Source organism: Podarcis filfolensis (genome assembly GCF_964270895.1).
Source record: "Podarcis filfolensis genome assembly, chromosome: 6".
Classification (NCBI taxonomy): Eukaryota; Metazoa; Chordata; class Lepidosauria; order Squamata; family Lacertidae; genus Podarcis; species Podarcis filfolensis.
In genome coordinates this window covers 27,574,213-28,718,612 of record NC_139609.1, presented here as the reverse complement: position 1 = coordinate 28,718,612, position 1,144,400 = coordinate 27,574,213, and the positions used below count along the sequence as shown (strand labels likewise).

General features: G+C 43.0%; 9 protein-coding genes and 6 long non-coding RNA genes across 63 annotated transcripts; 8 read left to right on the top strand and 7 right to left on the bottom strand.

Moving 5' to 3' along the window:
- The first annotated feature begins 7,414 nt into the window (after positions 1-7,414).
- Positions 7,415-31,497, top strand: ZNF326 (zinc finger protein 326). Of its 4 annotated transcripts, none has more exons than XM_083620699.1 (12): positions 7,415-7,853; positions 10,543-10,663; positions 12,514-12,919; positions 15,149-15,344; positions 17,894-17,928; positions 19,677-19,761; positions 21,872-21,986; positions 23,848-23,995; positions 24,715-24,814; positions 25,584-25,714; positions 28,460-28,555; positions 30,809-31,497. In XM_083620699.1, exons 1-12 carry the CDS (start codon positions 7,838-7,840, stop codon positions 30,977-30,979), a joined length of 1,620 nt encoding a protein of 539 aa, XP_083476825.1. In that variant the 5' UTR covers positions 7,415-7,837; the 3' UTR covers positions 30,980-31,497. The 4 variants fall into 4 exon arrangements, with proteins under 4 accessions (XP_083476825.1, XP_083476826.1, XP_083476828.1 ...); XM_083620700.1 differs by having other exon boundaries at positions 7,654-7,853; positions 21,872-21,968; XM_083620702.1 differs by lacking the exons at positions 17,894-17,928; positions 19,677-19,761 and having other exon boundaries at positions 7,654-7,853; positions 21,872-21,968.
- A 205,016-nt stretch (positions 31,498-236,513) lies between these two features.
- LOC310765615 lies at positions 236,514-738,016 on the top strand. The gene is made up of 4 exons (XR_014549678.1): positions 236,514-236,528; positions 728,624-729,480; positions 733,389-736,397; positions 737,344-738,016. It is a non-coding gene; the product is annotated as an uncharacterized lncRNA (long non-coding RNA).
- Positions 404,298-414,026, bottom strand: BARHL2 (BarH like homeobox 2). Of its 3 annotated transcripts, none has more exons than XM_083620128.1 (4): positions 413,852-414,026; positions 410,115-410,677; positions 407,991-408,216; positions 404,298-405,490 (listed from the first exon to the last, which is right to left on the bottom strand). In XM_083620128.1, exons 2-4 carry the CDS (start codon positions 410,659-410,661, stop codon positions 405,178-405,180), a joined length of 1,086 nt encoding a protein of 361 aa, XP_083476254.1. In that variant the 5' UTR covers positions 410,662-410,677; positions 413,852-414,026; the 3' UTR covers positions 404,298-405,177. The 3 variants fall into 3 exon arrangements, with proteins under 3 accessions (XP_083476254.1, XP_083476253.1, XP_083476252.1); XM_083620127.1 differs by lacking the exon at positions 413,852-414,026 and adding an exon at positions 411,231-411,786; XM_083620126.1 differs by lacking the exon at positions 413,852-414,026 and having other exon boundaries at positions 410,115-411,187.
- On the bottom strand, positions 482,536-494,532 carry LOC310765612. The gene is made up of 3 exons (XR_014549675.1): positions 494,252-494,532; positions 486,760-486,837; positions 482,536-483,571 (listed from the first exon to the last, which is right to left on the bottom strand). It is a non-coding gene; the product is annotated as an uncharacterized lncRNA (long non-coding RNA).
- Positions 496,925-497,977, bottom strand: LOC310765625. The gene is made up of 2 exons (XR_014549688.1): positions 497,916-497,977; positions 496,925-497,865 (listed from the first exon to the last, which is right to left on the bottom strand). It is a non-coding gene; the product is annotated as an uncharacterized lncRNA (long non-coding RNA).
- On the bottom strand, positions 576,939-640,351 carry ZNF644 (zinc finger protein 644). Of its 9 annotated transcripts, none has more exons than XR_014549631.1 (12): positions 639,992-640,350; positions 638,730-639,692; positions 637,479-637,538; positions 624,484-624,540; positions 598,286-600,322; positions 597,313-597,859; positions 596,511-597,113; positions 583,764-583,866; positions 582,230-582,584; positions 580,686-580,826; positions 578,997-579,051; positions 576,939-578,121 (listed from the first exon to the last, which is right to left on the bottom strand). XR_014549631.1 is itself a non-coding variant. In XM_083620569.1 (10 exons), exons 5-10 carry the CDS (start codon positions 600,284-600,286, stop codon positions 582,392-582,394), a joined length of 3,570 nt encoding a protein of 1,189 aa, XP_083476695.1. In that variant the 5' UTR covers positions 600,287-600,322; positions 624,484-624,540; positions 637,479-637,538; positions 638,730-639,692; positions 639,992-640,350; the 3' UTR covers positions 580,902-582,391. The 9 variants fall into 9 exon arrangements, 5 of the variants coding, with proteins under 5 accessions (XP_083476695.1, XP_083476696.1, XP_083476693.1 ...); XR_014549633.1 differs by lacking the exons at positions 638,730-639,692; positions 639,992-640,350 and adding an exon at positions 638,521-638,638 and having other exon boundaries at positions 576,939-577,120; positions 577,981-578,121; XR_014549630.1 differs by having other exon boundaries at positions 578,997-579,165; positions 597,313-600,322; positions 639,992-640,351.
- On the bottom strand, positions 675,209-725,032 carry HFM1 (helicase for meiosis 1). Of its 7 annotated transcripts, none has more exons than XM_083620558.1 (39): positions 724,889-725,032; positions 722,440-722,534; positions 720,895-721,007; positions 719,231-719,273; positions 716,828-717,087; positions 715,177-715,221; positions 714,488-714,558; positions 711,818-711,950; positions 709,877-710,028; positions 709,173-709,250; positions 708,926-709,087; positions 708,012-708,212; positions 707,824-707,912; positions 705,962-706,005; positions 705,773-705,874; positions 704,468-704,613; positions 702,536-702,630; positions 700,444-700,577; positions 696,958-697,005; positions 695,728-695,808; positions 694,858-694,949; positions 693,125-693,231; positions 692,150-692,197; positions 691,467-691,564; positions 691,238-691,369; positions 689,967-690,052; positions 688,167-688,250; positions 686,787-686,944; positions 686,602-686,705; positions 685,258-685,410; positions 683,521-683,616; positions 681,712-681,830; positions 680,631-680,713; positions 680,398-680,495; positions 679,541-679,786; positions 678,578-678,668; positions 676,633-676,744; positions 676,056-676,195; positions 675,209-675,804 (listed from the first exon to the last, which is right to left on the bottom strand). In XM_083620558.1, the coding sequence occupies exons 2-39, from the start codon at positions 722,499-722,501 to the stop codon at positions 675,741-675,743; spliced, it is 4,170 nt and encodes a 1,389-aa protein (XP_083476684.1). In that variant the 5' UTR covers positions 722,502-722,534; positions 724,889-725,032; the 3' UTR covers positions 675,209-675,740. The 7 variants fall into 7 exon arrangements, with proteins under 7 accessions (XP_083476684.1, XP_083476686.1, XP_083476683.1 ...); XM_083620560.1 differs by lacking the exon at positions 724,889-725,032 and adding an exon at positions 723,066-723,446 and having other exon boundaries at positions 719,231-719,270; XM_083620557.1 differs by lacking the exon at positions 724,889-725,032 and adding an exon at positions 723,066-723,445.
- A 3,139-nt stretch (positions 738,017-741,155) lies between the features above and the next one.
- CDC7 (cell division cycle 7) lies at positions 741,156-770,505 on the top strand. Of its 6 annotated transcripts, XM_083620684.1 has the most exons (14): positions 741,199-741,311; positions 742,056-742,147; positions 749,733-749,792; positions 750,615-750,701; positions 754,809-754,892; positions 756,587-756,722; positions 757,478-757,571; positions 757,658-757,800; positions 758,921-759,170; positions 760,874-760,969; positions 762,604-762,776; positions 763,830-763,912; positions 766,590-766,739; positions 769,655-770,505. In XM_083620684.1, exons 4-14 carry the CDS (start codon positions 750,626-750,628, stop codon positions 770,044-770,046), a joined length of 1,677 nt encoding a protein of 558 aa, XP_083476810.1. In that variant the 5' UTR covers positions 741,199-741,311; positions 742,056-742,147; positions 749,733-749,792; positions 750,615-750,625; the 3' UTR covers positions 770,047-770,505. The 6 variants fall into 6 exon arrangements, with proteins under 6 accessions (XP_083476811.1, XP_083476808.1, XP_083476809.1 ...); XM_083620685.1 differs by lacking the exon at positions 742,056-742,147 and having other exon boundaries at positions 741,156-741,278; XM_083620682.1 differs by lacking the exon at positions 742,056-742,147 and having other exon boundaries at positions 741,163-741,311.
- Positions 770,506-833,201: 62,696 nt separating this feature from the next.
- TGFBR3 (transforming growth factor beta receptor 3) lies at positions 833,202-974,572 on the bottom strand. Of its 3 annotated transcripts, none has more exons than XM_083620624.1 (17): positions 974,113-974,572; positions 953,774-953,950; positions 916,211-916,395; positions 892,596-892,733; positions 874,935-875,118; positions 871,138-871,306; positions 869,297-869,444; positions 864,551-864,740; positions 862,439-862,749; positions 861,690-861,839; positions 859,007-859,147; positions 857,566-857,736; positions 852,492-852,788; positions 849,442-849,562; positions 844,193-844,234; positions 841,709-841,816; positions 833,202-838,829 (listed from the first exon to the last, which is right to left on the bottom strand). In XM_083620624.1, exons 2-17 carry the CDS (start codon positions 953,832-953,834, stop codon positions 838,711-838,713), a joined length of 2,535 nt encoding a protein of 844 aa, XP_083476750.1. In that variant the 5' UTR covers positions 953,835-953,950; positions 974,113-974,572; the 3' UTR covers positions 833,202-838,710. The 3 variants fall into 3 exon arrangements, 2 of the variants coding, with proteins under 2 accessions (XP_083476750.1, XP_083476751.1); XM_083620625.1 differs by lacking the exon at positions 974,113-974,572 and adding an exon at positions 960,015-960,165; XR_014549636.1 differs by lacking the exons at positions 833,202-838,829; positions 841,709-841,816; positions 844,193-844,234 and adding an exon at positions 846,830-848,862 and having other exon boundaries at positions 848,977-849,562.
- LOC310765597 lies at positions 839,787-843,067 on the top strand. Its single transcript, XR_014549660.1, has 2 exons — positions 839,787-841,608; positions 842,865-843,067. It is a non-coding gene; the product is annotated as an uncharacterized lncRNA (long non-coding RNA).
- A 7,835-nt stretch (positions 974,573-982,407) lies between the features above and the next one.
- LOC310765591 lies at positions 982,408-986,599 on the top strand. The gene is made up of 2 exons (XR_014549650.1): positions 982,408-985,014; positions 986,400-986,599. It is a non-coding gene; the product is annotated as an uncharacterized lncRNA (long non-coding RNA).
- A 9,880-nt stretch (positions 986,600-996,479) lies between these two features.
- Positions 996,480-998,359, bottom strand: LOC310765595. The gene is made up of 2 exons (XR_014549657.1): positions 998,224-998,359; positions 996,480-996,630 (listed from the first exon to the last, which is right to left on the bottom strand). It is a non-coding gene; the product is annotated as an uncharacterized lncRNA (long non-coding RNA).
- Positions 998,360-998,396: 37 nt separating this feature from the next.
- BRDT (bromodomain testis associated) lies at positions 998,397-1,063,273 on the top strand. Of its 17 annotated transcripts, none has more exons than XM_083620588.1 (21): positions 998,445-998,485; positions 1,005,683-1,005,759; positions 1,025,690-1,025,936; positions 1,031,408-1,031,545; positions 1,033,304-1,033,433; positions 1,035,852-1,036,036; positions 1,038,795-1,039,136; positions 1,040,773-1,040,901; positions 1,041,070-1,041,243; positions 1,042,857-1,043,032; positions 1,043,114-1,043,406; positions 1,043,524-1,043,628; positions 1,044,752-1,044,886; positions 1,045,931-1,045,992; positions 1,047,779-1,047,944; positions 1,050,232-1,050,350; positions 1,051,245-1,051,389; positions 1,057,768-1,057,907; positions 1,059,603-1,059,808; positions 1,061,542-1,061,701; positions 1,062,445-1,063,273. In XM_083620588.1, the coding sequence occupies exons 3-21, from the start codon at positions 1,025,745-1,025,747 to the stop codon at positions 1,062,511-1,062,513; spliced, it is 3,066 nt and encodes a 1,021-aa protein (XP_083476714.1). In that variant the 5' UTR covers positions 998,445-998,485; positions 1,005,683-1,005,759; positions 1,025,690-1,025,744; the 3' UTR covers positions 1,062,514-1,063,273. The 17 variants fall into 17 exon arrangements, with proteins under 17 accessions (XP_083476709.1, XP_083476712.1, XP_083476708.1 ...); XM_083620574.1 differs by lacking the exon at positions 998,445-998,485 and adding an exon at positions 1,004,739-1,004,814 and having other exon boundaries at positions 1,005,706-1,005,759; XM_083620573.1 differs by lacking the exon at positions 998,445-998,485 and adding an exon at positions 1,004,740-1,004,814.
- A 6,252-nt stretch (positions 1,063,274-1,069,525) lies between these two features.
- On the top strand, positions 1,069,526-1,094,271 carry EPHX4 (epoxide hydrolase 4). Its single transcript, XM_083620722.1, has 7 exons — positions 1,069,526-1,070,045; positions 1,075,858-1,075,943; positions 1,086,251-1,086,408; positions 1,088,342-1,088,470; positions 1,090,053-1,090,156; positions 1,090,971-1,091,119; positions 1,093,332-1,094,271. Exons 1-7 carry the CDS (start codon positions 1,069,758-1,069,760, stop codon positions 1,093,561-1,093,563), a joined length of 1,146 nt encoding a protein of 381 aa, XP_083476848.1. The 5' UTR covers positions 1,069,526-1,069,757; the 3' UTR covers positions 1,093,564-1,094,271.
- Positions 1,094,272-1,095,543: 1,272 nt separating this feature from the next.
- BTBD8 (BTB domain containing 8) lies at positions 1,095,544-1,140,043 on the top strand. Of its 7 annotated transcripts, none has more exons than XM_083620531.1 (18): positions 1,095,544-1,095,853; positions 1,099,021-1,099,218; positions 1,112,209-1,112,504; positions 1,113,999-1,114,116; positions 1,114,986-1,115,075; positions 1,119,403-1,119,483; positions 1,121,146-1,121,242; positions 1,122,151-1,122,239; positions 1,122,435-1,122,537; positions 1,122,965-1,123,147; positions 1,125,078-1,125,215; positions 1,128,394-1,128,550; positions 1,130,778-1,130,839; positions 1,132,344-1,132,977; positions 1,133,489-1,133,579; positions 1,134,357-1,134,490; positions 1,135,195-1,137,492; positions 1,138,913-1,140,043. In XM_083620531.1, the coding sequence occupies exons 1-18, from the start codon at positions 1,095,705-1,095,707 to the stop codon at positions 1,139,380-1,139,382; spliced, it is 5,388 nt and encodes a 1,795-aa protein (XP_083476657.1). In that variant the 5' UTR covers positions 1,095,544-1,095,704; the 3' UTR covers positions 1,139,383-1,140,043. The 7 variants fall into 7 exon arrangements, with proteins under 7 accessions (XP_083476657.1, XP_083476658.1, XP_083476663.1 ...); XM_083620532.1 differs by having other exon boundaries at positions 1,095,546-1,095,853; positions 1,128,421-1,128,550; XM_083620537.1 differs by lacking the exon at positions 1,121,146-1,121,242 and having other exon boundaries at positions 1,095,580-1,095,853; positions 1,128,421-1,128,550.
- The last annotated feature ends 4,357 nt before the right edge of the window (positions 1,140,044-1,144,400 follow it).

Below are 1,144,400 nucleotides of genomic sequence, written 5' to 3'. Positions count from 1 at the left end.
GAAGGTTGGCAGTTTGAATCCCCGCTATGGGGTGAGCTCCCGTTGCTCTGTCCCTGCTCCTGTCAACCTAGCAGTTCGAAAGCACCTCAAAGTGCAAGTAGATAAATAGGTACCTCTCCGGCGGGAAGGTAAACGATGTTTCCTTGTGCTGCTCTGGTTCCCCAGAAGCGGCTTAGTCATGCTGGCCCCATGACCCGGAAGCTGTACGCCGGCTCCCTCGGCCAATAAAGTGAGATGAGCGCCGCAACCCCAGAGTCGTCCGTGACTGGACCTAACGGTCAGGGGTCTCTTTACTTTTACCTTTAAAACTCAAATTGGAACACACATCCTCAATTGCTGAAGACTGGTGCCCTCTGGTGAGCCCCATCCTCTGCTTTTGGAGTTACCTGGCAATATTGCTCCAATAGTGCTACCATTTAATATTATTATCATCATCATCATCATCATCATTATAATTGCTGCAGTTCATTCATTTTCAGCTTTGTATTCTCGTTATAAAAAGAGCGCGCCCAGTCATTCTTTTGTTGCGCCTGTAACCTCAGTTAAAGGTGCCATTGAGCTCCAAGCTTTCATATCTCGTTTCTAACACTGGCTGCAGGTCTGGATGTAGAGGAGAGTTTGTGTAGAAATTCACCCTGCTGTACAAGGGCAAAATGTACATTAAGTGGTCCTCCTTTTTTTTGCCTTTGCTCCCACACCCCACCTCTGGGATGTAGTCCACAAAAAGGTTTCCTGAAAAGTGACCGTCAATCTGAAAAATCCCCGATCTCTGCAATTGTCTTGAAAGCACTGGTGGTGATGTTCTTTGTGCTTCTTCCTCATTTATGATGCAATTGCTGACAAGCCCACCATAAGGAAACGTCTGCCTCATTAGGGATATGGCCGTGTAATAACTAGCAAATAATGAGAAGGTTCGCAGCGATAGCAAAGAAAAACCTGTGCTGCAGTAACAAATCTACACGCGCTGCACAGTTCAGGACGAGAGGCCGTTTTATCTCCACAGTAACCTGTGTACAGAATAGCAACCACATATGTGGGCTTTGATATTAAGCGTTGCTATCCTAGATAAGCAGAAAAGTTGGAAGGGGAAGTGACAAGAAACTGGATTTGCAGACATAGTAGGTATGCTGTCGGATATAAACAGGTCAGCAAGAAGGTATTATTTTAGCCGGAGGAACTGTCAGCGGGTTTCTGCTGGTTCGAGTTTGTTTGAAACCAAGCTGCCTTCTTTTCTCCCTGCAGGATTGCAAAAAGAAGTGAAAGGAAAGGGAGGAGAAGGAAAAGCAATGGGGAAGAAAGAAAGAAAGGGGGAGGGACAGAATAGAACAGAGTTCTGTGTTAGCCGGCAAGGGAAAGAATCCAAACCACAAATGACGGAGCCAAGATTCCACTTTTGCTCTTGCAAAAGGTTGAGCTGGATGCCACAGTCTTATGCGTGTTTACTCATAAATATGTCCCATTGTGCACACTTGGACTTACTTCCAGGTAAGGGTGCCTCAGCCTTAGCCATTTCTAGTAATAATTGGGTTTTTATTCCCTGTAGAGTCCTGCCATCTTCTTGTTGTTGTTCTGAACTATATATCCTCTGAACAATTGATCCAAACAGCACAGGGACTATTAATTTGTTGCATCCTGTATCCATGTGCTGTTGCGTTATTCCAGCTGCTTGTCCCTAGGAAAAATGGCTGTGCTTCCTGCTGTACTTCAAAATCCTCCTCCTACCCCTTCCTCTGTATTTCATAGTCCCTCCCCAAATAAAATGATCAATTCACATTTTTAAAATAGCAGTAAATACATTCAAAACCTTTTAAACAAATGCGGTGCTGACTTCTCAAAAGAAGACCTTGTAAAGGACTTAACGAAGCGAAACAAAAGGTAACAATTTGGCAAGGGCCAATTTATATTTCCTTTTCTTCAATCCATCTCCCATGTAGCAGCGGCGGGTTTTAAGCTTTCCAGTCAGGCCTCTACCGCTGGGCAGGCATTTGGCAAGGGCCCTTCTGAGCATAGCTGTCAACTTTTCCCTTTTCTTGTGAGGAATCCTATTCGGAATAAGGGAATTTCCCTTAAAAGGGGGGAAAGTTGACAGCTATGCTTCTGAGCTGCCCTAGCCATTGTTGTTGTTGTTTAGTCGTGTCCAACTCTTCGTGACCCCATGGATCAGAGCATGCCAGGCACTTCTGTCTTCCACTGCCTCCCGCAGTTTGGTTAAACTCATGCTGGTAGCTTTGAGAACACTGTCCAACCATCTTGTCCTCTGTCGTCCCCATCTCCTTGTGCCCTCCATCTTTCCCAGCATCAGGGTCTTTTCCAGGGAGTCTTCTCTTCTCATGAGGTGGCCAAAGTATTGGAGCCTCAGCTTCAGGATCTGCCCTTCCAGTGAGTACTCAGGGCTCATTTCCTTCAGAATGGAGAGGTTTGATCTTCTTGCAGTCCATGGGACTCTCAAGAGTCTCCTCCAGCACCGTAATTCAAAAGCATCAATAAATACATTTAAATAAATACATTTAAAAACCTTTTAAACAAATATGGCGCTGACTTCTCAAAAGACGACCTTGTAAAGGACTTAACGAAGCGAAACAAAAAGTAACAATTTGGCAAGGGCCAATTTATATTTCCTTTTCTTCGATCCATCTCCCGTGTAGCAGTGGCGGGTTTTAAGCTTCCCAGTCAGGCCTCTACCGTTGTGCAGGCATTTGGCAAGGGCCCTTCAGAGCTGCTCTAGCCATTGTATACGCTGCCAACCCCCCCCCAAAACTATATAAATGTTTATTTGACAAGATTTAGTTTCCATTTCTAAGCTATGGGAACAAAATGAAGGAAACTCACTACCATGTGCCATTCCATGCCTCACTATATACGATATTGATGCCATTCGTATGTCGGAAGGAATGCTGCACTCTGATCACCTATTCTGCAGCCTGCTCTACATACCAGTCTGTGATTGGTTGTTATTTGCACTGTATCATTTGCTTGTTGAAAATTTAAGTGAAAACATGTCGCCCCCCCAAACCTTTTAATTGAATAAAAAGATGCCCCCGGTGAATCAGGCGGCAGATGTTTCAGCTCTTTCACACATGCACACACACACATTTTTAAGTTACAGATAGGTAGCCGTGTTGGTCTGCCATAGTCAAAACAAAAAAATTTTTTTCCTTCCAGTAGCACCTTAAAGACCAACTAAGTTAGTTCTTGGTATGAGCTTTCGTGTGCATGCACACTGTGTATCTGAAGAAGTGTGCATGCACACGAAAGCTCATACCAAGAACTAACTTAGTTGGTCTTTAAGGTGCTACTGGAAGGAAAAATTTTTTTTTGTTTTTACACATTTTTAACACAACCATTCGTAAAAGCTGCAGGTGGCAAGTGCGATCCTAACAGTGGAATCCAATGCATAACTTGACTCACACTGAGGTCCGTATTCCAACTACCAACGCCAACAAACAAAAACCCAGGTAACAATATAATTACACTTGTTGGACTTATGCAGTGATGACACAGACGCCATCCAATAGGTACCCGCTTGACTTCCATCCCCTTCTGCAAGATAAAGACTGAATTAGCTTGGGTTCCCAGACAATGACCATCTCTGTACAGCAACAGAAGAATAACTAGCACACAAATACCTAACAATACTGCTTTTTAGATTTCCAGCTTGGTTTGTTGCCCACTCTTTTGATGCCAGCAACAGCTGTTATCTGATCTTACACGTGAATAAAAAGGCTGTTTTTAATGGATGGGAAGCTGGCCAGAATGGCTTGAGAAGAACTTCACCCACTGTTCTCTCAGCATTCTTGCATTGTTCAAACCCAGGAGTGTGTTTTTGCATTTGCTAAGCAAAGAAGTGCCAGTAGGACAATCGCATGCTAGATGTATAGAATATTTTCTTTGTACATTGAACCAGCTGCACATGTCGGAGGATTAATATAAACTCTCCAGGGCTAAAGTTGATCACCCCCCCCTTTCTCTACAAATAAGCAAGCACAGTTCCTTCACGTCCTTCCACAGCAAAGCCACCCTTGCTTCCTACTGTATCTGGGTTAGTTATGCCATCAACTTTGAATCATCCCTTTCATTTCAGCCAAGCCGAAAATGTGATCAGGACACACACTTCCATTGCCTGCAGCGTCTCATTACAACTTAAGAAGCAAAAGCCACCACACATTGGAAGAAGAAAAGATTGCAGTTCTTATTTTCCTCTTCATCAGATTTGATCATCTTCAATAGCCTTTGTCATAGCAATAAATGCAACTCCTTTATATCGGTACCGCACAACATCCAGATTACAAAGCTCTGTTGCCGCAATGGTTTCAGCTATTGTCTGTTTCAAGCAGCAGCGAGGTCCCTCCAGACATCCGATCGATAGCGCATTCTGGGGAGTTTTTGCTCATGATAGTATCGGGGCAGTTACGGTATACACGATCCCACTTGCATCTGTTTGTTTTGTTTTGTTTTTACATTTTTTTTATTCAAAGTTATAACAAGACATATTATCCAAAAACATATCCTTATTTCCCCCCCCCCCCATTTTTCCTCCCTCCACCTTCCCCCCCAGAACCCACCCCCCACCTCTCGACTTCCCTCAGTTCCAGTCTTTGGTTTCTCTAATATTGCTATTTTCTGCATGTTACAAAGTTGTATAGATCCTCAAACTGTTTAGCTGGTTATTATCAGTAAAAAAAAATTGTGGATGTTTATTCAAAACCTGCCAAGGAGTCCAATTCGCTTTGTTGCGTCTTCAGATACTTTGTGAAAGGTTCCCATTCATCCTTAAAGTCACTGTTATCCTTGTCTCGTAGCTTATATGTCAATTTTGCCAGTTCTGCATAGTCCATTAATTTTTTTTGCCATGATTCTTTAGTTGGGGTTTCTCACTTGCAACTGTTTGTACCTGCAAAATTTCCAAGGTGGTCACACTACATTTGAATCCAATCAGCGCACATCCTGCAAACTTTTTGCTGAAATCCAGTAACCTTTGATAGTACAAATGTTCCATTTTTTATTTTAAAATTTTGGTCCTCCTTTCTTGGCTATAGTGCATGACTTCCCCTCCAGATAGCAGTAATGCCATAACACTGGGGAAGCTGCACAAAACAACGAATAAAGCAAAATGATTTGTGGATGGTCCAGTATAAACCCACCACTAATGAACAATTGGGGCACAGGTGGCGCTGTGGTCTAAACCACTGAGCCTAGGGCTTGCTGATCAGAAGGTTGGTGGTTTGAATCCCCACGACGGGGTGAGAGCCCGTTGCTCAGTCCCTGCTCCTGCCAACCTAGTAGTTCAAAAGCACGTCAAAGTGCAAGTAGATAAATAGGTACCGCTCTGGTGGGAAGGTAAACGGCGTTTCCGTGTGCTGCTCTGGTTTGCCAGAAGCGGCTTAGTCATGCTGGCCACATGACCTGGAAAAACTGTCTACGGACAAATGCCAGCTCCCTTGGCCAGTAAAGTGAGATGAGCGCTGCAACCCCAAAGTCGTCCGTGACTGGACCTAACGGTCAGGGGTCCTGTTGAATAGTGGAAAAGATGGACGAAGGACACAGCTCTGTTGGATTCACAGCTCTTTATTACAGCAGTTAGAACTGCTCCTGGAATCAGACTGACTGCAGCCTAGCTGGCTGCTTTATATAATACTAAGTAACTTGAAACAGTAACAACTTACAACTAGCTAACCAATCAGGAGCGACAGTTTTCAATCCTTCATTTACATACTGGTGGTCCTGAGTGAGAACTGCAACTAATCTTAATACATAACAGGTCCCTTTACCTTTTTTAATGAACAATTGTTGTATCAGTGACATGTTGCGGTATACACACACACCCCAACCATGTCCACCCAAAAGCTAGGAAAAAAGAGCAATCAATCAATCTCCTTTATTGGCAGAGAAAAAGTGCATCGTATACATGGATCAGAACACAACACAGTTAAAGAAACATAGGAGATACTTTAGGATAAAACTGCCCAGACATTGTGAGGTACAAATATGGCTCTTAGGACCTAGGGTGACGTAATTTCATAGTGAACAATAGCATCTCTCAAAAATCTTGCCACATTCTCCACAACATCGTTCCTACAATTGTTCAGCAGATAAGACACCCTGAAGAGTCAGTGCAATGAATCCCCTCTTTCAACAGGGAGGCCAAATACTTATCATTTTTTTCTGTGTGTGCATAAAATAGGCAATAGAATAAAACATGCATGAGGGATTCAACCTGTTTTATGCCACAAGGGCTGCATTGTTCAGAGTTTGGGGTTTTTGAGAATCTCTAGGATTCTGTGCTTGATTGTCGGGAATACTCCAGATTGCAGGAGCATAAGCAGCGACTCGAGTGAGAGGCCGCGGGTTCCAATTTTGCTGGAAGAGCAGAAACTAAGTGATGAATACAGTGCTGGCGTCTGGCATCCGAGGGCCCAACATCCCAGCAGGGAACAACAACAAGGCCCAGGCCCCTTCTTTTCCCCCTCTGGGCTGCTGCTCCAAACAGCTACTCTGGCTGGCTTTAGGGTGGCCGTATTTCAAACAGTGAAAATCCGGACAGAAAAGCTGCTGACCTCTGTTGTAAACAAAATCTGCCCTTTCCCCTTATGGGGTATCCAAGAGCCCATATAGAGTTCTTACATAGGTTCCATATTGGTAGAGAAAATAAGAGAGGCCAACCAGAGAATATTGAGAAGCAAAGCAGCTAGTAAGCCTGATCTTTATTGATCTGTTGCAACAGGGTTCTCACTCACCACAACGCAGGAGGGAGGAGGAACCCCTAACAATGGCGTGCAAGGCCTTAATTTTAAATTCCCTGCCCTGGAGCTCAAGACCACGCCCAGAAACATCATACCTACATCACAGAAAAGGCGGTCTAAAACAGAAATTTGAATGTTGTTTTTCCTGTTTGCCAGGTTATCTGATTGCCTTTCCTGATTTGTCTTTCCTGATAGTCTGTCACCCATTAAAATGCTGATTACTCAATTCCTGAGACAATGGGAAGGCTCCCTGACCCCCCCTCCCTCCTTGCAGGGAAAACATTTCAGGTTGGTCTTTCTGTGCTGATTGGTACACGTGCTTGGTTGGTACACGTATGATTGGGTACGTGCTTCGTTGGTACACGTATGATTGGTACGTGCTTGGTTGGTACACGTATGAACATTACCATATATCTAAGACCTCAAAATTCCTATCACACCTCACAACAAATGTAACTGATTTGTAAGAAAGACAACTTGAAAAAAGAGACTTTCGTAAACCAAGAAAATCTTTAATAAAAACATTTTTTAGAAAAAGAAAAGCTGTTGAGCTTTTTCCTTTCTCGGCAAAATCTCAAGGGGAAAAAATGCCGTTTTTGAGCTACTTATGGAAAATCGTGTCGGGTTGCCACGCGCCCGGATTTTCCCGGACGGCCGTATCCCGGAGATGACGTATGGCAACCCTGCTCCGAGCCGACGCTCGGTAAGAGATACCTTGCGGTTGACGCTCGGCGCCGCGCGGCGTACGCACACCCGGCGGTGCCCAGTAGGTGGCGCTCCCCTTTGACTACGCTTCCCCCACCCCCGAGCGGGAGAAGGATCTCGCCGCAACTTCCGCCACCGCCACTCGCCGCTCGAGCCCCTTCCTACGCGGGCCTTCTACCCCTTCACGCTCCTTCTCTATAGCCGGCCACGCCGCGCAGCCAATCGGAGCGCTCCGGGGGCGGTCTCTCAGCCGCGCTCCTCTCAGCCCCGGCGTCACTTGGGCGCCTGCCGTGCGAAGGAAGCGGCAGGCGAAGCGGCGAGGAAGGAGACGCGACCAGGAGGCCGCCGACGTTCCCAGCAGCCCGGTCGCACCGCCGAGGGCTGTCGCCGCCATGGATTACGGGGAAGGTGAGGCGCTCCGGAGAGGCCGCGACGAGGCTGCCGCCTCCGCCGGGCTGGGCGCTGCGGACTCAAGATGGCGGCGGGGTCTGCGGCGGAGGCGGGAAACGGGCCTGGCTGGGCGCGCCATGTTGGTGGGGGAGGGGAGGGGAGGGAAAAGAGCCCCAGAGCCTCGCCCGGGTCTGTGCGGGGGGAGTTAATTTCGCCTGCTTTTTATGTTTTTTGCTCTTCCCACCCCCCTTTTAAATTAATAAATTTCATTTATTGAATGTTTTCAGGCAAGTGAAGACGTTCGCAGGGTTATGGGGGGGCGAAGCTTGCATTTCTTAAAACATCTGATATAGTTGAGGAAAAGAATAAATGGAGTTAATTGGGATACGCAGGAGGGGAAAAAAGAAGATGGGAGAGAGGGGGGGATTCCTGGAACCGCTGAAAGGGGGGGCGGAACTCGAGGTTTGCTAGGCGAGAATTGTTGAATTGTTTGCATTTCGTCTCGTCGAGATGTTTGTTTGTTATAAAGGAAAATCGTGAATACGCTTACACACACAAACACACACACCCCAGCACGATATCCATCATTATCTCCTAACCTGGCCCTTGCGAGGGCGCGCGGGTAGGTAGGGTGGGGCTCCTGCAACAGCCACAGCCGCACGTGGAGAAATCTTTTTCTTAGGTTCACCCCACCCACCCCCAACCCAGGGGCGAGACTAGGCTTTATTTCACCCGGGTCAAAGACCCGGTTTGGCACCCACCCACCCCGTGGGCATTTGCACACACAGGTTGCAAGCCTCACTGGTGCCCCTTTACAGGCTGTGCCTGGGGAAAATAAAACCTGGCTAGCCCCCCCCCCCCCGCCAGCTACGCCACTGCTCAATGTATTATTATTATTATTATTTATTAAACTTCTATACCGCCCTATACACACAGGTCTCAGGGCTGTTCATAGGATAAAATCGCAATATAAAAACCCAAGATACATAATCAAAATACAAACAAGAACAGCCCAATAAACCCCCGCCCCAAATAATCAGTGACGGAAAATACAATTTAAAACACACAATATTTGTAATAAAACATATAAAAGTAAGCACCCATCAGGTATTGTCAAAAGGTAGGTTGAAAGATCAGTTAACTGTCTTTCGAATCAAAACATTTTAGCCAATGGGTTTCCCCCCAATTGTAACCCTTCATAGAAGCTCTCTGATCCGGTGGAGGCTTCCATGAAGGGGCGCTGGGAAGCATTCTCTATTATTCCCCCTTCCTTCTACAGCCCTTGCCCCCATCCCCAAATCTGATCCAAGAGTTGGGGAAACCTTTGGGACAGCATTTGGTGGGAGTATCTTTTTCGGCGCATCCAAAACACTAAATTATCTGGGTAGTTCATAAGTTTGAATTTAGAAAATGAAGGATATTTCCATTTAAACTCTGTTATAGCTGTAATACTTCTTCCTTGGAATGAAGAGCTTTTAATAGTTGTTGCTTTTATGTTGACAACTTATTCTTAACAATGATTGGAAAGCCTACCAGATCTTTTGCCATAAGTTGCATTACTGCTATTCTTATATTTTCTGCAAGAGCGGGACAGGAAAAATGCAAATAGACAATTCACAAAAGCAATTCACATGCCTTCTGCTTCTCAGAGGTTACATCTGGGACCCACTGTACTTTTACTGGGTTCGTATACCTAAGTGCAGTAGGTGGCAGTCCAAAGCAGAGAAGCACAATAATAAATCTGTAGTCTTATGTTTGTATTTTGTTCTGCTATGTTTGGGGTGCCAGCCCTTGATCTGTCAAATGCTGGTATCAGAGAGGTTGATTGATTGCAGTCAAGTAATTCCACAAAGCCAAGAATACTATTGTGTAGGAGAAAATGGCATCTACAAGAGCTGGTGTCTCCGTAAAGAACACATGTTTTTCATTTAGAAGTGGATGACTGCTGGTGGAACCCTGGAGAATAGGAAAGTAACTGAACTAGGCCTTGAATTGGTTTTCCCCTTCCTGTTGGGCAGGTTTTTTAAAAACTGCGTTTTTTGCTTCTGCCAAAAGACAATGTGGGGCATGTGCCAGCTCTTAAAAACTTCAGGCTCCCCCTCCCCTTTACTTGTTCTGGTGGAAGACAGCCCAGAGGGGGCCTCATGCGTTGGGTGAGATCCAGCTATCTTACACTTTGAGAAGACATATTAAAATTGGTGGACTCTCCACGCTGCTCGCAATATATATGATTTCTATTACACGTACAGAGGCACAGAACATAACCCCTGCTTAAATTGGGAGTTGCCTATATAGTTAACTATGGCTAGCAGCTTTGAAACAAGCCAGGAACCTATGGTTTAAAGCAGGGGTCAGCAAAGTTTTTCAGCAGGGGGGTGGTCCACTGTCCCTCAGATCTTGTGGGGGGCCGGACTATATTTTGAAAAATAGATGCATTTTAAATAAAAGGACACATTCTACTCATGTAAAAACATGCTGATTGCTGGACTGTCCGCGGGCCAGATTTAGAAGGCGATTGGACCAGATCAGTCCCTCGGGCCTTAGTTTGCCTACCCATGGTTTAAAGAGTATATTAGTTGCACTTTATTTAATTATTGTTAGGTTTATTTCCAACCTTTTTTCCAAGGTGGCTTACACTGTTATTGCTGATCCACTAGGAGAGGTCACGAGTCTCATTTTAATAAAATCAACTTCCTTCCTTCCTTAGAAATGGACCGTGACTATGGGCATGGTGCCTATGGTGGCCCAAGAGCCATGGACTCTTATATGAACCAGTCATATGGAATGGAAAGTCACGGAGGTGGTGGAGGAGGCGGTGGTGGTGCCAGGTAAAATACTGAATCACTTGCCTTACGTATTAAACGAAAGCATAAATATGTTTGACAATATATCCTTATTGAATTTAAGTGTTCCTTGAACATGCCATGTTGATTCTGTGTGCAAAAAAGCACAGGAAGGTACTGTGTGGTAGATTTTTTTAAAAAAATACTGGGTTTGGATTCTTTTAATGATGTACAGTGCTGTAACAGATTTTAAGATGACTGCATGCATTTGATCTAGAGTCTCTGACATCACCGTTGAAGTAGCAGCATAGAACGTATAGTTGAAGTAGACAATTTTGATTACATTATTTGATTTGATTTTAGCCTTCAATTTTCAAGGAACATTTAAATTTCACTTATTTAGCGCTAATACATTTTGTCAAAATGTTCCCTTGTAGACAAATTGTCATGTCCAGATTATTTTATTGGCAGGTACTAATTACACTAAAATGTGTGTTTGGCTTATTCTACAAATTTTTTGTGCAGTGATCTTACCATTTTGTTCTTAGCGCTGTAATGGGATTCTGATAAGCTTTTGGATTTGCACGGTGCCTGCAGTTCATGTTTACTAACTTAAGGCCATCCTTTTTATGCAAAATTGGTTTTCTTTTAAGATCTGTGCATTTTAAACAAAATAACTGGATGAAACATTAAACTTTGTTGTATTCCCATTTTTATATTTTAATTATTGTATGAGAATGCAAGACTGCAGGTTGGCAACCCTGAATCCACAAGATCTTTTGTGACATTGAAAATCAGGAAACTGCACAGTTTTGTTGAAGAATTGGTTGATATCCAATACTTATGCATAGTTAACTGTCTCAAGATTAATGATTAAGATGTACCTACCGTTTAGTAATCTGCATATGATTGGAGTTCACTGATCAGAATTAATTTAAAATCACTGTTGTAATAGACACTTCTGTAGATGGTATTTTAAATATACAAGTTTGTGTGACTGAAGTTTTAAAAATGAAAATGGGTTATGCTGTTGTAAACGAGGATAGTATACATAGTCACCAGTGTCCAATTTTCAAAGTAAAGGCTTTTTCTGTTTCTACTGAATTAATTATATTTTTATGCTGGGAGAGACTCCCCTTTATAGTGCAGTTGTACCTGACAACTATGTCCCCCTGCACTCTGCCTATTCCTGTACCTCAGTAAATAAGTAAAATACTGTTCTATATGGTTTTTGATGTTTATATGTAATGCATAGCCTTTCCTTCTATCAAGGATACATTGATACTGAAAACTTATACTTGCCTTTTCAGTTCTATACTAAAGTACCTTCTTTAGTCTCTAGAATATGCCAAATGTAATAATAGAATATGGGGTATTCTGGCAGTTGGACTGTATGTTGCAGAAATAAGAAAATTAAATAATTGCACTGTGAACTTTGGAGGGATTAAAAGAAAAAAGTATCAAGTTGTAATTGCCTCTCATTATTGATACTATCACAACTTTCCCGATTGAGAGGAAAGCCTTTTAAATGCTGTTAACTGTTGTTAGGTATGACTTCAAAGATAAAATAGTTTTATTAACCTTTAAGTCTGTGCAGGTGCCTGCATCTGTAAGACTAGGTCTGGGCACAAATAATGAGGTTTAAATACTGCTGATAGACTAAATTTAGTGAAGTTCAGGTATTCTGAACTTTTAATATTACTTTTATGGAAAAATGGCTCAGATAGCTTTCTGTCTGGTCATATCTTGAAATTGCCCAGCCCTAATCAAGGCAAACCCTACCAAAGTAAAATATACATTGATTTGAGTTGATAAATGTCAACTGATGACTTGTCTTTTGAAATGTTTTAACTTTAGTAAGCTTACTTTTTTTTTCCTCACTGCAACTTTTCCAGGTTTGGACCTTATGAGTCTTATGACTCCGGGTCTTCTCTGGGTGGGCGAGATCTGTACAGATCTGGCTATGGTTATAATGAACCCGAACAAAGCCGCTTCGGAGGTAGTTATGGTGGTCGATTTGACAGCAACTACCGGAATAGCCTTGACTCTTTCGGAGGTAGAAACCAGGGCGGGTCTAGCTGGGAAGCACCTTACTCACGCTCAAAGTTGAGGCCTGGGTTTATGGAGGACAGAGGAAGAGAGAGTTACTCTTCCTACAGCAGTTTTTCTTCACCCCATATGAAGCCTGCACCTGTAGGCTCTCGGGGGAGAGGAACGCCTGCTTACCCTGACAGTGGATTTGGAAGCAGAAACTATGATGCTTTTGGAGGACCATCAACAGGCAGAGGCCGTGGCCGAGGAGTAAGTACAGAATCTTTTCAGATTCTTTTCACTAGTCACTCTTTTAAACCCTTTCAAGACCATAGCATTTAAAACAAACGGGCGCTGTCCAAACACAGTGCACTTTTGGCCAAACTGTTAGGGTTGATGACCTCCCAATCCCGTTTGGTATTTACCTAGAACTTAGCACCCAGTGTTTCTTCATTTGCAAGTAAAGCACTAAGAGATTAGTTGCTAAGGCTTTTATCAAATCTCTCCTTTTGTTTGAAAGGTGAAGATTAAGGCAATGGGTTTGGTCTAAAAGGGGTTAAAAGGAATTGCATTTTTCCTTGTTAACACTAGCATCTTGGCTAGTGGGAGAAGTCTTGAATCATTGTAAAGGTTAATTAGAACCTTTCTCCGTTCTGAGTAGCTTAAAGGTGCAATGTATGTATACTGTTGAATTTTAGGGGTTGAATGCCATACAGCTGATTTTGTCCTGATAGGCAGGCAATCAGTTCTACATACTCATTCTTAACTTAATGTAAGGTCACTAGACTTACGTGGAGTAATGGGTATAATAAAGATGTGTAATAAGAAATTAGGTGATTTGAAACCATAGTTAAAGGGGCGCCATCAACTTAACTAATTGTTTCAGAATGAAAACTAACGGTGCACTGAACAGTTTTGTCTAACACTTGCGTGATTTATATATAAAATTGCACACAACACATTCTTGCATGCTGAATGTGATGTTCCAGTGCAGCTTCAAAATTGCAGTTGAAACATTGTGAAAAGAGTAAAAAAACCCTCAAATATCAGCAGGAAAAACTTTTTAACAGCTGCTAGACTCCTGATGGAATACTTCAGGTTTATAAGATGATGATGTCCCATTAACTTACTTTATAATCTTATATTTCATTTTAGTACAAATAGTTAAGTTATAGAAGCTTATCTTGATCTCATATATGCTATCATAAATCTCATAAGCATAATATGTTTCAAGAAACTAGCTCTAAAAAAAACATAGGGTAGTTTATTTATAGCCTAAATGTAGAGATAAAGATCTTTAAAAAAAGAAAAGGTGGTCTGCATCCCTAAACTGTTCTTTCAAAAACGTTTTTACCCATGTGGCATTCTGAAGGGTACAATTGGCATAATAAGATTTAACGTAGAGAGACATAAAAGGAGCTAGGAGCTTTCTTGTAGTTTGGTAATAAAGTACTTTGCATATTTGTGTAGCCCTTGTTGTCAAGACTTTCTTTTTTTTAAGTAGGTTTATGTTACTGAGTGAGTTAAAAGTCTCAGGGAGTATTGACAGTTCACTTTTTAAAACTTAAGTGTGCCTTTCTTGAACTTGAAATACTTCGAGGAATAAGCTACTTACTGTACTTAAAATGCATTGCACCTTTAATGGATCTGGAAATATTTGCTTGTGCAAATGTAAATCGCCTAGAAAGTGTCCTTTTGATTTATGTACATTCAGCGTGGAGATATTGCTAGATTGTTTTTTTGCTAGGGACCAATTTGTAGACAAAGTGAAATTTAGAACGTGTGCATGGACTTTGTTAGCATATTATTTTAATGTTCTCTAACATATTCTGGTGTGCTAGTGCTATTTGTTAGTCAAGTTAGGGAAACTTATTTCTGCTTATATGATTTCACTTATCCGGTCAGATGAGCTTGCTTGATTTAATTAAAGGTATCTGTAGGAAAGCTTGCCTGCCTTTTGGTTGGTTCCTTCTCTTCAGTTTGCTTCTATTTTCAGTGCCTTAAAATGTGTGGAACAAGCCAATTTAAGCATCCTTATGTAGATGTCTGAGAAAGGAAGAGAGGAAATAGTCTTTTCACACCAGTAGATGACAGTTTGATCCTTGTTTTAAAACATTTCATGATACAAAGCAGTCTTGTTTTTCTGCACTCACTGCCGCAAACCCCCTCTTCTTGATATAGGATAGAAATACGTTTTTGGCTTTGTCTTTTGTTAAATGTATCATCTGGAGAATCTGAAGAGAGGGAATATAACTGAAATTAGACTATAACTCAAGATCTGGATTTATGACTTCTCATAAGCAGAAATTCATTTGATATAAACACTTTGTGGTCAATTAACTAAAAAATGAATAAGCTTGCAGTTCTGATGTGTGTTAACTTGCTAGTATTGCGTTCTTTTCCCGGAGTTAAAATATTTGTAGATATGCATTTGTAGGAATTATGTTTCTTGCCACTAGCCATATCATTTTCTAATACTTGCTCTTCACCTGTTTACAGTACATGGGAGACTTTGGAGGCATGCATAGACCTGGAATTGTGGTAGACTATCATAACAAACCCAGTAATGCAGCAGTAGCTGCACGAGGAATAAAGAGAAAAATGATACAGCAGCCGTATAATAAACCAGGTGGGACATTTATCAAGAAACCCAAACTGACAAAACCTAATGTGAAGATGAACCAAAACAAACCTAGTAAGTAATTGAATGAAAGATACAAATAATAGCGCTATTTAACTTTTTCTGGGAGGAGACATTTATGATGATTTGCCATTCTTCATTTTTCAGCCTCAAAGCCCCTTTTGAAACTAGCACATATTAGAAAATTTAATCTGCTACTTAAAATGAAGTCACTTTATCAGATTTGTGCCTATATACTATTCTCCTGTGTGAAATGTTATCTTGGAAAATTAGTCCTTTAATACATGTATGCCTATATTTTGGAACCTCTTCTGGCTTCTTTTATTGTGAAGACTGCTTGCTAGATGCTGTAGGATTATTACCAAGAGAACAATTGCTGCTTAGACGAATTTCAGACCTTAATGTTTGAATGCTTATGGAAATGCAATATTCAGATCAGATTTTTTTTTTGTTCCCTTCTGCAAAGATTGTTGACTTGCTATTTGAAACAACAGAAAGTTAACATTTTTTTTTCTGCACTAACTTCACTAAGCCTGTTTGTATGGATTGCTTTGTATGTGTATTTCACCTTAAATTTCCCCCTCATACTTTTTGGGCGCAGTGTGTGGTTGCTATTAGAATTGACTTGAATTTTGAGAGGACTCCAAATGGCACACATGCCACTTTGCAATATCTCTATTAGTGAAATATTCATAATTGCGATGAATGGAGTATATGTGGATAAGTTCTGTGGCAGAAACCTGAGAGGTTGATAGAATGTAACATATTGCATGGTATCTCTACGTGAATCCCTAGGTCAGGGGTCTCCAACCTCTAAGACAAAAAGAGCCACTTGGACCCGTTTCCGAAGAAGAAAAAACTGGGAGCCGCAAAACCATTGCGACATTTAAAACAAATATAACACTGCATATATTGTTTCTTACCTTAATGTCCGATCTGACAGCGGGCGGGAAGGTGACGTCGGGACTGTGCGTGACTAACGCACGCACCGCCCCCATGCGACGTCACAGCCAGTACAGCGCCCGCCACAGTGGGGAGTGTCGGGGCGCACAATGCGCCTCCTCCCCTCGCTAGTATCCGCCCCGGAGCCGCGGCAAAGGTGTAAAAGAGCCACATGCAGCTCCGGAGCCGCGGGTTGCAGACCCCTGCCCTAGGTGATGGAGACTGGGCCACTTGCCATCAGTGTTGATGGGCAGGTTTGCTGTTCCTGAATGGCTGCATGTGAGAAAGTAAAGCAGATTTTCCCAACCTGATGCCCTCAAGATGTATTGAACTACACCTGTCACCAGCTTTGGCCACTGGCCATGCTGCCTGGGGCTCATGGGATTTGAAGTCCAGTAATATCAGGAGGGCACCAGGTTGGGGAACGCTGGAGTAATGGGTTGTCAGAGGGAATGCTGGTTGGGATGGGGGCATAAGTACTACTAAATTTACTTTCAGAACCTTGAAACCAAAATAAATATTTGCATGTGAATGTAAATGTGCCATCGAATCTAATGCACACCTTAATTTTCGCAACGTAATTTGGCCAAAAATGGTGAGCATTAGATTCGAGTAAATACAGTCACTTGCTGAATTCATCTAATATTGTGCATTTGGGTATTGCTCACTAACATCGCATCAGCTATAGCTTGTGTTGTTCCCGGGTGGCCTGTGCAATAGGTACAAAAGATATTAAATATATATAATGAAAACTGGAAATTATATTTCCTCTTACAGTAGAAGCATACCGGACTAGATTGAGAGATTTCTCATAAGGGTCTCTGCCTTCATCCATCCACCTGTTTCTATTTTGTCTTTATTTTGAGGTAGATTATCCTGTTTCTTGAATGTAAAAATATGTCCTACTGGTGCCCTTAAGCTATGATTTTTGTTTTTAACCAGCACGAAATTGACAGTGGTCTCTGTTTGCTGGAAATATCTTCAAAACCTTGTTTCAGTTGTCTTCATCTCATTTAAGCCAACCTGAGATTTAGGCTTAAGACCTGAGATTTAAAACTTGTTCTTTATATGAATAAGTAACTTTTTAAAAAAGTATTCTACTGTTGCATATGATCTTGTTTCCACAGTGTAGTCAATGAGATGGTCTAAATTTTTGTTTACCATTTCTTGTTAATTCCTCTCACTGGGGTTGGTGGTCTGTTGAAATGCCTCAGGTATGCTATTCTACCTTTGGAGTCTGAGAGTAAATGTAGAAAACACAACTGATTCTTTCATGCGCACAATATGATGACTGATTTTAAGTGTGATATAAACAACGGTGAATTGAATTTAAAAGGTGTGTAACCAATGAATGGAAAACCAATTACACAGTATGATGATGTAATCCTACATGTGCTAGTTCTGCTGCATTCTCCCAGTTTTGCTATAATTTCAGTACCAGTACAAGAGCTTGATTAATTCAAATTATATGTATTTTCTTTGTGGTTTTTTATATAACCTGCAACTGCATGCTATTTTCTTTAACGTATTCTTTCAGTTTTCTATAACCAAGCTTCCTATTTTCCCAGTTTCCCAAGGATTTAAGCAAAATTCTAGGTGAGACAAAATATTACACTGCAGCTTGATTCTCTTTAAATTTCTTCCTCCTTTCATGCTAATAGAACCATGGACACCAAGCAAGAAAGCTACTACAGAGGTAACGATCTCCAGCTTTGCAAAATATTGTACTTTGCAACAAGCATTAGAGTGTGTCTTGATAGTTAACACAAACACCATATATGATCTAGAAGGCCATGGGGCACAGTGATGCTTGTCCCAATGAGATTTTTCAGTCTCTCTCTCCCCCCCCCCCCTTGATAGTGCTGGACTAGAATAAGAACCTGCTGTTAATACAAGAGTGAGGATCTCTGTGGTGCAATCCAGAGATCAGTCTAAAGAGATTAGAATTCAGTGTCACACTATTCCAGTTGCTCCATTCTGGGGGTTCACCTGACCCTCCACAACCCGATTGGGGAAAAGGAAGGGGGAAAGCCCCATTGCAGAAGTGGAAGACGTTGCACTCGGCTTCCACTGATGGGACTGGTTAGGTGAATCCTGCCCATTGAATTTTAAGGGTAGGCAACTGGTGGTTCTTTTATATGTGCCATTGTGGTTTTAGTCTTAATAAGACATAATCGAAAGGCAAGATAAAAGCCATGTACTTGTGACTCTTCACCTACTTCCAGATTTTGGTCATGAAACCTGCATTTCTAAAAAACACATTTAATACATTTATATCCTTCCTTTCCATCATGGAACTCAATGCAATATCAGTAATAGAATGAACACAGCGAAAACATAAAAAATGGCTGCATGAACATGGCACAACACAAAAACCAAAGACCCTCTCATAGCCTGGTAGAATACAAATGTTAAATGACATCCGCTAAAAGCTCAGTGTAACAGTTCTGGTGCTCCTTGTCACATGTGCCACCACAGGAAAGTTCCTGCTTCCATTCTGACTTCAGATGATGGACACCATGTAGGGAACCCCAGGAAATTTGCTGTATATGGGAATGGTCTCATAGCGTACATCCTCCTGAGATTGATGGGGCAACTCATTAAAGTTGAAAGAGCAAAGGTTGAATAATGGAAACTTAATATTAGGAAAGTGGAAATACATGTTGGTAAGATTAAAGGATAAGGAGACTTCCATTTCTGAGTTGGGCAGCTATTAGAAAAGCCAGGAAAATAGAAGCTTTTGTCCCGTCAGAGCCTGAATGTTGAGCAAGATACAAATGCTCTTGTAGCTGACATGCTTGGTTGATCAGAATATTTTATCACGCCATGTGCAAAGTAGATGTTCCAAATCTGATAAAATAATTTTGATCAGTCAAGCATGTCAGCGACGAGGATATTTGCATCCTGCCTAATATTCATTAGCTCTAAGGGTGCAATTCTAATGATAATTACAGTTTTAAATGCATTATGCTATGTAATAGCACAACTCTTCAAAAGGTTTGACTGATGCCAAATAAGTGGAATTTAAAATTATCAGTTTCAGCGGAATCCAATATTTTATCATATAGTGGAAGTTAACCTTCCTCTCCACCCTTTGCCCCGCCCCCACCGCTCAGAAAAAATCTTCTTTAGAGGGCAAGGAGAAGAGAGGAATGTGAAGTCCTGTTCTGTGAATGAGTGGATGCCTGCTCCACTCGCCCACAGACAGTGTTCAGTGCAACCAGATTTACTCATCACCACACTAAAAATGGTCTTGTAGCAACTTAACATACAGAAATACACAACCAGAATTTACTTTTTTAATTCATTCCTCTTAATTCAAGCTGATCACTTCAGCTAATTGAATTGAAATGAATGTTTTCTTCCCGTTCTGGAATTAATGTGCCATGTTTTGTCCGCTCATCTGTTTACTCTGGAAACTTGTGCGTTTTGACCTTTCATTAGGGTAATGAAGCTGAAGCAGGTGGCGCAATTACAGATGAAGACTTTACACAAGATGCCTGTGATGGCATCTGTCAGGAATTTGAAGGTAAGCCTGCTTATTTTATCAGGTAACTCAAGGTACAGTGCATCTACGGTTTCATCTGGTGACATTTTCAAGAAAAACTGTACTTAATGATGTGTTATTTCCTGCAGTTGTGTGTTTCATCTTCAAAACAGAGAATGTTTAGTTCTATGGCTCTTGACTGTGACAAACGTATCATTACTTGCTTGTGATAACGTTTTCTTTTCTACACCCAGATCATGTATACAAAACACTTATTTGACTTTCTGTTTCCTGTAGCATTAATGCTATCACTTAAAATTAGAGCTCTAGTATTGATCATCCTTATCTTTGTAGTTACTTAATATTTCATGGTATTGATTTTAAAGTAGACCAACTGCCAGCTGTTCTTCACCATAAATTGGTTGTGTTTATACATGCTGCTTATTAAAACAGGTAAACTATCTATTTCTAGGAGAAAGATGTTTCAGTTGCTAAACCATATCTTCAAACCCACAAGCAAGAAAATTCTACATTGAGGCTGAAATTCTGTCCTAAACTTCTTTTCCCCCTGATGTGCTTTGCTATTGTATACGTTCTGTATGCTAAATGAGGAATGCTGGGAACTTGCTACAAATTGTGTGGAGTTTCTTGTCTCAAAACCTTGGGTGTATCTCATACTGTGTAATAGGCTTTCCATTGAAATACTGTTCACTGAAATACTGTTTGTGCTGCTATGATTACAAGGTGAAGCGGAATCTTCTTCTTTTTTTTTTACTCTAAAATCGAACCATCTTACCACTTCAGGTTACCACTGAAGCCTGTTTTGAGATTCTAGTGTAGTGTTGTATCTGGATTCATATTGATGGCACCTTAGCAAATTCACAAGTTGTTCCGCTTAAATCCTCAAATAAAGCATCATGCTGGAAAGTAGGTGTCTTGAGTTGGTTTCTGGACTTGAGCCTCCATTCCTCTGGACTTCAGTAAATCTAGAGATTTAGAAGGTGTCTGCTGATCTTGAGAGACAAGGTGCAGACTTTCTCTCTACAGAACCCAATGTCAGATGGCTTATACAGCAGTTAAACAAGGACTCACTTGCGTTTCCTTTGAGGTAAGGTGCCACATTGCAAGTTCATCCCTATGGAGCGCTTCGGAGAGGCCTAGGGATTCTTTGGTGGAATGGATTTCTCTGTGTGTAAAAATGCGAGTGGAGTGCTTTCTCTATGTACTGGGGGAATAGTACTTCATTGTTTGCTCATCACCTCCAAAAGTAATTGTAGGCTGTTCTGATTATTATTCCTACCTTGGGTGTGAATAGCAGTCAGAAATTGACATCATTGGTACCTGTTTTTAATAAGGCAGATGTTTCTTTCAAAGAGACATGCAAAGGAGAGAACAGCTGTTTGGCTGCTTGAAAATCATGTCCAGATTGACATCAAAAACCCCATTTTGCCTGTGAATTGAAAACCTGCCCCCCCCAATAAATGCATGGAATCCGTAACATCTTTGAAACGAAATTTTGAAGTTGCTTTTCTGAATATGCAATCACAAGTTTGGAAGAATGAGGACTGTTCATACATTTTGATATTTGTGTTAAAACCCACCAGATTGTCAATCATTTGGGGGGAATGATTAGGAAACCTGTACTCAATGTTGTGTCATAGTTTAGGGTTAAAGTGTTCCATTTTATTGGGATTTTGAAGATTGCATGCTTTTCCTTTTCAGATAATAGTTTTCCCTATTCAATAAGCTGTCTTCACAATAAAACCAGGAAGCATCTAGCTTAAAACAGCATAAATTTTATGCATCATTAAGTTTGATATCTCCTTGATTGTAGGCTCTACAACTGTTTACTGTTCTCTGCTGGTCCCTTACATAGTAGTGCCTTTAGTATCTAGGCACAATGAGGTTAGGTTGGCTTTATCTTTTGCTAATTCTCAAACCTACACTGAAATGCTTGGATATTCCCTTTAGCTTTAAATTAACTAAGCCCTGCTAGATGCCATTGGCATAGGTGGCTTGACTTTATTCCTCCTTAATGACGCCCTAAGTGTAGTGGTTGAGATGGAGTGGTGTAGGGTAAGTTGGACTTCACATTTCCCTCTTGTTGGAGTCTAGAACGCAATTATTTATTTAGCTCTTTAATTCTTTTTAGGTGTCAAGCCGGAGGTGAAAAATGAAGAGGAAGAAAAACGTCGAATTGAGGCAAGAAGAGAGAAGCAAAGGCGTAGAAGGGAGAAGAACAGTGAAAAGTATGGTGATGGTTACAGGTTTGTGGTGGAAATGTCATGAATTTGTCCCCAGCCAAAATTCACAGGCGTGCAAAGTGGGAATAGCATCTTCCTTATGCTGTCTTTGCTCTGCCTGCTCCATGGTGTCTTATGCCTGAGCCCCCCAATGCCACACAGACAGTATGCTATATTTCCATGTATCTGGAAGGGCAGACACTATGTATTTCATGATAAGCCGTTATTCCTGAACTATCAGGAATACCCAAAGAATTATTCATTGTAAGGAGAGAATGCCTGCACACCATGTTGAGGGATCTCCTAGCGAATTATCATTTAATCCTATTGTGAAGAGTGTGTGCTTAGTTTCAGTGGGAAGGTTCACAAGTTGTAATGAGTTTCTTTGGTTTTGTTACCCGTTTGTTGTTGTTATTGTTGCTGTTATATCTGTACCCCCGCCCATCTGACTGCATTGCTGCAGCCACTCTGGGCAGCTTCCACCTAATAAAACATAAAACATTGAAAACTTAACAATACAGGGCTGGTATCGTGGTTAAAAGTGAGCTGCAAGCCCAAAGGTTCTTGGTTCAAATTTTGCCATGGTCATAAGCTCATTGCAAGTTTCCATGTTCCATATGGAGGCATAGTGCATGAAATAAATGTGTTGTGGCACTTGGAACATTTGCAATGCTATATGAAAATGGTAATTGTGATTTATTGCTGTGGTTAAATGTTTGACAAGTAAAACTTGCTCAGCACTATCTGGCAGGGACATCAAATGATGTCCACCCACTTGCACAATGGGACTTCCTGTCCCTTTTCTCCCTCCACATACCCCCATATGTGTGGAGCAGATTTTGGGAGCGCATGGAGGGCTGAGGAGGGAGGAGAAGTCTGTTGCAGAACTGGGATGTCCATTTGCACTATGTTGGATTCGTCCGGGGTCTTTGATTCTATATAAACATTGAAATACTGGACTGTGTGTTCTGCTAACAAGCAGAAAATATAAAAGTAGCTGCTGTTTTGACTTAATATCACCTGCTTAAACAGGAGCGATAACATATTTCTTTCTCTAGAGTACAGTAACTTTAGGACTGTTGAGTCACTCCTGTTAGAGTAATACTGCGGATTTCTATTATATTGTAGTACTGTGATTAAAATGTGTAACTAGATGTGCCTTTTACTTTTCTGCCACCTCTACCTGGGTAACCATGCGTCTGCAACAAAGAGCCTTGTTGCACATTAAAGACCAATGCCTTGTGGCAGAATCTTTTGTGGGCTAGAGTCCCATCAGAATGAGGATTCATTTGAATTTCTCTCTGGTCCATGAAAGCCTGTGCCACAACACATTTGTTCCAATCTTTAAGGTGCCACGAGATGAAATACTGGTCTTGCCGTTCAACCCAAGGCATGCTTATTCAGAAGATACTGTATTTTTCGCTCTATAAGACACACACGACCATAAGACACACCTAGTTTTTAGAGGAGGAAAACAAGGGGGGAAGAATCTCTCCAGCGAAGTGGGAGGAGAAATGGAAGAGGCTCTGTTTCTCCTCCCGCTTTGCTGAAGGGGCGCTGCGCAGCTCTCCTTCTCTGCGCAGCGCCATTCGCTCCATAAGACGTACACGCATTTCCCCTTACTTTTTAGGAGGAAAAAAGTGTCTCTTATGGAGCGAAAAATATGGTACTCTCACTTATTTCTATTTCAGTTGCCACCTTGTACGAATCACATGCTTAAAGGGTCCAAAAGAAACTCCAAGCTGACTTAGATTATTGTGATGGAACCATCTTTGTGTTTTTAACCGTATATAACATTTGTCAATGAAATGAACTGAGTGTTGCAGTGGCAGGATTTTAACAAATTCTATATCTCTCTGTGCAACATGTCTCTATCTTCTGCCAGAATGGCATTCACCTGCTCATTCTGCAAGTTTCGAACATTTGAAGAAAAAGACATTGAAGCTCATCTGGAAAGTCCTGTTCACCAGGAAACATTAGATCATATTCAGAAGCAAACCAAATTCGATAAGGTTGTGATGGAGTTTCTACACGTAAGTTGTCTAAATGGAGCTATAGATTGGCTTGTGAAATGCACGATTCACAGTGGCGATAACCTTGGGAAAATTGGGAAAATTGAAACAGTATTTCTAACACCATAAGTAAAGTGATACATTTTTCTAAACATAAATAACGTTAAAGAGTTCTTAACACTTATGTTACTTGTTTTTATACATGGAGTGTGTTGCGTGACAAAGCCCACCCCCCTGCTAGGACCAGTACTTTAAAATAACCTTGCACCTTTCAGATACCAATTTCTGTCTTCATTTATACACCCGGGATAAATGCTTCATCTTGCTGCATGGCAGGGATGGCATTGACCAAGAATAGCACAGTGATCAGGTTCGAAAGAGCTTGCTTAGGCATGAGTGCTAGCTCAGGGGAATTCTCAAGATCTCTTCTTTCACTGGTGAACCCCTTTGCCGGATTGCAAAATGCTTTTGAATCTGCTCAGTTACAAAAGCAGTTTGCAACACTGCTGTCTTTATGGGGTAGTGGTGAAAGCCTCTACTGTTTTCAGAAGATATCTCTCTCTCTCTCTCTAAAGCACCAACCCCCTTTGGGCTCATCAAACTAATTTCATAATACTTTGGATCCTGGCCAGTGAGTCTGGTAGCTTCAGTATGTGGGAGGTGAATTTAAAACAAGTGAAGATAATGTTTGATTTCCTGAAAGTGATGTACACTCTCTCCCTCCCCCCCCCCAAATCAAGGAATGTATGGTGAATAAATTCAAGAAGACCGCTATGCGTAAGCAGCAGACTACAAGCCAAATGGAAGCTGCCCAGATGACTGAAAAAGATGTTATGGAAGGCAAGTAGCCTATGAAAGCGTCTGCTGTGTGTCAGCATAGCAAATTTGTCATGTAGGCACAGTCTAGAACTGTACGTTAACAAGGCCAAATCAATTCCTAAATTTGGTCAACAACTCAGAAGTTGGGGGTGCCGGTCTCTGGGATAGGGCCTGTTTTTAGACACCTGCCGAAAACTCCTTTTCCAGCAAGGTACCACAGTGTACAAGTTAGCTGTATTTGTATTATTTATTGATAATTAATTTATATTTCATGTATATTTGTGTTTTAATAGTTTTGCAAATTTTCGCTGCATTTTATGGATAATTACATACACCGCTTAAAGAGTTTGTCGTCAAGAGGCCCTATGAATCTTACTTAATAAATGCATTTTGAAAACGATATTGGACTTGATGGGACTTCCCATTTAACTAGCAAGGGCAAGTGGTTCTGTAAACCTAAGTGATTGTTACTTAAAACAATCAATTTTGGGTTTCGGGAGGAGAAATGTGGTAAATGTTGAAGAATTTTGTGCCACTGCACCAGGCATTTGCAAAACTCCCATCCTTGCTGCCTACTTGTAAATCTCCTCTGTAGAATAACTTATCACTTTTAAATGTGATAGTACCATTAATTGGCATAAATTTGGAAGAAATTCTTGTTCCTCCCTTTTGTCTCATAGTTTTGCAAAATCCGTTTTGTTTGATATGCACACACAGATTCCTTAACCCTTACTACATGTCTTTCTCTTAGCATAATCTGTTACCCTTACCATATTTGTTTCCTTGCCAGGTGTCACGGCTGATGACCACATGATGAAAGTAGAGACTGTTCTCTGCTCTGCATGCAGTGTTTATGTTCCTGCTCTACACAGTTCTGTTCAGCAGCACTTAAAGTCTCCTGAGCATGCAAAGGGAAAAACGGTAAAATTTGACTGTAGAGTTTCCTTTTACCGTATTGATTGACCACTAAAGCGATAAAGATGGTCTAGTGCTGGCAACCCCAACCTTCGGCCCTCCACATGTTTTGGACTACAATTCCCATCATCCCTGACCACTGGTCCTGGGAGTTGTAGACCAAAACATCTGGAGGGCCGCAGGTTGGGGGTGCCTGGTCTAGTGTGTGTCTTGGTCCGTTGCTTCAAAGAGCCCATTCTTTCCCCGCCTTTGTTTGCTTTGCCATGTCATTCAGTCGTCACTATCAGCAATAGTTCATGGTTACACCACACAGTAGTACAAAAATACCAGCTCCCGTGTAAATTAGCAGAAGAAAGGGAGAGTACCTAATGAGATGATAATAAAATTTTTTATTTATACCCCGCCCTCCCCAGCCAAGGCCGGGCTCAGAGCGGCTTATATTTGGTGCTTATATTAAATCTAAACGCAGTTGGAAAAGATCTGGCTGGGTAGTGGTTAAGATTACATACTAGCCCAGAGCTGTTGGTGCCACACAATCATAAACTATGGGATTGGCTTTCCCGGCCAACTGAAGATTTCACTTGGAATCTGATGATTCTGCTTGGCCACAATCTAATCAGTGACCCAGTGGCTTGCTTGCTAGGACTAAGCTGTAGCTGGATACAGAATACTGACAAAAGCTAAGATCACCTTTAGTGCCAATCCTCCTCCTTGAATTTCAACTTTGATTAGATTGTCCCCCCCTAATTCTATGGTTCTCTGCACTTAGAATCATTTGAAAATGAGTAGAAAGCAAAACATAAGCTCAGTGCTCATTTGTGCAGACAGTCGGACGTACACAAACGAAGTACGACAGGCCATTCCAAAAGCAATAAAGAGAGCTCCACCCTGCCACAAATAAATGGTTAGCGTTGCAGTTAATAATGACACCTCTGTAGTTGCTCTTATGATGGACGAAGTCCAATCATAGTTTTGCACTTACTTGGCTTTCCTCGTGTATAGGTTTAGTTTCCAAATAGACTAGTACTAAACTCCAGTGAAGCAACCATGCACACATGGGATCATGAAGCCTTCATGGCTTCTGTGAACAGGAGGAGGAGAGGTTACTCTTGCACCCCAACATTATGTTGAAACACTGACAGGAAAATAAACACTGATATTTTTCCTCTTTGGGGTAATAAGGGATTGTCTTGATATTTTTAGGAAAATAAGAATTTTTCCAGATTATTGAAAGTCCATTGAAAACCAAAATTTAAAAATACAGGTTACTTCCCATTATAAAAACAAGTTTAAAAAATAATAATAGCCTTAATCCAGTTGGTGCCCTTGCGGTCACAGAAATGCATTTGAGAAGCATCCAATAATGGGGATGGGTTTCTTCCACCATTTTCCTTCCTTCCTTCCTTCCTTCCTTCCTTCCTGCCTCCCTCCCTCCCTCCCTCCCTCTCTCTCTCTCTCTCTCTCTCTCTCTGCCTCCCTCTGCCCCCTCAAACTGTCCCAGTATTCTCAACAAATCCATTCTAGAGAGTTGGAGGTTACTCCAGAACAGAGTGGAAAGCGGCATGGGGGGCTGGGGAAGGGTATTGGATAAAAATGACCTTTCCTCCCACCGTTCGAAATTAGCAGGGCACCCGACGCATTTTGCACCTAAAGATTCTCCATTTGCGAGCACCTCCAAAAGTCTGGGTGCCATTTTTTGCACCTGGCTGACACTCAACGATTACTGAAATGTATGTGCTTTGAAGCCTCGAGGTATATGTTAAGGATAGACAATATGTTAAGGAGTTTAACAATAAAGAGTAGGGTGTTTTGAAAACTGAAGTATGGTATCAATATTTTTATTGTCAACACCAAATTAAATATGTATTAAGAATTTTTGCTAAAAATCTGATATTAACAATGTGACACTTACGTGAATTGACTATTAGTTCATGCTTTTCAAAATAATAAATAAATAAAAAACATTCTGTTTTGATGCCCACAACCCAGGTCCCAGAAGTCATTTGGTTCCTAGGTTTTTTATTTCAGTTTCTAACACTGTTGCCTCCTCTTCTGCTACCTTGTTACCTAGTTTTCCATTTATAGCTTGCTCTTATCATTTCGTCTCTTGTGGTTGACTGGAAGATGGATAGAATTTTATGTTGTCACCATTCCCCCCCCCCTGAGAAATCAGTGCTATTAATAGATAACCAATGAAGTAATTCATGTCCTATTTTGTATACAGCTTAAATTTAGTGATTGAATAAGTGTTTGGATGTGGTCACTTGGCAAGCCATACATTATTTTGATGAGATTAAGGGTGTTGCTAGCATGTTTTAAAGACACGGGAACTGCTACAACGCTTTATGAAGCCAACTTTATTTCCAAGTGTTGACAATAGGCCTCAAATAGTATGTGCTTGTATATCATAAAAATTAATGCAGACAAAATGGAATCAAAATCCTGTTCTGCAGTTGATCAAAACCAGTAGGGTTTGAAGATCATTGCAGAATCTCATTTAATGATCCATAATAAATATAAAACCACAGAGTCCTAAACTATCCTTTTATGATTGTACTAAAGCCAGCTGTTTAGTTGGTACATAGCACTCTTAACAGTAATTCAACTTTTTTCTGAATATTTTACTTTTACTTTTCTCTTCAATAACCAGTTCATATGTCTGGCTAATATTGCATTTGTTATAATGGGAATTGGATGTCTCTTTGGAATAGGTTTCTAGTGCTTGTTTTTACAGTATAATCTTGTTTACAGACTTACAAAGAGCAAATTAAAAGAGAGAGTGTACTAACTGCTACCAGCATATTGAATAACCCAATTGTGAAGGCACGATATGAGCGCTATGTCAAGGTAAGCTTGCAGTATGACCTAACTTTTTAGAGGCAGATAAAGAATGCTTCAGATCGGCTCCTGCATGATTTTCTCGATTTGATCATTTATAAGTGAAGTAATCCTATATTTTTAGTTGGGTACCTGCACTTCACATCAGTAGATAAAACAGCTGCAATCAGAATAAATAAAAATTAATTGATTGATCAGAAGGGCTTGTCTATTGATCAATTAAAATGGCAAATATTTGTGTACTAAAATATTTCCAGTGGAAGAAACTTTATTTGTCTAATAATGCACACCATACCTTAGAAAAAGTACTCCTTTGTCAGGTAGTTTGCAGTTTTTTACTTGTTACTACTTCTTAAAAATATGTTTGATAGGAGGGTGTTTTTAGTGAATTGAAATATTTCTGATCAATTAAAAGTTGCAGCTCTTAAGTAGAAACATGATTTCAGCTTGAGTAGTACTCAGTATTAACTGCCCTACATTACCTTAAGACATAATTTAGTCTAAATGGAAGAAAATGGAACGTGTGGCTATCAAGCCATGAAAACTTCAGCAGCCTAATGTGGTTTGAGTTTGCGACTGTAGATTAATTGGTAGGAACAGTTTGGCTTCCAGTCCATTGTCCAGAGGGCCAGGGAGGGGCAGGCAAACCTCCCCTCTTAGAAGAAAGACTCATCAGTGCCTACTGTAAAGCCCTGTTGATTGGTTGCTGGAGGAAAACCAAAAGGCAGTCTTTCTTTGTCTAGTTTCTGGCCTCTTGTTGTTATTTGTAGGCATCTTTCAGGGCACGGCCGTCACAAAGCAGCTTGCATAATCGGGAAAGAAAATACATGGAAGGAAAACTGACATAATGGAACAGAAAATTTTAAAATGCACAGGTCACTTTGCTTAAAAGTTACTGAGTAGTACAACAGGAGACTAGTAATACTTATAACGCTTGCATCTTTTGCGACATTAAAAGATCTCTTTTAGGAAAAGAAGCCGTTTGAAATAAATAGGTAAACAGTAAAACTTGTAGGTTGGAAATGACATGCACATCTGTGGGTGGGGATTCCCTATATGTATTCCATTTAATCACTGGGCAGCTAGAAATGGCGTTGTAGAGGTGGACAGGGAAGGGGGAATGGCATATTGGAAGTGGGACAATTACGTCCAGGGGTCCGGCACACTTCCTCCGCGCAGCTCTGCTCTTCCCCCCTGGAACCTTTGACTCCAGCAGAGTAAACACAGCAGAAGTAGAAGCTTGAACGTTCTGTCGTGTGGTAGCAATAACTCAGGCCGAAACGCAGCTCTCCTTATCTTAAAGTCTTTATTGCTGTACAGATCAACACATCGTAAATCTTCCCGGTGAGAGTTCGCCCATGTTGCTCCTTCTCTCCTTAGAGCAAACACGCAGACTGAAAGCACACACAGAAACCACTCCCTTTCCGTGTTCTGTGCCCGCCCTCAGAATGTGAGGCGTCATCACTCAGAACTCTTAACCCTGTAAGTTCTGAGCCCCCTCAACATGGCAACCACCTTACTCATATCCCTGCCTGGCTTTCACCAGCAGAGCTGAAGTAAGCTTGTGGCAGCAATTCCTCTGTCTGACCTCTGATTCCCCCAGCCTCAAATTATTTCCCTTCCACTGTTCCGAATAGTAGGGAAATTCACTACATTAGGTTTTCTCCCTGGTTTGTAGGTATGTCAGGTACTGGGAAGGCTGTGGATCCTTAAGATCCATGCTTGTCCCTGGCACACATCCAGTCTTATCAATAGCATGCCTGCTTTTCACCCTGACTGACACCAGAGTTGGTCAACAGCTGAATAAATTTATGTGGCATTGGAAGGAAGCACCCAACATTGGATCACCATGATGAGATCAAACAGAGGTCTCTATCCTCAGAGAGAGATCTAATGCTTCCTTTGTTCTCGTGAGATGCCTTCCAGAAATCATAAGATTTTGGTGTTAGTGTGTTACCTGTCTGGTTTCCCCCCCCCCTCCCCAGTTGTGATTTTATTGAACTTTGCAGAATATGTGAGCCAAAAACGTAATACGGAATTAATCCTGCTTGTTCCTGCACGTACATTTTAAATGCAGACTATCGTTTTACTTATTTATATTTGCAGCAGTTTCGTAACACTCATTATTTAAAGATGCCTTCTAAGCATGCCATGGGAATTGTGTATCCGGTTTTATCCCGCTGTTTCCTTGCATTTTCCACTGCGTTCTTCACCCAACATGCTTTGCCCAGTGTTGCTAATATTTATCAATGTTCTTTCTAGGGTGAAAATCCATTTGAAGTTACTGACCAGACTCCTGAGCAGCAAGCGGAAGAAGACAAGGCAGACGAACCTGTGGAGGAGGAGGAAGAGGAAGCAGAAGCCGAGGAAGAAGAGGAAGCCGAGACTGCAGAACAAACCGACTTCACTCTTGACCAAACTGAGGATGCTTAAATGCGTGAAATGTGCACAAGTAGAGGAAAATGCCGCTTTATTTTTATTGTTTCCGTGGCTAAGTGTAAAATTTATAGTAGTTAGAAATAAGGCTTTTTACCATCCCTACGCTATGCATGCATTCCATTTAAATTGAAAATGTGTTTGTTACTTTGCTTTTACCTTTGCTTAAAATGAAGGCAAAGCTGTTTTTAGTTTAGCTTTAATAGTAAGCCGGCGGCTGTTAGATTCGATTAAACATTGTACGGTGTATGTGTTTTTAATGTTGGTTTTCCTCTCTTGGTGTTGAGAATCGGAAATAAAGGAACGAGACCGTTTAATCATTTCAGCACAAAGGTATTTCAAGTGAATGCTACAGCTACTTTGTTTTAGACTGCATAAACTTTAAGAATTATGTTGTGAGTGTGGCCGTCTTTTGGACTGCATCACTCATTGTAAAATACATGTTACAATATATCTTGTAGTCTTTTTGTGATAAAGATGTATGTTTGTAGCAATAAAACATTTTAGAAATCTTAGTGTTTTGTTGTTTTAAGCATTGGGGGGGAACAATAATTGAAAACAGTTAAACATTAAAGTAGAATTAAAACTATATATTAAAAACATACAGATACGCACAACAAAAGCACAAAAGCCTGTTGAAACAAGGTGGTCTTCGCCTGCCAGTCTTAACTTTTTATAGGGAGGGAGCAGACACCAAGAAGGCCCTGTTGATCTATGCTTTATGAATGCTGCTTGGAAAGCAGCCTAGTGGCTCTGCTCCACCTGGAAAGCTTCTGCTGACATGTTGCTACCAAGGCCAAACAAAATTTTGCTTTCCTTTCCCTTGTTTGTCTTGTATATTTCTGAAAGGTGGCAGCCCCCATCCTCGAGACATCCTCAGACTATCTACAATGGACTATGCACCTGCCTTATTATGAAAAGCCACAGTGTTCCCTTGGTCAAAACCTAACTGTTTTCCCCAGACCCTTGAATTCTCCCACCTCACTACTAAAGTGAAAGACCCCGCAGGCCTAATTAGGCTCACTGCTTGTTGTATGGGCGCTATTTTACCCTGAGCTAACCTGTTTGTCTCCACTACTTTTAAAAGTGCATAGATTGTTTGTCAGTCCTTACCACAGAGGTAGGAACTCTGGGCTCTCCAGAATATCTTTGGGTAATGATCATTTGTCCCAGCCAGCATTGTCTTCGGAGAAGTATCGTAGCTCAGCAGAAGAAGACTTCAGTTCCGATTCCCAACATCTTGTGGGACTTGAAGACAGTGCTGTCCAAAATTTTGGAGAGTCAAAGTAGACCAGGAATGGGGAACATTAGTCAGAGATGGTGAAGGGCCACACAATCCTCAACCCTAGTGAAGACAATGATGGACCCCATGGCCCAACATAACTCAGCTTCCTACCACAGAAGTTGGCGTCTGGCCATAGCTGGAAGCCACAAGTGTTCCTCTTCTGTCTTACCGTAATAATACTATGGAATGGAGCTTATAAATATATCAGGCTAACTTCCATAGTTAACAGCAATTTGCCATACCCAAACTGGTTAAAAGCAGAAATTGGAAATGAGTTACAATACCAACCCAAATGTCAATGCTGGGTTTCATTTAAATTACCATCCCTTCATGACATTGTGATGCTGTGTGCCTTGATGCGGTGTGTTGCACCGGGAACTTTAGGAAGACTTTGTGCGCTGGAGTTTTTGTCCTAGCTTCCACGAAGGGGTTAATACATTTCCAGCCCTGGGGTTTTTTTGATTGCCTGTCTGTGCTGAGGTCATTGTCACTCTTAAATGACAGGTGTCTTCCTGAAAATCCCTTGCATCTTCCCTTGTGATGTAAAGTTCAGCAACTGCAATAACAGGGTGTTGTTCTCTAATAACTGTTAAATTTATTCTTTAGAGATTTTGCAAAAATGTCCTCTTGCTCCTACAGGGACTCCCTTGGCACCGAAGTCTGTGTTTTCTTTTTGCATAATGCCTGTAGATTTAGAGTCACCGTACTCCCAGTTGTACAGCTTCTGTAGCCCTGGTTCAGTGCTGCTGAAATGCTCATAAATCTCCTTTCTTCGAGCGGCTTTGTGCAGCAGCTGGGGTACGACAATAAGGTCCCTGATCTGTAATTCCAGACAGCCCCTGCGGGGTGTCGGGAATGACCAATCGCGAGCCTCCGTGTCAGTTTAAATGATGAAGCTCAGAGAAGGATGCAATCCCCAAGACGTAATTATCCAATGCTTCCTATTTGTATTCTCCAGCAAAGTCCTTTCCATACCGGATGGATGTTTGCTGGGAATGCTGTCACGATTGCAAAGCATAAATTCCTGTTTCAGAGACCAGGTTTCTAAATAAAGTGCATTTAAAAGTTGGCCTGGGCAGCAGTTCGACTAAGAAGATTGCACTTTAAAAAAGGGTTTGCTTAAGACTACTAAAATAACTGTATTTGAATAAGGTACCCAGCAGAAGAGCTGCACGATGGAATTTCTTCTTTGCCTGAACTTTTGATTTAATGCACTGTATGTTCATCGAGGGGGGTGCTCCTTGTGTGAAGGAAGTCTCACTGAGTTGAGTGTCAAAACTGATGCTGCCAACCTCACAACTTCTCAATCCAGCATCTGAAACGGCACGCGCAGCCTCTATTGCTGGATACATGGATTCAGCCAGGCTATGTACGCAAGCAATACCGTTCATATGTGGCAGATTTTCCTAACAGAAACATAAATGCCCCATAACCATTTCATCACATTAGAGCTTTACTAAAACGGTGACAAAATAAGTGCATTGCTGTTTCAGAAGCTATTCATTTCTCACAAAAAGAGAGCAAAGGTTACTTTTCTATTTTCTTTGAGTAGCCTTATATTCTTTCCCCGGTGAAATATCTGAAGCTTTATTCAAATTCTCTTGCACTTGCCTTTATATGAAAGTAGGCAGAGTATACTTGGGGAAGTACCAGTTCTTCGCCTCGGTAGAAAATTGGCTTCCAGAATCTAGGACTCTGCCTGTAGCCTGTGCAAGATGCTTTAATGGCCCCCAAGTTATTTCTTTCATCCTGCTGCCTCAAAGGTATTTTGTTGCTTTTCTCCCTCCGCGTGGGACTGTCTTTAGTATTCAAGTTAAGCAATTTGGGCAGCAAGTTTCCCATAATTGCCTCGGGGACCCCCTATTTGCTCCCCACTGAAGTGCTCTGAATATATACATTGTGCAAATGGAGCTGGCTATCTAATCTGTCTTCTGTGTATCTCTGCTGCAGCTTTAACCAAAGGTTTGTTCTCAAATGAGGATTGGTTCCAGATAGGAAGGTGGTACCTTCTGCTCACGTTACATCTCTTCATCATCATCTGGGTTTCCCCCCCCCCTTCCTCCAAGCAACCATTCCAATAGATCAGGCATGTCCAAAGTCTGTTTCGGGGGCCTAATCCGGTCCGCTGGTCAATTTAATCCTGCCCCCATGGCAGTATATGTCCTGGGGTAAAATCCTAAAAAAAGCTCAGCAACTAAAAATCCTAAAAAGAGCTCAACAATTTTGGTTGGCCCTCACACATGCTCACTTCATCAAATGGTCCTCTTTGAAAAAAGTTTGGGCACCCCTGCTTTAGATATTCCGCTTGTATAAGAAGGAGTAGCTGTGAATGTTTTCTTTTTTAAAAAAAGAGGAAAATTGTTTTATTATTTTTATACAGTCTTGCCTTGGAAGTTGAATGGAATCCGTTCCGGAAGTCCGTCCAACTTCCAAAAAAGTTTGGAAACCAAAGCGTGGCTTCTAATTGGTTGCAGGAAGCTTCTGCAGCCAATTGGAAGCCTTGTCGGAACTTCGGCTTCCAAAAATAGTTTGTAAACCGGAACAGTCAACTTCTGGGTTTGCGACGTTTGGGAGCCAAAACGTTCTACTGGCAAGGTGTTCGACTTCCAAGGTACGACTGTATCCTGCCCTCCTGCCAATTGGGAGCACAGGTCAGACAGGGTCATGGAGGGGAGGGCTATTGATGGCTACTAACATCCACAGTTGGGGGCAACAATGCATCTGAATAGCAGTTGCTGGAAACCACCGGAAGGGAGAGGGCTTTTGTGCTTGAGTCCTGCTTGAGAGTTTCTCACAGGCCACCATGAGAACAGGACGTTGGACAAGATGGGCCATTGGCCTTGTCCAGCTGGGGTCTTCTTATGTTCCTAACAACACAGACCAAACAAATATAAAGCTATAAAATCACAATAAATTCAACAGCAACAGATACCGAGTTCCACTCAGCCAAAACCAGATCCAGTTAGTATCCGGGACACACTTCAGCCTTGGTTTTTTAAAAATAAATTTTATTAGTATTTTCCACACAACAACACAAAAAATAACAATACACAAAACACAAAAACCAACATACAAAAAAACAAATCCATATCTTACATGTTAATAATATAAACGCTAAAAAGAAAAACATTGACTTCCACCAATCCCACAGCACCTCCTTTACGTCTCATTGTGTCTTCCTGTTTTCCTTATCATCTCTATCCTAGCATCTAGATATAAATCCCTCTTTCTTATCCTTTCACTTCACAAGGTTATTCCAGACTCAGCCAGATTTCTGTCCTCGAACCTTGGCTTTTAAGGTATTCATTTAGACACTCCCATTCCTTTTTCACTTCACTTTTTGGTTTTTGCCTTCTTATATCTGTCAATTTGGCTAATTGTAAATATTCTGAAAGCTTACATAACCACTCTCCCCTAGTGGGTAACTGATTCCCTTTTCAATACTTGGCCACCAGGATTCTTGCTCTTCAACCTTGGTTTCAATGTTTCTGCTGTGGGGACAAACAGGATGTCAACAGGGAGAGCCTTCTAGAAGTGAGGTGCTGCTCCAGAGAACGGTCTGTTGCAGGGCACCCCTGGTCGAATGTGGCGCACAGGTTGACTGGTAATGGTAGACGTTCCTTTAAGTGCTCCTTTTGCAAGTAGAAGTCTGCTCTCTTCCTATCCACTTGGCTCTTCTTGCCGGCTGCGAGTGCAAACAACGTGCCAGCTAGGTTAATAATCATTTTCCAAGCATAACTAAAATTATTTTTATTTCTTGCCCGAGGGAGGTGCATAAAGAACAGTTGCCTGATTAAATAATTCTAGATTAGCGTTAATAGGATTTCAGTTTCAATAGAAGCGGCTCATTAGTTGTATCGTGTCGCTCCAGGTTTTTCTATTTCTTGTAGTAAACAAATGTACTTTAATCCAATTTGCAGAACTTGTTTTTAGTTTGCTTTTTGAGGATCTGTGGCTATTAAGCATAGTTTAGTACAGTGGTGCCTCGGGTTACATACGCTTCAGGTTACATACGCTTCAGGTTACAGACTCCGCTAACCCAGAAATAGTGCTTCAGGTTAAGAACTTTGCTTCAGGATAAGAACAGAAATCGTGCTCCAGCGGCGCGGCGGCAGCAGGAGGCCCCATTAGCTAAAGTGGTGCTTCAGGTTAAGAACAGTTTGAGGTTAAGTACAGACCTCCGGAACAAATTAAGTACTTAACCTGAGGTACCACTGTATAGGAAGAGCTTGGGATCTGGGTTGTTTTCTCTGGTAAGATGAACATTCAGGGCGCACGGTGCTATTTTTCTAGAAAAAGAGGTACCAGTCCAGAACTCGCCATCAACATCTCCCTTGTTGTCTTAGAATGGCAATGGTGCCCACCTGAGAGGTGCCAGCAAATTCCAGCTGAAAAAAAGTCCTGAGGACACACAAAAGTAAGGCAAGCAGGCAGGCGGGCAGGCAAGGAAGGAAGCATCAAGAATTAATCTTGGTTCTGTGTTTAAGATTGAAATTTCTGAACCAATTCATTGGGGGAGATGCCAACTGGAATCTTGAAGGCTGTGTCCGTCCTTCAGCTCAGCACCATTTCATGCATGGCCTTTCCTGACAGGACTGTGTCTTCTTGGAGGGCAAAAATGTCCCCATTTGCCAGCAACCATACTAGCTGCCCGGTATGCATGTGTGTTTTTTTTAACACGCACCATTACAGTATCTGTACAGTGGTACCTCGGGTTACAGACGCTTCAGGTTACAGATGCTTCAGGTTACAGACTCCGCTAACCCAGAAATAGTACCTCGGGTTAAGAACTTTGCTTCAGGATGAGAACAGAAATCGTGCGGCGGCGGCGCGGCAGCAATGGGAGGCCCCATTAGCTAAAGTGGTGCTTCAGGTTAAGAACAGTTTCAGGTTAAGAACGGAGCTCTGGAATGAATTAAGTTCTTAACCCGAGGTACCACTGTATAGGTAAAATGCGACACCCGAAGCATTTCATCAGTTCCGCTCAATATGTTACACCCCCCACCCATTTCCCACGGAATGTAAAAACATCGGAAAGGTGTACCCAATTCCAGGTTTCTGGCAAGCCGTCATATATCAGGTTTACAGGCGGAGAAGATTTTACGAGTACACCTGAAAAATGCGATGTGTGGAGCAGCCTTCATCACCATAAATTTCATTAGAAGGTGAAGATACAGCTTTGCAGGCGAGGGGTGGGTTTGCTCCTGGCTTCTTTTATAGTTTTTTACATAGTTTTTAAGGGGTGGTGGTGGTAAGAACTGGGTTTCTGTCCACCTGTGGACTTCCTCTTCCTCTCCTCCCCCTGGGGCACCTGTGTGCCACCCAGAATTTGCTCTGGGGAGCTGAGAGACCCCCTGAAGCAGATGTGGGCTGCAGGATGAATGGAAGGAGAAGCCCTGCTTCATGAGTGGAAGTCTTCTCAAGTGACACTGGATGTCACTGTGTTCATCACGGACATTCATAGAGGAGGTGAAATCCATAAAAGTTATTTGCCTGCAGAAACTTTTACCTGTCTGGTTCTCCTTTCTGGTACAGTGAAGGCCTACAAAGAGTGAAAAAGCAACTTCCATATTTATTTATTTATTTATTTGCAATTAATTCTTAACCAGGGCAATTGGACAAGGGACTAAACTGCAAGCCTGACACAGTCTCCTCCACTCCCAATGGTCTTTGAGAGCCAGTGTGGCATAGTGGTTAAGAGCAGTGGGCTCGTAATGTGGTGAACCGGATTCGCTTCCCTGCTCCTCCACATGCAGCTGCTGGGTGACCTTGGGCTAGTCACACTTCTCTGAAGTCTCTCAGCCCTACTCACCTCACAGAGTGTTTGTTGTGGGGGAGGAAGGGAAAGGAGAATGTTAGCTGTTTTGAGACTCCTTCGGGTAGTGATAAAGCAGGATATCAAATCCAAACTCTTCTTCTTCTTACTTGGCACTTCCATGTTTGTGGTACAAAATAGTAACAATTCAACTGCTAAGTGCATAGTCTTAGTCGAATTGGGGAGCATATAGCTATTTTCAAACCACCCAGGAGTCTTCCGCAAACCAGATGTAACAGGTCGGCCATTCAGCCACTTCTCTGTGGTGAAAGACCTGCCAAACTTTAGAGATGTGTCCAATAGGTTGCATTGTGGATTGTGTTATATTTGAAAGTGTTGTGGATCAGGGACAATATGATTCCAGTTGCTGATTCCAGATGGCCAAAAGCACTCCAGGGTCTCTGGGAGAGACCTCTCCCTGCCCCACCCCACATCTGCTTACTACCTTTTAATTATATATTGTTTTAAGCAAGAATCTTACATCATTGGGCTAACAGCAACAGAATTACACATGAGGCTGGTACAATAAAAATAGAAGGCTGGGTATACTTTTAAACACAGAATAAAATGAACCCCACTACAGCATACCCTCCAACATTTCTCCAATGAAGATTGGGATGTCCCATTCCATAATCATAATTTTACTACTTATATCCCGCCCATTTGATTGGGTTGCCGCAGCCACTCTGGGCTACTTCCAACATCTATAGAAACATAATAAAATATTAAACATTTTAAAAACATCCTGCCTTCGGATGGTTTCTAGGTTGTACACTTAACTTACCTATTTGGATCGGGGTCAGATAACTCCAACCTTTCTCCTGTGAAAATTAGGAATGTCCTACCTCCCAAAATTTCTCCGATTAAAATAGGGACGTCCTAAGAAAAAATGGCCACTGGGCCCATCACCTCCTGACAAATAGAAGGGGAAGAAATGGAGGCAGTGAGAGATTTTACTTTCTTGGGCTCCATGATCACTGCAGATGGTGACAGCAGTCACGAAATTAAAAGACGCCTACTTCTTGGGAGAAAAGCAATGACAAACCTAGACAGCATCTTAAAAAGCAGAGACATCACCTTGCCAACAAAGGTCCGTATAGTTAAAGCTATGGTTTTCCCAGTAGTGATGTATGGAAGTGAGAGCTGGACCATAAAGAAGGCTGGTTGCTGAAGAATTGATGCTTTTGAATTATGGTGCTGGAGGGAAACTCTTGAGAGTCCCATGGACTGCAAGAAGATCAAACCTATCCATTCTGAAGGAAATCAGCCCTGAGTGCTCACTGGAAGGACAGATCCTGAAGCTGAGACTCCAATACTTTGGCCACCTCATGAGAAGAGAAGACTCCCTGGAAAAGACCCTGATGTTGGGAAAGATGGAGGGCACAAGGAGAAGGGGACGACAGAGGACAAGATGGTTGGACAGTGTTCTCGAAGCTACCAGCATGAGTTTGACCAAACTGCGGGAGGCAGTGGAAGACAGGAGTGCCTGGCGTGCTCTGGTCCATGGTCGGACACGACTAAACAACTAAACAACACAACAACAACAAAGGAAAAGTGGGACATTTCAGGATGAAATCAGAAACTGGGCTGGCTTCTGTAAATATGAGACTGTCCCTGGAAAATAGGGACACTTGGTGGTGGTGGGGGTCTGCTACAGTTATGGGAGGGATGAATCTTAAAGAGGAGTAATATCATATATTATTGAATTGGCCAAATCCATGGATAGGCAGAGGGGAGATGACAGACCATGCTCTTCCTTATTGACTTGCGTAATACAACCAAACCAAAGCTCTGCAATTCTATCCTTTTTACATATGTCTTACGTTGCACCCAAGAGAAGGCCACCTTCCTACCAATACCAGCAGAGAGAAGTTGCCCCAGGTCACATTTAAACCACTTTAACAGCCTTTGCTTCACACACAGAATGCTGGGAACTGTGGTTTACCCTCACAGAACTACATTTCCCAGCAAATTACACTTCCCAAGATTCTTTGGAAGTCAGCCATGTGCCATGTACTCTGAATGAACCTTGCGGATGTGGCCTAAGTTAGTCAAAGATCCACTCTTGCAATGTTTTCTCAGACTGATCGGCAGAGGGCAGCAAAGCCCCATTAAAAAACACACAACAACAATCCCCCTTTGGTTCAATTAAGAAACTGGCTTTATATTTTAGCTCGGCAAAGCTGCGTCACGACTGAAAAGTGATGCGCTCTTTTATTTACCGATTTAAAAATTCACCAAGAGGGAAGCTCCTGCTGAGAGAACGCTTGTGAAAACATTTCGAAGGCAGAAGCCAAGCAGGTGCAAATATAGGGAAAGAGTTTTCTGAAACAAGTTAGGCATCACCTGTTCAAAACGCCCACGAAGATAACCTAGCATTTTGCAAAAAAAAATATATAAATAAAATCAAGATGTTAGTCATGTATCATGGTTGCATTAATGGAGATAGGCCACAAACACTTACCTGGGAGTGATTCACTTCGAACTCTGTGGGTCTTACTCTTGAGCAGGCATGTACAGGCTTACGCTCACAAAGCGAAAATTGTGAGGGCCATATTTCGAAGCCCTGCACAGCCGAACATCCCAAATTCATTTCAGAGGGGCCTGTCAGCCAGAACTGTGCAACAGCCGGCATTGAACCGAATGGGCCTCTTACCTCAACAGCGCTTGGTGGATTGGACGCAATTTCACAAAACGATTCTGGATGTCTTTCTACCTCCAGCATCCTTTAAAATGAAAGGACAAAGTCTCGCCTCCGGCAGAGGATTGATTTTCGGATATATACCGCATCTCAACGTTACTTTCCTAGCAGTGTGAAATTATTCATATTATTCAGTGGCCGAACTCTCTCTCTCTCTCTCTCTCTCTCTCTCTCTCTCTCTCTCTCCTCCCTCCCACCCCCGTGTTTAATCTGAAACCTCTTTCTGAAATAAATGCACCAAACCTAAACGAAATAAAATAAAACAAACGCCTACAGCATCGTTGCATGTCTGCATGGTAAGCATCCCCAAAAAAAATTAAGGGGGGAAAAAGCACACACAATAGAAACAAAAGTTTAAGTGGAGTCTCATTTTTACGATTCAACCCAAAAGGGAATATCCTTTGCAGTACCCTAGCCATTAACAACAAATGTTAAAGCAAAGTAGAGTTTGCTTCATTAAATGCAAGATTCAGGCTGGATCTAGACACATCGAATAAGTGTTTCAGTTAAACGTGTCGTTAACTTTGTATGAGAAATCAGGTCGGCAAAAAACGGAACTCCGCAGCGCCATCTGGTGTCACAGTGTTATACTGCAAATACAACACATATAAGACGTTTTTCCTTTGCCAATGTAGCTGAGTCCTCAGCCGAGTTATTTTGCTAACTAAGCAGTCGGGGAAGGGTTGTGGCTTAGTGCTAGAACATATGTCTTGCATGCATAAAGTCCCAGGTTCAAATATCACTTTCTCCAGGTATTGCTGGAAGAGAGCCGATGGACCAGGGGTTTGATTTGGTATATGGAAGCTTTCTGTGCTCTTATATTACTTTGTTATTTAAGTTGCCTGTATTACCGCCAAACTGCCATACTCCTTCCTTTGAAGGAAATGTGAATTTTTTTCTCTGGCTTCCGTGTATTCTGCATCCAGAATACAAATGCTAGCCACGATCCGTATCTATCCTGTCATTTCTTACAAAGTACTACATTTTGATACTTCTCCCGCCCAAAGCAGCTTCCATCCAAAGTGAGAAAAAAGAATGACCTACCTGTGTTTTCGGCTGATGAAGTGCAGACAGTCTCTTTGTAGGCAGAGGGGAATTGAGCCATGAACCCTGGAATTTTAAAGTTGGCATGCAATTGTATCACTTTGGGTGCAGAGCTAGTGTGCAGCCAAGAAATGGAACCCCCATGACGGGTGTTGAAGTAAGAATAGCGAAAACGCAGCAAAGAAGCGCATACCATATATATGACTGACACTTTTCTTTGGAAATTAAATCAATGTCCAGACTTTAACATTCCAAAACTTTACTTGCAGAAAACTTATAGGTGAATTAAAACATAATATTTACAGTCACATGCTTGGGTTTAATGTCTCTTCTTCTAACTTCCAAACAACTGTGTTTTCCTCTTTTTCCAGAGCCTTCTGTATCTCAGTTAGGCCATGCCTTGCAGCTCCTAGGAGAGATTTCCACTTTTACCTTCTCCTGCATCTTTGCTCTCTTTCTTTCATGCAGAGAAGAAGCACTCCAACACTCTATTCAACTTAGCAGTGTTCACAGTGGATTCTAAAACACCGCCATGTTGTCTGACAAAAGCGGAGCCGGGCTCAGAGTGGCTAACATCATATAAGTAATACAATATGCATAAAAACAATCAATCGATTAAAATGCATCCCAAAATTAATTCAAATAACTTAAAATTAAAAATTAAAACTGAACAAATGACAATCCTCAGGTTAAAATTGAAATTGAAATTGAAAGCGGTTAATACTCTCCAGGACCAACAGTTTCCACTGATATTATAAGGACCTGTGAGCGGGCTGGGAAACCTCCTTTGCACTTGTTCATACAAAAAGAAAATGAGTCAGACAGCTTGATGCATTAAAAGGAGCTAAGAACATCTTAAAACACATGGCAACATTCCACGTATCTGCGTAGATTTGTCTGAACGAAAATGTTTTCAGTAGGCGCTAAAAAAGTATAGTGGAGGTACCTGCCTGATGTCAATAGGCAGGGAGTTCCAAAGTAGTAGTAGTAGTAGTAGTAGTAGTAGTAGTAATAATAATAATAATAATATATTTATACCCCACCCTTCAGGCTGGGTTTCCCCAGTGTAAGACTTGCCACATGAAAGGATTGATTTCTTACAAACGCTGAACTTTGTTTTGCATCTATCTTTCTGAGCAGATTTCATCTCCCTCTCTCTATATATATTCATTCATTCCCTGTTCCCGTATCATCCAATTAATGTGGTTTTAAATGCACCAAATCCCATTTGGCTTCAGATACGTGCCACTGGCTTTCATGGTAGTCAACAGGAATCCCTAGTGGGTACAGTGACAATCAGACTGCTATCCCCTCGTCTTTTTTGCTAATCTTCCTGAGTATTTGTAAATGATTCATTTACTCCTGAGACAACGTTGGCTCTTGGGTAAATACGTATATAGTATTTATATATATGATTCAGTTGCCAGGAATAGGAGCTGCCTTGTTCCACTTATTTTTGGGGATGTTTTGCGTGTCTCAGTAGGCAACCCTCATTGCAGAATCCCTGCATAATGAACGAGCCTTCTTTTCCTCAAGTGACTTTGATTCTCCTCTTGTGCCAGCGAATGGGTCTGTAGAGTCCTTTAGAACACCCGTGATTTTTTAAAATCCATGATCAATGCTAATGGAAAGAATGGTACGCATTTGTAGTTTACTTTGCTCAAATACGCTCATCTATTCGCTGACCTTTGTAGGTTAATATTAGCATGTGGATATTTAAAGATATATTAATATAATGCACGGCTTGCATATTTAGGGCATCCGATGGCCTTTCGAAAAGTCACTGGTGACTGATCCTTTGTGTGTTTAATCAAAAGCGGGTCCTGCTGAGTTCATTGGAAATCTGAAGTAAGACCGCATAGGATTGCAACCTTGGCTTTTTGTGCTCAGATGCAATGCCTTGAACGAAAAACATCAGAAGGAAGTGGACTCTGCGGTAATGTTGCTGGTTTCTGAGCTGACATCTATGCAGCTAGAAAACATCTTGCTAAATGTGTGTTTCCTATTTCTGAATTTTCCTCCCTGGTTTTATTTTTCCTTAAGGATAAATGGGCCATGGAACGGCAGCTTAAAGTCTCTCTTCTTCTTCCTCTTCTTCTTCTTCTTCTTCTTCTTCTTCTTCTTCTTCTTCTTCTTCTTCTTCACGACAGTGAGCTTCGGATTGTGTTATATAACGCCTAAAAAGCAACCCCACAAGCTGAATGGAAGCAATGATGCAATCTGAGCCACACCATCTTTAAAAAGCATGGCTGCCATAATGGGCAGAAATATTGCATTTTTCATTGGCCGGCCAAGCCTATAGTGCCGCCAGTGAATAACAGATTGACGTTTGGTCATTATTTCTCATCAAGGGTGTTTTACTTGTAATGCTATTTGACAGCTATATTCTAGGTCTGACAGCGTTGAACCAGCCTAATTCCCACTGAACTGCTCTAAATACGTGGTATTGCAATCAGTTTAACAACCCCTGGAGGCAATGAAATCTCTCCTTTGAACACACTCAAGGGGAAGAAATCTAAGATTTATAAAGGGCAGCAAGTATTCAAGGAAGGGGCAAAGTTTATGTGTGAGCCTATAATTGATGTTTCCTTTGTTGGAAAAGAAAGCTTGAGTATGCTTTAAGAATTAATCTTTAACAAGTTCTAATCTGCACTAACAAGATCTGTTCAAGATGACTGAGAGAGATATGTGATACTCGGAGTTTTGTCAGTTTCAGTCTACTAAGGTAGTGGAGTTCAGGCAAGCACACACCGCGGAGACGAGAGAAGAGGTAGCTGCAGCAGCAGTAGCAGTAGCAGCAGCAGCACTGTGTTACTTGCGGAAAAAGGAGGACAGGCAGAAGTCTGTAGACTTCCTGCTACGGGTCTGTGTCACCAGCCCTGTGGAGATGCCATGGAGGGGATGGTCAGATCCAGAGCAGGACTGGAGGAGCACAGGGAGTTGGAGCTGATCGATCCTGGGGAGGATCATAGCAGGATGGGGGAGATGGAATCAGGATCCCGAGCAATGCCTGAATCCAGCGAGGGGGTCCAGTAGCTTAGGAAGTGGAGAGCAGGATCCAGGGGAGGGACCAAAGAGCTTGACAGAGGAGAGTTCTGCCACTGTGATGTTGGACTAGTCAGCAGTAGCATAGCGTGGGTTGCCATCTCCCAGGGCTGCATGGAGGCAGGGTGGGAGGGAGGGAGGGGAATGGACAGAGTGCACATGCATATTCAACTGCCTAAGGCGTCTGTGTCACCCAGGAGATCACAGCCACAGAGCTAAGAAAAGGAGAGTTGTTCCGTTGTCTGGAGAGGTCACTTCCTGGTTTGCATGGAGATGCTGTTTTCAATAGAGCCCAGCGACGGCAGAAATGGGTGTTGACATTTTGGGCCACAAACAAATTTTGCACCCGGGGCAATCGGGTGCCCCATGTTACGCCACTGCTAGTCAGATACCTCCTGTTGTCAAGGCAGCCCCAGTGCCTTCTCCTTTAAGTGATGAAGCTCCTCTTTTAAGCAAACTGTCCTTAGTTGCATCTCCTGGACAAATGAGTAAGTTTTCTAAGGTAATCCTTCTATCTTTATTATATCTTTTGTGAGCTTACTGTACGTTGCTTAGGCACTACGACATTAAGAGGTATATAAATGGCTGAAATAAAATAAACTAAATAATACAATGCAGATACAAATGTAATTATCCGTCAGATTTTGCACTTCTCCTAATATTGTACTACTTGGCTCCAAAAAGTTCCAAGACGTGTTTAAAAATAAAGAGATTTGCTTTTTGATCATTTAAAATATATATATTTAATGTGTTGTTGGCACATTGTCTTCTCACAGAGCTCTGGATCCCAGGGTTTCCTGTGAAGAGAGATTGATTGTTAAGCCACTCTGGAAATTGTCCCTCTGTGATGGGAATAGGGGCTTCGGATGCAGGTGGCATTGGGACGCAGGTGGCACTGTGGGTTAAACCACAGAGCCTAGGACTTGCCGATCAGAAGGTTGGCAGTTTGAATCCCCGCGATGGGGTGAGCTTCCGTTGCTCAGTCCCTGCTCCTGCCAACCTAGCAGTTCGAAAGCACATCCAAGTGCAAGTAAATAAATAGGTACCACTCCTGCGGGAAGGTAAACGGCGTTTCCGTGTGCTGCTCTGGTTCGCCAGAAGTGGCTTAGTCATGCTGGCCACATGACTTGGAAGCTGTACGCCGGCTCCCTCAGCCAATAAAGCGAGATGAGTGCTGCAACCCCAGAGTCGGTCACAACTGGACCTAATGGCCAGGGGTCCCTTTACCTTTACTAAGATCTCTCAACTCCCAGAATTCTTTGGGGGAAGCCATGACTGCTTCAAGTGGTCTCCTTGTAATTTCAATTTATGGTAGGGTTGGAGCGAGTTCTTCCTGCTGTTGATTCTCCTTCATGTCCAACCACTAAATTTTACCTCTGGCCCTAGTAGCAAAATGGGAGGTTGCGCAAATTTCAAGCGAAAGGAAGGCTTGCCCCTCCCTGTTGGTTTGTGTGTGCGGTTGCTATGACGCTGTAAATCGGAGTGTGAGATACTCTCAATATCCTCATTAGTTGCTGCTATCAAAGAGATTCCACAATGCGCAAGCACTTTGATTTGTCACAGCGGAACTTGGGTTCAGTTCGCGACAGAGGTGCAGTGCTCAGTTATGCAACACAGTGAATTACTTAGCAGCTTCCTCAACCTCCTCTCACGGCCCTGAATATTTTTCGCCACAACACCCATGTTATAAGGGCTGCAGCATTTAGCTGATTAATCAATTAGATCAGTGGTTTTCAACCAGTGTGCTGTGGCACCCTGGGGTGCCTTGAATGATGGTCAGGGGTGCTGCTGGCAACCATGGCCTCTGTCCCTCTTTCTTTCCCTCCCTCCTCTGATGCCCTCGCACATCTCTGCCTCCCAAAGGCTTGTGCATCTGTTTGTTGCAGCAGCCCTGGCTACAAGTTCCCCACGTGAATGGTGCCTCTGGAGCTGGCCAGGGGCTGCTTCCCAGGCCCCTGTGGGGCAGTGGGAGGAGACACCACTTTTTGGGGGTGGGGGTAGGGGCAGCTCAGAGACCAGGGGCTGCCCAGAGGATTCCCAGTGAGAGGGGAGAGGAAAGGAGGCTGAGGGAACACTCCACAAGGGACTGAGATTCTGCCAGCTCTGCAGGCATGGGGTGACATAACTGGACTCCTGAGCCCCACAGGGCTGCCACAGAAAGAAGTTGGTCAAGGGAGTTGGTTAAGGGAGCCGTGGACCCAGAAAGGTTGAAAACCTCTGGATTAAATGAATGTTTAAGGAGATGTATTCTCTCCAATGTGGCAGAGAAGTGGGAATGGCTATTCAAAGACAATGCCTGATGAAACATATACAGTGGTACCTCAGGTTACAGATGCTTCAGGTTACAGACTCCACTAACCCAGAAATAGTACCTTGGGTTAAGAACTTTGCTTCAGAAAACCAGAGGCTTTTCTCTTGGGTATAGTCGGCCATTTGGTGCCAAAGAAGGACAGAATCTTTTTCATGTATGCTACAACGGCAGCAAGAATACTTATTGCAAAGCACTGGAAGACTCAAGATTTACCCACTCTGGAAGAATGGCAGATGAAGTTGATTGACTGTATGGGACTGGCAGAAATGACCGGCAGAATCCGCGACCAGGGAGAAAAGTCAGCAGAAGAAGATTGGAAGAAATTTAAGGAATATCTACAGAAATATTATAAAATTAATGAACTTTGAAAAGATGTTGGTTTGAACTTTGGTGGTCTCCAGCTGTTATGATAAAGATAATGGGGATCATAATTGTTTCTGTTACTAAATTTAAAAAAAGTTGAGTGGAAAATAAGGTGATATTTTAAAAGGAATGTTAAGAGATTAGGATTTGCTGAATTAACAAATTGAACTAGAGAACAAGAAGGGGAGGTATGAGGAAGTCAAAGAAACATGTGACTGAAAATTGTTACTGAAACTGAATTGTTTTTAATATTTTTCTTTTTCTTTTTCTTTTTGTCTTTATATAAAATTGGAAAATTTAATAAATATTCATTTAAAAAAAAAAAAAGAACTTTGCTTCAGGATGAGAACAGAAATCGCATGATGGCAGCGGGAGGCCCCATTAGCTAAAGTGGTGTTTCAGGTTAAGAACAGACCTCCAGAATGAATTAAGTTCTTAACCTGAGGTACCACTGTACACACATCTTTTAATAACACACAAAGTGTGTTCCCCTCCCGTCCCCCGCTTTCCTTTCTCTTGGTTTTTCTCCCTCATATGAGGATTTGCGGAGGTTTGATCCATTAATCGGCTGAGAGTCATTTAATGGTTAATATCTTTTTTGGTGGGCGGCAGCTCTACAAATTAATACTCTAGAGAAGATCCACACAATGGCTTTGCAAGTGTCTTGGGCTAATAATAGTAATAGTAATAATAGTAATAGTAATAGTAATAATAATAATAATAATAATAATAATAATAATAATAATAATAATACCTTGCCCATCCATCCTGGGTGACAGCAGGTTACTGACTGCATGTCTGCCCATAGTCCTGATTTGATCAGGACATTACAGAATTACAGAAGCCACCTCAGCTATCCTGTTTTTGGTGCTGAGCTCTCGTGCGAGTCGAATGGCTCCCGTGAGAGCTTGGCACCAAAAGACGTGTGTCTTCGCATGAAAGAAGGTGCCTGATTCAGAGCCTTCGGAGGTGTAGGAAGGGGAGTAGCTGGTGCTGCAGGCCAGGCCATCCATGCCAAGCCCAGAGGTCGTGTCTCCTCCACCTGACGCTGCACCTGCTGGAAGAGGAGAAGAAGTCAATGAAGATGAGGACAATGAAGATGGGAAGAGAGGAGAAGCTGGAGGTACCGGTTCTTTCCTGAGTAAAGCATTTAAAGGATCAGACTGCCAGTCAGTTACGAGGTTCTGAATTCAAACTAGCTTACCGTATTTTTCGCACCATAGGACGCACTTTTTCCCCTCCAAAAATGAAGGGGAAATGTGTGTGCGTCCTATGGTGCGAATGCAGGCTTTCGCTGAAGCCTGGAGAGTGAGAGGGGTCGGTGCGCACCGACCCCTCACGCTCTCCAGGCTTCGCACACCTCTCTGCAAGCAGCGGGAGCCCAGCGCTGGGCTCCCGCTGCTTGCGGAGACTTGCCTGCATGCCGAAGCCTGCGCGCGCTGATCTCAGCGCGCTCAGGCTTCGGCATGCTGGCAACTCTCCGCAAACAGCGGGAGCGCTCCCGCTGCTTGCGGAGAGTTGCCAGCATGCTGAAGCCTGCGCGCGCTGAGATCAGCGCGCCCAGGCTTCGCGGACCTCTCCGCAAACAGCGGGAGCGCTCCCGCTGCTTGCGGAGAGTTGCCAGCATGCCGAAGCCTGAGCGCGCTGAGATCAGCGCGCCCAGGCTTCGCGGACCTCTCCGCAAGCAGTGGGAGCGCTCCCACGGCTTGCAGAGAGCTGCCTGTTTGGGGGCTGGGGTCGGGGGAAGCTCGAGCTTCCCCCGCCCCAGCCCCGCGCCTGGGGGGGAAATAATTTTTCCCCTTTATTTCCCCCCCAAAAAACTGGGTGCGCCCTATGGTCCGGTGCGCCCTATGGTGCGAAAAATACGGTTTTTCTTTTTTATCAGTTCATTTGTGCTAATTCTATCAGGGCTCTTTCCAGATTTGTGGGGGTTCTCAGTTTTGGGAGTTGCAAAGTGCCCTCTGTTGGGTCACGTCTTACCATGGAGGTCACAGCAACAAGTACAGTGGTACCTTGGTTCTCAAACGCCTTGGTACTCAAACACCTTGGTTCCCAAACAACAAAAACCTGGAAGTGTGTGTTCCGGTTTTTGAACCTTTTTCGGAAGCCGAACGTCCGATGCAGCTGTAGGCTATTGTTTCCAGGACGCATGCACCAAACAGAAGCTGCGCCTTGGTTTTCAAACATTTTGGAATTCAAAGGGACTTCTGGAACGGATTAAGTTTGGCGCTTTTGTTTTTGCTATTTATTTTGCGTTTTTGAGGCTTTTTCGGTTAATTTGTTTTTGTGACTGTGTGGAACCCAGCTCAGCTACTGATTGATTGATTGTGGGACTGCAGAAACGGATAAAAGACCCCCAGCCAAATAATGACTATCATCAGTGCAGGTAAGAAAAAAAATAATTTTAATTTTTATCATCTACAATACTGTCTTATTCATTTTATAGTACAGTACATTGATTATTGCTTTCATTTTGTGGATCAATGATCTCGTTAGATAGTAAAATTCATGTTAAATTGCTGTTTTAGGGATTGTTTTAAAAGTCTGGAATGGATTATTCCATTTTGCATTACTTTCTATGGGAAAGTGCGCATTGGTTTTGGAACGCTTTGGTTTTGGAACAGACTTCCGGAACGGGTTAAGTTTGAGAACCAAGGTACCACTGTATAGTGTTTCCAATCAATTGCTCTTTGTAAAAATCCTGGCACCTGGTGCTCTGATCAGCACAGTGAACCAAGCAAATGTCCCACAATTTCAAAAAGTGATGCTACATCAGGGACACAATGGAAAATTTAGATGGTGGGGGCAAGCACTATTTGGACCCCTAGCATTGTGTGGGGGGGGGGCGGGGAGGAAGCAAGGAGCCCACTGAGAGCAAGTGTTAGCCCTGGCACTTGCCCGAGGAAACCCAAGTCCTGCTTTCTGGGCCTGACTTCTCTATCTACAAGGCAGAGTTAAGATGTTCAGTTAAACTCATTGGGTCATTTTCTATTACTAATCTCAGCCAGGTAAGCAAGACCAAGTATAAATTGGATTAATTACTGTAGCTCGAGATTTAGCTCAACAGCTCTTAATTTCAACTTCCAAAGGCTACACAAACCAATTTTGTACTCTTAGATTATAATGAGGACTCTTTATTCTTTAATCAGTTCATCCAGTATCTCGCTGTCTAATGTAACGTTCCTTTGAAGTCTAGAAAGATCTAAAATAATTGAAGAAATGTCGAACTACTTGACTCTCCTTTTAAATATATATATATAATGGTATTAAACATTAATCAGACTTGTGCATCTCAATTAAACCAATTAAAATTATCACAGAATGAACTACAGACTGCAATAGGTAGCTTTTAATGTTTGAATACATAATCAACTTTTACCTAATTTCTTTTAAGATGTTTGTTATACAGAACGGAACTAAACCACCCTGGCTTGTAACAGTTGAAGATTTCACACCATCAATTCAACGGACTTTTCTTCCTTAGATGTTCAAGACAGGTTAGATATGAGTTCAGTGCACCCCCATAGACTAGTTGAAATCCTTCAGCAAGAAATCTTTCACTTTTCTTTTTTGATGGTGAATAAGTGGGTGGGCACAAGATTTTTTTAAAAAATAAGTAATATAAATAGCACAATAAGCATTTGAATCCACTGCTATCAAAGGCTGACCCATGTAGGGAAAGTCCATATAATTACTAATAATTTGTAACAAGTGTTAATTGATAAATAGCTCCCTCTGGTAGCTTAATTAAAGCAGTAAGATATCTAGGCAATTTACGACTGGGATTGATCTCAATTAGTCAACAAAAATCTACAAAAGTAGATGAAGGATATTCAGGCTTTGGGGATTTTTTTTCTCTTCTCCGTTCCACTTTTTTCCCCTCCCCCAAACCAAGAGGAAGAAATCCACAAGTCTACTAATGTTGAACACAGGGATGTATTTACACATTCTTTCCTTTCCCATTTCCTCACCCCCCCATCTCTTACCCATTTTTCTTCCGTGGATTTGCTCATAGATAGATTACAGAACTGTAAAAAGGTGTTGTTGTTTTGAAATGGAAAGAGAAGCCTCTCAGTCAAATAAACACATAAAACCCCCCCCACTCCCTAAAAATGAGGGGGGTGGGAGAACAGAAAACATGTTAAATATGAAGCAGAAGACTATAAATTAGAAGTCTGCTACCGGGGGTAGATGTTGGTAATATGGCTCCCTGAGTGAGGACAAGAATTGACCCCCCACTAAATATTTCTTGTTTTCGTCATAATTCCTTTTGGTACAGTTGCTTTTGAAATGGATCTTATCAGTAGGTCCCTGTATGAATACAGGATGATGATGATAATCATTTGCCCCCTCGGCTGGGTGCCCTGTGGGGTAGAACTACCCACACCACCCTAAATCTGGCACTGGTGCTGCTTAATTAAAAGGTAATACAAGAAAAGTGATACAGTGGTACCTCAGTTTTCGAACGTAATCCATTCTGGAAGACCATTTGAGTTCCAAAATGTTCAAAAACTCAAAACTCAAAACGGAAGCCTCAATATGGAATATCAATATGGAAAACTCAATACGGAAGTCGCATGGCATGTTTGACTTCCGAAAAGTGTTCAAAAACTGAAGTATTTACTTTTGGGTTTACGGCGTTTGAGTTCCAAACCGTTCGTCAACGGAGATGTTTGAAAACCGAGGTGCCACTGTATTAGGAGGAATAGCTAAATAGGTATGGAAAGGAATCTATAAATGTTTTTTTTTAAATAAAAACCAAAACAAAAACCACACACCATAAAAATAAAGCCAGTTCCACTATAGCAGGATTGTTTGCTTTTTTCTCATTTGAACTGAGAGCAGGAAACAAAATCTAAGAATGCAATAAATGGTCTCCATGGAATATAATTAAAAATGGAGTCATCTAAAAGTTACACCACAGACGAGTGGCTTGCGGTTGCCAAAACATTAATTAACGACTTTGTTTGCAAATAAAGCTGGGAGATATACTTGCTGGAATTGCTGATAAACACACGGGTGTAAAAACGATGACTATTTGGTTTTCTTCTGTTTTGGAAGAAAGTATCCTCTAACAATATAGCACATACCAGATAGGCCAGACAATAGGGCAGGTGCTGTTTCCTAAAGCAGAGACCTTGTTTATATTTATATTTACATGACCAGGAGACATTTTGATGCACCTCCCCAAATGCAAATCAAATCAAGGAAACTGCACTGGCCTGCCTGCCTTTAGAACTTCAAGTGGTGGTGAACCTAAATTCACACTAAAATAGGCGCATTGAGTGTATGTGTTTATGAAGCACCAAAATGATGGGCAATGCCAAGGAGAGCATGCAAACAAAATTATATAAAGATAGAATATGTTTGGTTTTCATCCTTAAACAGCCCAAATCATATTAACCCACCTTCTTCTTAACCTTTGGGCAGGTAACACCTCAGCACATCAGTCCCCTTGTTTGCAGTGGTGTATTTATGGTTCATGGAGCCCTGCAATAGCCCTCTTGAGGCCCTATTCATTCCCCTAAAGAATTGTGACTGTGCCCAAAGATATGATGGAGTTTAATGATGGGGTTTAATAACGAGGATGTATGGGACAGGAGAGAGAGAGAATGACTTTGAGATTTTTTTTTAAAAATAATCATTTTTATTAAATCTTCCAAATTATTGTTGTTGTTTAGTCGTTTAGTCTTGTCCGACTTTTCGTGACCCCATGGACCAGAGCACACCAGGCACTCCTGTCTTCCACTGCCTCCCGCAGTTTGGTCAGACTCATGTTGGTAGCTTCGAGAACACTGTCCAACCATCTCGTCCTCTGTCGTCCCCTTCTCCTTGTGCCCTCCATCTTTCCCAACATCAGGGTCTTTTCCAGGGAGTCTTCTCTTCTCACGAGGTGGCCAAAGTATTGGAGCGTAAGTGCCGGGATCTGTCCAATCATATATATCTTTTTTGTTTGTTACACATTTGCTTCTAGACTTCCCATCCCTCCTTCCTTGATGTTTTCTCTCCCCCCCAACACTTAATTAAAATACATCTACATTTATATTCTAAGCCCCAAAGTCCGTTCTCTACATTCTTCCATTGTTCATATCTCAAATCCTGCATGTGACTTCATATAAGAATGATAGTTCAATAGGCAATCCATCGATGGACTCCATTTTTCTGTGAAAATACCATCATTTTGTCCTGTTATTTTAGCAGTCAGTTTCGCCATTTCTGTATAGTCCATCAGTTTTATAAGCCATTCTTCCTTAGTTGGAGTCTTGTCATCTTTCCATGTCTGTGTATATAAAGTTCTAGCTGTAGTTGCTGCATACATAAAAAGGTTAGTCAGCTTTTTGGGAATCTCTGTCCCTATTACCCCCAATGAAAAGGCTTCGGGTTTTTCTTGAGAATGGTCCATTTAAATGTCTTGTTCAATTCATTGTTTTTTTTGGGGGGGAAACTTTTTTTAAAAAGCTTGACAGTTCAATTCGCAGGGCTAAGCCCTGGCTGCACAGAGCGTCCCCCACAGACCATAAATCCACCACTGATCAGTGTTCCTTTAAAAAATGGCAGTGATGAATAGATTTAATTTTTTAAAAAATGAGAACCCAGCTAAATGGGTGGATAGTGGAATAATCCTACAAAACGTTGTCAGTCGAAATGACTGTTTCCGTACTTTTCACAGTTGAAGCCTCTCTGTGCCGGTGGTGCTATCAGTCAACTCCTTCCCCCCTAGTAAATTCCTGCCACACATACAGTAGGACTCTTTCATCACCACCTTGCTCTCGGTAGGTATTCCTTTAAAGCAGAGGCTGGCTCATCTTTTACTAAAATAATATCTTCTTGGAGTTGCTCCCCAGCTCTTGCCATCTTTGGGTTGTGCTGTTGGCTTCACTTCTTTTAAGTCGAGTTCAGTCGGACTGGAAGGAAAATTTGTAAACGAAAAGGCATTTGCAATTCAGTATGTGCAAGTTCAATTCTTTGAGGACGTTATTGTGATACTTGTCTTTCTTCAAACGATCCTTATTTTTTTTCCTGAGCAACTTCCTTCTAACTCAGCGAGTGTTAATACCACTGCTTTTTCCTGGTGGGCTAATTCCTGCTATTTTCACCGACTGTCTGACCACGTTGCGGTGAAACACCCATTTTATACCGAGGTGTGTAGGACGAGGCAACAAACTGGGGGATTCCACCCAATTCTCCCCAAATTCACTGAGCAGGTAGAAACTGCCTGTCACAAAACTTTCAATTGGTCTGGCCGGCAGGCCCTGTCTGATATCTCCTCAGCAACAGATCTTGACTCCTTCCTGTTCCTACTAGCTACATTGACCATGTTATACTCTGCTGCTGGAGGCAATAGGCTTCTGAAAGCTCTTGCTGGATACTGCCAGGTGGCGGGGAGGGAGGACTCCTCTTGCACCCAGGTTCTGCTGGGGTGTGTGTGTGCTTCCCATAGGGGCATCTGAGAAGACCCTGCACTAGATGAACCACTGCCTGATTCAGTATATTCATCCCATATTCCATATTTAATGTTACGCTTGTCAGAAGGCTGCTGTCGAAACCGTGCCAAGTCCTCTCATTCTGCAGAAAGACTCATTGTGGGATGTGACACCACTATAGGACAGGATTCCTCATCCCCTCTAAGAACATCCAATGATCCAAGTGCATTTTCTCTGTTAATTCAATTCTATTAAATCTCTGATAAAACCATGGTCCAACGTTTAACAACAGTGGTACCTCTAGTTACGAACTTAATTCATTCCAGAGGTCCATCTTAACCTGAAACTGTTCTTAACCTGAGGTACCATTTTAGCTAATGGGCCTCCCGCTGCCGCCGAGCTGCCACCGCGCGATTTCTGTTCTAATCCTGAGGTAAAGTTCTTAACTCGAGGTACTACTTCCGGGTTAGCGGAATCTGTAATCCGAAGTGTTTGTAACCTGTACAAGGGTAACCTGTACCACGGTACAAGCGTCATTCCAATCCTACTAATCATTTTAATTGTTTACAATTATTTTTTTGGTAGGTAAATTATATATTTCCCCGCATTCCTTATTGACATTTTGGTCTTCCTGATTCCTAATTCTTCCAGTCCGTTTTGCTATGTCTGCATAGTCCATCAGTTCCACCTGCCATTCTTCTCTGGTAGGGACTGTTTCTTCTTTCCCTCTCTAGGCTAATAGTGTCTAGGCTGCAATAGTCGCATACATGAAAAGTCTCCTCTGGTTACCTGGAATTCTGTCATGTGATCAGTTAGGTGGGGCAGGGCTTACCTGCCCCCCCTATTTTATTCAAGTTGGCACCCTTGCCTGATACATGCAAAGGACAAGATGGTGCTCTTCCATTTCTGGAGATGAGATAGCATCATCCATTGCACCTGAATCTAGTTTAGGAGGTTCAGGGCAAGCCACATAGCACTACACACGGCCCTGTCCTCCTACACCTCACTGATGCTCCCCATCACCTGACTACACCTAATGATAGAGCTGGCCCTTGGTGCATCTTCTACATGATATTGGTAAAAGGATACAGACTTGACACAAGGATGCTATCTTTGGGTTGCCGCCCTGCGCTTTGTAGTTCTGAGCTAGGCTTTTACTTGTTACACTTCTTTTCCACCAACATGGAATTTGTGGTGGCCAACTTGGGTTTCCCAAGTGGTCCCTCCTCTAGGTATTGATTACACCCAGCAGTATAAGGTTAGGAAGAGTTTAGCAGAGCATGGGACTCTTAATCTCAAGGTTGTGGGTTCGAGCCCCACGTTGGGCAAAAGATTCCTGCATTGCTGGGGGCTGGACCAGATGACTCCCGTGGTCCCTTAGTTGGCATTTGCTGGTCAAGAACGTAACATGAGTTTAAATATTTCTGAGAGTTTCAGGTTTTGGATTTGTTTGGGTTTTTATTTTTTTATTTTTTGCAGATTGTTACCTGCCCTAAGCCTTTGGGTTGGGGTAGGTTACAAATCAAACAAGCCCACAAATAAATGCAAAATAAATTAATAATTATAATCTTGCTCCTGGGGCATGGAGGACTCCCTCTGGGCTTGGCAGCAGGCAGTTCATTGTAATTGTAAATTTGTCCTTTTCATCTAATTCTGTGTAAAGAGCAACTTTTGCCCGCAGGGCAGCCTTGTAAGAGAAAAATACTTATCTAAAAAGCTGTTTACTTGGCTTGTGATTTTTCTCTAATTCCTTTGTTATTATTTAAAGTATTTGTATAGGGATAAGAAAGAGCCTTGCTTTCCGTTTCATCCTGATTCTTTTCTGTGTTTGATCGCAATGTGGAGCTGGAATACTCCATTTAGATTAGGCATCTTCTCAGTGTTTGGTGGAGTCAGGAGAGCCTCAGCACTAGGTGACTGAGGAGCCCCAGAGAAAGACAGACAGCACCCCAAATTGTTGAGATGAAACCTTTTATTGGGCTGAATCTACATGATTGTGCACACAAGCTCACATGGCATTAAGTACCATTTCCTTGTAAACATGCGCCAGACTAGGCTGTATTTGTGTCAAGTGAGTAGGATACCTGCATGCTAGAATAAATATGGCTTAGTTTAATAATAATAATAATAATAATAATAATAATAATAATAATAATAATTGTACCCTGCCCACCTGACTGGGTTGCCCCAGCCACTTTGGGCAGCTTCCAACATATATAGAAACAGCAAAACATTAAACCTTAAAAAGCTTCCCTATGCAGGGCTGCCTTCAGATGTTTCCTAAATGTTATATAATTACTCAACTCCTTAACATCTGATGGGAGGGCATTCCACAGGATGGGTGCCACTACTGAGAAGGTCGCCAAGCAGGAATGCACAGGTATTATGTTTCTCAATTGCTCTGGTAGCCAACCTTCCTTTTCATTAATCTCATCCATACCTGGAAATCACGAGATCAATGCTGCCACACCCCACCATCGACTACTGGTCCTTTCCTAGCCTTCTCCATGATGCATTAGCTTTTAAAAATATATACATAAGCAGTACTATTTTTCTAGAATCAGAGGTACTGGAACTCACCATGAACGCCACCCTTGTTCTCTTAGAATCACAATGGCGCCCATCTGAGAGGTGCTGGAACTGAGTTCTGGCTGGGGGGAAAACCCCATGTATATATGCAGAGTATTTATTGTGGTGGGGAATCATTAAAGCAGGAAAACTTTCAGTTCGTTTTAAGTTCTATCCCACTTGAGAGCTGTGATAATGAAGAGAGGATCTCTTAGACCAATAAATAAAAACAAATTATTCCCCAGCCCATCCCATTTGAAGTGCTGTAGCCTAAGTATGTTTTACCATGTGGTGAGCTTTCTTTCTAGATCGGGCCTGACTATGTGGAGTAAATGTGAGGAGCTATCTGTATGCTCACAGACACTTTTCTTTGTTTCATATTTCACCTGATATTATGGGGTGGTGGGAAGAGCCAGCTCGGGAACCCCCTGAAGGAACCCCAAAAGGAAGAAGGCTCAGAGCCCAGGGACTGGTGGTGGGATGACTATGAGTTGTCAGAGAGAGAAGCAGGAAAAGACTGGGAGGAGGAGGTCTCAGAAGCTGAAAAGGCAACAGGGTTTAGTGAGCAGGAAGAGGCTGTGGCAGAGAGCAGTCCAGAATCAGAGGCAGAAGCTGAAACAGGGGAGGATATCAACACTCAACAGGAAGATTCTCCCTGGCATCTGATCGGCATCCTGGCTTCTGTTTACAAAATAATTTACAGCTTGGCTGAAATTTCTCAGAAAATAATTTTTGAGATAACATCTCAGAAGATTTCTCCCTCACACACTGAAGTCTCAGGGTCCTTCTTCACAGATGGAGAAATCCCATTCTTCCCCAAAGACCACTTATCAAATCTTGACAACAGTGGCAGTTGTGGGCCAGTTCAGCCACAGGCAGCCTGGTGGCGAGGTTGGGACAGAAACCTACCGCATGACTGACTGGTGTCATCAATGACAACTAGCTGCAGGGAGTAATGAGACTCCCCTACCTGCAAAGAATATTTGGCAAAATGACCATGGCAATTTCACCACCCATAAATGAGGTGGAGAATTTCAGACACAAACATGGAGCCCGTTTTCATATTGCTTAATGTTTCCAATCATCCTCTTGTAGTCCATTGCCCTCTTCCTCAACCAGTATAATCTAGCAAGATAGTTTCATTCGGAATTAACTGGTCCAACATTTATGAGAAGAGAATTCCTGAAGATTTATTTCCTGCGAATTTTCTTTTTCACATTTCAACAGTTGGAAACTGTGGAAATGAGAGGAAGTCTGACCTGCTGGGAGCCTGAGGGCCCTGTTCCTGCCTCTCTCAACCTGGCCCAGGGCGGGGCCTGACAGGCTTCATAAGAACTGCTGCTGCCCAGTAAGGACTGGGGTATTTTGGGGAAAGTTTTGTAGGGAGATTTTGCTGTTATTGATATTACTTTTTTTTTGTATCTTCATTTTTATGTGGAAATTGTTCAGTTTGGTTATGTAGTTTTTGAGGTGATTTATTTATTTTTATGACTACTTTGCTATGTTTGTAACTATGTAAATCTTTTCATATTGTACGCCACCTTGAGCACTGTTTTAACTGTGGAAAGGCGTCTTACAAATAAAATGATGATGATGATGATGAAACCCACCCTCCCCTGGAATACTTATCACAATGCCCCATTAGGTTTGCTACCTGCAAACAATGTTTGAATTTTTTGGGGGGTGGGAATGGGAGGCCATTTTTGTTCTGCGAATGCCACTGAATTCTTAGGGTTTAACATATATGCTTTTTTCCAACGGGCCACCTAGTTGTGTATGCTTAATAGATCTTTATGTGATGAGGAACTCTCCTTCAACAAAAATATAATCAAAATATTATTGTCGTGGAGGCAGAAGCCCACAGGACACTGTTTAAGGGCAAACTAAACTATACCCATAAATTGCATCAGAAACAACAAAGGATATTACTGAAGCAAAACTAATTTCTCTTCCCTTATAACATTCCCGCTAGTGCAGTGGAACGGTGAAGGACACCACAAATCCATTCATTTATTTCAAAATTTGCAAAACAAATCCCTTCTTACACATAGTATTTGTACAACACGAAATTATTATTCAATAAGTTGACATTTTAAACCTATTACTGCCTAAACCCATCTATTACGAAGCTGTTCAGAGCACTAAGTTAACATTTACCGGAACATACATCCACACATCACGGGGAGATCAAGCTCAAATCCTTTATTTCATATTCAGATCTTGTTGGGTCAGGATTGAAAACTGCTACCTTTCTGATACTTTACAGAAAAGCCACTGTGAAATCCACAAAAGAATTATTATCAAGTAACTGCAGTTATTCAGCTAGATGTTGACTTTGATATGTCAACTCTCTGATCTTTAATAGAAAATTGATGGTCTTGCCCCGAGGGTCAGTCATATGTACGACCGGGCTGGGGCAAGGTTTGCATTAAATTACAGCAAGCTTCGCCTCCTCGTTCTCTGGCAAAGTCAAACAAAGCCAAATGGATCCCTTGTTAGTTTGGTTTTCTTCGTTTTGTGTTGGCATATGGATTTAATTCCATAACGGGGGACCGCCGGGTGCAATCTGATTTATTGATTTTCTGGGGAGAGCTTTTTTAGCATAGGGCACCCGGAAGTGTAATAAAACAAACAGCCAACTGGTACAAACATTTCCTACTTTTTTCCTTTTTTTTTTTGGCAGTAGCTTTTAATTACTGCAGACTGGATTTGTCCCAAGAAATCGTGCAACTGTATTCAATTTAGATCTCCAATTAATTTGTCCCCTGCAATGTTTGTTACTCGCCAGAGATGGTTAAAACCACCAGTCTTTTATTTGTGCTTTTATGTGTGCATTTGACATGTGCACAGGCTGTGGTCCTGTGCATTTGGGGATATATCCCACTCGTCACGGGAAGAGACTACGCACTAGAAGAAGCACGGGGCTGCTGCAGAAAATGGCAGCCATGAGATGAGTTTCCCCGTCTTCTCTGCCATGTTAGTAAAAGCTTGCTGTGTGCCCTGATGTCATTATGTGATGTGCTTACCTGCCTTTGCGCCACATCATTGGTACCAGAGGGGCAGGGAAATGCTCAGCGTAAAACCACCAGGAGCAATGGGGCAGGTTGTACAATAATTTAGGTAGCACGTCACCCAACATTTCACACAGTATGTTGGTTCTGTGCTCAGTTGGAATTATGCCTGGGTAGACATTTATTTACTTTTGTATTTATTGATTGAATATTATATCAAACATAAGTTGCTTATTTTAAAGTTACTGTGACCTTTTTGTTATTATTAATGTTTGATGTTTTATTATGTTTTTACATGTGTTGGAAGCTGCCCAGAGTGGCTGGGGTGACAAAAAATAAATAAATAAATAAATTAGGGTTGCCATATTTTGAAAAGCCCCAAAGAGGACACTATGATGACTCTCCTTTTAAATATCCCTACCATATGTAGGCTATAGAAGCTGTGATATATTGCTGAGCGGGGCAGGAGAAGAGAAGAGGAAAGCAAATCTTCAACCACCAGTTATGTCTATGTCTATGTCTCATCCAGAAAGTATAGCCAGAGACACGTTGGCATATTTAAAAAATCCAGCTGTACAGGAATTTTACCCCTGAAGAAGGACATGTCCTGGAAAAAGACAACACATGGAAACTTCTTCTTCTTCTTCTTCTTCTTCTTCTTCTTCTTCTTCTTCTTCTTCTTCTTCCTCCTCCTCCTCCTCCTCCTCCTCCTCCTCCTCCTCCTCCTCCTCCTCTGGAGTATGGCCCATCTTTTGATCCCAAAATGACGTCCCCGAGGTGGCTACGAATAATCAAAGTTGAAACAAACCAAGCATGCATAGGATTGGACAGCAAGTCAAGTCAATGGTACCATATTCTCTCTCTCTCTGAGTTTTGAGCAGCCCGTTACTTCCTGCAAAGTTGTTTTTAAACTTCTCTAAGGTAGGAGTGCTGTATGGAAAAAACTAGGACACCCATGTTTTGGGACTGCCGTCAGGATCCAGCTTCTAAGTGTCAGCAGAAGCCGCTGGGGGTTGGGTGAGGGGGTACCACTCTATGCATAATTTCTTTGATGGCTACAGAGAGAGATGTGGTGTGGCAGGAGCTAAAGGAAATGGAAGGGAGGGAATACGCTTTAAACAAGAAAAGGAAAGGAAAGAAAACTTCAACTTCTGTTTCCTACAAGTGCTATTACACAAACATCGCATCAAACATGCCTAGGGAGCCTCAGATGCCATAAAGACCCCCCCACCCCCTGCTTCCCACCAGGTACTTGCGTTTACGGGTTTAATTCGCACAGTACCTGATAAAGAGAAAAGGGGGTGGGAAAGAATCGGCTGTTTTTAAAGACTCGTTGACTCTTTCATAGTATGCCACCTTTGGAAACCACAGACTTTGGATTTTGAATGTCTGCTTCTGTGGATCATTCTTCTAAAGCGAAGACTGATCCTGCTTCAGAAATCCCTTAGTGGGATCTCTGTCAAATCCCTCAATGTCTTTGTACTGCTGTATGAAGTAAGTGCACTGCACTAAGTAGAAAATATGTTTTAAAACACCATTCGCTGCTGAACTGGAAGAGCGTGTGTGCAGTTTGAGAGCAACGTGCACAAACTTTACTTGATTTAGAGAATCTGTTTATTATTATTATTATTTAACCCTGGACTATCCAAAGGATTTTAGCAACGTACTTTTCATATTCTATGAAAAGTCAATGATCTCTAGTGCCTGACTTCAATTATCTATTTGAAATACCCTTAAAAAGAGTTTCACATCAATGAAAAGATAGGTGAATTCTGCTAAATAGGGCGTTTCCTGATAGGGCAGCTGGGATGTGGCTGGTCAGGGCAGTTTAGATCTACTTATTTTAGGGTTGCCATATCCTGAAGAGCAAAAAAGAGGACCGCCTGAGCCGCTGCCAGCCTGAGCCAGGGACAGAGGCATGCAGGCATGGCCCCCCAAAAGAGGACATGTCTGGGTTTTCCCAGAGATATGGCAACCCTAAATCTGAGCAGATAAATCAGGGACAACTTTTTTGTTGACTACTCACGACACAGAATTCTATAGCCAACCAGAGGAGCAGCTTGTGGCAGAGTAACTATGGACCATTCTCCAGTGACCCATCCACTTCTGCATCATTGTGAATGTATACATGGGCATCTTGTATGCATGGGCCAGTGGAACGCCAGACTTCCAAATTAAAGCTCAGCACTCATTGTTTCATCCCTGTGCCAATGTCAGCCAAGAGGTCTTCAGGAAGTGAAAAAGCAAGAAGCAAACATGCTTCTTCTTCCTTATGTTCCTAGGTCTTGCCTGAAAAGGGATGATGTGCATTCATTCTCACAGTGTGGGGACAGCAAGCTTGTTTCTCTCTGGGGTTGTACCTGGAAGCATGAGGGACAGGAAGAGCAGTCACTCAGACATCCCAGCACTGCTTCTTTGAGGGCTTCCAGTGGGATATTACTAGGACCATAGTCAGCTGCCTTTTACCAGTTTGTACCAACGTTGGTGGGGGTGCGGGTGGCGCTGTGGGTTAAACCACAGAGCCTAGGTCTTGCCAATCAGAAGGCCGCGGTTCAAATCCCCGTGATGGAGTGAGCTCCCGTTGCTCAGTCCCCGCTCCTGCCAACCTAGCAGTTCGAAAGCATGTCAAAGTGCAAGTAGATAAATAGGTACCACTCCGGCGGGAAGGTAAACGGCGTTTCCGTGCGCTGCTCTGATTCGCCAGAAGCGGCTTGGTCATGCTGGCTACATGACCTGGAAGCTGTATGCTGGCTCCCTCAGCCAATAAAGCGAGATGAGCGCCGCAACCCCAGAGTCGGTCACGACTGGGCCTAATGGTCAGGGGTCCCTTTACCTTTACCTTTACCAACGTTGATAGTGGTGATGCAGGTTAGAAGTTCTCATTCCTTCCTGAAACGTTTTCTCATGTTAAAAACAGATGGAAGACAAATGCTAAGGTCCTCAGGCAGTGGAATGAGATACAATAGCAACATTTTGCCAGTTCCTCCAGGCCTCGGTTATGGCCCTATATGGAAGTCCATTGATTCATTTAAACCCCACAATTTCTACAACCTTTAAATTATGCAGAATAAGAGCAGGGATAAGCAAGGTCAAGAGAGCGCATTATAATTCTTATTTCAGACTCATTAGGCCAGCAACAGATTTCATTTTATTTGTTAATGAAACCTATATTATAGGTATTTGGGGCCACTAAAGCCTGAAGTGGGTTGCGGGTCCAGTATTTCAGTCAGGATAAATTTGGCTGTTACATGGGTGACAGAAGCACAAATCACATATGCCAGTTTTGTAATATACAAGGTTGGGAATCCACAAATTGCAACTGTAGCAAAAACCAGGTGCTTCATGTCCACCACTGTATGTAAGACCCGACTGTGGCCATTATTATAAAATGCTGCAGATATTCAAACTAAAGATTAAAAAAATACAAGTGATTCACTTGAGCGGGACTTTTGTGTGTGGAAAAAGTGTGTAAAGACCATAGTAACTCAACCTGCGGTCCACCTTGCATTCCATCCACTTCTTTTGCTTTTATTTTTTAGGAATTCCCCTAAGATTATTGAAGGGTACGGTTGCCAAGCCCTGATGGCTCCATCCAATGCTGCTACAATATCAGTGTGAACAGGGCTTTTTCTTCAGCCGGAACTCGCCAGAACTCAGTTCCGGCACCTCTCAGGTGGGCGCCATTGCCATTAGTAGAGAACAAGGGAGGTGTTTGTGGTGATTCCCGGCACCCCTTTTTCTAGGGAAATAGCCCACCTCAAATAGAGGATTGCACATACAAGTGGGGGAACTGTCATTAATTGAATGTTATTTCAATGATTACCACCACAGTTTGGATACTTTGCCTCAGGCTACCTCTTCAGCAGGAAGTCATGTGGAATATGTTTGCAACTGTCCTCTCTAGGGGAACTAACCACTTCAGCTACCTTGAATGCAATTTATGAGGAAAAGTTGAGGCATGCATCTTTTAATCATTAAATATAACCAGGTCATTGATGCTTCCAGTGGGATTTCCTCTCCGACATAGGTAGGATGGTTCTATGGCAGGGATGGAGAACCAGCAACCCTTTTGATGCTGCTGGACTACAACTCCCATGTTATCTGGGGCTGATGGGAGCTGGAGTCCAACATTTGGAGTGTCCCAGAGTCCTCATCCTTGAGTGGGAGTGGGAGTACGATAACACCTGGAGGGTCACAGGTCCCCCAGTCCTGATGTATTCTCATCACATGGAAAGGCTTACCTCTGAAGTACGTCGCAAGTATTGCCCATGCAGGAAAGTGTGTAAGATGGTACTCACAGCAATTTACAACTCAGATTTGTAGATCCTGAGAAATTCCCTGCTTATAAAGCATACGGGACCTTTGAGAAGTGCAGCGTGTATAAATCAGCAACTTAATGATGCCCCTCACCTTTCTTATAGGTCACAAAAACTTCTGTTCAAAGCTGGAGGGAACGTTGGTAACACTCACTATCTTTCAGGGCCGACTCCGTAATTACCCTCTGGAAATGGGCATTTTGCCAAGGAGGGGGAATACATGTTTCTAATATTAATATTTAACAAAACTTCCTGTTTATACAGGGCATTTCCCCTCTTAATCCCAAAGCATTTGCCGAGGTTTAAAAAAACCACCTCATTTTTGTTCCATTTTCTCCTTGTTCCATTTCACTTGCAGGGGTTGTTTTATGGTGTGGGATTGTGGTATCTTAGGTATAGTAAGGAATTTGCACTGGCATAGTCCCTCAGAATTCCAAGCTTCTGGAAATTCTGAAACAACTTAGGTTCTTGTGTGGGTTCACAATGAGGATTAATTCTCAGTGAATTGTCCACCATCTCATGGCTTCCAGCAGTACATGTGAACCACCTTAATTATAAAAAGGTGATATGAAATGTCTAATTGTGGTATTTGATCAGTGATGACTTTTTCACACATGCAAGTCATCCCTTGGTGTTGGGTTGATCAAGCAATAATGAGAGTGCATTTGTGAACAGAGGGATCTGTGAACGTCTCCCAATATGTTCTGACATTCATTTACACGAATTAGTTTTGCATTTCACAGTAGGAAGTGGATTAGGGCTGCGATCCTAGCCCCACTTACCTGAGAGTAAGCCCCATTGACTTCATTGGGACTTCTAAATAAACATGGCTGGGATTGCAGCCTTAGTTCATATAGTCTGCCTCTAGCAACAAACGACTTGAACGAACACTTCAGAAAAATGTATTGATGCACCTATAGGCACAGCGACAGTTGCACATCCATGAGTATGCAATTAACAGGCATTGCAAAGCCATTTATGGATGTATTTATGTATAATTTTATGTACTGATTGATTTAACGAGATTTATATACCGCTTAATTAAAAAAACCCTCTGAGCAGTCTAAATAAGACAATATAAAATATTCATAAGAAAATGCAAATTAATCAATAGATGTAATAAAACCACCCAAATATAGAGAGAATGAACTGTTTTAAATACATATACAAATGCAAAGAAGCCAATATGTCTTGTTTGCTGAGATGAATGCTCACACGTCATCTTTTGCTTTTTCCATAGGCGATGGCACAGATTCCTCTGACATCCCTATATGGACCATTAATCAATGAATCATTAAATCATATCCCAATCTGCACAATCCAAAAATTATAGGATGTTATTGAATTACAGATGAGGAAGAAGGGCCTCAGTCCTATTGCGTTTGGGGGAGAGGGGGAGTTCTGGGAGTGGCACTTGCCAATTCTGTTACCTTTCTCACTGTATTTCATATTCTGTTCCTGGGACTGTACCTCCTTGAAAAAGAGGTGGATAATTACATGTTTTGATTATTCCCTCTTCTAAACAACCCTCTATCTGTGGTAAGGTAGCAGGCCAAAGATAGGGATTTTACACTTCTCCCCCCAAAAAACATGGTAGTTCCCTAAATACTGGGGAAATTTGACATGAAGGAACAGTCATATGTATGATTTCCCCCCTCCCATCACCTGCATTTTGAAGTGGTTTAGTCCAAAGAAGGCTGATTGCCGAAGAATTGATGCTTTTGAATTATGGTGCTGGAGGAGACTCTTGAGAGTCCCATGGACTGCAAGAAGATCAAACCTCTCCATTCTTAAGGAAATCAGCCCTGAGTGCTCACTGGAAGGACAGATCCTGAAGCTGAGGCTCCAATACTTTGGCCACCTCATGAGAAGAGAAGACTCCCTGGAAAAGACCCTGATGTTGGGAAAGATGGAGGGCAGAAGGAGAAGGGGACGACAGAGGACGAGATGGTTGGACAGTGTTCTCGAAGCTACCAGCATGAGTTTGACCAAACTGCGGGAGGCAGTGGAAGACTGCCTGGTCCATGGGGTCATGAAGAGTCGGAGACGACTAAATGACTAAACAACAACAAGTCCAAGGCAGATTGTACCGTACACGTTTCCTGAACACGTTAGTCCGCTCTAAGACAATGGTCGGCGTGGCTTGGTTCCAGAACTACTGACTTCATCCTGGAAACCTTTTCTCAACCCTGATAGCAAAGGAAAGAGGGTCTATTGAACATGGGCACTGTGGATCTCCTTCATCACTGAATAATCAGAGTCCACTCCAAAGAAATATGGCAGTTGGGCAGTGGTGGAGAACCTGTGACACACCTACCCCCCTATATACTGATGGATGACAACTTCCATCAGCTAATGGCCAGGGATAATGGGATCTGCAGTCCAACAACATCTGGAAGGCTACAAGATAGGACTTTCTGGCCAAGATAGGACTTTTTAGACCCCCCTGGCCTAAAAAGGACCACTGACCATTAGGACCAGTCGTGACCGACTCTGGGGTTGCAGCACTCATCTCGCTTTACTGGCCGAGGGAGCCGGAGTACAGCTTCCGGGTCATGTGGCCAGCATGACTAAGCCGCTTCTGGCGAACCAGAGCAGCGCACGGAAACGCCGTTTACCTTCCCGCCGGAGCGGTACCTATTTATCTACTTGCACTTGGACGTGCTTTTGAACTGCTTGGTTGGCAGGAGCAGGGACTGAGCAACGGGAGCTCACCCCATTGCGGGGATTCGAACCGCCGACCATCTGATCGGCAAGTCCTAGGCTCTGTGGTTTAACCCACAGCACCACCCACGTCCCGCCCCCCTGGCCTGCTTTGCTTCAAAATGGAAGCATGTCCTAAGTTTCAGTAGATGCCCCCAATCTGGGATTCTTCCTTCTAGCTGTCATGCTCCTTCTCTGGGAAATGTTTGGTCTTCCTCCACTTGAAATACCCTTCTCCGAAAGTGCTCCCAATAGGTAGGGAGCAGATGTGGGCACTGGATTCCCCCAACTCTACTTAGAGAAGGTTTACTATTTGTCCCTCGAGGGGAAAAAAAGGGAATATGGCATTCAGCTTCAGAGAAAGAAAGAAAGAAGGAAGCAGGGGAGAAGGAGGAGGAGGAGGAAGGGGGGGGGAACAAAATAAAACTCCAAACCCTAGCTCCGTGCTGAATACTTTTGCTCACATTTCCTATGTAATTAGGAAATGACATTCATCTGACAATGTAAACTCATTAAATCCTCTCGACGGAAGCCACAGGCATTGTCGAAAAACCTAGTGTCAACATAAACTGCTTAAAATATTTTTCTCCAACACCCCTTGCTTTCCCTTCTCTCTGCCCCCCCCAACCCCAATCCCCCACTTTTTTTGCAAGCTGGCTTCATCGTAGCCACTAAGTGTGTGTTAATGGAACAGGAGCACTAAATGCCTCTTCTGCATTTCGAAGGCACCGAACTCTCTCGGAGTGCGAGTTCTGCCTCACAGCCAGATCTGGCCCTGCCTTCACCCTGGCGCCTTTCATCTCCCTTTGTTCCGTGTCTGTGCTGAGGCAGAGACTTTCCCCACCTCTCGCTGTCTTACTGTGGCTCTGAAAGATGATTGCCTTCTGGTGGAGCCCTTTCCCCCTTCTTCTGTACCCAAGCTCCATGTTCAATGAACATCAAAAAGGCCTTCTCATACCCTGATGGTTTAAATCTTTAAACAGAGTGTAACAGCCTGAGCACATCCAGACCCCCTCACACCCCATAGTCTTGTCACTATATGTTCCTGCAACAATTACCAGGAGAGGGAGGCTGCCGAGCGAAATCAAGTAGTGTGTGTTGTCTCTCTGGACTCCATGCTGGTGCTCTGATCAGGACTTCAGCAAAATTCTGTTTGAAATGAGAATAGACTAATTTTCATCAGCCTCTTCGCAGAGGAATCCCATGTGGACTACTATGCCAAGGGTCATCATTAGAAAACCGCCTTCAAAAGAACGAGGGGAGAAAGGGGGGGTTTCCTGTGGCATCGCTCTCTCTCTCTCTCTCTCTCTCTCTCTCTCTCTCTGCCTCTCTCTCTTTCACTCCCCTCTCCCTTTGTTAAATTGATAAACATTTATGTAAAATGCATACATTTAATTGTTCTATATCTCCATGTTTCCTCGGAAAGCCCGCAAAAGCAATGCCCTGGAAAATGTGCTTGGACAGAAACAGGCTCATAAAAATAGCCCGTGTAAGACTGACAAATAAAGGGGAAACGAGAGAGGGAGAGAGTCCGCCTTTGAGTGAAAAATTCACAAGAATTCCATGATCAAAGGATGCTCCAACTCCCAGCTGTTCAAAGGGACTTTAAATATATATATATATATATATATATATATATATATATATATATATATCAGATGTGACCAAGAATAGAAAAGAACTCATTAAGAGCTTAACAAGATGATGACAGGTGAAGACATTGGTTGCTTAAATCGTGTAACATTTTCTTTCTTTCTTTCCTAAGCAGTTCCTTGTTTGTTTTCTGGGAATCAATTGAGATTTCCTCGGGATCGTTACAGGATCAACTCAGGTTTTTGTCCACTACGGATAATAAACATGCAGGCCAAGTACTGAAGAGCAGAGTAATTAAGACATCACATTGTTCTCCCCCAGCCTTTCCAACTTCCCCTCCCCACCCACCGTTAGATAATTGTCGAGCATGTTGGAGGAATTAGTAAATTATATATCCCCCCCCACTTATCAATTTCCCTCTGAAGCCAGGCTGGCTGTTAAAAAGCAAACGAAGGGCGTTGCAGAGTATGTAAGCAAGTGAAATGGATCTCCGGAAGTTTAACTCTAAGCCTTGAGACATAAGGAAGAGGTTAGTTTTCTGTGTCTTTTGAGACTCACTAGGAACGAGCGCTGGATGGATAGGACTCGCACTTCATTTTTATAGCTATTGTTTAGCTGCTACCGTGTTTGCAAAGCGCAGGGAGGGGGGAAATCTTTATAATTCTCTAAATCCCTTTCCGCTTTCCCCAGGCAGAACCTTGATTCTCTTGCATGTTTGTGGGCTCTGACCTTCACAACGCACATCCCTCCCAACAGCAGTAGCCAGTTTCTTATTCTTTAAGTGCTGGAGGAGTCATGAAAAATTCAAGCACCGGGTTTCCCTGAGACCAATCTGGTGGCTTTGTCTTTGTGCGAACTGCTGCTTTCTATGCATCATTCAGAAGGTACATACTGTTGTCGGCCCCTGAACTGCTACTTGGTGTTAAACATGAATATTTGTAGCTTAGCAAGGGACCAAATTTTTAAAAATTAATATTTGACAACCTTTGAGAGGCTGCGCCGGCGTGGAAATCTGCATATGAAAGACAAGATTTGCAAAAAAGTCAACCCCCCCTTCCTTCCTCTTAATTCGGGGTGGAGTGGGGGGCCGAGGAAAGAAAGTGGACAAGCCTCTCTTCTCCTAGTGAGGACCATCGAAAGACAACAGAAGAGTCATTGTCAACCTGTTCTGATTCCTGGTTTGTCATCTGGATAAATACACTAAGATGGTGCTACCTCAAAGAGCCAGCCAGGGTGATGGAGTGGACTGGTTTCTTTCCTCCACTCCTAGACTTCAGGGGGAAATTCATTCTGCGCATGAACCACTAATCCTATCTGACCCAGACAGCTTATTCCTGGTTACCCGTCAGAGATCTATCCAGTGGCAAAACTGCCTTTCCCCACATTTCTTAATTAGAATTTTAGTCCGCTTAGAACTAATAGATTCTCTTATTAGCAACAGGAAGAATTGCTAGCTCTCTACTTCAAGTGGCATATCTGTATAACTTATACCCTTAAGATCTTAGCCCCTCACAATCCTGGCGGAATGCCTTTGACTCTCCCATATTAATGAGTTGTTCTAAATTTAGTCTACTGTGACAAACTAATATTAATACAGTATTTTATGGCCCAGGGCTTTGTTAATGCATAGGAATGAAACACTGAATCAAAGGAAAGGGGAGGAAGAAGCCAACTGACTTGGTGTGTGATTGTCGAGATAGACGATAATCCAAGTATGTAGATATTAAGACTTAGAATGTAATACACTGCTTATGGATTTCTATTATGTGAAACATTTTCTATTATTTTAAATCCTCACCGTCTTAGTTTCCTATTTTCAGGGGTTTATAACTCGGCCATAAAGATTTGCTCTGGGCTGTAACTTGGCATACAGGTCTTAACCTGGGAGCAATTGTTTTTAGAAAATAATGTTTCAAACAAATTGGTGTTGTCATTTTTTTCATTTTTTTTTGGGGGGGGGAGCACAACACATTACACCTAAGTCAGCAGAAGACCACAGTTGCACATAGCTTAGATTGTATGATGTTTAAGCACTGAACAAAATCCAGGATGTGATTCGTTTGTCGTGGCATCTAATTAATGTACAAGCATGCAATCTTCTTAAAATCAAAATAAAAAACCCCTGCTTATTGTTCAATTTTAGCTCATTGAAGTTAATGGGCATTAGTCGCTATGAGCAGAATTAGGACCACCAAGTGCTTTTCAGTTTGCATTCCCCCTCTCTGACTTCCCAAAGTGGAGAGTATAATGTCAATTATTTTATTTTTATTTCATTTATTAATTAAATTTGTATACTGCCCTATACCCGCAGGTCTCAATGCAGTTCACAGGATTAAATTATGATATAAAAACACAGAATACATAATCAAAATAAAAACAAGAACAAGCCAACAACCCCCGTCCACACAGACATTTTAAAAGGGCATTAAATGCCAGTCAGCCAAAGGCCTGGTTAAAGAGGAATGCTTTTGCCTGGTGCCTAAAGTTGTATAATGAAGGCACCAGACGAACCTCCCCGGGGAAAGCATTCTATAAATGGGGAGCCACTGCAGCAAGGGCAACTCTAACAATATAGAATGCTCAGAGTTGCACATTTTGTTTTATTTAGTTTCATTTTAGTTTGAAAAAATATATTTAATGGGCTTATATACTGCTCCTCATCACTCAGTGACCTTGAAGTGGTTTACAGTGGTACCTCTGGTTGCGAACCGGATCTGTTCTGGAGGGACATAACCTGCAAACATAACATGAGGTATGACTGTATATAAATTGATATTTGATATTTATATGGCGATTTTCCAACAGCAAAGTTGTGCTGAAAGCAGCTCAGAGCAATAAAACATTCCCATATCAAAACGCACAAGGGAATCCCAGGATTTCAAAAATGAGCCACTCCACAGAATATAAATGCAATTTGATGCAAATGCATCACAATTAAAAAATAAATGGCTGCTGAGCACCATCCCAGCAACAGTTCACTGGGAAGCGGTGAACACCCACTGCAGCAGCACAATCCCAGCCAGCCACTTGTTTTAAAAGGGATGGGGCTGGTCAGTTGGTCTCACTCAGCCCCGGATCACAGAATCATAAAATTGTAAAGTCAGAAGGGACCACAAGGTTCATCTAGTCCAACCTCCTGCAATGCTGGTCTTGAACCCACAAGTCCTGAGACTTAAGAGTCTCATGCTCTACTGACGGATGTATCTGAAATATGCCCAGTCCTTAGTCACCAAATAAAATAAAAGATATTCTGAGTCAGGGTGTGGCAAATGCCCAGGGGAAGGGAGTTCTATAATTCTAGTGCAGATTCTAAGAAAGTGCCTCAGGGAACTTTAAATGCTTACTGGCCCCAGACACTTTGCTGCTTGACGTGGAGCAGAAATGGACCCCCCCCCATCGTAAAGGTGCATATAGTATAGGTGTACATTGACTCCTCCCTCTTGACTCCAAATGTGATGGCAAATGGACTCCCACAAGCCCCATGAGCTAAGTTGCTCTGTTCTAGACTTTTTTGAAATGTATAGGTCTATGTTTCTCTTTCTCTCTTTAGGTTCCCAGGCTTTGCAAGATGTGAGGCTGTCCAAAATGTTGCCTGCAGAGTGCTAAAGAGCCCTGGATTGTTAGAGCGCAGCAGCAGAGGATTAAAAAACCCCCAACGTTTAAAACTTCATTTAACTAGAAAAAAACAAAAACGCTACATTGCTGTGCTCTAACAAAAAAATAAATACATGCAAGTCCTGCTATCTGAACACAATGCATTCTCAAGAAATCACTTGTTGGGTGAGTGTTTGCATAACGAGTCAACAATTTCCATTTATTCCTTTGGGGAAATTTCTAATGCATTCCCGACCACGGAATTTTGACCCCCAAATGATGAAAAGAACCAGGAAAGCCCTCTGAAACCTTGCAAAAGCAACCAAGGAAGGGAAAAATGCTTTCTTATTTGTCCAATCTCCCTCCATGCTTTCTGGTGAAACAGCTGCCATGCATCAGCAAAACACAAAGTAGTAAGGCTCGTATAAGGTTATTTATTTGCTTACAGTACTACATGCAGGTCCAGCTTTTTGGATATCTGAATCTGTGGTGCATATAGCGAGGTTTGGGTACTAATTCCTCATGTTTGGATAAGTGAATTTTCGTATAACAAGCATTTGGGTAGCGGGACCTGCATGTAAATCTCATAGCTCTTCAGAACTATGTAAGGACAATTGGCGCCCTTTGAAGGTCTCTTGAACAGAGGCCTACAAGTCCTGTTATCCATAGACAACCACAGAAAGAAAGGCTGATATGAAGCTACAAATTTTTTAACACCATGTGGCTGTCTCTTAATTATTTTAAGGTAAAAAAGAGACAAACTCCACTCTCTTTCTCATGAGGGATTTTGGGGGGGAAATCCCTTTTACTCCCCCCCCCCCAAAGTCAATGGGCCTATTTGCGTGCAATTTGACAGGCTGGAGGTACGCGGGTGCCTGCAAATTTCCTCAACTTTGGCCAAAAGGGGGAAAAGTTATAGCTGTTTTTACATTCCCCATTGCTGTGAATGAGGAATACAAGGCTTTGTTTTATTCAGCTTGAAATCCACAACATGGATCAAAGTGAAGAGAGCACGGAATAACTCAGAAACAGATCTGAGTTTTTGCACCGCTACTAGGCAAATCTTGGTGCTAGTGTGCACCCATAGTCTACAGCACTCAATGACATTTTTGGCACCTGAAGCAGAAAACCCCACAAGTACCTCTCCGTCACTCCCCGGGCCAGTTGAAACATAAAAGTAATAAATTCAATTGCTATCCATTTGTTGCCTTTTCATGCCACCAGAATCAGATAACTAAGGCAGCTGCCTCATTCTGCCTAATGATAGGGTCTGTCCAGCATCTTAACAGAGAAGAGCCAATGGAAAAAGTGCAGATATCCTTCTGCATTCACACTTCTAGTTCACCACCAGTGGAGAATTCTAGAGTGATGCATGAGAGGAGCGCCTTCATATATTAAATGTCAATTATGATCATTGAATGTATGAGTCACTTGTGCTGTGTTTGCTATGATTTATGCGAAATAGACAAAGCTGCTTCCAAGTACCTCTGCCTTCTTAGTTTAGGCTGACGGCTGTGAGGAGCGAGGCCTTTTAAGCTGTGGTTTCCTCCTTATAGACTTCCTCACCTGAGTAAGTGAGTTCCTGATGATTGGTCAGGATTGATTGATTTCAGGTGGCCAGTTGGTTAAATGGCACTGTTTTCTGTTAAACCTGTTGCTTTATCTTTGCTTTTAATGTTGGTTGGCATAGAGCAGGCCTGGCCAAACTTGGCCCTCCAGCTGTTTTGGGACTACAACTCCCATCATCCCTAGCTAACAGGACCAGTGGTCAGGCATAGAGATTGCTGGTTTTAAGGGCTGCCCCCAACCCAACCCCCCACAAAATTGTTGTGCTGTAGTTTTATACATGGCAAATCCATCAGTCAAATTGTCTGAATTAAGTAAACTTTCAGAGGAATCCTATGCCTGTCTACTCAGGGGAAAGTCCCAGTGTGTTCAGTGGAAGCTACTCCCAAACAGTGCTTTTTTCTGGGGGTATGCAGGGGTGTGAATCTAATGGGAGAAGAAATATATATATATATATATATATATATATATATATATATATATATAATGTATATGTGTGTGTATATATATATATATATATATATATATATATATAAAAGTTTCTTCTCTAGCACGGTGAATCATCAGTTCCGTTGCTACCCGCAATGGCAGGCTCATTTCCTTTCCCGGTGTTTCCTGAGTCTCAGACGGAAGCGAACGTTTAATGTGTGAAGCAGTGCAGAATGTGTACTGATGAAAGTTGGGAAGATGTTAGTGTACACAACTTCATGCCAATGTGGAAGTTACTGTCAGCTGTCAGCGGTGTAATATGAGGTAATGCATGTTTTTTGTGCGTTTGTCCATTTACTGTATTTATTTCCCCCGATTTGAACTATAAAATGGTGATTTTCTTGAGTCAAAATGAGAGTACCCCTAAACATTTTTTAAGAAAAAAAGCACTGCTCCCAAATAAATGTGCGTTGGTGTGTTGTTGCCTGTGTGGAGAAAATTAATGGGCCTGAGCACCCCAGGTCAGCTCTCTATTTGTGTGTACCTAGTTACTTACTCATGCATTGACCTAGGTCAGGCATAGGCAAACTCGGCCCTCCAGATATTTTGGGACTACAACTCCCATCATCCATGACCTCTGGTCCTGTTAGCTAAGGATGATGGGAGTTGTAGTCCCAAAACTTCTGGAGTACCGAGTTTGCCTATGCTTAACATAGGTTGAGGCTGCACCACTTGTGAAGCCAAATGCACTATGGCTCAGTAGAAATATAGCATCCTTGTACTGGGACCAGCAAGTTGCTTGACTACTCCTTGATTTTTCAAAACCAGAAGGTTCATGCACGGCTGGGGTGCATGCCAAGGTGGGGCACAAGTTGTGCAGGGTGACTGCTTCAAGTATTCTCTGTGGTATTTCCCAACTCCCTAAGATTTCCTTGAGTACAGTGTGCATGTGAACTCAAGAACTGAAACTTAATCCACTTGGATTAAATTTCTAAGCAAGCTACTTCCCTACACTATGACAGTCCTGAGCACAAAAGAAGCTACTTGTTTCTGTCCTAAAAGTCAAGGCCTCACTCACCTGTTGGACCCATTTGCTTGATGCTCCACCCTCAAAAGGGAAGGGAAGGGTAGACATTACACAAATCGGTCAAGAGGCCAGAGGGTCATTTTCAGATGCCAACCATGAAAATCCCCCATTTCTAAGTTTGTTTTGATGGAGCAGTGACACAAGGTACAATCTGGAGATATTGCCAACAACTTGCTTATCCATGCATCTCAGTCTATTTGGCAGTGTTGCTGCAATCCAGCTCCCATAAGACCTAGTTAACATGGCCAATGGGCAGAGATTACAAGGAGGATGACAGATTCCTTATCACTGCTTTCAGAAAAGTTGCGCGTAAAGCCTAGCCCATTATGGTGCAAGAAGGCTTTGAAAGTAGAGGGGCATACTTAATGCTGCAGACGGTGATTTTTCTAAAACTGCATTTGTTAGTTCCTTTATAGAAAAAGAACTTAACAAAATAAAACACAAAAGCTAAAATCAGTTAAAAGCCACATTTAAGGTGACATACAAAAATGCACCATTTGCCTTGTGCTGTGGACTGCCAGGGTTTTTGCTACCCTTCTGACTTTGCCATCTCAGGAAGGCTGAAAAAATGGCAAGTTTATCGAATCCATCATTAGCTACCATATTTGGTTTGCAGCCGCAGTTTGACTAGGCACTTTGCGAGTTGCATAGGCAGAGAAGGAAGAGAGGGAGGGAGGGAGGGAGCGAGAGCTGTCCCATTTGTCTAGGAAAATGTTTATGTCCTATCTGGGATGACTCCTCATCCTTATTCCCATTGCGTCTAGCTGCTATCTTGCTGTAGCCTGCTTAGTGACACTGTCCCTTTTCAGAGAAAACGGTGAAATATTACCCGCAATAATAATCAAATCATCCAAAGGCAATCTTCCTCTCCCCCACCTTAGATAGTTATTGTTGCGGTTGGAGAAATGGCTCTGTTTGCTGTTTGGATCCTTCTTGCGTGTTATCATTTGGGTTAACTTGGTGCAAGTGCTTGATATTACCTTTTGCAAGGAGACAATCTAGACGCATAATGGTGATGTATCCCTGGGAGGGTAAGAACACATCATTGAAATTATAGCACAGGCAATGGCACACAATTCTCTTGTAGATTTATAGAAGTGAGCAAGCCAGCAAGCCTACCAGCTTCAAATCATCATAATCAATCACAAGAGTTTTATCCTTCTTTTTTCGTTAGACTGTATTAGGAAATATAGTAGCAACAAGGGTGATACAAAAAAGCAAATGCACGAATTATTTCAGCAGGTTTGTTTTTAGTGTACAAGCATCTACTTTTCTCTGACAGCCTCCCTGCCACCTGATTTTATTATTTTTTATTAAAACCTTTCACTTAATCCTCCGGGTAACTATGTTCCGTGATCCCAGGCTTTGGACATGACTTTGCTCACTAGAGGGCAGCATTTGATTAAATGTCTAAAATAAAAGACATTTGGGTTCTCTCTCTCTCTCCCCTCTCCCCACTCGCAAGTTATGCAAAATAAAGTCAAATAAAATAAATGGAAATCATTTTAGTAACAGTTGTTAGCAGTTCTTGAACATGGGTATCTGAATTCTATTTGTTGGAATGGGAGGCTACTTAGTTTGACAAGACTTTTGGAAGGAAGGTTAACGCTTGATCTCACTAATAAAAGAATACCTATCTAGTTTGTGGCAATCGAATTTAAGATTATAGCCTCCGCTTCGTTCTCTTAAATGCATTCAAATTAATATCTCAAATCTCTTTATAACTGTAGCAAAACAAAATGTAAACAGATGTCATGGCTTGTTTAACCGGCCAGATTATTGCATTGGGCACAGTCCGGTCCAAATTGCCACCCTATTCTTTCACCTTATTCCTCTGCCCCTCAGATGCTGATTTGCACCTGATGTTCTGTCATTTGCACCCTATGGAGTTCATTCATTCATGTGGCTGCATCCTATGTGTGAGTGAGGACCAGTCTTTCCAATGTTTGTAGGATCAGTTGATAGGATGGTATCTGGATTTGAAACCTGATCGCGACCCATCATCCGCATGCCTCTAAAGAGGTTTCACTTCGGCAATGTACAAAGGTCTCAACTGTGCTTTATTGTGAACAATATTACGCTGTGAGAGGGTTCACGGAGGCTAAGCACTATGATGAAGACCAACTGTGGACAGGAGCTCTTAAAGTCAAGCACATTTCTGTCTTCCTAGCTCGGATGAGCAGATCCCCTCCCCTTTCTCTCGTTTTCCACCACTAGTGAGCGATTGCCTTCACTCTGCCACCCCAGGTGGGTTTTGCTCTTGAAAGATAACTTTAAATACCAATAAAGCATTTGCAATGGCAAACCAACCTGCAGCAACAACAATAACTTAGAAAAGAAACCCATAGACACACAGACACAAATGGAGCAGATAAGTTTAGCTGAATGAATTTGCATATGCAAATAAGTGTTCACATGTGACTCCTTCTCTGAATCGCCTTCTAGGGATGATAGTAGCCCTGTTTGGAAAATCAGTGATGGCACCAGTTGCCTGTTGGAAGAAAAGGAGGGCTGGATTTAGTCTCCTGGTTTTCCCTTCCTGCCTGTGCATCTCCTTCCTGCCAAATAGCCTTCATTATAGAAATCACATTTCTAAGTCTGTTTAAGCTAAATTTAAGAACAGTCATCCATTTTGTTGAGTAAGGTTCCCAATGAAAGTATCTACAGCAGGGTTTCCCAGACTTGGGTCTCCAGCTGTTTTTGGACTACTACTCCCACCATCCCTAGTTTGCAGGACCAGTGGTCAAAGATGATGGGAATTGTAGTCCAAAAACAGCTGGAGGCCCAAGTGTGGGAAACCCTGATCTATGGCATAGTTTAGTGCAGTTAGTGATGGAAGGATGTGTCCATTTCACAGTTTCACATTCTTCCAATCTTACATTTAGCCCTCCACATTTCCACCTGCCCTTAAAAAAACAAAAACCTCCTGAAAAAGTGGCAGCATTTTAGCGTTACTTTCCTCTAATAGACATGTTTTTGTATATAGCTTTGATTATACATGTTTTTGCAAGCAATTTTCCAAATAAATGCACTTTTGTGCATATTGTTCGGATGGAGAAATGCATCACAAAATTCAGAGAAGTACAAATTTCGAAGGATTGCCGAGTTTCCGTTTGAGCTGCATGATTTGGGTAGTTTCTCCTGAAAATGCTAACAAAATCAAATTTCTCCTCTATCCCACTCTCCAGCTGCTTTTGGGTCCTGGTTTCCAGAACACCTGAGCATTGTGCAAAACTTGGTCTGGAGCTGGTGAACTAGAACACACTTGAAACATGGTCTGGATTCACCAGAGGCAGCAGCCCAAGCATCTTCATGTAAGAAAGAGAAATGGTCAGAGTCATTTGCAGGGGTTTAGGTCAACATCAAAGAGCATGCAATGTGTGTGACTGAGTAATCAAAGAACATGGACCACAGTGAGGCCCTTCAGGTGCAATGGACGAGTTAATGCATGCATAGGCATCACCTCTCTTCTCACTCTTTGATTACCCAACTGTTGATGTGTGGCAGCGTACAGGTGAACTGACACCTTGGAAAAAGTATTGCATTTGGGCTGACACTGAGTGGAATGAAAGTTCCAGCTGTGGTTTTGATTCTGTGATGGGCCATTCACACATGCACTCACTCTCAGCCTAGCCCACCTCAAGTGATTTCTGTGGGAGGAGCAGAATGAGGTGCACCACATTGAGCTCCTAGCAGGAATAGTGCGATGTGAATGTAATAAATAATAAGTGAAGAAAGTTTAAACACACATACTGGTAGTTATTTTCCTGGTTATTCTCACTTTAGCATTGAGTCTCACTCCCAAACCTGGTCTATGGAATCTAAATCAATGCTTAAAAATGCATCAATTCTTTGCAAACAATGCACTAACCTGTCACTGACATGCAAGCTCAATTACCCTAAATTATAATTTGGATTTTTTTTGCATAGCTTTCTGGATGGGAAATAATTTGGACTCTCGTCCCCATAAGTCTAGGACAGTATTTCTTGAGTCTGATGTTTCTATCTGCTGCCTTCAAAATATTCAGCCCTGAGTCAGATTAATGAGACTTCTGGGCAGATGGGTTAATGTGCCAATGTTTGTCAACAGATGTGATCCCTTGTAATGAAGCATGTGTTCTTAATTTGGCACTGCTTGACACCGGGAGGGAGCTTCTCGCAAATAAAGTGTCATTTCATGCATTCTGAAAGCTTCCCTCCTCGTCCTGTCTTTAGCTGGTGTCCATGCGCTGCTTGAAAACTGGCACGGTACCTGTGCGATTGGGCATGGTGCCACCTTGACAGATGGGCATGTGTGTGTGTGTGTGGAGGATCTGCCAGTGAAACGTCGCATTTGGATCGGTTGACTTTTGGGGACTGAAAAAGTCTATCCAAAAATGTGAGGACAGAGAACGCTTCTTTTTTTGACCAGATGCATTTTTTGCTCTGTCGTTACCCGAGCTCCTCAAGAGATGAACTATTGAAAGTTGCAAGCGGCTGCAGTCTTTGCTCAGGGTTCGCCTTGAGAGAATTAAGACTGGTCTATGGTAAGATCTAGGGCATGGCAAGCTGTGCACACCTTTTCCTGCATGTTCTCCACAAAGCCCAAATCAGCAATCAGCAATACCTTGTTATTCATACCATCTCCCTATATTAAGAAAGGCTATTCAAAAGGGTTTAATAATAAGCACCTTATAAAAATACTTCTATATCGCAATAAACCACTCACAAACCCTCCAAGTGTCCCAATTTTCCTGGGACAGTTCCAGATTTACAGAAGCCATCCTGGTTTCTGATTTGATCCCGGAATGCCCTGATTTTCCTTAGGATGTCCCTATTTTCATTAGAGAAATGTTGGAGGGTTATGCAACCCCACCCCAGGGAGATAAGTAACTATACAACCTTTAGAAAACATCTGAAGGCAGACCTGTAAAGTGAAGGTTTTTTAAAAAATGTTTAATGTTTTATTGTGTTTTTTTATGTATGTTGGAAGCCACGCAGAGTGGTTTGGACAATCCAGTCAGATGGGTGGGGTATAAATAATAAAATTGCTATTATTATTATTATGGAATAGGATGTCCCTATTTTCATCGGAGAAATGCTGGAAGGTATGCACTCATTCAGAATTCATGGCTGACAGGAAGGAAGACAGTAAACATGCTCTCCAACCTCAAGTATGATGGCAGTTGAATGAGCCCCTTTAAAGGTCTTCAAAGGCAGGTAGGGCCAGTCCTCAGGCCCAGATGTTGCAGGAACAGACTGAATCCCTGTCTCGTCCAAATGGTAAATGGCAAAAGCCCTCCTCTCTGGCATGGTCTTACAATCCCTACACCAGGAATGGGCAATGTGTGGCCCTTCAGGTGTTGTTCGCCTCCATCTCCCATCAGCCCCAGCCAGCAATGCTAAGTCAGGAATGATGGGAGCTGTTGTCCTTCAACATCTGGAGGGCCAAAGTTTCTCCACCCCTGCCTTACAGCAGCATTGGCTGGGATCTGAAGAATGCTTTCCTTCACCTGCCAAAGGATGCTCTTTTCTTTGGGCTTAGGGATTTTGAACAATACCCCACCCCACAAGACCATATTCCCAACTGCTTCTTTATTTTTTTATTTTTTTTTAAGATTTCCTTTAGGCATAAGACTTACAGCAGTTACATCAAACAAGAATAGAAATAAAAAACAGTAGATGTTCAAGTAAACGTTTCTGAATATATTGACCAAGTTGTGTTCAAGTATATATATCATAATTATTACAGATGTGAAATGATGTATTAATAATAATGTGTATGCTTAGATTGTTGACCATTAGTAAAAGGTATTTTGTTTCAATAACAATTTTAATTTATGGAGCTTTATAGGAATTTATAGGGAGTAAGGGAGAAAAGGGAAAATTAAAATATATACTTCATGCACGCCAAAGTGTGCTGTAAACTATTAGCACTGCCATATGCCTCATTATTCGTATAATCAATTGTGTATTGAGGTCCGGTGACCACCCTGCACCCTAAAGTGTAAATAATAAGACAACACACAGGATATTGGTTTGGGATCAAATAAGGCCACAACTTTATTGGTTACAGATGTGAAGTTTGGCCATAGGCATTGGGGGAAGCAACTGCATATGTCACTCCCATCCATCTGCTGGGAGTGTTTCTAAGGGCGAAGCCGGTGGAGGGGGGATACCCTATGACCTATGTCAAATCAGGGCATCCCTCAAGCAGTCCCCATTGGCAGAGTGCTATGGCCCTAGTCCCAGTCTTGGCATTGGACAGGAGCCACTCCTCACAAATCCTTTTAACAGGATACCCTTACCACTGGAGGGGGCAGGTGGAGGCTACAACCTCCCCTCCAAGCAAGCCTAGGCTTACACAATGCCCATCTGCCTTACAAAGTTGCTACGAGGTAGGCGAAACCCCAAATGGCGGTGCCAATTAGCCAAATGGAAAATATTCCTGCCCGGTCCCTGAAAAATTAGGCTACTGACATTGTCCATAGCTAGGTTGTACCATCTATGAAAAAACCCTTAATGTGAGGGAGGGAGGGTGGGAGAACAGGTGTAGCAAACGAGAAGCTGAAAGGTCATACTGACCAGGCATTTAAACTTCCCCTGGGCACGGCCCCAAGGGCCGCAATTGGTTGTTTGCTCCCACGCCCACTACTTCTCGCCACCATAGGCCAATTGGGTGGAGGGAATACGATCTGGCTGGCGATAGGCCGGTTTACCAGGGAGGCCCAGGACTCTCCCACAAAACTGCCTAGCTGCAAAGGGGGCGAATGGCCTAAAGTCACCCCAAACTACATACAAATTGTGTTTCTTTTGGCCCCTTGCTTGACAGTTTTTCCCAATAACGCTGTTTCCAATAATGCCCAATTACTTCTGAAACTTGAGAGGATACCAAAACTAGTTTGCAATAAGACAGAGGTATCTTAAAGTCAAACAGGAAAAAAGGCAACGGTTTCACTTGCACATGCCAAAATCTTCGGGCCTCCTTACAAGATTTCTGGATCTTGACCCCTATCAGGTAATCCCAGCATCGTTGGTCCCACTTTAAATGTGTGCATGTTTGCGAAAGCTGAGACGGAGAGTAGCTTGTCCCAGGCCACCCTGGGTGAGTTCAGAGCAAAGGCAACATTTGAAACAGTCTTACAGCGCATGTCTACTCAGAAGCAAGTTCCATTGAGTTCAGCGGGACTTTCTCCCACTCCAGATGTGTGCCCGGTTACCATGCCACACTTGAAGCTTGACTGTTTTAAAATGTATGGAGTATGGATTGTATCTCAGGTATATTTCCTTCATGGTTTTAGATGTCATTTTTAAGAACATGCAGATAGGAACTATAAACATTTTGAAGACAACCTTCTGAGACCTCATGTATTTGTGGGCAGGTGTTATTAATGTATTCTTTTAGATGCCTACTGAAAACATTTATGTTTCATCGTGCCTACTCAGACACGGTATTGATTACATGTCTTGTTGTGTTTCTTTGTTTTTAGATGTTTCCCACAGTTTTAAAATACATTTCTATTTTATTAGGAATTGAATTTTTATTACAGATTGCTACCGCAGACCCTCCAAGTGTCTCTATTTTCCAGGGATGGTACAGAAGCTGTCCCGGTTTCTGATGTGATCCCAGGATGTCCTGCTTTTCCTAAGGACACCTCATTTTCATCAGAGAAATGTTGGAGGGTATGGAGTTATCTGACCCCTGAGCCAGAAGACAGCTAAGATAAGGGAATCATGATGAGAAATGGGTGAGAGAAGAGTGGAAATACTTTGGAGAATATTTAAAGAGGTACAACAACCAGATAAATTTCAAAGCAGGGATACATACACGAGCAGCAGGAAATAACACTTAGAATATTGTATAGAATCAAAATGGGTGGTATAAACAGATAGGCAGCACAAATACCAAGTAGAAAGTCATGAAACGGTAGATGGGGAAGTCTGGAGAAATGAGAGGAATGAAGAGAATTGAAAGATGTACGTATTAAATTTTGGGTAATGCATAAATATTTTTTTTTTTTTTAAGAATGAAGGCAACCCTGTATAGGGATTTTTTTAAAAAAATGTTTAATGTTTTATAATGTTTTTATATATGTTGGAGTGCTCAGAGTGGCTGGGACAACTCAGCCAGATGGACAGGGTATAAATAGTATAATAATAATAATAATAATAATAATAATAATAATAATAATAATAATAGGTAAAGGGACCCCTGACCGTTAGGTCCAGTCATGGACGACTCTGGGGTTGCGGTGCTCATCTCGCTTTATTGGCCAAGGGAGCACCAGCGTACAGCATGTGGCCAGCATGACTAAGCCTCTTCTGGCGAACCAGAGCAGCGCACAGAAACACCGTTTACCTTCCCGCCGGAGTGGCACCTATTTATCTACTTGCACTTTGTGCTTTCGAACTGCTAGGTTGGCAGGAGCAGGGACCGAGCAATGGGAGCTCACCCCGTTGCGGGGATTCGAACCGTCAACCTTCTGATTAGCAAGCCCTAGGCTCTGTGGTTTAACCCACAGCGCCACCCGCGTCCCTTAATAATAATAATAATAATAGGACACCCCTATTTTTATCAGAGAAATGTTGGAGGGTATGCTACCATGAGTTCCTCTGGGAGGAAGGATGAGATATACATGTGATAGAATAAATCAATGGTGTTCTACAGAGTCCACACGTTTCCTCCAGGCCTTCTGCCATGTTTCTGCTGCCCACAAGCTGCTGCTCTTATTTTTCTTACACGTCCCCTTCCAGGGACCACATCTCTCATTGTCCCCCTCCCCCCAGACTCTGCTGAATATTAGTTTCAAAATAATGCATGCAAATTGAGCACACTTCTGCAAGATAAGCAACTATGTGCACATACAATTTGCATAAGTTGTCAGAATGCAAAATTTGGCATTGGGGTTTTTCTTGGTGTAGATTTACTTTTGTTTTGCTTTGTGTATAAATATGCAACGTATAAACTGCTCCAAGTGTGTTCCTTTATTGAAGCTTTCTTCGTATATTCAATGGGATAATGTTAGTTACCAATCAATTTTCTTGCTAGGTGAGTTAAAGGGGAACTGTTTAAAGCTGCCAGTGTATTAAGTCATTGAAGTAAGAGATTAAATAGTATGAGATAGCAAGAGAGAGAGATGCATTATAAGGTTTGTATGAACCTACTGTAATTGACTGGGTCTTTTGATGGATGTGAGTGGAGTGGCACATCTGTATTGGGGACCACTAGTATTTCATCTTTTAATTTTATTTGGCATGTGACTAGCTGTTTGTGGCACCAACCCTTCACCTAATTGTGAAGATGTTCTATTAGTTGTGCACAAATCAACAGGCAGGATCAGACCAAGCCCTTTTAATGCAGAAACCGCCCCACTGAAAAGCCTTTCTTCATTGTTTTAGGGAGAACAAAGTGTTTCCCCAATAAAAATCATAGGAAGGAAACATTTCAGCAAGCACTTAACTATTCTGATGTTAGAAGGCAGCAAAAATGAATTTTGACAACAACAACAGCAACGTATAAATGATTCTTGTAGAAATTTTCAGAAGATATTTAAAAACCACTAGAGTTCAGTGCGGAATTGTACTGTTTAATCCTCATGCACTTTAACGATTGTTTGACTTGGGTTTTTCCATGGCACTATCAAAGTCCTGATAATAAATGGATCAACTGTGAAGACTGTCCACTGAAATAGATGGCTGAAAAGATTATCTCCACCTAGTCGGAAGGCAAGATTTCACAGAGAAGGAGTGAAAGCCTTTGAGGCTCGCCATGCTCATGATCGTGGCTGTAGCGAAATCCCCAAAGGCTGGGAGGTAGCAAGGGTCGCAGGGATAACACACACATGCAAAAAGCTTTTGTCACCCAAACTCTGAAGTCTGGACACATCCCTCCACCACAGGAGAATTCGCGTGCCTGTGTATCCATTTGAGCTACGGAGATGGTAACTTGTTGCCAATTTGGTGCAATTAAGGTGTACAAAGTGGTCTCTCTGCTAGGAGTATTGCCTCTGCCATTACACTAATTAGGGGGCTGTCTCTCCTCCATGTGCATGCCTGACTCCCATTAATATTAATGGCAGTAATGCCCAAGCATCAAGGGAAGAAAAGACCCTTGTAACGGTGACTTATGCATTTCTATCGCTAAATTCCCTGTATAGTAATTTCAAGGATGTGTTTGCTTGCAAATTAAGGACTTTTACTCGGAAGAAACTGGTCTGCAAGCTTTCCCTTTTCTGCTGCGCATGCGCACGCCGTACATCTACCGCTCACGAGGCAACTTTATGTAAAAAGTGTTAATGGCCCAATAAATCACCGCAGGGCATAAGACAGTAGGTTGGACCCAACCAGTTTCACAGACCATCTTGTTACAAACTGAGCAATGTACGCTTCTCAAGAGTGCATTTTTCTCCTCTTGTGCAAAGGAGTCGGAAATGAGGTGCTGAAAATGTGCACCTTCATCATGTACAGCAAAAGGGGACTTTTTATCACAGCACCAGACAAAACTATTTGAAAAGTGGTAGTGTATTCCTGTGTTTTGACATGCTGTAGACCTAGAACAGAAAGATCCTCCTTGTATCACAATTGTTCTCCTTTAAAATGTATTTATTCTTTAGAAGGATCTCTCAACAGGGGTGCCAACTTGAATAAAATATGGGGGGGCAGGTAAGCCCTGCCCCACATAGTTGATTGCATGACCCAGTGCACACAGCATCTGAATGGTAATATCCATCAACTTTGCCCCCCTCAGCCCCCTCAAATATTTTATTGGGGGGGGGCTAAGGGACCTTGGCCCCTAAGAGTGGGCTGCTGTGCCTCTCAAGCATGTATGTCATTTAGGAACCCAAAAGGCTATACTGTGAAAATTCTACAACACAAATAAGAATGAAATCTTATGTTGACTCAGGAGCTCCTTTAAGGTGACTCATTAATAATTTCATAATTAAATCAATAAGGAACAACACCGAGTATTAAGCGTTGATATACAGTGGTACCTCGGGTTACATACGCTTCAGGTTACAAACGCTTCAGGTTACAGACTCCACTAACTCAGAAATAGTACCTTGGGTTAAGAACTTTGCTTCAGGATGAGAACAGAAATCGTGCTCCGGTGGTGCGGCGGCAGCAGGAGCCCCATTAGCTAAAGTGGTGCTTCAGGTTAAGAACAGTTTCAGGTTAAGAACGGACCTCCAGAACCAATTAAGTACTCGGGTACTTAACCCGAGGTACCACTGTAGTTGTGTCTACTTCCCCAGTCATGGTAATTTCGTCAAAGCTAGTTGGTGAAAGAAAGCAGCCAATGGCAGTATTTAACAATTAAGTTAAATATTTTTAAGAGCTGAAGTGTAATTGACCATAAATGGCCACATGGAGGAAAGCTGGGAAGAGTCTGGCTGTCCATGATGGCAGCTTGCAGCAGAACTGTGCAATCCCTGTTATGGAAACGGCTGTCAACTTTAAATGCATACAGCCAAGTTCAGGAGAGGAACTTTTTTGGCCTGAGGGAGGAAAGGTGGTTATCTGTCCCCACCCCTTAAGCCAAAGGGGTATGGGACAATCCACTTGCCATTTCAGACACCTGCATATCTCAGAAATTTGTCTATACCAACATATCCATATTCACCAAAGCCAGATTAAATGTATTCCCATTAGAAGTGTTAAATGGCAGACTGAGAAGTATCCCTTATTAAAATAGGATCTGTGTATGCTCTCAGGTTTTGAATTATGGTGCTGGAGGAGACTCTTGAGAGTCCCATGGACTGCAAGAAGATCAAACCTCTCCATTCTGAAGGAAATCAGCCCTGATTGCTCACTGGAAGGACAGATCCTGAAGCTGAGGCTCCAATACTTTGGCCACCTCATGAGAAGAGAAGACTCCCTGGAAAAGACCCTGATGTTGGGAAAAATTGAGGGCACAAGGAGAAGGGGACGGCAGAGGATGAGATGGTTGGACAGTGTTCTTGAAGCTACCAGCATGAGTTTGACCAAACTGCGGGAGGCAGAGGAAGACAGGAGTGCCTGGCGTGCTTTGGTCCATGGGGTCACGAAGAGTCGGACACGACTAAACGTCTAAACAACAACAACATGCTCTCTGGACGTCGACTGCATGAGGCATATTTTATTGCATTGCGGACAATATGATTAAGCTAGGGAACTATTGATTAAACCACTACTGGCAAATCGGCCAGGTCAATCTGAAGCCTATTATACCAAATATCTTCTGGACAACAAGTCCAATGATATCACAGTGGCCATGGCAAAGTTTCTTTCAGTAGTCATACGGATTAAAGATCAACATACCCATGACTAAACAAATAACGCTTCAGTCTACCTTCCCTGGGGGGTTGTCTGTATGAATCTGTATTTTATTCTGAATCCATGTTATGGGTCGTTGGTCCGCAATAAAGATTATTATTAATCCACTTGCCATTTACCTGAGGTCATGTTGATGGACATGTGGATGCACACCCACTTGGCAATGTTCCTTGAGGAGAGCTTCACAAGCACCTGACAGCCAGTGCAAGTATCTCCACCTGTCTTAGACTGGATTTGGCACAAAGTGTGGGTCAGGTGAGTATGGCTTGGGGGAAATGGCCTCATCTGCCAAACTGGGACCTTTGCTGGGCCAGAGGTTCTCCACCATTGGCATGATGATGATGATGATGATGATAATAATAATAATAATAATAATAATAATAATAATAATAATAATAAAAAACTACTTATACTCCTCCCATCTGGCTGGGTTTCCCCAGCCACTCTGGGCAGCTTCCAACAGGAGATTAAAAATACATTAAATTCACACTGGCTTTCTCCATTTGGTTGCTTACCCCCATACACAGTTCTCTTCTTCAGACCTGAGACCTACCTTTAGCGCAAACATGCGTTTGTGGCCTCATTTATTCATTTATATATTCTGCTACAATATGTTTGCATGGTGATAGTGCTGCTGTTGTGACTCAATCCATGAGCAGAAGATCAGTGGGATGGAGCAATCAAGCACTGCTAAATGCAGAAGAATAAAAGTGTGAAGTGACCTCGATGGAGGCATAAGAAAGTTTTATGTATACACATTTTGTTAGTACATTTTATATAGATTGCTCCTAAGTAATCTCCTAGGATGCGGGTGGTGCTGTGGGTTAAACCACAGAGCCTAGGACTTGCCAATCAGAAGGTCGGAGGTTCGAATCCCCGCAACAGGGTGAGCTCCCGTTGCTCGGTCCCTGCTCCTGCCAACCTAGCAGTTTGAAAGCACATCAAAGTGCAAGTAGATAAATAGGTACCACTCTGGCAGGAAGGTAAACAGCGTTTCCGTGCACTGCTCTGGTTCGCCAGAAGCGGCTTGGTCATGCTGGCCACATGACCCGGAAGCTGTATGCTGGCTCCCTCGGCCAATAAAGCGAGATGAGCACCGCAACCCCAGAGTCGGTCACGACTGGACCTAATGTCAGGGGTCCCTTTACCTTTACTTTAAGTAATCTCCTACCATCTAAGCATTGACCAGACATGGAGCTGCTCAGCTTCAGCAAGGTGACTTTATCATGTACCCTCAGTCCATGACCTGGCCATCAAATTATGACTTGGATATGTGAGAGAGGCACCACAGGTCAAATTTAAGCCTGTCACCAAACTACATGCTCTTCACTGGAGTCATTTCATGCTAGCCCAGTTATGAGGTATCGGGGGCTGCATAATCAAGCATTACACAACAATAAGGAATACTATCTATTGTAAGTGTTGTGTTCAAATAATATCACCAGTTAATTTCTGGACACTGAGAGTAACTCAGCATGAGACTCTTAATCTCAGGGTCTGGGTTTGAGCCCCACATTGGGCAAAATATACCTGCACTGCAGGGAGTTGGACTTGATGACCTTTGTGGCCCCTTCCAACTCTAAATTCTACGGTTCTAGGATTTGCTAGAGTGTACTCGTTTTTAGTTCAAAATATTGGGTCTTCCTTCCAACCTGAAAAAAACCCCATTATATTATCTCAAATAACTGGAAGATGCTCACATCCAATAAACAAATTAATAATTCCATTCAGCTGATCTTCAGTGATTGTACCAAACCTGGGTTCCATCAGAGAATTGTTAGTTCAGACCCTCCTGTGGAGAAGAGAACAAGGGACTCCACCTTCTGTGGGATATTGTACTGTACAGAATTTCATGAGGAGAGGAGCACAGTTCAATAAGGGGTGGAGCAACAGAATGGCATCAGAGCAGTGGCTCAACTGCCCTGCTTTTTATGGTTTTCTTCTTTCTTTGCAGGGGGAATCCAAGATCCAAAGACTGCATAATAGGCATGGTTTCCAAAGTTGTATATTACAAATTTCAGACGTTAATAACATCATAGAATACCATTGTCGGACTCACCTTCAGGGACATATTACCACCCCTTCTTGCTGAAATTTAATTGTTTACAACATTTATATACTGCCAAATAACTTACTTTTCTCTGGGTGGTGAGCAATGTTCGTAGTACAGTGGTACCTTTGATTACGAACTTACTTTGTTCAGGAGGTCCATTCTTAACCTGAAACTGTTCTTAACCTGAGGTACCACTTTAGCTAATGGGGCCTCCCGCTGCCACTGCGCCGCCGCTGCGCGATTTCTCTTCTAATCCTGAGGTAAAGTTCTTAACCAGAGGTACTACTTCTGGGTTAGCGGGGTCTGTAACCCAAAGTGTTTGTAACCCGAGGTACCACTGTATAGTGAACAATCTATCTTGGTACCAGTGCATATGTGGTAGTGATGTCTCAGATACCCTAGTATGTATGTTGTGCCTATAGATCTTTGGATGAGGTGCACAGTGGGAGATACAACAAGCAGCCACTTGTCATCTCTACAATAGTCTCTCCATTTCCACAGAAAACTGGCTGTGAAAAAAGCCGACCCGAGTTAAAGATGGATGGAGAAACGAGCTGCTTTTTTTTTGAAAAAAAGAAAACAACAACCCAAAGTTGTTTATTACTAGAAGACTGAGCAAAAACCAGCCACAAAACCTCAGCTTAAACAGTTTACTAATTAAAACAACCGTAACAACAACAACAAATATCTGAAACAGCCTGAAAAGGGTGGTGGTGGTTGTGGTGGTGGGGGAGTGGGATGCTAGTGAGCGATAAAATCCCACATCAAAATGTATAGACATCCCCCCTCTTTAAATTCATAGAGAATGCTCTTTACTTAGCTATCAAGGTTTAATGTAACTTGGCAGATCTGAGTTACTTCAGGAAAGCTTTAATGCTTGGCAGGTCTCTACATTTTATTTATGATATCAAAGCAGCGACTCGGATTTTTTACTCAGTGGAAGACATAAAAGAGATTCAGAAGTCGTCCAAATCATCTTGTAATTAATGTTACCATGCACGCCCAAGACATTAAAATGTTAACAGTGTTAGAGTCGTGTGCTTTGGAATACAGAGTGAGGGCTTTATTAGAGAGAAATGCTCCGCAGATGTCATCCGCCCTAATTGAGGACATCGGGGCTCCCGCTGCTTGTTCTTATCAGTGGTTGAGGTTTTTTTTTTTAATTTATTCATTTTCCTTACTGCTAGAATCTGCTCTCATTATTAGTCTATCTTGTCACTCATTTGCATTTCAAGTGTCGGGACTGTGGGGTACCAGCTAGCAGCCTTAGAAGAACACTTCAAGGGGTTATTCTATCAAATAGCAGCACACTATCACAGCGAATTTGACATCTGGGTTATCTTATTCCCAGATGCTCTGTGGTGTCATTAGCAGGATTAATCTTAGCTTTAATTTCATAATGATTCTTATTCTAATATATGTGAATGAACACAAAGTCTCTTGACTCATTATCACCAATTTACCCAAGATATGTAATCAGGCTCTTATATTCGCCAACATTTATTTTTGCTAATACATCTAAAATTGTAGATTAAGCAAATACAGTTAGTTCCAGCTGAGTGAATGCCTAGTGAGGTAACAATGCAGTATTTATGTTTTAATTAAACTGCAATGATGATGTTGTCTTTTAAACAGGAATCGCTCAAAATCGGAGAGCCGGATATTCCTCCCCAGCCAGTGTCCTGCAGTGACAGCCATCAAAACTTTACCTTATAGCGTTATTATATGAACATTTTGCTCATATACCAACATACAAAGCAACTTGTAACTTTTATAATCAACACAAGCCTTGAGCCTTCAAATGAAACAAAGGAAATGTTATTTCTATTCACAATGCTTTTCTTAAAAGAATAATAATAATAATTATTTTTTTAAAAGTATTGTGGCGACATCTTAGTTTTTCCTCATGATGATGCAGATTGTTGTCTGCCTTGTATTCAGTTGCCAAAGAAAATAGTACACTGTGCCCACGTTAGAAATTAGCATATACAGTAAAATGCCCATACTCTGTTACTGCGCCAGCTCCCAAAGTTTCTAATTTCCCAGCTGTTGTAGAAGAGCATGCAAGGAGTGGTTTATGATTGATGGACAAAATGTTCAAACATTTAAAGAAATGAAAGTCAGCTTTGCATTTTTAATTAATTAATTAAAAGGACTGTAAATGCCAACTTGTTAATTGCTTTGCACCTGCAAGCCGACACAGGTTTGGTGCGTCCTTTCTTTGAATATTAATTCCCCGCCCCCCACCCGCGTATCTTCCTAATGCTCGGGAAGTCTCCCCTGCAAACATATTAGTAAAGAGTAAATATTGAATCTAAGACAAAACTCATGGCTTCATCTTTCACTGTACACAGAGTAAGATTTAAAGGAGGATTTAGATTTCTAAGGCTTCTAATTAAGTAGTGATAATCAGGCTTTCTGCTGAGGGTCACTTCCTGAGAGTAATTTGAGTTATTAAAATGCATGTTTTTATTTGTTCTGCTTTGCGAGCTAAAACTGATCCCTTTTAATATAGCAGCTAATATGCAAATTGGTGTTTCATTATATTATGCAATTTATGGCAATCTTCTCTAATTTACTGAAAGGGCAAGAGACTGACCTTGTCATTCAACTCCCCCCCGCACTCCCTCACCCGCAGTAAGCTAATCTAATTATATGGATCTTCTTATGAAACTTGGGTGCGCAGCACGCTGAAGAATGTGACAAATTTGCCTTGTGCTTAGCTCTTTGTTTCATCAAGGCAGCCTTCGGTTTGGGTTGAATCCCAAAGGTGGAGGAGATATTTCAGGAGCTATTTGGCTCCATACACAGGAACTTTTTGGAATAGATTTGTTTGTTTAATTACGGCAGCAAACACGGAAGCACATCCAAAATCCATGAACGGAACATTGGGTTAAATCGTTTAAAGAGCATCATTAAAGGCATCCATTGAGGATTGTTGATCCTATGAAGCATATGTTCCCTGTTATTCTGAATGTCATTTGATAATTTGATGGAGATAATTTCATTGAAGACACTTTGGGACACCTTTATCTGGAGGCACTGGTTCCCCCCCTTTTCTTTTCCCGACCTCTGCCACGTCCAAGAATATATTAGTAAGGAATGGGCGCTTCAATCTATCGGGAGTTTATGGGATTAAGGCTCCAATTATATCTGTTTCACTTCCTTGGTTATTGAGGTTCACATCCACACCTTAAAAAAGCACGGAATCCAATTGGCGACCTTGAACTCCTGGAAGGGCTGTTGAGCCAGTGAATGAACTGCTAATGGAAGAAGAGAAGAGGCAATATCTTTGCCAATTTCTCTTCCTTCCTTGTAGCCCCGGGGCCTCCTGAAAATCACCTGCAGATTGCTGGCAAGCCCTTCAAAATAGACATCACAGTGGCATGTGCTTGGGGGTACACCTACCGCTTGCCAGTGGTAGGGGTGCCATATTTAAGAAAGCAAAAAATTTTAGGCCAAAGTTATTGAATTTTTTTTTTAAAAAAATTTAAAAGCCAAAATCTACACTTCTGACATGGGCAGCCATACGTCCAGATTTCCCTGAACATTTAAATGGTTTCCCCCCGAATACCAGCTCTGTCTGGGAAATTCTGTTTTTATAACAAAACTAAACAACACAAACAGAAAAACAAACAATACAAACAAATTCTTGTCTTATCCTCATTTTTTCTAAACATTGTTAGGTGAGCTTCCCCAAGTCCCCCCCATCTGATTTACATTTTACCTCATCTTTAGCAGTTTACATATATCATAATTTTTTAACCATTTTTTATCACACTTACTTTTACCATAAAAATCTTCACATTTTAACACTTACAAATAATACTATTTTAAAATAGACTATCTTCTACTTCTAACCCTACAGCCTCTATCCACTTCCAAAGCTATTCTAAAATTTAAATATTAACATATTTTTTCAAATATTCTTTACATTTCTTCCAGTCTTCTTCCAACGTCTCTTCTCTCTGGTCTCAGAGTCTCCCAGTCAGTTTGGCAAGTTCCATATAGTCCATCATCTTCATGTGCCATTCTTCGATAGTTGGTAAATCTTGTTTCTTCCCTGTCCAGGAAATTCTGGGTGTGTGGCAACCCTACAAGTGGTAGGTCCAGAGGCTATGTGGGTGGTGAAACAGGAATGGCTTATTTTCATACAATAAAAGTCAGAGGTTCTATGTTACAGCCACGCCACAACCACATTGTTCTATTTTGGCAAACAGGAGTGCAAAGACATCTTCTAGCCGAGGGTGTGTGTTATCGTGGGGGGTGTAACTGGGTTGTTTTTATTTTGATTATCTATACAGTGTTGTTGTTGTTTAGTCGTTTAGTCGTGTCCGACTCTTTGTGACCCCATGGACCAGGGCACACCAGGCACTCCTGTCTTCCACTGCCTCCCGCAGTTTGGTTAAACTCATGCTGGTAGCTTCGAGAACACTATCCAACCATCTCTTCCTCTGTCGTCCCCTTCTCCTTGTGCCCTCCATCTTTCCCAACATCAGGGTCTTTTCCAGGGAGTCTTCTCTTCTCATGAGGTGGCCAAAGTATTGAAGCCTCAGCTTCAGGAACTGTCCTTCCAGTGAGCACTCAGGGCTGCTTTCCTTAAGAATGGATAGGTTTGATCTTCTTGCAGTCCATGGGACTCTCAAGAGGTATACTATACTATACAGTGGTACCTTGGGTTAAGTACTTAATTCATTCCGGAGGTCCATTCTTAACCTGAAACTGTTCTTAACCTGAAGCACCACTTTAGCTAATGGGGCCTCCTGCTGCCTCCGTGCCGCCGGAGCACGATTTCTGTTCTTATCCCGAAGCAAAGTTCTTAACCTGAAGCACTATTTCTGTTTAAGAAATATTTATTAAGATTTTACAAAGACAAATATACAAAAACACATAATAAAAAATAAAAAAATAAGTAAACATACAGAAAAAATAAGAAAAATTAAAAACAATTATTTTTCATAACTTAAAACTCATTTGCTTGTTTCTTTGACTTCCTCACACCTCCCCTTCTTGTATTCCCATTTAAATAATCAAATCAGCAAATCCTTACCCTCTTTCATTTATCTTATCTCTATAACTTAACATTTTATAACTCAGTATTTTCATCCATTATCAATTCATTTTTGCATATTCTTATTAACTTTGTTACTAATACCACTTATTTCCAATCCAACACCATTTTAGTTTTTTTTTTTTTACCTATTTGTACTCTTCTTCCATATTCTTAAAGCATTACAGCTGGAAACCACTTAAATTCTATCCAACATCATTCTAACATTCATTAATTTTACAATATTTCTGTAAATAGTCTTTAAATTTCTTCCAATCTTCTTCCACCGTCTCTTCTTCCTGGTCTTGGATTCTGCCAGTCATTTCTGCCAATCCCATATAGTCCATCACACTATTTCTGGGTTAGCGGAGTCTGTAACCTGAAGCGTATGTAACCAGAGGTACCACTGTATTGTGGATTTTATGTTAATCTTGTTCTGTGAACTGCCCTGAGACCTCCGGGTATAGGGTAGTATATGAAGAAGAAGAAGAAGAAGAAGAAGAAGAAGAAGAAGAAGAAGAAGAAGAAGAGGTGCAGAAGGGCTGTTGAGGTTTGTAGCCTGGGATAAAGTGTGTGACCTGGGAAGAGTCCTAAGGGATAGACTGATAAGCCTAGATTTGGCTGCTGGGGCCAGAGGTCTCTCCCCCCCCCCTGTTTTAAGATGCTTCCTATTGCATCCAGAGGGTTTGTTTTGTACCTTCCAAATTGCTTGAACACCTCTAAAATTATTCACTTTAGCATGTGCATATGCTAAATTCAGAATTCAACAGCACGAAGGCTTTCAAAATAACTCACTGGTGTTTTTTTGTTTTGTTTTTTGTATTTTGTGTCCCCCCCCCCGCCCTTCTCCCCATGGCACATTTATCATAATACAAATCAAAGAGCAATATTCACGAGCTTCCTAATGCAGTATGTTAAACCTCTATAACTGTCAGAAAGAGGATGTTGGTAAGGGGGAAAGCAGCTAGTATTACAGAATCGCAAACTGAAATAAAATAAAAAAAACATGCTGGCAGGAAAGAACAAAGAACCGGCTAAGCGAAGAGGCTGTGGAAAACTCTTGCAACACCTTTGTCACGTTGCTGTGTGAGCATGTTGCTGAAATTGTGTATATTTCTTAGAAACCACCTTTGTGGCTGGTAATTACAACCACTTTTAGCATAGAGCCACACACAACCAGGCACCTGGTGGTCTTAGGCCTGAATGGGAATAGTCATGTACATAATATTTGCATGATACAAAAGCTACCACCATAATTGGCACACCTTAAAAGTTTCAAAAACAACTTTCAGGATTGTGTTTTCAGAAGGCTTACCTGGAAGGTAAGGTGCAGAACTGAATCATTGAAAAATGAAGAGGTACCAGGCCTCAGGTTTCTGTGGGAGCTGAACTGGGCAACTTGTGAACAGGGCTGTTTTATGAAGCACCAAATGCGGATTTAAAATGATTTTGAAACTGCTGCCACAATAACCCATGCAAACGATGACATTGATCCTGAATCAATGCAATAAAAACAACTGGGTGGCCACTTCATCCCTGTTGTCACAAGGCCAATAGATCTGCTTTAGAAAATGCTTCTGAAATTTTGATTGCGATATATAATTTATGAGTGGTTTTACAATCACTCCCCTGTAAGTCATTTCTATTTACACTTTTGTCAGTGGACTCAGCTACAGAGCTGCAAATAAGACGTTTTAAATGTGCTGTAATGTGCAATATACAGATGTGACACTAGATGGCGACAGTGAGCTATGCAAAATTCAATGTATTTTTCAAAACTTTTTTTAAAAAAGCATTTTTTATATGTGTGTAGATTCCACCTTGCTTTCCTTGGTGGTGTTTTTCTTTTCTTTTCTTTCTTTCTTTCTTTCTTTCTTTCTTTCTTTCTTTCTTAAATAATCCTGAATCTTTCAAAGTGACTTATTTTCTGAACATGAATACTTTATTTTTTCTCATGTTATGCAATCTGCTACATACCTCATGCAGTATCTTTGCAAGAGATATAGTCTCAAGACTGTTGGAATGTGCAAGTGAAATAATGCGTTTAGATGGTTCTTTCTTCCTTAAAATGTGTGTAAAATATGTGGACTTAAATATTCTTTTCCTGCTCAAAAACACAGGAGGGATTTCACTTAAACTTTTCTCAAAAGAACAAATATTCACAGTTGGGTTTGACCAACTTATCCCCCCAAGTGAATGTGAATGTTTTGTATTGCTTAGGCGTGTGCTAAAGCCTCATTGAAAATGGTTTTGCAAGGTTAAATGTAGCAGGGGCTACTGAGCCATAGTGGAATGGAGCAGAGATGTATCCCCAGTTGTGCCATGCTCAGGAGACGCTTAGTGTGGTATCTTCTCAGCTGATTATCAGTTTACTTGTTAGGTTCACTCTTTATGTGAGTCTAAAACAGGGGTCAGCAACCTTTTTCAGCCGTGGGCCGGTCCACCGTCCCTCAGACCATGTGGTGGGCCGGACTATATTTTGAAAAAAATGAATGAATTCTTATGCCCCACAAATAACCCAGAGATGCATTTTAAATAAAAGCACACATTCTACTCATGTAAGAACGCGCTGATTCCCGGACCGTCCGCAGGCTGGATTTAGAAGGCAATTGGGCTGCATCCGGCCCACGGGCCTTAGGTTGCCTACCCCTGGTCTAAAAAGACAGAATATAAGTCTTACTACAGCAAAACAAAATGTGCATTGAAAAACACAACGAGTAGAAAATCAGGTTCTTTTATATAAAATAATAGGAGTTAACCTGACATTATGTTGAATGAGTTCATATTAGAAACTAGAATTACAATGGGGTGGAAATTGTGCATATAGTCATTCTTTTCCCTCAACCTTGTTTGGTGTTGCTCTGCCATTTTTAACCTGATGATTCTTATCATTGGCATCCATAATACTGAGGTGGCTTACAACATCACTTGAAATCTGTATTTTCTATAATAACAAGAAAAAAAAATTATACTAAAATCCAAGAGCGGAATCCTATGCATGTCTGCTGTGAAGTCCCACAGAGTGCAATGAAGTGTAGTCGCAGGTAGGGAGGGAAGGCTCTCTTAACTTCAGTTCTCTAAGTTTCTCATTTTCCCCACCTGAAATTCAGTTCTCCTCATTGTTCAGCAATTTCCTTAAAAAAAGAATCCTCATGAAAATCACCGATATTTTAGTGCAAGTTTCCCCGGAGGAGGGATTGATTATTAAACCACTCTGTGCACATGATCCATATACATAATCTCTGACGGGCCATAGGGAAAGTGCAAAACATGGTTGCATTTTGTATATTCTTCAAGCAATATGCACATTCTCTAGTTATTGTGCATGGAGAATGTACAAAATGTAGATTTCCCAATGCCTGTTGGATATGACATCTATTGAGTGGGGATTGTGCAAACCCAGCCAGCTGGGCGGGGTATAAATTATTATTATCATCGTCATGATTGTCATCATCATCATCATCATTATTATTCTTAATTCATGGCAGAAATATGTGCACATTCAACAGGCCTCCTGGAGAATGGTCGGTTGTTATGGACATTAACTAGGGCCACCATACATCCAGGATTTCCTGAACATACCCAGGATTCATCTGTTGGAAATAGCATCTGGGCGGAATTTCTGAAATCAGTAAAAATGTCTGGGAAAAGCCGGGTGTATGACAACCCATGTCGGATGTGTTGGTTTTTTGGCGAATTTCCTTAAAAATAGCTCAAAGACAACTTTTGTGTTTTCACTTTTTGTAATACAGTGGTACTTTGGTTCCTGAACTTTATCCGTTCCAGAAGTCCGTTCGACTGCCAAAAGATTTGCAAACCGAGGCGGTGCTTCTGATATCCTGCCTCATGTTCGGGTGAGATATGCAGCAATTCATAACGTAGTAAATTTCCTCAATCGATACTAAGACTTTCCCAACTATGTGGAAGACGTCCTGATCCATACGCGTTGGTCCTAATTACCCGACATTACCATAACATTTCTTGTTGTCTACAGTATGCTCCCTGTTTTCCGAAAGTTTATTTCAGAGAACTTTTCGGCTTATTCATCAGTAGGTAATAATGTTATAGCTCACAGACATGGGCTCCCACAGAGCGCTGTGGCTCCCACAGATTTCTTCACAAAAATGACAAGGCGAAGCCTGCCGCATCTCCCACTGTTTGCTCCGGTCAAATGATATTCCCCTCACAGTTCTTGCTGCAATCACTCCTACTAATCTTTCCTTCTCTCCTCACTCAGTCCTTCCCACTTATCCACTTGCCAGATCATTACTCCGGTTAAAACCTCCCGCAGCCAACCCCGCCGCTCGTAGGATTTAAACAAAGATTCCTTTAAAGATATGCAGAGAATAAATGCAGATAAACAGCAAGCCCAAGGAGACAGTTAAGATGGTCGCCTTGAAGAACAGCCAGTCTGCATATTGGTGAGTGACAAGCAGGGAAAGTGGCGCCGGAAGGCAAGCGACCCTTTTTTTGCAGGCCAGCGGCTATGTTTGGGTCGCACTTGACCTTCGTCTCAGCTTCCCCCTGTTGTTGCTGTAATTTCTCCATCAAATCCTCTTCCTCGGCTGCAGTTCAGACCATTTTCACAGTCACACCCACACCTGACAGTTAAAGCACATGGCTTCCCCCCAAGGAATCCTGGGAACTGTACTTTGCTAAGGGAGCTTGGACTTGCAGTTTTGTGGAAGGGGTAAACTACAGTTTCTGGGATTCTTTGGGGGAAGTGTGCTTTAAATACATGGCGTGGATGTGTCCATAGTGTGTCATCTGAGGCATACATTGCAACTCCTCACTCCCCTTTCTGGTTTATTTTCAAATATGCAGCCTGCTCTGAGATTAAACAGGGAGATGCTGATTTATTCCTAGTCTGCAAAATGGCTGGCTGGGTCTTCTGTTGTCGTTTTAAGCATGGCAACAGAGATAAGGAAGGGAAGAAGGGAGGGAAAGCTGAGTGTTTTGTGCCAAATTAGTCTGGATGGCAGTTAGGGAGAGATGAATCCATTGACGTCCCTGCTCTGGTTCCCAGAGGAAACAGGACTAAGGTTTGTATACACAGTACGGTGGTATCTTGGTTTAAGAACAGTTTAGTTTATGAATAACTTGGATTAAGAACACAGCAAACAAACCTGGAAGTAAGTGTTTTGGTTTGTGAACTTTGCCTTGGAATAAGAACATGTTTTGCTTCCTGTTGAGTGTGTTCCATTTGTAAATTGAGTCCCCCGCTGCTATGGGAAAGCACACTTTGGTTTAAGAACGCTTTGGTTTAAGAACGGACTTCTGGAATGGATTAAGTTTGTAAACCAAGGTACCACTGTATACCTTTAAAGCATAATCTTTTTCTCAAAGGAAACTTTTAACAAACTGCAATACCCATAATTCTTTGAGGGGAAATTATTATTATTATTATTAAATAAATTATATTTTTCAGTTTTTTTAAAAAAAGTTTTACAATCATACAAATCCAATATTTTCCCAGTAAACATATATGTTTTTACTTCCTTCCACCCCTTCTGCGGATATATATATATATATATATATATATATAACACTGCATTTCCCTAATTAATCCAATTATTAATTACTCCCTAGTTTTCCTTTAACCTCAATTTTAACTATTTGGTTTTAAGTCGATCCTGCTAAGGAACTTAGATGTGCACAAAAACTTTTCAAATAGTCCACAAATTTTCCCCCAGTCTTTGATCAAGTTCTTCTCCTCTTGCTTTCTTATTGCTCCAGTAAGTTTTGCCATTTCGGTAGGGTTGCCATATTTCAAAAATCAGGACACAAAAAGAAAACTCAGAAACCTGCATTGCCATATATTTAATTCAATTTATGAGGTGATCTGAAGGTTTTTGAGCTTTCTCTCTTTTTAAGAAAGTATATATATATATATATATATATATATATATATATATATATATGTAGATATATGGGGACAGACCCCTCGATACAATTCCCTCAGAACTGGTGGCATATAATGTGCTATTTTCATTATACATTTCATTTCTATACTGCTTTATATTTTTAAGAAGAGAACATCTCAAAGCGGTTTACAACATCAAAACATCAAATGAAACAACCCAGAGCAAAACATTACAGAAGGAAGTCAAATATAAAGTATAAGTCCAAAGCAACATAATTAACAGTGTGGCTGCTTCCAGGGGATTTTTTTTGGGTTTTTTACTCAACATTTTTCTAGCAAGCATGGCAAGTCCTGTGCTTTGCAGCTGTTCCAAACAGCCAGAAATTGTAGTAAGAAGAAAGAAGGACTGTCGGAAAGCCATCGGACCACCTCATTAAAAAAGCGCATAGGAGCAGACCACACTCGAAAAAGTCCAAAGATGTGCGGTCTTTGGTTCGGGCACGGTTGGTTAGATGCAGACTGGGATGATTCATTTTAAATTGTGATGATAAACCAAAATCCTGTCCTGTCCGTCATGACAGTATACACAACTGCACTGAGGGGGGAAGTTGATCGCAGAACTTCCACAGCCCCTGGGACCTGGTGAAGGCAAAGGACGTGCTCTACCAATGAGCCATAGCTCCTATCCATGAAGGACAGCATGGCATGGAGGCAGGAATTACCCAGAATGTAGGGCCAGCCCTGCTATTAGGCCAAGTGATGTGGTCACCTCAGGCAGCTGATTTTGGCTACCATGAAAGAATACCAAATTGTTAGTTGTTTCCTTTTGAATTATTGTATTTCTCTCCAAGGCGCCTGTTGGGTTTTCTGCCTTGGCTAACAAAATATCATGCCTAGTTTCAAGTACTAAGCACTTTGATGTGTGTGTGCGCCACTCTTGCTGCTCTGCCTCAGGTTGTAAAAATGCCTGTACAAACGAGATAAACATTAACATGGGCAATTGTGAAGTTTCTGGAGAAGTTGCTACAGCTGACAGAGCCTCGTGGAAAATGGCGTCAACTCTTTAGGCTATTCGCACCGCTCTTCGTTGTATAAGGAACTGGGAACCGACTTCAGCATCACACAAAAGAATAAGGCAGTGATAACTGCAAGGCCGCCGCCGATTCTTTAACTACTGAGGCATAGATCTTGCAGAAATCACAGTCAAACTTATTCCGTACCCTCTGACTTTCCTCAGACGAAAATGGGGACATTTCTCATTCCCCTGCAACTGACCCTCCTCAACAGCTCCATTTTTTGCCCTTCCCCCTGCAGAGCATTTCCTATTTGAATATATATATATATATATATATATATATATATATATATGTACACACACACACACGCACACACACACACACACACTTCTTGCATTCCCCTTTCCTTTCCTTTTCTCTCTGTCTAGGTTGGCTCTGCCCTCTGCCTGCCCCTTAGAGCTGCTGTGTCATGCACAGGCTGGCTCCAGCAGTGACAGACTCTCCTCTTCCTCCAGCAGCCGTTATGAGCTACCCAAGGGAAGTGGCTGGCAACAGCAGCCATGGAGAGATCATAGGATGCTTCCTCACAGCTTCAGCCCCTGGTATCACACTGCTTGGGACAATCACTGGCTCATCCTCCATCTTGAGCTTGGCAGCAGTTGCACTACCAGGAGAACATTCTGGGATGAAATCAGAAGCCAGGATGGCTTTTGTAATTCTGGGGTTGTCCTTGGAAAATCGGGACACTTGGAGGGTATACAGTGGTACCTCGGGTTACAGACCCTTCAGGTTACAGACTCTTCAGGTTACAGACTCCGCTAACCCAGAAATAGTACCTCAGGTTAAGAACTTTGCTTCAGGATGAGAACAGAAATCGCACAGCGGTGGCGCAGCGGTGGCAGGAGGCCCCATTAGCTAAAGTGGTACCTCAGGTTAAGAACAGTTTCAGGTTAAGAACAGACCTCTAGAATGAATTAAGTTCTTAACCCGAGGTACCACTGTATTACCGTATTTGCCCGAATATAAGCCGAGTGAATATTCCCCCCCAAATTCCGACTGTGAAAAGTTACAGTGCGGCTTATATTTACGACCTTACGGTATGCAGCCAGGAGCGGGGGGCAAACAGCGGCAGTAGTGTGGCGAAGTGGCGCCCGCCCTGTGTGTAGTCCCCTTTCCTCTCCCGCAAGGCCAGGAAGGGAGAGAGCGAGGAAGGGGATAGGCCGCTGGCAACGCAGTGCGCCCCCCCCCATGTACACAGCCAGGAGCAGTGAGGAATGGATAGCCTTATATTCAGGTATTTCTTCTTTTTCTCTCTCTCTCTCTCCCCCTCCAATTTTAACAGTGTGGCTTATATTCTGGCCAATACGGTATTCAGAATACTTGGTACCAATGCAGGTCCTGGTTTGTGTACTCAAAGGCTTTCCTGGACCTCTGAAACCCTCCCTAATCCAGTGAGGAGAGGCAAAGATGGAAGGTTAACAACAGGAAGATTTAAAGGAACTATTGGAAACTCAAGGCAGTAGAGATATATGTGATCAGAGCCCCCCCGAACTTGAAGCATGGGAAGTCCCAATAAAAATTTATAATTTGGCAGAATATTCGGATTATATGATATGTATTTGTATAATTTGGAATATTTAATGTGATTTGATTGGATTGTTAAAATGGAAAATTTAATTAAAAATATTTAAAAAATAAAAAAGGAGAGGCAAAGATGGGCAAAACAGGATTGTACTTCCAACCACAAGGGATTATAGAAATATTGACAGGTCAGGAAACATCATATAGGATTTTTGAAGCTAAGAAGGTGTGGGCCTGATCGATAATCCGGAGGGGAGACTGATAGTAATATGGTGTATATTTAGGTCAACAACTTTCAGTTTTGTTTTTCTGGTCCTTGACCACTTTTTCAGAAGCCAACTATGACTTTTATAAGTACAGTGGTACCTCAGGTTAAGTACTTAATTCGTTCTGGAGGTCCATTCTTAACCTGAAACTGTTCTTAACCTGAAGCACCACTTTAGCTAATGGGGCCTCCCGCTGCCGTCGCGCCACCGGAGCACGATTTCTGTTCTCATCCTGAAGCAAAGTTCTTAACCTGAAGCACTATTTCTGGGTTAGTGGAGTCTGTAACCTGAAGCATATGTAACCCGAGGTACCACTGTAAAGGTCTTTAAGAATAAGAATGCCCATTCTGTGGGGCGAGCAACTTTGTGTGTCAAAGACGACTGTCCGAATATATTTCTCGGGGTTTATTTAACCAAGGCCAAAAGGAAGCCTGTAAAAACATCTCCTGTGCGTTGTGGTGTCATGGAGGAAGCAGCGTTTGGTTCAAGAGCATTGACAGCTGCCATTTCTCGGGGGCCAATTGTTCAGGTGTGCATGGGGACATTTTCAACCCACTGCACTCATGTGAATTGTCCTCACTGGAAGAAGCAGCTGTCAAAATGGCCTCTGACTGAATCAGACACGCCTGCTGCCGTGTCCACGAGGACGCTAGGCACACTGGAGCAGGACCAGGCTTATATCAGCTTGAGAAGAAATCTCACTCTCATTCAGCAACAAAGGGGAAAAGCCATATTTATGTCTGTGGCTAAGCAATTTGTACGAGACAATGGCATGACGTGTTGTGCAATAACCTTCTTACTTTGGCAAATGATGCAGAAAATATACTGCAAGGCTTAAACTTTTAATGCCATTTAATCCTACCCCCCCATTTTTAGTCTTCCAGGGAAACTCATCAACAGTAGGGACAGGAGCTGTTTGCAGTGTTCTCTGCCCAGAATATATGTATATTATCTTCACCTACTGTGGCATATCTGCAGCCATGCTTGTTATCCGGCTCCAGCTTCCCATTAACTGAATCCCTGGTGGAAAGCCGTTTCCCTACATTATATTGTAATGCTCTTGTTAATGATAAATTGATGAAGAGCTGCTTTTTTAGATTAGGTGAGTGGTCCTTTGATAATGGGGTTGGAATCAGGCCAGGGGTTTTATAGTACTTTGCCTGGAGGGTAAGAATCAACTAAAATATTCCTTTCTTATGTTCCGTTAGAAAGAGAAGAGAGAGAGAGAGAGTCAAAGAATTTTCCAGCTTTTTAATTTTAACAGAGCCGTTTCAAACCCAGTTTACGTGGTTGGTATTTTTAGATGCCTGCCTTTATCCTGTCCTGCGCATCTAATGAATTATTAATGGCAGGTGTTTCTCACTTAATTAGCGAAGCCCGTATCCTTTTAAGTGAAATGGCTCTCATAAGGTGCCTGAATCGCTTGGTTTTGTTACAAATGTCGCGAGATGGTAAGCAAAATGCATTCTTTTTGAACCGTCTCGAAATTACGAGCAATTGGTTATACTTTTCCTGCTTATGTGCAGGGACTGTCATGTCTGCTTATAAACCTGTGATACTCAAAGGTGCCAGAATATCTGAAATTAGCAGTGGATCACAAACTGCTTCCTTTCGTTTTATCTTTCGGATAATTTAACCTTTAAAGCTTCACCCCTGTACACAGCAATGGATGTGCTGGGTTCCATGGAAGGGGACACACATACACAGATGCTGTTGCTGTCTAATAGCAACTGGGAGTATTCCTCAGTCCTAGGAAACATATACTTGGCAGCAGACACATCACAGAATTGTAAAGTTGGAAGGGACCCTGAGGATCATCTAGTCCAACCCCCTGCAATGCAGGACTGTGCAGCTATCCCATACAGGGATTGAACCTGCAACCTTTGTATTATTGGCACCATGCTCTAAGCAACTGTGCTATACAGGCTCATGCTCACCCTCATTTCACAAAAAAACTTTTAGAGGTTACCTGCACCTTTTGCTTCATAACTTTCTTTCTAGGAGGAAAGTTACTTTTTTAAAAAACAAAAAAACTTCAGAGTCTGGGGTACCAGGCCAAAGGTACCAGTGGAAGCCTTAATGGGCACTAAAACTCCCAAGCTTCTTTGCTTTGTATCTTTAAGAGTGAAAGTTGAGGAGGCAGTTTGCCAGTGTGGTGCAGTTGTTAAGAGCGGCAGTCTCGTAATCTGGTGAACCGGGTTCGATTCCCCGCTCCTCCACATGCAGCTGCTAGGTGACCCTGGGCTAGTCACACTTCTCTGAAGTCTCTCAGCCCCACTCACCTCACAGAGTGTTTGTTGTGGGGGAGGAAGGGAAAGGAGAATGTTAGCCGTTTTGAGACTCCTTAGGGTAGTGATAAAGTGGGAAATCAAATCCAAATCCCCCCCCCTCCTCCTCTTCTTCTTCGATGTACATTAGTTGAAAATAGTGCAGCCTATGTAGCTCAGAATCACACCCTGAATTTTGTAACACCTTCCTGCCAGGCCACCCCAGTCTTTCTATGAGTGCATTACTTCAGATAAACATGTATGGAATTGCATTCTTTTCAGTAGGCAAAGGTAAAGGGACCCCTGACCGTTAAGTCCAGTCACGGACAACTCTGGGGTTGTGGCGCTCAACTCGCTTTACTGGCCGAGGGAGCTGGCATTTGTCTGCAGACAGCTTCCGGGTCATGTGGCCAGCATGACTAAGCCGCTTCTGGCGAACCAGAGCAGCACATGGAAACGCCGTTTACCTTCCCACCGGAGTGGTACCTATTTATCTACTTGCACTTTGATGTGCTTTCGAACTGCTAGGTTGGCAGGAGCAGGGACTGAGCAATGGGAGCTCACCCCGTCGCGGGGATTCGAACTGCTGACCTTCTGATCGGCAAGCCCTAGGCTCTGTGGTTTAGACCACAGCGCCACACACGTCCCTTCTTTTCGGTAACCGTTGCATAAAAGCTAGCTGCATGTAGGGAACCAAAGTGGCTTGTTAGGTGTGGTGGAGCTCCTACTCTGGCTTTCTGGCACATGGGCCGCTGTTATTTGCCAGGACAGGGCGGGGTGCAAGGAGAGAGGAGTTTGGCAAATGCTCTGCCAGTGCATTTGCGCCAAGCTGACCTCTCTGCCACATTGCCCCTCACCTCTCAGTAAGCAACAGCAACCCTTCTGCCCCACAAAGTGATTGACTTGTGGTAGTGAACTATTACTTAAGGCTGAGAGCTAGTCTAGAACTTTCCCCCCTAATGTGCACATTTTCTACAGTATGAATACAGACCTGCCTGTCTGTGGATGGAAACTTTGCTTTGGTCTAAACATTGTTCAATCTTCCAAAGAGAGAGAGAGAGAGAGAAAACATGTGCTACTGTGGGATATATTTTAGACCTGTGTTTGGAGGACACAGGGCATATTCAGACTTCAAATTTCAATCAGGAGGGCTTTGTTTCACTCTCCGATTAACCTCCAAGGAACCATAGCTATCTCATTCTTTGCTTAGGAGCAAAGCATTTCCACAGAACTACAATTCCCAAGTTTCTTTGCTTTGTATCTTTAAGAGTGAAAGTCGAGGAGGCAAAGATGTGCATTAGTTGAAAATGGTGTAGCTTAGCTCAAAAACGCAACTCTTTTAAGCCAAAGAGGATCAAGAGTTCTCATACTGCTTGTCTAGCCTTATAAACATTAACTGCCATTACAAGGGTTCAAAAATATAAATATTAGATTTAGGCCTTACAGAAAGCTGGGACCCAAAGGCCTAAGAGACATATTCCTTGAGCTGATATTTGTTTCAGTCCATGGAAAAAGCCGCTCCTGACTCCGAGTGCTTGTTAAAGGTATATCTCTTTCAAGTTATAGGGAGAGAGATGTCAACTGTTTACCATAAATGTATCTCTGCATTTGAATATATAAATGATACTGTTACTTTACCTTGAGTAAGTTTCTCACTGACAGGTATGTTCGGGGAAACATCTTTCACGAAAGCTGAAATGTTGATATAAATATCTGAGGAAAAATACTAATCACAGAATACATTGAACAGACTTACTGATCTTGTATACCTGGAAAAAGATTTTCAAACAGACTTTGTCAGTTCAGCCTTGGCATTCCTTGTCAAACAAAAGCATGCCTAAAGACACATTTCAAAAGCAGACAATGCTGCACTTGCTAACCTGCAGAAAATCGAAATGGATCAGGGAGCCAGAGAACAAACAGAATAGGTAAGCAATAAGAAATGGAACACAGTTCTAAAGGGCTGTTTCTGAGAGCCAAAGATGTTTAAAGAAGCCCGCATCAATAATTAAACGTGAGTAAGTAAAATTCCAGTATACTTTCTGCCGGTATTGTCTTAAGATTTGTAATAGAGAAATGAAATTATTGATTCAGTATCAGCAAGATTTTATTTTTTTAAAAAAACCACACACACTCCACAAAAACCTCTAGTTACTGTGGAAAAAACTGAGAGGTGGGGGGGGGAGTGTTTTTTTGTTTTGTTTTTTTGCTCCAAGTGTTAGCCTGGAATGTTAAACTTTTGCAATGCGGGAAGAGGTCCTCCCTTCTGAATCCATCCACCTCCGTTGCCTGAAAATCCAGGTCAGGGAGCTGTTAACAGGATTGACAGCAACGATCTGATTAAAAGTAAAATGCTCTCTTAAGAAGACGGGAAGGAATTCGTTTTTTTCTCAGCCATGTCACATTTGCGCCACTCACGTAGCTGACGTCGTGTCACACCCCACTATGATTTGATGCTACATAACACAACATGACATAACTTACAGTTCATAACTTAGAGTGTACCCACTTTAACGTGGGTTTTTTGTGCGTTTTTTCTCTCTCTTTTTTTGCCCAGCGCCAATTTCCTATTCCGTGTGCTCCACTTAAAGCTGATGGTTAATTGGCATGGCACTCAAAATCAGAGTTCAGCTTCTGAATGCATTTTTCATAGACCTTTATGATGTAAAATGGAGGTCATTTGAGATCTCTTTTACACCTGTAAAAGGGGTGGTTTCATTGCTCATCCAGAGCAAGGTGACAAGAGGAACGTTGCATCAGAGAGGGAGAAATGAAGTGATTGTGATGAAATAGTTCGAAACTCAGAGCACAGTTTGATTGTCTTCCTCAGTCTAGACTTGGAGCTGGACTTCAACCCCATGCAAACCAACTGCCTAGACCAGGCATAGGCAAACTCAGCCCTCCAGATGTTTTGGGACTACAACTCCCATCATCCCTAGCTAACAGGACCAGTGGTCAGGGATGATGGGAATTGTAGTCCCAAAACATCTGGAGGGCCGAGTTTGCCTGTGCCTGGCCTAGACCAACCTTTCCCAATCTTGAGTCCCCGTATGTTGTTGGAATACAGCTCCCATCATCCCTAGACAGCAGGACTACTAGTCAGGTATGATGGGAGTTGTAGTCTTACAACATCTGGTCTAGCTCATGTATACAGGTTGAAAATAAAATGTATGTCCAATTAAAACATTAGAAATATAAATGAATCGTTGCTTTATTAGATGATGATGATTTGCTGTATCTACAATTAGCTACAATTCTCATGCTCATCATCACCACCAACTTCATAAACATAATGACTGTTGCCACATATATTCCCATTACAGTACATCAGCCTTGGCCAGGCTGGTTCTCTCCAGATGTTTTAAGCTACAACTCACTGAACTCTATGGTTCTGCATGTTGTGTCTGTGTCCCACTGTTTTGTTTTGAGGTTTTAATTACAAAAGCTCTTGCTTTTCTTTTCCCTTTAGTTAAATGGCGTGTGTGTGTGTGGCAGATAGTATTTTACAAATCTGCACCAAATCTGATACAACAAATTTGATAATAATCACCTTTTAATGACTAGGTTTCTTTTATCCCTTACCTGTTTTAAGCCTTATGTGTTCAGTTTATTGGTATGTTTTATCATATGCTGGTCTGTGAATGAAATAAAGTTTGATACTGAACAAATGTGAGTAAAGGCCCAAGAAATTGTCATATACTGATCTATATGATGGCTCATCTAGCCTAGTACACTCACCACGAGCACTCTGCTGGCATCCTACCTGATTATCTATCATCTATCTATCTATATCTGTCTATCTATCTATCTATCTATCTATCTATCTATCTATATCTATCTATCTATCTATCTATCTATCTATCATCTATCTATCATCTATCTATCTATCTATCTATCTATCTATCTATCTATCTATCATCTATCTATCATCTATCTATCTATCTATCTATCTATCTATCTATCTAATCTATCTATCTATCTATATCTATCATCTATCTATCATCATCTATCTATATCATCTATCTATATCATCTATCTATCTATCTATCTATTTATCTATCTATCATCTATCTATCTATCTATCTATCATCTATCTATCTATCTATCTATCTATCTATCTATCTATATCTATCTATATCTATCATCTATCTATCTATCATCTATCTATATATCATCTATCTATCTATCATCTATCTATATCTATCATCTATCTATACCTATCATCTATCTATATATCATCTATCTATATCTATCTATCATCTATCTATAATCTATCTATCTATCATCTATCTATATATCATCTATCTATCTATCTATCTATCTATCTATATCTATCTATCATCTATCTAATTTTTGAGATGGAGTTTCAGGCAGGGCATAAGAGATGCTCTACCTCTTAACAGCATCTCCTTCTTAGGCACATTTATAACTTAATCAACCATTGTTAAAAAGTTATAAAGTTCATTTAGTCTGTCTTTAAAAGGTGCTAAATGATTCTAGTATCTGAGGGCAAATCTGTTTTATTCCCCACATTCAACCCCAAGCAACTAATTAACCACGCATTTTACGACTCACTGCCACACATGGTTCTTGGCAGTATCCCAAACAACACATTTGTACTCAAATGTTCCTCTAGCAGGAAGATGTATTTATTAATGGAGCACCATATGCAGCAGTTAGTAGGATATTTCCGCCCCCCCCCACAACCGCAACAAAGCCATTGATGGCAAGTATCCAGACTTTCAAGGGTTAAACCTATTTTAACGTGCTAAAACCTGAGACACCACAGCAATCAGCCTATCATTCAGCTTTCAGCCTTTTTCTCCCTTCATCCTTTTGCATCTTTCTGGCAGTCAGTGCCTGAACAGAGGATTTCTTTTCCTCCTGCGTTTAAGGTGAAAACAAGTGAAGGGAAAGAGGCAACAGCTTGCACCTGTCTCTGTTGCCGAATCTCTTGTTGTCTCCTCAGAGTGCGGCAGTCCCTTCTCAGTTTGCTTTTCAGAGGTTTGTCCCAAGAGGGCCTCTGTAGAAAGAAGGAGGGGAGAAAGGGAAAATGGAAGGAAGAGAAGAAGATGCAAACTGTAAAAAAACGAAAAGCAAACTGTTTGTATTCAAGCCTTGCCTGCTGGTACAAAGATACAAGATACAAAATCCATAATTTGGTTTTTCTTTGCCAGCTTACAGAACTGCAGAGGAATCTGAAATGTATCTATTTCCACACTTGGGGTGGTACCCAACCCGCATGTGCAGCGTTTTGCTTGTGCAGTGTGACTTTCCCTTCTTCTCCCCACATACTCTCAAAGTCTGCTCTGGAGGATCTACAGCAGCGGTTCTCAACCTGAGGGTCCCCAGATGTTGTTGGACTACAACTCCCATCATCCTCTGGCCTTGCTAGCTAGGGGTGATGGAAGCTGTAGTTCAACAACATCTGGGGACCCACAGGTTGAGAAAGGCTGATCTACAGGGTCCCCTGGAACAGATTTTGAGGGTACATAATGGTGAAGGAAAGTTCCACTGTGCTAACAGAAATCCATAGAAGTCCAAGATCCTGTAGAAAACCACAGAATCATAGAAAGGTAGAGTTGGAAGGGACCCCAAGGGTCATCTAGTCCAACACTCTGCAATGCAGGACTCTCAACTAAAGCATCCATGACAGATGGCCATCCAACCTCTGCTTAAAAACCTCCAAGGAAGGAGACTCCACAATCTCCCAAGAGAATCTGTTCCACTGTCAAACACCTCGTACTGTCAGAAAGTTCTTCCTGATGTTTAGTTGGAATCTCCCTTCTTGTAAATTGATGCCATTGACACCGTTGGTTCGAGTCCTACCTTCCAGAGCAGGAGAAAACAAACTTGCTCCATCTTCCATAGGACAGCCCTTTAGATATTGGACGATGGCTAGAATATCTCCTCTCAGCCTCCCTTTTCTGAAGGCTAAACATACCCAGGTCCTTAAACCAATCCTCATAAGGTTTGGTTTCCAGACCCTTGATCATCTTGGTATAATAATAATAATAATAATAATAATAATAATAATAATAATAATTTATTTATACCCCGCCAATCTGGCTGGGTTTCCCCAGCCACTCTGGGCGGCTTCCAACTGAATATTAAAAACAATACAGCATCAGACATTAAAAACTTCCCTAAACAGCTGTCTTTAAAAAGTAAAATGGTTGTTTATTGCCTTGACATCTGCTGGGAGGGCGTTCCACAGGGCAGGCGCCACTACCGAGAAGGCCCTCTGCCTGGTTCCCTGTAACCTCACTTCTCGCAGTGAGGGAACCTCCAGAAGGCCCTCGGCACTGGATCTCAGTGTCCGGGCTGAACAATGGGGGTGGAGACGCTCCTTCAGGTATACAGGACCGAGTTGCCTTCCTCTGCACACATTCCAGCCTGTCAATATCCTTATTGTGGCACTCAGACCTGGACACAATATTCCAGGTGTGGTCTGACCAAGGCAGAATAGAGTGGTACTATTAATTCCTTTTCCCTTCATGGATCACTGCCTTGTCGTGGTGAATGGGCTTGAATAACTCCAAAAAGCTCTGAGCTATGCCGTTCAGGTCCACCCAAGATGGACAGGTCATAGCCGAGAGTTTAGACTAAATGTGATCCACCTGGAGAAGGAACTGGCAAACCACTCCAGTATTTTGCTAAGAAAACTCCATGGACATAAAAAAGGAGAAGCTTTGAGAAGAAAGTGAGAGCTTCCAAGGCATGCTCTGGTTCATGGGGTCACAGAGAGTCGAATGCAACTAAGACGACTAAACAACAACAACAACAACAACAACAACAACAACAACAACAACAACAAAATTACTTCCTTTGATCAAAACACTATACTTCTGTTGATGCAGCCTAGAATAGCATAAGTATTGTGGTGGACACCATAGCTGATGTTTTTTACAGACTTGCAAACACAAAATGTTGTGACAGAAGCAATGTTGATGATTTTGTGGTAGAGACAGGAAAGGCTTCAAATGCGTAGCAGAAAACAGTTTATCGCGCCCGTGAAATTTTGCTTTGAAAAATATTTGCAAGTTGGGCTGTTCAATAATTTGTCATGTGTTAATTACCCAATGAATGTAACACTTTTTATCTAGCTGTGAATTATTCCCACATGATTTCTAATTTCTCCAGATGGATTTTGCATTCAGAGGTTTTCATCAAATGGTTTGTTGAAGTAATTTTCAGGCTGAAAGTTGTTTGCCAGTTTACTCTTTGTATTTTATCATCTCACATTCCAGTACTCTAAACTGAAATATTGGAATATTTCCCCAGGCTGTTCCCCATTCCCATCTTCATATACACCTGACCAGAAGGCTGATAGCTATTAATTGCGTTTTCTGGTACAGCAAGCTGAAGTTTTTCACTACATAAATGATTCATTCAGAAAAGTGAAGTTATTGAGCAAAAGTTAAATTGGGCTTTAATTTGCCTCAGGTCTTTTTTTTTTTAAAGCCACATCTTGGCTTGTTACTCAGTGTTGAAATGTTCCTTTTATCTATATGGTTTTTAAAATGTTGTTTTCATTTTATTTTTTTAAAAAAGGAAAAGAAACTGGAGCAAAGTGAGTGGTTTGTTAAACATGAGATTTAGGGCCAGGAAGGACACAAATCTTTAGTATGTATGTAGAAAAAGAAAGTATTTCCCTTTACAGCAGATGCATGAAAGATTGATTTTTTTTTAAAAAATGTAATTTTAAATGGAATAATAACATGATGCCAATACCACCTACCCAGGAAATGCAACCAAACATTTTTTAAAAAATGCTTGGCAAAATAACAAGGTATTTGTGCCTAAGCCAGAAGTTTTTTGGTGGGCCTCTCTGTGGCAGAGGTTAGGGGACCTGTATCCTGCATGTTGTTGAACACCAACTCACATTGTACTTGATCATTGGGAGGTCTGGTGGGAACTGTTCTTCAAGGCATCTAAATGGCACCAGGTTGGGTGAGACTGCTAGAGAAGGAAGAGGAACTAGTTTCTCTACCCCTTCCCGAAGGCAAAGGTCTTTTTCCAGCCTTGCTACCTGAAGTCCTTTAAGGAGAAATGCCATCCCAGAGGGACCTGGACAAGTACTGCACCACTAAGCTATTGTCCAGTAGGGTGCTGTTCTCCGCTTCATCTTCCCACCCTGTTAAATCTCACTACCAGTAGCTTAGGATGGATGCCTGTGATTTCCCCCCAAAGGCAACAGAAATGAGTGAAAATTTCTGCAGTGACCTACAAGGAAGGTCATAACGGCTGTGCGAATCTGCACCTCCATGAGCAGACATTCCCAACCTGCGGCCCTCCAGATGTTTTGGCCTACAACTCCCATGATCCGTAGCTAACAGGACCAGTGGTCAGGGATGATGGGAATTGTAGTCCAAAACATCTGGAGGGCCGTAGGTTGGGGATGCCTGTCTGTGAGTATAAAAGCCACCGAGTCAAGGGAAAGATGAGCATGTCACAGCAGAGGGAAAGGACACAAGTTTTTGGCACCACGTGGAAATCCATATAAATTGGTAGATCTGCCATGCCAAGTGTTGGCTGGATTCTGCAGTGAAGCTCAGGGTGGCAGGAAAGCTAGGGCGTTAAGACCTCTGGCAGGAAAGCACTTTGGATGTGGACTTCCCCCCCAACAGCCTGAGGAAGAACTCCAGCTTGTAGGAAGAAGAGGGCATAAACCCCATCACAGCGAATCATGCAGCCATCATACCATAAACTGAGATGAAGTACATTGTATGTGTGTGTGTGAAGAATCATTTCAGGAAGGGATGAATCACATAAAAGGTTGTGAGGTCTCTTTGAAGTGGCACTGCAATTTTAAGGGGCTGCTCTCGGCTTGCCAGGTGTCACAGTTTGATCTCTACAGTAGAGGCCCATGACAATTTTCACATTATGGAAGTCTGTGGACTGTAAATACTGTCGGTTTCAGCTTAGCCTCTCCTGGCCGTTATGTGGTGAGCAAGTGGTGGTGTGAGAGGGAATTAAGTCCAAGAAAATAAGTTTTAGATGTGCACATCCAATTCAAGAAGGTTGCTTATGCAGAATGCTCCCTCTTTACCAAGGGAGAATGAAACCCACTGGAGCCATCTTCTGAATTATCCATTCCCCACAATAGTTATGATGGATTTATCCAGAATTTATCCTTCCCATAATCTCTGAATTTTACCCTGAACTTCCGTGAGTGGATACCCTAATTTGTATGCAAATTAATCCAATGAATTTTGGAGCTGTTTTGTGAGTGAATGATGCCTATGCATAACGTTTATGACCCTGGCTTCAGATGGTTTGTGACAGTTTTCCTCAGCCCTGGGTCTCCAGAAGTTGTTAGAGTATACCTTCCATCTTCCCAAGAGAGCTTAGCCAATGTTGGGAGTTGCAGTGTAAAATCTGGGGACTGAAGGTCGAAAAGCAGTGGTTTAGGACATATGTATTTCACCCAGGACCAAACGAGGTGTAATTATTTACATGTAGATGCCTCTGAAAATGGAAACTGAATTACTTGGATCTGTTGTTCTTCTTGTTGTTGTCATCATTATTGGATCCTAAGTTCACATCAGTGTATGCCTTTCCCCAGAAAAAGAGGTGTTAGATGAATGCTTTCCTTGTTCTCTTATATTGGCAATGGCAATAGCACCCACCTTAGAGGTGCTAGAACTGAGTTCCAGTGAGTTCCGGCTGAAAAAAGCCTTGCCTTTCCCACTCTCCACTACATTTCCCTGTGCCACCTAAAAATCTGGTTCAGAGGCTTGGGAGACAGCTAGAACAGTATATAGGATGCTGCTGAGAACTGCAGGAGAGCTTGACAAAAATCACCTCCTCGCCTTCTGCCAACAGAAAACTACTTTGTAGACAAAATGGCTCTCATCTGTTCATGCAGCCTTGGCATGAAATCCCCTTTGGAAGTGCCAACCTAGAAATCTCCATGGCCAAGACCATGGCCACCAACTCAGAAAGAAAAGCTGTTAAGGCAGTCAGATCGGAGGAGTTCCAAAAGAATCACGATCTTCTCTTGGGCATTCAACAGCAGGTGCCTACCACTGAAACTGGCTGTTTGCTGAGAAGAGTACCAGGAAAGGTATCACTCACTGGGCCTCCACTGCTCCATAGGACAAACTGGCAGCACAGCCAGTTTCCATAAGCTCTTTCAAGTATAATTTCTGACTAGGACAAAATCTCCTGTCTTACTGCTTGCAGATATGATTTGTGCTGTCTATTTCTTTGGTTCATGATTGTATGGTGTATTCATAATACACATTGCAGTTTGATGTGTTTTCTTCTCCTTGTTAGCCACCTAGAGCAATATTATGTTGCATAGGCAGGGGGGAAATATTAACAAACAAACCCTCCTTGCCCCCAGGCTCCTTCTTCTTTGCCTCCAGCAGCACAATATCTTGGGCTGGCCCTGCTCTGAGGGCAAGGCATTTCATTGACCCAGACATAGTCTTTGCAATCACTTCAGCTGTGCTGGGTGCAGGTGTGTCATTCTCCATCAATTAATAAGGAAAGACAATGCACTGGGAAATTAGCAATGGGGAAAGGAAATTTCAGCGAATTTATTGTGGGTGGGGTGCTTGGTTTTGTTGCATTCTTTCCCTTTAAGGTGGTTGTCGGGTTTAGAGAGTGCCTTTCCCTTGACTCAGCAAATTTGTCGGCATTCTGCAGCCTTCCTGGGTGCCTACGTTTTCTGAAAACCAAGCAGGTAGGGTTACCTGTATGGGAAGACAGGGAGATGTTCTGTAGTGTTTCATGCACGGTGACTTGCCGTTATTATTATTGATTATAGTTCCGTACTTTTTATTGCAATTGTTAAGTGTGAACAGTTTAATTATTATTTGCTGGTATTTAATTTTACTGTTTACTATTATTTTCCAATGGATTATTGAACATTGCTTTGTTTGATATAAATTGTGTATTTTAAAGTTATTGGGACTTTTTTTGTATTGGATCAGATTGTGTGTGATCCTTGCTGTCTTATTTTGCTGTTTCTTCTGCTTGTAAACTGCCATGTGTATAGAAAGGCGGTGTACAAATTAAAATTGGGGTTGGGGGGGGGATGAAACGAAATGGCACTGAATAGAGTTCTTAATGCTGAATTCTGGTTCAAGTTAAGCGTGGGTAATTCATTATCTAGCCTTGGTACGGGATCCAATATTTTATTTACTTCCCGCATGCCATCCCTTTAAAATTACAATTTCACACTTTTCAAGGAAGGAAAGGAGATTTCACATAAAAGAAGTTGTTTAGGAAGAGGTGGCACTTTAGGCAAAATATATATAAAAAAATAAATTAGAATAGTGCAGCACTTGATTTCAAACTGTTATAAAGCCCCACTGTTATTAGCAGTGAAGTGACTGAAATGTGCAGTTGTGTGATGGAAGTCATGGCAATGACATAGACTTACTTAGCATTTTAAAAACTTTTACAAGGCAGCCTTAAAGACATTGACAGGAAATATATTCAAGCTGTCAAATACCAGGGAAGGAAAAAGGCACCCGGTCAGAAGTAAGATAAACTGACACATGTAATGTGTGGTAAAATTAGAAATTCCACAGCAGAGCACTAGCAAACCTGCCCAATAGAACATATAAAATACTGTATACATTCATAGTGCAGCATCTACAACAAACAGTTATTTTGACACACACACACTCAAAACAAAATTACCATACCTCAATTTTATTTGTTTATTTGTCACTAATCTTTTAATGAACTTTTTAAAAAAATACAGTCCATTTACTAAAATGTTCAACCCATGCCTGTCCTGAGCTAATTTCAGTCTAATGCAGAAACAGCACAAGAACCATATCTTCCAACACTCAGCTTCACTGGAGCCATGTTGGAAGACTCAGGACAGACAAAAGAAAGTACTTTGCACAGTGCGTTGTTAAGTTATGGGATTCATCACCCTGGATAGCTCAGTTGGTTAGAGGGTGCTGCTGATAACGTCAAGATTGCAGGTTTGATTCCTGAATTGCAGGGAGTTGGGCAACTCTATGATTCTGTGTTCCAGCTCTATGGTTCTATGATCTATGATGTAATGATGGCTGCCAACCTGGGTGGCTTTAAAAGAGGATTAGACAAATTCATAGTTTGAAATAGCATGAGACTCTTCATCTCAGGGTTGCGGGTTCAAGCCCCATGTCGGGCAAAAGATTGGACTGGCAAAAGGTGGGATGGCCATCTGTCATGGATGCTTTAGTTGACATTCCTGCATGATCCCTACCAACTATACAGTTCTGAATCTAATATTCTATTATCTGGCTACTAGCCACAATGGCAATGTCCTTCTTCCACAGTCTGGGGCAGTATGCCTCTGAATACCAGTCGCTGAGAATGATTTATTTAGCGAGATTTATATACCACTTCATCAAATAACATCTGTACATGGTTGACATTTCACCTTGAAGAATTCAACAACCCACTCCTCCCCCAGTTCGCCATGCTACTCTTGGAAGAAGCAGGAAATATATAAGGTATATAAGGTATAGCAGGTATATAAGGTAAAGGTAAAGGGACCCCTGACCATTAGGTCCAGTCGTGGATGACTCTGGGGTTGCGGCGCTCATCTCGCTTTATTGGCCGAGGGAGCTGGCGTACAGCTTCCGGGTCATGTGGCCAGCATGACTAAGCCGCTTCTGGCAAACCAGAGCAGTGCACGGAAACGCCGTTTACCTTCCCGCCAGAGCGGTACCTATTTATCTACTTGCACTTTGACGTGCTTTCGAACTGCTAGGTTGGCAGGAGCAGGGACCGAGCAACGGGAGCTCACCCCCTCGTGGGGATTCGAACCGCCGACCTTCTGATCGGCAAGTCCTAGGCTCTGTGGTTTAAGCCACAGCGCCACCCGCGTCCCTCCACTTCATCAAATAACATCTGTACACAGTTGTCATTTCACCTTGAAGAATTCAACAACCCACTCTTCCCCCAGTTTGCCATGCTACTCTTGGAAGAAGCAGGAAAAATTCTGTGCATGTGAATGGGAAGAATGCACATAAAGGGTAAGGCTATGTTGATGTATATTGCCTCAGCAGTTGGAGGGAGCTACTTGCTGATCATCAGTTGTTGGGGAACAACAGCAGGAGAGGGCTAGTCCCCTCATAGACTCATAGAGCTGGAAGGGACCCTGAGGATAATTTGGTCCAATCCCCTGCAGTTCAGGAATATGCAGCTGTCCTGTACAGGGATAGAACCTGAAACCTTGGCATTATGAGCACCACGCTCTAAGCAACTGAGCTATTTCCTCTGGTCAGTGCTATTTTTCTAGAAAAAGAGGTGCCAAAGCTCACCATGAACATCTCCCTTGTTCTCTTAGAATGGCAATGGAAGCTACCTGAGAGGTGCCGGAACTGAGTTCCGGCTGGAAAAAAAAAAGCCCTGCCTCTGGTCAGGAGCACCAACTCCAGGGGGACAAGGGGTCTTCAGACCCACCAAAATCCTTGGCCAAAGGGCTGGGCCCTTTCAATGTTGAGGGGGTGGAGGAGGCTCCCAACAGTTAGCTATCCCGACTGTTGACTTCCAGTCGCACGTGCGATGAGCATCTGCATGTGCCTGTTGTTATGACCCTCTGACAAACCTGGAGTGACAGTGCTACACAGGAAGGCACTCTGGACCTCTGGCACTATGGCGAGACCAACACAGCTTCCCATGCTTGCCAAAGGGTTGCACCAAAGTGCTGACAGGCTCAGTGCACCAGTGCAAGACTGGCACCAGCACATGATCTCTGAGGAGTGTAGCTTGCCAGTGTTGTGTGTATGTTTGTGTCAATAGGGTTGACATCCTATTCTTCTATTGTCATTGTTATTGTTATTGCTATTTTTATTGTTATTAGTATTCCCTGCCTATCTGACTGGGTTGCCCCAGCCACTCTGGGCAGCTTCCAACATATACAAAAACATAATAAAACATTAAACATTAAAAAAAAATCCTTATACACGGATGCCTTCAGATGTCTTCTAAAGGTTATATAATTACTTATCTCACTGGCTCGGGAGTCGCATAACTCCATACCCTCCAACATTTCTCCTTTGAAAATAGGGACATCCTAAGGAAAAGCGGGACATTCCAGGATCAAATCAGAAACCGGAAGGGCTTCTGTAAATCCAGGACTGTCCCTGGAAAACAGGGACACTTGGAGGGTCTATATGAATATCCTGGTCATTGCTATAGCTATCTTTACATGTATGTAGTAGTCTTCACGTATGTAGCAGCATAGACTGAACCTAATGGCTAGCGAGAGAGGAGGCACTGGGCCTTAAGTTGTGAGAACAGGTTTCAGTGTCCCAAAGTACTTCATGGATCAACGCTGTTAATGTCACCATTAACACAAGAACTCTCTTGGGTGTGCCAAACAGAATACACCCTTAACGTCTTCACCGGAACCAACAACACCATTTCCAAGCTACCAGCGGTGCGGACTCGGGAAAAACACCAGTTTTAATTATAAACTTTATAGATACATATATATATATATTTTCAGCAGCATTTCACACTTGGCACATGGTGAAAACTGTTCCTCACCCTATGAAGTCTGAGGCCGTTGTGCTGAGGGAAAAGAAGTGCCACTGAAGTTAGAGTGGACCAAATTCATCCTTGGCGTAACTCCATGGACATGGCTGTCCATCCCACCAGTCGTGCCTTTGGCCTGTTGTGCCTTTGCTGCTGTGGGTTAGAAATTCTGCTTCGCACTGCCTTCGCCCTTCCTTTTCACACAGGAGGACTTCACAAAAGCTCTACTTGCAACTAATTTGTACATTTAGTGCCCTGTTAGGGGAGGACAATGTGTGCACAGAGAAACGACAACCCCCCCCCCTCTCTCTGCATGTGTGTCTCTCTATCCCTAATTGTGCGCACACACAAAATTGGCTTGGCAAATTACTCTCAGCTTTATAAATCCTGACAGTTTTCCTTACAGAGCCCTAACCTTTTTAAAAAGATCCATCCTGAAGTCCCGTGAAATAAACTGACTTTGACTAGAAAAAGATGTAAAGCAGCCTTATGGTTACATTGGTATTCTTCTTCAGAGATCAGGGAAAATATGACAAGTCTGACTCCTATTATATTATATAGCATATCCCATTTAACAGCGCTAGAGCCGAACTGTGAAGGCATATCCTAAGATATTTTCACTTCACGCATTTGACATTGGCATTAGTTATTGCATTTAAGAGACAGTCAGCTGTTTATTGCTATTTCCTCCTCGCTGTGAATGTTAACCACAGAAGGGGAATATTTGATGTTGCAAATTACTTAGCTTCCCTGTCTTCATTTCCCTTTTAGTATGCAATTATTTGTTTGGTTTCACTGAGCAAATGAAATTTCAAGGGCATTTCAAGGAAAATAAACAAAGTACAGCCCTAAAAGCGGGGGGCAGTCGGGGGGTGGGGGAGAGGGAAGAGGAGAGAGGCTGGACTTTGTATTCAGGAAGAGCACTCCAGTCATGCATATGTATGAATCAACAAAATCAGGTTAGAAATTGGAAATTGCACTCCACACACTAGAGCATTTTTCTTGCTCTAGAGATCTTTGCTACAGATTTGAAGGACCCATATATATATATATATACACACAGCAGCATGACTGGAACAGATGTTTTTTATGGACTCAGCTTGTTAATAGTCTTTTTAGCTTCTCCTTAGGACTTAAAGCAGGCACCTCGCTTGTCCTGAATATTTGAAATCCTGTTAACATTGTCCAAAATGTGCACTAACAAGCTGCAGTGAAAATGCTGGTGCCTTCTACATGGCTCAGAAGGGGGAGGGGGTTGCTCCACTTCTTCTGCAAGCTTGCCTAGCCTGCTCCCATACAGAAGGCGAGGTTTCAAAGCTGGAAGCATGGAGTGGAAAGCTAGCTAACAAGTCAATCTGATGAATGGCAGACTGCTTCAGAATCGAGCACCACACAAACTATGGGAACAGACACACGATTCCTTCTATGCACACTTACGTGGGAACACATCCAAATGAAAATAGTAAGCTGAGAAAAAAATGGATAGGACCAGCCGACATCATAGATTGTCTGTCTCACATTTAGTGGATGGCAAACCACTTGGACGCCATTGGCCACTAGTTGGGTGAGTTTTAAAAGGAATACAGCACATTCATAGAGCATTGGACCTATCTGTCATTAGCTATTGGATACGACATTGAAAAAGAACCTCTTGAGGCAGATATGTGGTATAATGGTTAGAGCATCAGATTAGGGCTGGTTAAAGAAGCTCCCAAGCTGATCATGGAAGCCTTGGTGAAGGAGGGCAGGAATGAGGGACCGGTGATGGAAAACGCCAGCTCCCAGCTCTCACAGAGGTCTGGAGCCTGGGAAAGAAGGGTGACCAGAGACCACCTTGTCTGGCCCCACCACCCAGAGCCCAAGCCAGCAATCACCCTTGTGGTGGTGTTGCACCTCCCAGAACTGTTTACGTCCAAGGCTCTTCTAGCTCGCCCAACCCCCCACTCACCCTTTGTGGTAGAGACAGATGCCTCTGATAGAACAATGGGAGCTGTGCTGTTGCAAGCTGGGAAGGGAGGGGAGTTCATTCCATTCTAAGAAGCTGCTCCCAGCAGAAGAGAACTACACGGTGTGGGAGAAGGATCTTTTGGCTATCAAGGGTTATCTTGGGGTCTGGCAGCACTTCTTGGAAGAGGCTGAACATACGGTGGAGGAGTGCACACAGATCATTGGAACCTAGAGTGCTGGCAGATGAGCAGACATCCTAACCAGCACCAGATCTGCTGGCTGCAGTTCCTCCAAATAACATACATTCCCAACAGCCAGAATCGATGAGTGGATGTGCTCTCAAGAAAGCCAGAGTATGGTGGGCAGTCCCATGCATCTGGGCCAGAGCAAATCCTATGGTTAGAGCAGTTGGAGCTGACTGGATCAATGGTACCATGGGAAACAGAGCTCAAGGAACAGATACAGGCAGACGATATGCCCCAGTGAAGCTGGCCAGGCTGGGAGGAGGAGACTGGTGAGACAGAGGGGTTCTCAGAAAGGGTTGGCTAGCTTTACTATGAATTGAACTACCTGTTGGGGAGCTCCTGGGTGAAAGTTCCACATCATTGTCATGACAATCCAACCACTGGCCACTTGGGGCAGTGCAAGACTGTGACCCAATAGTTCTGGTGGCCATGGGTATGGAAAGATGTTAAGAAGTATGTCCATGTATGTGAGACATACCAGAAAGCTAAGCTCTCCAGTGAGTTTTCAGCTTGTTTGCTGCAGCCAATATCCGCCCCCCTCAGGGGTTGTGGGAAGCCATAGCCATGGACTTTATCACTGACTTGCCTTACTCCCAGATGTAAACTGTGATCTGGCTGGTGGTGGATCTGTTTACGAAGATGGCACATTCCATCCCCTGTAAGGGGTTTCCTAATGCCAGGGAGACTGTACAGACGTTTGTGGACCATATCTTCAACCTACATGGGCTCCCGTGGTGGATTGTCTCTGACCAAGGAACCCAGTTCAGTGCCCAGTTCTGGAAGGCACTCATGGAGGTGGAGCTGTGCTTGTCTTCCACCTGCCACCCAGCTACAAATGACGAGGCAGATTAAATGAACACAACTGTACTTTTGCCTGTTGGCAACTTGCCTGGTAAGGCTTTCAACTTGCCTGCTAAGACTTCTTGCTTGCCTGGAAGAATGACAGAAATCGGTGCACAGCTGTGTGTATCAACTACATAGTGTACAATGGTAAAGTTCATATTTGTTGCTCTATCCACTTATTTTTCTGAGCATGCCCACTTTTGCCTCTGACCTGGACCCCACTGATATGTTGCCCCTGGAAGGTAGTCCAGGAGAGAATGTGGCCTTCAGCTATGAAGGGTTCTATGCACACCTTCCTTGTGTATATCCCATTGAACTTCCAGGTAGACATGTATAGGATTGCTCTATGGATCTTGTTGAAGTCAATGGAGGCCTTCCAATGGTTTCAGGACATGTGATATGAAACTGTGTTAAAAGGAACCAGATGCCCCATTTTATATTCTTCTTTTTATAGCAGGAACGGGAGGGCTATACAGTTCAATAAAGCTGACAGTGAAGCACGAATTGGGATTTTCTCCCTGTTCTTGGCAGCTCACTGTGGTGGCAACTGCATGGTGTTATTAATTAATAGGCAAGGCAGAATCTGGTTCCACAATAGTGCATGAGAGTGTTACTTTCTTAAAGACAGTTTTATGAGGTATGATTTATATGAAAGTGAAATTGTATTGGTAAGCAATTAAGATAGACTTAGTGTAAATCTCTTCCCAAAGGAACTGTGCAGAACACTTGTCATATTCCAAATTATTTCTTTCTAGCATTATCTACATCTAGCCCAGATAGGTGACCAGGTGAGGATTTCACCGATAATTGTGCAATTTCTTGTCTTATTAATGCTGAACTTTGCACAGCAGTAAGACCTGGGTTGACGTGAGCACATGATAAAAATGGATGATAAACAATCTCAAACTCATTACCTAATTTACCTAAAAGAAAGAAACATAGCATCTCTTTGGATTCTTTAAAGTGGATCATCAGAAGTCTTGGTGTACATATCTTTTCTAGAATTATGCTGAAATTATACACTGGTAAGAAGAAGCTGTCTAATCCAACCAGGACTCTATTAATTTGTGTCCAGACTCATTAATCTTGCCTAATTCATGTCAGTTGATTACATTTGAACCATGACCTCTGGCTGCATGGGGGGTTTTGCACAAAAATCTCCCAGGATCAGTATAAAATCATGGTTTGGCATGAGTCCACAGGCTCCTGGCATTGTCTGTGCAACTGACTCACCAATATCATCAGCAACAGCAGCTGCCGTATTTGTGTGCACATGCCTGAATGATAGGTTCACAGCTCTTTTAAGGCAGATTTTGAAAGAAGTTTATCAAAAGAAAGACTGAATCCTATTAGGATTACAGCTGTGTCCCTCTCTGAATCAAGCGATTGCAAATCTCAACCTTTCCGTTCCGTTTCATAAGCAAGTGTGGTGCAGGGTGTTGGAATAACCTATGCAAATACTTAAAACGGCACAAGGAGATTGCACAGTGATATTTGCTATTGCTTTCTCTTATATAATTCTGTGAGATGCATTCGTGTCTTTTAGGTTTTGTTTCTATAGTTGTAATTTGTTATTTGAGAGCTTTTAATATTATACATAGGGACGCGGGTGGAGCTGTGGGTAAATCCTCAGTGCCTAGGACTTGCCGATCGTATGGTCGGCAGTTCGAATCCCCGCGGCGGGGTGAGCTCCCATCTTTCGGTCCCAGCTCCTGCCCACCTAGCAGTTCGAAAGCACCCCTAAATGCAAGTAGATAAATAGGTACCGCTTTATAGCGGGAAGGTAAATGGTGTTTCCGTGTGCTACGCTGGTGCTGGCTCGCCAGAGCAGCTTCGTCACGCTGGCCACGTGACCCGGAAGTGTCTCCGGACAGCGCTGGCTCCCGGCCTCTTAAGTGAGATGAGCGCACAACCCTAGAGTCGGACACGACTGGCCCGTATGGGCAGGGGTACCTTTACCTTTTTAATATTATACATAACATGGGGAAGGGTAACCCTGAAAGGCAGCCTGACAGTATTACTGATACTATTATTATTATTAATCCACAAATACACTGTCGTCATCATTTTGTATCTTTAAGTACATTATTATTATTATTATTATTATTATTATTATTATTATTATTATTATTTCTGTTCTCCCCTTCTTGGGCTGGCGGCTTTGCAGGCGGGCTCCAGGCCTCCTCTGTGAACCAGCCTATTGCAGGTCAGATCATCCTCCTGCCGCCAAATTGGCCAATGGTGGCAGGAATTAGAGGGCGTTCCCCTGTGCACGGGGCCAACTGACCAATAGCAGCACTTGGCCCCGCACCCAGGGCAAGGGTAAATTCCTGGCCTGCTGGGGCCTTCGGCTTCTCTCTCGCCATGCTGGTTCTGGACCAGTTTCCTTCGTGGGATTATGATGATTTTAGCTAACTTTCAACAGGTCTGTTTCAGAAGGGTTAGGAAATAGAAGAAAATCACTTGTCTGTAGTAGACACTTCCTTTAAAGAAGTGCAGTGTCTTGTAACATGGAGATTTCATCTTGCTGAATAGGATCATAGATTGAGTCCAGGTCTACCCAGGCAACAAAATTTGGTGGTATGAAGCTGTGGTGATGGCACTGACTGCCACTTCACGCTGTAGCTGCGGAATGCTATTTTTAAAATGCTCCTGAGGTATAACACTGACTGCACCATTTCGAGTTGTAGGTGGGGGATGAATTTGCTGCTGTTGTTCAAATTTTCGCAACTCCCCCTTTTTTATATACAAACCATCCCTAGTTCCCTATTCCACCCCCAAATACACATAGACATCCCATACATTTTCAATTTTTCGAAGAGTTGTACAGAAATGGGTTGCCATTTACGAATACACCTGATATGATACCATACGATACGATACAATAATCTTTATTGTCATTATCCCATACAGAACAACAAAATTGAAAAAATCTACATCAAACATTCAAAAACCAACAATCCTGCTATCCCAGCTATCCCAGCCCGGTTAGCTCCCTAAAAACTCTGATATCCCATAATTAAATAAAATATACTCCTGTAGAGGCTACCTTACACTGTGTTTAAAACCAAAATCGCATTTGGATAGAAACTGTTTCTCAGGCGGCTAGTCCTAGTCTTTATGGAGAGCCAGTGTGGTGTAGTGGTTAAGAGCGGTAGACTCATAATCTGGTGAACCGGGTTCGCGTCTCCGCTCCTCCACATTCAGCTGCTGGGTGACCTTGGGCTAGTCACACTTCTTTGAAGTCTCTCAGCCCCACTCACCTCACAGAGTGTTTGTTGTGGGGGAGGAAGGGAAAGGAGAATGTTAGCTGCTTTGAGACTCCTTTGGGTAGTGATAAAGTGGGATATCAAATCCAAACTCTTCTTTATAACCCCGTACCTTCTTCCAGAAGGCAGAAGCTGAAAGAGATCATTTCCGGGGTGCGCACTATCCTGCACTATCTCTGCAGCTTTCTTATGACACCTGGAAGCATAGATTTGATCCAAGGTGGGAAGAGTGCACCCAGTTATTCTCTCCGCTGTCTTTACAACCCTGGGCAGCATTGTTTTTCCCCTGACCGTGCAGCTCCCAAACCACACACACAGACCATAAGTTGAGGTGGTGGTATGGACTGTTCCACTGCAAGTTTTAGGCGCAGGTCACATTTTTGAGCATTCCTCCATGCAAAAAGCAAAACCCTCCTTGCAAGTTGCAAAACAAGCATGCACTAAGCACAACAAGGAGGAAGCCTAGTCCAATTCCATCCTTATTCTCATCTTCTATTGATGGGGTTTCTTTTACAGGCAAGAAGGTATTAAAAAATGCAGTCTCCCAGCAGCAGCCCGAAGTGGAACAGTTCATTCCACCATCTAAGGTTTCTACCACCTCATTCCCACCTCATTGTGCTGCATGTATAGACCAGGCTTGAGACTCATCATTACACATACTTTTCTTGGGAAAATAAATAAGACATGTCCAAGCAGCCTTCTGACATCTCATTACATTACTGCTAGCTTTCACCATTACTGCTGAAAATGAGTCCCCATATCATCATCACTCCCCAAGTATACGTGTTCGGGTATTCAGCCTAAGTTCACACTCGAGGCCATTTTAATGGCTCAAGATCATAATGGATTTTAACAAGTTTACTGCAGCATTTGCAAGGCGGGGGGCAGTTCAGAGAGAAATTCTCTTTTTTCCTTTTCTTTTTCATAATGCAGCTTTCTGAATTAGAGACTGGAGTGTCATAACCATGGAATTGCTAAGGACTTGTCTTGCTGATTTCGCTGCATTTGTGACAATCCTTATAATGATTTGAGAGCTCTTTTAGAAACAAGAGCCGCCGTGTCCTTTGAGAAGATCCCAATTTATAGTTGGCCAACAACGGCAGCAGAAGATCATCATCATCAAAACGTAATCATGTCTTTTTGGGCTCCTTTCGCCCGGAAAAGAGCCTTTTAAGATGTACCGTGAAGTTGCTGTGCTCTGTTTACGCCATGTTTTTCAACTGCACATAAACAGTGAAGCAAACTGTAGCCCTTAAGTGCCAATGGAGAAGCAAGAAAGGGGACATTAGACAGATTTATGCACACAGAAGCAACCAGGCATTATAATCAAGCATATTTTCTCCATAAACAAATCATATTATTTAAGGACGTAGGTTTCTGGAACTGCTGCTGCTCTGGACCAGAACTCGAAAATAAACTCTGTTTGGTCTCCTTCTCTTTCATCTCTCCTCCCCCAAGAGAAACCGAGTGAGGCAGCTGGCAAACGGCTGGGTTGTGTCCCACCAGAATGATCCCATCAGGCACACTAACTCCTTGCCAGCCTTACCTTCTCCTTCACGGCACGAATGAATGGATTCTCTGCGCAGTAATTCTACTCTATAGCATGGCCACTTTGATAAGATTAGGGCCATTTTAATATGAATAAAGGAGGCAGTTGCTCAGTAGGGTGTAATACGGAAACATCGCTGTCAGGGGCTAACCAGTATGGAATGGGCATTCACAACCAGATTTCCACGTCAACATGTTTGTGAGTGTGTGTACACACCATCTATTCTCTCACTACCCAACAAGTGGAGTGCACATAATATATAGGGTTGGTTTTTTTTAAAAAAAAGTAATCATTTTTTTGATACAAACAACCACAAAAGACACATAAAACAAAAATATAATAACAATAATAACACAATTTGACAATTCAGATTTGAATACACTGATATACCTATGACTACACCTTTTTAAACAATATTTTCCCACCTCTCTCTCCTCCCTCTACTTCCCACCACTATCCGCCTTACCGCTTAAATATTCGTTCCAGATTTCTTCATATTTATCCATTCTTATTTTGCGTTGACATGCAATTCCTTCATATGTAGCTTTTCTGTCCATATTATCAATCCATGCGCTCAGTGGAATCTTTTTGTGGCTCTTCCAATTCATCAAAACAAGTTGCTGTATCTCAACAAGTAAAGATCCGGACACCCCCAAAGTTGTTGAGCTATTTTTAGGAAAACTCCAAAATTGTTGAGTTTTTTTTAAGACAAAGCTCATTTTTTTTTACGGAAATGCCCCAAACCCGCAATTTCTCTGTTTACTTGCTGAAGATCCAGGAATTCTCCCCAGATGTCACTTCTGACTTTGAAATCCTGGTCATGCCCAGATGTATGGGAGCCCTAATATTACATATATAACTTTCTATTTGCAATCATCCAAAGAAGAAAGGTCAAACAAACATACAGTTTTTCAAGACAAATGGTGCAAAGCACGAAGTTAGGTAGGTTATATTTCTTAGCCTTCTTTGGTACTGGAGATATCAGCAGTTGGAAGTGGATGTGCTGTGCTTTGCTGGCTCACTGTCCTTCCATAGCACATAGACAATGGAGCAAAGGAAATATATTGCTTATGAACGACCCAGATTTTGTGACATGAAATTACAGCGCAAAATTCCCACTATTTTCCAAGCTGATGGGGTTGCAAATGGATTTTCCCCTGAAAACAATTAACACTGAAATGAGCGCTAAACTTCCACTCCTTTCCCTAGCTTTCCAGGAGTGGCTTTTACATTGTGTGAAAGATAAAACACATAAATTAGCTGGTAAGGAAATGTCAGGAAAATGGAACAAAGTGCTCTCTGAATGCAGCCTGAGTTATCTAAAAAGTGGAATTCCTCTTACTCTCTTCAATCATGTATTTTTTAAATAAAAAACCTGACAACTTGTCTCTTGTTCTTGCAAATTCTTCTTGCTGTTTCCTTTGTTATTGATACTGGGTCGATTGAGCCTTGTTTTAATTTGGATTTAATGAAATTAAATGACACCACACATATACATGTGGCGAGGCTTGATCTTTTCTTCATTCCACAGCAATCTAGGTATTCAGCCACCTAATGACTGCACAGAAAACATCATGTCAGCCATACATGGCCTTTGACTGTCATTCCGAAACTCATTTTCGCCACCAGGAAGATGAACTCTTATTAGTGTGAATATGGAATTCAAGTACTATTTGCAAGTTTTAAATGTACGTAGCGCTTTACATTATGTGGCAGCATGGCACCAATTATAGAACAACTGTTACCTCAAAGATCTAATAGACAGGAGGTGAAGCTAAGAATTTGGATACCAGATGAAATGTTCCCCTTAAAAAATGCAAAAGGATTTGGTTATAGGCACCAGATATGATATCCTTCTCCACCATTTTTTAAATTACATTTTTATCCCTTCCTTCCTCTAGTTCAAGGTGGCATTCGTAATTCATTCATTTCCTATTTTATCCTCACAGAAATTCTGCATGGCAGGATAGGCTGAGAGATGGTGAAAGAGCAGGGATTTGAACCTCCGTCTCCCCAACACTTGAACCATTGAAAAAAATGGCATAATTTGAATACAGTGGTACCTCGGGTTACATACGCTTCAGGTTACATACGCCTCAGGTTACAGACTCCACTAACCCAGAAATATTACCTCGGGTTAAGAACTTTGCTTCAGGATGAGAACAGAAATCGTGTAGCAGCGGTGGGCGACAGCGGGAGGCCCCATTAGCTAAAGTAGTGCTTCAGGTTATGAACAGTTTCAGGTTAAGAACGGACCTCCAGAACGAATTAAGTTCTTAACCTGAGGTACCACTGTGCAAATCATTCCCCAAGGCCACCAGTGATTTCTTATCTATCCCCTCTCCCTGGCTAACAAACATGGCCAAGTCCTTTTAGCTTGGTTGGCATCTCACTGCCTAATTTATTAAACGTATCTCAAATATTATGGGAAAAATACTACATTTACGCACAGATTATATAATGCACAAATTGCTATTATTTATTCAATTTATTTACCACCTTTATCAGAAGATCCCAGGGCATTATACAACATTAAAAACACATTACAGAACATAATGATAAAAACGTAATTAAAAAACACCACATAATGACAGACAGCCTAATAATAAAATAGTCATCATAATAACAATCCTCTCCCCACACTTTTGCACGTCATAGACTACTTAATGGCTAAAGGCCTGGATAAAGAAGAATGTTTTGCCTGGTGTTTAAAGACATATAATGATGGTGCCAGGCAAGCTTTTCTGGGGAGCACATTCCACAATTGGGGAGCCACCACAGAAAAGGCCCTCTTGCATGAGGGGAGGTGGGACGGGTGTTCTGTACTATCCGTGCTGGCAGTGGCAGGATGGGTTTGCGACAAGGTGAACTGATAGCAAGGGTGAGGTGTCAGCACTGCCCTGATCTTGCTTCAGCCTCACCCCAACCCACCCACCAGTGGTGGGAGAGGGGTCCTTGTGCTCTGCCTCACCTCACATGCTAGTGCTGCTGCTGCTTACATATATAAGTGACAATACATGGAATGTAGAAAGCCACTTTATACTGAAACAAAATAGAAAAATTCCTTCCAGTGGCACCTTAGAGACCAACTATGTTTGTTATTGGTATGAGCTTTCGTGTGCATGCACACTTCTTCAAATAAAAGTGTGCATGCACATGAAAGCTCATACTAATAACAAGCTTGTTGTTGTTGTTTAGTCGTTCAGTCATGTCCGACTCTTTGTGACCCCATGGACCAGAGCACGCCAGGCACTCCTGTCTTCCACTGCCTCCTGCAGTTTGGTCAAACTCATGCTGGTAGCTTCGAGAACACTGTCCAACCATCTTGCCCTCTGTCATCCCCTTCTCCTTGTGCCCTCAATCTTTCCCAACATCAGGGTCTTTTCCAGGGAGTCTTCTCTTCTCATGAGGTGGCCAAAGTATTGGAGTCTCAACTTCATGATCTGTCCTTCCAGTGAGCACTCAGGGCTGATTTCCTTCAGAATGGAGAGGTTTGATCTTCTTGCAGTCCATGGGACTCTCAAGAGTCTCCTCCAGCACCATAATTCAAAAGCAATTCTTTGGCGATCAGCCTTCTTTATGGTCCAACTCTCATACATCACCAGTGGGAAAACCATAGCTTTACCTATACTATACAATAACAAGCTTAGTTGGTCTCTAAGGTGCCACTGGAAGGATTTTTTTTTATTTTGTTTCGACTACAGCAGACCAACACGGCTACCTACCTGTAACAAGAACTTTATACTGAGTCAGACCACTGGTCCAACTAGTTCAGTATTATCTACCAGAGGTGCCAACTTGAATAAAATTTTGTGGGGGCCCAGGTAAGCCCTGCTGCACAAAATCGATCACACGACATGGCACATACACACTCTATTTGAATGGCAATGCCCATCAACATTGGGGCCCCCACCCCCCTCAAGTATTTTATTGGGACAGGCCGAAGGGACCTCGGCCCCTAGGAGTTGGCTCCTCTGTTATCTACACAGACAGACAGCTGCTCTGCAAGATTTCAGGCACGGGTCTCTTCCATCACGATGTGCTCCCTTACGAAAAGGAAGAAGGTATAAAAGGAAATGAAGAAAAATGATGGGGGAAAGGTGGAGGAAGTTCAGTATAAATGCTGTATAAATAACTTATCAAATAAAATAATACCTAATCATGCTTAGTAATGGTAATAATAATAATAATAATAATAATAATAATAATAATAATAATACCCTGCCCATCTGACTCGGCCTCCCCAGGCACTCTGGGCAGCTCCCAAAAGAATATTAAAAACACAATAAAGCATCAAACATTAAAACTTCCCTAAACAGGACTGCCTTCAGGTGTCTTTTAAAAGTCAGATAGTTGTTTATTTCTTGACATCTTCAGATATCTATCTATCTTCAGATAGTTGTTTATTTCTTGGGAGGATGTTCCATAGGGTGGGCATCACTACCGAGAAGGCCCTCTGCCTGGTTCCCTGAAACCTCACTTCTCTCAGGGAGGGAACAGCCAGAAGGCCCTCGGAGCTGGACCTCAGTGTCCGGGATGAACAATGGGGGTGGAGATGCTCCTTCAGGTATACTGGGCCAAAGCCATTTAGGGCTTTAAAGGTCAGCACCAACACTTTGAGTTGTGCTCGGAAACATACTGGGAGCCAATGTAGGTCTTTCAGGACCGGTGTTATATGGTCTCGGTACCTTAATGGTGCCTTAGTACACTGGTAATAATGATAAAAAGGCATCTCTTTAGCCTTCTCTGTGGCCCATTGTTTATTCTTGAACAGCTACTCCAGAAACAATGTCCGAGCCATTTCCACATAAAGCAGGCCTTAAGGTGAACCTCCTAACTTGGCAATATGGGATTCCTACTTAACAGTGCAAGTTGGGAAATGGAGAGTTGTGTTGTTAAAAATAAGAGCGGGAAGAAATAGCACAAGAAAGGGGCCCTGGGCTAACCTTCAGATGAATCTTTGATAGAATGACATAGACAATTATAACTTGGTACAGTTCTTTGAGCCATATGTTGGCATTTCACAGGAAATAATATCCCCGATAGATAATTCTATAAGATGGTAAAATAAAATAAAAACAACAAAACCAGAAGGCAGCATTCTTGATTGAATAAGACAGATGTTTTAGCCATTCCTTCAGGAGAAAATGGGGCAAAGGGCATGACCCTGGTGTCACTGCAGTCAGTAGAAAAGATCCCATTGGAAGGAGTATGTTTTGGCTCAATTATAAGGTAGAAAATGCTTTTCATTGGTGCTGCCATCCGCTTTCCTTTCTCTAGACCTTATGCTGCTTCTTGCTCTGCATATTGACTCCCCTATTCCACTCTGGCTAAACATGTTATCAAATCAGCAAACTAACAAATATTGTGTTCTTTTCTTATTTGAATAAAGGAGCCCCAGACGAAACCTTACTAGCAGAGTGTGGGTGTTTCCCAATTGAGCATTTATCCTGATTTGCTTGCAGGGAGGTTAGATGACATTGGCTATTTCATGAAGTCATTCACACAATGTACAATGAAACAGGAAATAATGGCAAAGAATCAACACATTACAAAGAGTTGAGATATAGTTTCGAGTTTCCACAAGTATACAGATAAATTAATTTAATTTCAGTATTTTGTTTGGCCTTTTGGCACAATGAATAAACAATGATTGCTAAGGTGGAAAACTGTTATTCCTCCTTGCCAGTTGGACAGAATAGAAAGGATAAGCGTTCATAAACTACAGTCCCACTGCCCACTGTCAAGAGGAATGCCATTAACATTAACCATCACTTCCCATAATGTATAAGGTAATTTAATTTATAGCCACAGATTAAATATAATCATGGGTGGCTAAACTCAGGAATATCCATATCACGTTATTTTCCAAGTGCAAATTGGCTGAGACTTACCTTTTGTATTTGATTATAACCCCTAGCTTCCTTTCAAAATGCTAAAACAATTGCCAAAGACATAGTTATCCACAGCAGTCACATATGACCTTTCTTTGAGTTTTTAAAATCTGATCGTATGGAAAAGATAATAAAATAGCACAATGATTCAGAAAAAGAAGCTGGCCTCTTATAGGTGGAGTCTGCATTCTTGCAATCTGCAACCCCACCTCACCCAATAAAATAATATTATTAACTACAGTAAATGTTTAGAAGCACCAACAGGACTGGGAGGTCCACAAAGCCTCTTGACTGCTAACCATCTGTATTGTCACAATATTTGTGTGCAATGATGCTTCTAAAATGTTGGGCCCCACATCTTCAATTCTTGTCACTGAAGGCCAAACGAAACCCGATGTGAAACATATACCGTATTTTTCGCTCTATAAGATGCACCAGACCATAGGACGCACCTAGTTTTTGGAGGAGGAAAACAAGAAAAAAAATATTCTGAATCTCATAAGCCAGAACAGCAAGAGGGATTGCTATGCAGTGAAAGCAGCAATCCCTCTTGCTGTTCTGGCTTCTGGGATAGCTGCGCAGCCTGCATTCGCTCCATAAGACGCACACACATTTCCCCTTACTTTTTAGGAGGGAAAAAGTGAGTCTTACAGAGCAAAAAATATGGTAATTGGAAACAGTTTTGTTATAAATAAATAAATAAATCCACAAGTTTGGGGGGCAATTTTCTTTTGAGGCTGCAGCACACAGGAAGAGAGGAAGAGAATCTAACAGAGTAATCCAAACTTGTAGCTGGTGAGGCTCTGAGGAACAGCAGAGCTACCGCTATATTCATGTCCTGGCCATTCATGGTGGCAGCTGGGGAGCAGGCAGCCCAGGTCCTAAACCTGCCATGAGAGCAGCTTGAAGATCAGAAGACCCCAGGCCAGCTCATCCCTGCCCCACCCTCAGAATGCTCCATTTCTGCCTGTCCAACAGGGAGGAGGGGACCCCCACATGTGTTATTCCATTGACACTGGACAGTGGATGGCTGGCTGAGCCAGCAGAAGTGGAAGAATGCCTTTGCTCATTTTGAAACCCCCACAACTTGGTATAAAGTGGTGTGTGGACTGAACCCTCAATCCTTTCCACTTCTGCTGTAGTCCCGATGAAAACCATACACCTGCTTGCTCTTATTTGCCCTAGGGGAAAAAACTCCATTTGACACCAACATTCAAATGAAGCTCAAGGCTGCTAAAAATGCCCCCAAACGCCACAGAAATGTTAAATACATAACATCCTATTCCAGCCCTGATCATTTATGTCTATCCAACAATCCCTGTACGTCAAGCAATCTTAAAAACATGGGGGTTGTTGCAAATGTGGTGTATTCTAAATATGTATTTGGTCGAAATTTAGGGTTGGACTGTTAGCTAATTTGCACCAACCAGCCAATTTCTGCCGAGAGGTCTGTTAGCATCTTTAAAATGCAGGAATGGTTTATCATGTCCAAATAGACTGCAAAGGCAGAAGGGAAAATTCTGTCCTTTGCTGAGGTTAATCACCTCATCTCTCACTTCCTGTTTCCTTCCAGCCTTTGGGAGCAGCTGCCTCCCAGCACCTCCCTCTGCAAATATTAGTAAACATGCTAGAAGACAATTCATGTTGTCATCTACCTAGGCACCCTAGGATTAATATGCAAATAAGGCAGCCGAAGAACAGGCCGCAGCAGCAGCGCTAATGCTCTAAGTGATCTTTCAGTGTAATTAGAATTTGTTTCATCACACTAATTTGACATGGCAAATTAGTGTAGCTAAGAGAAGGGTCTTTTTTTGCAGAGCTGGGGTTCCAGTGTGTACACAGAAACTTGCCAGCAAGTCCACCTGCTCGGGGGAGTTGTGTAACATGTTCAGGAAGCGACAATTAGCAAAAGCCCTAGAAAATATCAGTTTGTTTTATTTTTAATCTGGTAACTTGATAGGTTAGATTTCTTCCTGCCACCAATTTATATGACGGCTCAGAAAGCTTAGCACGCAGGAGAAATCCTTCATTGCTGAGGGTAAGGTACGGTGTTCTGCAATTATACACATTTTAAATTAAACCTGCTCCAACTCTTGGGTGCCAGAGCATTAGTGCTGCCTCAGAGAAGACAGCTCCATGTCCTCATGTCTTCATGGTCTCAGACAGGTACAAAATTCGCTGTAGCCCAGTGAGCGGCATTGGTTTAGCAAGACAAAGGGATCATGGGTTTGGTCTGCCTTTTGGTGTGACGTCTTTATTTGTCCTGTTCAACCAGTTCTTGAAAATTAGACTGCAGATCTAGAAACCTTTCTAAGGATGGGTTCTTGCACTGTGGATAGAGGATTCCTTCCTTCCTTCCTTCCTTCCTTCCTTCCTTCCTTCCTTCCTTCCTTCCTTCCTTCCTATAAAGCTGCTTGTGACCCCTCCATTGCACCAGGTTTTTTTTTTTAACAATGGGTTCAGGAAGCTACTACATATCAATTCCTTTAGCTTTACAGTGGTCCATTATATGCCTCCACAGGAGTTCTGGAGGGTGGCAACATGAGAACGGGCCTTTTTAGTGGTGGCTCCCCACTTGTGGAATGCTCTCCTCAGGGAGGCTTGCCTGGCACCATCGGTACATATCGTTACCAAGTAAAAACATTCATTTTTCACCAGGCCCTTGGCTTTTAACCATATATGACCTTTTTGTGGGATGTTTTAATGTCATTTTTCTTCTTTATTTATGGTTTTAATTCAGATATCCTTATCAGAATTGGCCTCATGGGCTCAATTTGACAGGTTGTGTACCTGTCAATCTCTGGGCATCTCTGGGCATCATATTTACAGTGGTGTGTGAACTGGGACAAAGGCACACCAAAATTCCCAGTTTGGACATAATGCTAAGAAAGGGACTGTAGTTTATTGCTCTCACTTACAGTAGGAGAGGAGCACAGCAGGTAAACAATCTCTGTGTTCACAGTAAATCATTAATTATAGTTTACCAAGATGTGCAAATTGTGTTTTCAAAAGTCTTACGTTCAGAAGCTGAATGCAACTTCGTTGCCTTATTCTTGGCTTATTGTAAGAAAGTCTCTCTAACTTTGTTGACTTTGGTTTTCTTCACTTTCTATCTCTGTTAATAATAATGTTTGAAAGTGACACATTCTAAATAGCTCCATTTGTTGCTATGAGCCATATGGCATGGCCAAAAAAACGGCATAGTCAAAACAAATCAAATTCTAAAGGCAACTGCAGACATTCAAGATTCGAAGACACTTTTGGCATCGTGTGTGTGTGTGTGTGTGTGTGTGTGTGTGTGTGTGTGTGTTTTAAAAAAGACCAGGGAAAGCTTGGGCTGGTATGATCAACTCACTGAAAATACATTTCTCCAAAATCTCCAGGATTTCATTTAGCAGTCTCACAATGAACAGAACTGAAACAAGAATGAGACCCCACAAGATTCCAGAAGGTGGATCCTGAGGAGTTTCTGTCAGTTGTTACCACCATCTCTTCCTGCAATGCAAACATCTTGGGCATATCTTATTGGGCATTGCCTTTCATCTGAAAGAAGTCCCGAGAGGAGCAGGGGACAAGCTGCAGCCAGTCAAACTTGGCTAAGCGGTGCGGTGCTCATCTCTGCTTTCAGGCTGAGGGAGGTGGCGTTTGTCCACAGACAGCTTTCCAGGTCATGTGGCCAGCATGACTAAACCACTTTTAGCACAACGGAACACCATGACGAGTGCCAGAGCACACAGAAACACCATTTACCTTCTCGCCACAGTGGTACCTATTTATCTACTTACACTGGTGTGCTTTCGAACTGCTAGGTTGGCAGGAGCTGGGACAGAGCAACACGAGCTCACCCCGTTGCGTGGATTCGAACCGCCAGCCTTCCAATGGGCAAGCCCAAGAGGCTCAGTGGTTTAGACCACAGCACCACCTGCTCCCTTACCAAAGAGAGGATAAGGCTATCATTGGCTACTGGCAGTGATGCCTATGCTGTCCCTCTGCAGTTGGGGGCAGTATGCTTCTGAATATCAGTTGCTGGAGACTGCAGGAGAGTAGAGTGATGTTGTGCTCAGGAGTTCTGCTTGCAGGCTTCTAAGAGGGAGTGCTTTTTAAAAGGAAAAAAGGTGCTGGTACTCACAGTACAGTAAGTGCCACATTTTTAGCATTTTTTTGGGGGGGGGGAGTGCTGGTACTGTGTACCCAGAAAAAAGCACTGCTCAGAGGCATCTGCCTGGCAGTACATTCTGCCCCAAAGAATCCTGGGATCTCTTGTTTGTTAAATGTGCTGTGAATTTTGGTTGCATGTCTGCTTTAAAGGTATGGTGTGTACACAGTCTAGAAAGCACAATACCACTACAACATGATGCAAACATAAGCCCCCCCCCCCGATTTTCTCTAACATACAGTGGTACCTCGGGTTACATACGCTTCAGGTTACAGGTGCTTCAGGTTACAGACTCCGCTAACCCAGAAATAGTACCTCGGGTTAAGAACTTAAGAACAGAAATTGTGTGGTGGTGGCGCGGCGATGGCAGGAGGCCCCATTAGCTAAAGTGGTACCTCAGGTTAAGAACACTTTCAGGTTAAGAATGGACCTCCGGAACGAATTAAGTTCTTAACCCGAGGTACCACTGTACATCAGAATTTACATGAGCATATGGTCAAGTAAAAATTGCCAATGGCTTCAAATTCAAAAGTAGTCCCAAAGATGATAACATGATCCCCATTAACCCATCCCACCCCCATTTTTAATGCTTCAGTCCAAAAGGCCAGTCAAAGTTCTTCCGAAAGCAGTGGCAGAACTTGGACCTCAAATTTCAGTGGTGCCCTGTGTGATGCATAAATTCGGTGCCACTTTACTACTCCAACTCCGAAATAATCATCGTGGCGTTCCCTGCAGCACCCCAAGGCTCTGCTCCCAGTGTGACCAAACCAGCCGAGCTCCTCTGAATTCTCCTCTTCTGGAAGCAGCTCCTGAGGGTTGGAGGGTAGGGCAAGTCAGTCACCTGATGGCAAACAGCCCCACCCCCAATGACTTCTAAAACCAGATTCACCAAGTGCAATTTCTATTCCTGATGAGAACATAACAAGTATGATATATTGGGGTTAGTGCTGAGAGACTTGGGTTCTCTTGTTGGCCTGCTAAGTTCACGGGCTGACCTTGGCCTAGTCGCTATATCATAACCAAACCTACTTCTCAGGGCTGTTGTGAGAATAGAATGGCATCGCTCAAATATATTTCACCTTGACTTTTAGAGGAGATGGGTAGGTAAAAAGTTTTTTTTAAAAAAAAAAAACCCACCCACATGCTTGCATTAAAATGGATTTTTCTCCTCTGCTTTTGAATAGGAATATACAATAAAAGCCAAGAGATCCTGCCTTTTATGCTTTCAGTGATAGCAGTACTAGGCCACTCCTTGTTTCCATTTAAACCAATTAATGCCAGCCTTTCTGCCAAAGCAAAGCTATGGACAGCCCTCGCCCAAGAGAAGATCAATTGCTTTTCAAAACACCCCTAAAAGCTGCTTCAGCCTGACAAAGGAAGCTGATGGGCTCTCAGAAGATAAGGCTGCCATATTTTGAAGAGCAAAAAAGAGGACTCTTTGCAGACTCTCCTTTTAAATACCCCTACTAAAGAGGCTGGGATGCAGGTGGCTCTGTGGGTTAAACCACAGAGCCTAGGACTTGCCAATCAGAAGCTCGGCGGTTCGAATCCCCGCAACGGGGTGAGCTCCCGTTGCTCAGTCCCTGCACCTGCCAACCTAGCAATTCGAAAGCACAACAGTGCAAGTAGATAAATAGGTACTGCTCTGGTGGGAAGGTAAATGGCGTTTCCGTGCGCTGCTCTGGTTCGCCAGAAGCGGCTTAGTCATGCCGGCCACATGACCCAGAAGCTGTACGCTGGCTCCCTCGGCCAGTAAAGCAAGATGAGCGCCACAACCCCAGAGTCGGTCGCAACTGGACCTAATGGTCAGGGGTCTCTTTACCTTTTACTAAAGAGGCTATAGAGGCTGTGATATATTGCCGAGGGGGGCAAGAGATGAGAAGTTATGCCTATGTGCCATCCCAAAAGTATAGCCAGAGACATTTGGGCAAATTTAAAAATCTACCCGGACAGAAATTCTACCACTGAAAAAGAGGACATGTCCTGGAAAAAGAGGACGCATGGCAACCCTATCAGAAGATTGACGTGTTATTGCAGCTAATGCTGCATGCTATATAAACCCTTTTCTTTCTTTTTTTGGAGAAAATAAAAAGGACGTGCAGTTCCGAAGCTGTTTTGCTGAGAGAGTTAAATAAACATATGATAACAACACCAATCAAACCACTTTGCTTAAAGCCTGCAGAGTCAATCTGCTTCTGACTGAGGAGCTACCAGCCAGCAAAGGCAAGCTAATTAGACACAGTCAAACACTTAGGCAATCACACCTTGCGAATGTAAGCGTCTTCCTGTCATTTGGCAAGTCTCTCGGCTGCCTCGGAGCGTGAGACAACAAATCCCCTGCAAACCAGTTCCTCACTCTCCCCGTTAGTGCGATCTAACAGAGCACAATGGCTGGAGGTGAAAGGTGGCCGTCTAGTCAGGTAATGACAGCGGTCTCGAGCAGCCCACACGGGGGAAAAAAGAGAGTGGCACTTGTTTAGACTAGCCTATTTGCACCTACCTACAGAGGGCCTTTTTAATGTAATTATTAGCCTCTGCGGCCCTGCTTAGGGTTTGAAAATAGCATTCATTTTCATCTCTCCTCGGCGACTGCCGCTCGCTCCTTCTCCTATGCCGTCTCAGTCACCCCGTCTCCAAAGCAGAGGCGGAGGAGGAGAAGAGGCTGAATTAACAAGAACAAGTTGGCAGGTGAGTTATGTGACAACAACAACAGCTAAAATGGAAAAAGGAAAAAAAGAAAAGAAAACATAACCCAAAGCCTACAAGATTTGACAATCTATATTTTAATCACTCTGCCAGCATCGAAATTGTTTTCTTGGCTACGGAGAAGAGAGGCCACGGGAATAATTCAGCAGCATAGGGGGAAGAAAGCATCATAGGTTGTGTGTCTTAATATATTTAACCATCTTCAGAATAATCCACAAGCTCCCCCCCCCCAGTATTTGTAGGTGGTTTGACACACTGTCCAGATGGTTCTTATCCTGCTATAGAGTGTTAGGGGAGGGGTAGTACCTCTAGTGGGGAACGCCTCTTGCTCCTTCTGGGGTAGTTTGTCCTCACCCTGCGCTCAGCTCTCACCGGTGGTTCCTAGAAGCTGTCAGCATGCGACAGCGGCCATACCCCAGAAACAGCTTCGACTGGCTGGCTATACCAGGAGAGGGAGCCAATGGGTCTCAAACCCTTGGTGAGCTAGGGAATTCCGCTGCATGCGAAAACAGGCTCTGGCAGATTGAGTGGACAAGATCAATAGTGGGTGCAAGAGTCAATAAGGCGATTTCTGTGCATGCTGCAAAGGGAAGTGAGGGGCAGATGGGGCTCATCAACCTGGGACAAGAAGAAGAAGAAGAGTTTGGATTTGATATCCCGCTTTATCACTACCCAAAGGAGTCTCAAAGCGGCTAACATTCTCCTTTCCCTTCCTCCCCCACAACAAACACTCTGTGGGGTGAGTGGGGCTGAGAGACTTCAGAGAAGTGTGACTAGCCCAAGGTCACCCAGCAGCTGCATGTGGAGGAGCAGGTTCACCAGATTATGAGTCTATCGCTCTTAACCACTACACCACACTGGCTCTTAACCACCACACCACAAGGAAAACTCTGATACTAAACCTCCACTACCTTGTGGGATATCTTCAGGAGAAGAAAAGGCTAAGGAGTGAATCCCACGCAAATTTGGAGTGGAGTCCCTATGACGGTTGGATGGCATCTTGTACGCCTCCTTCCAGCAACTCCTGCAGCCAAGCTGGTGCTGAATGTATTATTCTGCCTTCCTTTGTAGCTCATCAGCGAGGCTGAGAGTGGGGTCTTGGGCAGCCCAGGACCTCCACACACACTGCCCAGGCTTATACCCCAGGGAAGTCACTTCAGTGGTGCTAACACAGAGGTTTGACTTCATTCCTGGAGGTGCACTTCATTCTCTCTTGAGACAGACAGATCCAACAACAGAGCTGCCATTCTGACCTTGCCCACTTTCTGTTCATTTCAATAAGGAATGTGTAGCAAAAGGCCATCGTGGCTTGTGCTTGGATGTAGCCTCCAGCCATGGACCTTTGCACTGATTTTCATAAAATCATAGAAAGGTAGAGTTGGAAGGGACCCCAAAGGCCATCTACTCCAACCTTGGCAATGTAGGAATTGCTAAAGCATCCATGATAGATGGCTACCCAACTGCTGCTTAAAAACCTCAAAGAAAGGAGAGTATACCACCTTCCGAGGGAGACTGTTCCACTGTTGAACAGCTCTAACTGTCAGAAAGTTCTTCCTGATGTTTAGTTGGAATCTCCCTTTTTGTAACTTGAAGCCATTGCTTTGGGTCTTAGCCTCTGGAGCAGGAGAAATAAAGCTTGCCCCATCTTCCATAGGACAACCCTTTAGGCATTTGAAGATGGCTATCATCTCTCTCCTCTCAGTCTCCTCTTTTCCAGGCTGAACATACCCAACACCCTCAACCGTTCCTCGTAAGGCTTGGCTTCCAGACTCTTGGTCATCTTGATCACCCTCCTCTGCACATGTTCCAGCTTGTCAATAGCCTTAAACTGTGGTGCCTAGAACTGGACACTGTATTCCAGGTGTGGTCTGACCAAGGCAGAACAGAGCTGTACTATTTCTATTGCTATTCTAGCTGTTCCTGTGCCAACATCAATTGGGCTGTGTATCTGTTGCCTGTAGCCTGCTTTGAATGTGCATCATGACAAAGCCTTGCTAAAACTAACCTCATCTGGGACAGCTTCAGGGGTGGGTTTTTTTAAAAAAATAAGAGGCACTTTGGAGGCCTCTGTATGCACACTGGCTTGAGTTCCACAGCAGAAGAAAATGGGTTATATAATAAATTAACAAGATGATCAGTATGATTTGCTCTGCAGTCTGTCCCATGTTCAGCTCCCAACCTCTCCAGGTGGGGCTGGGAGAGAACCCTGCCTGAAACCCTAGAATGTCATGTAGACATTACTGAGTTAAATGGACCAGTGATCTGACTTGCTATAAGGCAACTTCCTACATTTCTGTCTGAATTGTGAATAGATGGTTTTGCTTCATAGGAGATTGATGAAAGTCTTGTTTCCTTCTAAATCTGCTGGAAAAGATAGACCACACTCTACACCCTTGCTTAGCAAGGGGGTCACACATAGCTTGCTCTGCCCTACTTAACTTCAAAATCCTATGCAGCTAGAAGCAATATTAACTCAGTCATTTCCAGGGCTGATTCAGCAATGGTGGCTACTGGACTCATCAAGGAGTGCATCCCTAAGACACAACAGTCTTTTGATTTTTACTCATCACAAAGAAGCGAAAGAAAGTTTTCCATGTGCAGAAGGTGACTAGACTATCAGTTTAAACTTTCTTCAGCAATGGGGGCAGTGTCCTCCTCTGCTGGACCTGAGGATAGCAGGCTTACCTAGGGGAAGCCATGTGGCACACATAGTTTTGTCTCCCAATAGTTCATTGCCATCACTCTGCCTGGCACCTTCTTGCTGTCCGCTCAGTCAAGTGCTGAAATGCAGCATCAGCGGTAGTGGTGTGCAACACACGAACAGAACAGAGCAACACCTGAATATGCACGATACCTGCTGAAGTGTGGGTAGCGCCCCTTTGCCTGCTCACCCAGCAAGCAGCCTTCCTCATCAGTGCTGCTTGTGATGCATTGGGACAAGGCAACGAGGTGAGATAGCCAGTAGCAAGCAAGCATCACTGCTGCCACAAGTCCTGGCGCTGGAGGATAAAAACCTATTGGTTAGGAGGAATACCACTGCTGTCCCTAGCATCTGCTACCAGAGGTGGTCATGATAGGACCAGCCCATCCTCAGAGGAGAGAACATCTCCAGAGCAATGAGCTACACAGAAACATGGGTGGCAGTGGTCTTCTGATTGTGGGCAGTTCTTTCTTGCCCTTAGATATTCTAAAAGAAATTTTATATCTATATATAATAGCAAAAGGTGCTTCTACTTTTAATTCTGGTGGAGAAGAAAAAAGATAGATTCAACTTTCTGATTTTGGGGCACACTGATTTAGACCCTCTTTCTTAGCAAAGAAGAATTGATGCTAATCTGCAAATGATAATGCTGTTCATAACAGCAGGGGAGTGTTAAGACCAGTAGCTGATGTGCTCCTGACTGCTCTGTATCCAAGGCACACCAGTTATGTAGCGACCGAAGAGAAGATTCATTCTGCAGTGGTGCACCAGCTATGGAATGCTCCCGCCATTGATATCTGCTTGCTGCGATGACTTTTCAGCGCTAACGGAAAACCTACCTATTTCACCAGGCTTTTTGTGTGGCATTGATAACATTTTGATGATGATGGTTGTTATTGCTACATGTGCTATGATTTTACCAGCTCATTTTATTTTCCTGTTTATATTTGCGTTGGTTGGTTTAAATGTAAAGTAATTTACTCCACACGGTGATGAAGGGCAAGTTTTTTTTAAAAAAGGAAATAAATAAACAAGACATTCACTTTTAAGGCTGCCATAACCCGGGATTTCCCAGACATTACCGGGATAGTCTGGAGGGTTTTTCTGAAAGACAATGGTTTGTCCTGGATCTTTGGCAAGGAAACTGAAAAATCATGACTTTTTTGGCATTTTTGTAAATAAAAGGGAAGCCCTATTCACTTCATCTCCCTATCTAATGGAGATTTATTTTCTTTGATGTGCTAACAGATTGAGATAGAAAGATGGAGTATCCATCGACAGCGGGCTTCATCAATGGGGTCTCGAGGAAGCAGGATGGATGTCATATGTATTGGAGCCCATAATGGTTAACTCATGCATAGCGATACCATAATCAGGCATTATCTCCTCAGAATGTATAACTCACAACGCCAGGAGACACTAATGGCTATATCAATCCTAAATTATGATTCTTGGTGTGTGTTTTTTAAAACTTGGCCCATAGAGCTTCAGAAAATAAATATTTTTGCCACGTGGCAGTGGTTGTGAAGTAAATATGTCCCGCTGCTCTGATCTTACATCCTGTCACATTAATGTTTCAGAGCACTCAATATAAATATTAAAACTAATAGCTTCTCTCTGCAGCGATTACTCCATCATTCCTTGAAATCATCATAAAACATTCAAAGCCTTTTAGAACATTTACACACTCGAATCTTATGGTGGAGAAAGGAGACTAACAGAGCACAGCTCGCAAGCTTAAATAATAGTGAAAAGCTGTTTATGGAATATGCTTTATTTATTCATCATTTTGAGTAAAGTTTCAGTTGTGATGGGGGGGGCTCAAAGTATAGCTGTCAAGGGAAGAAGGCTGAAGTATTGCTTTTCTATAGACTGAGGAGTTGTTTAAAAAGAAGTGGGGGTGGTGGGAATGGAGAGGAGAATAAAAAAAACCTAAAAGTCCACAAGACTCTTAGTCCAAGGTCAATCAATCTTAGGACTGTAGGTACGTAAACAGCTAATGGATTGTAAAGACACATACTAGTGTTATGAATTTTTAACAAGCGGCTCTTCAGGACAGACCCCTATAAATCAATGATGACTTATTGGCTGGATCAATTATGCAAACTTTAAAGCATTTAATGACAGGTAATGAACAAGTCTCAAGAGGGTCTGCCAGCCAACAGTATTTTGCAGTTGTAGTTACAACTCTGTAAGTGAAAAGGCTAGGTGGGAATCTGTTCCCCAGAATTAATGAAGATGATGACTTGCACTTCTTTTTGTAGACAATCCTTGCAAAGGTATAAAAAGAGGCTACTTCAGGGCCATATATAGAATTTGCTTTACATACCGTGAATGATTATTAATCTCAGCAGGTCCCTTCAACTTCTCTTTTCTAGAAGGGGCTACTAAAATAACAAAATGTCTCTCAGAAAATGACATGCGTGCAGGCTGCTTTGATACATGTAGTGGGAAACAGCTACTGGAAAAGAAGTTTGACTTCTTAGTGAGAATCCATTGCAGCAGACCCTAAAATTAAACACAACAAATAAGATTTTGACAACCCAATGGCAAATGCAAGTCAAATTCACTTATAGCATTCACTGAAACAAGATGTGGCAATAGTCACTGTCTTAGATGGTTTTAAAAGGGGATTAGGAAAATAAATAATAATAATAATAATAATAGAAGGAAGCTTGGCTATAAGGTAGGGCGGCCAACATTGTGCGCTCCAGATTTTTCTAGACTACAACTCCCATCAGTCTCAGCCAGGATGACCACATAGGCTATCCTTGCTGAAAGCCAAGACTTGATGGCTAAATTGCGCCCTCGTGTTCTGGGGAAGGTTGAACTAAATTGAACTCTCTAACTTGCAGCTGTTGGGGGTGGGCAAGCAATGGAAGAGGGAGGTTGCCTTCATGCACTGCTTGTGGACTTCCCAGAGGCACATCTGGCTTGTTAACGTTGAAAACATGATGCTAGACTCTTCTTATGTAATGAGCTGACCGGCTCGATAAAACTCTGGGCTTTGCTGCCTGCCAAGGACTGCAAAAACAGTCCTACGGGGTTATTAAGTGGGTTGCATTCATCTGGGTGGGACACAATTTGTGTATGCCTGCCAAGACCTCTGAAAGACAGCATGTTCCTTTCCCTTCTTGATCTGTTCGCCATTCCCTCTCTTACAAAAATGAGCACCCCCAATGATGTCCTTTTGTCTTTCTTTGTGCAGGGCAGCTTGAGCTATTTTCCCCTTCATGTTGGCTTTCTTATTGACCTCTTGACATTGACTTTGATGTTGTTCGCAAGGACAAAGTTGGAGAAGCCCCGAGCTTAATGAGCTGACAAAGTGTTCTGCTTCAGCATTGCATAAAGTAGGTTGAATGCTATTATTATAGAAACATTAGGGCAAAGCTAGTGGCATTACTGTACTTAAGTTTCTTATTACAGTGATTATTCAGCAAAAAGATAGAACCTTTTTTTGTAAATTGTTGAACTTAATTTGTACGTCATTCCCAACATTAACCTCCCATGCTGATGCAATTTGAGGATAATTCTCTAGATTATCAGAAGGCGCAAGTTAAACAAAGGGTTTAGGAGCAAGAAGTGGTCCCTAAGACAGAAGCAGAGATGCCGTCTTGCTAGAGTCTAGGCTAAGGATCAGACCTGTTGGCTGAATCACTAAAGTGAAGTATCTGAACGCTCCCACTGTTTGCTCTTGTTTCCAGGAGAAGACAACAAAATGAAAGAAGATTGGATTTGAGGAATCAAAGTATAAAGGTTCCCGCAGTGGAGCAGAATTACTTTAAAACAGGGTATTTCTATCCCCTGGCTATAATTCTCGTAGAAAGAAATAGAGTTCAATAAATAAATAAATCTTGAAATATCCTAAAGTGTTCGTAATGAATCTTGGCTGTGCAAATGTGTGAGCGAAGGGGTGGGGGAATGCATTGCGATCTACTGCCGGCAAAAAACAAATTATTGTAAAGTTTTCTTAGGGACCGATTGCAAGGGAGAACTTTGCTCATGTTGAGTAGTACTGTTGCTCTGCCAGTAGCCCATTGATTGTAGGCTGGTGTGTCTTGTTCTTACCATGTGCAGAGACGGCGGGATCAAGCTGCTAGTAAGGGAAGCGTTTGCTTTTGATGTGCAGCCCTCAAAGTTCTACAAAGGCATCCAAGGGGAAACCACCAGAGAAATTTACAAGAGTAGGGAAAGAGCCGAGAGATCTGTACTGATTAAAAACAACAGCAACTTTTTATTTATTGATCCGTCTGCAGATTAGGCTTCCTTGGTCAGTGTTTATTAGCGTTTCATCTGACTTGATACAGCCACTCCAGAAGCTCGGATCCATACGTTCAAAGTTTATCCAGTTCCACTGTGCTCCATAAATGCCCCCCATGTGCTCTTTGAATATTGTTTGCTGTAGTTGTCTGCAGTAGGTCTCAGCAAATGTTGCAAGCTGCTTTCTCTTCTGGCAGGGAAGGAGCAAACGGTCCGGCACCAACGGCTGCGGTTGTCCTTTTGCCACCGACAAAAAAAAAGGACCTTCCATTTCAAATGTTTGATGGTCCACTTGCCTAGCCCCCGTTCCCTTTCGTGAAGCTCGGATGGGACCATGGATTAATGGTGCTATTCCCTAAATGAACACTGGGAAATAAAACTACTGGATAAATAGAAATGTCAATATTAGCAGAGGTTCTGGAGCTGCTGGAGGGATGGTTGCAAGAGGAAGCAGTAATGGCCGTCAACTTGGATGGCTTTAATAATAATGATAATGATAATGATAATAATAATAATAATAATAATAATAATAATAATAATAATATATTTTTATTTATACCCCGCCCTCCCCAGCCAAGGCCGGGCTCAGAGCGGCTTACAAGCAATAATAAAACAAGATTAATGATTACAACTTAAAAACAAAAATAAAATACAACATTAAAATAATGGAACATTAAAATATTAAAATGTAGCCTCATCGCAGGAGGAGAAGGAAAAGAAAAAAGAAAGAGAGGGAGGGAGGGAATCAAATTGGCTCCAAGCCAAAGGCCAGGCGGAACAACTCTGTCTTACAGGCCCTGCGGAAAGAAATCAGATCCTGCAGGGCCCTGGTCTCATGAGGCAGAGCATTCCACCAGGCCGGAGCCAAAGTTGAAAAGGCCCTGGCTCTGGTTGAGGCCAATCTAACTTCCTTAGGGCCTGGGACCACTAGGGTGTTGTTATTTATGGACCTTGAGGCTCTCCGTGGGGCATACCAGGAGAGGCGGTCCCGTAGGTATGAGGGTCCTAGGCCATGAAGGGCTTTAAAGGTCAAAAGCAGCACCTTAAATCTGACCCTGTACTCCACCGGGAGCCAGTGCAGCTTGAAAAGCACTGGGTGAATATGCTCCCATGGCAGAGACCCCATGAGGAGCCTCGCTGCAGCATTCTGTACCCGCTGGAGTTTCTGGGACAGCTTCAAGGGCAGCCCCGCGTAGAGTGAATTACAGTAGTCAAGCCTGGAGATGACCGTCGCATGGATCACTGTGGCCAGGTCGGGGTGGGAAAGGTAAGGGACCAACTGCTTGATGCGGCGAAGGTGGAAAAATGTCGCCTTGGCTGTTGCTGTAACTTGCGCCTCCATGGAAAGGGAGGCGTCAAGGATTATACCCAAACTCTTAACGGAAGGCAATGGCACTAATTGGGCCCCCGCAAGAGAACGGAGTTGGTCCCTCATCCCCATGCCATCCCGACCTAGGCATAGGACCTCTGTCTTCGAAGGATTTAGTTTCAATCGGCTCCCACGAAACCATCCAGCCACAGCTTCCAAGCATCTGGTCAGTGTGTTCGGGGCCGAGTCGGTGTGGCCATCCATCAGCAGATAGAGCTGAGTGTCATCAGCATATTGGTGACAGCCCAGCCCAAAGCTCCGGATAATCTGGGCAGGGGGGCGCATAAAGATGTTAAAAAGCATCGGGGAGAGAATTGCGCCCTGCGGCACTCCACACACCAAGGAGTGGCGCGACGACATTTCCCTCCCTAGTGCCACCCTCTGTCCCCGACCAGAGATAAAAGAGCACAGCCAGTTATGGGCTATGCCCTGTATCCCCATGTCTGCGAGGCGGTGGTCCAGAAGATCATGATCGACCATGTCAAAGGCTGCTGACAAATCTAAAAGGATCAGCAGTGCTGACCCGCCTCGATCCAGTTGTCTACGGAGATCATCTGTTAGGGCAACCAGAGCTGTCTCCGTCCCAAAACCAGGACGGAAACCGGACTGAAATGGATCTAATGCTGATGTTTCCTCCAGAAACCTACCAAGCTGTTCAGCAACCGCTCTCTCAATTACTTTACCCAGGTATGGAAGATTTGAAACTGGGCGGTAATTGGATAGGTCTAAGGGATCTAATGAAGTTTTCTTTAAGAGTGGACACACCACTGCTTCCTTCAGTTCCCCTGGGAATGTCCCTTTAAAAGAGGATTAGGCAAATTCATGGAGGACAAATCCATGGCTACTAACCACGATGGCTATGCTCTGCAGTTGGAGACATCAATGCTTCTGAATATCAGTTGCTGGAAACCGCAGGAAGGGAGAGTGATCTTTTGCTCAAATCCTGCTTACTGGTTGCCTGCTATGAGAACAGGATGCTGGATGAGATGGGCCACTGGTCTGATCAAGCAGGCTCATCTTATGTTATCATGTTCTTAATCTTTATACTGGTTCAGGAGGATGCCCTACAGATCATTAATTAAATTCATAGACTCACAAGGAAGGAGCCATAGCTCAAGGATAGAGCACAGGGTTTGCAAGTGGAAGGTTCCTGCTCAATGCCTGGCATCTTTGCTTGAAGACCAAGGTTTCCAGTAGGATCTATCTCTAGAAACCCTGGCAAGCTACAATCGATCAGGATAGAAGCAGGACCAGGCTAGATGGACTGACTTGTTTTGATGTGAACACCTCAAGTGTAGAAAACATGGGAGATTAGGGAAGGCGTTGGCAGAGCTCAGCAGCAGTAGCAGTTGAAGCACTAGTGGGAAACAGCAGCCAATCCTGCAGGGAAGTTGAGAAGAGAGGAGGACTCCTTCACTTGCCAGTAACTCTTGAGAATGGCAGTGGAGGCACAAGATGCTTTATGGAGCACCACGCAAAACTGTGGTTGCTGAATGGCTAGTTGTCCTTGATGACAGCAGCAGAACATGTGTAGACACTCAGCAACCATGCACAGTGCTGAGGTGACCCCTGCCTCCACCTCTGCCTCTCAATGGTTATTAGTCAGGTTATTAGTCATTACCCCCACCTAGATGAAGCCAGTTTGTAGGAGCTGTAGCATTGCCAGTGTGCTGCTCCTCATAAGTTGTTCTACTCCAGCTCCCATCATCCCTAAACATGCTAGCTGGGAATGATGGGAGTTGGAGTCCAGCAACAACTGAAGGGTATCACTTTCGCTACCCTTGCAATAGTGAAACTAGGCTACTGATTCATTTGACTCCAGCTGCAATAATATATTAAAGGTAAAGGTAAAGGGACCCCTGACCATTAGGTCCAGTCGTGGCTGACTCTGGGGTTGCAGCGCTCATCTCGCTTTATTGGCCAAGGGAGCCGGCGTACAGCTTCAGGTCATGTGGCCAGCATGACTAAGCCGCCTCTGGCGAACCAGAGCAGTGCAAGGAAACGCCATTTACCTTCCCGCCGGAGTGGTACCTATTTATCTACTTGCACTTTGACGTGCTTTTGAACTGCTAGGTTGGCAGGAGCAGGGTCCAAACAATGGGAGCTCACCCCGTCGCGGGGATTTGAACCACTGACCTTCTGATCAGCAAGCCCTAGGCTCTGTGGTTTAACCCACAGCACCACCCGCGTCCCTAATAATATATCACCAGTGTCTTTTTAATTAAAATAATCTGCACATTTTTTTTCCATTAAGGAAAACCTTTAAGTCCCATAAAGAATGCCATTTCCCCCCCCACCCTCTGCTGCTAGAAAGGACAAAGCAGAACAGTGTTTTAAAATGTGACGAGGCAAGAAGAGGTAATATTTTCCGATTGCTTTATACTTTTTTCCCTCTTATCTAGATTGACATTACATACCACTCATAATTGTCTGTGTCAGAAGTTAGATCCATTCTCTGTGGTTGTCTTCTGGATGAAAGTTCTCCATCCTTCACCTGTCATGATTATCTCTTTGCAGCACTTGCAGCTGCACTCAAAATATGGTTGAATGGTTGCTAGGAGGGAAATATTAAAAATTGATCCACAGTTGGAATAAAAAAAATGTAATGTATGAAGACTAGGACCAAATAGTGTAGCTTGTAATCTGTTGCTACCCAACTTGGTTTCTATTACTTCAAAATAAAACTATTGCATTTAAGGCTGTTGCTGCATACAGTTGATAATGCCAGGATTATTGGGGCGGGGTGGGGAGGTTGCTTGTATTTAGCTGATCTGAAAGGAATGTTAACTTCTGCTGTTAGAATAACTACCAAGCCTGCTCTAAACTTGATTAGTTTACATATAAGAAAATAAATATTTTAGATTAGGGTCAGCATTGCATCAAGGAAACAGCTCCTTGTCTTCCTATACAATCGTCAGAAACCTGGTGCACTCTAGATGCTTTGAACTTCAACTTACTCAGTCCCAGTCAGTGAGACCAATTGTTCAATATTAAGGGACTTGACCAACGACACTGTGGGGTGGAGGAACCAGTTTGGAGAAGGCTGTCCTACAAAAACAAAATATTTCCTAATCTTGGTTGATATCTCCTTCAATTTCTAGGAGGACACTGTTGTAAAGGAAAACAATGTTGGGCTATTTTGCCAACCCAGAGTGTGCGCAGCGACTGGGGCATTGAAATAAAAAGCTGTCCGCAATATCTTTGCTTATTTTTATTTTCGAACATATAACAATCAAAAACTACAAGTCACCACTCCTCCTCACCAGCTAGCATACAAAACATTTGATCAACTTAAATTCAGTTTTCAAATAACCTGCATTCAGTGCAGAAAGTAAACTCCCCCTTTAATTAGTCAAATTGTGAAGAGACCACAGATGTGCTGCCAAGCAGGTCAAAACTGCAATCATGAAACTCTGAGTAGCACCATTGGCCACCTCAAGATAAAGAAATACCCAACAAACAATACCAGCTGTTCTGGGTACTACAACAATATGTAAATGACTCAGCCCCAAGTCTGATTCTTGAATTCTTAAGTGCACCCACTCTGAGACACAAAAAGTTGGCTCCACTGTTTTAGATGATATGGGAATTAACTTAGAGTGTCTCCCAAGCAAATTGTTCCATCAGATTTCTGTTCCTCAGTTGTTCCATTTCTCCTGGCCTCTGATCACTTTAGCAAAGGCTACTTTCTCACCCTTCTGTCCATAACAGTTAGTTTACAACTATTTTAGTTAGTTATCTACTTATCTATCCATCAGGCAAGGTACAACTAAAAGCAAGTCCAAATAATTGCAACAGAGTTAACTGCAAGGAAAACATGCTCAGCACTGTGGCCTTCATTCAACAATGGAAGTTCCAAATGGACAAGAATGATGAATTTATTGCAAACAGCCTCCTCCTGCATATACAGTTGTAATGTTCCTTGAAACCGCATTGGCTTTGCAAAACACATTGCACAATGTGAACCTTTAGAGCAGCTACAAAGCTTTGGATCAGCATTGTACAGCAGCTGGGTTTGAGTTTTCTTTGCAATAGAGAAGTATTTGTGACCATTTTTAAATTTTTTTTTAAATACACATACAACAGCAATTTTAAAACAACCAGGAATTTTAATCCAACCACAGCTGAGCCACAGGTTCTCTAGCCATGACCCAAACAAAACTGATTAGAAATTAATCTTAGAGATCTTATTGACATTTCCAGCTGTAGTTGCCTGAGAAACCACAATTGCTCGAACTACGCTGGAAAGCTTTCTGTCACCTGGTAATAATAATAACTTCATTTTTAAAATATATTTTCAATGTGCATTCTGAATATTAAGAAATTCTATTCTGTTGCAAGCACACACACACAGAGATGCAAGAAATACCTTTTGAAGGCAGTTGGTGAATGATTCAGGGGCAGGTCTTGCCACTTGTGATGCAAAAGGAAGTGGAATAGCAGTGCAGATGGCAACAGTGCAGATGGCAAAAATGAGAACTGTAAAAATTAGCATTCAGTGCAAAGAGATACTTTTGAAAAAGAAATCATACTGAGCATAAGGAAAGCATGTATTGAGATGAAACAAACAGAGGTGGAAGCAACTAGTGATGGGGACTCTATATGCCTAGTGAAAAATATCTGGTAGCAAACTGCAATCAAATGGCTGGCTGATAATCATCCAGAAATGTGATTGTGTGGATTGTATGTTAATACCTTTGATAGAGCTATAGTGAAAGGTTTCTTTCATGCTGGAATTTTTTTTGTCAGGTTTGGTATACAAAACATGCCCTTATTTCACAGTAGAAATAGCACCATCTTTTTTCAACATGACGTTTTAAGCTTTTCAGAATATTTTCTTCAAAGACTGATGGACAAAGTAATTTGACTGACACCAGCCTAGATTTCCCTGAGATTTAAAACTTGACAGTATCTATCTCTAGCTTGCAGTGGAAGTCTCCAGTGTGTTTCTTCTGACATGCTGAATCAGAAGGGCTTGCTCCTTTTCTTATAGCACTTGCAAAATAAAAATATAAAAAATCCGTCCAGGTGGCATTTTTTTCCTGACTACTCTAACTCAACCCTCTGATGACTTGCTGAGTGAGTCAGATTGGGCAGTAATGGGTAGAATGGCCTGGGTATCCTGCAAGCCTCCTCCATATACAGTGGTACCTCAGGTTACAGATGCTTCAGGTTACAGACGCTTCAGGTTACAGACTCAGCTAACCCAGAAATAGTACCTCGGGTTAAGAACTTTGCTTCAGGATGAGAACAGAAATCCTGCTCCGGTGGTGCAGTGGCAGTGGGAGGCCCCATTAGCTAAAGTGGTACCTCAGGTTAAGAACAGTTTCAGGTTAAGAACAGACCTCCAGAACAAATTAAGTTCTTAACCTGAGGAACCACTGTACTAACTGCTGATGGGCAGCTTCAAGGCCCCTGTCTTCCCTCCTCTTATTCTGTACCATTTAAACCAGACTTGAACCGGACAGACCTTCAGATAGACAGCACTTTCCAGTGCTGGTCTATCATCTGACAGCTCTTCGAACAGAGCAACACTTTCAAAGAGAGGTCTGTCCCATGACAATCTTTTACAGCTATAAAGAAAGACAAAAGGATGTCCTTGAATTCTTCTTCCAGATTTCAACACAACTGGAATTAACTTGTTTATTTTAAAGGAATTCTCAAAACTAGTTCAAAAATCTCTGAACTACACCTGAAACAAGTTCTCATAACTACAGGGTGACCTGAACATGAATTAAGCTTCAGAGTAGAATTTTGACTGATTTCGTCTTCACATTCAGTTCCTCACACCTGTGTATGGGGCCAGTGAGCCTTAGTGGAGAATTGGTTGGAACTGAGGCGCACCCACTGCCTCAACTGACCCAGCTCTGGACCTTGGAGGAACATCTGGCAGCAGCAATACTAGCAAAACAACTCAAGGTGCCCATTGAGCGCTGGGCCTATCCCTCACTGATCCCTTCAGCATCGAGAGAGAGAGAGAGGAGATTTAAAGATACCTGTGGGGATTCAAACCTGTAACACACAGTACCCCAGGCAGGTGGGGACATAGGGCTAAAGCAGCTTGACAGATCAGGTCCTGGTTTGTTTCTTTTCTTTCCAACAGCTTGACATCTGCTCCCATACAAATCATACTAGCATCACTCCTCTGGCCTATCCACTGCTGGTTTTCTATCTCTTGCTGTTCCTTAAATTGCTTATAGGTACTAGAGCCTTTTCTGAAAATCCCAGGGCAAGAGAGGAGGAGGGCTAGCTGGTGTGATTGTGTCAAATTATTTACTTTGATGCAGGGAGGGGAAGAGAGCAGCTGGAGAGAAAAGGGGTGTTTGGATCATGGTGTCTCTTATCTACCCAAGGTAATGTAATAACACATTGTGAGTTTTACCCTTGTTTAATTTGCTGCGCCACCCTGCAGAAGAGGGCCAGCAAAAGAAATAAGTCCTATTTATTTACCTTGGTTCCTGTTCCATTCAAGCAACAGGTGGGAACTGACCCCCAGAACTGTGTTGTGAAATACCTTCCATTTAGGTTCCTGAGCAGAGAAGTGAACCACGAACATAAATTAGGCAAAACGCAAAATGAATGATGCACATTCACAAGGGGAAGGAACAACTGGTCCTTCTTAAATTTAATCTACATTCTGCTCTGTTGGCTCTTGATTGGTCCCTTGGATTCTGACTCTCATATCTGGTCATCTTAAAAGATAGTTTGTCCAGGGTTATACAAGCAAGTAAACACACCTACATAACTTGGGAGAGCTAATCAGGCATCCAATTGGATATATATCTCCTGTGAGGAAAATGTATCTTCTACGAGTAGCGGGAAGGATCCCGATTTTGTTCTTCATCTGAGAGGTCTCTGACTCCTATGATTCCTTGATTCCTCCGTGGCCCATGAGTAATACATTTTCGCATGTGTTCCATCTTTGCCTTTCGCAATTTGCTTATACAGCTGTTCCTGCCTATGCTGGGGAACAATAATTCCATATGTAGCCTGTTGAGACACTCAGGTAGCTGCCGGTATCTCTATTCTGTCTTTACTTTGGGCACCCAACTGGAACCGTCTCTTCTCAGGGGGAGCAGACAAGGTTTAAAAGCTTCCCCCTGCCATTACAGTTGGATGACTTCCTGCCAGCAAAGGTTTTCAGAATGCCCTCACATCCACATATCATCCTTTTTCTACCTGCCACTCTGTGCTGGTTCTCAGACACAGCAGCCTAGGAACACCAGCATGGAATACGGTTTCAAAAATTTCAACAAATTAAACTTCTCTGGATTTATTATTATTTCCTCTGCCTTCCTCTCATTTTAACCTGTGCCCTTCAAATCCAGGTCTATTTAAATAAACACTTGTGCACATAAACATTCCCTGCTTAAGGGAGCTGGTTCAGAGCATCTTGAGTTATTAATGAACCCCCTTTCTCAAGGATTTTCTGTTTTCAAAGGTCCATTTTCAAGGTGGTGCATGGGGAGTTAGCTCTGTGACTCCCATTAACATCAGTAGGAATCAGACAACTAAATTTCTACTCAGCACTGTTTCTTTTCTTTTCTTTTCTTTTCTTTTCTTTTCTTTTCTTTTCTTTTCTTTTCTTTTCTTTTCTTTTCTTTTCTTTTCTTTTCTTTTCAGATGTAGCCTACATTGTCCCGGGGGGCAGGGGGATGGGACACAATCCTTTAGAAAAGGGAAAAACAGCAGCCATACATACGCCCCTATATTTAATTATTATACCTGCAGTCCGATACCAGCTTACCTGGCAGTAGATATGGAAGAGAAATTTAAAAGCAAATCTATCAGATCCACACTTTTCAAAACAATGTGCTGACTGAAAAACAGCCATCCGTTGAAATTTGCAGTCAACTGAATTTTGTGATGCAGTTCTGCAACCAAACAGTGTTTATAGAATTGCATGTACTGGGGGTGTGTGTGCATAAAATACATGCATTAGTGAAAATAACATGCAAAAATGCGTTATATTAGGAGAAATTGTTTGCAAAAATGTGTACATTCGTAAAAACTACATAAAGAAATGTGAGAATTTAGGAGAATTTCGCGCCCAAATGCTGATGAATTTGCTGCAGAAATCTGGAAAACCGAATTTAATATTGAAAAAAATGAGAAGTGAAATTGACAGACCCTTCCGTACGTTGGAGTGAAATTTGTTGAATTAACAGGGGCTTAATTCTGAATAGCCATATGTAGGATTGTGCTGCTAGGCTGGCAAATTTGTAGGACTTAATAAGGTAGGTTTGCCTTTAAATGTGAAATGAATTGGATTTCTTCCCCCATCTTTAAACTGAAGAGTGCTATAGGCAAAAACAAATTGTATGATTAATATTCAGCTGTGTCAAGACAGACTGGGCAATTTCTGATAGAAATAAATACCCACTCTAGTCTTCTAGCTTCTTGGTTGTTATAAATTTAATAGCTCTTTGTGGAGTATATATATATATACATATATATATGTATATACATATACATATATCGGACAATAACTGCTAAAAACTTATCAGCAGAAGACATGTCAGGTGTGGAATCAATGCTGATAGAAGAATATTTCGTCTGTTTACCTTTATGAAGGATCACTGATAAAACCTTTGATCCCATTAAGGATATAAACTCTTCACATACAGTCAATGACAAGTATGATGAGTGAGCTGAGTTTCCACCAGCCTGGCTGTTCTTAGTGAGTGTTCAGCTAAAAAGGGATCAATTTGACTCAACAATTTCAGGATTCCACGAAAATTACCTTTGCTAGGTGACCCATTTTTTTATTTTATTAGTGTCACAGGAAGACAGGTCTCACTGAGAAATAAACGAGCGAGTGTCACCCATACGCTTAAGTTCCTCTTGCCATTAGATGCATTCGCTTTCAAATTGGTTTGTCATTTTAGCATAAACTGTATCACTTGCTTTCATCTGCAGAACACAAGCTTAGCATAGTTCAGTGCAAAAATCAAAGATGAACAGAGAAGAAGTCCCCCTCATTGCCTACTGAATCATTGATCATACAAGCATAGAGGGTATTTGCATGGAGTCTTGCTAGAAAGCTTCTGAGATGCTTCCCAAGATATTTAGACAACTATCATATTTAGATATTCACCCAACAAAGCCACCGCAATCCCCAATCCCCATCTGTTTTAAATACTACAAATAGTCCATTTTTCTTTGTGCAGTCAAATGAGGTCTGCATTGTGAGGTCAGCGTGGTGTGTAGTGGTTAGGGTGTCGGTCTAGGACCTGGGACCCCAGGTGTCAGGCGTGGAGAGTCCTCCCCTCCCTTCGGTAACTTCACAGATAAGACAAAACAAAAAATTTTTTTTCCTTCCAGTAGCACCTTAAAGACCAACTAAGTTAGTTCTTGGTATGAGCTTTCGTGTGCATGCACACTTCTTCAGATGCACACGAAAGCTCATACCAAGAACTAACTTAGTTGGTCTTTAAGGTGCTACTGGAAGGAAAAATTTTTTTTTGTTTTGACTATGGCAGACCAACACGGCTACCTATCTGTAACTGTTTCACAGATAAGACTTAACAAGCAGTTGATATATTTATAGTCCTTTTATTACAGCATCATGTTGTAAGCACAAATACACAGCTCCCCAAAAGGAAGGCTGTTGGCTACCGTAAATCCTCCTTCTGACTTCCGCAGCATTTTAGGCGCCAGTGGGAAGTTCCTCCCTCCCTCTGACTCCTCTGATACGTTTGGACCTCCGAATCCGTGGTGGTGTCCCCCACACTCTCAAGTGACATCTCGACTAGCTGCCCCTCCCTTCTGATTCCCTTGTCATTATCTCGAAACTGGGTAACTTTTCCCTCAGCTGTTCAGCTTCTGTCTCTCTCTCTACTTCTGAACACGCTGTGGACAAGGGGGACGATGACGACTCTTTCCCCTCCAGCTCTCCATTGGAGTGAAGCTGGTCTGCCATAGAGTGCATTCCCCAGTCCTCGTCTTCAGACCATTCCCTGACACCAGGGTTCAAATCCTCACTTGCTCATGAAGCTCAATGGTTGACGTTGGACCCATCACTTCTTCTCAGCCTAACCCACCTAACAGGTTTGTTGTGAGGATTAAATGGCAGGCGGACCATGCACATCACCCTGAGCTCCTTGAAAAAGAAGGTAGAATATAAATGCAGCAAATGAATGAATGGGCAAATGAATGAATGAATATGAACACCAGGAAGTTGGTTCATTAAGGGGAATGGGGCACTGCTCCACCAATCTGCTTGCTCTTCCCACCTGCTTGCTTTCTTACATCCAATCAAAGAGTGGCTCTGCCTGTCATCGGCTCTGGCTGACCATTGAATGGCCTTCCACCCTAACAGCCCCAATGGGCACCAGCCTTCGCTGAGCGCCAGTATTAAAAGACATTCTCGGTGGCTGCCTACTGTGGCGCTTTGTCTTCTGCAAGGATTCTGCTTCCATGTTTGTGGTATTACTATTACTATTACTATTATTATTATAATTTGCCCAAACTGGGAATAGTTCCAGCCCAGATCTTAGCACTTGCATACCCTCCAACACTTCTCTGATGAAAATAGGGACGCCCCATTCCATAAGGATAATGTTAATATTTATACCCCAAATATCTGACTGGGTTGCCCCATCCACTCTGGACAGCTCAAAACATATATAAAAGACATAATAAAACCCATGTGTCTATGGAACCCTTTATTGGGGTTTATATTTTATGAATACTTCTCTCTACCCCTCTGCTACGTTATGCTTTGGTGTAAAGATCATTCGTGAATAGGAAATGGACAGCAGAATCCAAATGCCAAAAACCACCTGAATGAGCGAGTTTGGAATAGGTGGATCTTGGGCTGTCCTGGCTGAGCTGACATTAACTCCCTCATCCCAGCTCAGCTGGGGATACGCAGGCAAAAGCCCCTCAAACCAGTGGAGCTGGAAAGTTTGACCTCCTGCATTATTCAACCTTATTAGAATCATAGAGTTGGAAGGGACTCAAGCCCAACCCCCTGCAATGCTGGAATCTCAGCTAAAGCATCAAGGCTCAACCAGCAGAACTTAAGCCTGAAGAACTTATACCAGTATAAGACCCCAAAAGGGCAGGGGTGTAGGAAGGGGGGGGCGGACCGCCCTGGGTGCCCTCACTGAGGGGGGTGACATTCAGTGTGCTGCCTGCCCGTGACTCCCAAGCCTACCCCAAACCGGCAAGGGGGTAAGGGCACCGCTTTGCCGGCAGCATTCCCCTCTTCCCCCTTCATTTTGACAGCTTGGGGGAGGCTTGGCAGTCACGGGCAGGCAGCGTGCTGAATGTTCATCATGGACAGCTCGCTCCACCCCCATGGACAACTCGCTCTGCCCCCAGCTGCATGGCGTGCACGCCGCTCCGGGCACCCAAGCGGCTATCCTGCACCTGGGAGGGCATCCTCTGCACCACGTCCCCCTCGGGAGCACGCCATGCCCCCTTGGGAGCACGCCTGCCCTGGGCAGCGTAGGCATATGCTCCACTTCTGCAAAGGGGGGCATTCCGGAGGCATCCCCTTTCTGCTCAGTCACATGACCTTGCAACCTGGCAGAATTTACGGTGGCAAAAAGTCGAACTCTATCGTATAAGCTTGTTTTTCCCTCCGCCCATTTCAACCCTGCTTCTGAACAGAATTAGCAATACAGTGGTATCTCGGGTTACATATGCTTCAGGTTACAGACTCCACTAACCCAGAAATAGTACCTTGAGTTAAGAACTTTGCTTCAGGATGAGAACAGAAATCACGCGGTGGCAGTGCGGCAGCAGCGTGAGGCCCCATTAGCTAAAGTGGTGCTTCAGGTTAAGAATAGTTTCAGGTTAAGAACGGACCTCCGGAACGAATTCAGTACGTAACCCGAGGTACCACTGTAGGGGTAACTTATGCCTGCTTAACTTTGGCTTGTGTTAAATTCCACTGGCTTCCTCATCGTAGGATTGCTTTCCCCACCTCTTTTCCTCTCCCTGTCCCATATAGTTGATCAGAGTCTTTACCTGTGCACAGGCCTAGCTGATGGAGCAGGTAGGTGATTTCTGCATACAGCAGTTATTTGTATGCTCGATTCCCCAACCAGCCACCCAGTTACTGATACATGTGTGAAAGCTTGCTTCCACATGTGTTTGGCGCCTAGCTGGATTGGGGCAATCAGCTCTTTACTTAATACACCTTTGGTTCATGGTGTGAAAATCGAGAGAGAAGTGATATTTTTGTTAATGTGTTTGAAAAGAAAAGATCTCTCTTCAGAAGGGGGTGATAAATTCTTTCCTCCCTCTTTGTCTTCTTTCCTTTTCCTCATATTTTTTTTTTTTTTTTGGTCTTTCTTTCCATTTTGTGAATTGGTACTATTATTAGAGATGGGGAAGAAATTTGATTCTGTGTGCATTTTAAAGAGGAGCTGTCTAACAGGCAGTTCACAAACAGAAGCGCTGCTAAATCCTGTACTTCTCTGAATTGAACGATGCAGTTCCCCAACCAAATAATGTATCCAAAAAGGCACCTATTAGGAGCATGGGTGCCTAAAATGTATATAGGAATGGTTGAAAATAGCATACCAAAGGTAATTTGGGGGTAATTGCTTGCCAAAAAAATGTGTTCATTGCTCAAAATGTGTACATTAGGGGAAATTTGCACTAAAATGCTGACAAATTATCACGAGGTTTGTTTTTTAACTGAATGAAAATATCGAGAACTAATTTTAAGAATGGAAAAATGAGAAACAAAATTGATCAATCTGCCCATCCCTAGTTATTCATCAACCTTGCTTACCTCTGATTTTCTCATGTTAGGGTTGTCATATTTCAAAAAGTGAAAATCCAGAGTTTTTTCTTTTTCTTTTAAGTTTTGCCAAAAGTTGTTGAGCTTTTCTCTCCAAAATTTTCACTTATGACATTTCAGTGATTCCCCCCTCCCCCAACACTGTTTAAGAGGGCCGAATATCAGGTATGTCTGGGAAATTCTGGATGTATCGCAACCCTATCTTATGTGCCCGTAACAAACAAGAAAGGGTATGTGGAGTTAAATGAGAAGTGTGTATGTGTGCATTCGTGAGTATGAGAGAGAGAGAGAGAGAGAGAGAGAGAGAGGGAGAGGGAGAGAGATGGGGATGATTCCATTTTATTATGTATATATATTAGCTCTGTATTGCATGATCCATTTCTATATTTTTTTAAAATTTGGATTGATAAACCCATAAACATTTACTGTTTGGGAGCAAAATAGAGAGAGAAAGTAATAAAAGCAGAGAGAAAACTCAGGCGGTGACGCAGTTCTTACTCAGTGTGGCAGCAGAGTATACCCCCCAAAACTGGCTGTGAACCTTAAGCCCTCAGCTCAGCTTCAGAAACTGATTGCATCACAGAGGTGATGCCTTCAATCTGCCGGGATGAAAGTTGTGCATTATATGCTGAAGTACTTGTATCTGGGGACCAGGGTTCCTTCCCCTCACCCATCCCATTTCGGCGTGCGGAGTACCATATTGACATTCAAATAATAGCATTCAATCCTTTGAGCTCTCTGGTATCTTTGACCCATATTAGCAGCCGCCTGGCAAGCGGCCGCGGTAGTGAGCGCAGCGAGGGGGGTGAGAGCACAGAGCGGGATGAAGAAACATAAATACAAATGCGTATTCTCTCTCTTCTGAGTTGCACAACGCACACTGGTTGCTACAAGGGCTGTTCACAAGACACGCATGCAGAGGAAGGAATCCACGTAGTTTTCCACCACACACTCCTCCCCACCACTTCTGTGCTCACAATAAAGCAAGGAAATCTATACATATTTATGAAGCTCCGTTGCCTGGGTCTTTTTTCCCCCTTCTTGATCTGCAGGCTTTTCAATTTTGGACAGAGGGTTTCATGGCAGTAGTGGCATGGTGACAAGAAGAGGAGGATGGATGCGAGATGGGAAGCGACAGAGATCCCCTCCTTTCATTTCTGCACTCAGCCCTCCACCTCTGCCCAGAACTCTGCTAACAAAACATTTCACCTCCTTGGTATTCCAACGCTATAGTGCCTTTCCTTAGCCTGCTTTTCAAGTGGTGGCAGCTGGTGCCCATTGGGATTGACTGGAGGAAGGCAGGGAGGCCCACAGTAGGTGGCGCTAGAGCGAATGGCAGGCAGAGCCAACTCATGATCGTTGTATGGAGTTTGACAAGGGAAACACTGAGATTAAGGAAGAAGCAGCTGACAAGCCATGGCACCCTCTGGACTGATTGTAAGTTGGAAGGAAGACAGTTGGAGACAACTGAAGCTAGTGGGGCAGAGCTCCATTCACCCTTAAGAACCAGCGCCCCCTGCTTCCCATTATAGTTGTCCCATCACCTTTGTTCTTCCATGTTCTCCTCAGCTGAATAACCATCTGCTGCTGCCATGGGACACGGGACACGGGTGGTGCTGTAGTCTAAACCAATGAGCCTCTTGGGCTTGCTGATCAGAAGGTCGGTGGTTCGAATCCCCGTGATGGGGTAAGCTCCCGTTGCTCTGTCTCGGCTTCTGCCAACCTAGCAGTTCGAAAGCACGCAGAGTGCGAGTAGATAAATAGGTACCGCTCTGGCGAGAAGGTAAACGGCGTTTCTGTGCTCTCTGGTTTCTGTCACGGTGTTCCGTTGCACCAGAAGCGGTTTAGTCATGCTGGCCACATGACCCAGAAAGCTGTCTGTGGACAAACGCCAGCTCCCTTGGCCTGAAAGCAAGATGAGCACCGCAACCCCATAGTCGCCTTTGACTGGACTTAACCGTCCAGTGGTCCTTTATCTTTTTTTTTACCTGTTGCTGCCATTGCCACCAGCCAAGTCCTCCAGAGCTCATCCACCTAGGAGAATCCATCTTCTATAACTGATCTAGAAAACTGATCCTCAACCTAGAGCAGGGATAAACAAGAGTTTCCCACAGCGAATGTGAATAAGTTTTAATAGTGTTGACTAGTTTGACTAGTTGGTCAATAACAAAATGGAAAATCCCGCCCTTTGCATCCCCCCGCTCCGTTACACAGTTATAGCCTATTACGACACATTTTCCATGTCTTCCCCCATCATTTACATTTTAGAGAACTCTCTCTCCCCAGCCCACCCCAACGAGGCACACATTAACATTCACAAACCATTTCGATGTTTGGAGGAGGGCAAAAGGGACTGGAAGGAGACACCAAAGGAAACAAGCACTCCATTCATAATTAAACTCCTCAACACATAGGAACAGTTTATCAGTGGTGTCAAGCATCTCCATAGGCGAGACAGCGTCAATATTTTTCATAAGTAAACAGCTAAATAACCTAGTAAGAAACCCCATTCCCCTGACATGGTGGATTCATTACAGTTCAGTTTGAAAATGTTCTGAATCTTTTGCAGGCATTTCTTGGAAATTTCCATTCTGTGATCCCCGCAGAGAGTCTCGCTCACTCGCTATGGACTAATAAACATTTAGCCAACTTAAATAACTTAGATAGATTTAAGTATTTTACAAATATGGGCAGAGTGGATGAATGCTTACCCAGCACAGAAGAAACATTCCACAAAGCCCTTTTGTCTCCCTGGTTGCATTCCTATTTTTCCAGTTTTATGGGAGATTTCCCCCTCCTGACCCACCCCCCTGTCTTTTAACATTTCACATTTTGGATAGAACACCAGCTGCCTCAGATCAAAAGAGGAAAAAGGAATTGCCTAATACCAAAATGGTTTAATAAAAGTGCATTTCATGCATCTCAAGTGGTTGGTCCATGGCATGCCTTTAAACCCATTATTATTTTATTATGTTATCTACCTCCTCAAAGGCTCAAGGATTTTCAGTTGATTAACTCCCTAACTTTCAACCCATCAGTCAGCTAACTGACCAATTAATATACATGTTGCTGCAAAGGAGACAAAGACTCTGGAAAGTCTTACTAATTTATTGTGCCACAAGCTTTTCCAGGCAAGAGCCCATATTACAATAACTCACCAGATATTATAGCAAATCATTTCAGACGTTACTGTGAGACAACTTTGGCTTGGAATGATGAAATAGTCTCAGAATAACACCTGAAATGAGTTACTCAGGCCAGTGGTCCATCTAGTCCAGTATCCTGTTTTCACAGTGGCCAACCAGATACCGATGGGAAGCTCAGAAGCAGAACCTGAATGCAAGAGCAGTTTCCAGCAATTGGTATTGAGAAAGCCTCTCCTCCTCCCGGAGGGGAGGGATTGTGATCGGGAACCGTTCCTGTGCTTTGCAGGGGGCGTTCTAGCCCCTGCTTGCCATCATCACTGACGCGCCGCGCTCCCCGGTCAGTCTTCCAATCGGTGGGAAGCTCGGGGGCAGGGTTTAGCTGCTCAAATGCGGCCGCGGCAGCTCTTCCCCTCATTGCGCTGCCGGATTTCTTCGGGTCACCCACCCACCCTTCCCTTTAGTTCATCGCTTCACGCTTGACCTTGCTATGGACCTATGGTTGTTCGCCTTGGTTGCCCAAGGGGCCTGGTTTTTACCCAGTTGGCAAATTGGCACTGGGCTCTTGGCCTCGTAGCAAATCGTCACAACTTTTCTGGTATTGGCGGTTAGGCATTGGAATGTGTTGTTGGTGTATGGAAGGGCAGGGTGTGGTCATCGCCTACGCCTTCACTTATGGGTATTCCGTTAAAGGAATCTGGCGGTCATGGATCCTGTCTGATGCCTGTGTGGTGGGGGGCCCTGGCACGACCCCCGGTGACATCAGGGGAGAGCTTACAGTTGTATTTGCATCAACAGGCTCACCCTACTGGTGGTAAACCCTTGTTAGACTCACCCCTCCCTGAGTGGGTGGAGTCAAGATTTGCTGTTTTCCAATGCCTAAGCAGGTGGCGCTGTGGGTAAAACCTCAGTGCCTAGGACTTGCCGATCGTATGGTCGGCGGTTCGAATCCCCGCGGCGGGGTGAGCTCCCGTCTTTTGGTCCCAGCTCCTGCCCACCTAGCAGTTCGAAAGCACCCCTAAGTGCAAGTAGATAAATAGGTACCGCTTTATAGCGGGAAGGTAAACGGCATTTCCGTGTGCTGCGCTGGTGCTGGCTCGCCAGAGCAGCTTCGTCACGCTGGCCACGTGACCCGGAAGTGTCTCCGGACAGCGCTGGCCCCCGGCCTCTTAAGTGAGATGGGCGCACAACCCTAGAGTCGGACATGACTGGCCCATACGGGCAGGGGTAGCTTTACCTTTAATGCCTAAGCCAATACCTCTCACATGCTGTAATCAATAAAGTTGTGGCCTTTTCTAGCCCATTAACCTAACATACTGTGTCCATGTGTCTTTATTATCCGCAAGTGGGGGGAGGGTCCTCGAATCACAAGCATACTGTTTCTGACAATGGAGATAGAACATAGCCATCAGGGTTAGCAGCTACTGAGAGCCTCATCCACCACAAATTGGTCTAATCCTCTTTTAAAGGATTTTCCCAGAGAGAAAATGGGATTCGTCATTGGCACGGCAGCATTCAGATACGCCACTGCAGATATGGAAAGGGCTTCTTGCTCTGGCTAAATTCCTGGCCTCTGTTAGCCGTTGGAGATGATGGTGCAGGAGGCCAATTGTGGGGGACTTCACCTGGCAAGCAGACTGGCAAGCAGGCAAAGGCCCTGTCCAGGGCCAAGTTGCTAGTACAGGCAGACATCCTTTCCCTGGAGGGCAGCCGTTTACTCAAAGAAGGCATTGTTTGCCGTTCAGCATGACTGTGACTGTGCAAGTTAATTCACTTGACTTTGTGGTGTCAGTCCCAAAATAGAAAGGGAGCCCTCTTTTGCCACCCCACCGATTCTCGTCCAGAAAAAGTCATGTGTGACTAGAAGCCAAACAGTGATTCTTGAGATGCTCCAGAGTCTCTGCCCAGGGCTGTAGGTTTACCTTGGTTTGGAAGAAGACATAATAAACGCAGAATGGGATGGTAGCTGAATTCCGCTACTCAATGATTTCATCCCGCCTTCCACCATTGGAAGCTATTTTGGCATAGAGTGGTACCTCGGGTTACAGACGCTTCAGGTTACAGACGCTTCAGGTTACAGACTCCGCTAACCCAGAAATAGTACCTCGGGTTAAGAACTTTGCTTCAGGATGAGAACAGAAATCGCTCAACGGTGGCACAGCGGCAGTGGGAAGCCCCATTAGCTAAAGTGGTACCTCAGGTTAAGAACAGTTTCAGGTTAAGAATGGACCTCTGGAAAGAATTAAGTTCTTAACCTGAGGTACCACTGTATAAATCACTACTGCTACTATTACTACTACTACTAAATGCCTTCCAATTCTGCAGTGGTCTGGGATGAACATGAAACTCCATGTGATCTGGGGCTGCCCCTTTCTTTTAGTTGTTGAAGGATCCATGTGCACAGTGTTGGTTGAACAACGTTGACTTGATCCAGTGAGCATAATCCTTGCCTGATTTCCTATACTCACTGTGTATCATGACAAAGGACCACACCAGCAATAGATGCAAAATTACAGGACTACCTCAATTAAGCTCCAGTCCAGCAGCTTAATGAAAGCTGCAATTCTAACCCCATTTACCTTGGAGTGATCCCCACTAGATTCAGTTGGATTCACTTCAGAGTAGCCATGGTTAGGAGTGTGTTATTAGTCACACTAGGAGAAAACCGATGAAAATAATGGACAACTACTTATGACTATGCTTATGCTGGCCACATGACCCGGAAGCTGTATGCCGGCTCCCTCGGCCAATAAAGCGAGATGAGCGCCGCAACCCCAGAGTCGGTCACGACTGGACCTAATGGTCAGGGGTCCCTTTACCTTTACTTATGACTAACTTAATTTCATTTATTCCAGTGGGTCTACTCTGAGTATTCTTGTTCAGATACAGCCCTGTGACTTGAGTTGGTCATAACTAACTTGTTCTAATGGAATTTACTTGGAACTAACTTCTGTGCTAATCTGACACAAACAATCCTGGAAGCCTCATTAGCACTTCATTCCCTTGTCTGGTCCATTACGCTGGCACTTTGTTGAATGACATCACTCTTGTTCTGGGAAAAACTACGCTCTAGATCAGGCATGTCCAAAGTCCATTTTGGGGGCCTAATCCGGCCCGCTGATCGGTTTAATCCGGCCCCTGTGGCAGTTTATTTACTGGGTAAAAAAAATAAAATAAAGCTCATCAACTTCAATCCTTAAAAAAGGTCAACAACTTTGGTTGGCCGATGTTAGTTTCTGTTCTTATCACTGTGCAGCTGCTTGGAGTCACAGGACTCTGTTTACATTCCAGAGACCTTCCAGACTGTGGGAAGTCTCATGGAAGGGGAGACGGGATGTGACGTTAGTGGTTTCCTGTTTCCTTTGTTCCTTTGTTCAGTTGCTCTCTGCTTTCATAGAGAGAGGATGTCTTTTCTGTCTGCGTAGCTTAGAAATAAAGCATAGCAATGTAGCCCAAACCTCTCGTCTCTTTCCTGTGCTGGAAACTCTGCTCAAGAATTTGCCTGAGGCCTCATCAAAGGCTCAGGTCGTTATTCGTCAGGAGGCGATTCCAAAGACTCGGGGGAAGAAAATGAGCTTTATCAGCTTGGCCGAGTGGAGATCCTGACAGCCCTTTGGTTGGCCCCCACGGCCCTTCACTTCATCAAATCTGGCCCTCTTTGGAAAAAGTTTGGACACCACTGCTCTAGATGCTTGGAAAGTTCCGATCCAGGTGCCACATACAAGCCTCCAGGACATATGTACCTATTATGCATTTATGTTTCTTCTTATCCTTGCACACTGAAACATTCAAAGGTGCTCTTAGTTATCTGTATTCATAGAATCATAGAATTGTAAATTTGGAAGGGACCCTGAGGATCATCTAGTTCATTCCCCAGCAATGGAGGAATTTCAACACACGGCCCCCTATCCAATTTGAAACCATATCGGACCCTGCTTAGCTTTGCAAGTGTGCTTGCAGTTTTCAGGGTTTTTGTAAAAAAAATAATAATAATAAATCCTACCTTCTGATTGTCATCCTAGGAATAGACAGTGGTGGAAGAACATGCTTTATCTTTCATTCGTGTTTGCTTCCTATGTTTGCAAAGTAGCCGACCCACATCATAAAAAGAAGAAGAAAAAAATCCGAACGGAAAGCCGCTGAGGTACCTCTCTAAAAAATGTAATGGACTGTACTGAAAGCCTAACTTTGACTGATGTGAGGTTTGGGACTTTATCCAGGTAAGAATTCATGCAGCAATGAGCACAGATAAGGCAGATGACCCAGAGTAGGGCCAAACTGTTTACCAGCAGATGTGTTTTTGAAAATCTTCCTTAACTGGTCATGGCAGCGGAAAATACCCTGCTGTTAAACGCATCTGCAATCCACTGCTCTCCCAATCCACCTACAAAAATCCTGACCTTTAAAGAAATGATGGAGAAGCTGGTGATTTTTTTTTATTATTTTTTTTGCGTGGCATTGAAGCTAAGTCTATTTCAGGCTCCAAGGCAATTGCAGCCCTTTTTGCTCCCTATTTCACATCACTTTTAAGTCTTGTTCTGGCCACTGTGAACCCTTCAGCACTTCTCCCTGTGCAATCACTCGAGTCAAGATCTGTGATTTGTGATTTGCAGATGACATGTACATTTCTTGGCTGATGGCTGTTCAAGCAGTTTGCAAACCTAAGGCAATAAACTGCAGGGATGGAGCTGAAACATTCTGGGGTTTGTACTAAATTGCTATTCCCATGCAAACGAGGAACTGCTTTCCTATTGTTTTCAGGGGGAAAGGAACGCTTTCATATTTATAAGGTTGTGAGATATTTAAAATAAATACATCTTAGGAGCGGGTTCCCTGTATATCATAATTCAAAACATGCTGTGCTTGGAATTAAACACCATCAATTTCAACTGAACACACACCCTAGCTCTTAGGATTTCCCCTTCATGTCAACTACTAGCAGTGGAGTGGGCACTGCTTTAAGGAAGTTCATTTGGTTGTATAATTTATCCTATCTGAAAAGAGTCAATGAAGTTAACTGTATTTGGTAACAAGCCACAAAACCCCCAATGTGTTGGTCCATAGAATCATAGAATTGTAGAGTTGGAAGGGATCCCAATGATCATTTAGTCCAACCCCCTGCAATGCAGGAATCTCAACTAAAACATCCATGACAGATGGACATCTAACCTCTTCTTAACAACCTCCAAGGAAGGAGTCCACAACTTCCCAAGGGAGACCATTCCACTGTCGAACGGCTCTTACTGCCAGAAAGTTCTTCCTGAATCTCCTTTCTTGTAACTTGTAGTCATTGTTTTGAGTCGTACCCTCCAGAGCAGGAGAAAATAAGCTTGTTCCTCCTTCCACGTGACAGCCCTTGAGATATTTGAAGATGGTATCATATCTCCTCTCAGTCTCTTCTTTACCCAGGCTAAACATACCATGCTCCTTCAACCATTCCATTTCTTTTAATGGAAGAGCAGATCCACCAGGTATGTTCCCTTCCATTGAACTAAATGAAGAAGGTGCTTCATGGTCAGAAAAATGATCCAAACTATATAAGCTCTTCCGGTGACCAGTGACCGCAATAAGAGCCAGTGTGGTGTAGTGGTTAAGAGCGGTAGTCACATAATCTGGGGAACCGGGTTCGCGTCTCCGCTCCTCCACATGCAGCTGCTGGGTGACCTTGGGCTAGTCACACTTCTTTGAAGTCTCTCAGCCCCACTCACCTCACAGAGTGTTTGTTGTGGGGGAGGAAGGGAAAGGAGAATGTTAGCCGCTTTGAGACTCCTGAAGGGGAGTGAAAGGCGGGATATCAAATCCAAACTCTTCTTCTTCTAAGTAAAAAATAAAAATATTTTACAGGATCATATGTCTCGGATGTTATTCAAACTAAGTGTTTGTTGGTCCTCTGAAGAAATGTCATTTCAAAACTGGAGATCAACCACTGAGAATTCCCCAATGTGTGGCCTCAGTAAAGATGAGGGATAAACTTGATTCAGTTCACCATTAAAGGCAAACAGTCCTAATTTGTACTTTCTGGAACAATATGTAAACCGAAACGTAGCCATCCTTCAAAATTCACACTTGCCTGATTTTTCTCCGGCCATGTAATGTGTACAAAAATGCATATACTAGGGTAAAGAATGCATAGAAATGCATGTATGCACACAAAGATACATCACATTAGAGGAAATGACTTGCCAAAATGTATATATTAGCAGGAATGTGTGCTAAAAATGTGTATATTAGTAGACATTTTGTACTGAAATGCTGGTGAATTTTCAGAAGGACTTTTAAAATAGCAATAATTGCGAATTAATGTGGAAAGGCAGAGAACTGAACTTACGGGGGGGGGGGGGTTAAGAAATTGGGAGAAACCAAAACCTTGCAGATTTGCCCATCCCTAAACCTCCGCATTTCTCCTTGGCACAGGATAGTGTCAATAAGAGGCACCCCATAGCTAACCATAGAGATAAGAATGTGATATTGAGAAAGGAAAGACTTGGCATAGATGTGATGGCTTTATAGAGCAAAACAAAACACAATATACGGACAGCCTAATTTTTGTATTCAAAAAATGTAAATCCCTTAATCCTCTCGCAAGGGAAATCTGTTGCAGATGTATCATTTCTTAAGCATTAAACACAATTATTTGTGTTCATTTTCACACAAAAAATCTTTAGAAAATATGGAATAGAAATAGTATATATTTGAACAAATGGCCAGTGTTGAACCATTCTTATTTCTTAACAAAAACCGACTGTTTAGGTGTGTGTTTTTTTAATGTAGCACCATAAACATCCAAATCTAATCTTCAGCTGATTTTATCACCATATACAGGATTATTACTGAAATTCAGATTCTGGAGCACTAGAATAAAGCAACACAGAGAGAAAGGTATTTCTAATAACACATACAGTTGGGGGGTGGAGAAAAATAAGGCACCAAATGAAGCGTCTCAATTTTATGGTGTGCCTGTAAATTAATGTATTGTACAAATTCCTACCCTAACTCTGAGAAAATGCAAGTCTCAGGATTAACAGAATATATAAGGAATGCTTGTCTGTCATTACACATCAGAATAGTATTGTTAAATCAAGTGTACCTTTCATAAATCCCGACTTAGGAAGAAATGTGCTTTGCCTTTCTGTAGGAAAAAATCTAAGATAGACTAAAATAAGGTTTGTCAGTTCCCTGATTTAAATTGAGTTGCCTGAACAAAAAAGCCACTGGGTATACTGGGCTGTTGTTGTTTTTAAAGCAAAGAACTTAATATTTATTGAGATTTCATGTCCATTTAATTATTAATACCAGCAGTGTTATAGTATTTCTACAAAGTTGCTCCTCTTGACCTTTTACCTGTTGTTGTTTCCCCCCACAAACTATTTTCTGTGCAAGCATGAAAGCCCACACTTGCCATTTATTCTGTGTGACAGAGTTAAAAAAGACTTGTGGTTTAGCTACCCACCACAAGGATTCCGATGACTGACATTCAAAGAACCAGCGATTTTAAGTTTCAGCTACTAGAGCCAGAAAATGTCGCATGATATCACAGCAGTTTAAAGAGAAAGATGATGAGGTGGTTTGGAGAAAAGACAGGAGAAATATAAAGGTGGAAGAAAGGTACCTTTTCCAGGTAACAATTCAGGGTGGAGGTGAGGGAGGCAAAATGGGTCTGAAGAGCTGATCACCTTCTCTCTCTTTTAATAAATTTTATTTTCAGTTGTCAGTTTAACAACAATAGTCTTCTTTTACATTTGTATCCCTAGTTTTGACTTCCCTCCCCACCCTTCTCTGGTTCCACAGGTGACCATCCTGTAGAACACCCTCCCTTCAGATGTCAAGGAAATAAACAACTATCTGACATTTAGAAGACATCTCAAGGCAGCCCTGTATTGGGAAAATTTGAATGTCTGATGTTTTACAATTTAATATATATGCTGTAAGCCGCCCGGAGTGGCTGGGGAAACCCAGCCAGATGGATGGAGAACAACAACAACAACAACAAATCATTTAGCTAAACTACAACTCCCCCTTGACTTCTTTTTAAAAGATTCTATCTACCTTTCCCCTCAAATCACAATTGCTTGATTTTATATTAATCCTGCTAAGGTATTTCCTTACAATAGTTCTTTAAATAACTTTATATAACTTCCCCATTCTTTATTAAAGACTCTTTCTTCTTGATTTCCTATTCTTCCCGTAGGTTTTGCCATTTCTGCATAGTCCATTAATTTTGCTTGCCACTCATTCTTGGTTGGTATGGTATCTTCCTTCCATCTCTGCGCATAAGGCATCCTGGCAGCTGTGGTTGCATACATAAACAATTTCTTCTGGTCTTTCTTTCTTTTTTATTTTTTATTAACATATAAAACACATACATATACATAATACACAAACATAACACACAACCTTATTTTCATAACATAAAACATACCTATATTACTCTATATAATACCTACCTATACTGTACTGTGTAGGTATGAGGTATGTTGATATAATTTCTTCTGGTCTGTAGGTATATCCTGTCCTATTCTTCTAAGCCATGGGTAGGCAAACTAAGGCCTGGGGGCCAGATCCAGCCCAATCGCCTTCTAAATCCAGCCCATGGATGGTCCAGGAATCAGCGTGTTTTTACATGAGTATAATGTGTGCTTTCATTTAAAATGCATCTCTGGGTTATTTGTGGGGCCTGAGTAGAATGTGTGCTTTTATTTAAAATGCATCTCTGGGTTATTTGTGGGGCATAGGAATTCGTTCACCCCCCCAAAAAAATATAGTCCAGCCCTGCACAAGGTCTGTGGGACAGTGGACAGGCCCCCTGCTGAAAAAGTTTGCTGACCCCTGTTCTAAGCAGTGGGGCAATAATCTTTGTATGAACAGCTTGGCAATAGGGGCAAAGTAAAAGGACATGTTCTGTCGGTTTCTATCCTCTCCATCATGACAAGAGCAAAGCCTTTCGACAAAGGAGATTTTTCTGTAGCTCTCATCTAAAATCGCAGGTGGGAAGGCAGTGTAGAGGCCCTTCTATGACCATGTATCTCTAATTGTGACAGATAGGCAGCCGGTTTTACTATGTATCTTGCATTAGCAGTGGACAAAAATGGGGCGCCCTCTGAATGTCAAACTGTTGCTCAGTATCCAGGATCCACGGTAACCAAAAAGGGCCTGCATCTGAAGGTTAGGCTCCCCACCTCACCTGCCTAGCCCAGGGGATACTCCTGAATGTAGCCGAGCACTGTATATATTTATGGGATCAGAATAGTCCTGCTGTATTTTCCTAACATTTTCTAAACCCGTGTGTGTGTCTCTGTGTGTGTGTGCAATGTAAGTGATGAGGAAACTGGGTGAAGTTTGCTTTGTGTTACTCCAGGGCCATCGCTGCTGCTTGCCTTCTTCAGATGTGGTCTATTTAATCTCCTGTAGTGTGGGAAATTATGTTCAAAGTCCCTGTGATCCTGTGTCCGCGGTAAGTTATGCAAGTAGTGACAAGTACATGCCATAAGGTCTCGAGATTATATCTGTAATGTGTTACTGGAGGCTGCTGATCAAGAGAGTCTGAAAGAAAAACATTATTTTCAGGTGTGAAAAACCGTCACCTTTATCAAATAATTTCTCTTGCATTTCTCCCAAGACATTGTAGCCTTCCCATACAAAGACACAGACACACACAGACACACACACAGTGCAAAAACTTGGGAGGTTAAAGTTCTGGCACTCAAGAGGATGGAAATTTTGGATCAAGCAATTATGATGCTCTTTATTAAGTTTTACTGCTAAAATTAATAATCACATTGTGGCTGGCCTTTTTGGCTCGTAGGGATTTTAAAAGATGTTTCCTGATTGCTCTATTTTGGGTCTTTTTATAAAGCATTGCACCACCACCACCCCAAGTTCATGGTAAGCATGTTGGCACTGCAGCTGTGCAATTTATTTGGCACATATAGTAAGATTTGTAGTATTATGCAAGGCAATTTGCATGGAAAACTGGTGCATACAACAAAAATGGTAGTGATCGAAGATAAACCATGAGTAACTTTGAGAACAAAGGGGTGGTTTCATCTTTCAGCTGGCTGGAGGGATGGAGGAAAAAAATGATTGGAGTTCTCAATTCAAGGTGAGTCTATCAATTTTCTGCTTTCTGAAATAATATGAGCACCAAAACAAGGCAATATGAGCACCAAAACAAGGCAAAACTTTGACATTCACACCGAACTTGAATTTTGCAATGCAGCTCTCCAGCCAACCAGTATTTACAAAAATGACCTATTAGGTTAAAGTATGCACTAAAACAAACGTATTAGTGAAAATAACACACAATATTGCTTACAAAAAATATGTACCTTAGTCAAAGTTGCGTATGAAAAGGAGTTTATTGGGAGAAATTCACACTCTAGGTGGAGGCAACTTAAAAAGGGTATCCATAGGAGGAGATGGTTCATTTTTACAGTGTTACTGCTCTTTTTCCATAACATGAATATGATTTCTTGGGATCAGGAGCAGTAGATTGGCTGGAAGACTTCCTAATATTGTCATAGCTGTCAAGTGTCCCTTATTTGAAGGGACAGTCCCTTATTCCAGCGCCATGTCCCACTGCTGTCCCTTATTGATAGATGTCCCTTAAATGATGTCCCTTAAATTTCAAAGGAAGCAGCTCCTCTCCCTCCTTCCCTGCCGGCCAGGGCGGAGGGAGGCTCCAACTGTGTTGCTTGGCTGTGTTGCTCACCCAATAAGAAGTCTAAGAACGACTGGGGGGTGGAGCTTGCATGCCTTGTGTGTGGCTAGTTAATGCAAGCTGAGGGGGGTTTTGAACGCTGGACGCCATTTTGTTGCACGTGCTGCTGCAAACTTTGCAGTGCAAAGCCAGGCTGGGGAGCCATCTTAAGTTGAGGCTGCATAGGCCTTGTGGTGCATGTGATTCAGATTCTATTCAGTTGAACCTCTGGTTACAAAGTTGGTTGGGCAGTGTTCTCGAAGCTACCAGCATGAGTTTGACCAGACTGCAGGAGGACTCATACTGGAGTGCCTGGAACAGGTGAGGCTGCAGGTCCCTTATTTTGGCTGCTGGTCCCTTATTTTCAAGGCTGCTGGTCCCTTATTTTCAAATCTGTAAGTTGACAGCTATGAATATTGTATTCTGTCTTGAAAAATTGGCCCTGCTGCGTCAAGCCACTGCTTGATATGGTGGCAAGACTCGAAGTGCTAGCAATGCTTTCCCCCCACAAAAAACCCGAAATGAAATGAAATGAAACAAAAATCACCAGTGTGTATTAAGGTAAAACAGCCCTCACCCAAGGCCTTAGAACCACCACCATCAACCAATAAACTTTGATTTGATCTGTCCTATTCTCACAAAATGCTGAAAAAAGCTTGGCCGAATACTTCAACCCAGCACTATTCCACGTATACATTCTTCTGCAGAATTCAAGACCCAGCCACCCCCAACTTAGCTATATAGTTCATTAAATGGTTGATGCTGTGGACTACAATTCCCATCTGCCACAGCCAGCATGGCCAGTGATCAGGGGTGGTAGGAGTTTCAGTTGAAAATAAAATATCTTGAGCGCACCATGTTGGCTACTCCTGACGTTAATTGACTCTATCTTTCATTGGTGCACTACAGTGAATATATGTGGAGGAGTTCTGAGAGTTTATAGAGCCTTGCCAATGATGTTGACTACAGTGCAGACAGAGGTCCCTAAGAGTCAGATGAATTTGCTTCTGTATGTGACTACGACAGCTTGGATGTTATTCTCCCCAAAATGGAGAACGGACTAAGTACTGGAGAAGGAGGAATGGCGTATTAAGATGTTGGAACATACAGTTAGCTCAGGCTTCCTCAAACTCGGCCCTCCAGATGTTTTTGGCCTACAACTCCCATGATCCCTAGCTAGCAGGACCAGTGGTCACGGATGATGGGAATGGTAGTCTCAAAACATCTGAAGGAACAAGGTTGAGGAAGCCTGAGTTAGCAGGTCTGACCAGCAGAATAAATGATCAAAATGATAGAATTTATAAGAAAGATTGGAAAATATTTGTAGATTATTTTATACACTAGCAGGATTAGAGTAGATTGAGCAGTATAAGGTAACGAAGAGGGAGGAAAGTATGGAATATTTAGAATATGCAGAGTAGATGGGAAACTGAAGAAACCATGGAAGGAAGGGAAGAAAAGGGAAGTTGAGATTATTGAATTGTTTGCATGGTTACTGTATAAACATGAAATATGTAATAGAAAAGCAAATAAAAAAATATTTTTTAAAAAATGATGTTGACTATAGTCTTCATGAGGTTTACAGAACAAATTTCTTCTTTGAGCTGATCCGAATAAGTGACCTCAGTGCACAGCGACCACATGGGAAATGAATGCACATTATTCTGTTGAATGAAGTGCGATTTGATCACTCTGTTGCATGCTCAGCTTGCAGTGCTATGTGTAGTGAAGTGAACAGACAAATGTACTCCCCAGTTGTGTATTGCACCATGATCTGTACATGTGGCAGAGCAATCAAACAATCATTTCACCATGCAGCCTGCTGTTGCTCATGTTCACCTGCTGTGGCTGCCCACTAATCATGTGTATTGATCTTAAGACTACAATCCTATACCCTGTTTACAAGTAGACATGTATAAAGTTGTGTTTTAAGTCTCTTAACATATCAAGGCCTTGTGCTATCAATGTATGCCACTTGCTAAAAATGAGCATTTTGCATTATGGAAATCCTGCTTCTAAAACTGCATTGTTTTTACTTGAGGAACTTCAAAAACCTGAAATTTTAAAAGGTGAGCTGAGCCCTATCCATCATGCATTTAAAATTTGATTAATTTCCCTGAAACCAGCTATTCCGAATGCAAGATTATCTAAACATGAATGTGTCTTTTAATGGGGTGCAAGTTTCATTTGGGAAACTTTCAGCTCAATCCTATGCATGCATATTTGATTTGGCATGTGTGGGTTGTTACGTTGATTTTTTGCCATTTTTAGAAAACTAATAAAATTTCACTCTATAGAACTGATGTTTGGAACTGAGGAGACAGGTTGCAGGTTTTTGTAAGTTCATTTGTGACTTTTGCTCCCTAGTCACTTTTGCTTTGGAATAAGACTGCACTTTTGAATGGCACACTGCTGGCTCCATAGTTTAGGTGATCCTTGGGCAAAATCCCCTCAGTGGTTGTCTCCCAAAATGGGACCACCTCCTGCTCACTTCTGTCACCATTCCCCTTTTGCTTTTCCTCTTCCTCTGGGTCTAGCCCACTGCTCAAAGAGTGAGCAGGCAAGTGGAGGTGGTTGGCCCATTTCCTTGCTCCTGCCACTGCTCAGAAGAAGAAGAAGAGGAAGAGGAAGAAGAGTTTGGACTTGATATCCCACCTTTCACTCCCCTTAAGGAGTCTCAAAGCGGCTAACAATCTCCTTTCCCTTCTTCCCCCACAACAAACACTCTGTGAGGTGAGTGAGGCTGAGAGACTTCAGAGAAGTGTGACTAGCCCAAGGTCACCCAGCAGCTGCATGTGGAGGAGCGGGGATGCGAACCTGGTTCACCAGATAATGAGTCTACCGCTCTTAACCACTACACCACACTGGCATAGAAGACTCACGTGACACCAAGGACAACCAGGTATTCTGGGGAGTCCAGAGGTTGGCAGGTGACCAATGATGCCAACCCTTCACCCCAGCCTGGAATAAGGACTGAACATATTGATAGTAGTAGTAGTAGTAGTAGTAGTAGCAATAATAATAATAATAATAATAATAATAATAATAAAATGTTATTTATATCCTGCCCTCCCCCGCCGAAGCCAGGCTCAGAGCGGCTAACAACAATTAAAGGAACACAGTTTATATAAAATCACAATCAATTAATTGAAATGCATTCTAAAACCAATTCATTCTAAAATCAATTCAAAATCAAATTAATGGCAACCATTGAGCTACAGTTCTGTGAGGATTACCAAAGGAGGGGGTCAGACTGTGCCTTGGCCAAAGGCCTGGTGGAACAGCTCTGTCTTGCAGGCCCTGTGGGAAGATGTCAAGTTCCGCAGGGCCCTAGTCTCTTGTGACAGAGTGTTCCACCAGATCGGGGCCACGGCTGAAAAAGCCCTGGCTCTGGTTGAGGCCAGCCTAACCTCCCTGTGGCCCAGGGTCTCCAAGATGTTTTTATTTGACTTCCGGGTTAGTGCCAACGACGATTGGCGGAGTTCCTCCGACCGGAGGAACGGGCTCTGTGGAAATTGGGTCTTCCCGTTGCGGCGAAGACGGGGACCCGCTAGAAATCCCAGGCGGAGAAGCCTGGGAACGTGGGGTTCGGCAGAGCACCAAGAGCGCCTCCCCTACTCGCGAGGAAACCCCTTTTCGGGGCTCCGGAGTGAAGTGGGGTGAGCAGTGCGGTGCTGCGAACCGATTGCTATTTCCATGGAGGGAAGCCGCACAGCCATCGCCGGAGAGCTCTGACTTTTTCCTGATGACAATTGGACTCTAAATCAAGTACCCGTGAGTAAAAATGGAAAATTGGATTAAGAAATCTGTAAAATTTGTGAATTAGGCAACGAAGCGGGAAGGTTTAAACAGGAAGTCCGCCTTCCGCTTTTTGTATATAGACTCAAGCAAAGACCTTGCAATCTAATAGCCTGGAAAACTGTTTTAAAGTTGGAAATCCCCTGCATCCACAACCAATAAAACCCCCTTGGAAGCAGGAGAAAAGGGGGGGGGGAATTTGACTGTTTAATCCTGCAGGAGGAGAGTAAAGGAATTTAAGTTTCCATCGTCCCAAACCTGGGGACGGGGTGTCTGGACAGAAATTGTTTGAGACGTCTATTGATTGAAAGTGGAGCATTCTGACAGATAGTTTAAAAAAAAGAGAGAGAAACAAATTAACTTCAACGCTACTTTCTGCATTTCTGCATTTTAAAGAAACAAAGTATTTGAAAACCGAAAGTAATCTCCTTTGTTGGATACATTTTAAAAATGGATACAAATAGAAATTGTGTCCCCTAGAGGGAGCCTGTCAGTTTGTTGTTGCAGCTTACTTGGAGACCTTACCGCTGCGAGATTGGGATCGTGGGACCAGCTGTTTGACCTTGAACAGAAATGTGTTGGAAGGAAGGTTTGGTATCTACCCTTGGCATGACAAATGCTTTGCTGGAGCAGCTGCATGAGAAAATGAACTTGATGAATGAAAAGTTGGACCTGATGAATGCTGTAGCCAGTGAATATGATTTAACAGGAAATAAGGATAAAGAAGCTATACAGCGACCAATTCAGGAATCTGGTTTGACAGGGCAAGTCCAAGGGCAGATGAGGAAGGAAGAGGCTGTGATTACACCTCAAACAACACAAATGGAGAGATCCAAAGTCCTGCAGGAGCAAAAGCCACTGCACTGGAAGATTGAACTTGGAGAGTGTCTGGAAGTTCTTGGAGTCAAGGAAGCTCTTAACTCTAGTGGGACTATGAAACAGGTGGACAACTATTTCCTGGATAACTATTTTTTGGATTACAAAGATGATGACGGGGAGTGGGACTGTGGGGAATGGGCTAGTCTGATGAAGGAAAATGGAAATTATTACCGGATGGAATCCTCCGGAGACCCACTCCCCAAGGAGAAAGGGGAGAAATTATGAAAGAAACCAACAAAAGACAAAGAAGTGCGCAAGCACAAACAAGAACAAGAAAATCTGCAGAAGGGGCCTAGAAGAGACTTAAGGGTCTCGGACATAAGATCACCAGATTGATGGACTGGATGTAATGATCAGAAAGGACTGACATAACCCGAGACCAGGAAGAAGAGACGTTGGATAAAAATTAGAGATATCAAGGAAAATTTCTTTTTATTTTTGGAATTAGTGCAACATTAATGAAATATCAGGGATCATGCTGGAAAGGAACTAAATTGGCTTTAGTAAAAAAGATTTAAGGAGTTATGTATGAATATGGTTTAAATTTTGAAATTTTAAGGTTTTTAAGACAAGATAAGGTTAAAGAAATTAAGGAAAATTGAATAACAGAATATATTAAAAGATGGAAAAGATATGTTGAATTAATAAATAAGATAGATTGTTAAGATAAATTATTTAAATTAAAATTGAGAAATATGGGAAGAATTTGCTGGAATAATGAATTAAATTAGAATACAAAAAGGGAGGTGTGAGGAGGTTCAAGAAATAAGCAAATGAAAAGATGTAATTTGAGATTTGTATTTTTCTTCTTTTTTGGTTTTTCTTTTTATCCTATTTTTTTGCTGTATTTTTCTGGTTTTTTTCTTTTTTCATACTCATGTATTCATGAAACTTTGAATAAATATCATTTTAAAAAAAAACACAAGATGTTTTTATTTGAAGACCGTAAGGTCCTCCGTGGGACATACCAGGAGAGGCAGTCCTGTAGGTACAAGGGTCCTAGGCCGTATAGGGCTTTAAAGGTTAAAACCCGCACCTTGAACCTGATCCTGTACTCCACCGGGAGCCAGTTCAGCTGGTATAGCACCGGCTGAATGTGATCCCATGGTGAGGACCCCATAAGGAGTCTCGCCATGGCATTCTGCACCCGCTGGAGTTTCTGGGTCAGTCTCAAGGGCAGCCCCACGTAGAGTGAGTTACAATAATCAAGTCTGGAGGTGACCGTCACATGGATCATAGTGGCTAGGTCAGGGCGAGAGAGGTAAGGAGCCAACTGCTTAGCTTGGCGGAGATGAAAAAAGGATGGTTTTAATAGCGTTGATCAGATTTCAATGCAAGGATGTCCCACAGTTCATTGCTAACCAAAAACCCTGTTTGGGCATGGAAAGAACACATAGGGGATGAAGGGACTAGGGGGTGTAGGACCCCACATACCAGCCCCAGAAGCTCCACTGTAACTTCCCTGCATTGAGTAGGGAGGCCTGAAAGGGGGGTCTAAGCATGTCAGAACTTCCACCTGCTGCTTCATGATCTGAGGCTGAAACCATCTGATACATTACAGGGTACGACTTGCATGCAAATACTTGAATACTGTGCTTGTGGGATAGAATTAATTTCCTGTTCAGTAGGCTTAGGATTTGTAGCTTGCCTCAGGATTGTGACTGTGTGCGCAAGCTACTGTTACCCTATACCGTAGACTGGGGTTGAGAACGTGTGGTCCTTCAGATGTTGTTGGATTACAGCTCCCATCATCCTTGATCATTGCCCATGCTGGCAGGGGCTGATGGGAACTGATGTCCAACAACAAATGGAGAGCTACATATTCCTAATCCTTGTTGTAGAAAATAAGAGGAAATGCATTAATTAAGTAGTTTTAGTGGGGAGTAAAAATGATCAGAGGTATTCTAAAATGGGGATCAATTGTGCTTCAGAATATCGCTGGAGAACCAACGAGAAAACAATGAGCAAATTCCAAAATGTGCAGTTCTTTTGGTGAAAGAAACTGAAGGAATTGCTTTGGGCAGCAAATTCACATCTTTGCCTTCAATCTCCATCTTGTGTGCACCTTCTCAGAAATGAAGAACAGCTTGATGGAGGTGGGTTCAATTAACTCTTTTCTTCAAATGTGAAAATTGCCAGCATCTCTTATTTTAGAAATTAACCTGAGCCCAGTGATCTGTGGCTTCTGGAACACAAAAGGCCTTGCATGTGAAAATGATTTAAATATACCTGTATCCATCCATAGCTGTCCGATGAGCCACTAGCTCCTGTTGGCTGGCAGTTGACAAGTGGACAGAAAGAAGCCAGGGCAATTCGGCAGCAGATGACAAGCCAAGTAAATGAAAGGAACTGAAATATGGCAGTGGTGGCCTACCGTTTACTGCCAACAAGAGGCAGCGACAGGAAAGGAATCTAAAATAGGCTCTGCAATGCCCATGAAATGCATAAAGTCTCACAATGACCAATTTATTATTTTTACCCTGTCCAGTGACATGGAAGGGTTCATTGGGGAACCACCAGCCTTGTTTCTGAATACAGTCTGGCTGCAACATATGAAATAATTGAGCTGGCCACAATTTACGGCACTTGCTGGATTTTCCTTTCTTTTTTGGGGGGGAGGTGTGTGTGTCATGAAATGTGGGGATGTGAAGTATCACAGGGGCATGAGGCTGTTCTTACTTTCTCATTTCTTTTATTTTTTTAAAAGTATTTTCAAATCATAGTGGTTTATGGCTTTCTTCAGAATGATCTTTGGGCGCATGTACTGCTTTTGTTTGTTTTCCTCCAGGATGTCATCTCTTGTGATCAGCCACAGCCCTGAAAAATGAAAAGTGCAGAACCACTAAGCCCATAGCTGTCAACTTTTCCCTTTTCTTGAGAGGAATCCTATTCGGAATACAGTGGTACCTCGGGTTAAGTACTTAATTCATTCCAGAGGTCCGTTCTTAACCTGAAACTGTTCTTAACCTGAAGCACCACTTTAGCTAATGGGGCCTCCTGCTGCTGCCACTCTGCCAGAGCACGATTTCTGTTCTCATCCTGAAGCAAAGTTCTTAAACTGAAGCACTACTTCTGGGTTAGCAGAGTCTGTAACCTGAAGCGTATGTAACCTGAAGTGTATGTAACCCGAGGTACCACTGTAAGGGAATTTAAAAAAGGGAAAACGTTGACAGCTATGATCAAGCCGCCAGTCCAGTTCCTTGGCTTCTCTTTATTATGGTTCCTTCCCTTTCCAGACAGAGTCTCCTTTGGCTTTTCAGCTGGACCTGTCTCATCGAGTGGTGATGGTGTTGGGTAGTAATTTCCTTTCCTTCATTATTTATGGATATATTATGTATATTAGCTGCACTTGACTAGAGAAGAAAAGGGTTGCAATCAGAAAACCATGCGCTTTCCTTCTTAGGAGCCATCCTCTCTTGGTTAAAGGTAGCCTTTGCCAATCAGGTGCCATAGCCATTCTGACAGGGCATTGCAGTCCAAAGTATCTGGAGGGCATCAGGTTGGCAAAGGCTGCCTTCAGGTGTCAAGGAGCTGTCAAGGAGCCAGGTCAGCCACAGGGCAGGCACACACACGGAAAGCACAGAATGCAATTAGCCCTTTATTAACAGAGAATAACAACGCAGCAGAGTCCTCCGGTTCACCTTAATCCAGCTAAGATGTTGTTGAAACTGACCATTAGCTCTGCCCTTCCCCCTCGAACCTTTCACTCTGGATCCCTCCCAAGCAGATGAAGGCAGCATTGATGGGGTAAGCACCTCCTCTGGGCCTGTCTGGCCCATGCAGGACTCTTCTCGAGAGGGGTGTCAGAGGGGGTGTCCTGGGACTGTCCTGCTGCTGTGTAGCAGGGCCAACCCTCTGACACTTCTTCAGCGGAGTCTGCGTTCATACTGTGACTCAGCCTCTAACCCTGTCCTGGAAGACCCACCTTTTCCTGACCCCTCTTGACCACTCAAACCCCCCGCTTCTAGCACCTCCCATCTCGTCCCTTCTGCAGACTACTCTTCATTGTCCCACCACCAGGATCTGGGATCTAAGTCATCATCTTCTGTGTCCTCCCTGGAGGGGTTTGGGCGGACAGCTCCCACCGCTCTTCCTCATCCAGCCAGTCCCTGACACCAGGATGGACTTTGTCATTTTGTGACTCGGACTCATGCCCTAATTTGGTGGTGCTGGGCAGGATTTTGGGGCTGAGGTGCAGAGCCCTACTCTGCAGAATGAGTAGGAGGGCTCCCTATACAGTAGCACTGTGTAGTAAGTGAAGAAATACATCTTGCTATCTAATGGGGCTTGTAAGACTAGCGACCTCTAATTACCTAACTGTACTACAGCCCTGCGCCGAAGAATTGATGCTTTTGAATTATGGTGCTGGAGGAGACTCTTGAGAATCCCATGGACTGCAAGAAGATCAAACGTATCCATTCTTAAGGAAATCAGCCCTGAGTGCTCACTGGAAGGACACATCCTGAAGCTAAGGCTCCAATACTTTGGCCACCTCCTGAGAAGAGAAGACTCCCTGGAAAAGACCCTGATGTTGGGAAAGATTGAGGGCACAAGGAGAAGGGGACAACAGAGGACGAGATGGTTGGACAGTGTTCTCAAAGCTACCAGCATGAGTTTGACCAAACTGCGGGAGGCAGTGGAAGACAGGAGTGCCTGGCGTGCTCTGGTCCATGGGGTCACGAAGAGTCGGACACGACTAAACAACAACAACTACAGCCCTGATTGGACAAAAGCAGGGGGTTGGCAATCTGGGGACTTCCAAATGTTCTGAACGACAACTCCCAACATCTTTGATGATTCTGGCTAAAATGGATGGGATTGGTCTGACTGATAGTTTCCTTATAAACATGAAATCTCCACTGTGAACTGTTTTCCGATACACCAAGCTGGGGTCAATTCTATGGTTTCATTCCAGGAATTAAGATTCTGATCCTTATCTCTACTTCAACTTTTCTGTGTTCCTAATCAGATCAAGTCTGTGTGTTCAAAACTGTCTCCTTCCTGGGACTACCACTTCATATATCAGGTGGGAGTAGTATGTTTGATTGCCTATATCTACTGTATATCTAAGCACACAAATACACACCTTTCTTCAAACTAACTAGCATTCTTCCTGCACATTTGTTCCCTATATATACACAGAGTATTTCTTATATTTTGAGGAACATCCAGACTTATGATGCTCCACTTCCTCTCTGGGTTGGTACAGTCCAGTAAGAGCTGCAGAGTTCTGACTTGCTTCTGGCTGTCTATTCCACTATTACTTTTGTTTAGAATATCTTCTTGAATTCTGAAACTGAATAGTCTGTGTCCCACCCTTTGGAAGAAGAGGCTAAGAAGGAGGAAGTCATGATTTCTTCATTGACAAACTCTTTTTCTATTCTGCTTATATCTGTACTACCCAAGAGGGCACAACAGACAGGTTGCAGCCCAGCTGCTGGTTAAATATTTTAATATTCACTGATGGGCAAAGTAGCATGAAGAAATTTAATATATCCTAGAATGTAAGGGCATTAATGGCTCCATAAAATGTAAATGCATTCTTAATTATCTCAAGTCACTGCACGCACAAGTGGCTCTTTTTCGAGAAACACATCTTGCCTATAATGAGCATGAAAATGACTAAAGGACTGGATGGGGGCAGATCTCATTCCTTCCTTTCCTAGGGCATCAGTATCATTTTCTTAATTTAGTCCAGTTCTATGTCCCATTCCTCCGACTGGAGATCACTTCTGCCAGAAAACTCTTTCAAGGCTTTTCGTGTCACCGAGTGCCACACATACATTACTGATGGGTTTTGCAAACCTCTTTCCTGATAACTTTTTGCTAAGAAGAATCTTTCCAACTGAGGATATACTTTGTGAACACAGCAAGCAATCGCCTCATCTGTTGGCGATGCCCTACATTTGCAATGCTATGTAGAGCTCTCTCCCCACCCCTTGCCACACCCCCACCCCCAAACATGCCTTATGTAGAATCCGTAGTCCATTTAGTCCAGTGATTTCTCCTGAGGTTGGGAGTGGCTTTCCAGGATCTTCAGTGGTTGGGATCGGGCATTTTTCCAACTCCACTTCCTCAGAACACTTCAGCTGGAAAGGCAAAGGATTCTAGGGCCTTCTTCATGTGGAGCATGTACTTTGATACAGATGTGCAATACACTTCACTCCTCCCCAGAATCCTAAACCAAGAGGTGTGCCTTCCCCTACTGATGAAATGACATGAACATCATGGTGAGGTGAACCTTGGATGGGAGGGTCATGCCAAAGAGAGCCAGTGTGGCGAAGTGGTTAAGAGCAGTAGACTCGTAATCTGGTGAACCGGGTTCGATTCCCCGTTCCTCCACATGCAACTGCTGGGTGACCTTGGGCCAGTCACACTTCTTGGAAGTCTCTCAGCCCCACTCACCTCACAGAGTGTTTGTTGTGGGGGAGGAAGGGAAAGGAGATTGTTAGCTGCTTTGAGGCTCCTTCGGGTAGTGATAAAGCGGGATATCAAATCCAAATCCAAAAGGTGAGGGGCCACCTCAGAGAAAGTTACCAGTTCTTCGTGCAACCATTCAGCTGAAGGTAGAAAATGAACACTTCTCCATTGTGTTCCAATACGACTTATATTCAACTTGTATCCAGTGACTAAGAGAATGTCTAATAAGTATGTTTTGAGATTTGTCAGTGTTGCTTTAGAGGGGGTCTGATGCAATTTGAGGCGCACCGTGCTGAATTCATCATAGGAATGTAAGAAACCCTCTTTACGTTGAGTCATTCTGTTGGTCCTTCTATCTCAGAATTATCTACATTGACTAGCTCTCCAGAATTCCAGGCAGGAGTCTTCTCCAGCCCTTCCTAGCAGGCCCATGCAGAGGGAGTGGGCAGCGAGGTATACAATGGAACCTCTACACACGACCACAATCCATTCCGGAGGCCCATCCGGAAGTCGAAACGGGTCGCTGGGAGAGGCGCCGTTGTGCAAAGGCGTGGGCAGCGATTCCCCACTTCTGTGTATGTGTGAACAGTGATCGCATGCACAAATGGCGATCACCGCTCCTGCACATGAGTGAACAGCGGCAAACCCGCCGGTTACTTCTGGGTTTGCTGCAGACATTGGGCAAAATGGACGCAAGTGGAGGCGGAAGTAAGAAGAGGTTTGACTGTACTTGCCCTGGCCCTCGGAGAGCTAAGCTTGCCAGGGGGGCCCCCCAACAGGGACCGGCTACTTTTTTGTTTGAGTTTATAATTTTATTCTAACAAGACTCCCACTCTGGGCCTTAGACAAGCTCTGCATGGGCCTGCTTCATGGGAGATACCTAGAATTTAACTGACCCCTTTGCCAAGCAAATCCTGTGTGCTAACCAGAAGTGGGGCAGGGCAGCAGCAATAGCATCCTAGCAGCAATAAGCACTGCCTCTTACAGGGAGGGGTGAGCCTACAGTGAGGTCTAGGCTGCTCAGGTAAACCAGTGGGCTTTTGCTGGTGCACCCAGCCCTGAGCTCACCACCAGCAGCAATAACATGGCTGATGGGAGGCTATTGCTGCAGTTCCAGCCCACTGGATGAGCCACTTGTGGCTTTTTCACTGAGCTATGGCCCAACAGCTGTGTATGACAGCCCTCCAGGGTCCTAGGAATCCTTTTATTTTATTTCGTTGCTGCCTGCTTAGAACTACAACGGCCAGACGATGATGAAGCCACCACAGATGACAGGTGGGCTGGGCTTGACTTGGTGTCTCACAAGCTGTGGAAGTCTGTTTTAAAGTTGGGTGTGTATCAAATTTATTTTGGTAATCCATATCCAGCTTCCCCCTCTTTTCTTTTCTTTTCTTTTCTTTCTCTTTCCTTCTTTTCTTTCTCTTTTCTTCCTTCCTTCCTTTTGGAAGTTAAACTGATATGAAATTCTAAGCAATGGCTAGTATCCCATGCAGTACTAAGTAATTGCTCTTGTGCAACTGGACTTTCCCCCTCTCCTTCTCCCCCCATGTGACCCCTAAATCTTTTCTGAGGAGGTCCCCCAACTGTATAAAGATGATTTGTGGAGAATGAAGGGTGTCCACAGGAAGGGGGGGGGAGCCCCGCTGCAGAAGCAGGAATCCTGTGCTGATGGAACACTTACTTCGTACTGTATTGGATGCAAGCCACTGCCTTCTTAAAATCACTGTGATGCAGGAGTCAAGATCTTTCTCAATGTATCTCAAGTCAGAAGCAGTTCTGATTTGTGTGGCTGTGGAATTTTTTTTAATTTTTTTAATTTTATGGGTTATGTGCATCCAAAAGAGCCCCCGAAAAGTGGCTATATGTAGGCATGGGAGAGGAATCTGGTTTGCTCTTCCAAATACACACACATACACACACACACACCAAAATGCAGTCACCCTGCAACACAGCTCTCTAGCCACATAATGTGTACAAAAATGCATGTATTAGGGTAAAGGGCACAAAGAAATACATACATCAGTGAAAATATTGCATTATGGAATACTGCTGGCAAAAATGTGTAGGTTAGGCAAATGTAGGAAATTATGAGAAATTTGCACTAAACCACTGGTGAATTTTCACGAGGACTTATTTTTAAGAATAAACATCATTGCCACAAATTGATGTGGAAATATAGAGGACTGAACGAGACTAGAACGATGAGAAACAGAGAGAAACCTCAATCAACCATTTCATCCATCCTATAAGATATGCATGAGACCAAAGATCTGAGAATTGTGGAGTAGCATAAACTTCCTGGTCAGAATAAAATCCCTGAACAAGGGTGCAGGGACGGGAACCTGATGGAGATGAATAATAGTAGGAAGAGGGGGGGAAGAAGCCATTGAAACACATCCGAGAAAGCAGAGGTGACTGGGGCACCCATTTGGAAGAAATGATGTACCCAGAGAAGGGTGGAGGTGTTGAGGAAAAGAAGCACCTACTGACACAGAGATAGGCAGTTAAATGTCACGGATGTGCACTGACATTTTTCGATACTGCAGAGTTACTTTTAAAAACTGCTTGACCTCAAACAAACAAACAAACTGGTCGAAATCCATTTCTCCATCACTGTCTCTCTTGCACCCTTTGCTTGGCAAGGCACTGACACAGACATGTTAGTAGGGAACATTTCCCTGGGTCTTCCACATGCCACCTTATTGTGCAGTCCATGGGATTATCCTGTTTCTTGCAGGGCAAAGATGAATGTGCTACATTTTCTGAGCCCTTGTAATTCAGCCAATTATGCAAAGGGAACTTTCAAGGGACCTAGATGTCCTCTAGGGAGCTATCCACTTCAGAACTTTAGTTCCCTTCAGGAAGTGTCAAGGATGCACCATGAGGCATGCGAGTTTTTAAGGCAGTTTTTCTCCATGTTATGTGAGGGCTAGGCTAGTGGAGATTACTAGAGCGTCCCTGTCCCATGCATGGTATATGGGGCATCCTTGCGCCAGCCTGTGCCTGAATTGCAGCACCAGGTGGACAGTCAGGAGGCAGGTTGAAATGGTGGCTTGGAGACCCATCCACCCAAACTTGGCAAGAGCTTATTGACTTTTGTGAGGGAGGTCTTGGCATTTCCTGACTAATGGTGGTGTCACCTTTCTTCACCTGCTCTACACAGCTGAGTGTTTGGGGATAGTGGTGTTCGTTTATTTGCCTTGCAACCTGTTCATAGATCACAATAGGTAGGTGCAGTGCAGAGTAAGAGGCGAATTCTGGTGGGGGTTATGCTGGCAAGTTGTAGCCTTAGGCACCCTAATGGTGAAGTGAGGCTTATGCACTCAACCTCTTATGGTTTCCCATCTTGAAGGGATATGAGCAGAAAGTGACCTTTGAGTGGTCTTCTCACCAGCTGTGAAGTCATTGCCTGGAACCGCCTTGTAACACTTGTAAGATAAGTTGATTATGAGTACTAATACATCCACACACTGATCAAATGCTTGGAGCCCATGTGGAGACACCCATGTAAGGAAGACAGTGGGAATCTTGCTTAAGAGGGGGAGAAATATCACACTGCCGATCCTTTTGAGTTATCAGTAAGGTTATGGCCCTTAGCTAATTTCACGCAATGATGTCTTCAGTCTGATGTCCAATTGGCCCAAAGTTGCTTTGCAAATCTGCCTGAGGATTGGCATGACTAGTGGGACTGTTCCCCACTCTCCTTTGAGGATCAGGCACACAGTGAGTTGGAGAGGCCTATTGGTCTCCAAAGAAGTTTGCCAGAAGTGTTAAACACACCTATAAGCCAGCATACGGCAACTTGGTGCCATCCAGATGCTCTTAGACTCCAACTTCCATCAGCCGCAGCCCAGTGGCCAATAGAGCCAGCGTGGTGTGGTGGTTAAGAGCGGTGGACTCGTAATCTGGTGAACCGGGTTCGCTTCCCCGCTCCTCCACATGCAGCTGTTGGGTGACCTTGGGCAAATCACACTTCTCTGAAGTCTCTCAGCCTCACACACCTCATAGAGTGTTTGTTGTGGGGGAAGAAGGGAAAGGAGATTGTTAGCCCCTTTGAGACTCCTTAAGGGGAGTGAAAGGTGGGATATCAAGTCCAAACTCCTCCTCCTCCTATTCTTCTAGTTTAACAACATCTGGAAAGTGCCATTAAGGTGAACAAAGGCTTTAGTTATGACTAAAGGTAAAGGTAAAGGTACCCCTGCTCGTACGGGCCAGTCGTGACCGACTCTGGGGTTGCGCGCCCATCTTGCTTAAGGGGCTGGGGGCCAGTGCTGTCCGAAGACACTTCCGGGTCACGTGGCAAGCGTGACGAAGCTGCAGCTGGTGAGCCAGCACCAGCGCAGCACACGGAAACGCCGTTTACCTTCCCGCTATAAAGCGGTACCTATTTATCTACTTGCACTTAAGGGCGCTTTCGAACTGCTAGGTGGGCAGGAGTTGGGACAGAATGATGGGAGCTCACCCCGCCACGGGGATTCGAACCACCAACCATACGATCGGCAAGTCCTAGGCGCTGAGATTTTACCCACAGCGCCACCCGCGTCCCTTTAGTTATGACTACATAGTACTAATTCCTATACTTAGGGCATTTTGGATGGAAAGGAAAAACCAGTGAGCCTTCTGAGGAAGGAAATTCCAGCATGGTGTTGTCGTACCCCTCACCATAGCCCCGTCTGAGTCCCATTGCCGAGCAAGCAGGGCCTAGGTGTCTCTCAGGAACACTGGCCTGAGAGCAGACTCCACATCCAAAGCCAAGCCAATTCCGAGGGTCGGGCAGGCAGCAATCTGCATAGTCAGACAGTCCAGAGGTCAGGGAATCCACATGATTACAGAGCCAAGGGTCTTGATGGACAGCAGGAAGCAGCATTGTAGGGCCAGGAACCACAGGCATTGTTTCCAGCATCTGATTGCTGATGAGAGCTCTGTTTAAGAAGGCTGAAGCCAGCTGGTTCTCATCAGTGCTTTCTCCTCCTGTCCTTGAAGGCTGATCAGCTGCAGGTGGAGTCATTCCGCCTTCCCCCCTTCAGGCTGCTGTTCAGCAGGTGAATGACTCCTGTCCCATGAGATTCTGTGACAGCCACCCAGACCCCTCTCTCAGTAACAGGGACTTCATTGGTATAACCAGTAGGGAATTCTGGGCTGATCTCACAGCATAAAGAGGGATCGCCTCCCCAGTATGGAAGGCCCAAGCCACATGGACTGGCTTTGTATCTTTCACTTCTCTTGGAACGATTCAAAGCCGTGGCCTTTTATAAAATTACCTTGGGTCCCACTGCACTATAGAAAAGGATTGGTTACGACCTAGTTCTTTGTGATCCATGAAGCTGATAAAAGTAACTCAAGGCTAAGTTATTTCCTCTTGAGTGTTATACAGTAGAGTGGCCCACAGCAATAAGTGCTTAAGTGACATAAGGGACTCGAGAAAGCATATATAATGACAGATGATAGCTTTTCTAATAGCTTCTTTTAAAGAATTAAAGAATAGTACTTAGGAAATAGGATAACTGAGACACAATGAGCTAGAAAATAAGAACCCTCTCATTAGGGAACCATCTAAGTCTGACTGCTTTGCTGTTATTTTTTAAAAATGGGTTATTGGACGCTTTTCTTGAGACTTTTTTTTTTCCAACAAAGGCTTCTCGCTCTTCCCAACCCACAAACTGTCCTAATGTATAAGTATGGCTGAATTCACATTTATAAGATCTGCTGTGAATGGGGAGAAAGGTGATACACAATGTACACACACTGATAAAAACATATGGGACAATTATTCTCTTTTTGATTTAAAATCTGGAGAAGATATAAAACTACTTTACCTTATATTTAAATGACTGGAGGCATCATGTTAGAAAAACAACAGCGAAGGAGCGTTTGAGTTGTTATGCAAACTTGTATTTCTAAACACAGCAGAGTTGGAGGGTCTGGGATTTTGGGGGTGGGGGTGGGGGTAATTCTGAAAGTGTGCATTAGCACACAGGATTATTGTTGTAGGAAAATTCAATCTGTTGATTTGACTTCATGGTGGACTCTTTACAGTCTCTATCGTTTCCACTCCACTTCACTGATGGTGGAAAAGCTTTTTTCATGGTTTATTTAGCAGAAAGTCATTTTGATTAGCAAGATGAGTAATACTTTACAGCTGTTTGCAATTACGGCATCTGTTCTATCAGTGGGTCCAGCTATTGGAGACTATATTGACAGAAATGCAAAATACAATGGAAGTGGGTACAAGAGAGGACATGCAGACATGCTTCATAGATCTTGTCATGTCAAGAGAAAAAAACCCAACATCGTGTTTCTGCTCAAATCTGTGCCGCAGATTCCAAGTCAGAAACTGAATATATTTGAGGAGTAGCTGTTTCAACTAACATGAGCCATTTTTATTCCACAAAGTGCCTTTTGCCAAGTCCTCCTCGTGCTCTAATTGTAGTTAAGTAGTTTTTATTTTCCTTCAGTCTGAAGAGGGTGTAGGCCAGACAAGGTGCAAATGCAAATCTCAGACCATAGGTGGAAATGGTAAGGAAATTGAGGTGGGTAGGTGAGTCCTATCTGCTGACCTTGACACAGCCCTGGGTTGGATGGAGAGAATCTTGATGATAATGAGGATGGAAACTGCCCTTTTAGTGGTCATCAGGTCATGTATTTTCCTGTTGTGAACTGCCCTGCGATCTTTCAATGGAGAGCAGTATAAAAATTTGAGAAATAACAGCAACAACAATTAAGTCAATAATTTGATGAGTGGGGAGGACCTTCCTCACTTGACCTGCACAGATCATCTAAGGAGATTAACCTCTCTGTGTGTTGGTTGAGAGTTTGGTTCTGGAAGTCCATTCAACAACCAAGGCATGGCTTCCAATTGGCTGCAGGAGCTTCCTGCACACAATCAAAAACTAAAAAAGCCACGTCGGATGTTTGGCTTCCAGAGAACATTCGCAAACTGGAACACTCACTTCTGGGTTTGCGGCGTTCAGGAGCCGAAACATTCGACTCCCAATGCGTTTGACTTCCAAGGTACGACTGTATTTAACACCAAACAGACTAGTGGAGATGTTTAAATTGGAAACAGGTAAATGTGGGAAGTGTAAAGAGGTTGAAGGGTCATCCTTCCACATGGGTGGTCTTGCAGCGTAATTGAAGATTATTGGGAAATAATATATAATGAACTAAAAAAAAATGTTTAAAGGGACATTTCCCCAAAACCCAGAAGCTTTCCTCCTGGGCATAATAACATCAGAAGTCCCCCAAAATCAGAAGAACCTATTCATGTATGCGACTACGAGCGCAAGGATGCTACTAGCAGAAAAATGGAGAAGAGATGCAGTACCAACAAAAGAAGAGTGGCGCCTTAAAATGTTGGAAGAAGTGGAATTAGCAGGAATGACCAATAGAATTAGAAATCAAGATGGAAAAAATGGTTTAAGGAGGACTGGATAATATATGTATAGATCACGTGATTAACTATTATAAACGGACAATTAACTTAGCAGAATGTTAGTAATTTCAGCAGTGTAAGTAAAAACAAGAGATAAAGAGAGTAAAAGAGAAAGGATTGGAAGGCTAAGAAGACGCGGGAGGGAGCAGATTATAAAAGGAGCCATGGAAGGAGAGAAATGAAGTCCACTAATGTTTTTATCTTTGAAAGTAATAGAAGATGTAACAATTTTGAATTGTGTTTGAAATGCAAATAATATGAAAAAAGAACCTCTGTTGTGTGTGCAGGAGAGTTTGGGCCACACAGACTGCTGGCATGTGGACACCAGAGGGCTGGCCAAGGTGGAAGGCAGTCCTTGGGCCAAGACAGGTTTAGTCATCACTGGGCTATAGGTAATGCTAGAGAAGAATCATTGTCACCCAATGTGCCAGGGGCAGGCTGGATGAGGAAGAGTGGTGGAAGCCTGCTTCCCAAGAGCCCTCCAGGGAGGGCTCCGAAGATGACACCTTAGAGCCCAGAGCAGTGGCGTAGCGTGGGTTGTCAGCACCTGGGGCAAGGCAAGTAATTTGCGCCCCCTAACCCGTGGATTTGCGCCCCCTAACCCATGGATTTGCGCCCCCTAACCCCCAGATGTTGCGCCCGGTGCGGCCGGCCCCCCCTGCACCCCCCACGCTACGCCACTGGCCCAGAGCCTGGTGGTGGGACACCAAGGAATGGACAGCAGAAAGAATGAGCTGGGAGCTCATAGAAACAGGAGACTTGAGTGATCAAGAAGGGGTCAGGAGAAGGAGGGGCCCTCCAGGACAGGAATAGAAGCTGGGAGACACAGTGTGTGCACAGACAATCCCAGTCCTGCTGACTCTCCTCCCCCTCTGACTTCCCACTCGAGGAGGGTAAGCATTGCTGAGCAACACACCAACAGGCCCAGAGAAGAAGCCCACGCCTTTGATGCAGGCTTGATCTGCTTGGGAGGGACCCAGAGTGAGAGGCTAGAGGGGAAGGACATGCCCATCGTTCCAGCAATGCCTTTGTTCCAGCATGCTTCGTTCCAGCAATGCCTTTGTTGAGTGAAGATGAACTAGGGACATTGCTATACAGTGGTACCTCTGGTTGTGAATGGGATCTGTTCCGGAGACCCGTTCGCAACCTGAAAGGAACGCAACCCGCGTCTGCGCACGTGCGGGTCACAATTAGCCACTTCTGTGCATGTGCGTGATGTCATTTTGCGCGTCTGTGCATGCGTGAGCGGTGAAACCCGGAAGTAACCCTTTCCAGTACTTCTGGGTCGCCGCGGGACGCAACTTGAAAAAACGTATCATGAAGCAAACGTAACATGAGGTATGACTGTATTGTTGTTTTTCCTACTAATAAAAAACTAATTGCCTTCTGTGTGTGTGCCTGCCCAGTGGATGACCTGGTTTGTTGAGAGTTCCGTGATGCAATGGTGCAAATTTGACTTCAGCAGGTGCATTGTGTGAAGGGTCCCTTAGCATTGCCATAACCTCAGAGGCCAGCAGCAATCAAGACACAGTCAGAGCCTGCAGTTTCTGTCTAAGGAGCTGGGCTCAGTATCTGACTCCAAGTCTGGTGTTGGTGACCAGGGCAGGGACAACAATGCAACAAACTACTGTGATGTGGAGTGTCTCAACTTCAGGATACTCTATCCTATTATCCTTTCCACCCAATTTTCAACCCTCCTCCAGCAGTTAGTTGGCATTTTATAGTCACAGAACCTGATAAGTCCTTCCTGGGCTGTTTTGAAGCACCACCACCCCATAGGATTTTGAAAAAGAATACTCCTACAAAGTTTGGGGTTCCCTCAAACCTGCTGATATCTGCCTCTTGTGTATGAGTGGTGCCATTTCGTCTACAAAAGGACAGGAACTTAAAGCTTTTAGTATATGTGATGGTTGAAACCTAGGCAATTATGTATTTACATATTGTACATAAAGAAATAATTTTCCGGCTGAGTCTGGCATGGCTAGAAGACAGCAACACAAGGTTGTTTCACATTCACATCCACCCACAAAAAACACCCCACTTCACATTACAGCACACTGTTAACAATTCTTATTTCAGCTCGGCTTGGTGGGCAAGTTGATGCAAGTTTGTCTAAGAAAACGTAATTTACTTCTGTCGGTGGCAGCATTTCCGACACTTACTAGAAATAGCTGATAATCTGACACCAGAGAGTTAACGGATTACTGTGCAGTATTTTGTTTGGCTAACAAGACAAACTGTTTTAAAACGATATCGGAATGATGCTTAATATATATTGATGGAGCGAGACTTTAATTTATTCCATGTCATCCTTTGAATAATGGTCTCCCTCCTTAATATGCTGCCTTTTATTCACTATAACATACAGCCAAATAGATGTTCTTTTAAAACAGATTCCAGCTCTGTCTGCAAAAGAGGGTCAGCCTGATTTCTATATAGGTGGGAACAGCTTAAAGAAAGGATTCATTTCGAAGCTTCGCTATGCACGAAGTCTAAGGTGATTTACAGGATTATTAAAAGTGCAATTATATTTGGAAATAAAAAGAAATAAAGTGCCACTGAGCTAAAACCCACAGATGTTTATTTGTTGTGAAGTTTTTATATTTCCATACATAGCCACCTCCTCCAGCACTTGCAATGTTAGTTCACATGGTTAGGACACATTACACAAGGCCCTTGCAGATGCTTGTTTAAGAAACACTCATCCCGATTTGTTTCTGGATAGATTAAGCAACGTTGGCTCCTCAGTGAACATTTATTCTGGATTGTTTGCCTCAGTATGGTGACTGTTCTCATGTAATAAACTGTTTGAAAGCAGTAGGCGTCTACATAAAATTTTGGGTGGCAATCATACATGTGGACCCTTATTGCCTAATGATACAATACTTGTGGGTGGTGAGGGAAAGGGGTTATTGGTTTGTGTGGGAGGGGTGCTCTTGTTTCTGTTAGGTATTTTGTGTTTTGATATTGTATTTTTATGTTGTGAACCACCCTGCAATCTGCAGGGTGGTATAAAAATTTAATAAATAATAAACAAATAAAAATACTTGATCCACATTAGGCTTGTGGATGTCAAGGAGGGTTTCTAAGGCGTTTGAGCTGTGAAGCTTCTTAATACGAGGCTATTGGCAACGATAGAAAGAATTAACATTCTGGTGTGTTGCCTCTGTTCATGGAACAAGAAGGAAGTTTTCTGAAGTATCCTCTCTTCAGGAATAACCCTACGGAGGAGTCAGAGGCGGCTAATTAACTGTCTGCAAAACCTAAAGATCCCAGGTGTTGTCAGCTGTCATTGAATTAGTTGTCATCATTGTTCTCCTGTGTTTGGCCATTAAATATCGGGATAGACATTCTGCGCTGTTAGGAGTCGTGGCAGCTGCCTATCAACACATGGGTTTAGTGCAACGGAAAAACACTGGAGGTAATTAAGGTCTGCTGCTGAGCCGGAATGACTGCGTTTTGTGAACATTTTTGTCCCATGTGAGATGTACATGGCACTGTGGCAATTTCTCCCACCCCTTTGCGAAAGGGAGCAAAGCCACCTTTCAGGATTTGGGTCTTGGGAGAAGAGCTGCCAGTGACAGCAGCTATGGTGCCACATGACTGAGGTCTTCTTAGGATTGTAATACACATGGTGGTCTGAGTGCCAGTCCACCTAAAAGGGATGTGGGTGGCGCTGTGGTCTAAACCACTGAAACTCTTGGGCTTGCCGATTGGAAGATTGGAGGTTTGAATCCGCGCGATGGGGTGAGCTCCTGTTGTTCTATCCCAACTCCTGCCAGCCTAGCAGTTTGAAAGCACACCAGTGGAAGTAGATAAATCGGTACCTCTGTGGTAGGAAGGTGAACAGTGATTCCATGTGCTCTGGTTTCTGTCATGGTGTCCCATTGTGCCAGAAGCAGTTTAGTCATGCTGGCCACATAACCCAGAAAGCTGTCTGTGAACAAACGCCGGCTCCCTTGGCCTGAAAGAGAGATGAACACCACACCCCACAGTCGCCTTAGACTGGACTTAACCATCTAGGGGTCCTTTACCTCTACCTTTTTACCACCTACAACCCATTTGCTGAATGATTCAGGCGCTACATCACCATGGCATGTAAACTCTCTAGTGGGTCTACCTCCAGTTGCATAGCTGTGCTGGTAAAGAGAGAATGTGGCCTGCTTCTTGGGTTGCATCTCCACCCTGTCAGCCTTCCTGCTTCCCAATGGATGTCAAGGGCTTGCAGTTTTTAAAATCCTTTGCATGCTGTGATGACAACAGGTGCACCAACATTGATCTACTGTGTTGTTCACCCCCCAGTTGGACGAGCAAATCAACTCACTGCTTGGTTGTCTGCATGGAGGTCATACTAATGTATACCCCCTGGAGGTCCCATGTTCCTTGGGGATTTAAGTAGGCCTAAGCCTCTCACAGACTCTAAATCCGGTTTATACACCAGGTACTTTGCTGCCCATACATTTTGGAAATTAGAAAAGGTTCACAAACCCTTGAATTTCTCCCCCTGCATATTTTTATTTGCAGTCTAGACCTGTGCGCCATTTCAGAGACTAGCAGGACAATTAGGAAATATCAATTAACTTTCTCCTCAGTTTTCTCCTCCCTACTCCGTTTGCTTTGCTATACCTCTTTTATAAAAGCTCGTAAAACAATAGTTGACCCTCTCATCTAGAGTAAACGTTGACTAATTAGTGCATAATTAAAGCCGAAAATCCCCTCTTGTCAGTTTGAGGCTAATGTGTCTTAGCACTTTTTGCCTGACACTTGAAATTTCCTAGTGGATTGACAAGGCTCAGTTTCCTCTGGAGCTGATCTGAAGGATGCTCTCTATGTGGCCAGTGGCTGGTTCACCCTTGCCAGAGGCTGCTATGCAGTGCTATTTGCAGAGGGCTTTTTTGAGTGGGGGAAGGGAAAGGTTGAGCAAGATATTCTCTTTGTGTGTGCCCTCTGCCCTCTGTTGCATCCATCCAGTTGTTTGCAGCACTCCAGAAGTGCCTTGCTGTCAGATAGCTTCCTGATAGGTGGGTCATTGCTGCTTACTGGGACAGAGAATGGCAAGGCAGCAGGGAGTTTGGTGTGGTATAAACTTACTGGCAGGAGTGCTGAACTGGCAGTGCTGGTGCATTTGCACTAGATGATCCTCAGGGTCCCTTTCAACTCTGAAATTCTACAGTTCTATGGCAAGACCAATCTCTCCAAAGTAGGGACAACTGTGACCATGTGAACTCTGTGCCTGCTCAGTCTGTTGTCCAGGTACTAACTCTTGATGAACCAACTCCAAGGGCCATAGACTGAGGGTTCGAATAGGAGGTCTCCAAGGACCCTTCCAGTTTCTAAAATTTCATGGGTTGGATCCAGACTAAGCCAGTCTCATTATTTTCAATGGGAGCTAAGGGTAGTGAACTAACTACCCCACGATTCTAAAGGGTTTCAGCCTGGGAACAAGTCACACATGGCAGCCTCTCACACACATCACACAAAGAACTTTAATAATTATTTATGAATGGGATTGGCCTGTTATGAATGGGATCTGTTACAAGGGCTTTGAACAGTTAGTGAGACACTTTTGCAGTTCAAGATTTTCTGTGCCGTCAAAGCTGTCCTTTTTCTTTCTTTCTTTTTGCATCAGTCTCGAAGTGAAAACTTTTGAGCTGCGCACCACAGGGCATATGCAATTCCGGAAAAGGGCAAAAGCAGATGGAAACGTGGAGTTTCAGCCTTTAAAGATGAGACTGTATCCCCACCCATTTTAAAAACAAACAAACAAGCCCCCAACATCCAACTAACCAGATATTGATATAGAAACCTTTGGAAGTTTTGAAACCAAGAATGGGATGTGTTTACTGCAGCTCAAGGGCATCAGAAAATTACACCATGACCTGTGGCAAAAGAGTGGTACCCAAATTGATGGTGACGTTGAACAGCAGCTGTGCCAGGAGTGCTATGGCAGCTCTTATGCTTGCCATACAATGGTCTACTGGATTATGATAAGATAAATATGACCTTGAGAACAAGGATGGTGGTGGTGGGGATAAAGTAATGTGATATGTGGAGAGAAAAGGAAAATACTCAGGAGAGGTGACAAAGCATTTCTCAGTCATTAAGATTCCTTAACTCACAAAAAATACACTTCTAAAAGAATTCTGTCCTCTGGAAAATATACATTGGTGCAACTATTCTGGGTATTATATCTTCATCTGAATTCAGAGACATGATTCACCTTGATCCAACAAGGCTGATCAATGAGCAGAAGCTGGTTTGCATGCATAGATTGTTCTTCATCCTTAGCCACACTGGCCATGCTGGTTAACAGTGATGGGAGTTGAAATCCAACAGCAATTGGAGAGCAGCAAATTCCGTACCTCTGAGATAGCATTCACATCACTTTAGAGCTTCCGTAATTATGTGTGTGTGAGAAACCTTCCAATAACATCTTGTTCCACATATTTTCATCTGAACCAGGCTTGTGTATGACATCTGCCTGCCTGCCTTTTTATCTCATCCTTACCCTAAGGAGCTCAGAGCTGCAAATGTATCCCCACCCCTTTTAGTCTCATGACATAGTGGGAGGCAGGCTAGACCGAGAGCTAGTAATCAGTTCCTGGTCATCCAGTAAGTTTATGAACCCTAATGAAACATATGCAGGGTGAATTGGTGGGTGGTGTCTGGGCCTCAAGCTCAAGGGGGGCTTCCAATTTAGACAATAGCGTTGACATTTGGTAAGTTTCAAGGAGGTGAATGTGCTCCTGAGGATGGACTCCTAGGGTCATTCTGGAGTAGGTGTGCAGGAAGTTTGCAGGGGAGGTGTTGTTCCGTATGCTCCAAAGCTAAGTATTTAGGAACACTGAAAACACAAGGTGCCTCAGGTGCCTCAGTTCAGGTGCAAGTTCTGTCAGGCACACTACTTAAGTCAGTCCTAAGGAAGACATTAAAAGGTAAAGGGACCCCTGACTATTAGGTCAAGTCATGACCGACTCTGGGGTAGCGGTGCTCATCTCACTTTATTGGCCAAGGGATCCGGCGTACAGCTTCCGGGTCATGTGGCCAGCATGACTAAGCCACTTCTGGTGAACCAGAGCAGTGCATGGAAACGCCGTTTACCTTCCTGCCGGAGAGGTACCTATTTATCTACTTGCACTTTGATGTGCTTTCGAACTGCTAGATTGGCAGGAGCTGGGACTGAGCAACGGGAGTTCACCCTGTTGTGGGGATTCGAACCACCGACCTTCTGATCAGCAAGCCCTAGGCTCTGTGGTTTAGACCACAGAGCCACCCGCGTCACCCCAAGGAAGACATTGGAGCACTCCAAACCATTTGCCCAGAAAACACCTGGAGATCTGCACCGACGATTGTATTGCATCCCTAATTATTATCTTAGAAGGGGACATAGCTGCGAAGAGATGTGGCTGTGACTATGATGGATCCTGAACTTCTGAATTTGCCACTACACAGCTGAGGAGGAGGTGATATTTAACCAGGCTTAGTCTTCCTTCCTGCAACATGGGCAAAGGCATGGACTATAGGTCTCATAGGAAATCCATACAGAACACCACAAGTTCAATCCCTGGCATCTTCAGGTAGAGCCACTGCCAATCAGCATAGTCATTACTAAGTTAAATGAACCAATTGTCTGATTCAGTATAAGGCAGCTTCCTATGTTCCTACTTCTGCGCTCAATGGAGAGACCACTGTCTTCCAGTCACAGAAGTTATTCTGTTGGTTAAAAGTACCCTTGTCTCTCTGTTTAGCCATGCAAAATGAAAGGTAAAGAAACACATGTATTTTATATTAGAAAAAAAAGAGTTGTTCCAAACTTGAAAACAACACAGTTGTGACAAGAGAAAAGGGCAACAAAGAGAAAGGCCAGCCCTGATTTGATGGACTTATAAAAGTGTGAAAAGATTTACTTTGGCTGCCCAATATCTGTCATTCATTGAATCAATTCATTTATTTCTCACAGCCAAAACACTGCCATTAAAAAGGCTTACTCATATGCTTTGCCCTGCTCCTATTGATTCGTTTTGAGTGAAAATATCAATAATTTTGTATAGATCTAGCCCTTAAAGTTACTTAATTATTGATTGAGAAACAGTTGCTCAGACTGAGCAGGCAGGTTTCTGGTGTGTTCAACAATAACAAGAAACAGAGTTTTGTGCATGGCTAGCAATTGAATGGTGGAACACGGCTGCTCATCACATTTGACTAGTCGATGGTGAAAAGCAACATTTTCATGATGCACTTTCTTTGATCCAGTGTAGCTGAGGTTTGTTTACTTCCTTTGTTGGCTATGGAAAGCTAAATGAGAAGACCGGCCTCTGCAGTAATTAATGTCACTACAGGGAGTACCATTAAATGTTGATAATAACCATAAGCACACAGTTGATTCTAGCAATTGATTATCCAGGCTTTTCGTAAAGGGAGGTCTAAATTACACATTTAGTATCTACTTCATACAGCTATTTCGCTTGGCGGATCATCTTATGACTGCAGGCAAGAGTTGAATTTGCCATCTCAGTGAAACTGATGCAACAAGAATTTCAAGTCTGAGGGCCAAACAAGACAATATGTGATCTGTTCCCTTGTATTTAGTAGGTTTTCCCTCCACCTTCCAAGCAAGAGCTGTGGTGTGTTTGCGATCCGGACCAGAATCATGGCACACATGATGAGTCTCTCCTCACCATGGTTCCAACAAAAGTCCCTTTCCATGTGCTATTCAAATGGTGCCAATGGCGATTTCCATTCTAGGATGGGTAATGGCCTCAGGGAGCTATTTTGAAGCCCCTGTGGTATGGTGGAAGGTTTATGCTATGGTCCTGCTCCCTGCTCTGTGATACATATTTTAATTTTTTTTAAAGACGCGAGTCACAAAAAAAGCTTCCAATTTATTTGAGTTACGCTAGTTACGCTTCAGACTGTAGACCTGTGCAACTTGTGTAAACCAAATTCAACCACTGAGACTCCTTTGTTCACATCAGGAGTCCTTGTGCCCATTCATGCAAGTATTTCTCCCTCTAGAGGTTTTAATGTGAAAGGATCTTGGTTTCCCGAAGTTCTACCTGATGACTCCATGCTGGCACCTCAGCAGGTTTGGACCAATTCATGTTTCAGCTTCACTGTCTAGACACAAACACTGCTCATGCCAGAGAGCAGCACACATTTTGATGAAGACTGCATGCTTTTCCTTTCCTCTGTGCTTGCATCAAAAAGGATATCTCCATGCGCATGTAGCGTGCAGGAAGTAATTGGTTTTAGGGAGCAGTGGAAGTGAACTGCCTCAGCAAAATCTCCCTATACCAGCATTCCTGATGTTGCCATTTTGAGATGCCTTCAAAGGCTTCCTCTATTTTTTGTTCTATCGGTGTCTCCAGAGAAAGCCTTTCATATCCTTGCATGCTAAGATAAGAAGAAGAAAAACCTGATTGCAGTATTCAAGAGAAAGAACATCTGGTATTCGGTGAACACCATCAGTTACTCAGACAATAGTGGGATCCAAAACATCTTAGCTAGTTCCTGATTGTTGTAACATTTCCTCTAATACTCTAAGGGCCACCATACTGATACTGCCGAGTTAGCATGTAACAGTAGGAAGGGCAGGTGTTAGAAAAGGTGAAGTGATGAACTCAGGTGGTAGAGTCTAAAGGGAGCATTGAAAGCCCCCCTGGGTGAGCCTCCCAAGACTTCCTGGATTGTCCCCAGCTGGAAAAAGCCTATGCAGCCTTTTCCTGGCCACTCTGGGCTGCATCAATAGGAGTATAGCATCTAGATCAAGGGAAGTAATAGTGCCACTGTATTCTGCTCTGGTCAGACCTCACCTGGAGTACTGTGTCCAGTTCTGGGCACCACAGTTCAAGAAGGACACTGACAAACTGGAACGTGTCCAGAGGAGGGCAACCAAAATGGTCAAAGGCCTGGAAACGATGCCTTATGAGGAACGGCTAAGGGAGCTGGGCATGTTTAGCCTGGAGAAGAGGAGGTTAAGGGGTGATATGATAGCCATGTTCAAATATATAAAAGGATGTCACATAGAGGAGGGAGAAAGGTTGTTTTCTGCTGCTCCAGAGAAGCGGACACGGAGCAATGGATCCAAACTACAAGAAAGAAGATTCCACCTAAACATTAGGAAGAACTTCCTGACAGTAAGAGCTGTTCGACAGTGGAATTTGCTGCCAAGGAGTGTGGTGGAGTCTCCTTCTTTGGAGGTCTTTAAGCAGAGGCTTGACAACCATATGTCAGGAGTGCTCTGATGGTGTTTCCTGCTTGGCAGGGGGTTGGACTCGATGGCCCTTGTGGTCTCTTCCAACTCTATGATTCTATGATTCTACCCTAAACCAGCCAACTGCCTCTTTCTTGCTTAGATGGAGAATAGAGACATGTGTGTGTAGAATTGAACCTTCTAGCGTATATCTCTCTCCCCCCCCCCCGACATGCTCAGCTCTAATTCCCACTGATCTCCAAGGAATATAAGTATGTCTCATTGCATGCTGGACTTTAGATAAATTACCGGGAGACAAATCCCTATGGCTCTTGACTATGTTCTCACTCAGATTTTCTGTTGCACCATGAGAAGCAGAAAAGCTGTCCCTTTATAAGAGACCTGTGAACTCATACTAAGAAATCAACTGTGCAGGCTATTGGTTGCAGAGCTGGCATCAAAGGTTGACATCATTGGATACCCGCCAAGGCCCACACATCTGCCAGGAGCCACTGTCTATGCCAGATCCTCTTGGGGTTATTGCTACTCCTCTTTGCTTTTCCTTCCTGTTTACTTGCCCTCTGTGGGCATGCAAGCAATGTAAGGAATAAAGAGATGGAGCAGCATTCTTCACTTATATAGATTATGCAGATTGGGCCCAGGAAGATGGGCAACAATGAATAATGGTGAGAGTGGTAAGGAGGATTTGGGCCCACAGCCAAGGGGAACCCATTGCCAAAGGTTTGTCAAAACCTGGAGCCAGCACTGATTGGTCACACAAGGGTGTCCTCATCATATATGAAGGACCAGTGGATTAACTTCTGGCACATGCGAGGTTTTGGGAATTTGTTGCCCTACATGAGTAATTATACTAAGAAAGAAGACATAGGATATCATCTCCAATTGTTATCTCTGTTGGTGCTCTAAGATGTGGGATTTTGATGGTATTTTTTTGTTTCTATTTGGTATATTTTTTCAGATACACTGGTACCTTGGGTTAAGAACTCAATTTGTTCTGGAGGTCCGTTCTTAACCTGAAACTGTTCTTAACCTGAAGCCTCCCACTGCCGCCATGCAATTTCTGTTCTCATCCTGAAGCAAAGTTCTTAATAGTCCCGAGGTACTATTTCTGGGTTAGCGGAGTCTGTAACCTGAAGCGCCTGTAACCTGAAGCATCTGTAACCCGAGTTACCACTGTATTGTAAACCACATAGAGATTTTCTTTCAAAAGATGAAGCAGCATATAGATTGCCAAAATAAATACACGCAAAAGGGGATTTCTCGTTGAGAAAACCCTCCCATTTTGTACCCTTAAACCAGTTGACTGCCACCATTTGAACAACCTGTGCAGAAAACTAGTGTGTGCTCAAACTAAATATAACAAAGCCCAGCAACAAATGGCTTATTATCACTATAATACTGTTCTGCTTCAATCGTTTGAAGATTATCCTGTTATATTGCACAATTTGCATTCAAAATGTACAATACTTCTTCTCCCAGTACTGCTGTGCTCATAGTATAATGATTATATGTGAAACATTAAATTGGACACTTGACTTCATTGATCTTTTTTTATGGACTAATAGAATAGGGAGTAATTATCTGCCCAGACTAATTCATTGATTAGGTTCTCCATATGACAGCTAGAATGGTCAAATATTGGCTCATTCTCATGCAGTGGTATTAGTTTGCACCAATTACTTCAACTGTTTCAGTTAAGCAATTATGATGACTCAAATGCACTTGGACGTAGCCTCCATGACTGTATCCAAAACAGCAGCAAAGCTTGTGGCAAATTAAAGACTAACAAATGTAGCGTGGTTGCAGGCAAGAGCCCACAGATGTACAGGGAAGATACTGGAGTTGATAGATAGATACAAAAATTCATGACAGAAAGACAGACAGACAAAAAGCATAGAATCATAGGATTGAAGGGGGCTCGGTAGGCCATTTATTCCAACCACTTCTCATTTTACGAAATCCAGAATTTAGAGCAGGGTTGTTCAACCTGTGGTCCATGGTAGGGATGGGCTTCAGGGAGTCTATGAACTGGGAGCAAAAGGAAATGAATTTTCCAATGCAATAGAATAAGTTGTATGCAAAAATAAAAATGTGTGCACACACATTTTTCTGGAGAGGAGGTCCATAGCTTTCGTCAGATTATCAAATGGTTAAAAACCTCTGGCTTACAGCAGCCCCAACAGATGGGGAAAGTCCACCATGCCCAAAGTAATGGTAATGGTACCAGTTACCTTTCTATTGTTTTTCAGCGGTGGTGGCAAAACTGCCTTTTTCAAGGGGATTTCCTTTACAGATGCGGCAGCTGAAAGTAAGTTTCTTCTCTTTTTGTAAAGTTTAAAGCAGCATCTTTTTTAAATTCGAACCAGTGGCTTCAAGTAACGAGAAAGGAGATTTCGACTAAACGTTAGGAAGAACTTTCTTTCAGGAAGAGATGTTCGACAGTGGAACGCTCTCCCTCAGAAGCTTGTGGACTCTCCTTCCTTGGAGGTTTTTAAGCAGAGGTTGGATGGCCATCTGGCATGGATGCTTTAGCTGAGATTCCTGCATCGCACAGGGTTGGACTAGATGCACCTCAGGGTCCCTTCCAACTCTACGATTCTATGATTGTATGTATCTACGAGTCAGTTGATACTGCCATAATTTAAATATCATCCATAGTACCAATTTAGCATGCAAACAGAGAAGACTACTCCATCAGAACGCATTAACGCTTTAACAAGGCATCCCCAGCAGGAACAACAGGAGCAGAATTACTGGTGCTAAAAAAATGGGGTTTGTTATGGAATCAGAATTCGATTGCTGTGAATTGTGATGCAAACGGAGGGCTCGTCCAGACTTCCTGTTGTGCCACACTTTCCAGATCTGCACTTTAAGCTTCATGTCCGAGTTTATTTGGGGTTTTTTCCCCTTTCTCAGGGAAAACCCAGATTTTACCACTGAATTGGAGCAAGTGGTAATCTACTGAAAAGTGGATGCCATCTATCATGGATGCTTTAGCTGAGATTCCTGCATTGTGGGAGGTTGGAATTGTAGTGTTTATAGTGTCCTTCCAACACTACAATTCTACGATTCTATGATTCTAGAAACTGAATGCTCCATCATCATGGTCCTCAGAGGCGTTGTAAGGTGGGATGTGGGGGTGGTTTCTCCCAAATGGAGCCACAAAGCTTTCCCCCAATACAGTGGTACCTTGGGTTAAGAACTTGATTCGTTCCGGCGGCCTGTTCTTAACCTGAAACTGTTCTTCTTCTTTTTTTTAAATAATTTTTATTGAATGATTTTATGTTACAAAAAACAATACAGCCATACTACAACTAAATATAATTAAGAAATAAAAATTACATACATCGATATTTAGTTCGTTATTTGTTATTTACCATCTTATTTCCTCCCAAACATTGCATACAACAACACGCATATGTGCAGACACCCACACACCCACACCCGCACACAAAATGATAATAATGAAAGTAAATATTTTTCCCCTTTTATCTTCCAAAATATTTTCTTCAACACTGACTTCCTGTCAAGTCCCTTTGCATATATTTTATCTTACATTTGAATGAAACTGTTCTTAACCTGAGGTACCACTTTAGCTAATGGGGCCTCCTGCTGCCACTGCGCCACCGGACCACGATTTCTGTTCTCATCCTGAAGCAAAGTTCTTAACCCAAGGTACTATTTCTGGGTTAGTGGAGTCTGTAACCTGAAGCCAGTGGCGTAGCGTGGGGGGTGCAGGGGGGGCCGGCCACACCGGGTGCAACATCTGGGGGTTAGGGTTAGGGGGCGCAAATCCACGGGTTAGGGGGCGCAAATCCACGGGTTAGGGGTGCAAATTACTTGCCTTGCCCCGGGTTCTGACAACCCACGCTACGCCACTGCCTGAAGCGTCTGTAACCCGAGGTACCACCGGATGCCTCATTTATAAATATAACCCCACTGGAAAAAAATGGAGAATTCCACATGTCTCATATCCACTGGCGGAGGAAGAGGGGGCGGGGGGAGCGCACCGTCCCTGGTAGTGCAATCCCAGTGGGGTTCCATCGTGGCTGCCCCCCTGCCCGCACCAGCCCCGCCTGCTCTCCGCCCCCAGTGCCGGAGCATGAAGCTCCGCCACTGCCCATATCTCCAGGGTTATTTTTCTTGAACCCTGTGAATCACTTGGGGGGGGGGCAGGGAATTGAGCATTGAAAAAGCGCAAGTAAAGAATTTTATCCCAATGTCGTTCCTATCGTTAAACCAAAAGCTTCCATCACAAAATCACACAAGTGGAGAGTGTTGCACCAGGTTACACTCAAAAATGAGCAAATGCTGAAAACAGTGGCAACATAAATGGGTTGGTGGATCAAATGCAGTCTGGGAATATAGCCAGTGCTTGTGCCAGAAGTCTGCATAACGTAAAACAATTCTATCCAGGAATTCATATGAAAGAACAAAAGCTGTTTGGAAATAAATTCACACATGCACAAATGATATCTCGGTGTCTTATGTTCTCACACGCAAAAGTCTCATGTGTTAGCTGAATAGACTGCAATCGACGAACTCCGTCTTAAACACAAAAATAGGTAAAGGGATGTTAAAACTTCAGATATATGCAGAGATTGCATTTTGTCAACCTTAGCAGTATATTTTTTTAGCTAAAATAAAAATATAAAATAGTATCATAATAGAAAGGGAAAGGGAAAAAGTTAGATAATCTTAAACAGTAGGGATCCCCCCTCTATTTATCAAAAGCACATTTCTTTAAATGATGACTATACATAGGCTGCCTCTCACTCCTTTTTCACTCACAATGAATGCTAACTTTGCAGCAGATAACAAAATAAGCAAGTCTATAATTCCTGAACCACTGTTCCTGTAGGATGAATGGGGCTTTGGTGAATGCCTACATTACTTTTAATGTTGGACATAACCTTTTAAGTTTTTCTGTCCATTCCTGGGCTGGAATAATGTTCTTTAAAAGCTCAGTCATCTACAGAACAATAATGTGTGACTTCATGTTTCATATTCCTGTATCAATTTTTCTATTAAAAATAGATTAAATTTTAAGTAACCAGTGATATGTTCAGTTAAGAGCTAGCTAGATGAAAAATTAATGTCCACAGTCTTTCCGGTTTGCAGGGACTGATTGAACTAGTCAGAACAAAAATTCAAATGCACCTGATTTTCATGTTTAGACAAACCCTGCCTAAAGCTGCTGATTCTTAAAGGGCCTAGCACAAAATACCGGATGCAGGGGACTGTCAACAAACAGCCACAAAGAGGTAGAAATATTCTTACTCCCGAATGAATGGGGAGGGCAATATTTACATGGGCTGATTAATTGCTTACTTTGTATATTATCTTAGTCTGATCTGCTCCTAGATAAGGACAATTTTGATTTCTTTCAGGCTGTATTCAGACATGGTGTTTATCGTATTAGCTTTACTGGTTACAATGTAGCACTTCTGTCCCAATTTCTAACACCCCTTTTACACTGTGGTACCTGCTGTGTTATAAAACTGTGGCTTTTTGAGTGATATACTGCCATGTCATGCTAAATTTTGAACAGCGGGAAAGAACTGTATTTGAGGATATCACCTCAATTTCCCCCCCACGTGAAATTACAATGCAAAACCCATGATTTTCCAAATTAATGGGAAACATTTTTTGGTGGGGGGGGACATTTAACACAGAAATGAGCACTAAACTTCCACTCTATTTCCAGAAAACACAGAAATTGTCAGGGGTTTTTTTAAAAAAAGAGAGGAAAATGGAATGAAGTTTTGTATGACTGCAACCTCAGTTTCTCATTTCTCCAGTCTTAACTCTCTATTCCCACACCAGTAGGAATATTTTTTTAAAAAAATCATCATGAAAATTCATTACAGTTTTTGCTGTTGTTTAGTCATTTAGTCGTGTCCGACTCTTCGTGACCCCATGGACCAGAGCATGCCAGGCACTCCTGTCTTCCACTGCCTCCTGCAGTTTGGTCAAACTCATGCTGGTAGCTTTGAGAACACTGTCCAGCCATCTCGTTCTCTGTCGTCCCCTTCTCCTTGTGCCTTATCTTCTCATGAGGTGGTCAAAGTATTGGAGCCTCAGCTTCAGGATCTGTCCTTCCAGCGAGCACTCAGGGCTGATTTCCTTCAGAATGGATAAGTTTGATCTTCTTGCAGTCCATGGGACTCTCAAGAGTCTCCTCCAGCACCATACTGTTTTAGTGGGAAATTTATCTAAATATGCTTAGGAAGGTGGTGAAAATCCTGAAAAGATGCTTCCTAGCTTTGGGATGGTACAAGCTGAAGCATAACCTAGAGATGAGAAAAATGCTGTTGGCAGGTGAACCGTCTGATTCAGCTTGGATGTCCAGCTGTCTTGGATTGGGATGCAATACTCCTAAAATCTTAGGTCCATGACCCAACACTCCTGTTCGATGTCAGCAGGAGCATCAGGGCCAATGAGTGGCACTTCTTCTTATGCTAGATTGCAGTATTTGACAAAGGCCCTGAGTGCTTGGCTTTTCACAAAAAGGCTCCAGGTCTGTCAAATCCAAGCCCCTCATTTCTGCCATGCAGAAGAAAATCGAAAACTTCCAAAGGATGAAAAGTTTGCTCATAATGGATATATAAATATATCCACTTAAAAACTGTGCTTAGTGACTCATGCAAAAGAGTCTTGAAGAGTCAATTAGACATGCACAAGTTAACGAACTGCAAAAAAAAGGCTTTCCCTCCATTAAATGCCTCTCCACAATGGTCAATATTCTTAAAAAGTGTAATGATTTCTTATCAGTGCTTGAATGAACCGTAAAACTACCTTTTGAAATATTGACATTTCCACAATTTTGAGCACAAGAATGTTTTTTCTTCTATATGCAAGCTGACGGGCCATTGTCTTGGAGGGTGTTTCCCCCTCAAGGTGGTCGTGCAGACTGCCATTAATAATACCATAATTAAATGGGCTAAATCTACCTGTATACTTTTTTCTTCTGAAAGGTTGTGCTTCCTATTTCAAATTACAGTTTTGTGAGGGCAATCTCCATGTGGAGATTGCGGAAGAATGCCTACGACAGGAAATAGACGTTTTCCCCCAGCTATTTACCTTCTGACTCAATCCAATGCATGCCTACTCAGAAGTAAGTATGGTTTTCGGCTTTTATTTGATATTTGTAAAATCAAAAAAATCATTTAAAAATTCCTAAAAAATAAATAAAAGAAGTAAGTGCCATTGAGTTCAGTGGGACTCACTTCCATGCAAGCTTATCCTTTTTTAATGTAATATTTTTTATTTGTTTTTACAAGTACAAATTTATAACAAAATTGTTTAGGTAACCATACTCTGAGATTCTTTGAATCTCTAGACTTCCCTCCATCCCTTACATGGGTCCCTGTACCAAAATTTACAACTACGTATCAGACTATTCTCCATAGTTTTTGTATTCCCGAATTGTCCATAATTTCTGTTACATTAAAGTGAGTCTTAAAGTCCAGCTTAAAGTTTTAATTTGTTTACAATGGTCTCCTAGGTAAATTATATTTTCCCCCTTTTCTCGCCATTTCAATGTAGTCCAGCAATTTGGCTTGCCATTCTTCCCTAGTCAGGATTTTTTCTTCTTTCCATCTTTGGGCTAATAACATCTGTGCAGCTGTTGCCGCACACATGAAAAGTCTTTTCTGATCTTTTGGAATCTCGGCACCTATAATTCTTAATAGAAATGCTTCTGGAAGAAGAAATTCCGACAAAAGAAGAATGGCAGACGAAATTAATGGACTATGCAGGATTGGACAAAATGACAGGAAGGATTTGAAACCTGCGGGACCAGAGATTTACAGATGATTGGAAGAAGTATATGAATTATTTGAAGAGCAACTGTAATCAATAAATTATGCTAGTAGGACTACAAGAAGTTTTGTAAGGAGAAATATATGAAGTGTTACAAAGTAGGAAAAGATAGAGATATTGGTTATGAGTTTGAAATGTAATAGGGAAAATAAGAAATGCATACTAAGAGACTAGATTGGAAAATTTTCAGACAGGATTGATGGAAGTCAAAAAAATTGAATAAGATGTAAAAGTATGTTTAATTACTGTTGAAAATGATATGTTAAAACACACACACACACACACACACACACACACACATCTATCTATCTATCATCTATCTATCTATCTATCTATACACACTCTTCTGGGTTTTTTAAACAAAAGTTATTTTGAACTTTCCCCCCTCCAATTCATTATACCATGTAAACTTATCTATAGGCGTGAAGCCATGATTTTCACAAGAGTTATTACATAGGTTAGGAGTGGGGAACCTGCAGCTCTCTGTCAGGAATGAGCCAGCTCCCAGCAAAGGTTTGCAGAAAGCAAACCAGGAACAGGGAGACTTAGATATTAGTCGAGCAGAGGAGAGCCGGCAGCTGCAGACTTCGACTCTTCCTGACCTTGACGAACAAGCTGATAAGGCACTAGCTGAGAGCAGGCTAGAACACAGCCAAAGCTCACAATAAGCACAAAAAGCCATGAACAGTCTCAGAGGCAGTCTCTTAGATCAGGGAGAGGGTGGGGCTGATCCACTTAATCCAAAGAGTCTGCGAATGGGAGGGCTGTTAGATAGGAAGCAAAACAAGAGGTGTAAGAGTTGTAAGTTCAATATCTTCTGTAGAACCCGGAAGGAGTCTTCAAGAAGGGTCATCATGAGTAATGATGCCAGAGGCTTTGTTAGAGCTGTCCAGAGTTATCTGTTTGTTTTTGCAATAAATCCTCCTTTTTAATTACCTATGCTTACTGTGTTATCAAGCTGGGAACCTGGACTCCTGACACTCTCCAAACATTCTCATGCTCCAACTCACATCAGCCCCAGCCAAATGGTTGGTCTCCTTAAATACGTAAGGTTGTATCCAACACTACCGTTCCATTCATACAGCAGATGTCTGTTTGTGCAATGGACCTTTCAACCTCCTCTCCCCTGCACCATGCATCCTGAAAACGTTCTCAAAGAGTTTGGAGACCCTCCAGAGCAAATGTTGAGTGTGCATGGGGAGTGGAGAGAGAGGCAGTCACATGTGCCAGTGGAACAGCATTAGGTACAACCCAAAAGCTACAGTAGATAGTAGAAACAATGGAGGTGTACCAGATTGAGTGGGGAGGGGGGCAACTACAGTAGTGCTCCCAGAATATGGTCTACCTTGCTGGGGTGAGGTGGGACTGGATCTGATAATGCCTGGATGGGAGACTGCTTGGAAACAGCATGCACACTAACAACAACAACAACAACCCATCTGGCTGGGTTTCCCCAGTCACTCTGGGCAGCTTACAGCATATAAAAAACATCAAAAAATGAAACATAAAAAACTTCCCGTTAGAGGGCTGCCTTCAGTTGTCTTCTAAAAGTTGCTTAGTTCTTTATCTCCCTGACATCTGAAGGGAGGGCGTTCCACAGGGAGGGCGCCACTACCAAGAAGGCCCTCTGCCTGGTTCGCTGTAACTTCAGTGAGGGAACCAGCAGAAGACCCTGGGAGGAGGACCTCAGTGTACCAGCTGAGCGATAGGGAGTGGAGACGCTCCCTCAGGTATACTGGGCTGAGAATGGAAGAAAGACTGGATATAAATGTGCTAAATACTCAAAGTCAAAAGATTATAAATGATTTTTTGTATACTTCCTCCCCATAATCTGAAAGCATGATGTCAACCTGAAGATCAACAGGGGAGAATATTCAGGATAGATGCTCTCCTTCAAGAAAAACCTATCACAAAAGCACATGGAATTCACAGAGTACCAGTTAATTATGACTCCAGCTGCATATTTATCATGCACTCTGCTTTGCTTTGTCAGTTAGTGTGACTGCAAGGTAGGCGTTCGGATGTGCCCCTACACAAACACATCACATAGGTGTGCTGATTTCCCTCCCAAATGAATGAAGATGCGCTCCCTTGCCCATCGCGGAACACATAATCCCATGTCAACTGGTAGAAAATAAAAGTCAATGGCACCAAATTTAATTATCCAGTACCGCTATTGTTATTATGTAGCAGAGCTGGCTTATTGATTAATGAGTCGGTGAAGTGTTTGCTCACAGGAATATTAATATCTTGCACACAAGAGGAGTCATTAAAATGGCCAAGGCAGTCCTTGACGTTAAACTCACTGTGAGTCATGGCTCTGGCTACCTGAGCGACTGTGTCAGACACAGGATCAGACTTATACATTTTTTAAAACCCAATAGCTGAGGCAGAGATGGCTTAAAATAATCCTCATTTGAATTAAAGTCAATACATTCCCCCCCTCTCCCCTCATTATATCTGACAGATAATTCATAGGTAACAAGGGGAGGGGGATATGACAGAGGTCAGATTGGTCAAAAGCCTTATTCTCCAAACCCTCTTGCATGCCTAAAATCAACGGAAGCTGTTACAAAATGGGGAAAGTTCACGGATTATCTGAAAACTATCTGTGATGAACAGACAACGCTAGTGGGTTTTAAGGAGGCTTTGTGATAGTATAAGGTATATTGTAAAAAAGAAATAGAGATGGAAAGATAATATTAAATTGGCAATATCATATAGAAAATGCGTGAAGATAAGAAAAATGGATGATTGAGGGAGGTGCTGGTGGAAGTTCAAAAACAGGAAATTTGTAAACATGGTTGTACGGATTTATTTGTAAAGGAAAAGTTTAATAAAAATTTATAAAACCACAAAATGTGGAAGAACAACAATAGCAGCAGCTGATTGAAGCTGCAGTACAGTCATGGAGAAGGTGAGCTACACAAGCTGGATAGCCCTTGCTTGAAATATCAACTCAACCATCTCTCTTCGTCAGCCATGCAACTGTAATCTGGGCTCGCCTGATACATCACTGTAAGGATCACTGCAGGACTGCATTTGAGGCACTCTGAAGACACCGGTGGGACTCTCCAGGCACTATTTAAGTTGAGCACTTTTTAAAGTTTGATTTCAGTGAGGAAATGTGCTGAAGGCTCCAATCCTGTGCACGCTTCTCCATGAGCAGAGATGGGAGAAAACTGGTGTTTACTGGCATCTGGCGAATTTTGGTTTAACACAATGGAGCTTACATTCATGGAGGCTGGGTGGTAGAACCGTGTGTTTGAGAGAGCACATAATGGCTTCCGATGGGGATGGGGTAGAAATGAACGAAGATCCCCTCACGATACACCAACACTGTTGCTTTGTGAAGGCTCAAGTTGTCTGACCTTATTAGGTACAAACTGTGGTGACATTAAAGAAACAAACAAAAAGTATTATGCTTACACTGATATGGGAGACACGCGAAGGACATGCAGTATGTTCCGATGAGGCCCGCTAGATAACTGAGATCTGCACAGCATAAATTTCAGCGCCTCTATGTGCTCCATCTGTTCCTCATTAGATGTTTTATGGAGTCCCTGGTAAAATCCTGACAAGCATCTGAGGAGGCTCACTGCTTTAATCCATCTAGATTACTGTTATCATTTTGGCTGAACAATCCATGGAACAGGGCCGCTGAGCACGCACTTTTCTCCCATTGCTCTTTCAGCAGCTCAGTTTGATTTGCTTTTACTGTCACCGCACATCTGTGTAGGTAAGACAGGCATCAAAACAATCACCAAATAAATGCTTCTCTGCCACTCACAAAGCTGCAAAGAGAAGAAGAGAAATCTTAGCCATTTGGAAGATGAGACTAATGTTCTGGAACTATAGCTCAGCCATTATTTTTGTAGTGTAGCCTAGGGCTCACTTGCAAAAATGTGTGGCCCAAAATTAGCATCGAGGAGGCTCAAAATACCCCCTGAACCATGTGAAGTACAATAATTGAATTCACTGAAATTGTAAATGCTTGTATGCGTTTATATGTTTAAATTTGATTGGTTGGTAACTGAATTCTAGAGAGTTCTCTAATAGTTCTCATGTGACTGGCCAATGTTGATTACATGGGAGGTATCTAGTGAAGGAGAGACTCCATTTTATGTGAAGCAAGATGGCAGCATTTTAGACTCCACTTTGAACACCACTGAGTAGAATAGTGTGTTGGAGTGTTTCTTCTCTGCTTGAAATGAGAGCAAAGCTTCAGGAGAATGACCGCTCTCCACATCAGAAGGAGGGTGCTATCTGTGTGGCTGCACGCAGCACCCCCGATCCTACGCAACTCCCAGGTAAGCAGTCCTGGACTGTCTCCCCAAGTTGCAAACCTGAGGTTCCTGCCTAACTCACCTCAATGAACCAATCGCAATTGGGGAGTGTGTAGCCAGGGAAGTAGACCAGGTAAGGGTAGGGACCACCCTCTTGGCACAATAGAAATCTCTCCTAGGAGCTGCAAGGTATTGCCTAATTGAGATACAAAAGGCTGGTTGCAAAATTAAGGAATGTTAGAGGGATGCTGGAATGAAGTTATGTGGTTTTAGCAATAATGTCATAAAGGAGTATGTAAAAATGGATTGATAACAGGTGAAAATGTAAGGTTATAATATATTAAGATAAACTATTAAGATAAAAGTAAAAAGGGTAAGGACTTGCTAAAACAACTATTGAACTAGAATACAAAAAAGGGAGGTATGAGGAGGTCAAGGAAATAAGCAAATGAAAGATAAGAGATGGAAAGACTGATTTGTTTTTAATTGTTTTTTATTGTTCTGTATTTTGTATTTTTTTTGTTTCTTTTTATTTTTTATTTTCCTTTTTTCTATTTTTGTAATCTCTTTGAAACTTTAATAAAGATTATTTTAAAAAAAAGAGATACAAAAGGCTGAGTGCTGAGTTCTGTAAAGAAAGAAAAATACAGTTGTTTGGAAGTTAGAAGAAGAGACTGCAAGCCCATGTTTGGAAAAGCATGTGAATGTAAATGTTATATTTTAATTCCTCTATAAGTTTCTGCAAGTAAAGTTTTTGAATGTTAAAGTCTGGACGTTGGTTTAATTTCCAAAGAAGGGTGTCAGTCATAGATATTATTTGAGATTCTTAGCTGCGATTTTGCTACTCTTACTTCAACAAACTATCCACCCAGGCCAGGGGTCAGCAACCTTTTTCAGCCATGGGCCGGTCCACCATCCCTCAGACCATGTGGTGGGCCGGAACGTAGTTTGAAAAAAATAATGAATGAATTCCTGTGCCCCACAAATAACCCAGAGATGCATTTTAAATAAAAGCACACATTCTACTCATGTAAAAACACCAGGCAGGCCGCACAAAATAACCCAGAGATGCATTTTAAATAAAAGGACACATTCTAATAATGTAAAAACAAGCTGATTCCCGGACCGTCTGCAGGCCGGATTGAGAAGGCGATTGGGCCGCATCCGGCCCACGGGCCTTAGGTTGCCTACCCCTGACCCAGGCACTTTGTTTTAACCCTGTTTGTGTTCCCTCTCTTTTCCGCCACTTCACGCTATCTCCTACACTGCACAATTCCAGCAATCAAGGGTCGGTTGTGAGTGTGATAGCATCATGTCACTACATAGCCAATCAGATTTGGTTATGTGAAAAGCTGACAAAGTCAAGTCAGAGTGAGAGCAGGAAGCAGCATTGTTCTCACTCTCAAATCCTCAGGGCATATATTGGGGGTCACCCAGAAGACTCAATAAAGATCACCTAAAGGACGGTGCTTTTTGTGTGGTGCTAGAATGTTTACAGAACAACTCAGCCCTCAATCTTTTTAGCAAGTATCAATTGAAAAAAAAGTCTTCAGCTATAATCTCATGCATCTTCATTATGATAATCTACTGGCAGGAAAGACAATCAATGCATTCTATTGACTTTAACTGATGAATATCTTAAATTCTGCCCATTGCATTTATCCATCACACTGGCAGAGAGAGGTGTTTTTTTAAGGTTAATAGATTACATCTGAGCCCTGAGGAAACGATGTTTCCTGTGCCTGCCTGTCATTTACTAGAATGGTTACTTATCTGTCAATATTTCTTCTTCTTTTCAAGTCCCAGGCCTACTTGATCTTGTCCATTTGGCACTACTTGAGGAATAACAAGTTTCTTCCCATCATGCAATGTTCTGGGATACATCATGACAGAGAATTCTCAAAGCCCAGGTCAATTATAACAGAAGATGTGTAGCACCTCTGCCCCAGCAGTGTCTATTGGGGCCTCACTTGGCAAAATGATATAAAACTATTTAAGAAATGAATGCCTCCTCATCATCCGAACTGGCTTAGAACTAAGACACCTGGAAAATAATTTGGAGGGGAACCCCCCCCCCCCCCGGAAGAAATGGAAATATTATATGCTGTCTGCCTTTTGATTTTCTTTTTTGCAATATGCAAAAGCAGTCAGCTAATTCTGTGTTTGGGAACGAAGCTGGCAGAAACATCATTGTGCAATAATTACTTTTTAATTAGAATTCATTGAATACAGATGGATTCTCCCTGTACTTTCTCCAGCTGATGTTTTAATATTCCCATGTCAGGTATTATGAGGCTGTAACTGGCAGTGAGCTACATCGAATAACTCTGTACCGGTAGTGACTTACATCAAGTAACCAACTTTATCATTTTTCTTAGATGAAATATGATCTCACTCCTTGTTCTCTTTTTGTAGAATATGTCACCAGCTTGTTGATATAGTGTTTGTTTATTCTTGCTCCTGCAGGAGGAAATATTATAGTTCATGCATCAAATTACTGTAACTGACTGGAACATCTTTATTTAAAATAATGTACAGCGCTATTTTCTCCTGGTGACATTGACCAGTTTGCAGGGATTTCTAATATTTTCGCAAACAAATAAGCTGGGTGTCCTTTCTAGGAAAGTGCACATCTAAAATGAACCATAATATCTGATCTCATTAAAGCAATCAAGTCTAAAACTGACTGGATATTTGCAGCACTTTGATAGAAATGAGGAAGAATTTCAGTGTGAGTGTGTGTGTGTCTTATTGCTCCAGGGCCTCTAAACAGGAGCTGACATGTGATATATTTTTGAAGTCAAAGTTAATAATTCTCTTTATATAAGAAATAAATACCCCCCGCTGAATACAGAATAAGGTCTAAAATTAGAATAGGATTTCTCCAAGTAACATACCTTTGGAAAAAAGTGATTTATTCTAATGCAATAATGGCATAGGTTTACAAAGCTTGAGTGATACAATGTTCCTCGTTATGGTTGTAAAATATTTGTTGCCACTAAGGGATTTTCTAGATCATTATTTTTAAAAAAGGAAAAACTCATTTTGACAGATGAACTGGGGCCATTCCGAGCAAATCACAGATACTTCATATAACAAGGCCTCCAAAGAGGGGAGCACAGACTTATTACTATGGCAACCCAGATCAAAACACTATTTTAGTGGAGACTTTCCAGTTTTACAATGCAATGATGATTGTTTATAGCGCCACTGAAACCAGATTCAGCAAAGGTTCAAGAAATGAGCTGACAAGAGGAAAATCATTATAGATAAACTGGGGATACCTGAATGACATATTGTGGAAATCTGCTGTTATTTGATCAAATGATGAAACTGTGACACAAAGAGAGATAAATAAAAGGCGGGCGATACAGACCGATGCCCCCCACGCTATATGCTAGTTTGCATTATATTGCCTGCACCAGACGGTCATGATTGATTCTAGGCATACGGAGTGCAGAAGTAGAGCTGGTAGCAGTAGACTATACATTATCTCTGGGATGTAGTTTCCTGCTCATTCAAGAGGTCTAGGCTACATAGTAATTATCTGCAATTTGGCATTTCTGAGCCGGTTCATCCTGCCAAACGTTAAATGCCAGAGTGCTAACCAACTAACTTCCAGAAGAGTGCTGTGTTAACACTTTCCACACATTTATTTACTTTTTAATCAAAAACAAAAACTTAACCATTTATATGCACTTGGGATCACCACCAATTCTCAAGGGAGCATTTAATGCATGTAAAGCTTTTCTCTTTAAAACTGTGCCACTTCATGCGCCATGTGCCCCTCAACAACACAAAGGTCAAGTTCTTTGTGATGTTTTTCAACCCCCCTTCACTCCATTGTGGTTTTTGTTTGTTCAGTGTGAAAATTTCACTAAGAGGACCACTGGGACTGTTTGGAGCCCAATTCATGTGATAGGGAGGAGAATGGAATGCTTTTTTTGGTAGGGGAGATGGGGCTCTGCCATTGGGCAATGACAGAACTACTTTATGTTGAGAGCAGTTGACATGAGGAAGTGTTAGCCCTTTCATTTTTTAAAAAAAGTCCAAAAGCTTTGAGTTCACTGGAAAACTGTGTGAATCAGGTAGCAGAGGTCTGTGATACCTCCAAATGAATGGATGGTCACAGAGCCCTTTCATCCTCACCATCATTATTTCAGCCATATTTGCACTACTTAATCAAGTTTCCCAGTGGATTTATATACAAATTGCAAAAGAGCATCCTTAAAAGCCCTGCTGAACTTGAAAGGCCAAGCACCTGAAGTTTAACAGGAAGGAGCCATTCTGATGTTAGCTGGAAGGGAGTTGCACAGAATTAGGCCCACAGTACTAAATGCGCAACTCCAGGTGCATTCCAGCTATGAGTCTGAGCTCTCATCCTCTTGTGCCGTCACTAATTATCCTTAATGCCATTTCTCTTCTGAAAAGAGGAGACTGAGAGGAGATGTGATAGCCATCTTCAAATATCTTAAGGGCTGTCACATGGAAGATGGAGCAAGCTTGTTTTCTCCTGCTCAGGAGGGTAGGATTCGATCCAATGACTTCAAGTTAGAAGAAAGGAGGTTAAGACATAGGGAAAAACTTTCTGACTGGCCATCACTCATAGCCGTATAAGGTTGTCTTCAATGAACAGTCTTAACAGTGAGTCCATAAGTGACTGTGGAAGCTAATTCTGGATCTGCATGTCCTTCCACATAGGTTTCCAGGAGGGAGTTGATCATGGTGAGGGTTTGCCAAACATGCCTTCCTCTTAGCACGTTTCTCGTTTTCGTCCTGAGTTTGAGCGTCTTCAAAGTCCAGACACCTTTGGCAAAGGCTGTTCTCCAACTGGAGCACTCTGGAGGATAGGACTCAATCCAACGACTTCAAGTTACAAGAAAGGAGATTAAGATATAAGGAAAGAGCTGTTCGACAGTGGAACAGTCTCCCTTGGGAGGTTGTGGACTCTCCTTCCTTGGAGGATTTTAAGCAGAGGTTGGATGGTCATCTGTCAGGGATGCTTTAGCTGAGATTCCTGCTCTGCAGAGGGTTGGACTAGATGATCATTGGGATCCCTTCCAACTCTACAATTCTATGATTCTTCTGTTGCCAAATATACTTCATTGTTGCTGTTTAAAATTATGAGTCTGTCTGATCCCCGTGTCCAGTTTGTCAAGGACTTTTACAAGCACAGGAAGCTAAAAAGATACAAAAAAAAAAGATACTCTTCAAATCTTCAAACTCCATGCAATCCCTTTTAGCTCCTATTACTTTACACAATCCAGTCAACCGGTGCAGAGAGAAAGAGGCTTCTGTAGCCCCCATTTACTTATTCTCATGCAGAGCGGAGTCAAAGGTTGGCCCTGCTACACAGCAGCAGGACAGCCCCAGTCCTGCTGGCTTGTCTCCCCCTCTGACACCCCCCTCGAGAAGAGTCCTGCACGTTGCTGAGCAATGGGCCAGAAAGGCCCAGAGGAGGAGCTCACCCTCATCAACACAGCCTTCATCTCCTTGGGCGGGATGCAGAGTGAGAGGCCAGAGGGGGAAAGGCAGAGCTACTGGTCAGTTTCAGCAACATCTCAAGCTGGATTAAGGCAAACCAGAGGACTCTCCTGTGTTGCTATTTTCTGTTAATAAAAAGCTAGTTTCATTCTGTGCCTCCCTTGGGTATGCCTGCCCTGTGGTGGACCTGGGTTGCTGACATCTCCTTGACACACACACCCTCCCTGGCCTCCGTTTAAGCTATGAATAGGGAACCTCAGGCCTGAGGGCCAAATGTGGCTCTCCCAAGGCCACCCCCCTAGCCAGCCCTGCTTTGCGCATTCTTTGCCTGGCTGGCATGTGTCCTTGAGCCCTGACAACGCCTCTTGCTTGTGTGGATGGAGGATACAGAGACGTGTGGGAGCAAATTAACTTTGGTTGCTCCACTTGCTTTTGCTTCTAGCCCCACCCACCCACCACTGGTTGCCTAGAAGGGAAGGTGGTGCTCAGCCAGAAAAAGGTCCCACAATCCTGGTTGAAGCCCTAATACGTTGCTGTGGTTTTTGTTGCTTTCAGTTACTAAACAATGATACTGTCATATTCAGTGCTATGTATTCAGTGCTCTGTGTTCGCCTGAGCTTGAGTCTAGACTAAGGGTTCTGAGCCCCTGTGTTCTGATTCGATACATGATATCCAATCACGTAGCATTATCAGGGTTTGGGCTACTGGCATTGGCTCTTAAACTCTGAGTTACGATTCGCAGCTTGGGAGTTTAGACAGCCAATCATGTTGAGAGTGGGAGTGGCCCATGCCTTCAGAAATACATAGAAGCAGCTGCTTTGCCCCTGTTGTTCAGTTCCGTTAGCTCCATAAACTCTCTTGCTGTTGTCACAGTATCTTGCCTCATAGAAACCCATGTATGCATCATTCAGCATGACTCCATTATTCAATGCAGTGATTGTTTTGGCAAGTTCCTTTAAGAGAGTGCAGGCAACCTTCCCGTCATGCTCCCCACCAAGTCCCTGAGAATGCTGACCCATCTGCTAGCCTGTGGCTCCTTCTCCTGGCCACAGCCAACACTATGATGTTGGATTTAATGGACGGGCAAATTAATCAAATGGAAGTTCTTTAATCAGTTGACATCCCTGATCAAATTCCTTGTTACGGGTAAATGTAAATATGCTGCGGTATAATTCCATATCAGGTAAGTCTTTCTCTGCATCTCATGCAAGCCGCTAAGTGACCATGTGGTGGGACCTCTCTGCGTTGTAAATGGCCCTGGCATTGATTAGCTGGGCTGCAGAATTGCAGTTGGCTAATCAGGATATGAAAATAGGTAATCTAAGCAGGGAAGGTCAAGGCACTTAAGAAGTGGATCAATTCCTCACACTTTCAAGGTCCAGTCATTCTCCTGGGAAAATGTGGAAGAGGGTGATAGAATTTAAAACCAATTTCTCTGCCACAAATGCATGCTTGCCCTGCATTTAGAGGGGAAAGGTCTAATGGTGGTAAAATCATTGTATAAACCAGCACTTTCTAGCTGAAAAACAGTTTGTTTTGAAGCAGTGCTATATCCTGTATTATCTATACTTTCAAACTGCCTTGCAACTTCCAGGAACCATTTTTTACATGCAGTTTTCTTGTTTTGTTTTTAATCATACTGAGTTTTTGTTATTAACTGAAAGGGGAGGAAAACCAGATGCCCTGAAATTTATTGTAGTGTGCTTCTTTAAAAAAAGAAACAGACAACACCTAAAAAAAATTAGGGTGTTCCACATGACCTGGGGTTTCTGCTGGTACATTCATGGTGCAGGATAAAGCAGCTTCCACATTGCGAAGGTAACATAACAGCTGCAACTCTAGCATCATAGAATCATAGAGTTGTAGAATAATCTAGTCCAACCCCCTGCAATGCAAGAATCTCAGCTAGGCCATACGTGACAGAGGGGCACCCAACCTCTGCTTAAAAGCCTTCAGGGAAGGAGAGTCCACCACCTCCCATGGGAGTCTGCTCCACAGCCAAACACAGTACACCACACTTTCACATGGGAGTGTGATACAAGCAGTAGTTCTTTGTTGTTTGAATTCCTGGTCTCCAAAATAGCTTTTGCCCATCAGGATTAGCTGTGAGCTGCTACAGTGAAGTACTACAAGGAAAGACTATGGCTTAGTGGCAGAGAATCTGGTTTGCATGCAGAAGGTTCCAGGTTCAATCCCTGGCACCGCCAGGTAGGACTTGGGCAGACTCAGTGTGGAACCATGGAGTGCCACTTGCGCATCAGTATACACAATAATGAGTAAACCAATGGTCTGACTTGGTATAAGGCGGCTTCCTTTGTTCACCAGGGGTGAAGTCAAACCACTGTGCAAGCAGTACTAAAGTGACCTCCTTGGGCAGAGTGTATGGAGGTCCTGGGCTGCCCAGACAACAAGACCTCCCTTTGGCCTCCCTGATGTGGTCCAAAGAAAAGCAGAGCAATATGTCTGTCGCCAGCTTGGCTGCAGGAATTGCCATAAGAAGGCCATCCAACTGTCTTAGGAACTTCACTCCGGGCATGTGTAGGGTTTACTCCTTAGCCCTTTCTTCTCCCAAAGATATCCCACAAGGCAGTGGAAGTTTAGCATCAGAGTTTACCTTCTCCTAGATGGGCTACCTTCCTAGGTTGACAAGCCCCATCTGCCCCTCACTTCCCTCTACAGCACATGCAGAAACCACCTTCTTGGCCAATGGACCCACTATTGGTCTTATCTACTCAATCCACTGGAGCCTGTCTTCACATGCAGGGAAGTCCTTAACTCACTGAGGGTTTGAGACCTATTGGCTATCCTCACCTGGTTTAGTCAGCCAGTCGAAGTTGTTCCCAGGTTGTAGCCACTGTTACATACTGACAGCTTCTAAGAGCTACAGGTGAGAGCAGAGTGCAGGATGGGGACTAAAGGTGGACAAAGTATCCAGAAGATGCACGACATGTGCTCCACCAGAGGGACTACCCCTCCCGTATACCCCACTATGTACTGTTGTTGTTATTCTGCAGTAGCAAATTTCAATTTGTTGTCTTTATTTCCTTCCATCTTAATTAATTTTTTATATTTAAACCCTTAAGTTGTCTAGCTGCAGACCATGCAAGTCAATTTATGATGCATTTTCAATGTAGCGGAAGATGTTATTTGTTGTGGATTCAAATATAGACCTGGTGGTTTTGCAAATAAAAGAAAATGACCTAAGAATCTGCCCACATACCGTATTTTTCCGTGTATAGGTTTCTTCCTAAAAAATAATGTCAAAAATTAGGGGGTATTATACACAGATACATCTTCCCCCATTTTCTTAAATCTGAGTCCCCCAAAATAGGGGGAGTCTTATACATGGGGGAGTCTTATAGATGGAAAAATACAGTACATTCTTTAAGTAATAACATGAGCACATGTGCATTTCACAAAGAACTTGGTTGGCTTTTCCACGAACCTTGCACTTTCATGCTGTCACAAAGGAAGACGGAGGATAAAAGGTCTGGGGGTTGGAGCAAAGGACCGGAAGCAAGTTGGAACTCAAATGAGCAACCAGTTCATAGTTTGCCCTTGAGAAAATGGCATAGATAGACCTGCATGTTCCTTTGGGTGACCCTGAACAAGTCTCTTAAATCTTGTTCCTCTTCAAGCCTGCTGGCAAATATGTATGGCTGGGTTGTGCTGGAGGAGGAGGAGGAGGAGGAGGAGGAGGAGGAGGAGGAGGAGGAGGAGAATCACTAGCATGTCATAAATGAACCACTCTTCTCGGCTAAATATACCATACCCCCTTGGTCACGCACACACCCTCCACTTCACTGTAGAATCACGGTTCTTAAACTGCAATCTTGATGGAAGATCATCAGTACTGATGCAGCTGAATTAAGTTCTCTTTTCACCTGTCAAGCATATGATGAAGGCCTGTGAGGCGGTCTGTCCTCCCACTCTTTGTCATTGTGCAATTTTCAAATTTGGATTGTTTTGAATTTGGATTTGAGAGATCAGTATGATCAGGGCTTTCTTTTCCAGAATGACCTCACAGGAACTCAGTTCTGACACCTCTCAGGTGTGTGCCAGCACCTCTCTGGTGGGCGCCATTGCCATTCTAAGAGAACGGGGAAGGTGTTCATGGTGAATTCTGGCCCCTCTTCTTGTAGAAAAATAGCACTGAGTGCGATCCTACGTTGCACGTAAAGGGAATATTTAAATGACCTTCTCAGAGATGGTCCTGTTTTTTGTTTTGTTTTTTATAACTAGTCAAGGAAGGAGGTACACACACACACACACACACACACACACACACACACACACATTAACAAAGAGCATTAGGATTGCACTTAAGGACAGAAATTGTCATTGTTCTGTTTGCAGTCTCTTCTAAAAAGAGTGCCTCTCTTTTCCATACCTAGAGGTAAGTTTTTACCCTATCTCTTTGAATTACATGGGTGGTCATCAGAGTGGTGGTAGAACATGAACGCGATGCTGGAGGAACACTTTGGTTACTTAACTTGCTCAGAGCACTGCCACTACAATTCAAGAAGAAGAGAATAAACGCTAAAGTGGGCATTCCAGGGTGGAAGACACCAGGGTCTTTGTTTACTGTCCTCTCCCCTCTACCCTTTGGGCAACGTCCAGCATCTTTGACATCTATGTTACTAGGTACACTCAAGTTACTGCACCAATTAGGCCTGTTGGATCATACAAGCCAAATTAAACACACAGCATGAATAGCAAGGGATGGCGAGGATGTGACAATGGGTGAGTGGGGGGGGGGAGGGAATGTCCCCAAGGACCTTTATCTCCTTATACCACTAGAGCAATTTTGATTCTGAATAGGTAGAGCAGCTGCAAGCTACCTACTGCTAGGACAATATTTCTGTTGATGGAGGACAAATTGTATTTAAAGTTGCAAGTAATATAGGAATAATAGAAGGGAATCAGAAGACATAAAAAATTAGAAATGATTTGATTGGACGTTAAAATTAGACTCCAGCTTCCTAGTTTGGGCTCTGCATTGGAACAACCAGTGGTCGTCTTAATTTACCTATATACATAAACAACTCATTGGTTACTGTACATATGGTGCTATTATGACATTGTCCCTCAGTTCTAAAGATTCCAAATGCAATTTAGAAAAATGAAACTTGACACAATGATCACTTGGGGGTACATCATGCCTTTACAACATGTGACATCCGCCCGCCCCCAGCAAATGCATGCCACTATGTGTGGGCACCTGTTCCCTTGCATAGGACTGCTAAAACAGGGGTGATTGTCGATGCAGGTCCTATTCATCTTGGTGGGCCACAAGTTGCAGAGTTATTCAAGAAGGCATGTTGTGAGATCAATGTGATGCAAATCTGAACATGTGATTCAAGCACCATACTGGAAAGACATAGATGAACACACCCATGTCTTAGTATAGCATACAAACATGATGGGTTGGATACAGACTAAATTAGTTGCACTTAATTCCGGTTATTGAAAGTATGGAGGGGGGAGAAATTTGTTTCAGCTTGCATTTTATGCCAAATCTAAAATAAAATGTGACCTGAATTTTTGGATGCAGTTCTTCAACCAAGCAATATTTACAACAACAACAAAAGTAAAAAGAATATATTGGGGGAGCATGTATACAAATGAATATATTACTGAAAATATACTAAAATGCAGTATATTAGCAGAGATTGCTTACAAATTGTATACGATAATCAAAACTTCATGCAAAAATGTGTTTGCAAGGAGAAATTCATACATAAGCGCTAAAAAATTTTTCATGATGATTAATTTTTTAAAAAAATTGCAAATGTCTGCAGAAGTGTGGGAAACTCAATTTAAGACTGGATGAATGAGAGACAGAAAAATGAAAATAATAGATCTTTCCATCCCACCACATTTCAGATTTCAGATTTCAGCCAGTGTTCCATTAAGGGGAAATAAGTTTAACTTACTTAGTCTAGATCCAACTCACTATGACGAAAACATTTGCCATTCCACACTTCCTCTGTTGAATTCTCTGACTATTGCAACTTCTACCATTCTCTTACTTTTTTATTGCTGCACCAACTTGGTGTATCATCCACCATCTCCCTGCCCCCCAAGTTATCATGCGATAACCTACAAACACAAAAGTTTTATTTTCCAGGCAACCTCCTCACCAACACTCAAACCTTGCCTTAATTGCCTGCAAAATTGGTGGCTCCCTTTTGGTAGAGAAAGAAATAAGATCATGCTCACCTTTGGTACAAAAACAAACCAATGGAAGCAGAATGGCAACGCATAAACATGAAAGTGCCGCTTATCATAGGAGGTAGCAGGAACATAGTGTTCTGCCACTGCTAGTCTTGAGAAAGGGCTGGAGCTCGAACGCTGGGAGAGTCGCACAGTTAAATTACTCACTATTAGCCCCTATAGTGTGCTTCCGACCTGACGAGAGAGGGACACACATATATATGCTGAGAGATGGAGCGATAGAATGTCACAGTTAAAAAAAAACCACATTTTTTTTTACTAGTATAATGAGGAAAGAGACCAGCAGAAGAAGTTCCCTTGGCTAATTTTCCAGCCGGCAGCTACTGCAATGTTCCCACTAGGAGAGACTGAAGAAGTGATAGAGTGATGTAATAAATAATGACTGGGTCTGCTGGTAAGGAAGGAATTATCACTATGCTTGGGGGATCTAAGTATATGTTCACCCAGGATGTGGGGGGAAATGTGGAGGGGGTGGGGAAGCCAGCCTGAACCCCTCTGATGTGTTTCTGTTGCTACACCCAAACCTATTTAAATTAAAACACAACAAAAAGGTATTGGTTGTTCGATCATAAATTGATAAAAGGGAGAGAAGTTCTAGACATAGAAAAGTGTTGTACGAAAACAGTGTCGGCCAAGGGGGTTTTAAACCCACCGAGACACATTGCTGTTTGGAGAAACTACAGGAAAATGTACTGAATGCACTTGTGGTATCAGGCAAATGTAGCTGATCACAGCAAAAGGTACGAAGTCCTGTCAAATGCCTTCCAGAGGGAAAATGATACACTGGATCCAATTGGAAACGACCAAACATGGGAACATCGAAAGCTGGCTGATACCAAGTCAGACCAGAGACCCAACTAGGCCAATATTATCCATGCTGATTGGCATTTGCTCTCCAGGGTTTCTGACAGCTCTGCCTGCTGGTGTCAGGGACTGGACTTGGGGAAATGAATAAGCTGTACTGCTGAAAGGAGTCTATTATCAAAGTACTGGCCAGAAAGAAACCTGCTTCACAAATAGGTGATAGCATCCTCCAGCTCAGTCCATACCACAATCAATTATGAGGATAATATTAAAAATACTTCTCCTTTTCTTAACAGCTCTTGCATATGGCAGGAAGACTGAAGGGATCAATTATACAGAAGTAGAGCTCAGCCACATATGCATTTGTGGGCACACAGAAAGTGAATATTTATGTTCCAGCAAATGTCTGGAATTTGGGGGATGCGAATGATCATATGTGAACATTCACAATGCCAGTCGAGGGTTGCAAAGTTTGAAAATTCATAGAAACAGAGCAGACTGTTGGCAGTTATTGTAATACCATTGTCGGCCTTCACTGAAAAGTTCAAGTTTTTCATAGTTGGCGTAACGTATATCGCGCTTGTGAAGTGAAACCATAAATATTGTGGAATCACTTGTGTACTGACGGCTTCTACTGTTTAGCACAAATGTTTTTCAGCTCTTTGAGATTGGAAGTCTCCCTAGGGAGGTTCTCCTTCATGGTTGGTTTTTAAGCAGAAGTTGGATGGCCATCTCTCAGGGATGCTTTAGCTGAGATTCCTGCATTCTAGGGGGTTGGACTAGATGGCCCTTTGGGTCTCTTCCAACTCTATGATTCTATGCTAGAAGATGGTCATATGCTGGCTATGGCTGATGGGAGTTGTAGTCAAAACATTTGGAGGGCACCAGGTTGGAAATGGCTGGTCTACCTAATGCCCTGTTAACAACCCATTTGCCAGTTTACACTCACATTTTTCAATAACCTTTATTCCATTTCTCTCTCTCTCTCTCTCTCTATATATATATATATATGCTGCAGAAAGAAATAATATGGGATTCAGTAACAGATTTTTAAATTACGCTGTTGTCATACATAAATATTATTATCTTCTCTGCTGAGGTTATGAGTCAGGTAAGGAAAGGTGCACTCATTTTATTCACCAGAATAGCAGCAGCATTAGGGAAATGGTGAGATATATTTTTCAACAGGTGCACATTTCAAATCACATTCAAAAAAAGAAATATTAATTAAATGGGCTTCACTGGGTGGCTTGCTGGCAGCCAGCACTGACAGCAATTGCAATAGTAACTCACATTCCATATACAGGAACGTATTAATTCCAGGCTGATTTTATCGATCTATTGATTCATTCATAGTAAGGCTGTGTACACATTGCCAATTTAAAAACTGGATAGGTAGTTCTTTTTCTCAGTTTGGATCAAAACTGGTTTGTGGGGGTGAAACACATCAAAATTTGCTCTGGAGTATAGGGGGAACCCCAGGAACAGATGTAGCTGTCTCGGGGGGGGGGGGATGGGGAAATTCCACCACACAGCTAAAATTCTAGCACCATAGTAGATTGAATGAGGGCCTTAAGAATAGTATTTTGTTTTCTTCTTTTCTTGTTTTTAACTGTTTTGTGCTTGATGCTGTTGTAAGTCACTTTGAGGCTTTTTTTTGGTATAAAATGGTGACTCGATGCAATTATTATTAATAAGGATAATACTGTGCTGAGGGTGTTGTTGTTTTGAAGAGGGTTAGCCCTGTATCCTGAAAGTAGTGATGTTGTTTGTCTGTTGAACATGATGGCAACAGCATTCTGCTGAGGATGGAAAGCCTCAAGAAAGCTCGAATTTCTACTTCCTTTCAGTCGATTCCCTCTCGCTCTACTTTCGGCTGCTTTCCTCATGCCTCATGTTCTTATATTTGCTTTCCGTTTGTAAACGTAATTTCATATAAGCCTCAGACACATACTAGTGAGTGTCTGTAATCACATGCAGAACACACGCAATCTAACTCCGGTGAAATCGAGAGGAAAGCATGACCTGGGTTTTCCTTTTTATTGTTATTAAGAGAGAAAGCGGCTGCATATTTAATATGAGGTGCTTGCCCAGTCATCCTTCCTGTGTTACAAAGGTTAACAGTGTAAGAAGGACCTGAAAAGGAAACAAATCACAGTGTAACTTTTGTTGTCTTTAAATTATTATCTGTTTTGATCTTAGGAAATGATCAGGCAGAATTCATTCTTCTTTACGTCTGAAGGATATCGGGTGGACTTGAATGTTGCGTGAGAGGACTTTTGCTTGTGCAATGGGATTTTACCTTTCTTTCCTCCCCTGTGTAACAACTCGTACCCTCTCCCAAGTATCAGGAGTGCTTAGGAGTGCTGGCTAGTGCACATTGGGACTGGTTGGGCAGAAGGCAGGGAGACCACCAGTAGGTGGCAGCAGAGCCAGTTAGAACTACCCCCTAACTGGTTGTAAGTAAGAAGGCAGGCAGGACCAGTCTCTACATCAGGTGTGAGATAATTTGAAAATTTGAAAATTCTGTTTTGGAAGACTATTTGCCCACACAAACATTTCTCTATTTCTATGAAAAAAAGGGGGGTGATGACTTGTTATGCTGTTTTATTGAGGTGTGATGGAGGAGGATGCTAGTCACACAATATGGGTGAATCTAATGATGATGATGATGATGATAATTGTACCCTGCCATTTTTTTGTACTCCGACAATTCTGGCAGCTTCTAACGTAATACAGTGGTACCTCGGGTTAAGAACTTAATTCGTTCTGGAGGTCCATTCTTAACCTGAAACTGTTCTTAACCTGAGGTACCACTTTAGCTAATGGGGCCTCCCACTGCAGCTGTGCCTCCGCCACACAATTTCTGTACTCATCCTGAAGCAAAGTTCTTAACCCAAGGTACTATTTCTGGGTTAGCGGAGTCAGTAACATGAAGCGTCTGTAACCTGAAACGTATGTAACCCAAGGTACCACTGTATAAAGAAACACATATGATATGATATGATATGATATGATATGATAATATAATATAAAATATAATATAATATAATATAATATAATATAATATAATATAATAATATAATATAATAATATAATATAATAATATAATACAAGAAGAACAAGAACAACAGGACATCACACATCAAAAGTGTCTCTGTACAGTGTTACCCTCAGATGTCCATGGAAGCTCTTATAATTATTGATCTCTTTGACATCTCATGGGAAGGTGTTCTACGGGGTGGGCATGACTACGGAGAAGGCCCTCTGCCTGGTTTCCTGGTGGCCAGATTGAGCCGCTGAATGGGGCATTTGGAAGGCAGGGAAAGGGGCAGGCAGAGCCCCCATGGGATCTGCTGGATCCCCAGCCTCTTTCACAGATATTGGTGGCTGGCATCGGGGCAGAGCTGAACAGTGTGCCAGCCTGGAACTGGCACAGGAATCAGTCCTTCTGCTTCCCCCTCCAGCATCTGCTGTAGCCACTGAGAACAGCTGGGCTGTAGATGGAGTAGTGGCTCAACCACTCTGCAAATGATTGGAAAGGCTGGTACAGAGTCTGGATTGCACCATTAACCATGGGTAAGCCTACTGGTTTTCATATATATATAGAGATAGATGATAGATAGATAGATGATATAGATAGATGATAGATAGATAGATAGATAGATAGATAGATATAGATAGATAGATATATGATAGATATAGATATAGATATAGATATAGATATAGATATAGATATAGATATAGATATAGATATAGATATTCAATTTTACATTTCAAAATAAACATTTTACAAACTTTAAAATATCCAGTGACACCTCTTCTCCTTCCATGGTTCACTTGACATATCATCATACATCCCTGCATATTTTACTATAACCATTCAAATCAGTTTCCATGTTTACATCCATCAAAAATTATTTACTCTGTTGATTCAGGTAGGTAGCCATGTTGGTCTGATGCAGTCGAAATATATAATTAAATTTAAAAAAATTGTCCAGTAACACCTTAGAGACCAACTAAGTTTGTTCTTGGTATAAGCTTTTGTTTCTGAAGAAGTGTGCATGCACACAAAAGCTTATACCAAGAACAAACTTAGTTGGTCTCTAAGGTGCTACTGGACATTTTTTTAATTTTTTAAAATATTTGACTGTTGAATTTATCTTAGTGCTGCCAGCGTTTCAGTTGTTTACAGTTATTTTCTACATATTCAATAAATGTTTTCCACTCCACTCTTCTTTAAACATATGTTCTTCTTGCTCTCTTATTCTATGCGTTAAATCTGCAAGTTCTGCATGTTCTGTGTCAACTTACCTTGCCAGTCCTCCCTAGTTGGGACAAGCCCAGTGGTTTTCAATGGGCCTAGGCACTGAGAAATCCACACAAGATCAAGCGGCTAGGCTGAAATCCCAAGCAGCTTTAACAAGGAAACAATCTCTTCAGTTTGACTTTCTTCTGAGTAAGCATACTTAGGAATGTGTCGTCAGACTATGACTCTAAATGCTTGCCTGAAAGTAAGTTCCACCAACATTAACAGGACGTACTTCCAAATGAAGTTTTTATTTATTTATTAAAGATAGTTTATTATCATTAGTTATTATTATATAGTTTGCTTATTTAGCATGTACAGAGAGGGAGAACTTCCATCATAGCTAGCATTAGTGGGATGCCATAAGGTTCACAGCGAAGCCTCCCTGCACAAGCGCCACCTAGTGGCTCATTGTGTGTATAGGCAGCAAATACCACTTTTTTCTCTCTTAGGCTGGGTGAGAACAAAAAAAGAAAAGGCATGTAGGAATACTGAAATGTTTTAGTATGTCAGCCTACAGGTGCCAGGATAAACTACTGAACCAGCCTCCTCACATCAGTAAAGTGGTCACTTATACATCCCCAAAGAAGGGGACGGAAAGAGGACACCGATTTGCATGAAATTTGCATATGCAAATTTGCATGCACAGGGCAAATGCAAAAGTAATTGCCATAAGTTAAGTGGAGTCACGGTTCATCTCATCATAGCAGGAGGAGGCTGTGACTGAGTGACCTGTGTGCCTGCACAGTCAGCTGCCATTATTATTATTATTATTATTATTATTATTATTATTATTATTAAATTTGTATACCTGCAGGTCTCAGGGCGGTTCACAAGATGAAATCACAATATAAAAACACAAAATGCATAATCAATATAAAAACAAAAACAGCCCAATAAAAGCCCCAACACATTTTAAAAGGGCATATGATGCTGATGGACAATATCTTTTCCCTGTATCTTTAAACCAGACTTGGGACTCAGCTGTACAGCTGCAAATAAAACGTTTTAAGTGTGTTTAAAGTGCCATATACAATGTGACACTAGATGGCAGTGGTGAGCCTTATGGAAACTTCAATGTATTTTTAAAAATGCTTTAAAAAAAACATTTTCAGAATGGTTTTTATATGTGTGCAGATTCCACCTTGGAATGGGCTGCTCTTCAGAGGCCTTTCCTCTGACAACCCTTCAAAATCAAAATGGGACATTTGGCCACCTTACATGTCAGGAATTACCATACTTTTCTGTGTATAAGACGAGGTCATCTTATACATGGATAGTGCAGAGGGGGGGCAGGTGATTGGTTGCAGCCACGACTGGGCGGGTGATTGGTGGCTGCGGCAAGGGCTGCTTTGGATTGGCTACTGCTGCAGCAATTGGGCGTGCATTCCATTCGTGTGAGTAATTTTTGGCAAGACCCCCCCAAAAAAGCTCAACAACTCTGGGCAATCCTCCCCCCATTTTCTTAAATTTGAGTCCCCCAAAACAGGGGTAGTCTTATAAATGGGTGTGTGTTATACACAGAAAAATATGGTACAGTGGTACCTCAGGTTACAAACACCTCGGGTTATAAAGACTTTGGGTTACAGACTCCGCTAACCCGGAAGTAGTACCTTGGGTTAAGAACTTTACCTCAGTATGAGAACAGAAATCGTGTGGCAGCAGTGAGAGGCCCCATTAGCTAAAGTGGTACCTCAGGTTAAGAATGGTTTCAGGTTAAGAATGGACCTCCGGAACGAATTAAGTTCGTAACCAGAGGTGCCACTGTATGCTGTTTACCATTCATTCACAAAGAACATGAACTCCAGGATGAGATGAAATGAGTGACTTCACTCTCCTACTCAAATTGTCAAGATCCCCAGCAATGTGCATATGCAGCTCACTCCACAAAAGACGGCTTGGAACCCTCTCAGGCCCTGGACGTTGAAGCGAATCTCATTGGCCTTCTTCCCATGCCCAGTCTTACATCTCCACTTGCTTCCAAATCCTGGTCTAGCCTTTGCTAACCTTGTTGACTCCAGCTCCAGTTTTGTCTCATCAGCATGGCCAGTCATCACTGATGATGGGAGCTGTAGCCCCAAACATCAGGACGGGCACCAGACAAAGGAAAGATGGCCTCGTAGGCGACTTGATTTTATCCTCTGGCATTTCAGCTTACCTGCTGGATAGGTAAGAGCGACACATTTTGCCAAAGCAGGGGGAGCAGAGCATACATTGAGAAGAAAGGAGATGCTCTCAGAACACCTAAAAGTCCAGACCAGGCCTACTTGTGGCACTTGGGAAACAACACAAGGCTACGCTGCTTTTTCCTTCATCACCTGGGTTCTTTACTGTATATTATCAGATCAGTCAGGGCCGGCTCTACTGTTAGACAGAGTTAGCCATTCCACAACTGGTTTTGTGGTCCATGAAAGAAAAGGAAATTGTTATTTGACTTATTGCAGTCTTGTTTTTACTGCCAGTGTCCAGGAGAGGTGCTAGTGGGGTTTTCAAAGGCCTCCCTTGTTTCAAACACCTCCCTTGTTCTCTCATAATGCCAAGGGCGCCCATCTGAGAGGTGCCGGAACTGAGTTCCAGTGAGGTCCAGGCTGGGGGAAAAAGCCCTGGGCGTGGCTAAACCACGAGAGGTGGATTCCCAAGTTGGAGACTAACAGAACACTACCCACAAGAGACTTGCACCAAGACTCATACACAATTAAACCTGTTTCCAACAGCTTCTCAGGGTTGCCAGATCCTCTAGAGCAGATGGGGGGGGGCATGTGGGAAGGACTGGAAACAGAAGTCACACGGCACCGGTGGAACTATATATATGGCGCATTGGTACAAAGTCACCTCTTTTCTTTTGCTTCCCATAGTAGCCTTTTTGCGTGGGCACTTTAATCCAGATACCTGCGCTTCCTTTCCACCCCTGCAAAAGCTCTGGATACAACCCTTGTAGGCTATGTTATCTGGTGCATAAAATGCGCCACCAGTGGCACTGAGTGCCATTTTTTATGTACTGTGTGATAAGCAATCGCTGGTGTGAACAAATAGACTGCAGGACTGATCTGACAGCCTGTGCTCGAGTTTTGCATGTGTAACACATCTCTGTTTATGTTGAGTAGGGTCCTGAGTGGATAGTAAAAATTAACATCAGGTTCTGCTGTAAGGAAGGAATGTTTAAACAGTCTGGTAGTACACACATTGCTACTTCCCTGTATTAAGAGTTAATCACTTTTTCTTTTCTTTTTTTACTGAGGGTGGGGCACTTAGATTGCAGCCCATTCCCTGAGAATAATTACAGCTATTTAATTGTATTCATAATTTAGCATACACCTGGAAAATATGCTGTAAAGTATCAGGGGGGTTTCCTTTTAATACTTGGCATGCCATTTACAAACTGTCACATTTAGAATGCATCTTTAATCTTCTATGGTCTGCTAGAATTTTATATTAAAAGTCTGCTTTGTGCTTTAAATATTAAAGATTCCACAATACTTCAAAAGGTGATAATGCCTGATGCTCTGCTGGTGCTGAAATCTCAACAGCTAAATATATTGAGGAAGGTTCAGTGGCCCTAGCTTAATTAAACATGCATGCGTATTTTCAAATGCAATCTTTTTCTGCTTGTTAGGTTTTTGACAAACCTCCAAACAGGTCCAGGTGGAACAGCGCATGTAAACAAGCTTGTGATTGCAAGCTTAAAACACTGAAATTAACACCTTCCACCAATTAATATGCAAACTCTGGGACTCTGCTATTGATAATGTCATTTAATATTATTTGCAGTTTAGTGACGTATTTTAGCCTTTCCCTGTGCCCCCCCCCAAAAAAAACCTCTGTCCACTTTAATTATAGGGGAAACATCACACTGGAGATTTGCTATCTGATGGGATGCTTTTGACGGTTTAAAAACCCTGGATAAAAGGCAATACATATTGCAAGGCTGTGATGAATGTTTCAATATGTCATTAGCTTTAAAGTGATGAAAGAGGAGCTTTGCTCTGATTTTTTCCCTGTCTCAAGTTGAATTTGGAACCATAAACTTGAGCTGAAACAGAAACGTATATGAATATCAAATCCTGCTTATTTGAACAAATGCACAAGTATGGTATCTCCAGGATTTTTGTTCCCTGACTTTGTGTGAGGATTCTGAGGTCCCTCAGACACGGCACCCTAAGTGGGTCCCCCACATTTGGAAGAGTATGGCATAAAAACTGTGGATTCTCGTAGGATCCCATCTCTTTGGGCACTCTGCAAAATGGAAGTGGTCTTCGTTGGTCTCAAGGCCAACCTGACCTATGTGCAACCATGCCACCTTCTGGACCTGGTCCTGGTATGTGCACAAAAATTCTGGTTGTGATACTAATGCTGCCGTGTGAATTCTGACCCCTGATTCTCATTTTGCTGAAAGGGCATCATGCAGAAAACCACTGCAAAACATTCCGCTGTTCTTTGGGGGAGCAAAAGAGGAGTCGTAGACTGATCTAACTACAAGGTATCAGATTAAAGAGAATTTCATGCCATGGACCTTTTGATTTAACACAGAAACTCAAAGGCCACAATGCATATGCTTTGGATATCCCAAGGGCTTGTGAGTGCCCAGTGGGACTTTTGACAGCTCTCACCTCTCTCACACTTGCACGCACACAAACTCTGGGTGTATCAAAACCTGTCGTGGGAACTCCCCTGAGTTTCAAGGGAAGTTTGCCGCAGGAAGCATTGTTGTCATTTGAGAGACCCAAGTCCGAGTCCCAGTAGGGGCATTCCCTAGATCCCTGCAAAGCTGCCTCATGTTGAATCATACCATTGATCTATCTGAGCCACTATTGTCTACTCTGACTAGCATCTCCCCAGCATCTAAAGCAGGCATTTCCTTCATTTCCTACAACCTGATGGTTTAATTGAAGATGCTAGGGATTGAACTCTGGGACTTTTCAAATGCAAAGCATGTGCTCTACCTACCACTCAGCTATGGTATTTAACCACTGCCATCCTTTGCTCTACTTCACACTCTGAATTATGAGACTAACAGTGCATGGTGTTTACTCAGAAGCTAGTCCCAGGATCTAAGGCTGTCATCCAAAACACCTTTCCGAGTTACAAAGTCCAATTGAACTTACGTAATAAACCTTGTACAGTTGTACCTTGGTTCTTGAACAGAATCCGTTCCACAAGTCCGTTCGACTTCCAAAAATGTTCAGAAACCAAGGCGCAGCTTTCAATTGGCTGCAAGAGCTTCCTGCACTCAATCAGAAGCTGCAGAAGCCACGTCCGACGTTCAGCTTCCAAAAAACTTTTGCAAACCGGAACACTCACTTCTGGGTTTGCGGCATTTGGGAGCCAAAACGTTCGAGTCACAAGGCGTTCGAGAACCAAGGTACGACTGTAATAAACTCCACAAAATTATTTCTGGGTAAACATGGAGAAGATTGTGTTGTTAGACGAACTGACTTCTGAGTAAACAGGTTTGGAATTTTGCTGCATAAGTTGCACAGGACTAAAGATCATTATACATGTATTAGATTGGGCGCCTACTAAATGTGTGGAAGGCTTATGACTACCTTACCGAATCAGTCCACAGCCCAGTGAAGCTAAAGTGCAGGTTTGGGGAACCTTTGGTCCTCCAGAGGTTGCTAAACTACAACTCCCATCAGCCCCAGCAAGCATGGCCAATGGCTAGGGATGATGGGAGTTGTCGTTCAGCAGCATCTGAAGGAACAAAGGTTCGCCTCACCTCATTGCCAAGACCAATGCTAGTGCTGACCGATAGTTACCAACTTCTTCAGACCCAAGAGCATTTTTTAATGCAAACATGCATTTCTTAACTTTTTCCTATCTATTTGTATGATGATAACGCTGTCGTCGTGTCCCATCTTAGCCCAGGTCCCACTGGGTTCCAGTGCATCAGTTGAAGACACTTTGACTCAGGTAGGAATATATCCACTACTGTTACTTAAGTGAACTGTGGATCAGGCAGACCTGAAAGTTGTCTGAAAAGACCGTAGGCAGCTACCCTGCATATTCATACAAGGATACATGCACATGAAATATTTCGTATCTATATCTAGGCCTGAATGTATTTCTCAGACATTCAAGAAGACAAATGATAGCATGTGGGGGGGGAGCATTTTGTCCTTTGAAAAATATAATGTGAGGAGCCCTTTGCTTCTTGTAAGGAATGGCTTCTGCAGGAGGCAATTGTAGATCATGAGAAGACACTCTGCCCTCAATCCAGAAATGTTCCCTTGTAACAGTGGGCTGTGCAGCAACTACAGTGGTACCTCTGGTTAAGAACTTAATTTATTCTGGAGGTCCATTCTTAACCTGAAACTGTTCTTAACCTGAGGTGCCACTTTAGCTAATGGGGCCTCCCGCTGCCGCCGCGCGATTTCTGTTCTCATCCTGAAGCAAAGTTCTTAACCCGAGGTACTATTTCTGGGTTAGTGGATTCTGTAACCTGAAGTGTCTGTAACCTGAAGCGTCTGTAACCCGAGGTACCACTGTACTGCAGTCCTCTCAATATCTAAACAATCCACCAAGGTTATCCAACCAGTGTCCTTTGGGTACAGGATATGGGACAGGAGCATCGAACACACACGACATGCGTTTCATTGCACCTTTCACCAGTCCGGATCTCAATTCATGCACCTACGTGTCCTCATTGGATCAGGGCCATAGCATCTCTGCCCTTTGAAGCTTGCTGTGATAAACATGTATGCAGCTTGCTTTAAATCAACTCCTCTTTATGAAGAAGGCAATTAAATATCATAAAAGATACATATGGAAAATGAAATCCTGGTGAAACCGTGCAAGACAAGGGCGTTTCTTAAAGCATTTAAGAATTTGCAACTTGCATTTCTTAACTACACACAAGTACACAGACATGTAATATGATGTAAGTCATCTGCCTGTCTTGGAGCAATACGTTTCAAACAGGAATCATGTTTAAGAGGTGCAAAAGCTGTCTCCTGCCTGACAAAATATAGTAGACCGTGCAATGATTCCATTTGCTTTTAATGCAAATGGATGATTATTGCTCAGATGCATGTAACAAAAATGTGTGTGTGTGTGTGTGTACACAAACACAGGCAAAAAAAATTAACAGGTATTGGTGGGGGGAGAGAATTGTTGCAGGAACATTAAAACAGAGAAGTGGTTCAATGTTAGCAGGAAATGACAGGTAAGCTATAGTTCTAATACCTGAGGCAAAGCAGTAACCATGCAAAAATGATGGACAAATTTGAATTAATGTGATATGATGGGTGAGGTGGCATTTTAATGCAAGCTGAATTGCAAGAGAAAGTTGTGTGAATTCTACAGTGCTTGGTTCAGGGGAAGCATACAGGGCAAGAAGCTGATTTGGAATAAAAAGAAATAAGGATGATGAGTATATTGGTATTTATATTTGAGCTATTAGTAGGTCAGTAATCCTATGGTCATTGAGCAAATTAGGGGGTTATTATATTATTTTAACTGAGTGGCTAGGCTAGCCAGCATTTAACCCTGGCCATTTTACTTTAGATGTATGAGCCAAAATAACATGAGGTATTTTAAAAAATAAAAATAAAAACCTATTTTCAGATGTTTACTTCATCCTTTTTTATTTTTGCTATTTCTGGATCATGGTCTTTCTTTCTTTCTTTCTTTCTTTCTTTCTTTCTTTCTTTCTTTCTTTCTTTCTTTCTTTCTTTCTTTTTGTCTTCACAACTGGGAACGCCAATACGACGATCATAAACTTCGTGGGAGGGAAATTTGCTCCGTGTCCCTGCTGGATTCGCCCTGGCTTTCTCGAGCGGCGGCCACCTTGCCTAATTAAAATGTCGGCTGAGCTGCAGCACAGTGCTGCGAGGGACTCCAGTCAGATCACCTCAGAAAGTGAACACTTTATTAGGCCAATTCAAACCCTTGTAAATGGAAGCCGGTGGAAGCTGCCTCCGCAATCTTTAATGGATTTTTAAAGATGACAAGAAAGGAAATGGGAAACTTAAGCAACGGAGGACATAAATTCCCTGAAGGTGCAGTCTGAAGTAAATCAGAGCAACTGAAAAAGTGAGCCCTGGGATATCTCCTAGAGGGGTGTGTGTGTGTGTGTGTGTGTGTGCTTTTTTTTCTTTTCTTCAGCTGGACACTTACAGCATGTGGATTCCCTGAACACCTCAGCTCTGGGCTTTGACATAGCAAGTCAGGAAAAGATGAACAACATCACCTGAAGTAATGTCGGAGGGGCAGAAAATTGCTCCCTTTGCATGCTGCGTTGCCTTTGCTTTAAATCACATCACACACACACGCACACACGCACACACACGCACACATACACACACACCAGTTATGTGTGTTAACTTTTCCAGCTGTAACAGGCCTCTCCTTGCCCACACTCTTTTTCTTCGCTATGGCTAACCAGCAGTCAGAGGAAATAAAAAAACAAAACCAAGGAAGGCATGAGCATTTTCTATGCAATCTGAATTCTCCTCCTCTATTGTCATTATTATTATCACGGCAAATTTTAATGTGAAATAGTGAAACAAAATAATGGAACGGAAATAAAATGCTAGCTGCGTATGATAAAAATCCTCGTTGTTTTCATTCTCCTTTCCTCGCCCAAATAATCCAAATGGAAATGCCAGCAAGTAATACATATCATAATAATAAACAAAGAAACTGGGGGTTGGGTTGTAGGGTTATCTCTCTTTCAAGGCAACACGGAAAATATTGCAGGAGGTTAGCCTTTTAATGCAAGATTGTTTTTCAACTGCTGGTGTGTGTGTGTGTGTGTCATTAAAAGTGATGTAATATATCCAAATAAGGTAGCCAAGGGTTTATGCATACAAGAGTCCCTTCTGGTTTTTAAATTAAAAACAGCCTTTACCTTTTATCATTCTGTGTTGGCAGGTATTTTTCTTTTTATTGTTGCAACACCATAGACTCAACATTATTATTAAGATATAGGAAGGTGGTAGCACTGCATTATTTTGTACGGGTCTCTGTTTGAAAATGACAAAAAGAATAAGGATAGCAATTCCCAATATCCAGCTCAAGTAGGACAGAAGGTCATTTAGTTCCCATTTACTCACATCTATTCAAAGCCTATGGAAAAGTGAAATGCTATATTTGGGGAAGGAGCAGCCAGCTTCATCACTATTTTAACTACCTAGTATGCAAAAGAAATCTTGCTCTGAGATTCCTCTCTCACCTCAAGGTTCTCTACATCTGTGGTGCATTCAAACTTCAATTGATGCTTATGGACCATTGGGGACCCAAATGGCCCTATCATCCCTGCTGTGCGAAAGGCATCTAAATGTTGATGCAATGCAGTAGAAAGCAATGGTCCTTGCTAAACCACATTCTAAATGGACTGCATTTATCTACAGCTTCTAGAAAGTTTTTGCCTATCCGAAGTTGGATGCAAAAGGTGCCCCATTATTTTGAAGCCAAATCAAGGTTTTGCTTCCCCTTGTATTCAACCAGGGTTCACAGAGTCTAGGTTAGTTTGGAGAACTCACCCAGAACCACTCACCAAGGCAAGACACAGCAAATTCTGTCCCAACCTGAATTCCAGAATTGTACCAATTCACCGCATGGCTATGCCAACTACCAGTGTAAAGTATTTGGTGCTCTGCGCTCATATATTACTCATGCTGGCTGGGGCTGATAGAAGTTGTAGTCGAAAACACTTGGAAGACACCAGGTTGAGGAAGGTTGGTCTAGTTGCTCCCCCCCCCAAAAAAAAACCATAAAAGGAACTGACCTCTGCCTTAGGAGTGGGTGAATCTCTCTATTTCAGTTTGTCATTTTTCCACTCTTAACTTCAGGTTGCGCCATTTCCACATCGGTTTGTGGGTTAAAGAAAAAAAAAATCTTCATGAAAATTCACCAGCGTTTTAGTGAGAATTTCTCCTAATGGGCACATTTTCAACACCATTTTTCCATAATATAATGCATTTTTCTAAGCAATTTCCTCCAGTATTTTGCATTTTTATGTGCCCCTTACCCTAGTGTACGCCTTTGTGTACATATTACTTGACTGGAGGACCACATTGCAAAATTCAGAAAATGTGAATTTCAGAGGGTGGCTGCGTTTCAATTCATGTATTGTTTTAGAAGCTGTGAATTAGGTAGGCTCCTCTTTAAATGTGAAGTGGATCAAACTCCTCCAGCAATTGCACTCTGTTTTCACCCTTTTCGTTCTAGCTATAGTTTACTATCCTCTGAAAATAAAATGGAAAACCCCCAAACAGATTCTGATTGCTATAGCCTATGGAATAAGGCCACTGGAAGGAAAGAAGCTATGGTATGACTTCAGATGGGAGCCCTTCCTCAGCCATGAAAAGTCAAAAGGATAGAAGTCTGTTTTAAAAATTGCAGATACTTCGCATCCCTCCTACTGTCTCTTTTTAACCCTGTTCCCAGTTTCATTGCAGCTGGCTTTTGACAGCATTTCCTTTTAGGAGATAGTTGGGTCACATTACTTTGAGGATGATATACATGGACTCCTAGATATTTGAAAAAGAAACGACTGGTTCCACCAAGGTTATGGTTTACTGCGGATACAGCATAGTTTTAGTGGACAATTTTCATCTCACTTTCCAGGTGGTTTTTTAATATATCTTGAATATTTGACTAAATACACTGGTCAGTTACTCTTTAGGAGACCCCCTCTTTCGTGCTAGATACCTCTTCAGCCTGCCAAATGGCACACAGCCTGTGGGACCAGATTCTGAGGTGTGACACCTGGGATTCACCTATAAACAAGCTGTGCCTGTTGCCCATCACATTATTATTATTATTAAAAATAGAATTGTATCTACTAAGGTTCAAAAAGCATAAGAAATCCAGGCCTGTCTAAATTAACCGGCACCCGAAACTGCAGCTTTAAAGGCTCATGTGTATATGCTTATTTGGGTCTTTAAAATACAAGTGAGTAGCAAGTCACCAGACTCAAGCTAATGTTCGGCTAGGAGGAAAAAGAGAGTGTATTACTATGCATTACCCAGCTACCGCTGCCTATTGAGCATGCAGTACTTAATTGCATCTACAATTTCCTTAAAAATCCAAAAGTATTTCTGTCAGGTTTGCTTTTCAGTCACCACAGATTGTGCACTGACTGTGCAGCAACCTCACTCGGAGTTGAAATATGTAATCACTACCCACGGATAAACGTTTCCTTACTTTATTCTGTGTTGTTTAGAAGTGAGCAGTATGGGAAGAACAAAAAAACCTGTCACTGTTCATTTTCCATTGGAATGGTGCATAGGTTTTTAATTGGGAAATGGGGTTTTAAAGGTGATCACGAGCTGAGGGTGGCGCAAAGTGAGGTTTCCATGTGATCCCCCCCTCCCCCATTTCTTAACTTAATGAACCTTTTTGTGTCTGTCATGGAAAACATGGAAATTTCATTCTCTTCTCTGTAAAACTATAGTCACTTAAATGTTTTAGGTTGAAGTAGCTTAGCAAGGAACCTGAAGGGCTGTGTTAATATTAGCCTGCAGTGAGCATGTAACCGGTACTTTGTTGCTGTTTGGCGAAATGACCAGTTTACTTGGTTATATTGACAGCTCTACTGTAAAATTTGCTGGCATTAAAGGTCAAAAAGACCCAGTTTCCCTCTCATTGCATCTATCCATGAGAGAATAAATCTCAGAGCAGAATCACTTCTCTGACAATAATTTATGAATTATGCACTGGCTGTGTTTGAATTGAGAATGGCTTTCATATCCTTTCCATTAGCTCAGATTAAGTTTTCATATAGATGCTGGGAAGCATGCTAGCAATATCCTCAGCTCATTTTTATGAAAATTTTATCAGTCCTCTCTCTCTCTCTCTCTTTTCTCTCCTGTACTACACTCCAATTGGGATGTCTCAGAATCTAAAGCTCAGCTTTGGACATGAACTTCTCTCAACCTGGCTGGCTGCTGCTCTAAAGGTTTCAATATTTTATGGGCTCTGGCTAACTCAGCCGTGAGATTCAAGCTGCAGAGATTTAGCTCTAATGTAAAATCATGAACGGATGAAAACTGGGATGTCATAAGTAATACATCTACAAGAGCAGGATGCAGTTACCATTTTTAAAAGGGTTTTTAAAGGAAAACAGCATTCTCTGCTCCCTCTTTGTATCCCAAAATGAAAAGCCTCTGAGCTATTGTACTAATACATCGCTGTGATTCCTTGCCTGCTTTTCTTCAATTGCTGCTTAATTGTTGAGAGGGGTTTTTCTGTTGTTGTTGTTGTTGTTCTGTATAACCCCCCCCCCCGTTCCTTGGGGGGGCACGCCATCAACAAGAAAGCTCCTAATGTCGGCTTTCTAAAGAAATGGGCATCGCGTTGCCTAATGTTTATAGGCCAAATCCATTTCTTAGCATCTTCTCTTTTTGTCTCAAAACTGATTTAAAACATTTGGAAAATCTGTCTATTCAGCTGGAGTGTTCTGGTGCATTCTTCCTGAGACACAGTGGGGTCATACGCGATCTGTCTGATGGACTCTTCCGCTGCAATCTATAGCCATTTCCCCAGAGTCCGGTGGAGTGTAGCAAAGCAGAACAGCTTTATAATGGGCCCGATAACAATATGTTCTTTGTGTGAAAGAATCCAGGGGGAAGTGCTGGAAGGTGCACTGGTCAGTTAAAACGCGTGCGCACACCCACCCAAACCCAACAACTCGTTCTGGTGGCGGTAGTAGTTTTAGTGCGCTCTGGCTGTTATTTATTTATTTGTTTGCTTTCCTCGTTACGTGCGCTCGCATTATTTATTTATTTGTTGCATTATGTACTCTGCATCCACTGGAAAACATTTTCTTGACAGGGGATAAGCGTCGCCCTAAAAGTGTTAAGAAGCATAAAAGCACACAGATAACGCAGGGTGCTTCCCCCACCCCCAGTGTTTTAAAGGGCTTTTGATTATTAAATGTCCATTATTTAGCACGTTTTCGTGCAGGGGCGCCACACAGGAGGGCCTTATTGCTTTTTATCTTTTGTACTTGCAATCGAAGGCACAAATCTTTTTCAGGCCTTCTTCCCCTTGGAAGCACCATCTCCTCCACTGAATATTGCAGTGGCTGGAATATAATATATAATTGTCCTGTGAATCTGCCCTATTGGACTTTAAGAATCAGTGCTAATTCGAAAGATGTGCCTCCTTTTCATATTTTTGCTTTAAAATCACCGCAGGCAGCACACAGTTACCCAGCTGAATGAAATCTCCATCACCCCAATCCAGCGAGAGAGATGCACAAGTATTGCCAACCTTCTGTGCATTGTCCAATGTGCATTGCTCACTCAGAACTGGATTGGCTGGCTTTGTCCCCTGGTATCCTGATATACATTGATATGCATGGAGTTGCCCATTTGCACCCAGAGCCACCAGTAGAACTGGTTATTCATGACTAGAATTGAATGATAGCAACGTTCTACTTTGCAGTAGAAGGCTACATTAAAAGGCTAGATTATCTTGAACCAGGATGCTTCCTACCACTTCAATGGGTCGGAGCCCAATTAAGTTAGTTGGACTTTTAGTTAAATCATGACTAAGTTGTTCCATTGACTGCAATGGCACCTAAATTCCACCAACAATGAAACCCTAATCATGTGTACGCAGAGGTCAGTTCCACTGACTTCAATGGGCTTTACTTCCAGGTAAGTGAGGTTACGATTGCAGCCTTAATCTGAATCCATAACAATGAGGAGATAGATCCTTCAGGTACAATGGAAGGCCACTAATTCTCCAATAGTTGTCCTGGCTCAGAAGTAAAACTCACGTGCTCTTCTTTCACATTTCCTATTTATGAAATGAGACTTGAAAGACACAGAGAAAGAGGTTATAAATGGTATAAATGGGGCCGTTTTAACAACCATCTTGCTGATTCTAAAACACCCCTTGTAAAACTGTCATAAAAATGTACATTTTGTTGTGAGGGAGCACCAGCTATCTGTTGTGGCAGGACAGGAGAGAGGCATTTTTAAAAGGTCAGTAATGCACCAGGTTTTACCATTTAAGTTACATTACCTGCTTCCAGGAAAAGCAGAACATTTATTGGGTCTGGTGGTGCCTAGCGGTGCTTTCCTTCAGCACCATTATGGGTTGTGCAATACTTGCAAAGCCACTGGTGCAAAACAGATAGGGAGACCCACTTATTCTTCAGTGCTGAAGTTCCTGAAACAAATCCCACAACAGATTTCATCTGGAAGGCCTTAGGAGAACAGGGCCATCTAACATGTCTGGATCCATGGACTTTCAAATAGATACACTCACAACACAGGGGAAACTTAACTTTAGACAACCAAGGGTATAACACTCCCTTTTAAATGTAGTATATGCTTTGTGATATGATTTCCGCCCAACTTAGTAGCCTGGAGAGTGTATCTTCTGAATGATCCACCACATGGTAGGTTCTGAGATTTAACACAACCTGGAAAATTAGCTTCCAGTGGATCTCCATACGCTGCATGGAGGACTCATTCAAAAGACATATTAAAAAAGAATGTGATGCATAGAAGCATGCTTGTTTTTACAATATATATATAGCATGGATGCAATAATCTATCAAGGTTTCAAAATGGGGGTTGGGTTGGGTTGGAAAGGGATTGCTTTAATCTCACGGAATCATTTCACTAGCCAGTGCTGGCCTCTGGTGGAGCATCCAGCATAATGTAGCACCTATATGTGGCAGACAACATGCAGCAAACTATTTTGGAAAAACCCGTCTAGTAACCATTTTATTTTGCAATGGCTGAAGGCAGTTGCTTAGGAATAACTACAATGGAACTTGCCTTCAAGTTAAGGCAGTAGCATTCAGTTTGGAGAAGGGTTTTAAGCAAGAGAAAAGTGATGGTGGATGATGGCCCTTTTATAAGGGTAGGCAACCTTTTTCTCCTATTGAAGACTCCATTCCCTCAGGCATCATCTGTCATGGCAACGGTGGACAGGCTGGAGCCATTAATGGGTGGAGTCAGAGCCAAAGATGGGTGGGACCTCACCGTATGCCTGTCTGTCTCTCCTTCTCCTCACTGAGCAGACTTCTGAGAGAAAAGCATAATGGTCTTTTCAGAAGTCTGAACTGACTGTTTGGAATCCACACCACAGGTCCCCTGACATAACTTCCGGTGTCTCATGAAGCACCAGAAGTCACGTCTGAGGCCTTGCAAGATCTCGGAGATGCAGTCTGAGGCCTTGTGAGACCTCCAGAGCCTCCAGAAGTCAGGTTCTGAGGCCGCGGGGTGCGTGATGTCATAACGTCACATCGTGCGTGCTGGGCACCCATAAACTGTGGTGCACGTATAGATTTACACCACTGCAGTCTCCTCAGTAGTATCTTGACAGAGGCCCCATTATGATGGCCACATTAAATACTGCTATATCAATGAGCTGTGGAAATCAGAGCTGAGCTGCTTCCCCATGGTTCATTGGCTTGCACAAAATAAGGGTGGGAGGGCAAAAGGCAGGTGTAAATTCACACAAGACTTGATGAGTTTGTATGTGCTTAGAGCACTTTTGCTATTTCCTTTTCACAGCACACAAAAGAACTCATTTAGAATAATCAGAACTATGATCTGCAATCCCATGCCCATTTCAACACAACTGAAGTAATGAAAAAAGCAGAAATGAAAGAATCAGATTTTAACAGACAGAATCTACAAACCTAACAGCTAATATACCAAGCGATAGCATTCCCCATCATCCACAAAGTTAGAGAACAGGTATCTACACATGTATATTAGTCACATGCCCACCTTTTGCATGCATGACCAGCTGGTTATAATCCTGAATATATATGTGTGTGTTTGGCAAGCAATTATTGTTTGGTGGAACAGGATGTGGGTTCAGAAATGCCATCCTTAAAAAAAAAAAAATACTTTACCAGTCATGTTGGTTTTCAGGCAGTAAAAAAAAATGCATTTAGCATAGGCTTTGTGGCAAGAGCATCCTTGCTGCTCTTCTCTGCTTGTATATCCACCCAATGCCATTAGAGCATGCAAAATTTAATTTCCATTTCATCAGCATCAAATGCTTATCAGAGCCTTCTATACCAAAACCATTGCACTGCTGGGCAAATCAAGAGCATATGGGGGAAAACGTTAGTCACCGTAGCTCAGCCTCCACAGATCCTCCAGCAATTATCATTAAGGAGAAGATGTGTGTCGTATATTTTAAAGGATGAAGCACATTTTGTCAAGCATCTTCTTTTGTGCATCTCAACTGAAGCCCGGTAAGACACATTTGGGAGGGGGTGAGGGGGAGTAGAGCTTAAGCAACCCATCACATGGCTTTAGAAACAGACCCAGTCATCACTGTAAAACTATAAAGCCCAAGGGATGTGCTGAGGTCTCTTTCATAACCATTTAGTTCAGGCCAGTCCTACCGTACAGACAGACCATTCATGTGCCCAAGGCTACAAGATGGGTAGGGTGGCAAAAAGAAGAAAAGCCTAGATTCCTCTCTTATTTGAACCAGATTCCCTTTTCTCCCTTGATGTCATTAAGTGATGACACATCCCTCATCCCCCTTCTGTTCCCGTGGGGCATTTTCTCTTGGCTAAACAAAGTAAAATATGCCATTTTATTGAGACCTCTTCATATAATTGAAACAGGAAGCTGCCGTGCCAAATTGGTCTGGCCCCATTCCTATTCTGAACATTTATTCTTTCTTTGTAATGAAATGTAGCCATTATACCATTTAGCTGACATAGGTGAGTGAAGTACATTAAGAAGAGTTAGGTAAGTGAATCCCTGCATGTGTCTACTTGGAAGTAAGTCTGACTGGGCTTTACATCCTTGGAGCAGAGTAGGGATGGCATATTACAAAAAGTGAAAATCCAGACACAAAAGTTGTTGAGCTCTTTTTGTGTGTGTGTGTGCAAAATCTCAAGAAAAAATGTTGTTTTAAACCTATTTTTTAGGGAAATCGCCAAAAATTGAACTCTTCTAATATGGGCTGCCATATGCCCGGGTTTTCCCAGATGTTTTTAGCCACTTTTCAAAAATTCCTCGCAGACGCCATTTTCGATAGACGAATCCCAGCTATGTCCCAGAAATCCCCAACGTACGGCAGCCCTAGACCAGAGGAATGCATGTTTGTTCATTTCAAATATAAAAGCCTAGCGTATCTGTTCTATCAACACGTGCCCAGAAGATGGGCAATGTTTTGCAGGTGATGGACACTGGCTCAGCGGACAACCTTGATGAAAGTGATGGGATTTGGAGACATGGCACTGGAGTGAGGACCCATCAACTCAACAGGCTGCCATAGTTGCTAACCCACTTGCATCCCAGCTCCAATTGATGAGCCATGTTAAACAAGATAAATGTATAGGTGTCTCTTAATGACTAGGGTGTGTCTGCAGCAGACATCTGTTGTTCAATTTGCAATTGACCCTACCCTGAAAAGCCTGGGTAGCCTGCATCTTGTACCATGTGCTATCCATTTTCCATTTTGTTTCAGGAGTTTGAATGGAATTTAGCACTCATTAAATGTAAAGTAATCATCACACAATGTTTCTTATGCCTTACTGTTATACTTAGGGAGGCAACTGCATCAGGTAGCAAATGCTGGGAGGGTGGGGCAAAAAGGGCAGTTCCCCATCTGATTTCCTGTACTGAAGAAAGACCTACATTGGCTCCCACTACATTTCTGAGCACAGTTCAAAGTGTTGGTGCTGACCATTAAAGCCCTAAACAGCCTCGGCCCTATATACTTGAAGGAGCGTCTCCAACTCCATCGTTCAGCCTAGACACGGATGTCCAGCTCTGAGGGCCTTCTGGCGGTTCCCTCACCACAAGAAGTGAAGTTCCTGGGAACGAGGCAGAGGACCTTCTTGGTAGTGGAGCCCACCCTGTGGAACGCCCTCCCATCAGATGTCAAGGAGATAAGTAACTATACGACCTTTAGAAGACATCTGAAGGCAACCCCGTATCGGGGAGTTTTTATGTTTAATGCTTTATTATGTTTTTGTATATGCTGAAAGCCACCCAGAGTGGCTGGGCAACCCAGTCAGATGGGCAGGGTACTAATGCTGTTGTTTTTGCTGCTGCTGCTGCTGCTGCTGTCGTTGTTCAGTTGCCACTCTGGTCATCTTTAGCATGTAGAAATGAGGTCTTCACAAGAAAACCACAAAGACAGCTTCATGGTGAGATAATGTGGTTCAGCAAATCATCCCTTTCATATCATTAGCTTACCACCATGTGAAGAATGTTGCTTACTTCTCAAATCCCTTGAAGTCAGTTCCAGTTGCTCATGTCATCTGATGAGCTGTTGACATTGGTTTTTTATGTTTTGATTTAAGATTATGCCGTGCCATTTCTTTGCTCACCCGCCCAGATACTTCTTTTAATCTCTTGTAGGCAGATTTGGGCCCTGTGCTATCCAATCAGATAGCAAGCAATACTGGAGGCATCCTCACTTTGCACCCCCTTGCTGTCTCACTTCCCACCAGCTTGTTTGCCCTGCCACAACTTTTTCCATTTGACATAAGAGCACAGGAAGAATCCTGCTGTATCAGACTGAAGGCCCATCTAGTCTAGCAACTTGTTCTCACAGCAGCCAACCAGATGCCAGTGTTAAGCCCTCAAATAGAACCTGCATGCAACATCGCTCTCCCCACTTCCGATCCCCAATAACTTACATTCACAAAACACTTGATTTCTATTTCGAAGAGACAGTTCCTGGAATAATTGTTGCAGTCACCCAGTTAGCATAATGAATGCCCTGATTCAGTTCGTTGCAAATTCTAGATACACAATAAAACTTGATTCCCGTAGTATCCCAACGACAGTCTCGGCAGTGATCAATTGCAAATGATCTGATTAGCAGTCAGCTGCTGATTCCCAGTTTAATTAATCCTGATGGGCTATTGATGCACTGCAACAGTTTGTCCTAATAATGAGTTTTGATATTAGACTGCAGCGAGCCATTTAGACAGCTGCCAAGAAAAATAATCATTTCGCTACAGGACCAATGAAGACAACAGAGAAGGAATGGCTGCAAATTTGACAGAAAATTCACATGGCTGCGTCACATGTGCTTTATTTTTACATTTGGAACACATTAAATGTACCAGCAGTAAGTGGTGATTTGCAAGGCGCGTAACTAGCTTTACAATTAAGAATGTAACTTCTCATCAGTATACAAAAGGCAAACATGAAACATGAAGTGTGTTAATAGCAGAATATATGTAGCAGCAGACCAATGCACAATTTAGGTCAGTTCCTTGCAATGTTTAATTAGACTAATATATCTGTTTGCAATTAATAGCAGATGTGACAAGCTAATGTGTCCATGTACTGACAAATTAACCTTTGCCCATCAGCTGCTTGGATCTGTGAGAAAAGTGCCATGTTTTGCCTATGTTCAAATGAACTCAGCTAAAACTGCAGGATAATTATATACATAAATGTTAATACAACGGGCATTTCATGGGAACCACAATCCGGGGAAGTATCTCTCGGCCATGCCATTGTTCTGTAATATGAGGGGTGGGGGTGGGGGTAAAGGGTGATTTTAAAATAATTTTGCATTTTTCATTTGTGAAAGGGCAATGGATGTGGCAGATGAATGGCCCCTTGGTTGTCTGTGGGTAGAAGGCCAACCAACTGAAGCTTGCAAGCCCTGCCAAGGCAGCTGAAAGAAAACACATATAATTTAAAGCTGACATTCATTTCACCTCCAGAATTCCTGCTCTGAACATGCTGGTGCCCCATATTCTAATTCACCAAATATTTATCAAATATTTGATATCTGTATCTAGCTCACACACACACCCCACCTCCCAGTGTTAGATATCAGACTGTTGATACATGGAAGAATCACCCACCCAAGAGATGATATTTTGTGTTTGACAGGAATATGCCTGGATTTGTCATCATGGTTGCCATACTTTCTGTTTTCAGGAAACCCTTTTTGGACTGACTTGCCTGATACAGAACAATTGCATTGCTGACAATCCTGGGGCATTTTCTAAGGTGCACACTGAATTCAGGCCATTGTCTGTGAGCTGAGAATGTACCTGACTCCACCAACATTCTACTTTGACTCAGCATTGCAGAGGAGGTTCAGTAATAGTGGTCAAACTACTTCCCCCGACCAAGTTTGCCTGACGTTTCTTATCTTCTCATTGAGATACCCCCCAAACACCACTGGCATATCAGATTTATTTTATTAAACTCATTTCATCATTGTTTAAGCATTTCCAGCTCTCAAAGCAATTTTTAAAAAACTACCAAAAATTACAGCAAAAGTTTGATAGAATTTGATCATATTTGATTTCAAATGGGCCAAAATCACAACAATCAAGGGGAGCCAGCTACAGAGAGATTCCCATTTAGTCTCTGTAAATAATAAATTTGGCTAACTAGACTATTGCCGGGGTGGGTGGATTATAACTACTTTTTCTTAAGACAGATATGAGCAAATAAAAGAACAGCGTTGACTGTCTAAGGTTGCGATCCATTGCCAAGTTTCCTGGGACTGAATTCAATGGGACTTACTTCTGAGTAGACATTATAGGAGTGTGCTGCAAGATACTTGGGAGGGGGGGAAGACTCCCAATAACTTGACTGAATCCACTCAGTCATGAGCAAGTGATTTTTGGGTTTCAGGGTTCACCAGAAGTTTAGTTCTACTTTCACAACAGGTCTTTATCTTCCCCTCCACTCCTTGTGTTCCCCCAAAATCAGCTTGTAAGGATTCCTCAAATGCTTTGTAGCAGATTTTGAGGATGATTGTGGTGGATGCAAGTCAAAGGACAGGCGAGGGGAGCCCCATTTCACAAGTCTGCAAGATTTGATGGAACCCATTATCTAGCCTAGAATGCAATAATTATGCAGGTTATATATAGCTCTCCTTTTCAGGGGACTCTCTTCTCTTCTGTCCAAGTATCCCATTTTGCACATGGTAGGGATTTTGAAAAATTCAAATAGTCTTCAACAGTCCTCTGGATTCCAGAGCCCAGACCCACCTCCTTATCAGACAGGTTCTGATGGGAGCTCCCTGAATTTATTATCTAAAAGCTCCCGCCTGGGGTTGCATGCACCAACATGTCATCAGCATTCAGCACCACAAGAATCGAATAAAGGGAAAACAGTCAGCCACATAAAAAGGAGAGTTAAAAAGGGAACAGCAAGCAGAAAAGAAAATGCCCTAAGTCTGTGCTGCAGACTCTCCCTCCTCCCTGTCCCATTTATCGATCATCTCCCCCATCATTCTCAATCAAGCAATTGGCATCTAGAGAAATCTGTAGATAGACACAAATGGCACAGCAGCTTCAAATGCAGAGTCAAGTATGGAGAGGGAACACTGGGAGGAGTTCAACCCAGAAAAAGGTGATGCTGCGTGAAGTTGGGCCTGCACATTGAAGTCAACTCGGGCTGATTTCACCACTTGAAATGACATTCGTAAGATTCCTTCCATATCTTGAGAAAGGTTCCAAAACCAAAGCTAAGGTGAGTATGAAGAACTCCACTTGAAAGAAGTCTTGATCTTGGTTGGTCAACAATGCAACCGTGTTTTGACACTGCCAAAACAACAACACACCTGTGAATGGTCTGGAGCTGAGCAATTACTAGAATGCATACAAATCAGAAGAGCCCTGGTTGCGGAGTCTATGGAATTCTGCACCCAAATCCCAACGTAAAACGAATGCTTTTCATCCTAGGACCTGGAAAGTGGAGCAGGTCAGAAATCTCTACCTACCCAGAGACTTTGTGATGGATGTGCACATATTGCACCTGTGCTGAGGGAGCTGCACTGGCTCCCATCACCCACCAAGCTATGTTCAAGGTCTTGTTGTTAACATATAAAGCCTTGGAATTCCAAGATGCATCAGGTGGCATCACTGTGTTGGCTTCTTCTATTCTCTGATAATGTAGATTCACTATCTAACAGGCCATCCCTCCTCCTTTCCCACAGCCCAGAGAAACACCCAAGCATCTTCACTTCACTAAACAATAATGCTGGACGCAACCCTCTATTGATATTTGTAGGTTATCTTGGGGAGCTCAGAAACTGCCATATATCATGCCATATCATTAGACCTTCTAGCTCAGAGTTGTCCATATGGACTGGTTTTGTCCGGCACTCTTTTCCAGCACTAAAGGTAAAGGTAAAGGACCCCTGGATGGTTAAGTTCAGTGAAAGGCGACTGACTATGGGGTTGCGGTGCTCATTCTCTTTCAGGCCGAGGGAGCTGGTGTTTGTCCACAGACAGCTTTCCAGGTCATGTGGCCAGTATGACTAAACCGCTTCTGGTGCAACAGAACACCGTGACAGACACCAGAGTGCACGGAAACACCTTTTACCTTGCTGCAACAGCAGTACCTATTTATCTACTTGCACTGGCATGCTTTCAAACTGCTAGGTTGGCAGGAGCTGGGACAGAGCAACGGGAGCTCACTCTGTTGTGGGGATTTGAACTGCTGACCTTCCGATTGGCAAGCCCAAGGGGTTCAGTGGTTTAGACCACAGTGCCACCCGCATTTTCCAGCACTATCTAGAGATGACTCAGGGATGGAGCTCAGACCTACTGCCTGCAAAGTGTATATTCTGTCACTGAGCTACAGTTCTTCCCTTTTTTTAAAAGGCAACAATTCCATGGCATTGTATTAGAGTTCAAGGATTTATTTATTTCTGCTTCAACTTTCGCTTGCACTTTGCAGGAGCCTCTCAAAACCACCCATTTTCTCTGTGGAGTCACAATCAAAGGCTACAAACAGAAGATGGCTGGTAATTTTCGGAGACTTTATTTGAGACCATTAAAAAGAAGAAAGAAAAACATCATTCCCTTTCGAAAGCTCTCAGGAAAATAAGCAGATGAAAGCTCTTGTTCTTGTTCTTCTGCTGAACAAATAACATATAATAAGATTCATTTGAAAGGTAGTTATTTTGCCCTTAGTACCTTAAAACAGTATCAACAGATGCACTGCAGATCAGCCATTCAAAGTTGCTTTCACGTTAATTTGCAGTGCCGGCCGAGTTACATTATGGAGAGAAAAGCTTGCTTCAGGATGCATTATCATACGCGATGACGGTCTCCTATCAAAAACCAAATTTTAGTCCGACGAAATTATGATTCTGTATGTGGCCCTCATGCTCTAGTATCAACATTGATGCAAAATTGATGAAACTTCCAAGTGAAATTGCATTGTTTGATCTTCACAGTCCTGGAATAACATAGCCTAAAGCTACAGTTTCTGTAAACTTACTTTGCACAAATGACTTAGCCAGGACTGATGTATTGACACAGTGTGGCCATGAATGACATTAGGGCTATTTAGAAAAGACACAAAAGAACAGCAAAAAAGAATGCGGCAATTGGTTCTGAAATTACCTTTTTCCAGTGAACCTCTCTGAAAAATTACCTTTCCCTGCTGAATCTCCCTCCAAAATTACCTTTCCCAACTGCAGCTTGCTCAAAGTGCCTTGATGTTAAGCAATATAGTTTTAAGTTGAAAATGTCAGGAGGCCGTGAAAAGAAATTGATAGAAAATTTCAGGGTTCCTTGTTGATATTTGAAGCAGCCTGTGGATTTTTGTTCTTTAACACAGATCTTCAGCGCTGCGCTAGCACTTTGATTCCTCTGTTGCCAAAACCAGCATGCCTCTAGACTTAATGGCTTCACGGACAAGAAGGTGAAGGTGATTTTAGTTATTGCGCTTTGCTGAGGTCTTGCTACTAGTGCAAAAATTGGTAAACAGACGTCTCCCGAATCCGTCTCTATTCACTGGTGGACGGTCATTTGCTTTTCATGCTAAGCGGGACAGAAAATTAACTTCAAGTTTTGTCTCAGTTTTATTTCATCTAAACAGCAGCATCTAGAGTGTCTGGATAGCCCCTTATTCAACACTGTATCTGTTTGAATATTTGATAGGAACGCCCCAAGTGTCCCACGGAGTCCTTTCATATATTTTGTGCCTTTCCCTATTGCAAAATGTTCTGGTGGTGTTCTTACTCACTTGTTTGTTTGCTTATTTATTTATTTAAGATACTTGTGACCTGAAGGTCACTGGGTGGGAAGCACATTTAGATTAAAACCATTCTAATCATATCGCAGCTAAGAGCAGAGTAAATTGGTCGCCAATATAATCTCAATGAAAAATGCATGGCAGCAGGAAACAGCTAGCACACACCCACAGACACTGTTACCTTTCATCCTACCCAAAGAACTGGGACAAGAGGAACATTTATACCTGTTGGCACTCCATGAAACACACTTGGGGGCAGCACTGCAAATTCTTAATTCACAAACAGGCTGGTATGGGTGGAATTGCCTGCAGAAAGCCCCAGGTAGGGCTGAGGGTAGGTCTGGGAGGGAACCTTGCCTGAAACCCTAGCAAGCCACAGTCAGTGTGGACCACACAGAAATAGATGGATCAACTGCAGTTTTCTATGTTTCTTCTTCAGGCATTCTCTCAGATAATTGGGCCCAAGTCTTCTGGGGTTGCGTTGTGACTTTGCTTTGCTTGGGTTATCTTTCTATGGAAGTATTTTTTGTATATGTAACTGTATAACCAATTTGGTGTATGCACCAATTTGGTGCATTGGAGTCTGATCTATGGAGCATAAGTTAGGGACTTGGGTATGGTCTGTAGGATGCTAGGGGCAATCACTAAGCCTAAGGGCCCATGAAGTTAGATAAGAAGCCTTTTGGTCATCATCAAACCATCCATTCATTCCAGAAATTCCAGTTGCAAATCAGGACTTGGAAACTGGGCGTTAGAATTTGGTCACAACCATTTACATAAAATCCAGTGATTTCAAGGTAGAGCAAGATCAGGAAAGTCAATCTAACTTGCTTCTTCTATAACCACCTTGTTGGGTTTTTCTCCTCTTGAAATTTGTGTCTCTCTTCTTAGAAAAAAGCCTCAGAAGTGACCTTCAAAAGTAGCTTAGAAATGCAACAGCCACAGAAATCAGTGGCTTTTAAAGTACAATTCATAAGGGAGAATGGACTAGGAAAGGACAACACTGGGAAGTATATCACATCAGTCTGGAGATGCATGCAAGCCCCTGATATTGTCAGTTTCAGCTGGCATGGCCAATAGTCTGGTATGATGGGAGTTGTGATTCAGCAACATGCAAAGGGTCACAGGTTCCCCACCTCTGATTTAGGGAACTGTGGGTTGCAAGACAATCACGCAAGGTTCTGGATTATGGGAGGTCCTAAATGCATTATTCAGCAACCTTCCCCATTGCAGGCAATCCCCCAACTTGTGGATAGTGTTGGGTTTTCAGAGGATGGAGTTAGTGCGAGAAGGGGACACCTGGAGCAGGCTTAAGTGGTATTTAAATAAGCCTAAATTATTAGTGTTTGTTGGCTCACACAGTCTTTAGTGATTCTGAGCAATTTCTTCATGCATTGTGCAGATTTCATCCCCTTAATTTGTGTGGACACTTACAGACCAAAGTCTTTCCCCGAAGTATCTGATTGTTAACATGGAGGAACAGATGGGGGTGGGTTGAAGCAGTAATTAATAAGGTGAGCCCATGTAATCTGGCATGTGAAGATTTCCTCTTAACACTCAACTTCATTTCATGCTGAAGCAAATCCTATTGCACTGAGTCTGTGATAACCTATGGCATCTCTCTCATTATTACCTAGTTAATGTGATAATGTAGCCATGAATGGTCTCATGGCTGTAATTACCTCAGATGCGTTGCTTTAAAGAAGTGAAAGGAATGTGGACATGATTAAAGATGACATTTTTTTCCTGAGCTTTGCTTTTTTAAAGAGAATGCTCTTTGCATTGGCTTCTAATTTGCCATGTAAACATATACTGCAGATTCCAGATTAGCTTTGAGATGCATCACGAATCTTGGATAGAAGGCTAGCAATGCATACCTCTCTACTCAGAAATCAGTCCCCATGAGTTCATCTGGAACTTACTCACAGGTAAGTGGTCATACGATTGCAGCCTAAACATATTTGGGTGTTTTTATACACCGAGAAACAAAATTGCTGAAGTGGAAGTCTTTAATAGTCCAAATTCCCACCAAAGAACAATTTTATTACTTGTTTATGTATTATTGCCTACAAAAACTAGGTGATTTACATAAAAAAGACAAAGACACTGAGCTGGATTAAATTAAGTTGTTGTGCTAGTGGAATCCAACACAAATCCCACTAACACAATGGGATTTCCCCCCTTCTCCTCTATCACATGCCCTCCATGTGCTCCTCAGATCTGCTCAGGGGGGTCAGGTGAACCACCAGAACAGCATGGAGGGAGAGAAAGGAGATTGTTCCATCTGGTGAGCAAAAATGCTTGCACCGATGCAACAATCTCCTTAGCACAATGTTCAATTTCACCTCCTCCTCTGTAGGGCTGGAAATTGGCAAAATGTGCCAGGAAACCCAGGTGTAGGGCAACCCATGTTGGAAGTGTATGTTTCTTGTCAAATTTCATAAAAAATAGCTCAAAAACTATGGTGGGTTTTTTATTTTTGTTTTTTTTTTTTGGAGATTTTGCAAGAAGAAGGAGAAGGAGAAGAAGAAGGAGAAGGAGAAGGAGAAGAAGAAGGTGAAGAAGGTGAAGAAGAAGAAGAAGAAGAAGAAGAAGAAGAAGAAGAAGAAGAAGAAGAAGAAGAAGAAGCAGCTCAGCAACTGACTACAAATTATTTTGACCTACAAAGTTGTAAGCTGCTCAGGACCCCAATACCTCAAGGACCACCTCTCTCCTCATAAACCAACCCAGACCCTGCATTTGCCTCCATCTTCATTTAGGGCTGCCCCACACGTCCGGATTTTCCCATACATTACCGGGATTTCAAAGGTGGAGTTGATGTCCACAGGGAATTTCTGAAAGGTGGCGCTTTGGCCTGGATCTTAGGCAAAAAAAGAAAGAAAAAAAGCTCAACAACTTTTGGGGTGTCCTGGTTTTTACTTTTTTGAAATTTGGCAACCCTACTTCACCCAAAAGAAAAGCAGTGGCCAACCTGCTGATAATAGAATATATAGAATATATAATGCAAGGACAATAGAATATATAATGCTGCAGCTCACCATAGGGGAAAATGTGGTAAGGGAACACCTAGCTACTTTAAATGAATTCAGATCTCTGGGGCCTGATGAGCTGCATGCAAGGGTGCTAAAGGAACTTGCGGATGTAGTCACAGAGCCTCTGTCTTCAAGCTTCACCACGAATGGTGTCCCTTATCTGCCATCAAGTGATGCAGCATAGAATTCTAATACTTATGATATGATATGATATGATATGATATGATACGATAATCTTTAGTGTCATTGTCCCATGTAAAGGTAAAGGGACCCCTGACCATTAGGTCCAGTCGTGACCGACTCTGGGGTTGTGGCGCTCATCTCGCTTTATTGGCCGAGGGAGCCGGCGTACAGCTTCCGGGTCATGTGGCCAGCATGACTAAGCCGCTTCTGGCGAACCAGAGCAGCGCACAGAAACGCCGTTTACCTTCCCGCCGGAGTGGTACCTATTTATCTACTTGCACTTTGATGTGCTTTCAAACTGCTAGGTTGGCAGGAGCAGGGACCGAGCAATGGGAGCTCACCCCGTCGCGGGGATTCGAGCCACCAACCTTCTGATCAGCAAGTCCTAGGCTCTGTAGTTTAACCCACAGCGCCACCCACGTCCCTCATTGTCCCATACAGAACAACAAAATTGAAATTGTGTGTGTGTGTGTTAGATTAGCCCCAGATTAATTGTGGTTTTATTTTGTGAACATCCCGGAGACCTGTGGGTATACAAATTTAATATAATAATAATAATAATAATAATAATAATAATAATAATAATACCCCACCCTGGTCAGGTTAGCCTCACCCCTGCTGTGTGTGTTCCTGGGTACACCACTGAGGACCAGTCTAATGTCCACAATTCATTCTTACACATTCTTTCACTCCATGGGTGCTCATTGCCCGAACCCCTTCATGTGTGGAACAACTTGTACAGCAAGACTTTTGGTGCTAGGGTTTCGCCGGAATGTGCAATGACTATTCCCCACGCCCCCCCAAAAAAGATCAAAGCAGCCATGAATCAAACCTCCATGAGTGATACTGACCACCAATTCACCACCGATTTAAATGGAAATATTGGGATTTAAGGCAACGTAAATACAAGCAATTTGAACTTCAACGGATTGTGAATGAAAGTGCAATTGGAAACTTCGCCACTAGATGTCCTGTGGAGTAAGCCAGAAAATCTGAATGAATACATTTGCATTTCAGTATGAGCCCAGAAATGTTTTCCAGCTACAGCATACAGACTCACACTTAGCAAGCACTGGTGCAAAACATTAGGATAAATTCCATATTATCAAAGATAAAGGCACACGGTAATCATATCTGTATAGTATGATCAAACAGATATTTGAACATGCCTCCTAAATAGGCTGCCATACGTCCGTAAATAGTGTCTGGGAAAAGTGTCTTCTTTTTTTTTAGTGAATTTTTCATAAAAACTAGCTCAGAAACTTCATTTTGGGGGGAAGATGGGAGATTTATTTTTTTAAAAAAAAAATTGTGTCCAGATTTTTGACATATGGCAACCCTACTCCAAAGGAACTCTTTAAATAAGCATATACTGTAGCTGATAGTTCTTTAATTAAATATTTTTGTGAAACAAGCATTCGTTAAATAGGACAACAAAAATGAAGCCATCTAAATTCCATCTCTCTTTAGGAAGAGCAGAACCTTTGCCTCTTGGTCAGGGCAAAGTGTGTTTTCACGTGTGTGTCCATGTTCCGGTGCTGACCTTTGACAATTCTGACACGGATAGAGGTTGATAGAACCAAAATGTCTTCTCTAAAGGATACCAATGGTGGTTTTGTTGTGGGAGGTAATGCCAGGAATCTATCCCTTAGGGGCAGGCAGATCAGTCTACTGGCTATTTTGCATGCACTCATTCATAATAAGTGCATTCCATCCCATTTTTGCATTGACCCGTGCATTTTTTGGAAAAAAAATATGGGAATTCATATATAGAAGTCATAGAATCATAGAATCATAGAATCATAGAGTTGGAAGAGACCACAAGGGCCATCGAGTCCAACCCCCTGCCAAGCAGGAAACACCATCAGAGCACTCCTGACATATGGTTGTCAAGCCTCTGCTTAAAGACCTCCAAAGAAGGAGACTCCACCACACTCCTTGGCAGCAAATTCCACTGTCGAACAGCTCTTACTGTCAGGAAGTTCTTCCTAATGTTTAGGTGGAATCTTCTTTTTAAATACATTTAAACAGTATGTTATTGAAAAATATGTGTATTGAAATGTACATTTTATATACAAATGTATTTTAATCCCAACATATTTAAAAATGGACCTGGATTCTTGTAAAATATGGAGAAATGTACAATCCAGAGGATAGTAATGTTTTGATTTGTTTATTAGTCAAGCAGCTTTGAATTAAATTTACGGTACCTGAATATGTGGATTGTATCAAACTATATTTCACCCCTACTAGGTGCTAGTGTCCTTTCCATTAGAGTAGGACAGAGAAAATTGGAATATGCCGGGGGGGGCACTTTATCCCTCCAGCCCCACCCAGGTGAAATAAAAGAGTGATGTGGAAGGGAATATAGCCTACAAAGACTAAAGGCCTCCGCAATTTCTTAGTGGAACCCTACTGAAAATAGATAAAATATACCTGCTGCCCCAAGCTTTGTGAGTACAATGACAAATCACAATTGACTTTTACTTAAGTGTCTCAAGTTGCAGAATCCAGCATGAATCCTGCACTTAAAAAATAAAAAAGTACGATGCAAGCGTCTTCTTGAAATTTTTGCCTTTCAGAAAAAAAGCTGCACCTTGGGATTCCTGAATTCGTTTTTTGACGGCGATGTCCCTGAAGAGAAACAACAACTTAAATTTTGAGAGTGCTTCTTCCGCTGAAGTGTCTCCAAGCACTTTTCACAAAGTCAGAAGAAGAAAAAGGAACAAGGAGAAAACGCTTGACATCTGTTGATGCAAAAAGAAAGCATTCAGGTTTCGGTTTAGAATGAAAATAGAAGATGCTACGAGCGCTCTCGGTGGCATTGAACCATTATCCCATGGAGGAGGGAGCGCTGACTGCTGGAACAATGGAAAATGGCAAGCCAAGGGCAGCTTTTTGGCTTACAAACGGAGCATTTTCTCCCATCTCTTGGGGTCCAACAAGGAGGGCAGCCATGCAATATGTGCCTATCCTGTTTGTATGTAAAGGGAAGGTCGCAAATAAGGCGGGTGTGCAGGACAAAAACACAATTTTCCAATTGCCTTGCCTTAGATCCAGGACAAAGCACCCCATTGCGGCAATCCCCCATGCCTTTGAAATCCCGGTAATATCCAGATACATATATCCAGCCCTATTCAGCCCTGCTCTGCTACCAAAGTGAACTGGACAGGAGGAGGGAAATTGCTTTAACCAACAGAACACAGTAAAAAAATGTGTGTGTGAGTTGGTGGGTGGGTGTTCCCAGTTTGTAGCTCAGGTCTCCACATTTCACAATCAATTTGTGATTTATTTATTTAAAGTCCGCATGAAAAATGCATTGTGTGAATGTTTTATATGTCATTATGTCTCTCCATTTTGATTTTGCATCGATTGAGAAAATTTGTGTGTCTCCCTAGCTGGGTTGCATTTTATTGTGTAGTGCGTACATATTATTATTATTATTATTATTATTATTATTATTATTATCATCATCATCATCATCATCATCACCACCACCACCACCACCACCACCAACATCATTATTATCATATCACCATCAGTGTAAATTTCTTCTAATAAACACAGTTTTGTTTGCAATTTTGCCTAATATACACGCAAGGGGCTGCCCATCACAGCTAAGTTGCTTTTAATGCCACATTTAAAACTTCCTTTTGTCCTGAGGAATTCAAACACACTCATTTCCAAATGTACGGCGTGGCCATTTTAACAAATGATGAAAACGTCACACTAGTTATCCTCTCTTGAGATGCTTCAGAATTAACAAGGAAGGAGTTTTTTTTTACAACAACAACAAAATCCTCCCTAGTGGCGTAGCAATAAAACTGCTAGCACATTTGAAAATCTAAGCTGGGTCTGGTTTGGTTTCAAATTGGATGGGAGACCATGTATTGAAATTTCTGCATTGCAGGGAATTGGACGAGATGACCCTGGAGGTATTCTCCAACTCTACAATTCTAAGGTGAATGGTCTCTGAGTCCGCATGGATGAGCTAGTTAAAGTCATCCAGGACATAAATGTGTAGCTAGGGAGCCCTTTAAAAAAACAACAAACTCCCTTCTCTCTCTGCTGACCCTAAATTTGGGGTACAGAATCGCTTCTAATATTCAGCACAGACATTGCTGAAACCTAGGGCTGATCAGTTCTGCAACTTCTGCTTTGTGGGCTGCAGGAAAACAAATCAATTCATCTGATTCCAGAGAAAATGTTCCCTCCGTGAAAAAAAAGTTTGTGTGAACACAGCCGGTTGCTTATATTCCAAATAACAAAATAGTACATTGTATAGTAAGTGGAGATCACATACGCGCAAAAGGGGGGGAGAACCCTTCAACATGAGCAACTATGTTAAGATATCACAAATGCACCCCTTAAGTCCTTAAGCATAAAATAATCTCTTTCTACTCTTTGAGATAGCATGCTTCATATGTGATCAAATATTGTGGGAGGAGAGGGGAGAAATCACCCCCGTTAAAATAACCATTAGTTTATATGAGGCCAGGGATTAAGGATATCTCCAATGTCATTTGCCATCTTGGTTTGCTGAGTTAAGGCACCCTTGAATATCTCTGCAATAGCTACAGGCAGTGTCATATACCAAGAAGGGCAGAAATGATCAAGTGTAAGCTTTTCACATTGCTTCTAAACTTAACTGATAAGTATCTCAAGAAATGCTGCTTCTTTAGCAAAAGACTAACCCTCAGGCTGCCATGGGCACTTGTGGGCAATCTCCTACCATGATTCTTTAACCAGCAAAGCAGAAGAAAAGGCAATGGTGGCACCTGAAGAGTTAACTTTTTTTTTTCCAAGAGGACTTTGCAGATCTACTGTTACTTTTAATCAGACTTGATGCTCTTCGCTTCCTCCTGTCCTCAAGGAGAGAAAAGTAGGGCTAAAAATTGGACATATTTAAAATGCTTCTACACTGCAAGAATAAAAGAAGGGGAAAGAAAAACTCAACCCAAACGTCTTAAGGATATGCCTTAAACTATGGGAAAATGCAACAGAGTGGAAGGGAGAAAGGCCCCAACTGTATTTGTATGATAAATTTCAGGACTGGGTAAGTCTATTAAAGAATCATAGATCAATAGAGTTGGCAGGCACCTTACAAGTCATCTAGTCGAACCCTCTGCCTATGCATAAAATTCAACCATTTAAATGCTTTTAGCCGAAGAATTGATGCTTTTGAATTATGGTGCTGGAGGAGACTCTTGAGAGTCCCATGGACTGCAAGAAGATCAAACCTATCCATTCTGAAGGAAATCAGCCCTGAGTGCTCACTGGAAGGACAGATCGTGAAGCTGAGGCTCTAATACTTTGGCCACCTCATGAGAAGAGAAGACTCCCTGGAAAAGACCCTTTTACCTTCTCGACGCAGCGCTACCTATTTGTCTACTTGTACTGGCATGGTTTCAAACTGCTAGGGTGGCAGGAGCTGGGACAGAGCAACGGGACCTCACCCCGTCACGCAGATTCGAACCGTCAACCTTCCGATCAGCAAGCCCAAGAGGCTCAGTGGTTTAGACCACAGCACCACCCGTGATGACACCCCTGATTGCCCTTACATATGCTGGTGCTACCCTTCAAGACTTCAACTGGAGTGGTTTATATTCATGCACGTATAATCCAATGGATCCACAGCTCTGCCAAAATGACTGCTCAGTTTGCCTGCATGTAGTAACATGCAGCAGTGGCTTCACTAATAATAATAATAATAATAATAATAATAATAATAATAATAATAATAATTTACACCCCTCCCATCTGGCTGGGTTTTCCCAGCCACTCTGGGCAGCTTCCAACAGAACACTAAAATACAATAACCTGAGAGCAGGTCTTCGTTTTTAACTCCAGGGACAGGACACAGTGCAGGTTGGTCTACGCATGCAAAGCCCTTCATCTAGCTATAAATACCTCGCCCTTTCAGCCAGGGAGTAACTAGATGTTGTGGAAGCACAGAATTCAGCCCTTTCTCCAAGTTATCTTCTGTTATGGTCCCCTTAGCTACTGTATTTAGAAGAATATGGACTGGGAGCATTATTTTGAGAGAGTCACAGGTGGCACTTGTGGAATTAATTAAGGGCCCCCTATATTTTCCCATATCAGTCCTGGAGCAGCAATATTTGTTGTTAGTCCCATTCAAGTATAAAACAGAGGAAGGGAGCCTAACATCTACAAGAAAATGTGTGCGTGGCTGAGGGGAGCTGAACACACACACCCCGCCAGCTCTAGCCCTTATTGTGTGCGGTCATTTTTCTCACAAGCCAGTCCTGAGACCAGAAGTGAAACAACCTGGGAGTAAAGTGGCTAAACAACAGAACTCGTGAGGTAAATCCTCATTCGCATTTTGCTATAAAAAGGAAGACCCTGGCCCACTTGGTTTTCACTTGAATGTGGCAGATGTGAATAAACAAAAATAGCTGACTACCAGCATCGCCACAAATTTGATTCCCAGTTGTAGTGTTAACAATAACAACAACAACAACAACAACAACAACAACAACAACAACAACAACAACAACAACAGAAAGATCGTGATTCATCCAAGATCACCCAGTGAACTTTATCAGAGCAACCATTTGAAGAGAAGTTCTCCAGATCCATAGGTAACACTCTTTCTTTTCCCCATCTAGCTATACCTTGTGAATAGGTATCACATCCAATTTATCACTATGTGTACCGGTTGCTAACATGTACTAAATCCGTACCAAATAAAACATCACATCCTCAAATGGCACAACTGGGCTGCTAGATTGCCAGCTATCTTTCAATGAGTACCGACTGAACAATATTGTTAGTGCATATCGGGCTTGTTCACACAACAGATGTGAACTCTCTCGGGGCAAGTACTTGCAGGGCAAAAAGTATTGTGTGAATTGGCCAATCATAGATATGGCCAGGTGTGATTCTCAAAATTGGGATGTCAGTAAAAAGCAGCTCTGTGATGGCTAGAAATTGTTATCAGCCATATCTGCTGGATATCACAATATGTTTTTCTACACTGATATGTGCCCAAGAATAGGTTAGGGTGGTTGGTTTGTTACATAACAACAATTGTGTGAACCGGCTCATGAAGTTCTGGAATTCTGAAACCTGTAATAGCTGAAACTAGATAATGATAAATTAGATTTTGGGTCTAAGTGTTCTGTTGGACGAATGTAGAGTGGACTTTTTGAAATGAACTTGAATACCCTATGAAATGAGTTTGCTCATACCAGTTGTTCACTACTCCAATAACAAAAGCTCACTGACATTTCTTTCTTTTTCTTTTAAAAATATATTATTTATTTAAATTTTACATAACATATTTCCATTTAAATATATCAATCACCTTTACATTTAGGATTCTCAGAACCCCTTGACTTCCCTCCACCCTTCTCTGGTTTCCAATGTCCATCCCTTTTTACTCAGCTTATCCTCCCCTGCCCTCCGAAATTGTTATATCTGTTATTTACTTTTCCATTATATTTTGTCTTTTACAAGTATTATTCTAATCCTGCCAAAGTTTGTAACTGTTTACAATGTTCTCTTAAGTGAACTATAATTTTTTCCCATTCTCTTCTAAACTTCTTGTCATCCTGGTCTCTGATTCTCCCGGTCAATTTTGCCATTTCGGCATAGTCCATCATTTTCATCAGCCATTCTTCTCTGGTTGGAACTTTGTCTTCTTTCTATTGCTGGGCCAGTAATATTCTTGCTGCTGTATTCGCATATAAATAATCTTTTCTGCTCTTTTGTCATCTCTATACTTATAATGCCTAACGAAAAAGCTTCTGGTTTTTTCACAAATGTTATTTTAAACATTTTTTTCAGCTCATTATATATCATTTCCCAGAATGCTTTTGTTACCTTGCACGTCCACTACATGTGGTAGAACGTGCCTTCTTTTTGTTTACATTTCCAACATACATTAAAAGCAGTTCTATACATCATTTCCAATTTTACTGGTGTTAAATACCATCTATACATCATTTTCATACAATTTTCTTTCAACAAACAGCACGCTGTAAATTTTAGATCAGTGACATTTTTTTCAACAGAGATATTGGTAGAAAGGTACGCTCTCCACTTCACCAACTTCCTTCCCCTCCAATGATCTCATTTTCCTGGCATTCTGTGGTTCATATGTTGTGCATATAGAACATTTGCACAACATTTAAGAAGTAAAACATTCAGACAAACATTTCAGGAAAACAAGTCAGAATAGAAACTTAAATACTAGGGGCATTTTCCAGCTTTCCCCAAGAGATGCAAATGTGAGCTTTCTAAAATATCTCTAGAGACACCAAGAGACAATAGAGTCAAGTTACTTTAGGGCTGCCATATTTTGAAGAGCAAAAAAGAGGACACATTTGCCAACTTCTACTTTTAACTATGGATCGCTATGACGACACTACCCATGAAAAAGAGGACGTGTCCTGGAAAAAGAGGACATATGGCAACCCTACTTTATGTCCCAAGCCGAACTGCAACTGCTCCCCCAAGTCTGCAAGTTTTGGCAAATTCCATTCAAAATTCTGGAAGAATTTGAGTTGTTTATATGTACAAGTTGATAGCAGCTGTTTTTGTACTTTAGAAGGTGTGGCAAATCCCATGTTGACACTCTTTTAAAAGACTTGGAGTAAGTTTTTTAGAAACCAGATATTTACAACTGTGGTTTCATGGATATCTCACTGCCAATGTACTGCATCTGCAAACTTATTTTCAGCACAGTGTCCACACTTAGTGAGACCACGAGTGCAATTCTGGGGGATTTCAGCTCAAGATTCCATCTTGTTCTCCCATATTCTTTTACATGAAACCACCAGGAGGGGAGATCTGGAGATTTGCAGAAGACAGACCCAACTTGGTGTCTAGAGGTAGTGATTTGCCTGCCAATGTAAACCAAATCTTGACAAGAACAGAAAAATGAAGGTTGGTCTCCTAAAGGACATTAGAACGTAAGAACAGAAGACAAGCCCTGCTAGAACAGGACAAAGGCTTATCTAGTCTCAACCAGATGCCACCATCTTCTGAGGTATATTGGGTGGCAAATGAAGAGAGGGTCTTTCAGGTGGTAGTTCTCCATTTATGGAATCGGCTCCCACATGAATGGAATTCCCTCCTTTTACAGAATTCCTGGTGCCAACATTGCAAAGGTTTTTGATGCCAGGAAAAGAACTTCCAAAGTTCTTTTGGGTTTTAATTGTTTCACTTTGATGTTTGAGTTTACCTTTCCTTTATGTTTGATCTTGACTTGATTTACTGGTACAAATTGTTATTTTATCTTGTGAAATATCCTGGAAACTGTGGCATCTATATGCATATCTGTACCCATATATATATATATATATATATATATATATATATATGCATGCTCAGAATCAGAATGACAAATTAACAAACAACAATGAAAAGAGAATCCATCAAGAAGACATCCTCTGTAAGCCCTATAGAAAATGAAACCAAGCAGCCACACCCATTGAATTAAGTGGTGCTTTTCTGGGGGGGAAATCTTGTTGCCTATGCCCTAGATTTCAGATTTGAGTATTTAAATTCAAATGGCATGAAATATTCAATTAATTAGCTGAAAATTAGACCAGAATGTGCATCTAACCTGCCACTGCTAAAGGGGAAATATTCTGAAGTGAATAGTGCTCAGTTATAAAACGGTGGTAGCCAATCTAGCAAAGTCTTCCTACAAAATAAAAACCTATCAGAAGTCTTTTCAAGGCACCTTCTTTAGAGAATGCAGGTATTTTATTTTATTTCTGCTTTTCTTTCCTTTCCTTCTGCTCCGTTTGGGGAAAGGAAACGCAAGCATTAAAAAAAAGCAAGTGTTGGTTAGAATGATGTTCGGCTCCCCATTATCTTTTGATACTTCCTTGATTTCTAATTGTGTTTTGCACATTTTTAGCAAAAGAAATACCAAAAAAATCAGATATATAACCTATATTATTATACTTTAATGCGATGTTCTACTTTTCTGTTTGTAGTTCTTGAAGTTTTTGTCTTACTTCATTAAACATTTAATAAATCACTGCCAGTTTTGTGACAGATTTTAACCATAACACAAACAGCAGGAGGTGTAAACTCAGTTCAGTTCGGAAAGGCATATAATATCCATGTCGACATCATCCTCCCCTCCAGGCATATTGGCAAAACGACCAATGGAAGCTAAGCTTTTTCCGACAAAGCTTCGAAAATAAAGTTTTCTTCTTTTATCTTACTACAAATCAATTGGAGCCCTTACAGCAAAATCCTATAAAATAACTTCAAACACCACTTCTTAGTCTAAAAATTTGTATTATGGCTAAAACTCTTTGAAGATTTTATGACTGAAGTTTGGAGAAAAATGATTTAAGTACTATCTGCTAGACATCAGAGTGTCAAAATTTCGCTCAGTTTTTCTTGACATATAAACTGCTACCTACTGTATGTTTTTAGGATTTTTTTTGTACTCGCTTTTAACCATCTAACCCAGTTTGCTTGATAAAAGTTACTTAACTGCAGTTTATCCCACTGAATTAATCCCCTTTAAAGGTTCAGCAGCCTATAACTGATTATTTTGCATGTTTGGGTTAAAAAAAAAAAGGCACCTTGCACGATCCAGAGAATTTTTTTAAAAAACCAGCTTCTTTGTCATGTTGATTTTAAAGATAGGGAACAAAGCAAGTAGAAGTATCAGTGTCTTCACAGAACTGCAGCAAAGCTAGTCCTGGACTCCTAGGGCAAGGGGAGGAGTAGGGACATCATAGAAGATCTACAGTCCTAAGTGGATTCTTGAGGAAGGTGAGACACTCCTTGGGATATTTTTCTACAATGGGACTCTGAGGAAAAACAGAAGTGCTGGCAGGAAGTTCAGGTCACTGGGGTTTCATAATGCTGATTTTGAAACAAGCCAATGAAATGTGTTTGTCTTATATACCTTTCAACATCTGAAATAAATACTGGAGTCATCATGTTTTTTGTTGACAGTTGAGTAGCAGAGGCTATACTATATTTTGCCGTTATCTGTCACTATCTAGACTTCCCATTGTAGGACTCTTACAAGTTGAGAAGGCCACCTCCAGAAACCATGAAAGGTGCCTTGGTAGGGCTATGGATCTTGTCTGGTGATTATTATATAGTGGTACCTCGGGTTAAGTACTTAATTTGTTCCGGAGGTCCGTTCGTAATCTGAAACTGTTCTTAACCTGAAGCACCACTTTAGCTAATGGGGCCTCCTCCTGCTGCCGTGCCTCCTGAGCCCGATTTCTGTTCTTATCCTGAAGCAAAGTTCTTAACCTGAAGCACTATTTCTGGGTTAGCGGAGTGTGTAACCTGAAGTGTATGTAACCCGAGGTACCACTGTATTGGGTTTAGCTTCAGAAAACTGGAGGCATTGCTCTTCCCAGGATTCTACCTGATGCCCTAATCTTCATTTTAAAAGAGCTACAATAGCTTACGTTGTGAAGTGAAAAATGACCTGAGTTTTGGCCCTGGCATTGACAATTAAGAGTTGCCTCCATTATTATTGTCAAGTCTTTCATGGGAGCTCCTAGGTATAATGGGAGCTCCTAGGTATAATGACTTCAGAGCCTCATTGTGAGGCACACGTCACATTGACTGTCTCATTTTAGAGGTGTTTTCACTTTTCTGCACGGGTTCTGCCAAGTTCTGTCACTTGCTAACATGCAGGATTTAGAGAACAGTCGGGACACTTTCAGCTAGGCCAGGTGGATCATAATGTAAAACTGGAAGTGCAACTGAAAACAAGAGTTTATAGCAAATTAATTTGACTCACGGAATACACCTGTGCATCAAATCTAGCTCCTGTGTAGGGTTTCCATTAAAAACCACCAGCAAGACCCAGCGTGCGGTATGTGGGCTAGATTTCTCCATACAGATGAATAAGAAAACAGTTGCAAATAGGGAGGCTCCACAGCAAATGAATGGATGGTGTTATGAACCAGCATTGTCATGTTCATGTGTGTGGTCAGGGTGCATGGGAGCACAAACTTCTGCCACGAAGTCTAGTGTGCTTCTACTTTGGACAGTGCACCAGAAGCACCAAACAGGCTGAACTTGATGGGTGGGTCTGGATGTCAAGGGGGCTTTTAAATCCAACACATTGCCTGTGTATGCTCTCAAGCAAATATTTGTGCAACTAAATGTTCAGGGGATGTATAGGGAACTCAGCAACATAATAACTTGGGAACCGCTGAAGACAGAGCAGGGCAAGTGAAACGAAAACTACAGTTCCCAAGAGGAAGTTCAATAATGAGTATGTTTGCAGTAGCATCAATGTTCTTGCATGGCATTGTGCCCGGAGAAAATGGTAAGAAAACTGAAGCTTCCCTTGAATTTTCTCTGAGAAAAGTCAAAAGCCAAGTGGTGTTTGCCCATCACTTACCTTTCAAGGGTGATTGTCCTTAAACATGTCAGGGGTAAAAGCTGGCTGCAATATCTGCAGTGATAGAGAGCAAGGAAGGAACATGCATCTAAAAGACTTCCTCGATAGTGCTCTCCAACTGTGATATTTTGGATCTGAAAGTACTCTCAGGTGGGATGATGTAATCAAAAAGTAACTGCTCTGGGAAGCATCTTGGATATACTCGCTCTGCCTTCCTAGCACCCTAAGCTCTGTCAGTTAAAAAAGCTTTTTTTTGTGTGTGTGTGGCAGTGATAGAAGGAATATAGTCTCTTGTCCACCAGGAGCAATTTTTCCACAGAATTTGGAAGGTTCCTCTGTGGCATCTTTTCAAAGGACCCTCTTGCTACTTCACTCCACAAATCCAGCTGTGTATCCTCCCAACTTTACACCGCTCTTGGGGAAGATTTTGATAGCAAGCCAGTTTAAGGCAATATTGTCATTCTTTATGTTTCTAACCTCAGATAAGATTTCAAAGTTATCAACGGTATGACAAATAGATGGATTATGGGTAACATGCAACAGACCGCAGCAAGGCATTTTGTACTATGTACAGTCGTACCTGGGCTCCCGAACACCCTGGGAGTCAAATGTTCCGGCTCCCAAACAATCGAAATCTAATGTTCTTTCAGAAGCCAAATGTTCGATGGTGCTTCTGTGGCTTCTGATTGGCTGCAGGAGCTTCCTGCAGTCAATCAGAAGCAGCGCTTTGGAAGTAGAACATTTTGAAGTTGAACGGATTTCCGGAACGGATTCTTATCGATTTCCAAGGTACAACTGTATTAGCCCAAACGTACCTTTGTGGGAGGGACACGGGTGGCGCTGTGGGTTAAACCACAGAGCCTAGGACTTGCTGATCAGAAGGTCGGCGGTTCGAATCCCTGCGACGGGGTGAGCTCCAGTTGTTCGGTCCCAGCTCCTGCCCACCTAGCAGTTTGAAAGCACGTCAAAGTGCAAGTAGATAAATAGGTATTGCTCCAGCGGGAAGGTAAACAGCATTTCCGTGCGCTGCTGTGGTTCGCCAGAAGCAGCTTAATCATGCTGGCCACATGACCCGGAAGCTGTACGCTGGCTTCCTCAGCCAATAAAGCGAGATGAGCGCCGCAACCCCAGAATCGGTCACGACTGGACCCAATGGCATAGCCTTATTTGAAGGGACAGTCCCTTATTCCAGCGCCATGTCCCACTGCTGTCCCTTATTGATGGATGTCCCTTAAATGTCCCTTAAATGATGTCCCTTAAATTTCAAAGGAAGCAGCTCCTCTCCCTCCCTCCCTGCCGGCCAGGGAGGAGGGGGGATCCAACTGTGTTGCTTGGCTGTGTTGCTCACCCAATAAGAAGTCTAAGAACGACTGGGGGGTGGAGCTTGCATGCCTTGTGTGTGGCTAGTTAATGCAAGCTGAGGGGTTTTTTGAATGCTGGACGCCATTTTGTTGCACGTGCTGCTGCAAACTTTGCAGTGCAAAGCCAGGGCGGGGAGCCATCTTAAGTTGAGGCTGCATAGGCCTTGTGGTGCATGTGATTCAGATTCTATTCAGTTGAACCTCTGGTTACAAAGTTGGTTGGACAGTGTTCTCGAAGCTACCAGCATGAGTTTGACCAGACTGCAGGAGGACAGGAAGACTGGAGTGCCTGGAACAGGTGAGGCTGCAGGTCCCTTATTTTGGCTGCTGGTCCCTTATTTTCAAGGCTGCTGGTCCCTTATTTTCAAATCTGTAAGTTGACAGCTATGCCTAATGGTCAGGGGTCCCTTTACCTTTACCTTTGTGGGAGTGCTGAACACCATCTTATCAGTGTAATAGCCACTTGGTGACCTGATTACATGAAATGAAACACAAAGTTTGGAATGATAAAATTTATCTGACAATACAAATTAGTCTTCACACTGCCAGATATGTATACCAACATTTTAGTTAATGTCAGAGGCTTCTGTTGCAAATGAGCTGCAACGCTAAGAAGTATTGCTGTTACGAGTCACACAGTTGCCAGAAAAGTAGAATGAATCCCAAGACACCTGTTCAGAAATTTCATATTACCTAGCTGCAATGGGATTTTATTGTTCACTTACCTCTATTATTTTATTAATAATAACAGTAGCAATAACAATAACATCATTTATATACTGCTTATTGCCATAGTGGCTGCAAAGTGGTTTACAAGCAAAAAAATAAATAAACTATAAAAATCATATGTAATTACATTCACAATAAAACAATTCCATCAAAACAGTAAAAAAATCCTCCCTCCCATATTTTAAAAATACAACAAAACAAGCCCATCAAAGAGTAACAATTAAAGTTAAAACTAATAATAAAGGACTTGGATAATAAAGAAGGCTTGGCTAAAGAGGGGAAGGCTTGGCTAAACAGGTATGTCTTCAAGAGGCAGCAGAATGCTGAGCATCCCTACTAAAGTCAGAGTCAGAAGCTTGCAATTTTTTTTTAAAGCACCTGACCAGTGAGTAAGAGACAGTGTGGGTCAGTGGGAAGAGCCAGAGGTGGACTTCAAATTAATTGGTCAAGAAATAGAATCTAATGAGTTCGAGTGGCTCAGGAGGCAAATCCTGATGGATTTTATCTAGTCAGCTGACGAAGCCAGGTGGATCTGGGTATGGGTCAAAGACAGGGGTGGGGGACTCCACCTAAAAATATTGGATTCATCAATAGCTTACGGCTAACACAAAGTTCTTTAAAAAGGAAAAACCATACTGGATGGGCAAAGGAGTTAATACTTGGCCGTTCTAAGCAAAACAACCAGATTGTGGAAGCAGCTTTGATTTCTCAAATTGAAGCTGACGAGCCTGGCCCATTTATCCTAAACGAACACCATCTTTTGTTTTATTCTCTTAATAACCTTGTTGATTTTTTTCTTCCCTCTCTTAAAGATGCTCATCACAAAACAACAAATTATTTGCCCAAGGAGATACGAAGCTGCACTTTTGAGAAGGTGGGGGTGGTGCTCCTGCGATCCATTATGAGAAAAGTTTGCGTGTGGTTTAATGCTGACTTGTTCACACCCCTTCCCATGTTGAACTCAATGCTTTATGATGCTAAGGGGAAGGAAATGCTACATAGATCACACCTACACTACAGTCCTAAGCAGATTTACATGGAACTAATTAAAAGCCCCTGGAATCAGTGGGGCCTATTATTATGGAGCGTGTTTAGAAACAGTGCACTAAAGATTTAACTGGCTTTAAAAATGTTTTCACTCCCATATTTTCCTGCAGTCTTTAAAAAAAAAAAAAACAACTTAAACCTGTTAATAATTATAAATCACAGCATATTTTTTAGTTCAGCTCACATTACATTTCTTGCAAGAATTGCAATTTCTGAATCAATCAGATCAGTAATTCATTCTTGATTTAAGATGCAGGCCAAGATCAGGGCTGGATTTAGGTTTGATGAGGTCCTAAGCTTCTGAAGGTAATGGGGCCCTGTCTATGTCCAGCTGTCCTTTGTCAACAACAAATTGTCGCTGTTTTTTGTGTTGAATATATGCCATATGGTAATTTATGGACCTAATAGGTCCATACACAACACAAAACACTGTTGCTGTATATAGGTTTTATTTTATTTGTTTTTTATCTCATATTTTGGAAATGTACATCCAGGTTTTTTTCCTTTATATTTTTTGAGGGGGCCCAAGAGAGTGGGACTCTAAGTTATAGCTTGTGTAGCTTATATGTACATCCAGCACTGGCCAAGATAGTCACTTGGGGGACCAATATACAGCAGCATAGCTTCCAATAGTTTTCCGGTAAACATAGTAACGTCCCATTCCATAATGATAATTTTACTATTTATACCCTACACATCTTACTGGGTTGTCGCAGCCACTCTGGGCAGCTTCTGACATATATAAAAACACAACAAAACATTAAACATTAAGAAAAATCTTCCCTATAGAGGATTGCTTTCAGACGGCTCGGGGGTCGGATAACTCCATACCCTCCAACATTTCTCCAAGGAAAACTGGGATGTCCTAAATAAAAGTGGGACATTCTGGGAACAAATCAGAAACAGGGACAGCTTCTCTAAATCAGGGACATGCCTGGAAAATAGGGGCACTTGGAGGGTCTGCAGCAGGATTTGTGCTTTGATAACAAGCCCATTAGCAATTGTTGCCACTATATTCATTGTACATAAGTTTGTTGCAGTGTCCTGAAGCTTGGTTTGAGTATCTCAGGACTGCCTAATCTCCACTCTCAGAGGGTTATAGTCTTGCCCATAAGCCATCTTTTCACTCTTACATCTCAACCCATCCCTTCCTGTGGCTATTACAGTGGTACCTCTGGTTATGAACTTAATTCGTTCTGGAGGTCTGTTCTTAACCTGAAACTGTTCTTAACCTGAGGTACCACTTTAGCTAATGGGGCCTTCCGCTGCTGCTGCACCGCCAGCATGCGATTTCTGTTATCATCCTGGGGCAAAGTTCTTAACCCGAGGTACTACTTCTGGGTTAGCAGAGTCTGTAACCTGAACTGTTTGTATCCTGAGGTACCACTGTACTTATCCAGCTCCACCACCCTCAAAGGCTTCTGGCAGTAGATCCAGGATTCCACTGGAGGTCTCTGCCAGTCCAAATTGGAGATGTTTTTCCACCAAGCTATGACTTTCCCCCTTGCCTCTCCCTAAAACAACTCAGCACCTTTTCTCTTCCTGCCTTCCTAGCCTGGAACTGCCTTCCAGAATGCAGAATCCCCCTCCCTTCTTCCTTTCAAATCCCTCCTCAAAACTCACATTTTCTGGGAACAGCTGGAAACACCAATGCTCTATTATAGCCATCGCCAGTCTCCTCAAGACTACAGCTCCCATCATCCCCATCCAGCATGGCCATAGTTGGCATCCATTGTCCCAGGAGGCACCTCCAGGGGTGAAGTCAAGCTGTTGGAGAATCACAGCGCCTGCTGTAGCTGCAGAGAGACCTGTAACTCGTAACTGCTGCCTCCTGCTTTGTTTTCTCTGCGTTAGCACCAGGAGGAAGTTGCTGCATGCTTCTGCAACCACGACACAGGCACAGTTTGGTAAAACTGCAGAAGAAGTCAAGAAGCTGAAGACCCAACCAAACGATCCAGAAATGCTGGCCATTACAAGCAGGTCACAGTCAGAGATGTAAATACAAAACGTCCTGGGGTGCTTGATTTCAAAAGAATGTCCAGAGAAGATGCAATGAAAGCACGTACTTAAAAAGGAGGAGAGCTGAAGGAAAAATACAGAGTGCAATAAACTCCTTCCTTCATGCCTTTAAATAGAAACATATCTTACTGTACTAATGCTGTAGATAACTGAAACTGTTACACAGTATGGCAGTGCCAAGATTTGGTGCCACTTTCTGTAATTAATAGCTGTGTAAATTTACATCTGATGGTTTATATAACAAGCATTATCTTTATTATTATTATTATTATTATTATTATTATTATTATTATATTTATTAGCATTTTCATTTTCAAAAACAACAACACGAAAACAAAAAAAACAAAAACGCCATACAGTTTTTACATTTCTTATCATCACCTATATTTTTACTCTTTTGAGTCATCGTGTTCCCTCCAACCCTCCAAGGTAAAAAAGGTAAAGGTACCCCTGCCCGTATGGGCCAGTCGTGTCCGACTCTAGGGTTGCGTGCTCATCTCGCTCTATAGGCTGTGAGCCGGTGCCGTCCGGAGACACTTCTGGGTCACGTGGCCAGCGTGACGAAGCTTCTCTGGCGGACCAGCACCAGAGCAGCACACGGAAACGCCGTTTACCTTCTCGCTATAAAGCGGTACTGATTTATCTACTTGCACTTAAGAGTGCTTTCGAACTGCTAGGTGGGCAGGAGCTGGGACCGAACGACGGGAGCTCACCCCGCCGTGGGGATTCAAACCACCGACCATACGATCAGCAAGTCCTAGGCACTGAGGTTTTACCCACAGTGCCACCTGCGTCCCGCCCCAACCCTCCAAACTGACTTTCTAATTTCAATTTGTAGTTTCATCCGCATTTCTCATTCCTCCTATCTACCTTTCTTTTTTTACTTTCATATTCCTTATAATTGTAAATAAGCTTCTACTTTTGACTAGCAAACCTTTAAATCAGTCCTGTTAGTGTTGTTAAATGTTTACAATGTTCTTTCAAATACATAATAAAATTACTCCAGTCTTTTTCAAACCGTTGGTCTCGCTAGTCTCGGATCTTCCCTGACATTTTTGCCAGTTCTACGTATTCAATCATCTTGTTTTGCCAATCTTCTACTGTTGGAATTTCTTGATGCTTCCATCTCTGAGCTAAAATAATCCTCACCGCTGTTGTAGCATATAAAAATAAGGTATAGTCTTTCTTGGGAATCTCTTCTCCTAGAATACCTAGCAGGAAAGCTTCTGGTTTCTTATGAAAAGTTTTCTTAAACACTTTCTTAAGTTCATTATAAATCATATCCCAGTATGCTTTCACCTTGGGGCAAGTCCACCACATAGGATAGAAATTCCCTTCTATATAACAAGCATTATCACTGGGAATTGTAAACCCTCCCAGATCTACTACAAATCACACAGAGATCTATCAGTAGAACCCAATCTACCACTGCTGTAAGAGAACCACTGAAGGTGCTTTGTGCCTGAATAATAATATATATATATTTATTTATTTATTTATTTATTTATTTATACATACCCCGCCAATCTGGCTGGGTTTCCCATAGGTAGGTTCCATTGTTAATTCCCTAGCTCAGAGAAAGATTTCGAATAAGAGTCTACATAAACGGCCAAAGAAAATATTAGAGCTGTCACTGATTGTTAGCTTAAAACACCAGCGTGTCTTTTCATGGGATGCAGATGTTTTGCTCTTTTGAGCTCAAAGCGCCTCTTTTTGTGCTGTGCTTGCCCTTGCATTTGGCACGCAGTCTCCCTTGGGGGAAACAAAGGGAAGCAGATCACCTTGTGCACCAGCAGAGACTCGTTGTAAACATTTTAAAAACCGGTAAAAGGACTGCAAGGATTAGGAATCATTCGGTGTCGGGGAAAAGCAAAACCTAAGAGACAGTTCAAGCTATTTCCTTGAAATTTGCTCTAAAATTTAGCTTACAAAATTTGCTGCAATGTGAAAAGCAAGATGAGGACATGCATTTTATTGAAGATGGATTCCCACTAGGGGTTGGGAGATAAATTCATTTCTGTTTCCCTTTCAATGAGTTCGCACTCTTTCGAAACATTATGCAGACTGAAACACAGCCATCCTTCAAGACGCTTCCATCTCTGAATTTTGTGGTGCTGTTCTCCATTCAAATAATGTGTAAATAAATACATATACTAGGCGGAAATATCAATAAAAATACATTTATTAGTGAATGTAACATAGAAAAGATTCTTTTAGGGGAAATTGTCTTGTAATTGTCTGTTAGGTAACATTGCATGATGACATGTCTGTTATGAAAGATTCACAATGAAATGCTGATGAGTTTTCATGACGGCATTTAAGAAGCAAATCTGCAAATTTCTGAAGGAACATGGAGAACTGACTTTAAAACGGGGGGGGGGATAGAAACTGAAAGTACAGAAATGGACAGATTCCCCACACCCAGGTTGTTGTTGTTGTTGTTTAGTCATTTAGTCGTGTCCGACTCTTCATGACCCCATGGACCCGAGCACGCCAGGCACTCCTGTCTTCCACTGCCTCCCGCAGTTTGGTCAAACTTATGCTGGTAGCTTTGAGAACACTGTCCAACCATCTTGTCCTCTGTCGTCCCCTCCTCCTTGTGCCCTCCATCTTTCCCAGCATCAGGGTATTTTCCAGGGAGCCTTCTCTGTAATAATAACCTCTATAATAATTTAGGTGTATCCAGGGGTATCTGCCTTTGAACTGTGTTCATCTGTGATCACAGAATATGACACAGCATGTGGCAGGTGAGGCCTCACAATTCAGAAGCAGCATTATGACCTTTGGGCTGTAGACCCTGAAGTGTGCACAGCACATGCTTCTCCCTCAGTGATCATGCTCTAAACAGTGCTAAAGGAGCATTCTCAACCAGCATCTCAACCTCACAGGGTTGTTATAAAGATGAAAAGTGGGATGAAAAGAATCAGGTAAGCAGCCCTGATAAGGTAAAGGTAAAGGGACCCCTGACCATTAGGTCCAGTCGTGACCGACTCTGGGGTTGCAGCGCTCATCTCGTTTTACTGGCCGAGGGAGCCGGCGTACAGCTTCCGGGTCATGTGGCCAGCATGACTAAGCCGCTTCTGGTGAACCAGAGCAGCGCATGGAAATGCCGTTTACCTTCCCGCTGAAGTGGTACCTATTTATCTACTTGCACTTTGACGTGCTTTCGAACTGCTAGGTTGGCAGGAGCAGGGACTGAGCAACGGGAGCTCACCCCATCGTGGGGATTCGAACCGCTGACCTTCTGATCGGCAAGTCCTAGGCTCTGTGGTTTAATCCACAGCGCCACCCGCGTCCCTATATACATACTAAATAAAGCAAGTACATAATCTGAGGAGTGATTGGTCTTGTGCATGCTAGTTCCTCATTTTTCAACTCTAAAGTTTGGTCCATCCCATTTCCACATGTTTTACAGGTTTTCAAAAATGAAGTCCTCATGAAAACTCATAAGTATTTTCACCTGCAGTTTTCCTAATAAATGAAATTTTTGTATGCAATTTTGTATGCCTGGTAAATGCATTTTTGTAAGTTATTTTCCCTTAATTGAGTAATTTTTTTATTTGTTATTTTCATGAATATACACATTTTAGTAAACACCTTTTGCCAACATGCATTTCTATAGGCTTTCTTTGGATGGAGAACTGCATTGCAAAATTCAGTGCAGTGTGAATTTTTAAGCGAAACTGAATTTCAGTTTATGCATTGGTTCAGGAAGTCCAAATTAGGTAAGGTCACATGAACATGGGGACGAAATGAATTTCTACTTCATCCATAATGCATGCAGTTTCTTCTGTTATTTCTTTATTTCTTTATCTATTGCTGCTTTTTATATTTCACCTTTCCGCCAAGGAGCTCAAGTTAGCCTATGTGTTTCTTCCCCTTCCTTATTTAATCCCCATAGCAACTCTGAGAGGTAGATTAGACTAACAGTTGATGAATGTCCCAAGGTTCATTGATGAGTGGCGATTGGAACCCTGGTCTCCCAGGTCCATGCACAATCTGGGCCATCAAATTCCATTCTAGGGGTTGTATCTGACAAAAGTCTTCTCAGAGCAAACCCACTAGCGGCCCCAAGTCAATCATGTTCATTAATTTCAATAGATCTACTTTGAGTAATCTATAACCTTAAGTTACTGGGGTATTTTCCTCAGCTGACAAGACACACCTCTATTGTGAAGTATATATATTTTTAACTGTGAAGTATTAAAAGCGTGATAGGTTGGCTCCTTACCATTGGCAGCTAGAAGCAAAATGCTTCTTTTTAGGACCAAAGTCATCCAATTAAATGTTTGAAGCACATCCAAGGAAACCATTTGCACTGTAAACGATCCATTGAACGCATTCCTTTCAGACACCAGCACCGTTACTGATGGCCATATCCAATTTCTGGTTTACTTTGAAGGGGCAGACAATGGCGAGTTTTGACTACCACTATCTTATTTTACAAGCATTAATGAACAATTAGCCAGCAGCAGCACCCTTTCCCTCCGTAATCCCATAGTAGGATCACTAATCTCCGCCACTAGCAGCTAATGATGAAGGTCTCTTAAGCTTCACTTCTTATCTCAGCCAGTTCTTAATACTTGCATAAGTCTGTCTCTCTGAAAAGAGGCACCCCCACTGCTCTGTAACTTGAATACAAAAGACTGGTGAAATTTTTGAAGGGTTTGCTGTTCAATGACACTTCTATGCTTGTGTTTGCCTTCCTACTACAACAAACGCAAGTGATCAGCAGAAGACGACGGAGGTCACTAAGGGCCCCTTCGCTTCCATACGGGTCCCAATACTTGTAGGAATGTATTCATGCTCTTTTCTGTGCAGTCCAGTCACAAGGGCTAAGCTACCTCCAGCCACAGGGATGGAAGATGAGCAGAAGAGGCGGCATGAAACAACAACAGTATTTTATATCATGATATATCTGTACCAAACAAAGGGGAATCCGAAATAATAACTGCTGTTAAAAGCGCAGGGAGGTATCCAGAAATTTTTAAGACAGTTGATTTGCTCGGCATATTCTACCCCTCCTTTGCTTTGTATCATTCCGACCTGCAAGCCCCACTTTTGCAACTATGGCAAAACATCTGATTTATGAAAAGTGAAATTTCTCGGGAGTGTTCTGTATATCCCTAACATCCAAGAGAAGCTGTAAGAATTTCAGTAAGATACGGTGGGGGGGGGGGCGGCTTTCAGCGGGGGTTTGCCCATCCTTAATACTCCACCCCTCCCAAAAAATAAATAAATTAGCGAATGTATGGTAACGTTTTAGCAAAAAGTTTCAGAGGGAGGAAGTGGGTAGAATGGTTTCTTTAAAAAAGAAGCAGCTTTGACTAAGCTGGAATCTGCTCTTACGTCTGTATCAATGTTTCTTTTTTAAAAAAATTATTAGTTTTTTAACATATCATTTTCAACAATTATTAAACATACTTTTATCTCTTATACATTTTATTTTACTTCCATCAAGCACATCTGAAAATTTTCCAATCTTTTCTCTTAGTATACATTTCTTATTTTCACTATTACATTTAAATCTCATAACTAATATCTCTCTTCTTTCTCTTCTTTGCAATATTTCATATATTTCTCCTTACAAAACTTATTGTAATCCTACTAGCGTAATTTGTTGATTACAGTTGCTCCTCAAATAGTTCGTATATTTCTTCCGATCTTCTGTAAATCTCTGGTGCCGCAGGTTTCGAATCCTTCCTGTCATTTTATCCAATTCTGGGTAGTCCATCAATTTTGACGTCTGTATCAATGTTAGGGGTAGCTCTATAGCTTATCTACAACAACGTAAGTCTGAACTGTCTGTGGAACAATGGAAAATAGGATCCAGTTAGGCAGGAAAGCAGCACTGGGTAAGGGATATATGAGAGAATCTAAAGTAGTGGTGGGCATCTAACCCCTGGCTTACCAACAAGATCACCTTACCCCATATGTGCCCACTTGATTGCTTTGAAAGGCAAAATTGGCATGGCTACTATAGCTGCCACATAATACCCATTCCGTATTTGTAAGAACTGTGTCATTAGTGTGGCAGAGCTTATATAGTGGTACCTCGGGTTAAGTACTTCATTCGTTCTGGAGGTGCGTTCTTAACCTGAAACTGTTCTTCACCTGAAGCACCACTTTAGCTAATGGGGCCTCCCGCTGCTGCCGCGCCACCGGAGCACGATTTCTGTTCTCATCCTGAAGCAAAGTTCTTAACCCGAGGTACTATTTCTGGGTTAGCAGAGTCTGTAACCTGAAGCGTATGTAACCCGAGGTACCACTGTGCTTTGGAACTCCTTGCCTTACTGCAGTCTTCTGGGCACCTGCTAAACATGTTCTTATTTAGACAAGCCTACCAAAACGCTTAGAAAGTTGAGGTAGTTTTAGTCTGTTTTAGTATTTTACCTTCTATATTTTTTAAAGTAGGGTGGTGAATTTTTCTGGATTTTACTGTTTTCTCTTTTGTAAACCACTTGGGTTGTTGTTGTTTTTATCAACCAAGCAGTGTCTAACCTTTGTGAAATAAGTAATTAAGTAAATCTCTGGCCTGCAGCATAAATTAAATCTAGCAGGCCTTCCCATTTGGTCTGTGAGGCTGTTTCAGCCAACCCACCCCCACCTGCCCTGCGCCTGACATCATGGTGGAATCTACACACATTTTAATAATGCTGTGAAAACGCTTTTAAAAAAAAAAACAATTTGATAAATACATTGAATTTTTCATAGCTCACTGTCGCCACCTAGTGTCACATTTGTATATTGCATTTTGCAGCACACTTAAAAACGTTTTATTTGCAGCTGTATAGCTGAGTCCCATATATGACATCAACAGGTGTTGGTCAGGTCAAGAGGTAGCTGGGCCACAAAGTGGGCTGCAGGAACCAACAATGAAGTGAGCATTGGGGCTTGCAACACTTTGTGTGCTAGGCTTCGTAAGATCTGTGAATCAACTGATTGCTGGTACTTGCAAAGTGCTGTGCCCTTGCCCATACAGATTAATTTCAGCCTAAGGCTTCGAAGACATGCTGCCAATCAGAGTTGGCGCTATTGAACTATGTAGAAAAATGCCCTGACTCCTTATATCAGGTTGGGGAACTGTGGCTGTGTTTGGTGGTAGTTCTGGTTGCATGGTTTTTACACTATGAGTTGAATGAATTCTTCATCTTCTCAAGATTTACCGTATAACAAATGATATTACTGATATTATTTTTGTTTGAGATGGAAAACAGCTGCAGTGGGTAGGATCCAGAGGGCCTAAGTCGTGCTTTTGTCCTATTACAACAAATTAGTCATAACTGATTTAAGTCTCCTTGATTTTAATGGGAACAAAGTGTTCCCATGGAACTGTGTTGTTGTTGTTGTTGTTGTTTCACATCTTTAAGCTAGGTGAAGAATTGATGCTTTTGAATTATGGTGCTGGAGGAGACTCTTGAGAGTCCCATGGACTGCAAGACGATCAAACGTATCCATTCTTAAGGAAATCAGCCCTGAGTGCTCACTGGAAGGACAGATCATGAAGCTGAGGCTCCAATATTTTGGCCACCTCGTGAGAAGAGAAGACATCCTGGGAAAGACCCTGATGTTGGGAAAAACTGAGAGCACAAGGAGAAGGAGGCAACAGAGGACGAGATGGTTGGACAGTGTTCTCGAAGCTACCAGCATGAGTCTAACCAAACTGTGGGAGGCAGTGGAAGACAGGAGTGCCTGGCGTGCTCTGGTCCATGGGGTCACAAAGAGTCGGACACGACTAAGCGACTAAACAACAACAACAAGCTAAGTGAAGCCAGGTGGATATATTTAACTTCAAATTGATTTTACATATCAAATAATATGCACTCATATTTATTTATGTCTTCGTGTATCAGGGAAATATCAGTTTTTCTGCCATGCTCCTTCCTGTTTACAACAGTGTACAAGAACAGATTTCATCATTAACATAAAAGGGCATTGTAGCATACTGTAGCATACTGTCCCAAGAAAACACAAGGAGATTTTAACATTGAAATGGTATTGTAGGGAATCTTATTATTGGAAGGGACTTCACAGATGGGACCATTTAAAAAAATGCAGCTGTCCTTATATTATGTATTAAAGAATAAAGTAAAAAAAAAAAAGGTTTCTGATTAGCATTGCAAGGAGGAAAAGAAACGGTGGGCAATAAGTAGATCCAGAGAATCAAAATTAAGCAGGGAACCCATATATATGGAAGAAAAATCATAATGCAAACTTTCCACTTCACAGATATCTAATCTGCTAAATAGTCTTTTCATTTTTGCTCTCTAAATCATATATTCATTATCCAAATTGCCTGTTCCCGAAGTGATAATATAGTGTGTTGTAACATGCCCTGACAGGACACAAATTGACTCTTTGTGCTGAGATTCTACCCAGGCAATGTAAAGGAAATATCTCACTCTATTATCTGTTGTCTGTATGAGCCAACAGATTACATGGTTCACTGAGTAGCTGAATAACTTTTAGACAGTTTGCTCATATCTATTTACACATTTCCCAGGAAAAAAATACATTAGCACCAGAGAAAATGTCTCCTTTTCTCTTCCCCTCCCTTTCACCCTCTCTCTCTCTGTGTATGTGTGTGTGTGTAATATATTCCAAACAAAGCATACATGAGAAAAAGCCAAAAAACATTTTCTTACCTTGCGGAATGGTGCTAGTAAGCTAGTCAATGTAAGGGCCAAAGATCAGCGGAAGGACACCTTCAGGCAGGTCCTGGGTTCAATCCTCAGCATCTCTAGGTAGGACTGGAAAAGATTCCTGTCTGAAATTCTGAAAGCTGCTGTCAGTCAGTGGAGACAGTATTGAGGTAGATGGACAATGGCCTCATTTGATGTCAGGCAGCTGGCTATGTTCCTAGATGCAAACTAGGAAAGGGCTCTTGTATCTTTGATACATGTGTAGAAGACAAAACAGGGGCAGCTTGTCATACAGTGGGAAGAAACACTGCCCTGGCAAATTTATGCCCTGGTGAAAGAAGGAGAGAGATAAAACAGCATCTTCTACCCAACACACTTAGCAGAATCCTCATTTGCTTATGGTAATGTTCCAGTGCTTCCAAACGGGGACTAATATTGTCAATGAATCGTTCAGATATCAGAAAGGAGTCATTGGCAACAGGTTTTTAAAATGTTGTTTTGTCAGATTTTCCCCAGAAGTGGAATATCTGGATGGGATGAAGGAAAATATGGAAATACAAGCTGGCATTTTGATGCATGGGGGCCTCAGTCCAGTATATCTGAAGGAGCGTCTCCACCCCCATTGTTCTACCTGGACACTGAGGTCCAGCACCGAGGGCCTTCTGGCTGTTCCCTCACTGCGAGAAGCCAAGTTACAGGGAACCAGGCAGAGGGCCAGGCAGAGGGCCTTCTTGGTAGTGGCGCCTGCCCTGTGGATGTCAAGTCAATAAACAACTATTTTACTTTTAAAAGACAACTGAAGACGACCCTGTTTAGGGAAGTTTTTAATGTCTGATGCTGTATTGTTTTTAATATTTGGTTGGAAGCTGCCCAGAGTGGCTGGGGAAACCCAGACAGATGGGAGGGGTATAAATAATAATTTTTTATTTTTACTATTATAAATATGCATGCATGAGAAGCAGCCACCCCACAATAAACACCCGTCTGGAAGCACCCTTGATGAGTGGGGATGGGAAAGGAAAGCTCTCTCCCTTTTGCCTCATGATTAGTTTGGGTTTCCATAAATTCTTGGCGTCTTTCTCACTTGCACATTTTATCTTGCCTTTCTCTTGTTTGTCTTGCTCCTTTTTTTCTTCTAATTGTTCTCAAATGCTCTCCGTAATGTCATCGCAAATCTGATTGGCTGTATACCATGGTGATGCCATCCCACTCGCTAAGTGATCCCTAACTGGTTGGGATCACATGTGAGACTAATCTAGGAAACAGCAACCAGGTGGAGGACAGTGCCTAAACAGTAACTGACAGTGAAAACAATGATGTTGAAGAATATATACATATACACAGTGCTTTTTTCTAAATAAATGTTTAGATTCACAAAATGTTTAGGGGTATGTGTACCCCTGCGTCCCCCCAGAAAAAAGTACTACATATACATATAAATATACATAAGTGTGTGTGTGTGTGTGTGTGTGTGTGTGTGTGTGATTTTCAGGAAATATTTTCCACACAAAAAACCCCACCCTCCAAAATTACTAGTTTGGTAACAAAAATTTAAACTGGGCAATGTTTGGCACACGCCTATCATCATCCATGGTCATTCATGTGTGTGAAGGTATAGTCATTACTGATCATTAAGGACAACCAAAAGTATTTATTTATTTGTGTTTTATATCCCACCTAGTAACACAAGTTCTCAGTGCAGTTTACAAGTTTGCAAGGGACGCAGGTGGCACTGTGGTCTAAACCACCAAGGCCCTTGGGTTTGCCAATTGGAAGGTCAGCAGTTTAAATCTGTGTGACGGGGTGAGCTCCCGTTGCTGTGTCCCAGCTCCTGCCAACCTAGCAGTTTGAAAGCACACCAGTGCAAGTAGATAAATAGCTACCGCTGTGGTGGGAAGGTAAACAGTGTATCCATGCACTCTGGTTTCTGTCATGGTGTGCTGTTGCACCAGAAGCAGTTTAGTCATGCTGGCCACATGACCTGGAAAGCTGCCTGTGGACAAACACTGGCTCCCTCAGCCTGAAAAGCGAGATGAGTGCTGCACCCCAAAATCCAGTTGATCACCCAGGGTCCTTTACCTTTACCTACAAGTAAAAATTAGAAACCATAAGATACAGTTGAAAATAAAATCTATCCTTATGCTCAGTGCTTTCCCCCCCCCCTAAAAACAATGTTCAGGGGTACTCTCATTATCCTACTCATATTGAAATACTGCCCCTTAATGAGGCCAAACTTAGATTCACAAAAGTTTAGGGGTTTGCGTACCCCTGCATCCCACCAGAAAAAGCACTGATTATTATGATTTGTAAGGTTCACCCCAAGAACTAGGTCTGAGCAGAAGTAGAATATTCACTCTTCTCTATCACCCCTTGGTCTGTGACAGCGACTCCCTGTATGGAACAAACCGCAGAGTTCATCAGTGACGGAGTGACTATTGTATTTATTTATCAGGATACATTGAAAATAGATCTTCAGGCTAGGAGAGTCCCCTATGTAAGCCTTGAATGCAATCTACCAGGTTTCACGGCAGTAGTACCTGGTTGATTGGTTCCCTTGCCTGCCTATTTGGGCAACAAATCTGGCTAATGCAATATGTTGTTCTGACAGCCTTTGGTGCATCATGATTGAAAATTCAGCTGCATAACCCTCCTTGAACTGTTTTTCTTATGTACTTATTTAAATAACATTCAGACTGACAGGTCTCTCATGCCTTTACTTTCTTTTCTACTCCTTAATGTATGCCTTATCAGCTGAGGCGCTGATACTATCAAACTTTGCATGTTTTTGATTTTGCACATAAACGGAAAGGAAGAACTGGAGCCCGTGTCCTTAGCCATTCACTCGTTGTTTTTGTGAGCCCTTTGACTTCAAACCAGGCACACACACGCAAATTCAACCCAAACACTGGCTCACTTCTGCTACTACAAATATGCAGGAAGACGCTGGGAATGTCAAGTTTGAACATAGCCAAGTCTAATTGAAGCCTTAACCACATTCGGAATGAGAGGCAGCCCAAACTAGCAAATCAGTTTTATTCAAGGGCAGGAAGGCTTTCAGGAACAGAGCTGTGTGCAAATTATTCATTGCGAATAAATTATCCAATTAATTGAGCCCCCTTTTCAGTTCATGAATCATTCAGAAACAGCTCCCGCCATCAGCGAGTGCAGTTCATTACTTGGAGAATATTTGCCAACGTATTTAGATGAGAAGGCTCCGCCTTGCTGACTAGTTTGTCAACAGTTTGTTGTTGGGATTACGATAGGATTGCTTGTTGTATTTGGTACATAAAATACGTGCATAGATATGCCTCTGCATGGCTAACTGTCCAATGTGAGTTCCATTTAAGAAAGGATTACAAAGTTTGACCTCCTGAATTAATCACCCTTATTAGAATAATAGAATCATAGAGTTGGAAGGGACCCTGAGGATCATCTAGCCCAACCCCCTGCAATGCAGGAGTCTCATGTAGATCATACATGACAGATGGCCATCCACTCTCCACTTAAAACCCACCAAGGAAGGAGAGTCCACCACCTCTCATAGAAGTCTGTTACACAGTCAAACAGCTCTTATTGTCAGAAAGTTCTTCCTGAGGTTTAGTTAGAATCTCCTTTCTTGTAACTTGAATCCGTTGGTTCAGGTCCTAGTCTCTGGAGAAGGAAAGAACAAGCTTGCTCCATCCTCCATGTGACAGCCCTTTAGATATTTGAAGAGGGCTTTCATACCTCCTCAGTCTCCTCTTTACCAGGCAAAACATACCCAACTCCCTCAGAAGGCATGATTTCCAGAGCCTTTCTCATCTTGGCTGCCTTCTGCACATTCCAGCTTGTCGATATCCTTCTTAAATTGTGGTGCCCAGAACTGGAAAGATGAATACTTGGTGGATCATATTTGTATTGATACTGGAAAGCCCATTCAAAACAGTTATGAACCCCATGTTAAATGAATAATGCATTTACTACTACTACTACTACTACTACTACTACTACTAATAGAAAGCCAAAGTTGACCACAAGCCACACATCTTTAGGGATATGGAGGATACACCTTATTAGAGCCTTGAATATTACTTCCTAAACACAGACTGTCCAGAGCTAACCTAGATGCCCTAACCCCTAGAATTCTTTTCAAAGATCTTTTAGGACTTTCCAGTTCTGATACTGGCAGCTCCTGCCCACAATAGGATGTTAAGAGGGGGAAGGTTGGTATATGTAGCCTGAGTGTTGGAAAATTCTGACAAAAGAGCAGAGATGTTGGAGAATTCAGACAAAAACAGAAATTGCCAGTGTTTGCTTACTTGTCCCCTGTTGATAATGGGAATCAGTATGATCAGTACTGAATGTTGTTGTTCTCAATCTGCAAATGATATCTAATTGTTTACATCCCCGAAGCATCCGCATTGTGTTTCTTTTGCACTGAAATGAATAGGGTGGGATAACATAATGACAGTGCAATTTACACAATTCATATAATTTGCATAAATTATGTAATTTCGCCACAACAGACAGCAAAATTAGCATCCTTTTGGGCAGAAGACAAACCGCAGCAGAACAGAAACAGGGCTGCATGCAACGAATACAGGGAGGAACAGACAAAGATGCCTTCTTGCATCCCTGGTGAAGAACATCTGATTACAGCATAGTCCTTATGTCATCATGGTAACGTGATTAGATGAGTTTCCTTGACCCTGATCCACGTCACCGTCTACCTCTTGGCAAAGGGAAAGAAAAGTTTTTCAGTTTTGCTAGATCATGTCCCTAGTAAAGGTAAAGGGACCCCTGACCATTAGGTCCAATCGTGACCGACTCTGGGGTTCTGGTGCTCATCTCGCTTTATTGGCCAAGGGAGCCGGCGTACAGCTTCCGGGTCATGTGGCCAGCATGACTAAGCCACTTCTGGCGAACCAGAGCAGCGCATGGAAACGCCGTTTACCTTCCCGCCAGAGCGGTACCTATTGATCTATTTGCACTTTGACATGCTTTCAAACTGCTAGATTGGCAGGAGCAGGGACTGAGCAACGGGAGCTCACCCTGTTGTGGGGATTCGAACCGCCAACCTTCTGATCGGCAAGTCCTAGGCTCTGTGGTTTAACCAACAGCGCCACCCGTGTCCCAGATCATGTCCCTAATTGTGCTTAAATGTTGTTTTGTAGGGGGTGGGTACACAACCAGAGTACTAACAAAACTGTATCTCGCTTCCTCCATATGAGATTCATCCTATATGGCAGGGGTAGCCATTCTGATGCCTTCCATCTTTTGTTTGATTGCAAGACCCGTCACCTTTGTCTTTTAGTACACTGGCTGAGTCCAATAGCATCTCGAAGGAACTACACTGGTTCCTCTGGAAGCATGATCTGAAAGCCACCATCTTGCTTTCAGGTCTAGTCCGTACCTAGCTGGGAGACTAGCTACAGATATTTCTGTCGTACTCTCCTTACCTTGCCCGACACGAATCTTCACTCCCTAATATCCTTTAGTGAGGTTTGACTGTTCATTATTCCTGACCCTTTAACTGCACCTTATTATGAGCTGCTTCTGAAGGGGGGAAAAATAATTGTTTTTATTTAGTCAGTGTATAATGAGCTCTTTGGAGGCCCTCTTCCCGTTCCTCAGCAGGTCCAGCCATTTGTACCTCAGTTAACACTCTCTCGGATATAATCAAATATTGCAATAAATCTCCCACAATAAGGCATAATTAAATGTAACAATTCCGTTCAATGGCTTAAACAATTATGTAAATCCAGCAGCGTGCAGGCAGAGGGATGGCTTGCACAGAATAATGCCTAAGCTGGATTTGACTTACCTGCGTAGCACCGACTCCATCCTCCATTAATACGAGCATAAATTACAGGCAGCCCGTGCTTGTCTCTAAAAGACACCATCAACCATAACGTGATTCGCAGAGAGCTGACATAACCCAACATGATAGCTAAAACACAATGGGGGGAAACACATTTATTTTTGTATCCGATATCTGACAACAACTTAGATATAGTGAGGAGCTGATTCAATTTTTTCTGTCAGCTGGCAGTAGAGCAGAGGATAAGGTGTCCACAGTGCTTTAAAGTGGGCAAATGCTACAGACCACTGACTAGGCAAATTAATTTGAGGTAGCGCTGAACCTGTCCACTTACATTAGGTTGGGCCATCTTTTTGCAACCAGTACAAATGGCGTTGTTTTTGTGCCTTCGTGAGAGGCCCGATGGCAGTCTCTCTTTGCTCAGAAGAACGCTTTAAACATGAAACTGTCGTGTCACCAGGCAGAACCAGGGACCTTTGGCCAGGAATGTAAGAATGGAGACAGCCTGCAGGATTCAAAATATCTCCTCCAGAAATAAATTTTTAAAAATATGTCAACCCATTGGAGGCCTGGTTGATGCTTTGAGGTTTATCAGTTGATGACTGTATGTTTCAGGACTGGAAACTAAGGGCATATTCAGATAAATTATTGCACTCGTGCAAGGATTAGCACAATGGGATTTCCTCCCTTCCTATTCCCCCCATAAACACCCGGCACCATTCTCAGATCTGCTCTGGAGGATTGGGAAAAACTCTAGAATATATTTAGGGGACTTGGAGGGGAATCTTCCATTGCACAAGGAGAAATACCTTTGCACACTCATATCTGCTAGGTTGGCAGGAGCAGGGACCGAGCAACGGGAGCTCACCCCATCATGGGGATTCGAACCGCCAACCTTCTGATCGGCAAGTCCTAGACTCTGTGGTTTAACTCACAGCGCCACCCGCGTCCCTTTTTAAACTCCCTTGTAGTCAAGTCTTTATTTATTTATTTTGAGAGACTGGGCACAGTTCCAGGCATGTTGCTTCAGACTAGAGTATGACAGCGAGCTGTGTAATTTTTACAGTGCCTTCCTGTAACAATAGTTCTGTTCTCCTTTGTGCGGTGTTTTGTAAATTATCATGTGATACTCTCCAAGGGTTTTCCTTTATAGCCCTTTAAAAAACAAAATGGTAGGAGGTCTCCAATCCTTTGCACCACACCGCTATGCTCAAAGGTCTTTGCCTTAATACCAAACTATTCATCCCAACACTTCAGCTGCCATCAATCGATTGACGATATTTTTCTTCATTTATAAAAGTGATAGGTTTCCCTATATGGCTTACAAGTTAAGAACAAGCCAAAAATAATTACAATACTAGAAAATGCATCAGATAAAATGCAACTATAGACTCTGGAAGAGCACTTAAAAAAAAAGAAAAACTTTAAATGATTTTAATGCCTTCCTTGAACTTGCCCTGTCTTCTATGAGCCAGCCAGAAGTGTTTTTTTTAAAAAAAAATAAATCAGGAATAAGATTCAAAGAGTTGCCCTGCAGCAATCTCATCCTGTACTTCTTTGTCAGAATCCTAATGACGATTTATATATACATAAGAGACAATCTCCAGCTGTAAGACTGGAAAGCTTCTGGGGGTCTATACAGTTCCTTGACCCCAGACCTATTTTTATATTTTGATCTTGGGGAGGGCGCTGCCCAACTTTCAGAATCCTCCAGTTATCCCTGCGGTAACAAAGCGCTAGCTTAACCGGCAGTAGCAAGACTTAAAACAGGGCACTCAGGATCAAAGTGCCTAACAAAATAGAGCATTAGCCATTGTGTCAGCCCAGAGAGAGCCACATTAAACTGCACCAGGAATATAGCAGTGTTCGCCCAGTTTTAAAAAACCGAAACAAAACACCAGATCTAAACATCCAGGTTCTTTGGGAGCAAGATAACTGAACATATAGGGCTTTTCCCCTCCTCCTCCCCTAGCTGGAAAAAGATGGCTTGTTTAAAATGTTAATAAAGGAGGCTGTTCTGAATTGATAAATACAGAACAGCTTCCAGCAAGGATGGGTGGGGGTTTCTCCCCCTCCCCCCTCGACCCCTTTGAATTGTTCTACAGAGCTGCCTCCAGAGCTTTTACCCTTTTGACCCAGGGCCAATTGTCACTCTCTTTTCCCTCTACGTGGGAGCAGCTTTTTCTCCATGCAGCCCTTCCTCGGGCTCACTGTTGCATACTTTTGTAATGCGGTCTGTCCAGATGTTAGAGACGTTTCTGTAGCCTGTCATTTCGCGACCGCTGCTTGCGATGGCAGAAGTTGCAAAAAGCAGCATCCATCAAGGACCTGGTCCAGGCTTCTGTTTCTCCATGGGTTGGTGCTGATGTGGCGACATCCATAAGAATGGTCAAGGCAGGAGTGGCCAGTGTGGTGACCTCCAGATTCTGCTGAATCACAATGCCCAATCAGCTTCAGTCGGCATGGCCAATGGTGAGGAGTGATGGGCTACGTTGGCTCCCAGTACGTTTCCGAGCACAATTCAAAGTGTTGGTGCTTACCTTTAAAGCCCTAAACGGCCTCGGTCCTGTATACCTGAAGGAGTGTCTCCACCCCCATTGTCCAGCCCAGACACAGAGGTCCAGCGCCGAGGGCCTTCTGGTGGTTCCCTCCCTGAGAGAAGTGAGGTTGCAGAGAACCAGGCAGAGGGCCTTCTTGGTAGTGGCGCCTGCCCTGTGGATGTCAAGGCAATAAACAACTATTTTACTTTTAAAAGACAACTGAAGGCGGCCCTGTTTAGGGAAGTTTTTAATGTCTGATGCTGTATTGTTTTTAATATTCAGTTGAAAGCCACCCAGAGTGGCTGGGGAAACCCAGCCAGATGGGCGGGGTGTAAATAATAAATTATTATTATATTATTATTATTATTATAAATAACTGTCTGACTTTTAGAAGACATCTGAAAGCAACCCTGTTTAGGGAAGTTTTTAATGTTTGAAGTTCTATTCTGTTTTTAGTCCTCTGTTGGGAGCTGCCCAGAGCGGCTGGGGAAGCCCAGCCAAATGGGCGGGGTATAAATATATTATTATTATTATTATTATTATTATTATTATTATTATTATTATTATACAGGGTTGACATGGTTAGGAGCAAGGATCCATCTATCAAGCAGCACAGCTGCTGACAGAGTCATCACCCAGCCTTCCTGCTGGGGCCACTTTGTGGGAGTTTGCCAAGCTGTTACACCTAGCGCAGGCTTTTCCAGTGCCTTCCAACTTCAGGGTCCTTGCTCTTCCTTTCTTAAGGTTTCTCATCCTTAAACCAGATTTCAAGTAGGTAATAAAATCACAGAATTGTAGAGTTGGAAGGGACCATGGGGGTCATCTAGGCCAACCCTCTGCAATGCAGGACTCTTTTGTGCAACGTGGGGCTCAAATTCACAACCCTGAGATTAAGGGTCTCATGCTATCACGATGGAAAGATGACTTCCAACAGAAGGTAACTTACAATAGAGGATGGTCCTCTGTAAGGTTGGGTACTTCTCCACCTCCCATTATTATCACTTTCAGGGCCAACACCAGCCTTTCCATTCACAGGACGTGTTTCTAAACATCTAGGTGGAAGAAAATGTACTTCCGTTTCCCAAACGACTGTGCAACAAGTTTGGAGATTGTAACTATCAAGCTGAGAAACATGAGCAGTGTCTGAGTTGCATATCCTGTCTGTTAAAAATGCCCAAAGTAATAGAAAAATAAACTTTTCAACCCAACAAAGTAAAAACCAGTCAAAACATTCACTGCAACACAGTACCATCGAGCCCAACAAATGCTAGAAGGGGCCTAGAGTTCTGTGGTAGAACTTTTGTTTTTTTCATGCAAAAGATCCCAGGTTCAAACCTTGGCATCTCTAAACTCTGGAGAACCACTACCAGACACTGTAGACAATACTAAGTTACATAGACCAATGGTGTCTGACATAGCCTTGTTGGAAGTGCAGCAGCAGGGATATCACACTTTGTAACTTAAGGGTTATTTCTGTTAGTGTTGAAGCCAACAGCCGGGGGGGGGGGGAGCTGGAAGTGTTGCTTAGCTACCAGACATGCTGAGGTAGCACATGCCCATATTGGCTATGCAGTTCTGAAGGAGTTTTCTTCTGTGTAGATGGTTGAATGTCTGCCTGCTGTGTACAAGGCCTGAACAAAGAACGACAAAACAGCTCTGTCCCTTTCTCCTCTAATTAGGCACTGTTTTCCCCACACACACTTGACTTCAGTGAAGTGTTATTAGGATTTATTTTCTCTTAGAATTCTGTCTGCATTTTCTGAGTGCCTTTGCCATCAGGTATAATGACGTGGGTAGTGCTGTGGTCTAAACCACTGAGCCTCTTGGGCTTGCCGATCGGAAGATGGGCATTTCAAATCTGTGCTACGGTGTGAGCTCCCATTGCTCTGTCCCAGCTCTTGCCAACCTAGCAGTTGGAAAGGACACCAGTGCAAGCAAATAAATAGGTACCACTGCAGCGGGAAGGTAAACGGAGTTTCCATGCACTCTGGTTTCCATCCCAGTGTCCCGTTGCACCAGAAGCGGTTTAGTCATGCTGGCCACATGACCTGGAAAGCTGTCTGTGGACAAACGCCGGCTCCCTCGGCCTGAAAAGCGAAATGAGCGCCATACTCCATAGTTGCCTTTGACTGGACTTAACTGTCCAGGGGTCCTTTAAAGGTAAAAGTCAAGGGACCCCTGACCGTTAGGTCCAGTCGTGACTGACTCTGGGGTTGCGCGCTCATCTCGCTCTATAGGCCGAGGGAGCCGGCGTTTGTCTGCAGACAGCTTCCAGGTCATGTGGCCAGCATGACTAAGCTGCTTCTGGTGAACCAGAGCAGTGCACGGAAATGCCATTTACCTTCCCGCCGGAGCGGTACCTATTTATCTACTTGCACTTTGACGTGCTTTTGAACTGCTAGGTTGGCAGAAGCAGGGACCGAGCAATGGGAGCTCACCCCATTGCGGGGATTCAAACCGCCAACCTTCTGATTGGCAAGTCCTAGGCTCTGTGGTTTAACCCACGGCGCCACCCGCGTCCCCAGGGGTCCTTTACCTTTACCTATAAGGTGGCTTTCTACATCTCTGCAAACTGAAAGTGAAAACCATATAGAGAAGGAACCACTCTGCTGAGGGGGTGGAGGAGTCCCAAAAAGTGGGTGCCAAGCAAGTGAAACTGTGCTTGGTGCCTTCAGTTCTTCTAGCCGGAGTAAAGGAGGAACACGGAACAAGGCCTCTCCACATAATCTCAATGACTGAGGAGATTCATATGATGGTGAGGACAAAACAATGTGCAAATTGTCTGGAGCAAAAGACCACCATTTTTCACCTTCACACACCCCACATGTCCCAAATGTGTCGTACCGATTTGTACCGCATATTTAATTTACCACAAGGGAACGAAATTTATTTTGAGGTGGAAGAAGACTTCTGGAAATGAATTTCAAAGTTCACAAAACCTTGCTCCCCCCCCCCAAAGTGTCTTGTTCGATTCTTCCTTAGAAGAAATAATAGATGGGGATGAGAGAGACCTGATAAGTCTGGATTAAGACCCCAAAAAAGGGGGCGGGGGGGGGAGAGACTAAGATTCTGTCAATGAACTGACACTTCATTTTCCCTCTTTTGTTGGCACCCTGAAAAGTAGCATACGAGCAACTGGGATGATCAGATGAAGGCGGGAAAACACAACAGTTCGGCTTCAAACAGGACAAAGTCTATTCTTACAATGCCGTTCCTTAAATCCAGATATTAGAGAAGAAGGCGGGTGGAGGGGGAGAAGGGAAAAGCAATGAGAAAAAAGCAGCTCACTCTTGGATAGCTTACTGGGGATCCTGCAAAAGATTATGCTAATCCCGTCTTCATTGTCCACTGCAAAATGTTTTCATACCAGGTCTTTTATCTGTGGAAGAAGAGATGCACAACCTCTCAACTCCGTGACAGCGAGCACTTTCTGTGTGGTTTCTGAGTAATTAACACCAGCCCTGGACCTTTTCATTTTTGCTACTCAAGCTTATGGCCTTTTAAAGATACCCACAGGGGAGTGTCCCACACCCTTTGCAAGTGGCCTAAGTCATAGTCCCAGCTTATCCCTCGATATAGAGAACATCTGCCAATTGCCAAAAGGCATCAAAAAAGAGTTTGTTAAAATCGTACCCTTGCCGGGAATTTAACCGGTCAGCACCGCACAGAGGCCCCGGGGATTTCCTAGAGCTTAATTCGGTTGCAGGGAACATATCGCAAACCACGAAAGGGGGACTATAATTTCAAAAACAGCTCTTCTACTTTAAGATACAGGTACATTGTTCTCCAATTTGTCCAAATTATACAGGCACGTACAATCAGATTAAGGAACTGTCAGCCCAATTCTCAAACCATTCCATCAGCCCTGGCATCCATTTGCATTAGGATCGCAGCCTTTTCTGTTATTTACTCAGTAACCTTTCCCTATGATCTGCCAAAAAAACCCCCAGTTTGACCCACATGTTAAGGCATGCCAAGTAGCCAAAAATGGAAAATCGTGACATTTCTGCTATTTTTAGAATTGATGTCAGACAACAGCACTTCTAAGAAGTAAGGTGAGAGCCTTAAAGAAAAAGAAAACCAATCATTTACTATGAGGGCCTGATTATGACCAAGAATGGTATTCTGATTAAAGTCTAGCACATTGGCTGGTTCACACATAACACTAAACCGTGGTTTAGTTAATAATGCACAGTTAAAGTTGAGGCATCTGACAGGACAATCACTCAAGCCTTGGTTTATGACATCACAGAATACTTAAAAGCACCAGCAAGAGCATCTGAGCCTTGAGGGTGGTTTGGATATTTTGCCACTCAGCTCTATAGCTTTTTTGAACAGGGTTTGCACATCATGCTAAGCTATGGTTAACGCTGACAAGTTTTATAAACCAGCTACAAACCTTGATTAACAAGCAATCTTCAAGTCAACAAACCACAGTTAAGATGCTGGCATGGGTAATGCTATAATGCTAAGGCAGGTTTTAATAAGCCATAGTTTAATAAGCTATGGTTTAGTGTTATGTGCAAACCAGGTCAGTGAGATAAGCAACTGAAAATTTTGGTTCCATACCCTATCTCTTATTATTTAGTGTATGTGATATACATTTGGGCGAAAATTATACCACCACCACTTACTCTAGGTCCTGCCAAGTTGGATAAACTTGCATATATGCAGCATAGCTAGCTGTGTCAAATTTGCATTGCTTTCCAGATCAGCAACAGGGTTGTTTTAGCACATGAGCAATGCTTCAAACCAATAGGAAAACCTCTTTAACATTCTCCAATATGGTAGCTTGTTGTTCCTCCCAATACAAAGCAATGGCTGTAGACATTATACCACCTCTTCAAACTCCTTTCTGATAGGGCTTTCAGATAGTCCATTTCACTGGAATGCCTAAAACTGGGAGTGGGGTGGGGTATGTCTGCAAGGGCAGTATGTAAATTTTCATCTTCTGTTGTCAATCACAGCAGGGGCAATGGGCTGTGTTCAGATGTTCAGTGTTCAAACAATATCCCATCCTGAGCATTTTATAGAAAGATGGGTTAGATATGTAACCAAATGGCTCTAACCATTCCATTCTCCAGGGGCAGTCATATCCTGAGCCAGGTGGTATCACATGACCTCGTGAAGCCCTGCATCCAAATGAGTCTTATTGCTCCCCGAACCAGCACAAATGAGCTTCTATCTGTCTTTATCTTGGCACTTCATAGCACAACCAGTTCCTTGCAGGATTTTACCAACCTGATCTTCATTCCTTGGGAGATCCCAAACCTAAGTTCTTCAGGTTGATGGTAGCGGTGGTGGAAGGCTGCATCCTGTGTAAAGTGTGAGACTCCCTTCCACCATGTCTCCATTCTTCATCTTCCAACCAGTTTCAAGCCAAGATTTAAACAATCAAAGGAGATAAAGGATAGATGAAAAGCAGTTGAAAAAGAAGATGTCTAACCTGTTGCTCAGAAAGAATCAAAAGAAAGCAGTTACACTGGAATCTCGAGACTAGATCTCTTCTTTGGATTCCAACATCCTAATAAGGCATAACAATTAGGGTAAGGTGAAAATGCAAGGGGGCAGTGGAAATGAGCGTATTAGCTCCACATCCCTTCCATCACCTTCCAAATCACGGGAGGCAAAGTTCTGACTCAGAGAGGAGGACTTAGGTCCCTTTGCTTGGGGACTTTGGGAGACAAGGATTCTTCACGGCTTGTAGTACCTGGCCCACATTCTGCTTCCAAGTGGGAACAGAATCCCATTTCCTTTACTCAACCAAGCTTTGCGGATCTCACACACCTGCAATTAAGTATGCGCAGGCGAGCAAATTAAAAGCTGTGTGGCCAAAATCTTTAGAAACACACGAAACCTATGATTTGCTGGGACAAATGTGTTGACACTGGCCTTAAGTTAGCAAACCTAAAAGTAGAAAAGCTTGTAGTAAGATGCCTCTCACACCTCCTGCTCTTGGTCTCAGGATGTGAATCAGTGAGTGCTTTGAATCTGTTTCCCCGGTTGGTTCATTTCTCCCTCTAGTCAGGAAAGACTCCAAAGCAGTTTCACCCTGCTTTGGGCATCATGAGTACCCAACTGCAAATATTTCTCTCTGGCAGAAAGAATGCATCAGATAAAGAGAATGACTAACTCAACTCAATGCCGTCGAGCTTTTAAAGTCATGGAGCCTCTGTTTGCATTGTTTCTCCCTAGGAAGAAAGGAAGGCACACGGTTCCACAATTACAACTTCTTTAACCTGGAATCAATTTGTGTTTGTTGTAGATCCTAAGCTGCAGTCCATTAAACTCCTTTGCAGATCAGCTGGTACTCTTACAAGTAATCATCCTTAATCAGTACTTCTTTTCTTTAAAAATGTTTAGGGGTACTCTCATTTTGACTCAAGAAAATCATCATTTTATAGTTCAAATTGGGGAAAATAAATGCAGTAAATGGACAAAAGTACAAAGAACATGCATTGCCTCATATTACACAGCTGACAGGACCTTCCACATTGGTATGAGGTTGTCTGAGACTCAGGAAATGAAGCCGCCATCGGAGTTGGTAACAACGAAACTGACCAATCACTGTGCTAGATTCCAACTCCTACTTCACACATTAAATGCTCGCTTCCATCTGAGACTCAGGAAACACCGTGACAGGAAATGAGGCCGTCATTGGGGGTAGCAACGGAACTGACAATTCACCGTGCTAGAGAAGAAACCATTTTTTAAAAATAAAGTTTCTTCTCCTGTTATATTCACAAAATGTTTAGGGGTATGCTTACCCCTGCACCCCCACCCCGAAAAAAGCAGTGTCCTAAATGATTAAGTGTGTGATCAGAGATACACAGGAAAAGTTCCATTTGGACACGCATGTGCATCACATTCTACATGAAAATAGGGACATTGTCTTCTAAAGCAATACAGCGCCCCTGTTTCCATGAGGAATGTAGGTGGGAGTGTGGCCCAGTTGCGCATGGCTTTGATTGAGAGCCAAAACAAAACTTGAGATGTGATTTTTTGATGTTTCTGAAGGCAGGCCAGCATTTTCCATTTAGAATGGTGATGAGGTTGAATCCGGTGAAGTCATTGCATATGCAGAACAGCTCCCACTCATGCGATGGAACTTCCCCTCCCTCTCCCATCACCTCCTCCCCACTTTGTTGCACCTGTTTCACCACTCCAATTCTGCTCCAGAGGTGTGGAGGAATCCCCAGAACTGATGGGAGGACGGACAGGTTGGGGGGCAGGTTGGGGGGCAGAGAAGGGGGGAGTTCTGCTGCACAAGGGGATGCTGTGCTGCTGTGCCACATCTTCTTTGATTGTAGCCCTAACCAAGCCCTTAAGGGACGTGGGTGGTGCTGTGGGTTAAACCACAGAGCCTAGGACTTGCCGATCAGAAGGTCGGCGGTTCAAATCCCCGCAACGGGGTGAGCTCCCATTGCTCGGTCCCTGATCCTGCCAACCTAGCAGTTCAAAAGCACATCAAAGTACAAGTAGATAAATAGGTACCGCTCTGGCAGGAAGGTAAACGGCGTTTCCATGCGCTGCTCTGGTTCACCAGAAGCAGCTTATTCATGCTGGCCCCATGACCCGGAAGCTGTACGCCGGCTCCCTCGGCCAATAAAGCAAGATGAGCACTGCAACCCCAGAGTCGGCCACGACTGGACCTAATGGTCAGAGGTCCCTTTACTTAACCAAGCCCTATTTATTGATTGATTGCCTAGGGAAAATATTTAAAACCATGTTTTGGCTCTGAAGCCATGTGTAATTCCTGTAAGGCCCAGAAGCCACCTGTTCTCCAAGTCAGCTGCACAGTTTTAAGGAATTGCATTATCCAAAAAAGATATGGCGATGCTATGGGACGGAGGATGGCGTAGCTAAAACACCACTTACTGACTGCCTAGAGTTTTACTTGCTATAAGCTGTTAAGGCCACATGAAACCTGCAATACACTGTTAGATCTTTACAAATATCATGAAATCTTTTTCGGATATCCAAAAAATCCTGAACTGCTTGAATCTTTTGTCTCCCGGCACTGGGGACTGACCCATAATCTCTTTCCCAGCCAGCCGCCCAATTCCGAAGCCAACCTTGTCGCTGGCTCCAACAGCTGCCTTAAATTCACCGGAGGGGATAGCAGCATTTCTTACTTCTGAAAGAAGACCACAAGGCTTACGTTTGCAATGCCTTGAGGAGGCACTGAAAGGAAGGTCAAAGGTGAAGAAAGAAATAAAGTGCCGTACAAGAAGATCAGCAAAGCTGAGTCTTCTTGATGAAAAAACTGGTGTCTGTTTCTTCATGATGCAAACAACATAACTTCATCTTTTTTTAACAAAAAAAGGAAAACTTCAGGTCTCCCCCTCCTCCGTCTTCTCCTTCTCCTTCTTCAGCTTCCCCCTTTTTTTTAGGTCAAGCCACTGTGCATCTAAAAGCCTTATTCAGTTGTACTTGTCACGAGTACTTTGTCTGACACTGGCTGTATTACTCTTGTAAACAGAGGCAGCATCAAAGTGAGAGCACATAGAGTCAGATCAGTGGATTAAGGCCTTCTGCATGATAAAGTAGCTACCTAGGGTGGGATAAACCTAATATGTGAAAGAATGTTATTGAGGAGGAAGAAAGTGCCAAAACTCTGTCATTCTCTCTGTAATGTCCTAATCTAATGCCTGACACCGAGGCCTTAGGCCAGTGTTAGTGTTAATCAATGAAATACCCATCTGTGTTCCCTGTCCTTATCGCTATTTAAAACTAGCCTAAACTCAATTATTTTCCCTTAGAGACCAAGATGGGATATTAAGTAGAGTGAAAAGGATTGCATCCCACAAAGAAATCCCAGTGCTCAGATGCAGAGGTGTCAACACTGCCGACTAAATTTCAGTTAAACAGAGATTAAACGCCAGTTCTTTGGACATGAAACGTTGAGAGAGAGAGAGATTAAATCTAGTTCAAAATCTTTCATTTTGTGAGAGATGCTTCTGAAATAAAAAACGAAAAGCTCACTCCTGAGCAGCGTAATCAACTTATCATGTAAATTTGGTTCCCTGCTATATGTTATTTCTTCTCTGCAATAAGCAGTGAACAATAAACATCAGACAAGCGTGTTCAGCTCTAGCAGTAGGAAAGCACAGCCTCTGACTGTTCCCCAAAGCTACAATGAACAACACAGACATTTTCAGATACATAATGGTTAGCCAAGGACTGTGTAATTTATCCCATGAGTGAACGACACATCTCATAACTCAAAGGCTGCTTCAGACCAGAATGAATGATGAAGGTGTTTGTCACAAGTGGGCTAAATCCATCATCCCACAGATGCTCATTATTGTATTTTTGGTGCATACCCCATAGATCTAAAATATTAACTCCTTGTTTAATTTTATAACTCTTCTGATTTTTTCTCTCCATAAAAGCTTCTTCTTTTAAAAGATTTTTTTAAAAAAATATATTAAAAAAATGAAGACAGCTTTGTGAAGACAGGAGGTAACAACTCCTTGCCCCTTACACAGATGTAAAGAAACTGGGGGTATTCTAAGTCGAAATTAGAACAGACTCATAAATTAGGGTTGAGTCTCCAAGGCGGTTTTCCCACTTGCAATGCAGTGCTTTGGCATCAGTCTGGAAGTTTCGAAAGAACAGCCTGAAACAGAGTATTAAAACGGCACAACACAATCCATTGCCAACATTCCACCTTAGATTGTGAAAGAAGCATTGCTGTTCCCATCTTCTGCAGGTGAGCAAGTGGTCAGCAGAGGTGAAGAGGATCCCAGGTAATGAAAATCTCTTGATTTCATCTCAGTTCATTTCCTGTGCTTCCATAGCAGAGGCATCAAACAACAGAAGCATATAACAGCAGATATATACAGACTGTGATGATTTTGATAAACCCTACCATGCTGGTTGTCAACTGGTGGGTTATGACCCGAACACAGACATCTAAAGTAGCAGCTGATAAGGGGGGGGGGAGAGAGAGAGAGAGAGAGAGAAGGGGGGGTTAAACAAGAGGAGAGGAGGGGAGGAGGGGAGAAAAAGAAAGGCAAAAGGAGAATAGAGAACATACCATTTAAAAAAAATGATTGTGGTTCCCATTTCCAGATTAGTCTAGATTTGGGGGAAAAAATGTTGATTTTATTGAAAATGAACACACACACACACACACACACATATACAGTGTTTTTTGTAAAAAAAAAATGTTTAGGGGTCCTCTTATTTTGACTCAAGAAAATCACCATTTTATAGTTCAAATCGGGGGGAATAAATACAGTAAATGGACAAAAGTACAAAGAACATGCACAACACCATTGTCCCATCTTTTGCTATTACAGAGTCATCATTAACTTTACACGTCTTTGCTGGCTGTGATGATGAAAAATAGTAATTTTCCTACTCATATTGAAATACTACCCCTCAACGAGGCCAAATGTTCATCAGTAAAACACCACACATGTACATTCTACACTGCTTCACGTGTTAAACGCTCGCTTCCGTTTGAGGCTCAGGCAACACCGGGAAAGGAAATGAAGCCACCATCAGGGGTAGCAATGGAACTGATGATTCACCGTGCTAGAGAAGAAACTAAAACAAATTAAAAATTTAGTTTCTTTTCCTATTAGATTCACAAAATGTTTAGAGGTATGCTTACCCCTGTATCCCCCCAGAAAAAAGGATGTGTGTGTGTGTGTGTGTGTGTGCGCTGTATAGCTGAGTTATAAGTTGAAGGGACTGTAAGTAGAACCTTTCTCTTTTATCATAGCAATTATGGTGGTGGGAAGAGCGTATGGAAGTTAGAACTGTTGGTCCCAGGCCATGAAGGGCTTTTTAAGGTTACAGGTTCTCACTAGAAGCAGTGGAGCTGCCACAAATCAGAATTCTAGATTGCCGCTGCCAGTCAGTGCAAATGAGATTGAGCTACATGGACCAATGATCTGACTCGGTGAGGATTAAATGCGGCATATAAGCAAATCTACAAAGAAAAGTTCACATCATGTCCTTCACACAGGGGGCCTGTCTTAGTCTGTTTTCATTTTGGTTTTTTGCTCTAGACTTCAGCATTAAGCCTATTATGAGCTTCCTGTTTGGTAACAAAGGGACGATCTTAACACTGTTTTTTATGTGGGACATAGTCTAGAGCCAAAGCAAATATATACTGAGGATTTTCTTTTTCCAGGAGGGCAGGATATAATATTATAAATCTGTGGGTTGCGGTGAGGTGTTCCGTATTTATTTTACATGCTGGAGGAAACAAGCTCTTCCTGGGCCACTTAGCTCGGTCACAATTTCACAGGCAGGCAATGGGAAATGTTCTGAAAATTCACAAAGAACTAGTTATACCGAGGACCTCGGCCTCTATGCAATATGTGAAACCTAGGGGGGCGTTTCAAAAATCTGGTCCTAAAATACCAACCTGGGATTGGAGTTTGCACTTCAGTAAGGAGTCTGTCCCTTCCTTACTTGGCAGAAATTCTTACTGATAAGTAATGAATTGGATAGTTGTCAGGAGAGTATCTCTTAAAAAATATGAAGCATTCCAGGCATATACTCCCCTCAGAGGTCCCGTGATTTCCTTACTCAGGTTGAATCAAATTGCTACTATCGGATTGTGTTACAAAAGGTGAGCCTTTCTGGCTTTGATGATGGGCCACAGGAAAAAAAGATATCTGCAGCAGGACCGTATCCTATAATGAAGGAATATGGAGGAGAGCCAGCGGCAGAAAATACGAGGAGGGAGGCACAGAAGAAGCAAAGTGCATCTCAGGGAGGGGATAGTGCTGTCTGAGAAGTTAGATTTCTGAAAGAGAAATTGTATATACTGGGGGTTAGTTGCCTTTTGGGACCTGTGGGCGATTTTTGGACAGAGATGACAAGAAAAACAGGATGTAGGAGATTTAGGTCACCTCAAGGACCTCATGCCATATGAACCGACCCACACCTTGTGATCATCATCTGAGGCCCGTCTTTGTGTGCCTCCTCCATGAGAGGTCCAGAGGGTGGCAACACAAGAACGGGCCTTCTCTGCAGTGGCCCCCTGTCTGTGGAATGCTCTCCCCAGGGAAGTTCGCCTGGCACCTTCATTATACACCTTTAGGCACCAGGCAAAAACATTCCTCTTCAACCAGGCCTTTGGTTGATTACCATATAGGGTTGCCATGTGTCCTCTTTTTCCAGGTCAGACCCTCTTTTTCATGGGTATGTAAAATGAGAGTCATCATAGCAATCCATAGTTAGAAGTAGAAGTCAGCAAATATGTCCTCTTTTTTGCTCTTCAAAATATGGCAGTCCTATAATGTGGGAAGGGGGGTATTGGTTTCTTTTGTTCTTGTTTTTATTATGTATTGTTTTGTTTTGTATCTTTATGCTGTGAATTGTCCTGAGATCTGTGGGTGAAGGGCGTTAGACAAATTTAATAAATAATAACAGCAGAACAGGGCCAGGGCTTGGAATGAACACCAGCGGCAGAAATTGAAGGAGATCTGGGACTCAGCTACATTAGTAAAAAAACGACATTTTGAGTGCCTTATAAACATGCAACACCAGATGGCACTGAAGAGTAAGAAAAGAATTCTATGCAATTTTTCATAGCGGTTTTCTTTTTCTTTTGTTATAACAATTTAATATCTGACTTATTTATAGCGCGTTTTTTTCCCCTGTGTGTAGATCCACCTCTGGGCAGGATTGGGAATCAGGCAGACTGACCAGTGGCCAAAAGCAAATTGGAGACCCAAGTTTGGGGAACACTGGTCCAAAGTCTCAATGATTCACATTAGGCTTGAAGTTTGTAGATATCAGGCTTCAATGAATTGGCTCCCCGCCCCCCAGTGGCAGTAGATAAGCAGAACAAAGGAAAGGGAGTCTTCTTACCAGTTAGAAACTTTAATAATCACAGTGAGAGAACAAAGAACCCATCTCCTAGAAATGGTGGTGCTCCCAATTAAGAATCCCACCCCCTTATGTCCTTATTAATCCACATCACTTCTACGTCTTGTAATCTGAGCCTGTCCCCTCTGTGCTTTGTGTGCTTTCTGTTCCGCCACTTTCTCAGCTCTTCTTGATCTTGGGGAGAGCGGATGAATGCTCTCCAGAGACAGTGAATCTGTTAACGCTCTCTCTTCCAGTGTTTCTTCTCCTAGCTGTTCCCCATCCAGTATTTCCCAGCTTCTGCTTTCTGAACTATGTCCCTCAGCAAACCACTGTTCCAAATCTATACTGTCCTCCTGCTCCTGGGAAGATTCAGGATCCGGATCAGGAGGAGGGGGAGGGGAGGCTCCCACCATTGCTCCTCAATGCAGCCCTCCTCTGCATGGTCCCTGACAGTAGATAAAGTGGTACAAGAATGTATGAATTCCTGCTACAGTGGTACCTCGGGTTAAGAACTTAATTCATTCTGGAGGTCCATTCTTAACCTGAAACTGTTCTTAACCTGAGGTACCACTTTAGCTAATGGGGCCTCCAGCTGCCGCTGCACCGCTGCCACACGATTTCAGTTCTCATCCTGAAGCAAAGTTCTTAACCCGAGGTACTATTTCTGCGTTAGCAGAGTCTGCAACCTGAAGCATCTGTAAAATGAAGCATCTGTAACCCGAGGTACCACTGTGCTATTGAAATACAGTACATGCTTATTAGCAAGATGTGAAGCTCCCAGGGCAGCTTATTCAGGAGCTGTTAGGTAAGAAAGCTGGGGAGAACAGGTATCTATGTGGAATCCCCCTATCGTGGAATTTGCTGCTTTGCCATTTCCATGGGTGTGGAAGCACATTTTTCACATGCTGCACTCCTGTTCGTCACTGCCAGGAAATAGTGACTGTGACCAACATAACAGGCTACATTGCTGTATTCCTGGGAGTGGTCAGGTTGCTGTGCCCGGGGAAATGATCAGACTGCTGGACCAGCTTAGTAGACACCTACACAGCCAGTGTAAGATCACAGAAATCTCAGCTGTGGCCTAAAGTGCCTAGTTTTGAGCCTGCCTCATTCACCACCGCATTCTGAGCATTCTGGCACAATTTACCATAGTATATAAGCAAGAGCCCATTGGGCAGGTGTTCAGCAATTCAGTCACGTTTGTCATTACTGTGCCGCGCAAGGTGTTGCTTCCCATCATGAGAGGGGGACAGTTCCTAAGTCAAGTGGATCTGAAACTGTCTAGAATGTGCCAGCTGAAATGAGGGCCGTTCTCGCTTGGATGAAGTGGAGAGATGAAGTGTTCTTTCTCAATTAAGGAAATCGTGGGTACAGACAATTAACCTGCCTGTTACCTTGGTAACCTCAGATTTAAATCATAAATGAAAAGGTGTACCCATAGATAAGGTGTGTTCTTTAAAAAAAACACCAAAAAACTCTTGAGGTAGTAGAGTTCAACAAGCTGCTTGGGCGACAGAGCCACCAAGCTGAGTGGTTCTGGCATTTAGTCCTTTAATGAAACAACACTATTCATTATTAAGAGCCAGAGTTAGCTACTGTCACTGTATAAAGCTAGGCAAGCCATGTAGACTTCAAATGTGGATGCCAGGAACTTTGCATGCAGAATATTCCAGGTTTATTTGTTTTAAATAGGATCAGGTAGCAGATGATGTGGGTCAAGATCCTGGCAGACATGTGATGTCCAAAAATCCCATTGCTCTAGGCGCATTTTGCGACAGGAAATTTCATTAGTGCAAGCCATTTCTGAGCTCCGGGCACATTACTGAGCCTAAGAGATCTGATTAAAACTGCAGAGTGGAAGGAAAGGAGGACCTTTTTCTGCCTCCCCACTTCCAGCTACTCTCTGAAGACAGGAGAAGAGACCCTCTTAAGAATATTAGTGAGGTGGGCAGAGGAAGGACTGGACTCTGTGAAAATGAACATAATATTTTAGCTGCAGTTCATTCATTTCCAGCTTTGCATTCTTGTTATAAAAAAAAGTACACCCAGGCATTCTGTTGTTGCGCCCATAACCTCGGTTTAAGGTGCCATTTAGCTCTTAGCTTCCATATCTCAGTTTCTAACACTGGAGACCTGCTGGTGGTCAGAGGAGATCGCATGGGGTCGGGTGAACAAATAGTCTGAACTGGGATTAAGCAGATCCCTATGGTAGGTAAGGTAAAAGTAAAGGACCCCTGGACAGTAAAGTCCAGTCAAAGGTGGCTATGGGGTACAGCGTTCATCTCACTACAGGCCGAGGGAGCTGGTGTTTGTCTGCAGACAGCTTTCCAGGTCATGTGGCCAGCATGACTAAACTGCTTCTGGTGCATAGGTAAAGAAAAAGTGGTGCCCCAGTTTACCCCTCAAATCTGCCCTGCAATAAGGCAGATTGCAGCACGTTGAATCTAGCGAGGGTAAATGACTGTATTTGGGTATTTGTAATTTTGACAAATAATTTGCTGGGGTAGAAACTGTCTCTCATGTCTTGTTACGCTGTCATTTCTACGGGGATATATGCTTGGTATTTATCACTCCTGTTATACAAAAAATTCCAAATGGGTCCGAACTTCAATGTCTAAAACTCCTGGTAGAGGACAAGGATCTAGAGATAATGCTAAGGGTGGCCAAATTCTGTGCGATTGCCATAAAACTTAGGGAACAGGCTGTACTACCAAAATGATTAAGGTTTTAAATGACAATTTTAGGTTATATTTTAATGATCAAGATTTAATATATATTTTTAGCTGCCGCTATATCTGACCTTGCCAACAAAGGTGGGTATAGTTAAAGCCATGGTTTTCCCAGTAGTGATGTATGGAAGTGAGAGCTGGACCATAAAGAAGGCTGATTGCCGAAGAATTGATGCTTTTGAATTATGGTGCTGGAGGAGACTCTTGAGAGTCCCATGGACTGCAAGAAGATCAAACCTATCCATTCTTCAGGAAATCACTGGAAGGACAGATCCTGAAGCTGAGACTCCAATACTTTGGCCACCTCATGAGAAGAGAAGACTCCCTGGAAAAGACCCTGATGTTGGGAAAGATTGAGGGCACAAGGAGAAGGGGACGACAGAGAATGAGATGGTTGGACGGTGTTCTCGAAGCTAGAAACATGAGCCTGACCAAACTGCAGGAGGCAGTGGAAGACAGGAGTGCCTGGCATGCTCTGGTCCATGGGGTCACGAAGAGTCGGACACGACTAAATGACTAAACAACAACAACATATCTGAATTGTCTCTGTTATACCCAATTGCAATTCAATGTATTCCTGTTGTGTTTTATGATTTTCCTGATATTGTAAGTGAGCCAGAACTGGTCTGTGACCGTAAGAATAAAATTCACTGTGGTGCCCTGGTTCTTCACATAAATTACACATGCTATTGAAACGTAAACGGCAGCGTCTGCTGTGGGTAGCTGGCAATGGAAGGGAGATGGAGAAGGAAAGGAGATTTGGTTTAATGCAGTGCTCCCCTCCCATGGACCAACTGAGAGTCTTGGTGGACCACATAATGACTTTTCTACCTCTTGCGACAATTATAATGCACTGTGCTGGATACTATCTGGTTTTCAGTTGTATATTACTGATTTTAAAACATATTTTTAGGTATCAGCTTCTTCTCTCTGTGTCTTTCATGCTCCTGATCTCTCCACTCCTTTCAAATGCCTTCCCTGCCCACCCCTCTATCATTTCTATTCCATCCTGCTCACCTAGCAGGTAGGTAGATTGCTGGGTTTTGAGAATGGAGTAGCTGCTCTGCCCATCATTCACAGTGACTGTTTCTACCATTTGTCACAGATATGATGTGAAGCACCTGAGTAAATCTCTTGCACCAATGGTGGACCACAGATCACAGTTTAGGAACTCCAGGCTATCTATCATCTATCATCTATCTATCATCTATCATCTATCTATCTATCTATCTATCTATCTATCTATCTATCTATCATCATCTATATCTCCTTGAGATATAGGTGTGTAGCTGCCATTGTCAGGTATGGAGAGTCCTCTCCTCCCTTCGGTAACTTCACAGATAAGACTTAACGAGCAGTTGATAGATTTATAGTCCTTTTATTACAGCAACATGTTGCAAGCACAAATACACAGCTCTCCTAGTCTAACCCTCTTTCCGGTTTCCACAGCATTTTGGGCGCCAAGGGAAGGTCCTCCCTCCCTCTGACTCTTTGTTCTCTGATACGTTCAGATCTCCGAGTCCGAGGGGAGTGGGGGGTCCTTCATGCTCTCAAGAGACATCTCCACTAGCTGCCCCCTCTCTTCTGGTTCTGTCGTCATTAACTCATAACTGGGTAACTCCCCCTCTAAGCTGTTCAGCTTCTGTCTCTCTGCTCTGAACACACTGTGGACAGGGGGGGGCGATTCTTCCCCCTCCAGCTCTCCATCGGGGAGAAGCTGGTCTGCCATAGACTGCATTCCCCAGACCTCATCTTCAGACCATTCCCTGATAGCCATCAAATACCACTGAGGAAGGTAGTGATGGGGCTTCGCACTGCTGCCAGGAATTCATACGTTGTATATTATATCACTTTGCTCTTGCCTCATGGAACATCCCATATCAGCATCTCATCTCTCTGGGGGCCACTTCTCAATTTCAGCCAATCTAGGATAGCATGGGAATGTTCCACATAGTGGGAGGGAAAAACCTTTCATGTGATGGCATTGAGACCCTGTTATGCCAGGGTTACCTTCCAGGTAACCAAACAATTTAACCCCTGTGTTGCAAACAATAGTCAGTAATATCCAAGGCAACACAGTTATTGTAGTTTATTGTAGTTACCATGCATATGCAGGTCATTGTTTTAATATTATTTTATAGTTTATGAAGCATTTTTGTATCCTTCTGCTGTGCTGAAGGAGAATTCCACGAAACAGTGGGTATATCCGGAATCACTGTTCACAACGTCTGTTTGCGAACTACTTCGGCAGCATTGGATGCCATAAACAAAGCTTTACAGCCTGTTTCCACCAGATAAGAATCTGATACATTGCTTCTTTAAGAGACTTGCATAGTCTTCAAAGACTTTCAGAGACTTATAAGACTTTGGTTTTATGTTTTCAAGAGAGTCCATTAACAGTGCATATTTTGTGACTTTCAGAGATTCGTAAGTTTTCTGTTTATGTGATTTCATATATTTCATATTATATAAAGAGTGTATATTGATATCGTATCATTGTATTTGGTCATCGTGTTGCCTTGGATATTAGTGTTGCCGTCTATTCAGGCTGAATATTCACACACCTGCTTGCAGCACAAACAAAAACATAGGTGCCAACTCCCTGGGGCCCTGGGTGCCCGAGAACCCACAAAATTCCCCATGAAGGGGCTGGGCACCCACAAATTTCAGTGCCAGGGCCATGCACCCTTCACGGCACCCACAGCCCCGGGGACCCACAGTCACAGGGCCAAGTTGGCACTCCTGCACAAAAATGTAGGCTTTTTCTCAATCCAGAATTATTCATGCTCATCCTCAACATGCTGCTTTCAATCTAGATTGATTCTAGAACCTGACATCTACAAGGAGGAGGTGCGGTTAGCTAATATGCATTTGCTAACCCTAATCTTGATTAGGTTACCCATGTCTTTTCCTTCTTGCACATGAATGAAGAAGGAAGTGATGGTTGTGGTCATTGGGCAGGTGTGGATAAACACACACACACTGCCATTGCTGGGACCTTTGGCATCTATTTTTATCTGTTTTCAAATTGTGGTGTAACGCAGAATCAACCCGCAGTTAGCTTTTATTTTTGGAAAGAAGCTAATTTCTCAATCAGCATTTTTCAGAGGCAAAAGATATGCAATCGATCTTGACTATGTGTGGACCATGTAGGAAAAACAACTGCTCACTCCCCATTGATTCTAGAATAGAATGTTGGGTATACAAAACCTAAGTATCTTGAGAGTTCCATGGACTGCAAGAAGATCAAATGTATCCATTCTTAAGGAAATCAGCCCTGAGTGCTCACTGGAAGGACAGATCGTGAAGCTGAGGCTCCAATACTTTGGCCACCTCATGAGAAGAGAAGACTCCCTGGAAAAGACCCTGATGTTGGGAAAGATTGAGGGCACAAGAAGAAGGGGACGACAGAGGACAAGATGGTTAGACAGTGTTCTCGAAGCTACAAACATGAGTCTGACCAAACTGCAGGAAGCAGTGGAAGATAGGAGTGCCTGGCGTGCCCTGGTCCATGGGGTCACGAAGAGTCGGACATGACCAAACGACTAAACAACAAGTATCTCACACTTTAAAGAAGGGATGGGGAACCTGTGGCATTGCAAATGTTGTTGGACTACAACTCCCATCATTCCTGGCCATCTGCCATGCTGGCTGGAACTGAGGGGAGATGGGTCATCAGCAACATCTGGATAACATCAACGCCATACTGGGAACTGTAGCTCTTTGGGAGCTAAACAGTTCCCAGGATTCTTTGGGGGAAGCCATGTGTTTTCAATGTATGGTGAGGCTGTGACTTAGGGGTAACAACTTCCTTACTTCTCGTTTAAAGGATTTTTAAACTCCTGTGCTATCTCAGCTTGTTCTGGTTTAATCAATACCAAGTTCTTCCTTTCTCACACTTTTTCTATTCCCTCCTGCTTAATAATAATAATAATAATAATAATAATAATAATAATAATTTAATATTTATACCCTGCCCATCTGACTGAGTTTCCCCAGCCACTCTGGACGGCTCCAAATCAAGTGTTAAAAACAGTACAGCATTAAATATTAAAAACTTCCCTGAACAGGGCTGCCTTCAGATGTCTTTTAAAGATAGGATAGCTGCTTATTTCCTTCACATCTGAAGGGAGGGTGTTCCACAGGGTAGGCGCCACTACCGAGAAGGCCCTCTGCCTGGTTCCCTGTAACCTCACTTCTCACAATGAGGAAACCACCAGAAGGCCCTCGGCGCTGGATCTCAGTGTCCAGGCTGAACGATGGGGGTGGAGATGCTCCTTCAGGTATACAGGACCGCATGACACACTTTCTGAACGTGCCCAAGCTGGTTCTCATTGTCAAACACAAGACCTGATAATCACGACCAAAGTGGTTTTAAAGAATGCTGATTTAGTGCGGGCATCCAGTGGAATGGCTTTTGTGACTGCTTCACCCTGTTTTCAAGTTGATTGCTTCAAAATGTGCCCAATTCCTGGTCTGGAATTCATGATTTCATTGTTACTGTGCTCCCAAGAATGGCACATTTAAATGTCTGCCTGCAATGAAAGTTCAGGACTTTAGGAAACCAGTGGAACAAGGTGTACCAATGACATAATGCATAATTCCCAATTAGCTAATTACTGAGGACCCCCTGTTTTCAAAAAGCCAAGCCACGGATCCCACACTTTTGAAAATTTTGATAACTCTATGGTAGTTACCTCTGCAAAGCAATTTTTTGAACAAAATGTGGGGCAAATGTTTTTAGGTAAACTAAAAAAGAAAAAAAACAGACCATAAAATTTGTGATATTACCATGCAAAAATGACAAAAAAGTAGTTGGGGGGAGGCAAGGGATGGACCCCCTGGGTGAGTTCCGTGAACCCCAGGGGTCCCCAGATCCCTAATTGAGAACCACTGTCATAATGGATCAATGATTTAGGAAGCAGCTGAGAAGCAACTGTTGGGAACACATAGCAGGTAAAAGAGAAAAGAGAATATGGGATGAAGGGTTGGGTTTCTAAGTCATTTTAGTATATATTATGGCTGTGTTAAGATTTTTTTTTCCTTCTCCCATGTCTGGAAGCCAATTCACACATTTTTCATAGCATGAGCTGACCTTTAGCGGCATGGTAAAGTCTTTGATTTGCAAGTTGCCAACTCCTGGTTCTAACATGTGCTTAGACACATTCCACTGGTCAGCCCTCTTCACCAGATGGCATTGCCACATAAAAAGCAGTTATACAAATAAAACCTCCTTTCTCTTAGGAGGCCTGCTAAGAAAGGGGGCTATATTGCTGCTGTCTTATAACCAGGGCCCTTGGGTTTGATGTTATAAACCAAAGCTCAGCCCCTGCATTATGCCAATTTGTTGCACCAAATATCCATGGGTGCTTTCTCTTTATGCTAATGAATAAGCCCATGTTGATCAGTGTTAAGTGAGTTTCACCAGGTAACCCATTTACAGAAAATGCCTAGAGCTAAATTCTCCCCTCAGTTAACACCTGTCCATTGGTATTGCCATCAATGGACTCAGAGAGATGTAGCTGAAGAAACAATCTGCCCCTAGATGCCTAAGGACTTCATTGAGCTGCATTCACCACCACATCAGGACGTGTCACGAACCAGAGTAATTAATTTATATGTTGTCTTGAAAATGAAACAGATTTATAGTTTATCTCCAAACACAGGTTGTTTAATGGAGAGATGAATATAGAAGATTCCTGTGGGACACGTTCTAGTCACCTGTAGCAACAGTAACCATCCCTCACAAAAATATACTGGATTTATTTATTTATTTACGGTTATCAATTATTTGTGCATTTTCATGAGCTTTTTAAAATCAAGTTTCTACCTATTTCAGCATTCATCCTACATCACCTTTCTGCAGCAAAGTCCTATGCACGTTTAATCAAAAGTAAGTCCCACTGTGTCTAACAAAGCTTACTCCCAGGTAAGTGTGCATTGAATTGCAACCTACCTTTTTTCAAATGCAGACTAGCAAAATCAGCACCAGTTATCTTCCCATCAGGCATCGAACCAACTTTCAATTATTATGTTGTGGAACTGAGAAGCATTCTACTGCCCCACCTGCACTAAACATTTAAACAAGTCATTGTGCCACTTTAAGCAGGCTTCCACCCAGAAATCCTGTGAAATGTAGTTGTTAAGGGTGCTGAGAATTGCTGGGAACTATATTCAGGGTTGCCATATTTCAAAAAGTGAAAATCTGGACACAAAAGTTTTAAAGCTATTTTTAAGGAAGTTTGCCAAAATCTACACTTCCCTCATCATGAGTTGCAATACATCCAGATTTTCCCAGACATTTCAGCAATTCCCACCCAAACACAGTTTCCGATGGCCAAAACCTGGCTATGTCAACCCTACTGTATTTCTTAGAGTGGTTTAACGGTCAATCCCTCTTCACAGTGAATTTGGGAACTGTCACTCTGTGAGAGGAATAGGGGTCTCCTAACAACTCCCAGGACCCTTAACAAACTACACTTCCCAGCATTCTTTGGGGGAAGCCACAACTATTTAAAGTGGCATGATACTGTTACAAGTATGAAGTGCAGAAGGGGTTTGCATTCCAAATGGAACACTTTCATTTGGATGAATCCATGTTGAACCCATTAACCGTTCTTTTAAAACAGTGGGGGTTTGTTTGCAAGGTAACTTAACAGTGAAATCCTACACAGGGCTACACGGACTCAAGTCCCACTGAGTTCAACGGGGCTTACTTTCAGGTAAATGGGTACAGAATTATAGCTTGAAATATGACACCGTGGTGTCATAGAGACAAGCTGCGAGGACCCCCTTGTCAATTGCTTGTTACGCCCATCAAAACAGAAGCGATCCACAGTTAAACTCTGTTGCCTTGATACAGCAGGCAACAGTCAAGGAGCTAAAAACACAAAGGGTCACATGCCCCATTATTTTGTTTACATAAAATAAATCTGTGGTACAGCCTATACTGGGGACTTTCTTGAGATTTTGGGATCCTTTTGCTTTACAGATATTTTGCAAACTCCAGATACATAATTATGATTATTTTACTGTGGAATATTTGTGCAACCTTCCAGGCGTATGGCAACCCAACCAGCAATCCCTTATTAAGCTCTCGGTGTCATTTATAATGCTACCAAGCAGAACCAGCTGCTAACAAATGAGTCAGAGGCCGAAGAGCCCTTTGTCTTCTTGAAACCTGAAGCCTTTCCAACAAGATGATGGTGCCTGTTTCTTTGATCGCCGAAGCTTCTTTCTTTCCCAAGCAACCAAACATCGCTTAGAAGAGTGCAGTGCTCATCGGGGCACAAATAGAAAACAAACCTATTAGCATTAGTGTTGGTAATGATAACCTTCCATTGCACTGATTAAAAGTATTCCTCAGCAGAACAGAGAGGGAGGCAAACTTTTGTGATTCCTTTCCCCCTTACAATTCCTGTTTCCCCCAAACTTCCCCAGAGGGTCCCTCTACTCTTCAGAGCCAATTTTGAGGAGGTTCAAGGAGCTTCTGGGACAGAAAGAAGCACTAAAACTTGCCTCCCCTCTCAATTCTGCTAATCGGTGCCTTATTAAATTTTATTTGTATCATGCCACTATTTATAGGGGGAAGGGATAATCCCCTATCCACAAATCTAAAATATGTGGGGGAAACAGCCAAGATGGATAGTAAAGGATTAATGTAGACTGGAATCAAATGGGCTCTTCGCTATAATGTTTCAGTATCTTTCATAGCCATCACTTGCTTCTAATATTTACTTTTTTCCTAAAATGTCCATTTTTCCAATTTTGTTCAAACACTGATAGCAAGGAAAGCTCCTTCACCTGCACTGCTGTTAAGAGTATCTTCCTAAAGTTCTTGATGTCAGCACAGACCCAGCTAGCCAACCCAAGACTCATTTTGCAATAAAAGCATGCCTGTTTCTCTAAATATAGAGATTTCATACAAGGCCAGATTTAATGGACTTTGAGAGCTTGGTGCCTAATTAAATTTTAAAAGAACCAGAAGACCTCTCTCTTATCTGCTTTTAGGGTTTCTGCCGCTAGGCCCTTGCAAAAAAATAATAATAATTCACCAGTCACCAAATTTTGACTGGGCCAAAATTTTTCAGAAAAGAATTTCCTGAATCTTTGCCCAAATTCTTGTCCAGTTTTCCTCCAGACAGTTGAAGAATTACTCTCACACACAAACACACAGGAGAATCTTCAGTAAAACATGCCCCTCACCATCTGCTTATGAATAAAGTGCTGCTGTGAATCCAGACTTCACTATTGTATCATTTAGTATAATAGTAAGTAAGTAAGTAAGTAAGTAAGTAAGTAATTTTTTTATTTATACCCTGCCCTCCCCAGCCAAGACCGGGCTCAGGGTGGCTAACATCAAATATGAAATACATTAAAACACAATCAAACAATTGATTAAAATATACCTTAAAAATTAGAATTGGGATAAAATTAAATGACTGCCCATGAATTACAACCATAGGGGTCGGGAACCTCAAGTATTCATCAGGGCCAGCTATCCATGTTGGTCCTACATGAGCCGATAAAAGGGCAAAAAAGGAAACTTACAGGGTCCCATAGAGGGGGGTAAAACTGGACCCGGACCAAAGGCCAGGCGGAACAGCTCTGTCTTGCAGGCCCTGCGGAAGGATGTCAAGGCCCACTTATTGATAGAAGCAATGGGCTTCACCCCTACTCCTTCCAGCCTTACTCCTCTCTTAACCATCCACCAGTCACTTCCCTCCTCCTCCAGTATGAACTGGTTTCATTAAGTGAGCTGAAATTTATCAGAAGGTAATTGTTTTAGGGTTTTTTTTAAGCAGGGAAGCTTGAGAATTTTCCACCCTGAAATTTCTGGTATACTCCATTACACTTCCACTCACTCTCCTTCAACCAGAGAATACGCAGACCCAAAATTCACAATCCACAAATATTATGGAGAAGTTTTGGGGTGACATTTTCATACCTTCCACCATTTCTCTAATGAAAATAGGGACATCCTAGGGGAAAGCGGAACATTCCGAGATCAAATCAGAAACTGGGACGGCTTCTGTAAATCCGGGACTGCTCCTGGAAAATAGGGACACTTGGAGGCTTTGCCACTTTCTGTGTTGTTGGTTTTGTGTTGTTGCAAACCATTATATCATTTTGCGTTAAGCCCATGGGCTACATAGAGAAAGATTGCAAAGCTCCCAGGCATTGTCAAATGAGAAAGTGACATGAAAAGGCTTCCATGTGGGCTCTTGCCCACACTGCATCCACATGGCGGCCTAATGATGTTCAAGGTCTACATGTGCAGTAGCTCACCTTATGGTCTGGCCAACTGCGAACAGCCATGATGGGGCAACTGGGCAGCAGTGGGGCTTGCTTGAACTTAAAAAACCAACTGGAGCAATCGAGAAGCGCATGATGAGGTAGTGTCCCTGTCCCAGTTTCATGTGAGGCAAATGCCCTTCTGCTAATGGCTTGCTCCAGATGATTCCTCTGACTTCGTGCCACACTCAAGAGATTAGAAGCCAATGCATTATATATACCCTATTGCTCTAATAAATAAAGGATTAACTTATTTTACTACTTCTGTTGTTGTCTCCATTACCGCAAGGCTTCCACTGACAGTTTTTCACCAGAGAGACTGCAGCTAAGACACACAGCAGGATCCAACCATACAAAGCATGGTGTTTTCTCTCCCCTCCCCTCCCTCCGCCCCTGTATTTGTTTGTTATTTAATGAAAAATGTATCATTTCATCAACAGTCCATTTAGATAGCATGTTGTGGCTTATTTTTGCAGCTTTGAACAATGTAAGAATGCCTTTTCCATTATTTAAAAAAGAGGAAAGTGCTTGTTACTAGAGAGTCTCCTAATTACAATCCACTCCAAGACCTATATTTAGAACTCCCAAAGTTTGTTCTCAATGGAATTCTCTCTCTCTCTCTCTCTCTCTCTCTCTCTCTCTCTCTCTCTCTCATTCACTGAATGCATCAACACTGAAACCAGGTTGAAGAAAGACAGTTTGGGGATTCCTTTTCTCAAATCCATATGCCCCACAAGGTAACAGTTTTAGACAAGGTCAATGGGAAATTTCATTGGTCAAGTAACTTGTTGTGAAAATAGCTGGATAAATGGAAAATGGGAATCTTGTCAGAGCCTCACTTGTAGCCTGCTGGTGGCAATTGGCTGACTGGGTGTTGTTGATAGATTAGCATTATTTCTCATTCCTTGTGTGTGCATAGCACATCTGAACACAGGACACTTTGAAACTGAGGTGGTTGGAAGGCACCTGCTACAACACACATGGGCAGCTCATTGTTTTGTTCCATGGGGAAGCCCACCGCCTCCTTCACCCAAGCAAGGAGGAGGTCTATAGTCCCATGATTCCAGGCAGACAGGAAGGCAAGGCAGGATCAGCACCTTGGAGAGGGAGAATCAGCACCTTGATGGGAGGCTACTTAGGAATGCCATGGAGGTCGTCTTGAGCTCCCCCAAGAAAGGATGGTAAATGAATGAAATGAATAAATAAATAATAAACCCTCTGATGATGACAAAAAGTACGTCTTTTTTTCCCCTTCCGAGATTCTCTGTAACATTTGTAATTATTACTCTTATTTAATTGAACAAGAAGAGAATTTTAGCTACGGTCCTGTTGAGTGGTCAATATGTTTCATATAAAACACCTTTACTTGGAAGTGAATCACATTTTCGTTAATGGAGGTACCTGGGTGGCGCTGTGGTCTAAACCACTGAGCCTCTTGGGCTTGCTGATCAGAAGGTCAGCGGTTCGAATCCCCGCAACGGAGTGAGCTCCCATTGCTCTGTCTCAGCTCCTGCCAACCTAGCAGTTTGAAAGCACACCAGTGCAAGTAAATAAATAGCTACTGCTGTAGCAGGAAGGTAAACAGCATTTGCATGTGCTCTGGTTTCTGTCATGGTGTTCCGTTGCACCAGAAGTGGTTTAGTCACGCTGGCCACATGACCCAGAAAGCTATCTGTGGACAAACGCCGGCTCCCTCGGCCTGAAAGCAAGATGAGCGCCACAACCCCATAGTCGCCTTTGACTGGACTTAACCATCCAGGGGTCCTTTACCTTTTTGCCTTTTTACCTTTACTTTCAAGTATCTGTATTTAGGATCGCAGCCTCCGGGTTTGGCTCATTCTGCAGGATTTCTCTTTTTCCAAAAGAATGAAGCAGAAAAGAATTGTTAGAAAGAAATACAAAAGTCTCAGAAAGGAAGATGGGAACCAGAGGGAAACAATTCTAAACAATCAAACCATATCAGAAAGAAAAAGTGGAGCAAGACTAGAGGGAAAAAATAAGTAATGTAGCCAGAGGCAAGCAGAGAGGTGGGGGTATATGGTGACAGCCAAAAAGAACTTGAGAATGTGAAAATGTGCTAAGAAATGTTATGGGCAGGAGAGGAAATGGCCTATTTCTCTTTAATAATGTTTAATTGTCATTTTGGAAATTGTGTGTGTGTGTGTGTGTGTGTGTGTGTGTGTGTGTGTTCTGTTAAGGGGCCTGTGATTTATTGTGGTAGCACTCCCATCTAATGACATTAGTGATGACCACCAACTTGGTCAGCTTTCAAAGAGGATTATATAAATTTGTAGAATCAAGCAATCATAGAATTGTAGAGTTGGAAGGGACCCTTAGGGTCATCTAGTCCAACTCCCTGCAATGCAGAAATATGCTGCTGTCCTATATGGGGATTGAACCTGTGACCTTGGCATTATCAGTGCCACTCTGTAACCAACTGAGTTATCCAGTGGGTTTGGGCCTCATGGATGGTAAAGCAATCGGTGGGGCTACTCACAGTGGTTGTGTTCTGGCTCCACTGTCTGGGGCAGTATGTGTCCGGATATCAGTTGTTGGGAATTCTACTTATGAGCCATGAACAGCTGGGTGTGTTGCAATGATGAAGTAGAATGAGAACATTATGTGTCACCACAACTTCATATATACTTTAAAGACCAACACTGGCTCCCAGTACGTTTCCAAGCACAATTCAAAGTGTTGCTGTTGATCATTAAAGCCCTAAGCGGTCTCGGCCCAGTATACCTGAAGGAGCATCTCCACCCCCATCATTCAGCCCAGACACTGAGGTCCAGCACTGAGGGCCTTCTGGTGGTTCCCTCCCTGAGAGAAGTGAGGTTACAGGGAACCAGGCAGAGGGACTTCTTGGTACTGGTGCCCGCCCTGTAAAACGCCCCCCCCCCCCGATGTTGAGGAAATAAACAGCTGACTTTTAGAAGACAACTGGAAGCAGCCCTGTTTAGGGAAGTTTTTAATGTTTTATATTTTATCGTGTTTTTAATATCCTGTTGGCAGCTGTCCAGAGTGGCTGGGGAAACCCAGCCAGATGGGCGGGGTATAAATTTATTATTATTATTATTATTATTATTATTATTATTATTATTATTATTATTATTATACAGGGTTGACATGGTTAGGAGCAAGGATCCATCTATCAAACAACACAGCTGCTGACAGAGTCATCACCCAGCCTTCCTGCTGGGGCCACTTTGTGAGAGTTTGCCAAGCTGTTACACCCTCCACCATGACACAGGCTTTTCCAGTGTCTTCCAACTGGCAACTGAGGTGTATGGCCCTAGCTCCCCAAGGTAAGTGCTGTTTGAAAGCACCACTTCCCAAGATGGCCCATTTGTTCTGGTCAGTGCCTGAAGCTCTACCCCCTAGGAGCCATCCCAAGCCTCCAGTTGGCTACCATAGCATGGCAGCGTCAGCCATTCGTGGGCCCTGGCTTTACACCACACAGTGCACACAAGTCAGCACCACTGCATAATGAAAGTAAAGCAGGACTTGTGGGTTCCACACAGCCATCTGGTTGGCCGCTGTGGGAACAGGATGCTGGATTAGATAGGCCATTGGCCTGTTCCAGGAGGACTCTTAACCACTGACATTTCTAAGCAGTCACAAAAGACTTGGAGGGACTTGAAAAAATGTGTGCACACAAATTAGTCTCTATAATGCTGAACGACCATCATAAACAATAACCGGAAATTTTGTGTGTGTGCGTAATAAACAAAGACAGTGGTATTATATAGTACAACCAAACAAAATCTGAAATGGAATTGGGAAGGAAGGAAGGAAAGAAGGAACCTAGCCATTTTCCATATGAATCTACCCAGACCCTGAGATCATCTTCTGAGGCCCTCCTTCATGTGCCTCCTCCTCGAGAGGTCTGGAAGGTGGCAACACAAGAACGGGCCTCCTCTGCAGTGGCTCCCTGTCTGTGGAATGCCTTTCGTCGATTTGATTTACATCCTATGCCCTTTTAAAATGTGTTTTGTTGGGGGGGGGGCTATTGGGTTGTTGTTTTTATTTTTATTATGTATTTTGTGGTTTTATACCTTGATTTTATTCTGTGAACCATCCTGAGACATCTGGATATAGGGCGGTATATAAATTCAATAAATAAAATTATTATTATTATTATTATTATTATTATTATTATTATTATTATTATTTTGGCTTCAGCTGTGGGAATTGCTTGGATGTTCTCTTTGCATCTGGCTAATATGTAGCAAGAAAGAGGGTTCTCGTTTCAAAAGGAAATGTTAAAAAGCAGCAATTTCTCTCTCTCTTCCCTCCCTCTCTCCTCTTATACTTTGGAGGGAGAAGCAGCCCAGCGGAGCCTCAGCAATTCCCAGCCAGCAATAGAAAAGGTTTTGAAGTAATGACATTGAGTACATCCACGGGATGCCACTGACTCAGCTTACTGAGTCCCCAGAAACCAAAATCTGGCTTTGCAGGTATTATACAAGGGGTTTACTGTTAACTAGGAAATGCCCTAATAATTGAGAGCAGCTGCACTTTATCACATAGGGAAAGCACTTTGCCTGGGAATCTACAGAAAGAATGGAAAACTAACACAGAGTTCTGTCTACTGGGAACGCAAAGCCATCAAACTCATTTGAAGGAAATCTGTGCCTGATCCACTTATCACCATCATGCTTATAGAAAGGGAGAACTAGTTGACTGATGAGCTCTTCTTCTCTTTTCATTTTTATTCTTAACAAAGTGCACATATACATTTTCTCCTATTCCATGAGCTGTCGTGTGCTCCTGTCCAGGTACAAATAAGAATTTGGGCAAGGTCATTGGGCAGTGCTTTTTAAGTCACAAGGCTGGCTTTCTTAAACAAAAACAAATTGCAGAAATGTGGGAAAGCAAACTTAAAAGACTAGGAAAACAGGGGGGAACTGAAGTTGACATCTTCATCCATCTCATCACCTCCAATGTACCTGACACACCTTTTGAATTCTGTGACACCTTAACCTGCGTACATATTTGGGCCCACATATGCTGCTTTTTTTTCTTTTTTGGTCTAGTCCTACATACCAAAACCCTCTTACTTTGAGAATGGAGTGGGCTTGCCCATACTGCTGCTGCTTCCTAAGCTGATTTTGAAACCCTTTTTGGTTCATCCTATGCAGAGGCAACTGGTTTGTCTACACTGCGCACGTAGCCAAGAGGGCACTGCAACAATAACAGGACCAAGGAGTGGCTCAGCTATAACTCACATGGCTTCAATGAAGTTAACTTTTCATTCAAAGAAACCAGACAGCTCAGGAGGCCAGGCCTAGGGAGCACAGCAACTCTTCCTGGTGGAACTTGCCCCTATGAGGCAGTTGCCAGGACTGAAGGTCTCGTCTTCCACAGCTCCCTAAGGCTCCTCCTCCACTGGTTCCTTCCCAAGCAATCTGAGGCTCTGTTGTCTTTGCTCCACCCTCTTCATACCTCTTCTGGACCTGGGAGACCAGAGGGGAGAGGAGCTTGTTGCAGAAGGAGGGGGAGACCCCCTGGCTTCTTCAGCAGCCTGCCTCCACTCTGCCTCTTGCCCCTCCCTCCTCAACAGCCTCTGCTTCTGTCTCTGATTCTGGACTGCTCTCTGCCACAATCTCTTCCTGCTCACTGAACCCTGTTACTTCTTCAGCTTCCAACACCTCCTTCTCTCAGTCTACTCCCTTTTCTCCTTCTGATCACTATTATTGTCCTACCACCAATCCCCTGGCTCTGAGACCGCTTCTCTTGGGGGTTCCTCTGCTGGTACGTCTCACCACTCCTCTGTATTCTGACAATCCGTGACAAACAATGACAACAGTAGGCGAGAGGAGGTGGGGGCACCAAATTTTGGCATTGTACAGGGTGCCTCTGAAATGTTAAAGCCCAAAGTCCTCGACTGACCTGAGACTGCTTGGGTCTGGGAAGAATGCAAAGGACCAGGTAGGTCTCCACTTGGCATGGTAGCAGAATGCTTGACAGAGGGTCCTCTACATGCAGAGGTTTTGTCCAATCCACTTCCAAACTTTGTTTCATATGGAAGGTAGACATATTTTTATCCTTCATATGTTATACAAAACTACTCTGAAGGCAGCAACAGCTGCTCATGAGTCTTATTCTGAGGAAGGGGAAAGTGCTCAAGAGTACATTATTTCATTCACAGAGACACTAAGTATGCCAGCAGCTGTGAGCCAACTGTGGCATCAGGATCGTCACTTTCAAGGTTCAACATCATAAAACCTTCACAAAATGTGAAAAACCACACTCAGACTCCTTTCTCTGTCAAAGTCACTGATAGTAAGCGAGATTTAAGAGTGCGGTTGCGACCAAATTAGTCCAAGAGGCTTTCCTAAGGCGATACAAGCTCGCCTTGCGAACACAAATAATGCAAGATATGTACATTGCCGCCTCATTTATACATGAATGGTGGCGGGGGGGGGGGGGAGAGTAACTTCCAAAACACATGATAATCAGCGTTCCTATTGTGTTTTTACTTAGGATTATGTTGGAACCACCAAGGATTTGCTGCTCAAGGTAGAGTGAAATAATAGGACCTCCTAAATGAGTCTATTGTTGCATGCTCTTGGCTTCCCTAAACCATAAACAGTTTCCTGGGGCAGCCCTACCTAGGTTAGGTTTCATTGAATGAGAACAGAAGTGGCTGATGTGGTGTAGTAGTGGGGCACCACTAGCCCCACTGACTTCCATATACCACGTCCCACTGGCACTTACCAGAGGAAGAAGGATGAGGCGTGGGGAGTTTGGCGCTGTCCAGATGCACAAAGGCGAGGGTGGCAGATTGACTCTACTGCAGCACACAGCACTCCCTCCCTTCCTCACTGCCTCCCTTCTCTGTAAGCATTGTACACCATGTGGGCACAACTGATTAAGAAAAGAACGGTTATATCAGTTAGTTGCAACCTGTATTGTGAGCATCTAGTATGGTCCTCAGCTCTCTCTCTCTCTCTCTCTCTCTCTGCCAAATTTTAGATTCTAAGCTCTCCAGGAGGGATATTACTTTATATGTCACTCTGCAAGGTGCCGTGGACTCTGGTGGCAATAAGCAAATGGTGGTGATAGCACCACCACCAATAATAAATAATAAGACATGGTAATAAGTAAGGTAGGTGACAACAACAATGATGGCGACGATGATAAGAACAAGACTCATAAGTGATAGTAGTAAGAGGATGGTTGCAACAAAGGACAATGCACAAATTCTGCTCTTCCAGAGTATGCCCTTAGAGCAGCAACTTGCTTGGATTAGATTACATTTACTAATTTTTCTTTTCAATAAATTCAGAATATTCACTATCGGCTTTTTCCTTTGATGATGATGATGATAATAATAATAATAATAATAATAATAATAATAATAATAAATTTTATTTATATCCCGCCCTCCCCAGCCGAAGCCGGGCTCAGGGCGGCTAACAACAATCAAATAATCAAACAATCAAATAAACCAACATTCTAAAAATATTTCATTATAAAAATTAATTAAAATCAAGTTGATGGCAACCATTAAGCAAAACTCTGTGCAGGTTGCCAGAGGAGGGAGTCAGGCTGCGCCCTGACCAAAGGCCTGGTGGAACAACTCTGAACATATGAAGAGCCCTGTCGGAGCAGACCAAAAGTCCAATAGTTTTCTATTGTTGTTGCTTCCTGCTTCCCCTCACAGTTCACATTCAGTGGAATACAGAACACAGATGCATCTTCCACTTAGACAGAATATTTCGAATCCCAATCTAGTGTTGCAGTCTGGATTGTCAGCAAAGCAGGCAGATCATCATGCGCTTGTGAAAAATTTGGTGCATGGTTTTATATATTTATTCTTAGTGGAGAGAAGTAGAGAGAAAAAGGGTTGCCATTGTTTCCTAGTGTGTCATCAAAATCTGCGTAGTTTTGTGTGGGAAAGGGAGGCAGTCTCCCTTGTTCCCTGAAAGAGGAGCTAACCATTTTGAAGCCAACAGTCATCATTTTCTGAATACTAGAAAGTATTTTGAACTGTTGAACTGGATTAGTGAGCTCTGACTGGTCATGGTTTGCCAAGCTCCTAACCCATGGATAGAGAACCTGTGTGGCCTTCCAGATGTTGTTAGATTCCAACTCCCATCAGCACCAGTCAATATGGCCAATGGCTAGGGATGATGGAGGTTGTAGTCCAACAATATTTGATGGGGGACAACACATTCCCTGCCTTAGGGAGAGGTCTTTCAGAGCCCTGCTATCTGAGATCCTTCACCTAGAGATGTCATAGCTGAACCTATCCTTTCTACATCCAAAGCATCAGTGAACTGGGGAGTTTCCAAACGCGACCCATCTTGTACTGACCAATGCCACAAATTCACTCCATTGTATTATAGGTTAATTAAGTACTGTATGCACCGAGAGGGTGGAAAGATCCCCCTTTTCATCCTGTGATTTTAAACAAACAAACAAACAAACAAACAAACCAAAAGGGGGTCAATGAATCCATGTAAAATGGGCTTTAGCAGGGCTTTTTTTCCAGCCAGAACTCAGTTCTGGCACCTCTCAGGTGGGTGCCTTTGCCATTATAAGAGAACAAGGGTGAATTCCATCACCTCTTTTTCTAGAAAAATAGCACTAGGCTTCAGTATGTACTGAAAATCAAAAGAACAGCTGAAAACTAGTGAACAGCAAGGGGGATGTCATTTTCTAAAAAGTTTAGCAAATGAATCAATGTTTTCAAAACCAGACAAAGAATTCTTTTGGCATCTGGGGCTGGGGAGTTAATGAGCTCAAAGGTCAATATTCACATGAACGTTCTGAGTTACTGGTTAAGCTTGACAACTGTAGGGTAGAACAAATATAGGAACGGAGGGCCTTTTGCTACCCTGATGAATCAAATTCGTCTTCTTCGACTGGGCTGTGTCAAAGTTCTACAGAGACTTTTCCAGGTGGATTGTGATGTACACCAGCATCCAAACACCAATTAAAACAATTAGCATCTGTAATGCCAGGGCAGTGCCGTTCTGCAAGGCGTGAAGCTGAATGTTTTGCTGACTGTGGCTGGAACGGGAAACAGACTTTACATATTATATCACCCATTTTGTTGTTGTTGTTGTATTTCACATGCAGTGTTTCCTCCCCCCCCCCTTTTTGACTTTGAGGTGCGAGGGTGCGGGGAAGGCTCTAATCATATGGCCTCTCTGCAGATGTGCCATTTGCATTTCTATTAATCTGGAGCCTCCTGGAGATGCCTGAGCATAAGCACAGCATGCCTTGTGTTTCAACTTGTGAGAATCTATACCGCGGCTTAATAAGTTAATACATATGTATAGCCTCCTTCAGACAGCCCACTAGGAGGCAGAAGATGAGGAAAGTGCTGTTTGTGCCGAGGCGGTGGGACTCCGCATAAATGCATTCTGACATAAAGGAGCAGGTTGCAAAGGAAGAGAAACCAGCCCGTTGTTGTTAGGCCGGGCCAGGCCAGGTAGGTGGACCGTATCCCAAGAAGGGACAAAGTTTGTCAATGGTACTGTCAACTGACTGCTTATTATTCAACCATGGCCAACTACAGTGGTACCTCGGGTTAAGTACTTAATTCGTTCTGGAGGTCCGTTCTTAACCTGAAACTGTTCTTAACCTGAAGCACCACTTTAGCTAATGGGGCCTCCTGCTGCCGCCATGCCGCCGGAGCCCAATTTCTGTTCTTATCCTGAAGCAAAGTTCTTAACCTGAAGCACTATTTCTGGGTTAGCAGAGTGTGTAACCTGAAGCGTATGTAACCTGAAGCGTATGTAACCCGAGGTACCACTGTATTTCATGAGGCAAAGGACAGCTTTGTGGAAGCTTCCTTTTCTTTTTAAATTGGAATATGGGGTCTTTGGATAGACACGACAGGAGCACGAACCCCCTTCTCCCCAGCCCTGCAAGACTCAGGGATCACACACCAGTGACCAACAGGGAAGGACAGTTCCATACTGCTCAACTGTCCTGATTTAAGTGGGATATCCTGGAATTACAGAAGCTGTTCCCGGCTTCTGATTGAATCCCAGAGTGCCCCTTTTTTGCTCAGGCGCTCTGGTGCAAGCCAATTGGCTCCCATAAGAGCTCGGGACCAAAATAACAAGCATTCCAACTTGGATCACTCAGATGTTGTAGGATATGCAGTGCCCGCTCAGTGCCAATGTTCCCATTGCCTCCCCATAACATTAAGCATCAGAGACTCCTTTGAGAGTTCAGGAAGTGATGAGACATTTTACTGGTTCCTCTTCTGCTTCTCTTAGGCATTCCTTGAGGTGCTCACCTTGATAGCTGTGATGGACTCCTTGTGCTAGGACCTTGACCTGTCCATGAGAAGATTGATCGAGTAAAATAAGGCACTCAGTGGCTTTCTAGAGTAACTCTGCATGGCACTACCCCTCCCCACTGGCAGCTACTGCAGTCACACATGAATACACCCCTCATTTAGAATCAGCCATGCCTTGCCCCATAAACTAGCGTCCTTTCCCCTCTAAATTTAGCATTAGTAGTAGTACAGTGGTACCTTGGGTTAAGAACTTAATTCGTTCTGGAGGTCCGTTCTTAACCTGAAACTGTTCTTAACCTGAGGTACCACTTTAGCTATTGGGGCCTCCCGCTGCCGCCACCACCACCCGATTACTGTTCTCATCCTGAAGCAAAGTTCTTAAACCAAGGTACTATTTCTGGGTTAGCGGAGTCTGTAACCTGAAGCGTCTGTAACCCGAGGTACCACTGTATTTATATCCAACCTTTCTCCCATACTGGAACTCAAGGCGGCTTACACAAATGAAAACAAAACAGATGAAATACAGATGATGAAAAACATACAGATTAAACTATAATAGAATGAAAGCAATTTAAAAAACATATCTTTTAAATGCACATTGTAAAAACAGCACAGTCCTACTTAAAAGCCCTTTCCTTAACAATTAAGCCCTTAACATTTGCCCGATTAAGCCATGCTCTCCCCAAAGAGGCTCGCGTGGCGCCATCTTTACATTTACTTGGGCACCAAGCAAAAGCATTTCTCATTACCCAGGCCTTTAGCCATTAAATAAGCTATGGCCTGTTAAAGCTGGAGAGGGGGTGTTAATATGATTATTTTATTATTGTGCTGTCTGCTGTTATGCTTTTTATTATGTTTTTATTATTTATACAGTACTCCATAAAATGTGTTCTTAATGTTGTACACGGCCCTGGGATCTCTTGATAAAGGGCAGTATATAAATTGAATAATAATAATAATAATAATAATAATAATAATAATAATAATAATAATAATGGTCAGCAGCAACCACAACATGGCCTGGTTTCTTCTGCTGGCCCTGTGATGCAAACCTTAGTCATCAATGAACAGAAAGACAGAGCTGAAGGGAAAGCAGGACAATGGCAAATGCTGCATAAAATGCCACATAATCCATTGCTGTCAGGCTTTGGGGAAACGGGTTCCTCCCCGCCCCTGCCCCCGCCCCCATGGCAGTAGATAAGCAGAACAAAGGAAAAGGAGTCTTCTTACTGGATATGTAAAGGTAAAGGGACCCCTGACCATTAGGTCCAGTTGTGGCCGACTCTGGGGTTGCGGCGCTCATCTCCCTTTATTGGCTGAAGGAGCCGGCTTACATCTTCCAGGTCATGTGGCCAGCATGACTAAGCCGCTTCTGGCGAACCAGAGCAGTGCACAAAAACGCCGTTTACCTTCCCGCTGGAGCGGTACCTATTTATCTACTTGCACTTTGACATGCTTTCGAACTGCTAGGTTGGCAGGAGCTGGGACTGAACAACAGAAGCTCACCCCGTCGCAAGGATTCGAACCGCCGACCTTCTGATCGGCAAGCTGTAGGCTCTATGGTTTAACCCACAGCGCCACCCTCTTACCAGTTAGAAACTTTAATAATCACAGCGAGAGAACAAAAAACCTATCTCCTAGAAATGGTGGTGTACCCAATTAAGAATCCCACCCCCTTACAGTACGTCCCTATTAATCCACGTCAATGCTCTGTCTTGTAATATGAGCTTGTCCCCTCTGTGTTTTGTGTGCTTTCCGTTCTGCCACTTTCTCAGCTCTTCTTGACCTTGGGGAGAGCGGATGGACGCTTTCCAGAGACAGTGAATCTGTTAACTCTCTGTCCCAGTGCTTCTTCTCCTAGCTGTTCCCCATCCAGTATTTCCCAGCTTCTGCCTTCTGAACTATGTCCCTCTGCAAACCACTGTTCCAAATCTATACTGTCCTCCTGCTGCTGGGAAGATTCAGGATCCGGATCAGGAGGGGGGGGAGGCTCCTCCTCAGTGCAGTCCTCCTCAGCACAGTCCCTGAAAACTGCATTTCCTCTGGGGAGAAAATGTCTCCATGTCCCCAGGCTTGGTGCTCCTTAGAGCGTCTGAAAGAATCTTTGGAATCCTCTGGAAGATGAGTTGTTGCAGAATCAGCATGCTGCATTAAGTTATATTGTTTATATTTGACCAAGTCGTCTAGACTGATGTTTACCCTATGGTCTTGGTGACAATCTACATACCCCCCAACATTTTTCCGATGAAAACAGGAACATCCTATCCCATAATAATAATTTTGCTATTTATACCCCACCCATCTGACAGGGTTGCCCCAGCAACTCTGGGCAGCTTCCAATACATATAAAAACATAATAAAAAGTTTAGAAAACTTCCCTATACAGGGCTGCCTTCAGATGGCTCGGTGGTCGCATAACTCCATAGCCTCCAACATTTCTCTGATGGGAATTTGTTGTTGTTTAGTCGTTTAGTCGTGACCAACTCTTCGTGACCCCATGGACCAGAGCACGCCAGGAACTCCTGTCTTCCACTGCCTCCCGCAGTTTGGTCAAACTCATGCTGGTAGCTTCGAGAACACTGTCCAACCATCTCATCCTCTGTCGTCCCCTCCTCCTTGTGCCCTCCATCTTTCCCAACATCAGGGTCTTTTCCAGGGAGTCTTCTCTTCTCATGAGGTGGCCAAAGTATTGGAGCCTCAGCTTCACGATCTGTCCTTCCAGTGAGCACTCAGGGCTGATTTCCTTAAGAATGAAGGGGTTTGACCTTCTTGCAGTCCATGGGACTCTCAAGAGTCTCCTCAAACACCATAATTCAAAAGCATCAATTCTTCGGCAATCAGCCTTCTTTATGGTCCAGCTCTCACTTCCACACATCACTACTGGGAAAACCATAGCTTTAACTATGCGGACCTTTGTTGGCAAGGTGATGTCTCTGCTTTTTAAGATGCTGTCTAGGTTTGTCACTGCTTTCCTCCCAAGAAGCAGGCGTCTTTTAATTTATAGGGATGTCCTAAGGAAAAGTGGGACATTCCAATATCAAATCAGAAACTACTGTAAATCCAGGACTGTCTCTGGTAAATAGGGACACTTAGAGGGTCTGAAAGTACACACCCCTTTTCTACACAAGAAAACGGCATATTTCACTGCCAGTTGTTGAATTTAGAGTTACTTACACCTGACTTCCTCTCCCACTTGCTACTAATAGCAGCAGCCAGTTTTATTAATTTACATTAAATTCATTTAACACCAATGAAATAGGCCAGAAATGTATAATGAGTATCATTTAACAACTTCCAGTGGCAGGACTAATCATGTTCCACTTAGCAGCATCTGTTTCGGTCTTCTAGAATGTGATGGTAGAGTAAATGCTACGTTCTTTCGTTACAATAGAAACGAATCCATTTTGCCAGGTAGCTTCCTAGCAACTAACAAAGAAATGAACAGACTTAATAATCTTCAATTTGGCTTTTTTTTCCCTCCTTCCCCTCGGCACATAATGATACATACACTACGAGATCTATGTCCAAAGTACATGAAGAAGCGCCCACAAGTACTGAAAATTTAATTAAAAGTCAGAAAGCCATTGCAATGAAGACTCAGCAGAAAGCCATTTATTTTTAAAATCTAATATATTCTTCATGACTAAAGGCTACAGCACACGCTGACTTACACATTTAGCTGTAACTGATTTAAGGTACTTCATGGGGGGGTTTTTTGCACACAGGGTGGTGCTCAATTTGCAATGGAGTAAATTGGCAGAAATTTAATTTGGTGGGTTTTTTTAACTCTGCAAAAAAAAAGAGGGAGAGAGAGAGAGAAGAAGAATCCTCATTAAAACCTCACGATGGGCTGCTCGCTTTTTTCATCATTAACAAGCCTAACTGCAGGTAAAAAGATACAATTATGGATTTATATAAATCCTATTGTCAATTTACAGCTCAAAGACTGGTGAGTTACCTCATTTTAAATAGGTTATTTTTTCCCCTTAACCTTTCTTTGTTTTAATGAGGATTCAGTTTGTCAGTGCCTCATATTCTGTTTGCCAGAAAGTTTCCCACAAATTGCCAGGGTTTGGTGGGACTAAGGACGAAAGAACATCTTATGTTAAATTTCATGCTCAAGTGATAAGGGTGAGCTGGAGATTCAGCGCTGGAATTGAACATTTCCATATCAGATGTTCTGCTTAGGAAGCTTTTGTGTTCCATGCGCCTAGCTTTGCGGTTCATTATAATGGTAGCTTTCATCCGATAGGGCTTTGCGTTGCTTTCGTTGCCAGGTGCCTCCCCGGACTCCGAGGAACCGTCAAGCTCTTTGCATTGCCTTTGCTCCCACTAGGATGAGCAATGTGGATTACTCGGAGCCACCATATAGGTGTCATGGGCAGAAAGCAGAAAATGGCCACAGCTCATCAAAGTGTGGCACATGTTGGATATCTATCTACAGCCCTGGTGACCGGGTCGTGGGAGTTATAAACTGTGGGCCACAATTTCAATCAGGGCTGTTCTGGGGTTGAGAAAGCAAAACAAGGCTGAAGAAATGACTATATTAACCAAGCAACCCAAACTACTTCCTCTTTGTCTTCTTCTTCTTCTTCTTCTTCTTCTTCTTCTTCTTCTTCTTCTTCCCATCATCATCATCATCATCCAACCTTTACCTCAGATAAGGACTCAAGGGAGCTTACAAAGATTAAAACAACACAGAGAAAATGCAAAAAGCTAGAAACACCTAAAAGGTTGTTGTTGTTGTTGTTGTTGTTGTCACTCTGCCTTTTTCTCTGACAGGGGCCCAAGGCAGCTTACAGATAAAATAGAAGCAGCTGAAAACATAGACGGGGAAACAATAATTAAAAAAGAATTGAACACAGAATCTTTAAAAATTAGTTAAACTCTAATAGAATTGAAACAATATAAAATGGAAAATCTATTAAAATAATAGATTTTATTATCTGCATTAAAATACAGGCACAGCTCTCTTAAAACCCTTTTCCTTTTTAAAAAAAGAAAAATAACAATGGTCAGCTCCCAAAGGTCTATCAGAATGAAACTGTTTTCACCTATCGGCAGAAGGACAACAAGGAGGGAGCTAGTCGAGCTTCTCTAGGGAGGGAGTTCCAAAGTGTGGGACCAGCCATCGAGAAGGCCCTCACCTACGTCCCCATGTGGCCTGTGAGGATGGGGGAACTGAGAGAAGGACCTCCTCTGAAGATCTCAGAGCCTGGGCAGGTTTGTGGGGGAGACTGCGGTCCTGCAGATAGGCTGAGCTCGAGCTGTATTCCTACTGGAGTCCTTAGAAGAGAGGCAGAATCCAGTGAAGTAGTTCTGTTAGTGCAAGGATTTCAATCTGTGTCATAGAATTTCCCCGGCCTCTCCTCTCCCTGTGTCCCCATCCCACACCCTCCTCAGATTTGCTCCAAATAACTGTATGTTCAGTGTAGTATTAAGTGGAGGAGGGAAGGTTGTCACAACGTGCATCACTTTTATTTAATTATCACCTCAACATAAAAAATAAATAAAAGTAATTTTTTGTTTTAGACAAAACTCAGAAGTACTTAGAGATATGTCCCCTACCCACTCTTCCACAAGATGAGTTCTCAAAGCTCCTTTTGTTTTCCTTGAAAACAAAACCCAAGCAGGAACGTCCACATTTGCCTTAGACCCTTTGTTGTTGTTTAGTCGTTTAGTCGTGTCCGACTCTTCGTGACCCCATGGACCAGAGCACGCCAGGCACTCCTGTCTTCCACTGCCTCCCGCAGTTTGGTCAGACTCATGTTTGTGGCTTTGAGAACACTGTCCAACCATCTTATCCTCTGTCGTCCTCTGTCGTCCCCTTCTCCTTGTGCCCTCCATCTTTCCCAACATCAGGGTCTTTTCCAGGGAGTCTTCTCTTCTCATGAGGTGGCCAAAGTATTGGAGCCTCAGCTTCACGATCTGTTCTTCCAGTGAGCACTCAGGGCTGATTTCCTTAAGAATGGATAGGTTTGATCTTCTTGCAGTCCATGGGACTCTCAAGAGTCTCCTCCAGCACCATAATTCAAAAGAATCAATTCTTCGGCGATCAGCCTTCTTTATGGTCCAGCTCTCACTACCATACCATAGGCCTTAAACCCTAGCTAGGTAAAAATCAGTAGTAGCTCAAATTTCTTCCTAACTAGAAAGGCTACAGTGTGTGTGTGTGTGTGTGTGTGTGTGTGTGTGTGTGATTTTTATTAATTTTTCTGTTTTACAATTTAGAATACTCATTTAAACATCCTTAAAACATCAATGACTTCCCTTCTTCTCTTTCCATGGTTCATTTTGCATATCATAAATCTCTGCATATTTTACATAAACTAAACCATTCAGTATTCCATTGTTAAATCCATCAAAACTTATTTACACTGTTGAATTTATCTTAATGCTGCCAACATTTTCAAGTGTGGACAATTTCCCCCCACATATACAATAAACATTTTCCAGTCTTCTCTAAACGTGTGTTCTTCTTGTTCTCTTATTCTATATGTTAAGTCCGCAAGCTGCACTTAGTCCATCAGCTTATGTTGCCATTCTTCTTTAGTTGGGACCTCGCTCATTTTCCATTTGGGGGCTAACGAAACACGGGGCGCAGTAGTGGCATAAATACAGAGGTACCTCAGGTTACATACGCTTCAGGTTACAGACTCCGCTAACCCAGAAATAGTGCTTTAGGTTAAGAACTTTGCGTCAGGATGAGAACAGAAATTGTGCTCCGGCGGCATGGCAGCAGCAGGAGGCCCCATTAGCTAAAGTGGTGCTTCAGGTTAAGAACAGTTTCAGGTTAAGTACGGACCTCTGGACCGAATTAAGTACTCAACCCAAGGTACCACTGTAAATAACCTTCCTAACAAACCAGAACAGGCTACATTGTTTTAACCCAATTTGCCTGGAGTTTTGCTGAAAGGGGACAATATACATTTTCTTCTCCCTGCCTTTAAATACAGGGAACATATCAACATGAAACCCCTGGTGGAAATTGATACGTTCAGTGATTCAGATTCTAGAGGGCTTCTGGAAGCATTCTTTCTCGTGTGTGGTCTACCTCAGGGATGGAGAACCTGTGGACCTTCAGATGTTGTTAGACTTTAACTCCCATCAGCTGCAAGCAGAGTAGAAGATGAAGGAGTTGGAGTCCAACAACTTCTGGAGGGCCCTATAACACTGTCATATAATCAGTAACACATTCAGGACAGATAGTTTTCCATCTCTGATGCCCCACATCTCCTAGGGGCATATCTTCCTGAGAAGACTAATGTTTTTATGGTCATTTTTAAAAACATCGTTTGTCTCCACTTTCACCATGATTCTCCATTCCTTTTCAACTTTACGAAAAAAGTCTGAAGACATGAGGATATTAGTGCAGTAGAACCACTTTCCTTCCTCTGCTACTTTAAAATGTTCCCTGCTTCTTTGAACTCTAAAATCTGATGTGTGAATTAACTCATAAAGTTGTCTCTGTGCCGCTGGATGACGAGTTAATTACATGCCAAAATTAACCTTTGTTAAGCTCAGTAATAGGACTTCTTTTTATCTCCACAGCCAAGGTCTGTGTTAAAAATTCTTAATGATCTTGGATGAAAATCAATAATTTGTATGACTTCCATGTATGAACCAAGGAATGATATGTATCATTAAAATGTACTCTAATGATAACCTCAAGCTGAAATGGAAAGAAAGAGCGATTCCACAGAGGTTTCAAGGACAAGTTTCTTACCAGCCAAGGGGCCATGGAGGCCTCTAATGGGATGCTGCTGTCGGGGACAGCTCATTTGCCCTAGAGCTCACAGAAAGATCAAGCTAGGAAGACAAACTCCAAGATCCAGACTTGGCACACGTCTTGCAACATTCTCCTTTGTTATATCCCTCTCAGATTGCAGGATCACCCTAGTGTTTAGCTTCAGAATTTTTAATTAAAATTGCACATTCTTAATACTGTGCAAACAAGTGGGACCCCTTCTGCAACAAAATGTTGCCATCTGGAGTGCTCCTCTTTCCTTTTCAGGGATACTCAATGCCAACAATGGATCACTGTTGCTTAGAAGGAGGACTAGTGGAGAGGTCAGTATGGTACAAACTTACCGGCAGGAGCCCCAGATTGGCTCTGCTGCTGCCTTTGCACTGCATGAACCTCCCAGCTGACTCTCCCACATGTTAAGCGGCAGTGTCCCACCTAGTGGCAAGCTAGCATCACAGTTCCTCTGCACCTGGTGAGCCACTTCTGATAAGAACACAGAAAAATGCCTTATACCACGTCAGACCACTGGTTCATGTAGCTTGGTACTGTCTACACTGACAGAGGAGCTGCTCTCCAAGGTTTCAAGCAGGGTTCTATCCCAGACCTACCTGGATATGTCACGCGGGTGGTGCTGTGGTCTAAACCACAGAGCCTAGGGCTTGCTGATCAGAAGGTCGGCAGTTCGAATCCCCGCGACGGGGTGAGCTCCCGTTACTCGGCCCCTCGGTCCCTGCAGTGCTCCTGCCAACCTAGCAGTTCAAAAGTGCAAGTAGATAAATAGGTACTGCTCCGGTGGGAAGGTAAACGGTGTTTCCGTGCACTGCTCTGGTTCACCAGAAGTGGCTTAGTCATGCTGGCCTCATGACCCAGAAGCTGTACGCCAGCTCCCTCGGCCAGTAAAGCGAGATGAGCACCGCAACCCCCGAGTTGTCCATAACTGGACCTAACGGTCAGGGGTCCCTTTACCTTTACCTGAGCTACAACGTTTAGGCATGGGATTTTCCTCCCCCTTAACCGTCTAGTTCTTTTGTGTTCCAATGGGGCATGTTCAAGTACTTCCTGGTGAAATCCTATAATTTTTTTATATCACAAACTTTCTGGGTGGGCTGTGTGTGTGCTCCACTTTTGTTGTGTCATTTTGCAAGTGTGCCACTTCCGGTGGCGATGAAGTTGGGAAAGCAATGCAGAACAACCAATAAAGGAGACCATTGTGTGGATGGGCCAGTATAAATCCACCATGAATGCACAACTATTGTGTCAATGTTGCAGAACACACACCAAAGAATTCCAGTCTGGAGTGGTCCTTAAGATTTTATGCTTTACCTACTTGTTCAGTTGGAAGTCCCATTGAACTCTGTTGGGTTTACTTCTAAGTAGATGTGTGCACAATTGTACTTTGAGATCATACATGGCCATTTGAATGGCACACAAGAAAATCATCCCTCCCTCCCCTAATTTCCCACAGAGTGCTTGCTTTTGATCTTAAGCTTTTGGCCAAAGTTATTAAAGGAAGATAGATGAGAGTTTCCTAACCTAGTTCACAAGAGGTTTGCTTAGATTCTCCTGTATCAGTTTCATATCAAATATTCTGAATGACAATCACTCCCCACCCTTTTGTGGGTGGGGAGCGAAGAGTTTGTGGGTTCTCGGATTAGTTAGAAGTTGGGATTTTAGACAGGGGGGAATTGTTTCTAAACAGTGCGGCAAACTGGATTGTTATTATTTTATCAGATTGGGCTGCAGTCTTGTATTTTCTTGCCTAGGAGTTAGCAATGTTGTACTAAATGAGATTTAAGAAACACCGGTAGGAGAGCTGCAATATACCTGCAGGTGCATTGTGGGAAATGAGCCATCTCTGCTGAATCACGGAGAATTAACACATTAACTGCATTCTTTAACAGGACACCCCCTGGTTTAGGTGAGGATAAGTGATCAAAGGAGAACAGAAAAATGGGACAACAATGCATAGTGGAGTGTTAAGGAAGTCTGATAGAGTTCTGATTTTCCCCATGATGACTGCTTCAAAGCTTTATCTTTTCTTTTTTGAAACACCAAATGCCAAATTATTTTTAAAAGTTGTCATTTTTAAAATCTGTGCCCCTGCTTTGCTGGTGTCCTAAGCATGTGATTAGTTTGTCTATTGCAGACCCTCTAAGTGTCCCTATTTTCCAGGGACGTTCCTGATTTAGAAAAGCTGTCCCAGTTTCTGATTTGATCCTGAATTGTCCCGCTTTTCCTTAGGATGTCCCTATTTTCATTGGAGAAATGTTTGAGGGTATGCAGTCATCCAGCCCCGCAGCCATCTGAAGACAATCCTGTATAGGGAAGGGTTTTTAAAAAAAATGTTTAATGTTTTATTATGTTTTTATATATTGGAAGCTGCCCAGAGTGCTGGAGCAATTCAATAGGATGTGTGGTGTATAAATAGTAAAATTATCATTATGGAATAAAAGGTAAAGGGACCCTTGACCATTAGATCCAGTCATGAGTGACTCTGGGGTTGCGGTGCTCATCTCGCTTTATTGGCCAAGGGAGCCGGCGTACAGCTTCCGGGTCATGTGGCCACCATGACAAAGCCGCTTCTGGCGAACCACAGCAGTGCATGGAAACGCTGTTTACCTTTCCGCCGAGCGGGACCTATTTATCTACTTGCACTTTGATATGCTTTCGAACTGCTAGGTTGGCAGGAGCAGGGACCGAGCAACAGGAGCTCACCCCGTCACGGGGATTCGAACTGCCGACCTTCTGATCGGCAAGTCCTAGGCTCTGTGGTTTAACCCACAGCGCCACCCACATCCCAATTCAATAAGATGTGTGGTGTATAAATAGTAAAATTATCATTATGGAATGGGACGTCTCTATTTTCATCAGAGAAATGTTGGAGGGTATGCTATTGGGTAATCCTCACAGGAACTATCAGGTTATAAAATCCAGCCTTGATTGTGTTCCAGAATTTACACAATTATGGCCAGTTTGAACAAGTTTTAGGGAGATGGAGATGGTGAAAGGGCATAGAAATCTTCCAAATTCAGATCCCCAAACTCCTCGAAACAAGTCTGTCTCAGATACGTTCACCTGTGAAAACTTTGTTGCCTTTTCTCTTTCTCTTCTGCAACCGTGTCATAACAGCTTCCACTGATGTAACCTCAAGGTATCTGCAGGCACGTTTGCCAGAGACGATAGGAGAGGGGAATTTGAAAGAGTTTGCCCTGTAGCTGCACCTACATCATTAAACAGATGCAAAGATAGGACAAATGTGGGATGGGTTTGTAAGGAAACTGAAGTGAAAAGGAAATAGATTGTGTGTGACCTCATGTCACATGTCATTACTTTCCAAGGTAATATTTACTGCATTCTTCCTTCAGGCTTTTAAAAACTTTATTTTTCCACGTTGCAAAAAGTTAAAGTTTCACAGCTGTTTTCTGAATTGACTACTGCATTTCTAAGTATCCAATCATGTATATTTCTGCTAGTTTAAAGGCATACTCCTATGCTCAGGCCTTTGTAGGACTCTGAGTCTAGGTAGGCAGCTGTGAAATGATGAGTATTGCCATGATTGAACTGGATTTTTCAACGGAAATAAATTATTTTAATTCCTGAGGTTTATTGTTGCCCACTGTGGTCTAAACCACTGAGCCTAGGGCTTGCCGATCGGAAGGTTGGCGGTTTGAATCCCCACGACGGGGTGAGCTCCTGTTGCTCGGTCCCTGCTCCTGCCAACCCAGCAGTTCAAAAGCACGTCAAAGTTCAAGTAGATAAATAGGTACCACTGTGGTGGGAAGGTAAACGGCATTTCCATGCACTGCTCTGGTTTCTCCAGAAGCAGCTTAGTCATACTGGCCACATGACCTGGAAAAACTGTCTGTGGACAAACGTCAGCTCCCTCAGCCAGTAAAGCGAGATGAAGGCCACAACCCCAGAGTCGTTCGTGACTGGACTTAACTGTCAGGGGTCCTTTACCTTTACCTTTACCTTTTTTTTACTCTGAGGTATTATGATTACTAATATGTTTGTCAAGGCAAGCATGTAATTAAAACAGCTAAAAATAGTTTTTAAAATAATAAAAAATAGAATCATAGAATCATAGAATCATAGAGTTGGAAGAGACCACAAGGGCCATCGAGTCCAACCCCCTGCCAAGCAGGAAACACCATCAGAGCACTCCTGACATATGGTTGTCAAGCCTCTGCTTAAAGACCTCCAAAGAAGGAGACTCCACCACACTCCTTGGCAGCAAATTCCACTGTCGAACAGCTCTTACTGTCAGGAAGTTCTTCCTAATGTTTAGGTGGAATCTTCTTTCTTGTAGTTTGGATCCATTGCTCCGTGTCCGCTTCTCTGGAGCAGCAGAAAACAACCTTTCTCCCTCCTCTATGTGACATCCTTTTATATATTTGAACATGGCTATCATATCACCCCTTAACCTCCTCTTCTCCAGGCTAAACATGCCCAGCTCCCTTAGCCGTTCCTCATAAGGCATCGTTTCCAGGCCTTTGACCATTTTGGTTGCCCTCCTCTGGACACGTTCCAGTTTGTCAGTGTCCTTCTTGAACTGTGGTGCCCAGAACTGGACACAGTACTCCAGGTGAGGTCTGACCAGAGCAGAATACAGTGGCACTATTACTTCCCTTGATCTAGATGCTATACTCCTATTGATGCAGCCCAGAATTGCATTGGCTTTTTTAGCTGCCGCGTCACACTGTTGGCTCATGTCAAGTTTGTGGTCAACCAAGACTCCTAGATCCTTTTCACATGTAGTGCTCTCAAGCCAGGTGTCACCCATCTTGTATTTGTGCCTCTCATTTTTTTTGCCCAAGTGCAATACTTTACATTTCTCCCTGTTAAAATTCATCTTGTTTGTTTTGGCCCAGTTCTCTAATCTGTCAAGGTCGTTTTGAAGTGTGATCCTGTCCTCTGGGGTGTTAGCCACCCCTCCCAGTTTGGTGTCATCTGCAAATTTGATCAGGATGCCCTTGAGTCCATCATCATCTGAAGATAACTGAAAATAACTGAAGATAGATTTTAAAAAAAACCTGTACAAAATGAACATCTTTGGCAAAGATCTTTCTATTGTTTATAGAAAGTGCATCAAGTGGGTGTCCATCATATCTCAGCAGAAATTCCTTTCTGCAGGAGACGGGCTGTCACACAGAAAGTTACTGTGATATTTTCAGGACTTGAAGAAGAGACCCTCCTGCAGAATGCATTGACCTACTGGGTTTACAAGGGATAAGGTATTTGATCCAGAGCAGGATAGAAATTGGATAAATAAATAAATGTATGCTACACTACTGTGTCAGAGCTTTCAGTAGCACCTGGTAAGGCTGTTCACTATGTACCTTTCCACAATATATTTCATTCCTGGTGCTATGTGGTGTCTTCAACGTGAAGTTTCAGGTTCAATGTATTAAACAGGTGAGGACCACAATACCTCAAGGACTGCCTCTCTCCGTATGAACCTACTCAGACCCTGAAATCATCTTCTGAGGTACTTCTTCTTGAGCCTCCTTCAGGAGAAGTCCAGACAGTGGCAACATGAGAACGGGCCTTTTCTGCAGTGGATCCCTATTTGTGGAATGCTTTCTCCAAGGAGGTTCAGTTGGTGCCTTCATTATACACCTTTAGGAGCTAGGCAAAAACGTTTTTCTTCAACCAGGCCTATGGGTTTTCTACAAGCACCCGGATGGCTGCAAAACAGGATATTGGACTAGATGACCCATTGGCCTGATCCTGCAGACCCTCCTTATGTTCTATTGACAGCTAGCAAGAAGGACTTTCTGCTTCAAGAGAAGAGAGAGAAATCACTTGTATCATGTTTAGACTCTAGCATTGGCCAAATTAAAATTATCATGTTTTCAAGCATCTTTTAAAAAAAAAAAAATCACCAAGCACAAAGAGATTGTTGGATGCTTGCTAAAGCGGCAGAATGGCAATGAGAGCAGTTCAGGATTTGTGGGGGGTTTTCTTTTACGGTTCCCTGTGCTTTTCTTTTACTGGAAGGTTGCTTGAAGGGAAACAAGTGAAGACATCACAAAGCAAAGCTTCTACATTTCAAAGCCACTGTTAATATTGTATTACACGTTGGTTGTTGTTCTAGCAGCACAGCACGCTATAATCCTTTTTTTTTAACCAAAAAAAAATAAAAAATACATCCCTTATACATTAGCTAAAGATGGCAGCCAAATGGTGTAATATCCTGCATCATAATTATTTAATAACTGTAACATAATAGGTTGCTATAAATATGCATAGGCTCCTCAAACGTGCAGTTCATTCTGGGCTTTTGACAGTGCATTGGAAATGCAAGAGACATTGGGAAATTGCCCCAAATTACCTACCCCCTGCTTAAAACACAGAGCTGTTCTCAGCCATTATCCCAATACCTGAAAAGACTTTTTCCTAGATAACATGGCACACAGAGACCTGATTAGCTCTAGTAACTGTTTCTCCTGATTATTTTATTTTATTTTATTTTATTGTAAAACTGTAGCCCATGACTACGTATCAATGAGCACATCTGCTTAGTGAAGGTCAACTAACCCAGATGTTGAGCTTGATATAAATCTGCCATTTGCGGAGTCTTGCTAGGGACCAGAAGTATGGCTAAAAGAATGGTCTGGCATTTCAGAGGTGGGTAGAAGCTGTTTGTCACAGAGGGGTTGGGAAAGGGGAGTAGTAGCAGAAGTAGGGTTGCCACATGTCTGGGAATTCCTGGACATGTCCTCTTTTGGGCTCTTACATGACCATCCAGGGGGAATTTTACATTTTAAAGCAAATGTCCTGGATTTGGGTTTTTTAAAAAAAAAAAAAAGTGCTGGCGGCTCTGGTTTAAACCCTGGCTCTGGCGCAGGTAACCTGCCTTGGGCTCAGTGGCAATGGTGGGGCTATTGGGCGATTGCCCTTAAAAAGCTCAACAGCTTTTTGTGTCCAGATTTTTACCTCTTGAAATATGGCAACCGTAAGCAGAAGCAATACAGAGAACTGATGAGCATGAAATGATTGCCTGTACACTGAGTGGAGGGATGCAAGTTTTTGCACAATCAGGTGAGTCTTAACCAAGTCAATGCATTTCAAGTATAGATTTCCTGTGCTGGAAAGGCAGGAGCAGACCCAACCAATTCCCATGCAAACTCAGAGGTTGGTGGTTTGGCTAGGACTGAACTGAAGGAGCCTTAAGTTTTTGAGAAGGGAGAAATGGAAGCCTGTATTGCTGCTTTGGTGAACTGCTGGAAAGCAGGTATGGCAGCAAATCCTTACTTGGGGTTGTTGTTGTTGTTGTTTTATTTAAAAAAAGCAAAAAACAATGAATCCAATAGGATTTTCATGCAGAGAAATGAGGAGCTCCAGCTTTTGTTTTTTGTTTAAATATTTTTATTAAGCAATTTCAACAAAACAAATTATCAATCCAAATAATCAATTACATTATTTTCCCCCTTTTTATTCCCCCCACCCCTCCCTCCCCCCCACATGAGACTTCCCTCAGCTCCTCTCTCTGATATGTTTGCACATATTATTCTCTGCATGTTAAAAATTGTACATATCATTGCCTTATCTATCATTTATTCTATTAATAAATTTGTGGGTGTTTATTCAAAACCTGCCAAGGAGTCCAAATCATTTTGGGAGTTTTTTAAGTACCGTATTTTTCGCCCTATAGGACGCACTTTTTCCCCTCCAAAAATGAAGGGGAAATGTGTGTGTGTCCTATGGGGTGAATGCAGGCTTTCGCTGAAGCCTGGGGAGCAAGAGGGGTCGGTGCACAGGCTTCAGGAAGCTATCCGCAAGCCTTGGGAGCCTGCGGGAGTACAGCAGCCTGCAGCCCGAAACCCAGGGAGCACAGCGGAGCACACCCCGGGCTTCGGGCAGCTCTCCACAAGCCGTGGGAGACCGGCGCGACTTCCCACCAGGTTCCCTAGGCTTGCGGATAGCAGCCTGTTCTGGGGGCTGGGGTCGGGGGAAGCTAGGGCTTCTCCCGACCCAGTCCCGCGCCTGGGGGGAAAATAAATTTTCCCCCTTTATTCCCCCCCCCAAAAAAAACTAGGTGCGCCCTATGGGGTAAAAAATACGGTAATATGCAAAAAGTTCCCAATCTTCCTTGAAGTCACAATTGCCCTTCTCACATAATTTATGTGTCAACTTTGCCAACTTTGCATAACTCATCAATTTTTCTTGCCACTGTTCTTTCATTGGGATTTCCTCCTTCTTCCATCCTTGTGCTAACAAGACTCTTGCCACTGTTGTCGCATACATAAATAAATTCTTTGTTTTTCTTGGCAGGTCTTGTCCTAAAATCCCTAACAAAAATGCTTCTGGTTTCTTTACAAATGTCATTTTAAACATTTTTTTTCAGTTCATTGTATATCATTTCCCCCCCAAAATTAACTTCTCTACATTCCCACCACATATGATACATAGTACCTTCTTTTTCTTTACATTTCCAACATGTGTTTGACCCGGTTTTATACATTTTTGCTATTTGTACTGGTGTGATATACCATCTGTGCATCATTTTCATGTAATTTTCTTTCAGAAGAGAACAATCTGTAAATTTCATATCCACTTTCCACATCCTTTCCCAATCCTCAAGTTGTATATTATGTCTTATATCTTGTGCCCATTTGATCATGACTGATTTGACCTCCTCATCTTTTGTTTCCCATTCTAGCAGTATACTATACTTTCTTCTTCTTCTTTTTATTTTTTTATTTATAAAATTTTCAAATTTAACAATAAAAAAAACATTCCATTTGAATTATACATCCAATTCTAATCTTTCCACTTTCAGACTTCCGTCAGTCTATCTGGGAATTTTCATGTTTTCACAGTTATTCACATTTCTTGCATCTATATTGTTTTGTTTTGTTTCAACCAAATTAATCTTAACATTTATTATAAAACAATATTTCTTTCCATTATTATCACAGAGCTTCTTGAAAACCTACAAACGTTAATTGACCTTCACATATATTCTTAATATACTCTGTAAATTTATTCCAGTCCTCGGTAAATCTCTGGTCTCGCCGACTAAATGCTTTCTTCAGCAGCTTCACTTCTTCAAGGAGCGCCAGCTTTTGGAGACTACATCATGCATATAGTTTGAGACCATGTCATATGCACACTTTTAGTGTGCAAATTGTCAACATGGTGCTTGCAGGGGTCTTGCTAGATTTTCCTAGATATGAACTTTGCCTTCAGTCTTCAGTTGCTGGATAAGGTCGGTCCAAATGTTGTCTTGTCAGCCTGCCAGATGTCCTGCCAGCTCACGGGAAGATAAGACTGCAAGAAGTTGCCATAAACCACCTAGAACAGCCAGTGTGGTGTAGTGGTTAAGAGCGGTAGATTCGTAATCTGGGGAACCGGGTTCGCGTCTCCACTCCTCCACATGCAGCTGTAGGTGACCTTGGGCTAGTCACACTTCTTTGAAGTCTCTCAGCCCCACTCATCTCACAGAGTGTTTGTTGTGGGGGAGGAAGGGAAAGGAGAATGTTAGCCGCTTTGAGACTCCTTAGGGTAGTGATAAAGCGGGATATCAAATCCAAACTCTTCTTCTTCTTCTTCTTTCCCAACCTAGGGTCCCTAAACGAGGTCGGACTACAACTCCCATCATCCTCGACCACTAGCCCTGCTCGCTAGGGATGATGGGACTTGTAGTCCAACAACATTTGGGGACCCGAGGTTCGGAAAGGCTTTTCTTGACCCTTTGTCCACTTAGAATGTCTATTCCAATTGACAGCAGTTCTCCAGGTTCACAGAGAGAAGTGTTGAATCACATCACCTTTCTACCTGTTGTTTTAAGCTGGACCTATCAGGAATCGATCAGGGGGACCTTTTCCATTTAAGACACGTGCTCTTCCTTTTACCACCCATTGCTGAAGCCACGGTGCTAACTGGCCAATGGAAATACAAGTAAATCAGCCTAACAATTTTGTGCAATCAAACCACTGGGTGAAATGATGATGAGTAAGGCACCTCTACTAGACCTTCATTTCCAGTTCTCAATTTCTTGATTTAGAGGCACATTTAGACAGATCTCAAACACCCAAAGAATACGCATGCACACCAAGCAGCTTCGCGGGGAAGAGAATCAGATGAATAGCTTCTGCAAAAGCTGCAACCTTTCCCAGCTATTCTAGTCGTCTATTCTTTATAAGAACAGGGCTGGTCAGAAGGCATGCACCTTCAATTACGCTTTGTTTCCAGAGACCAGAAACCCAGGCTTAAATCTCCACAAACAATTTAAATTGAAATGAAGGAGGCTGTTGTAAATAAATAAAATAAAATAAAATAAAGGTACCAAAAGATTTAGCTGTGTGATCTATTTGAAAGAGCAGTTTTTTAAAAAGGAAAAAAAATCTAAAAGACAAATTTGTAAAAGGAAATCTCTACAATAACTGTATGTTTTATTCTTGGGGGGGGAGTTTTATATTCATATAAAACAATTAACTGTGTTAATTGCTTTCTTTTACTCTAACACCTTACCAGCAATTACAGCATTCGGATTTAATGTTCTATTAGCAAAATTAACAGTAAACAGGAACTAAAACCAAAAGCAGAGGCTTTTTATTTTCAAAATGCATCCAAAGTGTTCACTTTCATTAACAAGAGGGTAATTGTGTCTATTTAGTAATTTGCTCTACGATATATTTTTTAAAAAGGAGTTAGTTAATAATTTATACTGTACTATTTAAAAAGAGGCTGTGAAAAGCCTACGGAAGGATTTGAATTAAACAGTCTTTCACCCTTTTAATATCTCACAAGAGATTTTTCTGCACTGATTCATTTAATTTAGTGGACACAGCAGTGTGGCCCATTGATTGTGGACAAAACTTCTGAAGGGCCTGGTGTGCACCCCTGTTAAAACGTGGGAAGAGAGTAAAGTTGGCCGTGAATTAATTTGATTCTGTACATAATTCTTTTTTCAATGGGATTCTGTGTCCCATTGCAGAGGCATGAAAAAAGGAGACACTGAGTTTGATTGCTTAATATTCATCTACATTTTCCTCTCTATGGGCACAATATGCTTGGCTTAATTAACTTTTCTCAAAGGTGAAGCAGTGCGCACCATCTGCTGTGAGACAATCACATTTGTATGCCTCTCAGAATAATCCCTTTACTACTGAAACTGCTATCATACAGGAGCCAAATCTGAAAAACTTTCAAATGGCATCGCTCTCCATTGAAACCCAATCACTACTTTTGCTCCATCGGTACAGTGCAGGCATGGTTCGGTCAAAGGAAGAGGTCGGCCGGTTGTTTTGTTTATCTGCTTGCTTGTTTTTCCAGGTTTGTAGAAATGGATCTTAACTTTGTTATAATCTGCCTCCTTCCTGGTCATTATGTTGAGCAGAAGCACTTCCCTCATCCCCACCAAATTAGAAATTCCACATGCTTCGTTTGAGACCCTGCTCAAGAGCCCACCAGGCTCATCCTTCCATTCTCTTACCTCCTCATGTGCGAATATATATATATATATATATATATATATATATATATATATATCCCCAAAACATGGCTGTCCGCAAAGAACCGTCAAGTCACTCAAAATTCCGACGTGAAATATTGAGGCAAAGTTTAGCCATTTAATTTTTTAATCAAGTCTCAAGGACCACACAGTGCTATCAAGGGCCTACTGAACTTGCTCTAAAGCTGGGTCATTATTTGATCTTTGTGGCTGGTAATCTGATTATCTCATTGTGGAGGTAAACTTCAGACCCAATCTTGTTAGCAGCTGGCTAGGCTGCATTACTCCAGCTACTGAGCTGGAAAATGAACTGAGCAGTCCGCCTTTGGCCTTGTTCCCTTTGAGCTTCAGGTTGGCTACTTCAAGACGTCTACTTTTGTGTCTGAATCAGCACTTTATTCTTCAGTCTCCCTTGTGCAAGGCAAACATATTCTCTAATGGTAATGTCGAGGCAGGACTTTCAAATGCCCGGGGGGGGAGGACCTCCAGCATTTGGAAAACAGGTATTATCGGAGATTTGCCAAAACTGGACTAGGGCGGGGAGTTTGGGGGGAGTTATTTAATTAAAGCCATCTAATGAAGGAGGCGGTATCCTTCTTTACTTTGAGATTCACACTGGCCTGAGTTGCTAAAATATGCAAATGTGCGCAGGATTTGTGTGGTCTCCCCTCCTTAAGACACTCGCAGTTTTGCTTGTGGTCTCCTCCCGGCTTTGACCGCTTTTACAGTGAATGCACAGCACTGTCAAAGCACAGAAAGTCTCGGAAAAATAGCCTGAAAGGGTTCAAAGGATCCAAAAGACAAAAAAGGACTAAGCTGGGATTTTTATGTACAACTGAAAAGAAGAATAAAATATAAGTTGCCTAATGCAGGCTGTTATGGCAATGTTACCCATATCAAAGCATTATGGTGCTGCGGAAGGGCATCGAAAGTTTTCTAGCCCACCATATGCAAAAGAAAAAGAGAGAGAAATGGGAACAATTTAGGCTGGCGGTGATTTTGCTACATGAGCCATTGAATGCTCTTTTTTGACACACTATTGAGTGAACAAGGAATTCAAAGAGTTTGAACTCGAACAAGTTTTCTGCCTCAATAGGCCATAATCAGTCCCAAAGAACTGAGTATTACTCAGTGTAGTGGTCTGCTCTCAAGGCTAACCAGCGTGGGGGTTTTTTCTCGGCCCGCTATTATAATGCGCATCAAAGAAAGAGCTCTTATGTTGCCTGTCCTCTTATCAATCCCGCTAAAACCTAAATCTCTTTAGGACAGTTTTTGAAACCTTAAGGGAGCGGGAGGGGGGGTTGAAGTTAGGTGCCATTCTCAAATGTATCGGCAGGGCACATTGCTAATGTTACCAAGTATACAGAAACAAAATATATAAGCACAAAGCAGACTGCCATTGCTAAACCTGGGAAAGCTAAGGCTGGATTTGTAAATGTGTGCAAAAGTGTTAACTTAAAAAAAAAATGGAGATTTTGAAGATTGTCTTGACCCTACTGCTGCTTAAATAACGCATTTCCAAATCAATTCTGAGCTCAGCATCCCTGTTTTATTATCAGATTTCGTTGTTAATGCTATGTCGAAATGTAGAACTACTACTACTATAAAAATAAAATGGGCATCTCCTTTGAAATAATGTTACATTAACAGCACTCAGGCTAGACTTTGCACTTTCTGCTCTCATAATACTTATGATTATATTCGGATCCCAGTTTGTGCATGTTAATTGCAGTCTCTGCACATAATGGAAAATGACAACAATGAATTTCATCAATCAGGATGCAACTTCCTTAATCCTCGGAAAGTAGTAACCCATGACATTGTGACATTTTACAATTATTAGACTTTCTTTTAGCCTCCTATAATGAAAAAGCATAGTGATTCATAAGCTCATTGCTCTAGCATTTTTTCTGCTTTAAAGAATCATGGATATTATTAATTATTATTAATGTTATTTTTTTTTTCAAAAGTCATACATCGTTAATGTGACACACATGAAAAGGTAGGACGTCTTTGTAGCAACACTTTAAATTCCTTCACTTGACCTTTCTGACCATTTATCTTATGCCTAAATCCATAGCCGTTTGGCTTTCAAGTTCCAGCTCACAATTTCCCAGTGCATCTAAGGACTTGCAGGTGCCTAACAAGACTTTTTGTCCCTTGAACAACAACCTCTTTCACCCATCTACTCTTGCCATATTACTACTGTTGAAATTTCCTTTGATGCATCGTCTTGTCTTGATCCTGGGGTCGAAGTCCCCTTCTCCACGGAATGAAGTCAAGGACACTGAGTCAGAAGGGAAACTACACAGAGTCAACCCCAGGAGCACTTCTCCGATTCAGAAGCTTCAGCTGGTGAAGAATTTGGTGGCCAGGTTGCTCGCTGGGACAAGATGGTTGGAGCATATTACACCGACCCTGGCCTGACTGTACTGGCTGCAAATTAGCTCCTGAGCCCAATTCAAAGTGCTGGTTTTGACCTATATAACCTTAGACAGCTCAGGACCTCAATACCTCAAGGACAGCCTTTCCCCATATAAACTATCCTGGGCTCTGCATTCATCATCTGAGGCCTTCTTCAGGTGTCTCCACATAAGGTCCAGAGGGTGGCACCATAAGAAAAAGGCCTTCTTTGTAGTGGCTCCCTATTTGTGGAATTTTTAGGTGCCAGGCAAAAACATTCCTCTTCAACAAATAATATTCTACAGCCTTTTAAATGTGTCTGCAGGAAGAGGGTTTATTGTTTTGCTGTTTTGTTTTTGTTTGATTATTTTTACTTGATTTTGTCTTGTATTTTATGCTGTGAACTACCCTAAGATCTTATAATGAAGGGAGAGAGATAATAATAATAATAATAATAATAATAATAATAATAATAATAATAATAAAATAAATAAATTTAATTTATGCCCCACCCTCCCCAGCCAAGACCGGGCTCAGGGCAGCCAACACCTGATATAAAAGCAAATTAATTGAAATACAACTTAAAATCAAGATTAAAATACAACATTAAGACATTAAAATATTAAAATACAGCCGCATTTCAATGGAAACTCAAATCAAAAACTTGTTTTGGGGATGAAAACATCCAGACTTCACCAAGGCTAACTTTCCAGACTGGTCCTACATGGGCCAGGAAAAAAGCCAGGGAAGTCCCCAGGTAGGAGTTCCATCACAGGAGGGGAAAGGAAAAAAGAAGAGGGGGGAGGGAATCAGATTGATATAAATCCAAGAAGGAAGGAAGGAAGGAAGCAAGCAAGCCTCTGGTGTCAGTGTCCTTCTAAACCAAGAATGTCACATTGCTGTTCTCGGAGTCCTAAGATTCCATTGTAAAAGCCACAATACAACCAATGTCTCCCTTCCCCTGTCTGATTAAAAGACTGCTGTGAGCTGGGGACCTTCAGCGGAAGAGGCACCATTCATCGAAGGTAAATCTTACTGCTTTGGTATATGTTTTGTTCTAAAGTTGACTGTTGCGGAAGCAACAGCAGGTCACAGTTTTCCCTTAGCATCTAGCCCAAGCCCTGCACAAGGCAGCTTTCCTTTATTTAGCCTTATCCTTGCCCTGGACCTCATGGAGGTCAGCAATTGCTTCAGAAAACATCTAGCTTGCCATGTGGTGATGGATGCTCCCTTCCTACACAAGTTGGTCCAACATGCAGTTGGTGGGAGGATAATGTCAAGGTGGGGAATCCAGACCCATCTGGTTTATCTGACTCATTATTGTCCACACTGAGAGACAGCAACACTCCAGGATTCTCTCCCAGCCCTATCTGAAGATGCCAAAGATTGAACAGGTCTACCATGGCCCTTCCTCACACTTTGCTCTATATATGTATGCCCTACACGTAAATAACGGATGACTACGGTCTTCTCAGTGGCTCCACTTAGATTATAGAATGTTTTGCCCTGTGAAGAAAGTTGACCCCCTCCCTTGCCATTTTCCATTGGGTACTAAAAGCTAATGCTATTCTAGGCTGCATCAACAAAAGTACAGCGTCCAGATCAAGGGAAGTAATAGCATCACTCTAGTCTGCCTTAGACAGACCTCACCTGGAATACTGTGTCCAATTCTAGGCACCACTGTTTAAGAAGGATATTGACAATCTGTAATGTGTGCAGAGGATGACCAAGATGATCAAGGGTATGGAGGAACCGTTCCTTATGAGGAATAGTTGAGGGAGCTGGGTATATTTAGCCTGGAGAAGAGAAGGCTGAGAGGAGATATGACAGCCATCTTCAAATATTTAATATCTTCCACATGGAAGCTGGAGCATGTTTGTTTTCTCCTGCTCTGGAGGCTAGGACCAAAACCAAGGTATTAAAATTACAAGAAAGGAGATTCTGTCTAAACATCAGGAAGAATTTTCCGTCAGTAAGAACTGTTCGACAGTGGAATGGACTCCCTTGGGAGATGATGGACTCTCCTTCACTGGAGAGGTTGGATGGTGATCGGTCATGGATGCTTTGGTGACAATTCATGCATTACAGGGGGTTGGACTTAGATGACCATCAGAGTTCCTTGCAGTTCCATGATTCTAAATAAATTTTATTCTGGCAGACTATTACTGAATGTGGCAGACAAATTTTCCTGTCTACTCAGTTGATTCCCCCCCCCCCACAAGATAGTCAATTTAATGAAATCATAACATTTAATGTTTTTAGATTCCCCGAGTGGTCCTTTTGCACCAGATGGGTAGGACAGGTATGTTTAAATTAGCTAGATTTGCATTAAAATTTGTACCAAACTTCTCTGTTGTCCCTATTTGCTATTGGGCCCAATTTAAAGTATTGACCTCAGCCTATATCAGGGATGGGAACCTCCAGACAGTGGGCCAAATTAGACCCATTAGATATCCCAGTTTGCCTCATGGGGCCATTTTCCCCAAGCCCTCCTCATCAAATCACAGTCCCAATCCTGTTGTCATATGGAATGGACAGTGAGAGACATCCCTTTGAAGTCCCTATACAAGCAGTATCTAATGAACCTGCTTGGAAACAGTCTTCAAAGGCAATGTTGTCACGTGATGTCATAATTATGCCAGGTGATTGACAGGTGGGCAGTCCCACCCACCTGTGAAGCTTGGCCCCTCTGCAAAGCCCTGGGGCCAAAATTAAATATTCACCTCCAGGCCTCGACATATCGCATTAACCCAGCAGTCCTTTCTGGGCAACAGGAGCTGGTAACCACTGATCAGCTCAATGTGAGTGTTCCATTTTCATATTTTCAGTGCATACCCTCCAACGGTCCTGATTTTCCAGGGACAGTCCTGGAATTACAGAAGCTGGCCCAGTTTCTGGTTTGATCCCGGAATGTCCCTGCTTTCCTTTTTCCTCCCCTCCATGTCTTGGATAACAATTAAATCTGGTGTGTGTGTGCGTGTGTGTAGGTGCAAAAACAGAGTCCTGTTTATACTGAAAATATAATCCCTGCACCAAATGAAGGAAATAGTGAAGCTGGCATATGAAGCCCTTCCTGTAATTTTGAAGGAAAATGGAACCAATACGCTTTAAATTCTCTCATTGCATTGCTTCTGCAGCTAGCCATTTTTTTAGGAAACGTGTGGAGTGTTTATTCCTTTATTGTAAATTGACCCTTATACTGTCTCCTTAGAAGTAAGCCCCACTGTATTCAATGAAACTCACTCCCAGGTAACTGGGTAAAGACTGGGCAGCCTTACGCTGCAATCCTAGGCATTTTTACGCAGAACTAAGTCCCAATGAGAGTTCAAATGGATTAGATTTCTGGTACGTTCCTGATCATTCTCACACTTTCTGTTGTTGTTGTTGTTGTTGTTGTTGTTGTTGTTGTTGTTGTTGTTGTCGTCGTCGTCATCGTCATCATCATCACCATCCACTTTTTACCCTGACATGGACTCAAGGCAGCTTACAGCTAAAATTTTATTACACAATCCCCTCCCTCACACATTTTTTTTCTTTACAACAATCTTGTAGGTTTGGCAGAGAGATTGTAATTGGCTCCAGGTGACAGATGTATATGTTTATATGACGTATATGTGTGCAGGAAATCAAAAACGGGAGAAACTTCCTGATGTAGAGAAGAATGTCCCTATTTTCATCGGAGAAATGTTGAAGGGTATGGCAGTAGCCACACGATTAAAAAAGGACAGATTTTTGGAGTGTGGCTTTTGTACCTTTCTGTGTGCTGTTAGCCAGTTTGTCTGCACAGGTACCAAATACACATGGCATAGAAAAGGCCCTAAGGTAGCTTCATCCTACCTTGATTTTGAACATATAGTAGCAGTTGAAGTAACTTGAAAATTAGGCAGAGTGGGGATCATTTCTAAACTCTTATTTAATTCTAGGTTCTGTCAACTTTGTGCATTGAAATTGGTTCTCACATGTCACACTAACTGCCAGAAAGTGTATCTCATGTGTCTGATTTTATTTTATATTATGGCTTCCAGATGGTAGACTACTTATGGAGTAATCCTCACTTTTTGATCTCCTTTGTTTGAAAAACTGAACCACGTACTGGTCGCAGCATAATAACCTAATCTTGCAAATTGATGCATCTTTTCTTTTTTTGCTTACAATAGCATGGATCATCTGCAACATTGCCTGAATAAACGTACCATTTGTCACTAGCAAAAAAAGCTGTCATCATTAACTTGATTAATCAAATGCTGCTGTTAAAGATGGATTGAAAGCACAAAATAGTCAGCCCGGTGCCACGTAATGAAGAGATTAATTTGAACAAGACAACCAATTTTGTATAACAACTCTCATGCTTTACTTAGAAAGCCATCAATTAGTTGTTGTTTTCTCCCCCTTGGCGTACTGTTTTGTCTTTCGGAACAACAAAAAGGCAATTTGCTCAAAAGTCAATCTGCTTTCTGTGTTGTTGTTGTTTTAAAAAATGGCGGAGTTAAGTACCTCCGCCCTCTTTAGTTCTGTAATCTGAAACCTTGACTTTGATAGCCAAAAGGAAATTAATGATAGAAGAGAAAAAGTTACAATGGAATTATTCCCCTCTCAGGATATCACTAATTTCCTTTTTGTAATGTGATCATAATTCTGGTAGCAGGAGTTGCAACAAGGAAGGCCTATGAAGACCTTCATTCCTTCATTATCTTGGATGGAGATGAATGTATCCCATGCTCAGGATGCCAACTTTAGTCATGAAGAAAGTTGCTAACCCACTTAATCAGCTGCTATTGTTTAGGCCACGGGGGGGGGGGTTGAAAAGGCATTTTAAAGAGGCAGTGCTCTGATCAATTATTTTTATGCGTACAATAGCCCTGTCCATGTTGTATTAAACAAGAGCATATTCCATGCATTATGGGCCCATCACACCACTCTCATCAATATGCAGGGATGGCAAATCTGTCTCTCTGGGGTTCTCTTTCTTCCAGTCAGTTTGCAACATGTTCGTACCAGTTTACAGATCTTCCAGTCACTTTTCAACATGTTCGTACCAGTTTACAGATCTTTAGTGGGCATTTATTCTAACATGTGCATTTTTGTATGCAATTCTCCCCTAGTAGCATGAAATTTTGTATATGTTGTTTTTAACAATGCACACATTTTTGTACACATGTTAGAGCTGGAAAAGGATGTCACAGATTTCAGAGAAGTGCAAATTTGAAAGGATAGCTGTCTGTTGGTTCACATATTGTTCCAGGAAGTGCAGATTACGTAGATTTGCATCAAAATGTCATAGGAATGAAATGTGCCCTGCTCTTCTGATGGCAGGTCATACAAGGATACAGGCGTGCAGGAAAGAAAAAATTTCCTCTGTCAATCCCAAAGCAAAGTGTGTAGAATCCAGCAGAACTGTGCAAGTCCCCCCCCCCCCACACACACACTTGATTTGGGACCCAGTTTCATGATTCTGATTGGCCTGGCCCAGCCCTAATGTTCAATCAGAGTTTTAAATCCACATTAAAAATGTAGTTGCCAGTAACAAGAGGGGAAGAAGAAAGAGACGATCCAAGCACCAGTCTCTGTCTATAGTGTCTCTTTCTCTCCCTGTCCCACGATTCATTTCTTCATTCATTTCATAACACATATACACCACTCAGTGGGTTTTTTAAAACAAAAAACCCAGAGGTTTAAAAAACTTTAAAACTATCACTAAGAAAAATTAGCAACAACAATTTAAGACTTTCAAAAAGTTAAAATACCCATGGACTAAAAACAGATTAAAATTCATATCAGCTTTCTAAGTTTGTCTGGATAAGTTTGTCTAAACAAAAACAGGACTTAAACCCTGGCACCTTCTCTTTCATGATAGTCTGTTTTCAGAAGTGTACGGCAGCACACACACACACCAGTGCTTTCTCTCTCGCTCTCGCTCTCTCTCGGTCTCTCGGTCTCTCTCTCTCACATACAAACACTCACTCACACACACACACACAAATTGCATTGCTGTATTAGTCCAAAGCTACCTAGTGTAAAGGTAAAGGTAAAGGGACCCCTGAACATTAGGTCCAGTCACGGTCGACTTTGGGGTTGTGGCGCTCATCTCGCTTTACTGGCCGAGGGAGCCGGCGTACAGCTTCCGGGTCATGTGGCCAGCATGACTAAGCCACTTCTGGCGAACCAGAGCAGCGCACGGAAACACCGTTTACCTTCCCGCTGGAGCGGTACCTATTTATCTACTTGCACTTTGACGTGCTTTCGAACTGCTAGGTTGGCAGGAGCAGGGACCAAGCAATGGGAGTTCACCCTGTGGCAGGGATTCAAACTGCTGACCTTCTGATTAGCAAGTCCTAGGCTCTGTGGTTTAACCCACAGCGCCACCCGCGTCCCCCTACTTAGTGTAGCCTTCCATTTTTAACAGTAAATCCTGGATGCCTCTGGACATTTACAAACATGGCATAAGGTTGTGCCCAGTACCTGGTAACTGGTGACTTCCTGCCTCAAAGCATGGCATTTCCATTTAGCTATTGTTGCAAACAGCCACTGATAGAGATAAGAGAATTTTGCATTCCGGGAAGCACCTTCTTCCATCCATCCTAAACTATTGTAGAACAACATTATTGAGTTAACCATGAACGACCATGTTATCAGAGAAGGAGGAAGAGATCCCTATCTGTCCGCTTTGCTCACAATCTTACAGATACCTATTACAGGTATCTTCTTCCACCCCAACCCATTCCATATACAAGCAACCACCATGTTCTCCACTTTTAAGAAATCTCTTTTTCAAAAAAAATAATGCTTTATTATGCTTACGCACCAACAAAACACACAAAAAATACAATTATGTCATTTGTTACAAAGATACAAAGTTAACAAATAAACTCGTACGTTTTGACAATGAATCTTCTTAAAGTACATGTAACTTCCCATCGTCTCCGTATTTCATTTCATATTTACTAACTTGTTACAAAAACCTATCCAATCGTTTTATAATGAAGTATTATTTCTCCTGAGTCCTTGTTTCTTACTTGGTACAGCTACAGAAGTTATTCAAAGGCAGCGACCGAGTTCATACTGCCACAATTGTTCTTAAGATATGTTTTGAAAACTTCCCATTTTGCACTAAATATTTGTTTTGAATTATCTTTCATTTTTTTGGTTAATTTGGCTTTGTTGTTGTTGGCTTTGTTGTTTAGTCGTTTAGTCGTGTCCGACTCTTCGTGACCCCATGGACCAGAGCACGCCAGGCACTCCTGTCTTCCACTGTCTCCCTCAGTTTGGTCAAACTCATGTTGGTAGCTTCAAGAACACTGTCCAGCCATCTCGTACTCTGTCGTCCCCTTCTCCTTGTGCCCTCAATCTTTCCCAACATCAGGGTCTTTTCCGGGGAGTCTTCTCTTCTCATGAGGTGGCCAAAGTATTGTAGCCTCAGCTTCATGATCTGTCCTTCCAGTGAGCACTCAGGGCTGATTTCCTTAACAATGGATAGGTTTCATCTTCTTGCAGTCCATGGGACTCTCAAGTGTCTCCTCCAGCACCATAATTCAAAAGCATCAATTCTTCGGCAATCAGCCTTCTTTATGGTCCAGCTCTCACTTCCATAGCTTTAAATGTATGGACCTTTGTCGGCAAGGTGCTTTTTAAGATGCTGTCTAGGTTTGTCATTACTTTTCTCCCAAGAAGCAGGCATCTTTTAATTTTGTGACTGCTGTCACCATCTGTAGTGATCATGGAACCCAAGAAAGTAAAATCTCTCACTGTCTCCATTTCTTCCCCTTCTTTGGCTAGCTCTGCATATTCAACTAATTTCTGTAACTATTCTGACCTGGAAGAAATTTTATCCAGTTTCCAGTTATTCACTATTAAGATTCTCACAGCGACGGGCATATAAAAACATTTCTCTTACATTCCTAGGACACTTTTAAGAAATCTCAGAGCAGCCCATCACAGGAAGCAGAGTAATTACACTTGTCACATCAGGGCGCTCTCAGATTACTGGGTTCTGGCTGGATCCTTGATTTGACTGGAGCTCTACTCTGTGCCATACTTAACCTACTGGTTAATTCAGACCTGGTATTATGAAATTATCAAGAGAACCACTAATGCCATAAATCTAAATACTGTGACATTTCCAAATTATATACTACGCTGATGGGGAGACACTAGATTGGGTAGTTAGACGATGACTCTTGAAAATGACCTTATAGAAACATTTATTTCACAACACTTTAGCCTCATTTTGATTAATTGGATCTAGACATTTTCCTCATTGGGGAACTGCAAAAGATGCCAATCAGCTGAGATCACACACAGAATCCATGTAATTTGCCATCTGTCCCAGGTTAGGAAGCATAACAGGCTCTCCAAAGACATACAGGTAAACTCTCGTGCTAAATAAACTTTCTCTTTAAAAAAAGAGAGAGAAAAAGAGTGCTTGCTTATCAAAAATACTCTAGAGGGAAAAAGAATCAGAATGAATGTAACCTCCTCCTAATGAGGCAGTAATGCATAATTATCATAATACACACACTTCTCTCCATAGAGGAATATTTATAAACACGAGAACACTCTGGTTTGCGCGAGTATACAAATTGTTGTACCTCTTGTGGTTTTGTCTCATTGCAGCAATGTTAATGAATTTTGTTAAGTCTAAGCTCGGTCATTTGGAGAGCGAGAATAAAAATGGTAAATCTTACGTCTTCTTTTTTTAACTCTTGCTGTTGGCTACAGTGAGGATATGACAGCAGAGCCCTGAATGAAATCAAGGCAGCACTGCTCATTCAGGTAGGGCTGCCATACATCTGGGAATTGGACTGCAAAATTGTGTCTGGGGAAACCCAGGTGTATGGCAAGTAGGGAAATATTTTGACAACAACTTTCAGAAGAAGGGGGGAAAAGAGCTCAACAACTTTGTCTGGATTTTCACTTTTAGGAATATGGCAAGCCTAATTCAGGTACTTATTTGTCCTGTGTTTTTTACTTTATTTTTAGTTTCTCCTACTGTTTCGTCAAGATGTAATCATTAAAAAAAGCATCGAACATGGTTTTTGTCAAAGCTAGGATGCACAATGAAACAACCTTCAGAATCAGCTTCCTGTTTCAAGGCTGCTTGAATGAAAGTGTAGGCAAACAGTGAAATCTTTTATTGAGGGCTGCAATGTTAGATAGATTGATCAATTAGACTAATTGATTTAACTGTGCAAGCCATGTAGTGATGGTGCCAGGCGAGCCTCTCTGGGGAGAGCATTCCACAATCGGGAAGCCACTACGGAAAAGGCCCATACTCTTGTTGCCACCCTCCGAATCTCTCTGGTAAGACCCCATTTGCCCTAATGGAGCAGTCTCCACTGCTGCCTCTTTTGAGAATTCTTCAGTTTCACTGTATATTTTGAAATATTTGTGGGTTTTTTGCTCATTCCAGGGCCAGCGGTGGAGCAGTGAAAAATGAGGCTAATCAAGCATACCTCTGTAAGACTGAAAAGAATGTCAAAAGTCAGATATGTAGTGCTTGCAAGATGGTTTCAAAGTATTCCTCACTGCCCCAGAACAAACCCTCCCACACTTCAAATACTCATCATGCCTTGAGTTAACCCCTCAGACTTAACCTTGGCCTGTGGTCAGCTTCCTTTATTTATTATTATGTTATTTATGGCATTTATATACCACCCACTTAGGAAATTTAAAAAAAAAATCAATGAAATGCAATCAACTGAGAACTGAACCAATCAATCTAAAAGCTGTGCTAGCGCAAAATTTTCATAAAACTATGGTTGACATATTCCTAAAAAATCTGGACAAAGTTGTATAGCAGCCCTACTTAAAACCATACACAGCAGAATGAGATCAATAAAAAAATCACTGGAGGCTTCTTGTTTCCGCCTATGCCATGAATGGAGGTCTCCCTCGACATCACAGGGAGAAACAGATGGAGATAAGCAAAGAATGATGGGAAAAACTCATTCTTTGAATTCCTCTCTGAGTGGGAGAGGAACGGGTTCTCACCTGCGGATTGCCCTGTGGTCTGGCACTCGCTTCCCTATGAAATACGAGGGCAGGGAAAGGCACTGGGTACATGGAGCACTACGACTGCTGTGACCGCCCAATCCATTCCTGGAAGCAGAAGATATCCTGCTAACTGGGCTTTACTTGGAGTAAAGTACAGGTGCATGCTAGAAGCGATGAGATGACAAACTGCGGAACATCTTGGCTACAAGGATTTAAAGGTTGGAATTGAGATAAGGTTTCATTCGGTGCCAGAGATGGTGGGGAGAGGGGAGCCTACAGTTGATTTTTCAAAGTTTTCTTCTACATTTCTGATTCGGCAACCCTCCTCGGAATGCAAGGTTAAAATATAATATAAAAAGTGAGGTTGGGTTAATAACATGAAATTTAACATTAAACTGGAACTGCATGTGAGAGGAATGGAATGGAATGGAATGGAGAGAGAGAGAGAGAGAGAGAGAGAGAGAGAGAGAGAGGAGGGGAAGTTTCTCCCTTTGAAAGGACTATGTTGGAATATAGAACGAAACCACCCCACTCTTCGTTATTGTCAGGGAACTGCCATCGGAACTAGAGGAGGAGGCAGGGCTCCACAGCAATGCTGGAGAAGGGCCAAGCAGGGAGAGAGGCAGCTCTCTGGCTGGGGAAGAAAATCAGCGTAACACCAGGGATAGAGGGGGGCCGATGGGGGAAGCGGAGAGGAGGCTCCAGGACTCCTCGCAGGAGACCAGCGAGGAGAGCACGGGTCCTCCGCTGCCCACACCCACCCTGCGCAGAAGACTTCCGCGCAGGGAGAGTAGGCGGCGACTTGGCGTCAAAGAACTTCTTTGCTGGAAGAGGTTCAAGAAACGCCCACTGACGGATTCTGCTAGCGACTGAACCGCCACGGAGAGAATGGCTGTCCAGACAGAAAAGGTTTAACCAGGCAACTAGCCCAGAGCGGCGGCAACTTACGCACAAGCAACCCCTAAAACCATTACAGTTATTTTCAAAGGAATGTGAAGGAGACTGAGACAATTTGGAATGTAATCTAGCTGGAAGGATAACCCTCTATAAATTTTCAGCTGTAAGGAGGAAAGGAGTCTGCCAACTGCAAGGTCAGGGGTTTTCTTATTAACCATTGGCAGTTTGGGATCAGACTGTTCTTCCTAGGTTGAAATAAAAATGGCGATGACAGTTTATTTGTTGAAACAGAGAAGTCTCTAACAAGCTCCTGATTCACAGGATGAAGCAACACAGAGGCTTTGCAAAACTGTGAGACAATCGCTTCCCCCGAGTCATGATGGGAAATATCAATGGAAGAATGAAGGACATAACACCAGCCTTGAAAAGTCCAACCTTTCGAGACAACCTTTCTAACATAGATCCCAGGTAGGATTGACCACTTAAGTCCATGTAGGCCTCATGATCCAAATACCCTTATACCGCTCTAAGTACACCATCTCAACACTTTTACTGCACCCTACCAACTCTGCTCAAATTATTAAGAGCACAAGATACAAAAAAAGTCCAATGCAATGTTTCATTTTTAAAGTGCATTTTTAGGAATGTGAAAATCTGAGGGCTTTGCTTGATGAGGTAAGATAGCTATAGCAAAGAAGGGTTAGTTGTGTGCACATTAAATATAGATAGACGGTAGCATATTACAGATAAAAAGAGGGAAATTTGCATTGTAATAAGCCCGCTGTTAGCATCTTAACATTGCAGTGAAGTTTATTTACTGCAGTGGAAATCAAACTCATTTTACTGGGCCTGGGTTATGAACCACAGTAAACTAAGGAAGCCGGGTGCGGGTGGGGGTGGGGAACGTAACCAGTGAAGTGAAATTAGGGAAATAAAAAGCCCTTGTTGACAAAGGTACAACATTAAACCTCTCTGCATTCTTCTGTTGCCTAAGTGTACTTGAGGAAGGAGTCTCCATCACCTTGACAGCCCGCTTTATTTCTGCACTGCGAAGTTTATTTACCTGAATTATTAATGCTGCTTTTGTTTGTAGCGATAGCTTAATTTTCCCCCCCTTTTCATTCACCTGTCACAATTGTTTTTGATTCACATCTCAGAATGATGCGCAAATCTTTAGGAAGCGCTTCAGTGTCACCCACATTTTTGCTCTCTTATCGCATGTTGCTTCTCTCTTCATGGTAAAGCTGGGCTGTTCTGCGGGGGGTTTATCCCCCCCCCCCTCCATGAAGACTGTCAGTCACAGAGATTATGCTTTAAACTTAACCAAGTGGATACAAGATCGAATTTAAACGACGTCTCATATGTCAGCAGATAGTATATCATGTAGAACCAGCAGAGCCAACGCACACATATCTTCTTAAATGATGTAAACAGTTTCTGTAGCCTATAGTGTGATCCAGAAACTGTTAGCCAATAGGGTTCATAGCACAAATAGTTAAGAACATAGGAAGATCCCTGCTGGATGAGGTCAAGGACCCATCTAGTTATAGAATCACAGAGTTGTAGAGTTGGAAGGGACCCTGAGGATCATCTAGTCCAACCTCCCTGCCATGCAGGAATATGCAGCTGTCCCATACAGGGATCGAACCTGCAACCTTAGCATTATCAGCACCATGCTCTAACCAACTGATCACCATCCTGTTCTCATAGCAGGCAGACAAATGCCTGTGGTAAGCCTGAAAGCAACATCCAAGTGCAACAGTATTGTAATAGATTTGGGAGGGGACCCCCCACGTAATCCCTATAAATTAATAAATGATTGGATTTTGATTATTTAGGGTGTTAAGGGAGAAATACAAACTGCCGAGGAATTCCTGGGCTAGCCTGTGCCAAATGAGCTGGCCAACTGTTTCTTAACGTGACAGGGCCATGGAGGGCCATTGGCAATGCAAGAGAATTGTGTTATGTACTTAAGTTCTCACCCTGGGCCAGCAGGGGGATACTGTGGATAGTTTTTACTCAGGTCCACATATGCAAATAAGAGATTGAAAGTGACGTTCAGTGATTGGATAGTTACAGAAAATGGTTACTGTTGCGTTCTAGTGGAGCTCTAAGCAGGCTGGCTGAACCCTTCAGTTCAGTTCTGTTCTGGCCTGTGAATAAACAAGAGCTGTTTGAAGAATCGCTGTGTCGTCTGATATGTTCACCTACAACTTAACAAATTGTCCTTTTCCCCGTTGCTCCGAGGTGTGGACAGTGACAGGGGTTGGAAGGCTGCCAGCATAACTGGGTGTGAGGTGATAGGAAGAGAATCCTGAGCATGGTTCACTGGGAAGAAGAAGAGGAAGGAGAAAGACTAGGATCCATCTTGAGCAGGTGGGCTGCTGGCAGGCTGCAAAAGATGCCTTGGGCTCCATGGTTGCCCTGCTGTGGTAGATATGCCCCTCTTGAAATGACCATGCCATAAGATCTGGACTCCCTCCTTGCAGACTGAAGGTGTAAATAGGTGAATAAACCATAGTTCTTAAGGCTATGACAGTCTCCGCCATGTCTCAGTGCTACAGAGGAACACAGACCCTGGCTGAGTGCCGAGAACCCCATGGGTTCTTGCCACCACTCAGCAAAGAGGCGGGGGCACCTGATTTTTGTAACAGTATCATTCATACTCATGACACCCAGCAACTGTTATTTAGAGGCATACTGTCACCATCATGGCTAGTAGTCACTGACAGCCTTATACTCCGTGGATTTGTCTAATCCTCTTTTAAAGCCATCCAAGTTGGGGAACATCACTAGAGCTTTGGGGAGTTGTCTAAGGACCTCAGTGTTGCATTCCTGATGTGTGTTATTTCACACCCCATATTTTTCATGGAGCGTGAGGAGGTGCCAGAGCTGTAACTCAGTGGTACACCACAACACACACATATCTGGCTGTAAAGTAACATAACATTATATATAATAAAACTGTAATTGTCACATCAAAAAACTGCAAAGCACAGTTCCTGGTGGCGATACCATATCATATTACTATTAACCTTCTATATGCTTTTATTGTCGTAAAGTCCAAGGATAGTCAAGACCAGTTCTCAAGATACACCCTTGTTTTGCCCATTGGGCTTCTTCAGCGACAAGATTTCCAGGAGAAACAAGGTGTATCCTAAGAACTGGTCTATCATCAGCTGCCTTATTGTTACTAAGTAGTTCTGTTTGTTACACTCTCATAACATATAATGTTATGTTACTTTACAGCCAGTTGCGTGTGTGTTGTGGTATTCTGAACATGATTTACGTAATGAGGCAATTGTGGCATGTGTGGCATGTGGTGGCATGTGTGGCATGTGGTGGCCATGTACATATGCTAGAGAATATGCATGTACATATGCTGAGTTCAGTGGTACACAGCAGAATCAGTCAGTCCCCAGTTAAAAGTTAAGAGGTTCAAGTGCGTATTTTGCAGAAAACACAAGTTGCAATCCTGTTTGCTATTGAGCTATTCCACTTTCCCTCCTCAAAGAAGATTCTGAGAACTGTGGTTTGTTAACAGTATCTATGTGAATGCCCAGAATCCTTTTCTTTTTTTGGGGGGGGGTCAAATGTCATTTAAAGGTACAGTGTGTACGTAGGCCGAAATCGACTTCCGTCAGATTTAAGGAGCCCAGTAGTGAAGCCAGCAGCTATGATCCAAGCCAGAGTTTTTAGCACTGTAATCAATGAATTAAGCACATATAAATTGTGGGCTGAACTGCAGCCAACTTCTTGGCAGCAAATTTTTCTATGCATTCAAGAGCATTCTTTTAGAAAGCTTACTGTTTTAGAAAACTGGGCCTCCTTTGAATTTACACAGCACCTTTTTGTTTCAGAGCCTTGGAAATACATTTCAAAATGACGCAGGTAGAAGAAAATGGAAAAAGGGACACTTTACTCATCTGCAAGTTACTTCAGGCTCATGTGTGCTTTTTGAACTCCTATCTCACACCCAGGTATCACAAAGATTCTACTGAGAAAGTAATATTGGTAGAGACCATATGTTCAAACGCCATACCATTTCAAACAGACATGGCTTGTTGAAAGAAAAAATGAAAACTTTCCCCCTTCCCCATCCCCCTGCCTTTGATTTTTTCTTCCCCCAGAAGGATGAAATGAAAGGGACAGTGATACATATTTTAAGCCCTGTGAATTCACAATGGGGCTTTAGAATAAAGAGGGGTTTTTTAAAAAAGAGAGAAAGAAAGAAACCTTTGAACTAAACAAAGGTCCATCTCTGTGCACTTATTTTGCACAGCCACCTCGGAAAGGAAATGATGCTCAATGGAGGGACCAGCTGGCTTTTGCCATTGCACCTCTCCTGACACCAGACAGAAGCATCATCCCAGCCACTATCAATCCACTGTATGTCATGTCATTGACTCCTCTTGGTCCTGATCTCTTATCTCGTAGAGATTTCTTTTCTAGTCAAATGCCCTGTGAAAGTATCCACTCTGGGCCTTGCATCTGAGTATCTCTTTGTACTCCCCTGTAGCCTAGCGAGCTGCATTAAGTTGATTAAAGTGGCTCTATAGACAGTTACTTAGGCTCTTACACTGCCCTTAGATTAAAGACAAGGCAGTGTCCTCCTTTCAAGAGTTCTTCTTCTCCCCTCCCTCTTGCGAAACTGCAACTTTCAAAAGGGGTCAGTAAAAGACAAAGGCTCTTATGAACCCGAGTAGGAAAAAAGGCTTTTATGACAAATGATTTCTAATTTTCCCCTTTGTTCCGAAAAAGGCACCAGTTATGCTGCCAGAAATATAACAAGCCATCCATGGGCCTTGATCGAAAGCTCCTCTTGAAGGCTCCCGCATAAGAGATCCAGACAAGTAGCCATCATTTCCCCCTAAATAAGAAGAATAAGAATACTCCATCTGCTTTGAATCTGGAAAAAAGGGGGAGGAATGTCAATTCTAACTATGCAGACTCAACCTAGTAGAGAGGACAAGTGGGGATTGTTTTCATTTTGTGGGTGGTGGTGGTTGGAAAGAAAGAAAGGGCTGAAGTGTTTGTTTGTTTGTTTGTTTGTGTGTGTGTTGCCAACATATGTGAGATAGTTCTGGCTTCAACTAAGTTCTACTGAGAGTAGAGCTATTGATATTAATGCCACTAATTCGGGGGTGATCACACACTTTTAAACAATATTCCTGTGATGCGAGGTTTAACAGGTGGGCAACAAAAGTTGATCTTGTGAACTCATAGCCTTGCCAGGAAAGTTATTTCAAGGCTGGAAGGACAAGCAGCCACCATCCATTCCTCTGGACTAAAGATTTCACTGCACTTTCTACAATTTAAAGGCAAAGGGTAAAGGGACCCCTGACCATTAGGTCCAGTCGCTGATGACTCTGGGGTTGTGGCGCTCATCTCACTTTATTGGCCAAGGGAGCCAGCGTACAGCTTCCGGGTCATGTGGCCAGCATGACTAAGCTGCTTCTGGCGAACCAGAGCAGCGCACGGAAATGCCGTTTACTTTCCCACCGGAGTGGTACCTATTTATCTACTTGCACTTTGACGTTCTTTCAAGCTGCTAGGTCAGCAGGAGCAGGGACTGAGCAATAGGAGCTCACCCTGTCACGAGGATTCAAACCGCCGACCTTCTGATCAACAAGCCCTAGGCTCTGTGGTTTAACCCACAGCGCCACCCGCGTCCCTACTGTTTAGCACATATCTAATAATTGTCAATGTCATTTGAAAACCTATTTGGACATGTGTATTATAGAATCATAGAATCACAGCATCTTAGAGTTGGAAGGGAACCCAAGGGTCATTTAGTCACAACCCCTGTAATGCAGGACTCTCAGCTAAAGCATCCATGACCAATGGCCATCCAACCTCTGCTTAAAAACCTCAATTGAAGGAGAGTCCACCACCTCCTGAGGGAGACTGTTCCACTGTTCAACAGCTCTTACTGTCAAAAAGTTTTCCCATATGTTGAGTTGGAATCTTCTTTCTTGTAACTTGAAGCCATTGGTTCGAATCCTACCCTCCAGAGCAGGAGAAAACAAGCTTGTTTCCTCTTCCATGTGACAGCCCTTATATTCAACTTAGGATCAGTGGGTTGTTCTTACCTTTTTTAATGGATTGATGGATTATTCTTACTGTTAATGGGAACTCACACTGGGTTTTATTTGAAGTATTTTTCCTCTTTCCTCTTGTTATATTTGCAATAAAATTTATTTATTTTTTTTAAAAAACCCACAACCTTAGCCAATATGTTTGTTTTTGCTTGTTTCATTTCCCAGAAACCCTTCTGAACCCTCAACAGCATCTTACTCCTGTCCTGAGTTCGCAGCACTCAAGTATTCACCACACTTAAAATTAATCTCATTAAAGTCCCATCTTTCCTCCAATTAGTCCAATGCAACATACATGGCACTGCCCCGTGTTACATCTTCACAACAGTCCAATCAGGTGGGTTCGATTGAGAGCTAGTGACTGGCCCAACATCACTCACTGAGCATTTGAAGTTGGCGCTGTCAGGCCCTAGGCTGACAATCTTATGCTATACCACCCTTTGTACCTAACCACAGGGAAAGATGGAAAGTTGTAGCATGTAGCCATATTGCAAGGAAATCTTTTGCCATCTCTTCTACAGCCAGTCTGAAATTAGAAAAAGATTTCTTTTAATTTTATTTATGCATTTTTACAACTTATATCTCCATCATACAATATTCATCATTTATCTCTTATCCTCGGACTTCCAAGTCCATATCTCCATTGCATTCTAGGTAGTCTTTTGTTGGCTGCATATTCTATTATTCCACCCATTTTCATCTCAAATCTTTATTTAGTGTTATCTGCTGTTCATATGTTCATTCCTGCTGAGTTAAAATTGACTGTTATACCCTCTAAGATACTCTTCAAAGCACTTCCACTCATCTCTTATCTGTGACTCATCCTTATTTCTTAATTTTGCAGTGATAGTTACTAATTATGTGTATTCTATCCATTTATTCTGCCAAATTTCTTTCATGGGTATTTCTTTTTCTTTCCATTTTTTTGCATATACCACTCTAGCTGTGGTGGTCGCGTATAAAGAGATCGAGTGCCTTTTTCGGGATATAATCACTTGTTATCCCTAATAGATAACAAGGCATCCCTAATGCCTCAGGTCTTTTGGGAAATGTTATCTTAAATATCGTTTTTAATTCTGTATGAATCATCTCCCAGTATTCTCTAGCATATGTACATGGCCACCACATATGCATCAAGGTTCCCACTAACACGTGGGACATCCAGCATAGATTTGACCCTTTTCTGTACATTTTCACCAGTTTGTTGAGTGTCAAGTACCACTGGTACATCATCTTTGGTAAGTTTTCCTTCTTAAGGTAACAAGCAAAGAAATTCATAGCTTCCCCCCATAATTTTCCCCACACAGTCATTTCTATATTATAACCAGTATCTATAAAATTAGATATTAGACATTGGAAAAACAAGGAGGTGGATAATGGTTTTGTTATTACACTGTGGACATTTCAGACAAGCAGCTTTTCAGTGATTTGATCACTGCTGTAAAGAGGGCCGGCCCTACCCTTGATTTTGTTTTTCTACATCTGAGCCAGGTCACAGGCAAAATGGAAGCCTATTGGCAGCTTCTGTGAAGCAGGCCACCCTCCAGAGTTAAGACATCAAGGTGACATTCAGCACATTCTGTTTTCCATCCCTGCCGCATCAGGGCAGAAGGACCAGGCATGTACGAGACACACCTCCGTACTTTACATTTCACACTTCCTTGCCTAAATCCCTTTCTGACCCTGCCTAACTGGTACATAAGCATTTTAGTGTCTCGGGTTCCTGGATTTTATTTTCGTCCGAGAAGGAAATGTGATGATACATACATGTGTGTAATGTAGCATAAAACTATGCTTACTGAGGCATACAATCAGGATGTGTCAGGTTTTTTTAAAAAAAGAAAAACTACACACACACACACACACACACACCCCAAACCTTCTTCATTCGTAAACAAATATTAGGCACACTACTTCACTCTTATTTAGATTGTGGGACAACAACTCAATAATTTCATAAAGATGCAGAGTTTCACCTCATATATTCTAATACGTTCCAGTCTCCCCTAGGTTTCTTCCATACCATAATTATTCCATAATCTGTCATTAAGATACCCAGATGCTTCTGTAGACATTTCAGCACTGGAGATACTGTCATCTCTGTGTATATTGAAGCTTCATTTTATTTCATAATTCTTTTAAACGTCCATAATTATAAAGAAGAAATTGGCAGCGGTAAACCGCATAGGCCAGAATGATGTGTGATTAACACAGTTGTATAAATATGTTCCTTTTCTTTTTTAAAAAAAGGAAAACTAGAACAGCCTTCCATTTCTACCAGTGAAATGGCTACAAATGGGCTGCCATTAAGTTCTGTAACTTGTGTAGGTGCCTGCAAAGGGCCAGGTGGTGTTTATGCAGATGAACGAGCATGTTACAATGTGTTCTTCCTTTTGGATAAAACATTAGTGTATCAGATGTGACAAATCAGATGTTCATCTTCCGCACTCCTGCATTATTTTACATTGAGAATTAGATAATGTGCTGGCTTAGCTTCTCGTGGAGGCTTTTTTCTCCTCCTTCCCTTTTTCTGGAGGTTAAATTTATATACAATGCTCTTGCCACACTCCGCATAATCATTGCTGCGCAGTCTATGACAAGCTGGCTAGGTACCATAGTGAACCTCACGCCTACAGGTATCCTGCCTTTTGTATTCCAGTTCACACCTGGCATGGCAATTCAGAAACAGAAATACTATCATGATGTGATCGGCGGGGGGAAATGGAAAGCAGGATCTTTCCTTTCCTTTCCCCTTTTTCTTTTCTAAATTACCAGGCATTGGCGATGCTAATCCCTTTGACATATGAATGCATGAGCAACATTTCTCGGATTTGCTTTGCAATAACTTGGCAATAGCATTGCAGTTCTTTCCTAAGCCATTGCACCACAGTTCCTGAACATCTTTTCTTGCCAAAGGAAGGAGCTCTCCAACCCAACCTACATAAATACAATAATATGACACTGTGCGAAAATAACAAATGAGGCTCAGTTTTTTGAGAGGTTTATTTTACCTTTCTTATCTTTATTCTTTATTCTCACTCTTTTTCTCTATTTTTAGTTGTGCTTTTCTTTTTCTTTTGCAGAATATGTGCATAAATTGTAATATGGTAAAATGTTGTGTAAATTTGTGTTGAATGAAAGATTTATTTTTGAAAAAAGAAAAAATACTACATAAATACTCTCTCTGTAGTATCTGTTGGGGAGCAGCTTCGGTGTGCAACATGGTGTCTGCCATCGTGACAGAGCATGATAAATATTTGTTTATGATTTATTAAGTGAATAAATCTTTATCGGGGAGAGCTTTCAGGTCTCCAACTTCTGCTTTCAAAGGCAGTATGTTTCTAAATACCAGTTGCTGGAAGCCACAGGAGGGGGGAGTGCTGCTGCGCTCAGATCCTGCTCGCTGGCTTTTCATAGACATCTGGTTGGCCACTGTGAGAACAGGATGCTGGACTGGATTGGCCACTGGCCTGATCCAGCAGGCTCTTATGTTCTTAGCGAAATAAATTAATATGAAAATAGCCAGAACTGTGTATTCAGTGTGCTGTGCTTAAGCAAATGAAAACTGAACATATGAAGTTGGCATATACTGTACAGGGAGGAGGACAAATTCTATTCAGTACACTTTTAAAGCTGAGTCAATCAAATTTTCACTTTACGAAACAATATGTGAACCCAGTTATCCTTCAAAATCCGCACTTACCTTAATTTTGCAATGCAGTTCTCCAACCAAGCAATGTTTATCAAAAAAATGAACATGTAAGGGCATTAAAATGAAGAGATTCATGAAAACAATATACAAAAATGCATCGCATTAGGGAGAATTGCTTGGAAAACTGTGTGCTTTAGTCAAAACTGCATATAAAGATGTGCTTAAAGGTAAAGGTAAAGGGACCCCTGACCGTTAGGTGCAGTTGTGGACGACTCTGGGGTTGCGGCGCTCATCTCGCTTTACTGACCGAGGAAGCCAGCACACAGCTTCTGGGTCATGTGGCCAGCATGACTAAGCCGCTTCTGGTGAACCAGAGCAGCGCATGGAAACGCTATTTACCTTCCCGCCGGAGCGGTACCTATTTATCTACTTGCACCGACTTCTGATCAGCGAGCCCTAGGCTCTGCAGTGGGAAGGTAAATGGCATTTTCATGTGCTCTGGCTTCCATCACGGTGTCCCATTGCACCAGAAGTGGTTTAGTCATGCCAGCCACATGACCCAGAAAGCTGTCTGTGATCAAACGCCAGCTCCCTCGGCCTGAAGTGAGATGAGGGCTGCACCTCATAGTCGCCTGTGACTGGACTTAACCATCCAGGGTTCCTTTACCTTACAATAACAACAATACTATAATCTCTCATTCCTACTGTTGCTTGTGAGTTCATCATACTATAATATTTCTTTTAGTAATCCAAAAAAGCTTTCCATTCTTCCACAAAAGAATCATCATGAGGTTCTCTTACTTTGCCTGTTAACTTTGTCAAGTCCAACGAATTTGTGATTTCCATCAACTGGTATTCAGAGGCATACCGCCTCTGACAGTGGAGGCATAACATAGCCATTGTAGCTAGTAATACACGCATTACCATCTAAAGGGGGGACCTCTATGTACTTCCCCTCCTTCTTAGCAGCCTCACATCTAACCAGCCGTACATGTCATCAGTGGCCCAGAAGCTCCTGCTTGTCTCTCTGTGCCCTCTGCTCTTGTGGGAGATGGAGGAGTGAGAGCTAGCCAGGAACCGAGGCAGCTGATTAGGGGATCAGCTCTAAGAAGGTTACCCCAATCCAGTGGCTTTTCGGCACCACTGGTAGTGTGGTGATCTGCTGGCAGTGGGGAGATCCTCCTCCACCTACCCTTTTCCTCCAAGTTCCAGATCTGGACAAGACTGAGTCCTGATACCCATCTGCCTCCCTTCCACCCAATTTTAGAAATCTCCAGCATCCTCCTTATTCCGAGCATGCCCATAATCGGGGCGGAGGAAGGGGGTACGGTGGGGGCGGACTGCCCCGGGTGTCACCACTGAGGTGGGTGACAAAATGCCAGGAGGCACTCACCGCGGGGCCTGCAGCACGCCCGAGCCCCAGGCGCCCAATTAGCTTGCTCCGCCACTGCCCATAATACAGGCTGAGTCCATTAGCTGCCTCTCTCTTCTACAAACTTGGTGCCCAGATAGTAGCTTTCCTTTTGAGGTTCAGTGCTGTAGTTGCCAAGGTGGCCAATGTGGGGCCCTCCGGATGAGGTTGGGACTGCAAGTACCCGTTGGAGTTCACAGTCTACGTGCAGCTTGGCAAGTGAGCAATTAGTGTTTTGACTACAGGCTAGGGAGACAGAGCAGAGGAGGAATTTGCCTGGAGATAAGAGTAACAGTTCGGTGACTGGCTGAGGTCTGTCATATAGGCAGCATGACCTATGACATTTTTTGGCTAGTTAGGAGTATTCTGGAGTGCTTGGAGAGTGATGAAGTTCATGTCTGTATATAGTAACTTGTATATAGCTTGTGAGTTTACTGCCGTATAAAATAAACTACAAAATCAAGTTACTAGTCATCAGCTTTGTTCCTGATCGTCGTCCTGACTGAACAGTCTCAATCGTTGCCTGGGAAATACTGCACTACTCTGCTAAGTTGTGCATCATTGAAGAAGTTCAGAGGTGAAGAGACTGGTCCTAGTAGCATGCGAAAGGACTTCAGAAAGTGTTCACAGACTTTGGAGTTTTAACACTACCATCAGACTCAGTCTGCACAGCCAACGGCCAGGGATGGTGGCAGGTGTTGCCCAGCTGTGTTGGCTACCCCTGCTGTGGTGCATAACTTATAGTTCACAGGAAGTATTCTAGAGAAAGACAAAGAGAGATATAGCAATATCCCCTTCCTCTCCCATCTCATGTAATTGCTGTGCTTTTATTATATATTTTACTATTTCGTGTTGTTCACCATCCTGGCATCTGTTGACCCAAAGTTGGCATAGATAAAGAAATTCAAGACGTCCTGCACTGAGATCAGCCCTCCTTGCTGCAAATGGGGCCCTTGTATGCAGAAGAGGACTTGTGCATCCATAGAAACATTTGTTCTGAACCAACGGTTCAAAGGAGCACCTCCACCTGCTGGTCTGCTGGTGGTTCCTTCATCACGAGAAGTGAGGTTACAGGGAACCAGGCAGAGGGCCTTCTCTGTAGTCACACCCTCCTATCAGATGTCAAGGAAATAAACAACTATCTTGCTTTTAGAAGACATCTGAAGACGGCCCTGTATAAGGAAGTTTTTAGTGCTTAACGTTTTACTGTGCTTGATGTTTTAATTTGCTGCAAGCCACCCAGCATGGCTTGGGCAAGCCAGTCAGATGGGAGGCATATAAATAAATTGTTGTTGTTGTTGTTAAGGTTTCATTTGGCAATGAGATGCTTATTTTCAACCAGGCACAGAATCTTACATAAAGGCCATGTCTGTTGTTTTTAATGGGATGCATGTGCTTTATTTACAACACCTTGAAAATCTCCATTCTTCCTCGATGCTAGGGTTTTTCAATTTACCTAAATCAAAAAATCTTGAGAGAGCACAAGGAGGGGAGGGGAGGGGAGGGGAGGGTGAGAGGTAATGAAACAACCATCATCACATTATCTTCCTGTGACTGCAGGGAAAAAAGAAACTTACCCTGTGTATCCGTCCTTCAGTAAGACAGCCTTCGATTTGGCATCGCAAGGCAGGTCTCAGCATGTATAACTATGATTTCTGCTAACTGGTCACAGCCTTCTACTTTCACACCTTTTTTGCACTAAATGATTAGAACCGATCGCTGTCGCTAGGACGTCATTATTTAAAATACTAATAAAGCCGGCGGCAACAGAAAGGAATAGCCAAACATTGTTCCCTCTCCCCAATCTTCCTTCCCCTCGCATCATCTGTGCCTCACCAAGCTCCTGCAAAATGCACCCCTTCGCTTTTATTTATTTACTTATTTATTTAAATGCAATTAAGGGTGCGTCAAATGTCTTAACAGCCAGGACAACATCCCAGCCAACAGCCTTGGTCACGTGCTTCCGGACAGCATAATCGCAAGAGTCCTGTAAGAATAATTACCTGGAAGGGTGAGCAGGATTCCTGGCTGGCTGGCTGGCTAGCTCACTTTCTCTATCAAGTGGCATAGATTGTTTGCTTGCTCACACACACACACACACACACACGCACACACCCAAACTGGTAAAAAGCTGTTTGCAAAAGACGCCGTCGCAGAGCAAGCGAGACACCAAGCCTCGCTAATAAATTGTTCTCAGAAATATCAACTCTCAATTTACTACTTGTACACAATGGGCCAGTCGAAACTTGTAGGGTGATCCAATTTGCCGCCGCTCTTGTTTTCAGTCTTTGTGAAGCTGCCTAGTGAGCTCAGCAGGAGCTGCTTGCTTCTCTCCCCTGAGTCAATCAGTGGGGTTTTGTTTCCTGCTGGTCAAAAAAATACCAGGTGGCTTTGAGAGTCTAATTATCAATGAAAAATTAAATCCAGGACAAGGATCTGACCAGGAGTTGCCCCCACTGCCACCTCTCCTCCAAGTAGGCGGTTGAGACGAGTCCCAAGTTATTTTGTTACCCCCCAAAAATGTATTTTCAAACCATGCATAAGGCAAGCGGATAGGGGGGATATATCTAAACCTGACGATCCAAAAGGATAATTGATTTTTACACCCTGCAAATTTCCTCCTCTGCTTTATTGGCAGACTGAGGTGCACTCTACTAATTACCAAGGACTATCTCAAAAATTAGCAAATGATCAGGGAGTTTCTAATTAAGAATTGTTAAGCCAAGCTTAGCTCAACATTGTTCTATAATTTGCCGGCCTTGGGGAGTCTTATTTCCCAACTTACAAGATTTCTTTTTTTATAAAAAAAGAAGAAGAAAAGAATCAGACTTCTGACCTCAGTGCTTATGTAGTAAGGAAGTGAAAGAAGCTGAAATGTGTTCCACAATTAACTGATTTAAACACGGGGAAATGGAATGAAATTATTATTGAGCTCATTCTGGTTTTAGGTATAAAGATGAGTCTGAACTAAACGAGGCCAAATAATCACTCCCCCTAATAGCAAATTCAGGTGTTGAGTGCTGATTGCTAAATAGCCAAAAAGCAGGGCCACTGAGAAACCAGAGGGGGCTATCATACTTGGGAGAATCCCAATGTTTGCTGAAGTACAAAACAAAAAAGCATACCTTTAAAGAACCTGGTGGGATAATGCCCACCAAAATAAAACAGCCCAGTGAGGATTGAGCTTAATCAGTGATTAGCAAACACACAATTTTGGCTGTCAGTTGGAAAATAAAAATGAGGGGGGCTAGGATAGAATGACCTTCTGGAAAGGGCTAGCTGGCAATCTGAAGAGGTGTGGCCCTATTAAGAGGTGAGGAGCCAGCATTTTGCTGCAGGTACCACCTGAATCCTCTAAATTAGGGTTAGGGAACCAGCAGCCCTCCAGATGTTGTTGAACTCCAACTCTCCTCACTCCCAACCAACCAACATGGCCAGTGGTAAGAGATGATGTGCATTGTAAGCACAGAAACACATGGAGAGACCCAATTTCCCCCACCCTCCCAAATCTACATGGGAAACCAATGGGTGGAATCCAACACAGCACTAAGTCTCTCATTCCATCAGCTCAAGGATTTCCGCTTCTGCAAAGGAACGTTCTCACCATCTCCATCCCCCCATCATGTGGCCCCTGAATCTGTTCTAGAACTGATTTGGGGAGGGTGCAGAGTTAACACAAGGGAGAGGGGGGAAAGTCCCATTGCACAAGCTGAAATCCTTGTGCCTGATGGGACACAGGACAGTAGGTGCTTACCACCCAACATTATGGGACATATACCTAAGAGTAGCAGGGTAGCCATTTAAGAAATTGGTATCTGCCAGCCACTGCAAGCTGATCATAATTTTGTTCTGATGCTGATTTGTATCTCAGTAGACAGTGCAATAGAGTATTCTTCTTCTGACGGAGAAGATTTCAGTGAAATTTCTGTGGGTGAGATGTGGAGTTTCGTAGTGCTTACCTTACTTTCAAGCTTGCCAAGGGGTATTTGTTAAGTGTCCTTTATTTCAGTCTATGGGTCCTTTGTGGTCCATACTTTGCAGCCTTCTTGGGTACTCCCCTTTCCTGAAAACCCCAGGATATCCTCAACTAGGCTGTCCTGCCTATTGTGCACCTGACAACTGCCTGTTGTTATTTCTACAGAGGAATCTTTGTACTTTTTCGGGAAATCAGAGTGGAAAGGTTTCTTTCAGGTTTATTGCAGGGAGTTGCACTAGATGAGCCTTTGGGCCCCATCCAACTCTACAATTCGTGTGGTGGCAGCGGGAGGCCCCATTAGCTAAAGTGGTACCTCAGGTTAAGAACAGTTTCAGGTTAAGAACGGACCTCTGGAACAAATTAAGTTCTTAACCCGAGGTACCACTGTAAGGAGTTTTCTCAGGATGGTGGAGGGCGTGTGTGCTGTATCCTGTCAGTGTAGTGATGGCGGCACTCGACCTTCTGGTGATAGGAAGTGCTCTACAAGGAGACGACAAAAAATGGAGGGTCAAGGAGGGCCAGCTTGTGGGGAGAGAGAAATGTCCCTATTTCCATCTGAGGAATGTTGAAGGGTATGCATTGAGCACTGGTCCTGATTTATTTGCAGGGAGATTAGAAGACATTGGCTACTGAATGAGCTTTCTTTATTGGTTTTGTTTAGAGCATTTGTACCTGACCCTTCAGCCAAAAAAGGCTCCTGAGGAACCTTAAAGGTAAAGGGACCCCTGACCATTAGGTCCAGTCATGGCTGACTCTGGGGTTGCGGTGCTCATCTCGCTTTATTGGCCGAGGGAGCCGGCGTATAGCTTCCAGGTCATGTGGCCAGCATGACTACGCCGCTTCTGGCGAAACCAGAGCAGCGCACGGAAACGCCGTTTACCTTCCCGCCAGAGCGGTACCTATTTATCTACTTGCACTTTGACGTGCTTTTGAACTGCTAGGTTGGCAGGAGCAGGGACCGAGCAAGGGGAGCTCACCTCATCGCGGGGATTCCAACCGCCGACCTTCTGATCGGCAAGTCCTAGGCTCTGTGGTTTAACCCACAGCACCACCCGCGTCCCTCCCCGAGGAGCCTTACATACAATCAAATAAAGGCACTCCCCACCCACAGGCTTACAATCTAATTACATTAGGGTTGGTGGGGAAATGCTGTTGCGTTAAATCAAGGTTATCCCATGCTATCCAGTGCATTTCGCCATGGCTTTCGTTATCACAAAAAGTCTTATTTGCTGCCGGCTCCCCGCGGGCATCTGGTTGGCCACTGTGACCACGGGATGCTGGACTAGATGGGCCATTGGCCTGATCCAGCAGGCTCTCTCATATGTTCTTATGTTGTTTTGCAAGACCTCCCCAACAGCTCCAACTATGCAACCTGAATCTGCCACCCAAAAAATGGTGGCAGTCTGGAAGTGCCTTCCTCCCAAGATAACACACACGCATCCCCAGAAAAATGAACCAGTCGTTGGAAGGCAACTGGTTCATTATGAATCTGTTTTATGCTTCTTCCGATTCCCGACATCACAACTAGAGCACCCCAAGGTGGTTTTATATGCTATTTAGGGTTGCACTGCGCGATTTATGTCATAAATTATTAAATGACTTAATGGACAATGCATTAGAAAGAAAACAGGCAAATTACAGAATAATTTAACTGTTGCAAAGAAGCAGAGCAACACGCAGGACGTAAAACACTCTCTTTTGACACAGAATGCCCGAAGCTAAAGCAATTAAGGCTGCAAAATATTGCCGGCTGACATGACGTGTATGTAGATTTGTCATTCATTGGCAAGGCTTGGTAACAATCTCAGGTTATGTGCACAATAAAGCAATCCGTGTGGTAGAGAAGGCTTTTTGCTGGGAGTGCCCTGAAGATGTGGCTTTATGTATCATTTAGGCACATCGCCGTTTTTACAGATAGTGTTTGCTGACGACAAAAGAGACTTCATCAGGGCGAGCATCTCCAAGCTGGTCCCTTTAGACGTGGCTTGTTGTTGTTTTGCACTCTCTAGATGGTGAAGTAAATATTCTGATCTTCCTAGCGGCTGCATTTAGATCAGCACCAGAACTCTGGTGAGCAAACCCCATTTGGATGGCTTAAAATGGAAGCTCCGAAATGCAGGCTGTGTTTCACCCATAAGAGAGGAGCAAATCTACAGAACAAAACTGGCCTACAAAGCAACTTTATTTAGGCACCAGTGATTACCATCCAGGCTTGGCAGTTTCCCTCCCAGAATAAATAGCAGTTGGCAGGGAGCATCGTTGGGACCACAGGCAGTGGGTGTTAGATAAACACTGGGGCCTAATTTGAATAATAGACTGCCTGTCATCTGGTGGGCAGGGCTTTTGTGTTGTGCTCTGGAATTGGCCCCTCCCTTCAGGTGTTCAGTTAAGTTCAGTTGGAGAGACCAACTGTCATTCTTGCTTCTTGCCTCATTCTTGCCTCATGATGTTCTTTTAGTTTTTCTCAGGCAGTATGTTATTTGTTTGATATATGCTTTGTTTGACATAGACATAAGGTTGCCATATTTCAAAAAGTAAAAACCAGGGCACCTTTTTTTTAAGGAAACCCCCTAAATTGTTGTCCTGGGTATATAGCAGCCATACATATATGTGAGCCACATACTTTGCTGGGGGGGGGGGTGGAGAAACTCTGCTAAAGAATGGTGGAATATCCTGAACTGGCACCCTGTGCAAGGCCAAAATTTGGTGCCCAGAAATGGATCTTCTCAATTTTGGATCTGCTCAATTTTGCGCCCCCTCAGCTCAGCGTCCTGGGTGCCCTTGCCACCCTCCATCTGGCACTGGTAGCCCCCTTCAGACATTCTCTCCCACACCACGGCCGGCATTACCATTAGGCAGAGGGAGGCTATTGCCTCAGGCATCAGATGCAGTGCCAGCCCCCCCCCCAGGCATTACTCCTCATCTTTTTATTTTAAACTTAGATGTCAATAAGAATTGTTCTAGGTTAATCTTCTGCAAGCTTCCCGCATTCTTGGTCATTTGTTAACTTTGAAATGGAAATATGACTGTTGCTGTTTCCATACAATAAAGATACGGCAACTTAGTAGGACACCCCTGCTGATTCAGAACGTATAGTATCCCCTTTTACTACCAACCACATATTCCTATTTATCTCTAAAGCACCCGGGGGACTCCTTAGGATGAGGTACCCAAAATTGTACAATTCATGGAGGGAAGAAACCTGGAGTGGAGGAAGCCTCACACCTCCTTCCCAAAGCCCAGCACCTCGCTTAGTGGGCTTTGAAATGGTACCCGCTTCAGCTCAGCATCTAGTGTGCATAAGGACGTGGGTAGCACTGTGGTCTAAACCACAGAGCCTCTTGGGCTTGCCGATCAGAAGGTCGGCTCTTCAAATCCATGTGACGGGGTGAGCTCCCACTGCTCTGTCCCAGCTCCTTCCAACCTAGCAGTTCAAAAGCACACCAGTGCAAGTAGATAAATAAGTACCACTGCGGCGGGAAGATAAATGGTGTTTCTGTGCACTCTGGCACTCTTTACAATTTCCTGTTGCACCAGAGGCGGTTTAGTCGTGCTGGCCACATGACCCGGAAAGCTGTCTGTGGACAAACACCGGCTCCCTCGACCTGAAAAGCGAGATGAGCGTTGCAACCCCATAGTTGCCTTTCACTGGACTTAACAGTCCAGGGGTTCTTTACCTAGTGCACATGCAACACACATACAGCCCTAAATCAACCCCTGGGTGGTGCCCCATTTATGAAATCTTCTGCTATAGGAGGTGCTTATGTAAGACACCCTCCTAAATGTTAGGATATTCAAGTACCAAGAAATAACTATGGATACTGGAACAAACAAACAAAAAAGGATGCCTGTGGAAAGAATTTGGGGATATGCTATAAGCTTGGATTCACTCTTGTTTTTATTAACATGCAGAAAGGATGTACTAAAAAGAGAGTGCACAGGACAAGCATGCTATATGGTGATCACTATTAGGCTAGTACAAGCATGGGAAACCATACTGGGGACAAGAGATTCATTGATCCATGATCAACCCTCCAGGAGCTGCATATCAAAGTGGATGTGACCAAAGTGGAAAAGTGGATGTGGTCAGGTGTGTGAGAGAGAGAGAGTGTGTGCATTTCTCTTATAATGGCAATGGTGCCCACCTGGGAGGTGCCAGAACTGAGTCCTGGTTAGTTGTGGCTGGGGGGAAAAGCCATATACATATATATTCCAATTACACATTTTTCAGAGGGAGATTTTGAGACCGTCACAAAAACCTTTTGGAACAGAATCGCAGCAGTGGAACGACAGGACTAGTCAGTAAAAATACTTTTTTTAAAAAAAAATGAAGATTGACAAAATTGGTAGTTCCTTGAAGAGCCACATAATGGCACAAGCAAAAAGGGTTAAGTTTATGAATCGTTAAAAGACAGGGCAGTAGCATCAAAGCTGATAAATTACCTAAGTCTTGGGAAAACCTTTTGGGGATTTGTTTCTAAATAAATAGAAACTGCACATACAGCTGTGTAAGCAGGCTTCCCTCTTCTCAAGTTTGCTGCTTACAGATTGATCAGTCGGCAGAGCATGAGACACTTGATATCAGGGTCGTGGGTTTGAGCTCGACATTAGGCAGCAGGGCCGGATTTAGATAACAAGTCCTTGAGTCTGTACTCTGAATAGTGACACCAGGAACCTAGAAGGTGCAGGGCTTGTCAGTCCAACCCCTGCACAGTCTCATCAGGGCTGACCTTAAGGCAATTGGAGCAACTGGGCCAAATTGGGCCCCATGCACCACTCCTAAGGGGGCCCCCACACCAGAGCAATCTAGATGGATTTTATTTATAAGATTTAGCAGATTTTGGCTGTGAACTGGGGCCCTACAAAAAAAAATTCAAGTTGTGCCCCACTGCTTCAAATTGGGCCCCACCTGAGTCTAATAGTTGCTGGGCCTGAGTTGCCCTGCCCTTGCATGAGGTCTTGGGTTTACAATTTTGGGAGAGGGGAGGCAGCAGCACTGGGGAGAGGGCAGGCTGGTGAGGCCCCCTAGATTTAGAGGCCTGAGTTGCCCTGCCCTTAGGTTTGCAATTTTGGGAATGGGGAGACTGCCCACTGGGGAGCGGAAGGGCTGGCGAGGCCCCCTAGATTTAGAGGCCCTAGGCTTCAGCCTACTTAGCCTATACAGTGGCACCTCGGGTTAAGTACTTAATTCATTCTGGAGGTCCGTTCTTAACCTGAAACTGTTCTTAACCTGAAGCACCACTTTAACTAATGGGGCCTCCTGCTGCTGCCACGCCGCTGGAGCACGATTTCTGTTCTCATCCTGAATTTATGGTTCGTTTCTGCATTGTTCTCTAGCCAAGAAAGCAACAAAATCTTCTGTTATAGTTTCGTGAGAAACTATAAAGGGCACAATCCACTGGGAACTTCCGCTGTAACAAATGGGAGTAGTGTACACCTCCTGTTCATTGCAATGGGTGCAGCACAAGATATTGTGCCCTATTTCTATTGCACGGCTACCATTTGTTTCAGATCTGTTTCGCACTGGAGAACCAGCTGGTGCCCTGTGTCTTGTACCCTTGCCATGGGGGTGTGGTTGAACTATAAACCAGGGACAGCGTACAAATGAGTGGCTGGGTGCAAGGTTGGAGCTTCGGACTGAGATCCTATGAATGCTTACCTGGGAGAGTAAGCCCCACTGAACTCATGGGGCTTCACTTCTCAATAGGCATGTACACGATCGCACTGCAAGCAGGTGTATTCATGGAGCTGCCATTCTTTTCTGAATGAGGTCTACCCCCATGCCACATAAGCATAAATAAGATGTAAGGGGTCATTCAGTGGATCTTCTGTGAGATATTTGTGTATGTCATCCCTGAGCAGAAAGAGATTTCTTTAGCGCCTTTAAAGATTTTCTCCTGTAGCAGCTCTCCAATTAATTGGGTTTTAGAACACAGACAGGATTTGTATTTATGTAGGAAGAAAGCATGTTCTCATTATACTTTTATTCTCATGTTAGATTTATTACATCTCTCCATTATAATTTATTGTACTGCCTCAGTTTTATCTAATTCTTCATATTTATGCGTCTCATCTAACAAGAATAATAATACATAAATAATACCAGACAACGGTGTGTTTGGGGTGTTGTTGTTTTTTGCAGATCTCTTCTATTTGTATGCTTTAATTCTCCAAACATCTCGGAGTGGAAGCTTAGTGAACTACAAAGGAAAATCTCCACGTGATCTCTGCAACATGAAAAATTATCATTTGAGTTTCTCTCCGCCATCCTCATTCCAGATTCGAAGCACAATAAAAGACAAGAAGGAACAGGCTCCACACCAAAGATGATTCCCTATGGTTGCTTGAAAAGCATTTTGTTCCGGGGCAATAGGATTGCAGCATTTCAAAATGGTGCAAATCTCAAAGCTGGGGCTCTGGCACTTTAGCATTGCCTCTGTAGAGGTTTGCCAGTAGACAGAGCTCATACAGCTGCTGCCACTGCCTCATGTTTTCATCAGCTGCTCTTGGGCACCACCAGCACTGGTGGCCAGAAGGAGGTACTGCAGGCAGGCAGCAGTTGGCATGTTCAAGTGACTTTCCCAGCACCAGGATCTGGCTGGGGCCTATAAAGTGACCTCCTATTTTTCGGATGATAGGGGCACCAATTGGTAGCAGAGGGAGAGGTGAAATGAGCCACCACAGAGAATCTTCTGTAATGTGAGAGAGGTATCCTGGAGATGTTTTTGCCCAGTGGAGGGGGAAGAGAAGTTCCTCTTCCTCTTCTCCAGCACCATCATGAGAGCCAGTGTGGTGTAGTGGTTAAGAGCGGTGGACTTGTAATCTGGTGAACCGGGTTCGATTCCCTGCTCTTCCACATGCACCTGCTGGGTGACCTTGGGCTAGTCACACTTCTCTGAAGTCTCTCAGCCTCACTCACCTCACAGAGTCTTTGTTGTGGGGGAGGAAGGGAAAGGAGAATGTTAGCTGCTTTGAGACTCCTTCGGGTAGTGATAAAGCGGGATATCAAATCCAAACTCCTCTTCTTCTTCTTCTTCTTCTTCTTCTTCTTCTTCTTCTTCTTCTTCTTCTTCATAGGAAGGGGGGAAATACTATTGCTCCTGGCCACCTAGACCTGCATTCCTCTTGGGACCAACACAATTGTGCTGTTCTTCCCCTTTCCCCAGCCATGAAGGGCTAAGAGGAGAGCTTTCTCTTCTTCTGCCCCAGTGCTGCTATGTGGGTGAGGGAGGAAGAACCAGTTCTTTTTCTGGTAGGCAGAAGAATAGGTGGGGTCTGCCTCTGTGTGTGTGTGTGTGTGTGTGTGTGTGTGTGTGTGCCACTTCTGAAGTGTGTTCCTTAGCAGGCGGATGAACCAGCAATGTGGCACTCGGGCTGCAACAGTTTAGCCAGTCCTGCTTTAAAGAACGGAAAGACCATTTCTCATCTCTCTCTCATCCAGCCTAGAAGTATGTGTAGCGTGTCCTAAAGGCTGAAGCAATCTTACCATCTTCTCTCCCAGGAATGATGCCCAACCACCCTGAATCCCCGGATTTTACCCTAACGTAACCTTCCCTCTTCTCAGTCCTGTGACACAAATCTCGAGGTCATCAGCAATATTATGCCTAGGACGAGCCAATACGAGAGCAGAATAAGGTACCGTATTAGCAGGTGCGCGACCAGTCTTGGCTTTCACCCAAACATTCCTGCTGCTTTTTGTTTTTTTTAAAAAAAATGATTTCATGTTATATATCAGAACTAATTATTCCTGTTGGGCCAACCTCGGGAAATGTCAACAGTACATTGTAAGTGCTAATTGGGGTGTCCATGCTCTTCGGCAGATTTGGGATCCGGCGCTGCTCTGGATTGGTGAGGTTAGGCATGTTTTAGAAGACTGCAAGATAATGAGCTTAGTCTCCATGGAAGAAGCATAGATTTGCTGCTCACACTTTGCATTGCATTCGCACCAGCGCTTTTGCCAGATACAAAGGAAGCCTCCCAAGTAGGCCAACAGCCCAAGGCAAAAGGCAGGCAGGCAGGCAGGCTACAAGGAAATCCAAAGGCAGAACTCTAGGCTACTGTGTGTAGAGGCAAAACACAAAGATATTTGCATGGCGTCTGTTTGTTTGCATGTCTTGAGTCAGGATAGTTTATGCAAATATTATCTTCTGAATTTCTAAGCACCTGTTGGGGGAGGAATCGTGCCATTTGTTTTGGAAAGGCGACTTTAGGAGAAAACCTGTTCTCTTACTGATGATAATAATAATAATAATAATAATAATAATAATAATAATAATAATAATAAAAACAATTTATTATTTATATGCCGCCCATCTGACTGGCTTGCCCCAGCCGCTCTGGGCGGCTTCCAACCAATTAAAACATTAAGTACAGTAAAACATCCCTATACAGGGCTGCCTTCAGATTTCTTTTAAAAGTCAGTTAGTTGTTTATTTCCTTGACATCTGACAGGAGGGTGTTCCACAGGTTGGGCGCCACTACCGAGAAGGCCCTCTGCCTGTTTCCCTGTAACCCCACTTCTCACAGTGAGGGAACCGCCAGAAGGCCCTCAGAGCTGGATCTCAGTGTCCGGGCTGAACAATGGGGGTGGAGACCCTCCTCCAGGTATACAGGGCTGAAGAGTTTAGGGCTTTAAAGGTCAGCACTAACCAATTTTATTATTATTTTAGTTATATTTGAATTCACCCTACCCCCCAAGGAACTCTGGATAATGTGCGTGAAATTGTCTCATTTTATCTTCACCACAACCCTGTGAGATATACGAGGCTGAGGGTGAGTTCTGGCCTAAGGTAATCCAGCAACAATTGTAATCTTGGGCTCTCCGAGTCCAGCTCATGGTTCGCTGTAAATATTTAATGGTAACAGATTCCCCAGTAAAACAATAAATGTGAATCAAATGGGCAGGCAGCTATCCTTCACCATGCAAAGATGCGAGATTTGCACTCAGAGTTGTTTAAATGAATGAATTGACACAGTTGTCCACTGGAACCCCAAGCCTGCATTATGGTTAAGATAATGCCTATGCCCTTTTCCTCCATTGCTGCTCATGAAGAAGGATTATCTTGACCATGTAGATCAGTTCATCATCAGTTACCAAATGCAGTGCTTTCGTATCGCGTTAATGCATCTATCCTACGATGGAAAGGAGACTATCAGTAGATAAGCTGATAAAAAGTCACCTCGGCCAGTTGTTTGAATTGACCTTGGTGTTGATGGGTTGCAATTGCATAATGTCCAAATATTCCCAGTGGAGGCTCTACAGATAAATAATGACAGACTTACGGGGCTCATGTGTAGGTATTTATTATACAGAATACAGGAAGGTCTTCTTGAGCCCTGATCAAAATTAGTGGCTTTAACTGTCTGGTGGTTAGACCTCTGCACTGAGACCTGAGTAAATTGCAGCTTCTCTGTGATCACATTGTTAGGCCAATAATAATGCAAAAGCAATTGGGAATCAAATGTGATTCATCTTCTAATAATACTGTGCTCCTCTGCAGTCAATGGGATAAGCTCCTTCCAGCTGGGTAGGCACTATAATGCACAGAATTCCATCTCTGTCCAGTATCTCATCACCTTTCTTGTATATAGTGGGGGGGGGTATTTACATGTTAGTTTATCTATCCCACCAAATGTATCACCATATTTTGTGATTATTAACACCAAAAAGAGCCAGCCTTTCACATGTTTTTCTGCTACCAAAAGAGAAGAAAAAAGAAGTTGGGTTCTAAGAAGGAAGTGCTGAAGAAATACTCAGAAAATATACAATCAGGTCTAAGGTCTACCATGTAGACATTTCTCATTGTCCTGTGTAGAACAGCCAACCTACATCTCCTGGGCAGGGATCCACACAAGCAAATAATGTTTTGGAGAAGGACAGAGAAGGTATTCGGCAAGGTTCAATGGATGTACTCTTGGATATATTCAACCTTGCAAAAGTACAATGCCCTTTTTTTAAAAGCAAAAGGATTTGTGCCTCTGGTATGCAGGCCCATTTCCTTGTTTATAATTATGCTCCCACCCAGAGGGCACAATCCAGTCCGAGCTCTTTTGAGCCCTATTGAGTCAGTACAGAAAAAATGTACAGTTCAATTCTATACTTGACTACTGAGAAGTAAGCTGTAATAGGCATAGGCCTCTCTTGCCCATGGAATTCAAGCAGACTGGAAAGTGCTTCACTTTAAGCCAATTGGGCCCACAGTCCTTAAAATGACTATTAAGTTTGCAGCTGGGTGCTATATAACGCCACACACACACTTATATATCTATGAATAACAAGCATAGGTGCCAACTTCCTGGGACCCTAGGTGCCTGAGCACCCACAAAATTCCCCATGAATTGGCTGGGCACCCACAAATTTCAGTGCTAGGACCATGCACGCTGCATGGCACCCATGGCCTCGGGTACCCATGGTGGTAGGGCCGAGTTGACACTCCTGATAACTAGAACTATTGTTATATCGGATTCTCTCTTCGTTTGTACACACAGTGTTATTCTTCATTGGATCTTCTCTTCCCAGAGTGTCTCCTCACCCTTCAGAGCAGGTTTTGGGGTGGTACGAGACGGGTGTGAAGGGAAGGGGGGAATTGATCTATCTATGGGGATTGCCATAGGTAGAATCCCAGTCAAATAGATTTTGGATCCAAGCCTGTGTACCATCTCACTCAAATTGGTTCGTGGTTGTGATTTCATGAAATTATTCAGGTGTCATGTGGGTGCTGAGATTTCCCCACTCCAAAAAAAAAATTAATTTGGATGTGTGTGGTTTCAGTCACTTAGGCACAGCGTCATCTATAATTTATTAAGCATATTATAGGATATAAATAAGGGACATCGTCTCATGAAAGACTCTCTCAACTGCAGAGGCAGAAAATGAATTTGTCATGCAGTTCTGAGCGGTGGCATCTTGAGGCTGGTTGGCTGGGGACTCTCCTTGTCCATGATGGGATCCTGAGGGACTCATCCCGTTTCCTTTTCTGCCTTGCTGTGCATATTCATAAAAAATTAGGGTAGGTTATCTGATTGAATTGTAAACGGTGATAAGTAGTGCTTCAACATGCCCATGTGCAAAATAAGTGATAAATGTATGCTAAGCAGACAACCTGCCCCAGATTGCTCGCTCTCTTCCCCCCTCCCTCCCTCCCTCCCTCTCTCTGTGATGGATACAGAGATAGATATAAACACATAATGGCCTGGAGATATTCGGCAGATCAATGAACTCTTGCAGCTCTGTGGAATTCTATTACTATCCAAAATCTACATGCAAATAAATGCAATGAGTGAAAAGGTCCCCGATATTTAGCGAGACGTGTGCCATCGTTTTTGTGCAAATCGGCAGGTAGCAGAGCACATTCAATAACTTGTTCTTGGAGACACGGACAGAGCCTAAGTGCAATGAAAGATAGCCACAAGTGAGAGACTGGCAATTCCCAAATTGTAGCACTCATGGTGCCATGAGAAAATGTTAAACTAAATAACCCAAGGCCTTTCGCAGAGAAGGGGGCCCCACTGCATTTCTGCAAAATTTAATGCTTTGGTTTTGCCGCCTTCCAGTTGCTCTCTGCTGGAGAACAAGCAGTTCTGACCCTCACAACCCCCAAAGTTTACCATTAGAAGTGTAAAGAAGAGCAGTGCCTCCATTTTTAATATGGGGGAGGGAGTGTGTTGTCAGATATTTGTGTTGTCAGATATTATGCTTGGTTGGCGAGGTTGATTGACAGACGTCTATATTCCGACTTGAGAAAGGGTGGTAAGTTGGTAGTAAAAATTAAAGGCTAACTCAATATTTAATCTAGGGTTGCTTACCATTTAGTTTCAAAGCACTCCTACCATCAACTTACCTACCGCTCCTCTTCAACAGCAGCCAACTTCATTAAAGAACAAAAGTAAAGTAATAAGTCATTTCACACCCTGTCTGACCATTCTCCGGTAATAGCAAGATTTCATGGAAGGGTACAACATTACGCCCATCTGCAATCACAGTCTCTTTGCAAAAATCTTAATTCACACTTCACATGCCGCTAACCTTGTTACCATCCCTTCGTAAATCCATCAGTGTTGCAGCTGCGCGTCTTCACAGCCCAACATCTTAAAATTCATCACTTTGGCACCTTAGCATCACTACAGGTCAGACTAAGGAAGCCAGCCACGAATAATTAAGGGTGCCCAGATGTTTAGGTTTACTCCTTTCAAACATTTCTTTGATTCGATGGGGGTGGGTGTCCCTTTCCCCTTCCTCACATTGGAAAGATATATGCAATTAGATTAAGAGGGGGGAGGCCAAAACCAAGTTTCAAACTCTCCCCCCACCACCACCACCCTCCAAATCGCCGTCTTCTCTTTTTCTCCCCCTTACAAGTATAGCTCTTTGTAGCTGGAATCTGAACAAGAAGCGCGATAATGAGTAGGTTGAGGGAAGGAAAGGTGTTATCTCATTAAGGTAATTACCAAGACATCCCTACCATTATATCGGTTTGAAAATGTGGCAATTAAAGAGCCCTACATGGGTTCCTGGAGACAAGGGAACAAGACAATTCTCTTGGAACTCCTGTGTTGCGGTTAATGTGTGTCATGTAAATGAAAAGGCAGGAGATTGCTTGCAAAATGACTCTCTCTCCCTCTCTCTCCCTCTCTCTCCAACTCTTCATATACATACACATATCAGAATTTCAGCCCTCCTTTCATTCATGCCATATACCTAAATAACAGGTGTCATCCATCTGCTTTCATTGAAAGGCTCCCAAACACTCAGGCTGTGGCCACAGAAGGTCGCTTGAAGGGTCCAGGACCACAGATCATTGTCATCAAGTTTCATGAACCAGACGTCGTTCCCAAAACTTAGAACTCAAATCCAGTCTTCTTCTTCTCCGTCCTCATCACGCAGCTTCTGCCTACCCAGGAAACGTCAGAACAGCCAAGCCAATGGCAGCCCCAGGAGCCATGACTTCCAGATTTATGGAAGATCATTGTGATAATATCAGATCAGTCCTGTCCTGACTCCTGGTTTCGGGGAATCTGAAAAGGAGACCCAGCCACTGCATTGGCTCCTATGCAGCCACCTCTGCCACTGAACTGAACTGTATGGTAACACCAAACAGAGCTGCCAATCTGTGCTCACGTGCTGGCCAGCAACGCTGTGTCAATACAGGTAGGCCAAGTAGGCCTGAAGCCCCACTATTCCAGATGCCGGTGCCAGACCAAGATTATATCCACAGCAAGCCCATGGGATTTGCTTATGCTGATCCACAAGTGCCTAAGCATATGTCCCTCCAAACCATCAAGGGTGCTACAAAGCATTTTCTTTAGGATACAGTAAAGAAAATTCTCTGCTGAATTCTCTGCTGGAGATTCAAATAAGCCCTGTGTGTGGAGGAGCGAGCAAGGCCATATGGAAGTACTCCATCCCCAATGCCCTATTCCATCACTGGCTTCACCCCCCCAGATCTTTACACACACACACACCCCAAGTGGAGAAGCTATGCACCTTTAGCTAAGCACCCAAGCTCAAAGGCAGCACTCCCAGCCTCATGGAGGACATCTCCAAGACATCTTCCACAAGATGTGCATAGATTCTTAATTCAGACCTTCTGTCCAGTGGTCTGGAGGTGAAGCTGGCAGGAACAGGGATGGTTTCTTGCAATGAATGGAGGATAACTGCTGGATAGGGCTATAGTCATTTTCGTGTGTCCTCATAGACAAGAACAAGACCAGTTTGCCACTTCAAAACCTCTTAGAAAGGAAAGCACACGATTACAGATGAAACTGTAGAAGAGTTGAGAGAATTCTCAAGGGGGGGAAATCTTAACTTCAATTGCTTGCCCAAGAAATTTAAATCTGTATTCTAACTTATTTCTTTTTTAATCTTTTGAACTATGCCTATTTTTGGATTTAGAAGAAGCTATAAATATATTGAAACCAGCAAGTTGATATTTCAGAATCTTGTTTAGAAATCACAACATCTTGCTGTTCTAGCTTTTAACTGTGTCTTTCAAAACTGAACTTCCAAAGCAAATGTTGAAAATTCAAATACTTAATTTTAATTTTGACAATTTGAAAAGTTTGAATAAACGTGACTTATCACAAAGAAATGGCTATATGAACCAACCTGGCACTCCCAATGAATATGATTTACAGTTGTCACACAGAACTACAACCAGAAAAGTGCAGCTCTGGTATAGAAACTTTCCACATGGTGTGGAAGAACTAACTGGTTAGTAGTTACATACATTAGAGCAGTGTGCGAGAACATTTCAAATGAGTTTCATGTGATAAAAAATAATATGTAGACAGCTCTAATGATCCCATGACCTGAGACAAAGCAAACTCTAAATCAGTCATAGGCAAACTCAGAGGTTTTGGGACTACAACTCCCATCCCTAGCTAACAGGACCAGTGGTCAGGGATGATGGGACTTGTAGTCCCAAAACCTCTGGAGGGCTGAGTTTGTCTATGCCTGCTCTAAATCATGAATGCCACTATAACAGAATAAAGTGTTAAATAGCCTCTTGACCTCCGTTAGCCAGAAGTAATATTGAGTAGAACGAATAGCCAACGGCTCAATGTATTAAACTTGAGTGTATTGTATAAATGGATTGATTGTAAATTCTTCAACAAGAATCTGGAAACAATCAAACACTTACAGCCTCCAAACCATTCAGAGCAATGCTGTAGAGAACAGGGTGGCCTGAGGGTTTACGCCTTGTTGGCACTTTTTAGATGGTGAGCTGTTTCTGTTCTTTCTCTTACGCAGGCATCCCTAGTCTTCTTACTAAGTAATCTTGATGCAATATCTTGAATGCATTTTTGATGCAATTCATACAATCCAAGCATGCCTTCTAGCCATGCACAACCTAGGCCAGTGATTTAACTTTGAATGCACCATGTTTCTCTGTTCTCAGCTTGAGTCCTTGAAAATGCTTCTTTGAATCTGTTCTTTCTTCTCAGTCTTATTCAAGGTACCAGAGCTATGTACACCACTGCTTATTATATATGTCATGCATTCCGTATGATACATAAATAATAATTATGAAAAATGAAAGAAAGCCACCTGGTATTCAGGAGTTAACAGATTTGTATTCCCCACCCCCCAAAAAAGAAGAAGGCCTCTTTGCTTATAAAGAACCATCCCATGGACATATTTTTAAAAATTTCCAAAATCTCAATGTCTCTTTTAGAGCCAGATCATTATATTTTAGAGATATCTATCCTGTGAACCTTACTAAACAAAACAAAAGCCTTGATCATGCTTATGAGCATGGATCTAGAATCTCTATTGATGTGATATTTTGAATTCAAGTTAACAAATCAATTGTGATTTTTTTTTTAATCTGGAGAGCTGTGAACTAAGTCACCCTTTTCTAATATTTCCATTCTACTTTCTCATAACATTCTCCTGAATCTTGAAAGATAATAACAGTTTCAGTTAAGTGTTGTATCAAAACCTATTCATCCATCTTTGGTATGTCTTAGGAACTGCCAAACAAATAATCGGAAGAGTCAATAACTTGTCAAAGGAACAAGGCCAAAGATTTGACTCCACTGCAATATTCACACATCTGGACACTTTTTTTCAGGGAGATGATATCTTCTACTAATGCCCCTATACTAACATAATTTCTTATACTAACATAATCCTTTTCTTATTGAGAGAGAGTACCCCCCGGTTAATATCCTGAGCTTTGTCTTAATTAGCTATAGCCTACAATTCTGCCTTAAGATTTAATGTGCTTGTTTTAAAAATGTTTGGCAGTAAATGAAAGAATTGTGAAGGAGAAGCCGGGAGGGAGTGCAGAATGATTGCTTTTTGAACTCTGCAAATTGCTGCAAGTGTCCTAGCAACACCCTTCCAGAAATAGTTTGCACTTTTTGCATGTCCTTTCTTTGATAATCAAGAAATCCAGGCCCATCGGCTCCGTAAGCAAACCAAAAGAAGGCAGACCTTCGCTTGGGATTGATTTTAGTTTAAACTCAGCAGCTGGTCACTAATAGGGTTGCTCATAATCATCACTGTAATGTTAGGGGATGCAATTAGTACCTAAGCCATTTCTGTGTGTCTCTTTGAAATCACTCCTAATTTGGGCAGGGGGAGGATGTGTTGGTAAGCTTCCATTAACAGGCGGGCTGGTGGGAAAATAGGGCATATTAATATGAAAATCAATGGCACTGGTATGCGATAAAAGTTGCCAGCTGGTAATTGGAGTCCTGTTAATGCCCCAGTCCAGACTTTAAAAAACCAATCAAACCTCAGGCTGTCTATCCAGTCAGGAAGTGTGATGCCTGGAATAAAAGTTCAGCAGGCATGGATCTGAAAAGAAACACCCAAGAATTCCTCCTTAATATGCAATCTTGCTGTATCATAAACCGATCCCTACCTCTCCACAAAGAGCCCCAGGTATGATGTGAATAAGACCTGAGGTTTAATCCCCTACATAAAAAGAGAGGAAAAACTTGAGGAGGACCCTTGAATGCTTCAGTCAGTACTTCTTCTCCCTTATCGGAAATGAAAATATGAAATGTTGCCTACCTAATGGAATAACACAATGGTACGGTTTGAGTAGTGGGCGTGTTGAAAGGAGGCGGAAGGAGAAGTGTCGTGTTTAATTCTGATCAGCTTGTTTAAATACAAGTCGGAATCGGAAAACAAGTAAAGAAAGGTCTAGAAGCTCCCAGTACATTTCTGAGCACAAGTCAAAGGACTGGTGTTAGAAGACATCTGAAGGCAGCCCCATTCAGGGAAGTTTTTAATGGATGATGTTTTACTGTGTTTTTAATATTGTGTTGGGAGCCGCCCAGAGTGGCTGGAGCAACCCAGTCAGATGGGGAGCATATAAATAATAATGATGATGATGATTAGGATGATTGAAAAGGCATCAGAACCTGCTAGATGAGACTAAAGGTAAAAGTAAAGGGACCCCTGACCATTAGGTCCAGTTGTGACCGACTCTGGGGTTGCGCGCTCATCTCGCTCTATAGGCCGAGGGAGCCGACGTTTGTCTGCAGACAGCTTCTGGGTCATGTGGCCAGCATGACTAAGCCGCTTCTGGTGAACCAGAGCAGCACACGGAAACGCTGTTTACCTTCCCACCGGAGCGGTCCCTATTTATCTACTTGCACTTTGACGTGCTTTCGAACCGCTAGGTTGGCAGGAGCAGGGACTGAGCAACGGGAGCTCACCCTGTCAAAGGGATTCGAACCGCCGACCTTCTGATCAGCAAGTCCTAGGCTCTGTGGTTTAACCCACAGTACCACCCGCGTCCTAGATGACCTAGATGAGACTAGGGTCCATTTAATTCAGGGAAGCCAGCTAGACAGATGCCTCTGGAAACACAGAAGCAGAGACTGTAGATGATGGCTTCTCCTTCTTCATTTCATTCCAGCATCTAGTGTCCTGAGGTAGAGTATCTCTTCATTAAACTATTATGATTAACAATCTTTGAGATACCATCTTCTGTAAATCTGTCTAATTCATTTGTAAGCCATCAAGCCAGAGGCGAGCACCATGAGGTTGTATTCAGCATAGTGCTAAGCAAAATGTTCCGTCAGCACAAGGATTTCTCCTGCACAACAGAATGTTCTCCACCACTCCTCCCCACTGTGTGCCCCTAAATCTGTTTTGGGGGTTCCCCCAAACCTCTGCAGTAGATTTGGGGATAGTGCAGGGCATGTGCAAGGAAAGGAGAGGAAGGGAAAATCCTACTGTGCTGGCGCTATCCTTGCAGAAGCACAACTGTTTAATTGAATGCTGCCCCGTAGCTTGCAGTAGCGACTTCCAGGGATTCTTGATCTTTTGCTGGTGTAATAGCTTGACGGTAACTTTTTGAAAAGGCCTTTTCACATACAACGCTAAGAAGCTTGTTTAAGCAACTTTCATACAAATGCAGCTGATGGCTGCTTGTCGGTAGTGTGGGACACATCTGTTCTCAAATAACTAGACAATCTATTGTGGGTGTACATTACAGAATGTGGAAAAGAGGAAGAAGAAGAAAAAGCTCTACAGTATCAGGTGTGGAAATGCCCCAAGCCTTTTCAGTTAGGCTAAAAGTACCTTTTGACCATCGGGGACACTCTTTGTGTACATGTATGAATATTACTGATGTGGGTTGAAGAGGCAGGAAAGAGCCTTTTAAAAAATGAAATGTACATCCATCCATCACAAGCAAGTTTGGCACTGTGTTTCAAGCATCACTGAAAGTGCCTTTGAGCCACTGTCCTCCTCTTTTGTATGAACTGTTGTCCATTCTGCATAAAGCATATTCTAGCCAACATAGGTGTTATATTTGTTTAGCAGGCAAGGAAAATGAAAGAACCCCACTTTAACATGGGTGCCCTATTCGATTTAAGGGGAGCTTTGGCAACAAAGATGGGATCTGTTGCTTTCTAGGAGTAAACCGTCATGAGGAATGGAGACTAGGATAGAAACAAAGTCTGATCATTTTTAAAAAAACAGCTTATCTCAAGTTCTGCCTCTGCGGCAAAATAAACAAAACAAATGGCTCCTCACTTCTTAGTTCAGAACAAAGGTCAGCAACTAAACTTTCCTCAGATAAACTTGACCCCCTAGCAGATAAAACCCAAAGGATTTTTTTTTCCAGTTGGAACTCAGTTCTGGCACCTCTCAGGTGTGCACAGTTGCCATTCTAAGAGAACAAGGTGAGTTCTGGCAACCTCATTTTCTAGGAAAATAGCACTGCATATACCCCACCTGTTGCACCAGTGGAAGAGGACAGAATGACACGATATGGAAGGGTTTTACCAGCAGGTTGTTTGAGAGAGGTGCAGCTAAACACTTATTCCATATTATACATTCCCTTATACAACAGTCCACCTTAAAAAAATGCACACAACTAACTGCTGCTAACAAGAACCCAACTCTCACTGAGGTAGGAGACAGGTCTAGGCTGTACCACTTCAGGTGGTGAAGGAGGGTAGGTCACATGACTGAATGCAAAGCATCCCCTCTGCATAGAAAACTAGCTTGTCAGGGCAGAGGGAATCTAGCCTAGCTTCTGCCTTATATTCTAGCTTTATATGCGCAGACATAGCTTTGCCACATCAGTCAGGCTGAGAATCTAATCTACAACATGCACCACCCCAGTAATTTCAGCCACCATGAGATTATATCAGATTTATGACATTTCTCTACCACCACCTCATACCAGCTTTTTCGGGGATGTAATTTCACAAAAAGTAGAATTTCCCCTATTACACCTTTAACATTGTGCGGGAGAAGGGGGCATTGGCTACTCCTATTATTGCAATGCTTTACAGTTTCTCCAGCCGTTCTTTCTGAACTCCAATGACCTTTTTAATCTTATGTGTTTCCCTAAAGATGTAACTTTGAAAAGCACCTAGTCCAGCTGCCCTTTCTGTTCAGAATCTGGATACTGCGGGGGGGGGGGAGATGGGGAGACAAAGAGTTTGTCATTAAAAACAAAGACACAGAAATACACCAGAAATAAATATCTGTGTGAACCTCCATTTGTTAGCTAACATGAATCTGAGATCAAAGGAAGATGCCTTATACCAAACCCATCTAGTTCAGTGTTGACTACACTGGCAGTAGTTCTCCAGGGATTGAGACAGGAGTCATTCTCAGCCTTACCTGGATATGCCAGGCATTGATACGGTGACCTTCTGAATGCAAAGTGTGTCTTCTTCTTCTTCCACCTCACTGTTTCCACCAATGGAACTGAATCTACCATTTCCTACTAATGCACAGCATATGTCCAGTGTCAACACACGAAGTTCCTCAGCAGGCCCTTTGGGGGCAAATATACCACAGTCCTTCTGACCAGACATCCCAGATTAATTTTCCGGAAGCAAAAAGTGGACCAGTTTGAAGAACACACGTCTCCACCGGTGGCAGCAGAAATGTTGATCCACTGCATTAACCCTTCACTGGCAAGATCTTCTTTGAAAGGAGCATTAGTTACAGGAAGGGGAATTATGTGGGGGAATTATGCCCCCTGACAGAGGGCATACCTACACATATGGAAAGAAAGAAGAAGAGAAGATACATATATGGGGGTGGGGTGCAACTGGTGTTTACCGCTTTGTGGTTTTCTACAATCAAGCAGTATATAAATGTGTTTTTTATATATAAAAAGCAAAAGCAAAACCAGCGTGTTTACTTTTTTTTCCAAGGCAAAAGGAGGAAGTAAAATGCAGGTGCATACCGAAGAAGCAGCAGGCGTGATCTGAAATTTTGCTCTGCTCAAGCAACACTTCACACCCGCTCTCTTTTCCCCCTTAGACTCACTGGTGTCAATCCGCATCCCGGAGTGACTCCATTTAGTGAGGCTGCGGATTGGTTTTGCGCTTTCCTAAAACAAAACAAAACAAAAACAAAAAGGTGCTCCTGCGTTTTAAAATTAAATAAAGAAATCCCTACTACCTTTCTTACCTGTTGTCTAAATTGCAAGAGGAGCGTGTGTCTCCAGTTTGTGGCAATAAAACATGTAACTTACCCCTCCTTAGCCTGATTAGGTAAGGTAAGGGCGTTTCGGGGGGTTTTTCTGCTTTAAAGGCCAAAATCTCCCTTGGGCCAAAAGGATACTTTTCACCATCTGTATTTCTTCGGAATAACAGCGCGCGGAGAACGGCGTCTCTTACAGGTAGAGTCTCATGTGTGTGTGTGTGTGGTTTAAATTTGGGTTGGATAACGTGTTAAGAAACCTCCCGTTTGATCATGAAGAGGAAGGCGAATTAAAGCACTCATCGGAAATCTTTTCCTCTCTCTTTCAAACTGAGCCTCTGCCCGCCTTATCCTCATATCTTCATAATCGTTCGCCACTAAAGTCGCCGGGAAATCGTCTTTCGCCTTAAGAACATTAAACAGCGTCGGTTTAGCTTGATTTATGGTTGGGAACTCCTCGCTCTCAGGCTCTTGTCTCTTGGCTTTCCCTCCCCAGGACTATATTGATCCTGTTTGGGACTTAGCGACTAATCAGCAAGAGCTGTAAGAGAGCACTTTTGTAATGCACCTTCCGCGCCTACTTTCTTTCTCCTTTGCAGAGAGAAAGCGCCATGCAGGAAGAGACTTGGGAGACTTCGGAGCTATCCAGAACCAACTTGCGTAAGGCGCCGCTTAGCGCGGCAGCCCTTGGAGCTGTCCGTGGTGCTGCAGGGATTCTTGCGCCTTCGCACGCTCCCGTCTCCCGCAAAACTCTGGGGACGGTCGTATTCCGTGTTAACTGATCCGGGGGAAGTGCCATCTCATGACTAATGCGGAGTAGACGCAATAGACTAAGATGGCTCCTAAAAGTGGATGTGTGTGTTGGATCCACGTGGCGGGAGAGGCGTTAGCCCACTCTTTGTCATAACTACACGCTGTTTGTGAACACGACAGGGTGCCAACGGGTGAGTAATAGCCACAGGTTACCTTTGAGTATGGGTCCCTTGGCAGACCGATTCCGGGCTTGACTGCTGGGAAGAAAGTAGTTTCGTTAAGTGGGACTTCCTTCCAAGTAAGTGTACCCAGCGACGTGTGCAGTTAAGCCCGATGGTCCCCCAAAATGGAGGGTTCCTTAGCAAAGAGTCCAGTGGCAACAGACCTACATCAGTAGAAAGAATTCCAGGTGTAGGTGCAAAAGGAACAACGAGCTACTTCCCCACCTTCCCCACCCCAACTAGCCTGTGTTGATCGACAGCTGCAGAGATCTTGGACAAGCCTCCGAGCCCCTTGCTCCTCTCTCCCTCCCTCTTCGGTAGATTTCTTTGGGGTGCGGGAGAAGGGTCCTACTTCTCCTAGTACGCTTCTGCGACAGTTCCTCTGCCTTGCCCTACTAATTGGGCGTCTATCTTCCGGGTTGACGTTAGCACAGATAATGGGGCAAGAGAGAGATCAAGATGTTTTTAAAAAGCATCGGGCTGGCACCGTCCGGAGGCCACAGGAAGTGCTGACCCCAGGCCTCAAAATGAGTCTGGCGCAGGAGCTGAGCCTCAGCAGGCTACTCCATCGCTCTCTCCAGGCCGCCTTCCCTGGCTAGCAGTGGCCTCTTCCACGCACTGGGTGTCTCTGACCGAAGGGAGTCATCCTAATAGGTGAACTGATAATCCTAGCACAGTAATAGTATTACTGAAAAGCAGTCATGGAGCTGTCCAGCCGGAGGGAGACCTCCTTGACTTCCTCCACCCGGGGAGTGTTAATGTGCTAAGGAAGAAAGCACGTCCCATATTAAGCAAGCGAGTCCCCTTGAATTTCCACCGATGGCCATGAAAGGCAGCGGTGTATCCCCGGCGATCCCGGGGAGGAGCAGGGAATGGGAGGTTCTGAAATATCCAACTGCTGAGGCTGTGGAAAAGGCAGGAAGTTTTTAACTTGGGGGCTGAAGGGAAACGCTGTGATCAAGGGAAACCCGGCCGAGCAGCAAGGCTCGCTAGCAGAAATCAGCGCCTCGTGGCCCCACCAGAAGTGCAGAGATGGCATCGAAGGGGAGGGGGAGAGTGATTTGAACGTCTGTCCTGGGAGAATGGAAGGGGAAATCTCTCTCTCTTCTCTGAACTAGAGGAAGGGCGTGTTTGGGGAAGTCTGTTTAATGGCAAAGCAGCCTCGATTCCTTTCCTGGCTCTTTTGATAATGTTCAATTGCGAGGGAGAGATTGTTACCCAGGAAGAAAGAAAGCAACTTGCAGGATCTGCGCGCGCGTGTTTGTTCCTTGAGTGCGTTTAAATGAGCGCGCATCTGTAGCTTTTTAAACCTCAAGCCCACCCCTTTCTTCCAAGGAAAGCCTCTTTTAATTAGCTTTCGAAACCAGCAAACGCGTCTAATGAAGTAGGTTTATTTAATCTTGTTCATGATTTAAGTGAGAAGCAATCAAAATTGTTTATCAGCAAAAGTGAAGAGTTCAAATTGCACCGCAGGCAGGGAAAAAGCTAAAGACAGAGAGGATAGGAAAGCCCTGTTTTGGTTTTCCAAGAAAAATTCCTGCATTGTTAAAAGAGGCTGCTTTGAAAAGGAGAGAAGTGGGAAGGGGAGGTTGAAAAATAAATATTTGGGGAAATTTGATTGTTATTCTCAAGCTGCCGCCCCCTTCCCCCCACCTCCCGCCACCACTAAAAAAAAAAGTTTGAGGAAAAATCCTTTTGGTATAAAAATATATCTTACCACCACCTAATTCTTCTTCATTTTAGCCTTCTTGCTGGTGTTAGGGAAAATGTTCTGGAGGAAAATACTAAAATTCTTCTTTTTAAAAAAGGAGGGTTAAATGCTGTGCGATTTCCAACACTATCTGAAGAAGCATAAAGGAAGAGATTGCAGCGTTATTCAGTGATATTGACCAGAATATCACCCGTTCTAAGATAACTTCCCCTTCTGTTCAATTTATTATTTGGGAGGGGGGAAATAATATAGTCATAGATCCTGCTTCGGTGCCTCAAGGTGTTGATGAGGACGACGGTTTTAGAAAAGAGGATCCTTATTTTAGCAACTTTCCTCCTTCCTAATAATAATTATTATAATAATAACCAGGACTCATCTAAGAGCCAGATTTATAATAGGTTTTCAAAACAGAGCCAACCGAATTATTCCCGGCCCATGTGGCTCATCTCAAAAACGTAACCCGAATAACTTGGCAGCCATTTGAAAGCACTCTGAGACCTCTTTTTTTTTCCCCTACTACCCACCATTCATTTTATGACATTTAATACCAGGGAGTATTTAAAAAAAAAAATCTTTTAAAAAAACTTTAATAAAAAAAATATCACTATGCGCCCTACTCAGTCAGCACTGAACATTTTCCAGCCCGTTCGTTACAATGGAAAATGAGAATATATGCCTAGTTAGATCTCTACCACGGAGATTTAAAAGTTGGGGGACTGGCTCGCTAGTCAATGTCTCTCCCTCGCTGGCTTGTCGATTTCCTTGGCCACAGGCGCATCTTAGCGCATACCCGCAGAAGGGCTTCTTTTTGGCTAGCTGTTGGGGGGCGGGACACGACTCCGCAGACCCAGAGCCATGTGGGTCATTAACAGTTTGATCCAGTGGGGGGGTGGGTAGGTGGGTGGATCCCCGGACTCGTTGTTATTATTTATTTCCAAGCCCTAATTAACACGGGAACCGGGGAATCGCGGGGCTGGGCAAAGGGTTGGGTAGGTTTGGCTGCGCTCTGTGTATAATTTCGTCGCCCGCAGCTCGGTGGCCGCGTAATTGTCCGCTGTGACATGAGCCGAAAATGAGGTGGGCGTTTCCGGGCCCTTTTGTGAGGACGCGGCCAAGGTCAAGATGGTTTTGAACGCGAATTTATTAGCAGGAGAGGTGAGGGAGAGAGGGAGGGAGAGAATCAGCAAACCATTCTCTAATTAGCAAAGCCCAAATAAAATATGCCCGCAGGCTTTTCTAGCTGCTTCTCTCTTTCTCCTCCACTCCCCGCTCCCCATCACCTCACACTCGCTTTCTCTCCCCCCACCCCCCCGCACCCTCCCCTCCTTTAGAGAATCAAAAAGAAAAGCCACACAAGCAAAGAGAATCAACCACAAACCTCAGAGGAGGTGATAATATTGGACGGGCGTTATGAATGTTTTATAGGTAATTGCTGTATATCTTTCTAATTTTAAAGAGGAGGAGGGGAGGGAGAGATGCGCGCTCGTTCTTCCAAGGTTGGGGCTTTCTGATGGCTTGGAGGGCTGATCCGGATTGGCAGAACGGACGGGGGGGGAGGTAGGCAGCCCCCCCCAACTCAGGCCAAGGAGGCCAGAGGGAGGGAAGGAGCTGCTCCGCTCGCCTCTCCTTTTGCATCACTTTCAAGCGGTTATCCCCCCCTCCAGTTCCGTCGCAAAGCCAGCCACAGTTTCTCCTTTTCACACACACACCCCGTTTTATTTTATTTTTTATTTTTTGTTCCCCATTTCCCCCGCCTTCCCTCTTGCTCCTTCTCAACCCAGACCCCGCCAAGTCTTCCAGTCCGCGCACACACACACATACAACCCCACCACCGAATTGCCTGCCCCTTTTAAGAAGTGGAGGTTTAAGAAGAATTAAAAATAAAAAGCTGAGCAAAAAAGATTTGTAGAGGGAGAAAAGGAGAAGCGGGGTCTTTGGAGGGAAAGGGAGAAAATAGACCCCTGGGGCTGGGGAGAGATCAAAGATCTCCAGGTCTCTCGCCCGCCCCCCTTCCCGCCGCCCCCTCCACGCAAACATCCCCTTCGGCTGTGGACCGGGGGTGGGTTTTCTCCTGCCTGGGGTCCACGCTCCTAATTGCCCCCTCGAGCGTCTCCCGCTTCCTGTCTGTCCTCCGCGTTTTTCCCCAGCGCTTCTGCGGCCTCGGAACAGCTGCCAGGCCGGGAGACCACATTTTGGTTTCCCAGACATCCGGCCACCTTTAGCAAACCATTCAAGTCCTCTCTCTCTCTCGCTCGCTCGCTCTCTCTCTCGCTCTCCCCGCCCCCCACTTTTAAATATTCAACAACGGGAGCCAAAAACAAGAGAGAGAGAGAGAATTGTACACAGCAGCGAAGGGGGAAAAGCAGCCCCAACATTCCCAGTTTATAACGGCCTATTTAGAACCAAATCCACCCTCCTCAAAAACTAAAAAAACAAACAAAATTGCTTATTTGTCAATGGATCTTTCACCGCACAAGCTTGAAGCAGCAAGCCCCCCTTCCCCTCTCCCCTCGCCCAAAGAAAACACTTGATTCTCCCTTCCAATCTGTTGCTTCGAAAAGTCACAAACTCTTATCAACTTTTCAAAAACGGAACGCCAGCAGCACACGTTTTGGTGGGGTGAATTTGAGCATCGCACACAGACGCAGGCACGCTCTGCGCATTTCTTCGCAGAGTCCCCGTCCCCCCCACGGCCAAGCGCGTTTGGCTCAAGAAAATTGGCTAGTTTGGACCTACGCATTTGTTTAAAAAAAGATAAAAGTTTATTTCCTTTTTTCCCCTTCGTTTTGTCATTTTTCAGTCATCAAAAATCTATATAATTTTTGTCGTCGTCATCTAAGCATTTATTTTTCTTTTTTACTGAATAAAAAAAAAAGCATGGAAAAGGAGAGAGTAGAGGGGGAAGATTTTTGTTTTTGTTTTGCTTCGTTGTCGTTCCCCCACCACCACCACCACTAATGTATATGTGACTTTTCTTTTTTTCTTTTTCTTTTCTTTCTTTTTTTCTTTTCTTTTTTGGAACAACATATAATAAATATGATATATCACTTCGCACACCAGCCTGTTCAAAATGTACATTTTACATATCTCGTATATATCTATATATGGATATAGATATAGATATATAGATATATATATATAGCATACGGAGCATGCCACTTTTCGGTAAGAAAAAAAGGTCATGAGAAATTCAGTGCAAACTTCTCCGTCTCCCCAAGACCGCCGCCGTCTCCTCATCTTCTGGGATCAGTGTTGGGGGGGAGGGGCGTCCTCTCTCTCTCTCTCTTTCTCTCTCTCTGTGTCACGCAAGAGTCTTTGCTGCGACTGGCTGGATCTCAGTCTCTTTCTTGCACCCCCTCCCCAACTCTCTCCTAGAGACGATCGCAAGCAAACCCCCCTCCCCCCGCAGTTCTCTTCCCCCCTCCTCCTCCGGCCAAGGGACGGACTGACGCGGGCCTGGCTGGATGTGAAGATTCACTTACGGGTTCCAGAGTCCCCGCTCTCGCTCGGAGCCGGTCGCCTCTCTCGCTGCTTGGAGAACCTCTCGCATCCACCGCCCCCCCTTCCTCCTCCTGCTCCTCACTCGGCTGGGCTCCATCCTTGGCTGATTAGCAGTTGTCTTAAGTGAGGGGGAGTGAAGCGGGGGAGTCTGTTAGCGGAATGCGCGGGGGCGGGGAGCTGGGGTTGGGCGAAGCTCCCCTCCCCTCCCCCCCAGGGGGAGCGCTTTCACCGCGGGTGGGGGGTCCCCGGGAGAGGGTTGGACAAAGGGTTGAGGGCCGGCTGCCCTCCGGGTCCAAGGCCGTGGATCAGCACCCGGGGGACCAGAGGCCTCTGCAGCTGAGGGTGAGGCGCCGGAGGAGTCCGGTACATGCTACTGTACATAGCTGCGGCCGCCGCGGCCGCCGTGGTGCTGTCCATGCTGCCTAGCAGGCTCGGGTGGTAGAAGTAGGGCGACGGGAACATCCGCTGCAGAGCCGAGTAATTCCCCGCTTCGGCCAGGAGCTCCAAGCCCACGGCCGTCTGCCGCTTCCACTTGGTCCTGCGGGAGAAGGGGAGAAAGAGACGCCGCTAGGCCGGGCCCACAAATTGCGGGGAGGGGGGGAGAGTCAGTGGGAACAGGAGGATCGGATCGGAAGGACAACTCCTCACCCTCTTTTTAAAAAGCAAAATAAGAGGGAAGCCCTTCTTGTAGGAGCAGAATCAAGGGCGCCACTTGGGTAGATCTCTGATTTATTTCCCTCCTTTGAATGATTGCGATGATCCTTTCTTCCTTAAAGGTGATAGCGACTCTAAAATTATTGCACCCACCGTCCGGATTGCATAGGCGTAAAGGGCCATGGTTAATGAGGAATAATTGCTTCAAAATAATAGAACATACGAAGCAGTGCGTTACGCACGGATAGAACCAGAGGAAGGAAGAAATGGAGGATGGCTGGCTCTAACTGGTCCTATCTCTGAAACTGAAGGCAGGTGACTTGAAAACTACCCACCTGAAAGTCTGCTAAAAGGCACATTTCCAAGCATACAACAAAACTTGAAACCTCTTTTTCTTTTCATTATCAGCTCCTCAAACCAAACAGTCACTCTCTTTCTCCCGCCAGCCTCCCCTCTGTTAATTTTCTGCGCTTTAAAACCGGGAAGGCACAGCTCAGTCCGACTTACTAAAACACCCATTTAAAAGGGACAACTAAAATACCCCTAACATTTCCATTCCTGAGGCAATTACTTTGGGGGGGGCAGAGGGTAAGCGCCTCCTCCCTTATATATAAAAAAAGAGAACCGACACATAAGCTCCAACTTTTACCGCCAATTCAGATCGAGATAATTTGATTCTGCAAATAATCTCACCCAATACCAAAAAGACGACAAAAACGCTTTGCGTCTTTATTTTGACCGTTTTGGAAGACTTATTGGGATGGGAAGAGTCAGCCTGGGCCATTGGGTCCTCCTGCCACTGAAGTTGATTTTAAACTAAATGGGTTTTAGACTAAATTCTGAGAGGATAATTTAGAACGAAGAACTGAGAATTCTGTTCTTCCAAAATCCTAGTCTTGTATGTGTGCGTGTGTGTGTAATTCACAGCAAGCATCACCCAACCGAAAGAAAATTAAGCCATTTGTTCGAATCTTTCAACATACACACATCCAACTCCTGCCAGCCGGCTTAAAGGAACACTGATAAATAATCAGAGTATATAGCGAGTCAATTATTCCAGAACCATAGTGCAGTTTCCGTGTGTGTATGTGTGTTACACACACACACACGTCCCCATTCTGAGTCTCCATGCATCTCTCTCAGCCCCAGTAAGCTGCCGGAGCTGGTGCATCCTGCACACATTCGCTCTCCTCCTCTCTCTCACACACACACAAAATCACGACCCAGCAATTGCAGCCAAATTAATAAACATGGCGCTGCTGTTTAGATTGGCGATAAATGACACTAATGTTTTCCGACAGAATTAGGGTGGCTGCGACCGTATGTAATGAGACAGAAAATTATGGCAAAGACGACAACTGGACGCGCTTTTCCAACGCAGCCGTCATCGACGAGAAGCTAGAAATCCCCGCTTTCTGCTCTTGCAGCGCCTTTGTTGTTGTTGATTTCTTGAGGGGAGGGGTGGGGAGACATACTCATTTAAGGCTTAGTTTCTTCATCCAGCCCCCCACCCCAGTTTCTTATCCACAGGCGCCAAGAGCGAGGAAACGCTTGGAAAAAAGGCAGCGCTTTCCAAGTGGGTTGGAGAGGCGCGCCAAGAACCGAATTTTTAAAGGGGGAAAGAAAGATGGGGCGAAGGAAGATGGGGGGGAGGGGAAGAGAGAAACTGGGAGAGCGACCAAGAGGAGGCTGGGGCCTTAGGGAAAGGGGCCAGACCCTAGCCTGGAACTCTAAGGTCACCCGTCGAGGCAGGATCCCTCCACGTCGAGACTCCTGCCATGTTAATTAGCTTTCCCAAGAAGCCACGCCACTGATTGACACGTTAACTCTCCACCACTTTCCATCCTTTGTTTTGCTGTGGGGGAGAGGGGGTCGATTCCTGTCTTTTACTTACTACCACGGTACACGTGTAGGAAAGGAGAGGGGCAAACTGGCGGGGTTTTGCGGGGCCCACGGGGAGTGAAGGCAACCGTCCCCAGCTCGATTTGGCGTCGTGGTTGGAGAAACCCAAACACAGAGCACGCGTTCCTTATCTGCGCTCTCTTGGTAAAGAACCTTGGATTGGGGCGGTGGAGTGAAGCGGTTTGGAAACTGCAGACTTTATTTGTCTTCCCCACTCCCCAAAAAGCAGACTTACGCGCAGGAAAGCCTTTTTAGGGTGGCAGCCAAATCTGCAGACTTTCCTGGGAGTAAAACCAAGGGAAATGGAAGCAGGACAGCAACTCCCCAGGCTGCGGGTTGCTTTCCTGTTGAGTTCCCCCTTCCTAAATTACAGTTTAATTCAAACATGAGGGAGTCGGTGTATTGGGAAAACTGGGGAGGGAATGCCAAGGAGAACCAGGGGAAAGGCCTTCGCCCCCTCCACGTGCTTCTGCCTGCCCTACCTTCGGTTTTGATACCAGGTTTTGACCTGCGTGTCGGTCAGGTTGAGGGCGGCCGCCAAATCCATGCGGTCTTGGACGCTGAGATACTTTTGCCTCTCGAAGCTCCTCTCCAGCTGGTTGAGCTGATGATCCGAGAAGGCCGTCCGCGCCTTGCGGGGCTTCTTGGCTCGCACCGGAGGGCTGTCTCGGCTGCTGGAGATCTCACGGTCGCCTTCTTCCTTTGTCCCTACGAAAGAACAAGACGCAGAGGTCGGGTTTTAGTGCCGGAGGAAAGCGCGGAGACAGTGCACTGGGGCAGCGCAAACCCAAACACAACATCTCCCCAGCCTGGTCGGGAGACCTTCCTTGCTTTGGATCTTGGTTGGATTCAACCGATTTGCTCAGTAGAACTAATTATGGTTTATTTATTTTTTGCTGGGGAGCGGTTGTATTTTTTCGCCGCGGTCCACAACAGCTCAATTTAGTTGGCCGCAGTAGGGTCGCATGGATTAAGAACTGAATCTCAAGGAGGAGGTTGTGACTCAAAAAACGGATTTCCCAGGAGTGGTGATTCCTCCTGTCGCGCACAAATAACACCCGTCTTTCTGGAGTGGTTTGATTTCCCTCTCCGTCCGACAAATCCCTATTTCTTTTCCCCGCTTTCGAAGTGCACTTGGGGAAAACGGTTATTATAAAACCAAGCCGTGGACTGCTACGTCACGGGGGAAAGGAGCAAAGTTGGACTTCGCCTGCCCAGGTGACGACGGCGCAAGGGTTGCCGGGTTCTCTTTGGCAACTAGGAGTTCTGTTCTGGGTTGGGTTTTCTGGTGCTGAAATGTTAGGAAATCGATATGTCAATCCATCTGTGTTCGTACTGGGGTGTTTCTCTCCCTCCCCCCTTCTCTCTCTCTCTTTCTCGGCGCTCCTTGATCTTCCCTGCAGGAAGAACAATAATCTCTCTAATTGACCCACTGGGGAGGTTGGTGCACCAACTAACCAACAAAAAAAATTGCTAGACGAGGCTGTACATCTGTTTTTGGACACTCTTATGCTAATGCTAAAATGGCAAAATGAATAGCATACTGGAGCGCCCATCTATTAGCCACTGCAAAATATCTGAAGGCTGTAAAATTAGCAAAATGTGTCTGCTCTTACCTCCGCGTTTCAAAGGCTGCTGCCCTGATAAGTGGGATTCCCTTGGCAGCAGCTTTTTATTATTATTATTTTCCCCAGCGATTGGCAGAATGTTACAGGGTTGCACACACGCGCCCTTATATATTTGAATTTAAGAAAATGCACATTTCTTGCACACGCCTTAAGATAACCCACGGAACCAGCAATATAGTATAAAATCAGCTGGCGAGGCTGCTTTACGAGGGTTAGAAAATAAATATGAAAAGGGGGATCCAATCTGATCAACCATCTTTTAAAAACTTTTTTTAAAAGATCACTTTCTTTGAACGCTCTCGGAAATGAGTCTTATTAATTAATAGTTCCTAAATTTCTGCGAGCTGTGTTTTAAAAATAGTGTAAACAGAAGTAATAATAATAATAATACATTTATGCATTTTAAATATCTAATCACACCCAGCTATTTATTATAATTGTGTTGTTGAAGAGCACACTTTCAGAACACAAATTTCTTGCACCACTACCAACTTTTTAATGGGAGGTAAAGGAAAAGATGCACAACCTTACGGACAGAGAATAAATATTCCCAGCTATGTATATATTCTTTAAATATTTAATTCTTTAAAATGCAAAAAGAAAAGTTTGAGAACTCTGTTTATCTATTTCTTTGCAAAAAAAGAAATAAACTGAAAGTGCTTTTCAATGCTCTGACCGGGCTTGGTTTTATTTTCCCTGTGCTTTTTTCTAAAACGTCTCAGTTCTTCGCTTATGGCCGAATCATCTCAACGTTCCAAGTCGACGTCCAAAGTTCCGAGAGGAATTTCGTGCAACAGAAACATTCGAGGACGGCTTGATTGGACGCGAAACTCGGGGGAGCGCCGCGAGAAAGTATCGAACATTCGAAACATAAACAATGGAACGCCGGGAACGTTCGAAGCCTCCTCGCACGTAAAAAAAAGAAAAAGGAAGGCGAAGGAAGAAGGACGGACAAGGCGCACGCTGCCTTTTACTCACCGTGACATTTCAGCTCGTTCTGGGAGTCGTCGCGTTTGTCCAGTTTGGTTTTGCTGTCGTCCTGCTCCAGCTTTGGCCGGAAGCTTTCGCTGGCCGCGTTGCTCTCTTGTTTGGGGGTGTGATGCGGGGACGAGACGCTGGTGCTGTAAGGTGCACAAGCCGCCAGCGGTTTGCTGTCTCCCAAAATGTCTTTGATGAGAAACGAAGAAGTGGAAGTCCTGGGGGCACAGCTGCCCGAACCCAGTTGCTGCTGCTGCTGCTGCTGCTGCTGCTGCTGCTGCTGCTGCTGCTGCTGGGGAGATGGCTGCAAACTTTGTTGTTGCTGCTGCTGCGGGTGATGGAGGTGAAGATGCTGCGCAGGGAGCCCGTCTTGCGCCAAATGCTGCGGCGGCGGCTGCTGCTCCGGGTGCTCCGCCGTGACCGAGATGGGCGACGAGGGAGCCGTCCCCACAGTGTCTATTTCCGAGCAGGGGGAAGGGGTGGCTTGGCTGCGAAAATCCGCCGCGCGGGCCTCGCCGTGGGCCGCTCGGAAGTCCCCGTTCATCATGCCCGGGCTGCCGGACCTGGGATTAGACAAAATCGTGTCTATTCCAAAACTGGAGCCGCTAGACCCTTCCATGGTCGCCGTTCCAAGAAGCGCCTTCGATCATCCCCCAGACCTCCCCCAACGCGGCTCCTTTTCTCTCTCTCTCTCTCTCGCACGAACAGGTTTTTTTTCTTTTTGTTTTTTTGCACCGAGTGGAATCTGGAAGATCGACCGACCCACGGATTTCAAAACAAAACAATCGACGCCGATCAATCCTGGACGACTCGGGAGCTCGCCAAGCACGGCTGTCTAAGGCCGAAATTCACACGGGGGAAGGAGAGGGCTTGGGGAGGCAGAGCACGGAGGGGGGGCGACGAGATGCGGACATGAACAACACACAAAAGACGGAGAGAGACTCTGGAGAGGGGGGGGGATAACGATGGAGCAAGGGGAGCGTGAAGGAATAGAGGGAAATTGGGGGAGAAATCGGAGGGAAGGCGCGAGATCGGCACCCTCTGGAAGAGCTGGCCCCCCACACTCGCCCCCCACCACACACACACACGCCCCCCACCACCCCCAGCCTGACACACGTGTTTGGCGTCTTGTTCAGGCAGCGCTAAGAGAGAGCAGCCGCGCTCGCCCCGATGGAATGGACGGCATCGCCTGGGCGCTGTGTAAGGGGGACGCGCGATGCAGCCGGAGGAAGAAGGTGGCTTGAGGAAGAGGAGGAGGAGGAAGAAGAAGAGGCGCGATGATGCTGATGGCGAAGGCAGAGGCGCAGCGGGGCGAGCGAGCCGGCGGGGCTGCCTGGTGCGGCACCTCGGTCTCCCAGCGCCAGCCTCTCGGCTCTCCAGCTCGCGCGCTCTCTCTCTCTCGCCTGCGCCCAGGAGTTATTGAACTTTCTTGGAAAGTTGAGGCGTGGTGCAAAAGCAGGAGGAGGAGGAGGAGGAGGAGGCGACGCCGAGCCTCGGCCACTGCCTGCCTCTTCCTCGCGCCAGCCGCCTTCTCTCCTGCCACTCCGCCCGTGACGTCACAGCCATTGCCATCCGCCCGCGCGCACTTTATTCTAAACCATCCAAGAGGGTTTAGGTTTGTTTGGGGTGGGTTTCCTCCCACCCCCCACCCCCCACTTTGTGTGTGAGTGGGGGGGGAGGTTGTTTCTTTTCGGTTTTGGTCCGCCGTAGAATAGGAGCCCCCCCATTGGCAGCCACGATGGTCGAACCTGACGCTCAGCAGTTGGCAGCCAATAAGAGTGAAGGGAAGCTGGAGAAGGGGCGGGGGCGGGGGGGAGATGGGGGAGGACAAGGGACCTTGTCAGTTTCAGAACTGGGACTGTTCTTTTTTAGAATCTGCAGGCTTCCACCCTCCCTCCTTCCCTCCCCAATTTTATATCTGGATGTAAATGGTTAGCTATTATCCACACTAGATGCCAATAAAAATCATTAAGAAATGCAGGATTTGTTTTAAAGGACAGAGAGAGAGAGAGAAAGATATTTAAGGGGTGAGACAGAACAGTTACATATATATATATATATATATATATATATATATATATATATATATATATATATATAAATGTTTGCCAGCTGTTGGGAGGTGTGAGATCTCACGTGCCCTAGATATTTAAATCAAGGCGATGCATTACAAAAGCGAAACAAGCATCCGCACAGGGGATCCATCCATTTCCATTCCAAAGAGGAGCAGGGGGGTCAGTTCAGCTTTCTAGGGATTCCTTACTCCCCTATTCCCATATTTTCTTTGTCTGGGAGACAGGTGAGTATGGTGTCTTTTTTGTTTTGCTTTAATAATAATAATAATAATAATAATAATAATAATAATAATGCAACATTCCTGGATGGTGGAAGCTAGGAATGAGGAGGCGGAACAGGGAAACAGGGATGAGAGATGGACCAGATGAGATCTCGGTCGGGAGCCAAGTGGGGAAACGGCTCGCTTCGGTTTCTCCAAGAGGAGAGCGAAGAGAAGGGAGCAGCAGCGCCTGGTGAAAAGATGGGAATCGGGCAAAGAGATGCCCATTCGCCGCCTGCATGCCTGGTCCTTTGGAGAGGCAGCTCACCGGCGCAGCGAGGCCCAGGGCCAGATGCAAAGTGTAGGGCTCGGGTGCCGCCCGCCAACTCCTCTCTGCCAGATTCCAGGGGCCTCTGGTGCTTTCCCCCCTTTTCTTTTCCTTCCTTCCTTCCTTCCTTCCTTCCTTCCTTCCTTCCTTCCTTCCCTCCCACACTTCACTCTGGTTTCTCCCCTTGTACTAAGCTCCCATGGCTTAAAACCGGAATAGTTCCTACTTATCCGCATGAGACTCCGGAAGAGAGAAAGAGAGAGAGAGAGAGAGAGAGAGAGAGAGAGAGAGAGAGAGAGAGAGAGAAATACTTGTCTCTCTCTCTCTCTCTCTCTCTCTCTCTCTCTCTCTCTCTCTGTGTGTGTGTGTGTGTGTGTGTGACATTTCCCACCGATTCTTTGGAGATCCTCAACTTGCGTCACTTTCTCCAGGACGCCACGACTCCGACCTGTCTCTTGTTGAATGTCAGAGTAATGCGAACTGCCAGTGACAAGGCGACGTATTACTCCCGATTAAGTGCCGTGTCAGCCTAATTAGCAGAGTAATTATAAGGTGCTAATGAATGATTCAAAGTTCGGCGAGATACAGTTCACTCCGCATTGCGCCCTCCTGAAGGACTCGGGGAATCGAAGGTAAACGGGCCAGGAGTCTCCCCCTCCCTCTCCCCCCCCCCGTGTCACACACACACACACACACACACACGACAAAATCCAAACCTGGGGGGGAGGGGGGCTTCTCTCAGCCATTATTTGTAGTGAAAGCGAAAGGACATTAAAGTAGAAACATAGAAAAGGAGGGAGGGATGTGGATGGGTTGACACACACCTCCTCTTTAAAAGAGAGAGAGAGAGATGGATGTAATTTACAGTGGAGTGAGGAGGTGGGGAGACGCAGCGGTGCACCGTAGACTTTTCCCTGCGTGCACCCCTGTTGCAGCGATGGTTCGCTTTTCAGAAAGGAAGAAGCAAATTTAGCTCCTGGCTAAAATATTGGAGAGGAAAGGGGCCGATTAGCTTGCAAGGGACGCGGGCCGGTTTAAAACACCCCCTTGTCCAAAAGAAGAAGAAAAAACTATAGAGAAACTCACCATAAGAGGGTGGGGAAAGCAAGAGAATCGGAGAAGGAAACCAAATACCTGAGTTAGGTCTCGTCCCCTGCGTCTGGGCAGGTGTCGGCGAAGAACCCAGTGCCAAGCGGCTTGGGACTACATTGAACAGCTAGATCCGAGAGAGGGGAGATGCTTCTGTCTTGTTTGGGCGCCCCCATTGCTTAATCTCTCTCTCCCACCCCCCCACCCGCTCACATACACTGCTCTCCCCTTTCCCTGCCCTCCGCCACCGACGATCTCCCATCGCAGGTCTGGCTGGGAATCGCTTGTAGTTATACAAGCTGGGTTGCTAGCTGGGGGAGGCAGAAATCAGCTTGGAAAGTCGCCATTGTGCTCCGTTCTGTGACCTTTGGGGTTTGTTTTTTTAAGATACCCCGGAGAAGTGCGTGCGTAAAAGTAAGGAGATCGGCCTGAAAAAGGTGGAGGGGAAAGGGAGAGAGAGTTTTAATTCTGCAGTAACATTGCAAATCTAGTGTCATTTCAACCGCAGGAACGAATGCCCCTAAAATGACACTCATTGCCTTGGCGTTGTGCACCTTACATACCCGTTTGTTTGTATGTTTGCATATGTTGCAATCTTCCCAAAACATCCACCGAGGAGCCTGCTTCCTCGGAAGTCTCCTTTATTTCCACGCGAACCCTATTTTTTAAAAAAATAGATTTAGGACCGCTGCATTCTTGAGAACTCAAGTTCAAATGAGTGGCGCACGTTTTCCAAGAATTGGTTTGCTCGGGCGTCAAGGTTGATGGCCAAATGGTTTTGTTTGGTTTTTCTCTGTTAAGGGACACACTCTAAAATATCAGGCAGGCAGAGGAACTCTGTTTTTCTCTGTCCTCAAACCCCTCTCGGAAAACAATTCAGTTCCGATGATCTGGGTTTATTTGAGAAGGAATAGAGAGGGTAGCTGCGCGGTTAGGAATATATTGGACCTTCCTTTCCTTTGGCAAAGATGGAAGAAATTTCTCCCGCAAGGCGAGATAATGTAACAGGCAGGAGAGCGCTCTTGCCAAGAGACAGGTGCGTGGCCCACGCGCCAGAGCGGCCCACTTCCAGGCCACGTCTGGAGGGCGTCATAATTAGCCGCTTAATCTTTATTAATGATATTTGATTTGGGCGGAATCAGAAACGGTTCGCAGGCGGAGCAGGACCTCCGAAGAGCGCGACGAGGCGCTCAGACTGATGAAGACTGAGAACAAGGAAGAGAAGCCGGAAAGATAGAAGGAGAGAAAAAAGGAGGGTCCGATCGAGGTTCTCTAACATTCGCGTAACCTACAAATGGGACTCGCCTGCTTCTGCCTTATTTAGGCGCTGCCGTGAACAAAACCCACGTCGTTGTTTTTCCTTGATGGGCTACATTTTAAAGTCAGGAGTTTGGAAGGGTTGTTGCTGTTTTTTTAATTTTGGGAGGGTTGTTGTTGTTTTTTAATTCTTGCTATTCCCCCTCCGCCCCAAATTCTGAACTTAAACTGCAGAATGACCTGGGAGGGGGCCCTGGGTGAGTGGTGATTATTTGGGAATGTTTATTCTGTGCGGGGGGGTTTGGACTTTCAGAATTGCCATCCAAACCGACTTTTTCTCAAAAGCTTCAGTTAATAGTGTCTGACTGTGTGTCTGTCCCATAAGTTTCACACACATGCACACAATTTTCGTACAGGGCTTGAGGGGAGGGCAGAAATCAAGGAAGTGAGGGGTGGAAGCGAAATAAAAAAGCCTATTTAATGCGAATCAATTTGCAGATACGGGTGTGTTGTTCTTGTTCATTTGGTTCAAAGCTGGGCTTTCTGTTGAGTTATATTTCTGTATCTCTATATTAGTACAGTTCTCTCTCTCTCTCTCTCTCTCTCTCTCTCTCTCTCTCTCTCTCTCTTTCTTCCTCTTTCTATTTAGGGGAAATTCTGGACAAAATGGACAGCACCCTGGTACGCGCAGAAAAAGTTTCACAACTACAGGGTAAACTCGAGCTTCCAACTCCACCAATATCTGCTAGAAATCCATTCGTCTTTCTCCGCTCTCCTCCCAAAATCGAGGTTTACATTAAGTTAAAGCAATTTATAGAATGTGAAGAAGGCGAGACCGCTTTAGTTCCTTCCTTTCACATGTGTGTTTTTTAAAGGAGATTTTGAATGGATAACTCTCCTCAGACTATATGAGCGTGCGCGTGTTGTTTAAACCTTGAGGTGTGGTAGGTTGAAACCCATTTTTGAGAAAGCTCACGTTCTCTGTTTCCACAGTGGGTTTCGGATTGGCTTAGTGCCATGGAATTACTAGAAAGGGTCAGGTGATCAACAGTCCAAGCCCCTCATCCCTTTGCCTACTCTCTCTTAAATTTAAATCTCTCCCACCCCACCGCCACCAAAAAAAAACAAAACAAAAACCCCACTCTGTGATTTCCACATAGCTCGTTTGCATTTCTTGTTAGCAAGAGAAATCGCTTAAAACGCGGAAGAGGGAGATATTTTGACGTCGGCTATGAAATTTCCAGAACCTAGGGTTGGGTGACTGTTTTAGGGTTCGGTTACCCCGGTTTTAAAACAAAGTTTCAGCAGCCGCTGTCAAAATTGCTCCTGCACTGGCTTATTTGCCCACTAGGCGGCGACAATAGAGGCTTCTATTGTCTCCACAAATCTCTTGGTCTGGTTCTATTACATTTAAGGAGAAGAACTATAGAAAAGAGAGATACTTTTGATGCTCTTTTGCTAATAGCTGGCGATGGGATTGCAAGGAGGCAGCAACTTAATATTGTTTTAATCAGAGTTTCACAATCCCTGCGGCTTTAAATAGGAAACTTTCACAACGCAGCAGGGGAAGCGAACCGGGAACAACGCCTAGTAAATAACCCCAAAAAGGCAGCCCAAAATTCTCCGGAGCAAGGCAAAAGTATGCTCTAGTGCCGCCCGCTTGTTCTGCTCCCATTTGTTTCAGTGGAGCTTGCGGCGGAGAACTTCCAGGTGGCTTCTGGAAGTTGTGACGGATCCCAGTGCAATTCTTATCCGCATTGCAACACCTACATCCCGGTCCTAATTACCGTAGTTTTGGTTTTAAAGACGGAGCACCCAGCTCAGTGGAACTTGCTCCTTCCTCTAGTCAAGGTGAGGAGGTTGCAGTTTAAATATATAAACTCTATTGGACGTCCATCCAGCGGCAGCACCTGGAGTTTGAAGTCTTTTTGATCATTATGATGGCCGTATTTTTACACGAGGGAAGAAATAGACAGGGAGAGGCGGATGGGTGGCCGGCCGTCTTTTGTCGAGATGGGTTAGCTGGGTTCACTCTTTTGAGGAGCTGTGTGCTCTTTGTGACACACGGTGTCCTGGAATGGGTAGGTTAGGCGGGAAGCGGAGGAGATTGGGTGGGAAGCAGAGAACGACTAGATGGCCTTTGGAGTTCCTCCTCCATTTACTGATCCTACAGTCACCGGTTCCCTACTCCATGGGCAACTAACTGCATAGAGAAGAAACAAAAGGAATCCCCCGCCCTTTCGTTTCAGAGTTCTTCAACTCTCTGAAGTTTCCTAGTTACCCTCCTCTCTCTGTATGATTGTTAATAATGAAAAATAAATAATATATAATAAAAGCGGAGGGTTTTGGCGGGCGGTCCTCTTTGAAATAGCAAGCCAGCTTAAACTGAAACCTCTTCTCTATTGCTTCGCGGGGAAATAACCATATTCTAGATCCAGATTCTGGATTTCGAATGCAGGGCATGAATTTGGGGTGCTAATCGCCAGGATATGGTGTACAAACTTCTCTAACGGTTTCTCTTTGTTCCTCTGTGGCAGATTTAGCAATAAAAGGAAACTCCCCTGCTCTTTTCCCCCCCCCCTTCTCCCCACTGCTCTCTTCGCGTCGCTTTTAACGCTCCCTGCTCTGTTCCTCGCCGACTTTAGGCGAATTACGGTAGGTATCCTACTGCCGACTGCACATAGGATTCCCCTGGGCGCCTGATATTAACAGTGTTTGATTTGTGTTTAGCTCCCCCTCTTTTTCTTCTTCTTCTTCTTTCTTTTCAAGAGCCAAGCTCCACCTCCGGGGCCCCAAAGGAGCTGCCTCCTACCAGCTTCCCTGCCTCATTTTTTTTGGTGTCTCCACCCAGAAGAAGCTGCGGCTGTGTTTTATTTTTTTAGTTTGTTTGTTCCAACTTCTCTCTTGGAAATAAAGGGGTCCCCTGCGTGGGTGAAAGACCTAAGCGCGCGACTGCTTCCAGGCGAACAGCGAACGCGCCCAAATGAAGGTTCTCTTCCATGAAGGCTGATCTGTCAATTTCATTGCTCCTCCCGCTCGCACGAAGTTGCAGCGGACCCCAGGTACGGCAGAGTGAAATCGACACATGGTCACCTCTTTCTGCATCTGGCAAGCAAATGACTTAGACTGTGCTGGGGAAGGTTAACCAGGGGCGACGTGGCCTCTCGCTCTGCCATTATGGATGTCCACCTTGGGCAGAAGTTCTCATTGGGTCTCGAACTCCCGTCCGACGGGAACGATGTGCAGAGTGTGGGTGAATTCTCCTTGCATCCCGGATACTCCACAATATGTTTCTGGCTCTCAGCACATCCCTGTTAAATGCCTTGTTTTATGGGATAGGTTATTGGCTTGTGAGGGCGGGGAGGAAGAGAGAGGATGGGAATCAAAACCATCTGTAGCGGTGCCACCCTCTCTCTCTCTTACACACACACACACACACACAAAAGGGAGAGAGAAAAGAGGAGGGGGAACCCTTTCTCCAATGTTAATTAACAAGCAGCTAATTAAAACGGCACTTTGAGCGCTAATCAATCGCTTTATTAAGCCGGGAGTAGTAACTGGAACAAATTGAATGCTACCAGTTAGAGTATCATGCTATTGAGCTGCTAAGGGTCGATGAAGGAGCGAGGGATTGGAGGGTTGAGCAAATCGATCCTCACCCGATTGGTGTTGACCGAGGTCACGCAGAGACATAGAGGCGGGCAGGATCTCTCCCCACTCACCCCGCCCATCGCGTCCTGTCTTCTTCAGCCCGCCATCCTGTGTAACCAAACGAAGAGTTCTGCGCAAACAAGGAGCCGGTTTCCTGAGCCAAAGTCTCGCGAGTCCTCCTCTCCCCAGTGCGAAGGACCAAACTCGTGGGCTGATGAGGAATGAGAAAAAGCTCGAATGGCCCTTGATTTCGACGCGATCAGAAGGACAGACAAACGCCACCGTAAACAAGAGAAGATCTTGCGGAGCGGCCGACCTCCATTAGAGTTTTTGACACTGGTTTTAAATAGGGTCGCGACGAAGAACCATCCCGATCCTTGGCTGGCTCAATAAGCAGGAAGCCCAACAGTTTCAGAAATTCTCTTTTTAAATGCACAGAATGGGGGGCGGGGGTTCCTTTTACTGTAAGCTGAAGGCGCCGTCATGCCCGCGCGCCCTCCCCAAAGGCCAGGCCGTAGACGGGGTGTCGAGATTGAGGCAACAATACAGTAATAAAATATAGTAATAAAAATACTAGGGATAGATCAGTGTGAGGAGGAAAGCACCAAACGTGGGAGCTATAAATGAGGGTCACACAATTAGTAAGCCGATTCAGGTACCATTCAAGAAGTCCCTGGAGTGTTCCAGTTCTAGAGGAATCACATTCTCAGATGCTGAAGAATGGGCTCCCTTTTCACTCCTCCTGGAGGAGCACTAGGAGTCAGCCAAGATAAGACAAGCCATAAGAGATTGGTCTGCAAGTGCTAGGCCTGTCCATGCCGAGTGAAGGAAACTGCCCTAAAGCAGCGGCACGGAGGCGTCAAAAGCGCTCCTGCCCTTTTACTAGGCTCCGCCGTACCTGCCCTCGATGCTAAGCCACCTTCCACGTTGACCTCGCTTTCCAAGGTCGGCTTGGCAAGGAGATCCTGCCCGATTTCCACCACCACAAGCTTTCGAAGAGCCAACGACCTGGCAGGCAGGCGCTTTCTGGTAAACGAGGTCCGGACATTTCCAGAGAGAAGACGCCGTCGGTTTCTGTTTTGCAGGAGAGAAACAAACCCTCGCCAGTGTGGACGCACAGACGTCTGTCAATGGCAGGCAGATCCCAGAATGGTGGGGTGAAGCAATGTGGGATGTGATGGACATGAGGAGGGATGGGGAACCCGGTAGATTTTAATTGTAACTGTATTTAGAAGGTTTCAACTGTTTTATAAGGGGGGGGCGTTTACATTGTGGGTGTCTTTGCTGCTCTGGGCTACATAGGATCATAGAGTTGGAAGGGGCCCGAGGGTCATCTAGTCCAGGGGTCAGCAAACTTTTTCAGCCGTGGGCCGGTCCACTGTCCCTCAGACCTTGTGGGGGGCTGGACTATATTTTGAAGGGGAAAAATGAATGAATTCCTATGCCCCACAAATAACCCAGAGATGCATTTTAAATAAAAGCACACATTCTATTCGTGTAAAAAGACGCTGATTCCTGGACCGTCGGCGTGCCGGATTTAGAAGGCGATTGAGCCACATCCGGCCCCCAGGCCTTAGTTTGCCTACCCATGATCTAGTCCAACCCCCTGGCCTTCCAACCTATGCTTAAAAACCTCCAAAGAAGGAGAGTCCTTGGAGATAAGGAGGAAGAGTGGATATAAATGATGAAGGTGGTGGTGGTGATGATGATGGACTCCAACGATCCCTGACCACTTGGCCATGTGTGCTGGTGCTGATGGGAGTTGAGGCCGCAGGTTCCTCATCCCTGGACTAGAGGTCGCTGGAACAGCTAAGCGGGCAAAGCGATCCAGTAAGTTTGGAGCAGTATATGCAGTGTATAGGCATCCGAAGCTGAAATCCCTCTGAGGAAAAGGCTTACCTTTAGACGCAACCACATTCAGCCTATTAGTATGGAAAATAAAAAAAGCTAAATTCATTATAGGAAATACCTGTTGGGTAGTTAATGAGTTCTGCTTCTAAACTGGAGATGCAAAGGAGCCGTGCTTATTCTTTCATGTCAGCCGGAGAGAGATGTCTCCTCTGCCAAGGGGGGACTGGGAAGAGGAAGTTAGGTCAGCAACCTTAGCATCAGTCTAGGACAGGCATAGGCAAACTCGGCCCTCCAGATGTTTTGGGACTACAACTCCCATCACCCCTGACCACTGGTCCTGTTAGCTAGGGATGATGGGAGTTGTAGTCCCAGAACATCTGGAGGGCCGAGTTTCCTGTGCCTGGTCTAGGAGTTGAGGAAAAGGTCCTCACTGGTTAGGTAAGACAGACAGTCTAGGAAGCTTGGGGGGTTCCTACCTCTGTCTACTACCGCCTTCGTAGCTCAATCTGTAGAGCCTGAGACTCTTAATTTAAGGGTTGTGGGTTCAAACCCCATTGTGGGCAAAAGATTCCTGCATTGGACTAGATGATCCTTGTGGTTTCCTTCCAAGTCTATGATTCCCCATGCAAGCCTAACCAGCCTTCCATACAAGTATCCCAATCGCTGTAACAGTTTTTGTCTGCGCACAGAAAAGCTACATCTTCCGGATTCCTACTGCAGGCGAATTTCTCTTCTGATCGTGGTGGGATCCGTATGAGCATTAATTAGGCAACATCTCCACCTTTCCCTGTCTCCTCCCAGATCCCTTTCATTGGGGGAGCATAACTAACTCAACGAGGTACACCTGACCTGGGCGAATCCCCAGGTTCACCCTTTACGCTGTGATTGCGGTGCGCTTGTACGAACCAACCGTCTCAAACACACAGCGTCAGGTGCGTCCGTTCAGCCAGTGTTTCTGAATGGAGTCAAACGCCATCACTCTTTGCACACCGCCTTTGGTTTGGGCAGGCGGAAAGGCGGGCAGCAGAAATGTCCACAAAAGCACACAAATAGAAAGACACGGTGCCCTCAAGAGATGAGTAAACCGTCGTTTCTTGAGAGGTCGCTGTCACAAATTACGCTTTTTTTAGGACTGGCCCTCAGGACAGTATGTCAGAGGGTACCATAATTTCCTCAAAGGGACCATGTGGCGTTTTTGAGGTCATGAGGATACCCAGGACCAAAGGGATGACGAACCTGCAAACGTTTTTGGCCTACATCTCCCATCACCCCTAACCACTGGTCATGCTAGCTGGGGCTGATGGGAGTCTGAGCCCCACAACACGTGAAGGGGCCACGGGATCCCCACACTTGCTCTGTGCAGACGACTCACCCTCAACACGATTCTCTTACTCCTTTGTAGACACTCAAGAAAAGTGAGGGATTTCCCCCAGTTGTTTTTTAAGCACGTTTATCCTAATCTGGATTAGCACTCGCAAAAACAAACTAAAATCAGGAAGTGCTAATTATTTCACGTCCCTTAATCCGGGTCAAACGCTTCTTTATTGCACCGAGGGCTTTACAGCCCGGGTCTCCAGCGCTAAACGCAGAAGGGGGCGCGTTTCTTCCGGGTTCAGTATATCCCAGTGCACGGAAACTGACGTTAAATCGGATCCTCCAACTTCAGGACAGTTTCATTCCTGCTATAAAGCCCTCTGCCCGGGGCGCCTCGATGGCACTCCGGAGTGACTGGAGGGTCTCGCAGGTGGCGATCTCTACCTGGACAGACGTCACTCCTCTTTCCCCTCTCCTCCTTCCACTGCTGCTGTCGCGGTCACGTTCTTCCAAGGAGTTGTGGCCATTGGGTGTGTGTGTGTGTGTGTGTGTGTGTGTGTGTGTGTGACCTGGGGGAAAGGAGGCGGGGAGGGAGGGAGGGAGGGAGGAGGGTCGGGCGGTTGGGGCGGGTGTGGATGGGTGGGGGAAACAGCGCTTTGGCGTGCCGTGAAATGTAACAGTCTGAATGAACATCCGCTTTATTAAAAGCTGCTGCTTGACATTTACACTGTGCCAACAGCCTCTTTCTGGTAATCCGGCCGAAAATAGACGGTACCTCCGAGTAATTGCTGCATTTCCAAGGGAAGATACAGAAATGTTTCTATGAGCTGAAACAAACGACGAAGAAGAGAGCAGCGGGCGGGCAAAGGGTAGGGGGGCGGGAGTGGGTGGACAGGAGCTGGAAGTGGGTAGCGGGTGGGGGGGTGGGGGACGGGGATTTGAAAACCAGGCAGATCCAGAATCTGCCCTTGTTTATTTACTTATTTATTACTTATTTACTTTTACATACTTACTTATTACTTATTGACTTACTGATTGACTGACGGATTTAAAAAATAGGTATTCTGTCTCTCTGCTCTCCCCCCCCCCACCCAAAAAAAAAAGTTACAGCAGGATCCAGGCGAAGTTAACAGCGGAATCCTGCGCAAACTTTAGCTGGGCGGTTGAGGAGCACAGTAGGACTAGAGTAGGTGCAGAGTGCAGCCTTCAGTATTTTTAAAGGGAGGGCTTAACACTTGGTCTCGCCCAATAAAAGCGGAGGTAATCCCAAAGCCTTTCACTCCGGAATCCCTAAAACCTTTAAACTCCCTCTCTCTCCTATGTGAAAGAATTTAAATGCGCCATCGATGGTAGCTTTGCATTACCTTATCCTCTTTCCTCTGCCTCTCCCCGCGCCCCTCCAGAACGTTAACGCGGGTTTAATTGAGCAGAGAAAGGTAGGAGGAAAAGTTAGTGGCTCCTGTTTTCTTTTCTTTTTTTAAGCATCAAATATATATATATATCATGGGCGTAGCCAGGGCGCTGCAGCTGCCCCCTAAATCAAATCAATAAATAAAAATATTTAACTAACTGAAAAAATTGCGTGGCAGATAACTCGGTTCTGGCCCCCCCCCCCATATAAAACCTGCCCCCCAACAAAAATAAATCCTGGCTATGCCCATGAAAAATATCCTCCTTTTTTGCCTGCCTGTTGTTGTTTAAATCGTGTAGTTATTATTAGTTGTTTATTATTATTATTATTATTAATAATAATAATAATAACAGCAATAACAGCAACAATCACAATCTCTATCTATCTCCCTTCTCTGTTGCTCAATGTAAGTCCGGAATACATGATCAGAAATGCTCAGGGAGCAGAAAGCACATTGATTCCAGCTTGTTCCGTCCGCAGACAGGCCCTGACAAGGTTGTTAGAACAGTTGGAGAGGTCTATACAATCACTTAATTACCAAAACTGTCAGTCAGGCGGGCCGCTGCTGGCCGCCTCCATGGCTGCGAGGAACATTCCACTACTGCCTTCTCCTCCTTGATTGATCTGTGCTGATGGCATTGCAAAATAATTAGAGTGAATTTTCTGATGTGTGATTTTATCCCAAGTTCATGCTTCAGAAAGGTAATCGGGAGGATGAGAGGGGTCAATGCCATTTCAGATTACCTGGAGACCAAGCGAAAGGGTAAAAAAAAGAAGAAGTGGGAGGGGGGGAGAGAAAGAGAAAGTATATACATTTTTATATATAAGGAAGGATAAGTGTAGAAAGGAGGGAGAGAAAGGGTGGAGGAGGAGGAGGAGGAGGAGGGAGGGAGCAAATGGGCCGAGGAAGACGGGAGATGCGATTAAGGATCGCTGAAGGGTACTGCGAGCCCTTCGTCAAACTCCGCAAGTGATTTCCTTCCGAGCCAACAAATGGCAGATTGATTTTGTCCAACGCGGCTTTAGCCACATTTCAAATGATCCAGCGGTTATTACAGCGATTGGCTTCGGAGCTGACAGGCGAAAGGAGAAGGAGATCCGGTTTTACAGCGGAAAGGAAGCCGCGTTCTTAAGCGCTGTCAGCTACAGTTAAGTAAATATCATTAGCAGGAGGAGGAAAAGACCGGCGGTCGAGACGCGCAGAGGCGCACACACTCTCGGTCCAAAGAAGACCCCCTCCGTCTCTCTCTCTCTCTCTCTCTCTCTCTCTCTCTCTCTCTCTCTCTCTCTCTCTCTCTCTCTCTCCTTGGGCTCCCAAACCTGCCTCTCTCTCTCTCCAGACTCTCCTGTCTCCTGTTCTTTGGGGCGGGAGATGGAACGTTCGAACACTTTCACTCGTCTTGGAAGGACTTTCTCTTCCTTCCTTCATTCCTTCCTTGGATATTGACTGAAGCGTGGAGCTGTCCGGGGAAGTGAGGGGTTTTGATTTCCCACCTGCTGCTTTCCAGGGACTCTCTCAGCTTTCGCCCTAAGGGCGTTCCTAACTCAGGAATCAGAAGTCGTCCGTCCCCCGTCCCCCCATGAGGTCAGACTCACCAGGACAGCCTCGCTTTGAAGCGAGATAACCCTTTCTCACCCACCCCCACCCGGTAACCAGTGAGACTGGAAGAAGCCTTCCCCAGCCCAAGAGGCAGTCAGTAGGTGTTTAAACAATTAATAATAATAATAACGATAAAGCCTGTGGCAGTCAGTTCCAAAGATCGCTTTAGGATTGCGGTGTGAACTTCATGATCCAGATCCTTGGAGACGTCCTGAAGGGCTCTTTGGGGGCTGAAGTCCCCAAATTAGCTAAAAGTCAAGTCTTTTGACCCCACGTCCCCCCTTGCCTGTTATCCTGGCTCTCTGCTCATCCCCTCACCTTCCCTGAACACGGGTGTATTTAGCCAGGAAGAGCCCTCTCTGGTTCCAAAGGTCATCTTTCCACGCGCTTCCCCCTGATGGTTGAAATCGGGTTAAATCAGCCCAGATCCCCCTTTCACTTCTCAACTGTACTGCACAAGCAAGCAGTGAAAGCGTGATAGATGCGGCGTTAGGTGTCTCCGCCACAAGGCTTCTCAGCTTATGTTTCCGGGCAGTGGGGACTCTAGCCTGAGGTTAGTGACCATGATTCGAATCAGATTCCTTATTATGAAGCAGAGGAAAGACGACAGGGCCTATGCAACCTTTTGGGAAGGAATAGCCTTTTCCTCTTCTCCGGTGCGAGGAGGTTAGGAGGAAGAGGAACAAGGTCGGTTTCACAACTCTTGGGGGTTTTGCTGTTGTTGACCAAGACGCACAAAAACTCATTGGGGTTGCGCAAGGCCAATTCCCATTACCTCCCTCCGAGATTTCCAGCCTGAAATCGTGGACAGCCTCTCCCAGTCAGTGAAGCCAATACAGTACTGAGCTAGACGCATCCCTGGTCTGACTCGGGATCCGGAAGCTCCCTCTGTTCCTGTTCTTAAGTCTACTGCCGCTTGGTAGTCTGAGTTGACGCTCCCGCGCTTTGAAACAAGTATCCCCGCGCTGCGTGGGGCTTGCTCCTCTGTTACGAATGTTAGTAGTATTTTTAGCGCCTTCAAAGCACTCCGTAGTACTCATTGCAGCAACCCTGTATGAGAGATAACAGCAGTTGTTGCCTACTTCAATAATCCCGGCCTTGAACTTGTTTATTTGGGAGCAAGCGCATCCGAGCTCCCTAGAATCCAATCCCCAATAAAGGGTCGCCTTAAACGGAGATTCTCCTGATTCCATTTTTCCTGGACTTAATGGTGTTGGGAGGGGAGGTGTAGAAGGCACAGGAGAAGCGGGGCCACGGGTGTGCTTGTCGTGAGGATCAGATTTGAGGCGAAGCGGCCACCGCACGTGGCAATCTGGGCTTCAGGGGGATCAGCAGGTCGGTGGCTTTTCATTCGAAAAGAAATCGCCTTGATTTCAGTGTAACGTCGAGGTTAGGCCGGGGTCAACCGGTTTCTGTTTCGGTTTCATTTCTGTTGTGCTAGGGTTGTCGGTCGAGTTGCAGACGCTTTGCAGACGCGTAAAGTAGCTCTCTATGTTTAGGATTCGGGAGCCAAGAAAAACGCGACCAATCCACCCTGCGTTATTTCTCTTCCTGTCGTCCTTCAATATAGCAAAGCCAAGGCCGTCTCGTCGGCTGGACAGCACAACCGAACCGCCTCTTCGTTTCTCTCTGACGCGGCGAGGAACCCAGTTTTTGTGCGGGTCTCGAGAAAGGGGTTTTCGGTTGGGGAAAGACGATTCAAATTGTTTTGCTGTGGGACACACGCTGGGAATCAGGCGCCTGTGGTGTTGCGATCTCAGCCCCTTCCCACACACCATCTGTTTTTATAGGGCGGTGGGGGAAGAGGCTGGAGTCGAGGAAAAGAGGAGAGGGTCCCAATAGCTTCAGACTAGATGGTCCAGGAGTTTGGGGTGCGGTAGTGGAGGTCCCTCAGAACAGGGATGGAATCACAGAATCGTAGAATTGGAAGTGACACCTGTCAGTGTCATCTAGTCCAAAACCCTGCAATGTAGGAATCTCAGCTAAAGCAGCGGTGACAGATTACCACACAACCTCCCCAAAGAAGGAAGGTCCACCACCTTCCGAGGGAGTCTGTTCCACTATCGAACAGGTCTTACCGTCACAAAGTTCTTCTGCTGTCTAGTTGGAACCTCCTTTCATGTAATTTGAAGCCAATGGTTCGAGTCCTAGCCTCCGAAGAAGAAAGCAAACTTGTTCCCTCTTCCATGTGACACCCGGTTCCCTCTTCCATGTGACACCATGTGACATGATATACTATCATATCTCCTCTCAGTCTCCTCTTTTCCAGGCTAAACATACCCAGCTCCTTCAACCATTCCTCACAAAGCTTGGTTTCCAGACCCTTGATCATCTTGTCTGGTCCCCAGCTCATGTTCCACCTTGACAATATCCTTCTTCAATTGTGGTGCCCAGTACTGAACACAGTATTCCTGGTGTGGTCTGACCAAGACACAACAGAGCAGAATCATTACTTCCCTTGATTGGGACACTATATTTCTGTTGAGGCACTCTATGACACTCCTAGCCTTCAAGATGTTGCTGAACTACCACTCCCATCATCCCTGACCACTGGCCATTCTGGCTGGGGCAGATGTGATCTGGACTCCAACTGCATATGGAGGACCACAAGTTCCCCATCTCTGCAACAAAGGATTTCTCCAATTAGACCTGGAGGCTCTGAGATTCTGAGGCAGCAACAGACCTATAATATCTGTTGTGGGGACACCAGCTCGTCTCCCCACAAAATAGCACATCTGAAAAGGGAAGATTGGTTGTAGTCAATCCTCCACCTAATTAATATAATATAATATAATATAATATAATATAATATAATATAATATGATATGATATGATAATGATACCCCGCCCATCTGACTGGGTTGTCCCAGCCACTCTAGGCAGCTTCCAATAAATATAAAAGCATAATAGAACATCAGAAGGCAGAATATAGTCATTGTGGCTAATAATAGCCATTAATAGGCTTCCATAGAACTGCCACTTCCTAATTAGACTAGACTGAATTAGATTTCATTAAACTAGGGGGTCCTCTTGGTTTCGGGTTAAATGTCTTCACCTGGACCCACCTGCAGCTCTCCAGCTCCGATTTTTAATCCGGTGTAATCTCATTCAAATCAAAGGGCCTGTTTCGGCCTTCTGACAGAGTATTTCGATCCCTCTTGATCAAATCCCGCTCGTGGATCGGACTGTCGATTGGTTCAAATCCGACTCCTTCCGTCTCACTGGTCTGCGAAGTCGGGGTGCCTGTTTGTGGGAGGAGTCCTTTCTTCAATGGGAGGGGGACGCCTGTCAACAAGGGCTGCCCATTGGGGCCTTACTCCAAAAAGTCCAATAAAGCAAACCAATCCATTTCTACCGCATGATTACCTCTAGATCCGGGAAAATCTGCTTTCAAACGGCTTTCATCCGTCATGGGAGTAAGGGGGCACAAATAGAGGGGGTCTGAAGTGCGGCATTTAATTTATTTTGTCAGCGCCCCCCCCCCAGATATTAGAGAGCCGAAATCCTACTGATTTCATCGGGTTCCTCTTACCAGGACTCAGCTAGGAATCCTGTGCTGCGTAAACCAGAAAAACGAGGGCTTCAGAGCATATGCAAAGTGCACTCGCGCCACTACAAGAGGGTGATCCTATCACACACATTTAGGATTAATGGGAGAATTTCTAGGTAGACCCAGATATTGCCTCTCAGTAACACACACACACACACATTTATTTTTTTTACACCAACAACCAAAAGAGCCACGGTCTAACCTCCTTTGGCCGTAGATATAGGGAAGCTGTTGAAGGAGAGGCCATGGGAAGCTGATTCGATTTGGTTTCCTGTGGCTCCCATCTGCCAAGGAAATCCAGCACACGCAGAGAGAGTGTGTTCCCCACACCAGCCACCGGCGTGCTTCTCGAGCATAGGATGAAAATCTACAAGGTCTTGCATTTATTTTATTTTATTTTATTGCTTTTGGAATGCAAAAAAAGAAGAGGAAAATGGGGGGAGACCCCCTCGTTGCTTTTCAAAGCGCGGCTGCATTTTTAAAGTCAAATAAGTACAATGTATGTGGCGAATCAAGTAGGTAAACAACTTACATCTGGTTGCTGCACTTGAAGGAACCATCCGTTCCCGTGCACAGCAAATTGAAGAAACAATGGCACTAATGAGCCTTGCAAAATGCAACTGTGAATCATGAAAGACAACACTGCATTTTGCAAGCGCCGGAATAAAAGGTGAAATAATCAGCTAGCAAAGAGGAAAAGAAAGCGAGCAATGATTAAATGATCAAAAGCTGGCAGAGTGAATTCAATGTCACTGCCAGACGCAGCCATCTCCCCCACAAGTGAAAGTTAGGTTTCAAGCACAGTGTAATTATAGCCGAGGTTGTCAGTTTGACATTAATGCAGCCAGCAGAAATTTCCTAATTGGCCTCAGAGGAGAAAGTGAACCAGAAAATATATTAACATTTTAAAAAAGCATATTTTGCCTAATCCTTTCACTTTCCAACAATATTTGAAGACCAAAATGCCCCAGGCAGGAGAATTTAAATGAGCAATTTTGTTTTTGAAGGAAACGGCCAATGAGACAGAAAATAGACTAAAGGGAAATCATTAGTGGATGAGAGATACTGACAGCCCTGCCTTGCTGACTGGCTGGCCTGTCACTTACAGTCTGTGTTCTTTAGTTCCACGCTATGAGCTAAGTTGATAACATGAAAAGACCCATAAACGTGCAGCCAGAAGTCAAAGCCTATTATCTGGAAATTCAAATGCAAAGAGGGAGAAGGAAAGGCGATGTGGGGTTGGGGTTGGGGGGGGGGTGCGTAGAGAGAGAGAGAGGAGGATTTGGTAGGTGGGGGGCGGAGGAGGAGGCGACAGAGGAGAGCTTCCTTCCTTCCTTCTAAAACTAGCCATATCAAGGAGAACAATAATAGGCCATTATCTGACATCAATGTGCGAGGGCCTGCCAAAATGTATATATATACATTCTCTCTCTCTCTCTCTTTCTCTCTCTCCAAGTCCCCCCCCCCCTTCTCCACCGCAAATCCCCCCCCCCCGCTCATCGCCAATCGGCAATGTGGCTTCCCAAGCTCTGCAGATAGCAACAAAATGCTTAAAGTTACGGCTGTAATGTCACATGCGGCCCGCTTGATGTGATATGACCATCTCAGGGAAACAAAGCTAAGTGCAGTCAGGAGCCGTTAGCCCAGTGGCTTTGATGAAGCAGCTGAGGCCAGCATCGCCCGTGGCAGCAACTGCGGGGCAAAACGCTCACGACCAAGACTTTTGCCCTTTTGAAATGAAAGAGGAAAGGGGGGAAAGGGCCGCGGAGAGAGAGAGAGAGAAGGAAGGAAGGAGGGGTCAGCTACAGTACAGGGTCCATCAGGAGGATGAACCTTAGCAAGGTGATCTGGGAAAAAGGCAAGCCAGGTCGCTCACGTCTTCACCTCCTATGATGCCACTGAGTGGGGAAATACATTTGTAGAGATGTAACTCCTCCTCCTCCTCCTCCTCCTCCTATAATAATAATAATAATAATAATAATAATAATAATAATAATTTTATCCTAAGCACGGGTATGGGCATAGCCAGAATTTATGTTAGAGGGGCAGGATCAATGAGCTTATCTGCGACGCGGTTGGTCAGTTAGTTAAGTATTTTTATTTATTTACTTGATTTAGGGGGAGCAGCTGCCCCCCTGCCCCCCCTTTGGCTACGTTCATGAACACGGGATGAGCTGATAGACAGATAAATAGATAGAAGGATTTGATTTATATATGCCACCCTTCATCATAGGATCTCAGGAAGGTTCACAGAGTAAAATACAGGATAAAAAACGTGTTGCTCTTATTAGGTAGCTCTTTACTATTGCCATGAACAAAGAATCCCATTTTTTTAATTTTTAAAATCACCTTTCTTTTTAATTGAGATAATAATCAGCTATACATTTAGTTAGCAGAATGAAGACTGTATATAACTCCTTCTCGGAGAAGAACCAGTTAATGGAACTCTTGTGGAAATACACAAGTCAGGGTCAGATGGAGGTGAGAACATCATCCGTAATCCTTCTCTCCTTGCGAAGATCTCACGGTTGCTCTTTCTTTCTTGCTCATTCACAACACCCCTGTGAGGTTGGTTAGGGGTGTCTTGACTTTGGGGAACACGGTAGGATTTCTAAGCTTTAATGGGGCGGCGGTGGGGGCTGATCTCCCGGATCTCAGCCCTGCAGCCGCCCTGACTGTGGCTGGCTCTTCATTCGCAGAGCTTTCCATTCTGGGTGGCAACGAGGCGATTTTGGGAAGACGTTTCCGAGGTTGTCACGACCGGCGAGGTGGAGCTCTGCTTGCAGGAGCGAGGTGAGGCAGAAGCTCTTGCAAATAGAGAATTTCCATTTGGGCACATTTTTGAGCTTCGCGAAATTGACCAGGGTCTTTAAACGGCGCAATTCTGGCCATGTCTACTCAGAAGTAATTCGATTGGCGGGGGGAGAAATGAGGGACCCTCAGCCTTCAGAAGTTCAGTTCCACGATCTTGACGCTTAAGAGACCCCGGCCCGGGATCCTCTTGGCGAACTCATTGGAAGCCCGAAGCCTTGTCTCAGAACTAGGGTAGAAAGCAACGACCCCCGAGAAAAAGCACTTTTTGATAGCTTATAGGGCAGCTGGGTCACCCTTCTCCAGCCATTTAACCCAGAAGGGTCTCAGTTGCGCTCCCATGAAAACGAAACGGGCTACATCAGAAAGGCTAAGCTTTTAACATGGAGATCCGAAATCGGATCTGAAGCTTAAGTTCCGATGCCTTTTCAGCAAAAGATCAATTCCTTTTTTTTTTTTTTTTTGAAGCGGCTACGATCCTTAAAATCCTTGCACCGGAAAAGCTGCATTAAAATCAATTAGATTACTAACTGTGCGACCCTACACACTTTTGTGGGACACATCATTACTAGAGCAGTCAAGTACAACACCTTCCTGTTGCCTAGAATGGACACACAGGGGAATGTGGCTCCAGACAGGGAGGACTTCCTGTCATACCTGCTCTGGAGCTTCCTCCCCCTGTGTGTGACCAGGTAGATGGGCGTGACCCTAGCTGACCAGATAAAAGGGCCTGCCACACAACCATCTCTCTCTTAGACTCTTGGACTCTCCTGGCTGTTAGCCAGCACATGGCTCAACTTCACATAGGATGGAGCCCACAGCAGAAAGTCTGAGATGTAACTTGGACTTCTTTTCACTGTAACCACAAGATAAAGCCTGCCTTCAGATTACTGCTGTGAACTGAATGTGAGTAAAGGTTTAGTCTTACTTTTAAAGAAGACTGTGTTGTGTTATTATTATTTTGAGAAGGAAATAAAGGGGAAGCAAGCCAGACTGAACAAGCCAGACTGGACTCCTTAATTAAAGGATTCCAACGAATCATCAGCTTGCTTCCAAGAAGTTGCAAAGGGAACACGCTCTGCTGCTTATTCACTAGCGTGAGTGAGGAGGGATAATATCAAAACAATATATTCCCCCCCCACCTTCTTTAACATTCCCACAACTTCTACCCAGTTCAATCAATGGCGCCTATATCCAGAAAATAGGTATCAACCCCAAAGGACCATATGGACCAAATGGGTTTCAGGAGAACTGCGGCCTAATTCATCTTGAACCAATTACCTACTTCTAAGGAATCCTCCCCCAAATCAGAATTGCCTCTCTGAAGACTTTGGAACTATTGTGAAGTCAAGACGATTTAGCAAGGGGAGGCCAGACAGTGAAGAAACCCAGATTACTTCCTTGGAGAAGTTTCACGGAGCTTTCGGACACCAACACGCCTCTGGATGAAGTGGAGTGATGCGGATCACAGGCTTGAAAAGCAACTCAAAGTAGCTTAGGTCGAAATGACCCTTGCCTCACTTAGGACACCACTGTCCTTCTCTAAGTCAGGCCAAATGCTCCCCCCTTTTAGTAAGCAGATGTTCTTCTGAAATCATCTGTGACCATTTATTTTTTTTTTTTAAAAAAACTGTTCCTCTGGATTAATTACTCCAGAGTTAGTGCAGGGTAACGTAGTATAGACCAGGGCAGGCAGAGTTCTCCAGGGGAAATAAAAGCTTTGTCTGTTTCCCTTGCCAGCCTCCACTAATAAGTTTTAATGGCTTCCTCCTCCACCTCTAATCTCTCTCTCTCTTTTGGTCAGATCCAGCGCAACTCCTGATCAAGAAAGAAGAGAAAAACTGCCTTGTTTTGATTCCTATGGCGGGTTGGGGAAGGGAGGGAGGGCTTGGCTGCTGCTCTTGCTGCAATAAGACTCGGCTCGTAGATAATATTGATGAGAACCATGCCTGAGTCTGACATCAAATTAGTGGCCTTCATGTACAAAATCTGAGAAGAAGTGTCTAACACGCTTAAAGCTGGTGGGAAGCGAGGGGGTGGCAGAGGGAGAGAGTTGGGAGGGGGGAGAGAGGGAGAGACTTAAGGCAGCGATTTAAGACTGGAAGAAGAAGGAGAAGGGGAAGAGAAAGAAGAAGGCAAGAGGAAGAGAGAGAGAGAATCAGGCGAAATCCAGGCGTCGAGCTCTCTCATTATGAGTTCTCTCCTACCTAACGGGGACACGGAAATCCTCCTGTACTTCTTCTCATCAATACAGCGCAGCTCTTTGTCAGTAATTTGCAATAAGTGTCTGTAGCGGTTTCTGTGGGGGACCCAGGAATCATTATGGGCTGCAGATCCGCTCGCCCTCTAATTGGAAGCGTTGGGCCTTATCAGCGGAGGATTTTCTAGGACCTTTGACAGATACCAATACGAAAATCATTGTTCACTTGTCAATTTAAAAGACCATTAAAGCGGCCCTCTGGTTTTTTTGGTTTTGGTTTTTTGGTTTGTTTGTTTCTGGGGCGGAGGGGTGTATGGGGGGGAGAGGGTTAATTGGAACCACCCCCCCCGATTGAACACACTTAAGGGGGGGAAGTGTTTGGGAGGGGAGGGGACCAAGGAATGAAACATTCAAGAAGAAATATTATATATGGTAGGTCAAAGTGAGAAGGGCTGGAACCTTTTTTTAAAAAAAAGCCATTGGAAAAATGGAAACGGGGGGAAAGTGTAAATTGAAGGATGAGTTTAGTTCGTGCACACTTGTAAGCATGTAAAGGTAGGCACCATCCAGATAGGACTTTAATAATAATAATAATAATAATAATAATAATAATAATAATAATAGTATACCGCCCTAGGAGAAAAAGTCTAGGGCCCCAACTCAGCAAGAATGAAAAGGAGCCCCCCCAATGCGTTGCCTTACCACATTTTGAAATAAATACACCAGCACCCAAAGGTGCCAACTTGAATAAAACATTGGGGTACCCCAGGTATAATCAATCATGATGTGGCATGCACACACCGTTTGAATGGCAATGACCATTCACTTTGGGGTGGGGGCTTTAAATATTTTATGGGGGAACTCGGCCCCTCGGATTTGGCCCCTATGCCAGCATCTGAAGAAAGGAGGATCTCAAAATCTTAAAGTCCATAGAGTCTTAACATTGGGGGTTGGACTAGATGATCCTTGGGTCCCCTTCCCACTCTACAATTCCATGATTCGATGATCTAACATGGAAGCTCCTCTAAATTCAATGGGGCTTACTCCCATGGAATTATGCTGACAACTGCATCTGTACTGCCATATCATCTACCTGGAAGTAAGCGCCATTAGTTGACTTTGCAAGAAAGTAGACTTTCTTGGAAAGGGGGAGAGTGTGAATAGAAGGAAAGCGATCTCCTATTTATGGTATCTTTCCAACCATGGCTGAAAATAATTTCTGGCCAGTAAAGGCTGGTTTTGTTACTTTGCTATGCCTGTTTAGCATTGTTCCCTCCATTGCTGTCCATGCCCCTCCTTGACAATTGAGCTCAAATGCAGCTTCCTCAAACTATATAGTGATGTGTTGCACACATAAGGTTTTTAAACTCCAATCCAGGGAGAAAATTGTCCCATCTGTGCCTTGACTGGGCTGCAAAGCAAATAGCATCTCTACATTGGGCCAGCAAAGAAAATGACACTCTTGCAATTATGGGTGTAGCCAGGATTTTTTTTGGGGGGTCAGGCTTTTGTTGGGGGGGGGCAGAACCTCAGATATGTATTGATTTTGATTGATTTGGGGGGCAGCTGCGTCCATGCTTGTATGACTTAGTAGTTTGGGCAAGTTGTGGAACCATTTTCTTCCCTGGAATGGAGTTAAAATCAGGCACGTACCATGCAGTTGCTTCTTCCCAGGTGGGAGGGCAAAGGCCAGTGTGGAGATGACAGCCTGATAGATGGAGGAAGCAGCTGCCAAGAACACAAGACAAGGGAGCTCAAAGGAGCTCAAAACAGAAGATTGATCCTTGCCAAGAGGAAGATGAAAAATGGTGCTTCCGTAACCACACTTGGCCAACCAGTCAGCGATATGCTGCAAGGTCAACAATGAAAACCACCGCCATTCAACTTCCAAAGCATATATCACTTGCGGTGGTCCTACCTTGCTGCCATTAAACTCTATCTGGGTCACTTACTCACCTGCTGCTTTAACTGTAACACACTGAGGACCCTGCCCACTCCAAAGTTTGGTTACTTTACATAGGGGGATGTGGGTGGCGCTGTGGTCTAAACCACTGAGCCTCTTGGGCTTGCCGATCAGAAGGTCGGCAGTTCGAATCCACACAACGGGGTGAGCTCCCGTTGCTCTGTCCCAGCTCCTGCCAACCTAGCAGTTCGGAAGCACACCAGTGCAAGTAAATAAATAGGTACCGCTGCAGCGGGAAGGTAAACAGCATTTCTGTGTGCTCTGGTTTCTGTCAAGGTGTCCCATTGCACCAGAAGCGGTTTAGTCATGCTGGCCCCATGACCCGGAAAGCTGTGGACAAACTCTGGCTTCCTTGCCCCAAAAATGAGATGAGCTCCACAACCCCATAGTCACCTTTGACTGGACTTTACTGTCCAGGGGTCCTTAACCTTTTTTGCCCCACCCCTTTTTTTTTAGATAGGCACAATCTGTGTTTGAAGTTACATACAGTGGTACCTCGGGTTACATACACTTCAGGTTACATATGCTTCAGGTTACAGACTCTGCTAACCCAGAAATAGTGCTTCAGGTTAAGAACTTTGCTTCAGGATAAGAACAGAAATTGCGCTCCGGCAGCACGGCAGCAGCGGAAGGCCCCATTAACTAAAGTGGTGTTTCAAGTTAAGAACAGTTTCAGGTTAAGAATGGACCTCCGGAATGAATTAAGTACTTAACCTGAGGTACCACTGTATATGCAAAAGTGACCATGGGTTCCACCTCCTTTTAAATCCCGCCACTTTGGGACTTCCGGAGGCGGCGCGACCGGTAATGGCTGCCTTCTCCGAGTAAGGAGAAGGGAGCTCCGCTGTAAACGGGTCGTCCGCTACGGCGAAGCGGAGACCCACTCAGGAAAACCACAGGTGGCAGAAGCCTGTGGTCTCGGGACCCGGCGGGCGCCAGAAGCAGCCCCCAAAACGTTGAAGGGACCCCGTAAGGGGCTCCGGATCGCGGAGGGGGTAGCGGCGCTGTGGGTCGTTGCGCAAACAGCGAAGTGAAGCCGCATTGCTGTTGCCGGTCAGCGCTGTCCTTTCTTCCTGCAACTTTTCTGAACTTTGGAAACTACAACCCGTGAGTAAATTTGGACATTGAAAACTTTCTGAAACTTTTGTCAACTTTCTGAAACTTTTTGAGAACTTTATGAAACTTTTAAAACTTTTTTAAAAAAGTTGAAATTTGGCTGAAAACGGAGTGAGGATAAGCAGGAAGCCCATCTCCCGCTATACTGAACTTTAAGCAAAGAGCAGGAGGAGTGGAGACAAAAAGTTATGCGTTAACTAAATGCTGGCACCCTGTTAAAGCAGTTTTCTGAGTGAAAGACTTTGAGCTATTGACTTTTGCTGGTCATATTCGGGGTGCACTGATATCCTTCTTCTGTGGCACCAGTGGATTATAAAATAAATAAGAATCTCTGGTGCTGGAGCTGCCTGGATGAGCACCAGTTTGCAACTTTGGATACATTGAATTCAGGTTTTGAAACATTCTGAGTTGGAACTGGATACTTTGAAACTGTTGCAGTCAAGGCACTGTAAGAAACACTGTTTTGCTTTAAGTTTTACTCTGCTAAAAATAATACATTGTGGAGGCGATAGACATGGATTTAAATTTATAAGTTTAACTTGGATTTGATCTTTTCCCTGAAGACGTATTAAGCTCCCTCTAGAGGATTTTGGACTTACAGCAGTGACTTTGTTTTACTTTCCCTTTCCCGGCTTCTGTTTGACTATTGCATCTGGGACTCTGTTTTCTCATGGGAACAACTTGGATTGACCTTGGATTACAGATAACTTTGGAATGAGTGGCGCAAGGAGAAGAGGAAGGACTAAACAAACAACTCTAACTTTATCTGCAGCCTCACAGCGTAGATCTTCTGTGCCGGCCTTGCCTTCCACTTTGCCTCCAGACATAGAGGCGGCCTCCCTAATACAGGCAGGGGAGGGTGAGACAGAGGAGCTGCACCTGGGAGATATGGCTTCAGGGACAAGTAGCTCTGTCTTGGAGAAAATTTTGGAGAAACTGGAGGCTCTGGACAAGAAGGCTGATTTGCATACAGCTAAAATTGAACAGAACACAGAAAGCTTGAATAAGCTGACTGGACAAGTTGCACAGAATGCCCAGTCTATTGGAGAATTAAAGGAGGCTGTAGGTGAAAATCGTAAACTGGCTGAAGATACTAGTCAAAGATTGGAAGAACTCGAGAAAGAAGTAAGACCACTCAGCAAACAAGTTGGAGAACATCAGATTTACTTTTTGATGACAGAACTGCGAAACAGGGAGACCAACTTGAGGATACGGTCAATACCAGAGGTGGAAGAAGATAATTTTATTGAATTTCTAACTAAGGAATTTGCCAAGTTTTGGAAGTTAGAGGAAAAAGACTTTAAAATTGTATCTGCTTTCAGGCTTGGCAGAGTCAGAAGGACAGAGAAGCCCAGAGATTGTTTGATAACACTGAGATCAAAGGAGGAAAGGGACAAGATTTTGGGCCTGCACTACGAAAAGTCACTAGACATTTTGGGCAAGAGAATTGAAATCTACAAGGACATTCCTAAGCAGTTGCTCGACCTTAGATCTAACTACACGGAATTGGCAAGACTGTTGAGAAGCAACGCAATTATCTTTAGGTGGGAGTTTCCACAAGGATTATCCTTTACCTACAGAGGGAGAAAGATCAAAATCAAAACAGTGGAAGATAGAGACAAGTTTTTGGGAGCACACGGAGAAGACCTCCACAAAGGACTTGGATTGCCAGCGCCAGAACTTCCAGGGGAGCCCGCCCCCTCGGATCCTCAAGGACCGGAGAACAAGGTACCACCCCAGAAAGAATAACCAGACCTATCCAGGATGTCTCTGCAGCTTTTGAGTTGGAACATAAATGGCTGTAACAGTCCCGAAAAAAGGTCTAAAATTTTTCATATTTTAAAAAAGGAACAATTGGACATTATATGCTTACAAGAAACACATGTGATTAGGCTCCATAGAAAGGTGTTAATAAATAAAAGGCTTGGTCAAGAATTTATATCATCGGATACAGTTAAAAAGAGAGGTGTAGTGATCTATGCAAAAGAGAGCCTTTCACCAAAATTTCTCTTTAAAGATGAAAGTGGAAGAATCCTCGCAATAGAAGTACAGTATCAAGGAGAAAAAATTTTGATATTAGGAATTTATGCTCCAAATGAAGGAAAATCGGATTTTTATAAGAAGTTGCACGAGATCATGCTGGATTATCTGGATTACAACAACGTCATCATGATGGGGGACATGAACGGGGTCGTATCAACAAATATGGATAAGTCACAGAACCAGAACATTACTAAAGAGGGAAGACTACCTAAGACCTTTTTTGAAATGACTGACAATATGGACTGGGTTGACATCTGGAGAGTTAGAAACCCCCTGGGAAGAGAAGGAACATTCTTTTCTGAAGCTCAACTGACTTGGACACGAATCGACCAAATATGGATAACTAGAAGTCTGGCACCTAAGGTGAGGAAGGTGGAAATCTGCCCCAAAACATGCTCCGACCATAACGCCTTGAGAATGGATATGACATTGATCCCAATCGGCTCCTTTAGATGGAAGATGAATGATGGCCTGTTTAGAGATCAAAGAATTGTAAAGAAGGCCCAAAAAACCTTAAAGGACTATTTTGAGATTAATTTGAACACTACGGTGGAAAAAAGAACTATCTGGGATGCAAGTAAAGCTGTGATGAGAGGGTTCTTGATTCAACAGAATTCCTTAAAGAAAAGACTGCAAAATGAAAAGAAAGATAAAATTCTGGAAAGTATCAAAGAGTTGGAGAAGAAGTTAAGATCTAACCCGAAGTCCCAACCGATTCTGAGAGAAATCAAACTTTATCAGGCGCAATATTCCAAGCTGATAAATCAGGAAATAGAATGGAAGATTAAAACAATGAAACAAAAAACTTTTGAATCGGCAAATAAATGTGGGAAACTGCTAGCTTGGCAGTTGAAAAGGAGACAAAGATTAAATACAGTAACAAACTTAGAGGTTGAAGGAAGGAACATTCAGAACCCGGGAGAGATTAGAAAGTGCTTCCAGAGGTATTTTAAAAAGTTATATACTCAAGGGCCACAAGATGAAATAGAGATTACACAATTTTTGGAGAGAAATGGATTAGCAAAGCTGTCAGAAGAAAATAGAACAATTTTAAATGGCAAAATAACACGACAAGAGATTGAACAGGCCATCCTGAGTCTGAAACAGGGCAAATCACCAGGGCCAGATGGACTGACCTCTAACTACTATAAGACATTGAAGGATTATTTGATACAACCTTTGTTGGAGGTCAGTAATGAAATAATGGAGGGGAAGAAGGCGCCTGAATCGTGGAAAGAAGCATTTATCACATTGATTCCAAAGTCAGAAACTGAAAAGACACAACTTAAGAATTACCGTCCCATCTCCCTTTTAAATGTGGATTACAAAATATTTGCAGATGTTTTGGCACGAAGATTTAAGAAAGTTTTAAGTGAGATAATCCATAAAGACCAGGCAGGCTTTCTCCCGGGCAGACATATGTTTACTAACACAAGGAACATCATAGACATATTGGAACTTTTACAAACAAACATAAACACTAAAGCAGTTTTAATTTTTATAGACGCGGAGAAAGCCTTTGACAACATTTCTTGGAAATTTATGAAGGGGAATTTAAAAGAAATGGGAGTGGGACGGGGGTTTGAGAACGGGATTGAGGCAATATATTCAGAACAAAAGGCTAAACTGATAGTTAACAATGTGGTTACAGAAGAGTTTAAAATTGAAAAAGGTACACGACAAGGCTGCCCGATTTCCCCATTACTGTTTATTTCGGTTCTGGAAGTGCTCCTGAATATGATTAGGGGGGACCGGTTGGTGGAAGGGATTCAGGTCGGAGCGAAACAATATAAACTTAAAGCTTTTGCAGATGACCTAGTTCTGACATTACAGGAGCCGGAGTCTAGTTTGAAAAGAGTACTACAATTGATTCAAAACTTTGGTCGAGTGGCAGGATTTAAGTTAAATAAGCAAAAAACTAAAGTTTTGGGGAAAAACATGACAGATATTGAGTTGGAACAGCTTCAGAAAGAGACAGAACTAAATGTGGTTAAAAAAGTTAAATACCTAGGGGTAAACATAACAGCAAAAAATCTGAGTTTATTTAAAGATAATTATGAAAAATGTTGGTCAGAGATTAAGAGAGACTTGGATAGTTGGTCAAGACTAAAACTTTCTTTGTTAGGCCGAATAGCTGCCATCAAGATGAATGTATTGCCAAAAATGTTATTTTTGTTTCAGACACTGCAGATTGTAGACAAGACAGAGTGCTTCCGGAAGTGGCAGAAAGATATTTCTAAATTTGTCTGGCAGGGCAAAAAGCCCAGAATCAAATTTAAAATATTAACAGATGCGAAAGAAAGAGGGGGCTTTGCCCTGCCAGATTTAAAGTTGTATTATGAAGCTGCAGCTTTCTGCTGGCTAAAAGATTGGTTACTTCTTGAAGATACGGATGTCTTGGATTTGGAAGGTTTTAATAATGCGTTTGGATGGCATGCATATTTATGGTATGATAAAGCTAAGATAAATAAGGCCTTCAAGAACCATATTGTCAGAAAATCAGTTTTTAATGTCTGGACAAAATATAAAGACTTACTGGAGAATAAAACTCCGAGGTGGCTGTCACCCCTGGAGGCTAAGGCTCGGAAAAGAGCCAATATGGAGGCCAACTGGCCAAAATATTGGGAGATAATAGAAAAGGATGGTGACAACTGGAAATTGCAGAGTTTAGAAAAGATGAGAGACAAAGTGCGAGACTGGTTACACTATGCTCAGATTAAAGAAGTGTTTAAAAATGACAAAAAGCTAGGATTCCAAGTGGAAAAGTCAAAGTTAGAAACTGAACTGTTAGAACCTAAGACTAAGGTACTTTCAAGAATGTATAACTTGCTGCTGAAATGGAACACACATGACGAAATGGTAAAATCAACAATGATAAAATGGGCGCAGGATATTGGGTATAATATTATGTTTGAAGATTGGGAAAGGTTGTGGACCTCTGGGCTGAACTTCACTGCATGTAATGCGTTGAAGGAAAATGTGATGAAAATGATGTATAGATGGTACATGACCCCTGTTAAACTGGCTAAAATATACCATTCGTCCGATAGCAAATGTTGGAAATGTAAGGAAAATGAAGGAACATTTTTTCACCTCTGGTGGACCTGCCCTAGAGTGAAGGCCTTTTGGGAGAAGATATATAATGAACTAAAAAAGGTGTTTAAATACACCTTTACTAAGAAATCAGAGGCCTTTCTCCTGGGTATTGTCGGCCAGAGTGTGTTAAAAGAGGACAGAACATTCTTTTTGTACGCAACAACAGCAGCAAGAATATTAATTGCCAAGAATTGGAAAACTCAGGAGCTACCCACTGTGGAAGAATGGCAGATGCAACTGATGGACTATATGCAATTAGCCGAGATGACCGGCAGAATTCGAGACCAGGGAGAAGAAAGGATGGAAGAAGACTGGAGGAAATTTAAGATTTATTTACAAAAATATTGTAATTTGGCTGAGTGCTGAATTGGATGCCAGTGCAGACAATTGTCTACCATTAAATTAGATTTAAGGCTGAATTATATGTCAAACCAAATTAAGATTATTAATTAAGATGAGTTAAATGATAATTTGTTTGAAATTAATTTAATAATGATGTAAGTGTATGCGGGAGGTGTGGGGGAGTCCCATGTAACAATTGAGAGATGTTAAATGGACAATGATAAGTGCTTATCTAATATATGCTTTATTTGAAAACTTTAATAAATATATTATAAAAAAAAAAAATTAAATCCCGCCACTTTCATTGAGAGAGATTTAAAGTTAGTGCTCTCGCTGAATTCAGTGGTTCAGGATCCATTTATTTGAAGGACTGCATACACATACGAAACCTACCAAGACCCCCTGATCTTCAACCCACCACTAAAATTGGTTGTGTCGGTAGGTAACAGAGACAGGGCCTTTTGGATGTGGGCCCCCACACTTACGGAATTCCCTCCTACAAGAACTTTGTTTTGCCCCCTCCCTTGCTGCCATTCCTCATTCTTTCATTGCTTTTTTATCTGATGCCATTAAAAAAAAAAAAGATTTCACTATTTACCGCATTGGATTGCTTAAACTACTTTATTCCCAACTGCTTAATGGAAGCTTGTCCTAAACACAAGGTAGACGAAGGAAAGCTTCTCAAACAAATAAAGAAATACACATGCCAAAACACTTAGCTTAAGTTGGATGTTGCCTTTGTACCGCAGTTATGGAAGACTCTGGATCTGGGTTAGAAAACATACCTCGGCCATCGACAAGTCACTGTTGGTTTCAGCGCTTTAGAAGTGGGGTGTAAGAGTCTGAAATCAATCCTTGACAGTAAACAAAGTTGTACTGCTGAAATCTTCTAAAGGCTTGTCATCCCTGAAGTGCACTTGAAAATAAAAGGTCATTGAGGTTTGAACCACAAGTTGGAAAGGTGTCTGAGTTTTGTGACTGGGCAAAGGAAAGGGATACAAGCATAATGATGGTTGTCAGTTTCACCTGAGATCGGCAGAGCAACCCTATATGTGCTTTATTCTGAATTTATTTTATGTTCAGTGGGACTTACTCCCTAGGAAGTATGTTTAGGATCGCAGTCCTAGGAGACAGTGTACACAGAAACCCCACACACCTTCTCCATTCCCCATCTTCATGAAAAAGAAAGGAAATGAAAAGCATTTTTAAAAGGACCATCATTATCATTATTTGCAGCCTAATATATCTCCAGTAGCTCCTTCCTATCTTGCTAATGTTGGCACAAGCAGTAGCTAAACTAATATGTGTAAACGCTTTCAAACACTAATCTGCTTCCAGCGACACTTTCCTCTTACAGTAGCATGGGTGGCGCTTGGGGGAAGAATGGGAATGTAGAAATTTTAAGGGTGACATTTGGAAGCCTAGGAAAACAGAATTGATTTGACGCTGTCGTTGATAAACAAATGAAGTTGCTAATGTGTTAGGAAGATAATTATGTGGACACGCGGACACACACATCTTGCCAAAAGCTAAATAGTGAGATAAATAATAATGATGTTACCCCTAAACATAAAACTATAGTGTGGTCCTTTACATGTCTACTCAGAAGTAAACGCCATTGAGTTCAACGGGACTTGCTTCCAGTTGGTGCAGCCTCAAAGTTAGAGCCTCCTAGACATAGGTGCCAATTGCCTGTGACCCTGGGGGCCCAAGCACACACAAAATTCCCCATCAAGGAGCCAGACACCCACAAATTTTGGTGCCAGGGCCATGGCACCCACAGCCCCGGGCATCCACAGTTGTGCGACCAAGCTGGCACCCCTGCTCCTGGATTTTCTCCCAAACTGAGATTGAAGTGATTGGATTTTATGCAGGGCTTTTTCCCCCAGCCAGAACTCACCAGAACTCAGTTCTGGCACCTCAGCATTGCCATTATAAGAGAACAAGGGAGGCGTTCACGGTGAGTTCCAGCCCTTCTTTTTCTAGAAAAATAGCACTGGTTTTAAGCCTTCTCCTAAATGGAGAGGGACACACCCTCTGCTTTCTCACACTCAAGGACCAGCAGATGAATGTGTGGACTGGATCTACTGAATGTTATTGTGCTCAAGGTAATATGAAAGCCCTTTATCTATGGTGTTAAGAGCGGTGGTAGCTCTTTCACACATGCGGAAGCCACCACCTAATGCTGCTGTTTGCAGTTATCCAGTGATGGGCATGAACAAGGGATCCAGGCCTTAGGGTGGTGAACACCCATAGCAGTCCACTGTAGGACTTGTTGCAGAGCCAGGAATATCTGGTAGAGAAGGGGACCTGGGCTCACTTATTGTTTTGACTTGTGAGTGGCACTCAGCCTCTTTGTGTTCCATGAGGATCGCACGCTAATTGCTCATATTTCAAATGAAAATGGCCATGCAAAGCTATTTGCTTAGCCGCTCTCCCAGTCAGAATACATGTGGGTTTTCATTTCCTCCTCTCTTAACAAAAATCACACTGTTTTGATTTTTTTCAATTTTTTTTTATAAAAAACACACCATTCTGGCCAATTTTAAGTAGCTGATGTTTTGTTTGGCTGCTGTTTTATTTGCTGTCAAAAAGGATTTGATGCAGAAACCATTTAAGCATGTATACAACCCATGGAGGGATTCATTTGACCTCATTAGACTGCAATAAAGAAGAAATCCAGTTTGTTAAATATCACCAAACTGCATGCATTTCACATCAGATCATAGGAGCGATGCTTCAAAAGACTCTTCCAGGTTTTTTGTGTTGTGGGTATTCTTTGTAAAAAAAATATATAAAAAAAAATAAAAAAGGGAATTTTTAAAGGAAGATGGAATGGGTTAACTCAGCTTGCCAGAAGGTGTTCTGACAAACACAGGAAAAAGCGAGGGAGATGCAGCCTCCTTTAAGAGCAGAGCCACTGAAGAAAAAAGAGATTTATGCTTTTAATTAATGGCAATTAAACCATGCCTGTTGGCTTGGCCTATGGCAATTGTTCCCTGCAAAAAGGAGGCCGAGCCGGTGACAAGCATTTGAATCCGCTAAGTTCTGTCAAGGGAGCTGACTCTGCAGGCATCAAAACCAAACTAAATCAATAAAAGAATTAAACTTTTATAAATTGCATTTTGACAAGTATCAGATACCGTTAAGCTTTGATATTATGAATTCCTTGGAGGTGATGCAAACAAGATGGGCCGCAGTTAGAGATCCAAACAATCAAAGAGGCTTGTTAACATGCGCTGTCAAATGCATCAGTGCTATTAATTACTACAAATTAATGTGACTCTCTCTCTTCCTCTGGTGATTGGAATAATAATCAGCTGGATTCATGGAATGAGCACAGGGAACATATGCAGCCCTGCCAAAAATAATAAGGCAAGAAACCAGCAGACATTTTGCAATCTTTCAGCTCACAAGCTTGGTAATTTGTCGGGTAAGAGTGTGGCCCACTTTAGCCAGTCACACTGATTACTGGGGAGGCTGCCACCCCAATGGACAGGAGAAGAAATCCACCTCTCCAGTATACACTGGTATACCTGTATCATGATGTATGTTGAGAGGCTGTATCTCTCTGAATAGCAGATACTGAGGAACGTCAACATTGAGAGAGCTGTAGTCTTTGTGCCTTTGGGCCTCCCAGAGGTATTTGACTGACCACTGTCGGAAGCAGGATTAAATGAACCGTGGGTCTGATTCAGCGGGGCATGTTCTTGGGGGGAATCACTTCCCCAGGCTACTGGAACGGAGGAGAAATTCCACTTCTTCCCCGGCAAAGGGCAGTTGGAGCCATAGGCTTGAGCCACACAAGGAACAATATGGCCGCTCAGCTCGCTGAGGAAATTAACCAAAGTCCCACATTTGGAGTGCAGCAGAGCTGTGTCTGAACACAATTCTTGAGAATTAAGACCGGTCCTATCGTTAGGTATGGCATGGCGACCACCTCAAGCAACTGGTTTTGGGTGTCGCAAAGGACAGCAAATGGTTGGCTATTTAATTCGTTGTTAATGTATTCTTGAATTCCAGGGAGGTGGAGGAGTGTTTACTGGATTTTGTATTCACAGAGATGGGGAAACATGGCGTTGATTTTCACTGCATCATATATACAGTTATATATGTGCGTGTGCACAAGCGCATGTGTGTCACGTTCCCCTTAGGCTAGCTTCTAAGTAAAGCCCTCTTCAGCTGCTCAGGAAACCATCTAACTTAACATGTGAATGGCGTATGGCACTCTCCCATCTCCATTACCCTCCAGTGTAGGTTCCTCATGTGAGATGGAGCCTGATTTTCCAAGATTCTAAATGATGTAAGGGGCCTAATTGAGGAGAAACAGGTTCCCTGCTTCAGTCTGTCCCCTTCTAACTCACAGAAGGCTATAGGGATGGCAGGTCAAGGTAGTGTGCTTGGCTATGCACACACACACACACACACAGAGAGAGAGAGAGAGAGAGAGAGAGAGAGAGAGAGAGAAGCTTGTTAGACCAGGTTAGACCAGGTGTGGGGAACCTTTGGCCATCCAGATGTTGTAGAACTTTAAAATCCATCAGTCCCAGCCATCATGGCCAATGAGCAGGGATGATGGGAACTGTAGTTCAACAATATCTGGAGGGCCAAAGTTCTCCCGCACTCGCGATAGGTAGCATAAACCCAAAAACAATGGCATAATGTCACATTTCAAAGACCTGGGGAAATAATTTGTTCAGTTTGTTTAATTAATAGCTCTTTAGCCCAAATTTATACAGGTTGCTGTATATCGGCGCACTACAATATTAATATTCTAAAATTTTGAAATAGCAACAAACCACAAGGAACTACATAAAATATAACAGCAGGTAAAGCCAGTTAACTGAACACAGCAATCATAAATTCACCCAAATGCACACTAGAACAACAACAACAACAGGCTTTAAGGCCTTCTTAAAGGCCAACAAAGTGGCAATCAATTTTATTTCATTGGGAAGAATATTCTAGAGATATGGAGCAGGCATAGGCAAACTCAGCCCTCCAGCTGTTTTGGGACTACAATTCCCAACATCCCTGACCACTGGTCCTGTTAGCTAGGCATGATGGGAGTTGTAGTTCCAAAACATCTGGAGGGCTGAGTTTGCCTATGCCTGATATGGAGCCTTACCAGAAATGGCTCTATCCATGGAACTTACTAATCTAACACTTTCACCAATGGAATCTTTAGGATCTTGATCCAAAACTTCAGATAACCTGGTCCCAAATTGTTTAAGACTCATATCAGCATCTTCTATAGGTCCTGGAAGCAAATGGACAGCCAATGTAACTGGTGCCAAAGAGAAGTAACATGGTCTGATTGCCTAGCTTCTGCAAATATACCTGCTATTGTGTTATGAACCAATTGAAGCTCCTTGGCCATCGTTAAGAGCAGCCCCATGGAATCAGTTCAATGCTTCTTCAGAACCAAGCTTGTGAGTGCATTGGATTTGTGCTACTGGCTAAAATGGTGCAGATTACCTTGGCAGTTCCTTAAGAATGTAACACACATCAGACAATGATATTTTGTTGGACCACAGCCCTGGTCCAACAGCTCCAGGATGTGCATCGTGCTCGTAGTCTTTGCTGCAGAAGTCTATGTGTGTAGCAAACTTGCCCTCTTTAGCACCAAGACTTTGGACAACACTCCATGCTCCCAGAGAATTCTGCACCATTAAAGAGAACATGGTAATTGATGACTGATTGATTGACTCGATAAAAGGAGCAGCTGCTACCTACAGGAACCATCATGTGCTCATTAGAGTTTCTACAGAATTTCAGGTGATTGCCACCATCAACAATAGGCATCACCTTTTCAAGGTACCCCCCAACCACCTCCTCGTTTCCCAAGGAAATGAGCACTTAAGTGACTGGTCCAAGACATTTACTCTCATGACCCAATGAATACATGAAGTTCTCCTGCTTCTGCAGGAACAAAGCAAGCTGAGTCAGGCAATCTGGTCCACCAAGCTCAGCACGGTCCTCACTGACTAGCAGAAGCCACCACCTAATGCTAATCCCAGATTTTTGTAGACTCACAGACTCATAGAATTGTAGAGTTGGAAGAGATCCCAAGGGTCATCTAGTCCAATCACCTGCAATGCAGGAATCTCGACTCAAGCATCCATGACACATGGCTATCCAACCTCTGTTGAAAAACCTCCGAGGAATGATGGTCCATAACCTCCTGAGGGAGACCATTCCACTGTCAAACAGCTCTTACTGTCAGAAAGTTCTTCCTGATGTTTAGTCAGAATCTCCTTTCTTATAATTTGAAGCTATTGCTTCGAATCCCACCCTCCAGACAGGAGAAAACAAGCATGCTCCCTCTTCCATGCGACAGCCCTTGAGATATTTGAAGATGGCTATCATATCTTCTCTCAGTCTTCTCCTTTGCAGGCTAAACATACCCAGCTCCTTCAACCGTTCCTCATCAGGCTTGGTTTTCAGACCCTTGATCATCTTGGTTGGCCTGCTCTGTGCCAACTTGAATAAAATATTGGGGGGCCCGGGTAAGTCCCATCCTGCATAATCAATCACACAATACAGTGCATGCACACCATTTGAATGGCAATGCCCATCGACTTAGGGCTCAAATATTTTATGGGTGGGCAAAGACCCCTCGGCCCCTAGAATTTGGCTCCTATGTCTGTCAACATCCTTGTTAAATTTTAGGCAGGGGTGTCTCCCAGCTCTGCCTGAAGATACCATAGACTGAAGCAGGGACCTTGTGCATGATGATGATGAAGAAGAGTTTGGATCTGATATCCCACTTTATCACTACCCTAAGGAGTGGCGCTGTGGGTTAAAACACTGAGCCTAGGAATTGCCGATCAGAAGGTCGGCGGTTCGAATCCCAGCGACGGGGTGAGCTCCCGTTGCTCGGTCCCTGCTCCTGCCAACCTAGCAGTTCGAAAGCACGTCAAAGTGCAAGTAGATAAATAGGTACCGCTCCGGCGGGAAGGTAAACGCCGTTTCCGTGTGCTGCTTTGGTTCGCCAGAAGTGGCTTAGTCATGCTGGCCACATGACCCGGAAGCTGTACGCCAGCTCCCTCAGCCAATAAAGCGAGATGAGCTCCATAACCCCAGAGTCGGCCACGACTGGACCTAATGGTCAGGGGTCCCTTTACGTTTAAGGAGTCTCAAAGCAGCTAACAATCTCCTTTTCCCTTCCTCTCCACAACAAACACTCTGTGAGGTGAGTGAGGCTGAGAGACTTCAGAGAAGTGTGACTAGCCCACGGTCACCCAGCAGCTGCATGTGGAGGAGCGGGGACACGAACCGGGTTCACCAGATTACAAGTCCACCGCTCTTAACCACTACACCACACTGGCTCTCTGTCTACCATGAAGCCACAACCATTGTTGAAGGAAATACCCTGCTTAAACATATACATGCTCCACCCAAGCTGTGCTTGAGCAGGAGCCTGAAGACGCAAAAGAGGGAAGAAAGGCAGCCTGTCACCTTTCTTTATGTCCTTATGGGAAATGCAAAAGAGATTCATTGTTTTTAAAAGCCATGCTGTCCCCCCTCCCGTTCAATTACTTGGCGATGCCGAAAAGGCACTATATCCTCCTGTCTTGCTGTTTTATTGCAGGCGGGCTCCCATCCCTTCTCCTGCCTTTATGGATGTAGAAAGACGGCTTAGGATTTGTCACTTATTTTTAACAATATAATTTTCTTTGGAAGGCACGAGCTTGCTAAACTTGACATGTGATATTTAATCACATATTGACCACTCAGGATTCTTTTAATGCTTCCTGTCAGCTCGAGTGCAGCTGGCAGAGTTCAAACAACACTTTCGCCCGGAGTTCAGTATCCATTTAAATCAAATTTGTCAGCTTTCAATTTATTTGTTTTTTTAAAAAAACACACGCACACATACCAAAGAAAAAAAACACACCACACACGTTGTTTTCATTTTTTAATAAAATGCAAGTTAATAATGCCTTGTCAGGCCAAGGGCATGTTTTAATGTGAACAACTTAGATGTTAAATGAAACTGGAGTCTGAATGCCTCTCTGAATATACTCACAGACTTGACTGGGTGCCAGAATCTTAATATAAACAATCACTTAGTGCTACATTATTGTTATTTTTTTACTGGAGAAACCTATCAGCTATGCAAGGCAGAAATTTCAAGGAAACATGCATTGCCTTGTGTATGCCTGTAATCTGTAGAATAGTTTCCACAAATAATTGGCCACCAGATATATTTATAAATGATTACACGTTTGCAAGCCATACAGTTGTTTTTACAGATACAGTGGTACCTTGGGTTAAGAACTTAACCTGAAACTGTTCTTAACCTGAGGTACCACTTTAGCTAATGGGGCCTTCTGCTGCTACCACGCCACCAGAGCACGATTTCTGTTCTCATCCTGAAGCAAAGTTCTTAACCCAAGGTACTATTTCTGGGTTAGCAGAGTCTGTAACCTGAAGTGTCTGTAACCCAAGGTACCACTGTACTGGTCCACCCCAGTGATTTGTGGGTCCAGGATTCAGGCTGTAATCCAAAACCCAGCTTCCTTGGAATAAGTCTCATTGTCCTCACTGGGCCTTACTTCTGAGTAGACGTGCACATGGGAGCCGACACACAGTTATGGACTGGTTGGACGCAGAGGAATGGTGCAAGGAACCAGCTGGGGAACCCCCAAGGTAAGAAGGCTCAGAGCCTGGGGATTGGTGCTGGGACAGGTGAGGTAAAGGGTAAAGGACCCCTGAACGGTTAAGTCCAGTCAAAATTGACTATGGGGTGCGGCTCTCTTCTCCACTTTCAGGCCGAGGGAGCCGGCGTTTGTCTGCAGGCAGCTTTTCTGGGTCATGTGGGCAGCATGACTAAACCGCTTCTGGTGTTTGGAAATGCTGTTTACCTTCCTGCCTCAGCAGTACCTATTTACCTCCACCCCCATCATTCAACCCGGACACTGAGGTCCAGCACTGAGTGCCTTCTGGCGGTTCCCTCATTGCGAGAAGTGAGGTTACAGGGAACCATACAGAGGGCCTTCTCGGTAGTGGCACCCGCCCTTCAGATGTGAAGGAAATAAGCAGCTATCCTATCTTTAAAAGACATCTGAAGGCAGCCCTGTTTAGGGAAGTTTTTAATATTTAATGCTGTATTTTGAACACTCGATTGGGAGCCGCCCAGAGTGGCTGGGGAAACTCAGCCAGATGGGTTGGGTATAAATAATTTTTTAAAAATTATTATTATTATTATTTACTTGTGCTGGTATGCTTTCGAACTGCTAGGTTGGCAGGAGCTGGGACAAAGCAAAGGGAGCCCCATTCAGTTTTTACAAAATTTTACAGCCATTTCTATATAAGGATACAAACTAGGTAGAGCGAGATAATTGATTAGGGGGGAAATAACAATTACAACAGAAAACGTGCTGAAAAGGACTGCAGACTTGGCCTAAATACTGTTTGTCATGCATATGTCGAACATCTTCTGCATCCAACCACAAGTGTCTAGTATTCAAAATGAATTTCCAACAGTGTTCCCGATATAAAGTACCCTTTGTACATGCTTTCTGTAGTAGCATGATGAAGTGTGTCTGACTTTGCCTGTATATGTATTTATGCATGCATGTACACACATACGTAAGTACACAGCTATCCATGCATTCATACACCTGTCATACCTCTGGGCACATGAAGTCCCCATATATTTTGTAACAGTTATCTTAACACTGGGTGTAAAATATTACCTTGTGCCTGCAGGTTTTTATGAAGATAAATGGCAGAGAAGTGATCGGCCATTGTGTTTTCTTGAAAAGACAGATAGGTACCAGCTACAGTCACATTTTTACAGCGCTGTTTTACAAGCTAACGCCACTAACTGTGATGAAGCCCTGAATCTTTTTACAGAGGTAGTAACTAACTAACACAAAATTCTCAAATCCAAGTTGGACCGACGGAATACATATTGCTATGAAGGTGGCAGCTTGTGGAGCAAGTTGTCTCTTGCTTCTTAAATTAGCACCTCATAATAAGGAAGGGTCAGTAGTGACAAGAACCAGTTCCATTGAAAATTAGGAAATGACCGAAGGCCAGTTGGTGGAGTTTTGGAAGACCTGGGTTGAAACAGTCAGACATGAAACTGATGAGTGAGCTGTGACGATTTACCGGTAGTTCTCTCTCATCAGATACACATCTGATCTTCTTCAAAAGCACCTTGCACATGGGGCTGTTAGAGTAGTCTTATAAACTATATAATTCATTTATAAATAGTAACTGGTCACCTATGATGAGAAAATATTGTCTCCAGGTTACCAGGCGTGGAAGCTTTTACAAAGGTGTATTCCTTCCTTCCTTCCTTCCTTCCTTCCTTCCTTCCTTCCTTCCTTCCTTCCTTCCTTCCTTCCTTCTCTCTTTCTCTCTTTCTCTCTTTCTCTCTTTCTCTCTTTCTCTCTTTCTTCCTTCCTTCCTCCTTCCCTCCCTCCCTCCCTTCTTTTAGAGCCCCAAATGACTGATGTGAATATGTATGTGTGAACAGACTACTACTACTTTTCGGTACCCATTTCCAGGAAAGTTATAAAAAACTTGTTTGGTAGGGAAGGTTAGGAGAAACTTGCCGGAAAAATGTGTATGAAACATTCACGGGGCTTTGTTATTTTGAAACACAGATGAGGAAATGGGGCAAACTGATCTTAAGACTGTAAAAAGGAGAAACAGAAAGAAAGCGAAACTGACAGACGATTCCATTCCTACCCCCCCACACAGCCATATGGAGCAAATGCTTGGACGGCCCTGAGTAGGCTTATGAATGGAGCTAGTCGGAGGCAGGAGGGAACCAGAGTCTTCTGTTCCCCGGGTTGCATTCTGTTGTGTACAGACTCCCGCTTGCCAGATGTCAGGCTGCAGCAAGAGCTCTCTCACCCATAAGCAAAGGTGTGACCAAATTACAGCCTTGCGCCAAGCTCTGTTCAGCTTTCTCGGATATGTCAAGAGCCAGTTGGAACTTGCCTCCCTTAGACTTGGTTTGCACAGAATATTGCAAGGAGCAGCGGAGCGGGTCGTCATTTTCATAGCATTCAGTTTTGTTTTCAGACACCTGTTTGCAGTGCATGTGCAGCATAGCTGAGAAGAACCAGCTTCAGATTTTAGCTCAGTCATTAAAGCTGCAAGCCTAACCAGAGTCAGCCCCATTGAATTCAAGGGGACTTTACTTTTGAGCAGACGCAGTTAGGATCGCGCTGTAACTCACCAGGTTGCCATAGGCAGGCCATGACTGCTTAAGACCCTCATCTGAAACCTGGGGGTAACAGTAATATTGATTTAACTCATAGGATTGTGTAAGGCTGACAATCCTGGGCACGCCTAATCAGGGCTGGGATTCCAATGACATTATTAGCATCTGGAAGGAATTTCTGAAAATTATCAGAATGTCTGGATTTTTTGAAATTTCCCCCCCAAAAGCTCAGCAGCTTCCCCCAAAAGTTCAACAACTTTCTTTGGGCAATCCCCCCCCCCCAAAAAAGCTAAACAACTCATCCCCCAAAAGCTCACTTTTTGTGTCTGTGCTTCTTGAAATATGGCAACCCTAGTTATATCCAGATTAAGTGTGTATACTATGCTGTACAGGATTGCAAGCTGAGACAATGTATGGGCAGTGACATAGCATGGGTTGCCAGTGTCCGGGGCCACACGGAGGGAGGGAAACTGATGGAATACACATGCACATCCACATCACCCAGGAGATCACAACTGCAGAGATAAGAAAAGAAGAGTTGTTCCATTGTCTGGAGAGGTCACTTCCTGGTTCACATGGAAAAGCCATTTTCAACGGAACCCACCAACAGAAGCATGCAGCTGTATTGAGGCAGCACCAGGTGTTGAAATTTTTAGCCCCTGACAATTTTGCGCCTGGGGAAACCGCCCCTGTGGAGGCCCCCCCCCCATGCTACACCACTGTGTATGGGAAGGCCTTTGAACACTCGAAATACCCTAGACTTTCTGTGGCTGCACCTAAACTCTGGAATTCTCCATCCAGAGACATCTGCCTCCTTTCTTCTCTGATGGCCTCCTGTCACAGCATAATGACTTTCCTCTTTAGGAAAAATGTTTGACTGTTTTGCCCCAGTGAGCAACGTGGCCGCTGAATTCTGCACTAGCTGAAGTTTCCAAACCAGTGGTACCTCTGGTTGTGAAAGGGATCCATTCCGGAGGCCTGTTCGCAACCTGAAAAGAACACAACCTGCGTCTGTGCATCTGCACGGGTCGCGATTCGCCGCTTCTGTGCATGCGCGTGACGTCATTTTGCACATCAGTGAAACCCGGAAGTAACCCTTTCCGGTATTTCCAGGTCACCGCGGGACGCAACCTGAAAACATGCAACCTGAAGCAAATGTAACATGAGGTACGACTGTAACGCATTACTGTAATTGCAGAATTAAGTTTGGCTTTTAAATGCAAAGTGAATGGAATTTCTACCCCACTCCTAATTGACTCTGAGCAGATGTTGACTCAACTATTTCTCTGGATAGGAGACCCAAGTTAGACACTTGGGAGAAAGAAGGAACCTAAGTATAACAATAACAATAACCACCACCACAACAACCTCTCTTTCTTTCTTTCTTTCTTTCTTTCTTTCTTTCTTTCTTTCTTTCTTTCTCTCTCTCTCTCTCTCTCTCTCTCTCTCTCTCTCTCTCTCTCTCTCTCCTCAGGTGAGACTGGAGAAGATCCATAATGGAATTTCCCTTCATTTATGTTTAATTCAGCCATCAACACACCCACCCACCCTTGGATTGGGACCATGGCAATGGGGAATGGGGTTAATCTCTCTTCCTGCACCATATTCCCAGTGTAAAACTCTCTCCCCACCCCCAATCCCTCAAAGCTGCTCTTCGTCTCATCAGGGGAAACTCACAGGTACCAAAGTGACTCCAATGAAAGACTACATTAATTATACTAGTGTAAAGACTGCTAAAAGAAATGAGGTTAGGGAGCCAGAGGTTTGCATCAAGCCACTGCTATGTTCTCTGCAGCTGTCCAGGTAGAATTGGAATCCTGCCTCTGTTTATAAAAAAGCTTAAAAGCAGACAACGAAAGCGATGCATATGAATTATAATTGTGCAGTTCAAATACCGACTAGTTTACATAAGGGTAATTAGAATCACAATTGACCTTTATATAAACGTAGGGTTACACTTAATTTTAGCCAGGAGCTTTCAAAACATGGATTTAAATATTACTCATACTTTCTGGCTTCTAATGATTCTCTCTCTCTCTCTCTCTCTCTCTCTCTCTCTCTCTCTCTCTCTCAGAAATATTTTTTACAGTGAGCTGAAAAGAATAAGTACTCTACCGCAACCATCACCATGAGTGAATCATAGCATGAAAGACAGGAAGAAGGACAAAACAGAAGGGGGGGTGTGGGATAGTGTGCAGCCTGAGTAGAGGAACAGGAAGCAAGGCAGAGATGAGGAAGATAAAGCCCTCTAGATGTTGCTGGACTCCAACTCCCATCAGCCCCTGACAGCATGGCCAGTGTTCAGAGATGATGGGAGCTGTAGACCAACAAGATCTGGAGACTGACAGGTTCTCCTTTCCTGAAGTAAGGACACATTTACCAGCTCAGTCGGTAGAGCACGAGACTCTTAATCTCAGGGTTGTGGGTTTGAGACCCATGTTGGGTGAAAGATTCCAGCATTGCAAGGGGTTGGACTAGATGACTCTTGCGGTTCCTTCCAACTCTACAGTTCTATGATCCTATGACACAGATCTGCTGGTACAGCTGGGACATTTTCAGAGGCATGGAAGCATTTGTGCCCTACTGTTAGGTATAGTATATCACAGCATAAGCGCTTATCTGTTTTTCCGTTGCACTTCCAGCACTGGAAAATGCAATGAAGGGTCCCTTCTCCGATTTTTCTAGTGGCTCAGGAGTTACTGAAGATAAAGATATTAGGCAAATTGGTGGAGGAGCAGGCTTTCGATGCCTACTAGCTATGATGGCTAGGCTCTGAACTCCACAGTTGGAGGCAGCAATGCCAGTTGCTGGAAACCACAAGAGGGGAGAATGCTTGTGTTCAAATTCTGCTTGCTGGTTTCCCACAGACATCTGGCTGGTCATTATGAGAAGAGGACACTGGACTAGATGGGCCATTCACCTCATCCAGTTCTTATCTTGGAACTGGGTTGTTACTATTATTATTATTGTTGTTGTTGTTATTATTATTATTATTATTATTAATGAGAAGAACATCCTTCTTTGGTGTCATTTCTAGAAGGTGTTGTAAGTCTTCATAGAATTGGTCAATTTCAGTTTCTTCAGCACCAGTGGTTGGTGCATAAACTTGGATTACTGTGATGTTAAAAGGTCTGCCTTGGATTCGTATTGGGATCATTCTATCATTTTTGAGATTGCATCCCAGTACAGCTTTCGCCACTCCTTTGTTGACTATGAGGGCCACTCCATTTCTTTTACGGGATTCTTGCCCACAGTAGTAGATATGATGGTCATCCGAACTGAATTCGCCCATTCCTGTCCATTTTAGTTCACTGATGCCCAGGATGTCAATATTTATTCTTGCCATCTCATTTTTGACCACATCCAACTTACGAAGGTTCATGGTTCTTACATTCCAGGTTCCTATGCAATATTTTTCTTTACAGCATTGGACTTTCCTTTCACTTCCAGGCATATCCGCAACTGAGCGACCTTTCGGCTTTGGCCCAGCCGCTTCATCAGCTCTGAATCTACTTGCACTTGTCCTCCGCTCTTCCTCAGTAGCATGTTGGACCCCTTCTGACCTGAGGGGCTCATCTTCCAGCGTCATAACTTTTATTTGCCTGTTGTCTTTGTCCATGGAGTTTTCTTGGCAGGGATACTGGAGTGGCTTGCCGGTTCCTCCCCAGGTGGATCACGTTTAGTCTAAACTCTCCACTATGACCTGTCCGTCTTGGGTGGCCCTGCACGGCATAGTTCATAGCTTCTCTGAGTTATTCAAGCCCCTTTGCCACAGCAAGGCAGTGATCCATGAAGGGGAACAGCATCTTTAGAGGAGGCTCAAAGATTGCATGCCACATGTCTGATCCTGGTCCAAACTAAAGTCTGCAGCCGCAGGAGGAACAGCATCTTCCTAGCCCCTGATAGAAACAGTAGGAGGTTAGTTTGAGCTTTGATTCCCAAGGGCATCACAGGAGCGTTTGAACACCGCTGGAATATATTATGGTCCAGGAGCTGTCACAGAAAGTACTGGCGTGGGGGGGGGGGGAAATTGCCCTATACAGGAACCCAGCCATGGGCTTTCTCTCCCTGTCTGACTCTCTTCTTACCTGTAGGTGTCCCTGGGAAACCGAATTAAGTGCTGAGAAAAGAGAGCAGGAACATGAGAGGAAATAAATGATCAAACGCAAAAAGCTTTCGGCCCAAAGCTCAGCTGTCCTGCAACTTGTGTAGGCATTTAAAAGCTCTACAATGTAGGGGTCACCGATGATTTAAAAAACACCTGTGTTGGAGAGGTTTCCTTTGACTACCACTCTTGCTTCCAGAAAGAAATCAAACCTATGCAATTAGCAGTGCTTTGCTCACCGCGACATTCCTAAAAGTATTTCTTTAACATACAAAAGGAATAGTGCAGCAGAAGCGATTCTCTGTTTAGCGACCGGAATTCTGTGCTTGCCCAGAAATAGTTGAGCATAGTTTCCATGATGTCTGGAAGAGCAAGACTTGGGAGCAAAGGCACCAAATGGGCAGATTTGTCAATAACTGGTAGCCTGGTCACCTGTGGCGAGTAAAAACTGTCTTCAGGTGACCAGACAGAGAAGCTTTGCTAAAGTTGATTCTTTTTCCCCCGGTCTCGAATACAGTAGTACCTCTGGTTATGTACTTAATTCATTCTGAAGATCTGTTCTTAACCTGAAGCACCACTTTAGCTAATGGGGCCTCCCGCTGCCTCCGCGCCGCCGCTGCACGATTTGTGTTCTCATCCTGAAGCAAAGTTCTTAACCCGAAGCACTATTTCTGGGTTAGCGGAGTCTGTAACCTGAAGTGTATGTAACCTGAAGCGTATGTAACCCGAGGTACCAATGTACTGATGTAAATGTGTGTGTATAGCTGATAACTTCTGCAAGCAAAGCTGTACACATGTCAGAACCACTTGGAGGTATATAAATTTTATGAAATAAAAAATAAATAAAAAGAAGGCATGACTGCTACTTGGGGTTCTCCGCAATGGCAAAAAAGGCATTGTGTGAGATGGAAGAAATAATGTAACCATCAAAACCTGAAAGAGTTTGTTGCTGCTGGTGCTGGCTTAGTGTTGTTGCTTGAGCTTGGAAATCATACGAAGGAGTGGGGTGGAGTGGTGTAGGACAAAGGTCTAGTTTTGTGCAGAAATAAAAACCTTACTTTCTTGGAAGAGGAGTCAAGGGTAGCAGCCTGTTCCCTTGGTTGCATCTTTACCTGAGACAATAACAAAATGACTAATTCGAATCACAGAATTGGAAGGGACCACGAAGGCCATCTACTCCTGTCCCTTGCAATGCCGGAATCCATTTGCCCAGTGTGGGGCTCAAACCCATGACTCTGAGATTAAGTGTCTTGTGGTGGGTGCCTTAAAAGGATCATGATATGCATTTGGGCAAAGGGGTATATATTTGGTATATTTGATATGGGATCCCAACCAACTCTTTAGTCCTCATATCCAACCAAACTGAAACCAACCAGAGACAGGCAATAGTTTTGAGAGCTGCAGGTATGATAAAGCCATCAGTGATCGTGCCATATGCAACACACTATTTATTTGGTCCCCTTGTCATCTCTGATTGGGAGCATTCCAGAGATGATCCTTGGATGAGTGTAGATGCAGACCACAATGAACATTGTCTATTGCCAACTTTGGGTTTTTAAAGTCTCACACTCCAAACCTGTGTGGTAGGTTAGACTGAGAGAAGGGAAGTTTTTAATGTCTGATGTTTTATTGTGTTTTTAATATTCTGTTAGGAGCCACCAAGAGTGGCTGGGGAAACCCAGCCAGATGGGCAGGGTATAAATAATTGTTGTTGTTGTTGTTGTTGTTGTTGTTGTTGTTTAGTCGTTTAGTTGTGTCCGACTCTTTATGGCCCCATGGACCAGAGCACGCCAGGCACTCATCTTCCACTGCCTCCCGCAGTTTGGTCAAACTCATGTTAGTAACTTTGGTATAAATTATTATTATTATTATTATTATTATTATTATTATTATTATTATTAGGACTGGCTCAAGAGCACCCATGAACTTTAGCTCATTGGAGCATGGATCCTGTCTCTCTCTGGTCCTTGTCTGACGATGTTTCCTCACTGCAAACAATGCTAGCTCCTATCTCTCTTCTGTGTTGTTCTGTTACCCCTTCCCTTCCCCTTTTGGGAGCAGCTTCATTGTGAAATTTCAGATCGTAAGCTCTTCTGTTATTACCATTACCTCTTACCTTTCCTCCAAGGAGCTCAAAGTGGCATACATGGTGGTTCTCCCTTTGCTCGCCTTTTTGTATCCTCACAACATCCCTGTCAGGCTGAGAGAAAGTCACCGCCCAAGGTCACCCAGTGAAATTTATGCCTGAGTGAGGATTTGAACTCTCATCTCCCAGGTCCAGCACTCTAACCACTGTGCAACACTGGCTGTTTTTCCTGTAACACACTAATGTATACACGTAGGTGGTACTAAATAAATATGATGTTGAAAAAAGAAGTAGATTCATATGATGACCTTGCCAAGGACTAAACATCACTCATCATTTCAATATGAAATAAAGCACAGAGCATCAGTGAATAAGACCTGGAAATCCTATATAACCTTTAGGGGGGAAATGTGTCCCAGAAAATGCGTTTTCTCCCAGTATCTTACAGTAGTTGTTGTTCTTTTATTTTTTTATTTTTTAAAAAGACAATTAAAAAACCCCACCCTGTGGAAAGCCCTCCCATCAGATGACAAGGAAATACACAACTATCTGACTTTCAGAAGACATCTGAAGGCAGCCCTGAATAGGGAAGTTTTTAATGTTTTCTGTTTTACTGTGCGTAAGTGTTTGATTTGTTGGAAGCTGTCCAGAGTTGCTGGGGCAACCCAGTCAGATATGCGGCATATCCATTATTATTATTATTATTATTATTATTATTATTATTATTATTATTATTATTATTATTTCTTCTACTACTACTCCTACAATCACTGAGCAAGTCTATCCCTGATGCTGGGTTCAGTTACAACACTCAGAAAAAGAAGTCTGTTCTACTGAGAAATGGAATAAACATCTTTGCAGGCACAGCAGCAATTAATGTAACCACTGCCGCTTTTATAAGGGAACGGTGCCATTTCGTTTTATAAACAGAGGTGAGGATCCAGAGATCTACTACAGGCACAAGTTAAGGATTCGGGCATGTTCAGTGCCTTCTTCTCTCCCTCCCTCCTTTTGAACACGAGAAACCCCTCTGACCCCTGCCATATCACAACATGCTTTTGAAAGTCCCTTCAGTTTCAAAAGCAGCTTGCTATGCAACACAGTGGGGGGTGGGGAGCTCCTGTTGGAGAAATGCAGCCACAAAGACCCCCTTGGGGGCTGCGGCACTAGTTGTGCTGTTCTTTGGATCCCAGCCAGAAACTTCACAGATGCTCTGTAGGATATTTCATTGCCAAGTATTTTGAGTTTTCAACATGAAAATATGTCCCCTAATGCGAGCTCCCTTATTTGTTTCTTACGGAGGGTATTAACATTTCAGTAGTTTAGCAAGCATGCATATACAACTGAGAAAAGCAAACATGATTACTTCTTTTAAAATGCCATCATGCTTGCCTAGCACAGAGAGATGCAGCAAAGGCCTATTCCGCCATATCCTCTTTAGGAACATAATTCCAGTGGCAGTGGATACAGAGTTCAAATGAAAAAATAAATAAACACAAATTCTAGCGCACAGCTATGAATTATGAAACTCAGGGGTGCAAAGGCTTGCAAAATTCCCGCCAGCAGTTATCAGGGGTACCCAACATGGTGCCCTCCAGTTGTCATTGCACTTCCAACTGCCCTCAACTCCATCCAGCATTGCCAATGTTCAGCGGTGATGGGAGATGTAGTCAAACAACATCTGGTCACACTAGATAAAGACACTTCTGCCCTACAGAGGACGTGGGGTTGCGGGCTTCACGGCCCCAGCCCCACACAATTGGGGGGATTCCCGGCCGCATCACACCCTGGCCAGCCAATCAGCTGGCTCTGGGGGCATGGCCTGCCCTATTTAAGGCAGGACGCAGCCAGGGATCTCCCTCTTTCACCGCCTGCCAGCATTGGTATTGTTCTGTAGATGGAAAAGGGGAGGTAGTGCCATCACCTGCCCCGCATGTCGAAGGGTAGTCCGATAAAGGATTCCGGGGGAGTGGCCCTGTCTGAAGCCTGGGGAGCTGAGGGCCTAAGGCACGCCCCCGAGCGGTGACCCTGGGGGAGTTCCTAGTTGGTGTGCACCAGCAGGACTCCCCCTACTGGTGGTTAACCCTCCCCGGACTTCAAGCGGACGGGCTGAAGTCAGATATAGTCAGTTAGGACCAGTGCCTAAGCCAATACTGCTCATCACCTGTAACCAATAAAATTGTAGCCTTATTTAGCCCATTAACCTTAATAATTGTGTCATGTGTCTTTATTTCAACTGGGGGCGGGCGGGACTCGCCACACAACCTCGCACTAAGGAATAGTGTCATACACAAGATGCTAAAAATTGCATTCGAGCTCCCCAAACCTATCTGTTCCCACCTATTTAGTTTGCCATGTAGGAATTGTAGGAATGGATTTAGATACTAGGAGAGGCTATAGTGTTAAGTTATGATCAGGGCTTTTTGTCAGCTAGAGGAGTGGAACTCACTGGAGCTCAGTTCCGGCACCTCTCAGGTGGGCGCCATTGCCATTCTAAGAGAACAAAGGTGTTCATGGTGAATTCTGGCACCTTTTTTTCTAGAAAAATAGCACTGGTTATGATCCTTTTTTTATCAATAGAGTACCATCCTTTGCAGCTTAGACTTGGAAGGTAAGACAAGGTTGCTTTAACCTTCTAGAAACAACAACCCAGGATGCTTTAAGGCAGACTGGATTTTCCTGGTGTTATCATGTTATTATTTTTTTTGAAATGCACTAGAACATGTGGAATAGCACTTCCTTGGAAGCAATGTTGTCTAATCACCTTGCAGACAAATCAGAATTAAGTGTTCGATAAACAGGTTGTCTGGAAGTATCCTCAGCGGAAACGTTATCAGTTCTCTGCAGGTATCATCACATCAGTCAGACTTGTGTAGGTCTTTGTCTTCCTTCTGTCAGGCAGCAGAGGAACCAACCCCCACCGCAGGTTGCCAGGAATGGACAAGACAAGGGAAAGTCCTTATTCAATATTCACAGAGAGAGGTTTGGGAATGTGGCCTCTCGGAATAATGGCGTTGCCCTGAATGAGTCTCCACCCTCTCCCTCTCTCCTCTTCATGCATCATCACTACAGGTGCTGATATGTGCCCTCTGCCTTTGAACTCTTCGCTCTCCTACTTTCAATGCTCGCCGGGTTCTGGGAGATGGGGGTCTGGAATACTTTCTAAAGACACTGTGTCCGTCAGCTGTCCTTCCGTCTGGAGCTTCTTCCTCCTCCTCTCCCATTATTTCCCAGCTTCCCCCCTCATCTGCTTCTGAGCTGTGATCTCCCTCAAACCCCTGTTGTAATTCTGAACTGTCTTCTTCTCCTCTGGAAGGGTCAGGCTGGGGAGGTGGTCTCCACCATTAATCCTCTGTCCAGTTCCTGACACCTACCTAAAGTAGAGCCCACATACCGACTCAATGTTTCAGTAGCTTCCACATCTACAATGTGGTCAATGATCCAGCATTCCTTTCTGGGCAGCTGCCTTTTCAGTTGGATGTTTAGACACTTATGCCTAACCCCAAGGCATGAAAAAGTTACTTCATGTGTATAGCCCTTCAAGTTATAGGAGAGATAAGCACACTGAATCACACATTCTCAGCAAACGTTTTATTTGTTATCGAGCTTCTGTTTGTGGCCATGTGTCCTAGTTTACAGAGGGCAGTCCTCTATCAGAGGGACCTATCTGGTCCAATTCCGATTTGAAGAGAAGGAACCAGAAGAAAGGAAAACTACAGCCTTGATGTTTATTTATTTATGTATTTTATTTATTTAAAATATTTTATAAACTGCTTGGTATGTTTTATATATAATTTTTTTTTAATCTAAGTGGAGTACAACACAAAAGCAATATCATTACAACAAAAATAGAACAAAAAGCCAGTTAAAGAGAATAATCAGAAGCAAATAAAAACAGGAGTTCAAGGAGTTCAAACAAATAAAGACAGGGTCCAGTCTTACAAGTCAGTGAAAGTCTGGGTAAAAAGGTATTATGTTTTTGCAAGTTGGTGGAAGCAACTGATAGTTGCTGTTTTATGTGTGGCAGAGGGAAGTGCATTCCATAACGTTAATGTATGAGGGTTTATGCCTGCAGAGGAAAAGGACAAGAAAGGGTTGGGTTAGGTGTGCTGGTTAATTCTGGGTGTGCTTGTCCTCCACCTGCAACTAGTTAAGCATATGAGCATGTGAGAGCGACTCAGCACAATCTAAAGTGTAAATAGACTTGTGTTTGAAGCGAGTTTGCTCTTTTCCCCTGCCCTTGCCCAGAGCCTCGTTTGTGGTGGAACACTGCAAGGAGACGTTATGCTGCTCAAAGGACTGTATACTGCAGTTGTATGTAACTGCTAAGCTGTTAGTAAAGGAATCGACCCTACCCAAACTGTCTGGTGTTTTTCTGTTCCATTGGGTGTTGAACGGGCACTCTGCACATATAATACAGGGGCAACGCCAGAAAATGCCCATTTTCACATCACACCCCCTGTGATATACTGTAGGTAGTAGTACCACAAGTAGAATTTCCCCACATTGCTTCCCAAACTTGGGTCATAGAATCATAGAGTTGGAAGAGACCACAAGGGCCATCGAGTCCAACCCCCTGCCAAACAGGAAACAAGGTCGCCTGCTGTTTTTGGACTACAACTCCCATCATCCTTAGTTAGCAGGACCAGTGGTCAGGGATGATGGGAGTTGTAGTCCCCAAAACAGCTGGAACCCCAAGTTTGGTAAACCCTGATCTAAGTGACCTTATAGGTCTGTACATGGGCAGGCTGTCTTTCAGGCCACCTTGTCCCAAGTTACTCATCAACAGCACCTGAAACAGTAGATAGAGCTGGCACACAGGTTCTCTAGTCCTAATCTTCCACACTAAGGTGAGAGGTATTGCATTTCTCTCTAAACTACAGGATTTGTTTTCCGGTTTTGCAATGTATACCTATTAGTTAGCGAGTGCAAATGCTATGCAAATCGGTGCTTTCTCTATTGGCGATGCACAAGCGGTGGCATTCAGGCCTAGCTTAGAAGATTAATATCAGGCTCTGAACAGCTTGGCTCAGGGTTTCTTCATTCATATTCTACCCTTTACGTGTCTTGCCTTTGGGAAGAGGAAGAACAGCACCCTTTACATCATCAGGGCCAAAGATATGGACATCTGGACAAGGATTTCGTGCATTATTATTATTATTACTGCAGAGACTGCCGATATCTGCAAGTCGAATAATAATGGAGTTTGGAATCAAGAAGATTTCATAAGTACTGATAACATAAATCTGCTTGTTTGTTTAAACTGTCTCCAAGTCTGCTTCCTTAGTTGTCCCTATAGCACGAATCCTGGTAAATAATACAGGATGGTTGCATAGTGACTGATTAGCTGCAATTCAATGGAAATCTCTCCCAATAGAAACCTGCTAGGTTTCAGACACCTGGTGAAAACTGCTTTTTTCCTTTGAATGCTGCTCTAATGTTTTGATCCCCTGGCATGGACCAGACCCAGGTGCTCTGGGAGGAAAATGGTTTTCCAGATCTATTTCAGTTGGACTTTAGGCCCAGTTTTGGCAGAAACTGCTTTCGTTGCCCTGTATGATGACCTCTGTCAGGAGGCAGGCAGGGAAAATGTGTCCCTTTCAATTCTCCTCGACCTCTCAGCAGCTTTCAATACCATCAACCATGGTATCCTTCTGGAGCAGTTGTCCATGTTAGGGGTGAGTGCCACTGCTTTGCAGTAGTTCTGGCCCTACCTGAGTAGTTGTTTCCAGAAGGTGATGCTTGGGGAGTGCTTTTTGGCCCTGTGGAGCCTTCAACGTGGGGTTCCTCTGTGTTCACTTTTATCCTCTATGCTGTTTAACATTTGCATGAAACAGCTGAGTGGGGTTATCTGGAGGTTTAGAGTACGTTGTCAGCAATATGCTGATGACACGCAGCTCTACTTCTCCTTTACATCTGCAGGTGAGGCAGTGGAAGTGCTGGACCTCGGAAGGACTGGACGAGAGCCAACAAACTGAAGCTCAACCCAAATAAGACTGAGGCACTGTTAGTAGGTGGTTCCCTAGACCAGGTGGGTGGGTGGTGGCCTGCTCTTAAGGTGGTTACACTCACTCCGAAGGAGCAGGTACATAACATGGAGGTACTTCTGAGGACTCTGCTTTTGCTTGAGGCTCAGGGGGCCTTAGTGGTGTGGAGTGCCGTACATTAGCATTGGTTGTACAGGGATAGCCTAACTACTGTTGTCTATGCTCTGGTCTATGCTCCAATACTTTGGCCACCTCATGAGAAGAGAAGACTCCCTGGAAAAGACCCTGATGTTGGGAAAGATGGAGGGCACAAGGAGAAGGGGACAACAGAGGACGAGATGGTTGGAGAGTGTTCTCGAAGCTACAAACATGAGTCTGACCAAACTGTGGGAGGCAGTGGAAGACAGGCGTGCCTGGCGTGCTCTGGTCCATGGGGTCACAAAGAGTCGGACACGACTAAACAACTAAACAAAAATGCTATGGTAACTTCTGGGACAGATTTCTGCAACATGTTATATGTAGGGCTGCCTCTGAAGACAGTTCGGAAACTTCAGCTGGTCCAAAATTTGGTGGCCAGGTTTCTCACCTGGACAAGATAGTTTTAGCCTATTACACCATTCTTGGTCCTATTGCACTGGCTGAGACCCTTCTTAGTGTGTCTCCTCCATGAGAGGTCCAGAGGGTGGCAACACGAGAATGGGTCTTTTCTGCAGTGGCTCCTTGTTTGTGGAATGCTCTCTCCAGGGAGTCTCGCCTGGTGCCTTCATTTCATATTTTTAGGCGCCAGGAAAATATGTTTCTCTTCAGCCAGATCTTTGGCTGATTATCATTCTCAGTCTATAGCCTTTCATATGAGTTTATGGGGAGGGAATTATTGGTTTGTTCATGTTTTATTATGTATATTGTGTTCTCATTTTACATTTTTGTGTTGTGAACTGCCCTATGATCTTTGGATGGACGGTGGTATACAAATTTAATAAATAATAAATAAATAAATAAATAATGTTTAATAATTTAAATTTTGCATGTTTTATTTTGTAAGCCACTTTAGATTCCAGATGGAGAAAAGCAGGGTCTACATTTTTCTCAATAAGGAAGTAAATAAATGTGTGATCGAGAAGGCTTTGACCTGGAGTTTCTCAATACCAGATGCAGCTCCCAAAAGTGAGGTGACTTTCGAAAGCAGTTTGCAATATGTCATTGTTGGGGAGGAATGCGTATGTAGAGAAACCTCCTCGTTCTTTTTAAGTGTTTTAAATTTTCCGACAGATATTCCCAATCCTAAATTAGCTCTTTCAATCCTGGCCTTTTAAAAAATAAATAAAAATACTTTTGTCGTCCCACTTCCTGCAGTTCTGCCCTTTCGACGTCCGGCCTGTGTTATTGATTATCCATTTCCTCGCGATAACCTTCTCTGCGTTGTCCTGGCGCATTTAAGGAAACGCCTTGCGAACAGATCACGCCTCATATCCTGGCAATGCTACGTGAATGTCAAGCCTCCCATTTCGCAAGGCAGCCGCCCCTATATAGCAGCGCAGAGAGGGCGGTTTTTAGTGCTCTTCTGGTGCTCCGCCGCCTTGCAAACGTGGATTTGCAGACAACAGCTGCTGCAAATTCCCTTGACTGAGAAGAATAACTAGCATTATCACCTAGATCATTAAACCGGGTTCATAGATTGCCGGGTGTCTTCAATCAATTCATCTCAGATAACTTGAAGCCAGCTGGACCCCTTCAGTGAGGACTTGACTTAATTGGCCAATAAGTGGCTGGAAAAGGTGCGTGCCATTTGATAAAATTACAAGCTGAACAAGCGATTGCAGTTGGGAGAACCGCAGAGGCTACCCTTCAGGTCATCCCTTTTGGAAAGGGCTAAGTTAATGTCCACTATTAAGTGCTGCTGTGAAAAATGTTGGCCCACTCGGTGCTTAGATGTAAAGAGGATCCAGGTCATCTTTCAGCTGATGAAGCGCACAAGATGTGCCCATTTATCATCTCTTTGGCCTCATTTTCTGCCTTGGTAATAGTCACGCACTAACAACTGCTGGCAGTTTCATAGGTTTCCTGTGAACCTTTCGTTTTATTGGCATAACTAAAATATTATCTTACCAAAGCAATCCATCTGCTAAAGAAAAACACTTTCCTTCAATTATGTCCCACGAGTCTTTTCTCCAGAAAGGTTAAAGCATCGGAAAAGCTGGGGGGTGGGATAGGAGAGGGGTTGGAATATACATTATTGGGGCTTTATTCTCTACAATCTACTGCAAATGCAGGCACATACATGCGTTCCCTCTCTCTCTCTCTTCCTCATTTAAATATATATATAAATTGCCCACTGCAAAGTGTTAGGAGCTAGCTTGACTTTTAAGGAAATTGTGGAATTTGCATCTCCGCCTAATGAATAAATGCAAAGAGCTGCAGAAAGCAAGTCCTCCCCCTCCCCCTTTAAAAGGGTGTTAGCATATTTTTTGAGGAGTTGATCTGGGTTTATATTTACTGCAAAACACAAAAATGGTGCACAATCGGAACAGAAATAAGCATTTTGAAGCCTCAGGATAGAATTTCACAGGAAGCCAATGGAACTTCAAGCATGCTTATGTCTGTAGGAAAAGGAGAGCGGTTGTTGCCTGTTGACCTCTGGCCTGTCACTTTTCTTTGGCCAGTGCTATTTTTCTAAAAGAAGAGGTTCCAGAACTCATCATGAATGCCTCCCTTGTTCTCTTATAATGGCAATGGCGCCCACCTGAGAGGTGCCGGAACTGAGTTCTGGCAAGTTCCAGCTGGGGGGGGGGGGAAAGCCCTGGTTTTGGCACCCCCTGCAGTCCAGCACCCAGTGCAACTGAGCAGTCTTGCTACCTTAAAACCACCTCTGTTCCACACACAATCGCAATGGTTCCTAGTTTTCTCAACTTGGTTGTTGGTAGTTGTTTTCCTCCCTCCACGCCTTGCTTTACTAATTCTCTCCTACTAACAGTTCTCCATTCCCTAGCCTGCTTCAAGGCAGTTGTTGTTGTTGTTGTTGTTGTCTATTTGATTGCCTCCCTCCCAGAGCAAAACAGCAGCACTTGATTTGCGGCCTCACCTCACTCACCAACTTTGCAGCCGTGCAGAAGCCAGGTGAGGCAAATTTCTCATCACAAGGATATATGATAGGCCGGCTTTCGGAGGTGTAAGAGGTGCAGGACTGGCGTTAAGACAGTCTTACACCTGAAGTGAAAAATGGAAATGACACCCCCTGCTCATAAATGGAGCTCATTATTTAAATGACACACAGAGATGAATATCGGAGGCGGGGAAACCGCGTCCCTTTTGAAATCTGCCACCCCAAACAGATGGCTTCATGCTACTAGATGGTTTTTTTTAAAACAAAAACAAAGGTGACCCTCCTTGCATTTGACTCCTCTTCCCTGAGTCCGGTGCTTTCTATATACACTCCAACATTTTGTGAGAAGAATTCAGAGCACACACACCCCACCACCCCACATCTCCATCGCTCACCCCCTCCCTACCACTGACCCCTTCCTTGCCCACCTGCTTGCCCCCTCCTTCCCTCCCCTCTCTTCCCTTTCCCATCTTCAGCCACCTGCTCATGAAACGCTGCATCTCCAGACCACGCCAGGCCTAGAGCAGCCCCCAAAAAGGCCACGCCAGGCCTGGGGGCTATCAGAAACCACACGTGGCCTACAGCAGGCCCCAGAAGGTCAGTAAACATGGCACAGCCTAGAGTGGTTTCTGGGAAAATTGGGGCATCCCAGATTGAGTTCAGAAGACGAGGCAGCTTCTGTAAATTTGAAATGTTCTGATTAAATTGGGATACTTGAGGGGTCCGTTTCTAGGACAACGCAAAAGGCAGGCCTTGGTCCAGCCAATTCCAGGGGATGCCATAGAACCAGCCTGGTTCTCCTGCCGCCAACGGTAAACTCGTCTTCTCTGTGAGACACCAGTAGGCTGGCAATGATCACAAAGAGCTAGCAGACTCTCTCCAATTCAGCTTTTGCAGTGCCAAAAGAGCCCAGTAGCTACTGAGTTCTATGCTCTGGTGCTATCCAGACTAGACTTCGTGTGACACTTGCAGACACACCTTGGGAATCCTGCAAGGCAAGCAAACAAACAAAGGGAGGAATTTGGAGGTGATACGAACCAGAATAAACACACCACTCTTCCACTCATCAGGTTTAGTAACAAACATCTACATGTCATGGTTAGTTAAGCCCTCAGAAAAGCAGGCCACTGGACATATTAGCTAGCTCTCAGACTCAGTTTGGGCCAGACGTTTATTTAATTACTTTATTCCATTTATACCCCACCTTTCTTCTAACGGGATTATGGTGAAAATAGAGACATTTCTTACTCCCTGTCAACTGACCCTCCTCAATCCCCACCATTTTTGTTACCCCACCCCACCCGCAGAGAATTTCCTGTGAGAAGAAAGGTGAGGGCCACAACCGCTGCATCAATGGAAAACAGCACACATGCCCTCCATCATAATAATTAATAATAATCATTCTATTATTTATATGCTGCCCATCTGGCTGGGTTTCCCCAGCGCCTCCCAGCCGAACAGTAAAAACATGATAAAACATCAGACATTAAAACCTTCCATAAACAGAGCTGCCTTCAGATGTCTTTTTAAAAGTCAGATAGTTTTTTTATTTCTTTGACATCTGATGGGAGGGTGCCACTACTGAGAAGGCCCTTTGCCTGGTTCCCTATAACTTCGCTTCTTGCAATGAGGAAACCAGCAGAAGACCCTCGGAGCTGGACCTCAGTGTCTGGCCTGAGCGATGGGGGTGGAGACGCTCCTTCAGGTATACAGGACCGAGGCTGTTTAGGGCTTTAAAGATCAGCACTGTCCTCCACTGTCCTGAGAAAACCCTTTAATCCTGGTTTTATTTTATTCTTTGATTGATTTACAAAAAGAAAAACACACACCCATAAACAGATTTTCAGAAACAGGCAAGATTAGAAGCGGACATACAAATACGAGTCTTAAAAAAAATTGTGTGTTTTTTTAAAAAAACTCCCTGCACGCCACTTAGCTCCCCATTTCTTCCCACCCAGGGCAGCCCTGTGCTCTACTTGTCCCTCAGACCCAGCACGTCGCACGGGGCTGGGCCTCAGTGATGGCAGCCTCTCCTCCATCTTGCCCGTTCTCCAGCAGCTGCTATGAGCTGCCCAAGGGAGGAAGCCGGCTGCAGTGGCCGTGGAGAGGCAAGGAAATGCTCTCTTGTAGCCACCACAGCTGCCACTCTGGACAAGCATTGGCTTGTCCTCCTCTCTGAGCTCAGCAGCAGCAGCAGCACTGCCAGGGGAAATAGGGACATTCCAGGATCAAATCAGAAACTGGGATAGCTTTAGTTATTCCAGGACTGTCCCTGGAAAATTGGGACACTTGGAAGGTATGGGTCGATGGTTCTCTTCCTCCCCATTTTATCCTTACACCAGCTCTCTGAGGCTTGAGGTCACCCAGTGAGTTTCATGGCTGAGTAGGGATTTGAATCCTGGTCTCCCAAGGTCTTAGTCTGACACTCTAACCCAACTTTCTCAACCTTGGGTTCCTAAATGTTGTTGAACTACTGAAGGAATGACCGCAGGTATGGAGCACACTTCCACCCGCAGACAAGCCACAGCTGTCTGAACATCATGCCCTCTATCTAGCCTTTGGCTTTCTCAGTGGTCTGCCGTGCCCTGTCTGTGACCTTTGTCTCCTTCGTCATACATTGTGCAAGGGGGAAATGACGCGGTGGAAACAGGTGCCAAAATAACTTTGTACCACCCCTTGATCTCAGGATTGGAAGATGTGTAAAGGTCACAGGCCAAAATGTATCTGACTGGTTTTGCATATTGTGCTAATAAAAAGAGCCTCAACAGAGCTAGCTGGCAGCTTGCCTGTGCACAGCTCACCTGAATTACCAACTCCTGCCTCATGCCTTCACTTCAAACTACAACTCTCATAATTCCTAGCCAGCACAGCCAGTGGTCAGGGTTAGTGGAAGTTGTGGTTCAATCATATCTAGGGACCTGAGGTTGAGAAAGGCTACTCTAACCACTACACCACACTGACTCACCAACTTGCACCTTACCAGAAATACAGGGCATGATCTAACTAAAGGCGCACATTTTTACACCTCTGCAAACCTTCCCTCTCACACTGAAAACCACACAAGTGCATTCTTTAAAAAAAAACACACCAGGCAGACATTGCACAGAGCATGCGAGTATTAGCAGGGTTGTTCCTGGCCACAGCACCTCTGACTGTCCAAATTGACTTCCACGGCACACAGATCTGGAGATTGAGAAATCAAGCCACAGAAAACAAAACAAGGACAAAACGCATAGGCAGTCCTGAGCCTATTAAGCCTGTAGGAATGAGCTGCTTATTGATTTCTGTGGAATCAGGTTTGCACACCCCGGCTGCGAACAATTGTCTACCCGTTAAATCAATGGGATTTGAGCAGCCTAACTTTGTGCAGGATAGGAGCCAATGCGACTTGCAGCGTGAGGCACGAAAAATCTGTATCAGATTAAAGAGCTGTATTTGTCCAGGAGTCTTGAGTTCCAAAGTAACCATTTCGTTACGGAATTCCACTGCAACCGATCTCTGGAGAAGACTTGTATCCAATGTCGAACTAAGTAAGCATCCTTTCAGTGAAAAGATTCCTGCTTGTGCAGCGGGATTTGCCCCCTCTCCTCCACACACACACCCCCACCATGCATAGCTTGCACCCTACCCAGATCTGCTCCAGAGGCTTGTGGGAGGGGAACCCAGAACAGATTTAGGCGGCAAATGGCTCCCAGTACATTTCCGAGCACAATTCAAAGTGTTGGTGCTGACCTTTAAAGCCCTAAATGGCCTCAGCCCAGTATACCCGAAGGAGTGTCTCCACCCCATCACTCACTGAGGTCCAGCTCCAACGGCCTTCTGGCGGTTCCCTGAGAGAAGTGAGGGTACAGGGAACCAAGCAGAGGGCCTTCTTGGTAGTGGCGCCCGCCCTGTGGAATGCCCTCCCATCAGATGTCAAGGAAATAAACAACTATCTGACTTTTAGAAGACATCTGAAGGCAGCCATGTTTGTTGTTGTTTAGTTGTGTCTGACTCTTCATGACCTGTCAGGGAACTGTCATCGGAGCCAGAGGCAGAGGGAAGGCTCCAGAGGGATGCCGGAGAGGGTCCCAGCAGGCAGAGAGGCAGTCCATCTGCTGGGGAAGGAAATCAGCGTAACACCAGTGGAGAAGGGGGGCAGATTGGGGAATCGGAGAGGAGGCTCCAGGACTCTTCACCGGAGACCAGCGGAGAGAGCACGGGTGCTTCGCTGCCCACACCCTCCCTGCGCAGAAGACTTCCGCGCAGGGAGAGTAGGAGGAGACTTGGCGTCAAAGAACTTCTTTGCTGGAAGAAGTTCAAGAAACGCCCACTGACGGATTCTGCCAGCGACTGAAACAGCCACGGAGTGAAGGGCTGTCCAGATAGAAAGGGTTCAACCAGGTAACCTAGCCAGGAGTGGCGGCAACTTACGCACGAGCAACCCCTAGAACCATTACATGACCCCATGGACCAGAACACGCCAGGCACTTCTGTCTTCCACTGCCTCCCGCAGTTTGATCAAACTCATGCTGGTAGCTTCCAGAACACTATCCAACCATCTCGTCCTCTGTCATCCCCTTCTCCTTGTGCCCTCCATCTTTCCCAACATCAGGGTCTTTTCCAGTGAGTCTTCTCTTCTCATGAGGTGGCCACTTTGGCCAGCCATGTTTAGGGAAGTTCTTAATGTTTGATGTTTTATTGTATTTTTTGGAAGCAGCCCAGAGTGGCTGGGGAAACCCAGCGAGATGGGCAGGGAATGAATGAATAAAGGAAGGAAGGAAGGAAGGAAGGAAGGAAGGAAGGAAGGAAGGAGAGAGAGGGGGAAAGTGCAAGCCGAAATCCATCCACGGATGGGACCGTTACTTTGTGTTACCTTGGATACAAACCCACACATTCATGGTCAAAGCTACGTCTCATGAAAGCGCTGTCCTGGTGCGGTTGTTAATGCGCTAGGCTCAACTTCTCTTAGCCATGGAAGCTCTCTCAGCATGACTTGTTTCTCAGAGGGGAAAGGGGACTACCCTTTGATCAGCTGAAGTGAGTTCTTCTGAAGAAGGATGAGATACGAAAGTGACAAAAAACGTAATTCGAGTAACCTTGCTTTCCTCTTGTGGCATGTGGTTCCTAGGAAGGAGATGGAAGACTAGTTCGTGTATGCATATCAACCTATTTTTCTGTTTACTTTGGGAAAAAAGGAAAGCCCTAGGTTGGTTTCCATTTATCTTCCAAAAAGTCCTTGTCTGATGTGACTCCGGCTATAATCTGTTTCAAGGGCAGCTGCTCTTTAATGAGAGCGTTGAGATCGTGTCTATCTCCAGTTTACGAAAGAGCTGGAGAGGAGGGGGGAAAGCATGGAAGTCTATTATCAGTAAAGTGTTTTTCCTGCGTTTGTGACTGTTCTTAATGTTTTATGGAATATATGTGGTCGTGCGGTGGGGGTTGGGGGGACAGACATTATTTTTTAATATATATTTTTTTTTGTTTAGGCATTTTCCTTAGGCACTTTTGAGTTAATTACTTATTCAGAGGGCTTCTTACTCAGTTCCTTGCAAAAAATGTGTTGTGCATTAATTCTGATTATGTACAAAAACCCACCTGCAAGGGGAAGAAAAAGAAGGGGGGGGAACGACGACGAAATAAAGAAAGAAAACCTCTGAATCAGTAATGCTGATAAAATGAGCAGCTCTCCTGGGGCTTTGCCGAGAAGCTGGATACTGGACAAAATTAGAATCTTGTAGCTAAGGCTATTCATAATGTCATTAACATAAAGGCAATTAAATGAGTTTTTAACCTACAACCCTTTATTGTTATTAATGAACATTAGGAGAACACAGGAGATGAAATTGGTAATTATCTCTGCACCAAGCTATGCAATAATGTGTTTAAATATAAAAGCAAAACAAATGATTATTGTTGGTATTTTCAGTTGGAGGAACCCCAAGGAGCGGCTCCGTCACATTTAATCACATGGTACTACAGCAAGGGGGTTAATTAAATGAGGGCTCCACTTTCAGGAGGTTTGGCTACTCTGCTTAATGCGGAAGAAAGAAGCCTTTACATGCATTGCCAAAGTCTTTCCAGGGGTTCCTTCCCACTCCCTTCAGCTTAACGACCTTTTGCAAAGGAAGGGAATCATTTTACTCTTTTTGAATGATAAACCGGAGTCTGGTCATCAGCACCTGGCTCGTCACACCTTCCCAGGACCAGTGATTAGCTAAGAGTCAAGGTAGAAGTTTCGATAGAAATGTACAGGAAAGTGAGAATGAGGAATAGAAGGCCGGTTCTCCCCAAGACAAGTTTTCAACCTGCTGGAAAACAGTGGCTTTCAATAAGCCTGAAATTCATCCAAGGAAAAGCAACGAGGCAAATACCTTCTCTGCAAAGTGTTCCGCAAGCAGAACACGGCACTTTGCCAAGCAGCTAGCATAATCCGGTGAGTTGCTAGGACCAATTACATCACACTCAGAGTTATTCCAATGGACAATGCTAAATAGATGGCGTTGGTGGCTGTGGCAGTGACGGTTTTAATTCTAAAAGGGGCAGTAATTATATTTTGCTATAATCACCATCACAGAATATGATGGGATCTTGGCTGTGTGCAATCGGATTCAGCACAAGTCTTTCCCCAACTGTGCTCGCCCAACCATCTTTATAGCAAAGAGCAGCGCCAGCACAGCAAATCAAGACTTGTGCCCTCTCTGCAGGCTGTGCATTTCAGCTAATTTATATAGGACCATCAGTATTTTAGGAGGGCGTCAAACAGGGAAGAGACACGGTTCCTAGCCGTGGGCCCACGTGGTCGGCCCTGAATGGAAATGTTGGGGAGGGAGGAGGAAGCAGGGGTTATGAGAGATGAGGCGTCCAAGTCCAGAGTTGCCTCCATCACAAGAAGACATAAAAAGGCCAAACAATGTGGTGGAAGAAGGCTCAGGAATGCCTAAGGTGGCTTTTGTGTTGGAGCGAGATCAGGACCACGGCTAGCAGCCAGGTCAGAGTTCAAGAGTAGGGATGGATATGTGAGTGGATGGGTCGATTTTCGTTCTCTTCGTTCCTCACTTTTTCAAATTTAAATTTGGTTCTCCACATTTCTGCAACAATTTGTGGGTTTTCTTTTTTCCCCTTTCAAATCCTCGTGAAAATTATTCAGCCGTTTAGTGCCGATTTCTCCTAATCAACACATTTTTATATGGAGCACTGACTGCTGTACACATTTTTTGCAAGCAATTTCTCCTAAGATAATATGTTTTCGAATTGATTTTCACCCGTATATTCACTTTATATATATATATTTCTCCTAAGATAATACGTTTTTGAATTTATTTTACCTATATATTCATTTTTCACTTGTGCCTAATATATCCATTTTTGTAAACACTGGTTGGTTGGTTGGTTGGTTGGAGACCTCCCATCACAAAATTTGAATGAATGCAAATTTCAAAAACTGGCTATGGTTTTTTTGTTTTGTTTTTGTTCTCACGTTGTTTTGGAAAGTGTGAATTGGATAAATTCAGCTGTGAATGTGAATTGGATTTTCCCTCCATCCCTGTTCAAAGGCAAGAGTTTCAGGACCACAAGCAGCAATCCTAGACAGCTGACAGCAGCAAGGAGGGAGCAATTTGCCTCACCAGTAGCTTGCCATAACTGCTCAAGGTTTGTAGTCTGGTCGGAAGGAGCCAAAATTAAGTCCGTTCTGGATGCCAGTGTCCTTTCTTAGTCATTTGTTTGTTTGTTTGTCTACTGCTTCATGCCAATATAGGCATCTAACTGGTTTGTTGCAGCCATTAGCTCCTCGGTGCCAAGGTTTAAGTTATGGAGACTTGGGCTGTGTGCACATTTAAACACACGGGAGGCACATGACTTCCCCCAAAGAACCCTGGGAACTATAGTTTGTTAAGGGTGCTGGGAACTAGCTCTATGAAAGGTAAACTTCAGTTCCCAGGATTTTGGGGGGGGGGGAGGAATGAGCAGAGGAAGGTCAGGTTGCAATGAAGGAATACATAAGGTGGAAGATTCTCTTGGGAAAGTCTTTTTTAAAAAGTATTAAGCAGGGAAATGAAGATTTCTCTCTTTAAAGCAGGAACACCCAAACAGTATTAGCATAAAAAAGTCAGCTGCTGAAATTATCCAAGCCTCTATTTATTAAACAAATGTAAGGCTCTTTTGAGTCCAGAATACCCACAGAAGAGGCTGCCTGCTGTTTCCCTGTATGATTCACTGCTCTGCCTTGACTCCTGCCGCTCTGCTTCTGCTGTGGGTCAGGAATTCTGGTGCAGCTGTGATTTGGATGCAATCGGATTATTCATTCACTGCCGACACTGAAACCTGCCCTCAGGAGGCTTGCCTAGAACAGCAACTCATGCAAGGAGACAGGTGGTGGGATTCTCTTATGCACTCCAAAATGAAAGCTTTCGAAGGCTGAAGTGTGCCTCTAAAAGCGGGGGGTGGGGGTGGGTTCATCTATTGGAAGTTTGAGAAACTTAAACTGATTTAAAGGAGGGTTGGTTCCTAATTCACACCCTGAATGGCACTTTCCTTGTGTGAACCTGTCAAGCGCAACCCTTTGCCACCGAAATCAATGGAGGGCAGTCATTGACTTTCGTAGGGTGCAGGATAAAATCCTAATTGCTTTAAATAAAGCCTGTAAGATAGAGCCTCTTGTCCCGAGAAGACGCATTGGAATCCAGCAGGGTGGAAAATAGCTAAGGATTCTTAAAAGACAGTATAATTAAAGCACAGCAGATCACAATCCCTTTGGAAGAGGAAGAAAAAGAGAGACCAGAATGAACAAGATGTTGTCAATGTGGCTTCATGGGGCACTGTTCAAAGATCTAAGGTTTTTATTTTTGTAAAAAAAAAAAAAACTTGTACAGAAAGTAATGAAGATTTGGGGTCAAACCCAATTAAAGAATCAATTACAGCTCACACGGACACAAGAAAAGAACAAATCACTTCTAGACAAACACTTCTTTTAAAAAAGACACTGCCTTTTATGATTATACGGTAGGGGAAAAGACATATAAAGACATTTTCATCTATTGAAGTTGACTCCCAAATGACTAAGAAATTATAAGATGCGTTTGAAATGAGTTTTTGCCTGTAACGTGGAGGTAATTAACTTGGAGGATCAGTGCGCAGAGCATGTACCGCAAACAAACCAGAGATAAATAACCAACGCATCTGATAAAACAAATTGGTAAAATGAATAGAGGTAAGTTTCAACGGGAGTAAATAAAGAGAAGCATAATATAACCACAGGAATATATTTCATTAGGCAAATTAGCCACTGGCCTTTATACCGAAAATGATGTTCCAAAAGGTTTTGACAGCTTAACATAAAACAGAAATTATAATAACCAATAAAAACAAAAAGACTAGCTAGAACATGCATGGAAAATGTAAGCAAGCGTTCGACACTCACCCTCATTTGGCATTCATCCAATCAGAAATTTTGTCCGCCACCCCCCTCCCCTAAAAAAATCCCCGGAATTTTTCCTCTTTCTAATTACTTCTAAGCTAGAGGCCTCAACAGAAATCATAGTTTAGAGGAATGAAAATTTTTAAAAAATTGAAGAGCAACGGGAATTAGCTCTCCCCCCCCCCTGAACTAATGCATACATTTTCCAAATAAAAACATAATGAATGAGGCCTTCCGGTGATAGGGAATCACAAAAGCAACTGCCTACAAGTCTACTCTAACTGCAATAAATTAATAATGGAGCTTAATTGCATTCAGGAAGAATAAGCACTGACAGGCTTAGCTCCTGCCCCACAACACCCCAGGCCAGTAGCTACTGCAAGGCTCCAGCTAAATCCATTTTGCCTACCCTTTATCCCGATGCCCTATTATCTCTCTAAGTAAAATATTTATATACTACTTTTCCTAAGCTCAAAGCAGTTGACATTAAAATAACACATAACAATTTAAAGCCACAATTACACAGAAGCAATCAGGGAGGAGGGGTGCGGCACACCAGCAACAAAAACATTCAATGGCCACAAAAAAACCCCACACACAGATCGAATCAAAGCAGTTTTCCAATCAAAACAACCGCCCAAAGCCACCCGGAATTTAATAGACCTTCGGGAAGGTGGTGAGAGCAGAGTTGACCTCCTCTGAAAGGTCACTCATCTCAGAACCTCACAGAGGCCTGGCTCCAGCAGGTGCTCATTGGGACTGGTAGAATGGCAGCCAGGGAGGCCAACAGTAGGTGGCGCCAGAGCCAACAACAGGCAGGCGCAACTCAATTCAGTTTTGCTCCCATCCTCCTCCCTGCTGAGTTCTAAGAAGGCAGCCTTGAGACTAAGGAAGAAGGCAGGCGGTACCGCCCCCTGGACTGGATCTAAATAAGAAGAGCAGGCAAGTGAGGGCTACTTGAGGCAGTGGCATAACGTAGGTTGCCAGCACCCGGGGAGCAGCAAGTCAAGTGTTGCGCCCCTCTGGTGGACTGGGCAGCTGAGGTGGAGGCGCACAGTGGGGGGGGGGCAGGGCAGAGCCCGCGAGGCACACGGCTGCCAGGGCAGGGCATGCAAGCATTGCGCCTCGTTGCGCCCCTCTCAGAATTTTGCACCCAGGGTCACTGCCCCTCTGCCTCCCCTCCACACACTACACCTCTGACGGAAGGTGCTGTGGTGATTTCCCTTTCATCCTAATTGGCAAATCTCTGCTGCCACCCGCTCTCAAGGGTGAGTGACTTTGACCCCACTGCAGCAGTGTCCCCAAATGATGCAATGTGTTAAACACCACCTCCTTATTTGTTTATATGGGAGAAATTCAAAATGGTGTTCTTGGAGAAAGCTTGGCTTTAGGACAGGAGTGGGGTAACAAATGCAGCCCTCCTTGCCTTTCTGTCTGGCCCTTGCACCTCTCCCCAGGCCATACCCCTTTGTGGATCTGCTTCACAGCCCAAGCATATTTATAATAATAACTATAATATTTTACTTATACCCCGCCCATCTGGCTGGGTTTCCCCAGCCACTCTGGGCAGCTTTCAACAGAATAATAAATACAATAATCTATTAAACATTAAAAGCTTCCCTAAACAGGGCTGCCTTCAGATGTCTTCTAAAAGTCTAGTAGTTGTTTTTCTCTCTGACATCTGGTGGGAGGGTGTTCCACAGGGCGGGTGCCACTACCGACAAGGCCCTCTGCCTGGTTCCCTGTAACTTGGCTTCTCGCAGTGAGGTAACCGCCAGAAGGCCCTCGGTGCTGGACCTCAGTGTCTGGGCAGAACGATGGGGGTGGAGACGCTCCTTCAGGTATACTGGACCAAGGCCGTTTACATGGAGGCTGTTTGCATGGATGGACTGTGTCCTTGAGCTCCAACAATAGCACTTGCTTGCCTGCATGGACTACAGAGAGTGGAGTCCGCTGTGCATGGAAAATAGCCTATTGTAAAAACGGAACATTTGCGTATATTGCTGTGCCCCTGGACACACCTAGCACTTGCCTGTGACCCTCCAAAGGTTGCACAGAAGGTCTTTGAGGTGTAAAAGGTTCCTGACTCCTCGTGTAGGAGCTAAACATGCCCTGTATCTGGTGCCCACCTTGTGTGGAGCGAGGACCAGTTTCACACCTCTCCCTGAACTGCCCACAACACAAAGCTGAATTCCAGGTTATATCCTGTGTATTTAGAACTTGATGAGGCTCACGGGGAACTTGATTCATTCTCCATCTTGTGCAGTCATTCATCTACATATCCCTGGACAGGGATTTATGTCTTTGTGTTGTGGAACAGATATTTGTATGCAGTGCTGTTTTTATATAAAAAGAGTTGCTGGAACACACCATGAACTTTCGCCTAGTTCTCTTACAATGGCAATGGGGTCCACCTGAGAGGTGCTGGAATTGAGCTTTTTTCTGGCTGAAAAAAAGCCCTCTTTGTATGTACCGTATTTTTCGCTCGATAACACGCACCTGACCATAACACGCACATAGTTTTTAGAGGAGGAAAACAAGAAAAAAAAATTCTGAATGAAACAGTGGATGTATCATTTTTGTGCTTCATGCTGCGGCCACAGACATGTGATTTGACGGTGAGTTTGGGGTAGCCCAATGCAAAAATCCTGAGGATCCATGTGGATCCATGCTTTGTAACCACGTTTTTGCACCATTGCAGCCCCAGGCAACAGTGGGTGCGTGATTTTTTTGGTGCAGGCTGTAGCCATGGACATGCTATGTGATCTGATGGTGAATTTGGGGTGACCCAATGCAAAGATCCTGAGGATCCATGTGGATCCATGCTTTGTAACCACGTTTTTGCACCATTGCAGCCCCAGGCAACAGTGGGTGCGTGATTTTTTTGGTGCAGGCTGTAGCCATGGACATGCTATGTGATCTGATGGTGAATTTGGGGTGACCCAATGCAAAGATCCTGAGGATCCATGTGGATCCATGCTTTGTAACCACGTTTTTGCACCATTGCAGCCCCAGGAAACAGTGGGTGCATGATTTTTTTGGTGCAGGCTGTAGCCATGGACATGCTATGTGATCTGATGGTGAATTTGGGGTGACCCAATGCAAAGATCCTGAGGATCCATGTGGATCCGTGCTTTGTAACCATGTTTTTGCAGCATTGCAGCCCTGTTTTTGCATCAGATCATTGCTATGTGATCTGATGGTGAATTTGGGGTGACTCAATGCAAAGATCCTGAGGATCCATGTGGATCCGTGATTGGAACCACGTTTTAAGTAGGGAGGGAAGGAAAAACATAGAAGCGACAAGGAGAGGGGTGTGCAGAGAAGCCGCTGGCTAAGAATGCAGGAGAGGGGTTTTACCGGAGGGAGGAAAGGAAGGCAAAAGTCCCCCCCCCCCACAAGCCAGCCAGCTCTCTCTCTCTCCCCCCCCCCAACCTGCATGTTGCCTTCGAGTCCCAGACGCACGGAGAGGAGCTTTCCACTCTGCTTGCCTGGAGGGGAGGGGTTTTCTCTGCTCTTTGTTCCGTTTGAGCAAACACAGTAAGGAAACAGAAGCCGGTGGGCAGTAAGACCCTGAGGCAGAATGCAGGAAAGCAGCAGCTTCCTCTTTCCTCCCTTCTCCGGACGATTTGATATTTGCCTGATTTTTGCCTTCACTCGCGCTTGTCAGCTCCAGGGACCACACATTCGCTCTATAACACGCACAGACATTTCCCCTTACTTTTTAGGAGAAAAAATCTGCGTGTAATAGAGGGAAAAATACGGTATTTGCTTTTACATTACATGTTTTATTCCACCTCCTCAAAGATTGCAAACAGCAACCATTCTAAATCCATACGCCATATCACACCCTCCGACATTTCACCAATGAAAATAGGGACGCCCCATTCCATAATGATAATTTTACTATTTATACCCCACACATCTTATTGGGTTGCCCCAGCCACTCTGGGCAGCTTCCAACATATATAAAAAAGCATAATAAAACTTTAAACATTTTAAAAGACTTCCCTATACAGGACTGCCTTCAGACGGCTCAGGGGTTAGATACTGTAACTCCATATGGTCCAACATTTCTCCAGTGAAAATAGGGACATCCTAAGAAAAAGAGGGACATTCCAGGGTCAAATAAAAAACCGGGACAGGTTCCCTAAATCAGGGACATTCCTAGAAAATAGAGACACCTGGAGGGTCTGCCATATGCAAAACGTATATAGTTATAACGTAGTGATATTGTTCCCTATATAAAATCCCTGTGACGAAAACAACCTACTATATCAATTGCCTACTCAATTACCGTATTTTTCGCCCTATAGGACGCACTTTTCCCCCCTCCAAAAATGAAGGGGAAATGTGTATGCGTCCTATGGGGCGAATGCAGACTTTCGCTGAAGCCTGGAGAGCAGATATCCGCAAGCCTGGGGAGACCGGCGGGAAGTCGCGCCGGTCTCCCCAGGCTTGCGGATAGCAGCCTGTTCTGGGGGCTGGGGTCAGGGGAAGCTCGGGCTTCCCCCGCCCCAGCCCCGCGCCTGGGGGGAAATAAAAAGTTTTTTCTTTATTTCTCCCCCCCCCCAAAAAAAAACTAGGTGCGCCCTATGGGCCGATGTGCCCTATGGGGCGAAAAATACGGTATGCAATACATTAGATACAGATTAATTTTAAGGCAAATTAATAAGTAACATATAGCAATAAACCAGTTGATGCTGTCCCCCATTCTGTTCCATATGTTCAAATGTCTCCTAATGAGCAGCTGAGGGTTTATTGAGCCCTGAACTTTGCTATTCTAGCATCAAATGAACATGCTCAATTTCTCCACAAATTCGCATTGTCTTCCCTCTCTGTTTCTGATCAAATCAGTTAGTTGGACCAAATTTCCTTTAACCAACTGTCTATAAACAGACAAGAGAGTTAGGATTTTTCCAGTTTTGGCACACAATCATTTTATGCTGTGGTCAATGGATAGATCACCATCTCTTTAATGATGGCGTCGGCGTTGTAGGGCACCCTGAAATTTCATGGTATGGCAGCACAAAAATACTTGTATGAATAAACAAACAAAAACAAACAACATTGAGCCCTACATTCAGAGCAAATTGTGGTTTGTGTACAATTGAAGCCGTATGTATATACATATATTTTTAAATCAGCCACGTGTGTCCAACCCCCCAGCCCCGGCTGCCCTCATCCCCTTAGCCAACTTATTCTAAATACCTGTCAGGTTCTTCCCTGACAGCTACAGATCTCTCTTCACTGATGTTGAATCTTCTCGCGTTTGCTGCTTAAGTCTGCTATACACTAGTGTAAAGGGGGAAAAGGCCCAGGCTATTCATAGATTCTTATAGATTCAGGAATGATGTGCATACTAAACAGGCTTCCCTATTGCTCCTTGTAGTCGCTCCTAAGTGCAGCTGTTTTAGCTTCTTTTGAACTCCTAGTTGTTCTAGGAAGCCATTAAGCTACATGAAGATGTACTTGGGTTGCCAGCTCTGGAGCAGGAAGTGGAAGACAAGATGGCCTCCAGCACTTTGTTTATAAGAACGCTTTCCTTCCAGCAATCTGTGTCAGCGCCAGGTAGAAGGATGGTGTCATTTCTGTCCTTAAGGCACCGATCAAGCAATGCTGTAAACACAAATCCTCCCATTTTGTACATTCCACTTACTCTTGAATCAGGCGTCTTTCAAGTTGGGGCAGTCGCAGCTGTAGAGAAAAAAAGATTCAGCAGGACATGTAAGCAGGCACATTTAAAAGCAAAACAAGTGCACAAGCAGCTGTGCATCCTCTGAACTGTTTGTTTTTTATTTTATTTTTTAAAAACTCCACCTTTCAGGGCTTAAACCTGACATTTTCTGAACTGATATACTTCTTTGTTAGACCTAGGGCTCAGCTACATTAGCCAAAAAACAGTGTTTTGAATGCGTTATAAACATGCAACGCCAGATGGCGATGGAGAGCAAAAAAATGATTCTAAACTATTTTACATAGAGGTTTATTTCCCCCTTTTGTTAAAACAATTTAATTTATGACTTATTCATAGTGGAATTTTTCCTATGTGTTGATCCACCCCTAGTTGTTTGTGGGAGAGACAGGATGAATGCTTTCCTTTGCAAAAAAATAAAATAAAAATTATTCACATACACACAGAGAGAGAAATTACCGTATTTTTCACTCTATAAGATGCAATTTTCCCCTTTCCCTTTTTCCTGCAGCAATCCCTCTTGCTGTTCTGGCTACAGGGATAGCCGCGCAAATCCTCTTCAACAACATTTGATTCAGAAATTTTTTTTTCTTGTTTTCCTCCTCTAAAAACTAGGTGTGTCTTATGGTCGGGTGCGTCTTATAGAGCGAAAAATACGACAGTTTAATGGGGAAAGTATCCGTTGTGCTCCCACCTCGTCCTGCAGGATTTGCATGAGTAGAGCAAGTCTCATACAGCCACAGCAAATCTGGATCTAACCATATTTCTGTTATTATTAAAGTAGCCCCCCGACCCCCGCCTTCACATTGCCTCCCCATAGCCGGTAAGGGAGGTGCCAGGTTTGGGGAAGGATGTGTGAGGGCTCTGGCAGGGTCCTAGAGGCCTTCTGCCTCCTTCCCTAAGCCAGACAAGTGCTAACTAGGCTTTGAGAAGGAGGCAGGAGGACTCTAGGATCCTGTTACAGCCCTCATGCCTTCTTACCAAAGCCCAGAGCTTACTAGATCTTTCGGAAGGAGGTAGGAAAGTGTCTGTACAGGGGAAGTGGTCATAAACCCCACCTCTTCCGAGGGCCAGACAGAGAGGTCTAGAAGGTCACATGTAGTCCACAGGGCCAAGTTGCTCCACCCCAGAGGAAGGCCAAGATTGCCAAAGGTGCATTTTGTCCTATCAGTGCTGCAGTGGGGAGACTGAACCAGCTGAGTGTCTCCCTGCAGAAAGGAACCAAAGCTGGAACGTCTGCCGAGGAGAGCAACCAAGATGATCAAGGGTCTGGAAACCAAGCCTTATGAGGAACGGTTGAAGGAGCTGGGCATGTTTAGCCTGGGAAAGAGGAGACTGAGAGGAGATATGATAGCCATCTTCAAAGATCTTAAGGGCTGTCACATGGAGGAGGGAGCATACAGTGGTACCTCGGGTTAAGTACTTAATTCATTCCGGAGGTCCGTACTTAACCTGAAACTGTTCTTAACCTGAAGCACCACTTTAGCTAATGGGGCCTCCTGCTGCTGCCACGCCGCCGGAGCACGATTTCTGTTCTCATCCTGAAGCAAAGTTCTTAACCTGAAGCACTATTTCTGGGTTAGCGGAGTCTGTAAGCTGAAGCGTATGTAACCTGAAGCGTTATGTAACCTGAGGTACCACTGTACTTGTTTTCTCCTGTTCTGGAGGGTAGGACTCGAACCAATGGATTCAAGTTGCAAGAAAGCTTTCTGGGAGTAAGAGCTGTTCAACAGTGGGACAGTCTCCTTCGGGAGGTTGTGGAGTCTCCTTCCTTGGAGGTTTTCAAGCAGAGGTTGGATCTGCCATGGATGCTTGAGTTGATATTCCTGCATTGCAGGGGCTTGGACTAGACAACCCTCGGGGTCTCTTCCAACTATACGATTCTACGATGCTCTGTCTGCCCCTGATGCGCCAGACGCTGGATTCCATGGAGGATCTTGTGAAACACGCACCATCTTAACTGAGGAAATCTGGGAAGGACTCTATGGAGATAGGCTCCTTTTGCTCTAGCAGGGAAGCAGTGCTGTCAGGGCCAAGCCGCCCATCAAACTGAGAAACACAAGAGCTGCCAAGCTGGAGCACTCTGTATATTTTATAACAACAACTCTGAAATCCACCGGCCTACAACTGAGCCACATATACCAACCTGTAATGAGGTGAATGGATCAGGGTGAACTGACACCAACCAGAGCCCTCTCTTCCCGGGGTAATACAACAGCGCATTTTTAGGTAACAAGGCTGTCCCTTCCCAGGGGTGCAGTGAACAAAGCGAAGATGGGGAACTAAATTCAGATAAGCTTTCAGAAATGGAGCCAGTTACCCTCTGTCTCCCTCCCTCCTGCCCTGATTCTTGGCTCCCCAGTCGAGCTTGTTTAGGCTCCTGGACTCTTGCCATTTCGAGTTGACGTTTCCCTTCTAAATGGCATTTCAACATGAATCTCCCTAGGTGTCCACCCTCCTTGCCTGGATTAACTCTTGGGCGCCATATGGTGCAAAAGGCCTGTCACACATTCTCTGAATCAGTTATTTCTCTTTTTTTCCCTTTTCTTTTTAAACTGCCAGACTGCTGACTCCTTTGGCATCGTGCCCTGTGCCTGCGATATGCAGCCTGCAAATAATTGAGAATGAATCTTGCGAGGCTTTTTCACGGCGAAATGTTTCCTTGGTGCCTATTTTCTCCAAATGGTACATGAAAATGCAAACATTTTCAATAGTGGTTATTCAGATTCACATTATTATTGTTGTTGTTGTTGTTACATTATTATTATTACATTATTTTTATAACAAATAACATTAACAAATTTTCATAAGATTATTATTGATGATGATGATGAAGAACAGTATCAATAATATAACACCGATCACATACCTAGTCCAGGCAGTTTGTTGTTGTTTAGTCGTTTAGTCGTGTCCGACTCTTCATGACCCCATGGACCAGAGCACGCCAGGCACTTCTGTCTTCCACCCTGTTGTCTTTGTCCATGGAGTTTTCTTGGCAGGGATACTGGAGTGGCTTGCCGGTTCCTCCTCAGCTTCTCTGAGTTATTCAAGCCCCTTCGCCACGGCAAGGCAGTGAAGGGGTAGTTTACAGAACTGCAAATCACATACGAAGAAGAAGAAGAAGAAGAAGAAGAAGAAGAAGAAGAAGAAGAAGAAGAAGAAATGGATTTCCATTTTAACTAACTCTTACCCCCTTTGCAAGTTTCTCTTTTCATTCCGTTTTCATTATCACCAAGCTTCTTCAGTCTCTCTTCTCAGGCATTTGAGCCTACATAAAGCACACACAAGGGGTCAGGGTTGATAGATTATCCACCTGGAATTCCCATTTTTGAGCAGGGAGTACCTTTTGGCGCTCCAGATGTTGCTGCACCACAACTCCCATCATCCCTGGCCATCAGCCTTGCTTGCTGGGGCTGATGGGAGTTGTAGTTCAGCATCATCTGCAAGGCCAAATGTCTCCCACAACTGGCTCGAATCTTCTAACACTCTGGTTTTGCTCAGAAGCTTCATTTGGCAGAAGATTCCCTTCCACGCTTTCCTGTTCCCTCACAGAAGCACCACAAGCCACGCCACCATAGGAAAGTGCTTGAAAGCAGCACAGCTAGTAAGCTTCTTAGTGACACCCCCACTTTCTTTCCCTCAAGGAGAGCCAGTGTGGTATAGTGGTTAAGAGTGGTGGACTCATAATCTGGTGAACCGGGTTCGATTCCCCGCTCCTCCACATGCAGCTGTTGGGTGACCTTGGGCTAGTCACACTTCTCTGAAGTCTCTCAGCCCCACTCACCTCACAGAGTGTTTGTTGTGGGAAAGGAAGGGAAAGGAGAATGTTAGCCGCTTTGAGACTCCTTCGGGTAGTGATAATGCGGGATATCAAATCCAAACTTCTCTTCTTCATCTCGGGCAGTGGCATAGCGTGGGTTGCCAGTGTCCGGGGCTATACAGAGGCGACAAGGAAGGGAAATAGATGGAGTACATACGCACATTCAACTGCCTAATGGCATCTGTGTCACCCATGAGATCACAGCTGCAGAGATAAGTAAAGAAGAGTTGTTCTGTTGTCTGGAGAGGTCACTTCCTGGTTTGCATGGAGAAGCCATTTTCAACGGAGCCCAGCAAGTGAAGCATGCGGCTGTATTGAGGCAGCACCAGATGTTGAAATTTCCCACCCCTAACAACCGCCCCTGTGCCCCCTCATGCTATGCCACTGATCTCAGGCAATAGTGCTATGCCAATTAGAAAACAGACTTGCTCTCTGTGGCTCCAGAGGGCCAGACCAGAAGAACAAATGGGTGGAAACTGCAAGAAAGCAGTTTTGGGGTAAACGTTAATGAAATCCCATTGCTTGGTAGGGCTGGGCAAAGCTCCTGACTTGAAATGCTGGCGAGCCATTGCTTGTCACTGTAAACAATACTGAGCTGCATGGACCATTGGTCTGACTCAGCAATTCATTACCCAATAGACACACTGAGCAAATGCTTAGGCTACCAGCAAAAGCAGGGGCACACACACACACACACAGAGAGAGAGAGAGAGAGAGAGAGAGAGAGAGAGAGAAATTACTGAAATAATTGTGTGTGTGTGTGTGTGTGTGTGTGTGTGTGTGTATAAGCATTCTCATAGGAAAAATCAGAACTTTGTTAGACTTCCTTATGCTCCACTACACACACTTCCCGCATTTTTGGTCCCTGTGCAGGGTGATGAAAGATGACCCCACAGAGCTACAGTTCCCTGCGTAAAACTGTATCCCTCTTCACAGAAACCTCTGGCCAAAACCTCTGTGAGGGGAATAGGGGTCTCCTAAAAACTCTCACCACCCTTAAAAACACATACACAAAAACCAACAACCCCACAGTTCTAGCTATGTGCTCTCGCCCTGAATAGCCTGCATCAAGTGGTAGGGTTGAATTTCAAGGCCTACAAGGTTCCATCCAGGGATTTTTGTCAGCTGGAACTCAGTTCCTCTCAGGTGGCACCTCTCAAGTGGACACCAGTGCCATTCTAAGAGAACAAGGGAGGTGTTCAAGGTGAGTTCTAGAAAAACAGCACTGGTTCCATCCAGCTCTATAATGTGGATCATTCCTTCTAGACTTTTGGATGCCTGCACACTTTCTGGGCCGGGCACCAAACTTAGCTCATGTTCAATTTGGTGACCCAACAGGAACTCAGTAAACTTCCTATTCATTCTGGCTGCAAAAATGAGGTGCAGTGGGGCTGGTGGTCTGCACCCCACATTTTGGGTCACAAATCTCGGGCTACTGCAAAGAGCAGTCCGTTGAATTGTTAGGTTGTTTGGAGAAGGGCTGCAGCTCCTGGCATTAAAAAAGTCCCAGGTTTAATTCCTGGCTTCCCAGGTAGGACTAGGAGAGAAGCCCCATCAGGAGAGCTGCTGCCAATCTGAGCTAAATGGACCAATGGACTCAGAGGCGGGGGGTGGGGCCATGGGGGAGGGGCAAGCGTCCCAGGGAGGCAAGGCGAGACATCCATGCGGGGTGGAGCTATGCGTGTAATAAAACCCCTGCGTCCAGTCACGCTTCCTTTGCGCAGCTCTGTTCAGAAGCTGACCTGGCAGGGGAGCAGAGTCGCAGCGGTCCTGTCCGTGTGAGATGAGGGATAAATCAAGTCCAGAGACAGTTCAGTTCTTATCTCTAGAAGCGTTTATTTACAAGCCATAAATCAGTCTCCTCCATCGGAACTTGGAGGCATTCTCAGCCGTGCTTCCAAAAGCACACACTCGCAGCTTCTGTGCCAAGCTGCTGCTCAGTGAGAAGTGAAAGGAAGTCTGAAGGCAGTCACACACTGTGAGTCACTGCTCTGCGATAAGCTCCTCCTTCTCCCCCTCCCAGATACAGGACACTTCGGAGTTCTGACCCTGTCAGTTCCAAACTCCACACCCCCTCTTGTCCTGGATCTGGGGACAATAGCCAACAATGCTTTCCCCATACACAGACCCTCACAGAACTCCTCGTGCTTCTGGAAGGTCAATGGTTTTGTGAAACCATCAGCGAGGTTCTTGGTTGAGGGACAGTATTTCAGAGCAACTAGCCCCTCATGAACGCTCTGACATACATTTCGGAAGCGTATGTCCAAATGTTTGGTCCTCGCCTTGAATTGCCCTGTCTCAGCTAATTTAAGGCATGGTTGATTGTCTTCGTGCACCACAACGGGCTGACAATTCTCTTCACAGATTTCCTCGACCAAACACACATAGAACTCCAGTTCTCTGCAAACCTCTGATAGCGCACTGAACTCAGCTTCAGTAGATGAAAGCGCTATGAGACTTTGCTTTCGGGACCTCCACCCAATTACTGAGTCCCCAAACTTCACCACTAGGCCTGACACTGATTTGCGGTCCTCAAGGTTAGCCCAATCCGAATCCACCCAGGCAGTCAGCTTGACATCACCCTCAGCTGACATCTTGAGGCAAAAGTCTTTGGTATCTTGCAGGTAACGTAGCACCCGCTTAACACCATTCCAGGCCTGCACACTAGGACTCGAAGCTTCTCTACTGAGCAGATTGACAGCAAACGCTATATCAGGTCTACTCCACTGTGACAGATACAACAGACTACCCAGAGCTGACTGAAAGAGTTCAGTGTTTTCGAACACCACGCGTTCTACTTGCTGACACTCCTTCACGTACCCAGTCTCCATGGGTGATCTGGCACCTGCACATTCAGACATCCTGAACTTCTCAAGCAACTGTTCAATCTTACCTTTCTGGCGAAGCAAAAAGCTTCCATCACTTGCTCTTGTGATCTCTACGCCTAGATAGGACTTGACATCCCCAAGTTGCTTCAGCTTGAACCGTTTACCAAGCTCCTTAGCAAACTTCTCCACCTGTTCATTTGTTCTTGTCATCAGCAAGATGTCATCAACAAACACCTGTGCCACTTGCTGTTGCAAGCCTGAGTCTCTAATGTAAAGACAACTGTCTGCAAGAGACCTCTTAAAACCTAACTTTTCTAAGGCTTCATGTAGGCACATATTCCAATTCCTGGCAGATTGGCGTAATCCATAGATGGATTTGTGCAACCGCCACACGACGCCTGGCTCACTGACTTCAAACCCTGGAGGAGGACGCATGTACAACTCCTCCTGGAGATCTGAGTTCAGGTAGGCGACATCTACGTCAAAATGGTTCACCTTCCAACCTCTTTGTGCTGCTATTGCCAAAAGCATTCTCAAAGTCTCCGCCCTTGAAGTCGGCGAATAGACCTCTGTGAAGTGGACTCCGCGTCTCTGTGTAAATCCACGCGCCACTAACCTCGCTTTGTACTGTGGTTCTCCTGCTTCTGTGGGTTTAAGACGGTAAACCCATCTGCAGCCTACAGCTTGCTGGTTAGCCGGCAGCCGTGTGAGTGAGAACACTCCAAGAGACTCCATTGAGTTCATCTCCTTCTGCATCGCCTCATGCCATTTGCTGGCTTCTTCCCGAGGCAACTTCTGAACATCCTCAAAGGATTCAGGTTCACATCTAGCCACGCCAACCCAGACACTTGTGGCTTCATACCTTTCAGGTGGCTTCCCTTTGGTTGATCTTGCTGACCTCCTCAGCGTGAATTCTGGAACTGCGCCTGATTCACCTGGATCAACCCCCCTATCTTCCATGTCAGCATCATCCCCCTCTGACCTGCTGCGCCGTTTAGGGCGAACAGCTGGTTCTGCTGGCGGGGATGGTTCACTCCTTGGCTCAGACTTGACAGAGACCTGTGGAGGGGTCCTGGGACTCCCTCTTGGAGAGATACGGAGCCTCTCCCTTGGAGATCCCGGCTCTGGGCTCTGTGGCTGTGGACTGTGCTCACCAGCAACAGGTTCAGCCTCACCCTCTTCCTCTTCCTCATCTGATTCTACCAGGATATCCGGATTCCCGTGAAGACGCTTCCACCCACTCTGCTCGCAAAACTCAGCACTGCCACTAATAAGCAGCTTGGACTGGTTGCCAGCAGGGTATGCAAAGCGCCACGCTTTTGAACCCGGCTCATAGCCTACAAAGATCATTTTCCTGGATCTTGGCTCACCTTTTCTGCGCATAGCCTTTGGAATCAGAACCCAAGCTGTTGACCCAAAAGTGCGCAGAAAATGTACCTTGGGCTTTTTCCCATGAAGCAGAAAAAATGGTGTGTCTCCTACACTGGAATTGAACACTCTATTCTGCAGGAAACATGCTGTTTTATAACTCTCAGCCCAAAAGCGCTGTGGCAGACCTGAGTCTGCCAGCATAGCATTCGCTGACTCCTGTAGCGTGCGAAACTTCCTCTCTGCAACCCCATTTTGTTGCGGAGAGTGGGGGGCCGTCAGTCGATGACTGATACCCTTCTGCCTGAAGAACGATTGCAGCGCAGAACCGGTAAACTCCCCCCCACGATCAGATTGAAAGGAAATTACTTTGGTAGAGAACCGTAGCTCTACTGCTGTGATCCAATCCCTGATCAATGCAGCTGCCTCTGACTTCTGTTGCAGCGCAAAAATCCATGAATGTTTAGAAAAATCATCAACCAGAAGCAAAACCCACTTAGATCCAGCTAGAGAAGGTGTCTGCATGGGTCCCGACAAATCTGCATGCACAAGTTCAAAGGGTTTACTGGTTTTCCTCTCAGACCTGGGGTATGAGCATGTTGTGACCTTTGATTGCTTACAGGCTTGACAATCTAGGTATTTGTCACATGCTTTGAACTTGCACCCAATAGTGTTGTCTGTGGCCTTCCTCACATATGACCACCCTACGTGCCCAAACCTCCGATGCCATAAGTGTACACAATCATGGTGTGGTGGGACATTTGCACACTGCCCTTGGGCATCTACAATGGACTCTCCACTAGCCCCATCTTCCACCAGCCCCATTTTCCCACCAGCCCCATCTTCAATGGGCATCTCGACCAGAAAGAGCGTGCCTCTTCTCTGGACACTGTGGATCTTCTTTCCATTCCTGTAGAAGGAACACACATTGTTAGAGAACAAAACATCAAACCCAGCAGCCATAAGGGCTGGCACACTTAAAAGAGAGTGAGCAAGCTCTGGTACCACAAAAGCTTGCAACCAATGATCTAAAAAGGAACAATAAAGAAGCCCAGTTTCAGTCAGTGGTCTTTGAGACCCATCTGCTAAAGTAACATAGCGTCCAGTTTTAACTGTCTTGCAGTTCCTCAGGAGCCCTCTGGAGGTCACCAGACAATGCGAAGCTCCGGAATCGACGACGAGAGATAAAGAGTGTCTCTGGCTGTTTTCCAAAGATGCCATGCCGTTGCTCACGTTCCCATCAGTTGCCATGGCCACAGCCTTCCCCCGACTGAGGCTCTTGCTTTTTCTCAGAGATGCCATCGCAGCTGTGAGATGATAAGACGCCTTGTCTTTGTTTTTCTCCTGGCCTGCTGCTTTCCCACGTCTTTGCTGGGAACCGGCCCTGGGAACCTGCTTTGTTGACATTCCACGCCGGCCAGCGTCCTTGGCAGCCTGGGCCTCTAGCGGATGCTTCCCAGCACTGTTGGACGTCGTCTCAAAGCACAAACAACTTTCGAAGACTTTCACTTTCTCAGAGCTCTTGGAATGGCCTGTCTGGCCTGCCCCCCCACTCGCTCTTGGGGTGCAGCCTTTGCCCTGTTCCACAGCTCTCAGCTTCTCTCCAGCACCATCACACAGACGTGTCGAAGCAGAGAAACAGCTTCCCGGAACAGCCCCCTCTGGTCTGGCTCCCACTTCAGCCTGGGGCTTGCTCCCTTGGCCCTCGGCTTTCTCCCGGCCCTTGGCTCCTGCTGAGCTTTCACACAGACTCCTCAGCACCTGCCAAGCGGCCTGAGCCGATTTAACGCCCTCCAGGTGGGGCAACAGCAAAGCGTCCACGCTTGCTCTCAAGAAGCAAAGCTCTTTCTGCTCTCTATCTTCCAGCAGAGCATCAGCATGTATGGGTGGGGCCGGCTCCTTCTGGACTGAACTCCAGAGCCCTGTGGCCACAAACCACCCCCTTGCTCTTCTTGACCAGGCCTCCCAGTTGGCCCCATTCAGCCTCTCACCGGGGTAGCTCTCTTGGCTCTGCTGTTCCTGGGCAGCAGCCATCTTCCTCCCCCCGGGGCTTCAGCGTACTCACAAGTTTGCCAGCAAGCCGGACCTCTGAAGCAGCCGTCCCTTCTGGCCTTTGGCTCCTCTCTCCAGCATCTCCTGGCAGGAGATCACAGCAAATCGACGCTGGCAGCCTTCTCCCTTCTCACACTTGTCAGGAAACGCGATACTTCCATAACCTATGCGTGTAATAAAACCCCTGCGTCCAGTCACGCTTCCTTTGCGCAGCTCTGTTCAGAAGCTGACCTGGCAGGGGAGCAGAGTCGCAGCGGTCCTGTCCGTGTGAGATGAGGGATAAATCAAGTCCAGAGACAGTTCAGTTCTTATCTCTAGAAGCGTTTATTTACAAGCCATAAATCAGTCTCCTCCATCGGAACTTGGAGGCATTCTCAGCCGTGCTTCCAAAAGCACACACTCGCAGCTTCTGTGCCAAGCTGCTGCTCAGTGAGAAGTGAAAGGAAGTCTGAAGGCAGTCACACACTGTGAGTCACTGCTCTGCGATAAGCTCCTCCTTCTCCCCCTCCCAGATACAGGACACTTCGGAGTTCTGACCCTGTCAGTTCCAAACTCCACAGGAGCAAGCCGCCCATGGTAGGCTGCTTCCTGGGCGGGGGGGGGGGGAGCCTTACCGCTTTGCCAGCAGCCTTCCTCCCTTCCCTCTTCCTTTTGACAGCTTGGGGGAGGAGTTCAGCCTACACTCGAGTAGGACCCTGGCAGAGACACATGCCCGACTGGCATGTTCTCTTTCTCCTGGTCTATCGTTCGGGAGCTTCATAAGCTTTCTTCAGCCTGAACATCACAGCGACCGATGCCAACCGACACCAGCACACTTAGGGATTCGCAGAGTTTGCACATTTCGCGTAACGGACCTCAGCAACTCAGCATTTTGGCTAATCTACTTTATTTACATATAAACACACATGGAGCACTTCAACATGGCTCCCTCTCTCTTTAGCATCAGACAGCAAAGAGAAAAAAAGAACGAAGGACAATAATCCCACTTCACGGAACACAGTAACACAAACATCCTGTCTCCGTCACTTCCCACTCTGTGGAGTCAAAACATACACCATCATGTGAAAGACAAAAATCCCATGACTGCAACCACGGAGCAGGAATTCGAACAGCTTCCACCACCCCCACTCCCCAGAAAGCAGCCTGGAAGTGGGGGGCAACAGCACACTGCCCACCTGCAGCTCCCAAGCCTCCCCCAAGTTGTTAAAACAAAGGGGGAAGGGGGGAAGGGGAGCGGCAAGGTGGGGAAGCTCCGCTCCTTCCTCTGATGGCTCGGGGTAGGCTTGGGAGTTGTGGGGAGACGGTGTGCCAAATGTCACCCCCCTCAGTGATGACACCCAGGATGAGCCACCCCCACCGCTCCCCCTTCCTCTGCCCCTGAATGGATTGACTCAGCATTCGGCAGCTTTCTATATTTCACAACTTTTTCCTGAAGCCCTCCTGGACACTGGAAGCTTACTCAAACTCTGGTTTTCTATCTCGGCAGGGAGTGTGTAGAATATATATATATATATTCCTCTTTTTTAAGGAAGTATATGTGTGGGAAGGAAATTGACAGGTAGCGTTGGTTATGCTGGTAGTTCAGGTGCAGCCGTGTAGGCAGGCGGAGGTGTTTTGTTCCCTTCTGATGTGCTCAAATGAAATATTTGTACAATGTGTCTGCACAAAACTTAAGAGTGTTTGGTGCGTTCTGCCGTTAAGGAGAGATGTGACTCTGCTATTAATTCAGTTTTGTGAAATGAAAGTGATAGTGGAGCCCACTGCACGCCGGTGGAACTTCTGAACCGCAACAGTGACAGCAAAAAAGTGTTTTGTGTTTGTTATTTACTACGCGCTAAGGGTATGAAATGTCTTTGCTGTCATTACGCCTTGTGATTTTTTTTGTAGTGAAGTTTTAAAAAAGAGAGAGGGAGAGAGAGAGAGTCGGTGCCCAATGTGCATGGAAGAACTTTCAAACAACAATATTTATTATACATGTACGTACTGTATATATTTGCCGCTTTGCTGTCACCATGGTGTGGTGTGTTCTTGCAGAAATGAAAGGGGACTAGCACCTTGGGTGCCACGTTGCCTTGTGCCTCAGCGACACAGCTATTGACTGGGTTGTAACAAGAACCACTCGTTCCGCAACGAAGGATCAATCAAACGGAAGCTTTAGCTTAGCCTATTTAACCACAGAGGCTGACATGCAGATATGCACTAATTATCAATGGTTTCTTGCCAAACAACGGACAAGGAAAAAACAATATGAACAGCGAAACCATATCTTTCTTTCTTTCTTTCTTTCTTTCTTTCTTTCTTTCTTTCTCTCTGCCCCTGCCCTTTTGTACACACTGCATTGTAAAATACGGCCATCGGATTGGTTTGTTACGTATCCCTATCACCTAAAACTCTGTTTCAAAAGGGTATGCTTGCCTGGTGCATTCCCAAGCAAACCTATTTCTTTTTAAATATGTTGACTGCACTGTTCTTTAGCTAAACGATCAATTGCTGGGGCCCATCGCCTGTTCCCTTTTAATAAACAAGGATTCACGACCCATGGGTGTTATATGCTTGCTTGCACACAGGGTGGCAGAGCTTTTAACAAGTAGGCTGTATTTGAATTCAAAAAATGGAAGGTCTTGCTTAAAAATTAAAAATCAAATCAAATAGTGATTTCTGGCAAAGCTCATTGCACCACAAGTTGCCCAGGACACCCAGCAAATGAATTAAGGAATTGCCTGTACCAGATGTATCACACCCTAATGCTGATTTGATGTATCGCTACATGCATCTGATCTGCCGAGTTTGTGTTAGGGCATGAGTTGCCTTTACACCTGCACCGTATATAATTTGCACTGACAGCGCTATCATAGATGCAATGTGCGATATGACTGTGATACCCTGAGTTCTAGGTTTCCCTGTCCTGTGCCCACTTCCCATGCTACAACCAGGTTGTTTGGCTGGCAAGCTGTAAAGCCAAGGCAACCGTAATCTTTCTAACCCTTCCCCAAATTTCAGATTAGACATTGGCTGGTTTTCTGCCCTTTTCTGGATTCCTCTCCCAGTCACCCCCCTGAATTCTGAATGCACAAGGAAAGGCAACTGCGCTGTTCAGTCACTGAGACATTGTACACACGCTCAGTTGGACGCATGTTGCGAAGTTACACACATTCCCCACTAAGAAACCATGGGAATGTTGTAAACAAAAATTGCCCTTTTCCCTTATGGGGCATCCAAGAGCCTATATAGAGTCCTTACATAGGTTCCCTATTGGTAGGAGAGGATAACAGAGGCCAACCAGAGAATATTGAGAAGCAAAGCAGCTAGTAAGCTTGATCTTTATTGATCTGTTGCAACAGGGTGCTCCCCTCACCCGCAGGAGAGGAGGAGGAACCTAGAAAAATGGCGTGCAAGGCCTTATAAAGACTTTTGAAATTGCCACCCTGTAGATCAAGACCACCCCCAGAAACATCATACATACATCACAGAAGGGGTGTAACCTAAGACCACCCCTCAGATACATCATACCTACATCACAGAAAAGGCGGTCTAAACAGAAATTTGAATGTTGCTTTTCTCCTGTCCTTGTTTATCTCCTGTCTGGCAGGTTACTTGATTGGAATGCCTAGGGAACCTGGCCAATCTTTTGTAAAGATAAATACTTAGTTTCTGGGCCAGGTCACAGGCTCACACCCTATTCAAACACAGACATACCCTTAAGACAGGATTTGTGAAGGAAAAGACAATGGGGAGGCTTTTCCACTTCGACCTTGCAGAGAAAACATTTGCTCAGTTTAGGAATCAAAATGGCTTCAGGTCGGTCTTCCTGTGCTGATCTATGTACGTGCGGTTATGAACATTACCATATATCTAAGACCTCAAAATTCCTATCACAATATGGGAAATGAGAGCAAAAGCGTATCTGGGGAGAGAGGAACCTACGAAAATCACAGAAACTGGATGTTTTCTCATTGTAGCCAACCCTAGGCATAGCACTGCAATGGGCGAGGTCTCTCTGAGCCTTGGCTCCTGACTTCCACACATGCCCCTTATGTCTCTGGGTAGGTATAGATGTGGTTAGAGAGTGCATCTAGCTCTCTAGCAACCACAACAAATATCCTATGCTTCTTTAGTTGGTGGGGGGGGGGGGGAGAGACATCATGATAACAGGATGTAACATCACTGAGGACAGTTTCATGGCTTGACACACCCTGAAGAGTAAACATCCCATGTGACTATGAATGACCTATTGGCTATAACCCTGAAGAGTAAACATCCCATGTGACTATGAATGACCTATTGGCTATAAATGTAGGGTGAGCAGGGCAGGAGCCTCATTTGACTAAGTGGCTAAGCAAATCAGTGAGTGGCTAAGCAAATCAGTCTCTTAAGCTTAAGCCAAGAAATAGTATTCTCTGTTAAATTGAATATCAATACAGTGGTACCTCGGGTTACATATGCTTCAGGTTACATACGCTTCAGGTTACAGACTCCGTTAACCCAGAAATAGTACCTTGGGTTAAGAACTTTGCTTCAGGATGAGAACAGAAATTGTGCGGCGGCAGTGGGAGCCCCCATTAGCTAAAGTGGTGCTTCAGGTTAAGAACAGACCTCCGGAACGAATTAAGTACGTAACCAGAGGTACCACTGTATACATATCAAGGCTTTGAGATTAGACCACTGAAGAAGCCCGGAAAACTACCTTGGGAGTGTGCTACCTGCAGGCCCCAGTAAAAGTGCCCCATCGGGGGCGAACAGCGGCCTCTTGATTACTTCGACTGCCAAGGCGAAACAGGTGCAAAACGCCAGCACCCTGTCTACAACTTCATTAACATCCATGTACAACTTCACTAGCATCTCTCGGTATTGTGGACAACACCAAATTTACCTTTTGTTGGTATCTTCATGAAGTTACCTAAAAAGATAAAGAAAACAAAAGACTGAGTTAAGCACTTGAAAAATCCGTTGAAATCAGACATTATAAGTTCATCTTAGGTAGGGTAGTTCGCAAGTCTCTGTGGCCTTTCAGAAGGTTTCGTATTTTTCTCAGAAGATTGATAAAGAATGTATAATCATTTTGATAATTACTGTGTGTATATTAATCGCCAATGTGTTGCATAAATGTAGGGTGAGCAAGGCGGGAGCCTCATTTGACTAAGTGTGAGTGACCTCATGATTCTCACAAGTGCCAGCCAATCTACACTCTGCACAGCCAGATGGGGAGATGATTATTTTTAGGCCATCCAATCAGCCGTCTGTTTAGCCAGCTTCCCATTGAAATAGGAAGAGTTGATTGTTCATGGCCTTCATTTATTTTGGATGTCCAAAAAAGTTGTCTGGGATCTACAATGGGCTCACTGCTCAAATTACGTCTGTCTGTCTTGGCCCCAATTATTTAATTGGCCTAATAAATTTTCTTCAAGGAAATATACTTCCTATCCACTCCAGTCTTATTTCAGCTACCGGGCACCATTGAAATGCTAGCCTTTGTTTAAGAACTGTCATACCAAGTCTGCTTTATGTTCAAATGAAGACATTTTGTGGAGCAGTCCTTTTACAGTTTAAGTGGGGACTGCATTGCAGATAGAAACAATTTATAATGAGAATTTAGGGAGGCTTTGTTGAACATGGAATTCAGAAAACCAGTGGCCTAACTGCGGAAATCCTTAAACTTGAGAGGACACTCAGTTAACTGAAATAAATATTCCCTGACAATTTTAACACCGACTTGATTGACAGAAGTTCACATTTGAGTGTGGTTTTTAATATAAACTAGGATTTTGGTTCTTTTTTTAAAATAAAAAAACCCTAACGATGCCTTCAACATTTTAAATGCAAATGTATAGTCAGGAGCCATACTTTGAGCCTATCTGATTTCTTGATCAAGCACCAAGTTTCCAATGTCAATTAATATAAATCAATTACAGCCCCATTCCTGCGATATTTTAAACGGAATTGGATTAGGAGAAAAGGCACTTTACAAATTGTGTCCTGCCAGGCAAATCCGTAGTATTTTCAGTGGATCTTATTTCACATCGATTCATGACATGAATGAGGTATAAAAGAAAAAGTCCTTTATTCCTCTAAGTGTCAGAGGTTTGAACAGACAGAAAAGGTACTACACAGGCAGAGCGAGGTTATTCCTCATCTTGATTAACTGGCTCTCCGTTATAACACTCCCTCCCATGTTACGGCCTTCTGCTTTCTCCCTTAGCTTCCTTAAAGCTCATTATAATTGTTCTTATTAGAACAGCAGCGCCTTACTGCCGAACACGTGTCGCTTCCATAACATTACCGCATCGTAAAAGATGGTAATGAGATCCTGCAGGCATTAAGTATCTATGTGAATGGTAGAATAAGTGAAATGTCTTCCACTGAGCCAAGTTACTTATTTAAACCACTGAAAGTTGGGTTTGGAAGAAGAAATATAAAACATGCTCTCAGTTCCTTGCATTTCCAGAAAGGGCTGGGGAAAAACCTCTGCCTGAGACCTTGGAGATCTGCTGGTGGTAGTTGTGGACAGTACTGACTTGGGTGAACTAATGATCTGACTCAGAATACAACAGTTTTCTTACAGTGCAATCAAATCATGTGAAATCAGTGCATCTATTGTCTGAACAGAGTAGATGCAAATCTCAACCATCATGACCTGGGGTTGACACTCAAGGCACTGGTTTATTTCCAATCCATTTGGTAGCAAAACCCAGATCTGTTCTATAGCAAAATGCAGAGCATGACCTGTGATGTGAGTTGGATGCCTAACATAGTGGTACCTCGGAAGATGATCGGAATCCGTTCCGGAAGTCCGTTCGACTTCCAAAACGTTCAGAAACCAAGGTGCGGCTTCCGATTGGCTGCAGGAAGCTCCTGCAGCCAATCGGAAGCCACGTCGGACATTCGGATTCTAAAGAACCTTCAGAAACCAAAACACTCACTTCCAGGTTTGCGCCATTTGGGAGCCAAAACATTTGACTCGCAAGGCGTTTGGGATCCAAGGTACAACTGTGTATTGAGACAGCCCCATAGTTCTCATGATAGCCATGAATTCATGAGATAAGGTGGAACATTATCATAGGGTTCTCCCACACTATACCACAAACTGCCTCTGCCAAATCAGGTGGTGAGGTTGTTGAGAAACAGGGTGGGCTAGAACCCAAGTTCCTCACTCTGTCCCTCTGCCCAATACCAAACACAGACCATCACACTTGGCTTCCAAAAGGATTGGTTTCCTGGCAAGGGGAATGGGGTTCCTATGGAGAGGGCTGCCATCCCCTCCTTTAAAATGGAGAGGACAGCCATTCAAGGGCCATAGCTCAACGGTAGAGCATCTGCTTTGCATGCAGAAGGTCCCAGGTTCAATCCCCAGCATCTCCAGGTAGGACAGGGAGAGATCCCCACCTAAAACCCTATACAGCCACTGCCAGTCAGCAGGTAAAAAGGTAAAGTAAAGGGACCCCTGGATGGTTAAGTCCTGTCAAATGTGACTATGGGGTTCCGGCGCTCATCTCGCTTTCAGGCCGAGGGAGCTGGCATTTGTCCACAGACAGCTTTCCGGGTCATGTGGCCAGCATGACTAAACAGCTTCTGGTGCAACGGGACACCATGACGGAAGCCAGAACACACGAAAAGACTGTTTACCCCCCCCCATCGCAGTGGTACCTATTTATCTACTTGCACTGGTGTGCTTTCGAACTGCTAGGTTGGCAGGAGCTGGGACAGAGCAATGGGAGCTCACCCCATCATGGGGATTCAAACCACAGACCTTCTGATCGCCAAGCCCAAGAGGCTCAGCGGTTTAGGCCACAGCGCTACCTTACTGCCAGTCAGTGTATACAATGCTGAGCTAGATCTACTGATTCAGTATAAGGCAACTTCCTATGTTCCTCTGATAGCCCATCAAATAAAAATTAAAAAAACAGGCATTTGTAAAGTAGGACACATGGCTGCCATCATCAGCTAGGGATGAAGTTTATCTATCTTAGCAGGGCTGGAGATATCCAAGGGAATGCATTTCCTTAAAAATGGAATATGACTTCCAAGACGAATCCCTGCAGATAAGGACTCCCGGTGACTTCAAATCGCTAGAAGTAAATCTGAGCTATCCATGAGAGCCCCATCTAGTGAGACACACTCCTTATTCAAATGCTAATATAAAAGGATGCTTGCCAGAAGGTGGGCTGCCAATTCTAGGTAGCATTCTGAGGCGGGAGCTGGTCTCTGTTTCAGCCTTGCTTCCTCCCCATTCCTTGGTATGTGAGCCAGCCATTCCAGATTGGCTGGACCATTTCCTTTTAATAGCACCAGATGTACTACAACAAAGCAGCAAGACAAATGAAAACTAAATATGAAACAATAAAAGTAGCTTACATTGTGGTACTTGCTGAAAAACACACTTTACATCCTCAAGTACTCAAGGGGGTAAACTTAATGAGCACAAAATATTCATCCCTAATAAGAACATACTGTCATAATCACCTTCTACACGTGATAAATAGATTACTGGGGAGTTGCGGGCCTTCCTTCCCACCCCCACCCCCTTCTTATTAAGCTAATGCTTTAGCCACAAGATAATTTAGTCAATTCTCTAAAAGCAAATCACAGGCTTTCAAGACCCAACGGAGGGGATGTTTTGAATCTTGGTTTAAAACCAATTTTATCCAAATAAACTCTCCCCATTTTTTTTGCAAAGCTGCCACCAACAATTTTGTTGTTCGTTATAATCAGGCTCCCAGTTGGCTAACTTCTTATGGAAAGAGTCTTCCTCTCTCATTTGAAGAAAAATTTATCATCCACGAGCAAAGGCAGAAAACGTGTGAATGTCTAAAGCTTATGCAAATTAAGAGGCTATGCACACTGCTCCTAAAAATAGTAAATAATTATAGCATTTCTTCACCATCTTATAATTATAGGCCCCCTGTCATCTCTCCTTGTTCTCTATAAGGTCACAGTAGTATTATACAAAATTTACAGTACATTACAAATAAAAAAAAGCCCTGCAATAATTAGCAACTGCGTATCTTCAGCACCAGTGATGAATGTTCACAGTACATGTAAAAATAATAATAAAAAAACCCCAAACATTATTTGCTTTATGTGGACAATGTGCACTTTTAAATTTAATCATCTGCTCAAGCTATCCAGTGGGCCATATTCTCTCACTATTATAATGCAATTTGCCAAGCCGCAGTGCACCCCTGGGCTGAATTCATCCTTAATGAAAAGACAAGGAATCAGATCTCTCTCCTCACTCACAGCAGTGATGTATACCTTAAGCATATTCCTTTAAACTCCATCATTCTCACCAGGCTCGTCGAATGATAACGTCAAAGAAATCAGAGGGAAGGACAGGGCACGGTTTCAAACTTTATAACAGACGTTTGTGCTTCGTATTCAAAAGATTCCGGTCGTAAGGTAACAGCAAAGTTGAGAGATTCTATTTTAATGGACATCGGTTTTCAGTTTTCCTTGCATTTTGCTCAAAAGGTGGGAGGAAGGGTGAGGAGCCAGCTTTCCTAATAACGTACGTTCCTACTGAAAGCCACACTCTTGAAGCTGAGAGGGCTGAGTTTACATGTCAGCCAGAGGAAGAGCGAACATGGCATTCCATCAATACATGTTTTACTGAAATCTGCATGCATCGATAACCTTCAAAAATAATCTGCGCTTTAAAGAGAAATGTATACTTTCAGTCAGGGCTGCTGTCCCACGGGACTCAGCTGACTCCCCTGAAGAAACTGTCTGGCCCAAAGAGGGTCAAGCCATTTTTAATCAATGTGCTGTAAAAGAAAAAAGAAGTCTGCTTATAATTTCATTTTTAAGGAAAAGAATCACTGGGGACCCGTGAATGCTAACTTGTCCGTTTTTGTTTTACACCGTGCTGTTTTTAGCATTTGGATTTTATTGAGATATTATGGCTTTCATTGTTAAAATAAAAAAAATCAAAATTACGCACACACACATACACTTTGGATGGGGGAAAACCTATTTATAAAAGGTAGGATATAAACACATAAATAAATGCAAACAAATAGCTCCTCCATGGGCACTCTGGAGAGTCAAAGGGGCGTCACAAATTTTCCATTGAGGGGAATTTTTCAGAATCAATTTCATTCCTCAGACCCTTCAGAACGCTTACCTCGTATCGTTTGAGGTGCAATTCCCTCCATAGCCTTCTGACCCACTAAATCCCTTACTTCCAAGTGACTGTCAATTTATCATAGAGTTTGAAAAGGAGGTCTGATTCAGTGATAGCTAAGAAAAGGCCAACTTATGGCCACATCTGACCTATGAGGTGGTTTAGTTCAGGCTCAAGACATTTTGCTGCCTAAGATGGAACATTAAACGGCACCCTTCCCTCAAATAGACAATCCTAAAAACCCAGTGCTTTTTTTGTGACGCTACTCACCAATGTAGAGTACCATCACTTATCATTTTGCTGTTGGGTTATTGGGTTGTTCTTGTTTTTTATTTTGATTATGTATTCTGTGTTTTTATATCGTGACTTTATCCTGGGAACCACCCCGGTGGAATTTACACATATATTTAAAAAATGCTGTGAAAACGCTTTTAAAAAAAAAAGTTTTGAAAAATACATTGAATTTTGCATAGCTCAGTTTCGCCCTCTAGTGTCACATTTGTATATTGCACTTTACAACACATTTAAAACATTCTATTTGCAGCTGTATAGCTGATTCCCCTGAGACCAGTGGATATAGGGCGGTAAACAAATTTAATAAATAATAATGATAATTTTGTTCTGGGATGCACAGCACTTTTATCAAGATATGAGTACTAGCATCTCGTTCCTTACCCTCCCCCCCCCAAAAAAAACCCTCTCCCTGGGATTAAACAAACTACCACGACTTTTAAATGTGGAATAGCTAACGTTCCAAGGGATAGCTCAGTCGGCAGAGCCTGAGATTCTTAATCTCAGGGTTGTGGGTTGAGCCCCATGTTGGGCAAAGATTCCTGCATTGCAGGGAGCTGGACTAGATGATCCACGCATTCCCTTCCAACTCTACTATTCTATGATTCTGTATTTGCCTCTCTGCAGATCTGCAGAAAGGGTTGCCCAGGAGCCACACGTGAGCTACTGAGCAAGCCGGCCCTACTGTTAGGCAGCGTGAGACAGCCACTGCAATTGGCTGATCTGTGGAGGAGTCCTAACCGAACAGTATTCGTAAAACCTTTTATTGGCATCACATACAACATCCAAAACAAATCAAATCAATACAGAATTACCACTTCCCCAGTGGCACAAAACATTTGCTAAAAGAAAGGAAGCAGAGCAGTCTGTCGTCACATCTCTTGGTCTCCAGGGAGATCAGACGTCTGCAGTGTATTTCGACGACAAGAAAACCAAATAGAGATATTTAGCCACTAACTTGGTGAGCTCCTGATCATTCCCCAGTAATAGAAATTGTATGACCTCTGACTCTGGTTTTCATTTGGGGATTCAGAGTTGATCTAGAAATTGCTGGCGGAGATCAGTATATAGTTTACAATTGAGAACCATATGTGTAAGGGTTTCCACCAGGTGGTCTTCACATGGGCAAGTTCTTTCTCCTTCCACTCTGCCTGGGAACCTTCCCCAAAGGAGGTTTGATGGATTTGAATTAAACCTGGCCAGCGAAAATGCCCTTCTTTCTTGAGGGTTAAGCAGAAATTCAAGGTAATTATGGTTAGTTTCATGTGCCCAAGAAAGTTGAAAATAAAGAGGGGAACATGTTTTCTCTGATGCTACTGTTAGTTCTTGGCGTCCAATATCCCACAACCTAGTTTTTATTATAGCCTTTGCAGATGGTAGGGACACTGATCACAAATGTTCCACTGACAGCCGAGTTGCTGTACCTTCTTGTTAAACTGTTGTAGGTAACCAAACAGTAATTTGTACATCATTTTACTATTGTTGTATTTTTAATGACAGGCAAAACACACGAAAGGTACTTGTGGGGTTTCTGCCTCAGGTACCGAAAGAACATGATCGTCTTGGATACTATCCACCTTGGCATGGAGGGAATATGCCATTTGCTGCTCAGGCAGCAAAAAACCTTGGACCAACTCTGTACAGCGTTAAGAAGCTGGCCGCAGTTCACCGAAAACCAAGCTTCCCTTAGCACATGGGTCATTTTTGCATTAGTCTTTGTCTGCTCAAAGGGCCATGTGTCCTGTCTTAAAGTACTCTTTTTGAAGCTGTATTCTATTTGAAGTCCAGCCTGAGGCTGGTTCAAAGAGAAGACCAGGAGTATCAACAGGGAGCTCCTTGACAGCAGACTGAGATGGCCGCACCCTTCCCAATCCCCACTATGGAGAGATGCATTGCATTTATATTGCAGTAAATTATTTCAACATTTGCATCAGTTTGTCTTTGTATGTGCATGTATTGGAAGACAGTGGTACCTTGGTTCTCAAACTTAATCCCTTCCAAAACCAAAGCGTTCCAAAACCATGGCACGCTTTCCGATAGAAAGTAATGCAAAATGGATTAATCCGTTCCAGACTTTTAAAAACAACCCCTAAAACAGCAATTTAATGTGGATTGTACTATCTAATGAGACCACTGAAAATGAAAGCAATAAACAATGTACTGCAGTCACACAATCAATCAATCAATCAGTAGCTGAACTGGGCTCCACACAGTCACAAAAAACAAAAAGAGCCACAAAAACAAAAAAGCAAAATAAATAGCAAAAACAGACACACTCAAAACGGAATTGCGGCACTCAGAACGGAAGCGTAACATTCAAAACGGAGCACGTTCGGCTTCCGAAAAATGTCCGCAAACCAGAACACTTACTTCCGGGTTTGCAGTGTTTGGGTTCCAAGTTGTTTGAGTGCCAAGGCGTTTGAGAACCAAGGTACCACTGTATGCAGATTTATACAAATATCTGCACTCTTTTTCAGTGATGGATCCCCCCTTTTTTTTCCTTTTTGTAAGTAGCCATCGCATCCCCATTGTCCAAAAAGGATGCAAACCTAATCCCACCCTCGCACTTCATATCCCTTCTGCCCTGCCAAAGCAATATAAATTGGCCTCACAGTGAAGGAGTGAGGCACAAAGTGTGCTATCAGCGATATTTCTTAAAGTGAACTCTCTCTGACAGTGCATTGTTTGAGAGTATTTTCAGATGAGTGTGCAGGTTCGGTGTCAGCTGCTCGGTGGTAAGCTTTCCTTCGACACCCTTCCCCAAGTGTATTGCATAAATAAACAGAGTCTATTTGAACAAGACCAATGACAGCAAAATTGCTTGCTTGTCTCTAAAAAGACTCTAATAATGTGCACCAAGGGAGAAGGCCCATGGTTTGACAGACCTTCCCCCCATCCTCCTTCTGAAACATTTAAAAAAAAAAAAACGAGGGGGGAAAATCCACCCAATTTGATAGCAAGGAGAAGGCAGTTTAAAGTACACCCTCGGCTAATTGCATCCAAAAGAGTTATAATAAAAGAAACTATTAAATTTATGAACTTTCTCTTTGAAATATTAAACATTCGACAACTGTCATGTAGTTAAAACGCTTCTTGAACAGTATAGCGGGGAAGTTTTAGAGGAGTCCCAGAAGAAAAGGACGCTTTGCAAATCATCATTTTACAACGTGGGCAATACATTATTGTGGCTCAGTCATGGCAAGCAATTTCCCAATAACAGTTTAGCAGGGGAACTTCTGCTAGAAGGGAATTACGTTTTGTCAGTAACTTCTGGCGGAATCTAAAGGGTGCCAAATTATTATTATTATTATTATTTATTTATTTATTTATTTATTTATTTATACCCCGCCCATCTGGCTGGGCTTCCCCAGCCACTCTGGGCGGCTTCCAGAAAAATATTAAAATACTGTAATACATCAAACATTACAAGCTTCCCTAAACAGGGCTGCCTTCAGATGTCTTCTAAAAGTCTGGTAGTTGTTGTTCTCTTTGACATCTGATAGGAGGACATTCCACAGGGAGGGCGCCACTACCGAGAAGGCCCTCTGCCTGGTTCCCTGTAACTTGGCTTCTCGCAGTGAGGGAACTGTCAGAAGGCCCTCGGCGCTGGACCTCAGTGTCCGGGTAGAACGATGGGGGTGGAGACGCTCCTTCAGATATACTGGGCCAAGGCAATACTGGATACAACTGCAATAGCAATGCATGTTGACTTGAAAGTAAACCCCATTGAGTTTAGTGGGTCTTACTCCCAGGTAAGTGAAGACACCTCCACATAGGTGCATGAAGGCCTTGGCCATTTTAACTTCCAACTTCAGCTTCGTGTTACATTGGACTTTCAGACGTGGTTTACAAGGGGTGCAAGGAACAGCAGTGGGGCAGTTGGCCTAAAAAAACTTCACTGTATGATTTACAGCCAATGCTGGGGTGGTGCAATTTTTCACCCAGCAGGGGCTTCCATTACACTTTGCAGCGCCATTGGGATTACAGAGGTGGGACTGTCGCAGCCATCTATTGGCAAGCGCCTGTGACATCAGTCACAAAAAACAAAATGGCAGCTAGCTTCCATATCCATGTCAGGTTTAGTGTACAACACACCATCTGCACTGTACTTTTAATGCATCATACCACTTTGAATAGCCATGGCTTCCCCCTCCCAAAGGATGCTGGGAACTATAGCTTGTTAAGGGTGCTGGTAGCTGTTAAAGGTAAAGGGACCCCTGACCATTAGGTCCAGTCGTGGCCGACTCTGGGGTTGTGGCGCTCATCTCGCTTTATTGGCCGAGGGAGCTGGCGTACAGCTTCCGGGTCATGTGACCAGCATGACAACGTCGCTTCTGGCGAACCAGAGCAGCACACGGAAACGCCATTTACCTTCCCACCGGAGCGGTACCTATTTATCTACTTGTACTTTGATGTGCTTTTGAACTGCTAGGTTGGCAGGAGCAGGGACTGAGCAACGGGAGCTCACCCCATCACAGGAATTCGAACCGCCAACCTTCTGATCAGCAAGTCCTAGACTCTGTGGTTTAACCCACAGCGCCACCCACACCCCGTAGCTGTTAGGAGAACCCTATTCTCAGAATGGTTCAACAACCAATCCCTCTTCCCAGGGAACTCTGGGAACTGTAGCTCTCAACTGGGTTTTCTGTGGATCGCCTTTTGCTCTACTTCTGTGGTAAAATGTGGGCAAAACGTGGACAAAAAAACTGCTCAGACACAGAGTTTTAAACTCCAGACCTGTGCCTGGAAAGTGTGGCACAACTACATAACACATCATCAGTCCTATATGGCCTATTTGGATGGCATTTCCAAAGGCTGCAGTGCTATATCCACTTACTTGGGAGTAAGCCCCATTTTCTCTTTCCCTCTCTTTCCTATACTCCCTCTCTGCACATCCATCATCCATTTCCTCTCTTCTGGCTTGTGGAGCATACGAAATCAGGTGGAGCGCTGTGTTTTAAGAGATATTTAGCTCACTTCTCATTGATTATATGAGCGAAAAATGCTGGAGTCTGCCTTTGACTTCGTGCCCTCCTCAATCAGTTTCTGCGCTTCAGTGTTTAGATAAAGAGAAATTAAGATGTGAAGCTGGCCTGCTGGGTCCTAAGACGGTGCAGGAACCAACCACTGTTTTTAAGAACAACAGTTCAATTCCTGGCACAGAATCTAGTGAGTGGCTGACAAGATGGGGGATTATAGGCTGCATTATAGCTCCTGGCTGTGGGGAAGCTTACTTTGATATCACTTGAGTAAATAGCAGTCAAAAGCCAAGAGGAATGGCTGGAAATAGAGAAGAAAAGGTAAGTTATTCTTAACAGGTTAATGTTCCTCCTCTTTTATTGAGTTCATATATATTATTTGTGATTGTTGTTGAAGTTGCCTTATCTCTATTTAATGATCGCCATCACATTTACACCCCAAGCAGCTCAGGGAAGTGGAGCCATCTCATTTCATCCTCACAACAATCTTTTTTGAGATACCGTAAATGTTATGCCAAGAGACAAGGATTGGCCTAAGGTCGCCAACTGAGTTTTATTGTTGAATGGGGATTCGAACCCAATACACTCTTGCCCAATACTCTCACCACTACGTCGTACTTGATTGTAATGATCAAGAAGCATCCTTTGCACTAGAGACCTTAGAAATACTCTGTAGTTTTGCATTAACTTCCAGTTTGGCAAATACAATACAGGAGCCAGCAAATGGCATTTTAGAGTTTCGTTTTCCCAAGCCACAGTCTGGAAACTCACCAATAGGTGCAACTGCACTCCTGAAATTCTTCTTAGGTACGGTTCGTTGCTGTGCTCTGTAAGGAACTAAACTGTGGGGGGAGAAAGAACATCTCAAGAGTCAGCACAGTATGGTAGCTGTACATTTGTAAATAGCTCTTAACAAAGGTGTCGTAAATCTCTGGTGCTCCTTCCCATCTCTCTCTAAAAACGAAAGATCCTTCAAAGGTTTTCCTGAACTTTCCGCTTCTCAAGAACCGAGAGGGCAAGGGCATAGCATATGTTGAAGCAAGTCTAATAGAGGGCGTGTATGAGACTAAACCTTCAGAACCACAATCTGCTAAAGTGGTACGCTCAAACCAGAAGGATGAGGTGGATCTGCAATTTTGGGACAGGAGATCAGACACAGAGACATCAGTGCCATAATGGACCTACAAAGGAGAGAGCTTGCAGGAGGAACACAGGTAACATGGAAAATGTGTAAGCTGTGTCACTGAGAAAGCTGTTCAAGCTTCATTTCCTCCTTGAGCGCAGGCTATTCCTCTTCTTCTCCTCCGATGCTGATGCCAGGAGTCTGGTCCTCTGCATCCTTTTCACGTCCTCTGCATCCTTTTCACGACCTCACACAACAGACGTCTGTGTGTGCAGCAGAACTTCTCTTGTCACCTCCATCTCTCTGCACACCTTCAAAATCAGCTTGGGGTGTGGGTGCTTTGGGATCAGGTCACCTGTTACATTTACAAATCACAGGATTAACTCACAAACGAGGGATCCATGCAATGTTGGATGGTGCTTTTCAGAGCAGAGTTGGTGGGTACATGAGGGAAAGAAAGGAAAAGGAAGTATCATTGCACAGTTGAACATCCACTCATGCAGTGTTAATAATAATAATAATAATAATAATAATAATAATAAATTTTATTTATACCCCGCCCTCACTGGCCAGAGCCGGGCTCAGGACGGCTAACACCAGTAAAATTACAGTAAAAACATAATAGGGGAAAAAAACAATTTAAAATACAGGTTAATATGCTATTTAAAATGCAGCCTCATTTTAATAGTAGCCCATAGATCAAAACCTTAAGGGGAGGGAAACATAAGGGTCAGACTGAGTCCAAACCAAAGGCCAGGCGGAACAGCTCTGTCTTGCAGGCCCTGCGGAAAGATGTCAAGTCCTGCAGGGCCCTAGTCTCTTGTGACAGAGCATTCCACCAAGTCGGGGCCAGTACTGGAAAGGCCCAGGCCCTAGTTGAGACCAATCTAACCACCTTGCGACTTGGGACCTCCAAAATGTTGTCACTTGTGGACCTTAAGGTCCTCCGCGGGGCATACCAGGAGAGGCGGTCCCATAGGTACGAGGGTCCTAGGCCACATAGGGCTGTAAGGGTCAAAACCAGCGCCTTAAACCTGGCCCTGTACTCCACTGGGAGCCAGTGCAGTTGGTAAAGCACTGGATGAATGTGATCCCGCGGCAAGGACCCCATAAGGAGCCTCGCCGCGGCATTCTGCACCCGCTGGAATTTCTGGGTCAGCTTCAAGGGCAGCCCCGCGTAGAGCCAGTAAAATAATCAAGCCTGGAGGTGACCGTCGCATGGATAGAACCCATCAGGTCCAGAGACTTAAAAGTCTTTAATTGCACTGTTGACTATTCTAGACCATATTTATCCTTCAAGAGGGATCCTTCCTGTTTCTGTTGACAGTTCTAACACAATGAAGATTTTCATGTCCAGTTACAACACTCTCTGACAGTACTAGCAGAGTTAAAAGGTTCAGGCGTTTCCATTATAAATGCTCCTTTTAGGAGAGTGGAACTTGGCTGCTTAAAAAACATGCTGTAGGCTAAAGCTCTCTCAACAAGGTCTCATTCCCAGAACACTCCTTATTTATTTATTTACAGCATTTTTCATTATTTCAAAAAATCTCTCCAAGCACTTTTAACAATCAAGATTAGAAGTTTCCAACCTTCCGGTGGGTGGCAAGTCACAAGGTGGGGATTCCAAAGAGCAAAGATTCCTTCCCTCCATTACAGTTTTGGAATTTTTTTAAAAAAAGACTTTTATTTGCTTTGCTCTCACAGATTACAGTTTACGACGATTTGGTGAGCCTGACGTGGATAAGTTCTTTCAAATCACCCGTATCTGCGTTTTCCAAATATTGGATTGCAACCCACAATGTGGTCACGAAGGAGTACATCTGGCTCAACACTGTGCAAGAGGGAAAGAATGTTAAGTCTTTGGGAAAATATCAATAATGCAGTCAATACTAAACTGGTCTTTATCGTAACTAGATAAGAATACATGACATTCAGAACCAAATGCCAATGGGATAGATTTAGTATGTCAGAGCCAAAGAACCAAATAAAGAGGTAAAATATTTGGGTTATTATTTTTATGCCAACCCAATGCAAATTTCAATCAACTTTTGCAAGTGTTGGTAATATTTCAGTTTGAACAGGGTGCCTGTAATCCATCTACAAGTCTTTGGGTCTATTGTGTCATGTATTCTTCACTGGACAGATCTCATTCACACTTAAAATTCTGGAAAACATTGCCCTGTTGTATATTATCCCTGGGTTTAAAATGAAACAGAATGGGCTTTCATGTAGATTGTAGAGAATAATGTTTTGTGAAGACCCAAAACCCTGTATTCAGTTACTTGGATGAGTAGTTCTTTGCAGAAGAATGGGTAGGAGGTACAAGACAAAATTGGTGATATCTGCACAAGAACAACTTTGCTACTGATATCAATGTAGCGCATTCACTGTACTCTTTTAGGTGCCTGCTAAAAACATGATTGTTTAGACAAGTCTATCCAGATTGCTTGGAAAGTTGAGGTAATTTAAATCTGTTTTAGTATTTTAACTTTTGTATACAAAAGACATAAATTTTAAAGTATAGCTGTAAATTTCCCTTGATTTTATTGTTTAATCTTTTTTTTTTTTTTTTTGTAAATCGCTTTAATAGTTTTGGGTGTTGTTGTTTTTTTACAATCAAGTGGTGTCTAAATTTTATTACATAATTCCAAAGTAGCTTTCTTCAACTACAGAGAGATTGCAGCTAATCTGCAGTTCAAACAAGGTCCTGATCACAAAGCATACAGCATTTTAAAAAAAAGATATTGTTCCATTTAGGATATATGGACTCTAGTAATGAACCCACTCTCTCTACTGAAACCCAAAATCTGCCATAAAACTGCTTCAAAGTCTCAAGATTTCAAAGAAACAGTTTTGGGATTTGGTAACGAAATTCTTAAAGAGAAAATGGCACTTCCTATTTCACACAAACAACTTTTTTTCCTGATTGTGGTGTAGTGTATTATTATAGATGTATTCTTCACCACAACCCACCACCTAATCTTCCATTACTATTACAGTTGCCATCAAATTTTGCCTAACCTGAAACTGGAAACAAAATTTTCATTCACCGATTCCTTCATAGGCAAAAACAAAACAAACCCTGAGAAATCTCAAAGGCAGCTCATTTATTTTTAAAAAAATATTGGTTGAAGTTCTCTGGGAAGTTCCAGCCACCTCCGGTAATTGCCTTTTCTGTCATGTGGCAAATCAGATAATACAGAGTATTTGGTTTGCACAATCCCAAATTCATAATGGCCCTTCAATACTGAAACCTTATGTATAATGACCACTTACATAACTCCCTATGGACTCTAGTGAGGCTACCAATGTTAATAAAAACATTTATGGAATTGTTGCGGCCTGTTGGAATGACATCAATGAAACGCTTTCTTGTTCCCCTCCAACTCTTTGTTGGGAAAATATCAAAGGCAGTGGAATAGTAGGTGTCCCCAAATGTCTTAATTCAGAGAACTAGTGTTAACTGAGTCTGATTAGCTCCATTTATCTCTAATTAATTACCTTTACCTAATTAGACACCCTGTTTCCAGTAGACATGGAGTCAAGTAGACTAGATTATTAGTGCAGTCATTGTGCCTTTACAAAATCCTGAAATTAATGAAACGTGCAAAAGAATCTGCAGTTTTAATTGCACAGGTGTTGCCTTATGGCAAAGCTTTATCATCTGATTACACCAAGGGATTATTAGTGACTTTTTATATAGAGGATGAGCCTGTGAAATGTACCTTAGCAACAGCTCATTAGTTTAGGGTTGTTACTGTATTATTTATTACATTCAGCCTTCCCCATTATCTAGATTGATTCATGGACCTATATATTTCTTCCCCTCTGTTTGGGTGGAGGGGGGAGAGAAAGAAATCGGTGGCTATTGCCAGTCCAGCTGCAATGAGGAGGGGGAAGCTGAGTGGGATTTAACAACTGTATTTCTCGTCTGTAGGAAAATAAGCAATTTAAGCAGTAGCAAATAGAGAGATTAAGGCAAAGTGAGATAGAGATAGATAGATAGATAGATAGATAGATAGATAGATAGATAGATACTTTGGTCAGAATAATAATCATATATAGAGATATGATATATGATATTTATATATACTGCACAAACAAAAATGTCTCATTTTGTAACATACAGGTTCGCTTTGAGAAATCTATCAGATTTCTATATTTAAAAAGAAAACCCTGTGGGGCTCTTATTTCACTCTTCCCATACCAGATACACAACATTAAAAATAACAGATGTGTTGTTTCTAAATTTTGAACTATCTAGCATTTTACGCCACCAACAAAGTTTAGGAGATGCTATAGGTTACAAAGGTATGACCTTACATTACCCAGCTCTCCCCAGAAAACACCTTTAGACCTCCCTGCTTCCAGGCTGACATGCTATAGCTGCTCTGCACTGAACAGGGCCTCAGACCTGCACTCAGCAGAAGGGGCACTTATTGATAAATCAATAAACCCTTTAAATGCACTGTAAACAAAGATTGTAACATATTGGATTCTACAGCACATTCCCCTCCCACCTCCTCCACCCTTCCCAACACGTAATCCGAAAGATCTTTTTTTTTTTTTTAAAGGGGCGGGGGGTGGAGAGAAGTACATTAACTGCAAGATGTAAAATACGGCTGTTCGCTCGTTGCTGAATTTAAAACAGTGAAAGATAGCAGGTGCCCCTTGTATTCTATAGGATCTGACAACTAATCTGAGCAGTAATGATGAATATTTAATGATGCTCCTTTCAAGCATGAATGCATAACTATGCATGGGTGCGCATGCATCACAAAGCATATAAACTTTAATCTCTAAACTACAGCTGTAATTAAGTAGGTAGATAACGCAGCATGTATAATTAGAATATACATACATAAACATGTGATGTGTTGCAGCCTCTGCTCAAGCAATTTGCCAGAGCGAACGGAGCTCTTCTGAGGAGCGATGCGCACGTTATCAAGGACTGTAACTTCTAACCTTATGATCTGGGTGTGTGTCTTTGTCTTTGATGAGCATATGCCATGGGCGGTGACTGGGAGCTTATCCGGATGGGGGTGGGGGTACTTTCCGTTGAAAATCGAAATGCGCAGCACACCCAACAAGGCTTCACAAATGTTTGTGAACCTACCCAAGTGGTTGACCACTAGTGAAGGTCAGTTGGCTAATAGCAGGGGCTACTCAGTGGTGGCTCCACAGTTGTAGGATTCCTTTCCCCAGGAGCTCTGTCAAGCGCTCTCTCTCCTAGGACTCAGTTACATTAGCCAAAAAAAGTTTTGAATTCGTTATAAACATGCAACACCAGATGGCGCAAGGGAGCAAAAACATGTTCTATGCAGTTTTTACATAGCTTCCCCCCCCTTTGTTATAACAATTTAATTTCTGTCTATTTATAGCATTTTTTTCTTGTATGTAGACCCATCCATAGCTTTTAGAGATGGAATGATGTTTTTATTCCTCAAATTACTTTATGGAGTGGCTTTATGATAATTTTCCACATTTGTCTTTAACACAGATAGTGAATACAGAGAAGGGTGGGCAGACGAAAACGCTCAACAACCAAAGAAATATTGATTTCTTAATTTTGGGTTCAAAAAAATAGGGGTTGTCTGATACATGGGGGTGTCGCATACACTGAAAAATATGATATATTTACAGGAGAAACAGCTTCAAGCATGAACCTGGTGCTGTAATATGCATACAAACATCAGTCTACATGGCTGGTTGAGGAGGAGAGAGAGAGAGAGAGAGAGAGAGAGAGAGAGAGAGAGGGAAGGAACAGGAAATACTTCTTTGAGTCTTCCTGCTCAAGAGTGTGGTTTTTGAACCAGCTGTAAAGCCACCTCATAGGGACATGGGTGGCGCTGTGGTCTAAACCACTGAGCCTCTTGGGTTTGCTGATCAAAAGGCTGGCGGTTTGAATCCACGCTCTACCCCAACTTCTGCCAACCCAGCAATTCGAAAGCACACCAGTGCAAGTAGATAAATAGGTACCGCTGCGGCGGGAAGGTAAACGGCGTTTCCATGAGCTCCAGCTTCCATCATGGTGTTCTGTTGCGCCAGAAGTGGTTTAGTCATGCTGGCCACATGACCCAGAAAAGCTGTCTGCGGACAAACATTGGCTCCCTTGACCTAAAGCAAGATGAGCGCCGCACCCCATAGTCGCCTTTGACTGGACTTAACCATCCAGGGGTCCTTTACTTTAAATCCACCTCACAGCATTACCATCTAATCTGTATTCGATCCATTTGCTAATCAAAATATAATGGGGAACTTTGTCAAATACTTTGCTGAAATCAAGATAAATTAGGTCCAAAGCGTTCCCACAGTCCACTAAACTATTAACCTCACACACCCAAAAAAGATTAGTCTGGCAGAATCTGACAAGTCCATGCTGGCTTCTACTAGTCATCAAAATGCTTAGAAATTAATTCCCTTAGAATTGTTCCTAGTATTTTTCCTGGTTCCTTATAAAGACTTGGGATATCATCAACATTCACCTGCCCCCAGCCCTGTCACACCTCACCTCCCTTTGTCGTATATATTGCTTGGGCTACTGCTGCTGGTTCCTTTGACAAACAAGACCTGGCTCTCTCTTCCCCCCTCCCCTCTTGCTTCTGGCACAGACTCCTGTGAACAGCTGACAGCAGCTGTTTCGATAAGCTGGTCCCAGCTACATCCCTGGGAGGCCTCAGTCATGCCAGGTATTTTGATGAGCCAGGCACCCTGTTTTTTGGTTGGTTGATTGATTGGTTGGTTGATTTATTTATTTTAATAAATTGGCAGGCTGCTTTTCACCACAGACGTGGTCCCAAAGCGGTTTCCGACACAAAATAAAACACAATGCTTACAACAAAATGACAGCTAAAATTCAGATTAGGAGCAACAGTTCATAATGCAAACATCCCCCAACTCCACACCAGGCGCAGCCAAGATGTGTTAATTACGTAACAAAAGCTCATCGGTGACGTAGTCATCTATACTGTCAAGAGGAGAGAGGGTTCCACAGCCAGAGCGCAGTTACTGAGAAGGTGCTATCCTGCATCCCCACACAAGAAGCAACATTTGCCAGTGGGGCAACAATAAGGTCCCTTCTGCCAATCTAAGAGCCTAGGCTGGCTGATATGGAGGAAAGGTTCTCCATAAGACACCTGTCTCAATGGTAGGGGGTGGTTATATATTTTAATCTGTGTTCGATCAGCTTGGTTGCGACTTTTGTGCCAGTGGTCATCCAGCCTGCTTCATTGCCTCAAGCTTACTGGAAAAACCAGGGTGCACTCTGAGCTCCGCAGCATCGGAGAAGGTATTTCATGATACCTGTTAATAGCCCTTTCCATCTCACCATTCCACGTAGTGAGACGAGGGCTTAAAAAGAAGTGTCATCCATGCAACTCGAATTTCCCCGAGCATTCAGGAATCATTGGGATTCCATAACTCTCTTTAGGAACACCATCTTAGTTGAAGGGTGCTTCTTACACAAGCCAGATATGACACCTGATATACTTTACTGCACCCTGTAAGAATGACTAGAAATAGAAATTACTCATATTTCCCTCCTTGGTTGGGAGTTCTCAGCCTTAAGAAGCAAAGAACCAGCTGTTTGGGTTGGTTTAATGAGTGAGTAAAACAAAGCACAACATATGAAAGTGTCTAAAATGGTATCCTTAATCTCTAAAACTAGGGTCAGCCTTACCTTTTAGCATTTTGCTTTCTAACAGTTGCTTTCCAGAGCAAAAATCTTGTATATGACACACACCAGCATTTACTATGAAATGGGCAAGTGCTCTAAGGATGTCAGAAACTATTCTGAGTGGGCAGTTAAGACAAGTGTTGACTAGCATACTTACCGCTGGTCAACTTTCCCTATTAGTAACATCCTAAACAAGGATTAGACATTGTCTGTCTTTCTGTCTGTCTATCATCCATTATTAGACTCTGACTTCCCACTCCATAATAAAATTGTGCTTAAATCAAAATGACTAAGGCTAAGGATAGTGATTAGAATTCTAGATTTGGACTCCATCCCCACTTAGTCATGAAGTTCACCTTAGTCATGAAGTTCACCTTAGGGTCAGCCACTCAAATGCTGAGACATTTGGGTGGGATCTTTTCTTTGTGAGATGGTGGGCCACCTAGAAAGAGGGGAAATCAGACCCTTGAGAAAAAAATTTCCCCTTAGCAAGACTCACCTTCAGGGAGAAACATCACCAGGCAATAGCACCATTGGGTCACACACAGTATTTCAAAATAATTAAAACACAATGGCAGAAAAAGCGGTTGCTCCAAGTGTCATTGAGCATGGCATGGAAATGTAATGTTTAGAACAATATTCCTGTGTGACAAATCTCACATATTCACATCCTTAGGACACCCAGGAAACTCACGAGCAAAGATAGGAAGGGCTTTCTTTGTGTGATTCCACAATTATTTTCATATTGTAGTAACAAGGATGAGGTGCAAAATCATGAACTGCAAACTGAGAAGTACTGAATTACTAATGCAGCATGCCATGCATTAGAGTCAATGACAAAACTGCCATTGGATTCTAATTGCTAAGTATGACCAAATCCATTATCAAATTATACATGGAGGGTTGTGGGCTGCATGAACTGCAGGATCCCCTTTAGTTTTTCAGCTCTGTTGAGGCTGTCTGCCTAGGAGGGTGCTTGAACAGATTTGAGAATACCTGCATTCCTGTTAACAGGGAACTTTTGGACATTCTCTCAGTCAATAGGCAGTGTGCATTCTTTCTTATGTGATGAGACTTTATAAAAACAGCCCAAATGACAGTGCAGCCTTTAGTTCATGGGTTCCTTGGCTCTGGGTCCCATTGGCTGCCTTGCCCCAGTGACCATCACTCGTACCATTTCAGCTCATCCTCCATAGCACATTTGCTCCAGATTTCCTGATGGAATAGCACTCTCTTAATCAAAACTTGCATTCAAACCTCTCCTCTTGCAGAGTATTTTTCATTTAACCTTTATTTTACAGTCTCTTTAATCATCTACCACACCTGCAAACCAGATTGGCTTCAATGATAAATAAGCAGATCTGCAGACTCCTCCAAATTCCTGAAGAACACAAGCTCCCGAGCGCAGCTCTGGGAGATTTGTTTCCTTCTCCGTGCACAAAGCAGGAGTGCAGCATGAGAACTGGCACAATTTAGGGTGAAATGGGAGAAACAATTGAAAATCCATTCAAAATTTTATGCTTGTAGAAAGAAAAAGCAGCAGCAAATGTGGAAGGTTGGTTTTCTGTTTCGGTTAAGTTGGCCTAACCATGGACCTGATGAAATGCTGATGAATGAGACTGATTCCAACCCAAGATTATGTATAGCACAGCGTGTGTTTGTTGCTCTCTAGTAGGTATATGGGACGCGGGTGGCGCTGTGGGTTAAACCACAGAGCCTAGGACTTGCCAATCAAAAGGTCGGTGGTTCGAATCCCCACGACGGAGTGAGCTCCCGTTGCTCTGTCCCTGCTCCTGCCAACCTAGCAGTTCGAAAGCACGTCAAAGTGCAAGTAGATAAATAGGTACCACTCCAGCGGGAAGGTAAACGGTGTTTCCGTGTGCTGCTCTGGTTCGCCAGAAGTGGCTTAGTCATGCTGGCCACATGACCCGGAAGCTGTACGGCGGCTCCCTCAGCCAATAAAGCGAGATGAGCACTGCAACCCCAGAGTCGATCACGACTGGACCTAATGTTCAGGGATCCCTTTACCTTTTTAGCAGGTATATGCCAGAGTTAATTCATATGTGGGGGTTTTCCCATCATACACTATGAAGAGCCCTTTTGAATTCTTACTAAATCCAAGTTGCATTTTGGCTCTTTTGTGTTTAATTTGTAGATTGGAATACTTCCAGGAAACCTTGATGATAAAGGAAACAGAGAGCTCCACTTTTCAAATTTAGCGCCACACAACAGGAAATCATTCTGGAGATTTGGGTAGAAGAGATCAACATAATCACTTGACGAAGAATGGTAAGGATACCACTGCATCCACTTTCCATACAGTCGAAGCTACAAAACACTGCATCAGAAGCATGAAGTTGGGCCCCTAGCGCAGAGCGCATTAAAAAAAAATAGCTATCCATAGTGTGTGTCTAAGACCGGAACTCTGAGGCCCTATCCCTCCAATGAGCAGGTGCTGGTAAAAAACAGCAAGAGATGTCCTACTTGAAAGTTTCCCATGGGCATGAAGTTGGTCACGGATAGAGGCAGACCACTCTTAGAAGCAGCCTCAGGCCACTAGTGAAACACCCCGCATCTGTGCATTCATTTCAGCCTGTTTCCGCATTCAACCTTTAAGGACAGAAAGGCAAGGAGAGATGCACATGGATTAGACATGCTACTGAAGCCCTCACATTCCCAGGCTCCTTGCTTTATTTTATTTTATTTTGCAAAGTTGTCTGGTAAGCCACGGCCAAGCATGCCTCTTCCTTCCTCTTCGCCTGACACTTCCGCAGGCAGCAGTGCTGTCCTCAGCAGCTCTGTGGGGTGGTGGTTAATTGCCCCCGTAAATCACTGTGCAGCAGCACACTACTCCGTTTATTTTTCTGACAGTAATTTAGTGCTTGCTCTTTTCCACACTTGTCATTGCGTGTTTTTCCTCACATTAGAAGCCTGTAGAAAAAGGACAGTAATTAACGGTGCAATACACCCTCGTGGAAACTCTTTCATCATATTGTGATAATTGTACTTCTTGTCTGTCAAGGTAACCCTCTTCCTCTGCCTTCCCAAGCATTCCACACCGTACTATTTGTCAACTGTAAAGTGGAGACACAGGGTTTTTTTTCCTCTCACTCTTAAAAAAAAAATCACCCTGACAATTGTGTAGAAGCTTCCCCGGGCTTCATCCCCTCCAAACTGGTTTTTTCTATTTGTCCAAAGCGGAGGTCATTTGTATTTTAGGGGATGTGTCAACAGTTTTTAGCCTGATCCGCACAATAACATTCGCAGCAAAGATACACCTGGGTTTTAAGTTTCATCATAGGCCTGTGGTTCTAAAGCCTTAGCCTTTCATGAGGAAAGCAAAAGTCATCCATATTTTGCCAGCTTTTCAAGATGAAATGTAGCCTCTGTCATTTGGTACCAATGTCATACTCTAAATACTAAATTCCTTCAGTATGGCAAAGCCGTAAGGTATCCAAACTCACAGGTATACAAATTGAAAACTAAGGCGGTAATAAAAATTGCTGTAATGAGGAGCTTGATGGATGGATTTTGTATGCGCACAGCATCTGCTGTCATGCTTCTCGAAGTGTAAGGTTGGCCTGCCTAACAGAGACGTGAAAGAAGTTGGTAGGGGAGATGCAAGGTCTTCCAACTCCTTCTGGCTCACTATTTGCATTTCTTGATTGCTGAAGGATATGGTGTGCCAATTCATTCTTCCCCAGTTCAATAGCAATGCACACAAATCTCTTATCTTTCATGGCTTGTCAGGTAACCAAGAAGGTGCCCAGAAAGTGTTAAGCTGAGCATTAGAAGAAATGCGTCTAATGGAGGGAACAAGGGGGCAGCAGAAAGTGTATGAATAACTTAAAGAGACCTCTGATAATAGTTTGGGGCTTGAACACTTTCAAGATGTAATTTTTTAAAAAGATGCACGTCAAAACAATCCCATCAAATTGACACTTTGCAAACATATTCCACAAATGTTGCAAAAAGTTTGTAAACAACGTGTAATCTTTTCCTACAGTACTGTATTCACACGCTTGTTATCCAGAAATGGAAGCGTGCGTCTAGAATTGATGCAGGAAAATAACCATAGGGGGAGCAGGCTGTGGAGAGAAAGAATAGCCCACACACCCAAAATGTACAGTTGGGCATGAGGCATTATAGAAAGCTCAAGGGAAGACTGCTGCTCGATGGAGTCAAGACAGCTACTTGATGGAACAACTTGATTGCTAGACAGGTGGTCCTATGCCCATTTAACATATTTTTTTAAAAACAAACTCAAAGATGAAAATTCCGAAGAGAAAGGCACATTGCCACTCATCAGTGATCTACAGTAATCTCCCTAAATTGCTGGATTCACAATTCCACCAGCTCTAGCTGGTTTGGCCAACCGTCAGGGATGGTTGGAGTTGTAGAGCAGCAACATCTGGAGAGCAGCAGGTTCAAGAAAACGGATATAGAGTTTAGATCTAATCCACAAGAGCCTGTGACATTTCTGCAAGGTGGCAATCGCAATACTGACAATATCTGGCCAGAGAACTTCACTTTCCCAGCAACAAGCAGCAGAGGTGCTAGAAACATCCAGTAAATAACTATCTTGAGCAAAGGCAACTGGATCACTCCCAATGAGTGACAACTGCATAATTATTGCCCGCCTACCCCAGTTATGGTGTATTAAAAGCCTAAGATTCCAGTATCTGGAGACAAAACCCTCTCTTTTCCATGCACAGTATTTGTGCTCATCCATCGGCATCAATGCGTCTGGAGGAAGGGGGCATCAATGCGTTTGGAGAAAGAAGGCATCAATGCGTTTGGAGGAAGGGGGCACCAATGCGTTTGGAGGAAGGGGGCACCAATGCGTTTGGAGGAAGGGGGCACCAATGCGTTTGGAGGAAGGGGGCACCAATGCGTCTGGAGGAAGGGGGCATCAATGCGTCTGGAGGAAGGGAGCACCAATGCGTTTGGAGGAAGGGGGCACCAATGTGTTTGGAGGAAGGGGGCACCAATGCGTTTGGAGGAAGGGGGCATCAATGCGTCTGGAGGAAGGGGGCATCAATGCGTTTGGAGGAAGGGGGCACCAATGCGTTTGGAGGAAGGGGGCATCAATGCGTCTGGAGGAAGGGGGCATCAATGCGTCTGGAGGAAGGGGGCATCAATGCGTCTGGAGGAAGGGAGCATCAATGCGTCTGGAGGAAGGCAGCTACTTTTCCTTAATGTCCAGTTGTTTTCTGCCGCACCTAAAGAGTATCACCAAGTAGCTTCAGACCTCGCAAGGGCTGGGCGGTGTGGGGGGTTTGAAAACACATTTCAACTGTTTCCCCTCCTGTCAGTCCCCAAATCCCACCAGCTCCTTGGTCGAGAGGTTAATTTGGCAGTAAGCAGCGTCTTGGGAAGAGAGAGCGGGGGTGGCTTTATTATTTTTATTACTTTTGGAAGAGAAGCTTCAGGTTTTCAGCGCGGCTCTTTTGACTGCTTCCCACCTTTCCGTCAACTCCCCCTTCCCCTCTCCCCGTCTCTTTCTCTTCCACTGTCAGCGACGAGAGGCTAATGGGACGGGTGGTCAAGATTTCTTTTTTTCTTTCTTTTCGGCGGGGGGGGGGGGGTTGCGATGGGGATCCATCATCGCGGCCCCTTCTCTCCCCGGCGAGGGAAATTAGCATGGCGGCCCCGATGCCGCAGCTGCCAGAACTGTCAGGCTCCTTCCTCTCGCTCATCTTCATTAGAGCTCCCTTCCTGGCGCGCGGCGGCTGCTGCTGCTGCTTGCTTGCCTCCTCTCTCTCTCCAAGGCCTAGCTAGACCTGACAAAAGGGGCCGCCACGCCCTTCAAATGTCAAAACCATGGCGGCGGCGGAGGAGGAGGAGGAGGAAGGGAAGGCGGGAAGGGAGAGGCGCCTTCTTGTGTGTGCGCCCCTGAAGGGGGAGAAGAGGAAAAAATGGCGCCACGCGCGCTTTGCAAGAGAGACAGCCCTGCTGCTGCTGCTAATGCTGCCCTTCTCGACGGAGAAGCGAAGGGGCGGGAGCGCACGCCGTCTCCCGAAGCTTTACAGTGGGAATTAGTCTATTAAAAACCATTAACATAATTAGGAAGCTCCTGCCCCTAAGAACGACGGGGGCTTCGCTTATTCCCGCCGCAGCCATTGTTAAAAGGCGGGGTTGTCGTCTCGTCTCAATTTACACTGCCTGACCCCGCCATGGCTCCTTGGGAGCTTGTTTCTGTGGGCTTCCGAGAGATCTGCTTGTTCCCCCTTCATCTCTCTGTCTCTGTGCGTGTGCATTTTGATTTTTTTTTGGCCCCCTTCTTCTTCTACATCCACAGATTAAATCAGCAACTTGCTCAGAAGGTCACGATAAAAAACGGAGAGAGTAAACCGGAGAGGTGCAGCTGGGGACTCCCCTCTTCTCTTCCCTTTCCCCTGATTAGCAAATCAAAGCTGCCTGAATGATTCACACTTTTCACCTGATTTTGTCCTTTTCACTAATCATGTAGCCATTTCCCCTTGACTGACAGTTTTCTTTATAATTGGCCCTGATCTAGTCGGGTTCTAATAACCAGAAAATCCCCTCGGAGGTCCCAGAGCCCTCCAACGGAGAGCCTCTCGCTCGGCCTCCCTTTCCCTGGGCCATCTGTGGGGCTGTGGCGAGGCTCGCCATGGTGGAAAGCTGCCTCATCTAAATGCTCCATAATGGGGAGGGAGCGGGAGAGCCGGGAACGCGGCATAAAGGACTTGGAGGTAGCAGATTCTAATTACTGTTCATTTGCCAGAGTATCAAAGCCTAATTACTGTTCAGCGGATGCTCCTGGGGAAAGCAGGAGTCAAAGCAGGGTTCTGGCAGCTCCCCCAGAGATCTCCAGGAAGCCCTTTATCCGCCTCTCTGTTTAAATAGGTTGAGTGGGACTCTGTTAAATTACATCCTGGAAGCAAACACATTCCGCAAACAAACACGCGCCCGATCCGCGTTTCTCGAGGAGGACGAGAGAGATCTTTGTAATATGGGGCCTGCTGCCTGATTTGTCTTTTTAATGCGCGCAATAAATATCCGGGAGAAATTTAGCAAAACTCCGTCGCCTCCTGCTCCTCCCTTTCTGCATTTTTTCTCTCTCTCTCTCTCTTTGGTTGTGTGTTTTTTTTTTTACCCCCTTCTCCCCCCTTTTTCTAAAGGCAAGCAGTTCATCTTTGAAAGGGTTTTCGCACCTTCCGGGAGGGGAGGGGAGTCGCTCTCTGCCGCTTATTTGACAATTTCTGTCACCAATTAGCAGCTAAATCAACATCAGCACAAACAAGAAATAGAAAGCTCGCTGGGGCACCTAGCAGAGCGCTGCGACTCCTTTCCCTCCTCTCTCTCTCTCTCCCTCTCCCTCCGTCTCTCTATATTATACGGCGTGTGTATGTCCCCCCCCCCTTTCCCATTGCCCCATTAGGAAAGCATCATATTGCTATCCATTCACTGCAGCCCTCAGCAATAGATCAAGGCGGTTTCCCTTCTGCAAGGAAGGGGATGGATGGGCCGGATTGAATTGTCTCGCATCCCTCCTCCCCTCCTCCGGAACTTTGTCAGGTAATCTGCTCGCTGCAGCCAGGAATTTACAAGCCGCCGACAACAACCTAATGAGGCAGGCAAGCTGTTAGGCGAGCTGCTCGCTCCATGATGAGATGCTAAATGAAAAGCTGGTGCGACACACGCCGTTTGTTATCATTCAATCTGCTTGAAACCGCAAACTGGTCATTATCCAGCCATTATTTTCGTTGATTTACAATCGCGGCGGATGAAGCCATTGCTGCGGCTTGTTCCAAGTCCCCTGGCGGGGAGATGGGAACCAGCTTGCAATTTGCATTTACACGATCTGACTGAGCAGCTTATTAGATCTGGATATTTATTTTCCACTTAACCGATGTTTGATTACACTTTAATAAAGTACAAGAAAACTGTCTGGGCTGCCCGCGACGGATGGATCCCGCCGGGTGGCTTCGACGGTGCGGGGAGCGGGTGTATTTCGGAGAATGAAAGGAGAGCAAGAGAGAGATAAGACCAGCCAAGGATGATGGGGACCTTCTTAAGACAAAAGTGACAAGGGAATGAAATCAGAGAACGCGTGTCATACGTCCGGAATTCCATGGACATACACGGAATTCCGCATCCGTCCACAGTAATCATCCAGATATCCAGGAAAAATCCAGACGCATCTCATGTCGGCAATGCCAATATCCCTTTACAATAGCTCAAAAACAGCAATTGGGTTTTTTTTTTATCTTGCCCAAAAAAGCCCAACACCTTTGGCCAAAAAACAAACAAACTTTTCTGCCCGGATTTTCACTGTTTGAAATATGACAACCCTAGAATATGGCACAGGGAAAGAGAAAGAGAGGTGTGTGGGTGTGGGTGTGTGTGTGTGTGAGAGAGAGAGAGAGAGAGAGAGAGAGAGAGAGAGAGAGAGAGAGAGAAGGCCAAGTGTCAATCAGGACACCGCAAAGCCCTGCAATCATCACACAAGGCCAGTGAAGCGAGAGAAGCAGTACAGTAATTAAAATATATTGTTGACCAATCTTCCTTTCATTAGCGCCCTGCACTCCATTGATCCGTGAAGGGCACCGGCAGGGGGCGCTCTGCAAATGCGACGTACAACTGCCTGAGCCAAGCTTTCCCGTTTTCCAAACTAGGCCTAGGGCTCACCAGCAGCAGGGCCATAATCCGCCGCGCGGGCATATAACCAGTGCCAAATTAATCTGTTCCCCCTTGGCTTCTTCTTCTGCTGCTGGTGGTGGTTGTCTTGTGTTAAAAAGCTGATGGAGGAGCTCTCATGAATTCTGACAAAGCCTTCTCCAAAGAAGTTCTCATATGCATGTGTTACTGAGCCACAGATTTGTTTTATTTTGAATTAATACCAGCCGGATGGAGACATTAGTATTTGTTTCGGCTGCAGGAGGACAATGGGCGCAATGGCAAAAGTACTGAGCTCATCCTTGGAACCAGATCCTTGCTTGGCTGTGGCCTTACCCCGAAGCTAATATTAGTTCCTTATCTGTACAATGAATATAACGGCGAGCTCCCTCTAGACTCCAGCTGCTGCTTTTCTGCTAGGAAGGCTCCTGTGCCTTTTACACTTGCATGGTTGGCAGGTGTGGGTTCCCCCCCTTCCGTACAGATGCAGTGATGTGAGGCTGCACCTGTTGAACTCCTGCCACAGAATTGTTAGTGGCACAAGGTCTCGGCGTGGGCAGGGGGAAGGAAATTTAGTTCAACTTCCATGACTAAGGCTGTGTACACATTGCTGGCTCCAAATGTAGCTAGGTTGTTCTTTTTCTCGGTTCGGATCAAAGATGGTTTCAAGTGGGAACCACATCAAAATGCAGTGTTTCATTTAAAAAAAAAACAGATATGAGAAAAGGATAGGTATGAATTGTGGCTAACGTCGTGTGTACACCATTTCCAAAACCAGTGTTGGGAGGAGTGTGTACACAGTCTACGATCTGCCAAAGCTGCTTGGAAATCCATCTTGTCTTATAGGTAACAGCAGTGAGTGCAGTCTATTTAAGCCAGCAACAAAACTAAAAAGGTCTAGGTACCCAATTCAGCAAAACCATGTCGTAGAAACCTCCTGCGACTACCTTATTTCAGTTTCCAGCTGGATGATCATGCTTTGAATGTTGCTCCATGTGTTTTAAGAAACCTTTCTACACAGGAAAGGAACACATTAGGAGAAGGAAAGCAAGAATATCCTCACCCTCTTATGCTATGTTTATATATCCAAGCTAGATTTCTTGGAACACAGGAAGCATTGCCAACCTCCAGTCTGAACTGCTACACTCGAGTAAAGTACCAAACCACAAGGCTTTACTTAGCATATACTTTCTCTAAATATTTGATTGGTTTTTAAAAATTTTATCCAAAGTTTGCCCCATACTTCTTCTGTCCTTTGAGCAAGTGACCCACAACTCCCTTGTATTGTTATACTGTATCAGTCCCTGACAGGTCGGGGGGGGGGGGTAGGTGGTTGTTTTGCTACCAAAAAGAAAAGTAAAGTCTTGTTTTAGGACAGTCATGTTAGATTCACACCGTTTTCTCCATCCTAAATCCAGTTTGTCACTTCACAGCTACGAAAAGTGGAAAGGTGAAATTGCCCTGGCTGTTTCTCTTATTTTTTTTTTTAAAAGGGGGGGGAGTGAACTGGAAAGGAGATGTGAGAAACCTTAAGAGGGGGAGAGAAAAAGGTGGAATCAAAAGTCCATGGCAAGTGAAAGACTGCAGGAGTTGCCAATGTGATGTCTTTCGATGTTCCTGGACTACAACTCCAATCATCTGTGACCACTGACCATGCTAGCAGAGGCTGGTGGGAGTTGAAGCCCAAAATTTGGAGAGTGCCACGTTGACTTCTCCTCCTAAAGAGTACTGCTGAGGAGGAAAAAGTGTGGTCCTCTCTTGTCTGTACAATAAAACAGGGGAACACCTCTAATGGCTAAAATATATCAACAGTGAATTTCTTAAAAGAGCAGAAAAAGACAAAGTAATAAGAAATGGGCTTGTTTCCTCCTTGTTTATATGTGCCTAGAACACCTCAGATTATAATAAGGGACCTTAGCTAGGGCCAGATGGGAGGATTTCATTTTCCCCATATCAAGATCTAGTCATTTGAATTATGGGAAGACACGCATTTCCCCACAACAGAAGTGCTAGGCAGAAGTGGAACATCTGGAGCCCATGCAACAACTGGGCAAAAAACTGAAAAACATTGTCTAGCAAGTTCTAAATTTTTAGACATCCATAAGCAGAGATTTGGGGCCTGTGCATTTCACTTACGCTAAAGTTACCCACTTTTTTCCTTGAAGAGGTTCGACACCTTTAAAAGCTGCAAGACTGGCAGAAATCCGGTACACATAGCAGAATTTCACTGTGTCTCCATGCCTCAGTTTTTCACTATCCCTGCTTCTCCATGCTGGGAAAAAGACTTACAGCAATTCTCCTGTCTTCTCTCTTCTGGAATGTCAGTCTCAAAGACAGCGTCTGATTTTAACCAAGTTTACTTCTCATTATTTCAGTGGTTCAACTGAGTAAGCATGTTTATGACAGCAGCCTTACTTGGAACGTAATCCCCGTGGTTTACAAGGGAATTTATTTCCATGTATGTGTATTTAGAATCACAGCTTAGGAGGGTTTAACATGTTCTTTGAGGACAGCAGGAGAGGAGCCCCTTTGAAAAAAAAGATCTGTGCTAGGCTACTAGACTAGGACATGATTTGTAAAAACAAAAACAACAATAACAATTAAGAACACAGCTTAAGACCTCATGCCTGGAACTTCAAAGATGGTTAGATCAATGGGAGATGTTTATCACTTCTGTGCATTCAAGTCTAGGACATCCTAAAAGGCAAGAAGCAGAAAAGTCAGGCAACCTAAACTTAGGGAAGCTCCCCCTCCTCTATCTCCCCCCCCCCCCCCGCATTTGGAGCCTAGCCACTTGCTCAGAGGTCTCAATTCCCACTGAAGCCCACGGTGAACAAAGCCTTGCGTTGCTTCTGAGGGATTGTGATCATTGTTGTTATTTATGTTAACTCCCCAAAGATCCGAGTCAAGATCAAGCCAGGCTCCACGGAAACATGTAGGAGAATCGTCGTAATAAATCCCGGCTTCATTGAAGTCGGTGACACAGCTTTAACGGAAATCGGGTTTCACCTGCACAACACGGCGAAGCAGAACATCAATATTGTGAAATAGAACACATAATATGTAGCGCAGGGAAGCCGGCGAGGGTGTCAAAGAAAAGGCAGAGAAGAGAGAATTCAAGCCAAGGGCACAAGCCAAAGGATTTCGGCAACGTACACACAGGGCAGACTCAAAACACAAATAACGGTGTAGCGCAAATTACATCAAAGGCTCCCTCTGCTTTGGGGGAGGGAGAAAAGTTGTGTGATACAGAATTATAGGATTGTGGAGTTGGGAGGGCGCTGTGAGATCAAAACTAATAATAGTTACTGATGGGGCAAAATTATGCTGTTAAATATTGTCTGGTATCTCTAGAGCTGGGTTAGCCAATGTCGTTTCCCTTCAGAAGTTGTTGGACTCTTAACTCCCATCAGCCACAGACAGTGTGGCCAATGGTCAGGGATGATGGGAACTGTAGTCCAGCAACTCCTGGAGGGCACTACATTGGCTTAAGCATGCTCTAGAGTAGTGCTGGCTAAGCTTTTTGGAAAGCTTGCCACAAGTCACAGTATAGGATGGTGTCACTTTTATATGCACCTAGTATACACAGGTCTTTGGGGTGTGTTGCTTTGCCCCTGGCCCACTGAGCTGTGGGTTAGCTAACAGCACAGCTCCTAGAGAAACAGGCAGGGATGCGGATTTCATGGACTGGTTGGACACAGAGGAATGGCGGTTGGTGCCAGCTGGGGAACCCCCAAGGGAAGAAGGCTCATAGCCCGGAGACTGGTGGTAGGATAACGGCGAGTGGTCAGAGGGAGAAGAGGAAGCAGCCTGGGAGGATGAGCTGAAGAAGTAACAGGTTTTAGTGAGCAGGAAGAGTCTGTGGCAGAGAGCAGTCCAGAATCAGAGGCAGAAGTGGAGGCTGGGGGGAGGGAGGCCCAGAGGCAGAGATGAGTCCAGCTGGTGAAGAAGCCAGGGAGTCTCCCACTCCTGCTGTGACCAGCTCCCCTTTCCCCTGGTCTTCCAGGACCAGAAGAGGTATGAAGAGGGAGGAGCAAAGACAGACACAACGACCGAGTCTCAGATTGCTTGGGAAGGACCTAGGGGAGGAGATATAGAAAACTGTGGGAAGGTGGGGACATTCAGTCCAGACAACTGCCTCATTGGGGCAAGATCTACCGGGCCAAGTTGCTGGCCTCCTGAGTCAACCTGGTTCCCTGGTTCCCTTGAATAAAGAGTTAGCTTCACTGATGCCATGTGATTTATTACTGACCTGCTCCTGACACCCACTCCTGACAGTGGGCCTGCCTAGGCTGTAACCAGGCCTAGGGGTCCACCTCTGCTGTCCACCAGATGCCTATGTCCCTTTTAGTGCCAGGGCCAGTCAAACTCCTGGTTAGCCTGCGGTGCCCTCCAGAGGGTGTTGGAGTCCACTTCTGGGAAACGTCCTGTCAGCTACTTCTGCTCTAAAGTTTCAGAGGCAAAAATACTTCCTGTGGGGAGAGCAAACACCCGAGGGGCTGAACATGGCCTAGAATGCAATATCCATACATCCTACAGCAAACCCCCAGAATATAAGTGAATGCAAAAAAGACTTCCTTGAAGGCAGAACATGGGGAAACCATTACATTAACCACTTGCCCTTTTCTGTGAATTATTGCAATGCTTTTTAAACAAAGGTTAATTTTATGGACAAAGCATGCCAGAGCCTTCAGGGGAAAGAAGGGGCACTGCAGTAACATCTCGGTCAGCCTTTATGTCAGCAGAAGCCTTTTCAGTTGGCAGAGGTTTTTCAAACTACTCACTAACAACTTCGGGGGGGGGGAACCATGTGCTCAAACTCCATCCTATGGTGACACAGCAGATCATGCACCCACAAAATATGGTGTAATATCTTTGGCTGCAGACAAGGGTTTCCCAGGATGAAGCATCCATTCATATTTCCCAGCTTGCTTGTAGTTAGGGAGTGGAATTCAATGTACAGTGGTACCTTGGGTTACAGATGCTTCAGGTTACAGACGCTTCAGGTTACAGACTCCGCTAACCCAGAAATAGTACCTCGGGTTTGCTTCAGGATGAGAACAGAAATCATGCGGTGGTGGTGCAGTGGCAAAGGGAGGCCCCATTAGCTAAAGTGGTACCTGAGGTAAAGAACAGTTTCAGGTTAAGAACGGACCTCCGGAACGAATTAAGTTCTTAACCCGAGGTACCACTGTAGTGCTAAGTGCAGGTGGGGGTGCAAGCAGAATGAGGTCTGCTTGCAAAATGGGACTTTCCTTCTTCTCCTCACCCCCACACCCACTGAATCTGATCTGATGTGTTCCCCAATCTTCTATCACAGAAATTCTAGCCCATCCTCCCAGCACCTACCAGGGTGGCTTGCAACCATTTAATATCACAATGCAATGAAAATGTATTGCTGACTGGATCCAGAATCTTGGTGTCGCCTATGAGCATAATAGCAGCTGTTGTTCCATAATAATACAAAAAGCAAGCATTTTGATAGCTCAGATACCTTCGTTCTTGTATATATACACAACACATCTATGGTCGTGTTTTGTTGAAAATGAAGGTTGAAAAAAGGAACAAATAAGTGCCAGCTTGAAATAAATGCGCAGGGTTCGCTGCCTATTCCTTGTCTTTAAACCATTCTAAATGCAAAAGCTTTGCTGTGTATAATATTGCCCTTATGTTGTTCAGCCAGTCTTTGATTTGTGAACCTTGGACAATTCATGTTTTAGCCCAATCTGAGCTGTGATAGTTAGAGTGCCAACCGAGTGATCGGTTTGCTATGGGAATACATCGCCAATAGACCCTAATGATGATGGGGGATCTGTTTGAATGAACCATGATCTGTTTTAATGAATGTCTTCAGCATTTGTCTCACAGGCGCCAAATGTCTGAACGGGCTCTTACATAGAAACAGAATGAACCTGTTTAGCACATTTGTTCTAAAAGTACGGGTGTATTTTATCCATACTGTTAGTAGTGCTTCTACATGACTCGGTGTTAAGAGATTACTTTCCTGATTCATCCTTAGGTGAGCTCTGCAGCAGACAATTTCAAATGGGGATGTCCGCTTCCAGGTGTGCAACTGACACAGCAACCTGATGTATGTCTGCTCAAAAGGCGATGGGACTTACTCCCAGCTAAATATGAACAGGATTCCTTCATTGCAGGGGGTTGGACTAGATTACCCTTGGGCCCCGTCCAACTCTATGGTTCTAGGATTCTAGGATTGCAACTTAAATCGGCAGATAGGCAGTCACTTCCTTTGCTAGATGAGGACGTATGTTTTCCATCAGAAGTGCAACACAACTCGCAAGGCGTTTATCCTGTTTATTCGTTTCTAAGGAAAAGCCAGTTGCATTTTGACAGCCTGCAAAGAAAGTTCTAAGAAACCAGTGTTTATATCACAAAAGTAAGCGTGTGTATGGAATATTTAAAGCCCTTCTTTCCGCTTAGATGTGTTCTTGCCTTTAATTTTATAAGCAGCTTATATCTCAGTTTAATCAAGCTGTACCTGACCAGTGAGCAGAACCGATTTCAAGGTGAAGGCATCCTTGCTTAAAAACAAAAACCTGAGCTTCTCCTTTCCCTTTTTTATATAGATAACATATTACAAGGGTTTATTTATCACCCTATTTATCCCTTTTACTGTATTTAACACCTGGAAATTTAAGGCTTGCCTACAATTAGCAATTCCTTGCCTCTTCTCCCTCCAGACCCCTGCAAACCAAACTCTTAATAAAGCTGAATTGTGCATCGATTCTGGACAAGGTTTTAAGTTCTGGGTGATAAATAGGTGGCAGGCTTTCATTATGAAACCTTAATTACAGCAGCTTCTTGCGGGGGCGGGGCGGGCAGAGAACTATGTGGGCTAATATTTCACAAGCATCATCTCAGCCGAAAGGTGTTCTTTTACAGTTGTCGGCAAAGACAGGAATAAATATTCTATTTTGTTCTTTTAAAAAAAAGCAGGTTGGTGGTGAAGGCTCTCTGTGCAGATATGCCATTGAACTGAGTGGGAGCTCAGCAATGATCGGATTGGGCCCACGGAAGAGGGGGGGCGGCATTTTCACACTTTCACACATTTGCTGATGCTTTCTTTGCATTCCAAGAGCTCTAGCAGGTTTATTTTTAACATGTCATTCTTGGCATAGATTTAGGGTCTGATCCTGCACTCAAGGAAACGGTGTATCAAAGTCGCCACCGCATATGTTTTTGCTTTCGAACGTGCTGCCCGTGATTATTCCGGATCCTGCTCTCTGGAACCAAGAGGAACAGACTATTTCTCTCTTTCTCTTTGGTCCGATTCCCATATGTTTAGACATCACTAACTTTCCCTTTTCCACATGTTCACATGCCCATATGCCACTCATCAAACAGGGGTGCCCACATGAATAAAACATGGGGGGGGGGCAAGTAAGCCCTGCCCCACATAATCAATCTCAGGTCAGAGTGCATATACATAGGGTTGCCATATTCCCAAAAGTGAAAATCCAGACCAAGTTGTGGAGCTTTTTTGGAGGGGGATTTCTTTGCGTTTTAAAACATTATTATTATTATTTTAAAAAATCACCCTACTTGCCATACGTTCAGGTTTCCCCAGACATTTTGCCGATTCAGCAAAAATCCGCCTAGACGCCATTTTGCTGGCAGATTCCCGGACATGTCCAGGAAAACCCAAACATATGGCAGGCCTACACACCCACCATTTGAACGACAATGTCATCAACTTTGGGGCGACCCAGACGCCTCAAATATTTTATGGGGGGGGGGCAAAGAGACCTTGGCCCCTAGGAGTTGGCTCCTATGTCACCAAGAATACAGAATACTTGATGACTGGCAGCTGAGTGTGTGAATTGACCCCACTGAAACACATCTGTGGCAATATGCTGGCTAAGTGGCAAACATGTATGTGTGAGCCAACTTATGACAATTACATTCCCTTTTAAACGCATAGCAGATAGCTGGTTGCAGGCTTGTGTAATTGCATTCTATGTTCCTGGGTAAGTTCCCTCTTAAAAGAATAAAAACACGACAATCTTATTTGAAGTCAGTAAAAGAAGTTTACTCACATCATCAGTTCAGAGTTGGATCCCTAAAGGCAGACTTAGTTACAAGGTAGATACTTGCTGATCTATCCCATATGGGGATCATCCCAGTGTCCTTTATTGGCTGAAAGCCAACAGAGCATTTCTAGCTAAAAAGCTGCTCCAATGACAAAGAAAAGATGGAAGAGAGAGTGTGGGAGCATGCCTTGCCCTTTTGTTACCTGGACAGGTAAGGTCACACTCACCTCTAGTCACATGCAAAGGAAGTATGTCCCAGCCAGGAGGAAACAGGAAGTTTTCGACTGGCTGGACTAAACATTCCCCTGCATGTCCACTCTAGGAAAACAAGGAATGTTGTACTTGACTGCTACTTATGTATCACATCCCACAGTTTGGACAGCACAACCCAACGCAGAGTCCTTGCAAAGGACAGTCCCACTGAGTTCAATGGGAGTTACTTCTAGGGAGGTGTGATGAGTAAGGATGGGAAAGCCTTCCAGACCAAAGGTTGGAATGCGACTCCCATCATCCCTGAGCATTAGCCATGCTAGCTGGGGCTGATGGGAGTTGGGGTGTAACAACATGCAGAGGACCAAAGGTACCCCATCCCTGGTGAAGGATGAGAAATCCATTTCTGCAATCCTCATGAAATTGCTGCTCAATGCAATTTTGGTGATGAGATGCTCATCTTCTCTCCTCCCTCCTTCCAAAACATGTCACAGAATGGGGAGACGGCAATAAGATTGCTAGCATTTTATCTATTGTGTTTTATTCTATTTCATTCTGCATCTCAGCACTTCTGCATCTTGAATGGTAAACCTTCCGGGAAAAGAGAGCAGTATTGGGATATCATAGGCCTGTCTTCTGAGATGGCACCGAGTCGCGTTTTCCTAAAAGATAATGTTTGTGTTCTTAGCCCATATATCAAGCCAAGGGAATCAGGGGGAGAAAGATTTTAAACCTTTAAAAGATGTACTGCTGCTATTGTCATTGCAACTCTTGAGGCCAGCTATCATAGCTACAGTCATTAATTAGATGAAATATTTCAATTAGCATGAATTATTAAAATCTCAGCCAATTAGCCAATATGGCTGCTTTGTCAATAGGGGATAGGAAATAAGCGACTCTCCAGGTTTTTGTCAGAATCCTGGGCTACGATAGTTTATCTGAAATGTTAAAAGCAGACATCTGCCTTGAGCTGCTTTCACGCCATCCATTTAAGGCGTATCGCTTCCCCCAAAGAATCTTGGGAACTGCAGGTTGTTTCTGGTACTGGGCATGTAGCTTTATGCGAGGTGAACTACATTTCCCATGATTCCTTGGGGAAGCCGTATGCTTTAAATGGGTGGTGTGTACACACCCTGTGTGTGTATTCCTTAGCGCACTTGGAGTTGCTTCCTTCACTGCAGTCCAAAAACACAGGAACTCCTTGCACACGGCATGTCTGTGTACAGGAACATTGGGAGATGCCTTTCTGCATGTGCAAAGAGATATACATGCAGAGATGTTCTGCCCATGAAATAATGGGCAGCTCACAGAACATTTATATGTACTTTGGGAGCCTTTGCACCCACAGGAAATTTGCTAGAACAGGGCAAAGGCCTCCAGGAAATTGCTGTTGGGAAGGGTAGGGAAAATTCACCGTTGTGGAGAAATATTTCCATACCTAATGGTGAAGGGCCAAAGCTTGGGGGGTAGAACATCTGTTTTACATGCACAAGCCCCCAGGTTCAGTCCCCAACATCTGGGAGAGCACCCTGTCTGAAATTCTGGAGAACTGCTGCCAGTGAGATGGGCCAATGGCCTGACTCAATGTTAAGGCAGCTTCCTCTGTTCTGATGGCAGCACCTCAGAAAGCACTGAATAACATGTGTTTGGTGGGGAACTGCAAAGGGCATTTATTTCTGAAGCAGCCTTGGGATCCCAAGGGGATATTTTGTTACTTGGAACATTTCCTGCTGCTGGGCTGGGGTATTGTGGCGGGGAAGGTTGATTTTTTGCAAATTTATTTTAGATTTTGTTGCGAATTATGTGGAAATTTGTCAGTTTAGCTTTGTGTTTTCTAATTCTCCATTTATTGTTGATGACTGCTTCTGTTCCTGTTGTGATTTTTCCATGCTGAAAGCCGCCTTGAGCGTGGTTTGAACTGTGGAAAGGCGGCATACAAATAAAATTACATATATTTTATGTAATTTGGATGCTTGGTGAAGATGTTTCTGTGCAGCCTGCATGAGTTTAAAGCATTGTTAAGAGTCAAAAGGCAGAGAATACAACCTGCCGTTCATCACTATCTTGCCAGAGGATGATGAACCGCTGTTCCACTTGGAGTGAGGGACCTGCACTGTTCGTAACAGGAGGAGCAAGATCAGAGAATCTCCACAGCTGGAATTCTACAAGTCTTTGAAAGGAGACTAAAACATGGAAACCTGGGGGCAGACTAAAACATGAAAACCTGAGGTGCTGGTGTGGCTCCCCACCACATTAGTATCTCACTTTCGGCAGCGCACAAGGTGCCTGTATTAATAAATATAGGCGAGTTGAAGTTGTGATCTCTATTGTCTCATACAGGGCTTGAGCTGGCTTCACTAAATCAGCCCGAGTCCGGCCACTGAATTCAGTGGGTTAGGGGCTGCTGGCACAACATGGCCTAATCCTGGCCTCCCATCAGAAATGGCACAAGGAGCAATGTATCTGTGCACATCTGCCAGAGATGGATTTAGGGCAGCACAACTGGTTCTGATGCAGAAGAAGAAGAAGAGTTTGGATTTGATATCCCGCCTTTCACTCCCTTTAAGGAGTCTCAAAGCGGCTAACATTCTCCTTTCCCTTCCTCCCCCACAACAAACACTCTGTGAGGTGAGTGGGGATGAGAGACTTCAGAGAAGTGTGACTGGCCCAAGGTCACCCAGCAGCTGCATGTGGAGGAACAGGGATGCGAACCCGGTTCACCAGATTACAGATGCCATTCAAACCAGTATGCCATTCAAACAAGTATGCCATTCACCGACATTTTCTGACATGTGGTTTTCAAGACTGATGTGTTTGGGAAAGAGCAAGTGATCTCTCCACCAGATGCCTCATGTTTGCCTAGATGTTCTGTGTGCTCTTTTCTGATGTGAAGCTCTAGAAAGGCATTTTCCTTCCCGCTCAGGCAAAGCTAAAGGTTCTCAAATGGGAGAGAGAGAACAAGAGAGGGAACGGAGGATGGAGAAATCTCTGAGTTCTGGTTTCTTAAGTCCCATTCATCACATTTCTGCACCAGTTTGCAACATATGTGAAAACCACCAGCATTTTCATGTGCATTCCTTTTCATATAGGCATTTGTGCGCAATTTTGCACATATTTGCATGCATTTTAGTAGCAGAAGAAGAGGAGTTTGGATTTGATATCCCGCCTTTCACTCCCTTTAAGGAGTCTCAAAGCGGCTAACATTCTCCTTTCCCTTCCTCCCCCACAACAAACACTCTGTGAGGTGAGTGGGGCTGAGACTTCAGAGAAGTGTGACTGGCCCAAGGTCACCCAGCAGCTGCATGTGGAGGAACAGGGATGCGAACCCGGTTCACCAGATTACGAGACTACCGCTCTTAACCACTACACCACACTGGCTCTCATGCCAATGGGTGTCAAGCCTAAGGGGCGCTGCAGGGCATCGCAGCAATGATGTAGTGAATTGAGCAAGAACAGGAGACAAGAGATGAGGGGACATGAGTTGTTGGGTTCGCACAGGGCACTGCTGAAATTTGAAAGACCAAAGTCTGTCCCTGCACCCACAAGCTTGATAAAGCCTCCATTAGGGGCTGTAAATTTATACAATACATTGAAGATATTGACATATAATCAACCAAGTACCTAGCTTTTCACCCCAGGAAGTCCACATTCTAAGGCAGTGTCTCCCAAACGTGGGTCTCCAGCTGTTTTTGAACTGCAATTCCCATCATCCCTGACTAGCTAGGGATGATGGGAGTTGTAGTCCAAAAACAGCTAGAGACCCACATTTGGGAAACACTGTTCTAAGGCAAGGATAGAGGAATCTGTGGCCCTTCAGAAGCTGTTGGGCTATGGCTTCCACCATCCCTGACCATTGACTGTTGGGTGGAGCTGATGGGAGTTGTATTCCAGCTGCTTCCTCCCTGCCCTACGTTCTTTCAGAAACTGCTGCTTGCCTTCTATCACTGTGCCATTGAGAGCGTGCTCACTTATGGCTTATGTGTGTGGTACGGAAGCTGTACTACCCAGGACAGGATGGGGTTGTGCAGAGTTGTTAAGGCAGCAGAGAGCATTGTTGGCTGCCCACTCTCCACCTTAGAGCAGATTTATGCCACAAGGTGCCATAGGAAGGCACTGGACATAGTAAAAGATCCATCGCATCCTGGTCACTGTCTCTTCGAGCTCCTGCCGTCGGGACGGAGATACAGGACGATGAAGACAAGAACGAGCCGTCTTAAGAACAGCTTCTTCTCCAGAGCGATCTCGGCCCTGAATGGGAAGCCTGGACTTTGAAAGTCATCTAATCTTCCTTGCTGTACTATACTGTATTGTTTTAATTAGTGTTTTTATGGAGCAGTCAAGTAATTTCGTTGTCCCTGAGAGGGGGCAATGACAATAAAGATATTATTATTATTATTATTATTATTATTATTATTATTATTATTATTATTATTTAACACAACTTTACAAAGCTTGGTAGGAGCAGCGGAGAAGGCAGCTGCCTATACAGTTCCTATGAAGAACTGTAGAACTCGTAGAACTTCAGGAGCCTGGTTTCGATGTTCAAGAGGTCTTCATTTCTCACCTCCGTAATTCGGCCCACCATCCAAGGAGGTCAGGGCAGAATCATACACAGACATATCATTTTGTGCTGACAATAGTCCTGCACCAAAGAGAACCAGCCCGTGATCACACAGTGAGGGTGCATGTTAAGCCTCCTGGGTCCAACATTCCTAGCTACCAATGCACCACAGCCATTTGCCTTGCCTCACGGTGAAGACCCAAGCAATGATGAAGTCACAGCAAAATCACAGGAAAGACTCAAACAATGATTTTTAAAAAATCAAGGCTCATAACAGCCCCTCCTATTGTCCCAGTTTCTGATTTGATCACATAATGTCCTGCTTTTCCTATAAAGGTAAAGGGACCCCTGACCGTTAGGTACTGTCACGGACGACTGGGGTTGCGGGACTCATCTCGCTTTATTGGCCGAGGGAGCCGGCGTACAGCTTCCAGGTCATGTGGCCAGAATGACTAAGCCGCTTCTGGTGAACCAGAGCAGCGCACGGAAACGCTGTTTACCTTCCCACCGCAGCGGTACTTGCACTTTGACGTGCTTTCGAACTGCTAGGTTGGCAGGAGCAGGGACTGAGCAACGGGAGCTCACCCCGTCACGGGGATTCGAACCGCCGACCTTCTGATCGGCAAGCCCTAGGCTCTGTGGTTTAGACCACAGCACCACCTGCGTCCCTTAGGATGTCCCTATTTTCATCGGATAAATCTTGAAGGGTATGGAGATATGCAACCTGCTGAGCCAAGGAGATAACTATAAAACTGTTAGAAGACATCTGAAGGCAGCCCTGTATAGGGAAGCTTTTTAATGTTTTAATATATGTTGGAAGCAGCCCAGAGTGGCTGGGGCTACCCAGTCAGATGTACAGGGAATAACAACAACAACAACAACAATAATAATAGAATAGGATGTTCCTATTTTCATCAGATAAATGTTAGAGAGTATGTCATAACTACATTTAAAACATTTCTCAAGAATAATGACCGAGTGTCGGATAAGGCTGACTGCATTAGAAAACTACAGAACAATGTACAAAACTGCAGGCTCTCCCTGTCAGATGTTATTCTTCCAAAGCAGACATGATGGGAGTTGTAGTCCAACCCATCTGGAGGGCACCAGCTTGGGAACTGCTGTTCTATTGCATTTCTTCCTCTCTTTATGGCTGAGGCCACCGGACCTCCCTCATTAACACCTCTCAATTCTGTAGTTGTTTCTGTTTAAGGAGTCTTTGGGATGAATTGTTTCTTTTGTTTACGATCTAGCAAACGAGCCTTGCTAATCCTTATATTTTATCTCCCTAACATATGGAAAAGCTATTTATTCCAGCCAATCACAATAAAGTGAAAGAAAACCCCATTTTATGGAAAGGTATATATCACAAGTTTGTTCATCATTAAAGATATGATTACCGGGGAAAAGCTTCCAAAAGTGGCACATTTATGATGCTACGAACAGATGGGGACATCCATTTTCCTTGCAAATACTTTGGAAATTGCTCTACTGGTAGCCGTATAAAAATGATATACAGATGCAGCAGCCGCTGGGCTGGGACGAGAGCTCCAGATTTACACCGTAAAAGCTTCACATGCACCCTGTCAGCTTTGATTGATCTGTCCTCTACTGCTGGGGAAACTTGTTGACAAGGGGAAGAAAGCGGGCACATAATTCAAGGCTCCAAGCCAAACCATTCACCTGACCAGTCTGGCCCCAGGCAACAAATCCTCATCCCTATCAATGGGCGGTAGCTAATTGTTCTCAGCAAAGGTTATATAGTCAAAGGTTAATTTCTAAAAGGAAAAAAAAGAAAAGAAAAGTGGAATGCTGTGCCCTATGACTAAAGCCGGTAGTGGAGACAAAGCAATCTGCACATGCTCTAAGAAACTCCTTTTTATCACCTGCAAGGATTAGCCTGGTCACTTAAAAACAACACCCCACATAGTTCTAGGCTCTTGGATGGCCGGTGTTTTGCACAAGGAATTGAAGCACTGGGAAATTTTGGTTGGTGCAATTTCCCCAGCCACTCTGGGCGGCTTTCAACAAAATATTAAAATACAGTAATGCATCAAACATTAAAAGCTTCCCTAAACAGGGCTGCCTTCAGATGTCTTCTAAAAGTCTGGTAGTTGTTGTTCTCTTTGACATCTGGTGGGAGGGCGTTTCACAGGGCAGGTGCCACTACCGAGAAGGCCCTCTGCCTGGTTCCCTGTAACTTGGCTTCTCGGAGTGAGAGAACCGCCAGAAGGCCCTCGGCGCTGGACCTCAGTGTCCGGGCAGAACGATGGGGGTGGAGACGCTCCTTCAGATCGAAGTGGATCGAAGCTCGCTTCAGCGCCGCAAACCCACTTCAAAAAAGAAGGGGCTTTTTGCAGTTAGGCAAGCGATGAGAAATGGAAGGGGAAAGTGTGGAAGGATGGAGGGGAAGACATTTAAACACCCCACAACATAATCAGAAGGAAGGCTGCATAAAGGCCAGCTGTAATCTAACCTCCACATAAGGTGCTTTGTGCAAGCAAATCAGAATGAAAGTTCAACGAAACAGGTTGCCTGGAAGAGCCCTATTTTTAAGCTATCAAGCTCGTTCTTGGAAGTGGCAGCAAGGAGGTTCTCAGAGCATGAACGAAGTGCTCTGCTCTCACTGGTTGACTAACCAGCTTCTCATCCAAGGGTTGCCAATGTGATGTCCTTCAGATGTTGGATTACAACTCCCAACATTCCCAGTTGTGCTGGTTGAGGCTGATGGGCGGCTGATGTAGTCCAATGGCGTCAGGAAGGTACCCACCGGCTACCTAGTCTGAGGGCAGGGGTGCCAACTTGAATAAAATATTGTGGGGGTCCAGGTAAGCCCCGACCCGCATATTCGATCACATGATGCAGTGCACGCACACCATTTGAATGGGAATGTCCATCAACTTTGCAGGGGCCCAGCCCCCTCAAATATTTTATTCTGGGGGCCAAAGCCCCCACAGCCCCTCAGAGATGACTCCTATGTCTGAGGGCATAGCATTCCCTATCAAGTCTCCAGCCTCCAGACCAGCAAAGGTGTGGCAGTTCCATCACCCCCTGTATGAGAAGCCATCTTCAAATATCTCAAGGGCTGCCCCATGGAAGATGGAACAACCTTGTTTTCTCCTGCTGCGGAGGGTAGGACTCGAACCAATGGCTTGAAGATGCAAGAAAGGAGATTCCGACATTCAGAAAAACTTTCTGAAGGTAAGAGCTGGTTGACAGCAGAACAGACTCCCTCAGAAGGCAGTGGACACACCTTTCTTGCAGTATTTTATGCAGAGGTTGCATGGCCAATTCCTGCATTGCAGAGGGTTGGTCTAGATGCCCCCCGGGGTTACCTTTCAACTCTACAATTCTATGAAAATCTGGGAGAGCCACACATTTCGTCTGGAACGAAATGCTCAAGGGCATTTCAGGAGCATTTTCACTGCTACGTCGCCTGTGCCAAGCCTGAAAATAAGGGCGGCCAGAAAGATTCTTTCCAAAATCACCAAGGAAGGGATCTGGTGAAGGGGCAAGGACACCACCCCCTGAAAAAAAAGCAAATAAATAAAAACCCAGAAAGGCAAGCTAAGCAGAAGTTAGCAGGAACAATAAGTGCTAGTCACTGTATCTGGTTTTCACGATGCACTTTCCATTCTCCTATGCATGCACAAAAACCATGCGCATACATCCAGGACGGCTATCGAGCCCCAATTGTCATTATCATATTGATGAAGTTCATCAGAGTGCAATTTTGGGTTTAACACCAACAGACTGGGGAACAGGAGCAAAGAATTATCTAAGAAGAGCACCGCATTCTTACCGCAGGGACGTTTCCCTGTTCCAGTTCATTGATGGAGTTGATTAAGTTTAAATGAAGCAGACACTGGATAAAAGTAAGGGTATTGACCACTGGGGCAGCACCGGGCTGTGCTTGAAAAGGCCTGATACATGCAGAAAAGCAAGATTTGCTAAATGCTCTAATCTTCAATCAAATCTTACATCAATACAGACAAAGTTTGGTAATGAGAGATTCAATGAAGCATGCGGGAGAAAGAATTAATCCTCTTGGTCTAAACTGGCTTCAACTTTGAAGCTTGCTCCGAAAGGCAAGGCAGTTATCTAAATGCTAAATAAGAAACTTATTGTACTTTTCAGGGCAGGCCTAATCTTTTGTCTATTTCATCTCCATGATTTGTATGCTCATAGATGGCAAGTTGTCATGGTGATTATATCAAGCTTCTCTGCAGCCCAGAGGTCTTTAAAAAAAATAAAAAGGGAAGCGAAGCACAAGGGCAGCCCATCTGGCCAATCCCTTGAGATCAGCTGAGGGGGGGAGGCGGGACTCTCTAATCACCACAATAGCTCCCGATACTCCCCCAAGACCACCATGTTGCCCCAAGGAGGGTATCAGTCACCAGCCCACCCCTCTAGCCAAGTTCCTTTAGGGCGCTTCTTGTGTTTCTGGGGGTTATCAAATGCTGGCCGCAGGAAGCCGCTGGTTTTAGAAAGCTGACAAGAACCAGCGCTCACCCTTTGACGTCATGGTCCGGATGCAAAGAGGAAGTTGCTCCACTTCGCACTGGAAGGCGATCCTGCCTCATTCGCGCTGCCCGAACCAACAAGCCGGCCGAGAAACGGCGATCTCTTGCAACCTATGCTTCACTGAATTTTGCATCGTGCTTCTCTGGCCAAGTCTTGTGTACATAAAGATGCATGTTCATAAAGGTAAAGGGACCCCTGACCATTAGGTCCAGTCGTGGCCGACTCTGGGGTTGCAGCGCTCATCTCGCTTTATTGGCCAAGGAGCCAGTGTACAGCTTCCGGGTCATGTGGCCAGCATGACTAAACCGCTTCTGGTGAACTGTGCACTGAAACACCGTTTACCTTCCCACCGGAGTAGTACCTATTTATCTACATGCACTTTGACATGCTTTCAAGCTGCTAGGTTGGCAGGAGCAGGGACCGAGCAACGGGAGCTCACCCAGTCACGGGGATTGGAACCACCGACCTTCTGATCGGCAAGTCCTAGGCTCTGTGGTTTAACCCACAGCGCCACCCGCATCTGCATGTTCATAAAGTGTGCATAAAACAGCATATATTTATGAAGTTAACATACCATTTAGCATTAGGCAAAACTACGCACAGATCGATGCACGTATTAGGATAATTTTGCAGTGAAATGATGGTGAATTTTCAGGGTGTTTTTAAATAAATAAATCAGCAGGATTCTGATGTGGAAATGTGGAGAACTGACCCAATGACTGGAAGAATAAGAAACAGAAAGAAATCAGAATTGCCCGATTCGCCCATTCCTAATTCATGGTCCTAACCCACAATTGAGAACGGGGTGCTGATTGCAATGACTCTAGAAGTGAGTTCTCAGCCCCAAAGCCTCTTTTTACATCCCCAATTGCTGAAGACTGCACCGGAGCCTAGAAAACTGCATCTTCAGAGCTATTATATCATACAGCAGCAGCTTTTCCCAAACTTGGGTCCCCAGATGTTGTTGGACTACAACTCCCATTATCCCTAGCTACCGGGACCAGTGGTCAGGGATGATTGGAGTTGTGGTCCAACAATATCTGGGGACCCAAGTTTAATAAAGACTGTCATATAGCATGTATATTCAGTTCTATTCATCCAGTTCATACACATACCTATATCAAATTATCAAATAGCATCCAATTTTAAGGAGCATTCGGCCAGTAAAGCGAGATGAGCGCCACAACCCCCGAGTCGGTCACGACTGGACCTAATGGTCAGGGCTACCTTTAACCAAGCACATGTTCTGCTGTCACTTTAGGGGCGGAAGGATCTGTCAATGTCAGTTCTCTCCTGTTTTCAATTTCTTTCTTAGTTTCAGTTCACGACATTTCCTCAACGATTAGCGATTTATTTATTTTTAATTTCAGAAATCGCCATGAAAATTCATCAGCACTTAATATGAATTTCACCTAATAAAACCCGTTTTTGTAAGCACTTTTGGCTGACGTCCACATTTTTGCAAGCAACTTCTAATAAAATCCATTTTCGTACGTTATTTTCACCGATACATGCATTTTTACACACACACTTCCCCCCTAATATATGCGTTTGTTTGGTTGGAGAACCACATTGCACAATTCAGACAAGTGCGAATTTTGAAGGATGGCTGCATTTTGCCCCTCACGTGGTTTCAGAAAGTGCAGATTCGATTTTGGTATTCCACGTGAACTGAACCAAATTTCTCCAACCATCCCTGCATCACACTGCAAATCTCTGGATCTTGGAGGTATATCTTAGAGACCACTTGAGGAGGCATGGAGCCTGCGTTTGGCGAGTGTCAACTTTCAGGGCCTGGTGAGGACTGCTTACAAGAACAGGCCTCGAAAACCAAATCTGAATGGAGGAGGCTAGAGAAAAGGGGTTGGAGGTGGTGGCCGGGGAGATAACCTCATGCAGAGAGCAACATTCCTTCCCTCTTGGCCTCCAAATTCCTTTGCAGCACAGCCCTCTCTTGGAGATGAGGAAATACCTTCTTTCTCACACACCCATCATTCAAAGAAATCGATATAACGTAAACCAGACCCTCTCCTTCGAAACCCAATGAAAAATTAGCCAGCTAGACTGCAACGAGATCTTGCTTGGGGCGGTGGGGGCAACAGAGCCCCTTCCTGTGGGTCCGCTTGTCTCTGATGGAATCATTTGAGCACACAAAAGTTGCACAGGGGCTTTTATGTGTTTTACAAAAGTTGCCAAATTAAGCTCGGATTAAGGTCAGATTCCATCCAGAAGCCATCGCTCTACTAGCCAGGGGGACAGATCTGAAAAGCCTGACCAAGTTAATCAACGTGAGGGGTTTTTTTTGGGGGGGCAGGGGAGAGAAAGAGAAAGTAACATGTATAACTCTTCTTATTAAAAGAGCAGTGAGTGGGGCCCGTCGCTGTGAACTTGAATAACAGGTTGAACTTTAATTTGTTCATTAACAGGATTTGCCCCTCACTGCGAAAGTTATTAGTTCCCTTAAAAGCAGAAGGGACAAGCGGCGGAGCTGCGATGAAAGCGCCTGGCAAAAAGTTAAACGCCTCCTAATTCCACTCGTCGCCAAGCAAAGAGGCCACTGTGGTTTCTTTTCTCTCCCCCCCCCCCCAAGGAGCCGGGAGCAGGGTTAAGGCCTCACCCCCACATCTCCGAGCTGAAAGCTTAAAAGGCCTCCCCCACCGGAACCTCCTCTGGGTTCAAAAGGAGCAGACAAAGTCGATGCAGAGAGAACAAAGGCTTTCTCCAGGGCAGGTGAGCTCTGATCACCTTGGCTATACAGAGACACGCAACGGCTCTATATATTGTGGAAAGTCATTCGCCTGCTCGCTACGCGTTTGGACACCTCGTAAGGTATCATAAGCATGTTTCGCAGGGTGGTTCCGGAGGTCAAGCAAGCAGGCTTTTGTCTATGTTTGGATACAACTGGACGCCATTTTGAATCAAAATGGAGGGCGGAACCTTTCAAAGCCGCACTGATTTTAACCACCCATTTCAAAACTGAGCTGGCTTTGGGAGTTTCTTAGAAGTCCCGAGCAACGCCAGATACAATGCTGATAGAAATAAATATGCAAGGCCAATTGGGTGGGTTCTGATTACACCATTCTTGTTCATAGCTTCATTCTGCACCATTAGGCGCCACGCAAAACCGTTCCTTTAACCAGGCCTTTGAGCTGATAGATACTCAATGCCCTTTTAAAATATGTTGGGGAGGGACGATTATTGAATTTATCATTATTATTATTATTATGTATTTTGTGTTTTTATATAGTGTTTTTATGTTGCGAACTGCCCCGAGACCTGTGGGTATACGGTGGTATACAAATAATACTGTATTTTTCACTCCATAAGATGCACCTGACCATAAGACGCACCTAGTTTTTAGAGGAGGAAAACATGAAAAAAATATTCTGAACGAAACAGTGGATGCATGATTTTTGTGGTTCATACTGTGACCACAGACATGTGATCTGATGGTGAATTTGGGGTGACCCAATGCAAAAATCCTGAGGATCCATGGGCTTTTACCTCCCCCCTCCCAGGCAGCCTCCACTAACGTCCCTCATCTCTCTTCTGATCCCACTGATCAGCTGTTTCCTTTCAACACACCCTTCCCTCTTGTTTGCCTTAGTGTAGTATCTTTTCCTTAGCTGAAGCAGTTTTTTGCTCCTCATTTTCTTCTAATTTCTCTCCTTATTGCTTTAGTCTTCCTGTCCCCCCCACACACACTTTGCAAGTTTGCTATCTTTACCTCCCCCCTCCCAGGCAGCCTCCTTTATCTCTAGCGTCCCGTATCTCACTCCCCGAACGCAAACGATCAGCGGCTTTGTTTCAACACCCACTTCCCTCTTTCAAAAAAAGAAGAAGCACGATCTGCTTTTTGCCCCTGGGCAATTCGGCTCCAGGGACCACGTATTCACTCCATAAGACGCACAAACATTTCCCCTTACTTTTTAGGAAGAAAAAAGTGCGTCTTATGGAGCGAAAAATACGGTAATATTAATAATGTCTTTATATGGCTTATTCATTGAGGCTGAGTGTACACTGCACAGCTGGGGCCCCCAATGTAACACCCATGAGTACAGTGGCATCAACATACACCCCATTTGGTGTGTACCAATGCCCTCTCTTCCTACTAATTTCTTTTTTTTAAAGAATGAGATTGGGGTGGTGGTGCAGAGTTTGGTTTGCAGGGCCACTGCATGCTTTTTGTCTGTGTTTTAGGATGTTTTGCCAAGTTTGCTGGCTGGTCTGAGTATCACCAATTGTTTTTTCTCCTGTGCAGTGGGTATTACGTAGCACCCACGGCAGTTTCTTATTTCCAAATGTGCCTCCAGGCCCCGAACCACTGCAGATCAATGCTGTAAAGTCAAATGCACACACCTATAAGCACTATCACCTTTGTACAGGTGAACTCCAACTGCTTTTGCAGGTGGGTAAAGATAAAGGACCCCTGGATGGTTAAGTCCAGTCAAAGGCGACTATGGGGCTGCAGCGCTCGTCTCACTTTCAGGCTGAGGGAGCCACTGTTTGTCCGCAGACAGCTTTCCGGGTCATGTGGCCAGCATGTCTAATCCGCTTCTGGAGCAACGGGACACCATGACGGAAACCAGAGTGCATGGAAACACCATTTACCTTCCTGCCGCAGCAGTACCTATTTACAGAGAACCAGGCAGAGGGCCTTATCGGTAGTGGCGCCCGCCCTGTGGATATAACTGGATGCCCTCCCATCAGATGTCCAAGAAATAAACAACTATCTGACTTTTAGAAAACATCTGAAAGCAGCCCTGTTTAGGGAAGTTTTTAATCTTTGATCTTTTATCGTGTTTTTAGTATTCTGCTGAGAGCCGTCCAGAGTGGCTGGGGAAACCCAGCCAGATGGGCGGGGTATTATTATTATTATTATTATTAATAATAATAATAATATCTACTTGCACTGGTGTGCTTTCAAACTGCTTGATGGCAGAAGCTGGGACAGAGCAACACAGATTTGAACCACTGACCTTCTGATCAGCAATCCCAAGAGGCTCAGTGGTTTAGACCACAGCGCCACCCACGTCCTTTGCACATACAACAGAGAGAGAGAGAGAGTGTGAGAGAGAGAATACATATGTCTGTGGAGTGAGTGTATTTTGGGAGTTAATGGTCTTTTGAAAGCAATGGGCTAGCTTTTGGGGAAACTATTGATTAACACAGTAAGTGGTGGTTTAAATATCATGCTCATAACATTTAACATTACAGAGTTTTTTAGATTGTAAATGAGGTTCACCAGATTTTAATGCAACATTTTACCACTTAGTCTATCGGGACTTGCCTCATGCCTTGATGACAGATCGCACTATTGAATAAAGGAAATGCTATAAAACTCAGCTCACTTTGTCTAACGTTTGTTATTCACTTAATACAGAAATATCTATAATGCCCTGCAATAAGAATTTGTGCGTCGGGTTGTTTTTTAAAAAAAAAATAAACAAAACAAAACTGCAGACTACCAGGAAAAAAACCATTTAAATATGTGAATAATAGAAATAAAAAATAATTATAAAATCACAAAGACTAAAAGGCAACACGGCATTATAGGTAAAGAATTATCGTCATTTGGGTGTAAATTAAGGGTAAAAGGCCTGAGAAAATAAAGAGGTATTTGCCTGCTGCAAAAAGGACAGCAAGGTAGACCTCTCTGCAGAGAAAATTCCATGGCTGGGGCACCATGACTGAGGTTGTCCTTCTGATAGCTCTCTGCCCCACCTCAGAGCAGAAGAGCTTAATGCAGAGATGGTGAATACCCAGAAATTGCTGGACTCCAACTCCCATGGTCCCCAGCCAGCATGGCAAATGGTCAGGCATGATGGAAGTCGTAGTCCCAACATTATATGGAAGGCTGAAGGTTCCCACCTACAACATTAATGTATGGGTAGGAAGGCACATCTGGAAACAGGCAATTCTAAATAGGTATCCATGCTTGGCATACCCAAAGTCTTTGTGCCACAGGGTATACTTACAGCATTTTTCTTGCAGATGCATGTTGATAACAGAGCCAGCCCAAGACATTTTGCCACCTGAGGCAAAGGAGAAGATGCCCCCTCCCAATTGCATGTGCAGCAATTGAATCTTACTGCACTCCTGCTGACAGAATAGCATACTCAGCTGCAGATATAGGCAGCAGGCCATGGGGAACACACAGCCCTGTCTTCCAAATATCTCAGCACCACTCCCTGCCTACTGCTGTCTGAGGTCACCACCTCCCTCTGCCTAATGGTAGGGCCGTCCCTGCAGGCAGACACATTTTAGGTGCAAACGGCTTGAAGGCTGCAATCCTACGCACTTTCTTGGCAGTATGTTTCACTGAACTGAGTGGGTTCTTTGTGTAAACACACCTAGAACCAGCTGCTAGGTTGCTCTCTCTTTTTTAATGATCACAATCTTTCCCCCTTTCTCTCTGTCCCCCCCCCCTTTTCCACAGCAGGAGAAAACCTGTATTATTCCTGTTTAAAGTGAAACATGATGTCAGATCTCTCATCTCATCTGCATGTTTATATCCTAAACTGGGCACATTAGCTTTTCTCTTCTCCCAGCTCCCTCCCTCCCTCTCTCTTGCCCATCACACAGACAGAAGATAAAACTCTGGAGATGCAGAATAAAACAAACTCCTGCTCCCCACAGAAAGCAGGTGACTTTGTACTGATGTATTTGCCTGTTAGCTCAGCATTGGCTGTCTTTTCATCTGTCAGTTATTTCCTTCCTGGTTTTGTCAACTTCAGATACATATATATATATAAAATGCGCTTGTCATCTGCATCCTCCCTCAACAGGAACATACAAGCGGGTCGCAATTAAATATACAGATCTGCGCATTGTTAGCAAGATCTCACCCTTGCGTCCCAATCAGAAAGCCGCAGAGTTGGACGGGTGATTGCCACATCTCTGGTTTTTTTATGTTTAAAGAATAATTCCCTTCGCATAAAGCGTATTTGCTATTCCGCTGCCTTCTATTGTCGGCATCCCTTCTGCCACCATCCTCTTCTGTGAAGTATTAAACTTTACCTTCTTCTTCTGTTCATAAATCTTTACAAATAAAAAATGAGTCGCAGAGCTTCCAAAGTAATAAATTTTTTTGGTCTTCCAGCTGCTCATCCTTACTCCTTTTTTTCTTCTTGCAATAAGGAAACAGCGTTTTCTCAGAATCCGAATCCGCACAGTCAGAGGCTGGGCACAGGGATGTCAGGATTCATGTCTGGCGCTGGATTTTATTTAGTGTTTGTTTTGAATCGGGGTGGAAGAAGCTTTAAGGCAAGCAGCATATGCAACGCCACACGCTGGGATACGCACATCCAGAATTGGGCGCATGGAGTGCGGCTCATCGTTAAAGAGTTTCATATAAATATTGCTACCCAGATGGAATCCGGTGCGGGAACCAGCACTCCAGTAGGAAAGCCCCACAAACTAAGTTGCTTGCTTGCACTACCTTACAATGGACAGTCCTCTGCCTGAAAGAGTCCTCTACTTCAAGGGCTGTCCATCAGATCCAAGTCTGATTTAAAGATGAAGACCATAAGGAGGGAGGGAGGGAGGAGGTGCCTTGAAGTTCCCCATCAACTGTTATTACTTAAGGCACCAGAATGAGCAGACACACAGGGAGGGCTTTTTTCAGCTGGAACTCACCAGAACTCAGTCCCGGCCCCTCTCAGGTGGGCACTATTGCCATTATAAGAGAACGAGGGAGAGGTTCATGGTGAGTTCTGGTACCTATTTTTCTAGGAAAATAGCACTTCAGTCAGCTCACCTGGTCACAGTCTTCCCCTTGATGGTGAGATGCATTGTATATCCATTCAATCTATCATCATCATCATTATCATTATCATTTATTGAATTTATATATCACCCTGTACCCAGTGGTCTCAGAATAAAATCAAGATATAAAACCACAAAATACATAATAAAAATACAAACAACAACCCAATAGCCCCCCCCACACACAAAAAAAAACATTTTAAAAGGGCACAGGATGTCAATCAGATCAACCAAAGGCCTGGTTAAAAAGGAACCGTTTTTTTTTGCCTGGTGATGAAAGGTGTATAATGAAGGCGTTGGGCGAACTTCCCTGGCAAGAGCATTCTACAGACGGGGAGCCACTGCAGAGAAGGCCCGTTCTCATGTTGCCATCCTCCGGACCTCTAGAGGATGAGGCACACGAAGAAGGGCCTCAGAAGATGATCTCAGGGTCTGGGTAGGTTCATATGGAAAGAGGCGGTCCTTGAAGCACTGCGATCCTGAGTCGTTTATCTGCAATCTACTGTAACTACTTTAAACTGACATATCAGTAGTGGCTTGACCTTGGCATCACTGCAGCTTGCCTGGTTGGGTTTGGGAGGGAGATAATGAGACCTGCCCTGCTAACATCTCTCTGTACAGCCCTATCCTTGCTCAGGTTGACATTTGGAGTGAAGCTGAACTGAGCACTGACTATCCACTGGAGAAGCACACTTTACCCGGGATATAATCTAATACTCCCGAGTTTGGGGGAATGAGGAAGCTATGTTTATTGCAAGAAATACATGCTTGATAGGAAAAATCTGAGTTCTAACTAAGGTAGGAAATACCTTGAGCCAGATGTCTCCTCTCACAAGGTTGGCATGGAGAAGAAGCGAGGTCACCACCCCTAAGTACATCAGTCTAACACTGAAGGCAGTTCAATGGGGGGAGGGCAGCCCTGAAGCACACACACACACCCAAGACACTATAATAGAGAGATTTGTTTTGGCAGCAGAGCATCAGCAGCTAAGGAAGCAGCTCGAAAAGTACAGAGCAGAGGGTCTGCTAGAGTAGCAGATGGTGTGTTGGAGCTGTGCTACTCCCCTGACCTCCCTCCCACTGGGATGCTGCAACACACCAGGATGGAAAGGGGGAGGTGGCAGGTGGCAGGGAGGTTGGCACGGCGAAAACTTGCCAGCGGAGCTGCTGTTGCATTGGAACTACAACTTCACTACTGCCTCACCGCTCCCACTGTCTATCCTGGGTTGCTGCAGAGACACAGCCAGAGGGAGGTCAGGTGATCAGTGCAGCCCCCAACTCACCATCTGGTACTTGGACTGGGCCAGCTAAGGTCTCCAACTCTGGGGCACCAGGAGCCTGACAATATTATTTATCGTAAAGGGACCCCTGACCATTAGGTCCAGTCGTGGCCAACTCTGGGGTTGCGGCGCTCATCTCGCTTTATTGGCCGAGGGAACCGGCGTACAGCTTCTGGGTGATGTGACCAGCATGACTAAGCTGCTTCTGGCGATCCAGAGCAGCACACGGAAACGCCGTTTACCTTTCCGCAGGAGTGGTACCTATTTATCTACTTGCACTTGGATGTGCTTTTGAACCGCTAGGTTGGCAGGAGCAGGGACCGAGCAACGGGAGCTCACCCCATCATGGGGATTCGAACCACTGACCTTCTGATCAGCAAGCCCTAGGCTCAGTGGTTTAACCCACAGCACCACCCGCGTCCCATATTATTTATCATAATCATTATTTATTAAATTTGTACGTTGCTCTTCATCTGTAGATCTCAGAGCTGTTGGCAGCATAAAAACACAAGGTAATAAAAACAAGAACAAACCAACAACCCCCTCTCCCAACCCATTCCCACAAACACATCTAAAAAGGTACAGGATGTTACTCAGCCAAAGGCCTGGTTGAAGAGGAATGCTTTTGCCAGGCACCTAAAGGTGTATAATGAAGGCACCAGGCGAGCCTCCCTAGGGAGAGCATTCCACAAACGGGGAGCCACCACAGAAAAGGCCTGTTCTCGTGTTGCCACCCTCCAGACGTCTCATGATGGAGGAGGCACACAAAGAAGGGCCTCAGATGATGATCACGGGGTCCGGGTAGGCTCATATGGACAGAGGTGATCCTTGGGCTATTGTGCTCCTGAGCCATTTAAGGCTTTGTGGATCAAAACCAGCACTTTGAATAGGGCCCCAAAGCTAACTGGCAGCCAGTGCAGTCGGGCCAGGATCAGTGTAATATGCTCAAACCTCTAGCCCTGGTGAGTAACCTGGCTGCCGAATTCTGCACCAGATGGAGTTTCTGCACCATCTTCAGAGGCAGCCCTACTTATAACACATTGCACAATCTGACCTAGAGCTTACCAGAGCATAGACGATGGAAGTTAGGCTCTCCTTGTCCCAAAGGGGCACAACTGGGCCACCAGCCAAAGCTGACGGAAGGTGCTTTGTGCCACTGAGGCCACTTAAACCTCAAGCGGCAGCCAAGGGTCCAGAAGTAACCCCAAGCTGAGTCCACACTCTTTCAGAGGGAGTGGTAACCCCATCAAGAGTAAGAAAAAACTCCCACCCCACGCCACCCGGTCTTGGGAACCACCCACTAATGTTGCTTCAGTCTTATCAGAATGGAGCTTCAGTTTGTTGGCTCTCATCCAGTCCATTACCGAGGCAAGACAACAGTCCAGCACATCCTCTGTCCCGCCTGCAGATGCAAATGAGAAGTAGGTCTGTGAGCTTCTCTGTTAGAGGGAGTTTTCGTATAATACAGTGGTACCTCAGGTTACATACGCTTCAGGTTACAACTCCGCTAACCCAGAAATAGTGCTTCAGGTTAAGAACTTTGCTTCAGGATGAGAACAGAAATCGTGCTCCGATGGCATGGCGGCAGCAGGAGGCCCCATTAGCTAAAGTAGTGCTTCAGGTTAAGAACAGTTTCAGGTTAAGAACAGACCTCTGGAACGAATTAAGTTCTTAACCCGAGGTACCACTGTACATGACACTGTGGCATTAAGATGGCGGTGAAGCTTGCAGCAACATACTCCCTGTTAGCTCACTTCTACCCCACCACCTGGGACTGCAATCTGCCTTAGGAGAGGAGGGGGAACACAGGCTGGGGACTCACCATTCCTGAATGAGGGGTCTGGAGGGAAGAGATCAGAGGTTGGGATGGGGATGAGAGAGAAGCCTGAATAATTTATTTCGAAGTGCCTGAAACATCTCCCAATCTTTGCTCCAGAGGGGAGGGGTGCGTGGAATAGCTTTCACTCGGCGTAAAATAATAATCACATTAAAAAATCCTATAATTACAAAAAGAAATTTTAATGGCGCAGCGGCCAATTAAAGCAATTAGCTCCCATCAGCCGTCTCTGCTCACATCCATTAGGAAACGCCTGGAAAACAGTCTGCTAGCATGATACACCCCGCAGTGAACAACAGGGGGCGCCAGGGGTGCTGTTTCTTAGGATGAAAAGGCAGGCAGCCTGGCAGAAAAGCTGGGGTCTGGCTCTCAAGTTATACGTTCTTTGGGGCTTTCTAGACAGCCAGGGTCTCTCTCTGGCCAGGAGTTAGGGGCACAGAGAGAGATTTCATATATATGTGAAATCTATCCCACCTTTCCAGGGCCTCTGCACCACTCAGGCCAGCTCACCACTCAGGCCGAGAGTATTTTGCAAGAGAGAGATCCAAGAAACTTCTTTCTTTATGGACTTTTTGCAGTTAGGAATGTGACAGGGAAATACACTGGGGAAAGTGTGGGATGAACGATTGATTGACAGGAAGATGTATCAGCACTGTGCAAGCAAAGAATCCAGGACAAATGTTCATGGTTGTACAATCTCCCCACAAAGCAATATGAATGAATGCTTAATAGAGTCTAACTTCTGTGTAAGCTCTGTGCAAGCAAACAAGAACAACAAAATCAACAATTTTATTATTTATACCCCACTCATCTGGCTGGGTCTCCCCAGCCACTTTGGGTGGTTTACAGCATATATAAAAATCAGTATGAATGCTTAATAGGCAGGTTGCCTGGAAGAACCCTTTATATCCTAAGATCTGTATAGTATGTGGTGGGGTCAAGAAAGACTAAAATCTACAAGAGGGTTGGCTAATCTAGTGACCTTCAGATGTTGCTGAACTACAACATCCATCACCCCTGACCATTGGGCATGCTGGCTGGGGATGAAGGGAGTTGGCGTCCAACAGATTAGCCCTTTCTGCACCACCAATTAACAACCTGTGTAAATTATGTGCATTTGGATAGCTTTGCTTCTTTTGCACAAATTATTCTGCTTCCATGGCTCATGGAAAAGGACCTAGAGCTACGATAAACACTGGAGCTCCCCGATCCATAGAAAATCCTGATGCAATTTCAACAGAGCTTGGGAAGTTCATTTTTAGAAGGACCTTGTTCTAGCTCAAGTATAACATGACCCAAAAGGAACTCATTCCAACACACATTTACAAAATGAACTAGTTCAGTGTACACACAGTTTATAGTTCAATTCATGTTCATTCAAATAATCCTTGCCCAAATCAAAATTCCGCCATTCAGAGCATTACAAGCTGCTATGCTGAAGTATAAAATCTACTTAGGAAGATGAGCAAAACATGAACATGGAATACACACGTGGAATATTAATTGTTTGGTTTATTGTTCCCAGCTATTATAATCTTTAAACTTAAAGGCCCAAAGAACCTAAAGAGAGAAAAAATGTAAATTAATTAACTTGATAATGAGCTACTACAATGGGAGAGAGGCTCTTTTGGCCCAAATGTTTTGTTACAGGTCAACAACTTCTTACAAGACCTGAGTTACAACAAAAATTGGCTAGAGTGCCAAGTAATTTGTATGCAATGTACCAGGTCCTGCATTTTCTAAGGCAATTAACAATCCAAATTCCTTTTGAAAAGATACTGTCCATTTACAAACCACTAGGTAAAGGCCTTGTCTCCCAAATCTACAAGCATTAAACTTTCTAATGCTGCCGCCTCTCACATCTCTAAAGGCACGATGGGAAAAAGAGATGAGTGAGCCATTAGCTGATACATTCTGCAACAGAATCTGGCTAAAAGTTCCCTGTAAATCCATTTTAGTAAGAATCTAGGAAAATGCACTCCAAGTTACATATTGATGGTATATATACCCAGTATTATCAAGAAAGCCGACTAAAAATGTATCAGCTATGCATTAGAGAAAATGTAATGTTACTATCTCATTAGTTCACATGTGGTGACAATGCCCCCCAAGTCTTTTTGTTTTGGAAAAAGGTTTTTCAAGAAGCAGACCTTGTCACAAAACAAAGTATCTCTTTGGATCATAAAATACCACTCCTATTGTACTATTCAGAAACTGTTCAACAACTTTCTCACAGGGATCTCATTACTCATCTGATGACTGTAGCACAGCTTACTATTGCAAGACTCTCAGTGCAGACCAGCTTGAAATCTGGATCTCACAACTTTGGGACTTAAGATTAATATTGTCCATTAATATTATGGACAAACTGACAACCCACGTCCGGGAGAGTTGACCAGGCAAGAAAACCGTTACTCAATCAACCTTGTGTAGTTTTGTTACATATGCAACATCGATATAACATGGCTTTGCATCTCCAAGGGCACATGGCAACTTGCCTTTGTTTAAAAATTGAAATGAATTAAAAGGTTAATGTAATTAAATAGACTTTTGATGCTTCTCATAGGAGGTAGGGATTTCTGAATGTTGATTGATGCAATAATTTTTGTAATCAAAACTGTGCACATGTCCAGCCATATTGTTTTTGCAAGGTCTTCTACAGTCCCTGGAGTATAAAGGCGGATTTGGGCTTCTGCAAATCTCTGGCAGAACGGAATATTCTCTACCAATTTAAAGAGGGTTGAAAACAGATTTCACTGTTGTGGCTTCCCACAAAGAAACAATGAACTGTAGATTTGCAGGAGTGCAGAGAATTCTTTGTTAAGAGATCCCCAGGATATCAGCCAAACTATATCTACAATAGTTTTGGACTACAATAGATGTTTTGGGCTACAATTCCCATCATCCCTGACCACTGGTCCTGTTAGCTAAGGATCATGGGAGTTGTAGGCCAAGACATCTGGAGGGCCGCAGGTTGGGGATGCCTGCGCTATACAATGCCTTTTTGGGAAATTGCACACCTATTTATTTATTTCTGGTTATTTCAATGTTTTAGCATTAGTTTTCTAAATTTCAGATGCTCTCCATATCATCGATATAACTGTATGTATTAACTAGCTGGTTAAAAAAAAATAAGCAAGGGAGAGGTATAGAAGGCAGGGCGGAAATCTACTTCCTATTGGTGGCGTTGCAATAAATTTTGTGCTCATCATAGGAACTCCTGCTAGCTCCTACAAAATGCAAATTTCGTAGGATGCCTGTGTTTCACTTCACATGTTGTTTCATGAAAGTGTGAATTAGGTAGTGTGAATTGGGTAGATTTGCCTTTGAATGAGAGCAGAATCAATTTTCTCCTCCAATCCTACACAAGCATAACACCCCAGAACAATATTATGCCTGGGACAATTTGGAAGATGCAAAATGGTGGCCAAGTTACCAATAGAGTTGAAGCTTGTAGCAGCAGAAAAATAGTATCTTGGGAAATAAGAGAGAAGCTGTGATGCACAATAGGTGGTCCTATTGTAAAAAACAAAACCTATTGGAGGTTTTCTTCTCCCAATGGAGAATATTCAGAGAAATACCCCAACCTCACTACCTGCAAACAGAATAGAGAATTTCAGAAGGTCATTTTCACTCAGTTTATACTGTAGCTTCAGTTATAATGCAATGAAGAGAAATGAGAGCATCTCCTTCCTTTTTCATTCATCTTCATATGCATATCAACTCTTTTAAGGTGTGATTACAAATGTCTAAGGCTGCAAACCTATGCATGCTTACATAGGAGTAAGTCCCATTCAACTCAGCAGGGCTTACTTACACATGGGATTTTTGTACCATAAGTCTTGATCTGAAAATCTATAGTAAATAATAACAATAGCAATAGCAATTATTATTGGGCTTACTCCTGAGCAGACTTAGGATTGTACAATGTCTTGAACTGCAAATCTATAGTAAAATAATAATAATAATAATAATAATAATAATAATAATAATAATAATAATAATATTTGCAAGGTGCTATCCAACAAAGAAATATGAAATCATCCCTATCCTATAGATACAGATATAGCTAGATATACACACACTGTGCCAATAGTAGAAATAGATAGAAATGTCTTGCTATCAGTTTCAATCAATCTATGAAACATACAGGGCTACATGGGTTCAATGACAATGCATCAAAATGCCTCCTGTCTCTGAGTGGGGAGAATCTACTGCCACCAATCCAATTTCTAAATTTCCCTCTTCTCCAAACAAGTCTCATTATGCTTACACACACACATACCGTGCAAAAATGTTTGGATTTTGCAAATGCAGATTTGATGGCTGCAAAATTATATGCATATATGTCCTTTCATCTTCCGGGTATTTCACAGGCGTAAAACCCTGCAACCACTGCTCCGCTCTGGAATTACTGCATTCTAGAGAGAATAATTTCTCATTAGCACAGCACGAATGATCAGAGATGGAATTATGTATCTTGACAATACATACAGATAACAGCGGCCTTTTGACTGAAGTACATGTCAACACTAAGTCAACGAGCATGTCACCTGAGTGAAAAGAAGAAGAACTAGCGATGCACTAAGGATTATCCCTACCAGCTCAGGCGGTCTTTTTTCTGGGTATCGGCTCAAACGCATAATATGGGTCTCAACATGAGAGGTCCTATCCTGATACTCAGCACATACATTCAAGTACATGTACATTCAAGTACTCCTATTTCTGCTGCAAAGAGTACCCTTTGTGTTATCCAAGAGACTTGAGGGATCAACACACACACACACAACCCCCCATAATTCAGGCACTGCTTTTCATCCCAGTGTGCAGGATTAGGCACCATGGTCTTAACAGATTTTCCTAGATGTGATTCTGGAGGGAGTAGGAGCAATGCAAGCAGGAGGCTGCTCTGGCAGAGAAAAAACTTTTGTTTTAGCATCTGATTTGTTTAGGGAAAGCTATAAGAAAAAGTCCTCTTGGGGGGTGGCAGAGTCGTCTACTGAAGGTGGGTACCAATTATTACTATTTTTCAAATGGAAGAACTGTCTTTACAGGTACTTGCTTGCAAAGCTGTCTAAAACAAATGGTTCATTGGTCAACTTTCATCATCTCAAGCAGACCAAAAACCCACTACTTCATCCCTTAGCCAACAAAATAGTTCTTCTAATCCCAATATATTCTTCAACTAGTAAAACGGGAGATAGACTAAATGTAAAACACACACGTACATCTGATAAATGTACGCTTCATTTGAAACAATATTTGCATTCATTTTGTGATTTTGCAATGAAATCCTAGCCTTCTCTACTCAGAAGTAAACCTCACCTGCTCCCAGGAAAGTGTGTATAGGATTGCAGCCTTAAGAAAGGAATAATTTCTCCTAAAGCCTTTGGAAAGAAGTAACTCAGCCCTTTTGCTTTCTTTAAAGAAAGAAATTAGTTCTTCTGTACTAATAATACTGTTATTATTTTATTATTATTTAATCATCATAATAAAAGAGTGTTTGATGAATTACCTATAAGTGGAATACATCTCATCACATTTTATTTGAGCCTTTGATCAGATTCAGACATTTTCTCAAAACATAGGCTGTTGGTTTGAACCAGGTCATATCATGATTGTGTTGTTGTTGTTATGATTGTGTTGTTGTTGTTATTGCTGTTGTTGTTATTACCATTTATAAAGAAATTAAAGAGGACTGGAAGGAAACAAAAAAACAGTTTCTATTTAAAGGGCTTACCAGCTCAGGATTAATCTCTTACCCACTTGCCAGTTCTTTGATCGCTCAATGAGGAATTAAAAATTGAAGGGGAAAAAAATCTCATAAAAAAAACATTTTCCTATGTATTTTCCCCCCTCCTGCTAATTTATAAAATAGTGGAGCACAGCCAGTAGTCACACTGTCTTGCATAATCCAGCCCTTCTACAAAAGAACCGGAATCTGATCAAGGTAGGTTTAAGCAGGCATGGCTTGCCAAAGGATGCAAATCGAGCGCCCCCTTGTGGCTGCGCGCAGATCCGTCTGAATAGTCAGATTAATAACAAGCGCATCGGATTAATGTGGTTTATTCGACAAAAGATGAACAAGAAGCGACACAGGCACCATTCTACAAAAATGAACTGTGATATCCTTTTGATGGCTGTAATTTATTCTGCATAGTCCCTGGACTGAAACGATCAATTAGCAGCCTGAAACACACTGTGAAGTAAATTGTCACACTCCCTATTACAGGGTGGTTATCATATATTTATAAGGTGCGTTTTCTGCAATCAGAGCCAACAAGGTGTTGAGTGATCAGTCATAAAAGAAATTCTTCAAAAAGCGGGCAGGGAGGGGAGAGAAACCCTCGCATTGTGTACAGGCAGGCGAAATCTTTGTGACAGTCTGATATTACACCTTCCTTCCGTGGGTGTTAGATTTTTATCTGTGGAAGGCAAAAAGTGAACTCAAAATGGGAGCCCAGCTACTGCCAAACAGATAGTGTTGCCATATTTATTTCAAAAAGTGAAAACCAAGAACCTGCCCCCAAAAAAAGTTGCTGAGCTTTTTTTAAGGAAACCATCCAAACTGTAAATTGTTGAACAACCCCAAAGTTGCTCAGCATTTTTTAAAAGACAAACCCCAAAATGTGATTTTTTGATTGACACATTTCAGTAATTTCCCCCGGACATCAATCCTGCCCTTGAAATGCCTATAATGTCTGGGAAAATCCGGACGTATGGAAAAGTTGTTGCTTTTGGAAGAGGTTCAGCGGACCCACGCCTTCGGAAAAGCCTCTCTTGAGTGACTTAATACCCATTCTCTTCCTCTCCTGCCCTGGACCCGGCAACTTGGGCATCTATTTAGTCATTTTTAAAAATGAGGCAAACTTGATTAACTAAGCGGTCAATCATTGGTTCAGATATTATTTTAAGTATTTATTCATCAGAACGGTTAACAAAACGCAGAATTATGCCAACAACAAAAACCATTTTTTTAAAAAAACGAAATAACTGTCAAAAAATAGTCTGTAATAAGGTATGGTACTTGCAGCCAGCCTAGGCTATGGCACTGGCTGCCAGTCTGAATCGCCTTTGTTGCCATGATGCCCCAACAGAACCAAGCAGGGAGGAGGATGGAAACAAAACTAGAATTAGTTGGATCTCATTGGCTCAGGCGAGGGACGCGGGTGGCGCTGTGGGTTAAACCACAGAGCCTAGGACTTGCCAATCAGAACATCGGCGGTTCGAATCCCCGCAACAGGGTGAGCTCCCCTTGCTCGGTCCCTGCTCCTGCCAACCTAGCAGTTCGAAAACGCGTCAAAGTGCAAGTAGATAAATAGGTACCGCTCTGGCGGGAAGGTAAACGGCATTTCCGTGCGCTGCTCTGGTTCGCCAGAAGCGGCTTAGTCATGCTGGCCACGTGACCTGGAAACTGTACGCCGGCTCCTCGGCCAATAAAGCAAGATGAGCACCGCAACCCCCGAGTCGGCCACGACTGGACCTAATGGTCAGGGGTCCCTTTACCTTTACCTTATTGGCTCTGGCAGTGCCAGATTCAGGGTGCTGTGAACACTTCCTCCTCAAAGGCTGCCAAGGGGGTACCTACTAAAAGTTGGGGGTGGCGCCAAATTTTGTCCTCACTCAGGACATATTACCAAAGTTCACCTCTGGCTCTTGCTCTACCTACTATTGGCCTCCCTTCTGCCCTGCCACTCCCAATGGACACCAGCCACTACTGCATATGCATCATTTGAGATCAACATCACAGCAACTTATCAGGGTAATGAGTCCACCACAGGCCAAACATCACAGGTAGACTTTCCATGGCTGTTTTTACCCTGGGCATTTACTGTAGAAGAGCCATGCTTTGTTCACTTACTTTTTTATGAGGCATCTGCATGACATCAGGTTCAAAACATGCACCTATGCTTTCTCTGTTCAGCTACCCTCCCGACCCCACAGGTAAGAAAATGTGGGCTTTTTTTAGCACAACGGCACCGTTGCATAATTTCCTCAGGCGTAGCTGATCCATTGTGCAGCTATTCAGCTTTCCTGGCTGGTTATAGCCAATATAGAATTTACTCTATCCTCTGTGGGTCATTCCTCCTCTCTAGGAATCAACTCTATCTCCTTAACCTTTTCCTTTCTAAGTAGCATTGCCATATCAGTTTCTATTCTTCTTCCCTAAATTGCAGTGCAGGGGGAGAGTGAGAGGGAATATTGAACCCTCTCCATCCTAATGAAAATTACACACACACAAAATTTGGGTCTGGATAAAGGGCAAGTGTCCAACTGGTTACAGAATGTTATTTGGATTCCAGAAGTCTGGAAGCAAAGTTGCTATTCCATTTCCAACTTAAAGCAGAACAGCAATGGTTGGTCCATATCATATCAGCTCAGCTCACTCTTAAAAGGAACGTGTTCATTTAGATGAAGCAGTGTTCATTTTTCAGATGATGTAACCACAGGTGTGGGTGAACTGGTCCTAGAAGAGAACAAGGAAACTAGAGAACAGAAACTTAAAATGGATAAATGTGGAGTAATCCTGAGCACACAATTCACGTCCTCCGTTCTTGCTAGACTTGCATTGTTCTCATTCAACAAGTGGTGTTGGCAAATGCCCAACTCTACCTTCATCTCTGATCTTGCAGGCAACTTAAGGAATAGCCAACTCCTTTCTGCAAGAAGTGGCATGCAGCACAAGAAGGGTCCTTGTGGACCAGACCAGTGGGAACCTAGTCCAGCATCTTCTTTCACAAAGTCACCAACCAGATCTCTCAAGGATGCCCTCAAGTAAGGCTTGACAGCAAGACCCCCCTCCTACTGCTGTTCCCCAGTGACTGGCATTCAACTGCACCCTGCCTCTGAACATGCAGCTTCTATGTAGCCATCATAGCTATTACCTATTGACACACCAATCCTCAATGAATTTGTCTAATCCTCTCTTAACACCATCTAAATCAGTGGCTACCACCACATCTTTATATATGAAGGACTTCCTTTTGCCTGTCCTAAATACACAGGCATTTGATTTTACTGGAAGGGCGAAGCAAGAGAACATCTTGGATGATCTCAAGTACTAGTATTATATTCCACATTCTCCATGGTATACATAATTTCATCAAACTATTTCCTATCCCCCAGAGCAAGAGACCCTCTTGGAGTGTCATGCTGGGAAACTCTCCATTGTACTCAGATATATATGTGTAAATAAACCATATATCATAAAGGCACCACAGTCTCTGCTGTGCCTCATTTCCAAAAAGGATACACAAACCCTGAGTAAGCACCTGGACCCCTGCAATCTCACACCGCTCAGAGATTGGAGTGGTATGCAACAATACAGTGGTACCTCGGGTTAAGTACTTAATTTGTTCCGGAGGTCCGTTCTTAACCTGAAACTGTTCTTAACCTGAAGCACCACTTTAGCTAATGGGGCCTCCTGCTGTTGCTGCGCCGCCGGAGCACGATTTCTGTTCTCATCCTGAAGCAAAGTTCTTAACCCGAGGTACAATTTCTGAGTTAGCGGAGTCTGTAACCTGAAGCGTATGTAACCTGAGGTATCACTGTATATTGTTGGCATCCGTCTGTCTCAAGAGACAATGAAGGGCGCCTGGGTGGGAGGTCAAACCAGTGTGTTAGCAGCACCCGTGATAATATGTACTGCATAAAACAATGTGTAACACTTAACTATGTTGTGCCACATTTGCCATCTTGTTGCTCATTGACCCGGAAGAAAAATTAAGCAAGGATAAGAGGCAACAAGCTGTCCGGCTACAATGCAGAAGGCTCAGAATTGCTGGTTATTTTGTGCGCTGTTATGCCCCCTGGTGGTGGGAAGACCATGCTTTGCCACGCATGCATAGCACATGGAGGTTAAATAGTAGCAATGTGCTACTTACAATTGTACTACAAGTATGTTGTGATAACCCTTGGAGTGTACAATCATTGTCATCATGTGCTACGTTGGGGGTGGGAGAGAGGGAGAATGTGTTTTTTGTTTCACAGAGTCTACTGTTATTTTCTACACTTTTTTTTTACTGAGGGAGGGAGGGTTAGCAGGTCCATATCATTAGCTATGTCAGAAGATACCTACGGCTTTCTAATGGATATGTCTTCAACCACAGTTTGCAGAGGTCCGGCAGAAATGTTATTAAATGTTATTTAACCAGTGTCACGGTTAAAGTGCCAGACTAGGACTTAGAGACTCACTTAGCAAACTTGGGCCACTCACCGTCTCTCAGCTTAGCCTACCTTACAGGGTTGTTGTGAGACATGGGGCAACGGAGAACTCTGTATGTCACCTTAAGACTTGGATGAAAGGGTAGACTATAAGTGAGGAATTATAGGAAGGTGCTAAGAGCAGGCATTGAGGGGACCCCAAGGTTTGCAGGTTGAAAAAATAGAGGGAAATCCTGAGAGGAAACCAGGATGGCTCAGTGTCCATAGAATACTGACTAGTGAGGTGCTAGGAGAGACGACCAGAAAGAGGGATAGAATGCAGAATTCTGGAAAAGCTGGAATCCTGCCCAGGATCACATACCCTCCAACATTTCTCCAGTGAAAATAGGGACATCCCAAGGAAAATAGGGTTAAATCAGAAAGGGGAACGACTTCTCTAAATCAGGGATGTCCCTGGACACTTGGAGGGTCTGGGACCACTCCAGACTATAAGGTTTTGCTGCAGGCCTCACTTGTGAACTACTTGCAGCTGCTGTGAGGTACTCTCTGCTGAAGGTATCATGAGATCCTTGACCTTTCAATGTCCCAAGGCAGCTGTGCTACCTTGCCGGGCCATTGCTCTGCAGGACCTCTCGCCACCCTCCTCCATGCCACAGCAGGCTGCGTAGGAAGCTTGGTGAGTTAAGACTGCTGAAGAAAGAGCCCCATGAGATGCTCCTTCTGAGGTTCATGCACCACCTGCAGGAAAGGGCCTAGTGAACCACCACCAGCAAACACATGAAGGCCCCAAATATCATCATTGCAGAGAGTTTCAAAGCCACCTTTCCTCAGCCTGCTGCCCTCTGCAGCCAAAACGCTCACATCTCTCTCAAGTGAGCTCTCCGACATCTCTGAATGGCTACCAAATTACCTGCACCGTTAAACTCCCTCCTAATAGACTCGTAAAGAGCCGCTTTCCTGCGCTACCTTGTCCTCTCTCTCTTTTCCCATCCCTCCACTCCTTACCAGTTACCCGCCCCCTAACTCATTTCTCTCAACTTTGTAATCAAGAGCCCAATTTTGTCATTTGGAAATACTAATTATCTAATCACGCCATGCTGCTGAAACACACTTGTCTGCCCAATTAGCTAGGACAATTATTAAAATTCGGAGGCCTAATTATGTCTCAATTTAATGCTGGCAAAGCCTGGGCTGGAGCAGTAATTAAAATCCCTCTCTTTTGCCTCTGCCTTTAGGGCAGTGGCTGATTAGGAACCTGTCAGAGGCGGCGCTCAAGCAAACCAGTGAAGCATGCGGTGCAACATGACCCTACATTGTTAAGTGTGTCAACATATTAACCTGAATTCCCTTCAGCCCACAGACTCACATGGGAGAAGAGGAGGCAGAGGATAGATATGGGGGAGGTGGAGGGGGCGTCTAAACCGTGCATCATTTTATTTAAAAAAATAAGTTCTTTTTAATTAATGCTATGAGGGATCTGATAGGGGTTTCGAGCTACCAAATGCTGCAAGTCAAACGACAACTTTTCATCTCATTATTATTATTATTCCCAAGCAAGGCGGCTTCACTCAGCTCTGCTTTTCCCTCTTTACCACAGGAAAAAAATTAAAATCCACAAGATTTCTTTTTAGAGGAGTCCGGTCTCCACCCCAGCTAATTTGACTTCCAGTGATGACTAGAGAGTTGTGTGTGCTTTTCCCCTCCCCTCCTCTTCCTGTTTCATGAGAGAACACAACTGAACGTTGAATTCTGGAAGAATCAAACAGAACCAAAGGCATAAATAATGTGAGAAGCCCGGGATTTAATACTTGAAAGGAGCTAATAAAAGGTTGAAAATAATTAATATCCTAATATTGGGATGATCTCTCAACGTTTTTTTAAATGGTAGCTGATAAGCTTGGAAGAGGGTGTTAAAGAGTGGGGCAAAAATTGAGATGTCAGACCTCATGGGTCTATGGCCTGTGGGTTCACTTGCTAGCAAATGTCTCTATTTGAATCTTAGCTCACCTATGCATGGCTTGCATCAGACCAGGATTTTATTCCCTAGAAAGGTTACACCATAGTCTCTCCTAGAGCAGAAAATCTGTGTGCCCTACATCTCGACAATGGCCTTGCTCTGAGCCTCTTTCGATGAAGTGCAAATCTGTGTTCTGACTTGTTCTATTGGCTGTCAGCATGTTTTCCTCTTGTCAGCAGCAATTGACTGGTCAGGTTCACCCTTGTACGCCAATTGTAACAGCTCATTGACAGACCAGTGACCCAGCCAGACCTGATAATGGAAAACTATTGATTTTCATGGGGCTCAGCAGATCTGAAACGAACAACCGATGTAATGTCATCAATTGCCTTGGAGTCTGATAGACAAGAGTACCAAAGATCTTCTGCCCGGCCTGACAGTTTGCTGGTGAAAAACACAAACTAGACTTTATCAGCTTGTCCCAGACGTAAACCACGAGCAATCAGCCCCCAGTTAAACAATAAGGGCTGAAGTTGCACGCTACTTTTTGCAATAGGATAAGCAATCAAATAGCTGAGGTTTTTCCCATGTTACGTTTGGCAAGTAGAGACACGATCGCTTACTGCAGCAAGCACAAAGAGGGGTCTTTGGAAGAGCATAAAATATGAGCGCATGGATCCCAAGGCCTATGCAGTCCACCATCCTGTTTCCACAGTTGACCATCAGATACCCCTAGAAAGCCCACAAGGCATGTGCCCAATAGCCCTCCTCTGTTGTTCTTTAGCAAGTTCTATTCAGGGACACGATACCTTTGATCCTGAAGGGAATGCATAGCCACCATGACTAGCAAGCCATTCTTATTCTCCATTAATTTGTCTAACCCCTTTTTAAAGTCATCCAAGTTGGCAGCCCCCACCCCACCCCACTACATCTTGCAGGAGCAAATTCCAAACATTAACTCCATATTTCAAAAGGACACCCCAAACGTTGTGGAGCTTTTCTTAGGAAGACCACAACATTGTTGTTTGTTTTAGACAAACGCCAAAAAAAGTGATTTTCCTATTGACTTGCCCGACACATGGCAGCCCTAGTCTTCATCAAAGAAGTCCTTCCTTTTGTCTCCACTTTCTTCCCACCATGCACTGCTATCACATCGCCTCTCCCCCCGCCCAAACTCATCTCCCCCCCCCCCGAAACTAAAAAGTCCAAAACATTGTAATTTTGCCTCATAAGCCTCCCAATCATTTCTTGGAAGTTTTATTCCTTTGCAAGTCCTAATCAAGTAATCTGTTGGATGGTTATGACACTCTACGCTACCCTAGCTGGAAAAAGAGCCACATCTACTTCCTAAGGTCTGATTCCTATGGTTGCTGACATTTGCTGGTGCAACACCGCAGCTCGCCTCATTTTCACCATGAAGCCAAGCCTTGCTCTGCAAGGCTGCTTTGTTCCTGTGAAGAGGTGGCTTTTTGTCCCCTGAAATTTCTGCCCCAGTACTCAGTCATGCTCAGGGCACAAGAAGTTAACTGCTGCCTCAGCAAGCCCCCGATCATATGCAGGTTAGTGAAGACTTTCAATGTTTGGCATTAGGGATCAACGTGAAACCTATAGCCATACACCTGTGTGATCTATACAATGACTGCAAGTTGATAAAGAATGGTTTCTTGGGGGGTTAGATATTTAATGGAAAACAATGCCCGCACACAGCTGCACAATCTCAACTCTTATTTACAAAAGGAGGCAGCGATTCCTTGAGCAGGCAGACTCTCTGTTAGTAGTCACTTTTCTCTTACTTGTGGAAAATGCCAGTCCTCTCTTCTCTTGGCTCCCAGGATTGGTAAAGGGATCAGATTCTAACAACATTCCACCATGTGGCCATGGACTGCATAATACTGTCTTAAACTGCTTACTCTAGCCTCTGAGCCTTCAATTGCAGGGATTCAAGTTCATCTTTAGTACGCTCGACAGCTGGTGTCCAGCAGAGGATGAGAATCTAGGACAGAATGCTTCTTTGCATAGATTACCCCACAGAAATTAACAAACAGGATAGAACAAACAAAGAGGCTCCCCCCCCACCCTGAAACAATTGGCAACTCTGGTTTTTGTTTGTTTTTACTCAGACCTTCTTGAGAAGGAAATTAGCCTAGGAATCCAAAACTACAGAAAGTACAGTGACCTTTATCTCATATGCTATCCATCACTAATAAACTACATGCAAGAAATAAAAAACTTATTCATCGTTGTTAGGAGATTTGTGTCGTATCAGTGCATGCTAAGGAATCAGTCAAATTCAAGCAACAAAGTTTAGGACGGTTATCTACTTAAAATTTTAACTTGCGTTACATATTTCAAGGAAAGATAGAGAGCTGGATTTGTCTGTTTATTATTATTCAGCCTTCACCTACTGTCCCAGGGCAGGGCACATCAAAATCAGTGAGGTAAAACACACTGAATAAAACCACAGTAACACTGTGAAAGTGTTACACGGTAATCTCAAGACATGTAAGGGAAAGGAGATAGCACTAATCTTGCCCGTTCCCTCTCCAAAGACCTGGCTAAAAGAGGTATGCCGTGACCTGCTGACAAAACAACATACAAGGTTCATCTCTGGCTAGGGACTACCACCATGACGACCTTCTCTTGTGCTCCCACCACTCAATTTTTGTTAGGCAGCGGCACCAAGAGCAGTCCCTGCCCTCAGATCTCAACATTTGGGCAGGTTAATGTGGCAGAAGGCACTCCTCTAGATATATTTGGGGCACAAGTCATTTAGGGCTTTGTATATCAGAAAAATCTCATTGAATTGGGTCTGTAAACAAACTGGTTGAGAGTGCAGGTTTTTAAAAACAGATGTAACAGGCACTCCACCTGTGGCACCAGTTGGTATCCTGCTCGCCAACAGTTGTAGCATCCAGTCTTCAAGGACAGTGTCATGAGCAGAGCATTATAATAGCCCAGGTGAGAGATTTCCAGCGCTTGAATAGCCATGCTTTCTCTGTCCAAGAAGGCTCATAGCTGGCAAAACCCTAACCCTGGAGGCCATCCAGGCCTCAAGTGGCAGTACTGAATCGCAGAGTACCCCCAAACTACACACTGGCTCCTTCAGGCAGTGTAACCAGCTCCCCATTTCCCAGATCCAAAAACCCCAAACGCACAGCACCTATCTTACCTGCATTCAGCTTCAGTTTGTTGGCCTCCATTCAGTCCACTACCACATCAAGGCAATGGACCAGCATATTTGGAGTGGACAGGGTTTTTACTTATATCGCTTAACTATTACTCATTTTTTTTAAAAATGGACCTTAGGGTGAAGTGCAGATAATAAATTCTAATGATAATGAAAATGTACACCTGAAAAACTTTATGGGTAGCTGTAGGTAGGTAGAACAGCTACCCGTAGTTTTTCAGAGGCAAGACTTTATGGGTAGCTGTAGGTTGGGACATAGATGGCGCTGCGGTCTAAACCACTGAGCCTCTTGGGTTTACCGATCAGGTCGGCAGTTTGAATCCCTGTGACGAGGTGAGCTCCCATTGCTCGGTCCCAGCTCCCGCCAACCTAGCAGTTCGAAAGCACACCAAAAAGTGCAAGTAGATAGATAGGTACCACTCCGGCGGGAAGGTAAACGGTATTTCCGTGCACCGCTCTGGTTTCGGTGCTCCATTGCACCAGAAGCAGCCACATGACCCAGAAAACCTGCAGACAAATGCCGGCTCCCTTGGCTTATAAAGCGAAATGAGCGCCGCAACCCCAGAGTAGTCTGTGACAGGACTTAACTTTCAGGGGTCCTTTACGACTTCTTTTTTTAGGTTGGTAGAAAGGCCATGAACATGAGTGTTGACATTGGTCTCACTTGTAGAACGTTTATTATTTGTACCCAGCCCATCATCATCAATTACCTGTTCTTTTTACACAGAGCGCTTCTGCAGGAGTCACAATGGTGAACAATGGAGATCCAGGAAGGAAGAAGGTATCCTTGAAGCATGGCAGAACTCTATGGTATGGGTTGCTTTGAGGGAAGAATCCCTGAACATGTGAATGGGCTACCACACCCCAAACACAAATTGAAAAAAGAGACAATGCACGTACTTTTGTAAATCAAGAAAATATCCCTTCCTCTTACCTATTTCAGAGGAAGGAAAGATTTTCATAGGGCGGGGAGAATACAAGTTGAGCGTAAGCAGAGAATGGGAGAAGAACCTTCTTGCATGAGAGCGCAAATGAGGTGCTCTCGTCTTTGAAGTGGGTGGGCCAAGCTTTCTTTGGGAGCAATGTCAGGGCAGGTGCACTGCGCATCCATTCCCCACGTCTGCCAGGAGAATACCAAGTCCTTTCCCTTCACAGGGTTTGGTGGGGTCGCCCCACAAATCTACAAGAAATATTGTGTGTAATAGGGTAATTGAGGTAATGCTATTAGAGTTACTAAGGGAATGTCAAGCAGGGAGGGAGCGGGGAAGAGAGTGGAATTCTGATGGATAGAGTGTAGATTGGAGGAGGCTTGAAAAGGGAGTGTGAATGTTGGGGGGGAGGCAGTTGAGTCGGTTGAGAGCAGTGGGTTCTGGAGGGGGGGCACTTGGTGGGGGACCTGAAGCTGGGCTGGGCAGCTATTCAGCTTAGGATCATTAGGGCAGTCCCCTTGCCCTCGTTTGACGGTGGCCAAAAAGGAATAGAGACACAGAGATGGACTGTGAGTCTCCTGTGGAGGCCAGGGCATGTGGCAGTCCCATGCCCAGCAAAGAGGGGCTCTGCCAGCTGCATGTTAAACAGAAATCCCTCGGTTTAGGTGGGCCACGGAGCCAGGGCTTGGCTAGTGTTGCTAATGCCCGGATGCCTCGCACCACCCCCTCCAAGCACCTGAAAAGCAGCTTCACAGGCCTGGGCTATGCCTGATTGTCTTCCAAAGCAACTTAAAAATGGAAAGCTGGTGGTCAACAAAAGAGGTTTAAAGATTCTCTCAAGGCAAATAAAAAAAATTAGTATAAATTCCAACAACTGGAAAACACTGGCCTGCAAGCGCTTCAGTTGGAGAACAGCCTTTACCAAAGGTGTCATGGACTCTGAAGACGCTCAAACTCAGGATGAAAGGGAGAAATGAGCTAAGAGGAAGGCATGTTTGGCAAACCCTCACGATGATCGACTCCTGCACGGAAACCTATGTCCCCACTGTGGAAGGACGTGTGGATCCAGAATTGGCCTCCACAGTCACTTATGGACTCACTGTTAAGACCGTGTTCATGGAAGACAATCTTACTTGGCTATGAGTGATCGCCAAAGAACATGAGATTTGGGGTCTACAGTCAATTTCATGGACTTTATTAAACTCTCTTGGGAAGGTGCCTCACATATCCATGCCTCCCCTTCCCCCAGTTGATCCAACACTTCCACTCTTGTGTTCCCCGAAAGCCGGCACCCATCTGGCAGGTGGAGGGGCACCTTGGGACAGAAATCAGCTTCACCTGCTGAACAGCAGCCTTAAGGGGGAGAAGGGGGAGTGACTTCTCCTGCAGCTTCAAAGACTCTGAGGAGAAGGAGCTGACGAGAACCAGCTGGCTTCAGCCTTCTTAAGCAGAGCTCCCAGCAGCAGGCGGAGAAGGCAGAGAAGGAAAGAAAACAGCTCGTTATTTGTATTTTTATCATTTATTACAAAATTTTATTTGATTGTTGGCATATCGAGAGCAAACAGTTCCTCCAATCTCTTTATTTAGTTTAGTCAAATGGATAACTTTAAACACTAGGAAAGTGTTTTAATGTGATCAAATTGAAATATACATTAATCCAGGAACACCGTGGCTTAGGTTTAATGTATACTTCATCACTACCCTAGAGATATCAAAAGATGTCAAGGAGACTCAGGCTGAGATTCAACCTTCTCCAGCCTCCAGGGCAAAGCCTGTTGCACTAGTGTAAGCACAAAAATAAAAGGTTGTGCAATACAAAATGCTGCATGACAATAACACTGTCGGAAGCTTCAGGACCACAGCAGCAACCTGTTGCATAACCAGTGACAAGAACCATGGCGGTTTTCTGCACCTCCTCTTGCGCAAGACATTCTACTAGCTGCAACTAGAACACCACTAAGCGACTTTAAATTAGCATGACGTTGAATACCTCCCTTAGGCTCCTATCTGGGTTTTAAAACAACTCGGGCACATAAGGCCATGAATATTGCTTGACCATCTGCTCCATAAATTTCCAGTAAGGCTCCTCACAGCAAACAGTAAATGAACGGCAGTTGGTCAGCTGTTGCTCCCAGTCCTTGAGTAACTTAATACACAGCGGCTTATTCAGCCCAAGTCTGTTATCAAGCTATCAGATTTCATTTCCATGGAACTGAAACAAAGGGAACTTTAATTCCTCCATCACCTCTTCTTATTTATCCTAATTTATTTTTAAAATGTCAACAGATGCCTAACAAGAGCTGCAGTTTATTTTGAACGTTGTGTTAACTTTGTAGCAACACATCAGATTTCTAATTATTAATTTTAAGAGGGAAAATCCAAAGCAGTGTTAAAACAAAGCATGTATTGTTGGCGATTGTGATAAAATTAGGATAGGAAATATTTGTTGTGTTTGGCATTGCTTACTGGAATATGATCCACTTGAGGTGGTATCCTCATGTCTTGAAAAGTGTGCTCTCCTAATTCCCAAAATGCAGTTTTCATGTTACAGAAAGTGTTAAACCTACTTCCAGGGCAAAGAAACAAAACTCCCAAGTAGTTTCAAATATGTTCCTTTTGCTCAGAAGGTTCATAACAATGGCTCCAATTCTGAGAGTGGCCTCTCTTAAGGTTCTAGAGCAGAAATGGGGAACCTGTGACCTTCAAGATGTTGTTGGGACTCTGAACTCCCCAAAGCCTGAGTTAACATGGTCAGTGGTCAGGGATGATGGAAGCTGTAGTCCACCTTTTGTGCAGCTATTGTAAGTCTCCCTGGAACCATTACTGATGAAGGGCAGCAAATCAATGAGCCTCCATCAATTAGATCATACTATCAGTGGCAGGCATTTTTCAACTTCTGCTGCCTCGCTGGTCCTATCTGCCTGCCAATTCCCAAGTAGGTAGCTAGAGACCATGGAAAAGACCTGGTCTGCATCTCAACTTAGTAATCACAATTGGCCCTGTAACCTTGCTTACGTGGTTAGTATCACTGGCCATCTTTCAGACCTCACTCTAAAAGTGCAAGGGAAAAGCCAGCTGCTCCTGAGTGTGTTGGAGTCAGGTTGGGGGCTGGGGTGCATAATATACTTGCATCCTCTGGCTAAGCAGAAACCAGAATCAACAGCAGACAGTGCTATTCTTAGCGAGTGTGTGAATTCTCTGGAGAAGTTTCACGGGTGTTTCAAAGACTCCAAAGTGCGGGAACAACTAAATCAGTTTTGAGAAAAAATTCAGCAAATGATGCCCTTCAAGGATTTCAATTCAAGCTGTTAGGACTGCAAGCAACACGGAAATGCAGGCCAAATGCAACAGCATGACTATGCTGGAATTCTGCATAGTGTGCATCTCTCAGGAGGAATTTCCTGCACTAGGGAGACATGCACTAAGAATAGCATCTCTCCTTGGGACAACCTACTGCTGTGAAGCATCGTTTCTGAAGCTGACGCAGGCCAAGAACCATCTTTGTGACAGATGACAACAGAAAGGCAGCAAGAGTGACGTCAACATCCACACAGCCACACTTGGCAAGGCTCACAAAGGTAAAGAGGGTGCAAACACTACACTAGAAAAAAAAAGAGGACTGGAGGACAGGGGGAAATAAAACAACACAAAACAAGCATGTCCATTATTTGCATCAAAGGTGAGGATTTAAAATTTTAACCCACCCACTTTGCCTCTGACCCTCCCATTTGGCCCTCAAAAGGGTAACCTTGTGCATCTCTGACCCACAGGCTGAAAGATGTTCCCCATCTATCAACTTCCAGAACTGAAACCCATGCAAGGCCAGAGACTTGAGTTTTATATTCCTTTATCTTGCAAGGCCAGAAATTTCCTCTAGCCAACAGCAAGGAAACCCCATAGGAGAACCCAGAGGTTCCCTTTCTCTGTTGGAAGGTGTCTTACTTCAACAGAAGAATGAGAAAACAGTGGTTTTTACTGACAAGCAAGCAATGTTTTTTTGGATTTTGAAGAACACTCCCAACGCAATATAAAATTGGAGATGCGTCCAGGTTTTTATTATGAGCTGATTATATGCTTATGTTTAGGCAAATTTAGTACACCCCCCTGGGTTACATATCACTCACTGAACTGCGCTTATTAAATCTGGGCCAGATGGCTGATGGTAAAGTAGTTTGTAGGACTGCGTCTCCGTGGAGAATAATTTTACGCTGTACTTGGTGACCAGACTGTTGCTGAATGCAACTTCATCATGGTATTTAAATCACATTAAAGCCCTTTAAAATTTATATGCTGCCTCCCCCTTGTGATTTTTATCTGACTACATGCTCACTGCTAGTTTCAGGGCAGTGGTGTGCTTTTACCAGCTACCTTCTTTTTTGTTCTTGGAAGAACCCGACTATCTATTTACTGAAAAATCTCTTACAGTAGGCAATACTGAGCGGGATGAGCCAATCACTGAAACGCCCCATCATCCCTGGCCATTGGCTTTGCTGGCAGGTTCTGATGGGAGCTGGAGTCTATCAACATCCGGAGGGCCACAGGTTCCCCACTTGTGGTCTACACTGAGCAGCATCTCTTTGTAGTTTGATAAACGAGTCCTATAGCAACCCAGATACGTCAGGGTTTGAACCTGTGACCTCCTGCATTCAATGCATGTGCTCTATAATTGCACTGTGGCTCTTTTCTGTTTGAAACAGATGGATAAATCTGCAAGTACGACTTCTCATTCACCCCCGGCAACAACCAACTCTCAGGGGCTTGAACTCGAGCATAACAGGCAAGGTTGTGTAGTTGCAGCCTTTCAGCAACTCTTTCATCAGGTATCTCCCTCTCTCTCTCTCTCTCTCTCTCTCTCTCTCTCACACACACACACACACACACACACACACACACACGATAAACTGCATCAGAAACTACCTAGTTTGGCATTTCATCAACAACACATGGATCATCATGTTTGATTTGCTCTCTATGGATGCAAATATTGCAAGAGATGGGAACAGTATTACAAATATTTCCCATGATCCCATTTTATGTTTGCTATCTGCATTCCCTGATCATGCCAATGATCTCCATCCAAAACTGATGGTTAATTCTGTTATAGTGGGTGCAAATTTAATCATAACTCAGAATCAGAAAGAGGCAAAAACAAAACAAAATTGCACCTGGCAATGTAGTATAGAGAACATTATGGCAGTTTCTAAAAAATTTCAAATCGATTACAAAGTACAATGGGGCAGTTTGTATTAAAGATTTTGCTACTCTATGGCTAATCATCACCCATAAGTCTGGTGACCCCCTCAAAGCATAAGACACAGAGCTATCTGATTTTCTTTGGGACTATATGTAACTTACCATATCTTTCTGCTCAATAACTAGGAATCACCCCTGAACTGGATCAAACTATCATACTTTATATTACCAGATGTAATGGATTATTTTTTAAAGGATCCATTTTTTACCTATGGATAATCCTTTATCAACCTATTTTATTTTGGTACTGGGTCTATTGATATAGAAGGGACGCGGGTGGCACTGTGGGTAAAACCTCAGCGCCTAGGACTTGCCGATCGTATGGTCGGCGGTTCGAATCCCCGCGGCGGGGTGAGCTCTCGCCGTTCGGTCCCAGCTCCTGCCCACCTAGCAGTTCAAAAGCCCCCTTAAGTGCAAGTAGATAAATAGGTACCGCTTTATAGCGGGAAGGTAAACGGCGTTTCCGTGTGATTCGCTGGTGCTGGCTCGCCAGAGCAGCTTCGTCACGCTGGCCAGTGACCCGGAAGTGTCTCCGGACAGCGCTGGCCCCCGGCCTCTTGAGTGAGATGGGCGCACAACCCTAGAGTCGGACACGACTGGCCCGTACGGGCAGGCGTACCTTTTTACTATTGATATAGAGCATTATAGCAAGCTGCTAATGAAATATATGACCTACGCTCTCGTGCACAAATGGAGCTGTGCAATGTAAAACAGCCTACATCCAGTGCACACACAGACCCTTGCTGACTCGTATATATTGTACATTGTCTAAACCTGTGACTCTCCAGTGCTGTTAAGACAAAAACCCAGCTGCCTAAGAGAATCTTCATGGTTCTCTGGATTGCACTGAATAAAGTAGGAACACTGGATTTGTAGGGATGGTGTGTGTTTTTTACGCTGAGTGGTACCATAGCAACACTGCATTCAGCACCCTGCAACAGATAGTCAGCACTGTTAGAGGGGACCACAATACAAGTCAGCAACAGTTTTAGAACATGGCGGAGGACCTATGGCCCTCTGGATGCAGTTTGACGCCAACTTAGATCAGCCCCAGCCACGACGGCTGAAGGTCTAGGATTAGGGGATTTTCAGATACGCTTTGTAGAATGATGAAAGCAGCTTATGCAATCCACCCAAATCAAAGTGCTTCAGTATGTGTAACTTTGCAAGATAACCCCCCGGTTTGCTCTTTTTACTAAAAGAAAAGCTAGATTAGATTTTATGTGTAATAGCTTTGAAAATTTTGCTCCAAGAACTCTTACAGTACTGTGGAAGCAGCAGATCCTTGTGAATCCAGATGGCTTATAAACCATGGTGTCAACTAACTTACTAATAAAACTTACTAAGGTGGCAAGTAGTCTAGACTAAACTACATAATTGCTCCTTTGGGCAGATTTTTTATTTTTTAGAGACATGTCTTCCCATTTTCTTTTTACTCAACACCAAGGTCTAAAAATGCATTAGTTTGACATCACACCATCCATAGTCTGCTCCATAGAACGAGACCTTAAAGCAAACTGAAATGTAAAGCCAGCACTTTTTTCACCCCTAATTAAATCATTTGCCATCTGCTCCATACTGTGAAGAAATCATGTTAGCCTGCAGGTTGCTTAATTTGTTTGCTTCTAGTGGTGGTAGTTTTGAGCTTATCTGGCACGGTTCCAGTTAAAATCAGAAACTGCCTTTTAATTTTGTATGGAAAGTTTGGTGACATCTACTGCATTCATTATTAACCAAAACTCCCTGCAAGTTTGTACAGGAGTTGTAAAAAAAAAGAAGAAAAGCATCTTACCTTCGTTATGGAACCTAACCAGCTGTGCACTTAAGGAGAAACACTCAAGCCTGATGCTTTGTCCAGGGCAAGACAGATGCTCCAATCCTTTATTGCCCTGGTTCTTCTTCTCTTAAATCATGTCAACCAACATATTTGAAGCTACACGCCGAAGAGAGAGAATTCCCACTCACAGGCTTACTCAAAAATAAATACGTAAACAAGAAATTCTGCTTACCTGCTATTAAGAGTTGTTGCTGCAATTTTACACTTTTGTCATCTCTATTGGTAGCCAACATCTTCCAGCAACTTTCAGCATTCACATTCAAGAACATTTAACAAGAAGATGTGAACTCTATTCAGCAAAGAATGATGACAAATTGAAGAGGCTCCAAGGTAACAGAAATGCACACAGAACCTTATTTTCTGATGCCATTCTCGTTTCTTATACAGTTTTGAGCTGTGTTCCCAGCAGTTTTTATACATTATTTTTACATGATATAATTGGCTTCTTTGTGAAAGAGGCAGATGAAAGGCATTTCGAGTGAGTGGTATATATACTATGTTGACATGCAGATCCTTACTCAGGTAAAATACAGTTTAATCTTGTTAACTCACACTCTACTTTGTCAGTCATTCTTTTTACACTCCAGTCAAAATGAAATGAGAGAAAATCAGATTGAAGCATTTGGTACTGCGGTACAAACTTAAGGTATAAACAAGTTGCACTGGGTTGCGTTTCACAGACATATAGACACATGATTTGTGTCTGTACCCGTTTTAAGATATACAGCAGGAATACTAATAAATGCAGCTACCTTAAATATCCGAAGATCACAATGGCAATATGATTCTAGTACAGAAAGAGAAGCATATCATGTTTCCGCTTTTATTCCAATTTTCTTCAGCACAGCATTTTGCAAATGTGAAAGATATAATTGAACATTAGTTGGCCCTTTTGTACATCTTAAAGCTTTGGAGTGTTGAGGAATCAATAATTCAGGTCCTGCAAATAGTGTATCTAAAGTGATGCATACCTGCTCTATGATGCATGCTTTATGTTGTGATGTTCTGTAGAACTCTGGGTCTTTGCTTCTTTTTAAATCCACAGCACAAGAGAGATGTTACAATAGGAACAATTACTCTAGGTTTGACACTGATCAGAAAGGCAATGATTGTTGAAGACGTGTCCATAGGATGTAGCATCTTAAAGAAATAAATCCATCACTCTACCAGCATATCATCTCAACTCACTGAGTATGTTTATTCAAATATTTGAATAATATCAAGTAGCCATTTCATAAGTAGAGAACAACTGTAGTTCTATAAAAATCCAAATATGGACACTCCTTGTTGTGTAGCCCATGCAATATCCCCCCCAATAAAAGGATTGGGCTGGGAGCAGATCTCAATATCTGTTAAGTCACCGCTCTAGAAAAACATTTATTCCAATGAACAAATGAAGGCTGAGTCTGCTGTCAGTCCATAGGAATAGGTTGGGGAATAACCATGGGTAAGTTGAGAGTGGCAAAGCTGCAGATAAGAAGCAGAAAGGCTGAGAAGGGGGACCTATGGGTCTCCAGCTGTTGTTGGACTCCAAAACCCATCAGTCTCAACCAGCATGGTCCATGGCAAGGGATGATGGGAGTTGTGGTCCAGCAACATCTGGAGGGTCACACATTTCCCATCTACTTAGAAAGAAAATGATAGGTACAAAGTAGAGGCCAGCAGCAACGCACAAGAACTTTATACTGCACCACCCACCTTTAGATTAAAAGCTCAAGATAAAAGTGTACAGTTGTGTAGTATGTTGGGCTTTGGCTAGGAAATCTTGGGTTAAGAATCCTGGTTTGACAGCTTGGCAAATCATAGTCTCTCAGCTAAACAGAAGGAATATTTTTTTGTATGTGACAGAGATGGTTGAGGAGAGCACAGCAAAGGTGGTCTGCAGTCAGCGAGAGCAGGTTTCCTAATTGCTCAGAACTGCAAAAAGCAAGTCTCCCTGCAATTCTTTCTTTGGGCCACAGATGGCTGAAAAGTAGAGAATGAACCTTAGTCTGACATTCCTCAAGCTTTCAAGTGCAAGAATCACTGCAGGATTGAGTATGAATTATGGATTTTTAGGCTATCGAATAAGCAGGTAGAACACTTTAACTTTACTTCTGCCATTTCTAAAAGAAACACCAAATGTTATACAGTTTTGATGAAGCATTCCCTTCGAGAACAGGGGTGAGGGACCTCCCAGCCCATGGATCTAATTAAACCCACCAGGCCTCCCATTGGGTCTATGAGGCCATTTTGGCCAAGCCACATTCACCTGCCTTATAGTTAGAGTCATGGCTGAGCCCAAAGGCGTTTTGGTGGAACCGCCCATCAGTTGATCAACACATCTGCAAAGCCCTCTGCAGTATTGAAGCCCTGGCTATCAGCTGATGACCAGCTGATTGTCACTGCTTGAAGAGAGCCCTCCACAACCAACCGTCAGCTGATTGACCAGGCTTTGTAGTACAGCTTCAATGATCAATGATCAATGATCAACTGGGATTGGCTGCATTAGGAAACTTAGTTTTGAGGAGGCAAAAACCATTTCCCTCCCTGGGTGCAGCTGTGGTTCCCATTTGCTTAAGCATAAGACTTTTTTTTGTTAAGTAATACCAACCATATACAATAAAGGAGATCCTGGTGTGAATCTCTTCCATCTCTATACATACACACAAAAGACTTGCCTGCACTATATTTTCCACTGGTTTTCCTTGCCTGCTCTTGAAACCATTGCCAAATTATAGAAGTTTCTATACATTTAAGTCAGATGCATTTTACCTGGGAACTAATATTACATTTTCATCACAGGTACTTTGCTTGAGATCCTTCAAAAGATCAAAAGAGAAAAATCAATCTTGTATGCCACACATAATGTAAAATAATAGTTCACATTACAGACATTTTAATGTTTTCTTTTAACCTTTTTATTTAGAGAGATATATTCTTGGTAAGGAGATATACCATGAGGAAAGCAATTTCACTGGCTGTGAGGTATGTATATTCTCCACCAAAATACTCCTCACATCTCAACTGCTTTTATAACTTTATTTACACGCAAAACAATATCAATGTTTTTCCTTGGCTTAACTACAGTATTAGTCACCCTACATGAATAAAATGAAACATTACTTGCATTACAGAACCAGTTTTCAAAAGAGGAATTTGCTTATTTGTTGAAACGTGACATTTCATTTTTGTGAACAGCCAATACTTATTTTGACCAAGACACCTGCACCATATTTTTTCCATCCTCACAGCACATTTATTTCAATAATTCTGTAAATAGGTCCTTAGCATGAGCATAGTGTTACAGTTTTCATACATATAATTACATCCAAAACAAGTTTTAAAATTCAAATTGTAAACATTCTCTTCATATGTAGAAACTTATTTTTTTTTGTCCAAGGGTGTTATGATTTCTTTAAACAATTGTAAAATGAAAAGTCTAGGCTAAGTCATGTAGTGAGCAATGCTTCTTAGTACATTTCTACAGTATTAAATAAAAGAGGTGGCAAAAAATGTCAAAAATGTCCTGTAAGCAACTCATACTTAAGCTAGGCATAAAAAGAAAGACTTAAGAAAATTGTGATTAAAAATAAAGAAAACTGTGAGTGCTTGATGCAACAAATGGAAAGGGGAAATACCATTACTGCTGACAAAGTTGGAGGTAGCATGGATGCACCATTTTATTGTCAGTGAGAAATGCAAGTGAAGTAAAGAATATTATTTCCTTACCACAAAGAGTTTCCAGTACTATGTACATTATTTTTAGAAATTTGTTTAACAAGTTTCCCTCTACTTTTAGTACAAAAGAGTCTCGTGTGATTAAAAAAAACACTTACACAGCTAGATAAGAGTAGTACTAATTGCCCTATTTGAATGGAACAGTCTCTTGAACTATGAAGTACATGATATTTAATGCCCTAAATTGAGTTAATTGCATTAGCATTTCTTGGTATTGTACAAAACACTACATACATACAAACAAAATATAATATTTTACTAAGCAAGGGTTTTTTGTTTAATAAACAGAGCATTGATTCTGGTAACACTGTAAAGAATGTTTTCATTTCATAAAACCTATCTTAAGTACCCATGTGCAACATTTTAAAAACGGCTGCTTACGTGTAATGGGCTTGTATCAATAGTGAACACAGTAATTGACAAAAAACATAGTAAACTTTAAAAACACATCTTCCACCCTATATAAAATATAAAGACTACTTACGGTAACTGTTTTAAGTACTCAATTGTTTGGATGTTAACTGTCACTCTTCTCCCCATTTTCCGGCTTCAGATTTTATAAACAGATAATTTATTTTAACCTTAAAAAAACTAACAAAGATATTTAAAATGTTCATTCAATGCAATATGAAGTGTTTCCAACGTTCTATGAAGCTGCTTCCGCCATCAGGAAAGAAAATGAAGTTTCAGTAATTGAGGCAGGTTTTTTAAGCAGTGACGTTACTTCCACCATGCCAGCCCCAGTTCGAGGAAGATTTGCGTTGACAATGTGGCGCTGAAGGTGTTTTATCCAGTCTTCTTGGACAGACAAGGGGCCCCGAAACACCAGACCACAAAACCTGCACAGTTTTTAAAATCATCCAAATAAAGCACATTAGCATTGTAATTGAACTTTGTGTTAAGTGCAGTAGATTCACAAAATAACGACAGAAAAACTAAGCCTGAGTATGCATATCACTGATAGATTTTTTAAAATTCCTGGGTGTTAATTCAGCTATCGTTTATCACAGATATAAGTAACTCTAGATACAAAAAAACAGAAGCATACAACTTTATATCACGAATTATACCTCCAATTCTAAAATTACAACTGTGAATTAAAAACTGGTGTCTGGTTTTCTTCTTCCCTCCCCATCTTTCTTAAATTTGTGTTGTGTTTTTTAGACGATAAGCATGAGGGTAGGAATGATCTTATCTTTTAAGCCAACTGCTATATGCTACTACTGCAAAGTGTTTTGTGAGTCCCAACTCATAATAGGGGGAAGGTAAATAATCTAATGTGAGGTTCTCGGCCCAGTTCAAGGTGCTAGTTATTACCTAAGTAAAGTCCTAATTAGGTAGTACAGTGGTACCTTGTTTTGAGTCCGCCCCATTGAGCGTCCATTTCAACGACTGCCTGTGGCAAACCCAGAAGTACTGGAACAGGTTACTTTCGGGTTTGCCACTCGCACATGCGCAGAAGCACTAAATCACACTTCACGCATGCGCAGAAGCACAAACCGCTCCACGCACGCACTTTGTTGTGCGTCCTTTTCGTCTAGCGTCCGGGGCTCCGGAACAGATCCCAGTTGCAAAACAAGGTACGACTGTACCTCTCCTCAAATTAGGTTACCCTTCCTTAAAATCCTAGAGTGTGGGGAAGCCTTGCTAATATTCACTTTCATTAGCAGTGACTTATTTGCTGGGATGCAGGGAAGTAATGAGGGCCCAAGGGAATGGGGGAATCAAGGAAAATAAGGCTTTCTCAGTTTCCCCCCAAATGACTTTCCATTTCCCCCCAAAGACTTCTTGAATTATCATCAACACAACTGGTCAGTTAGTTAAGTATTTTCATTTATTTACTTGATTTGGGGGGCAGCTACCGGCTACACTCATGCATGGTGAGCATCATTAGGTCCACAGGTCACTAGATAACTATAATTTTTGTACATACATGACACTCAAATACAAGATGCATTTCTACAAATCAGGAACAAGCTATAGCTACTCCAAATGACCCAATGCAGTCCCACATATACCTGCACCGGAGTATGTAAACTTCATCAGCACCATGAGGTAATGGCAGAATTTTTTTCTTGCTCCCAGATCTTGATCTTGATTTTTTTTGCTTACAATCTATGGCTATGAAGAGAAAATAAAATTATGTAGATAGATATAAGTTTTGAGCACTTTACTGGATAACTCCCTCCCCCCGAAATATGTTAAAGGATACTTCTATTCTCACTTATTTTCTATACCATATTAAATTATGTAACTTGAAAATATGCACTTTCCAATTCATCATAAAGCTGAAGTGTGCACACCATTTTCATGCACAAATGAGCTTACATGCTTGACACCTACAGTTTAAGTTTAATTTTAAAACATGTATATTTGATGACCAAACCACATTTCAGACTACTAAGTCATTCTACCTAACTGGTAACCCAAGCATCATGCTTTGCTTGTAAATTTTATCAATATAGAGGCCTTCAATATCATTTGTTTTCATCATGCAGCCAACAACCATAACTCAAAAGGACCAATGATTAAATATAAAGTATGTTTTGACAAACTTCATAACTAGAACTTTTGTATATATTACACTGAAACGTTTTCTGTTCTGTATGCTAAAGGAGTCTTATGATAATGGTTTTATTTTGGTTTTAAGTTTTAAGGCTGAAGAGTATCAGGATCTCCAACCATTGCTGATTGTCCCTTTAATAAGGTGTACTGGAATCAGATGTGCTACAGAATTATTACTGATTTGTGTCAGGGTGATGTGAATTCTTTTGAGGTACAAAAGGAAATAAAGCAATGTAGGGAATTCAAAAGGAAAAGCCTAGTCTGACAAGAATGCACTGTTTAGTTCCTAATGTAATTGAACATGAAACACTTAGGATATTTTGGAAAATGAATGCATGCAGCTTCATCCAAGCACATGTACCAGCAGTACAAAAGAGCTGGAAACAAAGCAAGAATTCTACTTGCAAATACCTACTTAAGTTTGTGGTTAATGTAACCCTCTTCTACAGAGAAGGATAATGTCAGAAACTGTGTAAAGTAAAATGCTCTCAATATAATATAACCTCCAAATTCCTCATCTAAGCTACTTATGGCATGAAGAAGATAAAAGGCAGGACAGCCTGCAGTTTCCATCTGACAACTACTACAACCTAACAGTCAGAATATATGCTGGAATCCAGGGAGTCAAGGTAAACTTTAAAGACCTTAACAGCAAGCTTTTGTCCATACCTCAAATCAAATAACATAACATTTTCAAACAAAAATCCACAAACTATAGGATGAGGTGTTTCCTCCTATCACCTAGATAATAATAATAAAATACAGAAATGGAAAATGTATTGCATTGCTGCACTCAAAAACCACTGAGCATCACCAAGGAAATTCTCTCTTCGGAATGAAACTATGATAATTGTATTGGTATTGGAGATGCCATACCATCCATAACAGCATTTTCTGGCTACTATTTAAAGGACAAGCATTGGCAAAAAAGGAAGAAGGCATAGTTCCAAATAACACCTATCTCTGCATGTGTGTCTTGGATATATAAATGGCAAAACTAGGCTAAAGAATTATTAAAGACCACTATATGGACAGCAGGACCAAGAATAGCGAAAAGCTCACTATTGCTTAGGTCCTCACATTTTCTTAGATTTGATTTCCCAAGATAAACAGTTTTCAGGGAGGGAAATAAAATCTACCTCTCTTCCCAATTCTCAAATTATTAGACCTGCCATCAGCAAATGCTCTAGGGGTCTGAGATTACACCAGCTATTTGCTCTAAAGCTAGCTCTTCTCTTGCACAGATTACTGAAAGCTAAAATAGTCCTGGGACTTTGATTTAGAATGTCCTCCTGGAGGCAAAAACTCTAGATGTCACAGCACACTAACCGTACCAAATGACTGAAAAGCTTACATAGGCTGTAGAAGAAATGCAACCATGAATAGTGTGGGGAAAATATATGCATCTTTAACTTAGCCCTGCTGATAAACACCCATTACAACCACAATAACCACTCCCTGGATTTCACCTTTTTATAACAGCCTGGATAACAAAGCGTGGGCATAAGCTCTGATCAACTAAGAGCTTAAACAAGAACAAAATAATATATTACAGGCATTAATATATGCAGAAATTAGATCAATTTAACAACTGCAGGTTAATATATTATTAAAGATAAAACGTTACAACTTCAAATGTTATGCCTTATTTAAATTTGGTATAATTGCTATGGAATGTGGAATGGAATATGGAATCTCCTTTCCCTATTTAACCTTCTATTTAAATTCAGGACTTAATTCCCCATCCTCCCTATACCAGCCAGCAGTCAGAAAGCAAGACCATCGTCTACAATGATATCTTCTCTCACTTTGCTTCTTACTGGCCTGATAAATGTTCAATCACAGCTAATATGCTTTTCTGAGGAAAAAGTTCTCACTTGAGTCAGAACCACCATCTTAAAGATTCCACGCTGCCTGTTTGCTGGAGCCTATCTGCTTCCTTAAGCACATATCTTCCAGAAGTGTCTACCTCCAGCTGCTTCCTTCTGGTCCTTCCTCTTCTAGGATTACCTTAAGCTATGAGTCCTCATCTCATGACCACTTGGCACACCTCAACTCCACTAATCTTTATGCTATCTCTGCCTTCTTGTCTTTATCCTTCTCTGCCTCGGGCCTTGTTTATTTTACTGGCCAGTCAATAGTGCCCCCTTCCATTGGTCTTTACCCAAGGACCAATATGAGTTATCTGATCAGTAAAATTATCCAATGCAAAGCCCCATGCACTGAAGTTCCCAAGTTCCTAATAACCAGCTTGCTTGGGAAGTGCTGTGCTGTGACTTTGACAGGTGTGTTGTCTTGGTTACGAACACTACGAAAGGCATTTTCTCCCGAAAAGAAAACATTATTTTCATTTGACTAGTCTAAGATCTGGACAAAGCACCGCCAGCCAAAATTACTCAATGGGGATGGGGCCAGATGAGGTTCTGGCCTGCTGAGTCAAGAGGTTCCCTTCCGCTGCTATAGAGAGTTTCCTGCATTGGCAGGAAATTGAACCGGATGTACCTTCCAACTCTCATTTTTAGAGCATTATCTAAGGAAGCAGAGTTAAATAAAAGAAAGGAGCCTGGAAGGCACCAAAGTAGAAGGTAAATGTTGGACTAAGGGAGAAGAATCTCCAAGAAACACAGCGAAGTACAACAGAGGAAAGGTCTTAGAGAAACAAGAGAAGTCTCCTTGCCATTCCTGAATATGCCAGGCTGATGATAGCTTGCCAAGGAATCACCATTTAAACACTTTCTACCAAACTTGTAGAAAATAAAGCTAATTCCAATGGTAAAAGAATATAGCATGTTACCGGATCACCACTGACAGCGAGCCATATAAATTCTTATAAGAATGATAAAAGCTGCTTGTTTCACAACAAAGTTTTATGGAAGCCAATTATCAAAAATAAACGGATAGTACAATACTGAGCAACATAAAATCTGTAAGCTTCTTACATAGCATTTCATGTGTTAGCTAATAATACTTGAACTCGGATTAACATTAAACTATTTGTTAACAGGAATGATCTTCCCTAGCTAGCAGGAGCCAACCCTACAAAAATAACCAAGAAGTATGCCACAGAAAGTTTAAATGCTGTATTTTTACTGTACTTTAACATGTGTATCCAACACAACAGTTCTGCAACCTCAAGAAGTTATCTGTAAATTTATTCTCCATCTGCAGTCATATACATAAACAGCTAATGTTTCACGGGCAAATATCAAACTTACGGTAATGTTTATTGAAAACTGTGGAAAGAAAGTTTTCCAACAAATGATCTGTGACCAACATAGCATGTGGCAATTTACTGACAGACACATACAAACAAATGACTCCACAGCAAGATCCTGCACATGACACTTGCAGGTCGTCCATGTGGGATGTTGCAAAACCCGCAGGAATTATCATTAGTTTCTTTTGATTTGTTTCTTTTCAAGTGAACATTTATCATCATCTGCAGGGAAGACAAATGTCAGGGCAGTCTCCTTTTTTAAGAAGAGGTTTTCATATTCAAAGATCATATTGCCCATCACTTGGCCGACAAATTTCCTTTTCAACTGCCCTCTCTCAAATGCAAAAATAATGAAGTTCCCAACTGACAGCAGAACTTCGGTGACTCTTCCTGCTTCTGTGCTTTCTTTTGGAATAACATTTTCCATGGTAGCATCAGCCCAGCTAGCAGGAGCCAACCAGGAAGGGCCTGATATACATGAGTGGAAGCGGGTAGAAGCTTCTACATGCTTCGATAAAGTGGGGTGGGGATCTAGTAGAAAAATATGTTTCTACACTTTTCAAAGTCACGCCCAAGTTGAGGTTACTGATAAATAACCATTAAAAGCTATCTATCTACTAAACATATTAATGCGTAATTCTATTATCTTTCTTCGAGAAGTAATAAAAGGTAAAGGTAAAGGACCCCTGGACGGTTAAGTCCAGTCAAAGGCAACTATGGGGTGGCACTCATCACGCTTTTCAGGGCAAGCGAGCTGGCGTTTGTCCACGGACAGCTTTCTGGGTCATGTGGCCAGCATGACTAAACCGCTTATGGCGCAACGGGACACCGTGACAGAAGCCAGAGCGCACAGAAATGCCATTTACCTTCCCACCACAGCTGTACCTATTTATCTACTTGCAATGGTGTGCTTTTCAACTGCCAGGTTGGCAGGAACTGGGACAGAGCAATGGGAGCTCACCCCATCACACGGATTCAACCTTCCGACTTTAGACCACAGCTCCACCCACTCCCTAAAAGCAACAATGTTATGTTCAACCTCCCCTTGTTTGACACTCAATCAGTACAGCATGAGACTCTTAATCTCATGGTCATGGGTTCGAACCCCATGTTGGGCAAAAGATTCCTGCACTGCAGGGAGTTGGACTAGATGACCCTCCTGGACCCTTCCAACTCTACAATTCTATGACCTGTATTCAAACTGTAAGCTTCAGGAGGTCAGGAAACTCTCTCTTTTTGTAAAGCTCTGCAAGTTACCCTACAGTGATGGTATAGTACAAATAAATAATCATTGAAGTTGTAGGGAAGGAATTGTGACAGTGCTGAGACAAGCTTAAATGACACACCTGACAACACATTTACGCTACGTAAGTTGCGCATGGTGGTGTCATGGTGGTCACAAGAACTGTTGTATGTGAAACAAAAATTTCAGCTAACATCCAATCACATTTTCTTAATGCTAATAAACTCAAAGAAGAGAATACATGCCCATTTAGGGCAGGATTCCTTTAACCAGCGGAAGTCCATTGCAAGAGCTTCTGCTTATTCTTCTAGTTTTGCCACACAACCAGATTACACATCTTATACTAACTGGAAATAAATGAAAGATTACAAAAAATAAAAGAATAAACTTACACGTTTTGATTCTAAATTATTTCTAATGACTTCAGAAAATAATTCTCAAAATATCAGTGCAATACATTATCGCCAACAAAACTGAAATAAATTTCTTAGGGCAAATATTTAAAAATCCAGCCACAAAGTATGCTGTAATACTGTACCACAGATCTGATCAACCCACTTCAACATGCATAAAAGAAAGTAAAAAAAAAAGGTAAAGTCAACCAAAATTATTTGGGATTCATAATGCATTGCAAATGCAGTTAGAACTAGAAACAGCCTAATACGTTTTGGTGATAGCGGCAGGGAATCCAAATCCCTTCAAAAACATAAAGTTATTAACTATGGTGTTACCATCTGAGGTGACCCACCTCAGTTTAGGATAGTCCTGATCGGAACTTTTTAAGTAACCTTAACATTTCGGCGTTACTATCTTATCTTAGGCCATACAGCCCACCTGTCTTTTGTGCTATTGAATCTAAAGACAGTTTGGAAACTTCAGCTGGAGCAGAATTCAGTGGTCAGGTTGCTTATCGGGGCAAGACAGTTTGAGCATATAATGCCAACCCTGAGCCAACTTCCCTGCCAGTTAGTTTTGGGGCCCTATTCAAAGTGCTGGTTTTGATCCACAAAGCCTTAAATGGCTCAGGAGCACAAGAGCTCAAGGATTGTCTCTGTCCATATGAGCCTACCTGGACCCTGTGATCATCACCTGAGGCCCTTCTTCGTGTGCCTTCTCCATAAGAGGTATGGAGGGTGGCAACATGAGAACAGGCCTTTTCTGCAGTGGCTCCGTTTGTGGCTTACGACCGCAATATGGTTCAACCTCAAGGAGCAGCTCTCCGCATATGAATCGACCCGGACCCTGTGATCATCATAGGAGACCTTTCTTCATATGCCTTCTCCGCAAGAGGTCCAGAGAGCGGCAACACAAGAATAGGCCTTTTCTGTGGTGGCTCCCTGTTTGTGGAATGCTCTCCCCAGGAAGGCTCGCCTGGCCCCTTCGTTAGATATCTTTAGGCACTAGGAAAACACATTCCTCTTCTTCTAGGTCTTCAGCTAATTAAATAATCTATAATCTATATACTGTTTTTGTTTGTTACTAGGTTGTGCATTTTTGCGTTTTTATATTGTAAACCGCCCTGTAATCCTTGGATAAATTTAATTAATAACAACGACAACAATAATACAGTAATAATAATAATAATAATAATAATAATAATAATAATGATAGAATGAAAACACAGTTTCTCTACGAGATGGAAAGCAATAAGAACGTGCATTTCATTTAACTGGTAGACTCATGAATTAAAGGCTGTCTATTGGAACTGAACATATTGCAGAGTTTAGGGAGCTAAAGCATTAGATAGAAGTAGATTATGTGTGCTCAGTGGATAATCCTGGTGCGAAACAGAATAGCATTACCTGGATTCTAGAGCCTATGATGACCTTCTAGTCTCTGACATCAAATATCAAGACATAATATAAGCATTATGTAAATAGTAGTACGAAATCTTGTGATGACTAGCCTCTCAAATTATATAAATTCAGTTTTAAGACATATATTTGCATGAAATTAAGACTTCATTTTAAAAGTGCACCTTGTTATAATTGAAACTTGCTATATTTGATTTTTTTTTAATTACTTTTAAAACCATGTCTTTTTATACACCTTGAAATTCACAGACTAAATACAAGAGTGATTATTAAGAAGATAAAGAGTATTCACTCTTCATTGTAAACTGCTTATTTACCATCAAGCGGTACATAAATTTTGTTAAATAAAAACTAGGGTGTCCCAGACCAGTCTCAAGTTGCAACTGACAGTTAAGGGTAGAGCGATCTAATGATACCAGGGATGTCCTGGAACTAATCCCTAAGCAGTTTGGTCAGGGAGAATGCAATGTTCCAGGCTGACAATGACCATCACTATCCTAAATCTTACCCTTTTCATGGTAGCATCTGTATCTAATCACTGGGCTCAATTGACCATTAGAGGAAAGGGCATGCTCGTGTTCTCCACAAGTCATTAAATAAACAAAGGCAGAGTAGTGAAAAATGCCAATGTCTTGACCAGAAGCTCATGTAGCCCTGGGAAAAACACTCCTTTCAGCTTCAGTGAGTTTGATAGTTGATAGTTTTTCTCCTATTCAAAAGTAAAATACAAAAGGTCCCATAGCAATTGTCACATATAAAAATAAAGGTCATTTATGCATACAATTATGCAACTAGGGCACAAAACTGAAAAATGCTCAAAGGAATTTATGGCCATGGCATTTCCTTCAAAAATATGTAACACTACGAAAAATACTAGTCCTAGGTATTAAAATTAAGCTGAAATGAAGAAAAATAATTACATAGTACAGCAATTAACATGACCTTTGAACACAGGGGCATTATATTTTTGTCACAGAAGAGTAACCATTTAATATATTTTCTTTCCCTAAAATGCAGCTTTCTCTCATCTAGGGAAACTGCTAACAGAAATAAGAGGAAACAATGAAATTTAAAGAAGTGGTGTCAAACTGAAGACAAACACCAGGATTTTGCTCTCAAATTCTCATAGGAAAATTGGTAGTAGAATTCTTCACTTGAATTGACAATACTAAATAGCCAGGCACAGTCTACAACTGAAAGGGATTTATTTCCAGATCACACACATAGAGTTAGGAGACAGCCGTTTATGATTTGCAAAGCATAAAAATTTGTGACAATATCCATTGCAGTCTCCAGGTTTGCAGATAAATTAAACATCTGTATGGAAATGTTGCAGGCTATTTATGTATTAACATTCCACCCCTTCAGTGTTGCCAGAGGGTAATTACACAATTAAACCTATGAAACTAAGCAATAAATTAAAAGTATTCCAATTCATTTTGAATGTGTATCCATTTGCAAGTGTTATGGCAAAGTATGACATTTACAATAACACAAGCCTGATATTAAGAACCTATCATACTTCTAAGGACTAGACAGTTTATGATTAAGTGCTTGATCATTTACAGTGTTTTTATAAGCCACCTCGGAGCCTAAGCCAATGTAATGTTACCACCCCATGAAGGGAGCAGGAACAGATCATGGACTGAGAACGCCCAGCCCCAACTCTAAAGCACTCCATTTCACTATAGCAGCCTTAATGGAAGTCATATTCGTGCGAACATTGGTCGTGGTGAGCACGATCTAGAGTTTGCTTTTGGCCAGGAATTGAAAGCCAGTTTCAAACCCGATTTCAAATTCTGGTATAAAATGAGCCCCGGTTTGTGCTAACCACAGATAATGGCAGTCCCAACATAGCTCAATTATGGGTTAGGAAAGGAGAGCACGCTTCCTTTATCACACTTAAGGATCACAACTTTATAGCCACAACAACTCAGACGGCTTGAAAGCTAGGAGACAGATTAGACACTAGTTTGGTTGGCTGTTGAATGGAAATAGTAGCTATCAAGCTAACTGGTATTTTAAGGCTTTGACTTGGAAATTGTGGTTTCCTTCAGTATCATGCTTCCATGTAAGCCATTTGAGCCCCACTGAGGAATCTGATTTTTCCTAAATTGTGCTGGCCTTGGGCACCTGCACTTGAAAGGAGGGGATTGTTTATACACTGAAAGCTTGACTACCCCACAAGTAGTCTGATAACATCTACTTTTGTTTAGACCAGCGGTCTTCAACATTTTCAATTTGAGAACCCTCATGCATTTGCGGGACCCATTTCTTAAGTATTTGCATTGTGACTGCAATCCACCTTAGATCAGACTGTGACTCAATAGTGGGTCAGGGCCCATCAGTTGAAGACCACTGGTTTAGACTACTGCAGTTGGGTGGATCTGATTTATATAAAAGTCCCATCACTGTCAAAATCCAAGTACAGTATAAAGCACCAAATGGATACACAAAACACAACAGCACTTCGTTGTTACTATTTCATTTTGTGGAAGACCAAAGTAAAAAAAAAAGTAACTGATAATAAATATATGGGAGAAAATAAGAGTAGCTTTTGTTGAACATGATGTGCTGAAAATTGTACCACATATAATTGTCTATGTTTATCCGAGCTTGTTCTCAATTCACCTAACAAATAATTGGTGAAAATCTCCCTCATTTATAAAAGCAGCTCCTTTTGCATTTAGCCAGAAAACAAAAAGGCATTCCGCTCTCAACTGTTTGTACACATGAAAATAATGCTGGATCTAAAATGAACCAATGAAAATAAAAACCAGGCATGGAAAAAAATGGACATTAGCAACATAAGTTTACAAGTTGCTAAAAGTTCTGTTTCTCAAATTCAACTTCTGTTTCAGAAAAATTTAAATGTCAACTGAATTAGCATATGAATCTGTCAAGTCTGGTGAGGAAAACGTATACAGACAGACTTGATTTTACATCTGTAACAAACATACCTGTCCCAGTCAAAAGTCCAGCACTCTTCTTTCGTGCATAAGCGCGCAAATGGTTGGACAGGCTAACAGCACTTGTAAACGCCGTATTGCAATGCACACACGTTCTAAGCTTCACAGGCATACCTATCATTCAAAAGAAAACTATAATCCAGTTCTCTCTTTAAAAGTGAAACTCTCAAAAGCGTTTTGGAAAATTCTGTATTAAAAGTTGCTTTTACGAGGTTCACTACATCATCAACGTAATTATTTCATATACTAGAAAGAGCCAAGCTCATGGCGATTACTTCTGCATGTGACATTTAGCATGAAACATGCTATTTTGTACCAAAAAAAATGGAAGGCGTGATTTGAATTCCTAAGCTTCTTTGAATTATCACTTTCCTGCTTATCTTCACATTGCACAGATTATTTCCTAAACCCAAAATACAATTCTGCAATTTGAATAGCACAGTTCTGTTAAGAAGTTTCAAGGCTTCTAATGTTCCCAATAAAGAGAATTATAAAGTCTAGTTGACAAAGTGGTAATTAAAGTGTTTTACCCACAAGACTGTAAAAGGCTCAATACTAAATTAGGTTGCTGATGAAGGCTGGGAGGAAAAGGTGGTAAAACACACCACTGAACAGCTGTTAGACAAAACATTTTATTTGGTGCATTTTATCTTCATTACTCTGAATGCGCAATCAATAATGAAAGTTAATGATTTGTAGTTTTTGCTAAAATCTTTGTGCTAAATAAATGATCAACAAACATCGCAGGAAAGAACACACAGCCAAACCATACTACACTGTTTCAGACAAAGAAACCAATAAAAATGGTTTCTTCTCAACTTTACTTTCATAGAGGCACAATTTTTTCACTGTCCTCAGAAATATATTGTCTTAGACAACACATTCAACAAATTGGGAAAAGGTTTTTCATTTATTTGAAAGCTTTTTTATCAAAACAAGAATCCTGTCAGGTAATAAGAAGAAGAACAACATTTATATGCCACCCATCTGGCTGGGTTGCCCCTGCCACTCTGGGCTGCTTCCAACACATGAAAAAACCAAAGTTTAGATTTACTGCAATATATCTTCTTTTATTGAAGAATAATTAGACACTAAAACTGGGTTTCATATACTTGAGAAAATATTAAAAAAACAGACTTAAAATTATGAAAGTTTAAATAACTGAAGTAGGAGAATGAGTTAATTGTCAAATGCTATGTTAATCACAATTAGCTTAAGGGCTCTATTCATGTAACTATTAGTATTATGCAAGCAGCTTTTTTTAGTGAAACCTAGAAGGTAGGCTACCTAACATTAAGTAGCTCATTACTTCCAAATTTAACAAGCTGTAGTTGAACAACATCTTCCAAGTTTATGTGAAGCTTGTCCAAGAAATAAACTTTATTGGGGAGCTCCGATCTTAAAGAAAAGTTTCTCTCTCTCTCTCTCTCTCTCTCTCTACAGTGGTGCCTCGCAAGACGAAGAGTCTCTTGAAGCAAGCCCATTAGCGGCTTAGCGGATTAACGCTATTAGCGGCTTAGCGGGCTTAGTGGATCAGCTGATAAGCGGCTTAGCGGATCAGCTGTTAAGCGGCTTAGCGGCTTAGCGGATCAGCTGATAAGCGGCTTAGCGGCTTGGGAAAAAGGGGGGGGAACCCCGCAGGAACTCGCAAGACATTTTCGTCTTGTGAAGCAAGCCCATAGGAAATTCGTTTTGCGAAGCACCTCCAAAACGGAAAACCCTTTCGTCTAGCGGGTTTTCCGTCTTGCGAGGCATTCGTCTTGCGGGGCACCACTGTATATATATATATAGTTAACTGATATTTTCAGTCCCTATGATCCATGACTATAGTCACCTAAGGCAAAATTTGGTGTGAAGACAGGGTGCCTAACCAGACAAAAGTAGAAGACAGAATACAATTAGTGGCCTCATGTGCTGTACCTGTTGCCATATTAAGGAACTTCAGACTGCAGATAGATTCAAATATATGAATGCTTCCCCATGAAAAAAACCCTCACTTTTCCAGGGTTTTTATATGGCAATATTAACATTCAGTCCTTTACCTACAGTCCATAGCGGTACTACACAGCAACAGGTTGATCACATGGGTCTGCAAACCAAGTAATGCTCAGGGAACAAGACTTTTATCAATCACACTGTAATAATTTTAAGTACCAGCAAAACGATAAAAGGGTATAAGACAAGATCAAGCACTTTCATCGCAGAGCAGTTTACATAAATCGTTCACTCAAACTAGACTGAGAAAAGATAGCTGCAATAAGGTCTGTGCAGAGGTGTTGGAGGAGATGAGCAGAGCTTTCCGGAGCCATGACAGCCAAGACTGAAAGACACCTTTCAGAAGAGCATTCTAAAACTATGCTAGAATGGGGGGGGGGGGAGTAGTCTAAAGGAATAAAATTGTTGGCACGATTCCTAAGAGACGTATCTAAAACTTTTAAGGATTTTGTGTTGATGGCAACAGCTGTGTTCAGGGGGTATGGCCATCACAGTTACTCTGACAGGGGATAAAATCTAGGCATAGATCAGACAACACATCACCCGGTTAACCAGTAAGTCGTGCATTCACTTACACCAGATAAAAGAACAATCCTAACAATATGAACCGATTATATATCTGCAACACTTACAGTCTAAGAAAGATCAAGGGCCTCTCCCAGATGTGTCTGCTATTTAAGTGATACCATATTTTGCTAAGTAGACGTTCTCGTTTCCTCTTTATATGCATCTTCAAGAGCCATTACAGAGCAAAAGCTACTCTCTTTTCAGAACTCAATTTGTATGCAGAAAACTAAGGCAATTTTAACGTTAAAACTAATTTCATTAATATTTCTCTGTCTAGAACCTTGCAAAGGGGAAAAACAGTCTCAAAGAAAATAATTACTTTTAGAATATTGGGGTGGGGGGGATTTATCTTGTAATGTATTTCCAAGTTATTAAAATTGTAACAAGCCTCTTACCTGACTGCATAGTCAAGTCCATTTTTTGTGGCTGATACATCAAAGGACTGTCTTCATCTAATGGAAGAACACATTTTTGAACAAACCTCTTTCTTGCAGTTTGATTATGGATCTTTTGAGGAGAGGTATCAGGGTTTCTTTCTTCTCCTAACCTCTTATTTTTCAAAAGTTCTATCAGTGTGACTGACTGGTTTTTTTTTTCATCATGTAGTACTGATTTTGCTTCATCACATTCATTGAGGAAACTCAGCCCTTCTTCCTCTGATGCAGATACAGATATATCTTCAGTCTTTAGGCCATTGCGGTATGCTTCAAGAGGTATAACATTTTGAGATAAAAACTCATTTGATGAAAGTTTCTGAGCGACAAACGGTCTGGGAATAATACGCCGACTGTTCAATGCCTTCAGGATTTTTTCATATTTTTCTTCATTTTGCATCATCTCATTCAGAACACAGATTGGAGATTTGTGTGCATCCCATTTGGTTTTACCAAGCCTTTTCAGGTGTCCTCGAACATGATTAGATAATCCTATTTTAGTGTCAAACCAACCTCCACAGAGTTGGCATGTGTGTTCTGAAGAACTTTCTGATTTCTCAATAGCTAAAAAGAAAAATCATCCATTTATCAATTTGTCAGACACTAAGGACCCAGCTTGCTTAAACCGTAGACATTAAAATTTTCTACCATGAATGGAAATAAAAGCTATTATGAGAGGCAGGATGTAGCATAGCCAGACCTGCAACCACATTATTATACACCCCGCTCCCCCCTGCATAGGATAAGGAAAGAAAAATCTTACCTTTTCTAACGCGTTTAACAGGAGTTCCTGTTACAGTTCTTTTGAAATGCTGCATTTTGTCGCTTGTTGCTATCTGCTCAGGCGAGACAACATGACGGGCTTCATAACTTAACCCAGCTCTGTGAAGATGCCCACGGACATGATTAGACAATCCAACACCTGTTTCAAAAGTTGCTGGACAATATGGACAGTTTTTTTTCTCAAGCGATAAGTCAGTCCAATGGAAAACTGAGTTATGCTTTGGCAATGTTGTGCCTATGTTTTCTAAATTATGAGGATCTTGAAAATCATGCAGGTAATTGCTACCTTCGCCATCTTCATAATACTCAAAATAAAATCCGTCATTTTGCTCATATCTAAGAGAGGATTTACCACCAGTTTCTTCTTCCATTTTACCTTTAAATAAAGGGAACAGGTTTACATGCTCCTGATTAATATCACTGTAAGAGTCATCCTCCACAGACCGTGTAGTGTAATCACACAGTTCAACATTATCCCATGAACTTTCATCCTCCGTTTCATAGCTGTCTTTTTTCCCAGCAAGTTTCTGCAAAACAACAACAGTCATTTTATGTAGAAAGTCTGGATAACTGTCCAAATCATCTCCTTTTACAGAGCCTTCACTTTTGGATCTTTTAACCAACCTTTTTACAGTTACATGCTTATCTTTATAGACTCCTGGTCTTTTTGCATCATAGTTAAGAGAATCCATAATAAATCTATGAGAATTATTTGAAGATAATAAAGGTAAGGACCTGACAGATCTTGCAGCTTCCCTTTTTAAGTGTAAAAGATAAGGGCTGCTAGATTTTTTAATCCTATTGTTTTCATGTTTGTATCTATATAAATAATTATTGCTAGCTCTGACGCTAGTCTTTTGCTTTCCTGAATGATGCAAATATTTAGGTTTTTGGCCAGTGCTATTTCTATTCAAAATAGGCTTGTCTGTAGAGCTATGACCATACACACTTACAGCTGACTGTGCAACGCTTTTCCGAGCCTTCTGTATCCTGGGGGGTCTCTTGTGAAGTTTTGCAAAGTTACTGGACTGGAATGCAGAGCCAAATGGTCTTTTTATATCTTGTTTTAAAACAGAGTTCTTTGGAAAGGCAGATGATTGTTTGATGAAATGTTTAGTCCTGCTACCAAAATCTAAAGGGTCTTCTATAATATGACCTTTTCTTTTTTCTAGTCTAAGTCGGCTACCGAAAGGGTCTATGCATGATGTTGGATGCAGGTATTCCATGTGTTTTTTCAAAATGCTTCTGGCTGATGTAGTGAATGGACACATTTTGCACATATAGTCAGCTGATTTTTTGGACGATTCCATGAAGGAATCTTTCGCTAATGCCTTTTTCTGTGATTTTCTCTGAGCTATGTCTGCAGTGATCATTGAACATTTCACCACTGCCCCATGAGCAATCCCTCGATGACATTCAAGTTCACTCTCTGTCACTGCCATAAAGTTACATTCTTCACAGCAGTAGTACCTTTTGTCCTTCTCATGGGTTTTAGCATGCTGCACAAAGGTTTTGGGACAATTGGTACCAAATACACATTGTGGACACTGTAACCGTGCACTCCTACCCTCGTCCTGAAGCTCTTTCAATTCACGAATTTCCTCCATCAGTTTCTGTCTTCTTTCCTGGTGAATTATCATATGTTTAAGAAGGGAATTGCGGTCTCGAAAGGTCCGACCACATTCCCTACATGCATAAGGCCTTGGAACATTTAAATGGCGAAAGTGGCTATTGCCATCCAAGTGATACATCATGTGCCTGTGCAGGTGCTTCTTTTCCCTAAAATTCACATTGCACTTTGTACAGGGATAAAATGAAGGCTCATCAGTACTGAAATTAGTTGGTGGTTCCAATTCATCTTGTTCACATTTGTTTAACAGAGTATTAGAAAGAAAAGTGCTAGTGTGAATAGGAGAAGTATCACCTGCACATTTATTACTTGGGTTATAAATCAACTGTTGGATGGCATCTACAACTTCCAATTCCTCATCTGTTGATTCAGGCTTCACTTTTGCTAAAGAAAATTTATGAGATTCTATCACTTGTAGAGTCTCACTCTGCTCCAAAAACTCAGTATCTAGCGATTCTGAATTGTCATGAGTATAGTTTGATTCATTAAAACAGTCCTCAGTGTAACGTGTGATTTTGCTAACATCCATCTTTCTTTTCCTCCTTTTTGGTACGCCCACTTTAGGCTGGACTGGTGACTTCTCTACAGGTTCTTCATTTGTCATGAGAAATTCTATAAACTCTTTCTGTGGGTCCCAGTTTGCATCACTTTCAGTTCTGAAGTCACCTGTACCTGAGGATGTGGCTGTTAGTGATTTGCTACCGCCATCTTTTTCTAGCGAGCTTTTGCTATCCTCACACATGTCTACTTGGCTTACTAAAGTGCTATCTGGTTTTATGCTTTTTCGTATAGATGGCTGCGTGTCACAAGCAACTGAAGCAGAGGGAGGTAGATTTTTTATGGAATGTGTCAGGTTCTTAGCATGAGCTGCTTCAGGTAACAAAAACAAATGTTGGTGTGGACTTGAATTTTGGGCTGAAGTCTTTGTGGGAAGTTGGTGATCATGTGCCACCGTCCCAGCGGAGCAAGAATCTGCTTGATGGCCCACAGTTTGTGCAGTGGTTAATGAAATGCTGCCTTTCTTCATAATGGAAGTGGAGTGTGAAACTGGTCCATTAACAGCAGTTCCTGTAGGCAGAAGAAAGTTTTCACTTGAAACAGTAGGAGCACTAGAGTGTATAAATAGAGACGTTTGGCCTCCGCTTAAGGCTTTTTCAGACTTGTCCCTTGATAGCTCTTCAGGCAGAGTTAACGTATTTTTCTGAAATGATGTTTCACTCTCTTGTGATTTGAGAATGCTGCTCTGCTTCTCAGAAATGAAGCTGCTGTCATCTAGCAGTCCTTTAGCACCAATGATCTGAGTATCGATCTCCGTTTCATCCATACTGCTGGTCTGCTCTGCCCATTAAGCACATTTATGCTAGAATAAAAGCAAAGAAATCCTTATTAGAACTTTTCTCTATGTATCTGAGACAGGCAGTTTTTATAATATATTAAAACATTTTTATGTTTAAATCTGGATCAGTTAAAAAGCATTTTCATTACTAAACTGACCATTCACTGTAAGACCACTAATATATAACACACACACTATTAATTAAAGAAGCTAATTTCAGGGGAAATTATGCCAGATTTAAAAACCCACATCTCAAGAGTCATGGAAGAGTTATAAATGTTACTTCTAATGAATACTGAAAAAGCAACAATTTTTACAAGTCTCCTAAAGGAAAGCAGAAAAACATATTAGGTTAGATCCAGACATACAGCGGACTTGCCAAACTACATTGTGACTTATGCCATAACAATCTTTTAGCATGCCACAAAATTCTTGGTTATTACAAACTTGTATCTTGGCCCTGTTGATTTCAATGGGTCTACTCTAAGTAAGCGTAAATTTTTATCCCCGCCACTAAAACAGAGATAGATCAAAGAAAACAGAATTTCAACTTTTTTGTTTCTAGCCTGATAAAAACCAATTTCTCTATCATGTTTTAAGTATAAATATAGTTGAAATCTTTATGTGTATGGTTTAGTGTTTCAGTACACATCCAGGACCTACAGGCACACACTGGATTTGCTGAGGACCTACATGTGAAGTCCAGTGTTTGGGGGGGGGGCTGAATATTCTGATTCTGTCCCTAATTTGATTTTTAAGTAAGGCTTTTTCGTGATTCCAAACCTGCCCCCAACTGAAACCAAGAGACAAGCTGCCTGAACTTTTAATTTTGGCTGTTCCTTATTTATCAGTATCCATTCCACCTTCTTCCAAGGAGATCAATGTGACATTCATTAGTCTCCTTTTCTGCATGTTATCCTCACAACAACCCTGTGAGGCAGATCAGAGTGAGTGACAGTGACTGGCACATGGTCATACAGTGAGTTTCATGGCTGATTTTAACACTGGTTTCTCAGCTCCTAATCCACTTAATATCACTCCACCTTATTTCATATTCTCCACTGTGGCCTACAGATTCTTAAAAGTCTTGCTGCATCATTTAGACACCAATTCCTGCATCTATCCTTTCCTCATGGTGCTGAACAAGGAACATCGCTTCACCCTGCTACATGCAAGTGTCATCCTTGCCTAGCATGGCTCTCTGATTCTCAACAATTGTGACTTAATTCTTATACATTTTTAGATAACATCTTCCAAGATAATAGGTACAGATCTCTCAATATATTTTAAGTGAGACAGGTCAGCAAGGAGTCCAAACAATAAATTGTCTTGCTCCTATCCTGCTTTCTAACCAATGAAATTGGCACAACAATTATCACACAATAAAGCAATACTTTTAACGCTACTAAGGTTAAAGTTTCTCAGTTACATAACGGACAAATCATTTATGGTTGGAAAATCATCTTAACTCATTTTCCAAATACAAAAACATTTAAAGGTTGTTATAATATTGTTATAGCACTTAGCAGTCTTGCATTTGATTAAATTCAGGCCAATACTTTCAATTTATTTAAGTATTGAATAATCAATATTTTTATACTGATGAGAGGCTGAAAACAAAGTCAAATATTTAAGGATCTTGCACTGAAATATATTGAAATTTATCTACACTCTAGTCTTCATTAAGCTTTATAAAGCTATACATAAGTTTTAATAACTTTGCTTTTAATATTCATTGCATTTGTATATTAACAGGTTTACGAATGAATAAAAGTAGACTCCTCTAATAAATTGAACTAAATGTTATCACCCTAAAATGGTGATAATGCAGCACCCAGTAGGAACTACAACATCACATGGACAAAGGTTAAAAATGGGCATGAAAGTACTATTAAAACGCAGCATAAAATGTTAGAGAAATGAAAGCAAAAGTCCAAGGTATCTTGAAAACTTAAGTACAGGAATTAAGTTTTAGATGTTTGGTGATGTTTATGCAGTAGAAAGATTTGTATTTTCTCCAACTTATTACACTCACAGAAGTAGACAAATGTATGCTCAGTCAATTTGAGAGTCTATATTAGCTTTTCTCAACAGGAAGCAACGTTGCTAACGAAGTGGTAAATTCAGTGTTAATGAGTGGCTTCACTGTTGCCACCTCTGAGGTAAAACCTTTCACGTTTCATGTTCTATCCATCTGTTCTGGTGTTAGGGGTTCAGAGAAAGAACAGACGCTTCCCATTTAAAGCAACTTTGTTGGTACCCCCTGAACAGCAGGGTGGTAAACTAAGAATATCATATTTGCTTGGAGACTGCAATTATCATTATCAGAAAGGTTTCAAGAGAACCTGAAGCAAGTCTGCATGAAATGTTGTTTCTCCTTATACATATAAAAACTATGACTATTATAAACAATATTGTCTGAGGTTAATAAACATAACCCTTTTGTCTAAACCACATAGAATTTTGTTCACAAGCAATGAGGCCTTTTCAACTGACTCTGATTTTCAATTTAAACAAACTTGTAGGCACAGAAATATTTTAATATCAAAACAGATTTTATATGTCAAAAGAAGCCAGAAGTTTTTTTTAACAGAGAGATGTTTTCCCGTGTGCCAAAACCAAGTTAGTGCTGGATCACATGCAGTACAGTAAGCCCACAACTGACATGCATTTAACTTGTGCGCATTCAGCTTTACGTGCTTGGCAAAAAAAATTCCTATAAAAATAAAAGTAGGCAGAATGATGTGGGTGTCCAGGCTAAAACATTTTGACAATCGCAGCCACCACTGAACCCAATGTGTTTGGACGATAAGGGATTTGGGCTTTAGACGGGATCCCCAGAACGTAACCCCCACTTAAGTTGCAGGCTTACTGCACATCCAATCTGCAGTCCATATAGGTCATGATAGTTCAGTTCATAGTCACTCAACCTAAATGGTTGAGAGGGCAAGCATAGATTGTGGGATTGACACGATGGACTTCATGGTGTTTATGACTTTTTCAGGGCACGTCTGATGTCAAATAGTCTGCAGTACGGACATTGGTACGAAATTAAAATTGTGATTGTAAAAGTCACAAACTGCCCTTTTAAATCCACACAAATTATGAATTTGGGTTCTTGGCCCAGGGTGCCTTTAGTTTAATTTTAACTCTAAAAAACCCCCAATACTAAACAGCATTATTTTCTGACAATTTGTAGAGCAAGAGAATAATGAAATACAGATTGATGGATTCACTTTTAAATGTGCACTCTGTATTATTGCAAGCTGTTGTTCAATATGAATATTAAATTAAGATTAATAAACAATATTTGTGTGGAAAAACTCTGTTTGAGAAAATAAGAAATGAGATGCCAGCCGAAACAAGATTCTGTTACTACATAGATGAAGAAATAAAGAAGTGAAGTATGCAGACATTTCACGAAAGCCAGGAATGAGGTAATATGCCATTGAACCCTATGTATCGAAGTAAGTCCTGCTGTGTGCAATGCGGCTTTATGTTGGTAAGATTGCATTAAAAAAAACAACCCACCAAACTCCCTTTTATAAAGGTACAACTTGCTTGCTTTTCAAAATAGTAGAACTGACAGATGCTTATCTTTCCTTAGCAAACGTTTTAGCTTAAAAAACAACAACTGAATCCATTAGAAATTTATAATACACTTTGGCTAAAATCTTATATGACAACACACCACGTTAAAATGTTTTTTGTTTATCTCAGCGGAGGAAAGGAAAACACAAGTAAAGTGTTTTTTTGCTGCTCCCCCCTTTCTTTTGCAGTCCCCCATATGCTCCAGATACAGAAATAAAATACAGAAAGTAATAAAATACAGTAGGAAAGTGAAAGGGGAATAAGAGGGAACCAGAAAGCACCAGAAGCAATCAGTAAAAAAGAATATTTGAAAGTAGAAGAACTTAAGCTTAAAGAAAGGTCAGCCAGAAATGGGGGGAACGGATCTGATCCATCAGGCGAGAGAGAGAAATTGGAGGGCCTGCCTCCCAGAGTTCTTTGCTCTTCTGCCTCCGTCAAGTTATGAGGGATAATATCCAACCCATTCAGATCATCAGCAAATGCCTCAAATTGTCACGTCAACACATTGCTTTCAGCCTACACTCTTCAGATGTGTTCACCTTCATTGGCAAAAGGTTCTCCAATCCAGCAGAAGGAGGGCTCGCCAATTCCCCCTTCCCTCCTGCGGCCTCTTCCATCACCTCCCATGCCGTTCAAAGGGTCCCCTCAATGATCCGGAGCAGGGGTAGGCAAACTAAGGCCCGGGGGCCGGATCCGGCCCAGGAATCAGCGTATTTTTACATGAGTAGAACGTGTCCTTTTATTTAAAACACATCTCTGGGTTATTTGTGGGGACTGCCTGGTGTTTTTACATGAGCAGAATGTGTGCTTTTATTTAAAATGCATCTCTGGGTTATTTGTGGGGCATAGGAATTCGTTCTTTATTTTCCTTCAAAATATAGTCCGGCTCCCCACAAGGTCTGAGGGACAGTTGACCAGCCGCCTGCTGAAAAAGTTTGCTGATCCCTGATCTGGAGCATATGGGGGGGGCTGCAAAGGAAAGGGGGGAGCAGCAAAAATCCAAGTTCCACTCATGGAAGCTTCTATTGGATCTGAGAGCCTTCCATCAACTGGGGTTCTTTTGCACTTTGAACGTCGATAGGACAACACATTAAAGAGTAACTGTAACACCTGAGACGTGCTGAATATGTGCTAGCTTTCTATTCAAAATCCTAAAGAGAAGGTAGCTCCAACTACAAACCTAGATTTACTTCAGATTTCTATAAATGTAACACTACTCAGTGTTGCAATGCTTGAATAACCATTTCTCTATTTTCTCCTTTTCAAAACCTAAAAACAAACTTCTCTAAAATATCCTCGTTTTTTGCATAAACATTTCAATTTTAGGGGGGGGGGGAGAACCCTTAATGAGTTCTGCAGCTATAGCTGCCTGTAGCCATATAATGTAAGCTTTAAGAAATGAAGCACAAAGGTCAGATCTGTCTTCAAGATGACAGATCATCACTTAACCGCCTCAGGCTAGTCTCATTGTCTCGGAAATCTCAAACATCAGTATTTTTGCAAACTATCAGCACTTGCTATAACACCCTTACTACACTACATCTTGAGGTTACTACAGAAGAAATGAGGTGATAATTGCATATTAACATAATTATTCTGTAATCCCCTCTGAGCAAACTTCCTAGGTCACTTCGTAATTCAGATTAGATTCAACCTTCCTGTCATATCTATGCTGCCCACTTTCTGTTCATTAAGAATTCTTTGTAACAAAATGCACTTAATTTTATTCTTTTATGTACATTATTAATTGTATTTATTACAAGTAGGTTAATATTCACTGAATACCTATTTCATAATGGCAACCTTTTCCGTGTAATATGGTTACACAAACGATAACAGTGTCCTCATTCAAATGCTAGCTCATTTAGCCACATAACCAAATTAAATGTTATGCTAGTTGCCCACTAGCAGTTACAGTTAAAGGTTTGTCATATTCAATTAGAAAGCACCATGGGTTGGATCCAAAGAACCATGAGCAGAATGAAAATAGCCACTAGCACAGCTATGTAAATGCTTGTGCAAGTGCTAGCAAAAAGTTGATACAGTGCTATAACAGGCAGGTTCTGTTATTGTCCTCATGCTTCCGTTGTTATCTTCATACAATGCTCTAACATGAGCAGTACAAAAGCCCCTCCATGAACATAACACACCTGCTGCCTCTGTAAGGACCCCTTTGAATCCATGCCTACATTTAAAAAGGTCAAAATATAAACAGACCACAGGGAACCACCCAGCAGTACCCAAACCTGAATGTTATGCTAATGCTACCATGGGCCCAATTCAAATTCAACACTAACCCATGATTTGCTATCACACGAACGAGCTTCAGTGGTTTAGTTTTACTTTTCTCATACAATGCTCTAATATAAAGGATGAAGTAGCTCTTGAATGGGCAGAAGGTATGATACTATCAGTCCTATTTAGACACAACAGTAATCTGTGCCTTAGTGTTATGAGAACCAAACTTGGGCTCACAAACAGCCACAAGGAAGAACTTGAAAGCTTTCACTTCCACCTTGAATTAACTGTAGGTTGTCCAAACATGGACAAAATGCCCTTGATCTTATTAAATATGATTGGTTTAAGAAAACCAATTTCAGAGCATGGCCAATGAAGTTGATTTGTGATGAAAGTGCACAGAGAGTGAAAAAAACTGTATTTTCATAATATAATAGACGAATTACTCACTTTCCTTTAGATCAGGGGTGGCCAACTCTCAAGAGACTGCGATCTACTCACAGAATTAAAAACTGGCGGTGAACTACCCCCGTTTTCAGGTGGTTCAGGGAGGAGTGATTTTTGGGGAGTCCAAGGCTAAGTTGTTGGCCATTTTTAGGGAGAAAGGGGAACAGACATTCACCAACAGATCGCTGAGGAGACAAACAGCCTCTGAGCAAACTCCATCTTCCATTTGGCAGATGATGCAACAATGGAGGGCGGGGCAAGGGGCGGGCCCGATTCTAGTTTACCAACCCTAGGGAAAGGGACCCAGCGATCTACCACGATCAACCTGTTGGACACCCTTGCTTTAGATCACTCACTACATATGGCGTCAGGAATCAGTTGAACCAACAGGTTTACAGCACCCCTTTACAAACATTCAATTCATTGTTTTTCCCATCACATAAAAGCCAACTTTTATGTGCACCCACCTCCTCCCCAATTCATCTTTGTGATTTGCTGAGTGTCTGTTCAGCAATACTTACTGATTTGCTTTGGGGGTCATTTTCACCCTAACTGCATCTGCAAATGCTTGTGTCCTCACCTCAGCAGGTGGCCAGGCTTAATGGCAGCTCTCAATCAAGAACCTTTAGATGACCCCTTCCCTCTGTTTACAGGAAGAGTTTTCCAAAATATGCAGTTGAGAGTTGCATCTGTCATCTTTATAATCAAGCAGCCCAACAGCTCTAAACCCGAGGCATGTCTGTCGCTAATTTTCTTTTCTTTTCAGCACTAGATCAACACCTGGTTGGTCTCTTAGGTCATTGTGACTTGTTGATTGTGATGCTGAACAATGTAGTACAACCACTCTGCTGTTTAAAAATTATTGATGTATATTTGTAGGAGAGGGGTTATCCCTTCTCAAATTGTTTAATTATTAGGTGCCCCACCCTCAGATTGGCCTAAATGTTTTTAGTAAGTAAATAAGAAAACTTAAGAATGGACAGTGGTTGAAAAACTCAGGACAATGGTTGAGATACCAACAGCAAATTTACAGGGTTCTGGATGGAAAGTAACAATTGCTAACATTTTAATTGTTCATGGGATTAGCTAAGAGGAAATCAGACTATGGTTGGCACATCAAAAAGGAAGGAAGGAAGGAAGGAAGGAAGGAAGGAAGGAAGGAAGGAAGGAAGGAAGGAAAAGAAGGCCTAAGACATTCCTTGCAAATCCTGAAGTCTCAACAGCACACCATTACTCAATGGTGGGTTAAGTGCTTTGTATGTAGAAGGTTCCAGGTTGAGACCATGGCATTTTCAAGTAGGACTGGGGAAGATACCTGTTTGAAACCCTGGACAGCTGCTATGAATCTGTGTAGACAATACCAACCTAAAGAGATCAACAGCATGACTCGGTTAAGCAGCTTTGTAAAATCGGACACTTTCTTCAAAACTGTATTTTATGGCTGATTTTAATTGTTGTTCACCACTTTAAGTGGTGCACAGGTATCAGAAGGCTGGGGTATATATTTATACAAAATAAATGAAGAAGCAGCAATCTCAGACCACAAACCTAAGCCTGAGATCATCCTATATTATACTTAAACTAAAGGTGGTGTAAATACCTGTAATGATACACTTCCAAATATATAATCAAACAGCAACCAAAGTTCGTTTTTCCAATCTATTAGACATTGCCTGCTCAAATGCCTACACTGTTTGAAACTGCTTGGAAATTGAAACCACAATGGAATGAACATCCCCAAATACCTCTCTCTTCCTTGCAGACCTGGGACTTGAGTTCATCAAATCCTAACTGGACTCTAGAAACACAGCCAACTGGTCTTGGACAAGTTGCGAGAAGACACCTCAGAAATGATAGGGCCTGCCATCAAGAAATGGGGCAGGTGTCATCTCTGTCAATGACACGAGAATCACAGTAACAATGCATTTCATGTAACTGTTTTGTCTGACCAACTCATGCATATGGTGATTACGCATATGCTGCTTAATGCAGTTGGTATGCAAAAAATGTTGCAGCTGTTGTTGTTACAGGTAATTCACTACTCAAGCAGGTAATTCACTAACAAAAGCACAATAATCTGTAAGAAATTTGAGCTCTAAATTATGCTTGTGTGGGTGGGGGGATTTGAGGTTGATAGCAGCTTTGGTGACTGACTATGCAGAGTGTAGTCAGACGAAAGAGAGTGTCAATAGAAGAATCCTCAAAGGCTGATTCTAGGAAAGGTTCAATTAGTGGGGTAGGAGAGCTAGGAAAAAAATCACATCTAATAACCAATGCACCCCTTTAGTTTCAGAAAGTACATGGGCAGACGAGGCTTCATTTGGTCAAAATCGAGTATACACTTCCAGAGTTAACACTAAACACATTACTTCTGGTAAATGAACCAACCATAGAAGCTAGAAGGCCGCAAAAAAATGTGTCCCAAGCTTTTCAGACTCAGCTACCCATGTACTTATCTGAAATTAAAGGGACGCATTGGTTGCCAGACGTGAAATACATTGACAATATTTTCAGCTCTCCTACCCCACTAAATATGTGATGGCTCACAGCACTCAAGCACATTATCGATAATGGACTAAGGCCACTAGGTTTAAAACTGTTAGTGATTTGGTGCAATTGGATTAAAAGTTCAATTTCAAGTTATCAGGGCACAAAGGATTAAAAAGTTGTAATGTCTTGTTTATATGAGAATACGTCCCATGGTGTTATGGTGTTCATGCAACTACAAGTCAAAAAGGTCTCAAATCTATGAAAACATGCCAGCTTCTACTGCAAACTTGAATCAGGAGCAGCTAACATAAGGAGGGCAGAGTTCCAAGTCAGTGATTAATATGCAAGAAAGATTTTGAACATAAAGTAGTATTCGTTTTCGGAAGTAGTTTGGCATGAGAAATATATATAGTTCACTTAAGAATCCCTAGAGCATTTGTCAAATTAATTTTTCTCCTTTGAGCATACATGAAGTATTTCCATGACCTCCAAAAATGAGACTACATACTTCTAATTGCCAGAGATATTACCCAGAAAACTTCATTTGATGTTGTAGCATTAAGAATAAAACAAAGTTAAGCACTTCTTAACAACAGGTACAAGTACTTTAAAACTCAACATTACCAGAGCCTTTAAAGTTTAACTATAAAAAGATGGGTTCTTCTCTTTGAACTTAAGTAGCATGCATTATGTATGTTCCATTAACAAAACCAACCTATTTGTAAAAGGTAAAAGTGCCTCAAGCTAAATTAACACTATAGAGTTTTCCATTTAGAGTAGTGAAATGTCAAGAACTAAAAAAATTGTTTTCTGAACTAAGAACTTACTTAGTATGCACCTTTGTCACATGACTATATTTAAAATGAATATCTTTTCAGTGGCAAATAACCAGCAGTTTCCTCTAGCTGCGATTCAACACTCATTAAAGCTGCTAACAAGTTTTTGCTTATTACATACTCAATTTTTGTTGCACTTACTATTGCTGAGAGATCCGTTTAGTATAAATTTCAATAATTTAAGGCCACATCCCTAGATGTTTCTGTAACATCCATTCTTTATGTTAATTTTAAAACATCCAAAACGGAAGCGGCATTTTCAGTATCAGCCGCTGTTAAGATCAAAACAAGAGATACTTATATAGTGCCTATATAGTACTAGTTCACACAAAAAATAAAATAAAAATCAAACATGATCAGTGATAAAAAAAAACCAAATGTAGTAATGTTCCAAAAACTCCAGTAGGGCAATACCTTTATTAGACCAGCCAAATGTGTAAGTAATCTGATCTGCTAAAAAAGAAAGCTGATTGAAAATAGAAGTTTTAGGTTTGTATACAATGCAATGCTAAGAAAGATTCCTGTCAGTGCAGAGATTTATGCTTCTGCAATATAACTTCCCTCCCTCCACATTTCACAATGGTTATAGAATAAATAAGAAGTTGAATGAGGTTTCATTCTTGTAAAATGTTTTTTTAAAAAACAACAACAACACTTTATACATTGTAAGCTTTAGTCTGACTTCTAAGAGGTATAAAAACAACAGTTTTGTTATAACAATATAAAATGTTTACTACCTGGTGAGCTACCAAAAGCAAACTAAAACTATTTGTGTAGCAAGGCATCCCCAGAAGCAAGCTATTTTTCAGTTCAGTAAAAGTGCAACTGAGCAAGGATCTTCAGGCTTTTCACCATGGTCCCTCCATGAGATCTTCTCTGGAGGCTCTTCTCTGAATGCCTCCACCAACTAAGATGTGGCAAAAGGTTTTAAGAGCAGGGTTCGAAATTAGCAGGGCGCCAGGCACATTTTGCGCCTAAAGATTCTCCGTTTGCGAGCACCTCCAAAAGTACGGATGCCATTTTTTACACCTGGTTGACACTCAACAATTAAATGTATGTGCTTTGAAGCCTCGAAGTATATGCTAAGGGTAGACAATATGTTAAGGAGTTTAACAATAAAGAGTAGAGTGTTTTGAAAACTGAAGTATGGTACCAATATTTTTATTGTAAACACCAATTTAAAAATGTGTGAGCAATTTCTGTTAAAAATGTGATATTAACAATGTGTCACTTATGTGAATTGCGTATTAGTTCATGCTTATCAAAATAATAAATAGAGAGCGTTGCCAACCCCCCACTCCCACAAATGGTGACTACACATTCTGTTTTGGCACCACAACCCGGGTCACAAGAGCCATTTGGCTCCTAGCTTTTCTTAGTTTCTCCAGTTTCCAACACTGTATAAGACAGAGGCCTTTTCAGTGGTGGCTCATGATAGAATGTTCTCCCATGATAAGCCTGTCAGATGCTACTTCCTGGGTATCATTTCAGCAGCAGGAAAAGGTCTTTTTTATTTTCTCTGGCTTTATTAATCTGCTAGTTTTAAGCCGTTTATGCTCTCTGAATAATTTTGTGCTGTGTTTATCCTTTTGCCATTTTTTTTATTGCTGTTCGATTGTAATTTAATTTGATTTTTATTGTAAGATCCCCCAAGAACTTTGTAAGAGAGAAGCCTATAAATACAGTAAGTAGATTAGTAAAGGGGGAGAGGAAGAAGACACAGACAAACGAAGCAACTGCGCATGTTGATGGCCTCTGCTGTTCAAATCTGCATCCTGACATCTATCTTCCAGAAGTCTTTGCTTAAATTATTTCAGTCCAGGAATGTATATATTACTGTTTCTAGTGGGTCAAGAGAAAAAAGCCCTCTATATTCAAGACAAAATTAATTCTGAAAAAAGTTTCTGTGGACTGGAGTCCACTTAATCATATTGTGACTGATATTCTACTACACAAAAGCTAGTCATAATAAAATGTGTTAGCCTTTAGAGGTAACACACATCTCTTTGTTGCTTTTGCTGCAACAGACTAGCACTGATACCCCCTTGAAATTGTATACTCAAATATTTGCAGATAAAAAATTATGAAGAAATGTATGAATGGCACTGCTGAGATTCAAATTAATTATTTTTTCTATCAAAAAATATCCTTACGTTTTAACCTTATCTTTGCCAGATACTTGTTTCACATGAAAACTGAAATTCACGATAGTGAATTTCTGTAAACAAAGCCAACCTCTGAGTCTACATAGAAAACACTGCTCCACACACAAAAATCCTGATTCAGTGCAGAGCTCTAGTTTTGAAAATGGGACACACAAAAACATGAACATAAAATGAAATCCCATTTTTATCTATTTATAGACTTAAAATTCAACCTTGTTTTTGGGAGTAAACTCAATTGAGCTTCAGACTCATTCTTGGGTGCGTATACATAGCAAATGTACGTATACATTCTGTTTTTATTGGGCATATCCAAAAATCTAAAAACATTTGTTCTCTCCATACTAAAATGTCTGGATAGTGACAAACTGTAATTACTGATGAAGTGCTACTTATTCTAGAAGACGCCCAGTTTTTCAACCTTTCTCCTGTCAGTGGATCCAAACTTAGAGTTGGCATATTTTGAAGTGCAAAAAAGAGGACACATTTGCCGACTTCTACTTTTAACTGTGGACCACTATGACGCTTCTACCCTTGAAAAAGAGGACATATGGCAAACCCTAACCAGCAGGAGTGACAGGCAGTAGCAGAGTTGATTGGCTAGGCTGCCATTTTAGATTTCCACATAGTCCCAGACTGATGCTACATAGAGGTGCTGTGAGAATTTTTACTAGTAGCTTGACCCAGCCACCAAGTTCTTCTCAGTCAGAGGGCAGAGCATGCAGAATTATAAAACCCTGCCGGCATGCTGCAACCCTGACAGCTGCCCAAAGATGCTAAATGTTGGTGCTAATCAGCAACAGGCAAGGGGAAAATGTGAAGTATCTTTGTGATCCCTCAACAGACAAGTAGGTGGGGGTTATTTTGGTGGTGGTAGGGAATGCTTATAACTTTTATGGACTTATCAGTTCTACTACCGCCATGTCCAAATTAAATGTTTCTTGTGAAACAGCCACTGCAAAGAATAGGGGAAAAGAACATGAGAACTGCTTTTAGTAAGTGCTGTACTACAATACTGATCACAAACTGGCTTCCAAAGGAGGGAGGGGTACTGAAAACTTATTGCAGATGTGATTTTGCCTGTTACCACTAGGAAAGCAGCCCTTCCTGCAGATGCAAACAACCCAAACTTCCTGCATATGCAAATAACGATTTCTCTCTAAACGTTTAATCAGAAATGGAAAATCAGAAAAAAGAGGAATGAATGTTCTGGTAGGTTACTTTTAAGCCTCATTTGCCAGACATACCCAGACAAGAGACTACGTGCTTCCCAATTTTATTTAATTAATTTATTTTTAAAAAGTTATATACTACTTGATTGTTATATTTCTTTAAAAAGCACACCTCTAAGCAATTTACAAAAACTTGTCCATAATGATAGTAAAGCACTAGCAGAAATGACCATGCTGATTATTAAGTCTTTGTGGAACATGAACCAGTTCCTTATCATGGCAGTTCTGGGCAGCAGGGGGGCGGGGTGCTGTTTCTTCAGATAGTTCTATTTAGTCAGATACCACACCTGGAAAGCATACGAGGTGGACTACCAAGTCAGATAAGCCACAAATTCCATTATACCTAGAACTGGGGTTTGTGTATGTGTGTGGCCATGATGCTGCATGTTCAAGGCCATCTCTGAATTCACAGAATTCTGCACTTTTAACATATATATTGGTTTTATTTTAACCTACATCTAACTCCCCCTTGCACAAATCACTACTCAGTTCCAGAATTAAAATGTTAATGAACGACTTGTGTCTTGAAGCAAGGCACTGCCACCAAGTGGCAGTCACATTCTGTATCCAACATTCAGTTCAATCCACCTCACAAAGTGGAATTCACCTTCTGAAAATTAAGTCTGAAAATGTTTCATCATCAGCCTTAACAATCTGACATCAAACAGCCGTACATGTCAGATAGACACACTAAGTTAAAACATTCATTTAGAAGGCCTCTAAGGGGAAAGCCAATAGTTAAATAGATGCAAATAGATGACATTTCAGTAGTTGTTACAAAAAAAATCTTATCAGGCTCATTCACTCCAAAATTATTTTTTAAAATGCCAACATTAATTTACATATTATTGTGGCTAATACTCTATTATTATTTTCTGATTGTTAAATAGCTTTTAGGGATTTTGCATAAGAAAGTATCAATGAACACTAGAAGGCCCAACTAAAATGTTCATAACATGACTGATCTCTAAATGTGTCAGTAATTCATTGAAATAGATTTTAACTGTACCTAAAACAAGAAGCAGGATACCAGTCTTTTAGCATACAAAAAGGTATACCAAAATTTGGGTAGGTTTATATTTCAGTCAGTTACTTCTGATAGTATCTCATTGCTGAAAATTTTAATTCCTGTTCCGTATCACATTCAATAGCTAAATGATGCAAGTTTTACTAGCCAACAAAAAATTCCACTTGAACACAGAATAATCAGATGAATGTACAGTCGTACCTCAGAAGTTGAACGGAATCCATTCCGGAAGTCCGTTTGACTTCCAAAACATTCAGAAACCAAAGCAGGACTTCTGATTGGCTGCAGGAAGCTCCTGCAGCCAATCAAAAGCCATGGAAGCCCCATCAGACGTTCAGCTTCCAAAAATAGTTCACAAACTGGAACAGTCACTTCCAAGTTTGCAGCGTTTGGCAGGAGCCAAAACATTCGAGAACTAAGCTGTTTGAAAACCAAGGTACGACTATATTTTCTACTGTTAACCTAACAGACAATCTTACTTCTGTCTGTCTGTTAACCTTACTGTCTGTTAACCTAACAGACAATCTTACAACCCTCATCCAACATATTCTATAACTGCCAACTCTGTTAACCTTCTCTAGCTCAAGGGGCAAATATGGATGACTGGATCAGCCTATTTCCAGTCTCTGTCAATTTTGCATATGCTCAATCGTAAATCTGTTCAGTACCTTTTCTGCATTTAGCTACAATGATTTTTTAAAGTCCACATGAACATTCATATTTAAATATCTATCTTATCTCAATATATCAATTTCTAGACATATCTTACTTCAAAATAGTTGCTTTATGAATTTTTGTTCTTTGAGCTGAGTGTAGTTGTACCTCAAAATTCTGAAGGAAAACTGCATTCCAGTCCATGTCTGAGAAATGCAAATTTAATCAGTTTGCTTAAACATCCAAAATTTAGCATGAGCTAAATTTTCTGTTTACATACATGTTACATACATGTCCTTTTACTACACTGCTAACTACTTAGAATGTTTGACAACTTGGTTCAGGAAAAAACACGAAGGGAATGTTATGACACTATTTCTCAAACTCCAAATGTTGTCGGACTACAACTTCCATCATCCCTGGATGATAGGAGTTGTAGTCCAACAACTGCTGGGGACCAAATTTTGAGACACACTGCATTATGACATGTTCTGTATTATCACCATTAAACTATAGCACTGTCTAATAGGCTGATTTGGTACTAAGTGTATAGTAAACCTAAATCTGAGAACATAAGTTGAGATCCATCTTCAAATATCTTCAAATATCCGAAGGGCTGTCACATGGACAATGGAGCAAGCTTGCTTTTCCCCTTTCTGGAAGGTAGGACTCAAACCAAAGGCTTCAAGTTGCAGGAAAGGAGATTCCAGCTAAACATAAGGAAACTTTCTGACATTAAGAGCTGTTTGACAGTGGAACAGTCTCCCTCGGGAGGTGGGGGACTCTCCTTCCTTGGAGTCCAGAATTATATTCGACCTCTCTCTTTTTTAGTAGCAGACTCCTCAGCCATATCAAACAGCTTTCGAGAGTCCCTTCAGCTTCATGTAATTTACCCAGTGCTGTGAAAAGGGTGACTGATCTTTGAGGAAAAATAACCCCCAAGTTTGCTGAGACATGCAGAACTAATTGTGTGGATCTTCGGATCCAAGTCATTGTGTTCAGAAGCTGGAAGTCAGCTGACAGAACAAGATATTCTCTTGAAATTACCCTATATTTCATTCATGTGTAGTTCCTGCATTAACTACACTGAAATGGTTACTGCATAACTTCAGCACTTGCCAATAAAGTATACTGTTTGTTAAGCACCACATACATTAACTGGCTTTTCAGTTCTCAGATATGAGCAAGGCTTACGATGAACTAATTTAGATTAACTAATTCACTCAATTCAAAAATCTAATATTTACACCTGAAAGTAGTTCCTATAATTTCCAGGTGAATTAAGTTCCATTTGCAGTGGAAGTTTGGGCAATTTTAAATTAATTCTGATTTCAATTAAATAATATTTATATGTAGGGCTCTCATCCAACTCAACGCTGCTTTTGCTTATCGCCGCTGCATTTTACATTTTTCCTATCCGTAAAGTGAATCTGCTTTTTAAACTTAAATGTCATAACTGTTGGGGAAAATAAATAAAACAATTGTTTACAGTATACTCTGTGTTTTGATATTATCTTAGTCTTCTTAAAAATATTTTTTATATATTTAGTATATTTAGCAAAGTGGCTCATAAAATTTACCAGACTTTCAAGCTTTCTTTGGAAAGATTCGTTTCCATTTTTTTAAAGGAATATTTTCCCCACTGCAGATGCTTCAAAGGAGCTCCCCTCCAACAAACAATCAACTGCACATCAGTTAAAGAGATTTAGCCTCTTCAAAGGTACACTTCCAGCACCAATCCCGATTGAAGACATGCTTTCAGCACCAAAGGAAGTTGCTCTAGATGACAATCAGTTGACTGATTAGCTTAGTTTTAAATATTAAACGGTTTCAAATATTAAACAATATCTATAAAGATTTTCCAAAATCATCTCACATATCCACAATTGAATAAAGTTCCCTTTACTTTTGGAGCAAGATCAACATTTACCTTCTGTCTATGTATATTTTTATTTTTCCAACATGTAAGATACCGTTGGTAGATCATGTTATAACAACTCTCTTAAATTTAAATAAAACTGAAAACTACACTCTTTTGGAAAATACATGTGTTCATAGCTTTTGTTGAATACATTTCTATTTCATTTCATTTTAAATATTTCATCATCTCTGCATTTCATTCACATCAAAATGTGTATCTGAGAGGCTCTTGCTATGATTTGAATTAATTTAGCTTTCAAATTTGGATTTGGTGTATAAAACACAGTTTTGCTGCAAAATCTTTAAAAAGTGATCTGAAAATTACCGTATATACTCATGTATAAGTTGACGTTTTCAGCACATTTTTTATGCTGAGAAAAAACCCCTCGGCTTACACTCGAGTGAGGGTCCCACTTACTGTTTGCTGCCGCCGCCACTGCTCTGCCACTGCTCCTGTGCCTGCCCTTGCGAGCGACAGAGGCTGTTGTCGGGGGAGGAGGAACGAGCAGCCTGAAAGCAGCCCTTTTGGGCTGTTCCTTCCTCCTCCTCTGCCTTTGCCACTGTCGGCATTTCCCACCATAGGCTTATGCTCAAGTCTGTAAGTTTTCCCAGTTTTTGGTGGTAAAATTAGGTGCCTCGGCTTATATTCGGGTCAGCTTATACTTGAGTATATACGGTATTGGTAAAAGGGTTTTCCCCTACGTATTTATGAAGAGTCCTGTTGCTGTGTAGTTCTGCAAGTTGCTGAAGCAGTTTACCATGGATATGTTTATGGTGAGGCTGGGCAACTAACTATACAACTAGATACTCTGGCTTCCCCAGTGATCATGCTCAATGAAGACCCAAGGGACGTTGCACTTTAGTTAATGTCAGCAACAAAATAGTAGCAGTTACAGCAGTAGTAATATACTGTTATAAATGCCCTCAAAGAATTCCAGAGATGTTTGGTGTTAACAGGATAATGAACTGGATGGATCTTTGTTCAGACTGCTAAGGCTTTATGATGCTTCTTGAGATAAATTTCTTACAAATTAAACTAGCAACATTTCAGAAATAAACACCCTAGAAAGTGAGTTAATGATTTTAACACCCACCTAAAATTGTTTCTGAAAAAGAGCAGCAGTGTGAATTTGATATAACAAAGCATTCTAAACTAAAAAAAAACCAGAAATGTGTAACCTAAGACAGGCCTTCTCAACTTGCAACTTGCTCTTAGACCTTATGCAAAGGAAGAAAGGGTGGTACAGTAAAAATATAAACACATAAATGTTGCCATGCAGAATGGAAAGCAACAAGTATTTGTGACTATTTTCCAGCCCCATAATAATATATAAAATAGTAGCAGTAATGCTGAAGGTGATCATCAAGTAGCAGGCAATATCAAGCTGTATTGGGATGTCTACTAATCATCCTTCTCTTTCTCAACCACATCCCATTAAAGGTCACCAGTTGTTCCATTAAAAAACAAACTACATTCATGTAATACAGAGCTTTTCAAACTTTTCAAGTTGGTTACATACTTTTTGGACATGTACCTTTTCATGACACAGTAGTTCAGTTTTGCATCATTTTGCGATACAGTAATTCAGTTTGACTTAGCAAGCTAGAGGTTAAACTAGCCCTTTCCAGCCCTGGGAAGAGCGTGGGGAGCATCTGTGCGACACACCTACACACTGCAGCCAACACACTAACGTGTCACGACACAATTTGGAAAGCTCTGGTGTAACAAAACTCTTCATGTAATCACTTACAATTTGTGTACACACTCCCAAAGTAGTTTCCTTTTGGATGGAGGTCTGCTTGCATGTTAATTCTGTTATCAAGACTTAATTGAAGTTCGCCGATGTTCACAAATATCAGAACTGTTATTTCCCAAGCATTGAGATAATCAACCAAAACGGATCTTGCAAGACCTCATGATTATGGAGACTCATGCTCCAACACTGGACGAACAAATCTTCACCAATAGTTCTTCTCAACAGGAAAGTTTACTGCCCTAGCCACATTTGAACATACAGTTTAAGCCATGCATGGTGTTAGATGCATGTTAGAAAAGGGGGAAATAAACATAACTGGAGCACATTCGATATGAAAAACAATGCTTTGTTTTGGATGGGGGGAAAGGAACAAGGAGTGTGTTACATACAATGGAAGGAAAAGAAAGGAATGTATCCTTCTCCACCAACATCCCTTAGAATATTATCCTATGAAATAGTTGCCATGAAAGCAAGAATTACTTGATTACTTTTAATTACTGTATTTGTTTACTTAACATACAGAATTGCCCACCACAATAGCCCTATTCGCATATTACTTGCAAATAGGAAAATCACGGTTTCAAGCTCCACTCTAACTATGCCATGCCCTAAATGACCACATGTTAAGAATGGCTGTATGCAGTGGAATCTCTATGCACAAGCAGAATCTCACTGACAGAGGCTTGATGCATTCCAGACACCAGTGTTCCCAATCCCACGGATTTCCTATGTGTGAGAAGCTGATGATGCATAGGTGGTTTTCTTGCAGACAGCCACGTGCAACACAATCAGAGGACAGAGCTGGCAAAGCAAAATGAGTAGCTGCACTCCACCCTGAAACTGTGAGAGCCCAACACATTAATAATGTGTGAAAAGGACTAATGTGGAGATAACCATTAGCGTACAGGGCTTTACCCCTTGGCCAAGAGACGGGGCTATATACATTCCAATAGCACTGGAAATTACATAAGACTTTTGTGTCTGTTCTCCACAACTCCATATTCCAAGTAGTCCTCAACTATGTGAACCTGGGAATTACATGTGGTGTTGGGGGGGTGGTCTCCATACTTCAGTGAAATACTGAAGCTTTTACCTTTGTGATTTTTGAGGTCAATTTTATCCCTGTGTACACCATGCACATCAGGTGCTGGGTCAAAGTGATGCTTTGAAATGTATTTAAAGTTTTTATTTACTAGTAATCTATACCTCACGGGTTTATAAAACCCGTTACAAACCTTTTTCCAGTTACAACCTTCCTTCTGACCCAGCAATACTGGGGTTTATTTCATCATGGCTTTCATTTTGTGCACAATGTGGTGATCCAGGTTTTGGAATCCTTAAGAATGTAACTGTATCTGCAAAAATGTTTTTGGACAACCAGCACACTCACCTCAACTGAAAGCCAGACCTAATGGCAACTTCTAATACAGTAAAGGATCTTTCTCTGTTCCACGCACAGAAAGATCATTGCAAAATGTGTTGTTGAGGGTTGACCTCAACACTTCTGGGCCAAATGTCACTGGCATCCTTCAAAGGAAACAATAGAGAAAGTCCTCAAATTTTATTAGAATTGTCAATGCCGAACTGCCAATGCAGGAGACAAGTTTGCCTGTGTGCACAAGCTGTCCACTCTCCCACAATGCTTTGCGAGTTACCGTTTATGAACAGATTTGTTCCATTTGAATGAAAATGATGGTGTACATACCATCCAAACCCACAAAGTACATCATACATGTGTTGTGATTGTTATCTTGAACATAACTGGTTTACAGACATAAACGTGGTGAAGAAAAGTGCCCCATAAGCTTAAAACAAGACCATACACAGGCTAAGAAACTAACAGCAGATTTATTATTTTCTGAATAGAATATAGCAACTGATAACATCACCAGTAATGCCAGAGGCTTAGCAAAGAAAAACCTAACTCAGCTTAGCATATCAAAAAACAGAAACATCCCCAAAGTTCCTTGCCCTCAAATCCTAGTGCCAACTACAACATTTTTGAAGTTCAAAAAGATTTGATCCTTTTAAGCAATATAGCAAATAAATGAAGGGTAGTGTATACAAGCAATCTCAGATTAACTTTTCTGTAAACCACTTTGATAGTGTTCTTTTTAACAATCAAGTGGTGTATAAATTTTATGAAATAAATAAATCAGAATTGCCTACTTCTTTATTACAATAAAACTAATGGTGATATGGACTCATGCATCCAAATGGTCTTCACAAACAATCCTAAACTCATGATCAAGCAGCAGCTAATATTGTTTTAGTATTTACTTATTTATTTATTCAACTTTTAAACAACCCTTCCTCAAATAGTGACCCAGTACCATATATAAAAACATGATTATAATCTGAAGAAAACACAAATTATGAAAACAAACTGTAAAACAGCACCAAAAGCTTTCGAAAGATAAAAATCATTACACACTATAAATACAGCAGCAACACTTGAACAATGGTAGACAAGGCCTGCTTTCATGCCTATAGAAGCCAGACAACACACAATGTGAAGATCTCAAAAGAAGTCTCTTTCCAGTAGATCTACGGTAGATCAAAACCAGATTGAGTCAACACACATAGCTTTATTAGGATGTCAAGAACTGGTAATGTCTGCTGCTGCCGATATAAAGGAGAGGGGCAGATGATGTCTCTTCAGACGATGCAATGAGAAGATCACAGCAATAATGCATTTCATTTAACAATTCTGTCTACCCAGCTCAAACAGTCATGTTGATTAGAAAATGCTTAGGTCATGTCCATTAAGTTTGCAAAGTATGCTAGATTTGCTGTTGTCACTAGAAGTTCACACTCAAGATTACTGCACTGTTATACTTTTGCAGCTGCTATAACTATCTTATATGCATGGTTTATGGCACAATATGTTACATTTTAAAAACTGAGATTACTAAGGCACCTCCATAGTTTGTGTGGGTTTTTGTACTTTACTCTGAGCCTTGTTGACCACAGTAACTTATTAGTAACTAGACTGTTTTATTGGACAAGGGAAGGTCTCAATAAAGGGATTTTAAAAAAATATATGCAAATGGCTTAATAACTTCCATCAATTATTTTATTTGGATGGCTCTCCTGGGTACCTTTCACTACAATACCAAATTGGTACGATCAATTTTCTATCAACAGTTGGTAAAACAAGGGATTAGAGAAATTCCTGGATGGCATCAATAACTATTGGCTTTTATAACTAAGGTGGGGGAGTATGTTCAAAAGTAGACTACTTCAGCAATTCCAGGTTAAAAGGATTTATGGGTCCACTGATGGGTCAGTGCCAAAGCAAAGCACAGAGCAATATGTAACTAAATGCTATCTAGTAGAGGACATCCTGCTGAATGCATGGGTGTCAGGCCAAATATTATTTTGGGGCGCACACCCCAGTTATTTATTCTTTTCTACACATTTTAAGTACTGCTGGCTTTTAATTTTATTATTTTGTTTTATCACATTAACCATTGTTGGAACACCTCAGAACTTATAGCTTGACGTAAGTTTTATGGAAGCAGGTGTCATGGTTAATGAGCCTGAAAGATGATGCTGCAGAAGAATTTGCACTTGCCATCCAAATACAAATTGCCATCTTGCTGCGAGTCCTGGATGACATGCTCCTTGCCTGGAGAGGAGGGGCAGCTACAAAAAGTTGAAGTGGCTGAACAGGGGTTTTTGTTGCAGGCTTCTACTGCTATTTTTATTGCTCTCTTTAAAATGTTTTAAATTATTTTTAACTGCTTTTAACTTGTAAGTTGTTAAATTAGAGGGTTTGCTGTTTTTTTTTAAAGTAAGGGAACATAAGATCTGCATGGAAAGAGAGGAGCTAGAAGGAGCAGGAGCAACCCCAATCACAGCGGTTCTGGGGGGAAGGTATGGTGTGGAGGGTGGGGAAGGTTGGGGAAGGGGCACATAGCACAGGCAGTTAGTGACTGTGCTCTGTGCCAGTCCCTTCTCCAACATGGGGAATTGTGGTTGTCCTATCAGCCAGCTATTGGATCAGCGACTGGGCTGTTGTTGCTGAATGACAGGTCAGCTCAGATTTGGTCTGTATCACAGAGACCTGGGTGGGTGGAACAAGGTGGAATTGGTCTCACTCTGCTTGTGCCCACCTGGGTACTTGATGCAGCATCAGGGTAGGCTTGAAGGTTGGGGAGAGGGAGTTCTTGTGGTCTATAGAAATTCTATCTCTCTCTTTCCAGGCTCACTGTCCAGCTGGGAAGTGGAGGAGAGGCAATCTTGAGTGTGTGTTCCTGGTATTAGGGATTCTGCTGGTTTACAACCCACCCTGCTGTTAACAATCTCCCTGCCTGAGCTGACAGAGCTAGTCTCAGAGGTAGTGCTGAGGACTCCCAGACTGTCGGTTTTGGGGGACTTCAACATTCATGCTGAGGCAACTGCTCTGGGGTGGCTCCATGGCTGCCATGACGACCATGGGGCTATCTCAACATGTCACTGGCCCAAAGCATGTGGCAGGCCACACTCGGGAAGTTTTCTCAACTGGGCAGGAAGGGGGTGATCTGAAAGTGGGGTATACTGACATCAGTCCCTCGGGATGGTCAGATCACTTCTTGCAAGATTTAGGCTTTCAGCACCTTTTCCCCTCTGCAACGGGCTAATTAGGCTATTCCACTCTCAGAGGCTGATGGAGCCTATGGGTTTCCAGACATCTTTGTAGGGTTTACCTGCTGATATGCCTGGCACTCCTGTCAAAGCCCTGGCCAACCTCTGGAACATCCAAATTGCTCAGGATGCTGACACAATGGCCTTTGAGTGCCCTTTCCCACTTCACAGAGCCCACTTGGCTTCCTGGTAATAGTCCAGAGCTTAGGGCAAGGAAACAAGCTGGGAGACAGCTTAAACACAAGTGCAGGTAAACTCCAGTCAAATGCAACTGAACACTGGAGAGGGCTCATTATAGAGTCCACTTTAGAAGGCATACTGTGCTGCCTCCATAGCATCCTCTTTGTGCCTTCTGGCACAGCTTTTCCAGGTAGTGTGGGCCGCTTACAGTCTGGTCTGAAGGAGGTGGCAGAACTGAAGGTAGCGTTGTGACTTGTTTGCAAAGCACTGTGAGAATTAAATTGCTTGCATCCGCTGGGACTGTAAATCTGCTGTGACAGCAGATTAATCTCAAGGGGTATCTGAACACTGTCTAGTCCTGTTGTGTTGTTTCAAGTTTCAGTTAGTAAGGCTCAAGGATGTGAACAAGGTGCTTGAATCAGTCAGGGTGACCGCTTGCGCTCTGAATCCCTGCCCCTCGTGACTGATAAGATCTAACAGCTGGCTGGGCCAGAGAGGTGATTAATGCCTCCTTGCAAGAGGAGGTGGTACCTGCCTGCTTGAAGGAGGCAGTGGTAAAACTACTGCTCAAGAAACCCTCACTGGATTTGGAAAATCTAAGAAACTATGGCCAGTGGCCAATTTCCCTTTCTTGGGCAAGGTTCTTGAGCAGGTGGTCGCAGAGGAAACTCTTGGGAGGAAACTGATTTTTTAGATCCATTTCAATCAGGGTTTAGGCACCGTTTTGGCACAGAAACTGCTTGGGTTGCCCTGTATCTTCATAAAGGGCAGTATACAAATAAATAATCACATAATGAAAACTAATGGCTTTCTTGCAGATATGATCATATGCAAGAACATTTGCTTTAATGAAAACTTCATGCATTTTGATTTCTTCACTATGGTTTATTTGTGAAAAAGGGGAAATCTGTAAACCTGAAATATAACATCATACGAGAGAAAAGAAATTAGTTATGATTCTGAATAATCATTAGTTATTATTCCAACTGAGATACAAACCTGTAGAAGTTTTTACTGCTTACCTGTGTTTGCCTTCTCCCTCTTCAAGCTGCAAGTTTGGATCCAATACCAAGACAAACCTACAAGCAGTAAATAAAAGACTATGATAAAGTTATCTGAAAGCAAATTTATTATACCCCCAATAGGCACCCAGGCTGTACAAATAGATATGCAATCATTCAATCTCACCAACAATGAAACACCACATAAGTTATTTTCTTAATATTTATACCTAAACATTTATCCCATTATTGAAACCTCTATATACATGTTTTTCCTCCAACTCTCCAATGACTACATTTTATAGAAGAATATGGTGATTAATGCTCAAGTATCCTGAGTACCCATCAGTCTTCAGCCCTGCTGAAGTACATACACGTTTCTTTACTAACAGAAGTACTTCTTTTCAGAGTTTTTCTGAAATTGAAACCTGTTATTTTAGGCAGTAGTTAACCAAATGCTAGGATGAAAAAAAACCAAAATGTTCCAGAATGCAACAAAGGAATTAAGATATCAGTGGCAACAACAGAATTAAAATCCTTTCAAAGCTTTATTCAGTGAATCAGCAATAATCCTGCTTTGACACAGAACATAGAGGATCGAGACTAAAGCTACAGATCAGGGACAGCTACTGTGGTATACGGCATATGTTTTGAACTACAACTCCCATCAGCCCCTCCAGCAAGTCCCATGATCAGAAATGACAGGAATTATACACCAAACTGGCTACTCCCGATATACATGGAGAATAAAGAGTATGCAATACAGTTGTACCTTGGTTCTCGTACGTTTTGGCTCCCGAATGCCAAAAACCCAGAAGTGTTCCAGTTTTCCTACATTTTTCGGAAGCTGAACATCCAACGCGGCTTCCGCTTGAGTGCAGGAAGCTCCCACAGCCACACCTTGGTTTTTGAATGGCTCCATGAGTCGAACAGACTCCCAGAACAGATTAAGTTCGAGAACCAAGCTTCCACTGTATAGTATTCTCTCATCTTACCATGCCCATTAAGGCAACACTATTTCCCGTTGCCTATGACTTAAAGGGATCTATCAGAGTATGATTTAGGTAACTTAGCCATAGACATTGGCCATGTTTGGCGGCAATGCTAAATCATGGTTTGATGCAGCAGCTGGTTAGACTTAAAATGTTATATATTTTACATACATTTTCCTCAAGACTAAACATAAAACGTATGTATTTCTTTTGGCCCCAGAGTTTCCATCTACCATCAGAATGCTACCCACAGGTTTTAATCCAGTCCTCCATCTCAAAGTTATCTTTACCTGCCCCCAGTTTTGTTCTACATGAATTAACCTACTATCAATGTCAATTTACCTTCCCCCTCCACTCCACCCATCACCTCTGTGGTCTAGAAAAATTCAAAACTTTTACCGCTTCCCCTTAAGTGTAACTTCTTCATTGGCAAAACCAAGGACCATGGTTTAAAATACTAACCAGTTTTAGAAAAAGCTAACTTCAAATCACAGAGTGGAGATTACACAAGTCTGGAAGATTTATTCATGTAGCACTAAACCAAGGCTTAGCATTATATCCAAAGATGGCCATTGTCTATAGCAAGAGTTACCTAAACCATGCTGTAATTGATTCTTCTAAAACTAACTATATGTAGTGTTAAATCACTACCCCCAATTTGGACAACATGAGAAGATTCTTATAATTCCTCCTGGGCCGTGTTCAGAAAGTGGTGGTGGGGGATGAGTGTTCAGACCCGTGGGCTCTCACTTGTGGGGTGCCTCAGGGTTCTGTCCTCTCCCCCATGCTTTTCAACATTTACATGCAGCCGCTGGGAGAGATCATCAGGAGGTTTGGCCTGGGTGTTCATCAGTATGCGGATGATACCCAGCTCTACCTCTCTTTTAAATCAGAACCAGTGAGGGCGGTGAAGGTCCTGTGTGAGTGTCTGGAGGCGGTTGGAGGATGGATGGCGGCTAACAGATTGAGGTTGAATCCTGACAAGACAGAAGTACTGTTTTTGGGGGACAGGAGGCGGGCAGGTGTGGAGGATTCCCTGGTCCTGAATGGGGTAACTGTGCCCCTGAAGGACCAGGTGCGCAGCCTGGGAGTCATTTTGGACTCACAGCTGTCCATGGAGGCGCAGGTCAAATCTGTGTCCAGGGCAGCTGTTTACCAGCTCCATCTGGTACGTAGGCTGAGACCCTATCTGCCTGCGGACTGTCTCGCCAGAGTGGTGCATGCTCTGGTTATCTCCCGCTTGGACTACTGCAATGCACTCTACGTGGGGCTACCTTTGAAGGTGACTCGGAAACTACAACTAATCCAGAATGCGGCAGCTAGACTGGTGACTGGGGGCGGCCGCCGAGACCATATAACACCGGTCTTGAAAGACCTACATTGGCTCCCAGTACGTTTCCGAGCACAATTCAAAGTGTTGGTGCTGACCTTTAAAGCCCTAAACGGTCTCGGTCCAGTATACCTGAAGGAGCGTCTCCACCCCCATCATTCTGCCCGGACGCTGAGGTCCAGCGCCGAGGGCCTTCTGGCGGTTCCCTCATTGCGAGAAGCAAAGCTACAGGGAACCAGGCAGAGGGCCTTCTCGGTAGTGGCGCCCGCCCTGTGGAACGCCCTTCCAGCAGATGTCAAAGCGATAAACAACTACCTGACATTCAGAAGACATCTTAAGGCAGCCCTGTTCAGGGAAGTTTTTAACGTGTGATATTTTACTGTGTTTCTGGTTTCTATGGAAGCCGCCCAGAGTGGCTGGGGAGGCCCAACCAGATGGGCGGGGTATAAATAATAAATTATTATTATTATTATTATTATTATTATTATTATCCAAGGCAAAAGCTTACACACTCTTGGCTAAGTGGGATGAGAATGCCAGAGCCCAGGAGACAGCTAATTTCTTCACAAAATATGAAACTATGGTTTAGTGTTATGCCAAATGTGGCCACTGTTGATCTGCACAAAGTCAGCTTACCTAAGCAGATGCATCTATATGTTTGTGCTTAAAACTCTTAAAAGTGGCATATTTTCTTGGCATCTCCCTTCTTAAAACATGCTTATTTTGCATCAATAATGAAAAACTTAATTTGCAAACAGAGAGATATCCAGTTTCTTCCATAGTTGAATTTAAAATAGAATGGATTTTTAAAGTGGTAGGGAGTTTGAATTGGAAAATTCATAATTCTAACATGAACATCTTGTGACTTATAAAATTAGCATGAGGTAATTCTTAAGTTTTTGAATCAACATATTTTATCAGGCACATTATTATACTTAAAAGTGGTTTAAATGTTAAAGAAACTCAAAAGCTTACAAGGAAATAATAACTTGCAAAAATTTATAAAGATGATAGTTTGCACTTCCCTTACATTGTTTAAGAGGGGGAGGGGAGGGATGAAGGCAGTGAAAACTACTAACACAACAATTTTAGCACACCAAAATAATTGTGCATGATGTATCATGGTTGTCCACAATTCTACTTCAGAGTAATTATCCAACTTGGACAACTCCAGTTTCACAGTCGCTACCTGCAGAATTACGTGCATGGTCACATAGCAGTTTCTGTACCAGACATCTAAGTGGAAGGCTGACTTAACAGAGGAGGAATGAAATATTAAGCAGAGCTAAAGGGAATGACTGGCAGGGAGTGGCAGGCAGGAATTGACAGTTAATTAGTGCTGGCCAGCACAAGGGCTAATTAAGGGAGAGTTGGGGTAACTGGGATAGATATAAAATATATGACAACAGCTGCTAGCGTGTTTAGTCGGTTAAATCAGAAAACTGGAGCTATAAGAATGCTGCAGTTAATGACTACTTATTGCATTCACTAACTGAATAAATGTTTGTTTCCTGATCTGTGCTCTAGTCCGGGTGGATTCTAAACCAAAATATGTCTCAACTTATGTCAATAGTTCAAAAGGTATATGGGTAATATTACAGAGTGAAAGTCTTGGAGCTCCCAAAGTCTTTAGGTGGTGGCAGCAAATACATTAAAGGGAAGTCTGGGAACAGGCCCTAAAGAGAGACACTGGGAATGTCAATTTCTTTTCATGGTGTTTGCTGAAAGTGAAAGCAATAGCAATCACAATTTTAGTTTCAGTTTTGCTTTCACTTGTAGTTAGGAAATGAAATAATAGTTTCAGCTTGGTTCTCATTTTATCTGCACAGCCAGTCCTGAGAGTTCATTACTTGGTTTGGATTATTCTGTGTATCTCATCCCTGCTTAGATATCTACAAAATGTACACACACACACACACACACACACACACACAAAATTCCTAGGAATAACTGCTTGGGAATTATTAATGTGGAAGCTGCCAAGCTTGCTAATATTGTATTGGAATCCATACTCATGGTTATAGATGGATTTCATTTATTTTTAGAAATGGGCATATTTCAGGGGGGGAAATGAATCAATGGAAAATATTCCAGAAAAAATTCCTCAACAATGAGGTGGAGGGAAGGCACTGAACGGTAGGTTACACCATTTGCAAGTAAGGAAGAGGATATTTCATTGATTATAGTAATGTAAAGAAACTTCATTTTCACCATTAACATTTTCTAAGCTTAACTATATATTTGAAATAAACGAGGTACAGTGCCACAGAAACTTTATGATGTTCCTAAGATGCTTAAATGTGTCCAAAAGATCAGCATCTAGCTTTGTTTCAGAGCATTGGATTAAAAATGGATATCCAGCATCTTTCAGGGTTGAGACTTAAATCCTTGTACTTTATGTAAATTAATGAATCTGAATCAGATATTTCTACAGCAGAACCAGTTATTTATTACAAAATTCAAAATACCAAAACAACATATATGTAATTCTTTTCAAATTATATCAGAATTTACAACAAAACCATCAGAAAGATGTAGAAGCAGCACATAAACTACAGCAAGCCATGTTGCTGCACCAGCACTCATTTCTGGTAGCCATTTTCTTTTTGTATCAAACACTGACGATTCTGCATTTCTTACTGCACTCTCCCTTTAAACCTGAAGGTGGCAATAATTAACTTGTGCTCTTTTCTATTTTTCTATAAGCTTACACCAAAGAATATTGCCATCTAACGCAACTTTCATCTGCATTTCAACTATGCACTACTGCAGAACAGAATTATTCCAATTTTAAAATGAACCCACTTTCCTTCCTTCTGGTATACTAGGATATTTGAAGATAACTATTCATTTACCCTATTGTAGGCTACAATTACTCCTCAAAATCTGACTTACAACTGGAAGCTTGCAAAAATCCATAGAAGTTTCCTATGCTTTCAGGCCTTCCTGCTTCTCCAGTCATCTTCCCACTAGCCATAAATAGACCCATCAATCTCTAACTGGTATGAGATTTCCGCAGATTGTTCTGACATGTTCCAACAGCTCAGCCAATGTCTTCAGGATGCCTACAAGTCCCAGCATATTTGCAAGGTGGAGGCCCCACCCCTTCCCTCTGAGTTAAAGAGAATGCCTCATCCCTTTGGAAACGCTTGCAGCGTGCCCAGGCCCAGCACAATTGGGGAGAGGGGTCTGGCAAGCAGCATTTTATGCAAGTCTATGCCATATTTGTTACCACATTCACTCTCCTACACTCAAAGTAACTCCTCCAATCAACACCCAGGAACAACACAAAAACTCAACTTTAGTATTACCAGCTAACTAACACAAGATACAGATCTATCCAAATTACAAGGTAATGTATCTTGAGTGCTATGAACACTCCAATGTGCTGTAACAACAGTAAGATTATTAATCATATGCATTAACTGTACAGCACTTGGGGGGGACGGACTATGCATTTGAATACAAACAAAACTGGTATATTTTGCCTATAAACTCACTACCCAAGAGTAACAGAAATCAGATAATGGAAGAATGATGGAGGAGAAGGGAGAAGGACAACTCTGAGCAAAGATGGATAAAAGCAGCTCTTTAAAATATAGAGACCAAGGAAGATGTCTGTTACATCAGGAAGCAGGGCATTTGGGTGGAAGGAAACAGCGAAAAGGATGGCAAGAAGGAAGAAATATTGGGCTTGATAAGTAGAAGGGTGTCAGCAGAGTGAAGGGAATGTGATGGACAAGGTGGTGAAGAGATGAGAAAAATGCTTTATAAGTTTGATCAGAAGGTAAAATAAAAATATAAAAATGAAAACCAAGCAAGAGAACAAAGTGGATAATTATGAGGCAACCAGAAGACACTAAAGACAACAGGCAGCAAATCTAAAAACCTGTAGAAAGTTTGAGACAAGAGTTAGTAAAGTTTGTAAGCAATTCGTTACAAACTCAACAGAAGACAAAGCAAAATTTAACTAATGTTTTATCTGTAGTAGAAGACATTTCATGACTTTATTTTGTTCTAAATATTAAAATTCAGCTTCTCTCAATTGAATTACCAACTTGGACTGCTGAAAAAACTACTACAAAAATGTTCTTTTTCATTTCCAAAAGGCACTCCACCTTAGATACTGCTGAGCTGTGAATAGATTCTATCACCAGTGCTTATTCTGTATTAACCTTTTTTTAGTTTGATGTTTATCCCTTCCAAATGATAGTATTTTTTTACCATTCAACCATACATGCGATATCTGATTAAATAAATCCTAATTTATTTCCATTTCTATCCTTGTACAATTCCTGACATTTTAATGCCCAGAAGATTTCAATAACTATATGATTAACTTAAACATAGATTTCAGAGTTCATTCCTACTTAGCTATAAAAACACACCAATATAGTATGAAGCAAGAATATCATGATGGATTGTGTACCAGGCTGCCAAAAGTGGGCAGGCCACACAAGCAGGTTTCTCTGCTCTGGCAACCAAACCATATAGTAGTCCATGTATCATAATGAAAGCACCATGACGCCAAATATGGTACTATAAATGTCTCCTGAGGCTTCCCAGCAGAGGCCTGATTTCACCTTTTCCTAGGTCAGGCACATTTAAATGTTATCCATTTCAAAGATGAAATTCTGCAGTCAAAATCTGATTCTTGAAATCAATTGTATTTGTAAATGTCAAATCACCTCTGGCTGCTAATGATCAACAGAAAATGAATGGGCTGAAGAAGAATTCTCATTTATCCACACTGCTAGTTTACTGGGCAATTAGTTGCTGACATTTATCAGATTTTTATACTATCCTTATATTGGAAAAGTTTCCAAGATTTGTCTATGGTAGAAGACTAACCTAAGGTTACCAAATGTCCCCGTTTCCCGGGGACAGTCCCCGGATTTACAAATCAGTCCCCTGACAAAATCCATCTATTTAGTAGCAAGCTGAAAAGCGTCCCCGGAATCACTGAAATCTGGGAACCTTAGACTAACCTGCAATTACAGCTTATGCAGAATTAACTCACTACATAACCAAGGTCTGACCTCTAGAAGAAGTAAGCAAACTGCCTTCCATCAACACCTGTACAAATGCTAGCAGTTGGAATTCACTTTCAGCACTCACCCATCTTGCTGTCCTGCGTAAGACAGCTACTACAGCTCTGCCACACACCCAACAAATAGCTGCTGCAAAAGCCTAGGTGAAAACTAAGTGTGCAATGATGAAAGCTCAGTGTTTGCAGGGTGAGATGACTGGTAGGCAAGTGCCATCTCCAACCACTGTCATCTATATTTACTACCACTGAAAGGGAGACCTCTTCCCAGAAATATATACAGGTAAAAGGATGGGTGTTCCTGAAGCTGTATCTTCATTAAAGGATTCAACAAGGATTCTTCATTTCTAAAGTGAATAAGGATGCCAATATAATTTTCCACAGCTGACATGGGAACATTAAGTGAGATTCCTGCATTTCACGGGGTTGGACTAGATAATCCTCGGGGTCCTTTCCAATTCTACAATTCTAGGAGGCAAACCCAGCTCTCTTTTTGGCACCCCATCACAGATCTACAGGAGATAGTCATTAGTCATCCTGTAATTTATAGTGTGGGGACGACAGGACGAGATGGTTGGACAGTGTTCTCGAAGCTACCAGCATGAGTTTGACCAAACTGCGGGAGGCAGTGGAAGACAGGAGTGCCTCGCATGCTCTGGTCCATGGGGTCACGAAGAGTCGGACATGACTAAACAACAACAAAAAATTTAAAGTGTAGATTTATAAACATAAAGCAGTGGTTTTCAACCAGTGTGCCATGGCACCCTCGGGTGCCTTGAATGATGGTCAGGGGTGCCACAGGCAATACTATCCCTCTGTCCCTCTTCCTTCCCCCGCATTTCTCTGATGCCCTGTGAGGAGGCACCTCTCTTTGGGGTGGGATGGAGCAGCTCAGACACCAGGGACTGCCCAGAGGACTCAAAGGGAAAGGGAAGAGGAGGCTGAGGGAACACACAAGGGAGGGTGTTTGAAAAAGGGTGAGAGGCTGCCAGCTCTGCAGACAAAGGGGGACATAACTGGGCTCCTGAGCCCCACAGGGGTGCCGCAGAAAGAATGCAGTTCATCAAGGGAACCGTGGACCCAAAAAGGTTGAAAACCTCAGGCATAAAGTACCACAAGTAACCACTACAACTGGTCATAGTACCTACAGTATATGCAACGACTAATTAACACTGTAGCTACTTCTGAATACATAGCCATGGCTTGAAATTTTCAAGAATCAAGACAATCACTACAAATACTATCAGAAACACTGCCTAACTCTAGAGCTATTCAGTGAATGGATATTTACACAGAACAGGACAGAAAGTGGTACAACAGAAAATCATTCTCCTCCTTTCCACAAAGCAGTCATCTGCAAATTGTGTGATTTTTGAAAATACATTTGCCATCTATTAGCAGCAGCTGGGAAACAGAAAAAAAAAACATAAAAAGCTCCAGTCCAGCCTCCAGGCAGGAGGTAACTTGACACTTTGACAACACAACAGCAGATAAAATGATGGAAAGTTTGGAGATTAGCTATTCAGCTTTTATATTTTGGCCTAAGAGTATAAAGCTTTATATTTCATTGCAACTTAAAGCAGTTTGTTATTAACAGTGGGATGTTCCTGGACAATGTATTTAGTACTTTTTATAACAGCCAAAGCTTTTAAAACAATCTTATAAACAAAGCTCTGATGAGCGTGCAGCAAAACCAACATGGCACATGCATGCATTCAAGTCTCTGGCAGAGAACCAAAGTCTCTGCACACAGGAAAAACACTTCCATACACATGAGGCAGCTTGCCTGTTTTCCTGTGATAGAGGCCCCTCACAGGGCCCTCCTTCAGAGGGTCTCAAAAGCTCTTTTCAGGAGGTGCAAGAGGCTACTGTTGAAGGGGGGGCCAATGAGCCCCCAAAGATAAGAGGAGACTGTGAATGGCACTTTTGATCCAAGCCTCTCTCCATGGTTGCCCTGCTTTGATGACATAGATGCTTCCGTTATTCTGGCTGCCACTGCCTTACCACAGCTGTGACAGTCATTTGTCAATGGCGAAAAAGAATTGTCCCCAGGCAATCAACTACTGTGTCCCAATTCTTCCTCTGAACCTTCAAGAGCTCCTTGCTTGCATGCCAGAAGACTACATCCCAGGCTCTCTCCCTTTCTGCGATGGAGAAAAAAAGTCCTGAGCCCTACCTACAAAACACACCCCTTTATTACCGGTGTACAGTGATTCTTTCTTCTTATCAGTCCTAAAACTAGAAGTCTAAGCCTGAAAGTGAAAGGCTAAGAAAGTAAAAGGCTAAGTTTCATACACAGAGGAACTGCTTCAGGTAGAAAAGAAAGTGGCAACACAGAGGCTAGGAGCTGCCTCAGCATGGAGTTTCTGGCTGGCATCTGTTGTCCCCTCCCTCTTCCTGATAAAAACGTATGGAGACAGATGCCCAGCAATTAATTCTACAACCATTTCCACTTCTCTATGCCTTCTTGTCTTAATCTGGAGAGCACGGAGACTGCCAAGAAGGCCACCATTGGTGCTTGGGCGTAGCAGCTGCCCAAGTTCTTCTGCACTGGATCCTCAGCAAATTTCCCCTCTCTACATACAGAAGAAAAGCATAGCTGCAGAGTGCATGGCAAAGGTGTTCAGATGGCTGCTAGCAAGGATGGAACTGGGCCAAGGTGCTACAACACTTAATTGAGTAAGTTCTTGCTACACGCCACATAATTTTGTCCTCTGGTCCCATAATTTGCCCCAACATGGCCAAGGATTAATAGTGAACAAAACTAGTCAGTCAACAGTATGTCCTAAGTATGTGGGATACCAATTTCTAGATATAATTTTAAATGTGAATTATCAGTAACTTCCTAGTTTCCTAGATATGTCAAGCTTGTAAAGTATTGGAGGAATTTCACTAAGCAAGACTTAAGTCCACCAGCGCAATACAAAGTTGTCCGAAAGTATATGCCATGTCTTAATATTTTTTTTCAGGTCCTTCACTGAAATAAAAGAATCAGCGTTATATTTGTCATTTGAAGTAATTAATACTTTAGCTTGTAAGTAAGCACCTATCAGCACTAAAGTCACAAAGAGTGTTTATTTTTATCTTAGAAATGCTAATTGACTTTTTTAAAAAGCCATGCAAATTTGAAAACATGATCTTCTGATGCCCCTCTTTTTTTAAAGAAAAATCACATGACTTTAACCAAATCCTGACTTAACGATATGGAAAAATTGGTTCACAGTCCCATAAATGTAATGAATGTTCCAATGCTTCTGAACACTAGGGATAAATAATAATTTATGAGGAAACAAGGATTATAACAAACACTAACAAAAACAATGACTCCTAAACTGCTTTTTTAGTTTACCTTCTAGAGGCAATATCAATACTGTTAGTACTAAGCCTATCTGGCGACTGCGCTCACTAGTTCTGTGGTTTGGTTTTTGCTAATCCCAACACATGCTAAAGTTATTGGCCCCGTTCACATTTAACACTAAGCAAAATCATGGTATAGCGAGAACAAGCAAATGTGGGTTCCCACTCCTCCCTCACTGATGTGAGCCAAGTCATGGATTAGCTCAGCATTACATCCAAATTCAGGCCTATGGCTTATCTCACTCAAGACAAACCATGAAGTTTGTTTTGTGTGTATCATTTGTGGTTTTTCTGAAGGAGCAAAACTACAAGCCCAGATGCAGACACAACACTAAGGCAAATCATGACTTTGCCGCAGATAGCAAGGTGGCAGCAAACCTCGCCAGTGATGACTTTTCCTGGAATAGCAGGTTTCAAATATTTTTGTCACTTTCGTGGAATATTCAGGACAGATAAAAGAAAGTACTTCTCCATGCAGTGCATAGTGAAACTATGCCTCGGGAGGCAGTAATAGCCACCAACTTGGATGGCTTTAAGATAGAATTAAATTCATGGAGGAGAGGGCTATCAATGGCTGCTAGTTATGATAGCTATGCTCTACCTACACTGTTGGAGAAAGCAATGTCAGTTGGTGGAAATGGGAAGGTAAAGTTCTTGTGTGCTCATGTTGCACTTATAAGCTTCCCACAGGCATCCGGCCTGGACTAGATGATGCTGGACTAGATGAGCCACACACTGGCCTGATCCAGCAGGCTGTTCTTACATTCGTATGTTCTTAAGAGCAAAGCAGGCTCTGTTCACATTCAAAATGAATAATGAATCAGTAAGTAAAAGTGTAATTGAGATGTATGTTTTCCCAATCACATCTCTATGTACCTAAGTGGGAACTCAAATCCAGACCTACCTAGTCTATCTACCCTACTTCTGGACAACTCTTCTTACTTTTAATACAGCCTTTCTGACACATTAATGCTGCACAATGCTATCTCTTTTACCTGCCCAGACCAATTAAAAAATAAAAGCATCATCAAGTATGGAAAAGTAGTTTTCCTTGCAGCACCAGTATTTTGAAATATACTCATATGTCAAGAGTATTGGTACATCCAGGGTCTTAAGAACTTCAATATCTTGGGGACAATTTGATGTGATAAACTACACTCAAGCACACGCTTTAGCAGCCATCTTAAGGGAACCATGACAATATTCCCAAGTCATTGGTTTAAGGTGTGCTACTTACACATTAATCTGAAACTGTGTCCTGTATTTCTGAATAAGGTTCCACAAATGGGCCCAATATCACATCACTTTTGAGCCTTAATTTTGCATACTGCTTTTAAATAGTATTACCTTATTTGCAGTCATTATTAAATTAATCCCCAAAATGTAAATAAGAGAAAGATTCACCACTACTCTCATTTTACAAATAAATGAAAAGCTACATATTAAGACTGTTTTTCATTTCTTGAATTAACTTTTGAAAGACTGGCAAATTTCATGTGTCACTCCTGATAATATGGATGTGATACAGGTTCATGTTTTCAGCCCCTTTTTTAACTTTTCCACTTCTTATCTCACACCTTATATTACTTAGGGTAAAGTAACATGCAAAGAAAACAGTAACTTGCCCAATAGTGTGTCCAAGCCCACGAAGTGACCTGAATATGAACCAGATCTCCTATGTTAAAAACTCTACTGATCTACTAGTACCATCTCTACTGTTGCAAAAGGATTGTCATATTGACCTTTTCTTTGTACTCTGCATTGTTTTGGTGAATTGACAGCTTTTTTAATTTACATTTTAGCTTATTTTGTTTTGTCAAGTGTTTTCAAGTCCTCCTTGCCTTACGACTTTCACACCAGGAAATACATAGAATCAGTGATCAAAAGTCCCATTGTTCTGGGCACATTTTGCGACAGAGAATTTCTTTAGTGCAAGCAGCTTCTGAGCTCCTGAAGCAGTACTGCACCTAAGATTTCCGATTAAAGCTGCAGTGTGGAAGGAAAGGAGGACCTTTTTCTGCCTCCTAACTACCAGCTACTCTCCAAAGACTGGAGAAGAGACCCTCTTAAGAATATTAGGGGGGTGGGCAGGGAAAGGACTAGACCATGTGAAAAATGAACGTAAGATTTTAGCCGCCGTTCATTCATTTTCAGCTTTGTATTATAAAAAAAGTGAGCCCAGACATTCTGTTGCTGCTCCTGCAACCTTGGTTCAAGGCGCCCTTTAGCTCCTGGCTTTCATATATCCATTTCTAATTCTGCGTAGAATCGTAGTCTCCTGAAGCCTTACCTACGCTAAAGCAGCAAAATTCTTCCGCCCAAGTTCTTTCACATCTTGAAATTCATCAACCTGGAGACAAGGAATTCCCAACATTAGTTCTCCCATCAAAACACAACACAGGTGATTTACACCCTCACACATTCTGGTAGCCTAACAGTTACATCGCAAGTGCCTGGTTAAGATTTGCCGGTGGAGGCATTTTCTCGCCCTGCAATGTGAGCGCCAGACCAAACGAAGAGCAACAAGTGTGTGTACAAGAGCTTGGAAACATTTCGGGAGACCATCCATCCCTAGGCAACTGGATAGTGCAGGGAGTCCGCTGCCGATTAGTACCAACGGTTACTATTGTCCCTGGTGCGTTTTCACACGTTCCAGTTCCAGAACTTCCCTGGCACGTTGATAGAAGTTGCCGAGCTCGCGGGACGAGGCGAGCCTTACCGACCCAGCGAGCTGAAAGGGGAGCTTCAGGGGAGAGAAAGCACTCCGCTTCCACCGGCGAGAAGCCGCGGAACCCGGTCGGATCGCGAAACTCAAGGGCGCAGCGGGGCTAGAGCCTCGGCGGCCTTGTGCTGGAGCCGTTTGCAAGGGGGACCAAGCTGGGGGGGGGGGCTGGAAAAAGTGGCACCCGAGAGGCCCAGGTACTTTCACCTGGCCTGGGAGCGGGGAAACAAAAGTAGCCAAGGCGCCCCATGGACGAGAAGGAGCCCCTGGTTTCACCTGGCCGTTTCCCCCACCCCCACCCGCTGCCAGGGTGACCTCGCTATTTCCACGGCCTTCCTGAGCTGGGGGGTCGCGCCGGCTTTCTCTCCCCACGCCCGCGGCCTCCTCCGAGCGAAAACCCTCCTCAGAGGAGGCCCCGGCGCTCCGCTGTCCGGCCCAGTCGGAGCCGCGGGAGGAGGAGGAGGAGGCCGGAGGAGGAGGAGGCCGGCGGCGGCAGCGGCAGCGGCGGCTTACCCCGCCCCCTCCCCCCCCCGTCCGAGGCTTCGCTCTGAGGGGAGAAGAACGAGCCCATCTTCCCGCCTGCGAGGCCGCCTCTCCCCCGGCCACTCACCCCGGCCTGGCCGCAGTCCCTTTGCCGCACCGGAGGCAGCCGCCATGTTCCCTGATGCGACAGGAGGGAGACGAGACCCCTCCCCCTCCCCTCCGGCCCCCCTCCCTCCTTCCCGCGCACGCCCTCCCCGCCCGTTCCCAGACCGCCCCCCCTCCCCTCTTCCCTCCCACCCCTCCCGTAATGAATAATAATCATAACGGAAAACTCACGGGCTCGCCAGGGCGTGCGTCACGCCGAGGGAGGGAGCGGGGGGAGGTGGGGGCTCTTGCGTGCGGCGTCGTGACGGCATCACGCCGACCCACCTAACGGCGCATGTGCGGAGGCTGCTGCTGCTTCTTCCCGCCCCTCGCCCGCTTTTGCCCTCCTTTCCCGAACTTGCTTCCTCTGGGCTGCCGGGTTCGGGCCTGGCTAGGGCTGCCACCCGTCCGGGTTTGGCCGGACGCCGCTGGGATTCCGGATCGACGTCGGGGAGAGGACTGTCACCAGCTGATATCCTGGGTCTCAGTTGATGCAAACGGAAAGAGCTGAAGGAAGGAATCTGGCCCGTCGCTTTCTTCTGACACTATGCCATCATCTAGTTTTCGCCATACAATGGGGGCTGCCATGCTTCCGGATGTTCCCGGACACCGCATTTCAAAGGTGGGATTGACGTTCAGGGGAAATTGCCCTGAATTTTAGGCGAGTCCATCAAGGGTTATTTGGTGTGTTTGGTGTTTTTGTAAAAAAAAAATAAAAAATGGTGGTTTCCTTAAAAAAGGCTTAAAGACAACTTTCAGGGCTTTCTGGTTTTCACTTTTCAAAGTATGGCAACCCATCAAGCGGATGTCAGGCAGGCCCCACGCCATAACTTCTCAAGGATCAATTGCCTGGTTTGGTGCTCAGGACCGAATTCCCCTGAAGTTCAATCTCAGCTGGATATCATGGTCCGAAAGGAGCCGGAAGCAATTTTCTGGGCTGCAATGTGAGCATGCCTATGAAGCACACAGAGGCAGGGAGTTCCACAGATCTCGCTGTTGTCGCAGCGCCTCCCAGCTGAATAGTAAAAACACGATAAAACATCAGATGATTAAAAAATTCCCGATACAGGGCTGCCATCAGATAGTTGTTTATCTCCTTGACATCTGAAGGGAGGGCGCCACTACGGAGAAGACCTTCTGCCTGGTTCCCTGTAACTTCACATCTCTTTTTTTTTAATATAAATTTTTTATTGGTTTTTCAACACATATTAAAAGACAATACAACACAATACATAAACAAACAAACATATAAACACGTATAATTTCTTGAACTTTCTTTCCTAAAACCTTCTTTCAACGACTTCCCCATACCTCCCCTTTCTACATCCCTGTTTTAAATCATTCCAGCAACCCCTAATTTCAATTTCTTATAGCACTTTCTTTAAATCTTTTTTCTCATGTCCAATTGTTTGTCACTGCAATTCTATTTTGCATTACCCAAGACATTTTGTAACTTCGCATCTCACAATGAGGAAACCAGAAGAAGACCTTTGGAAGTGGACCTCAGTGTCCGGGCTGAGCGATGGGGGTGAAGATGCTCCTTCAGGTATACTAGGACAAAGCCATTTAGGGCTTTAAAGGTCAGCACCAACACTTTGAAGGGAAGGGCAGGAGGGGTCCAATGGCACTGGAGAAGCAGGGACAGCGGCAGCTTCTGGATTCCAGTGATATCTTGTGATCCTCTGGCAAGATCTCGGTGCTGCCAGGGCTTCTCCTCACATCTCCAGTAGCAGGGGCGATGGGGTCAAGAGGCACCTGGGGTGTCGCCAGAAAACGTTGCCGGCGCAACAGCGGATGAAAACTCTTCACCACCTAACAAGGCAATAAAATAATTAAAATAGTTTACATTAAAAAAAAAAAGCAGCAGATGAAGCTTCACACCACTTATGGGAATGTAAGAACACCACAAAAAACCGAAGCAGTTCCAAAGGCTGGGTACCTGCTGAGAAAAATGGCTTTTCGAGAGAGTAGAAACCATCAGGAAGGAAGCCAACTGGGCCTACCTAGGAAGGGTATTCCATAATCTCTAGAGCAGGTGTTGGCAAACTTTTTCAGCAAGGGGCTGGTCCACTGTCACTCAGACCTTGTGGGGGGCCAGACTATATTTTTTTGGGGGGGATGAACGAATTCCTATGCCCCACAAATAACCCAGAGGTGCATTTTAAATACAGTGGTACCTCGGGTTACAGATGCTTCAGGTTACAGACTCCGCTAACCCAGAAATAGTACCTCGGGTTAAGAACTTTACTTCAGGATGAGAACAAAAATCGTGCCGCCACGGCATGGCAGCAGCGGGAGGCCCCTTAGCTAAAGTGGTACCTCAGGTTAAGAACAAACCTCTGGAACGAATTAAGTTCTTAACCCGAGGTACCACTGTAAAAGCACACATTCTACTCATGTAAAAACACCAGGCAGACCCCACAAATAACCCAGAGATGCATTTTAAATAAAAGGACACATTCTACTCATGTAAAAACATGCTGATTCCCGGACCATCCGCAGGCCGGATTTAGAAGGCGATTGGGCCAGATCCGGCCCCTGGGCCTTAGTTTGCCTACCCATGAGTTTCTCCCATCAACTACCGTATTTTTCGCTCGATAACACGCACCTGACCATAACACGCACATAGTTTTTAGAGGAGGAAAACAAGAAAAAAAAATTCTGAATGAAACAGTGGATGTATCATTTTTGTGCTTCATGCTGCGGCCACAGACATGTGATTTGACGGTGAGTTTGGGGTAGCCCAATGCAAAGATCCTGAGGATCCATGTGGATCCATGCTTTGTAACCACGTTTTTGCACCATTGCAGCCCCAGGCAACAGTGGGTGCGTGATTTTTTTGGTGCAGGCTGTAGCCATGGACATGCTATGTGATCTGAGGGTGAATTTGGGGTGACCCAATGCAAAGATCCTGAGGATCCATCTGGATCCATGCTTTGTAACCACGTTTTTGCACCATTGCAGCCCCAGGCAACAGTGGGTGCGTGATTTTTTTGGTGCAGGCTGTAGCCATGGACATGCTATGTGATCTGATGGTGAATTTGGGGTGACCCAATGCAAAGATCCTGAGGATCCATGTGGATCCGTGCTTTGTAACCATGTTTTTGCAGCATTGCAGCCCTGTTTTTGCATCAGATCATTGCTATGTGATCTGATGGTGAATTTGGGGTGACTCAATGCAAAGATCCTGAGGATCCATGTGGATCCGTGATTGGAACCACGTTTTAAGTAGGGAGGGAAGGAAAAACATAGAAGCGACAAGGAGAGGGGTGTGCAGAGAAGCAGCTGGCTAAGAATGCAGGAGAGGGGTTTTACCGGAGGGAGGAAAGGAAGGCAAAAGTCCCCCCCCCCACAAGCCAACCAGCTCTCTCTCTCCCCCCCCCCAACCTGCATGTTGCCTTCGAGTCCCAGACGCACGGAGAGGAATCTGTTTTCCACTCTGCTTGCCTGGAGGGGAGGGGTTTTCTCTGCTCTTTGTTCCGTCTGAGCAAACACAGTAAGGAAACAGAAGCGGGTGGGCAGTAAGACCCTGAGGCAGAATGCAGGAAAGCCGCAGCTTCCTCTTTCCTCCCTTCTCCGGACGATTTGATATTTGCCTGATTTTTGCCTTCACTCACGCTTCTCAGCTCCAGGGACCACACATTCGCTCTATAACACGCACAGACATTTCCCCTTACTTTTTAGGAGAAAAAATCTGCGTGTAATAGAGGGAAAAATACGGTACTCTCTGTTGTTAAGACACAAGGCAAGGCATCCCCAGAGCAGATCATAATACAGTTCATACGGAAGGAGGGAGACTTCTAGGTAACCTCATCTAAGACATTCAGGGATTTAAAGGTAATATTAACCAGCTCGTTGAATTGGGCCCATATATAAATCTTTCGACCATTCACACTGGCTGTCATATGATCAGTGAAGATGTTCTGTCTCCAGTATGTCTGGAAATATTTCCTGGCAGTGAAATGCCAAACCATTCCAGAAAGAAAACTTCATTGCGTACACGCTTATTCTGGGTTCTCGGGGAATGTCACCACATGTCCTTGAACTTCAGTGCAGTGTACAACACATATGGGCAAATCTATATAGCCCAGCACATATTGAAATGACTGGGCATTGTAAAAGTTCTCCACACCTCATAGTTCTGGCATCAATGGCGCTGTATTACACAATGTGTACAAATCACTACTTGCCTTACTCGAGTTATTCCGCTAACCTGAGCAAATCGCAGATAACGCACTTATAATCCATTATACATATGAACATTCTCATTGCCTCTTCCGCCATACAATTATATGGTAAAGGAGTTCAGATGGCAAATGATCAGCCTTTCACACATCAATATTAGCGTTATACAGCATTTTCACTTGGCACACCTAGCACTGTTACAAGTACCACATCATTTGTAAGGAATCAGTCTTTCAGTGGAACAGCACCCATACTTCTTCACTGTGCTACAGTGGTGCCTCGCAAGAAGAAATTAATTCGTTCCGCGAATTTTTTCGTCTAGCGAATTTTTCGTCTTGCGAAGCACAAAATCCCATAGGAATGCATTGAAAATCAATTAATGCGTTCCTATGGTCAAAAAAAGTCCAAACAAAGCCAAATTTGGTACAACAAGAGTTTATTAAGTGCTCTTTAAAGTCACACATACTGTAAAGAGCATTTCAAAATTCAAACCCAGAATTTTTTTTAAAAAACAGCAGAGTGGCCCAATGGTCACAGAAAATCATAAAAATGCAGGGGAAAAAACAAGCTACCAGATTCTTGCAAACCCCTCCCCAACTGTTCCCCCAGCCACCCAGCACACAGAAATTCAAATCCAGAATTTTTTTAAAAAAACAGCAGAGTGCCCCAATGGTCACAAAAAATCTTAAAAATGCAGAAAAAAACCACACAAGCTTCCAGATTCTTGCAAATCCCTCCCCAACACCAAGTCCTTGAATTCCAAACACCCCAACCCAAAATCCAAAACCCCCCAAAAAAGTTTTAAAGGCTTAACTTACCAAATGGCTGCAAAAGAAGTTTTGGAAAAGCTTCAAAAATCACCAAAGTCTTTAAAAACCTCAAAAGACGCTACTATGTACACTGCGTTCTATGAGTTGCTCCTCGAAGTCAAGTTGCAACTGTATTAACGGTGTTAAGAAAAAGGAAACAAACTTGCAAGACGTTTTCGTCTTGCGAAGCAAGCCCATAGAGAAATTCGTCTTGCGAAGCAGCTCAAAAAACGGAAAACCCTTTCGTCTAGCGAGTTTTCCGTCTTGCGAGGCATTCGTCTTGCGGGGCACCACTGTATTTTCTGAGCCTGCTAAAAACATTTTTGTTTAGACAAACCTACCTTTATATGTGGAATGCCTGCATGTGTTTTCATCTTTGTTCAGCTTATTACAGATTTTAATTATTATTTGCAGTGCTTTTTTTCTTTAAAAAATGTTTAGGGGTACTCTCCTTTTCCTACTCATTTTGAAATACTGCCCCTCAATGAGGCCAAACTTAGATTCATAAAATGTTCAGGGGTATGCATACCCCTGCGTCTCCCCCCCCCCCCAGAAAAAAAGAACTGGTTATTAGAATGTTTTAAACAGAAGTTTTGAGTTTTGAGCTGTTTCTACTGATGATTTTATTGTTCTCCTTTTCTTGTAAACTGCTTTGAGTTTTTTGTTTTCGTTTTACAATCAAGCAGTATATAAATGTTAAGACATAAATAAATAAAATAATTTGGGGCATGTTGGTGACCAGGCAGTAGTTGTCAAATACCGCAGAGTCCAGCAAGAAGAAGGAGAGGAGTTTGGATTTGATATCCCGCTTTATCACTACCCGAAGGAGTCTCAAAGTGGCTAACATTCTCCTTTCCCTTCCTCCCCCACAACAAACACTCTGTGAGGTGAGTGGGGCTGAGAGACTTCAGAGAAGTGTGACTGGTCCAAGGTCACCCAGCAGCTGCATGTGGAGGAGCGAACCCGGTTCACCAGATTACGAGTCCACCGCTCTTAACCACTACACCACACTGGCAAAGACTTTTCCAGGAGTGGACATACTGCCACCTCTTTCAGAAGGGAAAGGATGGCTCCTTCCTGCACGGATGCGTTAACCACCACTCGATGCACACACCTCCCCACAACCTGTACAAACAAGCCAGGATGGGGGTACAACTATCACAACCAAAGGCCTCACACTGGGTCTCGTGCTGCTTTCGCGCCAACTTTAATTTGACCATTAATCTGTGCCATTGAGGGTTGCAATAACCTTGTGATTTGAAAGAACGGAAGCCCCTAGCGAAAGCAGCAGACTACATTCTGAACCTCCACTTCTTGAGAGTGTAGTAGCAGAAACCCAAGTAAGCGCTAGGGATCCATAATCAGCTTAGCTTAGCAAACAGTACTGAAAGTAGCTTTGAAATTCACTAAATTTCAAAGATGATCTGGTTATATAATATAATCAGAGTGTACTCTCATCCCTAATACACCGGACACAGCATGGGTTTCTCTCCAGACTCTCCTGCTGCATCTTAATATGCCCAGGCGCCGCAGCTCTTTCTGATAGTGCGATAGTACCACTGTCAGTCTATCAGACAGTACTCTCGCTGTCAAAGGACAAAGATATCAAAAGGAGCAGATTCTTTTTTATGTCTTTGTTTAAAAATCTTTGCAATTGTAGTAAAACTACCGGGAAGAAATAACGTCCCTGTTCCAAGATGTACCTTGGGAAACCGACAATACAATATACGTGTGTTTATTGTAAATAGGAATGTTAAAATGCTTTCTATGTATATCTTAGAACTGTAGAGCTGGAAGGGACCCTGAGGATGATCTAGTCCAGGCATCCCCTAACTTGACCCTCCAGATTGTTTTGGGACTACAACTCCCATCATCCCTGACCATTGGTCCTGCTAGCTAGGGATGATGGGAGTTGCAGTCCGAAAACATCTGGAGGGCTGAGTTTGGGGGTGCCTGATCTAGTCCAACCCCATGCAATGTAGGAATATGCAGCTGGATCAAACCTGTGACCTTGGTGTTTTCAGCACCAGTCTCCAACCAACTGAACTATCAAATGTAAAAGAAATAAACAGCTTTCTTACTTTTAGAAGACATCTGAAGGCAGCCCTGTTTAGGGAAGTCTTTAATGTCTGATGTTTCATTGTATTTTTAATATTTTGTTGGAGGCAGCCCAGAGTGGCTAGGGAAACCAAGCCGGATGGGCGGGGTATAAATAAATTATTATTATTATTATTATTATTATTATTATTATTATTATTATTATTATTACCTGTCCTCTCCTTTAAGCACAAGCCAGGTGTCAACAATTTTGGAATATAATGATGACCAACCAAACACGCAGCTGAAATAAACTCGCTTTCACACCTATAACTTTTCAGAGTGACGTTTCTTCAATTGTGACTTTTCCCAGCCTGCACTGAATGCCGAAGTGGTTAGCTAAACACTCCGGAACGGAGACCAAACTCCAGTTTTGTGCATCCAACTTCTTAAAAAGTTTAACCGCTTTACCACTTCCACATTTGCTCTGGGCTGACCTTTTATTTAAAAAATCTGTGTGAGCCAACCAGCATAACGCTGTCCAAACCAAGTTCCTACCTTATTTATTTTTCAAAGATGCATATAGACTCCAAATTTTAAAATGTTTTCTTGAAACAATTTCTTCCTAGGGATGATTTTCAGGTGAGTTTGCATAGGACTGAGCAAGACTATCATCTTGTCTCTCACCACCCAACATTCCTCGCTGCCCGGTACATAAATTTTATTTTTTATTTTTTGCTGAGCTCTAAACTGATCACAAGGGACACGGGTGGTGCTGTGGGTTAAACCACAGAGCCTAGGACTTGCCGATCAGAAGGTCGGAGGTTCGAATCCCCGCGACGGGGTGAGCTCCCGTTGCTTGGCCCTGCTCCTGCCAACCTAGCAGTTCGAAAGCACGTCAAAGTGCAAGTAGATAAATAGGTACCGCTCCAGCGGGAAGGTAAACGGCGTTTCCATGCACTGCTCTGGTTCGCCAGAAGCGGCTTAGTCATGCCGGCTCCCTCGGCCAATAAAGCGAGATGAGCGCCGCAACCCCAGAGTCGGCCACGACTGGACCTAACGGTCAGGGGTCCCTTTATCTTTTTAAACTGATCACAGGCAGGTTCCTTCTCCCCCTGGCCCCACCACCTCCTTCAATTTCTCCATCCATTTTGGCTCTCCCCTCCTCCCATTCTCCTCCTCCCCTCCCCTTCTCTACCTTCAGATTCTCCTCATTAACATGAAATTAAGCCAATGGCCACAAGTGGCTCTGGAGCCAAACGTTGCCCATCCCCGTTTTATAACAATACCCACACAGAGCCAGAGATTAATCATCCTATCTGCTCTGGAAAATGGCACCCAGAATAGACCTTTTTAAAAAAAGCATATAGACAAAGAAGTGGAAAGCGTCCATCACAATTGATAGTGAAGAATGTTACTACAGTGGTCCCTTGGTTCTCAAACGCCTTTGTACTCAAACAACTTGGAACCCAAACACTGCAAACCAGGAAGTAAGTGTTCCGGTTTGCGAACATTTTTCGGAAGCCAAACATGCTCCATTTTGAGTGTTACACTTCTGTTTTGATTGTTACACTGAGGGCTGTCTTTGCTATTTATTTTGCATTTTTGTTTTTGTGGCTCTTTTTTCGTTTTTGTGACTGTGTGGAACCCAGTTCAGCTACTGATTGATTGTGTAACTGAAGTACCTTGTTTATTGCTTTCATTTTATAGAGCAATGGTCTCATTAGATAGTAAAATTCATGTTAAATTGCTGTTTTAGGAGTTGTTTTTAAAAGTCTGGAACGGGTTAATTCATTTTCCATTACTTTCTATGGGAAAGTGCACCTTGGTTTTGGAACGGACTTCTGGAACGAATTAAATTTGAGAAGCAAGGTACCACTGTAGTGAATTGCTAGTGAAGAATTACTAGTGAAGTCACCAGGAGGAGTGAAGACAACACTTATTTGGGTCACTTAGAATGTTGCATTCTTTTATCATAAATCATTCATTTCACCATTAAGGCACTCACTTGCCAAGCCCTTTTAAATCCATTTACAAGCCTGCTCAGGTTAATGTCATACCCTCCGACATTTCTCCGAATAAAATAGGGGCGGTCCCATGCCATAAGGATAATTTTACTATTTATACCCCACACATCTGACTGGGTTGCCCCAGCCACTATGGGCAGCTTCCAACATATATTAAAAGCATTTAAAAAAATTTAAACTTCTCTATACAGGGTTGCCTTCAGACAGCTGGGGAGGTCGGATAATTCCATACCCTCCAACATTTCTCCAATGAAAATAGGGACATCCTAAGGAAAAGTGGGACATTCAAATAAAATAAAATTAAAATCAATTTAAAAAACGGGGATGGCTTCTCAAAATCAGGGATGTCCCTGGAAAACAGGGACACTTGGAGGGTCTGTGATGTGGTTTATACACTTTTATTCCTGTTTTTTTCTTTTTAAAGCCACTCAGAGTTAAAAGCACAAAAGTATAGTGTCAATGGGTAATCAAAAATTTAAAAAATGTAAGCCCACCTATAGAAATGAGCTTTCAGAATAGATGGACATACAAATCAGAGGACACAGATACACACATACATGAAGTTACTGGTAACATGTACTAATTGTTTGTTTTTCAGCTCCTGTATCAAACCTACCTTTCCTGTTAGAATATAATAATTTACATTTCCCAGAAGGTTTATTCCTTCCTCCCATAGATGGAGAGAAAGAGCTATGTTATAGTTTGACTGAATGAAATGTAGTTGTATATTTGTGTTAAAGGACATAGCTTTGTAAGAAAAAGAAGATTCCCTGAGCAGATTTACTAAGGGTCTTCTATTTATAGCTGGTGGCTATCATCAGAGAAAACCCTCCTATATAATCTTTATAATCTCAACAATAACCCTTCCTTCTTTTTGATGAAGTGTTTAATTTTCTTGAAAGATTTTCTCTGCCTTTAGTTACTACTGGAGAGGATTTTAATTTTACCCCAACACTTTAATGGCTAAATCTTGCATATCCACTATTTCAGAAAGGGATATATCCATTCATCTAAGTAAATAGTTTGAGGATTTCATCTTGCTAGGTGACTAGAAAATTTCAAATCAGAACAGTCAAAACTGGAGGCTTTCTTTGCTGTTTCAGAGGTGCATTTTGAGTTTCTCAAAGCAACCTGTGACTGCATCAGGATAAGAAATTAATATCTTATTTGAATGTCTTTATAATTTTATCAATCCAAATGACAAGGCTCTGTGCCACATTATTTAGATAGCTATTTTATCTACAACTGATCAAAGATAAAAACATATATAGAAGAAAAAACAAAGGGATTTTAAAATAATCGCTTCTGTCTTATTGTTTTATTAGTCTGGGATGAAAAGTATATATTGCACGTAAATTCTCTTTAATTGGCATGGTAGAATTTGAAACAGTAAATCAAATATAAAAAGTTGGAAGTGTGTGTGTGGCGTTTAAGGGTGGTTTGAACAAACGGTAATAGGAATATATCAAGTGCATTAGCTTAACGTTCAATGCAGATCAGAGAGTGTGAAAGTCTGGATTAGGAATTGCAAGTAGGGTGGGAATTTGTTAATTTAATGAACCAGGGGAATTAATTTAAACACCGTAGCAATAACATCAATTAATATAATCAATTGATAACAATTAATTATGTGATACATTAAAAAAAAAAAGAGTCCCCTGCACTAAGACAAAGAATTTGCCTCTGTGAACAAATGCTCTGAATTCTGTAAATTCAGGCATCCTTTAACACACAGCATGCTGGAGACACTTGGACTCGTCTCCCCTTATTCCCAGCATTTCCTTAATGCATATATAATCTGGGGCTAGATCTACAGTTATAAAAAATGCTCTGAAAAACTCTGAGGAAAAAATAAACCCCTTTTAAAGCTCACAGTGGAAAATAGAATTGAGTTGTGATTTCAGCTCTACAGCACCATCTGGTGTCACCGTGTTATAACACATTTATAACGTTGTCATTTGACTATTGTAGCCGAGTCCTGAGTGGCTTAGATTACACCATATAGGTCACGAGGCATCCTGGAGGGGCCACCTTCGGCGGAAGATTGGGAGGGCAGTGGCGCGTCACACATCCAATGTACATCTGTGATGTCACACTTGTGACAGGCGTGCATTGTCCAGAGGAGGCATGTTGTTATTGGTTATGTATTGGGTTTAACACTTTTTATGTTACAAGGCACGTTCTAACCAATTGTATAAGCATTGGTAGATGAACGTTCTAATTGCAAGTAAGCGCATGGACTTTCAACTATCCACTGTCAACGGCCAGTTCATGCTGCAGTTTTTCATTGTGTAGTCCTGTGAGTTCGGTTCTTGTTTTCATATCAGTGAGCTGTTGTCACTGACAAATGTTGAATAAACGAAGTTGAGGAACTTATACTGCCTTGGGCTTCTGACTTTTTCCAAACATTTAACACACATCATTGGGAGGAGACTACTAAGGAATATGGAAGGGGGCTGACAAACACCTCCACCCCCCTAGAGTTGGCGCATCTGAGGCATACCTAGATACCTTGCTGAAGCTAAGTGGGTCTGAGCATGGTCAATGTCTGCACTGATTTCCTTCAAAGAAAGATGGGGTGTAAATATAAATATAACTAATTCGCACACGTTAGGTTCTGCCCAATTTGGGGGGGAGCAGCATGCGTCTTGACATCACACTGTGGGCAGAGAACTGATGGGGCCAGCTGCGGGTAGGCCCCGCAAGGCTTATCATGACTGCAGGTAAACCTGACGGGGCCAGTGTTTGAAACTCCCATTGTTCTAGGCGCATTTTGCAACAAGGAATTTAATTAGCACGAGCCGTACTGCGCCTAAGATTTCAGATTAAAACTGCAGAGTGGAAGGAAAGGAGGAGCTTTTTCTGCCTCCCCACTTCCGGCCACTCTCCAAAGACTGGAGAAGAGACCCTCTTAAGAATATTAGGGGGGTGGGCAGGGGAAGGACTAGAACATGTGAAAAACGAACATGATATTTTAGCTGCAGTTCATTCATTTTCAGCTTTGTATTCTTGTTATAGAAAAGTGTGACTAGACGTTCCGTTGTGCCCATAACCACAGTTTGAGGTGCCATTTAGCTCCTAGCTTTCATATCTCAGTTTCTAACACTGGGTGGGGCCCATCACAGCCATAGGGTGGCCCTGACGGGTCACAGAATGATGAGGGGACCTGGCCCCCTGCCTGAAAATTTGAGGGGACTTGCCCCCCCCACATGGCACCCCTGTTCACATATATCAGGGGTTCGGCAACCTGTTGCCCTCCAGATGTTGTTGGACTCCAACTTCCATCAGCCTCAGCCAGCATGGCCAATGGTCAGGGATTATGAGAGCTGAGGACCCTCCAAGTGTCCCTATTTTCCAGGGATGTCCCTGATTTAGAGAAGCCATCATGGTTTCCAATTTGATCTCCTATTTTCATTGGAGAAATGTTAGACGGGAAGTTATGGAGTTATCCCACCCCCGAGCCGTCTGAAGGCAATCCTGTATAGGGAAGGGTTTTTTAAAATGTTTTGTTATATTTTTATATATGTTGGAAGCTGTCCAGAAAGACTGGGGCAAGCCGGTAAGATGTATGGGGTATAAATAGAAAAATCATCATTATGGAATGGGACATCCCTATTTTCATTGGGAAAATGTTGGAGGGTATGCTGCAGTCTGACAGTATTCCTAATATACTCCATTCTATACTCCTGGGTATGTGTGTGAGGGAGACCATAGTCTGAGACTTCTTACAGGATCCATGGATCTCTAACATCATTGCTGGCACCCTAACTAGAATGGGGTCCTCTGCGAGAGGCTACTGTAGTTAAGCTGGAACGAAGCCCATTTAAAATTGCACTTAGCTGTACCTTTCAAAGAGGCACATGCTCATCCCTGCTCCTCCACATGCAGCTGCTGGGTGACCTAGGGTCACACTTCTCTGAAGTCTCTCAGCCCCACTCACCTCACAGAGTGTTTGTTGTGGGGGAGGAAGGGAAAGGAGAATGTTGGCCGCTTTGAGACTCCTCAGGGTAGTGATAAAGCGGGATATCAAATCCAAACTCCTCTTCTTCTTCTTCCTCTAGCATGAATGTAATCTAAATCACCCGCTTTTATATTAGCAGCTGCTTACCTTCACCCTGTCCTCACAAGTTCCTGACAGCTTGATAGTCAATCCCCTTTTGCCCGTACCCATCTAAATAACTCCTGACAGGCCTGACACTTAAAAAATACAAACCCACACGAAACCACACTGGGTCAGTGTTATCACAGGATGAGCTTCCTTCACTACTTCATTTTTCTAATCTCCAAGGCTCAAGCAGGGGATGCGCAGAGAATATGTTTTGTACTGTCCTTCACACTTGAATTCAAATTTTCTACGCTTTAATGAGCTGCGGGCAGCCGCTCCCAAACATAACATTAATAGTTGGGGGGGGGGGAGAGAATCCCTCACCGATTAATCATCTCGCACCTTCATGGGCCAAATTCCTATCAGCAGGCAGAGTGGCGCTCAGCGTCTCTTTTGCATGCACTGCCTGATGGATTAGGATATTAGTCATTCACAAAGTTTCACTTTGACAAATGCCTGGAGTTTGGGCCTTTTGCTGTTAAACGTTCCCCACGCTACCCAAGGTCTCCGTAAGTTAATGTTGTCGTGAATACTGACAAAGTATGGGTATCAAAGGGAATGTCTTTGTTTCCGAAACTGCTGTCAGTCTCAAAAGCGGCTCCCTTTGTCTCTCCTCGCCATGAGAATTATATTGCACATATAACATCAGTTCTGGCTATCATTTGGTTTCCAGGCTCAATTCAAAGTGTACATCTTGATCTATAAAACCTTAGGACCCTCGGAGCTCAAGGACCACCTTTTCCCACATGGCCCAATCCAGAACATGCAACCATCCTCTGAGGTCCATCTTTGTGTTTCCCACTCCACAGGAGACATTGAGAGGGTGATGACACAAGAACAGGTCTTTTCAGTGGTGGCCCCATGCTTGGGGAATGCTCTCTCCAGGGAGGCAAAGACGAAGCTATAATATAACTGCTAAACTGCCTTGGCCCAGTATACCTGAAGGAGCATCTCCCCCCCCATCGCTCAGCCCAGACACTGAGGTCCAGCTCTGAGGCCCTTCTGGCAGTTCCCTCACTGCGATAACTGAGGTTATAGGGAACCTGGCAGAGGGCCTTCTTGGTAGTGGCGCCCTCCCTTCAGATATCAAGGAAATAAACAACGATCTGACTTTTAGAAGACACTTGAAGGCAGCCCTGTTTAGGGAAGTTTTTAATGTTTGATGTTTTATCGTGTTTTTAATGTTCTGTTAGAAGCCGCCCAAAGTGGCTGGGGAAGCCCAGCCAGATGGGTGGTTATAAATAAAAAAAATATTACTACTACTACTACAGGCAAAAAAAGGAAAAGGGAAAAAAATTAAGTGGTCTGCCAAAACCCTCGGATAGTTTCAAGTGGTCCATCGGAGGGATCGTTCGGGAGCCCCTGCTATATAGGATTCCTTTATGACTATTCCAGAACCAACAAAGCTGGTATAAATGTGTTTAGTTTTTAAATGACACCTAAAGTCTCTGCCTGAAGCCTTCTCAAGCAATCCAGGCCCCCACCACCACTGCCTTCAATGGCATGCAAAGAGTATGTGCTACACTGCTTAAAATGGGATGAAAATCACATTTTCGTCGCTCCCGGAACAGGTACTGCGAAAGATGAAAGCAACTGTCTCCGAAGAGCAAGTGTGACATCTGGTAAGTAGTACCAAAAATAAATCTTTAACTTCCTCTCATACCTGCCAACCTCGCTCTGAGGAAACAAACCTGAGAAACATTACAAATACCTGCTCATCTCCAATTTCAGATGAAGGGCTGACCTATTTTTTCCCCCTTGCCCCTTTCCTTTGAAACTGCTTTGATGTCGCTACAATAGGAACAAATAATAATAATAATAAGCTACAAATAAGAGAGGGTAGCTGTGCCATTTTAAAGAAGGCATTTAAAAAGAAAAGCCATTAGTTTTGCTCAGCATTTGGGGTGTTTTGGGTGACGCTCAATAGCGTTCTAAAACCAAGGCGCACTTTCCCATAGAAAGTAATGCAAAATGGATTAATCCATTCCAGATTTTTAAAAACAACCCCTAAAACAGCAATTTGACATGAATTTTACTATCTAACGAGGCCATTGATCCATAAAATGAAAGCAATAAACAATGTACTGAACTGGGTTCCGCACAGTCACAAAAACAAATTAACTGAAAAAGCCCAAAAAACAAAAACGCAAAATCAAAAGCAAAAACAAAAGCGTCAAATACAAGTTCCAAATATCACCTCCGTCTTGCATTTGTGCTCGGGACTCACCAGCTGCCAGACCTCAGCATAGCACTCAGAAGGGAAGCGTAACACTCAAATTGGAAGCGTAGCATGTTTGGCTTCCGAAAAAAGTTCACAAACCGGAACACTTACTTCCAGGCTTTGCAGCGTTCGGGTTCCAAGTTGTTCGAGAACTAAGCTGTTCGAAAACCAAGGTACCACTGTAATGGGAAATCACGCTGGCAAAACATCGCCATCTGGTGTCACAGTGTTGTAACGCATTTAAAACACCTTTTCTTTGCTGATGTCATGGTCCGGTCTACAGGTGATCGAAGCCCCGGCTGAGGACATCAGGACTGGGGGCAAGATAGCGGGGTGGGAGCAGGAACAAGAGTCCAGAAGCCAGGAGTTAGGAAACCAAGGGTCCGAGGGTCCGAGAGCCAGGAGTCAAGAAGCCAAGGGTCCAAGGGTCAGGAAGCAGGGAGTCACAAAAACAAGGGTCCGCGGATCAGGAAGCAAAAAGCCAAATGCAGCAAGGCAGGAAGTGTGTTGCTGTGGCAAAGAGCTGAAGGGAAATGCTGACCTTATATTCCTTCCTGGCTCTTGCCACCATGTGCTGTGAGTTACCAATCAGCCTCACCTGTGAGGCCACGCCTTGCCTCTTCAGAACAAACTTAGGAAGGCCCCAGTCCTGCAAAGCCCTACTGGTCACAGGGCCTGGCTCCTGCACGCACTCCTGACAGCTGAGTCCTACAGTCAAACTGTGGAATTTGCTCCCATCAAATGTAGTGATAACCACCAACTCTTATGGCTGTAAATGGAATTTAGACAAATTCACGGAGGATAAGGCTACCAGTGGCTTCTAACCATGATGGCTATTTTTCTGCTTCCACTATCGGAGGGAGGATGCCTCTGAATACCACTTGCTGGGAAGAAATTTAAGCATCAAAAGGCAAAGAAATGTGGGAAACAAAGCAATTTCCCTCAGTTCTATACTGCAACTGAAGGTAATAAAGGCACAACACTGCTCTCTGTAGCCACTCGTATAAACCACGCAGTGAATGCCGTGTTTCAGGTTTAAATATTATTAAATTAAAAAATGGGTTTAAAACGCACATATCGCCAGGGCTTTTTTTTTTTCAGCTGGAAGCCACTGGAAATCAGTTCTGGCGCTTCTCAGGTGGCCACCATTGCAAATAAGGGAGGAGTATTTGGTCACTACAGTGGTACCTCAAGTTAAGTACTTAATTCGTTCCGGAGGTCCGTACTTAACCTAAAACTGTTCTTAACCTGAAGCACCACTTTAGCTAATGGGGCCTCCTGCTGCTGCCGCTGCGCCGCTGGAGCACAATTTCTGTTCTCATCCTGAAATAAAGTTCTTAACCTGAAGCACTATTTCTGGGTTAGCGGAGTCTGTAACCTGAAGTGTATGTAACCCGAGGTACCACTGTACTGCAACTCTTAGTGAGATTTCGCATGAGAACTACGTCCAAACTGGACAAAAATGAAGTCAAAATAATGCTTTTGTTTTCGCTAGATTTCTCATTATTTCCTCACGTAACACATACTGTCCCTCACAATACGGAAACTGCTGGGCCAACTGCCTCATTCTATGAGCTACATTGGCAAGCTGCCTCTAATTCACTGTGTAACCTGCCAGTTACAAAAGCATAATACAGTTGTACTTGGATCCCAAATGCCTTGTGAGTTGAATGTTTTTGCTCCTGAACGCCGCAAACCCGGAAGTGAGTGTTTCAGTTTGTGAATGTTCTTTGGAACCCAAACGTCCGACGCGGCTTCCGCAGCTTCCAATTGGCTGCAGGAGCTTCCAGCTGCCAATCAGAAGCCGTGCCTTGGTTTCTGAACGTTTTGGAAGTCAAACGGACTTCCGGAATGGATTCCGTTCGATTTCCGAGGTACCACTGTAATACGCCTCTCAAATAAACATCCAGGATAATAAACAAAATCCAGTCTTATCACCCACATAACACTTTCACACCAGCAGATGGCAGCTCACTATTATTTAAAGCCGGGTTCTTTGTTACACTGCTGAAAGACCAAATCCACAGCAATTAATTTTTTAAAAAACATGCTTGCTTCACACACAAGGAGAAAAATAAATAAAGACAAATCCTGGATCTCGCCATGTATACCTCCCTTAAACCAGATGAGACTATTGAGAGTATTACCTACTCTGACCTGCAACACCACCGGATCTTCCATCACCCCCTACCTTATTGTGGTGGGGTTTGATAATTTTGGACTCTGAATTCACTGTTCTTATGGCAGGAGCACCTCTAGACTTAATGTTCTAATGCTCCTCCCCACTTTTTAAAGATTGCAGTGTGTATTGCTTCAATTGGCCTTATGGAGAACTGGGTTCCACTTAGATCAGGTTTTCTCAAACTTGGGTCTCCAGCTGTTGCTGGACTTCAACTCCCATTTCCCCTAGCTAGCAGGACCAGCGGTCATGGATGATGGGAATTGTAGTCCAAAAACAGATGGATACCTAAGTTTGAGAAACCTGCCTTAGCCTTATTTCATGTACTGGGGGGTTATGGAAAAGAATCATTGCAGAATAGCCGGAACAGAAATGGTGGCAGCCTTGATTTCATGCATTCCCTGTGCAGTTAACTGAACTGTAGGATATCAGAACAGCTAGGAAAGAAGTAGGAAAGGAGACAGCCATGAGGATTGAGGGCTTGGAGAGAAAGCAAATAGACAAGGAGATTCTTCAGGTCACCTAAAACATGGGCAGGGGCTCCTTCACATAAGTCTTAATTGGTTTATGATATCCAAGATGTGGCAAAGACTACTAGCTGCAACAGGGTTATTAGGATGACAACAATTCTTGGAAGAGAAGCTTTGCCGAACCATCTCTCTTTGTGGTCACCTCTCCTGTCCTCTCACAGATAAGATTATTCCTTAATCAGCAACATTTCTAAAGGGAGACCATCCCAAGGTAGAAAGTGCATAGCTCCCAAGCTTAGGGATGTCCACAGCACAAAGTGATCAGCTGGGAATGCCCCCGTGTAAAAAACCCTGGAGAGCCACTGCTGGCCAGTGTAGAGACCTGGGTTCAAAACCTCACTCAGCTGTGAAGCCTACAAGAGCAGGAAGAACATTTATTTGCATCAGCCACGAGCCATAGCAAGAAAATAAAATAAACAATGTATTGAAGCTAGAGGTAAAAACTTAACTAGACAAAATACATTCTGGAGCTTTACATCAATAATCAAATATTAGATATTATTCTAACTGCCCCTGCTAATTTAATTTTTATTTTTTTTGCAGTTTTTGCTGTCACCTGGTTATCTTGTTAAAAGAAAGGATACAGTAGCAATGGTTGAGTGGAAATGGATAAAATAAATGTCTGCGAAATTCTGGATGTATGGAAGCCTATGTCGACAGTGCCGTTTTCCATAAAAGCAGCTCCTTAACACAGCTTTGTGGGCAAAACTAAAAAAAGCTTAACAAATTTTCTGTCCGGAAACCAGTTGTTTTTAAGTTTTTTTACAAAAACGCCAGGACAAAAGTACCACCTTTCAGAAATTCCCTCCAGGTGCCAATTCCGCCTTTCAAATCCCAGTAATGTCCGGGGGAATCCAGACGTATGGCAGCCCTAATGTAGGGTGAAAATTAGATGATAGCATAATGTTAGAAGAGATATGGGCCAGATTCCCCTTCAGTTCTTTCCTTTGCATCATCTGAGCCCCAGGATACAGCTGGTGAAAATGATTTTGTTCTTCTTAGAAGAACGTGCTTATTAAAACAAAAGAATAATAATAATTGTGGTGTAATCCTAACAGCCTGTGTGGGAACAAATGGAAAATGAAAATATTTATGAATCACGTAATGACTTTAGAGTCTTTGATACTTTCAGGAAGAATCACACCGGCACAAAAACACATTTGAATAAACCTTTCTTGTTAATATGTGCAACTGCTTAAACAAAGCAGCAGCCCAGCAGATGCAGACATGGCCCTGTCAATTTTTGTTTTCATCCAGGAAGTATTTTAAATAATATTCAAAGTAGGCTTAACATCTGTGATTACTTGGTTTGATTACTGCATTCCTAAGATAATGGTTTTCAAAATTGCATTTTCCAGCTGAAGATTAAAGAGTTACTCCTGAGTTACTTTCTCCATTCTTTAATAAAATGCGACTCAATCTATCCTCAAAAGGAGAGCATTAATATAGAAAAGGCTTACTGGCATTTGATTAAGTGTTATTAGTAATCATTTAGTATTCTCGTTGCTTTCCCAAGCTAACCACCTCTGTGTATACTGGGATGCAAACTTGGCTCGCAATACAGCTGTACTAGAGGAGGGTGGAAAGCAATGTTTTACTTGGGAAAAGAAAATGAAAGATATGAAAACATCCCTGTGGAAACTTTTATTGTTTAACTTTATCTCTGTTCACTTAACACAGCCTGTACTTGAATTTTGGGGACGGAAATACATAATTCATATGCACAGTGATTTTTTTTTTTCTGGGGGGACGCATACCCCTAAACATTTTGTGAATCTAACGGGAGAAGGAACTAAAAATTTCAAAAAATTAGTTTCTTCTCTAGATGGTGAACCATCAGTTCCGTTGCTACCCCCAATGGCAGCCTCATTTCCTGTCATGGTGTTTCCTGAGTCTCAGATGGAAGTGAGCATTTAATGAGAGTACCCCTGAACATTTTTAAAGAAAAAAGGTACTGAAGAAGAAGAAGAAGAAGAAGAAGAAGAAGAAGAAGAGGAGAAGGAGGAGGAGTTTGGATTTGATATCCCGCCTTTCGCTCCCTTTAAGGAGTCTCAAAGCGGCTAACATTCTCCTTTCCCTTCCTCCCCCACAACAAACACTCTGTGAGGTGAGTGGGGCTGAGAGACTTCAAAGAAGTGTGACTAGCCCAAGGTCACCCAGCAGCTGCAGGTGGAGGAGCGGGGAAGCAAACCCGGTTCACCAGATTACGAGACTACCGCTCTTAACCACTACACCACACTGGCTCTCTGCATATGCATGTTTGTATATATCGCACTCATGGGTATCCATTGGGGTGGGGGTGGGGGGGACACAGTCCCCTACCCACCCTACTCCAATGAACCATAATACCCAAATTCCCAGCTTTCATTTTAAAAAGAGAGTAAGTATTCAGAACCTATAGGAACTTTGCCTCGCAATGATGACTTTTCTCATGATGTATTGCACAGGAGAAAGCGATGAGAAACAAGTCTCGTTAAAGTCGTTAACAAAAGAATCCAGGGAAATCCTGCATTTTATTTCCCTTGATAAAGGCAATTGCCTGAAGAGCTAAACCCTTAAGATTTATCAGCAAACACCTAATTGCTGAAAAATGTGTAGAATCAACAAAATACCATTTAATTTAATTTGGGAACGTGGGCGACCGATTCACAAGTTGTTTAGTATTTGAGGCGGATGGAGGGGGGTGTCTTTCTACTTTAATCCCAATGGTTTTAAATATTTCTATGGCTGTTAAAGACCCAAGTGGATAATCTACTACTAATAAGGACAATTGCTTAGATTTATCACCCCTTTGAGATCTTGTTAAGGAGCTTTTAAAAATTCCTATTGAGATGAAAACAACAATAGGAACCTTAAAAGTCAATGGGGGATTTAATTAAAAAAAAAGTAGAGAGAGAAGAGAATCTGCATTCTTATAAATTTTGAATTTAAACATGGCTTTCGACGATGGTTTAGTATAAAATTAAACACTGGATTATTTGAGGAAATAAGAGCTGATTAAGAAATAGAAGGTAATGCTTTTATTTACGGCCATTGCTTGCAAGAGTCCAAAAATTATGTCCGTAGGCTCCTTAGATATTTGTGAGGATTCATTTTGGGCCATTTGGAACATTATTTCAGACATGTAGGCCTAGCTCAGATATTGAGACACACAATTAAAGTAGACAAATCCATCCTAGATTGGGCAGGAACCAAAAGAGAAGGACCAGTTTCTCACAGGTGCCAGTTTCAGCTCCAAACCCAAGACCAGACTGAGAGGCAGGTTACCCAGTGCCTGCTTATGGTACCAGACCTGGGACGCACCAGGATCAGAGGGTACCTGTCAGAGGCTTTCTAAACTATCCACCCCACAGCCAAAACCAAAAACAGTACAAATCGTTGATCTGAGCCTGACAACACTAGCCTATGTGTGACCACTGTTTGCTTTTATTCGCAGGAAAATGTACAAGTCAGTGCTCATTCAACAAACGGTGTGACTTGTTGCAATCTACGACTGCAAATCTATCTTCTTGCAGGACAGGAGTAAATCATGCACCTCAAGACATGGAATGTGCAGCTAATACAACTAAAAAACCCTAAGATATTCAAAAGTTGAATAAAGCGGGAAGGAGGGCCCTTCATGTGGGATAGCTTCTCTCATATAACCAACATAAAGGTAAAGGCACCCCTGCCCGTACGGGCCAGTCGTGTCCGACTCTAGGGTTGTACGCTCATCTCGCTCAAGAGGCCGGGAGCTGGTGCCATCCGAAGACACTTCCGGGTCACGTGGCCAGCGTGATGAAGCTGCAGCTGGCGAGCCAGCGCAGCACACGGAACACCATTTACCTTCCCGCTATAAAGCGGTACCTATTTATCTACTTGCACCCGGGGGTGCTTTCGAATTGCTAGGTTGGCAGGTGCTGGGACCGAACGACGGGAGCGCACCCCACCGCGGGGATTCGAACCGCCGACCATGCGATCGGCAAGTCCTAGGCGCTGAGGTTTTACCCACAACGCCACCCTTATAACCAACATACTTAAGTCTAATTAATACATGAAGGGGTTAATACCATAGAGTTAAGCTGTCCTCCCAGGCTTAGCTATGTCGACTTTCCTTACTTTGGGAGGAAATGGGTAATCAAGCCTATTGTTCCCCTCCCAGTCTACCTGAGAAGCTCATCATGTGAAGAGGCTGAGCTTGTCCAGCTCAACCACATAGCTCTCACAAGGCATTCTTGAGTTCCTACAGCAATAATTTGAGAACTTTCACCACTTTGCAAGTAAGCCAAGTTTTACTGCCTGTGCAACTTTCTGAACATGAACCTGATGTTTGAAGAGTTTGTAAGTAAACCATTTTAAACTTACCAAATGTGTGGTCTTTTTCTATGCTAGGGCAAGAGGGAAACTTCAGAAGGAACTTGGAAGACCATATTTTAAAGGCCTAACAGCCAGTATTATTTTCATGCTTTACTTTGCTGCATGTTTTGTGGTTTTAAATCTGTGCTGGGGTCTTCTCACCAAGGAGTATTCACCCCAAACCTGGATCCGGGCATCCAGGAATTCTCCTTTTCATATACCTTGGGTTAAGAACTTAATTCATTCCAGAGCTCCATTCTTAACCTGAAACTGTTCTTAACCTGAGGTACCACTTTAGCTAATGGGGCCTCCCACTGCCACTGCGCCGCTGCTGCACGATTTCTGTTCTCATCCTGAAGCAAAGTTCTTAACCCGAGGTACTATTTCTGGGTTAGCGGAGTCTGTAACCTGAAGTGTATGTAACCTGAGGTACCACTGTACCTACTGTATTTTTTTTTCGCTGAACCAATATTTCAGATGTTTCACCTGGAACATAATTTTGGCTATGGTTTCTGTTCCTAATGCCAGAGAGATCTGCTCCTTGGCTCTCCTATGTACTAGCATTTTAATTGTTTGTTTGTTGAAAGAGTTGGCTAAACTTCTTGGCGCGAGTGCAGAGATAATAAACTTTGACCTGGCTCTCATGCTTTAAGACACAGGGACTCGAGCGTTTTCAAAAGGGATGTGAGAATTGAGGCTTCGGAGCCAGCATTCCAAAGTTTTCAAAACACAGGAGCAAGCAACCCAAGGAGAGGCAAGGAGCCAAGTGGTATACAGTTCGGAAAAATCATCAAATTGTGTCTACAACTCCTACAGAGATGGGGAAGCTGCAGTGATGATGGCCGGGTGGTGGTTGTTATGTACTGAAGTTCTCACCCTGGGCCAGCAGGGGGATACTGTAGATAGTTCAGGTTCACATATGCAAATAAGGGATCGAAAATGACGTTTAGTGATTGGATAGTTACAGAAAGTTGTTACAATTACGTTGTTCTGTATAAGCAGGCTGGCTGAACCCTTCAGTTCAGTTCTTTTCTGGCCTGTGAATAAACAAGAGCTGTTTGAAGAATCGCTGTGTCGTCTGATATGTTCACCAACAACTTAACAGTGGTGATAGTGAAGGATCATCTCCTTGCCTCTCCATGGCTGCCTCAGCCAGTCTCCCTCTTTGGGCAGTTTGTAGAGGCTGCTGGAGAACGGGCAAGGAGGAGAAGAGGCTGCCATTGCTGAGTCCCAGCCCCTCATGATGTGCTGGCTCTGACGGACAGGCAGAGGAAAGGGTGGGAAGAAAGGGGGAGCGAAGCGGAAGGAGTCTTGCCATATGTCTGGACTTTCCTGGTGGAATCCTTAAAAATGCCTTTTGGGGAGTCCTGGTGTTTACTTTTTGAAACACAGTGGTACCTTGGTTCTCGAACTTAATCCATTCCGGGAGTCCATTTGACTCCGAAACCTTTCAAGAACCAAGGTGTGGCTTCTGATTGGCTACAGGAGCTTCCTGCATTCAATTGGAAGCCCCGGAAGCTGTGTTGGACGTTCAGCTTCCAAAAAACGTTCACAAACTGGAACACTCAATTCCGGGTTTGCAGCGTTTGGGAGCCGATTTGTTCAACGGCTAAGAAGTTCGGGAACCAAGGTACCACCGTATGGCAACCCAGTGCTTTGTGCATCCGCATCTAACCTTGCCCCTTTTCCAAAATTTATTTATTGGTGTGTGTGTGTCTGTGTTTGTAAATCTACCAAAGAATTAAATAAAATCGGGATTAAGGGTTTTTCTCAGGACAACGGAGGGCGTGTGTGCCATGTCCTGTCAGTGTAGTGATGCTGACATTTGCCCTTCTTCTGATAGGAAATACTCTGCGAGAGCGGAGGACAAAAATGGGGGGGGGGTGTGCCAGAAGGGCCAGTTGAGGGGGGAGTGAGAAATGTCCCTATTTTCATCTGAGGAATGTTGGAGTGTATGGGTTAAGTCCCTCAGGGTTCAAAGTTATTTACACGCCCACAAGCATGGTTAAGATTGCAGCCATCTGGACCACACAGCTATAAATTCACATAGTGTGTTCTGGGGGGACAGGCCACAGCTGAGAGGTAGAGTATCTGATCTGCTTTGCAAGGAAAAGATCTCCTCCAGAGTTGCTGCCAGCCAGTGTGAAAAATACTAAACTAGATGGGCCAGTCTCATGTTCCAGAAGGAAGCTTCCTATGTTCTGCTTTCACAAGAGATTGAGGACTGCTGAACACAACCCATTTTTTAAAAACAGGCTGTGCCTCTTTAAGTGCTCGTATTAGGAATAGAAACAAGGAATTATCTCTTTAAAAGGGGGGAGGGCTTTTCTGTGTGTGTGTTTTTCCTAAAGCAGATGGAGGATTTTTCAGCGTGCCTCAGGCTGGAGGTTGTTAGCATAATTAGAAAGGGAAAATGTCCAATATGAGACCTGTATGAAAGCCATATTAAAGCACTTAGTGTGCAGTGCATCATGGGGTTTGTATTCCTCCTTGACCTTTTAAATAAATATGTTCTGAAATCTCCTGCCGAAATCTGTATGCAAGCACAGATGTTTACAGATGTTAGCCAGGACATGAAACAATATTACCAATGCCGTTTCCTGGCAAAGATTCATCTCTCATTCCACTTGTGTCGCAACTGGGAATATGAATGCAGCGATGATCTGTTTTCAAAACCTTTCGGCGGAGGAGGGAAAAATAAAGATGCTGCTAGGGAAAAAAAGGAGGGAAGGGGCAGGCAAGAGGAGAGGAGGCCTAAGATGACTGCCCCCCCCCTTTGCTGCATTTGCCTAATAAATGTTCTGAATATGCTAGCAACACAGCACCTTGCAGGATAACTAGACCCAAATGTGCATTTGTTTGTGTTTGCAGAATGCTGATCAAAAGGTTTACAAAGCGTGCAATTTTTCATAAGTGAGAAATAATGCCAGATGTAAGGAGAAATTTATGGTTTTACTCTCCCTACCTCTCCCAGACATGGGAAGTGTCAGGCCAGTTTTACAGAGTTACTTTTCTTTAGAAGACAGCAACTGTTAGGGTTTGTGGAGCTTTCACGATATCAGTTTATTTTCCAGGCTGAACAGGCCGTTTGCAGGTAGACATACAGGCAGGCAAGGCAAGTTTCAGACAGGAACAACTCCCCCGCTTGGCTGCGGGGGGCGGGGGGAGTGCACTCATGCACACCTGCCCCAGGCACCAGCAAACCACGCTACGCTACTGTGTTGAACTAGTTTTGACTCTGCATGTTAAGAAAAGAACATGAAGGGTGTGGCATTGTCTATTTGAGGTCTCCCTCCCTCGCATAATAGGTGAACAATTCTCTTCTTATCCCTCCTACCTGCCTCTCCAAAATAGCAGCTGAAGCACCCCAGGAACCCACCCTCTAAAAGAATACAAGAATTTGTCTGGCTTAATCCACTCTGAAAGTCGAAGGCCTGCTAATGTCACCCACATCTGTGAAACAGGAAGGTTATAACCATGTGTATATTGTTAACAGGGTAAAACAGATTCATTTTTAACAGATCTGGTTCAGAAAAACAAGGACACAGAGTGGCTCTGAAACAGAGCAGGTTGCTTCCCCAAAGCCACAGATACAAAGCGTGGTGTTTGGCTGGTGGACAGCCAGCTGCATAGCCCGAGAGGTCGGTTCAATGAAATCACAGGAAGGAGATGGGTTTCCATCACACCCAGCTTCTAAGCCCTCAAAGTTATAGCAGAGTTTGTTCTTCCTTACATTTAGTAGCAATCAGGGTGAGAGTTCAACAGGGTGATTTGCCTGACAAATCATTCAGATCATTCCCAGCCTCGCAAAGCTACACAGGGCTGGCAGGGCAGCGGGAAAAGGACACAAAAGCCATGCGCCCTTCCATCTTAGCCTCAGTCTCACTTTGCATGGCTGTTGCGTCCTGCACAATGGGCAGTTTGCAGGTAGGCATACAGGCTGGCAAGGATTCGCCCAAGAGCCGTGTTGACCAGCCAGCTCCCCCTTTTATGAGCGAGCAAGCAGCACAACATAGCCCTGTTTGGCTGCAGTGGGGGGGGGCGTGCACTTGCGGCGAGTGCACTCGTGCACGCCTGCCCCAGGCACCAGCAAACCACACTACGCCACTGTGTTGAACTAGTTTTGACTCTGCATGTTAAGAAAAGAACACGAAGGGTGTGGCGCTGCCTGCTAGAGGCCTCCCTCCCTCGCCCCTTCCAAGCATAATAGGCAAACAATCCTCTTCTTATAAAATCCATATGCTACATGCTATAGATCAAATCTAATCATTAACATTGTGATGGTTTGGAATTCGGCAACGGGTCAAGATACAGCGAGCGACCGTGCTTTAAAAGCTGCTTGGGTACAAGGCAGAAATATTACAAGCGCCAGAAGCCTAGTACTTTTCTGAACAAGGTTAGACAAATGGACTTTGACTCACTCTGAGCTGCAGCATCCCAAAATGTACATCAGTGGAGTATTTGCAGCCGAATCCAGAAGGAACGAGTGGCTCTAACATCACTCCCATTAATGAGAAAAATGTCAGCCTCCAAGTGCTACATTTTTTTTTTTGCTCCTGCTTATCAGATCCTTCAAAAAGCTGATAACTAGTCTTTATAGATTGTGAGAGTCAGATATAACTCTGAATCTATTATTTTACAGGAACCCTTGGGGTAAACTTATCACCTGGAAAGCATTTTACATGGACAATTTGACTTTCATGCGGAGTGTCATAATGTACCCAAGATGGAAATCTAAAATAAATTATATGGCATGCAGCCTTCCTGGTGCAGCAATTTATTGTTCCCCCACTACAATAATTTTGAAAACTGTATCCCTTAAGCTACAAAGATGTGAGATATTATTAACTGCCTGAACTTTAAGAACACTCTGATTGGCTGATATAAAATATAGGGGCTGGGATTAATTTCTATGGAACCACAAGCTTATCGCAAACTGTTTCTCAACCATCTAAACTGCCAACTTTATCTTCTTGCAGGACACAATGTCCATTTTATTACCATCCTCCCCGATGTATGCTGGCATTTCAGGAAAGCTGTTCCAGGAAGTGAGAATGTGTCCAAGCCTCTCTTGGCAGGGTTGTCGGAGACAATTGTGCCCCAGAGAGAGCAGGCAGCATTCGCACGCCAGTGCCTTGTCTTTCTTTTATATGGCTTCAGTCTCTCGGCAACTCTCCTGACTCAAGAATGCATCATTTCGGGCTGGCAAAGTTTGAAGGATGTCGGTTTCATGGCTCACTCTTTCCCATCACGTGTGCTTCTGTTGCCACCTAGTCTTCCTACAGCACCGTTGTTTGCAAAAGGAACAGAGACGCTGCTGCAGAGGGAACATAGGAATCTGCCTTAGATCACCTCTGATTATTTGTCCATCCAGCCAGGTATTGTGGCTGCCCAGAATCTCAAGCAGAAATCTGCACCACCCCGTTACCTCATTCTTTTCACTGCAGATGCCAGGCATTGAACATGGGATATATATATATATATATATATATATATATATATATATATACTCCCTGGAAAAGACCCTGATGTTGGGAAAGATTGAGGGCACAAGGAGAAGGGGACGACAGAGGACGAGATGGTTGGACAGTGTTCTCGAAGCTACCAGCATGAGTTTGACCAAACTGCGGGAGGCAGTGGAAGACAGGAGTGCCTGGCGTGCTCTGGTCCATGGAGTCACGAAGAGTCGGACACAACTAAACGACTAAACAACAACATTTTACCTTTTAACACTCAATATATACATCCTAAATTATTAGCCTCAATGCCTTTCCACGGTTGCTTGTATTTCAAATCCTGCTTGTGTTTTCTTGCAGTTATAATAGTTCTTTAGATATTCTGCAAAAGCTTTCCAATCCTCAAAGAATGTTTCACAATTTAGATTGCTAATCTTTGCTGTTAGCAGGAGCCATCATTTTAATAAGCCCTTCTTCCTTCGCTGGAACCTCATCTTGTTTCCATTTTTGAGCATATAAGATCTGGAACATGGGATCTTGTCTCTGTCACTGAGCTCCCAAAGGGTGAGAGAAGTGCAGAAGGAAACAGATGTTCTGCTGTCTCGGCGGAGAGGTGGCATTTCCATGCGGAGCTGAAGACTGCATGAGAGCAGTGCTTAGATGTTGCTTCAGCAACTCTCGCCAAAGGAGGGGCTCAGTGGCTTGCTCTGCCTTTCCTGGGGGGCCTAGCGTTCTCCAGTGGATGTCTACTCCAACAGAACAGGGGAGATACCTCACAGAGTTCTCTGAATCTAAGGAAGTCACCACGACATATCCAAGCATGGTCTCCATCAGCTCTTCTTGCAGAAGTGCTCTCAGTAGGTGAAGGGGCCCCATCTCCAGAAGAAGGGGAGTCAGAGACTGGGGTCATCATGACACCGGGCTTTCTTCCTTCTACCTGCACCTTTCCCAAACAAAATCACCTTGCCAACAAAGGTCCGTATAGTTAAAGCTATGGTTTTCCCAGTAGTGATGTATGGAAGTGAGAGCTGGACCATAAAGAAGGCTGATCGCCGAAGAATTGATGCTTTTGAATTATGGTGCTGGAGGAGATTCTTGAGAGTCCCATGGACTGCAGGAAGATCAAACCTATCCATTCTGAAGGAAATCAGCCCTGAGTGGTCACTGGAAGGACAGATCATGAAGCTGAGGCTCCAATACTTTGGTCACATCATGAGAAGAGAAAACTGGAAAAGACCCTGATGTTGGGAAAGATGGAGGGCACAAGGAGAAGGGGACGACAGAGGACGAGATGGTTGGATAGTGTTCTCGAAGCTACCAGCATGAGTTTGACCAAACTGCGGGAGGCAGTGGAAGACAGAAGTGCCTGGCGTGCTCTGGTCCATGGGGTCACGAAGAGTCGGACACGACTAAACGACTAAACAACAACACGTTAAATATTTCTTATTGTCACAATAATTCCTTTTGGTAGTTGCTTTTTTATGGATCTTCTCAGTAGGTACCTGCATAAATATAGGTAATATTATTATTATAGTTTTTTTGTGCCCCCGGTGTGTGTGTGGGGGGGGGGAACCACCTTTACCATCCTAAATCCAGTTCTGTGCAGATACATAATGACCGCCTTTCTTGAGCCATTAAAATAAATATCCCTTTGTGTTTTACATATTAGTGTTGAGAGATATATTCTGGAGATTGAAGAGGCTAGTTAATTTCTTTCTCTTTCTTTCTTTTTGCCTCATCTAAATCACAATGTTTCTCTCACATCACAACCTCTCAGAACAAGAGATAAGGAATATTCACAGTCAGGCACACCCCTCATGCCTGTTCCTACCATTTTTTATTTTTTTAAAAAAGGCTTAGATAGTTGACCTAATTTATTTTTGGGGTGGGGGATGTGTGTGCACGCACACTTAAAAGTGGTAGTTTAATTAATGCACATTTAAAAATACATATTATTTGAGAGGGTAAAATTGACACTGCCTACACATATTTGGAAGTGTGATCAGTCGCTACCACTGACATGCAGGAGTTGGGTGGGGGAGAGAGAGAAATCACACAATCTGACCTTAATATGTTTGACTCTCCAGGCTTTCACTGTAGAAATGTATATTTTTTCAATATTCCTCTCTGAGCTGAAATCATGTCATTTATATGCAAATGAGTCCACATTCTGCAGCTGTTTCTTCTCTGCTGAAGCTCTGGGAATTATTTGCACTTAATAAAGCCTCATAAATAGGTTTTGCCTTTAAACAGGTGGGGGAGTAGCAAATCTATCATATCTATTTGCCATTCCAAGCTTCTTTCGTATTTTGAAACTTATATGCATCTTTTAATAGAAAGTTTCACAGTTACAAGAGAAACACAATTTCATTTATCCAAACAAAAGCGTACTTCCGTCCGTTCCTTTTGCCATCGTCTGTGGCGAGACTTCTTCTAAAAACACAAGAATAAATGTTGTAATGTTTTGCACATTTTACAAAGAAGAACCGGCCTGTTGTGGGTCACAAAAAGGATTTCTCCTAATCCACCTAGATGGTAACCTTCAGGGCTTTTTAACTTCTTTTTGCAGGGCAAGACATGAGCCACCTGAGTGGATTTTTCCTGTACTTACTGCTTGTTGCAGGGCTTCAGAATGGGAGTTTTCTTGCAGATGTCTTCTGCCGCATGTTCTTTGCTCCATAATAGCAAGTTAAAGGTAAAAGGTAAAGGTACCCCTGCCCGTATGGGCCAGTCGTGTCCGACTCTAGGGTTGTGCGCCCATCTCACTTAAGAGGCCGGGGGCCAGCGCTGTCCAGAGACACTTCCGGGTCACGTGGCCAGCGTGACAAAGCTGCTCTGGCGAGCCAGCACCAGCGCAGCACACAGAAACGCCGTTTACCTTCCCGCTATAAAGTGGTACCTATTTATCTACTTGCACTTAGGGGTGCTTTCGAACTGCTAGGTGGGCAGGAGCTGGGACCGAAGGAGGGGAGCTCACCCCGCCGTGGGGATTCGAACCGCCGACCATGCAATCAGCAAGTCCTAGGCACTGAGGTTTTACCCACAGCGCCACCCGTGTCCCTGCCTATTTTCCTTAGGACATCCCTATTTTTATTGGAGAAATGTTGGAGGATATGGCATTATGCAACCCCCTAGCCAAGGAGATAAATAACTATACAACCTTTAGAAGACATCTGAAGGCAGCCCAATATAGGGAATTTTTTTTAAAAAATGTTTAATGCTTTATTATGTTTTTATATGTGTTGGAAGCCACCCAGAGAGGCTGGGGCAACCTAGTCAGATGGGCGGGGTATAAATAATAACACCACCATCATCATTGTGGAATAGGATGTCCCTATTTTCATCGGAGAAATGTTGAAGGGTATGCATTTGCCTTCCAGGCCTGAGGTCCGCCAGCCCTGATGGAAGAAATCACAAATCAAAGGGGGGGGGGGATAATCAGTAAGATAAAAAATCACTTCTGAACACATGGTACAATACAATGTACATTCAAAGGCAGAAGAAAACAGCATGCACATAAGCTGCAGGTTCTTAAGTAACATTCTCTTTGCCTCTTTATATACATTTCATTCAACCACTGTGATCAGAAACAGTTTTGCCTCCATTGTTTTAGTTTTGGTTTGTGTTTTACACACAGAGTAAAATCCTCTTTTGTAAGATTCTGGCCGTTGTCTACCTTGTACCTACAGCACCACTTCCAGGTACTTCACTTTGCAGGAACACTAGCAAGCCTGGAGCAGCCAAATTAGAATTGGAGGAATCCCAGTTTGTGGCTCTTTACTTCCGTTTTCAAAAACAAGGCACCATTTCCCCATATCAGCTTCTTTGTTCGCTTTCTCGTCTCTAGCTGGCTTCCTGTTTCTTTCTTTCTGCCTTGCCACTACCCCTCAAACACTCTCAGATGCATGAAATGCGAATATGTTGAACAAAATTACCATTATCTCTCCATTGGCAATTTCCTGTTCTTGTCTTCTGGTCCTCACTGCCTTTGTGCTCTTTTCCTTCTCTTATAGCCTAGAGCTGCCATATGTCTGGATTTTCCCAGACATTACTGGGATTTCAAAGGTGGAATTGGCGTCCGGGGGAGAATTTCTGAAAGGCGGCGCTTTGTCCTGGATCTTGGGCAAGTCAATCAAAATCATACAGTTTTGGGGAGTTTTGTTTTTTAATAGGCGCACCTTCTAAAGCGTTTCTCTTTGAAGGATGCTCTACTAGCAAAGTTGAAAGTGGCATCTGCAGGGTCAGAGACAACCCTGAAACAGCAGGCAAGTGGCTCTGATACCATGCAGAGTCCATGTGCTGAACCACAGTAAAGAATGGAAAGGTCCATTGTGCTATGACTTGGGGTGGCTGAGGCCAGACTGAGCTTGGTGGGGCAGTGCCCCACTTGCCCTAATGAACTGCCACTGTCTGTAGGTATGCTAGGATAACATATTGCCACACTGAGGGCCAGGATGTTTTTATTGCGACAAAAGCCTGCAGCACCAGATTCAGTTTGGGACAGGTTCACCCTAAGACCGTATTTGACTAGTACAGATCAACCCAAGGCAGAGAGCAGCCTCCATTGGTGTGAGGGTGACTGAGTAACTTGGTCCGCGTTTTCCCAGCTTTTCATTCTAAGAAATTCTGTGCAGACATCCACAGGGTGGAACTGAAAAAGTGCAAAGGAATATCCTGCAGTAAATATAGTTACCTTTGCTTTTTTTAAAATTTACTTTAGAATAATACATGCCTGTAACTGGAAATACTAAGTTAGCTCCTTAATTTCCTTTGATCACCACTTTGAACTTCGTACTGTAAGCTTTTGAAATACCATTACAGAAGATAATAAAATAAAATTGTGTCGTGTGGTTAAAATTGTGTGTTCTACTGCATTCATGAGCTTATCCAATGTGTGATATTGTATGCTTCAGTGTGTTACTGGAAGCATGTCTAAGCACCAAAAGCAAACATATTTTTTTTACGGCAGGCCTTTTCGGATCTTGATTTTCAAGAGCAGAATAAATATCCCCTCCCCGGCCTCCGCAATTCCATGTTCAGGTGCAGATCTCATCAACCTCACTTTCTTGTTTGAAATCAATATATCTGATAGGACAAAGAAACATGTAAGGCAGCTGAAATAAAATTAAAAGCAGGTATCAGCATGCAGTTTATTACAGAGACTCAGACCAGTAAGATGGTAAATATGACTCCTGCTATATTGAATTTTGCTTTCTCTACTCCATTATGAGAGAAAGCACAGATATAATGCAAATTATATAGAATCTTCTGCTGAATAATGACTGTAGCATTCTACTATATCACCTGAGAATTGGTTGCCCTATTCCCTTTCTTTCTCAACAAAACACTCCCAGTGTTACATTTCAATTCAAGAAGTAAATGATATCAATGATTTAAGCACCTTCACTTGTAGTAATTTCCATTGGAGCCAGATCCTTGTCTTTTGTGTGTGCGTCATTGAATTAGAGTAAAACTGTTTGCTGAATATAATTAGGGTGCAATCTACACACATATAACAACACTGTGAAAATGCTTTTTAAGAAGAGTTTTGAAAAATACACTGAATTTGGCATAGCTCACTTTCGCCATCTAGTGTCAGATTTGTATATTGCACTTTACAACAAATAAAACAAAATGTTTTATTTGCAGTCGTATAGCTGAGTCCTAGGTCTTTTTAAGACCCAGTGAGGGCCTGATTTCATACTTACAAGCCATAATTTATGCCTTTATCATCTCAAGGGTTGACTGCCACAATGTACTCTACGTAGGACTGGAGAGAGCAAAAAGGGAGAGAGCAAGGAAGGGGAAAGGCCACCAGCAATGCAGTGCACCTCCTCCCCCCCCCCCTTCTGCAGCCAGGAGCAGTGAGGAAGGGAGCAGCTTATATTCGGGTATTTTTTCTTCCCCCTCCCCTTCAATTTTAAAGGTGCGGCTTATATTTGGGTGTGGCTTATATTCGGGCCAATACGGTATAAGGCAATTTGGAATATTACTTTCAGTAATAGAAGCATATTTTTATGCACACTTTACCCTAATATACTAGGCTGGAGAATAACAGAACAGACCACTGGAACAGAAAAAGATGCACTCCTTGTGCCAGTACAACAGAAGATTGTCTGCCCACATCAGCTCCCCACATGGTCACAATGAGAGAGCAAGTATTGGCAGCCATGACATGCATTACAGTGTGAACCAATCTATGTACTCTGCATGCACACACAAACCAACAGCAGTCTCAGTGTCTGCCTGGTCCCAGGAGGTGGTCTACCTGGGCCACATGGCTTTATTGAAAAATAACATCTCTTCCGCAGTGTTGTCTTCGGTGCCAGACTTGTGGAAACTGAGTGTGCAGAAATGGCCTTATGAATTTCAAAGGGTATTTTATGGGAGCAGTTTCTGTGGAATGCACTGCATGTCAGTATAAACTAAATACTTTGAGGGAGCCATGCTAATGGGGTATTTTATCACCTTTGATCTTGATCAGGTATCACAATTACTTCAAAACCAGAAAGGCAAGCAATTGGGGAAAAACAGTGGATGTAAATATAAAAACTTCCTTTGAAAAAAGACTTCAGAATATTTTTGCTTCTATTAAAATTTTCAAACCAATTTTATGAAAGGGAAATTAGACTTTAAAAGAAACATAAAACTGCCATGAATAAATTATGCAAAACAAAAATGACAAATCAGGTAAGCTAATGGAGGGAAAACCTATCTTTTTACTGTGGGGGGTGTGCCTTAGAGATTCTGTGCTACTAAAAGAACTTCTGCCTGATGAAACTCTTCTTCTGAAAGTGTGAAAATATCAACAGTAAATACGTACGGTATATGATGCTGATTTACTGTGAGCAACTTATGAGCAAGGCAAAAATAATTCAAAATGATTCTTTGAAGTGTTGGGCATCTTTGGACACAATTCACCAGAAATTTTTCTATTCAGACCCCAGCTGGGAGAATAAACTTCCTGGTGGATTGTGCCCTTAGTCTGTGGCTAAAAATGGAAATTAAAGTCTCTTAAAATCAAAAGAACAGTGGAAATATATTGTAAAAAGAACTGAAGCTATTCCCCAAAGTATGCAGGACAGATTATTGATGAGCGGCATATGAAAAATGAAGGGAATATTAGACAAGGAGACAATGTTATAAGAAGAAACTTTGAATTTATCTTTTGAAAATTAATCACTTTTAAGAGTGAAATAAAAACATTAATAACTACTAATCCTCTCCTTGGGCAAGATTTAATTTAAGAGGAAAGAGAAAGTAACTCGGATAATAACTTTTTCCCCCTCCAAGATGTTATCAGAAATAATAATAAAAAGAAACTAATTCAAACTCTTGTAGAATATGAAGACTGTAGTCCTTTCATTTTATCTTGGGCCCAGACAGACATTGATGGTTGTTACAAAATTCGGAGTATACAAATAATCAGAACAGTGGGTCACTAGGCTGCTCAAATGTATTTTGAATTGGTCAATAGTTTCCGCAATGGTGGGACAAAACCTGATATGTTGCAAGCCATTTTATAAGCCACTCCTGGGACCAGGGCCAATGGTTTCCACAAAAGAAGGAAAGGAAAAAAATCCACATGGTACAATTCCTACCTAGGACAATTGGGGAGAAAAAACATGCATTTAAGTCTAACTTGCAATTTAAGGTAAATTTATATATATTGACAGACCCAAGGGAAAATGTCTATCTTGTTTCCTTGGCTATATCACTTGCCTTGGCACTTTGGTATGTACAGTGGACTTTTTACGACCTTGAAAATTCTGGTGTTTTTCCCCCCAAAAGGGTTGTTTATAGACCTTATGGCCATATAAACATGTCTGAACAAGTAACAGCAATACATTTGTAAGTTTCAGGGAATGGCCATCTCATATTTATTAACGCACTCTTAGCAGTGACATAATGTAAGACTTCAGCCACTTTTCTTTGGTCCACTTATAAAATTACCACAGAATAATTTCTGTAGTTTCCTGTAATGCGGCATTGTACCAATTTTATAAATAAACAATGGTGACATAAGGAGATGCTTCTATTTAATGGCTGGGGTCTAGAGAGGCTCATATGTGCACCCAAAAGTGTTATGTTTATAGCAGATTCGCCCCACAATTCTGACTTTTTGCTGTCACAGAGTGCTGCTCAAGGCAGCCCTCAAACTTGGGAATGCATGGAAATGCTACCAGAAGGAGGAGTGGAAAAAACCTCCAGGTGCACCCACAAGATCTGTCTACATCTAAGTTTGTTTTCTCCTGTTCCAAAGGGTAGGACCCAAACCAATGGGCTGAAGTTACAAGAAAGGGGATTCCGACTCAACATCAGGATGAACTTTCTGACGGTAAGAGCTGTTTGATAGTGGAATGGACTCCCTTGAAAGGTGGTGGGGTCTCATTCATTGGAGGTTTTAAAGCAGATGTTGGATGGCTATCTGCCATGGATGCTTGAGTTGATATTGCTGCATTGCATGGGGTTGTACTAGATGAGCATCAGGAACTCTTCCAACTCAGCAATCCTATGATTCTATATTTAGCTTTGTCAGTTTACTGAACCCAGTTCTACGTGGTGAAATTTCTTTTGGAAACCTGGACCCAATTTCTGCAGAGCTCTCGGAAGGCAAAAACATTTGGTTGAATCCAAAGGCTCTGTTCTACACGCAGAAGGAGAGCTTTGCTCACTGAAAGATCCCTTTTGCTCTTAGAAGACTTTTTCTGTGAACTGAAATGCCTTCTATCCACTGAACGGACAGATTCTGATTATAGTACTTAAAAGAAAACAGAGGTTGCAAACTAACTTTATTCCATTTTATTTTAAAAACTCATTGTTTCACATAATGTATAGTCATTATAAAATCAGTTTAATGCGAATAACTGCCCAATAAAAAAAATCCTACCAAGAAGATATTTTTTTCCAGGGATAACACAGGCATTGTTCACAAATGTATTTACCTAGGAAATGCATATTATACGGATAATCTTATTTCCAAGAATAAGACTGGGTATAATTTGAAACAAAACAAATAGCTTGGCTCAAAAACAATCCCCTTTAATAAAAGGCTTGCAAAGGGCTTTATCTTCTACAATATTATGAACAGAAACCTCATGTAAACAAAGTTATTTAAATAACTATTAAAGATGCATTGTACATTAAATACTGCAAGCAAACCGTATAGTATTCTGGTCATTACTGTATGTAGCAAAACTGACTATTAATGAACTGCTGTACATCAAAAGTAGAAAATCCAGACTGGGTATTTGAAGATCTCATCCTCAAAATGAGCGCTTATGCTTCATCACCAGCAATGGACTTTTGTTTCCTGGTGTTAGAAAATGCCATCAAATATCCCAAGGTAAAGCTTAATTTCGTCATCATCAGAAAGCTGTTGCCTAGTAAAAAGAAAGCATCCAAGAAACATTTCGGTTTACTATACCAAACCTTGTAAGATCAGATTATTTTATCTGCAGCACAATATATAGTGCTATTAAACCAAACTCTTGTGTTAGAATACAATTATTTGCATAGAAAGCTCAAGAAAGTTACTTGCAATCTTATGACCTTTCTGAAATATCTATCTAGATACAATTATGCAGACTGCAGACCAAGCTCGGACAGTACCTTCACAAATAATTTTCATTACCTGCGGTCAGCCTCTTCTGTCATTTTCTTCTTACTGATAAGAAAGTCCTCCTTTCTGGTAACTTGGCAAGAACCTGAGGTTGTAGTCAACCATACAGGTTTCGGTTTTTGTGGGAGATTATATTCTTCTCGAAAGCCAAACTGTAATGCAAAAATCACAAGAAGAAATGTGGATTTCAAAGCAAGTGGCCCTATCATTCCAAAAGTGTAATTTATACAAGGAATATCACCTACATTTTATTGTCCTATTGTGGGTATTATTCAGAATGCCAGGTTAAAGAATTTACAAGCACAGTTTTTAAGACTATATAAGATTAGGTTTAAGACACAATGTGTTTGTGCTAGCAAATGAGTGATTCCAAGCAACAATCATTAGTCTGTTGGAAGCATGATAAACTGATCTGGAATATTGCCCTGTACAAACATGCGTCAAAGCCAGGGTGGTCTGAGATGTTTTGCTACTCTAGAAAAAAACATTTTGATCAGACACACACAAAATATACATACATACATACATACATACATACAATGAGCAGATAATTAGAAAGCAAGATGATCAGATATCTACTTTCACTTACAATATTTTTATTGCCATATTCAGCAAGTGGTTTCACACTTGATGGTGGAGTTAATGACGGAGAGGTGGATTTTGGCAGGCAGATATCAGGTTTCTCTTTAAATATGGAAAAACTAAAAAAGAACCCACAGCAAAATTAAATGTTTGGAAATGAAACCAGAAAATGAGAGTTTATATAGTTTTAAAGTGTGGCAAGATACTGGTAAAATGAGTCATGCCATCCTTTTAGGGCACTTTTATTTTGAGCATAGAAAATATGCATATTCTGGGCAGATGTAGAAAACATAGACATTCTTTTTATATTTACCCATATTTAGGACATTTCTGCAAAGAGCTTATTTGCAAGAGCCCCAGATCACCGAGAAGATACAGCTTTCATGGACTACAACAGCATGTGCTGTTCCTCAGCTCAGCCAAAATAGATAAATGTAAGACCACAGTTGAATGGGCAACCTACATGGTAGGTTCCATATGTTGCCCTGTAAAAGTACCTCTCATGTCTCTCTGGACACTTGCATGCCGAATCTTTCTCTAAAGCACATAACTAGCTGTACAAAAATGTTCCACACCCACACACCCTTTCCATAGCAATTATCCTCTACAACAGGGGTGGCTAACCTGTGGCCTTCAGGTGTTCCTAGGCCCAGCCACCATGGCCATTGGGCAGGGATGGTGGGAGCTGTAGCCCAGCAATATCTGGAAGGCCACAGGTTAGCCACCCCAGATATAGAATGGTGTCCGTGCTCTAGGAATGTTTGGTTCTGAAAGGCGCTTTCCTCACATATTCATACAGAGATGTGAATTTAAATTCTGGGCTTAGATAACAAATCTCAGTGACCGCCAGTCCCCTTAAGTGACTGTGGGAACTGGCACTCACTGGGCCTACTTGAGGTGTTTTAAATACTCTCACTCATATGCCAGGCTGCTGGCGAAGGGCTTGAACAGAAAGCCCTCCCAGATGGGAGCAATCAAGTTTCCTGAGCCAGGCCTTGAAAGATCAGTCCAGAACATCAGGTGGAGTTGGCAAAAGATTGGCCTGAGGAGTATCTTTGGTTAGGCAGCTGTACAGAAGGGCGCAAATAGAGACAGAAGCAGAGCATCCAAAACCAGTACCAGTCCTACCCAGCACATCATTGCTCCACTAAGGGCAAGCCTCACACTGTTAAGTGCCCTCCAGTAGAGTCCATTTCAAATGAAGGCATGCAGGCGAATGAGAAGCCTTGAGCAGCTGGCACACCAATGCAGAACAGGATTCAGATTCCTCTCTGAATCGCTGATTTTAATTTCAGTCTAAGGATCAAGAGCCCAGAAACATGTCTTTGTCCTCAGGGAGGTCAGCAAATTGTTCCCCTTTGGGCTGTGTTTGGAGTGAAGACTGCTGGTGTTCTCTTCATTGAAGACACTTAGGTTTAACAGCATAATATACTGCTATTTAAAAGCATTCCCATCATTGAACTCCGCACATTGCAGAGTCCATTTCCATCTCTCCAGAATCAGGTAGATTTAAACAAGGCAGACCCACCTGTTAGGATCTGGGCTTTTCCAAATCTTAAAAGGCTTTACCCTGTTAGGACTTTTTACTAGGAGCAAGAAGGAGTAAAAAAATGTATTGAGCAGTCCTATGTATTTGAGAAAATAGAAGAAACATACTATACAGACACAGCTACATTACGTAAGAAACTATTGCACAGCATCACTTTGCAAAGTTTTCCGAATCAATAAAAATGTGTTTCCTCATTATTCAGGTCAGGGTTTTCCATTTTAGTGCCCTCAATCTAAAATTCTTCTAACAGTTTGCAGGCAATGATAAATATATTAGGATTGGCTCCGCCACTGCACCTGGATGGCGCCAACCTGCCTCTCTTAGCCAGGTAAGCAATGCCACTTTGCCCTGCCAGCTGCTACTGGATTGTATGTATGCACTATTGGCACCGGCTTACACGTACCTTTTTAAAAGTGCACCAGGAGATTTGCTTTGTGCAGTTTGGTTCCGGGTGTTCTGGAAGCATGTATTTATAGATCCCAGATGAGAAGATTCTAAAACATAAAAACAACCCAAAACAACTTTCAAGTGGAAAGCAAACGTAACTGAAGCACTATCTTAAGGTTTTACTACTCCAAACAAAAGCAAATTAATCAGATATGCAAAGCTGCCTCTCCAGTTATATTTTGCAAACAAAATGGGACCAATTTCCCATGGATTTTTATCTAAAAATTCAAGAGATGAAAAGAGGAAGCATTACTAGCAACTGGCAAAGCAACCCCAAACCCCATATACTGGAGTCTGACTGCCACCCCACTGAAATAACACTCGTGGATATCTCAATGAGCGATCAACCACTGATGCTTCTTGCAGAGGCCAGCATCAAGTCCTGAAATGGACCTAATTCAAGAGGGGAGCTTGGATCCACTGGGTTCAGAGAAACCCTTGGGCCAGCCCTCCCCTTGCCATCAATCTGGAACTAGCAAAACTAAATTTCCTTCCTATTGGAACGAATAGATGAGTGTCAAAAACTGTGCAGGGAAGAAATGTAAGTCTGCTCCCCATCATCTCCTACCCTGGCTGGCATAAGCCAACAGAGCTTTGGAAGTAGCATCAATTTACCACTCCCCCATCCATTTATTATAGTGTCATACAGACTAAGTACTACAGCTTAAGTTCTGATATTCATCTTGAATATCATGAGCAAATTATGGTACCTTTCAAAAGCTACGTTCTGCACTTTTCTTTCTCTCCCCCCCAACAAAAGCCAGTTGGCATCCCTTTGTATCTTTTGTATAGTATATTTTTGTATAGTATGGGTGGGCTTGGATACTCCCCCCCCCCAGATGCCAATGATATGAATTCTACGCATGCAGTGATAATGGTTATTTTATACATAACTGTATGTTACATGCAGCTGCTTTACCTGAAGTCTTAGTTTTCTCCATATCAGTACAAAATGTGCTGGCATCCACAAGGCTACTGTCATCGTAATCGCCCCAAATCTCATCTAACTCAAAGTTTACACTGAAAGGTTCTGAAAACAAAGAGCTGCTTTTATCTGCATCAGTCAAGTTATTATTTATTGAAGATTCTTTGAAATTTTCATGTGAAGGCATTGTCCAACAGCTCTTTTCATTCCAACTTGCAGGTTGCTTGCTTACAACGAAACCTATAATTGAGCATAATAAAAATACAGGTGAAAGAGTAAAATGATTTCTCACAAAGGGTTAAAAAAGCTAGAGAATTTGTTAAATTTATACAAGAAGGCATGTGTCAACACTATTTAGGGAATAGGTACACAGCAATAGGAATGTTTTTTAGGTCTGAGCTGCTTAATCCCATACTCATTATAAAATATATTCTAACTGCATTTGGATTACACAGGCTGCAAAAATTATTGCCAACTACTGATCCTAAAAATTCAAAACCATAAGGATGATCAAGAGACTGACTTTGAAATCAAGAGAGTTCTAGCATAATCAAATATATCATTTAGTCTCAGAATTCTACAAAAGCAAGAATGAGCTAGGAACCAATTGACAACCAGGACAAAGATATCCCAATATTACCTGAATGTCACCCATCGAAAAGAAAAAGCTACAAGGAAATCTCAAGCTGTCAGAAAATGAAAAACGAAACAAAACAGAGAAGTTTCAGCCAAAGGTAACACATTTAAGTCACATTGATTGCAACTGAAATAATTTCTTCATTTGAAACCTCTGGTATTTTAAAATGCTTAACTTTCATTGGATTGAATCCTAGAATCCATTTACAACTTACCAGCCTCTTTGGAACCATCGGATTCCAGTGGTAAACTTTCCTGGAGAACAGGATCATTCCTTTCTTCCAGCAACGGGGACCCTGAATGTTGTACATACCTTTATAAAAGCAGGCAAAATCACAGGAAAGGTGTAAATTAAATCTTATTTATATAGAAAATATACATTGTGTTTGTTGATATTAAAATGAACAAGTAAACTGGGTGACAGACTATTTTTATGGCAGTACTGTACCTTGGCAATCTTGGAAGCAAAGATTTAGGAGTATAAGCAAATTGTTTAAGATCCACATTTTGAGATTTATTTGGCATCTGCATCTAAAATACAGGGGGAGATCATTACAATGGACACATATGATAGCATGGGTTTGGTTTATGTATGTACAAATAAACCTAGAAAATGAATACTTCTGACACCTTGTCAGGAATAGGAAAGTCATATATGAACAACATTATTTTTCCCCACTTTATGAGAGGTGTTTTTTATATGGTTGAGAAGGTGTATAATTTTTTTAGGGGAGAAAACGAATTAAATGAACAAATTTAGTCAGCAGAAGCTTGGAACTATGCAAGCATGTCAACAAGCCCGGGCTGGCTGTAATCTATAGTTTGTTAACCATATTTCATTCCCTGTTATCAATTGTCCAAGTCATTCTCCTGCAAGGAAGGGAAGAGCAATTCCTCATTCCTATGTGTAACTCTGCAAAGGAGGATGAATGAATGGCAGTCCTACAGTGGTAGAACTATTCAGCTTTGAAACCTGAGGAAAGGTGGTGGGAATCATCCTGAAGTTGCTAACATATGGTCGAAAAATCTTCACTCTGTCCAAGTTTTAATTCTACCGAGTTCCAATAAAAGTATGTTAACACAGATATATTGTGTACCGTCTTTATTTGCAAATCTTGCATACCCAAATCAGGCAGCCAAACAATGTGTGACACTTGCATTCCAATCTTTAAGCTGTTCCATGATGAATAATTATTCCAGTCTTACAGCCTGATCCTAAATCAATTTTGCATGGAAATATATCCCAATGATTATAAATTATCTGAGAAAACTTACTTGAAAATAGGTCTTACTGCATTTTACAATAAAAGTTACTTTCAAAGAAGTTTGCTGGGATAGTTCCCATTAACAAGGTTGTCTTTCATCATTTCTGGACATCTTCTTAATCAATGCATATAGCTTTTCCTCTCTGCCAATTTCATAGCAAATGTTTGACAGCAGTAACCATATTACTAATAAAAATGTTAACTGGAAATAGACAGACATTCTGTTAACAAAGTGAAAGCAAAAGTATTTCCGCATCTGTGCACCTTTAATCGTTTGGCTGGGGGAATGGCAGATTCTGTGTTTCTGTTCCTCAAATCAGCGAGATATGAAGAAAACTTTGAATCTTTCCTCATCTCATATTTCTGTGAAACTCCAATTTTACCTTGAAAAAAGATAAGTCTACATGTTTTGTGTCTACTTTCTATTTGCATTCAATTAAAATTTTTATCCCATACAACTTTAGGAAGACAACATGGTAAGTTACAAAAATATTCTTTGGTAATTCTGTATCTGAACAACCAAGACTGAACCTTTCTGTTTCTAAAGAGCAAAGTTGCATTCTTCTGCTGCATCTTCTGTATCAGGAAGCCATTCGTAAATCATGTTGTGCCCTTGTGTAATTTCACACCCAAGTTTCCTATAAATGTACATCCCATATTTTTTATTTGGCTAATAGTCTTTGATTACCAAGATCTATGTTACCTGTACAGATGGAAACACTGAATGGCAGTGAGGTCAGGGCTGCACAGGTGGACTAAAGAGGCACTGATAGGAGTACCATATTGGTTCCACTGGAGTCTTCAGAGCCCCCCCCATAGCATCCTGGTGTGCAGCACTGCTCCACCCCCTACTGTGTAATGCTAAGCCAGGGATCTTTGTTTATTTCTCCCATGTGCAAGTGGGGAGCCGGGTGCAAAACAGCCCAACTCAGCATGGCTACAATAAACCATTAATTACGGAAATGTGCCACTTGGACCTATATGTTCATCAAGAAACCTATTTCTTTCCAGTTAAGTAAATCTGCATTATCCAATCTAAGGAATTATCACTGTTCTGCTATGGTCGCACGTTAATGTATTTATTCTGTAGTCCAAAACATCTACAGAGGGCTAGTTTGGGGACAGGATGTATAGACAGTCTTGTGGCTAAATGTTGATTGCGGGTGGGCCTCACTGCTGGGATCCCGCTCTCCTCTATATACGGTGCCAACATTGAAGTCACAGCAAATTACGGAAGCCATGGGAAAGGAATGTGTCCCGAAGTGCTTCTTGAAGATACAAAGGAGCCCTCCTGCTCTTTATCCCAGTAGGCAGTTGACAGCTCTTGATTTTGTGACTGCTCTGCGGTGAATTTAATCCCAGCAGCGAAGGTGAAGTAATTCACCAAGTGATCTTTTGAGTGCTAGGCTGTAGCGGCTGGCTGTGTTTCAGACCTGCCTTCTCAATGTCATGCACTGCGGCAGTTTACCAAGAGGGGGAAGGCAAGGCAGTGGAAGCTCAGCACAGTGTTGCCTCAGTGGCGGGTTGCAGCAGTGGGAGCGTCAGATTGGCTCTGCCGCTGCACCTGCACCACACCAGGTTCCCAGTCTTGTCCTTCCCACTCTTGATAAATCGCAGTGATGCGCGGCATTGGGGGTCAGCAACACAGCCTCACCCCCACCACAGAATAGCTCATGCTGGGATAAGAAGAAGAGAAACGACTCTCCAGAAGTCCCTATAAATATCACTCTAATATATATTTATGTTTTTAAAAAACCAAAGGCATATATTTTGTAAAAAAAAATGTTATTCATTTTATAAAAGCAGTATAAATTGCATATGATGTCATATCCATTGTACCCTCATCCCTTGTTTTGCAGTGACGTTTGTTCTAGAAGAACTTGTGAGACAATCTCCACATTCTTTCCTGTGTGTGCAGCCCCACATGTGATATTACCTCCAGCAAACCCACGTTCTAGGCTCATAATAGTGTTCAGATGTGTGCAGAGCAGTGCACATTTCAATGCTCACATCAAAGGCTGGATCCTCCTCCCTTTCGCAGGTAAAGGTCGCCAAAAAATGGATGAAACTTACAGCAGTCATGTCCACATATTTCCTTATTTTTGCAGTGATGGTTGCATTTCCTATTCCCATCCTTCATGCTGAGGTTCCCTTGGCTACGAGGGCCTCCTAAAGTAATAAATACCTATTTTAAAATATTGATTATGTTGTTCATTAGGTGACATATGGCAGTGGGGTGGAACTTGGTTGATTTTGAGAGCATACATTATCCAAGTGATATTAGACATAATTTGAAAACGTGAATATGTAGAACAGTTGTTATGTACTTATCATGGACAATTGTCGGTTGTCCTGTCAGTCAATTGCCTAAGAGGGTAGGCAATTCCAGAGGTAGTTAACCTATATTGCATGTTTGCTATCACTTAAAGTGAATTGTGAGTCTACCCTTAATATTTGCTCCTATACTATTTTAAAGTTTAATGTCATTGAAGAAAAGCTATAAAAGCCATAGAGCATGAATATTCTATTTATCGCAACTCAGTGGCAATAAATGTCCCACTGCAGTGATTGAGCCTTTCACTGGAAAAGCTGTTCCTAATCCCAACTGCCTGTAAATAAATGCCATTTAAAATTAACAGGATGTACTTTCAAACAAGTACATTCAGAAATGGGGTGCCATTAAGTATGTTACTTTAAGTCTATTTCATTTATTTATCAATTTAACCCCACCTCTTAAAACAAAGAGGGGCTCGGCTTATAATAATTAAAAGCAAAAAATTGTAAAATACCATTTAAAATGTTTAAGGAGCGACAAACAGAACAACAAAAATCCGGCAATTATACACAAAAAGAAACCTTCCCCAGATATACCCCCCAATGCCTGCTTAAAGGGTGGTCTTGGCATTTCTTTTTTGATGCTTTTCTTCTTGTCAACTCATCCCAGAGCCTCCGAGCAGCAATCTAAAAGGCACTGCGTCCCCAATTGTTTCTAGTTTCCTGCAAACTTGGAGCAGGCCATCAGTCCCTGCGGATAAGGGCTTTGCCCCAACATCCCTGAAGAAGACTTGGGAGCCAGCATGTTGGTGGAGTGGTTTTATTTATTGAAATATAACCTAAGATCTTCAAATCAACAGCCAACTAAACAGTGAAAGCAGGTGAGTTTATTCATCGTATAAAGGGGGAAGCACCCTCTTGCAAACCCAAGGTATGTCAACTGCTACACACAGTGGCTTCCTGTGTACCCCCCACCTCCATTTGCTAGGGCTGGCTCAAGACATTTTGCACCGGAGGCAAACCACAAAATGGCACCCACCCCCCCGTACCAGGGAAGAAGGAGTAAGTGAAGACCCGTGTCAGAAACAAGGAGGGTGGGGATAAAGATCTACATCAGGATCTGTTGTTCCTGTGGATCCTGCCTCCTGTGGATCCTGCCACCCTCGCCTCATGGGTGGGCTGGTCCTGGGTCAGAGCAGGCTTAAATTAAGGTACAACTGCCAAGATAAGTGATTGGTCACTTATCATTGGTGATCTCCTTGCCCAGCCCCCATAGGGAATCTAGTGGAGTCTGCTTCAGGTAAGGGATGGGGTGTGTGGGATGAATTTGTCCCTGTGGCAGGAGCGCCATTGTGCAAGAAAAGGCATCCTCTGAGATTATGCTGCACTTTCATTTGTTTGCAATCAACATTTTAAAGCCAATTCACACATTATGCAAGATGACACTGGGATTTGCTAGTATATATGCAAGTATATATGAAACTGTATCCAACCCTGCCTCTCAGATCTGTTATTTAGTATGGAACTATCACTTACCTTTACTTATTTCTGCTGTTGCTGATCCTTCTGAGGAAGTCTGATTGGATGAACATTCACTTTTTAATGTTCCGTGTACGCTCATCATCTCATTTCCAAACCTCTTTGGTCCAAGATAAAATGCCTTAAATTTTTTCTGGATATCTAGTCCAACTGTTGCAGAAAACATACATGTATGTATGTATGATTTATTGAGTTTTCAAATATGTCTGTATTTATATAATTCGGCTCCCTTAATAAATTGAAATATTAAAATACCAAAAGAATGCTATGACCCAAGTGCAAAGGAGACCGATGTCAGACCAACAGCTACTCTCCAGAGTCTTTCCTTCACCAGCTTATTTTTTATCTAATTATAATGGCCACTTACCTGCTTCCCATGTGAGCGGCGGTCGTGGCCAGACGCGGTGCCTCCCTCAACTCACTCCGTGGCTCCGTGCCATTTTTGGCGGTTTAGGCCTTGGGCGGAATCCTATAGTCTTTCATCCAATTAGGGTAGGGAGGGAAGTGGTGATTCATCCCACCCCATATCCTGAGGCGGCGATTACAGGGTACCCCATTAGAGGGGTCTGGAGGGAAATCTGTCCAAAGAGTCAGTTGCGTAGGGCTAGCAGGCCATAGGGCTTCCCTTAGCATTTAGGGGGCCAGCTGCGTAAACCTGTGTTTTGCAATGGATCCACCTTCCCAAATACGCCATGTCATGCCTCAGACCCCCAGCAGGGGGCTGAGAGGGATACATGCCCAATGCCTATGCCAAAGCTCCCTACATCTGAAATCAATAAAGTTGTGGCCATTTCAGTTGTCATGTCCATTTTCATTTTTTAAAATATGGCATGTTAGATGCTAAAATTGCAACAATTCTGATTTATGGTGTGAGCTGAACAGTCTTTTTCAAGCAGAAAATGCTGCAGACATCACTGAAACAGCTTGCACAAAGCGGTATTTAAGGTGGTGGAAACAAACTGAATCCAGTATTCTCATGACAGCTTTGGAGTTTTATCATATAGAGGTTTAAATCAGCACAACATTGGATCAGAAGCTGATTTTGAATATGCAAACATGACGTTTGCAATTTACCTTCCCACACCTTAATGTGTTTTACCAATGAGCCATGGTTCCACCCCCTGAATGGAACTACAGGTCAAATGAATGTGGTCTGCTTCCTACTGGTTACATCAGTCAGTGAGGCAGCAGATAGAAAAGGAGAGCATAGTTATGCAATTTTAAGTCAAGGGAGCTAAGTCTGGATCCAATCCATTAAGTTTGCAATATATTATAGAAATAGAATGCAGTTTTACTTGAACGGAATTGGTTTTAAGACTTACATCACATAAATTAACTTACCATATTCAGAACTGATTAGATTTATGCTAAGCTCTTCAGACTTAACAGCTCTTCTCACTTCAACCTTTTTAGTCCAATTTCCAATTTTCAGCAAAGCAGAATCCCTGCAAAGTATCAATATACTATATTAAATATGCACAAATGGGCAATTTTTTTAAGTTTTAAAATGATTTGAGTATACTCACGTAATCTTTTGCTTAAAAACCACCTGATTATCATTATCTCCTATTATTAAGGTCACATAGTGAAAATCTGGGGCAGTTCTCTTTGTCTGTAGCTGTTCAAAGTTCTTTAATATGACCGTCACTAGAATTTCCGCTACGGCTTCACTGTATTTTGTTAGCTTGAAAAAGATACATATTTTTAAAATAATACTAGTTTTTCACCTATTTCAAAATGTAGAAATACAGTTTTACTCTGTATATATTGGCTGGGTTCAAACATACTGCTAAAGTATGATTTAATGTTGTAAACGTTGGCATTTGGCTCTGACACGCCACATTCCCCTCTCCTCCAGGTTGTCCAGAAGGAGATGGGAAACGTTTACTTCTGCTTTCAGATAACCAATATTTGTTTTGTGAAGTGCAAATCCAGTATTGTGTTTAGTCTTAATTGGGGTTAAGGAAACAAGTCAACTGCAAAAGGTTGTTTCTTTCCTGAGTTTCTTCCCTAAACCATAGTTCAGACTACACCAAACCATGGTTAGTTCAAAACAGTGCCTTTTACACACAGAGCATGAAGGTTTGAGAAGGGCTTCTCTCTATATATGTGACAATGTGCTTAGAAGTCTCTACTTGATCAGGAATCCTGATAAGACAAGGTCCCCAGTTGCTTCTACATGCATTCTGTTGAACCCAGAAGTGGCCCCCTTCAGACCTTCACAATTAGCATGAAAAGTTCAGAGAGGAGCCTTGGCATGAGGATATTGGGTCCTGGGCTTCTTTCTGCATCCCTGCCCCTACACATAACCTTCACATGTTCAGCCAAATCCTGCAAGAGGGCATTATTTGACAGTTTATAGGCTGTGGGAGAAACTGAGAGTCCTACCCAGAAACTTATCTACCCTAAGCTACCATTGTATTGAGCTAGGTATTGTGCCTAATCCAATATTGATCTACCACCTAATTTTTTGCTTCTTAATTCTCCCTGTAGTTTCCTTTCTGTGTGTATACTGCAAACATGAGGAAATCTGCACAAGCAGAAAATGGAACAAATGAGAGATTACAAGAAACAGGGACCACGGTGCAGACAAAATCTTACAGAAAAATCAACATGTCTTAGGTTTACTTTTCCAATTTATAATTATAAAATCTTCTCTATAGGCTCCTTATTCCTCCTCCTCTCCAAGTTAGCACATTTCATTCCTACAAAATCACTGTAAACCTAGGAATTCTTAGCTTGAGGACCTTCTTTGTAATTATTGAGGGCACTACACATGTCATGAGAGTTAAATAACCGAACCGATCTTTGTGAAATTTAGGAACAGAGTTTTATTTAACCTTCTCTATACAACTGTTTTGGAGGTGAAGGGCAGAACAAAAATGCAATTAGGCCATTCTATTTACCTGCTCTACAGTAAGTTCATATTTTGGAAGGTGTGCTACCGATTCTTTAATTTGATTTCCGAAAGGAGGGTGCCTATTCAAAATCTGGAAATTTAATTTCAGAAAGAGTTCGTATTAATTCAGTATGCATTGATTTTGAAACATCCTAATACAAAATAGCATCGATTTGAGAAAGATTGTCCCCCTGATATTATCATTGCTAACCATTTCCCCATAATGCATCAAAATAGTAAAAACATTATTTTGGGATATTTTAATTAAACTGTTCGCTGACAAATGTTAGATTATTGATTGATTGATTGATTGTCTGCCTTTCTCCCAAGTTGGGATAGAAGGCAGCTTACATATACTAAATAACACTATATATAGTATATTTTATAGTATTGAACACTATAAAAAGTAATACAAACAAACCAGGGAAAAGTAGTTAAAATGCAATAAAACACATTTATAACAGCCATTAAAATACTGATAACTCAGACAGCAGCCTAGTAATAATATCTGCTGCACATAATTTTCAATGGCCTGTTTAAATAGGAAGATCTTAGCATGCCGGAGGACCAATAACAAAGAGAGAGCCAATCTAACTTCTCTAGAGAGGGAATTCCACAACAAGACAGTAGCCACAGAAAAGGCTGTTTGTTGTGTAACCACTAATTGTGCCTCTGAAGTTGATGGGACCAAGAGAAGGTGCTCACCCGAAGAGCTTAGCACCTGGGCTGGTTTGTAAAGAAAAATATGAACTTTCAGTTAAGCTGGGCCCAAGTTATCTGGGGCTTTTATAGGTCATGAATTGTGCCTGGAAAGGAACTAGGAGCCAGTGAAGTTGTTCTAACAAAAGAGCGACATGCTCTCCGTTAGCAGCCGTAGTCAACAGTCTGGCTGCAGCCGTCCAGACCAGCTGAAACTTTCAAACACTTTTCAAATGCAGCCCAATGTACAGTACATTACAGTAGTCCAATCAGGATGCAACCCAGGGATCAGTCATCATGGCTAGGAATTAATGCAGCTGACACATGAGCTATAATTGTGCAAACATATACTTGGACACCATTGAAACCTGGGCAAAATCCAGGAGTATACTTAAACTACGAGTCTCCAAGAGAAGTGTAACCCCACCCAACACAGGTTGAATTGTTATTTCTTTATCTGCCTTCTGACTGATCAAGAGCAGTGGCGTAGCGTGGGTTGTCAGCACCCGGGGCAAGGCAAGTAATTTGCGCCCCCTAACCCGTGGATTTGTGCCCCCTAACCCGTGGATTTGCGCCCCCTAACCCGTGGATTTGCCCTAACCCCAGATGTTGCGCCCGGTGCGGCCGGCCCCCCCTGCACCCCCCACGCTACGCCACTGATCAAGAGTGCCTCTGTCATGTCTGATTAAGTCTCAGATTGTTCACCTTCATTCAGTCTGTTACTGACATCAGGCGCTGATTTAGAAGAGGCAGGTTCCTTGGATTTTGATGGAAAATACCATCAAAGGATAAAATACCCTAACAGCCTGCTTTTTCACTAACCTCCAGTAACTGCAATCTACAGGGCCCTTATACGTGCTTACAAAAAAATAATAATAATCAGCCAGTCTTTTATTCAAGTGATTGTATTTGGTACCACAAACAATGACAGTACAGTGGAAGCAAGAAAATATATGACGACTTGTCTCGCTCATTCTGCTCCAAGCTCATTTTCCAACCTACATCCAAGCAATCACTGACCGTCTGTGGTATCATTATTACTTTCCCCTTCTCCCAATTAAACATACTTAAACAAAATTGTAAAATAGGCAGATGATAAAATAAATACCAGTTCAAGTTCCCTTGCATTTATATCTTCTATTTTTTCAAAGGATACCAGACCAGCGCTCATCATTGCACTTGACAGTGTCATACCTGTTGAAAATTGCAGTCTTAATTGGTTTATGTTTTGTTTTACTAATAGCATTTTCTTACAAATACTGTAGTAAATAATAAATTATCATTATCTTCACCAAAGGCAAGCAAATATAAAATGGCATTTAAAATACATTTGTAGAGGGTTACACCAAATAGATCTCAAAACATTGGCACAATTCTCCTTCAAGTTTCATTTTCTGAACAGACTTATGCAAGAAGTAAAAATTAAAGACAAAAACGTTATAGCAATGGCCATCAATTATAGGTGGATTATGAGAAACAGAGATGGATTGCTGAATTTCTGTCACAATTTGCCATGTTGCTGGCATGCACCTGTCATAATTCAAAGTTCCGGCTATAGGAGGTAAAGATCAAACTTCTGCCTATTTAGAATGAGGGCTGACTTGACTGATTTACACTGAAATCCTGTGCATATTTACCATAAGTCCAACTGGGCTCAATGGAGCTTACGCCCAAGGATTGGATGCCTAATCTACTACATGTGCCTTTTCCACTTTCTGCGTGTGTTAATTCTTGCCAGTATCAAATTGCGCTCAGGCCAAAAGCAAAGGCTGGGATCCAAAGAGATGCTGTGAGCACGCTCAAGTGCATATGTTCATACATTGAAGCATCTCTGATTTTCTTTTCCAATTGCTGCTTTTTGTGTACAAATAGAGACTGCTGCAGCATCTCCCCATGTCTGGGAGTCAGCTGTTTTAAAAAGAGGTCTCATTTCTTAGGTGTGTCAGAAGCCTCAGTAAGGCACCATCATTTAAAGCAGTATCACTTTAAACAGTTATGGCTTCTCCCAGCTATGGAATTCTGGGAACTGTCATTTGTTAAGGGTTCTAAGAAGTTGTTAGCAGACTTCTATTCCCTTCACAGAGCTCCAGTTCTTAGAGTGGTTTAACAGTGAATCTCTCTTCCCATGGACCTCAGGCTACTGTAGATGACCCTCAGGGTCCCTTCCAACTCTATACAATTCCATTATTCTTTTGAGGAATCCATGGCTGTTTAAAGTGATAATGATACTGCTTTAGTTATACAGTGTGGTTGGGACCTAAGATGCAGAAATTCCCCATATGACCCTTTGAACTCCGCAGCAAATATTGGGCGTGGGGTGTTATATATCGTAACTGAGTTCACTATACATTGTACTTTCTTGTTGACTGTAGTACCTACCAATTTTTTCAAGTTGTTTAGATACATACAGTGAGTTTTCCCAAAGTCTACACCTGAAGCACTTGGCTAAAATCAGAGAGCTTAATAATGCAATAAAGTTGTTTTGACGGGAGGCCAGAAATTCAGACAACCCTGCACAAGACAACAAACATACAGGTGAGGGGAGGGGAATCTTGCAAGACAAACTGTTTTTAAATAATCCAAAAGTAAAAATGATCTTTTATCATACATTTTGTAAGCCTTATGCCATTTCTGAAAATCTTCCCTATATCTTGTGTCAATGTGAAATCTTGTATGGGAATGCATCCTAGCTGCGCCTGAATAAGACTGCAAAAGAAATAGTGAATCATTCAAATTATCAAAACAGATTTTAAACATTTCAGTCATGTCAGCTACTGAAGGGGGGGGGAATCAAGGTCAGGATAAAATCTAGAGTATATAGAAAGCTAAGAAGTGATTTTACAGGATATGCACAACTTGAAGATTTAACATACAGAATAAGAGAGCAAGAAGAACATACGCTTAAATAAAACTGGAAAACATTTATTGAGTATATGGAAAATAACTGTATACAGCTGAAAACGCTGGCAGCATTAAGGTAAATTCAAAGGAGTAAATAATTTTTGATGGATGTAAAAGGGGAAAACTGATTGAAATGGTTATAGTAAAATATGCAGGTATGTACAATATGTAAAATGAACCATGGAAAGTGAAAAGGGGAAGCGATTAGATATTTTAAAGTTTGCAAAATGTTTATTTGAAATTGTAAAATTGAAAATTTAATGAAAATTATTATATATAAAAAAGAAGTGATTCTTCAGGAATAATTGACCTAGAATTTTATCATTGTCTTAAGTAGCAGCGAGTGGCTGCTCTATTTCTCTTTTAAAATAGGAGAGCCTAAATGCTTACCAATTCACTTTCATTTCTCTCGTTTTTATCTTTCCTTCCATTGGATATCTGTATATGAAACACAACATATCACTTTTCATTCCATAAGACTGGGACCTTACTCCCATCTTAATGGTCCAGTGACAAACAATGGCTTCAAATGTGACACACTGTCTAGCCTGTAGGAACTATCAGCAATGTACATCTAGAATGATCACATGCAATGATATATACATGTTTGTTTTAGTTAGTGACCTACACAAGGCCTGAAGAATTAAGAGATCCACAAAGCCAAATGCAGCCCACCAGCCATAAATGGTTCTATAATGCTCCTGGTATTGCTGCTTGCCTGGAGCAAACAATGGGATGCTCAAGCACCTGACAGGCCACTTTGCCGGGACTGCATTTGACTTATTGTGTCACTAATTGTATAAGCCAGTTTTAAGTACACGTAAACGAAGTTCTGCTGAAATCAGAATAACTTAAGACACAGTTCATACACTAGACCTAAGAAGAACCTACACATGGGCAGAAAAGTTGATTAGATGTAGCAACTGTCGGTTTGGACAAGTGCTAACTAAAAGCAGTCACACAGCCTGAGTCCAGTTATTTCAGTGTGTCTCCCCCCCCCCCCCTACACACACACACACCAGTTGACGCTCCAGCATGCACTAAGGTTCTTCTTGCACCATGAGGGGGAAACAAAGAATTGCGAAATTTCAGTAATTTCCTTGTTTTGTCATTTCTTTGAAGAATGAGTGAGGGGTAGCAGCAAAGGAAGGGTGTTGGCATGGTGCTCTCAAGCGGATTGTAATACCTGTCAGAACAAGTAGTTGCTACACCCAGCCAAATGTAGTTTTTTCTTACATCTCCTGTGGCAACTGGAATTAGTAGTATTTGAAATTGTGATTTTAAACCTATGTAACTGTGTGCAGGACAGCAACAGTGGTCTATAATCAAAATTAAACTTTATTTTTTGAACATATCACCTTGTACCTTATACTTATCCTGTTCTTGTCTTTATTCAAAGTATTCAGTATTTTTTTCTCATTTGTTCTTAACTTGATGTCTGAAAATTCATTGCAGCTGGAGATCAATGTGACCTGCAATAGTTTCCTTCATTTATTCAAAATTCTCCCATCTTGGCCTTTTCTAAATATTTAAATTATATTTTAAGCACAGCAGTATTACTTTTGATACCTCATAAGGCCTTTCAGGACTGCTAGCACAATCAAACCAGAAAAGTATTATTGTGTTCAATGTTCAATTGTACAGCTAAATGCAAACCACAGTGTGTAAACCGTATATTGTTCATGTGTACAAAACCTGGGATGGATCTACACACAGGGGAAAAAACCACTATAAATAAGTCAGAAATTAAATCGTTATAGCAAAGGGAAAAAAACCTTATGGAAAATCACATACAATAATTTCCTGCTCTCTTGCACCAGCTGGTGTTGCATGTTTATAACGCATTCAAATCGCTGTTTCTTTGCTAATGTAGCTGAGTCCCTGGTTAGGAAATCAGCCCTTTACAATATATTTCTAGCATATACAGTATAGACTACAAGGAGTGATCAGTGGCTAGGCCAGAACCACATCAGTGTAAACAAGCAAAGAAAAATAAATCAAGTCAGAATGAGATAGATGGGGGGGGGGTGGAATTGTACCCACTGCAAAACTAATGTACAATGATTATTTTAAGAAGTTTAATTGGGAAGTGTTGCAATATCTGATTTACGAAGTTTGGCAAATGGTGGGAGGAACTTTTTATAAAATAGCCTGTGGTAATATTAATGGACTAATTAATTAATTAATTAATAAGATTTCTTAACCACCTTTCACCATAAGGTACCAGGCTGGGTTATAGCTATTTAATCTACCATTACAAAAACAGATAAAACTTGCAATTCTAAAACAAGTACAGTGGTACCTTAGGTTACGGACGCTTCAGGTTACGGACACTTCAGGTTACAGACGCTGCTAACCCAGAAATAGTATCTTGGGTTAAGAACTTTGCTTCAGGATGAGAACAGAAATTGTGCGGCGGCGGCGCGGCAGGAGGCCCCATTAGCTAAAGTGGTGCTTCAGGTTAAGAACAGTTTCAGGTTAAGAACGGACCTCCGGAACGAATTAAGTTCTTAACCCGAGGTACCACTGTAACGCTTTTCCTAATGGAACACAACAGGGTTGGATTCAGGCTTAGTCATGGGATTTAAGTCTTCATGACTATGTAAAGTATAAATTTAAAATGGGATTATATGGAACAGCTGGGATCCAAAAGTGCCCTTCTGCTAGTAGAAAGTCTCGCCTGATTTCAGAACGGTCACTTAGCGTACCTCCTCGGTGAGCGGTGGTTGCGGCCCGATGCAGCGCTTCCCTTGCTGCTTGGATGCAATGTGCTACTTTGAGCGCAGTACATCCCCCTCGGCCACCGTGGAGGCTCACGGGTTCCCGCCAAATCCACTGATTCAAAAGAGCCAATCCACGGCAGCCTTAGGGGGGCATGGCTCAACAAACGGACCTGTAGGAGTCAGGCTTCACTCAGGTCCACTCAGCAACTATAAGTCCCAGCCATCCCTGCCCTCCTCATCTAGTATGCCTGGTACAATGTGATGCTACACTACAAGATGCCTTCCACCAGCTTGCGCAAGAGCTAACGAAACAGCAACAAACCCTTTCCTCCTTCTGCTCACAATATTCATATTTCATTTGTGTAACAAAATTACCAGTTCTTGTAGAGTCTCGTTTCCATGAATCGTAAAACACTTTTTCATGGTGTCAAATGCAATATAATACCAAGCCATTAGTCGTCCAGTTTCTGTAGGAAAAGAAATATAAAGCACTTAGCACTCTGGTGAGTCAGGTGTAGTGTTCCATCCATTTTTCTCCCTGCATATCATAACCCTGAGCAGACTTACCAGTTTTTAATTACTCACCTTTAGAGAGCGGAGACAACACATCATTAAGCAGATTTAACAACAGCACTGTGGCTTGCTCCGATAACAGAATTTCAAGTATTAATATTAAAGGGAAAAATTGTTCCCATTTACAACTATGAAATCACTGAACTGACATAAGAGCTTTCCATGCTCTCAAATTAGCATAAAGTGGCAGAGGGACACTTCTCCCAACAATGTACTTCAGCAGTATCAACAGTTCTGTCTGGTCTGGCCTAATGACCATGTCTATCTCGGGAACCAATATGGGCATTATTGCAGCTTTCACATTCTTTGCTGCCTAATGACTAATTCTGTGGCTGAACTCCACAATCCTCAGAAGAACTTTGAGCACTAGTGGGACAATTTAATCCTGAATGTGTTTTAAACCACAGCCTTTGGGCATGTATTTACTGGCACCAGTTCTTAACCTCTTAATGCACCTAATTTGAAGCCATTTTCTGTTTTCTCTAGTACACGCTTGCAACATAGATGTGTCAGCAAGAGGCTGCTCTTACCATGGAAATCGTAAGGAATGACAGGAAAGGAACCCCTAAAATATCTAGGGCCCTAGCCATAACAGAGGCAGTGCCCTATCCAGAAAACATTCTAAACACTAAAAAAAATAAGCTTCTGACGTTTGTAAGTTTTAAGTATTACCTGTTGGCTTGAAATAGAGTTTATCATCCATCTTGATCAAATCAAATGCAGATAAATCATTCAAGTTCTTCAAACATAATTCTGTTCAAGTAGGAGAAATAATTGTTAGTACATGTAGGGAAAAAAGTTTGGTACGTACCTAAGGCCACGTTCCAGCTAAAATTAAGCACTTTTTGGTCTCATGGAATTTGATATGAAATTTAAACAAGCTTAAGTCTTCTATTGATATCAATACAAGTTTAAAATTGGCAAGTAGTAGTTGCTGGACTGTGCTCTCAATAACTAACATATTTTAATCAAACCCTTGGTGAGGTAGGGACTTCCCCTGCATGTGAAGACAGGCTCCTGCAGATTGAGCAGACAAGAATAATACTGGGTCCAACAGTCAAGAAGGCCATTACTGCACATGTTGCAGAAAGAAGTGAGGGGCAGATGGGGCTCATCAACCTGAGAAGGTAGCCCATCTAGGAGAAGGAAAACTCTGGTCCTAAACCTCCTCTGCCTTGAGGCATATCTTTGGGAGAAGAAAGGGCTAAGGAGTAAACTCTACATAAATCCAGAGTAGACTCCCTAAGATGATTGGATGGCATCTTGTATGCCTCCTTCTGCCATCTCCTGTAGACAAGCTGGTGCCAGATGTATTCCTTTGGAACACATCAGTGAGGCCAAGATGTGGGTCTTGTCTTCTGGGCAGCCCAGGACCTCCATACACACTGCCCAGGGTTGAGTCCCAGAGAGGTCACTTTGGTGCTGCAGCACACAATAGAAGTGGGAGGCAGCAATTACAAGTTACTGGTTTCTGCAGCCACAGCAGGTACTGTGATTCTCCAGTGGTTTAACTTCACCTTCAGATGTGCATTCCATTGTTTCTCAAGACAGATGGATGCCAACAATAACAAATCAAACAAGGCCCAGCTTAAACTTTTTAAAAAATGGTAAAGACTTTGCATGGTAACCTGCTGCCTATCTCAGCCATTTTTAAAATGGCTGTACTTTCATTTTACATCTTACTTTGTTGTGAGGAAAGCCGTAGATCTGAAATGGAATCTAGATGGATATGTCAGTCGGGTGAAAAGATTATTTAACAACTTACGCGAGTATTACCTGAACTTTGAACAAAGCTGCTACTGATAAATGGTATAAAGAAGAAAGGATGTACAGGCTTAATAGATCACATAGGAACTTATGTAAAATGCATGGTCTTTTCAAGCATGGTGGAAAGTGTCTAACCTTGCAGTTTTGCTTCAATTCCACTTCTGTCCAATCCAGTTGGAAAACCTTCATCAATGGAAACATTTGCATTTGATTATGGCTTTAATTTGTAAGAACTCTCAGCTGTTATATGCACTAGAAATCTAAAAACAATATATTTATATAATGAACATATATGGAGACCTACCAGCCATGAGAAATAAAGGGGTTTTTGAGATTTAAGATGCATCCAAGGCCATAGCCTGGCTGGCTGCTCTTCAATTCTAACGGGGTGTCTGGTGGGCCCTGATGTGCCTAGTGGGTTATTCATGTTTCTAAGGTGCAGAACTATTGTGCTGTTTGTTGTATAAGTTCTTCTGTCTTCTTCTGTCTCCTTTAGTAGTAGGCTGATTCTTGCTTGACCAAAAGTGGGGTGCTACTCAACCAGGACTTCTATAAGCTCCATTCAAAGGTATTGGTGCTTATACAGATTCAGTATTTAGTGAATTATATATTCAATCCCCAAATCTGGTTTAATGCTTTCTTAAATTTGTTGCTGTTATTGTTTATTTCATTTATGAATCACTTCCTATGAGGCATCTCTAAGTGATTTACAATGCAAAAAACACATATATAAAAGAATCACATATATAAAAGAGCTAGAACAAACTGTATACATAAACCCAATTTTTTTGGCATAAAATATTACACAGATATATAATCAATCTCAAATCTAACACATATACTAATTGGGATAACAATATTCAATTAGCACCCAGAATTGGAGTTAAGTGGGCTGAATGGGGTTGTATATTCATTGTATTGTACATTTAAAACACATCCCTCTCCCCCACAAAAGAATTCTGTAGTTTGTAAGGGTGCTGGGAATAGTATCTCTGGGAGGGGAAACTACAGTTCCCAGAATTCTTTGGGGGTGTTGTTCTCCTGTCACAGCTCTGAAACGGTCCTTTTTGTGTTGATGAACTATACCATACACTGATTATTTATGAGCACACAGCATAAGAAGCTGGAATAAGAATGAAAGCAAAGGCTTAGAAAAACCCTTATTTTTTGTTTTCCTAGCTTAAAATATCTGCCAATGCAGAATGTATTATTGCCTCCCAATGATATTTCTTCAGTGTCTTACTACATAAATAAATCAGAAGAAAACAATTGGATAAATCTTCATCCTGCAATTCTGTTGGCTATAACAAATACTGTATGCACCTTTGTTTTAAGGAGGAGCTTATTATTGTGATTATTTTCCCATTTACTAATAAAATGGCTTCACCTGTATCTTGAAAGAATCAAAGTCAGTGTGAAAACAGATGTAGAGAAAGGTGCTAAATGTCCTAACTGCTATCATTTAAGGGCATTTCAACAAAGCAACTATTCCGTTTACCACTTCTTTCCTTTCTTTCACAGCTCTGAAAAGCAGATGTTCCATGTACAGAGAGATCCTACTGTGCTGAACACCCTAGAATGCCTTATGCTGTGGTGTTGACAGCAAGTAGGATCAGTGCAGAAGCAGAAACTCTGCCTTCAGGGGGGAAATAGATCTCTTTTCACTTGATAGGAAATGTTTTTCTGAATTTTAATGTTCTTTTTTGATCCTCTATAAAAACAAGTCTATTTAACAGAAAACTAGAAATGCCACACACTACTTCACAAAAGTGATTTGTCACACAGTGGTTAATAAATGTGAACTGTATTTCTTTTAAAAGCAGACTTGCGACTTCATACTGACAAGTGGAGGTGAAATGCCAGCACCACCTTTTTGTGTGCTCATTATGTTTCTATCAGCTACTGGGCCGTGTTCAAAGTCTTTTTACAAAGCCCTGAACAACTTGAGACTAGGTTGCCTGAGACCAGTTGCCCCTGTATTGATTATAAGATCACTTTGATCATTTGGGGAAATTTTACTCATGGAACCGCAGCCTACAGAATATTGCAAGGCATTTTCCACCACTGACTCTACACTGTGGAATGTCTTTCCCTCTGCTATACTGAAACGTTATCCATCCATTGCCTCAGAAATATTGTAAATACATATTTTTGCTCAGAATTTCCCTGACGTCTAATACCGCACCTAGTTATTAGTGAATTTCTGTTTTTATTTGTTTTTAATGTTGTATATGTTGGTTTTCGGTAAAAAGGAAAAGAATAAAATACGGCATATGGTATAATAAAAGGAGAATTCACTGAATGCCTAGATCAAGGCTCGGGACAAGTACTCTTTGGTGAGAGAGCCCCAGCAGAAATTTGAAATCACAAAACATGAAGCAAAGTAAAGCATGGAAATATAGGCTGTTAGAATTCCCTTCTAAGTTGTTTTCAATGTTCCCCACTTCCCCTAGCATAGAAAGAGACCACGTTTTAAGGATGTCAAAAATGGTTTACTTACAAACTCTTCAAAGGTCATATTCATGTGCTATTCCATACAGCAGCAAAAAAAAGACAGGTAGTATAACTTATGTTCCAAAATGGTAAATGTTTCTAAATCATTTGTACAGAAACACAAATATGGCTTGCTTAAGTCACACAACATCCAGCTTAGACCTCCTCACTGGTAGGGTTCACATGGCAGAATGGAGAACAAAGGGTTTACTAACCCTTCCTCCCAAGGTGAGGGTTAGGGTTAGGGTTAGGGTTAGGTGAGGGGGAGTGACGTAGCTAAGCCTGGCAGAATAGCTTACTCTATGGTCTTAACGCCTTCATGCATTAATTAGAGTTAAGCATGTTGGTTGTATGAAGCTGATTTATCCCACAGTATCTCTATGCTCTACTCCACTACTTCAGCCTTGTTGCTAGATCCCCCTGGTGTTCATCCACTATGCCTGTATCTGTCCTTTTTGGCTTTCTCAGAAATATTCTGATCTACTGGATTCTGCGGTTTCTTCCAAACAGAAGCCAATACTGTACTCATGGATGTGGCATCCAGTAGCTACAGGTTATGTAGATGACCTCTTGCAGCTAACCATTTTGCTTCCATTGCACATTAGCCTACCGGGAGAGTCTCTCTTTTCTAGGGAAGGGAAGGGAAGGGAAGGGAAGGGAAGGGAAGGGAAGGGAAGGGAAGGGAAGGGAAGGGATATAGTAAAAAATAAAATAAAGCTAGCTGAAGAGACAAATATTAACACAGAAAATTTAAAGTCTTGACATTCATCAGAAAGCGCTAAGAGAACTTCAGGCTCTGTTATTATAAGATATGCACAGAACTTGAAAAGGGGGCATATTAGGAAGACAAATGCAATGACGCTGGTATATGTGATTATGACAAAATGAGGTAGAAAGGATTTGAGCACAACTCATGAAAAGGCTTCAAAAGTTTTCATTGCCAAAATCTCTACTGAAAATGAGAACTCATATAAGACAAAAGATGCCACTAATCTTTCCTGTAATTTCTCAATATACCTAATTTATTTCCCAAGATGTGACTATTTTATTGCAACAGACCTTATTATGCCAAATCATAGCATATTTTAATTGAACACTGAAGTCCAGAAAACGTTAAGAGTAACCAACCATAGTGAGCTGGATTCTTCAAAGCTCTGATGTAAAGGAAAGTTGATCGTATCCATTCCAAAGCTATGTTCACATCCGTGATGGTGTGGAGCACAATTTCAGCATTTAAGTGTTCAATGAGTTGTGTGTGCAGACTAAGAAAACCAGAAAGCAAATGCATACAAATGAAACATACTAAAAGTCTTCCAGTGGTAAGCAGTACATTGCATTCTTAAAATAGATTAGGCAACTAGAGGTTTGGGGGCAAAATCCATCACCTCCATCTTCCCATCTGGCTACTAGAACAGCCCTCAATTCCAGGAATCACCACACTCCTCTATTATGTTGAGGCTCTATAAATTCCTTTACCCTTATGCACCTCTGCTTCTCACTTCCATGAGAGTATGGGAGAAGGCAGCTGAAGATGTATAAGCGAAGAAGTCCACAAAACACACAAACACTGCTGCTTTACACGCTGGGTAAAAGCAATTAAAGAAGGTATCCACTTGAGCCTTATTTAACATGGGAGCGAGTCAGTGGGCACAGCAAATGTTGCTGGCCCATCAGCTCCTGCTCAGTACAAATTATAATCCTTATTAAGAATTAGTTGCTAACCAGCCCAATAGATCTTTTATTGCTTCTAAGGTAGAGCTTTCCAAACTTTTCAGCTTGGTGACACACTTTTTAGACAGGCATCATTTCACAATACAGTAATTCAGTTTTACTAGAAAAACCAGAGGTTAAACTTAACTCCTTTCCAGCCCCGGGAGGAGTGCGGGGAGCGTTCGCCCAACACATCTACACACTGCAGCCAACACATGAATGTGTCGCAACATACAGTTTTGAAAGCTCTTTTCTAAGAGGTTGCGTCCAATTGGTGCCTCTTCACTGATGGAAGGTTCTTCATAGGCATCTAGTTGACCACTCTGAGAACAGGATGCTGGACTAAATGACTAGATGCAGGATCAGGCCAGTGTTCTTTCATTTTAGCGGAGTCCACCAGCTCCAGAACAGAGAACCAAGGCAACCTTCAGCGATTCCCCACTCATCCTCTACAGTCCACCACCACTCAACCTTCCACAGCAGATTTAGGGTAGGGGTGTGTGAATCACCAACGATCATTAATTCAACAATGCAAGTTTCCACATCAATGAGCCATCCATTAGCTGTGGGACACCAATCAGATAGCACTCATTTCACTGAAAATTAATCCCAGGAACTCTCAATAGTAAAACAATACAATAAGAAAGTTTTAAGAAAGCCTCAATTAAATTTTCGTTCTCTTATTAGGTTAAATGTTCATTGCTGTGTACAAGAATATCAACACACATGCACCCTTAAGGGATGGTCTGATCCCCTGTCTGATACTATACGTGCCTCCAACAGCTGGGATTTCCCATCCAAATGGACTTGCAAAGTACAGCTCCAGCAAAGAGCTCTGTGTGTGGAAACCTGTTTCCACACACAAATTGCCTATGTTGAGTCAAAGTGAATAATACAATGTCATTTTTACTGTGAATTCTAATTTGGGAAGCTTCTGATTTGCCAAAATTTAAGTGCAACAGAAATTACACACACAAAAAACTGAAATTATTCTAGGAGTGCAAACCTAAGCAAATTACACATGCTGTTCAGCTTTTCTCCCAGCATTTTAATTTTTAATTAAAAGCAGGCACAAGGGGCCCAGAATCTAGACTCTTTCTCCAAATCTGAATCTCCCTATCCTATCATCTCTAAAGCTGCTCTTTGCCCTTCTAGAGAGAAAAGGGTGCTTGTGTTTATTTTCTTCTTCTAGTTCGCTAATTTCAAATTAAACACTGCAGTACTGCACACAATTATATAAATGGGACCTAGAAGCATATAACCATATGAAGGATCGCAACACAAAATTGCTTCCGTTCTACACAGATTATTATAGAAGAATCAAGGAAAACGCTGGTGTGGATTTTTGTTTGTCTTGTTGATTACTATTTCCCCACATGCTGGGAATATAAAGATTTTCTAGCTTCCCCATAGGCCTATCCTCATGATCCATCAGATAAATTTCTTCAAGATAAACAAATGTGTTTTAGACTGTAATTCCAACAACATACAGAAAAATGGCTCAAGTTACCTGCTTTCTATCGTATCTGCACCATTTAACATCTGAACATACTTGTCTCTAGTACTTATCCTTGTCATGATGACTGCTGTGGCTGTTGTATCAAACTGGGGAGGAAATATATATATAGAAGAATGCTTTAAACCGATTAGGCAGTAATGAAACATTTTTATGGCAGTGAAAAATATAGGACTATCAACTAACGTGAAGTTCAATCACTGAAATATTTAGACAGATCAAAATTCTGGGCATGAGGGTATCCCTATCTGCCTGGTTCTTTTGTACAGTGGGACCACCACTTATGCGTAATTTACTTATGCAATCATAACCTTAGGTGTATGGCCGATAGATAGATAGATAGATAGATAGATAGATAGATAGATAGAGTCATACCTTGGTTCTCAAACAAAATCCGTTCCGGAAGTCAGTTCGACTTCTGAAAACGTTCGAAAACCAAGGTGCAGCTTCCGATTGGCTGCAGGAGCTTCCTGCACCCATTCAGAAGTCACATCAGATGTTCGGGATCTAAAGAACATTCGCAAACCAGAGCACTCATTTCCAGGTTTGTGGCATTCTGGAGCCAAAATGTTCAAGTCGTAATAATAATAATAATAATAATAATAATAATAATAATAATAATGTATTATTTATACCCTGCTCATCTGGCTGGGTTTCCCTAACCACTCTGGGCGGCTTCCAACAAAATATTAAAATACAATGGTCTGTTAAACATTAAAAGCTTCCCTAAACAGGGCTGCCTTCAGATGTCGTCTAAAAGTCTGGTAGTTGTTTTTCTCTTTGACATCTGGTGGGAGGGCGTTCCCTGTAACTTGGCTTCTTGCAGTGAGGGAACCACCAGAAGGCCCTCGGCGCTAGACCTCAGACATTCACAAACCAAGGTACAACTGTAGATGATAGATAGATAGATAGATAGATAGATAGATAGATAGATAGATAGATGAGGAAATCCATTGCGGAAATTGCTTTCAAAGCCCTCTGCCTTGCTTACTAGCCTCTGGGAAGTAAGCACAAGGGCCTGTCGCAGGGCTCTCGCACGACCTTCCCAGAGCCCAGTATGCAAGGCAGAGGGCTAGTCCTACTCCAGACAGGTAGGGGTGGTCAACAAATTATCAACAAAAGCCTTGAAAATGAAAGAGATCCTGGCCTCTTTCCAACTAATTTTGTCTGTCTTGCTCATTGCATTTCAGGTTTTTGGGAGGGTGGGAGCAGGACTGCAGAACCCTGTTTACACAGAGGACTACCTAGGAACTGTATTGGTGCTCCCCCCCATAAGAAATCACTTTACCACATACACCTTTGAGCTGCAGTGCAAGGAGGACAGGAAGCTTCTCCCACGTCTGATCTCGCCACGACAGCAGCTGTGCAGCACCACACAAATATATGTCGTATTCTCCATAGTCTATTAGGTGATTTTTGTGCTGGCCTGTGCCACTAGCGGGGACTGGTTTCACCAACTCCTAGGTATGCCTTTGTATTTCTTAAATTTGTTTCCCATAGATGTGGATCCAGTATATCAAAAGAAAGCAAGAATGGTGCATAAAACTTATACCGTGTTTAGATGTTTTCAAATGTGAAATATCCTGTGAATTGTTGGTTTTTGTAGGAGAGTGTTTAGGTTTGATTTTGTTTGTAGATGTGGGGTGGTTGTTTTTTTAAAAAAAGATATTTGGTCGATATTTCTTAAATAAATAACTTGGAAGCTAATTCAGCTTGCAAACTGAAGCCAGTAGCATCAACTTTACATTTCCTAGTAAACAAGGCTATATTAATTATTCAGCAATAAACTGTACTGTGCAAACTTCACAATCAACTATAACTACAAAATTTTCACTTATCATTTTTGTAACATTGCCTCTGTAAGTGCATGGCAACTTTTGCTACGATTATAATAAAAAATGGCTTTAAATAACAGATTCAACTTACTTGAGGTCTTCCTGCTCGCCCAATCATTTGCAAAATGTCTGTTTCACTGTATTCCTGAAACATTCCTCCAACATAATGCATTGTTGATTTTATAACTACCAGGTGAGCTGGTAAATTTACACCCATAGCAAGTGTACTTGTAGTAACTGCAAACATTTAAATGTTTTTCAAAGAATTTGGATGTTTCATAAAGCAACAGACATGAAGTACAATTCTGTAGTGTTCTGACTATTCCCAGTATACGATCCATTCATCTCTCTCTCTCTCATTACACATGAACATCCAAAAACTGGTTGTTGTCACATGCTTCCTTTGAGTCCCCACCCATATCGTTCTGAAAGTTCTGTGATGTCTGTGGTGCAACCACACTAGAAATACTGTGTATGTTTCTGGTCACTGCATCTCAAAAAGGATATTGTAGACCTCAAAAAGGTACGGAAAAGGGGCAACTAAAATTATCAGAGGGTTGAAATAGCTTCATTAAGAGGAAAGGTTACAGAAGTTAAAGGTTCTTGGTGTAGAAAAGGGGCAAGTAAAGAGCGCATCAGAGAGGTGTATAAAATTATGCATGGTGTAGAAAAAGTAGTACAGATTTTTCTCCATAATAATAATAATAATAATAATAATAATAATAATAATAATAATTTATTTCTACCCCGCCCATCTGGCTGGGTTTCCCCAGCCACTCTGGGCGGCTTCCAACAAAAGATTAAAAATACCGTATTTTTCACTCTATAAGACGCACCAGACCACAAGACGCACCTAGTTTTTGGAGGAGAAAAACAAGAAAAAAATATTCTGAATCTCAGAAGCTAGAACAGCAAGAGGGATCACTGCGCAGTGAAAGCAGCAATCCCTCTTGCTGTTCTGGCTTCTGTGATAGCTGTGCAGCCTGCATTCGCTCCATAAGACGCAAACACCTTTCCCCTTACTTTTTAGAAGGGAAAAAGTGAGTCTTATAGGGCAAAAAATACGGTACATTAAAACATCAGTCATTTAAAACTTCCCTAAATATTACAATTCAGGGTCACCCAAGCACAGAGTAGTGGCAGCTTAGGATGGGCAAAATGAAGGAGTTTTTAAAATTTGTTTCTGCAAGATGTGGAGATGGCCACAAACACACATTTAAAAATGCAGATTCACCAGACTCCATGGAACTGTTCACTTTTATCAACTGTTTCTCAAACTAGTATTATCTCTGTAAACATTATTGTTGAAATGGTCGCAAATTGGGTTTTTGCAACCCCATCCCTCTTACTGCAATATGGTTTCTACACTGTTTGTTCTCATATGCTTTGTACTCACAAAGAACTGGCAAGACTCCCATATTGAAAGTTGCTTCAATGATTTTTCTATCAGATGCCTCTATTCCAGCATGATGATAAGCTACTCCATAGGTCAAGAGATCTATAAATGAAAATTAGACCCAGAACATTGCCAGAACATCTTGGGACAAATACATTAACTTTTCTGCAATTAGTATACACTGCATACCCCTCAGTCTGGCTTCTTTTACTGAATTTGCAGACTTTTGTAATCTGAAACAGAGAGAGAGAGTGTGTATCAGAATTAAAAATAAATAAAACACCATGCAAAAACCATCGATAGCAATTGCACATATTTCTTGCTTGAGTAATGATCTATACCATTATTTAAACCCTTTGAACTGAATTTTGTGAAATATCAAAACATAAAAATATTCCCTAGGATAGTTCAAGTATCAAATGGGGGGGGGGGGCAGGGAAACACTGGATTGTGGACTCAGAATTTTCTATGGCCCAAGTAACAATATCCAGAATAGCTCTGTTTATAAAACTGTCTTATGCTACTGGACTTCATCATACATGAAGAACAAACTATCCCATTCAGATATTCAGGACAGTGAAGGAGTATGATTTTTCCTCTTGTTTTTACTGCCTCATATCTCTTCTCATGCAGCGACATCTTCTTCTTTTGCCTGCCCGTCCTTATTGCAAGGGCCAGTGAATACATGTTTTTGCTTTCCAGAAGGGATATACATCTAGAAAAACCTTTGTTAGAAATTAGGCTTCAAGTCAAAATAGATTACAGCAGTCTAATACCTGATGTGTTGTCAGTACACCTGCTTCAATAAAGATGCATCATAATTCTTCATGCGAGAATCTTCAACTTCCTACTAAGTTTCAGCCAGCATTGGGGCTGCTCTATATCAAAGTCTAATCTGAGAGTTATAACATTTCCCCTGCCAAATATATTCCAGCTTAGTTTTCAGCTATCTTTACTACCACTCTTCTCTCAAGGAGCTCCAGTTGGCAGGGCTGGGTGGCTTAATTTATCCTGATGCCAACCCTATAAGCAGCAGAGGCTAAAAGATGGTGGCATACCCAGGGCCCCACATTATGGCTGAGAAGGAAGTTGAACATACAGATCCCTACAGTTGGTTGGTTGGTTGGTTGTAAGTTGCTTTGGGCAAGATAAAGCAACCAACCAATTTAATAATAATAAATGTCAGATCTTGTATCACTGCAATGCCAGGTCTATCACCCAGGTTTGTTTTTTTAGGTGCTGCCTAAAATACTTTATAAAACAAATATTCACATGTCTTCTGTGCCCAGATTTCGTTCCTGGATTTGGAATTGTGCTAGAAGCAGAGACACATCTAGATGTACACGTGTGTCATAAACTGGGATGTCTAGAAATCTGTACTGCCCTACCTGTAGGCTGTATTTGCTTTCACACTGAAATCCAGACAGATTTCCAGTCTCAGGCTGCATAAACATTCGATGCACAAAAGTTACCGGTAGGTGAAATGGGGTAAGGGAGCAAAAATGGGGTAAGGGAGCAAAAATGGTGGTTTTACAGAACACAGTTTTCTGATCAGAATAACAGCCTTCAGTTTATTGATGTGGACTTTTACAGGGCATCTATAGGACAATTTTGTGGCGACTGGGCAAAAACTGTACTTGGTATCTACATCCCTGTCATGGGTATGCCAAGAGATTCATATGGACACTGCCCTATGCAGATCATAGATGAACAATCTACTCCAGATATTCAAGGGAAAACTGCCTAGAGCAAACATCAATGGTAAGCGCATGCTTTACTGTACACATATGTACTCATATTCTCCAAACAGCCACTTGAAACACATGATAAATGAAAAGTATCCTTAGCAAAGTCACTTTTAGTGACAAATGGCATATTGGGGTAGGTTTTGTTATCTCGTCACCATAAGAGCCTATAAGCTACAAGCCTTGGGGCTACTGATTTTATAAACATATCATTATAAATTGGATAGATTTCCACAACTTTGCTACATATGTGATTGAATACAAAGAGATAGATATTAAAAGCAAGCTTGTCTTATAAAAAGGTACCTTTGTTTCTGTTCAAGACTCATAATAAATTTTGCATCTTTTGCTAGGACGGAAGCCGCCTGCTGTACTCCTTTCCTTGTGGCACAGAACTGTAAATAAAAAAACCCATGAAAACCCATTGTTTGTACTAATAATGCTAGAATATACACGAGAACATTACAATCACAAGGGAAAGGCACAATATATACCACAAGTGTTGGCTTTTGTTCAGAATACGTTTGAATAACACTAGCTACTTTGTAGTTAAGTGTTAAGTCAAATTTGAATTCCGTTTGGTTGCTACTGGAGGGGAATCCAAGCACGATTTTGCGAAGCTTCACTGGTCGGTGTCTTTCATCTATTTTCAGACATACAGCAGGCCCCTTGCCATCTGAAAGCCATTCTGCAATCTTTAAAGAGAAAAGAGAGCATGTTAGGCTTGAAGCTGGAAAATAATGCCTTGGGCTGAAATCCTGAACGTACTTGCTCAAGCAGAGCTGTTTAAGTCATGGAAGTTCTACTGACACAAATACTGTGTTGGTTATTCAATGTGCTCTTCTCTGTTATGAATATAATTGCCATAGAATTTTACTGTACTTTAGACCACATAATACTGACAAAGGGTTCCTGTGGATAGGGCAGACATTTCCCTCTGTGAGAGAGGGCTTGTTATACATTATGATCAAAGGCGGGATGCTATGTACTCAGCATTGTCTAGTACTGCATTGTGCCCGGGGGGGGGGTTAATATTTCATGAACATATCCCAGACTGATGGGAATTGTAGTCCAAAACAAGCAAAGTGTCACAGCTTCCCCATCCCTACTTTAACTGGAAATGCCAGGGATTGAAACTAAGACCAGCAGAATGCAAGGTATGTATTCTAGCATTGAGGTGTGAGCAATCAATAGATTCTGAGGGGGGAAAGCTCAACAACTTTCAGAGTGTCCTGGTTTTTACTTTTTGAAATATGGCAATCCTAGCTTATTCATGTTTGTTGTGGGTCGGTGGACAAATGACGGTGCTTATCTCATTTTGTACTGTGTGTGTATGTGTGTAGCTGAATGGGGGGAAACACCTCAGCATTTTGAATTCTAGAAATAAAATGCTATTAACTTTGCTTACATCATCTGCATTTGGGATTGTGGCAGAAACTGCCACAAACCTCATGAGAAGTACTGCGTCAGGATTCTCGAAGCCACGTGAAAGAGAAGACTGAATAGTTTTCATCCGACTGACAACAACTTCAAGAGTGGCACCACGGCTCTCATCTTTCACAATATGTACCTATTGAGTTAAACACAATTGTATATGAAGTACAATGCCCTGCTTTCAATCACTTGCATTTAAAAAAAACTTGTTATTACTTTACCTCATCAATGAGGATCAATCTCACTAGTTGAACTAAAGAGTTATCTCGCCACTTTCTAGTCATGCTATCCCATTTTTCCTAGTAGAAAAACAAACAAAATAATAATTATTATTATTCATATTAATGGTGCAGTCCTCCACTATCATTCCTCCGTTAACTTTTAATGAGATTTTCTGAGAGTAGTATTTGGTGATGTATATTGCTATTCTTATGAAAAGAATGCTATTATCAATCTAGTCAATGCTGAAGTAAAAGACTACTCTGGTAGGTCCTTGTTCCAAGCTAAGGACATTTTTATGTTAGAAATGGTGTAGATCAAACCCCCAAGCAGTAAATCTTTCACCGTAATCCAATAAAGTATGCAATTTAATTCTCCTTCCTAAGTTTTTAAAATGAATTATTGTTTAAATGATACTATCAGAGCACATGAAATTTGGCATAGGAATAAAGGTTTCTCATACAATGCCGCACAAAACAAACATAATACATTTTGATAAACTATAAATTAATCAAACTGCTTGATAAAACTAAAATATTTTTTTCAAGGGATTTTGAAGTTTTCCAGTCATTTCCTAGCATCAGAAACTGATGGAAAATGTTTACACACAAACAACAGCATGCATACGAAATATTTTTTTATGTCTAGTTAAGTATCTTCATTAAAAAAAAAATTCAAATGCAATTAATTGGACTGTGGAACCTACTGGTGTAGTCAAAATAATGTGAGCATGTTGTATTTCAAACAAGTCATCCATTGCCGTATCTCCTGTTAGTTCCTTACAGACGAGTCCAATGGGTCCAAATTTTTCTTTCCAGTCATCAAAACGCTGACTGCAGAGAGCTTTTATTGGAGCCACTAAAAACAATACAGAGTAGTTGGAGAATAGAAGACATGAATAAACAGGTCGCCAAACACATTGCCTACACTGATAAGATTTCTGAGTGAAACTAACTCTCCCCATCCTTCCCCCTCTTTTCTGACAAGTCAAGATCTTTATTCATTCCTGTACCTATTTGAGCTGGTCCTAGAACTAGATGAATCCACCCCCCATAGATTTTGAAAACTGCAATTTTACTTATGTAAGCAACAGCATATGGGTGAGTCATATTAATTTTATTATAAATCCAACACTTCCAAATAGCTTTCAACCTTAACTGTGTCCAGTATAGGTAGATAAAGCTCCAGGGGGCAACAAAAGCATTTATAATGTTATAGTTTCCGGGTGCCAGAGTTTGTGGATGTAAGTCTCCCATAATTCAAGATTTGACTAAACTATGCCAAACATGGAAAGCTCTCTGGGTTAAGCTTATGCTACCGAGGCAGGTCAGCTTGGCAGAGCTAGTTGAATGTGGGCCATTGGAGGAACAAAGGCTGGTGATTGGCTGTCATTGACCCATCAAGGAAGCCATTAAGAAGGCATTGAGGTACTAGACAATGAGGCGGGGGGCCCTCCAAGAGACAAGAAGGGTTTAGGATTTCAGGTTTGGATGACATAGGCTGGAGGGAAATAGTTTAACTGGGTTAGCAGTGACAAGGAGGAAGGAGTGGGGCAGAATGCGATATGGGCTGAAAGTGGCCGACTGTAACAAAGAGAGGGAGCATGGAGGATCTCTGTGTCTTTAGATCCCAGCCTGCGGTGCCCATGGGAGAGGTAAGGGATCCTCTGTATCAGTTTAATGCTGGGATTTTCCACCATCTGACTCAGGTTGTATATATCTGTAAATAAACCACATATATTAAAGACACCACAGTCTCTGCTGTACCTCAATGCCCAAAAGGAAACAAAGACTCTGGGTAAACACCTGGAACTTTTCTAGAATCTCTCACCACTCGTGGAGATTGGGGTGGGGTATAACAATATTATTACAAACTGTTAGAATCAGTATGTTTCATTCCTTTGGATCGAGAGAAGGGTGTGATTTAAATGCAATAAATAAATAAATAAATGAAATGGGCTTGTCTTTACTTTCTGAAGGCAGAACTACATGTTATACTGGGGAACCTGTGTTCCATAAACAGATGCAGGGCTTAAGGGTACTGGGGTAGTGTTTTGAACCTGGGCATCCAACAAAGCCTGGTACTTTACCTCCTGCATTCTGACCTCACTCTGCTGCAAACCTGGCTGAATACAATACAAGGCTGCCACCTAGACTATGGAAATTGTCAGCTATAAGGCAGCTCTGATCTCAGAGTTTGGCACAGCAACTTGTCACTATGAGTAGTAGCAGTGGATTCCTACTGCATTTCCTTGCTTTTGCCCTGCTTTGCCCTCTGTCTTCCCTAGGACAGAACTGCTGGCCCAGTCCTAATTACACCTCTGCCATCATAGATTCCTGCCTTCTCAGAAACTTGGGCTGTGACCTGCCTCCAACTATGCCTGCAATGCCTTTGCCTGTTAGGACCATATCCTTGTCTTGACATCAGATGAACATTTAGGAATTCCAGTTTGGAAGGATGGCTAAAATAACAACTTCAACAACTGTCATGTAGATTAAAAAATAAACCATGTTTAGCAATGTGACAAACTTTGTTTGGACATGTGTCCATATTCATCAACAAAACGATCATGCGTAAATATCAAAATAATGTTACCATTTTTTCTTGATAATTAATAATTATTAACTTAAGCATATGGCATACTCACCATATACAACTTTAATATTTAACCAAGGCATTTGCACTTTGATTAATAACCTGATAATTGCAAGCTCAAATATCACAGTTTTTCCAGAACCGGTGGGCGCACAGATCACAAAATTTCTATCTGTGTAAAGGAGCTAAAAAAGAACAACTAATAGTAAGTGGAGCACAAAATCAGGTGCATATATTTTGACAAGTAGGTTTGGAATAATTTGCACACAACCAACTATTTATTAATGTATTGATGTACACACACTCAAATCATGAATGATATAGTCATTAAGGCATGTCATTTTATGGGGTAAAACTTAATTTCTGAAAATTTATTCAATGAGGGGTGTTTAAAATAGGTTTGGGGGTATAAGTAATTCTAATCTGCTATTATTTTTGCTATTGGACAACATTTAGTGTGGTATGTCGACGTCAAAGCATATAATCTGCTTTCAGAAAATGAAACAAATTTCAAATTTACCTTCTGAAAATATCAGGTAATGCTAGATAAATAAATGGTATTGCAAGTACTTGGCAATCATTTTTAACGATTTCTATACAAGTTTACACATATTTTACTTGCCTAGCAAAACTATATTATATTAATTTAACCAAGATGTCTTTTGAATTCCCAGGTCATGTTACAACTTTGGAATTTGAAAATTGAAGAATTCAACATGCCGTAACAGCTAAGTTCAATTTTTTTAAAGACTACCTTTTTATGCATCAAATACTTTTTACTTTACACAAGGACAAAAAAGATAAAGTGGAAGCAATAGTTTTTCCTTGCGATCTGCCGCTGAGCAATTATGAAGAATATATGGCACAGCTAGGGCCATTATGTAGCAAAGCCTGCTGTAGAGTTGCTAACACAAAACCCATTTTCAAGTCTCAGGAGGGAGCCATGCACATAGAAGATGATAGGCCTTGACAGTGGTCTATCATTAAAAATACACAGTAAGATTTGTCCTTCAGCATCAATTTCAGAACAAATCATCCCTTAATGATCTGTTTTTTCCATAAATTATATGTAGCTTAAGCCCCCACTTGTGCAAAGTTCTAATGTTATAAAGAATAAACCTATTTATTTACTACTTTGTTACCAGAATAAGGCCAAAAGCTTTAAAAGGTTTGCTCTACTGTATGTCAGGGATGGGAAACCTGTGGCCCTCCAGAAAACTACAATTCCTATCAGCCCCAGGGGCCACGGGTGATGTGGGTTGTAGTCCAACAACATATGGAAGGCAATGGATTCCCCATACCTGCTTTATAGTAACCCCGTTCTAGTTAATGCTTTAGTTATCGCCTAAATTAAGAACACTGCAGAGATTTTGAAACTCCAGTCCTACATATTTTAGTTAAGTAATGTGGTCACAGCATGCTCAACAAATGCCATCATTTATAATGTTCTTTTGGCACTTTGTTTTATCTTGCAGTGCAATCATACACATATTTATTCAGAAATTAACTCCCACTGTGTTCGGTGAAGCTTTCCCCCAATTTAAGTGTGCACAGGATTGCCATTGTGCAATCTAACCCTATGCATCTAACCCTGCCAACCTAGCAGTTTGAAAGCACGTCAAAGTGCAAGTAGATAAATAGGTACCGCTCCGGCGGGAAGGTAAACGGCGTTTCCGTGCGCTGCTCTGGTTCACCAGAAGCAGCTTAGTCATGCTGACCACATGACCCGGAAGCTGTACGCCAGCTCCCTCGGCCAATAAAGCGAGATGAGAGTCGCAACCCCAGAGTCGGTCGCGACTGGACCTAATGGTCAGGGGTCCCTTTATCCCAAATAAAACTGCACAGGACTGCAGCCATGAGAGTTTATGTTGTATTTGTTCTTGCTGCTTGCCTTGGACCCTAGGGAAAGAATCCGGCAACTGAGCAAATATTCTCTTTTTTCCCTAGGGTCCAAGGCAAGCAGCAAGAACAAAACGTTCATCGAGCTCTTAGGAAGTGGTGAGCAGTGGAGGCTGGTCCATTAGGGCCCCACAAATCTCAGCCTGCCTTTAGTAGGTCCCTACCTGCCTATTTTCCAACTTAAAATTGGTCTGGGGGTAGCACTGCCTGAGTCAAAACTAGAATTACTTGGCTCCACTTGTCATTAGCTCTGCCTATTATTGGCCTTCCTGCCTTCTGCCATATGTGTGTCCCAGTGGGTATCAGTCACCACTGGTTGTGGGGAACCTCTGGACTGCTGAGCTACTTAGGCGTACCAGACCTCAGAGGTTAGTCTGCCAAGTCATTTTTCCTAAGCCACACCAGGTGCAGGAAAATTCAAGGTATGGCTGCCACAAAGGACAAATGGAGAAGGCACACTCTAGGTGAACACCAAACTGTTTCTTTGCCTGCAAGCAAAGGAAGATTTCTCCACTGTAGTTGAAGCCATGGCTATAATGTTCCATTGCAGTCACAAACTGAAGTTGGAGTCATATGGTGTGTCAGGTGATTTTATAGGCGGATAACTTTCCCCAAGTTACGGTACTTTGGGATCCAGTCCTCTGTTTGGAACCAGATCCCTGCCCTGCCCTAGTAGACTGCCAAACTTGATGGCAAGCTCCATTAATCTTGGCGGGTCACAGGAACTACTTTTATGAAATCAGCAGTGGGCATTTCCTTATGCATGGCCGTAAGTGTAAAAATAATTATGAAACCTGCATAGTTAAAACTAATCCATACTTACATCATCCAGAGCCTTGGATTGAATGTAATTAAAATAAGGGAATTCTTTGAAAATATTTCTAAACTGGGCAGCTTAAAGTCATATTAAGGAGTCAAACAATTTAGTTAGGAATGGATACATCTTTCACAATGAAGTACTTTATACAGACTTAAATAAAACTTCCCACTTTTAAACATTTGTTTGGAAAATGATTAAATGGAAGAATAGCAGTTCTTCAACTACATAGAAAATTTCTAACAAGGTTGGAGCTGGGGAGAAATGTAAAAAAAAAAATCAAAGAAAAAAACAATATGGGGTGGAATGAAATAAAAATTAAAACATATGCAAAATATTGATTTACTAATCAACCCTAAGCATTATTCATTATTGGGAAAACCCAAATAATGGTGCTATGATGGTTGTACTGCTGAAGCCTGCTATGGTAGCATAATGCAGCTGGCCCACTAAACTCCACACCCATACTCTAGTTGATTAAGAAAATATGAATATGTTAATTTTTCATTCAATGGACCATGGCCATTACTACAATCATAAGTTTCCTCAATTATATTTCTTTTTTTAGCAGTATATCGGAGTCCCCCAGCTACATGATTACTTTCTAGATTCTTAAAGCATATTTAAAAACATTATAGTTTACATAATATACAGCCAAGAAGTTACTTTTATATTTGTAGTGCATAAAAGGATACGGATTTCAGTCACAGGTCTCAAAATCAAGTCTTCTTCTGTAGTTCCTAGTGAATGAAACTTTATTTTTATCATCATCCATTAGCAATATTAATAAAAAACGCAAATAAAAATGGTGAGGATAGAATGTAATTTCATCAGTCTGGTTTCCTCCAGATATTTTTGACTACAATTCCCCCCCACCCCCAAAAGCAAGCCCAGCATCAGCCCCAGCCAGGTTGGCAAAGGTTGCATAACACTGATCCTGCAGGTAGATACACCAATTGAGGTGTCTGAAGCCAGAGTAGAAGGCTGCAATCTCCCAAAGCTTTATCTAGGAAAGCAAATAGCCAGTATCTTTTTGAGGACTGCAGACAAAAATTCTTGACTGCCCTTCTTCACAACTTTCAATACAGCAAATGTATCCACAAAACAATGACTTAGAGCAGTGGTTCCCAATTGATGGTCTGCACATACCCATCAACTGTCCCAAGACTTCCCATTTTGGGGGGGCCATGCTCTCATGCAAGAGCATGGCGCCCAAAAATGCGTGAGATCACAGCCGGACATTGTCTTGTGTGAGATTGCGGTGCTCAAAAACACATGTTGCGGTGCCCAAAAAAACATGGGGAGTGCCCATTTGTGTGCCTAGTCCTGGGACTCTGATCACTTGCCATGCTAAGTTCTGTGCCCATCTGTCTCTTCAAAAGGAAGGTGCAGGGGCATGTTGCTTGCTGGACCCATGTCCTAGCTTGCAAGAGCCATGTATGTGTACCTCCTTTACATCTGCTAAATCTTGTAACCTGTGCCTTGTCTTTAAAGACTTTGGCACAAACTGCACTGAGAGTTCAAGTCCCTTGTCTAGCAATGAGGGCCGGGGCAATAAGGTTTGGTACATCAGAGATGGGGAATCTATGGCCCTCTAGACATATTTGGATTCCAGATCCCATCAGCCCTAGCCAACATGGTCAGTCATAGAATCATAGATCTTACCGTTGGAAGGAACCCCAAGATTCATCTAGTCCAATCCCCTGCAATGCAGGAATTTCAGCTAAAGTATCCATGACAGATGGCCATGGTAAATGATCAGAGATGATGGGAACTGTAGTCCAACTTCATCTGGAGGACACCATGTTGACTACCACTGCTCTTTGGAAGTGCAGACTTATATCTTGCCCTCATTTACCTTCAAATTACCTATAGGCCCTTCTTTCCAATGTGGGAAGAAAGAAGAAGGATTGCTTGTGACATGTTGAAGAAATTTTTCACTGTAGTATATGCAGATGAAATTTGATGTGGAGGAGCAGAAGAGGAAGATGTGAAAGAACAATGCATAGCTTTCTTTTCATCAGTTCCCATGACTGACCTCAAAAATAGCAGAGCACTAAGCTCTTTGAGACATGCATTTAATCCACCACATTATAATTACTTCTGTCTTATCTGGCTTAGGTGTTCCTTTCTGTGATTCACATCTTTTTTTTTCTAATTTGCTTCTGACCTTCTATATGAATATGACTATGTTCCTTACTTTATATTACTCAAGCAGATTGTTGTGTATTTCTTGACTCCATCTACAGTTTTGTTCATGCAATAACTATGAATAATGTATATTCATGAAGCCAGTGTTGTAAATACCTTTGTAGCGAAAAATTACAGAGAAAATGTGTAATTTACCTTCCATCCTAAAAGTCTTTGAAACAGAAGGAAATGACTGTGCTTTTTCAATTCCATTTCCATAAGCAGAAAAAATATCATTTACACTAAACAGATTAAAATCTGAATCTTGAGTTAACTGCGTATTATTTTTCCATAGGTCTCCTTTCCTCATTTCTTTGTTGTTGGTAATATTACAATACGTGTCCATTTCTCCCTTGGCATTGGTACTCTCAGTGTTGCCTGGATTTACATATGTATAATTGGTTGGTTTAAATAAGCTGTAATAAATTCAAAGGGATATTTTCATATAATATACACATTTACAACCTACTTACATAGCAATTACATACTACAGCTTACATTGCTTTGTTTCCAATACCTGCGGAAAACCAAACCTGTTATTTGTTACTTGAAACAGGCTTGCACAATTTTTGACGCACCAAGCTTCCCCATACCCATTCTTGCAGTCTCTGGCAGGCAACCGAAACAAGGGGTTAATTCAGCCTTGGGCTGGTCATTATACAGGGCTGGCAGGCCATGTTTCCTTTAGTGCCTATCAAGCTGTGAGGCATGGACCAAGATCTCCAAGATAAATTCACTGTTGATTTGGAAGTGAAATAGCTGAGTACAGATAAAAGAAACAATGACATTGAAAGAGGAAAGACTTGCAGTGGCTTTGGACTTTACACTTCTAACACAACATCCAAAGTGGGACATTTTGCATCTCTGCCACAGTGAGATGTATCAGCCGTACAGGAATGATATGTGTCTTTCCATTTTATACGTTGCTCTGAAAATGTTGTGCATCTGTTTTTCCTGCTTGAGCATAACATCAAAACCACTTACATTTGACGCCAAGAACATGCAGTGGCTTTGCCTGCATATTTCAATGTATGACACAGAGTATACTGTGAGTGGGATACAGTATGCCAGGATAACTAGCAAAGCACCTTCACTCATACTGACCTAGACGACCCATATGTTCACTTGATGAGGCCCCAGATGACCATGACATCATGGAAACAGGCCTTGCCCACAGTGGCACCATCCTTCTGGAACCCAGTCCCCATTCAGGAAGCATCAAATGTGGTATGTTTTTAAAACCCATTTCTTTATTCAGGCTTTCTCTGGTTGTTGAAAACATTTTTTTTCCAGATTGTGCTGATCGGTATTGTGATTTAGCATTTTACTATGTATCTGAGAAATAGGGAACACCAGGCCCAGGTGACAAAGACCTTCAGCCTTCACAACTATCCCCAGGTCCCATCCATCCATGGCCCTATTTTGAACCCTGTGTCTTTGCCTTGCTGGAATGTGTACTTGAGCTCTGATGATGCTCTTGCTCGTCTGGATGGAGGGTCAAGAGAAGCATGCGAGTGTGTGCAGATACTAGCCAACTGCACAAAAGTAAGATGTGCATTCGTACCTCTGCCTACCTTTGCCTCTGGCCACACCCACTGCTGGCATGTGGCCCTTAGAAGATTGCCTAGAAAGGAAAGCATCCCTCAGGCTAAAAAAAAGCTCCTCTGATGTATCTCTTAGATTTTTGCTGTGATTTTATGACTTTACTTCTTCTTGCAAACTGCATAGAGTTGTTTTATGTTAAGCGGCATTTTAGTTGTATGTATCAATAAATATAAAAATAAACATCTGGACAGGAATAATTCAAGAAGAATGGAAAAGTAGCCAGGGTGCAACAATCTTTCCTTTTCAAAGAGCTGCTTACTTGTAGTTCATTGCTTGTTAGTTCTCACTTTCAATATTTGTGGTAATAGTCATTAATTAAAGAAAACCCACTGGATTCTACACATCCAAAAAGAGGAGCAACATATCTGAAATGGGCTGAGAATCAGCATTCATTGTCACCTAGATAGCTTTCAAGTAGACTCAAAATATCTTAGAGTTAACTGAACTTTCAGGACGCATTTCTGAAAAGTACAGTTCTAGTCTGCTGCAACAAACTGGCAAAGAGTGACGTCCAGTCCTATTAAAGCAATGATTATCCTGTGATTGATTCTTAAAGGAGTTGGATTACATGCATGCCCTGTGACAGCTTAAAGTATAAAAATAAACTAGTATATCTGTGAGCTGCCAAGGACCATGTCTTTGTATGGAATTTTAAGAGTGTGTTTGGTAGTACATCAGCTGCCTCTTAACTAAAGTAATAAACTAAATCCTGTGTTTAAATCCTTGTAAAAAAAAAAGGGTTGTGCCTAGAGCAAATCTAATTACTGTATTAAAACACCGCCGAAAGGAACTATCCCAGTTTTCTCACATTCAAAAGAATATTAACACAATTGCCTGGAGCCCTATTAAGCACTTTCATTTCAAAGATCAAAAACTGAGTCTTTGACAAATGTATCTAAAATAATATGGTTCTGATATTTGATGAATTATTATAATTGGCTTTTAAAAGCCTACCTTTTCCTGAATGTTGAGCAGGCACTTTCATCACCATCTTCTTCTGGAAAATTAATTAATAGTTTATTTTTTTAAAGGTTTTCTACAAGACAGTTAACAAGCTCTGTTTTCATATTAATCAAGGTCATAGGGGAACAATGGGACCAATTCCAGACTATTGGCCTGAAAATAACTTACCTGCCTCCACTAACTGAACTCCTATAGGCTTTGCCTGGTAGAATTCATAGCAAAGTAATCATGTAGACAATTTAGGATTTTATCCCTTAGTAATGCTCTTAAAAGAGGGCAAGTCATTTGCTCTGTGCAAGCTACTTGCAAAAGGAAAAGAAATGTAGAATATTATGCCTACCAAGAAGTTGATTCAACAAAACATGCATAAAAGAAAATAAATTTCATGCCATTATTCTCAATGTTTTCTTGCACTTTCTCAGCTTGACAATCCTTAAAATCCCTCATTTATTATGGTCATGCACAGGCCCCGATATCTGGCCTATACAGTACTTATATTGGTGTTTTTTTAAATAAAAAATCCTGATCTGTTCCAGAGTCACCCTGTATTTTCTCTCTGCTTCACTCATTCATCAGCTCCAGAGCTACTCTGTATAAAATTGAATTGTGTTCCTCACTCACTATAATGGAGCTTTTCCTCCTTTTGGCCAAAGTGTATGGCATGTAGAGATACAGAATCCCCTTCAAAGTGGATTAAACATGCCAAAGTGCATCCAAATATGTCCCGGAGATTTTTGTGAGGGGAAGTAAAAGTGATTCACTTTAATCCATAATCCCTTTGGGTGGAGGCTATCTGCTCCTTACCTTAAAGTAATTTAAGAGGTGACTGAGCGAAATGCATTCTTGCTTCTATATTGTTTTAAAAATGGCACCTTCACGTTGACCTAAGCGCTCTGTGGTAAGCCTTGTTTTCTCCAATAAGCCATGGGCCTATTGCCTACAATACCGCTTGTAGGGTTGCAAAGAGCTCTGAACTTTTTTGTAGGAGAAAAACAGATTTTTAAAAAAATAATACTTAAATGAAATTTTAATTTCTTTTCTTCTTCTTTTTAATCCTCCATTGCTGCACCTAACCAAAAGCAACCCCATAGTACTTCAGTGTTCTGTAGATAACATTTTGGATAGCTTCCTTCCTGGAACAAATAATAACCTGAGAGGGAGGTATTTTCATCCTATGTTGAATAGCAACGTGGGGTTGGTAAGCCATTATGATGCACCCAGCGCTATGGCTGTTATTTTTTTAAAAGAAAAAATGTGTGAAATACAGTCATGCATTTTCGCATATAGTCTACTTTGCCCATGATTCAACATACTTCAGTAAAAGTAGGCATTGCCCCCCCCCATTAAAGTGAGTAATTGAATATTACCGTATATTTCTGTGTATAAGACAATGGTTTTTTGCTTAAAAAAAAAAGTTCAAAAATGGGGGGGGCGTGATCTTATACATGGATGTTGAATGCACAGAGGTCCAGGCTCTGGCTCTTGAAATATGCCATCCTAATTTTGGTAACCTTAACTATTTTAAAATATTGATTTTGTGTTCAAAAAAATAGAGATCGTCTGATACATGGGGGGGGGGTCTTATACACGGAAAAATACAGCAGTTTTTAAATTCCATACTTCCTCTTATTAAAACTAATCGCAAAACATTCTACCTTTTTGGCTATTCCCTCCCAATTCCATTTGTAGCTGCTGAGTAGGTGGAATTTCAAACGCAGACGGAACAGGTGCAAGATACCAGTCTGTTGGCTCTTCATTTTCTAGATATCTGTTTCCAACATATTAACATGAAGCGAAAAAACATTAAGTGTTTCCAACCAAATTAATGACAACCCGCAGAAGAACATATTGACTGTTGTGTCACTTCTAAATTATCCCTTTTAACATTACACTTGGGGGTGGGGGAATGTGTTATATTTTAAATGTAAGACTTCTGTTAACCCTCCTCAGTTTAATGAGAATTTGGTATGCTTTGGGACACAACCAAAGCAGATAGCCAATGTTTCCTCTCCTCCGACAGAAGTCGGTAAAACAGGGGGAGAGAGAGACAATTATTTTTAGATTCTCGTTCCCCACTGAACCCCCCAGTCTGCTCTGGCTAGGGCTGCCATTTCAAAGGCAGAACTGACGTCCGGTGGGAATTTTGGGGTGTCCTGCTTTTTACTTTTTGATATATGACAACCCTAGCTCTGGAGTAGATTTGGGTGGGGTTGGAGGGAACAGAAGAAATAAGCAAAACTGCATCGCTTTTCCCCATTTTGCTCCTGGATGCCTTCAGACAGCAAAGGGAAAACATCTGATATCACCCTAGGGCTCCTAATAAGCTGAGATGTCCTGCTGCTATGTTATCTTGCACAACTAACTTACGTTATCATAATCATTTGCTACAGAAACTTTTTTGAAAAAAACATAGCAACAAACAAAACAAAACAAATGCAAGATAATTAAATAAATTGTTATTGTAAAATATTCTAGGGGCCTACCTGCCACTATGTATATTCTTTGGAATATAGAGATAGGTAGCTCCTTGAATATTTTACAATAACAATTTATTTAATTATCTTGCATTTGTTTTGTTTTGTTATTCTTTGAAATATAGAGGACTGAGAGAATTAGGAAAGGAGAAGCTTATTTATTATGGTTCGTTGAAAATAAAAACTTTTAGTAAAGGCGAAAGATTGATACAATCTGAAGAGAGACCAGAGTTAATAGGAAAAAAATGAACTGCAGCAATATAAGAACTGGACAAAAATCAAGGAGTGTAGGAAACCACTTTGATCAAATTTATAAATTTGGAAATAACTGGAATTATTTTTATACTAATTGGAATTTGTATAATTTTAAAATGTGGTTTTCTGGGGGGAGGATTATTGGGTTGTTGTTTTTATTTTGATTATATATTTTGTGGTTTTATATTTTGATTTTGTTCTGTGAACCGCCCTGAGACCTCTGGGTATAGGGTGGTATATGAGTGATAATAATAATAATAATAATAATAATAATAATAATAATAATAATAGCAAAACTGTGACAATATTGGGTAAATATTTGAAAATTAATAAAAAATATTATTATTTTAAAAACTAAAAACCTTTATCACATTTTACAGAAAACATATTAGAGCCAGAAAACAGTCTCTCGACTTCTACCACTGCCAAATCACAGGGACAACTTGTGGGAGACTGCTGCAAGAAACTTACTTTTGCTTTGTACCTGGTCCTTCAAAAAACAAATTATCCAAAGAAAAGGCAGGGTCTGTCATTGTATTAAGACGAGAGGTGAATTCTCAGAAAAGCTGCAAAAGACAATGACAACTATAATTATTTCAATATACTGACAAAGGAATACCAGCTTTTTCACGATCAAGGTGTCTCCCCTGCCAGGTAAGTATTCCAGCTTTTTCAACCCGATAAGGATATTATTATTTTTTAAACATTGTATTTTTTATTATTATATTATATTCTTTAGAACTCCCACCCGAGGAAGCCTTAAATTCAAAGATCCCCCGTTGTCATTTTTTCACCTCAGAGCAAAATCAGAACAGAGTGGCAGGCAGCCATTTTGAAATTCCATATATTTCGCCGACTAGGTAGACACCTTTGCACAGGTGTGTCTATATGTAAATATACATGCATACATTACACACACACACACACACACACACACACACACACACACACACACATACACATCTTGCTTGGCAAAGCAGCCCTTTCCTTGGCTCAAGGAGACAATGTTTGTCCTTGTGGGACATGCAACTCCCATCCATCCAAAGTGGATTTACGAGCCCCAAAGGAAGGACTGAATTAAAATGGCCGTTTTGTACCATGGCCTATATCTGTAGACTGTGTCCGGCTCCGTATATTTGGCTAAGCGGAGCCCCTAGGCTACAACCTTCCCTTCTCACCCCAAGCTGGGAACATTAAAATCAAATGTTCCCTCAGGTTGTTTCCTTAAGTCTCTACTAGTAGCCTGAAATCGTGAAAGCTGAGGAGAACAGGCCAGCCACTCCAAATCACTGTCGTCCAACAACATGGACGCCGCAGGCTGTCTTATTACTAGAGGGAAGAAAGATTGCTGCTTTTCAAGCTTTTATTAGCAGACAAAGGCAAAGAAAAGAGGGAATGCCCTCATAAAAGCAGAGAGGGAAATTAAGTTCCTTAGCCGAGCCTGTTCTTTCCCTTATTAGATAAACAAAGGGAAAGGAGGCAAAATAAAGGAAAGGAGGGTTGCCGTATCTCCAAACGTGGAATAAAAATTTTTGCTCTTAAGTTGCTGAGTGGTGTTTTTTTTTCATTTTTAAGGGAATCAAAGTTGTTGAGCTTTTTTTCTCTTTAGTAAAATCTACAAGAATTTTTGAGTTTTGGAGCTTTGGGGGGGTGCATTTTTTTATATAACCTCCATTTCCCCCCTGAAAAATAATGCAGGGTGCGATTTCTGGAGGCGAATTTACACTATTTCGAGCACTTTGTCAATTAACCGTTTAGCAGGGGAGCTAGGAGTATTTTACTAGCTGGAAAAATGCCATTTGTCTAGCGCGGCAGGATTCAAAGAGCAAACGTGGGTCATATGAAAAGGCACTTCTAACGCGCCCAGGATAGTGGAATACAGAATTATACACTTGGTGATTGAAACAGACTTGGCCCCAAATGCAACACCTGTGCTCCTTCACGCTCCCTCCCTTATAGTTACTTTTAACTGTTTGTCCCCGTTTCAGTCTTTTTAAGCATGTATGATATCAAAGCCTCTCAGCAGTAGCAACAACAACTTTGTCCCAACCCCCCTTGAAAAATATGGCAACCTGCATCCCATGCAGAGTTTAAGTCATAAATGTACCGGTACTCTATTCTTCTTGATATATATGGGTGTTCCATCGAGCTAGAAGCAAAGTACCTTCAAATCAGTCTGCAGTTATGTTTTACATAGCAGCAGGCCATTTTGAATCTGTTGTTACATTATATCTACCTAGTTTTGCATGGCATGTTGGATTCTTCATGAAGATGCATAGCTGTCAACCCAACTGTGTGTGTGTGTGCACTCAGATTTATTAAGCCAAATATCTTACAGTTACCACTCCCACCTGGTGAGCTATTTTTTAGCTCTGCCCCAAAGTTGCTGAGCTTTTTTTAAAGCAAAATGGCAAAAAACCCATTTTTGAGATGTTATTTTTTAGGGGGGGGGGAGTCAGCAAAAGCCATTTTATTGATTTCTGCCCGGACCCAAGTATTCCATATTGACTGCAGTATTCCATATCCATGTCTGGGAAATTCCGGACTTATGGCAACCCTAGAAAGTGTTCCTGATGACAAGGAGTTGTTCAGGATGCTGGAGTACAAAAAAACCTGAACTATTTTGAAATCTGTTACATTTTTATATTTTATGAACTCCACAGCTAATAAAACTTTATAATCTAACTCTTTTATAAAACAAAACACAAAAACAAAATAAAGTTATGATGTATATAAATTCTCTGGACACAATCCTGTCAGAGTTAAGCACCTTTAAGCCATTGATCTCATGGTGAGAGTGAAGCATGAGTTTAAAAAGTCTCGGCTGAAATCCATGGGATGTAAAAGTGCTTAACTTTGACTGGATCGTGTCCACTGTAGTTTCAGACAGCCGTTGCCTTTTTTCTTTTTCTTTTTCTACCTTCAGAAAGGGTGCTCTCCAATTCTTTTGGCCTCAGGCAAGTTTCCATCTTCGTCTGCAACATCTGCTTTTAGCTGACCAGACTTTAAAGATTAAAACGACCATACAAACTGTTCAGGTTTTTTTAGAGCTCTTTTTTTTCCTCCCTCAGAGTCTCTTCCCAAGATGTCATCTCCCTCAACACACGGAAATCACATAAAATATATAGCAAAGCAGCCTCTCAACAGCTCTGAGACAGTTTAATTTTTGATTTCCCCCAAGCCTAACATCTGATCAGCCATATGTTTTGAGTCTTTTTGACTCACAGAGATCACATAACAAGCCATAAACCTGTATGTTCAGGAGCAATGTTACCAGAAAAATCACGAACACCAGACAGTCATGGGTCAATGGTCCATGCAACAATAGGAGGAGACATGTCCCATCCGAGTACAAATTTGTTAAAAGCCTGAGAAGTTCTGAAGAAGTTTCCCACTGAGTAAAGAAACACAGGCTATTTTCAACGCCAAAAAACATGGATTGAGTTATAATAACAATAAAACAAATGAGAAAGAGGACCGATAACAGGATCATTTCCTTCTCGTGCAGATAATTACTAGGTAGCAGTTATTGTTATGGTGTCATATGATGACATTGTCTATTTTCAGAACAAGAGCTGATAACCAGCATCTTGGAAAAACATGTACTCTCTCCCAGCCTTGAAATTCTCCACCTCTATTCCCCTCATCTGTGGGAGACCCTTGTCTTGGGTTGCCATATTTCAAAAAGTAAAAACCAGGACACCCCAAAAGTTGTTCAGCTTTTTTTAGGAAGACCCCAAAATGTTGTTGACCTTTTTTTTAAATAAAAACGCCAAAAAGCATGATTTTTTGATTGACCTGTCTAAGATCCAGGACAAAGCGCCACCTTTCAGAAGTCCCCCCCCCCCCAGACGTCAATTATGCCTTTGAAATCCGGGCAATGTCTGGGAAAATCAGCCCTAAACTAAGCGTTACAAATAACTGTTTCGAAATAGTTGGGTGTTTTTCCTCCCTGCATGTTTATAATGGGCGATTGTTGGTATGCTGAGATTTTTCTTAGGTAACGTATGGCAGCCCTACTTAAAAGTTTAAAGTGTTATTTCGTGTAGCCAATATGTCCAAATTGCAACATGACCTTGGGTATAAGCAAACTCCCCCCCTCCCCTATCAAAAATTGCTGGCAAGGGAGAAGGGAGTAACTATTTGCACTCTGTGGCTATGGGAGAAAACCTGCAAACTAGGAGAATCCCTTGCCTGTTTTTTTCCTTCTCCAGTGCAGTGTTGCTACCTAAATAGCTTTTCTCCAGTTTGTCTTCTTCTGAACGCTCAGGCCCTGTTTTGTTTTGGGGTTTTTTAATGACCCATTTGTTGGTGAGAACTTCAGTACATAACACCATTCTTCCAAGTTTCTTTTAAAATGAAAAACAGCAACTCAAGTCAAGGAGAAAAAAATTAAAAATTTAGTTCCCTGCATTTTTTTCCAGCTCCTACAAGAAATAAAATGCAAGCAATACAGTTCATTTGCTTGGATGAAACAGGGAGTGATCTTCTCCCTGTTTCCATTTTTAAAAAATATGTTTACTGACCTTATTACCCGGCCTTTGATCGCTGTGTCCTGCAAACACTTATGCACTTGAATAAGCTTACGCATGCAAATAGTTCTCCTGAAGTTAGTCAAGTGCATAAGCGTTTGCCAAATTGGGCCCTAAGAGAACTAAATACAGGTCCCTCTGGACCCCACCAATACTGTTTGTATGTCAGCCAGAGGGAATCTCCCAGGAGTGATGCAACATTCTCCTCTCCAGAGGCTGAGCATACATTTTATGCAGCACTGCACTAACTCATGCCCACTTAGGAAATCCAAGTTTGGAAGCCAGTATTCTAAATGGCTTTGAGTTCATTTTATTTCTCTTTTTTGGGACCCCCCCCCCCCACTAGGGCTGCCATACGACTGGATTTTCCTGGACATTACTGGGATTTCAAAGGTGGAATTGACGTCCAGGGGGGATTTCTGAAAGGTGGTGCTCTGTCCTAGATCTAAGACGAGCCCATCAAAATATTGCACTTTTTTGGCATTTTTGTGTTAAAAAAATGCTTGACAATTGAGGGGTTTCCAAAAAAAAATGGCAACCTACGCTTTTCTACATTCTCTGTCAAAATTGGCCCCTCCAGGCTAACAGCTAAAACATACCTTTCTGACTATAAAACGTCTTTCTCTCAAGTAATACATTAAGATATGATAATACTAATAAAACGATAAACAACAGAGAAGTTGAACTCACAAATAACAGGAAAGCACAATGTTCAGACCCATTGTGCATGGCCAATTGTTATTTTCGAGGCACAAGTTTCCCAATACACCAGGCCTGCACAAAACAATTGGGTTTTTTTAATAAAAAAATCTAAAATGTGTATGCCGTGCCCAGATCCACCAGCAGGCCATGGAGGACCACCTCGCCAACAGAAGGAGGGGCTGTGGTGATCGATGGTGCCCAGCAAAACATCACTACATTCATTTTAAAGAACACTCACCAGCTTGCACTTCACTGCATCCACAGTTGGGTAATATGCTATTTTATGCTAAATTTGTGTCCCTGCCACCACCACCTTATCATATTATCCACAGATCAGGAAAATTCAAATTGTTATATATATATATATATATATATATATATATATATATATATATATTTAAAAATTATATATGGATGTTTTATGATGGCCTATATTTGGGGATGCGGGTGGCGCTGTGGTCTAAACCTCTGAGCCTTTTGGGCTTGCCGATCACAAGGTCAGTGGTTTGAATCCCCCAACAGGGTGAGCTCCCGTTGCTCAGTCCCAGCTCCTGCCAACCTAGCAGTTCAAAAGCACCCTGGCAGGAAGGTAAACGGCGTTTCTGTGCGCTGCTCTGGTTCTCCAGAAGCGGCTTAGTCATGCTGGCCACATGACCCGGAAAAACTGTCTGCGGACAAATGCCGGCTCCCTCGGCCTGTAAAGCGAGATGAGTGCCACAACCACAGAGTCGTTCGCGACTGGACTTAACCGTCAGGGGTCCTTTACCTTTATATTTGCAATGCCTAACAAAGAAAGCTTGTGAAAAAATCCAAATTAAACGGGGAGGACATTCAGGCTGTCACTTGGATGACAACATTGTGTAGATGCAAAAAGCAAGCATACATGGGATGCCTAGGATCTGTTTTAAACTGCTGTGTGTATCTAAAAAAACCCAACTACTAGGGGTCATGGAGTATCACCAACCTGTGTGGATGTTCTTTGTATTCTTGCAGCGCTGGAAAGAATTTTAGTTCTCAACTTGATTAACCCCAAGACAGATTTGTCATTTGATGCTTTCCTAATGCCCTGAAATCTAAGCCATCCCCCAGTCGATTAATTGGTAGCTACCATTTTTTCATTGTAACTCCTGGTTCCAACATGGCATGTTGATTTTTCCGGGACTTACCTCCTATTGGTATTGGATTTGGTACAGAATATATATATATATCTATGATGAAAAAAGGAGATCCACAATTGTACTCCTTAGAGTGCAGGTGTGGGTGAAGATGGTTCAAACCCAGAAGTGGTTTTTAGTGCAATTTAGAAAAGAAAACCAGTTTATTCTGAGTCAGGTCACTTGGAATTTTAAATATAATAAAAGAAAATGTTCTGTATCTCTTAGAATGGCAATGGCGCCCACTTGAGAGGTGCCAGAACTGAGTTCCAGCTGGAAAAAAAGGCTTGGTCTCAAGAGACAATGGAGTGAACCTCTGGGGGTGAAGTGATGTGTGATCAACTTAAGATACCTGCATTGCAAGAGGGTTGGACTAGATGACCCTTGGGGTCCCTTCCAAGTCTAAAATTCTAGGATTCTATATATTTTGCCCTGGCATCCAGTTTTCTATCTGCATGGATATCTTTGGAAGAGCATACAGTCTTGTGAGCCCCATAGTTTTGTGAGAATGTATATGTATTTTTTAAATGCCTGTAACTATATGTGCACATTTCAAGTGGGCAATTTACCCAAAAGAAAGTAAGTGCTCCATTTTAGCATTCATGCTTGGGGATATTCTAAATTAAAAGAAAATAGCTGACTGAAACTTCGGGAGATCACACCATCAAGGATCTACTTGTGTTCAAATCCCTGCAGCGATTTTGGCAAAATACAGCAAAGATACTTGGCTAAACACTCTCAATGTAGCCTCAAAGTAGCACAACTGCCTTGGTGACAGCAAAGGACCAAAGAAAAACAACATGATGCAAAAGGAAAGAGAAACTCTGTCATATTAAATTTCTGATAAAAACAGAAGAGGTTATGAACACAGCAGAAGAATGAGGTACGTCGACGCTACCAAAAGGAAATGGAGCTGGAAACGAAACACTTTTATAACAAGATGACTGCTGACAACACTACAGAAAGTAGGTGACAGCATTTCAAAGTCAAGACATGCTACATACTTGCTGATGTGTTTACAACACAGATGAAAGGATAGTCTCGAGATTTCACGAGAAATATCAGATGACACCTTTGACGTTGATAAAGTTATTAAAACATTTCCTTGGATAAAACCCATCAAGGTAAACTTTATAATTTGCATACTCAATATAGAGCAGTGGCTTATGGTCTTTTACCTTTCTGTTATAATTCTTATAACATTATGTATGGAGTTCTTTACTCTTTTTCTATTATTCTCAAATATCAACAAGGATGTGAGTACAGTAGTTTTCTGTTAGCAGGTTCTCTTCAAGAGGTGTATGGACGAAAGCCTCCTCCACCAGCTGAACAAGGCCTAAATTAAAGAACAAATGATGATATTGTCTATTTTCAGAACAAGAACTGATAACCAGCATCTTGGGGGGGGGGGGATATTATGTACTCTCTCCCACTATTGAAAATTTCCACCTCTGTTCCCTTGTCTATTTCCTTGTCTAGGGTCGCCATGTTTCAAAAAGTAAAAATCAGGACAACCCAAAAGCGTTTTTAAGGAAACCCCCAAAACTGTTGAGCTTTCCCCAAAGTTGTTTACAAAACCGTCAAAAGCAATTTTTTCAATTGACTTGTTTAAGATCCAGGACCAAGCGACACCTTTCAGAAATTCCCACCGGAATTTGTTGTGTTGTGTTGACTCTCTTTCTAAACTAATTGTGTGCTCTGTGACGGCAAGGCTGGAAAATAGTACTTAAACAAAAATACCACCTCCCATTTCCCTAACAAATCAGAAAGAATAGGCAGTCTTGTAATTGGAGCTCATCGTCACTAATGGATGCTATTGGACTGTTAATGGAGCTCAGATGGAAAGTGCTAGGAAAAGGATTGGATGGGGGGGGCACCATTCACCTGACCTCCAGTCAGTTGCATTGCTGCAGCTTCCCATAAGGTAGATAGGGAGAGGTGAGGCAGCGGTGAGGTTGCTGCAGGGCAAATACATAATACAAGCACTGAATTGGCTCTGCTCACCATCACCTTCTACCTCCCAGTAAGCAGCAGCAACACAACTTACCAGAGGACAGGTGAGCAGTGCTGCTCGACCACAACATTCAATGCTGCCCACAATGCAGCAAGGGACCCACCACTGACCATTACAACCCCCCAAATAGTCTTGCCCTCTTTGCTTCCTCCTCACTGCCGCCCAAGGAATCAACCTCTAAGGGAGCAGGGACAAGAACTGCCTCAGGAAGCGAAGAGATTGAAATGAGTGTTGGGCGTGCGCAATACTCTCCATGTGTCTTGTCTCCTGTCTCTGTGCAGTAAAGGGCATAACATTTTGCTCTTTTCAATGGGCCCTGGGTGCCCCCTAACTTGATCTTCTTTGGGCAGCTGTGCTCAAATACTCAGAAAGGGACGCGGGTGGCGCTGTGGTCTGAACCACTGAGCCTAGGGCTTGCCGATCGGAAGGTCAGCGGTTCAAATCCCTATGATGGGGTGAGCTCAGTCCCAGCTCCTGCCAACCTAGCAGTTCAAAAGCATGTCAAAGTGCAAGTAGATAAATAGGTACCGCTCCAGCGGGAAGGTAAACGGTGTTTCTGTGCGCTGCTCTGATTTCGCCAGAAGTGGCTTAGTCATGCTGGCCACACGACCCGGAAAACTGTCTGCAGACAAACGTCAGCTCCTTCGGCCAGTATAGCTAGATGAGCGCCACAACCCCAGTTGTTCTTTACCTTTTTACCTTTACTCAAATAGTACAGTGGTACCTCGGGTTACATACGCTTCAGGTTAAATACGCTTCATGTTACAGACTCCGCTAACCCAAAAATAGTGCTTCAGGTTAGGAACTTTGCTTCAGGATGAGAACAGAAATCGTTCTTCAGCAGCGCGGCAGCAGCAGGAGGCCCCATTAGCTAAAGTGGTGCTTCAGGTTAAGAACAGTTTCAGGTTAAGTACGGACCTCTGGAACGAATTAAGTACTTAACCTGAGGTACCACTGTACTGGGCCGAGTGAAGCTCCAGTCCAAAGAACTCCATGAGTAGTGCTATGTATCTAAGGGGACTTTGAGCTTTTAATTCCTGCAAAGTAGCCCCAAAGCCATATGTCAAAGGGATGAACAGAAGGAGTCTGGGGTCTTCTCAAGCTCTGGGGCGTTCCTTACAGTTCTTTGGATCTCAGCCTGAGCTTTCAAAGGAAATAGGATAAAGCTTCCATTCCATATATGATTCTATTCACGTTCACTGCATATATAATGGTACTTTTGAGAAAACATGCATATTTTTTGCTTGCAATCCTATAAGCAAAAATTCTGGAACGAAGACTCTCTGAACTGGATGGGATTTGATTCAGGCCAGGGCAAACCTACATAGGGTCAGGATGCTCCTTCCAAATAGAAAAGCTATAGAGGTCAAAGGATTGCTGTGAGCACTACACCTCGCATCAACCTTCTCACAACTGTCCTGGCATCCTGCGTTGCTGTGGATAGTAGATGCATGAAGGCAGAGACAGAGGGATTTCTGCAGCACGATTTTGCTTTTTAAATAGAATTCATAAGAAGGAAATTAACATCACATAAATATCTTGTCATAAGTATTCGGCAAAGGTTATACTGTTTGCCTGTACCCTATCAAAATCTATTACGTTACCTGAGCAATGCTGGAAGATATGCAAGAGCAAATGCTGAAGATCAAAATTACCCAAGAGTAACTTGTCACTATCATCATTTCAGTGAAGTATATCACTTAATCCTTTCCCTTTCTTTCTCCTTTGCCATACTTAAACAGATGTAACGGTTGCCAAAGTAGTACTCCCTGCTCACCTTGCAGGAAAACTGTAGAACTACTTAGGATGCACAATGATTTTAAAATGCAAATGCTTTAAGTGTGCTGCTTATACGGAAAATAAATGCTGCCTATGAAAACTGCATGTTCCAGATGTTTACGTGTCTGGGTATATATATTATTCAAATACTAGTTGTGAGAACTTTGTGAACACATACATGATTCATGTCACTTTTGATTACGGCTCCACTTGAAACATAAGGTCACCAGCAAAACAAAAGATAAAGTATATGCAAGTGTGATATGCAACAAAATGTTGCAGCGTGGACTGTGCAGTCCAAGATTCCAGCCATTCTGTTCCAGTTTGTTAGTGTTCCATCATGGCCATGCACATTCAGAACAACTACTACCAGACTTTTAGAAGACATCTGAAGGCAGCCCTGTTTAGGGAAGCTTTTAATGTTTGATGTATTAGAGTGTTTTAATATTTTTTTGGAAGCCGCTCAGAGTGGCTGGGGAAGCCCAGCCAGATGGGTGGGGTATAAATAATAAATTATTATTATTATTATTATTTGGGCAGCTTGGGGTTCCCATGGGGCTCTTACTCCTCCCAGGTTTTTTTGTATTTCTGCAAACCTTGGGTTCGCCCCCAGCTTGCCAAGACCATTTTGCTCCATGACAAACATCAGAAATAGAGGAAATGGACCTCATCACCCTAGCTTAATAAAGTTTGTATCATTTACATGGAATAGAAAAGATGGGAAGGTAATTAATTCTCCTACATATAACATCCTAAGATCTGAACAAACTCTATAGACCTATGCCCCAAATTTTGGGTAGTGAGAGATTCTTGACTTAAGTATTGCTGAATTGTACTTTTCAAGCTTAGGGTCTTGCTTTAGATGCAAGGCCCCAAACCACTGTTTGCACCACTGCAGCTAAACACCAAGTCAAAGGAAAGAAAATAATGCTCATATGACTACTGCCCATCAAAATTTCAGGCACTGTCTAAAATTCACACCCAGGAAAATGATGCCTCAATCATAATGTTGGGCTTATTATTTACCATCCATACACTTTGTGTTTGTTATATGCCACTGTGATCTCAAAAACATTTTTCTCCCTTCATAATCTGGTACTTACTGATACCTTTTGAGAATATAAGCTTCTTTGTCCTTCCCTGTCCCCACCCCCAACATTTTTCGCCCTTATTTGCTTTTTTCTATTATTCTCCGAATTCCTACTGTCTAAATTCCACCCTCTCTTCTTTTATCTATAGGGTAACCTTCAACCTATATTCTAAGGTGCAGAGGCTTCTGTGGTGGAAGGATTTAAGACAGGCATGTCTCCTTGGGCAACATAAGTAGAGACAGCAGGAGAATCAAGGAAAACACGCCGTTAGAATAATTCCCTTCAGAGAAATCAGGATGCCAAACCGTTCCTTCCAGCTACCGCTCTCATAGAGAGAATATTTATTCATTGGTAGATGAGCTTCAGCAGGCACTCAACACTGGAATTTGAATTTCTAGCTTCTACTGATGCCTCTGATTTTCCTGGGCAATAGAAAGGGAGGGGGGGAAATCAGTAGAGTGAGTGCTAAGAGTTTGATCCAAAAGTTCGGGTCTGTTAACACAAAGCATTTGATATTTCAGCTGATCCCAGGCTGTACGTCATTCCTGAACTCCTTGCTGTCCTCTGAACAATTTTACAGATTCCTTAGGTACATCTGCACTGGCGCAAATTGGGCAGTTTTGCATTACCTATACACTGTTGCACATCCAGCCAATTCTGTTTGTACCACTCGTTGGTTGTCCGTTACATAAACACCACAGTACAGTTGAGTCATGCGATCCACACTATAGTCTGGTCACTTCTGCAACTGCTGTTGTAAATACGATGAGATGATATAATAAACCTAGGCTCCATTCCTGTTATGACTTAAACAGTCTCTTTGAGTTACGTTACACTGAATTATAACCCTTCTTATCTCAAGGACTTTAGGATGGACTACTGGCTGTCAATACCTTCCAAGCCCGGTGCTTATGCTGACATTTAAAACCCAGAATGGTGGGAGACCCAAATACCATCCCATACCATCCTGCACATTTTTTAAGATCAGCAATGGGCAAGGTCAGCAGTGCAGCAGCCCGAGGTAGGGCTTTTTCAGTGGAAGCTCCAAAGCTCTGGAACGATCTCTACACTTAAGGTGAATCTCACCTGGACATTATACTCTTATGGGAAGATGCTGAAGAAACACACTTATGCTAGATTTCTGGAGTTAAGAAGCTAAAATTTATTCGAAGTCAGTTTTGTATTTTACTCATTGCTATTTTATGTTATGCCATTTGTAGTTTGTACTGATGTTTTCATTGGCTGCAGAAACATGTATCAGTGTGCTTTAATATGTTGCCCAGTGAATGTACAGGGAAGAACAGTATGTAAATATCCAAATAATATAAAAGCTTTAATTGTGTACTGCACAAGAAGCTGCAGCTGGTGATATTCCAGGCCCGCCACCAATTCTAGTCTAAATAAAGACTAACTATAAAACTCAAAACTGTTTGTTTGAGAGAAGAAAGCTTGATTTACTTCCAGCTGAACAGGCTCTCAGGGTGAATATTCCTCAAGAGGCTAGAAAGACAAGATTTCACAAGCTGCAGTTGCTTTGAAATTTCAGTTACATTTTGCATATTTTATTAAAATGTCATTTTAATATATTTCTCTTGCAGTATTATTTATTGCAGGGATAAATATAAGCATATGTTTTCCAGTATGAAAACAGTATGATTTATGTATAGAGATGATATGTGCTGCATAATTGTAGGGAAATATTTGTATATTTGAAATTTGCCCTAGAATACTTGCTTTAATTGGATCAGGCAATATTCTTCATATTTTAGGAGGGAGGGGTCAGGGGAACAAATCTAAAACTTTTCATTTCTCAACATACCAGATCTTTTCCACAACAGACCTTCATCATAACCCAGCTATAGTTACCTTAAAAGATATGCGCAGCAATTAAAGACAGGGAATGAAGAGGATACAGATATTAAATGAGTAAACAGCAATTTAACTCAGCAGTTGTATGAAAGAATATTACTTTCCTTCAGTTCTCTACCAACGCTCTTAAGGGACAACATAGACTTTAAGTATATACCTAACTTACTCATTCATTCCCCCCCCCCCCTTTTTAAATGAGACCCCTTCAGAACAAGTATCAGTTAATACTTTAGAGGGCATTTTGCCCCCAGTACCATCCAACTTTAAAACAATTGCTGGCGTATAGGACTTCAAGAGAATAAAAGGGGGCAGGAGGAGGGACCAGGAGCTTTCTCCGATTCTGCAACCACGGAATCATTAGCACTTTTGAAACAGGAGAAAACTAGGTATTATATAAAACAGCTTCAGGGAGCGGCTTCAGAACACTAAGAGACAGTCCACAGGCAATTTTCTCAAAGAAAAGAACCCTTTCCATTCGGCTGTCCTCCTTTTTAATATTTTAAGCCAGATGCCTTGAGTGCTGTATGTATTCCTTTCCCATTCAGTACAGAATTCCTGCCTTTGATGGGCTGCTTTCGTTTCAAGGCCCTAATGCTGCTGTCTGCTGTGGGCACCAGAATGGGTTGCTCTGCCCGCCGGGATTTACACACACACACCTTTCTTGGGCCGTAGAGACTGAAGACAGGCGGGGGAGAAGTGCTGTTTTCTCAGCATACGTTTCTTTGTTCTTCCGTGTCGGGAGTATGAAGTAGTTTTTCTTACGAATCGTCAGGGTTTGTTCTTTGCTGGTAGCTCTTTAGAGCTGAAAGAATGGCAGATAAAGTGAGCAACTACACCGGCGCAGTGCCTTTGTTGCCTCCTGCCACGGCTGTCTATTCAGTGCACAAAGGGCCTGACTCTGCTGCCAGTTGCTTTGGTGTTAAAGAAGAAAAAGAGCTGGCATCAACGGAGGCGACAGCGCTGTGAAGGCAAGGAGGGAGCCACACTTGGCAGATTTACACAACATCTAAAAGAAAGGCATTGCAGTGCAGAGAAGCAGAGTGCTCAAGCACAGAGGTTCTGAAAGTGTGGTCCACGGACCACCAGTGATCCGCAGGCTTCATTCAGGTGGTCCGCATTCAATATCCATATAGATCCTGAATTGGTGTTTTTTTTTAATCGCTTACTTCACTTCTTACGCCGCATGCCTTCGCCTCACTGTTTGAATTCTTTGCCGTGCAAATCGTAACACGACAAAATACAACGTACGAAAAGATGCAATTAAAATGCCGTTAGAAAAACAGACTGCGTCTAGCTCAGAGCATAGCTGTCAAGCGTCCCTTATTTGGAGGGACAGTCCCTTATCCCAGCGCCATGTCCCGCTGCTGTCCCTTATTGATGGATGTCCCTTAAATTTCCCAGGTTTCAAAGGAAGCAGCTCCTCTCCCTCTCTCCCTGCCGGCCAGGGAGGAGGGAGGCTCCAACTGTGTTGCTTGGCTGCCCAGCCCAACCCGTCCCCCTCCGGCCTCCTCTCACCAGCCTCGGCCCCCGGGAGCCCCTCCCTGCCGGGACTGGCGGGAGCCTCAGGCCCTTCCGCCGCCATCCTCCTCGTGGCCACCAAACCAAGCGTCTCTGCCTGGGGCCTCCCCTCTGCCCATCGCCGCCACTCCCACTCCTGCTAGGCCATACTGCGGCTGTGCTGCCGAAGGACCTGGATGAGATGGGCAGCCTGGCATGGCCTATGAATTGCTGAGGAGCCTTGAGAGGAGAGCGAGGGCAACCATAGAGAAAGCAGTTCAGAGAGAGGAGGAAGAGGAGGCGGAGGCGTGGGCAGGTGTTCCAAGGGCTACAAGGGAAGAACTGCAAGCGCTTCTCCCATAGATTTGTAGTGGTAGACTAGCATAGATGGTCTGATCTGCGGGTTTACTTTGGGCGCTATTCCCCCCCCTTCCTCCCACCCCACCTGATGGAATTGAGAGCTGCAGATGGAGCACGAGAGAAAAGATACAGAACTGCAGCAGCATCTTCGTAGCTTGGACTTCGTTTTGCGTGAAAAGTGGTTGCTGCTTGTAGTTATTTAATTGCAGTGTTTCATCGGCTGGTGTCTTGAGCAGCAACCTCTGGAAATGAAGGGCTAAAAACCAGCGCTGCTCTCCAAAATTATCTGGTCCCTTTTAACTTCGTATTTCAGCTGGTTGACTAAAATCCCTTATTTTGGCTGCTGGTCCCTTATTTTCAAATCTGTAAGTTGACAGCTATGGCTCAGAGCATCACAATTGTGACAATGGGCAGAAAAAAATAATCACTGAGCGAGCTGTCAAGACCATCAGTGATTTTCAAGTGGTCTGCAGTGGGGGTGAAGGGAGATGGGAAACTGCCGGCATAGGGGCTAGGGTGTTGGATTAGGATCTGGGAGACCAAGGTACAAATTTCCACTCCGTTGTGAAGCTCACTGCATGACCTTGGGCCTATCACTGCCTTGCTGCATAACCTACCCCTCAGCTTATTGGAAGAACCATGATAAACCAGAAAGTCTGGCTTATCATTTTGTGAAATGCCACAACGGCCTAGTGGTCATTCCTGTTTCATTGAGAGGAAGCTTCAAACTCCTCATTTTCAACCTATGCACTTTACAATAAAGTATCCCCTCAGGGAAACAAAACAAAACAAAAATTTTCCCAGCTCCACTTTTGTCCCACCCGGTCCACATCAATAAAGGGTCAGACTCATTTGTCAACAGAGAAAAATGAGAATGCTGCATACATGTGCCCAATGACTGTTGATACTAGATTGGGAAATGCCAATAAACATTATGAGGTTCATAGAGAAAGAAATAAAATGATATAACAGTGTTAAATATTCTCCTTAAATGGCATGGTTTCAGTCACTAAATATATGGAACTTTAATTCTTTCTAATCTACCTTCCAAAAGATATCTCTGCCAAGGACTAAGGAGAATAGCAACAAGATAATGAAAGGGGTAAAAAATTCATCTATATAATGCATTGTTTCCATTATAACTCTATAACCTACAATTATGTACTCCTTAAATCTTTGTATTTTGTTACAGCTCTCATAATAACAAAGGCTTGATATATAGATTCTCTCCCTTGGCCGTTACCAATTGAGTGAAAAAATATGCATTTATGAAGCTTTATTAATAAGATGTGAATAATTCAAACAGCTTCTACCGTGAAGAAAAAGCAGAGTCTCTTCTTATTTGCATATAAATGAAATGATGCTTTAGTGTCAGAGTTGAAAATTAAATAATATAAAGTTTTACTGTGCAGTCCTGACACTATCATAAATATTAAGGTCATAAGTTGAGATTTTCTAACATCTCATCTTATCTTCTGTTGCAAAAGTGTGACTGAGAGGCCAAATCCTGCTTTGCCATATTTGTGTGAATAGTCACAGAGTCCAATGCATGAATTAACATGGATAATATGAACAGATTCAAAACCTTATTTGATAGTAGAAGACAAAGGACCAGATGCTAATCCATGAAAATAAACAGAAACAGAAGTTATGCATTGGAAAGAGTATTAGAACGAATAGGAAAAAGAGAAAAACAAGCAAGTACTCTTGGAATTCTGAAGGTGTGAGAGGAAAGTATTTTTTTAAAAAGGCCAAGCGGATGAACTCTAAGGCCAAGCGGGGTTTTTAAATATGTGATGCATTCCTACAGCATTCTGAATTAAAAATTAAAACAGTCCCGTATTGACAAAAACTTAACTTCCTGCTGAATTAGCACAAAATCTAGGGGCTGCCAAGTAGGTAATGTTTCAGACCATCAGTGAATCACTTTCCACCCCACCCCTGAAAAAGAGCTGCTAGAATATGGGGGGAAACTCCTCTCCGAAAGTGAGCAGAGCCACCATCCACCAATGTAGACAATACTGAGCCAGATAGGGACACGCGTGGCGCTGTGGTCTAAACCTCTGAGCCTCTTGGGCTTGCCGATCAGAATGTCGGCAGTTCGAATCCATGCAATGGTGGTGAGCTCCCGTTGTTCTGTCGCAGCTTCTGCTAACCTAGCAGTACAAAAGCACAACATTGCAAGTAGATAAATAGGTACCGCTGTGGCGGGAAGGTAAACGTTGTTTCTGTGCACTCTGGCACTGGTCGCAGTGTTCTGTTGCACCGGAAGCGGTTCAGTCATGCTGGCCACATGACCCGGAAAGCTGTCTGTGGACAAATGCCAGCTCCCTCAGCCTGAAGCGGGATGAGCAGCCTGTCAGGAGTTCAGCCTACACTCGAGTAGGACCCTGGCAGAGACACATGCCCAACTGGCATGTTCCCTCCCTCCTGGGTCTATCGTTTGGCAGCTTCATAAGCTTTCTTCAGCCCGAACATCACAGTGACCGATGCCAACCGACACCAGCACACTTAGCGATCTGCAGAGTTTGCGCAACATGCGTGTGACAGACCTCAGCAACTCAGCATTTTGGCTAATCTACTTTATTTACATATAAACACACATGGAGCACTGCAACATGGCTCCCTCTCTCTCTAGTATCAGACAGCAAAGAGAAAAAGAACAAAGGACCATAGTCCCACTTCACGGAACACAAACATCCTGTCTTCATCACTTCCCACTCTGTGGAGTCAAAACATATACCGTCATGTGATAGACAAAAATCCCATGACTACAATGAAAGATCAGGAATTCTAACACACCGCAGCCCATAGTCCCCTTTGACTGGACTTATCAGGGGTCATTTACCTTTACCTATTTACTGAGCCAGATAGACTACTGCTCCAATTCTGTAGAAAGCAGCCTCTATGAATCCAGAAAACACAAATTCTTACACATGAATGGTATCAATTAGTATAAAGCGGACAGAATGAACCCACTCAGTGCCATTTTTAAAAAACTATTTTAGTTGTTTTTTTAATGGCATGTGTTTAAATTGGCTTAAGACTCACATGGAAGGAGATTCATAAATTAACAAAATAAATAACTGGCAAAAAAGCAGTTGCTAGAAGTGATGAGGCAGAGGAGCAGAGATTAGCACAAAGAATAGTACTTTGCTTCCTTTAATGTTTGGCGTTTTTCAGGTTGAAGTTTTATCCATTTCTAGAAATTAGATAGCCTCTTTCTGGCAGATCCTGTGGGGCTGAAGTCGAGTTTTCCCTCCCCACTATGGAAATGTTGGAGAGGGGACGAATTGTTTTCAGAAATCTAACGCAATTGCCCCATGTTCCGATAAATCCAAAATCTTCCTCCGGATCTGTAGCCATTTAAACTAGAAACAGCTCCCCTCCGCCCTCCCCACTTTGAAAGACAGTGCAAATCCGTTGAAGATCAACTGTTCTGAAATGGGGAAAGGTTCAGAATAACAAAATGGGAGTTTCTGGGGAATAGCTATTTGGAGATGTGATAGATTTCTTTCTTTCTTTTAAACATATTTTTAAAATTAATTTTCCAATATTTACAGTTTTGCCAATTATATGGATTCCAATGAACATCAAAATGATTCCAATTTTGCAGATTTTAACCTAAGTGGTTTCCTGAGTTCCTTGATCAATGTTTTTTGTCCAGTTCTTATATTGCTGTGGTTTTTGTAATTTTTTTTAATCGACATCCAATTACATTTTGGTTGGTCTATCAATCGCAGCAGCTGCATTTTCAGCGATTACCATCTATGTAGATAATAATAACCTCCTCTTTCCATAGGATTCCAAATGAGGTGCCCTAATTATTTTCCTTTTCTCTGCGTGTGTCAGTCTGATTATGATGTCCTGGGCCTTCTCGACCTCCCTCCCTTGGTAGGATCACAAAACCCAGGCCATTCCCCCAAATATGACGCGCCAAAAACCCCCACTTTTGACTGCTTAGGCCTTAGGCCATGAAGCAGGTATTGTATAGGGCAAGTGAGGGCAACTTAAGGGCAGCGCAGCTTCAGCCTCTGCCAGCGAGCATGCTCGGCAGCTCGGTGCCGTTCTTCGCCTTCCTCCCCAGCACCGAGAAGGGCGGCGCGTGCGTTGGGCGCGTCAGCAACCTCGCCTAGCCAATCCCCCTCCACGTTTTTCAAGGCGGCGGCTGGATTGGTTGATCCGACCGCTTCGCACGGGTGCTGGGGATTGGCCGCCCAAGAGCAGGCTGCGGAAGGCGGCACCGTCAAGCTCTTCGCGGAGGGAGAGTTCGGACTTCGGCGCGCGTGCGTGAGGGAGGAGAAGTTTCCCGGTAGGGAGAGCGAGAGGCCGGCCCGTCTCTGAGGTAGCCCCGGATAAGTCTCCGAACGGACACCGTCTTTCCGCATCTTCAGGCGGGAAGGCTGAGAGGGTGGGTTTCCCGCCCAGCGCTTTGGGTGGCTCTTGCCTGAAATCGTTGGGAAGGGAGAGTTCCCCACACGGGTCGTTCCTTGAGCCCCTAATCAGCATCGTAGCGAGGGACTTTTTGGGGGGAGTGGGTTTGCCATACTTCCGGAATTTCCCGGACACATAAGGAACACCGCGGCCGCCGGCAATGTCCCGGCGGGAATCGCCTATGTGCCCGGAAAACACCGGACGTGTGGCAGCCCTTGTCGTTTTTGCCCATTCTCAAAAATACGTAGCTCAAAAACAATGACTACCCTCCCCGAAAGCTTTACAACTTTTCTGTCCAGGTTTTCACTTTGGATTTCACGGTGCAATGGCTCTTTTGCGCCCTAGGCAAGGCTAACTACTTGCTCCCCCAGTTTTTTTTTTTAATTTTCGTAACTTCAGTTTTCAAAAACTTGTAAGGAAACGCAAAAACTTGAAACTGCAAAATTTATTCCAGATTGCGAGAATAAGTAATACAGCCATTTCCGATTAGCTTCCTTAAATACCTTTGGGTATAGGGCGGTATAGAAATAAAATAAATTAATAATAATAAATAAATAAGATGAAAATGTTTCTGCGCACAAGTCGTTTTGAATATTCCTGCCAATGGCGGTGCTTTCGAGTCTCTTAAAAAGCACGTCAAAATCTCGCTTTGCAGGTTTGGCCACCAGTTTCTTCAGGACTGTCGCAGGTTCAGTTGGCATTACCTGCCAAGCCAGCTGGTCTCTTTTGCAGCGTGGTTGAGTGTATGTAGGTTTTGGCAAGTTTGGGCTTTGAGAAGCTGCGTTGAAGGTGTAGAATAAAAGTAAAATATTGCTGGAAATTTGCAAGATATAACAAGAACTAATTTTTAGAATGCTGTGCCATTCAATTCTCCATTCTGTGGTTGGCTGCCTAGTTGGCCCAGTGATATCACTGGACCTGCACTCGACCCATTTCCCTTCCTTGGATTTGCTTGGCCCCTCCTGAGGTGTTCTTTTTCTTACCACTAATCCAAGTTAGAAGAATTATCATGCAATATTTGAACCCTGTGGGACACTCGAAAGTGCTGTAGCCCAGCCTTAGGCATTTGTGTTCCTAAATAAGATACCCTACCCCCCCCCCAAAATCTTCCTGAGGGTCTTGACACAAGTATACATGATTTTAGCTTTTAAGGTGACATATATAATCAAATGGGGACGCGGGTGGCGCTGTGGGTTAAACCACAGAGCCTAGGACCTGCCGATCGAAAGGTCGGCGGTTCGAATCCCCACGGCGGGGTGAGCTCCCGTCGTTCAGTCCCAGCTCCTGCCTACCTAGCAGTTCGAAAGCACCCCTAAGTGCAAGTAGATAAATAGGGACCGCTTTCTAGCGGGAAGGTAAACGGCGTTTCCGTGTGCGGCGCTGGTGCTGGCTCGCCAGATGCAGCTTTGTCACGCTGGCCGCGTGACCTGGAAGTGTCTGCGGACAGCGCTGGCTCCCAGCCTCTTGAGCGAGATGAGCGCGCAACCCTAGAGTCGGTCACGACTGGCCCTGATGGGCAGGGGTACCTTTACCTTTTTATATAATCAAATAACAATGCAATCCTATAACACATGTCTGAGAGTAAGTTCTATTGAACACAGCAGGCCCTGCTTCTGAATAAACATTCATAGTGTTGCACTGCATCGTTGCAATCCTCTCAGCCCTTATCTGGGAGAAAATCCCGCTGAAGGCATATGGACTTTCTTCTGAGTAAAGGCCTGACAGCCAACTATGGAAATCCTGGATTCTTCCCCATGCCATATCCCTTGCTGGCCCTGCTTTCTGGCTGGGAATGCTTTTCCACCCCTAAGTACAATCGTACCTTGGAAGTCGAACAGCTTGGTTCCCAAACGTTTTGGTTCCTGAACATCACAAACCCGGAAGTGACTGCTCCGGTTTGCAAATTATTTTTGGAAGCCGAACATCTGACGGGGCTTCCGATTGGCTGCAGGAGCTTGGATTTTGAACGTTTTGGAAGTCGAATGGACTTCTAGAACGGATTCCATTCAACTTCCAAGGTACGACTATGGTTATTGAGTAAGCTTCAACATACTGAAACCTACTTCCCAGTAAACATAACTAGAACTGTGCTGTAAATTTCAGCTACCATTCTGAAATCTGCTTCTTAAAAAGGAAGGGGTGTTGATTTTGAGGTTCTTTCTGCTCTGACCTCATTGTGTGGTTACTCCAGGTGCTCAATTCAGTGTTTTGCTAAGGTTAAGCCCTTTCCTTAACAACTCCCCACAGGTTGTCCTCTTCTTACTCTCCACCCCTTATAAATGCTGATGAGTTCTGTCACAGTCTGATACCTTCACGAGCGGCTCCATGTGCCCTGTTGTTGTGGCTCCATGTGCCCTGTGAAGTTCTACTCTAATACACATTCACATGTGTTTTAACCTATTTTTACCTTGCTGTTGATTTTAATTGTGTTCTGAAAGTTTCCAATACCTGTTTTTAATTGTTTCATTGATAATTTAAATCTTTCATTCCTTTTGTAAACCAGTTAAAATATTTTTATTGCAATCAAGCAGTTAAATTAACATTTTGTCAAAGTAAGAATGAATTGGCATTAGAAGTACAATAGGACAAGTCAGCTCACATCCTACCATCTTCAAAAAATAAAACCCACCTCATGGAATGATGAGGTAGTGTGAATATTATTACTCCCTTAAATACAGTGTGGATCAGTGGAGGTACCCTGTCAGGGTATTATTCAATCCACCCAGGTCTTGATCGCCATTGCAAAAAAGAAGGCTTTAAGATCCTACCTTTCAGTGGATCTTTGTGTCTTCCCCACTCTGTGCCCCCCCTGGGGGGGATTATGCATGGCTTGAGAACTGATAGCTTACAGTGCAGTTATTTACCGTATTTTTTGCCCTATAGGATGCACCGTCCCATAAGGCGCACCTAGTTTTTTTGGGGGGGGAAATTTATTTTTTCCCCCCAGGCGCGGGGCTGGGGCGGGGGAAGCCCGAGCTTCCCCCGACCCCAGCCCCCAGAACAGGCAACCGGGGCTGCACGAAGCCCAGGCTTCGGCATGCAGGTAACTCTCCGCAAGCCACGGGAGCCCAGCTCTCCGCAAGCCGCGGGAGCCCAGCACCGACCCCTCTCGCTCTCCAGGCTTCAGCGAAAGCCTGCATTCGCCCCATAGGACGCACACACATTTCCCCTTCATTTTTGGAGGGGAAAAAAGTGTGTCCTATCGGGCAAAAAATACGGTATGTGTCCATTCAGAAATAAGTCCCACTGAGTTTAATGGTTGTTACTCCCAGGTAAGTGGGCGTAGGATTGTAGCTGTAGTTTCTGAAATGAAAGACTGGAGTGCTAGCCTGCCTTAAAGCTCCATTCATTACTCTCACAATTCCTGCATCTTTTTTTACTTTAATTTTGTTTAATTTTGTTTTGATTGCTAAGAGACTTGTGTTAAGGAAAAAAGAAGCAAGACTATACAGCTAAATAAATACTGAATTTAAGTATCCAGTAATTCTGGGTATAGGCATTCTTTGTAATGATGAGAGAGCAAGCAAAAAGGTGGGACACTAGTTCTTAGTTTTTAAAAAATAGCCTCTTAGTTTTTAATTGTGCCATTGACTTCAGCAGCTCCAGGATTCTGTTTCTAAACAACTGGGTGGTTCTGAAGGTCTCCGCTCCACCAGTCATCTAAAGGTGTCTTGCTTCCTCAAACAATTCTGTCTTTTATTCCTGGCTGCTTCTTATGTGTGAAATAGCAGGCTAGAACATCTCTGTGATACTACCACCCTTACTTTCTTCAAAGCTCTTTTCCATGAAGCCTTTTGCATAACTCACATAACTCTACTAAACTTAAGCCTAAGTACATATAAGTGTCAAATGTATTTTATTCCCATTTTTATCCCTGCCACCTATCTTAACAGAAACTTTTCCCCAGGGAGACGAGGGGGGGGGGGATAAGAATGCAAGTAGCTCACGGCAGAAATTTTATCATTTTTTTCTTTATAAAATGCCATGTCCAATGTTAATACATTTGCAAAAGTACAGTGGTACCTCAGGTTACATACGCTTCAGGTTACAGACTCTGCTAACCCAGAAATAGTGCTTCAGGTTAAGAACTTTGCTTCAGGATGAGAACAAAAATTGGGCTCTGCCGGTGCAGCAGCAGCAGGAGGAGGCCCCATTAGCTAAAGTGGTGCTTCAGGTTAAGAACAGTTTCAGGTTAAGTACAGACCTCCGGAACGAATTAAGTACTTAACCTGAGGTACCACTGTAATAGATAATAAATCTGGAGTAAATTACCCATTTGTATCTACCGTATTTTTTGCTCTATAAGACTCACTTTTTCCCTCCTAAAAAGTAAGGGGAAATGTGTGTGCGTCTTATGGAGCGAATGCAGGCTGCGCAGCTATCCCAGAAGCCAGAACAGCAAGAGGGATTGCTGCTTTCACTGTGCAGTGATTCCTCTTGCTGTTCTGGCTTCTGAGATTCAGAATATTTTTTTTCTTGTTTTCCTCCTCCAAAAACTAGGTGCGTCTTGTGGTCTGGTGCGTCTTATAGAGCGAAAAATATGGTATGTACTTTGAACTAGTAAGTATAGAATAGCTCCATTTACTTCAGTGAAACTTTTCCAAAGTAAGTGAATTAAGAACATAGTTTGGCACAGTTAGTAAAAGCTTATAACTAGGGGGTAATTTATTTTCAAGATGTGTATTATACTTTTTGAAAAGTATGCCATTGACTCCCTTCCCCCCCACCTTTGGGACTAAGTTTTGTTGGATTTAGACTGCAAACCAAAGCATACAGTATTTACCATTTGAAACTTGCACACAATTTTTGCCTATTTGGTTGGTCTAATAAACCTACTGCCCGTTTTTCTTAAGGACCAAAAATTCTACCTTTTACTTCTCATATTTACCAGGAAATCCCTTTGAACTCAGTGGGATCTCTGAGTAAGCCTGAGATTGAAATATTAGATAGAAGTAAATATGAATAAATAAAACTGTATGATATAATGGATGAATTCTGAGAGCCCTGTCCTGTTCGCAGATTTCAGTTAGTGATTACTTTTGTCAAACAACTTTCTTTTTTTGAGTGTGGAAGCAATACAATTGTTTGCTTTTTGTATCAGTGTATGGGGAGGGGTGTTTCTTAAAATAATTGTAGACACTGTCAAATCTTCAACTATAAATATTCTTTTTACAAAAATCGTCATAGCAAATATCTTGCTTTGACCAAAGCCCATCTTTGCTTTGTGTACCAGATCAGCATGTGGTACAATTAAGTAATTTTAAAATTACTGTGTCATACTGTATGGGCTTCACGACAAAAGGCTAACAAATAATCTAAAGCTATGTAAATTTGAAATGACTTTAAAAATTGTGCACAAAGTATTGGGCATTCCATACGATGGGTGGCATTCCATTCAGTGCTTTTAGAAATAGTTTCACATCATGTACAAACTAAACGACAAAGTTTAAGGTAGCTTGTGCTTGGTTATTTTAATATTTATGCTTGCAACCTTCAGTTTAAATGCAGTGGAAGGTTTGTATTTGACCAGGAGTCTTGCTACAAGGAGCTACCTTGTAAAGTTAACCTGCTCTGACAAGCCCCAGATGTTGTTCTTCTCTCCAGACCAATGATTTGATAGAGCTCAAACAATGATCATGGAACTATGATTTCCACATTTTGAGCTATAATAGATGGGTATATTTGTCCGGCAAGAAGAAATGAGAAAATACAAAAACTTAACTGCAGTTACTGTATTGTTCAAAGGGTATTAAAATTTGCCCTTGATCTCTAATCTAATATTGATAAAAGGAAAAAATGGTATAATTTGAATTTGATATTGTTTTATACTTTGACAGCTATTTCACATTCTTTTCAAAAGCAGTTTAGATAGCTCTTACTACATATTTTGTTCAATATTCTTGCAATCAATTAGCTGAATGCTAGATTCCTAAATCTGTTAAAAATGGTCAATAATTGTTCAAGCTTGTAGTGGGCTGAAATAAAGAGAGCTTAATGAAAGACTCTGTACATGCAGTCATTTTGTTGATGGTTTCTTGATTTTTTTTAATGGAGTGATGGCTTATCAGAATTTCAGGCTATAAATGACATTTATTCAGGTCATTCTCTGAAATACTTAATTATCATTGTAAGCTTTGCTTTTGGTTCCTAAACTCTGTTTTGTTCTGCATTACTTTGATGCTTTGAATCCTTTTAATTAAGCTTACAATTACCTTCCTGCCAAAAGGGGTGATAGAAGGGGTGATTTTCTTTTGACCAATTTCCCCCTTGGCCATGGGAACCCATATCCCCATGCCTGCAGGTGAGTGTTACTGAGTTATTCTATGGGCCAGTTGTGAAAGGGAGGGAAAATCCGCTACAACACTTGAGTCAGTGACCACCATATCCCAAAAGAGCAACCATGCCCTTAACATCTGTGGAAGAATCTCCAGTGCCTATTAGTCAAAGTCTGTGCTGTTGAGGACACTCACAAGCACACAGAAGAAACCCATGAATTGATGGGACGATTCCCCCAGGACATCTCCCTGCATCACAATGCATACGATGGCACCACACATTCCTGCTTATTCTTCCATCTGCTTCTGTGACACAGGCAGCAACTGTCCCAGTGGTGCTACCAGTTATACTTCATGCAAAGGGCTTTAAGCCCCCTTAAGCTACAGACTGTGCACAGGCACTGTTGTGGAGTGCAGTACAAAAAATAAGAGATGAAAAGTTCAAACTGCAGCACCCTTATGGTTCCCTGGACAGAAGGCCAGCAAAATGCACACACAGCCCTCCAGAGACGAGGATTCAAGACCCATTGAGTAGTGGGAGAATTCTTTTATGTTTGATAACTATATTGATTTCTGTAATAGAATTCTAAAAGCTGCAGGATCAGCAAAGCTATGCAGCTAAGCTCATTCTATCACTTTTATTATGGTTTTTAACTAATAGAAATGCCTCCCGTCTGCTATAGGTTTCCTCCCCAAAAAATGAATAAAAAGTAGATGTAGTTATAGTATATAATCCAAAGATGAATACATAGGTAAGTCCGAGTATAAGAGAAATCTTACCAACTATTTTATAGAAGCCTGTTCCCTAAATTCCAGTAACTGAACAGAATTTGTTTTTGAATTACTCTGGTTCAGTTCCCCCAAAAATAATAATATTATAACAGCAAACTAAAAAACAAACAAACATAGCTTAGTAACAAGTAAAATTTTATGTTAATCTCTCTCCTGAAAAATTTCTTCAAAATAAAATTAGAAGAACTTTACCAAGCTGAGAACTTAATCACTCACTAGAATTTTAAATCTTCAGAGTAAAGTCCATCAGTTTCTAAAAGCCATTTTAAAAAAAAGATAGACCCATTGTATATAAAAATGCAATCTTCAGATATCAAGGGTTGAAGTCATACTCTTGAGTACACTAATTGAAATCAATGGGACTAACGAGAAGTCCACTGATTAAATGATATGTGAAACTGAGTCCTACTCTTGACAGCTGGATTCAACTCAGTGTGTCTTTTATTAACAGTTAAGATAATGTCCTTTGTGATGTAATCACTTGACTACTAGTATATCAACTGAGCCCATCAAGTGATTGCATAAAATCTTCCCAATGGCTGTTGGGCAGTGATGCTTTCCAGGTGATGGGGTCTGAGCTGTATATAGAATGAAAGGTAAAGGAATTTGTTTCATCAAACGCTTCCTGAGATGTTCATTATCCACAAACAATAATGTTTTAATACTATTGTTAAAAACAAATCCAGTTATTCATCAATATAGGAATGGAGTGCTATATCAGTGTCCTATGCTAGTAAAATTCTTCCTTTGAAGCATATTGAATTACTGTGGTACCTCGCGTTAAGCACTTAATTCGTTCTGGAGGTTCGTTCTTAACCTGAAACTGTTCTTAACCTGAAGCACCACTTTAGCTAATGGGGCCTCCTGCTGCTGCCGCGCGATTTCTGTTCTCATCCTGAAGCAAAGTTTTTAACCGGAGGTACTATTTCTGGGTTAGCGGAGTCTGTAACCTGAAGCGTCTGTAACCAGAGGTACCACTGTAAGTGATTAGATAATGAACAAGATAGCCTGCTGTTTTCAAACATAGGATCTTAAGAGATGGAAGGGATGTTTGGCATCATTTAGTCCAACACAATGCAGAATCTGAGGAGCAGGATGCAACTATGCCATTCCCAATAGATAGGTTCCAGTGAATTGCCTGAAGCTACTGCCTTGATGGCCTGCATGACAACCCTCCAGATATTTTGGAAATGGTTGCCACATGGCCTTTTAATCTTCTCAATGCCTGCACATTACTGTCTTTAATACCATTTAATGTGTTCTAGGTTATCAAGACACGAGAACATCCTGTGAAAGGTACATGGTCTGAACACCCCGATGTGAGGGTACGTAGTTAAAAGAGATTTGTGGTTATCTGGGAATTTTGAGTAATTGGCAGCTTTCTGTTAACAATATTTCCTAATGTGCAATTTTGAGCTTTTTGTGCATGTGCATACTTAAATAAAAATAGCACGTATTTTCAGGATCAGCTTCTCAATTCTGCCCTAATTGGAGGTGTTAAATGAAATGGATAATTGCAAACACTACTCAGACATGGAGGGTGACATCTACTTGACATTTTGAAGGAAGTTAAAATGTGGGAAATAAATTCTACCCTTGGAAGAATTCTTGTGTACATACAGCTGTTAATGTGCGTCATAGCTTAGAATCTGACCATTTTGTGGATTTTTATTACTTGCATATTTTCCATTAATGTCTCCTAATGTGATTTTAAAACTATATTTAGCTAGTAGGGTGGGGAAGCTCTTCAATAGGCTCTTCAAAATTTGGTGTGCATTGCTTGTTATCCTTATGAAAAATCAACGTTTGACCAATACTTTCTGATAATTGGATAAAAGTTTTGATTCCTAATATCTCTTTAATTCCTGTTGAATAGAAAAGCAAATATATTTCCATATTCATTAAGAACTTTCAGTTTTTATTAAAGTCTTATGCACACTTTATAGTAAATCTTACTGACTTCATGGGGACTTCTGATGCATAGGATCAGACTGTACAGTACAGACTATCCAATGTTCATTCTCATACAACATTACTGTTCTTTATATAGCTGGAAGGGACCAGACGTGTTTGAACCTGTTTAGTCCTCAGAAGCCTGGCTTGCTTGTTCTGAACTTTGTTATCATTGTTTCCCTGTTTGCTTGCAGGTAGTTTTGTGATGGATGCAGATGAACACCCTCCCTTGCATTGTGAAGACTCTCGTATGAAATACGACCACAGCAAGAAACTGTCAGGTATACATTGTCACACATCTTAACGTCCTCTGCGATATTATCACTAATTCCCCCATCCGTTCCCTGTTCCTGTCTTCATATTGTTGCACATTTGCATCCTAGTTTGTGCAATGATTGCTAGGTTCTCTTAAGATGATAAATGGATGTTAACTTTATCAGAGCCAAGAAGCGATCTGGTGAATGCTATTGCAGAGGAACTTGTAGCAGAAAGAAGTTGGACATTTGATGTACTTGGTTGGTTCATATGTACAGGTTTATTCTTGTTTTGAATTCCAGCCAAACTTGTTTTTCTTAAATAATTGATCTCATTCAAGCTAGATGAGAGCTGTGTGGAGGTTAAAGAGAGAGAGTTTTGTTAGGTTTTTATGGCTAGGATCCAAGAAACTGCTTGGGATCATGCAAGGGGCTTACACTCACCTGCCTGGTTTTTTGATGGTGAACAACTGATCCCTATATCACAAACCTCTTTCTGAATTGCCCCTCAGTTTCAAAAGCAATTTGCTTTAAAGCAAGAGAATAGAGGGATGTTGGTAGAGGAATGCAAGTCTAAAACCCCTTTGGGCTCACATAACAGATGTAGGTTTATGGTTCTTTGGATCCTGGCCCCTAGCTTTAACTCACAATTTTGTGGGGCGTGAGGAGTAATTGTGGACATGGCTTGCAGCAGCCCAACAGAGGATAAAAAGTGTACTTCATAACAGCATGAGAGACTGCCCGGTGGCTCTAGTGCCAGGCAACTGAGTAAGCTGTCCTTTAAGGGGGAGCAGATGTGAAAAGTGTGTACATTGTCCTGCAGCTGAAGATGTAATGTGTGTGGTATCTTTTGAAGCGGGTTGGGATTAGCCTGGCTTATCAAAAATAGATTTGTTGTGGAAAAGAGCAGTGCATTACAGCATGCTAAGCATCAGAACAGGAACACTGCATTTATAAACAACTTTCAGTAGCTTTCAGCTGGTTAAGTATAATTCAGTGACACTCAAGTGGTTCACAGATGAAAGCATATTTTACCAAAATTATAGGTAAAGGTAAAAAGGTATGGTAAAGGACCCCTGAATGGTTAAGTCCAGTCAAATGTGACTATTGGGTGCGGCACTCATCTTACTTTTCAGGCCGAGGGAGCAGGCATTTGTTCACAGACAGCTTTCTGGGTCATGTGGTCAGCATGACTAAACCGCTTCTGGCACAACAGAATGCTGTGACAAGTGCCAGAGTGCACAGAAACACTGTTTATCTTCCCACTGCAGCGGTACCTGTATATCTACTTGAACTGGCGTGCTTTCAAATTACTAGGTTGGCAGGGGTTGGGACAGAGCAATGGGAGCTCACCCCGTTGTATGGATTCAAACTGCTGACCTTCTCATCGGCAAGCCCAAGAGGCTCATATGTATATTTTTATTTCAGATTTTTTTTCATTTAACTCTATTGGTATGACACCAACAGCCCTTTGTAAAATAACAGTATGAAAGTAAGATAACAGGGTTACAGCATTTTTCTAAGCTTTAGAAAGAGTAATGTCAAGTCTAGGGGTGGCTAATCTGTGGCCCTCCAAGAGTAGCGAATTAATCAAAATGATCAAGAGGCTGGAGCAACTGCCCTATGAAGAAAGATGACCACATTTGGGGCTTCTTACTTGTGCGAAAAGTCAAGTAAGAGGTGACATGATAGAAATATATAACATTATGCATGGCTGGAGAAAGGACAGAGAAAAGTTTTTCTCCCTCGTAACACTTGAGTTCATGGACATCCAATGAATCGGTATATTGAAAGGTTCAGAACGAGGAAAGCAAGTACAGCGTATAGTTAAAAAGTATGGAAGTTGGTCCCACAAGAGGCAATGGTGGCCACCAACTTGGATGGCTTTTAAGAAGGATTTTCAAGGAGGCTGTTATGGATGGCTTTTAAGGCTGTTGATGGCCCCACTCTGCCTTCCTGTTCGGAGCCAGTATGCTTCTGAATACCAGTTACTGGAAACAGCAGGAGGCGAGAGTGCTGTTGTGCTCAGAGACCTGTTTGCAGGCTTCCCACAGCACTTGGTTGGCCACTGTGAGTACAGGATGCTGGACTTGATGGGCTACTGGCCTGGTCAAGCAAGGCTGTTCTAACGTTGTTGGACTTCAGTTCCCATCAGTCTCAGCCAGCCAATGGACAGGGATGATGAATTTCGTAGTCCAACAGTGTAGGAAGGGTCACAGGTTAGCCTACTCTAATTGTGTTACAGAGAACAGTCATGTAATGCAGAACAGTTGTCTAACAGAATTAGGGTACCTTGTTTGTGTTGCCTTGGTTTTTGCAGAAAATGCAATATAACATCCTTGCCATGCCATCTAGTGATAAAGAGTATGAAAAGCAGTTACTTTTGAATTAGCTTTTGAATTCAACAGCTCTAGGTAATAGTGCAAATCTGCTGCCTGCTTTGTTTCCAAGCCCACGTTTTGTCTCTAGGAAATATTTTTAGTGATTGACATAGCCTGGTCCTTGACATCCTTTGATGGTTAGTTTGTTGTGTGCAGGTAACATAGACAATAGAGATGTTGTTTAGTGTAATCTGATCTACTAACCTGATAGCTCATAGAAGTGCAGAGAAAACAGTTGTTGCCATTGCACCCTGCTATTTTGGACCGAAGCACAATAGTATATCCTTGGAATATAGACTATTGCAATGCAAAGTGAGAAGGCAAAAAAAGAAAAACTGGGAAAGCCCTCATCCTCACATACAGAGCAAATGAAATGTAGACAGAAAAGGCCTGAACCCTGTCCCCAAAGAATCTCAGTTTAAAAATGTAAAAAAATTGGAGGTGCAGTGGGCCTTGGCAAGACACCAAGGGAGAACTCTTGGGGTGCTATGGTGCCAACAGGTGCCACATTGGGGACCCAGCTGTAGGTTCTTAAGCGATTAGTTCTAATCAAAGTATAGAAAAAAATAATCTTAAACATTGATTCACACTTTGGAGGAAAAATGAAGCTCAAATGCGTGCACTGAATGGATGTAATTAACACTCCATTGCGTTCCTGTCCTATCTTTCCTAAAACTTAATTGACGCTATTTGCAGCTTGCAATGGGTTTGCTATTTTCTCTACCGCTTTATTGAACAATAGCAAACTCCTAATGGTATTTTTGTGTGAACTATATAGCAAGTGGGTGCCATGAGTACTCATTGAGTAAAGTATGCTATGGTGTTTCTATCTACGGTCAAGTGGAGATCACTAAGAATACGGTCCTGTGTGCTTGTAGGCTGTGATCAAAGTCCACTTCGCACTGGGCTGGGGTGGAATTAGGTAGAAGTGTCTCTCTTCCCAGCATACCCTTCTCTGCTGGCATTGGAGTTCCCCTACTCCCACCTGCTGAATTGGGAAGCAGGTATTGCCAGCAGTAAACCCAAAACAGGGAGGGCCCAAGCTGGCCCCATTGTTAATCATTTTATGGCATCAGGCAACTACAGACTGGAACAGTGATGTGCATGCCCTGAACTTCCAGCCAGCCAGTGTGCTGCTGCTGCCCAGTCAGGTTTCCTACCTGTTGGCACTTAGCCCTGTTGAACTCTGGTCTTGCTTGTGTGTAAATCTGTTTAGGGTTGCGCTGTGCATTAATATTGTTACTGTTTGTTCTGCATACCAGAGGAAGGTTTTGTGTTCCTGCCTCTCCCGTCATCACGGGAGGTATATAGCATGTGCCTTGAGCTGTGCTGATAGAATAGAACTGGCAACTTATTTTCAGATGTTAGCCACTGACATTCTTGTTCTGTGTGATGAGTATTCCAATGGAATGTGCATGTAGTGGAAGTGTTGTAATGGTTTTATTTATTTTAAAGAGAAAGTCACGTATCCATATAATCCATGGGAGACTTTTCATTTATTCATTTACTTTAATTTATTATTAAAGATTTTCCTCGTTTACAATGCACATGCATTCCCTCTTTCTTCAGATTGCGTTTTCTACAGATCAGTTACATTTGTTGTGAAACATTGGTGTTATATTCAGTATTGGGTTGTTTAGGACTAAGATAGTTTATGCTAATATTTAATTTCACTATTGAAGTGTTCACTTTGCAATAATGATATGTAACATATTAATGAGAAAGTTGTTTGTTTTTTTTAATTTCTCAACAGGAGCAAGTACAGATATTGAGCAGCTTTATCAAGCAGTGCCACAGCTTGCAAATGTGTTCAGAATTAAGGGGAAAATTGGTGAAGGTAATAATCATGATAATTCTTGCTTTTTATCCTAGAAAATGTTGCTTAACCTGTCCTTGTGGGTGGTATTCAACTACATTTTATTCAGACTTGAAATTAAGGGACCCAACTTGGTCATGTTCATTAATTTCAGTAGATGTACTCCAAATACAACTTAGTTGAATGCCATCCGGTCTGTCCATTTTAGGCTGCAGGTGGGAGCCTGTGTGACTGAATCCTTATTCATACAGAAAAGTTCCCTGTATGCAGGGAATAGTTTGTGTGTGCAGGGGCATTAAGGGAATCTTTTTGTGGAATATTCAGCCACGTGTGAGCCCGTGTGAGCCCCCACTTGCAGTTGGAGGTGCTATGGTCCAGAAACAGGCGTAACCATTTCATCTGTCATTTTTGAGGGCCAGACCACATGGTCTTCCTAATGCTTGTTCCATGAGAAAAATGTCTGGAAAAATGCATATGGTTGCAAAGTATCCAGCTCCATGGCTGCTATCATTTTTCACATTATTCAGCAGCAGCAACAGGATGTGTGGATGGTTGCTTGTTTGGAACCTTCCCCAGTATTCTGTTTAGATGTCCTCCCTTATCTTCTGCTACCTCTGCTAAAAAAGATCCCATTGGGTCCCCAGATGTTGTTGGACTACAACTCCCATCATCCCTGAGCTCTGGCCTTGCTAGCTAGGGGTGATGGGAGTTGTAGTTCAACAACATCTGGAGACCCACAGGTTGAGAAAGGTGTGCTTTAGATGAGCATGGGGAAGAGGAAGTGCCAACAACTCTGGAGGGATGTGGGAGCATCTTGGTTCCTCTGTTTGATAAGTATGTCTTCTAGCTCTCAATTACTTAGTCAACAGGTGCTAGATATAGGAGAGGGACAGTTGTCTGGCATCCTAACTGCTTTGTGCATGTTGTGGATTCTTTGTGCATGTGGATTCAATCCACAACTGATTTTTTTAAAAAAAATTGTTTAATGTCAACATACATCTTTTGCTGGAGTGGTACCTTTAGCCCTGTCCAGATATTCAAAGAATGTTTGAAGGTGTAAAGTGTGTAGAAATTGTGTGTGTGCTGTCCCCACGCTCAGTAGCCCTGGTGTGCTCCACTCCTGATCTTCCTGGTGCTTAGAAACCTCCCCACAATTGAGAACTTTGTGTTATCAGAATCTCCAGTCATGCAGAGGTTTCTAAGCCTAGTTTCCTGTAAGCTATAATAAATGCTTTGGACTACGCAAATGTGTCAAATGGACTGAGCATACAGTATACTTTATTTATTTATTTTATAAGAAAAGATCTTTTTTTTTACCTCTCCACAAGATACTACTCCCTTTGAAGATTCTTGTAAAGCTTTTGCCCCGCTTGAGAATCTCTTGTCACATTTAACCCAACAGATAAATTATTCAGTCTTTTCAGATGGTATTCCTTTTTAATGATCGCTCTGAATTTCTGAAATACCTTTATTCAAAATGTAACTGTTCACTTAAAACAGTACTCTATATTATTTTCTCCTTGTTCCCCTAACAGCTCAACATTCACAAAGTCTTGTCTCTAAATACTGCTGCTCTCATGATTATGTACCCCAATTGTAGCTTTATGAAACTGTGGACTGTCAGCATGGAAGCAGATCTGCTTTATAAGAAATTTGCTTTTTCTTGTAGCTCATGAAAGTTCAATGTATACTAAAGAATTTTTGCCTTTTTGCAGGTACGTTTAGTTCTGTTTACCTGGCCATAGCCCAGCTACGAGGAGGCCATGAAGAAAAAGTGGCTTTGAAGCATTTGATTCCTACCAGTCATCCTGTACGAATTGCTGCTGAACTTCAGTGTCTTATAATAGCAGGGTAGGTTCAGAAATGTACCAAGTTCTTAAATTTACAGGAGAATTGGTTTTTGAAGCCTGGTCACATGGCCTTATTTGATCTGAGGAAGCCTACCTGTAGATGAACATTCCTGAAATTTTAATAATGTGGTGGGCCCATGCTCACAACACATCAAATGTGGCTCATAAAGTAATCAGTTTTCCAGAAAAGTATGTTACGATGTAGGGCTGTTGCATTTTTTTAGTGTGCCAATTAAGGGAAGGGAAACTGCTAATGCAACCTATCGTAAATCCTACTCCTTCAAAAATCAAGGTTCTGTAATTTTGAAAATGCTCGTATTGCATGACTCGCTTTGTTTACACAGTTTGTGCTGAAATTCACTTCAATTTGCATCACCATTTTTATTTCTGCTTGCCATGACGAGGAGATATATCGGGCACTGTATGCCAACGCTACTCCTAACACAGGGAAAAAAAGTATCAGCTGGCATTGCCCACATAACTGTCCAGGCACATCTTCAGAGCTACAATTACATTATTTTAAATTTATACCCTACCTCAAGAGGAGTGAACGCTGACATCCATCTAATATGGCATTCTGCACTCGTTCTGTATCATAGCATGCATATAGCCCTATGTACTGATTAGTAACTAAGTGTTAGATATAACTTTCTAAATGAAAGGTTTTAAGAATTGGCGTATAGAGAGAGAATAATGCTAGCAAATGTTGAATACATGGGCTTAATGAGAGCATTTGTGTGTTTTTTTTCCTTGTAGGGGACAAGATAATGTCATGGGAGTTAGGTACTGTTTTAGAAAAAACGATCATGTGGTTATTGTTATGCCATACCTGGAACACGAATCCTTTTTGGTGAGTTACAAATCCCTTCTGTTATAGGAACTAAACACGCTTAATTGCAAGTTGCTGCACAATTATTTATTCTGGCATTCTTACAGGACATCTTGAACTCTCTCTCCTTTGAAGAAGTAAGAGATTATATGTTTAATCTCTTCAAAGCTTTGAAGCGTATTCATTACTTTGGCATTGTTCACCGTGATGTCAAACCCAGTAACTTCTTGTACAACAGGCAAATGAAACGGTACGTCTGCCCAAGTTTGACACTGTTATGATCTTCTGTTGGAATACATTTCTTAAGCGTAACAAACTGCCATTTCCCAGTGTCCAGCAGTATGCCATGTAAAGGCTGTACTAGATGTTCAGTGACAAGCACAGGGCTGTGATCTGCTGCTAAGCAGCAGGCAAAAGTATAGCATATTTTACAATGGGAGAGACAATGTGTTGCTGCCTGTCAGGCCAGGTTCCAGACCAGTATTTGCCGCATCTAGTGGTTTTCAGGGAAGGTAGTGAAAGAGTTAAATACGTCCTGCTGTTTCTCTGCTGAACACCCCCCCGCTAACCCAAAGTTTTATAAGTACCGTATTTTTTGCTCTATAAGACTCACTTTTCCCCTCCTAAAAAGTAAGGGGAAATGTGTGTGCGTCTTAAGGGGCGAATGCAGGCTGCACAGCTATCCCAGAAGCCAGAACAGCAAGAGGGATCGCTGCTTTTGCTGCGCAGTGATCCCTCTTGCTGTTCTGGCTTCTGGGATTCAGAATATTTTTTTTCTTGTTTTCCTCCTCCAAAAACTAGGTGCATCTTATGATCTGGTGCATCTAGAGCGAAAAATACGGTATTTGTCAAAGGGGGCTCTCACAGTGGGTATTTGTCACATCTTCTGTAGGATATAAGACCATTCAGGGATGCTTCCCGCCCTAGTCAGTGAGAGAGAGGCTACTACAGCCTTTGGTTTTGGGGGGTTTTTATGGTTTGGTTTTTTTATTAAAGATTTTCTTGATTTACAAAAGTGTGTGTGATGTCTGTCTCTCTCTCGTATATATATTTTTTACTATAGCCTCTGTTGAGGGTTTGCTGCTTCCTGCTTTTCTTTAGTAGTTTTCTCTAGTCTAGATAATGCACCTTGTCAAAACGGAGAGGGCTCCCTTGTTCAAATTAAGGAGCCAAATTATGTGCACTTTAAAAAAAGTGTTAAAATCCTCGGAACACAGGAATGCAGGCCACCCCTCTTACATGCTGCTATAGCACAACCAAACTTCCTTCAGGATAGCAGCTAAAGCTCGCGGGGTTCTAACACAACACTATTGCAGCTGAGGTATGTATTAAATCGTTTACAAATTGTGTGTTCTCAAATTGTCTTTTAGGTATGCCCTGGTCGACTTTGGTTTGGCGCAAGGAACTCCTGACACAAAAATAGAACTTCTCAAAGTTATCCAGTCGGAAGCCCAGCAGGAAAGTTGTGCATGGAATAAGCCTCAGATAACTTTGGGATCCCAGGTTTCAGTTACTGCTAGAGCACCTAGGCAGCTAGTTCGTCAGCCAGCTGCAAGAACGGCTAATAAAAGGCCTTGTTCCCTTTCCCAAACACAGATTAAACAAGGACAGAAAAGAAAGGTTCTGTGCTTCTTCCTTAATTTTGTTGCGTGAATTCGTTTAATGAGCCGCTTCATCCACCAGGGGGAGATGTAGTACCAAAATGAAACTTCAGTCTCCTTTTTCGAAATCTTTGTGGTTATGTAAAGAATTTTTTTTAAAAAAACAACAACAACCCATAGAACTTACAAAATAGGAATTTGTTTCTGTGCAGCAATGGCTTTTGCACAACTTTTGTATGAGAGCCTTGCCCAAGAGATTGTATTCCAGACTAGCTATTGCAGGAATGACTAAGATCTTGGGGCTGGTTCTTGCTGTCACAAACACCTTTCCGCAGTCAGGTGCACAACATTTGACTGAGTGTACGCTATGAACAGGTGGCACACACTCACTCACTCTCTCTAACTGCATGTGCACATTGGAGAGCTGTAATCACTTGTAGCTTCTTGCCGTTTAAAAATGGTGGGAAGGCTGTATATAGGCATGTATTAGACATGACAAGCTGCATTAGATATGACGAGTACACATGCACTGAGATGCCAACCCCAAGTCCCATCTTCAATCGATAAACTAACTCTGAATATGCTGGCATTTTGATATGTTTAACTATCTTGCTGCTTGTTCAGTCAGTGTAAATTAGAGCAGCAGGATGAATTTTCCAGATTACATTTTATTAGAATCTCCTTCTAGCCTTGTATGTATTATTTCAGATCAGTTATCCTGAACTGTTTTCAAAATCAGGGTCTAAGGTTAGAAATAATCTTACTAAGATTACTTTTAAGAGAGCTTTGTTGGTAGATCTGCTTTTTAATGCTCTTAATTGCCATGGTTTGCTGTAATACAGTCCTAAGCAAGTTTACTCATAAGTAAGTCCTCTTGAGTTTAAAGTGGTTTACTCCCAAGCAAGTATACGTAATGCTGAAATTCCTAATGCTGAAATCCTAGCCCCACCTAACCTGGGAGTGCCATTTAATTCATTAGGACTCACTTCTGAGTAGACGTGTTTAGGATTCCACTGTAAGCCCCTACTGTGCAAGCTGATATTTATGAATGACACTGAATGTTTCGATTTAGCTAACTTTCTTCTGTCCCTGAACTGACGACAGTGGTGGGAGAATCAACCCTTATCTGTTAGTTCAGTAGATTGAGCAGGTGGGGTGGGGGGAGTCGAAATGTATCCATGTATAAAACCACAAATGCAGTGTTAGGAAATCAGAAAGTCAGGGCCATTGTGTGTTTAGTGTTGCTAAGCCCTTTTAACTGACTGAGCATCTCCATATAAGGAGAATTTACATGCCAGTTAGAAAGTTGATTCATTCCCCAAATGAATTTTCTTCTCCCCTGCAGAGGGCTAATTCTGTCACCATGTTAGATTAAATTTTTAGATTTATAGTTTAGCTCCATTATCTCAACAGTAATATTTCTCGGCATAAAGTTCGGCCTCCTTTCTCCAAATGGTCAGGACATTCTGAAGTCATTTATCAGAATTTTGAAAGCGTATCCTTACCCATAGCATTACCCAGCTGAATCTTGCTGGAGGACTACCATGAATCTGGATGAGTAAGCATTCACCCTAGACTGTGTTCTCTTTGCAGTAAATTAGTCCCGTGAGACAGCTTATATGCACCTTTTTGTTTGTGCGCTATCTCGCTTTTTAAAAGCCATGCCATAGTTGACTGTGTGTTAAAGATGGAATCCTTATTGTCTTCTTTTTGACACTGCAGGAGGGGCCTGAGAGCCTTCATGTTCAACGCTCTGTCTTTGGGGAGAGGAATTTCAATGTCCGCAGTTCTGCATCTCAAGACAATTCCACAGTTAAAGTAAGCATTGCTGGTTAACCACAGATAAATCAACTGCATATTCAGCAGCACGTTCAGTGTTTATCGTTTTTTAAGACTACATAGGTCAAGTTTGCTAGGCAGATGTGGAATGTGAACTGCGCATGTTGGCACAATGCCTATTTTGTATTACTGTGGTGGTGGTTTTTACCCAAACCGCTTGAAAGCTGGTGGATATGCTTGCAGCATGCGTGTCTTCTCATCTGAACCTTTTCTTCTTTGTAGCTTTGTCGTCATTGTTCAAGCAATGTACTCGTCTAGCTAAGAACGATCCGGCATGTGAAATGGTATTTTGTGAGCGCCTTTTAACACAGAGGCGAAAGGTCTAATAATAATTCTGCTCTGCTTTACTAGACATGATGCAGATACAAAGTAGCACAGATCCACTGAACTGAATTGGACAACTTTGTCAGGAATGTTTTTACTCTGCAGTAGAACAGTCTTGCAATTGAGTATACAAAAGTTACTAACCCAGATACAGTTTGATTATCATGCGTGTTGTCCACATGGCTCAACAGGGCCTTCTTGGTAGTGGCGCCTGCCATGTGGAACACCCTTCCATCAGATGTCAAAGAAATAAACAACTATCTGACGTTTAGAAGACATCTGAAGGCAGCCCGGTTTAGGGAAGTTGTTAATGTTTGATGTTTTATCATGTTTTTAATATTCTGTTGGGAGCCGCCCAGAGTGGCTGGCAAAACCCAGCCAGAGGGGCGGGGTATAAATATTATTATTATTATTATTATTATTATTATTATTATTATTATTATTTTATTATTATTTAATCAACATTAGCCATTAGACACACTTTGATGGCCTGAAAAGTGAGGAGAGAGAGATATTTTGTAGACAACTGGATATGATACAGGAGCACCAATATTCCTGTTGAATAATATTCAATAACCGCTAACCTAATGAATAAGAATTGCCTCTAAGCAAAGAGGTATGACAGTTCTTGTAAATTGTGAGAGAATTAGTTCCCCCTTTCGTCTTTGTCTATTGGTGCATGATGCCCCAGCACAGAAAAAGCTGGTCACACTTAAATCCCTTTGAAAGCAATGAGAAACTTTGCCACAGATATAGTGCTGAAATAGATTTGACAGTAGATGGCCACAAAATGGCAGCTTTGTGTTGAATTCCCCCTACTTTTCCCTATAACATGTAAATTCCCAAGTCATGTGTTTACTCACCCCACTGGCATGGCACGGGGTAATATAGAACATTACGGAGGGGCAATGGTCCTTGAGATTGGATTTCTGGTTTTGGCAGCAGCCTCTGTTGAGCATCACCTGGTTCCTGTATAAAGCCCTTTAATGTAAAATTGACTAACCTTTTGTTCAGATTCTGGCCTGGAGTTTACATCTCCATAATTTTATAATATTAACGTATTCTAGATATTAACACAATAGACCTTTTCCTTGAAACCCACTAAATTAGAATTCTTATAATACCTTGTTAGGTTTAATAGCCATTGGGATTTATCGCTCACTAGTCTGAATTTGGCAACCTGCCTTTAAAAATGCTACCTAATAGAACTTTTATGTCTTTGAGGGCAGCTAGAGTCAAAATTGTGTTTAAATGTGTCTTGGATTTAAAAAATATAATTTATATTGCAGCTCATAAAGCAGCCTAGGGTGACAGATATTGCAGCTAGAAAATTATTGGCGAAGAAGAAGACAACTTCAGCTGTGACTAATGGCTTAGTGAAGAAAGCTGCCAGCAGTTATCCAACTAACGTGACCTGTGACTGTTATGCAAAAGATAGAGTCTGCAGTGTTTGTCTTTCAAGGTAATTAGCTTTGATGCAATCGCATTACTGGCAAGAAATGATTAAAGAAAAAACATTTGTCCAATTAATCCATGTTTAGTAAAGCACAAGATAATATTAGATCTTTGCAATGCAACAGCAGATAAATATTCCAAAAGCTCATTTTGGGCAGCCTATTTCATGCAGGTGTTCGTTTTCACAGCTAGATTTTCAGCACCCACAAATTCTGACTTAGTGCATTTGTTTAAATGTTTTCTGCAGAAGGTTTTCTTTATAATACTATCAACACTCTGTGCAAGGCTGCAGAAAACCACTTGATCCCTCTTAAGTTTCAGCTCTCATCTGTGACACAATCTCCACGGGGTCTCACACCAGAAAGCTGGTCCAGTGTTATAGAACACTCACTGGAGTTGGAAGCACAATGTAGTGTCACAGGTTCAGAGGGCCGGTTGTTATGCCTTGGCTTGTAAATGGGTCTAGGTCAGTGGTTCCCAGTTGGTGGTCTGTGGACCCCAGGGGGTCTGCATATCCCACTCAAGGGGTCCATGGTACCATTCACATAACAAAAACTACCACAGTGATATCAAAATTTTCAAAAGTAGGGGGTTCATGACTTGGCTGTTTGAAAAACAGGGGGTCCTCTGTACTCAGCTAATTGGAGACAAGTGGTCTAGGTCATATAACTCTGTCAAAGATCTCTGCTGGCAAAAGGCAACAGTTGAAGATGTACTTCTAATGTTTTGTGCCCTGCTAGCCATCTGAAATTGAATGGGATCTGCATGCATAAGCGTATTCCTTGTGATCATGGTGTGGTAGCTAGCTGCAAATCCCCTGCACACATGTAGTTCTCAGTCTCTGGTATCAGGAGGAATATGATTCCAGTTCTAAATTTGAAAGGTGTTGCAGCCATCTCATTGGGAGGAATTAATGAGAGTGGCATTCTATTATTTTACAAAATACTTACTCATGTTACCACATAAAGTCGTAGCGCTTGGTTTATTTACTGTCGGACCCCTAAAAGCTCAAACTGTGCTGTTATTTGCTAAATGTGCTTTTCATGTTTTAATCCCCAAGGCGCCAGCAGGTTGCTCCAAGGGCTGGTACACCAGGATTCAGAGCACCAGAAGTGTTAACCAAGTTTCCGAATCAAACTACAGGTGCAGTATAACAAATTGAAAATGTATATTTCCATGCACTAGATACCACTGTAGGTCTTCCAGACTGTATGTAGTTGGACTGTTATCTAAAGAAAAGCTATTATAAAACACATTTCTTTATTCCAAGCTTCTTACCTGAAATAAAAACAAGTTAGGTGTATACCTAACATAGATAGCTATTGTACTACCAACTTTACTGTATGCTTGTGAAACATGGACCAATTATAAACGCCATCTCCAACTCCTTGGAAGATTCCATCAACGGTGTCTCTGAAAAATTATACATATCACTTGGGAAGACAGGTGAATTAATGTCAGCGTACTGGAAAGATCACCATTGTCGAATCAATGATTCTTCAACATCAACTTTGTTGGACTGGTCATGTTCAGATGTCTGATTATTGTCTCCCAAAGCAACTACTCTGTTCCCAACTTACGAATGGGAAGCGAAATACCGGTGGACAACAAAAGAGATTTAAAGACGCTCTCAAGGCAAACCCCTCCAAAATATAATATAAACACCGACAACCGGGAAACACTAGCCTGCAAGTGCTCCAGTTGGAGAACAGCTTTTACTAAAGGTGTCATGGACTTCGAAGAAGCACGAACTTAGGACGAAAGGGAGAAATGAGCTAAAAGGAGGAATCCTCGCCGTTATCAGCTCTCACCCGGAAATTTATGTCCTCACTGTGGAAGGAAGTGTGGATCCAGAATTGGCCTCCACGGTCACTTACACACACACTGTTAAGACTATATTCATGGAAGACAAGTGATTGCCGAAGAAGAAGAACATAGATATTTACTATGATATTGGGAGTTAGCAGCATTTCTCTCTTAAATGTTGGAAAGTGGGCAGAAAGTTCCAACACTGAGGGTTTTGCGTCAGCTGAAGAATGTTTTAATCCCTCCCCACTGCTTATTCTTCAGGGGTTGTGAGAGATCATATCCATCTTTGTATTCTTTTAGAGCAAGCATAACTAACATAATACGCTTGCAGCAGATTTTTAAAAAGATTACATGAAAAAGCTGACATTAGATATTTAATCTTTTTAAGCAGATGGAAATCTGCTCATGACGACTGGAAGGCATGGTCAAGTGACTTGCTAGGGGAAGAAACGTCCTGCCCTTCCAGATTAGTCCTGTTTAATAGGCAAGAGCCAAGGTCTGTGAAGTCTAGGAGTTTGCTTTTGTTTTGCTTTTAATGGTTTTTCTCTGCACCCTTACTACTTCAACTACAGTCTGATGGGCCCCAAGAAAGAGGCATTCAGGAAGGTTTCGGGGTAGGCATGGGAAGCCAGAACTTCCCTCACCAGTTCAGTCCTGCCAGCAGCAATTCAGCAAATCCCAGTCTAGCAGTGGTGTAGATTTTGACAGATTCCATTAAAAATAGCTCAAAAACTCATTTTTTAAAAATAGATTTCACACACAAAAATCGCGACAACTTTGCCAAGAAAAGCTCAACAACTTTTGTGTCCGGATTTGCACTTTTCAAAATATGGCAACCCTAACTAAGCCATTCCAGCCCTATGGACTTTGCCACACCGGTTTATTCCGCCTCTTCTCTTTGATGTTGATCATCCTTATAAATATATATGTTTCACCAACACTCCTCTCATGTCACTGGCTTGACGTGAAGGTAAAGGACCCCTGGATGGTTAAGTCCAGTCAAAGGCAACTATGGGATACGGCGCTCATCTCGCTTTTCAGATGTAACCATATGGCAATACAGCACTAGCAAAAATTAAGCACATTTGAGTTCCATTGACGTGATTTCATTGGTAATTGTAAGCACGTACTTTTAGCTTTCTTCCACTGAAGTCAGTGAGACATACATGCTTAGCTTGGGATAGTACCCATAGAGTTTGATGGCACGACATGGCAAATTAGAGCATATACTTTGTCCATTGCAATGGATCCCATGTGCTCTTGCTTTCAAGTGCTTTCCCATTTATGTGGGAGCATCTCTTAAGAGTTCAGAACTGTCCTTTCCATTGAAGTGAATGAAGCAGCCCATACATGCAAAACTCTGGTTTAGAGGTATGCATCAACCACAAGATTCGGTTGAGACCCCAATGTGGTCCCTCATGAAACAGCCAGATTTGGTTCAGACCAATTCAAAGCTTTTCTGATTGAGTTCAGGGATCTATTTGAGTCTGTTTTGTTCAGTGCACCTGCAGTTGTTACTGAGATTAACAAAAGCAAAAAAAGAGCTATAACTTTAGGGTTGCCATATGTCTGGAATGTCCCAGACATACCCGGAATACTGTAGTTGGAAGCAGTGTCCAGGCGTAAATCGGCAAAATGTCCGGGAAAATCTGGATGTACGGCAGCCCATGTTGGCAGTGTCATTTTTACTGATTTTCCATTAAATTGGCTCAGAAACGTCGGGGGGGGGGGGGGTTGGTGATAAAAAGCTCAACAACTCTTGTTTCTGGATTTTCACTTTTTGAAATATGGCAATCCTATTAACTTTGTTCTTTTATAACAGCAGCCCCATTTTGTAAATACAGCAGTTTTATGCTGAGCAGAAAGTCTAGCTCTGAAAGTAACTTTCTATAATACCAGTTATCATTGTCACGAGCAAATGTAAATTAAAATCAGCTTTCGATTTTTACTCAGTCTTTCAAACACACTGGGAGTATAAGTAATTGTAACTGAAGTTTGTTTTTAATTGCAGCAATTGACATGTGGTCTGCAGGAATCATATTCCTTTCTCTGCTGAGTGGTCGGTATCCATTTTACAAAGCAAGTGATGATTTAACAGCTTTGGCACAGATTATGACTATTCGTGGATCCAGGGAGACAATTCAAGCTGCTAAAACATTTGGTGTGCAGGTTTTGTATTTATATTTTTTTGTAATTCCGTGTACGTTCAGACTGTTTTGTAGCCATCCGCTTTCTGTAGATAATTTGTGTTTATATTCCCAGAGACTTTCGAATGGCATTGGAATTTATTGGTTTAAACACCAGAATCAGGCTGACCTCAAGTTAATTTTAAATAATCCCAGTAGAAATTAAGCTTTATAGACATAGAGGATTGCTACCAAAGATGTGTCTGGTTGTTTTTCATCAATATATGAACTTTGGCTTTCTAGCAGCTCCTGGTCCAGCCCACTGTTCTGAATTCTTCCCATTTTCCTCTCCTTAAATCTCCCATATAGCTACCTTCTTGCTTCAGTCCTCTGTACCATTTCCTCTTTCATTCCTCCTGCCCTAGACTGCCCCCTGCAAATTTCCCATGGGCCTGGTTGCCTTCTTGGACCCCTGCCATTTCCTTTTCTAAGCCTTGTGTGCTTGTCCTGGCACTTGTTAGGACAAAACCGTCTGACCTCTCATCCCTTGGTGACTTGAAGGCAGTCCAGCAAATAGCTGCCAGCGCCTTCATTGTAACCACCACTACTTCCTCACAGAAATTATTCCTTCATGCATCATCATATAAATATTTATCTGGTATCTGTTACTCCTGATATTTCAGAAACTGTTGAAACAACCAAATACGTTGGTATGTACTTAACAGATTGTGTTTAAAGGTCCGTTCATGCAAATAAAAGTAGCAACAGGTTAATAGACTAATCACACCTTAAAACTGCTGCTGTCAGTTACTTAACATTTGATTATTATTTTTTAAATGAAATATATGGAAAAGAACAATTGGCCTTATCCGAAGTGTAGATTTAAGAGAGGGACACCAGAGCCAATGGACCCCATCCTCGGGTGCTCTGTGATGCACTGATGTTAATGTGGGGCTCCCAATTGTTATTTGTTCCTGAGTGCATACATGTATCTTAGTCCTACTCTTGTGAGTTTATTGTGAGGTGGGGAGGAGGAAGTAGGCAGGTATATTGTTTTTTTCAGTGACTCCATCGGTACCTTGCTGCTTGGCGAATCCGGAAAACTGGGGGAATTGAGCCTGTTTCCCACAAGTCTTTTCTCCTGCCTCTCATCAGCTGATGAGGAATGTCCCACAGCATTGGCTGCAGTGTCCCTCGAAATAAATTGCTGTCCGTCCCCCCCTAAACCGAAGCACATAGTGGTTGGCTGCATATTTTCTAAAGGTGTCTCCCTCTTAGCATAGCTGAGAGTGTGCAGACGACTGGCCTCATAACCTAGTATTCCAGCCATATGCCCTGCTTGTCTTAGTATGTACCTGTGCTTCATGTATCCCCAGTGGGAATTACTGCCAGTGTCACCAGAACTGCTCTTTCACAGATTCACATGTGTGTATATGACTAAGAGGCAGAGCGTCTGCTTTGCATCCCGGGTAGTCCTGCAAATGTCCCCTGTTGGAAAAACTGGGGAGCTGCTGCCGGTCAATGTACAGGATGTACTGAGCAGGATGGAACAATGGTCTGACTCTGTTCAAGGCAGCTTCCCGTGTTCCTCCTATCCGTAGTCATCCAGGGGTGCAACATGAGGTCTTTGCATGCCCGCACAACCCCAAAACACACCTATCAAAAGTTCTTTGGGACTTAGTCAGGATTTAACTCAGTTCTGTTGGCTGTTTTGTATTCCATTGTTGTTGTTCAGTCGTTTAGTCGTGTCCGACTCTTCGTGACCCCATGGATCAGAGCACGCCAGGCACTCCTGTCTTCCACTGCCTCCCGCAATTTAGTCAAACTCATGCTAGTAGCTTCGAGAACACTCTCCAACCATCTCGTCCTCTGTCGTCCCCTTCTCCTTGTGCCCTCAGTCTTTCCCAACATCAGGGTCTTTTCCAGGGAGTCTTCTCTTCTCATGAGGTGGCCAAAGTATTGGAGTCTCAGCTTCAGGATCTGTCCTTCCAGTGATTTCCTTAAGAATGGATAGGTTTGATCTTCTTGCAGTCCATGGGACTCTGAAGAGTCTCCTTCAGCACCATAATTCAAAAGCATCAGTTCTTCGGCAATCAGCCTTCTTTATGGTCCAGCTCTCACTTCCATGCATCACTATTCCATTACAAAATAGCAATATGGCAGATTCATCTCTTGGTGTGTTTGTGTGTGTGTGTGTGAGAGAGAGAGAAATCTGTTTTGCAAGCTTTGGTTCTATGAAAGGTCCAGTTGACCCAATTTGCGCATAACATTAAACCAGTTTAGTTCAAAACTCCCTCTTTACTCCTGCGTCAGAGGTGCCAACTTGAAGAAAATTTTGTGGGGCCCTACATAATCGATCACATGACACAGTGCACACACACCATTTAAATGGGAATGCCCATCAACTTTGTGGGGTCCCAGCCCCCTCAAATATTTTATTTTGGGGGCCAAAGACCACACAGCCCCTAGGAGTTGGCTCTTACGTCCTGTGCTGTGCTTGCAGGAAACAGTTCACAGTGCTGGCTTAATGTTGTGCACAAGCCCACTCTTGTTGGTTCCTTTCTCTTATTTTAAACCACAAGCAGAACCCATGGGCTTCCTGTTCATGGTTTTGGGGAAAACAATGAGCTCTGGTACACACGCAATGCCAAGCCAGTGATGCAGGTTTTTTCCTCCAAGCATGGCACAGGTAGGGACGAAGTGGGGACATTTGAGCAGTATTCACCAGCACACTGCACATTACATTAAGCCATAGTTTATTTAAAATTATGGCTTTAATGTTAAGTGCAAACCAGTGTGCTAAGTGACAAACTAGCTTATGTTTTTTGAAAGGTCGACAGTACTGCTTTAACGTATTGTATGTGTGCATCCACTGTCTGTGTTACAGTGTTATAATGTGTCTTCTGAAAGCTGTCAAGCATCCATTCTAACCACAGTGCTTTTCACACAGGTAAATCAATACTGTGTAGTAAAGATATCCCAGCGCAGGATTTACGAATGCTCTGTGAAAGGCTGAGGGGGAGCAAAACCAGCTTTGACATCTCGACAGGTGATGGGCAGATCAACCTTTCTCAGGAACCTGCGTTACAAGCTGAGATCGTCAACATTTCAGAGCCTGCACTTCAGACATCTAAAAAGCACCTGCAGTATCAGAAGCCAAGTTGTCATGAACGTGATGGCCTGGTTATTAGAACTTCTGAAAAGCCAGCTGATCTGGGATGGGACAAAGTCCCTGATGAGGCCTATGATCTTCTGGATAAACTGCTAGACCTAAATCCTGCTACAAGAATAACTGCAAAGGATGCCTTGCTTCATCCTTTCTTCAAAAATATTAAGCAGTGAAAAGATGCTCAGCTCTGTACCACCAGAAGCATTGGAAGTCATAGTTTCCTTATCTTTAAACGAAATCAGAATCCCTAGAGGGACATTGTTTCCTCCAAATTGCTTCATAGCTACATCCAACTTGCGGAAACAAAACAAAAACCTTGTCAGCTATTAAACATACTGAAGTCCAAATCAAAGGCAGACTGGGACAGATTTTTCCCCATGCTCTTACACCATACATTTCTAAATTATTTTAATTTTGTTGTGTCGCTGATGATGCAATCTGCAGATGCACTGAACCTCCATGAACCAGCTTGCAACCCACAGTGGTCCCAGTCTGGTCTTGGCACGATACCTGCATGGGCTTCCTTTGGGCTGCCTCGTTCTTGACTTCTAGGAGCGCCGCTTCTTCGTAATCAGCTCCTAATACCTGTACAAATGTGCCTTTACTATGTGAAGGGTGCTAATGTGAGACTGTGATAGAGAAAAGATTTCCGCTGTACTTCTAGCCTCGCAGCCCGATAAGTATACTTGAAAACTTGTCCTAGTCATCAAAACACATTCTCTCTTCAGAGGAAGAAATGGAGAATTCTGAAGTTTTGAGAGCCCACAACAGTAGTTTCTAAAGGCTTCGGACTGTAGCTTTTGAATGCATTTTAGGTGGAACGAGAAGCAGCTGTGAAAATAGTTACTCTAGTGTGCCCAATCCTAGCCAACTTAAAAGACCCACGTTTCCCTTCTTTCCAGGAGCTGCCAGGTGGGGAGTGATGGCCATGCAGATGTTTTCTGTTGCTTACTGGAACATTTCGGGCAGAATGGTGGTTAGGACAGGGCAGTGCCAGCGCCCCAGTGAAGCCAACCTGCCACTCCTGCTGGTGCAGCCATGCCACTCTGAACTTGCTGCTCCCTTGCCTCACCCACATCAGCATTACTGATGCCAGCTGGCCAGATCTGCAGTGTTGCCCCTCCCTGCCAGCCGTTCCTGTTCCCTATCCATGTCACTATCAAGACTGAACAATTTTCATATAATTAAATGGCCATTCAGCTTAATAAGGCTTAGTGCTTGCCATAAAGATTTTGCCCCCTCCCCCTCCAAATTTTTGGAGTTTAAGGAAAATATGGATTGTGTTCTTTTTGTCCTCTTTGAAAACTTCTACCTTTCCTCCCTGCTCTGCTAGCATTTGAGATGGGTACCAGTTGCTCTGCACTGTGTGCCATAATATCTACATATGCAAGACCTGTGTTTTTGCTTGTCAAGCACTAGCTTACATTACTTTGTATAATGTGTACGATTGTCGGAACAATTTGATTTTCCTAGAATTTACCAAAAGTAAACTTATATTTCATACACTATAAAATGGATATTATCGCACAACAATGTGTTATAGGATCGGGGTGTGTGTGTGTGTCTTATTTTTGTTCTTTGGTTGCAAAGAAAGAAAAGAAAAAAAGGACAGGCTCAGCCAGCACATGTCCTACTGTAAATGACAGAGGCATCTTGCCACTGATACTGGAGATAGTATACAACCATCATGATGAGCCATTGATAGCTTTAATGTTTCATGAATTTGCCAAATCCTCTTTTAAAGCTACATCATTCACTACATTAAAGGCAATGTAAGATAAGCTAATAATTACATCATAAGCACTAATTGGCAGAACTGAATACCATAGTAGTGGATTTTCTGCTTCCCCAAGAGGTTAGCCTCTGAATGTTTAGCTTTTGTCACCTTGTACTAAATATATATCCGTTTAACTTCTGTGTTATTTCTCGATTTCCCTCTAAAATTGTTTTAATACGGAATACTAATGGCAGAGTCCTATAAACGTCTACTGGGAAGTAAGTTTCATTGAGTTCTTTGGGACTTGCTCTCGAGCAAGTGTGCATGGGTCTGCAGGCTTAATTTTTTTTACATAATTACATATTCCCACACTTTTTAACATTTGCAACAAAACCTTTTCCATATAAGGTCTCTATTACAGAAAAAAATAATTGCACCAAGCTGCAGATGAAAAGCAGCTTTTAAATGGAACGATACTTGAATCAAGATCTTTGGAAGAGTGATGGTAAGTTGTTGGTGTGTGTGTGTTTTACTGCTTTTGGCACCAGCTGTTAGAGATAAATGTTTGCAGATGTCAGAATATTGATTGCAGAAAGTCCTGAAACCCACAAAACCCTGGGGCCTACGTCTTAGCAATTTCTGCTGTTTATGTAATTTCAGCGCAGCACGTCACTGAGAAGTTATTTATCTAAAGGAACTGTGGCCAAATTTGGCGAGCTGAGCCTTCTGCCAGTGTTTGTAGATGTATTATTTCCTCCTATGTTCTTGCATTGTGTCTGTGGCCTTACTAGAATATTAGCTAACGCCAAGCGAAAAGGACCACTTTCTATGCTAAGCTCTCAAAACTGAATAATGGGGGGTGGTGAGTTGTGCTGTTTTTTTAGTTTGTGTTTTTGCCTTTGGTCTTTTCACTACATATGGAAATGTTGCCAGTTTCAGCTGGCTGAATATCCCAAAATTGGGCATGTGATGTTTTTATACAATTGCATCTGGACAGATTCAAGTACCATCGCTCCCTCGTTGGGGGGAGTGTGGAGTTAAATCCCTTTCTGCCTGTTTTTGAGCAATAAAAACAGATTTCTTGGATGACTGAAGCAGGAGAGTCTTGCAGAACTGACTTAACCTTGCCTTGCTCTTAGATCACAGAGATAACAGAGGGCAGGAAGCAGTCCCCCTTTCCCCCATAACAACATGTCATGGGGAGCTGCAACACCTTTTTTTTTCCTTTTAAAATTAACTGCTTTTTGCCTAGTCAGGACAGAGTAGCTGTTGTCTGAATAAGCAAGGAACTGATGCCTTAAAAACAGGGTGGGTGCTTGTGCTACAGACAGCTTCCTTCTCTGAGAATGGAGCAAAGTAAGGATATTTTTAGGAACGTGGGTGGCGCTGTGGGTTAAACCACAGAGCCTAGGACTTGCCGATCAGAAGGTTGGCGGTTCGAATCCCCGCGACGGGGTGAGCTCCCGTTGCTCGGTCCCTGCTCCTGCCAACCTAGCAGTTCGAAAACACACCAAAAAGTGCAAGTAGATAAATAGGTACCACTCCTGCGGAAAGGTAAACAGCGTTTCCATGTGCTGCTCTGGATCGCCAGAAGCGGCTTAGTCATGCTGGCCACATGACCCAGAAGCTGTACGCCGGCTCCCTTGGCCAATAAAGCGAGATGAGTGCCGCAACCCCAGAGTCGGCCATGACTGGACCTAATGGTCAGGGGTCCTTTACTTTAAGGATATTTTTAACAAGTTGCTTCTCGTCTTAATTCCTGTACTGGCTGCTGGGTACAAGGGAGACAGCTCTGTTCTTTGTAACTTCAAACAAGGCAGAAGGGCACCTAGACACATTCCTTTCTTCATTAGGAGGTTTATTTGTTTTATTTGTTCCATAAAATTTATATGCTGCTTGACTGTAGGGGGGAGGGGGAACAACCTCAAAGCGGCTTACAAAAAAGGTAAGACAATAAACAACTATTAAAAAATATTACAGCCTGATTTTAAAACATTAAATTAAAACTGCAATAGAATAGACTTAAAACTCACATGTATGGGTTGGATTGTCTAAATAAGAATGTCTTCAGCAGGCAACAAAAGGAATACGCTGAAGGCACCTGTCGGATATTGATGGGTTGCAGCCCCAACACTTCCAAAAGTCTTGGTCCTGCAACACTAAATTATCAAGTTCTTGCAGGCGCAGCACTGGCTAATGTGAATCATCTTGCAATCTAATTAAGATTAGTTTAAGGAAAAGCGATGGCAAGAAATGAACCAGATTTGAAACGGTAGATTTAGGAATGCCTGGACCAGACAGCATTTTTAACTGGTGGAGGAAATCCCTTATAATAACATACAAAGTGTGTCTTTATGGTGAAACTACATGTTACGTGGGAGATCTGTTGACATGAATGGAAGCTCTGGGGAATGTCCCTTCTAAATTCTTCTCCCTTCCCCAGGCTGTTGTTTCCAAACAGTATGTAATATGAAATACATTTTGTATGAAAAATAGTGTGAAATTACTGTAATTTTTACTCCCTGTGTATTCACCACCACCACGAAAGCAAGTAAAAACAGCTTCAGGGGCTGATGTAGGTCAGGAAAAGAGCGCAGGATTAAATGAACCTTACTTCTCTCTCCTCCCACAACCCCCAATCCATCCTCTAGCTCTCCTTCAATGCTGCTTTACTCACATATTGAGTTCCTACAGCAGCTTGTTAATACAAAATGAAAATGTCAAGAGATGCGGATAGATCTCCTGCATTATATGTAGCTTGGTCCTACATGACTTCTTATTTATCGTGTTTAAAGAAAACAGACAGCCAAATGGAAGGGCAAAAATGGATAGACATAAAGAGCAGGATGAGAAACACAAAAACCCCAACACCTGGTACTTCATCAGCCTTCACCAGAATGGTGCCCTCCATGCAGAAGATTATCATAGAAGTTGGGAGGGACCATTCTGTTAGGGTTGCCATCTTTTTGAGAAGTAAAAATCCGGGAAAGTTGGGAAATCACTCCCCAAAAGTTGGTGAGCTTCTTTTGGGAAACCTGGACATTTTGCTGATTTCTGGAAATCCCCCCTGGAGACACTAATTCCAACATGTCCGGGAAAATCTGGATGTATGGCAACCCTAATTTTGGACTACAATTCCCATTGGCCCTAGCCAGCACAAGGGTGTCACGTTGGCAAAAAGAAAACCCACTTCCTGCTGAGTTGCTGAAGGCTTCATCTTATATCTAAGCAGACTGCAATCTGTGGGGTTCCTGTGAAATGCTTACTATCCTTATTCAAGACCATGTGACTGGAGTCCTCACTTTCGATATTTTATTTTATTAAAGCTGCCTGGGGAGCAAGCCTTGGATTGCTTCCAAACCACAAATTGGGACTAGCCAGGAAATGTCAATACAGTATAGTAAGTAGCCTTGCGCTGCACAGGGAGGAAATTGGTCTCCTGTGGAAACGAAAGGACCTAAACTGTCATATGGGCCCAAAGAGGAAAGCACAGAAAGCGTCCCTGATATTTAATACCTTCGACTGGTTCTCACTCTAGATTTGTACTAGAATGCTGTAGCCAGGACTGCAGAACTAAGGGAAGCCTCTTTCTGGCTTCTTCCACCAGCCAAGAAGAACATCATGCCAAGAAGACCAACCTAGCTCTGTCAACTGGCCAGTGAAGGAACAGCTATTCTCGCACTCGCTTTCCAGTTCTCTCCCACTTCTCTTCCTTTTGCACCCTGTCAACCAAAAGGTCCTGCTTGAAGACGTGCAATCTCTTAATACAGAAGTTAATGTGTCTGCTAGATAGTAATTAGATGGATTTGTCACATATATATGTTTAAAGCACATCTTCCTCCAAAGAAATCTGGGAACTCTGGTTTACCCTTCATAGAGCTATAATTCCCAGCACCCTTAAACTACAGTTCCCAAGATTCTATGGGGGAACTTATGTGGCTGTACACACACACACACACACACACACACACACACACACACACACACAGAGTGGCACCTCGGGTTAAGTACTTAATTCATTCCAGAGGTCCGTTCTTAACCTGAAACTGTTCTTAACCTGAAGCACCACTTTAGCTAATGGGGCCTCCTGCTGCCGCCATGCCGCCGGAGCACGATTTCTGTTCTCATCCTGAAGCAAAGTTCTTAACCCGAGGTACTATTTCTGGGTTAGCGGAGTCTGTAACCTGAAGTGCATGTAACCTGAAGCGTATGTAACCCAAGGTACCACTGTATAGAGAGAGAGAGAGAGAGAGCGTGAGCGCAATGCTATTTTCATGGAACTTGCCATGAATGCCTCCCTTGTTCTCTTAGAATGGCAATGGAACCCACCTGAGAGGTGCGGGAACTAAGTTCCGGCTGAAAAAAAGCTTTGGAAATGAGGCATATGAATTTGGAGGTTGGGAAGCCAGCTATAGCGTCTTTCGAGAAAACCCAAGAAACAGGCATGACTATAAAGCAGAGCAAAAAGGTAAATCCTTTTCAGTACTGGCATGATGGTATAATGCAGAGCTTTCCAAACTGTGTGTCGTGACACACAAGTGTGTCGGCTGCAGTGTGTAGCTGTGTCACACGAATCCTCCCCATGCTCCTTCCAGGGCTGGAAAGGGTTGGTTTAAACTCCACTTTGCTAGTAAAATTAAATTACTGCATTGCGAAATGATGCATGTCTAAAAAGCGTGTCACCAGCATGAAAAGTTTGGAAAGCTCTGGTACAATGTGTCTAATTGGGCCAGGCCTCATCCACCCCCCCACCCTGCACATTCTGATTCCTAATTTAATAGTGGGATCCTATACATGTGTGCTCAAAATGTATTGAGTTCAGTGGGCCTTACCCCTGAGGAAATGGGTATAAGATTGCCGCCTCAGCTATATAAATATAACACCCACCAGAAGACTGACAAAATGCTTCCCCCTGGAGCAAAGCTCAAAACACACATGGTAGGGTTGCCATATTGTATGTGTGTGTGTATGTGTGTATACCACCATAATTGTTGAGCTTTTTGAGGAAAACCCTAGAGAAATGAACGACCCTGTGCTGTGTTGTGTGTGGCTACTCTACCCAGGAAGCTTTCCATAGGGTTGCCGTATTTTAAAATGTAAAAACCAGGAATTTTTTTTGAGGAAGACCCCCCAACTTTTTTTTACCAAAAAGATGCACATTTTCGATTGACTTCCCTAAGATCCAGGACAGAGTAGCACATTTCAGAAATTTGCCCCTGGACATTATTTCTGCCTTTGAAATCCCGGTTATGTCCAGACATATGCCAACGCTACAGATGGCCATAAAAATAACCTGCGAGGAATTGCCTAATAGAAGAAAAGAAAGACCGAGAGCAAGGTACAGTAGTAGTGAGTGAGACTGAGTTGAGAAATAAGACTAAGAGCACATATTGATATAGGAATGTATTAGATAATATGTAAAGAAATATACAATAATAAGAGTACAGTCATTTGTAAAAAAAAAGGAATATACAACGGGAAAGACAGGAAATCTAGTGTTTTGGTATGTATATGATAAATATGATTTTGGGGGGGAAATTGTTTTTGCTTTTTCTCTTTGTTCTCTTTTTTGTTTGTTTCATTTTTTTTCTAGGTATATAAAATTTGAATATAATTTTTGTATACATGTTGGAAATTATATTATAGTTAAGTCCTGTAATGTAATATGACAATGTTTACCAATGTAATATAAGAATGTTAACAAATAAATAAAATGCAAATTAAAAAAAAAAAGTAGTGAGGAAGACGATGTATTCGCTTGAGGCAAAAAATGTTATTTTGATGTGCATTCTTACACCATAGCCTTGTTTTCCTCTTCCAAAGCTTCTGCAAAAGATTAGCTTCAGAATGGCTTCTCAGGGACCACCCAGTCGGCTTCATCCCCTGATGAGCACAGAGGCTTCCCGCTCAACCAGGATGCCAAAAGAAACAGTTAGTGCTTGCTCCTCAAGTGAGAATATATACGTAATCTATAGAGGTCGATGGAAATGTGAAGTTATAAAGAGAGGCAGTTTAGGAAACGCAGCATCCTTTTCATACCTGCATTTTTGCTGAGCTCATTGTTTGGTCATTCACAACTCGAATGCCACTCAGTTCAATGGGACTTGTTTTCTTCTGTTGTTGTTTAGTTGTGTCCAACTCTTTGTGACCCCATGGACCAGAGCACGCCAGGCACTCCTGTCTTCCACTGCCTCCCGCAGTTTGGTCAGACTCATGTTGGTAGCTTTGAGAACACTGTCCAACCATCTCGTCCTCTGTCGTCCCCTTATCCTTGTGCCCTCCATCTTTCCCAGCATCAGGGTCTTTTCCAGGGAGTCTTCTCTTCTCATGAGGTGGCCAAAGTACTGGAGCCTCAGCTTCAGGATCTGTCCTTCCAGTGAGCACTCAAGGCTGATTTCCTTAAGAATGGATATGTTTGATCTTCTTGCAGTCCATGGGACTCTCAAGAGTCTCCTTCAGCACCATAATTCAAAAGCATCAATCCTTTGGTGATCAGCCTTCTTTATGGTCCCTGTAGCTAAGATTAAAATAGCTCCAGGGATAGCTCAGTCAGCAGAGCAAGAGGCTCTTGAGATCAGGGTCATGGGTTCGAGTCAGGTTGGGCAAAAGATTTCTGCATTGCAGGGGGGTTGGGTTACATCACCCTTTTGGTCCCTTCCAACCTATAAGCCCATGTAAGCCTTTAAAATGGGGGTGGCATTATTATTAGACCAGTATGGACGACATATGGAGTGACACCCCAAGAATGACTATTACCATTTTTGGATTTAGCAGCTAAATTTGGACCGCCAACCGAATCAAGAAGCCAACAGCAGAAGCTTATACATTTTTTACAAATGGAATTTGGGCCAGACGCTATTTTTTTTTTCTGCCTCAGGGACACCGGCATTTATGAATACTCTGGTAAAAATCAAAAGGCCTGCTGTGCTCATTTCTACCCACAAATAAGACTTTTCCAGTGGTGCTGGAGCACTTCCGCAGCGAGTGGAATCTGACGTTTGGCACACACATTTGTCAACAGTGGAAACGCCTCTGGGATCAATTTTGTCCTCCTTGGTTTTTTGTTTCTGAAATTAATTAAACAAAAGACTGTGTTGAAAGTACAGCAAATCAAGGTAAATGACAACAAATGCTATTGCTGAGTAGGGATTAGGGTTGCCATATTTCAGTAAGTGAAAATCTGGACACAAAAGTTGCGTTGCTGGCATATGTCCAGATTTCCCCCGGACATTTTGCTGATTTCTGCCCGGACACTGCTTCCGACAGCAATGTTCCGTGTATGGCCGGGAAATTCAGGACGTTTGGCAACACTAAAGATGCAATGCACCAGAGGTCATGATACTGTATGTGCCATGGAGTTGCTATCTAATAATATATTGAAATAGTGTGTATTCTCGTTCTCCTTAGCACATCTGCGTACTTTTTGAAGCTTGCATGCTTGCTTCCCTTAGGACTAAAGTGACTGGGGCAAAAGCTGCTTTGCAATCAAATTTAGACAATTTCACCACAGAGTGCAGCTGAATCATATTGAAATTAGACGAAGACATCAATGCAAAAGGTCGCCCCAAAGGTTCTGCTTTCTCTTCCTGCCCCCTCATTCGTAAACAGTTTTTCTTGCATACCATAAATATTATATGGTAGCACTGCATGACAGCACTGCATCAGAAATCTGCCCATTTGTAAAGGATGTACCGTGTTTTTCGCTCCATAAGGTGCACCGGACCATAAGGCGCACCTAGTTTTTAGAGGGGGAAATCAAGAAAAAAAAATATTCCCCTCCCCCAGCCCCAAAGAGCAGCGGACAGGCTGCGCAAGGCTAAAGAAGCCAAGACAGCGAGCGGGATGGATCCTGCTGGCCGTCTTGGCTTCTTTAGCCGCGCACAGCCTCTCCGGCCGGGAGAGGCTGCGTGCGGCTATGGCAATTCCCCCACCTCCCCGCAAAAGCCCACAGGAGCCACGCACCCTTTAAGGAGCGTGCGGCTCCTGCGGGCTTTTCTACGAGAAGGGAGAAGGCACTGACTGGTCCCTTCTCCCTCCTGGGGAAAAGCCCACAAGAGCCGCGCAGAGCTTGTGTGTGGTTCTTGGGGGCTTTTCCTGCCTGCCTCCCCCTGCATTCGCTCCATAAGACGCACACACATTTCCCCATACTTTTTAGGAGGGAAAAAGTGCGTCTTATGGAGCGAAAAATACCGTATATTGTACAGTGGAATGTACAATCGTTTAAATATTGTAACTTTTCCCACAGAGGGAACACTTGGGCAAAACATTCTTCAAGCTCTTTCGGATACTACTGGACCAAGACTGCTTTCTCTGGCTTAGTGTCAAACAACGTGCAAAGAGGAAAAGGGAAAATAAGTGTGATTGGGGGGGTGCATGGCTGTAAGGATGGAATAAACCATTTAAAACACTCCACTTGCATTTTATTTACTGTGAAATGAGTATGACGTACAATGAAACTGGCAAATAAATTAGGTCCAGGGATTTCACCAAGCATATGGAGATGCCACTCCCTGTGGTCCTCTAGAATATATAGAATAAACATGTCTCTGTTGATTTTCTTCCTCCCCCCACCACATGCTGTTCCTTGGAATGTCCACAAAACGCCAGTTCTCGTTGCATTTAAGAAAATAAGAAAAGACAACCCAGGTAGAATAGTAGAACTTCCCCTATGTTTAAATAGCAACCCTGAAGAAAGATGAGCTTCTGATTTCCGGGTAAATCTCGTTTGCCAGTCAAAAGTGAGAGAAATGCTGTTTTAATATAACATGAACGCAGGGAGATCATCTGCCAAATTTACCTAACTTCCTGATGCTTCTGAATCTCATTTGGCCATAATGGTTTTGTTTTAGGAAGCTTTGAATACGCTCTGCAGCATATGTATTACTTCATTGAGTCTTCTTGGGGCGGGGGGAAGGCAGCTAATAAGCACTTTGATAAATGAAAGGAAACAGAGGCTCACTCTGAAGGAACAGTTACCGTATTTTTCGCTCTATAAGACGCACCAGACCACAAGTTTTTGGAAGAGGAAAACAAGAAAAAAAAATTCTGAATCTCAGAAGCCAGAACAGCAAGAGGAATCGCTGCGCAGCGAAAGCAGCAATCCCTCTTGCTGTTCTGGCTTCTGGGATAGCTGCGCAGCCTGCATTCGCTCCATAAGACGCACACACATTTCCCCTTACTTTTTAAAGTAAGTGAGTCTTATAGAGCAAAAAATACGGTATGTGTTTGGAAATATCAAGTGGTAGAAGACTTCCTGGATGTCACTTCAAGTCACAAGTAGACAATTGCATGCTTCAGGGCAGTCCCAAGTCAAAATCAATCGAACACAGAATGATGAACTCTTCAACCTGTTGCAATCAATGTGATTAAAAAGGCTTAATTCTTTTCTTTTCTTTTTACATTATGGAAGTGCCTCTGGAAAGCTAACGTGTCAAGGAGAAGAATGCTAGGTTAATCTTCCTGATGTGCTACATTTCTATGCACATGGAGCTTTTCTTCTTCTCTTACAATTTGTCCGTATGGGTGGGACAATTGATTTTGTATCTGCATTACACTATACATAGCCTGTGATGGTCAGACAGTCTAGACTGGGGCTTCTGACTACTATAATTCTCACACAGCAGGGGCAGCCAACGTGGCGTCCTCCAGATGGTTTGGGACTACAACTCCCATCATCCCTGACCACTGGTCCTGTTAGCTAGGGATGATGGGAGTTGTAGTCCCAAAACATCTGGAGGGCTGAGTTTGCCTATGACTGTCATAACCTATGTTGGCTGCAGCTGATGGAAACTGGAGTCCAAGAGCATCTAGAGTCATGGTTCCCACACGCCACACAGGGGGGCAATTTGATTTGGGGGGGGCAAGCAATTTGAGAATGAGTTATTAACCGTGAATGGCCTTTGAGGCTTCCTCCATGTGAATAGGAGTTCACTTTTTGAATAATAAGAATTCTATGTCATGGGGGGGGTGTCTCAGGATTTTAGAGATGCTTAGGTGGGGCAAACTCTCAAACCATCTAGCTTGAGTTTGTAGTCAAGAATAGGGCTGCCATACGTCTGGATTTTTCCAGACACGGCTGGGATTCGGGCAGCAGAATGGCGTCTGTGTGGATTTTTGCCGAATCTGCGAAATGTCCAGGAAAAGCTGGACATACGGCAAGAGGTATTAAAAAAAAAATCCATAAAAATTATGAAAAGCCCCCAAACTTAATATTTTTTGGCAGATGTTCCCCTCAACAATTCTGACCCCCGTCCAAAAAAATAGCTCAACAACTTTGTGCACATTTTCACCTTTGAGGATATGGCAACCCTAAGAATAGTTGGACCATTCTCACCCAACTTGGCATAAACTTTACCTGACCTTAACTAGTAATTCCCTTCCTATTCCTAGTGGAAGCCCACTTAAACAGCAGCAAGATCAGGAGAGATTTGGGGAAATCAAAAAGAGGAAAATATCTGTGGCTTGCTCCAGCCAAGCACATATTCTTTGAATTATTGGCTAAGTGGTGTCATCCAAAGTTACAATGTAGGGTTTGGAAAAAGCAAAGTCCATGCTTATTATTTTACTGGAAAGCTTAAGGGGTGCTCCTGGAATCCACTTTTAATAAGTATGGGAACCTTTTAATAAGGGGCCAATGGGAAGAAAATGCCAGGTAGAACAATTAGAACAAGCTGAACGTGACACAGAAGCTGAAGGGAGAGTATTTATCTTTCAGATGGCTGGAGGCGGAAAGGCTTGAAAATTAAAGACTTCTGCCCTGTTTGGCAGGAGCTCCTTCACTTCAGGGCAGGAGACTTCCAGCGATGAAAAAATTGAAGATGCTCTGAGGAACAGGATGAAAACAGTAGATCATGTTGGTCATAAATGTTCTCTCGGTAGGGATGTTGCTATAAATGCTATAAAGTTTGCCGAGAGAGGGTTAAAGCATGTGATGATTTCACTCCTACTGAAGTCAAAGGACTTCTACTTTTTTGGCCAGGTTGTATGGACACAATCCAGTTGAAAATACTAAAATCTACATCATTGCAATGTGTTCCCCAGCTTCTTATTCCGTGGGCGCTCAGAGTAGGTCACGATAAATTGATAAAAGTCTGTATAAAGGAGCAATGACTACAACAAAATCCCATTTTTGCGTGTTCAGACCCAGAAACCTCCCCCCAAAATAAATTCACACATGACTCAAATTTTGGTTTTGGTTTTTGGCAGAATTTAGGCCACAGCTTTATTGATTACAGAAAGTGACTGGTTGCATAGGCTCTGGTTTGACTAGCTCCCTGCCATGCAGGTAGCACTGACCTAGGGTTCCAGCATAGGTCAGCCAAGGGTGAACAAGTGGATAAGCAGAAAGCCAGGAACAGGCTATCTCCACCACCCAAATGTCCCCCTGGACTCAGGCACGGGCACAACCCCCTCACAGGGGTTGATCAAACCATTGAGTCCCTGGATTCCTTTAATAGAATACCCTTCACATAGGGATGGCTAGAGACTTCTCCCATCCCTATCACCTGAACCAGAGCCTATCTGCAACCTTACAAGTTGTGATGATTTGCTACGTGGCAGGCGAAACCCAAATGGCAACAGCCAATCAGCCAAGTGGGGAAAATTCCTGCCGTGCCCCTGTCCCAATGACAGACGACACACAACGGCATAGCAAGGTCAAGCACAAGCCCTAAAAGTAGGGAGAGGTGGGCGGGTGTTCCAAATACACGCGCCGAAAGAGGAAGCTCTGGGTCACGTGCATGGGCATAAATAGGTCCCTCGAACCGTTTGGACTGCGTCCCATTGGCTAGATTGCACCCAGCTCTGAGGGACCTACCAATCAGGTGTTGTGGCTGACCAGTAGTACCCACCCACAACACAGGGTGTCGGTTGTCCAGGTCTCACCGCAATCCGTGCCCTCTTTAATGGAGGACCCTATAAAACAATATCCCCTGGAAAAGACCCTGAAGGGGATGACAGAAGACGAGATGGGTGGATAGTGTTCTCGAAGCTACCAGCATGAGTTTGACCAAACTGCGCGAGGCGGTGGAAGACAGGAGTGCCTGGCGTGCTTTGGTCCATGGGGCCACAAAGAGTTGGACACAACTAAACAGCTAAACAACAACAAAACGATATCAGCTATTGGTCATTTTCATAAAGTGGGATATCAAATCCAAACTCCTCCTCCTCTTCTTCTTCTTCTTCTTCTTCTTCAGGTGCTGGGAGGCTACGGCTCAGCTTACTGGTATCTTGCAAAGGGACCTGCAATGACTACCAATCATCCTACACCTGTATCAGACACAGCAGCCAACAACAGTATGAGGGAGTTATCGCCCTCATATCCTGCTTGTCGGTTTCCTATAAACCACCATGGGCAAGAGGATACTGTACTAGTTAGATCTTTGGTCCAGCAGGACTCTTCTTAAATTCTCTCATTTCATGAGATAGCACAGAAACTCCTATAAGATGCAAGGGATCCAAAGCGAGGTCCGTATAGTTCAAATTCCTCTGTTGCTGCTCACCCAGAATCTTCATAGTAATTGCGGTGCTGAACCCTAACCCTGCACAAAGCTATTCTGGGATGAAATGTATTTCTGACTCCCCCACCCCCACCCCCAATGAACATAAGGAACTGATCTCAGTGCCCCTTCCCATCCCACTCAGACCAATAACTATATGCCTCTTAACTCATCTAGAGAGATGTTAATTATGGTTGCCATATGTCCAGAATTTCAGTATCTGGGAATACTGCAGCCGCAAGCAGTGTCCGGCCAGAAATCACCTAAATGCTCAGGAAAATGGCAGCCCCAGTCAGCAATTTCTTTGCTCAGCAATTTTGGGCAAAACTCAAAAAAGCTTATCACGTACATAGCCCAACAAGACGACGACAAGAATCCACCAACAGCATATGAATCAATATGGCTAATCTGATCCAAAAGCACCCACCCACCCCACTCACACATGAAAACAAAGTTCACCACAGCCAGTCAAAACAAACAACCACACCCTAGGCCATGGGTAGGCAAACTAAGGCCCGGGGGCGGGATCCGGCCCAATCGCCTTCTAAATCCTGCCTGTGGACGGTCCGGAAATCAGTGTGTTTTTACATGAGTAGAATGTGTCCTTTTATTTAAAATGCATCTCTGGATTATTTGTGGGGTCTGCCTGGCGTTTTTACATGAGTAGAATGTGTCCTTTTATTTAAAATGCATCTCTGGGTTGTTTGTGGGGCATAGGAATTCGTTCGTTTTTTTTCTTTCAAAATATAGTCCGGCCCCCCACAAGGTCTGAGGGACAGTGGACTGGCCTCCTGCTGAAAATGTTTGCTGACCCCTGCCCTAGGCCAACCCCAACTTCTCTCACCACCGAAAGAACACAAGCAAATAGCAAAGAGAACCCGCACAAGCGACGCTGACACAAAACCCCACACATACATTAAGTAAAATAGAAATCCGCACCCCACCCCACCCCCACCCACCATGGCCCCCTCCACCTCTTCCCCCCTTTTCTTCCTAATGTAACACTAATGTCTCAGCAAATGATACTGATCTGTAGAAAACGTAACTTGAAAAAAAGAGGCATTGCACATACTTTTGTAAACCAAGAAATCTTTAATAAAAAATGCATTTTAAAAAAGAGAAAAGGCTCACCAACTTTTCTGTCCGGATGTTTTAATGGCAATACTATGTTACTTGCTTTTTCCCTCTTGCATCTGGTGAGCATGCAAAGGAAACAGGATAATGAGAGCAGGAGAAATCTGAAATAAATCTACCGATTTCCTGCTCCAGAATCTGCGCACAAAAGCATGCTCTAAACAAAGCACTACTCATAATACTTAAGTTAGATTACCCAGGGTATTACATGGGACATAATTTAGATATGCATTCATGAATGCAAGAAACCAGCATAAGGCGTAGTGTGCAAAGTTGAAACCAGACCAGATAGATTCCATATTATTTAAAGCCCTAAAAACTATTTTTTTAACAAAGGCCAGATATTGAATTGAGGAAGGGCCAACATCCAAAGTCTTTTCTTAATGCAGAAGACAAGACACATGGGCAGAAGACTCTTCTCTCCAGTGCAAACAGCAACTGAGGCATTGGCAGAACGAAGAGTCGGACACGACTAAACGACTAAACAACAACAACCTTCTTTGATTAACTCATCTCTCACAACATACAATCAGTTGCATCTGACTAATAATCCTTATGTAGTCTGACAACTGTTGTGGGAAGGGGAATACTTGCATACCCTCCAACATTTCTCCAATGATAATACGGACGTCCTATTCCATAATAATTTTTTTACTATTTATACCCCACTCATCTTATTGGGTTGCCCCAGCCACTCTGGGCAGCTTCCAACATAAGAAAACATTAAATATTGAAAAAGCTTCCCTAAACAGGATTGCCTTCAGATAGCTCAGGAGTCAGATAACTCCATACCCTCCAACATTTGTCCAGTGAAAATAGGGATGTCCTAAGGAAAAGCGGGACATTCTGGGATCAAATCAGAAACTGGGACGACTTCTCTAAATCAAGGATGTCCCTGGAAAATAGGGAAACTTGGAGGGTCTGTACTTGCCTGTAGTTTTTCCAAAAATTGTTTAAGGAGACCAGGAAAATGAAAACACCATTCCACAAATTGTTTTAGAACAAACAGTCCATAAGCTGCATTCTTCTGTATGACTAGACTATGCCAAGAAGTAGAATGTTTTTTTGAGTCAGCTGTTCCTGTTATTATAAACCTATAATGCCAATAAAAAACTTTTCGTTAAAAGAAAAACCTTGCCCTTAAGGTGATAGCTGAGGAGTTTCCAGACATGCTAGTCATGCGATAACATTGTTAATGTTTCACAAAAGTATTGTTTAGATGGCCACGAAAAGCGGGCAATGAATTCATGAGTTCCCCAAATCACCTAAATACATTCTTCTTCCGATTCCAAGAAGCTGCCCGGACTTTGTTAGCTCAGAGATGGAAAAAACCCCAGTCCCTACCAGAGAAGAATGGCAGATAAAACTGATGGACTACTCCAAAATGGCAAAGCTGACCGGAAGATTTAGGAATCAGGAATATCTAATTTTTAATAAGGAATGGGGGAGATACATAATTAATCTTTTTTAAAAAACCTATTGTAAACAGCTAAAAGTATTAGTAGGATTGATATGAGACTTGTAGCTAAAAGTTGAATGGTGGATTAATTAAAGACAAGATAGAATTGGAATAACAGATGAGATGCAGGAGAAAATGTTGACATAAGAATCTACACAAGGGGAGAAGGGAAGTCAAAGGGGATTTATTGACTGTGTCTTAATTGTTTTCCTTCTGGTTGTTTGTAACCTGAAAACCCAAAATAAACTTTAAATAAATAAATAAATAATTCTTCCATGAAGTATGCAAGAGCTGTTTATATCTCTCTATGTGCATGTGTAACCAATCTGGATTTTCATTTAGCTGCGGCAAGTGAAATAAGAAACTTCAGCATCCTGGTAGAATAATCAGTGGGAGTTTCTTCTTTTTTTCGAAACACCTCACACACTAATTTTGCAATGGCTCACAAGACTGGCAAAATCAACCACTCAGAGGTTGTGTGTAAGCTAGAATCCTATGTCTGCTTACTTACTTGGGAGTAAACCCCACTCAACCCAGCGAGTCTTTCTCCTGAGCAGATGTCCATCAGATGGCACTGCCGTTTATTAAAGTATACTAAGCACTTTACAGATCTAACTTTTTTCATCTTCAAACAACCTGCTGTAAAAGTGTTGACCAGAGGTCTTACTCACATTTCTTAATAATTTTATCACTGTAGGGATAATTCACATTTGTGAAGGGTTTGCTTTATCTCCATGCAATCTCTCCATTGTGTAGAAAGGCATGCAAAAGCCGCGGTCATTTCTATGATCACAACAGATGCAAAAATAGGGTAGCCATATGTCCAGATTTTCCCTGACATTACCGGGATTTCAAAGGCAGAAATGATGTCTGGGGGGAATTTCCGAAATGTGGCGCTTTGTCGTGGATCTTAGGCAAGTCAATTGAAAAATCACGTTTTATAAATGCAACAACTTTTGGGTTTTCATTTAAGAAAGCTCAACAATTTTGAGGCATCAAGCTTTTACCATGTACGTACTTTCCCAGACGTTTTTTTCCTGTGATTCTCTGCATGTTCTAGAGTGAAAATTTCAGGAAGTTAAAGCCCACCTTCCAGCAGTACATGTCATTTTAGTACTTCACTGTTCCTCAACACATTCTGAAATTCAGTGAGAATGGGTTTTCCAAAAACTGGTGGCCCCAGCTGGTGAGTTCACAACATAAGTGTTTTAACACATATAATTTTAACATGTGAATCTCCAAGAAAATTTGATTTTTTAAAAATGTGCAATTGTCAGGGACTCAGGAGCAGGAGCACTAGGGAGAGAGGAAATGGAGAGCGAAGGGGAAGAATCCGAGGGCAGCGTAGGGGAGTATGACAGTGGCCCGAGAGATTCCATGAGCTTCTCCAGCGAATCAAAAGATTCCCAGAAGGGGGTGCCTATGGTCAGGGCAAGGGGGGTCCCAGGGGGGACGCACCAGAAACAAGGAGCCAGCGGGGAACCCCAAAGCAGCAGCGGGGGATCGGGACCAGTTTCCCCACCAGAGCGTAGTGGGGGGGAAGAGTCACATGTGTCAGGGCCAGCGTCTCCTCCAGCGGGGAGAGAGAGTGAGTCAGGGCTGACCACGCCTCGAACGGAGGGGAGGTCAGTTGCAGCTAGCCCCCCCAGAGGGGGAAGCAGTGACAGCAGCAGCAGTGAAACGGTCAGGAGAAAAGTTACCGGCTGGGCGCGCGCGCCAAGTTCAAATGTACAGGCGCGGGGAACAGCAGGAGACCCGGATGGGGAACCAGCTCCTAAAGCCCGCCGGAGGGAGGGGGAAGGCTCAGGGGACTCAGCGTCAGAAGAGTCTAGAAAGGGTGAGACCCCAACGGCCAGGCGGAACCAGAGGCGGAAGGAACTGAGGAAGAGGTGGAGTAAGGCTAGAATCTTAAATTGGTGTCAGGGGGGAGGAGACTCAGACGGAGCATCAGCGGTCTGACAGTTGAGACGTAGAGCTGCGCGCTGCGGCTCTGGAAGTGAAACTGAACTTCAATAAAGACTTTTGTACTTAACAACGAAGCAGCGTTGGTCCTTTGTGAGCTGGGACCTTGGGCAGCCCTGACAGCAATACTTCCACCTCAAAAATGAAAACAGTTGGGGGAAATGTCTCTCTGAAGGAGGAAAGCATGCTTTCAAGAGTATTTATAGAGAAGCAGAAACTGCTCTGCTTTCAACTGAACTCAACAGAAGGTGGAATAATTTTGTGTGAGTGACCATTAGCATCTAATGTTTCATTCGAACACTAAAAGTATTTTCGTACATGGGGCTCAACTCACCTTTTAAGGGCTAATCCAGATGGCCTATTTACTCAGAATGCATCCTGATTTATTTGCACAGAGCCTATAAGGGACGCGGGTGGTGCTGTGGGTTAAACCACAGAGCCTAGGACTTCACAATCAGAAGGTCGGCGGTTCGAATCCCCACGACGGGGTGAGCTCCCGTTGCTCGATCCCTGCTCCTGCCAACCTAGCAGTTCGAAAACACACCAAAAAGTGCAAGTAGATAAATAGGTACCACTCCTGCGGAAAGGTAAACAGCGTTTCCATGTGCTGCTCTGGTTCGCCAGAAGCGGCTTAGTCATGCTGGCCACATGACCCGGAAGCTGTACGCCGGCTCCCTCGGCCAATAAAGCGAGATGAGCGCCGCAACCCCAGAGTCGGCCATGACTGGACCTAATGGTCAGGGGTCCCTTTACCTTTACCTATGAAGAGGTTAGCCTCTCTGTGGTCTTTATTGAGCATTCATTCTGACTTATTTTCAGCGTGGTTGCCATACGTTGGGAATACTGCAGTCGGAACCATTGTCTGGGCAGAAATCAGCAAAATGTCTGGGAAAACAGCAACGCATGTCAGCAGTGTCGTTCTGGGTGATTTTTCTTAAAAACAGCTCAAAAACGTCCATTTTTTTAAAAAAAGCTTTCCCCAAAAGCTGAACATCTTTGCCCGCCCCCCAACAACTTTGCCAAGCTCAACAACTTTTTGGAGCAGATTACCAAAAAAGCAGCTCCAAGGAGCGTTTCTGCTGCATTCCTCCTCATTTGCATTCCAAACGTCAAAAGGCCCGTTGCTTTAAATTGAGTCGTTGTGCTCGGGAGACAGCGTGCTTTGATCTCCGTTAATTGCACAAACCTATCTTTCCAGTATGCACTTGAATCCCTTCTGTAAAATACAGCTCACAACAGCATCACCTCTTTCAGAAACAGGACACATTAACAAGGAATATCGCCCCCAGCTTGTGATGACAGCTTCACAGTGAGGAAATGAACCGTCCTCCAGTGGCTCCCAGGCACTTAACATATTGTGAATAAGAGGCTCGAGGCCAATTTATTGTCCCAACATTTGCTTCTGCTGCCTTTACCCCTTCATAGAAAGTTAATTTAAAATGTTCTTGCTTGATCTGTGACTATATTTTTCAGGCACAATTTTCTAATTAAGAACTTGTATTTCGTGTGCCTCCTCAAGAAGCCTGGAGGGTTGCAACACAAGAACAGGGCCTTCTCTGCAGTGGCTCCTCCATCTTCATACCTTTTCTGGTCCTGGAAGACCAGGGGAAAGGGGAGCTGGTTGCAGCAGGAGCAGGAGACACCCTGGCTTCTTCACCAGCCAGACTCATCTCTGGCTCTGGGCCTCCCTCCTCTCCAGCCTCCACTTCTTCCTCTGATTCTGGACTGCTCTCTGCCACAGACTCTTCCTGCTCACTAAATCCTGTTACTTCTTCAGCTCATCCTCCCAGGCTGCTTCCTCTTCTCCCTCTGACCACCTCGCCATTATCCTACCATCAGTCTCTGGGCTTTGAGCCTTCTTCCCTTGGGGGTTCCCCAGCTGGCGCCAACCACCACTTCAGCCAGTCAACGATATCTAGTATCATACACTGTCCACAAGCTAAAGCACCATTTCGCTGCATTTAAATGCATACCTGTCTTGGGGTACGCAGCCAAGGTTGATATTGGTCATGTGAAAGGAAATGGCACATAGCCACATGAAAGGAAACAAGAGCCAGGGTGGTGCAGGGTTAAAGTGTTGGACCAGGACCTGGGAGACCAGAGTTCAAATCCCCAATCAGCCACAAAGCTCGCTGGCTGACCTTGGGCCCGCCACTGTCTCCCCATATAGCCTCCCTTGCAGGGATATTGTGGTGAAGTTTTCTGAATGCACGTCCCATGATGGCCACTTATGTTCAGTTACTAAAGTGCAGATTGCCAATGTGGAAGTTTTGTTCTCTTTGAAGCTGTGGACATGATTGTTTCTAAGGCCTTAATCCCCATAAACATTTTCAAATCTTGCAATACAAATTCCCCTCTCCATTATTGAGTGGTTACATATCTCCATAGCATAGATAGATATAGTCATACCTTGGAAGTCAAAGGGAATCTGTTCCAGAAGTCCTTTCGACTTCCAAATATTCGGAAACCAAAGCGTGGCTTCTGATTGGCTGCAGGAAGCTCCGGCAGCCAATCAGAAGCCGCGGAAGCCCAGTTGGACATTTGGGTTCCAAAGAACGTTTTCAAACTGGAACACTCACTGCCGGGTTTCGATCGTTTGGGAGCCAAAGCATCCGAGTACCAAGGCATTCAGGATCAAATGTATGACTGTAGCTCGCTAGCTAGCTAACTAGAGACCAAGATTGGTAATTTTATGATTTTTATTATATAAAGGCTGAATGAACAAAGATAAACATTGATAAGAGATAATTAGAAGGTTGGTCTTATGTGCCTCTGTCCCTACTTGTGGTGTCTCATGGGTGGTGCTGTGGTCTAAACCACCGAGCCTCTTGGGCTTGCTGATCGGAAGGTTGGTGGTTTGAATCCCTGCAACGGGGTGAGCTCCTATTGCTCTGTCCCAGCTCCTGCCAACCTAACAGTTCGAAAGCACGTCAAAGTGCAAGTAGATAAATAGGTGCCGCTGCGGTAGGAAGGTAAACAGCATTTCTGTGCTCTCTGGCATTCGTCACAGTGTCCTGTTGCACCAGAAGTGGTTCAGTCATGCTGGCCACATGACCTGGAAAACTGTCTGTGGACAAACGCGGGCTCCCTCGACCTGAAGGCGAGATGAGCGCCGCAACCCCATGGTCACCTTTGACTGGACTTATCCATCCAGGGGTCCTTTACCTTTACCTTTTTACTACCAAGTAAGTCCCAATGGGACGTGGGTGGTGCTGTGAGTTACACCACAGAGCCTAGGACTTGCCAATCAGAAGGTTGGCGGTTCGAATCCCCACAACGGGGTGAGCTCCCGTTGCTCGGTCCCTGCTCCTGCCAACCTAGCAGTTCGAAAGCACGTCAAAGTGCAAGTAGATAAATAGGTACCATTCTAGCGGGAAGGTAAACGGCGTTTCCGTGCACTGCTCTGGTTCACGAGAAGCGGCTTAGTCATGCTGGCCACATGACCCGGAAGCTGTCTGCGGACAAACGCCGGCTCCCTCTGCCTATAGAGCGAGATGAGCGCGCAACCCCAGAGTCGGTCACAACTGGACCTAATGGTCAGCGGTCCCTTTACCCCTTTACCTTTACCTAAGTCCCAATGAAGCAAGAATTGCACTCCTAAAAAATTTACCTGTCGGGTTAAATGGGGTTGCATTTCACAAGTATAGGATTGCACCTTAAATTATTCAGATTAATATGTTTGGATACAAATGCTAAGGATCTGCTGCCAACCACTTTTGTCAGTGTATTAACTGGCTGACAATCTACTTAGAAATGAGAAATTGCAAGAATTCTCAGTGCCGCAATAGCCTTTGTGCTGTATTTATTTATTGAAAGGCATATTTCATTTTTTGGCTTGGTCTCCAGACAGTTCATATTCCTTGAAGAAACTGATCCAGCGGTAGCACCATGTCAGAATATTTTCACTCCAGTAAAATTGCATCGAATGGATACTTTTCAACTTGGAACATTTTGTTCTGCAGATATTGAAATAACACGGACAGAACCCTAATTAATGATTTTTCCATTCATCTGCTTTGAGTTACATTTGTTTTGAAGGAAGTCATCTAGGTAGGCTTTACAGATTAAAGAACTAACCTCTAATCTAATTAACATACAGCTTTTACTAGCTTTAGCTTTCATTTAGAAAACCTCAATTGTTCAAATAGAGAATCTCTTCTGGGATTTAACAACCTTGAAATTATTTGTAATGCCAGGATAGGTTTTAAGAGGACTGATCTGTTTGCTGGGTCCAAGACTTAGCTCATATTCCTTGTGCAGCCATCACAACCACATGACTCCTCATTCTACTGCAGGCAATGTTAAAGAAAATTGATTCCGATCTAGGAGACAGAGGGGAGAGGTGACATCACCCTTTTCTCTTTCACACTCAGGCCTTGCACAAGTGACACAGAGCACACACATGTCCCCTCCCATGTGCGTGTACGCATAGGTCTACGTCTACAACAGCTCACACAGGGTTGCCATATGATGTCCTCTTTTTCCAGGACATGTCCTCTTTTTCATAGTTAAAAGTCAGCAAATGTGTCCTCTTTTTTGCTCTTCAAAATATGGCAAGCCTACTTAAATAGCTTATCTGACGGTGAGAATTAATCATAATATTTCTATCTTAAGAGACAGTTAACATAACCTCCACAGGACATTGACAATGACTCAGTTCACCTATAAAATTAAGTGATGGCATAGCATGAATGACCAATGGTGTGGATTCCCACAGCAGACCTTCCAAGTATCCCTACTTTCCAGAGACATTCCTCATTTAGAGAAGCTGCCCTGGTTTCTGATTTGGATCTGGTTCTCAGTGTGATTTCGCCAAATGAATTGAAAGGGAATAAAAAACTGAGAATGCCATATTTCAAAACGTAAAAACCAGGACACCCCAAAAGTTGTGGAGCTTTTTTTAGGAAGACCCCAAAATGCATTTTCTTTAAATTATAGTCGGCTTTCGGATATCCTGGTTTTTCCCCAACAAACAAGGAACATTAATGACAAACTGACTATCTAATACAACATTTTGCTATCCTTCAGGCTGCACTATCCACTTTTCAGCCTTACAGTAACATTTCTTCATAAAAGGCATTTGGGTACAGGGACTGCATTTAGATTTTAACGTGTGGTACGTGTACAGATTCGGCCCCCCCCCACCATATGTGCATGTTGGGAACCATTATTGTTCAGGAAAGGCCTCCCCAAGAACCATTAGATGGTCTCATTTTCAGTGGCTTAAAATAAATTTGTTACTACATTCCCCTGAGTGTGGCCTGATGTCTTCAATTAAAAGGAAATTTTATTTCATCTTCTTTAATTAAATCCAATCATGTCTTTATTGCACAGTGCCTGTCAGCATCTTTCCTAGACTTTGCTGGGGCTGTTTTTTGCACAGTTCATAAATCATTACATAATTCAGATTGGATACTACTTTCTTATTGTGAAAATCTGCATTGTATATGAAACACTTCACTGTCTATAATAATTCTATGGGCATAGTCATTTCATGTTTTTTCTTAGGACATGATTATGTCACATATTAGAAAAGCAAGCATCTTTAAAATACATCTGTATGTTTAACATTATCTACCAGATGCAACGTTGCCCATCACATGTCGTTATCCACTGAGCAGCTGAAAAAGTAGAAGCTGTTCATTTTCGCTAGCAAAGATGGGCAGCGTTGCATTTAAGCTGACATTTCTTTTTAATTTGTGGGAAATTAGCCAGCACAGATGCTCTCATTCACAAACCGTGTGAGTGTGAGAAATTGTGAATGATTGGGATCAGACCTACCTGGTCTGATTAGAATAAGCCGAGTATGCGGTTGTGCATCAAAGTCCACACAAGCACCACAACAATAGCAACAATTTATTCGTAAGGAGAACAAAACAGTTGGGGCTATGTGTACTGAAATTACCCAATTAATCTGAGGTGGCTGAGCTTTTTGGCCAAAGGCCCATATTTGCTGTTGGCCAACCTTCTGAGGGCAACCTGCCATGACTGGTTCGGCAGAATGTGCTGATGTGCCCGTCACGCGCATGTAAAAATATTACCCGAATATGCAATGCAATGCCTGTATCTAGAAGCAACCCAAGTCTGTTTTTGGAAAAGATGTGGGGCGGAAAGATTTAGGACTAGATAGAAGTGTTGGGATACTGCCGGGGAGACAGGGGCATTTGGCAGGCCCCCAGCTGGCTCCAGCCACCGGCCAGCAGCCGGGCAATCTCCGGTACAGCATCAATCAGCGACACGAGCCTCAGATACGTTTAGAGACTCGGCAGGCTCTTATCAGCAGAGTGAATAAATCCTCACAACGGAAGTGGCGGACAGAGACATGTGTAAGCGTTATTTACAGGTGTTTATTCAGCATAGTTCAGGAACAAAGGAAAAACATGTCTGCTTCCCTTCGTCTCCAGCAAACAGCAAGTAAAGCAAAAGCAATATACAAACGGAAATTCCCAGCAAGCCTGTGCTGGAAGTAAACAGGCATGTGACATACAACAGTCATGCCTGTTCCCTTTTAAGGTGGAACGGAACCATATCCTAACAAGAAGGTCCCAAAAGCACTCGGGACTCTTTAGTATTGCCCCTTAATGAATGGCTGGGTGTTGTCCTGATTAGGGCTGGGCGATGTCAGCTTTTCGACACTGCAGTATATCACCAGCCAAACATTGTGGTCCAGCAATATATCGCTATGTTTAAAAAACAAGCTGCATTGGCCGCAGCCCACGATGCGCTGGGTGAAACTGCCACAGCTCTCACTGCGGGAGCTGAGGCGGTTTCACTCCAGCACCTAGCGGGCTGGGACAATCAAGCTGGTTTGTAAGGCTCCCCATCCCTGGCAGAGCCATCCCCGGAGCTCTCCCCGCTTGCACGGGAGCCAGCGCCCGGCTGGGGGATCCTTTAACTGCTTGGCTGAGGCGAGTGGCAACCACACACTCCTCGCCAAGCAGCTGAAAGACACAGCGGGAGGCACAAGTTGTATATCGGCGCCTCACTGATGCAGCTTGTTTCTCCCCCTGCACAGTGTGAGTGCAGAGTGGGATGGCGGTTTCACTCAGCTGGTGTATTCCTGGTGAAACCGTGCCGCCGGAGGGAGTCAAGAGTCTTGCCAGGAAGAATGGACGAAATTTAAAGATTATTTATTTAAATATGTTAAGTTAAATTTATTGGAAAAGCTTGCAAATACCAGATAGGCTTAGGATATAAATATGTAATGTGATAAATTAATATGTTGAAATTTAAATTAGGAAAGAAAGAAAGATGTTAAGTGATAAATTAATTTAAGAGAATATAGGTTTTGGAAAACCGTTAAAATGATATACACTGAAATTCAACCAAGGGGGTACGAGGAAGTCGCTTAACAATGTCAATAAGATTAGTTTTAATAAAGTTAAGATGTATGTTTGTTTGTTGGTTGGTTTGTTTATTTCTTTGTGTGTTTTAAAATTTGTGGAAAACCAATACAAAATTTTTTTGGGAAAAAAGAGTCTTGCCTTCCTCCAGTGAGTGTTGCTGTCAGAGGGGCTCAGGAACGGGGGTGGTTTCACCAGAGATGTACCACAGAGTGAAGCCAACATCGCGGTCTGCTCCTCACACCGGTCCTGAGCGATATAGCGTTGGGGGGGAGGGATAGGACACTCCATTTTCCCTTTCAGTGGCGTTTAGAAGCTAGTCTCACCAGTACACAAGCCTTGTCCTTCGTTGCTGGTCCTTGCCAACTGAGCAACCATAGGCAAGATGGAGCTTGAGACTGAGCAACAGAAATGGACGTGTGGAAAGAAACTGGAGGTAATCAGCCAGCTGTCACTCTGTGGTTTGGAGGGAGCAAAGAGCGGAAGGGATTCCCTTTACTTTCCTCCTTGCTTCTCCCTGATGCTGACTGCCCATGGATCCCTCTCCAAATGAACAAGCGGTAACAGACTTTTCCTTGTTCATGAATTTGTTTCAGTCTGTTTTTGGAAACATTTATGCTAGTGGCCATCGTCACCACAGCTTCTCATAATGAATCCCAGAGGTTTACTGTGATGTAATCTCTCTCCGCATCCTGCATAAGTTGCTTTCGTAGCTGGGGGGCCTCCTTAAAAGCACCAAGTGCTTTGATTCTTTCCAGTCGGAAACAGTCCAAACAGGTGGTGTCCAAACAGATATCAGAGATATGAAACAAGAACAAATGATGATGATGATACCACCATATTGGCTCGAATATAAGCCACCCGAATATAAGTTGCACCTTTAAAATTCAAGAGGGAAAAAGAAAAAAAGACAATACCCCAATATAAGCTGCTTTCTTAACATTCCGCAGGCCCTCACACCCATTCCATTTTACCATATGTCTGTTTCAGCAGCGATATCGTAAAAGCCCATTTTTGCGAGGTTGTGAATTTAAGCTGCACTTTAACTTTTCACGGTCGGAATTTGGGGGGGGGGGGAGTGAGGCTTATATTCAGGCCAGTATGGTATATGTGTGTAGATTCCACCATTATCTCTTCTTTGGTGTCCATGGAGATGTAGCCATTACAGTCAAGCCACTCACACACACACAACAAAATGGAGGCTGTAATAAGATGCCTCCCATGTGACCGGAGTTAACTAATCACACGAGAGTTATTGGGGAACATTCCAGAATTAAACACACAGTAATGCATTTAAGCATTCCCAATTAAATCACTATGCTTAACATGTTCTGCGGAGTGAGGCCCTTGATATCTGCCCTGAAGTCCTGCCTTGATGATACCCACTGACCAAAATTCACCTCAGGATTCCATCTGGAAACAAAACAATACTCTTCTTAAGAAAGCAGCCGGTTCTTGGTCCAGCAAGAATTTGGTTCCCTTGAGGCTATTGAGATGGAAGGAAGCCAGTGGGAATACTGAAGAGCAGGTCCAGCATCTTGGGGACTAAGCGTTACACAACCAGGACTCGAAAATAGCAGCCAGCCTTGTCCAGACATGACATCCAAGCCTCCAGACAGACAGACAGCTCAGAGTTCAAGTGTCTCTACTAAGCCAAACTGCTTTTCCCACATCACATCTCTGTAAACACAGCTGGATATTTATCTTCTCATCCCCAAAGACGTTCACAATCCTTTCCAAGCTCAAGCCTTCAGACACAGTTACCTTCCAGGATTTGGAGCTGCCCCATCTTTGGGTTCACCAGCTTTATAAATAAATTGAGGCACATTGCAGTCAATTTTAACCCAGAAACCTCTCATTCCAGGCCTGGAAGATGCAAATTAACTCCAAGATAACAAAGAATTCTATGGACTAATACAAGGCAATTTAATAATGAGCCAACAGAATGCTCCTAGCTATGATTTTATGGGTGCTTTGACTGATTTTGGGGGTGTCCTGGTTTTTACTTTTTGAAATACGGCAACTCTGTAAATACTTTTCCTTTTGTAGGTGGCGAGTGAATCTATTAAAACACAGAAACAACAAGTACAGTGGTACCTCGGGTTAAGAACTTAATTCGTTCTGGAGGTCCATTCTTAACCTGAAACTGTTCTTAACTTGAGGTACCACTTTAGCTAATGGGGCCTCCTGCTGCTGCTGCGCGATTTCTGTTCTCATCCTGAAGCAAAGTTCTTAACCCAAGGTACTATTTCTGGGTTAGCAGAGTCTGTAACCTGAAGCGTCTGTAACCTGCAGCGTCTGTAACCCGAGGTACCACTGTACTTGTATCTACGTCACTTGTTCTCGAGTGTTTAACTCATTTTAACTGTTTTTGTATTTTATGCTGTTATAAGTGGTTTTGCAGCAATAAAACTGCTGGCACATTTGCGAAGCTAAGCAAGGTCTGGTATGATTTCAGATTGGACGGGGGACTATGTCTTGGAATTCCTGCATTGCAGAGGACTAGATATCCCTGGGAGGAGAGTGGTTTTTTTATTTAACAAAACAATACAATCAGATAACATTAACAATACAATAAGCAACTGTATCTTAATTTACACATACAGCTTAACAGATGTCATCCAAATCTCTGAGATACAGTTTTGCTGGCCCATGTAAAATAACTAGACTGACACAAGAACTTTTTTTAAAAAAGGAAAGAAAAAGTAACATGCCCTAGGCAACTTCTTATACATTAAAAATCGAGTTTTTCACTGCCATGCTATTTGAAAAATTCCAAGCCATGATGCATTTGTTGCACACAACAAACTCCAGCGTTCATACCACTAAACAAATATTTTATTCACAAATTTCATGGCTGACATGTTTATAGCCTCTCAGAACCGAACGAAGCTGTATGCTTTGCATCAAGTTTTTATAGGAGAGATAACTTATTCCTTTCTGGCAGCGTTCCTTTCTTTTTATACTGTTAGAATCTACAATGGAAAAAAATCCTCCTAATTGTAAAAAAACACACACACCCAAACGATAAACACTATCAGAAGATCATACCAAATAAGGTATGTAAGGATCGTTTTTATTTAAATAAGTAACCAGCTATTTTTACTTTTACAAGCATCTGCCCTATTTTAGTAAATATTTGGTGAAGTGGCTTGATAAAAAGAGCAACTTGCCCTTCTTTAAACTTGCCGTAACTACATCTTTCATTAGTTCGACGAAAGGTGAAGTTTAAAAACAGCCATACAACTCTCTGCTATTCAAAAGAGAAAGACTAAGAGCCGTTATGATGAATAGATTAAGAAATAAAGATGGTAAGAGACCGAAAGAGGACTGGATATGATATATGGATTATATGGGGAAATACCATAACTAGAATATAATCCTAACAGGTCGGGGAGAAATACTCAGCAGTAGATGTTATGAGATTATGCAAGGTAATGAAAATAATTTGGTAAAGTAAGAAAACACAGTTAAAAGGAAACCATGGAAAGAGTGAAAGGGAAGTAAAAGTTAAGATATATAAGATTTAAATAATGTTATTACCGTATTGGCCCGAATATAAACCACATTCCACCCCACCCCCCCAATTCCGACTGTGAAATGTTAAAGTGCAGCTTAAATTTGCGACCTTGCAAAAATGGGCTTTTACGATATGGCTGCTGAAACAGACATACGGTAAAACGGAATGGGTGTGAGTGCCTGTGGGCATATAAGGGAGTGGCTTATATTTGGGTATTGTCTTTTCTTCTCCCCCTTGAATTTTAAAGGTGTGGCTTATTTACGGGTGGCTTATATTTGGGCCAATACGGTGGTATCATCATCATCATTTGTTCTTGTTTCATATCTATAATATCTGTTTGGATACCACCTGTTTGGACTATTTCCAACTTGGAAAGAAACAAAGCACCCCACCCCCGGCTACGAAAGCAATTTAGGAATGAAGGAATGGAGCGTTGTTAAAGCAGCAACCTGAAAGGCAGAAAACATTTTGGAACAAAATGAAACTGACCTGGAAAATAAAGAAGATTAACAATAAAAAGGGGGGGAGGGGAGGCAGTGTGCGCTGTGCTCTCACTGACCTGTGATGGCAGCTGAGCGTGAGAGGCCACAACAGGCACCCACCCAGGAAGGGTGTTATGTACTGAGCTGAATAGGATCCAAAAAGCAGCAGTCTGATTGGTCCTACAACAATAGGATTCAGAATGCAGCAGTCTGATTGGTCCTAGAACAATGCAGCAGTATGATTGGTCTGCAGGAGCCACCCAATCCAGCTCCAGGTGGAAGTGAATCCACAACCTGATTGGCCTACAGGAGAATCCCAGAATTAGCCAATCATGTGCGACCCATTGTGTAAATAATGTATATAAAGCAGATATTTTGGGGAAACTTTCATTCCTCACTACTATGAGCTGAATAAAGAGCATGAAATCCACACTCGACTCCGAGTATATTTCCAAAGGATAAGCGTCCACTGTGGACCTAGTCAGAGTGCCACCCAACCCTCGTCAGTGTCTATATATGATTAATAACTCAGCGGACAACAATTCAGATTAATAATGTCCGCAACTTTGTGAGCAATTATACGACAACCAGTTTCCTCTTCTCTTATTATACACAGACAGTAAGCTAAACACAGGCTGTTGTAAGGCATTTTCCTAGGGTTGCATTAGCTTTTTTTAGGAAGACCCCCAAACTGTTGAGCTTTTCAAAGGAAAACTGGAAAGTTGTTGAGCTATTTTTGAAAAACAAAAACACGGTTTTTCGATTGACAAAGCTGCCCTACTGTGAACAAACAATGAGAGGGGGGGTGTGCCATCCCATCTCCTCCAACCTTGACCCTCCCATGTTGAGCAGGGAGGTCTGAAGCGGGATTGTAAGATCATTTGGTTGATCATGGCTAAAGCCCTCTCTGCAAGTGGGAAGGCCACCTCAATCATCTTGAGAAGATGACACCCACCTGACTGGGCTGCCTAGCCACTCTCCGTGGCTTCCGACACATATCAAAACATAATAAAACATTAAACATCTAAAGCTTCTCTGTACAGGGCCGCCTTCAGATGTCTTGTAAAGCTTATATAGTTACTTATCCCCTTGGCTTGGGGGTAACATCATACCCTCCAACACTGCTCCGATGAAAATAGGGACATCCTACGGAAAAGCAGGACATTCAGGGATCAAATCAGAAACCAGGACGGCTTCTGTGAATCCAAGACTGTCCCTGGAAAATAGGAGCGCTTGGAGGATCTGCATTTTCTGTCACTTTGCTTATAGCAAAAAATAGAATTCCAATCTTTTGAGCAAGTCTCTGTGCTGTTGTGCAAGATCTCCCAGTCAGTTATAATTGTTCAATCTGAATTTGCCCATCTGTGTGATGACATCCCACTTGAAAATAGTGACAGTTGCAAGTGGCCCAAGGCACCTGGGAGCCAGCCATGAAGAATGCTGTGTTTATTTAGGCTTTTAAAGTTCTCCCCCACCATTTCTCTTGACACTGTGGACCAGTTCTTACCCTTTGTTGCAACATAATTCTCCTCCTTCCCCTTGGGGCCATGAAATACTGGATGAACGGTCCTTTCAGATCCTGCTGTGGTCTGGGACCCACCGCACCTCACACCTGGAATCTGTGGACTCTCATTCCCTGCACCTAAATACCTACACATACTGCAGTTGCAACGAGGCCAGCAGCCTTCCTTAGAAACAGCAGAGCCGGACAAATCTTTAGTTAGTGCAGTTAAAGCCCCATGAAGCCTACAAATTGGAAACATGTTGCTGATACAGTGCTGTTGTAAGAAGATCGGTGGAAATGAGCAGATGATCTGATGAGATCCGGGCTTCGTCAGAAATCTTGACAACCTTCGTAAGCCTCACAAAGCTCTATCTGCTCTGCTGCTCAGTCTCTCTTGGTTTGGTGGCATCTTGCCAAACTGTCAAAAAGAAATGGGAACACATCTTGGCAATGTAAGCATCTTCTCTCCCCCTTTGTATGACGATATGAGACACAGATAATATCCCTTACCCTGGGATACTTTGGCCTCCTGTGGGCTTGCACGTCTGCCAAAGGAAATTTGAAACCATTTCCCATCATTCATTTCAATACCTGGGACTCAAACTGAGATGCATTTGCATCTTTGCAAGAAGGGGTGTGGGCAGTGTGTCTCCCCCCCCCCCATGTTCAAATATTAAGGCCAAAGGGTGGTATTGCTCATGCCTGTTTTCACATCTACTAGATTCCTAGAAAGTAGGACTGCCATAGGTCCGGATTTTCCCAAACATTACTGGGATTTCAAAGGGAGAATTGACATCTGGGGGGAATTTCCGAAAGGTAGCGCTTTGTCCTGGACCTTAGGCGAGTCTGTCGAAAAATTGTGTTTTTGGGGTGTTTGTGTATTAAAAAAAAAGGAAAAAGAAAAAAGCTCAACCTACACTTTTGTACATTATCAAAATTGGCCTCTCGAAGTTAAGAGCTAAAATATACCTTTCTGACTGTAAAACGTCTTTCTCTCAAGAAATAGTTTAAGGAATATTAATACTAATAAAATGATAAATGACAGAGAAGTTGAACTCACAAATAACAAGAAAGCACAGTGTTCAGACCCATTGCGCACAACCAATTGTAATTTTCGAAGCACAATTTTCCTAATATACCAGGCTTGCACAAAAATTGTGTCCTCCATCGTGGAGGGCACGTGTTGCGGTGAGATCACCTAAACTGTCTCCCTGTTGTGGGGCGGGACCGTTTGGATAGCCACAACCCCCCATTGGTTGGCCCTCAGTTGCTGGGGCAGAAATTTGGCCTGTTGGGTCGTCTATTGGCTACCGAGGGGCTATTTAAGCTGCTGCATGTTGCTGGGAACTTTCTTTTTCCTACGACATGCATAGGATCACCTGCCCTCCCATCCTATATTTAGGGCTGTTCTTTGGCCTTGCTATGCCTGTCTAGGGGTTGTCTGTTTTGGAGCAGGGGCCCGGTAGGAATTTTGCCATTTGGCTGATTGGCTGTTGCCATCTGGTTTTTGCCTACCATGTAGCAAATCATCACAACTTTGTAAGGTTGGAGGTTAGGCATTGGTTCAATGTTTTGTGGAGGGGAAGTGGTTGCCTGTGTCTGCTCCTCCATCACTGCTGCTAGGGAATTCCGTTAAAGGAATCCAGGGGCTCGCCTTGCTTTTGTCCAAACCCTGTCAAGGGGCTAGGGCCACACCAGAGCCCCTGGGAGCATCTGGGGTGGGCTGTGAGACTGAACCCAGCTTCTCGCTCCCCCAGGATGCTTTCCCTTACTGACATATGGTGGTGCCCATTTCCTGCCACCTCGAAGGTTCAGGTAGTCTGGAACCAATGCCTAAGCAACCACACACATGCAGTAATCAATAAAGTTGTGGCCAAAATTAATGCCAAAAACCTTAAACTAAATTTTGTGTCTATTGTGTCTTTATTTTGGGGGTGGTTTTGGGGGTCTTCACACGCAACAATTGGGTTAAAAAACTACAACAACCAAAATGTTTATGCCGTGCCCAGATCCGCCAGCAGGCCACGGAGGGGCACCTTGCCAACAGAAGTAGGGGCTGTGGTGATCGATGGTGCCCAGCAAAACATCACTGCATTTTGGGGTCTTCCTAAAAAAAAGTCCTGGTTTTTACTTTTTGAAATATGGCAACACTCTAGAAAGATTCCTAAGAGTAGTCACGCACAACACAGCACAGGTTTAGTTGTGCTTGGCATGGGTGGCGCTGTGGTCTAAACCACTGAGCCTCTTGGGCTTGCCGATCAGAAGGTCGGCAGTTCAAATCCCCGTGATGGAGTGAGCTCCCATTGTTCTGTTCCAGCTCCTGCCAACCTAGCAGTTTAAAAGCACACCAGTGCAAGTAGATAAATAGGTACCGCTGCAGTGGGAAGGTAAAACGGTGTTTCCGTGTGCTCTGGTTTCCGTCACGGTGTCCCGTTGTGCCAGAAGCAGTTTATTCATATTGGCAATATGACCCAGAAAGCTGTCAGTGGACAAACGCTGGCTCCCTCAGCCTGAAAGCGAGATGAGCGCCACAACCCTATAGTCGCCTTTGACTGGAGGTAACCGTCTAGAGGTCCTTTACCTTTACCTAGTCATGTACAAGGGTTATTTGTTTCTCTAGGACTTAATTGCTAGCACTTGTGTAGCATATCGCGGCCAGTTAATACAAAGAGCCTTTCTCATCTTGGCTAGACTATTTAAAACTTCCACTGAACCGAGGAGATCAGTTCAATAAAAGAAGAGTGTAGAAGTAGCAACAAAGAAACAAACAGCTGTATAAAATCAGACTATTAAAACGGAACCCAGCACATAGGCTGAAAGAGTAAAAAAAAAAAGACCTCTCTTGTGTTTCTCATTACAAAAGTGGAGCAGCCCTGTCACTTGGGGACTAAAATGGCAGAAGAGGTAAATTGGAAGTTGTTAAGTTGTGGGCGAACATAGCAGACGACACAGCGATTCTTCAAACAGCTCTTCTTTATTCAGATGAGGGGCTCAGTCAGCCTGCTTATATAGAGCTCCAGAACCATGTAACTGTTGCCATTTTCTAAAACTATCCAATCACTGAATGTCACTTTTCGATCCTTCATTTGCATACAAACTATCCAATCACTGAACATCACTTTCGATCCTTCATTTGCATAACTATCTACAGTATCCCCCTGCTGGCCCAGGGTGAGAACTTCAGTACATAACAGAAGTCTTTAGCATTAGATCAGTAAGTCTAGAGAAAAACCAATATCAAGGAACTCAGAAAGTGCCTGGTATGGAAGCTGCAAGGAAAGGATTTCAGGGCTTATGAGGGTTTCATTCGTTCCCTCTGGAAAGATAACAGCTGTCACTTTGTAAACTTTGAGCGGCCATCCTATCTCTCCGCAAGCCTGCAAACATTCACTGATATAGTAAATCACAACTCTTTATAAGATAACTATTCCTAAACAGAACTAAGGATACAGTCCTAATGGGGATTTTGAGGAGGCCGCCTAAAAAAATGAAATACGTGCCTCAGTGATAATCTCAAAAATGTGCAGTAACAAAACAAGCAGAATAGTTTAAATGAACTATCTAGGAGGAAGAGCCCCAGTCAGTCAACTTTATCCCACCTCCCTTTCTCCAACTCATTTTATCTGTCACCCAATGAATAAACACACTCCCCTACGACTTATGGTCAAAGTGCTCGGAGGGGAGCATTATCTGCACCGCAAAACTGATGATGCTTCAGATTCTTCTGAACAACAACAACAAACTATCCGAGGCTCGCTTGGAGAAGGAATGCATTGGAGAGAACGCTGAAGGGCAGAGGGTTTTTGCTGACGCATCCTTCTCCTATTAAAAACCCAAAATACGAGGCCAGTTGTGATAGCAGTAACAGCGCTGCTCTCATAACCTCCCGCATCCTGGAACCTTTGGAGACAGTTTGTGGCACTTCCTCATAAGCAAAGGCTGACTCCAAAAGCCTGGAATGACAGACCCTCCAAGTGTCCCTATTTTCCAGGGACATCCCTGATTTAGAGAAGCCATCCTGGTTTCTGATTTGATCCCTGAATGTCTGCTTTTCCACAGGCTGTCCCTATTTTCATTGGAGAAATGTTGGAGGGTATGGGAGCGCCCTGGATGTAGAGTAAGCAGTGGTGAGTACACAGCCTGACTTGGGGCTCAGCTACACAGCTGCAAATGAAACGGTTTAAGTGCGTTGTAAAGTGCAATATGCAAATGTGACACTAGATGGCGACGGCGAGCTACGGAAATCTGATGTATTTTTCAAAACTTTTTTTTTTAAAAAGCATTTTCACAGAGGTTTTTTTATGTGTGTGTAGATTCCACCTTGGTAGAAGTTCCTCTCACTTTATATATCAACTGGCTGCGGCTGGAAAGGAATCTTATATAGGAAAGTATGTGACAGACATTACGGGGCGTACACCCTGGAACAACCATAAAGCCAAGGTGGAGACTAGAACATCTAGAGGGATTTTAAATGACCACTGGGTTTTTAATGGTTTCAGTACGTGGTTCATAATATTGGACCATCTGGTCACCCTTGTACTATACCACTATGTTTTATATTACCAAACCTAAAAAACGCCTAATAAACAACATTTCTTTTACTCCCCCTTGCTTAGAGTTGCATTCATTACTTATGAAACCTAATACGGAACATGTGCATCGAATCCACCCATTTATTTACACAAAATTCATGTTTGATTGTAAATTCCACATCCCTGCATCCATTAGACACAGGTTCTCTATTTCCTAGGGCACCCTGGAGATGCCGAGGCCCCCATGCTGGCTCATAAAAAGGCATTCCCAGCTTAAGCAAGCTAAGGGCAATAAACTGCTGACAAAACATCTTTTTACACGCAGGAAGCATGCTGCGGCAAGAAACAAACACACCCCATGGGAGGTTTCAGGGAAAATAAACACAGAGACATGAGAGGGTGAAAGAGCAGCCCTCTCCACACCACCTTCCCATGCACCACACCCAACCTGTTAAAAAAACGTTGCACATTTATTTCTTGGTAATCTGCTTCTCTGTGTACACCTGGCTGTGTCCAGTTCACAGCATGTGTGATGGCCTGGGATTCGGACTCAGAGGCTGAACCTGAGGAATCCCAGCCTGCACAGGAGTCCCCGCCTCCAGGACCAGCTGAGCCGGGGCTGGGGCTTGAGCCTGAAGGGTCCTCACCTGTGCTGGATCCTCAGGTGCAGGCACCAGCTGAGTCTGTTCTGGCTCCTGAGGTGGTGGAGGACCCATTGCCTGCAGTGCTCCACTCTCAGCCCCGTCAGGGGAAGCTGAGGTTGCCTTTGGGTCCGGTAACCCTCCAGCATCTCCTGAGCTGCAGAGGCTCAGGGCAGAAAGGTGTCGGGAACTAAGTTCTCGCAGGAGGAGTGCTTGCCTCCAGGCCAGGAGAGGCGAGTCACCTGTGGACCGGGGCCGCCCTATGCCTCGGGGCAGATAAAAGCCATCCAGCCCCAGTCCCAACTTGTGGGAGCAACAGTGTTGGTGGCCTGTTCCTGCCTGCATCCTGTCCTGCTCTTCTGCCAGAGTTCCTGACCTCACCCGACTCCCTGCCTTGGACCCCGCTTCAGCTTTGACGGACAGCCTCCATACCGCACCCTTGACCTCAGACTGGACTCAGACCTTGCCACACAGTTAACCCTTGGGACCAGCACAGCATGTTAGATGTATTTAGCAACAGCGATAAGGTTGCCGTATTTTGCAGAGCAAAAAAGAGGACGCTATGATGACTCTCCTTTTAAATACACCCACGATATGTAGGCTATAGAGGCTGTGGTGTGGTGATTGAATAGGATGTCCCTATTTTCATTGGAGAAATGTTGGATGGTATGAATACATTGTAGTGCAGGCTTCCTCAACCTCGGCCCTCCAGATGTTTTGAGACTACAATTCCCATCATCCCTGACCACTGGTCCTGCTAGCTAGGGATCATGGGAGTTGTAGGCCAAAAACATATGGAGGGCCGAGGTTGAGGAAGCGTGGTGTAGTGGTTAGGACTTGTAAGACCAGGGTTCAGTTTTCCACCTAGCAGTAAAGCTCAGGGTGTGACCTTGGGCCAGTCGCTCTTTCCCTCAGCCTAACCTACCTCACAGGGTTGTTGTGAGGATAAAATGAAGAAGGTATTATGAATCCCAAGGTGGCATCAGGCTCGGCCTTGGATTGGCAGGCTATGAAGAACAAGGAGGGAGAAGAGGAGGATGAAATGGGACGGGGGGCTGAGACCAGGGAATGGAGGTGGGGACTTCCCTCTCCAAGAATCCAGCAGCTCTGGGTGGGGAGGCAGAAACCCCAGCTCTCCCCTCCCAGGGAGAGGCATTGATGGGGTCTGGGGAGGGTATTAATCAAGGGTGGAAGAACGAGAGTCAGAAGGGGAGAAGACAGTCAGGTCACTCAGAACCAGGTGGTGCTTCCACTGCTGGGAACAGGCCCATTCTCCCCCATTTGATTCTGAATGCTTAATATTCCTGCAAGGGACACAAGTCTTTCAAATAAGCTCACTTTGCCTTTAAAAGCTTGGCGGGTGAGCAGGGCAACATGTTGGGACAACTCCATTGCTTCTGTGCACTTCTGTGCCTTGGCCTGATCTTGGACTCTTTAAACTTGGAGTGTGGCATTTAGTCTGGCTAGGTGTGTCATTCCCATTGCCTACTCCAAGCTTTGTGGGCGCTGTGACTTATCTCTTCCTTACTTCTGTCGTCATGGTCTGAGCAGCAGCCAAGAGAGCTAGAGAGAAGCATCTACGGCGCTCAGAACACATTGGAGGAAAGGTGGAATATAACTGTAATAAATAAGCATATTAAGAAAACAATGCATAATTTCTGTTCCAGTCAGCTCTGCAAGGGATAGGAGTCCTGGGCCATAAGCTATGGATTCTACTAAAGTTGCCATATGTCAGTTAATCAAAAAATTGTGCTTTTTTTGGCGGTTTGTTTTAAACAAACAAACAAATGCTCAACAACTTTTGGGTCTTCCTAAAAAAATCAACCCCATTCTTCAATATGTCTCGGAAGCATGCATTCTCTGGACAATGGGGGAGGGAGGACTTAAATTAAAAATTACTACACCAGCAAAAATATGTGCTCACTCTGGAAAACTCCCCAAACATGTATTATTAGTGATAATAAAAGAAAGCATTCCTCTGGTAGACTCTTTTCATAGCAACAGGACAGTCTTTGACATTCTTTCTGTTCATAGGAGCGGCCTAACCCCAGGGTTCCACGCTCTGCATTGACTTCTAATACACCAGTGGAATTTAACATCCTCCATCTATTTTCCCATCATTTCATAGTGCTTTTATGTGCATAAATCTTCTGAACTCTAGTGGGAATTCCTCACTCCCTCTAGCTGAGGAGACCACAATAGACCCCTCACTGCTGCTGACCTTTTGTCTGAGATCTGATTGTCAATAAAACCTTTGCTTGCATGCTTCTATCCTTTCCTTTCCAACAGCTACCAATAACTATTCAGCGGCCTATTTTTGTTCTTTCCTGTTTCCTCCGTGTGCCCCAGGTGCTGCAAAACCGGTACACTGAGCTCTGGGAGAAAGGACTCCCAGGCTGTGAGAGGACACCCAGGACTCATCTATACAGCTGCAAATGAAACGCCCAGTAGTGATGTATGGAAGTGAAAGCTGGACCATAAAGAAGGCTGATCGCTGAAGAATTGATGCTTTTGAATTATGGTGCTGGAGGAGACTCTTGAGAGTCCCATGGATTGCAAGAAGATCAAACCTATCCATTCTTAAGGAAATCAGCCCTGAGTGCTCACTGGAAGGACAGATCGTGAAGCTGAGGCTCCAATACTTTGGCCACCTCATGAGAAGAGAAGACTCCCTGGAAAAGACCCTGATGCTGGGAAAGATGGAGGGCACAAGGAGAAGGGGACGACAGAGGACGAGATGGTTGGACAGTGTTCTCGAAGCTACCAGCATGAGTTTGACCAAACTGCGGGAGGCAGTGGAAGACAGAAGTGCCTGGCGTGCTCTGGTCCATGGGGTCATGAAGAGTCGGACATGACTAAACAACAACAAATGTGTTGTAAAGAGCAATATACAAATGAGACACTAGATGGCGACAATGAGCTACGCCAAATTCAATGTATTTTTTCCAAAACGTTTTTTAAAAAAACACTTTCACAGCGTTTTTTATACGTGTGTAGATTCCACCCCAGTGAGGAAAGCGTGACTTTGAAACATGTATTAGGACAGATTTATCTGCCTCAAAAGCCCAGTGCATGAAGGGGAATTGTGGTTAGAATACGGCTAGGCCTCTGGCCCTAAGGTTGGCTGGTACTGCTTGCTCCAACCCCAACAACCATGAATTTGGTCTTGAAGGCTGTAAGGCAGAGCTTTCCAAACTTTTCATGCTGGTGACACTTTTTTAGACACGCATCATTTTGTGACACAGTAATTCAGTTTTAGTAGCGAACCGGAGGTTAAACTAGCCCCTTTCCAGCCCCGGGAGGAGCGCAGGGAACATTCGCACGACACACCTACACACTGCAGATGACACACTAATGCGTCCTGACACACAGTTTGGAAAGCTCTGCTTTAAGGGAAAGCCAATGGACATAGGCCTCTATGCTTTCCTAGGTTCTGAAGCTCACCTGTGGGGACCTCCACCCCTTACAGGATGGGGCCAATTGTGCCACACAATCTTGGGGTCAGGGACAATGTGTATAATTCCCTTTTACATGACACGTCTGTGAAGTGGGCTAAGGATGCAAACCTTTCGACTACTGACTGTAGCTGCACTTTGAGCAGCAGTTTCATTTTCAAGTATTAGCTGGTGATTTCTGAACATTTCAGCTGCTGTGAAACCTATAAGATCAAAGCAGGCTGGGTATTTCTGCTCAGTTGCCAAAGCACCCTAGCATTATTTTTTCATTTCATTTCCCTCTTGCATTCAGGGTTGCTATATTTTGAAGAGCAAAATAATAGGATGCTAAAATGACAACTCTCCTTTTAAATACCCCTACTATATGTAAGCTATAGAAGCTGTGATATATTGCTCAAGGGGGCAGGAGAAGAGAAGAGGAAAGCAAGTTTTCAACCACCAGTTATGTCTGCACCTCATCCAGAAAGTATAGCCAGAGACATTTTGGCAAATTTTAAAAATCCACCGGGATAGAAATTTTACCCCTGAAAAAGAGGACGTGTCCGGGAAAAAGAGGACACATGGCAACCCTAACAGGAAATGCAACAGGGAACCCCCCCCCCAAGGCCAAATGGGAGGCAGAGTATTCAGATGTGAATGCTTGGGTCTGTTGCTTTCACTTCCTCTTTACTAAGTTTTAGGTTAAAAGTTAGCTTTTGCGATGCCACAAGCGCCTTTCTTGATTTCGCTACATGGTGGCTTCTCTAGAAAGAAAGAAAGAAAGAAAGAAAGAAAGAAAGAAAGAAAGAAAGAAAGAAAGAATATAATTTCTCAAAGACAAGAACCCCACCAGTGAGAGAAACAAAATTAATACCAAATTTTCTTCTATGTAAATGAATCCATATTCATGTTTACAAACTCATATTCGTGACCACGATTCTCCCAGAAGACAATAACCAGATGCCGTCCTAGTAAATGTATCCACATGGATTCTTCCTTGTTTTGTTGCTTATCTACAACATGTGATTACCACATGTTCCGCTGTAGGGAACCCACCAGGAGAAAACCGATCAACTCCACTTTTGTGGAGGTTAATTCAGCATTGTTTGGGCTCATTCTACTTGGGATCTCACTTTTCCTCCAAGGGACTCAAAGAAGTATTTTATTCTCATAACAAACCCATACAAGGTGGGAGGAGGCAGGAAGGCCAGATGGTAGCCTTGAGTTGCCATACATCTGGAATTTCCCGGACATTTCCCTGGCATTTGTCAACAGTGCCTGGGCAGAAATCACCCAAATGTTCCTGAAAATCCGGACGTATGGCAGCCCATGTTGGCAATGCCAATTTTGCCGATTTCCCCTTAAAATAGCTCAAAAGCAGGGGGGTTTCAGCACTCTTCAGTAAATGGGGGAGGTGATGGCGCTCCTCCCCCCCAACACATCTACATAACAATACCCTTACCAATACCTAACCGCCAAAACCAAAGGAGTTGTGACGATTTGCTACAAGGTAGGCGAAAAACCAAATGGCCGGTGCCAATTTGCCAAGTGGAAAAAATTCCTACCAGGCCCCTTAACGGCGACCAACCGAGGTCCATAGCAAGGTCAGAAGGGGAACCTTAAAGGGCGGGTGGGTGGGAAACCTCATCAGCTGCACAGACCAAAGAGGGAGATCCTGGGGCCGCGCTTGCCTTAAATGAGGGGGTGACACAGCCCGAGGATTCCCCTGATCGCATGTTGGCTGGAAACAGCCTCTGCGTGCAAGATTGGGGGCGTGAAGCCCGCAACCCCACCTCCTCTTTATGTCGGAAGTGGCTTTGTGGGTAGAAGGGGCTAGAATGAAAAATCTGGTTCTGCCAGTTCACAGCCGGAAAGGTTGCATGATTTCCTGCTGTTTCTAACGTTCCCAGAATGCCTTGCAGCAGACCATAGGAAGATCCTTCCAAGCGCATGTTCTTCAGAGCACCGATTTAAAGAACATTTGCTGGATTTTAGATGTGATTGTTGAGCACTTTCACTCCCCACACCATAATTTTTCTCTTTTCCCCATCCTCCATATCTGTAGAAGTAATGTTCATTGAGATATTTAGTGGCATTTCCTCTGTGAATTATAACTAAACGAGGTAGTTTAATAAGGATCAGAGGGTTGGTTTTTTGGTTTTCATACCAGCAATTAAAAGAAAAGAGATAGAAGGGATGAAATGATCTATTGACATAAATGATTCCCTTTTTTTAAAAAAACAATAATGTACACCAGCTACAGAGGGACATAAAAATACTGCATTCGAAGGGCTTTTGCATTATTATCTTGTCTGCTTCTAGTTAGTATCTGGTGTAGATATAGTACCATGTGTTTGTCAAAACAGACATAATTGGTACAGGAGAATAAGTCTGCGCACGTATTAAATGTCATGCTGAAACTTAAACACTCCAAGGAGCAGGAGGAACAAGCTAAGGGTTTTCATGGTGAGGAAACATCTTTGTCTAGGGTAGGGTTGCAATACGTCCGGAACTGATGTCCAGGGTGGCGAAAAATCATGGTTTTTTTTGGTGTGTTTTGTTTTTTACTTCACAAAGTTGTTATTGTACCTCACCAGATCTTAACCTATTACAGTATTTGTAAGAATGGATTCCAAAAATCACTGAATTTGTCCATGGCAAGTCTGCGTTTGTACGCAAGTTGCTTTTATGTTGCGGGTTTGTATACGTCTTCAATCCAGTCGTAGAAGGGAGCCGCATTTTTATTTTCTAAGTACAGTGGTACTTCGGGTTACAGACGCTTCAGGTTACATATGCCTCAGGTTACAGACTCCGCTAAAGAGTACCCAGAAATAGTACCTCAGGTTAAGAACTTTGCTTCAGGATGAGAACAGAAATTGTGCAGCGGCGGCGCGGTGGCAGTGGGAGGCCCCTTAGCTAAAGTGGTGCTTCAGGTTAAGAACAGTTTCAGGTTAAGAACGGACCTCCAGAATGAATTAAGTACTTAATCCGAGGTACCACTGTATATATTCTAAATATTTTTTTGGTGCTGTATGAGCCTCAATTTAAGGTCCAGAGACAAATTGGTTCTCCTTAAAAATAAAGCTTAACAAATTTGGGGTCTTTCTATAAATAAATATATATATATATATATATATATATATATATATATATATATATATATATATATATATATTAAAAGCTCAACAACTTTGGGTGAGGGGGTGTCATGGTTTTTACTTTTTGAAATATGGCAACCCTGCTTTTCTTGACTAAACGAATAAGACCCACTTGAGAGACAAGCTCCCAAGCTGCCTTTGTCAGGTAGAATGGCAAATGACAAGCTTTGTTGAGAAGAACGGCAAGATGTCTTATTCTCAATTCCACGGAACGCCAAGCTGGTTACAACGCCATACATTTCATTAAGCACAGGGAAATGACAGCCTAGTCAAAACAGCTTTTGTACTTTACGTGCTTGTAACATTAAAAGCTGGGGATTGCAAGCTGTTTGTCCACCTACCTTGCAGACAGCCTAGAAATAGCTGTTGGAAAAGTGGCACCCCCCTCCTCCTCATATACCGTTTGAAAAATGAAGCATTTGGGGCACGCTGGGGTCATGTTTTCCATATGGAGGGAAACAAAGCACGGGAGGCTGCCAATTTTGACATTCTATTCCAAAAAATAATATTACACTTCATCTGTCCATGATCCCAGGTCCAAGGCAGTAATAGAAGGCTATTCCTAACATTGCATTTTCCTGGAATGTGGGTACACGCTGGGGGGAGACCCATATAAATGTATCCTGCTGTTGCCTGCAGCTGCATACCCTCCAACATTTCTCTGATGAAAATAGGGACAGCCCATTCCATCATGATAATTTTACTATTTATATCCCACACATCTTACTGGGTTGCCCCAACCACTCTGGGCAGCTTCCAACACACACACATATATACATACGGGACCGCCTCTCCTGGTATGCCCTGCGGAGGACCTTAAGGTCCACAAATGACAACACTTTGGAGGTCCCAAGTCGCAAGGTGGTTAGATTGGTCTCAACTAGGGCCAGGGCCTTGCCAGTACTGGCCCCGACTTGGTGGAATGCTCTGTCACAAGAGACTAGGGCCCTGCAAGACTTGACATCTTTCTGCAGGACCTGCAAGACAGAGCTGTTCCGCCTGGCCTTTGGTTTGGACTCAGTCTGACCCTTAAGTTTCCCTCCCCTTATGGTTTTGATGACACAGCATCTTAAATTGCATTTTAACCTGTACAGTGGTACCCCCGGTTACATACGCTTCAAGTTACATACGCTTGAGGTTACAGACTCCACTAACCCAGAAAAAGTACCTTGGGTTAAGAACTTTGCTTCAGGATGAAAACAGAAATTGTGCGGTGGCGGCACGACAGCAGCAGGAGGCCCCATTAGCTAAAGTGGTGCTTCAGGTTAAGAACATTTTCAGGTTAAGAACGGACCTCCAGAACGAATTAAGTACGTAACCAGAGGTACCACTGTAAATTGCTCCCCCCAATTTTACTGTAATTTTCTACTGTAATTCTACTGTAATTTTACTGTTGTTAGCTGCCCTGAGCCTGGCTCTGGCTGGGGAGGGCGGGGTATAAATAAAAATTATTATTATTATTATTATTATTTAAAAACGTACTAAAACATGAAACATTTTTTAAAAAACTTCCCTATACAGCATTGCCTTCAGACAGCTCGGGGGTCGGCTAACTCCATACCCCCCAACATTTCTCCAATGGAAATAGGGACGTGCTAAGGATTGTGTTGAAAAGTTGGGCATGGTGGGTCTTCCTTGGGAAATGGGTCATTTCGACTCCTCCCTGTCACAATGCTAGTGTTGACACAAACCTGTGCTTTCCTTTGCCGAAAACTCTCATGGGATAAAGGATTAGGCCTGATGAGCAGTTGCCAGATGCATCACGGAGGTGACTCATTCATTGTTGCCAGGAGAGAGAGCCAAGCTGGGTGGAGGGGTGGGGAGTCAGAAGGCATTGACTACAGCGCTATATGGAGTTTTTGATTACCATTCCCTGTTGGGGATCCCAGTTAATTCGCTCTAAACATGTCCTCAAACCAAGGTATGACATCATCTTCAGGGACTCATCTCCCCGCAGTCCCCCACAACAGCTAGGCATGTGTTTTGCTGCAGAAGCCACGAGGGAGAGTCCACGTGAAGAGAGAGCAGGGAGGAAACCAAACTGGAGGGCTTAACGAAAAACCAGGGCGTCCGAGGGAGACGCTAGTTTATTGGTGTTGAGGGATGGATAAAATACTTCATCTCATCTCCCAGCTGCTGTGTGACCCAAGTCTCGTCTATGTACCATCGCCGGCCTCCAAAAATGTATCCAATTCCACTTTTTTATTTCGGTTTGCAAAGTTAATCCTTGTGCGCACTTTCCCATTTGACGGATGCAGAACTCATCTATGCTTTATAATATATATGAAGTTTTGTTTTTAAAAGGGACGGGTACTGACAACCTTGGCAGTGTTCCAAACTGAACCCGTGCCCGCCGTAATGCCTGCACAAACTGACTTTGCATCGAGGGAGTTAAGTTGGGAGAATCGAGCCAGCACTTGTCTCGGACGCTAAATGGCACTGGCTTGCATATCCGTTTTGCATACCGCCATCTGTTCAATGTTGATCTTCATGTCAGAAAGAACTTTTCAAGCCCCTCTTTCGTTTTATAGGGCCGTTCTGCCGAAGAAGGAAATGAGCTGAGGTTCCCTTCTGCTCGTGTGCATCATTAGCAAGAAATATTTGCAAATGTAAGCTACTGGGCCTATCAGGTTACGCAAACTGATCTGTGCACCACCCCAAAGAATTGCCCTCCTTTCGATCCAGGGGGCCTACCTTGCAAACTGAAAAGGAAGGTATTAAAAGCATTGTGTGGTATAGTGCTATTCTATGCTAGGTGTTGCAAACAGATGGGGAAGAAAGGATATGCAGTTTTTCTACAAACCAATGTGCTGCAGTCGTGATCTGGCCAGCTGGATGCAGTCCACCACCTGTGGACTGTAGCCTTCCCAACGTTTCACGAGCCCCTTTCTTCAGCAGCCCTAGGAGGAAAGTGGAAGTGTTATTATTATTATTTCTTGAGTTTATATTCCGCCCTATACCCGGAGGTCTCAGGGTGGTTCATAGAAAACATTTTAAAATGATGTGGTTTTGCTACAAATGCTTTGTCCCAATAGAAATCAGAAGATTTTAATCACTTTTTTCCTCCTGAAAATCCTGTTTGGGAAAACAATGTTTTGTTGCACTAGGGCCTTTTTAACCCTTTAGTCATTATCAGGAGGGGATGTGGGTGGCGCTATGGGTTAAACCACAGAGCCTAGGGCCTGCCGATCAGAAGGTTGGTGGTTCAAATCCCCGCAACGAGGTGAGCTCCCGTTGCTCGGTCCCTGCTCCTGCCAACCTAGCAGTTCGACAGCAGGTCAAAGCACAAGTAGATAAATAGGTACCACTCCGGCGGGAAGGTAAACGGCGTTTCCGTGCACTGCTCTGGTTCGCCAGAAGTGGCTTAGTCCTGCTGGCCACATGACCCGGAAGCTGTACGCCGGCTCCCTCGGCCAATAAATCGAGATGAGCGCCGCAACCCCAGAGTCGTCCAAGACTGGACCTAATGGTCAGGGGTCCCTTTATCTTTACCTTTAGAGCTGGAAGAGACTGTTGGGGTTATCTAGTCCAATTCCCTGCAATGCAGGAATCTCAGCTAAAGTCTTCATAGCAGATGGCCATCCAACCTCTGCTTTAAGACCTCCAAGGAAGGAGAGACCACCACCTCCTGAGGGAGACCATTCCGCTGTCAAACAGCTCTTACCATCAGAAAGTTCTTCCTGATGTTTACTCAGAATCTCCTTTCTTGTAACTTGAAGCCATTGGTTCAGGTCCTACCCTCTGGAGCAGAAGAAAACAAGCTTGTTCCATCTTCCAAGTGTCAGCCCTTTAGATATTTGAAGATGGCTATCATACCTCCTCTCAGTCTCCAGGCTAAACATACTCAATTCCCTCAACTGTTCCTCATAAAACTAGGTTTCCAGACCCTTTGTCATCTTGGTCTCCACCCTCTGAACGGGTTCTAGCTTGTACATCAGGTGGGGCAAGCCAGCTCTGAGTGGGTTCCTCGACATCTGTCCCTAGACAGTTAAGTCCAGTCAAAGGGGACTATGGGATTGCAGCACTCATCTCACTTTTCAGGCCGAGGGAGCCACCATTTGTCCACAGACAGTGGGTGGTGCTGTGGTCTAAACCACTGAGCCTCATGGGATTTCCAATCAGAAGGTCGGCGCTTTGAATCCACGTGCTGGGGTGGGCTCCCGTTGCTCAGTCCCAGCTTCTGCCAACCTTACAGTTCGAAAGCATACCAGTGTGAGTAGATAAATAGGTACCACTGCGGCAGGAAGTTAAATGGCGTTTCTGCGCACTCTGGCTTCCATCACGGTGTCCTGTTGCACCAGAAGCGGTTTAGTCCTTCTGGCCATATGACCCAGAAAGTTGTCTGTAGAAAAATGTCAGCTCCCTTGAACTGGGACTATGCACTGGTTTGGTGACGTGACAAGGAGCTTGGAATCCTAATTATAGGGTTTGTTGTCTGATTTGATGTATTGATTTGTAAACTCCCAGGGGAAGGATGAACCAAAGGATATCAGGATCTATCCATTAGCAGGCGTTTATGAGTCCGAATTGTTTAACAATAGCAAAGAGGATGTGCAAAAGAATGGTGGCCTCAGCCCTGTTCCAGCCCTGTAATCATAAACCTAGACTCAGAATGTGCTCAGAGACACACTTTGCTTTGATTCGGTATCTTTCGCACCTGGTTCTGCATGGTAGAGCTTGGGTAGACCTAATGAAAAGCCGAGAAGATCCGCTAAAGGGCAAGACATTTTGGAAGGCACATGGTTTGTTCATACAAAAAGCGATATCACGGTTTATAGTGTGAAAGTGTAACATCTCCTCCCAAAAAATAGACCAAAAGAGGAAAAGACTCTCAGGCCTTTTGGTATGTCGAATTGTCATGGTTTCCAAAATCAGCAAGGCTGGCAGGCAAGATTTCTCCCCATGTCCCTTTCCTGTTCTATCTCCTCAGTCCCTCAGCACACACAGGTGTTCGTTGCAAAACACGGCTTGCCTGTTCAAACAAGATGTTTGTGCCAATCTCTGTTTCTGAGCCTAAAATACTTGTTTAATTTTTTTAAAAAGAAAAACAGTAACCCAGCTGGGGGAAATTCTTTACATGCATCTCTAAAAGAAAGCCGACTTCTCATTTGTCATTATGGCAATGTTTCTACTTTGTTTAAGAATACAAGGTCAGCAACCTTCTCTTAATGTTTTGAGGCTAGGTCATTCCTTTCCCATTATTATTTATCTTGTGAATAACATCGTTTTCTCCCTAGGACCATTGATCATATTGTTATGGGCCTTTGTGTTGGATTTCTGTGAGGGAGGCGATCATTTTGGGTTGCCTTGAGGCAATACCAAGCCAGAACCTTGAACTTGACAAAAGACCTTCCATAGGTTAGGTTCCTGGTGGTCTACACAGAAGACCCTCTTCCTCTTGTTTGGTTAAAAACCTGCCACTAAGAAAACAAACTATCGAAGTCATGAAATGGATATATATTAGGCCACACCAACTGTGCCTTGAATATGACTTCTGCGAGCATTCCGAGCTAAAATATTGGAAGAGAACCAGATTTACAATCTGGAATATTTTTTAGAATATATATATATAAAAACAGAACAAAATCTTCAAAGCACTTGAAGTAAATGAGCATGTGTTTTGCTAATGCATTTCCTGTGCCAAAACCAAGGACCATTTGCTAGATGGCCTTGGACAAGACATCTCCATAAAAAAAATAAAAATACTTAGAAGGTCATTTGCTCTCTGTGTGCAATGTCCCTGAGCTTATAACGCGTGTTGCAATTCGGTGATAATAAAAGCAATGCACAGTTTGGTCCACGAGGTTCACAGCAGCATTGCATTTCTGCTAAAATATTTAATTTTGTGAATTAGCACAAAATTATTCTCTAGCTACACATTGTACGGTGGGACACGGGTGGCGCTGTGGGTTAAACCACAGAGCCTAGGTCTTGCTGATCAGAAGGTCGGTGGTTCGAATCCCCGTGACGGGGTGAGCTCCCGTTGCTCGGTCCCTGCTCCTGCCAACCTAGCAGTTCAAAAGCACGTCAAAGTGCAAGTAGATAAATAGGTACCGCTCCGGCGGGAAGGTAAACGGCGTTTCCGTGTGCTGCTCTGGTTCGCCAGAAGCGGCTTAGTCATGCTGGCCACATGACCCAGAAGCTGTCTGCGGACAAACACTGGCTCCCTCGGCCAATAGAGCGAGATGAGCGCCGCAACCCCAGAGTCGGCCACAACTGGACCTAATGGTCAGGGGTCCCTTTACCTTTACACATTGTACGTGCATTCTCTTTCCACCTTGCACACAATTGGGATTGCCATCGTGGCCCCTGTGGGCACAGTGGTGCCTTTGAGGACTTTTCCTGGTGCCCACAAAGCCTTTAAGACACCCCACCCATGTCATGAGTCAGTGAGGATCGGTACAATTTTTCTCCCTTGAAAAGTACATTGAACTGAAGAGGGAAGAAGGAAAGAGGAGGAACAAAGCGGTCTGGTGTTACCTCAGGTTACAAACACCTTGGGTTACAAACACTTCGGGTTACAGATTCCACTAACCCAGAAGTAGTACCTCGAGTTAAGAACTTTACCTCAGGATGAGAACAGAAATCGTGCAGTGGCAGCACAGTGGCAGCAGGAGGCCCTATTAACTAAACTGGTACCTCAGATTAAGAACAGTTTCAGGTTAAGAGCGGACCTCCAGAACGAATTAAGTTCGTAACCAGAGGTAACACTGTATGTGCTTTTTAGGACTCAGATTTGGCACCCAAACAGCTGAAGAGAAAGCAGAGCAGCCGAGGGGGTAGCTGAGCTTCTTGAAAAGCTTCTCATTGTCTAACTGCAATGAAGGGCTATATGAAGACCAGCGGGGGTTTTCTGGGGGGACGCAGGGATATGCGTACCCCTAAACATTTTATGAATCTTTGTACCTTTGTCCATTTTATTGTATTTATTTTTCCTGATTTGAACTATAAAATGGTGATTTTATTGAGTCAAAATGAGAGCACCCCTAAACATATATATTTTTTTAGGGAAAAAGCACTGATGAGGACACTCTGCATCTGTTGCTGTCATCCTAGGCGCTAGCTGCATAGCAATACCTCTGAAAGCCAAACGCTTTGTCTGAGATCTCTTCAGCCCTCTCTTCTCATTGCTGAATGGCCTCAGGTCTTTTGGGACCAAACGGCTTCCAAGTCGTCTTTTTCGATACAGCTTGATGGTTCCTGAAATGCATTCTGACCGTGCAGATAAACAATCATGGATAGAATTCTACAGGAATGTGTTGATAGTGCGTGAAAACAGGCGAGATCCAAGGATCCGCAGGCACGCACCTCCAGGTGGTGGAGACGACAGGTGCCATCCTGATCCACTTCGCTTGGTTGCAAGTGGCTGATAGCCAGTTACAAAATGCCTTTTCACAAAGTTATTTCCCTCATTTGGCCACCTCTGGAGACAAGCCAGGTGAGAGGCACTCAAACACTTCTGTTACAATGTCAGTGCTGGTGATGATTTTACATTTTGGAAAAGGTTTTTGCATGTATGCATTATCCTCTGAAGCGGGGACACCTAGAAGATCGACTAGGAAAAAGGGATTTTTCTTGGGATTTCCCCACATGTTCAATGTATTCCCACTTGTCACATTAGACCCTTGATGCTAGAGTTGCCATATTTCAAGGACACCCCAAAATTGTTGAGCTTTTTAAAGGAAAACCCAAAAAGAGCTCCCCAAAATGATTTTTCAATTTATTTGCCCAGGATCCACCATCTTTTGGAAATTCTCCACAAACGTCAATTCTGCCTTTGATATCCCAGGAACGTCCGGGAAGATCCAAGCGTAAGGCAGTCCTATTTGATGCTGATCATACAGACTTGCTTTTGCACATATAATCTCCCTGGCTTGATGGGGACAACCAGCTTTTCCCAGGCTCCTGACGGTGCCCTTTTGCAGTGAGAATTTGGTCCCCCCCCCCAGTGGTTGTTGGACTACAGTTCCCATCATCCGTGACCATTGCTCATGCTGGCTGGGAACGATGGGTGTCGGAGTCCATCAACATCTCGAGAGCACCCTACTGGCTACTAGATAAGTCTTTCTCACTTTTGATCTAGATATGGAAGATTTTCTCTTGATTTCCCCCCTTCAGCTTCCAAACCTCAACATACAGGGGTTTTCCCAGCAACTTAAGGATGGCCAAATCTTAATCTAATGGGGCACAGTAGCTGAATACTGCTCCATCCCTTGCTCCTGTTGGATACCAAACGCTAGACAAGATGGACCTTGTTGTATTCCAGAAAAGCAGTTCTTATATTCTCTTGGAAACTTACAGAGAAGCAGAGTAAATTGGGGAGCATTTATGGGAGCTCTACTTTTCACCCTGTGTCAAGATTTGCTCACATGCTATTAGGATTAGGGCCTCGGTCTGAACTATTGTGGAGTAAACGAGAACCTTGTGTGCTCAGCTCAGTATTTCGTTGCTGCTGCTGCTGGAAAACAGTCCTCAAGCGATGGAACAGCCCATGTGCTTCTGATTTGCCAGGGCCCATTTTAAATATGAGGCCAAGCCCATTCAAAATTGTTTCTGAATAAGACTTTACTCACTAATTGACTGGCATGCCGCCGCTGCCCTTAACCTGAAACCACACACAGCCCTCAGAAGAGTACAAGTGATTCAGGAATAGTTACCCTGTTACGCTGGGGTAAACTTTCTTTTGTAGCTGCGTAGGTTCCAGGCAACCAAACTCAAAGAAAACATTTCTTTTTAGAACGTTTTGCAGCCGAATAGAGACATTGGAGGGGCTTGCTCGGGTGGGGGGGGCAGCGTGTTTGGTTTGTGTCTAAAGGAAAGAAACAAAGCTGCAAAATCATTTAAATAAAAGCAGATGTTTTGGACAGGAACGAGGACATGTTTGGGGATACACAATGCTAGACGAGTACAACATCGATGAGTAATTCGGGGATTTTATTCAGCATGTCTGGACAACTTGATGAGTTACTAATGGTTTCTCAGGCTCAGATTGCACACAGTGGGGGGCCAGACCTGATTGCTTAAACCTGGGTGTGCCCCAGTTTTTCGAAAGAAAGATGTGGGCCCAAAAAAGTCCCAGAAGAATCTTCAATCAACCTTCAAAGGAGACACTAAAACAAAGACAAGCAAGCACAAGGACTTCCCTTCCCCAAACCAGGTTATGTTATGTAGGCACATGAGGCCACCATCTTGCTAAGCAGGTCTGGTCAGCATATGGATGGGAGACCACCTGGGAACCACATGCATGGCCTTGTGGGTTACATGTTTGAAGAAAGGTCGGATGTAAATGTAATAATAATAATAATAATAATAATAATAATAATAATAATAATAATAATTTCCCCAGTCACTCTGGGCGGCTCCCAACAGAATATTAAAAACACAATAGAACATCAAACGTTAAAAACTTCCCTAAAGGGTTGCCTTCCCTGAAGGGTTGCCTTCAGGTGTCTTCTAAAGTCAGATACTTGTTTATTTCCTTGACATCTGATGGGAAGGCGTTCCACAGCGTGAGAAGGCCCTCTGCCTGGTTCCCTGGTTTACTTCTCGCAGTGAGGGAACCGCCAGAAGACCCTTGGAGCTTGACCTCAGTGTCTGGGCAGAACGTTGGGGGTTGGAGATGCTCCTTCAGGTATACTGGGCCAAGGCTGTTTAGGGCTTTAAAGGTCAGCACCAACTCTTTGATTGTGCTTGGATACGTCCTGGGAGCCAATGTAGGTCTTTCAGGACCAGTGTTATATAGTCCTGGAGGCCGCTCCCAGTCACCAGTCTAGCTGCTGCATTCTGGATTAGTTGTAGTTTCCGGGTCACCTTCAAAGGTGGCCCCACGTAGAGCGCATTGCAGTAGTCCAAGCAGGAGATAACCAGAGTATGCACCACTCTGGCGAGACAGTAGGCAAACAGAAGGTTGCAACTCAGTGGTAGAACACATGCCTTTCAAGCAAAAGATGCCCAATTCCATCCTTGACATCTCTTGGCAGAGCCAGGAAAAGACTCCTGTCTGAAACTCTGGAGAACAACTGCTAGTCATTGTTGGCAACACTAAACTAGGCGGGTGGATGATCGGACTCAGAATAAGTCAGCTTCAGTGTTTGAAATTCGCCAGCTGCATTTTGTACCAGGCTATCAGCCACTTGCAACCAAGTGAACATGTCCAGGCAGGAGGATGTCGTCTCCACCATCTGGAGGTGCGTGCCTGGGGATCCTTGGATCTTGCCTATAGAATTATATCCATGGTATTTTATCTGCACAGTCAGAATGCATTTCAGGAACCATCAAATTGTATTGGAAAAGACGACTTTGGAGCTGCCTGGCCCAAAATGGCAACTAGGCACTCAGTTTTGGCTACTGTAACCCTGGTTTAAGGAGCCATTTGGCGTCTAGCTAATATATCTGAGTTCCTATCACTGGTCAGCTTCCTTTGTTTCCTGCAGACAAGCTGCTTATTTAGTATTCAACCTGATTTGCTTACACAAAACTTGCATGATGCTTAGCCTGTATCCAATCTTTATGGGGCATTTCTTCTTATCTGTTTACAGGGAAGTTATATGACAATGAGCATTCAACCTGCTTTCGTCCTGTTTTGCTTATAGTGGTTTGTATTGCTTATGTTCCTCAGGAAGAAATCTAAACAAAGATGCAGGTTTATAGTATTGCTCAGGAATGCTAAGAGGCTAATAAAATAAAATAAAAATCAATGCTATTGTGAAATCAGTGGTTAGCAATCCATGGGGTTTTGAAAGGTTCAGTGTGCCATCTTGATTCCAATTGTACCTAAAACATAGACCCAAACTTGCTACTTCATCATCGAAATAATCATGGTTACTGTATCTTCAGAGATGTCCAAATACAGAGGCTTGATCTAGACACACAAGAAGCGATTCAGTTAAACGCATTGTAAACTCATACAGGGAAATCCGGTAGGGAAAGACAGGACCCTAACAGCGCCATCTGGTGACACAGTGTTATATTGCATATACAACGCGTATAAAATGCTTTTTCTTTACCAAGCTAGCTGAATCCAGAGAAAACAAAGTAACAATTTCACACACCCCAAATATTAAACAATCTCTACAGTTTAACCTGTTTCATTCCTAAATTTCCGTGACAGTTTCTTATTCTTGGGAGAGTCTTAGTGTTGACCTAGTGCTGTTATGTGCACAGCCCTGGGACTGGGTGCTGCCGTATTTGGTGGAGCCGATGGAGCATGTTGGACTGCATTTCATTAAAAATGCCCTGGACCATATTTCTTACATTTCTTACATTTCCTGCATGTCCAAGAGATCTGGCCATAGCCGGAGCTTTCCCTCTTCAAGATCCAGACAGTAAAGAAACCTCCCAGACCTTGACTGATTTCATTTTATTTTATTTACGAACGGCTTCTCCTGTGCTGAGACACCCTGAAGCAATTTATCAATAAACACACTGACAATGAAAAACAATTGTGCATATGTTATAGGAATCCCAAGGTCTCAAATATAGTATAAATGTTGGTAATTGCACAAGGTAAACACACATACATAAGTATAGAAACCACAGGTCTAAAATAGTACAGGAAAGCCATCCAAAATCCATGTTGGCTCTCCTAGAGACTCTCAGGATTTCCCCTGCCTCCTTCATCCCCCTCTCCTATATCTATGAACCTCCTTTGTATTAATTGTCATTGTTTGCCCAGATGCTCTGCATTGAGGCATGTCTGACCAGGAATCCTGGTTGTCTTATCAAATGCTAATGTTTTGTGTAAACTGTGTCTGGAACTATGTGAAACTTGCTAAATCCTCAGGAATAGCACACCTTGACCTGCCTGAGCCACAGCAACCCCACCTTATGTGTGATGTACCATATTTTTTGCTCTATAAGACTCACTTTTCCCCTCCTATAAAGTAAGGGGAAATGTGTGTGCGTCTTATGGAGTGAATGCAGGCTGCGCAGCTATCACAGAAGCCAGAACAGCAAGAGGGATTGCTGCTTTCACTGCACAGCGATCCCTCTTGCTGTTTTGGCTTCTGAGATTCAGAATATTTTTTTTCTTGTTTTCCTCCTCCAAAAACTAGGTGCGTCCTGTGGTCTGGTGCATCTTATAGAGCGAAAAATACGGTAATTTCTGACAGTTTGTATAGGGGGTGTCCTTCTTCTCCACGCCAAAATGCAAACCCTTAAATGAGTTGTTTCTTCTTGGTTCTGGACCTCTCTTGCCTCCTTGCTAGGAGGGGAGAGAATGTCTGTTGCAACAGAAAAGTAAAGATCTGCCTTGCTTTCACTGCATCCTGCCTCCATCCATCCATCTCTGACCAATCATGGACTTAGGGGACAGCCACTTTGAGAGTTGGGCAGCAAAAACCAACCACCCAAAATTTTCTATATCACATACAATTTAGACACAGACTGGGATAAGGGTAAAGGCTTGTTGAAAAGGGGAGAAAGTCTTCAATAAGGGTCAAAAAGATAATAGAACTATCCCCTGCCTGATAAGTACCGTATTTTTCGCACCATAGGACGCACTTTTCCCTTCCTAAAAAGCAAGGGAAAATGTGTGTGCGTCCTATGGAGCGAATGCAGGGGGGAGGCAGGCGGGAAAAGCCCCCAAGAGCCGCACACAAGCTCCGTGCGCTCTTGCGGGCTTTTCCACAGGAGGGAGAAGGGACTGACTGGCCGCATCAGTCCCTTCTCCCACCTCCCAGAAAAGCCAGGAGAAGCTGCGATCTCTTTAAAGGAGTTGCGCGGCTTCTGCCGGTTTTGCGGGAGGTGGGTGAATCCCCCCACCTCCCAGTAAAGCCAGGAAAGCCCTGCACAGCGTCTCCGGCAAGGAGAGGCTGCACGGGGCTAAAGGGGAAGCCAAAACAGCGAGCGGGATCCATCCCGCTTGCTGCTTTGGCTTGCTCCATAGCTGCGCGCAACCCCTCCGGCAGGGAGAGGTTGTGCGCAGCCTGTACGCTGCTCTTTGGGGCTGGGGGAAAATTTTTTTTCCCTTGATTTCCCCCCCTAAAAACTGGGTGCGCCCTATGGTCCGGTGCGCCCTATGGTGCGAAAAATACGGTAATGAACCATTCCAGAAGGTAGAAGCCAGCACCCTAAAGGCCTGATTCCTACATTGTATGGAATAGACCTCCTGATGAGATGCTATTTAGAAGAGGTCCTCACCTGCATTTGTGACTGGTGAGGTGCATAAGAGGTGAAATTATCCTGTAACCATTCTGGTTCTAAGCTGTATAGAGCATTGTGCCTCTTTCCTCACTCTCCCCTTCTCCAAACTTAGGATTCACTCCTCAAACTACAGCTCTGTCGGCACCCCGAGTAGGACTCACCACCAACCCACCCTCTAGATGTAGCTTCTGTATGGTACCAAACTATGGCACCATGCTATCTGGGGAGGAAATGGGTGGGAGAAGGAGAAGGAGAAGAAGGAGAGAGCCAGCAGACTACCAGGGTATGTCCGAAATAATCTCCAACTGTGATGATCTGTAATCCTTCCTAGGTTTTCTTGAAATACAAAATGCAGAGAGAAAAAGAAGAAGCCCAGCAAATGGAGGAATAGGAGAGGATGGTCTGTGCACCGGGAGGACAGAAAGTAAATGCTTTTAACATTTGGGAGCTGGCTTCCCCAATACGAGACGTTGATTCAAAATAGATGGCAAATGAGTTAGGAATGATGCGTTGTGCACAGGTGCTGCCAGCAAAACAGAATTCCAAACCCAGTAGGAACGTCTGGTTCCCTAAAGTGCATCTGGAGCCCAAATGAAGAAGGCCATTGTGTTTCCTGAATGAAGCAGTCTGTCAACAAAACCCAGGGCGACTGGCAGTGTGTGTGAGTGCGGGGGTGTGGGTGTGTGGATGCTGTGGATGTTGGGACTTAATCGTTCAGGCCTAGAGTCCACTTCTAGGGCACACTGTCATTGCTGCATGCCGAAAACCAAAGGTCATCTGATTCACTCCAAAGAGGCTCCAAATGCCAGCAACAGGCCATCTGCAATGTTTGTGAGTGAAAACCCCACATATTGCTGTGGCCCGAAAAAAGAGCCTTTGATGCCCTAACCTGCAGGTTCACGGTTTAGGCAAAATCCTGACGTCATCCGATTCACTCCAAAGTGGTTTAAAACATCAGCAAAAGCCCCCCTGCAACGTTTTGCTGAGAAAACCCTATGTTTCACTGCAGCCCAAAAAATGAGCCTTCAGGGCCTTAGCTGTGGAGTCACGATTTCGCCCCAAACCTGATGTTCGATTCACTCCAAAACGGCGCAAAGCACCATCAAAAGCCCCCGCCTGCAACGCTTGGCAGTGAAAAGCGCACGTTTTACGGCTCCCCACAAAATGAGCCCTTGGCCCTCTAACCCACCAAATGTTGGCAAAAGTCTTGCAGCAGCCTTTCGCGGCGAAAACAATGTCGGGTTTAGCATGACCCTGTTACTCTGCTGGTTAGTGTGTCAAGGACTTTGTTTTGGGGCTGCTGCAGAATGCTGGTTTTTAGCCGCAAAAAGCTGCTGCAAGAGCTTTGCTGACGTTTGGCACCATTTTGGAGTGAATCAGACGACGTTGGGTTTTGGGTTATCCTATGATCCCCTGGGTTTGAGCATCCATTTCTTCATTTGGGGGGGCACTGCAAAACACAGGTTTTTTGCTGCGAAACACTGTAAAAAATTGGCACCAGTTTTGAGGGGATCCCAGATTTTGGGGTTTGTAATTAATGACGCCGTAGGCTTGGGCTGCTATCCTAGAATTTACCTGCAGTGTTATGATGTATTCTCTTAACGCAACACTTCAAGGACCTTAATTCTCCTATTTCCCTGCATTTCCACAACTTCCTCAATATGCGTTTTAAAGATTTCCTTGCCATAACTTTAAAAACCTCATTAAACAGCTGCACTTGAATGTTTGTATAAAGATGACTATTGGTTAAATGTTTCCTCTATATACTAACGCCATTAGAAAATCCGGTTTTATTCTATTGGTTCAGAAAGTTCTTGAGCTTTTTAAGGCAGACCCCAAAATCCGGATGAGCAGTGAACAGTTTGTTCCCTTGCCTTTCCACTTAACTCAATGGTGAGCATATCAGGAATGGACTACTAACCACAGCAGCTGTGCATTGGTTTTAAGCATGACGTATTTAGGAATAAAAATATACATTTAGACAGCAATTCCATTGGACCATGGGGTTGTCCTCAAGAAGTTGCCAACTGTTTTATGTTTTAAATGTATTTCTGTGCTGCTGATGCAATCTATGGTACTTAAGGGCCAGGCTGTGGCCCAATACTGAGTCCTGACCATAGCTGTCAACTTTTCCCTTTTCTTGCGAGGAATCCTATTCGGAATAAGGAAATTTCCCTTTAAAAAAGGGAAATGTTGACAGCTATGGTCCTGACCCTCCAGCTAAAGACAGATGGAGTAGTTTTCAAGCTTCCTACATTTGGAGAACTCTTTCTACCAAGAATTCTCTGCTCAGGAACCTCCTGCAGAGTATCAGAGGTGACCGTGACAATATTGGAGAATTCTGTCCGAAATGGAAGTGGGAGCACAACTTGCCGCAATTTGCATTCACGTCCAATGTAAAAAAAACCCAAAAGCCACACATGTGAATACAAACAATATTCATTCTTGGTGGTTTTTGTTTTCATCCAGAAATGCTATGTAAGGGATGGAATTATTTTCAACTTCGTTTTTTTTTTTTACATTTCGCTCCTGTTGGAATTAGATTGCTTTTAGCCACAGACAATAGCAAAACCAAGAATGTGGGTTTTAGCAGAAGCCAAACTCCAGCAGAATAAGGTAAAAAAATAAATAAAATAAAGGTAAAGGACCCCTGGACGGTTAAGTCCAGTCAAAGGTGACTATGGGGTTGCGGCGCTCATCTCGCTTTCAGGCCGAGGGAGCCGGCGTTTGTCCACAGACAACTTTCCGGGTCATGTGGCCAGCATGACTAAACTGCTTCTGGTGCAACGGGACACCGTGACGAGTGTCAGAGCACACAGAAATGCCGTTTACCTTCCCACCGCAGCTGTACCTATTTCTCTACTTGTGCTGCTGTGCTTTCAAACTGCTGGGTTGGCAGGAGCTGGGACAGAACACCGGGAGTTCATCCCATTGCATGGATTTGAACCGTCAGCCTTCCGATCAACAAGTCCAAGAGGCTCAGTGGTGTAGACCACAGCTCCACCCGTGTCCCTTCCAGCAGAATAGAAGTAATTTGAGATGAACACAGGAAGGGATGGAAATCGCTGCCTCCTAACATCTGTTCTGGTAGCCATGAACTGACAGGGTGCCAACCCATTCTGCCCCCTGCCAATAGAAAGCCCATGTCACTCTTTCCTTCACCAAATACTTGCTCTCACTTAGATTGCCTTTAATAGGGCTGCCATATGTCCAGACATTACATGGTAAGGGGGAAAAAAGCTCAAAAAATTTGGGGCTTGTCTAAAAAAAGCAATTTTGGTGGCTTCGTAAAAAGAAAACTCAAATAAAGTTCCTGGTTTTTACTTTTTGAAATGTGGCAACCCCATGAGTTGCCTGCTGGAATTGACAGCCCAGCCCTCTCCAAGGAAATATTGTCTTGATTTTCTGGCTTTGCATACAAACACAAACACCTCAACACATTTATTTGTAAAGGGCATAAAAGGTAGGCGAACATATTATTTGAATACAAAGGAATCTGAAGAAGTATTGTGACTTTGTGACCAAAGGGAGAATCAGCATCCCTTCCATTAAAAGCAAATTGTTTGTCATGTGTCATGTGTCATGTGCAGCAATTGTCTATCTGAGGTCAGGTTTTGAATTTGATTTATTTGGACACAGGATCATTAAAAGACTACATTTCCATAAGATCAACCAAGACCGTCTGGTTTCCTCCCCCCCACTTGAGGCTTTTTCCCACCCAACACTCTTCTTGGTTCTGTGCAAACCCTTTCGAGAAGTTTTGACGTATAGATTTACTCCCAAGTAAGCTTCAACAAGATTCCACCTGGAATGCTGAAAATTGCACATGATAGAAAATATGGTTTTATGAAGGCCTAGACTCTTCCAGACCCTCCACGTGTCCTTATTTTCCAGGGGTGTCCCTGATTTAGAGAAGCAACCCCGGTTCTGATTTGATCCCGGAATGTCCCACTTTTCCTTAGGATGTCCCTATTTTCACTGGAGAAATCTTGGAGGGTATGGACTTATCTGACCCCTGAGCCGTCTGAAGGCAAGCCTGTATAGGGAAGATATTTTCATTTTTGATGTTTTATTATGTATTTATATATGTTGGAAGCTGCCCAGAGTGGTTGGGGCAACCCAGTCGGATGTGCAGGGCATAAATAATAAAATTATCATTATGAAATGGGATGTCCCTATTTTTATCGAAGAAATGTTGGAGGGTATGAGTGTCCCTATTTTACAGGGACAGTCCAGGATTTACAGAAGCCTTCCCGGTTTCTGATTTGATCCCAGAATGTTCCACTTTTCCTTAGGACATCCCTATTTTCATTGGAGAAATGTTGAAGGGCATGGACTATATTGCAGTTCTGTACTGTGTGACTGGCAGCTCCTAGCCATTCAGGAATCCTGAGGGCCTAGCAATTAGGAGTGGTTCCCCCCCCCTCCTTGAAAAATATCCATTATTCTTTTTAATGAAATAGAATCCTGTATTTGTTTCAACAATATTTTTAAAGTGGAGTGTGTGGCTTAGTCACTGGAACCGTGTTGTCAATCTATAATGGAAAACAAGCAACCAGCAAAAGGTTTATAAAAGAAAATAGAACTACATCCAAATTTCCCCCTCTAAGATTCAGATATAAATACTCAGAGAACTTGATAGTAACAAGAACAATCACATGGCAACTCAGTTCACAGGCTTTCCCAACCTTCTGTTAAGCGTTTGTTTTCCAACATGGATCGAAGTGATAAGAAAATGACTCAGAGGACAAAATGAGAGGCGGGCAAGATGCAAAAATCATTTGTTTGTGCCCTCGCAGGAGAAAAAATGTTGCTTCGGCTTAAACTCCTTTTCCACACTGGCTGCAAAGATTTCCATTATGCTTTCCAGTAAATGAGAAAATCCAAGAAAGAGAAATGTAAGCTCTGACATTTTTAGGCAGGTGGGTGACGTAATTTGGTTTCTGCTCGTGGGTGCACTATGCAATCCATGTAAAGGCACATAAGTTCAGAAGGTCTGCTCTGAGGTTAAGGCACTGGGAATAAAGAACAAAAACAAAGGCAGCAAGCAGTCCCCATAAATTTCAGCTGTACGATTACGGAATGACTTGTTCTAGGGTTTTATCAGAAAAAAGCATTGGCCTCGTATGTTGCCTTGGTCTTGGCTGTGCTGCTATATATATATATTTGTTTAGAGTGAAAAGAGTCTGGTCTATATTCCTCTCACAACTGACACTAAGTTAATAGTCTTTGTTATCCAAAATGTTGGTTTCATTCACAAGTGTCTGGCAGGAAACGACACTTTTAAAAATTACGTTCTTTTCGCAATATACTGAGGTTTCAATTTATAACATTTTGAGTCACGCAATCAACAAAACTAGCTGGTTGTTAAAATATTTTTTCTCCTCAAATGCACGACACAACCTTTTTTAAAAGCGTAAATGAGTAAGTCTTCAAGATAATTGAAGGACAGGCTTTGTGTTTTATCTCCAACTTGGAGAAGAAAACTATGTTCTAATAAGGAAAAAAATAGCTCCTTTGCCTCCCATGCTTATTTCATATATATCTTCTGTGCCTCTGTGAGCTATAACTCTACACAAACAATGGTCTGTGACTTATTATGAAACAACTTCCATGATTCATTGGGGTGGTGGCATGAAAGCAACATTGCTAAGAGCCCTAGATTAAACATTTTAAACGCAGAGCCGAAATGTGGAAGCAAGCTGTGTCGAAATCAGCGCGACTTAAGAGTGACTCTAAATGCAACATGTGGCTAGCGGAAAGTGATCTCACAAGATTGTCCCAGTGCCGTCTAAACTGACGTTGCCTGGGCTGTACTTGAATGCCTAGCCCCCCAAAAGTTCTAACAATTATCTTTTCGGGGTGTGTCCTGGTTTTTTTTTTTCTTTTTGAAATACGGCAACCCTAATACAACCTTCTCCTTCAAACAAGAAGCTTCGGTTTAGGGAAGCTTTTAATATCTAAGGACTATTGTATTTTAATATTTTGTTGGAAGCCGCCCAGAGTGGCTGGGAAAACCCAACCAGAAACAAACAAATAAATAAATCATTGTTGTTGTTGTTATCATTATTATTATTCTGTAATGGCAGCCAATCACAGAAGTGACTCTGCCTTTCACACAAGGCTCCTGATGACTAGTTAGAAGCGTGTTTTGATGTGCCTAAGGAGTTTCTGCACAAATGGTTTCTTGTTGGCTTGACATGAATGAAGACACCCTTGTGGGCTTCATAAGTATTAGATGAAAGCACTGTACAGTGGTACCTCGGCTTAAGTACTTAATTCATTCTGGAGGTCCGTTCTTAACCTGAAACTGTTCTTAACCTGAAGCACCACTTTAGCTAATGGGGCCTCCTGCTGCTGCTGCGCCGCCAGAGCACGATTTCTGTTCTCATCCTGAAGCAAAGTTCTTAACCCGAGGTACTATTTCTGGGTTAGTGGAGTCTGTAACCTGAAGCGTCTGTAACCTGAAGCGTACGTAACCCGAGGTACCATTGTAATGATTTTTTAAAAAAAGTAATAGAAAAAACTGTTGGGAATGTAAAGGGATGCTGCTGTGGTCTTTAACCATACGGTGCTAAGATATGCTTAATTAAAACTCCCTTTTGGGTCTAGAAGGAGTTCAACACAACTCACTAAGGGGAAGATGGCGCCACTCGCTATCCCCTGCTATTCCAACACATTATGGAGTGTTCAAATCCACTATTAACATTCAAGCAAAACATGTGATTTGATAGCCCTCTTTCAGTAAGCTAGAGCTCAAAACAGTTGTTGTTTAGGGAAAAACACACACACACAAACCACATTTTATTAATAATTGTTATACCTTTATTAAGCAGAGAAGATCCAAGGTAACATGGCATGGGCATTATCAAAACTGTACAACTTATCAGTTATAGATTTTTTATTTATTTATTTGGAGATACACACAAACTACAGAAACAAAGACAATGGGGTGCTCATACTGGCCACAGGGATTTAGCAGGTATATTTCTCAGTTAAAAAAAGTTATGTCCTTGTATATATAAAAAAAGGTAAAGCGTATTGTGTTTTGGAAATGGCAGAGTCCGGATAGCGATTCAGTTGCTTCATGAACACCCCAGGACAAATGAACAAAACAGGACAAGAGTTGCCTCATTAAAGCAAATCTACACTTATTCTCACACATTGTGCAAACCGGGACAGGCGGCTGCTGTGGCTCCTCCATTCATTCCAATGGAATCCCATTGGAATCCCATCCCATTGGAATGGATGGTGGATGCCAAGCCGCCATACCTGTTGGATTGCACTTACAATCAGCAGTAGGGTCTTCTTTTGAAGCATGAGGTAGATGCACATAGAAAAGACAAGAACACATCATCATAAACATTTTTTTTTGGAGGGGAAACCAACATACAATCCTCTTTCAAAGTAATACACAGAACTCTGGACTCGGCTACATTCGTCACAATAATACGTTTTGAAAGCATTATAAACATCCAACACCAGATGGTGCCAGAGAGCAAAAATGAGTTTATATGGATTTTTACATCGGCTTTTTTACTTCTCTTGTTGTAACAATTTAATTTTTTACTTATCTACAGCATTTTAAACTTGTGTCTAGATCCACCCTCTGTGTCAGCCCTACACAATGTGTGACATGTTGACTTTAAACGACCTTAAAGTAACAGCTGTTCAATGCAAAGATGTCTGGAAAGTCAAACGTGAGTGATTAGATACTGTAAGGGCAAAACAAGCAAGGTACTCTGGTGTGTATGCAGGTTCTGGGTGGAGAAACAGCTTGACAAGTGAAAAGTCATTTCTCCCAAAACCTTAATCTTGCCTTCCCAATTTTAGTAGCTTAAGTTATGTGATGGGACTGGCAAGCATTGTGCAAAGGCAAGTTGATGATAAGGCAAGCGAACAAGGAATATGAGGAGCTAATTGCTATAGCATAAAAAATCCAATATCTTGATCTGTTAATGTATCTGAAACAGGAAATGAGCTATGTATGTCATAGGGTATGAAAGGAGGAGGAGAAGAAAAACAGGATGAATTCTTTCTATCTGTTTCGGTCGGGAAAGTGTTGTGAGGGACATGCCTTGCTTTTTATCGAGGGTGCCTGAACAGCAATCAATGGCAAATGGTGGTAACAAAAGCTGATGTCTTAAAGCTATCTGACAAATTCCAAATTAACAAGTTGGGCTGGGCATTCACCTGTTAGTCTGTAAAGAATTCAAATGTGAAATGTCCGCACTTTCAACAAAAATATGCAGCCTATTAAAACCAGCCTTCAAAACTGGAAGGTAGCCGACGCAAGAGCAATTTAAAAAAGGAAACAGGGAGGGAGAAACCAGGAAATCGGAGACCTGTCTCCCTAGACAAGTAAACTGTTAGAAGATGATATTAACATTAAGTTTATTGGATATACTGAAGAACAAGCTTTGTCAAAGAAGAAACACTATGGCTTCTGCAAAGGAAAGTCCTGCCTCACTAACCTCATAATTACTTCGAATTCTAAACCCTGTAGTTAGAGGTGACCCAGAAGCTATGATATGCTTGAACTTCCAAAATCATTCTGAAATGTGAAACTCAAAATGGAAGAAATTTCCTTTCGGACACACTGAACACACCGAGGTGCAGGCTGGCCACTTGCACAGTTTAACACAGGCACCCCCAAACTTGGCCCTCCAGCTGTTTTGGGACTACAATTCCCATCATCCCTAGCTAACAGGACAGGTGGTCAGGGATGATGGGAACTGTAGTCCCAAAACAGCTGGAGGGCCAAGTTTGGGGGTGCCTGGTTTAACACTTTGTCAGTGAGACAACGCAAAGTTCTCAAAAACACTACTATACAACATGAAATGAAATAGCAGACAACATCAAACATGAAAAGAAGCTTGCAGGAAATAATAAAGGACTTCAAAACATAGAGCTTACATCTGTAGCATAAAAATAGATTTCAATGGCACTGGAAGAAACCATTGTTCTCTCTTATGGCAAAGGTATCTGTTCATAAATTCCCTTTCTCAGTACATGCCTGGTTTATTACAAAAGCTTTACTCAGCCCTCCACTGTTGCTAATATAAGGACTTGACAGCTCACCCTGGAAAACAACAGCAATACTTTGGACCAAATGGCTTTGTGGTTTACACCCTTTACCAGTGATGAGCACAGAGGTGCAATGCAGGTATGGAATTCTCTCATTCACAAGAACTTCCTTTTAATTTCCAGGAATGGATCCAAACCACGCATGAAATGCACACATGCCTTTTGCTCCTCCAGTCTAATGGAGCAGCCCATGGGAACCAGAGCTGTGCTTTATGCATCCTAGTGCATGCATATCTCTGGATGCGTAGACAGCATAAATATTTTAGGGATATCATTTGCATCTGGCATTTGCTCTACTGTCAATTAACCAACAAGAATTTTCCATTAGCTCCATAACTTTCCATTTAAGTAAGTATAATAAAAAAAATCAGTATATAATAAAGTGAGCATTCTGAAGCATTCACAATTAAGTGCATTGCGGTCAATGAATTAATTATAATCTCGAACATAAGCCTAGAAAAATGTCATTTCTCTGCTTGTAAATATTGCCTGTTTTGGTTTTGTATGTCTGTAAATATAGATCCAGGTTTTCAGAGTCAATTTTGATAGAAATATTGATAATGCAGCATCTCTTTCTCTCAAAAATATACATTTAATTATTTTACACAAAAATGTAACCTTTCATTCCAACAACCAAGTTTATAATACTTCCGATAATATCTCTGGTTTTAATAAAATCTTGTGGGGGGGGGGGGAGAGAAGGGTTAGAAGAGGGCGGAGAAAGAGCGTATAAAACCGTAGAATTCACAGTAACTGAAATTAAACATCTTATATAAAGCCACTTATATTTAAATATATATATATATTTATATTTATGCCCACATTTAATGTAGTAAAATATAGCTATGATGGACTTAAAAGACTCTAGTCTTCTTTGAAGACATTTTAAAGGTTTTCATACATAGAATATGATTATCTAATACATTCAGCTGAAGGTTAGGCAAAGCGCATTCTTTTTAAATACACAGGTAGCATATTGCTTATCCAGATACCTCCCACTGATCCAACCCCGCAAACACTTTTGAGAATGTGAATTATGTAAGTTCAAATTTATTTATTTTTGATATATTCCGAAAAGGCCAAGAGCCTTTTTATCTCTCGGTTCACCAGCCCCTGTGAAGTTTTGTCACCTTTGCCAGTGTAAAACCCAATAGGCTAAAAGGGTGGTTCGGGTTAAGGGCAACAGAGGAAATGGCCCTGTGTTATATCTAGGCAGGGCTTTCCCCCCAGCTGGAACGTGCCACAATGGCGTTCCACCACCTCTCAGATGGGCCCCGGAAGCGAGGGGAGAGATCTGACCTGCTTCAGCAAAGTCCCGCTGTGCTTCCTGCTACAGCAAGGCCAAACAAAACAAAAAAGCCATATCCATTGAAGGTTATATGAACTGTTTGCAAAGGGAGAATATCTCTTACTTTGTTTTCAAGGAGGAAGATTCAGGAGACTCTGTTTCAGCTCACAAAATGACAACTCAATATTCCTACACGGTTTCAAATTGCAACCTTTGGTTTTCATTTGAGAGGTACTTTAAGGCTAGCGGGAGGCGAGAGTTATAAAAAATATTATGAAAATTAGTACCGGCTTGCTCTTTTTTGCATTCCAAATGCTACTTTGGGAGATCTCCAATTGCAACGTTGCGATGACTAACAAGCAACTGGATACACACCATAAAGGGGCTTTTAAGGAACCCTTCCATTCCTATTCATGGTGAGTCATACAGAACAATTAGCTCGATAGTTTTCTCCTCTCGACGCTTAAAAAAAAAAATCACCACAAAATTTTGGAAAACTTAGAAGAAGCAAAGAATGAAGTTCTGACCTAAGAATTTTCGATAACAGTAAGCTAATTGTAGATTATATACAGCAAAAAAGACAATGATATCTATGTATATTTTGTGGACCAGTCCCAAAAGACAGAGCTGTAGTTGTCTCCACATCACAACTAGAAACACTTGCACTCATTGGCAGGTCTAAAAATGTGCTTCTAGATCACTGTGAATCAAAAAAACCCCAAAAGGGTTAGTCCTACAGCAAATAGGACCATGTTTATCTATATTTTCCTGAATTTTGGCAATGACCACATTTGCAGAAGTATATTCAGGGGCCAAAGGTTCAGAACTGGTCCATAACCAACCCCACCTTGGAGCACACAAGTGCTCACCATTCACATGTGGTTTTACTATTACGTGCAATAACCCCAAGTTACAGCCCCATGGGCTGTACGGACGCAGTATGGACGCAGCACTTGGGGCATATACAGGTACCCCTCATTCACCATAATTTCAGGGAAGCTTCTGCACACACAATGGAAATGCTCATAGGAAGTAGTGAAAAGAGAAGCTGTTGTATGTGCAGGAGCTGCACGTGCACATTGGCACCATGTGGCTTTGCATGCAAATTGTATGCAAATTGCTGGCCTACTTGTAGCAGGTGGCAGACACTGTACTGTAAAAGACTTTTGGGCTAAGTCCTGTGCAAAGGTTGATAGCTCCAATTAATAAAAAAATAAATTAAGAAACTGAAATGGCACTAAGTGTTGCATTATGCTTCCAAGCAGGCTTTGGGATGGATAAACAGACGTAGACGGAAGTCATCAGGAATATCAAATCAACACATGTCCCACACGCCATGTTATGTATGGAAACATTAGTTTCTGTTTGCTAAAGGTTGGCACAGGCAAATCCCTGATGTGGCGGACAAGATAATGGTGGGCCAAACACAGCACTGAGTTAAGCTCAAAAACCACAGAAACGATCAAGATGTATATATTGCGATAATGGCAACGGGTAATCCTCTGCGCTGGAAGCTTTCTCGTTCTGGTGAGGTGGAATCCCCAGATCAAACGAGACAGAAAACAAAACCTTTCCGCCCAGCTTATGAGACTGAAATCCCTTTACAGACACACCTCGTGTCTCCTTGACATTTGCGGAACCTAGTGCTTATGATTCTGTAAAGACAATGCAGCGTTTATGGCGGGGGAACCGGCTAGCGTCTCACGTCGAGAGCCTGCGGATGTTTTCTGCGCAATCCACAGCTGCCTGCAAATAGTAGCTTTGTCGTGTGTGAGCCTAGAGCATGCTGCAAGAAGTTTGAGGACCACAAAGGAAATCCTTCCTCGTTCTGCCAAAGAATCCAAACCAATCCTTTCGAAGCGAATGGCAACAAACAGCTCCTTTTGAACCTCTGCTCCCCTACGTGGTTCCGGGGCCTTGCATCACGTCCCCTGGGTTAGGCTGCGCTGCTGCTGGAACAGGGGGTGCTTTGTGTGCTGCCGATACTATGGGCTGCGCTGCTGTTTTCAGAGGCCGGCGGGGATGTGGGGACCGGCTGTCTTGCTGCCGGTTCTCCTGGAGGAAACAAACAGGAGGGGAGGGAGAAAGAGTTTGGTCTTACAAGGAACATCTCCACAATCTTCTTGCCATCACAGTTGGGCTGGATGACCCTCGAGGTTCTTTCCAAATCTACTAATTTGTGATTCTAATTTACATATGTGCATGTCATTCATATCCTGCTATTGTTTTAAGGAGCTCAAAGACAGCATCCATTTTGTCCTCGCAGCAGCCCTGTGTTAAGAATATAGGACTGCCCCAAAGCTCAACAATGCAAACGCAAGTCTCCCTGGTACAGACTTTTCTAGGTTCTGTTTGCTGCACTATATCGCAGTGACCCTTTCCCCCATATTGAGTAAAATGAAAAACTGTGACTTATTTCCACAAGAGGCCTCCAGAAGGGATGGGATAGGAAGGAGTAGAAATAGGGAAAAATCTCAGGGGTCCGACTGGAGACGTGAGAAGGGCCTCATCTTTCTCGTGAAACACTTATTTGAGGGACTAGATTAGGAATGATCTTGTGGGAGGTGGATATGCCAAAACACTTATTTAAATGTGTTAAGTTTTATTGGTGTGAATCCATAAAAACACCTACATTTCCTGCAATGCAGATTAGAATTTAGTCTGATGCTTTTTTGTAGCATAATGTACTGCTGTGCCTTTTAGCAGAAAGCCCTCTATGAAATTACTGGGTTCATGCCACATTTTGGGATTTTTCTCAAGTTCCTCACTTGAATGGGTCACTTTATCCTGTATGTACTTTATCTAACTGTAGGTCCTTCCCCTTACATTGCAAAAGCCATCTCTGTAAGTGAAAAGCCATGTTTAGGGAAGCTGGGGGTGGGGAGCTTCCCGGCACTAAAAATTAGGAACATTGAGTGCCGGCTGGGGGTGAGGGGAAGCCACCCTATTTCCATATTAAACACAGAAAATACAGTTGCTTCCATTCCCTTAATAGGGCCCCTGCAAGCCTCTGCCAGGAAAGTGCTCTGCAAACTGCAAAACTGGCCTATATTCCCAGCTGCTGGGTCCTATTACAGTTTTGCTGTCACCCATTCCACTATTACACAGAGCTGTGCAGCAACCACAGCGCACCAGATATGATCTGTATACATTTTGTTTTAACTTTGTGCAGAATGAATACCTTTTCGTCTTCAGGGGAAAAGGCATGCACAGCTGTCAAAGTCTGAATGCCAAAAATATATCATCTAATTTTTTTCTTCCCCCTCCCTCCCTTTCACCTCTTCCTTTCCTCCTTTCTCCGGACAGCTTTCCACAGATGCATTTTCCCCTTTCAAGTATGGGGTTATGCCCTCTTGTCTCGGTGGCACCATTCTCTGCTGGAGATTAAATCATTTCTCCACCCTCCTCCTCTTCCAAAGGGGGTGGGGGAGAGAACTCAGTTTTTCTCTGCTTGTGGAACGAACATTATTTGCCATGGCCAACTGTAGCACCTCGGCCTCCATCCATTCAGAGCAGTACATGGAATGAGCCTAGCAGCCATAAATCTACACCGGCTAGTGAGATGCCCACCAAATGGTGGGAAATGGGAAATGTGGCTGGAAAAATGGGTCTAATTTGAATGAGTGGGTTTGACAATCCCTTTTCCCCTATTCTCTGTCAGCTTTGCCTTCCTCTCTTTCCTTTGGCACATGCCCCATTCCCTGGTTGCCATTGGGAGCTTGGGATTTTCAAACATACAAACAGGGCTCAAGAACTAATAGGTCTGCTGGCGGTTGCTGTAACAACAGCCCTAAACCAATTCTGAAGGTGAATGGCATTTGAGAGAATCTCCTGGGGGAAAGTTGCAGGTGCCCCTCTTTATTAGTTTCCAGTTCTTTTCAGCTTTCTGACAATACTTCTTTTGCCACTCACCAAAGCTATTCAAGAGGAGGAACTGGATAGACTGGTAGACACCTGGGGCATGGTTATAATTATTTTTCTCCCCTTTGTTTTAAATTACAGCTTCTCAATGAATGTTCGCTACACGTTTTAGTCTCCCTCTGTCACCTCTGTTCATTCAAACAGATCCTCAGTTTTCAGAGTACAAAGCAAGCCCTCCCTTGCCATGCTTGGCTCAACATGACCTGCTTTGATTTAATACCCTTTCCCGCTGCTAAACTTAGATTTTTATTACAGTTTTATAAAACAGTTAAACATCCAAAATATACAAATCACGCAAGGCACACAACTAAAATAAAACCCAATTGCAAGTCTTTCCTCCCTGCTGCTCACACTTAAAATAAAAACAATACAGAAAAGTCAAATGGAAACCCATTCCTCTTACAGATTCAGTTCAAACATAAGTAGTTTCATTCTTATTTAGCCTTGTCCAAACCAAAAACATAGTTACAGGTCACCAGTTGCGTAGCATGGGGGGGGGGAGGAAGGGGGGGGGTTGGCCTGACTGCAAAATTTGTTAGGGGTACAAAATTCCTGCACTTGGTGCTGCCTCAATACACACTTCCGTCACTGGGCTCCATTGAAAATGGCTTCTCCGTGTAAACCAGGAAGTGACCTCTCCAGACTAACAGAATGACTCTTGTTTTCTTATCTCTTTGGCTGTGATCTCCTGGGTGACGTGGATGCCTTAGGCAGCTGAATGCGCATGTGTACTCCATACATTTCCCTCCTCCGTGTGGGCCTGGGTACTGGCAACCCAGGCTATGCCACTGCTCCTCAGCTTTTTTTATCCTCTGCTGGGCTGGTATTTGTTGTGGCAGTTTATTTATGATTGGTAGGTGCCACACTGGATCCAATCTGACTCAACATGCTTCCATTTGGCTGCTACCAGCAGGTGACCCACAGTCAACGTATTATGTTAATATGCGATCTGTGTGTGTGTGTGTGTGCGCGCGCGCATGTGTGTGTGTGAGATCGAGAATTTTCATGCTCACCTGTGTGAGAATAGATAAACCACAGTGCTCCTGTCAGCAGCGCACCAATAACGAAGGCTGCAAAGGCAATGCCCACGACTGTCAAAGTGTCCAGGCCATGGAAGACAGCTGTGAAAATGGAGAAAACAAATTAATTAAATCAAGAAGTACTTCTATTTAGAATCCTTTTTTAAAAAAGGAATTAGAGAGCGAGAGAGAGAGAGCGCATTCTAAACAAAAAGTGTGCTTCCCTATGCATTTTGATTATCAGTGTTCAGCAGTTAGTAGCCCGTGAGCCCATCAACTGGGAACTCAAATTCATCCTCCTCCTCCTTCCCTTGCTAAAAACAGACCCTGTGCCTCCTTTCATGCCCACCTGCCTTTGGGCCTCTCCCTATGTATGGTAAACAGCAACTATTCTTTTTCTTAACTGAATAGTGGCATACAATTATTTTTTATAAATAAACATAGTCAAGGCTTATTTTCGGCCACTCCTCTCTGGAACTCAGTTCCGGCACCTCTCAGGTGGGTTCCGTGGCTTTTCTAATAGAACAAGGGTGGTGTTCGTGGTGAGTTCTGGCATCTTTTTTTCTAGAAAAATAGCACCCATTACAGTAATGCAGGGGAAACTGCTAGTAGGCGACTCTGAGAGCAGATAGGATTGGTCTGCCAACCCCAACTGCCTGCTGAAACAAGCCACTGTATTGCCCTTCAAGAGTGCACCAATATTTCTGGACCCAACGCCAACCTGAAGGAAAGACTAACTTCCAGAACTCAGCACATCTGGCAGCGTGACAACGGTGCATGAGCCATGGGAACAAAGCGTGGAAGTTAGATGCAGTCGAAAATGTGGCCCTGAGCCACCTCAAGCCAGCTCAAGTTTTAGGCCCACTACATTTCCTGCTAGCTGCCGCTTGTTTGTAGGACTAAAATAACTTATTTTCTAATGTTAGCAGACTTATTTTTAAATTCTCATATCCTTCAAGTATGTGCCTTTGGGATAGGGAGGGATTTAAAAATAAAAATAATTAAACTAGTGCTCTGCCAATTTTGCTCCCCAGCATCTTCAGTCGATTAGGTGGGGAGCGGAAAGGCTGCTAAGCTGGGAGGCGGTGCCAGCTTGAAAGTCAGCAAATGCATAAATAGCAACAATTGTTTTTTTCCCCACTTTTGGCAGATGTTTTCATCATGGAAATCAGTTCCAGCCCATAATATTGAGCTTTCCCAACAGGAGAGGCAGGGCAGTTTGTACGAGAGTGCATCTGGTCCCTGAATGCAATGCTGGAAAACAACAGCAAATTCCACTCATCCTGATCTTTTACTTCTTTCATACAGACACATGTACATGATGCAATCCTAATTAATTTCTTTTAAGACTCAGTTTTATTATGTATTATTTCTAGGGACTAAGGGCTCAGTGACAAAATATGTTAACTACTACATCTGGAGCTAATCAAGAAACCAGAGGCCTTATTATATATTTTACGTTTGCAACTAGCTTCCCTGAATGGCCACTCTAACGTACGAGTTCCTGTGCCACCAAAGATGCCAGACAGACAATTCTGTGCCCTCAAATGCCATAAATGTCCACATCTATACTGATGTGTGTGTGCGTGCGCACCAGAGCATAAAGCAGCACCTCTCAGAGCAGGGATGGGGAACCTGTGGCCTTCCAGATGTTGTTGGACTACAACTCCCATCATCCCTGACTGTTTCCCATGGTGGCTGTGGTTGATGGAAGTGGAAGTTCAGTGACAGGTTCCATGCCCTTGTCTTGGAGAACTGGATTCAGGCCAGTTGCTGAATCCTGTTATATAAGCTCCTTTCTGCACTACTCTTGATTTTATTTGCTTGTTGCCTGCATTTATATCTCATTTATTTTCCAAGGAATCCAGAATGGCATGTAAGGGCCCATCTACATGCTACATTATGCATAACTGAACCTCAATATCCAGCCCTCCCTCCTTTCATCTCTCTCTAGGAAAAGCCACTTTGGAGTAAAAAACCCAAAACAAAACCCAAAATACTATAGTCACTGCTCCTTCTCTGTTTAAAAATTCTCTCTCTCTCTCTGAGTGACTTCCTGGGAGGGAAGAAGTTCTGTAATGTAATAAGTAGTTAGGCCCTTAGTTTCAGAACAACTCTGTGTGATCCAATGCCACAAAGTGAAGCTCATGGTTGAATGGAGATTTGAACCCGAGTCCTCCGTTTCCATACCTAATACTCTTGCTACCTCTCCAGAATGGCTTTCTGCAGAAGTACTATATTCCATAAAAACTACTTGCTCTGCCTCTGCTGTGAATAGTTTCAGGACTAAACACCAGTGGATCCCTCTCCGGTGATAGATAATACAGACACGCAAGTAATTACATTTGATTCTAGGTCCTTTAAAATGCAAATGAACGCCTTATCAAGTCAAAGATTTCAGTTGATTAGCAGTTCGACACTTTACCACCAGAACGCTCTGGTGCATTGCTGGAGAAGAGAGAGGCATGTTTAACTTACGTGCTAATCCTTCAGGAGGTTTCGAGTAAGAAGGAGGTTTATCTGTTAAAAAAAAGAGAGAGAGATGAATGATCCTCGCTTCAGCAAATTTTATACACTACATCAGCAATTCCAATGCAGAGTCTGCAGTATATTATGAAGCCCAGTCAGAACTGATTCAGCCTGGATTAGGGTGTACAGGGAGAAAACCAAGTTCCCTCTCAAAACGTGCATACAGCGGTGTTACATTGGTTTAGCAGGTGGTGAGAAAGCATCTCCACCCAGCTGCTATTGGTTTTCTCCTACAACAGCTCTTCATCCCCTTTTTCTGGCATCTCCTTCCAGATGATGATGGATTTGGGACCACCATCTTATTCATTTCCTGTGTGCAGGAGCAGGAGCCTCATGCACCTTGCTCTTTCTAAGCAGAACAGGCTTCAAGCGGCAATCCATACCTATTACATAATGGCCATCCCACACAATACTGTTTATCTGTGGAGAATAAGGGCGAGGCGATTTGTGAAGAACAATGGGACACATCATTCCTTGCAGCGCCACCTCCCTGCTCGCTGTGATCCTACAACTTTTCAAATAAACCTTGCCGTAGCCTAAATTTATTTGTCCTATTAAAAAAAAAACACAAAATCCTCAACATGAGCTGTTTTGTCAATCCTGGGAAGTGCGACTGAACATGCTTCAAAGAGAAGGAATCCTTAAAGTGGAAAGAATGCAGTAGGAGACAAGGTAGCCTTGCATATATTAGACTTGGCAGACTTTTAATTTTGTTTTCTAAGGAGTTAATTCAGCATTTAATTAAGCAAGGAAATGATTGAAAATGACTGAAATGATTGAAAATTCTCACGCTTAAAGGAAAGGAGCTTCCCTTGTATTAAGCGAATTATTGTTGTTCCTTGTATTATGGAAACTGTTCAATAGGTGATCATCACAGCGACAGCTGTCTTTCATTTTCCACCTACGAGAGGTGCCAATTTATCAAAATTCCTGCATTGTTTTTGCTCCGCTGCAATGTGATTATTTAATTGCATCACAAAATTATTTGCTAACATCCCGTATCATCACACATGTGTTCACCGCTGCAGTGTGGAATGAGAAATACTAGGATGCAGGAATCCTGCAAAAGTGGATGGTTAAAAGAAAGCCATGGGCCGGCTCTATGTCAGAGGGACCAAACTGCTTGATGAATTCCATTGGGATCTTGTTCCACAAGGCAGTGAGCTGAGCCTGCAGCAAACAGCATTGTAGAACAAAACCTAGCAGGGTTTGTTTTCTCCCAGACATGCGACATACCACCCCATCAGTACTAATGGGTGTCACGTGCGTGACTTGCGGAGGGGACTGCAGACACCCTGAACTGGACGTTCTGTTCCGACTCCCTGGCTACAGAGCCTTCAAGCCTGGCTTCTGGTGCAGATCTAACAGGAATGGATCCAATAAGACAGTACAACACTACACACAATAGCTGGCCTGCTTTGCATCAAAGTAGATGATAATCAACTTCTTGGAGATGTAAATGCTCTTGTTTAGGAGTTTTGCAGACCTACTACCATTCGTTTCCCAAGGCTTGCTGTTTGTTTACAAGGGCAGTTAACCCCAAGAAAGGATGCTTTGATTCAGGATAGAGAAAATGCACGCCAACAAAGAAACATTATCCATACGCTACTGCCCACCACACTGGACAGCTGAAAAATTCCAGGACTCATTCCACCAAACATTTCACAATTAATCCAGCCTGACCTCTGTGCACCATGTTCTGTATCACACTATTGTCTTCTTATCTAGTTGCAAAATACATTTAAAAATAGCAAGGAACTGAAAAAGCCCAGCACTAGATTCCTTAGCGAGTCAGAATTGCCACCCAAGTTACTATCCATCCCCAAGTGGATTGTTCCAGTTATTGAAATCAATGGAAGACTGCAGAGCGGGCCTAGAAAGATTTAAACAGCCATGCATTTTTAATTCTACTGTTTGGAGATCAAATATTTTGGCATTATCCTCAGATGGATTCATTTGCGTTAAGACCAAAAGAAAAGAAAAAGCTGCAAGACTCAGTGCAGCCTCATGCTGCTAAACAGAAACAATTGCTCCTCAAAGTCCCCCAAGCAATGCTCTATAGTGTCCCATGAAGTGCCGAAACGTCCAAAAAGCACGCTCGGCAGGACTGAGGTTAAAGCAGTGCTGATCCTCGGCTTTTAAATCTCCCTGGAAAGCATTCCAGAATTTCAAACAACCCTAGCATGCAAGTGAAAGATTTTGATCTCTAAGCGAAACCACTGAAACCCCCTAATTAAACTGCCATGTGAACACTAAACAAGAGCAGGCAAGGCTGATGCTTACTGAGAGGTCTTAAAAATAAGTTTAAATATGCATCCCTGTTGCTGCTGTTGTCAAAGGGGACCAAGGAAAGGATATTTTGCACAGAGGACTATACAGTGGTACCTCGGGTTAAGTACTTAATTCGTTCCAGAGGTCCGTTCTTAACCTGAAACTGTTCTTAACCTGAAGCACCACTTTAGCTAATGGGGCCTCTCGCTGCCGCTGCGCAATTTCTGTTATCATCCTGAAGCAAAGTCCTTAACCCAAGGTACTATTTCTGGGTTAGCGGAGTCTGTAACCTGAAGCGTATGTAACCCGAGGTACCACTGTACTGTTAATGGTTATTTCTCCACCGTTTACTGTACAAAGAATTGACATTGATTTTTGCAAACACATGCAATTTGTACCCCTACATTTCTGACCTGTCTTCCTCTTTTCAATGTCTAAAAAAATAAAATCTATTTATAGCCGCCTTCCCTGTCCATCATGCTCCACATTCAAGCACTGCCATAGTGTAAACATGGAATACAATGGGGTTGCATGCTGACAGTTTCTAGGAGCCACAGGTAAGAGCTGAATGCAGAATGGGGACCAAAGGTGGATAAACTATCCCTGAATGAGCATGGCATGTCCCCCTTAAGATGTACTACCCCTCCCCTAATACCCCATACATGCCAGTAAACAATCACACTTGGGATATTTTTAAGACTAATACGAATTTATGGCTCCTCTAGTTTTTCAGATCTCTGGCAAGTTCAGATAAATAGTAAATTAGGAGTTTCCATATGTCAAGATGATTTGATGCTGTCGTTTTGAAAGACAGAGCAAGAGCAAAGTGAGGAAGACTATAGTCCCTTTACAATTCTCGTCAGTTCTACCACACAAACGCTGCATTTTTGCCCATCTGAAATGCTGGAAGCTAAATAGCTGCAAGGATTCTAGAATCGGAAAAGAATGTATATTATGAGAGAGATCATGTATCAAAATTACGTAACGTATTTACGCAAATCTAACGCGCCATCAAATCAAATGCGCATCTCCGTTTTCAAAACCTTAAAACCCAAAAAGTATTTGCTGGCATTATGTAAATGAACCATCAAATCTAATGTGCACCCTAATTTTGGTTGTGCAATTTGGCCAAAAAAGGTGCATTGCATTTGAGTAAAAATGATATTCTGTTTCATAAAGGACATATTGGTATCAATTCCACTAAGAGTTAATGAAACTGACAGGTGGTAAAGTAGTTTTTCCATAGCTTTCAGGCCAAGGTGATGACAAGTCACAATCTTCCTCCAATTGCAGGAATGCACTGCCTTCTTTCCAGACCATTTTATGTTTGGGACAAAGCAGTGGTAAAAGAATGGGATCTTGAAGTAACAATTCAACTATGCTTAGCATAAGTAAGATGTATCGGTGGACAGAGTTTCAGTGCTATATTTCACAGTACTATGTTCCCCTCATCCTTTAGAATTAAACAATTGGGACTTCCAGGAAAATATGGCATTATTCATATGCAAATGTGTGCAGATTTAACTGACTGACTAATCAACTAAATCAGCAAAGTTGGTAAGTTTCCTTTAATCAGGCAACAGACCCAGTTGGAATCTAAGTTCTGAGTGACATCACCAAAGTGCCTTTCAAATGAATGGAACAAAAGGATTAACTTAATTATCAAAATTGGTGGTATAGAAAATTCGCCTCAGTCCTGGAGGTCATGACAGCAAGTCCCACACTCCTGCCCTGCAATGGGACCATTTTAGGACAAGCAGGTGGAGGCTATAGACATTCTAACATACAAAGCAGGACAAATTATTCCCTGAACAACCCACAGATGGTCAATTATGGCAAAAAATTAATAAAAAATAAGAATAAAAATTGAAGAAAGGCCCTGAAGCATGAGTCTACTGGTGAACAATCTGACATAATAGTTATTTTTCCCTTTGAGGCCCATCAACCACAAAGAACAATCAGAACATTTAAAATGCATTATCCCAATACTTACCTTCCGCAACTCCAAACAGGCTGAGGTCTTACACATAAATGGCACTTGGCTTGTGGGGAAAGTGTGTGCAGGAGAAACACACATCCCAGACGATAAACTACTTGCCCACTGTAACAGCCCCCACTTGCATACAGTGGACAGGATCCAAGTAACTATTTAGAAGGGCTCAAGGGCTGAATATCTTTTTAATTATTTTATTTGAATCACATCCTGCATCACACAAAATTGCTTTTGAAAATCCCCAGCTCGTTTCAAAAGCAGCTCATTTTCCTATAGGGAGAAAAAATGTGGAAGCCGTCCAGGCTCTGGCTGGTGAAGCTATGCTCCCTGTGGCTGCCCGCTTTACAACAATATACTGTACCGGTATATTACCAACAATATACTGTAGTGGTATATTACCAACAATATACTGTACCGGTATATTACCAACAATATACTGTACCAGTATATTACCAACAATATACTGTACCGGTATATTACCAACAATATACTGTACCGGTATATTACCAACAATATACTGTACCATCCTTTAATATTTTTAATACATTAGAAGTTTCAATGTAATTATGATGCCTAAATAAATATTTACATACAAGTTTTAGGGGCCTCAGCAATAATGAACTGCTGGAAGCAATTGCACAGAATTATTTAATGTTTACAAATCCCATATTGTTCTAAAGCATCAGAAATGCGTTTCTTTCCCAGCCAAACTGTATTTTCATAAATATGTATGGGAGATAAAAGAGCAAGCAAATGTTAGCGCTCAAAGATGATGGCGCCCTGTAGCCTGGGAACAATAACGCCATGTAACAAAACTCTATGTGCCCGGAGCCTTTTTTTAAAAAAAGAGAGGGGAAAAAAACATTAAATCAAGTATTAACATATTGTCTAATGAAATGCACTTCTGTTAATAGATTCAAAATGTATTCAGTACCTTCTGGCTTCTCTTTATGAGATATCACAGCAAGGGGTTTGGTGAAGGTTTTCTTATTCTGCATCATTGCTAGGATCATATCAACACTAAGAAAGCTGCAGGCTTCATCAGGAGGGATGCACTAGAGGGATGAAGAGAACAAGTGGCTTGTGAGATCAGGGACTCACTTAAAACTGCTACATTATCAGAATAGGCGCACAGCTCCTTCGCTATCAGCAGAAGTCAGAGATATTTAAGGAATAGTCAACAAAGTATTATCACAACCCGAAGTCACGGCAATCATGCTCCAAGGAAACCCCAGCAGCTGCATTTCAAGATGTAAACACTGCCTCAATATTTAGATTATTTAGAAGACCCATCAGTCATCGAGGTTGCCAAGGTTCTCCTCCATGCAATGCAAGCTTGTGATAGGGCTACTGGTGTAGCTTTTTCTGTGCTCAATCCTATGTATTAAGAAACTGGTCCAGATGTTGCTTTAGCAATGCTGTAGAAAGCATTCTGGGATGTGGTGGCGCTGTGGTCGAAACCACTGAACCTCTTGGGCTTGCCGATTGGAAAGTCGGCGCTTTGAATCTGTGCAACGAGGTGAGTTCCTGTTGCTCTTTCCCAGCTTCTGCCAACCCAGCAGTTTGAAAGCACACCAATGAAAGCAGATAAATAGGTACCGCTGTGGCGGAAAGTGTTTCCTTGTACTCTGGCACTTGTCACAGTGTGTCCTGTTGCACCAGAAGCGGTTTAGTCACGCTGGCCACATGACCTGGAAAGCTGTCTGCGGAAAAAAGGCCAGCTCCCTCGGCCTGAAAGCGAGATGAGTGCCGTATCCCATAGTTGCCTTTGACTGGACTTAACTGTCCAGGGGTCCTTGACCTTGACCTTATCTTAGAAAGTGTTCTGTCCCCTGCTTCCTGTTAGCATCTTGCTTTTGCACAGTTTACTATGCAAGTCAGGACAGGGATATTTTATGCCCCCCCCCCCCCAAATCTTTGCCAGCTAAAGCTACTGATGTGACTTAAGGGCAGAGAAACTCACAATGTCAGGGTCCCACTCCCATGACGAATTCTACCAAATGACACAACCAGAGAAGATTGATATCCAAGCTGACTTATTTGAGAAAGGGTGATCTTATCCACTTAAAACAAATGAAAAGCTTTCCTCCTCAGGAAAAAAAATCCCTTCTCCACACAGATATGCTGAATGCTTCCATAGCAATGAATTTTCTATGCAAATGCAGGATAAGCAATAAAAGGAATGCAGAAAACAAGTCAAAACACTCATCTATTTCCCTTCAAAATCCTCATAAAGCAGGTCAACCTAATAATTCACACATGGAATTTCAAAAACAATAGTGTTATTATATCTCAGCAGGATCTGGAAAATTAATGCTAATGCATTGTTTACAGCTAATGCCATGAGCATTGAATAAATCTGGACCACTCCTGTAGTGGAAAGCAAATTCTGTTTATCACCTGTAACCATTTAGTAGAAAATGCTCATTGTGCTGTCAAGAGCCACAGCAGTTCTCACAGGGAAAAACTCAATAAATATTCTCCCAATGCTGCTAATTGCAATCATTCATAAATGAATTAATATTTATATATGGTTGACTGCTACATTGTTTTGGGGTTGCTGCGGTGAAGGGACATGCTTACATTTATATCTAGAATACATACTTATGTGTACCTGTGACACTTTAGGCACAAAAGCTTCAGTCACCATATTTTATGGAGAGCTAGAACATTGGTTAGGAGAATGAGCTGTGGGCTTGCAAGTGCTCGGTTCGAATTTACCGGTCAAACATAGGCATGGAACTAACGCACAATTCAGCTCTTTATCCTTAGTATAGGGATAATATAATATGGTCCTATTCCACATGTATATGCAGCATTTAGAAAAAGGAAAATATTCTATAGCAACAACAGCAACCTATTGTTACGCGAGGGGGCCAAAGGATTCCTGGCAGCCACAATTCCAATGTAAAGATTTGCTGCAGAAGTGACATTTCCCCTTAAGCAGTCGTCTGTGTCAGCCAAAATGCCTTCAGGAAACTAAATTCCCATCATATGAAGTCACACCTCTGTTTTAATAGCCTGAGATCCCAGAAATATAGCTTCACGTGATTATTCTGGAAAGCTTAGCTTCTTAAACAAAAAGCTTTATTTGCCAACATGACTAAAATGAAAAGCTGCTGTAAAAACGGCCCAAAAGGGAATCCTTTTGCCAATTTCTCTTTCGGTGACCAGGTGAGGAGGATGTAACGCTCAGCCAAACCATGGCTCTGCCACGATCTTCACTCTGGAAACCCTCACATTTGTTTGTTCACACCAAGCCACAGGTTGGCTTAGTGTTATATGTGAAATGGGCCAATAACTTTTGCAAGCAAGCAAAATAATTTTGCAAACAAGCAAGCTATATCATTACATTTGCTTTTCCTTGTGTAACTGTTAACTGATTTCCCTTAAATAAACCAATGCTTAGCTTCTGTGTCCTGGCATGACATGCCACACCCTGATGCAAAGCAGATGTGTCATATCTAGATGGCGACCGATGCTGTCACCGTTTTTACAGCAGCTGATTCTGTCAGATTATAAGACTGGGCAGTTACCACTTTCTCACCTCTCTGAAGAAGTAAACCTGAGCCTTGTTTTACTACTGTACTCGTCTTAATTTAGGGCTGCCATACATCCGGGTTTCCCCCCGACACATCTGGGAATAGGGCTGCAAAAATGGCACCCAGGCGTATTTCTGCAGAATTGGCAAAATCCAGACATATGGCAACCAGGGCTCAACAACTTTGACCAAACAAACAAACAAACAAACAACCTCAACAACTTTGTCCTGATTTTCCCATTTTGGGGAATATAGCAACCCTACTTAATTGGTTTTGTTAGCGATCCCTCCATGCTATACCTCAACCTATAGCTGTTGGATCAACCCAATCAGTCTTTAACCTACATTTGTGTCTTTCAGTTTAGGCCCAAGATGGCCACAGTCTTCCATGTTAAATGCAAGCTGAGTGGTCTAAATCTTAAGAAAATTTATCAAATACTGACCTTGGCCAGCTCTTGAGTATATTTTTCTTTCTTTGTGCACAAAGTCACCTCACAATGAAGAAAGAGAAGCGAAGTGTTGAATACGGACCTAAACATAAAGCTAAACCGCTTTCTGTCCATTTGTGCATTTTGCATTGGAAAATTAGCTGGGGTGTTGTAGAATGTTACGGATTCATCTTTAGGACAAATGTTTTCAATAATAGTGTACTCCGACATCTTATCAGGGTATGAATGTGGAGATATAAAGCAGGTTTGGATTGCAAAGCTCAGGGATTTTTCAGCCTTGGTCACAGAAATCTGTAGCAGGAAGAAAACAGAATTTGCAATTAATATGTTACATTTGGCTTTTTCTTAGAAATATCAACATTTTTAATGCTTTGCAGTGCAGGTGTGATAACAGTAGAAAAGTAAATCAGAGATTGCTAGCCTTGGCTTATAGGCATTTGTTCCTTGGACCCACCTGGAAATTCCAGAGAAAATATTTCCACCTTTGCCTAATCTCCACTTTATAAATAGCAGAATGCAGAAGCACAGTTAAAAATTTGTTGCATTTGAAATGGTTTCATAGCACTAAGAATCTTTCAAAATCAAGGTGTCTGTAAACACATTTGAATAGCACAATGCAATCAAACTTATTCATGCTAGGAGTCCAATAAAAGGGATTGTAGCAATATATAAAAAGCATAGATTAGGCTAGGTGTGTTTGACATACACAAACCTTGCACTGGCCTGGTTAACACATAACCCTAAGCCATGGCTTGTTTAGCTTCATTTTGGTTTATCTGTACATCTAAACCCACTGCAGCCAACTATGGCTCGTTTGTGGATGGCACACCAGAGCCTGAAGATTGGTTATGGATTTTGGCTTATGTTAACCATGGCTTCATGTAATGTCAGAACTTCGCTTAATCCTGATTTGTTTTGGTGGCCCTTTCCAGACTAGGGAGGTGCAAGGCAAGAAACATAACAAAACCAAACGTAGGCAAAACAAGCTACGGTTACTTTGTTTGTCAGTTAGACTTATCCTAGGTTGTCTAACAAACCATGGTTAAAACAAGCATGGCTTCGTGTGATGTGCTAATGTAGCGACTGTGCCTTGACAACTGATTCCATACCGCCCCAAATACCCCAACACTGCCTGGGAATGGCAGTTGTGTTGGAGCTACACCCAACAGTGAAACCATACCATTGTAATAATGGTGCCAGATGTGCTCTGGATATGAAATTACCTTCATATACTAGACATCCAAGGAAGAGCACCTAGAGAAAAGGGCAATTTAATCAGTCTTAAGCTCTATGTCAGAATCAGAATACAAGACAGATGGTCGCTGCTAAGGATAACTAGTTGGCATGAGTATTCGACATGCCACATGAGATGCCCAACTATTGTTTCAAAAAATGGCAGTTTTTCAAAAATAAATAAATCTTACTTTAGAAAACTGAAGAGAAAACCCACTTCATCCTCAAGGAAACCTGAGACATAGGATTTAGAAATTATGACAGCTTTTGGCTGCAATCCTAAACACACTAACTAGGGAGTAAGTGTGCCTTATTGAGCACAGTGGCACTTATTTGAGTAAAGTTGCTTAGGATGGCAGTGCATAACACTTAACAGCTTTTAGCCTATATTTACTTGCTTCCTTGTTTTCTTTAAGCACTTCTCTGCAACAATAAGAGTTAGGAACTTATGGTGAGTTTATTATTATTATTATTAAAACACACAGTATTCTTATAGGGGCAAACAAGAGCCTGAAGACTGCATGCTATCGACCCATTTGAAATAGCAGGTATAGCTAATAAAGGGCCTTCTGGATGTTGTTGGACCACAGCTCCCATCATCCCTGACCCTTGGCCATGCTGGCTGAGGCTGATGGGAGTTGTAGTCCAACATCTTCTGGAAGGGAACACATTGGCTACCTCTGTATTTATTATACCTCTACTTGGAACAGTCTCTCATTGAAAGGCAAATATGGGGTGTGCATTCTGTGGATTTTTGCCTTCATACAGTTATTAAAGGGGCAAAACTACTGTCCTTAAAAAAAATGGCAACTGCCAATGGCCTACTTCCATATTATTTGACTTAACTTTTAAATTTTTACTTTGGCCCAAAACTCTCTGCTCTGTCTCATACAGAGAGTAAGCCCATCCGTGAGAAGAACTGTACATAAAATTGCTATTACGAATCCTTTGCCCTTGTGACAATTCAGGTTATAAATTTAAATAATCAAATTTTCTCAAAATAAAAGAAACCAAGGAAAGCACATATTAAAGGCCATTATTCCAGGGATAGTGAAGCAGAGGTGCACTGTGTGTAAATAAAGAAAACCAATCTGTTTAAAGTGTTTGTGCAGAGGAAAGAAACAGTGAGTTCTTGCAGATTATATCATGGACAATTTATTGACTGTAGAGACTAGCATTTTGAAAACAAAACAAAAAAATAATTTCTGTCACTGTGGGATGGGGAACAGATGTCAGGCACAGATATAAATTTTCCACTGTGTAGAAAGACGAAAACAGAGCTTGTGCCAGGACAGGTGATGAAAAAATTAGAACATCTGTCCAACGAACTAACAGTTGGGCCAACTGGAGATCTGGAGTCAGTGGGATTCATCCAATAATGACAAAAGAAATTACCATTTTCAGTAGTGTAAAAACAAACTGTTTAAAAAACACCCGGCCCATCCGAAGTGTATTTCAGTGCTGCTTCAGTTTTGTGACCTAGGGCACAATCCACACACATTCTCCATTGCGCTGGCACTACTCTTTGTGCCAGAGCCGGAAGCTGAGTCCCAGCAAAATTCAAGCATATTCAAAGCCTGGGAGAATGCAGAGCCCATTTGCCATGCAACAAATTGTTGGTGCTGATGGCAAGATGGACTAGAGCTCTTGCGACAGGGAAGAGAGCATCCAATATGCAGCTCCTCCCCAGGGGCCATTCCAACTGCTCCCACAAAAGTATTGCTAGTTGCGTGACACAGTGGTACACGCTCCTAATCTCAGGCCTGGAGACAGTGGTGGCTGAGATGTACCAGAGCAGCATTACACAACGCTGCAAATGCCACAGCGGGGGTGGGGGGAGAGGGGTGCAATACACAAATGGCAAAGGAACTCATTTGTATAGCTGGAAGCTGAGGAAACAATTCAAGTAGGAAAATGGGTTGTTTATTGGGTTGTTTACATTTTTATTTTGATTGTGTATTTCATGCTTTGAGGTTGTGATTTTATCCTGTGAACCTCCATGAGACCTGTGGGTATAGGGCAGTATACACATCACCATCATCATCATCATCATCACCATCATCATAGTAATAGTAAGTTAAAAGTGCACCCAAACATAAAAGTGGAAGCGGTCCTTCCTGTGAATATTTTCCTTCTAATGCATTTAATGGCATTTAAAGGGATTTCCAATAAGGGTCACAATGGTGTGTGGTCTGAGCCCCGGGGCGGGAGTCTTGTTAGAATAAAGCTGTAAACTCAAACATGACAGTGTAAGTCTGGCAGGCCCCCAGCAGGGCCGCCAACTTATCCCTCTGAGGCCCGGGGCAAGTGTACCCAGCTGCCCAGCCCCACTTCATGGGCCTGCCTGGGAGGGTATCCCTGGGGCCAACATGGGAGGATGGTCACAACTGCAAGGTAGGCAGAGCCCTTCCACCATTTCTTTCTGAGCTCTAAAATCCAAAACTGTATCCTCGCAGTGTCTTTCCCCCCCTTGCAGTCGTATTCATCAAAATCCCATCATTTAGTGACTTCTGTCTATTTTCTAATGAGAAAGGGAGGAGAGAGGAGAGAGAGCACTAAAAAAAGTAGTGTGACTGGGAAATGAAGGAGACATCAGACATTCAGGGGGCAAGTCAAGACCACAGCAGTGCAAACACTTGTTTCACGCACACACTTGTCCCATGCTGCCCCTTCCAGGTTGTAGGGAAGTACAGTAGTAAGTGGGACGCGGGTGGCACTGTGGGTTAAACCAGAGCCTAGGACTTGCCGATCAGAAGGTCGGCGGTACGAATCACCGCGGCGGGGTGAGCTCCCGTTGCTCGGTCCCTGCTCCTGCCAACCTAGCAGTTCGAAAGCACGTCAAAGTGCAAGTAGATAAATAGGTACCACTCCAGCAGGAAGGTAAACGGCATTTCCGTGCACCAGAAGCAGCTTAGTCATGCTGGCCAAATGACCCGGAAGCTGTACGCCGGCTCCCTCGGCCAATAAAGCGAGATGAGCGCCGCAACCCCAGAGTCGGCCACGACTGGACCTAATGGTCAGGGGTCCCTTTACCTTTACAGTAGTAAGAGCAGGACATATACTTGGTTAAGGACTTCCACGCCCAAATCCATAGTGGGCGGAGCCAGATCTGGTATATCGCCTTGTATCTGTTGCCTCTCCAGCTCAGTGCAGCTGTGTGAACTTTCCAACAGCATGAGAGTCAGTGTGGTGTAATGGTTAGAACCAAACTAGGGATGGTTACATCCGCAAAGCTCAGTCCCTCTCACTCTCGGCCTAATCCATCTCCCAGGGTTGATATGAGGATACAAAGGTGTGAGTGGCAACAGGGAACTCACTGGGGGAAGGGCAGCATTATAAATATCTGGATCTCAATCCAGCTTTGCCTAAGGTCTGGGACAGATAATATCGCTCTCTTGCAGGTGGAATTAAGCCACACTGCTAAACAAAATGGATTCTTATGCTTTGCCAATGGCTCTTTGTACTAATGTTAGAAAAATGTTTTGATTGTGCTTTGCCAAAGAACCAACGGTCTTCAATGGCTGTTCTTTCACAGAAGTTTCAACGAGGGTGACACATGTATTTGCATTGAGCTTGCCCATGCTGAGAGGAGTCTTTGGTCTCTGCTACAAAAAGCATTCTCTCTCTCTCTCTCTCTCTCTCTCTCTCTCTCTCTCTCTCTCTCTCTCTCTCGTGATCTCTACAATTTCCCTTTTCAGAAACCGCAAGAGAATACATCTGTCTGCCTGAGGCGACAGCGCAGTTGCAGCTCAGGGCAGGCAAGAACAGACTTAGCCGAGCTCCCATGTTCTCGGAGAACATTTCATGGATTTCCATTTCTGTCACAGTTCATTACCTCAACAAAAATCTGGCTGTTCTCTGCAACGGAGAAGAACCCTTGGGTTGGGGTACGGAAGAGGCCTGTTTCGTAAAGTTCCATGCCGAAGGTGACGTTGCCGATGCGCGATTCAGGTGAATAGTATTTAGGAGATTTAGGAGCTTTCAGCTGATGGAATGTGCAGTTGAACTAAAGCAAGCAAAACAAAACAAATTAAGGATGCAGAGAGGAGAAATAACATCGTGGCTGTGGGGCAGTCATAGGGACAGAGGGATTCATCATCAGTGAAGTCTTGCGTAGGGACTTCAAATAGCTCAGTTAGCTAGAGCATGGTGCTGATAACATCAAGGTCACAGGTTTGATCCCCATAAGGGACAGCTGCATTTTCCTACACTGAAGGGGGCTGAACTAGAAGATCCTCAAGGTCTCTTCCAACTCTGATCTACGATTCTATGACTTCTGCTTGTGCAATGGGGCTTTCCTCCTCTCCTTCCCCTGTGCACCCCATGGAATGGGCTCTATGGGGGTTGGGGGAGGAGAAGTGGGATTGTTCTACCAGGCAAGCTGCAATGCTCGCGCAGACGGAACAACTGGAGGAGCACGACACTGAATTACACCCATAGTGTTTTGCCAATACAGACAATCATCGGCTGCAGCACACTCACATAAAAGGATATAGACAGGTCTATAGAAGTGTGTATTTCAATATTTGGAAATAAATAGTGGTTCACAAAAATAGAAAAATCAAAGCTTTTGACAAGGCCCAACTATTCCTCCAGTGCTTGATTCAGAAGTGATTCCTTCCTTCTGTTTTGCTAGGCTCTCTAATTTGCCCGTGCCTGGTACTACAATGACCCCCCCTCAAAAAAACGCCCCCACACACTCCTCTACAGCAATCTAACATAGCTATTTCTGACTTTCATGATAAAAGAAAATCACTCCATCTATTCTATACGTACACAGAACAAAGCAGAAACTTTAAGGGTCCTCACTTTCCTCCAGAGTCCAACAATGGACAACTTTTCTTTTTTTGCAGGGAAGGGGGACAGAAAGGAGGACTAAATCAATATGGGCTCATGGCATGCTTTGAGGTTCTTAGGGCACACAATGAAGAGGACAAAAGGCTTATAAAGGATTAAAAATGATAAAATCATGGGGTAGTTGTTACTGCTCACCATGCAAGAAGGGCATGGACAGAAAGCCTCTAGAACTGCTTTGAAAAGGAAGCAAAAAGGTTTGCTTCCTCTGGCTCTTGCGCTTCTCTGGTATTTTTGGGGGGGTGGGGGTACATGAAGGCATATACTGCATAAGCATCAGGAGAAGTTTGTGTCTCAGCTCACAATTGCCTGTGCACCACCGGGACAATTTACTCCACACTCTGGAAGTCAAGATCATAGTGAGTTTCGTCCCTGTTCCAAATTTTCTTTATGCAGCCAGACTGTGGATAATTGTTACATACCCGAACAATTTCAGTCCTGCTGGAAATGACGACGTCTGTTTCATCAGTGTCCCCAGGGAATCCATTATCCCCTGATTCCATGTCTTCATAGTCAACCGCCCAACCACTGGCCTCAATTGGTGACGGCACATGGATAACAATCTTTGACAAAGAAAGAAAAGAGTAGAAAATTTGTCGTTCTATCAAAACTGTTCGGGGAGGAGTTCCACCTCACTTGCCCCCTTGAGTCAGAAACATGGATCAAGAAAGGTTGCTGGTGGGAAAAGCTAATCATGTTATCAGGGCACCCTTACAGGGATTACCGTTTAACCCATCTGCACCCTGCTCTTCCAAGGTGGTTTCTCCCGTTATCCTCACACCCTGTGCAGTAAGTGAGGCTGTGATGTAGTAACTGGCGCGAGATCACCACTGACTTTGTAGGGATTTGAACCCCCATCTTTCCAGTAAGCCCACCACTGAATCTCTAAAGGCAAGCTTGGAGCAAGTAAAAGGAAATGCCTTCAGCTTGTTTCCAAATCTGGAGCCTGCTTGAGCAATAAAAGTATTGCAGTCTGGGCACCGGTATGTAGATGAAGATACCAGCAGCCCCGGCTCTGCTTCTGGTAAAGCTATGTACTCAGCATTGTTAACAAGCAATGGCTCACTGGACTGGACTGGTATACACCCTACTTTTCAGTAAATCAGCAATTGAGCCAAGAGTTTTGACATGGTAGTTCTTCTTTTTAAACGTACAGACATTTCTAACCCTTCCTTTAAAATAGTTCCTTTGCTTTCTAGTTTTCCTTCTCATTTCTGTATCCTGCTATAACTCCCACACTGGGCTGTGTTAGGCATCTCCTGCCCACTTTTCACACACAAGCATTCCCCACATATTCCGTTCCTCTGCATTTCCTGACTATTCAGCTTTTCCTTAACTCAATTTCTTCTGTTTGCTCAGATGTTGGGGTTGTTGCTATCCAAAGGAGCAGTTCTACTGTTTTCAGGCATTTACTGCGTAATTCTATATCTGCTTTGATGGTGTTGAAACTGGCCTGAGATTCAGTACTCAGGGGGAAAAAAATCTGAGCTTTGGATCTTGAGTAAAACTTAAGTCTTGGCATGTTTTGGGTTAACCCACCATTAAAGATGGCGGGGCAACTGCTGAATTGAGATCCAGATGTGCATTTTTCCACAACCTGTTTATCCATGGTTTTTGGTTGGGTACATCTCTAGATCAACAGCCAGAAGGTCTGGCCAAATAAAGGATTTCTGGAGTTTTTCTCTTTTTAAAATTGGACTAGGTTATGTCTGATCAGGTTGCCTTCACTGTATTTGAGTTGGACAATAAGCCCTTCAGTATATGCCAAAATTGCCACTATGTGCTGAAATCTCATAAGCCAAGAGATGTCCTTTTCTGTTAACCTGAGCTGGCCAACATCTATTCACGATCATAGTGAAAATGTTGAGCTAGTGCTGAAGATAGAAATCTTAGAAGTGGTGTATGGTTTCTTGCATACCTGCTTAGCTACTTGGAAAATCAGATTATGCACATGGATTCAAATTTCAGGTGCTGAACATATATTAACCGTAATTTAAAATGCACTTAACAAAAACTAGTGTGTGCTAGGTAACCATGCCATACATTTTTCTTTACAATGGAAACTTATTTGAGAGCTGCCAGGTTGATGCGCCAAGTTCAGGCCCTCAAACAGGCTATTACTTACTGAACCACTGTACATATGTAACAAAAACAACAACAACAACTGGCTTGAACAACAATAGGAGAACTGTTACAGATCTAGCCTGATCCTGAGAAAGGAACTAGATGTTATAAGACATGCAAGCTGTCTGTTTCCATCCTAAACACCACTAGATTCAAGAACATCAATCCAGGCTTGTAAATAGCCACTCTCCTGGTTGGAAGAATTTCCTCTAGACGCTCAGGCAAGATAGCTGGCTTTGCAGCCTTCTCTCGCACTCTTGCAGAAAAGGGGAAGATTACTCTTCGATGGGTAACCAGACTTCTGCTGTGGAAGTGGCACTGCTTCTCTTTACCTCCCTTCTGGGAGCATGAAAAATCAGTTAAGCATGGCCAGCGCGGCACAGAATCTCTCTGTTCTGAAGGCCCCAAACTGGGCTATCTCTCTACCCATTACATAAATGGAGATTAGTAGTTACTTTGGACCCTCCAGATTTGTCTCTGAAATGTAGTGGGTTCTGTTCTAAACACAGAATAACAGCTAGCAGGTCTTGCCTTGCTTTCTTTCCCAACAATAGGAAGCAGAGCCTATTAGCCCAGTTGAGTTTACCTGGCTGGGCAAACACAGTGAAGTTGGATTCTGCATTTCTGCTAGAATAAGTGGGACAGAAAGAGGACGCAAGCAGAGATGACTAGCTACTTTTGCTTTCCCATTCCATAAGAGAAAAAAATGGATGCCCATGCTCCATCAATGTAAGTTCATTGCTTTCTATCTACTGTGGAAAGCTATTTACCTCCTAAAGTAGGGAAAAAAGCGAGAAGCCTCACTCAAGAAAATATTCCTGAAATTGCATTCATATACATGAAACGACAGGGACTTCTTGCTGTTAAGCCTGCCTTTCTATCATTACTTTTTTTTTTTTACAAGAAATAAAGTATCACCAGGACAACAACAACCCTATGATTGCAAGATACAGACAATTATTTCTGCTGTAATAGACTCACAGAGTTCAGATACACGTTATCCAAGGCATAGGCTATTCGTTGAGTCCCACAATCATGCAGCGATGACTCCAAAATAAAATGGGTCTTGTTTGTCTTAGCTCTACATGTAGGATCCAGCAGGGAGAGTTGTGTCCCGATATAACCGCTAGCCTAAAAAAGGGAGAGATCACAATGCAAAATTACACCCCAAACTACAAATCAGGGCTTTAAATGACAGCGTTGGTTTTTTAAAAATCTGACTATTAAGCATTTTTATTTACCATCTTGCAAAATTCTGTATTAAAATATTGCCCTCCAAAAGTGCAGACTAGTCAGTTTATAGAATATTCAGTCTGGTGGAAAGGTAAGTATTGTATGCACAAAATAAAACAAAATAAAACACCAGAGCATCATTGCAATGTTTCATTTTATTGAGAGACCCGCTGAGATGACTGTCTGTAACTTTAGATGATTTGTTTTCCAAAGGGAGAAAAGAAGATAATGCATTTTGGAGCATATTTTAATCATCTTTAAGTTTTGGCTCTGACTTAAACGGGAACAATTGCTTCACAATTCCAGCTGCAGTGAATGCAGTCCTTTGACAGCCTTGGGACAAAAGCAGAGGACTGATCACTGGTAGGGCAGATAATGTCAACCATATGTTCCCTTGTAGATGTGGGGTTAATAAGCAACACACTCCATAGTTTATTCAATAGTCAAATCACTCTATCCTAGTTTGTTCCAATGTGAAATTAAGAAATCATACGAACCTCCAGTGAGTCTTTTGCTACAGCTACAATCATGGACGTGTCATCACACTTCACCGTCAGGGCAACATGAACGCTACCCTGAACTTCTTCTGGTTCTGAGACTTTTGGAAGGAGGTGCTCAAAGCCACGATTGGTCCTAATTGTGTCCACCATATCAGTTGATGGCAAGTTTCCATCATGATCTCGATGGAAGTGGAAGTCAAAACTAACGCCTTCGCTTGAGGGCGCGAGTGGAGCTGGCAGCGGGTTAACGCCACGCAGCAGCTCCTTCAGCTCTGGTGGGAAATGGTCCTCCTCATCATTCATCTCTTCTAGAGAAAGACAGAAATTTGGAGACGTTACGACGTTCCTTTAGTTTCTTGTGACTCTGAGCAAAGCTACGCATGACATCAGGGGTTGCCAGCCTTTTTAAGCCTGTGGGTGCTTTGGGATTTCTGAGTAAGTGTTTTGTGCACCGCTCCTCCACTCACGTCTCCCCTGCAGGATTACACACTACTTTCCCAAGGGATATGGTTAAAAGTTGGATTCAGTGGAAATAATCTGAGCCTTGGAAAACACATGGAGATGTCAGAGGAAGTAAGAAACAGCATCGCTCTTCCAACTTGCTCCTTCAGTTGTATCTACTTTTAAGGAGATTCTAACTAAACATCAGGAAGACCTTTCTGACGGTATGAGCTGCTCAACAGTGGAACGGACTCCCTTGGAAGGTGGTGGACTCTCCTTCCTTGGAGGTTTTTAGCAGGGCTGGATAGCAATCTCTCATGGATGCCTTAGTTGAGATTCCAGCACTGCAGGGTGTTGGATTAGATCAACCTGGGAGGTCCCTTCCAACCCTGTGATTCTATCACAATAAGGGGCAGTGGCAGGGGGGTTCAGAGACTTTCGTGGGTGACAGGGGAAGACCTCAGGGGTACCATCGCACCCACAGGCACCACACTGGCAAGCCCTGCAGTATGTAAAAAATGCTATTAGATCACTCTGATAGGACCTGCCACTTCTCCTTCTTAACAAAGAAGCATGGGAGGCTTCCAAAACATTTTGGCACTGCAGTGAACAGGGAGAGTTGCCATTTCTTGCTGAAGATCCCATGCAGCTGCTGGTTGCCCCCAGAAGGTAATACACGCAGCACTTTCAGGGGCAAATAGCAGACAGGGTGTGGGGTGAGAAAAAAGTCTTCAGAAGGTAGCAGATATCCTTGGTTTCCCTATCTGAAGCTAGTGACCTTCCCAAAAAATCAAATTGCAAGGCTAGCAACTTTACTTCACCAATGTAACATTCATCCCAGGGGATTACCGTATTTTTTGCTCCATAAGACGCACTTTTTCCCTCCTAAAAAGTAAGGGGAAATGTGTGTGCGTCTTATGGAGCGAATGCAGGGGGGGAGGCAGGCAGGAAAAGCTCCCAAGAAGCTCTTGCGGGCTTTTCCCCAGGAGGGAGAAGGGACTGACGCGGCCAGTCAGTCCCTTCTCCCTCCTCATAGAAAAGCCCGCAGGAGCGGAGCGCTCCTTAAAGGGTGCGCGGCTCCTGTGGGCTTTTCTACGAGGTGGGGGAATCCATCCCGCTGGCTGTCTTGGCTTCTGCCATAGCCGCGCGCAGCCTCTCCCGGCTGGAGAGGTTGCGTGCAGCTAAAGAAGAAGCCAGGACAGCGAGCGGGATCCCGCTGGCTTTGCTCTTTGGGGCTGGGGGGGGGATAATATTTTTTTTCTTGATTTCCCCCTCTAAAAACTAGATGCGCCTTATGGTCAGGTGCGCCTTATGGAGCGAAAAATACGGTAGATCCAAACTTGCCCCTCTGCAAATGAAAGGGCTGCTTCTGTTTGCAGAAGGGCCTTCAATCCAGCAGAGGCTCCCACTGGAGAAACGGGGGTTGGAGGCCATTTTCACCAATTTCCCATTCCCCCTGCAGCCCCCAGCACCAATTCGGAGCATCCAGTAGGTGGGGTTCTGCTCCCTGGAAGTCTTAATTCAACCTAGTATCTCCCGATCAAAGCATATCTCCCATTACAACTCTCAAAGCTTTAGTGAATCCAAGGCTCTTGAGGGGAGGAAAAGGACCAAGAAGAGTTCAAGAAAATTGCTGCATACTTGATACAAGCCAGCCTCCTGACTTACCAGTGTCCTCAAGGCGTAGATGGAACCTATTAGCAACAGGTGCTTTTGTATAGGAAGTAACTGGATGGTAGCCATGGTCATAAGCCCACGTAATCAAACTCTCATGAGAGGAGGGAATATTGGAAAATATGTTTTTAGTCATCACCATCGAGCGTTCTGTTTCCTTTCCAAAGCCAACACTGTTTGCTGCCTGCGCAGAAAAGGAGATAACATTAGGATTCTGGATGAGGTTTTTCCAAGTCTTGTAAAACCATGTCAGGAAACTGATATTTTTACCCCTTTCTGGGATAAAAAATAACATGAAAAGGAGCTCCTTTCAACAACTACTTTTCATCATTTCTGCAGCGAACTTTTCTTCCAGGCAGACTGACTTGTCATCCACACGACCAAATCCTTTCCCACCACAGAACTGTGAAAGGTTTGCCATGGATGAGGCTAAATCCCCACACTTTGCTGGTACAGTATAATCACTTAAAGCTACTGCGTCATGTCAAAATACAACAACCTGTCTTTCTCTCTCCCCCCCCCCCCAGTTCTCAATACAATGATTTTTAGATAAGGAACAAAAGTTCTTGATAATGTAGAAGGATAACAAGGACTGTAAGTAGCTGAAGCATATCCAGGGTTCGTAGAGGCTGACGTGTAACGGAAATTACATGAAAGCTAATTGAAACAACTTCCATGTTGGGGATTGTCTCACTGGCAGTCATGACATGCTAAGGGGCTCATTGCATGGATGGTCTCTACTCTGCTACTGGATGTAGCAAATCTGAAATATGCGCTAGATGAGTCAAGGGTTCTCCAGAAGTTGTTGGACTAGTACTCCCATAGGAGCCAACTCCTGGGGCCAAGATCCCTTCAGCCAGGCTCACTTAATGGTCATTTCCATTCAAGTGTGTGTGTGTGTGTGCGTGTGTGTGCATGCGCGCGCGCGCGCACACACACACACACACACACACACACTGTATCATGTAATCTACTATGCAGGGTGGGGCTTACCTCCTCCCTCCAATATTTTATTCAAGTTAGCACCACTCAGTAATCTCAGGGGTAATCTAAGATCATCCAGAAGATAATTGAGTTTGGAAATGTTACACTGAAAATGTTTAAACTTCACATCGGCCCTCCTTAGGCAACTGAAATGTTAAGACTGGCCCTTGATTTTACACTGGGATGGCCAACCTATTTTTGGTTCCAAGGGCAACATTCACCCTTGGACAGGCTTTCAGGGGTGCATGCAGTTGTGGATGTGGCTAAAAAGGCGTGTGGACACTCCACAATCTTACATACACACATGGGCTATATGGAGGCCCATTGCTGAATTTATTTTAACTACAGCGATGTTAAGTAGTCAATAAACTATATACTGTTGCATAAGATGCCAGTATTTTCTAGCACATAATAAACAGCAATCGTAGCCTGTGGGAGATGAATATGGAAGCCAGCCTTATTGAGTAAAAGCTTCAGGGAAAAGATACCCTTTCCATGTCAAAATGCTTTTTTAAGAATCAGGACATGGGTCAACCCGCAAAATCCTAAAAAGGCCATGCCTGATTCTTTGTACACTGAATAATTTGATTTTTTGTGACAATTAATGTTAGCAATATGAATTGCCATCTGAAGAAGAAGAAATGGAACCTTTCAAAACCCATGTTTGAAAGCTCCTACAGAAGATGCCAAGCAATCTTGAAATCTCTATGTGTTTGAATGGTTTGCTGCAGGTGGTACTGAAAGGAGATCCATTAACAAAATGGGTAGCAAATCCTGTTTTGGGGAGTGGGTGCAGGAGGAGTTTCTGCTCTTGAGCTGTGCCTGCCTGCCCTGTTTCTGCCCAAAATACTATCTTTTGAGTAGACTCAAATCTGGATACAATTTTTTTTTACACATGTTTCAAATAAGCAGGCAAGTTTGGATTGACCTGAGATTATGACGATCCCCAAATTTTCCGGATTTCCTGCTCTCTCTCTCTCTCTCCCTCTTTTAAATGTTAGATAAAACAGCTGAACAAATATTTTTCAGAATATAATTGTCATAACTGGAACCTGCCCATTTTAAAGGACTACGTCCCTCTCTATTCATATAGACCCATCAAGTTTTAATGTATACAAATAGGAGCATACAGGGTCTATGTTTATGTTCTGGCACTATTCTGGCACATAATGTTGGGACGCTTGAATATAAAATAAAAATACATATTCTCAAACTAGACACTGATTTTCCTATGGGTCAGATGCAGCTAATTTGAATTTGGAATGTTACTTTTTAAATCTCTCATCTTCCACTGGTATTTTTGCAGATGGGACTGCTTAGGGCTAATCAAAACAAATTTGGAAAGTAAAAAAGGCAATTCAAAATTTGGATTCATCTCTACCCAGCTTCTTGATGCCTTTGCCCTAGTTTTCTCTGTTCTACATGGTGAGCTGATAGCACCACCTTCAAGCAACGATCAGTTGTGGCTGGGATGAATAAGACACTTTCTTATTCAGCCAAAAGGGCATCAATGTAAGCCTTTGCTTGAGCTGTTGGCTCAAGGCTCCTTCCAGGGTACAGTTTGTACTTAAGAATTATATGTGATCAATAGTGCAAACCTACATGTGAAATGAAGTTGAACTGCATCCAATGGGGCTCACTCCAAGGTAAGTGTGCAGCGGATCACAACTTTCAGTGAGATCTTGTGTGTACTTGAAGGTGCATCCCACACAAAAGCGTGTTTAAGAGCTGTAGCCTCAGTCAAGCCGAAACTGGAGATCACAGGCTCCCTCAAAACTTAAAAGAAATGGGACTTTCCTGTCTATATTCTTTCCTATAATTCTATACATCAGAGCACAACCAACCCAAATTAACTCCTTTAACTTTCTTTACAGGCAACTTAATTTTGCCTCTCAGGACCCCTGCCATTTCCACTGAGTGAAAAAACATGAGCAAAATTGCAGAGGAGTGAAACTGGTCCAGCTAATAAACAAATAATTGGAAGCACAACTTAATTAAGAACGTTAAAAGAAGCTCTGCTGGAACTGATCAAACATCAGGTCTAGCATCCAGTTTCCAACAGTGGCCAGTAAAATACTTCCAAGGTATGAAGTATTGAACGGGGCATCAAAGCAACAGTGCACTTTAGTAATGCATTTTAAAGAGTATAAATAGACACCAGAACTTGGCAGCATGCCAGCAGGGCCCAGTAATGTGAAGTGGACGGGGGGGGGGGGTATTTCTGACCCAGCTTCCCAACACAGAGGTGGCTGCCAGAAACTGAGGGCGGGAGGGGAGAGGCAGTGTGGAGGGATCCTTGATGTCATTAGGTCCCTTGGACTTCTATGATTCTGTAGAGGGAACATGTCAAGAAATTTTGCGTAACAAGAGCTCTAACTCAGGAGCGAGGAACCTCTACCCTGCAGGTCCAATTAGGCCCAGAAGGGGTCCTAATTTGGCTCGTGGGGCCGTTTCCCTCAAACTATGCCTACCTGGCCCACCCCTGATATCATAGGTGATGGCAGGTAGGAGACAGGTAGAGGCGCGGCCTTCACATTGACATGTGTTTCCAAAAAACACCTGCTTGGAAACACAGTTCAAAGTGCTGTCTCTCAGAGCTCATCGGCTCACAGGATGCAGAGGGAATTAAACTGTGAAGTGTGAAGCTGCTTTGAAATGAAACTTGAAAGGCGTAGATGTCAACCAATGCCATTATGACAGGCAGGGTCCCTGCTCAACCGTCAAACTTTGCCTGTGGGGTTTGTGAAGATAAGAATCTTGGCCCACCAGAATGGAAAGGTTCCATGGCTCTGCCTTAACCCATCGGATCTCTCTGGGTATGTTTTTGCTTTTTTAATAAAAGAAACCCTCGGCTAGAATGAGGTGTTAAAGAAAACCAAAAGTGAAAATCTTCATCCAGTGAGATACAAAAGCCAGGAGCTAAATGGCTCCTTAAACCAAGATTATGGGCGCAACAACGGAATGTCTAGGTGCACTTTTTTATAACAAGAATACAAAGCTGAAAATGAATGAACTGCAGCTAAAATATTATGTTCGTTTTTCTCTGGTGGAGTACTGCACCCAAAGCTCAGAAACGGCTTGCACGAATGAAATTCCCTGTCGCAAAATGTGCCTAGAACAATGGGAGTTTAGAACACTGTCTTCATCTGCTTGTGAAGAACAGCGTGCAATGAAACATTTGGAAATGACAGAGAGGGCTCTTTTTCAGCTGGAACTCAGTCCCGGCACCTCTCAGGTGGGCGCCATTGCCATTACAGTGGTACCTCAGGTTACATACGCTTCAGGTTACAGACTCCACTAACCCAGAAATAGTACCTCAGGTTAAGAACTTTGCTTCAGGTTGAGAACAGAAATCGTGCAGCAGCGGCGCGGCGGCAGCAGGAGGCTCCATTAGCTAAAGTGGTGTTTTAGGTTAAGAACAGTTTCAGGTTAAGTACGGACCTCCGGAATGAATTAAGTACTTAACCTGAGGTACCACTGTATAAGAGAAAGAAGGGAGGTGTTCATGGTGAGTTCCGGCATCTCTTTTTCTAGAAAAATAGCACTGGTGACAGATGCAATGCACCACCCTCTTAATCGAGCAGCACATTACTCAGTACCCAGGTTGGGTGGGGAGAACCAACAACCAGGATTAGTAGCAAAAGTTGAGGAGATACTCAGAGAATATGTCTGTTATCATGTGCTCACTTCTTCACATAAAAGCCTGAGCTGTTAACAGCACCCGTGCCTCCCTTACAACAAGTCATATCTACTTACAATTGCTTCCAGTTTCCCCTTCACGTCATGGGACTTGATGACCCAGTTGACAGACTTTCTGCACTTGAGGATAAGTACAAGATCCCTGACAAGTGTGGTGTCTGGCCGAGATGGTCGAATGTCAATGATGATATCCACCTGGAAAGCACTGGTCGTGGAAAATAAAAAAGAGTGAGGCCCCAGCACGCCAGAAATTTTCAGCTATCAACCTTCTTTCAATCCATCATGTTTCCAGTGTCTGGCCAGCTGATTAAAACGCTGGAGGTTATCCCAGACGGTACAACATGTGCAAAACAGACTGTTACGCCACACATGCTAAAACAATTTTACATAACAATGGAAACAAAAATGCTTTTTAGGCTAATAATTACTGTCCAGCAGCAGCTTTGCTTTCTCAATTAGAGGTTGCTGGTTGCTCATTGCCACTGCTTTGGTGCTGGTTAAAGAGAACCACTCGGAGCTCGTTCTCCCACCCCCGCTATTTCCCCATTTCTTCAGGAAATTTTAAATGTACGTTTCTATCCAATTTATTCCATTAATTTGGAGCACATGTCACCCTATTGTACCCTAAAATTATAGCTTGGCAGCACTGTTGCGGAAGGAAAAATGGAATAATAAGTGAGAGAAATGCATCTGGTCTGCTGAGCTTTGAAAACAATGGGGAATGTGCAAAAAAGCAAAGTATGTTTGGGCAGTGACGAAGAATGGGACACTTTCAAAACGCAGTTATTAGCTTAGCCCGCTGCTCATCTTTAGGATAATGGAAGCTTAATGTAAATGCATCTGTTCTCTTCACATTACGCTTTGTGTCAGATCTGGAGTGCCTTCCCTTCCTTTATTCCCGAAGAGTGAGATGAGGTCTCCTGTGTTCCCCAACCTCCAATGCTTGCTGAGGTAGAAGTTAATGAGTATTTCAGGATGCGATCCTGATAATGGGGGGGGGGGGGTGAAGCAGCACTTGAACAAGACCCGTAAGCCCATGATCAACTGAGGTATCTTCTCAAATATTTAGGTCAGAGCCCAACTTTATCACAGAACCATAGAATCGTAGAGTTGGAAGGGCCCTGAGGATCATCTTGTCTGTTATGTACTGAGTTGAATAGGATCCAAAATGCTGCAGTCTGATTGGTCCTAGAAAAATAGGATTCAGAATGCAGCAGTCTGATTGATCCTAGAACAATAGGATCCAGAATGCAGTAGTCTGATTGGTCCTAGAACAATAGGATCCAGTATGCAGTAGTCTGATTGGTCCACAGGAGCCACCCAATCCAGCTCCAGGTGGAAGTGAATCCGCAACCCGATTGCCCTACAGGAGAATCCCGGAATTAGCCAATCATGTGGGGCCCATTGTGTAAATAATGTATATAAAGCAGACATTCTGGGGGAACTTCCATTCCACCTCACCACTATGAGCTGAATAAAGAGCATGAGATCCACTCTCGACTCCGAGTATACTTCATCGTCCAACCACATGCAATGCAGGAATATGCAGCCATCCCATATGGGGATCAAATCTGCAATCTTGGCACTATCAGCACCACACTCTAACTGACTGAGCTATTGCCCTCCCTGTAGCTGCCTCTTTGACCTTGATAAAATTTGCCACATTGATTTCTAATCTGAAGACAAATTTTGTGACCTGTTTTGATGGCCCCTTGTGCTAAATAACAGACATACTGAAACTTTTGTTTCAAAGTGCCACAATCTAAAAGTATTTGTGTCAAATAAACTTTTCAGAGTTTTACTTTTCTCATAGACAGAGGATCTGTTCCTTTAAAGTTGCAGGATGGGCTGAAATAAATAATATTCTTGGCTTGGAGAAATAGGAACGGGCACTTTACCTGTATGGGTTAGAGTCTGGTGTGATTAGTTCAATTATGTGAACTTCTCTTTCTTGATCCATGCTGGAGACAATGCATCCTTCTGCGGCCTTGGGTTGCAGGTATCCCGCAAGGTAGTTCAAGGAAATAAAGTTCTTCTCTATATTGCATGTTGCAGGGAAAAACTGATCTAAAAAAAGAAGAAGAGATAAAACTAATCATCCTTAGATGATCAAATACGGTTGTAAAAGTTAAAGCTACCATGTGCCCTTCCCCGCTGGATCCCAGCTTAAGGGCTCCTCATTCACCAAGGCTATCATTGCACTACCTTGATTCCATTGTTCCTTTCAATGTGGCCTGAAATGGCTTAGAGTTGCCATAGGAGCAGTAAAGCCCAAGGCAGGAAAAATGCTTAACCATGTTGATTGGGAATGCTGCAAGACTTCAAATGGGAGGTGGGGGAAAGAAATGTCAACTCCTCACAATCAAAAAAGCATGAGCTCATCCTAAGGCAGATCCATCCTCCTTTGAGATGGGGTTAAGCATAATTTCCAACTGGGAGTTTATTAGTCTTTGGTTTTCTAACCACAAGCACTAAGATACCTAGCAGGACATCATTTGCAGCAAAGCAGAGACCTTATGGGGCTGTTCCTGTGTGGAAGTGGATCTTCCATCACTTGTTACTCCCTCCCCAAGATAAGGCCGTTTTCCTTGCCTGGGAAAAGAGGTTGCAGGGAGGGGATTGATAGGGAAGTGATAGGGAAAGGGTGCAAAATCCTACTTCGAATTGTGCCCAGCTCAGAGGGCAATGCACCCTTACTCTAATGGATTTTTGGACACATCTCTAATAATAATTTGTCCCTCTGTATTAAGCTAAGCACATAAAGGGTGCATACAGGAGGCAGTAGTTAACCATGGTTAACAAACTATAGTTTGCAAGCCCATGTCAAACCATGGTTTCACAGCCACATCAATTACCTTGTCTCCTAATTGTGGAGACGAAGCCAGGCTTGCCCTGGATCCTAGGCTACACCATTTCCTAGACAGGGGCTTGATTAGGCAAAAAAACAAACAAAACAAAAAAGCCCACAAAAAAACAAAACCCAAACCTGCCCCCCATACCTTTTGCTCCACACCTCCCCATTCTTCATTATAAGTGTTCTGTGAGACTCTCAAGTAGCTGTTCTGTGGTCAGAACCACATTCTAAGCCCTTTCTGTACTTTTTGTGCACAGCTGATAACCATCTACGATGTTAATAAATTATAAAAAATTGCGGTGTTCGAAAGCTGTCTGTAAAATGCTCGTAAAAGTAGTGTTTTGACAAGTCATGCTATTCTACTTGCATCTCAAATTTTGTTTTATTGTTCATGTCCCAAGGCAAGTTTCTAAAACAGTGATAATTACAGTGTGAGAGGAGTTTATTTCTTGATATTTTCAGTTTCAGCATTTCATTCACTTTTTTTTTTTACTTTAGAAGTGATACTTTCACAAACAAAAATTGTGACATGATTTTTTGCATAATGTATGTCAGTTACAAAATTCTGTGTTTCCTGGTGCAGAATCTGAATTAAACATGGTGCAGTTGTGGGTTGTTTGTTTTTTTTACACCTAACCATTAAAAAAACCACAACCTATAGTAAAATATTATCATGATGAAGGACTGGCTGTAAACTTCCCTCTATCCACTTTCTCTACAACATTCTATACAATTCTATCATGTCACCACCTTTCCTTTAAAATAAACAAAAAGCCTCAAACATTACAATCCTTTCTCTAGGGAAATTGTTCCAGCTGCTGGATCAGATTGGTTGCCTTTCTCTGCACCTTTTCCAGCTTCACAATTCATTTATTTATTAGGCTCAGCGAACAGATCTGTACACAGTATTCCCAAGTGTAGTTGCATCATAGATATGTATAATAAAGGCATTAATGGCAGGGGGTGTGTCCCCCCCCCACAATCCCTTTCCATACTAAGTGGTATCTGAATGCTCACTTTGCCTTCTTCTCTAGAGGATCCTTCTATGTGAGCTATGAGAAATGAAATCTATTTGCGCAGCTTGACGGAGCACTCCTCAAACATCTGTTAAGTACCCTGCCAGATGGGATGCAAAAGCAGTCGTGATTCTGCCAACTCCTCCCACACAAATGAGGGAAAGTGATCCCGAGGTTGACCATGTTGAACTCAAACTAATGTACATAAAGACGCCATGCAAATGTAATTCGCCAGTACTAGTAACGTCATTATTGTTAAACTGAGAAATGGCTTGCCAACGAGTTCTCCAGGAAGAGGAACACAGGTTCTAAGGTGAACCGTTAAAAAAAGAGAAATAGTTCCCGCATTTGTGTTACGTGTTTCGGCAATCTTTTCTGATTCCGTCAACAGCAAGCAAGGGTTTCGACAGCATTTCAGTTTCTTTCAATTGTTCATTTAAACTCTTTGAGACCAAATATTGCCGATATTTTCTAACTTCCATACCGTTTAGCCAACCTGTAGGGCAGACTCATAGCTCAGTGGTAAATCTAGGGTTGCTAAACGTCCATAATTTCCCGGACATAGCTGGGATTCGGCCATCAGAAACGGTGTCCGGGCGTAAATCACCGAAATGTCCGGGAAAATCTCAACAACTTTTGTGACTGGATTTCCACTTTTTGAAATATGGCAACCCTAGGTAAAGCACATGTTTTATATCTAAAATGTCCCAAGTCCAATCCCTGGTACCTCCAGGTAGGGCTGGGAAACACTGGAGAGCTACTGACAATCAGCGTAGACAAGCCTGAGCTAAATGGCTTTCTTTATTGCACTGAATTGAAGTTCCTATAGTATGTAAGGAATGGTAAATAGCATGGTATCTGATTTGGATAGGAAGACAGTAGGAGGAACAATTGCCAGAGAATGCACTAGAATTTTGTAATGTAAATACAGTAATAGATACTTCTGTCTTCTATGTATGCTGCCAACTTGCTTCCCTGCAACCAAGACCTGTATACTGAACCCTACTAGTTTCTTTGGGTCACACCTCTGTCTTAATAGGGATGAGAGTGTTTTGCTTCATTCTATACAAATTAGGTGTTACTATCAGATTCCCAGCCAACACGATCCAAAGTTGGAGCAATCTTGAGTGCTTTTGGCTTGACAATGTGAGGACACTCTTTATGAATATATCAGAACCATTCATCATGTATCAGCTTTCTTCAATAAATTATTATTGCCAAGGGCTATACATCAGCGGTAAGATTTCTTCCCAGCTGGAACTCTTTTTTGAAAAGGTTTAAGTCTAGGATAACGGAGAACCAAAGGGATTACTGTCCAGGAGCTACCAAATGTTGAAAGGAGATAAAGTTTCAGCTCTGAAACTGGAACAATAAGTTAATTGTAGTGGATTTCAAACTATTGTTAACTAATTAATGCTTTGTGAAATCCTTCTGTGCAACAGAGCTTTGGTAGGAAGACAGAAGGAGCAATGGCAAATCAGAAAAAGCTACAGAATAAATGTGAGAGTAGACAAATAAAAGGGAAAGACCAGCTGACCTGAACAGGCAGAAAAGTGCAGGCAACAATGCAATATGGTAGCTAACTGAAGACTGACATCACACTAATAATACCTTTAGTATGAATTGCTCAAGGTGAAATCTGCCTTGGTGGTCACAAAATGCAAACTGGAAGGAAGAAGCTAGGATCAGTCCTAATATCCAAATAATGAGTCTGCAGCCACTGTGACATGAAGAAGGATTGTGTATGGGGGAATGCTTTCTCAAAAACGGACATGATTGCAATTCAATTCCCCATGTACAATCTTACTAGTTTGGAGACACTTACCTTCACCCACTTTGATGTAAACATTCCTGGATATTTTGAGTTCAGTGAAAGATGTTACTGCCCCATATTCCTTTTGGGCCCACTGTAGCAGATGCTTATTTCCTTGAGGGAGAGGTTTTTCCTCTATTTTAGCCGACAAGGAGAAATTTTCTTTCTCAAACTGCACAATGGAACCTGCTGATATCTGAGGAGAATAGAAACACCTTTTTAATGCGACATCCACATGATGCAAAACTCTCACCCCCACAAAAAGTCATTTAAACTTGTCACACCAAAACCCATTTCTCACAGGGGTTCTTTCCATAACATCTGCTAAACTGGCTATACCGTGAACCATTTGTACAATGCGCTTTCACATTCAACGGAACATAACAACAAAGAACATGAGATTGAATTCTCCTTGTCTTGTTGACAGTGATGAAGAACAAAAGTGTTGTATTGATGAGGCTCCATTGAAAATAAGAAAAACTATCACTGCTACTTTGACCAAAACAAAGTTGTATAAGGGTTTGAGACATGTAAACCAAAACTTTAGAGATTTTTCCTCCACCATATGCTTAAACCAACGAACAAAACAAAAACACACATATACTACTCAACAAATAAGGTCCAGAGAAGATATTTTCACTCATTACTTCAAGGGACACAGGAGATCCCACTTCAGAAAGCCTTTAAGGTACTGTGAAACTGAGCAGTATCTTATGTAATGAAAACTACATGCAAAAGAAGAGGATGGAATTTGAAAAGTATCAGCTACAGATCTAGCTCCCCATCAGAAACAATCAAGGCTCTGAGGCTGAAGAGTCTCCTGCTAAGGAACTAGACCAGGTACAGGACTCCAGAGCTTGCTGCTGGAGATCAAGAGACCACTAAGCCTCCCATATCTTTAAGGCCAGAATCTGGACTCTTCCCTTTGGACTAAGGAACCTTGCATAGGACCTCACTGTCTGGCAGCACACCAGCTGGGAAGGTATACAATGGAGGAGCACCAGTCTTCAGGACAGAGGGTTGGCCCTTTAGGAATCTAAGGTTAGCAGAAATGCCTAAGAGAGGTAGTCTGAGAGCAAGAGCTTAAAGTGGCTCGGGCGGCCCTCAACCTTTGTTGGAGCAAGTTGTTTACTATTTGTGGTCCTGCAATTTCTAACCTCACCGGCCTTCTCCATGGGATACGGCACCAGACCAGAACATGACAGTACACCATAGTTTTGTACACCATAGTTTTGTATAACAGCATTATGATATCAGCAATGTCCAGTCCCTTTCCTAAAGATTCCTAAGATGGAATTCACTTTTTTCACAGCTGGGTTGACATTTTCATTGACCTATTCACCTTGAATCCAAAATCCCTTTCCCGGTCAGTCACCATCAGCACAGACTTCATTAGCATATATGTGAAGCTAGGAGGGTTTTTTTGCCTCTGTGTGTGCCACTCACAACGGCTTATATTGAATCACATTTTGATGTCCACTCGCAGAGAATTTTATTGATGGCATAGATATGCCAGAAAGACCCTATTAGGCTATATGTTGCTTTGCTGACAACACAAGAGGGCTTCACTGCTTCCTACCTAGCGTGTCACTTCCTTCACATCTCTGTCGGCCAGGTGATCCTTGAATGGTATAAACTTTTAGTTCATAGTGGATTAAGCAAACAGCTGGATCAGAATAGAAAGGGTTGAAAAAGTACTGGGAGGTAGTGGGCACCAGAGCAGTCCTCTAAAACTTGACTATCACTTCTGCGGATCACTTATTTCAAAAGCTAAACACAGATATGGGATTCAAAGGAGGTTATACACAGGGCACATGGGTTATCTATTTTAAAAGCTATACTGGGAGCTCATTTCCTGCATTTTCAGCAGTTTATGAGCTATTCAATCCAGCTACATCCTATCTTGGAGGAAGAAAATATAGGAAAATAGATAAGTTGTCTTTCATGTTGTCAAGTCTCACAGAGTGAAGGATTGCATCATAGGAAACTTATTTCAGTGGGAAAGTAGGACCTGTTATGTTCGAGCAGAGCACAGAAGTGACAAAGGAAGACAGAGGGATGCAATTGTTTCAGAAGACACATTTTCTTAAGCACCCTGACCAACTGACTTGCCACGGCAGTTGCAAATATCTCCTGGACAACTATGTCAACTGTGTATTGCTCCAAATAACAACATGTTGCAAACAGATTTGAAAACACTTGGCTGACTTCATCTGGAAAAACACAGATGTATTCTTAAACAATAGATACATTTCAGCAAAGCATTGTTTACACAAAACTGCAGGGTACCTTTTAAGTGTAAAAAAGTTGGATGTTGCTGCAGCACAAAATAGTTCCACACAATTAAAAGCCAGGTTTTGTTTAAAGAGATATTTCAATTAAAATTTTTAATTAACACCATCAGCCATTAAAAATGGATATCTATCATTCACAAATGATGTCCCAGAATATGCATTTTTACGATCCATGTTTGTTTGGTTAACAATTAATAACTTTTACCCAACCTATTTAATGCATATTTTTATTCTGCTGTTTTGTCTGGCCTTATGACTATTATTGACAAATGCCCATAAACTGAAGCAAAGGAAGGGGTTTTTTGTTTTGTTTTAAAAAGCTTTGTAGCCATGCTTGTGGGTGGTGTTCATAGCTGGGGAAGAAAGGGATAAATCTGTGCTCTCTGTGTGCTGCAATCCTGATGACAAATTGGGCTCATAACTCATCTGTAATTAAACACGCACAACGAGAAATGATGTTGCACATTACACGCATTTGTAAAGTATAGCTTGACCCTGAGCATAAGAAAAATGTCAAGTGTGAAATACTCCCAATTCTATACTAGGCACAGAATGACCAAATATGACCAATCCTGCTTAGAGCTTTCACTGGTGAACTTATTTTTTTAAAAAAATATTCCAGCATTCTATTATTATGGGTCGTCTTCACTGGGGCCCTATTGTACAGCTTGTCTTGTGAAGAGATGCCTCTTATCCCAAGAGTTCATTTCACCCAGACAAATCACAGAAAGCAGCTTAAGAACCCTTCGCCTCCTGCCAGAATAGTTCCGAAAACTTTAAACTAACCTCTGTTTCAACTCTCGATGATTCCTTTCATTTGTTGCCGCTGGTCATGCGACCACCATAAAACATGTCATAAAAAAAATAATAATCTATACGACGTAACGCTTCATGCATCATTTTAACAAGGGAAGCTACATAAGTATACCCTGTCTTCTATAATGCAAGGGCTCCAAATGTCACTGTTTTACATTTCATTAAACCATCTTCTGGCAGTGCATCACCCGGTAGTCTCAACATGTCTTTCTTAAGCCCCGACAACGTGTGGCGTGAACATTTCTCCACTTACGGAGAGATCTCTGGAATGGAAGCCTTGGTGAACCATTCATTTTCTGTAGTTGCCATCAGGTATGGGGGTCTGTGAAGGAACTGCAGTACTGGGGAGTGGTGGTGAGGAGAAATCATAAGTATGCCTGAAGACCACATGGCAGGAACAGGTACGTGCAGGTCTACATCCCAACATTGAGAACTGCCAGGTATGCAACATGAGTCAACCTGCCTCATTTGCAGCTTCAAGGGGCTCCCCACTGAAACATGGTGGTGACACTTCTTTCTTTTTATAATTATTTTAGCTTTTGTTTCAATTCCACATATTCCAGGACTTTTATCATGTAGGAAGCCTTTCCTATAACAGGAGGGGGGTGGGAAGCATGCATGGTTTTCCCTACCACACATTTTGGCACCGGAAATACCCCAAACACAAAGTTTAGGAGAATGTGTATTTGGAGAAGGGGACTGTTGTTTAAATTGATCCATAGACAACAGTCAAGTCGGAACCTGCCAGAGAGATGGTGGCTGATCAGCCAAAATTCCACCATAAAGAAGTCTTTTATAGTCCGTCCTCTTGAGAAGAGTCTACGTCTAGCCTGAGTACACAGAGTCCGTCCAGAACCTCAGCCCTTTACCGTCTAGGGGATTTGCTCAAAGCTGAAGCCCTGACAGCTAACCACGCACAGTAGCTATGAACAGGCCCACGGCTTTCTAGTTTAGACCTGGCAGCTCCCAACAATTGAGTATGTCCAAATTCTGTTACAGCATCAGACAGAAAGCAAACAAATCAAGTAGTAGCCTTAAGGCATCAAGAGATCCAGGCTACATGCGGCTATAGCCTGAGGCTCTGAGGGAGTTATGCTGGCTGCATAAACCACACATTAATAATAACAGCTTGATCCTGTATAGGGCAATCTATGAGAGCAAACAAGGTTTTAACAAACTGCCATCTAACATTTGCGTTGTATTATGTTACCTGAGCCTACACCTCTTCACAGAGAGCATACAGAAGGAACCATGCGGTCCATCTGGAAAGCAAAACTGAAATATTTGTTTTGCTGCTGCCTAGAAGAGCTGCCTTTTAAAAATCAGATGCCGCAATCAGTTTGGTGTGTTCTCTCGAGTACTGTATTCTTTAGTGCTTGAAATCCGAGGGTGCATTTTGGCAAAGTTATTTCCGAGCTAAGGGAGCAAGCTCTAGTTGAGCTCTAGTTGCTGCCTACCATTTGGAGGATTAAGTCTCCCTTGGAAATAATAATTCTGTGGGGTGATTACTCATCTCTTGCTTCATTTACCTGCACTGCTTCTCACCCTTGGCTGCCCATCATTGACATGGCAGCCCAAGCACCTGCCCTGTCTATTTAAAAATAAGATTGGCAGAAGGAACTATTGGTTTTTGGCCTGTAAGTACAGCACTGCAACACACTGACGGAGCACATGATCCTCTCATTTCACCCTATTTAAAGGGCCACCTGCCCTTTAAGACTAAGGAGAAGAGAGAGAAAACTCCTGCATGCACAGTCAGCGTGGCTCAGTGCTGCTGCTTCCAACCTGGAATTACAGGTTAACTGATGCTAATTAATTAAAGCTTCATATGGCTTGCTTTAAAAAAAAAATTGCACGAAGTGTTGCAGTCTGAAATCAAGCAGAGGAAGCAAGAGCAAAGGAGGACTCTGCTGTGCCTGCCAGGTCTCAAAGTTTTACTATGAGGGCTTAAGGCTACATTCAATGAGCCAAGCACGTTATTTTCTTTGGACTGCGTTCAAGAAGCTCTTCCAGAGAGGGAAAGAAAAGGCAGCCGTCACTTTTGTTTCACCACTTTTCGTCAAACGTTAACTGCTTCCTCTATAGAACGGATCTGTTTCAGGAGAGTGAGGCTGCTCTCAAAGTATCCAGGACGTGAAGGTACACATGAATTGTGAAGGTAGCATTCCAAAGCCAACAACTGGACTTGCCTGAAATAACAGGAAGGTGCTTAAGGATTGGCTAAGCTCCTGAGCACCTTTTGACAGAGGCGAGGAGGATATCACGTGACGGCAGAGGAGCATTTCTGAATACCTGCTCGAACAAACAAACAAACGACCCAGGGAATTATTTTGTGAATCTCAACGTTAGGCTATCACCCCAAGAGTATGCCGTTGTAAAACCGTGTGCTGGCAAAGAGATAGAGAACTTTGCACTGGGTGCAAACTTGGAAATCTGCAGCAACAGAGGGAGGATGAAACTTCCTTTTTGAGGGATGCAGGAGACAGAGAGACCTGTGAACTCCGCAGCATGGAAGCACAATCTCAATGAACTTTCAAATCCAGGTCTAGTGCAGGCAGTGGGATGTGCAGTCAGTGGGATGTTTTGTGTCTGGAATTATGTTTCCCACCTACCCAAACTGCTTTGATCCCCTATCTGCCAAGTAAACAGGTATGAGGGAGCTTATACAACAATAGAGTAGAGAGAACCCTTCTATGGTGTGCTGGGGCTCTTAATTTTAACATACTTCACTTCCCAGCTGGAGCCCAACATTCTGCAATTCAGCAAGATCCTGTGTTCACCTGCAGACTACCTATCCAAGGCTTCATTAACCTGTGACCCCAAAATTCAGGATCCCCTCCCAAACTGAAACCAAAGTTTTGTGCTAGTTTAGTGCTGTGTTGTGCTGTGAACCCTGTGTTTTGTGCCACCCCCACCCCTGAAACTGAGTAACTGACACTCAAACTGGGGGCTATAAGGACACCCCAAAACCCAACCTTGTTCAGTTGGCAGCACAAAACTTTGGCATCAGTTGCGGGGGAATATACTGAATTTTGGGGTCACAGGTTAACGAACCTCCTAGCCAAGTCAGGTTGCTGGCTAACAACCCCTCTGCCAAGGCCTGTAGTTATGAAAATGTCTCTGTCAATCACTGTAACCAACTCCATAGAGGCACCATCTTCACTTTTCTAAATGAGCACATGATGCACCTACCAAATGTAACCACACACCAGTGATCACACTGAGCTCCAGATAAGGGCAGTTTTTACACAGGAAGCAGCTTATGTAAGAACCTCCCTATTCTGCTTTTCCTCCCTATTCTTTTTCCTATTGACTCATTTGATCTTCTCAGAATGATCTTTTGGCCAAAAGTGTTCTCCTTCCCAAATGAGGCAGCTGACCCTTTGCAGACGAGAAATTCTCTAAATCGGAGAACTTTGGCTGGTCTTTGCTGACACAAAAATCTATGAATCAGAAACCTTTGGATGGTCTTTGAAAATATTAATCCACTGGGAAAAAATGGATTCCGTTGAACATGACTAACATGATAAAAACTACACATTAACAGCAGTCCTTCTACACAAACTCTTTTCTTCGCTCCATGGGTACCTCTTTAGCTAGTAATATGAGATGATGAGTATGTCTGTGCTTCTTATTCCTTTTGTTAACATATGCCTAATGCATATGAGATGCTGTGCTCTCAAAACATGACCTATTATCAATGCAAACAGAACATTGCTAAGTGGTTACCCCAAAATGGAAGAGTTACAAAGAAATAAAGTCACTAAAATGATTTTAAGAGTCTCACAACCCGACCAGAATTGATGGGCTTCATATGCACAATTTTGGGGACAATATGTATTCTTCCTGCTGCTAGATGTCTCCCTCAATTCAGCTGATGCGCTTAACACCTCTGCTGACTGGGGACTTCCTGCTCTTCTTGGTGCTTCCAACATTTGACAAGCCTTTGTCATCCCTCTCTGTTGCTGTGTGCAGCTTCAGCTCCACTTGTGTTACAGCAGAGAGACACACTTTAAAAACGTACACAGGGTGAAAGGTTTTGTCTTTCAAACTATGCTATGCTTCGCTCCTAATTGTATACAGCACTGGAATTATTCTTATATTTTATTCCCCATTCCTCTGAAGCGGCCTGAGCTTTTCAGCTAACTGTGGCAATGAGGTTTCTAAAATGCATTTTCCCTCCCCTAAGACATGATCGCTGCTGAAACCAGGTTTGATTTCCAACAATTCTGTAGGTAACTTCTCCTTACCCACAAGGAATTGTGACATCTCCTTGGATTGGCCAGTTTCCAATAACTGAGGCACATCGACTGGACTTTGCTGTATCTGAAAGGCCAAGCAAGCTAGATTTTTATTCTAAGTGTTGCAATTTGGGGTTGTTAAAACTTTTGCCACCTCTCACGCAACATGAATGTAGATGCGGTAAGTTGGAATTCCACATGAATTAAGTGAGAAAGGCTTATCCAGGTCTGATTACCTCAACAACTAATGTGTATGACTCCCCAGGAAGAAGCATCTGTTGGGGTGTAAAGAAAAGAATAAAGGGAGGACTGCTACTATAAGCGAGATTCTAACATGGAAACAGATCAATAAGTTTTTTTTAAGTCATTCTGTGGCAGTTCCAAGTGTCCTGGCCCTCACTGGTAGGCAAAGAACTTGAACTACGGATTCAGTTTCTGTCAAAGGTTTTAACGCACAAATCAAATCAGTGCACAGGAAAAGTTCAGGTTGCACAAAGGAACATGTGTAAAGAGGTATTGGTGCATGGCTAAACTCAAGCTAAGACACTGATCCAGCAAGTGACATGATCCCCGCACCTCTCTTTTGAAGAGCAGGGTGGCCATAGCTCTTAGTGCAACAAGTGGCCGGAGTCTCAAAAGGGGGCAAGGAACTCGGCACTCCTTCAAGTGTGTTGGGTCTTTGAGGTGTCCTGGGAGACGGAGGCAGTTTCATCAGCGGCTCAGTATCTGATTTGCTTCAAGTCACCTGCTACAAAGGAGGAGTCTCCTCACTGGCAGGAGGAAGGTGCCACGGGAAGAGATATGTGTCAGAGGGTGCGCCATCTCCAAGGCCCAACTTTGCATGCCCTAAACCACCAGGCTTCTTGCCTGACTCAAGCACCTATTGGGGTCCCAATTTCACTCCCCTCATCCCACTAGGACCCTCACCTGTGTCATCAAGCTCCCATTCCCCAAGCTTCTCCCATTCTTCCACAGGATCTGACCACCCCATCTCCATGATCTTTCCATGGCACTGATAAAGGTGAGAGTGACAATCTCATGGGGTCACCAAAACAGTTCTTAGACAAGTAAGAGTGAAAGAAAAGAAAATTTCTCAAATATGTGAAGAAACATCCTGAGATGCACATGACAAATGGGTGCTGGAATGGGTGGTGGGTTGCTTAACAGACATAACCAGTCTGAATAGAAAGCTACAGAAATAAAGGGAAACAATATCGAAATGACTGTTAGGAATTAAAACTAATAGAATTCCATGATCTACCACTTTCTCCCTCCACTAACCAGAAACTCATTGTAGATCCCTGAAAAGACAAAAAATGGCTAAGTTAAATGTTTGTGGAAACAAAATTTATTTCAAACCAGCACATGTTTTCCCCCAGCAGTTAGATATCATAAATTCATACCAGACTGGGGTTCGTTGCTGACTTTTCTTTAATTTCCCCAGAAAGAGACAGAATAATCTACGCCCTTGACTCTATGGCTGTTTATGTTCCTTGCCATAATCTGGTTTTAAAAGTATGCAGATGAACAGAAGATTTGCTCTTGCATGACTGCCAAGGCCATTTTCTGCTTGAGTTATCTGATGAGCAAAAGCCTGCTCAAGAAGGTACAGATCCCCTTATCAGGGACAAAGTGAGCACCTCATTAGGCTGTGTCCCAAGCACTGCATTTGAGAGGGGCAAAAATTATAATATTCAAGATGGCCCTTTCTGTAATCCAATTACCACCCCCCACCCCCGCCACCTCCATTTATGTTATCTCTGCTCATCCTCCCATCTCTACTTCATTATTACATCTAATTAAACTAAGAGACCAGCCTAGTGCTTCCTGCCAGCAAAGAAGGGGTGAAATAACCAAAGTGGAGCAATTGTTTGTGTTGACAGAATAGCAGCAAATCTGTTGATTTTCTATATAAGTTACAGAAATGTTAAGTGAACAAGTCCAGTGTGAACATTCATGAATATCTGATTTGTTCCAGCTCCCAAGAAGTACTGCGTCATATGACCCAAACCTGCAGGTGGTTGCACTAAGGCAGGGGTTGACAATGTGGTGTCCATGGGTGCCAATGTGTCTGCCAGTAGCTCTTATAGCACCGGCAAAAAGTCAAAAGAAATATCCCCTCAAAACTCCACAATGCATGAACAATGCTCAGATTCTGACTGTACTCGCTCAGCCTTTCAGACGTCGAAAACATCCCTTAACCCTGCCCACATTTCAGTGGATGCTAGGGCTGTGCACCCCTTCTTCCCTCCCTGCTGTAACAAACAGAGACGGGCAAAGAGCTTCTCTCTGTCAGCAAGCCTAGTGGTCATTTTGTGACGGAAGTCCATAGCACTTTCTCAAAATTCCAAATACGTTCACTGACCCCAGAAAGGTGGGCAGGCCCTGCACTAAGGCAATGTCTGACGGGACTGGAGGTCCCAGTAAACATAGATAAGGAGAGATAGATCAGAACCTATGTCCTTCTGGTTGTTACTAGACCCTCAGCTCCCATTAGCCCCAGACAGTCTGGCCAACTGTCAGGGATGATGGGAACTGTAGTCCAGCAACATACGTTGTCCAGATGTTCTCCACTCCTGGGAGAGAACATCTTCCTTCTGGCACTGAGGTGGCTTCGATGTAGATATAGATGGTGATTTAGCAATTGGTAGCTTACTGTGACGTGCAGGCAACTCCTTGGTAATCTGGCTGTCTCATTTGTCGTGCTGCATGTAAAGAGAGATCTACCATATATCAAAAGGCGTAGATGTGTGTGGAAGTGCTTTATAGTCAAAGCACTGTAAGAGGCACGCTGATCTAGACACATTCATATTTCTAACATGACTGTCAATATCCTGAACATGCAGTATGTAGTAAAAACGCTTGGGGCAATGATAATGTCAGTGCATCAGTCAGCAACAATTGCTTATTTTTGTTTATTTGTTTTTTTAAAAGCAGATAATAAAAGCTGGTGCATCATATGTTACTTGTAACTGGAACCTAACATAATTACAAGTCCATAATTTCTCAACCATGAGTTCTATTCCACTATTCTAGGCAGGTTTAATGAATCCAAGTGCAGAATAAAATCCCAATTGGAAGCACTTATATAAACAACACCTTCCATTCTGGCATCCTTAGTTTAGTAGGAGATATTCAAAATATTGGGTTGTAGCCGACTTAACTTTCACCCAGAGTAGACCCATGGAAATTAGTGATGCCCATTAATTTCAATGGGTCTATTCTGAGTAGAACAAACACTGGATATGACCATGCTTAGTGGCCTAAGAAAGTGGCTTTTAATTTCACTTTAAATAGGAATTATTTTTACTTTAAACAGGAATTTAAACAGCTAATTCCACATACTCTAAAGCAGCATAAGGTAGTGGGAAGAAATGAACTGACAAATCAATTAAGCAAATAAATAAATAAAATGCAATTACTCTCTGGTTTGGACACAAAAGGAACTTTTTAAAAATCCCATAAAATTATTCACACATAAACTTGCCCCCTGTCCTCTTCTTTGACTTGAAATCATATGAAGGTCACTATTTATTCACGTTTTATCACTAGCTCTACATTTCCTACCCTCTTCTACCCTCTTCTCCTCTTAGCCTAGTGCTCCGTTCACATCTGGGTTGATTTAACAAGTGATTGGAAATGTAGCCTCCTGATTTCCCGTTAAATACTAGGCACAGGAAAAGAAATAGCACTTGTTTTTCAGTGAGTTTTGACAGCCATCCAAAATCCAGTGCACACCAAAGAGCGGTCTGTGGTTTGATGGCAAGGGCCCAACATTTCTGAAACATATTCTTGGGAGAAGGAAGCAAACCGGGCTTCGCCAGAAATAATGACACAGCTTCACTTTATATTTCTAGAAATGGATACAGGACTTTTAATTGCTAGCCTTAAGCAGAGTAACCATTCATTCTTTGCCACAGCGCGTGTGTGCTTTGGATCACCAAGCGCACCATGAGCAAACCCTTTAAAGCCAGTGGGATTACTTACCTGCGCAAACATATAGAGTTAGGAACCAATGGTAGATTGCACACCTCTCAAAGGGCTGCATCCTGAGCAAGGAATAAGATGTTTTAGTCATGCAGCCAAATGCCCTGATCCAGAATTCTGGGTATGGCAGGGATGCTCATGAATCCCACCTCAATGACATTAGTGGCATGTAGGGACTTGCATCACAGTCCTCAGCCCTACAACATATATGAAGCTAATGCCGGGGGGGGGGGGTGTAAGAGAGAGACAGAATTTGGAGGTCCCCAAATTCTGGAAAGCCCTCCCCTCCTAGGTGCATCTTGTCTCTGTACAGTCATACCTCAGGTTACAGATGCTTCAGGTTGCGCACCACGCCAAACCCAGAAATACTGGAATGGGTTACTTCCAGGTTTTGGTGCTCACGCAGAAGTGCTAAATCACACTTTGTGCATGTGCAGAAGCACCGAATCGCGACCCATGCATGCAGACACAGCATTGCGGGTTGCAAACGTGCCTCCCGCGGGGATCACGTTTGCAACCCGAGCGTCCACTGTCTACATTTTGATGTCAGGTCAAGGTGCACTTTTTTGCACAACCTTTGGGGGAGGAAGAAGTTACATGGCTTAATTGTGTTGTGCTGCATGTAACCTGCCCTGGTCCCATAGGAGGAAGGGTGTTCTATAAAGGCCTTTGAATAAATATCGCTGGCTATGTGTCAAGAATGTTCAAAATAGTAAACCATTGCACATGCCCTCTGCTGAATGTTTAAACCCACTAATGTCTCTGTGGCCACGGACTGCATGAAGTATCTAAGGAAGATTCATTGTAGTTTCCATAACAAACAGCCACATTCCAGCAGGAAAGATCTCGAGCCATGAAAGTCAAAGGGCTACCTCCTGAAGCAAAAGTTTCCACCAGCTGAGTAACACCTGCAAAGGCCACCTCTTCGACACTAGAATAAAAAATAAAAAAGCATGGCTTCCTGCCAATGCCTTCATGCGGAAACTTGCTTGAAGAGGGGAAAAAAGGAGGGAGAGGAATTAGCAATAGTGCGGCTGGGATTTCCCTTACCCTCCAGGACGGAACAGCAGGTTGGAGATATTTAAAACCTGCAAGGGGGAAAGGAATGGCTTTCTCCCCTATTGCCTTCGAGTATCTCTAGGGTTTAAGGGCACTGCTAATGAAACCGCTTTGCATCCGATGTTTAATTGTTTTGCTCCTTGTGCAAAGACTTTTCTTTTAACTGAAATGCTAAACGGCGAAGAAATCTGCCACAGCTGGACGAGAAGCCAGAACACTGGCCTCCTATGGGTATGTGAATGCAGTACATTATAGAGCCTTAATCTGGCAAAGGGTCAGGTTACGTGGTTAAAGTGGTACATGGGAACAGCAGAGGCTTATTCAGTTTGGCCATGCATTCCCAGTGTTGTTTTACAGTAGGTCTATTCAGATTAGACTTACACACTTACATCCACCTCTGCTCCAAGTGAGATGAGGAAAGTAAGGTGGAATCTACACACATATTAAAAGAACGCTGTGAAAATGCTTTTCTAAAAAATGTTTTGAAAAATACATTGAATTTGCCATAGCTCACTGTCGCCATCTAGTGTCACATTTGTATGTTGCACTTTACAACACACTTAAAACGTTTTATTGGCAGCTGTATAGTCAAGTCCAAGAAAGGAAGTTCAAGGAAGAAATAAGGCAGAAACTGGCAGAATTCCAGAAGGCTCTGAAAGATGTTCCATGGAGGCATATAAACCCTGCGATCCAAACCCTGCTTTCAAGCAGGATCCCATTTACAGGGATCATGCTCAAATATGAATGATATTTCCCAGTTCCAAGTGGTAATTTCTACAGGAATGGAGTAGGTGAACAGGCAGCATGGAACAAAGTGTTTTGTCATGGAACAGTGTTCTGTCATGTGAACTAGTACAATCCTATGCATTTCTACCCAGAAATAAGTCCCCCTAGGTTCCTATAAGGCTAAAGCTGAAATCCTATGCGCCCCAATTTGGATTGTATGTATGTGTGCGTGTGTTTCATTTCCAGCACTGCTTGAATGAACAAGTCACCAAAGACCTCAAACAATCTACCCTTCACAGTGATTTACTCCTGCTATTAAATTAATCCCCCTAGTAGAGGAGAACATAACTCACTTCCTAACAAGATGTGAGGGGCTGTGGAGGGGAAGAAACCAACCTAAAGTACATACCAGTTTTTTTCAATGCAAAACAGGTTTTAAAAATCCTCCAAAATCATTATGAATTTGTTCCCTCGTGAATCACATTCAAAAGTACAGTTGTCGACAGGCTGTAGTTCTAGTCAGTCCTCTTCCACATTGTCTATTCACAGAGGACACACAAAAGGGATAATAAGCGCCCGAGAAAGATTTTACGAGCATGGGTGATAAAAATACAAATAAAAGATGTATAAGAACGAATGTCGCTGAAAAATCAAAGATATGATTTGCAATATTGCTAACGGAGGAATTACATATACAGTGGTACCTCGGGTTAAGTACTTAATTCGTTCCGGAGGTCCATTCTTAACCTGAAACTGTTCTTAACCTGAAGCACCACTTTAGCTAATGGGCCTCCTGCTGCCGCCACGCCACTGGAGCACGATTTCTGTTCTCATCCTGAAGCAAAGTTCTTAACCTGAAGCACTATTGTGGGTTAGCAGAGTCTGTAACCCGAAGTGTATGTAACCTGAAGCGTATGTAACCTGAGGTACCATTGTAGTTCTGTGATTCTTTCCCTCCTCAGAACTCTTTTCTTCTTTTTTGCTTTGAAATAATGCAACAGCTGAAGTTACAATTTGAAGGGGGACTCTGGCTAAAGAGTGGAGTGAAGAGGGGGCTTCTTAACCCTCTCCTATCGGCCCATTTCCTCACCCCCTCACCCACTCTTTAAATTATCTTTTCCATAATATACAAAAACATATGAGGCTTAGTTCTCACAGAAGGTGGTACGCCTGAAGCATGTCACGGAGGGGATATCACGCCATTGAATGTTTTGAGAATACAAGAAGATTCCTGCTAGACCAGGCCAAAGGTCCACATCTAGTACAGGACTCTGTCCACCCAGTGACCAACCAGATGCTCATGGGAAGCTCACAAGGTGGACCTGAGCACAAGAGCACTCTCCCCACTGGAGATGCCCAGCAACACGCATTCAGAGGCATGCTGCCTCCAGCAGTGGAGACAGAACATAGTCTTATATTCTCTTTGAGCAGGACCAAACAAGGCTCACTAAATTCCTGCACTCAGAAAACCATTGTGGGAGGGGAAAGGCTAGCCTAGAGCCATTGTGGGAGGGGAAAGGTTAGCCTAGACTCGGAAACTACAACTAATCCAGAATGCGGCAGCTAGACTGGTGACTGGGGGCGGCCGCCGAGACCACGTAACACCGGTCTTGAAAGACCTACATTGGCTCCCAGTACGTTTCCAAGCACAATTTAAAGTGTTGGTGCTGACCTTTAAAGCCCTAAACGGCCTCGGTCCAGTATACCTGAAGGAGCGTCTCCACCCCCATCATTCTGCCCGGACGCTGAGGTCCAGCGCCGAGGGCCTTCTGGCGGTTCCCTCATTGCGAGAAGCAAAGCTACAGGGAACCAGGCAGAGGGCCTTCTCGGTAGTGGCGCCCGCCCTGTGGAACGCCCTTCCAGCAGATGTCAAAGCGATAAACAACTACCTGACATTCAGAAGACATCTTAAGGCAGCCCTGTTCAGGGAAGTTTTTAACGTGTGATATTTTACTGTATTTTTGGTTTTTATGGAAGCCGCCCAGAGTGGCTGGGGAGGCCCAGCCAGATGGGCGGGGTATAAATAATAAATTATTATTATTATTATTATTATTATTATTATTATTATTATTATTTTTCTTGTCATCTATGTTACAGTTGGCACCTAGATACAAAAATTGTAGAGCCGCCCCCCCTTTTTTTTGCAAAATCTCCAAAAAGAAAATGAAGTTTTTGAGCTATTTTTTTAGGAAATTCGCCCCCAAAACCCAACACTTCCAGGTTGCCATATGCCCGGGTTTCCCTGGACGCCATTTCCTACAGATGAATCCTGGGTATGTCCGAGAGATTCTGGATGTATGACAGCCCTAATCTATGTGGAAGGATTTTTTTTAGTGTGGATGATCACATGGCTATGTGAGCCCCCACCTGCAGTTTGGAACAATTTAATCCAGAAACAGGTTTGACCATCTCATTGAAAACCAGGCCACAAAGAACTGGTCTACCTTACATATGCATGTGAAGGGCTTTGAACACTGTATCATTTAATTGATATTAACCACGATAACCAAAAATAGAACTTCCACGTTCAAAGCTGATTTCTCTGATTATTTGATGCTAGAGACAAAATATGGGAGAAGCTAGCTGAGAGGTTCCTGAGAGGTACCTGGATGGCCTCTGAGACTGGCTTTCCACTAAGACAGCTCTCATACTGTTATGTGGCAACTTAACTGAAAGTTTTTAATTTGGCTGCCAGTTGCTCCAGAATGCCTTTCTTTCAATCCTTAAAGTATAGGTGCTTTTAGTTCATAATCTTTTTATTAGGAGAAGCTTCATCTCAAAATATTGAGTTTTTGATGGAAAATAACCTCTTCACATTTTTGAATGAAAAAGCAATGTCCTTTTACATCAGCAACAGAAGCCAGAAAGTCTATGAATCATCCAGCTAAATTCTTCCATAGAGACAGACACAATAATTCTGACATTAGTACATCATGTAAGACACACATATTTCTCTTTATAAACAATGGACTTTTTTTCAAAATTAAAAAAATAAAACAAACCGGGAACGTGCAAGGATTCAAAATACTATGTTTTCCAGGATGTAGTGGCATGGAAAGTCTGGCAATCAAGCAAGAAAATATTCAGTACGAGGGTCAGAGTAAGCTTGAATAATTCTGCATCCTAGACATTGGAGGAACTGTGAGGGCAGCACAATTCAGCCTGAGGGTAGACATTTCTGAACACTCTGGCTAGTAAGGAGAAATTTTCTATGTGTTTCAGAACTGGCCACACATATTATTCACACGTGTATTTTGCAAACTGACACAGAAGTGTGTAGTAAACTGAACTTAATATTGGGAAAAGGGAAAGATGCGAGAAACAAAAACTTACAGAATAGTTCACTTCTGGATCAAATGGCCATCTCAGGGTCAAGATACACAGGGCACTAAACTGATCTTTGAATCCTGTAGTATAGCACCAGAAGGACTGAGCGATGTGATTCCCCCTGCCCCTCCAATATTTGGGCTGGGTCTCAGGCTCAGCTCACAAGACAATATCCACTTCACAACTCTTCTTCCAGATTAGATGCCCCAAACCAGAGTTTTCTGTCCCACATGCTCATAGCAGGAATAGTGTAATACTACACTATAAACTGCATTCCAATGAGTTTAGTACATGTGGTAATAACATTTGTTCTCATTAATACATTCTGGATTGTCCTCTGGGTTCCAGATGCAATTTGAGAACACTCACTCTCTCCCATTCCAATTCAGGACGAACATCACTTGCCCTATTTAATGTTGTGGGCTGTGCTTTATAAAGCAGGACTGGACCCCATGCAATTGTTCTACAACCAGCAACAGTAATGTTTGTTTCCGAAATTAGGATGTTAAATAGTGAAGCTTTAAGGACACACCATGAGACATGATATCATAGCCTAAAAATGCAATCCAAACAACCAGTCTGCTCAGCTTTACAAACAGCAAATTTGAATGTCCTGGCAAACTGTGAAGGAGTGATTTACAAAACAGTAGGTAATAGCTGGATCTTTCTCCAGGAGCAACATGCCAGTATTTGAGAAGCACATACATGACTTCATCCTGGGCCTAGTTTTTTGTACCTTTAACAAAACCTCAAATAATAATAATAAAGACTTTGCACTGTGCACCAAGAGGCTCGTCTCAAAGTGATTAGAGATTTGGTTGCAGACCACACAGAAAGCAAGTTGTTTGTTAGTTAACATTTTCTTCCTTGCTCTTGCCTTTGACATTGCTCCTATCATGCCTTTCCAGGGCTTATGATCTGTCACAAGGCCACACAGCCTCTTAGAATAGGAAGCCCACTAGAGTTGATGATCACACATTAAGGGCAATGCCATAAACCCCACTTTAAACAAAAGTTCAAATAAATAACTGGAGAGAACTCAAATTGCTTCCACAACCCACCTAACTGCTCCCAAGAGCCTTTGTTCTGAAACCTGATAACTAGTTAACATTTCTTTCTATCGACATGACTTTCCCTTCCCCTTCTTTGAAAGGAGTACCAGCTAACTGAGTAGGGTCCATTATGAAGTGGCTACAAAGCTTCATAAAGCTCCCAATACTTACAGTGAAAAACCTTGAAATCTCTGGGGCAAGTCTTTCTGTTTTCACCTTCCATACCAAGGGAACGGGAGAGTTCAGTATGAATGCCAATGGCCTCTGGTGAATATGAATTGAAGAAATTGGATTCAAATGTAAGGTGACCTGTAAAAAACACAAATACACACCGACCAATTAAAATGTGGCTTTATTTGATAAATATTCAAAAAATAATTAATATTTAGGATTTATATAGTGCCTCTTTAACATTTCAAGTGCTTTGTGTACATTTTCTCAGTAATCCGTATACACAGACAAGTTGATAAGATGATGATGATGGTGATGGTGATGATGATTTCTTATGTTACAGATGGGACTGAGGAAAAGGAATGTGCTTAAGCCCACCTGCTCAGTTCATGACTGATGTGAAATTTGACATGGTAACATCCTAGGCACTGCCAGGGCTGGGGTGAGGGGTTAGCAATAGTGTACATCTGCAGAGCCATCTCAAGGAATTTTGCTATCTGTGACAGAGCAAAAAAAACTTCATGCACACAAACTCAAAGCAGGCACACAGGACTCAAATCTGGTCAAGTTATTTTGGCATCTGAAACACACAACCCCACAAGTTCCTTTCCACCTCCCTGGCAGTAAAACAACAGTGTCAAAATCAGCAGCCTAAGATGGCTCTGTTTGATGGTATGGCCAGCCATGGGCATCTGCTGGGCAGGGGACCAAGTGCCAATTCCCAGAGCCCCCTAACTTCGCTCCTCCTCGTTACTGTTGCTGCCTGCAATCACCTTCTCCAAAGAAGTGGGCAGTGATTAGGGTTGTTGTTTAAAGTTACTGAGCTTTTTGGGTGGAACATCTCCCCCAAAAAACACACATTTGGGGGCTTTTCTTGGATCTCAAAACCTGGATGTATGGCAGCCCTGGCAGTGACAGAAGCAAGGGGATAGAGAAGCACTCTCTGCTTGCCTGGCCCTCTCCCTGTGGTTGGTTTGGGCCCAAAGGGACTGGCGAAGAAGGAGTTGCAGGAGCAGTGAGAAGAGTGAGTGAGAGAGGAATCAACTCTAGACTTCTTCACATGTTACACTGAAAAGAGCACAGTGTACACTCGCTGATTTGTGCAGCTCAACTACTGAGTACACCGCTTATATATTCTTTAAACATAACATGTGAACACCCTTACCACTCACAGGTGGGGGTAGAGTTGTGGCAGAGGCATGCTTAAGGCCACCTACTGAGTTCAGAACCGAGGTGGAATTTGAACCCTAATTTCCAAGTTCACAGTTTTGTATTCCTGAGCCTAATCCTCATAAATGGCAGGGAAGCTAGGAAACCTGTTTCTGACTGGGAGGACCAAACCCTCAGCAGAGTGCCCATTTTCTCCTCAAATAACCCAGTCTGCACAGAAGAAGTAGAAGAGTCTGGATTTGATATACCGCTTTATCACTTCCCGAAGGAGTCTCAAAGCGGCTAACATTCTCCTTTCCCTTCCTCCCCCACAACAAACACTCTGTGAGGTGAGTGGGGCTGAGAGACTTCAGAGACGTGTGACTAGCCCAAGGTCACCCAGCAGCTGCATGTGGAGGAGTGGAGACGCGAACCCGGTTCCCCAGATTACGAATCTACCGCTCCTAACCACTACACCACAGAGCAATTCCAAAGCCACTGACAATTCAATACTACATCCCCTGACGCCCACAGATTAAGTGTAGTCACAATGTATTTATTAGCTGTTCTGCACTGCTGGGAAAAGCCACCATCCCAAAGCCACCAGGGGTTCCTGGCTCCACGGAGCTCAGTCGCCATATGGTCCCCATCATTTCTAAATTTGCTGTTAACAGACTTCTGTGGGCAGGTTTGGAGATTTTGGGTGTATGGGCCCTGGGCAGCCACAAAGGCACAAGCCTCGTGAGCCCTTGTGAGGAAAAGACAGGAGCGATTCTCCGTTGCAAAGTCTGGCGTGTGGGCTGAACACCCTTTAGGGAAGAAGTCTAGGAGAAGTCCAGCAAGCTCGGGATGAGGTCTGCTAATGAAAACAATTCCAGGAAAGAGATGAGATATTTTGGATCTTGCGACAGTGTTCGGGCAAATTTAGAAAGACACCTGCTCAGCAGTAAATAATACTTCAGTTTAACCATTATCCTAAAACCTCTTCCTTCATTTTAAGTGGGCAATCATAGTTTTCTGGCTTGAACTTATCAATGTTTGGAATACTGGGCATATTTTTCCAAATTCTCTTCCCCCACCCCACAACGTACTAACATATTTCCTTCAAGAGCTGTATAAACAAGATAATCTAACTTCCTTCTCACTTCTCTTAAAAAATCAAGCACACACCAGGTGACAGTGGCCATGAAAAAGAGGAAAATTGAGCAACCTGAAGGTACAGGAAGTGTCTGCGATTCCACTGGGAATGACATTTGGGATGAAAGGTTATACAGTGGTACCTTGGGTTACATATGCTTCAGGTTACAGATGCTTCAGGTTACAGACTCTGCTAACCCAGAAATATTACCTCAGGTTAAGAACTTTGCTTCAGGATGAGCACAGAAATTGGGCAGCAACGGCGCAGCGACAGCAGGAGGCCCCATTAGCTAAAGTTGTACTTCAGGTTAAGAACAGTTTCAGGTTAAGAGCAGACCTCCAGAACGAATTAAGTTCTTAACTCGAGGTACCACTGTACCACCAGTTAGTGCAGAGGTAGCCAATATGGTACCTTCCAGATGTTTGAGACTCCAACTACCAGCCCCACACAGCAAGAGAAATGGTCAGGGACGATGGGAGTTGTAGTCCATTTGTAGGGAACCACGTTAGCTAGCCTTGGTTTAATGCTATGTGAACAAGCCTAGGCTCCTTTCAGGGTCACACACTCCCTCTCGTCATCCCTTATCTCTGTCACCCACTGTTGTGGCAAAGTCATGGCGGCACAGGTACTCTTTAGGGCTATTTTCCCACACTGCTTCCTTCTGGGAAAGGACACTAAGAGAGAAGATGGCCTAAGTCTGGGACTGCCAGTATTGCCACTGCTAATGTACTGGCAAAGCAATTCAAAAAGGTAGGTCAGGGAAGAAGCCGTAGACTTCCCTGCCTCAGGCGGCACAGTGACTTAGGCCAGCTATCATGCAATCCATCGCCTGTATTCTGAAGATGCACCGAACAGGAAAACATCAATAATATGTGCTTACAACACAACCAAAACCAACATGTACCATCATTCAAAGGATGATACAAGTACAGTGGTACCTCAGGTTACATACGCTTCAGGTTACATACGCTTCAGGTTACAAACTCCGATAACCCAGAAATAGTGCTTCAGGTTAAGAACTTTGTTTCAGGATAAGAACAGAAATCGTGCTCTGGCAGCGCAGCAGCAGCAGGAGGCCCCATTAGCTATAAGGTTAAGAACAGTTTCAGGTTAAGAACGGACCTCCGGAACAAATTAAGTACTTAACCCGAGGTACCACTGTAGTTTTGGTTAAGATGGAAATGGAAGTTTCAGAAAACACTTGTTTCCTCTTTTCCACTATAGATATAGCAGTCAATAAGAAAGAAAAAGGCCTAGTTGTGAGAGAATGTTATAGAGTTCACTGAAAGCATTTTGTAGCTAATACACCCAGCGCATGAAAAATGGGCATTATCAAGTGAATAATCTTTCAATATAGGCTTTGCATGCCTCTGCAGTTATTAAGACTCTCTTTCGAAAGTGCGTTGCAGACACATACAATATCAAGGAGGTAAAGACAGCTGCAAACTTGCAGTTTCCCTGGAGATACCAGTTTTTATGGAAGGCTGAGGATCACCATAGCAACCAAACTACAAAAACAGACCAATGGGCTCGTGCCCCATTATTCTGGCAAAGTAATTTGTATTATAGGAACAGTCTGGGGGCACAGATATTGAAAAATGATCAAAGAAGAAAGCACTGTTGAAGTATAATTTGGTTTTGCTGACTTTAAGGCCTCAAATCACACGTTTACAAAGACCGTTATGAAAGTTAATGCTCAAGGTTTTGTAATGCTGAACTAACCACTGTAGTGTGAAGGGATCCAGATTAATTTTCAGCACATTTTTTTCCAAAACAACCATTACAAATTTGTGCTAATAAACCAGGGCAAAAATATATCAAGTTACAGTACCCATATTGAGGCAGCTGTTCAGAAAAGCATTAAGAGAGAAAATGGACTTTCAAGATGAATGCACTTTTTTTGCTTTGTATCTTCAGATCACAAAACTACTACAGCACTATATGTCTTGAAAATATAAGCATTTTATAAATTTAAGTAGCTGTTCGGGTTGCCAAACAGAAAGTTAATCAATTGCAATGCTTTCTGGGAAAGTCTCTAAAATTGCCTTCCCCGGCATAGTACTCTCCAGATGTTTTAAACTGCAATTCCCATCAGCCCTAGCAAATGGTCAGGGATGATGGGAGTTGTGATAAAAATTAATAAATCTGAAGGGCATATTCATAAAGTCTGCCGCACTTCTTCAACGCTTTTCAAACCCTGCCTCGTCACACTTTGGCAACAGTTTCACCAATGCCACCTCCTTTGTCACAAGTTTGCTACGCCACAACTCATAATAAAACATACATACTGCCAACATATCATTTCTATATTCATAAGCCCCATGCCATTCTCCATGACCCTCTCTTTCCTTTTCAGTTTGTAACTTGAGAGTTGGGAGGAAACTGGTTTTCAGGGGCTGGCTTTGGTCCTAGCTTCTCCAACTACTGACTTTTAATTTAGCTATACACTAGATTTTTCACAATGATTGCTCTTAATAAGTTATTCATTCAGTTCTTCTTTTTATTGTTGTTTGTTCAGTCACACGTTTTTGCCCTCATAACCTGCAAGTGTACTATTTTATACTGGACAGAGCTGCTGAAAGGTGAACAATTTAAAAAAATTAAATGGGCAACAACCATAGCATGGTTTTATCTTCTCAAGTGTGAAAGATGCAACAACAGTAGTTTATATGGATCTGCTTCACAGGTTCTCTATGCTGCCAACTGATTAAAAAAGAAAACTGATGGTGCATGTAGCCAACCAGAAGCTTCAACTGGGAGCAGAAAGGTTGGCTTTGCCTAGAATGGCTAGGGAGAGAGAGAGAGATTGTGCGTGCAGCAGGTCTCCTGCACCTTTAATAGTTGTGGTCCCTCTTCTTCAACTGATTACTATTTTTCTTTTCCTATAAACCCATAGACTCCCACAAAATCCCAATTTGGAAACAGCTAAAAGGATGGTTGTGCTCCCCCTAGCTGTTGGAAGACCTTTCCTTCCAAGCAATTTCAAGAAGCCTAGAAGGGAGACAGGAAAGAAGACAGGCTATGGAGGAAAGGGTTAGCAGCACCTTCCAAATGGCTACATTAGGCCAGGGGCATCAACTGCCAACCCTTACTACCCTAAATTGTTCTGTTTACAGAACTTACATAATGTCCTGAATTCATGTCTGCATTATATAATGTGTCACAAATAATTTTGGTTCCATTCATTTAGATCAGGCTTTCCCAAACTTGGGCCTCCAAGCTGTTTTTGGACTACAACTCCCATCATCCCTAGGTAGCAGGACCAGTGGTTGGGGTGATGGGAACTGTAGTCCAAAAACAGTTGGGGACCCAAGTTTGGGAAACCCTGATTTAGATCTAGATGGTGATGGTAGATTAACAGCATTCAATACTTATAATCTGCTCTGGGATTGGGATACATTTTTGTTGCTGTAGAGCTTCAGGTTACGATTTAAAAAAATAATATTTAGTAGAATCTGAAACCTCCAGAGTTATGGTATGTCAATGAAGTATCTGTGCACTTTCTTCTAAATCCCATTATTCTCTGATGATTCTTTCAGACACACAGAATACCCCAAAGCCAAACAAAAGGACTCATAAACGTACATGTCCCTGCCCACGCTGTTCATCTTTCCAGCACATGTAACCTCCCCCAAACCAGTCACGGAATGGCGAAGTGAACTGCTAACAATAATTTAGCCTTGAAAGAATTATAGAAAAAAGTATCTTTCAGTATAGCAAGAAACACATTGTACCACGATGTGAATGCAATTTCCATATGTGGAAAGAATAGCATTTGCATTTAACCTTAAACAGATGGTTTACTGAAAGAAGAAACCCACATTTTGACAAGTGCCTATTGGATAGACAAATTGCACCATGGCAAATTGAAGACGCAAAAGATAGGATAATTATTCCCCCACAATAATTGAAAAAAGAGAGATGCATTTCACACAAACATTACTAGCGCCTCACGGAGGCAAGGCTGTAAAAGTCCCTTTCCAAAGAGGTCAGTGCAAAATCAACGTCAAGAGAAGTGGGGGGGGGGGGTTGAGAGAGACCAGAGGAAGGTGTGCAATCAAGATCCAAAAGACAGCAACTGGAGAGCTTGTGCCAACACCTGCCAACCTTAAGTTAGTGCCAAGGCCCCAGTGCCTCAGCAGAGCCCAGAATGCATGTTCTGGGCCCCGTTTAAAATATATTTCTCCAGCTTTCCATGCCAAGAAGTGCTGAGACTTAACTGCCCTTTTAATTTTCCAAACTCAAATCAGCCCTCCATCAGGGACACCGTGAAAAATTAAGATGGTCTAAACCACTGAACCTCTTGGGCTTGCCGATCAGAAGGTCAGTGGTTCGAATCCCCACGATGGGGTGAGCTCCCGTTGCTCGGTCCCAGCTCCTGCCAACCTAGCAGTTCGAAAGCACACCAAAAAGTGCAAGTAGATAAATAGGTACCACTCCGGCGGGAAGGTAAATGGCATTTCCGTGTGCTGCTCTGATTTCGGTGTTCTGCTGCGCCAGAAGCGGCTTAGTCATGCTGGCCACATGACCTGGAAAAACTCTGCGGACAAATGCCGGCTCCCTCGGCCAGTAAAGCGAGATGAGTGCCGCAACCCCAGAGCCGTCTGCGACTGGACTTAACAGTCAAGGGTCCTTTACCTGTTTAAGACCCATCTACCTGGCGGTGCTTAGTGCACTGTTGCTGTTACTGCAGATTTCCACTAACCGAGATGGGTGACCATCAAGGGGCACTATGTCAAAGGCCCCCTAAAACCTGGAGGAGGCCTTGCAAGGGAAAGTGGAGGATCCTGCCAGGCTACTATTGGCTCCCCACATCATTTGGTCTGGCAAAGCTGATAAGTTACAGTATCCCACTCTGGCCATTAGATGTGCGGTGCTGCAGGACAGCAAGAATCCCTATGCATGAGAACTGTCCCAGTCCTGCAGGGAGTAAGGAGTATGGGCATCAGTCATAATGAATACAAGTAGTTATTTGAACACCACTTAGCAATTATTTTTGGACACAACTGCGAACTTGCCCAAAATTTTGGGCCGACCTCTGTTTGTGTACAATCCCATCATCTTAAAAGCGGATTCCCTCGACCATTTTAAGCTGCTGAGACACAGCTGTAGCCAAGGTGGATTGTGTTTCCTCTTCTGGGCGCAAGAGGAAAAGGATGTGATGTGTTCATGATGGAGTGGTCCGTAACCATGTGATCCCTTCTGCGCACACCCGCGTCCCAATTTAGCCAGCTATTGAAAAGACTACAAAACTGGTACGAGGAGACATGGCTATATATTCAGCAGGAGGAAGGAAACAATAAAACCTGATCCCCTCAAACTACAGCTTAGCATCCCCAAACATACCTGCATGACTGGAACCCAAAAATTATTATGACCTGATCTGGATTCATATCTTTCGATGTCCATATCTAAAAACGTACAATGTTGACGTGCTTTGCAGTTAACGTGGCTGCCAGTGGGCAGCCATGCCTACTGCAATATGGGGCAATCAAGACAGGTTGGGGGAGGTGCAAAGAAATGAGTCCTGGAGAGCTGACGTTCTAACCATCAGCTGGGATCACCTGCTCTAGAGAGCTCTCTTTTGGGGCTGGAGGAAGTGGCTTGGATTCAAAGCACTATCTCTAGCATTTAATTCTTTTCAGAAGAAGTGGTTTGCATTGAAAGGGCTTTGAATCCAAACTCATTTCTCTGCAGAGGGGGAAATGCTGCTGTTTTAGGAGCATTCCCCTCTATGCAGAGACTTCAAAGGTGCTCCCTTGTAACTGACAGTCAGCTGATTAGGAACTTCTTTGAAGGTGTGCTCCTAGTGTCATTCAGTGGTGCCCTCAGATTGGTTATGAGCCACCTCATTTGAATTTTGATAAGTGTCAGTCCCCTGGCATTATTATGACATCAGGTGTCTGAGAGGTGGGTAGATTGGGATTTGGCCCATGGGGGAGATTAGGATCTGGCCTGTCAGCCAGATCTAGCTCCCTACCCATGATCTAGAGAGCTTGGCAAAGGCTACTCTAAAACAGGGTTTCCCAAACTTGGGTCTCCAGCTGTTTTTGGACTACAGTTCCCATCATCCTTAACCACTGGTCCTGCTAGTTAGGGATGATGGGAATTGTAGTCCAAAAACAACTGGAAGACCCAAGTTTGGGAAAGCCTTCTCTAGAATATGCATTCAGTTGAGAGAGGGGTGGGATGGCCAGCTCTTTTCGGCATCATAATTGAGAATGAACTCTAAAATGTACTTGGTATTCCCCCAGTGGTACGTTATGGAAAAAGATTGGCAATTGTGGCCTTTTAGAAGGAGGTGGTTTGCCATTCATGACTGCCATTCTCATTCTGGAAGCCCTGGAAACGTCCAACAAATGTCTTAAGTTCCCAGGATCATTCTTTGGAAACTACTTTCCTAAACAGTTTACATCCCACTTTGCTGCCACATTTTGAGTGAACCATCAATCAAAGTTCGGGTTTTTTTTAAGGCTTTTGTTTTAAATTAAAATTTGGAAATGTTTTAGGGCTCCTATAAAGTAAGGAAGCTAAAGGAACTGGCAGAAACATAGACCTGCTAAGTCCTAATTTTGCCACACAATATTGCCAATCTCTTTAGCCCTCAGCTGCTTTCCAATTTTAAGCACCTGCTCTGCAAAAACTACCAGAGATCTGCCAAATTATACAGTATCTTCACACAGCCTTTTACGTTGGGCACACTAATCCAGTCTGGTATAAAAAGCATGCAAAAAGTAATAATGAAAAAGCCAAAGCCTAAGGAAAGCCACATTATTTATTTGGCCCTGTGCACAGTTAAAGATGCATACAATTAACATACTTGGCATAATTGCATCTCTTTCCAATCCTAATTATTTTAGAGAACTTCTCTTTGTAACTGAGAGAAAGGAGCGGGGAAACGAGAGACGAAATGGAGAAAATGGTAGAATAGGATGCCTAGCAGAAACAGAGCAAAAGTGAGGAGGCAGAAATAAGTACCATAACATGAGGATAAAGAGTAAAAATTGTGCTATTATCTGCTCTGAGCACTGGGACTGCTAGCCTGGCCTTCCGCAGCTATTGCCTACATTTTTCTTTGCTTTTGACTGCAACACTGAGGATAAGAAATTAGCTTTTTAAAAACCCTGACATCTCAGTTCCCTGACATTCCAATTCCTCAGCAGATACTATGCTTGCAGATTTACAGAAAACACACAGTCCTGCAGCAGTTCTAGCTTTGGGTTAATAGTTACCAGCTTTTTAGTATAACCTGAGCAAATCTAGAAGCATGCATAGTAAGTAAGACTGCAGCCTTAGTCCAGCTTCATCCAGCTGCCCTTTATAATCATGGGGTTTTTAAACCGAACAAACTCTACGTATATATATGAGGCCAGGAGCTAAAGATGAGACTACCAAATCCATTGCTTCTGAGCCTTAATACAGATATGGATTTGGAAAAGCAAAACAAGATCTCCTGCAAAATCTTTTGGTTTACAAAATGAGCATATAAAACCCCTAACAATCTGTGTGTCTCGGCTCACCACAGCGCACAGAGGTCAAGAGGATTTTTGCACAATCAAAAGCATCCTTGGTAGTCAGGGGCTGCCTCTTTCACATTTTAAAAAAAGAACCCATTAGCTTCTTTTAATTCTATTTAAAGTCACAAGGCCAACTTTTGCCAGCTACCCCACAGAGATCAAGAGACTATTCTCTCAAAAGCTACAGCATGAGGCCTGGCCATCTCATATTTTTTTTTGCAAAACTTTTTTTTACCACAAAACAACCCTAGCAGTGGACATTCCAGAACAGAAAGGTGGGGGTAAGTTATTTAAATAAATAAGACTTCACTTTGAAAAATTTACTGCACCATCTCTCAAATAATTGGCAATTAAATTTCAACAAAGATGATACTGACATGAAATCACACTAAGCATCCATGACAAGGAACATGTAGGTCTTTCCAGGTGCTATTAGATTTAGGTTGCAGCCCTATGCACACTTACTTGCAAGTAAGCCTCATTGAACGCAATGGGACTTCCTTCCTGTGTATAGTTTTGCACTGTAGAGGCCTTCAATCCTATGTGCAGTTCTGCAGAACTGTAGTAGTACCTCCTAAGACAGGGGTGGGAAACCTATTCCTCTCCAGATATTGAGGGACTACAACTTGCATCAGGTCTAGCCAGCATGGCCAATGGTGAGGAATGATGGGAGTTCTAGTCCAGCAGCAACCAGAGGATTGCAGGTTTCCCATTCCCAGCTTATCAGGTCATTAAAAATCGTACTGGCCACAGAATGACACCATTAATAGGAATTATGAGAGTACAGAAGCTTTCAACATGCTATACCCAGTGACTGTGTGCCAGAACTTGCAAGGTACCTGGTGCTTTCTGAACATAAAAAGTTGATACATCTGGAGTTCTATACCTGGCAGTCTTGTTGTTTATGTGGGGGGAAGGATCTCTCCTTAAGCTGTCTTACAGTTAGATTTGTTGCGACAGAAATACAGGATTCTTTACTCGGAAAACAGAAGCATCTCTGTGAACAGGTATGTTTTTAGAGACAAAAATTCAGACAGTGCTGCCCATTAAGAAATTGTGTAAACACGGCAAGGGAGTTTGTTCCATTTGCTAGTGCAGTTTCCAGCGGTGGCAAAGGGGATGTTATCGTTCTGATAAAGCCAGCTTTCCAATGGCATATCCGAGCCAATTCGGCTTTCCATTCTCTTCGTGCCATGTACATTACAGGCTAGACATGTAACAAAGTGGGGATAGACACTTACGAGGCCTGCAATGAGAAGTGACTGTCCGGGAAAGAGATCCTGGGATCACAACGGATAGCTCAAAGACAATGTTGACCCAGTGAGCACCAGTAAAGGGTGTGTTCCATGTTAGGCGTAATTAGAAAAGGAAAGGAAAACAAAACTGCCAATATCACACCACTGCTTTACAAATCTATGATGTGTGATCATACTTGAGTTCAGTTTTGGGCACCACAACTCAGAAAGGAGATTGTAGAGCCGGAGAAGGTCCAGAGAAACTGGCAACCGAACTGATCAAGGAACTGAGTCAACTACCTTAAGAGGAAGGTTATAACATTTGGGGCTTTTATAATTTAGAGAAAAGGGATGAATGTAGGGAGAATGACCGGGGTGTATAAAAATATGCACAGAAAGTGGACAGAGATAAGTTTTTCTCCATCTCTCATAATACTAGAAATTGGAGCAACCCAATGAAGTTAAATGTTGGAAGAGGCAGGTCACAAGACAGAAAGTAACTTTTTTCACACAGTACAAACTATGCAATTCACTAAAATTCATGGCTGGTGAAATTCATGGCTGCACCTGAATGGCTTGAAAAGGGATTTAGACATGAAGGATAAACCTCCAGTGTTAAAGGCAGTATGTCTCTGAATACCCATTGCTGAGGAGTACAAGTGGAAATAGTACTGTTGAGCCCCTTTCCTGGTTAACCACTGTGAGAACAGGGTGCGAGACTAGAAAGGCATTTGCTCTGATCCGGCTCAGCTCTTCCTATATTCAATCAGACTTATTTTCAGGGAAGAATGTGTAGCTTTGCAATCTCACTCCATTACAAAGTGTAAAATGCTGAATAATTTAAAGGTTACTTTAACTAATACCCCTTGGCAGGCCACTTAATAAAGAGCAATTTTTGTCTTGGGTTAATTGCAAAATAGTGTTTTTAAGTGACAGTCCCATGGAAGAATATCTGCATTTCTGAAACACCGAAGGTCAAGTCAGTCAACAGATTATGCATTTCTCCAGCTGTGTATGAAAGAGGTAGATCGTTTTACAGGTGTGTGTTTCAGAAAAAGAAAAACCTCAGTCAAATGCAGGAAATGTCCAATTTAAAATGAAACGCTATGCTGTTAAAATAAAGTACACACACACACACACACACACACACACACACACACACACACTTAGAGCCAGTATGAAAAAAGAAGTATATGAGTCATAGGGGACTTGAAAACATTGGAGCTTTAAGAGACTGGGGCCTAGTAAGGGTGTCTATATTTAAGTATTACAGAATGGAAAAAAATGTGGTGTGTATGTTAGAGTAAAAGCCTTGTGCTGCATTGCAGCATTTCTACTGATTCTCTCTCACTTTGGGCTTATCCACACTACTGTTTGCCCTACAGCTTTCCTCTGGGATAACCTGTGGTTTAGCACTGGATTGGAGCAAACAGCAATCAGGTTTTCAGCGGATTGCTGTTTGTTCCGATTTATCACTAAAGAGCGAGTTTTCCCTGGGGAAAGTAGCAAAACCACTTGGACCAGTGCCTAGAAAGTACGGGACAAGTGGAAAACTGCTCGGACAAGTGGAAGTGTGGATGAGCCCTTTATTGTGTAACTCAAGCTTGGGTTATTTGGAGCTATAATTTTAAAGCATTTCTAGTTGTTCTATGTAACAGCAAACCAGGGTGTGCCGCTATTGGCACTTGCAAGTGTGAGACTGCAGTTGGCACACAGTTTCTGCTTGCCACTCCCCCTTCCAACACATGCGAAGGGTGGAGATAATCAGAAGTTTCCGATTCTGGTTGGCAGTCTGCACATCCAAGCACAGCAAATATGGTTTCATCTAATCAAGAGTTTGCCTGCAAACAAGCATCCCAATCCATAGTCATGGTTTGGAATGCTGTTTTTGCAGGCAAACTTTGGTTTAAGCAGTGGCATACCGTAGTTGTCAGTGAGTAGAAGCTTCTGGTTTCTTCCCCCTTGCACACAAAGGAAGGAGAGAAGTGAGCACACTGCTTATAAAGTCAGCAACTGCTTGTAACCATGTTTTGCTTGTGCTCAAACACTTCCCTTTCTCCCTTAGGAAGAGATTATAGGTTTCCATTCTTAGTTTGTTTAAGTAGCAGTTTTTGGTTTTTATTCTGGCTTGATATATTGGCTTGCTAATTAACTGGGTTTTGTACAAACCACAGTTTCCCTAGTTTGGCCAAAGTGGGAAATAGGAATGGAAGCCCAAGCTTCACACGGGTAACAAGAAACCATGGTTTGTTTTTTCGGTCTGAATTAGGCCAAAGTGTTATTTCACAGCACCCTATCATGACTAGATCTCTAATTAACTAATAGTAAATGGATTATGGTAGCGTCTAACATCACTGTGCTTCTCCCGGTTTCACTATATTCTTGTGCATCTTTCAGGTTCAACTTATCTCCTACTTTTGACCAGATCTTAATGTTAGTGCCAATCTTTATGAAGCAAATCAGTATATGCAAAACAATTTTTTAAAAAAATCTCTTTGGGCTTCTGTATGATCCCATACTCCTCTCCAGCATTTTCTTTAAAATATACATGATTCGTATGCAATTTCTACTGCAGATTTTGAGAGAGAGAGAGAGAGAGAGAGAGAGGGAGAGAAACCCAGCTGGGGTTCACTCTGCATGAAAATAATTGGTTATTATCTCTTTTTGAGTAAACTATGATTAGCTCCATGTTTCTGTTGGACATGAAGCTCTAAACAAATAGTCTTTTGGCCGCCATACAACTTCCTCTGAAAATTCTGGTTGGTAAATATGAAAGAGTTTTCAAATTAAATGACCAGTAATTTTCTGAACAGTCTTAGAAAACAACCCAGAAGAGACTTCAGTCCAAAGTAAATAAGATGCAGATGCCACATTAAACAAGACATAATTTTCTGTGTAGGCAGGAATACTGCAACTTACTCAATGGATAAAAGGGGCTATAGATGGTTGTTTCTTCAATATATAGATGTTGCCAAAAAAACACTGTGAACTAATCAAGGCAATTAACTGTCTGACATCATTAACTGAATCACAGGACTAGCTGTTACTGTCCTGATAACAGCAAAAAACTTAGCTGCAATTCTGAATGAGATCAGACAATATTTCCTAATTACTGCATGAGTGAAATAAGCTGTAACACTTTAAAATTAGCTGGATACATGTATGATGACAAGTGCTACAGGATAGGTTTCAACATGCTGCTTCAACTACGATGTTTAGATATTGGAAATGAGTTTTGCCTCCTGGAATTTGGGTTTATTCTTCTTTCTTTTCACTGTTATAACTGATCTGTAGGGTGGCAGAGATTCCATAGTTTCATTATTATCCTGGATCTCCCTATCACAACATTCCATGAATGAAAATCTCTTTCAAAAAGTGTTTTTTCATAGTTTTGCAATTCAATTCCTACCTCAAAAGAGGAAAATATGTATGTTTTTATTCTGTTTTTCTTTGTATATATTCCTAGAAGCTCTGCCCTTTTTCTTATTTTCCCATCTTTAGAAGCATTGGGAAATCATATTCACACTTCGAAGATTGCCTGTGTCATTCAACAATATAAAGCTGAAATACTGAGCTAAGGACAACAACACAGCGACAGAGCAGACTTTGCATGCAAAAGGTCCCCAGGTCATAGAATCTTAGAACTGTAGAGTTGGAAGGGACCCCAACCCCCTGCAGTGCAGGAATCTCAGCTAAAGCATCCATGACAGATGGCCATCCAACCTCTGTTCAAAAACCTCCAAGGAAGGAGAGTCCACATGGCAATCTCACTGGTCGGCAGTTACCCGGGTCTTCCTTTCCCCCCTTTTTGAAGATGGGGACAACATTTGCCCGCCTCCAGTCTGTAGGGACCTCACCTGTTCTCCAACAATTCTCAAAGATAATAGGCAAAGTCTCTGAAATTACATCCGCAAGCTCCTTTGGAAGTACCCTTGGATGCAGCTCATCAGACCCTGAAGATTTGTAGCTGGGTGTTCCCTAACTTTCTCTTTTCCTATCTTGGGCTGCAGCTCCCTCCTTACATTATTTATTCTGTTATCACAAGGCTGGGTATCACTTTCCTTTTGGGTGAAGACAGGGGCAAGGTAGGTGTTGAGTACTTCCGCCTTTTCTCTGTCTTTTCTTCTTCTTCTTCCCCACACAGAGGACCTACCACTTGTTTGCTCTTCCTCTTACTTCGGACATAGCCAAATAAACCTTTTTTATTATTTTCAACCTCTCTTGGAAGCTTGAGCTGATTCTGAGCTTTAGCCAGGCTGACTTTCCCCCTGCAACTGTTGGCTACTCGTATATACTCCTCCTTTGTGATTTCTACTTTCTTCCATTTCTTATACATGTCCTTAACTCTCAGCTCATCTGCAAGCTCCTTATGCAGCCACACCGGTTTCCTTAGATGCCTCCTACTTTTCTTTCTTGTTGGTATTGTCTGCATTTGGGCCTTCAATATTTCTTCTTTTAGAAACTCCCATCCTTCTTGAACTCCCTTCTCATTGAGTATTTCTGACCATGGGATCACACCCAGTAGCTCCTTCAGCTTTTTGAAACTGGTCAATCCCTAACTTCTCTAATTAAAATGATCTCAGGAAACGTGCTAGAAAAGGCCCTTGTCTGGCTAGCTGCCATTAGCCAAAAGGAGACAATAGTGTGCAAAATGAACCAAAGGTCCAACAGTATTAGCTATCTTCTCAAGTTCATATATGCAATATATGGATTTTAGATGGTAGAAAATTTGTCTGTATAGGAGTTTCTGAAATAAGCATCTGCCACCTGCTTCACCAGAAATATCAAGGAACAATTCTATTGTTGGCTTTTTACATCCTGTTTGAAGGTGTACATTAAGCATTGTCATGCTGAGGAGGATCACAATTCTAGGTAATTCAGCTGCCAACGTTTGAACAGTTTCCATATGCATGAGCACATAATTTTCTTTAAGACTGCCCATAAGAGATTAATATTTTTGTTATCCTTTTCTCATTTTGATAATAAGCTGTCTGCTTGAAGCTCCAGGCAGCTGAATTTGCTTTTTACTGATTCAAGTTTTCTGTCTGTAATTAAGGAAGATTTTAGAAACACGTCCTTATGAAAAGAACGAAGAAACCTTTAAATCTTTAAGCAGCTCAGTGGTAAATTTTATTTATGCTCCTGGGTGTCAATCTCCACAGTATCACACTGCTTTCCCAAGCATTAAGCAGCTACTGAAAAGTTAAGTGTTATTAGAAATTCCTTACACCTGCCGAGAAAAGGAGGTCAGTAAATCTGAGACTTTAGGCAAGTGGATTGAATCAATACATTCCTGGGCAACATTTCGAACGTGTAAGAGGATTAACTGTTCAAGATTTTTTAAGAAGGCTCACGAACTAGGCATAATGTAAACTATCAATATTCTTCTTACAGAAATAGTGAAGGACTTACTGTTGTGAGACCCAACTCCAGTCAAGTTGGGTGGGTAAGGCAAAGTGAGGTAGAGAGAAACTAAGACACAGAGAAGAAAGCCAGAAACGGTACCTGTGTCCACCAGTAAAAGTAGGGTCCCCAAATTGCTCAGACCAGTGGGCAGTCTAGATCTTGAAACCTCTATATAGCAGGGATGAGGAAGCACCTAGATGTTGTTGAACTACAACACCTAGTCACTGTGGCTGTGCTCTATCTCCAGAGGCAGAGGCAATATGCTTCTGAGCCCTAGTTGCTAGAAATCACAGGTGGGGAGAGTGCTGTTGTACCCAAGTACGGTTTGTGAGCATCTCATGAGCATCTTCACATCACCTGTTTTGGACAGGGACATTTATAGTATATTCTCCCTCCACAGCTCAGTTCCCTGTTCATGAGAATCCCAGAAGACACTCCATTTCCCCTTCAGCCAAAACCCACTCAACAACCACAACCTATTAAGGTATTAAGTTATATCTAAACATCGGAGAATGGGCAATCAGAGGGGTTATACCAAGGTTGGGACCGCTGAAAGCAATACAGGCAGAGAAGTGATGGTGGAAAACACATCCTTAACTTGCCAGCTTTCCCTCTCAGATGCAAGAGAAGGGCTGCCTCTAAAACCAACAGAGGCACTACCATATGGCTTCCTATACAGGGAGAAGTGCCTTAATTCTACCTAGTCACATCCCTGAGATCTCAACAGTCTTTTTTAAAAATACGTATACAGTGGTACCTCATTTCAAACGTAATCCATTCCAGAAGACCGTTCAAGTTCCGAAACATTCGAAAACTGAAAACTCAAAACGGAAGCCTCAAAACGAAAATCTCAATATGGAAGCCACATTTCCAGTTCAACTTCTGAGGCGCATTCGAAAACCAAAGGATTTACGGTGTTTGAGTTCCAAAATGTTCATCAACAGAGATGTTTGAAAACCGAGGTACCACTGTATATATCTCTCTGTAGGCTACCTTTCTGTGTACAATTCATCCAAGGTGGCTTACATAATAAACATTCAACACAACATCTACAAGATATACAAATGCAAAATAAGTCAACACTAGCCCCAAAGTTACTAACCCAGAAGCAGTAGCAGTAATAATAATAATACTATTATTAAGTTTACCAAGGACTAGAGTAAATTTGTGGACTATATGAAAAGCATTTGTGATACCCAAATAACGTTTGTGGGTTTACAGGAAGCTTTGTGAAGAAATAATATTACAAACACTGTAAAAAAGGGAATAAGGGAAAAGGTTTATTTAAAATAAAAGGCAGTGTTAAATTTAGAATTGCGGATAGAAGATTAGAAAATGGAAGATTTGCAGATGAGCTGAAGGAAGTCAAACTTATGTATCTGTGATAATATTGAATATGTATGTTTAAATCTGGTATTGGAATTTAAATAAAAATATTTTTTAAAAAAAGTAATAGTAATAATACTAATAATAATACATATTCTGAAAACATACCCAATTACTTGGGGGCGTAAAAAGTACCCAATTAAATGGGCTTTGCTTCTGAGCAGACATGTATATAATTACACAGCTGACAAGTCTAAGAAATATTTTAAATCTTGATAACCAAAATACAAAACAAAAACCACTTTTATTCCTCCTCCAAACTGTATCATTATTTTCAGTACAGCTACAAAACTAAGGAACCAGGTGGAGAAGACAGTGCTTTAAAATATTTAGCTGGAAAGCCATGCATATGAAGCTGTCTTATACTGTGTCAGAGCCAATGGTCCATCAATGCTGCCTATGATTGGCAGTGGCTCTCTGGGATTTCAGACAGGGGACATTCACAGTCCTACCTGGAAAAGCCAGGGCTGGATTTCCATAGAGTAGATATTATAACCGGCGTCTCAGCACCCAGCAAACATTTTTGATGCAACTCTGCAAATACTTCAGCTATACATTGTATGGGCAAAAATCATTTCCATTAATTTTATCACGACCTCTCTGCTTGCAACATATCATCATCATCACCACCATCATCAATGCCCCCAAGTGGTTACATTTGACAGACTTCTGTTTTCCGCATATTCGGAGAGAGTGTCAAAATAACGTTACCACAACATGTTGTATATTTATGAGAACGAGGATAACGGCGGAAGAATGTTTAATGCATGAGGCCTATGAGGGATTTGTTGCAAGAAGGCATTTGCACTCCCTCTCAGCATGTAAAGGCATATGTAATTTAGCAGAACCTGTAATGTGACAAGTTTAAGGAACAAACAAAGCACACACTTCTAACAAGACAACTGGTGAAATGGATTTTCAAATAAGAGCGTCTTCACCGTGCTCCCGAGATCACCAGGTGCATGTGCGAGCTTGTTTGCCACCACTTTACATGTTAGCAGGGTATACAAAGAAAAAACAGAATGGAAAATACTGTTTAAGTGCCAAGATCTTGGACGCACTGAACAGTCAACTTATAAATCTCTGCCTTTTCTAAACAGAATGCCAGGCAGCAGGAAACAACTCAAGGGATGAAGCATCTCTGTGCTCAAAACAAGGTGATGGAGGCTGTGGTTTTCCTTGAATGAAACCTGGGCACAAAGCCTCAGTTCTTTACAATGAGGGTGAAGATAACCTTTGCTCTGCTTTGTTTTCAGCCTTGTATCCTAGAAGCAAAGAATTCTGATCTAGCTCAATTGTTTACAGCCTTCTGCTTTCCACTGTCGCCAGCCAGCCTTTTCCTAGTTTCCTGTTCATTTTCTCAGCAGCCATCCCTAAAGGCTACAACAACCCCACTTTTAGAAGGATACGGGAAGTAAAGCAGAGATTGCGGATGTGGAATGTGCTATGCCAGTGTACACAAGAGGCCACTAAACAACACTCTTAAAAAACAAAACAAAACAGATATGGAAAACACTTCTGGAAAAGCCCACTTAGGTGAGTTACTACAAAGCAAGGCAGCTGCTTTGTCCTCAATATCAACCTGTGGATTTATAGTTGAATATTCATAAATTGTCTGCTCCAAAGAGAATGAAATTAAATGGGCTGTAGATTTGCTTGAAAATTAAAAGGTTTTGGAAACGGGTGAGAGTGGCCACATTTGCATCTAATACTAAGCCAAACATTGCATGCAGAAGATCTCAAATTCAATTCCAGGCATCTCCGGGTAGGGTTGGGAAGAACTCCTGCCTGAAACCCTGGAGAGCCACTGCCAGTCAGTGTAGATAATACTGAACTAGGTGGACTAGTGGTCTGGGTGGACTAGGTGGACGTGGGTGGCGCTGTGGTCTAAACCCCTGAGCCTCTTGGGCTTGCCAATCAGAAGGTCAGCAGTTCGAATCCCCACAATCCCATTGCTCTGTCCCAGCTCCTGCCAACCTAGTAATTCGAAAGCATGCTAGTGCAAGTAGATAAATAGGTACAGCTGCAGTGGGAAGGTAAACAGTGTTTCTGTGCACTCTGATTTTCGTCACAGTGTCCTGTTGCGCCAGAACCAGTTTAGATATGCTGGCCACATGATCTGGAAAGCTGTCTGTGGATAAACACCGGCTCCCTTGGCCTGAAAGCGAGATGAGCCCTGCAACCCCATAATTACCTTTGACTGAACTTAACTGTCCAGGGGTCCTTTACCTTACCTAGTGGTCTGATTCAGTATATGGCATTTTCCTATGTTCCTTTGCTGTTCTCTCCCTCTCTCTCATCCCCCATCCTTTTAGTATCCTCTTAACATTACCCAAGGATCCTCTGGAGCACAGTCTAGCACAGAAATGGGTGTGCTTAAGGTGATCCAGCATGATAGAAGTGTACAAAATTTTGCAATGATTGTGGCCTTGGTGTTTTTTAGTATGAGGATACTTGAGAGACACTATTCTGATCAGAAATTAGAAGCATGTCTGGGACCTTCTGGTTACTGATCAAAATGATGGTAGGAGAGCTTTTGCAAAAAGAAGTCAGACCACGCTTTGGATTGCTTTTCATTTATTCCATTTGTTTATTGCTAAAATTCATATCCACTGTCTCAGCTCACAGAGACCCATATTGTGGCTTACAAATGTATCATATCAAACACAAGGATTTATTTATTTATTTATTTATTTATTTATTTATTTATTTATTTAAAAAAAGCTACTAAGAGAACAAATCCAAAAGCCAATTTGGGTAGAATGATGGAATATTTTTGTAGAATCCATAAGTCAAAAGGGGTAGAATGCCCACATGCTGTGGCTCTGGCCTTAGCCCATCTCCATTCTACATATTTGTACTGGCAAATCTTTTGGTGATACTTAAAAAAAAAAGTCCCTGCAACACCAGTATATAAGTAATATCCTTGTTTGTGGCATTGTGCTGGCACAGCATTCCATCCTTAGACTATAATACTAAAGACACTTAATTGGAAGCAAGTTCTCCTGAAGGCAGTGGGGTGCATACTTTGAAGTTTTTCGGCTCAGGGTTCGGATAAAAGCATTTATTTTTGGGTAATGGGCTGCTGAGAATTTTGCTTCCTCCTCCTCCTCCCATTTGATTCTCTCTCCCGTCTACTTTTAAAAACTTCATGTTCAGCTAATACATACAGCTACATCATGGAGTATTTTCTAGGGTATGTGCTAGCGACGTGAGCTGTCATGCGATGAGATATTTCTCTTTCTCTCCAGCAATTCTCTTTTGATCTATTCTCAGAGCAAAACAGCACTGAGCAAGTTTAACATCAAGAACATTTCTTCTTTTTGCTTTATTTTTTTCATAGCAACTAGAACAAAAGTTCTTTTGCTAATCCCTCCATATGACGTCTAAATTAATAACTCATTTGCACATTGCACAAGAACGACTGAATTTAGGAGCAATTGCTTTCTGAACGCCATTCTTCACAGGCAGTGAAGATCCAATACCAAGGCTAAAGGCATATGAACTTAAAGATTTGTTTATAGTGATTGTGGCAAAGCTCCAAGTGCATTCAGGATAATTTACAACATAAGCAATTTGGCTTTGAAGAAAGTAAAATCCTCTTCTTGTTAAAAATCTGTTTCTTGTTACCCTTTCCTTTCTTGTACGGTAAATGAAGTTAAACATATTAGAAGTGAGGAATGAACTAACTACTCTGCAAATCTGATGAGTTCCAAGTCCTAGAGCATGTAAAAGGAGTTGATTTTTATTCTTATTCTTTTATTTTATTTGTACCAAGCCCATCTGACTGGGTTGCCCCAGCCACTCTGGGTGGCTTCCAACGCATATAAAAACATAATAAAACATTACATATTAAAAAGTTCCCCGATACAGGGCTGCCTTCAGGTGTCTTCTAAAGGTTATATAGTTACTCATCTCTTTGACATCTGATGGGAGACTGTTCTACTGGTTGGGTGCCACTACCAAGAAGGCCCTCTGACTGGAAGATGATTGCTGAATATTTATCAGAGTATTCTCATGTTTTTATTGATTGATTGATTGATTGATTGATTGCACTTTTATCCTACCTTTCCTCTAAGGAACTCGAAATGGTGTACATAATTCCCCTCTTCCCCACTTTATCCTCACAACCCTGTAAAGGTAGGTTAGGTTGAGAGTGAGTGACTGGGCTAAAGTGGGGGATTTGAACCCTGGTCTCTCAGGTCTTAGTATGCCACTCTAACCAGTATGCCATGGACTGACTATGGGAAGACACATAGAAGAGAGGCCAGATCCACTGGGTTGTATCCAACATTAGCCCTACTCAAAGCAGGCCCAATGAAATTAATGGAAATGACTAAGTTGCTTTGGGAACAGGGAATCTAAAGCAAGTAAGTGGCAAGCAGAAGAATGCTTGATTCTACCTACCATTTTTCCTCTCCATCTCCCCCTCTCTTTGCAAACGGACTTCCTCCCCTCTTCTGGGGAGGAAGAACCCCATTTGTGTTTGTGGGAGAAGAAATGGTGACTAGCACATGAATGAAAGCATCCTTCTTCCTTACCGCTTCCCCCTCTACATTCCCCCTTTCCCAAAGCACCTTCTTGTTTGTAAAACTTAATATCCTCAGGGCCTCTTACACATGGCTACAGCTCATTGCGGCATCACGAGGATCAAATATGGGGATGTGACGCCATTAACACACCCATAGTTCCTTGGAGGAAGAGTGAGATAAAAATATCTTGCTGAGTGACTGTGACTGGCTTCAAGAGTTCTGCTTAGGCCCAGTTCGGTTAAGGAGCCAAGCCTCTGAAGGTCAATACCGCCATCTTGGTTTGTACTTGATGCAGTGCACAGCCTTGTGACCTTGCAGAATCCAACATGAGGGGTGTCCCAGAACCCCATGCGATAATGCTAAGATCTCTAATGAAAATGTTACATTGGTGGTATCTAACACCAAGTAAACTGGCAAAAATGTATATATCAAAATCGAGTAAGTCTTGGAAATGCAAAGAGAAAGAAGGTACTTTCTATCATATGTGGTGGTCTTGCACTAAGCTTAAAGCTTACTGGGAAATGATGTATAATGAATTGAAAAAGATGTTTAAAATAACATTTGTTAAAAAAAACAACCCAGAAGCTTTCCTTCTGGAATTATAGGGGTAGAACTACCTAAACAGTATAGAAATTTATTATTGTATGTGACTACAGCGGCAAGAATGTTATTTGCCCAAAAATGGAAAGAAGAATGAGTCCTGACGAAAGAAGATTGGATACAAAAACTCATGGACTATGCAGAAACGACGAAACTTACTGGAAAAATAAGAAATCAAGACAACAAACTTCTTATAAAAGAATGAAAATGGTTTATAAAATATGTACAAATAAATTGTAAACAGATAAGAACATTGGCAGGATTATTGTAACAACCTGCAATTTCATAAGAGTAAATAATTAAAGTAGATGAATAAAAGAATAGGTTAAGTTAACTTAGAATATGCAGGAAATGATAAATATAAATTTAAGGAATCGCAGAAAGAGGAGGAAGGAAGTTGAGTTTCAAAATGTTAAAATTATTGTAAAACTATTGAAATTTATATAACTGAAAATCACAAATAATAATAATTATTTTTTTAAAAAAAGAGATAATACTAAGATCTCTGGGGTGGTTTCTTAGCTTGCACAACCTGCTCCCCTCTGCTTTGCACCTGCTAGCCAGGCCAGAACCACCATACTCAGAACGTGATGGTTGCGTAAATGGCCCTCGAAAGCGACACATAAGCAACAGCACGATTTCTCCTTCTTACCTCTCTTTCATGGTGGCCAAGGCCTTCTTCGGGGCTCCTGAGATTGAGGACATGAACTTCCTGTGGCAATCCAACGGTCCCTTTGCTTGCGCAGCCGGATAAAACCGTAAAGCTCTCAAGCAAGGCTTGAACTGGGTGGGAGCTATTGACGGGTGACAACACACACTCGTTCGTAGGTACGGGACCTGCAAAGTAAATGACAAATGAACAGGATTTTGAGGCGAAAGGCTAAACTAGATCAGGGCAAATTTAGGCAGTTCTCTCATTGACTGTTGGATAGCAAGCTCTGTTATTATCCGAGCTGCCGCAAGGTTTCAAAGTGGTAATACACAAGTTACAAACAACAACGTTAATATGAACTAAAGAAGTAGGGTGTGATCAAGGGGAAATCAAGTATACTCTTCTTTCATTGAAACCAATGTTAAGTGCTTAAGGCTGCAGTCCTATGAACACTTTCCTAGGAATAAGATCCAGGGAAGCAGTGGATTCTCTTAAGCCAGTTGAGGATTGTGCTGCCAGGATACAAACCCGTACATATTTTCTTCAGAGTAAAGCCCCATTGCCCTCGGAGGGACTTACTTCTGACAAAAAAGTACAGACTAGACTGAAAATAATATATGGAATTTAAAACTCAAACGTGAACTCAATTAAAACTACGCCCTATACATTTTAATGAGTTTTACATACAATTATACTTTTAAAATGGTATTTACATAGGATTATAGCTGTGAGTTTCTTTGCATTGTATCCATTGTTACAAAAACAGCCTTCTGCAATGTGCTTTCCTAGCCTAGATCATTTATAGCGAATCAACTTTTAATCAATTCATGGTTCCTCTACAACACTTATGGGGCACCCATAACCTTCCAGATGCGGTCAAACTCCAACTCCCATCGTCCCTGACCACTGGCCATGCTGGCTGAGGGTTATGGGAGTTGGGGTCCAACAATATCTGGCTGACCACAGCTTTTCCATTCCTATTATAGCCTGGGGTTGATAAAGCATGAGACTCTTAATCTCAGGGTCATGAGTTTGAGACCCATGTTGGGCAAAAGATTCCTGCAATGAAGGAAATTGGACTAGATGACTCTCGTGGTCCCTTCCAACTCTACAATTCTTTTCTAAGCTGTACTGATCTTCCAACAGCTAGTGTTGTTCAGCATTTAGGTGTTAGACTAGGACTAAAACAGGAAAGATTCAAAGCCCATCCCATCCAGAAACTGACTGGGTGATAATAGCAAAAGCCTTTCCACTGCCGTATCTTAACCTGTAAAGCAAGAATGTTGACCTCTCCACTCTTATGAAAGGTAAGAGTGCACAGCATTCTGTGCAGCAGAAAGTAATACAACTTCAGATTAAGGTGTTCTTAAGAAAGAAATGAATTTAGGGCAAAATTCTAGAATTTTAAAAGTGAGTGTTGGCATGTCTAAGATAAATGGTTATTTATCACATAGCTTCATTGCAAATCCAGAACAAATAACTGCAAAAACACTGTATATTCACTGTCTCGCTTTTGATGTTGCACTGATCTAGAATGCAAAAACACCAGTCAGGTAAGCCGCCTATGCAACAATGCTGCTTTTATCACTAAACAAACGGACATGTCTGGGTGCCTGGTTTATTGCGTCTGACAGCAATTGCCTAAGCTGATAACAGCCCTCTCACCCAAAACTCAGGGTATATCCTTGCAAATAATCTCTACAACACGGTATAGAACCACACACTTTCACGCTGTGTATAGAGCATTATGGCTGCGGTATAGCAAGACAGCAGGACAGCTGACGTGTGTGGAGGAGTTTGCATATAAAGTACATCTGCAGGAAGCTAAAGCAAGGCAAATGTTTATGGAAAACAGCCCCGTGTCTCCAAATCTATGCACAAGCCTGCAGTGATAGCCAGAGATTTTGTATATTTTTCATTCCAGAGGTCGCTGAAGAAGTACTGTGGTTTGAGCTCCTACCAGGCACACATCAATGTAAATTAGAATTTTATTCAGTATAGCTGAATACAAGTGTGTGTGTGTGTGTGTGTGTGTGTGTAAGCCATAGCTGAATCTTAGGAACTACCTCTGCCCATAGGAGCTTCCCATCACATCTGCAGTACTGGAGATAATCTGGAGAGGTCTACTCCACATAACACTTCCAAAAGACTTCTGCTCTTAGAGCATTCTGCTTTTTCTGCAGTGGTGCTTCCAGGATGCCCTCACTCAAGTAGGCATGTTGAAAGATGCAACATTTCTGAGTTTCAGGAGGAAGGCAACAGCAGTCAGTGACTTATCTCTCCCATCCCACGTTTTGGTAGTGGGTAGGAGAGTGATTCTCAAAGGGTGTGCCACATCACACTGGTGTGGCAGGAGAGGACGGCAAGTGTAGCAGGAAGATCCATGGGCAATCAAAGAAACATTTAAGCATTTCAGTGTACCATAATATCAGAATACTATAATAACACTCTGGTGTTTAGTTAAGCTGGTTGGAACATGTGTAGAAACCTGCCCTGATTTTGATTCATTGCAAAATAAATTCAAAGTTCATGTTCTTTGTATTGTTTCACATGCATTGTGACTTTTCCTTATAACTCACTCTCCGATTGATTTGGAGCCGGCTAAAAGTGATAATCAGATAAATATGAAGATACAACACTGTGCCGTTTAGTTCCATAGCCTCTGAGTCATCTTTCCTTGGCAAAGCGCATTCAACATCAAAACAGACCATTTCATGCTGTATCAGCTTCCTTGTCCATTGCCAAACCATCAACCAACTACAGTACTATGCAAAATGTGCCAGTGTTTTATTTGAACACCACATCCTGGTCTCCCCCCCCCCCCCCCGCCCACTCTAAACCATCCACAACCACTGGCATCTTCCAAAACATATTCACCATTCATAGAAAACCCTTCTTTTTACTTAGCTCAATGTGCCTTCATGGCTTCAGCAAATCATAACTAGCGCTTCATTTGATTTTTACCCACCCATTTCAGTGCGGTGGAAATGGCTTCCTTTGGCTATCCTCAAAAATGTTTGAAGTTCAGCTGCCTGGTTAAAGAAAGAATGTCACTACAAACATGTCACTAATCACCCTGGAAACTTTAGACAAAGGGCAGAGGTTTGTTTTTTTAAAAAAAAAATCTATAGAAGAAACAGAAAACAATCATCAATTTCACTTTGCCAGTTTTATTTTAATTAATTAATCAATTAGGAGGATACCTAATACAGGTGTTTTTAAATTATAGAATTTAAAACATGACAAGTGTATTAAAAGAAAAGCCCTGGTGAGTCCACTGCCCTTAGCCAAACCCATCTCTTGGTCAAATAGCAGTGTGACTATGATAGGATTTCTTATATAATCTCTCTTAAAATTCCCAGCATGAAGCTGCTGCTTCTGTAAAAAAATGCAGGGTGGCAGGCTCCCTCTACCTCTATACCCTTTGAATCCATATCAACTATGCTGCAATTCATGCTCAATGAATGAGAAAGACCTAGGGAACCAGCCCTACCTCGCTCTGCTGCTTAACAATGCCTTAGTCAAGCCACTGCTGTTGTTTGCAATAAAATCCCATAGAACTGCCTTATTAAAAAACTTTTTTTTGAAGAAAACAAGTTTTCTCCCCCTTCCCGTTGCTATGTGCTTCTAATAAAAACATGCAGTTCTCATACCAACATCTGGAAATTATTGAATTTAATTTTAGCACCCCGATTTCCCATATCACCAGGCCACTAATGTTTAATGTGTGTTGTGCTGTAATAAAGCAACTACAATGTGGGAAGAGGAGGGATTTTACAACCTTGAGGTCAACATGTAACCGTAGCGGACTTGATTCTAACTCTTAAGAAATGCCAGTATGCAGTGCGCTCTATTTCCACAGAGAACACACTCTTCAAGGCTGTCAGCTGAAAAGTGTGACCAAGTCAAACAAATTGCATGGCTATGTGCTGCAACCTCCAGAGCGTGGTAACTATTTTCTACAGGATTCCCCCAAAGCTCCAAGATTGCCCCAGTGAGATCCAGCGAGCACAGGAAGAAACCACAGATGTTTATTAGCAGAACTTCAGAGGAGAGAACATTTGAAATGCCATACTGTGTGCATCGCATGAAAGCCTCAAGAGCTTTCTTTCAGCTGCTAAAGCAAAACAGGAAACAGCAGGCTTCAGGAGCACCAGGGATATTTGTAGTGTTATTTTTTGAAAAGCTACAAATTGCCATCTACCCAATTCATGGGCCTTTGGGGATCTGGAAGGTACTGCAGGCATTTCATGCCTATAAGCCGCCCCTCATCTGCAAACAAACAAACAAATCTACACTAAACGGCAATGATTGTCTAGAAAGATATGCTGGATTACAAGTCATTTTATACTGCACCTCTCCTTCCACCGATGCAATTGCATATGAGCAACATGGCCCTCTTTTTTGTCTCAGTTCTGCCTTGTCAAAAACATTGTCTTTATATCCTTACATATATGCATATATGTAATGCTTTCTCCCAGAGGCTATGGGCAGGGTTTGATGTACTCGTGGCTTGTCATGACCCGACTGGGTGAGCGAGAGAGCACTTTACACCCCCGGCAAGAGTGATCCATCTCTCTCCTGGCAGGAGGTGGGGTGGGTGTCATAAGGAGAAAAAGAAACTGCAGGAAATATTGTTCCCCCACCACTTTCGCTAGAGTGGATTCAACACCAAGTCTTTAATACAGTGGTACCTCGGGTTAAGAACTTAATTCGTTCTGGAGGTCCGTTCTTAACCTGAAATTGTACTTAACCTGAAGCACCACTTTAGTTAATGGGGCCTCCTGCTGCTGCTGTGCTGCTGCTGCACGATTTTTGTTCTCATCCTGAAGCAAAGTTCTTAACCCGAGGTACTATTTCTGGGTTAGCAGAGTCTGTAACCTGAAGTGTCTGTAACCTGAAGCGTCTGTAACCTGAAGCGTCTGTAACCCGAAATACCACTGTATTCTGTGGTACACAATATCCGCTGAAACTCCATTTTGAAAGCTAACGAGAGCTTAACTTTTATATGTGCTTGCTTTTGTCATGCAGGCTTCCCCCAATCTGGTGGCCTCCAGATCTTTTGCACAACAACTTCCATCCTTCCTGGCTATTGGCCATGCTAGCTGGGGCTGAACAGAGTTGTAGTCCAAAACATTAAGTTGGGGAAGGCTGCTTTAACAGTCTGTGGCCATGAATTATGCAATTGTCCAACTCTCTCCACTTACTAGACTGTCCTTCCCAGCATACACCCTAGTATTATTGATTGATTGATTGATTGATTGATTGAATGCATTTATATCTCACCTTTCCTCCAAGGAACTCAAGGTGGCATACATGTTTCTTCTTTCTCCCCATTTTATCCTCACAACAGCCCTGGGAGGTAAATTAAGCCAAGAGTGACTGAACCAGAGAGCTAGTCGGGATTTGAACCCTGGTCTCCCAGGTCTAATGGGATGCGGGTGGTGCTGTGGGTTAAACCACAGAGCCTAGAACTTGCCGATTAGAAGGTCGACGGTTCGAATCCCCGCGATGGGGTGAGCTCCCGTTGCTCGGTCCCTGCTCCTGCCAACCTAGCAGTTCGAAAGCATGTCAAAGCGCAAGTAGATAAATAGGTACTGCTCAGGCAGGAAGGTAAACGGCGTTTCTGTGCACTGCTCTGGTTCACCAGAAGCGGCTTAGTCATGCTGGCCACATGCCCCGGAAGCTGTACGCTGGCTCCCTTGGACAATAAAGTGAGATGAGCGCCGCAACCCCAGAGTCGGCCATGACTGGATCTAACGGTCAGGGGTCCCTTTACCTTTACCTTTACCTCCCAAGTCTAACTACACTCTAACTAGTGCACCACACTGGCTCTCAACTCAACGGCAGTCTGTCTCAGGAAGACACTAGCTTTTTGCAATCTTCTCCCTTTCTAACCATACCTCTCATAATGTTTGCCTCCACAGCGGGCCATAATCGATAGGAACACACATGGGCCAGGGTTAAAATGGTCTAATCTTATCAGCAGCTGCTGCTATGCCCTCTTTGTGGAAATAATGACAAATTACAATATTTTTGGACCTAGTTTCAGAATGTTGCTTCTTCTTACACACAGCATCCCTTATTTTCAAAGTGCCAAGCAAGCAAAGTTGGGGGAAGATAACTTACGGACCAAGGTACAACACTATTAATTTGAAAAGAGGTCCCTTTCAAACAAAAGGAGTTTCTGCTTAAAAGGAGAACAAACCTCCTGCGGAGGAGCCTGCATAATGCAGCAATCAAACAGCACATCCAAAGAAGGCTTTCATTATATTTTTAAAAGCATTTCTGCTGAAACAGGAAACACTTTGCCAACATACACAGTACAGTACAAACCTAGATAGAAAGAGAACAACTGCAGCTTAGCTGTTTATTTAAAACGTTTGACAACACACACACACACACACACACATATACAAAATAAGGGAATGGATAAGAAACCTGATTGGTGCCACTTCTGCTGAGTGCTGCACATGCAATACAGGCCAAGATGCAACATCTGTAGCAAGTAATTAGAAGTCTTGGGGGGCAGATGCACAATGCTCCATACTGGGGCACTCCTCTCTTTGCACTGTTGTGGAGTTCATAAATTACTTTGAAAGTGCTTGCAGGCTCCACATAAGCCTCTGGTCGGTCTCTGCGGGAAACAGAATCCTGGACTAGATGGGCCTTTGGTTCTGTTCTTATTTGTTGTTGTATTTTAAAAACCTGTAATTCCTATGTTCACTAGGCTTCTGCTGGCTGTTTCTCAGGATTATATCCCTGAACTTTCTGTAAATGTGCTCAGATGCTATCTCTGCCTTGCCAGCCTAAGGGCAAAAAGTTTCAACGCTCAGCTCTGCAGGAATGAATAGTAAATTTGCAAAGAATCAGCTAGAACCTGGAAGAAGATTGATAAAGATAACAGCTACAGATGCAGTAAAGGGATAATTCGGGCAAAAGTCACTCCCTAAACCGAAAAAAGAAAGAAAAAAGTGAGCGAGTTCATCTGAGCACAGGGCCGGCTCCAGGGAGTGAACAGGAGGCCTATGGGACACGAGTCGGCCCAGATGGCTAACCAATATTCAGATCCATTGACACTTGTGTTTCAATAATATGACGACTTGAATCCCTGGATAAGACTATCTCATCCTGGTATTGCTCAGTTCCAACCTGCTGTCCAAGGTTGACAGGTCCTGGGATGAGGATTCACAGGGTCAAGACAACTCATTGCTTCTCTGTAGGTCACAGAAGTAAAACCATTTGCAATGCTGCTCCATAACTCTGTGGCCTCATCCAAGAGGCAGATGGGGGGGGGGGGGAGAAATGGCAATTGCCAGCAGGCCAGAGATGGGGATGCATCTTTATCTAGTTTTAACAGGCTTACTCTCTGAAAACAGATGACACACAGACATACTGTCAGCTCTCCTTACGTTGTTTCTTCTGGTTCTATCTTCTCTCAATCTCTTCCAGACTTCAGTGAGATATTTTAGAGACACTGTCTCCTAGTGGCTACTCTTTTGAGAGCAATGGCATGAATGCTACTAGCTATCTGTGGTAACAAGTCATCGTTGCCTAAATCAGTGAGTGTCTTTTGTCCTGAACCTCCAATATTTAGCTACATTGGGCTTTCCCCCTTACTTGCCTCTCTGTTCCCGTCCCCCCCCCCCCCGACCCTTTCATTCACTTCTCCTCTTGACATACTACACTGGACTGCCTGTAACCAAGAATCATGATATGTGCAGGAAGTAATTCCATGTCACATTCCTGCAAATGGAAGGATTTTGGAGACTCTGAAACGCAACACCCATTTACCCTCAAGAGCCCAATAAAAACAAACCGGGGAGAGGAGGAGGCAAAGCATTTCAGTTATTGAAAATATTTTACTGCAATGAATTGGCGAACCAGGAAATGTCAAGAAAGTGAAAAGGCTCATAAAAGCAGAGATGCTAGACTTAACTCATCGCTTTGACTCATTGTGTAACATTTGTGTCAAGCCTTCCCCCCGACACACACACCAAACACAAGCATATAACCCCCACCTACAGATAACCCATAAATCTGTCTTTGATTTGAACCTTCTTAACTACAGAAATGGTAGGAAGCTGGACAGAAAACAATGGATGGAAGTGCTCTGTTTAAGTAACAAGGGCAGGAAACTTTCAGCTAGTTGCACAGTCAAGTTTCCATACTGAAACTCAAGGGAGAAGAAAACCAAACTCCACGGAGCTATCTCTATACAGAGTATAAATAACCCTTAACAGATTTTTAAAGCCATTGTATTTTAACAGAATACTACCAAAAAGCCTCGACCCAACGTGTAGTAGTATTGTTTATTGTACTGCTGAAACTGAGTCATAATAAGCTCATTTGGTAAATTAAAAGACAATAAGTAAGGAAATGCTAGACATTATAAAACCTGCGGCATGAGTCCAGGACTGGATGTGTATTTATTTTTAAACCAAATTGTGCAGGAATTCATAAATCAGCAAACAAAACTCACACACACACAAAAGTAAACACAGATTGAGCTTCAAGTCTCTCTATGTGGCTGCAGAAATAAGCACAGGTCTGTACATTCCTTATCCTTAAAAAGGGAGAAAAAAGAAAGGGAGAGAAAGTAGCTGCTCGCTTTCTGCACTGTGGTTACAGTCCTGCAGCCAGAAGTCATTAACACATGACACTGGAAACTAAAAACAAAAGATAAGGGAAGATCACAGGATTTGTCTAGTTTGGTAAAATGCCCAGCAAGAGTACAAATGGAGGTTGTGCGTACCTAAACCTAACAGCTGTGTATTTCAACCTTCACAAAGTCCCACTCTGATATCCATCATTTCTTTCCGCACAACACAGCCTCTGAGGGGAGGGTAGCCAACATGGTGCCCTCCAGCTTTTGCAGGAATGCAACGGAATACCATCATCCCTGACCACAGGCTGAGGCTGTTGTAGTCCAGCAACGCAGGTGGCGCTGTGGTCTAAACCACTGAGCCTCTTGGGCTTGACAATCGGAAGGTCGGCGGTTCAAATCCCCGTGACAGAGCTCCCATTGCTCTGTCCCAGCTCCTGCCAACCTAGCAGTTCGAAATCACACCTGTGCAAGTAGATAAATAGGTACTGCTGCGGCGGGAAGGTAAACAGCATTTCCATGTGCTCTGGTTTCCGTCAAGGTATCCCATTGAGCCAGAAGCGGTTTAGTCATGCTAGCCACATGACCTGGAAATCTGTCTGTGGACAAATGCCAGCTCCCTCGGCCTGAAGCAAGATGAGCACCGCAATCCCATAGTCGCCTTTGACTGGACTTAACCGTCCAGGGATCCTCTGCCTTCTATTCTTTTCTTTTCTTTTAGTCCAGCAACATTATTTCAGCAGAGGGAGGGGCAGGAGAGGAGTCAAGGAGAGGGTGCTTTGGACCCCACGGAAGACCTCTGTGGAAGTATGTGCACCCAAGTACACCATTATCTGGTAAGGGAATGTCAGAGAAACATAATAAAGTGCTGTCCCAATGCAGCCTACATGTCATAATTCTGCTACCAAGTTGACAAGTATGGTGGGTTCTTTGGATGGCAAAAGGAGGAGGACCACTTCTCTCATGGCAGTTTTCAGGCGCAGAGAGACTGTGGAAAACCAATACTTCGCTTTACACAACTTGTGGTTTCCAAAATACAAAGATTCTCCCCTAAGCCTATACATCGCCACGTGGGTGTGTGGGTGAAGCCTCTCTGGGTGAATGGGAGAGGAGAGATAGCTTCAGTTTTCTAATGAATAATAACAAGTTTCCAAGTTCAACTGAAGGCTGAATTCCTATAATTGACCCTTTAAATAGGAGTTAACTCCCATTCGCCAATCTCATTACACCAAACCTGAAAGCTGATCTTGTTTCAAGAGCTTAAACAAAACAAAACCTCCCTCTCTATAATATTCCAAGCTTTAACCTCGTCTCTGAGAAAATGTTTGGCCAAAAGTTAACAAAACAATGACCACCCCCCACCACCAAATTATAAAATAGATCTCCACTGTGAAATAAAAGAAGAATTAACCCAGCTCAGAGGTCCAGCAGCCCAATCACCAAAGTTAGCTGTCATGTTGCATTTATTTTGTAGCTTTTTATTTATAACAAACAAGACATGTTATATGCTTATTCACAATTCTTCTGTGTTGACATGTAAGGTTTTACATTTAAAAAAATGCTAACAAAAATAAGGGGGAAGAAAGCTATTTTTATTTCCCCATCCACCCTTACTGCAATGAATTCTTTTTTTTGTAGAAATCAAAACAGAGAAAATGGACCTATATATTAGCCTGAAAGTTGTTGCTCCAATCACTAATAAAATCTGCTTCTCCAGAAATTTTATTAGTTGTAATGCCTTCTTTCATCCTTTTATCAAAAGTTAATTTATGCAAGCAAGCCCATATTCCACATGCTTTCAAGTACTAACTGTGATTTCTGTTTTATTTAGCTGCTTTTCACACCTTGCTAGCTATATCTATAGTTACACACCTACCTTCAAAATATAGAAATGTTTTTAAAATAAAAATAATTGGGAAATAGAAAAGAACAAAGAATATGTTTGGATATGTCCTTTTCTCTCTCTGCACATGTATGTATGTGTGTACTAGATGCATTATTAAGCTTGAGGAGGAAGGATGTGAAAGGCTGAATTCTTAATCATGGATGGAAACACAAACAGACTCACATTTCCTGAATACAAATCTGAGACTGCATTCAAAGCCTTTGCTTTGTTTCAAGAGTCCAGAATTTATTGGGCACAATCCAGCTCTAGAGTTGCATGTCCAAAGACAGTGGGCATTATTCAACCCAGTTTCATTCAGAGTAGGCTCGGTGAAATTAATGGACCTACCTTAGCCATGCTCATTAATTTCAGTGGGTCTGCTCTGAGTAAAAGTTAGCTGAATACAACTCTAGATCCACAGATGGAAGTGCATGATCTATGCTGGGTAAGAGAATGGTAGCCACATGGGCTGCATTCACAAGTAACACTAGGTCATGAAGTATGGGTTTAGTAAACCATTCTGCGCATGAGTCGTATTCTGGTGCATTTAGCTCCACCACCCCTGCTTTACTTAGCCACTCCCACTTGTATCTTAGTCCAGTTTTTTTCAACCAGTGTGCAGCGACACCCTGGGGTGTCTTGAATGATGGTCAGGGGTGCTGCAGGCAACACTGGCTTCTGTCCCTCTTTCCTTCCTTCCTTCCCTCCCTCCTCTGATGCCCTCTCACGTCTCTGCCTGCCAAAGGCTTGCACAGCTGTTTGTTGCAGCAGCCCTGGCTACAAGCTCCCCACATGAATGGTGCCTCTGGGGCTGGCCAGGGGGTGCTTCCCAGGTTGCTGTGGGACAGTGTGAGGAGGCACCTCTCTTTGGGGCATGGGGTGGCTCAGATACCAGTTGCTGCCCAGAAGACTCCCAAGGAGAGGGGAGAAGAGAGGAGTCTGAAGGAACACTCCACAAGGGAGAGTGTTTGAAAAGGGGCGAGAGGCTGCCGGCTCTGCAAACAAGAGGTGACACAACTGGGCTCCTGAGTCCCACAGGGGTGCCTGCAGAAAGAATGGAGTTGGTCAAAGGAGCCATGGACTCAAAAAGGTTGGAAACATCTATCTTAAGTTTCTTAGGCTACACAAAAGTGTAGCAGTAGTAGCTATCACCCTAGGAAAAAATAGTGCAGATTTTTGTCTGGCCCAAGCAGCTGTCCCAACTTAGTCATGGACTTTCCAGGTAGCCTCAGGCAAATCTCAGAGCTTCAGTTTCCCACTTCTAAAACTGAATGGAATTATCCTTTAGTGGAATTCTCTCTCTCTCTCTCTCTTTCACACACACACACACACACACACACACACACACACACACACACACACAGCTTTAAGCTTCACTTAACCTCAGTGATGCTATTATATAGACTGGTTTATGTCCCTACAGATTTAATGCCCCTGTTTTGCTTTAACGCTTCTCCAATATCTTTAGCAAAAAAAGTCTAGCTGAGGAAAAATCACGATGACAAAAATAAGCCCCAAACACGATGCATAATCCCATGTAAAGTTGGTTGTAAAGTAGTTTATATATAATGCTAAGTTTACACAGCAGTTCAATGCCAAATAAAGCAGCTATTTGGAATATCGTGAACATTTAAACAGGTTCTCTCTCCTGTCCCATGCCCCCTGAAACCCTTCATAATTTTTAAAGTGTTTTAAAAGTTGCACAAAGCCAAAAACTGCAAGGTTTCACTCTGTTCAGCGATATATGCAAACATGCTTAAGTCACTTGCAGATTTGACTGGTCTATAGTTAACGTTAAACAGTTCTATTAACAGGGACCTTCAGATATCAAACCATGCTTGTTCTTTGATACACTGTTCTTGGCCATCTCATCATAAAACATAGGAAAGGGCATTTTCTTAGGCCATATGCTGCAATCCCTGAAACACAATTTAAGCATCTTTGTTATCATTAAGAAGTACTCAGTCCTCACTTTAGGGACAGGGTAAACTGCAAAATAGGATGCCGTGATCTGAGTTTAGAAACACCAAAAACACGGACAAATATTTAGAGCCACAGCTGTATTTTCCATTTACAGTAGAAGAGCCACGAGAGAAGGAGCATAAACCATCGTCGGGTTACTATAGCAATATCCCTTCCCCACAGAATTTACCACCACAGTTTAATCCCCGTGGACACTGTGTGTTTCTTAAGTGCCTGAGCACAACAAACATTGGCCCACATTCCCAGCAAAACCATGAACATTTTGAAGGTCAGCAATAAGCAGGGGTTGTTTTCAATTAGAAAGCCTGCTTTGCTGGAAGGCTGCCAGAAAATATATAGCTTAGCATTGGCTTAGTGTATTCAGAACCGGGAAAGAATGTAGGTTTTCCATTTTGACCTGGTAAGCATTCAGCCATGCTTATTTTAGTAGATGGAAAAGGGGGTGGGGAAGAGACTTTATTTTATGGATACTATATAGGCTCAATTACAGAAAAACCTTATGCCAAGTTAGAGGACTTGGCCTATCTATTTTAATTCACAGGCGCAACGGGGGGGGGGGAATATTGTCCAGATATTTGGGGGTTTCATTTGCCTTTTTTCGACAACAACATGGGGCCCGTTCTTCTTATTGCTGTTTGAAATACTGGGCCAGGGCCAGGCTGCCTTCCCTTGCACCTGTTTTGGACAATTGAGCTATAAAACTGCATCTCCCACTAATTGTTAACAGCTACAGCTGTTCACCTGACAGATCGGAAATCTTGTTTCTACCCTAGTAAACATGGTCGCTTAAGCATTCTTGTTAGTGAGCATGTGATTTATGTTACACCCAAGCACATATATATCATTCTACTCTCAGGAGGTAAGCTCCAGGAATCTGCTGGGTGGGGTGGAGCGGGGAGGAATATGAAGTGTTTGGAGCTTTTATTACATGTAAATATCCATCTGGGAGAATCTTTTTTAATGCCTTGTGGGACAGAACCCCTTCGTCTTAACCTTGGCTACTTTCCAGCATCTATAAGATGAACGGATACGGCTCTTGAGAACAGCATGAGGCCTAAACAGAGTTGGTTTGCCTTGGTGGTGGTTAGTTCCCCCCACCCCCTCTTAGAGGCACTTTTATTCCCCAGCTTCATTTTATTCCTAGATGCAATTTGCTTGACGTTGACATATCTCATTTTGTAACAAACAGAACACAGTTCCCATGGCGCTCCCATTTGCCTCTCTCAGTAAAATGGGCCTCGTGCAAAAAATGAATCCAGGCAAGGGACTGATGATACATGTGCCAGAAACAAACAGCTATTGACGAAATATTTAATTGAAAAATTAATCTGGTTGTAAGTCACATACAGATTGATTCTATTGGTGCGAAATCACAGAAGACTGGCATTTCTCCACAAAGTGTTTTCCTACTATGGCTTTGGTCAGTTTTGTCTCTGAAAAAGTTAAATTCACACTTGGCAGTGGCAGAAATCTACTGTCACATTAGGCTACAGTGCAGCTGTAACACCCCTAATATCTAAATTTTTTAATTTAAAAAAATGTAACAAGATCTATACATCACTTAATCAAAATAAACACTACGCAGTTTACGTAAAATCACATAACATGTTGCTAATACCAATAAAATCAACAGACTACATAAGCAGACATAATATTTTTTTCAAAAATATAGGTAAAATAAACAGTCTTAGAAACAATATAACAATCAGATGAAATGTCTGTGTAGGTTTGCTTGAACAAAAACGTTTTTAGCATATATTGAAAACAGTACAATCATAGAATCATGGAATCCTAGATTTGTATGGTTGGAAGGCACCCCGAGGGTCATCTAGTCTGACCCTCTGCAATGCAGGAATCTCAACTAAAGCACCCATGACAGATGGCCAACCAAACCAAGGTGCACTTTCAAATGCTCAGAGTGCTTCAGATGTAACCCTTACAAGGTTAGTAAGTATTAACCCTCATTTTGCAGATGGGAAAAGTGAGGCTGAAAGAGAATGACTTGCCTAAGACCACCTAGTAAGTAGAACTAGAAATTTCCGATTTCTATCTCAGTTGCTTAATATCAGGGGCATCATTCTATCGTAGGGCCTACTTGAGGCAGCTGAAAATTACTGAGGCCCGCCAGAGGCTCTAAGTGGAAAAGGTTGTTTTCTTTTATATCTTCCCCTTCCCACCCTCCACATGCCTCTGAAAAATATGTTAACCCATCTCCTCTAATTTCTTCTCCGTTTCTCCTTTCACAGACCTCCCATCCCTCAGCAATTGGTTGCTTCCTCCATTCCTCCTCCCTGGAACTTTTACAGTCATCTCTTCCTCCTGTAACAACTTCCCTTTCTTCTCCTTGTTCTTCCTATCCCCAGTTCAGATGATGATGATGACGATGGTGGAAGGAGATCTCCCTGCCCCCACCTCAACCCTGAACTTCTCTGTCTCCCAGCCACTACTAAGCATGCAAGGAGCCGCTGGCATTGATCAAACCCAAAGGCTATGGCACTGCTTGGCAGGCAAGTGAGGCAGCTTTGGGCAGGTTGTGGCACTGAGGACCACCTGAAAATGGCCCACTGGGTCCACCGTGTGAGAAACCCTGTGCTGCGCTGAAGCACCTCTTGATGGTACCCTACAGGCAGAAATGTTTTGACATGATGGGGAGGGGACAAAGCTCTGTTTAATGTCCTACCTAACTTGCATTCTCAGGAACAAGGTACCACAAGATTTATCTGCGTTTGCAAATCAGCAATTACCGCCCAGTGCTTCTGTGGAATCCACACACATCTCTGAGAGGCCAAACCTAAATTACTCAATTTTCTCTCTTCTTTGGGGCTAGGGCTAGGCTTCTGATTAGCTTGGCAATTATATCTGCTCTTTAAACAATGGCCAACGGGTTCTGTAAATCCATGTCATTTTCAAAGAAAGCCAAACATTTGGGTTTTGCACACTCAACTAGCGCTACACCAACGGCCTCTTGGAGTGGCTGCCTGCTGCTATAAGCTTATGACTTACGAGGCAAAACTAATCCCAAAATGAGAGCAGTTTCTTCTTAGGCAACTACTTCAATGGTTTTACATTTAAAGACATCCAATTAAATTCCTGTTTACCTAACAGAGTGTGTTTCTTTTTACTGTTATATTAAAAAAAAAATAATCACTCACCACCTCTCCATAAAACCGGGGGGTGGGGGTGGGGGTAGGCAGGCAGAATACCATTAAATGCATCACATAGCGAAGAAATGGCAGGTGAAATTAGTAGGAGTTATACAGTAGTGTAAGCCAACGCTGTTGGAACACGTAGAGAGTTTGATTGATTATGGAATGCGTACCGTTTATAACCTCGGGACATGCACTGATTGCCCACTCACATTATAGAAAATAATGATGCAGCCATAAAAAACTATGTTTTACCGGGGGTGCGGGGGATGACACAGTTCAAGGTCATTGATCTATTATCTATGTAATAGACGGCTATTCTATTATATGATGTAGCACATAAATTCACTGGGAAACAAAGGTTTTAAGACAGGCAGTACAGCCGGGAAATGGCTGTTTGTAGCATAGCATGTTGCTTTCTTTTGAGCACAGTTCAAGTCATGACAAGCAGCCAAAGCTATCCTACATGGAGGCCCAATGTTAGAAACAAAGGAATCTTTTTTAACAAAAAGTCACAGAAAGGTTCATGGATTTTTATTTATTTTTTTTATTTCATGTTAGGGCCTCACATTTACAACTGCTTATTATTTTGGAGTTGATAAGTTTACTTTTATAGTTATGCTGACCGAAGGTCTCATATAGGATGGACGGTATCAGGTCTAAACTCTCTTATAACTAAATAGAAATAAATACAAAATAAATAACTAGACAGTGCAGTGAGATCATAGCTGGATATCACCCTTCACCTACCTGGGTGACAACACCTACCTGGGTGACAATAGCACCATCATTCTAAACTGACTCAAAGGAAAGACTCCATCAACCTAATTCCTCCCACAACCTGGTCTGAAGGCATGGGGCTTTCAGTGACAACCTGGATAAGGAAAAGTGGTGGGAGCCCCCCAAGGGAGGCCACAGAAGAAGAAGACTTAGATGCCGGATCCTGGTGGTGGGACACTGAAGAGCAGCCTGCAGAAGGGATGAGCTGGGAGGTGCTAGAAGCAGGGGGGTTGAGCGTTCAAGAGGAGCCAGAAGGAGGGCCTTTCAGGACAGGGTCAGAGGCTTAGAGTCACAGTGTGAGTGCAGACTCAGTCAGAGAGGAGTCAGAGATTGCCCCTGCTACACAGCAGCAGGACAGTCCCAGTCCTGCTGGCGCGTCTCTCCCTCTGACACCCCGCTCGAGAAGAGTCCTGCACATTGCTGAGCAATGGGCCAGACAGGCCCAGAGGAGGAGTTCACCCCCTTGACACAGCCTTCGTCTGCTTGGGAGGAATCCAGAGGGAAAGTCTAGAGAGGGAAAGACGGAGCTAGTGGTTAGTTTCAGCAACATCTCAGCTGGAATAAGGCAAATCAGAGGACTCTGCTGTGTTGTTATTTTCCGTTAATAAAAAGCTAATTGCATGCCGTGCCTCCCATGCATATGCCTGCCCTGTGGTTGACCTGGCTTGCTTGACAGCTCCTTTACACATCAACCTTGCTGAAGGAAAACACAGTCTAAGCCTGATGGGTGCCTAGCAGGCTGCCTAGAACCTCCTGAACTCTAACATAGAATAAATATACATAACCCAGGGATAGGGAACCTTTTCCATGCCAAAGGTCACATTTACTTTTGGACAACCTACTGGAGGAAAAAGTAGAAAGAACAAGAAATATGAAATATACATTAGTACAGTAGGCTCGTTCCTATCCACATTCACACAGCCTTCTATATTCTCCATCCATCCAAGCAAGCAAAAAACAAAAACACTCAGGAAGGATGGAAAGCAGAATGAACTGAGGGATGTGAGCCAGGAGAGTGGATGTGACCTGGGAAGAGTCCCAGGGCCCAGAGAGAGGCCTACAGGACCACTTCCAGGCCTGATATTCCCCACCCCTGACATAATAAACCAACAAATCTGGCTGACAACCTCAGAACCACAGTTGTTTCCGTTTCCACCTAGCCTTTCGGTTCCTTAAATATTGAAAGAGGAAGATGGTTCTCAATCCAACTGACCAATATGAAGCAGAGCCAAACTTAAACCAAACAAGAACTTCAGGGCTTACTTGTAGATTTTCAAAATGGCAGAAATGTGATAGTTAGAACAGACAATAATGCACATCGGTCTACTCCACCTGTATACTAATTGCATGTATATGGCTCTTTTGAAAATGTGAAGTCCCGTGAACTAACCTAAAATGGAGAGTTAGGTTACTATAATCCCACTTTCCCTACTAACACACACAGGGTTTGAACGTCTGCATAGGATTTGCAATTTTTGCAGGTCCAGATATAGTTAGTTTGTATTCATTTGCAAACACTTCCAGAAAATGGTATATTTACACAAAAGAAGCAACTGAAAAGGAAACCCTAACCATTAAAAAAACACAGCTTAACTTGTAATTATCTCAAAAATCCTTTGGGGGACTGTTCGTGAAATCATGCAAGTAAATTTTTCCTGTTTGGGGATGTGACTCCCTCCAACACAAACTACTTTTTAGAAGTTATCAAGGAAGTCAGATCTTTGAAAAACAAGCCATGTAAGGAATAAACCGACACTCTCTCTTTCCATCTTCCTTGATGCGTGTTTTGTTTAGAAATCACTGCAGCATCAATTTTGGTACTCACTGCTAATACCTCCCACTTCCACAGCTATTAAGTGCAAATGAAAGGAGATGTTTGCCTCCTTCTCCTACTCTTACCCACTTAAAATTAGATACACATCGTTTCCATAACAAGATGAAAACAACATTTACAGGAGACAAAAATGTAACTTTAAAAACTCAATCTGATTTTTGTTAATTTAATGGCCAGCTGTTCTCTTTGCTGTAGTGCAGAAGCTTGTGAACATTTATGGTTAACCAGTTTCACTCTATTTGTCACTTATATTTCCATAACCTTATTAATACACATACTAATGGAACAATGGTATTTAATATAAGTGCTTCATAGAAGATATACATACATACAGCCATTAGTGCTGCATGTGGTGGGGCAGAGCAGCCCTCGTAATTGTGGTGTGGTTTCACCATGGTTATCTCTCTCCACTAAAGAGCTGCATTTTATCTAAAGAGTCTGACAGCCTTTCAATGTACATCAAAATTGACAACATCCAACCCTTAGGAGGGCAAACTTGGACTGTCGCAACATTAAACAAAACAACTTGGTAGTGGCCATTTCATTCAAGTATAACCTGTTTTCGGGAATGTATGGCTGTCTAAAATTTATCTAAATTGATCTTTAACAACACAGGTCATACTCTCAGACACACAAATGTGGCTTTCTTTAGGATGCTTGTAAGACAGCAACTTCTTGGAAAGACAGGCTCGAGAAGCAAGGAGGCAACTTTTGTTATGTTAGGTGACATGAGGCCACTCTCTAGCGGTCAAAGTCAGCTTAATACTGAAGCCAATTAATCTCAATCTGAAATTTAGCAGCCTGCTAATCTTAGTGAGCAGGTTTACTCATAAAAGCCTACAGACCATTACATTCAAGTCTTCTCTACTTGTACCAGGAAGTACCACTGAACTTCACAATCCATCCAAAGCTGCCATGTTGGTCCTAGAGAAAGAGAGATAAAAGCGAGGCACCACCATAAAAGCAACAAAAAAGGCTTTTATGGGTATGTTCGTAGCAAAAGGAAGAACAAAGAAACAGTGGGGTCACTCAGAGGAGGAGATGGTGAAAAGCAAACAGGGGACACAGAAAGGGCTGAACTCCTCAATGCCTTCTTTGCCTCAGTCTTCTCCGATAAAGAAAACAGTGTCCGACCTGAAGAATTTGGAGCAAATGATTCAGCAGAAGAAACACAGCCCAGAATAACTAAGGAGATAGTACAAGAATACTTGGCTAGTTTAGATGTATTCAAGTCTCCAGGGCCAGATGAACTGCATCCAAGAGTATTAAAAGAACTGGCAGATGTGATCTCAGAACCACTGGCAGTCATCTTTGAGAATTCCTGGAGAACAGGTGAAGTCCCGGCAGACTGGAGGAGGGCAAATGTTGTCCCTATTTTCAAAAAGGGGAAAAGAGAGGACCCAAATAATTACTGCCCAGTCAGTCTGACATCAATACCAGGGAAGATTCTGGAACAGATCATTAAGCAAACAGTCTGTGAGCACCTAGAAAAGAATGCTGTGATCACCAATAGTCAGCATGGATTTCTGAAAAATAAGTCATGTCAGACTAACCTGATCTCGTTTTTTGACAGAATTACAACCCTGGTAGATGAAGGGAACGCAGTGGATGTAGCCTACCTTGATTTCAGCAAGGCATTTGACAAGGTGCCCCATGATATTCTTGTAAAGAAGCTGGTAAAATGCGGTCTTGACTATGCTACCACTCAGTGGATTTGTAACTGACTGACTGACCGAACCCAAAGGGTGCTCATCAATGGTTCCTCTTCATCCTGGAGAAGAGTGACTAGTGGGGTGCCACAGGGTTCTGTCTTGGGCCCGGTCTTATTCAACATCTTTATCAACGACTTGGATGATGGAATCAAGGGTATCCTGATCAAATTTGCAGATGACACCAAACTGGGAGGGGTGGCTAACACCCCAGAGGACAGGATCACACTTCAAAACGACCTTGACAGATTAGAGAACTGGGCCAAAACAAACAAGATGAATTTTAACAGGGAGAAATGTAAAGTATTGCACTTGGGCAAAAAAAATGAGAGGCACAAATACAAGATGGGTGACACCTGGCTTGAGAGCACTACATGTGAAAAGGATCTAGGAGTCTTGGTTGACCACAAACTTGACATGAGCCAACAGTGTGACGCGGCAGCTAAAAAAGCCAATGCAATTCTGGGCTGCATCAATAGGAGTATAGCATCTAGATCAAGGGAAGTAATAGTGCCACTGTATTCTGCTCTGGTCAGACCTCACCTGGAGTACTGTGTCCATTTCTGAGCACCACAGTTCAAGAAGGACACTGACAAACTGGAACGTGTCCAGAGGAGGGCAACCAAAATGGTCAAAGGCCTGGAAACGATGCCTTATGAGGAACGGCTAAGGGAGCTGGGCATGTTTAGCCTGCAGAAGAGGAGGTTAAGGGATGATATGATAGCCATGTTCAAATATGTAAAAGGATGTCACATAGAGGAGGGAGAAAGGTTGTTTCCTGCTGCTCCAGAGAAGCGGACACGGAGCAATGGATCCAAACTACAAGAAAGAAGATTCCACCTAAACATTAGGAAGAACTTCCTGACAGTAAGAGCTGTTCGACAGTGGAATTTGCTGCCAAGGAGTGTGGTGGAGTCTCCTTCTTTGGAGGTCTTTAAGCAGAGGCTTGACAACCATATGTCAGGAGTGCTCTGATGGTGTTTCCTGCTTGGCAGGGGGTTGGACTCGATGGCCCTTGTGGTCTCTTCCAACTCTATGATTCTATGATTCTATTATCTTCATGGCGTCAAGCAGCATTCAAAATGTTGACTGCAGCAAAGAAATCTTAACTTCAGAAACATCAAACTGAGTATTCCTTTCCTATAATCTCATATTGTCATTTTCTCTCACACACCACATACTTTATTGCTCGTGAGGTGGTACAGCATGTTGGGTAAGAGACTGAGCTATGTATAAAGAGGCTCAAGTTGAACTCTCATCTCTGCTATGTTCTCATCAAGGAAAGCCTCTCTCTCGCCCCCTTCAGTTCTCCCCACATTCTACAATATGGGTAACAATTATACTGGGTTTACCTTATACTGATAGAGTAACCAACATGGTACCCTCCTGCTGACATTGTTGGACTCCCATCAGTCCTAGTGAGGATGGCCAATAATCATGAAGGAAGGCACCACATTGGATCTCCCTGCTCTAGCATGTTACAAGGATTAGGTAATATACACAGAGTGCTGCTTTGAACACTTGTAAGAGTGATACAAGGGACGCGGGTGGCGCTGTGGTCTACACCAGAGCCTAGGGCTTGCCTATCAGAACTGCCCACCTAGCAGTTCGAAAGCACATCAAAGTGCAAGAAGATAAATAGGTACCGCTCCGGCAGGAAGGTAAATGGCGTTTCTGTGCGCTGCTCTGGTTCGCCAGAAGCAGCTTAGTCATGCTGGCCACATGACCCAGAAGCTGTACGCCGGCCAGTAAAGCAAGATGAGTGCCACAACCGCAGAGTTGTCTGCGACTGGACCTAACGGTCAGGGGTCTCTTTACCCTTTACCTTTAAGAGTGATACAATATTATTATTATTATTATTATTATTATTATTATTATTATTATTATCATTATTATTATTATTATTGAATGTAATTATGAACCAAAGTCCGCTTTTCACTTCCTACAGAATGACAATCACAGGCAGAATGAAGCCTCTTAATTTAAAAAAAGGGAGAGTACCATATTTTTCCATCTATAAGATGCCCCCATGTATAAGACACCACCTATTTTGGGGGACTCAGATTTAAGAAAATGGGGGAAGATGGCCCAGAGTATAAGACGCCCCCTAATTTTTGACATTATTTTTTAGGAAAAAAACCTAGTCTTATACACGGAAAAATACCATATTGCAGAAAACTTTCTTACACTATTTTATTGTAATTCATGAATTATTATTATTATTATTTAATACCCTAAGGTGGAAGGACAAAAATAGTCCCGCAAAAATAGACTGGCAGAATAAACTAACAGATTACGTGGAGCTAGCAATGTTGACTGCAAAGATAAGAAATCAAGATGTCGGATATAAAAGAAGAGTGGGAATACTTCGGCAAATATTTAAAGCAATATAACTATCAGATAAACGTCCAAGTGGGGTTAGATATATGAGCAGTAGTTAAAATAAGCAGAAGAAGGGTGGTAATTAAGGAGATGGATCTTAACAAGGACTAAATAAAACCCGACAAAGGGATCTGTGCGGAAGCCAAAGGGTGTAAGATAAATGATGACAATTGTATAACTGATGTACTAAAATATAATGCATTTTAAAAGGTAATTCATGAATTTATATACTAACTTTCACAAAAAATACACAAGGCGGCTTTCACAACATCAACACTATACAAAATAGAATAGTAATGAAACGTACAGTTTACAAAATCCCCAGCCAAAAGCTCATACAAACAGCTGACCAACATCACAGCCCTTATTAAAGCCAAGGGTAATTTTCACTCATTAGGACGGGAAATAGGGATCCAAACCAAATACAAAACAATCCCTTTTTCACAGCATGTAAAACAGTCCTTTCTTGTTGATTTTAGAAAGCTGTGCTTTAACTACAATGCTGAGCTTTAATGTTCCATGAGATTATCTAAGAGATTACTGGGCCAATTGTTTTTAAAAGACTGTCTCATTTGACATCCATTTAGAGTCACAAATGAATTAGAGGCATTGCAGGACATAAAAATAGGACTCTGAACAGATTTCTGTGAAAAATCAGTATTGGGAGATATTTACATTACTTACGTTATTTACAAATATATTAACTTTGGCAGCAGGAAGCGGAGATCTGCCCCACACTCACATGCAAAAAATGCCGGTGGTGAATATTAACATTAGATATAAAGCTCTTCTTTTTATTAGCTCACATTGATGTCCCCATCCTGCTCATAACCTCCAACCTAAGTAATTTTGATACGCAAAAATGAGAACTCTGTTTCAATGGCAGCACTGAAGATAATGGAAAGTAATTTGAGATCAGGATGGGAGGTAGCCACAGCGCAAAATCTAAACATTAATTCTGCCCCTTTGTACAGCCACCCCCAAACTAGCCTCTTTAAGCAAGGGCCTATCTGTTAAACCAAGGGTGGAGAATGTGTAGCCTTCCAAATTTCATTGGACTCCAGCTCCCATCTGTCCCAGTCAGCATGGCCAACAGTCATGGACAATGGGAGCTGTAGTCCAGCAACACCTGGTGTGTCACAGGTTCCCCACCCTTGAATTACACAGCATTGTTAGGACAGTACAATGAACTGATGAAGTCATAAAGTAAACCCAGAGTGCTTTGAAACCTATTCACTATTCCCTCACAGCTTCTGCTCAAAATGATATCAGGAGCAGGTCTTGAGCTCATGCATGCTCTTTCCCAGATCTGCCATGCTGTTCAAACACTAAGTTTGGATCAAAACGCTAGGGACATTCTGTGTTCACTTGGCTGTGTTCCATTCATTCATTCATTCATTCATTCATTATTAAATTTCTATACTGCCCTTCAGCCAAGATCACAGGGCAGTTTACAATTTAAAATCACAGTTTCACAGAATTGTAGAGTTGGGAGGGACCATGAGGATCATCTAGTCCAAACCCCTGTAATGCAGGAATAATGTGGGGCTTGAACCCACAACCCTGAGATTAATAGCCTCATGCTCTACCAACTGAGCTATCCCAAGTGAACCCAAAGATATGTATCATAGTAGCAAACAAAAACAACACAAACACCTACCCCCCAACACAGTTATTATTATTTATTGGCAGTTCAAGCACAGCCAAGGAGGAAGGGGAGCAGTGCCCACAAATCTGACACGTGTTTCTGACGGCATCTCTTAAGAGACGTTTTCTGGGAAGCTGAGCAAGGAATTAATTTAATCTGAATGTCACATAATAATAATATTCCCCAGGAATTGTTGCCCTACAGTGGTCTTTTGTCAACCTGGTGCCTCCTGGTTGTTGTGGCCTACAATCCTCACCAGCTACCTTAGAAACACACAAGAGAGAGTAGCATCAAATTACTGTTCTCTCTCAGCCCCTTTTCTCCCCCAACCAGGAGCACGGGAGAGAGAAACAGTATGGAGGAAACGTAACAAAAATGTTTTGTGGCACCTCAAAGTTATTTGGCATGAATTTTCATCCTTGCCCTGTTGCACTTTTCCAGTGAGTAATCTCTTTTGGCTGCAGATTGGGCATCCTAGTAAATTCAGGACAGTACTCCATCTTTGGGGGGAATAAATTAGTGTTATGAGTCTTATTCTCTCTTCTCTCTTGGCCTATAAATCATCATCATCATCAAACTAGAAAGGGGTCACCATCACAAAATGAACTCATTCCTACAAGCCACAGCGATAGACACCATATTGAATGGCTTTAAAAGAGGATTGAGCAACATGCAGGATAAGGCCACAATGTTCTACTTCCATCAGTAGCACACTAACTCAGGGGCGAGGGAACCGCAAGCAGAGAGAATGTTATTGCACCCGGATCCTGCCTCCAAGCTTCCCATGGGCATCTGGTTGGCACTGTGAGGACAGGATCCTGATCTGCTCCAATAGGGTTCTCACTAACACTAACTCTGGTGTTGTCTAGGTCAAGAGTCCTAGCTTACACCCTCCGGAGAACTTTTAACAAAAAGTGAATGCAGAGGTCATGTTTTCTGGCCAACTCACTCATCATATATGCTCATGTGCAGTGGGACACATCTAGACAGAAATAAACTTACTCCTGGCAGGCAGACACTGTACGATCTGCAAACTTTCAAAAATGGACAAAAAGAAGAAACAGGGGAGGCCTGTTATGCCTTTGCTACATACTATAAGATTTTAACAACACCATTAAACGGTGCAGCACTCAGAAACATTTCATTAGAATTCTTTTCTTCTAAATCATACCAATAAAATCAAGGTTGGTCTGGTGTTCATGTGTTGACTTACTCGCATGCTTCTTGCTGCAGAAGTACAGTTTTGATCTTGTAAACATAAGGCATGGATGGAAATGGAAATCATCAAGAAGACAGCATATTGCAGATGTTGAGATATATTGGCTACATTGGTTTGGACTTGAGAGAGGTAGGTCCAGATTCCTCTTTAAGCCACAGGACTTAGTGAGTAACCTTTGACAAACCACGGCCTCTCAACCTCGCCTGCATGACAGGGTTACAGTGTGAACACAAAGCTAGATTGTAATGGAGCCATGTCCTTGGAATAAGAAAGACTGAATGTAATAAACACTGCTACTGCAAAGGCCAGAACATTTATTATATCAATACTTTGAAAAATGGCTTATGATATGGTCTTGTTTTAATTTCTGTACTGGCTCGCAGCTAAGAGATAACGCTAATAGTTTGCTGGTACCACTTTTCTCGTCATATAGCAGCCTCTCTTTCCAGTACTTCTGAATCCTTTACATTGACAAAGGAATATGTAGCAGGAGCTACAGAAAAAGATGGGAGAACATACTCATTTAACCAGTTACATAACACATCATGCTTAAGCATTTTTAAGAGAACATAGGTAAAACAGTAAGATGGCTACCTTTTTCTTTGTTTTTGCCAAAAAAATAATAATTGTAAAGCCCTTCTAAAAATCTGCAAGGTAACTGGATTGAGAAGAGATTGGATATCAGTGGTTAATGAACTTAAGAGATGGCAGAGAGGACAATAATGATGAAGGCCCCCGCTATGACCCTCTTGTGCTCAACTCCAAACCATGTGTCCCTCAACAGAAAGGGTTAACACAGCTCCTGTCACTCTCAGACCTCCCCACCCCCAAGTGTCCCTATTTTCCAGGGACAGTCCTGGATTTACAGAAGCTGTCCCGGTTTCTGATTTGATTCCGGAATATCTGGCTTTTCCTTAGGACATCCCTACTTTCATAAGAGAAATTATGGAGGATGTGCACTTTGTGAGAATCTGAGACTGATCCTGAGAACAGGGCCTGTCCTTTATTTTATGTGAAGGCGCTCATTAAAAATTTTTATCTGAAAATATTTTGTTATTATTATTTTATGACAGCCCAGTCCAAAGTGGCTTGCTAACAGAACCTGCTCTGAAGCAGGAGCAAAGCAACAGAAAGTCAGAAGGTAGAACATCTGGCAGAACAGAGATAAAAGCCAGGCACAAGCCAAAACGAGCTGAAAGCTGATGTTCTAACGAAGTAAAGGCTTCCAAGTGCTTGAGGGGAGATCTGATGTGTTATCAGAGAGACAAGCTGACCCTTGTTCTGAGTGGACCAGCAGACTCTCATTCTCTCCCCCAACTGGACTTATGAGCATAAACCTGGACTCAGAAACGCTTGATACTCACTAGAGACTAAAGACTGACACTGCTTGGCATGTCCTTTCCCCAGTAGACAGGTTTATGCCAAATTACGACTCTTCTAGGGTCTGATAAGTACTATGCCAAATTCATTTCCCTGAAAGTGCCAGGGTGAAAATCTGAGGTTCCCAGAGGGAGGGTCAGTTCAGTGGTGGCCACAAGCCATGAGAACAATATGGCTGAGAACATTATTTCAAAGAGGAAAATTGTTGGTAGTAATCCAAAAACAGCAACTGGCATGAGGCAGCATCCAATCAAATCACCACTACCACAAAACACAGGCTTTTTTTATATTAAAAAAAGATGAATTTTCAAAGACCATAAGGGAAGCCCCAAAACAATTAAATGCTGCTTTAAAATGCATTAGCACCCAAACACAAACCTTCAAACAAACTACCTCCAACATGGTTCTTCAAAGCCAAATTAAATGAGATAACTGCAGCCCCGGGATGAACTGTTTGGGAAATTTTCCACTAATAAATACTCAGATGTCCTAACACTGACATTTATTCAGAAGCAGATGGATGGCCCAGACAACTAAGTCCTCATCAGAATCCTTAATATGAAGCTTAAGCTGGGCTCGGGGGGGGGGGGTGCGTTTGTAAGTCAAAAGCACTGGGACACATTTCAACTTTGTTATCTGCCAGGCAAGTTACACAAATCTGGACAGTTCACTTGGAACACATGCATCCATTAATACGTATCATATTATGGCATTTATGACCTCCAGACTGGGTTCGCTTCTCTCTTTTGCCTATTAAAACAGAAGACCAGGGTCAACTGTAAACAGAGCGTCATAAAAATGACAGTGCATGCAATACATGAGAATGTGGTAATTGCCTTCCTGGAGCATCCCAAGGTTTATCTGGTCCACCATTCTCCTTATAATGCAGCCGCAAACTTTGCACTTGCTCACATTGCCACACACAGTAGGTCAGTTATGATTCTGCAAAATCAGTCTCTGGACATTTTGTGAATGCAGTCACAAAATGCATTTTGGGGAAGCTTTCAACCTACCCTAAGTGCTTTCTTTCTACATTATGCTTTTGTTGCCCTTATAGGTCTAGTTTGCACAGCACAGTAAGCTACTTTCTGGGGCTTGCAATCACTGTACTGAACTCAGTGCTCCCACGCCAAGTGCAGTGAGTTCAAAGGAGCTCACTCACAATCACTGTACTCCTCCCTGGTCATTTTTGCTCCCAAGCCAAGTGCACTGAGTTCAACGGAGCTCACTCCCAGTCACATGTGTATGGCAGCACTAGGGGAACCTCTGGTCCACATACCTTCCAACATTTCTCAGATGAAAATTGGGACATCCTAAGGAAAAGTGGGACATTCCAGGATCAAATCAGAAACCAGAATGGTTTCTGTAAATCCAGGACTATCCCTAGAAAATAGGGACTCTTGGAGGGTCTGCAATTGCCACCTGAACCCAGGCTCATGCTTAAGTTCTCTCCTTGCTAAACCAAAGTGTGTTCCACTGCTGAGCCCCTTCCATTGTGGCAACAATATTTCCTCTATTTATCATTTACATCAACATTATGAATGGGCAAGGCTAAGTGGCCTGGAAGGAGTTTTCAATACACCTCACCAATGCTGTTCATATATTGGTAAGAACTGGAGATGGGAGCTTTTCCTTTTCACTTGTTAAAATACTTTTTTCCAGCCATGAACCCGTGACTAAATATTACACCAAAATGGGATATTCCACTTAGAAAGTGATCAACAAACAGCATGGGGGACAAATGCTTAAGAGACCAGCATGGTGACAGTACATACGCAAGTAACTGACAGCTTGTAAAACACTGGCTACCGCACAGGGGAATACACACACCTATCAAACAGCTGGACTGTCTGCAGGAGGAATGAAGTTACACATGAAGTAGTGTAAAAAATATAGCCCCAAGTGTGCTGGCTAGAAATGAAGCATCTGCTGTTGGAAAAACAATTGCTGTCCTGATGTGCTCATTAAAAAATGCTATTGAACTCCCACAGTCCTTGCATATGATAAACTTTTCCACTGGAATATATTTGCCTATGCCAACATTGTTGTTGTCACTGCTCAAGGTTTTGATTATACGGCAAGTATAAAAGGCATCGAGCGCACAGACACCAGCTGTTCTTTTAAAAAAAGAAATCTTTTGTAAATATCAGAAACTGAAAGCCTGCTTCATTTGTGGATTTAGAACCTAATTTTATCATTAACATTATTGGCTAGAATTTTATTGTTAACATTATTGGCCAGAAATACTGGCTGTTTTTCTTGTACTGATTCTTTTAAGAAGTATAGGCCTTTAGCAAGGAATACATTTACTCATTCTGTATAAGGACTCTGCACTCCTGCATGAAATGAAATTATTATTATTATTATTATTATTATTATTATTATTATTATTATTATTATTATTTTATTGCAGTCCTATATCCACTTGCCTGGGAGGAAGTCCATCTAGCTTAATTGGTCTTGCTTTTGTGCAAAGATGTGCACTGTAGCCTCCCAAAATGAAGCCAATCCCTTGCTTGCATTTTATGCCAAATTTAAAACGGGCCAAATGTAAAGCCCATTTGCCAAGGAACAATGAGATGCATCCTTTAAGACTCCCCAATGTTCCTTTGCAGCTGCATCTTTGCATGTCCCACACCTGATGTCATGGGTGTGGCTTGGGGAAAACAACCACTGTTGATTCCTAAACAATATTAGGATAACTGTCTGCCAGGTCTAATTTTTCCTGTGGGACAGAGGTTCCTGGTGCTTAATGGGTTGCTTTGTAAGTTACATAGGATAAATTGCATTGCAACTTCTGTATTATAAATATTTTATTTTTTTAAAAATATTTTTTATTAAAAAGGTTTTTTCTTTTTTAAACAAACATAACATACATAAATAGACAGAGACATAAACAAAACAAAAAACATGTACCATTTCATATCCTAATTTCTTGTGCCTTTCTTCCCCGACTTCCTCATGCCTCCCGTTTCTGTATTCCAAATTCTTATCAATTACACAGCAAATCTTCCCTTATTTTCAATTATATTTAATCTAATCTTCCTTATTCTCCCTGTCTTAACCCTTACTAATAGCAACCATTTATCTTCCAGTCCAACATCATTCTAACTTTCCTCAATTTTATAGTATTTCATTAAATAGTCCTTAAACTTTTTCCATTCTTCTTGCGCTGCTTCTCTTCCCTGGTTTCGGATTCTGCTCGTCATTTCTGCCAAGCCCATATAGTCCATCACCTTCATCTGCCATTCTTCCGGTGTGCGTCTTCCAGTACTTCGCAATAAGTATTCTTGCTGCTGTTGTGGCATACATAAAGAAAGTTCTGTCCGTCTTTAACACCCCCTGGCCGACAATACCCAAGAGAAAGGCCTCTGGTTTCTTAGGGAAAGTATATTTAAATACCTTTTTAAGTTCATTATAGATCATCTCCCAGAATGCCTTAATCTTCGGGCACGTCCACCAAAGATGAAAGAATGTACCTTCAATTTCTTTACATTTCCAACATTTATTATCAGGCAAATGGTAAATCTTTGCAAGCTTGACTGGGGTTATGTACCACCTATATATCATTTTCATAATATTTTCTCTTAAGGCATTACATGCCGTAAATTTCATCCCAGTGGTCCACAACTTTTCCCAATCAGCAAACAAAATATTATGACCAATGTCCTGAGCCCATTTAATCATAGCTGATTTAACCGTTTCATCTTGTGTATTCCATTTCAGCAGCAAATTGTACATTCTAGACAAGTTCTTAGTACTGGGTTCTAACAGTTCTGTCTCTAATTTTGATTTTTCCACCTGGAAGCCAATTTTACTGTCCAATTTAAATGCTTCATTTATTTGGTGATAGTGCAACCAATCTCTCACCTTTCCTTTTAATTTCTCAAAACTCTGCAATCTCAATTTGTCCCCCTCCTTTTCCAAAATTTCCCAGTATTTTGGCCACTTCGGCTCCATATTTAACTTTTTAACTGCCTTAGCTTCCATTGGTGACAACCACCTTGGAGTTTTATTTTCCAGCAAATCTTTATATCTGGTCCAGACATTTAATAGTGCTTTTCTGACAATATGGTTTTTGAAACTTTTATGTGCTTTAACCTTGTCATACCATAAATATGCATGCCACCCAAAAATGTTATTAAAACCTTCCAAATCTAAAATGTCTGTGTTTTCAAGAAGCAGCCATTCTTTCAGCCAGCAGAAAGCTGCCGCCTCATAGTACAGTTTAAAGTCTGGCAGGGCAAACCCCCCTCTTTCCTTTGAATCCGTTAATATCTTAAATTTAATTCTGGGCTTCTTGCCCTGCCAGACAAATTTAGATATATCCTTTTGCCACTTCTTGAAACAGTCCATTTTATCCATTATTTGCAATGCTTGAAACAAAAACAGCATTCTTGGCAACACATTCATTTTTATAACTGCAATTCGGCCTAACAAGGAAAGCTTTAGGTTAGACCAAATTTCCAAATCTTTTTTCACTTCTGTCCAAGTTTTTTCATAATTGTCTTTAAATAAATTCACATTCTTGGCTGTCATGTTAATACCCAAATATTTCACTTTTTTAACCACAGTCAACCCTGTCTCATTCTGAAACCTTTCTTTTTCAACCTGTGTTAAATTTTTCTCCAAAACCTTTGTCTTTGACTTATTCAATTTAAATCCTGCCATTTGACCAAACTCTTGGATTATTTCCAAAACTCTTTTCGTACTAGCTTCTGGCTCTTGCAATGTAAGTACTAAGTCATCTGCAAATGCTCTCAATTTATATTGTTTAGCTCCGACCTGAATCCCTTTAACCAACTGGTCCCTCCTAATCATATTAAGCAAAACCTCCAGGACCGATATAAATAATAATGGGGAGATAGGGCAACTTCTGTATTATAAATAGGCACTTTATAAATATAGTGCTATATTCCAGAGTTCTGTTGTACTCTATGGAAGGGGTGGGGAACCTCAGGCCCGGGGACCAAAGGCAGCCCCTCGGGACACACACCTCCCCCTGAGTCCACATCCCTTACCAGCCCTGCTTTGCAGCCTCCCTGAGAGTTCTTGGCTGGTTGGAATGGGTCCTTGAACTCTGATAATGCCTCTTGCTTGCATGGATGGAAGATAAGAGATAAAAACATGTAATGATGGAGCCTGGCGAGCCTCTCTGGGGAGAGCATTCCACAGTTGGGGAGACAATCCAGCATTCCACAATTACACCAGTGGAGCTAATCCAGCCTCCTGCCTATGTGTCTGCAGTGTGCTGACCTCACCATCTGGCCCCTCTGTCTTCCTGGAAGCAAGTGTTGCAGCTCCACATTACCTGGAAAAAGCTGCTCCTGATGGACAGAACAGTACAGGAAGACGCAGTCCTTGAAATGCCCAGGTTCCAAATTGTTTTAAGGTTTTGTAAGTTATTGCTAGCATCTTGAGCATAGTTCAGAAGCAGATTGTCACCCCCCCCTTGCTGCCCTTTCATAGGCAGGTAAAAAACTTTTCTATTTCAGCTGACATTTGAAAATTGACTATTTTTGCCATGCCCTATATTGATTTTCACTGTGCTGCTTTCCTGTCATTTGTGGGGGAGCTTTTGGAGTTTGATTTTGATGGTAAGATTTTATGGTGCCTATTTTTGTTTTTAACCTTGATTCCCCCTCCCTCCCTCCAAAAAAAAAAAAATCATAGAGATATGCTGCAATAAATGAATAAAAATGCATGCTCTCTCATTTTTGCTAGTTAACTACAAACCATTTTTTGCAGAAATAACATAATAAAGTACGTATTATTTGCACCTGAGCGTTTTGCATCTTCAAGTGTATCACTTAGCAGAACTATCAAGGAGGACAATTACATAGTACAAAGGCTTGTAGCATTTCACAACTCATTTCCTCTCTGGAAATCTCCTCTTGCTTGAGTTTCAGTAGCACTCAAGGAAACCTCAGCAAAAATTTCTTTTTGGCACAAAGTCATACTTCACACAGTATAGGAAGTGGAACAGAAGAACAGCAGCAAAGTAGAAAAGGAAAACCTAAGAATGCGATGCAGAACATCTTTTTTGGCTTGGTGCTCTGGATAGCTTACTAATACACAATGAATACCTATTTCTACAGAATTCCAAATCCTGAACATACCCCACTGTGGATGTTCTACTGCCCTGTAGTATCATGCTTTTGAGAATTCATCTAGCACAATCTAGTGTCAGATTTAACGAAATGCCCAATTTCCATGTTTACTCAGTGAGCATTCTTATTCATCCTCTGCTGCATCAAAGCCACAGGGGACCAAATTTGCAAGCAAGCTCTGAAAAAACAGAGGAATTTGTCAAGAGCGAGCCATTTGCCCAGAATATACCACTAGCAAACCAGAGCTTTACACAAGCCAAACAAGACATAACTTGCACAATTCTGACACACAGAAACAATATCAACAACCTCAAATTGGGGGGGGGGGGGGAGAAGTCTTGAATACATGCTTTAAAAGAGGCCAGTGAAAGAGCCATATGAACAGGCAAGCAATATCAGAAAACCATGGGGACTCAGACTTAAGAATCTTCAAATGCAGAGGTCTAGCTTCCAAGGAAAACAAACACTTCTCTATATCATTTCTAAACCTCTTTTCCAACTTCTGAGGATACTTAAGGCAGGTGATTACAGATATTAGAAGTTAAAATAATCTTGGTGATGTGGGCAGATTAGCTATAAATGCTGGATTCAATAGCCTGCAGGTTCCTTAGAGTCTGATGGTTATCGTCTTTTATGGATCTGCTTCAAGATACAGGTATAAGATATAGCCAATATGGTGCCCTTCAGATGTTGCTGGACTACAACTCCCATGAGCACCAACTAGCAGGCCCAATGGTCAGGGATGATGAGAACTGTAGTCAAACAACGTTTGGAGGGCATCTTGTTCATTACCTCTGGAGAATTTCTATTGCTGCATTTGATGACCCGATGTACCAAAACTGGTACAATTTGACCCATTCATTTTATCACCTTTCAACCTCTCTGTGTGTGCTGTTTTCTTATGTTAAAAATATACCTCTATCTTTACAGCACCCTGCAAAAATTACTATTTCCTAAATAGTAAAGGGAGGATGTTGTTTTTGATTGTTACCTTGTTATGTATTTTTATATTGTAAACTGCCCAGTGATCCTTGGATGAAGGGTGGCATGGAAATTTAATAAATAAAAATAATAAAACAAACAAACGCAAATGCAATTCTGGTTCTAAACGCAGCATAAGGGGTCCCTACAGTATAGTGTATTTTAAAATGGGGTTTCAGAGTTTTTAGGGGTTTTTGAATGTTTTTTGTAGTTTTATGTAGTTTTAATGTAGTTTTTATGTAGTTTTATGTAGTTTTTCAATTTCATTGTTCTGCATGGGACAATGACAATAAAGATATCATATATCGTATATCATAAACCTCAAGTCTTTACAAGTTGTTCAAATTAAGTAAGCCATGTAAGATCAGTCACATGCTATTTCTCCCCTCAGCTAAGGAAACAAGTTTGTATCTTTTACTTTCCAATGAAATCTGGCTAAATATAATGAAGGAAACAGTGTCATAAATTGTTGAGCTTTACTGAACCTGGAAGATGCTCAGCAAAGGAGAGAGAGAGAGAAAACAAGTGGGTGAACATTTCCTTATCCTCATCCAGTTCCCATGATACAATTAACAATGCTGTTCAAGGGGTTTCAACTATCTTAACTTCTAATTTCTTTTGCAAATCCACTCTAGGAAGCCCATGAGGATTTTCCTTCCAGAAAAGCAAAGCTAAAAAAAAAGACATCACAGCCGTAAATGGGATGTTTATTTTTATTGTCCATTTCCATGCCAATCGTCACCATGGTGTTGCACGACTTTAGAACTGAGATGCGACACAGTTTCCTTATCAGGATGAAATAACAGAATTGATGAAAGAGGGAAAACAGATTTCAAAAAGGGAAAGCATTACTATCCGTTGTTAAAAGAACCCTGCTATAACAGATATGATTATCTTTCATACACAGACAATTTTAAAAAGAAACAAACCTTATTAGTGTTAGAGGTAAGGAGGGCACTATCCCACCGGTTTGGGAGGGAAACCCACTGTTCAGTATCATTCAATAACACATAGTAATACTGTTGCTATTTAATAATAGTAATACTGATACTATACAGTATTATCTAATAAGACATGAAGGCTGTTTGGCACCAATCATAATTTGGGGAAATGATGCAACAAGGATGTAAGAACACAAGAGCATGCTGCATCTGGCCAATGGCTCATCTAGTCCAGCACCCTGTTCTCACAGTGGCCAACCAGATATCTGTTGGAAACCCTCAAGCAGGCCCCAGCACAAGAGCACTCTCCCCTCCTGTGGTTTCCAGCAACTGGTATTCAGAAGCATTGCTTCCTCTGGTGGTGGAAATAGTGCAGAGCCAGCATGACTGGTAGCACTTAGGGAAACATCAGGAAAACTAGAGAAACTGCTGCATGAATGCAGCCAAAGTCTTAAAGGATGCCACTCTTCAAAAGGGCTCAAAATGGCATACAAGCATGGATTTCCCTTCCCCCTTATCCTCGTAAGAACCACCTTGCAAGGCTATGTCCAAGGTCCTGTGACCTTTGTAAATGAGCTGGGAAACTGAGGACCAAAGACTGTACCAGTTAAATGATTACTCCTCCCCTGCGGCCAAGGTCCACAACCTCCAATATTGTTTTAGAGAGGGCAAATATTGCAAATCCTTTTGGGATGTCTCATGGGAAGCAATTCATAAAAATAATGCTCAAGATATATCCAAGAGGTGAACTTCGTTACCCCTCCCCAACAACCACTAATTTATTTGTGCTGATGAAATGCAACTTCTGTTTTCCAAAATCATCGAGTAAGATCCTGTCTGAGCCGACTAAATCATTTTTTGATGCAAGGGCAAGCAGAAAATAATAATTAAGGCTGGAACCCTAGATATGTCTACTCAGAAGTAATCTTGACTGTGTTCAATGGACTTACATAAGTGGGAATGGGATTGCAGCCTAAAAGAACTTTAGTTTAAATCTCACTTTGGTTATGAACTCAGCTGGTAGCATTGGATAAGCCACCAACTTCTCTGAAGTAGGGGATAGCAATGCTGGCTAACGTTTCAAAGTTGCCATAAGGATAACTGAGATGATGTGTGTAAAGTCCTTTGAGCAGTTAAAAATGCTAAGTATTGCTATTAACTATCAATATCCTGCACATCACCTTCAGACACATTTGGCCTACTTTTAAATATTTATCTGTCACCAAATAAGATCATTACAACATCCAGGCATCACGTCGTGTTAACGAATCAAAATAAGAACTGGCTGGACGCCTTCGTTGAAGTTAAACCCTGGAGAAAGTCCCAGAAGGTTTAAACACATTTTTGAAAGAGTATTATTTTCCATGCAATTGATGAAAAAAAGAGAGAGAGAGAAGAGGCCAGCTTGTAATGCACTTTATTGGTCAGACATGTCTTTCCCTGCAGCTGGTCACCATTTCCACAATGAGAACATCTCATATTTAAACGAGACATCCATCCACTGTCCACTGTCTCCCCACTACATCATCTTGGACATCTTGGACACTTCCCTGCTGGACTCTATACTTTTGTGCCAGAACAAAAACCACTTGTGGGCTTCAGAAACAGTTTCAGAACACCATGGATTAGAAAACATATGAACTTGCTGCTGGTATGTATTTGAGCCGACATGTATTTTCATAGTTTTGCTCTAAAACCAAGGTATAGTGTCATGTGTGCAAGCAGGAAAGAGCCCGACCAAAGCCACAGGGCTCTCCCCTGCCCTCGCCCTGTTCCTCCTGTCCAGCCTGGAGAAAGACTTTACTAGCAATTACTTTCAGAGATTCCTGGCTTAACATTGCATATGAATCAGACATCATAGTTTAACACAAAATCTGCTTACTTGAACAAGTCAGCTTCATGGGCCCAGTTTGCATATGCCATGGTTTATAAACCATGATGTAATTTGATTGTCAAAACCTGGCCCAGCATCTTAACCATGGTTTATTAACCACAAAATCCACACTCATGAGCCATGGTTTGTTGGTTTATATACCTTGGCTTCCATTAACCTTGCCTTGGTGTTACATGCAAATCAGGCCATGGCTGGGAAGTTGATTGCTTTGCAACTGATCAGTGTTTGTTTTAAACGCCACTCTCTGGTTTTCACAGCACAACAAGCCATGATTAGTGAAACCTGAAACTAAACACTAGGAAAGTTCTTCAGGCAGCACAGGAAGGGAGGCAGAAGCTCTCAAGCCTGGTGCTTCACTCAGTCTCCTTCCTGTTTGTGCAGATAGCACTAGATCTTGGTTTAGCATTATGTGCAAATGCGGCCAACACAAAGCCAGCAAAAAGATGAAAATGTATCAGGACAGCGAAGATTAAAAGCTCAAAACCAATTACTTTAAAAACATGAGCAGTTTGGCTGATCTAACACCCGTCTAAGGAGAAATGCCTTGGCCTTCCGGCGGCTCACAATCAGGGAGAGGTCAAGGCAGGCGTTTCTCGGAAGGGAGTTCCCAAGCCTAGGCATTACTACAGAGAAAGGTCTCTCTTGTGTCCCAGGCAAACACAACTCAGATGTTGAATGGGATGTGAAGGGGAGTTGCTCCAACAAATCTTAATGAACAGCAAGCACACATGGGCGGAAATGGACCATTCTAAGTACAAAAGAGCAGTTCTGCTGGATCAGACCAAACATCTATATCGTTCTATATCACATTTCCCATGGAAGCCACCAACTGCCCACAGGCAGAATACGAACACGCCCATTCTGTTACAATTTGCAGTTTTGCTTGTAGTAGTAGACCATAACAAGGTTCCCAATATTATTTCTTGCAAATGCAGTCACACCAGGGAACATTTACATTGGCATTGAACTAAATGCCTCCTGGCGATTAAAAAAAAAAATGCAACCTGCAATTAAATCCAAGTGCTTGCAACATTTGGAGGCCCAAATTGACGTTGAGGCCACTTACCTGCAGAGGCTAAACACCCAATCATCAAAGCAAACACTGGAATCATACAACTTGAAGTCATTCTTGCCACACCAGGGGTCTTCGGATCAACTTTCTTTGTAGTTCTTTGTGCCTGGTAGGCACCCTTCTGGGAATATGTTACAACTATAGGTGTTTTGATAGAGAGTCTTCAGTTACCTGCAAAGAAAAGTTTAAAAATAATACTTGTAAAAGCATGTCTTACAGAGAAATGACTTTCTACACAATACTAAACACAGAGAAAGCCAGCACCCTTAAAAAAAGAAAAAGAAAGAAAGCCTTTATACTGAGGAACAATGAAAGAAAAAAGAGTTATATTACAGTCACAGGTTTAATTCTCTCCAAGTCGTAACCCCAAACCCATCACTCATTTTGCATTCCACTCACTCATTCACTCTATTTGGCGCCAAGCCAAAGCCTCCAATGCAAAATCCCAAGAACCCCCCTTTAAATTTTTACAAGCACATCTTTCTGGAACTCACTGTTGCGACAGAATAAATCTGATCATGGGTGGGCAACCTTTGGTCAAAATTTAGCACAATCACTAGAGACCAATTCAAGCAGACTTTGAGCCAACTCCTCCTTACGAACCAAACCATGTCATGGTCTTGACTATACTCACTTTGAAATGATTGTGCACCAAGAAGCTGCCTAACTTTGCCTACCATAAATGATGGCAGCTGGTGCCTCAAAAATCTTGAGAATCACAGAGGCTATACAGAATTATTGGCACTTCTCAGGTTTTCACACACACACATCCCTCCAATACATTTTACAAGATTTGCCTTAGGGTTTCCACCTCTCAAAATGAGATGAAGCCATTATGAGATGGAGAGGAGCATTCTGCTAGGGTGTGAGGAATCCACTTGGGTGTCCTGAAGCTGTTGCTGGGTCTCAACTCCTATTATAGCCCCAGCTAGCAAAGTCAACAGTCAGGGATTGGCTGCCAGTTCAGTTCCGGGCCAAACTCAAGGTGCCAATCCCAGTGCTTAAAGCCCTAAATGACTTAGGCTCCAAACAGCTGTGAGGCCACCTCCTTCTTTTGCTCTTTTGCTGTGGGGGCTCAGCCAGGGCACCCAATGGGGATCTCACAGTCAGAAGCAAGACAGTTGTATCAGAAGATGATTACGCAGCATGTTGTTGTTTAGTCGTTTACTCGTGTCCGACTCTTCGTGACCCCATGGACCAGAGCACGCCAGGCACTCCTGTCTTCCACTGCCTCCCGCAGTTTGGTCAAACTCATGCTGGTAGCTTCGAGAACACTGTCCAACCATCTTGTCCTCTGTCGTCCCCTTCTCCTTTTGCCCTCAATCTTTCCCAACATCAGGGTCTTTTCCAGGGAGTCTTCTCTTCTCATGAGGTGGCCAAAGTACTGGAGCCTCAGCTTCAGGATCTGTCCTTCCAGTGAGCACTCAGGGCTGATTTCCTTAAGAATGGATAGGTTTGATCTTCTTGCAGTCCATGGGACTCTCAAGAGTCTCCTCCAGCACCATAATTCAAAAGCATCAATTCTTCGGCGATCAGCCTTCCTTATGGTCCAGCTCTCACTTCCATAAATCACTACTGGGAAAACCATAGCTTTAACTATACGGACCTTTGTTGGCAAGGCGCAGCATAGGTTTCCCAAAACTTTATGAGAGGGCAGAAGTTACCCAAAGGTCTGTTTGACAGTGGAACAGACTCCCATGAGAGGGGGTGGACTCTTCCTTCAAGGTTGAGATTCCTGCACTGCAGGGGCTAGACGGCTTGGGGGTTCCTTCCAACTCTATAATTCTATGATTCTAGGTCATCAGTAAGTCCCTCAAGGCTTCTTCGGTTCTGAAAATAGGCCTGAAGCCACAATGAAATGGGTCCAGATAACCCTTTTCCTTCAACCACACTTGAAGCTGACCAGTCACCACTGCCTCAACAATCTTGCCCATCCACCACCCTAAATAGTTTATAAATGCATAGTTCCATATGTGTCTATAATTCATGGACAGTGAATGAGGCTTCCACCCATTGTAGTGTTGAAAAGCAATCAAGTTGATAACCAACAGCTAGTCCGTATTTTGTTGTTCCAGAGTAAGGTTCCATGTGATTAGAAAGTATCTTGGCAAATTTGTCTACCCCCATGCTAGAGTAAAGGAAGACAGAGAGGCCACCAGATGCCCGGAGGCTGACCACTGTTGTTAACAGAATGCTACACTGAACAACATTGGTCTGAGTGTTTCATGTTTTAAACTGTTCCTCCTGCATAGACACACACACACATGCGCCAAGATCTCTTTGCATATGGAAAGCGTACAAGTCAGGAAGAAGTGCTTTTAAGCAAGCCTTCTCCCTGACGTGTTAACCGACGCTTCCAGATTTTCTCTCTCCTTCCTACACACTCATACACAAATTAAAACCACAGTACTGCACGTATTCTGCAGAAGAACACTTTGCTGTTGACTTTGGAACAAAATAACGTGTTCTTTACAATCCATTCCAATGTGTAACCGCAGATTTACTGGAAGTTCATCTATGGGTTTCCAAAAGTAAAACATGTGAGCTACATGTGGCCAGATTCTTCTTCTTCTTCTTTGGAAACGTAAAATCCTCTTCCGTATAACAAGACTTAAAGTCAATCAACTGACCAAATCAGAAACAAATACATGCACATATAGAAGAGGTTTTAAAGTGCTGTCATAAACTTACAGTGTGGGTTTCTGGAAAACAATTCTAAGCCCCTAATATTAATTGTTGTTTTGGACTGTGCATTTTAAAAAAAGATTACTTTTCCTGCCCAAGATAGTCATTAGGCAATATATTAAGAAAGCTCTGTGATTTATGATACTACTTGTAGGCTCTCTTGTGTCAAGCATTCAGGGCACAAGCCACAAATTGCAATACTTTGTGTGCCTCCTCCACGGGAGGTCCAGAGGGTGGCAACACAAGAACGGATTTTTTTCTGCAGTGGCTCTCCTCACGGATGTTTGTCTGGCGCCTTCATTATACACCTTTAGGCGCCAGGCAAAAATGTTACTTTTCAACCAGGCCTTTGGCTGATGGACACCTGCTACCCTGTTAAATGTGTTGTTGAGGGAAATTATTGATTTGTTTTTGCTCTTATTTTTATTATGTATTTTGTATTTTTTATATTGCATTTTTATGTTGTGAACCACGCTGAGATTTGCGGATGGAGGGTGGTATACAAATTTAATAAAGATTAATAATAATATATTACAAGGAGAGCTGGCAATGACTTTTTAAGGTGTTTACAAGCCCAGAAGAGAAGCCTCTAATTTCTCAAACTATTCAGCAGAATAAAGGTCCAACTCTGTGTGGAATCAACTGCACTTACATTTTAAAGGGATGGACTTAACATGTTATTGACCACTCAATGCAGGAGTGTCTTAATTCTCATCTGAAAACGCACAAGTGTTTCATGGCAGTGATATATCACACTATCAGTAACGTCTCTGTACAAGTGTCACTGAAATTAAAGAACGATGCATGTGATGACCCTATACTGGAATGTAATCATCCATTATCTTGGCTCTACAAAATTCCTGCAAGGCAGAAGGGGAATGTAAATTTAAACTAAAGAAGAAAAGTTGCTATTTTGGAATAATGTTTTAGAAAAGGAAGAAATGTATTCAAGTAGGAAAAACATAAGCAATTATCTGCAACGTTACAGTGTATACGTATCTATCTATAGGAGCAAGGATATATTGTTGCTGTTGCTGAATGAGGCAGATTCAAATCTCACCAGTCCCCTAAATCACACTCTTATCTGGCTCCTAATCGAGCACTGATTTTCATGTCTCCTCCCCATGCTTCAGCTGGGTTTTTTGGCTTGCTGTAAATAATAATAATAATAATCAGACGCCTGGCTTTTTACCCAGTTTTTATGCTGTTCAAAAATAAACCACAAAACGTTGGCAGCAAGAAGGAAGGAGAGATGAGGCTTTGTGATTGCCACAAGGGCCAACCAATCAGCACTCTGCACAGCCGGCTGAAAACAGGAAGCATCAGTTGCTCTGTAACTCAATTATATGAGGAAGGCTGTATTCCTTACGAAAGAAAAGGGCAAGTGTGAATACATAGTGGTCTCACCAGAGTGCAAACTCTATACATCTCTATACCGCCTTACTGGTCCAGCCAGCATCACACTTACAATGAAAGCTATTCTTGCTTGTTTTTAATCCTTGATGTTTTTATTTTGTTTTTAGGTATGCTGTAAGTCACCCAGAGTGGCTGGGAAAACTTTTCAGAGTTTCAAGATGAATGCTGTAGTAGTAGTAATAGCAATAGCAATAGTAATAGTAATAGTAATAGTAATAGTAATAGTAATAGTAGTAGTAGTATTGCAGCATTCATCTTGAAACTCTGAAAAGTCTAAGCTCTGTTTGAACTAAGAGCATTTCCCTCAAATTCAGCATTCATTTTAAGCTCTGCAGTTTAACCACACACACACACACACACACACACACACACACACAAAATAAAAATTAAAAAGTTGCAAGATGGCAAATGCCATGGACAATTAACTCCTAGGTCAAAATAGAAAGTTATTTCCTGCACTCTTTTGGTTGACATAACTTTTTTAACACATGTGTCTGAGGTTAGCAGTACTATTTATTTATTTAATGCATTTATATTCCACCTTCCTTCTAAGGAGATCATGGTAGCAAAGAGTCGCCCAATTTTATCCTTGCAATAGCTCTGAGATAGGTTAGGCTAAGAGAGTGTGACTTGCCTCAGGCCATACAGCTGGACTCATTATGAGTAGAAATTTCCGGGGTTCCAGTTCGACATTCCAACTGCCACAACACAATTCAATAAAGATAGCTGTGTTTGTTACAGCAAAATGCAGGCCTTCTAAAGACTATATATCTACGGTTCAATCCAAATCATGACTGCTGCAGGGGAGGGCAAAACAAAACAGCAGGATCATCACAGCATCCACCCGCTGGTAAGGAAGGTGGAAGGACAGACTGATTGCTGCACCAGTCTTCGGTCAGGATTGGGCCCAGTGTATTGGCACTATGGGCAGATTGGAATCCAACAGATCTTGGCTCAGCCACTCCCCGCACCTGGAACACTGTGTTTCAGGGCTTTCTGCAGGTTGGTGTTGTGGTGATTCCACTGGAGCCATTTCCAAATGCCCATCTGTTCACGCCATGGGGAGAGGCGAGCAGATCTGGGTGGAAGGATACATCTGCTCTATCCAAGGCCTCCCCTGGCCAAGTGCCAATGGGGTTTGGACTGCAGTGCCCATGTGGCAAATGGTCTCGTGGACTAGAGTTCACTTTATCAGATACATGGAATGGTGGGCCTTCATGATGCAAGAAGAAAGAATTGTTGAAATGGCAAAGACACAATTGCCAAAGCAACCTTCACAGTTCCTTGAATAATGCAAAAATGCCAGCTATCATACATGCTACAGTCCATGAATAAAGCATTTTGAAAGCTTTTAAAACTGACACCCATGACCAGTTGCCCAGACAATGAACAGAAGAGAACCAGGAACCAAGAATCACTTGATACAGACGCGCTAAACAAGACACCCTGAATAGGAAAATTGTAGCCGTTGGTTAGATCACTCTTTCCTTAAGGTCAGTACATAATCCAGCAATGCTGTTCTTTGTGGTGCGGAGAGCCTGCTGAAATGGTGGACAAAAAAGAGGTCATGGGAGATAAAGCAACTCCGTCTCTTGGTAGCAAAGGGCACAACCCTGGCAGCAGTTGGCATCAATGGGGCTTTTACTTGTGAATGTATTTAGGATTACGGCCGGTCAGTCTTTCGTTGCACAGGAAAGAGAGGGCGCTGGAGGGTTACATAGCTCTCATAAAGAAGGTCTGCCAACCCCATCTCTGACCTGTTCACATGCCACAACATTTCTACAAGAGGATCCGTTCATAGTCCCCAGTGATTTCTTCCCTCTCATCAAACCTAAAGAGTCTGCAATATAGCATGATTAACAAAAAAACCCACAAAAATTAAGATGTAAAAGTAAGATGTCAGTATCTCAATCCAGTACATATTACATGGCATTCAGCAGCATGGACTACAATGGTACCTTGTATTTCTGTGTACTATATATTAAAGGAATCTGCTATAAGCCAAGCGTTCAGGTTCCCCAGTTCCCTGTATTCTCAAGATAAAGTTGTATGATGCTGAAAATCTCATCTTTTGTCTATAGCCAGAAAAAGTGAAAAATGGTGAGGGACTGATCTGCACCAAGTGCTGTCTTACATTAAAAACTTGCAGAAAGGCAGTCTTTCTACCTTCTGAATGTCATCAAGCTCCAACCAACGTGAATATTATATTCTGTTCTAGTAAACGAAGTCCCTCAAGCCTTCACAGTTTCCTTCCTCTAGTGATTATGGCTACTTGTTCCTATTCCTCCAACTGTTCTAAAACAAAAAAAGAACAATAAATATACTTCAGATTACACACTGACCGGACAACCTTTTTTGTCATTTCTAACAGGAACTGGGCATAACTGTCCTACTGGGTCCTTCATTCTCCGCTTTCTGTGCCGTTCCCCAAATGTCACCATCTGTTTCTTGTATTATCTCCTTCCCGTCCCACTTATTTCCCTGCTTTGCTTTCCACCTATTTGCATTCTATCATCTTCTCAGTCTAACTTTTTCTCTACAGCATGAAAAACAGCTTCCTATTCCTGATCTCCTTATCACAGCAAAGTTCCTAAGGCTCGCTTCCTGTCAGTGTTCATGACCTCCAGCCTCGACTGAGAAAATATCCAGCACAACGCAAGGCTCTTCCCATTCTGCCAGCATTCAATGACAAGCTAAACCAGGGGTAGGCAACTGTGGACCCTCCAGATGTTGTTGGACTACAACTTCCATCATCCCTGGTCACTGGCCATGCTAGTTGGGGCTGATGGGAATTGCAGTCCAACTATGTGTGGAGGATCATAGTTGGCCACCTCTGAGCTTACATTACTTCAAAGCAAACCCTTCCTCTTAAAAGTCACTCTGCTGAACTCACTGACATTACTTAAGTGACATTGTTGACTCATGGCCCTCTAATGCCTTTCTTTTTTAAAAAAAAAATAGAATCAGCTTTTCAGCAAAGTGAAGTAGCTGCTTCATACAGAGATTCTGACATGGTTTCTTGCCTTCAAAGTGATGCCAATCCAAATGCCTTCCAGCATCCCTGACCATTGGGCTATCTGGAAGGCATCCCGACCTACGGTCTTGTTCAGATGACCAGCAGGGTACACTGTATGTGTGGAAGAGGTGGGGGAGATGAATCACAGGGGCAGACCCCACCCCTGGCCTCTGAACTGAGACAATACACATGGGAGGCCTTACTTTTTGCAGGGTTCTTGTGCATATACAATTAAGCATGTACAAATTCTGCTCAGAGCTTCAGATGACTGCATGAAGGGCAGGGGCAGAAGAACGCAAAGAAAGCACTGCTGGCTCAAACCAAGGACCTATCTATCTAATCCAGCATCCTGTTTCCCAAAATGGCCAGGGTTATGGGAAACCCTTCAAAAGGGGACAGGAGAGCTAGACCTTTCTCCCACTGTTCTAAATGGCAGGGTGGCACCGCCATTAGTATTTCCTCTTGCCTTTAGAAATAAGGCATTCAGAAGTCATGTTTAGATGGCAAGCAGGAGCCACACTGGGGTGGGGGAGATTGGATTACACCAACAGGCCCCTGCCTTGGCACCACACATTCAGTCCAACTTCAGATCCTATGCTTGTATAAAGACCCAACAGTTAAGGTGAGTTCCTGTTAAAAGGGAAAAAGAAAGTTGTTCAGTGTTTTATCTAAAGCAGGGGTGGCTAATGTGTGGCCTTCCACATGTGGTTGAACTACAACTCCCATCAGTCACAGTAAGCATGGCCAATGGTCAGAGATTATGAGAGCTGAGGTCCAGCAAAGTTCTCAAGTGTATTTATTGCTCCAATGACCTTAGAAACTTTTTGAGTTCATGTGCAGAATGCAAATGTTTAGTTGTTTAAAATGTAAAAATGACTATGGAAGGCATTATTTTAAACAAAGAAAAAAGAATGGCTTAGCTTTTGATCCCAGTGTACATCTCCTCTTCCCTACACAGTGCTTTAGATTTAGAAACAAGTTTCAGATCCTGCAGCATCTGACCTATTTGCAAAATTCTTAAAACAGAAAGCCAAATAAAAAATGCAGCACAGTGTGTTTAGGAAAGTTAAGCTTCCGATACACATTCTTGCCATGGGTATCTGATCTGAAAAGTGTTGTCCTGCAGGCCCTATTTTTCACAGATGATGAGATAATCACTGAATGCCAGAGCCAGCATCCAATCCAGTTCCAGCACTCACCTGGGAAATTTAATCCAGATTATCTTCAGAATGTGATTTGCCTACTCCAAACTGGGATTGCATTTGGCATGCCAATTAGACACTCTTAGTTATTTCAAAATACAATTATTACTGGGAATGCAGACATGTGAATCACCTTTAAAGTAAAAGCTATTTTCCCCCAAAGAGAAACTATTAAAATTCGAAAGCTATTTTGCAGGGCTGGCCCTACCATTGGGCATAGTAATGTACTTGCTTCAGACAGCTGTTTTGGGGTGTCGTGAAAGGGCAGCAAATTATTAGTTACTTAATTTATTTTATTTTTGCTCTCAGGGATGGGGAGAGGTACAGTACTTTTGGGATTTTCTGCCTCAGGCGCAAAATAGCCTGAGCAATCTTGCTATTTTGACTTTTCTTTGCAAAGTCTATTTGATCATATGCGTAAGGGAGTTCCCCATGGGATAGTCCCTCACACATCCTAAATCTCCTGGGTGGGCTGCATGTGGTACTTTGAAGTCCCAACTTCAGAATTTTAAAGTGCTCAATCACCTGATGTTACTGTGATATCAGGTGACTAACAAATGGGAAACCCTCCCCACTTGTGAAGTTTGGCTTGCAAGTCTAGATCCTGATGAGGATCAGGCCCAAAGAGACAAACAGATTCCCCACCCCTATAATAGGGAAATAAAACAACAGTATTTTCAAATATTACTGGAAGATTCTCAGGGAGTAATAATAATCAGCCCATGAGCCTTATCACTCAAAACATAAACAGATTCATAAGCTCTTGGAAGAAAGACTGAACTTTGGCTTTACAAAAGCATTTCACTTTTAAGGAGCTAAAATAGGTTTTTGGTTTTGCCCGATGAGTTGCTCTGACGTCTAAGAATTACTGACATGTTGCTGCTGCGCATATCAGGACATTTCTACAAATCTCGGCTAAAGGCTATGGGAATTGGAGAAATGCCAAGATTAGATGTGTTATGTCACTCACAGTTGTGCCCCCTCCTACTCCCACGTGACTCTCGTAACTTTTTTGCTCTTTTCTTTTGCTTAATGTATTACTATGTGCTCCATCAAATTACAGGAAGCCACAAAATATACATAATCACATCCTGAAGAGGAAAGCGGCTTTCACTTTTTACTGCCTGCAAACAGCCACCAAATCCATCTTGTTCTCTAACACACACTTTGAATCTAATTTGACAAGCCATCCCAAGGACAGTTTAACAAAAGTCTATTTGAAAGCAATATACGGAGGGTAGAGCACATGATCTCCAAGCACACCTGAATTTACCAGTTAACATGTGAGGAAGGGCCATAGTTCAGTGCTAGAGAACACATTTAGCATGCAAAAGGCCCCAAGTTCAATCTCTGGAGTCTCCAGTTAGAGCTAGGAAACACCCCAGTCCGCTTCCAATCAGTGTAGACAATAATGAGCTAGATTGGCCAATAATATGTTCAATATAAGGCAGGGCAGGGAGACACTTTCTGGTTTCGCCTCAAGCGGCAAAAACAGGATGAGCCACCCTTGGCTGGGAAAGACTTCTACCTGAGACCCTAGAGATGCCCCAGTCACCTGGTGAGCTAACAGGAATATTCAACTTTTTTCAACCTGAGACTGACCTTAGAGGACACGTTTGATGTTAAAGTCACTGGTTTGATTCGCTTCAGGTCAGGTAGCAAGTCCTAACCTTCTGGTTGAAGAAGAGAGAGCTCGAAGGCCAGACTAAGACTATAATGCAAACTTCATGTGTAGCTAGGGCATTTCAAAATGCTAGGAGGAACATCCGCTTTCCCTCCCTCATTTGCTATTCTTCCAACACATTACATAGCCATCCTTACATAAGGGGTCAGGGATGGTTTTGCTGTTGGGAGAAAGCCTGACTCATGTTCTTAGTTGTGGCTCTGGTACGTCAATACCCTCTGTACCCACTCTCTCAGTAGCCCTGCCCTTACAGAATCTGCTCAGCAAATGCCCACACCCCCCAGCTTGCCCCTCAAAGGCTGTGCAAGGAGTATGACACAGCCTGTCACAGATGTGCTGTCAGGTTTGGTGCAAACAGATGCAAACTAGTTGTCATTATCTCCAACGTAAATGGAACATACCATTAAATATTTAAATAAATACATAGGCTTGGCGCAAGTCGCCCCACTATTGTGTGAAAGGGTGGCTAGAAGAGAAACTGGGTTGCACACAACTAAGTGCTACCCAGAACAGATCTATTGAAATTAATTGCCCTAACTTGGTAGAGTTCATTAATTTTAATGTTTTATACAATGCAATAAGAAGAATGATACACACACACATCCCTCTACCCTTTGCTTCCTATTTTGCTGAAGCAACTTGAAGTTTCATCTAAAAATCATGAACAGAAAAAGGTTCACATTATTTCCAACTACACCTGCCTTCTACAAATTGCACTACCCTTTTATTTGATTTGGCTCAGACCATGACTGCACACATCTAAATTCGTTAATCACCCAACCCCAAATGCCTTATATTCAGAAGATGAAAATACACAGCAAAGGATCTGGATATCCATCACCTTGTGAACAACAAAATCAGCAAAGTCATAGCAGCGGGATACAGTTTACTGCTTTTTCTTCCCAGGGTGAAAAGGTCCTTTTTAAGGCATTGCCGCATAACGGTTGATGTAATTAGCTTTCAGAGATAATAAAAGCTCCTAAGATTGTTTAAATAAAGCTTCACTGGGAAACTCCCTATCAGAAAACAAACCATTTTAATCTCTACCAGATTGAAATCAGAAAGGAGGCCAGGTTGCTATAGGAATAAAAAGGCAGTAGTGCAAAGGCTCACACAAAGGAAGTTCACAGATGAGGATGAGACATGTGAATTGGATTGGGCTTTTTTTTTTTTTTTTGCAACTTGAATTGGTTTTGAACATGAGCATTGGCAAGATGTGCTGAACGTTAGCATTTGCAAAACACACCAATGTTAGAGGTTTGTTTATGAAACAGAAACATAGTCCTTTCATCCCTGTAACAAATAAAACTGCACTTTATTTCTGTGATTAAGAAGAAGACGCTCAACAATAAGATCAAGCGAACCAACTTTCAATAAAGGTTATAACCCAGACGCTAAATGCACATAAGTGAATTAGGAAACTTCTCCCACACATGTGGAAAAGCCTTTTAAGCACAACACCTCTAAAACAATGAGTCAAAAGGTGCTTCCTCTGCATAGAAGTCCCTCCTCCCTCTAACTATGCTCTGAGCTAATCATTTACAAGCCTGGAAGTGAAACAGGCGCTTTGACAGCAAGAAAAGGAAAAGGAGGAGGATGCTTTTATCAAAGGTCACCCAGAAAGAGGGTTGAAAGGTCTTGCCATCCAAGAAAGAAGGGGAATCCCAAGACAGGAGCTGAAGACCTCCTAGAGTCTCTGCATAAGCACGTCTTTAACTAAAACTTGCCATGGAACTTACAGACCCTCCAAGTGCCCCTATTTTCCAGGGACAGTCCTGGATTTACAGAAGCCATCTAGGTTTCTGATTTGATCCTGGAATGTCCCACTTTTCCTTGGGACATCCCTATTTTCATCAGAGAAATGTTGGAGAGTATGGAGTTATGTGACCCCCCCGAGCCAAGAAGATAAGTAACCTTTAGAAGACATCTGAAGGAAGCCCTGTATATGGAAGTTTGTTTATGTTTAATGTTTTATTATGTTTTTAAATACTGTATGTTGAAAGCTTGTTGTTGCTGCTGTTATTCTACAAAATATAAGCGAATCAGAATGAGAGAAGCCTCAGAACTAAACTATTAGTATGAGGAAGTAGCTTTCTTTTTTTGCCTTGAGGGTCCAGTGAGTAGGGCCAACCAAGTCGGATCTTCATCATCTGCATCAGCATTCAGAGTTAACCGCAGCGCCTAAGATCTAAACCAGCTAGCACACAAGAAGCCAACATGGTGCCCTTTAAATGTTGTGGATTACATCTCTCATCATTCATTAACTTGCATGGCCAACAGCAAAATTATCTGGAGGGACAATATGCTGGATACCCCTGAACTAGCAAGTTAGCTGCTGTTAGTGCTTTCCCCTGATGGCTTAACCATCAGCTTAAATCAGGGGCGGGGACCCTTTTCAGCGCAAGGTGGTGGGTGAGTCCAGAGGTGATAGTGTGTGGGGGGGGGGGGAATTAATGTTATTTCTACCTTCGTACAATACACTAATTTCTACACGCAGTCACACACCCTTCTCTATCCTCAATCTAGGAAAGTGAGATGCACTATCAGACTTTAAGGGCACATTCCAGCCAGGCAAACATACTTGAGTACAAAGCAAGGCTAGAGGAGGGTGTGGCCTGGGAAGAATTGCTAGGGTCCAGTTAAGAGAGGATTCCTGAGGTACCCCATCCCTGTATTACATGGATACTTCCATAGGCAAGCTGCGTCCTCTCCTCTCAGCTGCTCTGTATGTGTCCTAAAGGTCCTATAGATCTCTGGACACTTTTCTTGAATATGTGAACTTTGCCTTCATGGTGATTCACTTGTCTCTGTCTAACCACCACCCCAACAGCCACTGGCTTCAATGGGAAAAGCATTTGCAGTATCAAGCCTTCACTAAATCTACACAGCTGCGATGAAATCAGCCAAAGTAAACTCATAGCCAAAACCTCCTCTGTCGTGACTTAACAGTGAGGCACAGCCTCTCAGAAATGCAATTTTTAAAAGAAAGGAAGAAAGAAAACTAGCTTTATGCAGATCATGACCTTCAGATAAGCTATTCTCTTGCAATCTAAACAGGTCTCCTTCAAGGTCTGGTATAGCAAATTTAATCTCAAATTCTTATCACTAAACCATCCTTGCATGCAGAAACTGAGAAACTGGTCCGGGCCATCTGCTTAAGCTTTAGTTCAATGCTTCCGATTGAAAATGACGTTTATCAGAGTGAAAACCTTTTGCCTTTGAAAAAATACATATGCTGTTGAGATGAAGTGTTCCCACAATGTATATGAAGAACTGCAACTGGCATTAATCTACGTATAGTTGAAGGTTAGGGGTTTTTTGCTTATACCGCAAAAAGTTCAGCACAATAACCTTCTAAATGATGAATAAGGGACTTTGCGTACAGCTACACTAGGAGGATACGCACTGCTTTCGGCTGCAATGCATAGATTTTAAAACTTGATGCTCCCAAAGAGAAAATAACGGCATTTTTGATGGAAAGAGACCAAGAAACTGATCCAAAGGTAATCCCCAAAGTGCCTTCAGCATTGTGCTGCTTTTCAGTCCAGTGAAGCTATAAAAGAGCTAATTGCACTTAAGTCATCATACCACTGAATGATGGCCACTACAGAGGCACTATGGTAGGGAGGCAAATGTTTTTCCAATCTGTGGTCCCCATAGGTGGTAGGCCATATTCAAGCCCACACAGACACACACGCATTAACCCACAATGATCTGAACCCACACATATAAACCCACTCAACAACTCCAAGGGAAAAGCTGCTACTTGAAACACATTTCACATAGGCCAGAATACCCAATTTAGCGACAATGACACTCTCCTTGTCTCCTCACACAATCCAGCCTTTGCACTGCCCACCAACCATGCATTTTCGACTGCTAGATGTTTTCACAATCCCATTCTTGCAAAGGGATGCTGCCCATGGCACACAACACACACACACATTTTTTATTCTTTTGCAAACTCTCATACACATGCAGCTGTTTTTAAAGAAGTGAAGAAGCAGTGCAAGGCTGCCTCTCTCAATGTTACTCTGTCATTCAAGGACAGTTTTTTCCCTAAGCCAAGAGTGAAACTGATCGGACTAGAATCTCGTTGCCATTCAGTCTTCTCAGTTTCAACAGCCCCTTGACTTGCCAGGCTAGAAGAATCAACTGCAATTAGGATAGGAATGCACAAGCATTTCTTCCCACAGTGACTCTCTTCCCTCCCATTCCATTTCTACAGATATCAAGCTACAAGTGCTGGATCAGTGCTAGTGTCATTGTACAAAATTAAGGGCGAAGCTGTTCCCAGTGCTCTTCAGAAATAACTGCCTGCCTGTACCCAGAACCCTCAACATATGTTGGGGGGGGTAGTTCCCTGGATTAAAGTGCAATACATCTATACTATTTCAAATCTCTAGGGAATCAGTCCTCAAACTGCCTTGCTAGCACATTTTAAAGGTGTAGACCAGGTTTTGTATGTCTGTGGTCCTCCATATATTAAACTACATATCCCATTTTCTCTTACCATTGACCATATTGGCTGGAAGCTGGTGTCCATAACATCTGGAGAACAAGAAAGTTCTTCACTCATGGGCTACTCTGACTACCAGGGGCTTTCTAGGTTTCAGACAAAGGTGTCTCTCAGCACCTGTTACCTAAGAAACTTTAAACTGGAGGTTCTCAGGATGAAGCCTGAGCTCTTACACATGCAAAATATGTGATCTACAACTGTGTTGTACCCCTCCCATTCTAATAACAGAGAATAATAAATAAATAATCAAAGAGAACAACAATCATTGTCAAAGTGGATCACAAAAACTATGTTTTCTAGAACATCAGTATTTTATAGTCAAAACAACAGCCAAGAAAGGGTAGGAGGTCAGGATAGATCTACATGACAAATGATTACTAATGACACATACCAACATTTAAAGTCAACATCATGTCAGTTCAATAACATTTGATGAACAGAACTGTGGCATTTGGAGATTATTGTCCTTTTTTAGTAAGCACCATTTGTAGTTTTCAAGATTTACAACACTAGTTAAAATCGTGTGGAATTTTAAACTACATTCAGCAGGGTCTTGAGAGTCTATCACAGAAATCTGGTGGAAAATGTGCTGGCTTTATTACTAGGCACAGACATAAAACATGTTCTGAAAGGAAGAGGTGAGCTACTCTTGGAAGTTGGAGAGACAAAAGCTCCCTCTGGCCCACTACACTCTATGGCTGGATCATGCTGAAGTCAAATCAACCCCTCCCAGCTGATAAGGTTGTGTGCAACTTGTAACTAGTGTTTATTATGAGTGCAAGGAATTAACTCTCATTCTACAACTCTTAGATAATGGGAGTTGTAGTCCAACAACATCTAGCAGGCACCAGATTGAGGAAGGCTGGGAACAGACAATGCTAGGCTAGATTGGGAAATAGTCTGATCTGGTGAAAAGCAGCTTTCTATGTTTCCAATCACAATTTAGCTTTTCCAGGTGTCAAGATCTTTGTTGAACTATATCAAAAATATTTGAATAGAGATCTCATTACCCCTCTGGTTACTTGATTAAAAGCAATTTCATAATAGGTTGCTAGGTTGATTTTCAGAATCAAAGCAGAGCGAAAATAATTGCTTTAACGTAATAGATTCAGCACTCCTACCTTGCTCTTCTATCAAGGCATCCAGAGCCACAATCCTGTACTTAACTTTTTTTTTTAATGAGTTTGCTGCCTTTATTTAGTTCCCTGCCCCCCAATAACACTTGATACCTTTTAGATAATATGCAGTAAATATAGTAATAAGCTCACAGTGTTAGCTGTTCTTTACATCTTTTTAAATGTTTAAAAACTCTGTAACATTTTAATAGCAAAAAATATCTATGGGAAAACAATAGTATTTATTTTGGCTAGCTCCCATTTAACGTGTCCGTTGCCAGGCATTCAGTTCCTTGCTGTGGCAAAGATTGCTTCTGTTCCACGATTATGGTGCCTCAGTCTTAAAGCAGCTGAGAAATTAAAGCCAATAAGTTGCTGGCTTACAGTGCAATCCTATGCATGTATGCTCAGAAGCAAATCCTTTTGTGTTTAATGGTGCTTACACAAAAGAAAGTAGGTATAGGTTTATAGCCTTACAGCCCTTGCAAAACAGAAAGTTGTAGCAAAGGATCTTCATCTTTGAACTTGCATTCCCCAGTTGGTCACTAGAGCACAAGGATAGTGACCTTTAGGGCATGCTGCAAAGTTTATCTTTTCTCCCAGGCTTTCTCTGGGAAAAATGGACTTTCTCTCAATCCCAAACTGCACATCTGCTTGCTTTTTAAAAAGCAGATTTGCCACAATCTAAGCTCTGGGGTAGAGGCTCAATTTTAACATCAAACGGGATGCAGTGGTGAGCCCCCCCCAATGTTAAATTCCCTGCTCGTGGGCCATGTTGGCTGGGCTAATGGGAGCTGGGGCTCAACAACAAACATCTGGAGGACACAAAGTTTCAGAAGGCTCCCTAATGTGCAGACAGAGGTCTTTGCCACTACCTACCTGGTTATTACAATAAGAGGCCAGGGACCGAATGTTAAACCTTCTTTATGCACAAAGCCAAAGTCAGGATGCAACCCTGGTCAGACCTCAACCCCAAATGCCTCCTCCATTGATAAGCAAGGAAGCAGGACCCTCCAGAATGTCTCCATACCACCAATGATCCTGAGGAACCATTGGACCTAGACATCCTTACTGCAGACTGAAGACCTCCCCACCAGCTGCTTGGGTTCCTGGCCTGCTCTCAGACCTCCCCTGTGGCCACAAGAGCAGATGAGATGGTGAGCCATGAAAGAACTTAAGAGTGGTTACCAAAGGACCTGGCTAGCTATCTGTAAGGCTATTCAGGAGGGGGAAGCACAAGGAAACTCCTCAGCACCTGACAGGAAGGAGGTGGAGCCTCCAGGTCTATATATAAGCTCCCAGTCTGAGCTGCTTCATTGCTGAAGCAATAGCTTCAAGCTCCAGCCTCCCTGACCTGGGGAAGTGGGCCACTATGTGCTCTTCCACTGAGTCACAGTCCCTCCCAACTAAAATAAATAAATACCATTGATTGCATTGTCTTCTTAGAGGAGACACATTGCATACAAGATACAACCAGCAGCATAAAAATTTCAGGGATCAGTCCTGATATTTATTAATATAAAAAAAAATTGGAGATTGGACGTGGACCTTCTACACACAAAGTCGTATCACCAAGCTACAGCCCTTACCCATCTTTAAGCATCACACTGAACTCTGTTTTCTTTAGGCATCATAAAAGCCAACCTATCTATCATCTCCATCCAAACATTTACAATCTGACCCCATGCATATTTACTCAAAAGTCAACTCCCACTGACTTTAATAACACTAGGACAGCACAGTTGATATGCATAGTAACTGTGACAGTATGATATTCACTTTGGCATTGAAAGCAGCTGCACTGATGCTGATGCGAATGTTCAGGGGTCTGTTGAGTTGCACTATTATATTTAACAGATGCTAATAGGATTGCTTTGAAGGGATAAGTGTGGCATGTTGAGAACAGCTACCATGAATCAGGTTTTCACTGTCAGACAGCTGAAATGTACTCGCTCTTCTCACCTTGACTAGAAGGAAACTTGGCTTGCTGTTCCTCACTGCATGAATGTATGTTGAGAGAGTTAGAGTGGAAATAATGCTGCTTAATAGTAAAAAGTAGGAACAGGGGATATCATGGCATGCACACAGTTATGCCAATGTCTGTTGCTGAAGCCTTAAAGTACAGTACATAGAATTCAGTCTCATTGTTTCCAATAGGACTTACTACATACAGTTAATGTGTGCACAGGACTGCTTCATATTCAGTTCAATGCGGCTTACTGAGTAAGCCCCATTAAACACAATGTGACTTAATTCTGAGTAGACATACATGGGCTGATTCTATTAATGACTTTGACACACGCCATTCCTAAGCATTTTTAACTGGCACTACAAGGACCAAAACACCACAGAGAATTTTTTTACTGGGGTTTTTCAACTTTGTTTCATAAAGGAAAGTAAAAGGCATTTAGATGTTGTGCACTAAAATCAGACAACAAAGAATGATTGAAACATAGCGATCTAGTTCACATTCAGGGAAGAGTTGGTAATGATTTGACTGTAACTACAAACTTCTTCAACTTCAGTGAAGTTGCAAAAGATCCCAAGGCGGCAGCAAAAAAGTATGATTGTTGAACCTACATTTAGGAGTCAAGTAATAATACAACCTACTTAACTCTGATTCAAGAGTACTAACTGTCAAATCAATTTAAGTTTTGTTTTTGTTTTAAACAGGAAAACAGTGATTCCCTCTTATGCACATTTCATGACAAAGAAATGGTCTAAAGTGAGGGACAGCCCTTTAAAGAATCAGCTGGTTAAATACAGAACACTCAACAACCATACATTGGCTACAAACTTTTGACAGAAACAGTCCAGACATGCAAAGCTGTATTAACTTACAGTGTCATCCTTCTGCATTGAAAGATGTAGCCACAAGAATGAAACAGCAATAATCAGAAGGATATAATTTTGTACAACTCGTCCAAACGACATATTATGCTGGTTGTTGCTCTGTCCAATTCAGTCAATACCACAAAACCACAAATGGCAAACCTACACTCGAAAATTCATAAACCAAACTTGCTCTTGCCGTCCTGGAATGACACTGCCTGGCAGCCCAGCTGTATGCAAGTTTACTCCAAATAACTCACTGTATTCAGTGGGTATTACTCCCAAGTAAGTGAATATGAGACTGAGAGTGTAACTTTCTTGAACACACTCATTTAAATGCCAATATACTGGTGCTCCCAGGAGAGTTAAAAGACATGTCCAATTGTCCAATCCTATGTAAGTTTACCCAAAAGCAAGCCCCAGCAAGTTCAACTAGGCTTATTCTCAAGTAGGTGTGCAGCCTAAGTTTCCGTCCATCCAGAGCTCTTCAATAGTATTCATCCACTTGATTTCATTTATTCCTGGTCCACACCCACAACACAAAGTTTACAAGCCTTCCTGGGGTCACACAAAAAGCCTGCAACAAGCTGTGAACAAAACTCACCTAACACTGGTGTTTTAAGAAGTAAAGAAAATGCAGCATTACACTAAGATGTTTTGGCTACACCATTTAAAAACAGTGATGTATTGCTGTTATATGGGAGTATGGTCCCAGAAACTTTTTATCAAAATGTAAACACAGCAAGAGCAGCATAGTTCAGATGCTTCACAAATCAAAAGGGAAATCATAGCCAAAAACTCAGAAGCATAATAGTAGCAGTTGTGCAATAGTAAACAACACACAGAATGCCATAAGAACTGCTTTGGGCACGTGCCTGAATGCACAACTGCACAGAATCAAAAATACAAATTTTAAAAATGAAATGATGGAAAAGATCAACTTCCATTGCAGAGACAGACAATTTCCTACTGTGAACTTCGCCCAAAAGCTCCCACGGAGTCCATGCACATGGGGGGGGGGCAGAGGAGTTTATTTTAAAAGTATTCCTGCTGCTTTCATGAAAGACCATGCTGCAGATTGTGCAAGGGGACTGACTGATCTGACATGTTGCGCACACACACACACACACACACACACCGGTTTTTACTTTTTATTTTGTCGGATCTCTAACTGGATTTGCGATGGCTTTTAGCTAAACCCATTAGGGTGTCGCTGTTGTCTTTTTTTACAGATTTATTTTCATGAAAGAAAAGTGCAAAAGTGCATGCCTTGTCTCTCTTTTTCAGGTTGCACGGTCTTTCTGTTGTTGTCGTGTGTGTGTTTTTAGGACTCACGATATTTCTGTTGTTGTTGTTGTTTGTTGTCTCCCTCGGATCTCCAATCCTGCAAGAGTTCCTGCGCCAAGGAAGCGACTCCTCTCGGCGTATAAAAAGTCGCCTGGCATAAACCAAAACCGTTTGCTGCTCTCAGAAACAAACCTATATATTAAACTACCCCACTCGTGAGGGGTTTCCGATTTTGTTCCCATTAAAAAAAAAAGCCACCCCTGCTACCAGGATATGTTTCCCGCGAGGGTGGAAACACAAAACGTGACTTTTCTTCGCGGGAGGATTTCCTCGTCTTATGCTGTTCTCGGGAGGGAGAAGAGACGGAGGTTGGTCGGCTTCTTCCGAGGGGTTTCAGGTCCTCGGGCTGAAGGTGGTGGGTTCGTGGGCCGAAGCGGACACACCGCGCGGCTCAAAAACGTCTCTATCCCGGGATTGCCCCGCATTTGCGTCCACACGGCGCCGCCGCTTCCCTCCCCAACCCCCATCCTTGCCCCACACTCTCCCCACAAACACCCCACACACGCCGGGCTCCTACCTGGCAAATAACCGAAGTTCTCCTCTCGGAGCGCGATGCCCCTTTTCTCCCCTTTCCTCCCGGCTCTGCCTCTCCTTCAGTCCGGAGGAAGCGGCGGCGAAGACTCTCCGATGAAGCCTCTCTGAGGAGAACCGGAGGAACGGACGGGAGTGGCGCGCGGCCCCGCCGCTCAGAGCAGAGAAGGCTTCCCATTGGGCGGAGGGGCGGGGGCGGGGTTCGCGGGGGACACGCCCCTCTCGCTCTTTCTCCCCTCGCGCGCATCGGCGGGTCTTTCACTCCCCTTCGGGGAGCCCCGGAGGGTGGACGGGGCGATGGTACACTCTCAGTGGTGCTTCCTCACGACCTCCAGATTATTAATTTTTTTTGGGGGGGGGATGGGGTCCGCGTGGCGGAAGGAAACGTGGGAAGACCCGGGTCTTTCGGCTTGGGGCTGCGTCTCCGCCGCTACTCCCTCCCTCTCTCCCCGGGTCTCGGCTGTTTAAAAACACGTTGTGCAATATGTCCCTCTCAGTCTTCCTAAATCCGGACAGTTTCCTTAGCCGTTCCCAGCGGGAACCTCTCTAGGTTAAAAGTCGCCGCCGGACAAGTAGGATTTATCACTTTCTCCTACTCAAAACTTCTGAAATTAGTCATTGCAACATTTGCACACACACCCCCCCCGGGCATGTCCAGTTGATGCAGAATTCCAGGTTTGAGTAGAGTTGCCATATTTCAAAACGTAAAAGCCAGGACACCCCAAAAGTTGTTTTTAGGAAACCCCCAGAATTGTTGAGATTTTTTTTAAGGGCACCCCCAAAATTGTTGAGATATATTTTTTCAAAAACACCAAATTGACTTGCCTAAGATCCAGGACAAAGCGCCACATTTCAGAAATTCCCCCCAGGCGTGATTTCTGGCTTTTAAGAAAGCCAACAAAATTGTTGAGATTTTTTTTTTTGGGGGGGGAGCCGCTGAAATTGTTGAGAATTTAAGGAAACCACAAAAATTGTGGAGCTTTTTTTTAAGGAACCACAAAAATTGTGGAGCTTTGTGGAAACCAACAAAATTCTTCAGCTTTTTTTAAATGAAAAAATCTATTTCTTTACACCGACTGCCCTGTCCCCCACCAAGGAAATATTCTGCCAGCGATCCAACTCATTCCTGACCAATGAATTTTAGACTGGTTCTTGGTGGCTTCTTGCTTAGCTCAATCCTATGTGTGTCTGCTCAGGAGCAAACCTCAATTAAGTTCAAGAGAACTTGCTAGAAAGGCGGTTTAGGATTGCAGCTTTAAAGTCAACACTGCATTCCTGCAGGATTCAATGGGATTTTCATCCTAACTGTGTTGCATAACTGCTACTCCCCCAGACAGGAACTGCACGCAACAAAAGATTCAAATCATTAACAGCTGGATCGTACATGACAATGCAGAACCGAGACTGCAAGTATTTAAACATGATTTATTCTTCGCGTCCCCACCACCACCACCACCACGTTAAGATTTCTCCAGTTGCAATAGGGACAGTTAGTTACTCCCAGTACAGAACAAAGTGAATCACCCCCTTGTTTCTCTATTACAAATCCCCGCTCTGACTTTTCTCTTTAGTTTAATTCAGTTTTTATTATTTTAAATCTAATACAACAACTTATATTCCCGGAACCTTTCCACATAATAAATCCAATCTTCCACAACCCTTTCTCATGAAATGGTGTCTCTCACCTCTTCCCATCTTGCCACCCTTTCAGAGCCCCAACCTCATGATGCCCAAATCCCAAAAGACACAATTAAATTGACAAATAGATAAAAGGAGTGGAGTGATAGGACAGAGGATGGGGGAAGAAAGGATTTCCTCCTCCTCCCGCCCCAAGATTCTCCATCAGGTGCTCCAGGTAATCCTTAGAATGCCTAACTCATTAACTTTTACACCCAAAAGTATTTAATGCGACCCTGATATAATATAAACTTAAATATAATACTGACAGTCAACCTGTACAATAAAGCAGGGATGGGGAACCTCAGAGCAGGTGGCTAAATGCTGCCCTCCCAGCCTCTCTCCCTGGCCCTCAAAACCCCTTGGCTGAAAATGCATCCTTGAAATCTGTTCATGTCATTCGCTTGGAAGGTAGGAAGGGGTGTGGAAACTAACCTATATTACAAAGGTAACATTGACATTAGGCCTTCCACTTTTGAATCTGGCCCTGCCCACCACTGACTTGTGGCCCTCGGAAGGCTGCCCCAAAGGGAATGCGGCCCTCATGCTGAAAAAGGTTTTGCTGCCCCAACTTGAATGGCAGAAGCATGCCTGATGTGCTCCTTTGCATTCTGCCACAGAAGCTTGCCTCCCCAATTTAACCAGTGTCCCAATTTAACCAGTGTTAAAGTAAAGGTAAAGGGACCCCTGACCATTAGGTCCAGTCGTGACCAACTTGGGTTGCGGCGCTCATCTCGCTTTATTGGCCGAGGGAGCCAGCATACAGCTTCCGGGTCATGTGGCCAGCATGACTAAGCCGCTTCTGGCAAACTAGAGCAGCGCACGGAAATGCCATTTACCTTCCCACTGGAGTGGTACCTATTTATCTACTTGCACTTTGACGTGCTTTTGAACTGCTAGGTTGGCAGGAGCAGGGACTGAGCAACGGGAGCTCACCCCGTCGAACCGCCGACCTTCTGATCGGCAAGTCCTAGGCTCTGTAGTTTAACCCACAGCACCACTCGCATCCCTAACCAGTGTTATTGCATCCCAATTTATCCAGCGTTAAGCAGTTCTCATTATCCCCTCCCCAAGACCAAGAAACTCCTGGCCACTTTCTTAGGCAGAGTTTTGAAGGAACAGATGCCAGGAGCAGGACCATTTGTTCCTTGCATTTTTTAAATCCCACCCTTCCTCCAAAACTGCTCAAGGTGGCATAACCTAGTTTTCTTCCTCCCCGTTTTATCTTCACTACAACCCTGTGAGGTAGGTTAGGCAGAGGCCCAATGACAAGCCGAAGGTCAGCTAGTTGACTGAGTGGGGATTTGAACCCTGAACCTTGGTCTCCCATGTCCTAGTGCGACACTCTAACGACGACACCACACTGGCCCTAGCTCTGGAAGAAGAATATGACATTAAAATCTGCCTAGGAGGAAATTAACTCAGAACAGCGATTGCTGCCGAAGAGTCTCAAAATCAAGTAAGTATAAAAGCCAAATTCCTGGGGAGGCTCCTGTTTCTAATCAATTCTATGCTGACTCATCTTAAGTTAATGACTCACTGCTCCTATTTTGTAGCAATGAAGGAGTAAATGAGCGGACGTCGTCTAGCAGTTAGAACTTGAGCTGCCAAGCAGAACTCCCAGATTGGGTAGAGAGACTTTTCCCGGTGTAATAATGCACGAAGTCTCAGGCATGCCATGCACAGCCCAATCCTGTGGCTATTTATTTGGAAGTAAGGTCCAAACTACATGTTACATTGGAGCTCTGCGTTTGGACTGCCCAACATAATTTTACAGTGGTACCTCAGGTTAAGTACTTAATTCGTTCCGGAGGTCCATTCTTAACGTGAAACTGTTCTTAACCTGAAGCACCACTTTAGTTAATGGGGCCTCCTGCTGCTGCCGCGCCGCCATAGCCTGATTTCTGTTCTCATCCTGAAGCAAAGTTCTTAACCTGAAACACTATTTCTGGGTTAGCAGAGTCTGTAACCTGAAGCGTATGTAACCTGAGGTACCACTGTACCTCCCCACCCTTATTTGGATCAGGTCCATGGTACGGGGGGGGGGTCTAACCTTACCCGCCATGCCATTGCTCTAATCCAGACCCCCCCTTAAATGCTTTTATTAGGGTTGCCATATTCCCCAAAGTGAAAAGTGTTGAGTGTTTTGGGGCTTTGTCCTGGATCTTAGGCAAGTCAATAGAAAAATCGTGTGTGCGGGGGGTGGGGGGGTGTAAGCGTTTTTATAAAAAAAAGCTCAACAACTTTCTGGGTGTCCTGGTTTTTGCTTTTTGAAAAATGGCAACCCTGGTTTTGAATCGGGATCAACTTCATTTGTGGCTGATGTTGAGAGAGACAGTGTGGTAGAATAACCAGGCTGCTTCGATTTGGCTTGGCTTTGTTTTGGAATATCTGTACAGAACGATCATTTCAGGGGGAAGAGATTCTGATGTAGCCAAAAACAGCAGCACCTGCAAACAAGAGGGAAGGTATCAGCAGGCTTGGGGAAACACCAAGGTTTGAAGGAGTACAAAATTGTCTTCAACTTAGGGAGGGAACTAGGCTGAGGAACTCCTCACAAAGCACAATGAGAACTGGGTGTACATTGTAGCTACGGAAAAGTGAGTGACTGAGCAGGGGAGTGAAAATGGAATGGAATTGCAGAATCATAGAGTTGGAAGGGACCACGAGGGTCATCTAGTCCAACCCCCTGCAATACAGGGATCTTTTGCTCAAGGTAGGACTCAAACGCACGACCCTGAGATTCAGAGTCTCAGGCTCTACTATCAGGAATAAGGCATGACTGGCTGTAACCCTAAGCAGACTGTTGCAGGTTCCACTTACCATATTTTTCGCTCTATAAGACGCACCAGACGATAAGACTGTTGTTTTGGAGAAGGATAGCTTTTGGAGAAGGAAAACAAGAAAAAAAATATTCCGAATCCCAGAAGCCAGAACAGCAAGAGGGATCACTGCGCAGCAAAAGCAGTGATCCCTCTTGCTGTTCTGGCTTCTGGATAGCTGCACAGCCTGCATTCGCTCCATAAGACGCACACACATTTCCTCTTACTTTTTAGGAGGGAAAAAGTGAGTCTTATAGAGCAAAAAATATGGTATATCCCAATATTTTCCACTCATTTCGCGTCTCCTGTTCTGCGGAATCAGCAGGGGAGCATCATTCCAGATTCATACTTCTAAACTCTTAGGTAAATCTGTGACAAGGAATACCACATAGCAGGCATGTGCTCAGGGTGTGATTTGTGAATAAAACAAGCCCAAGCAAGAATGCCGCCAGAACGAGGGTCGGGCACAAGTTAGGGCCAATCTCTCTCAATGTTCTGTTTTAAGCTTGCTGGAACATCCTGCATGTTGCAGCGTGCCACTGCTCTGCCTTATCACTGCTCTGCTACTTTTAGGATGCATAATCTTTCTGTGCGACCAGAGAGGTGTGGGAGAGGAACGTCCCTTGAACTTAAAGTGAAAAGGGTAAGCTGCAGCTGTATCTGCACATTTAAACGTTAAACATTTTCTAGCCTCTAGGACCGTAATCCTAGAGTGTAAGCCCATTGAAGGAAATTGGATGATACTCAGAAATCTGATTTGAATTTAAATACTAATTCCTCTGTGTGCGTGTGCCTAAATGGAGACTGATGACAATACCATTGCTTTTTCTTCCATAGAAGAATCCTATAAAGGATTTCTGATCAAAATGCAAAAATGATGATCCAGGCATATTTTTATTCCATGCTTTTGTGAGTTGTAAAACTGCTATAGCTTTTGGTCGCAGCAATTAATAAAGGGCACCTATGCTATCCTTAATTCAACTGGGGTTTGTGGCTGCTCCACTTCAGGAATTTTGTGGGATTAGCTTTATTTGTGGATCAGGGCACAGAACCCAGAGGATGGGAACACAGTTTGCTGGCTTGAAATAGACTTCACTTCCATTACTGTGTCCTAACTGTTACTCACAAAATTCCTGGAAAAGATCCAAGTGCTTGTTGAGAGTAAAGTCACAACTGGAAGTTTTTCCATTAATTCAAAACTTGGGATGCCCCAGATTACTGGAGGCTTCTTGGAATACACAGTGATGGCTGGTGTCAATTGGGAATGGGCAGCAGGTCAGGAGGCCAACAGCAGGTGGCGCTAGAGCCAATGACAACTAACTTAAGTTTTATCCTCGTCCTCCTGCCTGTTGGGTTCTACAACAGGCAACACAGAGGGCTCATCCACACTTGCATTTGCCCTGTGATTTCTAGGCACAGGTCCAAGAGATCTTTCTTTTCTTCAAATGCTTTCCCTGGGGAAACCCTCTGTTTGCTTGATGTTTGTTCCATTCAGCCGTAAACAGTGGATTTTCCCTATGGAAAGTAGTGGACACGTGCCTGGAAATCATGGGATAATAATAATAATAATAATAATAATAATAATAATAATAATAATTTATTATTTATACCCCAGCCATCTGGCTGGGTTTCCCTGGAAGTAAGGGACTAAGGAGCAGGAGGAAGGTGACAGGCAGTGCTGCTCCCTAGATTAAAAAGGTAAAGGGACCCCTGACCATTAGGTCCAGTTGTGGCCGACTCTGGGGTTGCGGCGCTCATCTCACTTTGTTGGCTGAGGAAGCTGGTGTACAGCTTCCGGGTCATGTGGCCAGCATGACTAAACCGCTTCTGGCGAACCAGAGCAGCGCACAGACACGCTGTTTACCTTCCCGCCGCAGCGGTACCTATTTATCTACTTGCACTTCGTGCTTTCGAACTGCTAGGTTGGCAGGAGCAGGGACCAAGCAACGGGAGCTCACCCCGTTGCAGGGATTCGAACCGCCGACCTTCTGATCAGCAAGCCCTAGGCTCTGTGGTTTAACCCACAGCGCCACCTGCATCCCTTGCCCCCTAGACTAGTTGCAAGTAAAAAAAATCAGGCAGGTGGGGGGGCAGGCTGAAATGGATGTTGATGGGGCAATGCCCCATTTGTCATAATGATCCAGGCTTTACTGGTAATATGTAATAGTTGTGTTTATTTTCCAATATATAGGTTGAGCCTAGGTGGAAACACGGCTTACAGACTCTAACAGACAGCTAAAGTCCACTGTTCTGGCATCAGATCTCCAGGAAGACACAGTTGGCACCCGAAGATCTTGGTTTCCTCTCACACACAGTTACCTTCCTGCACCCAACCCACACCTCCTACTAGAGGGTATTGGAAAGTGGATGAGTCACTTCATCGCACTATCACTTAATCTTCTTGGACCTTCTTAGGTTTTCCATGAAAACCTGCCTCCTAAATATCAGAGCCATCAACACATTTTTGGGTCAAATTTAAGGTCCTGTAAACACCATACATTTAATGTACCTTTATAGCACATGACTTTCCTTCCCCCCATAGAATCCTGGGAACTGTAGTTGATCCTTCCTAGCACCTTTAACAAGCTACAGTTCCTGGAATCCTTTGGGGGGGTGGGGAGTCATGTTTGGGGAATCAAAACTGGATTGTGAACTTTAGCACGGCAGCCTTAATGTGTGTGCCAAAGTGATCAGGTCTGAGACAGCCCCAGAATCTTTATTTGCAAGGGGATGGAAAACAACCATTAAAGTTCGAAAGCTCTATTTCCTAACCAAACTTTTACACAGCTAGGGCATCCTCTCTCTTATGGAGAGTTTATGGCATGGTTTGCAGGAACAGGGCAGTAAGCAATTTTGGGTGATTCCCCATCCCACTTAAATCTGCTCTAGGGGATTGGGAGGATGGTTGCAGGGGAAATCACTGAAATTGCTTCCTTTAATGGTCCACTAACAGAAGCCATACCACTAGCTGAGCTGTACTATTGGACACAACCCACTGGGACTTCCTTCTATAGTCTCAAAATCAGCAGTTTTAGTTATCTGGTGAATTTGATTTTAGGTGTGTCTCTGCCAGAAATTCTTATGCTGCAATTGTTTTTATGATATAAAAACTATGTTATTGGGCAGCCAATATAAATATAAGTATAAATATAAATGCAGTGGTACCTCAGGTTACATATGCTTCAGGTTACATATGCTTCAGGTTACAGACTCTGCTAACCCAGAAATAGTACCTCAGGTTAAGAACTTTGCTTCAGGATGAGAACAGAAATTGTGCTCCGGTGGAGCGGCAGCAGTGGGAGGCCCCATTAGCTAAAGTGGTGCTTCAGGTTAAGAACAGTTTCAGGTTAAGAACGGACCTCCAGAACGAATTAAGTACTTAACCCGAGGTACCACTGTACTGTATAGGCAAGTGAATAAATATGCCAATATATAAATACACGTGTTGGAATGATGGTTTTGCAAATGATTAATGAGTTAAAAAGCAGGTGGTTAGTCAATTACAGTGGTACCTCAGGTTAAGTATTTAATTCGTTCTGGAGGTCCGTTCTTAACCTGAAACTGTTCTTAACCTGAAGCACCACTTTAGCTAATGGGGCCTCCTGCTGCCACTGCGCCGCTGCTGCACGATTTCTGTTCTCATCCTGAAGCAAAGTTCTTAGCCCGAGGTAATATTTCTGGGTTAGCGGAGTCTGTAACCTGAAGCGTCTGTAACCTGCAGCGTCTGTAACCCGAGGTACCACTGTACAAATTATCTAATTGCTTGACAGTTGTCATGAGACAGTTGCTAGATATTGTTTTTATAATATAAACAGCTGCTCAAGTAAAGGTACAGTTTGGTACTATTCTCAATTCTTATTCTCAGTTGAAGCTCAATTCTAGGAATGAAATAGTTCCTTCTTAGCATGAATGAGTCTCTCCCATGACCTCCTCACCTTTTAAAAAAATGCTTTTGAGTCTGAAATTAGTAAGGCTATGCAATAGATATAGATATGGTATTTCACATACGATCGGTTCTGATTTATGGCATTTGCATGGGAGAGTGACATCACTGAGAGGAGAAATATGCACTCGGAAGAGGCTCCCCAAGAAACAAACTAAATGCTCATTGGGAAAGCTGAGCACATTTTGAAACTGGTGCACTTCTCAAGTTCACCTTTAACTAATGAACATGTTCTCACACAAAGCTGCCTGTCATAAGTGAGATTAACTGAGAATACTTTAGAATGCCACTATTTCGCTGGAATTCATAGAATGACAGTGGAACAATTCCTTCCTTTTATATAATGCCTTTCATTAAATGTCAAAGAGCCGATGTTGGAAGCAATTGGGACGGCAGTGGGAGGGGGGGGCATGGGCAATAAGAAGAGAGCCGGAGAGATGGATTTACATTCTCATTGCTACTGATCTTAAAAGGTGCAAATGAGTTCCACAAATGAGCAACACCAGCCTGGGAAAGAAAAACTCCCTGAGGAATTCATCCTGAAAGAAAAAAGCAATGAAATAAAGGAAAGGGCTTTGCATAATTTTGTTCTGTATGAACTCGGAATCTGACAAGTTGCTGACCACATGCAAATGACTTCGGCTCTGATGTCGTCTTTTGAGTGCACACATGAATCACATCGAAAAGGGTGGCATGAGCAATTGTTTTGCCAAAATCTGAAACAAATCAGCACTCCAGCCTATTTATTATCAGGAATATAAAGTCATCCGTTTCATCAGTAGAGCTAAAAGGTAAAGGACCCCTGGATGGTTAAGTCCAGTAAAAGGCGACTATGGGGTTGCGGCGCTCATCTCGCTTTCAGGTCAAGGGAGCCGGCGTTTGTCCACAGGCAGCTTTCTGGGTCATGTGGCCAGCATGACTAAACCGTTTCTGGCACAACGGGACACCATGACGGAAACTAGAGCACATGGAAATGCCGTCTATCTTCCCACTGCAGTGGTATCTATTTATCTACTCGCACTGGTGTGCTTTCGAATTGCTAGGTTGGCAGAAGCTAGGACAGAGCAACGGGAGCTCATCCTGTCACGCGGATTCGAACTGCCAACTTTCCGATCGGCAAGCCCAAGAGGCTCAGTGGTTTAGACCACAGCGCCACCCGCCTCTCTGAGTAGTATGCTATGTGGAAGGAGGCAGATTTTTGTGACGTATCCCATGGTCAACTAGAATGTCTGTGTGCATCTAGACCTGACCTTTAGATGTTTCGGCATAAGCAGCAAAGGGACAAAATAATAACTTTCCAGCTCTCTGTTGTGTTGTGGACAAATGCCGGCTCCATCAGCCTGAAAGCAAGATGAGCGCCGCAAACCCATAGTTGCCTTTGAATGGACTTAACCGTCCAGGGGTCCTTTACCTTTTTATTTTTTAAACTACTCAGAGACAGCCACAGAGGCACACTTTGCCACCTTTCCACGGTTGAAGAAGCCGAAAACAAAGCCAGCAGCCCAACCTTTGCCGACCTGGTACCCTCTAAATGTTTTGGACTACAATGCCCATCATCCCTGACTATTAAACAGGTTGGCTGGGGATGATGGGAGTTGTAGTTCAAAACCCTCGGGGGGGGGGGGGACAGGACCAGATTGGCAAGGACTGCACTGGCTCAACAGAGTATTTATAATACAGAAATGCTCAATTTTAGTATGTTTTTTTCTTGAGGTAGTTTATAGCAGAAATCAAACAAAAAACCCCAATAAAAATCAAACCAGAATATATTGCTGCATACATTAATATACCTAAATGCATAATATGTGCCACTTTATTTAAAGTAGTCCCACTCATGTCAACTGCGAAAGTATATATCCCAGCATGAAGACATTTTGTTCAGCTATTTTTAACGTGGTTTGTTTCCAAGTGTGAAGTGCTCGCTGACATTTCTGTGAAGGGTGCGAAATAAATGTTAAGTGCTTATTAAAGTATTTCAGTGGGTCTACCGTAGAGTAAACTATTTGAGACCTTTGCAACAACTGAAAGGAATGAGGATAAAAGATAACACACAGGATGATAACGGAGGACAAAAATTAGATTAAAACAAAAAGCAAGTTGACCAGGTTCCTACTTTACAGAGTACAGTCCCCTATCTGAAGGACTAGCCAAGGATGATTCTCTGATTGAATGCATCATCTGGGTTAGGCGTGGGGAACAATTGGCCCTCCAGATGTTGTTGAACTACATAACCTCCATCAGCCCTAGCAAGCAGGGCCAATGGCCAGGGATGATGGGAGTTGTAGTACAGCAAAGGTTCCTCACCCCAGCTGGAGGGCAGTCTAAAGACACACACACACAAAAAGCATAAGAAAGTAAGAGTCTTTAAATTGCCCTTTAGCAGGCAGCTCCTGGAAAGCAGACTATGCAAGCAGAGAGGTTTACCCAAGCAGTATTCCCAACTATGGTAAGATATTTCTGTTTTATTTCTATATTTCTGCTTTAAATCAGAGGTGAGGAAGCAGTGGCCCTCTAGTTTATTATTGTTTGTTGTTGTTATTGGTTTCTATTGATTTATTGGGTATTTTGTTGCTCGTATAGTATATTTTGTTTTTTAACATTTGATGCTTTGTTGTGTTTTTATATATGTTGTAAGCCACCCAAAGTGGCTGGGGAAACCCAGCAAGATGGGTGGGATTTAAATAAAAAAAATCATTATCATCATTATTAATAGTTGTTGTTGTTGGACTACAACTCCCACATGCCCGACCCTTTGCTGATGGAGTCTGTCAATGGTGTTTTCCACAGACACCATTTCCCCTCACTCCCTTGACTTCTAGGCGGGTAACCAAGAGGCAGGGTGATCTGACAGACCTAGGAGCCTCCTTTGCTGAATCCTACTATGTATCTTTTAGGAACACGCAATACGAAAGAATGGGCCAGCTACCCTAAGGTGGCGTAGCGTAGTTTGCCAGTGCCCAGGGAGGCCACACACACCGTGGGGTGTGTGTGTGTGGAGGGTAAATAGAGTCTTCCATGCCAGCCCAGCCCTTGCCGGGTGTTATGTACTGAAGTCAACGCTGCCAGAACGCACCCCCCCCCCCGAAACAAAGCCAAGTGTGGCCGCGCTGATACATCCCTTGGATCACCTCAACCTCGCATAGCAGCTCAGGGCTGGCAGGGCGGCATGAGATTAAGATCGGAACCCAGCCTCACAAAGTGGCACAGGGCTGGCAAGGGGCAAGGGTGGTGTAAGGAGCCAAATGTGCAGCACCCTCTAAAACAAATGCGCACGGGGCCCCACCGCCATGCTATGTCCCCCCCCCCCAAGGATGTTGTCTTGTAGCCAGTTTTGAGGAAAGATTCAGCTGCCACTTCAGTTGGTTTCTGTCATGGGGAGGGAGAGAACCATCTTGACTTTCACCTCAAGCAGCAAAAAGTCTTGGGTCAGCCAACATCAGGCAGGCAGACACACATTCTTCCTCTCAATGCTTTCAATGAAATCATCCTCATTCTCCCGACACTGTAGTTAATTTCTAAGAAGAGAGAGAGAGATCTGGGAAGTGGCACTGGCATGGGAGGAGAAGATTTTTGCAAGCCTGCTCTCTCACTACCGAAAGCCTCACCCAACTTGTTCCAAACTTTAAACACGCTCCAGCCTTCTACGGGTTTTAATCAAAATGATAATTAACTGAAACTCAATTCTACAACAGAATGTCCCATGGAACGAGTTGTATCGCCTTTGGTGAATGAATTTTAATGCAATTTGTTCCTACCTAAAGTTGTATGCGTCAAAGGTTAAAAGTTCTGCTCGGCTGATTAATGCCTTATGTTGGATATTTATTTTTCCAGGGAATCTATGTGAGTTCATCATCCTGGGGATTATGATTTCCTTCTCTAACAGGCTGATGAACAACGCTAAAGGGGGAGATCGCTGAGAATGCATCATATCAGCTTTCAGCGTCATTGGGAGAGGCTTCTGGGAATCTCAGCGCACAACAATATACAATATGTAACATATTATTACCTATTAAATGCCTGATGTCAGACTATTTCTTGTGTGTGCTGTTTGGTTTGGTTCATGATTGCTATATAGAACATTTTATATCTCAACGTCTATGGGGATGTTAAATTTCATTTGTTCTTGGTAGTGGGCTAGGAAAGAGCTCATAAAGCCTAAGCATATAGGATTACAGTTGCGGAAGACGTAAAGTATTTTCCTAATAAGTGTTTTTTGTTAAACTAGCTCACAAGGAATTTAAGAGAAACATTGGGCCGAAATGCTTCCCAGGGTATAAGCCCCATTGAACTCTTGAGATTTACCTCTGAGCAAACATATTTAGGATTTCTCTCATTTAGGATGCACACAATCTCTTTCTTTCTCTTCTCATAATGAATGAGTCATGTATGTTTTTATCATGAGGACGGCCTGTTATTTTCCACACCTTCAGTTCCTCAGTGTGGATTTTGCAGTGGGGAGCAAAGACACAGGCCCTGGTCATGGAAACAGTGTATAGACGGCTGTCACTCAGAAATAATTTTGCCGGCTGGAATTGTACCCTTTCTGTATCTCTGTGTGGAAGTTGATGAGTGGAGGTTGATGATGACACGAAACAGGACCTTTTCAGTGGCTGGACCAACATTGCGGAAATACTTGCCTCCATGAAGCAATGAGAATAGCCATAGACGAGTGTGGCTTGTAGGCTCATCATGGGTTATAATCAACTAGGGACGCAGGTGGTGCTGTGGTCTAAACCACTGAGCCTCTTGGGCTTGCTGATCGGAAGGTCAGCAGTTCGAATCCCCGCGATGGGGTGAGCTCATAGCTGTCAACTGTCCCTTATTTGAAGGGACAGTCCCTTATTCCAGCGCCATGTCCCGCTGCTGTCCCTTATTGATGGATGTCCCTTAAATGTCCCTTAAATGATGTCCCTTAAATGATGTCCCTTAAATGATGTCCCTTAAATGATGTCCCTTAAATTTCAAAGGAAGCAGCTCCTCTCCCTCCCTCCCTGCCGGCCAGGGAGGAGGGAGGCTCCAACTGTGTTGCTTGGCTGTGTTGCTCACCCAATAAGAAGTCTAAGAACGACTGGGGGGTGGAGCTTGCATGCCTTGTGTGTGGCTAGTTAATGCAAGCTGAGGGGGTTTTTGAATGCTGGACGCCATTTTGTTGCACGTGCTGCTGCAAACTTTGCAGTGCAAAGCCAGGCCGGGGAGCCATCTTAAGTTGAGGCTGCATAGGCCTTGTGGTGCATGTGATTCAGATTCTATTCAGTTGAACCTCTGGTTACAAAGTTGGTTGGACAGTGTTCTCGAAGCTACCAGCATGAGTTTGACCAGACTGCAGGAGGACAGGAAGACTGCAGTGCCTGGAACAGGTGAGGCTGCAGGTCCCTTATTTTGGCTGCTGATCCCTTATTTTCAAGGCTGCTGGTCCCTTATTTTCAAATCTGTAAGTTGACAGCTATGGGTGAGCTCCTGTTTCTCTGTCCCAGCTCTTGCCAACCTAGCAGTTTGAAAGCATGCCAGTACAAGAAGATAAATAGGTACTGCTGCGGCGAGAAGGTAAACGGCGTTTCCATACACTCTGTCACTCATCACAGTGTCCTGTTGTGCCAGAAGTGGTTTAGTCATGCTGGCCATATGACCCAGAAAAACTGTCTGTGGACAAACACCGGCTCCCTCGGCCTGAAAGCGAGATGAGTGCTGCAACCCCAGAGTCACCTTTGACTGGACTTAACCGTCCAGGGGTCCTTTACCTTTACCTTTTTTACCTATAGTCATCTAACAGTTACTCAGTGAATTTAATGGCCTGTTAATGAAATCACGGGTTGCATTCAAGCAACTGAGGCCCATTCATTTCAACAGGTCTATCTACACCAGTCATAGGCAAACTCGGCCCTCCAAATGTTTTGGGACTACAACTCCCATTATCCCTAGCTAACAGGACCAGTGGTCAGGGATTATGGGAACTGTAGTCCCAAAACATCTGGAGGGCCGAGTTTGCCTATGCCTGATCTACACTGAGTAAAGGTTCGTTGAATGAAACTTCGTGGTATTGTATTTTTATGCTGCAAACCATCCTGTGATGAAGAGTGGCATGCAAATTTAATAAATAACAATAATAATTAATAATAACAGGCAAGTTCTGTGATGGATACTATTACATGCAATTCCCAGAGAGATGTGTGTGTGAAATGTAAGGTCCAAATAGCTATTTTCTGGCAGATCAATTATTTTCACTCAGGATTTGGGCCTGAACACTTAGATTATTTGTAAGTAAAAGGTACAGGGTTAAAAAATGTGTTTGTGTTTATATATGCACACAACTGCAAGAGTTGCTCCCAGGGATAGTTTTCAGTTTACATGTTGATCATGAGTAGGAACACAGAAACCACTATTGCAGTATATCTAGAATGGCGGAACCACATTTTAAATACATTCATAACAGGCATATGTGAATGTGCAAGCAGGTGAGCGGTCGAGTGTGTTATTACAAGAGAATATTAGAGAGTGGAAAAGAGCAGGGCTTTCTAGACACTTTTATTAGCTCTATATCTATAATATACTTCATTTTTATAACAGTTCACTCGCCTTTGCATTTCCCGGTCTTTTATATTTATTGCTTAGACTGGGATTTAGGTAGTGATAAATCTGCCATTCCTATTAAAACTGATGTGCTCTGCTTTGAGTTCATGGGTTAAGGCGGATGATAAATTGATTTTTTAAAAGTTTAGAAGATAAAAAAAAGTTTAGAAGGTGTTGCTCAAGTATCTCCTTACAAAAGTCAAATCCCACAAACACGGTCAAGTATCACAAATATCCAAAAATGAAATTCACTGGTTCTTACCATTTTCTGCAACTAAACATGTATACATGGGATATTTTGAGGGTAGAGGGGAGATGGGAATTTACACATTTGGTATACTTGTGCTTTTGTAGTTTTTTATATGTATATAAAAAAATGCAAACATAAATATTATTTTAAAAGAAAACCACTTGGAACCAAATCACCCACATCGTCCCTCCGACGGACCAACAGCTCTAGTTAAAAAAAAAAACTAGGTAGCAGAAGAGAAATGCCAGATATAGCCAATATATGTTTTGAGGACGGCATCTGCATCAACTACAGTAGGCTTGCAAGTTATGCAGGGATTACATTCTGGGGATCATGCCTAAAGATAAATCATGTATACTTAAAACCCAAGTCATTTTCCCGGAACCCTGCCCTTTTGCCTCCCTCCTTCCCTCCCTCCCTCCCTCCCTTCCTTCCTTCCTTTCTTTCTTTCTTTCTTTCTTTCTTTCTTTCTTTCTTTCTTTCAATTGTCACACACATAAAGCTGAATGTGCACAAATTAAACACATGGAAGGTGCAGGCTCTCCATACTGCAAGCAGCACATTTCCTAGGGTCAATGTCTTTATTTTGTTTTGGATAATTCTGGACAGGCAAATGAAGTAACCTCTTTGCAGAGCACACAGATAAACGATAGAATTCGCTCTCACTGGATGTTAAACGGATTTAAAAAAGGATTAGACAAACTCACGGAAAATAAATCTACCAGTGGCTACTTCCCATTATAGCTATTCTCTGCCTCTACTGCTGGAGGCAATATTCCTCCAAATACCAGTTATTGTGAATCGCAAGCGAGGTGAGCCCTCTTGCACTCAGGTTCCGCTTGTAGGCTTCCCATTGGCGTGTCTGGCTACTTTTGAGAATAAGTTGTTGTACTAGATGAGTCTCTGGCCTGATCCAGCAGTGCTTTCCTTACATTCTTATTTACAGAGCCTTGCCGTCCCAGAGTCTGCGAAGGCAGACTGAAAGCTAGGAAACACAGTTGGCTGTTAACTATTTTTATTAGGTTGGCACAACTCGTGCACATGCCGTGAAACGATTTGACACCTTTCCAACTTTTTCCTTCCTAAGTGCTTTCCTTGGTACTTGGTAGGAAATGTACACGGCGTGCTTGTACGAGCTGATTTGCGTGGCATTTAGGGTTAGGGAATTCTAGAAATAAACCGGCTTCAAATAGATCGCCCTAAGAAATGGACCACAAAATCATCGGTGTGAAGGTGAGAAAAGCCTCAAGTAGGAGTTCAGCTTCCTGCTTTCCACCATGAGAAATTAGGCACGGAAAGCCAAAGATTTTCTTGAATGTCTTTCAGCTTTTTTTTTTTACTTCCATACTATATCCCAAAATGCCAGATATATTGATGAGTGTACATATTGTTATGAGTTTGGGGTGGGGAGCAGACTGTATGCCTGAGCTCCTTTCTAATTCCTGGATCCAGCATGGATTCAATTCCTGGAATTGCCAGGCTAGCTTCCTGGTGAGGAACTGGCCCTCTCGAAGTATGAGCCATTAAGGTCACAAAGGAAGAGGCTCTGCACCAGATAACAACTCACCGGTAGTTAGAAAGACAAAGCCCAGATTGTGTGTAAACTAGAAGCTGGAAGCAAGGCAGGCTGGGAAGCCAGGGAGTCAGAGCCATGTTTGATTTTTGCTGGAAGCCAAGGCTGTGGCTATGAGAGAAGCAAGACCCTCTGGGGGCGTTAATGCTGTGAACCCGGCTCAGGTTGTGTGCATGTGTAAATAAACCATATATCCTAAAGACACTGCAGTCTCTGCTGCCCCACATTCAGAGGAAACCATACTCTTGGATAAGCACCTTGAACCCCTGGGAAAGATGGGAGTTGTCGTCCAAAACATCTGGGGGAAGGTTGCTCAAGCCACCTGCAAACAGTGGCAGACCCATCTATTTGAACTGAAGCCTGCCAGTCATCGACAAAAGTGGAGACAAAAGGATCAAACGTTTGAGCAAAAGGAATGTTTCAGGCAGGGAGCACATCAAACACCTCTCCTGTCCATGGTTTACCTTCCGGCAGGGTGCCAAGACAGGAAGTGAGATTAGCTAGGAGAAAAAGGCTAAGGCAGGATGCAACCTCTGATTGGCCCTTGGGATTCTCACAAGCCACACCCCTGCTCCTCACCCTCCTGGAGTGTTTCCCCCTGACTTGAATGCGTCCTTGAATTCTAATAATGCCTCTCACTTGCCTGAGCAGAGGGGAGGGAGGGGTGTTGAAGTGTAGCCTACAGGACAAAGCTGAAATCTACCATCGTTGCACTTGTGCCTTTGGACCTGCCTGCCACTAGAATCTGGCCCCTGGAAGGAGGTAATGTAACTTCGTGCTGACAAAGACTCCACACTAGAGAGCTATGGGAAGGTGAGTAGCACATGGGTACAGAGGGGGTTCAGTTCCTTTGGCTCTTGGGGTCTTTTCGCTCTAAGGAGCTAGTTTCCCTACCTGCCGCTCCCCTATTTTGTATGTGATTGGGGCAAGTCTATATTTAAATGTGAGGTGGGAGTCCTTTGAACTCCAATTCCCATCAGGCCTAGATGGTAACAACTGGAGAGTCACAGGTCCCCTCACCCCTGATTTAAAGGTATGTTGTCTTCACTAGGAAGTCAGATAATACTTCAGAGCCTTTTTAAAGAAATAAGAAGAAAATAACTGAAGCCCTGTTACACTTCTGTGTATTTGTTTTACCTTCAGCAGTTCCAGAAACACACATCCAGCTATTTTATTAAGAGTATCTATGTTCCACTTCTAGTTTTGAAAGCATGGACTATTACTGTCCCAAACCAAAGTTTTAGGTTCCAAACGCTAGTATTATATTAAATGTGCCAATACGTAGGTGTTTTGTTTTGGGTTTTTTTTTAAAAAAAGCTGGAACCATATAAGTTTCTTAAGGAGGCAGAAAAGAGGGAGAGCGTTCTGAGCTCATGCTTCTTTTTCCATATGGAGCTACACATGTGGTGAACATCTGTGTAAGTTGTAAACTTGACTTTCCGTACTGCGTGCTCACTGGGGTATACAGGCGCACAACCGCACATTGAGAGAGATCTGAAGCACACACACACAAAAAAAGATGTGTGACACAGAGAGTATGCAGATATCAGCATTCGGCAACTAAAACTACAGGTCGGAGTGCCCCCTCTTTAATTGATCAGGCTGACAGGATTTCTTCTAAAGCTGCTTAACGAAGGAGCCCGCTTTGCAACAAAGCATAACACAAATCCTCGCAGTGGAAAATAGAAGTGTGCGTTAAAAATACATTTTGTCCAATTTTTGGCATTGAATCTGGTTCCATTGGGAAACTGGGCCAGCTTTCAAGAAGCTGGATACTTCTGAGCCTTTCTTTCTTTCTTTCCTTCTTTGGCACAGTGTCCTAATCAAATATTCCACGTTAATAAGGTACCTTGGCACATGGTATATGTGACCATTCCTACTCAATGGGACTACTGCAGGCACATTTTTGAGTAAGGACCAGAGCAAGAGACAGGTGGCGAAATTTCCCTGCTTTAGCACAGGAAAATCTAGTTCAAAATGTTCAATCTGTTTCAGAGAAAAACTAGTAGGCTCACGCACACAGAAGCCCTATGGATTTCATGAGATTTACTCCCAGGCAAGTGTGCACAGGGATGCGTTCCTGCTATGAGAAGATCATGGAATCAAGCAAACCTGTGCGCAGATTCATGATAAGAAACAACGGTTTCATTTCTTTTTTGTTAGCAATTAGGATCCTACCTGGGCAGTGTGTTTGGAGGTCCTAGGCTGCCCAGACGACAGCCTCACTGTTGTGGTCCAAAGGAAAGTAGAGCAATATGTTTGGCTCCAGGTTCGCTACAGGTGTTGCAGGAAGGAGGCATACAAGACGCCATCCAACCATCTCAGGGACTCCATTCCAGATTGGTCAGCTTATACTCCTTAGCCCTTTCTTCTCCCCAAGACATCCCACAAACAGTGGAGGTTAGGACCAGAGTTTTCCTTCTCTGAGATCGGCTACCTTCCCAGGTTGATGAGCCCCACCTGCCCCTCACTTCCCTCTACAGCACATGCAGAAACTGCCTTCTTGACCAACAGACCCACTATTGGTCTCGTCCACTCAATCTGCCAGAGTCTGTCTTCACATGCAGGGGAAGTCTCTAACTCACCAAGGGTTTGAGATCCATCTGTAGTAAAGAAGTGGTAATGGTCTAGTGCAGCAACAATCAGAGGTGAGAACTCTCCTTGTATGTATCATAACAATTCTCCATTGCAATGGCAGATTCTAAATAAAAGGGAGGAAGATGGCAGCCTTGGGCCATAGCTCAATGGTATTGCATGAAAAACTCCCCTGTTCAATCCAGGTAAGGCTGGAGAAGACCCATGTCTAAAATCGTGGAGACCTACTGCCTGCATATCAATGTTGTTCAGCCTCAGATCCCCATACACTGTTAGATTTCCAACTCCCATCATTTCCTGACGGTCAAGGATGAAGGGCGTTTTAGTTCACCAACATCTGAGAATCCAAGGCTGAAGAATACTGGTGTAGATAATACTGAACTAGATGACCAAAGGTCTGATCCCCTGTGCAACCAGCCTCCTCAATTGTAAAAAGAAATCAAATTATAAAAATGCTATACAAATAGGAGTATGGGCCATTTCAGCTAGTTGTGAACTTGCTCGGCATCGTATTAACCAGGAATTCCCATTATGAGAGCTCATTTATTTTTATTTTGGCCTACGGTCTGATTCCTCTTACTGAACACCAGTAACGGGCAAAAAAATTGACTCTCTGAAAACAAAGATATCCATATGCTCCACAAAAGTGCACATGTATTCAGCAGTTATTAGCTCTCCTGAAACGTAGCTGTGTTTCACAAATGCAGTGGTTGTCGTTTATTTAATCCATTGTTGATGGATTGGAGAAAGATCAGATTTCCCCTGACTAAGGATTACTCTCTTAGCCAGCATGCAATTTATCAGAACCAATTTCTGCAAATAAGGATCAGCTTTCCTTCCCACAATCCTGACCTTCAGACAGCTTGGTACAGGTGGTATAGGAGAGGTCTCTACTGAGTTAGTAGAAGTTTTGAAATCATTTATGTATTACACATGAGTCATATTCTTCCCTCACTTTGCCTATCAATATAGGAAAGTTACATAGGCTGTTGTACGTCCATAAATGCTAATAATAATAATAATAATAATAATAATAATAATAATAATTTTTTTATTTATACCCCACCCTCCCCAGCCAAGACCGGGCTCAGGGCAGCTAACACCAGGTATAAAAACAATTGATTAAAATACAACTTAAAAGCAAGATTAAAATACAACATTAAAATGCAGCCTCATTTCAGTAGAAACTCAAATCAAAAACTTTTGGGGGATGAAAACGTCAAATCTTCACCAAGGCCAACTATCCAGACTGGTCCTACATGGGCCAGAAAAAAGCCAGGGAAGTCCCAAAATAGGAGTTCCATCACAGAAGGAGAAAGGAAAGAGGAAAGAGGGGAAGGGGATCAAATTGATTCCAATCCAAAGGCCAGGCGGAACACCTCTGTCTTACAGGCCATGCGGAAAGAAATCAGTTCCTGCAGGGCCCTGGTCTCATGAGACAGAGCGTTCCACCAGACCGGAGCTAGTGTTGAAAAGGATGCCATTAGGTCCAATGGCACTAATGCCATTGGACCTAATAGTGTAAAACAGCCTTCTTCAACCTTGGACTAAGGTTACCAGACGTCCCCGTTTCCCAGGGACAGTCCCTGGATTTACAAATCAGTCCCCATACAAAATCAATTGAAGTTGAAAAGTGTCCCCGGATTCATTGAAAAAAATCTGGTAACCTTACCTTGGACCCCTCCAGTCTGGTCTTTATTGTGGGTCTACTCTGTAACATTTTTTTTTTACACAATAACAGTGGATTTACTCAGCTTTAGTTTGTTCTGCAGTGCTTCTGCAATTCCGACACATGATTGCTGTCTGGAAGAGTCTCGAGGGCAACAAAAATGGGACAAAAAATAAATCAGAACATTTGTGCTGTGAAACGTTATGGGATTTCAGCAGGAAATTATGAGATATGCACTTATTGGAAGTGAAGGGGTGTGCCCAGCTCAAAACCTTTGCAGGCACAAACAGTATTTAAAAGTTTGTATTTAAAGCACCAAAGAGCACAAATCATAATGAATGTCAGAGGTGTGTGTGCTCTTGGTGTCTTCCAGATGGACTACAACTCCCATCATCCCTGGCTATTAGCCATGATGGTTGGGACTAATGGGAGTTCCAACAACCTCTGGAGGACACTGGGCTGGGGATGTCTGGCATAAAATATATCCACTTTTCATAGGCTCATTTGGAGTACGAGCAAATACATGGAAGAAGGGAAATCAGAGTTGCAACCACCATCACTTGCTATTGAACCCTTTTAATTGGAAATGCCAGGGACTCAACTTTTCTACATACAGCAGATGTACCCTACCACTGAGAGATAGTTCAGGAGGCTAGGCAGGACCAGAAGGGAACTGAGGCCAGGAAGGGCAAGGAGAAACTGAGGACCATGTTTCAGACCATTAATCCAGCCTGAAACACAATTTGAGTGCACTCACATATATTGTGGATTCCATGCAAATGAATTGGTGGAAGGCTGCAATTGGCCAGCCAATGTATCCCTGATTGTTCTTCTCTGGGGAGCTCCCTTGTACCCACATGAACATATGAAAATGACTGCAGTTAATTAAATCCCAGTGACATCATTTTATAACATTAAATCACTGCATGACTCATTGGGTATCAACAAAATCAAGATGCGTATTTCAGATGATCTCATCTGGGAGAGACGCTCACAGGAAGTGTTTGTGCGCTTTTGTTGTTGCTGAAACGGCACTATTGTGTGTTTGCCAGGACAGAACCTCTCTTACCATCGTTTTAAAACACAGCGATCCCTTTGCTTGAAAAAAGAAATGTTTATCTGGTGAGCGAACCGAGGCCATTTGACTTCAGTGTATTTTATTTTCCCAAACTGGCACCGCGTCTAACCAGGTCCCTTCTCGGACAAATCTAGCCAATAATTAGTTCAAAAATCAGAAAGGTAATGAGCAAAGGAAACTGGAGTTTGGAAACAGGTTTACTGGGCTTTCCACCGGTATCGTGTTGGTCACTGTGAGATTCTGGACTTGGTGGGCCTTAAGGGGCCTGATTCAGCTGAGTTCTTCTCATGTTCATACATAACAGGACAGCAGGACCCATTGGAAGGCAACCTGGGGCACGAGGGGAGGAAGCAGAAACAGATACCAAGTTGTGGATGGGAGGGTAGCAAGATCAATTATCATTTCTGCTCACAGAAACCTGAAATTTGTGGTGCACAGGACAACACTTCATCCTTCTGTTCCAGTTAGATGGACAACATTTAGGGTGTTGGGCAAGATCTGAGGAAATTGGGAAATCAGTCTAAAGCTGCCAGAAAGATCTGGTTGGCCACCATGCGGGGACAAAATGAACAAGGGGTGTTATGTACTGAAGTTCTCACCCTGGGCCAGCAGTTTTTCACTCAGGTTCACATATGCAAATAAGGGATTGAAAGTGACGTTCAGTGATTGGATAGTTACAGAAAATGGTTACTGTTGCATTCTAATGGAGCTCTATATAAGCAGGCTGGCTGAACCCTTCAGTTCAGTTCTGTTCTGGCCTATGAATAAACAAGAGCTGTTTGAAGAATCGCTGTGTCGTCTGATATGTTCACCCACAACTTAACAAGGTGGGTTTTTTATCTTATCCAATGTGGCTCTTATATAACTAGTACTGTATCAATCAGCAGAACAGCCTGGCGCTTGGTCAGATGGGAAAATTGCAGGACCTGGATGAATGCCTTAGGATAGCAGAATCTGATCCTGTGAAGGCCCACTTTACAGTACACTTGGTGGGGTACCTCCATCCCAGGGGTCTAATTCAGCCCAAGAGCTCTCCCCATTTGGCCTGCAAGTCAGTTTCAGCAAAGCCACACCCACCTGCCCTACACCTGATGCCAAGTATGTCATTAGGTGTGAGGACAGGTAAATCCATAGGGTCTCTAGCAGAAATGGGAAAGACTCCTCCCAGAAACTTTGGCTGGTCAGTGTACACAATACCAGGTGATCTGACTTGAAATTTTGGTGCACACAACAGACGTTTAAAGCACATTCCCTCCCTCTCATCCCGAGGATGCTGGGAACTGTAGCACTGTGAGGGGAAGAGTACATTTTCCAGGATTGTTCCAGTGGGGCAGGGTGTACTTTAAACATATGCTGTGTATGCAACCTGGGTTTTTACATACAGTGGTACCTCAGGTTAAGAACTTAATTCGTTCTGGAGGTCCGTTCTTAACCTGAAACTGTTCTTAACCTGAAGCACCACTTTAGCTAATGGGGCCTCCTGCTGCCGCTGCGCCACCGGAGCACGATTTCTGTTCTCATCCTGAAGCAAAGTTCTTAACCCGAGGTACTATTTCTGGGTTAGCGGAGTTTGTAACCTGAAGCATCTGTAACCCGAGGCACCACTGTACTCAAGCAGAGATTAATTCAGCGACAGGGAACCTGTGGCTGCTGTTGGACTACAACCCCCAGTGGACCATTGGACATGTTGGTTGGGAGTAATGGAAGATGGAATTCAACAGAATCTGGAGAGCCACAGGTCCCACACCCAAAACCTGATGAGAGGTTCTTCAGCTGCAAGGAGTATAAAGCGGCAGGACTCTTGCATGGATGAGTGAAAACCCATCTGAGAGTGAGCAATCTTGGTGGGCCCATTCAGGCATCTCACCCAAGAGCTTGCAGCTGCCAATGAACAACTTAAGATCTAGTCACTCGTCTAGTCACTTGTTGCCCTTCCTAGCACCCCAAGTAAGGTCAACAGAGAGTTCTGCTCTCCTGCCTTTTCCTGGCAACTTCAGGAGCATGGGACAGAAGGCCCAGACTTGAAGTTGGCATCACAAGGGTCACCCCTGGAGCCACCTATGGTCTGGGTCACAACCCTAGGGCCAGTGACATCACAATTCAGTCATACAACATTGCCCTTTCTTCTTGTGATCTCAACGCTCCCACAGACACAAACTCCAAAGGATGGCGGAGGAAGTCTAAGGTAAGCACAGAGCCCTCAAAAGCAAGAATAATAGCAACAAGTAGTACTTAAGATAAGGGACGCTGGTGGCGCTGTGGGTTAAACCACAGAGCCTAGGACTTGCCGATCAGAAGGTCGGTGGTTCGAATCCCCACGACGGGGTAAGCTCCCGTTGCTCGGTCCCTGCTCCTGCCAACCTAGCAGTTCGAAAGCGCGTCAAAGTCCAAGTAGATAAATAGCTACTGCTCTGACGGGAAGGTAAACGGCGTTTCTGTGCGCTGCTCTGGTTCGCCAGAAGCGGCTTAGTCATGCTGGCCACATGACCCGGAAGCTGTACGCCGGCTCCTTCGGCCAATAAAGCGAGGTGAGCGCTGCAGCCCCAGAGTTGGCCACGACTGGACCTAACGGCCAGGGGTCCTTTACTTTAGTACTTAAGATAGTTGAACCATTCCTTTGCGGCTAGCATAGATCTTCACCAGTGCAGGCACTGAGAACAGGGTACATAGATCACAGAACATGGGACACACAACAAGCAGGGATCAAGACTGTTCTGAATTTCCCACAGGAATAGTTTGAACAGTTTAACACTGTTGCAGGTTTTGGTGGGACATGAGCGGTGCCAGCCTTGCAGGAATAGCAGGATCTAGAGTAACCAGGCAAGGGCTAGTAGAGGCAGGCAAACAGACCAGACCAGAAGGGAATGCCAACAAAAGGGCATGGAGAAACAAGGACCGGGTCATTCATTCATTCTTATCTGTACAAACTGCAGATCAGACAAAATAAGCTGCAGAACAGAACAAGGACAAGCAAGTCCAAAACATATATACTTATCCTTCATTACAGCATAATTATAACAGCAGTCAGCCGTGTCCACAGTTATGGTGTGATACAAAATAAATGAAAGAAATGGAGACTCAGGGTGAAGGACTGAGTTCAGAGCATGATCTCATTCTCCCTCTTCCCACTAAATATTTTGGAGCCCCAGCCTATTGCTTTATCTGGAGGAGGGGAATCAGATTCCTATCACTTCATGCTAATAGGGCCAAGAAGTCTCTGAGTACTGCCATGTCAAGAGAGAGCTCGGGAGGCATGGGCAGGCTCCCTGGGATCTCCCCACCCAGCAGCTCCCCTTGAAAGCAGAAGAAGAGCGAGCTAGGCATGATTTCCCCCCTCCCCACAAATATTTTCAGCCTAGTTCCTGGGCTAGTTTCTACAGCAGTGTTAGAAACTGAGATACAAAAGCTAGGAGCTAAATCGCACCTTAAACCTTGGTTAGGGGTGCCACAATGGAGTGCCTAGGCGGGCTTTTTTATAACACGAATACAAAGCTGAAAATGAATGAACTGCATCTGAAATATTATGTTCATTTTAAATATGGTCTAGTCCTTCCCCTGCCCACCCCCCAAACATTCTTAAGAGGGTCTCTTCTCCGGTCTTCAGAGAGTAGCTGGAAGCGGGGAGGCAGAAAAAGGTCCTCCTTTCCTTCCACTCTGCAGTTTTAATCTGAAATCTTAGGCGCAGTACTGTGTCCAGAGCTCAGAAGCTGCTCGCGCTAATGAAATTCCCTGTCACAAAACGCGCCTAGGACAATGGGAGTTTTGAACGCTGTTCTAGAGATGCGCACGAATAACATTGCCATGGAAGGGCCACAGCTGATTGGTAGAGACCATGTTTTGTACACTAAAGGCATGGGTAGGTAAACTAAGGCCTGGGGGCTGGATCCGGCCCAATCGCCTTCTAAGTCCAGCCCGCAAGATGGTCCGGGAATCAGTGTGTTCTTACATGAGTAGAATGTGTCCTTTTATTTAAAATGCATCTCTGGGTTATTTGTGGCGCATAAGAATTCGTTCATTTTTTTCTTTTCAAAATATAGTCCGGTCCCCACAAGGTCTGAGGGACAGTGGATCAGCCCCCTGAAGAAAAAGCTTGCTGACCTCTGACTAAAGGTCACTGGTTTGAACTCCAGCAACTCTAGGAAGGACTGGGGGAAAAGACTCCTTCCCAAAGCCCTGGGGGAGCCACTGTGAGACACTCGGCTAAATGGACCAATAACCTATCGCAGCACAAGGCAACCCTTTAGCTAGGAAATTGCCATGTGTTTTATCTTTGTGTGTGCAAGAATTAGGCATCATATTTTATAGATAGATATCGATCGATAGATAGATCACACATACAAACAGATGAAATGAAGGGCAAGTTCTCTGCTTCAGTCTTCTCCGGTAACCTTTTAGTGGCATCAAAGTACCGTATTTAATGCTCACCAAATTATGTTACGAAAATTAAGGTGCGCCTTAGATTCGATGGCACATTTACATTCGCCAGCAAATCCTTTTTTCGGTTCTAAGCTTCTGAAAACTGAGGTGTGCCTTAGATGGCGCATTAGACTAGAGTAAATACGGTACTCTCAGCCGTACTTAAGTGAAACGAGGAAAGACTGATGGACGAGCAGGTCTCAGCATGTACTCTTGAGTTACAACTTGCCAATCCTGGGCCATATACTGGCCAAGTGAGCTGGTCCAAAGGATGCATGATCTTAAGATTTTGGCCGACCAGGCTTACCATATCTGGTGCCTTACTCTGTCTCTTGATTACCTAGAAATCAGTGCTGCCAATTACAGTGGTACCTCGGGTTAAATACTTAATTTGTTCTGGAGGTCCGTTCTTAACCTGACACTGTTCTTAACCTGAAGCACCACTTTAACTAATGGGACCTCCCGCTGCCGCCACTGTGTGATTTCTGTTCTCATCCTGAAGCAAAGTTCTTAACCTGAGGTACTACTTCCGGGTTAGCGGAGTCTGTAACCTGAAGTGTATGTAACCCGAGGTACCACTGTAATCCCAGACACGGCATGGGCAAGGGAGAAGCTTGCAAGAATGTTTTGACAGTTTAACGTTGCTGATCGCTTAAACCAACTAGACGGCTTTCAATTCTTAAAAAAGCCCATCAGTGACAACAGAGGTGGAGAACTTGTGGCCCTCTAGATGTTTCTGAGCTACCGGGGGTGGGGGTGCGGAAAGAACATATCTATATATAATCACTATGATTGTCTAGGACTGTGGCCAACAAAAGGCTCCACAGCAGACAGCAGTAGAGAATGGTCAGCACTACAAAAGGCACATAAATCAGCTACCTGAAACCATAATTGCGACAGAAAAGAAACAAAACTGAATTTTGAAAACGGTTACCCATATCCACTTTCCTTAACATCGATTGCCTTGCCAAAGCCAAAAGATTAACATACCTGTTTATCCAGGAATATTTGTTTTGTTAATATGATACCTCAACAGTAGAATGGATCAATGTGATACCTACATAGTCAGCTCGCTTGTTTTCATTACAGGCTAAATTCGAGAACACAAAATTCTTTTTGTTGCTTAAGTGATCTCGGCTATTCAGCCGTTCTCAGAATGAAACTAGCATGTGAGCTCCTTAGGTAACATATGGTATTTCATTAATTTAAAAGACTTTAGTTAAACAACTTTTGGTAAATTGAATCCAGCCTAAATTAATTTCCTTCGAATGAGTAAGGTACTTAGTATACCCCATGTCTGTTCAATCTCTCTTGACTTGATTATCCCCCTGCAAATACAACCTTATAAATAATGGCGTTGCAGATATACCAGTGAAAGGATTTAAGTAGGCAAAAGTGCATTTTTCAGACATATCATTATTTTCAGAATACAGTACCCAAGAAATCACAGTCAGGGAAGGTAAATGTCAACTGGCCAGCCTTCTCTGAACTATTCATAAATATGTGCTGTCTGCAGCATTATGTCAAGATAGTCGCTCAAGAAAAGGTTATGGGTTCTTATTAGAGGTGCATGTTAGTTACAGCTACTTGACAGTCACAGCTAAGCATGAGCAATGATTGTGGGATCATGGGGAAAGGAGAGGGGGAAACAGGGACTTACACAAAATGTTGCGCAGCTGAACAGAATGCAGAAAGATGCAAAGGAGGCTGGTCTTCTGAGAAAAAGCCCCATCCCTTCACTTGCATGTTGAGACCCCTCAGCCCCCCCCCCATTAGAAAAAACTCACACGAGGACACGGATATTAGGTTTATGTTACTGGGCAAATTTTGGCCACAACTTTATTGAAATTACAGAATGTGAGCGGTATTGGCTTGGGCATTGATTGGACCTGACTAAGTATCTGACTCCTGCCCATTGTGCAGGATGTCCCAGTAAGGGTAAGCCCAGTAGGGGGAGCCCTGTCGATGCGAACCAACTCAAGCTCCCCCAGTTTTCCTGTCGGGGTCGTGTCAAGGCCTTAGCCCCCCAGCCGGGCTTCAGACGAGATCAACACCCCCGGATTCCTTTAATGGAATATCCTTAAGCATGGAGGGGCAGGTGATGGCCACGCCTCCCCTCCCACACACAAGGTCAAACAATGCCTAACCGCAACCCTAACAAAGTTGTGACGATTGCTACGAGGTAGGCGAAAACCAAGTGGCCAGTGCCAATTTGCCAAGTGGAAAAATTCCTACCAGGCCCCTCAGACAACCAAGGCGACCAACTGAAGTCCATAGCAAGGCCATTGCCTAACCTGCAAAATAGGGAGGGAGGGCGGGTGATTGAGGAAGCGAGCCAAAGAGGAAGTCCTCTGGCTCGTTCCTCCTTTTAAACGGCCCCTGCCACGTCCCCCCGGCTAGCGGGTTGGCTGGCCGGGCTATGACGTGGCCGGGTTCCCCCAGGCAATGGGGACAAGGTCCCCCGCCCCCAGTGGGTAGTGGGTGGCCATGCGGTCCACCGCAACTCCTCCCCACTGGGAAGTGGAGCGGATATGTGTAAGCTGGCTGGCACTTTGAATTGAACAGTAAATTGGTGCGGCTGAGAGACCAGCGATTTTTGGCACCCCTCGGCCGAAACCGAAAGAACTTGTGACTAAGAGTTTGCACCCAAGTCTGCTTATCTTCTCATCCCTCCTGATCCATTTTACTGTCGCGTTACGTCTTTTTAGATTGCAAGCGTGTGGACAGGGACATTTATTATTTTTTAGTCATATGTACAATGCCCCAGGAGCCTTTTTCGGCTGAATTCTTTGCATAAATGAAGCAGGTTAGGCTGTAGAAGCACAGCCCTAAGGATATGACATTTTCACTGTTGTGGGATTAAACATTCAAAATATGCAAAGGTAGCAGGTAAGGCAGATAAAATACTGTGGTCCACACTGTGTTGTTTGTCTTTGGAAAAGAGTTGTTTCACATAAAATTGAAAAGAATGGCTAGCAAATATCACCACCACATTTTCAATCCATAGCACAATCACTTGAAATAAACTGCAAATACCCATACCCTTAGAAAAGCGTATTTCTTACTTAGGTGTGCTGCAATCATTGCCCTTTTTGAATAGATCGAAGCTTACAGTGAATCATATGCAATGACTTGCATTTGCTTAGCACATGAAACGGAGGCCAACTTCATATAGGGATCCCTTAAAGAAGACATTTTCAACCTTTTTGAGTCCATGGCTCCCTTGACCAACTGCTGCCCCTGGTCTCTGAGCTGCCCTCCCTGCCCCAAAGAGAGGTGTCTCCTCCCACTGCCCCACAAGTGCCTAGGAAGCAGCCCCTGGCCAGCCCCAGAGTCACTGTTCGTCTGGAGAGCTTGTAACCAGGGTCGCTGCAAGAAACAACTGCTCAAGCCTTTGGGAGGCAGAGACCTGAGAGGGCATCAGAGGAGGGAGGAAAGGAAAGAGGGACAGAGGCTAGTGTTGCCCGCGGCACCCCTGACCATCATTCAAGGCACCCCAGGGTGCCACGGCACACTGGTGGAAAACCACTGCCCTAAAGGCATGACAGACATGTACAAGAAGATCTGCAATCAAATGTCCAAACAATTCTGAACCCATGTACGTGATCAAAACATGTACAGTGGTACCTCGGGTTAAGAACTCAATTCGTTCTGGAGGTCTGTTCTTAACCTGAAACTGTTCTTAACCTGAGGTACCACTAATGGGGCCTCCTGCTGCCACCGCCACACAATTTCTGTTCTCATCCTGAAGCAAAGTTCTTAACCCAAGGTACTATTAGCGGAGTCTGTAACCTGAAGCGTCTGTAACCTGAAGCGTCTGTAACCCGAGGTACCACTGTACCCTGTTATCTAGTTACAGTGAATACTGCAGCAAGGCAATGGGCATGTGAAATTCTATGAAACTTGCATAGCTCCAGGGGTCTAACTGTACTACATCCTGTTCAGCTCAATATTATTTTACCTGTTCATTAAGATATTCAACTGATCCTTCAGCATGCCTTTTCATCGATATTTAGATTACGGTGGCTGCAGAAGAACAGCACAGTGTATTTATGCTTGGAAAGCATTCACCTGTAAAAGAAAAAAAGAAAAGAAAAGGTACAGGAAGCACAACAACAACAAAAACCTAGCAGCGTGGCTTTTGTTACTCATAGAGAAAGAAAAGCTGTCTAGAACAATTTGTCCTTAATGGCTGTTTTAGCTCAAGAGAGGCCCTGAAGTGAAGAATAAACAAACTGTCAGAGGAACAGCGAGGAAGTCTCTTAAGATCAAGGTTAAGGTTCATTGGTACAACTGCTCTGAGGCAAAACATGACCACATCTTGGATTCATCTTGCCACGCAGATGAATGCAAAGGTACGGATGCAGCGGTTTTTATTCTCGAAACCTCTGCATCCATTAAACATATCACAATGCTTTTTGCTTTTTCGCCTTTCCAAGGGAAAAGGTAATATTTTATGGAAGTGAAAGATTATTCTGTACAGAAGAATTCAGCCAAGGTTTGGAAAATGGGACAAGATATAGTGGTACCTCAGTTTTCGAACGTCTCCGTTGACGAACATTTCAGTTTTCGAACGCCATAAACCCAGAAGTAAATGCTTCGGTTTTCAAACACACCACGGAAGTCGAACATATTCTGTATTGAATTTTCCGTATTGAGTTTTCTGTATTGAGGCTTCCGTATTGAGCTTTTGGTTTCCGAACATTACGGAACTCAAGCAGTCTTCAGGAATGGATTACATTTGAAAACCAAGGTACCATTGTATACCCAAAGCAGTGGAACTAACCTAATGTGGTTTCCCCCGTCCAGTTAAATCCAAGCCCTTTGTGTCTAGTGATCCAAAGCTAGCAAGCAAACCCAACATCCCTAACACTCAAAACATTTTATTAGTTGTGCATCCCAAATACAAATCTTTTCCCACCCCCAACAGCTGCCTAACTGGACATTATTATTTCCCTTTCAATAGAAGCATCCATTATCTACTGCTAGATACTCTCCTTGAAAAAGGCACTCTGAGACGTCAGATGGAACGCTTTAACCCAAGTATGTATTGATATAAAATAGATGTGAGCCAAAACAAACAAACACACACAGCCTTCGTCTCATCTCATCCTATTTGCTCAAGTTTTTTAACTAGTCACCATTTTGGCATGGCTGCATGTAAACATTCTGATCAGCCTTGTGCAAAGGAAAACATTTGCCAAAGCATTTAAGGTATAATCAATTTTTTAGCCACTTTTGGAGAGCAACAGGTTGCCCCCCCCCTTTAGTGTTGCACTGTTGCAAGAGAGTTACATCAGAGCTGGGAACTCTGGTTGGATTGCACTATGTTTTGTTGAAATAAGCCAGGATCGTAAACCATGGTTTGATCCTAGCTTTTTTCAATAAACTACCAAAAGTCTGTCATTTTGAGACACAGTGGTAACATGCGGTAGTTAAAAACCAGGGAGATGATATTCCAACCTCCTCCTTGCCAGGAGAGAGAAAGTGTGTGAGTTCAACCTCGTTCATGTGTGGCCAGAGCTGTGTCAAATTTGCTAGGCACCTGGGAGGACAAAGTTACATCCATGCTGACCTTGATGACAGGTTCAATAGGCTTATTGGATGGAAGGATTTGCCTGGGCAATTGTAGTGGGACAAAGATGGTGACAAGACATTCAGCCCAGATACTGAGGTCCAGCACCGAGGGCCTTCTGGGGGTTCCCTCCCTGCGAGAAGTGAGGTTACAGGGAACCAGGCAGAGGGCCTTCTCGTGGCGGCGCCCACCCTGTGGAACATCCTCCCATCAGATGTCAAAGAAATAAGCAATTTTAGAAATTTTAGAATTTTAGAAAACATCTGAATGCAGCCCTGTTTAGGGAAGCTTTTAATGGTTGATCTTTTATTGTGTTTTTAATATTCTGTTGGGAGTCACCCAGAGTGGCTGGGGAGGCCCGGCCAAATGGGTGGGGTATAAGTAATATATTATTATTATTATTATTATTATTATTATTATTATTATTATTATTGCCAACCCTTTGGTTTTGTGGATGGGGGAAGTGCCAAGGCTATTCCACTTCCTCTGCTTTGGCTGCCCTGTCCATGGAGTGACATTTTGAAAAGGAGAGGAGTTAAGAAGTATTGTGCCCATTTGCCTTCTCTTTGTTTTTCTGTGCATGGAAGGACTTATTGAAAGTAGTGGGAGAGAGAAGCTCTCTTGCCCATGGAGGGCTTTAGGAAAGGGGAGGGGAGAAGTGTCAGGCCTGTTTGCCTCCTCTTTGCTTTGCTATCCACCAGCCTGGTGCAGCAAGCAGTGGGAAGCTGCTGCGCCCATGAAGTTTTTGGAAAACGTGTGTGTGGAACGGTGAAGGAAGAACCACAGGATCCACCTGTTTGCTGCTCTACTTTGTTTTGCTGCCTGCCAGTGACATGGAGCAGTAGGCAAGCAGCTACTTTTTTTTTTTTTAGTGTGTGCATTGGGATGTGGGGGGAGTGTAGGAATTGCCTGTTGCTTGTTTTACTGCCTGTCAGCCATGAGGGGGACTTTTTGAAAGGGGGGGGGTATGAATGGAAGAAGAAACATAGGAATTGGCCCTTGGCTACTGTGTTTGTTTTGCTGTCTGCCGGCATGTGGGGCAGGCAGTTACTTGAGAGAGGCCTCAGTTGAATGTGGGGGGAAGGATAAGGCAATTATTTCCTGTTTCTACTGTATGCCATACAGCAGGTATTGTTCTAAATCTGTTTTAGGAGGGGGCACTGCAGAGGCAACCTCATCTCCATTATCTCATTTTTTCCTGATTGTACCAAAGTTTTTTTCAGAAGCAGCATCACATTTCCCCTGATTGTTCCTCAACTGGTGTGTGTGTGTGTGTGTGTGTGTGTGTGTGTGTGTGTTGTCGGGGGTGGCATCCATTTCAGAAGCATCCTTATTATCATCATCACCTTTTCTGCCTGCCAGGTCCACAGCAGGGATTATTTCCAAGTTGTCTGACGAGGGGGCAGCATAGTGCAAAGGCAGAAACATTATACACCCCGAATTTTGACATCGTTACGTTTAGGTGAAAAAATAGGGCCACTCAAAATGGCTGCGCACAGGGCCCCACAAGCCATAAATCTGCCACTGGATGTGAAGGAGCATTTCTCCTGTACATAATCCTGCCCGGGCCCTTTTGGCCAGCGGGAGACTCTTCTGGTGGTGCCATTGTTGCATGAGATTAGGTCTGTTGTTTGCCAGAAGGTATTCTTGGCAATAACACCCCAGCTATGCAAGACTCTCCCCTCAAATCTTTGATTGGCACTAAGCTTTTTTCAGCATGCTGTTTTGTCCCCGAGAGATAATTGCTTGCGCCCCGAGTTATGAGACTATTCTGACCAATGGGCTTAATAGATGGATGGTGGCTGTGTTCCAAAGCGTATTTTGTTCTCCTTTTATAGTGTATCATGTTTTAAAATGTTGTGTTCACCTAATGAGGTCATCCATCTTATAAATAAAAGGGTAGAGCTCTGGGATGCTGCGAGGGATTTACAAAACTATGCAGCGCTCTAACTGATTGGAGAGGATTTGGAGACTGTTTACAAGGCAGTCAGCCGGTTCTGTGGGCCTGCGTAGAATCTTCACCACACACAAGGGCTGCTTTCTCTGCACACTTCAGGGAAATCTGCATGTTTCTAGAATTGCTCGCTTCCCTTCACAAGGCCTTCACCAAAGTGCAAAAGCTAATACAGTCATACCTCTTGTTACGTTCGGTTCAGGTTACGTCTTTTCAGGTTGCGTCCCGCGGCGACCCAGAAGTACCGGAAAGGGTTACTTCTGGGTTTCGCCGCTCGCGCATGTGCAGACACGCAAAATGACATCATGAGCATATGCAGACGCAGCGAATAACGACCTACGTGTGCGTAGATGCAGGTTGCGTTCCTTTCAGGTTGCAAACAGGGCTCCAGAACGGATCCTGTTCACAACCAGAGGTACCACTGTAGTGAGAACAGTTAGAAATTTTAAGGCCGAGTAGGCTTGCTAAGATGTATAAGGTTGGATCAGATAAGTGCTGGAGATGCAAAGAGGCGGAGGGAATGTTCTTTCACATGTGGTGGACTTGTAAAAGAGTATTGGGAAACAATCCTTAATGAATTGGAAAAAATGTTTAGAAGTACTGGTCCCAAACCCCCCCCCCCCAAAAAAAAACCCAGAGTCCTTTTTGTTGGGGATAATTCAGACTGAAATTCCCGGGTGTCAAAAAAGGTTATTTATGTATGCCACTACTGCGTCCCGTGTTTTGTTAGCTCAAAAATGGAAAACAAGCAAGGTCCCAACCAAAGAAGAATAGCAACTTCAGTTGACAGAATATATGCAGCTTGCAGAGTTAAAATATAGAATAAGAGAACAAGAAGAACATATGTTTAAAGAAGATTGGAAAACGTTTATTGAATATATGGGGGGGGGAATTGTGTGCACTTGAAAACGTTGGCAGCATTAAGATAAATTCAACAGCGTAAATAAGTCTTGATGGATGTAATAATGAAATACTGAATGCTTTAGTTTTTGTAAAATGTGCAGGGATTTATGATATGCAAAATGAACCATGGAAAGAGAAGAAGGGATGTCATTGATATTTTAAGGATACTTAAATGACTGTAAAACAGAAAATTTAATTTTAAAATGTATTTTTTTAAAAAAGAAAGAAATTGTAAGGCCCACACTGGGACAAATGCAGGTAGGTGCTACTATTTTCCTGGCATCAGGTCTTCCATACATGCAACTTGCCCCTGGATTGGCTCTGTGCAGAAAAGCTCATCTACGCATGGCGTTTGGGAAGGGGCAAATACAATCTCGTTCCCCATCTTCATGTATTGACTGTCCCTATGTCAGTCACCCGCACACAGTTTATGTGGAACAAAGCTGAGTGAATGCAGGACTTGGAACTCCCAATGTCTTTTTTCATGTCCAAAAACAGTCACTCGGGACAGGGGGGAAATCCAATTTGGACTGGGCTATGGCTTTGGAGGGAAAAGACCTGATCCTTTCCTCCCATGCCACAACCCTGATCGGGATCCCCCTGTCCTTCCACAGCCGTTACTAACTGCGGGATGGAAAACAGAAAGTTGTAATGTCCACACTTAATGGCAGCTTTTAGGGAGGTGGGGTTAGGTTGAGAGACTCCACCCTCACCCTGGCATCCACATTTCAATTCTCACCACACACCCCATGGCTGCTTTTTAAAAACAGCATTAGGAGTACCAATGACAGAACTCCCATGTTACATTGAAATATACTCAGAGTCGAGAGTGGATTTCATGCTCTTTATTCAGCTCATAGTGGTGAGGAGGAATGAATGTCCCCTCAAAGTATCTGCTTTATATACATTATTTACACAATGGGCTGCATGTGATTGGCTAATTCTGGAATTCTCCTATAGCCCAATCAGGTTGTGGATTCACTTCCATCTGGAGCCGGATTGGTGGCTCCTGCAGACCAATCATACTGCTGCATTGTTCTAGGACCAATCAGACTGCTGCATTCTGAATCCTATTGTTCTAGGACCAATCAGACTGCTGCATTCTGAATCCTATTGTTCTAGGACCAATCAGACTGCTGCATTTTGGATCCTATTGTTCTAGGACCAATCAGACTGCTGCATTTTGGATCCTATTCAACTCAGTACATAACATACATCTTATTTGGCTCTGTGTTTTGCTTCTTTGACACATTCTGCCACGACCATGAAATGGAATCAGTGGAAAGGCCTTGTAACACTATGATATGAAACAGACTGCATTGTGGGACTTATTTGGGGAGATCAGTCCCACGCCCATTTAAACACAGGTGCACCCCATAAATTTCCCCCAGAGATGTAAGTGGCTGTCATTCACTCCTATGGGGGGAAAGTATAGGGTTATTATTGGAAACTCTGTGGCGGAAGAGGTTAAACCTACCTATATCTCTAAGCCCAAACCACCACTTGCATGTACCAGAGAGGGTATGTACAAATGTGTGAATGCATGGCACACTGTGCACAAACAATATCTGGGCCCTCTTGCTGCCTTCCTGCCCTTTAGCATGATAGAAATTTTGCTAATTTACAATAAAAGCCAGGAAGACAAATGGTTTTGGTTTCCAACCACAAATACTGACAAGTCTCGCTTTCTGAAAAGCGATTTTATAATTACTCAGCTGACATCACTTAGCCATTTTCCAGTTTCTGATACAGTGGTACCTTGGTTTTAGAACAGCTTAGTTTATAGACAACTTGGAAATAGAACGCTGCAAACCTGGAAGTAGGTGTTCTGGTTTGTGAACATGTTCCGCTTCCTGTTGCGTGTGTTCCGTTTATAAATTGAGTCTCCCACTGGTAATCAGAGGCCTCCTGTTGAGTCTGTCGGCTGTTGAGTCCCAAGCACCCATGCAACACAGAGGTGATATTTGGTGCTTTTGTTTTTGCTAAATTTTTTTGCGTTTTTGTTTGTCTGGCTTTTTCGTTTTGACTGTGACTTGTTCTTCGTTTTATGGAACTGACTTATGACTATGGCTTGCGACTCCGTTTTTGTGACTGTGGCTTGTGACTTTGTTTTTGTGACTGTGGAACCCTGTTCAGCTACTGATTGACTTTGTGACTGCAGAAATGAATAAAAGCCCTTCATCTAAACAATGACTATCATCAGTCATCGGGGGGGGGGGATTTAATTTTTATCATCTACAATACTGTCTTCTTTATTTTATAGTACAGTACATTAATTATTGCTTTCATTTTATGGATCAACGGTCTCGTTAGATAATAAAATTCATGTTAAATTGCTGTTTTAGGGGTTGTTTTTAAAAGTCTGGAACGGATTCATCCAGTGCATTACTTTCTATGGGAAAGCACACCTTGGTTCTAGAACACTTTGGTTTTGGAACAGACTTCCGGAACTGATTAAGTTTGGGAACCAAGGTACCAATGTATTTCTCTTCCCTAAAAATGGGTTTCCCGATTCACTTGTTTTAATAGTTTCAAAATAAGTGAAATCCAGTAGTGAGCTGACATCTACTGGCTAAAAGCTGCAAGTTGCATTACAAACACAAAAAAGCGCATTCATTTCAAGCAAACCTTTGCAAAGACAGAAATCAGCTGGGGGGATGACAATAACCAGGAAATGCCTAAATAAAACAAATAAATAGCAAATGACAATCAAGAAACGAAGAATGTTAATAGCTAAAAAATGAATAATGTTAATGAGAGAGAGGACAGAGAGGAAAGCACAGTTAAAGAACATATTAGCATGTGCTATATTAAATTAGGGTTAATGTCTCTGCTTTAAGTGATCAACAAATAACGTCTTGCAAGACTTCTACTGTTTTCAGAGAAGCAAAGATTGTGCAGAGACCATTTGCTTTCATTTAACATCTGAGGTTTTGAAATGATTCAGGTGGTGAATTTTTGCTTGGATCTACCACTCTCAGTTGGGACGCGGGTGGCGCTGTGGGTTAAACCACAGAGCTTAGGACTTGCCGATCAGAAGGTCGGCGGTTTGAATCCCCGCGATGGGGTGAGCTCCCGTTGCTCGGTCTCTGGTCCTGCCAACCTAGCAGTTCGAAAGCACATCAAAGTGCAAGTAGATAAATAGGTACCGCTCCGGCGGGAAGGTAAATGGCGTTTCCATGCACTGCTCTGGTTCGTCAGAAGCGGTTTAGTCATGCTGGCCACATGACCCGGAAGCTGTACGCCAGCTCCCTCGGCCAATAAAACGAGATGAGCGCTGCAACCCCAGAGTCGGCCACGACTGGACCTAAAGGTCAGGGGTCCCTTTACCTTTTACCACTCTCAGTTACTAAAAGTTTCATTTTCAGTGACCTTATTTAGGAAATAATTAAGAAGCAACCAACAATGTACAAACTTGTAAATGTGGCTGATCATCAAATTTCAAAGCTATTGTTAACACAAAAATTGTTTGTAAACGGATCGGTATCTTAGCCTCTGATTTTTGGCAATCCTACATAAACACCCTAGCTTAAGACACACAGCACAACACCAAGAATTTTCAAACTTTTCATGGACTATGTGCCAATTGATACTACTGCAACTGACATTCCAGAATGTAAAGATTTACACCAAACTGGACTGTACAAACATTTTATAAGGCATTACCTTGTAAATCAAATGCACCATAAATCTTTCAAGATAATCCAATAAAAAACAAAAATGTTGTACAGTGCACTTTTTGATGGAGGAACTGTGTTCCTAATAAAAGCTTCCTTTTGAAAAACTCAGGAGTATGTCATAGAACAGAGCTAAGCATTTCACAGCTTTTCAGCTATTAATAGGACTCCCAGCTAAAAGGTCCCAATAAATAAAGACACATACGGAAGTCGCAGACACATAAAAAAAGATGTCTTATGAATACATAGATGTGGAACTGACACTGAAAGCCTACCCAAGTATGGAATAAGGCAGACACACCGCTGAGCTGAGAATCATTTCTGCAGTTACTGAATGCTCTCTGGAAAACTCAGACTAGAGCCCACGACAGTGATATGCAACTCTAATTCTGAATCTTCTTTCCACATCCCTGCTGTTTTCATCAACAGACCATGGGTGTCTATGCAATAGCTGTGCTCATTTGGTCCTGAAATGAGCTACTGTATTTTTCGCCCTATAGGACGCACCGGCCCATAGGACGCACCTAATTTGGGGGGGGGGGGAAATAAAGGGAAAAAAAATATTTCCCCCCCAGGCGTGGGGCTGGGACGGGGGAAGCCCGAGCTTCCCCCGACCCCAGCCCCCAGAACATGCAGCTCTCCGCAAGCCGTGCTGAAGCTAAGCCTGGGTGCGTTGCACCTCCCCGCTGTCCCCGAGCTTGCGGGGCTGGCGGCGGGGAGAAGCAGGCTTCTCCCTGCTGCCAGCCTCCAAAGGACGTCGGTAAACAGTGGGATGGCGGCATTCCGCCTCCCCGCTGTCTCCCGAGCTTGTGGGGCTGGCGGTGGGGCTCTCCTGAAGCCTGGAGAGTGAGAGGGGTCGGTGCACACCGACCCCTCTCGCTCTCCAGGCTTCAGCGAAAGCCTGCATTTGCCCCATAGGACGCACACACATTTCCCCTTCATTTTTGGAGGGGAAAAGTGCGTCTTATAGGGCGAAAAATACGGTATGTGCTGCAATACGATTAGCTGCTTCTGGAAGCTAGAACCAGCCCAATCCTATGCAGATTCAGGTATACCAAAGCAACATCAAGATCTATGGTCTTAGATGTGCCTAACTCTTCATGGGATCGCAATGCTAGCCTAACAAAATTGGACATTGTGAATAAATTATTCTGTCTGGATACACTGAGAATCCTTAGCTTGCTGTGGCTCATGGCAGGCAAGGCAATTAGATATTAGAAAACTCACGAGGCATAAATTGACCCCAAACTTACCTTTTAGACCACCAGCAGCAAATCTATGGCTATCCAGATGTTGTTAAGGTACTGCTCCCATCAACCCTGATGGAACTGGAGTTCAACAAAATTTGGAAGAAGGCCACAAGTTAGTCACCTCTGAGTTAGGCCCATCCGTATCAAGTAGGATAATTCAGTTTCGGGAAGCATGTGCAATCAAGGATGTCCTAGCTTGAAGTCCAATCTCCTGCCATTCCCCCCAGAATGGAAACATTCCAGATTCAATGGAACTGACACTGAAATAACAACACGCAGGATTGCAACCTTATGAGAATAGCACAGCTCCAGTTAAGCTTAATGGACATGAAATGAGTCTCAAAATCCCTACTCACAGGCCTATTCACAAACAGTATAATTTTGGTGTCATGTTCCTAGAAGGAAAGGCTATGTTGTGTTAGATCTATGCACCCTTTACTGTATAGTTCAGAGGGGCTGCAATCCTATAGCAAACATTATGTGTGTGTAGCTGTTTGGGAGATGGGAGGAAAGGGATCAAGTGTGGTTTGTTACCATAGTTAGCTCAGAGATGGGAGAGAATTGCAGCAGAGGGAGAAGTGTCAGAGTGGACAACTGGGAATGAAAGGGATGAGAATTTTAGGGAGCCATAAGCTGTCACCCTGTGTCCCCTTGCATAGGAGTAAGCCCTCCTGAATGCAACAGGACTAACATTTGAGTAGACATGTATAAAGGTAAAGGGACCCCTGACCGTTAGGTCCAGTCATGGACGACTCTGGGGTTGCGGCGCTCATCTCGCTTTATTGGCCGAGGGAGCCGGCGTACAGCTTCCGGGTTATGTGTCCAGCATGACTAAGCCACTTCTGGCGAACCAGAGCAGCGCATGGGAATGCCGTTTACCTTCCCGCTGGAGTGGTACCTATTTATTTACTTGCACTAGTGTGCTTTCGAACTGCTAGATTGGCAGGAGCAGGGACTGAGAAACGGGAGCTCACCCCGCCGCGGGGATTCGAACTGCCGACCTTCTGATCGGCAAGTCCTAGGCTCTGTGGTTTAACCCACGGTGCCACCCGCATCCCTAGACATGTATAGGATTGTGCTAAGAGTGTTCATTCTGCTCTGATTATACAGATTATTGATGCTGAGATAAGGGGAACCTGTGGCCCAATTTAAGGTCTCACACTAGTTTAAAGCCCTAAACAACTCAGACCCCAAAGACCTGACAGCTTCCTCCTCCTCCCCTACAAATCCTTTCAGAGGTTAAGAATGGCAGAGGGGGCCCTACTGGTTGTTTCCCCCACCTCAGAAGGTCAGGGATGTGGTGGCCCCTAAGTCATGGAACTCCCTCCATGAAGATTAAAAAAGGATGTGTACAAAAAATGGAAAAGGGGGGAAACCACCAAAGAGGAATTCAAACAAATAGCCAGCACGTGTAGACACAAAGTCAGAAAAGCTAAAGCACAGAATGAACTCAGGCTTGCTAGAGAGGTTAAAAGCAACAAAAATGGCTTTTATGGGTATGTTCGTAGCAAAAGGAAGAACAAAGAAACAGTAGGGTCACTCAGAGGAGAAGATGGTGAAACAGGGGACACAGAAAGGGCTGAACTCCTCAATACCTTCTTTGCCTCAGTCTTCTCCGATAAAGAAAACAATGCCCGACCTGAAGAATTTGGAGCAAATGATTCAGCAGAGGAAACACAGCCCAGAATAACTAAGGAGATAGTACAAGAATACTTGGCTAGTTTAGATGTATTCAAGTCTCCAGGGCCAGATGAACTGCATCCAAGAGTATTAAAAGAACTGGCAGATGTGATCTCAGAACCACTGGCAGTCATCTTTGAGAATTCCTGGAGAACAGGCGAAGTCCCGGCAGACTGGAGGAGGGCAAATGTTGTCCCTATTTTCAAAAAGGGGAAAAGAGCGGACCCAAATAATTACCGCCCAGTCAGTCTGACATCAATACCAGGGAAGATTCTGGAGCAAACAGTCTGTGAGCACCTAGAAAGGAATGCTGTGATCACCAATAGTCGGCATGGATTTCTGAAAAATAAGTCATGTCAGACGAACCTGATCTCGTTTTTTGACAGAATTACAAGCCTGGTAGATGAAGGGAACGCAGTGGATGTAGCCTATCTTGATTTCAGCAAGGCATTTGACAAGGTGCCCCATGACATTCTTGTAAAGAAGCTGGTAAAATGCGGTCTTGACTATGCTACCACTCAGTGGATTTGTAACTGGCTGACTGACCGAACCCAAAGGGTGCTCATCAATGGTTCCTCTTCATCCTGGAGAAGAGTGACTAGTGGGGTGCCACAGGGTTCTGTCTTGGGCCCGGTCTTATTCAACATCTTTATCAACGACTTGGATGATGGACTCAAGGGCATCCTGATCAAATTTGCAGATGACACCAAACTGGGAGGGGTGGCTAACACTCCAGAGGACAGGATCACACTTCAAAACGACCTTGACAGATTAGAGAACTGGGCCAAAACAAACAAGATGAATTTTAACAGGGAGAAATGTAAAGTATTGCACTTGGGCAAAAAAAATGAGAGGCACAAATACAAGATGGGTGACACCTGGCTTGAAAGCACTACATGTGAAAAGGATCTAGGAGTCTTGGTTGACCACAAACTTGACATGAGCCAACAGTGTGACGCGGCAGCTAAAAAAGCCAATGCAATTCTGGGCTGCATCAATAGGAGTATAGCATCTAGATCAAGGGAAGTAATAGTGCCACTGTATTCTGCTCTGGTCAGACCTCACCTGGAGTACTGTGTCCAGTTCTGGGCACCACAGTTCAAGAAGGACACTGACAAACTGGAACGTGTCCAGAGGAGGGCAACCAAAATGGTCAAAGGCCTGGAAATGATGCCTTATGAGGAACGGCTAAGGGAGCTGGGCATGTTTAGCCTGGAGAAGAGGAGGTTAAGGGGTGATAAGATAGCCATGTTCAAATATATAAAAGGATGTCACATAGAGGAGGGAGAAAGGTTGTTTTCTGCTGCTCCAGAGAAGCGGACACGGAGCAATGGATCCAAACTACAAGAAAGAAGATTCCACCTAAACATTAGGAAGAACTTCCTGACAGTAAGAGCTGTTCGACAGTGGAATTTGCTGCCAAGGAGTGTGGTGGAGTCTCCTTCTTTGGAGGTCTTTAAGCAGAGGCTTGACAACCATATGTCAGGAGTGCTCTGATGGTGTTTCCTGCTTGGCAGGGGGTTGGACTCGATGGCCCTTGTGGTCTCTTCCAACTCTATGATTCTATGATTCTATTCTAAGAGATGTGGCTGGCATCTTCATTATGGCATTGTGTTTTCACGGTTATAATCCAGCCTGGGACCTTAGAGGGAAGGGCAAGTTGACAACAATAAGGCTGGACTTCAATGGCCACTATCGCTGACCATTGGGCCATGGTGGCTTGGGGCTGGTGAGAGTTGACTTTCAACAACACCTGGAAGACCACAGGTTCCCCATCTCTGATTTATGGTGTTGTACATTTTGTTCATCCAAAATATTAAAAACCTGTTATCCAAAATAAATCCTGTACCTGTTTGATCAAAATACTGGAGTGTATTGCTTTCTAAATGAACCTATGTTGGTAGGAGCAGAACACATATGACCCAGGATATATATTTTTAGACATAACACCACACTGCAACTTTTGTCCTGCAGCAAACATTTGCAGCGAGGCTCTCCTATTTCCACCAAATCTAAACTATCATGGCATGATTGCTATTTGTAACATTATTCCAGAAAGGTTAAAATGACATTGTAGAACACTTTCACTAATCATTGGGCTATGATCTATTACTGGCTCAGTGAATCTAAAGCAACCATCACACTCCTCTGAGTGAAAATGTACCACAGACACAACAAAACAGCAATCTCTTATATTCACATCAACAAGGAATCCATTCATGGAGACAGGCATATCGTTCTGGATCACATGAATCTCTTTTCAAAAGGTTTGCACTGACAGACCCTGCTTTCCCAACCAGATGGAAAAAATAAGCATTTTTTTTAAACCAAATGGGACTGAAATCTCTCCCCACCCTGAAATATAAGTACTTGCCAGCAGAATGTGGAAACTGTCCTAACTGCAAAAGACAAATCCCCATCTTGTAATAGGATGCCCTAGAGCAGCAGTGGGGACATTCGGCTCTCCTTAGATTGCTGAACTACAGTTCCCAACAGCCCTAGCAAGCATGGCCAACGGTTGGCGCAGGATGGGAGTTGCAGTCCAGCAACATCTGGAGGGCCAAAGCATTGCCACACCTGTCCTACAGGAGCGATTTAAAACTCCCCAAGTTTAACAGTGCAATCCTACAGGCGTTTACTCAGAAGTCAACCACATTCCCTAGTTAAGTCAGTCAAACCTAGGCTGTGTACCTTTACAGCACATTCAAAGGACATCTTTTCCTCTCAAAAGAATTCCAGACACTGTAGTTTGTTAAGGACTGCTGGGTGTTGCAACTCTGCGAAGGATAAACTACAGCGCTCCGAGTTCTTTCAGGAAAATAATACACTTTAAATGTGCTTTAAACGTATAATGTGTATGCAGCCTGCATATCACCTTTCTGTAAACATTACAATAACCCTTTAAATATATATATATAAACACACCAAACAATAGATCCATGACATCTCCCTATTGAAGACAGCTAAAGGAGAAACAGTAAGTGCATTTAGGACTGCAGTCTAAGTAGCCAGCTCTTATGTTTCATTCCTTTGCTCCAAACTGACACTAAAACGGAACTTTTATTTCTGATGCTGTTTCATTAATGCATAAAAACAGCAGAGGGCCCCATAACCATCTAACTGCAATTGCATTGTTAGATCAGTTCTGGGACAGATCATTACAGATTTAGGCAGCCTCTTCCCAAAAGAAACCTTACATGCACGACTACAGGGTCTCCAAGCGAATTTGCCCAACCCTTTCTTACAAAGAAGGGGCTTTTAACAAACTTACCAATCTGAGTACATGCATGCACATAAGAATGAATTAATGCCATCAGGTGTAGCACCCTTGGAAAATGCTATGACTGTGCTAATTAGAGCCACCTGGACTTTTCTAGGCAGCAAAATAACTCTGTTTCAAAGGTAAGGTTACAAGTTTTGCTTTATATTTTAAAAAGGACTTTTTAGGGAAATGCCGGGAGAGAGAACTACCTGTTGAATTAAACCAGTTGTCTTTAACATTGCTGTGGAACACAATGACAAATTCCAATAAATGGTGGGCGGGTGCTTTTATTGAAAATATAAATAAAAGAGCATTATTTAGCAACTGCTATGGCCAGAGTCCCATCACAGTGCACAAGCATACGTCTGCGAGGCCTTTCTTCCTCTCCTCCATGACATTCTAGACATTATTCCATCCTCCATTTTCTTTATTATTATAAATTTTTATTGGAAATTTTATTTACAACATAACATAACCCCCCCACCCCCCAATACGGAAAGCCACCCTTATTAAATGTGAACATAACATACAATATGCATAACATACAACAATACAAACAACCAAATAAAATACATTTTCATATTTAACACTGGTCAGAGATGCACAGTTCACAGCTTCTCTTCGGCAAAGTCAGTGCAGGATTTGACCCTGAATAGTTGGATCTCATTTGGCTCCCATAACATCAACAGAAACTCTCTGCTGCAGTTCCATGCACAACTTACTTTTGTAAGTAAACGCCATCTCAATGAACGGCTGAATAAACTTGCATCTAAGAAGGCTGCAATCAAAGTTTCGATAATCATCCACACAAGTTTAGATAATCGTTCCCATAACACTCTTACAGGAACAGGAATCAATGCTTACGTTGATTTAATGTAAATCGGGGGAAGTAATGTTTGGACAAGCTAGACTCTCCACATCTCCCTTTATTTCCCATAAGCACTACTCTCTGACTTGCTTGCTTAATGAAAGAAATTAAGACACACAACCACTCCATATGTAGCTAAACTGAAATACAACTAACATGCTATTTAATTATTCTGGGTGGGTTTTTTCTTTTCTAAAACAAACTAATATGGGAAAATACCTGAGCAGGTGTTGCCATTGTGAAATTACAAACTGCAGACATGGCTGCAGTGAAAAGGCAAAGGGAAAAGTTCTGATTTGCTGTGCAGAGGTCTGCTTCTTCCTTACAGGTAAGTTGCTGGGCTGGTTCATGTTATAGCTCTGATTTCCAACTACTTTTATTTATTTATTTTTTCTTTCTTTATTCCCTTCTGAATCAGAACTTGTGCATGATGACTTCTGGCTTGGCTGCCACTGCTAGGAATGACATAACGAAAAGAAAAATATTTCCTAATTATAAGATGGTTCCAAAAATAATCAGATCCACAGTTAGTTTTGCTGGCAAAAGACAAAGAGAGGAGCTGACAAAAGTATAGGCCTTTGCAAACAAAAACAAACTGTATTGAACTTGGTAGGATATACACATTTACAGTTACAATATGTCCTCTTTTTCCAAGACGCGTCACCTTCGTTATGGGTGTGTAAAATGATGGCCACCGGTTCTCCACCCTGATTTAGATGTTCAGCTCTGTGCCTTTGGGCAAAGGGTTGGGTGAAATGTCCTCCCCTCTTCCAGCAGCGCCCCCAAATATTTTGTTCTAATCAAAATGTTGTCCCTTTCTGGTTTTGGGTTGTTGATATTTACAAACAGGCACAGCTGCATGGTCTGTATTTGTTACAGACAAGTGAGAAACCCCCAGAGTCTAGACTCTGGCTCCTGGAAGCTAATGCCAGATCGTCAATGCACCCTAGAGGCAAAGGGTTTAACTCAATTTACTCACCTTACTTTGGGGGGGCCTGTACATCTCATCAGAAGCACAGGCTAGCTCCCACTGTCCCAGAGATGTCTATGACCCTGCTTGTTATGGTGGTTGGTCCCTCTCTGCTTCTGGGTTAGAAGCCACACCCTGTTGGCTCCTCCTGCTTGTGCATAGGAAATATCAGCAGGAATTGTGGGAATTGTAGTTGTTGAGAGACTGTGTTGCATGTTAAGTTGTGGGTGAACATATCAGACGACACAGCGATTCTTCAAACAGCTCTTGTTTATTCACAGGACAGGACAGGACAGAACTGAACTGAAGGGTTCAGCCAGCCTGCTTATATAGAGCTCCACTAGAACGCAACAGTAACCATTTTCTGTAACTATCCAATCACTGAACATCACTTTCAATCCCTTATTTGCATGTGTGGACCTGAGTGAAAACTATCTACAGTATCCTCCTGCTGGCCTAGGGTGAGAACTTCAGTACATAACATTGCATAAGGAGGCACATTTTTCTCGGTTGACTTTTCCTCTACAAGTGCACCCAAGAAGGGGTATAGCTGGAAGCTTGCTGTTGAGAACTTTGGCTTGGTGTCCTCTTACTCAGCTTCAGCTCAATGATAGGAAATCTTGAAATACCTGGCCACATCATATAGATGGAGGGAAAGCATGACCAAATTCCTTGTCTTACAATTTTGTTTTTCCCTTCATCAAAAAGATTCCAGTGCAGTTTAATGCACAACAGGTTGGGTTTTCTAGGTGAGCAACTTCAAGGTTTGTTGCCCACATTTTTGCGTGTGAGGCATGCAGTGTTCTGACAACTAATTGTAACAGTAACTTCCAAAATCCAGTTAAGTTCTGCTGTTGAATGACACGAAACCTTGAATTTTATTCCGAGGACTGGCAAGACTTCTTAAAAGTCAGGAGCACTGGTTAAGCCAGCTAGGAAATTGGGAGCGTACTGCGCCAAAATACTAAGAGAAAGGAGGAGTAGCTTTGTAGCCAGGAGAACCGTGCAACTGTTTGGTTAAAGCGCAACTGACCCAATGCTCTACATCAGACTGGAAATTATTCACAATATTGTCTCAAAAACAGCAACTGTTTTGAAGGTTGTTGTAGTACAACAAAGACGTTCCCCCCCCCAACCAAATTGTATGCAGGCACCTGCCCATCTATATATGAATTAAGTCTGTTGTATGACTCCTTATTGCAATAGCTGTGTTGAACCTAGATTCCCCTAGTGTGCTAGTACCTTAATTAACAGTTGCTTTGAATAAAATTCTATTACGTTTCTTAGAACCTCTTAATCCTCGCTTAATTACAAGCTCAATTTTTCCTCCCAGTACTTTGTTTCTCTGCTGTTCCTCCTGAGTGATTGGCTTATGGCAGGCTCTGAATCCATATCCAGATGGCTTGACAAATTGGCTGACAAAAACTCAGTTGTGTACAGAGTTGAAGTTGCAATTAATTTGGGCTTTCTACAATCCACATCTATCTATCTATCTATCTATCTATCTATCTATCTATCTATTTACAGTATATCAGGAATGGGGCACTCATAGCTGGGGTTGAGAAGAGGCGGAAGTCCAATATCCTCTGCAGAGGCACAGATCCTGATTTGAATATCTGTTGTTGTTGTTGTTGTTGTTGTTTAGTTGTTTAGTCGTGTCCGACTCTTCGTGACCCCATGGACCAGAGCACGCCAGGCACTCCTGTCTTCCACTGCCTCCCGCAGTTTGGTCAAACTCATGCTAGTAGCTTCGAGAACACTGTCTGACTAACTCATCCTCTGTTGTCCCCTTCTCCTTGTGCCCTCCATCTTTCCCAACATCAGGGTCTTTTCCTGGGAGTCTTCTCTTCTCATGAGGTGGCCAAAGTATTGGAGCCTCAGCTTCAGGATCTGTCCTTCCAGTGAGCACTCAGCTGATTTCCTTAAGAGTGGATAGGTTTGATCTTCTTGCAGTCCATGGGACTCTCAAGAGTCTCCTCCAGCACCATAATTCAAAAGCATCAATTCTTCGGCGATCAGCCTTCTTCATGGTCCAGCTCTCACTTCCATACATCACTATTGGTTTGAATATCTATACCCTCTTTCTATGTGACCTCTTTTGCTCATCTTCAAGAAGTGTCTCCAGCTACTTAGTTTCTGTGGCAGTATCTTGCCCTAGCTTCTCGTAAAGACTAGATGCATGGCAGTTCTGAAGCAGACTTGACAAGTTCATCCAGGATTAAAGATTCTATGACAGTTAGGAAGACAGTTGAGAGTCCTGGACAAATAGCAAGGAATCTGCATGATTCAGGGTGTGGATGTAAGAAATGGCCTCTTCTGACTCTTAGAAAATAAACTGGCTTTTTAAATAACCCCTTTCCTAGAACGACAAGCCAAGGGACACCAGGTATGGCATGAAAGCAATAGCTGTCCCCCACAGTTTTGTCATCCATCATCTTGCATTCAAACACATGCTACCTCTGGAAACTGGCTGATGATATCCCTTTGTATGTTGGTGGATCCATGCAGATATTGTTGGTTTATGCTGGGGGAGAGGTAGGTGGTGGATCACAGCTCCTCACTTTATGCAGGAGTTCCTATTTCCTTGGCATCTTCTGAGTGGCGAGCCATAAGTTTATGTGCCCTTACTTTTCCCCCCTCCTGAATTTGGGTGACGTTTTATCTTGAACATGAGAGTGACCTGCGAACGTGTCCATGTCTTGAGTTTGGTTGTAACAAATAAAATAATTCTGATTCTGTGTTGTCCTCATTCAGAATGGCTTTTCTGTGATGCAGCTTTGCTAAGCTCTTGAGAAGGATGTAGGCATCAGCAGTCAAACTTTGGCTGTTAGTGGTTCACTGTCCTAGAGACACTTTTATATATATATATATACCAAAAAATTTAAAAAATGGGGATATGAATGGGATAATCTCATGGATGTGTCTGTCAGAATCCTGGGACGGATAGATACAAATACAGTGGTACCTCGGGTTAAGTACTTAATTCGTTCTGGAGGTCTGTTCTGAACCTGAAACTGTTCTTAACCTGAAGCACCACTTTAGCTAATGGGGCCTCCCGCTGCTGCTGCTGCGCCACCGCCGTGTGATTACTGTTCTCATCCTGAAGCGAAGTTCTTAACCCGAGGTACTATTTCTGGGTTAGCAGAGTCTGTAACCTGAAGCGTATGTAACCTGAAGCGTCTGTAACCCAAGGTACCACTGTATTACACTTTGGCGAGTCCTACCAGAGAGGCATCCTGACTAGCTGATAATGAGGCTAATTTCCTTCCTAGTGTTTGAATTGCTTTAGATGGGTACCCTAAATCCCACACCCCTTCCTGCTTCTTGTGCAGCTACCAATGGGCAGTGCACTCTGCCCTCTCCCATTGGCCAGGGGGCCAAAGAACTGCTGGAAGGTGCTCTCTGCTCCGCAAGCATCATGACAATCGGTAGATCAACCTGGTCCCATCCATCAATGAAGAAGAAGCTGCAAATATCTTGCTTGTGTCCCCCCTGGTAGAAAACATGCTTGTAAGAAACTTGCAGCTAAGAACTAGTGCTTGACTATACTTTTTTCCTCCCCGCCACCATCCCCTCCTTTTCCTCTTCTTTTTGTATCGTGTATTTTAGACGGTAAGCCTGAGGGCATCTTATTATTGATCATTGTAAACTGCTCTGTGAGCCTTTTGGCTGAAAAGTGAGATTTTTAAAAATGCAGTACAAAGAGCTACACATGCAGTAGGTTTCTTTCCCCTCCCCCGACATCCCCCAAGTTGACCATAAGAGGGATTGCTACTCCAGGTATCCCTCACCCTAGTTTTGCCATCCGTAAATGGGTTTTGCTATTGATTCATGCACAAAACGTGTGCCTTTGGTGCCTTTTTGAGGCTTTCCACATTATCTATAATAATAATAATAAATTTTTATTTATACCCCACCCTTCCCGGTTCAGAAAACCGGGCTCAAGGGGGCTAACAACAAATTTAAAACACTTACCGTATTTTTTGCCCCATAGGACGCACTTTTTCCCCTCCAAAAATGAAGGGGAAATGTGTGTGCGTCCTATGGGGCGAATCCAGGCTTTTGCTGAAGCCTGGAGAGCAAGGGGGGTCGGTGCGCACCGACCCCTCTCGCTCTCCAGGCTTCAGGAAGCTATCCGCATGCCGTGGGAGAGCTGCGTGACTTCGCGCAGCTCTCCCACGGCTTGTGGAGAGCTGCCTGCACCCCGAAGCCTGGGGCGCACTGAGCTCAGCACGCCCCAGGCTTCAGGCTTTGCGCAGCTCTCCGCTAGCCGTGGGAGAGCTGCGCGAAGTCACGCAGCTCTCCCACGGCTTGCGGATAGCAGCCTGTTCTGGGGGCTGGGGTCGGGGGAAGCTCGGGCTTCCCCCGCCCCAGCCCTGCACCTGGGGGGGAAATATATATTTTTTCTTTATTCCCCCCCCCCAAAAAAAACTAGGTGCGCCCTATGGGCCGGTGCGCCCTATGGGGTGAAAAATACAGTAATTGATGCAATGAAAAACAGCATAAAATACAGTATAAAATGTGAATAACAATAAATTCAGAATTCAAAAATCAATTTAGGGGGGAAATCCATCCAATAAACATTAGGTGATCACCAGGGCTAGCTGGCTAAATTAGTCCTATTTGGCCAGCGAGGAGACCAGGAGAGAATTAGCTGTGGGATCCCAGAGTGGGTAATCTTCATAAAAAGGGGAGGGAAGGGGAATAAAAGATCAGGCTAAGTTCAAATTGAAAGCCAGGCAGAATAGCTCTGTCTTACAGGCCCTGCAGAAGGAAGTAAAGTAAAGACAAAATAATGAATCAATTCACATGCCGTGGATCACTTTTCTTGCAGATTCTCTGACAGAGAGGTTGACCTACAAGGCAACAGATACGCCTTAGAGATCAACATGACTGCCCCAGGTCAGCAGCATACCACAATTGTCAACCCTCCCCCTCCAGAATACATCAATGCCCAAGGAACTGGCCGCTTGACAAATCAGCTTCAGTATTTGCAGAGGGTGCTCATGAGAGCGATGTGGAGACATAACTTCTCCTGGCCGTTTCACCAGCCGGTAGACGCTGCAGGCCTAAACCTCCCGGTAAGAGTTTACTGTACTTTATCTTAAACAGAAATATGAATAGTTAAGGAAGACGCAGGGGTACACGTGTCTGAACTTGCAGTTCATCTTTCAGTGAGAAACTCTGGTGCTGCAAGCACATCAGCCTTAAAGGTAAAGGGACCTCTGACCATTAGGTCCAGTCATGACCGACTCATCTCATCTCGCTCATCTCGCTCTATAAGCCGAGGGAGCCAGCATTTGTCTGCAGACAGCTTCCGGGTCATGTGGCCAGCATGACTAAGCCGCTTCTGGCGAACCAGAGCAGCACACGGAAACGCCGTTTACCTTCCTGCCAGAGCGGTACCTATTTATCTACTTGCACTTTGATGTGCTTTCAAACTGCTAGGTTGGCAGGAGCAGGGACCGAGCAACGGGAGCTCACTCCGTTGTGGGGATTCAAACCGCCGACCTTCTGATCAGCAAGTCCTAGGCTCTGTGGTTTAACCCACAGCGCCACCCGCATCCCATTATCTGTGGCAAATTCTTGAACTTCCTCTCTCTCACTGTTATCACATATGGCAAACTGAAGCAGGTGTTCCTGCATAACAGAGCAATCTTATCCCTGACCAGGCAGCAATGGGGTGCCATTGGACAAAGTGGTATAGCCACTGTTGCTCACATCAGCCGGGGGAAAGGTGGGGATAGGCCATAGCTGTCAACTTACAGATTTGAAAATAAGGGACCAGCAGCCTCAAAAATAAGGGATCAGCAGCCAAAATAAGGGATTTTCCAAGCACAGGTATGTTCAGCTTCTGAGCCCCTCCGAGCCAAAGGCAGAAAGCCCAGCCAGCAGCCAAACGAAGCCTCAAGTGGTGGTTCCCACAGCACAGCAACCCGGCAAAGGGGATGCAGCAAGGAAAACCACCGTCACCTCTCCACTGGGAAGCGCTGAGCAAAGGCGAGTCCCCAGGCAATGCGGCTGATTTGATCGGCACAAGGCATGCAAGCTCCACCCCCCAGTCATTCTTAGACTCCTTATTGGGTGAGCAATGCAGCCAAGCAACACAGTTGGAGCCTCCCTCCTCCCTGGCCGGCAGGGGAGAGGAGCTGCTTCCTTTGAAACCCAGGAAATTTAAGGGACATCATCAATAAGGGACAGCAGCAGGACACGTAGCTGGGATAAGGGACTTTCCCGCCAAATAAGGGACGGTTGACAGCTATGGGATAGGCATAGCCCTACTCAGCACTGCACCAGTCTCGATTGTGTGGGAATGTTGTGAACAGTAGGAGAGGATATATTGATTCAATATTATCCTTCCTCACTCACGCTAGTGAGCTGGTAGCAGAGCACATTCCCTTGCACATTGCTGGAAGCAAGTTGGTCGATTCGTTTGAATCTCCTGAGTTAAGCAAACCAGTCTGGCTTGTCTAGATTGGATTTGTTCCTGGTAAATTCCCCTTTTATCCCTCTTAAAAAGAATAAAGACACAACAGTCTTCTCTTAAAAGTAATAAGGAGTTTATTCTCATTCAGTTCACAGTAGGTTCCCTGAAGGGCAGGCTTTAGCTTGTAGTTACAGAAGAGCATGTGGGTTAATCTCATATGGGGACTGAGCCCATGTGCTGCTGGACATGCAGCAGACAGCAAAAGACATCAAGATAGATCAAGAGAAAAATGGAGGAAAGGGAAGATGGCTGCGTGACCAGCCCCTTTATAGGATTTGCCAGGGTCTCACCTGACCACACGCAGGGGGAGGATGCTCCAGACCAGGAGTGACAGGAAGTCCTCCTGGCTGGATCAACATTCCCCTGTGTGTCTACTCTCGGCGAACAGGAAATGTTGTATTTGACTGCTTTTGTGATGTTACACCCAGCAGATTGGACCCAATGCCATCAGCAGGGTTGGTCTGAAATCCAGTGGATTCTGGGCTGGCTCCTCTGAAGTCCCATTTTTGGGCTTCCTGTGAGCTGTTGCCCAGTGGGAATCCCTCCAGAGTTCAGGGAGCTCAGCACCAGATGAAAGATCACTCCATGGATGGAGCACGGTGGAAAGGCTTTGGGCTGGGTGAAAGGAGTTTTTTCTGTATCCATCTCACTTGGCATGGTGGATTGGGTTTTTGAATTGCTACTCAAGTGATTTAAGAGGAGGGTGTTTCTTCATGAGCATGAGCACACTCCTTGTTAATATAGTTTTTTAAAGTATCAATAAAAACGAGAGCAACCATAGATGGTGAGATGCTCTTAGGAATGCAGCTGTTGTGTATTTCTAAATACAAACACACTGCGGTATATAATGCACAATAATAGAATCTTAATGCCGCAAGGCACCAAATATTAGAACATATCGCTATGAATTATAAATAATTACATCTGATAAAGAATAAGACACTACTGTCAATAAGATTGAAGCAAATTGGCTGGAAATTGGCATGATAAAAGAAAATCACATACATTGTATATGTAGGAAATGGTCATAGCTGTCAACTTACAGATTTGAAAATAAGGGACCAGCAGCCTTGAAAATAAGGGATCAGCAGCCAAAATAAGGGATCAACAATTACTTTGATAAAATACATATTTGGTTGCGTGCAAATGGCTTTAGATACCTATTAGGTCCATAAATGACCATATAGCATATATTCAACACAAATAAACAGCAACAATTTGTTGTTGACAAAGCACAGCTGGACATAGAAAGGGCCCCATTACCTTCAGTAGCTTATTTAAGGGACATCATCAATAAGGGACAGCAGCGGGACATGGCGCTGGGATAAGGGACTGTCCCGCCAAATAAGGGACGCTTGACAGCTATGGAAATGGTCTGCAGCAATGTGTGAAAACACCCTAGCTCAATGTGGAGAAGCAACAAAATAATTACAGCTATATAGTATTTATTCTATTTGATGGCAATTATTTTTTCAGCAGTTGCTATATGAAATGAAAAAAAATGAAATCTCTAAGAACTTCTTCATAATGAAGAGTAAGTCTTCTCCCTTAAACACAAATCCATAATTCATACTTGTAAAATAATTACCGTATTTTTCGTCCCATAGGACGCTCCGTCCCATAGGACGCACCTAATTTTTTTTTGGGGGGGGGGAAATAAAGGAATTTCCCCCCTTTATTTTCCCCCCAAAATCAGGTCGGGGAACAGCGGGATGGCGGCGCTGTGCCTCCCCGCTGTCCCCCGAGCTTGTGGGGCTGGCCCATGTCTGCCCGGTGCGGGGGGCGCTCTGCTTCAGGGCACCCCACGCGTCGGGCGGCAGCCTGCTATCCGCAGCGTGGGGAGCCCCGCGGGAACTCCCGCAGGGCTCCCCACGCTGCAGATGTCTGCCCGGCGCACGGGGCGCTCTGCTTCAGGGCATCTTGCGCGCCGGGCGGCAGGCTGCTATCCGCAGCCTAGGGAGCCCTGTGGGAACTCCCGCAGGCTCCCCAGGCTTGCTGATAGCTTCCTGAAGCCTGGAGAGCAAGAGGGGTCGGTGCGCACCGACCCCTCTCACTCTCCAAGCTTCAGGGAAAGCCTGTATTTGCCCCATAGGACGCACACAGATTTCCCCTTCATTTTTGGAGGGGGAAAAGTGCGTCCTATAGGGCGAAAAATATGGTAATGTGACTATATTATATATGGCCTTGCCCTCTTAAGTTCCCCTATACTATAATTAGTGCTATCAATCAATGTATCAAAACATTCACAAATTTCACTCTTCAACCTTCTTGGCCCCCTATCCAATCAATCAAATTAAAATACATTGTCTCTGAACAAAACCTCTGTATTTTAGATACTGAAGGACGTGTAACATAAATTGAACTGGCAAAAATTCACTCAACGTAGGAAGAAAAGCCCATAATAGCTGCATTTCATTTCCTATTACAGTAACTCATCGGAACTGAAAGAAAGGAAAAGATAGCTGTTAACTTTCAGCAATACCAATTACAAATTTGTTGACCAATTAAAATAGGTCCCTTTTGAGTCATCTACCAGTTTACTGAAAGACCATGTAATCACAACTGATTTTGGTGCTTATGAGTATTCAATCTTTTCTTTTTCCTGACTGTTTATTGGCTGAACTATAACATGCATACTTAGTCTGTGGGCCTTTCTCTTCAAAAATCATTGCAGGGCTTGGATATTGTCAGTGAAGTCTAAGCCCCTCAGACACGTTTCTGTTTTTCTTGACAAACTCAAATGGTCAGTTTGTCCAAAAGTGCTTTCAAAGTGACTGTCACCTTCCATTTCTGGTGTTGGATTTCCAAAGAAGCTGTCACTTGAGGTTAATATTAGAGGTCATTCACTCAGTGTGGTTTTTTTATATATATAGAAAAAGGAACTAGCCCTGGGCCTCTTCTGCCTCTTCAGATTTCTAAGGGAGACACTTAAAACGTATTTCATATACATGTAAGAACATTATACCATCGACCTTGGCTTGTCATCTATGAACAACTTTTTGGCAAATGCTACAGACAAAATTGTTCCTTCTCTTCACCTCTCTACCTGTGGCCATGTGTCAGTTTCTTCCACTAACTGCCTGCCTGGATTAAAATATACTTATATTTGTTGGGGCTGGGGGGGTATATAAACTAAAATTCAAGGTGCCACTAGAAACACCCTTAAACTTGGGTACACAGCTACAGTGCATCTGGGTTTTACTTGGCCTTAAGCATCACGCTGTGGGTTAAACCACAGAGCCTAGGACCTGCCGATCAGAAGGTCAGCGGTTCGAATCCCCGTGACAGGGTGAGCTCCCGTTGCTCGTTCCCTGCTCCTGCCAACCTAGCAGTTCGAAAGCACGTCAAAGTGAAAGTAGATAAATAGGTACCGCTCCGGCGGGAAGGTAAACGGCATTTCCGTGCACTGCTCTGGTTCGCCAGAAACGGCTTAGGCATGCTGGCCACATGACCTGGAAGCTGTACACCAGCTCCCTCGGCCAATAAAGCGAGATAAGCACCGCAACCGCAGAGTCGGTCACAACTGGACCTAATGGTCAGGGGTCCCTTTACCTTTACCTTTTAAGCATCAGCGAGGTGCTGGAGAAGATGTCAAGATCTAGGAACAGTTCTATAGGAATAGTGGGAATAATTCACAAGTTAAATTGTTTTGGAAAGCTGTGTTTTGCTCCTAATTATAGAAGGCACAATAACACCACCCCCGCAATTCATTAGCTGTCCGAAACCTTTCTCCAGAGGGAAAATGTGTTTTCCCTACAGTTCACCACCTCCTTGCTTTAAGAATTGCTGAGATTGTATGTAAAATATTTGACTTTAGCCATATAAATGCCGTTTTTCCTCTTACACCCAATCCACTGCCATAAATTAAGCAGATTTCAGTAAGGCTTTGGACAGTCGTTTACGTTGAAGGTTATATTTTGCTCTGAACACCTTTTTTCAATATGGAAAAGTTTTCCCCTCCAAGACACAAGGCCAGGAGTCTATGGTTACAGCAACTAACTGCTCTTCTAAGTCATGGTACTCTAACGTTTCTTTCTCTCTCTTTTTAAAAAAAACTTCAAACAGGATTATTATAGCATTATTAAAAATCCAATGGACTTGACTACAATTCAGAAACGTCTGGAACACACATGCTACACTTGTGCTGCAGAATGCATTGAAGATTTTAAAACTATGTTTGCAAATTGCTATTTGTATAACAAGGTATGTATCATGTATAGCCAAAGGTGGCAGTTCTTCAGAATTCTCTGCAATGGTCTGTAAGGGCTACTTGGGATTATTTAATGGCAGCAGAATCATCTGTTGTTGCTGCTAATAATTTAATTTATTGCTCACCCTTCCTCCTAAGGTACCAGGGTTGGTTACGACAATATACAGCCTTTTTAAACAACTTACAATTGCAAAAGTAGGGCAGATTCTTAAAACAGGCATTTAATTGTATTGGTGGGATACTCCACTTCTGTTTTCTTTTCCTTCTTTTTTTACTCTACTCAAATACCTGAACACCATCAAAAACATGCATGAACATTTGCACACGTCTCCTGCTGCTCCACTTCCTATCAGTTGTTCCACATCCCCTCTCACTCAATTATTTGTTAAAAAGGTTTTGTTTCATCAAATAATAGAATTGTAGAGTTGGAACGGATCCTGAGGATCATCTAGTAGTCCGACTGCCTGCAGTGCAGGAATAGGCAGCTGTCCCATACGGGGACAGAACCTGCAACCTGGGCGTCACCAGCACCATGCTCTAACCAGCTGAGCTATCCAAGTTGGTGGTGTTGCACCCTTTGTGCGCCCATTCACCTAAACCAGGGTTTTCCAAACCTGGGACTCCAGCTGTTTTGGGACTGCAATTCCCACCATTCCCTAGCCATTGGTCCTGCTAGCTAGGGATGATGGGAGTTGTAGTCCAAAAACAGCGGGAGACCCAAGTTTGGGAAACCATGACCTGTTTGCTTTGCCTGCTTCTACAAGCAGCTAAACCAGGCTCCTTCAGTGTTCTGCCTCAACCTGCTTTTCATATCCACCTTTCCTATAATCCGCATCAAATTCAGCTGCATATGTATGTTTAAAGGTAAAGGGACCCCTGACCATTAGGTCCAGTCGTGACTGACTGGGGTTGCGGCGCTCATCTCGCTTTATTGGCTGAGGGAGCCGGCATGCAGCTTCCGGGTCATGTGGCCAGCATGACTAAGCTACTTCTGGCGAAACGCATGGAAACACCGTTTACCTTCCCGCCGGAGTTGCACTTTGACATGCTTTTGAACTGCTAGGTTGGCAGGAGCAGCGACCAAGCAACGGGAGCTCACCCCGTCGCGGGGATTCGAACCGCCGACCTTCTGATCAGCAAGTTCTAGGCTCAGTGGTTTAACCCACAGCGCCACCCAGGTACAATTTCAGGAACGAGGCACTTTGCAGGGAACGAAAACCCATGTCTATGTAACCTGTACTTCTAGGATACTAAAAAAAATTGTCCAGTAGTACCTTAGAGACCAACTAAGTTCATTCTGGGTACAAGCTTTCGTGTGCATGCACACTTCTTCAGATTTCGTGTCCCTGCACACAAAAGCTTATACCCAGAACGAACTTAGTTGGTCTCTAAGGTGCTACTGGACAACTTTATTTATTTATTTTGACTGTGTCAGACCAACATGGCTACCTACCTGAATCTAGAATTCTAGGATACTACTGTTTTGTAGGAGCTGGTGTTATTGGAGTCCTTCAGCTGTTCCTAAGTCAGCTCTTTGCAAAGGGGGGAGACCTCTCGGATGAGCTGCAATGGAAACACAAACCCCGGGATTGGTGCGACAGTTCCCCATTCTCTCTAATGAGCCCTGAACTCTGTGACTTAAAAATTAAAAACAAACCAGTCCCTGCCCGGTGACTCGCAGCTGAATGTAATGTGAATGTTAGTCTAGCATTAAAAGCATCTTGATCTCATGTGTAATGCTTGTCTTGCAGCCCGGTGATGACATTGTTTTCATGGCCCAAGCGTTAGAAAAAGTCTTTCTGCAGAAAGTTGCACAGATGCCCCCCGATGAGAAAATAGTGGTGGTCAATAAAGGGAGAAGGAAAGGGAAAAGAACGGACGGTAAGAAAAGTAATTGAGCGAAGGTCTGTGACCAGAATGTGGCACCAATGGAAGTGGCCGTAAAATATTGCATTCTGGAGAGAAGCTTTTCCAACGGCAAACATCTAAAACAAAGAGTAAACAACCGAGACTTATTTATGGCTGATGACAAGATTTAGTAGTCAGATTCGGCAGAACTGTTCTAGGATAAAGAATATGCTGCTTTCAAGGCTGATTAAATATAGGAAAATAGAGCGATTGAAGTGGGAAATCTTACATCTAACACATGAGAGATTAAAACAGAAAATATTGTATCTAAGCTATTGTACCATAGCTTATGTCTCTGAGCTGGTTCTAGTTGACAAACTTTCTTAAGATTTTCTCCCAATACAGTGGTACCTCTGGTTACGTACTTAATTCGTTCCAGAGGTCCGTTCTTAACCTGAAACTGTTCTTAACCTGAAGCACCACTTTAGCTAATGGAGCCTCCCGCTGCTGCCGTGCCGCTGCCGTGCGATTTCTGTTCTCATCCTGAAGCAAAGTTCTCAACCTGAGGTACTATTTCCGGGTTAGCAGAGTCTGTAACCTGAAGCATCTGTAACCTGAAGCGTAACCCGAGGTACCACTGTATCTAAATTAGGTTTAATTCTAGTCTACCACTAAGGAAATGATAAGGCCAAAAGCAATCGGTGTTTACTGTATGACAAAGGGACATTACAATATTGATATATTATTATATATATTTAAGTGTTGACAATACAAATGTACCTTTTCAATGGTGCATTGTGCTAACTGCTTCCTCTAGTGCAGTGTTTTCCAAACTTGGGTCTCCCGCTGTTTTTAGACTACAACTCCCATCATCCCTAGCTAGCAAGACCAGTGGTCAGGAATGATGGGAATTGTAGTCCAAAACAGCTGGAGACTCAAGTTTGGGAAACACTGATCTAGTAGTACTCATCTGACATGTTTAATGCCTTCTCAATAAGACCATGATGGATGTTTTAGTTGCTCTAAGAGTAGATAGATAATTGGAAAATATGGAAGTATACATATATTGTATTACCATTTGGAACGCTCAAGGAAAAAAATGCCCAAGACAAGTATTGCCAATGTTAAATAAATGTGTTTTTTTAAAAAAATGTTTTTTTTAAAAAAAAATTAATGGGGTTTATATACCCCTTAATCATCAAAACAGCTAAGCATTTTACATAAAACAATCTCATATATTCAAAAACAATGCCATATATCCATTAGCAATATCAACAATACCAATAAAATTGAATGTTAAAAATAATTTGACTTTAGTTTTCAAAATACAAGTGAAATCGGCATTTAAGAAAATATACCTAATAAAATAAAATTATGTGGTAAAATAGCTGCCAAAACTATGTGTTTAGTTATAACTGTTTATAAGATGGGTTACTACGAAAGTCTTGGGTGCAGGTTGGGTTTATTTTGGGGAGAATCCTATAAGGTAATACTGTTGCCATTTTGGGGTGGAATTCCACCACACACTGGCAAATTCAAAATGCACAATTCTAGTTGCTTGGGAGGTCTTCTGCAACAAATCTGCTTTCTTAAAAGAGCAAGCTTTTTGCAGTAAGTAAAGTGAAGGGGAGATACACTGGAAAAGGTGGGATAACTCTTGCTTAGATGCAACCTCATCTCATCTCCCCACAAACAAATCAGAACGAATACTTACCATACTTTTCACTCTATAGGACGCACTTTTTACCCTCTAAGGGGAAATGTGTGTGCGTCCTATGGAGCGAATGCAGGCTCCTTGGCTTCATTCAGCGATAGCAACGCAAAGCCTCCAAAGCACAGAGGGAGCGCTCCCTCCGCGCTCCGGAGGCTTCGCGTTGCTTTCAGGGATAGCCGCCTGAAGCCTCCGGAACACAGTGGGAGGTCCCGCTGTGCTCCGGAGGCTTCGGGTTCCTTTTGCTGAAGCCGGGAGAGCAAGACTCTCCTGGCTTCAGCAGAGAGGGAGAGCTGCGCAGCACCCCTTCAGCCAAGCGGGAGGAGAAATGGAAGGGGCTCCGTTTCTCTTGCAGCTTCACTGAAGGGGCGCTGAGCAGAGAGGGGGATAATTTTTTTTCTTGTTCTCCCCCTCTAAAACAAGGTGCGTCCTATGGTCGGGTGCGTCCTATAGAGCAAAAAATACGGTACTTAATTAGCTGACATAATCTAAGCTTTCTGCAGACAAATCATGATACAAACTGTGAGTGCTGTTCCTTATAGAGGCAAAACAGCTCCACCCCTATACATAAGGAAAGTATTGGCATATTCAGAGGGGGGGACCCCAAAATTTGCAGGAGTACCCCAAAAAGGCTTCCAGGCTGTGACAGTAGACGAGTCAGCAAAGAATCTTTAAAAAGACCAATTTTTGGAGCGCTGTTAGGACTCCTTTGCTCATACAGCTTTGCTTAATTTCCTTAGCGCCTGATGCAGGAATCCTGCAACTTAACCAAAGCCAAGAGCCAAAACAGGCTAAGAAAGTGAAGCCGCCTCAGATGATGACCCCGGCGTCGCAGCAAAATGCCCCAGAACTGTCACCGGTGACTCCGCCATCGAACGTAATGCCAGCTACTGAAATGGCAGCGAAAGGGGTAGGTTCTAAAAAGGTGGGTGTTTTCCTGGCCATCTATTGGTATGGCTTTTGGTACAGAGCACAATATGGGTACCAAAATGAAAAGAGAGAAGCTGGAGATGTTTAAAAGAATGGAATCTGACCCCGTAAGAAGATGCTTAACACAACAGAGATGTTGGCCAGTGGTAAAAAGATGGTAAAGGGACCCCTGACCATTAGGTCCAGTCGTGGACGACTCTGGGGTTGCGGTGCTCATTTCGCTTTATTGGCCGAGGGAGCCGGCGTACAGCTTCCAGAACATGTGGCCAGCATGACGAAGCCAGCGCACAGAAACGCCGTTTACCTTCCCGCCGGAGCGGTACCTATTTATCTACTTGCACTTTGACATGCTTTCGAACTGCTAGATTGGCAGGAGCAGGGACCGAGCAACGGGAGCTCACCCCGTCGCGGGGATTCGAACTGCCAACCTTCTGATCTGCAAGACCTAGGCTCTGTGGTTTAACCCACAGCGCCACACGCGTCCCAGTGGTAATTACCGCTAAATATGAACTAAGGCCTCTGAAATAATTCTAGATTTAAATGACTGGAAACAAGGGATTTAAAACTAAATTTTATTTTATTTTTTACAATAAGTTTTGTTTTCAATTACAATAATCCAGTGGTAGCTTAATTATAACAATGCCAAATTATAATGCAATTATTAATCCCAATCATTCAGATGCCAAATTATATAATTTAGGTGGCCTGAATTGTTTCTGCGTTCCAAAATCTTACTCAGCTCAATTACAGTTCATTCAAAATAACAACCCCTTATACAAAAACTGCAGTATTAATGATATCCATTCATCTTGACACATTAAATTATTTAGTTTATAAGTGTAGCATTCAAACAATATCCTTATTCCTCCTGTGTGTGACAATTATTCTATCTGTGGTGTTCTTCCTTGTCCTTGTGAAAGGTTATATCTTATTTTTTCCTAGCCGTTGCTGCTCTCCATCATGTCTTGGGCGGAGCTAATATCCCATTGTTGTTTCAGAAGTTCTCCATTACTCCTTCCCTGTGGTTCATTGTTTTACCACTTCAACGAAACTAAATTTTATGAAGGTGGTGTGGTTCTTGCTGCTACACAACCTATTATTGCCCGGTGCTAGTTCAGTATTGTTTTAGGATCTCTTTTCATTCATCCCAGTGGCTGGACTCTGGCTTTGCTCACATTATTTCAAGATGGCATAACCTAACTAGGATCCTAGACTATGATTCTACTGCCAACAAATGAATGGATTTTTCTCTGTGGCGCCTAAGAGGGCTCCTGTTGCATCATGGATGGTGGGTCTTGACAAATAACGAAAAATTTAGCAAACCCAGAAGGCAGTCCACAACAACAGCCTAACAACAGTGCAATGCTTGTTGCTGCACAATGGTGTGTGTGTGTGTGTGTGTGTGTGTGTGTGAGGTGACATACTGTAGGGCACAGATTAACTCATTTGAGGGGGCCAAACACAAAGTGCTTTAAGCTTCCAAAATCCTTTTCTTGATGTAGAAGGAGCTACAGGGCCTGTTAAACAAGGAGGGTGCTGTCCAATCTCAGGTGAGAATGAGTTCCACAGGCCTGGGCCCACTGCACTTGAACAGTGTTGGTTCAAGGCAAAAAATAGGTATAAAAAGGAGAATTCCTGGTTGCCTAGTTTGGGGCAAGTACTCCTTGATGAGAGAACCCCAGCAGAAATTTTAAATCACAACAAAAATATGTAGCCAAAAATGTTTTCTGTGAACTACCCTGAGACCTCTAGGTATAGGGCGGTATATAAACTCAGTTAATAATAATAATAATAATAATAATAATAATAATAATAATAATAATAATAATAAAGTAAAGCATGGAAATACAGTTTGTTAGGCCTTTAAAACAAGCCTTTCCAAGTGAGTTCCTCTTCCCCCGGCATAGGAAAAGACGACATGTTTAGTAAGTTAAAAACTGTTTAGTTACAAACACTTCAAAGGTCAGGTTTATGTGCTTTTCCATATCGGTCAAAAAGGTTGCACAGGAAGTAAAACTTAGTTTAGTTCCAAAGTGGTGAAAGTTCCTAAATTATTGGTATAGGAACTCGAGAGTGGCTTGTGAGAGCCATGTGGTCTGAGTTTGGAGCAACTAGCTCAGACCTCACATGTTGAGCTTCTCAGGTAGACTGATCAACAGGCTTGATTGCCCATTTCCTCTCAATGTAAGGGAAGTGGACATAGCTAAGCCTGGCAGGACAGCTTACTCTACGGTATTAACCCCTTTGTGTACTAATTAGTCTGAAGCATGTTGGTTTACATGAAGGTAGTTATCCCGCAGAATGCACAGCTCCTAGTATGAGCCGTGCATCTGAGCTATAGGGGACCACAGACTCACCCCAATATCTCAGTGATCAGTTTGGTGGTGATGAGTACACTAACCAAGGTGGGGTGAGAACCACCTCACCTGGGTACCATGCAACAATTAAATAATCAGTATGCATTTCCTGTATAAATGGTCTTCTGAAAGGGAAATAATCTATGAAGTCTTTTTTTTTTTACCTCCCTCCTAACTTCCTAAAAGATACTAAATATATATCTTAGGTTGAGACCTGCCTATTTCACCCAAGTTCTTGGAAAGAATCCAAAAGGATTTGGCTGAAATAAATAAAAAAGTCCAGCATCATACTGGTCATAGTTGGATTTATAACTGCTTTATTTCAAAGGTTCATCAAACAAATGTGAATGTTGTAGTTCCTTTCCTTATTAAAGCCTGTGTTTCTGTATCAAAAAGGGTGTGAAAAGGAAAGCGGATACTACTACTGCCATCATCACAGCGAGCAGTGAATCCTCTCCATCGCCCAATGAACCCAAAATCGTCAAGATCTCTCGGGAAGAACGCGAAGAGTACCTCTCAAAAAGAGACTTGCCAGACTCCCAGCAGCCACTTGAACCCATGAAAAATGCCATGCTAACAGAACCTCTGAAATACTGTAATGAGATCATTAGAGAAATGTTCTCAAAGCATCATGCAGTGTATGCTTGGCCCTTTTATAAGCCAGTAGACATTACAGCCTTGGGACTTGAAGACTATCATGATGTTATTAAGCACCCTATGGATCTTGAAACTATTAAAGTGAGTGGGGGGCGCAGGGCATAGTGAGTTCATTTGGCAACTAGTCCTGCGAATTCTTCAGATTTTGAAAATTGTATTTTGGGGTTTTTAAAGGGTTAAAAAGAAGGCAATCTCTAACAGCCACACAAGCTAGAGTATGGAACAACTGCAGGCTGGCTGTATAATATTTGCAGGGCAGGAGACGAAGTACTGGCAACCCCTATGCCAAACCTTTTCTCATACTTTCCCCCTGCTGTACCAATTGACCCCTCAGCTGCCAACCTGGAGAAGTTAGAGAGTTGTATCCATACCCTAAGTGGTTCTTTGGTAACTAGTTATTGACTGGGCTTTGGGGGAAGCAGCGAAGATTAAACTGTCCAAGGTGGAAGAACCTTTGCATTGCGATTGCTCTTAATATCCGTCATGCGTGCACTGTGTACTAGACACTGAGCAGAAGACTGGCATGATTCCTGCCAGAGGAGTTGATGTACCAGACTTGCATTGGGGAAGGAACATAGGATGATGCGAAGCTTCATTAGTCAGTCTAGCTCAGTATCGACCAGCAGCAGTTCTGAGATTTTGGACAGAGGTCTCTTCTAGCCCTACCTGGAGATTGAACCTGTGATGTTCTGCATGCAAAGCAAAGTGGTCCACCTCTGAGTGTACGATTTGACGCTCATTTGTGGGAGGAAGAGCGTCAGCAGGGGCTATTAAGAGACGGACGGCTTTTAGATAGAGCGGAGAAAGGCAGAAAGATTTTGTTAAGCGTGGTGAGCAGCAGAATGACCACCAAGGCAGAAACTGCATGTGCATTTTCAGCATGTAGTGTAATGATATTAATAATAAATAATAATAATCTGGCTGGGTTTCTCCAGCCACTCTGGGCAGCTCCCAACAGAATTAATGATAATAATAAAAAAGTGATAAAACACCAGACATTAAAAACCTCCCTAAACAAGGGCTGCCTTCAGATGTCTTCTAAAAGTCAGACAGTTGTTTATTTCTTTGACATCTGGTGGGAGGGCGTTCCACAGGGTGTGTGCCACTACCGAGAAGGCCCTCTGCCTGGTTCCCTGTCACCTCACTTCTTGCAGTGAGGGAACTGCCAGAAGGCCCTCGGAGCTGAACAATGGGGGTGGAGACGCTCTTTCGGGTATACTGTATGCTTTAATGATCACTCTGGCAACTCTCTTTCAGTTTAATATGCATTACCAACCATATTTTCCCCACTTTCTGGAACCTTCTGCAGCTAGTGCAGGAGAAATCACTCTTCCCCTATGCTATGAACACATTTGTCCACAGGTGGCAAAAAATATGCAGGATAGCCAGAATAAGAAAATTTGTTGCCAACGATCCGTTTGTGATATCTGTATCACCAGTTTATAGTTTTGAGTTCTTGTCTAGAAGCATAATAAGATGTAAACATGTATTGGTCCCTCTTTAAGTTGACTAAACAGTATATACTTAATAAGCCAAGTACTACTGTGGATGGCTGTTAGAACTTGAAATATCCTTATTTGGGCAGATATCTGGGGTTCAGGTCATAATCCCCCACATATTAAATTTATAGGATTAAAATAAATGGTGTCCGTAATTGGCATATGTTGGATATACATCCCAGAATCTGAATCTTGAGAAACCCTTCTGTTTTCCACAGAAAAAGATGGAGAATTGTGAGTACAAAGATACCCAAGAGTTTGCTGCTGATGTTAGGCTAATGTTTATGAACTGCTACAGATACAACTCTCCAGACCATGAGGTAGTAGCGATGGCAAGAAAACTCCAGGTGAGTGAATTATTGATACTAAAAAGCAGCATTTCTGAAACTCCGCCGAGAACGCAGTTCAGTGCCTTTAAGCAACTGCTGTACCTTGTTCTGCAACGGCAGAACTGTTAAAACAACCCGAAACTTCATCATGGAGGTTTGTGAGACGGCTAACTTTCTTCTGTTAAGGATGTCTTTGAGATGCTGTTTGCCAGAATTCCAGATGAACCGGCTCCCTGCAGTCCTCTGCTCTACCCCACTGCAAGAAGCACAGCGGATCTTTCTAGAGGAAGCAGCAGCGATGCCGCCTCCGAGGATTCGGAGGATGAAAGAGCAAGACGCCTTGCAGCGCTCCAGGATCAAGTGAGTGGCAATGCACACATGCAACCTAGCGGCGGTGCATGCTTGCGATTAGCAGAACGGATGGACCGCTGTATTACCTCTGTTTATTTCTCAGTGTCACAGAATAACCTGCCTAGTTCCTCACCGGCTGTAGCTGAACGAAGCAGTAAAAAATGAGGCTAACAATATTCCTGATTGCACCAAACAATTAATGTATGTTCAGGGAACCTGATGGGGGGGGGGGAAGTGTCAGCTTTGCCTTTGAGCCGGTACCAACGACTTGGCTCAACCTCTTCAGCACTTCCAGAGACCTTCCACTGCAGGGAGCAGGTCTAAGTGCAATGGACTCACAACTTAGAGCTGTGAGCACCAAACTCAGTTCCAAAAGTCTGTGGAGCACAGCAGAGTATAAATTACACAAACGACGGCTCTGAAGTATTACTTCTTTATTCTTCTACAGCTACTGCAAAACTAAAATTAAACTACTAAAGACTATCAGAGACGCTGGACTGCATGAGTGTTACAGTTGCTTGAGCAGTCACCTTATCTCTATACAGTGGTACCTCGGGTTAAGTACTTAATTCATTCCGGAGGTCCGTTCTTAACCTGAAATTGTTCCTAATCTGAAGCACCACTTTAGCTAATGGCGCCTCCCGCTGCCACCGCACAATTTCTGTTCTCATCCTGAAGCAAAGTTCTTAACCCAAGGTACTATTTCTGGGTTAGCGGAGTCCGTAACCTGAAGCGTATGTAACTCAAGGTACCACTGTACAGATAACACTCAGACTCCTACAGGCTGGAACGGAAGAAGCGATGAGCAAATTCCGCCCCCTCCTTTCTGAAACATTGTCAGCAGATTCTTGCAATGGGAGGGGTGAAATATCCACAGGAAGTACAGTGCATGTTGCTTATTCGCTGCCTCATTTCTAACCCAGAAATAGTAACTCGGGTTAAGAACTTTGCTTCAGGATGAGAACAGAAATTGTGCTCCGGCGGCGTGGTAGCAGCAGGAGGCCCCATTAGCTAAAGTGGTGCTTCAGGTTAAGAACAGTTTCAGGTTAAGAATGGACCTCCAAAACGTATTAAGTACTTAACCCAAGGTCCTACTGTAGTGTCTGGGATAATCCAGACGTGTAGGAGTCCTGGCTGTATGAAGTTCAAAGAGTGTGATAGGCACCAGATCTGGTACAATACAGCAACCATGTGGATAATGAACCACACAGAGTCAAGCCCCATTGTGTCGATCTTAAATTAAGGATCTGCCATTACGGAAATTAAGATGGGGATGTTTCAATATCTGTAACACAGTTACATTAACACTCATCAGTCGCCTCTCAATCTAAAAATTGGTTTAATCTAAATGTTATTTCCTTATGTATGACTGCTAGTGTCTGCTACTAAACAGCTTGCTTATTCCCCCATAAATGTAAACTGTAGAAAAGCAAAGCAAAAGATCAATCTTTTCTAGCTGCCTTTCTCTCTCTCTCTCTTTCTTTTAGTACAGAGTGGGGAATTCGTTATCTCTTTGATATGCTCCCTCTTTGTAGTAGGTTTCCTGCCGACTTTAAAAGATGCATGCAAATATTTTGCGTTTTAGCGCTCCCCCTCTTTCTCTTTCCTTTTCTTTTAAATAGCTTAAGGCTGTTCACCAGCAGTTGCAAGCTTTGGCTAAAACAACTTTACCCAGACTGAAGAAGAGGAAGAAAGGGAAATCTAAGAAGGAGAAAAGAAAAAACAAAGTCAGGAAGAAGTCAGGCAGTCAAAAGAAGAGAAAGATGAAGAAGCTGAAGAAGAAAATGTCTTTGAACATGTAAGATTGCTTGTGGGTGTGAAATTGTACTTGAAGCTGTTGGCACCGTAGTTAACTCGTTTTTTATTTTCTCTCTTGCAGTCATTCAAAGAAAATCAAGCAGCAAGATGAGCCAGGACACAAGTCTGAGAACGAGGATAATGCCAAGCCCATGAGTTATGATGAAAAAAGGCAGTTAAGTTTGGACATAAATAAACTCCCAGGAGAGAAGCTTGGCAGAGTGGTTTATATTATTCAGTCGAGAGAACCTTCACTGAGACACTCAAATCCCGATGAAATGGAAATAGACTTTGAAACTCTAAAAGCATCAACTTTACGGGAACTGGAGAAATACGTTATGGCTTGTTTGAGAAAAAGACCCAAGAAACATTACGGTGCGTCATGTAATGTACACGAAAACGTTAGGAGAAACTTGTGGTTTTTTCCTAGAGAATTGCTTGGATTCTTGTTCCTGATATTTATTTGCACCCCGCCCCGTTTATTTTATGCAGCAAAAAAATCAAAGGAAGCATCTGACTTTGAGAAGAAGCAAGAATTGGAAAGGAGGTTGCTGGATGTCAACGGGCAGCTCAACTCCACGAAGCAAAACACAAAACGTAGGTTGGAGCACGGAGGAAGCAGTTTAGAAATAATTGCGTGGAATTCTCAAAAGGGTGGAGATTTTGCAGCCCAATCGCACAGTTGTCGGAACCGGGAAAGGCCATAGCAGCGAGATAAACTATTGCACTGTCCTGGCCAGCAAGCCTTATAGGCATTTGTTGTTGTTGTTTAATCGTGTCCGACTCTTTGTGATCCCATGGACCAGAGCACGCCAGGCACTCCTGTCTTCCACTGCCTCCCGCAGTTTGGTCCAGTGGCGTAGCGTGGGTTGTCAGCACCCGGGGCAAGGCAAGTAATTTGCGCACCCTAACCCGTGGATTTGCGCCCCCTAACCCTAACCCCCAGATGTTGCGCCCGGTGCGGCTGGCCCCCCCTGCACCCCCCACGCTACGCCACTGGTTTGGTCAGACTCATGCTGGTAGCTTCGAGAACACTGTCCAACCATCTCGTCCTCTGTCGTCCCCTTCTCCTTGTGCCCACCATCTTTCCTAACATCAGGGTCTTTTCCAGGAAGTCTTCTCTTCTTAGACTCAGAGAGCCAGTGTGGTGTAGTGGTTAAGAGTGGTGGACTTGTAATCTGGTGAACCGGGTTCGCGTCTCCGCTCCTCCACATGCAGCTGCTGGGTGACCTTGGGCTAGTCAAACTTCTCTGAAGTCTCTCAGCCCCACTCACCTCACAGAGTGTTTGTTGTGGGGGAGGAAAGGAAAGGACAATGTTAGCCGCTTTGAGACTCCTTCAGGTAGTGATAAAGCGGGATATCAAATCCAAACTCTTCTTCTTTTTCTTCTCATGAGGTGGCCAAAGTACTGGAGCCTCAGCTTCAGGATCTGTCCTTCCAGTGTGCACTCAGGGCTGATTTCCTTCAGAATGGATAGGTTTGATCTTCTTGCAGTCCATGGGACTCTCAAGAGTCTCCTCCAGCACCATCATTCAAAAGCATCAATTCTCACCGAAGAATTGATGCTTTTGAATTACAGGCATAGGAGTGTCAATTAAGCCTAAATCTCTTATTAGTGCCTTGAACGTTGCTGCTTTCACACACACACACACACACACACACACACATGTGTACTTCCCCAAGTCCCATGTTTTGTTCAGATCTTCTCCCTGTGTTACAGCAGAAAATAATGCTGTATCAAAGACCATTGGAGGGCCAAGCCGGCTAAGTGAAAGCAGCAGCAGCAGCACCTCTTCTGACTCCGATAGCACCAGCAATGATTCCAGCTCCTCCAACGGAAGTGATTCTGAATCAGGTGCACTCATTTTCTCCGCCCCCCTTTTTTATGAATAAGCTTCTTGAAACAATGTGCCTAGTGAATCTTGCTCTGCCACTTAAACTGGGGGTGGGTCTAAACACAGGAGGAGGAGAAACGCTATAAGGAAGTCAGAAATTAGATCGAAAAAAATTTCTATGGATAACCGTGTTTTAAAATTTCCTGCTATCAGGCGCCATCTGGTGTTGCATGTTTATAGCGCATTTAAATCACTGTTTCTTTCTTAATATAGCTGAGTCCTGGGACTTTTTCCATGCCAGACTCTTAAATTGTTAACTGGGAGAGCTAAGTTTGTGATGAAGTTCTCCCTGAAGAACTGCAAGAGAGAGGACGAGGAGCAGCTTTTTTTCTGTGTGTATGTGTATTTGCAACACACACCTCCTGTCCCAATAAGAACAGGTTGCAAGAGTCGTTGCCTAAGGCACTCGTGGGTTAGAAGGACCTGAGATAGAAATGGGAGGGAATATTGTTGTTGTTGTTGTTGTTGTTGTTGTTGTTGTTGTTGTTGTTGTTGTTGTTGTTGTTAATTTATTATTTGTACCCTGCCCATCTGGCTGGGTTTCCCCAGCCACTCTGGGCAGCTTCCAACAAAGACCAAAAATACACTGAAATGTCACACATTCAAAACTTCCCTGAACAGGGCTGCCTTCAGATGTCTTCTAAATGTCAGGTAGTTATTTTTCTCTTTGACATCTGATAGGAGGGTGTTCCAGAGGGCAGGCGCCACTACCAAGAAGGCCCTCTGCCTGGTTCCCTGTAACCTCACCTCTTGCAGTGAGGGAACCGCCAGAAGGCCCTCAGCGCTGGACCTCAGTGTCCCGGCTGAACGATGGGGGTGGAGACGCTCCTTCAGGTATACTGGGCCGAGGCCATTTAGGGCTTTAAAGGTCAGCACAAACACTTTGAATTGTGCTTGGAAACGTACAGAATGACAGAGTGACAAAAGTATCAACAGCGAAAATGTATGTAATGCCAGCATGCGTATCCAAAGGCTGGATGTCTAAATTTCTACGTCTTTTACAGAAATGTGCCTGCAGCAAAATGAAAATGGGCAAAAGGATTCATTTTGCAGAGAGCAGCTTAAGGTAAACTCCCCACCCCACCCCGGCGCTTATAAAATGTCCACAAGTCTTCACTTATTCTTTTTCTTCCCCTCTGACTGTTCTTTTGCACCTCTTCCTGATATGCTAGCGCCTCTGAACGCGATAATTGCATGCTGCAGCATCCTATGCATCTGTTTACCTCTAAAGAGATGTCTGATCCTGCCTGAATCTTTTCCTCTCCCACAGTTGAGGACTACCCCCCCAATCCTTCTTAGAGTCTGGTTTTCATAGCGGTACCTTCTCTGAAATACAGATTTTTATGTACAGTGGTACCTTGGTTCTCAAACCTAATCCGTTCCGGAAGTCCGTTCCAAAACCAAGGCGCGCTTTCCCATAGAAAGTAATGCAAAATGGATTTAAAAACAAACCCCTAAAACAGTAATTTAACATGAATTTTACTATCTAATGAGAACATTGATCTGTAAAATTAAAGCAACAAGCAATGTACTGCAGTCACACAATCAATCAGTAGCTGAACTGGGTTCCACACAGTCACAAAAACAAGCAAAAAAAGAGCCGCAAAAACAAAAACACAAAATAAATAGCAAAAAGAGACAGACCTCAGCCTAATACTCAAAACAGAAGTGTGGCACTCAGATCGGAACCGTAACACTCAAAACGGAGCACGTTGGGCTTCCAAAAAAAGTTCACAAGCTGGAACACTTACTTCCGGGTTTGCAGTGTTTGGGTTCCAAGTTGTTTGACTACCAAGGCGTTTGAGAACCAATGTATCACTATACCATATGAGGACATTTGCTAAGCTTCACTTTTGCACAAAAGAGGAATTTCAGGGCAGGATGTGTAAAAAAATAAAAATTGCAAATTGACTATAACATTAAAACAAGACAAGATCAAAATGGCATAATAAAATTTGAAATAATCGATTAAAAAAAATTGTGGGCTAAAACCATAAATATAAAAGGACTGAAACCATAAATATAAAAAGCCTCGGCAAGTAAAAGTCTTTAAGCCAACACGAAAAAGGTCTTAGTTCTTTCAGGAGGGTTTCCCAAATCTGGGGCATCACTCCTGGAAAGGCTCTCTCCATCACAGATGCATAATGCACTTCTCCTACAGATGGGACCCCATTTGTGATGTGCTGGCAACTCCCCATTTACATGGGGACCACGTTCCAAGGCACCACCTGGGCCAGCCTGATCTGTCCCTCCCCTTTCAGGCACCAAAAATGGAAGGCGTGTGCCAATCGCGTGCAAATGGGGAGAAGCCTGTACAGGACTCGGTCAGTGAGTAAGATGGTGTAAATTTTTGTTGTTGTTGTTTAGTTGTTTAGTCGTGTCCAACTCTTCGTGACCCCATGGACCAGAGCACGCCAGGCACTCCTGTCTTCCACTGCCTCCCGCAGTTTGGTCAGACTCATGTTGGTAGCTTCGAGAACACTGTGCAACCATCTTGTCCTCTGTTGTTCCCTTCTTCTTGTGCTCTCAATCTTTCCCAACATCAGGGTCTTTTCCAGGGAGTCTTCTCTTCTCATGAGGTGGCCAAAGTACTGGAGCCTCAGCTTCAGGATCTGTCCTTCCAGTGAGCACTCAGGGCTGATTTCCTTCAGAATGGATAGGTTTGCTCTTCTTGCAGTCCCTGGGACTCTCAAGAGTCTCCTCCAATACCATAATTCAAAAGTATCAAGTTTTCAGCGATCAGCTTTCTTTATGGTCCAGCTCTCACTTCCATACATCACTACTGGGAAAACCATAGCTTTAACTATACGGACCTTTGTTGGTGTAAATAGCCCTGTTGAATTCTTCCCTAGATGCCTCTACTATATCCAAGGATGTCCTGCGCTATTGTCCCCCAGATACGGAACACTTCGCCCACCAGCATGCAGTTTCAGAGATCCACGGAAATGAGGATCACTCACCAGACGCTGCAGCATACCCCTCTGAAACCACGAGAACAAAGCATCATCTCTCCTCCAGGTAGGTCTTCTCGGAAAACGGGGCAATTCACAAAAGATGCTCCCCGGTGACTTTTGTAGGGCCATGGCTTGGCTTTCCGCACAAACATGTACTCCGGGGAGGAAGATTGATATATGCACATAGCTTTTAAGTGGTCCCTGTTCCCTTGTGGAATTCCGTGAGCGGTACCCTGGGTTTCATTTCCTTTTGGGTGAGAGAGCGTGGGAGACATGGTGAGGTTTTTTTTTATAATAGTTGCTTTATTTACAAGTTGCTTAGAAGCGGAGGCATGGATTTCAGTATAAGCATCAGTTGCCAGCTGAGAACCTACTGATGTGTTGTGTGTTCTGGTAATACAAGTTTAAACAGTAACATAACTTCAGAAGAAGCATCAGCTGCCGTTAAGGAAAACTTAAGATTTGTTTTGTCAAAGCCTGAATTTCTATCTAGAATTGGCCAGAGTGACAGGCCCATTCACAGTAATCATGGCAAATCTGCAACGTAGATTTAGTGCTTCCCAGAAGGCCAGAACCTTTCAATTGTACGTCACCCAGCAAGCAGTCAGTCCCCTCTTCACAATCCCATGAGTTTCAACCCAGGCTGCATGGACACCATCCTAAAAGTTTAGAGATCAGTTTTTATTGTCGCCCGTGGCTGTGTACATGCTCAAAGAAAAACTGTTTGCTATTTGTGGTGGGAGGCTGCGGCCTTGGCAAAGATCTGCGCCGGGTGACAATTCGTTACGGGATTAAATTTAAGGTGTTCCTATTGCTATGTATGGCAATACTCTTAAGAGCTTGGGGCCAGTTTACTTAAAGTGTGGGTAGGCAAACTAAGGCCCGGGGGCCGAATCCAGCCCTTTCGCCTTCTAAATCCAGCCTGCGGACGGTCCAGGAATCAGCGTGTTTTTACATGAGTAGAAGGTGTCCTTTTATTTAAAATGCATCTCTGGGTTATTTGAGGGGCATAGAAATTCATTTCCTCCAAAAAATATAGTCCGCCCCCCCCCAAGGTCTGAGGGACCGTGGACTGGCCCCCTACTGAAAAAGTTTGCTGACCCCAGACTTAAAGGATCATCTTACCCCAAATGTGTCCATTTGACCATTTTGATTTGTGGAACTGGTACTTTTCCAAGTGGCACCTCATGTTTGTTCGGCCCTTGCAAGACATCCGTATTTTAGCACCTCTCGAACTCTCTGCGTATTAAGATTAGCTTTATTGACTTTATTTTATTTTTTGCCTATTAAATCTGTTTTGTTTAGGCAAGCCTACCTCATATATAGTGGTGTTATATATTATTTGCTTTTAAAATGGCTATTCCCCCCCCCCATACTTTTATATCATACATTATCTAGGGTTGCCATGCTTCCGGAATTTCCCAGACACAGCCAGGATTTGGCCATTGGAAACAGTGCCCGGGCAAAAATGGCTGTAGTTCATCTGGGGAAATTCGGACGTATAGCAGTCCTGTCTGAAGTGTAGATTATGGTGAATATCCTTTAAAAATAGCTCAAAAACTTGAGCTTTTTTTTCAATAGAAATTTAGCAACTTTGTCCCTAATCCCCCCAAAAAGCAACCCTGCCTTATATAAATTGATGAGATGTTTTTGAATACATGGTATATACCTTGCTAATAAGTAAGTGAATACTAAGGTAAAGGTGAAGGACCCCTGGACAGTTAAGTCCAGTCAAGGGCAACTATGGGGTTGCAGCGCTCATCTCGCTTTCATCTCGCTGAGGAAGCCAGCGTTTGTCCACAGACAGCTTTCCAGGACATGTGGCCAGCATGACTAAACCACTTCTGGCGCAACGGAACACCGTAATGAGTGCCAGAATGCATTGAAACACAGTTTACCTTCCCGCCGCAGTGGTACCTATTTATCTACTTGCACTGGCATGCTTTCAAACTGCTAGGTTGGCAGGAGCTGGGACAGAGCAACGGGAGCTCACCCCGTCGCGGGGATTTGAACCGCTGACCTTATGATTGGCAAGCCCAAGAGGCTCAGTGGTTTAGACCACAGTGCCACCCGCGTCCCTGTAATACTAACCAGTAACAAAAGGCATGAGCCAAACTGTAGACTGGTCCACGGGCATCACCCTACAAAGTGCATTTTTAGAGTAAAGAGCCATCCCCAGTGGGACCCCGACTGAAATTACTTAAGTGTGTGCGGGGTTTTCCTCCTCTGATTGCTTGAACCCTTATGTTTGTTCAGCTTGCATTGTTTGCGCATGGCTTCATTAATTGGGTGCTGCACTCTGAGGCAATGGTATTCTTCTCTTTTTATCTTCCCTCCTCTGCTTTTTGCAGGTATAATAGCTGTTGTTTCTCCACTGCACTGTACTCCAGTTCAGCAAGCCACTCAAAGTAGCTTGTTGCCAATGGCAGTCAACCCATCCATTATCCAGTCTCCCCACATGCACTCAAAGGTGAATATCGTTGACAAAATCGTTTTAAAAATTGCATTTAACTTTTAAAAAACGCCTAATAATTTGATACGTCTGGTGGTTCGCCTTCACAGAACGTTATTAAAAAAGAATATTTTTTTGACCCTTGTTGACATAGTTGGCAATATATTGGATCTGAAGGCTCCCTTTCTTCAACAGAAGGAGCTTCTTCTGGAGGGAGAAGGGGACTTTTGGACCCAGTCCCAAGGGGCCCAATTCCACCCGGTATTCAATATACAGTTATACCTTGGATCCCAAATGCCTTGCGACTCAAACGTTTTGGCTCTCGAATGCCCCAAACCCAGAAGTGAGTGTTCCGGTTTGCGAACATTCTTTGGAACCCGAACATCCAACAGGGCTTCCATGGCTTCTGATTGGCTGCAGAAGCTTCCTGTTTCCTGCATCCAATCGGAAGCTGTGCCTTGGTTTCAGAATGTTTTGGAAGTCAAACAGATTTCCAGAACTGATTCCGTTCAACTGTATACAGTTGTTAAATTTGGAATAGCTAAGGGAACGTATTGGGATCTAATAAATTCGGATGATTTGTTTTTTGTTTTTGTTTAGAGAATATGAGCTCTCCCAAACAGATTTTTGGGTGAAGAAGCCACTGAAAAGTAAATACCTGTTTTTTGCAGAAATAGCTTTATGGAGAACCTTGTAGCCGCTTCAGCCTTTTTGACCTTTTTCCTCCACAAAGGTGGCTGTTTCTCCAGTACTGAAGGGAAAATGTACATTGTGTGAGAAGCAGGGGGAACTACAAAATGGCGCATGCTGCCCTCCATCTCCAAGAGAACAAAATCCCCGTGGGATGAGGGAGATGGATGACTGACACCTCTCACAGAATATTTCTCTAAAAGACCTTGAATCTTCCTGCAGGTATCTTGTTCTTCCTCTTCGAATAGCCTGCCGGGCAGTAGCAAAGAAAACGGGAAGACATCACTGAATCAGGCGCAGACATCTGCTGTCCATACGCAAGCCTCTTTGGGAACTGTTGGCTCAAAACCGATTAATCAGGAACAAAGTATGTATTCTGGTCAAGCAAATACAAACGTGACTGGGATGTAGACTTCAGAATAAATGTTTGTGGGTGTTCCCAGTCCACATAAAGTGGTACAAAGGGGTACAGTGGTACCTCGGGTTACATACACTTCAGGTTACCTACACTTCAAGTTACAGACTCTGCTAACCCAGAAATATTACCTCGGGTTAAGAACATTGCTTCAGGATGAGAACAGAAATCTTGCTCCGGCGGCGCGGCGGCAGCAGGAGGCCCCATTAGCTAAAGTTGTGCTTCAGGTTAAGAACAGTTTCAGCTTAAGAACAGACCTCCAGAACAAATTAAGTACTTAACCCGAGGTACCACTGTACTCTGTTTTGTTGGTTTATCTAAATGCTGCACCACACAGGCAATTGGATAAACAGATGGCCTTGTGGGACTCGCATATGTCAGGGGACTATTTAAAGGGCGACGCAGGCTGTCATCCAGATCTACTTGAAACAGTTTTGCCGCTGTTTCAGTGAGATGTGGATTATGCAAAGAGGCCAACTGCATGAAAATATGTCCTAAAAGCAAGTGATCACCGTGTGGATTTAATCTGATTGCTATTTAATCCGATTGCTAATATTAACTAATCTTTCAGTTTCCAAAGTATTAAGAAACTCTGGGTGATGCAATGCAATGAAGTGTGTTGCGGGTAACTTCTGTAACGTAAAATTCAGCGGAGGGGAAATTCTGTGGATTTCATTGTGAAATATTCAGGCTTCGCGATATACACACCATTCTAATGTTGTCTGAAGCGTTCCATGGATATTGCCATGGAACAACATCATTCAGTTGTTCATGTTGGTTGTGTGTAAAAAGATGCAATGGGTAACCAGGACTTATCTGTTCAATACTCTGTAATGACTTATTTTGAGAACAGGAAGTTCTGCTTGAGGAATTGCACAAGAATTAACAACAAAAGCAACAGCTTCCTTTAGGGCTCATCCACACCAGCTTTTCCCGCCAGTAAGAACCAATGTTTACCACTGAATCGGAACAAACACCAATTGGTTTTTTCTGCAGATTGACATTTGCTCTGGTTCTGTGCTAGAGAGTGAGTTTTCCCGGGGAAAGCTGTGGGGCAAATGGAAGGCCTCTTGAACTCATGCCTAGAAAGCACATGACAAGTGGGAAACCTTTCTGCTCTGTGTTTTCTAGGCACAGGAGAAGCAGAAGGTCAAAGAAGCCCTTTGTTCCTCAAATACTTCACTCCAGCAAGAAGCTCCAATTTTTGTCTTGGGATTTCTCTCTAGACGAAATTCAGTGGCATCCTAAAGGATATGCAACATATTGTTAGTCCTTATCAAATCATCCTTTACTTCTCCTGAAATTTAAATGGAAGTATTTAATTCCCGTTCTGAATAGATTACTAACGGCATGTATCTATACTATTCCCAGAGCCATGTTAGTCTCCCACAGCAAAAACAGCAGCATCTTGTGGCACCTTAAGGTAAAGGTAAAGGGACCCCTGGCCGTTAGATCCAGTCGTGACCGACTCTGGGGTTGAGGTGCTCATCTCGCTTTACTGGCCGAGGGAGCCGGCGTACAGCTTCCCAGTCATGGGGCCAGCATGACTAAGCCACTTCTGGTGAACCAAAGTAGCGCATGGAAACGCCGTTTACCTTCCCACTAGAGTGGTACCTATTTATCTACTTGCACTTTGACATGCTTTCGAACTGCTAGATTGGCAGGAGCAAGGACCGAGCAACAGGAGCTCACCCCATCACAGGGATTCAAACCGCCGACCTTCTGATCGGCAAGTCCTAGGCTCTGTGGTTTAACCCACAGCGCCACCCGCGTCCCTTGTGGCACCTTAAAGAATAACAAACTGATTATGGCATTAAGTCTTTGTGGACTATATAGTCCACTTGATCTATAATGATCTTAAGATTACTGGTATGCTTTGAATTAAAGAACAATTAACATTCCAAGTTTTCAAAAAGGGCTGTTGTAACAGTGAAAACTTGCTGTTTGGAATACCTACGAGCAGAATGTGCCGGTATCTCTTCTCAGGTCACACATATCTAGAGTCATTTCCAGACAACTTGCTTGTCGAACTTCCATTCTGGTCCGTTTGTGGGAAGGTTAGATGACCTTGCATCAAGCGCTTGTTAACCCCATGCTAACCGGTACATTTCCCCGTCTCCTTCCTTCTCATAAAAACCTCTTATTTGGGGGAGAAGCTGGTTTGTTGTGCCAGAGTGCCAAATAAACTCCGAGTGGTGCAACCTGAATCTTTACACTTCCAATTAACTTGAATGGATATGTGAAATTTGACAAATTTATATCCCGGAGCCGTTTCCTGCAACGAAGTGTGCTCTTCAGGCAACGAGATTAAACATCTACGTCTGTGCGAGTATCTTGTAAATTTTAACTTGAACGTCAGTTTCATGTTCACTATTTCTGCTTTCTGTGTGATTGTGTTTACATTTCCTTCCCTTTCTTTTCTTCTTCTTCTTGTCATCTAATCAGCAATTGTATGTGATTGCTGAATAAATAGAGGAAAAATAATTTTTACACCAGATATTTTTTCCTTTTTTAAAATAAGTTAGGTAAAGGTAAAGGTACCCCTGCCCGTACGGGCCAGTCTTGCCAGACTCTAGGGTTGTGCGCTCATCTCACTCTATAGGCCGGGAGCCAGCGCTGTCCGCAGACACTTCCAGGTCACAAGCTGCATCTGGCGAGCCAGCGCAGCACACAGAACGCCGTTTACCTTCCCGCTGGTAAGCGGTCCCTATTTATCTACTTGCACCCGGGGGTGCTTTCGAACTGCTAGGTTGGCAGGCGCTGGGACCAAACGACGGGAGCGCACCCCGCCGCGGGGATTCGAACCGTCAACCATACGATCGGCAAATCCTAGGCGCTAATGTGATTGCTGAATAAATAGAGGAAAATTAATTTTTACACCAGGCATTTTTTCCTTTTTTAAAATAAGTTACCGTAATTTTTATATAGTCTTACTCAAGGTGGTTCAAATAGTCTGCTCCTGCTGCTCCTGCCATGTTAGATCCAAAGTAATCTCAAGGACCTCTGCTTTGGAAGCTAGATGCTGCATTTCAGTTCAAGAGAGATGATGGGGCTGTGTCATCTTGGGGTGCTGTTGGCCATGCTCTCTCATCATGCTTGATGCTTGCAATCCACATGGGGATTTGTACATGAAATATACTTAGAGTCGAGAGTAGATTTCATGGTCTTTATTCAGCTCATAGTGGTGAGGAGGAATGGAAGTTCCTCCGGAATGTCTGCTTTATATACATTATTTACACAATGGGCCCCACGTGATTGGCTAATTCCGGGATTCTCCTGTAGGCCAATCAGGTTGCAGATTCCCTTTCACCTGGAGCTGGATTGGGTGGCTCCTGTGGACCAATCAAACTGCTGCATTCTGATTCCTATTGTTCTAGGACCAATCAGACTGCTGCCTTTTGGATCCTATTCAACTCACTACATAACAGTACAGATACAGGATCTGCTCTCTTAGGTTCAATGCAGGTCAGAATCAATGAAAGCAGAATCTTGTATGGCTGGTGGGGTGTTTTTTAAAAATACTTTACTTCCCTGGTTTAGTGCCGTATCCTAGGGGAAGCTGTTCTCTGGAAAAAGCGAAATCACAGTACAGCCTGACATCACTGACGCATAAAACTTGCAAACTTTTGCACAATGAGAGGTGCAAGTGTGACTAAGTTGGGCATCTTTTTGTGCCGTGTACCTTATTCACAGCTTCCTCCTCACAGGCAGCATTTTGCAGGAGACTCAAGAGGAACAGAGGGAAACATAATGTGATTCATCTCACCCTGTTTTATAGCGATTTAAATTATAGCAATTATTTATAGTCTTAAATAAATGCTTTAAATGATTAATCATGGTGAGATTTTTATTTGCTCTCAAGTTATGTATGCCCTCTGTATTTGATGGTTTGTTTCCAAGCTAATGCCGCCTCCCTAAATCTGCTCTGGGATTTTATGTAGTGACTTAACTCGCCTTTGATAGAGCCCTCTCTTCCCCAACATTTTTCACATTTTAAATCTTAAAACAAAAGCTTCCAGCGGCGCTCAAAAGCCTATCTACCAATCATCTTGCTCTCCATAAAATAATTTCTTCAACATATCCAACACCATTGAGGTAAAGTGTACTAGAAATGAAGCGGAATTGAATCTGTTAGGGCTGATCCACAGTTACCTTTCCCCTTGCTGTTTCCAGGCACAGGCCTGCGCTTAAATACTCTGTGTCCAAGCGTCGTCGTTGTTTTTGCCCCAGAGCAGATGTAAATTAGGGTTTTCCTCTGATTGCCATTGGCTTTGATTGAGCTTTAAAGAGCTGGTTTTTGCAAGGTTTTTGTGTCAGTGTCACGTCAGCAGATCCTTCATTTATATAGTTAGTTATTTGCATTGGCATTACGAGAGATTGGAGGATTCAGAGCTTGGCTGGTTGCAATTTGGCTGTTTGCGGAGTGGTTTGTTTGTATGCATGAGGGAGGTGTTGTTGGGTCAGATTAGCCATATTGATTTGTATGCTGTTGCGGGGGGGGGCAGGAATAGGTCAGTACTTTTCCTTGTTTGTTTGTTTGTTTGTTTTATAACACACACACAACCACACACAAAAAGAGTCTTTAATAAAAACATAATTTAAAATAATTAAAGAGCCAACTTTTTGAGGGAAAAGCTCCAAGGCAAAGAAACACACAACAACAACAACAACAACAACAACAACAACAACAACAACAACACGCTCGGACACGGACCCTTTAAGTGTGGACCATGCCTGGAAAGGCTGGAGGAAATGTACGTGTGGATAAGCCCTTAGTGAATTATACTACTGGCAATATTTGTTCTCATCGCCCAGTTCAGTTCTTGGCCATTTGAAGCTCCCTTTTACCTATGGGAGCAAGTAATTCGCATCCATCAACATAACACAGAATTTAGTTTATGGCATACGTTGAGAGAAGTATTCTTTTCCTGATGCCTCTTGATTTCTACCAATGTGAAACCCGCCTATGGCTACAGCACTGCACCAACAGGTCACCAGGAGGCAGGCAGAAACTATGCGCAAATGGTTCTAACAACCATCGTGTATTGCAGTGGTTGGCTATGGGGAGAGAATAGGGCCACGTAATGTTTTGCTTACAGTCCTGTAGTAACTCCAGTCCTGAACTACACCTTAATTCAGAGGTTTTCAACCTTTTTGGGTCCATGGCTCCCTTGACCAGCTCCATTCTGTCTGCGGCACCCCTGTGGGGCTCAGCAGCCCAGTTATGTCACCCCTTGCCTGCTGAGCTGGCAGCCCCCAGTGGCGTAGCGTGGGGGGTGCAGGGGGGCCGGCCACACCGGGCGCAACATCTGGGGGTTAGGGTTAGGGGGCGCAAATCCACGGGTTAGGGGGCGCAAATTACTTGCCTTGCCCCGGGTGCTGACAACCCACGCTACGCCACTGGCAGCCCCTCACCCCTTTTCGAACACCATCCCTTGTGAAGTGTTGCTCTCCTCTCCCCTCTCACTGGGAGTCCTCCGGGCAGCGCCAGAAACACTATTCGCTTGAGGAGCTTGTAGCTAAGGCTGTTGCAACAAACAGCCTTTGGGAGGCAGAGATCTGAGAGGGCGTCAGAGGAGAGAGGGAAGGAAAGAGGGACAGAGGCCAGTGTTGCCCACAGCACCCCTGACCATCATTCAAGGCACTCAAAGCACACTGGTTGAAAACCCTCTGCCTTAATTTATCAAATGGTTGCTCTGAAAACTTTGAGGAATAGGGAGGAATATAACTTTCTGAGGATGTTTGTGACACGTGAGCGTGCAGCTTCTTTTACTGAGGACTTTCCATTGGCAGCATAGAGACTCTTGCGTGCGTATAATCGGTCGGAAGTGAATTGTGAGCTTTATGGCATCCGTAGGTTTTGGGGCTGACCTATTTGTTTGGAGAAAGTGGAAGCGGGCTGCCTGGGGAGTTTTATTCGAAATGCAAGGTTACTTAGTAACAGGCTCTTCTCCCCTGGGGAACCTGAGAAAGCACTTCGCAGGAGGCAGAATGGTCCCTGTTAGGATGGGAGGGAGGAAGGAAACGAGTAACGGGGAATGGGTATCTTCTACACACACTCAAGCAAGCATCCGAAAATAGACAGCTGCAGCCGCACGGGGAGTTCTTGCCCTTCTGCTTGCTTGGAAATCGCGCAAAGTAAACAAGGGACAAATAAAACCCTTTCAAGGCTGAGGAGTGGAAACATAGCCTGTGATTCAAATGGATAGAAGCTAAGTTAGAAGCCCTCTGCTTTATTTTCTCCTCTGATAGCAAGAGATTTGGTGGAGGTGTTCTCCGCCCCCTTGAAACTCGCTGCCTTGTCACTCACGGCTTCTGTTTACATTCCAGAATTGAAGACGGGTTTTCCAGATGGTCCATGTGGGCAACATATGACTGATTCTGCACATGCCGCTGTTGCAGCCAGCTGCTCCGATAACAGCGAGGGTAAAAAAAGGAGAGATGCTAAACCTCAGATTCCTCTAGCAAAGGTAATAATTTGCTGCCTTGTAAGAAAACAGCGAAAAGCAGAGGCCGATTTGTGTTGCCAACGAAAGTCGGCCTATGTAGATAGCTGGGGGGTGAGAACCTTTGTCATCAGGCTTTGAATGGGCTTCTAGTGACTATCCCATAAAAGCGCCTACCCCAAAGGGAGCTAGCCAGTGTGCATGCCAGCAATCTTGAGTGCGTGGCTGACCCAGTCACACCACCCGGTGCCCCCTGCTCATAGTTGACAAAGCAATTTGATCTGCTTTTTGATATGTCCAAGAGGACATCTAATAAACAAGTCCCTTAGAATGGATTTGTGTTAGCAATTTTGCCTCCCTCCCCCAAAAAGAAAACCCACTGACTAAATATTCAACCCGAGATGGGCATTTAGCTGATCAGCAGGATATGGCAAAGGGATCCTGCGATTAGTGGATTCCACAGCCACCATTCATTGGACAGCTGTCAAAATATATCTTGTCCAAAGTGTTACATAATTTTCATGTGATCTGCAGAGAATTTTTGCCTCCCCGGTCAAAAACAGCTTTTGCGTGAGTTGAAGGTTGCTTTGACACTAGGGATTTTGACCCCGCTGAGACATTGCTTTGACACAATCGGCTGGGAATGGAACGGAATTAAAATAGTGGTTCTAAGTGACATTTCATATAGTCCCATTATCCAGCACAATCAAGCCCCTTTGCTTGGAAGCAAATCCCATTCATCAAAGGTCCCCTGCAACTGTAATTAGAAGCTTTCTGTGATAATAGCAATATAGGCATCTAATTGCTTCCCATTCAATATTCCATAAGGGATGAATCTCCACTTTGTTAATTTTTGCTCACGGGGGAGAGTGGTGCAGTGAGTTAGCTCCATTTGTCATTCTAGTACACCATTCCCCATTTGGCCTCCATGAATTTGAGTGATAATTTCTGCAGTCAATTGTTTTTTTCCTGCTTGTTTAGGCTTCACATGCAGTTCACAATCTTGATCATCTGGAGTAGGGCTGGGCAACATGTAATAATAATAATAATAATAATAATAATAATTTATTATTTATAGCCCGCCCATCTGGCTGAGTTTCCCCAGCCACTCTGGGTGGCTCCCAATCAAGTGTTAAAAACAGTACAGCGTTAAATATTAAAAACTTCCCTGAACAGGGCTGCCTTCAGATGTCTTTTAAAGATAGGATAGCTGCTTATTTCCTTCACATCTGAAGGGAGGGTGTTCCACAGGGTGAGCGCCACTACCGAAAAGGCCCTCTGTCAGGGCCTCCAGATTTTCCTATCGGCTCTGTCCATTCAGCACGTTGTCTGGGGCTTGTAGGAGTTGCAGTCCAGAAACATCTGCATGGCCTCATGTTCCCCAGCCATGTTGTAGGGGCCTAAATTGTTCAGGGAGCTTGCACAAGTCCAGCAGGTTTCCCACTATATAAGTTTGTCTCCAAGTGACAAGTTAGCATGTCGGTTCCTGCTCTCTCTCACACGTGTTTTTAATTGCCCGGTAGGTTATAACACCTGAATGGGGCTACAGTTCTGTCCTAAACCAAGTGCTGATGAGTTTCTTAAGGTATCATGATTGCAACCACCACCACCACAAAATCCTCTCTGCCTGCTATTTTGCTTTTGCGGTCCTGCCCGAGGTGGAAAACTCTGAACTTGCTTTTGTTTAGAGCTGAGAAATGCTCTTCTGTTTAATTTCAGGACATCAAAGTCAAGCATGCGGATTCCTGGACAAGTTTAGGTAAAATGATCCCTGCGCCGGCCCCAATCAAATCCTCCAATGAAAGCTTCAGGCAGTTCCAAAAAGCAGCGCTAGAAAAAGAAGAAAGTGAGTGGGCAAAGGACCGCAAAAGGCAATTGGAGCAAGCTGAGAGGAAACTGAGAAGCCTCCCTCAGGAAAAAGAGAGGTTTGTAATTCTATATAATTAAATTGAAAGGCTGTATTTCACATGTCCATTTAACTACGCTCATACTGAGTGGTTTCCAACTGGGCTGTTTTGTGGCAATGTGGAACTGATTCCTATTTGAGGGGAAATAATTAGAGGCGATAGCTAGTCACCATGTTGGTAAAATAGCAGCACGGTCTATTGAGTATTATTTTCAAGGTTACTCTGATGTTTGCATATGCCCATGTTTATACTTCATCGATGTGAACTGACTGTTGGCAGAGATGAGTATTTGAGCTTGTTAGTAACTCTGTAGCTGCCGCTCTGCTAGCAAGCATAAAGTAAAATTTAAAATTATGACTTTTCCAAAGTGTCCACGGGTATATCCATTTGGAGACATAACTGGGAAAACTAACTACAAGATCAGTGCCGCCCAAACTTTTGGTACAGTACTGACTTTTTCTGGTTTAAAATTAAGTTTTTTAATTAAAATTAAAATTTTAATAAAAATTAAAATTAAGCGCATCTTAATCCACGCTTGTGCACTTTATTGGCCAGCACAAACAAGCCTTTTGTTTTCACATCAACAAAGTCGATGTGTGATCAGAGCTGTAACAGAGGGGCTTTTTTTGGACAAGGGCAGCAGTTCTGAGATTTTTTTTATTGATTTTTTTTTTTTTTTGCATTGTTGTCAGTTAGGGAATCCCAGTGCATCATTATTAATCCATCTCTTGGGATGCCACTGCCCATATTTTTGCAAGTGCTGGATAGCAGGGGTGGGGAATCAGTGCTGCATGGCACCTCTCTGCTTCCATCAGCAGAGTGGTGGGATACATCTAATATGGCAAGTTTTTTGCAGTATACTTCATCCCTTCTTGCAGTACACTCAGTGGTGCAGCAAGCCGATTGGGTGCCTGGGGCGGCGTGCGTGCCCTGCGCCCAGGGGTGGGGTCAGCCACCCGTGGGGTGGGGCGAGCCAGGGCAGGATGCTCTGTGGGGCCTCTGAGGAATCTGCCTGCCTCCTCCCATTCATCCCCCCACAGCTGAGGGGGAGGTGGCGGGCAGACCGTTTGGGGCAGCACGGAACCTGCAGGCACCCAAGCGTGTCTCGGGCGCACTGCAGGCCCCATGGTGAGTGCCACCCGGCATTTTGTCACTGGTGACACCTGGGGTCGACCGCCCCTACCACCCCCTTCCTCCGCCCCTGAGTACACTGTTTAGGAATTGACATGGGAAATCCTTGCAGATTGTTGGTTACGTTTATTCCCTCTTTCGTAACTGGAGTTTATTTATATTCCAGCACGTGTTTTAGAGCAACTTATAAGGTAAAGGAGGGACGCGTGTGGTGCTGTGGGTTAAACCACAGAGCCTGGGCTTGCCGATCAGAAGGTCGGCGGTTCGAATCCCTGTGACGGGGTGAGCTCCTGTTGCTCGGTCCCTGCTCCTGCCAACCTAGCAGTTCGAAAGCACCTCAAAGTGCAAGTAGATAAATAGGTACTGCTCTGGCAGGAAGGTAAACGGCGTTTCCGTGCGCTGCTCTGGTTCGTCAGAAGCGGCTTAGTCATGCTGGCCACATGACCCGGAAGCTGTACGCCGGCTCCCTTGGCCAATAAAGCGAGATGAACGTCGCAACCCCAGAGTCGGCCACGACTTGACCTAATGGTCAGGGGTCCCTTCACCTTTTTTATTCCTTCAAATGTGAGGTCTGCATCTTTGAATCCATAAGCAATGGGTATGTTTTTTTTCCTATATAGAAACAATGGGAAAACAGATTTGAAACCTACTGCAGCAAAAGCGAGCTGTTCCCCTTCGAAAGCAGCGTCCGCAAAAGAGCAGCTATGCTTGACACAAAGTCTTCTTGGAGACCGTAACTTGGCAAGAAAAATGGAACAAGAGCGTAGGTGGAGAGAAGCGGTAAGTAATTGGTGCATAAATCAGCTTTAACAGTGTCGGTCACATAACAAACTGCAACAGCTAAGGATCTGCTCTAATAGCTTATTCCTAACTAAATCAATGGGACTTTATTGGCTTAGACCCATCTGAAGAGCCAGCTTAGCAATGGAGGTTGGGTATCACTGACTGCTTTGACTACATGGCACATTAAAGATTGCCAGGGCTTGCTACCTGTTGAAACCTGAATCCCGAAAAGTTCATACATTATCTCTGTGCACGTTTACTCAAAATTAAATTATGCTGAATTATGTGCGCCTTGCTCCTGGTTGGTGGCGCTGTGGGTTAAACCACAGAGCCTAGGACTTGCTGATCAGAAGGTTGGCGGTTTGAATCCCCACAAAGGAGTGAGCTCCCGTTGCTCGGTCCCTGCTCCTGCCAACCTAGCAGTTTGAAAGCACTTCAAGTGCAAGGAGATAAACAGGTACCGCTCCGGCGGGAAGGTAAACGGCATTTCTGTGCACTGCTCTGGTTCGCCAGAAGCAGCTTAGTCATGTTGGCCACATGACCCAGAAGCTGTCTGTGGACAAACATCGGCTCCCTTGGCCTATAGAGTGAGGTGAGCACGCAACCCCAGAGTCAGTCACGACTGGACTTAATGGTCAGGGGTCCCTTTACCTTTACCTTACTCCTGGTTAAGTACCTACACCATTGCAACATAAATAATCCGCCCCACTCCCATTTAATTGCTTTTTGTTTTTAAATAGATGGTGGGCACCATTGATATGAATTTTCAGAGTGACGTTATGGCAACGTTTGAAGAAACCCTGAAATGAGAGGAAGGAAGGTGGCGTAACTTTGGTTACCGTTCTTTAGAAGTAATGATGGATTGCAGAAAAAAAATACTCCATTCACTGCCGGAATACATTTTTTGGTGATAATTCTATCCAAACACTTGTTAGTCATTTTTGAAGAGCCAGTATATTACTGTAATAAGTTCAGTTTTTATAAAACTTGCTACCATTAAAATTGTAAAGCTTGAAAACTTCTCAGTGTAAAGGCTTGCTGTAATCCTTAGAGGCAGTTTTCAGTGCCTAAGCCTTCGTTTTGAAATACTATTATTTCCGGACTTTTAAACCTGTTTCAAAATGTTTATTTGATGTGCATGGTGCAAAACAAGCCAGGCATTGCTTTCAGGGTTCAAGTTTGGTATTTAAAAGCACCTTGGATGTGTACTGATTTATTTTTTATGGGTATTTAAACTACTTTGTTTAGCTTTGATTTATTTGGCAAATGTATTTAAGTTGAAATGTTATTTGATGTGGCAAGCTTAAATGCCTTTTAGCTCATGTAGTATTGAGGATTTGCATTTTGGACTTCTCCCTACCCATCATTTGAAAAGTAAAACCTAAATAAATCTTCAGTGTCTATTTTCCTTGTAAAAATCTGTAAATATGCAAGTATTTTTTGTTATTCCTAAGTAATAGATTGAATCATTTCCATTTTCTTTTGAATGCACACCTTGCAACTGTTTGTATTAGATGCTCAAATGTCTTTATATTTTACACCTTTCATACGTTAATAAAAAAGTTGTCATAATTGGAGGTTTAGTGGATTTTGTAGTTTCTAACCTATTTTATTGTTCCATTAAAAAACAACAACACTCAACTACCAACCAAACATTATTTGTCAAAGTTCGTATAGAACTACATCCTGTAAGTTAGATTTTTCAGTTACACCTTGGCTGAGGCCATATGTATTGATCAACCATGCTCAGGTTGGTGGTTTGAGCTCACCTAGGACGCGGGTGGCACTGTGAGTTAAACCACAGAGCCTAGGGTTTGCCGATCAGAAGGTCTGCGATTTGAATCCCCCGACGGGGTGAGCTCCTGTTGCTCGGTCCCTGCTCCTGCCAACCTAGCAGTTCGAAAGCACCTCAAAGTGCAAGTAGATAAATAGGTATCGCTCTGGCGGGAAGGTAAACGGCGTTTCCCTGCAGTGCTCTGGTTCGCCAGAAGAGGCTTAGTCATGCTGGCCACATGACCCCGAAGCTGTATGCTGGCTTCCTCAGCCAATAAAGCGAGATGAGCGCCGCAACCCCGGTGTAGTCCTCGACTGGACCTAACGTTCAGGGGTCCCTTTACCTTTACCTAGGAATGGCTGTGGGCAGGATTCCTGAATTGAAGGGGGTTGGATGACCCTTGAAGTCCCTTCCAAATCTTCTATGACTCTACATCAAGGAACCTCTCTAGCTTGGAGTCAGACCAGATGTACACGTCTTATTAAATATGTTCTTGACTATTTGGCTATGAAGTGGGGAATGGGGTACAGTCTACCTCTTAATACCAGATGGTACACATGTTGGAGGAGAGTGAAACCTGACCAGGTGCTCCACCCTCTTCTCATATCATATTTCTCTAGCCCAGCTCATTTCTGGGCAGTATCAGAGCTGGGTAAGGCATGGGTTTTGTTTATCTCTATCCCGGGAGTCTCCAACAATACCAGACACTGCCTTGGGTGCCCAGCAAGTAACCCTACCCCTTCCATTCTTTTTATTTTGACTTCTTATTACAGGTAATTTATTTTTTTGCTTGCTGTTGTGGGGCAGGTGTTTGTTTTTATTTGTTTTGCAAGGCTGTACCCATATTTTCCCTGAGTTGGGAAGGGCTCTGAGCACCACCCGTTTTCCAGTTCTGAATCTGGTATTTTGTGCCACTCAAGCCAGTTTCCTTAGTTTTCTAAATGTACCCCAGAACCCAAACGGGTTGGGGGCCACTGCTCTCAATCGCATGCTTCCTTTTCGTGTTATTCCCCTCACACCTGCTTTTATAGTCCCGTTGGTGAAGACACACAATATGGTTCCTTGAGGCTAAGGCTTGTGATTGAAGGTTAGAGGTGGAAACCTGAAAAGTGCAACCAAACAGTGGCGTAGCGTGGGGGGTGAAGGGGGGGCGGACCGCACCGGGCGCAACATCTGGGGTTAGGGCAAATCAATGGGTTAGGGGGCGCAAATCCACGGGTTAGGGGGCGCAAATCCACGGGTTAGGGGGCGTAAATTACTTGCCTTGCCCCGGGTGCTGACAACCCACGCTACGCCACTGCAACCAAAGCAATCAATTCCCCTATGAGGAAAGGTTAAAACATTTGTGGCTTTCGAGACTGGAAAAAGCCAAGTTAAAAGCATGACAGCTTTGTATAAAATGATGCATGGCATACAGAAAGTGGATGGAGGGAAGCTTTTCTTTCATACAACACTAGAGCGCATGGTTATGAAATGAAGTTGAATGTTGCAAGATTCGGGGCAGACAATAGGGTGTTATAGATTTGGGGAGGACCCCCCAAACCCTATAAATTTATAAATGCTAAGATTTTTATTATTTGGAATACGAAGGGAGAATACAAGCTGCAGAATGGGAAATTTTGCAGCATGATCCACGAAGAAATAAAGAAAATATTAAGAATATCATATAGTAAAAGGCCAGAGACATTCCTTTTAGGAATTTTAAATGACGATATTCCAAAAGACAAAACTAAATTTTTCTTATACGCAACGTCGGCAGCAAGAATCCTGGTGGCTAAGTACTGGAAAGGGAATCAGTTACCCACTAGGGGAGAGTAGCTATGTAAGCTTTCAGAATACTAAGAATTAGCCAAATTGACAGACATAATAAGACAAAAACCAAAAAGTGAAGTAAAAAAAGAATGGGAGTGCCTAAATGAATACCTCAAAAGTCAAGGTTCGAGGACAGAAATATCGCTGAGTCTGGAATAACCTTGTGAAGCAAAAGGATATGAAAGAGGTGTGAAGAGAGACAGGGGTTTGGAAGGGTGTTTGAGGTGACAGGAAAAGGGAGCAAGGGATTCTGGGAAGGAGAAGGAGGAAGAATGGAATGGGATCCATCTTTGAGCAGGCTGGCTGCAGAGCTGACTGGGGAAGATGCCTTGGACTCCAGGACTGCACTGCTCCAGGGCTGTGGGGGACAAGCGCCTCTTGAAACAACCATGCCATAAGATCTGGACTCCCTCCTTGCAGACTGAAGGTGTAAACAGGTGAATAAACCCTATTACTTAAAGCTACAACAGTCTTCACCATGGCTCAATGCTATAAAGCAGCCTTCCTCAACCTGTGGGTCCCCAGTTGTTGTTGAACTACAACTCCCATCACCCCTAGCTAACAAGGCCAGAGCTCAGGGATGATGGGAGTTGTAGTCCAACAACATCTGGGGATCCACAGGTTGAGAACTGCTGCGAGTATAAAGGAACACAGCCCCTGGGCGAGTGCCTGGAACCCCATGGGCTCTTGCCACCACTCAGCATAGAAAGGGGGAGCCACCCAACTTTCGTAACAATAAACTACTACTTCGCATGCTGGCAGCTCATAGTTAAGCTAAGGACTTTCCTATCGCAAGATGGTCACCAAGCTGGCTGGCTATGAAAGAAGATTTATGGAGAATAAGGATATCAGTCATGATGTCTATATATTACCGCTGGTATCAGGGGGTTATGCTGCTAAATACCAGTTGTTGGGGAACACATGGGGAAAGTGTTTGACCACTGCAGGAACAGGATGCTGGACCGAACACAATGCTGGACCAAGCAGGCCTTTGGCCAGACCCCAGCAGGGATGCTTTTGATGTTCTTAACTCCATATCATCACCAGCGTATTCCAGGCTTACAGGTCCTCAGTGGCTACAACTGATCTCCCTTCTGTCACATTGTCTCCAGATCACGGGAAAAGAAGGCAAGTTTATCTGTGCAGTTTGCAAAGAGTAATCAGAACCAGAAGAATCTTTATTTGCATCAGCCACTAGCCATAGCAATAAAATAAAATAAAATGTACTGAAGATAGAGGTAAAAACTTAACTATACAAAATACATTCTGGAGGTTTACATCAATAGTCAAATAATAGATCTTACTCTAATTGCCCCTGCTATTTTTTTAATTTTTTTTGCAGTTTTTGCTGTCACCTGGTTATCTTAATCTGCTAGAAGGACACAGTAGCAATGGTCTTGATAGTGGTAGAGGGGTAATAACCTCAACCCTCAAATCTTTATAAAGAGTTCAAGCTAGAAGCATGTGAGCTACTGACTCAATACTGCCATCTCCACACGGACATAAGTGTTTTTCCAGCGGAATTTTTTGAAATCGAAGCGGAATTTTGTACAGCCGAAGGCAGTATATTCAATCTTGCATAAGTGAAAGCACGTCTGTATTTTGGAATTGTTAAATTTTGCAACTGGGTTGCCAACGTGTCAAAATGACTAGGTGGAAAATAATCATACCGTGGACAAAATTTCCTTATTGTGGCCAAGTTATCCTGTCGCTCGATATCAATAGATAGGCACTGTCTAATGAAATTATTTGCTTTACCGAAGCCCAGTGTTAATAACTGTTGTGGTGATGAACCAGAAAAGGAAAGCTTTTGGTTGACCATTTTAGTCCTAGCACTCTCATGACTATCTAGCGATACTAAGGGTAGTAGACAGGTGGGGTTTGCCAAGTGTAACTTCTGGAGTGTGCTTCTAGTTTCTTCCTTTCACAGGGTGTTTACCTTGCTTAAAAACATGCTTAACACACACACACACACACACACCTCTTTCTACGATGCTCTCCTTATTTCAAACGGAAGCCTATTTGGAAGGAGGGGATGAGTATGGTGGTTGCTAGGCAACCCCTGACATTCCTCTATGGCAACCAAGTTTGCAGTCGGGGAAAGCTAGCAATTGTCAAGCGGCAGCCACACACCCTCTCCACATCCCATTGCTCTAGCCCTTCTCTCTTCTTTGTTTAGCTTCGATTTTACCTTCCAGGAAAAGTTGCTGCCCAGTCGCAACTCACCCGGTTCGTGCTTTAACAGAAAAGGATGCAGCTCGGGAGAACCCACCAAGGGTGAAGCCGGGGACCTCATTGTAACACAGACATTGTAACACAGGCACATACTAGCAGTAACAGGCCAATGGTCCATCAAGTCCACTACCCTGTTCTCATGGTGGCTAGCCAGGTGTCTATGGGAAACCTTCAAACAGGATCTGAGCACAACAGCCCTCTCACCTCGTGGTTTCCGGAAAGGCACATTTGGGAGCATTACTGTGGAGGCAGCACATCATAGCTGTCAACCGTCCCTTATTTGGCGGGAAACTCCCTTATCCAAGCGCCGTGTCCCGCTGCTGTCCCTTATTGATGATGTCCCTTAAATTTCCCGGGTTTCAAAGGAAGCAGCTCCTCTGCCTCCCTCCCTGCCGGCCAGGGAGGAGGGAGGCTCCAACTGTGTTGCTTGGCTGTGTTGCTCACCCAATAAGGAGTCTAAGAACGACTGGGGGGGTGGAGCTTGCATGCCTTGTGCCGATCAAATTGGCCACGTTGCCTGGGAACTCGCCTTTGCTCAGCGCTTCCCAGCAGAGAGGTGAAGGTGGTTTTCCTTGCTGCATCCCCATTGCCAGGTTGCTGCGCTGTGGGAACCACCGCTTGAGGCTTCGTTTGGCTGCTGGCTGGGCTTTCTGCCTTTGGCTCGGAGGGGCTCAGAAGTTGAACATACCTATGCTGGGAAAATCCCTTATTTTGGCTGCTGAGCCCTTATTTTCAAGGCTGCTGGTCCCTTATTTTCAAATCTGTAAGCTGACAGCTATGCAGAGCATAGGCACCATGGCAATGGTCACGGATGATTTTATTCTTTAATTTACATAAGCAACTGGAGGGCCAAAGGTACACAGCAGCAGCAAAGAACCTCTGGCCCCCAAGTCTAATTTGCACTGCCAGTCTTCCCCATTTGATCCCCACCTGCCATACCCAGGACATCATCTGTACAGCCAGATGCGGAGCAAGGAATGGCCCATCTCTCTGTCCATAGCAGGGTTGATCGGCTGAACAGTGGTAACTGCAAAGTCTTGCTTTTGCCCATGCTGTTTTGAGTTGATACAGTACCATAGGGCATGGCGCTCATGACCTCAAGGTTGCAGGTTCGATTTCCCATTTGGGACAGTTCTGTATTCCTGCATCGCAGGAAGTTGGGACTCGATGGTCCTCAGGGACAAACTCTATGATAGCGTCATAAGCTGCTGGAAGCCATTTTTTGATGCAATGGCCCCACGAGAGTTGTTCTGATTATTAAATGGGAGAGGCGAATTGAATATGACACTTTGCTTTTTAGAGGAAATAAGTCCTAAAAGCACTACATCCCACTAGCTCTGGAAGCTCTCTTACTGGTATATTCTGTTTTAAACTCTCTCTATATATCTATATATATATTGCAGATATATATATGGCAGATTATATTTCAATAAAATGTTTTTGGGCTTCCATAAACATTTAACTCCCCCCCCCCCACAAAATAACAGTCTCTCTCCCCCTGTGCCTGTTTACTCAGGCATTGGTTCGCTGGGCCAGGCCAACAGTGAAGTTAAAGGGCTGCCCCACCCTCAATAAATGTTGTTGTTGTTAATATGATGATGATACACAGTGACAGGGGTGTCAACTTGAATATCAAACATTGGGGTTGGGGGAACACCAGGTAAGCCGCACCCCACACAATCGATCACATGGCATGGTGCACGCACACCATTTGAATGGCGATGCCCATGAACTGGGGGTGGGGGGCTGGAGCCCCACAAATATTTTATTGGAGGGGTATAGTTGGCCCCAAGGAGTTGGCTCCTGCGGATCACCACCAAATAACCCCCACGAAGCGCGACGACGCAAAATACACTGAATGAAAAGTAGTATTGTTGTTGTTGTTGTTGTTGTTGTTGTTGTTATGAACGCACACGCGACACGCAACGGCCCCCCTTCACACGTGCAGCCGGTCTGCGGCCAAGTGACGCGCCTGTGCACGTGCGAGCCGATCCTCCGCGCGCGCGGCGCCCCCTCTGAGCCTTCCTTCGGCGAGCCGAGCGAGGGCCGCGGGCTGGAGGCGACGTGCGCGCCGGCAGAAACGCGGGACTCCTCCTCGGTCTCTTTCGCCTCCCTCCCGCCTCCCCCCGTCTCTCCATCTGGTTCGGTCCTCGCGATGCCGTCGTCGGTTCGTGCTTCCCGCTGGCGCAGCCCATCTCTCCTCCGCTGAAGGGGGGGGTGCGGCGGCGGCGGATGGAGAGATCGAGAGCGCGAGTCGCTTCTCCCGCTTCGTGCCTCCTCGCCTCGCTCTCCCCCGGGCTGGCCATCCTCCCCGGCCGGCTGATGGTGACACTCCGGTCCGTGCTCTTCTGGGCTCTCGTGTACGCTTACTGCGGCCTGTGCGCCTGCAGGGAGCTGCTGAAACTTTTGTGGAGCCTCGGCACGAGGCCGGCCAAGACCTTCCAGTGGCTCATCCGGGAGAACCCGCCGGGCTGCCTCAACGACCCTTGCTGGGGGACTCACTGCTATGTCCGGATCAAGGTAAACAGGAGCTTGCGGGGAGGGGCGACACCGTCCTCACGAGCTGCGGGGTCTGCGTGTCTGCGGGGAGGGAGCCTCGCTTCTGCTGCCCAGGGCAAAGGGGGCACTCGATCGCCCTCTTCGTGGGAAAGGACAAGCACAGGCAGAAAGAGGCTTGCCTTGCTTTCCTCCTCTCTCTCCCTCTCTTTTTCTCCTTCCTTCCCTCCTTCCCAGTTCTGTCGCTGCTGGAAAACAAGGCAGGATGCAGCCCACAGAAAGGGTTGTGTTTGCTCCACAAACACACACACTGCTGCAGATAGATGGGTGCACACACATGTCATCCTGTGCACACACACACACACAACATATATAAATTTGGGGAGGCAGGGGGCGTTATGGAGGAGGCGGGCTTGCAAGCAGCAGTCCATTTCTGAGATGCGAACAGTGAGAATAAGTCCAAGCGAGCTCTCTGGTGTGTCCTGGTGTTGACGGACCACGCGTTTTGTCTGGTTGCGATGTGCCAAAACCTACAGCGGGTCATGATCTGTGTGGGTCGTGATGGGTACAAAGCCATTGTGTGTGACTTGGTTTCGACATTCCTGTCTGGAACAGACACCCCCTGCCCCCCCCCCCAAGAGAGAGAAAGCCTTGAGAGGAAATGCGAATATAAGCAACCAGTGTGCAGACATGAGAGGCAATGCATTCAAGGTGATTTGCAAACATGCTACTCAACCTTGCTTCAGGAAAAAGTCTGGGTGCTTAACCTAACTCCTGGTTTGCCCGATCCTCTTAATCTCTGCAGGCACCGAGTAAAAGTCCAGTATCCGGTCCATATGTGGTATCTGGGGCAGAACTTTTTGGTGAGAAGGCAGTGGTGGCTCTTTCTTTAATCAGATTTATTTGTAATTTTAAAAATGCTTGGAGAGTAGGTACACTCTTCCGGCATGCACACAGAAAGGTCTGCGAGCCCACACTGGGGGGAGTCAAAATTGTCTAGTCTCAAGGCAGAAACTGTGGTGGCTCATGAATCAAATGTCATCTTTGAAGTGCAGAGGCCATGTCCTTGATTCCAGGTCCCAAATTGCTTCAGCAGCATTCATATCTCTGACTTGCCCCGGATTCATCAACTCAGCACCATCAACTCAGGGAAGAAGGACATTGGTGGGACTAGTTTATTGATTCTTTTGCCCTTCCAAAATGATAAATAGAAGATGCACTATACTCGTCTACAATTGTTTGCAGGCTTCATTTTCTCATTAATAAAAAGTAACCCATTAGTGTTCCCAGGAGCTGCGCGGAATGAAGACATGATGTGCTTCTGCCTACTGAAAAGAAATACAAGCTAGAGCAGAATGGCAAGGCTAGTTGGTCATCAGATCCAATCCACCCCACTGGTTCTAGTCCTACCCCATAGAGCATCAGAGATCATGGTGTGCTCGACACCCCTTCAGATATTGGCCCCCATCATGCCTCACCTTAATATTTTCCTGCCAAACCTACCCAACTCTTTCAAGCATCTTCCTACGGCTTGATGCATGGATAGTGCTTAAGTAGAATTCCACATTGCATACGACTACTAGGGTGGCACAAATCAGAACTTCCTCATGTTGATTTCTTCCTCTCTTACTGCTAACGTATAAAATCGGTTACTCTTTGACATGATATTAGCACGGTGTATGGCTTCCCCTGCCCCGCCAGCACCAACCAAATGATGTGAGCCGATTCAGATGTGAGGATCCTAACATGGGATAAAAGGATCCTACACAATGGGGTGGGGGAGAACTTGGCACATAGAATCCACTTTCAGTGACATCCTGTGTTCTGTGTAGCAAGCGGTTCTGTCCTTTAAATGGTTCTGAAACTGTATCTTTCCATACATTGATCCACTACCAAAAGGAAGGAAGAAAACTTAGAAGAGCCTACCCATTCAGGACAAAGTGCTTTTGGGTAGACCACAAACAGGACATGAGATCAGATGTATCTGGAAAAGTTAGGTTTGCGAGTTTCCTTGCAGTTTGTTGGAAAGAGCTTAAAATACAGTGGTACTGATGATAAAGACTCCCGTTAAGAACTTCACACGCTTGTTGGGAAACGTTGGAAGAAAAATAAATTGCAGAGTTGGAACTTCGATATGCACTTAATTTCTATAATGCCGTTGAAATTTTCCCTAAGAAAATGAATTAGCAGTATATATCAAAGCATTGTAAGGTATGTAAAAGCACTGTTGATACTTGAAATTGAATTAACCACCCAGTCAGTTAGCGGTAGTTAAGTGCCCTTAACTACAATAGAAATAAATTATGTAGACTTAATGGCTGTGGAGAAAATTCCTATAAACGAAAGAACAGAGATTTAGAAATCTATGCTCAATCTATAAAACCATAGCTAACTTGAAATTTTAGTGAGAAGTTCTTTTCATGTACATCTAAAATCAAGCAAGTTTTATTTATGGCGATAAAGTATTTAACAGCGAGTCATGTGGCTATTATTCTAAAACTTAGGACACGTGCCAATATCTAGAACCCGATGCAAATAAATTTGCACGGCAATTTATTTCCCTTGCGCTGAAATGAACGAAGCAAGTTTTGCAGCCATAAGAGTAAGATGAGGGAGAACCTCTCTCTAGAAGGGTGGCTGGGCTGCAAGGCTGGGACACTCCCATCTCCAGGAAGCAACCTGATTGAGTGAGTACAAGTGTGCCGTTAAATAGAACTTGCCATGGTTTGTTCTTGTGGCAGCACTGCTAGCCACTTGGCAGCCATAAAACCAGCACAGTGTCAAGTTAAGCACCACTTGTGGGAGTGCAAACTTGGCCCCATAACTGTGGGGGCTGTGGGTGCCATATAGTGTGCATGGCCCTGGAGCCGAAATTTGTGGGTGCTCGGCCCTATCATGGGGAATTTTGTGGGTGCTTAGGGGCCCCAGGGAGTCAGCACCTGTGACCACATGCCTCCACCACTGCCTCATTTTGTCCTCGGGGAAAGGTGCTGGGTGTCCTCTCACATGCAGCAGTATTCAGAAGCGCACACTGGCTGTCTCCGGTGAATTACTTCATAAGATGCTGCTGCTGCTGCATACTTTATCAGCTAATTGCATGTTGATTTGGCCATCAATCTCATCATCTGTCTTGCAATGGCACTTCAGGCCTACTGACTTTTTTTTGTAAAATAAATTAAGTGCCTCTTGAATATTAATTCATTGAATAAAGGCATGAAACACCGTTCCCCATATCAATCAGTCTGGGCTGCTCATGATGTGGGTGGGATAGGGCCTTCTCTGTGGTGGTGCCCCAGCTACAGAATCCCCCCCCCCCCAGCCCTCCTGGAAGCATGGATGAATACAACTCTGCTTCCATTGCTTGGTAAAACACACACTTACTTTCCTAGGCCGTTGCATGTTTTGTTGGATTGCTTTATGAAATTGTTTTGTATTGTTCTGCTAGTTAATGAATTTAAATTTTAATGAGTTGTTTTATGTAGCTGTTGGAATCCACTCTGTGAACACGAGGTGATGAAAAGTGGTCCATAAATGCAAAAAAGGAAAAATACAATGTGAATTTTTGTTTGCTGCAAAACAGCTTTGGAGATGGGAGGGGCAGATGCACAACATCACAGATACTAGCCAGTCAACTCCTGGCAGAGTTGCTTTCTGCATGGAGAGGGAAATGTTTGTCAAAAGATAATGTTTAGAGCTCTTCAGCTGGAGACGAAAATTTTCATGTCACTTCTGTTTTGCATGTTTTTTTCCTTGATAACAGCTTATTCCATTAGTTCCAAGAATATTTATAGAATTAATTATGTATGTATAAGGAGGAAGGATCAGATTATGATTAAATTAGTTTAGCAAGCATGGCTTTTCCTACTCTGTGAATTGTTGTTCTGCAAAGGAATAACTAGAGGGCAGGAATGGAGAACCTGTGACCCAATATTGCTGGACAACAATCCCCACCGTTCCTCACCATTGGCCATGAAGGTTGGGGCTGATGGGACTTGGGAGTCCACAAACATGAGCAGAGCTTCCCTTTCCTGCTGTGAGGAATCTGCAACATCTTCACAATCCAGCTGTGAGGGAGTGAGGAGAAGCCAGGTCATATATACACCGGCTTTAAGATGTCCTTGGCTTTACTGCTTAGAGAAACCTTAGTTCCCAAGCGCTTTACCAATTTTGCCACAAGATTCATTTTACCACAACTTCAGAATAATGAAGCGGCAGCCACATCAACCTCTCTCAATTATCCGGAGCCATCTTCTTGCACTGCAGCTGAGTGTTCGCCTCTCACAGCTGGCTGATGTCAAGCATGAAATGAAGAGAGGCTCTCAAGATAGTTGCTAACAGACAAAGATCCACAGCGCCTGGCTGGTGTCCTTATTAGCACTCTCAGCAGAGAGCTTGTTTGTTGATCTGAAATAGTATGAGAAGTAATGTGACAACCGGTTGAAGTAGAAGTTTGCCTGACACCACTATGGCCCTATTAAGGCTTCGGCGGAAAGCCTGTACAGTTGCAGTGTCCGACCTAGGGTACGTACACACTGTCTTAATTTTGCAGAAGCCAATGCTCCTGATAAGGCGACAGAGGACAGGTGTCTGCAGCATATTTCATAACAAGCTCCAATTAGCTCTCTTTTCCAGGTGTTGCCTGTCATCCCTGCCTGAACCAGAAACAAGGAACTGCATAAATCCTTTTAAGTGCTTGCTTGATTTGTGCAAAGTCGCCATAAAGTGGAACATCCCCCATGTTCCTCCTCCTCTGTTCCTCCCATGCTCCTCCACTCTCCTTGGAAATACCTGGATGCACATCCACAAATAGCACAAGAATCCATAAAACAAGGAGTTGTGAAATAGTCCTGCTAAGGTGCAGACAGACGGCAAATATTCCTGGAGGTGGGGACAGTGTGCTCTCAAGTAAGTTTGACCAGTCCGATGCCATGTGATGGAGAGCCTGGTGTGAATATTAGAACGGTCAGCCGGTTAGAGAAATCTTAACTAATACTGTGCATATATTTTCAGGGTTTATTTTGGATGGTGACCTCATGTGCCACACTAGGCACCAAGGGGAAGGGCAGAACGCACACAGAAGGTCTCATGTTCGACATCCCTTCCCAAAGAGCCACTGCTGGTACAGTCGTACCTCAGAAGCCAAACAGAATCCATTCCGGAAGTCCATTCGACTTGCAAAAGGTTCAAAAACCAAGGCGCGGCTTCCAATTGGCTGCAGGAAGCTTCTGCAGCCAATTAGAAGCCACGGAACCCACGCCTGACATTCGGGTTCCAAAGAACGTTCACAGACCGGAACACTCACTTCCGGGTTTGCAGCGTTTGAGTCGCAAGGCATTTGACTTACAAGGTACGACAGTACTGAGCTACCAGTCTAATGATTTGATTCAGTATAAAGCAGCTTTCTATATTCCTATTCCTTTCTGTGTGTGAGAGAGGAGAAAGGTCTCAGAAGTTGCCTACCTGCCACCCACTCTGAAAGTACTTACATTAGAAAATAATTAACATTTTAAAAAGACCACTGCTCAGGTAATTGGAGGCCCCCTTTTCATCGGTCTGAAGCTTTTAAACTGGTGATGCATTGTATTCTTGTTTATAACTGCACCTTCAGTGATAATGCAGCCGAACCCATCAAGAAATGAAAGGGAGCGAGTTGAAAGAAAACATGACGGCATGCTATTGGTCTTATGAATGCAGAAAAATACTGGACTGCTGCAACTTTCCATGTGACTCTTGAGAAGCACGAAATTCAAGCTATCCTTTGAACAAAGCTCTTCTCCATACCTGAACATTCATCGGTGAATATAAAAACACAACTTGTCTTCTCTTTCACTTCCAGGATTCCGGGTTAAGATTCCACTATGTGGCTGCTGGAGAGAGGGGCAAGCCGCTTATGCTGCTTCTTCATGGCTTTCCGGAGTTCTGGTAAAACTCTTCCTTTATGTTAGTTTTATGCCACATATGCTTCTGTTTATGAACTACATATGCAAGATCAATACCCATGTGTGTTTCGTTATAGTTATTATTAATCTGTACAGAGGCACCAGCTTCCCTTGACAATTGGGGAGCCCCAAACGGGACATCGTGCGATGTCTGAACATTGAGGTGGGCCCAGTCCCCTTAAAAAAAAAACCAACCCAACATTTGGGGGGGTGGGAAACTGCCTCAGCCCCTAGGAATCAGCACCTATGAATCTGTATCCTGCTTTTGTCCAAGAACTCTTAAATTTGTAGCTATTGTATCATACATGCCTTGATCAAGGCATGGTAATTGGTATTACCCATACATGTTGCACATAGCAGACAGGGACCTAAATCCTAATTGTCTACCCGCTACCTGAAAATTTGACATGTGTATGTGTACTTGAAAGGCAATCAAGGTCAGTGTGTATAGGAGTGCAAATTAAACCTTATCAAAGTTGTTTTGCAGGGATGGGGGACCCATGGCTTTCCACGTGTTGCTGGAGTTCATCTCCCATCATTCCCACCCAACACGGCCAGTGGTCAGGGATGAAGGGAGTTGTATCCCAGCAACATCTCTGGAAGAGCACCGTTCCTGCGCTGTTGTTTGGTTATATGACTCCAATTCACTTTTTCTGTGGATTTTGCCCTATTAGTTATATTTTATACAGGGGTGCCAACTTGAGTAAAATATTGGGGGGCAGTAATCCCCCCATAATCAACCACATGATGTGGTGCATACACACCATTTGAATGGCAATGCCCATCAGTTTGGGGGAGCAGCCCCCCAAAATATTTTATTGGGGGGCGAAGCCCCTAGGAGTTGGCTCCTATGGCTTTATAAATGCCACAAAAGGCTATAGCTTCAAATGTAAAGTATTTACTGTCCAAAATTTGTTTTGTTTTTCATTTTTATTAAAGAGAAAACATTTTTTTAAAAAATCTTACGTTGTAACAAAGGAAAGGAAAGTCAGAGAAAAAAGGGCACCAACTTACCATTTGTGTTCTAACATATTAAAAGTTACCTTCTTTTCCATAAATCTATCAATCTGCATTCCTAAGAAACATAATAATAAGATACGAAGTAATACAAACTTAAATAAGAGAGCAAACATGAAGGGGTTGAGGATAGCATTTTCTATCATATATTAACCAAAGTCATGTTGCTATTCTTTTTTATATCTACAATGGAAAACTTCATTCTAAGTTTTAAAAAAATGAAAAAAAAAGTCGGGCATTCCAAATACCAGCAAATACCTTAAAGAAAGATACTAAAGTATCTACCAGTTAATCAGGAACTGATCTTCTACCAGCCTAGGGGCCAAACCAAATATGTGTGTATGCTTGAAGGTGAGGATCTATGGGCCACTCTAGACAACCTGTTTATTGAGTGTTCATCCTGATTTGCTTGTAAAGATTATGCGGAGGTTACATTATAGCCGATCTTTACTGAGCATTTGTGTTTATTTGTTTCCAGGGCAGTTATACAACAGCAAGCATTTGTCCTACATCCATTCTGATTTACGGGGTGTTTATACATCTTCCTGTTAAGTCATTCTTCTCCACTTTTTAATGCATTTCACTTTCCAGACCACTGATTTTCTCAAAAACGGATTTGTTGCAAAATAGTGACACTCCGGAGGCACCCTATGTTTGCCGCTATATGGTGGAAGTGAAATACCTAAATTGGCTGTCCCTGACCAAATTATAAAGTTACAACCTTTAATGATTCCAGCAACTTTAAAACGGAGAAACAGGTACATACTTGCCCTGGACAGTTCATAACCTCACACCCTTGTTCCATGCTCCAGCATCCCACCAGGTCAAATTGGAGTGCATGGGGATGGGAGCAAAACTCACCCACTTCACCTAAACATTTACCTCCCCATGCTGTGCTGCATTAATTCGTACCCCCAACAAGCCAGCTAAGATGTTGGAAGTGACGTCAGCGGGAGCAAAACACAGGGAAGACTCTGGTTCTCTGGGGCTACTTTATTCCCTAGACCAGAGTTTCCCAAACTTAAGTCTCCCACTGTTTTTGAACTACAACTCCCATCATCCCTAGCTAGCAGGACCAGTGGTTAGGGATGATGGGAAGTGTAGTCCAAAAACAGCAGTTTGGGAAACCCTGGTCTAGACAATAATTGTGGGTCTGAAAGTGTGTTTTCTGATCCATCACTGTGGGGTGACATTGATCCTCTTGGCGCCAACTTCTGGTAAGGGTTTCACAATTGAATATCTGCATCTGATGTCCTGTATGAAATTAAAAGGTGAGCTATAAAATGAAAGTTTGGAATAGTTCTGTTTCATATGACTTGAAGGCATTTCCCCCTTCCTTACTTGTGAAATTTGGCCATAACTTGATTAAAATTTGATAGGGCCCAGATAAAATTGCCTCATCAGCCGGGTAGATGACCATCCCTGGTTGACAATATGGCTTGTAGCTTATGTATCTAACTAGTTTAATGGAATATAAGGTAAACAATTTGCTATATAGGCCAACATTAGCATAACACCGCAGTTCACACTGGTGCTATTTTATTTTTTTAAATACAGTATTGAAATAATTTATGAGGTTAAAAATATGTATGATTGACTGTGGGAGAATCACGGCATAAAGTACTACAGCTAAAAATACCGTAGTTATCTACGCAGATTGTATTTATGATGCTGGTGCCTTTTATTGAAACAAAAAGATGAAATGATCACTGAAGAGCATTTCAAAGTGCCTGAAAAACTTCCACTTTTAAAGAGTGAAAACAAGTTATGCAAGAGTAACTCATATTTACAAAATGGGTTAGCATCTTGTTTCAAGGTTAAAGTTTGGGCAAACAAAATAAATAGTCAAAATAAACTGATATGGAGAAGATGAGAAGGCAAAATTAGCTGATTACATACACCATTGGCTGTAAGTATCTCTTAATGTCTTCTTCTTCTTTGGCAATCACTCGTAGCTGAGTAAGATTGTCTTCCATAAACACGGTTTTAACAATGAGTCTGTAAGTGACTGTGGAGGCCGATACTGGATCCACACGTCCTTCCACAGTGGGGACATTGGTTTCCGGGCAGGAGTTGATCATGGTGTGGATTTGCCAAGTGTGACTTCCTCTTAGCACGTTTCTCCCTTGCGTCCCGTGTTCGAGTGTCTTCAAAGCCCATGACACCTTTGGTAAAGCTGTTCTCCAACTGGAGCGCTTGTAGGCCAGTGTTTCCCAGTTATCAGTGTTTATACTACATTTTAAAGATTTGCCTTGAGACAGTCTTTAAACCTCTTTTGTTGACCACCAGCATTACGCTTTCCATTTTTAAGTTCGTAATAGAGTAGTTGCTTTGGAAGACGATCATCAGGCATCTGCACAACATGACCAGTCCAACAAAGCTGATGTTGAAGAATCATTGCTTCAACACTGGTGATCTTTGCTTCTTCTTCTTAATATATAGTCCATATGTATCTACCCAAACCTTAAGTCTGAGTGACTCTGTTGAATGAAGTGAGGCAGATAACCATCAAGATAAGGGCCTTTTTGATAGTGGTACCCTGGCTAAAGAACAGCCTTCCCAGAGAGATTTGCCTGGAACCATCCTTGTGGTCTTTTCATCCTCTCTGTTCACTCCAGGCTTTTAAATAATTTTAAAATCTGTGTTTTAACTTGGGGGGTGCGATGGCTCTTGTTTTCATCTTTGGATTTTTATGGTTTCAGCTCTTATTTTGCATTTAAATTGTTTTCATACTTATTTGTTTTAAGTTGCCCAGAGAGCTTCATGCAATTGGATGTCATACAAATGTTGCAAAACAACAACAACCCAGTAATACAAATAAAAGGGGGGAATCAATAGTAATCTCAAGTCATAGGTGGAAGGGCGGGGTTCAATTCATACATTATTTTTAAAAACAAATTTTTATTGGTTTTTAAACAAATACAATAACCATTAAACACTTACCCAGCAGTACATGTAATTGTGTTTGTTTTCAATCCTTACGTTACTGCAGTGGTGACTTGATCATAGAATCATAGCATTGTAGAGTTCAAGGGTATGCCAAAGGTCATTTGATCCAAACCCCTGTGATGCAGGAATCTCATCCACAAGGAAGCTTCTGATCTGACTAGTTAATTGGATAGTCTAAGAATTAATCCAGAGGTAGCCAAGCCAATACCTTCTTCGGGTATGGTTGGACTAGAACTCCCATCATCCCTGACCTTGGCCTTGCAGGCTGGGGATATTGAGATTCTAGTCCAACATCATTTGGAGATTAGGGTGTGTAAGTCAGTGGGCAAACTCTGATGCTTTTAAAAACCTTTACCTCTATTGCTAAACTTGATCCAAACCTCAAGAGTGCAGCTTCGGACAAGTCGCACGATGCTCATATAGTTTTTGTTCCTAGTAGCAGTTTGGCTACTGTAATAACATATGAATGGGGAATAAGTTTGATGGGAAACAGATATAAAGATTTCATGCTGTGAAATACGTTATAGCCACGTGCGAGATGCTAATAATATGCTAATAATTGGCATATTTTCTAAATACGCACATATTTACACTGTTGGGCTTGGGGTATCCTTTGCTCTTGCTTGTCTGAAGAACCTTCATGGTAGTCTAGAGAATTGTCTGAGGTAACTATGCACTTCTATGGGTAAAAGCAGCCTGGCCAGTGCTTAGAGAGGTAAACAGAAAGATTCTAAGCTTCTCCCAGAGATAGGTATGATTTATTTATCTTACATAACTGATATGCTATAAATGGGTTTGCAGAAAATAGGACTTGCTTCTCATGAACAGCATTTATAGGGAGATTGGCCCCTGCCTCACAGTTTAAACAACAACAATAGGGCTCTGGGGAAATTGGAGTGGGACTGAAAAAGACGCCATTGTGTTTCCTGAGCACTGCATATTTGGGAAGAAGAGGGGGACTGTGGAGCCTTTGAAAACTGGACCCACCAAAATAAATAGCATCTCCAATGAAAAGAAAATCTATACTTTGGACTATCCAACAATTTATTCAGAGTTTAAAATAATAGAGAGAGAAAGGCAAGCAGGATGTGAAGGAAAATTAAAAAAAAAATCCTTCCAGTAGCACCTTAGAGACCAACTAAGTTTGTTATTGGTATGAGCTTCCATGTGCATGCACACTTCTACAGATATATCTAGGATGTGAATAGAGATGCAAGATCCTTTTCAAAGTATTTTTAATGAAGCTTTTAGAAATACTTTAAATTATTCAAAGTGGTGTCCCCCCCAGCTTGTCATGGCCGTTCAGTGACAATGGAAACTGATGGGCAATTAGGCAGCTCTTTGTCCAAGCCATCTTAGAATGCACTTTGAGCCACCCACCTGACAGGATGCGTTTTCAGACCAGTTTTGTTTAAGATAATGTGCAATGGAGAAGACTCCTTTGTGCATTATTTACGGATGGCAATACTGTATCAAGATATCTGGGGGTTTTTATGTTGATCATCTCCATGCAAATAGAGATCTATAAAGGTCCGTTGTTGGGTGTTTTGGAGTGCTGGTGTTTTTATGTGCCAGTCTTAGATATCAGAAAAATTCTGTGTAGTTGAAAAGCACAGCTTTATAACACACACTGTGTATGCAGAAAAGCCTTTGCTCAATCCCTAGCAAAGAAGGGATGTGAAAAATGGGAAGAAGAAAGGTGGGGGCCCTGGGAGTAGGGATGTGAGGGGCCATAAGGAGAGGGGGAAAACAGCCATGAAGAGGGGTGTGTGTGAGTGAGAAAAACCCAGCCAGGGAAAGAGATTGGGATTTGTGTGACAGGGTTGGCTATTAGGGAAAGAGGATTGCAGAGAAAGGGGTGGGTTGGGTTGGCAGAGTGGAAATGAGTGAATCAAGAGTTAAGGGATGTACATATCATCATTTGAAGGGATGCGGGTGGCACTGTGGGTTAAACCACAGAGTCTAGGACTTGCCGATCAGAAGGTCGGCGGTTCGAATCCCCGCGACGGGGTGAGCTCCCGTTGCTCGGTGCCTGCTCCTGCCAACCTAGCAGTTCAAAAGCACGTCAAAGTGAAAGTAGATAAATAGGCGGGAAGGTAAACGGCGTTTCCGTGTGCTGCTCTGGTTTGCCAGAAGCGGCTTAGTCATGCTGGCCACATGATCCGGAAGCTGTACACCGGCTCCCTCGGCCAATAAAGCGAGATGAGCGCCACAACCCCAGAGTCGGCCACGACTGGACCTAATGGTCAGGGGTCCCTTTACAGTGGTACCTCTGGTTATGTACTTAATTCGTTCCGGAGGTCCGTTCTTAACCTGAAACTGTTCTTAACCTGAAGCACCACTTTCGCTAATGGGGCCTCCCACTGCTGCTGTGCTGCTGCCGGTCGATTTCTGTTCTCATCCTGAAGCAAAGTTCTTAACCCGAGGTATTTCTGGGTTAGCGGAGTCTGTAACCCGAAGCGTATGTAACCCGAGGTACCACTGTACTTTATATCATCATTTACTCTGGTTCCAGTGTGCTCCCACCACTACTGCTTAAAACCGAGTGAACATGACATCAGCCACAATATACATGCATCCTGTAGTTTCTCGAGAAATACTCCTAACGGATGCATTTCCCCTCAAATCAGCTTCCATCCGACTTGAAAACTCAAGCCGCAGTTAAGTTCAGCCGTAACGTGCGTGCAGAAGACACCTTCCTTCAGTAGCAGTTTAGGGGGTTGCAGACATGGGGGAACGAAACAGGTAATGCTTTCGGGGCGACCACCACACCCTCTCTGGTGTGCACAGGAAGCGTTAGTGCGACTTGAAGCACAGTGAGGGGAAACGACATTGCAGCATTTTAAGCTACTAATGTGTACATACCGTTTACTGAAGAGGAACTGACTTGAGGCAGATGCTGGGTGAGTAATGCATTTGGGAGGAATTTATCAGATGGTGCTTTTCCTATTAATCTTGGGTGAACAAAGCAATTTTAGAGGAATGCGTTTGGAGGTGATTGGGGGAAAATAATGAGCTCGCTTTCTGTGAAACTGGTGTTCTGCTGGAACTGAAAAATGTAGGCGCAAAGGAGTCTACCTGTGCCTGGTTTTATGCTTCCTGTGCCTGGTTTTGCCTTCCATTAAATGGGTGTGCTTCATTGTGCTAGTTACATTTGTGACTAATCACATCCACAGTTGCCATTTTACAACTGACCATGCCCCCATGGTAGCCATCTTTGCAATAATGTCCACAACACTTTCTTAAAATTCCCAATGTGCCTTTGGGCTGAAAAGATTGAGATCTTTGCATACTTTCCTGTGCAATCTGGAAATTTCAGAGTCAAAGTTCAATAGTTCTACAGGCATAATTATATGTAGGTGAGTCTCTTCTCCTTGCTAACAACAAGGCAGTTATATAGGCTTAAATGACCAGGTGATGTATAGTACATTATTATTAGCTTTAGTTGCAATAGAATTCATTGCCACACACCGTATATAGCACCTTCCAGGATCCTTTTAATCTTGACCCCTTTGTTATCCAGTCATAGTCAATTATATGTTTAAATGAATAATATTCAAACTCAGGCTATTTGTGCTTATTTAATTCATTTTTCTTATTAACTTCCTAAAATATAATACATTTGAGTGGTTCTACCCAGGTACTACTGGTGAAATTATATGGAAGTATCAAATCACTGACAGCTGTTAATCTTCATCATAAGAGACAGCTGAGATTGACTGAAGAACTGATTGAGAAATACAGCAGGAAGGGAAAAAATCACAGAATTTCGTTAATTTGCTGCATGCGTTACATCTTCTTTTGAGCTGGAGAGCAAACAAGTTTTCTTGCTTTTTATCTTCTGAAAAAGAGCCAAACTTTATCCATCTGATTACTCCTGAGGCCTATTTCTTCTGGTCCAGATAGTCGTTTGTTTGTTTGTTTGTTTGTTTGTTTGTTTGTTTGTTTGTTGTTTTAAAAGGCAAAAAAGATGAGAAAGAAAGCTTTATTTTTACATTATCGAAGTCAATTCAGTACCCTTTTTAAAGGTGCCCAGGGCTACTCTAAAGACATACTTTAGCCACATTCATTCCTGTATTTACTCATACAGATATTTCATGAGAGCAAAATGGCAGGGGAAGGCAATGGCCCAGAAATGTCCTCCTTCAAACGGGATACATCTAGCTGCATCAGTTTCCCAGATTATGGCAGAAAGTCTACGAGAAGCTCATGAGGCAGAGCAAAGAGGAGCAGCAAGTCACGGAAGTGGCTGTGTTAACAGTATAGCAATGAAGCATTTTCCTTTCGATGAGCAAGTACTGGAATCTTACTGTATGTTTGGGAACATTTGGGGTCTCCCCACCTCACAATAGGTAACCAGAGCATATCAGTATCAGACAAAGACTCATACGCCTAGCGCTAGATCAGCAAACAGTGGCGCAGGTTTCCAGAGAAAGCCCCTCGGCCATAGCTGTCAAGTGTCCCTTATTTGAAGGGACAGTCCCTTATTCCAGTGCCATGTCCCGCTGCTGTCCCTTATTGATGGATGTCCCTTAAATGTCCCTTAAATTATGTGCCTTAAATTTCAAAGGAAGCAGCTCCTCTCCCTCCCTCCCTGCCGGCCAGGGAGGAGGGAGGCTCCAACTGTGTTGCTTGGCTGTGTTGCTCACCCAATAAGAAGTCTAAGAATGACTGGGGGGTGGAGCTTGCATGCCTTGTGTGTGGCTAGTTAATGCAAGCTGAGGGGTTTTTTGAATGCTGGACGCCATTTTGTTGCACGTGCTGCTGCAAACTTTGCAGTGCAAAGCCAGGCCGGGGAGCCATCTTAAGTTGAGGCTGCATAGGCCTTGTGGTGCATGTGATTCAGATTCTATTCAGCTGAACCTCTGGTTACAAAGTTGGTTGGACAGTGTTCTCGAAGCTACCCAGCATGAGTTTGACCAGACTGCAGGAGGACAGGAAGACTGGAGTGCCTGGAACAGGTGAGGCTGCAGGTCCCTTATTTTGGCTGCTGGTCCCTTATTTTCAAAACTGTAAGTTGACAGCTATGCCCTCAGCTCTAAAGTTGTTTTGCTTTCAGACGACTCGCAGCGCTCTCCTCCCACCTCCAAATTCAAAGTTACAGTGGTACCTCGGGCTAAGTTCTTAATTCGTTCCGGAGGTCCGTACTTAACCTGAAACTGTTCTTAACCTGAAGCACCACTTTAGCTAATGGGGCCTCCTGCTGCTGCTGCGCTGCCAGAGCACGATTTCTGTTCTCATCCTGAAGCAATGTTCTTAACCTGAAGCACTATTTCTGGGTTTGCGGAGTCTGTAACCTGAAGCGTATGTAACCTGAAGCGTATGTAACCCAAGGTACCACTGTATTAAATTGGCTCCAAGCTGCTTTTCTGTACGACCTCACATGAACTACAGTACAGGCTTTCTCTATATGACTTCCCCTCACAACTCAAATCAGGAGTATTAAACTAGCAAGTATTACCTGGAGAGAGATTCCCAAGTATCAGAAGACTGTCTCCTATAACTAGCTTCCATTGATCATTCTGAGCTATTAACAGTGCATCAAACTAACCAATGATGATATCTCAGGCTCAGGAACCAAGAAGAAAAGAAATTTTTAAAAAGTATGGGAAATGTTTATAATATGTATACAAAATCATTGTAAACAGGTTAAAACATTAGCAGGGTTTTAAATGCACTTGTAATGTAATGGAAACTACAGATAATTTAGGAAGATGAAGATTTTAGACAAGTATTGATATGCAGATGAAAACAGAATTAAGAGGACCCATGGATGGGTTGGAGAAGAAGTCAGGAGATTCAGAGTAATCTCAATACATGAATGTGTAAGATATCTGGATGTAACTTTATCATTATTCTTTATTGTTTCTCTTTCTTTCTTTTCTTTTTTAACATTGGAAATCAAATTACAAAATAAAAATAAAAATGATGATCTTTCAGCATCCATAACAAGACATCTTTACTAAAGGTGTAGGGACATCGTAGTTACATTCTGCATTGGGCACAGGAGTTAGGCTAGATGATATCCAACTCCGTATTTCTGTGAGGTAAAGTGATGCCTTGTTGATGCGGTGAATGTATCACCTTGTTTTGAGTTGTTTTGATCTGATGCAGCAAGATCAATATTGCGGGTTTTTGCTTCTGTGCAGTTTTTGTTTCTTCTTTTTTATATAAAAAATGCTGGTATAACATCTTTCTTGAATTCAGGTTTGTGATCTTTTATGTTTCTGGTGTGAACTGCTTTTCTAAAAATAAGGTAAAACAGCTTATCAACCTTAAGTTAAAAAAAATACTAGGAAGTAAAACATTTTTCTTCTTTAATAGGTACTCCTGGCGTCATCAAATGCGGGAATTTAAGAGCGAATACCGAGTTGTGGCCTTGGATTTGAGAGGTTACGGAGAAACCGATGCCCCTGCCCAGAGAGAGAATTACAAGCTAGACTGTCTGATTACAGATATAAAGGATATATTGGAGTCTCTTGGTGTGTTAATAGCATCCAAGCTGCCCAGCTTATAATAATCCTAAAAGGGAGAACGATAACATTTCCCCTTTAACAAATTCTTGTTTAAATATGGCTGTTCATGTGTGCAGTGCATGCTATTTTTCTTAATTTAAATCTTAATTCAGGGAAATTTGTGTGGATTTTTAAAAGCCGCGATTCTTGAGCTGTTTATCAAAAATTCCTTAATTGAATCGGAATGAAAGCGTCAACATATGCAGTGCTCACATGCTGGGAGTTAAATGGAAAGGTCTTTCTCGACAATAAAGCCCAGTAGAAAGACAGCCAGAATGCATTTGCTCCAGGTAGACCACCCGTTGCACGGAAACTACAATTTATCCAGCAGCAAATCCGCATTAAGTTGCCAATGGGAAAATGCAATTCTCGCCCACACCCTGAGCAAATGCAGTTTCTATGAGGAAGATGACTGTAATTCATTTACAGGCACTTACTGGTTTGATGGCCAGCGCCACAGCTTTCCCCAACCTACATAAATTCTTGGATGGCTGCTTAAGCAGAGAAAAACTCCTCTCCCTCAGCTTCCTCGAGGGTCGTGCTGTCTCATTCTTCTGCGCTGGAACACAGTCTTTTGATATGCCCCCCTCCCCCCCAAAAAGAGGAGCTGTGTATGTGTGGGAATGAAAAGCAGGAAGGCCATCTCCACATAGCAAGACCATCCCTGCCCTCAACAAAACAACATACAAATGAGTTGCTTGCAAGTATTGTATTTGCGATGAAAGAAAGCACATATCTGTGGGAATACGGAACCTAAGGTAAATTGAGGTAGATGTAAAGTGTCTGGAAAAGGCCAAACATTTCTATCTGTCAGACCGACAGACAGATATGAAACCACAGCAAGCATCTCAATCCGTAAGACAGAAGGTTGTAAAAGGGGCTTCGTTTTTCTTGTAATTTTAAAAAATCTCTCTTTCCTGGTTGTATAATATTGCAGCCTTATTCCCCCACCCTTCTTGTTATAAGTTGATAAAGGGACGTGGATGGCGCTGTTGTCTAAACCACTGAACCTTTTGGGCTTGCTGATCAGAAGGTCTGTGGTCTGAATCCACACAATGGACTGAGCTCCCGTTGCTCTGTCCCAGCTTCTGCCAACCTAGCAGTTCTAAAGCACACCATTGCAAATAGAAAAGCTGTTTGCGGACAAACACTGGCTCCCTTGGCCTGAAAAGTGAGATGAGTGCCGCACCCCATAGTTGCCTTTGACTGGACTTAACCATCCAGGGGTCCTTTACCTCATAAGGTAAAGGTAAAGGGACCATTAGGTCCAGTCGTGACCGACTCTGGGGTTGCGGCGCTCATCTCGATTTATTGGCCGAGGGAGCCAGCGTACAGCTTCTGGGTCATGTGGCCAGCATGACTAAGCCGCTTCTGGCGAACCAGAGCAGCATACGGAAATGCTGTTTACCTTCCTGCCGGAGCGGTACCTATTTATCTACTTGCACTTTGAGGTGCTTTCGAACTGCTAGGTTGGCAGGAGCAGGGACCGAGCAACAGGAGCTCACCCCGTCAGAGGGATTCGAACCGCCGACCTTCTGATTGGCAAGCCCAGGCTCTGTAGTTTAACCCACAGCACCACACGCGTCCCTCCTTTACCTTATAAGTTGCTCTAAAACACGTGCTGGAATATAAATAAACTCCAGTTACGAAAGAGGGGGGAAAGGGCTTTTAAGAAATTTCCCACCTTGTTGCTATGTTGTATCCCATGATTCTGAAAGCAGTTTATTAATAGAAGCACCCACCTATCGTGGTATGAATAATTTGCCAAGGGGTGAGTTGGGAGGGGCAGGGATGTAATTGAGACATACTGCAACTTCTGCTGTCATTCCCTTTGATGTGATAATGTATTTGGATGCAACTGCTGGTAAACAACTATCAGAAATCTATTTTTAAATAACAGGGTACAGCAAGTGTGTGCTGATTGGTCACGACTGGGGTGGAATGATTGCTTGGCTAGCTGCTATTTGTTACCCAGAAATGGTGACGAAGCTGATTGTTGTGAATTTCCCCCATCCTTCAGTTTTTACAGGTAAGTTTTTGGGGAGATGGGATCCAATGTTCTATCTGTCTGTAGCATTCTCATCTTTAAGCAGAGATGTGAGGTGCTGTTTTTTCTAGAAAAAGAGGTGCCAAGCCCCGGTGCCAAGTTAAGAACAGAGTGGATTTGAATTGGAAGAATAAACATACCCAGGTGCCTCAAGCCATTAGAGAAAATGGTAGAGCAAACTTCTTCAGAAACATAAGTACATAAAAAGAGTCACGTTAGTTTATACCAAAGGCCCATCTAAATCAGTATTCTGCTCAACTCAGTGGCTCACCAGTAGCCAATAGGAATTATTCAAACCCATAAGTGCTGAGCACTTGCGACTCCCAGCAGCTGCTTTTCAGAGGTATAATGCTTCTGAGACCAGGGTGGAATTGATTTAAATCAAATCAATTTAAATCACAATTTAAATCACTTTTTACAGAAAGACTCATTCTTGCTGGTAGAATCTTAATATTTACAACCAGATGAAGGGTGTCATTTTTGGAATAATAAATTTTCAGAGTAGTTTTTACAGTTATATGAAAAGTTACTGATTTGGTTATACTATTAGAAATACATAGACAGATAATTATGAAATTATTGTGAGGTTTAATAAGTTAACAGTTTATATTTGGATAACTTTTCTGCTGTACTTTATTGGAAGGAGAAAAACAATCATTTCCTTAATAACAATTTAAAACAATTTATTTAACTAAAACAATAACATTATAGCATCTGTATCTATGTTTGTTAACTGATGTGGTTAAACAATTAAAAAAAAAACAACTTAGACTGAGTTTTAGCACACATGAAAAACTTAAATCCTTATTTCCTGATGAATAGCCTTTAGACTATAGTGTAACATAAATAGAAAGCTATCTTTAGAAAGATTTTTCCTCCAAAAGCATTTATTTTAAAAATCCGATTTAAATTTTAAAAAAAATCTTTTTTTAATTTTTTTAAAAAATCATTGATTTTTATCCACCCTGTCTGAGACTGAACATACAGTACAAAGTGTCATGACTAATAGGCATCAATAGCCCACGTGGTCAGAATGAAAGGGAGGTTCAAGTCGGCAGAACCTAGGGTTGCCATATTCCAAAAAGTGAAAACCAGCTTTTTTAAAGTGTTCCCTATGATCCAGGACAAAGCACCACCTTTCGGAAATTCCCAAAAGCTTAGCACTTCTGTGTTCTCTCCCTCTTGCTTCTGTAAGATTAAGGAGAAAATAAGGTGTACGAGCTGCGATCCTAAGTGCAGTTCCTAGAGAATAAGTCTCCATGAACGTGATTGGACTCTCTTTCTGGGTAAACGTGCATAGGATTGTCTGCAACATTACTAATTCCTAGGTGCAAAAGGATATTAACATTTTATCATAATTCGAAATCTTCAGCTTTTCATTTCAATTCACAGGTGTGTTTCCCTTTTCATCATCATCATCATCATCATCATCATCATCATCATCATCATTTATTTGCCTTTCCACAAAATTGTGCCCAAAGTGCCTCACAGCATATGAAATAAGCCATAATAAATACACCAAGCTTAAAAAAAACCAACCCCAAATATGTCTTTTCTTTTCAAGAATACATTCTACGACATCCATCACAAATGATTAAATCTGCCTACTACTACTTCTTCCAAATGCCATGGTTTCCTGAACTTATGTTTACGATAAATGATTTTAAGGTAAGTGTGCCAAGAGAGAGAATTTGTATCGTTTGTGGAAACATTGCTGCGCAGAAAAGAAAGGTATGTTTTTAATGCTTCCAACCAGGGATGGACAGATCTCCTTGGCACGACATTGAATACAAACCCACAGTCCCCAACACGTTCCAGAACACCTTGGAACTGTTTCAGAGCTAGGGAAATTTGAACTGGCCCACATTTATCAGCTTTGCAGTTTCCAAAACAACATGCAGACTGGAACAGACCTGTCCTTCAAAATTTGCACTTACCCCAATTTTGCAATGCAGTTCTCCAACCAGTATTTACAAAGGCACATATTTATGGGGAAAGTGCACCTAAAAATGAAAGTACTCATGAAAATAATATACAGAAATCCATTATATTAGGGAAAACTCACAAAAATTTGTACGTGAGACAAAACTGCATATAAAAATGTGTTTATCGTGTGGATTTTTTTAAAATAAAAAAATGCTAATTGCTGCAAAATGTGGAAAATTGCAGATTGGGGAAAAATGAGAAACTGGGAAAACTGAAATTGAAATATCCTTCCATACTTATTCAGCATAGCCTGTTCTTACCTTGCTTCAGTAACTGGGGGTTAATTTTTTGAAATCACGTACTTCTGCAAAGTTGGGGGTTCCACTGAGGCGGCTGATGCCACCTTATTGTCCATAACTTCTGAAGGTGGGAAATAGAAGTATGATAACAGAAGAATTAATATAAAGCAAATGAGAGACAATTACAGTGCTTATGAATGATAACTGTCTAGTAATTTTGGACAGATTTAATTCTTGTTACTTATTTGTTGCCATAGATTCTGAAAAGCCTCTTTACTGGCCAGTCAAGTGGAATTGGAAGGAAGGGCTGTAGGCTAACAGCGGAAGATATTGAAGCTTACCTATATGTATTCTCCCAACCAGGTGCACTAACCGGTCCCATTAATCACTATAGAAACCTTTTCAGGTCAGTCTATTGTTCTTTGATCAATCACATAATAGGAGCCACTGTTCACAAGCACAACCTAGAGGTGTTCGGGTACAGAGTATGGCTTAATTTAGGTGCAGAAGTCATTACCATGCACTATACACTGTGGGTTAAACCACAGAGCCTAGGACTTGCCGATCAGAAGGTCGGCGGTTCGAATCCCCACGACGGGGTGAGCTCCCGTTGCTCAGTCCCAGCTCCTGCCAACCTAGCAGTTCAAAAGCACGTCAAAGTGCAAGTAGATAAATAGGTACCACTCCAGCGGGAAGGTAAATGGTGTTTTCATGTGCTGCTCTGGTTCGCCAGAAGCGGCTTAGTCATGCTGGCCACATGACCCGGAAGCTGTACGCTGGCTCCCTCGGCCAATAAAGCGAGATGAGCGCCGCAACCGCAGAGTTGGTCACGAATGGACCTAACGGTCAGGGGTCCCTTTACCTTTATACATGCATACAGAAACATAGCAGTCACTTCTCAAAGCTCTGTAAGAGATAAAATGGGAGTGTTTGGTGGCCTTAGTGTGAATTTTCGACCTTGAAACTCAGTTCAGACTCTCTGAAATGCCTCTGGGGCATGGGGGAGGAAGGACAAAACTAGTTTGGAAATGGATGTTCAGCTGGGGGGTATATGACTTTTCTTAATTTGAAATTTATCTAAAGGAGGAGGATGGTAAATGTTATGTATGCAGCATAGGCTAAGTCCAGGCTGCTTGCATGCCATTGCAGACCTACGCCTTGATGTCTTTTGGAGCTCAGGAGCCTTCAGCTGCAGAAGAAAAGACGGGAAGGATTCTAAAACGCTCCAATGGTATTTGCTGGTAGCTGGCAAGCAGCCATCCCTGCTGCGATAGGGCCAGTGTTGTGATTTGCTAGTTGCAGCATAAGGCAACCTATCACAGGCAGGCTGGGCCGGTTTAAGGTATATACCGTATTTTTCGCCTTATAGGGCGCACCGGCCCATAGGGCGCACCTAGGGTTTTTTTTGGGGGGGGAATAAAGAAAAAAAAATCCCCCCAGGCGCGGGGCTGGGGCGGGGGAAGCCCAAGCTTCCCCCGACCCCAGCCCCCAGAACAGGAACTCCCACGGGCTCCCAAGGCTTGCGGATAGCTTCCTGAAGCCTGGAGAGCGAGACGGGTCGGTGCGCACCGACCCCTCTTGCTCTCCAGGCTTCAGCGAAAGCCTGCATTCACCCCATAGGACGCACACACATTTCTCCTTCATTTTTGGAGGGGAAAAAGTGTGTCCTATAGGGCGAAAAATACTGTATACTGGGCCAAATGCCCCCTTTTGTCATTATTGTTCCTGATGTGTTATTAAATTCTCTAGAGCTGAATCTAGGCCTTGAGTCCTGCTCGAACCCACCTACCCTTCAGTAATGTCACTTGAAAGTTGCGGTCTAATTTGCCTTTAATACGGGATGAGTTTATATGAAGAGAAAAGCCCTGTTTTCCTTTGTTCCTTATAAATGTGTCCTCGTGTGGCATAACAGGGGTATAGGCTGATAACCAATTGTGGCACACTTGCCTAGTGGACTTCTGCTTGTGCAACTAGCACTCCCCATTCCTGCCTTCCCATGTGCTCCCGAAATCCGCTCCATAGGGTTCCCTAACCCTCTGGATCAGATGGGGGATGCATTGCCACAAGAGAGAAAGGAGCAGTCCAACTCTGATCACACAATCGGATCTGATTTCTTTCCGCAGGGCCTTTAAGACAGGGTTGTTCCGCTTGGCCTTTGGCTTGGAATCAATTTGATTCCCTCCCCCTCTTTCTTTTTCCTTTCTCCTCCTGTGATGAGGCTGCATTTTAATTGTTTTAATGTTGTATTTTAATCTTGTTTTTAAGTTGTATTCATTCAACTCGTTTTTATTATTGGTTGTTAGCCGCCCTGAGCCTGGCCTTGGCTGGGGAGGGTGGGGTATAAATAAAAATTATTATTATTATTATTAAAGCTAGTAGTAGCCCCAGATTGTATTTTGTATCCCTGCCTGAATCGAAGGAAGGTAGGCCCAGATAAACATGGCAGTGCAGAAATATATACAGACCTGTGTCCACACTGGCTACACAAGTTAGCCTGATTTCAGGTTGGATCTCTCTTGGTGGATTGGAGTGACAGACTATGAAATGAAATTAAACCTGATCCGTTTGTCCTGATTTTTAAAATAATAAGATCTTTATTTTCTTTTCTTTTTTTAAAGTTGCTTGCCTCTGCAGCACCATGAGGTCACCATGCCCACTCTGTTGCTGTGGGGAGAAAAAGATCCTTTCATGGAGGTTGAGATGGCAGAAATCACAAGGATTTATGTAAAAAATCAGTTTAGACTTACGATTCTGTCCGAAGCCAGTCACTGGCTCCAACAAGATCAGCCTGACATTGTGAACAAGTTGATATGGACTTTCCTGAAAGAAGAGTCAAGAAAAAGAGAGTGACTGTTGTTGTTTTTTGCTGGCACAATCTAAATGTTAAAATTAATTGTGATCAGGGCCATATTTGCAGCAAACCTTAGACCTGAGCTCTGCTAGAGAAAATGTTTTTCAATGTACTGTACGTATTGATGCCAATGTTATTACAAGAAGGTGGTGTAAGACTCTGTAATGTTAATGTTGGTTTTACCTGTATTCTGTATTTTGCACATGAAACACTTGCCTTAAAAATGTTTGTGCTTGTACAATAAGGAACTCATAGAAAGTTGCTTAGTTTTGGTTACTCACTTGCTTTAAAATTCTAATGTGTGGTGCCTTTAACAAATTTATAATGATGAATCAGTGCAGGGGTACCAGATGTAAAAGAAGTTATTATTGGTATGATGATCAATTTTCATTCTACCGGTTGGAATTTTTTTTACTGTATTTTTACCATTAAAAATGTTAACAGGTCTTTTGGTCTACATATTACTGCAAAAGCCTAAAGAAAACAAAACTTGTGTCTGGGCACATTTTGAGATCCTAAAGTGACAAATAAGATGTAATTGTGCTAAGTTGATAGCTGCTTGTCCGGTGATGTAAACTGGAGAAAAAACCTAGGATGTATAGACATAGTGTTTCAACAACTAAAATAGAGAATGAAGAACTATGACGACTTATGTATCCTAGTATTTGCCTTGTTCTAATAAACTGCAACTGACATGGTGCCCTGTACCCAGCTCTTTATAGTGAGTTTTCTAAATGTTTGACAGAAACACTAGGTATCCATTCATGATTGGTTGACTCCTTTGTGATATCATTATCCCAATTACCAGGGAGGCATTCCTCATCCTAATCCCCTCTTGCTGTGGGACTGTGACCTATCTGTACCATACATTTAAAGCGGTATCATACCAGAGACGCCTTCCCCAAAGAATTATGGGAAGTGTAGTTTGTAAAGGTTGCTGCGGGTTGCTAGGAAGCTATTACCATCTTCACAAAACTACAAGTTTTAATGGTTTAATGATCCATACCTCTTCCCAGGGAATTCTGGACATTGAAGCTCTGTGAAGGAAATTGGGGTCTCCTAAGAACGCTGCAGAGGGATGCGGGTGGCGCTGTGGTCTAAACCACAGAACCTAGGACTTGCCGATCAGAAGGTCGCAGTTCGAATCCCCACGACGGGGTGAGCTCCCGTTGCTCAGTCCCTGCTCCTGCCAACCTAGCAGTTTGAAAGCACCCCTAAGTGCAAGTAGATAAATAGGTACCGCCCTGGCGGGAAGGTAAACGGCGATTCCGTGCGCTGCTCTGGTTCGCCAGAGCGCCGCAACCCCCGAGTCGGCCACGACTGGATCTAACGGTCAGGGGTCCCTTTACCTTTAAGAACTCTGCACTCTTAACAAAGTTAGGGCTGCCATATGTCAAAGTCTGAATGGACATGCGGGGAGGGGGATTTCCGAAAGGGCGCTTTGTCCTGGATCAATGAAAAATCACGGGTTTTTTTTTGGGGGGGGGAGCGCAACCATTTCCGGATCTTCCTAAAATAAAGCTCAACAATTTTGGAGTCTTCCTAAAAAAGTTTTTTATTCCCTTTCAATCCATATGGAGAAATCACACTGAGAACCAGATCCAACCATGTCCGATTCATGCAACACTTTTTTTTTTCTTCCTTTAGGAAAAATGGCAACCCTAAACAAAGTACTTCATTGAAATCTAGCTAACATGGCATCAGATCAGAATTCAAACAGTACCCATCTCTACTTCTCCTCTGCCCTGTCCCAATGACACTTCTGCCAGCTTTCTATACGAGTCCGCGGCTCCGGATCACCGGGATCCTTCTGTATCCAAGCCCCGCCGCCCCCCTTTTTTCTCCCCGCCTCCACCCGCACCAAACCACGTGCGCCCCAGGATGGTAAACAACACGGAGGCGGGGCTCGACGGAGAGCCGCTTCGCGATTGGTCTTCTCCTCCCCGCTGCCCAATGAGGCGAAGGGAAGGGGTGGGCCTCTTCTCGGGCCGCCGCTTGTAAACAGAAGGCGAGAGTTTCGAGACGCTCCCTTCGCCCAGCGCCGGAGACAAAGCGGAGCGTGAGCGGCCGAGGCGGCGCCGCAGCTCTCAGGGACCGTCGGCTAATTCTGAGCCGGAAGTCGGGCTGCCTGGCCGGCTTCATGGCGCGCTGGGGCGGCGGCGCCTCGTCCAAGGGCCCCGCGAGGGCCGCGGAAAGAGAAGGGAAAGGCGGCGGCGGCGAGAAGGCCTCGTCCGAGAGGCGGAGGCTGAAGGAGGCGGTGGCTGAGCGGCTGAGGCAGGATGTGGAAAGGTAGGAGGAGAGCCCAACATGGGCGAGCGCTTTCTTTTAGGATACCGCCCAAATGGTAGAGCTTATTTTGAGGAAACCATCGGAATTATTAAGCTTTTTTTATTTATGAGGAAAACCCCCAAATTGTGGAGACTTTGCTTTTAGGAAGGCCCCCAAATTATGGAGACTTTTCTTTTAAGAAGGCCCCCAAATTGTGGAGACTTTTCTTTTAAGAAGACCCCCAAATTGTGGAGACTTTTCTTTTAAGAAGACCCCCAAATTGTGGAGACTTTTCTTTTAAGAAGACCCCCAAATTGTGGAGACTTTTCTTTTAAGAAGGCCCCCGATTTATGGAGACTTTTCTTTTAGGAAGGCCCCCGATTTGTGGAGACTTTTCTTTTAAGAAGACCCCCAAATTGTGGAGACTTTTCTTTTAGGAAGGCCCCCAAATTGTGGAGACTTTTCTTTTAGGAAGACCCCACAGTTGTTGAGTTCTTCTTTACAAAAACACTTGATTGACTTGCCTATGATCAAGAACAAGGGGCCACCTTTTGGAAATACGCCCCCCCCCCATGTCAATTCCACGTTTGAAATCCCAGTACTCTTAGGAAAATCCAGACGTGTGGCAGCCCTAGACTTGGTACAAGGAAGTGGGGAGGGGGTCACATGCACTCACCTTCAGGCCAATCTGCAGGATGTTCTTAGCATCACTAAACCCCGGTGTGGCTCTTGCCATGTGCAGGTTGCTTAGGAGAGGGGCATGTGGGAAGCAACAGCACAGGCAGTCCCAACATGCACATGACCCCCCCCCCCCCGGTGTGGCGCCTGCTAGTTTTGCCACCCCCACCCCATTTTCTTCATAAATCACCCAAGGTGTTTGTAATGCACGAATAGAACCATTGAAGTATAAAAGCACTGCGATTTCTCCATTATAATATAAAGTAAGCAAATAAACTGTTATTAGTGCAATTAACTGAGCTTTTTTATGGAGACGCATAGGTGCCTGAGCACCCACAAAATTCCCCATGAAGGGGCCAGGCAACCAAAAATTTTGGTGCCAGGGCCATGCACGCAGCCCTGTGCACACAACCCTTTTACCAAGGTGTGGCGATCACTCAGGGTCCCTGGACATTTCAACATCTATTGATCACTGTGCCACCACCCAAGCCCTACCTGGTACAATACTGAGTCCAGTCAGGGTTAAATTGGAACATAAACTTCTGTTTATTTATTGCAGTTTAACAAGTGTGTGGTTTCATAAACAGTATCGGTCAATTACAATCATGAGGTGCCTATCCAGACCTACAACTGCCGCTACCTGCTCTCACTCACTAAATCACTTCTCAGATATTTACTTGTCTTCCTAGCTCCTAACTGTTCCTGACTCAGGTTATTTCACTACACTACCTCAACCTACCCACAGACTCTATCCCAATTCACTCCCACTCCAACCACCCACCCAACTCCCAAGGAACTCCTCCCTTCGCCCCTCCCAGAGCTGGTTTTATAGTCCCTCTGACTCCACCCCCTGGGTTCTGATTGGGTAGCCTGTTTAACTATTTCACCTCCAGCACTCATGTGTTAACGTCACACGGGGTTGCTTATTAATCATGCAATTTTAGAGTTGGAAGGTATCATGAGAGTCATCTAGTCCAACTCCCTTCGACGCAGGAATCTCTTGCTTAACGTGGCGTTTCAAACTCATGATTCCGAGATTAAGAGCCTCATATGCTATCGTCTGAGCTGTTCCAGCTGATGGAATAATTGTTCCTCCCTGGAGACTAATTGCTAGGGGATGTCCTTCTGGGACCTGTTTTTCCATCTGTGCTTTGGAAAGAACTTTCTATCAAGGAGGAGGTCGCTTTCCCGAGTCCTCCCTCCAGGCTTCTAATAATTCGCACGTAGGCACCAAACGGATTATCAGACTTTATTGGCATCTTCTCTGGCACCAGCTACAGACGTCAAATGGCAGCCTAATCTACAGCGTGTTCTCCCCTCCCCTCGCCAGGTTAACTCGAAGATTTATAGGGGCTGGGGAATGCTGGCAGCCAGCCAGCCCCATCACCTGCTCCCACTTCAGGAACTAATTGCTACCACCTGCCTGAGGGGCCCCACCCAGCGATACTTGTTTACAGAATCACTACTTCATGACACTTTCATTCTCCACTCCTTGGAGAAAGTTGGAGTTTTCAAGATTTGAGAAAAAGCAAGGGATGGATGCAGGCTTCAGCCTGCTCCAAGTAGGTCCACTGAAATAATGGGGCATAAGTAGTTGTCACGGCTAAATCCCATTGGTTTCAGGGGGTCTGTTCTTGCCATGTCTGAGCTCCTGTCTGCACGATACATTTAAAGCAGCATCATACCACGTTAAACAGTCATGGCTTCCCCCAAAGAATTCTGGGAGCTGTAGGTGGTTCAGAATTGCTTAGAGTCACTAGGAGACCCGTATTGACCTCCCAGAGCTCCAATTCTTAGAGTAGTTAAATAATCGGTTCTTCCCAGGGCATGCTAGGAATTGTGGCTCTGTGCAGAATCTCAGCAAGGAAAAAGCTCTTTGCCTCGCCTGCTCTCTGAAGCTACAGCTTTCCCAGTAGCTAAACAGAAATGAAAGGTAAAGAAAGAAAGAAATTGCAAGTCTTGGAATAGCAAGAAGCAGGGAGAGAGAAAACACAGGAGAGGAAGTGAGTTTCGCAATGGGCCTGGTTGTTCGTATTATCAAACAGCTGGATGTGAGTCCGATCCGGTGCTGGCGCCAGGTTTGGGGTTGCTGTTGGGCAAAATCTCTGTGGGGGACCCTTCCATAAGTTGCTCACTTCATTTTCCTTCCAGTGCTCACTTGCTTGCGCCTTTTCTCAGGGTCTTGTCTGTGCAGCTGTCCTGGAGGAAAAATAAGCAGAAGGCACTGTGGCTTGCTCTTGTCAGCTCACACAGGTGAACAGGACAGCAAGGAGGAATAGGAGGGCACCTCCACAGGTTGGTATGTACCTCAGCAGGTGACCAGTCATCCTGGCTCTTGGTGCCACCCCTGTTCCAGTTAATTTCAGTGCCACCTACCATCTGGGTAGCTGGTAATTGGAGGATGGAATGTGAGCAAGCATAGCACTTTGTTTTAGACATCCAAGAAAGAAACATATTCTGAACTCCATTTTGAGCTCAATGTGTGATGCTCTCTCTGTTGTGTTTCACAGGCTTCTTAAAGAAGAAATACAAACTGATGTCACTTTCCATGTTGGCGGTGCTCTCTTCCGAGCTCACAAGGGAGTGCTACTAGCAAGAGTTCCCAGTTTTTTCTCCCAAGTTGCTGGAAGAGTGTTAAACAGTCCAAACCATGGTGAAGTTTTGAATCTGGAGAATTTGGAACCCTCTGAATTTAAAACATTCCTGCAGTAAGTTTCCACTCTCACCTGTCCCCTTAAAAAATGTGGTTCAAGCCAGTATTGTGATAGATCTGGTGGCAGTTAAGATAGCAGGCCACCAGTTTGTCCAATTATAATGGTTCTCTGGGCATCAAGGAATGAGCCTGATTCTTAGATTGGGGAACAAGGAATTTGGGAAGAGTGAGTTCTCCCACCCACTCTATTCTATGATATGTTAAAAGAATGGTGCCCCACCTTTTTTTTAACACTGTAGATATGAACCCATGACCAATCATCAACATACCAGAATATATATTTTTGATACGTCTGTTTCTTAATATTTGACAATATGAAATTGGGAGAGAGGAAGCAAAAGTGGAGGTAAAAGGGGTAGCTGACAGAGTGATGGCCAGCAAGTTGTAAGAGTGTACTTAACTGCAAGATGATTTTGGGGATAGTCTTAGTACTCATGAATTAAATGGAAAGAGGTGTGATTTGCATTGAGTAACAATGGTCTGCTTTCTCCATGAAACTGCTTTTCCTCATGCCTACTGGCTAGTTAGATGACTTTGTTAAAACGGTTATTTTTTCATTAGAGATGCTTCTTGTATGTAGGTATGTTTTCACCAAGGATATCTGAAAGAGCTATAATGTCTGTTCTACATTTTCTGCAAACTTATGCTCACTAATTGAGAGTAAGTGTGTGACTTTGGGAGAAACCCTAAGATCCTGGCTATCACACATTGTGGCAATTAGTTCTATAAATAAATTACATACTGTGTGAGAAAGGATTTTTCTTTTGTCTGTACCGAATTTACCACCAATCAGTTTTATTGGGTGATGTGGGAGACCTGGAGCAAGGCCTCAGTGTTTGGTCTCTGTTCCTCGTTCCAGCACTCTCACTCAACCGGAAGTTGCTGGTTGCAAATCCAATAATTTATGCACCATTCTTTTTAAATAATTCATACATTTATAAAATTACTTTAATTTGGTACTTCAGAGAGGTGGCAGAATGCCCTTGATCTGAGACTCTGAGGCAGTGTTAGAAACTCAGATATATAAGCTAATCACCAAATGGCACCTTAAACCTAAGTTACGGTTGCCACAATGGAATATCTAGGCACCTTTTTTGCACTTGAACTTATTATTATTGTTATTATTACTAATTTCTATACCACTTTATATTTTAAAGAAAAAAAACCTCAAAAAGGTTTACAACACATTAAAAGATCAAATAAAACAACCCAGAATAAAACAAACGCAAGCTTCCAGGAAACTCTTCAGAACCTTCTTTAAGTGACATTTGGCTTTCCCCAGATTTATTTACCTAGTGCCCCATAGCAGAAGAAATATAGGAAGTCAGCGTGGTGTAGTGCTTAGAGTGTCTGACTAGGACATGGGAGATCAGGGTTCAAATCTGAAGCTCACTGGGTGACCTTGGAGCCAGTCACAACCTCTTAACCTGCCTCACAAGGTCATTGTAGAGATTGAGGAGGAGGATGATCCATTTACTCATTGGAGGAAAAGGAGATGTAAATGCAATAAGTAAGTAATTCTTCCGACCCGCTTAAGGAAGCTGGAGGGGCCAGCCAGATGGAGCGGTTATTTGCCAACCTCCACATGGTCCCAAAAGGAGCAGCGCCTGGTGCCTTGCTAATTTCTGAGGTTGCCAGAGGGAGGTTTAGCTTGTCCTGAGGTTGTCTCCAAGTGTGCACCTTTATTTTGCTCCATATAAGTGAATGGTTCCAATTGCTGTACAGATGTGTAAAGCCCGCCAGTGTTGGGGATGCTAGAATCCTCCTGGGGTTCCTCAAATCCAGTCTTTGCTCAAATCCAGCACCTAGGAGAGCTCATTACAATATAGAGGCTCCCTTTGTGGCTGTGCCGAATGTTTCGCTCGTCATCAAGACTGGGTAATTTGTCAAAATCAAGACACGTTCTTAGATGATTTTCTGGTTCTTTAATCCTCTCCTTTAGAGGATTGGTGTTCCTCACAGGATGCAGGGCAGGTCATTTTTTACGTGGCCCAGAAGCCAATTGCTACATGAAATGCGCGAGAAGCGGGATTGATGCTTTTATTGCTCTTGCTGAGTGGGAGTCTCTTCTGTTGACAGGTTTCTTCAACTGAGGTTAAGTGACATGGCCGCTGAGAGCCTGTGGTATATTGGAGAACTGCATATTAGACATTCCCTTTGTAATGTAAAGAGTGAGCAGCCTATTGCTTAATTAAATGTGATCTTCAGGCCTGCAGGGAAGAGGCTATGCTAATTCAAGCTACTTTTTAGAACAGACACCCTACTTTTACAGAGATTCCCAGGGAATACCACAGTTTTTGATTACCAGATTATTATTATTTGCCCATATTTAGATGCGGCAAAACAGTAGTTACATCAGCTTTACAGGTTAGAGGTAGAAGACCGTGAATTCCTATTTTAATTTTAACCACCCTGCTGTAATTATTCCCCATTTTCCTACTTTAAAATAAAATCCATTCCATTTCTTACCCTTCTGTCTTGTAAACTTGACAGTGTTCTGGTTTTTAGTAGGACCTGTGCAAATCTTAAGTGTGAATGCCATTGGCCGTGCCACCAATTAAAAAGGAGAAATGCTGTTCTCACTGTACGTACAGCTTGACAAGTAAAAGATTTTTGTCAATTCCAATTAGCAGCTGCATAATTGAACGAATTGGCGCAATGCAGGAAGCTTTGGAAAAATAGAGCAATGGAATTTTTACTCTTCCCAACAGACAGCAAAGGCAAAGGTTTGCGTTACAGCTGTGTGTGTGAAAATGATTTCCCCCTGTATTCTGAAATACAAATATGCAAAAGCTTCCCAGAGAACTTTAATAAGGAAAAACCAATAGATTGACAGGACTATCGTGCAAATTTAGCATTCCAATATATATAGCAAATAAGCTTATTTATCACTAAAAAGAATCTCTTGTGAATATGTCTCCTTTCAGCTGAATGAAAGTAATTTTCAGCATATTTGCCATCTGTCTCAGTTTGACAGGCAGTTTATCAGGAGCAGGTACTCAGTTGGTTTTCAGTATTTGGAAACCAGTGTTTTTGCTGTGGTTATTAGCAAAGAGTTCTGTATTGGTTCTTTGTACCAAGCCTCTGGTATTAGAATGAAGAGGCAGGATTTTGAAATGCGTGAGACTTTGGATTTGCATTTTATCCACATTGGAGAAATTTGCAGGTGTAAAATGATGTATTCTTCCCAACAATTAAATTTTCCCTCTTTGGGAAATAGTGAGGTCTTGCTAACATTGCCAAGTCATGCAGGATATTTTTTTACACAACTGGAACTGAATCCTGAGTTCCATTGGCTTTTATCACAGGAGTACTGCAGTGCAGCAAAAACAGCTGTGGTCAGAAACTATACTATTGTACTAGGATTTGCACAAGAAAACTAGTAACATGTGGTTATGCAAATATTTGCAAGTCTAGGCCATGATCCTTATCTACACTATAACGTTAACAGAAATTGTAAATGTTGGTAAGGCTGTAAGGTCTGATTATATTGTTAAGTTAGCCCAGTTTTGTTGAAATTGATTTCAGTCTATTTGTACAGTTTACTTTTGTGACTCGGAGTCTTTAAGCGTAATTGAATTTCCTTATCGCTACCTGTAGCTTGCGAAATGAAACAAAATCTATATGTGGAAATAAGGATTTTTATCAGTTTCAGCAGCTATTAGAGGCAGTAATCCTATTTCTGGATTTTTAATTTATTTTGGGGGCGAGGGGGTATCTTCTATTTCATCCTTGTGTCCTTCAGTAAAAAAAAATTGTATTTAAAGCTTTGTTTTTCAAACGCCCGACTTATTTTAATTCTTCTTTGAAAGCAGTTCTTTTATTCTGTCTTAATTGTTTTCCCATTCTTCAAATGTTCAGGAAGATAAAGCTTACGATTCAGTCCTACATATGCCTACTCAGCATGGTATGTAGGATTGCAGCCTTAATTTCAAATTTGACATTTTTAGTGAAAAAGTTTGCAGTTGGAGCCTCATTACCCCGTATAATCGACATCACCCAAACCTCAAATCCAACTTACCATATTTTTCGCTCTATAGGACTCACTTTTTCCCCTCCAAAAATTAAGGGAAATGTGTGTGCTTCCTATGGAGCGAATGCAGGCTCCTTGGCTTCAGCGATAGCAACGCGAAGCCTCCGAAGCGCAGAGGGAGCACTCCCTCCGCGCTCTGGAGGCTTCGCGTTGCTTTCCCTGAAGCCTGGAGAGCGAGAGGGATTAGTGCGCACCGACCCCTCTCGCTCTCCTGGCTTCAGGGATAGCCGCCTGAAGACTCTCCTGGCTTCAGCGAAAGGAACCTGAAGCCTCTGGAGCGCAGCGGGAACTTGCACTGCGCTCTGAAGACTTCAGGGATAGCCGCCTGAAGCCTCCGGAGCGCAGCGGGAGGTCCCGCTTCGCTCCGGAGGCTTCGGGTCCCTTTTGCTGAAGCTGGGAGAGCAAGAATCTCCTGGCTTCAGCAGAGAGGGAGAGCTGCGCAGCGCCCCTTCAGCCAAGCGGGAGGAGAAATGGAAGGGGCTCCGTTTCTCCTGCCACTTTGCTGAAGGGGCACTGAGCAGAGGGGGGAGAATATTTTTTTCTTGTTCTCAACCTCTAAAACAAGGTGTGTCCTATGGTCGGGTGCGTCCTATAGAGCGAAAAATACGGTACTTCTTTGAGTCTCTAATGGGCTTTGTCTATTGCTGGTGTCCTCTTGTTATAAATACAGTGGTACCTTGGGTTACAGATGCTTCAGGTTACAGACTCCGCTAACCCAGAAATAGTACCTCAGGTTAAGAACTTTGTTTCAGGATGGATGAGAACAGAAATCGCATGGCAACTGCACGGCGGCAGCAGGAAGCCCCATTAGCTAAAGTGGTACCTCAGGTTAAGAATAGTTTCAGGTTAAGAACGGACCTCCAGAACGAATTAAGTTCTTAACCCGAGGTACCACTGTACCAGTTCCTGACAACAGATTGTTCCTGTCCATCTGAACTTCTGGTTATCATCAAGTTTCTTGGTAGATTCACAAGGTATTTAAATAAATCCTTTATTTGCACAGTGCTGACTCCAATAACAGTGCAAGAACTCTTTTATCCAGAGCTGCTGGTCCCTGGCGACAGCCTCTTGTTACTCTTTCCTACCCATTGTACCCCTTCACCAGCCACTGAATAGCTCCATCGGTTAGTGTGGTGCTGATAATGCCAAGGATGCAGGTCCAATCCCCATATGGGACAGCTGTGTATTCTTTCAGGGGGTTGGATGAGATGATCCTCAGGGTCTCTTCCATCTCTACAGTTCTATGATTCTGTTTGGGACAGGTTGGTCTGACTGAGGAACCGAGACACAATCATCTGCTTTAGAGCCCTACAGTAGCAGCCCGTGTGATGGGGCACAACTGCCTTCCGAACAGGGCTGTCCCTGCGGCTTGCCTGGGTGTGCATGTTCAGGTGGCGGGAGCACTGGGTTGGTTCTGCTAGTGCAGCTGCACAGTCCCAATGTTGCTGCTCCATCTGGGTGATCTGCAGTGAACAGGAGTGCAGCTCAGCCTCACCATGTGGGCTGCTCCTAGGACCTACAGTGGTACCTCGGGTTAAGAACTTAATTCATTCCGGAGGTCCGTTCTTAACCTGAAACTGTTCTTAACCTGAGACACCACTTTAGCTAATGGGGCCTGCCGCGCCACTGGAGCACAATTTCTGTTCTCATCCTGAAGCAAAGTTCTTAACCCAAGGTACTATTTCTGCGTTAGCAGAGTCTGTAACCTGAAGCGTCTGTAACCCGAGGTACCACTGTATTATTACGTATTCATTTCATTTCTATATTGCTTTATATTTTTAAGAAAAAAATCTCAAAGCGGGTTACAACACATTAAAACATCAAAGGAACCAAGCCACAATAAAACAAAGTCAAATATAAAATATACAGTCAAGGCAACATAATTAACAGTAAAAACAAAAACATTATCTTAAAGATTTCAAAATAAAACATTACAAAGGATGTCAACTATAGAATATGTATCTTATGCATACAAAGTTAACAAACAAAAAAATCTTAAACATTTCATTTTAAAAAACCAACTTTTATTTATGCAGTTTTAGCAGCTTTTATACACACATTGTACAGTATCCATCACTCCTCTTTTTGGAAGACTTCCCAATCCATCTCGCTGTGGCATTCTATGGAAATCTTGATCTGCTGCATATTCTAATATTTCACCCATTATCATCTCAAGTCTTTCTTTTTTGATGTTATCTGCTGCTCATAGGTTAACTTGTACTTTTAGGTTAAATTATATATTTTACCCTCTAAAATAATTTCCAAAACACCTCCACTCCTCTTTAACTTGTCCTTATTCTTTAGTTTTCATGGTCATGGTTACTAATTCTATGTATTCGATCAATTTGTTTGGCCAAGTTTCTTTCGTGGGTATCTCTTCTTTCCATTTTTCCGTATATACTCTTCTAGCTGCAGCAGTCGCACGCAGAAAGACATTGAGTGCCTTTTTTGGAATGTCATCACCTATCATCCCTATGAGAAAGGCCTCTGGTCTTTTGGGAAATGTGAGTTTTATGATCATTTCCCAATACTCTCTAGCATGTTTACACGACCACCACAGATCAGCTTTAATATTAAATATCGGTATCAATCTTTATTTTGGTCACAGACCAGCGTAAGATAAAAGCATACGGATAAACTGAACACATCAGACTTAAAGCAGGTAAGGGGTAAAAACTAATAATCTTAAACATTTCAAGAGGAAACATTGCTAAATAAAGTCAAGTATAAAATGCACATAATTTAAAACAGCATAATTACCAAGAGAATAAAATACTATCATAAGCATAGAACACATCTGCTGCTGTTGCTGCCAGTCCTGCCAATGGTAGTTCATAGTGGCTGGTGGCTATAGAAGCTCAGGCTTGGTGGCCTGGGTCTGCGCTAAGAAACAACCAATATATATTGGTTGCGTATTGATATTGGCTCCAATGTGTCACCTGACCTCCACTGAGCAGAAAGCAATAATACCGTCTACAGTGCTGCTTTTTTTTTCCCCCTAGAAAAAGAGGTGCAGGAACTCCCACCTTTTGGAACGGACAACCCAACGTTGTTGAGCTTTTGTGTTTTTAGACAGTCTTTTTTCTTATAAAAGCAAGCCTTTGTCCATGTATGAATTTTCTGAAAGGCAGGACTTCTGCAGGATTTTTTTTGCATTAGTAGCTGCTATCGGGAATTGGTCTGCTCTAAGAGAGTGAAGGCAACATGGGTTGTTTTCCACAACACAGCATCTTGCTCCCAATGTGCTTCAGTTGTTGTGAGATCAGTGAGTGCTGCCTCCCGTGGCTAGGTCAATGCAGCAGGGAATACTGCAGCGTTCTTGGGCAGATACGGAGAACTCCACAAATATTAAACATTTATTAACCTGGCCAATTATAATAGATTGAAACGTACGGAGAACTCTCCCTACTTCAAAAAGCACAGAAGCTTCCGAGTTGCATTAAAATACAGAGCATGAGTACATAGTCTGCCTGCTTTCTCAATTCTGCTGTATTTCTGTCCTCCTTTTTATATAGACATTTCAGCTTCCTGTCTCGAGCAGCTTCAGAATGGCTGGTATCATTTAGCTTGTTTACTGCTAAGGCTGTCATTCCTTTTAGCTTCTGTTCTACATGCTATTTTTAAAGCTATTGTTTGTTTGTAATGGAAAAATTCAAAGTGATGTATACCTTGTCTCCGAAAGAAGGGGCATGAAAGTCTTAATGCTGTTTCGTTTTCCTCCTGCTCCATAATAGAAATGTGCTCTCAGTCTAGCAGATCCAGAAGAAATTCTAGGATCAGCTATTTTGTGTATGTGGAAGGTCCATAAGCACAGGATTGGATCATAGGGCCATCTAACACAGCATTCTCTTTCCTGCAGAGGCCAATCGGATGCCTCTATGAAGGCCAAAAATGGAGCACAGAAAACCAACAACTCTCCCATCTTGTTGTTCGCCTCTCCCACCTGCAGTAATTGGTATTTACTGCCACCTTTTGCTTCATCCGCCCAACACTGTCCATTGGGCTTGCGCAACCCAGTCTTGCCCTGCTAATATGCACTATGCTGGTGAACCATTCTTTAACGTTGTCATCTCCTAGTGTCACTTTCACGGCTAAATCTCCTCTACGTACTTACCAGGTCTGCTGCTAGGAGTCTTCAGTCTGCAGACAGCAGAAGTTATGCTCCATGGATTCCGTGCTGCATCTTCGGCAGAGAGGGACTTGGATTTCTAACTCAAAAGCTACCACATCTTGCTGCAAATGTTTTGTAACCATGTAAAACAGGGGTCGGCAAAGTTTTTGTGGCTTGGGCCGGTTCACAGTCGCGCAGATGCTGCAGCGGGCCAGAGTGCGCGCACACATGCATGCGCAAACGCTCTTTCCGGCGCAGAGGAGGCGTGCACAGCTTCCCAATGGGAAGCAGGCCAGCTTCGCAGGAGGCAGTCCCCTCTCTGCTCTGCACCAGTTTAGTGCGGCACACGGGAGCCGACCAAGTGAGCGGCGAGGTCCCCAAGCGGGCGGTGGGGGTCCACGGGCCGATTAAATGACCCCCATGGGCCGCTTGTGGCCTATGGGCCTTAGGTTGCTGACCCCTGATGTAAGAGATCTCTAAGCTGTCTGTTATATTAGCCGGTGCAAGTATATGAAAGAAGGGTCATTCTGGCAGGAACAGACTTTGGTAATTTTTCGTAATATGGTGCTCTGTACAAAGCCAAAATTTGACATTTCTTCAACTATGGATCTTCTCAAATTTGCACCCCCTTGGCTGGGCCCCTCCACTCAGGGGAACCTCCCCCATCACCCAAAATCTGGTGTTGATTCTGGACTCTATATTTCTTTGGCTGAAATATTATGCTTTCATTATTTCTATTGAAACCTTAGTTAATAATCCTGTGCTCTTAACTGGAGGAGATTCTGTGTAATCTTGTCTCATCCCACGTTAACGCCTTTTGTCTTTTTGGCCTAGCTGCTGCAAAAGTATGTGTTTAACTTGAGGTGGATGGGATAGTCAGAGATGGAAAGTTGGCAGCATTTCATTGACCATTCAGTTTAGCATTCATTTATGCTTAGGCCTCATTTAGCTCTGTATATAGTTGTGTATGATAGTTGTAGATAGAATAAAGAAGTTATTCTACAGAGCTGCTCTCCGAGTCGTTTATACTCTGCTGTACTCTGCTATACTCTGCTGTGCGATGACTGTCTTCTTGTGGGAGTGAATCCGGTGCTCACAACTCTAAGCTGTGAGTCCACAGCACTTTGACCTGTTCCTGTGCAGAAGGTGGTCTCTGGAAGTGCTACCCAGCTCGCCTAGCCCAGTCGGGGCTGAGTGGATGAGTCCAGTTGGTGGTACTGGCTCAAGGGCGATGCTGACACTCTTCCCGATTATGAAATGCTGTTCCCCAGAGAAGCTTACCTGCTGCCAAGAATGATGTATTTTTAGTGCCACATTAAATTTGTTGACTATTTGCAGTTTAGAAGCGCTGCAGAGAGCTTGCTGGGGAGACCATGCATTAAAAAGGGACTCAAAAAGTCCTTAAAGAAGGTTTTAATAAGAAAAACAAAAACTCCATTTACACTAAATACATCAACAAACCAGACCCAACCACCAACCCATCCCCCAGGGTGATGGGAGAGCTAGGTGCTGCTCCTTATATACTCCACCCAATTGCTGACACAGCTTAATCAATATAACTCAGCAGCACCTGCTATGTTTCACAGCTGTAAAGCTGGGTCTCGTTATTTTGCTCTGGCCCTTGCAAGACATACACATCGGGTGGAACAATGATGAACCTTTACATTTAAAGAAACCATTCAAAAAAATTGACTTTAGATTCTTAGGGTCTGTTAGTTTTTATGCTTTATTTAGTCCAACAACATCTGGAGGGCACTACGTTGCAACAGTTGGTAGCTTTTGCATCATATGTGTCTTTTAGGGTGAATGGGTAGCTCTTTTCTCCCCAGATTTACTAATCTGCTCCAGGTATTTGGATAAACTGCAAGGTGCTTTGTTTGTTTTTTTAGAGATGGAGACAGCTTGTCAAATGTGCGTGGAGAAGTGCAAAGAAGAGAAATGGGTGTTTGATTCAGAAGCAAATGCACATGTCATTTGGGGGGTAGTGACTGAGGGAGGCAGAGTTCACAAAAACATGGCACTGACCCCCTATTTAAAGGTGCCTCTGTATGCTCCCAGGAGTTTCGGGGTGATCTTACAGAAAACCTGCATCTTGTCTTTTTCTACAGAATGATTTGTAATTCAAGGCATGTGGGTAAATAGAGATTTAAATAAAAAAGAAGGTTGACCCCAGTGTCTTTAGGTAGAGCATGGGACAGAGTCAGACCTGCTTTCCCAAAGCTGTTTCAATTCCCATGGGCCAAGCACAACTCCAGAATCCAAAGAGGTTTGTGATGCTGCTTCTCCTCCCTCTTCCAGCAAGAAGCATTCCAGTTGGAAAAGCAGGAGAAGAAGGAATCTTAAACAAAAATGGGGGAGCAGATTTTGTGGGGTTAAACTTTTAAAAGGACAAGTCCTCTTCCCCATAATCCTAGAGCCACCTTAAGAGAGGGGAAGGAAATAGACTTTGTTCTTCCCTTCCCCAAATGCTGTAAGGTAAAGGTAAAGGGACCCCTGACCATTAGGTCCAGTTGTGACTGACACTGGCGCTCATCTCACTTTATTGGCCGAGGGAGCCAGCGTACAGCTTCCGGGTCATGTGGCCAGCATGACAAAGCCGCTTCTGGTGAAACCAGAGCATCGCACGGAAACGCCGTTTACCTTCCCGCCGGAGTGGTGCCTATTTATCTACTTGCACTTTGACGTGCTTTCGAACTGCTAGGTGGGCAGGAGCAGGGACCGAGCAACGGGAGCTCACCCCGTCGCAGGGATTCGAACCGCCGGCCTTCTGATCGGCAAGTCCTAGGCTCTGTGGTTTAGACCACAGTGCCATCCACATCCCCCAAATGCTGTACTTTCCCCCATAAGAATGAACAGCAGCTGTTCAATCTATGGGAGGAAGTAAGTGGGTGCCCTTGGGGGATTTGGTCTGTTGAATAAACCTGTGCCCCTTGGGCAATGAGAATCAAACTTGAACTTGTCTTCACAGCTTGCAATCAGTTTATTGGTCATGCTAGAGTGTGACAGAATATGTAGAAATGACTATTTCTCCTTTCCTGCATAGGCCAAAGTCATTATTTGTTTATTGCTTTGTTGGAAAGCCTGTCAACCCCACCAGTGATGATCAAGATTTTAGCAGTCCAGTCAGCGTACTCTCCCAAAGGGGAGAAGAATTTTGCAACCTTAATTTAGATGACTGTCTGATAACGGAGTGTTACAGCTTCCAGGCAGGAAGATTATCTTGTATTTTCCTGGAATTATTATAAATTGACTAATAAATACAGACAAGTTTCATCTGATTGCAGCACACAGTTTAGAATGTCTGTCTGGAGGTTGTTTTCAGAACAGATTTGGACAAGAGTGTTTATGCCTTAAAGGACACAGCATACTCTTTAACACTCCATAAATTCATGCATATTGCCAAGCAAGTCTTTCAAGGAAATAGTTATCTTGAAGTCTTCCCACCAAAAAGTAGCCTGAGTTATTTAGCTACTCAGAGGCAACCCTGTTTTTCTTGTTTTTTAAACACCCTTGCCCTTTATGGCTTTCTTGAAGGTTGCATGACACTTTTGTCTGTCTTGTCGTAAAAGACTTTGAGAACTGATGAGGCTGTTTTTGTTATCGTTGACAGTAAATGAACACTTTAGCGGGGAAAACCAGGAAGCGATCCAGAGGGCTGCTCATTCTAAGTCTACATCACAGGATCTTCAAGTTATAATGTGGCATGTTTGGTTCATGCTTTTTTTTCTGTGCATATTCACATGCACCTGTATTTTATGTACATCTTCTCCCGCTAGGTCTGCTTGAATCTGATTATGCTGGGATAATGTGGTTTTCTTTCCAATGCACAGTTGCGAGTTTGCTTTTTAAATAGGCCAGAAAGTAACACATTGGAAAAGAGCAAACAAAAAAATGGTTATAGTTGAAGCATAATCTTTGTTGCATGCATGGACCCTCCCTGTAGAATAGCTAGTTTCTGAAAATATTGAATAATTCTAGGTGATTGTGCATAGAAACATAGAAAACTGCCTTATGCTGAGTTAGGCAATTGGTCTACTGAACCCAGTATTTTTCACATGGTCTGGCAGTGGCTTTCCCCTTTTTCAAGTGAGGATTTCTCTCCCAGCCTCACCTGGAGATTCTGGGAATTAAACCTGGAACTTTTGAGCTACAGTACCATGGAGGTGTGGCTCTTCCCCCATTATCAAATCTGCAACAGCAAGTTTCTTGATCAGCAATTTGTTTCCTTCGTCAGCCACTTTCAGAGAGATTGGGAACCTGGTCTGGTCTTGAATTGCCCATCCTTTAAAGCTGCCTTTTTTATTTCTAGAATAACAACTAAGAAGCCAGATGGCAGAAGCTTCATGGACCGGGTTTGGTTCAGGGATGTTGCATTGTAAAGTACTATTTCTCTAGCAGATGTGCTATTAGGAAAATACACTTTTAAGATGTACCTGGGAGATATTTTTTCTCCTGATTGAGTTAACTTGCGATAACTGCTGTTTTTAAAATGTCTTGGATTTTTGAGTACTCTGTATATTAAAATATATATAATTAGGTTTTAGTGTTTGGCGCAGCCTCACTTACCAAAATGATTGAGATGGAGGGGCAAGTAAAGCAATGTATTGTGGTATTATTAGATTTCTGTTTTGCTACTTGTTTTGGACAACTACTTAAGGATAGGAACCGTTAACTTCACAAGATCTGGTAGTCAAAACCACATTTTGAATTATGCAATGCATAAAACTTTCTATGAAGTCTGATCCTTTGCAGGCGTCCTCAGAGGCAAGTCCCATTGAAGTCAGTGGGACTCCCTTCCAAATATATGTGCATGGGATTACAGCCTGGCTCTCTCTTCCTAGGGTCGTGTATTCATCCGGAAACGTCAAAGAGTCTGAGCAAGCGATTCTCAAGAAAGAAATATCAAAGCCTAGCTCCACAAAGGAACATGAAAGTGTGGACGTCAGCAATCTGCAGAATGGTGAAATATTCGCTGGACAGTGCCTAGAAAATCATGAAAGGACATCTGGTTATCAGTATTCCTTAAGCGGAGCCCTAGAAACAGAAGCTGCTGCTTCCCCTTTTATTGCAAATGAAATTCCTGGAGAAGAAGCTGCTGCTGCTGCTGTTGATGCTGAAGGCAATGCAGTTGTGTCAGGTGAGGTTAAACCGGTGGCGTTTGGATTTCCTTTTGTTACTTAAATGCCAGTGTGGGTTTGTTAACCATCTGAAACAAGGTTTGCCGTTGCTGCGCTTGCAATGTCGAGTTTAATATTCTTCGCTGTAACTTGGCTCCTGAGTAATGAGCCTTGCGTTGTTTAGACAGGACTTTAGGAATGTGTAGCCACAGCAACTCTTACACCCACCTATTGTGTAAGAGCGGAGATGCTCTAGTGCCGAGCATTTTGTGGAATTACAGAGTTTGCTTAAAGCATTGTTAGCCCACTCTTCCGTTGGAAAGGTACCCTGAGGCTCACACAAGATCAATAAAAACAACAACCAAGGCATATTGTAAGCCTGCAGGCAAGATGTAACAGTGCAGTCCTACACATGTCTCTTCAGAAGTCCTGGTGAGTTCATCTTTCTCCAAAGTGGGTTTAGGATTGCAGATCATTTCCCGGGCATGAGAACCACCAGTCCATAATGCCTTTGGGCTCAAGCTCCATTTATTGACCCTCATCCATCCCACAACTGTTCAGATTAGGGCCAGGCGATATCTGGTTTTCAACATTGTGATATCACCAGCTAGACACTGAGATATACCCATATATCACCATGTCTGAAATAAGGGTGGAGCTATGTTGAGCCATTGGCTGGCATTGCAGTTTTTCCTGCATCATGATTTCTGCTGGTGCCTACTCTTGTGATTCGCTGCCCCTTGCGGAAGGCAGGGGAGAGGTGAGCCGGCAGAGTTACCAGGGGCTGCAGGAATCAAGAGAAGCATTGGCTGACTTCACGGTTTCCCCCACATTGTGATTTTCACGTAGTGCACTCCCACACTGTGATTCGCGATATATTGCCAAGTCAAATAATTATGAAATTGATATCACGATACGGACTTCAAACTGATTTTGGACAATATATGGATATATTGCCCAGCCCTAGTCCAGATCATGGACAGTCTCCCCTGACTCAGCTGTTACATAGAAATAGGGCTGGATGGCATCAACCCATTGATGACACTTCGCCCCCAAACAACTAATGACCACACCTGGTGGCTTTATATTGGGAACAAGTGGTACAGCATAGTGCAAACACTATGGCCCTGAAACTCATGACCCCAATGCTACTCTTACTGAGCGGACTGTGAATTAACATCTCCAGGGGAGGCCTTGAGGGTGTTCTGGATGCTAGGGGGAAAGTCTCCGGGTGTATCCCTGTCTATGGAATAAACTCCCCTACAAAGTGCAGTAAGCGCCAGTGTTAACATTTGTCAGCAACTGAACACACACCTCTTTCCCCATGCATTTCGGAGGGATTGAGGTTTTAGAGATGTTCAGAGATCCTTTTTTATTACCTGTTTCCTATGTTACTGAGGCTGTATATTTTATTAATGTGAAATTCCACAGAGCTTTTCTTTTAGGATATGTTTCTATTCCAGGACCTTATGGTGGAGGATGGTCTCATAACAATTCATTTTTCTTTGTTCCAGATGATTCTAAAATAGAAACAGCATCTTGCTTAGGAAAAGACCTATTGATGCTCTGCAAGAAATCTTGGTTTTCGGATCTTACTATATGGATTGACAGAAAACAGTTTCAAGTGCACAGGTACTTCAAGAGACTAGCATTTTTTTTTAAAAAAGAAGCAGCTTAGTGCGTTTTTGGGGTGGGTTGAACAACGTTTAGAAATGTCTGTGGGTTGTGTCTAATTAAGCTATACTTGGAGTCAGTGGAGTAGACCCATTGACATTAATGACTTAGGTTAGTCATGTCCATTAATATCAGTGGGACTACTCTGAGTAGGTTGCATTGCATACAGTCCAATATGTGTGATCTTTGATGGAGAAGAGCTAATCTAATACTAGATGAAAACTGGCATTGATTCAGCAACAGTGTGTTGAGTTTTTAAATATTCCCCTCCTGCAAGGAAAGCTTAGTTTAGTGAGCGAGAGAAAAAAAATACAGCTGTATTGCTCCTTAAAGCTCTTGGTCCTCAAAATAAATAAGCAAACCTTTTACCAGAATAAATCATATTGAAAAAATTGTAGAGTGTTAATAGCTGAATTACTGTTAAGCTGCAGATCTGCCCTCAAAAGAGGTATTTCCTCATTTGGAAGGAAGATGAAAGATCTGTGATGGGGAAAAATTGTGGTGTTCTGTGTTCAAAGTGGGAGAAAACCCCAGGTGCCTAAGAATTTGAGATATTCTTCCAGCCTTGTTTTGTGGATAATGAAAATGAATTGTGGATTAGCTGTTAACTGGAGGCATTTCAGAATGGTAGCATTTTTCCACATTCTGTGACAAATCGGATTAAATTGCCAGGGATCCTGGGAGAAATAAGTATGCAGTGAGCAGACACGCATTAGTAGGTAAAGGGCAAATAATTTCAACCTTTTTTAGCAGCTTTCCTAAAATAAATATTTGTATCTAGTAGAATAATGTTTACTCCCCCCCCCACCCCCCCTTTCCTCTCTCAGGGCCATTTTATGTGCCAGATCTTGTTACTTTGCTGCTATGCTGAATGGGAGCTGGGCCGAAAGCTCTCAAGAGCACATCACTCTTCAAGGGTAAGTTGTTTTGCAAGTCGTATGGGAGCAAAGGTAGGCAATTTAAAATCACTGCAAATGCAGGGCAGCCATGCTGCATACCAAGCAATTCAAATTAATCTGTCCTGACTCTCTTATTTGGTGCAGTATTTTTTGAGCAACAGTCCTAAATTTTGGCTAGTGGGAAACCTCTGTGAATTGAGAACCTGCATCTATCTATTTGCATCAAACCGTCAACTGGAAGAGTTAAAAATTTGAAAGTTCTGCATTGCAATTAAATTCAATGAGCAAGTAACGTCCCTTCTCTGCTTTTAGCATGACTTGCTGGCCTGTTAGATGGGTAGTAAACAAATTATAAAGGCAATGTTGGAAAGACATTGCTGTGTCTTGCCTCCCTGGAACAAACCCTGGAACAAATTCTTTGTAGGGGAACAGTTAGGGGCAGAGGCGCCATCTTGCTAGGGTGACAGGGTTGGGCAGCGTCACACGGGTGAGCATCATGCCTCCGTCAGCACTGATATGTGTTGGCACTTATATGAACCATGTGTAAGGCTAATGGGAACCCATTTAAAACCACAATTGCGATGCTGGAATAATGGTATCATCTCTGGGGAGAGGTTTTTCTTGTCGCCCATGTCTCTCCCAGCACCCGGGGATGTTATTGGGGTAGGTGATGTATGGGGGCGCTGTATTCCTACTAGTGCTATCATTATGTGTGAGACCACTTGGCCAGTATGTTTTTTTGATGAGAACTTGGTACAGTGTCTGTCAATTAGTGCTTGTTGGCAGGCTTGTTGCAGTCTATATGTAAATTGAGATTTTTTTTCCTAGGGAGTGGTTACCCCGCTTAAATGACACGTTACACAATTGCATATCCTGGTTTAAGGGAAGCTTTAGTTAGCCTTGAATCAGGGCTGGCAACTACTCAACCATACTTGGGAGTTGGGGCCTGGTGCTCCAGAGAGGAGTGCAGATTCTTGAGGCTTTTCCCCATTTTACCTGGGAGCTGTCACTGGGCTTGTACTGGTCACTGTAGGTCTAACTGTTAGGATATTTCCGTTCCACCTTAAAAGGGAGCAGGATGTTTGTGTCACAGCCTGCGCATTTCCTGTTCACAGGATGTTTATGTTTTCTGTTGCTTTCGTTTCTCACTTGGTGTCGAAGACACTGAAGCAGGCAGTCATGTTTTTTTTTGTTCTGATCAACGCTGAATAAAACTTGTAAATAATGCTCTCCTGAGTGCGACTTTTGCTGTGCATTATCTGCTGATAGAGCGTGCATCAGCCCAGGAATTTGGGAAGCTATTCTCTGGAGCTCATGTCGCTGATTGCTGATACTGTATCTACGGGAGATCGGTGGACGTCCCGAGTCGACGTGGAGGCAGTGATGGCCTTTGTCTCCCTGGCAGTATCCCAACACTAACAGTTTAAGCAGGTTTTTGTAGCCATTTGTACAATAAGAGCAGCGCACATGGCGAATAGCAAAGCAAGCTGACTGCCTTGGTTCATGGATTACTTAACACTTGACTGTGGATTAAGAATTATGGATTCATAAAACTCCAAATCTGCTTTCCTTGTCACCTTAGAAAACGCATTAGCTGAGCATTCCTTGTACAGGGGCTCTGGCTTTTAATTTGTGCAATATTATACAGCCATCCCTTTGAATAAAATCCATCTCAGCATAGTGAGATTTTCCTCAGAGTAAACATGAGGTTTGCTGTGCACATCTGTGGGGATGTAAAGCTGTCATTGCACTGTGATGACGAAGTGACAATAAAAACTAGCTTTCTTCTGCTCCTACATATGTTGAACATGGTTGTGTATACCTGGTGGTGTGATGCTGGATGCTTTTTTTCCCTCAACTGACATCCTAGAACTTTTGATCGCTTGGAAGCTTGGGGACACTTCTTGATACAGCCGAGTCAGATGCATCCTATCTGCGATAAAGCCGCTTTTCCTATTGTCCTGGCTGGAAGTCAGGCAGCACCTATATTTCTTGACAGGGGGTGTCTGTTTCACCAGAGTGTCTCAGATGTAACCACAGTCTCAGTATTTCTGATGATGGCGCTTAAGACCCGTTGACCAGGTTCAGTCAGAATGCCAAATCATGGTTTTGTTCTATGACAGGCATGTCCAATCACAAGTTGGCTGTGATCTACCAACACGTATCAAAAAACGGCAGTGATCTACCACTGTCTGAAGTCATTTGTTAAGTAAATAAATGGATGGATGGATCTTTATTTCACAGATACAGTAGTTATGTTTGGCTATCATTATGACAGATCCAAATAGTTACTAGGTGGACAAGTAACTAAACAAGTGAGAAAAGTCAAACTGTATATTTATATTAGTTTGCACAGATCTGAGGAGCCAGCTTCTCTGTCTCTCCCCTGTCAAAGGGAGCCGCACAGCTGATGTGGATCCCAATAGTGCCTGCCCACACTAAGCCCACCTCCCCTTTTCCAGCAGCATTGCGCAGACCTCTCCCCAGCTCCCTCGCACCTCCCTCTGTCTCCCTGCGCGCGCTGCTCAGGGTTGCATTCCTGTGGAGACTGGCGGCGGCGGCGGCTGCTGCATCTGAGGTTGCAGAGAAAGGCCCTGCGATGGACCAGAAACAATCCCGCGGTCCACTCAGGGCTCGCGATCAACGTGTTGTACATGGCTGTTCTATGAGAACAAGTGGAAGAAAGCTTGGGCTCACATGACCCTTCTCTTATGCACACAGAGTAATTACTGTGGTGTGTCATTGTTTGCAAACTGGCCCAGTAGGCTTCTGTGCTTGCCCCACAAATGAGGATTGCAAGCCCAGATTGAGTCTGGGGCCACTGTAGCAAATCTTCTTATACACTGTCCTGCCCTTTTGTAGATTTTCCTGTTGCCGTTATAAACGTTTGAGAGTACAGTGCATATGGCTTATCCTGAAATAATGAAAATGCTGTTTAAGAGACCAGCTGTCAAGACAGCAGGGCTACTCGTTCGTGCTGCTTTTATGGCTACCTCATGTATTTGCATGCAGCTAGACAACTGTGTTGATTTTTTGTCATTTAACCCAAAATAACTAATTTCACTTTTATTGAATGCTCCTCAAACATATTTAACGTTGCCACATGTTGCAGTATGTACAGTTCTTCCTGTTTATCACGTTGGAAGCTGTACCCCGAAATGCAAGCTTAATTCTCGGGAACACAGTGGGTTGCGTTCTGAGTTGCTCTTCATTCTCAAGAGGGCTCCTTCCACTCACGGAAAGCATTCTAATTCAGCAGAGGTGCTGGCTGCAGGAAGCGGGTGGCGAGAGAGATAACTTTTGCTGATTCATCATGCAGTTCTTGATGGTCCTCTGACCTTGCAGGGAAGACTTGAAAGGGCTGCAGAAGGAATTTGGTGAAAATTGCCTCTTCAGTGGTGCCACCCTCTGGGTGGCATTCTAGATCCATGCAACCAACGCAGGTGTTTGTGTTCACTACGATAAAATTGTCTTTGTCCCGCTGCAATAAAATATACATTCCTCAGTACTTTTTGTGTATTCTGTATATTGACCCCTGACTTGCTCTGTGACCCTGAGAAGCATGGTCCAGATTAGATTGACAAGGCAAAGGTAGTTGGAGAGGACACTGGGTACATCAAATGAGTTAACAGCCGTAGAAGCTACTTGGGTGTAGGGTTCTCCCACACACATCATTCCTCCCCCAACCATAATTCCAAAATATTCCACGTATGGCAACCAGTAGAAGCCCCCACCAATGTGTGTATGCAAGGAGATGGGGGAGATGGAAAATGTGAACCTATGACTCCTGGACCACTTTTTGCAGTAGTAGACCGTGGTTTGGTATGTGTTCTGAATCTTCCTGTTATGACTGTATCTGCCTCTGATCTTCTCTGGAGGAGCTTAGTTTTAATCTCTTATAAAAGGCATTTTAATCTGCTGAAGATTTCTTCGGAAAGCCTTAGAAATAAGTACAACCCCTGCCATTTTAGTGATGGGGAATCTCATAAAGATAAATTAATCTTTAGATCGCACAATCTTAAAAGCACTTGTTCCTAAGCAGTGTTGGCACACTTGCCTGGGCGGTTAGCAAATAAGAGGCTTCAGGGTTGTAGCCAAGGACTAGATCGCTAGAGCTCTTGTAAAGCTGTTCTGGTGAGAATCCAGCTTTTCACATTTTTAGCTGTTGAGGAATGTGACCCATGTATAATTTTAGATTGCATTAGTGGTATTACTTTACCTTGATGCGGTTTCGTTTTATAATATGACAGGGCTCGGTGAACCACTTAGGGTTTATAAAACGTGAACCACCTATTTTATTTCACAGATGCTGGTGTCTGTAATGATTCTTCTTTCTGTTTTGCAGCTTAAACCATGTAGAGATGACTGTCATTCTGAATTTTATCTATGGAGGAGTTTTGGATTTCCCAAACAAAGCAGATGCTGGGTATGTGTCAAGTTTTGTTATTTTTAATTGCATACCATGCCTGTTCTGCTTCCACCATTCCACATTAAAATAGAAAGTATGTCACAGAGACTATAAACTAAAATGGCAAGAGCGCCAGAAATAATTATTATTGCACTATAATTATGTTTGAAGTACTGCGAAAAGGGGTGTGTGTCTTATTTTACTCGGCAGCTGAGCTGATGGGGTAGTAGTGATGAAGGATACTCTGTGGGAAGGAGGGGAAATGTTTGGTACTTGGGTTAACCTGTTTATTGCTGCACGATGAAGGGTCTGGAAAACGTGCCATTTTTATTCAATTTCATGTGAACTGCATCTCACTCACGAAACCCAAAATCCCATCCATGACCTTTGCCCTCTTCAAGTCCTCCTCTTCCTGGATGCTGTGTGACCCTTTTACCAAGCCTAATGACTAGTCACCACATTCAAAGTGCCATTGCTCCATTATATGAAGACGTGAAGGAATGCAGCAAACTTGGTAAAGCTAAACAGATGTGGGTCAGGTTCGTTCCTGAGTGGGAGACCATCCAGGGAAGTGGATAACATTTAGGCATCCAACCTCTGCTTAAAAACCTCCAAGGAGGAAGTGTCCATCACCTTCCAAGGGAGTCTGTTCTGCTATCAAACAGCTCTTAACCATCACAAAGTTCTTCCTGATGTTTAGTCACAATCCCCTTCTTTGTAACTTGAATCCATTGGTTTGAGTCCAGCCCCCTGGAGCAGGAGAAAACAAGCTTGCTGAATCTCAGGGCCACAATTACCTCAAGGATTGCCTTTCCCCATATAAACCAACTGGGAGTCTGTGATCATCATCTGAGGCCTTCTCCATGAGAGGTCCATGAGAGGGTGGCAACACAAAAGCAGGTCTTTTCTGCAGTGGCTCCCCACTTGTGGAATGTTCTCCCCAGGGATGTTCGCCTGGCACCTTCACTATACATCTTTAGGCACCAGGCAAAAACATTCCTCTTCAACCACGCCTTTGGTTGATATTCTGAGGCCTTTAACATGTGCTTATGGGAGGGGGGGGTTATTGTTTTCTTTTTGTTCTATTTATTTGAGATTTTATCCTCTATTTTCATCTTGTGAACTGCTCTGAGATCTTCGGAGGAAGCGTGGTATATAAATGTAATAAGTAAGAGTAATAATAATCTTCCATGCGACAGCCCTTTAGATATTTGAAGATGGCTATCCCATATCTTCTCAGTCCTTGAACTTTGGTAATGCCTTTTGCTTGGCTGTGAAAGGATAGAGAGGCCCCATGTATATGCTGGAAACTAGCCACCCGTACAAAAGTAAATGTGCATTCATTGTTCTATCTACTTTTGCCTCTGGCCTCTTCTGTCACTCGCATGTGTCCCCAGAAGGTTGCTAAAAAGGGACTGAAAAAATGTTTACCACCGCAATGTACAGCATGAATTATCAATCTGAGGTTTATATAACAGGGTTGCAAGGCTTACATCTTAATTTTTTACTGGTATACTAGATCCCTTCAGGAATGTTGCTGTACTTGGCTCTCAAAAAAATATGAGTGGTAATGCAGTCATTTAGATTCACTTGTCTGAATGCGATGCAGATTACTATGGAATGATTCCATCATAAACAGGATTATCTTCTGTATAATTTTTATTATTACTTTTACTCCAGTTCCATACTGAACATTGCAGACATGTATGGGCTAGAGGGCCTAAGAGAAGTAGCTATATATGTTCTGAAAAGAGACTACTGCAACTTTTTTCACAAGGTGTGTTCCAATGTTTATTTTTTTCTATTTTGACGATAGCAATAAAAGCCAAAGGGCTCCAAATTCTTGATCAAATCTTCAGTCTTGGTATTGCAGGCCAGAGTGTTGAGTTGGAAAGCCCTCACTGTGTCTACTTGGTAACCTTTTGTAATTGATAGGCTAGAATTATAAATAGGAATAAAATACAAATTTTAAAATGGATTAAAAAGTTGCTTTAAGCAATTCTGGGAAAGTGGAATAAAATGTTCCTTAAATACGTGAAGTAGGTGTAAGATCTAAAATTTTTGTTTATTACGGAAACCATTTTTCATCTATAAATTGGGCTGTGCTATGGCGAATGTGTGGGATATTTTTTTAGATTGGTGGTTTCCATCTTGTTTCTTGGAAGTCTCTTAGGGCTTCCTTCATGAGTAGAACAGGTGCAGTGGGCAAGCTTGCTTTGAAAGGCAAGACCCCTTGCCCACTGCTACTGAGCTTTGTCACTGTTTGCAGCTGTGTTCTTGAGTGCACTCTTAGTACATACTCTCGGTGTGATGCAGCAGGACTGGCTCTGGCGCCCCGCATGGGTTGAATTCAAAATCCTCCGCAATGCATGGAGTTTCTGAGACAGACCTAGGTTATATTGGGGGGGATTTATCATTAGATAACTTGATGTGGAAAGGGTTCCCCATAAGTAGGAAGTTTGAAAACGTATCATTTTAAGAGAAGCAGTAAACATGCTCGGTTGCAGAATGAATAACGAACTGTTGATTATTATTTTTTGAAGTCTGGATCAGAGTGATCCAGTTTGTACACACAAATACAAGTGATCTGTTTACTGAAAGCATTTCCTATTGCAATTAGCAACTTTCATATCTCTCAAAGGTTCTAAAAATACAGTAAATATGCTTATATCCTTACAATTTTAGCCTGTGCCTGGGAAGCACCAGCCTGTTATCGAATGTCTAGCTATTGCCCATTCGACAGGAGCGGAAAGCCTTTATGATGCTTGCATGAAGTAAGTGAGTTAAATTATTTGATTCTTTCTTTCCTCCATCGCTTTAAGTTTTAAGAAAACTGTTGAAAAACAGCAGGCGCGTATCATTTCTTAAACTCTCCGACTTGTAACGGGAAAATACTTTGCAGCTGCTCACATATGTGATGGGACATCTGATGGGTTGATTTGTCTAAGCACACTATTTCCTTTGAACAGGTGGATGGTACAGCATTTTGTAAGATGTTGGTCAGAGAAGAGCTTTGCTAGCTTATCCCCTGAGCTTCAGAATAATTGTCTTAGCATGTTGATAAACTCTTTGGTAAGTCTGTTTGCTTGCTTTCAAATAAAAAAACATTGACACTAGTACAGCTCACTACCTGCCTTGATTTCACTTCATGTACCAAGGTGACAGTTTTGTTTCATTGTGTCTTAAGATTTCCAGCCTTGGATAATATATAACCTCTAGTGGAAAGTGTGGCTATTAGAAGACTTTTGATACACCATTTCTAATTAGCATAATTTAAGTGGTGCTAACGTCAGCATAATTTAGGTAGCAAGTTTGCTATTGGTTTGTGTATTTAAATGTTCTAAGCAATCTTATGATGTTAAAAACATAACACTTCATTCAAATAAGAAGTTTGATTGATCATTAGGCTGTAACATTTTTATATGTTGAAATAGTGTAGAAACTACATATTCCGTGTAGTATGTATTGTTTTATGTATTGTATTATGTATTGTTTTAAGAGTCCACAGAATGCTGCCCATCTTTTGATGGAAGCCAACTTGCTGATCGGGAGTCTTCCCCGAGTGAAGTGGACTGAAACAGCTCTTCTCTTGGCATCTAGACTGCAAGAAGAATGTGTAGCATTTATGGTGGCACATTTCCCCGACGTAATACAAAGCGAGAGCTTTTTTGCCCTGCTACAGGTAAAAATCTATCTGATTGAGGCCAATGTTATAGCAAACGATACCATAGGCTGGGATTAGTTGTCACTAGAAACTGGGCTTTCGAAGCAGTGAACGATCTCTCCACCCTCCGAGATAAAGTGGCTGCAGCTGCTTGGTTATTTTTTAGGACGGGTTGCAATGCTGCAGTCTTATATGCACTTTACCTGGTAGTACATCCCACTGAACTTAGTGGGGTTTGCTTCTGAGTAGAGATAGGGTTGTGATGTTAGGCACCCTTCTATTTCAGCTTGCTTGTGAACTTTCAGTTAGTGCAGGGATCACCAATCTAGTGCCTGAGGACGCACATGTGCCCCAGGAACCCCTTCCCCATTGCAGTTAGTCTTGAAAGGGGCATTCTGATATAGCCAGCAGAACAGGTTGTGGGATGTTATGGGTTGTGTGGGGTGGGCTTGGACAACAGCTTATCTGATTTGTGGATGTGCCTCCTCTGGCCCCAGAGAAATTGGTAACCCCTGGGTTATGGAATAAGTTGTTGAAATTTAAGTTGGTGACTGTTCTTGTCTTGAATTGTTGGTTTTGTTTTGTTTTCTGCACAGTCGTACCTTGGTTGTTGAACGCCTTGGTCCTCGGACGTTTTGGCTCCCAAACGCCACAAACCAGGAAGTGAGTGTTCCAGTTTGTGAACGTTCTTGGGAACCCGAATGTTCGACAGGGCTTCAACAGCTTCCGATCGGCTGCAGAAGCCACGCTTTGGTTTCTGAACATTTTGGAAGTCGAATGGACTTCCGGAACAGATTCCATTCGACTTCCGAGATACGACTGTATTTAATACTTTATTATTATTTTGTTATTTATTAAATTTGTATACTGCCCTATAACTGTAGGGCGGCTGACAACACAAAGTTACAATGTAGGAAGTGCAAAAGACATAATAAAAATAAATAAAACATATCAAAAGCAATCAAAACAATACACTCTCCAACAAAAGCCTCTAAACTTTCCAGCCCACAAACACAAAAATCCAAAGTAACATAAAATTTAACAACAATTTAAAGCGGCACCCACCCAAGTTAGAACCCCCTCGCTGTTAAAACAATAATTTTCTCACTTGTAAGCCATTGTGCTAAGCAAATATGGCTCTACTTTAAATCAGATAACGGTGTTTGGGAGCTGCCTGGTTGGTGTTGACTTAGAACTTGTTCTTGTATTCAGTGTGTTATACGTATTTCCTTATGTTTTTCCTGTAATGAACCAACAATCTTGGTTAAAAAGTCAACCTGTCTCTGGGCTTGGTGTTCACCTTCCACCTAAACCTCCTATACAAGCTACGACGCGTTTTGAGTTAATTGGCAGTGGCAAAAAAAATGAAAGAAGCACAAATACCTGAGCTTGCATTTACACAAAATGAGATTGAAACAACCAGTTTCCCTGACATTCTCTTTGTTTACCCAAGTTTTCCTGGACTCTGGCTCTTAATTGTTTTTTATTTTCTACACTGCTCAGTTATATTTGTGAGCATTTTGTTTTTCTCTTTTTTTAAAATCTTACTGTCTTTTCTGTTAATGTCTCTATGCAAACTGCTTAGATTTTTATTGTATTAAAATGTTATCAATAAATAGATGTGGACATACCAACACTAGCCCCTGTATCTTCAGGACTTTTGTCCATGCTAGTTCTTCATGCAGACATCATTTTTACACACCTGGATATAAATGGCATTGTTACCTGCTTGAGATTCTCGAGGGCATTTTGCTGGCCACTGTTTGAGATAGTATTAGATTTCTGCCCCCCCTTCCATCATGGAGATGGGGAAGTGTGACAAAATATAGCCTAAATGACCAATCTAAGATCTGCCACCAAAATACATTCTCTCTCTCTCTCTCTCTCTCTCTCTCTCTCTCTCGTCTCTCTCTCAATTTCAACTGACTGCTTCTATGATGTCTTCTAGTCTCAGGCCATGAGCAGTGAACCTGACCTCCTTGATCAAGTGTTTGAAGCAGTTGAGAAGGGTGTTGGCACTGAAAACAGTTGCAGTCTTCTTACAGCCATGGACACTTTGCTAAATTCTGCAAAAGTGAAGGACACGGTAGGTCTTACAAAAATTTCAAAGGGAAAAATATTCTGCTGTTGAAATCTGGCTAATGAATTAACTTCCTAAAATATTTACACTTTGTGGAGGTGCTCATCCTTGGCTCAAGTGACTTGCTATAAGTAGAACCTGCAACAAAACATTGCTTGTGCTGTGTGCTCCTTTCAGGGTTCGTGCCGCCCATCCTCTCTTCTGTTGATATGTTTATTCAGTTTCTCGCTTCCTTTCCATTTTTCCTCCAATAGGAGCACCAAATGCACCCGGTACTCACCAGGCTGTTTTCTAAAGTTTTGTTTTTGCCCTTCTGCAAACCGTGGCCCCAATCCCCCAAGCCTGCTAACAACTCCCTCTTATGTCTTAATACTGTTTTAGTCTGCTTAAGAATTGGCACTCCAGGAACCGGTTTGCCGCTTGTACATAGGATGGGAGCTCTGTGTACATGCTTCTTTCCCTCAGCCCCTTTTCTGTTCTGGCACAACAGTATGTAAGCATGTCCTTGTAAGTCTTGGATGAAATCAGTGGTTCTGCGATCTTAAGGAAGCTCGCTTGCGAGTCATTCTTCCTGTGCTGTTCCTCTGCAAAATGGGTCTAGTTCATTCAAAGGTGCTGCAGTGAAAAATGTGCTGCATTATGAGGCTGCAGGTACAGAGTGGGTTGGTGCTTTCCACCTCTGTAACTGCCAGTCTGCTCAAACGCTGTTTCAGGGGTTCCTTAACTTTCAATATAGGCTTCCTCTTTTATTTAGAGAAACATGAGTGGTTGTATTAGATATTTGGAGGCAGGGGAGCCTGAAAAGTTCACATATACATGGGGGACATTCTATGTATCTTTCTGAATCGCAGCCCATGTCTTTGAGTTGGAGCAAGCAGCAAGGTAATGGCTGTGTAATTTGAATGGACAATTAAGTTATCATAATACCCAAATTTAGAAGATGAGGTCTTGTGGTGGTGGTGGTTTGGTTTGGGGTTGTTTTCCAACTTGGAGTCTGAAGTATCACTCTTACGTTGAGGTAGGAATTACTCTTTAGCATTTCTCTTGAAGAGATATGTACAGTAGCTGCTTGAGTAGCACCCTTAAGCTTACTTCATGTTGTGTTCCTTGGCAAATGGATTAGTATAGTTTCTTTCCCCCTTGTTTTCAGGAAAATGAATGACTCGTAGAAGCTTGGAAAATCCCAAAATTCAGAATTGCTTATGTCTTACTGATCCTGGGGTACATCAGTGCATGTTCACTTAAACCAGCCTTTCTCAACATTTGGGTCCCCAGATGTTGTTGAACTACAACTCCCATCACCCCAAGCTAGCAAGGCCAGAGCTCAGGGATGATTGGAGTTGTAGTCCAACAACATCTGGGGACCCACAGGTTGAGAACCACTGACTTAAACTTTATATCCCCTCACATTTTAATGTTTAGCACTATAAATATATTGGTTGCAAGCAAATTATCCCTTAGGTTCAGTGCCTGTTCAGCTCAGGGTTCAGAGTTGAACGTTTTGTTGTTGAACGATCTCCAGTTGAACAGGGCTGGGGAAAATATCTATGTAAGATACTAGAGAGCTGGACTTGAAACTTCCAGCCAGGCCAAATTGAAAGTAGCCATTTAGAAAGACAATTGACCTGACTTGGCAGGAAGTAGCTTCCTTTTATTAAAATATGTTCCTTATCCCTGAGAGCCTATGGGGATCAGCAACAGAAAATAAAGTATCCAGTTACTTGGTTATTAATTTATTTGTCACTGGTTCACACAAACCTTGACTTAGCATGAATCTGTGGGCTCCCAGAGAAGAGCAAGCAGTTTCTTTGCTCCTCCCCAGTCACATTTGCTGCCATTGGCTTAGTGTGCTGTCCAAACCTGAATTTGTGGTTAAGCTCTCTCCAGACCTAACCACAAAAAACCTCTGTCAGTTTGGGGAGAGTTTTAACCACAAGCCCAGGTTCAGACAATACACTAAACCAAACCTTGGCTTTGTAGTAGCAAAAAAAACCCCCAGTGAGGAGTAAAGCAAATGCAAGCTTTTCTCCAGGAGCCTGTGTGTTCATGCTAAACTGCTTCTCCCAATACGATCTGAACTGGACCCTGCAATCGTCATAGGAGGCCCTTCTTTGTGTGCCTCCTTCACAAGAGGTCCAGAGGGTGGCAACACGAGAACGGGCCTTCTCTGCAGTGGCTCCCTCAGTTTGTTGGCTGCTCTCCCCACTGAGGTTTGCCTCACAACATCATCATCATCATCATCATCATCATCATCATCAATCTTTAGGCGCCAGGCAAAAACATTCCTCTATAACCAGGCCTTTGGTCTTTTAACTATCTGTGGCCTTTTAGATGTGGGCAGGGTGTTTTTAATGTATTTTTTCCTCTTAGTTTTAATGTATCTATGTGGAGCTGGGATTGTCTGTCTGTGTGGTTGCTTGCAAGTAGCTTCTGGTTGTCCTGGGCAAGATAAAGCGACTGGAAAATTTAATAAATTAAATAATAGAGCTAAAAACAAGGTGTGGCTTGCTGGGATATATAAACCTGTCCACTGTATACTTAGGACTGGATGAATGCATTCGACATTTAAAGAGACCATCTTATGCTAGTGAAGGCAAAGGTTATTCGTATATTTCTTTGGAATATATATATTTTAAAGATTTTACAAGTATTTGATGAGACTACCGTGTTTTTGTGTAAAACACAGTTGTAATTCTAAAAATGAATTTTAGCAATGTCATGGATGTTGCCCGTTGAGCTGCCAGGGTTTAAAATCTGACATGATGAGCTCTTGTAAACAGAAACCACATAGATTATTCTGTATGATTGCAATCCTCGTCTATTGTTGACTTACTCAGCAAGGGTGATGAAAATTTAATCAGATGCATTATTGGCCCCCAGAGGATTTGACCTTGTAGTGACATAGCCGAGAGTAAAAAAGCTATGAAGGGATTCATTTGTGGTGAAAAAAAAAGAAAAAAGGGAGGGGGCTATATTTTTTAATGAGCTACAGCTTTTGTGGGAGTGGCTTGGTTTCAAGCTGTGCAAAATTATGGTGCAGGACAATTGGCCTTTGCAAAACCGCGTATGCATCTCTTCGGCAATCATAAAATCTAAGTGATGACATCATTGATCTTGCTTAAAGAGTAAGTAGATTCTGCAAAGGAATAATGACTGGTTGCTATGACAATGTGGCTCTTTCCAGCTGCTGATTTTCTTACTTGGAACGCAGGGGTTTACGTGCAGGATCCAGGCTCTGCGTGATAAGCTGTGGATCTTCCTGGTTCAGTCGTTTTATGCTGTTCGTCACACACAGAGCTGGAAGCTGCTGAAGGCAGACGATCAACAGAACATACAAGCAGGTAGGCGAGCTGTCGAGAGCTTAGCACGTTGCGTAACAGCTGTGCCCTTATTAAAGAAATGAGAGGAACTGGCAATTAATGATAGCTGGGAGAATATGTTGATGAGCCTTCTGCTCTCAAATAGTACATAATAATTTAACAAAAACGCTCCAGATATCCTGCTCTGCCAGCTTCAAGCATGGAAGCCAAGTGATTGTATGTCCCTATTGTGAACGCCGCCGCTTGCATGTTATTACTGCAGATGCATGGAGCTGCAGATATGTGGAATCAAATAAATAGGTAGGGTGTGTCTTTTGTTTGTACTTAGAATATTGAAAGATGGGATTTATTTTAAGCACGTGGGCATGGTAGAAAGAATTCTATACCAAGCTGATGGCTGGTTTAGTACATGTAGCAGATGGAGGGTTTTAGTTTGCATTCCATACCATGGAAAGCTTTAATTTTGCCTAATAACAGAGTCTGGTTACTGTCAACCTCACAATTGATATGGTGCTGTTGTTGCTGCAGAAGAATCTTCACGGAAGCTTCATAGCGGCGCTGAAATGTAAGCAGCAGAATTTGAGCCTTTAAACAAAAGGAGTCTTGCTGTGGCTTCTTTGCCTCCCCTTTGTTTTCAAATGTATAGAACAAAATCTTGCAGATGAGGTACCTGAAAATGGCTTCAGGGCAATGCTTCTGTATTTGTGCTGTGGTCATGTAGTTTCTTTCATCAGGAAAGCAAGCTACATATTCAGGATTACAGCATTTTGCAAAGCAGTTGGGTAGCAATAAACGAATGCTTGAAAAACAACAATACCTCCTTGCTTGTATTAAGAACAATCTGGATAAGCTAAATTGTGGGGTGTTATTTAAAGGCTGTAACTTCTGCTCCTCCCCCCCTTCGTTTCCTGATTATCAGTGGCTCAAAGTCGTGTTGCGAATAGAATTGGTTTTGGAGAGTCAGACTCCATCATTCTAAAAAGTGCTTTATAGTGTAAAAGTACTAGGTTCTATAGATGTGAGACAGTAACCAACCCTGTGTTTGCGAAGTTAGTGTTGTGCCTTCAGCCACTAATGTGGTTTTGTGCTTTCAAATAATCTGCAGCATTCATTCTTGCGTTTTAATTATAATATCCTAAAAACAGAAATATGTCATTATTTGCAATTGTATGTATTTGTATAAGCAGAAACTGGACATATTTTCCTTTGGCAGCTATTGGAATGTTCACATGAACTTTTAGAGAAGCATATAATTTCATTTAGGGATTGCAGGAGACTGCAGGGTTTTGTTTTGTGTTTTTAATGGCAGTAATAATAGGCTAAGAAATAGAGATAAGCTCTTCAGTTTATGGGTTCCCAATGGAACAACTCGTATTTGTACTGATGTGTTACGATATGTGTGAACACACACACACACATATGAGATAGAGGCATCCCTAAAAATAAACCTCATGATGCCATTTTCAGCCTCATGGCTTTCCTTCCAGAACAGAGGTTCACCGAGGAACTAAATGAACAAGGGTGTTTTTTGGGGGGTAAAATTTACTCTTACTTGCATATTTTATGAAAGCAATAATATGTATCTAGTGCAGTCATTTTTAGAGTGGATGGAGTGAAATGCTTTACAGAATCCAGGCACATAAATATTGCTCCCTGGCAAAGGCTATTCTGAACCAAGTGCACTTCCTCTCATGTTTGCATCTGTCTAGTGTAGGTTACGTAAGCACTGCAGAAATCTCACATCTGGGAGCTTCAGCGATGCATGCTCTGTTTGGAAACTTCATATATGATGAGCTGTGTCGCCAGACCAAAAAGGCTTGTATGATCACCTCGGAATAACCAAAACATAGCTTTGCTTACAGAGGAAATACAGATTCACAGTAATTGACCAATACTACAGAAGTGAGATAACAAGGAGGCACTTGTGTGTTAAAGGAGTGCCATGGCCTACAATAAAGTTGCCTATAGCTGCAAGTAAACCAGCTCGTTCGTCAGAATAATTTGTGGCTCCATTCTTTTCAAAAATGGAACAAATAAACAATTTAAGGGATCCTTTCTAGAACCTGCATATTTTCCTTCATTCTGCACTTCAGGTCAAAAACTGCTATCATTTCTTAATTACTTGTGGTCTAAAATGTGACTCCTTTCTCAAATGCTGTCCTGTTTTACGTAAAGGTTATTTTCCCTGAAGCTTCATTCCTTTTCTCCAGTATTTCTTTCTAAAGAAAGATATTCTTTTCTTATACAGCTGCTTTTGATAAAGGCGATGATAGAAGACCTACCAAAAAGCCTGTATTCACTAGTTCTCAGGTAAAACTACTACAACAAAAAATACCACAGGCTAGTAGTGTGTTAGCCAACTTCATTTCCTTGTAATTTTGACCGAGCTAATATACACCTACGATCATCTTGACACTATATTTATATTTTTGGTTTCTTTGGGTGGGGGGAGGGCAGGGTAAGTGAACTTTCCCATTGAAGGAAGAGATTGGTTTAGGAATAGTCATTACTCTCAACCCCAAAAGAAGCAGTTTGCATTCTATTTCTCCTTGTATGCATCTCTGAAATGCTTTTTTAAAAATAAAAGCATATTTTTTCCAGGTTGCAACACAAATAGTGTCCTACCTAGTGAATGGAGCTATTCAGTTTATTCATCCCATCAAATAAATACCCTGTGGACCTCCATATTTGGAGAGATTTTTGTGAGAGAATCCAACCCTAAATAAGCGGGTGGTGATGCATACAGTCGTACCTTGGTTTTCGAACAGCTTAGTTCATAAACAACTTGGAACTCGAACGTTGCAAACCCGGAAGTAAGCGTTCTGGTTTGCGAACTTTGCCTCGGAAGTTGAACGTCCGGTGAGGCTTCTGCGGCTTCCGATTGGCTGCAGGGCGCTCCTGCAGCCAATTGGAAGCCGCACCTTGGTTTCTGAATGTTTCGGAAGTACTGGACTTCATTTACAGGTACATTTAGAATCTGCAAAACCAGAATCCTAGAAAAATGCCCATGCCAGGAGCGGGGGAAGGATGGACTTCCATTTCAAGGACTCTTTGAAGATGCATTGCATCTCTGTGTTCTGTACATGGAACATCAGGCCTTCCAGTGTCCTCAGGGGAAGACTTACTTTAGTCTTCAGTGGTGTTCCTAGAGTTTTACTTTTGCTTGCCTGAAGGAATGTATCCAGTTATTTTTATATATGGAAAAGCAAAAGATAAACTGTATGCTCCAGAAGAATTATGATGTGAAGTTCTTTCTAGTCCCCGGTGACCCCATCCATTGAGAATGAAGCCTGTTCAAATATGTTCACCTCTGGCCCAAATGCTGAGAAGTGACTTTTATATAAATTATGTCACAATTTTATGCATATCTTAGAAGTCCGTCCCACCATATCCGGTGGAGCTTTCTCCTTAGGAAGCAAGCACGCCAGCTTGCCCCTGCGATTGAGGGGGCCGGCGCAGTGACGTCAGCATGCCACGTGACATCGCGCAATGTGTTGACATGTTGCAGGCATGCCGTGTGGTGTGCCGCACGAGTTGTGCGATTAAGGTGAGCGTGTTGTGCGGCGTTTGTGTGCAGCCACTGGAATTTTGAGGGGGCCCGGCCCCCTCCTTGAAAATTTGGGGGGCCCTTAAGCAACCTTAGATGTTTAAACTAGCTATTCCTTGTTTCTAAACCTCAGAAATGGAGATAAGAACGTTTTCTTCAAGTGTGGTAGTTAAGACTCACTAAATAGCTAAGTTTTCAGAGTAAGTAACTGTTACTCTCCTACTGTTTTCCTTCCTTTTCTGAATTATCATATTTTTCTCCTCTCAGTTAAACAGATGCACTACTGATAATTCTGGTCCAAAGCATCCTGCTTTGAAAGCATACAGAAAGCAAAACAGTTGGGTTGGTTCCTGCACTAATCAGGATAAAATGAAATCTGATGGATTAGGAGCATCTGGGCACACATCGGCTACCAACAGGAACGGCACTAATAAGGCTTTGAAACATGACGATTTAAAGGGGAAAGACAACAAAAAAGCTGTTTGCAAGATGATGAAAGAGTCCAAAATGGGGGAGAAAACGCCTTCGCCCAAGGCTAGAGCTGTTATAAAGCCCAAAACTGAAAATAATGGAAATGCTAAGGCCGAAAGCTTGCTTACCAAACAGGATTCCGAACGGTCTTTATCTGCTAGCGGACACAAAAATGTGGGAAGTGGCAAAGCCTCAAAAAATCAAGAAGGTAAAACTGCAGGTGCTAGACCCAAAGTACTCCCTGGAAGCTCAAGTGTACAGATTAAAGCAAAACCTTTGAAGAAGACCAGTGGAAAGGAATCTCCCTCTCTTATGGGCACAGAAACTCTAAGCAAGTCTACTAACTCCAGCACAGATCTACGGATGTCCATTGAACAGCTCGATGAACTGAAAGAGGAAAAATTAACAGATGAAGGCAAAAAGCACTCAGGTAATAGAGATTCCCTTTGGACCTGCCTCACAGATCGTTCACTGCAAAACAGGGGGAAAATCTGTTAAAAAATCACTTCTAAGTGGGTTGTGATTTTTTTTTATTTGATCTTTATAATTTAATGTTTTGATTGTAGAAAGGAAATTTAGATTGGTAAAATATGGACAGATACATAGCTAATCCTTTGAAAAATCTTCACAGAATTTTGAACAGCTGTTTGAAGATGAGGGTAAAATATATTTATTCCTTTGAGTATTTTTTTACTTTACATCTAATACATTTCATTTAGCTGCCGTTACCTGGGGATGTCAGCTAAATTTGCAATCATAAGCTTAGGTTATTTGAATAGGAAGCATTTGGAGCAACTGTGGATAATCAAGGTTCATCTTTTTGCGGAGGAAGTGGTTGAAGCTAAAAGATTGTATTTAAATCGTGAGATTTGAACTTTCCAGCAGATGCTCATTACATGGGTCACTTTACTGTCTAATTCTATTTTTATTTTATCATACAGCTTTGAAAACAAAGCCTGCTTCGAAGATGTCTAATGGAGCTCCTGCTAAAAAACATGTTAATGATCTTGAGGCTAATGGTTCCATGAACAGGTCTGTTGGAAGTTGGGCTACTAGTTTTTCCATATTAATAGGATTTTATTTCCCTGTTGAAAATGAGGTTCATCAAGTCAAAACATTCTAAAACTTGTGTGTTTGTTCCAGGTTCTGTATTCTGGTTTATATTTGGAGCAAGAAATTATAATTATTTTTGTTATATTCTCAGGACTTCGCATCATCCAACCATTTCTTTCTGGCACCATTCCCATGCTTGCCACAAAATTCTGCTTCCCAGATTCCTTAGAGAATTCAAGAGGACTATGGGGAGAGAGTGCTCTCACATTTGGGAAAGTTTTTTTTTATTAAAAAAATGTGTTTTTCTTATTGCTTGTTACACTCTCCCTACCTTAGCACAGATAAGCTCTCACCCTCTCCTATGAGTCCTCAACATGTGCCAGAGGAGTGGGATTGGGGGCAACAGCCAGAATTTGTGAACCCCAGAATGCTATAGAGTTTTGTTTCGTTGCTGCTTTATACCTCAACCCTCCCTAAAGATCATTTGAGACTCTCCATTTTGCAACTGTAAAATAATAACAGGATTCTGAGCTCTCTCAGTAATGGAGAGACAAGCTATAGAGTCAACAAGAGATGGTGTTGCTTGTTAACATCCTATTTTCTCCCTTTTTAATCTGCTATGACTTTTTTTCTTAGAGGCATTTTGTGCTTTTCCACATAGAAACGCGTGTAGGGCATGCAGATGCTTCAGTATCATGTTAACCTTCTAGATCGTTAATCTTGCAAATAATTCAAGCAGCGTGTTTCTGTTTTCAGTGTAAAGAAATGCACTGGAAAGGGCAACAACGAACCCCTGCCGCAGGCAGTTTTGAAGAAAAGGGGAAATGAATCTGGCAACTCTACCATGCAACAGAAGACGAAAAACGTAGCTAACACTGTGAAAAATCAAGGTAAAGATTTGTCCTGTACGTGTAATGCTGACTTTGTGTAAACCATTTCCAAACTGGGAATCTTTATCAGAGATGCAGGTGGTTAGATGACTAAACTGCAAAGCTAGGCACCCTTTCTTGGAGTAAGTGCCATTGAATTATACAGGTGTAACTTTCAAGGAACCATGCATTGTATTGAAGTGTAAGTAAAACTCAAATCCGTTTGGGGGCATTCACAGGAGTGCTGCTCATCACTAATTTGCAGGGGCCATCTAATTAGGTTACAGTGCCATATCTTCTTTTAGTGGTATGTGAGAAATCAATTTATAGTTTTCAAAACTAACCATGTGGCTCATTAGAGATCTCAAATTAGCCACAGAAGTGGCTAATTACAGATCTCAAATACAGTGGTAATAAATGCAGTCATAATACTGCAAAGACTTTCCCCCCCTTTTAACATAATTAATGATGGCAGTGTTCTAAGTTTTAGCCTAGTGATTGCTGGCTCTTGCCTGTTCCACAGTGTGGTTCTGGTTAGTAGTGATGATGCTTCCACAAAGGGCAACTTTAATCTTATATTCATTTTTGGCCTATTTGTGTTTGAGCGTCCTTTTGAAGTTCTTTTTGTATGGAAAGTCCAGACACAGTTGACATGCGCTGCTCCTTCATATAATACACTCTGCAAATTGGAATGTAGCATAACCTTTAGATTTTTGTCTCGGTAGGTCCACCAGGAGAGACCCCAAATCTACTGAAGCCTGGACTTTCTCCTAAGCAAAATGAAGAAAAAAACATGACCCAGTATCTAACTCAATCAGAGAAGCAACCTTCATCAAAGAAAAAGTCTAAATCTCCGCAGACAGCTTCAGTTAAAGCCACAGCAAAAATAATAATAACATCCAAACCCCAAAACCATTCAAAGAAGAGTGAAATGGTGAACAATAAAGACCAAAAACAGAAAATAGTTACAGGGCAACCTGCTCCAAAACTTCCTTCTTCAAGCCAGAAGCATTCCAGAAGTGAATCACCAGTGCAGAAGAATTTACATGCAGAAGGGCAAAAAAATTCAACTTCGTTGGGAACTCAGTTACATAGCAGTAACAAATCTAGCCCAGGGAAGAAGAACAACAGCAGAACATCTTTGCTTGAGATAGATAAGAGGCACATCCCTGATTCAGAAAAAGTGACCCCTCTTGAAGAGAGAGACATGAAAGGAAATTTGGAACATAATTGTGTTGCAGAGCTGAAAACTGAAAAGATAGCAAAACAGGTTCATAAGAATGAGGAGGATAAATCACTTGTAAACAAAACAACTGTACAAGAATTGCAGCATGTCAGAGAAGAGAAGGGTGTGACTTGTGCAAATGTTAGCCAGAATCCTGCAATTTTAGCTTCTAAAGAATTGAAGTGCAAAACACTTCCTGATTCTGTTGCCTACCAGAATCTCTTGGAACATACAGGAGAGAACCTTTTAACAGAAGTAACATCGGTCGGTTGCAAATCTAATGATACCTCAAAGGATGTTAACTATCTTGAAGATCCATTGCACAGCTTGTCTGAAACAGCCAATGACAGCTCTAACTCTGAACATGAGGGGAGGAAATCTTCTAAGGTCTGTATCATGGGCTCTGAAAGCGCTGATGAATTCTCTGATAAATCTGCCTTGACTGAATCCCAATCGGCTACGGTGGAATCAGATGCTGCTTCAAAATCTTTTGTAGAGCATGTTGCAGAAAAATGCTCATCTAAAGACACCGATACCACAGAGACCCCAGAGAGCCATGAGAACTCAGAGGCCCCCTTTGCAGATCATTGGAATCTGAGTTCCAGTGCACTTGATCCAAAAGAAAGCCCTGAATCGGACACTGGCAGTGCAACGACATCATCCGACGATATAAAGCCAAGATCAGAAGACTATGATGCAGGAGGATCTCAGGATGACGAAGGGTCAAATGAAAGAGGTATTTCAAAGTGCAGCACTATGATATGCCATGATTTCCTTGGCAGAAGCAGCAGTGATACAAGTACACCCGAAGAACTCAAAATCTATGACACAAGTCTGAGGATAGAAGTGAAAATGAAAAAGGAAAACTCTGATCTCTTCCGTGTTATTTCAACAAGTGATGATGAGATCCCTAGAAAAAGGCCTGAAACGTGGCTGCACCAAGGTGATGAGAAAAGGGGTGGTTCCAGGGGGAATAATGCTAATTTTGCCACTGCACAGTTTCCTCAAGAAGCTGATCAGGTCTCCTCTTCGGCTGATGAAACGGAAGATGAAAAGTCTGAAACGGAAAACGTCATAGAAAACCTGCCTCCACCAGAAATCCCTGTTCAGCAGTTCCATGGAATTGTGAATCTCGCATTTGAAGATGCAGCAGAAAACGATACTGAAAGTCAAGAATTCCCTGCCACCAAAAACTTTAAGCGTTCAGTATTGCTTTCAGTGGATGAATGCGAAGAATTGGGATCTGACGATGGTGGAGAGGTCCACACTTCCCTCCAGCGTTCTCTGGATGCTGCAACGCCTTCTGATGTGTTTGATGGCACTTCCCATGAAGATCATGGCAAGACATTTTATTCAAGATACTCCTTGGAGATTGAAGACGGATTCCTGGAGTGTAAGGAGAATGATAAGGAAAGGTTAGAGAAAAGTGAGAATGCTTCTGTAGACCCTTGTGGCAATGAGCAAAAACCCAAGGAGAAGAGTACTCCAGTTATGGAACAGAAGCCTGCCGAGAAAGATTTGATTGTGAGACATAGTCCGTCTCCTGCAGAAGTTAAGGAAAATGCCAAGAGTGAAGAGAACCATGAATTTCAATGTAATAAAGTCTCAGACAACGACACAAAATCTCAAGGAAGACCATGTCACCTGGATCTTCATCAAAGAGATAATACTGAGTTACAAAAGAACAATTCTGCAAAACCTGTAGACCCAAGTAGGAGTCATTTACTGATTCAGGAAGGCCACGTGAAAGAGATTGATTCAGCATCTACTGAATACGCTAACTCTGCTTTATCCGCAGGTAACGTACAGAAATAAAAGCATTAAGTTCCTCAAGATATTACGTATTAGTGGAATATTAGATTTATAGTTGGGTTTGAGACACTAACTCTAGCAAATACCTTTAGAAATTTTATCCAAACTGTTATAGAATTAAATGCTTATGTTTCAAACAAAATCTTAAGTTGCATACCATATTCTCAACCATAATAGAATATGTATGACGCTGTCCAGTGGGCAGCTGGGAATATTTATCATGGGCAAAGCAGAGAGTGGGATGCTGTTCCCTGCTCTTGAGTTCATTTTTGACCCAATAGAACATAGGCAATATCATCTTTTAATGGAAACCTGGCTATCCATTGGTTCAGCAGCCTATATGATTCACATAAATATATATCTATATCTATATATATCTATATCAAAGTGGGATGTGCAATAAGTGCATTAATCTTCTCAATTAAAAGTGCTCTGCGTATTTGCCTTTTAAGAGCTATATTCATTATTGTTTCTGTTTTGCACAGAGCTAGGGTCTCCTCTTAAGCTGCTGTTGGATTCAGTGGGGCCCTTACCATTGGCTTCAGCAGAAGCTGGCCTATACTCTTAAGATACTTTTTCAGAATTCTTGTAGTTCTAAGTTTTGCCAGTGAAAAAACAATTTCTTTTTAAAAAGAGAAAGGTCAGCTTTAAAAAAAACAAAACAGTTAATACATTTAAACTTATGCTTGCTTCACACGGTTAGGTAATTTCTTGTCTAGTTTTGTGTCTTCCTTAAAACAGGGATTGAGCTCCGTACCCCCAAAGTACAACACAGAGAACCTGAATCTTTCAAACTTCTGTGTATTTAAGAGTTATAAACTGATGATTTGTGTTCTGAAGAACCATACGAATGGATGACTTATCAAGCTGTACTTCTTTTTGTTTGCTTGTCCTTGCTTGCAGCTGCCCTTTGCATGTGCAATACTTAAATATTAAGCCTGTGAATAAACCATTTGTTTTCGCCCCTTTGAGGTTGACTTGGCTTAAGTCACTGTTTGGTGATCATGTCCTCCCTTTCGTTTTCCCCTCCCTCGCTCTGCTCCTTCCTATTTTAAGTTATTATTTTAGTGGTTTTAGAAATCCATGTGCATTAAATGTTGGTTTACATGACTTGTCATTTTCTGTATCAGAAATTTTTTCCAATTATGGAGGTTTATTGTCAATTGCCAGTGGTGATTGCTGCTTTATTTATAAGCCGTATACTTCGTTTCATTTACTTTTTTAAATGCATTTTAAAAAATGGCTCAAATATTTGTGGACTTTGTATACAAGTTACATTTTTCCTTACCTCTTTAATCTGGTTGGATTGGTCCTGCTGCATTGAGTGAAGTATGCTGTACAAAAGCCCTGCAAAAGGGGAAAGCCTGTGCAATTTTTACAATGTGTAGTATTGTGAATTATTTCAGGAGACATAGATGATTGTGACAGATTGACACAAACCTGCATGTATGAGCATCGGCCTCCAAAAACCCTTTCTCCAATTTACGAGATGGATGTTGGAGAAGCTTTTGAGCAGAGGATGGAGTCGGAACTGAACATTCTAGATGTGGATTTTGAAGATCAGCCGTTTGCAGAACAGGACTGGACTCTTCTCAGGCAACTGTTATCTGATCAGGAGTCAAACTTAGACATCAAAAACTCTGTTCCTGAAGACCTTAACTTAGCACAATATCTCATCAACCAGACACTTTTTCTGGCACGAGACAGTTCACAACCTCAGGGTAAAGCACAGATTGACACTTTCAGTAGGTGGACTGAACTGATATCTCCACTGGATGATTCTTCAGCAAGCATCACAGTGGCAAGTTTTTCCTCTGAAGATTGTTCTTCCCCTCAAGGGGAATGGACAATTCTTGAACTAGAAACCCATCATTGAAGTGATCAAGTGTTTTGAGACAGGACTCCTCCCCTCTTCTTTTCCCTGTACCTCTGCAAGTAAATAGGTGATGCAATATTTCTATACAATAATAAATACTGCATCCGTCAAGAAGCGTCAGTCCTTGATATTGAAATGATCCTTTATTTAAGTGGTCTGTTTCTAATTTAAGATTTAAACACAGGTAAAATAAACTTTTGAGATTTAAGGTGGATGTTTTTCTAAAAACTATTTTCAAGCATGTCTTCTTTTCTTTCTCTGCCTAGAATTAGGAAATTAGATGCCCTGTAAGAAAATGCTTTGACTTACTCTCTCCTTTTTTCATTCATCACTTACTCATACATTTCCTAAATGCTCAATGAATTAAAATATGAATGCAGAATAAGTATTGCTATCCTTTTTTCTTCCATTGCTCTCCATACATAGTGACTTGGTGACTTCTTCAAAGATAAGCGATTCACAGTGATTACGTCAAAAGATGTGTGCCAACAGTACTTTCAATTCTAGAAATGTGTGTTTGGATTTGCAGGAAATAATAATAATAATGCAACTGTTTCTGAATTTATTTATAAACAGCAGCATGCTTGGGTTGTTTTCTCCAGGTTGATTTTTTGTACCTTTTTTGTTTTTGAAAATTCAATAAATTTCTAAATTGTTTAAATCTAAGATTGCACAGGAATTACTGGAAGGGATACATAGTGTTCTTTTTCTAGGAAGAAATAAATGTTTACAGTATTGTTAAATTGAAGGGGAGGAAACCTCAAGAATTATTTATACAACATCTAATACAGTTAACAGTTTTTTTCTTTTAAAATGGTATTTAATAGCATGAGACAGGTGAAATATAATGAAGTAGTCTGCTCATTTCAAATTTCTGTCTTTTGTGTGCCATATAGATCTATATTTTGATTCCTTAGAGTGTATTAGGTAGCACACTTCCCTTATCAAAGGACACTTTTAAAGGATTGGTATTCATATTTTTTGATCCAGACCCTTTTTCCCAGTTACAGCTTATTATCTCGGGGGGTGGGGGTGGCTAATAGCGCAGGAACAGTGAAACACAATATCATCTATATGTGGTTTTTTTATTTCCTTTTCAATATGCATTCTATTTACTCTGTGATAAGAGAAAGTTGGAATCGACTTCATAGGGAGTTCTTACCATCCAAGTTCCAATGTAGATGGAACACTCAGATACTGATTTTTGTGTTCTATGATGCTCACTTAAATAAACTTAAGATGGATGGACCTTTTTGCTGTGAAGTAATTGGGCGAGATTTACCTGTCAGCGGAAGCCCTGCACAAAGACTTCTGTTTGCCCTGCCCCGCATGCTCTCCTGACCTTTGCTCTGGTGGGATGGAGGAACCCGTAGTACAGCACATGAGGGAAGGAGAGGGGAGATCTGGCAGGCTATAGTGCTTGTGCAGTTGGAGCATTTGTCATAGCGCAAAGTTGAGTTCCACCCATTTTATTTTAGTAACGCATGTGGAAATGCAGCTTTTGACGGATTCATGATTTCATTCTTCCCTCTCTGCCTATACTTAAAGATAAAGGGACCCCTGACCTTTAGGTCCAGTAGTGGCCAACTCTGGGGTTGCGGCGCTCATCTCGCTTTATTGGCCGAGGAAGCCGGTGTACAGTTTCCGGGTCATGTGGCCAGCATGACTAAGCCACTTCTGGCGAACCAGAGCAGTGCACAGAAACGCTGTTTACCTTCCCGCCGGAGTGGTACCTATTTATCTACTTGCACTTTGACGTGCTTTTGAACTGCTAGGTTGGCAGGAGCAGGGACCGAGCAACGGGAGCTCACCCCGTCGCGGGGATTCGAACCGCCGACCTTCTGATTGGCAAGTCCTAGGCTCTGTGGTTTAACCCACAGCGCCACCTGCGTCCCACTGCCTATACTTAATAAATTGAAAAAGTAATTGAGATACTTGCATAGTGCCATTCCACTAAGAAAAATTCCCAGCTTTCAATGAAAATACATGAAAACGTTAAAGGAAAACACCTAAATATCTCTCTTTCACACACACACGTCAGAAATTAAAAATGGTAGAAACCGTAAAGCGAAGATAGAAAAGCAGCATAGAGATTAACATGGGCTTTCGTGGAAAGGTCATTCCAAAGGTGCGGTTCAGATTCCTGTGGGCAGAGGTGGTCCTCCTGATTCTTAGCTCCAAGAGCCATTCAGGGCTTCAAAGGTAAGCACTAGCAAGTTGAACTTTGAAATAGACCAACGCCCAGTGCAGCTGTACAAAGACTGGCAACATGTAATCCATTTGGCTGGTCTCTGCTAGTAGCCGAGTGACCATTTTGTACTAGCGGTTTGCAGTAAGTCTTCAATGGCATTGTGAAAACCATTGCAGGTCTTGGCAATGCATAACGGCTTTCTGTGTACTTCAAGAGTTAGATTTTTATTTCTGTCAAACGTTGGGATTCGTTTTGTAGCAAACATTTGGTGTACGTAATGGGGAAAGAAAGTTGAATAAATGTGGCAGGAAAAGAATAAAGCTTATGCTGTGTCAGCTCTTCCTATTTTACTTACCCTTATTTTAAAAAGATTTTATTAAAGATAAATATAATGAGTATAATATCATGAGTATATAACATCCCCAGTAAAAATTGTGACACACACACCCCGCCGCATCCTCCTCTTTCTACAGCGTGATGAATTCACAATAAATGTCTTTACAATCTTCAATCGGCTTCCAAAGTCAGACATGTTCACACATTCAGTGCTCCAAACGTCCATCAAAGAGAGTCATATCTGATAATGACTTTAGTCTCATACATGTTTTAATAGTCTATTCCTATGTCTAAATGTCCGATGTAGCTTGAGGAAGATTATCTGCCTGTCTGTGAGCTTTGGTGTAGAAAATAAAGGACCACCATATTGTGAGAAATGTCTCTGGTTTTTGTTTTCTATGGGAAACAATATTATGGGTGACCTTTTCTGCTATTGCTTGCATCATATATTTTTATACCAAAATTCCAGAGTAAATCCTTGTAGCTTCTGCTGTGTTTGTGCTATTGCCAATCGTGCAGTGACAAGAAAATAGGCAGTGAACCTTTTATAAAGCTGTTTATTGGCATCCACAAAAATAGTAAGGAAAGCCAATTGTGGGTTAATAATACTTCTCTTTTCAATGTTGTTTAAATTTCTTTTGCTAGGAGGGAGATGGCAAATTGGCTCTGGCCATTTGGTTTTCAAGTGGAAAAGTTCCTTTGGTCTGGCATGACGATAGGGAGGAGGAAGAGGATTCAGGCAAGGGGTGGAGCCGGGCTTGGGACACACCAGCTGGGGATGAAGTACTTGCAGGTTGACACAGGATAGTGAGGGGACCCAGAACTGAAGGAGCCAGAGTCAGAAGGGGCCCTGCCTACATGAACACAGTGGGCTCTGAGACATAGGGAGTAGTGGGAGATATGCTGTAGGACAGGCATAGGCAAACTCGGCCCTCCAGATGTTTTGGGACTACAACTCCCAATCCTTATCTAACAGGACCAGTGGTCAAGGATGATGAGAGTTGTAGTCCCAAAACATCTGGAGGGCCGAGTTTGCCTACGCCTGCTCTAGGTGGCTGAGGCAGACAGCCCAGCTCCCTAGTTGGCCAGGTGGTACTCGCTATCTCTGGGAGGAGAGTGATTTCTCAGCTGGAGTAGGCTCAGGACAGGTGAGGGTCACCTGCCTCATTAAGCCCAGGTGCTGCACTCAGCAGGCAAAGCAGCAAAGGGCAGCAGAGCTAAGGGGCTGTGTCTGCTCAGCTGTCCATGTTGATGGATCTCTGCTTGGATGCTCCAGGTCCACTACGGGAATGGTGCTTCTGGTGGGACTTTGGACATATGGATTGACCCCAGACCGTGTTTCCCGACTGTTGAACTTGAAATACTGCCTTGCCTGCCAGGTAGCCCCAGGGATCAGGACAATGTCCATAGCAACATTTAGCATGAAAGAAGAGCATATGGTGGAAGGGTGGAAGTGTAGGATATCTGACAGAAAAGCTGTGGAGGTGTGCTGGGCCAGCCTCAATTTATTCCCCAGGGGGTGGACCCAAGCAACGACACTTGGCCAGTTGGGCCCACCCCCTGGGGAATCCCTGGATCTAGGCCTGCCTGCCACTGGTCCATCCGTAGTCAGGCCTGCAGTCCTACCCAGGCTGACAAAGCCTATGGCCAGGCCACAATGCTGCCTGTTTAAGGTAAGCGGACTTGTCTTATCCTTTGCCTTAGGCTGGAAAATGTCTGGAGCCGGCCCTACTAGTCCCTAGAGCAGTGATGGCCAAACTTGGCCTTCCATCTGTTTTGGGACTACAACTCCCCTCATCCTTAGCTAACAGGACCAGTGGTCAGGGAGGATGGGAATTGTAGTCCCAAAACAGCTGGAGGGCCAAGTTTGGCCATCACTACCCTAAAGTACAATCAAAGAGGCCAAGCTGCAGGGATGGGGCAGAAATTCAATTCAGTTTGCATTTAAAGGTGAATTGACCAAATCTACACTTTCGGAAGCAATACGAGAATCAAAGCACAGCCATTCTTTTAAATCACACTTAACTGAATTTTGCAAAGGTTGTTTACAAAAATACATACATTGGGGATCAAGGTGCATAAAAAACACAGCAGTGAAAATAACATACAAACTGTATTACATTGCTTCCAAAAATGTCAAAATTGCATGCAGAAATATCAGACGTTCACACTAGGATGTTGTAGAAATTTCAGGAGGATTTTTTTTTTAATTGCAATTGCAGAAATGTGGAAAATTGAATTGAACATTGGGGAGATTAGAAACAAATAACCCAGATAGATAGATCCGTATATCCCTACAGAACTGTAAACAAAGAATTCACCAGTTCAAAAATTCTCTGCCATGAACATGGTGGTCTCTGGCAAGCCAACACCTCTTAGCTCTTTGTGGTTCAAGACCAGCTACTGGGTCTCAAGAGCAACGCTACTCCCATTCAAATATCTGACAAAGGTTAGGCTTCCCAACTGCATGTTTGGGTTATAGTTGTATCCT

Coding starts and splice junctions, on each gene's coding strand:
- BTBD8 (XM_083620531.1), top strand. CDS start 1,095,705: ATGGCGCGCTGGGGCGGCGGCGCCTCGTCCAAGGGCCCCGCGAGGGCC. Junction 1,099,219..1,112,208: donor GAATTTAAAACATTCCTGCA/GTAAGTTTCCAC, acceptor CTCTCTTCCTAG/GGTCGTGTATTCATCCGGAA. Junction 1,115,076..1,119,402: donor GAGCACATCACTCTTCAAGG/GTAAGTTGTTTT, acceptor TCTGTTTTGCAG/CTTAAACCATGTAGAGATGA.
- ZNF644 (XM_083620567.1), bottom strand. CDS start 600,286: ATGGATGAAACGGAGATCGATACTCAGATCATTGGTGCTAAAGGACTG. Junction 597,114..597,312: donor TGTTAAACGCGTTAGAAAAG/GTAAGATTTTTC, acceptor TTTTCTTTTTAG/CTATTGAGAAATCAGAAAGT. Junction 582,585..583,763: donor GTTTACATACTCCGGTGCAG/GTATATGTGGGA, acceptor AAAACTGTGCAG/GTTTTGTGGTCTGGTGTTTC.
- HFM1 (XM_083620558.1), bottom strand. CDS start 722,501: ATGACAGACCCTGCCTTTTCTTTGGATAATTTGTTTTTTGAAGGACCA. Junction 702,631..704,467: donor GGCGAGCAGGAAGACCTCAA/GTAAGTTGAATC, acceptor TTTCCTCCCCAG/TTTGATACAACAGCCACAGC. Junction 700,578..702,535: donor GCAGATACGATAGAAAGCAG/GTAACTTGAGCC, acceptor TGGTTTTCTTAG/TCTGCACACACAACTCATTG.
- BARHL2 (XM_083620126.1), bottom strand. CDS start 410,733: ATGGAAGGGTCTAGCGGCTCCAGTTTTGGAATAGACACGATTTTGTCT. Junction 408,217..410,114: donor GAACGAGCTGAAATGTCACG/GTGAGTAAAAGG, acceptor GTTCTTTCGTAG/GGACAAAGGAAGAAGGCGAC. Junction 405,491..407,990: donor ACCTGGTATCAAAACCGAAG/GTAGGGCAGGCA, acceptor CTTCTCCCGCAG/GACCAAGTGGAAGCGGCAGA.
- TGFBR3 (XM_083620624.1), bottom strand. CDS start 953,834: ATGACTTCAAGTTGTATGATTCCAGTGTTTGCTTTGATGATTGGGTGT. Junction 892,734..916,210: donor TTGGCCACCATGAAAGAGAG/GTAAGAAGGAGA, acceptor TGTTTTTTACAG/GTCACCTTACATTTGAATCC. Junction 859,148..861,689: donor ATAACGTGTATCTGAACTCT/GTGAGTCTATTA, acceptor TCTTTGTCAAAG/ATTGTTATCCATGTGCCGTC.
- CDC7 (XM_083620685.1), top strand. CDS start 750,626: ATGGATGCAGATGAACACCCTCCCTTGCATTGTGAAGACTCTCGTATG. Junction 756,723..757,477: donor CAGTGTCTTATAATAGCAGG/GTAGGTTCAGAA, acceptor TTTTCCTTGTAG/GGGACAAGATAATGTCATGG. Junction 757,572..757,657: donor TGGAACACGAATCCTTTTTG/GTGAGTTACAAA, acceptor GCATTCTTACAG/GACATCTTGAACTCTCTCTC.
- BRDT (XM_083620572.1), top strand. CDS start 1,025,745: ATGACTGCCCCAGGTCAGCAGCATACCACAATTGTCAACCCTCCCCCT. Junction 1,050,351..1,051,244: donor CTCCCCACATGCACTCAAAG/GTGAATATCGTT, acceptor ATCTTCCTGCAG/GTATCTTGTTCTTCCTCTTC. Junction 1,051,390..1,057,767: donor ACCGATTAATCAGGAACAAA/GTATGTATTCTG, acceptor TTTACATTCCAG/AATTGAAGACGGGTTTTCCA.
- ZNF326 (XM_083620699.1), top strand. Junction 15,345..17,893: donor GATGAACCAAAACAAACCTA/GTAAGTAATTGA, acceptor TCATGCTAATAG/AACCATGGACACCAAGCAAG. Junction 19,762..21,871: donor CATCTGTCAGGAATTTGAAG/GTAAGCCTGCTT, acceptor AATTCTTTTTAG/GTGTCAAGCCGGAGGTGAAA.
- EPHX4 (XM_083620722.1), top strand. CDS start 1,069,758: ATGGAGAGATCGAGAGCGCGAGTCGCTTCTCCCGCTTCGTGCCTCCTC. Junction 1,088,471..1,090,052: donor CCATCCTTCAGTTTTTACAG/GTAAGTTTTTGG, acceptor TTTCTTTTCAAG/AATACATTCTACGACATCCA. Junction 1,091,120..1,093,331: donor CACTATAGAAACCTTTTCAG/GTCAGTCTATTG, acceptor CTTTTTTTAAAG/TTGCTTGCCTCTGCAGCACC.